Here is a 1,098,677-nt window from a genome sequence, read left to right on the forward strand (position 1 = left end):
CCTTCGTTCTTTCTCTTATTTTTTGAAACAGTTGTAAATAACTTAAGCCCGTAAAAATTGAATTGATTCTGTAACAAAAAAAACAAATAAAAACATGTAAAATACAAAAGATTTTTACAAACAATTTACCGATAACATATTAAATTAATTTCTTGTCTTCTTTCTCTCCTACGAACAATAGAGCAATCCCTGCGACTTAAAATTACTTCTTATAAAAGCATAACATAAATGGATACGAATTATCTTTTCCTTTAAAGCTCTCTGTATGTTTCTGAGCTTTTTTAAAATTTTAATCTCGCCCCACAATAAAACAGGATAAAAGAAGAATTCCGAAAGATCTCCGACAAGAAATTAGGATTACAAGATGCAAATTCCGCCATTTATAAATTATTTCCATTTATTATACTCGGGCTTTGATGTTATCAAATTAAATTATTTTCAAAAGAGCGAAACTTTAGAGGGAAAACCAACAAACCGACGAGACTCCATTTGTTTGTTTAAACTGTTTTGACTGAACAGACTTAATTTACCATAACAAAGGGAGCGAAGTTAAGTACGGTTGATTTCTTAAAGGCTCCCGTTTCTATCTGAAATAATAATTACATTTGCGGCGAGGAGGGGTAAGCGAAATCAAGGACGTCCTTCGTGCAAAATGGAAAATGCCGAAGAGAGAATGAACAATTCGACACGCGTGTTATTCATTCTTTTGCGTATTCGGTACAGCTTACTGTTATTCTTGAATTTGAATCGCAATTAAATTAGCTTTATGGATTCCTTTTGTTGATTTCGTATGAAATTTTGGGCCAATTTCGGTTCTCTCTCATTTTCATTATTCAGAATTATTCATTCAAGAAATTATATAATCAATTATTCATTTGTATGCTGATTACATACAAGTATTATATTTATTTCAATTTGATATTTAATTCTATATTTAGATACTTTTGTAAAAAATAAAAATTGTTGATCCTCTTCGCGATCTCTATGGTCTTGTCTTCTTTTTATTTATTTTTTTTCAAATTATTATTAAAAAGATAAAGGAGAGAAGAAACTAAACATTAAAAATAAAAAATATTTAGACATTTCTGAAAATATCATAATTTTTATTTAATAATAATAATAATAAATTATTTTATTGTTTCAAAATCTTGACATATTAATATCAATACTAAATACATATTAGATATTGAAACAAAATGCTTTCTATTCAGCTTCCCTCCTAAGGAGAGAATTTATTATCTTAAATTACTTATTTAAGATAATACATATGTTGTATATGCACAAAAAACAAAAAAAATAAATGCAAATTTGCTAGTCGGCACATCAACGCCAAATCCAGCCAAATTCACCTATGAAAGATAACTAAGGTTGCCAGAGAAGTTGTTGTCTGATCCTAGTCTTAATACTACCAACTGATAAATTAAATTAATTAATTTCAAGTTTATTGAGGGTGGAGGCTATGTTAAATAAAAATCCTTTCTTAAAAGACTCTATTGGGCTTAGGGATTGTAAAAATATGCTTCCTACGTATACTAAGGTTATGAATATCAGTACGGAAAACTACTTTTTTAATAAGATAAATAGGACATTTGTATTTAACAGTGGTATAAAAAAAACAAGCTGAGTGCAATATTCTCCTGTTGTACATAGAAAGCCAATAAGCTTCCTGAGCTCATGTGAAACACGCTGCCATCATATACATTTTATACAAGAATTTTGTACTTTTTGCACTGTTTTAATCTCAGCCCTCTTTAAGTTCTATAGACGCTATCAGCAAAGATGAAATGTGATAACACTAGTGCATCGCACAATTCAACCTTTGTCTTGCTTTCTAAAGAATGTCGGTCGGGAAAAAGGGATTTTAGGGCTAAGTAAGACTTTTTAATACAGGATGTCACATGCTCATCAAATTTAAGTTTATTATCAATAATTAACCCTAAGTTGTTTGAAGAGTTTTTAAAAAAGATATTACACTGCCCAATGGTCAGACTTAATTAATTAGAAATGGTTTCTAGATGTTTTTCGCTACAGAAAAGTAAGGCCACTGACTTTAAGGGATTTAATTTTAGTAAGTGATCCTCAGATACTTCGTATAGAGTTTGAAGATCTAAATTAAGCCTAAAATTTGCCTCTGCAACATCCTCCGGCCTAAATGAGTATACTACTTGCGTCTCATCAGCGTACATGTAATATTTACAAAACTTGAAAGATTTAATAAAATTAGCCGTGTAGATCGTAAAAAAAAGAAGATCCAAGACACTTTACTAAGGAACGCCAGCAAAAATTGACAGAAAAATTTGAGAATTTACCATTAAGTGTGTCCTGTTACTTAAAAATGACCTAATTAAAGCCTGAAAGTTGAAATTTGTGAAACCATAACTTTTTCCAGAATTTTAGACATGGATGGTAAAATAGAGATAGATCTTAGTTGACTGAAGCTCTCAGGATGGCTTACCTTAGGAAGAGGAACCACAATAGCAGATTTCCAATCACTTGGAAATACTGAATCTCGCAGGCAATAATTTATTAAATAGGTCAGGTAAGGTATAATAAAGGGATAGCAAAGTACTAAAAGAGTGCTATAGTCAAAATCGCTCTTATCGTGCGGGTGTATCGGATTATCAACGACAAACTTTTGTAGTTACGTTTCATTTCAATTTGCGCAACAACGTTTTTTAACTACAACGCGTCAGATAAACGAAACAGATATATGCAGCGTTAATGTATCAAAAGAAGATAAAATGATAAATGTCAGTGGTTCTAAAATAATTACTTTCATAACAAACATGCTTATCTCGTTTCGATTGACAGATGACATTATTTGTCACAAGATAATTTAAATTTCAAATTATGGAAAAGAAAAAGCCTTTTTGTGGATTTCTAAATCCTCAAGCCAAAAAAATGGTACTTAATGTTATTAATTACTTCGAGAACGAAAAAGAAAATAAAGGGTTGCCTAAGAATGTACAAAAAGAAGTAGCTAAAGCGCTTGGAATTAGTTTAAGAATGGTGCAAAAGGTTGTATATGAAAACAAGAACAATCTTATTCCCAAGAAGGAAAAAAAGTGTAAAAGGACGAAGCCGAAGACTGAAGATTTAAGTGAATATGTAAAAATGGAAGTAAGGGATAGGATTTATGAACTATATAGGCTAAAAACAAATATAACGCTGCCATTTCTGAGGGATGTTTTAAAGCAACGCGGCACTTTGGAAATTGGAATTTCTGCGTTATCAAAATTAATTAAAAGCATAGGTTTTCGCTATAAAAAAGACTGCAATAGAAGATATTTATGTGAACTACCAAATATTGTGAGCCAATGAATAGGCTTTTTAAGATAATATACACAAAATGAAAAATCAAAGTTAAGGAAACTGGTATTCTTAGATGAAACTTGGATATTTTCAAACGGGAGTGGAATAAAATCTTGGCAAGATGAATCTGTGAAAAGCGTGAAAAGAAAAAAAGGATGTGGTCAGGGAAAACGATTCAACGAAATTTCAAACAAAATGTTTGAAAAATGGTTAAAGGAACAGTTAATACCGAACTTGCTAGAACCTTCCTTAATAGTATTAGACAATGCGTCGTATCATTTAAGAATTTTGAATAAACAACCAAATGGAAGTTGGAGAAAAATGTATGAATGGTTAGTAAAAGAAAATCAGAATCCCTTGCCATATATGCTAAAATCCGAACTTCTTTCAATTGCAAAATCGCTGAAAAGACCAAAAATATATGCTGTTGAAATAGTACGTGAATATAACCATGAAGTTTTAAGATTGCCACCATACCATTGTCAGTTTAATGCCATTGAGCTTATATGGGCAGGGTCAAAATCTTATTATGAGAAGCATGTGGGTGCTGGGCTTAGATCTGACCAGGTTGAAGCTGTTTGGAATGAGGCATTGAATCACATCACAAAGGAGTATTGGCGAAAATCAGTGGATCACACAGATAACATAACCTGATGGAAGAGAGAAAAAGTACTCGATATCCAAGTTGAACCATTCATCATTGCTCCATTTGAAGAAGATTCGGAAAATGACGAAGAGTTTTCCGACTCTGTTAGTGATAATGATAGTTATAATTAGTTTCTTTTTTTAGTCAAATTTGTTACTTCATTTTTACACATTCACTTAAATCTTTAGTCTTCGGCTTCTTCCTTTTACACTTATTATAAAAAAAAACAATCACACATAAACAAAGAAGAAGACAAGATCAAATAATCGTTAAAAATTAGACGCTGTGCCCTGAAATCGACAAATTAGTATGTTATGCACATACATAGGGTCATGCTAAATCGTATACTAATTTCTCAAAAATGTAGGTAACAACCATTTTTAAATGAAATATGTACAATTTTAATGAAAGGCTAGGGAGGCATTTTTGCTCTCATAAAAAAATATAAAATGCTTAGATTTAGATATTATTGCATAAAGAAAAATTGTTATTGAGAATTCCGTCTATTTCGGACAATTTTTCAAAAAAGAAAAGTAAATATTATGTCTGGCAGCAGAATATCGGGGATTCTAGGCATATACCGATGAGGCGTATACCCAACGGGCTTTATACTTATCGGCTGTTTTACATGTCGAACTCGGATACGTAGTATTCCGCAGACATTTTTACGGCGTTAAAGGCACGTCAGTTAATAATTATGATCTAAGGTGTATACGCGGCTTTAATATGTCACTTGACGTCGTTCAATGTATTGTCAAACTCTCAAGGAAATAACATTTTGGCAGCCACTGATTTTTTAATTTGATTTATATTACGTGGTGACCTTTGAACCCGCACGATAAGAGCGAAGGCGACTATATTAATATCGTCGTTCCCAGATGCTGTTCATTTCATGTTAAGAATAATTCTAGCCATGGCTTCCTTGGTTACCTCAGTAAAGTGAAATTGTTTATTTATTTTTCTAGTGCTTCTATAAAATTCCAAAATTGTGGTTTTGGAGATATATTAGAACTAGCGGCATTAACAAAGTGTATTTTTATATCGTTAAGATTTGTTAATCTGGTATTGTGTTAATTTATTTATTTAAAATACCAAACCTTTTTAACTCCATCCATTTCTCCTTCGAATTATAATTTTGAAGACTAGTATTTAGATATGCTTTCTTTTCAGCTCGTAATGCTGAAGTAAATGTATTCCGGAGCTGTTTATATTAGTCCCAGTGTTGCGGCAAACGTGTACAGCGAAAACGGTTAAGTGCATCACCACCAGCACTTTTTTAATAATTTTAGGTTATCCGTAAACCATGAACTATTATTATTCATTTTTTTGCTTCTAATAGGAGTATGTACATTAAGTAAAGATGTTAACTTTACTTAATGTATGAAGTTTAATGTTAGAAGAAATAAAATTTACTTTTTTATCAACTTTGTTCAAATTATAAATATCATTTCACGTGATAATTTCTAAATCTCTTTGAAATGTCCTCAGAGCTTGAAAGAAATTAGTAGGATTAGTATTGGGTGGCCTATATATTATCCTAATCAGAAGACGCGTGCCATTAACAAGCACCCTGATCCAAATGTGTTCCAGATATTCTAGAGTTTGATTTAAACAAGGCGTAAACTTTAAATAACTCACACTCGTCCCCCACGTGTAAGCTTGTTTTCCTAATTAATTGATAGCCAACAATATCTATCAAATTATCAGTAATATTATCAGATAGCCAAGTTTCAGTAATAGCAAAAACATCATAATTGTAATCAGATATGTGATTTTTTAAATTTTTGTATGAACTTAGCAAGGATCTAACATTTGTCCAGCCTTCAATATTTGTATAGTTTTTGTATATACAATAGTCTTACACATGTTATAATATTTAAAAAAAAAAGCTAAATATAAAAAGTTACATAAAAATGTAATCCAAATTAAAGATATGATTAATTTATATTATAATACACTCAAAATACAAAATTGATATTTATTCATTTATTACAAGTTTAACGGATCTAAGGAACTATTCAAGTGAGTAGAATGTGGGCTCATTCCGAAATTCTTCAATTTTAATATTTAATGCTTATATAGCAAATTCTTTATAGACACATGCAGTGCATTGCAAAACTTAACTCCATAATACCACATTACGAGTTTTAGAGACCGTCCAATATTCCAAGGGACCCAATATTACTGGTATTGTACCTATAGTTCTCTTCACAGATGAGCTATGACCCTTATAATAACATTGTAACTTTAACGTAACCAAGTATTTTGCATAAAATGATCCTAATTGACGAGACGATAAGTCTTATCGGTGGGAGCTGTAGGGCCCTTCATTTTTTTTAATAGCTTACTTTAATTCATTGGACATTGTTGATTTAGCTTGACGGAAATTGTCCCTTGTAATATCATCATCAAAGGGAGTTTACTTTAAGATCACTCACGTAGATTAGCAGAATCTTGCGAAGCAGACACAAGGACGTACCTGCTTATCCACCAGCAATCAGAGAGATCTTGTCATCGGCATAAATATAAAACATATTCTGTAAGAATTCCAAATTAGGAAACCTCTAATTTTTTCAGGTCTACTGTTCTGTTTTTGATTGTGTTGGACGGCTCTCACCAACTGCCGTCCACTCAGCCGATGCTCCCATTGATTCAGGTGTGTAGTATTCATGTTTCATTGTTACATAAAAATACCTTTTTATCTCACTTAAATAGCTCTAAACCGCGCTTTATATCTCCAACGCTTTGTTGTTTTTGCTCCATTATGAGTGAACGTAGCACCCATTCGGAATAAACCTTCCTCATATACAAATATTCATACAAACTAGCATAACTACTACCCAAATTTTCAGTTTTTTTCAGAATTTTTTGTAAGTTTTCAGGTTTTGGTAATAACATCATTTGGATAACCAGCGCATTTAGTGTCATGAAATAAAATGAAACTAGCAATGTTTTATCAATAAAATTTTCTCAATGTTTATGAAAAAAACACAAACGTGGACCAGACTTCTCCATATGCATTTTGTCCTTTTTTTCACATTTTCAACCAAAGATGGCGTTGCAAACTATATACACTTTGCTACAGTATTATGCCACAAAAGACGTTCCAAATGCACTTTGTCCCATGCAAATTAAATAATGAAAATACCTTGGACTTTCTATATGGTATATGTCCATTACCAGTAGACAAACTAACAGAAGTTTGTCCTTGCACCGTGGACTTATTTATTGCCATTTGTTTGTCGTCACACTTGTTGCAGTTAGAAGTGTTTATTTTGAGTACTATCAAGTTCTTTGTTTTTTACGGAATAAATTTAAAATAATGGATTTCCCTGTGACAGGGGATCATATAGTTGGTGATACGGATCGTGGTAGTAGAAAAAGGAAAAAAAATCTTATGTCTAAAGAGCGTAAATTAAGTAAGCTTATGCTATGGCTGTACAGAGATGCCCCGCAAAATATTAAATCTGTGGTTCTTATCTTTCCGGTACGCGGCCATTCGTATTTGCCAGCGGATCGTGTTTTCGGGCAAATAGAAAAAGTTACACGATCCTACAGTACAATAAAAACACCTACAAAATATCATGAGATATACTCCAAGAAGGGAGACGTTAGACAACTTGGTAAGGACTGGGTTGTTTACGATATAAAAACTGCGTTAACCTTTTTAAAGAAAATTGAAGGGATCAGTGCGGCCAAACTGATTATTATTAAGAGATCACAAAACAACAGCAATATTTTGCTTAAGACCGAGTTGTTCTACAGAAATGACGATCCATCCAAGCAATTTCAAACGTTATTAAAACGCGGAAAAAAGCTTTCGACTTTACAGCTACCTGTTGTAATGCTTCAAAATGATCTTAAAACAAAAAAACTCCAGCGCCTCTCAAAACTTTTGGTGGAATTATCAGGGGCAAATTGGATTAATGATCCTGAGTTAACATGGTTGCAACCTATTCTCTCTAATAACCATGAACAAAATGAGAATCAAGTGAACCAAGATGAAACTGAGGGTGGCAATGCTAGCGAAGAAGGTGACATGCTATGTGATTGCAATAATGATGACGACGGGGACCTCTATGACATTTAAAAATATTTTGTATATCAAAAATAAAATACTGATCTTATAAACCTACTTACGTTTTTTTCAGATCCTTGCTATACTTATTCATACCGCTTTGTATAGACAAACAAAATGCAATTTGTCCAAGGTTGAGAAACTAAATGCAGTATATCCTACAGTTTTTCAAAGTTTTTTAGGATATAATCAATACCAGATTGTCTGCATATAAGTACATCATTTGCATAATTTTTGATCAATTTTTCGGGTATATCATATTTTCGATAAATTTCTTGCCAGACACGTAGCAGTTTTTGCTTATTTGCCAAAATTACAAAAAATTGACAAAATGCATCTAGAAAGTCTGCTCCTCACATAGTCACACTTAAAATCGTTTGAAATAATGGCGCCATCAGTTGGTTAGTCCCGAGACGTATTAGTTATTAGTTAGAGACGTTAGTCCCTACGCATGTATATATTTCGGTACTAGAGTCCTGATTTTTTTCTCAACGAATTTTTATTTGAATATCCTTTAAAAATGTTATCTCTCTCTCTTTCGTGTGCTCTAAGTTCAATCAGAAAAACGATTATGGTGTAAGCTGCTATTCAAACCACTTTTCGTTCCCTCGTTTCTATTATGTATATTGAGTAAGGGCTTCTTTTTTTATTATGCCTTTGTGAAGCAAAATATGTATATTACCTTAATAAAATTAAAGGAATTATTATTTTATTGTATTGATTTTTATATGGGTTTTTTATATATAAAATCAAAATTATTTATTGGTATTCATACATCATCTGTGCCTAAACAAGCCGTAATAAAATTAAATTGATAGGTACAGATAAGCAAAAACTCCTTAATCTCTTAAAATCCTGAGAAAGAAATATTATTTTAAATGAAATTTTACAAATTATTTTAAAATATGCTGGACATATTACGTCCACAATAACTAGTTCATATCCAAATCAGCAAGTATACAACTAAATAAATTAAAATGCTTTATACCTGCAACAATTCCATACAGTACATAATTTACAGTATTTAATTTAGAATGTTTTGTAACTATTTTTATACGTTTTAAAGCCCGTTGTTAAATTTGTTTCAATTCATCTTAAAATAAAATATTTAAAAAGACAAATTAATATATTTTTTTTATTTAAAATTTGCTTCCCTACCTATGGTAAGTATCTATATTCAAATATCTTCAGTCCAGACTTGAAAGTGCTAAATAAGGAATATCTTAAGAACTAAATTTAAATGAAGTAATATTTCAGTTGATGTGTTAATTTTTGAAGAAAGTGATTTTTCTTTCAAATTTAAAATTAACAACTTTCATAAGATGTGGGTATTTTTAAACCTAAAATTTTAATTTTAAAATAAAATAAAATTCTATTAAAATATATCTCTCATCACTTTCCAGTTAACTCCTCTAATTCTGCGAATGACTTCAAATTCAAATATCGCGCGATAAATCAGGTTTAAATTTCCCGCCACACGCCACCCAAGATGCTCGCCTCCATCCTTGTCATCAACGTCAATGGAACAATTTTTGTCTAATTATTAGGCAGCACGCATTTCTTTATATTTGTGTTTTGTGATTTTATGTAAACTAGACAATGAAATATGTAGGTGTTCGGAAATGTGAGCAGCTTCTTATCCTTAAGTTCTGATCACAGCTATCAAGATACCCCAACTATAGTATCTTTATAAGTTAAGAATAAAATATATCATCTTTGAAAAGATCTGCGTTATGCAATTATAAGTGTAGGTAGGGACACAAATTAAGTGAGATTTCTAATAAGGTAGATCATTTTAGATTACCTGATAATTGCAAGACTTGAGTTTCCTATGTAGGACCAAGGTACATAGATTTCAAGAAATTCTACTATTAGTCATATCAGACCTGGAAATTGTTATTTATGTAAATAAATATGTCTGTTCTTTATCAAGATTTTTATTGTATAAAATTACAAGAAGCCGTCAAAGTACAAGATATAATACAAGAGACAAGACATAACATAATATTTACATATGTACGCGAGCAACCTGACATTTCTGTTGGTTAAATAGAATTGTATCAAGGTGACACTCTTAGACAGTCGAACTTGTAGAAACCTACATTCTTGACTAATATGCCATAGCACACCCAATCAAATGCTTCCATCGTTGCTTTTGAGGATCTAAAGGTATCAAAAAAAAGTTTCTTCTAAATAACTTTATTTATACAATAATTTTAAACGTGTTCATATTTTATATTTTCGTTTGTCGTGATAAGCCTCAGTTATATATTATTTAAAAAGTTCCATAACGACCCAAAATATATCATTTATATAGTTTTATTAGTACGTTTGAGTAAATCCTTAGTGCGCTAGCTCCCCGAAAATAACCATTATCCCTGACAAATGTTTGTGTTTGCCTGCATAATCCGCATAATACGCCATATCTTGTAATTACATGTAATATTTATTACGCCATTGCAGTATTTTCAGTTTTGTTTCGTGGAATAATAATAATTTCTTGACTCCCTCCATGTACGGAATGTCGGCGCCCTAACAATCACACAACTAAAAGTCACTTTCAACCTTAATAACCTTAATAGACCTAATAAATTAGATCACGAAGTCTTTAGTTTATGCCCCTTCAGTTCCACCCATTGTGCCGAATTTCCATGTCGCGGTTTTCCCCAGTAATGAACAGCGTCTCCCCCCCTTTCTGTTCAATTATCTCGGGAGCCATTCTATGTAACATATTCAATGGGTTATCCTGTTATATTAATGGATAAGGCACCCCATGAGCTTTTCATATAAAATTAATAACATTTTACTTTAAAAACGTCTTCGTATAAAAGCTCCCGTACCAGTGAATGCATCTTGTCTACATGTTGGCTTTGATAGAGTTACGAGGGATCGTTAGCGAGGGTGTGCAAAAAGATTTCAGTTTAGATAACTCGATAATATAGTGTTGAGCAGATTGTGAGTCGGCGGCGCCTGTGGTGCCCTTAAATTTACATTTTAACGAAGACTTTAATCCGTTAGACATTGTTGATTTAGCTTTACGGAAATTGTCGCTTGAAATGTCACCTTTTTGGTCTAAGGCTTAAGGTATTCATTAGAGCTTCGCATAATCTGGTGAGTGGATGAGAATCGCCCTTTTCTTATTTTGTATTACTGAAAGTATACTATACTAATTTAAATAATGCTATGAGAGAAATGAGATAAAGGTTTTAGAGTAGTATCCGTCCAACGTCTAATACAAATCGATATATGTACATATATGTATAAGTGTCCTTCCAATTATTTTCTTAAAATATCTTGTTCTCATCTGCAATTTTCCCGCTATCCCTATTGGAGAAAACGTGTAGCATTGAAATATTTTCCATTTAAATTTAAACGTATTAGATTGAATATTAAAAACAAATTTTGATAAATAATTTTTTTGAGAATTGTACCTTTTCTCATTCAATACTGTGTTAAAGTATAAATAAGTTGATACACGTTCTGTTACGGTCTCATTGATGCACTGCTCCAAACACTTATTTGAGTCATGGTAATGGTGGACGGTGTCTTTGGCATAAAATACTTTATTGCCATTTACTTAATATAATTTTTGTTTTTAGATACTGGAACGTAATTAAGGTACCCACTTCTTTCTAGAACACACTTACTCCAAGAATACTCTTTTAGGTCAAGAACACAGTCTCTTTATTGAGAACGTCAAAACTTTCGCCTTGCATTATTAGTCGTTTAACTGTTTCCAAGGTAAAACTGATTAAAATGTCACAAAATATGACCCCTACAATTCCCCAACAATTCCGGGAATTTTCAACATTTGTTTTTGCCAATAAAGACTAATAATTTCAAGAAATACTGACATTAGTCAAGGCAAGCACGTGTACAAATTCTAGAAAAAATTTAAAACAACCTAAATTAGCTGAAACAAAATGGACTACAAAATTCTAGACACTATAGTTGACAATAACAAACTACACGTAAGCAGAAGCTTAAGTAACCTCAACTAATCAACTTAAACTACAAAATATGAGCAAAACAGCACAGTAATTATGAGAATAATTAACGTATTCATATTGTCTTAATAGTATTAAACAATTTCTTGTTGAGACGAATACATCATCTACCAAATTCCTAATAGAATCTCATGATTTTCTTAGTTATATTGATTTCCATTTGCCATATCGATTTCCGAAGCTGCTATTAGGAAAAGATACTGACGACTATGGCAATTCATTCAAAGGTAATACCTTCAAAATACGGCATCATTTTTCCCTTTGATCCGGGTTCTTGGTTCGTTATTTGATGAACATTGCTCACAATATCGGCACCACCGTTCAATATGTTTATGAATGTTCAGACAGATCGTTCAGACAGACAGTAAAACCGCCATGGAGAGCTTTGAGAACTTCTAGAATCTTCTACTTTATCTAGACTAGTCTTGACACCATTTTCGAATAATATATGGCCGAGGTTTTAAATATGTTTTTGGATAAACAACATTTGTTAGAACCTAGTTTTAGATTGGTGCCTCGGAGCTTAACAAATATTACTTGACGTCATCTAGATAAACTAAGTCTTTCAAAGTTGGCCGGAGCATTGCAGAGTGTAAGGGCCATGACAGTACTACCAAAGTCCTAGTTCAGTTGAGAATGCAGTCTCTTCCTTATCCTGTATAAAAGTTATTACTTGTCCGTACCCAATCTTATCTAGTGTGTCGTCAATTCTTGGTAGGAAATAACTGTCTTCCTTGGTAATATCATTAAGTCATCGATAGTTCACACAAAATCTGATAGATCGGTTTGTTTTTTTACTAGTAGAACTAAAGACTAAATATGATTATCTCGGAGATGCCTAATAACCAACTCCCTGTGTCCTAATTTCTTGAAGCATTGAGGAAACTTTACCTTGTTTAGCTATCGGACTACTTGTTTCCAGTGTTTATTTGGAGTGGAACCAAATCAGCGATTCAATACTCTAGTCTATGATCAAATTAGCGAAGGATTCTTCAGAAAGCTTTTGTAAACATACAGTAAAGTCTCCGCTTGAATGACGAATTCTATCACCATTCTTAATGACTGCCACTACTTTGAAGCATACACCACAGGAACGAAAAAAGTAGATTTTTTTTGCGTATTCTTTACTGGGAAAATGTCTTGACAATATACTTTACAGTTTTCTGTAGATTTAATCAAAACAGTTTATTCCTCTTTTTCTTTACTTGTAGCTTTAACCAATAGCTCTGAATTAGCTGGTATGGTAAAATTCCTTGAATACCTTAATGATTCTGGTATTTCCTTCATCTTCATGTGGGTGGTGCATAAAAACTTGTTCAGTTCTCATCGTTAATATCCAGTTATATACATCTATCTTAAGCTTCTGGGCATTCGTAACATCTAATCCAAATATGACATCATCCATGACTGGCCAATGGTGACTTTAGCTTCATATGGTCCAATGATCGGATTAAAATTTGAACTCACCGATGACATATATAGGGCTCATGGAAAATGCTTTGTAGAGGCTTTGAAATACTCGTTTTTTTGGACACCGTTGCAGTTTTTGACATATTCTAACAAAATATTCTAGATGAAGCCTTGATACATATTACCTATTAACTATGTGACACATAAAAATGCATATGAACATGAGTCATATCATACTAAGAAATAATAGTAAATATCTCTGATAAGCTGGCTACCATATAAGATTAGATAAATTATTTACTTAAGTCGTTTTTTGCTTATTAACTGCTATGAAATAAGTCAAAAACGTGATACTGATCTTTTCACGCACTCGCCTCTCTGATGTCATTTATGACAGGTACACAATAGAGAGACATAGTAACGAGAAAAATTGCAGTGAGAAATCCTGAACTGAAACTGAGGAAAACAACAGACCACTAATGAATTTAATCTAAAACTCGATTTATGAGAAAATAACACTCTTATTACAAGATGTAATTTGTCAGGTCGTACAAGTAAGCTTTATTACCACAATCAGCAATTGATCCACTAGATGGCATTATCAAAATGATAAGATCTGGAAATGGAATAGAAGAACTGAGGTGCTATTTGAGAATTTTACTGCCATAAATTTAAGTTTTATAAATTTCCTGCTTCAATGCTATAAAATCTTCTTTGCTACAAAATGAACTAGTTTAGTTTCCACCGAATCTTCATAAGTTTTTAATTTTTTTTTCGACATTATTTCTTCATATTATTATTTAGTGCTGGTAGTATATAGTGTATTTTATAGTTTATTAATCATTTTTAGTGTAGGTTGTTACAGGTGACTTGATGGATGAGAGGTAGTTAATTATAACTGAAAATCTCCCTAGTTAGTGATTTAAGATGTAGATTTACTGATGGATAAAGTGTATTCAGGATTATGATGGGTAAAATTAATGGAAAAAATTAAGTTTTTTGTAGTTTAGCTTGATAATAGTTTAAATTTGGACTGGAGGTTGGACAAGATTTCTAAATGACCACTCAAATTAAGATATCATTTTAGAGATTATTTTTTTTATACTCCATGATCGGATGTATTTGTTCTTTAGTATTCTGTGAACTATAGAATCTATAGAAATGCAGGTCACGAAAAATATTGTGAACGGAAATTAAACGTCGTATTCTCTATACTGAAGTACGAGCAATTACTTAGGGCTAAATTTAATCAAATCAATGAGTCGTACATATACAAGATAGATACAATAGCAATTTATATATTTATAATGAATGAACGTATTTATACTTGTTGAAATTTCATTTAAATGTGCCATTTATATAAAGATTTGCATAACTAAAGTGACTATGGTCTCTCTTTCTCTATTCTTACTACAGTAAAATCTTAGAATAGAATTACAAGCGTTTATTACATGTAGCTAATCTGCGGAAACTAAACCATTGACCACTATATATTGACCTAATGCAGTACAGTGTAATCTTAATTAATCTTATACAAATACCGGTTTATCCAAACACATCAGTTAAATTCACCTATACTCCTGCTTTCAGGCGAAAGGGTTAACACCTAAATTAGTCTAAGTGGAAGGTAAACACTAATATGATTTATTGATTTTTACTTTAGATGTTTGACAGTAAAATAATTTTTATCAAGATATTCTTAGGGAAAAATTACAATTTGTACAATAGAATTTTAACTCTATTATGGATATAGAATTTTTCTAAATGTAAAAATCTTGAACAAAATTTGATTAACCCATTAACGATAATTTAATATTGCTCCCAAAGGTTCTTATGATCTCTAAGACATCTATTCAAATCAATATGAGAAACACTATTATTTTAGATAAGTAACTTTAGATATACTACTGTGACTAGTTAAAGTTGGTAGTCTGACTGTCGATAAAAGTTTTAAGATCTGAATCTACTGGTAGGAATATTAAAAAAAAAGATGCATAATGAAAGCCTTTATTAGCCCTAAGAAATCCAGTTATAACACCAGTATTTATGTAAAGTATATGCATGAAGAAGCTTTCGATCTTAACCTCATCAGCAAGCATCTGCCCGGCAAAAAACCGAAAGAGTTAATTGAATATTTCTGTAAAGTCTCACTTAGACTCTAGGTCAGATTACTCATTTGAATCTCCATATCAACCTATGATTTAGAACTTTTTAACTTACTAAACAGTCCTACAAAACTTAGATTAACCAACTACTATATTGCTTCAAGTTGCAGCATTCTGTCAATTTATAATATTTCCAGGTGAAAGAAAACTGTCGTTTATTAAGGACATCCTCATTATCTACTGAGAAGCAGACATTCCAGATAGACATTCAAGACCTATAAATATACACTTCTCAAAGAATTCATCTCATTTCATTAAAAAAATATAAATAATTTCCTATAAATGGGGGAGTTGACTTTTTGCCACAGAGATGTCCGAAAGACCTTGCAAAATCTAAAAATAAATAAGGCAACAGGACCCGACGGGATACCTGCTCTGGTACTAAAACTGTGCGCAAATGAACTTACTCCTGTACCTTCTAAGCTATTTAACCTATCTTATGTACAGGGGATTTTTCCATCGTCCTGGAAAATCGCTGCAGTGCAACCTATTCCGAAGAAGGGCAAAAAAACTACAGCATCCAATTACCGCCCGGTTGTTCTGCTTCCAATTATTTCAAAAGTCATGGAAAAGGTCATCAACGCAAAACTGCTATAATACCTGGAAAGACACAATATAATCAACGATGGACAATATGGCTTTGGAAAAAACAGATCAACAGGCGACATACTAACTTATAGACCTAGAAGACCCCTTTCATCAAGTGAGTTTCACAAGTATTTCAACTTAACGAATATTTATAGAGCGTAGAAGACTGGGGAGTTCGTAACCTCGTACAGTTTAATGCAGGAAAGACACAGGCAGTTGTTATAACCAAAAAGAAGATCATAGGTGGTCCCAACAATATGATGGCTGGAAGAACAATACCTTTAAAAACCAGTCTGAGTCTCCTAGGAATTACCGCCGAGGCTAATCTATCATGGCATACCCATGTATCAGATATTGCGAAGCGTGCTTCTCAGAAATTGGGCGTTCTTTTTAGGACGAAGCACCTAGATTCATCTGAACAATTGCTTATTCTCTGCAAGGCTCAGATTCGGCCGACCATGGAATATTGCTCACACATTTGGAGCGCTGCTCTCAAGAACGTTTCAAAACTTCTGGACAGCATACAGAAATGCACTGTATAAAGTGTTCCCAAGAAATAGCACACATGATTCCACCACTTTTGACTCTCGCCTGACGAACACGATAGACAGTGAGAAATCAAGGATTTCTGGTCGACCTGGAGACTCCTAGAACAGCTCTCTATCAGAATGATTTTATCTAGAGGACAGCGGCACTTTGGAACGGACTTCCCGCAGATGTATTTCCCGAGGGCTACAACCTACGGCGATTTAAGACGAATATCCACCACCACGGCACTTGCCGCGTACTTGCCGCGGCACAAGTGTCTTAAAAAAATATATATACAGGGTGTCTATTTAATATCGCGGTGCTTGATTGCGGCTAAATCTTGAAACAGAAAAAAACTTTAATATGGGAAATGTTGATTAAGTTAAGAGGGGCTATTTTTTAAAATTAGTTTAATTGATACAGGGGTCTTTAATTATTAACTTTTGTATACATATTTATTCAACTTTATAGCAAATAGGTCCTACTGGATGGTCTTCTAGATCACCGGAACTAACGCCTATAGACTTTTTCTTGTGGCAGGTGTTAAATCCGAAGAGGAAGATATGGTGGAGCACATACAAGAGTCTTTTAGACGTATTACGTCTGCTACGCTTCGTGCAATTAGAAGATCTTTCGCACGCAGGGCTGACTTGTGTTTGGAGCAAAACGGTGACATTTTGAGTAATTGTCGTGGTAGAACTTTTTTTATAAAGTTTTTAATTAGTGTTGTTAATGTTTTTCGTGAAGTCTTGATGTAACTGAACTTGACGGGAGTGATATTTATTTTTCTTGTAGCATTTTCCTACGGACGATTTCTGTATTTGTAAATCCTTATTTGCCTTACTCTAATTTTCGGATTTTTTACAAGCGACTTGGTGAATGCCAATTTGATTTCTTCATTTAAAACTATTTCTGTTCTAGTTTGTTTTTTGTACTACAGTATGCTCTAATCATTCTCAAGTAAACATAAACAATGTAATGAAAAAAACATGTCATCCTTCCTTTAAGAACAAAAAAAAAGGTTAGAGGTAAAGGCAAACTTGTTGATTCAATCATCAAAAAATCAAAATAATCAAAAAAATCAAATAATCAAATTGAAAATTAAAGAATGCTCTATCAAAACGAGTTACTAGATGTAGAGTGTTCCATTTAAAAAAATAGCGCAAAATTGAATTGAAAATATCATTATTTAAGTAACGATTTTGATCACCCTTTATAAAAAAAAATAAATTTTGGAATTTCGAATGATAAAATGAACTTAGCCAAGGACTCCACATAGATTTTTTAGAATGAAAAAAAAACGTCGGTGGTAAATATTAAAATTTACGTGAAACACTGATTTTCGTGAAAATTTCTTTAAATAGTTAATAACAAGGCAACGTCGCATTTTAGATTAAAACAGTTTTAGAGTTAAAGGAGAAAGTCAAATAAGACTCCCATTTCGGAAAAAAAAATAGGTTGTTCCATTTAAAAAAAAATTCAAAATATGTACCACACTTTTTTGGGACACCCTGTATCGGCCAAACTAATTTTAAAAAGTAGCCCCTCTAACATAATTAATATTCCCCCTATTTAGTCCCAATGGAGCACCGCGATATTAAATGGACACCCTGTATTCTATAAAACTAACTAGTAATCATTAAAATAAATAATCTTGTATCATATTAAATTAAGGTTCGTCGTATCCGTTTAAGTTATGCCCTATTTCAAATCTAAAACTAAATTTAAAACAGCAATTTCCGGGCAACTTCGTTTCTTCTAACGAACACATCTCGGTACATGAATTTGAATAAAAGAAAGCGGCGAGGCGCTCTTGTTTTTTTAAACAAATTTATTGCCCAAGGATCGCAATCCATCCCTTTTGCGTTCCGGTTTCCGGAATAAGTGAGTTGTGAACAAACCCACCGGAGTTTTCATAATGCTAGAAAACAAGTCGAACTGCTCTGCCGTTGGTGCTGCTCGGTTTAAGTTTCTTTCTTGCAGCGAGCTTAGAGAAAAATAAATATCATATTTCTTGTGATTAAAGAGATATTGTTTCTTGAATTTCATTTCCTGTTTTTGCGAGGATTGTTTTCATTAGAGATTAAACGAGTTGAAAGAAGTTTTGTTCGGGTTTAGTTTCTGTTTTTGTCATTCGGTTTAAATTTATAAAATAGTCATTATTATACTGAAAAAATTAAGCACCTCTCCATCGATTCCTCAACCTGTATACAATAATTAAAACTGAGATGGGTGTATGCCATATCATATTAAATATTTCAGTATTTGTCATCACCTTTATTTTTTTTTAAATATGTTAAGTCACTTTGAAATCGACAATTTTTTATCTCTTATAATGAGCAAAATATAGATTATTATGCCGTAGCACTTGTAGACGATTTGTGGACTGTAAAAATTCGATAGATTCTGGGTTGTAACTATTGTTGGTTTTTTGTATTCTCATATTATTTGAAGAAAAACATTATTTTACTGTTAGAAGCGTAAAGAAAAAAAAATTGACATAAGATTAACTATGCTCCCTTCAGCTTAAATTATTCGATTCCAATAAATTTAGTTATCTGTAGGCCTATAATATATTATATTCTCCTCTATAAGCCCATTACAAGTTTACTTGACGACGAATTGCTTCTGAACATAACTGAGTGCAAATCCATGACTATAATTAACCTACATAAGTCTTTTGAATATGATTAGGTACTTAATGTAACCCTTACTTATGGACCCAATATGTCACTTAGGGATCCTAGTTACAAACATATAGCTTCTAAACTATCTCTTAGTTTAACTGCGTAATTAATTACACTTGAATACATTTTGAATTGAGAGTGCCCTAATTGCCAAATATTGATTTATTGCAATAAGCCAACAGTGACACATATTAGGGTTGCCTCTTTAGGTAACATAGGGAAAAAGTTCACGTCCTAAACAAATCCCAGATTAAAAAAAAAAAAACCCTATTTCAATCATCCCTCCTAAAATAAGAAGAAAAAAACAAAAACAGACTTTTAGCTTAAAATCCCTTGTCAAATCGTCCCAATTTGTCAGGACGGGGCAATCCCGGTAGGCTCGGGCAAAAGCGAGTTGAACATCCAGACACGCAAATATTCCCCAGCAGCTTCAGGTGCAGGTTGTTAACGTCGTGCTTGATTGACGCCAATCGATATGGGACATATAGTTAGGGAAGTATAAGTGGGCCCTTCACGTGACGGTTCCATCATTAACTGACTGACAATGACATCGAGTATCTGGTAATGATCGCGGCAAAGGGGTTTGAGATAATAGGACCTACACATTTTTTTTTGACATGAGATTATTATCAATCAGAGCCAAGAGACAGTTTTTTTTCTGTTTTAGATATTGATTTGTCTCTATATTACTTATTTAGGTAACAAATGTGGAAAATGATTCTTTTTTATGAATGGAAAATTTATCACAACTTAAATCTTCCTATCAAATATTGTACATACTTCAAAGATGTTGTGCCTTCATAATTTTATTACATGGACCATGTTTTGGAGTTGTGCCAATCAGAGAGTTCAAAGGATTGTGCATTTGTTTTATTTTTGTTATGGTAAGACATACCAGAGTTTAATATAAGCTTAAAGAACTCAATGTCTATGTCAACTAAAATACTCAATGTCTAAGAGATTGTAGATATAATTTATATGCTGCTTACATTTAAAGATTTTCTTTATTATCGTAAGATCCCACAGCTATTAATTACATAAGTGCAGCGAATTCAATTTCCTTTTGTTTGATATGCATTACAAAAAACAAATTAATTCTTCCAGGCAGTTGAGGGCCAAAAATAGAGTTACTGCCTAAAAGAAATAAAATCTATTATTTAAATAAAGACTAAAACAAATTTTTTTAAAGGAAATTTAATTAATTTAATTTCCTTTCCGTTGATATACATTACAACCCTCAACACTACTTTATACTCAAGAAATAAGGCAAAGAACATCATTATGCAAAAAACTAGGAGTACGTATTGGTTTAGTTTTCTTCACTTTACTCAAAATCTATGCAACATACAAGAAAAATACACGAGACATTATTAAAGAGAATTCATTTTCCTGTAATTTGATTTGCATTACAATTAAACCAAAGCAAATAATATTTTTATGCAAAATAACTAGGGGTACGTATTGGTAGGTTTGTTGACATTTCTAAATGTCTTCAACAGATATATGCAGAAACTGAATCTTCAACAGTATAAAGTAATCCTTTTTGGTTATACAAAAAATATTGCTACTGTATCTCAGAAATTTTCTATCTTGTCAATATCGTACATACTTCAAAGATCTTATGTCTTTCTAATTTTATAACATGGAAGACAATCAGAGAGTTTAAAGGATCGTGCATTTGTTTTATTTTTGGTATAAGAGAACATACCAGGGTTTTACATAAGCTTAAATTAATGTTTAATAAAAGGAAATTACACCCCAATCATGTAGTGGTTGAACCTAGAGTATGCGTAGGTCCTACTAAAAGTTATATATTTACTTCGATGAGATATGCTTAGTTATCTAAGCATATCACTTTTCTTAGGTAATTTCGTTCTTATGAATAAATTGCTTGCTTGTCTTGTATCTTCTTTACGGTTTACTGTAGAAGTCATTTTGCTAATTTGCTTTTAACAGCATTTTCCTATCTAGTTCAGTTATACCCTGAAAGTTACAACTATGACCTGTGTTAAAATGTTGTTACGAAAAATTAATACTTTTTTCTCAAACAGCCTTTCGATACGAGCCGTACTATAGGAGAGTCTATTGAAGCACTTTGTTTGATTTATACACATCGTGTTAACCAAAGTACTCAACTGCCTAAGATATTGTAGGTATCATTTATATACTGATGATACTCAACGATTTTCTTGGTTATTCGAAGACCGCAGAATTTTCCTGCACAAATTCCCTACATTATACAAATTAAGGGAATTTAATTTTCTTTTATCTGAGATGAATTACAAAATAAATTCATCCTTTCAGGCAATTGAGGGCCAGAATCAGAGTTACTGTCTGAAAAAGACATTAAAAAAATTAATTTCCTTTCATTTGATATAACTTACAATTCTCAACACTTTATTATACTCAAGAAACAAGGCAACTGACATCTTTATGCAGAAAAACTAGGGGTACGTGTTGGTCCAGTTTTTCCCAATTTACTCAAAAACTATGCAACTAACAAAGAAAAATTCACAAAATCATTTCTTAGAGAGAATTTATTTCCCTGTAATTTGACTTGTATTATAATTAGAAATAATATTTTTATGCAAAATAACTAGGGGTACTTGTTGGTAGGTTTGTGCGCATTTCTAAATATCTTCTACAGATATATGCAGAGACTGAGAATTTAATTTCCTGTTATTTGAAATTAATTACAAGCAATAAATTGATTCTTTCGGGCAGTTGAGGGCCAAAATCAAAATTACGGCCTGGAAAAAACAATGTTTTAAAAAAGAAACAAATTAAAAGACATGTAAAAAAAACAATTTTCTTTTATTTGAAATATATTACAACCCTCAATACTTTATTATATTCAAGAAACAAGGCAACTGACATCTTTATGCAAAAAAGCTAGGAGTACGTATTGGTCCAGTTTTTCCCAATTTACTCAAAAATTATGCAACTTACAAGAAAAACTCTCTAGATATTTTTTAAAGAAAATTAATTTTTCTGTAATTTGATTAGCATTACAATTAGAATCAAGACAAATAATATTTTTATGCAAAATAACTAGGGGCAAATAAAAATAAATTCTACTTTAAAAGTTAGTTGTTAATTAAATTAAGTTGTAAGTTTGTGTTATGGAATCTAGAAGAACTTTTATATTTTACATAATGTTTTAATAGGCGTGTAAATTTGGTAATTTTTGAATTTTTGGTTAACTTGTGCAGGTCTTCTAATAATATAAAATCAGTTAAATCAGTAAAATAGATTTTCTGAATATTTCTTGCCTAATTTCTGAAACCCAGACTAGATAAAAATAATAGTACACAAATAGAAAAAGTGTGTGATTCTATATTTTTTCTTAAAAACCGAAAATAATAGAACTGATTACACAAACCGGTTGTTTGATCCTGTTCGTGATACTTTATATTTATTTTTTCACTTTTTCCTTCTGCTTACCCTCGCCTGAAGATGCCAAAAAGTAGGAACACGTGTCGAAAGGTACCATCTTTACTTACTCTTTCCATCTTACGGATTATCTCGATCAACCTATTCTTTTGCCATTTTACTGCCTGTGCTAGCTTTCATTCTATTAAACTGTATTGACTTGGGTTAAGGTTGTTTATGAGCTTATAATCCTGTTATTTGAAGCTTTTATATTTTCCAGATTATTGAAATAATTTTACACTTTATTTTAGATGCAATTTTTCGTTTCTAAGACTTTCTAAATTAATGTTCATATTTTTCTAGCTTTTGTACGCATTATTCGTGTCTTCCATGCATTTAAATGATTTTTAATTTGTTTATGATTTTACTATTTTCTCGTCACATTCAAGAATTTAATAATAAAATACGACTTTTCGATTTTTAAAGTAACTTTAGGCATTTCAAATATTTTTTGTGTTTTTCAGTATTTATTTATTGCAAGTAATTTTTTTACATATTTCGGGTAGAGAAAGAAAAAAAGAAAGAAAGAAAATGTGCTATATTACGTAAGAATAATCTTGTGTACAAGCATCCTACAAGTTAAAAAACAAAAATACAATTTCCAAAATTGACAAAACAATGAACAAAATTAAACACAAGAAGACAAAACTTTTTGAACATACTTGAATTAAAGATAACTAAATAAAACAATCAATTACTAAATAAAGGTATACTTGTTGACAAAACTAGAGAAGAAAAAAGAAAAAAAAAACTTTCCAACATGTCCAAGGTTAAAACCTATCATTAAAAAAGTCATCCAGGTTATAATATGCCTTAGTAAAAATAAATAAAAGCGCCTTTAATTCTCTTTTAAATTTCTTAACATCCGATATATGTCTAACACATAGAAGAAAATGATTGTAAATTTTTTTACTTATGTAAATTAATGAGTTTTTGGTAAGGGAAGACGTAGGAATAGGTAGGGAAACATCATTTACACGACGAGTCAAATGACCAGTGTCAGAGGGTAGTTTGGGAATTTTGTGAATAAGAGCAGCTGTTTCTAAGATAAAGAGTGAAAAAAGAGTTAGGATTTTTTCAGAAATGAAGAGGGATTTGCAAGAATCTCTTAACTTAGCAGAACACAGGTATCTAACTGTTTTTTTTTAATAACAAAGACAATGTTAAGTAGCCCCTTATTGGTTAAACTCCAAAAAGGCAAGCCATACCGAATATGAGATTCAATAAGTGAAAGGTACACTGAACGTGCAGCCACCCCTCCCAGCTCTTGTTTTGCCATTCTTACTGCAAAACATCCAGAAGATAATTTCCTAGCTAAATGTAAAATATGATCTTCAAACCGAAGGCGACCATCAATGGTAATTCCTAGGAACTTGCAGCACTCTTTATTCTGCAAGAGGGAATTATCGTCAAACATCAGACCCTGAACATCGCACATAAACCCCATAATAGACGCCTTTCTTACATTAAACATGAGCCTGTTGGAAGCACACCACCCTGATAAAATCTGAAGGTCTTCAAGGATACAAGTTTTAATATAATCAGAATTTTTTATGGCTCCATAGTATGGTGGTATCATCAGCAAACTGAACCACCTTGCCCTGCAGTTTCAATGGACTCAAGTCATCCACATACAGTAAAAATAACAGTGGTCCCAACACTGAATCCTGGGGAACGCCGCATTTTAGGGATTTAGAAGCAGACAAACGCCCAGACACTGTAACCTTCTGAGTACGATTTGATAGATAGGACTCAAGCCATCGCAACGCTACGCCCCTAAAACCATATTTATCGAGCTTAGATAACAGTATTCCATGATCCACACAGTCAAATGCTTTGGATAGATCACAGAACACTGTCGCCGATGACTCTCCAGAATTCAAGGACACATAGACGCTCTCCAAAAAGCTAAAAACAGCATCATGAGTCCCTTTACCGGCTTGAAATCCAAACTGATTTGCAGACAAAATGCCATTATGATGTAAAAAGGACAAAATTCTACTTTTTGCAAGTTTTTCAACTATCTTAGAGAGGGTAGACAATATAGAAATGGGACGGAAATTACAAGGCTGATCCAAATCGCCACCCTTATGAAGAGGGATAACCACTGCCTCTTTTAAACATGAAGGAAAAATGCCAATATGTAAAGAATTGTTTATGGCAGAAACTAAAGCATTTAAGGCTGAATCAGGCAAAAAGAGTAACAACCTCGAAGATATTCCATCAGCTCCAGATGATTTATGGTTTTTTAGGCGTTTGATTTCATTTTTTACTTCGGTATGATCGACAGGATGAAAGAAAAATGAATGCTCAACCGACACTTGTTGGAGATAGTGTAAGGGATCAATGTTACTACGAATGCCCTTGAGCAAGATATTAGGTATATCACAATAATAGTCGTTTAAAATGTCAGTTCTTAACTCCGGTTCAGATACTTTTCTATGGCAATGTCTAAAATCATTAGTAATCGACCAACACTCTCTTTGCCTACCTCTTTGATGACATATTTAAGCGATCCCTATAATAATTAGATTTTTCTGCTTTAATTGTCTTTCTGTACAGACTGCGGTATTTCTGATGATATACAAGGATATTTTCATTTGTGGTATATTTGCACAATTTAGTGAAAAAACGGAGGTTTTTAGCTGAAATTCTAAGGCCTAAACCCATAGTTTTCGTTTCTTAGTTTTAAGCTTCATTTTAGGAAAGCACTGATTGATCTTATCACACAGAACTTGAAAAAATAAACTAAGTGGGTCGGAAGCCGTTTTAAGTGCATTCCAATTTAGCGAAGCTGTAGCAGCAGAAAAAACATTGAAATTTCTCCTGCTAAAAAATCTTCCCATATAATGAGATGAAGATAATACAGTATTATATGGCATTTTAGCAAGAATACATTCATAGTCGGAAATACCAGATGGGAGTACTGTGCATAAAACGTCATCAAAATTTGTACAGAAATAGTTAATTGTAGTTGCAGATGAAGAATTTATTCGTGTGGGAGAAAGAACGTGCATTTTCAAGTCGTAAGAATTTAAAATACTTAAAAGGAAAGTACGTGGCAAGGTTTCATCAGTGTAGTTGATATTAAAGTCACCAGCCAATATAACCTTAGAGTGAAAGGACAACTGGGATAAAAGAGAATCAAGTTTGTCTAAAAACATAGCAATATCTCCTGTAAGTGCATAAACATAAACATAAATAATATATAAATTAAAACGCTTACAAAAAGAAAGAGAGAATTCAAAAACATTCTCTAACAGAAGATTATCATACTTATCAATATTACAAAAAATCGTTTCAATTGTTTGCCTAGCCAAGATCATGGTTCCTCCATGTATAGATTGTTGACGACAAAAATTTAAAAGATAATTTTTGTAATACTTAATTTGCAATAATTTTGATACCATTGTTATGTCTTTTAAGCATTGGATATATTTTGTTAAATCTTCACGCATTTGAAGACAAGTATTATTTTATTCCAGATATTTTATTCAAATTTTTAATTTTTGTATCCTTTGTAAATTTGTTCATAGAGTATAATTTTGACGGAGCGTAATGTTTACCCATTATTTTCGAATAAATTTATCTTATAACTCTGTCAGGGTATTAATAAAACATTAAAGAAGAATCTTAAAGCATCAAATCAATTGTGATAACTAAATGATACATTGCACAATCGGGAATGAAGATCTGCAAAAGTAAAGTATCGTTGAGCAACTATTTTACCTTTTTGAATGTAAATATGTAATGTTGTTGATAATAATTATTTTTAGATTTTTTTTTAGAATTATTTTTAAATCTATCATTTTTAGTTAGGATACGTTTTGATAAAAATGCGCATTCAAATCAATATAGTTTTGAGAATGGTAGAAACATTTTTTTAGAGTTTTTTTTAGTCAGAAAACCAAAGGTTCTCTTGTTAAAGCAATATTTCTTTTTTTTCTTTTAAGGCTACCTTCCAATTTCCGCTACACCTGCCATTGCTGAGGTCTGGGAAATTCTGAACCTCCTTAAGGATTTACTTGGTAAGTAAAATAAACCTGTCAATATTCATTGATTAAGTGTCAAGTCTTTTTAAAAAAGCTTATTTTACGCCAACTTTTAGATCAGAACTTTCAATTATTTTACATGTTACAGCATCCGACAGCTCCTGCGAGTCAATCCGAATAAACTCAAAAGTCAAAGGAATATATACACGCGCTCCGAACAAAATAAACGACTGTATTGATTCAAATCGTATCAGTTTACGCAGATTTGAATATTCTAACACATAAATCTCTTCGAATCGCTAACGGCAGCTGTGTTTATCTTCGACGTCGTCGTTCATCTGTTTAATCCGATTAAAATATTTATTAAGCTCATTCATGCAGTCAAACTCTACGCCCTTTATCTCTATGGATTCGTTTTTTTTTTGTACCAGTTAAAAATCCTATAAATAAAATTCGGGATGTGACGGGTGTCAACCCAAAAAACAATTTCGCTAAGTGTATCCTAATAATTTATTTAACTTTCAATCATTAGCAAATTTTGTAAACGTCACAATTCCGTTAGATTTATAACCGAAATAAAAATGGGCCGAGAGAGCCCCGGTTATTATGCGTGATTAATCAACGGCCACTCGGAGAGCAACACGCATAAATCAGAAGTGGTTTCATAAAAACCTATATGGAGGCCATAAATGAGACTGGTATTGTTTTATATAAATAACAGGAGGCTTAAATTAATTGGAGAATTGCATTTGTGCCCGTGCATTTTTAATTTAAATGTACAAGAGATGTGGCAGGGTAATTGGGTGATTAAAAAAGAAATGTGTATTGTACCCGTTTAAGTTATGCCTATAATTAAAATGCAATTTGGTATTTTTCGAGATTTCATAATGAAATATGCTACAAAATTAATGATATTAAAGATATTACCCGAACTTCTTTAAATGTAACATATACTATTTATTCAAGATAAAATATTATATGTATAATACTAATTAATCAGGTTTTTTGGATCCAAAAGTATAACTTTACTAGTTAAAATAAGAAAATGCAAAAATTTATAAAAAAAGTGAATTTTGAAACAAAATAAAGATATAGAAAGCCTATTTTTCCAGAATAAAACGCTTAAACATTTACATTATAAATGTAGCAAGGGTAGAACTGGTAAAAGGGTAATGTAGAGGTGTGAATGTTAGGTCCAAAATTAATACAGAAATAAAGTAAAAAAATACTTTAAATATTCCAGAATTTTCTGATATATAACGAAAAAGGAAATAAAAATAAGATATAATGCATTTTTGGACAATGATATCAAAGAGAATATCTCATTAAAATAAAATATGGCTCCAATCTCCTTTTAATTAATACTTACATGTTACAATGTTAATAGAATCTTGTACCACTAAAAATTATCTTTCAGTTATCAGAATTTTATAAAAGAAACTCTTAAGTTGATTTGACGAAATTTATACCTTTTCGGAATTTGTACTGAAAATGCTTTGTCCGTACCTTGTGTTCAGCAATACACATTAGTCCAATCTTAGTGACTTAACAGCTCAGACCACGCATAAGGCCTTTTAGTACATATTTAGTATAAAAATAATTTATTTATTTTATTGTCCTCAAGAGACATACTATAAAATAAATAAATTCTAGCATAAAGTACAGCAAAAAAAATATATATAAGGTTTTTACAAGTTTCACAAAGTTTTTATACCTAATATTTTGAATATCTACACTATCTTGAATTGTATTGTAAATCCTAGACATATTGAGTAGGGATGATCCCAACTAACGGTTTTTCTGGGCACATTTGGTATATAAAAGATGAAAAAACTTTAAAGAATACAGTGCAGTTGCTCCTAATCTTATCTCTCCTCTGAACAGTACAGATATAAAATATATTCTTCTTAGACACTATAATATTTGCTAAAAGGAGAAATATGTATCGTGCCCATTTAAATTATGCCATTAAACCGCCTAATTAATTTCATATTTTTAGGTTTCCACATTAATTTATGGCTAATATATGAGTACATTTTAATTTTTAATGATTAATATAAACATAAATCATTTACCAGGACCTCTTACGATCCCAGCATTTGATTCAGCAGGTAGATATTTATTTCAGGTATTTATTTAATTCTTTCTTGATCGTACATATGTTATTTTTTATTAGAAATGTATTCTTCTTCTCTCGTTCCTATATCAGGATTACTTAAATAAAAAAATTAATCTGGCCTTTATTAAGTAACACCAAAAAAATATACAATGAAGATGAAGTGGTGAAGTTATGCTCAATGCCTGTTTCGTAAGAATATATGTATCAAGCCATTTTATTTTGAATCCTTTTAATTGTAATCTTATGATATTCATAAAATTGACTCCATATTATACTTGCGTATTCCAATATATTTTCAATCAAAATCAACATAAGTATATTTAAGTAGTATGGACTTTTAATAAGTCTTTAGTATTTCACACAATAAATCCATACAACTTACATACTCTACTTGCTATATAGGGTACGTGAATATTAAATATTAATTTTTAATCAAATATCACTCCCAGATCTTTCACTTGTGTTACTTGGGTTAGTGCTGAATTCTGTATTATGTAATAATGTTTAATTTCCTAGTAAACGTGATAACGGAACATTTGCTTTTATTAAAATATAGCTTATTTTTTCAGGACCTCCTGATAATATTGTCTTTGTATTTATAATATTATAATATCTTTTAAAATCATTCGCGTATAACAAAAAAGATGCCTATTTAATATCCTGAGTAATACTATTTATAAATAGCAAAAACAAAACAGTGGTCCTAGGTGATATTCTTAGGAAGACTGTGGATATTGGTATAAAATAGTACGATCTGTAACCCTTTTTGTTCACATTATGCTGCCGACTAAAAATATATTTAAAAAATTCAATTAAATTATTGTGCATTCCAGGTCCTATTTAATTTTTGTAATAAAATAACAAATGAAACCCCATTAAAAGCCTTTTGAAAGTCAGTATAGACAACATCGATCTGGCCACGTGTGTTTTAAATATCTTATGTATTTTGTGTAATATCAAATTAACAACAATAGACGTTTGTTTTAAGAAACCATGCTGATGTATTGAAAAATTATTTTGCAAGGATGTATATACTTATAAATAATTGCTTCAAATGCTTTAACAGGTAATGTCAATTGTAAGAAATATGTCGAATAAGGATCACGTTTCGGATCACGTGCATATAGCTTGGCTTGGTACCGTCGTCATCGTGGTCCAGGTCAATGGTATATTATGAAAGGAAATATCGATCTCAGCATAATTTGGGAAAAGGCTTTGACTATTGAAAGTTTAAGTCGATCTCGGTGACTTATATTTTGTTTCTTTTTGTTCATTTGATTTTTAAATCTTAAATTGTAATTAAAATAGTTATTTTTTTTTTAAAGTTGGGTTTTATTTTTCTATATTTCTGACACAATGTAACGGCAATGAGACGATAATAAGTAATATCTAATTTATGTCCCTTTTTGAAAACTGAGCACACTATAGCCCTTTTCTATTTATCTGGAAAAGTATTAGTGTTAAAACTTCGATTTAACAAATATACGGATAAGTAAAATAAAATTTCATTTTAATTTTTAAATGTGAATTGTGGTATATCATTCGGTTCTATTGCTTTGCCATCTTTTAACTTGTTTAGGCATTCTAAGATATCTTTAACTGCAATATTTAGCAATACTGTTAAGAGATTAACAGTTTATACATTATTTGGCTTATTTCCTTTATCAAGTGAATACACACTGTCAAAAATACTCTATAAATGCATTACAGATCACCTTTCCACGACTCTATTCTAGATTATTCAAAAACATTTTATTTGGACTATACAGAACTCCTCTCTTTTTGTTAATAGCCTTTAAGTTGAAGTATACAATATTAAACAAACCTTCAAGTGTTTAATAATTTGTACTGAATAGAATGTATCGCCCCGTCAAAAAACTCTTTCTTTATTCACAATTCGTACCTTCAATACATAAGTCTGTATTTAGCAATATACATTAGTGCAATTTTAATAGAGAACTGACTAACAAACGGTATAATATATTATTAGCCAAGCCACTATTATTAGCCAACTACTATATTTAAAAGTTTGTATTAAGGATAAGACCATTGCTCTTATCTGTCTTATGTAAGTTACAGATACAACATATATTCTTCTAAGATACTTTAATATTGGATAATAGAAGAAATATGTATCGTACCCATTTAAATAATGCCAAGAAAACGCCTAAAATTTTTTTATATTTTTCAAGTTTTTTAATTTTTGATCTCCAACTTATTATGATAGAGGTATCTTACTTCTTTATGATTGATATAAACACTTATTAGTTTTTATCATTGAAATAGTTGCTCTCATAATCCCAGTATTCGAGCATTTAGCAGATAAAGGTGATATTCTTCGTTCAATTCTCTTTATTTTTTTATAAAAATGCATTCTCCTTTTGTCGTTGCTATATGAGCAACATTTAAGTAAATGAATAAATCTGCCATTTATAAAGTAATACTATAAAAATATATCAGTAGCGAAGTCTAGTAAATTCGCGATTCTACTTCACATTACATGAAAAAAATTATTCTTCTCAACAAAATAATTTTAATAGTATCGGTCCATGAGACCAATTATGACAATATATGAGACTACTTTCTAAATTTCAATCCCAAACTTAGCCTTGAGATTAACGAATATGATTATATTAAGACTTATAATGGGGTGGTAGTAGAAAGATTATGATTTATGGCACTCATTACATTACATATAATATAGAGTACTTAATAAAAGAGAAATAAACTGTAGTTTAAAAGTTCAGATTATAGTATTGATGTAAAAATACAAAATTTATTAAAAAAATTATTTTTAAATTTAGGAAGAGGCTTAAATTAATTAGAGAATTGCATTTGTACCCCTGCATTTTTAAATTAAATTTACAAGAGATGTGGCAGGGTAATTGGGTGATTAAAAAAGAAATGTGTATTGTACCCGCTTAAGTTATGCCTATAATTAAAAGGTAATTTGGTATTTTTCGAGATTTCATAATAAAAATATGCTGTAAAATAGAGCTATCTTCCTTTATTTTTGGGACATAGGGTAAATATGACAAATTTGTTATATTTTATGTTTAAGTTTGGGTGTAGGCACAAAAAACATATATTTATGATATTGTACCGATTACCCATATTTGTTCTTTTTTAAATGAAACATTTTATTTTTCATTTGCAATAACGCTATCTATTTTTTCAAAATATAATAGTATATTTATGTATAAAAATAATTATTCAAGTTTATTAGACCCAAAAGTATAACTTTAGTACCTAAAATAAGAAAATTCACAAAAATTATCAGAAAATGGGTTTTAAAGTAGAATAAAGAAATGAAGAGCCTATTAATGTAGCAACATAAGTTTAAAAGAATGTGTAAACATTATGTGAAAAAATAATACAGAAATAAAATATTTAAAAAAAACTTTGGTCGTTCCAGAGTTTTTGGATACTTGCATATATCGAAAAAGAAACAAAATAAAAAAGATATAATATAATTGGAAGATATAATTAGTTTACAAATTTTAGAACTTTGGCAATAATGGATTTTTGAACACTGATATCAAATAGAATAACCAAAATAAATTTACCCGCTCTCGCCTCCTTTTAATTAATACTTTAGACATTTAAACCTTGATAATTTGTACTGAAAATGCCAAGTGCGTAGCGAGGGATCTCGCTCCACTATAAAATTATTCTTTATTCACAATTTGTGCCTTCCTTTATATTTAGCAGTATACATTAGTACAATCAGAGTGATGCGAGTTCTCAGACCTGCATAAGGCCTTTTTAGTACAATTTTAATATAGAACAGAACCAACTATTATATTTGTATTAAGAGTAAGTAAATTGATCTTAGTCCTATCTATCCTCTGTACGTATACGAAGACACTATAAGATTTACTAGGAGAAGAAATGTGTATCCTACCCGTTTAAGTTATGCCAATAAAACACCTATATGAATTTCATATTTTTCAAGTTCCCACAATAATTTCTGGGTAATTTGTAAATACATTTTAATTTTTGATGTCCAACTCATTATGATAGAAATATCTTACTTCTTTATGATTGATATATTAATACAAATAGTAGCTCTTGCAATCACAGCATTTGATTGCCAGGTAGGTGATATTATGTTTGTTTCCAGATATTGGGATGATTAAGGTATCTTGTTCAATTCTCTTTTTTTTTTTATAGAAATGCATTCTTTATTTCTCTTTGCTATTCTACTTTACATTACATAAAAAAAATGATTTCTCTTAACAGAACACAATTAAATAGTATCGGTTCATGAGACTAATTATCACAATATGTGAGACAAGACTACTTTCTAAATTTCAATCCCAAACTTAGCCTTAAGATTAACGAAAATGATTATATTAAGAGTTATAATGGGGTGGTAGTAGAAGTATGGCACTCAGTGAATTACAAATAATATAGAGTACTTAATAAAAAAGAAATCAATTGTAGTTTAAAAGATATAAACACACGTAGTAGATAAAAGATTATTCTACTGATGTAAGAGTAATAGATTTTTGGAAAAATTAACTTTTTAATGTAGGAAGATTGTATAAGTATTTATGCACACCTACAATTTAATTGCATATGTCCGACAGAAAAGATGATTCTGTGATGAAGTAATAAACTCAATGAAGTAATCAGCAGTTTTTCATTCCTAGCTATTGAAATAGACCTAATTTTAGAAATATGTCGTCACGCCCATTTAGACCAAAAATAAGTCTACAACATGTATTTTCCATTACATGAACTTTATTTACTTCAAGGAAACTAAGACAAGGCAAATATATAAGGTCACAATAGTTACATTACTTGAATCTTGCTAGAGCCAAACACGCATACAATACCTTTCTTAAGTTCAAATTAAGATACTAATGATTTCAATACAACAATACTTTTTTTGGACTTTAATAATGTGACGTTTAAATTTTAGTAATGAAACCAATAAGAGGCCCAAATTGCGAGTCCCTTCTACATACTAAAGACGAATATGATTTTGAATTTTATTCTATCTTGCAGTGTTTTGTAGAGGTTATTAAATACGACGTATGAATAATACAAAGTAAAGGTCCCAAAATCGAACCCTGCGAAACTGCAGATATTTAGGTTTTTGAAATTTAAACAAAGCTTTAATTAGCTTTAATTTTAATTACTTTTGATCAAACTATTGGGGAAAGTCTGAATCTATTAAAGTAGTTTTAATAAGACTAAGTCTCCAGAGAAATCCTAAAAAGAAGAAGATTCCAAATTTGGGAATCCTCACGTTGTCTGGAGAAATACACGTAGTTGATTCTTGGCTTGAGAACCTCGCTGTTCATCTTTAAATAACTGGTAATTTTCATAGTAACCCTTCTAATGTTTCTTCTAGAATCAGTCAGAAGAAGAATCAGAAGAAAATTAAAAGATGCCAGCACTGACTGATTTAATTTTCAGACACACGATGTATGAGAAGCTATAACATGAAAATTTCTAGCATATGTAATATTTATGAGAAAATGATATCTTTATAGTATTCTCCTTTTAAGATTTTAATAAATCCTAAAAGTTCAATGACGCTTTATATCCAAACTAAAATTTAGCACATCCACTGAAACCTCGATAAAAGAAAAAATCTAAAAACAAAATTCCCATACGAGGTCCAGTATTCTATTAACTTCAAGCATATACATATTTCCATCCAACTCACCCATTTTATGTTCCCGGTAAAATGAAATTGCATGGATTCCATTGAAAACGGCTCCGTGTTACGTACTTCAATTTTACGGACTTTTATCCGTCCAGCATATATGTCGTTCATAATAATGCAACATCTTATGCTACAAAGGTTTCGATATTCAATACATGCAATCCACTCGGCGGCGTCCCGTGTACCAGACATCAGATTTCGACTATAGCGGAAAACCACTTTATGATGACAATGGCGCATTTTCGCGTATTTGTTCAGTCAGCGGAAGGTCAACATTTCGGCATAACCTTAATGGATACGATATACCTTTAGGGTTACGAGGAGGAATATGGTTGACTCGTTTAATTTAATTTCAAATTTACAGTTTCATCTTTTCTTTTCTCTACTAAACTATGGTCGTAGGACTTTTTACGAGTTTATTTTTGATTCGCATAACTAGATTTTTTAATAGTTGTAAGGATATACCAAGCCAATTATATCTATCTAGTCTATTACCGATTCCGAAAAGTACTTTGAGTCTAGTTAAAATCTAAAAGTCCCTAAAAGGGATGATAACTACATCAAATTTCTATCAGAGAAAAACAATTGAATATGCCTAAAATAATATAGTTTCAAAAGATCTAACGCAATTAGGGAGATAAATGTTTACAGGGTACTTAAGAAGAATTCTGTTGTCCTTTCTAATATGCATAATTAGCAAAGAATTCCGATTATTCCAATTTATACGTTCAAAGTTTTGTACCTATGGTTCCAATTAGTTCGTCTCTGTGTCAATGCAAAATACGTTTTTATGGAGTAATTTAAGAAAAATATATAAAACATTTTCTATATTATAACCAGAATCATAGGCATTAACTAACTACACTACTGCTACCTTAGGTACGGTACTTTGTACTGGTACTTTAGCTTTAATTTTTTTTAAAATCTTTTATTATCCTAATTGTAAGTTGAATTATTATCATGCTATCAGCTCTTTGCTCTATAGAAGGCTGCTATGAGAGTTAATTACCATTCTAAACATTGCTTTCCTAACCCGTCTAACAACAAACCAATTTTTAATAAATAGGTAAGTTTATTAGGAAACAAATGATTGGTACCTTACTTTTTTTGCCCCGAGATTTTGCTCCCAACAAAATACTTAAAAAAGCGTTTTGTCTGTTAGTGTATATTTATTTTCTTATCATTTATTACAATTTGTTGATTAAGTCCCTTGAAACCACTAATTTGTAAATCTGAAAATATTATTCTACTGGATCAGGAAGAACTGACGATTTAAGTAATGTAAGAACGGATGTGTTAAATGCTAAGTTCTTGGACTAAAATGACTGTAAAAGCAGAAGCTGAATCCAGCTAAATAAAGCACTAGTAGAGACATTTAAGTTTTCATTTGAAAAGACCAGTTGTTATGATATGGACATAGTGTAACTACTGTACTAGAACTCCGACCATCTACAATGTCAGCAAGACTCGCTTCGTATATTGAATAGCATTGGTACCTTTTTTAAATAATGGAAAAACTCCTACATGTCTAAAAATGTAAGTGTCTGGGAATAGTTTTATAAAATCAGAACTTTACATGTTTGATGGCAAGCACTTTTAATCAAGACTTAGATATTTTAACTTTTATAGATTAGAGAGTTTTTTGATAGGATAAGGAGGACAAAGAAATGTTTATTCAACACTGATGATCGATTAAATTTATTATAAAAGTATGTTAATTAGATAATTAATCTCTTCCCAGACGGTTGGGGCTAACTATAGAGAACATAATTCCATTATCTTTTTGAGACTGCAAAGACTTATTTAAAGACTGGAATATGGCAAAAGAATAAATAAGACTAAAGAATCCAGTAAAAAAACTCATTTTAAATATATTAAATGATGAGCAAATAAGGCTGATTAGGCATCAAATAGCTATAATTACTTACCATGTGAAATAAAAGTGGAAAAAAAGAAATAAGCCATACATAAATTGTAAAAGAAACTCAATAAGGACTTAATTTTCAGTACTATAGTTGTACAAAAATTAAAGTGCAAATTAAGAAGCTAAAACTATTTTCATTATGCATGTGATTTAAATTTTGATTAAAATTGAAAATCTATTTTTGTAAGTGTAACAACTCTATTATTTAAAAATTTTCATTGCATGTAAGCTTAATATATTTTGCTTGATATTTGAAGTGTATTTTCAAAAATTATTTCAGTTTTTAAATATTAATTATTATTGGTAGTAAAACGGAGCTAGTCAAATTCATATTTAAAAATCCCGCCTATAATAGCGAGCTCTTGCGTAGCGCGCCATCTAATAATAAAAGATGAAAGGCATTACTAACTTATACCAGACTAATAGATAGCGCTAGGTGCGATAAAATAATGCATTAACAAGGAAAAGAGAATTATTGAAATATATTTGAGTATGTCTAATTCGAAAATTTCGTATAAAGTCCAGTTCAGAGATCTATTAGAATCTTTGATGTGTCGCAGATGCGGCACAAAATAGTCCATGCGCCTATGTCGTATTTATTGTCGCATGATATACATGTTTAAATGGCAAAATTTTATATAATTTATTTATAAAATAATTTTAAATATACGTAAAACCCCATGTTTTACACTATTTTTTACTTTTCTTTCGAAAATGTCCATTTTTAAAAGGAAAATAATATCAAAAAATTGACCGCGGACTAAAATCCAAGCATTTTATAAAACAGTTTAAATACTCTCACCACTCACAGACTTCTCACCTCTTTTTAGCCAGACTATTAAACATTTTTATTTAGAATATTACTTTATGACTATGATTTAAAGATGCATGCCATGTGACAATACAAGCAACACCGGCACACGGACTATTCGCGGCAGATCAAAGATTCTAATAGATCTCTGAACTGGACTTATCTTCAAAAATATTGGACATTGTTGTTAAATAATTAAATGATTAACCATCAACTGTTTACTGAAAATATTGACTACCATTCATAAAAAAATTATAAAGATCACAAGAATGACACAAGTGTAGGTAGGTAACATCATAAAATTACAAATTTTTCTACATCAAAACAAACAACAATAAAGAAACAACAATAAGGAAGTTTCAAAAACTACAAAAAAAAATACACAAAATTGGAGAAAATTGGTGTTTTCTTTTTCTAAGGCGAACATTTACATCAAAAATTTAATTTTGTTTCCGGGTAATTTCCATTACCAAACTCGAGCCGGGTAATTAATACCCTAATTTTAGGCATATCAAACATCGGCGCCGACACCTCCGTAATTTAAGAAAGCACCTCTCGAATTTAGTAGATACCCCCGAATTTACAAATAATAAACTTTACAACAACGACCAACACCCCCAAAACCCGCGATATCCCATCAAAACTCGAAGTTCAATTTTGCAGATTTCCGCGCTACCGGTTTCATCGAAAATAAGCAATCAGTTAACCTTTTACCAAAGCGGTTTGACAGCTGACATCGACATGTAATTTGGCCTTTGGATAAATCGCTACCAATTATTATTATATCGTCGTGTAAAGGGAAATTCTATGATCCGCGAATTTCGTGGTTATAAAGGAGGTTTTTTGCGGTCGTGTGGGTTTTGTTGCTTTGGTAAAATTACTGGGTCGTTATGGAACTACGGGTTTTTGTGAAAAGGTTTTTGATAAACGAAATTCGATCCAGTTTGTTCCATAAGCTTACTTAATTTATTTACGCAGCAACTCTACGTGTACTACTAAGTGTACACAAGGAGTCTTAAATAATGTGTTAACATTAGTACTATCTCAGAAACTATTAACATTACACTATTTTATACATATAATAATTGTGCTTTAAGATACCGTCATCGTGGTCACGTTTTTTGCATATTTTTTTGAATAACTTTTAGTGCCCAAACATTACAAAAATTATTTGCGTGGTTCGAAGTATTCCAAATAAGATTCTTAAAAAAAGTCCTCCTTTTTCCTAAATATTTTAATGCAAAAATGCATTTTGTCACTTTGTGTGTTAAAATTGGACATAAAAAAATATAAATATATATAAATTTAATTCTGGCAAAGTTACAAAACTCAAAAAAAATATATGTTTAAAGTTTTTTATTTACAAACTTTCATCTGTTCGTATTTTAAGTCAGGAACAAACTTAAAATACAAACACAATAAATCTAAAGGTTAACAAACTGCACCTAATAAAGAATATAATTTCCTATTTTGATACAAACCTAAAATTAATAAAATTACGGATTAAAAAGAGATTTAAGATAAGATTTCAATATATTTCTCTATTATTCGATTTTATTATTGTTAAGTGTTTTCAAGCTGAAAAATTAGAAACGCTCACGTCTTATATCTTTTCCTTGTCTTAAAATCGATAAAACTTGAGAAGACTATTAAGCTGCGAACTTTAATATTAGGGTATAAAAAATAATCACCCATTTTTTCGGAATATCGCTTTTATACGAAATATACTTAAATCATTGGTGCCTACAACCAACAAAATATTTGGATAGGAAAACTTCTCTACAACGAAAAATTGCCTGGTTGAATACAATCGAAATTTATCTGGTTTTGTATAGCAGCTTCGGGTTTAGCACTGACATTTTCCTCTTCTCTTAGTTCCTCATCGCTGGGATTTTCAGATGCTCCTAGTTCACTGCCATTTGCCATATGATGGGTTTATATATTCAGGTTCAGAGTCACTGTTTACTTCACAATCTTTCACCCTTTCCCCGTGCCACATCTATTTTTTTTTCCTCTTTTTTCGACGTTCACCTAAGTTATAGCTAATCTAGTTGAGAAATAGTTTTAAGGTTTACACTTAATGAACTTCGCCCTCACTTCTGTTTATCATTGAATCTACATCAGATACAATTCATTAGCTTTACGTTCTACATTAGCATTAAGTGGGGCAATGACGTGAGCTCTAAAACCAGATTTGATGTTATTTATAGGATATTTAATGCTGGCAACAGATTTCTTCTTAAAAGTTTTGGAAATTCTAAGTTTACGATGCAGAACCTATTCCTTTCTAGTAAAATTTTACGCCATTGCCTCTTTATCGATGTAGGATATGCCACAACTAGAGATAGTCTTAAACTGGGTTATTTACTTACCTTTTCTATTAAGGTAATCCTTTACCAAGCATCTTATATCCCAACAAGTCATAGGAAATTCCCACTTTACAAACAGAGTGATTTCTTCTGCGAATTCCTTGTTCTGAAAGTTCAGTAGATGCACAAAGATTATCCAGCTTTTTGTTCCTTGAGTTTCTCGGATAGAGTGAATTTTAGTATTCCATAGTATTCTGTGGCACCTCTAAGAGGTTTTCTTTTTTTCCGAATACTCTCCAGAGCCTCCTTCATTTTTTATAGTTTGTAGTTCATGAATTTTACATCGATTTCTTTTATAATGCCTGAGCATAGCTGTATGCCTGTACACCACCTATAAACAATGGTTTACATTTTAATTGATTAAAAAACAACAAAAAAAAATTGAAAAACTTTATGGTGCTTATGGCTAGAGATAAACCTTCGCCTCTTTTAGATAGGTAGTTCCGTTTGTAATATTTGACTTCAAATCAAAATTTATTTCAAGCAATAATTTTTTTTACAGATTAAGCAAGGAACACATGTACATCTAGAAATACTATACTTATCTGTTTACAAAACATGAAAAATATGTCAGAAATCTTACAATAGCAGATTGTGCAGTCTGTCTCCTAGTATAGTAAACTGTTTTCTCTATGTGGTGTCGCAATAGAGGAGTTTCATATATTATGATAGTAACAGGATCTTGTAATACTATCATAGTATCATATACTTTTACTATTACAAGATAAGCACTGTTTTAGCATATTGTTTTACAGTAAAAACTTGTGCTTATTGATAGAGAAGGTCTGTAGAAAACCTGGGTGGTTATTTAAAAAATATGCCTAAAAGGTGTCTTTGAGTAATGTTTAAAGCATTTAGGGTACTGGGAAAAGACCCTTCTCATATTGAAATACCGTATCTAATAACTGATTCAGCTAAAGATTAATATTAAAATAGAATTTTAAAATTATTGATGGCATGAAATAAAATTTATAAATTAGTTTACGAATTTTTAAATAAATACTTTCCATATGAGCTTGCCATTTGATATTTTGATTGATAGAAATGCCTAAGTATTTCTATACATGATGTTCTACCCAAGGATTCTGTTCAATTGTCTTGAAACCATTTATGTTTATTTGATTCTGATCTACAATACTAATAGTCAAACATTTACTCTTGTTAGTGTTTATCGTTAAATGATTTTTTTCCAGCCATTGATGAACCTTCGCAAAATCAAACTCTTCCCACAGAATTTTACTCTACAAAACTCTACTAATAAAACAGTATCATTTGCGAATGATATTAGTTTACCTAAAGTCTCCAGAAAAAGAGCTTTGTTTATGTAAAGTGTAAACGGAAGAGGTTTTTAAATTGCAAAACAAACAACTTTTTATAAGTGCCGTACCTGTACTCACAAACAACAATCAAGTCGCGTGCTCTATTGGTGTTTACTATAGCCGTACTGACAGCATAAATTAATTCTTCTTAGATAGGAAATTCCCATCAGCAGAATACTGAACCATCGCTGAATGCAGCGCCCTCTGAATGTCAAGGAGTAATACTAACCGGAAACGAACATGAGTTTGTGACGGCATAGTAGCGGGAAATTTAAATTTGATTATGGCGCCAAATTTAAATTGTGATCTACTATACGGTCCGTTTAAAATTGGGGGGAAATGTTTGGTTCTTGCGGAAACTATAGTTGACAAATAGAAAATGTGTTAAATTGGGACTTTTGCTTGGAATTTTGCCTCCATATTAAATAAAGTCGTTCATTTATCACTCTTTCCATAAGCGTACTAAAATTTTTAAAAGACTCATACATAGGTCTTGGTTTCAGAAATTAGACAAAAAAAACACAAAATGCATTATTTAATCATTCAAATGTATATAGCAAAAAATTCACAAGTTACATGCAATAAAAATTAACGTTTATTTAAATTTGGGAAATGATTAAATGAAATATAAAAGTTCATCCAAATTTCACAATATATAAAGTAACAAGTTAATTTAATTAGGAACCTTGTTGCATCAAGAGCAAACTTTGCAAATATTTTTATTAGATTACAATTCACTGCTTTTTTAGAAATCTACTTTTATCAATTATTTATTAAAAACTAATTACAGTACACTATACTTAACTAAAAACCTGGAACAATTTGGTTAAATAATAACCCATTTTTATTTTATAGTATAGCCTGAACGTCTGAAATTTAACCGAGCTGCAACTTTGCTTTCCAATTAATAACTTAAATATTATTATTCGTAGGAGAGGAACGGAGATCGGTCTAGTTAAAATTCTTCTGTTACGATTGAAGCTATCACAACCGATAAAGTACATTTTATAACTCCAAGCTATTATTAGAAGTTCTAAAATCTACTATTTATCGTTTATGTCTCTTAAAATTATTGCCTTGCATTAAAATATCTTAAAAATAAGCTTTTAATGCACTGAAGGGTCATTTTTGCAGCATCCAATATAAGAACTTTTCTCATTATTCATGACAATAATAATAATTCTTTTTGCGTCTCGCCTTTGTGAATGTTTGAAAGAAAAATAAATTTGCGCTCGAGTCGTTACCTCAGTCTTTTTTGGTATGACTTCGATGTAAGAAGTTCCATTTATATTGTTATCTGGTATCTATAAAAAGGATAATAAATGTGTAATAATTTCATCAGTATGCGTTTAGTAAACTTCTTTAGATATTTTCTTAAGATACTTTAATTTTTTGCGATTATTGTTAAACTGGAAGGAACTTTCTAGTTATTATTTAGAAGCAAATCGTATATGAATATTGATATTGATATTAAAAGGATAAGTATAAGGAACCTTAACTAAGGCGAATTTTAAGGATCTATTCACTGTACTTATTGTTCCGTCAGGCATAATACTACACTTACCCTAATTGTGACACTCTCTACTCGCTAGGTGGCTTATGCATCCTGAGTAATATTAAACAGTAATAAATCCGAACTATCCGGCTTGATTATTAAAAGAACACTTATATGAAAATATATTATTAATATAGGAATATATTTATTTTAATCAGAATATAGTCATAATAACTGTATTAAGAAGCTGATGATACTTTTTTCCTGTAACACTTTTTTCATGGAAAGTGTCACTATTTCATAAAAAGCAACTAACCTGTTCAAAATACATTAGCTAGATTTATACTGTCAGTTTACTGAAAAAAGGGACTGAGGAATTGATTGACTTTTTTCGTATATCTCCATGATGATAGATACATAGATGAAAGACCCCTTGGTCTCTGTATCTTGTAGCTTAATTGTAGCATTTTTTTTGAGTTGTAGAGAGTAGCTTTTGTAATGTTTGTGCTGTTATCATCTTCATTTGGTATATCCATGTAATAGGCGACCTGCTTCTCGAATGGTGTTCTTTAATTTTGTCTTGAGCCACCAGGACTACCATATAATTGAGGTACGATTGGGATATGGTCGTGATCACCTTTTTCTTTATGCCTAGCTCTTAAATATCATGAATTATTAGAAGTTCAGTATCTTGTTTGCTTTTTTAATTGTCCAAGTCTCGGCTGCGTATGTTGCTATGAGAAATATTAGTGTTTGTATTATTCTTCGCTTAGTGTTTTTAGTTATGATTAGAACATCAGCCCTATGATTAGAACATTGAAAGGGTAAGTTTGTTTGCCTGCAACATATGTGATGCAATGATGCCAAATGCTTAGGTAGAAATGGCAAAAAACACTTCATAATATCATAAAAATTAGTCACTTATTGTGACAGGCACAAAACAATACTACAGTTCCTCTTAAATAAAATATGAATGATTTTCTTTAATAAAATATAAAATATAAGATACTCTTCAAAGTTTAATGAATGCAGATAACGATCTCTATATTAGAGTAAAAGGCAACAATATCGCAACGCCGCTTGATGACATTGTTGATTTCACCGACACAAGGAATCTTTACCAGTGACGTCCTCAAAAAATATTTACATAAGAAATATTTATTAATAATAAATTAGGCTTTAAATTATTAACAATATTACTGTTTATGAAGTCTTTATAGGTTTTTTTAATGTACTTCATTTGAGTAAAGGTATCTATCTAATAAAAATAATTTTTATGGCAATTAAATAATTTAATAAATTAATGATAATTATATAATATTAATTAAATAATTTCAATATTTTAAGACCCTATTGCTGCAGTACGTGTTATGACCAATAGTCTTTGGATTTCCGCTTCGCATTGTCCTGTATTTGTTATCGTTGATCCGAGATATTGGAATTTCTCCACCATTTTGTATCCCGCGATTCCTTGGATCTCCTGTTAGTTTTTCTGACTCACTTTTGTTTTGGATTCGTTAATTTATAGGCCGTAGGTTCTACTGATGTTTACGAGTATACTCGATCGTTTTCAATTCTTCCTGTATATCTGAGATTATTTATACGTCTGCATTTCATGTTATGTTGCATAATATGTTGAAAGGTAAGGGAACTATGATACACCTTAGTTGTAAAGGTTTCTGAGTCTAAGTAATTGACTTACTTTAGGGCTATTGTTCTCATGAAGATTTTAAATGAGTTGAATTACATGAGTTCCTATTTTCCTTTGAATTTTCCAGACCCTATTTCATTTCACTGAATCAAACGCCTTGTGGTAGTCAACAAGGCATAGGTACAGCTTAATGTGGAGTTCATGTTCTTTTCAATGATTTCTCGTGGATTTAAGATCTGTTGATTCTCCAGGCATAAAACCTGCTGGTGGTTCGTCTGGTATCTGATGGATAAGATATGACTTTAATAATTCGTTAATTATATTAGAGTATTTTTATGACTATAATAATTGTAACTATTTTCCATTAAATGATTTTTTTTTGCAGGGATTGATTGGCAAACTTATTTTGCAAACTTAAATGTAAATGATTATGTGTCATTATTTTACGACATTTTATTTCAGGGTATTCAGCATTTTGTACCTTTTAAAAAAATTAAAACCTCATCCTTTCCAAAGTGGTTTAGCGCTGAACTACGTAGGATCGTCATAGAAAAAAAGAAAACCCATAAATTGTACATGGAGTCAGGTAAAATTTATGATTATGAAACATTTGTAACACTTAGAAGAAAGTGCAAAGAACTTACAAGAGCACAATATTAATGATATTCTTCAATCTTTTTGGTCATTCATTAATGAAAAAAGAAAGCATTTTATGTTGCCTCAAACAGTTTAATTTAATGCCATTAATAGTCATAATAATCAGGAACTTGTTAATCTATTTTCTAACTTTTTTTCTAGTGTATATAAAATTCCGGTAAAAGATCATTCCAATAATTATGTTTTTCAAAATTGTATAAATGTAAATTATTATCATTTTAGTTTAATTGATATAATAGATGGAATAAATTCAATGCCATCTAAACTAAGTATTGGGCCAGATGGAATACCATGTTACTTTTTAAAGAAATGTGTTTACACTTTGGCTATTCCTCTAGCAATAATTTTTAACAAATCAATGGAATTAGGAATTTTTCCAGATTTCTGGAAGGTGAGCAATATAAAACCCATATTTAAATCAGGGAATAGATCGGCTGTTAATAATTATAGGGGAGTCTGCATTCAGAGTGAAATACCTAAACTGTTTGACTTGCTAAAAAACTGTACAGTGATTGTTGTGGTATACTTAATAGTGAGCAACATGGTTTCATAAAAAATAGATCTACCAATACAAATCTTTTAATGTACATAAATTTTATTTTAAGCAATATGGAGCAAGGGTGTCAAGTCGACTCTGTTTATACTGACTTTTCCAAGGCCTTTGATAGAGTGGACCATAATTTCTTGGTTGCAAAGTTAAGGACCTTGGGAATTAGCGGTAGGGTAGCTGATTGGTTAAATAGTTTTCTAACTGATAGAATGCAGAGAGTCAAATATGGTAGTTCGGTGTCTAGACCTATAACTGTTTCATCAGGGGTACCTCAAGGGTCACACTGCGGTCCCCTTCTGTTCAATTGGTTCCTATTAGATTTACCTCAAAATATAAAAAATAGCTCGGTACTAATGTTTGCAGATGATGTAAAGATATTTCGGCCTATTAGAACAATGACTGATGTTAAGCTTCTTCAGGAAGACATTGATAATTTTTATGGCTGATGTCAAGCAAATTATATAACGTAAAAAAATGCTATCAAATATCATTTTCAAGAGTAAAAAGTCCTATTTCTTACAATTATTCCATCAACCATACTAACTTAAAGGCTACCGATGAAATGAAGGATCTTGGTGTTGTATTGGACAGCAAATTATCATTTGATATTCATATATCGGGTATTATCTCTCAGGCTCATAGAATGTTAAGTTTCATCATACGGTCTAGTAAGGACTTTTCAATTTTTACGATAAAGAAACTATATTGCTCGCTAGTTAGAAGTGTTCTGGAGTATTGCTCACCTATCTGGAACCCTTGTTATGTAACACATGTAACTGCAATTGAGCGAGTGCAGAATAAGTTTCTTCGTTATATTGGTTACAGGTGTGGTTATATCAGAGATGATTATTCTTATAGTAAATTAAGATCGCTACTTAACTTTGGAAGGGAGGAGACTAAATCTTGAAATTTGTTTACTTCACAAGATTATTAATGGTGTAATTGATTGTCCAAATCTTTTAAATCTAGTATGTCTGAATGTACCTATAAGAAGAAATCGGCATACTAATGTTTTTTATGTTCCTTACCATTCTACAAATTATGGCAAAAATAACCCTATTACAAGAATGCTAAATAATGCAAACTCTATGCAACAATCTGTAGATTTTTTTGGAACTTCAGAGGCAAGATCTAGAGGATATTTAAGGCATATATTGTGATATATACTTTCATTTTTTTTTTGTATAGCAATGTATATCTATACTATATTTAGTAATTAGTTCTATTTATTGTAAAATGGCAAGTCCGTAAATAAATAAATATATTGAGTATTACCTTGATGACGTGCGGATTCACATCATGTTTGACTGCCATATCTTTTGACATATTGCGTGTATTTTGTCGATTCCGATTTTCCCTGCAGCCTTGATGAAACACCAGACCCGCTTTACTAATATAATAAATGATTGATGATAATCTATGATTCAGATCATTTATATATTACAAAACGCAAGTAAAGTGTATCAAACAAATATAAACAGGTCCATGTCATGAAAGCAAGATGCCGAATGGGTATAGAAGAACCACTAAAATCAAAAGACAGGAAACTAATAATGTATGAACAATTTTAGAGAATGAAAATCGGAAAAACATTTAAATGAATGGCACTTTGGAGGAAGAGACCATATTAGACTTGGAAGGAAGGGGTTATAAGGGCTATGATTAAATAAAATCAATCACAATGAATGGCAAATATAATACTTTTAATAATTACTGTATTTTCGTCTCACTTTAGTGCCTTTAGTCTTAAATTTACAGCTTGTAATTATTTACCCTGACAATGAAATTTTTCAAATCTTACCCGCACACTATTACCACTACATCACTATATAAAAATCTTTTTTGATAAAATAGATAATGAAGAATTTTTGTGATTTTATCATTAAATCTTTTTCATATATATTTTTGCTCACTATAAAATACTCCAAGAAAAAAATGATATTCAAGCTTCATAATATCTAATAATACTAGATCATATATTTTCGAAAGAAGAATGCTTCTTATTAGCTCATTATGCAGGAACTACCAATTATTATCTAGTAACTGTATTTTGTAGCTTATTTGACAAATTTTCTAAATTCATGCAGATACTAATAAGCACTCCTAAAAATAGACACCATCTGTAGCAGGTTGTAAAAGCATATATAGTTATGTTACAAAACACTTACAGAAGTCAATATAAACAGATACATTTAGAAGTCAAATGGATAAGATAATCTATATGATGGAAATGGACGGGTTTAAAAGATCTTTAGGAATATCTCGTCAACACAGAATCCGAAATAAAGAGGTAAAATGTCAAGTGGGTTAAGGCGTTTACTTTCCAGTGTTACTATTTTGCCAAGAGTTTGCAGGCGGTAGCTCAGGATTATTGGAGGCTTGGGATTGTTGGAAGGTTCACTTATGACTGGCTATTAAAGAATCTAAACTTGATTATAACTATTAAATAAGAGGGCGCCACTTAGTTTTTTTTTAAATGAAAGAAAACTAAGAAAAAGACTTGGTATATAGGTTTCAATTAACAATTAAATGACCCTGGATAAGGTAGATTTAAAGAGGCTAAAAAATCTCAACAATACAACCAAATTAAAGATATGTACACACCTCATGTTCTAATCTGATAAATGTCAATAATTTGCTATGAATTAAAATATGAATAATGTTGATATGATTAAAATAAGTTTGACAAAAGTAACATTTAAATTATGATTTCGCTACTAGGTAGATTTCAGCACTTGAAAAATAAATTGCAATTATTAAAGTTTTTAGTATATATTTGTGTTAGGCAGGTTCATGAACCTTTTAACCTAAGGCATATCACCCTTAACCGTGTTATATCTACTTAACTACAAAAAGGGTACTGAAAAAAACTGAACAAAAGATAACTATTATTATAGATAAGAAATTGACGTATTAAATTATGACATTCATTAAATATTTGTAACACTAAATTGAAATAAAAGGTATATTAATAAAAATTTAAATAAGTGAGACAAATCTATGGTTAGTAATATTTAAATAAATGGAATAAACTGGCCTGTATATTCCTCCAAGAAATGAACGGCTAGCCTTCAAGACCGAGGCTGTGAATGTATGCCATTTATAGCTCAGCTATCCGGACTGGGAATTTCTAATACTAGCTTTAACTCTGGCTCCAGTTCCACCACTTTCAGCAATTTCCCGGGGAAATCAAAAGCCTGCAGCCATCAACAATTGAAGAAGAATAAAGAGGAAAACGGAGAAGTAAAACCCTAAAACAACGGTTGCCATTGTATTCACTGTCGATAAAAAATGAATGATGTTAAAAATGTGACACACTCACCTTGCTAAGTTTCATTATCTATCCATCAAAATCTTGGGCATATACTGCACCAGAATTATTAAATAAACGGTTCCCTAAAGGAACATGATTAAGGAGCATAAATTATAAAACATATTGGCTACTTCCTGCTTCACAAACTTCGGAAATAAAAAAACTGGCCTTTTACGTGCGCTCCTACCTGCAACACGGGAACAAGTCCTCGAAAAATGGACGCAGTACCGACTCAATAATTAACGACCCCACCTGTCGCCTGAGCTGTCAATATCAGCCAATCAGAGAAAATATTAATTATGACCAATCAGAGAAGTGACGGACCGTCAACAGAAAGCATGGATAATTAAACCAGGAGAGTGATGCGTTACAGTAGTAATGTGTCATTGACAGTGTGAATTTAAAGAAATATGAATAAAAGGAGTTGACTGAGATTATTAATGTAATTATTGAAATTAATGAAATGTCAATGGAGCGTTAGTGAATATAAGGAATAGAAAAATAAAACGCTACAGGGTATAGAACAATCATTAACATGAGAAATAGAAAGACAGGCAACTAAAATAGTATTTCTAATGCTAGATATAATACTTATTGCCAAGAAAAACATTGAAATTGATACCACCGGGTCGAAGAGAGAGGAACACTTAGGGGAAACATTACAAGGGCTATAAGTGATCGAAATCTTATAAAACGTATAACGTATAACGACCATATGGCATGAAAATGTGGAAATTAGGCATCTGACAACGTGGAAAGACTTTTTAAAGCTTATCAATTTTAACGTATAACATTTTAATTTTAACGTTAACGTATAACATATAACGACCATATGACATGGACATTAGGCATCTGATAACGTGGAAAGACTTTTTAAAGCTTATTAATTTTAACGTATAACATTTTAATTTTAACGTTAACGTATATCATATAACGACCATATGGCATGGAAATGTGGAAATTAGGCATCTGACAACGTGGAAAGACTTTTTAACGCTTATCATTTTTAATTTATTTTGTTATCATTGCACATCACAGAAACTAATGAATCTGTGTTCAAGAATACATCAGTATATAAAAATCTTTAAGATTTGATAAGTTAGATAATGAAGAATCTTTATGATTTTACAATTCCTACTCATATATACTGATTGCAAACTTTTAAGTAAACTGTACATTGTGTACTTTTCCTCAACATCCCTATTATTAGCAAACTGTAACTTCTAGTAAACGAAACGTTCTTTTATGTTAGATAAATTATAGAGCATATGACTTTTGATAATTTTTTACACATTTCGCCAGTTAACATCTGCATGTAGAAGGCAAAAGTCTGAAAGGCGTTTATGGAATATAAGTCAGAAATAGAGGTTCGCATTGAGATCTAAAAGACGCTAAAATGTTATAATTTGAACGCACATTGCGAATGAATAAAGACTTACCATAGAATGTTGAGAATTTCATGCACCGAATATATAAAGATGGAGGGTTTAAGAAGAATAAAGAAGCATAGAGAGTTGCCATGAGAAATCTTGGCAATATCATGATCAACATATTACATTATATAATTCATAGTCCAAGTAAGAATATATTGGGTTAGGCATTTGCGCAAATTAAAGTTAGCGCGAATTAAGGCTAGTTTCCAAAACAAAAATAGAGGTAATGATATTCAACCTCGCAAAATGAAGAAGGCAAAAAAAACAGTTTTTAATGTAATTCATTTATAACATTAAGAAACTAAACTAATAGAGTTTTCAATATCCACATTCCAACCGTAAATATTTTCATACCACACAGCCTGTTTGCTTTTAATTCAGAATCATCTTTTCCAGAAAGTTAATTTCCTAAGATAAACATAACAACTTGCAGATCTATGCTTTACCGTATAACGCTAACCTAGGGCTGGGCTTGCACAAAGTTATAATGGAATTTGTCTCGAAAATATTTACATAGCTCTTATATAACTCGTAATTAGATAATAATATGAACCCGTAATCAGCTCTTTAAATAATATAGCCATAAATTGTGTATTTGTCGAAGTGGCCACAGCTAAGATTATATAAAATTAAAAAGTCCATAAGGCTTTATTTGGTATACAATTATAGCTAATGGGCGCCTCATATTTTACAGGCAAAGCGATAATATCTCGACTGCATGAAAAACTATACTAATGGTCCTATAGTATAAAGAGAAACTATGCTGATGTAAAACACCTCAGTCATTAGTTGGAAACTATCCGCAGCTACGATCAGCTACGGAATAATTTAGTTGTCGCATGATTTTTAAAGTTTTGTAGAAGTGAAATGTTTGCAGATGTAAAACGTCACTTTCGCTGACTGCATAAATATAATTTCCGAAGAAATTGGACAATTATATTTTGCAATCTAGACGGGGCGAAAAAGACCATTATTGGGGTAATTTTTAACTGATTTCAACTTGGAATTTGACTTTCAACGTAATTTTAAGGTCACCGTTATAATAAAGGCTTAATATGCAACACAGTAAAAACATTAATTAGATATTATTAATGGTAACGTTTATATTAACATGAGTTTTAGATGATCCATAACTTATATCAGATGACCTATGGTGTTTTTTCATAGCAGAATTATACATTAGTTTTCTATAATTAATTCTAGATTTCTCTTAACAAGAGAAAGTAAAGTGAGTTTAATATAGATTGCATTTAATAGATCCATGATTAATGCATCTAGGCTAGTTTTAAATTCAGTGTTGTCCATTAACTCTTCCAGTACTAGATCTATAAGTGTTGAAAACAAATCCAACAGACAACCTTTTATTTGTATATATTGTATGTAACATTTTAAATATATTATTATATTTAACTTAGTGTAATATGTATGCACGCCTATGATAAAACGCCGCGCCAATGTTTTGACAGTGTGAAGAGTGACAATGACATTTTGACTAAGGCTGAATCCACATTGATACGTATTTACTTATCCGTTGACACCACGTGATTGCTATCAGCCAATAAGAGACCCAAAGTCGGATCCGGAATTACGTATCAATGCGGATTCAGGCTCACAATCGTGAGTTAAGCGTGCGACAAGAATTTTCCGTTAGTGCATCTTTGGTAGTCAGTGAGTGATGTACTTCATGTTTCTTCAAATTGTCATTTTAAAGCAAAGGTGTTTCTCATTGTACATAAAATGTAAATAGGGGTAACTAGTGCTTAATAGAAAGTTTCCTGAACCATGTAGTGTCTTTTCTCCCGACTCCTGCGGATCCTTGAAACTTACAATCCAAGTGTTTGAAATGAATGAAACTGTATGTTTCACTTAATAGAATAATTATTAGGGTTTTAAGCAAGCATCGGTAGGTTGTCATGGGGTGAGTGAGGAGAGAATTCCTTAATCGAAAGACATTATTTCCAATTTTTTTTTAATAAACAGGCATCCGATAAATAAAAGAAGTTTTTTCAAGATTTTTAAACTTTACGATTACGACATTTCGGATAGTTCATGGATAGTTTAAGGTAAATGCCTTTCAGATTATTTCCTAAATCAGAAATCGTTTATTGAATGTTTTCCTAGTAACGCTGTTAATTGATTTTTAGAAGTTTGGGCTTTAACAAAATCTGAGTATAAAGCCTAACTATAATTTGTAAATATTAAAACCTGCAATTTTTATGTATTCACTTGAACTCCATCGGTCGGATGAACTCATTAAAATTATTTTAAAAACTTAAAATCAGTGTTGAATGAAAACAATAATAGATTTAGAAAAAGTTATCCAGGGGTTAAGAAATTCATTAGTGAAAGAAACATTTTTTAGTTTGTAATTTTTTTTTATTGAATCCCTAGCTATAACATATTATTATTTTTTATAGGGATTTTTCTTCTAGTTGAGGTAATAGTCCAAGAAAATTAAACTATATGTGTGACTTGATAGAATAAAGATTACGGTTTTTAGCATCTCCAGGTTCTAACATAATGAGGAGAGGACTCTCTATATTTCTCTCTATCAGATAGGCTGGCTCAGTCTTAGCTCTTTATTAATTTATCAGTTATCAATGGAAAACTCCAGTTATACATAAAAATACATTAACAATTAAATCATTAATCTTATAAGATGGCTGATAAGATAGATGAAAGATAAGATTAAAAACTGTCATAAAAAAGTGTGAATTCAGAAGTCAGATTTAGATATATATATGAAATATGAATTTTGATATACAATGGTGAAAAAAATATGGAAACATCATCAACTTAAGCAGTTACTTACATTTTACAGTAATTCTATCGAATGACATAAAGAGCGTCTTTGCACTACCGAAATTAGATTGTTGTATCCATAATTGGAACGACGAAAAGGCACTTTAGCTATATTGGAATTTCAAATATGCTGACTTGGAACATAAAAATTGAGAAGGTTCATAGACTTAGTAGAATTAATCTGCCCATTAGCAAGTTTATGTAAGAAAAATATCTGACTGCAATGTCGTCTGAATTCTAGTGTTTTAAGGCTAAAATTGTACGTCATTAATTAACCTAAAGGCCAGCAGCCTGATAAACTTACGCTGAACAGCTTCTAACAAATCAATATGGCACTGGTAACCAGGTGACGATATGGTATACATGGTTTAACATAAGAAAATATAAATGCTAAAAAACCACAGGCAAAAAATCTTTAGTATGACGCGAAATCAAACCAAGTGAGATCGTGAACAGCCCAGTCAGATCTAGGAGGAATATAACAGATGCTAAAAATAAATTTTATATCATTTATCCCAGCACTAACAATAATTTCACAACATTTACCAAATGTGACTTAAACCCTTTTTTAATCTCCACCTATCAGTTTTTGACTAGTTTGGGTGCTTCTATCTTACCTATAAATACTGAAACCCTCTATGCCAAATTCACAGTCTTTAATATCACAATTTAACATTTTATTTAAGCCTCAACTAAGAGGAACACTTCATACGGATAAAGATTGACTGCTGAACCAATATCAGAATATTACTCATCAGGTTCTTAATATCTTTCAATTGTTGTGGTTTACAATTTGATTGGCACAGTCCTAACTTTCGACATTCACCATTGTCGCTGTAGAGTGTGGATGAACTTCTAGGTCACGTTATTTACAAATTTTCTCGGCATGTTTTTGAAGCAGATTGTATTCAGTGGAGCTACCCCTATCAATTTTGTTTTCAAAAATAGTTTTCGAGTGATGACTATAGTATGTAGATTTCTTACTCTCTAAGATATTTAATTTGAAAACCATCTCTTGGTATGTAATTTTCGCTACCAAATCATGTGTAATCAGTAGGTACAAATATTTGACATCTGCTTGTTACATGCTGGATGGTTTCACAGTTCTGACATCTGTATATCTAGCATCAGGAACATTTGCATCTTTTTCTATAAATTTTAAATAAGTATTTTTTCAAGTAAGGATTACTTGATTTTGAATAGTTAATAGTAAACCTTTTTTTCAGGAAACAGTTGACCCGTGACCATCCAATAGTTTGACGCGTCTTTGTTAACATGTTCTTTATAGGCTATGTAGTGAGGTATTAAAATGCCATCTTCGTTTAACCTGTGGAATAAATTTGACATATATTATAGTTGCGTGTAGAGGTGATTCAGCAAACTTTCTATAAAAATAGTTTAGTAGATTAGTAACTTGTTGATCTAAGTATTTCTCTAAGTGTGTCTAAGGTTTCTTCTATATTCATATCGTGAAAGCATGGTCATTTCGACAGCAGTTCTTGGATGGTGATTTTTTGCTTAGTAAGTAGTATCCTAATTTTCTAACACTAAGCAGGTATATATGGTATTAGTCTAAGACAGTTTTGGTAATTCTGCAGTTTAGCGGCTTTTGTCAAAACTAACGAAAAATGGTCGGGTTTTTTGCAAAGTGGGTAGATTTCGATATATATTTTTCACTAAGAGTGGCGGAAAGCCAAATTTTATCACGAAGAGGGTGTTATCACGCACTAAATCACTCACTATAGGACGCGATTAATCATTTAAATAACCTTGTATACCATTAGTTTTGTCAACAAATAGGTGACAACTGAGTTGAGGTTAGGTGTGGTGTTGCCAGTTTTGTTGTGTTTTGTCACTCTGCAGCTGAAGCCTTGTCTCCAGTCTGGCTTTCTCTAAAGTGGAGAATACACTCTGTGTTTATTTTTTTAGTCATTCATTATCATAACATATAAAAAATGATGAATGAAACTAGTGTATAATCATACACTCTTAAAAATAGGTGAATAAAAATTCAACAATTGTATAGATTTTACATACAATTTGATTCTGGAAATGGTACAGAATCAATTTGTGTAGAATTTCTCTATGCTATTGTGTTTAAACAACTGTGGTTCTATAATCAACAAATTGTGTATCAATTTGATTTATTTTATTGTATATATAGTACACTATTTGTGTACTTAAATTCGACAATATTTTATATTTATTTAATATAATTGTTCAGTAAAAAAGCAAACTCTTAGTGTTTTTTTAACATGGTATGTACAGGAAAAAAACACAATTTGTGCATTTTAAATACACACGTTAGTGTAGGTTGTTTTAACAATATATTTTATTTTCTTTTATTTCAACTATTAAATTTTATTACAAATTGTGTATAATAATACTATATATTGTTTTATAAATTTAAATATAGTGTAGGTTACTTATTTTAGGTTTGTATATCAAATTAACATAAGAACTGGAGTTTTTTATTACAATGTTTTGTATTTATATTCATAAAAATTTAAAAATAATCAATATATTTGTATAAAAAAAATAAACAAATTGTTTAGAAAAAAATTAAAATACATTTTAGAGAATTTCGTCATAAATCTGTGTAATAATAAATTCTAGTGTGCCTGGGAAAAACAGGATAAAAAAAAGCTGTTTTTTTTATTTTAACAATTTATTTCATTGTATGTAATATTTTCGAAAATTCCACCATTAATACATTAAAGCAATGTATTAAATATTTTCTTCAATCGTTTCAAACCTAAGTTTTTTCCATAGATATTTTACACTGTCTCCTTTATAGCTCCATGTAAGTTTAGGGGATCTTGGTGGACACGATATATCTACAGGAGCCTTCCTTCCTATCCAATAAAAAAAAATCTTAATTATTTGTTTTAATAGTAATAGCCTAGGTAATTTTTAAGAAATTTTTAAAATTTAATTTTAAAAGGTTTTTAGTTTGTTGATAATAGTTTAATTACCATAGTAACATATCCAAACTATGATTAAGTAGATACCATTTTGTAATACAAATTGAAATACAAATGCAATAAAGGTTCCAAATTTAACCGACCTCTACATTAAAATTGGATAGGTACAAAGATAAAAAAAAATTTAAAAAAACTAAGTATACCTACTTATCTATTCTACTGTAAAGTTATCAGTTATCACTGAAAAACTAAATAGGTACCAGCTACCTGTCTAAACATCAAAATATCCAGTAAATTCCAAAGTATACAATAAATGCAAAAAAAAAATATGGTGCTTACCTAATTACCTACCTACAAACTGCTCCTGGAGTTGATGCAATAAACCCCACTCCTTAAGTTTATCTTCAACGAATATATCCATTTTTTTCTTATGCAATTTTAACACTTAACGAAACGAAAAATCGAACAAATTAATGCCGATTGAATGTTTGATTGAAAGACTGAAGAATAAGCAGTTGAACACCTGTGACACTGGGAATTATAGCAATGCTGCCATCAAATGTATCTTAAAGATTACACCGCCAATTAAAAAAGTTACGTTTCCTCTTTCCTTACGCGTGTTATTATCACGATATTATTTAAATAAATAAAATAAGAACTTATGCTTATTGGGCTTATTTTTAAATATCCTATTAAATCATTTTCAATTAACAACTTTAAATCGACTGCAAATTTTGATGCATACCTTTACAACTGTTTAATATTGAATCTGGCAACATTGACGCTAACAACGAAGTTCTAGCGGCAAAGGCAAGGGCGTCGGGCGCGTCCTCCTTTATACACAATTGTGTATTATAACTACACAATACATAGTTTAAAATTCTATAATTGTGAAGGGCTATTAGCAAGAATCGTTTTTATTCTACACAATTGTAAATAAAATCAACACAAGCCAGAATAAAAAAATAATTAAAAATTGTAGTAAAAATATACTTGGTTATTAGATTTTTTACCAAACTGCATTGGATTAAAAAAAAAATATATGGAATATTTATACACATTATCTTAATAATTAATATCCACTTATGGTGTATTAATTTAATATGCAATAATTGTATAAAATATACACATTAAAACATATACAAAATGCCTGAGAATTTTTATACAGGACTGTGAAATATTATCTAACAATTGTGTATTAAAATTAAACATTTTTTTTTACACAACAAAATGTGAAAAAATCCATCGGGATTTTTCTGTGTGTAACATTATACACTAGTTTCATTACATATCACTTAAAATGTCAATTACATGTAATAAACACAAATTTGTTTAAATTGAAAATTTATTTTTAGGAGTACCTACATAATTTTTAAAATTTCTTTTTTTTAAGTTCTATCAAAATTCATATATTCGTGGCGAATTATAACGTATCATTCCGCCACTTTCAATTTTTTTTGGATAAAACTAGGCCATTTAAAAAAAATTGTAAAAATACGCAAAATTTGATGAGCGGTGCTTGAGCAATTTAAGAACCAACCCAACCCAACCCAGGGCAGGGTTGGGTTGGGTTGGGTTGGGTTGCAGGGTTCGGTCCTGGGACCAACACTGTGGAAGATCATGTATGATAAAGTCATGAAACTATCGACATACGAGGAAGTGGAATTAATATGCTATGCAGATGATCTGGCAATACTCATAAGAACGACAACAGTCCAGAGAACCATAGAACTAGGTAACAAAATACTAAAGAAAATTATAGCATGGATGACGCATCATAAATTAAAGGTCGCACCAGAAAAAACTGCAGCGATAGTTTTCTCCTGGAGCTACGTACATCGCAGGGACATAAAATTTCAAATCGGCCAACACCAAATAACCCCGGAAAAGACTTTGAAAAATCTAGGTGTGACCTTAGACTACCGCCTGAGCTTCTCCCCGCACCTGGAACGAACCATCGAAAAAGCCAAAAAGACAACAAAAGCTTTAAATGCCCTTCTTCCCAACGTTGTAGGCTCGTCAGCGGACAAGAGAAAAGTACTAGCGACCACAGTACAATCAATAATACTGTATGCTGCACCAGCTTGGAAGGACGCTGTAAATATTGCCCGTAATGAACGGAGACTTTTAACATGCCAGAGAATACTAGCGCTACGATGTGCTAGTGCTTATCACAACGTATCTGCGGATGCTATCTTGGTTATAACAGGACAAATACCGATCACTATGTTAGTCAAATAACGTGCCAGAATTTTTGAAAAATCCCGTCAAAGACTAATGACAGAGGAAGAGAAGAAAGTACTGTACATCGAGGAGAGACAAAACACTTTAGAAGAGTGGCAGGAAAGATGGTAAACCAGTGAGAAAGGAGCTTGGACAAGACAAATTATTCCAGACATCCTGCAATGGATAAATCGACAATTCGGAACCATAAGTTACAGTGTAACACAATTTTTATCGGGTCATGGGTGTTTTGCAACTTACCTGCATAAATATAAAAGAAGAAACAGCCCTCAATGTATGTATGGGGATTCCGATAATGATGACGCGGAACATATGTTTTTCCAATGTGAAAGATTTGAAAACCTGAGGAGTAACTTGGAGTTAGACATAGGAAGTCTAAATAAATACAATTTAATTGACAAAATGATTGACAACAAAGACAACTGGAGGAAGATAACAGAATTTATGGGAAGAAAAGTTAAAACAAAGGAGAGAGAAGAAATAGAGTAATAGGAACTAGAAAGAAGACTTCAACCTTACTTCATCTGAGGAATATCTAGACCATCAATGCCTGAGGTGTCTGGAAGCAGATTACCTACTTAACCTCCTTTAAAAAAAAAAAAAAAAAAAAGGGTTGGGTTGTTGGGTTGGGTTGGGTTGGGTTGGGTTGGGTTGTGTTAGGTTGGGTATATCTATGGTCTGTGCGAAGCGCCTTATGTTCTCCTCGCGGTGATAGAGAAACGGAACAAACCAAAACACTGCACACATACTCCCAGAATCGACAACCCATTTGACAGATAGCGACTGTCATTTAATTTATGCAAAAAAACAGCAAAAAATTTAAATAAATCAGTTTACCTCTATTTGCGAGTACTTCACATTGTTTATAAAGAAACTATTTGCAAAATACACCTTCCGCCACTTTATAAATTTTTTCCAGATAAAATTAAGCTATTTAAAAAAGAAAACCGGTGAAAATATCAAAAGCCGCTAAACTGCAGAATTACCACAGTTTTTTGCTAGAGTCTAGTTTTTAAAAGTTGTTTTAGTCTTTTATCAAATTCGTATCAGTTCTATAATCTCACTTAATTCAATTATATCAATACACTCACTTATAAATTTGTTTCTAACTTTATCATTTCTAAAACATAGCCGGATAACTATTACGTAAGTAGAGTTTTAATTTTTTTGCTATAGTAGAAGGTATAAATAAAAAAACTAAGATCTAATAAACGAACGAATTAATAAGAAAAAAAAATATTATAGGATTAAAAAATCGAATGAGAATATCAATGTTATAGTCATCAACGTAAGGAACCAAATTCCTAGTAAATAGCCCTTCAATATAAGAGAAAAGCTCTTCAAATTTTATTTATAAGTAGAATAAGTAACGAGAAAGATTCAATGGAAAGTTAGAAAAAGAATGAAAAGAACGACCACGATAAGAAAACTAAAAATAAATAAACAGTAGACATGTTAAATCTACACAAAAAATGTTATATTAAGATAGATGACCTAACATAAATTGACTCTAGGTATCGGAAACTTGCAACTCTGATCTTGTTTAGATTTATTCGAGCAACTTGCTCGAATAAATCTAAATAAGCAAAGCAAGATGGCGTTTTTTAGATTTTATTTAAACTAACATTTTTGCTCAAAACTAATTTATTTACTAAGTACCTACTACCTTTTATTACAATGACTTTGCATCTTCTTTTGAAACTGAATGCAAAATCAACTTTCTGCATTTAAATAACTAATTTTAAAATACAATTTTTCTTTCATATTCGTCCCTAATTACTAATTTTCTCTTTCATTTATACTTTCATTTTTCATTAATTTCTCAAGAAAACATTTTCTATTAGAAAACCAATAGCTAGATTTAAAATTCGCATTTGCTGCTTTTTTTACATAATAAACTGCCACTTTTAACAATGATAAAAATTTATTGTCTCTATAAGATCTAGGAACAAAATTTATTAAACCAGGAGGATTGATTTAACAGCTAACCAACTTATTTTTTAAAATCTCAAGCTATTTAGATAATATTTAAAAAAAAAAAGAATTTTCGCTGAATCGAAAAATAGTATGGAAAAAGTAGCATTTCGCGATCTCAATTTTATTTTACATTGGGGCAGGCACTAAAGGCGGAACACAAAGAGTTATCATGAATAGTGATAAGCATTTTTATATCGAGCGCTTTGAAACAACTTCTGAAGACGTGAAAGGTTCATTTGAATACTCTTTGATAAAGCGTATACTAGATCGCTAACTTTAAAAAGATACGAATAAATAGGCGAAAGGAAAACGTTCAGTAATAGGTTATTTTGGGAATTGTTTGTATTTATTGACTTTGTTTTAAAGTATCTATGCAGTCAATTATAAGTAAATTTTAGATGTTCTGTCTAAAGATTATGTTAATAAAATGTACTTTTCTTATGCATATAATTTGTTGCACGTAATACCTTCATCAGAAGAATTATGTTCCTTTTTTCTTGTTTGCTGAATTGAAAGTGTAGGATTTTGACAATTAAATGTAACATTTGATATAAATTTTTACCTTTTAGTTATGTTACTTAGATCTAGCTTTTAAAATTGCTCATTTATTTGAAATATTTTTTACTTTCATTTCTATTTCAAAATTTTTTATTTGATCTTGAATAAAGGATCTAAAATTGTTAGAAAATGCCCCAAATGACTGAGAAATCTTTGAAAGTATTACTTGAGGCAGTCTTAAGACATTGCGTAATTTCTCTCAATATGGTTTAATTTTGTTAGTAAAGGTTGATAGTTCTTTTGCTTTGTAATGCTTATTAAAGCAAGTTGCTATGTAAGCTAACTTCACCACACCTTGGAGTTAATTTTTGTTATTTAATCTTAACTCGTAAGTCGTTTTTATTCTTAACGTTTCATTGAATTGAGTCTTTCTTTTACACTGAAAAGCTTTAAATTAGATACATGATACCTTTTATTACTATTATTTTGCATTTTCTTGTAATTCTAAATTCAGTTTCTACCCAATCTTCTTCACATTCAAATGACTAATTTTTATACATTTTCCCTTCTTTCATATTAATATTGGTTCTTTGTTTTTTGCTTATTTTTTGTTTTATTAGTTGCGAATAGAAATTTATCTTTCTCTTACCTAACAATAATTTTAACTTGAATGCATACTGTTATGTTTTAAAAATGATAAAGTTAATAAAAATCTTTGACTGATATAAAAGATAGCAACTTTGGTGGTGAATTTTTAATAATCTATATTTTTATTCAAAATAAACTTTCTTTCCATTCTTCTTTATTTAAATAAATCATTTTCAAATACTTTCTTTTCTTTCTTATTGGTGCCTAGATATTCATATTTTTCCTTTCATTTAGCGATTCTGTTCTTCTTCTAAAGGGTGTTTTTTTTAGAGGCGGAGAACTTTAAATTGAAATTAAACACAAAATATTTTATTGATATGAATGAATTTGCTTTTATATTAAAGAATTTTTTTTGGCATTAATATTTAAAAATGATTTCGAGCATGTGACCCCCACGGCTGGCGCGTACGTGGCGTAATCTAGAGGTCCAATTTTCACACACTCTTTCCAGTACTGCAGGCTGTATTTCGGCAAACACGCGTCGTATGTTGGCTTCCAAGTACTCAAGTGTTTCGGGTTTATTAGCGTAGACATGCGACTTAACACAGCCCCAAAGAAAATAATCTAATGGCGTCAAGTCGCACGAACGAGCTGGCCAGTTTACAGGCCCATTTCTTGAAATTATTCGTTGCTCGAATGTCTCTTGCAGTAAATTAATTGTTTGGCGCGCTGTATGGCACGTGGCACCGTCTTGCTGAAACCACATTTCTGCAACGCCTGTCACGGCTTCCAATTGAGGCACAAAACAGTTGGTTTTCATGTTTCTGTATCGCTCACCGTTTACTGTAATGTTCTGACCATCAGCATTTCTGAAGACATAAGGACCAATGATTCCACTGGCCCATAAAGCGCACCAAACGGTTAGTTTTTCTGGATGTAACGGTTTTTTGCCAATAGCTCGTGGATTCTCATCCCCCCAAATTCGGCAATTCTGCTTGTTTACATAACCATTTAACCGAAAGTGTGCTTCATCACTGAACAAAATTTTCATATGAAATCGTGGATCAACAGCAATCTTTCCTTCCGCCCATTCAGCTAATGTACGGTGCAAAAGATTATCCTCGGGTTTCAACTCCTGGACAAGTTGAATTGAGATCTTTGCGCAAAATTTTTCATAAAGTGGACGAATTGACACATTTGGATCATTATCAACACTATGCTGCACAGCAGCTATCGCTTGTTGCATGCGCACTGTACGGCGTCTTACGGGATGCGTATTGTCGACTAGAGTAAAAGTATTGGGAAAACGATCAACAGTTTCTCGAATTAATCTCTCTGAAGGACGATTATGAGCACCATAAAACTCACGTAATGCCCGATGTGTTTCTCGAATAGAACCATGTCTTTCAAAATAAATATGAACAATTTGGAAATGTTGCTCCGGCATGAGTCTGTTCATGATGAATTGCTAAACCAAACTAATCTAAAAATAACCTAGAACTGTCAGGTCGGCTGTCATAAAAAACAGTGTTGCCATATGAAAGTTCTCCGCCTCTAAAAAAAACACCCAGTTTCTCAAGAGAACACTCTTCAGTTGAAAATTTATTTTAGCTAGATTTTGATCATAATTTCTTTCTAATTTTTGATTTTCTTCTTATATTTTGGAGGTTTATATTTCGCTTTTTATTAACTCTTTATCAATAAATACACTTTCTCTTTACGGATCTCCACTTCCCCTTCCGTTTTTTATATTTTTCTTAAACAATGAATTTTAAATTATCTTTATGAAAAGTTTATGTCTGTGTTAAGAAGCGATATCTCAGGCCCTAATAATCATAGCGCTTTGAATTTTTCAAAAATGTTAAAAATTTTAAAAATGACCCAAAAAAATGGTGGAAATTATTAAGTTCATTCGCAAGTGCAACTATATAAAAACACATTAAACTGATATTAATTCATATTCACAATTATTATTTTTAGATGGCGCTATTTCTCACATGGATTACGAAGCTGCGCAATTTCTTTATAAAAAATTATATCGGATTTCATATAATTCGTAAGTGTTACCGAAAAAAAAAATTATTACTCATATATAAAATCCCCTTTTTTATTTATTGGAATTGTCGCAGAATTCTCTTATCAATGGAAATTTTATTTGATGAAGATTTTGCGTGATAATATCATACATAAGGGAATTTTGCGACAACTCCCAATAGGTTAATTTTACTTGTTACATAAATAGCTATTTAATCATTTCAAAAAATGCAACTTTTAATTAAATTTCATTTAAATATATTATTAATTAGTAAATAAACTAGATTATACGGGAACTCCGAAACTATTGTGCCAAAATATAAGGGTGGGTAGATCTCGCGAGAACAAACATTTTTTACTTATTCACCTTAGGCGCATGCGCCTTATTTCGGTACTAATAAGTATCACAAGAAAAAAGTTCAACATATGTACATACACAAATAATATCGTTGTTGAGTGCCCACCTCTACCGATTTTGACGTTCGAAACCAATCGCTGCGCACTGCATACTCACGAGGCTTTTTTAAAAGCTAGAGCAATTTGCGGAACACTAAAAAGCTTCTACTCCTCGAAATTTAGATGGCGCTAAGAAGCTTTTACCGAGAGTGTGCGGACTGTCGATCATCAAATTATGTCATCTAAGATGCGGCCATTTTACATAGTTCTTTAGCCTGCACAGGCTTTCAATTTTTTGAAAAATCTTAACAAAATCGCACAAAATTTTTCCAGTTATTTAGTTTAGTGTTTTGTGTGTCAGCTGTGATTAGTTATCATTTGGGTGTGCTGACACCTGGGATACAGGAATTTTTTTAAAAAAAGGTTAATTATATTGTTGTAAAAGAACTGAGATATAAAGAGTAAGAACTTTGAATTGAATGAATTGAATTTATATTCGGTGACATTGCATAAAAAGTTATTGCAATAATTTTTTTTTGTGAACATAATACGTGCAAATGAAACAACAAAAGTCAGAAATGGATTCTAAGAAGAAGCTGTTGTATTAAATCTGTGGACAGCAAAAGACACAGATTGCTTGGGCTTTTAACAGCCAATACCCCACACTAGATGCCAAACCTTCGGTTAACCTTACACGGTAAGTTATAATGTCTTCATAACAAGTGACGCCACCAGAGGTTTAAGCTCAAGCTTACTTTAATGAGAAACCGCTTGGGTTAAGACTTAGACTCTTTAATTAATAATTTAGTTTTTTAGTAGTAATAAAATATTATACTTTACTTAGTAATGTGTCTCTTAGCCTGACACTACTGCCAAATGATATTTTGTATTATATATTTAATATTAATAAAATATTATCTTTTTATTTCTTTGAGTCCAATGATGGTGGAACAAAATTTAAAATATCTCTACGATTGTCTTCAATTCTTCGAAACAATCTTACTAGTTCATTTACAGAATTTACATCTACTAACAAGAGTTGACTTTGATAGTAAGGCAATATATTTTTCCTATTAATTTTAAGCTTAACTCAATCTTCCACTGGTACAGTAAGACGAGTAAATAGATTATTCATATAGGCTACATAAATTGCAATACTGTCCCTGTCCCCTTGAGTTCTTGACTTAATTTGTTCCCATGCTTTATAATTAAAATCTCTTGGTAAAAATTCTTCTTTAGAATGTGTGCATAATGTTTCCCAATCTGATATTTAATCCTTTAAATACCTCTAAAAAATTAAAGCTTTTCCCTCAAAAAGTTCCACAGTACTTTTGAAAAGCTTCTGGGTTGATATACCGCTTGATTCACTTAATTCGATAACCCTTTCTAAATGCATTCAATCCCAATGAGCTAGGTTCTGCTTCACCGCTAAACTTAAGAGAGAACAAAGAAGTAGTAGTCATTTGCTGAGTTATTTGATCTGTGGTTAAATTATAAAGAACTGACCACTTTTGATCACATAGAGCAACAGAATATGCTGATGGATTGAAAGTTAAAAACTCCACTCGGGTTTTTAGTAATACCATAGGATCCTAGATGAATAGTATAGCAAAATCGGGTAAGTTTTTATTTTTTAAATTATTTTATAAATTAATATTTCAAGATATGATTTCTATTTCTAGACATTGAATTTGAAAATAAATGGCCCAGTGTAGCTCAATATAAAGCAGAATTTATCTTGTTTCTGTATACTTTTTGTCAGCCTTAATGTCAAAACTTACGTAACATGTGATGCCAAACCTGAAACAAGGGCAATTTCAGCAGTTTCATTGGATAAGCAAGTTTGAAAATTTAACAAATGTTGGAGTCTCAAATTTTTAAAAGCAAATAGAAACATGGTAACTCTTGTAAATTTTACTTTTAACATATTTACTTATTGCCTCTTTCATTACCAATTTGTTGGTATTTTTTTATATTATTTAGTAAGGAACACTGCTAGTGAATTGAGGAGGAGTAATTCCTTGGTGATTTTATAAAAAATTTATTGCTTTTGTACCTTTTGCCACACCCTGTATAAACTATATTTTGGAAACTTTGCTCTTCGTTCAACAAAGTTTCTCATTAAACTAAGTTTATACATTATGGAATTTGGAAGAATTTTTATATTTCATTTAATATTTTAATAAGCATGTATAACTGTTAATTTTGATTGTCTAAATTGTGATTTTTTTTCTATAATTTCTTTATAATATATTAACACATTTATAACATTTTGTTCCTGCTGCTATAATGTTTTTCTTTCATTGTTAATTTATTAATAGTTATTTCATTTATAATATTTACTAAGGAACATTACTAGTGAATTAGATATGCAGTAATTTTTTAGTGATTTTATGAAATTTTTATTGGCCTTTTTACATTTACTATAACCTTTTGTAACACCCAGAATAAACCCTAACTTAAAAGTCTGTTTTTCATGCAACAAAGTTCACAATTAAAGTTATAATAAGTTATACATTAATTTATAATGGTTTAACAAGGGTGTACAACTGTTAATTTTTATTGTATAACTTGAGAATCTCTTCTTATAATATAGTAGTACATTTTGTAAATATTTCTTGTTTAACTTCCGAAATCCAGACCTATGTATTTAGTAGGAAATGTGGATCTTTTAGATATTATAGTACGCAAACAGAAAAATTAACAAATCGAGGAATCTAGTTAATGCGCGGACAAAAAAGTCCCAATTAATTAAAAAAGTGGTTTTTTGTCCCCCATATTAAATAAAGTTCTCGATTTGTCACTTTTTAATTTCTGAAAGAACCTCGCATTTCCCACTAATTTTAAGCGCACGGTATAGTAGAGCAAAATTCAAATTTGGCGCCATAATCAAATTTTAAATTACTTGCTATTATGACGTCACAAACCCATTTTCATTTCCGGTTAGTACTACTCCTCGAAATTCAGAGGGCGCAACAGTCAATCGACTTTCAGTGTTCTATTGGCTCTTTTCGGACTCACGGGAGTTTCCTATCTCAGTAGTATTAATCTATGGTGACACACTGTGAAAAAATGTAGAGGGCTCTGCATTAAAGGTGCTTAAAACTTCCAGGTTTGCAGCTTCATCCAAAACACGACGAATACTTCTTTTTTTATTTGCAACCGAACCAGTTTCCATGAACTTAATTAATTTAAAAACATATTTATGATTTAATTGACTATTAGGACTATTAAACAATGCTGCTGTTCTTCTGGCACATCTTTGATTTTCCCTGTAAATAAGAATAATTTCTGTTCTTTGCTTAAGATTAAACACCATTTTTAAAAAAATACTTAAGAGCGTAGAACGCTTGAATTTTTCAGTTTTTTTGACAACCTTTTAATGAATTTGTTAATCCTTACTAAAGTGATTACCACGCAAGTACTAGTTGAGGAAATCTGTCATGTTTTTCTCAATCAAAAGGTCGACTGTGTGGTATTTTTAAACAGATAATTAAAACACCTTTAAAATGAGGTATCACTCAAGCCTTCTTTCGATTTAAGCTTTTAGAGATTATGTCCGCCCTCGCCAGGGCTATAGACAATAGGGCAATTTCACAAACAGAATTTCCGAAACTATTAATGATTAATATGCGCGCTATCTATGCTTGTAATTTCATAGAAATTAAAGTGTTTCTAAAAAAGTTGATAAATTAACATAAATCAATTTTTCTTATTTTCGATTCCTAAAAGCGCTCCCTAAAACCTCCTTGCTACCGTTACACGTATATCTTTATTCGATCAGCGTGCGATCTCATCAGACACCGCATTCTTCCTACATTTACTTGACCTATTTGCAGACTGCCGACATTAAAAATAAAATACTTCAAAAGGCTCCTCCTTTGACCGGCATTGAGTCTCGACTTCTTTATCGCCCTTGCGGATCCTCCCGTTCACAATACCGGTTCATTAAGGCGAGTACTCGGCCAAAGTGGCCTACTCGTGGATTCGGGTTTTAAAAAGAGTATCATTTTGCGGAAAAGCGGTTTCCGAAAATTTATCGGAAAATGAATAAAGTCGATCAAAGTGGATTGGGAAATATGTAAGTGAGTTTTAGGTTTTGGAAAATTGGAAATCGGCTTAGCGAATGCTCATTTTATTAAAATTTTCTTAAGAGGAATTAATGTTAGTTACCGCATTTTAACCCAAAAAGCATCATATATACGTCCTGGGTACGTAATTATTATATCCATACGTCTATTGTTATAAAAATAACGTATTTAGTTCGTACTTTTGGATACGTAGTTCGTACGTACATTACTTACGTCTCGCCGACGTATATACATGTACATATAAATATGTAAAAAATGTTTTAGCTTCAATGGATTATACAAGAATAAAAAAGAAACATACATTTAGTGAGTGGAATGAAAAATGTTGGTGGCGGTGAATCTGTTATTTCAGCACGGGTTTTTAAAGATTCTTTCGCAGTGATTGGAAACCGAATATTAGATGTTATAAATACATCATTTTCTAAGGGACATTTTCCAAAGGAATGGAAGTCATCTTTGGTAGTTCCGGTACCGAAGGTTCCAGGTACTAAGAAGCACTCGAGTCTAAAGCCGGGCTCAAACGACTCGCGTATTTGGCAATTATTTGTCACTTGCGAATACTTGCCAAGTCGTGTGAGTAGTTTACGTGGACAATTATTCGACACTCGTGTTTTTCCCACTGCCTATAGGGGGGTTTACATGATGCCAGTGACTTGAACAAGTTACTAGAATCCAGTACCAAAAGCAAGTGCTTTGGAAGATAATTCTTGTCTACATGATGCCAGTCATTTGATCAAGTAACTTGCATAAAATCCATTTTATCAAGTTTTTGTAGTGTAGGTTACAGGCGAGAATTAAAAACGTTAAATTTAAATGATGAGTGCGAAGCAGAAGGAATATGTTTTACTTAAAAGAAGCTTAATATTAGGTGTTAAAGTACTGATAGAGGAGTTAATTGACATTGTTCAGAGTGAATTAACAACAAATCCCAAGAAAAGAATTTGAATTTTTTTTTCCTTTGACGTTCTTCTGAAAAAAATATCGCCATCTGACACCACAATGAGAATGGCTTTACCTGCCAGAACAAAATTAGAAATTACTCTGTCATATTTAGCTACTGGAAATAGTTACCGAAATTTGCAGCAGCAATTCCGTGTTTCCCGGCCTGCAATTTCCAAGTTTATTCCAGAAGTATGCGATGCCATATACGATGCATTGGAGGATTTTATACAGGTAAATATAATTATACAGTAAATATAATTTTTTTATAAAATTAAAATCATAGTTTTCAACAGTAAAAAAATAATTATTCATATATCATATTATTCAATTAAACGTAAAATAACACATTATTCTTTAAACTGAAATCTAAATATTAAGTATGAATGAAAATAAAGTATATGATTCTAACCCCAATTATCAGTATCTAGATCAAAAGCGGATCTATATGCTTCGGCAAGAATATTGCTTGTATTGTTATCTGCCGGTGGTAGGGATGTGTTGGGTGATTCTGGAGAAATCAAGGTTTCACCTGATTCCGGGATCGGCAAAGTACTAAATGCACTGGTGCATCTGGAAGAACCTAATGAGGTGCTTGTACCTTCTATATTTGACACTCTGGAACGAGTCAAAATTTGCTGAATTTTAGCTTGAGCCGTGACGGCCGCTAAAAGGGGCAACTTATTTAATTGTGCAGCTACGCTCTTCCCGAAAATATCGAATTCATTTTCAGATGATTCCGTAGATTGTAGATCTCGAATAGACGTCGTTAAAGAATTTAAGTCTTTGATGCAACCAGCAACTTCTTTAATCTTGGACTCGCTGCCTAATGGCGTTTTGGAGTAGGTTCATTAATAGCTCCACTAACATTCGCTTTTATTACCTCTGCTGCTAATGGTACTTCTTCGTGTGTTGCCTCTTCAACTTCATCTTCTACTTTTAATGTATTCGATCCATTATATGTTTCTGAAGCCTAGAAAATATCTCATATTCACACATTTGGCATAATAAGAAATTATTTAGTATTTTTTATTTTAGGTACCAAAAAGTAACAAAGAATGGAAAGCTATCGAAAGTGATTTCAACCATAGATGGAATTTTCCAGGATGTTATGGTGCCATTGATGGAAAACACATACTTATTCGAGCTCCTGAGAATTGTGGCAGTGACTTTTTCAACTATAAGGGACAAAACAGTATTATTTTGATGGCAATTGTAGACGGAAATTACAATTTTATATACATTGATGTTGGCTACAATGGAAGAGCCTCAGATGGAGGAGTTTTTGCGCAGTGTTCTATTTTTGCTGCTTTAGAAAACAATATATTACCGGGTGGTGGATTTCTTGTTGGAGACGACGCTTTTCCGTTAAAGCATTATTTACTTAAACCATATTCAAAGAATGCACTTACTGTTGATGAAAAAATCTTCAATTATAGATTGTCTCGTGCAAGAAGAATTGTGGAAAATGGTAAACCCATAGCTTGTGGACTATCATCAGTGGATAAAATAGTCAGAACATGTTGTGCCCTACATAACTGGCTTAGATGCACTACTGTAAATGAATATTTGCCAAAGGGATCCGTTGACGAAGAAGATATCGATCAAGGTAGAATTATTCTTGGAAGTTGGAGGTCAGAAGTAGCTGGTTTGCCATCAGTTTCATGTATAGGAAGTAATCATTCTTCACAATTTGCAAGAAATTTAAGGGATAAATATAAACACTATTTTATGACTACAGGGGCCGTTTCATGCCAGGAACGAATGATTTTTTAATTTCATTTTAATATATTTTGTATTCAATTACTAATATAGGTACATATAATAAAAAATATATAGTAGCTTCTTACTTACCAAATTACTGCATGTTACCCTTCTCTTATCCATTGTTTGTAAAAACATATGCATAACTGAAAACCACTTCATTTTTGGTTTATATATTTCATCGGCTCCGGCCCCAGAGCTTTGCGATTTCTTAATTTTTGCTACCTCTTGTACATACGTCGACCTTAGAGTTTTTATTTTGTTTTTTACATCTATTGGGCTAAAATTCTCGATTTCCATTGTTTCCACAATTCTTTTTATAGCCGACTCACGGGCTTGTTTATTTCTATAGATTACCAACTGTGTATTCCAAAGGCACTCTTCCTCCCTATATAATTCTACAAACTTTACTGTGGTATCTTCAGTCCATTTTGCGCACATTTTGAATAATAATAACACCTACACTTTAAAACAATTACTAAAACTATGTACTGATTTATTTACTAAAATCGAACGCTGGAATCATCGTGTCTATACAGGTTTAGTTAAGAGGCACTTGCTCCAGTAAATAGAAATGCTTTCTATTCACTGTACTGGAATCGTTACTAAAATCAGTACTGGAATTTAGTATTGGAATATATGTTTACACAAAGCAAGTACTAAAATCCAGTGCTGGATTTTAGTAACTTGTTCAAGTCACTGGCATCGTGTAAACCCCCCTTATCGGTAAAAATACTACGAGTCCAAAGAAACGCGATTAATTGCTTATTTGACGAGTCCGGACTAGCACTCACACGCTTCGACAAGTGGCTACGTTAGTTTTTGTATTATTTACTATTTAGTACTTTTTCGGCTTTTGACGAATCCGGACTTGTTAAGCCGTATAATTTTGCACGCTTCGACAAGTGGTTATGTTAGTTTTGGTATTATTTACTATTTAATCTCTTTGCGGATACGAATAGATACGAATTCTCAATTTTTAAGTAATTTTTGAGGAATCACATTTTCAACACTTTTTTGTGCCCTTATTATGAAAATTAGAAAAAAGTTTGATTAGGTCTTTAATGGTTATTTAACCCTTTACTTTAAGGTAATAATATATTTTTATATAATAATAAATAATATGTTTTTATTAAAACTTCTTCGAACTCAAAAGTCGCCTTGAAAAAAACAAAAAACTCCCTTGTTATGCAATTTAGGGCAAAAAACTAATCTACCTTTTTTTTAGCTGCCCTTCCATTGAACCATGGCAACAACAATCCCTATTCCCTTTACCATTTTTGTGTTCTTTATCAATAAAAATTCCTTCTACATAAAATGCATTTTTTTTTCAAAATCGTGGCTTAACCTCCAAAATGAGTGAAATTAATGTAGTATTTAATTTTAAAACGGATTGCATTAATCGCCTCAGCACTTGCTATGCATTTAATAATTCAAATTCTCTTATTTATTCACATTTCGTTAAAAAATATAAATCAATTTAATTTTTTTGCTGTTTTCCATAAAATACGAATCTCGTTTTACTTATACCTGCCATCAAATGATTGTAGATAAATAGTAGTGTGCTTATTTATTGCACCAACCGTAACAATATAACTAATATATATATATATATATATATATATATAATCTCCCTTACAAAATTCTTTGTTTCATTTTTAAAAAAATAAATACCATCTTTAAAACTACAGAAGAAAACGAAGCTGTCTAGTTGTTTCTGACTAATGATTATTTAATTAATTTGCTTTTAGTGCTGGATTTTCTCATTTGAAAACATAATCTTATAAATTTGCTATATACTCGCCAGATCATAGGTGCAAACATTAGTATATCTTGCAGCAATAGTTCCAGGTATACATTATAATGTTGTAGATGCAGCGAGACTGGCTCAATCCCAAAAAGGTCGCCATCCGGAACAATGGGTCAGGAATTCGAAGTAAATTATGGGCTTCGCTTTCCGCAGCACCGGAGCCAACGCGTAAAGGATGATGCGGACAACGATCGTTTAGATAAACATGGGAATTGTTTTTGGCTAGGGAGTATCACTTGATCGATTGTATAGAACTATTGAATAACTCGAAAGGTATTTTCCGAGATATACTACTAATAAAGCCAACATATGCTAAAATATATATCTTTAAATACGTGCCTTATAGCCATTAAAGTTATGCATTAAAATTGAAATTAGAGTTATAATTGGTTGACTAGGAATTATGACTTGATTAATTTTGTAAAACTGTTGAATGTCTCAGATGGGTGCGTGAGCAATAAGGACCCAACGATTTTGCAAAAATTTTTTGGTTAGTAGAAAGGGTACGGTCTATACAACAATTAAAAAAAAAAAAATTTTAGGAGGACCATATTTTGCCCAAAAAAATTTCTTGACGTCATTTTCAAAACATTGCTATACGAAAACTCCAATATGTCAGTTTTGCAGGAGGATATGCGACAGTGTTGCCATACTGGACTAAAATCCATAAAGTTTAGTTAAAATTCGGCAGTTGATGTATAGGGTTATCCATTTTATGCTTGGGAAAGTAAAGTTAAATAAAACACACAAGATATTTAGATGGAGACGAAATTTTTATTTTGTTTTAAAGATTGAATCATTCCATTATATGTGAAACACAATATCATTTAAATATCCGCTGCGGGACCTCTGACCAACTTCAATCCTTTTAAGAAAATTTTCAATCACTTTTTGGCACATTTCAGGTGATATCTCGGCTAGAACTTCACGAATGTTAGCTTTAAGTTGTTAAAGAGTTTGAGGGTTATTGGCGTAGACACGCGTAGTTTCGCATAGCTCCACAAAAAAATCCAAAGGTGTGAGATCTTGGGGGCCAATAGATATCACCTAATCTTGAAATTAAGCGTCCTGGAAACTTCTCTTGCAAAAGAGCTCGGTTGGACTTGTGGCCCCATCCTGTTGGAACCACATGTCTTCCAGATATTCTTCTTCGATTTCTCTCCAAAAATAATTGGTCAACATGCTTCCATATCGCTCAGAGTTTGCTGTTAAGGCTCTTCCACGATTGTTTTAAAAAAAATACGGACCAATGACACCACCAGACCATAATGCACACCATACAGTCACTTTTTCGGGATGCAAAGGCCTTTCTACGATCACCTGAGGATTTTCAGAATCCCATATGCAGCAATTCTGTTTATTTCGTAGCCACACAGCGTAAAATAAGCCTCATCACTGGAGAAAATTCTGCTCGAAAAATGAGCATCTCGTAGCTTATTGTTCAAGCACCTAATTTGCGAATGTTCTGCGTTGTCCATGGTCTGTAGGCTTAAGTTCTTGAGTGAGTTGGACTTTGTACGGATGGAGATGTAAATCGAAATGCAAAACTCGCCACAGTGAGCCGTAAAACAAACCCAAATTTTGAACACGCCGAGGAACTGACAAATTTGGGTCTTCCTCCACACTTTGAGCCACAGCAGCGATATTTTCAGCTGAACGAACGTTACGGTGATGCACGTGCCTTATAATATTAGTAATCGAACCAGTCTCTTCAAATTTTCTTACTGTGTTCGAAATTGTTTGCTCTGTGCTCTGTAGGACGATTATGTTAACCGCATGTAGGAATTTCTTGTTGTCTAGGGTATTTGAATGAAAGTACTGGGGTTCATTTTAAAAAAAAAAATAATATCATTATGAATAGGTTCGAAAATCTGGATACATACGCACAGGAAAAACAATTTACACAGAATACAGTCACAACGGCGGTAAAAGCTAACAATACTAGCTTATAAAATTATAACTTTAGGTACACAACTTTTACAGTCCAGGAACAGCGACTTTTCAACAATTCGTCTTGTCCTCTTAAATAATAACACCAAGACCTCGTCTGGATAATTGGCATTAAATTATCATTAAAGCAATACCGGTAATTAGTCAAGCGTTTCTTGACTAATATCTTTCGTCTTAACCCAGAAAAAATGCTTTTTCACGTCTTTTCGTCAATCAATTCAAATACCGCTTAAAGCTCGGAAAAAACCCAACTCCTTGAAATGATGCAATCTTGTTAACCTAAAGATTCCGTTATTGCATAAATTTCGGTGAGTGTTTATAAAAACTTGACGATCTGGAACATGTCTTAGGGGAAATCTTCGGCGATACTCATGGACAGCCGCTAAAGAACTGCCATTACACAAACCATAAATAAAAATGCATGTCAGCTAATTCTTGATTTGTAAATCTATCCATAATTTTTAAAAAATGAATCACAAAAAAGAACTAATTTACTTTGACAAAGCAAATTTAAAAAATGTGAGATGTCAACAAAACGTTAAACAAAATTTAACAAATAAACTAATTGTCAACAGACACAGCCAACTATTATATTACAAGATGTTATTTTTAGTTACTTTTTGAAATACCAATTCATGATTTATTAATAATTGATTTTTTCGAAAACGGAAGGTCCTATCGAAATTAGACAAGAGCACCTTTTTTATGTAAAAATGTTTGTTCTTTTCAATTCTAATACCAAAATTATCACGGAGTTGCTAGGAAAAAAGTTTTAACAGTTTAAACTTTACCGACCACTTATTTTACACGACTCTGTATACCTTTTGGAAAAAATGTTTGCAATATCAGTTTTTAATAAAACCAATAGTAAATGTTAAAAATTTCAAAAGGTTACAACTAGGCGTTCCGGATATATTAACAAAAAACCATCTTTAACATGATTCATAAAACACCCTGTAACTTAAAAACGATGCACTTTTGAACCATATTGTATATGGACTTAAAATTGGTAAAAATAATTTTACTTCATTTTTTGCTTATTATTTTTTTAAAAAGGTAAAATAAAAATAATATTTTTTTGACCTAAAGCGAGTCACAAAACCTTGTGATTTGAATATGAGCATAAAGAATTTACACATTTAATAAATTTTTTTATTTAGGAACTCTAAAAAATATTAAATTATAAAACTTTAGGCATTTAACTGTTAAATAAACTATTTAGTATAATTAAATTAAATTAAAACAAATACACTTAAAAAACAAAAATGAGCGTTATTTTAACACTCAATCGTATTATTTGTAATACAGCATAATAAACGTAATTCGGTTATATATAAATTACGGAATAATTAAAGTTAAAAGCATAACATAATGGAATCTGATACGCAATCACATAAATTATTATTTACTTGTGCAAAAAAAAGTAATTTTTTTTTAATTAGGCAGAAAGGTTTTTGTTACAAGTTATCAGAAGCTATTTTGCCATAAAATTGTATATCAATAAGATAAATAACTCTTCCGATGGTAATTAGTTCACAAAGCATACAAGACTTCGAAAGTTTCTCAAAAAGATCTTATATCTAAGTTTTTCATATTATTATTATGTAGTCACTGTATAATTTTAAAATATCATTTTAAATTTTAATAAAATGATGTGTTACACCTGTGGCTATGGTTTCTTGATGTTTTTTTATGCTCACATAAGTCTAAGTCTAAGATTCATTTTTTTTATCTTGATTTGCCATAAAAAAAATCTCACTTAACGTATAGTTTCCATTTCATTTTATTAAATAACCCATTTTTTTTTTGGATAACGATTATAAAAACGTACTTCTAAAGTTTTAGTTTTAATTTCAATTTAAGAATAACTATAACCGAAATTTTACTAAAATATTATAACTAATTTAGAAGCCAAACAATTTTCTAATATTTTCTTGTAGACATCACAACGTTTTTTTTTAACTGAGTTATCTTTTAAAATTTCATCATAAGTATTGAAATAAATACTAGATTCTGCATTACTGGGAGAAATTTATTTTGAATTACCATTTTTTTTATTGAATTACTATGAATTACCATTGCTATCGTATAATTTTGTAATGTAAGTATTGACTTTCAAAAATGATTGTTAGAATTAAGATTGAATGTACAAATATATAGGTAGCTATATTAGTGCTTAATATATGAAGTGTCTTTTCAAATAATTTAATAATTTTTCCAGAATTTTCTTAATAACCTATGTATTGTTTATATTCTAATCATTAACTGCCTGGAATTATATCAAGTAATTTTAGTCCAGGCAGTTTCTCAACAAAGGTTTCTCAACTACCTATTAAAGAAGAATTCTTAATGCAATGAGTAAAAGTGTTTAAATTATAAATGCCTCCAACTAGTTTGCTAGGTTTCGTCTTTTTAAACTTCATTATCCTCTAATACAGATTTCTCTATGTCTCGGATTGCCCAAAACATACTTACCAACGTTTTTTTTTTTTTTTATTTTTTAGAGAGGTTAAAAAAATCTGCAAACAGACATCCCGGGCCGGCCCGGGATAGTGTGGGGTTAAGGCCTTTTTCAGCCCCGACCCACTAAAAACCATTCCTCTAAGTCAATTATTCAGGGAAGCACACTGATACATGCTTTGTCAATTTTTCAAGGGAAAAGAGCACACTGGTTACATGCTTTGTCAATTTTATTCAGGGAAGCACACTGATACATGCTTTGTCAATTTTTCAAGGGAAAAGAGCACACTGGTTACATGTTTTGTCAATTTTATTCAGGGAAGCACACTGATACATGCTTTGTCAATTTTTCAAGAGAGAAGCACACTGGTTACATGCTTTGTCAATTTTATTCAGGGAAGCACACTGATACATGCTTTGTCAATTTTTCAAGGGAAAAGAACACACTGGTTACATGCTTGGTCAATTTTATTCAGGGAAGCACACTGATACATGTTTTGTCAATTTTTCAAGGGAAAAGAGCACACTGGTTACATGCTTTGTCAATTTTATTCAGGGAAGCACACTGATACATGCTTTGTCAATTTTTCAAGAGAGAAGCACACTGGTTACATGCTTTGTCAATTTTATTCAGGGAAGCACACTGATACATGCTTTGTCAATTTTTCAAGGGAAAAGCACACTGGTTACATGCTTTGTCAATTTTATTCAGGGAAGCACACTGATACATGCTTTGTCAATTTTTTAAGGGAAAAGAGCACACTGGTTACATGCTTTGTCAATTTTATTCACGGAAGCACACTGATACATGCTTTGTCAATTTTATTCAGGGAAGCACACTGATACATGTTTTGTCAATTTTTCAAGGGAAAAGAGCACACTGGTTACATGCTTTGTCAATTTTATTCAGGGAAGCACACTGATACATGCTTTGTCAATTTTTCAAGGGAGAAGCACACTGGCTACATGCTTTGTCAATTTTATTCAGGGAAGCACACTGATACATGCTTTGTCAATTTTTCAAGGGAAAAGAGCACACTGGTTACATGCTTTGTCAATTTTATTCAGGGAAGCACACTGATACATGCTTTGTCAATTTTTCAAGGGAAAAGAACACACTGGTTACATGCTTGGTCAATTTTATTCAGGGAAGCACACTGATACATGCTTTGTCAATTTTTTAAGGGAAAAGAGCACACTGGTTACATGTTTTGTCAATTTTATTCAGGGAAGCACACTGATACATGCTTTGTCAATTTTTCAAGGGAGAAGCACACTGGCTACATGCTTTGTCAATTTTATTCAGGGAAGCACACTGATACATGCTTTGTCAATTTTTCAAGGGAAAAGAGCACACTGGTTACATGCTTTGTCAATTTTATTCAGGGAAGCACACTGATACATGCTTTGTCAATTTTTCAAGGGAAAAGAACACACTGGTTACATGCTTGGTCAATTTTATTCAGGGAAGCACACTGATACATGTTTTGTCAATTTTTCAAGGGAAAAGAGCACACTGGTTACATGCTTTGTCAATTTTATTCAGGGAAGCACACTGATACATGCTTTGTCAATTTTTCAAGAGAGAAGCACACTGGTTACATGCTTTGTCAATTTTATTCAGGGAAGCACACTGATACATGCTTTGTCAATTTTTCAAGGGAAAAGAGCACACTGGTTACATGCTTCGTCAATTTTATTCAGGGAAGCACACTGATACATGCTTTGTCAATTTTTCAAGGGAAAAGAGCACACTGGTTACATGCTTTGTCAATTTTATTCAGGGAAGCACACTGATACATGCTTTGTCAATTTTATTCAGGGAAGCACACTGATACATGCTTTGTCAAATTTTCAAGGGAAAATCACACTTGTTACATGCTTTGCCAATTAAAATATTAACATTTGAAAGGAAATTCATATATCATAAATGCCTAGACTGCTTATCTACGATTGGATACTAATTTATTTAGATCTCATTTGGTGAAAGTTATAAAAACTTTTATTTGAATTATATTATAAAGGAAAAACAATTTTAATAAGGAAATTTAACAAATAAATTTCCTACAGAAAACTTCCAAGAATTTAATAAATTCTAAATATGTTTTATTATTAAATTAATTTAAAGTGCAAATTTAGCGAATAAATCTGCCAATAAATATTTTTTTCGTTGTTTTTTAGAACCCCTCATAATAATGTTTGACTATTATGAGATCTTTATGTCAGATTTAGCTAATAAGGGAGGTAAATTTTCTTAAAGAGAAAATTTAACGAATAAATTTCCTATGCTCCCTCGCCTTTTTATATTTCTGTTTTGTTTAATTGTGAATTTAACCGAATAAATTCACATATTTGAGAAAAAATATTAAAGTGTTTTATAGAGAATGTTTTACTGTTTTAAAAGGTGGAAATTTAATGAATAAATATTCCCAAGTTTTGAGAAATTTTTGAAAAAGTATAAGAATTTATTAAACTCCATATTTGTATTATCCTTAGTGATTTAATGTAGATGTGAATTTAGCGAATAAATTTACCGAAATATTTTAAAACGAGAAATTTTTATTCATATGTTAACCCCCTGGATAATTTTATTTAAATGTTAAGATATGAATTTAGCGAATAAATTCACAGGAATATTTTGAAAAAAAAAATATTTATATGTTAACCCCCTGATTATTTTTATTTAAATGTGCATAATTTTTATTTAAATGTGAAAATGTTTAACTGTTTTAAAAGGTGGAAATTTAACGAATAAATTTCCTCAAGTTTTTATAAAATGTTGAAAAAATATTAGAATTTGTTAAAATCCGTATTTTGTACATAACCCCTTAGTGATTTCATGTAGATGTGAATTTAGCGAATAAATTCACCGGAATATTTTGAAAAGAGAAATTTTTATTTATATGTTAACCCACTTATTAATTTTATTTAAATGTGAATTTAGCGAATAAATTCACACAAAACACTTTTGAGAAAAAAATATAAAGTGTTTTAAAGAAAATAATTTACTGTTTTAAAAGGTGGAAATTTAACGAATAAATTTCCCTAAATTCTTAGAAAATGTTGGAAAAATATTAGAGTTTATTAAAATTCGTATTTTGTACATAACCCCTTAGTGATTTCCTGAAGATATGAATTTAGCGAATAAATTCACCGCAATATTTTAAAAAGAGAAATTTTTATTTATATGTTAACCCACTTATTAATTTTATTTAAATGTGAATTTAGCGAATAAATTCACACAAGAGACTTTTGAGAAAAAATATTAAAGTGTTTTATAGAGAATGTTTTACTGTTTTAAAAGGTGGAAATTTAACGAATAAATATTCCCAAGTTTTGAAAAATGTTTGAAAAAGTATTAGAATTAATTAAACTCCATATTTGTATTATAACCCCTTAGTGATTTAATGTAGATGTGAATTTAGCGAATAAATTTACCGAAATATTTTAAAAAGAGAAATTTTTATTTATATGTTAACCCCCTGGATAATTTTATTTAAATGTTAAGATGTGAATTTAGCGAATAAATTCACCGGAATATTTTGAAAAAAAAAATATTTATATGTTAACCCCCTGATTATTTTTATTTAAATGTGAATTTAGTCTTTTAAAGAAAATGTTTAACTGTTTTAAAAAGTGGAAATTTAACGAATAAATTTCCCTAAATTTTTAGAAAATGTTGGAAAAATATTAGAGTTAATTAAAATCCGTATTTTGTACATAACCCCTTAGTGATTTCCTGAAGATGTGAATATAGCGAATAAATTCACCGGAATATTTTGAAAAGAGAAATTTTTATTTATATGTTAACCCACTTATTATTTTTATTTAAATGTGAATTTAGCGAATAAATTCACACAAGAGACTTTTGAGAAAAAATATTAATGAGTTTTAAAGAAAATGTTTTACTGTTTTAAAAGGTGGAAATTTAACGAATAAATTTCCTCAAGTTTTTATAAAATGTTGAAAAAATATTAGAGTTTATTAAAATCCGTATTTTGTACATAACCCCTTAGTGATTTCATGTAGATGTAAATTTAGCGAATAAATTCACCGGAATATTTTGAAAAGACAAATTTTTATTTATATGTTAACCCGCTTATTAATTTTATTTAAATGTGAATTTAGCGAATAAATTCACACAAGCCACTTTTGAGAAAAAATATTAAAGTGTTTTAAAGAAAATGTTTTACTGTTTTAAAAAATGGAAATTTAACGAATAAATTTCCTTAAATTTTTATAAAATGTTGAAAGAATATTAGAGTTTATTAAAATTCGTATTTTGTACATAACCCCTTAGTGATTTCCTGAAGATGTGAATTTAGCGAATAAATTCACTGGAATATTTTGAAAAGAGAAATTTTGATTTATATGTTAACCCACCTATTAATTTTATTTAAATGTGAATTTAGCGAATAAATTCACACAAGAGACTTTTGAGAAAAAATATTAAAGTGTTTTAACGAAAATGTTTTACTGTTTTAAAAGGTAAAAATTTAACGAATAAATATCCCCAACTTTTGAGAAAATTTTGAAAAAATATTAGAGTTTATTAAACTCCATATTTATATTATAACCCCTTAGTAATTTTATATAAATGTGAATTTATCGAATAAATTCAGATAATTTGTTTTATTTCTTCATGCAAGCTAAGCCGAATTCAGTATCCAATCGTAAATAAACATGCTAAAAAAATCATCACTAACAAGAATTACCCAGAATGCCCAGATGCGTTCATAAAAATAAAATAGTAAATCAGTTCTATTCTTTAAATGTAGATTTAGCGACTAAATTTATTATTAATTAATTCAAAATTGCTACTAATAAAATATGAATTTGTGTGCATGCAATTGTGAAAAAAAATCAGTACTTACCTTTTACTCCAACTTGACAGGAACCACACACTCACAAAACACTGACACTGTACCACCATAAGAACCACAAGGGAAACACTTTCTTCCGTTTACTGTTATTAGACAGCACAGTAGAAAATTTTGGAAAAATATAAGAGTATATTAAAGTCCGCATTTGTATACAACCCCTTAGTGTTTTAATGTACATGTGAATTTAGCGAATAAATTCACCAAAATATTTAGAAAAGGGAAATTTTTATTTACGTGTTAACCCCCCCGATTAATTTTATTCAAATGTGAATTTAGCGAATAAATTCACACAAGACACTTTTGAGAAAAAATACTAAAGTGTTTTAAAGAAAATGTTTCACTGTTTTAGAGGGTGGAAATTTAACGAATAAATTTCCTTAAGTTTTCAGAAAATATTGAAAAAATATTAAAATTTATTTTAAACCGTATTTGTATTTAACCCCTTAGTGATTTAATTTAGATGTGGCTCTAGCGAATAAATCCATAAGAAACGATTGAGAAAAAATATTAAAGATCTTCTTTAAAAAAAATTGTAAAAATATTTGACAATTTTTAAAAAGTGATGATTTAGCAATTAAATTTCCCTAAGTTTCCAGAAAATTTTGAAAAAATATTTTTTAGTTTATTAAAACCCGTATTTGTAGATAACCCCTTAGTGATTTCATGTAAATGTGAATTTAGCGAATAAATTCACACAAGACACTTTTGAGAAAAAATATTGAAGTGTTTCAAAGAAAATATTTCACTGTTTTAGAGGGTGGAAATTTAACGAATAAATTTCCTTAAGTTTCCAGAAAATTTTGAAAAAATATTAGAGTTTTTTAAAATCCGTATTTGTAGATAACCCCTTAGTGATTTCATGAAGATGTGAATTTAGCGAATAAATTCACCGGAATATTTTGAAAAGAGAAATTTTTATTTACATGTTAACCCCCCCGATTAAATCTATTCAAATGTAAATTTAGCGAATAAATTCACACAAGAGACTTCTGAGCAAAAAATATGAAAGTGTTTTACTGTTTTAAAAAAGTGGAAAAATAACCAATAAATTTTCCTTAGTTTTTCGAAAATGTTGGAAAAATATTAGAATTTATTAAAATCCGCATTTTGTATATAACTCCTTAGTGATTTCATGTAGACGTGAATTTAGCGAATAAATTGCATGCAATTGTAAAAAAAAATCAGTACTTACCTTTTACTCCAACTTTACAGAAACCAAACACTCACAAAACACTGATACTGTACTACTATAAGAACCACAAGGGAAACACTTTCTTCCATCCCACTTTTACCGATGCCGGAACAAGACTGACTGAAGTACCTTCCAAGTGCAGCGAACCCCTTCCCCCGCCCCCCCGAAAGACAGTCAGTAGACAGCGTGGGGGTAAACAGGGGGGTGCGCGCGTCTTTACTTTCACTTTTCATGCGTACTTCTTAGTCCAGTAAAATTAAAAATTTAATTCAAAATAAGTTTAAAAAATGATTTGTCTAAACTTATTAATTTTATTAATAAGTTTAAACAAATTTATAATAGTTTACAAATAAATTTAACACAAATAATTAATATTAGAATTATATTAATTATTTGTTTTAAATTTATTTGTTTATACATCTTATATTTTCGAAAAATGTATTATACATTTTTGATGCGTGATTTAATCCCATATTACTCCTAACCAGTAGATATTATTTTTATCGAGCATAATAACTAGGTGGGTGTATTTAAAAAAAAAATTATTTAAATTGAATTACGTAAATAAAAATTTAAACTTTGAACCTTTGAAATTTAAACCTAGGCTATATGCGTCTCAGAAATCTGAACAGATTTAAAAATTTCTTAAAGAGTAAAACCAAATATTATCTCTGCAATAGCCTTATTCTTTCCTTATTACCATTGACTGAATTTTTAAATTTAAGAAAATTTTTTTACAGCAAACTATATATAAATGCATGATATCCAATAAAGTTATGCATACAATTTTATTTATAGTTAAAACTGATTGTTATAACTAAATTTTACCAAAATAATCGCAATTAAAAAAAGACCTTATTATAACCAATCGAATTATCTTTAGGATTTTAGAGCAACCTTTAAAATGCGTCTAATATAATATTAAATTATTAAATTTTAATTTAGAATTTTGTTTAGGAGTTGTTTTGTATTTCCTCTTAATTAAATAAATATTTATTTTCATATTTAGTTCTTCAGGACCCCAAAAGAATTCTTTTCACATGTAAAAGAAAAAATACAAAATTAATTATAGTAAAATATAATACTATTTTTTATTGCATCTTTTATATACAGCCCATAATATATATAATTGTATTATGTTATGCAATCTATCATATAGTATTTTTGATATCGCACTTTGATGATAGCTCTTAGACTTAGAAAGTTTCTAAATATTACTCAGTAAAATTAAAATCTTTAATTTTTTCAAAATAGAAACAAAAATTTCAAGAGACAGTTTTAGACAAAACTAGCTAATCAAAACTACTAAAAGTCGAAGAAATAAACCAAATACTAATAAGACTTAGATATGTCCATTAGAAGATTTAAAGCTTAAGCAATTTAGCTAACCATAATATAAATAGTGACTATAAAGCTAGATTTTAGTAACGAATCCTTAACTCATTTTTTTTAGAAGATATTCAATTATATAAGGATTATATCTCGATTTAATTTCGAATAAGCAGCTCAATTGGAAGGCCCATCTCTTGTGTTGAAACTATAATTCTCATTAAATGCGCATGGAAGAAATATGAAAGATAACTGAAATCAGAGCATTAAGTAATTTCAGTACAAGAACATCAAAAGGTTTCTCACATTTATCATTTGGATGAAATGCATTTAAGCTAATAAGACAAGAGAACCTAAACAACTTTCAAATTCAACTATTATTAGAGGATATACATAACGGGTGATTCAAATTGAGCTTCCACATTAAAAATATTAAAAAAAAAAGAAGAAATTGAAAATTATAGAAAAATATTTATTTTTCCCTTAAAGGTAGTTAATTACAATTATGTATGAAAGATGACATCATGTAAATGACCGCCGCGGCTCATGTGGCATGACGTAATCCGTTTGGAGAAATTTTCGACTACTCTGTGGCACAAATCAGGACCTATGTTGGTAATTTCGCGTCTAATCTCTTGTTTCAGCTCCGCAATGGTGTTCGGGTTATTCTTGTAGACTTTGCTCTTAAGATACCCCCATAGAAAATAATCTAAGTGAGTTAAATCACAGGATCGCAGCGGCCAATTGATATCACCGTTACGTGAAATAACGCGACCTGGAAACTTGCCGCGCAGTACTTGGATCGTTTCTCCTTATGTGTGACAGGTGGCACCGTCCTGTTGAAACCAGAGATCTTCGATGTCCATATCTTCCAATGATCCTCGAAGAAAAATGGACCAATTACGCCTCCGGACCAAAAGGCACACCAAACAGTCACCTTTTGAGGATGCATTTTCACTTCAACAATCTGTTTTGGATTTTCTAATCCCCAAATACGGCAATTGTGAGTATTTACGAAGCCCCCAAGGTGAAAATGTGCCTCATCGCTAAAGATTATTTTCATTGGAAAATTTGCCCCTTGTTCTCTTATCCATTCGGCAAATACACGGCGCTGTTGATGGTCCCTAGGCTTCAATTCCTGCGTTATTTGGACTCTGTATGGGTGTAACTGCAAATCTTTTGTTAAAATCCGCTGTGTAGTGGAATATGTAAGGTCCAGTTGCTGCGATCGATGACGAATCGATGTTCTTGGATTTTCGTTCACACTTTCGGCAACAATAGCAATATTGTGTTCCGACCAACCTCTACGAGCATGCCTAGGAGTTTTGATGTTAGCGACGGATCCAGTTTGCTCGAATTTTTGTACCAAATTCCAAATTGTCTTCTCACAAGGCCGATTTTGTGCGCCAAAAAATTCACGTAAAGCACGAAATGTATTTTTTCTTGATCGGCCGTTTTCATAATAGGCTTGGATAATTTTAACACGGTCGTATATTGCTCCATGACTGTTTTGTTTATATTTTGACGTTAGAAATGTCACGTTGCCGTTGACAAATTCAGTAGCGTTTCAAAAAAAAATTCTCAGGAAGGAAACTCAATTTGAATCACCCTTTATATAGGACCCAGTCATGGGTATTGCAAAATCAGAAGAATTGCCTTTCGAGTCACTTTCATTGGAAAACTCTATTTCTGTTTTCCGCTTTGAGCTACTTATTTTTTCATACAATATTGAAAAGCCTTAGAACTTAGCCTTAGAACTAAGAGAATATCTGGCAAGTGCCGTCCACCATTATCGAAGCACTGGTGCAAGCGACTTCTGAAGTTTCGCATAACTCTTGCAAGTATTTCTTGGGGTATTCTGCGAATTTCCAGATGCATTGCATCCTTGTCTAATAGTCGTTGTTTGAAGAAGCTCAGCTTTTAGGTAACCCCACAGAAGGAAGTCGCAGGGCGTTAGGTCGGGCGAGCGTGCAGGCCAAGAAATATCGCCTCTCAGGGAGAGCAAACGTCCGGGGAACATTTCTCTCAATACTTGCATTGAAGCTCGAGATGTGTGAGCTGCTGCCCCATCTTGCTGAAACCAGGCATCTTGCACATTGAGTACTGCAAAGGCTGGGGCGAAAAAATTGTGAATCATCGCTTTATAGCGTTCCGAATTAACACTAACAGCGTGATTTTCCTCTTCAAAGAAGTAAGGGCCGATTATCCCCATTTCAGACACGGCGCACCAAACTATCACTTTCTCACTATGTAGAGGCTTCTCGTGTATCTCTCTCGGATTATCAGCGGCCCAATACCGAAAGTTTTGCTTGTTTACCCAGCCAGACAAGTAAAAATGTGCCTCGTCACAAAAAAAAACTGCGCCCTGAGGTAAATTTTGAGGCATAATATCACATGCAGCACGTCGATTGTTCCAATCACGTTCTATTAATTCCTGTGCTAGAACCATGTTGTATGGATGAAATCGAAGATCCTTGTGAAGAATTCTTCGCAGAGTGCGGTCAGGTAAACAAAGGGCAGCTGCGTGTCTCCATGCAGAATGTCTGGGTGACCGTAAAAATGAGCGTCTCCCAGTCTCGATGTTTTCGGGTGTCCGAGCTGTCCGTGGCCGTCCACCTCCTTTTTTGATAACAGATTCAGTTTCTCTGAAGTTCTTGACCCACAACACAATTGATTTTCGGTCCGAGACTCCTTCATTTCGCGGATTTTGCAACCTTATCCGGAACGCTCGTTGCGCAGCAAAAACTGACCTATTTTCGCGGAGGTACACTTCCACGGCGAATGCGCGCTGTGCGTTGGTTCACATGATGCTTCAGACTAAAACATGTTTAAACAAAACTGTTTCCCATACAGCTCTTAGTGGCGGTACCTTCACTATTCTGCGACGCCGCACGGCATTACGAAGGAAGGTTAAAAATAGGGAGACAGTTATGCCGCACCCTGTATTATAGCAAAGCCTCAGCTGCACAAGAAGGGAATGAATTTAAATTTATCTTACTGATATTCTACTGTTGATAGGAATGAAAAGATATTTTTTATATAAGTTCTGGCTATAACTAACCCTATATATAACCTAATAATTTACAATACACTAGGACAAAACTGACAGTTTGTACGTGAGAGTGTGTCGTCCTGTGGTCTTTTGAAAGAATATAGTTCAAAAAAGAAATATATTGAAAAATGATTGATACAATCATCAACTATGGCAATTACAAAATTCAGCTAATAAGTTCGTTGTCCAGAGCCTGAGACTGCATAGATTATTGAACTAAAAGGAGTAAAATTCATGAGTTTCAATTTTAGATTTTTTTTTAAGACCTTACTTTTGCAAAAAGGAGTGCCACAACTATTTATTTGCTAAGGAAATTATAAATTTCACTTGGAAAGTTCAACATCAGTTTACCCAGAAAACTACAGGAAGCAAAGATTTTTGCTTTAGTCAAATGCAAAATAAAATAGGCGATTTCTGCTATAAGTGACTGCCACAATGGTCTAGTAACAAAATTATCAATTTTAGTAAGAAAGTCTAGTACCAGCTTATGAAAAAATTTTCAGAGTCCTTTTATTAAAAAAGTAAAAGTGTTGGTGAGTTATTTTAAAATTTTTTAAGTAACTTACCATTGCAGAAATGACTGACACATCTATCTACTAAGGAAATTAAAAACTTTTGCAATATCTTATCTGGAACTTGTCTAGGGACTGAAAGAAGCAGAAATATTTGCATTAAGAGATGTGAAATTATTTATTTTATATTAAAATAATTCCTAACATTTGCAGTGTACTGCATAAAGTTAGTTAACAAAACTTTAATACGATCTAACTTTAATACCACTAAAACCAAATGACTAATAATATTCCTGTTATAATAAATCGTAACGCGTTAATAAATGAAATGCTGTACGATCCCCAGATAGCATAAAACGTGTGACCAAAGCAATTCCAGATCAAATATTATTTTATATCCCCACGGATAAAATCTTCCCGACTTAATCGGCCCGAAATAAATTTAATAATAAATTGGGCTTTAGTACGCATTAAACGAGAAATTTATTGGCGCATAAACCGCTAAAAATACAATTTATTTTTCGGGTAGGATTTGTAGTTTTTTTGTAATACATTGTTGCTATCGGATTAACGTATAAAAATTCAATTTTAACCGAACAGGGAGGAAATTTAATTATGGCCGGCTGTAAGCCAAAATGATTGGTTTTGGTGCCTTTAATTAGTGAAAATGATTTAATAGTCATAATGTTAAGTTTAATGGGCATGAGAATATTTTTTAGATAATTTTTCTTTTTTTATTTCAGGCATAACTTAAATGGACCTGACACAAGTTTTATTAAAATGTTTTTTTTTGTAGACTAGTTACCTATATCGTTTATTTTTAAAAAGTTTTTTTTACTAACAAGCGGTGCATTATGATGGATCTTCTCACTATCAAATTAAAACATTTTAAAGAAATTTCAATTAATTTTGTAACCAATAATAGTCTTAAAAGAGATCTAAAAATAACCGCTTACCCTCAAGTTTCGATACACAAGTAGAGTCCGCCTTGTATGTATGCATTTACCGTCTAACCCCACGCGATCCCTTTTTCAATAATAGATCAAACACTCTTTCTTTTTGGGAGATAAATGAATCCGCCCTGTCGGATCGACGAAAAGCCTTTAAAAGGATATTTTAGTTGGGGAACACAGTTTGACGGATGGCAAAAAACATATTGAACCAGAAAAAGGAATTCTAAGGCCAAAAATTCAAACAGCAATCCATTAGAGATTAAATATTAAGGGAATAACTGACATATATCGATAATATAGTCTTTACTCTGGCTTACTATTTTGATCTGGATTTAGTAAATTAATCAATTTTATCGATGGTTGTAATATAATGTTATGCTTTACTTATTGGAAGATACAATCAATGTAACTATAATTTTTTTAAATTTGTGATTCATATAAATAATTAATAACTTCTTGGCTTATCACTTAAGTGATATGGTGTTTAATTAAAAGAAAACTCTACCCTACTAGGCCTTTGCAGATGTCTCTATGCTCATGCCTAAATTCTGTCGTTGTCACCAGGTTGTCTTAATATTTGAAATTTACTTCATAGATCATATGCAATGATCCTAGAAATATTGAAAGGAGAATTCGTGAAAAACGATATAGTAATAAAAATCATATTTTGTAATTCTTTTCTTGTTTCAAATTAGTTAGACTTTAGGCTATATGCTCAAACTGTTTATACTAGTAACCACCGCTCCTTGAAAATATCCTTCTCTCGTCTAAAGTAAATTCTTGACACTATTAAATTAAATAATCATAAGATACTTTATGAGCGTTTAACTAATATAACATATCTCTCAAATTTAGGCCATATAATCGATACGTCCCTCTACCCTAACTATAGTTAAGTCTCTCTAATCAATAATGGTTCCAAGAGACTATTTTTACATGGTGGGTAATAAAGAAATCTAAGAACTTTTGATACCTACCCTTAGGAGAAGTGCTGAAACTAGGCAAATAAGTGGTTTATCTTGTATGATGAAAGAACCCCAGTGAGTGCAAAGACTAATAAACTAATTAGGAAATGTAATGGTATTTTTAGCATTATCTTTTATATTATTCTTCATAATATGTTGACAAAATCAACTATAAGATGTTTCGAATTATGATTCAATGTTCTTTTCTTTCTAGTATTAAGTCCATCAACCTTTTATCTAAGAGATGAGTCATGTCGGATACTAAATCACATATAATCATTATGCAAATAAGAATGCGGAATTTCTTCTTACTACATTGAAGTTCTCATCTCCTCTTATTGGATTTTAGTGCTCAAGATATCGATGGTGCCTTTAAAAAAATCGTTTTTCAGATTAAAGGGAGCTCAAGCAGCCTCACTTGTCTGTCATATGATAAAAGTCTTCAATTGACATCTAAATAATAATAAGTGTCTAGGCGAAATACAATTTTGCAACGACAGGGACTGTAGAAACATTTTTTTAATTATATAGTTAAAGGTTTTGAGAAATTAACTATTGTAACTTTTATTTTTCAGGCTTTCCCCTGTATCACATAAAATTCTCATTAAGACATTGTAAGATCTGATGTAAAGATCTTTAGAAGGTTTTTTGGCCCAGGAAGGCCCTTGTTGCAAAGCGACCATTGCTGATTTATTATGTTTCTTTTGTTTGTATCTATCCAATACGTTCGCAAATAGGATCAGCTTCTTCAGTGGGTGCGTCAGCACATCCTCCTCATTCAGCGTATATATATGTAGAACCCTGTATCTTCTATGGCCTCATATTCCACAATTAGCAATAGTCTGTGATTGTTGTGAAAGTGTTCCAACGACTCCTCATCCTTTCTGCAGAGTCAGCAGATATCTGTGTCGAATAAACCTACCGAAAAACCTATCGAAAGAAATCGCCAGATGCTGGCAAAGTAGGTTTTTCCTTTTCATTGAAGCTCAGATCGCTTTTGGAGCAAACCAACCCATCCGTGTCATTTCAATGTCGCGTCATGCTTGACGATGTCATTTCGCAATTTCATCTTTACGGAAACCTTTGATAAACCCAAAAATTGGGGTCCCTTGACCCTTGTTTCACGTGAATATCCGCCATCTCATTCCCGTCTTCCATGTCCTGTTACTCAGACCAGAGTGTGCAAGCCTTTTTGATTGGGGGACATATTTTGGTGTAGCTTCATAAGAAAAGTGGAATGTAGGTTTTAAGGAGGCACGGGAGTCGAGACAAAAGACATTTTTGGTTTAAAATTAAAATTTGAGGAAACACGAAGCACATGCCTCACTGTCGCCAAGAGGTAACCACAAGTTCGAATCCAAACCTCGAGGAATTGATCTTGTTAACCTGAAGACCAAACCATTTGGAAAGAAAGCCAATAGATAATCTCACGTAGGTCCAGTTCTACAAGAATGGACGCTGTATAGCGTTACCCCACTTAGGTTTAAATTGCAGCGAGTCTGGAAATCAATCTAATTTCAAAAGGCAAGGTATTCAAATTACAGGAAAAACAATGGCAACAGCCCGGTATCGAAAATGCCAATACGTAAAAATTTGATCCTTAAGCAAGGCGTATGTGACCAATGATAAAGACAGACAGATAGAAAAATCACGTTAGTCAGAGAGAGAGAGAGAGAAAAAAAAAACCTGATTCTAGTAAATTGCTTGAAATTTAAAGCGAAGAATGGCTAGCGCCATCTAGGAGTTCTAATTTTTTTACAATGTCATTAATCCACTTTCCACTAGATGTCGCGATAAGTACTATTTATACAATTTTAAATTATTACATTTTAAAGGCAACCAAAAAAAAATAAAAACAAACTTTTAAATAAATATATATATGAAAATGAAAATATATATATATATGAATGTTTAAATATTATGGTCTATACAGGGTGTAAATAAATAGATGTGAAAAAATTCAGGGGCTGATTCTTGGGTAAATTTTAAGAAAAAACTTTCATGAAGGTATCGTCCTAAAAGGCGTAACTTTTGAGATACCAGGTTGTAAAGATTGAAGAAAAATATATATTTTTTTATAATGCCTGTAAAATCCCCATAGATATTTCAACAGAATTTTGTATGCATTTTCTATGCATTAAAAGGCAGTTTCTGAGGCTCACTATTTTTTTAATTTGTACCAGTGACGTTCTTGTAAGGTTTAAACTAAATATTTTTGATGAAAAATATGGCACGCCACTTTTTTTATTTTTGTTTGTTTTTGTAACACTCATTTATTTTTAAGCAAATTTGATCTCTTGACTTTCTTTTGTCCGAGGTTGCGTATTTAATTATAAAATAAAATCCATCTACCTAAATGTATTACGTATTTATTATTAATGTTTAGATGTGATTCTAATTTCTGTTTTAAACCAAATGAAAGAAAAAGAAATTAAATAATTATAAAAAATTTTGAAAATGACCACCCTCTGCCATTGTGCAAGAGTCTATACGTCGCCGCATTTGTCGACGAATCCGATAAAAAATTCCGGGAGAATTTTGAATTACGGCACATGAATTAATTATTCGATTTCTCAAGTCATCAATATCCAGTACCGGAATCCTGTACACCAAAGTTTTTAAATGACTTTGTTGCAGGATTAATTACGCTTTAGACGGGATCTGGAGAATCCTAACTTTTATTCATTTGGTTAAAATATTTAAAAATGACTTTATTCTAAATTTTTCTTTCAAAACTGAGACACCCACCATAATTACAATTGCCTTCGACTCTTAATGGAATTCGCCAATATTTTTCATTAAACCACTATCAATATTATCACCATTTTAATTCTTTGTTATTGTTCACAATATGCTGTGCATGGAGAAGATTTCACGGCAATTGAATTGGTCAACCGGTTTACTAAAGCGGACGCCAGTGGCGCCGCGTGTCGAATTATTACGATTTGGCCCGTAATTGTACTTTCCACTAGGCACTCTATGGTTTGCTTATTAGTGACCTATGTATGGGTTTTGGTTGGGCCCATAGCGGCTAAACCCATAAAGTAACGAGTGAAGTTCCTCAATCTCCGGTCTTGCGCCCAGACGTCTTTTGGACTACTACTTAAGCAGTTCCGCGACGCATCTGGGGGTCTTTCCAGCTCCTGCGTCCGTCAAGAGTGAACCGTGCTGCCCGCTGTGACGGAGAGAGGTTTGAAATAAATCTATTATCATCTCTCTCCGCCAGCACCTTTTTTGTTAAAATAACATCTAAAACTAAAATGCATTAGTGTTTCTTCAGTTTCAACGAAATATTTTTGAAGCAGGATGGGTTTTAGTAGTTTGATGCCTCTCGAAACTTCGTAAGTAGTTTTCACCGTTGGTGACATTTTATTTGGTGTTCCGTGTTTCCATTGAAAAATCTCTCTTAGGGCTCCTTAAATATGACAGTGTAAACCGCCAGCCGTGACCCAGCAGTGATGAGGATTTCACCCTGAAGCCTGAAAAATAATTTCGCCGCCCTTAGCCCCGTCAACACACATCATGCCGTAAGCTCTATGTGGTGAAAAATTGCCCATCGCGGGCTCTCGCCCCCGAAAGAAGAACACCATGGAACTTGACCCGTAAGCACATTCTTTTAATCTTAACCATATTCTTCTTTTGATTTTTTTTGTATGATTTAACATGAATTTATTATCACTTTCTCATTTTAATATTTAAAACTTAAGTAACTATATTTATGGTATAATTATCTAAATTAAAACAATTCAATGTTACGCCTTATTATGTAATGCTTCCGAAGTGATTACTGACGAATTCAGGTATCTACCTTTGGGTTATAAACTTGTATGTATATATATATATCTTTTATTTATATTTGTTTACCTTTTTAAGACCATCTTGTATATTTACTTATATTTACTTACCATGTAGATTTAACTCCTTGTTTCTGATAAATTAAGCTATTGAGTATAATGACTTTAATAAACACCCTATTTAAATTAAATTAAGGTGTTTTACTACTGAGTGAGTGAGTGTGACTGAGGCAACTGACCATACAGAGAACCCACGAAGCCGGCCTGATAGGTTCTTTTTTTTTTGTTCCATCTTTTAAATTTAACAGGGTTTCTGGAACCTATCAGATCTAGGGAGTTGTTCTTGTTGTTTAGAACTCTTAAACCAAGACTGTCGAACAAACTCAACTCCCTAGAAATAGCCCCTGTAAACCGGATAGTCTTGCCGGGATAATATTTATAACATAGCAACTTCATGTGGCAAAATTTAGTGGATTTATATCGAGGTGGCCAAAACTAAGCACCGCCTCGGCCTATCCAACGATTTTGATATGTTTCGTCTAAATAACGACGTGCTAATAAACTAAAATGGACAGGAGCCCAATCGTGTATAAACCACATTACTCTTCTAACACCTAGACGTACCGCCTCAAGAAGTCCTTGAAGTATGTCTTGGAGAAGGTATGTTTCCCCATTTAATCTCTGTGGTAGAAAATGGAGGCCAATAAGGTGGTCTCCAATGATTCCAACCCATACATTTAAAGAAATGGAGATGTATGGCATGGAGATTTTCATCTGCCCAAATGTGATTATTATGTTAGTTAATTATTGCCTCTCTGGATAAATTACCTTCGTCGGTAAACTGGCTTAAAAACAGAGGGTTTTGCTCAATGACTTCTAACATCCAACGAGAAAATTTAAGACGCCTAGGAAAATCTCGTGGTAATAGAGCCTGGGCTTGTTGTACATGATATGGATATACCAACTGATCGTTTAAAATAGTCCATACCGTCATATGATTGACCTGTAGCTGCAGATCAATTTTTCTAGTACTGTTGTTCATCAATTTTGCTTGCCAAATTAAAATATTTTGGCCTACACGACTCAGCTTTATATCTTCTTTGTGATTATTTGGCTAATAGAGTGCAAAGAGTACGTCTCGGCTCAGCATTTTCGCAATATGTTGTTATTGGACAGGGAGTTCCGCAGGGTAGTATTCTGGGACCACTTTTGTTTTTAGGTTACATGTCTGATTTTCTTGAGTTTCTTAAAACATGCAAGTCGCATCAATAGGAGGATGATGTTCAACTTTATCACTCATTTTCAATTAATCAAATTAATGCCGCCATAAGGAATATAAATTCTGATCTTGATGCTATTGTGCAGGTGTCTAGTTTCCAAAAGCTGGCTCTTAATGCTGCTAAGTCAAAACTATTGGTTTTTGGGATTCCTGTGTGGAATCATTTGGGCGTGAATGTCTCCATCCAGGGAGTTCGCAGCCGACTAAAAACTTAGGTATATTTGTCGATAATAAACTTAATTTTGAATATCATGTTTCTAATATTTTACAAAAAGCTTACTATAAACTAAAGGTCTTGTACATGTATAAACATATTTTATCAACTAACATTAAGTTAAAGTTAACTCAATCATTAGTCCTCTCAGTGATCAGTTATGGAAGCGTTTTATTCTGGCCAGCCCTTGCTCAAAGAGATAAATATAGCTTGTAAAAATTACAAAATGCTTGCCTAAAATTTAGTTATTGTAAGCAAAAATATGACCATGTAACATCATTATCTGTCGAATCTCAATGGCTAAGGCTGGAAAAACGATTCAAAGTTTATATGGCTAGTCTCATTTATCAAACTGTCCACAGTAGAGTCTCCAGGTACTTGTATGAGAAGCTGCTAAGCTGCAGTAGCATTCATGGTCGTGATATGCGTTATTCTAAAAAAAATTGTGTCTCAAAGCATAGCACTACCAAATTTCAAGACTCAATTAGCTATACCGGTGTTAAAATCTATAATGCGTTGCCTCATAATCTGAAGTGTAAGCACTCACTCTCTTCCTTCAAAAAATCTGCCAAACCCCATTTTAATATTAGTTTATAGTTTAGTATTTTACCAAAATCAATCATGTTTTTTCTTTTTTTCACTTTTTAGTTAACTATATTACTTGATTAAATGTATGATATGATTATGCCTGTATAGGATCGTTTTGTTTTATACGCCTAATGATTTATCTTATTTATTTATTTATTATTTAATTCAATTAAGTACTGCTTCTTCTAATTTCGGTGTTCTAATATCGCGTTGTCGACCACGATCCCGCTTTCTTGGTCGAAAAGTTCCAGTTTATCGTAGTCTTTGATGAAGGCGTGCAAATAATGTATGATAAGGTGCCATTTGTTGAGGGTACATTTTAGCATACATTCTAGATGCTTGCAATAAATTTCCGTTAGCATCATTTCTGCTTTTAAATAATTTGCCATTTTAATGAAATGGATCAAAATTGCACAAAAAAAGTTCTACTTTAAAGAAGAAAAGAGCTGACAATCAACCAACAACTGCTGCAGATATTTAACAGGTTAATACAGATTAATAGGTTAATATATTATTTGAAAGGTTAAGTAAAAAATAAAAAACGGTTAAAAGGTTAAGTAAACAGTAGTGTACCATATTTTTTAATAAAAATATTTACTTTAAACCTTGCACGAATGCCACTGATACAAAAAAAAATAGTGAGCCTCACAAAATACCAAATATTCTTAAAATATCTACAGGTGTTTCACAGATATTGTAAAAAAATATATTTTTCTTCAATGTTTACTACCCGGCATCTCAAAAGTTAGGACTTTTAGGACATACGTTCATATAAAATTTTTTCTTAAAATTTACCCAAGAATAAACCCCTGAATTTTTTCGCATCTATTTATTTATACCCCTATATACTACCCTTATAGACACGTGACTAAATGGTGCTATTTCACAGAGACTCCAAAGCCACCAACAATTCTATTTAACGAAAATATTCAAACAACATCCCTTTTATAATGTAAAATTGAGAGTGAATAAATTTGCCGTTCTCGGTTTGCGTGCCGAAAGGGTACAACCGCAAGGCGCGTTATTAAAAAATCAATTACCCAATAATTGAGAGGTTACAAGCAATTTATCTAAAGCGGAACCGTGTCGGTGTCAGCTGTCAAACCGTGGGCAAACTTAAATCGATTGCTTTCTTATGCTTCGATATTCCGCCGTCGAGATTGGATCTCGGATGCTGCTGCTGCTGTTCGCGTTATTATAATAGTTTAGTGGCCCATTTTTAAGGAGATACAAAAAAATTCAACTTTTCTACTCGGTTAAATTGTTCACATCCGGAAGCAAAGAGAAAAGGGATTTGAGTGCCAATAAACTCAAGTAGGAAGTGGCAAAAAATCAGAATTTGTCGCAGCAGAAACGTCATAAAATAAAATGATTTTTGCCCTTAATCCTTTCTCGCCCCCTTCGGTAAATCACGTGATAGATATAATGTTACGGGCGGACCCTCAATATCACGCCCGGTCAATCGGGGACTTTGGTCATTGCCAGACTTTCGGTTATATTTTACTTTATATCAAGAGATGACCGTTTATCCTTATGAGTTATCTTTTTGCTCTGAGAAAATTCCTTTTAAATGTCCGATGGAGAGTTTTGCCCTCTTATCAGTAGTATTAAGTTATATAGAGTTATTTTGTAAGAGACAAAGAGTATACGAGCCTTAACAAGTATGGTATGTTGGAACAAGCAGTTTTTTTGCAAATAAAATGCCAATTTACCGAAATTCTCTTATTCTAATTTTTTAAATCATAAATATGAAATTAACAATTTTTGTATGATGTATGGAATTATTTTTATGCTTTTATGTTGATTACTAATTTATTAATAGTTTGATAATTGAAATTAAAATTAACAACCCCCAGTTTTATTATGAGTAAAATACAATAATGGCACGCGGAAATCCAAATGTGCGAGAAATTATTATTCATCAGTACCATAAAGGAAAAACAATGCGTGAAATTTCCATTGAATTAACTGTAGCAACAATTACTGTATTTAATATAATTAAGAAATATGGTGAAACTGCCAGTATTGATGTTTCCGGCAAATGCTCAGGCCGTCCAAAAGTTGTTTCTCAAAGAAGTATAATGCGTTTAATACAAATATGTAAGTCGGGAAGAAGAAATACACTATGAGAAGTAACTGCAAGGCGGAACAGAGAAACTAGGATGAATTTTTCTAGAGCAGCGTTACTCAAAGTGTGCTCCGCGAAACCTCCGGTAGGGCTCTGCCAGCAGTCATAATAAATGAATGCATGTATTAAAGTGAACCCTATAAGAATAAAGTTACCTAAGATAAAAATAAACAACCAAAACAAAACTTACTGATTCATATACGAAAATTTAATATATTAGTATTAAAACAGTATTATAGTATTAAAACCCGAATATTGGATAATTATAGAATTACCCGGATAAAGCTCGAATCATCAAAATTTCTCCAACTGCTTTTGGATAATGCTGCATGTGAATGATGCAATAAGTATTATTTAGTTACCTTTCCGACAGCGCAAGAATATGAGTGATTTAGAGTCATTTTCACATTTTACGGCGCGATTTAATGAAACGCTTTGTGATTTGGTGTCACGTAAAGACTTAAATACGTCTTGTATGAATGCTATACAATATAGTAATATTTTGGAATCGGTAAAAGTGGCAAAAAATGCTAAATCTAAATCGACATACAATATCGTCGCTTAAAAAAATTTGATGTCTGTGTAGTTGGTGGTGTTGAAAGGCTTATTGCTCCTGTTGCCGAAGGTGAAACAAATATAAGGTATTTCATCAAAATTGATGAAATTTTTGATATTCTACATGAGACTTACTTGGCTATCGGTCATGGCGGAAAGCATCGCATGTTGAATGAGATAAATAAAAAGTATAAGAACATAACACAGGAAATCATCATGACATACCTAAAACTTTGTATGGCATGTCAAAAGAAACAGAAATCTGCGAAAAAAGGTATTGTCGTCAAACCCATGGTGTTTTCGGAAAATAAAAACATGCCCTGATATTCGTCACACAGTAAGTTTGTTTCTCAATTTCTTTATGTACAAAAATGTACAGTAAGTAATATTTAATTATTTTTTTGCTCTGCATGGAATTTTTTATTTCTATTGCAAACGAATTTTGACCCGAATTTATCTTTTAGGAAAAGAATAAAAAATTGAGTCTTCATAAATTTAAGAAAAAATAAGAAGGAAACAAGTCAATGGAGATCAGTTTGATAACTGAAAAAATGCAGTTTGGAATAAGTTTTAAAGAGGTTCGTGGAACTAGACCCACCATATTTTTATTATAGACCCTCCTCTGGCAATTCAATTAATTCAATCATTGAGTAGTAAATGGAATAATTTTTCTTGTGTAGATCAATACCATTCAAAAAGACCCTAAATTTAAATTATGACAAAAGCGGGTGGTTCAATTTGAATGTTGTAGTGGGAGGTGCTGAAGGATGGCTCATATCTTGACAAAAATATGGTGGTTTAGTTTTTCTAACCTCTATAGCAATTATTCCAAACAGCATTCTTGCAACTTTTATATTTTACGAAATATTCACTTTGACACTTTTCAAATTGACATCCTGTATAAATAGTTAGATATGCCTTGGATATATTATAAAAGAGGAAAAAATATTGCAAGCATTTGAATTAAATAACCCCAATATATGCAACAGATATGCCTAGCATATATTATAGAAAATAAAAAGATATTCCTGGCATATATGCCAATTAGATATTCTGGGCATATGTATGCAATGTGTTTGTGCTGTCTGGGTACTTTCACCAATATTTACCATTACTTCTTCGTCATTTTCTGAGATAATCTGAAAATGACGGAACACCAAATCCTTCACTGTAATATCTTCCAGTTTTCTAATAAGTCCTTCATGTAAGGTACCTGCAGGTAATAAGGCTTGTCGGGTAATAAGGCCTATATTCAAAAAAACCGCTTTAAAAATCGCAAACCGATTGCGTTGGGTCCGCGTCTTCTATTGGTCCATTTACAAACGACATTCGAACGGACTACCCGCGTTCTTCGCTTTCGGGCGTCAGTAAGTTCCAACAACTTGTGTCGACGGGTCGCCGCGTGTGATATTATAAGAATACAACGAACAAAAACGTAAGTATTTTTAGTATTTATAATTGTATTTTTAATTTATAACTGCAGATATTTTGGTTAGACTTTTGATTTCAATAGTTTATTAGATTAAATTTAGCCGACATAATTTAAATAAATTTACATAATATTTCGTCATGGATGGGTAATAAGGCCTATAAAAATAAGCTATAAGCCTTATTACCCTCTATGTAGGCCTTACTATCCTCATGACAAATTAATGTTTTTATTAACATATTATTAAACTTCTAAACTATTCTCGTTTTATTTTCAGTGATTTTTAACATCATGCCTCCTAAAAGGGCACCTTGGGGCGAGGAGGATTTAATATCAGCAGTTCGATCTGTTCAATGCGGTACTCTGAGTACATATGGGGCTGCGGCAAGGTTTAATATTCCCAGAAGAACCATTAGAAATCATGTTCAGAATGGAATCCTAATAAAAAGACTAGCTCGTAAATCTATTTTAAAAGAAGAATAAGAAGCTGATCTCGTTAAAAGAATAATAAGATTTAGTGAAATAGGTCTACCTGTGACTCCACGGATCCTTCGTCGATTGGTATTCAGATTCTGCGAAGATAATAAAATTGCTCATCAATTTAATACAAGTTCAAAACTTGCTGGTAAAGACCGGCTAAAGGCTTTTATGAAGAGAAATCCTGTAATTTCTAAAAGAAAAGCACAGTTTATGAATCCAGCTAGGGCTCAAAAACTTAATAAATTTATAGTTGATGATCATTTTTTAAAAATAGGGAAAATGTATGATGATCTTGATATAATTAATCACCCTGAAAGACTTTATAATATGGATGAAAAAGGATGCCGCTTGACTATTCACCACCAGCCAACCGTTTCGTCAGAACATGCAGAGAGTGTGACAATTGACCAATGCCCTTGGAATACCAATACCTTCTATGATTATTTTTAAAGGAAAGAGGCTAAAGCCAGAATTACATGATAATTTGCCACCAGGAACTCTAGTGGAAAAATCAAGGAAAGGCTACATGACTAACGAACTTTTTAAAGAATTCCTCAAGCACTTAGGCCGATACAAAAGTCCAGGAAGGTGCCTCTTAGTTTTTGATGGTGCAGCTTGTCATCTTGATTTGTCAATTGTTGATGTTTGAGACTCACTTGATATAGATCTCTACTGTTTGCCATCGAATACAATACATGAGCTTCAACCCCTCGACAAATCTGTATATCGTTCGTTTGAGCATCATTGGGATAATGAGGTATTTTTATTCTTGGATCAGAATCCTAACAAAAAGCAAATCACGTTTTAACATCATACTTTCAAATGTTTGGTCTAAATGCATGACACATAGTAACATTATAAACGGTTTTAAGGCTACTGGTCTGTTTCCATTAAATCCCGAGGCAATTCCAGAAACAGCATTTGCTCCTTCAATTCTCTCAGAAGTACCGGCACCGGATGATACCAACAAAGAAAATAGGCGTCCACCTGAATCTCCTCAACCTGGTCCGTCTGGAATAACATCCAACAAGTCTGGCAAATTTTCCTATTATAATGCTTACTCTTCTGATTCGGATTCGACTGATGACCATATCCCTCTTGCTGAATTAAAGAGATGAACAACAAAAGTCACTTCTTTTAATGAGCTTTTGCCCACACCAGTAAAAACTAATGAAAAACCTAAAAAAAATCGAAAAAAAGCTCTAAACTACAAAGGAACTCCAGTCCATGGAGTCCAAATGGTACCATGAGGAATGTGTTGTCTTGACAGTCAATGAAATGGATGATTTTGAGTGTCTCGATGGCTGCTAAACTTCGCCCAATTAACGAGTTGTGCCATTTTTATGTATAGGCTTTATTAAACCTCCATCGGATAATAAGGCCGATTTGCGTTATTTTTCTTAATATTTATTTTTTGTTTTCTAGTTTTTTTAGAGATTTTTTTTTTAAGTTTGTTAAATTAATATAACCTTATAAGCACTTTGATGTATTAAACTAAATATTAACATTACAGTCTTTCACTTTATTCAATTTTTTTCTTAGCTAGGCCTTATTCCCCTCAAGTACCTTAGTGCTCTGTCGAAGGCTAAGGTCTTCGTACATCTACATTACTTCGTAAGGTGGTACGAAGATGGTCAAAGTTTTTTTTTAATTTTTGTTTATTATTAAGTTTTTGTTAAATTGTGTATTAAAGAGTTTGTGTATTAAAGGTTTATTAAAAAATTATAAAAAAATTGTATCAATCGCTCAATTTTACCCTAAATCTATACTATATACATATATAAATTAAAAATATCGTAAACTGAATCCCAATTCAAGTATATTTTTCTTAATATTGCATATGCATTTAATTTAATTCGTAGCAACCAACATGGCAAAATAAACCTAATTAAATGTCATTAAAAAATGGCCTCATGAGATAAATCTATTTGGTTTTATAAGACTTACTAATATAACATAATTATTTTGTCTCTAATAAAAGTGATTTATTAAATAGTGTTTTATTAAATAGAATCTGCTTAAGATTGAGGAATGGTTTTATTTGCAAAAGCTATCAACACTTGATGGCGCTGTTTCATTTCAAAGGTCAGCTGTTCTTGGTCAGATATTTTTTAGGCGGGACCAAAAGGAAAGGTTTGCACGACTGTTTTACGTTTTTAATTAGTTTATTATTCTGAGAGATCTGTACGAATCATAAATAGAATTTTCTTAATTAAAAATCTTGATTTATATGTAGCTCACTTATTAGTTATTAGGGGTCCCTATAATTATAGAAATATCAGTAAATTTATTAAAAATATTAATATTTTAAAGTATTATTATAATTTCTACTTTATCATCGGTATCTGATATGTCATCATTCTGACCAATACCCAACATTTCAAGTTGAGAAACGTCCTCTGTTGGAGATGCCAAAGTGTTAGCTTTCCAAAATAACTTTTCTATTTTAACAGATATTCTAAATGAATTTAAAGGTTAGTCTTCAAAAAGTTATATAACCTTTTTAAATAACAATTTCGTAGACAAAAAAAACATATATATGTTCTAAAAACTATATGAACATAACTATAAAGTCACTCATGTCTTCGTTCACCTAATATAATTTACTACAAATAAAATGTTATTATATCTATTTTATACCAAAAATTCTTTATAAGATAGAATTATTTTAATAAAAGCCGTTAAGTAATATTTTATTACCCAATACGCCTTAATATAACTAATATAATTTTGTTTAGTCGTAAACGACTTTGCGTGCTGCTTATATTCGCATTTTCGTAGAATGTAAATAAATTAGTTGACTATTTTTGATTATTTTAATTCACACCTAACGAATGTGAAAAACAATTTACAATCTGACAAACTTAACCTCACCTATTTAATATTCAATTTTATCCTTTTTTTAAATTTAATTTGTCAATTTGTAATCTGAAAAGTGAGTATACAAGTGAAGTTCTTAAGGCAGATAAAATTAACTATAATTTATTAAATACATAAACCTATTCTCTCTCTCTCTCAATATTTTACTATTTGTTTTAAACTGACTCGATACGGTGATTACAGTAAACCCCGTTTAAAGTTTGACCGCATTTAACATCTGTTAAAATAAATTCGACGTGTTTACTAACTACTTCAACTAGATTTAATGCTGTCACCAAGTAGAGATGTGGTCACTATAGTATATTGAATCTGACTCACTCTATACCTCTATAATAAGTTTTTAATCTTATTTTCAGGTAGTTGTACGGACTTAATGCCTTAATATTTTAAATACTAAAGTACGCAAATTTATAGAGAGATTTATTTAAATTTAATATGATACTTATGGTCTATAGTAAAGAAAGATTGAATATTTTTCTGGGTAGCTTCAATCATAAAAAAAACAATTGAAGAAAAAAATCGTTAAAAAAATCTATGCCTCGAGGTTGTCGAAAAATGAAAAACTTCATCATTACAAAAAAACACTGACCTCTATCTTGATATTTTTTATATTCTCAACCTAAATTCAATTATTTAAAAGTTGCACCTATTGAAAATTGTTAAAAATTCCTAATGCTCAAAGGTTTACTCAGACCCTATTAGAACTTATTCTTTACTGTATTCTATATCATGTGATTAAATCCCTGGGATCACTTTAAGTGAACTGCAAATAAAATATTTATCTTCAAAATTTTCAAAGCATTCTAATTCCCAAACTTCTACTGATATTCTATCATAACGCTACATTTTGTGACATATGAAAGGGCCAAACCCATGGCACCATTAAAAAATAATCAAAAACATTTTTTCCTACACATTAAATAATTTAACAATATTCATTTATATATCTGAACCTAATATCAATTCTTATTCAAATGACAAAACTGCTACTGAATATTTTAGTTATCCTTACTCATCATTAATAACGTAATATCGTGTCTTCATAATCAAACTATTTATTATTCAAGTTTACTTTTTTTAGTTCATTAATTTTATTTATGAGCATTATGTCCATTACGTCATTATAATGAGCTTATTTCTAGAGAACCATCGTTAATGTGCCTTAAAGTAATGGATTTATGTAAACGATTAAATTGATTTATAAAAATATAATGCTGTTTTATTTCAATATTTTTTCATAAAATATAAAGTGGTGATTTCTTGCCCTATGTCTGATGATCCAGACACAAATTTTAAATTTTATGGCTAAAATTCATTGGACAAATTATACAAAAGGACAATTTTTTTAATCAAAATTGGTTTGGTGAAATGAAATTAAGAATATTGTTAATATTGGGCCTAAAAAGTAGGTTGAGTGAAACCCAGGTAGTAATGTTTAATCAAAAACATAATTTTTTTTTGTGTAAAGTGGTTTACAATTTTGCTCATAATCTGTAAAATTAACAAAAGTTATATTTGTTGAAAATACTCGGCGAATGTGATTTATCTTCTCTGACGCTGTACGTCTCGCATTATAAATATCCCTTCAGTTCCTGTAATTTGAAATTTACACTTTAATATGGGAATGGAACGGTGAAATCAGAAGACAAACGATAAATCAAGCAAGTTCGTATTTTAAATAAATAGATGGGTATCAAACTCATTTTAATTATGCGTTATTAACTCTCGTAAGTCTTAGATGGTTTTAATAATTTTTAGGGTTAAAGAGTTCGTTACCATTATATTTGAAATGAAAAAAAAAGTTCCTACGTGAATATTTTTTAGAACAATATTATATAAAAAAATAATGTTTTATCTTAAATCTATATAATAGGTATTTTATTAAAAAAGCAAAGCTAGTTTCCAATAATATTACAATATTATTTTATTATAATTATAACAGTAGAATTACGTTAAAATAAATTATACAAAAGCATCATTTTTGTATTGTCTGAAACCTTACAATAGTATTTTTTTAAATTAAAATCAGTTCGTAAAACGAATTGCTATCTTACTTATTTTCTTTATATATCCTCATTTTTTAAATCTTTTCATGCTACTTTTAAAAAATACTTTCTACATCAACTGATCTTAAAATCCTTACATAAAAGTAGTTATAAAACAATAAACCCCTGGCTTAATTTTTTAAATTAAAACTGTTGGCTTTTACTCGCTTTTTTTTGCGCTGAATATTTTAGCATTTTAGAACATTTCATTAAGAAATTCTAGTGAATTAGTCTTTAAGTTAAAGATAAGTTTCAATAATTGAAAAAGAGAACAACTTTTAATCATTAGATTTTAATACAATTAAATAAAAGCTCTTTTTCAACGCTCTAAAGTGTAAAGAATTTAAGTATTTTTAATTTTTTTTTTGTGACAGATCAAATTGTATTATGGTATTTGAAATATCTATTTCGGACTTTTTCTTATAATTTAAATAATTAATTTCCACAATTTGTGTGTCTGTCTAACTTTGTTGGCACTGCACATTTTGCCAATTAATAGAATCGTTATAAGTTCGTAAATTAAAGAAATGGCTATAATTCTCATTTTGGTTATGAATTTTTTATAATTTTTTTATTATTTATTGCACAAAGGCTTAAAGTGCCTTAATTTCCGTGTTTAATTTCCAGCAAACAAAAAAAGTGTATTTATGCAAAGCATTTGCAAGCCTAGCAATAAAATTATTGGAAACAAGAGGTAAAACATTTCAAGATCTTAAAATGTATATTACATTTTTTGACGGTTATTCTTACTCATTTATTTTTTATTATAAATTTCAATAATAAAGCTTAAAGAGCCTAGTATAATTTTATTTAAAACTTTAAAAGGGCTAAATAAAAAAAAATGTACTTATGCAAAGCAGTTGCAAGCCTAGCAGTAAAATTATTGGAAACAACAGGTAAAACATTTCAGGATTAAAAAATTTAAATTAAATTGTTGATGGCTACTCTTGCTCGTTTATTTTTTTCTCTCGTTATGCCTGTAGAATTCGAAGGAAAATACTTGCATTGCAAATACCTGTTTGATGTTTATAGTATTTTGCAATAATTAATTTACCATGGAAATTTTAATCAACATTTGCTGAGGGCGCGCGATGCATTGAAGCCAATTGGTTTAATTAAAAAAAAAATGGTACTTTATAGGTTTGATACATTACAGTCTTATTACAGTATTGTATAGTCAGAAGCGTTGTTTTTTGATTCATAAATCGATCTTAAATTTTAGAGTAGAGGGTGGTAAACAGGGTTATTTTCTTTTATAAATTTGTTGGTTACTATGCATCCGAGGCTATTTCAAAAGATAGTCACCGTTTATATTTACTCAGGTATTATATTCTTATTATCAGCTATAAAAGGTATGTTACTAACCAAAAATAAATATGCATAACCTAAATGTACACTACTACCATTTCTTTAATAAGCTTACAAACTAGTTTAAAATGATTTTGTACCTCTCGAAACCAATGCCAAATAATACTGTCGTAATAAAAAATATTGATCAAAGGGTATTATTAGGAATTATTTTACAGCTGGTTTTAAATTATTTTTAAATAACTTTATTTTCTAAATAAAGCTAAATTTTGACGACACAAGTTTATGCGTTACTATAAAAAAGATGTAAAAAATGAAAGCAAGAAACTTAATTTTTTATTTCATTTCTAGCTAATAAACTTTAACGAGGCCTTTTTGAAATTTTTAAATATATAGTTAGAGCTCTATAACATGAACTATTTTAAAATTAATTGAGAACTCGTTTTAATATATTGGCTTACGCATTCATGAAATTATGCCTAACCGAAATGAGTGTGTTTGCTTGTCATTAGCATTCGAGAATTCTTTAACTGATCATTTCAATGCAATTTATATAGTATTTTCAACACCCTCTTTAAAACAGGGTTTTTTAGGGGCTTTTATTATGATTTAATATAAAATTATTATTTCAAAAGTGTTTTAAAAGACAATTTCAATAATTCGTTTAGTATAATTTTAATAGCTATGTTACCCTGTCATTTCAAAAAACCTTACTTAAAAAGCACGAACCGAAAAGTTGATATTAAATAGGCATTCCATTAATTTTAATTTTTTTAGTACAAAGTTGTTTGATTTATCATATACCCTCTTATTTTACCGTTTTATTTCCATATTAAAGCGTAAATTTCAAAATACACTAACAAGAATTGAACAGATACTTGTAATGCGATACGTGCACAAAAGGAAGAAACAAATTACATTTGCCAAGTATTTTCATTTGAATTTTTAAACTTCCTGATAATTATTGCTTTACTTATTATAATTTTTTTTTGTTTTCCTATTACCAAATTATTATTATCAACAAATTTTTAGCTATCTTCTTTGCCGATAATTTCACAGGAAATGGCTCAAAGAACCTTAGAGTCATTTTATTTAAAATTATAACTATTTATGTCTCATTTCTAGTAAATAAAAAAAGTTTCCCTATGTAAAATAGAAACAGAACGTAAAACAGTTTAAGGTCTAAAGTCAAAAGGCTTAAAAAAATAATTGAAGTTTTAAGGTTTGTTCTTGCTCGTTTATTTTTGTCTCATTTTACCTGTAGAACTCGACGGAAAATACTCGCATTGCAAATACCTGTTTGGTGTTTATTAGTATGTTGCAATATTAAATTTACTATGGAAATTTTAATCAACGGTTGCTGATGGCGCGCGATGCATTGAAGCCAATTGGTTTAATTTAAAAAAAAATGGTTAACTTGCTCGTTTGTTATGCATGATGATCGTATAAAAGAAAAACTGGGTTATTTTTTTCAATTATTATATTTGTTTTCTGCTAAATTTCAAAATGCTTATTACTTTAAATAGTATTTTTTATGATATATGATTATATGCGTCGAAAAATTCTAGAGCCACTTTATAGGTTTGATACATTATAGTCTTATATAGTCAGAATTACTTAATATTCTAAACGTCTTAGATTTTAAAGTAGAGGATGCTAACTAAATAAGGTTATTTTCTTTTATAAACTCGTTACCCTCTATGCATTCAGAGCCAATTTAAAATACATTAATCATTTACATTCACTCAGATATTATATTTTTATTATCAACAATAAAAGGTATGTTGCTTATCAAATACAAGTATGCATAACCAAAATAACTACTACGGCCATTTCTTTATTAAATTTATGATCTAGTGTTAAATGAGCAAAAAATTTGTATTTATTTTTTAAGTCAAGAATTGTTTTACAACCTGTTTTGATTTATTTTTTAATGGTTTTATTGTTTCAATGAAGCCAAATTTTCAAAGAATAATTTATTTTGTCACCAACTAAGACGATCTTTTTCAAATTTCATTTCAAATTTTAAATATAATTGCCAATATATTAAGGATATAATGACTTATTAAAAGTGATTATGCATAACAAAAAAAATAGATATGAATAATTAAAGCATAGTTGTGCCAAACAAATAGTTACTAAGTACACGGTACATAACGATGAGCCTTGTATCTGATTTCATTTTTTTATTGCGACTTTAAGGGTGTATCACATATCACTTTTATTTTGATACTTATTTTTTTTTCATTGCTAAATTCTTAATAAAGAATTGAATCACATATTATAGAATAAAATTTTTTCAAAGGCATGTAAATGCACCTCAAAGAATGACACTTTTCTTAATTTAACCTAAGCTGTATATCCAACAGGTAATGATATCCATATGTCTCTTGCATCCTTATCTTAATATTATATAAGACCCTCTATACAATGTTGGGTCTTTGTAAAGGCTTGAAGCAAAATATACTTTTAGTTAATAGTTCTTTAAAGAAGTAAAAGTTAAGCATTTAAATTTGAAATAAAATGCCTTTAACTGTAAATTCTTATACCAGCGACAAAAATGAAAATGCTAGCCCAGAAATAGAATGCATAACTATTCAGTGCACGATGAATATATCTTTATTTATTACACATACTGATTTTATTTTACTATGCTATTTCAGAAATCATGTTTCATTTAAAAATATTCTATACTAGCAAAAAATTCCAGCCAAAACAGGCGAGTAAAAGCCAATTATTTAAAATTTCAATCTAGGACTTAATTGATTTATGGTCTATTAGACTAAAGTTAGATAATTTACTGACAAATTCTGTTTTAAATTTATATATTAAAAAAACCAAAATAGTCTAAAAAATGTTACAGTAAGAAGTCTATATAGAGATAGTTAAAGACTTCTGCGTATTTAAACATGAAAAAAATCCGAGCAAAATTTTCTTCCTCCTAAATTTTACCAATAAAACTTTAACTAACTTTAGTAATTAAGCAAAAACAATTTTTGTAAACTAAAAAAACCTGATAACAAACTGAGTTACAAGATAACCATGTTCATTAAACAATAAAATTAAATCAATTTAAAACTAGTCTTCACTGCTTTGTATTTTATTTAAATTAAATTAAATATTCTAGGCACAAAATTATAAAACTATAAACGGCTCATATGTTTCAAATTCTACGTAGTCATTATTCGTTTACAAATGATAAAGGCAGTCCATTTCATTTTTGGGTCGGATAAGTGATAAGTGATATTTTACCAATTTTTTGTTAGTAGGCAAATTGTAGTCATCAAAGAAAAATTTTGCTTTTCCAACATTTTATACTTCTAAAGGGTTGAATCTTTTTGATGTTAACTTACTGAAACATAATAATCAGGATATAACTTCTCTGTCCCAATGATAACTAGTAATATCATTGAAACTCATCCATTTAGCACATTGAAATTCTTCAAATAGTCTTTTCTTGACTAGAAAAGGATAGGTTTCTAAAAAATCGCTTTCAAAAAATATTTCCTGATTTGAGGAACATTTTGAAATAAGAAACATGTCTTGACAGTGTTAAACATTTTTAATACCCTTTCGATACAAATTCACAAAATTCTTTTAGTGATTTAACTCGCACAAGTGTTATGGTTTCTATATCAACTTGTAATTTTTCACAAATATGATTTACTGCAATATTAATTACAAGTGAGTCTTAACCTACAACAACCAGATTTTAACTAATTTTAGATTTTAACTTATTAAAAACCTTATTTCGATCTTTTCTGCTTATGCTATCAAAATTTGAATTGTACTTAATTTTCTCCGCTGTTTCGTTTGTAACACTCCTAATTTCTAATTAAATTTAGTTTAAATTTCCTTTATTTTAATAACTAATTACGGTATCAGAATTAAAACCAGTTGTTGGCATCTATTCATTATGATTGCTCTCATTTATAGAGAGTTATTTCCAATTTCATTATTTCCAATAGCCTCGACTTTAGCCTCTCCACAATTAATATTCTTGGCTCAAATAGAGATTAAACTAGGCACATAAAATAATAATCCAAAATTTACGTTATGTTTGCAATCTAAATTTGTAAGATTGATTGTGACTTATTTTATTTATTATTTTATCTCAAAGATATTCCAGCAACTGAATACATATCATTAATGCAAATCAAAAACAACATAGCTCCTGAGGGACTCCAAATGTCAAATTTAGATAATCAGCATTTTGCTGACTTTATTCCGATTTATTATTAAAGTATGTTTGATATTCTCAAACTCTATTTCCATATCTGTCTATATAACATTTAGTTGTTCTTCTCATTAAATGCCTCGTGAACAAACAAAAATGAATAATAAAATAAATGTAATGGCAGATCCTGTAGAGAGCTTCAGCTGCTTTTACTAACTTGGTTTCATTAAGAATTACCACCAAATTTTAAGGACTAGAAGTTTCCAACTAAGCTAATATTTTTTTGTGCTTTTCTTTATTTCTATGCCTTTACGAATACTTACTATTGCAAAATCGTACATATTGCAAATTATATTTAGCTGTTTTTTTCTTTCTTAAAGGAAGCCAAGATCCGAAAATTCTTATCTTACTCAATGCATTGGCGTTTTCGCATCCCAAACTGCTTTCACCTTTTTAAAAAGATATGCAATAGATACCCTTTAATCAAATTGAACAAAAGTCCTGAACTGCTTAAGCGTAAACACTGAGAAAATATTGTAACTAAATGTAAAAATTAAAAATTAATATTTTTTATATGTTATGTTCTTCCTTGAGTTAAAAAAAAATATGCATCAGGATTCATCCGGACGTAACCAAACTCCGAACATGTCTTAGATACAATATCTTGATTTTTATCGAGAGTATATAATATATTTCCGTTATTTCCAACACAAATTCTGTGTATTGTAATTTATTCGGAAAAATCACGTTATAGACTCAAACTATAACTAGGAGTCAGAATATAAGAAACTGAAGCGTTTCGAATCAACATTTTGGTGAAGTAATTGAACAGTAGATAAATCGGGCTAAAATGGCCCATATAATCAGACTTACTAATATATTGGAACTGATAAAGATCATAAGTATTTTCATCGATAGTGCCCATTTGTGTGATTAGCATCATTAGTAAAGCAATAAAAATAATGTAAAATTTATATGAAAAACTCGTTTTATTAATCGACTGCATATTACAAGCAAATAGTTATAAAGTGTAACAGTAATCTTCCGCTATTCAAAATGCTTTATACGAACTGGGTGCAGCTTTAATTTTTTTTAATTTCTTGTACTGATATTCTTCCTTCGTTCCTTCTTCTACATCCGATTGTTGTCCTTCTTTGACCCAGACTTATTCAGTTTTTATTGGGTCTTTTTCTTCACGAAAGTAAACGCATCTCTTAACGCCCGAATTAAAAATCTGAAACTTAACTGAATTTATACAAAGAATCATTACTTTTTAATATTTTTTCTACTAAACGTCATCTTTGATTTTATTCCAGGAATTTGGTTAATTTTTTTCCTTGATTTTAGAACATTTTTAACCATTTTTCTTGTCTTCTAGTTATTATTTGAAAATTGATTTCAAACGATTACAGGCATTTGACGTATTTTTTTCTCTGTTCCAGACTTTCGATTAAAAATGAGTCACGGAATGCTTGGAATAAATTTAAAAATTACTTTAATGGTTTGAATAGAAATAGGAATAATTTATAGTTCTGGGAAAATCCCTAAAAACCTGGAATTAACTGAAAAATTACTCCGAAAACTAGAGATTTTGTAGATATTTGATGCCTTTGTAGTTAATTTTGAGTAAAATATTAAAATTTATTCCAGGTATTTAGCGTGATTTTTTATGTGTTGCAAATGTTTAGGATAATTTTTTAATTACTTCCAGGTTTTTAGGGGAATTATTTACGTCTTCCAGACTTATTATATTATTTTTCATTTATTTATTATTATTTAATTTTAAGTAATTTTTTGATGTCTTCGAGGCAATTAACATTAAAAAATCTATTCAAGTGCCTGAGCAAATTTTATTTCATTTTTTTGCGATTCAACTACATACCTGGAATAACACGTGTACCTATTAATTTTTTTCTAAAAACAAGTTTTTTCTCAAGTGTTTGGAATTAAAAAAAATATGAAAAATGTTGGAAAATTGCATGACCAACAAAAAACCCTGGAAAATTGACAATTGACCTTAAAGCCTTTTTTATGTAATACTTTAAATTTATAATATGCTAACAAAGGACTTGGTCAGTAAAGGCTATAATAAAATAAGAGGCAAAATTACTACTTGGTTTACTGTTAATAATATACATTTTTTTATTAAGTTACCTTATTGGTTGGAGCTGGTCTTACTTGGCCAATATCGAAATTTTCGATTTCATCTAATGTTGTTTTACCACTGTATTAGCCAATAAACAAATTTCTCACACCAAATGTGTTAAGTCAAAAAATGTAATTAACTATCATTTCTGAAAATGAAGATTTGCATTAGTAAGGAACTAATATAATTTAATTATTACCCTACTGTACTGTAGAAATAATCACCTAATTGTAAATATCCATTTGTACACAAATATATAATAATAAATTCAAATGGAAAACAATTATCTATTTCATCCAACTATGTTGGCTTCCCAATATTCTTAGACGTATGAAATATAACAGCTTGTTTTTGTAAAACTAATTCTACGTAGGTATGACATACTTCAGAATAGAAGATTCATTGAACTACTGGCAGTTTATATGATAGTCTACTAGAATAGTGCTTTTTTGTATGGGAGTTAAAGGGGAAACTAAAATCATTTTATTCTTATGAACATATTAAAGACTTGCACAAATCAAAATTTTAATTTTTTACTTTCTGCGCGGTTTAAAATCCCAATCCTTTTTTAGGGAGTAAAGTGGATGATAGGTATCAATATACTCGTATTCTAATATGTATATTCTGAATTCTGTAGCTAATGCCCTTATACATATTTTTGCATAATAACAGAACAAAATTATTCAAAAATAAATCGAAACAGGCTGTAAAACAACTAACTTCGAGCTTAAAAATTTGAATAAAAATTTTCGGCGATTACGTCTGCTCGTTTATTTTTTCTGCTGCTGTATGTTTTGCCAATTGCGAGAATCCCACGGGAAATACTCGCATTGCAAATATCCGTTCGGTGTTTATTAGTATTTGTTCGAAATTTCAAATTTACTACGGAAATGTTTGTTATTGAACGGTTCCGAACGGAGAGCGTTCGATAATTTAAAACGAGTCGGTAAAATGCATTCATCGCATTCCAAGAACTGGCCGATTAGGCATAGTTCCCGATTAGTAACGGCTGCATAGAAGTTACGGAATGGATGGTTTTCAGTATAACAAACTGTAGGATCAGGGCACGTGTTTGTATATTATCATGTTACGAATTCGAAGGGCGCTAATGGAATCTCGGCAACTGGCGTAAAGAGATATGGGGATCGGGTCGGGTAAATGCGATAGTCGTTAAGCGCGCCATTTCGACTAATAATTCAAAATTGTATGCTTAGTATTGTCTGTGAAATAATTAACGAGGCGAGCTATTTATAGACTAGTTTAGATTAAAAATTAAGTAGCACTACCAAAGCTCTATGTGACGTTAGATGGTTTAGTCCAGTTTCAAAAGCAGATTTACAGAGAAAAAAAGTAAAAATGTTTCAATTATTAACTTATTCCATAAACAAATCATCTATCAGAAACTAAAAAAAATGTAAAGTAATAATTCACCACTAAAAATTATATAAAAAAATCGAGCTATTACTTTTTACGTGTAATTACTCCTACTTATCCTAGAGTAACCTAAATATTATAGGGTATAATATGCATTAACAATAAGTACGAGACCTATTTTCGGAAAGAGATGAAAAGGATGTATGTAAAGGATTATAACAATTAGTGACCATGAGAGTATTTTTATAAATTATATATATTAGAGAAATAAAGATGTTACGTTATCGCTGTACGTATCTGTTAAAGTGTCTTGTTCTATAGGAGCCTTATGATGTACACCGTTGAGTTTATGACCAGTCTAATTATTCTTTGTGCTAAGTACTATTTTTTTATTCTAGAAGAATTAATTCTTAACGCAAAAATATAAGTTACCAGAAAATATATTGAGCTTAAATTTTTGTTATGGTTTTACCGCACTTCTGAGAGGCTAAAATAGGAAATTACAAATTATTAATGTTATTATTAAAATAAAACTGATTTCTGATCCCTTTGCATATTTTTTCAACCATTCCTTTTATGCCCTATAAATATCCCAAAAACGCAAATATTGTTGTCGAATAAATAACCACATGATAGACAATTAGTCTCCTGTACTTTTTTGGTACTATCCAAAGGACGTCCATATGATCAAGTTGGGATAATCCCTTTTGTAGCACGTATTCTTACAAAAACATTTTCCTGAAACGTCCCGAAGATTTCATGGGATGTAATGGGACGTCCCTGGGATTTATTATTTGTCCCATTTTAATGTCACTTGGACGTCCAAGGGACTTATGTTGACTGAGATTAGCATAAGAATATCATTATTATTCATAAAGGCAGATAATAGACTTGAGTTTCTGACTAAGCTTTAAGAGACGGATTTTTTAGTGAATTGATTTTATATGTTTTGAAAATGATGTTAATAAAGAAGATTTGTGGTTGTATTTGTTATTCTTTACCTATAAGCATTAGTTGGTTTAGTGTCTCAAGCGAACTGTACAGGAAGGCATAAATTCGAAAAATAATATCATTTTCCGAAAATCGATAAGAAATAATAAGATTTTTGACAACATATTTGAAAGAAAAAGTCAATATTTCCTCCAACTTGATTGTTGCCTGGCAACCGAAAATAACAGTAAGGAAATATTCATTTCTGTACTGTCAGGAAATGTTATTTCTATACAGTAAACTTTAGAACATAAATGCGAACAGGCTTTTTTCTAAACAATTTTATTTTTAAAACTTTCAACAACAAGGTTAACATTATGTTTTAAAATTATTACTTATTATTTGTTATATTTACTGTTATTTGACAATTAGTACAAGTATTGAAAACTGGAAGAACTTGGGAACTAATAGCATTATTTTGTTGAATATTTTCCAAACAAATAATTTTATTTGTATGACAATGACTATTACTATAAATGATCTTGATGTATTAGTTTTTGAATCCGGTATGGTAACTAAAAGTTTAGATAGTAGGTCTTGTATATCTTGTACAGTCATTTTAACCAGCTCGTCCATTCTGCAAGCTCCGGAAATTCCAAATATTACAGCTACCTACAACAATAAATAAGCATGTAAAGAATCCAAATATAATTTGAAGTTTTGTATGTAACCTTCATTAAATATTCCTTATCTGAAGCTTCCTGAATAAATTTGTTTATTTCTTCTTTAGTTAAAATCTTGGATTTTTTTGGCTTATAGGCATGTGCTTGTTGTTTCAGGAATGCCTGAAGTTTTGAATATTCAGATATATCCACATCATGTCTAATTGCAAGGGTTGCCTTCAGCATTGAATAATTGGCCCATAAAGTTGAAGAATTCATCTTGGAACCAAGCTCCAAGAAGTATGCCATTACAACATTTTCCGAGAAAGAAGTTACATTTTTATTCGTACGGTAGTCCATGAAGCGGTTGTATGCATAGTTATACTTATTTCTAGATTTTATTGGTAACAATTCCAATGATGCAGCATTCACTGCCTCCGTGAGTTCTGGGAGGGTTTCAGAAATGGAACAGTCATCATCACTCATCATTTTACATGTTACTTTGGCTTTTTAAAACGTTAAAAAATCAACTCTTTGGAAAGACGCCACAAATAAACTTTTCACTCGTCAAGTTTGACAATTTAAAATTATGTACTTCGTTTCCGTAGTTACAAAACAATGTTTCATGGCTTCTTTTATTTAAGGGAAAAATAATAATGTTGATTTAAAATTTTTAACATGATTAGTAATAATTTATCGTAATTTTAATGATTCCTGATTTTCGGAAAAATAGTATGTAGACCTCGTAGGAAAAGCCACATTCCCGGACTCCGTATTGCCAGTCTCGGCTTGCGCCTCGACTGGCAATTTTTACGATCGCCCGGGAATGTTAAGCTTTTCCTACTAGGTATACAATATACTATTTATATTGTTATAAACCATATTCAAAAAATGTTTCCTTACAATAATACAGGGTATCCAAATATTAATTAAAAAGAGTTTTTAAAACACTTGTCACTGATTTCTTTAATTTATATTTTTTATTATTTATGAATATTTCTAAATCCTGGTGAAATTTATAGTAAAACAGAACTGTTTTTGTTTAATACTGTCAAAATCCATTAAAAAAATATTAAAGAAACTCAATTCAAAACAATTTTAATCTGTGGTAGGCAGTGTTTTTGCCTTTTATTATGACAGTAATTAAATCATACAGTCAAAGCCAAAAATCTTCAGATATTTTTAAAAATCCTAATTAATTCTTCTCGGAAATATTTGACCGCAAAATAATAAAAAATTATTTATTTATGTTTTCAGTTAGTCGCAAATTCCAATATAATTAGACAAACCCGAACGTCAAACACTATTAAAATTTATTATTTACTAAAACAATACCGGGACTAAAAGTGTGATTAGTATTTGTGCAATTGAAATAATTATTATTAATTATTAATAGGAATAAGAAAACCGCTCGCATTTATGTATAATAAACAAACCAAATATGTCCATAATAAAATTATTGCATTTTCTAGTACGCAAATATCCAGTTAAAAATTATACAATATTTACCTGGGAAATATTCGACCGCAAAACAATGGATAATAATTTATGGGTAGCCAATAATTAATATTAAAATTCTGGTGAATTTTAATGTCGTGCTTAAAAGTTAGGGGACGAAGAAATGCTTTTTAAACTGCTTCAATAATTGCAGACTTTACTAGCAGACTTTTTGAGAGAAAGGTGTGCGATAGATTTGATAACTATCACATTCTTCGTATCTAGGTGAGTTTACTTTATTGAAAATTAATAAAATGACGTTAGTATGATGCCAAAAGTAAGAGAACTTTAAATATAAAAGTTGATAAACAGTTTTACGTTTTACAAAAACTGTTCATTTTTTCTGCAAGTGATTCAACAACTCTTTTAGAATCTTAAGGAAAGGGTATCAATTGAAATTCATACGGATGGTATACTATCTGTTGACTTGTATGTACACTTTGAGCAAACCCTTGTAGCATCTCTTTAACCTCTCGCTATTAGCAGGTAACTTTTCAGACTTCTGGAAAGTAAGCTTTTTGGCCCCAATCTATAAACATTGTGATGTGTGTAATTATAGAGATATTAGTATACAATCTGCTATACCTAAGCTTTTCGAGAAACTTTTTTGTTCTTAATTTTTCTTGGTGTTATAAAAAAGCTCAAGACAGATCGACGGTGACTAACTTGTTAACGTATAAATACTAAGTGCTATAAGTCTTTAAGGAGTTTTAGCAGGTAGGCAGTGTCTATACGGACTTCTTAAAGACCCTTGATAGAGTCAGTCTTCGTCATTTGGTTAAACAATTTAAAGCCATGGGGTTTGGGGAGATCTTGGTCAAAACTGTATTTAGTTTATTATCTGAACGGACCTAGTTAGTAATTAATAACTAAATGTCTAATGGACTTGAAGTTTACTCAGGTGTACCTCAAGGTTCACATGAGTAATGTCATTGTTTATTCCAAACGTTTAGCATTCGGTGATGACCTTATATTTTACAAACTTATTGAATCTAAGCTTGACATATTAATCAACAACATCCCACTTACATCAGTCAAAATATGATTATTATTTGAGAAATCGAAATAACCAATATTTATTATTAATAAGAGCAAGGACGACGTGTGTATTTAGGTTATGCACAATAAGTAAATAAAATATCTCGATTGCCTAACAAAAATACCAAATATGCTCAATAGACTTATCTAGTAGTATATCACAAAGTTGAAAATGGTTAATCTTCACTCACAAAAACTATGCTATTGGTTAATGATCATTTGACCATTAATTAATTTATATAATTATTGAAAATTAAGCCATATCTCAACTTATTCTGGGATGATCTTTATTAGGAGACTTTCTTAGAAAAAGCATGAGATATATTTGACAACTCTTCCAGTCTAGGTTAGTCTACCTCATAAAAGATCGATAAAATAGCGCAAAAATGAAGCCAAAATATCCAGTGATACATTAATTTTTGACCAAGTTTCAATGTTATTTAAATATAAAAAATATTTTATATATCCAAAAATAAATTAAAATAAAACTAATACCATATCATTGCAAATAGACGATAATACTAAATATTTACTATAATTCCTAACTCAAATATCCACTCGAAACCAAATATATTCAGATATTATTAAAAATCATAAATTATTCACCTCCGAAATATTCGACCGTAAAACAATGGATATTAATTTAGTTACGTTTTCAATTATTGGCAAATTCGGATATAATTTAAAACAACGTAAAATACTATCAAAATTGCTGAAACAATAATGGGACCAAAAGTGTGATTATTATTTGTGCAATTGAAATACTAATTATTTATTATTAATAAGAGCAAGGGCGACGTGTGCATATAGGTTATGCATAGTAATAAATATAAAAAATACTGATAGTAAAATGAATGCATTTCTTAGTATGCCATTAAGCCTGAATTTATATTGGAAATAAACTGCTAAACAAGGCTATGAGCTGTAATCAACAGACTCAGACAACAGAATTCTAGTTATATATGACAAAGTTGAAAGGGGTTAATTTTCACTTACAACAACTATACTATTGGTCAATATTCATGTGTTCACAATTAGTGCAGTCTGTCATAAACCTTGAACAATAATAAGGACTCTGCTATATTAATATACATGTAGAGATAACTTTTACTAGCCAAATTTTTTGAGAGAAAATAGAGGATAGATTTGACAACCACTACCAATCGAAATAATTGTAATTCCTTGTAGAACAATCATATCGACATGAATCAAACCGAAATTTAAAGAATGTCAAATATAAAAATTAATAGATAGTTTTTCTGTTGCATGAAAATACTTTTACCTTCTACAAGTGTTTCACTAACTTGTAGTGTTTGCCTAATTAGAAATTATCTAAAACCACATTTTGATTAAAATTTGAAAAGGTGGTATTGATTTTAACTGAACAATCATTTATAACCTTTGAAGTTGCAAAACTAAATATTTAGAAACAAAGGTGAGTTTGGATATTGTTGTTAAATTATTACTATTACTATTACTTTGACATATTAATTCACTTTGTCTAGGGATAAACATCAATTGAAAATTTATATTATTTCCACAGTTTTCCGGAACATATGCTATATTTATACTGACTATATCGTTAGTTCTATATTCATTAAGGTTGCACTTTTGACAATGTTTTACATCCAGATGAGCTTGAACAATAATGTAGATTTGAACATCATCTACGTCCAATTTTCTACAAAATTACATTATTTCTAGTTGAAACGTTTAGTACTATCAGCTCGTTGAAACATTAAGCATATTTAACGACGAATATATTCAAATAAGTTTTATACCATATCATTGCAAATATACGATAATAACAAATATTTACTATAATATCCAAATGAAATGTCCAGTCGAAACTAAATAAATACAGATATTTAAAAAAAATTAAATTATTTACTTCAAAAATATTCGAATGTAAAAAAACGAATAATAATTTATTTACGGTTTAAATTATCGGCAAATTCGGATATAATTAAACGTTAAACACTACTAAAATTTATTATTTGCTCAAAACAATAATCGAACCATAAGTGTAGTTATTATTTGTGCAATCGAAAGTATTATTACTAATTATTAACAAGAGCAAGTATGACTTGTGCATTTAAGTTATGCATGATAATAAAATCAAATATTCTGATAATAAAATTAATGCATTTTTTAGTATGTTATTGAGCCTGAATCTACATTAGAAATAAAAATAATTTATGCTTTGTATTCTCTAGACTGCTAAAAAGGGCTATGACCTGTACGCAACAGATTCATCTAGTTATATAATTACTTTTCTTTTAATTTCACTAACAAAAATTACTACAAACCTTCGAGAAGTCTAAACAGGTAGGCAATGTCTATACGGACTCCTCGAAGGCGTTTGATAGAGTCAGTTATTGTCACTTGGTTAAAAAATTGAAGCCATGGGGCTTGGTGACACCTTGGTCAAGTTTGCACTGCTTCTGAACGGACGTAGTTAGTAATCAATAATTCTATTTCTAATAGCCTTGAAGTTTCCTCAAATGTGCCTCAAGGTTAACATATACAGGGTGTTTCAGAACTATGGGATCAAACTTCTGGGGGTTGTTTAGTGCAACAGAAGAATCCATTTGTGTATAGGAACCCATGTCCGGAAATGCGTCACTTCGCCACTACGGCCCTAAGACGCGTTATAATTTATAAAAAACATTAATTACCTAAATAGGATCTGCTGCATTTACTTTTCCTTTTTGTACATGAAACCATAACAACAATTGTTTAAAATCAACGCTTATCAATGTCAATTCTCAATGTCATGTTTAAAAATGTTATAGCTTACAATTTTTAAACATTTATTGCTAATGGAAAACTTAACCAATCAAGAATTGGCGGATATGCATTAGGCATACGAAGCAACAAACTGTAATGCACGAGCAGCATCGCAGTTGTATCATGAACGTTATCCCGAACGACAGCATCCTGGATACAAAAAGTTTATTGCGGTTCATCGGCGGCTCGCTGAGACAGGCATGTTTAAGACCAAGATGCATGATACTGGTGTTGCTCGAACCGTAAGAACGGTCGAATTTGAAGAAGAGGTGCTTCAGCGAGTCGCCGATGAACCATCAAATAGCACACGTGACGTCGCTAAAATTATGAATACGATTAACGCTTCTATCTGGCGGGTACTACACGAGCAACAACTCCATCCTTACCACTTCCAGAAAGTTCAAGGTATGACGATTATCATCCTAGAGTTCAATTTTGTCGATGGCTTCTGGATCACATCATTGCACAACTAAATTTTTTACGATATGTTTTGTAGACCGATGAAGCCTCTTACAAGAGACGGTATTTTTAATAGTATGAATGGCCATGTTTGGGACGAAGAAAATCCTTATGCAATTTTTCCAAGAAAACATCAGAATCGTTGGTCTGTCAACGTATGGGCAGACATTGTTGATGATTATTTAATTGCGCCATACCTTCTATCGGAACGGTTAACAGGACCTATTTATCTGCGTTTCTTGGAGGAAGTTCTCCCAGAACTCCTTGAAAATGTTCCACTAAACGTTAGACAGCAAATGTGGTTTCAGCATGATGGAGCGCCGGCTCATTTTGCTGTACAAGTACGCGAGTATTTGGCTTAGCGGTTTGGGCACCGTGGATGCAAGTTTCTTGAGCATACGTTAAAAGACAAATATTCCCAGCCAATAAGAGCATTCCAGCACTACAGAAGCGTAGCTTGCTTGCCGCTAAAATTCAAAATACGAATTTTTCGATGCCTGTAGTTAAACAGCGAGATTTGGCATCTCTGACCTATACATTTGCTACTATAGGACTTTATTTTGTTAGGCATAGATTTTAGGATCGAAAAAAAAATGCGATGTGCATATAAAAGACGCTTAATAAAGAAATATTTGTAGCTGTTATAAATTAGTAAATTATCGATTTTTTATTTATATTTACAGCGTGATCAAAATTTTTAAGAAAATAAAAATAGACAGTTGTTTTGAGAGCATGGGGTCAGAAAAAAAAAAAAAAAAACAGAAACCAGTTATCCTCAGGACACTAAGTCTAGGTTTCTTTAATAAATAAGTACAAGTGCATGAGTGAGAACAGTATACAGTGCTTTTATTTCAAAACAATCCACCCTTAATAACTTAACTCATAAAAAAAAAAAAAAAAAAAAAAAAAAAAAAAAAAAAAAAAACACGTCAAATTAGTTATACAGCGGGACGTTTAACGTTTAATTATGCATTTACTGAAGTTCTGTCAATCACCTCCTCACTTCCAACTAACCTCACTTTAATATGTCAAATGGGAACCCCCCATCGTGTGATACATCATAGTAAGGAGCGTAAAATTCTCTATTCAACGGTACCGAAAAAAATGAAATCGGTAAATGTGTAGGCAAATAGTTAGCGAAGATGTCTAGAAATAATGAATATTTTATTTACGCCAAACTTTATTATATTAATATGGTTAAATAACATTATAAACTAGCATTTTTGATCACAACTGATCCTACAAAGGATTGAAATTATGAATTAGTCTAGGAATATAAAAATTAATGCAATATTACCATTCTTTAAAACCTTAACTAAAATTCTTGAGGGGCATGTCCCTTGATGCATATGCTTCCCCCAGACTTAATGTTTCTCATTTTACATAAGCTATTAAATCCTAAAAGTAAACAATAAAATATACAATTATGTCTGATAACTAAGAGTTTATATAACCTCTGATGTTTCTCCTGTTACAATTGTAAAATATATGTTATCCTCCATTCTCAAATTTATTTTGGATCTGACAAGCATAATCGACTTCCCTATTACTTTGTTCTCTATAAGAGGTATATTCTTCAAAATTCCTAAAAGTTAAAAATGATTGCTTTGTCTTTGTTTTGTGGATATTAAACAAAAATGTTTGTTTAAACCATTAAAATAAGAAAATGTCTAGGTATCGTTGATACACATTGGACATATAATGTGTTCCTTGTATGCCTGGCCAAAAAATTCTGGGAACTTCCTTCTTGAAACTCCTTCTCGCAGACTTCGCAGATTGCATTTTGTTGGCTAAAAAATACATAATAGTTCAGATTAAACCTAAAAAAATTATATCTTACCTTAGTGTTGCCATAATTATCGTAAACAGACTTAATTATCGTAATTATAGAGGAAAGAAATCACTGAACAGTTTACTAGAAATTGAAAATCAAACACTAAAATATTTGTTTTTGAACTCAAAATTAGCGTAGTACCGAATATTATAGACAACGGAGTCAACACTAAGCACTATGCCTGCTGTGAGTACTCAAATAGTGGCAAAACCGATATAAATAATAATTATCGGCGATAATTAAATAATTCAGGAAGCAAAGCAAATAAAATAAAATTTGCAATCTAGGTTAGGGAAAACAAAACAAAATTAATATGCCAATGCCAATAGGCACGCGAAATTTTACGGACGTAAACGAAGGGATCAATCGGTATTTGGTCCCATCTTCAATTCTCATTGGCTAGGCATATTTGTCTTTTAATGTATGCTAGTTTCTTGGCCTTCTAGGTCACCCGATTTAACGTCGCTCGATTTTTTTCTTGTGGGGACATCTAAAATCTTTAGTCTACGAAACTCCAGTAGAATCAGAGCTGGACTTAATTGGACGATTCAAATTGAGGATCAAATTTTTAGTGTAGTCCGTGTGTCGCCGAAATCATGTGCGGCGTTTAAATCGGTGTATTGAGGTTGGAGGAAGACATTTTGAACAATTGTTGTGATGGTATCATATACAAAAGGTAAAAATAAATGCATCAAATCCTATTTAGGTAATTAATATTTTTTCTAAATTTAAACGCGTCTTAGGGCCGTAGTGGTGTAGTGACACATTTCCGGACATGGGTTCCTATACTCAAATGTTCCTATACTGTATAAACAATAATCATATGTTCGCAATAAGCAGAAAGTCTGTCATTAACCTTGAAGAATAATTAATTCTATGCTATATTAACATACATACAGGAAAAACTTATACTAGTGAAGTTTTCGAGAGAAAGATTTGACAACTAACACTTCCTTTCAATCTAAATTAGTTCAAGAAAAATCAAATTAATATAAACTCAAAATTTAAAAAAAAAAAAATTATAAATGTCGATAGATAGTTTTTCTGTTTCTTGAACACACTTTCCTCAAGTGTTTTACTAACTCTTTTGGTATCTTAAGAAAATGAAACTTTTAGTACTATCATCTCCTTGAAATGTTAAGCATATTTTTATAGGCCAAGTATCAAGTTACATATATTTTTATTAGTTTCAATACTATTATAACAAAGATGTCGTAAATCACAACAGAACTAATACGCTATCTTTACAAATTTATTTAATTTAATTCCCAACAAAAATATCCAGTCGAAACCAAATATATTCGGATATTATTAAAAATCATAAATTATTTACCTCGGAAATATTCGACCGCAAAACAATAGATAATAATTTATTTACGTTTTCAATTATTGGCAAATTCGGATATAATTAAACAAACGTCAAACACTATCAAAATTTATTATTTACTAAAACAATAATGGGACTAAAATTGTGATTATCATTTGTGCAATCTAAATAATTATCATTTATTATTAATAAGAGCAAGGACCATGTATGTTTTTAAATTATGCATCATTCCAGTATTCCATTAGGTCATTCAGTTCGAAAATTACTTCTTGACGACAGTATAAAGAACTTTGCATTCCAAATAATCATCGTTTAATAATAATTAAAGCAAGTGCATTTAAGTTATGCATCATAAGTAAATCAAACATCCTGACAACAATAAACTTAATGCATTTTCCAGTACGCCATTGAGTCGGAAGCTACATTAGAAACGACATAAATTCGTGCAGCTTTATGAGTGAACCAACAGCGTTCCGCCTTGTTGATGTCGCATAAATTACTTGACTTTTTCGCATCAGATGCATATTTCAAAAAATTAGCGAGCGTTTGACACTTTCATCTTTCATCTTTTTGTTAGTCTGTATATCAGTGACGCCGAAATTCGGCGTCGCGACGCTAAAAAGGAACCGGCTTTAAATTTTTATTATTGCCGTCAGTCATGCTCGCCAGTTTTGTAGAGACGGAATTTTATATTTCGTACTTTAACTGCTGACTGGATTGTTTGGAGACAGTTGTTTTATTATTTTCAAAGAAATTGCTCGTTTTATATATAATTTTATACACAAAATATTTTTAAAAAAATATTAAAATAAAAAAGATGCAATGAGTAAAACATCAATAACATAATTTCTCCTGCCATATATAACACATTATAATTAGTTATTGCATGGAACGTAATGTAGTCAGTACATACATAAATTATACTAATTCTTAAAGTAGAGAAATTTAAATCTGGGCAACACTGCGCCGCATAATTTATTTTATTTTCCATGTAATAATAATAAATTTAATTTTATAATTTATAACATGAATTTATAAATAAATCTTACTACTCAGTTTAATTTTAGGAATATATCTAGATGTGCTACAGCTCTACTAAATGAGATATGGAGATATAAAGGCGGGAACAGACTAAGCAAACATTGTTGAGCAACAGCTGAACAACTGTTGAGCAAGAGTTGATCAACTGTTGGCAAGCAAACGTCGATGATTGTTGGAAAACATCGGCGAACCATGTTGCTAAAAAGTTCGTTCAGTCGAGCCAAAATGTGCGACGAAGACGATGCTTTACTCGCATGGTGCACGTTTTTATTATTGAAAATTAAAAAATTGCGTAACTGCAGAAAGCGACGGTGGTGACAAAGAAGTATATTCGCAAACAGAAAACGGAAGTTTTTACCAGAACTAAGAATGGAAGACCAAATGCTGTTCAAAAACTTTACTCGAGTTAATGCAACCGCATTTAAAAGTCTCATGGTTATGATTGGACCTAAAATTGCAAAAAAAAATACAAACTTTCGGGAAGCCATATGCGTGAAAACAAGATTAATGATAACTTTAATTTCTAAACAGCTAATTGGTACTATAGTTCCTGAAACTTGCAAAGCCCTTATAGAAGCATTGGCAGATCATATTCAGGTAAGAAAAGAAATCAAATTCTTTTTTCCTTATTTAATCAAATAAAAACATATAAGAACGTAATATAGTTTTTATGAAATGTCCGTAGAGTTATCCACTTGGGATCCAATTAGGGCATCAAGAAAGCTATGTTCATTTGGACTATCTTGATTAGAAGGATGTGGAATGCTTGTTGATGTATAATAAGGAGATGGAGCTGGTGCGTGAGACAGCGAACTTGAGACAGGTGATACAGTTGGTAGTGGCAAATTCGTTGTTCTTAAAAAAATGGATTTAAACCATGTAAGACTTGAAGAAGTAAATATAAAATTCTCAAAAGAAATAAAAATATAGGCAATGTAAAATTAATAATCCTATATAATTATTTACAACATATAGAAAACTTATACTAATTGCTACTATTTAGGCACATAATATTAATGAATCCGGAACTGTTTTTTTTGTGTGTTTTAAATTTTAATAAAAAGTAGTCCAAAAACCGCAGTGCTATTACAACGATTTTAAAATTAAATTTAAACTTGTGAAAATTAACGTTTACCATAACTAATAAAACTTCCTAAATAATTAGTTAATTATATTTTATATATGCATGTTGGAGTTATCCAATATTGGTAATAATGATTATACTAATTTGCAATAAATTGAATTTTGCATAATAGGTTTAATGCGTATAATCACTTAATTATTTTATCACATTATCAAATATATTAAAACTTATTTACCTATTAATTTTATATTTTATTTAATTTGTTAATTTATTTCAGACTGGGGATATTAAAATTCTTTTTGAAATATTTTCGAGTATAAAATATCATCATAATAGCAAAAAAAAACTAACACTGTTTTTTTAAAAACAGTGTTATTATAAAATCTAATATGCATTAAAAAGTGTTACTTATATCCCTAAGACTGCTAATATGAGGGGAAAAAGAAAAGAAGAAAATATAGATAAATAACATTTAAATATAGTTGAGTCGTTAGGCCAGGTTGTCTTATTTTTAGCTTTAAGTTTTTTTAAGAAACTACTAATGCGAAAAAATCTTTAATTTTTGTCGATAAATTGTATGCACTAAAATAACGAGAATTAAATTTTAATGCGTGATATTTTAAAGGTTTCTGGTTCTCTCATAGTAACTAGTATTTAGTAGAACTAGTAACTAGTAAGATCATTAAGTAATATTGCACCTGGCAAATTTTTTTCTTGGTTATCAATATTCATATGCATTAACATCTAATAGAAATTTATAAAAAGAGCCATAAGTTAAAGAGAGAACGGCAACGTTGCGTGTGACTTGTTATATGCAACTTAATACATCAAATACCTTACCCAAGACCTTCGTCCTCCTGGTTGGTTTATACTATAAGTGTTGACCAATGTTACACTTTCTGTTTTCTAGGCTAACGGGTCTCTTGTCTCTGATAAAAATAAAGATATAAATAAAAAAGTAGCTTCCTAAGAACCGACGTAGGTTAGCAGCTAAGTAATATCTAAAATTACCAAGGCAAATACATTTTAAACCTAAGAAGTGACTATTTGATCATATGTCATGGAGTGGAGTAGAACAGCTATATTGAGCTTTAAAACTAGATTAACACTTAGATGATTATATTAAATGTTGTTTCTTATTTGAAGTCTGAACAATTTTTTTAAGATTTTTGAACAGGTAAACCAAATTGGTATGGATTTCGATTATATTCTATAATTATTAGTACATATTCATGTATTATATGAAAAAGTAGTACTTTTTATTAAAAATATGGTGGTCAATAATGTATGTATCTTGTTTATATTTTAATAAAATGTAATTTAAATCCTAATATTCATAATTCTTATACATTGTATAGGCGCAATATTTCTGTGGATAAATCAGCCTTAATAACTTTCTACTGGGCACTATTCGCTGGTAGGTCAACCGATCTAATTTTTTTTTGGCACTGTTGAATACACGTTTTAATGCTGCTTACCATGATGAATCACATGATGGAGATTCTCGTGTTTTTTTTTTTTTTTTTTTTTTTTTTTTTTAATTGAACGCACTGTATACTAGGGGGTGGAGCGAATTTTGGATTTCTGGAATTTTAATTACCCTGTATGCTTAATAGGTACCTATTGTAGTCGTTAGTAAGCCAAAAAAAAACTTAACGTCAGAAAACAACTTCTTCGGCTGCCGAAAGTGCCTTAAAATTTCGGAAATTATTATGTTTTTTTATTAATTTAGCGAATTTTTTATTTCTTTAAATTTAACCACCCTGTATGTTTAAAAGGTGCCTATTTTATTCTCAAGTGAGCCAAAAAAAACTAAACGTCCAAAAACAATATCTTCGGCTGCCGAAACCTCCTCAAAATTTCGATAATTAGAATCTGACCAACCTAGGAAAGATACAGCCAGATGCAATGAATTGCATGCAAAAATTGTAGATTGTAGTAAAATAAGGAGGGCTAGAATCAAAAGTCGCACAAGCCTGAAAAGAAAATTTGACGATGATTCTTATGAAGTTAAGGCAATATATTTTGACGGCCGCAGAGATAAGACGTTAATCCAAGAGAAAATAGGAGAGAAGTATTATCAAAAAACAGTTGTTGAAGAACATTATGTTTTAGTTTCTAAACCAGGATCGAGATCTTTTGGACATGTTCGTCCAACATCTGAGAATGCCAAAGCAATTAAAACATCGATAGTCAACTTTTTACAAAAAAAAAAATTGATTTAAATAAACTTGTGGCCATTGGTTGTGACGGAACCGTGGTAAATACCGGATTTAAAAACGGAGTGATTCGAGCTTTTGAATCGGATTTAAAAAGACCATTGCAGTGGATGATTTGTTTATTACACACTAACGAATTGCCCCTGCGCCACCTGATTAACTATTTAGACGGAAAAACTACTGGGCCCAAAGGATTTGCGGGAGCCATTGGTAAGACCCTTGAATCGTGTGAAAATTTACCAGTCGTACAGTTTGAAAAAATTGAAACAATTTTTCCATTAGTTGATCTAGAAACCGTAAGTACCGATGCAAAGTATTTATATGAGATGTGTCAAGGAATCTCTACTGAAGTTTTAAAAGACGATTGAGCTCTAAAAGCGCCAGGGAAAATGTCACACTCTAGATGGCTTACCACAGCCAATAGAGTCCTAAGGTTATACGTTGCTACCAATGAGCCCTCTCAAAACCTTAAAATGTTAACAGAGTTTATAGTAAAAGTGTATGCCGTATGCTGGTTTCAAATTAAATACCATTGGTCTTATAAGGATGGTGCCAGGCACTTGTTTAGCATTATAAATAAATCTCGTTACCTCCCTGAAGAAATAAAAAAAGGTATTGATCCCGTAATTGAGAGAAATGGATTTTTTGCGCACACAGAAGATATTTTATTAGCCATGTTAGGAGATGATAGAAAACATATTCGAGAGTTAGCTTTAAGAAGGATTTTAAAATGCAGATCAACCGCAAAAATCAAGGATGTTAGAATATTTCGCGTGAATAAATTGAATTTTGATTGTCAAGATTATGTCGACTTAATTGACTGGCAAAATGTTGTTATAAGCAAGCCCCCATTAACAAGGGAAATTTCGAACGAAGAACTAACTAACATGATTTCTTTGGTTCCTGATAAAATAGGGTTATTATTGGGAGGGTAGGGTAGAACTCGAGATGCAGCCACCTCCACGTGCTGAGTTCTAGGTAGTTTTTCATGAAAAACTAAGGTCTTTTCGGCAGCCGATGGAATCGTCATAAGTCATTTGGATTTCTTTGGGTAAATAAGAACCCCGAAAGGCATCTTTTGCACACCCAGGCATATTCGTTTTCGAAAATTAGTTATTCTGGTCCAGTTTTCGCTCCACCCCGGGGTGTATACATCTCTTATACAATGTATTCCTGCATCTTTTCTTTGATAACTAAGTTTTTGATTGTTGTCAAAAATTTCAATTTAGGGGCTTCACTTATTGGCAAAAGTCTGATTTAAAGTCTCGGAGTCTTGGCCAGTACAATAGATCATGTTATTAATTTCTTTGCAAATAGCAGGATTCGTCGGAACTTAGGCCTAGGAATAAAACACTATTAGTTTAGTGCGACGTTTCGCCGATTTAATTCCAGCTTCCTCAGGCAATGAAATAAAGACATATTTTGTTATTTACATAACAAAATAGGGAAAAATCCCTTTCTTTCCTTAGGTAAGAATTAACAGCCTTTGTTTAAACATAAATACAAAAATGACAACGTAAAGAATTAGAAACTTACTAATAAAAAACATAGAGTTACAGAAAAAACAGCTAGTTCATTTCATTGGTTCCTTCTTTAATAGATGAGAAGATTTGAAACAAAAAAATAAACTTTTTTTTCATCAGAAGACGAATACATATTGCTCTAAACATAATTTAAATGCAATTTAGATTATGTATTTTTGGAGATCGATATCCATCCGACATCTGTGTAATATGAGTGTGAGATTTTTCAAACATCTGCTCATAGAATTCTAACCTTTAATCTTGGAACCTTATTGCCAGACTCATAAGAAATAAAAATATCAGCGATTAGCTAATAATGTGTCTTTGCCTACATTTACAAGGCCATTAATCGAACGGATACATACGTATATTTAATGGTAAAAAACTCTTTAATTCCAACAGATTTGGAAGCTATAGATAGCTGAGAACTTAATAGAAAACGTATTAAGGAGGTCTTAGTTGCGAAAAGCTATTATGAAATAACTTTTTTTAGCTTTTTTCTTTTATATCATGTCGCTTTATTGGCCAAATAAAATCCAAGTACAAATGCGTTTGTGCATATGTATTTTCTCTTTTTACAGCTTTGTCAACAAATTCACTTTTATGACAATAAAGCATTGATTGATATTTGATTTACTTTAAAAAAATTTAGAATACCAAAGTCTCTGGATTTTTCCACGCTTACCTATGAATGGCATTGATTTGACATTTCTTGATTACCTCAATTCTTATAAACTATGTGTGTTTTTTCAAGTTGGCAATAGCTTTGGCTTAACTCTGTGGTATCGAACTTAGATGTATATTGATAGTAGAGATAGTTGGTAGTATCGATGTCCAAAAAATGATCCAATAGATATCTAGAGAACAGCCCAACGACACACTCTTGGACATTTATTTGGAATTCATTATTTGTCCCATAATGGACACTAATTTCGACCAGTTTTAGACACATTTTTTTAATGAGTCCAAAACTAGAAAAATTTTCTTAAGTACGTTTTCGTATTAAAAGACATACGGTGTCAATTTGAAAACTTGCAAATGCAAATATCTCTGAAAAAAGTTAAAAAAGCGCAATTTGGTATAAATGTTATACAGGTAGGGGTAACTACAATTACAATATTTTGAGGTAAAATAAAAATTCTGCAGTCTCCCTTCACTTATTTATTAAACATTTAGTTTTTTACAATTCCCGACGTATTTCCTATACAGTGGTGTCCATCAGGGAATTAAAGTTTTTTTTTAGAAAAAAACAATAATAATACATAGAGGGTTTTTTTGACATGGAATCAAACCCTGGGTCGTATATCTGACACCAATTTTAAACCTTTTATCCCCTAATGATGGACACCACTGTATCCGAAACATGTCGGGAATTTGAAAAAACTTAATGTTTAATAAATAAGTGGAGGGAGACTGCAGGATTTTCATTTTACTTTTATGAAGGTAGGAACCTAAACGAAGATTTATAAAATATTCAACAAGATGGATTGCCACCCCACTATGTTCTTTCTGTAAGACATTTCTTGTATAAAGCGTTTCTAGATCAGTGGATTGGGAGAAGAGGTCTAACGGAATGGCCGGCGAGATCACCAGATCTAACATCCCTCGACTTTTTTCTCTGGGGGTGACTTAAAAACTATTTTAAAACTCGATGATCTTCTGCAACGGATTATTACAGACTGCATTTATTCCAAAAGAATTGTTTCAAAACGTGAGAAATAAGTTTGAAAATAAATTATAGTTTTGCTTATCCCAAAATGGAATGCACTTTGATCATCTAATTAAATAAAACACCTAACACTTTATAAAAACAGAGTTTATTTTATTTAGTGTATCCTATTCTTCGATCCTGTATAAAATTTAGGAAAAATTCTTGTGCAGGTGAATACCGCTCCAAAAGACCTTTAATTTAAGATTTAATGAAAGGAGTAATGCCATTTAAAATTTAAAGGTTAAGGTACATCGGGCCCAAGGTGTAACTCACCCTATAACCAAATAATTATGGTTGTAGTTCCCCTTATCTGTATAACATTTGTACCAAATTACGCTTTTCTAACTTTTTAGTTTTAGAGGTATTTGTATTGAAAACTTTTTAATTTTTTAATAATAGCTCTATTGTACCTTGGTTCCATTGAGTCCTCAAATCAGACTCTTGCTGTTCAGTACCAAAACCTGGGCCAAATCAAGATTCAATTTCACCGTTTTCACTTTCATCACTATTATCTTCAATACCATCCTCATAAAACCCCTTAATACTGCTATATACTGCTATATACTAAGATTGTAACTTATTTAGTCAATTCTACTAATCCTTGTGGGATCAGAATCACCTTTTTTTTTAAATAAAAAGATCAAGCAATGATGCCATCTAATCACTTTCAGCATATTTTACAAAAAAGCTTATACTCAAATAGCCGTTCACAATAGTGGAAGTATTTTCGCTCTTATTTCTACTTGTACATTCAGTTTTGTTGCACTAACATCAAAAACTTTTATTTTATCTAAACTATTTATTTTATGACAAAGATTGGACTAATTTTAGATGTGCATGGGACATGCTGGGCTATCTAGATACAAATGCTATAATAAATAATAAAGAGCAGTAATAAATAATAATAAAAATATTGTAAAGTATAGTAATTTTTCGAAATAAATTATTATACTTTTACCATGTTTAGATACATGGCTTTGTTCTGGAAGTTTTTAGAAAATTTTCCATCGGTTTGTATCGGCCATAACAAAATGCAACTTTATGTTAAAAAAATTATAATTAATTCCATCAAACAATATCAATCTTTATCCAGAACTTCCCCATTAAGGAAAAAGCCCGTCAGGGCATATTTTCCCAAATAGTCGTCAATAAAACGAAAAATCGTGGCTGCTCAAGTCGGTTTTAACATCCACTTTGTCAAAATCTTATTTCACTATCCATTTAACAGATTGTTCTTCATGGCGGTGTGTGTGTGTGCAGGGAGGCTTTTAGGAAGATGTAAAATACACATCAGCGTGTCACAAGTAATTTGTGTTCCGGAGAAAGAAAGGGGGGAAACGCAAAAAGAAAGGCTGTTAGCTACGAATGGAAAAGTTTTGCTCTGTGTTTCCGGCAAAGTAGTTTCGGAACAGGGATAACTTGGTTTGTTTTTTTGGACTGCTTACTGGGTGTGACTGACGTAATAAATTTTTATTTTATATTTATGAGGCATTTAAATTTGAAATTTATTTATATGCGCTGCTTTTTCAAGCCGTTTTCTGTTCATTTTATTATGATAGTAATGTAGTACAAAATGGTTTCGTAGGGAGATTTAAAAGAAAACTTCTTATTGAGTGTTTTGAAGTATTTCAAAATTTTTTTGTTATGGTTTTTCGCAAGAAAAAGGTCATAGAGACACGCAACTGACGAAATTTTTAACTCAATTTTTCTCTATGTATGTAGATCTCTAAGCAAAAGTATTTTACCGGGTAAAAATGCGATACCAGGACTAATATGAGAGCTACGACTCCATTCGCAAGGTCGTACCTCTCACATTAGCCGAGATATCGCATTTTTAGAGCCCATTTTTGAGGTCAAGAGGTCGAAAATTGACTTTTTCCGAATTTTCAAAGAGCTCTCATGTATATGGTATCGTATGTGGTGTCCCTTATTTCTGCTCGGATTCTGTTATAACCCGGTATTTTCATGATATAGGTGATGAGAGCAAACCGCTGTAATAATTAGTTTCATTTAAAAAAAAATCAATTTTTGTTGAAGAAATTCGATACAGGGGGTATACCCGAAAAATGAAAAATCCTAAACTTTGAAGGTCCATATCTCGGCTTCCATGGGTACTATCGGGAAATTTTCAACGGTTTTTACTTAGTTTCGTCCTTCCAAATCCAACGACACCATCTGTAATGTCGTAGCTGTCATATTAGCCGAGATATCGCATTTGTAGATCCCAATTTTGGACTTAAAAACGAAGTCGAAAAATGACCTTTTCCGAATTTTCAACGTAATCTCATTCCTTAGTTTTGCTCGAATCCCGTTATAACCCGGTATTTTCGTGATGTAGGTGATGAAAGCAAGCCGCTGGATAGTTAGTTTAATTTAAAAACAAACAAATAAATAATAATAATAATAAATAATACCCGAAAAATGAAATATCCCAAACTTTGGAGGTCGATATCTTGGCTCCATAGGTACTATCGGGAAAATTCTAACGGTTTTGACTGAGTTTCGTCCTTCCGAATCCAATGAGACTATCTGGGACTATCAAGGTTATAGCTCTTATACTAGCCGAGATATCGCATTTTTAGGGTTCATTTTTGACCTCAAAAACGTGGTCGAAAAATGACTTTTTCCAAATTTCCAAAGTGCTCTCATTCCCTTAGTTCTGCTCGAATCCTGTTATAACCCAATGTTTTCATCATGTAGGTAATGGGAGCAAGCTGCTGGTATAGTTAGTTCGATTTAAAAATGCTATTTGCTATGAATCTAACAGTATTTCAGCTGTTTTATTTTGTGGCCTAGTAAGATCAATTTTTGCCGCCATGTCGAGAAGGCTCTAAACCAAGATAGTTTCACATAATTTATTAGGGAACCCACCAAACGCGAATCCTTAAGCTCAGTTCATACGCTTGCGGATTGAGGAACGCGGATTGCAGATGATGCTTTTATTGGCTGATTTTGACGGATTTAACTGTACCTAAAAAAATAATTGAAAGCATTATCGGCAATTTGCATTTAATTGCTATTTCCAAATTTAACATTTATAAACAAGGGTTTATAAATGTTAAATTTTAAATTATTTAATATTTTTAAAACATTATAACTAAGTACATCTAAATGGATTTTATATGTATTAAATAAAATGTTTCAGTCTCTATCCTAGTTTTTAAAATACATAAAAAAACATAAAAAATGTCATTTGCAAAAGAACAGTCAAGTTAAAACAGTTAATGATTATTGGCAACAAAGAAATGGTAATTAAATACATTGATGTCCACTTATTCTAAATAGCAGCACACTTAGCTAAAACAATTAATTGCTCACTCGCTGTCTATAGCCATTTGAATGGTTAACTTTAAATCACTTTTAACTGTCAATTAAATGCGATATATTAGTGAATATGAAATTTCAATGCGCAACGAATAGCATAAAAAATATACAGAATTCCGTACAAAATAAGAAAGTTACTTCAGACTAAGTGATCAGCTCACAGGTAATCTTCTGACAGTAACAGTAATAGACACAAATGGAGTTAATAATTACAATATGAGATACACGTGTGTACTTTTTTATACTTCAACGGCTAGTACTTCCTCAATTATTTGGTCTAAATTTTGGTTAATTTCGTTAAACCTACCGACGGAATCATTTAACGTTAGAGTCTGTAAACATGAACCGTCGTTATACTATTACCTCGGATGCTTTTGTTCGATTTCTCTCAAGGTATGACTGAAGATGGTGTGGAGGCGCGAAACATGTCGTAATCCTTTAAGTTACCACAACAGGCACGAAAATAGTACCTACGATCCTGGGTGAGTTCGATTTGGCAACGGAGGTTAGACATGTCTGTGAGCTCCTCTTGTCTAGAGATTATGGAAAAGTCTGGACGGGTTGACCATTGTACTAAAAAAGAGTTTTTTTTTTAAACTTAACTCTTACTTAACATCTTACTTAAGACTTTTACATTTCCAGGGCTGATTTTGTAACCGGGCAATTTCGCTAAGAAAGATACATATATACACAACGTGCTCCAAAAACTGTGCTCCATTAGAACATGTCGCCAGATATTGTCAAAAGTTGATGTTTTTTTTTCGATAAAATTATCCAGATAGGGTAATTTAGTGATTGAGAGATAATTCGGCTTTAATATTCTTGGTGCATTTTGTTTTCGCGAATTATTAAACTTGCGAGAATGTGATAAGAATATTAAGTAATATATAAATATGGAATCAATTCTATAATCAATAACCTTGAAAGATAAATTATTGGAATTGCAGATTTCCTTAAGATTTAAAATATAATCATAAAATACTCATTTTAGCCTGAAATCACATTGCATCTCTTATTATTATTTGTTTTTATTTATTTTTAAAAAGTGTTAACACCTTGCATCCTAAAAAGGAAATTTAAAAAAGTAATCAATAAATTGAATAAATAGTGAATTTTATCATTATTTCCATAGCTCGGAAATCGTGTAAAACTTATACTAATCGATACAATTATTCTACATAAAGATTTGCTAAGTTCCCTACATAAAGATTTCAATTAATCAGTATAAGCTTGTCCAGATTAAAAAAAAAAGTCGGATTTCGGAATCCGAAATTGCAGCAAATCGTTGCGCGCCGGTTTCGCGCTAACAGAATCGAAGTATATCCTCCTAAAGTTTAATTTGATCGGAACAAAAGTAACCGGACGCGATGATCCGGCTTTAGTAAGTGAATTATTGGGCCTATATCCGGCGGTTCTCTCGCGAAAAGGAAATTAACGCTGGTGATTTAATTACGTGTTATCGTCGGCCCCGGTCCTGGTTTTGTTTGGGTATACCGGTATGCCGCAATGGGACTAAATCAATTTCAGATAGGACACTATGGTTGTTTTATTAGATATTTAAAAATAAACTATTAGAGGGGTTCAATTAGAAGTTCAATTGCAATAATTTGAAATATTTCGTAAGTGTCCGATAGTCAAACTTAAATGGTTCAAATAGGAGAGATGGCCAAAATTACTTTATTTACGAGAATTATGCAAATATGAAAAAATATTTGCCAAATTCCATTAATTGATAATAAGATGATAGAGTTCCTATAGGTATTTGAAGTTCCAAACCAGATTTGCTATTCCGACATTTGTGCATTGACGAAATAGCAAATTTTATCTAAATTTATTGACAGCAGTTTATCCAACATAGTTTCCATGTAGAACATCTAGGCCAAATTGCACATGATGACCGGCCTAAGTTTCTCTTTATATCGACGTGTTCAGAAGGCAGAACGGCACAAGCGCCAAAAATTCAAAAATCGGTTATTTACATCAAATTAAAGCGGCTTTTATTCCGCATCTAATAAAGCTTGAGACTTATGCCACAAAAAATCCGTTTGGTTGTGAAATGCTTTTAAAATTTGCACAAACGCCAAGAGTTCCCCCCCCACCCACTTTTGTTTGGCATAAGCGCCAGACGGTCATAAACTTTATACAGGTGCCTGCGTGCGTGTTTATCGGCAGTTTTTGTGAGCTAAAGGTAGATTTAAATTGTTTTTTAAACAAAAGGATTTGACAGACTAGTAGATAAATCTAATTATAATAACAATTATATCTGCCTAATCACTCAAATCTGATTTTAAAAATGTGGCGTTTATGCCAATTTGCATGCAGTACTTTTTGTTTGGCACAAGCGACATTACACCTATGCTATTCAATGCAAATGATTTAATGCTTTTTTTCGCCTTAAAAGGTTTTGTCCTAGAAGTTTTCGGTATTTAATGTACATATATAAATTACCAAAAAAATTAATTTTTAACTAATGGTGTATTAGTTTCTTGCTACAATCATGTAATATTGTGTGTTTTATAAATGGCGCTTATGCCTTTTATGCTATACTATCGATTTTTTTTGTTAATTTTTAGAAATGTATCATTCAAGAACACAAAAGCTTTTAAAACTTGCAAAAAACAATAAAGAAGATGATCCTGATGCTAGTTGCCAAATGTCGTCAAATGTTGAATTGGATAATAGCATGCTGGTAGAGGTTCTCGATGAAGTTTGTCCCCTCGACGCAGCTTTGAAAGAGGATGTGATAATTTTAGAAAACACCAATGAAATTATAAATAGTTTGGGACCAAGCCTAAAAGTTATTGTGGAAAAAAATGCCAGTTCGGAAACTAGTTATCAAATTCCTTCTGAAATGATATTTCATAACGAGTTAGATATCTTGGACTTTCCATTAGACTTTCTTACTGTTGATAAAAGTTTAAGTGATACTATACGTAGTATAAACAGTTTAAGCAATATTAATGCCACAACCAGTGCCAGAATTGAGACTGATTTTACTACAGACTCTGATGAAGACTATGAAATTGAGGAAAATACGAGCAGTTCCGAAAATGAAGAAGAAGACTTTGAAAAACCTAATAAGAAAAGATGAGTCCAATATTTTCCAGACGAAAATGATAAAGAAAATAGCAGTGACTTTCAGAAAGAAATAAATGAAGGCGATCCAGCTATTTCAATAAAGATTAAGAAGAACTCAGTAAGCAAACGAGAGGAATGCAAGAAACAAAAAGGTTTGGGATTGAAATACTTAAGCACTTCAGGAAAATTAATTTGTGAAAAAAAAATGAAGGAAAACCCGTGCAGAAATAAAAATAGCTGCAAAAATTATTGTAATTTATTTTCTGAAGAAGAAAGAAAATCTATATTTGATTTTTTTTTGGGGCTTGGCAAGTAGTGACAAGCAGAAACGATTTATTAGTGATTGTACTTCGGTTTGTTCAATTAAGAGACGGCGTAAATCAAAAAATTTAAAAAATAGAAAAATGACAGTGGAATATAGTATACTAAAAAATAGTATACCAACACGCGTTTGCAGGCAGTTTTTACTTGCAACTTTATCTGTGACCGTGCGATTATTGAGAACTGTTTTAAATAATAAGGAGTATGAAAAATTTCCACAGTCTGATCAGCGAGGAATCCATGCACCGTCTAACAAGACTAAAACCGAACTTGTTCAACACTTTAAGGAATTTGTTAATTCTTTGCCAGCGGTGCTCTCGCATTATTGCCGAAGTTCATCTTCAAAAACATATCTTCCTGCTGATATAAAAAGCTATAATAACCTTTACAAAATGTATGTTTTTACTGAACAAAAAAATAATCGCCAGTTTTTAAAAAAGGGAAAATTTTTGAATTTGTTAAAAGAAAATTACAACATTGGAATTCACGTCCCAAAAAAAGATAAATGCCTAAAATGCGAGAGATTTAAGAATCTAAGCGAGGAGTTAAAGACTGAAGCAGAGACCAAAAATTATAAGGAGCATATGGAGGAAAAGGATACAATTAAGCAAACTTTCCTAGAGGAACAAAAAATGTCAGGAGGAGAAAACTCATATTTAGTAGTAAGTTTTGATTTCCAGAAGGTATTAGCTACTCCTCATGGGGATAATATGCTGTTAGGTTTTTCCCGAAAATATGCAGTTTATAACTTGTCTGTTTATGAATCGACTACAAAAAAAGGCTATTGTTATTTATGGGAAGAAAAAGATGCAAAAAGGGGTAGTAACGAAATTTGCTCAAACATGTTACACTATTTAAAATACGTAGATAGCACTGCTAAATATAAAAAAATATCAATGTACTGCGACAATTGCAAATAAAAATAAGTTCTTATTTTTAATGATTAGATATTTTTTATATTATTCTATTACCGTCGAAGAAGTGTCTGTTACTTATTTAAATGCAGGCCACACCTACACGCCTGTAGATTCAATACATGCAGTCATTGAAAAGAATATAAAAAAATAAAATAGTACAAGCGCCATCTGAATGGCCCACTATTATTCGTAATGCCAGAAATAATCTAGAACCTTATATAATTATCAAGCAAAAATTCTCAGATTTTCTGGACTTTAAAAGCATTAATTTTGAAAAAGCAAGTAAACTAAAAATATAAAACAAAGAAGAACTAGTCTTTTTGAAATTAAAATCAGGTATTCTTAAGGCAGCCTATAAGGAGGAAATACCAATTAATTTAAAAAAATATAATGATTTAAAAAAACTCTGCACTGAGTTAGTTATAAGGCCTGAGTATCACTTAAAATTTAACTTAAAATGTTCTGGATCAGTACCTGATGTACTTAATGAGACTGACATTGATGATGAATAAGATTAAATATTCATCGTATTCATCATCAGTGTCATCTATTCATTTATTATTAACGTACATAATATCTAATCGCTAATCAATTTTTCTACTTAATGTATAGGAAAAAAAATTGTTTTTTATTTTAAGAATTTGTTTATTTTTTTTAACTAGTCAATTAGATTTTTTGTGCATTACAAAATACGAGTATTATTATTATATAAGATTAACTAATCTGTTTTCATTTTTCATAAGAAATACCTACTTAGGTATATTACCATTTTTTTTTTTAAAATTTGTTTTTTTTTTAACTAATCCGTTGTAAAATACGAATATTATTATTATTAAACTATGTATGTATATAAACCAAATTATTTTCTAAAAAACTGTTTTTTTTTAATTTTTTATAAGAAATACTTGTAAATATGTTACAATTTTTTAAAATAAATATGTATTTTATGATACAACAATGTTCTTTTATAAATTATATTCAAAAGTAATTTGTGTTTTTAATTGGCATAGAAACCAAAAAAAAAAAATATTTGTGTTAAAAAAGTGATTTGGCACATCTCCAGATAAGCGCCAACTTAAACACCCATTAACAGACATGTTTTGGCACAAGCGACTATTTCATTTTGGCATAAACACCATAAGTCAATAACGTTTGGCATAAACGCCAAAAAATTCTAATTTTTAAGATTACAGCTTTACTTATCAACTAAAGACAAAAAAAATTTATAAAAAAAATTAAGAACAAAAAATACTTTTTTTAGTAACAAACATAATGCTTTAAAAAAATAAATACGAATGTTACACGGTTTTTTGTGACTCCTGAAAAATTTGTAATTTGGCGTTTGTGTCGTTCTGCCTTAAACACGTCGATATGTGAAAATTGAAGCAGTTTTCCTAAAAGAATTCATTTAAAGTTTAAACCTAATTAAAAAGTCCAGTAATTCATTGATTTGGCAACGATAGAACAAAATAACCAAACTGAATTTATGGAAAATGCTGACTATTATGCAAATTCTTTTTTATAGATAAATCCAGAAGTCAAGAATGTGTGATACTGTAAAGTTGAGTTCTAGGGTCTATTTTGTTTCTAAAACTAAAAGTCTTAAAAAAGTACATTAGAACCTTTTGTACTTTATAACACTAGTTTGGACATCATTAAAAAAAGTTTGATAAAAGCTCTATTGAACTTAAAAAGTAAACAAACAAACAAATAACAATGTCACGGTCTCATAAGCAAATTTTATTCGCGACACGTGTTTCGCCCTGTATACGCAGAGAATCATCAATTAATTTAATTTAATTATAGCCTTTAAAATAGTCAATAATTTGAAACGACAATTAATTAAGGTTTTGGACTTCTTCTCTAAATCGGGGGTGTACGCTTTAAAGTGTAACAACTGTAACACAGTGTATATTGGACAATCAGGCCGAAAAATATCCACTAGAATTAAAGAACATACGGCCTTTGTGGATAAATACAGAAACACGGACGTTACAGAAACTAAATCAGCGTTCGCTAACCATCTGCTAGCTACATCCCATAGTTTCACTGCACCTGTTGTAGCTGACAAAATCCGTAAATGCTCTAAAGGGAAGACGTTGGACCTGTTAGAAAAACTCGAAATAACTAGAGCCAAGAAAAGTCCTGTTCTTTTATGTTTTATTTTTTGTTTTTATTTTTGTTTTTATTTGCTATTATTATTATTATGTATTGTGTTTCTAACCTCACTATTTTGTTCATTATTGTTGTATTTGAAACCACATACTGGAGAGAGTTTATTTAATTTTTTTACGTTTTCCTATTTGTACTACGACTATGTGCTATATTTGTAATTTGTCCAGGTGCAATTTTTACTTCACTACCAACGATTTATAGTATGTATTTATGTGTATTATGTATTTTGTATGCCTTTATATTATTCCACTAGCTGTATCTACAAAACTATATCAAATCGATAACAAAATTCTCTTGAGCCTTAAGCCCATTGTTCTCAAAATTGTTTTCAGTTCAATTATTAATCTTTTATCAAAATTACGAGAGAATTAAGCGGAAGCCATATTATTATTAAAACTGGTTCCCCATATCATACAAAGCTTTACATTAAAGTCAATTCCATTTATAATTCAGAACAATAGTATTTAGGTTATACTCACGTAATATACCCTTTACAACATTAGGATATAATTGACCATTACACCATCATTTATCGAACCGCTTAAAAATTCACGTCCGCTTTTAAAAGGCTCATTTTCCGAGTTGTATTGATGCTAGAAATAGGCATGGGCCATTTGTAATAACAACCATATTGGCAATCGGGCCTATAACAGGCACCATTAACAAAGACATTACCGACTAGCGTCGGATCGCCTCTTTATGACGGCATAAACATGAAAAGCGGCTTTTTAAACAAAACACAGTTAAAATGGCCGCTAAAAGGGCTCAAGTCCGGTTATTTATTTGTATGTTTTTTTTTTGTGGGTACGGTGGAGGGTGTACGTTCCCGATAAAATCCAGATTGTTTATCCCCGCCGCACAGTGGTCGATACATTTAAATTAGCAAGAAAATAGTAAAGAATCTCGAATAATTAAGCGACGAGAAAAAATGTGGTAAGAGGCTTTGAAATCATAGCTATGGATTGTTCTGATACAAAAATGTTAAAACTAAAGTATTTATAAATATTTACTTTTTGTCTTTGACAGAGTTATCTATTATAAATTATTTTGAAAAATAGAGGAGTCCGAAAAATGTATTTAAACTATATATAATTTTATTTTATTTTCAATAGCAAAAGAAGTTTTACTAGGTTTTACTGTAAAATATATTTTAGTTGATACTTCATAAGTTTGTTCGATTTTGTTAAAAATTGGTATATAGAAGGTTTTTGAGAATGAGAAATCTGAATTTTTAGTTAGATTTACAAAAGACAAAATGGCGTATTCAAAAAGGCTACGCTTTATTCATATATACAGAGTGAAGCTTAAGTATAAGTTCTACTTGACCCATTGTTCTGGAATTTGATACGTTTTTTGAGTTCTGATGAAATTATAAGTTCTTGAGATTAATTAATTAATAATGTAAGTTTAGTAATTTCTATAATAACTTGATTACTTTAAATTTTAATAGGTATTTATAGTTATGACATTACATTTTATATAGCGATATCACAGTTTTTCTCCCTTCTCCCCCCTTCCAAAAGAGTAAGGAGGAATCTTTGATTAACAATAAAAACCTAAATAAGTATCTAAAAATGTAAAAAATAAATATAAAGGTAGTATAACATCATTTTAATACAGTCTGAATTAATATTGTATATCTTCAATTAAATCGGTTCAAAAATAAAAACTCAAAAAAACGTGTGGCGCAGAATAATGACAAAAACTCGATTTAATAATAATATTAATAATAATAATAATAATAATAATAAATATTTTTTATTTGCATAGAAAGAAAAAAAGAAAAATACAAGTTTACAAAATCTAGTAATAAATTTACGTAAATAAATGGCCTACAAATTTAGAATTCTGCCATGGCAGATTCTGGTCTTTAACATTGTGGCCCCACACTTCATTAAAAAAAAACGGTAATTTCAGTAACGCTTATTAACAGTAACGCTTAACTAATAACTGAATTAATACAGCTTTTTCTTTAATCATATACCTAAGAAACTTACATATAAAAGTTCTAAATTCTAAATTTGACAGTTTAACATCAAGCAAAACAATACACATTGCAAACACCCTAAAAACAGATTAAATTTTTTGTTAAATACAAAAAATAGAAAAATTATTATAGACAGTAAATAAATAAATAAAATGATCCCAATAACAAAAATTGTAATAAAAACTCAAGAAAACAACCATTCAAAAAGTTAAAAAAGAAGAACCTAAATTATACCTAAATTATTATATACCCTGCTGATTCGTTAGATGTACAATCATCCTATTACAAAAAGTATTACAAGAAATTGATAATCGGTCCGATTTCAAATTTAAAAAATTTATTTGATAAGCAAAATTGTAAGAAAATGATCGTTTAAATAACTGTGTGTTATGTCTCGGAATGAGAATAGTATTTATTCCTAAATTTAAATGGTGTACATTTCTAAAAGTTATTTTTTGCTTAAAAAGTTACCTTTTCGTTAAAAAAATATAAAGGATCTATATTTTTAAATAAAAATGTTAGTCATTGATGAAATAACGAATCACCTTGTATATATATAAAATATATACTGGTGTATATGACTTTACGTTAATTATTTTAAATATAGATTTTTCAAATTAATTTGAAACTAAAAAAAAGTAACTTTGTAAAACTGAAGCAATTAAACATTTTATTTTTTAAAACACCTTGTGGAGGATTTTTTTTTATTATTTGGATGTTAATTTTCAATAAGTTATTGTACAAAACCTGTTACAATCATGTATTATCATTTTATGCCAAATAATTCTCACCAGTCTTTTTTTCCTGCTAATTTTCAAAAATCGACCACTGTGCGCCGGGGTGTGCCTTTTTATGGATATTTGTTGTACTGATTCGACAATTTTTTTATTCTAGTTTATAGCTAACCGAATTTATATATATATATATATATGTATAACGTGGCATTAAAATAATAATATTCGCCTTTTACAGACTAATATAGTTATAAGCATAACGGGTTCCATGTCCTTGGTAAACTACAGATTGGCCAGCCAAAAATCTGGTCACAATGTCCTCTTCTTCTGATGGGTAGCCTGCCCAACAATATGGCATCTGAGACAGTGGAATGCAAAGATTTTATTGTTTTATGACCCATATCGCTGGCAGAGATTAATAACAGGCTCCAATGGGCCTACATAGCTAAATAAGGGAACCATCTGGAATATAAAGGGCATCAAACTGAAAAAAAAATCCTGTTATACTAAGGGTTAAAACAAAATTGTACATTCAAAATTAAAAACATGTAAAAAAAAGATTCATTTGTTAGGTCATTAACGATTTCTAAGTGTGCTTTTATGCCAAAACAAACAAATAATGCTAAATAGCATTTAACAAGCTTTGCCTCTCTAGCCAGTAGTCAATCCCAGTAGTCTCAAAAGCAAAACTAGCTTAAATTTTATTATTTCGAAACCCTCCCATATAAACAGATATAAACAGCTGGTGTAGGGTTAAATTAAAAACATGGTATACACCAGATGTATGAAGCTTGTATGGGACAGATCGGTGTCGTATATCGGCCATCTTGCTTGGAAAAATTGACAGAAATGACGTTGTTGCCACTGGCTAATTGTGGTGTTCTAGAACACTCATAAATATTTTGTTTTACAAAAAAAAATAATTAGAAACTTTTTGGTAATTTTTTTATGAGACATTTCGTAGTCTCACGGTCTCAACAAATAAATGAATGTCTGAGTGCAACATATGTTGCGTCTCACTTCCACCTGCCTGAGCCTGTGATTTCGTGAGGCAGAGTCGTACGTAGCATCTGTATTAGGTATCCTTTTGCCTCCGTATGCACAAGTTCGGAACAAAACTTTATAAGCTGTGCAATGAAAAGAGATATACTTACAGTATGTTGATTTATTGTGGGCAAGATCGGGTAGAGGGCCAATCTTCATCACAAAAAATAGTACTCACTCTTGCAAATGACTTGCTTCACAAAGGACGTATTATTTTTACAGATAATTATTATACAAGTGTGGAGGAAACAAGGAACACTCACTTAGTTGGCACTCTTCGATCAAATCGGAAAATGAATCCTAAGCAAATTATTAACAAAAAGCTCAGTAAAGGAGAACCGAGGTAGCTGAAAACACTGACCTGAGGTCTAATTGTCTAAAAGTGGAAGGACAAAAGAGATGTGCTTACCTTATCCATAAAATACACTGATGAGTTAGTAACCATGATAAAGAATTTCAAAAACCTGCTGCGATTGTTGACTACAACAAACATAAAGCCTACATTGATCTTTCGGAAGTCTTACATCACTTCATTACGCAGAGGGGTGAAGTGGTACCGTAAGCTTGCTATTGGCAGTGCTTTGGTAAATGCAAATATTTTAAACATCAAGAAGTAGTGAATGAAAAACTGTCCATCACAAAGTTCAAGCAGCAGATTGTAAATAGTCTCTTAGGTCTTGATATTGAGCAACCCAGGCAAAATGTTGCTTTGGAAGAACGTCAACCTTAGGACATTGAAAGCCTTTCAATTTTCTAAGGCGTCAACATTCCTTGGAAGATGTGGGTAACAGACGCCGATGCGTTATTTGTTATCAAAAGCTTCAAAGAGAATCTGGACGCTTTTTTCAGGTACATAACTGTATCAAATAATGTTTGAATTTACATGTATTTCGTTTATTTTTTAGCTTTCTTGCTTTTATGCTGTATTTTAATCAATAAAAATGTTTGATTTTATGAATGGCTTATTTTTGAAACCATGAAGATCCACTTTCGAGTCTCAAATTTAAAAAGCCAAAACTAGTGTCAGGCAGTTACAGCCGCGCTTTTTCAGTTACATGTAACTTATATAGGACTGAGACGCCGATCAAATCTCACACGCCTAAAGTACACAATTACCTCTGAGACACCACAGATATGTCACGCGGTTATTATTGATAGTAACATGAGACACCACGTTTATGTCGCACGGCAGTTAACGTGTTAAGGACACTATTTTAAGTTCATTATTTTTTGTTCCTAAAAGTTGTCTCTTTTAATATTTATATTTTTCATTGATTTGCAGCAATTCCAGGTGTCTGGTAACAAAACGTGATTTGTTACCAGATTAGTGTGTTCGTTTTGCATCGTCAACTTTTAGTTTTTAATAAGTTTGAGTTTAATTGGTTTCAACTAACTTTTCAAATATTTAATTTTAAACTTGATCATCATAAATAAATATTATAAAATGTCTGGTTTCTTATTTTCTTTTCAACAATCAAAATTATCTTGTCAATATCCACCATGTAAGAAGATGTACTTTTAAAATGGTCCTGACAAACACAATAATAGAAGATTTTTTCAGTTTCCTTCAGACGTCTTCAGGTGTTTTTTGTTTTTTTTTTTATTTGAGACCTTTGAGGATCTAATTCTTAGTAAATTATCAAATGCATTTTTTTTAAATAGATATTAGATGTGCACATATCAAACGCCAGTTTTTTGATGATGAAATACAATTAACTCAATTTAAATTCCAAATAAAACTTGGATGAAAAATTTGATAAGAATAACGATATCTCACTGTAAAGAGGATTTGAATAAAATTGAATTATAGAAATATAAATAAATAAATATTTAGGAAGATCCTTGGAAATATGGATGTATTTTTTTTAATGAAATATGAGATATGCGGATAACACTACAACGTTTTTTTTGAAAGGTCTAAATATTTGACAGAGCTGGTGAATGTTAAATTACAATTAAGATACTTCATATTCGAAATAAAATTACTCAAATTACTAAAATTGACAAGAATACCATTATCCCTTGTTATCCTAACAATAATTAGCTCTGCGCTGACATCATTATAGAGAAACTCGATTTTCAGTCAGATTTCATTATCGGAATAATGTGCAAAAACGTAAAACCCCGCTGTGACAATTCGGTTTATTTATTCCGTTTCGTTTGTGCGGAACAATGTGACCCCGCGCCGAACATCTGCAATTGTAACTCGCATAATGAGGATGTAGGAAGGAAAAAGGAATCATTGTTCTTGTTTTTTTCTTTAAGGTACATTTCATATAATTAAGTCTGTCAACTTAAACTCTATTTGTTTGATAACACAGGTCTACAGCAAAATTGATGTTTTTGAATCAACATCTCTTCTTAACTACTTTTGACCTCCTAAATCCGAAACTGACCTTCGTTTTGTCCAATCACATCCTTTCACAAACTGATATCTTCCTTATTCCTGAAAATTCCTTATTTTATAAGAAAATAGTATATATAAAATTCTGCAAAAAAGTTTTTTAGCATAAATATGACAAAAACCAATATTTGAAAAAAATTTAATTAAAATACTGAATTAATGATGACGATACTGATTAGTGATGGCAACATTGTAATATCCGCTCTTGCAGCGTAACTGAATCACGTAACTGAACTTAATAAAAACCGTAAAAACCAGTCATTGTTTAACAGTTCGAGTGAGTGTTTTGCCGTGCTCCGTAATCATTGTGTTTTTTTTTGAGTCATGGAAAGGATAAAGTGTTAATAAAGCAGACTATTTTTGTTATATTTGTGGTTACAAAACCGAATTACATAACCTCATTTGGGCATAATGCGTTTTATGCCTAATTTGGAGTGAAACTAGGAGATCAAGACAAATTTTGGGCAACACACATTGTATGTAGGGTTTGTGTAGAAGCTAAGGAACTGGACAAAGAGTACAAAAAAGGCATTGACTTTCAGGGTTTCTATGGTGTGGCGTGAGCCAAAAAACCATACTGATGATTGCTACTTTTGTTCCTTCGATTAAAAATGTTTTAATTACAAAAATAAAAAACACATTTTATACCTAAATCTAAATTCCGCTGTTAGGCCTATTCCTCATGGTCCTGATGTACCAATACAGGTTCCATCTAAGGAAATTGAAAATGTGTTCATCATCTGATTCGGAGCAGCCTGTAGTTAACTCCACAGACGTCGACTTCACTTCTAAAACCGAAAGAAGGCCAGAACTATTTAAATAAATGGAATTAAATGATTTAGTAAGAGACCTTAATCTTCCCAAAGATGCCCCAGACCTTTTATCATCTAGACTTCGTGATAAGAATTTGCTGGCTCCAGGAACATCAACCAGTTTCTACAGGAATCGAGAAAAAGATCTAAGCCCATATTTTGTTCAAGAAGGATCCTTACTGTATTGTAACAATATACCTGAAGTAGTTATAAAGCTAGGAGCTACCTCTTACGAAAAGGAAGAATGGCGACTTCTTATTGACTCCAGTAAAAGTCTAAAAGGTGTTTTGTTACACAATGGTAATATGCTAGCTTCTGTTCCTGTTGCTTATTCTGTTCACCTGAAGGGAAATTACGAAAATTTGAAACTTCTTTTGGAAAACATAAAATACCGAGAATATAACTGGATGCTTTGTGGAGACTTGAAAGTTCTCTGTATGCTTCTTGGGCAGCAGTATACTAAACATCCATTCTTCACTTGTAAATGAGACAGCCGAGCACGAGATAAACACTGGAGTCGAAAGGCTACAAGAGAAAACCTTACGCTGGGAAGCAACAATATAAAGTACAATACCTTAGTTGATCACAAAAAAATTTTATTGCCTCCTCTGCACATGAAATTGGGCTTGATGAAACAGTTTGCCGAAGCTCTCGACAAAAACGGAAACTATTTCTGAAGTATATTAGTACAAAATTTTGCAAGTAGTCTGATGCCAAATAAAAGGGAGTTTTTTAGGGCCCGATATTGGGGCTTGATGTAGAGACCAATACTGTCAAAATTCTATGACGCCTATCGAAAAGGAAGCCTGGTGCTCATTTAAAGAAGTTATTGACAAGTTCTTGGGAAATAACAAGGATCCAGACTAAATGAACAAAGGAAAATGTTGGAACATTTTCGTGTGTTAGGCTGCAACATGAGTTTGAAGTTACACTTTTTATTCGCACATCTAAACCACTTTCCGGGAAATCTTGGGGCATTTAGCGAGGAACAAGAAGAATGTTTCCACCAAGATATTAAAGAGATGAAAAGGCGTTACCAGGGTAGATGGAGTGTATCGATAATAGCAGCTTACTGCTAGATGCTACAACGTAATAATCCGCATAAAATGCACAGTAGAAATTCTACAAAACAAAGTTTTCTAACAAAACGGCGAAGATTTCATTAAGTTAAGCATTCAAATTACGTTACATTTTAAGCATAACTGATATTTTTCTTAAATTATTAAATTAAATGCATTTGTATTTATGGCTTACATTATTTATTTTTTGTAGTTTGCAAAAACATCTTATATGATGCATAAAAATGGATGACAAAATTGAAATCAGCGCATCAAATTTATAGAAAATCACTTATCAAATTAAAAACATCTCTCAAAAAGTTTTATTTTGTAGACCTGCGTAATTAAAGAGATTCTCAGTTGAAAAGCTAAATGAACATTGTTGTAAAGAAAGAAGTACAAAAAAAAACTGGAAAAAGAGATCCAAATATCTTCTTTCTATGTGAGTGTTTAGAAAAAAAAGTTTCATCAAGTACATAACATGCCAATAAAAGTATCATAGATGATATTGCAAAATATCCTGTAGATTGCCAATAAAAAGATTATTTGGATTTATCTTTTACATTGATAACCTTTGCATAATATTAGAATAAGATATTCTTGGAATAATTCTTTTAGATTCGTTCATGTTCATGTTTCTTTTCATCTTTTTTGAATAATTGATTATTACTAATTATTTGATATCTTCGCAGTTAAAAATTTTTATTTAACGCAACTATTAATATTGATGGCAACGTCAATGCAATTGGATAGATAGTGTTTATTTATCTTTTATTTATTTCACTACTCCACAAACACCACAAAATTGGTAATAACATGTAAAGTTTTAAGTTACAGATTAATTAAGCCTTAAATTTAAAACCGAAGATAATATAACTTAAAAAATAAAAATTATAATAAGAATTAAAAAATAAACAAGAACAATCGTAAAAAGGGTCTTAACCTGGTATAGTATTCCCAACTCAAATATAATAGTTAGATAAAAAATCACAGTAAAGCTTTTAAATCTTTTAAAGAAATACTCAAAATGTCTATCTTAGCTTGAGTAAAAACTTTATTTACAACAGTCATCATTCGGTTGAATGGGGATAAGTTGTTATTTTGATCAACTTATTTGGACATATCAATCAATCATATTTGGATCAACTTGATCAACTGGAAAAGAATTTTTGATCATTTGAAAGCCTAAGATTAATTTTGGGTACATTTAGTCGAATATAATTGACCAAGTTACAGTCTTTATAATTAAAGTTATTTAATATATTGTATAAAAATATCACAGCTTGTATCTTCCTTCTATCTAAAAGAGTTTTAAATGAAAAACTGTCCAGCATACTTTTATAAGACACTTTGTATGGATAAGATTTATTACTCAAAAGATAAAGATAGCGCAGAAACTTTTTTTGGACTTTCTTTATTTGATCTATGTCCACAGATTCTAAGGGCATCCATATTTGAGAGGCATATTCAAGGTGAGGTCTAACTATTGCATTATATAATGTTAGTATTGTAGTAATTTTAAGTTGCTTAGTATTGTGGATAATTAATAATAATATAAATTTAAAAATAAAGTTAGACTGAAATAGAACACCCAGGTCTTTAACATCACTGACTCTACTAATGCTTTCTTACAGTCTGTATAAACAACGTTTAATTGATATTTATTGGAGATATTCTCGGCAGCAAATTATGAAATTCTTAAAAGATTATTAATAGTAGATTTACCCCTAAGGAAACCATGACTTCATTTTCAGTAGTTAATGAAAAATTAAACATGCTACCACTAAAATTAAGACTATCCTGTGCATTATCCTTACTGGTTTTTAAGGGATTTTGAAATATTGACTGAAAATGCTGTGAAAAAGCATTTGTTATGTCTTCCGGGTTTGTAAAAGTAGATGATTCATTTTTCACTTCTCTCTGTATTCCGCTATTCTTGGATTTTGAATGTATGTACTGCCAAAATCAATTTGGGTCGAAATTTACATTTTATTCAATATTATGTTAATAGATTTTATATTCTGTTTGAGTTTGCGGCTTAATACATTTTCTTAAATCATAAAAATGTCTCATCACAACAAGATTAGATGGTTTTTTTGCTACTAATTTATGAAGTTTATTTTTTTGCTTTATTTTATGAATTAAATCAGTAGAGTACCAAGTGGAGTATTTTTTACTACCACTGTTTTTAACATGATACTTGGGAATAGCCTGTCGAAGAAAGCATAGATCTGGTCATAAAAATAATTCAGACTATTGTTTACCTCTGTTTTTGAGTAGACTCCCGACTAATCACAACCTCTCACCAGCTGATACAAAAAGGAGAAATCCCCCTTCGCAAAGTCATATACACACCCTTTAGATATGCCTGACTCATATTTTACTTTTAATGGCAGGTAAAACACTAAGGCTGGATGGTATGGATCCTCTATTTCTAATTGGTCCACAGGTCTGGTAATCATACATATACATTCGATATCAATTTTCAGTTAAACAACTTTCAGCCTCTAAAACTGCATATGGAATTTTTTTATGAAATGCTAGCAAAACTCCACCCCCTCTGGTAGCTGAAGTAGTTCTGTCTTTTCTTACCACAGTTAGTGTTATGACTTCTGTAATTAATGATAGCCACATATAATGTTAAAACCACTAAGGGTGCAAATTTAGATTGTTTATAGCCATTGTTTGTATATATAAAAAAGTAATAATGCAGCATAAATGCCGAAAAAACCCGAGACTCTAGGAGTATATTTAGAAAGAATAACTTAGGTCTTGAAGTAGGTCTAAGAGACTGCCTAGGAGACTGTTTCAGATGACGTTAATGGATTTGGAAAAGTTAATCTTTTAATTCTTTTGCATTGTTTTCTTTATTAAATGCTTGCACCGATTATTATCATCATTTCATATAATTAAGTCTGTGAACTTAATCTCTATTTGTTTGATAATTAAAGAGATTCTCACTTGAAAAGCTAAATGAACATTGTTGTGAAGAAAGAAGAACAGAGAAAAAAACTAGAAAAAGAGAACCAAAGAACTTCTTTCTATCTGAGTGTTTAGAAAAAAGTTCCATCAAGTACATATATGCCAATAAAAATATCATAGATGATATTGCAAAATATCAAAAAAGAAGATTATTTGGATTTTTCTTCTGCATTAATAAAGCACGTGTGAATTTGTGCAAAATGACATCGTTTTCTGATGAAGATACTGATAAATTAGTCGAAATAGTAAGACAACATCCTGTGCTGTTTAATTCTCAGCTTGACTCATACAGAGATGAGAATTTGAAGGATAATATTTGAAAGAGTATAGCTGAAACTCTAAATAAAAGTGGTAAGTGATTTTTAAATATCTACATTTATTTAACAGTTATGACATAGTTGTAATTACAGACTTAGAAAAAATAAAACATCCAATTAAGACGTGTGACACGTTATTCTTGCCACTCCACTGCCTGCTGCACTTGCTGCGTCATAAAATACTCGGTTAATTTTGATCTTACTGCTGATCCATTACTATTCGAAAAGCCTCCGCGTCCATGCAATGTTAAGACATTTTGAGGTAAATTTTCCTCCTGGTTCCATTGATATACAGGTGTTTGTGCAGGTTCTAAAAATTCTTCCCGTTAAAGATTATGCAAGCAATAGGCAACTAATATCATGTCAGTACATGTTTTTGGCACTATTTCTATAGGCGTGTAAAATACTCTGAATGTCTGACAAAGCCAACCAAATACGTTTTCAGATACTTTTCTCGCGCGACAATGGCGATAGTTAAATATCTCTTTCGATAAATCACTCTTGACTACTTTCCTAGCGTAGGATTTCATCATGAAAGTATCAAGACTAAATGTTTCATCTCCAACCAAAAAATGTGGCAATTTTGTATTAGATCCAGAAAGATTATTCGGTTCAGGGAAATTAAATTCATTGTTCATTATTTTTTTTCCCCATTCGTGCCTTTTGGAAAATTCCACTATGTCCTTCTTTGCCATAGGAACCAACGTCGACAGCAATACTTGTCGTTATAATCTACGATAGTCAGGAGAACTATAGAATAAAACTCCTTATAATTAAAATACAAAAATTCACCATGTTCGGGGGCCTTAATGTTTGCCGTCAATAGCACCGGTGCAGTTGGGAAATTTATTCCAAAAACCTTCGGATACAAGGTTAAAATCATTTTTCTTTGGTATAGGCATTCAAATAGACACAAAATTAATAATTAAATGTTTGAGAACTTCTTTAACGATTTGTGAAATATAATAGGATGATATTCGAAATTCGAAGGACAAATGGGAATGTTTCTCCTATAACCATGAACCTGAAAAAATATCTTTGAATTATTTTTTAATTATTACAGTCAAGTCATTCATTATTAATAATAATTATTATTACAGATTCAAAATGCCGTAAGAAATAGAAATAAATAAAGGACTGCTACGACCGGTACAACAAAAAACTTAAGATGGAAATTTTTTGTGAACATCTTCGATTTTTAAAAAATACTCCATTTAAAAGACAAAGCTCTTCGAACAATATAGATCATGAAAATAAGAATCCTGGAGTTAGTTTGGACACCTCAATTGGAGAGGGGCTTTCATCGATTGGAGATAGTTCCGTACATGAGATAGTGCCACTACCATCAACTTCTACTTCAAAATTTATTGATGAAACTACACAAGAAGGTAATGGCGCAATAAAACTATCTCAGATAGATAAAAGGATTACAAAAAGAAAAAAAAAACGAAGATCACTTTTTAAAGTTATTGAAGGAAATACAAGACCAGAGATATACGGCTGACATCAGCAGCAAACAAGGCTAGCTCAAAGTCAATTGATGAAATATCAGCATTTTCGAAAAACATTGAAATGTCTTTCAGAAAATTAAGTGTGCGCTTCAGATCAATGGCCAAGAGTGAAATATTTAGTACAATTACTAAGTATGAGATAATAGACATGGACAAAGAACATTCACGTTCGAGTTCATTAACCGACACAACTCCTTATTCTCCTATAAGCGTCACATCTCTTTCCAGCTTATTACCAGAAGATCCGACTGATTTAAGGCCAACATCTTGCGAACCGTAGACTGTTTTTACTGATTTATCATTACCATTTCCGATTTCTGAAGCGCACACTTAATTTTCTGAAAGACATTTCAATGTTTTTCGAAAATGCTGATATTTCATCAATTGACTTTGAGCTAGCCTTGTTTGCTGCTGATGTCAGCCGTATATCTCTGGTCTTGTATTTCCTTCAATAACTTTAAAAAGTGATCTTCGTTTTTTTTTTCTTTTTGTAATCCTTTTATCTATCTGAGATAGTTTTATTGCGCCATTACCTTCTTGTGTAGTTTCATCAATAAATTTTGAAGTAGAAGTTGATGGTAGTGGCACTATCTCATGTACGGAATGATTTCACCGACCCAGTGTAAAAGGTTTTCACTAACCAATTTAAGAACGTCTCGAATAAATTACTACCAACTTTTTAACAATTTCTACAAAATTCTAATAGATACTAACATGTTATATCTACCTACTGTTTGCCAATGTTATATACTTATCTTAGTGTAAATGCTAATTTTTTCAATTTTTCAAAAATGAGTTAAAATTCAATTTTTTAAAAATAAGTTATTATCCCTTTTTTTAATTCAGTCGAAAGTACACATTAAACATACTTTCATCAAACAATAAATGGTTCTTGATCAGAAGTGAAAATGATCCTTCTTGGTTTCTAGTTGTATATAGTTTGTTGGTCGACTTTCTTTGTTTTGTTTTAAAATAATAATATAATAGCAGATCATCGTCTTCTTCTTTTTCCAATAATAACTTAATAGTTGTATATCTTTCCATTACACTACGCTTAATTTCCTAACAACAAATATTTAGTTTTCCGGGTTAATGAAAGATCATACACATAATTAACCACTTGAATAATAAATACGGTTGAACAATAAAAAGCCAATATCTGTCAGATTTCAATAATAGTTCAATAAAATACAAAAATATAATGCAAAATGAGACACTAAGATCAATATTGGAATGTCGAAATTTAAAAAGTCAAAATCAAAAAGCCATCTAAAACTCCAACAATTTTTAATCACGCTTCGTGTGTTTACTGCATTGCTCTTAATAAATAAATAATTAGCAGGCATGTTTTGATGTATATTCAACCACAAAACATATAAATTACCCTCTATTTACCGAAAAAAAAGGTAATAACTCCGCATAGTGGCAACCGAAACCGATGGTGTATCAGCTGGTCTCAGTCACGAACTAGATAAATCAGACACAGACACACAGACATGGTAGTAGTTACTATTATTATTTTTTTTGTTTTAATTCTTTTTGGGGTTCGTGTTTACGTTCCGTGAGCTCCATTTGCTTGATTTAAAATATCGACGGATTAAGCGACTCGGAATGGCCCTTTTAACGTCATAAGCGAATTAATTACTTGCCTTTATGGCATGCCTGGATTACGGATTGCATTTTTGTTGGGGTACACTTTGTGTGGGGTTTTATTGATCTTAGTAATTAAATTGAGCGCTCTACCAACTGATTCCCCTCATTATTAGAATAAAAAAATTATTCTTTGGCTGTAAGTATCTATGAAAATGTACGATGTCAAGAGTACGATATACGATATCTATGAGAATGTACGATATTTTCATTATTTAATTAAAATTAAGAAGTTTTTTAGGATATTAAAAATATATTAGACATATTTAAAGTCTTTCAAAACTAAGAGGCCACACACAACTAAATTTATAAACTCTCTGCGATGCATCCTTGGTCTGCTTAGAATGTCACGGCACGTTGACCAATCAGAAGCGCTGGAAATAGTATTTATGTTTGACCACTAGCTAAAGGTTCTATTCTAATGACTTAATTCATTGACTTTAGCAGATTGATCCTTAGTACTTACTTTTGGTAACCTTACACAAAGAAAATAAAATGTTTCCTGTATAATTTTGTAGTTTGATATTCGAAGCACTTAAATATTTCTTATGTAAATCTTTTTCAAAAAAACATCTATTACAGTTAGGTAAATAACATTTTGATCAAGTTATATATTTTTGTTTTTATGAATAATATTTGAATTTTGATCGGTTTAAGTATAATATAAATCCTTGTACAGTATACTATAAAATTATGCCACAAAAATCATTTTTGTTTAATCTTATTAAATAAAACCTCATTCTTAATAGTTAAGGATCATCATGGCAGCAATATTCTAAAAAAATTAGAGAAAGGCCCTTTATGCCATGAGTTACAGACAATATAAGATTTTTAATAAAATTAAGGGATAAGGCACATAAAAAATATCTAAATAAAAGAAATGAAGCCTAATGAAGGCTATCGAGATCTTGGAAATTATACCAAATATGCAATTATTCGCGAAAAAGCTGCATATTTTAATATGGTTGCCAATAAAAATGGTAAACCATTTTAGTCAAATATGAAAAAGCTTAATCTTACTAAAAACCAATCTATGGAAATACCTTCTGACTTACCTAATCCATTTGACTTAAATCTTCACTACGCCGAGTGCAATAATATTACAGACACTACATCCAATGAATGCTTATTATTTTATCAAAACAATAAACACTCTGGACCATTGTTACTCAAAACGTGACTTTTTTTCGTGACGGAACCCTAAACTCTAAACTAAAAGCAAAAGCAGTTATATGTGAATTGTTTATTAAAAATCATACAAAAAAAGATAGATACAGTAAGTAGTGAGTTAATAAGCAAATGATAACCCTAAGTTCATTTAATGCGAGGCATGTAATTGTTTTTTATTCCTCATCAACTGGGTAATGTCAGGCTTGATAGAAGAAAGTTGAATTCTCATGTCTGGTTCGGCATCCAGTCTATTGCGGTATTTTGTTTTTGTAGCTGTATATGCTGAAAAGAACGGCAGAAGAACATTCAAAGCTTCTATGGCAAGTTGTGGATATTCATCACGAACCCTGCACCAAAAATCATTTAGTGAAATTGTTTTGAACAATGATTCTATGCTTGTATCCGATTTTATTTCTAGAAATGATTCATAGATCAGATTTGACATATTTCCAGGCTTCTGCAGTTTAGATGAAAAAGGGTTTTGAATCCATGAGTTTATTTTCAGTTTTGTATTCTGTTCTTCAGGAAAGTAAGATTCAAAAGTCCCTTGCAGATCATTGAGATACTGCACCAATTCAACAAATATTTCATTTTGAAATATTTCTGTCACTAAGATTATGGTGACTAAGGAACTCACTTAGCAATGAAAAGCTTTCGATTGCTCTTTTACTAAAACAAGTAATCCAAAAATCTTCGTTTAAAGGCACTTCGTTATTTTATTGTTAGTATTGAAAACTGTTACCTGTTTTCTTTGTAGTGATAGGTTTAATTCGTTAAGTTTTCCAAACATGTCTGCTAAAAATGGTAATCTAAATAATCAGCTTTTATCGAATAAACGGTCTTTTAAATTAAAAGGAACATCTGTAAGAAAAGCTTCTAATTCTGTTCTTAGTTCAAAAAGACTTGTCAAAGTTTTACCCCAAGACGACCATCTCACTTCAGTATGGAGCAATAGTGTTTTATGATCGCTACCATAATCTTTACATAATATTGACAACAATCGGGATTGTGGTGGACGTGACTTGACAAAATTAATTATTTTTACTAACTCATCAAGAACTAATTTAAGATTTGGTGGCATTTTCTTAACCGCGAGTGATTGTCTATGCAGGATGCAATGGTTGGAACTACAATTTGGTGCTTTCATTTTTATTCGTGATATTGCTCCTGCTGTTCTACCTGTCATTACCTTGGCTCCATCGGTACAAATATTAATGCAATCATTCAATCGAGTTGGTTTTCTTCAAAAAATATGTTAATCATGTTAAAAATTTCTTCTCCGGTTGTGTTAGTAGGCAGCGATGAGCACATAAGCAAATCTTCTTCGAGTGAATATGGATATCGCACAATTACTAGCAAGATGGCTAGTCCAGCAACATCAGTCGACTCATCCATTTGCAAGACGAATTTATTATTTTGAAGTCGTGAAACCAGTTCTTGTTTTATGTTTGCTGCGATATCCCCAATTCGGTGCGTAACTATATCGTTCGAAAGCGGCACTGTAGAAAGATGCTTTACAGATTTTTCGTCGAGCATTAATTTTGTTATGTCTACCATACATGGTTTTATTAGCTTTTCAGCGATAGTGTGCGCTTCTTCTGCCTGGGCAATGCGGTAACTAACCAAATACGATGCCTCCGTGGCCTTTTCATTCACAGTCTGAGTCGCTTACGTCATAGTTTTTTGGCTTCTTAATAATTGTTTTTTTTTTACGTAGAAAAAATTCTTTACTTTTGTTTTTGAAGTCGGCATGTACAGTTTAGTACTAGAACTTGACGCCATCATATCACCTTGATTTGAGTTTGACGCATCTTCCAAGCGAACCACATTTTTTTGCAACACCTTTAAGCCAGCGCTCTATTCTTCTTTAACACTAATTTGATTTGGTCAATTTTATGACAAATAGTATCTCTTGACATAAGAGATACAAGATTTTACATCCACTACGAATAACAACAAGACAAGCGAATATAAAATACTGAGTGCGGTGTAAGTAAATTTTGCGGTACGTTGCTTGATTAATAAATTCTCCGCGCGAAACAATCCTCCTTTATATTATACCACCAACCGTCGAATCATCTCGAATTCCTCAGAAACTTCGGAGAGCCAGACGATTTTCTCCGAAGTACACGTCGACGCACGAGCACGAGAAACAGCGCTACGAACCGAAGTCATTCCATTGCTTATGGTCCGAGGGCGAATGGTGGCGTACGAGTAACGCTGTAACATTTCGATGTCATTTACTTAACCCTCCGTTGGTAAGGTTGGTAATTGTCACAAGATTGGTAAGCTGGAATATAGCATACCCCAATAAAAAACCAAACATGTTTCGAATATAAACTAAACTTTTGAAATATTATCAATAAATAATGTTTTTGTATTGGTCTGAAAGTAAATAAAAATAAAACACATGACAAATAACCAACCAAAAAAAATTAAAAGTTTATTTTCAAAAGACCTACATTTTTACAAAAATTTCGAACAAGACGCAACCAGGTATTAAAAATATATTACTATTTTGAAAATATTTACTTAAAAATTAATTTTTGATTAAGTATAAATACTACAACTAACTAAAGAAAAATATAAACTAATACATTGCTTTATGTTTTATGTACTATCTATAGAGCTACAGTTCTCGCATGTTTGCGCTGCATGACTCTCCGAAAGAATTGCGATCTTTATTTCTCGGACATATATAATACCTTCTGGAAAATCTTTGCCTTTTTGTGTCTTCTCCAACTGTTGTTGGGATAATTTCCCCCTGTATATCGGAAATCTTACGTCGCACTGCTAGACTCAGTCGCGGATTTTGCAGTCTACTCATTTGGAACGGTTTTACTAAACTCAAAGATAAATCTTTTAGAAAAAAGCGCCGTTTTAGATTTTCATTCGATTTGCAATTAAAAATTAAAAAAGCGTTTATAGCAGATGAGTTTAGTAAGGAAAAGAATAGAGTTAGTGGCGACCCGCGGCTATTCCTTGATACACTATAAGTGGCAGACAATTGATCTACCATATCTACTCCTCCTTTTGTCATGTTGTAAAACATTATTATTTCTGGTTTATTTTGGTCCCTAGAATCGGGATCAATTGTGTTGTCATGATGGAGATTGATAAAAGGAGAACATTACTATTTTTTTTGGAATATAAGAGACCAATGTTACGTCTGATTGAAATGCAAATTTGGAACTTCTTTCTTCTCGCTTTGTTGTGAGTAATTCGCCAGGAATTTCTCTTTTATTTTTTCTCAGCGTCCCTACTGAAGTAAGTTTATATTCTTTTAGTAACTTTATAACCAAGTCATAACTTGTAAACTAATTATCAAACGTTATGTTTCGCCATGTTCCTCTAGTTGGTTCTACCAATCGCAGAACTATGTCAGCCGGTTTGTTGCTAAGGGCATACGGACCTTCGGGATGCTGGCCTACATATGCTTCTAAGTTTAGTACATAAATTGTTTTTGAGTCTACAAGTGCAAATACCTTGAGGCCATATTTAGCTGGCTTGTTTGGTATGTACTGCCGAAATCCGCACCTACCGCGGAAAGACTCAAGTTTTTCGTCTATTGTTAAATATTCCGAAGGTACATAAGCTGCTTGAGAGTTTTCCATAAACCGATCAAATATTGCCCGAATTGGAGCTAGTTTATCAATTTTAGGTCTTTCCTCCCGAGAATCTTTATTGTCGAACCTCAGGCAGCTTAGTAGGAACCTAAAACGCTTTAGGGGATCCATCGCTAGCCCAAAGCTCATCTAAATTTAACCTACTAGCCCTAAAACGACCACACATATATAGTAGTCCAATAAGGGCTTTCATTTCTAAAGCTGTTGTTTGTTGTATGATCGATTTATCGTTATAGTTTTCAGATTTCGTTTGAATTAACTGTTTAGTACATTCAACTATAGAGTCAATAATAAGTTCGTCTATAAAAATATTCCAACAATCAAAAGGGGTTTCGGCCTCTTTAGCAACACCTTTTGGTCCCGGAATATGGATAATAATATTTTCCTGACGTGTACGCACAGCCTTATTTCCTGGATTAGCTACCCATTTACTTTTTTTCTCAACTCCCCATAAATACCTTGACTTTACTTCAGGCGAAAACTCCTCAACAATGTCATCTCCTAATATTTCTTGCTCAGAATCAGACTCCTCAGAACGCTGGCTAACGTGGTCGTCAAACTCGCCCTCAGAGCCGGATTCAATGGGTTCCTCATTAAGTATTTCGGGTACCTCTGATGAATTATCCGAAATTTCCCAAAGCCTCAACAACTTTTCTTGCTCTTTTTCATACGACCATCGAGCAGACATAATTTCTACAAATGAAACTCAAGGTAAACAAAAAATATTAATAGAGTAATAATAATAATAATAATTTATATATAATACGTCGTACTTACCTCTAAAAAAATCAAAGAATTAAAGAAAAAAAATTACGAGAATGGTGAGCTGGGGTATGATATACCCCGAATTACTTTACTTGCGTCGATCAAAGCTCACACGCGACTGACACGCTCCAAAACACGTGCTTTCTATCACTTGACATTATATTTAAAGGAACGAGATGGCGCTACGTATTTTGCAACGGACAAAATTATAGAGATATTAAGTAGGTTGGGGTATGATATACCCCACCTTACTAACGGAGGGTTAATAATACATATATTAAATTTTCGTATATGTACCAGTATCACCTATAAGTACGCATTTCGTTTTGGTTGTTTATTTTTATCTTAGGTAACTTTATTCTTATAGGGTCCACTTTAATACATGCATTCATTTATTAAGACTGCTGGCGGAGCCCTACCGGAGGTTTCGCGGAGCTCCGGGGTCCGCGGAGCACACTTTGAGTAAAGCTGCTCTAGACAGACAAGCGAGTTAAATTTTAAATGATATTTGTAGGGTACGAGTACCTGCAAATAAAGAGAACTTTTAATTAATATATATTTTGAAAAAAATCGTTAAATTGGAAAAAAATTAAATAACTTTTCTAAAAGAGAGATATTATCTTTATTATATAAAGAAACCATAATGCTTCTAAGAGCATTAACAATATCATAAATCAGAACAAACCATATACCGTAACTGTCACTCAACGCTTAATATGTGACTTATTCGTGTAGAAATTAAATTAAGCATACAAAAGTGGCTTTTTTATCTGGAATTTTTTCTTTCACACAATAGCACACGAAAGCAATAAAAATGCAATAAAGTTCTTGGTTGAATTGGACACGTATCGCCAGAGCGAAATTGGAGTTTCTAACGTAGGTTTTAGAACTATTTAAATTTAGAAGATTTCGGAACAATGTTTTAAAAGATAGTTAGAGTGTATCCATTTATACGCTTTATTTGGATTGTTTGAAAATAAATTTTTGTTAACTATTTTAATTCGTTTTTTTTTTAATAAATTAAATAATTTTAAAGGGCAGTGGATACGCAATTAAAAATATGGTAAAAGCAAAGTTTACAGAATAGAATTCTATTCTGTTTTTCTGTAATTCTATTCTGTGAAGTTTTGTTTTACCATAATTTTAATTGCGTATCCACTGCCCTTTAAAATTATTTAATTGCGTATCCATCTTTAAAATTATTTAACTTATTAACAACTTTTTGATTTTTTTCCAAATAATTCAAAATCGGAAAAAAACAAAATCGTTCTAAAAGCGGCACTAAACTAGTAACTAAATGCCCTACAACTTTCCCCATTTAATCAATTTTCTAGATCTCTTATAGCTTCCAAGATACCCATACATGTATACCCAATTTAGGCCACACTGTATAAACGACAATTTGATTTTTGCACCTATATTCTATATCATCGTATCATTTTCTAAATGGTGTTTGGATCGCCTGGTATTAGTGTTTTTCTCCCGTAATGTGTCTAATTGTACCGGAAAAACATCATTTTATTCTCATTCTCTTCTAATTTTTAGACTCAAATAGGGATCTACAAATGAGAATTCGGTTTTCTACCTTTTTTCTATATCATCGTTTAATTTTTTAAATAGTGTTTGGATTGCCTGGAAATAGTGTTTTTTTGCCGTAATGTCTCTCATTATACCCGAAAAACATCATTTAATTTCCATCCTCTTTTAATTTTTAGACCGAGATAGGGATATATAAACGAGAATTCGATTTTTCTACATCGTTTCATTTTCTAAGTAGTGTTTGGATTACCTGGAAATAATGTTTTTCTCCCGTAATATGTCTATGTATATCCGAAAAACATCATTTAATTTCCATCCTCTTCTAATTTTTAGAGCGAGATAGCTATATATAAACGAGAATTTAGTTTTTCCACCAATTTTCTATATCATCGTTTCATTTTCTAAATAGTATTTGGATTGCCTGGAAATAGTGTTTCTCTCCCGTAATGTGTCCAATTATACTTAAAAAATATAATTTTATTCCTATTTTTTTTGGAATTTTTAGACTGAGATAGGGATATATATATGAGAATTCGATTCTTCCATATTCTTTTATATCATGGATTCATTTTCTAAATAGTGTTTGGATCGCCTGGACATTATGAAAACACTTATCTTTTAATAATTTATAATTATAAATTATTAAAAAATAAATCTTATATAAACTGCCTATGAGATATGAGTCTCAGAAGAGGCAAAATCCAGACTTTTTGGCCGGTCATATCCCTCTTTTGTTTCTTTATTATTCCTGGTTTCATGCTATGATTGTGTTTTCCTACTGTAGTTTATCTAGTTCTATTTGGAAACCCTCATTTCATAGAAATGAGGGTTTTTCATAGAAATAAGAATTTTCATTTCATTTAATTCTTCGCCTATTATTTATTACTCAAAAATATCTAAGAACAGAGGAATACTGCATACGGACCTGAAAAAGCTCTTATTCGAGTGCCGGATCGTGTCATATTTAAGCTATTGCCATTTTTTGTATGGGTCTTTGTGTCCAGGCAAATACCACTGTAGTTATTAACTCTTAGAGCTTGGTTTTGTCAATATTTAAGATCAGCAAACCCTTAATTTTATTATTTTACCGTCCGGTAGAAACCAGTTTGCGTGCCTATTTGAGCCTATTTGAAAAATAGTCTATATATATATTCGATATATGTGACATAGACAATATATATTATAGTCTATGTCACACATAACCGTTCTACTAGATTTAGCAATTTTATAGGTATACCATTTTACCATACTGCTTTTTTCAACTCTTTTTCACCAAAAAATTACAACCGATTTTCAAAAAAAACTTACTTAAAAAGAACTCACTATTAAAAAATACAAACGTCACGAATTCCTCAATCTATCATGTCCATTAAATCTTGTAATTTTATCCACATTTAATCGTTCTTTATCTCTTGAAGTTCCTACGAATATGGAACCAACTGTGTAGCTTCAATAATCGTAGTCTTAATATCGATCAACACCCTATAATAAGGGGCAATTCCACTAAAGGGGGTTAATAGAGGGAGCAATATTCAATTCTCCCTCAGTTTGTACAAAGACAAAACAGGTTTAAGCTTATATCGCTAAATTGCTTTGTGCCAGGCAGTATTTCTGAGTTATTGCCCCAGGAGGTTTATTAAATAATTTTCAATAAAGTTTGAGTATATGGATAAATTGAATCATTTCTTAATTCGATAAAAATTGTGACGTTTCGCAAATATATTGATGGCTTTTTTTGAAAGCGAATTGCCTTTTACTCGTAAATGTAACACAAAAGGCGTATATAGAATTATCGAGCTTGTCAGCTATTTTTACAGAAAAATCATTTGCTTTTCCTTTCGACGCAGGAAATTGGCTCGGAAAATATTTAATTGAAATACTTTTTGAAAAAGGTTTACATTGATTGGAACGGAAATAAATGTCTTTATATGTAATAATTGTTCTATATTTTAATATGTTTAAAAATTGGTTCTTTTTTTGTATATCTATCTCCACTAATCAAGTAACTAGCTTTACTAAAAATGACAAATAAAGTAGTGGTGGCACAAGTATTCAATTATCACAATCAAAAAGCTTTATTGTAAAAATGAATATATTGATTTTAAAATATTTCGTAGTGGTTCCGAGGAAAATCCGATTGCCACAATCGACGTTTCTCTTAATTGATATCAATGCAGTTTATACCTATAATATATTAAAATAGTAAAACTTAAAAAAAATAAAAATAAGTGAAACAGAATAAAAATAAAAGGATGACAAACTGAAAAAAGGCTAAAATTTCAAGAAAGGATTTCGAAGATTCCTAAAAATGCCAATAGGTAGCCCCAACAGAGCGGGGTGAGTAAAACAAACAAAGAATTAACGAGACCGCCACCTACTTTTGGCGCTATTAAATTTATTAATCGGTTATGTTTTAAGGAAAAACTTAGTATACAAATGAAAAACGCTATATCTACAATCCGTCAAAGCCGGCTTACGTCATTGTCATTATCAGTTGCATTTCTGCGATTCTGGGATTTAAATAAAGTAGGGAAAAACGTGATGTCATAAATCAACTGTTTGGTGTTTGATATTTATCAATGATTAGTCGCCTTTAAACTTGGGACTTGGGTTACTCCACATGTATAGCTTGTGTGGTAAAAATCGGAATCGTCGGAATGTCGGCCATCTTGCTTGGCAAAATTGACAGGGAGCTGACAGGCCGTTGTTGACATTGACTGATAGAACATCATTTGTCATTGTCATACCATTTGAGTTTGTTTTTCATTTCAACGAATGCTGGAAGCGTGGGTTGAGTTTGCTATTTGCTTAAAGGATGTTATTTTAAATTCATGACTTTTTTTCTAAAAAATTCTCTTTCAATATTCAGACTAATGTTTTAATTGATTTGCAGCAAGCAATTCCAGGTTTCTGGTAGGAAAATATGATGTTATTTATTACTTTTATGTTTTTGTATTGTCAATCTTCAGTCTTTAATTTCAGTATTTCTGTCAATCTTCAGCATTTGCTTTAGATATTACTTAAATAACAACATTATTAAATTAAATAAAATTTGATTTCCCGCCTGAATATTGGCCACGCCTTTCTACCATTTTGATTCGTCCAATTAGACACGTCAAACTGTCCAGTTAGTTACAACAGTGTCCGTTGCCAAGCGAGAGGACGCTAGCTGAATTGTCAAAAGAATTTCTATCAGTTTGTATGCAACCACCACTTCTCTATATATTTGTGTTTTGTGGGTAACTCTTTCGGCTATACAGTCCAGAAGAGGGTTATGTTTAGATTATTAAAAAATATTGAGGGTTGCGGTATGTTGTGCGCCTTTTATAAATTCAGAAGATTAAATACCAATTAGCTTTAAATTATGAAAGAGACGAAAGAGTAGGTTAAGGTTGAGAACCTGGAAACGGCAAGCAATTTGCTTGATGGTAAGTACCTATGCTAGAAATTTGATATTATGTTAAATTTGTTACATATACAAATTATATATTATTTTACATTTTTTTAGTGACTGCATGAGAAAGTATTAATAAAGATACTACTAAAGAAGGGTTGGTGGGCCTTATTTTGTTTATAATTAAGTCTATTAGAGCAGCCGTACGTGCTTTTAATGGTAAGCATTTAGATTAAAGGGTAAATCATCCTTATGTAATGGATCTGATAAGGAAGTATCAAGAAACAGAATTAGTACAAAATAAAACAAAATGAAGTTCAGCAATTCAGCATCCAGTGAAAAATAAAATGCTAGAAATTGCAGTATTGTGTCATGTTGAGATGGAAACTAATACATATGCTCGAAAGGTTGCTACCGCATCTGGCGTGTCAAAAAGTACTGTTCACCAAATTTTAAAATTAAACAAATATGAAGACTACAAAATCAAAATAGTGCATGAGCTAAATGACTATGATTTTGATCGTCGTGTACAATTTTGTGAGTAGTTTATTGACAGGTTAAATCGTGAAAGAAATTTGCTGTACATTGTCTGTTTCTCAGACGAATGCTCTTTTTATTTATATGGTGAAGTCAATAGACACAAGTGTCAATACTGGTACGACACTAATCCTCATTTGTTTGCAGAAACACATATGCGAGGATCTAAAAAAAACTTAATATATGGGCTGGTATCCTGGAAGATGATATTGTTTGACCTTTTTTACTAATACAAATCCTAATGCTGAAAATTACTTGGAACTTCTGCAGGACTCTATTAATCCCAGAATAAATGAGTTGAATGGAAACAAGATCTTTCTGGTCGTTATCAAGCCGTTAGTCAAGGATTTACTAAGTCGGCCTTGCCACCCCTAACAGCAGATGATGGTTCTATCGCGGTAACAGCAAGGGAAAAAGCCAACTTACTGGGTAAACTCTTCGCGTCCAATTCTACTCTGCACTCGCAAGGCAAAACACCGCTATATTTGCCAAGGGTGAATTCATCGATGGGAGAAATTTCGTTTCCCAAACGAATTATAAATAAAATTCTTAAAAGCGTAGACACCAACAAAGCTTCTGGACCCGATGGAATTCCAGCCCTAATACTAAAACGTTGTGCAGACGAATTGACTCCTCCCTTATGTAGACTGTTCACGGCATCGTATAAGCAGGGCCAATTTCCAACAAGCTGGAAAACTGCTCGAGTGCAAGCTGTACCCAAAAAGGGTAAGAAGACGATGCCCTCCAATTACCGCCCGATTGCACTAGTTCCAGTAATATCGAAGATTATAGAGAAAGTAGTCAACCAACAACTGTTAAGATATCTGGAATCATCTGGACTAATCAGCGATCATCAATACGGCTTCCGAAAGCTTAGATCCACCGGCGATCTTCTGGCTTACGTCACACACTTGTGGACGGAGGCCATGGAGAAGCATGGCGAGTCCCGCTCTGTTGCTCTTGACATTTCCAAGGCATTTGACAGAGTGTGGCATGAGGGACTACTAACCAAGCTCTCCTCAATCAGCATACAAAACTCATTATTAAATTGGATCAAAAGTTTTCTTGAACAACGAACAATCCAAGTAGCCGTCGATGAATACCTCTCTGACAAATTTAGCATTAACGCTGGAGTCCCTCAAGGATGCATTCTATCCCCCACGCTTTTCTTGATATATATCAACGATTTGCTAGGAACCACTGTCAATCCAATCTACAGCTTTGCGGACGATAGCACACTTATTTCCACATTTAAGTCCGCCAAACCAACGACAGTCGCAAGTTCTCAGAATCTTAGGCAGCAACAAGTAGCTTCAACCAACAACGATATTAGAGCAATCTTGGAGTGGGGCGGTAACAATCTGGTCAATTTTAACGCTAAAAAAACGCAGGCTGCAGTATTTACGATGAATACTAACCTTGGTGGCCCGGAGCTGGTTATGGCAGGGAAAACATTGCCAATGAAATCATCCTTACATCTTCTAGGAGTCGAGGTCACCAACAGTGTGTACTGGCATGACCACGTTGCCGAGGTCGCCAGGGCGGCTTCCAAAAAACTCGAAGTGCTTTTCAAAACGAAAAAACTGTATACACCAGAATAGCTACTGACTCTTTATAAGGCTCAAATACGCCCTTCCCTCGAGTATTGCTCGCATGTCTGGAGCTCTGCGCCCAAGCATAGTTTAAACCTGCTGGATTCTATACAGAAGAGAGCTATTCGTGTTATCGACAAACCAGAACTGACAAAGAGTCTGGATAGTCTGGAGCACAGGAGAAAGGTGGCTGATCTCTGTTTATTTTACCGTTATTATCACGGTAAGTGCTCCTCTGAGCTGGCAGGCCTGATTCCACCCAGGGCTATTCCGGCAAGAAGGACGCGTCTAGCAGTTGCGGCTCATCAACATCGAGTCCACCTGCCTACCCCAAGGACGTCGCTGTATCGGGACTCATTTATCTGGAGAACATCTTCTTTGTGGAACGGGCTTCCACCTCACATATTTCCCGACGCATACAACCTACAGCGATTCAAGATAAATGCCCACAAATATCTTCGCGCAAGCACCACTCCAAGAGTGACATAGGACTTTCCTCTTGTGTTGTGTTTACCATAAAAAAAAAAAAAAAAAGATAATAACGAACGAGAAAATGAACGGATGTTTTAACAAGATGGGGCACCATACATTATGCTAGTGTCATTCATCATTTTTTCAAAGACGTATTTCCTGGACGATTGATTGGCCGGAAAGACTGTAGTGCCGTAGAATGACCTGCTAGATCACCCGACCTTACTTCTTTGGATTTTTTTTATGAGTGAAATGAGTGTGAAATGTTTTCTGTGATTAAATGATTTTTTGAACAATAATTGTATTTTTGTATGGAGGTCAACGAATATAATTTCCAATAGGTGTTTTAATTTAAAATAAGGTATATTTTTTTAAATTCACATTTGTTCATATTTATTGAGAACGAATTGATAAAATAAAAATAGTGATATGCAGAGAATAAAACTACGTTTAATTCAAAGCATCAATCAACCCCTATTCCAATTTAAAAAAATTGACATGAGGGCTCTGCAGGTTAAAGGAATAACGTCGGAGAAACGTAATTCCTGTCAATAAACGTCCTTTACAATATTAAATTTTATTAAACGTCTAAAGAAGGTGACCTAATCAAATATGGTTTCTTGAGTTATTGAATTTTCTAGTACTTCTAATTTCCTAGATAAGGATTCAACTAAATTTTAAAGAGCTTTAAACATCTCTGCCATGATTCGGGTGTATTTAAAAAATTGCTCTCTCTGTAGTACCTTAAGGAAAACTTTACTAGATGTTTGTATAAACTGCACCTATTACGGTCTCTTATCATAGACCTGTGTGTCAATCATCAAGTGTCAACTCCTCTTCTGAAAATAATTTTTATTGAAAAAGCAACAGTTCCCTGTTCCCTAACCTAAAATATACACAAGCAATGTAAAATCAACAATGAGGTTAGAGATTTAGTCATGCGCAAATCGATTTTCACATAAAATAGGCTCAGCAAATTAAAAAGTTGGACAAATCGTATATAATTTTATTTTTATTTGGTGCATTATATTACACCATGATAAAACACATACTGAACTTCCTTAGCTTATTTCTAATTTTATTTTTATTATTATTTCGTCTGTAAGAAAGTTTCTTCTGAAAGACTACACTGGAAAAAATGTGTAAGAATAAATGCTACAATTAAAGCAATTTTCTTTATAAAAAAGGTACTAATAGAAACGGTACCAAATTATTAAAACAATCTTTATAAAATTATCATTGAAATGTCCTTAAAACTGTGATTGAAATCTGATATATTAAAAGTAGGACATACTGTTACAAAATTAAATAATCATAGACCATACGAAGAGTAGAAAGATTTCCAATAATATTGTAGAGTTTGATGCCACATCCTATGAGAAGAAAATGAATTATTTTGTCTTAAAAAAAATATATTAAATTGCTAAAAATTGTAAGTTTATTTACTACAAGAAATTTGGCATACCTGCACAAGTGTATAAACTATGGCTATTCTTCTAGGAAAATTTGCATTAACCTTGTATCGTTACTTGCTACGTTTTATATATAAAAAGTTTACTATTTTTCAGGTAATATCGAAATAAAATTATGTAAATTGCTTTAAAAAATGTAGCAGTTTTTCCTTGTTTTTTTTTTAGTTTTTATTTGCCTCTATATTTTTAAGCGATATTTACTTTATTTAACAGTGTACGAATTTAAAGTAGTTATTGTAATTACTTATTGGTAGCTTTTAGGCAATATTGTAAGCTCAATGAGGATTTTTTTGACTAAAATTTCTTATGCTGAAATATATGATAAATCAATCAAGTTTTAATTAATTTTATCAGTATTTTACAGATTTCAGCGACAAACTAATAAAACAAAAATTGTTGATAAGGATACGTTTTAAAAAGTGTGTTAAAAATACGTGACTATTTTTCTATCTGCTATAGTTTTATCCCAATCATCAAAATGGGCCACGCTGTATGTTAGACCAAATCTTTTTGCAAAAAAATTTACAATACTAAAAAAATACTAACACGTACACGTAAAGAAAATATTTTATACTAAATTTGAAAATGAGAAAAAAATTAGATCAAATGTTTAAAAAATCTAATTCTAATTAAGAAAATTAAGAATATTAAAAAAATTAAGAAATAGTAATACTTAAACATATTAAGAAAAATATACAGAATATTTTAATATAGAGAACGTAATGTAAGTCGAATATATGTATAAAATCTCAAAAAGTCTATTGATTTCTTGACTTTTATGAAATTTTTTAAAAAAATTCACGAAGAGCTTATTCGGTCAAAAGTCATGAGAACGGGAACCACATAACAACAAAACACAAAGAATTGGCGGTTGCATACAAACCGATAGCAATTTCTATGACAGATTTGGTAGCGACCTCCCACTTGGCAATGGAAGCTATTACAATTAGTTTGACAGTTGGAGATTTATGCAAGGCTAAATTAAGGCGATAAAATCAAATTTCATTTGATAAGAAATCTCATTAGTCCTTTTTAATCGCAATATCTAAAGAGCACCATTTAAACAGATTTTTAATAAAAGTAAATTTTTTGAGAAAAATATGTATCGAATAATGTGTATAAATTCAAAAAATGCAGCCTGTTTCTTAAAAATTTTAAGATCTTGCATGTGTAGTGAAAATTAGAACATATTTATGTTGTTAAGGAAACCGTTACAAAAGGTTGTCAGAAAAAAACAGTATTTTTGAAGCTTTTTCTAAAAATAGTTAATTAATTCTGGACAAGGACTAAGAGTAGACTTAATATATTAAAAGCAATAACTCTCTCAATTCCTTTCCTGATTTCATTGTAGCGAAATATGCGACTCACTATTGGGCTATTTACAACTTGACGAGTTTAAAATACTGTCAGATTTACTTTGATACGCCCATAGGATTTCTTGCTACAAGTAAAATGTGTAAAAAAAAGGGCGACGCAACATTGTAGTAAAAAATACAAAGCCATTTTTTGCGGTGTATTTTTTCATAGGGACACCAAACTATAGTGACTGAATGTGACCAAACAATGATCGCAAATATGTAAATCACATACATACAAGTAAAAAATATACTTTAATGATGGTTTCTGGATATTCATTTATTAGATTATTTTTCCTTTATAAAATTGGATCTAATTAGTGGTATTCATTTAATTAAAAAAAATCAAAGTTTATTCTATGCATGTGAAATAAAAATTCGCCAATATCTTAATTTTTTAAATGAAAACCTTGACAGTAAAGGATCCTTATAAAAAGTTATTTTAGGACCTCATAAAAATATTTCAAGAGCATAAAAGCTCTAACTTTCCGAAGGAAACACTCCCTTTGTGTACCTAATGCCATTCACGTCCTCTTGTAGTTAATAGCGTTTCTTTGAAAGGACCTTTTTTCTTGACGCTTTTATCTTGTCCGGGCAGGTTTTTGCTGTTTTAGTCGCGAGTCAAGGGTCGCGTAATCCTTTTGATATTAGATTAGACAAAGAATTAATATTCTTAAAACAAGAAAGGCCTCACTTTTTATTACAGTCTGCGTTGTTACAACTTGCGATAAAAGAGAACGAAAAACAAAAAATATCGCGCACCTATTCGTTCGTGTTTCCCCCCGACACCAAGCAGCGAGTCTCACTCGCCGAGTTTCGCAGTAGTAAAGAATTTAATAAACAATCTTCTCAGCTTTTCTCTGCTGATGTAGGAATTCTCCTTATATACGTTTCCCTCCTGTTTACTTGTCAAATTAAAGCATAAAAGTTTAATAAAAGTGCGAGGAACGATAAAAAAACCGTTCTGCAATAAAAACTCGTTATTTGCACCTGCAATAAAAGTCCCTTTCGTTGTAGCGTTAATAGACTAAATGATAGAATAGGTTTTTAAATCAAAAAGGAAATATGCCTTAGAGCGTTCATTAAGATAAATTATACCTTGACCATGCGACTATATTGTGTAAAGCCGGACATGCAAGCATAAAGGTGTAAGAATTGGTGACATGTTTTGAAAGTTTTATTAATAGACCTGGATCGCACGTTATAGTTTCTTAAATGAGTTTAATTATATAATATAAAAGTAACAGAACTGATTTTTGGATGACATTAACAGTTTTAATTGCTAGCTTTTCTGCTTCTTAATTACAGTAAATTGTGTCCTATTATATCATTATTTTACATTAAACGTAAAGTCCATATATTTCCTTTGCAAGGTTCGCCTCCTTTATTATTTTTTAGAGTAAAACAGAGATCGATGTGTAATTACATTTTTTTTTACTAAACCTTCATTCAATCATGGTGTAACTTCTGCGTTATTTCATTCTGTCCTGAACAGATCCCTATTCAACATATCAGTTCACCAGTTCGACTATTTTTTCCTTCACAGATTGTTGCTCTGTGATTTGATTTTCTTAATTTTCATATATTAATATAATTTTAATTGAAATAAGAAGACAAGGATAATATTATTGTTTTTTCCATACTAGATTTTTTCGTATGTTGTTCTTAATTTTTGTTTCTTAAAATATGATCCATTCAAGACTTTCTACACTTTGTTAAGCCCTTTCCTGTTATTTTCTTTTCAAATATTAAAAAAAGAAACTCTTAGAAGTTATTAATTTTCTCTTTGAGCCTATGCTTAACTGTCCAAATTTATAAAATTGTATATATTACTGTAAATGCCCGGAATTCGGTAAAACCTAGAATAAGCGCAATAAACCGAGGATTTAACCAAAAGCAAATGGTAAAAGCCCAAAAACTAATTATTTTGCTTCCATTTCGGACTTTTACCCAGTAAATCTTAGGATTTACCACATCGTATTGGTAAAAGTACGAATACCACTGATAAGTTACAGAAATCGATATCCTGAAACGATAATGGTTAAAATTTCAAGGTACTTTATTAATGAAACAAAAAGTCAAACCAAAACACTTTTAGTTTAATATTCTTAAATTTAAACAGAAATCATAGTAGTCCTAAACGAGATATTAAAAAAAAACATTAATTCAAGTACTAACATTGCAAAAAGTACTTATTAACCCGTAGCTACTACTGATGGGTCCTGAGGACTCATCCTATTTTTAAATAGAGTATATTTTGTAAGTTTTTCAACATTGGATACTCGCTGTCTCGGTACTCCTCCGCAATACCATACGCGTGATTTCGCCGGCATAGATTCAGTATTCGTTCGTGTCGGCGAGGTTCGAAGGCAGTGTTTACTGGGTCCTGAGGACCCATCAGTAGTAAATACGCGACAAGTTAATAACTGCTTATTGGTTTGAAAGTATCTATTTCGTTATTCGTATTATTTTTTGCAAGGTATTTATCTATTTCACAAGAATAAGTACTAGTTACCATAAGGTATAAGTTAATAGATATAAAATGTGTTTTTTACTATCTTTCTGTAAATCCAACGCAATGGCGTCCAGTTCTAGGGCATTGTCAGAAGATGCATTAAGAAATATTTTAGAGTCTGAAGACTTTTGGGAAAGTATGGAAGACTCAAACCAAATGGGCTTGAGCAAGAAAAGTGTATCCGTTGGTGTTCCAAACAGAGAAGCTGTGTTAGATGAACTAGAAAGATTGGCTGAAGAGAGTGACGGGAATGAAGAGGACAATGAAATACTGAGCGACCACAATTCCGAAACAGAGCAAGAAAACTCCGATTCGGAAGTAGAAGAGTTGCCCATCAGGTTGGTATGGGAAAGACAATTCCAAATGGTCAAAAACAGCAGGTATTAGAGGTAGGACCCCTGCTCATAATTTGGTTACTATCTTGCCTGGCCTTATTGGTCCTGCTCGTAATAATCTTCCACGTGAGCCTGTAGATGCTTGCAGTCTACTAATTTCTAATGAGATGATACAAAAGTTAGTTGATTTTACCAATTTGAAGATAACCTCCAGCAGAGAAAACTATAAAAAGTCTAAAAGGTTCGCTCAGTCACAAACTAAATTTTGGCCTTTGTTTACTGAAAATACCAACATATGTGAAATCAAGGCGTTTTTTGGGTTGTTGTATCTTCAGTCCATCTTTAAATCTAAGCATGAAGACGTTTGTTCTATGTGGACAACAGATGGGACAGGAAGACCTATTTTTCGTGCTGCTATGAGTCCAGATTTTCGTTTTTATTGAGCTGTCTCAGATTTGACAATGTAGAAACCCGAAAAGAAAGAGTAAAAACTGATAAGTTGGCCGCAGTGTCGGAATTATTTGATGAGTTTGTAGCTAGATCAAAGTCATGTTATTCACCGGGAATTTACCTAACTGTAGACGAAATGCTTCTACCGTTTCGAGGAAGGTGTGGATTTCGGATGTATATTGCGAACAAACCTGCCAAATATGGAATTAAAGTGCAGGTTTTGGCTGACACTAAAACGCATTATGTCGTAGATGTAGAGATTTATGCCGGTTCCGAAATAAAAGTTGATGGTGCAAAAAAGCCTACATTATCAAATCCAACAAGAGTGGTTCTTAGGCTTCTGGAGTGTGTTAAAGGCACCAACAGGACCATCACCGGGGACAACTGGTACAGTTCAGTGGAACTCGTCGACGAACTCAAGAAAAACAGTTTGACGTACGTGGGAACCTTACGAAAAAATAAAAAATCTGTACCACCCGAATTTTTACCAAACAGAAAACGTGCAATTCATTCATCAACGTTTGGATTTACTTCTTCAACCACTATAGTGAGCTATGTGCCAAAAAAAGTAAAAGTGTTATATTACTTTCTAGCATGCATCATGACAATTCTGTCAACGAAACAACCAAAAAGCCGGAGATAATTCATTTTTATAATGAAACAAAATCTGGAGTTGACGCATTAGATGCGAAATGTGCATTGTATTCAGTATACAGAAGAACTAACCGTTGGCCAATCGCAATTTTTTTTACTATATTGAACATTGCAGGTGTAAATTCTCGAGTATTGTACCAATTTACATCAAAAGGTAAAGAAATAAAACGATACTCATTTATCAAAACTCTTGGGAAGCAATTAATAGATGAACATTTGCGACTCAGAATGGCCAACAAGAAGGTGCACTCAATTGTACGAATCCTTATTGCTGAACTTTTGGGGGTTGCGAATCCAGTTTCTGAGCAGCCTTAAGTACCTCCTGAAAAAAGTAAAAGAAAAAGGTGTACCATATGCCCCACCAACAAGGATAGGAAAACTACTATCCAGTGTGACATATGTATAAGTTGCCCATTTCCAATCAATGCTGCAAGAAATTGTGCCCTAAATGTTCTGAAAAATAATTTTGGGTTTTTTTCGGTTTATTTACTGTAATATACCCAAGTAATTTTCAAGTAATTGTCCTAAGGACCCATTAGTAGTACATATGTATTAAAAATGTGTCGGTAGTAGTTCAGGGTTAATATTAAAAGAGAAAACCTTTTATTTATTAAATGAAATAAGTGAACTAAAATGTCCACTTATAGAAATTATATTTATTAGTACAGGGCAAACTTCGGTGGTATCTGGAATTGCAGAGTATTTTAGAGGATCTGCACAAACATCTTTTGGTGGAACATTTTCGAATGCAATTTTCTTTGCAAATGGTGAATTGATTTCTTGCAAACAACTGGGTCATGGTTCCAAGACAATAAAACCTCATCCCTTTTTTCTAATACAACAGCCAACAAAATCCGAGGATCCGATTTTTGGATCGATCCACGTCTGGTATTTTTAATTTAACGGTTTGTCCACGTCCAGGCAACGTGTTTCAGGCGGAAATCTCTTACTTGAAATTATTTTAATTTTTTTTGCTTGTTGTTCCAAAGAATTATGAGCTTCCTCTCTATTCTGTTTAATATTTAAGGTTCTTGTTTCATTTTTCTAAGATTCGCTTTCCTCTTCCATGTCAACGCCACCAGAAGCCATATCATTTTGATGCATAGCAGGATTATCCAAAGGATTATTATTTGTTTCATTTACAAAAGATGTCAAGTCAGTAGAAGCTTTTTCAACCGCTTCTAGATCTTTAGATAGTACTTTTTCATAGTCTTCTTCACTGTTCATGTTTGGTAGTATATGAGACGGAATATTTGAATTGCAAAGAGCCATTTTCATTCTACAACAAAACATGGCTTCGTAAGGAGACTCCCTAATGCCTTCATGAATTATTCTTTATAGCTTGAACATATAAATAAATAAATGATAAATAAATGTTTATTATGCAACAACAAAATATTACATAAAGGGTAACATTCACATAATGTGTTTTTCTATGCTACCTAAAAAATACAGTATTAGTGGGCAGTCTCAATACAATACTACTTTATACTAAACTCGTTTATTAAAATTACTTAACATTAAAATAAAGGTATATGTGAATCTAACAGAAAAGCCTTGTACCTTTTCTTGAAAGTGAAAAGTGAGCAAGATCTTATTAACTTGTTATTAAGTTTAACAAAAATACACCCTGGTAGGCAAATGAGTTTTTAAAACCTTCAGTTCTATGCATTGGTATTTGAAATCTTATATTATTTCTTAGGCGGTGACTATGTAAATCTTGTCTGCTGTGAAATAACCTGAAAGATATTTAGGGTACCTCGACTTGTAAATTCTATAAACAAACTAACCAAAATGTAAAGCTGCTTTCCTTTCATATTTTAGTATTCTATTGTTAACATATGTTGGTGTTATGTGATCAAATTTTTGTATGTTTGAAGAGTGAGGTAATTGTAAAAAACAACATTGCAGTAATCTAGCTTTGACCAAACAAGAGCCCCCACAAGCATTAATTTTATATTTTTGGGTAAATAATATTTAAATTGATACAGACTTTTAAGTAAAGCGTACATGCACGATAATTTTTTATTGACATGTACCTGAAAGTTTAGGACCTCATTAAAAATGACACCAAGATTTTTGCTGATGCTGAACAAGAAAGGACACTGTTATTTATATTCAAAGTAATAAAATTAGATTGAAGAAATAATTTTTTTTATGTATTAGAATCCATGAGTAAGTATGTGCTCTTGTTAGCATTCAATATCATCCCATGTTATCTTGACCATTTAAATATTGAGTTTAGGTCCTCATTAATTTGCTGCATACATTGACATACATTATGAGGAGGAAATCCGGATAGCAGCTGTGTGTCATCTGCATAAAGATTACAAAACCGAATTTGCTCTGGAAGATCGCTAGTGTAGATGCTAAATAATAAAGGCTCGAGGATAATACCCTGGGGCACTCCATAACCAGTGACAACAGGTTTAGATCTTGCTCCATCCAGCTCCACAATCTGTGTCCTCAGTCAGAAGAAACTTTGGAAGCATTTGCAAACACTCACTGAAAAACCGAAGAAGCTCATTTTAGCTAACAGCATCTCATGATTTATGAGGTCAAAAGCCTTACTGAAATCTAACAGTACCAGGCAAGAAAGACAAGAGGAGTCCATATTGGTTGATATCTCGGAAGCTACTTTTGTCAGCGCTGTAGCTGTTCCATGATTTTTCCGAAAATCAGACTGTACTGAGAGTATAATTTCATGCATATTTACAAATTCAAGCAACATATCCAACACTATTAATTCACACATTTTGGCAATGATGGGTAAAAGAGAAATTGGGCTTAGCTCTAAAAGATTTTCAATTCGATTTTGCTTTGGTAGCGGCTTGATAATAGAAGTTTTCCATATTTGTGGAAATTCCCCTTTGTGTAGAGATAAACTAAACACCTTTGTCAGAAATGGAGCAATATTTCAGATGTCTTTAAAAACAAATTCAGCATTATTAAGCTTTTCCAGCCTTGTATCCCGATAGAAATTCAGTAGTAAATTATCTATGGGTGTGGCCAACTGGTATACATCTGCAAAAGCGACACTTATTTCATTGACATCTTGCAGAAAAGAAGGTATTTTACTGTTTTTATTATCCTTTATATTCCAATCTTTTAACTTGTTTTATTTAACTTATTTTTTTTGTATCCCTTTTATGGAGTTCAAATGACATATATGCCTTTTTTTCAATACGAATAGCAAAAGACAAATAGTTCTTGATGTCTAGGTAGAAGTCTTTATGTCTAGTTTCGTTAAGATTATTACTGAAAAGAGTCACTTTATCATTTAAAAATGCTTACTGCAAAATAGATTCATAATCTATATGCTGTACATCTAGCTCGCCATATTACTTATTTTAGGAACATTAATATCAATTATTGAGTACACGAGTCTATGATCCAAAAAAATTGAGCATATCTAAAGTACCTGAATTAAGGACATTTATTTGCTTATCAACACATATATCAATTAAAGTTGAACTAATTCTACTAATCCTTGTGGGATCAGAGACAAGTTGTTTTAGCTCAAGCAATGATCCCATATAATCACTTTCAACAGATTTTACAAAAAAAAAATATATTGAAATCGCCTATTAATTATGTAGTCATATGAAGATATATTAGACAAGAAGGTTTCCATATTATTCAAAAAAGTGTAACTTACCTGTGGGGGTTTATATAATGTTCCTACCAGAAAAGATTTATTCTTATATTTTATATCTACCCATAGTTGTTTAACCATATTTTCGCTATTCTTGCTATAAGAGATACTTTTATTCAAAACTGTACTTTTCAAACACTGAGCTACATACAAGCACACACCCCCACCCCTTAATTCTCTATCAGCCCTATATAATGTGTAATTGGGCACGTTTACTAGATTATCAGGTAGTGTTGGTGTTAACCATGTTTCACTTACCCCAAATAAGTGAAACTATTCATGCTGCGGCAATACTGATACCTCGGAGAAAAAAGGGGTAAGAGATCTAATGTTTACATGACCCATGTACAAATTATTATTACTATCTAGTGTACTCTTTGACGAATTAATTTTTTTTTTGGAATTACTCATAAAAAATTACTTCCTTTTTCTAGTAATGTTTATACATACATTCCTTTTTGTCCATTGGAGCTACCACTAGAAAATTTTTAAGCCTATGCTCATCAGTGGGTATCTCTTTTACCAACAAGTTAACATTTTTAAAACCATCCTTTTTTCGGATATAATTTAGAATCGCATCCTCAGTTGCCGCCCGCTTTACCCTATTTACGTAGATCCAAACCCTCCTGTCTCCACCTTCAAAGTTAGGATCCTTTTCAACATATCTTAAGGAGTCACTCTATTTTTTACATTTATTTGTTTCTATCTACGTGGCAATCTGGCTATGCCTTGGTTTCCCATGCACAATTCTAACGCCTTGCCATAATTGACGAAGTTCAGATATCACAGCATTAGCAAATTCACGTCCATTAACCGAGTGCAGTATGTTGGCACCTCCAAAAAGTGTAAAAATATCAAGCAATTTCTTCAGCTCGCTTGGTACAAATAGCATGCAAGACAACAAATTTGGTGAAATGGTCTTGATACACCATGATATCAATCAGATCGATTTGATATCGTGAATTTATTTCAGTGTGTAATATAGGCCTAACTACCAATCCTTTTTTTTTGGCACATTTTTATATTTGCGGTTAGCCTCTTTCAGTCTTCTGGTTCTACCTCCATGTCCAGTTGCAAGATGAGATGTTGGACGTCATATAAATTATCATATTCGACATAGTAAAGCATATCTTTATATCCTGGATTCACTGGCACAAAGTCTTTTTTCACCTCCAAGAGTAATTACCTGTAGAGTATTGCTTTTTTAGGCTTTACTTGCTTAGCTTTTTTCACTTCGTTAATATAGGCACTATACTTGTCACTGTTGATGTAAAAATTGTTCTGAACGTTTTTGTCTGCACTTATGCCATTAATTTTTTCATAAAAACACTTTTTGATCAGCCATTATAATGAAGGAGATTCCAATTGTTACTTTTTAAATAATACCACAGACGACAACACAAAGTAATTAAATTCTAGGTTGAGGTTCGATAAAGAAAAACAGAAATGTCTTTCCATTTGCATTCCAGTGAAGTTTCACACCATATATTCAAATTCAAATTTAGATTCTAATGCTTTATCTGCCCATATAAAAAAATATACAATACAGTTATAAATTTAATTAAAATTTTGACAAAAAGGAATACTTCTTGGTTATAAAAACCGTTAATCTGTTGGTACAGATGAAATAACCCTTAAAAATTAATTTATATCAAATAAATCAAAAGGGAACAAATAATAATAATAATAATAATAATAATAATAATAATAATAATAATAATAATAATAATAATAATAATAATAATAATAATAATAATAATAATAATAATAATAATAATAATAATAATAATAATAATAAAGAAAATTAATCCAGAACGGGAGAGTCACATATGCGGCAACGGATAAAAGAACCAAGGAGGGTAACGGCTAATATTTAAGACCCTAAAAAAGGAAAAAAATGCAAAATGTCAAAGTCCACAAGGGGTAAAGACAGTTTTCAACTAATGGCAATTAATTTTTTTTTTAATTTAAAAAGGTTTTTCAGGCGTAAATAGGCTGCTTTAATTTTGTTTTTTACATGGGGTTCAAAAGAGAGAGAATTGTCAAATATGATACCCAAATTTTCTGCCTCTGAGACATCTTGAACTGAAGTATTATTTATATCAATATTTATTCGATTTTCAAAATTTCGCCTTAAATTATTATTCGAAGACATCAAAAGAATTTTAGATTCTCAGATTTTAGATTTTCAGCATTTAATTTGAGGTTGTGATCTTTTTGCGTAGTTTCCTAGATTTATTAAATCAAACTGAAACTTTATTAAGTACATTATCATGTTAATATAGTGCGCATTATATCGACCGAACTTCGCGAAGCCTGCAAAATAATCCTTTTTTTTTTTTTAATTTAAAAAACAATAAAAAAAATACAGAGAATTTTTCCAAACGAAAAGGCCATTTGTGGATTAAACCACGAATTAGCCCTCAACCTAATTTGGGTGTTTCTGAAAAACTTCTAGGAGAATTCTCAGCTGAAGATCCAACAAACTACAAAAGTTATCTTCGAACGACAAAACAATATCTTAACTGTATCTAGATTATGTTACGCCACGTATTATGAAAATGGATGCCATTAGTAATCCATTACAAAGAGAATTGGATCTCTTTCTTCCATTTATTTAAATATAGCAAATAAATACAGTATAAATGAACTTCAATCATAATCTACCTATTTTTAGTAGTATTGGAGACGCTCGTCCATTTATCAGTATTAATTTAGCAATTTCCGGACTCATGGCAATTTGGGACTAATAGCAGCGAATGACATACAATATTTATTTGACAATAACAAACTGATAAAATTTTAAAAGAAATATGAGCGCGTCAGCCAAGCCAAGGTAATAAGATGATAAAGTACCCCCGAGGGCGTAAAATATGAGGACATTAACTACATTATTTTCCGCAGATTTTTCGGGGTGCGGCAATTTACGGACTGCTGAGTTGCCCCTCTTCTATAGCGGTGTAAGTAGTCATAAAACATTAAGGGCTAAACTTCTTCTTAAGGGCTAAAACAACCAGATTTACGAAGAACAAAAACAATTTGTCAATAAGAAATTATTCATCCTTTATGGACGAAAGGCACCTTTACAGAATATTTGGCAGCCCCCGGTGATGATTAATGTATTTTGCCATTAGGCTCCTTTTTCTACGGAAAGAGAGAGTTTTAGTCAAATAATTTATGAGGGCAAGGCCGCTATTGGATGGGGGAGAAATCAATCAGAACTTGAGCCTAAAGGGATTTCGGAATGTAGTCATAACAAGCCGGGCCGATAAGATGTCAGGAGATTAAATTTATATTTTCTTGTGCTAATGCTAATTAATTAATACGATAATTAGCTAAACTCAGAGTGTGTAGGAATAATCTTAAACAGATTGATTCAAAGGTGTATTTTAATGGATTTGACTTTATGTCTCACATTTTTTATAATTTTTCCCAATTTATCTTGATTGTTTTAAAAATGTTTTTTTCTTAAGTAGTTTCTTCTTCTCCCTCCGAGAGTTACCAGAAGCCATTATTTTTACTGTATAAGGAGTAAGAGACTCTATCTTAAATCATGCCTTAATCTTATAGATAAATAAAATAATACTTCTAACTCACTAATAGCCTAACTAACTCCCACAAGTATTCAAAGATCCGACATGCATCATAGAGCATTCGAATACCTTAATTGACTTAATCATGACAACCTCATATATCTTGTAATATTTAAGTTACAATAGATAAACGTATTCCAATGCTTCAAACATATTTTAAAACTTTGATAGTGATAAATCTTTTATTGAGTTGGGCCAAAACGTATCAAATCATATTTTTCAATTTATGATGTTGATAAATAACGCCATATTTTTTTTGGAATAAGAGGTATCTAAGAATACTTCGACCACACCTACGAGAATGGTTTTGTATGTGTATCCTTTTCATAAAATGTTCATAACCAAATCGTTAAGTGGTTGCCCTATGTCCTTGATGGTCTCACGAATTTTATCCTCGAAGTCTTGAATTGACGCTGAGAAGTCGCAAAGTGTTAAATCACTAGATCTCGGTGGCTTCTTCGAGGTAACACGGTCCGGAAACTTTTGCCCTAAATGACCAATAGCTTTGTTGTTTATATGGCACTAAAAAATAAGATCCAGTGACCCCGCCGGACCATAAAAAAGAAAATTACGAAGCCACCGAGGTGGAAATGAGCCTTATCACCCAAAATGATTTTCCGGATCATTTTCATGCATTTCAAGGACCCAATGAGCAAAGCATAACGTTGTTGATAATCGGCCGGGTCGAGTTCTTATGTTAACTAAACTTTATTAGTCTTAAGATCCAAATCTTTAAGCAAAATATGGTGTAATGACGTTCGTGGAACACCTAATTCCACGAGGCATGAATAAACCTGGATTTTCTTCAAAATTTTCGGCTATAGCAGCAATATTCCCGGCTGTTCTTGAGTGACGGGTACGGGTTTACGGTTTCCATCACTAAGTCGTCGCAACAGCTTGAATTTCTCTACAAATTTTTTATATTGCGTTCTGACAAGATGCTTCATGACGACCCAAAATTGTTCGAGTTTTACGAACCGTCATTGCCAAATTGTCATTTTTATAGTAAGTTTTAACAATTTCAATACGTTGTGGAAGGGTGTATCATTCCATTTTTATTAATGGTGTAGCTTTTACTTGTCGAGTGTCGAAAAATGACAGCTTCGAAAGTGACATCTACCGAAATAGCAAGTTAATGAAAATAACACCTGTTATTGGAAAACGTTTTATCATGAAAATATTTGATGCGTTTCCACCTTACAAAAGAGCTCAGATTTCTAAGTCAGCCTTGGCTTACGGGCAACCCTAGGTTAATAATGAAATGAAGCGATAGGGCATTCCTTAGTTATAAATACAATAAATTTGCAAAAATGTGGTAATATTTAAAAAAAAAGAGAAATTATTTCATCATTTTAAGTTAAAAAATGATTCTTAAACGTGTTGGAAAACTCTTGAAAGCACCTAAATATGAGTCAATCTAAGAGTGAATCAAGTTTGGAGGCTTCTGCAGATGATTGTAATAATTTCTTTGTGAATAATACATCTAGAGTACATTCTAGAGGACATATTAAGTATCTACAGACGTCAAAGCTTTGCGTGCCATTAAGAATATAACTTTCCAACGGTTTCTTCTAGCATGGAAGTCCGCTTTTTTTCTTACAGCAGCCTGAGTGGATTGAATTGAACTGAAACAAATTGAATCCTGCAGCTCACCGTTATCAGTTCCTCTGGGACCTCTATGCTCTTCAGAGTGTGAAGCTCAAATTTTTGAACCTAATAACTTTATTAGAAGCCCTGCTGTCTGAGCAGATTAATACCATTGAATTGTGGTGTCCATAGCTTAGGATTTATTGTCCACATTTCAATGCAACGAAAACTTTGACCTGGAAGACAGAACACAGTTCCTTCAACGAGTAAGCTCTGCTGTATATGAGATCTTATCATAGAGGCCTGTCCTGCACTAGCTCTATTGTAAGACATCTGAATACCAGATGGTCTCCTGACTTAGCAATGAAGGCCATTGTAAGGCTGGCTCTCCTCTCTATCCGCGATGTGAGTTACAAAGCCTTTGCAATCCAGATTCAAGATTGAACAAGGTATTTGTGCAGACTTTAACTATCCTAAGGAGTCACAAGCTTATGATAGACGTTAAAGGGCAAATCTTCGAATTATTAGGAGGAGTAAGGGGCGACGGTAAGCAATAAATAGTTACCATGTGGTCATCCAGTGAATCCTGCTAGATAACTGACGTGCCTTTACTGTCCAATGGCTTCAAAAAGAAGGGTGGGTAAATGTAAGAGTACTCTCTTGTCCTCAGTATGGGAATTTGGTCTTAAAGGCGAATGAATTAAGAAGTAGTCAATGGTATAAGAATGCTGAAGACCACTGGAAACTACTGCATTAAACGCTGAAATTGAGTATCATAAATTATCCAAAACAGCAAAGACAAATTCGGTAAAGATGCTCAGTCCGGGAATCTTAGTGAGCAGAAGCTACGAAAAATTCCCTTTTACCCTTTTACAAAAAATTTCAAATATACAATTAAGTAACCAATTTCGCTACATAGAATATACATGCGGACCTAGAAATTAATCACCTGCAAATAGAAACTCTTAACCTAACCCGGGTAGCAAAATGACGTGAAATGACTTTAAGCGCAATCATTATTTTTGGGTTGCATTTGGGCGACCGACTTCTTCTGACTTAAATGACGTCCAGACGACGTTATTTTGACGTTTTTATATCGTTCTGATTGGTCATTTTAGTCATAATCGTTTTTATCTGTCAGACACAATGACGTTTAGTTTGCGGTTTAATTATTGCCTAATTCTATCAACACGGGATGCTCGAAAAATATACCGAGATGTTTCAATGGGTGATTCCTTATAAAAGAAATATGAAAAAAACTTTCTATAAACATGGGTCCGGAAATGCACAGTTTTTAAGATACAGGGTAATAATTTTTTTTTCAATATTAATTTTTTATTAATATTTACTCGATTCTTTTGAAATTTGGCTGTATTACTTGTTGTATTAAGAGGCTAATTTAGCCCTAATTAGAATAAAATTATAGGGTCCAGTAGCGTCCCGGGGGACATCTTAGCAAATATTAATGGCAAAAAAATTTACACTGCCATTTTTCAACATAAATATTTGTTGTTTGATTAAGAATTTAAAAATACAACTTTTTTGCCTCTTTATTTTTTTCGTATCTCACTTAAATACCGTTTTATTGCAACAACAACTACAACAAATTTTGGAAATGTCCACTATCCATTTTCGTACACCTTCTCACTCGACGAATCATTAAAAGACCCACTCGAGCTAAAATTTGAGGTCTATTTTTCACTTCTTTGCAAGCATTTATAATTTTATTTCTTAACTCTTGTTAATGTTGATGTCCCCCGGGACGCCACTGGACCTTCTAATTTTAATCTAATTAGGGATAAATTAGCCTCTTAATACAATAAGTAATACAGCCAAATTTCAAAAGAATCGAGTAAATATTTTTTTTTAATATTAATAAAAAAAATGTATCACCCTGTATCTTGAAAACTGTGAATTTCCGGATTCATGTTTATAGAAACTTTTTTTCATATTTTTTTACAAGGAATCACCCATTGAAATATCTCCGTCTATTTTTCGAACACCCCGTATATTTCATCCATTTTGTTAATCGTTAACAAAGGAAAACTCAACATTTTAGTAAAGTATAAATTAAAAGTATAGTAAAGTTAAAATTTTAAAGTAAAAAAAGAGACAATGACAAGAGTTGGTCACAGGATTATCCGCATCATATTTTGTGTACATCAAGCACACACTAAGGCGGCTTAGTTTATTAAAAACCAAAGCCAATTAAATTTCAGTAATCTATCACGTGACTAAAATAAGTTATGCAATTGGTGGTACAAGTGGCGCTGCCTGCACGACCGATCGACGACCGGCATTACAAGCAACTCGGTTTTGTAATTGTTTGAGGTTGTGTTTCATTTTGTGCTTGTTTCACGAAATCCTCAATAAAATGGAGAAATCATCAACCTCGAAATCATCTACGAGTTTAAATGACTTTTGTAATAATAATAATATATCTATTTAGCAACATGTGCTGTATACGTAACCAGTATATAACTTATTAAAAATATACGTAACATATCTGAATTGCTAAACGTTGCATTCCACCTTATTTGTGAACTATTGGCAATCGATGATACCACAGATTTAACTAGCTACGCTCCAGATAAACACTCGCATAGGCAGAAACGTCACCAGAAATGTCGCCCGACTTTTCAAGCCGGTTGACCAACAGCACCTTTTGTTGCGCGCTGTTGCCAAACGTAATAAGACCCGGGCGCCCATACCGATCACCTCGGGCGACCATAAATTTATTTAAAGGGGTTGCGGTGAGCCTCTTGTATCGTCGGCGTCCTATTATTTTTTTTATTGGCACATGGGCATCATTTTTTTTAGGTCACACACACCTTATGTTTTCATTTGTTTTTGTTCATTCGTCGCTTGCATGTTGAGTCGATGCGTTGATCGGCTTTTAATCCAGTAATACTTCATTTAAATTGATTTTGACTATTATTTTGTAAATTGCAGTGTTACTTTTTGTTTTGTGGCTTTACTTTTGATTTTTTAATCTAAACATGATGAATTTGGATCACAAAAAACGTCCAGGAGGTAGCAAATGCGAATATTTTAATTGTTCTAATTCGCATAGAAACTCTACGGTCAGAATGTTTAGGTTTCCCAGTAAAGATCCAAATATTTGTAATCAATGGATAATAAATTCTGGTAATTAGATTTTTTTATTTTTTTAGTTATTAGTTGTGTATAAAATATTATCGAAGCACTTTTTTATTTTAAATAAGTTGATGTTATTCATTTTTACACAGAGTGTTTCATAAAAGTGGATATATCAGAAAAATATTTATATTTTTAATTATAACATCATGTTTACCTATGTAATTTGAGTCGCTTACGATACAGAGTGTTTCATAATATTTTTGTAAAGATGATTTTAAGGGCTTAGCTAAGATGTAAAGAATAATCTCTACTTGTTAAGTTGTTATGGAACAATTTTATTTTTGAGTAGGTATGAACTTTAAGAAATACCCTGCGTATCGTAAGCCGCTCAAATCAAAAATACGATGTTATTATATGGATTAAAAAAAAAGAGCTTTTTGAGAATATAAAAAATAATAATAGGTGTTAATGAGAGAATTTTAGTAAATATATTTTTTATGAAACGCTTTTTGTAAAAGGTTTTTACACTAAAATAAAGAAATACAATACTTATACAGTGTGTCCGAAATTGGTGATACATGCATATTGCTATCTTGAAAACCATTAGAGATAGAAAAATGGTTAAATAGGGAAAGTTTTTAAAAATTTTGTTTGAAATTTAGTCCCGTTTAGTGTAGAATTTTATCTTTTTTGGTATTTGAGATATTTTGAAAAAACAAAATTCATCCATTTTCGAAAATGTGATGTAATCTCTTTATTTTTTAAAATATTTAAAATTTGTGAAAACTATTTTGGAGCAACTTTTTAAGTAGAAAACATCTGCGTAGTCAAATTTTAGTTACACTCCCTTTCCTACGTAGCAAATTTATTTGTAAAGACCATTTTGCAAGGGATGACTTCAAAACCAGCAAACAGTTTTATCTCAGGAGTGATGCGGTACCGAAAAACTATGCGCTTTTAGCCACCAATCCGTTTGTTACTGACTCCGAAGAACACCTAAAAATTTTAACTCCGAAAAGGACATATTCTAATAGAGAACGGTCATTTTTTAATGTTTTTTAATTTTCATGGTCATTTTTTAATTTTGTCTAAAAATTTAGTTTGGTTAGAATCAAATAGCGATGAGTGTTATGAGCACAAAATATTTTTATTAAAAAAGCTCGACCAACCTTTACAAGTTTTGTAAGTGGTATCGCAAAAGATCTGTAAAACCTAAACAAAAAATTTAAAACTTGAAACATAAATGAAACAATAAACAAAATTTTGATTTTTAAACTACAAATCAATAATATTATACATATATTAATGAGACTTAAAAAAAATCTTTTATAAAATACCCTAATTAAATCAAACCATAGCAATCATAACTCAATAAAAATAGTCCAATAACTCAATAATATGCCATTTAAAAAAATTTAAAAATCCAAACGGTTCTGATGATAATAAAAAAAAACGAAATTTTGAAAGATTTAAGTATGTATATAAAATTTTTTTCTAAGCTTATTTTTGCTCCGATTTTATAATAATTCACACTTTTGCATTGCCACTTTTTCCGTGTTACATGGTGGTATTTTTAAAATAGGCTCAGAAAAAAGTAAAATAGATTTTTCAAAGATTCGGTTTTTTTCGATTATCCTCACAATCGTTCGAATTAAAAAAAAATTTTAAATGGCATGTTATTGAGCTAAAAATTGCGCAACTTTTTCTCTGATTTTTTCTCTCTCTCTGTCTCTTTTTCCCTCCGTTTAGAAAGTTCTCCTTTGGTGAATGGTGAGCAATGTCCAATGGTGAGCATGTCTGATGCCCTACACTCAATTTACTTTCTAACGTATTGAAAATGTAATGCAAAATTTTTCTACAACAAAAGTTTTATTGTTTCCTATACAGCGTGTCTCACAACAACGTTAACAGCGTAGAACTTGGACATTTTTGAAGAAAAAAAAACCCAAAATGCGTTTGTTTGGGAAATGGTTTTTATGGGAGACAATGCTATTTCTAAAAATATATTCAAAACTACCCTTGCGTATTTCACCCCCGAGAAACTACCCCTATTTTTTAATTCAAATGGCACCCTCAATTTTTTTTTTTAATATTTTAACAGCATTTTTCTCTCGAGTACAATGAAAAAAAAAATCATTAAAAAAATGAAGGAAAAAGCACATTTTCATTATATTTTTTATTTAAATTTTTATTTATTTGGACACTTATTTGATAATAATTAAAAATAAAAGGAAATAAATAAAAATTTTATTAAAAAATAAATGATTTTTTCTTAATTTTTTTAATGAGAAAAAAAAATTTCACTGTAGTACCTACTCAAACTGAAAAACGCTATTAAAATATAAAAAAAAAATTGAGGGAGCCAGTTGAAAAAAAAAGTTAGGGGTAGTCTTTCGAGGTGAAATATGCAGAGGTAGTTTTGAATATATTTTTAGAAAGAGTAGCATTGCCTCAAAAACAAAAACGCATTTTTAGATTTTTTTATCTACAAGAATGGCTGAAGTTCTACGCTGTTAACGTTGTCGTGAGACACCCTGTATACATCGACTAAGTAAGTACTTATTGGGAAAATCTGCAAAGTCAAAATATACGGTTTTAATATTTATTTTTTTTATATACATATTTACCTTTTCCTCCAAAGCTTAGAGAGAAGAAAATTTTAAAAGCTGTGTTCTCCTAAAGGTACCTAGTCTCTCTTAAGGCTCGTAATTAAAATAAATAAGGTAAATATGTACAATGTACAGGGTCTTCCAACGAAGAGAAAAAATGGTATTTTTTTGATTTCCCTTGTATTTACAAAAAAATGTAAATACTAGATCGATGTGTTTTAGCTCAGATAATTTGAAAAGCGTAACAAAAAAACAATTGCAAAAAAAGGCTTACGCCATAAGTGATGCTTTTTTTAAATGGAACACCCTATATATTAATACATTTTAATATTCCTTATAAAATTCTAAAAACTTTGATACAACACATGTCATACTTTTATTCAACTGTTTTAAAGATGACCTACAGGTTATTTTATTAAAAATAAGAAAAACAAATTACACTTCCCTATCTTGACTTTTTAATACCTATTACCTATCTTCTCACATAAACGTCAAATAAAACTTATTAAAAAAAAATTGTAGAAAATTTTTTGAATTGGACAAAAATTTTGAAGAAAATCTTGAACAAAAAGTCTTTTGTTTCTCATGCAATTGGTTTTTTGTTACGCTTTTCGAATTCTCCGAGCTAAAATACATCGATTAGCTATTTTAATTTTTTTGAGAAATACCTACTGGGGGCAGGGGGAATCAAATCAAATTTTTATTTTCGAATTTACCATTTAAAAATCTTTAATATACCATAAAACTTGCATTATTATAGTTTAAATATTTCGGATATATACTTTATTGTTTACATAAAAAAAACTTTTATGATTTATAATCTTTTTATTGATTATACAGTAAAGAAGCAAAAAAATAAAAGAACAGCTTTTTCGCTCGTTTTTATACTTTTCAATTTTTTTTATATTTGTTGCAAAATATAAAACTATCGAATAAAAAAATCGCAAAAAAAATTCTCAAGTAAAACAAACCTCTTTAAAAATTCATTTCAATCATTTATTATTGTCACAGTACCTACTTAGTCAATAAAATTAACCCCGTCGCGTCGCATCGAGGAAAAAAAAGTGCGTCAGTGGCCGACGAAAGCGATGCTACGATGATTGAAGCGAAGACTCGGAAGCATACCTACCGACAAAAATTAAAATTTGCAACACAGGGCCACAATCGGAGCGAAATATCCGTTTTCGGCTGGTTCGCGAGCAAGCGGCTGCTTTCTTAGTGGGGACAAATGAAATACATTGGAGTGGTTATCTGGAGCGTAGCTAGTTAAATCTGTGATGATACTGCTGAGGTAGCAACTCGTGGTCGGCTCGTGTAGATCTTTCGTGCATGTTACGACACACGTCTTTTTTTTCTGGGTCGGTCTTAGGTAAACAGGGCATCTCGGTCCTGGGAGACTATTAGGTATCACCCCGGAATTCCATGGACAATCTCAGCCTCCCGGTCTTTCAAAAAATACCCCGTTAAGGAGTCACAATTCACATGTGGCGCAAGTCCAATAACAAATAGAATTTAGTAAATACAAGATTTTATATTAAAAAAAAATTAAAATGTTACTCCTTTAGCTATAAACTAAATTTTAAAAACAATTTCTCTCAATTTGCTTCAGAAAAAATACAGATTTTAATAAAAAATAAAAAGAAATCAAATGTCACTAGGATAACAAGTGTTCTCTCACTATTTTTTTAAAAGCATTCGGAGTTGTACATTCCTTAGTAAAATCAGGTCGCATATTAAAGTCGCATAAATCTTTATAAAGTACAGAATTGAGAATTTGACTAGAATTACACCTATCTAATAAAAGAAAGTTAGAGGCATGGCGTGTGTCATAATTATGTACATCGCTAAAAATGTTGATTTTATCGTAAATATACGATGGTAACATTTTATTTTTTGCTTTAAACAGAAAGACATATCCAATAAAAGCAATTTTTTGTTTTATTGACAACATATTTGACACGTTAAGCATTAACGACACGGGTGTAAATTTCTTGCATTGTAAAATATGAGACATATTTTAAAATAATGATAAGTTTCATATTTTATTAAATTCGTATTTCTGCACTAATTTTGGCTTTATAGCTTTTGAACATGAAATAAAATTGTACAGAATTTAATTACCTTTATTTTCTCTTCTATAATTTTTGTTGTGCAACTTATAGCTTAGCCAGAAAATCATAATGAAAAATCGACAAGTGGAGGGATACTACACATTTTCTTTTTTAAGATTTTTTTATGGAACTAATGACTGACTGACTTGCAGACTTTAGTTGATGCTGACTATACTCTTTCAAAAACATATAGAAAATAAAGAAAAAATTCTTTATGTGTTTTGTTTAAGCAAGACATTTTTATTACTTATTATAAACTATAACGAAACTTCTAAGTACTAAATCATAAACAGCTTATAAGCCCAAAAAAAATTGTTTCTGAATTATACCCCTCGTGAGGCAAGACAAACAAAACTTCATAACACAGAACACATCGTCGCTAATTGAAAAACATTACAGCAAATGGCCGTAGGGATAAAAGGAAACTTTTTCAGGACACGTCGATGTTGATTCGGGACACACCGATAAATTAATTAAAGGTCGTGCCGTCATCGAGTTTAATAACTTCGGACATATTGTGTTTTGACCCTATGGGTGATAAAAAACAGTTGCGTTATATACAGGGCGATTTTTTAAGGAAACGTTCAAGAACGCATTTATTCGATAAAATCAAGCAAACTTCATATGCACATATGTACTAGATTTTGAATTTGTTAGTGTAAAATAAAAGTCCCATCTTACTTGGTTTAATGAGTTTTTATTAATAATAATTCTATTCTTACATTCGGTTTGATTTGAATATACTTTTTAACAGTTCAGCAATAAACTGGTGTCATCGTACTCAATATCCTGGGAATGTTATTACTTCATTTATTATAATGCTTACTAAACTATTTTAAGGTGAATGTGCTTATGGTAACCTAAACCTAACCTTGCAACATTTCCTTACTGGAATAAAATATTTGCTAATAAATATGTTGGAGTTTAATGATCCTTTACATTAGAAATATAACATGGAAGTATTTTAGTCAAAAATTATACGTGTTTCACCTATCTGAGCATCACTAGATCAATAAATGAATTATATCGTAAACATACTAAATCAGAACTTCAAGGCAACCCAACAACTTCAAGGCAAACTGCAGCACGTTTGCTAAGCGCTCGTGTTGCACGTTTAATTGATCGGGGATTGTTTTTAATAACGATTGAAGCATTCAAAAATTGATTGTGGAGTCCTTCTACGGTTTCTACTGGTATTTCGTATACTGGAGCTTTCATCCACCCCCAGAGAAAATAATCCAGTGGATTCAAGTCTGGTGACCTCGGTGGCCAAACTTGAGGTCCTTTATCCGCTTATCATTTATATGCGTAGCAACCGGTAAACAAATGAACCGTGTTTATGTGGTGATTGTAACGAATATAGCAAATTTGTCAAATAATAAAATTATTGCGTTTGCAACTGAAATTTGCATATTATTCGTTTTTCATAACCTCAATAGTGTTCAAGTGTATTAATTTAATGCATACTACATCACAAAAAGCCGCCCAAGTTATTGCTTTAATCAAAAATGGACTTAGTCAGCGAGCTGTTGCTAGACAATTGGATATGACTCGGGCAGCGGTTCGAAGAGTGTGCCAACGTTATAAGGAGACTGGATCCTTTCATAGGCGACCTGGAACAGGTAGAAAGCGATTTACAACCGCTCGTGATGACCGCTTTATTGTGTCAACAATATTAAGAATTCATCACCTTAATGCCGTTCAAGTGCAACGACAGCTCCGCGAGGTGCGAGGAGTGCCTATTAGTCAGTGGACAGTGAGACGAAGACTGCAGGAAAATAACTATTTTAATTACAATTTAAGATTTAAAAATAAAATGAACAAAAGCAAACAAAATATAAAAGTCACCGGGATCGACTTAAACTTTCAATAGTCAAAGCCAATCTGTCTTTTTCTTCAATGTCCCCGTGTATTTCCTTTTCCCAAATTATGCTGAGATCGATATTCCCTTTCATAATATACCGTTGACCTGGACCACGATGACGACGGTACCAAGCCAGGCTATATGCACGTGATCCTTATTCGGCATATTTCTTACAGATGCTAATCGAAGTTCTTTTGTAATCCGCTTCGTACTAACACCCGAGTTCTCTTCAGCCATATCCAGAATATCTTCTTCATTTTCCACATTTGGAAACATTCCTGTTTCCTGATCATGCAAAAACTGTCTGAAAAACTTTTCGATTAGGAATTCTTCGATTTGGCAAACGACGTCGGTATTTATCAACAGCACGTAATGCACTACCATTACAGAAACCATACACGATACATGCAACGTGAGTTAGAAATACAGAGAACCTAATTATTCCAAAAATTTACAAAAAAAAACTTTAGAGCCGATTATTTCATAAACGGTTAAGAATCGAATTAAAACATATGGGTTAATTTATCTTATTTTGACCTTCTGAACATGTTCCCAAAATATTTTCCTTATTAAATTTAGAATAAAATATACGAAGAGAGAAAGAATAAGAAGAAAAAATTAAATTATATAATAATCAGACAGAAAGCACACAAAAATAGTGTGGTTAATGCTAAAAATAGCATAAAGAAGCAATAAGATATAACTTATAGGAATAAGCAGTAGTAGTAAGAGTGTGGGAGTTAGAGATCGGCAATTACTCCTAAGAGTCCCTTTTCGCTAACTCCAGAATCACTCACTCCTAGGCCTTCACTACACCCAACACACGGTCTTCACTAAGACTTGGCCGGTCCTCTTAATAAAGGCTTGCACGTTGTTCGAGTCTATAAAGAAGAGCCTATAAAGTGCTCTAAAGGAGATTCTTCTGGAAGTTCATAAGATCTCAGTGTAATGGTGGTTCCAACATTCCTAGTGTAATACTCCTTGGTAACAGTAAGGCTGATTCTCGGTTTTTTATTGCTGAACTTCTTGCAAAACAAGTCTCTTTTGTATATAATACCAGTAACTAAAATAGTGACAACCTCATTTTATTCCGATATTAATTATAAGTTTAATTTAGTGTCTGAGGTTATAATAGATTCTACCGATGTTGAAACCAAGTAAGAGTGCAGGTTCTGATCAAATGCCCAACAGACTGTTGAAAGAATGCTGCGTCTTCATACGGGATTGGATAAACTAGAATAGAAAAACGTGTTAATTAACTTAAAGGTAAAATGATACCGAAGATATTAAAGAACTGAGACAGGGATATGTCCAAAAAAGTCGAGATTTTGGCTCTTCTAAGACCTATATCATGGACGCAGTTTAAAAATAAGAAAAGAATTGTTATAAAATGAGTGTCTTCGGACGTAATTGGATAAACCACAATAGACAAATATAATTTCAGAATGATATCGAAGACATTAAAGAGCTAAGACAGTGAAATGTCCAAAAAAGTCGAGATTTTGGCTCTCCTAAGACCTATATCATGGATGCAATTTAACAATAAGGGAAGAATGATTACAAAATGAGTGTCTTCGTACGTGGATGAATAAACCACAATAGAAAAACATAATTTTAAAATGATACCGAAGATATTAAAGAACTGAAACAGTGATATGTCCGAGAAAGTCGAGATTTTGGCCCTCCTAAGACCTATATCATGGACGCAGTTTAAAAATAAGAAAAAAATTATTATAAAATAAGTGTCTTCGAACGTAATTGAATAAACCACAATAGAAAAACACAATTTAAGAATGATACCGAAGATATTAAAGAACTGAGATAGTTAAATGTTCGAAAAAATCGAGATTTTGGTTCTGCTAAGACTTTTATCATGGACGCAAACAACGCACAAAAACTCGTGACTTTTTCTGTCCGAAAAAGTCCTTTAAAAAATCTATAATTAGATTAAATTTAAATTAGTTTAGAGGCTTACATTCTTAACTGATAAATGTATAAATAGGCCTTTGTATTCTGCAAATACTGTAAACCGTCATAAGCAAATAAATGAATAAGAATTTTCCCTAGAGATTGGTAAGAACCTCAATTTTAACCTTAACCTGAAGCTTCTACCAATAATGCTAATTTTTTTCAATATAACTTTCTTGGTTAATATGAATTCCACTGAAGACATCAAGACGTTTACCTAAAAGAAGTATAAATGGAACAGCGTTTACTAACTTCAACTAAATATCCAAAAAATAACTCTTACAATTTCTAGCTTCAACTACTCTCTGCATTAAAATAAATGTTTTTAAGGGTCCATAGACATATTGACCTAATGAAGGAGTCATACTACTACATTATATACTTATTTTTAAAGAACTGGTGTTTCAGGAATTTTTCAACTTATTTATTTAAAATTAATCACATCCATTTGTTTACTGCTACTACGCGATAAATAAAATTCACATTTTTGTTAATTAAAAACTTAAAATTGGTGAGAAACTTTCATCTTATCTAAAAACACACTAACTTTAGATCATATTCTAGGAAAAGTAAAGAACGTCATCGCTTGCTCAGCTTTCTATTAAAATTATAAATTTAATAAACTGCAGCCATATCGGACGTAAATGAATTGTTAATTAAGAGGAACTTCTGCAGTTCTAATGAAAATTATTTAATAAGTTTTCAGTTTGATGAAAAATATATTACGTTTGAAATGTTTAAATGACTCTAGAAAACGGGAACAATTTCGCCTGTTTTTTCTTCTCACTGTTTTCTACAAAACAAATCTTGCATCCGTCAGCAATAGCGGTCTGTGAGACTTTTAATATGTGGTTTTTACTCGGCTTGACAACACGTTTCATGTGTAATTTGTTCCTCGTTTTTCGGATTGTCAGGGTGCGAGATTAAAACGCTTACTAAAGAGGAAAAGCGTCAAGGTTTGTTTGTTTCAAATTCTTTTTTTTACTAAGATAACAAAATACCTCTGAAATTACTTAACAAGGTGGTTCTGCACCAATTTAAGACTGTAAATAGGAAAATATTGAAAATTTGTCAATATGGAAGGATAGAATTTTTCACACAAACGTTGAATATTTAGGTAGTTTTGGTATTTCCTATTATACCAAAAAGAAGTAAATTTCAAACTAAATCAACCGGAATTTACATCTCTTAATGTTTTCGAGATCACAATGTACATAAAATATGCTTACATTTTCACACATATTCTAAAAATGTCATAAGATTATATGTTGCATTTAAGTTAACTAAGTTGACATTTAGTTTCAGTAGAGCTCCATGTTTACTCTAATTCTTGAACTTCAATTGTATTTATTTTAAATTTAGTGCGACGTTTCTGTTGGAAAAAATATCCAACCGATATCAAGTGTAAATTAACAACATCTATACTACAGGCTTTTTAGGTGATAAGTCTGATACATGTATTCATGTATTTTACGCATGTATTCGAATGTTTAACCGGAAAAGCTCCAAAAAATAAAATGCTGAAAATAGTAATATAAAAGTAATACTTGACAATAAGTTTATTTTATTTTTATGAGAATGAAATAGATAGTATGGATACAGGTGATTTAGTTTATCAAGACAAATTCGATTAAAATGTAGATAGACCCAACAACTCTCAGGAAAAAATAATTTCTAAAAGAGTTAATAAAATCCATTTTAGCGTCAAATGTAATACAGATAGTAGTTTTTGTCCAACATATATTTTTAAACTTTAAAAAATTATATTCACTTCAAAGCAAGAAAACCTGTATAAGTTAAAGAAGGACGAAATGCATACTAAACATATGAAAACAGTAAGGCATAATAGAGTACAGGTTGTTGCATATAATCCAATACTCCTAAAACAAAAAAAGATCTTATAAGGGGACACGTCTTATTCTAATGAGAAGCATTATTAAAAACAATAAAATAAGTTGTTCGTGATAAATCAAAAATTTCAAAGAAGGTATACAATTATAACAAATGAACCTGAAGAAAGATCCAAAAATCCAGAGGTTCGCACAAACCAAACTCCAACTGCAGTAAAAGTTGTAACCAGAGCAGCTGCACGGAAAACAAATTCTAGTTTAGGGAAACGTGTGGACAAATCTAGAAACAAAAATTAAATTAATGATGTGCTGTTCGTTTATGCAAAAAATCAACTTTTTTTTTTGAATTTTTGTTTTTAGTTTTTAATCTAATAGTAGTGTTCTTAATGAATAGGATAGTTATTGTTATATATATATGTTAATATTTTCTGTACGTTTTTATATTAATCTCTATTTGTTTTTTATCGTTCCTTTCTAGCAAGTATTTATAGTGTACGTCTCTTTTTTTTTTACCATCTTTAGGCAAATTTTATCATATTGATTAGTTATTATTTTATTGAATTAGGTATCTATGTATAGAGTGAATCAAATCTTTTTTTTTTCTTTTTATGAGAATTAAGTCTGAAATTTTTAATTATGAAGTTTGCACATTTAAACGTTAGATCTCTATTTACTGGATTTGACGAATTTTCTACTCTGGTCTTACAAAACAATTTTGATGTCGTGGTGGTAACAGAAACTTGGCTGCATGGGGGGATTCCTTCGGAATTATTTGGCATTTCGGGTTTTAATGTTGTTCGTAAAAATCGTTTACATGGTAGAGGAGGCGGGGTGCTGGCTTATATAAGGAATACATTTTCAGTTACTGACGTTGGCTTTGATTTTGATGTAAGTGAAACTACTGAATATTTGTTTTTTAAATTTAAAATTTATGGAAAGGCCTACTGTGTTGGAATATATTACAGGCCACCTAACTCTCAAATGCAGACCTTTTTAAACGATATTTACAACATGTTTTCTTAAGTTTGCAGCACTTTTGATAGTGTTATCTACCTCGGGGACTTTAATATAGACTCTCTGAGAATTCCAAATTCAATTTTATCTTGTTTAGAAATTTATGATTTAATCCAAGTCCTAAGTGAGCCTACAAGAATTGCAGGAACATCTTGTACTCTGATCGATGCGATTTTCCTTTCAAAAAGTTTTAAGATTAATCTGGTTGGGACGATTAATGCTGACAATATCTCAGACCATAAGTTGTGTTATTGCGATATTTCGTCACCTAAGATAAAAACTCCTTCAAAAATTATTACATACCGCTGTTTCAGAAACTTTAATTTAGAGCAGTTTAAACATGACCTATTGAAAGATATTGATGCAAAAATTAATACCTTAAACTTATTTATTCTTCAATTATTTGATAAACATGCACCAACGAAAACTAGAAAGGTCACAAAGCCCAAAGCAGATTGGTTAACAGCAAATATTAAAATACTTATGCGAGACAGGGATAAAGCACTACAAACATATAAGTTGTCGAAAAACAACGCAGACTGGCAAGCATATAAGCAATTACGCAACTTGACGGTTTCGGCCATTAGGAGGGAAAAACATAATATCTAAATTTTATATCGGCACAAAACAACCCACGAAGAACTTGGAATGCATTAAGTAACCTCAATATTCATGTCAATAATAAAAATAGCCAAGACTTACCGCAAAATTTATCGGATCCTAACCTTATTAATAATTATTTTGCCCAGATTCTTCAAAACTCAAGTAATAACTGTCAAAGTGGAATAAATTTTTATAGTTCCGATAAATTTAAGAATAATTTACTTAATTTTTCTTTTACGATGTGTACAAAACAAGAAGTCCATGAAATACTACTTAATTTAAAAAAAAAAATCTGTCGGCTATCTCTGCGTATGCTTAAATATTGTATCCCTCACATTGAAATCTGTCTAGTGCATATTATTAATTGCTGTTTTGAAAAGAAATATTTTCCTCCTATTTAGAAAAATGCAAAGGGCATACCTTTACCTAATCTAACGATCCAAAAAACTTTTCCGGCTTACGTATAATAAGTATTTTACCTGCCTTATCAAAAATATTTCAAAAGGCAAATCCTAAAATTCTGCGACAACGAAATTATACCAGTTAACCAATATGGGTTCCGACAAGGTTTCAGCACCTCAACTGCTTTGGCAAAAGTAACTAATGATATCTTCGAGGCTTATGATAAGGAATTTGCAACTCTGCTTATTTTGTTAGACTATTAGAAGGCATTTGATACAATAAATCATCAGCTACTTATTGCTAAACTTAAATATTATGGTTTCGAATCGTCAGCATTACAATTAGTAAAGTCTTATCTATCAGAAAGAACCCAGAGCATATTTTATAAAGGCAACTTTTCCGATAGGATTGATATTTTAACTGGAGTCCCACAAGGATCTATTTTGGGTCCTCTGTTATTTATAATTTATACGTCTGACTTGCTCGCTTCCTGAAAACATTGTAAAAAGGTTACCTATGCTGATGACACACAACTGTACATTTCATTCAAACCTGATGAATATAGAATTGTTAATGACTTAGTAAATCAAGAATTAGATATTATTCAGCATTTTTCAACTGAGCATAATCTAACATTAAACTCTTCTAAATCTAACGTAATGTTATTGGCAAATAAAAAAAATCAGTATTTCTAAAGAATAATATTAATATTTCTATTAATCAAGTGCCACTTAACTTTGTTGCGCTGACTCGTAACTTGGGCTTGATAATGGACTCTCAGCTAAGATTTGAACATCACGTTACAGACATGAGAAAAAATGCATTTTACAACTTAAAACTGCTTTACGCAAATCGTAAATATCTCAATAAAAATCTTGCAAAAATGCTATCTGAATCACTAGTACTATCAAGATTCAACCATTGTGATTTTATTTACTTTCCATGTCTTACTCATCTTGAAAAAATAAGATACAAGTCATGCAAAATGCCTGTTGCAGACTGATATTTGGAGGCTTGTGTAGACGTGATCATATATGACATAAGGTTAACCAGCTTAAATGGCTCAGAATGGAAGACCGTTGGAGACTTCATTTGGGTAGTTTTTTACATAAGACCATTAATTTATCAATAAATAATACTCAGTTAGATTGTCTTTTTCTAAGTAGGTCTGCAGTTCACAATATTAACATTAGGCGCAAACATAAATACACAATTCCCAAATTCCGTACTTCCGTTTTTAGAAAATCGTTTGCGTATAATTCAATTACTTTGCTTAACTTATTACCTGAAAACATGAAGTCTTTTAACATTTTAAAGTTTAAATATAAACTTAGAGAAATTTTATTTGCTAAACAACTTGGCTAAAATAAAAGTTTTTTTTATTTAATTTCTCAAAGCTTTAACTGACTGTTGACATTATTTGGATAATATGATTCGATAATTATATTTCTGTTGCCATCAAAATAAAAATAAAAGTAAAAAAGAAAAAGGAAGGAAAAAAAAGGAAAAAAAGGAAAAAATGAAAAAAAAAATTTTAAAATTGTGATGATTATTATTTTGTGTTTTAAAATGTTATTAGGTTAGCTAGTGTAAGGGTATTACTGTATTTTTTTGTTTTTTTTTTAATGTGTGTATTTTATCTAATAATAAGTTTTTTATAAGATTGTTTCTATTCTTCTCAATTTTTGTGGTTAAGTAGAATAGCAGTGTTGCTAGACTTTGCCATAAACTTGTATACTTTTTCAAATAAAGGCCCAGATTTATTTATTTATTTATTTATAAATGAAGATGCCAATACGATTAAAGTTTCTAAGCAACAAGTTATAATAACATTCGATAAATTAGAAATACCTAAACATATAGTACAAATACATTTATAAATTAAGATGGTCACATTGTGTTTTACCTATCTAACCTATGGCCATACAATTAAACAACGTCTAGGTAAAAATTGTTCTAAAATTATAATTAATAATTCTTGTCCAAATTATAATATATACTATATGCGAACAATTTAAGCTACAAAAAAAGGATGAAAAATAATGGCTAACCCCAACATATCATTTAAATACGCAGAAAAAATTACAGACATTCCATCTTAATCCTATCCAATTATATCAATTATATCCAAAAATAGTTAACACAGAAAATGTTCTTCTAAAACTAAAAGAAAAAAAATATAAGAAAATGTAAAGAATATCCTTAATTAATCGTCAAACTCGAATAATATTCCTAATTTTCCTGAAACTATTCGGCAAGGATGTCTCGAATAATTCTCTGATTAAACTCTTTTACAATTCATAGAAAATAAACAAGAATAGTAAAAATAATTCATATTATAGTCCGTTTATTTAGTTCGGAATTTAGTTAAAAATCTTATTGTGGGTAGAAATGTTGCTGCTTTCCTTCTATCTGAAACATGATATAAACCTAAGTACTATTCCTTTTAAAGGATATAATGTCATTAGAAAAGGTAATAATGCCAAATGCAGAAATTGTAAAAAAATACGTTATAAAATCATAAAAATTTGCCACTTAATTTGACAGACACTAAACAATACCAATAAAATCAAACATTTCTTTAAATAAACTATAATAAATATTCTTTAATGAAGTCAATTTTCAACGTTAAATGAATGTATATAATGTATTATAAAGAAAAGGACATGGCAACGATGCTCGATCTCATTATTAATGCCACCGACACAAGGAATCATTACCAGTGACGTCGTCAAAAAATATTTACTAGATAAGTATTTATTAATAATAGAGTATGCTTTAAATATAAGTAATATTACCGTTTATGAAGTATTAATGTGTTTTTTAACGCACTTCATTCTAGTAAAGGCAATAGAATATTATAAGAAGCATTTTTACGTAAAATATTTTATATATAATACATTTTTCAAAATTTTATTGTATTAAATAAATATCAGTTATACATCACTTATTTTATATCACATCTAATAATATATACACGGTGCTGACTTCTTTCTAGAGACAGTATTGCTTTATTTATAATTTTTTCTTGTAATTTATAATTTTGCAGGGTACAGAAACCCTGTATCTACCCCATCTATTATCTAGGTATCTAATATACACACAAAATAAAAAAAATTAAAGCTTAACTAAACTAATATATCCAAGTGTTCATTCCAATCAAAAAATTTAATATGAAATATTTAATACCCAGGCAAATCTACAATATTCCAAACTAATAAATAACAGCGACTCACCTAGATGACTTAACACCTGAATATGTAGTGTCTGTTATCCAATAAACAATAAATAAAATAAAATTATAGGAAATATCACAATTCCCCAATATACCCAAGTTATATAAATATAATTTCTAAAACCACCAGGTTACTTAATTAACACTTAATTAACACTTGCAAACTTAAGCTTACATCTAAAAGAGTTTTTAAAAACTTTCTATGTTTTCAAAAATATATGATCGACATTTTTTCTTAAAAACATTGATTTTTTGGCAATTTTTAATTTCAAGGGGAATAAGGTTATTTATTTTGGGTGTAAAATTATTAACAAATCTCAAATTTGCATTAGTATTACTTTAAGGTAATTCTATAAAATTGGTTTTATCTCTTGTTTCATACTTATAATTTACATATTTTTTCAATTCATAATTTTTATATACAAAAATACTTTTCACATCTTGGAGATAAAGACCTTAAATTAAAAATAGTCTTAGAGTATAACAGCCTCGTAGGGTAAAGCCTATTTTTTCTACAAATTACTTGAGGTAAATAATTTTGTACAACATTCAACGAACTCAATGTACTCTTATACATACCACCCCATATCTTAATATGGATTCTTCAAGAGATTTATATACAGATAACAAAAGGTTTTTATTTAAAAAGTTTCTTAAAACATAAAATTTATAAATAATTTTTTTAATATATGATGTTAGTTTTTCTACCTGATTTTCCCATTCCAGATATCTATTGGAAATTAAGATGCCTAGAAAGGCATAAGAAATACTTTCGAAAATTAACTCGAAAGAGTTAATTTTATATTATATGTATAGGTTAGAGAGTTAGATAAAGTTTTTAAATAATTAAATGACCCAATAATTTTTTTAAATTTACTGTGATATAAGCCATTATATATCATAAATACCGTTGTTCCAGTTGAAACTTGTGGCTAAATATGATCGGCCTATAAAAAAAATATGCGAAAACCGAGCATTGGGCGAAAAATTATCTAGAGACCAGATATGCTCTAAAAGAAATAGAGAATTTAAAAATATTTTTTATTACAAGAAAAACTAGTGGTATACCCTGCATAAGCCTGCATAAACGCCAATGGCAAATATAAACACTTAAATAGTGTATCAGAAAAACGCAAAGGACCCTCAGAAACCAATTTTAAGAATAATATCTACAGGAGTATTAAATTTATCAAAACAACTAAGTATTTTACTTTCAACTGTAGTAGTTTAAAATCTAAGGCGTTTAATTTTCAACTTTGAGTTTTATCGTAACATTAAAAAAGCACACAGTATGGAAACACCTTGTATAGAACATCCCTTGTACTGTAGATGAGTGACGGAAGTGTACTAGATCTTGCAGTGTCAACATCATCTTGAATCTCAACACTGGATTGACTAAAGGTTCATGGGGTTGCGTGATAGTTGTAGTGAAGTTGTTTCCAGAAATTTTTTTTCTTCCAATGTTGATTTTTGTACAAAAATCTTTGCCTCTGTCAACAATATGTGTTGTGGCTATTAGATCCAGCATATTGTGCTACCCTAGTTTGGCCTTCTGATACTAAACAATGAAGTCTGATACTTAGAAAAGATTGAGACCATCAACGAATTTTAGGACGTCGACATTAACTCAAACTGATAAAAAGTATATTTAAATATCTGTACTATTATTGTAAATATAAAATGTTTATTGACATAGAAAAATCGTATTCCATACAAACCCACAGAGACAATTTAATGGTGAATAATAAGTGGTAAAGTCTAAGAAAGAGTAATACCTTCCTAAAATCTACATAAGGCCCTCTTTGCAACTTTGTTAACTGCAGTTCTCATAAAACTTTTAAAGCCGTCGCCGTCGTCGTCGACTCCGGATTTCGACACGTTACATTTTCCAATCTGGCGCTCTTGCATTATTTACATCGCGTGGTTTGCCTCTGATACCTGTAATGTTAGATAAATCTGGGCTTTTGTAGTTTTTTTACATTTTCGTCCCTCTATTCTCTTCGTCTGCACGACGTCGTCAGCCGGAATAAAAAGTTCGCCAGGATAATGGCAGTTTCTGAAAGATACGAGTTCGTTCTTTCATATATTGTGATCATCGAAGAATGTCGCTAGGATGCTTAAAGGATCATTGGTATATATATATACAAGTGATTTATATTTTGAATTTGCCATACGTTAGAAGAATATATAGTAAACTTATAAAAGCATGATAACTTAACATGATTGGAGTAGAATTTAACTAGTGTCAAATAATGCAGATTTGAAAATGAGAGTAACTATAAATTATAGAGCAGCTTTTACTATTGGTTGTCATAAGAGATTCTACTAGATAAGACCATTGCATTCTTCAATTATATCACATGATGATAGATAATCTGACCCAGTGATCAAAGCATTTGGAAATCGACTGACTTCTTGAGTAAATCATATCTGATCATTAAACATTTTAATAATTATTTAGATTCCTTTATTATATTCAGATATATTCAATAGATCAAGTAAATATAAATATATAGTATTATATACACTATACTAATACAAAGAATTATACTGATTTAAATTGCCCGGAAAATGTCACTTGTTCTTTGACACTCGGGAATCATATCGTCTGTTGCCTAGACCCAAAGGTGCGACAAGAATCGAGCGAGTTGCAGATTCTCGCGATATCTCACTTACACTCAGCAAATAATATAGAACTGTGGTCTACAAACAATAATGAGCCCTCGCCGCTAGGAGGCAATTCTAAACATTTGCGCGACTTTTAAATCGAAATAATTAAATTATAAATAAGCGTTTCTAGTCGTTGTGTTTAGTGTGTACGTATGTGATAAGTGTGCAATAAATTAGTTGACTACTGTTCAATTAATCAATTGACCATCTTAAATAAATTTATATCAGCTTACATAATATTAAATGGGTAAGTATTTGAACTAAGTAGACAACGGGATAGATGAGCATAGCTTAAATATTTTCTCGAAATATATGGATAAAGAACATTACTAAGAATATTTTTGTTAAATTTGGTTGTTATGGCAAATGGTGGTAGCTTTTTCATACTTACTTACTAACATGTATCACATAGCCATTTAAGTTATGCCACAAAAAATATTAAATTGTATAGCTATAATAATGTAATTAGCTAACTGGCATTTTATGATTAAAGGAAATTAATAATACGTTGAGAACAGTGTACTAACTTAACTTGGTGCAGCTGATATGATTGAAGTAGAATTTGACTGGTGTCAAATAATGCAGATTTGAAAATTACGGTAACTATACAATTATAGACAAGGATGAAGATTTACGGATATGAAAGGATATTTTTATTGGTAAATCCGCTAAGTGCTATTGGTTTATTAAATCATCTTCAGAGCTGCTTTGTCAAAGATTACACAGAAAAACACACCACGAAAAAAGGAACGTAAGAAATGGACTAATATAACGTTGTTCTATTTCGTCTTCATATTGTACAACCTGGTCTTATTTGCTATATTGAACACAATCCAATATAGCAAATAGGTGGTGCAGTTTATATGATTGGAGTAGAATTTAACAAATATCTAATAATGCAGATTTAAAAATGAGGGTAACTATATAATTATAGAGATAAAAGAAGATTTACGATTATAAAATCAAAAGAAAAAAACAATAACAAGACACTTAGGACTAGCTTTTGATGAATCATAAAAAATACAAGTCATCAGTTTAAATCATTCATTTGCTATACTCGTCACAAATTAATAATAGCTTTAAGGTAGAACTTTCTACTTAAAACAGAGCTAAAGAAAAGCTGTGTTACTAAAAACACTCTAGTAACACAGCATTTACTATTGGTTCTAATATGAGATTCTACTAGATAACACCGTTATTTATGATAATTTGTAGATAATCTGTCCCAGTGGTCAAAGTCTGAACATTGGCGCTACTTTTAAATCAAAATAATTATAGTGTAAATAATAGTTTCTGGTAATTGTGTTTAAGGTAATAACTGTGAAATAAATTGGTTAACTATTTTTGTATATCGAATATTTAAAGCAGTATAGTTATTCAATTCACTATCGTAAATAAATTTATATCAGAACGTATTTGAACTAAATATTAGGTTAGATGAACGTAGCTTAAGTATTTTTCTAGGAATATATGGATAAAGGACGTTACTAAGCATAATTTTATTGATTATGGCAAATGGTGGTAGCTTTTTAATACTTACTTAAGAACATGTATAACATAGCCATTTAAGTTATGCTACAAAAATATTAAAATTATATAGCAACTATAATGTAATTAGCTAAGTGGCATTTTATGCTTAAAGAAAATGATCAACACGTTTAGAAAAATGTGCTAATTTAACTTGTTTAGCAAATAGTGGTGCAGTTGATATTGTTGAAGTAGAATTTGATTTATGTCAAACAATGCAGATTTGAAAATTACGGCCACTATACAATTATTGAAAAGTAAGAATATTTACGGGTATGAAAGCAAAAAAAAAAATAACAAGAATATATGAATACTTCTAGAACTATCTTTTAATAAAGAACGTAGAATAATACAAATACATTAAAGGAATGGAAGTTTTGAAGCAACCAACAAATTAGTTCACTAATTTTGTATATTGAATATTTTAACTCACATTTAAGCAAATAGTAAAAACTATATTCTAAAGCAAAAGTAGTCAATTAATAATAAAATGGAACAAAAATTCTGGTTAGAGAAACAGATATATTAAATAGATCAGTTAAAAACTCTGGACAAGAAAAAATAATAATTTAGTTATTAAATGAGACTAATAACTCATTCAATAAGCTATACAATTGTATTGTTATTAAAATCATTACGATAACTCCATGACTTAAATTTTTATAGCTATAGTAAATTAGGCTTAACCTGGATCAAAAATTATTAATATCAGAATTTTAAATTACTGTTTAAAAAGGTGGATATCTTTGAAATATTTGCTTAGTTTAATCTAAATATTAAAAAAAAATTGTAAAGAATGTGTTTATTGGTTTATTCGATTTTATGCTCTGTAATGATTGGCTGCTACCTTGAAGTTCAGACTTTATATTTGAACATCAATATTTAAAACAATGCTATTACTAAAATATGCTATTTAAAAATTAAACAATATTTGTAGAAAATATTCCTCTAAATTATATGTTGTATTTTTGTTCTAAGGGTTAGTCATAATAACAGTTAAAAGGAAAGTGAATAGTCTAGCGAAATACATAAGACAAGATGAAAACATTTTCTTTATAGGACGTTTATAATAGAGATTCGAATGACGGTGTCTAGAACTCCGGACGAATTAATGAATCTTTTAGCAGTTATTCTTTTCATTTTGGTTATTACTAAAAATGGCTTTTGTTTCGTAGAATTTTGTGTTTTGTGTTATTGCTTTTTATAAAAAAAATATTACTAGAAAAGTAGATTCTTTCGAATAGCTATTTAATAAATAATATAAAAATGTAAAAAAAAAATTATATAGGTGGTTAACTTCAATAGCGATATGATTTGCAAAATATTTAGACAATCTCTCTAATAGTTAACTATTTTAAATTAGTTTATATTAGCTTATATAATATCAAATAGATAAGTATTTGATTTGATTCTCTAGAGATATATTGATAAAGGACGTAACGTAGATTATAATTGCAAATAGTAGTACATTTTTAATACATTACCTTACATTTAATAGGAAAAAATGCTATCTTATTTACTTATTTAACAATGTGTATCAGGTAGCCATTTAAGTTATGCTGCAAAATAAATTAAAATTCTATAGCTACAATAATGTGATTGCTAGGTGACATTTTAGAATTAAAGAAAATGACTAAGATGCGTTTACATTGTCAATATTTTTGTATTCTTATTCTGCAGACTTAAAAGATAAAAATTAATTAAATATTCAGCAATTATAAAAGTTGTTCTTATTTACAGTTAATTAGTTGATAAAAAGATATTTTGAATAAGTTTCAAGTGATTTTTTAGTAATTTATTTTAAGATTAATGTATCATCAAAATTGATATTTTAAAGAGAAACAGAAGTTGAGAGAGATCAACGTTTTTTAAGATACTATCCTAGATATAATGAAAGAGTTTTGGTCAATTAATAGCTCATTTATATAATTCCATATTTAGATTAACTGATAACGTTTAATTTATTAGGATGTACTCCGATCGCAGACACTGCAATGCAAAGTTGATTAAATTGCAATAATCATACGTAATTTGACGCTAATTACAATTATGTTGAAAAATTCCAACTATAACATAGTAAAATAAATTATTCTTTTTCAGACTTTACGATAATTATATAGAATTGACGTTACGACGTTTCGGTTTTTAGCTTTCATCTTCTTTTTTTTTAACCAGAATTAAATAGTTCGTTTAATTTTCATTTTAATAATGTATTGAACTTGCATTTTAAAAATATTTTGAAGTACAAATTAATGTATTATTATGACGTAAAAATAATATACTCATTTCTTCCTCGGATAGAGGTCTTATTAAAAAAACTAAATTTACAGCTTTATTAGTTTCCAATATCTTAGAAATTCATAAAATAGTTTTATTCATGTTAGTTTTATATAAATGCTGATGAGTTTCTTTACCGAAAAAGGTCCTGATAAGTTTACTAATAACGTTATTGAGTATTTATTTTTAAAAACCATATAATGATATTATTAATTTTAGTTTTATGTTATAGCTGGCTGATTTCCTTAATAAAACTTACTCAAGAATTATTGTGCGAGCTTTTTGTAAGACTTCTAGGAAAAAAGTAAGATAGGATAGAGAATTCATAAATAAATTATTGCCTTACAGAATTTTGAATTTAAAAGTGTAATATAGTTTTAGCTTTATATGAATGGAAAAATTGATTATATTATATATAGATTATAGATATATTACTTAATTTTACGTCAGAAAAAAATATATAAAGATTTCTAGATTTTCGTTTTTTTTTTTCGAATTTTTTCTGAAAGTATTTGTTATATTCTCTTAAATCAAACCAGTGTTTAAATATTCAAATAAAATTTTAATTAATACTAAATTAAAGTTGAGACCTCCTGTACTGGTCTTAGTGTACAATAAAATAAATTATGAATATTTTATTTAATACCGTATCCAGCTTAATATGAGACGCACGTACTATAAAAAAAACAAAAAATACATTTGTTAAACATCTATTAGATAATTAAATGAAAATGAAGAAAAAAGTCATCCCTTTTTTACGAAGACATTGACAGACAATTATTATTTCAGTATAAACACAAACCTCAAAATATGCAACTATATACTCTCTCAATATGGAATTAATGAATAAACTATTTTACCAAGACCCTTTTGATCTATTCCAAATGCGTATACCATTGATTTCCATCTTAAAAATAGTCCTCATATACTATAGTAGTAGCCTATAACTTTTTAGTGCACCTCCCTAAAGTTGAAAAATAAAAGAGAAAAAAGTAGAAGAACTGAAATACAACGGGCCAGATGAAATTACGCATTTTTCAATAATTTAATATATGAAGTCTTTATTGTTTATTATGCAATCTTCTGTAGTTCATCTGGTAGATCAGACTAAAGAACAAAGGAGTCGCTTAAAGTCAAACTTTTTAAATCTATTTTACTGTTAATTTAAATGTTCTTTTATTATATTTACTTACTTACTATCGACCAAATTGTGATATTTTTAAAAACGTTAAATAATTATCTCTAGTGAGATCACACTCATATATCTCCAATTAATACACGAGTAGCGCACATAAATCTTCTTCCAGGCATAAAAAATAAGAGCGAACTTCGCAATAAATCGTGCCAATTAGCAAAAGTAACGGTACACTAAGCTACATATTTCTGACTAAAGTAAGACTCGCAAGCAGAGACTAAATTGGGGTAACGAAACAGCCCCATAAATCCGGAAAATGTTATAATGAAGAAATCTCCGGGCGAGTATTTTGTAACTATAGTGAATTAAGTTAATATTTATGGCCTAAAAAAAAACTGGATGGGTAAATTTACATAACATAGGCAATATAAGCAAAACGGCCGCAACATTTACATAAATATTACTTTATACCTCTATAACTAAGCCAATAGACCTCGCAGGGCAATAAATACAGATTTCAGTCTCTTTACGTATATGAATCACTCTTACCTTTTAGCAAGTAGTCGCAGGAATCTATTGTGCTGATTTTGTATTTATTTTATAGTAGCACCGTTAGCTTTTCCATCCTTTTAATGTGAAAAGGTGATATTATGCGACATTGATTGATCTGTTAAAATGAAAGAGAACCCTGTTTTTTAATTTTTCTAAAACCTAAAAGTGTTTTTATATTGTTATTTGTTGGGAAGTATTTTAAGTTTATTCAAATAAGACTCTGTTAAAGAATTTTTTATTATTGTAGAGATATATTTACCTTGCATAACTTAAATGGATATGGTGCCCGAATGACTTTCGAATAGAATTCTCTAAGAAAATACGCTATAAAACTTAGAGACTCCAAATAATTTGTTTAAATGATATGATAATAAGCTGTATTATTATTTAAAAATTATAAAAGAATATAAAAAATGATTAGTGATTTGTCTTAGCAATTATTATTACTATATGTTATTTTTTATTTAAATATGCAGTGGTGAATCCATGTTTCATTTATTAACGCATACCGATGTAACAAATAAAATTTATATTGCCAGAGTATCTTAAAATCGCGGTTTAATTTATTGACGCATGGTTTAATTTTGTTCTATTGCAAGCAATAAATATTTATGCAAATTATAGATTTGTGTGGCGAAAGACTGTTTTTAAAACAAAATTTATTAAAGTACGATACAGAGTACAGTAGCTTAGGTACAATAAGAATGACTAAAACTAGGATTAACTTATATTTAAAAACTAAAAAGAGCTAGGCTGGTATAAAGGTGGGCCGCTGCTGGATAGGCACTATGTGACTATGTAACTCTTCCCTCCTTAAGAAGCAAACATAATGGAATGAGTTTGCTTGGTATCCTGGAGCTCAGCTTCGGACTGGATGGCTTCAGAAAGTAGCTTCTTCTTCTTTTGTCTATTATCATATAGGTTGGTGAAGATTCTTCATGGATTTCCTGGGTTGGGGTGAGTTGACTGGTGAATTCTTTTAGGTAGTAGACTTCCTTGAAATCTATGGTGCTGGGTACTTCATCGGTAGGGCGGTAGTGTGAAGGTGAAGTTCTGGGAGAATTAATGGTTTTCCTTGGTTTATACGAATATCGTTGATAAACTTTCTGGTTCCAATGAAGACTTCACAAGGGTGTGGAATTGTAATGAGAGTTGGTGCGTTAATTGACAGGTACTTGTCTGAGCCACATTTTGTAAAGCTTGGACCTCTTGTTCGGGAATCACCAAGACTTCAGTTCTAGTTATTTGCTCAACTAGAGGTTCTTTCAGGTGTAGATTACTAAACTGGCAAGAGGTTGGAGTTAGATTTTTCATAAGCTGGGCAATACAACTATCTTCTTCGTGAAAAACTTCTTTACAGTAGAATATTCCTTCAATTTCGGGGCAAGAGTGTTTTTCATATTGGATATTGTTCTGTGTTTGTGCCACATAGGGGTATTTAGAGATGATAATGGTATGGTTTTGAGGAGTAGGATAGATATGGTGAAAGGTATATGTTTCAGGCTTTAATAAGGGTATTTGAATTGAAAATATTATCCTATCCTTTGAGAATAAAACTTGTGTTCCAATAAATTGGTAGAATGAAAGAATATTTTTAAAGTTTGGTACAGTGCCTTGATCATAATTCGCTCTTAGGTAGCTTAATGTTTAATTTTTTAGTGTTACGTAGGGAAGTGAATTGTTTGATGAAATATTAATTTCTATCAGCTTTGTTAATTTGTTAGATGATCTTGAGTAAAATTTTCAGAGTCCGCATTTTTAAAAGAAATACTCTGTGAGTCATTAGATTCATAATTATTATCAGAATAATAATTATAGTCATTAAAATATTCATTTTGAGAATATTCTTTTTGTTGAGAATATTCAGGTAAATATTCTTCGACTTCCTCTACAATATAGTGAGGTTTTTGCTGACCTTTGTATTGTGCGAAATGACTTTTAAAATGATTTTTAGAATTAGATCTTGCACTTTGAATTGTAGGGTTTCTTGAAGTTGTTGACATTGGTTCAGGTTTAGGTAGTAAATGTTCTGGAATTTGATTAGGCTTAAAAACATTTTTTGGTTTACCAAAAACTTCTTCGTTTGTTGGTAATCTTTGTGGAGGTAAATTTCTGGGTCTTACGTCAATAGGTTGACAAGGCCATTGTGGATTAGATGAGAATTGTTTATCATTATTGAAGTTATTAGAACTATTGTTTGCAAAATGATTATAATTAGTTAGAAAATTATTTTGATGTGGAAACTGGTTTTGATTTGGAAAATATTTCCAAAATTATTATTATTATAAAAAGGTTGGTTACTTTGAAATTGTCTTTGATTATTATATTTATTTTGATAATTGTTGTTTCCATTGATGCTTGTATGGCCAAATAATCGTTCGAAGTTTTCGAATTCAATTACATAATCCATTGCATCTTCCAAGGATTCTGGTTTTTTAAGATGCATGTTGTTTTTCAAAATTCCCGTACAACCAGCAATAAATGTATTTAACGCAGTTTTATCATGATGTTTAATTTGATAGGTTTTTTCTTGTGTAGCAATTGTGACATCATTGCTAATACGCTGTGCGACAGTGCTTCTTAGAAGTTGTAAACGATTTCCAAAATTTAATAAGTTTTCATTTCTGAATGGTCTAGCTCTAGTGAGCTCTTGTAATAAACAGTTAAGATCTCGTCTATTTGAGAAGCATTGTCTTAGTTTGTCAAGAATTTTTTAGATCTTCCCAATTGTTAATTTATGCTCTGTTCCCGACAAGAACTTTAGCTCTACCGATAAGTTTTTCCTGAATAGATTCAAAAATGTGTTTCATTAACTCATCATCATTAAATGGACGATAACTACAAATAATATCTTCGCATCTGGAAATGAATTTATTCAAAGTATTAACATCACCATCATAAGGCTTAATGTTATCTACCCGCGATTTAAATAGTTCCCAATTCATTTTGGGTTTCTCAGTACTGTTTGTTGCAGTATTCATGTTGTTTATATTAATATTATGTGATAGATTTACTAACTCTCCTAATTCTGTATCAGAATCAAAATCTGACATTAAAAATTATAAATAAAAAAAAATATGAAATTATTTTTTTATAAGTACTATAAAAATAAAAATTGTTTTTAAAATAAAATAATTTTTAAAATATAAATATTCAAAAATCATAAGACTAATTATGATCGATTCACTGAACTAAAATTACGAACTTTTTTAAAATTAAATGCAATTAATTTGCTAAATAAAATTAGTTTTATGTACGATACAAAAACTAATGAAATTAATACGTGCAATACGTAGAATCTAAAATTATCCCTATTAAAACCTTAAACAGAGGGTGGAATAGGAGCAAAAAGGATGTGACGCTAACCTTTTCCGATGCTGTATTGCCTGCGCCTCTGCACCACTTTCAGCACCACACTGGTTCTTTTGGATTGCGTCTAAAGGGTTGAAACCACCACGGTAAAAGTTTTTATCGCGACAACAAGCACATACACCGGACACAATCCTACCGACTGCGCCAATTATAGATTTGTGTGGCAAAAGAATTATATTAAAGTACGATATAAAGTACAGTAGCTTAGGTACAATAAGAATGACTAAAACTAGGATTAACTTATATTTATAAACTAAAAAGAGCTAGGCTGGCATAAAGGGCCGCTGCTGGATAGGCACTATGTGACTATGTAACTTGCATGATAGTACATGTTTTTTATAAGATATCTTCAGAACAGTCACGCAACCTCATTTAGACGAACAGACCGCTTAGCATCACCTGTAATTGTTTCTGAGCTTTTGCTAAGATTCACTGGCATTTTTTCTAATGAAAAACAATATCTTATCAACAGGGAACTCAGTTTTTTCCATTTTTTTATAATCATATTTAATCAAATCACTCTAACTCAGAAACTAATACCATGAAATTTTAGTTTAAAGGCTACTGTCTGAAAACCTTATGAATTTATCAATAGTAGTGGATCAGCTGATTAGAACTTATTGATCCAAGTATGTAATCGTATTAAATTATGCTATTAAGCAGCTTAGTTTTTATGGATATTTACGTAAGTAAGTTTGTTCTATATAAAAAAATTCGTCCACAACTTCTTAATATTTTACATAACTTAAGCAGATTAGTGGAAGCGGTACACATGAATAACTACAAAAAAACCAAGGTGTTTGGTACACATGTACTATAGACTCAAATAATCATTTTTACCCGAAGTTCCTTTAAATACATCCCTTAGAAGAGGAGTGGAAGCACCATTCTGACCCCCCTCAAAATTCAGATTTATTTATTCACCAAATGTCAGTAAACCAGCTTTCATTCTATTTCAAAACATTGTCAATTACGATCAGGTGTTAAAAAAAGGTGATAGTAATCTTCAAAAGCAGTCAAAACAATTATTAACCCCTAAAAGGGAGTGGCTACCCCCTGATTTTTTGAAAACTTGGAAGAAATTTTAAGAGAAAAAGAACTAGAAATTTTGGAAGCGTTTGGGGTGATGGGGGAGGGGGAGAGGCACCCTCTCTTGCACCCCTACCGCTCAACTTACAAGAAACAAAAAAAAATTGTTATGTACCATTGCGATCAATATTCTAGGACAGTTCTTTTTTAAACAAATTGTACTTGTGACTTTTTATGCCCTAAAATATTATTTTTTATTTTGCCCTATATTATTATTTTCATCTATATAAGCCCACGGGCACTTCCACAAATGTCTCCGAATACTGCTTTAAACAGTTAGTTCCTGCTCTAACAAAAATTGCGAACAGCGTAAGTGCTCTTAGAATAGATGTGGCCTGGGATCTTTACTGCAATATGAGTCTTAAAGCGACCACTCGTGATCGAAGAGGTGCTGGAGTTCGCCAGATAGATATTCCCGAAAGAGGTAAGAAAATTTGACACAAATAACTTTTCACCAATATTATTTGCCGTTATTTTTAATTTGTTATAGATATTCTTCCAAAAAACTGGAACGACTATTTAAAAAACTCAAAAAACAAACAGGAACTGTTCCGTTTTTTCGCTAGAAATCTTATAACTTTACTAAAACAATTTCAAATTGTTACAAATGTTGAAAATAAAGTTGTAGCGTCACCTGGATCTACTTCTGAGTTAGAAGGATTGGATATTTCCCAAATGGAGGAAGCTGACGGTAGAATACTTCTTCATGTAAAAGATATGGTTGCCAACGGCATCAAGTCAGTTCTGATCCGTTGTTCCGACACAGACGTAGTTGTTGTGGGAGTATCTCATTTTAACGAGCTTTAAGATCACGGTTTAAAAAAGTTGTAAATTTGGTTTGGCAACGCATTAAGAAAAAGATACATTCCCGTTCACGAAATCGCAAATAAACTTGGTAGAGAAAAGCAGTTGCGCTACGTGGATTTCACGATTTTACAGGGTGTGATTCAACTTCCTTTTTTACATCAAAGGGTGCGTACTCTTATCATTGTAAGAGAAATTGTTTTGATATAATGTGTTTTAGGTAAGAGAAGTGCCTGGTCTACTTGGAAAGACCCAGACATTACTTCAGCTTTTAAGTGTTTGTCCTCCCCCTCCAGCATCGATCAGCTGACTGATGCACACATATAAGCTCTAGAGAAATTTACGATTGATATGTACGATTCACGCAGCGAAATAACCGATATCACCGAAGCCCGTCGTCACTTATTTGTCACTGGAGAGAAGTCCATCTCAGAGATACCTCCTACCGCTGGTGCCCTTTTAGAGCATATAAAACGCGTTAAGTACCAAGCTGGAAAGATATGGACGTGCACTGGAAGGCTCTATATCTAGCCGACTATCCCCAGAACAATGGGGGTGGAAGAGGTGGGAAGATGGTTCCCTTAAGTATGTAAATGTAAATATTTGCCATCTTATTTAAGAAAAATTTACCTTGTAAAAGAGACGGTCATGAGGTATCTTGTCAAGGGCTTTCTCGTAGTCTAGATCAAGCGCATCTGTTGCTTGTCCATTGTCGATTGCTTATGTCCAGTCATTCAGGTAGGTAAGTAAGTTTGTAGTTGTTGACCAATGAGGCAGGAAGCCCTGTTGGTTCTTAGTGATGATTCGGTTTTCTGGAACAAAGGATGTTAAAGCATTGGTAATAGTTTTTTCAATTGGCCTGCAACTTAGTGGTTCAAATTGGTTGCCCTACACATTATTTTAATGGTATATTTTCATTTGTTAGAATGTTGTTCGATGTCATCTGGCCCTGGCTATCATCAATTTTTATGTGATTTACTGTTTCGTCTACTAATTCTTCAGTAATATCCACAGAGTTAAATTAAAATCAAGTCAAATCAGATTCAAACTGTAAAATGCTCTTAATTGCATTGAGAAGATTTGAAAAGTTTTGTAAGGTTTAAGCTGTGTATACAGTTTAAAATTGGTTGGCCAGAAGTTCAGCTACCATCTGTGACCAAGATTCCCAGTATCCGAGTCTTAGATGAACATGAGTCTGATAAATGTGACTTAATAAAGTTCTGTTGATATATTTATAGACCTTTTTCTCTTCTCTTTCCGGGAAATCTTCTGCATGTCGATACTGTACTTTAGTACTGTTTTTTAATGACTTGATTAGCTCAGACAGCTCTATTATGCATAATTTAAATAGATATGTATTTATATAATATATATATAATTAATAATTTGAACTAATTCGTACCTATAAAAAAATTAGAAATATTACAGTGATGTGTCAGCATAAAAGGTTCATTTATGGAGAAAAGTCTTTCAGCCTTTTCTAATTTGCTATATAAAATCATTTACAAAGAAAATTAAAAATGTATACAATGCCTTGATATCTCAAAATGTAGTAAAGTTTGCATAAAATAAACAAATATAACACTCCAAATAATGCATCATATATGTTATGAAACTTTTGATTAATTGAAAATAAACTTTCGAAATGTTTATTTGGTGAGTTAAAAACTGAATGCGGTCATTCTCTATACAAAATTCCACCGAGAATTATAAATTTAATATTCGTTGGATACTAATCTCTCGCATAATTTAAACGGATATAGTTTTTAAATATTTTGTGATATGAAACAGTGTGAATATAATATTGAACATTATTTATTTAGACTTCCAATCATTTTTATTTTATAGGCAATAATATTCATACGAATGTATTTTATAGTTTAGTTGGTGTAGCATTTGTACTCTAGTGTTAATAATGTTAAGTCATTGATTATTCCTTGAAAACAGTCAACATTTCGAAAACCCGCATCGTGAGTCATTAAAAAATAAGGCACGAAGAAACAAGTGATACCGGGTATTAACACTAAATTATTCAGGTGAGTTTCAGGCGATAATTAAAGGATTGGCAGAGGTAAAATATATCTATATTTCTAATTTACAGCAAAACTGAAAATAAAATATTATATGCTAGTGAATTAAAGTAATTTTTTTTATTTATTATTTTATATTTAAAAAAATAAACAGAATACGATAAATGAATTCTCACTTTAGTAACTTCTCAGAGCTCTGCCGAAGATTATGTTAAAGAACACAAAGCTAAACTGCACTGTCTAGGTAATAAATTAACATTTACCTAAAAGTCTATCATTGAGCTGTGTGTCCTAATCAAATTATTAAAAAACAAAAACAGTACACATATCAATAGTCCCTATTTTCACAAGAACATTTGAAAAAGGGCTAAAATCTAGAGAAAACACTTTGCTTTGAATTGAATGATGTTCATAGTAATAAATAGTTGAGTTTTAGAAGCGCTGAATCAATATTAATGCAAATTAATCACTTTATATAAATAGTAAATAATAGTCCTAAGAATAGGGAATTTACTGGAGCCATATTTTGCGATTGTGTATTCTTTAGGACCCTTGCAATTAAACTGAAATGTTTTATTTAGCATTATATTTATAGAATTTTATCATTTTCGGTAATTTTAAATCACAACCTTATTTTACAGAACTTAAATTTGGTGTTTCCAAGTATCAATACTGGGATTTCTGTTTTTTTTTATATATAAATGATCTTTAAGGAAGTGATTCTATAGCTAATCGTATTCTGTTAGCCGATGATATACCCTTAATAAAAGAGCTATGCACTTGGGCATATTTAGACATAATTTAAATTTGGCTATTGTTGTTAATGCACCAGTTATCTTCCTTCGGATAAAAATTGATTCCAAACTTTATTTGGATGCATATAGTTATTACAGATCTCGCAGCTTAATATAGAATCTTATCTAAAATTACATTATCTTCCTACTTTACTTGTGCCTATTCATGAATATAGATATAAATATAGAATATATTCAAAACTAGATACTAGTTTTGAAGTAATTAGTACAACTAACGTAGGCCTATGAAATTTTTTCCCTTCAGAGAAAGGACCTCGTCGAAACATGACGTATGCATTTCTTGAGACTGAATATTTTAACTGTGCCTTATTTGTCTTTCAACAATTGCCTATTGTGTGTCAGGACCAATATCAATAACTATGAAACATTATTAACATTATTAAACATTTTTTTCAAATTCAAATTAAAAACTTTTTTATTTGCCCATTTTGATACAGAGTTATAGTTACAACAAAATAATAATAGGAAAAAATGTGACATATAAGAACCAACTCTCGATTATATAACTGATCCACAAGCTTTGATTGAATACAAGCTTAACTGTGTGAAGTAGCCCCGCTCTCTATAATACTTTTACAAGTAATATAGAGGTATAGTTCAAATATGAAATATTAGAACCAGGTTAATACATAAAATAAAATTAAATATAATTCTGACAGTGTAAGTTGGAAAGAAAACTTGTCTATTCTAGTACATTCTAAAGTTAAGAGGCGCAAAGTGTGCAAAAGAGAAGAAAAGAACACCAAGAATCAAGTAAAAACTAAGTAATGAAATGTAAATTTCAATTGTTAGAGGAAACTTGAGATATGCATAAGGCAGGCGAACATTAGTAACAACAATAAATAACAAATATAAAAAATAATTTAAATTATAATAAGGAACTTTTAAAGATGTAACTTGTATAAGTGTCTCTGCTTTTCACCAGTATTGCATATTTACTGACTAGTATAAGCTTTTGAAGTAGCACTAAAAAAGTTCTTTGTCTTTGTCTTTATCAAGTGAATTAGGTTTATTCAACCCGAACGAACTAAAATACTTTCCTACAAAAAAATTGCAAATATTTGTTGATGAAAAATAATAAGTATAATTTTAATGGATATGGTCTGAAAAGCATATATTATTAATATATATGAGTTTACTTTCTAAAACAAAGCATTATTAATATAATAAACATGTTTAAAATTTGCTTAATATAAATGATGCAATAGATTTCCCTAGTTTAATGCTATACGAATACAAATAAAAGCAAAAAAGCTTAATTAAGCTCATATATTATTCGATTTAAAAAACCAGTTTTTGTAACTTTTAATAGAATACTAATTAACCTAATGCACAGCTCTGCTCCTAGTAATTCGAATCCATTCAAATTAAAAAAAAATGGTCTCAGCTTCGTATATAACATACGTGGTCTTTTAAAAATGAAACCAATTTATTTCCAATTTAAATAAAGGGGACGTCAATCCATTTGATGGATTACGAATGGTATCACTATTGAATAGATTGTATATAACATGCAGGTTTTAAAATAATTTGCATCGTATAAAACATAAAATTAAATAGAATATAATTGAATAAACTGCTCAAATCTATAAAAAAAATTATATTTTACTCTGCTAAATTACTTGACTTTACTCTCAGTCACATATTTTGTATAATATGAAGGCACTGTATAATACACAGGCCCGGCAAACTAGTTTCTTTCGTAACAAAATATACGACGTGCATTCATACGCAAAACCTTAAGATGAAAAGAAATGGGCAATTTCTCTTTAATATTTACCGTTGTATTATATGCCACCTCGTTTGCCATCAGAAAAAAAAACCAGAAGAGTCATATCTGGAGAACGTGGAGGCCATTCAAGTAATTTTATTTAATTATTAATTGAACATTAAACAAACATTTAACATTTAATGAAATATATGGTGGAGCACCATCATGCATACCTCTGGGAAGTTGAAGAGATGAATTTTCCAATAAATATAGCAAAGTGTTTGGTAGATGTTGCTGATAAGTCTCTCCCATTAATCTTGGAGGAAGAATTACTAGACCAATAATAAAATTGCCAGTTATACAAGGCCATACATTAATTAAATTCATATTGAAAATAGTGTTTTTCTGACATGGATTTTCAGCATATATATTCATTATGAAAACTATGTACCCTGCTTCTCGTAAAGCAAGCTTCATCGGTAAACAGAATATTATGGCTAAAGTTTAAGTTTCTTTGTCTTTGTAAATAAAAAAAATTTCAAAGCATTAGACGCATTGCAGATTCTTGAGGTAAGAGTATGGATATAACAACAGTTCTTTGAGCACTCTATTAACGACATTTCTGGATACTCCTCTTCCCATATCTATCCATAACAGACTCACAATTATTTCCTTGACAATAACCAAACATATCGGTCTATTCATTGGTATATTTTACAGTCGCTATGACAAATAATAAAGCAAGCAATAAAACTTTAAATTTTATTAAAATTTAATATAACTGCATTAGTGTAATTTATGAAGCTATGGAAACGACTAAATAATTTTTTTATAGGTAAAAACTTCAATTGCTTAACGTTACCGTCCTATAGGTTGGAGACAAAGCAATTTGAGACTAAGGCCACAGGAATATGAATAAGATTTTGTAAAGATCTTCTAGAAGCACCCTGTATAATGTATTCTTAAATTAAACTCAAATAACCAATTCTTCAATAAAATTCGATTTAAGTGAGGAGAAAAAAAAACTCGACCCTGAATCCTCGACTATGCCAAACGTTGATTAATACTGAAGAGTCACTTCTCTGTAGAGACCGAATTCGAAATTTTCCATATCCGTTTCGTTTGTGGTGAAACGGGGCGGGCGAACGTGGTTCGTCTGACGGTAGCAATCAGAGATCGCGAAAATGTAAGAAAAGTGACAAGTGTGTTTTGTACCCTCCAAAGTGCCATCGGGGTTTTAAATATGCTGGAATTGTTTGCAGTGGGTCAAGATAGAGAATGGATAGTCAAAAATAATCATCCTTAAAACAGGTTTGTGAACAGATAATTATATTGTGAAAACGTGGTTGGACCATAACAAGTGACAACGCGGTCCCGTATCACATGTAGTAAAGTTGAGACACTTTTTCGTTTCTAATAGAAGACATCATGTTTTTTAGTTCTGTAGTAAAAAATTAATAAAATATAGGAATGTTTGGATATCCTCAAGTTTAATTTACACCTCGGATACACAATTTTAATACCAAAAAGGCCGATATATCGACCTCCAGTAACTTGGTATAAAGCATTTATGAAACAATCTTATATCACTATACTGTGTTATAATTTATTATTTAGTTGCGTTATAACTGTTTTAAAACATACCTATAAAACAAATATTAAATCATTTTATAGAGGTTTTTGTATAGTAAGCAATATTAGGTTAACAAAGACTGTATAATGATTATGTTTTTAAAAATATTTATTACACTCTCTAAGATGTTATTCATATAGTATTTATAAAATAAATGTGTTTTTTTGTCCACGAAATTGTTATTTATAAATAAGGTTATATAACTTTTTAAAGACTAACCTTTAAATTAGTTTAGAATATCTAGTTAAAATGGAACCTTTTTTTGCAAACCAATACTTACTTATAAAGTATAGTTATTTTCAAAATGGTTAATATTTCATCCTGGAAAGACATAAAAAATCAGGAAATTTTAAAAGGAAATTAAAGAGAAATGTCTTAAAAATTATATCATTGGAAATCAATCATTCAGATTTTTTTTATTTAATCCAATTTTATTTTATATTATTTTATCAATCCAATTTAAAATTATGCTAAAATGTGATTAAACATTTAATTTATTTTTAATTATTTGCTATTCAAAAAAATCTATTCTTATTGATGTAATTGTTACATATTTCCAGGTATCTAGAAGCTAATTTTGCAGGAGAAAATTGTACTAATAGAAAACCTAATAAGAAATTTAACAATGAAGGTGAAAGTAAAAGAAGATAAACTATTTCGGAACATTTTTTACATATCTTATTAATTTAATATAGTTTTAATATTTTTTAATACATTAAAACTACTAGCACTATATTAAGCCGGATTTGTCTATTTCAAATTCATGTCTTTATAAATCCTTGTAAAAGCTACTAAGAAGTTTGAAGTTTAAAAATACTGTTAATCAATTATTCTAGGTCTTATTAAACATTATTTTAATATGTTACTCTATCTAATTACTTTAACATTTTTTTTTTGTATTTTTTAAAACATTTTCAATTAATAACTGTTCAAAAAAATAATTTTTTATTGGAAAAACAAATTCTTTAATTTGGTTGAAAGAACTACCATAGAGATATACCAATTTGAAAATGACGAAAGAAAAGAGAAATTAGTTTAGAGTAAGTAATTTCATAACTTTGGGGCATCTAATTTAATTTTTATATCTTTTAGGAATTATAAATAAGTTTTTATACCTTTTATGCATTTTAAAATAATTTTTTGTTTATTATCTGGCTTTTAAATATTTACCCAAGTGAAATTTATAGAATAATTAAAATGACGAATAAGAGAGAAAAAGATTAAGAGTAATTTTAAAGTAATTTTTTATCTCTTTTAAATAGTAGTAAGTATTTTTTACATTTAAGGCCAAGGACTGAGAAGCCATTTTTCTGTAACTTTAATCAAAATTTTCTTTTTATTTCAGGGATTCTAAAAAATACATATCGTATCCATTTAAGTTATGCATTTTTATATTTAAAATTGTATTTGTGGATAAATTGAATTATAATTAGAATTATATTAGAGTAAAATAAAGAATGACTTCAAAAAGTTAGAATAAAAAAATTATTTCCAAAAAAATATATATATTTCTAACATATTTGAGTAAAAAAAACATAATTTATTAAATCGTTATAAATTTAATTAAAAATTATTTAAGATATAATTTAATATTTAATCTATTATAACTCTTTTTTAATTAATTACTATTCATAAAACATGGTCTTATTGGAGTAATTTTTATTTAATTTGAGGCATTTATAAGTAATTTTTCCATAAGAAAATTTAAATAGGAATTGAATAATGACGAATGAGAAGAAAAAAATAAGTAAACTATACTAGAGCATTTTTTTATATCTATAAGTAATTAAGCATAGTTTTTATATTCTTTAGATGTCACTTTCCATCTGACGTAGGTTTAATAAAGTATTTTGTTGATTTAATTCACTTCATGTAAATATCTAACTTTTCTATTTGTTTTAATATGAAGCCAGATTTGTGTATTTCAAAGTATTGCTTTTATAAATCCTTGTTAAAGTCACTAAAAAGTTTTAAAATATTTTTATTTAATTATTCTAGGTCCAATTAATATTTGTTTTAAAACGATTTTTTTGCATTTTTTAAAATATCTTCAATTAATAGCTGTTCAAAGCAACTATTTATATTAAAAAAAATTAATTTTTCAATTTGTTTGAGAGAAATCCACATACGAACTTGAAAATTACATTAGATGAGAGAAATTAGTTAGGCGTAAGTTTTCATATTTTTTGGGCATCTAATTATTTAATTAGATGCTTAATAATTTAATTTTTATATCTTTTAGGAATTACAAATCATTTTTTATACCTTTTATGCATTTTAAATAATTTTTAGTTTAACATCTGTCTTTTAAAGATTTACCCAAGTGAAATTTATAGAATAATTAAAATGACGAATAAGCAAGAAAAAGAAATCAAAGTCGTTAAAAGTAATTTTTAAATTTAATTCCAAGGACTGAAAAGCCATTTTTCTATAACTGTGATAATAATTTTCTTTTTATTTCAGGTATTAACAATATATATTTATTACAGGAAGAATTTCTTATATAAATCTGGAGTAATAGCAAAAAAATACGGAACGAATATGTGTGTACTTTATAATAATGTTAATGTTAGTGACCCTTAGCATGCCAAACCAAGCAAAATTTTGACTTAGCAAATTCAAAATATAGTTAGTTTCCAAAATTATTATTATCACAAGTATAAACTGAGCAACAAATTATGCAGCAAAATCTACTTTAAGTATTATTAAAAGTGTATGTTTCTAAATATTTTTTTGGTTTGACAATTTCCATAACTAGCTGCCTAAATTGTAACAACATACTTGAGTGTATGTATACCTACTATAAGCAAGTGTAGTCTACTATAAGTAAGTGTAACTTTTTTTTATTGTTCCAGACATTCGACGTATTTTATTGGAAATAATTTTTTATATGTTTTCGTCTTATAACATTATTTCTGACTATAAAGCATACCTTAAATGAAGAAAAGCCTCTGCGATTTTTTTTTAATTATCCCCTTTTATTGTAAATGTTTCTCATATATTGAGCTGTATTTAAAAAAAATACATATCTTATCCATATAAGTTATGCATTTTTAAATTTAAAATTGTATTTGTGGATAAATTTAATTATAATTAGAATTAGATTGTAAAAATTATTTTAAACGCATGGAGTAAAATAAAGAATGACTCCGAAAAGATTATTTAAAAAAAATATATATATTTCTTACAGATTTGAGTAAAAAAAACATTATTGATTAAATCGTTATAAATCTAATTAAAAATTATTTAAGATGTGATTTAATATTTAATCTATTATAACTCTTTTTTAATTAATTACTATTTATAAAAACATGGTCTTATTGGAGTAATTTTTATATAATTCGGGGTATTTAAAAGTAATTTTTCCATAAGAAAATGTAAATAGGAATTGAGCAATGACGAATGAGAAGGAAAAAGAAAATAAACTATTTTGGAGCATTTTTTATATCTGTTAATAATTAAGCATTGTTTTTATAATCTTTAGATGTCATTTTCTATCTGACGTAGGTTTAATAAAGTATTTTGTTGATTTCACTCACTTCATATAAATGTCTCACTTTTCTTTTTTTTTTAATATGAAGCCAGATTTGTGTATTTCAAAGTATTGCTTTTATAAATCCTTGTGAAAGTCACTAAAAAGTTTGAAGCCTAAAAATATTTTTCTAGGTGCAATTAAAATTTATTTTAAAATGTTTTTTTTTTTAACATTTTCAATTAAGATGCTCAATAATTTAATGTTTATATCTTTTAGGAATTATAAATAATTTTTTATACCTTTTATGCATTTCAAATAATTTTTTCTTTAATATCTGGCTTTTAAATATTTACCCAAGTGAAATTTATAGAATAATTAAAATGACGAATAAAACAGAAAAAGAAATCAAAGTAGTTTAAAGTAATTTTTTATGTCTTTTAAATATCTGACATAGTTCTTAAATCTTTTAAGATTTAGAAATAATTTTTCTTATCCTGTAGGTATTTAAAGTATTTTTTAAATTTAATTCCAAGGACTAAAAATCCATCTTTCTGTAACTTTGATCAAAATTTTCTTTCTATTTCAGGATTAACAATATTTTATTACAAGAAGAATTTCTTGCATAAATCTGGACTAATAATAAAAAAATATGCAACGAATATGCGTGTACTTTAATAATATTATTGATAGTGACCTCAGCATGCCAAACCAAGCAAAATCCACTTTAAGTATTATTAAAAGTGTATGTTTCTAAATATTTTTTTCGGCTTGATAATTTCCATAACTAACTGCCTTAATTGTAGCAAAATACTTGAGTGTATACCTACTATAAGCAAGTGTAGTGTACTGTAAGTAAGTGTAACCTTTTTTCTTGTTTCAGGAATTTGACGTAATCCTTATATTTTACTGGAACTGAAAACCATTTTTTATATGTTTTTATCATATAACATTATTTCTGACTATATAGCATACTTTAAATGCTTTTTACGTTTTTAAGGAATTAACAATGATCTTTTGCGTTGTCCAAGAATTTAGACTAATTTCCAAATTTAACCCAAAAGTAGCGTCAAATGTTTAAAATAAATTAAAAAAGCCTAAAAGATATAACAAACTACGTTAAATATCTGGACTAAATTCTTTTATATTTCTATACTGGCAAACTTTTCGACCAGGCAGCTAAGGTCATAGAAACTGGACAAAATAAGAAAAGCCTCTGCGTATTTTTTTTGTAATTATCCCCTTTAATTGTAAATGTTTCTCATATATTGAGCTGTATTCTAAAAAAATACATATCGTATCCATTTAAGTTATGCATTTTTATATTTAAAATGGTATTTGGGAATAAAATAATAATTTAATTCGAATTAGATTATAAAAATTACTTTAAACGCATAGAATAAAAGAAAGAATAACTCCAAAGCTCTAAGCTAGAATAAAAAAATATATATATTTCTTACATATTTAAGGAAAAAACTTTTAATAAATCTACAAAAATTAATTTTAAATACCTTATATTTACTGAAAATGGAACCAATTATTTTCTGTTCAACAGTTGACAGTGAGCTTATTTTGAAGCACATGATTCATTTGGAGAAAACATTTCTTCGGATTGTTATGCAGTCGAGGTTACTCTTAGTAAACAGGGAAAGTATGGCAAAAATGTTTATTATGCCCTTATGGAATCTTGGATGAGAAATGGAATTTGCTACGGAGGACTTTTTAATTTAAAAACGTGCTGTTAGATATTTTTTAATTTATTGTAGAAATAGCATCACTTCTTCACAAAAATCATAAAAAAACTAAAATCTAGCAATATCCATACAACAAGGCAAATACACAATTTATCTCTTCCAATTCTCTACTCATTTTTAAATGAGAATATAAAGGTATATAATCACATTCCAATTAGTTTAAAGAGCTTTCATTTAAAACGCTTTAATAGAAGTATAGGCAGGTCTAGTTAGCAAAAATTATTATACACTTAATGAGTGATATATTTTAATTTCTCATCTTATTAATTAGTTATTGATATGCACAATTTACTATTAACTTCATGCAAATGTATAAATATTTGTATGCTTCGAAATATTCTATTCGTAATTTTTATTTACAACTTTATATATATAAATTTTATAATAAAGCATTTTTTGAGTTTATACCACTCGAGAGGTGTTTCTCTGAACCTGTAGTGCGGTAATTTAATAATTAAAATATATTGATTTATACAATCGAAAACTTTAGAGTAATCATGAGATATATGTCTTCTATTAAATCTAGTTGTTATAGTATAACTTCACACAAACATAGGTTCATTTATATATCCATGCTTTTACATAACTTTTTCTTTTATTGTAGGTATTTAATGATAAATTTTCGTATGTTTTTCGCATTCCATTTTAAGGTAGGTATCACTAATTTTTTCTGTTTTCAATTGAAAAACATCCGTCTTGCATTCCAAACTTTTAAAATATTTTTTATATTTTTTAAGCATCTATGGTGGACATATCTCTTGAAAATTTAAATTAATTCATTATTTTTCGTCTAGGCAATTCAGGTCATAGCTTGTTCTTCCAGACAGATGAAAAAAAAATAAGAAGAATTGTGTCCTATATAATTGTTTCTCTTATATTGAGCTGTATTCCAAAAAGATATAATATCGAATCCATTTAAGTTATGCATTTTTAAAATAGTATTACAAGAATTTTAATTTAAAAACCTGTTGTTACATATTTATGTGCCATTAGTAGTGGTGATTCTTTTCGATTTCTATTTAAATAGAAAAAATTCTAATTCTGCCTTGTTGGCTTATTGTAGAAGCAAAATGTATTTACAAAAATCATAAAAAACTAAAACCTGGTAATATAATTTATAGAATAAAACAAATACATAAATTCTATGAGATTTTAAAGGTTTCCTTGCTCTGAAATATTCTATTCTCAATTTTTCGTAACATCTTTTTGTATATAAATTAATACTAATGCCTGTTTCAAGGTGTTTCTCTGATCTTGTAGTGCGGCAGCATTTAATGTTTAAAATATAATGATTTCACAGTCAAAAGCTAAAAAAAAATCATGACATAAATAACTTTTATTAAATCTAGTTAATATAGAATAACTTTGAACAAACATAGGTTCATTTATATGTCTATGCTTTAAGAGAATTTTCTTTTTGTGCTAGGAATTATCGATCGATGATGATATTTTAATCACTTCAGATTAATTTTTTAATTGAAAATCGTCTTTCTTTTATTACACGCTTTTAAATTATTTTTTATATTTGTCACGCATCTATCGTATATATATCTTATGGGAAGCTAAAGTTGCTTTTTTACGTTTTTTAGGAATTGAGAATAATCTTTCGCGCTGTCCAAGAATTTAGATTAATTTCCAAATTAACTCAAAATGTCTGAAAAAAATTAAGAAAGTGATTTTACTGCCTGGAATATCTAAACAATTACGTCAAACATCTGGAAAACTATCAGAATCAGAAAACTAATATGTCGTCCGGCAGTCAAGATCACAGCTTGTTTCTTTCAAGTAGTTGAAACCTAAAGAAAAAGAAGAAATGTATCTGCATATATTTTTTAAATTCACCTCTTTTATTGAAAATGTTTCTCTTATATAGAGCTGTATTGTAAAAATATATATATATTGTATCCATTAAAGTTATGTATTTTTAAAATTGTATTTCGAGATTTTTAATTTAAAACTTGCTATTAGAGATTTATGTGGCACCAGTGTTTCTTGTGGACTTCTATTTGAACAGATGCAATTCTAACCCTGTATTGATTGTTTTTTGTAAAAACAGTATCACTTATTCACAAAAATCGTGAAAAAATAAAGTTGGTAATTTTATTCATACAACCAGAGAAATACACAACCTTTTTCAATTCTCCACTCATCTTTAATTTTTTAACGTTTTAATGAGTTGTATGGAAATAATGTTTGAGTTTTCCAGGTTTTAAGAGCAATTTTTCCCATATTCAAGCATTTTACGTAATTTTAAGTTTATCCTATTATTTCTACCATAGTTTTTAAACAACCATGTTGTTACTACTATTATGAAAGATATATATTAAACAAAATGCAATAAAGAACGCATTAAAATTAAAACTAAAATTTCTTATTATATAGGTAAGTTAGATAATTTAGAATAAACTTTTTTTACCTTAACAATCACGTATCACTAATTTTTTCTGTTTTCAATTGAAAGAAATCCCTCTTTTATTCCAAACTTTTAAAATATTTTATATATTTTTCAAGCATCTATGGTCAACATATCTCTGGGAAATTAAAAATTTTTTTTTATAAAAATTTTTTTTTCGTCTATGCAATTGAGGTCATAGCTTGTTCTTTCAGACAGTTGAAAAAAAAATAAGAAGAATTGTGTCTTATGTAATTGTTTCTCTTATATTGGGCTGTATTCCAAAAAGACATATATCGAATCCATTTAAGTTATGCATTTTTAAAATAGTATTACGAGAATTTTAATTTAAAAACGTGCTGTTACATATTTATGTGCCATTAGTAGTGGTGATTCTTGTCGATTTCCATTTAAATAAAAAAATTTCTAATTCTGCCTTATTGGCTTATTGTAGAAACAAAATGTATTCACAAAAATCATGAAAAACTAAAACCTGGCACTTATAATCCATAAAATAAGATAAATACATAACTTCTATGAGATTTTAAACGTATATAATCAAATTTCAGATAGTTTAAAGAGCTTTTATTTAAAAATCTTTAAAAGAGAAGTTTAAGTAAGAGAAATCATGAGATAAATAACTTTTAATAATTCTAGTTAATATAAATTATAGAAAATATAGTTTTCCTATCTGTAGAAAAACCTGTATTAACTTCTATAAACTATAAACGTCTTCTTCCATTTACAATTTATTTTCTCTTTCCAATCTCTGGGTCCGATAAGGCTCATCGATTCACAAAAGCTCCTTCTAATAATTTGATTCCAGAATGAATAACTCCTCTTGATCCGAGCATCGAGAATAAATGAAGCAAAAAAAAAACTAACTTTAAAATTTTATGTATTATTCTTGCGAGTTTCGTTCTAATAAAATCCTCTGTTCCTGCGAGTTTTCTGCAAGAAATTTGTCACCTTCGCTTTAAAATACAGCCTTACAAGGTTAAGTCACGAGACGGCGAAGGGCTTTTCCCAAAACAAATTGAAGACTTTCTGTGCGAATTAATTTTGAAGCGGATCGTTTTTTGTTATTATTAGATTAGGGCACGGATACGTGATATATTTTGATACATTATCTTTGGGTAAATAGGGTTGAGTCGGATAAAACGAGTCCGGATTCCGAATTTAAATACTCAAATTTGTTTTGATGTCCCGTTTGCGTCACAGACAGACCGGAATTTTTTTATTAAATGTTCAGGGGAAAAGTTCGAGCTGGGGTCCTAAATTTTTTCCTGGGATGCAGGGTAGGACTGAAATAAATGAGAATTGTTACAAGAGTATACACCACATAAAATATTTAAAGAATATAATAGGAAAATACTGTTTTATTTGAATAGACATTTTAGGAATACCCTACCCAAATATGTCCAGAATATACTCAAAATCTCTTTTACAGTGTCCCAACTTTAAGGGTAATAATTATTGGGATCTCAAAATCGTTTGAGATACATAATTGATTAAAATGCTATTTGAAATTTAAAGATTTTCGGATGTATGCAAAAAAAATTTATTTTCTATTTTATTTTACCATTGCTTACAAATGTAGAGTAAAGTTTTAAGAAAATTAATCACCAAATGATTAAAACGATATTAAGATAGCCGTAGTTTGTGATTTCACTGAACTCTATTAATATCATTATTGCGCCTATATCGTACCATAATTTTTTTTAATTATCTGTACTTTATATGTTAATATTAACCTCAAGTGCATATGTATATTATATTTTTACATAATAAGCGTAAATTGTATTTTTATTTTTATAAATTTTTGGGGAAATTTTTTGTTTTCGTATGTAGCTATTTATGCTAAAAAAAGATTATTATTACAATTAGTTCAATAACACTCAAGCACCTTTAATAATTTAAAATATGTCAAAAGCTTTTGCCAGGTCCAATAACATGCCTATGCTCTTCAAATTCTCTTGCAATTTAAGCAAGCAATTAACCTATTTAAATAGTCAATTAATATAAATACCGTGACAGTGTTGCTGATCTAGGTTGATTGACCTTATACGCAACATTAAGCTCATCGATAAGCACCGTTCAAAAAGTTTTATTTTCACTTGATAAAACACAATAACGAACATTGTATTAAAATTTGTTCATCTAATTGTAATGGATCGTCTGGAAAATTAGGCCATCAATCAGGAGGCAGACAACTTCATTTAAGTTTAAATCATGATAAAACATATTTTAGAACAGGTCCTGACAAAATCTGATAAAACCTTTTAGGGCTAAATTTCAGATAAATTGTTATAAATAACTTTCGAGAAGCGACGCTTACTGCCATTCTTTAAGAAAATGAATCATCAGTCACGCGGAGGTATTTTAACGTTAACGGAAGGTTTAATTTGACATTTTTGTTTGTTAAGATTAAAAGCAAAAATTAGGGCTAATGGACGCGTAAAAAAAGTAATTTTTTATTTAAAGTAAGTGAAAAAAAACCCGAACGACAATAGTACGACAAAGCCGTCTACTAATATGGCGTTTATACAAAAGCGGTAAGATGATTTGAAAAAGATAAATGTCGAAAAAAAAACCGGGGAAAAAAAGCGATTCTCCGCTTTCCGAAGGATCGTCTCGGGGTTTTTTTTGTGAAAAAACAACAATTAAATCTTCGACAATAATACGGCCGCGTATTTCAAATAAAAATTCTCGTTTTTCTTGTTTTTCAAAACGCGGTACAATAATAACGGTTTCTTTCGCGAAATAGAAAATCGTATTTTTATTTTTGATATGCTTTTGTTAACTTGATAAATTGTTGCGGCATTATTTAGACGTTTTAGGAAAAAAAGGTATTATAGAAATAAATACGGGACTGTAATGCGATAAGACCGTAAAACGTTTCGGAAAACACGTAATTGATTTACGTAAAAATTCTATTTCTATTTTAAAGTTAGAAAATTATCAACGCATGTGAATAGATGAGCAATTTTATGTATATTTAACTGTACCTGATATTTAATTTTACTGAAAAAAGGCCAATGAGTTATTGCTTTATTGGTAGTAAAATTAATAGTCATAAAAAAGGCACGTTGCTAAGGAATAACACTATATTTCATTAAGGAAAAAATTCGTAGATCCATAACTTATGAAACTTATATTAGAAACAGATGTACTAATATTGGACATACCTTGTAAGCTCTTTATAAATTGAAGTTGGAACTATCTAGCTTTCAAAATCAGAAATCCCTTTTAATTACCTAAATACACAAGAAATTTAAATCATGCCTTAATTTAAGAGCAATTCATTAACTTAATTATTTTTAGAATCCATGAGGGCAAATAGCTCTAAAATCTTGCATCACAGAAGACATTTACAAATACAAGAACACATTCAAGAATTAAATAATTGTGAAAATTTAGTTACACTTGAACAGTAAACTTTCATAATATTAAAGAAATTAAATAGTAATATTGTAATCATTACGTATATGTATGGCAAGTAGTCAACCTAAGTAAAACCTAATTTAATAATACTAATATATTCTTGCTATCAATATTTCAAATTATATTAGTGTTATCTTTGTACTTTATTTATTTAGAATAAGCTGTTAATTTGGATAGAAGGTTTTTTATTTGTCGTTTTAATAATAATGGTATGCATTTTTAATAATTTAATGCATTCCAATATTGGTTATGGCTAAATGTGCTCCAGGCCATTAAAAAAATATATATTGCTTATGTAAAAAAATAACTGTAACCTCACAAAAGGTTTTAGCATAGTAACTCATTTTAAACTTCTTCACCACCCAAGAACCTATTTATTAATTTTTACTCTTCTATTAAACTATTTTTCTAACTTATATGTATTTCAATTAGTTTACTTTTTTAACAATATATTCAGGAAAAAACCATAGAACAATTAGTCCAAAAACAAACCTTTAACCTACAAATGGACTGAAAAAAAGTATTTTTTTTCAACTACCCATTGACAACTTTTATGACATAAATGTTGTTTAATTAAAGGTCCGGTCGGGTCGAGCTATTGAAGTTTTATATTTGAGCCTCGACAGAAATGCCAACCGAGTTTTTTTTTTAATTACCTGAAAATATTTTGTGTTCGGGCTTCCATATTTACCATTTAAACTTTTTAATTTTTTTGGGGGTTTTTACGTTTGTAAATTATTTATACTGGCTTTGTAGATTTTTTAAAATTTTAACAATTTATATATTTTTTAGATAGAGTTACATTTGCGAATTCAAGGGGCTTGAAAGCTAAACTCTTTACGACGGATTTGCATCAAAACTGTCTCCACTTTATTGCCTTTATCTAGGAGTTTATAATTGGACATTGCTGTTTTCGGTTAACAAAACGCTACAATCAAAATACCATATTTTGTCCTTAAAAAATTAGGAACTATTAATATTTATTCGGTTTTTATTTATTTTCTTGACAGAATTAAGTGCATAACTTAATTGCGCCTGATTCACTTTTCACTTTTGGTTAAAATTAGGTATAATCAGATATACCTAATATTAAAAAGTCAGCCTAATTTGCATGTAATTAACCCAAATGCAAGTAATTTTTTTCTAGTTCAATTAAAGATCAATAATTACTTATGAGAGTGAGCAAAAACATCTAAAGTCAGGTAATTCTTTCGTGGATTTTTATAATAAAATAAACTGTATATTATGAAAATTTTTTATTTATTGCTTGTATATATTTTCTGTGACAGTAAAAAAAGTAAATATTGAAATTTAAGTATAATAAGAAATCAATAAAATTAACTATATATTATAAAGGACACTTTTCTGGAAACAAAATCGGTAGTTTATGATAAAAGGTACAACATGTAAAGTACAAGGTTCCTATAAGGTAATCTTCTTTGATAAGTAATTTATTTCTTACAATAAAAAAATAAGCTAAAAATAAATAAATAAGCTGTCCTGTAGTAAAATTTGTGTTTAGGCATTTCTGTCATAAATAATAAATTTTCTTGTTTTTTATTTTATAAATACAATTTTTTCATTTTGTATTTTTGTATTACTTTTACTTTTTTTGTTGCGGCAAATTTACCGATTTTTTTTAAAATAAAGAAATATTCTTGTTATTATTATTATATTTGAAAATTGACTATTTAAAAATACCTCAATATTTACTAATAATCTCCTGTCAGGTATTTAGTTAAAATTTTTACTTGAATTTAATTAAAATCTGCAATTATATTCTGTTATAGATATCAGACTTTTCTAATATAAAGACAAAGGTAAATATTTACATAGACGGCAAATTTTAAATGTAATATTTATTTAGAATATACTTATTTATTTTAATTAATATTTATAGATCATAGCTTTTCTATCACTAACTCACACCCACTTAATCAATAATTCAAATTAGTTAATTAGTAATAATAAATTAAGAATATTTTTTTAAATAAAATTATTAATTTATAATTAAATGCTAAATATTCCTTTAAAATAACTAAAATAACTATTCATATTAGTCCAAAAAGCTTTATTATATTATTTAATTATTTTTTAATATTCTTTCTGAGACTCAACGATTTTGTTTGTTCTTTATCCGTATCTTGTGTTGAATTTTTGCTTTCTGAAATAATCTCTTAAAAAAAAGCATAGAACAATAAAAAATCGTCAAAATGAGAACAAAAGCAATAAACATATGACAAACACATATTACTAGTACATTTTAATATACAGGGTGTCCCAAAATTAGTGGACGAAACGCGAACCCTGTATTCTTTGACAAAAATAACCTCACTTTTTCCTATAAACATATATCGGCAAACGCCCCCCAAGGGAGCTACGCCCCTTTTAAAGGGGGCACCTGAAGATGGTTTTTCCACTTATTTTCGAAACGGGTAAATATAACAATTTTAAATTTTGGTATTCTCCCAATTTTGATATGCTGAATTTATTTGTCATTTCATAATTTTCATTATTTAGTCAAGTGCGTATCATTTAGGGGGTGAGCCTAAAAAAATACTTAAAAAAACATTGTTTGCAAAGTTATTGTTTTTTTTTTCATTAAATTTTAAAAATTTAAGGCCTTTTACGTAAAAAAGTACCTCTTGGTCAATAACGCTAGGAATTACCGTTTTCGAGAAAAACGCATTTAAAAATAACGCTGCATAGTATTATTAATAACAATTTTTGTTAAAAATTGTTTGTCAATAGAACGCTTCAAAAGTAAATTGACAAATAAAATTGCAAACAGATAAAAATACTAATTTATTTGAGGCAAATGTTCAAACATGTTTCCGTTTTCCTGAATGCATAACCTGGATCTTTTTTGAATGTTTTGGGTCGATCTAAGAATTTCAAATCGGTTTTCTCTTATTTGGCCTGCAGCTGCGAGAATTCGCCTCTGAAGGTCTTCTGTATCAATTTCGGTGGCATAAATAATATTGCACATATTACCCCAAAGATAATAATCCAGAGGATTAAGGTCGGGCGATCGTGCAGGCCAGTTTATTGGACCACCTCGGCCTAACCATCTGCCTGTAAAATTATTGGCCAGCCAGTTTCTCACCTGTCGGCTGTAGTGAGCTGGTGCCCCATCGTGCTGAAAAATCATTTCCAGCCGAGTTTCTATCGGAACATCGTCCAGTAAATCTCTGAGATTGTTTTGAAAAAAATTTAAATAATGAAGACCAGTTAACCTGTGCGGCAAAATAATTGGGCCTATCAATTTATCTCCTATCAAACCCGCCCATACGTTAAAGGAAAATCTATGCTGAAAATTAGTTCGACGAACTACTCTCGGATTCTCGATGCTCCAAAAATGAGTATTACGGCTGTTAAAGCCCTTACTCCTAGAAAAAGTTGCCTCATCTGACCACAAAATTTTTTGACGAAGATTTGGGTGATTTAAACTCCAATGACAAAAGTCTACTCGAGCTGGAAAATCTTCTTCTTATAACTCCTGAACCCTTTTATAATGGAAAGGATGGTATCCTAACATCTTAGTCATTCTTCCAATCTGAAATTATTTTTAAATATTTTAAATTGCATAGGAAATAAGCCTAAACCTTAGTAAGCCACTAAACATTCCAGTTAGTCGTTAAAAGGATTTGTTTTGAGGTATTTGATGTTTGTGATAAGACTTATCCAAGTAAATAAAGTAAATAATAATAATAATAGTAATTAGAGTATTTTGAAATGAATTTAATGCGATCCGACGATAATAATTAATAACAACACTATTTATACCAATCTCAATTTTCAGTTATAAGTACTTAAAATTTAATTTTTTGGATAACAAATTAGGTACTTAATTATTCATTTATCATATTTTATTTTACTTACATTTGACTTTGGGATATTAATAATCCCTTCTAAGGTTCTCAATAATATTTGAGGGTTTTATTCAATTAAATTCAGTACTACCCCATAGCCATCATTTGCAATTGGTCTTCCTTGCATTCGAGCACGTTCGAAGGATCCATATTCAAGTAAATTTCTATGAATTCTAACAAATAAATTATCTAACCAATAATTATAACTTATAAATTATTATTAAGTATCCTAGGTACGGAAGCAAATTTTAAATTAAAAAAAAAACAGGACTAATTTATTTTAGGTAGATAAGGATTTATTAATGTGACTTTAAAAGTTTGCATTATTTGGTTAGTCTCATCAGGATAAAGATGCAACTTAACATGTTCAAGAATAGGTTTGGTGTGCATATTTAAAGGAATATTGCAAAGTATGGATAACTAATACATGATAAATTGAATAGTATGACGTGATGATAACTAAAAAAAATGTCTTAAATAGTTACATATACTGGGACTACGTATAAAAATGGAGAATAAGAAAACTTTATGCTTACTAGATTATCTATGACCAGAAAGAGGACGATTTGCATTTATAATTTGTAAATTTGTAAAGTCCTTTGTTACCTCATTAAGAATTTCCTCGGTGAACTAGAACTTACAAGCATTATATAGTGATTTTAGCGATGCAATGTGAGGCTTTTAATTCTTCAGAAGAATGTTAAGCTTAGATAACTTCCTCATAACAGACTTATGTATATTGTACATGATTTCTTGCTTATTTTTAAGGCTATCCTTAGACAACCCTGCCTTGGCAAAAATGCCAAGGCTTCAATTCTCAAGAAGAAAAGAGTACGTGTTACTATGACCTATTTGGAGAAATCAGATTTGGAAGATTTTGACGCATTACCCAGATTCACAGTGTCTAAAGCAATGTTTAGAGAGATGTTTGGTGAATCAGAGCTTGTAATATTTGAAACAGTGATTTTTAAAGATTTTTGTTCTTGAAATTAACTTCTTTATTAAGTGAGTAAAAATGTTTTCTCTTATTTAGAGTAAAATCAATGAGTATACCTTGAGACACACTTTTTGGGACTGGGTTGCAAATAGCCCTTTTTTTTAAAGTAATTATGCTCACTTTGCATTTTAATTTTATGTGGTGACCATGGTACAGCGTCCCATATAAGTCGCACAGGATCAACAGGGTTATTAAAATTGTGACCACAAAAGTGTTTAAAACAAATTCGTTATTAAGTGACATTTTTAGAAGAAAAAGTAGTAAGTTAGTGATATTTTTAGAAAAAGTCAAGTTATATAAATCCAACATAAGGAGGGCCAGTACAGAAATCTCCGTAACCATATTAGATAGAAACTAGGTTAGATGGGAAGAATTTGGATGTTCAATAATATGTCACTTTGAAATCTAAAAAATTCCGAATAGTTCCAGACCGAATTGTCGAAAAAATTTAACATTTTCGGCTGAGTTTATTCTAAAAAATTTTTAAAAATAAATTACTTTTTCTCATAGCCACTTTTTCCCCTCTTTAAAATGCCGTTAATAAATTTTAGATCCGACGTCTTGTCTTCGGGCCAGCAATCATCAACTTTTTTTTTCAAATACGGACCTGGTTTTTCGATATCAAATATTAAAAGTGCTTTTAGTGTTTTTATTTCTGTCTGATCATTAGGCAATACGCATTTCTCTAAATTTGTGTTTTGTGATTTAACGAGATAGAGATAAGAAGTTCATTGCACCTCTACTTCGGCAAGTTTTTGTAGTAAAGTATTATGATCAATTTTGTCAAATGTCCCCTACTAAAGTCGGTGTACACAGAGTCTACTTGTATGTAACAATTCATAGAACACCTTATATATTCCAAGTCAAGTGGGCATTTTTAAACTGCTAAGCGTATTGTTACTTTTATACTAAAATAAAATTCTATTTAAATATATTTTTCATAATTCTTCTGTAATTGTACAAATGACTTTAAATGTCGCGCAATAGATCTGATTTAAATTTCCCGCTACTTGCGACCTAATTTGATCGCCTTCCGTTCTTGTCAATAACGTCAATAGAGCTGTCAAGTCAAGGGAATTTCTGTCTGATCATTAGGCAACACGCATTTCTCTATATTTGTGTTTTGTGATTTAACAAGATTGTGATGAACTCCTACTTCGGCAAGTTTTTCTAGTAAAGTATTACTATCAATTTTGTCAAATGTCCTACTAAAGGCGGTTTACACCGAGTCTACTTGTGTGTAACAATTCATAGAACACTTTATATATTTCAAGTAAAAAACTGAATCTGAATTAACTGTAACGGTGGGGAAAGTTTATAGGTACTCATCGAATTCTGAATATCGAGAGTATGAAAACATGATAGGAATTATTAAGATAGAGATCAAAGTACAAGTTTATGAGGCAGTCTTTGGAAATCTCCTAAACAATTTTTTTTTTAATTTTTTATATTTACTTCAGGAACTTGCTCTTGCCCTATAAAATAACTACCCTATTACAGTGAGATCTTGAGAGGTAGGTTACTAATTTTTAAATGAAATTATATATGTATTTTTACGTCCTTAGTATGATAATCTTAGATGAAATGTACTTTGTCAAGGTACTTGCTTCATTGAAAAGCTTGTGTAGGCATTAAGTTTAAAAGCAATCTTGTTACCTGAAAAACCTAAACTATATATTAAAATATATTAGTAATATGTGCTTGTCATATGATTATTGCTTTTGTTCTCAATTTTTGTATTTTGACGATTTTTTATTGTTTTATGCTTTTTTTTATAAGAGGTTTTTTCAGTATGCAAAAATTAGGTATATGGAGAAACGCAAAGTACGGACACACAACAAACAAAATAGGTGAGTCTCAAAAAGAATATTATTTAAAAATAATTAAAAGATACAATAAAACTTTTTGGACTAAAATTAATAGTTAATAGAAATTCAATTCTCGGACCTAATTTTTTGACATCAAATATTAAAAGTGCTTTTAATTCTGAAGTTAACGGTGTATCACAAGTTGTGGTTCAATTATGCTTTAGACTTTTTTTAAGCATTATTAAATATCTTCAATGCCTCAGTAGAAAATAGGCTTTGGAATCAAAATGATCATTAAAAACATGCTTTTTTTTAAATTTTCTTCATTTTCTAAGCATAAATAGTATCTCCTTATCGTGGATTTCAACTTATTATTGAGCATCGTTGGTGTTATACTCTCGAAAGCCTCGAACACCAATCTTCGAAGTTCTTCTTCGATTTCAAAATTATTTTTGTAAATGTAATTTTCAACATACCCTCAAAAGATTTGATAGATATTCCCTAACTACTCTAGCATTATGAGCACGTGCTTTATCTTGTTAAAACATATGGTTTCGAATTTCTACAAGAGGCAAATTATTTTATTGAATTGTTACAATATTTTAGACCTATTTTATTAGGCTTACTATTTTGTAAACAAGTTAATATTTAATAATTTATAATTGGCGTTAAATGTTTGATAATTAGTTTTCTCTTTACCTATTCATTTGACGATGTTTAACCTTAAATTGTAGGCTTTACTGCATAATTGTAGATGTATCTTTTACAAATAAAAATTCATTTAATAATTTCTTTATATAATTTGTTATTTTTCAATGCAGACTTATTTTTTTGCTCTCTTTCTATGGTTCTATGAAAACAAGTGAATTATGGATCCTGGTTTTATTTAACAATAACACTAAACTGTAAACTTAGGACTTCATTATGTTTTTGTTCTTGTGTTGTTTTTTTAATTTAAGTACACCTACAAATATTTGTAATTTGTGGCTGTTCTTTTGGACTTTGGCCTGTTAACCTGTTAGCATAACTTTTTAGTGTATTTTTTATGGAGAAGAACCGTCGAAAAAGAATTATTAGCTGGATTTAATCAGTAATCATTAATAAATTCTATGCTTTCACGTAGCAACAAACAAAACTTCTAAACATCAATAAAAAAAAACATTAATAAATAAACCTCTCATAAAAACGAAGCTATTAAAAAAGTTATCCCTTAATGAAAAAGAAAACTACAAATTATACGTAGCAAAAAAACATTTAAGCTTTGCAATCTCATCAACGAACTAAGTACCAATCCTCCTAAGGCTCAAATTACACAAAATACACCGCATTAAAAAAAAAAAGAAACATAACATCCCCGATAGGTCCCGAGCACCCTTTTCGGGAATCGAGGGTGAGTATGAAAACGGAACTCGCAGCAGGAAGCCAGTCAGTGCGCTGCGGGCTTTCGTAGCTACAATAGCGCTGATATTACAGCTACGCGAGACGTGTCGCGACGTAGACCTCTCCATCTACCGAAGACGTCTATCATTTTTTATTTCGGAATATTTGTCTGAGTGTTTTTGATTAATTTTATTTCAAACAGTCATTTTTAATAAATCGGGGATGAATTATTTCAGATTATAGTGTCAATTGAAATTTTAGTGCGGTATTTTTGAAATTGGGTTATTGAGATTAAGGTGGGGTTTCCTGGTGTTGATGGTTTTTGGTTGGACGCAAGTTGAATGCTTTCGAGGTTTGTATATGATGCTTATATGCCCTCAATATATGGTATAAAAAATAAACTAATAAAGGGTAATAAGTTGATTTCGTTAAAATGGTACACCCACTTTTTTATGTTTGGTAATGCATAATTTAAATGGATAGATTTTCCTTATCACTTTTTGTTGAATTAACGGGAGTTTGTTGCATATATTTGTTGAGAGTATTGATTAGTTTTATGTCTTATTAAATTTATTTAGAAAATTCAATATACTTTATATTTTATTCAAAAAAAAAAAAAAATTTTTTTTTAACCTGATTAATTGTTTTATAAGTAAATGTTTAACATGCATTATTTGATTTGCCATATTTTAAGAAAAATAAACATTTAAAAAATTAAATTGAATTGGTAACTAAAAGTAATTCGGCCAGCCACTAAATTTATTAAACTATTAATCCAACATGTTTCGAACATACAATATGTCCATCGTCAGGAATAACAAATTAAGGGATTCTGTCAATTCATTTTATAGTTCTAGTGCCTCAGACAAGGTTAAAACGAATAAAAATGGCATATTAAAATACATTTAAATGGGATAAAACTTGGATTTACAAAAACTTAAAACTACATAATTAAAACAATAGGTCAATAATAATACAGCTATTGTTTTGTAAACAAGAACAGAAAACGATGAAAAAATGAAAAAACAAATATATTTTTATTGACTTTCATTTTAAAAAGGGCATAATCTAAATGGATATGATTTCTTCTTATTACATTTTTATTAATTTTTAGAGAATCTTATAAAGTTTTAAATACTATTTTTTATATTTATTATATGTCTCATATGTTAAAATTATTTGTTAATATTTATAGCAAGTTGAAGTGTGTTTAGAAGTTACAACTTATTATGGCTTATAGGGTTGACAGGGTTAAGCAATGTAATAATAAGTATTATGAGATTTTTTCATATACCTAATTTATACCTCTTTAAACTTAGTGTGGTTGTTTTAAACTTACCTGTTTTAACTGATTAGTGTTCTTAGGTGAAGATGCGTTATTTAGTTTACTTTTTTTTATAAAAATCAATAAACGTGTATGATTTCAATAAAGCCCATTATTCTCACAAGATTTCAGTTTAAATTCGTGCATAATTTAAATGGATAAGATTATTTAATAATTTACCAAAAGTTTTGTAAAAAAACCCGTTCATTTTGTATTTTAAATTTATTTAAAAAATTGTAAATTTATATTATATGCTTATTTATTGCTATCATATAATTAACTATTAAATAAGAAAGGATAATCGGCTAGTTGTTAAAGTAAATATAAGTTAAGTCGTGATTGGAAATATAAAAAAATACATTTTCAAAGGTAAATGATAAAGATGTGTTATTTGATTTACTATAATGTAACAAAAAATAGATGTTTCAAATTTCTCTGTAAAAATGTATTGTATCTTATATGTATCTTTTTTTATGCTACATAAACATTATTATTAAATTAAATTGTATAAAAAACAGCTAAAATTATTAATTAAAAGAAAAACTACAAACTCAAAATTAATAATATAACCCTTAAAACTCGTATGTTAAAAAGTCTAAAAATAAAATGTAAAGTTCAGTATAGCTTATGAAAAATAAAAATAAAAGCACAAAACAAGACAGTCAAAAATTGAGTAATTTGTCTATTTATATAAAATGATTGGAAAATGTAACAAAAAATTACTGGAATGCCTGGAAATCTTAAGAATAGTCTGGACAAATTTGAAAATTTCCATCACTAGTGAAAAATTCCAAAAAAAACTAAGCAATTGAATCACTTAAGAAGCACGAAAACCGCCAAAAACTATTGCAAAAATTAGGCAATTTTCCTAATACCTGAAAAAAATTAAATAAAGAAATCAGTTTAATAACTTGAAATGCCTCCAAAAAAGACACAAAAAAATTCTCTTTAAATGTCTAAAATTCACAACAAATTCTAGAAAATTTTAAAAAGTGTCACTTATAGATAAAAATATCTGAAAAAATTAAACATGAAAAAACTTAATAGCTGAAAATACTGCAAAAATGAAAAATTCATTAAATACCTGGATATATTAAACTAAATAGAGAATTTACTCTTAATGTTAGAAAACCACTGTAAATTGCTGAAAGAGTAAGAAATGCTGCCAATAGCTAAAAATTCATAAAAAAAAAACAAACAAAACACTCCAAATACCCTAACTAAATTTTGTTGAAAAAAGTAATAGATATCACAAAAAGTTTGATATTCCCCGAAAACAAAAAAAATTATGCCTTATAAGTATTTTAATTTAAAATTTGAAAAATTTACCGAGAGTTTCGTAAAAATGAAAATTTAATTAAGACAAATTATAAATTTATATGATATTGAGGTTTACAATTTCTCAGTAGGAGACACAATTTTTGGCACACTTTATTATTAGACCACTCATTTTTTATATTTAGTAGCATATAATTTAAATGGATATGATTCATTAAAAACCTTATAGTCATTTCTATTGATGATCGAATTACTTGATGTTTAAAATTAAACAGTAATTAAGTAAATCAATTTAATTATTTTCTTGAGTCAATATTACCTAAGTGCCCAATATTTTGTTCTAATAAATTTTTAATTATTACTGCTAATAATAAAGAACACCTTTTTGCAATAAAGTTTATTACTTTTTGCTTAAAAATGTTAATAAACTCACTTACTTGTTAAAGGTAATTTTTTATTAATATGCTTTATTTAAAGAAAGCAATAAAAAATACGTATAATTGATCGTAAAGATGAAAAATTAAAGTAAGAATTATTTATTTTAAAAATACGATAAGTATAAATTATGCAATTTATTAAAAAAAATAAATAATATTTATAGAGTTACTCATATCATTACAGTAGTGCTGATATAACAGCTAAGCGAAAGGTGTCGCGACGTATATCTCTCTATCTACCGAAGACGTCTATCATTTTTTATTTCTGAATATTTGTCTGAGTGTTTTTGATTAATTTTATTTTAAACAGTCTTTTTTAATAAATCGGAGATGATTCATTTCAGATTACTGTGTCAATTGAAATTTTAGTGCGGTATTTTTAAAATTGGGTTATTGAGATTAAGGATCGAGGTTTGTATATAATGCTTATATGCCCTCAATATATGGTATAAAAAATAAACTAATAAGGGGTAATAAGTTGATTTCGTTAAAATGGTACACCCACTTTTTTATGTTTGGTAATGCATAATTTAAATGGATAGTATTTCCTTATCAGTTTTTGTTGAATTACCGGGAGTTTTATTGCATATATTTCTTGCGAGTGTTGATTAGTTTTATGTCTTATTAAATTTATATAGAAAATTCAATATACTTTCTAAAGATTTATATTAGCCAAAATATTATAATTTTAATCAAATTAGAAAAAAGAAACTTTTTTAACCTGATTATTTTATAAGTAAATGTTTAACATGCATTATTTGATTTGCCATATTCTAAGAAAAATAAACATTTAAAAAATTAAATTGAATTGGTAACTAAAAGTAATTCGGCCATCCACTAAATTTATTAAACTATTAATCCAACATGTTTCGAACATACAATATGTCCATTGTCAGGGATAACAAATTAAGGGATTTTGTCAATTCATCTAGTGCCTCAGTATGTTCATTCATTCATCTAATGCCTCTACTAAAGAAAAAAATATATTTTTATTGACTTTCGTTTTTAAAAGGGCATAATCTAAATGGATATGATTTCTTCTTATTACATTTCTATTGATTTTTAGAGAGTCTTAATTTTTATATTAATTTTTAAAAATTAATGTCTCATATCTTAAAATTGTTTGGTAGTATTTATAGCAAGTTGAAGTGTGTTTACAAGTTACAACTTAATATGGCTAATAGGGTTGACAGGGTTAAGCAATCTAAAAATTGAAAGTATTATAAGTTTTTTTCATATACCTAACTTATACCTCTTAACTTAGTGTTGTTGTTTTAAACTTACCTCTTTTCACTGATTAGTGTTCTTAGGTGAAGATGCGTTATTGAGTTTCCTTTTTTTATAAAAATCAATAAACATGTTTGATTTAAATAAAGCACATTTTTCTAACAGGATTTCAGTTTAAATTTGTGCATAATTTAAATGGAAGAAATTTTCTATTAATTTACCAAAAGTTTTGTAAAAAAGACTCGTCCATTTTGTATTTTAAATTTATTTAAAAAATTGTAAATTTATATGATATGCTTATTTATTGCTATCAAATAATTAACTATTAAATAAGAAAAGATAGTTGTCAAAGTATTATTGAGTTAAGTCGTGATTGGAAATATTAAAAAGTACATTTTCAAAGGTAAATGATAAAGATGTGTTATTTGATTTACTATAATGTAACCAAAAAAAAAAATTTTAAATTTAATCATATTAAATTATATAAAAAACTTGATTTTAATAAAGCCTATAATTTTCACAAGATTTCAATTTAAATAGTGCATAATTAAAATTAATAGATATTATTTATTAAACAAATTTGCTACATATCAATCATCGTCATCGTCCAAGTGATTTTTGTTCTAAATCCTGAAAGACGCGAATAATTTCCTCAACTGTCTGGAAGAAATACAAAACTTCTTTTATAAAGAAATCTGGGATTCTGAGTGGCCTAAAAAGACTCAAAATGATTCTGAGTTACTTTAAACAAGAGTTAGTTGATTATTCTTCGATTTTCGAGAGAGATGAGTGTCTTTTTCAACTGTCCGGAAGAAAGAAAAGAATCTTCTACGAACAAATCTGGATTCTGAATACCACAAACAGTCTTAAAGTGATACTGAATCAGTCAGAAGACTTGGAAAATGATGCTGAATCATTTCAAAGCTCTAGTTCAGGCATTTAATCTTACATTTCCTAAAAAAAAGTGGCAGATTTCTTCAATTGCCTGGAAGAAATGCAGACATTTTTCATTTTAAATGATTTCAAATGAATGATTCTCTATATAGATTGTAATTTTCTACATTCACAGGAGGACAAAACTTTTCCTTGTATATGGGCACTTAATGTAGAGTAATAGCTATTCTAGGAAAAGCAGTGCATTTCAAAAGAGCTTAAATTAAGTTTTTAATGTAAATAATTTTTATATTGAGAAGACCTATACGGTCTCAAAGTTTGGACATCGATCTCTAATGACTCAACTGTAAAAATAATATCACTGACATCTGAAAAAATACTTTATTTTAAGATATCAATAAAGAATCACGTTAGTAGATTTTTTGCAAAAATGTTGGCAAGGAATAACATTTTTCTTTGAACAATTTAATTTACTTTAAACTTACTTTATTATATTGAAAGTTTGTTTAGTGGAATTTAATTGAAAACCCAATAGCTATACCGTTAAACGACCCTTAATATCGAAGGAACTGACCGTTAGTCCCAAACACCAAGCACAAATTTAACAACATTCGGAAAACTATCCGGAAACCGCGCTATAAACTACGTTCAATATACACTCGAATCCCGCTGGCAAACATTCGCAAAATTCGAAAATTTCCTCGAACTTCACTTAAGCTGCACAACGGAAGTTATGTAGGGCTGTATCTAATACCTGGCCCGAAAATAGTCCACCCCTTAAAATTAGTAGAAGCCTCCACCTCTCTCTCTCTCTCTCTCGTTTTCGGAAGTATTCCAAGTTATCGGAGGTCCCAGCTCATATTTTAAACCTGTGAAACTGTTAACTACAAAAGTTTTATAGGTAACCTGGGGACGGTTTTCCAACTGGGGCATGCGCTACCAATTTATTAGGCAATTAAATATATAAGCACACCGGCACTACGAATTTTGTGCAAGTGCAATCTATGCAAAGAGGAGGGGACAAAGAAGGACGAGATTTATCGCTATGGGGGTAGTTTTACTTAACGATAATGGACATGCTTTTAGTAGTAGTAAATCGTTTGTTTCGATTTATAACGGGAAAATCGAGTCATTTCGAGCTCGGAAGCTTGATTTAGTGCTTTTAGCCTCAAAATCTAATCTGTTTGTTTTGTTAGGTAACCTTTAAAATGTTGCAAGATTACGATTTGGTTACGTGAAATCGAACATTTCTTGTAAAATTCAAATTCAAAAGCAATTTATTTATCATAAATCTATATATATAAAAGAGTTTGTCCTAACTGACTGGCTCATCATCGCAGAGCCCAAATTACAATAGCTAGAAACGTGAAATTTTGCCAACGGGTTCCTTTTATAATGTAGGCACCGGATAAGAACGAACTTTTTGAAATTTCACCGATAAGGGGAGTTAGCGATATGATAAATATCGCATAGCGGCATAAAACTGATTAATAAATACGATTGAAAAAGTGCCGCTGTATTATTTATATTTTGGTAGACATAACAACAAGGCGGGTCCATGCGAGACTGATACCCGAGAGGTGACTCGACTCAGTCTTACCGCTCGCTCTGCATCTAACGAATCATTTTTAAGATTCTTTGTGTCTTTGTTTTTGTAATAATTATATTATATTAATCGCGCCCCTTGACCTCAAGAAAAATGGCGTGGCAAATAATGGGTTGCATGTACTATCAATGAGGCGAGGCTTCGAATTTTATTTTGTGTAAAATATATTACAAACAGTTAAAAAACATATACGAACATTTTTCCTGACATGTGACATAAGAAAATACAGACAAAATTGTAAAATTGTAAAATAATTGAGTGGTATGTTCAACGACATCTAGTGAACAGTTAAAACTATAACAAAATTGAACAATCTGAGATTAGCAGATTTGTACACAGTACTGGCAGTGAGTGAGAGAGAACCATCGAACTGTAATGTTATAGGGTTCAAATAAATAAATGTGTGTTAAATATGTTAATAAGTCAAATCAAATATTAGTGTTACTGTTAGGATCTAAAGAATTAAAGAAAGTGTTGAGTTTGCTTATTACCGCAAGTGTTAACCGGTGATTTGATGGCTTTATTTATTTCCAGGATTTCAACATCTTATATGTTTTTATAAATCTCGCATTCTTAGATTTCTCTTAAAAAAAAATAACATAAGCACTTCTGACAGAAAAGGTGACAAGTTGCAACCCGTTGCAAGACCAGACTTTTGACAATATAATTTAATATCTATTTAAAAGAATTTTTTGCTTCAGTAGACTGTCGATAAGAGAACGAATTTCTAATATGATATTTATTTTTGTTTGATTTGTAAGAAGAGACTTTTTGTCAGAAATTTGTCAGAAGGGGTTAAGGTTGGATCTTTTGGATATCCTGTAAATAAATAAAGCCATTAAATAACCGGTTTATACTTACATTAATAAGCAAACTTAATTTGAGAGTAACACTTTTTAATTCCTTAGGTCCGTATAAAAAAAATACAGCCCTTTTTCAAAAATGTAACTTTTTGATTTTTTCCAAATATTTCAAAATCGGAAAAAGATAAAATCGTTCTGAAGGCGGCACTAAATTAACAACTAAATGCCCTACAACTTTCCCCATTTAACCAATTTTCTATCTCTTAGTTTCCAAGATACCCATACATGTACACCCAATTTGGGCCACACGGTATACATATTAGTTATGAGTCTATAGTTGAGTTTGCATAAATATCAATTTCACATGCCTTTTAACATTATTTAATGTAAAGTATTTTATTGTAGTTGTAAGGTCATTTCAGATCGTAGACCTATAACAGACGGTGAGATCTAGCACAGCTATTCTTTCTAGCCGTCCTGCTTAAAAATTAACTAAAGCTTACATTTCAATTTTCATAAGTACTATCTAAATTTACTACTACAAAACTATAAAATATTCATGAGCATTTAAGGTATTAATATTTACATACCTATGGAGTTTCAGTAAAAGCCTATCGAAAAGTATCTACGTCATGTGTTCAAAATCAGAACATGGTAATCAAGATCAAACTGATCCAAAGAGCAGGGAGCATTTACGAATGGTTGCATATTTTTAATGTGTTTTGTTTGTTTATTGCCTCTTATCCAATCTGGATCTAAATCCCATTTGATAAGATGTTACCAGGACATGCTGTATATTATATTCTAAAAGAAAACACTACCTGTTTCATTTATTTCTTTTCCAACTTCGTTCCAGGCTTTTTCTTGCACATGCCTATTTGAGTACTCTTCCATGGTATGGTTATACAAAACATTGTATTTTTCAACAATTTGTACAAATTTTACATTAAATGTTGGACTATCTTCCATTTTACTTATTTTTATTAAAATTATTGTTAAGGACTTCTTAAGAACCGCGGTGTTGGAAATAAAAACGCAGACATGTTTGAACAAATGTCTTATGACCAGCGTAGCATTAAAAAACAGTGTTTTGCTAATCTGAAGACCCTTTTAAAATGTGTTCATCAAACATTCAGGAGTAAAACTCGGTTTTAATGGTTGTTTTTTAGTTGGAAATTAAACGTCGGACGACGGGGGTCATTTTTGTTCTATGCCGTCTAAAAGGCGACGCGCGCGCGGAAAATAATTTCAATGCAGCAGCTAGTTTAATTTTATTTCCATCTGCATTAAAATAATGAGTTTCGCTGAAAGGGTCGCGGTTTAATCGTCTTGTTGCCTGACGGCTCCTTTTTTTAAAGTCATTTCATTTGTTTAAGGACTTTAGACCAATTTATAAACCTATAAATTTACATGCTGCTATTTTATTTTAATTTTTACGCTAATGATAGTTTTTAATTACATAATTTTCTTATATAACCATATTTAACTCATAAAAGGTGAGCTTTATTTTATGATTATAAAAACATAATTAAATATAAGTAATCGTAAGAATCGCTAGTATTAAATATGAATAATCGTAGGATTTTCACATGTACAGGGTGGCCAGATAAGAATACAAAGTGCGGTATTTTGGAAACTATTCGTCGTAGAGACTTGCGGTAAATCTATTAAAATAAAGTGGTGGATTCAATGTTTTTTAAAATAAACAGCTGTAACTCCTAAATCACTGAACGTATTTATATATTAACAGAAAATTGCAAAATTCTCTAAAAATATATATTTTATTCTCTATAATATTTTAAAATTCATCACTACAACTATAGTCATTACAATTATCATTACAACTACGTAACTTTTTTAATGTTATTTCAAGTTCATATTCCAGTGGAATTTTAAGTCTTATGCAGTGCAAACCGTAATAGTAAATAGTATTTTTATATATAATAAAAGAAACATATTAGTAAACATACAATCTATAAGTTATTATTTGTGCTACATAATGGTGTTTTTATATTTTTAATACAAGTTAATTTAACCGTCTTTGTATCTCTTATAGTTTTTGTGATTGATACCCTGTATACAATAAGCAAAAAATAATATTTAAATTACCTGTATTAAAAAAATCTAAAAATTTTAAAATTCTGTTCACTGAACTTTAATGCTCACACAAAAATAAATTAAAAAAAAATATTTTCATGCAACATAAGTATTATTACTATAAAAGCATAATTTTAATCCATTTACGTCTGCATACGAAATGAGCGAAATTAACGTTGCTTTGGGAACTGAACATTATTCTCATAAAATGTGGAAAGGACGTTTAGATAGTCGAAATAAAAATGTTCACCGCTAGAAGCGAATTGGGCCAAAAAGGTAATTAAAAGTGCCAAAATTACAAAACTTAATTTTATTCAAATATTTAATTTCAAAGGAGAGAAAATTTGTCGACAGGACGCAAAAGAGGCGACGAGAGTAAATTACCGGGAGAATATTTTTCCGTGGAAGTGTATTTTGTTAGCGTTTGAAGAGGAGCCTAATTTTTTTAACGGGTAATTTAATAAGATAATTATTCAATTAATTAAGGAGTCTTGATGGATAAAGTAAAGAGTCTTAGTAGTTTTAAAAAAGGGTCTAAGATTCTAGTAGAAAACCTTTAAATCCTGTTTGTTTTTAACTTATTTGTATCAAATACGATTCTCATGCTCTTATCGCTTAACTATTTTTTCAATTATTAATTTAATTGTAAAAACATTTTGCTAGTTAGAAAGCTCTAAAAAAAGTTTTTCTAGTTTCTAAGTTAACATTGATGCTTGAAATTTATAAGATTTGGTTGAATAAATATTAGGCGATTTGCGCTGCTTTACCAAATAAGTGTGAAATTTAGGTATTTATTAAAAAAAAAAACAAAATTTGCAAAAAAAATAATGTATGGCTTATAACTTTCGAAATTTGGTCAGCTATCATCCTCTTAAAAACTACACTTGCTGCAATTTCATTTACTTTATTATATTCGAATACCTTAATCTCTATCTATTTATTGTCTAAAAGTTAAAAAAAAACTTTACCAATAAAGAGTTTTTGACAATAATTATTTCTAAGATTTAAAAAATAATTTTTTTTTTTACTATTTTTTTATATAAAAAATAAAATTCTTAACACGCAAAATAATCCTAAAAATCATAATCATAATGATATTTTAATATAAAGTAAATTAAGGGAACTTTTTTATTCTGCTTAAACAATTTAAAAGGAAATATTTAAAAGATTGTTTAATCTTTATTTGTATTATATGTTAAACTATACTATTTATTTTAAATATTTAAATTTTTAAAAAATGTACGTGAAAAAACTTCTTGAAATACTTTATTGGTTATAATTCTTACTAAATAAAAAGTCAAATATTTTGAACTTTATATAACCAAATGGATTTTTTAATAATATTTAATATATTACTCATCAATCATTTATTCTTTGTCTTCTTAAAAAACAGTATACAATAAATATTGGAATAAAACACATTATTGAACATTTTAAAAATATTTTATCTTATTTTATACACTTAAGGATAAATTCAGATTTGAAAGATGCGTGATGAGTAGGATACGAAACAATATTAGATTGCATATAATATTATTAATATTTAATAGGATTTATATTAAATATTATTATTTCCTAATTGTTAAACCATTATTAAAGAAGAGGTTTTGAGTGTCATTATTGAGATACAAGTAGCTTATTTTTAATTCCTTTTATATTCTAAGCATATTTATTTAATATACCATATACTTTTAATTTATAAGGAAATATTTAAAAATGTGTTTATTATTTATTTGTTATATATGTTAAACTATAATTTTTATTTAAAATATCTTAAAATCCAGTGCGTGCCCAAATTAAGAAGTAAGTCATAGAACATATTTATTGCGTATATGTATATGTATATGTATTAGGTATTTTTTATAACAATTTTTATACTTGTTATAAAAAAATTAATTGTAATGGAAAAAAAATAGTCTTGAAAGTATAAGGTAATAAACTTAACTTTTTTATTATTATATCTGTATTTTATATTATTATATTTAATTAATTAAAAACCAAAAATGCGACTCTTTAGGCATCAAAGATTCGAAAATAGTGAAACATAGTGGGTACCCTTATTAAAAAACATTAAGAATTCTCTGGGATAAAATACATCGATCTTGTAATTCTTAAATAAAACACTTGAAAATTCATAAACCATGCCACTTTTCCTCTTAAATGGAATACCCTGTAAATTTTTATATAAAATATTATATTAAATCCTAATTTAATAATTTAAAAAAAGTTTATTTAATTTAAATTGAAAGTCAAAAATAATATATCATTTTTCTGATGCATATATAAAACTCAGCCAACCGTGGCTTTTACCATTTCCCTACACAAACATTATTTGAAACCTTGTGTTTTTGAACTTTGTATACTGATATGGGTATTACGAAAAGGCCGGATTTTAAAATAATATATAGTACCGTTTTATTATAGAATATAAAATCCAAGTTACGAATATGAAATTTGAAATAATATTTTGTACTACCAATTGATGAAAATTACTCTTTACCTTGGCTTTTTTGAAGAAGAAGTTTACCAATTTTATATAGTATTTATTACTGTTGTCAATAGGCTTTAGAGGCGTTGCCTATAAATTAATAGAATCTTATCTGGTGAAACGTAAACAGTATACAAGTGTAAACAACAAAGAAAGTAAAACCAAAGAGACTATCATGGGTGTACCACAGGGATCTGTCCTAGGTCCGCTGCTCTACCTTATTTACGTGCACAGTCTGTCAAAAGCCACCCTTAACTGTAGATACATAACTTTTGCTGATGATACCGTTTTACTGTTTGTCGGTGAGTGTCTCAAAACATTAGTCAAGGAAACAAATGTATGTCTAGCCAGATATCACAAATGGTTATTAAGAAATAATTTAAAAATAAATGTAAACAAAACTGTATACATGGTGTTTAGGAATAAAAATAAAAAAATAAGTGAAACAGACATTAAAATAAACTGCAAGATGCAAATACCTTGGACTGTATATTGATGAAGAATTAAATTACAAAAATCACGTCTGTCATGTACAGAAGAAACTGTCCAGTGCTTGTGGTGCTATCAAAAAATGTGCGAGTTATTTGTCTAATGAAATGAAAAGAGCGGTGTATAATGCGTTGTTTAAATCACATCTGCAATACATGGGTACTATTTGGGGATCAACAACGAAAACTCTGGTAAAGAAGCTTTAAAGACTACAAAATAGGGCTATAAAATACCTTTAAAATTTACCTAAGTTGTTTCCTACTGCTCAATTATATAAAACATACCAATTTTTAAAAGTTGAACAGATAATAAGTTTGGAGCGATGTAAGTTATTAAAAAAAATTATAAATAATGAACTTAAAACTAAGGTAACATTAAATAAGAGTAGTGACTTTCACAATTATTTAACGAGGGAAAGAGAATGTGTTTATCTAACAAGACCAAGGACTGACAAGCGGAGAAACGGTGTAATTAGCCAGTCAGTAAGGTGCTATAACGAACTTCCACCATTTATTTTGAAAGTAAAAAAAATTAGTGTGTTTATAAAAAAAATAAAAAAATATTTGGCGGAATTAAATGCTGTGTCTGAATGACCTATTTTGTTGAATCTAAAGTTTTATATTGGAGAAAATTTATATAATTTTGCTTTTGGGGTTGATTTGTGGGTTAAAGGGATAAATATTGAAAGTGTTAATTTTTTTTTATAGTTTATCTAAGCTTATATTATCATATATACTTAACTGACTATTTAATTTAAATGCTAAAATATTCCTAATGAAGGACTTGTTATCAGTTTTGTAAACTGTTTTAAGTTGAGTAATAAAGTTGATTAAAAAAAAATATTTTTTTTTTATTTATATAACTTTGAATTAAGGGAGCATATTCAAGGAGAATTTATTAAAAAGGACCAGTTTGCCAAATAATCAATAACAATTAAAAACATTTTTAGATATACATGTTCTATGTTCTATCATAGGATAAATTATTTTCCAGTGCTTTTTCAATGATTAAAATTTTTAATAAATATTTTTTTTAAGTTGATCCTGCTATAAATATCAAATTTTATTTTAAAAGCCATATATTTTATTCCTTTTAATATTCTTAAAATATTTTATTTGTTATATGAAAATGTAAAAAAAAATTCCTGAAAAATTTTCATATCATTTTTACTGTTTGTTTCTAAAATCCATTTTGAAAAGTGACCAAAATTCAGTACAAATTAAATGATAAAAAAATTATTTATATTGTTTCTTGTGTACAAAAAAAACTAAAGTCAAACAAATCTGCTAAAATATGTAATTATAAGGTTTACAATTTTTAAAATAATAAATTAAATTATTTATAAAATAGGTTCAAGCACAGGCTGTCTGTCCGGTCCTGTGGTTCCATTTTACACTTATTTTAAAAAGGAAAGTAACGGTAGCTTACGTATATTTGAGAGAAACTTACAAACAATATCCCTGATGTTTTACAACGCTTCTCTGATTATTCAGAACTTATTGGAAATTAAATTTTATCCAATTAAAGAGGGATCAAACAATATTTTAATGATTTAGATATAATTTTTTTAAGAATAGTTTTAAAACAATCTAAATATTTAAAGTGTCAGTGCGAGCTAAGGAAATTTTTTTTTTTACTTTTTTATAATATTGTTAAGGTTAAATAATAATCTTAAAAAAGTTAAGCAAAATCATGCGCTTCTGTTTTATTCATATGAGCCGTTCTACTATTTGGTCTCTGTAGTGTTTGGTCTCAATAGTAGAACCGCTGTAACGGCTGAACGAAAGTTGAAGTTGTTTTTCAACCCTTAAAAGGATTTCAACTGCTTGCAATATTTATATTTATTTCAATTCCAAGCAATTGATTGATTTTTTTTCAAGTGACTCAATATAAATTTTTCTGGATTTTCCAGATAATTTGGTCTAATTATTTATTTGTTCCAGGCAGTTGAAGTTTTTTTTAACTAATATTCTTAGCATTGTAAAATTCAATAAGAAGCATATAGATGGAATATAATTAAATACTAAATAGTTTAAAATTAGGTCAAAATATTTATTGAGCCCAATGACATTTTGTAAAGTGTAAAAATTCCAAAATACTGAAATTTCGATTTTACTCAAAAACCGTTGATTTTTCAACAATTTTTATCTAATCAAAAATGTGCTCAGAATTAAGGTTTCCATACCACTTTTTGATTCATACCTCTATCTCTAATAGCAGAAATGTTATCGAACATTTTGTAAAGTTTCCGAACATTTTGCATAGGTTTTCATTATTTTAATATAACCAATTATTTTACAAAAATGCCGGGACTATTATATTTTGTCTTTAAACTATATTAAGTGACTGAATGCGAGAAAACGAAATTGTTCAAGGCATTGCCTTATAAACGCGCGTTAGTGAACATTGTCAAGTGATTGGATATGCTGAATCAGACTCATCCATTAATAATTCACTGTCGTACTGGTGAAAGTTATGGCGTATTCACCAAAGTATGCAGATAATCGCTGTTTTCAAACTAATTTCATCGCTGTTTTCAAACGTTTTCAAATTATGCTCCAAATTCAAAATTTCTTTTTTTACCTTTAAAGCCATTCAAAACTTAGTAGAAAAGTTTAATAAGTAAATTTTCCACGATTTATACGTGCCACAAAATAAAGGGAAAAGAGGGTCCCATAAGAGTCTATGTATTGGGATCAGACAACCGGGTTTTTATATCGACTTTTTTTATTTTCCATTTTTATTTTGAAAAGTAATTGTAATAAAATATGAAAAGAATTAATAGGAAAAAAATTAGTAATAAAATATACTATTAACGACTTGAATCGAAGCTATAGAAGCCGAGATATTAGTAAAAATGTGGGAAAAACAAAAGAAAACTGGTTTTTTCCCATAGTACATTTTTTTGTAAAAATGATTATTGACAAATTTTAATGTTAGCCCTAAACTGGCAATTTTAACTAAAAAAACCCGAGAAAAAAAAAATTTTTTTTGGTCGAAAATCGAAGGGGTACCCACGAAAAATTTTGAAAAAATGGTTTTAATTTTTTTCTAAATAAACTGTAGGTCCGGCAACTTTTTGTATCAAATAAAAGTTCTTGGGAATATTAAGAGGTATCCGCGTGTCAAAACGAATCGGTTATAGCTATCATAGAATCGGAGAAAATTGAAAAAAACTATAAAACATAAATATCAAACTATCATGAGCCCTATGGCAAAATTTTAATTTTTTATTTTTCTATCCTGTACTACTTCAGAGTACCTTTAAAAAAGGTATTTACCGATTTTACTCTAAAACGAACGGAAGACCCATTTCTTTGCATTTTTCGATTTTCGAACAAAATGCGGGTCAAAATGAACATTTTTTCAAAATATGCTCTAAATTCAAAATTTCTTTTTTCGGCTTAAAGACGACTTAAAAAGTAGTAAAAAAGCTTTATGACAAATTTTTCCACGATTCATACGAGTGCCACAATATAAATAGAAAGATTAGGTCCCATAGGAATTCATGTTTGGGGATAAGAAAACCGGGTTTTTTCGTGGATTTTTTTGATTTTTCGGTTTTATTTTTAAGAGCCAATAGTAATTAGATATAAAAAGAATTGCCAAGAGAAGAATCAGGAATAAAAGAAATTTGTCAAGTTCGTTAGAGAAAGAGAGAAAATATTATTGGACGGTCTTGTTTTGTAGTCCAGGCATTAATGATATAATTTCTTAGAAAATAAGAGGAATCAAAAAAAAATCCGCTTATATCACAATAATGACACTCAAACCTTTTATAATGGTTTAACAATTAGGAAATAATATTATTTAATATAAATCCTATCAAATATTAATAATATTATATGCAATTTAATATTTTTTCATACCCTACTCAAGATATTAATGAACTATTAAAATACCTTTCAAATTCAAATTCAAAAGACTTTTATTACCACTTAAACATTGTACATAGAAAATTACATTTTTTTATTACAAGAATTTACACAATGCTAAGAGTAATGCGGACTGAACTGCGATTATAAAAACAACCGATAACACATACACGGGCTAGCGCGCATGTGCTGCTCAGACCGTTAAAACATACTAACCTAATTACAACTAAAAGAAGAATAAAGACTTTCCCAATTATAATTATTAAGAAAATAAGTCATTAAACCCTAAAAACATATAAAAGATAAAAACAAAAAAAAAAATATAGTGTAATAATTTACTATATCAATAACATTAATATAGGTACCATCTGTGCAATAGACAGAGAGGAGGAAGGGCGGCAAAAAACACGAGCCGAGGCTGGAAAACAAGGGCAACACGACGCAAAAATGAATAGATATTCCAAAATGAACCATTTAAAATTTTATTTTTATGCCTGCAAGATCAACAAGACCAGTGTTGATTTAAAAAGTAAAAATTCAAAAATAATATGGTTGCAATTAAATAAAAATAATTAAATTATATTTTTAATAAGAATTTGATGGCGTGAATTTGTTAAAATGCCTATGTTAATTGAGAATCAAGAAGAATTTCTTTAACATATGCAATGAATTTCTTTGGTGAACTATTTTTAATGTATTCCGGTAACCTGTTCCACATATGAATGCCTACATACTGGAATGATTTTTTGAAACCTGATGTTCGATGAAATGGAATTCTAATTAAATTTGGATTTCTTACATTGTGTATATAATCATGGTGAAAAAATAAGTCTCTTAAATATGGCGGCTGACCTGATTTAATTATTTTGTAAATTAAATTATACATATGACACTTCCTTCTATTTCTCATATTTAATATAAAATGTGAATTTAGATAAGGAGTAATGTGGTCTCTATACGATATATTAAAGGAAAAACGCATACAACTATTTTGCAGTTTTTGCACCGTCCTTGACAGAGATACGGTTAGTGAGTCGCCATACACAATGTCCGCATAATCCACCAAAGACAGTACAAGCGAATTGCAAAGCAAATATTTGGTGTTTGATGGTAACTGATTTTTGTATTGATATAAGTTTTTTAAACGACCGTAAGCAATTTTAATTTTGTTCTTAATGTGGGAGGCAAAGCTGAGATTTGAATCGAATATAACCCCTAGATTACGTTTTTCCGCAACGGTTGGTATAACTGTTCCATTAATATTAATTTTAAAATTTTCCATGCAATCTAGAAGATGACTTTTATTTTGTGAAAAAAACATTGCACATGACTTTGAAGCATTTAATTTGAGGTTATGGTTTTCAGCAAACAAAGCAATCTGATTTAAGTCGGCGTTAATTTTATTCTGTGCCACCTGAGCATCTGATATTTTAAAAGAATTATAAATTTGGGAGTCGTCAGCAAATTGGTGCAGCTTAGAATTTTCGATGCACTGATTCATATCAGCAACATATAAAGAGAAAAGTAAGGGGCCTAATATGGAACCCTGAGGCACCCCTTTTTTAAATGACAAAAACCTTGAAAATTTAAATTCACCATCATTCACCGTTCGGACACAATGTAACCGATCTTTAAGATAAGAGCTAAAAAAATTTATGGCATTTGCCGAAAAACCATAATAGTGCAGTTTTGCCAAAAGCATTTGGTGATCTATGGTATCAAATGCTTTACTTAGATCTAAAAGAGTTAGGCAAGTTATTTCCTTTGAATCCTCTTTAAACCTGATATCATTAACAATACTAATAAGACTTGTTATAGTACTATAAGATTTACGAAATCCTGACTGGCAATCAGGAATAATTTTTAAATTATAAACATAGTCAGCTATTTCGTTATATACGTGACGTTCTAAGATTTTTGAAATGACAGGCAGAATACTTATTGGCCTAATGTCTTTATAATCTGTTGGACAAGGTATTTTTGGTAAGGGAATGAGTATCGCTTTTTTCCAATCATCGGGGAATTGGTTTTCTAAGATGCAGGAATTTAAAATATTGACTAATGGCTTAAGACAAAAAGGAAGACATAGTTTAAGATCTCTAATGGAAATTCCATCACCATCTATTGCATTTGACCCTATTTTATTTATAATATCGACAGTTTTATTTTCAGTTATAAGACTTATATTAAATTCCGTCTCAAAGTGACTAAATGTATTTGAATTATAAAAGTTAAGTTTTTCTAATGATGTTGAATTAGTAGGGCCCACGGTGTTCGAAAAAAAATTATTTAAGTCCTCGGGTAAATTGAGATTTTCAGGAATAGAGTCAATCTTTTTTTTAGTAAAATTAAGTTTTTTTGCTTTGTTCCAAAATTCTTTACCCTTTTCTGTAGACATTTGCTTGAAAAAAGTAATTTTTTCGCGATTAATTGCGTGTTTAGTATAATTCTTTAATTGCCTGTAATATGACAAATTCACGAGAGTTTTTTGTCGAGTATATTTTTTCCGAGCTTTGTCTCTTAATTTAATTAGATGTTTAATATTACTCGTTATCCACGGCGTAAATGGTCTATCCTTATATAGTCTTGTTTTAAACGGAGCGTATTTATTTATTAAATAGGAAATATTATTGCTAAGTAATGACACTTTTTGATTAATGTCAGAAATATAATAAATATTATGCCACTGTAGCTGCTGGGCCTCCTCCCCAAATGAAGTCATGTTAATACTATTGTAGTCCCTGGACCTAACAACTTTTTTACATAATTTAGATTTTGGTAAGTTTAAAATCGCTTGAACTAGATTATGATCAGATATGGACTCCGATATACAGGTAGATTCAGAGCTAAGACACTCGATGTTACTGCTAGCTACAATGACGTCAATAAGGGTATTAGACCGATTGTTGATTCTAGTAGGGTTATTAATCAGTTGCCGAAGATCGAATACTTCCAAAAGATACTTAAAGTTTTGAGTTGCTGCAGTTGGTCTAAGTAAATCTATATTTAAGTCCCCCATAAAAATTATACTATCATAGCATGGAACAGATATAGTAAAAATTTCTTCAACAAGTTCAAGAAATGTAGGCATGCTAGAAGAGGGTGGCCTATATATATTTACTAATAAAATATTTCTTTTATTTGCAATAAACCTTATACTTAAATACTCAAACTCATCAGTTATATGGGGAAATGTTACTAAAGAGAACTTAATGACTTTCTTTGCATAAATACCAACCCCGCCACCCCGCCCATTCCGATCTTTCCTTATAAAATTATAATTAGGTATGTTAAAAATCAAGCTATCATCATCTGGTGTAAGCCAAGTCTCTGTAACTCCCAAAATATCAAAGTCATATTCACTGGCATAATTTAGAAATTCATCGAAACCGGTTTTTATGGAGCGAAGATTTAAATGAGCAACACTGAAATTGGCCTCAGATTGCCGATCCTGCAGGATTTCAAAACTATCCCCCATCGTATACGTCAACCCTTCGCCACCCCAACCCGTGCCAAACCGCCCCACCGCCCCATCCCTCCAAATTCCATGTCATTCCACAAAAAAATGCACAAAAAAAACAGTCGACTATATAATAATATGCAAACATATAATAAGAAAAAAATGTGGCCTGATGATCTCTAAGTTTTATCCACTTCCTACCGCGCAAAAAACCAGATGTAAACAAAATAATAATATTCCAAAAGTATTCCATATTATATTATATGCCCCCAAAAGATATTATTTATTTTTTTTAATTTATTATAAACATATTGCTCAAGAACTTTCGTTATAAAACTTGTTAAAATTTATCCTTATCCTAATTACCATAATTAAACCCTCTCAATTCAATAATAATAATAATAATAACTTAACTTAATATACTATAAACTTGACTTAAAATTGAAATCGCTTCTAATAAACAATCAAATTTTTTTTTTTAATTTATCATGAAGTATTGAAATAAACCTGACATATACAAGAACAGGATAATTTATAATGCAAATTAAAATTATATTAACATATAATTGTCATACAATGAAGAATCCCTAACAGCATAATAAGACCCCTGACCTGCATAAAGCATAATAAATATATTATTAGAAGGACATACCCCAAAAATCCTGAATCCAAGTAAAAAGAGGGAAAACACATCACTTTTAGTCACTAACGGAAATCATGTTAGCACTAATGAGCCCCTGAAAGTCTTCCTCTGAACTCACTTGATGTTTCACACCATTAACCATGACATAAATTTTGCCCCGGGATGTCCAACAGGAATTCTTAAAATGGCTTCTTACAACCTTAAACAATTTTCCTACCGCAGGATTAAGGACTTCGGTAATTAAAAGTTTATGTCCCTTAAGATGTTTTTTATTGTAAAAAACATCGTCGCGGAGCCACCGTTGGCAAAACGAAACTATAACTGGCCTGGGTTTGGTATCAACGCCGGTGTTTGAGTTTATCGTTTTTTTTTCGCCTAGACGATTCAAAAAATTTATGTCGCTTTTTGTAATTTTGATGCCAATATTAGTGTTAACTATTTTAATAACTGTTGTATACAAATCTTGTTGTTCATGTATGCCATGTATAAGTAAATTGTTTTGATTTGTTGATATGGCCGCCTTGTCTGCTTCCATCTTTAGTTGAGCTACCTCTGATCTTAGGTCCTGTAGACTACTAATGGTAGATTTTTCAAACTCCAAAAATTTTTTCTTTAGGGTTGCACTTATATCTGTATCGTCAGATGGGTCTGTAGATGTCGATTTAGCCTTATTTTTCGAACCAAGATCCTTTTTAAAAATTTTAAGTTGACTGTCAAACTTTACCGCCATTTCTTCTAACCTATCGTTCAGCTTCTGAATATCCATTGAGTTTTTGTAGGAAGTTTCTTCGTTTTTTGGTTTAACCATAATTTGTTGTTCTCACTGACACTTGTACAATAGGTTACTATAGCTTTTGGGAACTATTTACTAATTTAAACACCAAAATTTTGGAAAAAACTAAGAGACCAAACGATCTTGCTATTCACTCAGCAGCGCCATCTACGTTTATATGTTTATACCTTTGATAGACAGATATTTTTAAGAATGAATTGAAGAACAAATTTAAAATACCAACCTAGAGCTTCAACCAATAATTAAATTTTAAGAATAAAAATCTAAAAAGCATCTTTTAAGTCTGCATTCATCTATAAGTGTATCATATAAGTATATAAGGTGAAATATTTTAAAAATGTTCATTAACGTGTTTTATTCCAATATTCATTGTATACTGTTTTTTAAAAAGACAAGAATAAATGATTGGTGAGTAATAATTATATTAAATATTATTGAAAAATGCATTTGGTTATATAAAATTCTAAACATTGACTTTTAATTTAGTAAGAATTATAATCAATAAAGTATTTCAGGCAGTTCTTTCACGTACATTTTTTAACTAAGAAATTTAAAATAAAATTCTGACTATAGGTATTTTAGTATAAAAGACATTTACAGATTCTCAAGACTACTTCAAAAATAATGTTAGTAATCAAGAAATATTCAGAATTGATTTTGGAAAATTATAAGAATATAAAATTTAAAATATTTAAATTCCCTAAATATTAAAAATATTTTTTAAGAACTCTTGTAGGAAAACTTAAATACATCTTGAAAAAGCTTTGTATAGTCTCGTAAAACTTTAAAATTCTGACAATATTATATTTTATATTAAACATATCTTTTTTTGTTGAATTTTTTAGGAGAATTATATGTCTTATTTGTCCATATATCAAGGTTAGGACCAAGTAGTATTTTGTGCTTAACTTTATATCCATAAGTTTTTTAATATTTTTTAAGTATACTCTGAAAACAATTTAAATATTTTTGAAGCATTATATTGTCGTGAAGAATTTTCAGCTCCAGAGAATATTTCTTTTAACACGTTTTAGAGTTTAAGATAAGCAGAAATCTTTTTAGTGGAATATCTGAAAAAATATTCTTCGGGTTTAATACCTCTCTTTAAGAATAACATTTTTGGTAAAGGATTTAGAGATTGTTATGTTAATTAAATTGCAATTTTTCATAGATTTTAGAATTTTTCTTTTCATTTTGTAATCCGTGCTTTATTTTCCAAAATATATTTACGATCACCTAGAAATTTATTCTAAGTTAATTTTATTCCGATTAAAGGAAATAAGTTTACCACTTATTTGCTTTATATAAAAAAATATGCAATAATCATTTATTTACCAAAACATCTAAAATACAAAATAACGAGCTAAAGTTTCCCTTTATGTCACTATTTCTTGAGGGTCATTATTTTTATATGAGGCATAAACTTTCTATACTAGCAAAACTTTAAAGTCTCATTATTTTCATCATACAATTTCTGTTTCTGCTGAGCTTTATTGCGGAAAGTTTTCTTTATATGGAAATGTGCATGATGGTAAAGAAATTTGAAATAAACCGAACAAGACCGTTTAGATAATAGTAGCAGTTTCACATTAATCTAAAATTGATTTATCATAATTTAATAATATTAAGCCAAATTAACGGAATGAATTTAAAATGCAGTGAGTCCGTGTCTTCTTAAATTATGAATCGAAAATTATCTTCCTTATCATTGATTGCAGTGTTTTAAAACTTAAATTTCACATTTTATTAAAAAAAGACTGTACGTTTATACTATATAGAGTGCTTTGCAGCTTATAAGTTTATTTTGATATAATGACATTAATTAAAAATATTAATAACAATAACTTCCGGATATATGACGTCTACACAATAGAACTTCAATAACTACACCAGATTTATTTATAACAAGTCCATTATTTCCAAATAAGTTAAATATATATCATATGCCTATTCTAGGAGAAATAGGCTATAAAATTGAATAAGTATAATCACCTATACTATTAAAGCTACATTTATGTTATAATTCTTGATTTTCTATTTTATTTCGTACATAAAAAGTAATCTAAGAATATTAAAATTTAAGTAAAGCGTTTAAAAATTTACTTTTATTTAAAAAAAAAATAGTTAAAAACAATTTATAAATCATATAAAAAATAGCGAATTAATAAAAAAGTAACTAAAATATAACAATTCGTTCATTACTATAAAATTAATTTTTCACTATATAATATAATAAACCAAATGTAAACGTCTTTGCGTATAGATACATGCAATATACTTTTCATAGTTTTTACTGTTATAAAGGACGATTTTGTCAGCATATCATAATCAAAAATTTTATTATTGTTCGATAACGTCAATTATAATATTATATAAATCATTAATTACTCTAAGCAATTATCTAAATGGTGTAGTCAGTTACCTATCTATTTTTAGTTTTGTAATACATTTATGAATGTATATTATGATACACAAGAATTATATAATACATATATAATAAAGGGATGTGTAAGCCCATGGCAGTTTAGTCATTTATTTATTGAACAACATTTAAAAATATAAAATACACAACTTTAATTTTAGGAGGTATATGGTATATTGTAATATACTTCTGTATTTTACAATATAACCTCATGATCTTCTTTTTTTTATCAGTAAATTTTATTTAATAATTGGATCAAAAGTATGGATTAAAGGAAAGTTCATTATTCTATGTAATCTCTTTAAATAGACAAAAAATCTGTAATTCCTGCTTCATATATTTACCGAAACTAAATTCCATAACAAGCTAAAGTTTCCCTTAATACCGCTCTTTATTAACGGTCATTATTGTTTTATGATTCATAAACTCTCTATGTCAAAAAACTTTAACATCTCATCATGGCGAGCATGTATTTTCTAATTCTCCTGTAAAAAACTTAATATTTGCTATAAAAAACTTTTCGTAATAATGTTAAGGCAATTTTACGAAAACCGAATAAGTCTGTTTGCTAACTTAGCTATTAATAGCAGTTTCACATTAATATATAATCGGTTTATCAATTTTTAATATCGTTGAACCAATTTTCCCGAATGGATTTAAGATATATGAAGCCCGTGGCATCTTAAATTATGCATCGAAAAATATCTACCTCAATATTGATTGCAGTGCTTTAAGATTAAATCTTGAATATTACTTTCTATATTAAATTTTGATGAAACAGTTTTGAATGACTGAAATAGCCTTACGAAGAAATACTTAGTTTAAATCTTGACCTTGTTACTATACAAGGTGGGATCGCCATGTTGATGCAATTATAACTTTTTATGGATTTTGTGTTTGTTGTCTTATGAGTTTGTCTATTAATTTTAAAATTTGGATATTCCATTATTTGTAAGTTGATAGTAATAGTAAATAATGGATATATTTATCAAAAAATATTTACTCTTATTTTAAAATTGAAAGAAGTCGTCCATATTCTCAAAGAGATCCTGATATAAATAAATCAAAGGAGAACAACACAAAGTCTCGGTCTCAAAAAAATTCTTTAATTTGTTAGAGTGGTAACACATGTTTTGCTCCTAAGAGCATCATCAGACCAAAAAAATAATGTAAACAAAACCAAATAAAATTACAAAAAGACCTTAAAATAAAACAAAAAACAAAAAAGTATACCTCAAGAAGGTTAAAAACACGCCCGACTGGGTCAAATATACACACACACTGAACGGTAAAATATAAGTTTAAAAAAACTGACGTCGCAAATGTATAAAAAAACAATAACATAGAACTTGAATACAAGAAAATAATTTAAAAAAAAACAGTAAAAAGGAACTATCGAGATTTGAACCTTGCAGCAAGACTGTTACCGTTTGCTGCGTTGACCGCTAGACGGTATGGACGGTATCACGCGATAGCTTGAAAAGAAAGGAGGGGACTACAAGATGTTATTAAAAACGAGACCCGGATCAAAATTGTACACGTCGTTACCGCAAGTTAAAACTGGACTCTTCTTTGCTCTTGTAATCTCTAGCTTCTCTAGAAGATCCAGCTTTTTGCCCTTCTGGCAGTCATGAACCACTGCCACATTATTGGGGTAGGAAAAATTATGACCTGTTAACAATAAATGATTGGTAAACGGTAACGGTGACTTGGTCTCGACAATATCGGTGGCTTTAAACTTGTTCACCAGACCTAGATGTTCTTGTACCCTTGTTGAAATTTTCCTCCCGGACTGTCCCACATAAATCGCAGGGCAATCGGCACAATGCAAACTATACACTCCCGATTTCGAAAGCGGATCTAGCTTATCCAATGGTTTAACCAGATTTCGCTTTACGGAATTAGAAGTCTATAAAGCTATTGAGATGTTAAAAGGTTTAAAGAATTTCGCCACTCCCTGGGAAATACCTCCAAAGTAAGTTAAACATCTAAAATTTTTATTATTACGTTCCCATTCCTCCTGATGTACAATGTGGTACGAAAGTTTGTACTTATTAAAAAACTTAAAATATAGTTTTTTGAAACTTGATAGAGGGAAGTTATTGTTGATTGCAATAGATTGTATTATATTTTACTCTTTTTTAAAGGCTACATTGGAGAGAGGCAAATTAAATAATCTATACAAGAATGAGTTAAGAGCAGCAAATTTGTGATGGCCAGGAAAAAGGGAATCAAATTGGATAATATTATCCATAGCGGATAGTTCTCTGTATACTTCAAAAGTTATTCCATTGTTGTAGCTAATCAGAAGTAAATCCAAAAATGGTAAAGTCTTATTAACTTCTTTTCCCAAAAGTAAAAATTATGTTACTATGAAGAGAATTTACGAAATTCAAAAATCTCGCCAAATCATCATCGTTTCCTCTCCAGACTAGAAAAATGTCATCGACATACCTTTTGTATTTAATTATAAATTTAAAAAACTTACTAACCATAATTTGATTTTCTAAATGGCTCATAAATACTTCGCTTAAGAATGGTGAAAGGCATGTGCACATAGCGAGTCCTGCTGATTACTTAAAAAAATTTTCATTAAATTTAAAAAAGTTTTGTTCCAAAACCAGTGATAAGAGACATACGAGGTTGTTTATAACTAACTGAGGCGGGTATGCTGGGAAAGAGATTTTTTACAGCCAGGGAAATCAAAATAGCATTATCAGGTATATTAATATTTTTTTTTACAAAATTTGCAAATTCTATTGAATTTTTGATCGAAAATTCATTTTGAAATCCTGTTATTGTCCTGACATTAGTGTTGACAGTCTATAGCATGGCGAACTAACGAAAGAAACCACTGGCCTCATAAGGATACCTTCTTTATGTATTTTTGGTAGTCCGAGACTTTGTGTTGTTCTCCTTTGACTTCTTTTAAAATATACTGCAAAGTTCCATGAATGGTTTTTAGATTTGGGCATTTAGTTTTGCTTTTATGTTTTAAATATTTAAAAAACTAATTTTTTTTATAATTAAAAAAATTTCGGCATATATAGAAAAATTGAATTATTCTTATTATTTTCGGATTATTCTTTTGATTATTTCTACCGAATATTTGTCGAAAATTTGTAAATTTTTAAAAATTCATGGGTATTCGCGGATTATTCCTCGTACATCGACGAAGCAAATTAACGAATATTTTAAATAATTCTTTTCTTAAGAATATTCTTAAAAAAATAATATATTCATATTTCGAACACAATAGAAAATACGCTCATTAAACTAATTTTCTTTATATTATATTTTCTTTATTGCGGAAAGTTTTCTTTATATAGAGAAGTGTTCATGAGGGTTAAGCAATTAAAAATAAACGAATAAGAACTAACTTTACTAATTATTATAACAACAGCAGTTTCACATTAATCTATAATTGATTCAATAAGTCTTTAATATTGTTTCATAAGAGGTGCAACTATTTATATTAATTATTAAAGTTAAACACCTAAAAGCTATAATTAGAATGCTGTTGTGAATTCTACCTCCTGGGATTAGGCTTGTGTTTTAGATTTTTTATTATTGTTTTCATTATTATTTTCAATCTTTGTTATTAGGCCAATATAAATATTCTCGTTCATTTTTTTAATAGATATTTTATATAGATAATTTGCTTTTGCCTAACTAATCCTTTCATTATGTGTGTATTATATGGAACTAATATTTTACGTTATCTCTAAAACTCTCTCTCATGAGTATTGGTTCTCATGTTTACACTCATAAAATAAATATTAAAATAGGTTTTGAAAGACCTGGAAAATTAGCATTATCACACAAATACAAGAACTCGCAAATATATATAGAATAAACGTAATAATACGTAATAGATCTCGGTTTTCCCTTATTAAGCAAATATATTGTTACTCGTATAAAAATGAAACAAACGTGAGTCTGATCCTTATATTTTATTTTTTTTTCCATATATTGTCTAGCACCTATTGCTCATATCACGACTTTTTTCTCGGCATAAAAAATCATTTTAAAAACTATGAAAATGTGATATACAGGTCTGACCAACTAGAATCTAAGTGCGCAAATCAATGTATTAATTAATATTACGTAATCAAACGATTATAACATTTTAAAATAATAAACTAAATTAATAGAAAAATAATTAAGAATATTGTTTTTCTTATATTTCAGGATTTCTTTTTAATTTAATGCATTCGTTTCATAATTTACTACAATTTCTGGATACTTAAAATATTTTCTTTCCTCTGTATTTTACAGGCTAATTTACCATATATTTTTCTGACCAGAATATGTTTTTTTTTTTTAAATTAAAGATACGTTTTCACAAAAAGTAAGTAAATGTTACTTATTAATTAAAGTCTAAATATAATAGTATTATATATAAAAAATAAATTTGAAAGTAACAAATCAAAAACAAAGCTAAACGCATAATGTATTTAATCTTAATAACGTAGAGAAGAATACTAATGTATAACAATTTTTATATAAAAACTTTTCGAAATTTAAAAATGCTTATTGTTGTTATTAATTTAATTAATATATTATTATATCATATCAAAAATAATAGGTACTCTGTAAAGTTTAAGAGTAAAGGCTTTTTAAAGACTGTAACATTTAATAATTTTCAATCTTAAAGCACTGCAATTAATATAGAAACAGGTATTTTTCGATGCATAATTTAAGATGCTACGGACTACTTTTTAGATCCATTTGGCAAAATTGGTTTAATAACATTAAAATTTGTTAAGCAAATTATAGGTTAATGTGAAACTGCAATTTAAGTTAATAAATAGTCTTATTCGATTTATTAAAAATTGCTCTACCTTCATGAATATTTCCATATAAAATTTTCCCAATTAAGCTCAGCAAAACCAGAAAATGTATGATAGAAATAATGAGTTTTTAAAATTTCGTTAGTATAGAAAGTTTATGGTTCATATAAAAATAATGACCTTCAATAAATAGTGGCATAAAAAAAATTAACTTGTTGTGGAACTTCAAATTTCATATGTTTTGGTAATTAAAGAACTTTCATTTAGCTCATACTTCAAATTATCTAATAAACTTTAAGAAAGTCGTGAATATAACTTGTTAAATACAGTTAGACAAGTTATTATATTTTATATTAATAGTGACATAATTGTAAAAATTAAAAACTCCATGAAAAGGTACAATTTCATTCGTAATACAGCAATTTCACCCTGTGTAAAAGTCAAAGCTTTAACTAAATATCTAGATAAGAAAGTGTTTTAAATGTTTAGTATTAGTAAATCAAATATTAGAAACTTAGGTTATATTAGGATCTTAGAACTTAAGGCACTGCTTTCAATTTTGCTGCAATTTTTTCGAATGGATCTAAAATATATGATGCCCGTAGCACCTTAAATTATGCATTAAAAAGTATTTTCCTTAATATTAAATACAGTGCTTTAAAACTTAAATTTTAAATGTTCATTTTTATACCAACTCTTATAATAGTGGTATAAAATGGCTGGAATAGCCTTGTAATTAATTATTTAGTTCCAACCTTAACCTTCATACAATTTTTTTACATTGTGTGTTTGCACGTTTATGCAACTTTTTATAGATTTTAGATTTCTTTTCAATCATATAAATCACACAATCAAATAAATTACACGGTATATATTAATATATTTTAATTCCTACTGTATTGAATTTGATACAAGTGTATTCACTAACCTTGCATTCTAGACTTAAAACCAGGGTCATCATCATATTCCATTCGCTAATATCAATAAAAATCTCTAATAATCATTTATTTATCAAAACATATGAAAACTAAATGCCATAACCAACAAGTTTTCTTTTATGCCGGTCATAACCGAAACATAACTTTTTTATATAGGGAAAATTTAAAAATCTTATTATTTCTATTATGCAGTTTCTGTTTCTGCTGAGCTTTATTGCGGAAAATTTTCTTTATATGGAAATGTTCATGAGGGTAAAGCAATTTTGATATAATTATTAAAGAATTTAAACCGAATAAGGCCATCTGTTAAATTAGGTAATAATAACAGTCTTACAATAATCTATAATTGGTTTATCAATATTTAATATGATTGAACTAATTTTGCCGAATTGATTTAAAATGCATATGTTTCGTAGCATCTTAAATTATGCATCGAAAAATCGATTGCAGTGCTTTAAGTTCATATCTTAAAATTTACCCTCTATATTAATGAATAATCACTTTAAACCTTGATCTTTATACTGAATTATAACTTTTTGTGGATTTTGAATTTTTGTTCTTAATTTTATATAAATATATTAACTTATATTTCACAGTGTATTAAAGAGAAGCTCATCATTATACTTATTTCCTTTATATCGAAAAATTCTTTAATAATTATTTGCTTACCAAAACATAGGAAAAACTAAATTCCAACGAGCCAAAGTTTTCTTTTATCCCTCTTAAGGGTCATTATTTTTATATCGGGCACAAACTTTCAATACCAAAGAAACTTTAAAATCTCATTATTTCGATCATACATTTTCTGTTTCTGCTGAGCTTTATTGCGGAAAGTTTTCTTTACATGAAAATATTCATTAGGGTTTAGCAATTTTAAGTAAACTGAATTTCACGTTATTCTATATTTAGCTTATTAATTTTTAATATCAGTAAATTTTGCCAAAAGGATTTAAAATGTATAAAGTCCGTAGCATCTTAAATTATGCATCGACAAATATGTACTCTACCATTGATTGTAATGCTTTTAAATTGAAAATTTAAATGGCATGTTCTATAAAAAATTGATTTAAGAATTGTACTATATAGAATGTTATCAAAAAGTTTTTCCAGAAATATATAATTTAGATAAAAGGTTTAAAAATTAATTTTATTAAAAAAAAAAGAACAAATATTTCTGTCAAAAAAACATATAATATTAGGCTTTGAAATACGAAGAAAAACTTAATGAATCATATCATTGTGTAATTAATTTATTACTTATTTGAGATATCCGGATACACCTAAAATATTACAAGAATTGTATTATATATTCGTATTTTAGTTTGTCACTCAAAAATTCAACCAAATGCATTTTTTTAAACGCGTTTCACATAAACGTGGATAAAAAATATTTTTATTCCATAGCTGTTACCGTTATTAAAGAATTTTTTATCAGCATATAATAGTCAAATATATTATAATACTTCGATAACGAAAATTATAAATGCTCGTAAATTAATAATAACTCTAAGCTATTATGTAAACGTTTTAGGCACTTACCTTAACTATCCATAATAATGTAATACATTTAGAAATAATATAATACACGCATAATAAAAAGATGGGTTGGTTGAAAGTAGCTTATTTATTTATTCAATATTATGTATTTTAAAAATACCAAGAAATAGTAGCTAATTGGATAAAAAATATTGAGAAAAAATAAACAGGATAAATTATACAAGCCTATCTAACCACAGACAGTTGCAGTATTATCCTAAAGTAAAGGCTTATAGATTTTTTCATTTTTATAATAGTAGATATATGCATAGGTCTTACTAAAAACCTGCCAATGAGGTTCTTGTTGCCAATAGTTGTCATACTAGAAAAATCATTAAAAAATACTTGTTGTTTTAGTTCCTTAAATTAACCCTTTGGTACATATAAATCTTACAATTTATACCGTGACTATCTGCGTATTTTATACTATTTATAATATAAAATAAATAAATTACTGTGTTATTTTCTCTTTGTAAAAAATAATTGATTGCTGGAGATCGGGTTTTCTAAAGTGGCTTAGATAATTATTGAAAATTTGTACTAAAGTGATTTTCCAGATACATAAAATCTTAAAAATTATTAATATTTGGTCTTAAAAGAACCAATATATTTCAACTGCCTGGAAAAAGACAAAAATTACTTTTTTTGCACCTTAGACCGAAAATGTTGATAGCTCATTTTTCGTGCGTCTTTTAGATGCATAACCTAAAGGTCAATGGCGTGCTTTTATTTATTTTACGGAAGGTGCGCGAGATCTTGTATGGGTAAGTATTGTCTCTAACTACATAATGTCTCTCAGTCACTTTTTCAGAATAATTAATATACACAGCTTCCAATTTTGTACATATTTGAGATGCATTGCAGATGGGATTGCACTATTGTGTTACGAGTATATAATTGGACTAAAAACCTTAAAGCTTTGAAGGCTTTTTTTAATATGTATAAGAAATTAAACTTTAAATAAGACTGAAAGAAGAACTGACTAAATTCTTTATTTTATTTGCACGATGCTCAGTAGTCTAACATATTTTGTATTCATTTATTACTGGACTAGTTATTTTTGTAAATATTACTACCTAGCACCTTAATATTAAGGAATATTTGATTACTTTTGTACCATTTAATTAAATTGTTATTGTCAAGCTAGAAAAATTATACCTCTCAATAGCCCTGCAAAAATATATAACGTATAAAAAGAAAACACTAGAGGTTGCATTAAAGTGTTCTGATGCCCTTGACCAACTACACTTTCTTTGAAAAAATTAAAAAATATACAAACTCTGTAATACCCAACTTAACTAGTTAAGCATAGGGCAATTTATGATTTACCATGTTAAATGTCTTACTACAGTCAGTACTAATAACATCCAACCGAGTTTTCTCTAATAATGCTTTGACAGCAACTTCTGATATAGAAAGTTAAATAAATCTTCACATAAAATCACTTCGTTATATTCGCATCACGCCATCACGTAATTCGTAACATAAATTTTAACATCATGTGTAAAACAGCTCTGATATGAGCCAGTTTTAGCGAATTTTTAAAATGTTTGCTTTCTATTGCAAGACTAAAAATATATTTTAATAATATTCAGCTAAACCTGTATAAATGTAAGTGGGAAGGTTATTCAGCCCTATGGATTTTTTAAGTTGATAATGAACACTGCAATCGAGTGTGGCTAAATTATTTAAAGTATTATTTTATTATATACTAATTTAAAAATTTGAGCAAATCCACTTGTTCTAAAGTGCAATTAAGCAAAACTTGTTACACAAATAAACACTAAAGGAACTACTCTTAAAATTTATTTTCCAGACTTTTAGCTAAGAATCGTTTTTTTAATTATATTAATTTTTTAATTTAAATTGCATTTAGAAGGCCTTTTACCAAGTTAATAATAAATTTTTTTTGACTTTGACCTACAAAACTTGCTATTTCTAACTTCATAATATGAATTTATCTATAAATGTTTAAACATACATGAATGTTATTGATTTACTTTTATTAACGTAAAAACCATACACTACTTACAAACAATTATTTTTAATGTTACTTCAATATATCTTAACCGTATTTAATTACGAGAGAAATAACAGCTTCATGTTTAATTAAAAAACCGCATCGTGTCCATTTAGATTATGCTACAAAAATTATATTTTTTTTTATTTTGCAACTGTGTTTAAGCTTTGTTTTCGCATATTTTTAAATAACGTTATCATTGCGTAAACAATACAATGGAAGTCGAAAAGTAATTTTGTTTTTTTTTTGGGGGGATATTAACATAAACAAAAAACGGCACGTTTTCATTATATACAAACCACCCTTTACGGTTGGCTGGCTACTGATAATGAGTTTTTGTGTTCGAGATTTTCAGGGAAGCTTATATTAATTTTTTGTTTTGAATTTACTGCATGGATAATTTAAATAATAAAAAGTGGGTCATTGAGAAGAAAAACATTGTATTAAAATAATACGTTTTTAATAAATTTTATATACTAATATTTAAGCAATATAGTCAAATATTTCTTATCGAAATTAAATTAAGAGATTTTTTTTACTAAGTTAATTTATTATATTTAGTAGTTAGGTATTATCACGGGACATTTAAGATTAGCTTCTTATTTCACTCCCCATAGGTTACTTCAGTATAGTCAGTTTGCCCAACATACAATTTAAGTTCTTTATTATCTTTTACATACCTTTACTTATATAAACGTTTAAGTTTGGGCAATCAATAAAAGTTTGTTTGAACAGTTTTACTTTATTAAACGTTTAATTTATTGTTTTCATTAAGAAAACTTCCCTTTTCTTTTAACGTTTCTATTAAAATTTACTGGTGATAAATAAATTCAAGTTTACATTCGAAATATTTAGGTGCAATAAGTTTCTTGTTCATGCTTTTGATGCCCTTGTGCTTCTTATAATTCCTAATATAATGAGTAACTAAAACAAGTTTATAATTTATATTTATTAGGTTTTAAAACTTGATTATTGAGCAACTAATTTGTATACTTATTTCGACATTGTCAGTATTCACAAAGAAAAATATTGCTGATATAAACTCACATTTTAATATTTATTAAGTAAATAACTAGAAAAGTGGTGAATTTATTTTTCTTACTGTTATTTATTTTTTTTATTTACTTTTATTAACTTTCTTACGTTTTGTTAGCCTAACTTGATTGGTTTTACATACAAGTCATTTGTACTTATTTTATAAATTTATAAATAACTTTCGTTGTGATGGTTAGTTCTAATTAAATTTAAAAGTTTTTTAATTAAGACTAAATTAACATCGTAATTCCGGACCCATTGCCAGATTTGACAAACCATCATATACCTTCAAATTTTATCATTTACTATTTTTTTCTTTTAAAATTTTGAAGTACGAGCGTTGAAATTAAATATATTCTTTTTAATATTCATTTATCGTTTTTATTAAGAAATTATATAAAATTGTGTTTGTTTTTGTTTACTAAATGACTTACTTGACTATTTATTTTTGCTGCATTTTAAAACTTTTGACACTTGAGACTAGCAGCTAGGTTTACTAACCGATTCCAATGTTGCAACCATGATAAGCCAACTGTTGACATAACCTCAACTTTCTCAAGTCTCTTTATTTTGTAACTTTTATTTGATTTATTGAACAACACTACACTACAACAACACTACAATATTTTTACCTTTTATTGCAGTTATATTTAAAAATTTGATGATTGAGTCTAGCTACTAAGCTTACGTACCAATTTTTCAAAGTTAGAAGCTTTCAAGGTCAAAGTTAAGTTGAAAGTAGAGCATATAGATAAAGAATGTTTTGATCAATAAAATAAATTGCTAACATAACCTGACCCTTTTACACTAATTAGAAATTCTCTTTGTTTCAGTTACTTTAGGATTGCCATCTTTTATAATGTATATTTTACGATTTGCATTAAGTTCTATCCAATTCCTAGTCTAATAAATAATTTGATTCACAGTTCATGTTTACCACCTCTTAAAAATAGACAATTGAGACTAGCAACTACAATTGCAGACTAATTCCAATGTGGCCAGTTTTGTCAAGCAAGTCAAAATACTGACATAATTTCGAAATTAGATTAGAGACTGTAGCCTCAAATTCATGATAACAGATCCATATTGGTAGAACGACTTATTTAAAATTTCCTAAAAAATAGCCAATTTTTTTGTTGTCCATTTTAAATTTTAAAATTAGTAGAAAATTACTTTAATATAAATAATTAATTTTTGACGTTTTTTAAAAAGTTACATTTAAGACTCAAGTCTAAGTTTACACCCCCATTACTCAAAGAATATGATTTTTTAGTTATATGACCTTAAACCTATAACTAGACAGTTCTATAATTACTATGTAAACCTAGGTCATTAATATCCATTCTTGCGTTTAATCTTGAGTGAGAGTGTCTAAATCGCTAACTGCAGAAAGGGGACATCTCCAATTTCTTAGGAAATTCGTATTTTCATATATTTAGATTTCATTACCTTAAAAACATCGTTTACTGCATAAACGGGACATACGACATTGTCACACCATTTACTCGATATCATTATAATTCTCGCTAACCGCAGAAAAGGGGATATGTCCTGAAGAAATAACCTTTCTGCGGTAAACTATTGACTTCAGTGCAGTTTCGTACACCAATACAAAAGACCAGATAATATAATCACTAAAATACAATAGAGATTCGGGGACCTATTTTAATGGTCCGCTCTGATTTATTTTGATTTTTGCTGGCTGAGTAATAAAAAACGCAGTCGGGAAACAACACGTGCTTATTTCATTTACAATTTCATTTTATTTAAGTTGAATAAAAAAAATGAGTTCGAGTTCAGAATCTGAAGATATCCCAAAAAAACGAAAAAAAGGTGTTGTGAACACTGAGAAATATAAAAGAAATTATATTAAAAGAGCAAAACTGCAAGGCGTCCAACATGTAAATGATTCCGGAAAATGCATTCCTGCCAAAGAGGTTGCGGGTGATTTATAGTAAGTCTGGGGTTTTTTTAAGTCATCGTTAGGCAAACTAGTTTATCCTTTTAGTTGTTACAAGAAATGTTTAAGTGGACTGACTGAAGAAGAAAAACAAAGTATGCTTAATTTGTTTTGTAATTTGCAAACAAAAGACTTACAAGATACGCATTTACAAGGACCCTTAGAAATACATTCCATTTCACGAAAAAGGGGTAGCATAGACGCTTCTAATAGTAAACCAAAGTCTTTAAGTGTCAAATATTTTATTCCTAATGGTTCAAGTAGAATACAGACTTGTAAAAGAGCATTTCTATCAATTTATGGAATCGTAACGTATTGTTTTTCTCCTAAAAAATCACAAAACCCGTCAGGATATGCGCGGTAAAAATGTAAGTGGAAATGCAATAAAAGGATCTGTTATTGCAAATATCCGGAACCACATTGAATCCTATCCGGTAAAAATATCGCATTATACGAGCCAAGAAATTCGTTATCTAGATTGAAAATTATCAGTAAAAACAATGTTTGAGATGTTTAGAGAAAAACACCCGACTGATAAAATTTCTTACAAATTTTTTTGGTCATATTTTAAAAAAAAATTATAACTTAAAATTTGTTAGACCAGCAAAAGACACTTGCAGTACCTGCGAGGAACTTAATGCTAAAATAAAGAGTGACTGTCTTAACGATAATGCAAAAAGAGTAGCAGTTGCTGAGCTTATGGTCCACAAGAGACGAAGCAAGAAGTTTTATACTGCTCTAGATTCGGTAAAAAAGCGCTGAACTGAAGATGAGCAGATGAATGTATCGAGAATGTATCGCTACCACAACTTCCGGTTCAAGATCTGTACTACTTTCGACAGCTCACTGTTTGTACTTTTGGGATACATAATTTAGGATCTAATAATATTGCTTGTTATGTCTACCATAAAGGGGAGGCGGGCAAAGGTGCAAATGATGTATGCTCTTTTCTTAAGCATTACTTAGATCAGCAAAGCTTGCAAAAGTATAAAACTGTTCACATTTTCTGTTACAACTGTAGTGCGCAGAATAAAAATAATACTGTGATTCGCTTTCTAATGAGATTAGTTGAATTCAAGAGATTTAATGAGATTGAAATGTACCTCCCAATGAGAGGCCATTCATTTATGCCTTGCGACCGTGACTTCGGCCTAATTAAACGATAGCTTAATAAAATAGAACGATTTTACACCATCCAGAATTATGTTGAAATAATTTCTAAGGCTTGCAAAAATCCAGCAAAATTTTCAACTGTTCAGGTGTCTAGCGATTTTATGTACGATTTCAAACGTTGGTGGCCACAATTTTATAAAAAAACCTGTCTGAGTAATGAATCTTATGGAAAGAGTGTACCACGATCATGAAAGAAATCGTTTTTTATCGCATTCTTCCAACATTTGAGTATTTCAACAACCACTCAGATAGTTGGCCGTGAGTTTATAAACTGCCCTGAAAGTAATACTTACCGGCTTAGAAATGCTGAAAAAGAAATAACTCAATGTTCTAAAAAACATACCTTGAAAAGATACCAATTAACAAAAAAAAAATGACTGATATATTAAATAAAATAAAATTTATTCCTGAGAATTATATGGAATTGTGGAGGATCATTTCGGCTTGGCCGACAAGTGAGAAAGAATGCGATGTAGAATGAGTATGTACTATTTTAATAAAGCAAGTGTCAAAATTATAGAATTTTGTTTTATTTTACTGCAAAAAGGAGACATGTCCATATGTTAAAATTGACAATAACTTAATGGGAAATTTAAAAACACCAAAAGAGACGAAGGTGATATATAAAATATACCTCCAGGTACATTTCCGCAAAAAAACAATAGTCAAATAAGCTTTAAGCAAAGTTTAGGTAGTTTTTTTCCTCTTCCTGTACAATTTTAAAATTGTGACATATCCTCTTTCTGCAGTTAGTCATTCTTGAAAACAAATCAAGACCAGTTAATAAAACTTCTTAATTAAACTAATTAATCTATTAAATTTTTTATTTGATTGAAAAAACAAGTTTTAATTTATTTATTAATTTTAATCGAAAAACATTATTAAAAATTGAGAGAAGGATGTAAATTTAATTATATCCAGGTACATTATTTATCTCTAAAACCATTAGGAAGAAATGCCTCGTAAAAAATCATAATAACACTTAATAAGGGTTAAAAGGTATTTTTTTATCATATTTTGTTATTTCATACTTAAATATTAATTAAGTAGAATAGAAAACTAAGATGTATAATTATTATTATTATAAATAAATTAAAATAAATATGCGCGTTGGCAAATGTTATATTAATATTACCTTCTAAAATTACCAACTAATAACTGAACTGTATTTAAAATACAAATTAATAACTAATAACATTAAAATTTTAATTATTTTCGACGAAATTAATTGGGGTGATTTTAATTAAATTTGAGCAAAAGTTAAAAATAAATATTTGATATGAAATTACTAGCCAATATTTGATAGGTATATTTAACCTCACACAATTTCATAAATTGTCAATTTTCTGGAGTAATAATAATAATAGTAATAATAATTATTTTTTGATAAAATAGTGCACACTTGTAGAGGAGTCGTTAGGTTAAGGTAAACTGAAGCACGCACAGTCTCTCTTCATAAGTTAACTATTATTTATTTATTTAGAAAGTCTATAAACGGAGTAATAGTAATAATATGTAGTAAGTATATAATAAGGGAAAGACAAACCAAAAATGTAAACCCTAGAAATACTAACACCAAACCTAAAAATTGATTTTAAATTGGATATACCTTAAGCGCGGTTTCACACATATTGATATTATCAGTGTCGATATCGGTATCGGTATCGGAGAGTGCTTTCTTACACACCGATAAAATAGTAAAACTTTGCGCCGTCTTTCATAAAAGGCCAGGGATCAGTGCGGAGTGTGTAGTGTATCAGTACAGTTTATTATTTAATATGAACAAAAAAACTGTGTCTTTATTATATTTGCTGTATTTGCGAAAAAAGAAGTGTCAAAAAAAACAGACGAAGACGATATTGGGTACATCCCATATTATCTCAAAAATATGTAGAAGGAGCATTTTATACAATGTTTGAAAAATTGCGCGAACATGATGAAAATGAGATTATGTGTACCTCCAAAAGAAATGCTGACAATAACACTGAAGTAAGTAATTAAGGAAATTCTTTATTTGTATTTAAAGAAACATAATAAAAATTATTACATAAACTAAACTTTGATAATAAAAATAATTCATACACTATTTTGGAAATGCTGTGAAACATCTTGTGAGGTGCTACTCGTTGATGTATATGACCCTTCTTGATAAAACGACTGATAGTTTGTCGTTGATGGGTTTGCTGCTTGTAGAATAGTATATGACGGAGATGAGACTGCAGAGAAATCAGATATAGGAGAAGTAGAAAAGGTGATGCTAAAGGTGCCTATTTGACGATTTCGTTTAATTTTTTGAATTAGCTGCAGTACTCCCATCCTAAACTCAATTTTTTCCTCTTCTGACATTGTTGTTATCATAGGAACAACGGAATTGAAGAATGACTCATCTTCATTGGAAGGTTCATTTAGTTTTTTCCTAATTTCCAATTCAATGGGGTCCGCCTCTGTCCAAGCCTCTTGTGGCCTTGGCGAGTTTTACTTGCATGGGAACTTGTTGAACTGGCTTTAGATGTTGCTGGTGTAGGTGGGACCTCATATGAATTTTCAGTTTCTTCTCCTTGGTTTACTTCCACATCCGAAATACTAGAGATCGTTTCATCTTTATTCACAACTTATAACAAAAATTGCAGCTGATCATGGTAAACATATTTTCGTTGTGTACCCTGTCCACTCTTTTTCTTAAGGGATCTAACTAACACATCTCTTATATTTTGCCACTTTGTTGTAATAGCGTCACCTAAAATAGATGGTATACATAGATATTTTTTCCAAATATTTGGCAAGTGGAAACAAGTTTACGGATATGCATTATGCCTACAGATTAGGAATTCAACCATAAGCAAGATTATAAGAGATGTTTGTCATAGTATTTGTAATATTTTAAAAGATGAATATATTCCAACGCCAACAGAAGAAAATTGGAAGGACATTGCTGATGGATTTATTAAATTATTACAACAAAATGCCTTGGATATTCCCTACCGAAGCCCACTAATTTCAACAAGAGACAATCTACCATTCGTCTTAGTTGGAGACGAATCATTTGCATTTTCCCAGAATTTACTTAGGCCATATGGGGGCCATAGTTTAAATATTAATAGAAGAATTTTCAATTATCCCTTATGTCGAGCGCGACGGTATATAGAATGTTCGTTCGGTATATTAGTAAATAAGTGGCGAATATTTCACAGAGCCATAAATGTTGGTAAGGAGTACGCAAAAGATATTGTTAAAGTGTGCATAATTTTGCACAACCTAGTTCGAGAAAAAGATGGCACTCGTGTAGAAGATATGTACGCACTAGACATTGAGCTACAAAATCTACCACCAACTACAGCATGTCGCGGTGGACGAGCTGCCAATGATGCTCGCGATAAATTTGCAGAGTTCTTTGTAAGTCCAGAGGGATCCTTACCATGGCAAATGTCTAAAATTTAGCGCATAAGTTACTGCTTCTGGTTCTATTTAATGTTTTTATACTTAGATATTACTTTTATGTTTAGGCAAGTGTTCTTTAAGTTTAAAGCTCAAATAGGTATGTACTAACCTAGATCTGTAACATAGACTCTAAATGTGAATAAATACAGGGAAAACATGCACATACCAATTTTTTGCTGTTCTTGTTCATTTAAATTATCGAAATTTGCTTCAAGGTATTTATGCACTTTTTTCCACTCACGGTTTTTCAATATCTTATCTTTGTAAGCATCGGAAAATTTATTCTACAAACAGAGCCTTGCTTCCATCAATTCAATGAGTGTAACAATGTCGTAATTAAATTTAGTCACACTCATATTAAGTATAACCCGTGTTCCAGCAACCAGTCAATACGTCAAACTACTCGTGAGACACTGGGTTTCAAAAGTGATATGACACACCGATAATGACAAGCCGGAACGTGTGAATATGCCTATTTAGTTTGCATTGCGTACTAAACCGGGCGATAATTTACTTGGCCGATTTTAAGTCGACCATCCGACAGACGCAACGATATCGAACACAGCCACCGATATTTTTATCGGATCGGTTTTTGTGTAAAACTATTCATGTAAGGCAATGTATTTGTTAGGCAAACCGATACCGATACCGATAACGACACCGATAGTATCGGTGTGTGTGAAACCGCGCTAATAGATAAAATAATGTTTTGTTGCGTCCTAGATGCAAGTAATGTTCAATTTCTCTTATTTTAATATTAAATATGTCAACATTTTCTAAGACATTATTTCATATCTGCAACAGATTATTTTATGTAGGCCTAATATAAAATATATCTTTATGAGTTATTCCTAATCTAACCTGTAGTATTTTAAAGAAAATGTGATCTATAAAATTACGACTCTTATATTAAGTAGAAACTACCTGATTTAGTATTTTAGTGCGGAGCATTTGAAACTCACTGTTTTAACATTGTTCTGTATGATACCACTAGGGATGGCCTTTGTTTTTTCTAACATATAAGAATCTTAAAAAAAAACTATTATATTGTACTTTTTGAATCATATCCGAATGTAATATTGCTATAGGTGACCAAATATTTGAGGTGTATTTTATAGGTAGCCTCATAAGGGCCTTAGTCTTATTTAGCTTTTTCTAGCGTTTATTAACTATTGTGTTATAGTAAGAATTAAATTTTATGTTGGCCTGAAATGTTAAATATAAATCTATGATAACGTTTCTTCTGTCAGTTTTTGGACTAACCAGTCTAACTTGACCAGTAGTACTTACTTGAAGGTATAAATGGCGACTGCACTTTTGTTCACATTAAGAGACATCTGATAAATTTCAAACCAGTTCACAATAAAAAGCGGATCATTTTTAAATAATTTTATAATAATAAAAATAACGCTTTATTGTCAAAAAAATCTGGTAAATATTTCATAGAATAATCTAAATGTAGATATTTTTAACTCCCTCATCAAAAGTGATTATTCCTCTATGACGGACCTACAAAAACAACTATAGTTGCATTTATGACAAAACCTGGCATATTAGGCTTACATACAATGAATGAGTATATTTTTTTGAAAGATTTAAGCACTATTGAAACTGAAATTTATCCAAAAGTGAATCATATACATTTATGTTATGCATTAAGTAATGATAAAAAAATAGTTAAAAACGGAATAAATATAAATATTGCTCTGTATATTCAAGGATAAAACGTGGTATTTTGATTCTAATATCTGCTAATCGAAATAAACATACATACAGGTTTTCAAGCTCAGCAACTTAACTTTCAAGCCCATTTATTTCGTAAGTGTAACTCTACCAAAAATCGATAATTGGTCTAAATTTTCAAAAAATATATAAAGCCAGTATAAATTTACGTAATTCCCCAAAAGCTAAAAAGTTTAAATGGTGAATATGAAACGAACACATGATATTTTTAGGTAATTAAAAAAAAACCCGGTTAGCATTTCGTCGGGGTTCAAATATAAAACTTCAATAGCTTGACCCGGTCGGACCTTTAATTAAACAGCATTTATGTCATAAAATTTGTCAATGGTAGTAGTTGAAAAAAAAACTTTTTTTTCCGATACATTTATAGAGGTAAAAGATTAATTTTTAGGATAATTAACTAATATTTTTCAGGATATATTGTTACAAAAATTAAATAATGGTATCTAAGTTAAAAAAAATAGTTTAGTAGAAGATTATTATTAAAGTTTTAGGTAGCGAGGCAATTTAAAATGAGGTATCGTGGCAAAAGCATTTGTGAGGTCCAAGAACACGCCTTAATTACACACTTACTTTACAATTTAGGCCTAACGCAGATAAAAATTATAAATATTACGTTAAAATTTACATAAGTACATTTACATAATGGTCATAATTTATGTTAAATAGTTTGCAAATCACAAAATTTCAGCCTTCTTACCTTCTGATTAGCATATGGTGGTCCATTACATCGAAAGTTTACAAGAGAACCATATTATTGTATGTAAATTTTTGAACCTTTATGATTCAAATAAAGGTTGTTCTATTGGTTGTTTTTGCATGCATCTAAACTGATTTTTCTTCACTACTTTATAACTTGAATATATCTCAACAATTTCAAAAACTTTCGATACAGAGCACAGTAAGGGCACTGGTCTCTGTAAATCTATCCTCACTACTATAAAACTTGTGACATATTATTACATTATTATCGATAATGAAGGTGTGATTTGCTAAGACATCTTGAAAAAATTAGACAAATACCGTTGACTATCATGAATAAGTTAGTAGAAACGAACTAACTGTAGACTCAGTGGTTGTTACAGTGAAGAACACAAGTTTGCTTGTTTCACAAGTGGCAATAGTCAAGGTCTCAAGGGTCTTGAGTGGTTGCTTCTATCTTTATTTAAACATTCCACAATAGATTTCGATGCCAATCTTTATTTTAATTGGTTAATTTAAATATTAAAAAAATATATATATAATTTAATAAAGAATACAGAAAATTTTCAAAATTAACAAACATTCTCATATATCTATATTTAAATGATTTTCTTGTAGATCTTTGAAAAGGTATTTGAATTTCTGCTTAGAATAATAATACTTGGCTATTAATATGTAAATAAAAATTTTACTGTACTAAAGAATACTGTCTTATAGTTTAGAAATTGAAGATATCTTTGTTCGAAGAGTTGAAGAGCAGAATTATAGCATTTTTACTATTTTACCAAAAAATTTCAAACTTAAATCGAATTTAACTATTAAAATTACTTAATCTATATGAGCTTAATCCATTGATTAAAGACACAGCAATCCTATTTGCACCAAAGGGTCTTCTATGCATCAAAGTGTTACCTAAATATAGGTATTTTTAACTTATCAAAAGGAATTATCGGTCTATGACTAAAATGAAAAAAAGGAACAAATATACTTGGATTTATAACAAAAACTTGCAAATTAAGCTCGTATAGAACTAATTAGTATTAACAGAATTTTTTATAGTATTTACAACTTAAATTTCACTAAAGGTGAATTAGACGCATTTAAGTTATGCACTAAAAAAGCAACTAAAATAATTAAAAACCGAGTAAATATAAACACTACTCTGTATATTCATGTCGTATTTTGATTGTTATCTTTAATGAATTAAAAAGATCTATATACAGATAATAAGACCTAAATAAAAATAATAAAGTGTGAATATGCATTGAACACATGATGTTTTCAAGTAATTTCATGACATGATGACCCGAGTACGGTAAGGACTTATATATCGGAATGTTTAGGCGGTGCTGAAACTCAAAAGCTTTATCCATCATTTTCCCTTTATCTGAACCTTTAAAGCGAAGAGAATCATAAGAACTCTTTTTTTACTTATTTCCTAGTCTAGGATATTTAACATTTTTGACTTATTTTTTGCAGAGGAATGTTACTTTGATTTAGATATTTTTAATAGCTGGAAATTGTGCTTTTTGTATTCCCTTTGTTTAATTTTCTCGTGCTTAAAATCAGCAGGATTTTAAAAGAATTGATAGTTTGGGTATAGATCTTTTATGCAATTAGAATATTTTTTTTATTTTTCATATGGATCCATTTAGAAAAATGCGATTTGAATGTAATATAGAAAAATATCAACAGCTAGTATTTGCTTCATTAAAATATTTCTTTTAGGTTAAACACTGTTTTGATAAAACGTCTTCCTTACCTTCAATTAAATTCACCTACCACAACTTGTAATTATATTTTGATCAAAGTTGCTGAAGAGATTATCATGAGCATTTTTGATTGAAGTGATACGATTCTTAATTATTATTTTTGAGATTCGATGGAATATTGGGTGGTCAGATTTCTGGTTTGGTATATTACGCTGCTTATTACTGATGTTGCACATATATATCGTTAGATTTGAGGTATTTCTGATAAGATTATCATAACCTTCAATTTTCGCCTGGTAAGATTTTTTAAATTATGTGTACTCTGCCTAGTGTTCTTCAATGGGTATTGATTTAGGCATTCTTTTAAACTTCGAGATTTCCTTCATTGATTTCAAATCATTGGATCAATTGATAACGCTATCCGACTTTAACGTTTGATGTAAGATTTCTGTGGAAAGACGTTCATTGAGGCATACACCTAAATATCCAGAAATATGGATATTTTGGCTGAGTTACATTTTGATATTGTAACGTTTAGATTTGTATTAACAAATCAAATACCACCTCATATTGAGAATGTATAATCTCCATTAGAACAAAATTAGAAATTCAATCTTTGTTTTGTGTCAAAACCAGATTATTCGTTTCATAGAATCATATTTCTTTATATTTCTACTAAACATTTAATGGTCCAGCTATACTGGCTGTTGTATATAAATTAAGGTCCTTATTGTGTAACTAATTTTTTTATGTTATGTAAGTCTATTTAAGAGTAAAATCATATTTTTTATTGTAGCCACGAAATTGCATTTATTTTCTCAATTAAAATATATAGAAATTTTAACATTTTTTAAAAGAAATACATAATCAAGCCCATTTCTATACATTTTCAGAAAAACCTCAAATAGACTTATTTTTTGACTTTCAATTGGCAGTAACGATGGCTTAAGGCCAAATGCGCTCTAACAAGCTCCTATAAATAAATTTTTATACCACGAAACACAAATTAGTTTTATTTTCCAGAAAAATGTATAATTAAAGAGCCGATGATTTTTTTAAAATTAAAAACGTAAACTAAAGGACGCTGTTTACGACGCAACTTTGCACTCATTAAGGTCCAGTGGTCTAGTGTTTAATATGAGCGAGCTTTTTAATGACTAAGTCCTTAATGGGGTCCGACTTCTCGTTAAATAAAAATTTCTTACTAACGAGAACGTAATTAAAATTATAGAATTATTAGGGCGTGTTGTTTAATTTGGAAAAGTTGCAGAGAAATGGTGTTTTTGGTGCTTTGTAAAAAGTTAAATAATGGCCCGAAAAAGAGATCCGCTAATTGGCTAAACATGCTGTTTTAATTCAAAAGCTTGCAAGTACCCTGACGTATTTACGTAATTAATAATTAACAAACTAAGGTCGTAGAATATTTAAGGATATTCATGATAAAACCGCTGCTCTTTACAAAAAAACTGCATTGAAAATTAACAACGAGCTACTAATGGTAAGATTACAGTGGTAATTTATTTATCTGGATAAATTAAAAGCGAATTTAATTAAATATGTAAATAAAATATTATAGAATCTAGACACTAAAAGTAACAAAGAACAAAAAACAATAGAAATTAGAGAGATAAAGTAAAATAGCCAGTTTACTCAGTCAAATAGTCAGGTACTTGAAATATAAATGTATATTAATATTTATTTTTAGAAATATATTTTTTTATTAAAAAAATCCTGCGTATGGAATTCATATAAATATCTTTGTTTTTTATCAAGATATGTAGGAAAAGTAATATAAATTCATTTAGTTATAAGCATGCAGTGTTTTCTAACAATCCCTTTTTTATTTAAGAATTATTGACTACAATTATATATTTTAAGGTTTTGTGCGAATACTTAATAAATTAACTTAAACCACTATATTCCATAATACGAATAATAAAAATTGTATTAATTTAGATTTAGATTCAGAGGAAGTATTGAGAGCTCTGTCCGACTTGGACGAGAGTAAGGGTGGCGGGCCTGATGGTATACCGTCTTTTTTTGTAAAAAAATGTGCACAGTCGCTATATAAACCATTTTCTATTATTTATAACTTATCTCTTAAGCAATGTATGTTGGAAGATGGCTAATGTGGTGCCAATTTATAAAAGTGGTGACAAATCTAGTGTGAAAAATTATAGACCAATAAGTAAATTTGATATCTTCGGTAAAATTTTTGAATCATTAATTCATAATAAATTGATACATTTTCTAAAACCTTTAATTATCAATGAGCAGCACGTTTTTTTTCCCAAACGATCAATTGATTCCAACTTAGTTGTTTACTCGGAATATATACTCTGTTCAATGGATTGTCAGACGCAGGTAGACTCTGTGTACACCGACTTCAGCAAAGCATTTGACAAAATTGTTATTACAGAAACACTTTATTACAGAAACTTGCTGGAGCGGGAGTTCATGGAGATCTCCTGCGGTGGTTGGCGTCGTACATTTTTAATCGATCCCAGTATATGTACATGGCCACCAGTCCTCCACGTATCCAGTTATCTCAGGCGTACCTCAAGGTTCCCACTTAGGGCCCTTACTGTTTATAATCTATTTAAATGATGTTATAAAATGTTTTACCTTCTCCAAAATATTACTTTATGCAGACGATATTAAGATTTTTGTTTCCATTATTAATCTCGGTGATTGCTTTCCCTTACAAAATGGTAAGTACAAGTGATACTGGTGTGTACAAATGATCTGGGTGTAATATATGATCAAAAGCTAACTTTCGCAGAATATATTAATTACTTAAGCATCAAGTGTAATTGAATGCTGGGATTAATTGTAAGAAATAGTAGGCTATTAACCTCTAATAGCTCTCTAAAAGCATTATATTTTGCCTATATTTGTAGTCGTTTGGGTTTTGCCTCCGTCGTCTGGGCTCCGCAACATGCGGTGCATGCTAACAGACATGTTCTTTCTCTATAAAATAATTAACTTATCAGATTGACTGGAGTTATCTAATATACCAAATACCTTTCCATATACCTCAGCGAAATTTTCGAAATTCTTATTTCTTTCCAGTCTGTTTGTATAGAACCAATGTAGCAAGGAATTCGCCGTTAAGTCGTATGCTTTCCTTATATAATTCCAAATTTTTTTCTGTTGATTTATTTTACCGCTCTCTTTCTATGTTTAAAAAGAGAATCAGAGATCCTTGTTCTAATTAACAAAAACACAAAATTAGAAACTTAGCACTTTACTGTATTTCTGCTCTTGTATTATTTTTTTAATTTTGTATTTGTTAAGTACACCTAAAACACTTTATAATTTGTGGATGTTCCTTTGGGGTTCGGCCTGTTAACATCCTATTTGTTTTTGATAATTAAATAAAAAATAAATAAATAAATAAATAATTGTGACTCGCAGATTTTATATTTATATTTTGGCAAATTTTAATAAAATCAAAGAAAAATTTGGAGGTTAAGCCTTGATCTAAGTGTAAAAAGTAACAATTTTTGGAAACCAAATTAATAAATAAATATTAAAGGCAATTCTACGTGAAGTATGATTTAGGCTAAGTAAAGTATAAATATAAAAATGTATAGATTTAAGAAAAATTTGGCAATTAAAGCAAAGTAAACAACCGATACACAAAACGCTCTATTTAAATAAGATAGATTTAAAACATCATGCTTAATATAATAACATTTCAATTAAACCCAGTTGAGTTATGCATTGATTAATATTATCTTCAATTCTAAGTTTCTTGATGTGGTTGACAATATATTAAGAAATTATCTACATTAGGAATTAAAGAACTAGAATTAATTATAGAATTAGAGAATTAGGGATATAGAATTAAATAAAGTAAAAAATTTAGATAAAATTTAAAAAATATTTTCTGTATTATTAGAAAAATATGAGTTAAGTTTAATTATGTTAAGCACAAAATTTAAGCAAAATATATTGATAAAAATTAACATTTGACAATTTTTAATACAAATATTTTGAAGATGAAATTTCACACCCTAAAATCTAAAAAAAAATAATTACAATTAAAAAATAGCAAATGATACCCAAAATATAACAATATTTATTTTTAGATATAAATTACTTTTTAGTTTTTATCAAGATAATGTAACAAAAATTATATGAAACCTTTTAGTTTTATTTTGCTTTATATTCTTACAATGCATTATTGAATTAATATATTTTTTTTAATCTTGTGTAACTACTCACTAAATAGAAAAGAGCAGCACTTTAGACTATACTGCATATTAAGAAAAATAAATATAATATAAATAAAAAATATATCTGACATAAAAATTCAAGATCCAACTTAACGACCCAACGTAAATTTAAAAATGAATTAGGTTTAATAAAGTATAAATAGAATAAAAAAATTTAGATATTTAGGAAATTATATGCTACCAGAAACTAAAAATTCATCAGATAATGTAAAATAAATACGTAATACATAAATGTTTAATAAAATAAAATAGATTTAATATTTTTTCTTAAAATTATAAATTTTTTTATCGAATCCAGTTGAGTTATGCATTGTCTAACATCGGTTTCTTATCTTCTATTTGAAGTTTTGCAGTTTTAAAATGGTAATTTAGGAAATAATAGAAATTTTTATTAGCTTTTAGGAGTTAAAGAATCAAAAATTATAGGAATTTAATAATAAAGACAATACTTGCACAAAAAAAACGATTACACAATTTAAATTTTTCTGAAATTTGCTAAATCTATTAAAATCAACTAAGTGTTATTAGAACATATAAAAGAATAAAATAATATAATATATCAACTGGTTTTGAAAATTGGAAAAAATATTAATAAGTAAGCTTAAATAAAGCTAAATTGAAGAAAGAACAAATAATTGATAGATAATAACTAAAAGAAAACAATAAAAATGTATAACTGTGATGTTTGCAGTTGACACAATGATTTAACAGTGTGTTTAACTAGTTATGCATTAATAAATTATATTTGACTATGAATAAGTCGCAGTTTTGTGTATTTAGAAAAAATCTAGACATAATCAGGTTGGCATTGACAATATGAGGATTAGTGTAAATGGGGAAGACATTACTTATAAGGAAAAAATTAAAAACTTGGACATAATTATAGACGCCAATTTAAATTTTTAATCAACTGCCTACGTTTTAAGAAAATTTGCAGGCATTGCCTAGGCATTCCTCCCAGAAAAAAAAAAACAAGTTTTATTTAAGATCCTCAACCTATTACAATTGCTCTTTATTTAACACTAAAGACTCTAACCTTTATCAATATTTAATTAACATTTCTTAAATTGATTGATAGCAAAAATCATATTAATGTAAAGTGATCAAAATTATACAAATTCTAAAAGAAAACAGCATTTTGCGTTTTTACTGATGTTTTATTTTTATGACTTGTGTCTTTTTCACTCTTAAACTATGGATATGTATTCTGCAACTTTAACATTGATGGTACCAATACAACAGATTAGGGTATATAGGCTCATGCATAATATAAGAGCATACTATGTGTTGTTGTTCCTTATATTTTATGCATATATCAAATTTTTTTTTTATAATCTTGACATAAGTATAACAAAGATATTCTTTTGTTATAGAGCTAAAAACGGTAAGAAACACACCACTAAAACGTCGACAATAGTGTAAATATATTGTTAATAGATTGTTGTCCAAGAAGGCTCATAATGCTTTATTTATTCTTCGTAAACATTGATATATCTATTTTCTATTTAATTATTTCCTTAAAAAGAAAAAAAATATATAGTTAGTATTAAGTTTTTTTAATATAGCTACGTAATTAAATAAACAATTTAAACAAACTACAAAATTAATTGCTAATAATAGATTCAGAAATAAAGACGCCGTGCCGTATTGAGTTAATTCGACTAAAAATAAAATACAATCGAATTTTTCGAGCTCCCTTGTTAAATAAAATTGAACAGTATCTGTTCATGGTAATTAATTAATTTTGTCTCTTATATTTTCTCACAGAAATAAACAAGCATTAATATAATTACTTTAGAAGTTGAAAAATAATGTTATGTAAGCAGTCATTGAATTTAAGTAAACCTGGTACCTTTAATTAGGCGGATTTGAAATTAATTAGTTATTTTTCTTTACAGTATTTGAATGTTTTATAAACGAGTGTAATTAAAATTTTAATATACTATATAGTAAATAGTAATGATGGGTCATAGTTTTTACCAAAAACTAAAACTAATCTAACATTGGACTATTATGATGTGAATACATTTTGCTCTCAGGATGTTCTTAAATTATAAAAGTTAAGACCTAAAATCTTTTAAATTAAAATCTTAACCTTTTTACAGATAGATACTTTGGTTTGAAGGTAGACGTTCAAAACAATATTAGGGAAAAAAAAACATTTTATAATTTCAATCAGGTAATTCCACATTACTACCTACATCTTTTCTGTTTTCTTCATTATGTATTTTGCTGTAAAATAAGCATAGATTTAGTCATTTATTCAAACAAAAAAATTATAAAGGCTTAGTTTCTTATATATCGACGCTCGCAAATAGGAACATCGCATTTCCTAAAAGCACGTTTTGCGAAAAAATGGATTTAAAGTTTCAGATTTTGTTTTATGATTTGTAAAGCAACCACCACGGATTAAGCATTAAAATTTGGAGACGGTGTAAATATGTTATTAAGGTACCTGTTCAAAGAAAAAAATTGTTGGAAAATCGGGTTTTCTTCCAAAATCTGACCATATTTCGGTATTTAATATTGTATCTTAAGATAAGATAAAACTCGATGTAACTATCGAGCATTTATTAAAATGTTATTATCTTATTTAAAGATACGATATTAGAATGTTTATAATAAAGGCCTGCCTAAAAGACCTAAAAATTAAAAAAATCACACAAATAAGTGGAGATACAGATATACAGAGCCAACAAATGTCAACAAAGAAAAATCTCAATTGACGAGTCCAAGCGTTTTTCAAAACAACAATTATTATTGCCTAATTTTTATTAAATTTATCCGTGACTTCACTGTATATACGCCCTCACTGTATATAGATGCAGATATATAATATACCAAAACTATTGCAAGTAAATAAAGAAAACAAAACTGATAGACAAAATATTTATTTTAGAAAATACAAATAAATAAATGAACATAGAAATCAACTACTTTTTCGACAGAAGTGGAATAAATTTTTAGTCAGAATCTTCATTTTCTTTATTATCTCCATGGGGACGGCTTTGGTAAAAATTATGATAAAAATCGGGGATCCCATTATTGCATAGGAATTGTAAGTAATCGAACTTTTTATTGGAGATTTTAAGTGAGCCTTCATAAGCCTTGCCTAATCCCTTGTTTTGGCAACTTAACTTTAGTTTCATTCTCTTACTAATGGTTTTCTTCTTTAAATCTAGCAAGCAATGGTTATTCTCATCGACAAAATTATATTTAATTTTTATTTGCAAAGGGTCGTCAGATAATATTTCAATTTCCTTTATATCATTCCATTTTGTAGTTTTTCCATTTTGATCTATTTTCCAGTTTCTTTCGAATGTTACTAGTCCCTTTAAGTCATAAACCATATCTTGACTGACTTCTATAACATTATATTGTTCACCTGTAACTTTTGCCATTTTTATAAGCATAATCCACTGCTCTGGTGTGTAAATTACTTCACCCTTTTTCTGTCGCTCTATAAGAGCATGGACACTTGGACACTGTCTTCCTCGTTCTGCGTATGGCCTTTTTCCAGGAAACGGTGTATAATATTTACGCTATATTTTTCCGCTGCGTACACATACATGGCATAAACAAACTGATTCCTGTTTTGACCAGCGCAATTATCTGTGTAAAACACAAAAGTATCGACAACATTCTGGTTTTGATTTTTAATGTAATCCAATACAAAACTTTCAATTTCATTAGCTCCTCGTTTTGCAATTGTCTCGTGTCAGAGATAGCAACGCCCTTTAATATTTCCAACGTCAAAAATCGTTAAGTTATACGTACTATATTTTAATTTGTAATAAAAAATGCTGACATCTTTGTGTGGGGTAACTAAAATTTTTTGTAAATCATAACAGGCGACGTTAATTAATGATTTATCATCTTTTGCCTGCTCCTTGTCCTTTTCCTTTAATTTTCTTACGGCGTCTTTGTTGGCTTGGTATCTTCTTTTTTCTTTTTTAATTTCTTCTCTTTTGCTGTCATCTGCCAGTAAAAACTTATCGCAAACCTCGCACTGGTTTTTTTTGGGGAAAAAAAAACCCTATATTAAACTCATGCTCAAAGACATACCGATACTGTCTGCAAGTAGCAATCGGACTAATATTTTCTACGACAGTCTATACATCTGTGCTATGTACTGTATATCAACTTGTAGGTATTTACGATTTGACTCCTTACGTATATAATGTGACTCGGTTGTGGGAAGACACTCAATGTGTTGCCTTATAAATTTCCTGGTAGCTTCAACTTTTGGATCTGTACTTGTGACTCTGCCTCTGCCATCTGGACTTCCTATTCCAATCGTGTTTCTATCTAACTTAAGCATTATAGTTCTTATCCAGATGTCAGTAATACTGAGCGTGTTTAAAAAAAAAGTTTTGCATACTTTAATGATGAGTTCATCCACTGTAAAATAATAATTTATTGTAAATTGACGTCTTGAATTTGTTTTCACTGTTTCTGCCTTCTTTTGCATTTTTTTAACGTGCTTTGGTAAAAAGTCCATGTGTTTATCATGATTTTCTAGTTTCCAGAATTTATAAAAATGTTTTTTCGCTGATCTTCTGAAATCTTCTGGTAACATTCCATTCGACATTTTTTCTTTACACAACTTGCTTTGATTTTTCTAGCCTTAACAATTTTTTTGGTAGTGTAAGACGTATATTCTTGACCTGTATTTCTTCTTTTTTTAACTATTTTAACTTTCCAATTATTCTCATTTTTAAACTTTTTTCTACCGGGTGATTTTTTTCAGCATCAGTTTGAAGCTGTTCATCGACATTACTTTCTATAGTTACGGATAAATTTACTTTCTTTAAAACAGTCGTTCATATCCTTGCAATTTTTATACCTCATGATTTTAGTACCTCAGTATGTTTAGCCAAAATATCCCCATCAGTATTTTCTAAATACTGTACATTTGCAGAAGAACCCGTCTCTTCATGCACAGGTAATCCATCTTGAGTAGTACCAAATAAGAATACAGCGGGATCTACTTCATCAAATCCGGGATCAAAATCACTTCCATCAAAAATTGGGGAGCGTGCTAATGCTTGTTCTAAGCTCGTATTGGGGCAGTAGTTTTTAGTATCACTACTGTTTTCTTCTAAAAGGTATATCAAAAAATCAAAATAAGAAATATAAAAAAAACTTTTCTGGTATGCATTCGTTCTACTCTGGTATGTTTCTTTACTTGTAATTCTCTTATTATGTTGTAAAGTAAGACCTTAACCTTAAAATTTAAAGTAAAAAGAAGTCTAACAAATTGTTAACTTTTATCAATATCTAGAATGTTAAAATTGTATGCATAATTTAATTACACCAAACTATTTTTTTTTTTTAATAATATACAAAGTTTTAAATTTCAACTAATTATATCATTTTAATTCTCATCAAATTCTTAGTGTCGATAATTGCTTGATATTTTTAATATTTAAATCCTTAAAAAATACTGTCATTTTGTTTATGCATGTATATGTTTATTTAGAGTTTAACCAATTGTAAGTTGTGAATATATTTAATTTAAATTTTATGCATAACTTAATAAAACCCGATTCATGTTTTTTTAATTATATGCTAAATTCTTAATTTCCTTTTATGATTAAAAGGACTAGAGAGTTTATTATTTTAATTAGTGAAAAACAAAAATAAAAGGAATGAATATGTAAGACATGGGTAATCACAGCTTAGACAATAATAATATTATATTAATTTTCACTTATTATTTATAAACCTCTATCGTAACTTTTTAATATATTTCTGAACATCAATGTAATTTCATAAGTAAAAAATATATTAGTAGACTCGATCCCATACCAGGCTTAAATAAAATAAAAACTAAATTCACCATTACATTTATTTACTATATTTCACTTATTATATAATTTTTAAATTTTTTTTTAATATATTATTTCTTATGATAAATTGGCTCTATCCAACTTAGGTATATATGTGATAATGCAAGAAGTAATTTTATTAAAAAAATATATAATACGAATATGTCTTGATTAAGTAAATATTTAATGGATGCTATCTTTAAAGGTAAAGAATATTTTAATCAGAGAATTATTTTCAATGATATGTCCTTGAAACCTTGAGACGTAATAGCATAGAAAAAGAAAGAAACTTCATCATTAATAAATGAAATATCTTGACATCACTTATCTTAATAAAGAAAATGCTCCATAAACAATAAAGACAAACAGATACCTTAAAAGAACTGTACTTACCTCTGTATTATTATTTTTATGTAAATCATCTTTTATATTTACAGAAAAGGCCGATTTATAATAAGTAGGATTTGAACTTTTGATTCAATACTTTGCTAAATACAAAGACAGTGGAAGATTATGTAAATATAAAAAATTTTGTACAAATTAAATAAATTATTACTTTAAAACTAAAAAAAAATGTGTGCGTCATCTAGATGTAATTAAAACGATGAAAATGTTTCTTTAGTTATTAAAAAACTTTACTCGTCATGTCTGTTTATTTATCTGTTTATCTAACTCCTCTATTTATTTACTTTTATTAATTCTCCAACTGTTTTAATAAAGAAAAACCTAGAAACTCTAACAAGACATTCAGGCATAATTTTAGACCTTACAAGTTAATTATATCGGTGTTAATATGAACCTTTAATATAAAGCAAATAACTTTATTGAATAAAAAAGGGATAGCACTAGAAAATTGAAGAATTTTTATTTAATAAGGATTAATGTAGCAAGTTTCACAAGATGCATATTGACTTTGGGATTATCATCGGCATAGATTACTGTCAAAAAAATTTTAAAGAATAATAGGCTCCAACTTGAACAAAAGTTAAATAATTACTACTGGTATACATAATTATAATATGATATGATAATCATAATCCATACCAAATACGATAATCTCCTATGGTAAAATTCAGTTTAATGCCTCCAATCGTCTCTTCAAAAGGTCTTAAAAACTGAAAATAAGAAACACCCTGTATTTCAAAAGCCAAGCATTTAAGGACTTATAGTTGTATGAACTTAAAACCGTTCCAAGAAATACTATACTTTCCTATTTGATATTTTCACAAATGATTTTGCCTCGTATAATGCTCCCTTTAAGGATGATTGTAGCTTTTAACATTGACAAAGTACCAATTTTTCAACCTTGCCCCGAAATTCTAGGTCTTCCGCGTCCCTTTCTCATTATTATTTAAGGGACAAAACGAATACCACGGTCTATCAATTTTGTAATTAATAACTGTTTTACCTCGGGCAGACAATAACTCAATTTCAATGAAACAATATAGGGGCCATAATTAACCAAACAATATCTGGAGCGTAAGCACGTTCGATTCGACAAGGCGTTATGATTATGAATATGCCGCTTTTGTTTCGCGATGATTTATATATTGTTGAGCGACAATAATAGATCCTGTTACGCATGTTACCAGGATTTATTATTAAATATTTTTATTTAAAAAATTTAAGTACGATCTTTCGTAAGCCTCATTTTAATGCAGTTAAAATGCAGCTTAGGCTAAACCAAATCAGCTTTTTGTTCGTTTGCTTCGTTTGTTGTTTTTTTTTGCAATCAGGAAGAATCCTCATTAAATAAATGGGGAGTAAAGGGAATTTATATAGTAGCAAATATTGTGTTATAATTATTTAGGTACTAACCATACAACATACTGTACATCTTAGAGTTAAAAGAAGGCATAATTCACGTTTACATGATGACAATATTAATGCGCAAGAGGGAAGTGTCTTAGGTTTTAGTAGTTTTTAATTTTTCACAAAATAATCAGGAACTTGTTTTATTGAATAGTATTCAAGAAAATTTTCACTAGGGTCGAGGAGTTATACTCAAAATGTAAATAACAAGGCGTAGATTAGTTTACATACACGTAGCATTCACGTTACACATACGTAGATTCTCAAATACAAATGGTATCATTTCTTCATTGCAAATTAAGGGATTTAAGTCAGCAATATTGCTTGCACGTGCAATTGTTTAAATATGCATAGGAATTGATAAAATAATTAAAGGTCGAGTCATTCTTGGTTCAAGATCTCACTCTTTGGAACCATTATAGGCTTAACTATGTAAGCACAATTTAATGATAGGAACTAGTATCGCTCACGTCAATTATATCGTGGACATTTAGATGGTAACAAGGTACTTTAATAATAAAAGTATTAAAATGACTTGTTATATTTTAAATAAAATAACATGCGTTTTACCATATGTCGCTATTTATATAGGTAAATTTGATATTTCTGGGGATATAAAAATACAGAGATAGACATGTTAATTGAAGCTAATATATATTTTGATGTTCTCTTACCAGGACTAATAAAATTGGGTGTAAGGTTGCCTGTTTTACAAGACATTCAGTTAGTGTGGTTGGTTTGTGCTCCGAATATGCCAAGGGATTATTTTACTTAAGTCCTTTTAGGTTGCATTTTAAGAGCAATCGTTTGATAATGAAAAGTTCTATGCCAAAATTTTGATAATTAAAAGATGTTTCAAACTAAAAAATAAGTATCCTTAGATGATAGACATTGTGAAATTTTTTTTTTAAATAGATTTAGGATTTTGAAGAATGGGTAGTATTAAGTAAATTTACAATTTCGTAGCGATAAAAATATTTGTAAATTGGGTAATTCTCTCACTACATCAATTCAAAGATTTTACTCTCTTATACATAAGTTTTTACAGTATTTAGCCTAAGCAATACATCATAAATTATTATCTTTAAATATATATTTATTCAACGATTTTTTAGTAAATTCTTGGGTTTGGTATATTAGTTAACAGTATGTATATCATATACGGTTCTGCTTATAAAGGGGAGAAAATTTCGGCATTTAAAAAAATTTACACGAAATTTACATATCTAGTTTTTAAACTGGATTACTAGACCTTAAATATTTGATGAAATTCTTCTGGAAAATCAGAGTTTTTCATCCATATTCCCTTAGTTATTAAATAAAATATTAAATATATATTTTCTGCAAAAATATTGTTTTTAATTAACACAACCCCCACCCCCCCACCCACCCTAAACTTTTGATCAGTAAGAAACTCTTTTCAAAAACCACCATTTTTCGATCATAATATTTAATCTAAGAGCACTGTTTTTGTATTAAATATTTATTAATAAAGATATATATAAATATATCAAATTTAAATAAATAAACTGTGTTATTAGTTTTGATATTAACGACGAAACCAGCTGCTATTCATGTGTATTATTTTGGAAAACAATGATTTTTGAAAACAATTTCTTACTGGTAAGTTATGTGGGGTGGGTGGGGGGCTAAGAGTAGAGTTAATAAAAAATGTTTTTTTTTGCAGAAAATAATTGCCTGAGAAAAAAATGCGTTTTAAGAAAAGTATAGGTGATAAAAAAAAATCAGTTTTTTGGATTCTAGACAATTTCTCTTTATTTAGGTTTAAAAATACAGTTTTTAAATTTATATACAGTAGGCTCGCGTTAATGTGAACTCAAAAAATTTCGACTTAGTTCGCATTACTGAAATGTTCACATTATGGAGATTATATTAAAAATACCTAAAATTTACCTTCAATTTTGATGAATGAAATAATCAGTAAATGATTTACAACACAAACAGAGTTATTTATATTGTATATAGAATTAGAGCTCTCACTTATGTAACAATAGCTGACATTAAAAAAATTTACGGGATGGTAAAGATTAATCCTCAGCAATTCTTTTTGCAAAGTATTATTTAAAGAGATGACGAAAATAATCATTTTAAATGTATTGAACTTCAAACCGTTACTTATGGCATCAACTGTGGTGCATGTCTTCCTACTCGTTTTTTGATAAGTCTGCTACTGATAAGACCATAGTTTCCATTCGCATTCAAGGCTCTTTTGTAGTAGTACTACATGAATAATGTCTTGGGAGCTAAGCTTATCTAAGGAAAGAAACCAAAAAGTTTTTCACTTAACTTATAAAATTGTTGCGATCGCTTCAGAAATTAGTGATTCTAAAACTGAAATAAAATTTTAACATGAGAATATATCAAATAAAAATTTCGGTTTATCATGGTCTCTTTCTAAAGGCTGCTAGGGCCAGTAGTGTTTGTTAATAAAAATCCTAATGCAACATATCTATATGTAGGTTGATAGATTGGGACGATCAACTTTCTGCTCATTTATTGGCAAAATGGAAGGTCTTTCTTATACTCTTTCAGACTTAGTAAAATTCCAATATCCTGGTTAATTATTCTCGGATTCAGAAACATTGACAAGTAAGATAGAAGTTTATAGGTTTTGTGATTCCTCTATGGTAGATTATGATGCTAATAAATGTGCGATAAGGTAAAGTATGCAAAGAACCACAATATTTAAAACAAATTTATTTACACAAAGATATAAAAAATGCATAAATAATTTTAATTTTCTGAATCGTTATTTAAAGTCATCGTAAAAATCCCTTTTAAATTCCTAAATTATCCGTTTTGCGCCTTTTTGAGTTGATAATCAATATCATCATGACGGTTGAAGACGAGTAACATATATTTTCATAAAATACTGAGTTTTTGCCCTCATAGGGTAAAAATAACTTTTACAAAACCTACTACAAAATAATTATATAACAAAAACTACCTATTTCCATGTAAAATCAATAGTTTCCATACTGCTGTGCCGACGCTTAGTTCAGATTAACCAACTTTAATTACTTGTCATTTTCTAGTCCTACTTTACTTTATAAGTTACGCAAACTCGTTAATAGAATAATTTATGAAGTGTGCAAACTTTCAACGCAAGAACAATGCAAACACTGTTTATAACGTTACCTTGAGAGAATACATGTTATATTTATAATATTCCTGGTAGGAACGCTTTATTTAGTTCTCTTAAAGCCATCTCATAATTGAATGAGATTTATTGTAATTTTTTTATTACTATTTATAAAACGAAACTGTACAAAAAAATATTTAGGTATCCTAAGCAATTTACTCTATATTATTATCAGTAAATATAAATCAACATGTATGGTGTATTTATTAACCGTATATGATCAAAGTATATTTATTAAACTGTAAAATATTCGTATACTATTCTGTTTACAAAAGGCAAATATTTTTAGTATTTAAAAAAAATGACACTGGATTTACTTATTAAAAAGTCAGAAGAAACACTATAATAATACAAAGCTGCAAGAATTCGATTTTTTCACCTATTTTCTATATCATTAATGAAACAGCCTGGAAATAGTGTTTTTCTCCTGTAATGTGTCAAACATCATTTAGTCATCGTTTCATTTTCTAAATAGTGTTTGGACGCCTGGAAATAGTGTTTTTTTACTGTAATGTGTTCAATTATGCGGTTTATCTGCAGCCCGTTTCAAAAGGCTATAAGATTCTTCTTCGATGCAGTTTATCTATGACCACTTCACTACCTGAAGATCATACAAAATAAATATAAAAAAACACGTTTTATTGATGTACGTTTTTAAAACTATTTTTCAAATATATTTTCATTAAATTATTAATAAAAGTCATCAAACGTTTGCGTCGTGCTACCAAAATATAATAATTAATAAAATCGTAATATGGCAACTGCCTGTGAAAACTGGCATTCAAATTAAAAAAATATCGCCGTCGCTCAAAAGCAGAGTTAACTTTTATTAAATTTTAAATATTAATAAATAACATTTTAACCGCTTCTCGCAACATAAAAAAAGTATAAATTAAAATTCCGGGCTGTATACGTTCATGGCACAAATAGATATTGCACCTTTATATTATTACTCCTATAAAATATTAAAACTTTGAGTTAACATGTGGTGGCATTAAACCGCAATTTTGATTTATTATTTTATGAATAACATTATCCTCTATTTGCAATTCACTTGTTACTGAAATAAGTTTTTGTTTATTTATTTTACCTTTTTAATATGTAGCAAAAATCGTGTATATTTGTTGGGCTGATTATTTTCTTGTTATGGTTACTTATGTAATTTGTTACGTACCTTTTAGTGTAATAGCTGCATACAAAACATTATATATTTTAAAAAAGATAGAAATTTAATGTTGCAGACGTTCCTATTGTTTTAAATAAGAAAACCAATAGTATCTTAGTACGTTTATGTGTCATGTTTAAAGACAATTTATTAAACGTAATTTTTATTCATATTTTAATTAAAATTTTTATTTATATCTAAAACCGTATCTATTCTCAGATATTTCTAAATTTCTAGTAAATGCAAATCACTCCTAAATAATATTGCGATACTCATATTTTACAATTTTATATATCGTTGGGTGAATATTATATTGTTCTATCAGAATTCGAAACGTTAATCTGAATTGCTTACAACCGAAGTTAAAACCGACATTAAAATATTCTATGTGCAAAATTTAAAAAATAATTAGGATTATAATGTTCTAACAGATGAGCCAATCAGATTTCAAAGTCAACTGCCGATAGAACAATTTAATATTATTTCGCACTATTGAACATCGAGCTTTGTTTTGTAAAATCGTGTGCTGGTTTTTTACGGTTTAGTGCTGTTTTTTTAGCCACTTTGAAAAAAAAGGACTTCGACATGGAGCCGTAAGTATAATTAATTGTTTTAATGAAATGGACTTTAGAAAAAATTGTATTTTAATTGGTTAATATTGAATTTTTGCTTTTTAGTAAAAAATAATAATTTTATTATTTTCTTTATTGCAGACACACCTTTGCAAAGCAACTGTGAAGCTCCCGAAGAAACCAATCAGAAAACATCCGCTATTTCTGATGAAAATAAATCTACCAGAAAACGGAAACGAAAACCTGAGATGTGGAAAATGAATATTAATAAAGTTTTGTGCCAAAGAGGAAAGGAACATAGAGATGTAAAAGGTAACATCCGCAAGGGAAACAATTTAAAAACTTCAAAAAATTGTGAGAGCAATTGCAAATTTCTCTGTGGCAAGAAGAAGAAGTATACCTGAACGAGAAACCATATTTCAAAAATTTTGGGAATTATCCAATGACGCTAAATGGCACTTTTAGGCCAAAAATACTGAAAGAATAAAAAAAATACGAAAGTAAACTTTACGAGAAGTATCACGTAGAAGTTATTCATTTAAATATTATTTTCACGTAGCAGATGAAAAAATTCGCGTATGCAAGACATTATTTTCATGAGAAAAAAAAAGAAAACCTTACAGGAATTCCTTTACCATCTCGTCAAGGTTGTCATCCCAAGAAACCTATCAGTAATACAAGCAAAGACTACGTCTGACTTCACATTAGTCAACTTCCAAGAGTAGAATCTCATTATTGTCGAGCTGACAAAAAAGGAATATTTTTGAAGGAAACCTAAGTATTAAAAAATTATATTCTTTGTACACTGTGTCCCAATTTGGTTGTATTTGCAGGTTATCTCTGTTATTTTTAAAGATAGAGATGTGCGGTTTTCGCCAACCTGTATCACTTTTTTGTAAAACTTTTATTGCCGCAAACAGAATTGAGATACCTTTTTTTGTTTCTGAGATACAGGGTGAAATTGAAAATTTTCACTTTTTGACGACTTGCTCTATCTCACGAACCATATAAGTTATAAAAAAAGTAAAAACTGCTATGGATAGATAATTTTAAATAAAATTCAGTGGCGTAGTCAAAAATTTTATTAAAGGCATTATTTAAGAGATATGACCCAAACTTGCATTTTTTTAAATGGAACACCCTGTATTTTTTCATACCAATAAATTGCGCTATTTTTTGCGATTAAAATGATATATAACACTTGGTATCTTAAGTCATGATAAATGGCCAAAATATGCAAAAAAAAACAAATCATAGCGAAAGAAACATTAGTTGGCCATGAAACAGAAAAAATTGAAGTTGGCTGTTTAAAGATGTCAATCATACCATGATAGAAGTTTTTATAACCAAATAAAAACCTTTTAATTATATAATATTTAAAAGTCTTAGATACAAAAACTCTTGTTTTAAGCAATTTTATTAAAAAAAATATTGTAACAACTGAATAAATTTAACAAAGAACCTTAACAAGCTATTTTTTATTTATTAATTCTGCAGTCCTATAAAAAAATTTGTAAAAACTAATTAAATTGCTCGAAATGGTTGCCATTTTCCTGAACGCATAATTGGCATAGAGTTGTTATTCTCCGCAAGGCATTTAAAATAATAAGCGGCCTTGCTTGCAAGGCTTCAAAGGCTTGAACTGGAGCATCCTGAAATTCTTTCAAATTATGCACCACATTTAAATAAATTTTGTTTTTTAAGAAAGACCAGACAAAAAAGTCCAAAACAGAAAGATCCGGTGATCTAGCTGGCCACCTATTTGGAGCGTAGGTACCAATCCATCGATCTTCGAATGTCTCGATTATAAATGGCCTTACTATTTAAGAATTATGAGCTGGCGCCCCATCTTGCTGAAAATATATGCTATTTAAAAATGCCAACGGTATCTCATCTAGAAGTTCTGGTAAAATCCGCTGCAATATTTCCAGATATCTGGCTGCTGTTAAAGTGTGTTCATAAAAAACATACTTTATTTTAGTGCCCAAAATAAAGCATGATACACTAAATCCAAATCTGCCCTGTTGGCGTTCCCGTAAGTATGGATTCTGAGTGTACCAATGCCTGTTATTATGACGGTTAAAAATTCCAGTGCAACTTATATATGCTTCATCGGACCATATAACTTTTCTGGCAAAATTTGGAACCATTCGAGTTTGCTCTAAAAACCAATTGCAAAAAACTATTCGCCTTTGCGCATCCCCGGGATGTAATTGTTGAACTATGTTAACTTTGTATGGTTTATATTTATATTTTTTTAATATTCGCTGTGTTTGACTCTTTGACACTCCTACATAAGTTTCAATATTTCGACAGGAATTTGAATGATTTGTCTCAACACTTGCTAAAACCGCAATTTCATTATTTTCCTGATTTTGCCTATGGTAATTTTTATTTCTTGGCTTTGTAAATGATCCATTATTAATCAAACTCATTTTTATTCTCCGAAAAATAGACTTGTTTGGTTGACGCCTTTCAGGATATCTTAGAAAAATTGTTTAAAAAGTATAATAGCAAATATTAGGTAACGACACTAACACATACCTGTTTAAATACAAATCGGATGCCCTGTCACTATTTTCTTGGCACTCAATAAAACAAGCTATCATGTCATATTTGTGACTGTTTTCAAAATTATTAGTCATTCTTAAAAATTACGCTCTATCCCTTAAGAAAAATACTAAAATATTTACTTAAAAACTTTCGTTCGAAATAAATAAATTCTAAACAATTATTGACAGCTTCATACTGACATCTTTAAACAGCCAATTTCAATTTTTTCTGTTTCATGGCCAATTAATGTTTTTTTCGCTATGATTTGTTTTTTTTGCATGTTTTGGCCATTTATCATGACTTAAGATACCAAGTGTTATATATCATTTTAATCGGAAAAAATAGCGCAATTTATTGGTATAAAAAAATACAGGGTGTTCCATTTAAAAAAATGCAAGTTTGGGTCATATTCCTTAAATAATGCCTTTAATAAAATTTTTGACTACGCCTCTGAATTTTATTTAAAATTATCTATCCATAGCAGTTTTTACTTTTTTTATAACTTATATGGTTCGTGAGATAGAGCAAGTCGTCAAAAAGTGAAAATTTTCAATTTCACCCTGTATCTCAGAAACAAAAAAAGGTATCTCAATTCTGTTTGCGGCAATAAAAGTTTTACAAAAAAGTGACACAGGTTCGCGAAAACCGCACATCTCTATCTTTAAAAATAACAGAGATAACCTGCAAGTACAACCAAATTGGGACACAGTGTACACTGAATTTTGCAATGAAAAGCAAATTGAACCTGTTATAAAGGGTGTTTACAGAAATATTTTCAACTATGAATACAACATTGATTTTTTAAGGCCAAAAAAGGATCGTTGTGATGTGTGCGAGGCGTACCGAATAAAACAAAAAGATGGTATGACTGATGAAGAAAAACAAATATTTGAAAATCATGTACAAGGAAAAACCCCAGCCAAAATTGAACGCGATTTGGATAGATCAAACCACTGCTATCATATGTTTTGACCTAGAGAACGTTTTTGCACTACCTCGTTCTAATATATCCAGTTTTTTCTATAGCAGAAAACTCAACACCTACAACCTTACTGCTCACTGTAATTTACGAAAACAAGCGTACTGTTGTATTTGGAGCGAAGGAACGCATGGGAGGAAGGGAAGTGATATTGCTTCGGGATTAATTACAATCAATTTTAGAACGTATTGTAGCAGCTTACCCGCATATTTCAAAAATCGTTTTGTGGTCTGACTACTGCGTACCTCAAAACAAAAACTCTATTATGAGTTTGGCTTTGATGAAGTTCCTAGAAAAACATCCCTCTGTTAACGAAATAGCACAGAAATTTGGAGAACCGGGACATAGCAGTGTCCAGGAAGTCGATAATTTGCATAGCTAAATCGAAAGAAAACTGTCTGGTGCAGAAATATTTAGCCCTTTCGGATTACTTCGACTTTTTCATTCAGTGAATCAGAAACAACCTTTTGTAGTATTTCGTATGAAAGTACAAGATTTTGGACTATATAAAGAAGCCTCACAGGCGCTAAACTTTCAAAAAGTTCCTTATGCTTTAGTACGGCAATTAAAATATGTGGGACTCTCTCCAAACAAAATTAGTAACAAGCTTAACCACAGTGACGACTCTTTTACCGAAGTTCCTATTATATCTCAGACTAGTACTAGGACCAAAATAAATACTTCATATAATCTGCTTGAAGTACGATGTGCACCAGAGCCAAAAAAGTGCCTCTTACCGTTCGCCAAAAATAGCTGATCTAACAAGATTATTTAAATTTATGCCCCCTGTTAATGTAACGTTTATGAAATGTTTGTTTAAAGAATACAATAACCCGTCAGTTTTTAAAAATGATAAAAAGAAGTTAAACAAAAATGAATAAAATGTATCTTGGTAGTGTTTCAAACATATATGGTACCTGTTTTTTCCTTTTTAAAAACCCTGTTTACGTTTTTCTAAACAAAATATTATTACCACTAATGAATCTTAGTTTTTTTTCTATGTTGTTAGAACATTTATTTTATTTTTCTAAATTTTCAGATATAAATAAATTATTTTTGTTCCATCAGATATATGTTTATTTTAATTTTTAACAATCCTAATAAATATTTATCGAAACTTTAAATGAAATCTTAAATTTAATGTGCTCTTTAAAACAACCAATAACATTCCTAGCCAAAAATCACAACAGTAACAAAAATTATTTAATCGATATTTTTAAATGCATGATTTTTCATTTTGCTTTTGATACTATTAGAACAATATAATATTGACCCAACGATATTTTATTGAAAAGTCTTTTTAAGAAAGTATCTTCCTTATTCATTTTATATATCAGATAGGTGCAATATAACATGACTTCGATACTCTTTGTTATTATATTTAAATATTTCTGTTCCTGAAGTAAGTTATATTTATTGTGCGGTTCTAGGTAGAGTCTTACTATAATACAAATAATTCCTTTAAATTATTGAACTCAAAATTTCATGGAGATGAGTTATTTAACGTTTATAAAAGTTATAAGGAATATTTATATAAACATCTGAAAGGAGAAATTGTACTTAAATATTTTATCCAATGGGAGATAATCTTAAAAAACCTCTTATTCAAAATAGACATATTTGTCGAAAAATATAGTAGGTTTATTGCTTTAATTAAGTCTATACAAAATTAAAGACAAAAAATCATAAGAAAGACTATCTGATTATTTATTGCGTTAAAAGTATGAAATACAAATCGAGATAGGGTGAAGTGGGGTAAATGTAATCATGGGACAAATGTAATCAAGCCCTATGATTTTTTTTATAACGTTTTGGAACATATTTTCTTCGAAATTTGAAACTATGACCCTTTTTATACCCACATTACTTTTTATTAACCTCTTAGTTCCAGTTTCAAAGATTTCCCTTTTTCTTTTTTGTACTTTGAAATTTAAAATAATTTTGTGAGTGCCTTTTAGGAATTTTAATTAATTAAAATCGTATCAGTATTCGCGGTGCTGCCCAGACGTATCAAATCCCATTTTCCACTCTTCAAAAACACCTACGAGGAACTCGAGGATCAAAAAGCACGTCCAAAGGAAGACCCCACCGCAATACCTGCAGCTGATGAAGAAAAATTAGTGAATGCCATAAAAATCATGGGAAAGTGGGGTTGGGGGCTCAGCAGAACGGAAATCTTAGAATTGGTGGGAAAGTATATCACGAAAAATAATATAAAAACGCCATTTAAAGATGGAATACCTGGCAAAGATTAGTTCTTATCCTTTAAAAAAAGGCACAGGCTATCTTTAAAAAAACCACAAGGACTGGAGTATGCAAGAAAAAAAGCCAATGATCCATTTGTGATTGAACAATTTTGACATGTTGAAAGTAACCTTAGAAAATAACGACCTGCAAAATAAGCCTTTTCGGATTTATAACATCGACGAAACTAGTTTTACGCTCGATCCAAGTAAAACTAAAATGATGGGTTAAAAAATGCCCCTGCTCCAAGAATAACCACCGGGCTGGAAGAGAGAGTACGACGGTTCTCATGGGTGGCAACGCCAATGGGGATAAACTGCCTCCATTAATTGTTTTTAAGGGAAAAAATCTATGGAGTACCTGGCTGGCTCCCAAGGAATCTACCTTTCCAGGTACTTCTTATGCTGCGTCATCAAATAGCTGGATGGAAACCGAAATCTTTGTAAACTATTTTACAAAAATTTTTATTCGCAACGTTGTACCTGAAAGACCAATCGTGTTTTTGTATGATGAACATTTAACGCACTTAGACCCAAAACTTATCGAGGCGGCTGTCGAAAATGATATAATTGTACTTAAATTACCTCCACACTCCAGCCACCTATTGCAACCCATGGATCTAGCGGTCTTTAAGAGCCTTAAGTCACGGTGAGATTTCAAATTAGCAGAATACCAAAGAAAACATGTGGGTGTTAAAATACTAAAAAAAGATTTTTCAGTACTTGTGAGCACAATTTGGAAAGAGACAGATCCAAGCTTCACTGACATCGGGCTTTCGTAGAGGAGGAATATGCCTATTTAATAGATCTGTCATCGACCGCTCTAAATATGATCTAGAAGCTCTACGAAGATATGAAGAACGTTTGAGAAATCCCCAACCTGCTACAGAACAACCTCTTAATGAACCCAGCACAAGCAGCCATGAATAGCCATCGAGAGAGAAACGCGTAGCAGCTAGCATCAGAACCGCGACCAGAACCAATAGCAGGGCCAAGTAGACCAATACCAATAGCAGCACCAAGTAGCGGTTCTGTATTATTTAAAGAATTGTTGCTGGAAACAGTGAGGCAATCGCCCCGCCCTAACGAAAAAGAAAGAAGAAAAAGGGTAGCTCCGGTAGCTGAAATTATAACAGCAAAAGAAAACATAGAAAAAAAGAAAAAGGCTGAGCAAGAAAAAGAAGATGAAAGAATAGCGAAAGATAAAGCAAAGAAAGCAAAAGAATTAGCAAAGAAAACAAAAAAGGAATCAAAAAAAATAACAGCAAAAACATATTAATGAGAGCTCTTCAGATGAAGACGAACCGCAAATTTAAGGTGACAGTGAATCCGACGACGTCACCTTTGAGACTTATGCAATACGGTTAGAGGAAGATGAAGAAGCATTAAAACAAGACGAATTGTTTCTCAACGGGGGTAGAAAACCTTAACATTGGAAACTGGGTTTTGATCTCATTTAAAGGAAAAAAAAGTATACTTTTCTATGCTGGGCAAATGACAACGCTTGATGAAGAATCGCCACCTACCATTAGGTTTTAAAAAAATCAAACCGAAATGCGCATAGTTCAGTGTTTCACTGGCCTGAACAAGAGGACTATCATTTAGTGGCTGCATCAGATATAGAGCCAGTTTTACCAGAACCCACTTTAGGGCGAAGAAGAGAACTAACTTTTCCAGTATCCTTTACCTCATATAGCGTTAAATAAATAAAAAAAAAACATTTCACAGTCTGTTTTGCTCAACTTACCTATGTAATATACTTTTCAGAAAATCTTTGAGTTTTATTCCCTATCATTGCTCTACGAAAAAAGTTCATAACTTCCTTATAAATTAAGATAGTTATCAAGCTATTTTTTTAACCCAGAATTTTTCATACTATAGTAAACTTGCCCCAGATCCATGGGCAGAGTAAGCATATGGCAGTTAGGAGCCGTGAGTACACTTGCTCCATTCTCTGGGGCAAGTGTAATCAGCCGACATGTTTTTTTTATTAAAAAATTTTGGTTTATAAAAAAAACAAAAGCAGACAAAAAATAAATAAATATGACATTGATTTAACAAAGAAATAAGCTCTGTGCCTACTAAAAATGAACCCGATTTCTCTTTTGGTTTTTTTGTTATGAAATTATAAAGTGCCACTATAATTTTTTTGATTACACTTCCCACTTCACCCTAATATTAAAAAATCTACAATTTAAAGAAGGCCGAAATTTTCTCAATCTTTGATGTTTTACGTAAACTTACCACGAATGTATTTTATAAAAAGAAACAAGAAGTAAGTTTATGAGTTTTTTTTCAATTTTAACCCTAACTTACCGGTCTTTTTTTAATTTTGATGTTGAGGAGAATGTCTGAGTTTGTAAACCATTTTCTTACAAATTCATAAAGTATAAGCCTGGTTCATATGCACTTTTACCAGTTTCGTTTCTAGAACTTTAAGTAATAAAATATCTTAACTATCTATAAATTTTTGTTTGTGAAGGAAAATCAAGACTAGCTAAATCCGGTTAGTACCAGGGCCAATGCCCTAATGAATAAAAACGGCTCTTCATCAAAAAGTATACATTCAAGACCTTAGTGCGGAAAATTCCAAATGGTTTGCGAGCTTTAATGTTGTGAAATAATAGTCAAGGTTATTGTTCAGACTTACTCGATTTCTGGCAGAAAATTTATGAACAAAAACCTCTAAAAAGTTTTTCCTAATTTTCTCAAAAATTACTATAAATATGAAAAATGTTCTTTTAGTATTGAAATGCTAATTAAAAATATAACATTAGATGAGGGATACTACTAAGTTGAAGACCTCAAAATAATGAAGTTATGGAGGATTTTTAGGTAAAAAAAGAAATTTTGAAAAATTTTAATTTTTTTTAAGAAGTTAATTAAATGCTCAAAAAACAAAAAAAGTTCTTATAAAACTTCATTAAAAAATATACCAGAAAAAAGTTATACCCAAATTTTCTAAAAAAAGTCTTTGGCAAATAAATCGTAAGGGATACGTACGCATTGGAAAAAGTCGATAATTATGGTTTTTATTAATTTTCTGGAAAAATTATGATTAAGTTCAATTATTTTCTTGAAAATGAGAAGAAACCTCTTAACGGTTTTGCCTTATTTTCTCAAAAACTATTGGGAATATGAATAATTTTCTCTTAGCGTTGGAATCCTAATCAAAAATAGAACAAATTATAAAGAATAACTTTTCGCTATAAATTAAAAAATAAAAGGGTTATTAAAGATTTTTTAAACATTGGATAAATTTTTAAGTAAAAAATTAATATATTTTTTTAAAAAATATTTAAAATTTTGTTTTTATTTTATTTTTAAGAAAACTGTTGATTCAAGAAAAAAATTGCTAAAACAAGTTGCTTGGACTGTCAATACGCATCAGATGCAACAGAAAAATAAATATTAAGTTCAATAGTTTCCAAGAAAATTAGGAAAAAACTCCTTACAGTTTCTCCTTATGTTCTCAAAGACTATGGAAAATATTAAAAATGTTCTTTTGACATTAGAGTCCTAATCAAAAATAAAATAAATCATAAAGAATAAGATTTAGCCGTATGTCAATAAATAAAAGAGTTATGGAGGACTTTTCAAAATTGGAAATACACATAAAACACCTGCGACATAATTGAATCTCGATTACAATACTCGATACTAAATTACGACACTACAATATAAAATAACAGGCCTTTATTGCACATACAAATTTCACTGGTCACTTGCATGTGGTTGAGTTATATTTGTAAATATCCCATTTATATTTTATTAATATAAGTAAATACATTTTATCAGGATTGAAAGAATAAACGAAATCCTCGATATTTTTTATTACACACATTTTAGATTTTAAACTGCTAAAAATAAACAAAACACAAATTCTAGGTCAAAACAAAAAAAAAATATTTTGAAGTTTAATTGTATATTTATTTTTATTTATTGAATATAATTTATTAGTTTCTTTACAATTAGTTACTAATGTCAGCAGTATTAATTAGTGAATTATTGCTGGCAGTTGAGTCATGTTAGTGACACTCTTTCTTATTGAGAATTGTAGGTATGCAAATAAGTGCTTGCCTTATTTACACAGTTAAATTCAACAGATCTGAGCGTTTTTTTGTTAAAAAGTAATGTACTCTCCGTTCTGTATACTCGTATATACACTAGCATATTTAATAAAAAATATATAAGTTTGAATCAAAATAAATTTGAATCCAAAACATTTAAAATTCTTTGAAAATTTGATAATTATTTTGAGTAACAAAAATCTTAAGACCACTCAATATTTTCTAAAAATTACTATTATAATATAAAATTTAATGGTGCCGTCAAAACGTATAGTGCACTATAGATATATCAAAACCATTGTCCCAAAATAAGGGTAATTAAGAGATAAAATGCGCCGGTCGTATATTTTAATTAAGCGCAAAACTCACATTTTGCAGCTCCAATTTTAATGGTTTTGTACATGGATATTTTATATAAGGGCCTAAGTATACGTTTATATTTCAAATGCAATTTATGTAGGTAAAATTGTGGCAACCTAGAAACAAACGACGTTCTCTGTTTTCCATTGCGGGTCTGTATATGGGTCACATGAAGCTAGGCATTCTGTTACCTAGGAAGAGCAAAATAACATTGTTAAAGATTTCTAACAAAAGTTGCTGTTATTTTATTTTTTAATATAATAGGAATTTTAAAATCAATTTATTTATGCACTATAATTTTTTTTTTGGCAAAATTCAATATTTGATAATTTTTTTTAATATTAAATCAGGCCTATTTTATAGGCCTAGCATCTAAAAAAAATTATTACGAATTATACAGGAGGTTCTATTAAAAAAACTAATTTCCATATAGTGCAAAAATAGCTTAAAAAAATTGTATTTTTTCCGAAATGTTACAATATTTATGTGTTAAATTCATTTTTTTTAATTATATTTAGATAGTAATATCTAACTTTGGATTGAAATAAAAATTTATTTAAACTTCAAGACTTTCTGGATAAATTATATGGGATTAAAGAAAACATGTAGGAACTTTATATATTCCAATATATTCTTAGATATGTGGTCGGTATAGACCAGTTCCAAATATTTAGGACTTAACTTATAAAAGCCAAAGGAAATTATTACGAGTAGGTCGGTTAATTACCCAAGATTAAGTAATGAGAAAGAAAAGAAAGACGAGTCCTTTAGTTATTATATTTAAAAGAATGTATGTGTTATTTAGTTGCACTATAGTATTTGAAGTATCAAGAATGAATAACAGGAGTAACCTTTAAAGATCATATAATATGTTAAAATCTAATTAAGTTTTATAAACTGTACGAACCCCAAATTCAGAATTTCAATTATTTTCGACCAATAAATTAACCAGTTTTAGCACATATGATACAATTTCTCCAAATGTTATGCATATATTCATAATTTTAATTAAACTGTCTTAAGTCTTGAAATACTTACGCTCGAATACAGAAAACATGCCTGGAATTATGAAATAATTCGAATTTAAACGTCATTAATAAGTAAGTTACTTGTAATAAGTAAAAACGTAAGATAAGAGGTGAAATGTACTTAAAGCTACTGCAAGAAGCTATTATTGAAAATCAAAATGACGGATATATTGAAAATAGGTTTATATCTTAACAAGACGATCCTCACCCAATGAGGTCACACATATTTTGCTCAGATGCTTGCAGGATTAAAAGAAGATGTAAAGTAAGAAGATGTAAGAAATAAAAGAAGATTAAATAGCCTCCTTGATCGCCGGATCTATTACATGACACAATTTCTCCAAATGTTATGCATATACACAGAAAGCACAAGAATATTCTGATTAAATGATACCTTTTCCTAAGATTGTTCAATTAAATCTCTTTAATAATGTTATAATATATTTTAAAAATAATTTTATATGGTCGTGAAATAAAAATATTACCACGACTGCTTTAAATAATTGGTCTCGGCTATGTCTTCACAATTTAGGTTAGCACCTTTAAATAGTTCGGCAAAAATATATTTTTAAGGTACTTGGATATAATTTATTGGCTCAACTCATATTTAAATTTTAGAATCGATTAGGTTTCTCATAGGGTAATGGGACATTAAAAATTAATACAATACGAGAATACGTATAACTGAAAAAATTCAAAGCCTGAAATATTCAGAGAAAAAGTATCTGTAAAAATAGCTGATTCTTAATTAAGAATTAAATTCTCTAAAAACTAAAATAAAATTTTTGGCTCCGATATACATTATAACTTTGGACGTGAGACATTTTTCATAGCAAATATCATCTCCTTCTATATAAAACTCCTCTAAAAATAATACAACTTTTAATCAGTTTTGTAGTAAGAATTTGACGCATTTTTTATTAAATTGTAATTTTACAAAACTTCACTTCCTTTAGGTACACTGCACTAGAAAAATTAGCGACCCCTATCATGCTTAAGATATTTAGCCAAATTTCAATAATACAATTTTTTATTTGTCAAAAATAAGGATTCCTTACTAGATTCCTTACTTTTTCAAAAAAAATTCCTTAGCATTTCACAGATCAATCTCAAGATTTAATTATTCGCAACATTAATTAAAACGAACATTTATTAAAACCCTGTGCACGAGAAAAATAAGGGTTCCGTTTATTTACTGCGAGCGATGTTGCATATTTTATATTAATTTCTGCACGAGACAGTCCGGAAATGAGTTAGAGAGATGCCCCGACATTTCGGATAATTCGCACAATTGTCTCTCTTCATTTCGAAAAGAGGATGGCGATAATTCGCTTGACAAAGCGGCCCTTTGTTAGGAGACAGGTGCTTGGCAAGAACGTTTACATCTAGTGAATTTAGAGACACCGAGTTGGTGCGATCAAAGTAATTAATTCTTTTGCATAATTTTATAGCATCTTCAGTACGTACGTTCTTATATTAAAAAAAATATTGTATTTAGGAATAACTTGTTGTTTACTAATTCATAAACTTTGTTTTGAAGCTCTAGTTAAATTCGTTCAAGAATAATAAAAAACCTATATTATCCTATTAAATTATGCAAAAATATATTTTAGTAGCGCTAAGCATGTTAAGGACACGTATAAGGAAATTATGTTTTAAATAAATGACAAGTGAAGTTATTTTAATTTATAAGGTTGTGCATTTGTTCAAGTTGATCCAGGGACAAAAAATGTTTTGCTAAGTAGATAACAAGAATCAATCTATTAAAGTCCAATAAATTAGTGGTTAATAAGAAAATCAAGGATAGTCAAAGAGTTTCCTTCTCCAAAAAAAATTTTTTGGACAAAGTTAAGGAAAAATAATAAAATATCTACTCTTGTTTTAAATTCATCTTTCTTTAAGGCTGTTGAATGTAGATTTTAAAACTATTTAAAAAAATCCAAGGAGAGTTATTAAAAGAGTCTTATATTAACCTGATCCAGAGAAATATTGCAAAACAAAATAGTATGAAAACTTGAGCTTAACATCACAGGATGTGCTCAGAACGACGCTAAATGCAACGAAATAAACCAGACCAGCTCCCGTTAAGATTCTTTACCTGTTTAACTCAAAAAAAATACCTTTGCTGTAAGGATATTAATCTTTTAAAAAAGTTAATCTTTCACTTTCTTACTCAAGCCCAAAACTTAATTTTATAATACAATTTTTCATTAGTTATAATCCTTCCTCAAATTAAATTTAGCTGTAAAAGCTAAAAATGTAAAAAAAGAGGCAAATTGCTAGTAATAATCGTTTAATTAATCGCATCAGATAATTTCAAAATGGCCATAAAGTTGTCCACTATCATTTTTAATTTTGGCCTATACAAGCCCTAATGGCACTTAATGGGCAATAAACCTTATCAGTGCTGCAATCGTCGTAATTATACGTATCTCTAATAAAACAACAGAAACGTGAAAAGGCAGAACGTTATTTACCAGATCGATGCTCCGATAATGAAAATGCACGTTAATTAAATGCGAGTGCACTAATTAGATTTTTTTTGCAGTTAACCAAAATGAAATGTAAACCCAATAATAATTTGATGCATAACCTAATTGGATCTGAGTGAACTTTTTAATTCTCTGGTCTGGAAAATACCATATTAAAAAAGTACAATGAAAAAAAAACACATATTACAAAACAATTAACTGCATTTTTCCTGAGTCAATTTATCGGCTGTTGTTTTATTTCTGGATTATAAATTGGTTTGCTCAAAAGCCTGGCAATAATTTCGTGTGACTTTTGGACCGGTTTTTTTTATTATTGTTTTTGATAGCAGTAAAAATTTATTAAGGCTATTGTATTTTATTTGGTTTTTATTCAGTCCATGTTAATGAAAAGTGTGAATTGACTTTATACAATATAAAGAATGTTTGTGAAATATTTATATTGACCGTACATGTAAGAGTTTTACTTAAAGAGTATTTAAGTCAAATAATTTAGTTTATAGAAAAATTTATCATATTTCGAATTGTTTTCATTCTACCATTTTTAACTAACCTTGCACTTTTTTTTTAAATCATTACTTCTCTTCAATAAAATCTTAATATTTGGCATAGATTACTATGGAACAGTCAAAAAAAGTTATAAATGTTTTTTTCTTTCATTTTTAATATATATATATATATATATATATATATATATATATATATATATATACATATAATTCCTACCAATTCAATTCCTACAGTGATTTTCCACCAAATCAAGACTTTTGATTTATTCGGTTGAACTTCTGAACTGAAGATTTTAACTTATTTATAACTTAGCAACAGCCAATTTATTTTAAATACTCAATACTCTATTTTCATATCACTTAAATAAGTAATGCATTACACTTTTTAAAAATTTAAAAGTAAAATTTAAATTAAATCATATATCGAAACAATATAGATTAAAAACAAGACATCGTTTATTGTTAAGATTAATATTTTTATTTTAAATGAGACCTTAAAGTAAATTAAAATAGTTTTCAATGCTAAAACAAGGATTTTTAATCAGCAAATTATTAACTTTGTTTTTAAAAGGTTGGTGGTCAAGTTTTCGTAAATTAATTAAGTGAAATGCAATTATTTAAGAGATTACATTTGCAATTAAGATTAAAAAAAAATAAACTGGGCTGTCTACAGTCATTAATCCTGCAATCAAGATCCCCCAATATTCGAATGGCTTTTTTAAAATAGAGAAAAGTAAGCATTCAACAAATAATATCTAATTTTTTAAATATTTTTATTTTTTTTCTTACAAAATGTTGAAAAAAAATTTAAATTTATTAAGTTTTTGCTAATATTTTGGAAAACACTGAAATAAGCATGTAATTAAATTTATTAAAGAATATATAGACAAATTTTTAAGTAATTCTGCTAAGAAATTCTTGAGTTATGAACATTTTGTAATCTTTTAAGAAAAAAAAAATGTTTACAAAAAAATTCAAATTTATTAAGTTTTTGCAAACATTTTGGAAAACGCTGAAATATGCATTAATTTAAATTCATTGAAAAATATATGGACAAATTTGCAAGTAATTCTGTTAAGAAATTCTTGAGTTATAAACATTTTGTAATCTTTTGTAAAAAAAAAAATTCAATAAATTTTTTTTTATCAATTTTCTTTTCGTATAGTCAAAGGTTTAATAATTACGTTATATGTTAGTCTAGCAAATATATATTATTATTATATTTCTTTTTGGAATATTTTTGTTAAATTATCTATTAGCTAATAAAAAAATAATTATTGTAAATGGTAAATCCGTTAATAAATTATTCTCTTATATAAATCGTTTCTTGAGAAAATCTTTTAAAAAATTTTGTTTTTCAAGGCAGTTATTTAAATGGAAAATTGATTATTTTTTAGGAAATGTGAGGTGTTTTCTCGAAAAAAAAATGACCATTTAATTCGGGAAGAAAAACTATCTAGAGTCAATAAGCATAGAGAAAATTAAAAAAAAAAAATATCTTTATTTCGGAATATTAAAGAGTTTTTTGGAGGAAAAAATTAATCTTTTAACTCAATAAATAGTAAAAATGTTAGTGTTAATCGCTCGGAAAAATTCAAGAAGTAAAAAGACGTTTACCTTTAATTAAAAAAATCTGTTAAAAAAAACTTGTCAATATTCAATTATATGGAAATGTTTTTTTGTGCTTTTAAAAACCTGGAATCTTAAGGCCAATTATTAACTTTTACCAATTAATTAATTAACTTTAATTTTAATTAATTGAATTAATTAACTTTAAATTAATTAACTTAACCAATTAATTAACTTTTCCTGGCAAGGGTATACTTTGAATATTCCAGATTTTTGTAATAGGTCATTTTTTCAAATTTCTAATGATAAAAATTTAAATAATTTTCCAGATTTTCGGTCAAAAATCAATGGATTTTTTTTGTAATCAATTATATCCCTGTTATGGAATGCGGAATCCAATTTAACCTAAAAATCCATCTGAGACACAAGAATCCTGGAAGGTCGTAATGAAGAAAATACTAGATTTTTCTATTTTCATCTCAAATAAATCCTCCGTAAATGCTACATCTGATACCACTTCCAATTTCGTAACAAATACTATCATGAAAATTAAAGCTATATAATAACCAATTAAATGTCAAACTAGTATCCTTATAGTCTCTCAAAGACCTTTTGGTTACCCTATAAATCATAAGATTTCTTATAGAATAAGTGGATCCTACTTAATATTTCATCCACATTAACACCCAAATATAAGAGGTCCTTTTGAGAAATTACAAACTTTCGTAAGTATTTAGCAAATTCTTACTTGTGACTTCTCCAAAACTCCATATAGAATCTGATAATGAAGATCTTCCGATGACATCAGCAAAAAGTGTAGTTAAAATAATAGTAAAGGTTTATTGTCTAAAAGCGTAGACTGCTGACCCTAAGGTTATTGGAGTTTAGAACATCGGCTTCTGGTGTTTCGTTCGGTTGAACTCACATAATCGAATAATGTAATAAAATAATGTTTTTGTGCATAATTTTATAGGATTTCATTTAAATTATATCTACATTGTAGGCAGTTAAGTTGGCTATTAAGCATATAGATTTAAAGTGGTGCTAAAGCTGACGTGGTCTGTAGTTTCCTCTTCTTCACACCGTACAACCACCACGGATTTTCTGTTATATTCAAAATGCGGAACAAATACATCAACTCTGAAAACATCAGCATGCTGTGTAGTTGTCAGAGCCTTAAGTTTTATCAGAAGGTCCAATAGCAGAAGTTTAACCAGAGTCTCTACGCCTCTAGTTGAGGCTGTTTACATAGATCCTGTGATCTTTAGGCATGCGAGGCGTTGAACGCTATCCAGTTGCACCAGGAGAGTTTCAAATTCAGGGTATTATTAAAAGAATGTTAATATTGCCTTATTTGTGACGTTTTTCTGAAACAACTTTATTGGATGTATAGAAAGACCAACTTACCAAAGTTAATTTTATAATATTAATTGTTAATTTAAGATTAAATAAGTGAAAAGATTTTTTCTTGATAGAATATTAATTTCAATTTTTTTATTGGTTATTCTTATATCATTTAACGTTGGTGACTAGGCTACCAGATTTGAGATCGCTGCAGTAGTGTTTATTAGCTTGTATAATTAGACATTATATTAAATTATTATTTTTTGGCATAATTTTATAGGATAATAAAAGCATTTATTATTTTTTAGTCTTTACACAATACTTCTTTAATATTCTATACAATACAACTGATTTACTTAATACATAAAGATATCAGTTCTAATTCAAGATGATATTAACTAAAGAATGTTTTTAATTATTGTCACAGTAATGTCACGATATTTTTAATCTTCCTGAAATATTAATTCACATAGGTATAACAATATTTTCGAAGCAAAGTAACTTAAAAATAGTTTTTCAGGTAAAGAGTAGTTGAATGAAAATAAAACACAGGAATCTATTTTATGGTAATGTTGTTAATGATTTTTTTAATTTAACTTTTTAAAAAACTACTGACTGTTCTTCAAGTAACGAATATGATTGGATCAGAAAAATTTAAATTTGTATTTATTATATTACAAAACTAAGCAACTTTGGTGTTTTATAAACGTAAAATTTTTTCCTATTACCTACGAAAATAATTGAGGAGCTTGGATGAGATTGGCATTGTTAAAAAAAATTATGAGAGGTTATGATAAAACCTTTATCTTCAAGAAAAGAAAATTTTACTGTTTTTGGATAACTGTCTAACTCACCCTAATATTCATGGCCTAAAAGCAATAAACAAGAACTACAGTAGATAACTAATAGGTGGATACATTTTTTTTCTAAATATTTTTCAATGTTTGAAAGCTTTACGGAATAGATCATGATTGTATCATCTGCAAATAAGTTAATTTTCCCGTTTGACTTTTTAATAAAAAAAACATATGCGGACCGAGGTACAGGGCATAGAATTATCATTAATTTATTTATGAAGTTTTTGAAATAAACTAAAAGTGATTTTTAGTGTTATGAAAGGATCTTGAAAAATGGCTTGAAATGACTCCAAAAGCTCGATCCAGAAGAAATTTTATATTATTTCAAATCCCTGGAATACAATCAATCATTTTGTTCTATTCCAGGCTTTAGATTATTAATTCATAATATTCCTGGAATAAATTAAAAATAAATTAAAAAATTTTAAAAGAATAAGAAAGGGAAATGCTGCCGTTCTGTCTGGTTTTCGAGCAGAAAAAAACTGGAAATTTCAAGTTTTGGATGGTGTTTCTTAATTTTAGATTTCGGAATGAGAGCAAGGTTGGCGCCCAACATGTGGTTAATATATTTATGAATTTTTACCGAATACATAATCGTTGTATCATATACAGACAAGTTAATTTTCTTTTTTGACTTTTTACTGAAAAACCAGATACAGACAAAGGTACAAGGCATTGGATTATCATTAATTTATTTATGAAAAATATAAAATAAACTGAATGTGATTTTCAGTATTAAATTAGAAAGGATCTTTAAACGGCTCCAAATGCTTGGTCACAAGAAACTTGATATTACATCAAATGCCTGGAATAAAATTAAAAATTTTGTTTTATTTAAATCTGAAAAATATTAATCCTGGAATATGTTAGAAATGTATTTTTAAAATATAGTGAAAATCTGTCTCTGGTTTCCGAGCAGCAAGAAATTATAAATTTAAGATTTTGAAAAGAGATAAAGCTTGGCGCCCAACATGTGGGTAATATTTTTTTGTAGCCCTAGTAAATATTACTTTAAATTTATACAATTATCATAAATCGTTATTCGACGTTTTACCTAAGAGTTTGTAACCTCTATTTCACATACAATGTATAAATAAAGAGAAAAAAATCAGAAATTTCTCTCTCATTATAGGTTTTTTTGTTGAAGATCTATTTACACTTTTTTCAGTACTATTAAAATACAATTTTTTTTTATATCTGTTATGATATTATTTCAGTTGTATTAGGGTACTCTTCATAATCAACTTCTGCAATCCATAAAAATATTCCACTTTAATTAGCCTGATACTATTCCAATTATAGGCTTTCAAACAATTATTACAGATGAAGAATTTAAACCCAAATATCTTGTAAAGAAATACACTAAAGTTAACCTTTATTATTACAAAAACTTTTATACAAAGATTATCGCTTATTATGCAAACTCACCATTTTATCTGACATGCAAACTTCAAGTACAAAAAAAAGTATAAAAAAAGCTGGTGCATATCCCTACTACACTTTACACAAAAGTCCTTTATCCCTATCGAGGTACGTGCCTTTAATCCCCTTACAGAATGCAACGAAATTCGATTAAATTCCGATAACAAAGCAAAGGTTGCCTTATGTAAAAAATGTTTTTTAAGTTGTCTTTTAAAGATATTTTGTTATTATAGCCCCCGATATGGTCGTAAGAGAATTACGTTCGAATTTCAATTTTCAATAATCCTGTTGACGTGCCTTATTGCGACTTGATTATCCCATATTGCGGGGTATTGTCACGAATTCGGACCATAAGGAGACGATATACGTTTGCCTCGGTTGGATATTGTTTCTATAAAACGCTGCAAAGCTTCGTAGAAAACTGTATAAAGGATTACAAAATAAAATGCATAGAAGTTTTTACTGATAATATTTTTCGATAAGCGGTTTCATACTGATTTTTATGCAGTACTTCATAATAGCACATTTCGCAAATATGATGAATAAAAACTTTCTTGTTCGCATATGATTTTCTTGTTTTTCTATAATAATAAAGGTTATTTTATGAGTATTGCAGATTAAAATATATATATAATAATTTACCAATTTATGTAAAACTAAAAACTTATTCTGCAGATAAACAATAAAATTTTCTTGCACATGGTCCTCGAGTAGTTTAAGTTCGACATTTAATCTTCATGCAAAAAATTAATATTTTAGCCAATCTAATTTTAAAAATAAGAGAAAAGTAAATATGTGTATTTATATCTGCTTATTTCTATAAATTGCAGATTTAAAGTGGTTAAAAATACACTTTTTTTTATAATAAATAAGAAAAATCAATTGTCATTCTTGGGAGTTAAATTCCCTCATAATTTAATTAAAAGCTTGTTTTTCTTTGAGATAAATAGCGAGATTCTTGAAGTAATAAAATTAATGCCTCATTTTTGTATTCTTTGAACATAAGTTTAAATTTCTTATCTTTACATAAATGATGACTGTTATGATACTTAGTATGCATAACAAATTCAGATATTATGGTTGTTTTTTTAAATGATTTATTTATACCTACTTACCTGATTTATTATTTATAAAATATTTTCCTAATATTAAAGATAAAAAACTCAACTTTATTAATCCGTTTAAGTAGCCATTTTTATGTTTTTCCAATTTTTTATAAATTATCTCAATGTCATCGGGAAACTCTAAAATGGTTACTACAATAACCCCAAAAATTATTATTTATAATTTTTATACAAAAATATGACATGATTTACAAAAAACAGCAAAAAATTGTATTTTAAATATTATCATCCAATTAAGTTATGCACAAAAGGTGTTTTTTAAAAACGAAATAATTATAATTTACAGAAATACTGTTGAAGTTTTTTTATCTATCATTAAAGAGAAAGGTATGTCTTACCTTCTTAAATTACTTTTACGTATATTTTTCATTTAAAGTATGTACGTGTCCGTCATTTTTAATAAAAGCACTTACTTTACTTTTTTAATAATTTTTTTATTCAGATGTATTTAGTATTTTGTGATTAAAATTAAGCAGACTTTATATAGTGCAAAATCGAATAACAACTTTAATTAACATTTAGTTTGCCAAGTTATAACGGAAATTTGACTATAAATAGAAGTCAGCAAACGACAATGAAGCTAACCTTTATTTTTATCTTTTATTATGAAGAACAAAAAATCTCATGTTTATTACTATTTTTATTACTTTAACAAACTACTAATTAAAAAATATTTATAAATGATAAAATAATAGAATAATGAAGTTAATTTTGCTCGATATATACAAATTTAAAGTGTAATTAAAAAATTTGTTGCAAAAGCTTATAAAGGAATATACAGTAGTGGCCAAAAGTAGATAGACACAGTATTATTTTCATATAATTGTTAAAAGATTTACCCAGAGGTCCCCTAGATTTTAAATTATTGTTATTTGTAAGGCTATAAAAATATACCAATAAATTTTAGCTAAATATTTTGCTTGCTATCAGATAAAGCAATAATATAAATATAGCTAGTCAAAAGTAAATAGACAAAAACAATTTTGGAATTATTTTTTTGTCTAGATTTTTATAAAATAAAATTAGTATAGTATTGCTTCTCTTTAACTCAAGGTGCAACATGCCATGCGGAATTAGATTCTCTCTTGATTTAAGACAATGCATTATTAACGCATATCGCGCGGATGATCGTCAAATTGATATTGCTCGTAGATTTGATGTTAAAAGAAAAGCTGTTTGGGCAATTATCAAAAGATATGAAAGGACAGGATCATTAGAGCCAAAAAATAAATCTGGTCGAGGAAAAAAAATTGACATTAGAGCTGTACGCAAATTAAAACAAATTAGCCAGAATAACCCTTTCATGACTTCTCGTCAAATTCAGATAGAATTACAGGCTCTAGGGATTTGTAATGTGTCCTCAAGGACTGTAAGACGAAGGTTGGTAGAAGAGAATCTATTTGCACGTAGGCCAGCAAAAAACCATTGTTTTCAAAAAAGAATCGCTTAGATTAGAGAGAAAGATTGGAATTTGCCCGTCAGCATATACACTGGATAAAGCATGAATGGAAACGTGTTTGCTGGAGCGACGAATCGAAGTTTAATTTGTTTAATTCCTATGGAATTCAATATGTTAGACGTCCTTCTGGCCAGCGTTTGAATCCCAAGTGCACAAAACCCACAGTTAAGCATTGAGGTGGATCAGTGATAGTTTGGGGTTGCTTCTCAGGTTATAGAATGGGCCCGTTACATCGCATAGAGGGCATAATGAAGAGGTTTATATACAGGGATATTCTCAGAGATGTTATGTTACCCTATGTCGAAGACAATTTACCATTGAGGTTCCAATTCCAGCATTCCTCCAAAATTATGAAGCAATTTTTCGAAGAAGAAAAAATACCAGTTATAAAATGGTCATCACAGTCACCCGATATTAATCCCATCAAAAATTTATAGGAAATTGTAAATCGTCATATTAATCGTCATATCGGATACAAACTATTCAAATAAAGGTAAATTATTCGAACGGTTGCAACAGAAATGGAAAAATATTGGTTTTAAACTCATAGACAATCTTATTGAATCAATGCCACGTAGATGTCAGGCTGTAATAGACAATAATGGGTATTTTACAAGATACTAATATTGTTGATGGTTTAGTTTGTAATTAAAAAAAAATACTTCGAAAGAAAAGAGTATTGGTTATTTCTTAAATTTGTCTATCTGCTTTTGTCCAGCGTATATTTAGTTATTTTTATCATTTACCAAATTAGGTGGTTGTTTCTAAAGAATGTTTTATTATTTTTATACATGTTTATGTTGCCCATAATATACTTAAATATCTTTATTAAAGAATTTTTATTTCCTTTGATTTTTTTAAAAAACTATTTATCTATCTATTTTTGGCCATTACTGTAGTTCAAATACAAAAACACCTTATCTTAATGCAAAGAAATAACTTACAGAGTGTAAATTTAGAAACCTTATAAGTATCCTGAGAGACGAGTAAATATATTTATATCCGTTTACTTCTACGAAAAATATGATGCTTTAAACTAAAATAGCTTACAACTATAAATTTCTATTCTTGGTTTTATTCCTAGGTTTTATCTTAAATTAACTAAAACCAGGTTTTCCTTATTTTTACAGTTATAAGATAACCGCGTTATCTTTTAACTCTTTGGGTATAAGTGCTAGATTACCTCGAACATGCATAATATGCCTGTTTTTTCAAATTTTTTATATTTCTTTATAAATATAAGTAGATTTGTATATAGATATTTGTCGAATATCAAAATTGTACTGTAAACTAGGTTCTAAGTAGTCATTTTTCTATTTCTTCCAATAGATTTTCATGCATCTTACCATATAACCTTAATACGTAAACTTAATATGGTTTAACCAATGGTAAATATAAATTCTTCGTTTACTAATATCTAAAATCTTTTTGGCAGACAACCCTATAAATCATGCATCTTGTATTTATTTATTATTAAGGTTAACTTTATTTATTTCTTCATGAATGTTAAACTGATTATAGCTAAATAAAGCTAATTGGTAAGGGCTTAATGTATGTGACCATTTGTATAGTGCCAAATCAAGTAACAACATTTAATATTAATTAAATACTAATACTTAACATTTGGATTTAGATTATGCAAAATTAATTAAAAATTTAGTTTTAAAGTTTAAGTTAAATGTAACGGTGGTAACCTTTTCGTTTCACCTTATAAAGTTATTTACCTTGTCTTTCTTTAGTTTTTGTGGTAATAAAAAATACTAAAAACTAAACTTTGATAATATGTTTCCTAAAATATCTGTAAGTACGATACAACAAAAGTTCCAAATACAAAAATTTAATCCATTCCTTGCAAAGAGAGCAACATACAAAATTCACGAAAACATAGTCAAAAAAAATCATCACAAAGTCATAATCATCAGGCCTAAAGTCAAAAATTTTAACAAAAATCAATCAAAAAACTTATATATATATATATAAAAAATACCTAAAAAACCTTTAAAAGTCATACACAACATTTACACTAAATATAAATAAACACTTAACTTCTAGTAGTAAGTTAAACTTTAACTTATATATAAATTTTATTAATTTAATTTAGCTTAGTTTCTTTACTCATTTTCCTACCATTTATTTAGTTCTAATCTTACATTGTATACCTTTGGACAAACGGTCGATATTTAAGTAATTTAGTATTAGGTCTACGTAGTCAATAGGTTTTACCCCCATACTTTTAATCTTGTAGTACCGGGTTCGATTCTCGATAAGTCTATTTTGTTGCGGTCTACTTTTTAAATTATTTAATTAATTATTTGTATAATGTGTAATAATTTTTAGTTATAATGTCAGTGTTGTGTGTGGCTTTTAAAGGTTTTTTAGTAATTTTATTTAAGTTTTCAGTTTTGTTTTAAAAATTATGTTTGATTATAGGCCGTGACTTTGTATCTTTACATAATATGATTGTTTACCTAATAGGCATAACGAGTATATATATTATGGCTGGTCTTGCACATGGCTATTTCATTAATAATAGAAATAGGTTTAGTTATAAAATACCTCCATTATATCGATAATTCTATTTTTATTATATCATTGATTGATCGAAAATAAATCAAATTTCTTAGTCGGTTTAAGCAGCTATTTTTGTGGTTTATCAATTTATTTAAAAGCTTTTTACCGTAGGACAAAATTACGGTTATTTAGACAATTACAGCGACAACTACTAAATATTAAACTCCTAATTTAATAATAGCTCCTCTTTTTTGCCGATCTTAAACTAAAAAATCATGCATCGAATTATTTAATTATAAAATTAATGTCATCTGTTGTATAGATTATATCCATGTCATCGGCAAACCCGAAAATGGTTACTAGAATAACCCTAAAATGATTGTTTATTATTTTTATATAAAAAATATAAACAGATTTACAAAAAACAGCAAAAAATTGTATTTTATGGATTATCATCTAATTAAGTAATGCACAAAAGGTGTGTTTTTTTTAAACGAATTAATTATATATTTCAACTTAAAATTACAGAAATACTGTTGTTTAGAAATAACATTTTATTTATCATTAAAGAGAAATGTATATTTTACATTTTTAATTACTTTTACGTATATTTTTCTAATAAAGTAAATGTCTGTTATTTTTAATGAAGGACATTTACTTTACTTTTTATTACCTTATTAATTCAGATGTATTCAGTACCTTGTTATTAATATTAAGCAGGTTTCCTATGACCCTTTGTATAGTGGAAAATCAAGTAACAACTTTAATTAACATTTAGTTTGCCAGCCATTCTGAGATTAAATGTCTTCAAACTTAATACTAAATATTCGGATTTACATTTTGCACGTTATATCCATTAAAAAATTAAATTTTGAATAGACATTTGACTATAAATAAAGATTGACAAATGAAAACAAAGCTAACTTTTCCTTATAAAATATGAAGAATAAAAACTCTTAATTGATTTTCCTAATTTATATTAACATATCAAATTATTAATTTTAAATTATCTATAAGTGATGAAAATAGTAATGTTTATTTTGCTCAATATATAATTTACAAATTTAGGCAAAAATTAAAAATTTGTTGCGCAACAATATACTTTCAAAAGTTTTATTGCAAGTGGTACACAAATAGTTTAAGTACAACCGTACAAGTTTATTGAGGTACAAGTAAATATAGTTATATCAATTTATGTTTAAAAACAAAATGCTCAAAAATAAAATAGTTTAAAATTATTAAGCGAAATTAATTTCTATTACTGGTTTATTTTGTAGCTACTAGATAAGTTACACCTTAAATTAAATAAGTTACATGTTGTTGGAGTAATAAAACAACCACGTTGTCTTTCAACTTAATACTGAATGAATATCAGTAGATAGATATTTGTCGAACATCGAAAAGTGTACTACACATTTTTCCAAAATAGATTTTAGGTAGCAATTTTTCTATTTCCTCCAATAGATTTTCAAGCATTTTACTATAGGACACAATTACGTAAACTTATCATGGTTTAACCAATGTTAAATATAAAATTCTTCGTATACTTATATCTAAGATCTTTTTGGCAGGCAACCCTATAAATCATGAGTCTCGTTTTTATTTTTATTATTTATTAAATTATTATTTGTCTTATTCAAAATAAGAATCCATCATTATTTTAATATGTTTTGCCGCGAAAGTTATTACGGTTATTCAAAGAATTCGTATTTAAAAAATACTATTTTATTTTTAAATTGCTAGAAAGTATCAAAATCTGTAATTATTTAATAAAGTCTTATCTCCTGTTTTAAATAAATGTTTAATTTTAACTGATTTGAATGCCTTTTAAAATTATACAAATTAAAACTTAAAAAAATATGTTTTAAGCTATCAATATAAATTAATATAATAAACAATATAATTCACTTGCTTTATCGACTTCGAACAATAGAAATTCAGAAATTAATTCGAGATTTCGAGTGTGCTTTAAGTGTTGCTAAATACTGGCATACGACACAAAAGCCAACTTTACTGTTACATCCTATAATAGGAGAAGTTTCCTAGCTCCTGAGAATTCTAAGATATTACTACAGTAATCCTAAAATGATTTTTAATTACCTTTATATCAAAATTAGAAATTGCTTAAAACAGCAGCAAAGAACATTATTTTGAAAATAATAATCCATTTAAGTTATGCACAATATTTTAATTCAAAATTACAGAACTACCGTTGAAATTTTTTTATCAATCATTTATAATATAATACAATGCAATAGGATTTAAAAAGAAATGTATGTTATATATTTTTAAGTTACTTTTAAGTAAATTTATTAATTAAAGTAAATGTCCTTTATTTTTAATGAAAATACTTTGGTAATTCAGACGATCACACAATATATTAGACTTGCTTTATAATATTCAAACAATAGAATTTCAGAAATTAATTGAAGACTTCACCATATAGTAAAGCTCAAAGTATGCATACCATACAAAAGCCAACTTAACTGTTACATCCTATAACAGGAGAAGTTATATAATAATCCTAAAATGGTTGTTTAGTGGCTTTATATAGAAAGTATAAAATGCTTTGTAAAAAACCGAAAAAAAATTAATTTTTAGAATAATTATGCTTTTAAGTTATGCTCAAAGGGTGTATGGTTGGCAAGCTTTTTTAGCCATTAATAATAAAATTTTACAGTGCAAACTTGCCACCACCTTTTGTATATTGCAAAATCAAGTAAGAACTTTATTAACATTCAGTTTGTCTCCAATCATAATATTTAACTTTTAGATTTAGATTATGCAAGATAAATCCATTAAAAAATTTAACTATAAAATATAAGTTAAATACAACCGAGGTAACCTTTCCATTTCTTCTTATAAAGTCAGTTGTCCTTGTCCTTTTTTAGCTTTTGTCGTAATAAAAAGTACAAAAAACAAAACTTTGTCAATATGTGTCCTGAAATATCTTTAAGTATAATACCGTAAAAGTTTCAAGGTTCATTTTGTCGTAAAAAAAAACTTTGAAAAACTATATTAATAAAATTATTATTATATCCATTTAAATTATGCACAAGATTTTTTTTGTAAATTAAATTTTTTCAATTTTTTTTATATATTTATAAGAAAGCTTCTTTGCAAAATACATAAACTATAAAGGCTAAGATGACTGCCCAATCAAAAGATTATTTTATCAAAATTTATTGGATCCTAATTTTTTTTTCTTAGATATTTTAATCTTTTTTAAGAATTAAAATATCTTATTTTATTCTTATATATAAACTTATATAAGATTAATTAAGGCTAAACAAATATTATGACGAAAATATTAATTAATAATAACTTGAAACTAAACCGCCAGGGATGGTCAAAGTATAAATATCTTCTGTACAGAGTATTACTGAAATATATAATAGAACAACTAAAACTTGTATAACTATTAAAATTTATTAATTAAGTACAAATTAATATTAGTCAATTTCAATAAAATCCCAAGCTTTGAAGAAAATTAAATCATAAAAATCCAGTTTTATTTTACATTTGTTTTATTAAGAATTATATTAATAAAATTGAGCTTTTTAACTTTAATGGAATGTTGAAAAATTTCAGTAATAATATATTTAATTTATTAGTAAATTACTATTACGAAAACTTGCAAAAAAGAAACAATTGTAAAAAAGTAAAATAAATAAACTAAGTTATTTCTTGACCTTTTATCACTTGTACTTAATTAAAAAGCAAATATTAACGATGAATCAAAGTGCATAAATTAAACATGATTTTTTTCTAACATTTAACATGATTTTTTATTTCACCCGATTTATTAAAAACCATTAAAAAGATTAAAAGAGTATGTAAAATTTAATTATTTTCACTAAAAGCCGTTTTGAACATAATATAAAAAAACAAAAACTAACATAAATAATTTTTCGAAATTAAACATGCATTAAATTTCAAGAACACGTGCGACTCTGTGTGATATTATTTAAAAATAGAAAAGTTAACAAAATTGTTTTATATTTTATTTATTTATGACCTATACGAGGTGAAACTAGATGAACTAGTAAATTAATTTTTACGAACACATATAATACTGTTATGAGAAATTTATGTTATTCATATAAGATGTTATAGCTTTCATTTCTTAGTTTTAACAATTATTTTCAGGTAAATATAATAAACTAGAAATTAGAGCAAAAATTGAATAAATACTAATTTATACCTGAAGAACAACAATAATAATTACTGCACTTAACGACAGAAACTTAAATTTTTTTAAAGAATCAAAAAGTATTTATAAATAAAATAAATTCATAATATTTTAAAAATTCAAAACGCCTTTAATTAGCAAAAAAAATAATTCCCTGCAAAGATATACATACAATGAAACTAAAATTTAATTTGAAAACAAGCCAGTGAGGAGTAAAGAGCAATTTTCTTAACAATAAAGTAAATAATAAAGATGTAGAAAAAATGTAGATTATTACTGATATTTAATTAATAAAATCAATTAACTTTTTCCGTTTAATTCCTTTAAATATTTGGATGTTTTCTGGATATTTGGAATCTGAGAACTTGTAGTCTGATCAAAAACTTAATTGCATTCATACTAATTTTGCATTGGGTCCAAAAGTACCCTATTATAACGTATAAAAAAATAACTTAAGTGTCTTATATATGTAGCTTCTGGGTAACCCAGAGTAAATCTCTTAACAAAAACGTTAAATAGCTCCTTTAGTAAAGTTATCAAAATATGAAACCCTTTACTCTTTATAAGAAATTATCATATCGAGATTTGAGGTCAGACTATGCTAAACGTTCCAAATCATCTGTGATACAGATTATCTCCATGTAACTGGCAAACCCTAAAATGGTTGCTTCAATAACTTTAAATTGGTTATTTATTACTTTAATATAAAAAATATGAAAGCATTTACAAAAAATATTATTTTGAAAATATTATCATCCAAACAAGTTATGCACTAAAAGTGTTTTCTTAAAACTAAGTAATTATATGTTTTTCTATTAAAGTAAATGTCTTTTATTTTTAATAAATTATATTTATTTTACTTTTTTAATTATTTTTTAATTTAAACGTATTTAGTACCTTGCTATGAAGCAACCTTGCTACAGCCCTTTGGATAATACAGAATCAAGTAACAACTTTAATTAACATTTAGTTTGCTAACCCTTCTGAGAATAACACTAGATAATCGGATTTACATTTTGCATGTTATATCCATTAAAAAATTAAAATTTATTAACAAAAATTTCATTATAAATAGAAGTCAATAGGTGACAGAGAAGCTCACCTTTATTGTTATGTTTTAATGTGAAGAATAAAAGCTCTTTTGTTTACATGTGATTTTGTTTATTTTATTACCCTTACACTTATAAACAAACTAAAATTTAATTAGAAAACAAACCATTGAGGAGTAAAGTTCAATTTGTTTAATAATAAAGTAAATAACAAGAAATATAAATTCGTATAAAATATAATTAAAAAGAAACGTTGCCTGGTCATGTTGATTTAGGTCTTAATCAAATTCTAGGCCTGCATCTATGCATATAATATGTAATATAACACAGGCATTTACAATTACTCCTACTTTCTAAGGACTGTATCTTAACTTTCTCTCTCCTGACAGGCATCTAAACGAATGTTTTAATCGACCATTACACCTCTCAGTAATACTTCTGGTAGTTTTGTGAGATTGATTACAATGGCCACAAGTCACAAGTCAAAATTAAAAAAATAAAAACAAATTAAATTACCTACCTCTAATATATTCATTTACTAAAAACTGATTTATTTGAGCTTCTCCATATATAGGCACCATTTGTTCATCCCGGAAACCTTGCATTTATATTAGGGATTCTTAAGTTATGACTACAAATAATAATCTGCACATTTTTGAAATGAAAATCTTGCCTTTCCGAAGAAACCTCTTTTGATATTCATATCAACGTATAAAATATAATTTTTCTGAAAATGCCAATTTAACAAGAGACACTGCTATTTAATCAATGAATTCATTTCAAGTTAACTTTTTCATTTATTTCTTTCAAATAATCCGATGTTTTTAAAAAATTTAGGATCTGAGAATATGTAGGCTTATTGAAAGCTTAATAGCATTTACAAACATTTTGCAAATTCAAAGTTCCCTACTATTATACCATATAAAAAATAAGTCAACTTTCTCATATAACTTCTGAGTAACCCATAGTAGTTTTCTTAACAAAAACGTTAAATAACTCTTTTAGTAAAGTAATTAAAATAGAAAAGCCTAGGCTTAAAACTTATTAATTTAAACTAAATTACAACTAAAATAATCCTTAGAGGTTTTTTAGTTCAGAAAATATATTTTTTTAAGAAATATTCGTATCCATTTAAGTTATGCATGTAAACTTTTTAGTAAAAACTTTGGTAAACTTTAAATGTATACATAGTTTTTTAAATAGAGTGATTTTTAGTTCCCAAATAGTAGTAGTGCTTGTCTGTAAAAATTTAAAGTAACAGAGTTAATATGACTTTAAATACAAGAGGTGATGATTTTTTTTCTTAAATACAGCTTATTAAGTGTGCATTTAAGTTACGCATATAATAATTTTTATACTAGAGATTCTATTTGTGAATAAAAAAAAACTTTTTACATCAGGCACTTGTGATTTTATTTTCTATTTAACCTTAGATTCTACTGTTTGTTGCTACTTAAATAATCTAATTTATAATAGAAATTTACCTTTTTTTTAGATCTGGTTTGATATAAAAAAAGCACTTTTGTTAAATATATAATTCTCTAATACGACAACATTTCTATTTCAGATAATGTTCCTTACTGTTATACCATATAAAAAAACTCAACTTTCTCGTATTACTTCTGAATAACCCTCTTAATAAAAACGTTAAATAACTCTTTTAGTAAAGTAACCAAAATATAAAAGCCTAGGCTTAAAACTTTGCATTGTTACTTATAACCTAAATTATAACTAAAATAACCCTTATTATATAAAATATTCGTATCCATTTAAGTTATGCATGTAAAGTTTTTAGTAAAAACTCTGGTACATAATTGAAATACATGTATTTTCGACTTTTAATTATATATTTTTTTGTTAAATAGAGTTTTTTTTAGTTCCGAAATAGTAGTAGTACTTCTCTGTAAAAACAGAGTTAATATGACTGTACAATTGCACGAAGTGATATAATTTTCTATTTAAGATTTTTTTTTCTGAAATACAGCTTTATAGTATGCATATTATCACATTCATTTAAGTTACGAATATAATAATTTTTATACTAGAGATTTGTGAATAAAAAAAATAACTCTTTTACATCATTTACAGGCACTTGTGATTTTATTTTCAATTAAACCTTCTACTGTTCGTTGTCTACTGAGACTAAAATAATCTTCTATATAATAGAAATTTACCATTTTTGTAGATTTGATTTGATATATAAAAAAAAATCTTTTGTTAAATATATAACTTCCTAATACCATATTATTTCTATTTCAGATAACAACGAGAGAAAGTTTCCAAAGACGTCGTCCAAGTAAATGTTTACCATTACACCAAGCAGCACCGCTCCTCTACCATTTTCCATTTTCTTCTTATCTGTTCGAGTCCCAAAAACCAGCCCCGCATCATAACCGTTTATATCGCTATCTGAAAGCTTCCGAAAATTTCCGGACTGTGTAAATCTATGACCTTTTAACACCACATTAAACTCTTAAAGCCGAAGTATTAAAAGGGAGCCGGGACCCTTTTAAGTTTCTTCTTTCGATGAAAATCTCACATTATTTATAAAAAAAAGAAAATGAAGCGAAAACATCATAACAACAATAATAATAACAGTGCGTCGGTGGATCATAGTGTTAAAAAACAACAGCCGGCCATATGGCCTATTTACAGTGTAGTGGGGACAATGGCAATAGCTTGTTATTTAAATGGAATTGATGGGGATTTTGTCCACGATGATATTCCCGCTATAACATTAAATCGGGATGTTTTAGGCCTAAATCCCTTGAGGGGTGTTTTCGAAAATGATTTCTGGGGAACCCCGATGGCCAGTGAGGATAGTCATAAGAGTTATAGGCCTTTGACTGTACTGACTTTCAGGTAAGCTACTTTTTCTTAATTTTATTATAATTCATATTAACTAAAATGTTTCATTTTGAATGAACAAGCATGACAAAAACTATATGGGTGTTTTCAATGTCGAGTCATGTTGATATATCAAAAATTACCTATAAAAAAGTTGCATAAAAGTAGTACATTTTTTTAAATTCTTTTGGATTCTTTTTTAAATTATTGGTGTGCCTTGTACCTTAGTGTAACTTCCATAATGCTTTCTAATCTGAGTCCTAATAAGAAAATAAGAAAGGCATGTATTAGGTAAAGGTCATTTTCAATGTCAGTGTAAATATTAATAAAAATCAGGAGCAAAATAGAACACATAATAAACGTAGATATGATATTCTAGGAAATATCAAAATAAAATCAACTACTTAAGGAAAGGATTTATAAATTAAAAGAAACATAAAAAAAAATAAAAGCCTGTAAGAAACAGATTAATTGCAGTATATTAGTAGTTGAATTTGCGATCATTCGGAAAAAAAATTATACTTCTCAGTAATTGTGATTTCCTAACTGTAAAGTCCTAAGTGTACCTTTATTGGTAAGTACCTAAAGTTAGTAGTCAATTTAAAACCAATAACTAATTTAGGTCAGTAGTCAGAATTACATGCTCGAAATTCTTGAAGGCTAAAGTATAATAATCTTAAAGGAATAAAGATTAGGAATTTTAGGAAACTTTAGGAATAAAGATTATTAATATGTTTGACAGAAAAATTGAAAGATTATGACGCGTAAAAAGGATGGAAATAATAAAATTGTTATTATAAATTAAGAACACTTAAATAAACTATTCGATGAGCTTTTTTTTTCCAATTATTGTTTTTCTTAAATTAACTAAATATACATGAAAAAAATTATTATGTTGTAAAATTAGTGACATAAAAGACTATCTAGAACATAATAATTTTCATATTTTAGCTTTAACCAATACATATCTGACTAATTTAATAAATGATGTAAGTTTAAATATTAATGGTCTGAAAATTGTAACGTAAGGCAGAGATGCAGCGATTTTGCTGTATGTCCGAAATACATTATATTTTATTATGAAACACTTAGTAAATTACTAAGTAACTAATCATCTAAAGCAAATATGGTTAAAGTATAAGATATTAAATCCATTATTGACGTAATCTACAGACCTCCAGGATTTGCGAATTTTGTTGAATTGAATATCTTTCTAGATCTACTTGCATCTGATGATCTTGTTTGTCTTAAGGACTTTAAGATCAATATTTTATATTTGTACTTCATGTATACCTAAAGGTTTTTTTCAGTTTCACAACCTTGCTGTCTTAAACAAATTATAAACGAACCAACTAGGTATTGCCAAATTGTATTTATACATGAAATTTTATGTGCAAATTTTGACTATATACTTAACTCCGGTGTCAATCCTCCATAATAGAGTTAGTGCGTGAAAAATATGTACCTTTCAGCGCTGCTTATATGCACTAAAAATAAAGTGCATATCGTATGCACTTAAGTTATGCATTTCTTGTTCGTTGAATCAATATTAAAGAGTATTATTGTTTCGTAATTTTTTTCCTTTATTATTTTATTAATCTTATTCTGAGCAAGATTGTGTGTTCATTGAATAAATAGAGATAATTTTAAACAATTTTTGTGGAAACGGTAGCCATTTAACTTAATAAAGATTTATTAAAAATAATTTTCAATATTGTTAAGTAACTCTCGTTTCATGCTCTTCTGACAAGTGCTATAGAGTGTTGTAACAAATGACCCAAGTTTGACATCTATTTCAAATTTTAATTAAACTTTTTTAGAATACAGCTAGAAATATGAAGAACCTTTAAATATTAAAAAAAATTAAAAGACTGTATAGAAAATCGGAATTTTTGGAATAAAAAATCGATGTTTCTCAAATTTTAAGGGTCATAATATCTCGGAAAATTTTAGTCGTACAGTTCTCAAACTAGTACTTAACCAATATCAGGATATAATTAAGAAAATAAATAATTATCCTATGAAACTTGTTTTAAAGTTAACTAGCTCCGAGCACCACTTGTAGGTCAAGTTTTCCCAAAAAAACAAAATATTTTAGATTTTGATAAAACTCCTATAAGACATTGCTAGAAACCTAACATAAAAGACATTAAAACTATTTAAAAAAATTAATTTTTAGGTAAAAATCGACTTGTCTTAAATTTTAACGGTTGTATCTCGGAAAAGGTCAGCTCAACGGCTTTCTCACTAAAACTTAACAACTTAGGAGATATCAGATATCTTAGAGTCGTTAAAAAAGTTATTAAAAAGCTAATAATTTTTGTAGGGCAAATGATAGAAAAGATAATTTATAAAATCGGAATTTTTAGGTAAAAAAACATATTTTTGCTTACATTTTCAAAGACTTTTTATTTTTTTAAATATTAGTCGTCCGACTATCCCAATAATAAGAAAGAACTAAGGGTAAGAAAGAACTAAGGAGTTATTCGCCCAGTGAGTATTTTATTCCTTAAAGGGAATTGTGGCACCTGTGACGTCGCTTAATTTGTGTGAAAATGCACGCACCTTAGTATATAACTTGACTCCAGAAAGGATTGTGTACTAAAAACCTATTGTAGGAATTGCGTAACATATTGTGACACTGTTACTTGATAATTTTTTTGTGTGACGCCAAGCAGGAAATTTGTTTAAACAATGCCCTACCTGTGCCTGTGTGCAAGCTGAACGCAAATCAGGAATAGTGGGAGATAATGCGTGACTAGTTGTAGAAATAGTGCAAAAAAGTGTGTACATTTAAACTGCTAGTAAATGTGTGACGCGTTTAGGGAATTATGTAAATCAAAAGTTTATTAAATATTTAAACCAGTTTTGTGTAAAACATAGTAGGAATTTTAACGTTACATTAAACCAAAAAGTGTATAAAATTGCAGTGTAAAACAAAATGGCCGAAAATGTAAATAAGTAACTATTTATAATATCATCTAATTAAAGTGAAGTTTTATGATGAATTCGAAACGAATAAGAAATTTGAGGACAACTACGTCAAAAAGTTAAAAACTTAAATAAAGCGAAAAATCTAGTGAAACAAAGTGACATGTTGACACAATGCCGGCATTGTGACGCAGTGACACAAAGTAGGACGTATTACGGAAGTGCGTTCAGAAAATGGTTGCGCGTTTTCACTTTGCACACATAGTAGGAATTGTGTTGAAAATGTGTCTGCTTCTTTTATGAATGACAGCATATAGGAAATGCGTGTAACATATTAGTTAAAAATTAAACACAACTGCGGTATTTGTAACAGACATCATCTAAGGTTAAAACAGGGAATGTGATGTATAGGCGACATATTGAAAAAAAAGTATTTAGTATTAATTAAATTTATTTAAAAAAACTTGCTTTTGAATGAAGAAAATGATGATTTTCATTAATAGTATGAAACACAATTGTAAATAGATTTGTTTTAAAACGTTTATTACAAAATGAAAAAATAAAAATTTACATTAAATAATGCGAACGAAAGTATTTTTTTAGCTAATAAAGAATTTTTTAAGGGCGCATTGCTAATAATCTTAGTGGGATAAAAAACTGCAAGATACAATTTCTTTCGCAATAAAATTTTGGACTTCCTAAGTTGAAAATATTAATTATTTATTTATGCTACCTGTTACATCATAAAATAATGTCATATACTAATATGTGATATATCATCCACTTTATTGTGTCTAAACTATTTCATAGAAAAGGAGATCATGTACGCATATTCTATATATTAGACAAAGAAAAACAAGTTTCAATTTAGACCCATTTATTGTCATGGCAGCTTTGAGGTATTATCTGAGAAGAAATAATTCCGGATTATTATTATTCACATAAGAGGTATTGTGTAGGAATTGTGTATCTAAAAAGACACCAAAATGACGCAGCTAACACATATTATGCCTGAATTGTTTCACAAATGTGTGGTGTCATGGTGCTCCATTTCCGACACATAGCATACACATGTCAGTTGACGTTTCGAAACATTGTGTGCATTTTGACACCCGAAAATGACACGATAACGGAAGCGTTACTAAAATTCAACTCCAAAATGCGCACTGGATGAGAAACATCGATGAATTTATTTAAAAATTAATAGTTTTTCTGAAAAAATATTCGAAAATGGACTTACTATTTACTACCTATAGATTTAACTTTCCTAGAAAATCAAACTATCTTAGTTTCTAATGAAACTTTTTCAAGACATTGCTGGAAACATAAAAACATGGTAACCCTTTATAAATAATATAATAATTTAGTTTTTAAAAAACATAACGTTCCTTATTATAACTTAAAGGCTCATACCTATGTAAGTTATGCCTACGCAGATGTTCTATTAATGATATCTTTAAGAAATTTAGGCAAAGGATTTTATGGATGTTATACATTAATTTTTTTTTATGAGACATCTCTCAAAAGTTTTACGAAATCTAAGGAACAAAATATTTCATAAAAATAGACTTTTGAATGCTAGGGGCGTTATTTTAAGAGTAAGTCATATAATTTTTTATTTGATTTTATTAGTCTTCGTCGATAAAAACGCAAAAGAATATTTAACGAATAATACTAAGTAAAAGCGTATTAAAGTTTCTAAGTTTCTAAAAAAAGCAAGTCTAAAGGAAGTTTTCCTGAACTCTTAAAATTTTTTTACTTTCAGAAGAAGATCATTCCTAATTACTGAGAAGTAAAAACGATATTATGAGTCAGATGTCAACAATGTAAAAAACAAACTTGTCGTTCGTTTATAAATTACGAACTCAAGCCTTTAAGCTGCTTAATTGATTTAAAAATAAAGTGTTTATAGTATGCACTTAAGTTATGCATTAAATTAAAATGAAGAGTATTTTTGTTTTATTATTTTTTCCTTTACTACCTTATTAATTCTTAGTAATTTATTATACACAGTTTTAGACTTATCAACATTAAATATTCATTTAGTTTGGAACGCCTTTTACAATTCTATAATATTTTATCCTCGTTCTTCGAATTTAATAATAAAGAATAATCATCTTAATAATCAAATTATTTATATATTGATTAAATTGTTCTGAAATAACATCGTTATATCTTACCAGCACCTGTAGCTCACAAGATGATAAAAACTTCATTTATATTAATGTCAAAATTTGCGTCGTGTGTAAATTACGCGGCCTTTTATACGATATATTAAAGATGGGTTTCTGTTAACATTATTAAGAAGCCTAAAGCCTATGGTAATTATCCTATATTTTAAGGATATATAATATTTTATATACTAATATTTAAAAAAAAAGAATAATAACCTTTAAAATTTATATTTTAAAACTAACTATTCAATCAATACTAAATAGCGAAATGCTTAGTTTTTTTTTTATAGGAAAGCAAATAATGTTTTACCTATGTTTTTCACTTACATAAACATAATATAATAACTATTTATTTATTTTGCGTATGTTACAAGTACCTATAAGAAGCCATTACAATTAAGTGAACCAAAAAGGCTTTCCTTACTATAGGATACTTAAATAACTAACCAAATTAGAGACACGCCTATAGTATTTGTAAATTATTTATACTAAAGTTATATAAATTTAATTTACTGACAGAATTGGAAATAATCATTGAACAATATAAATTGAATGTCGCAAATTAAATATAAAATAAAACGCGCTATTGAAAAAAGTAACATTTACCGAAGAAAAACTACTGCTTCTTAAAATCATAATGAAACACAATACTATTAAACCCTCTTACGTCAATCTGGAAACTACATTGAAATACAAAAGACTGTAATTGAGAAGTCTATAAGCAGTTGAAGAGCAAAGTTCAATTCCAAAAACAATTTTCTAAATGTTGATATAATAAATATTTAAATAACCAAAATAATTAAATTGTTATAGGTCTCGCTCAATAGTACTAACACTACTCAAAATACCTTAGACAATATATTTTGTTTATACAGGTTAATGTAGTCATCAAAGATCAAATAAAATAGCCTAAAATAATATATTAGTTAATTCAATTTTACTTAAAGCTTATCTAAGCAATTCCTAGATGAATAACTGAATAGCATATCCAATTAAGTTATGCCTATAAAAATGATTAAATCGAATTTAAAAGGATGTTGGTGTTTTATATTTTGTGTTTGAAAATTTGTATGCTTGCTTTGTTATAATATACGAAGTTGAATATTTTTATGAATTTACTGAATGTAAGGGGTTCTGTGCAATAGGTAGAATCTTATTGTACAACTGAATAAAATATATTACATGTACTTTTATCTCATCCCATCATAAACCATACAGTAAACTTAATATTTACCCGCAATCCATTTATTTTCTGTCAGCTTAGCTGATTGTTTGTGAAATGTTATTTCTTGGTTCACCATATTTTCTCCTTGACCTTTTTCTAGATAATAAAATTGCAAACAACTATTTATGATAAACATGTTAAGATTTACAACCAAAAGCAGACTTGTCAGGAGATTATACAAAGTAAATGCTTACCGATAAAAGTAATTGCTTACCGAATTGATTTAAGTTATACACATAATAATTATTGAGACTTAATAAAAGAAGTTTTGTATTTTATTAATTTTAAATTTTTAAATACAACTTATAACTTTATGAAAACGAGCGTTTATGAAGAGTTACTGCGTGCTTATATTCTTTGATATGGTCATATTTATGTGTAAAAAGGTGTACATATATTTATGTGTAAATAAATATGTGGTTAATAACAAAATATATGAATATATACCTAATGTCAAAAACAAAATGTAAATAGTACTTATTTAGGCATGGGGCAATAGCCATAGAGCCAGATGCAATTTCTTTATAGATGTAATAACTTTCGTAGTTAGGCTTGAAAAAAATAGATCTTACATTAACATTTCATTTGAATTAGAAATATTCCTGTTAACAGCCATTGTATTAAGTCGACAAAGCAGAGATTTTTTCATTTCTATAAAATATTTTAAAGAAGTTAATCTATTTCAATAATGAAATATAACAGATGGTTTCTTTTCATTAAATTAAAATCAGCTAAACAAAAGAACCTTTTTCTTTATTGTAAAGAAATATTTTTTTCGTGAATCTAGAGCCACTTTTAGTCAACTTTACTGATTTCTAAAGTAAATTTTTTCAACCGAATATAATGTATTTAAAGTATCTTTGATAATTCATTTCGTTTCCTTTTTAATATTTGATTTTTTATTTTCTGATTACACATTAAACATTTCAATTGACACACTACTCAATTTCCTTAACCGGATCTATTTCGGATTATAACAGCTCATAAACAATTTGTATTATGCCATTAAGAAAACTTATTCTGCATGTAATCCCTGTTGAAATAAATTGAAAGTTAGGAACAATTCGTGCATTTTATTTAAACATATTTTTGCAAATGGCTTATAGATTATGATGGTGTATCATTGTATAACTTTGGGACTACATAGAGCAAATCTGTGCCTCCGGGAAATTACCGAAAAACAATTAAACGTAACCCTTCGGGACGAAGAGAGTATTGTTTGAGTTTGGAATTTATTTCCCCTTGTACCGAGGGAAACTTTATGGCCAAAGGGCCGGTTCGGAGTGTTGGCAGAAATTTATCGAAAATAACTTATTACTGTGATGATAACTTCTGGCTGATATCCCATCAAAACCACAAGTAATAACAAAAAAAAATCAAAACTCTTTCAACCATTAAACGAAATTACAGAAATTAGAATAATGGAATAAAGGGAGATAGAAGAGGCGCCGGGCGGGGTGCCTCGTTAGGTTTCGCGCGAATAAAAGGGATTTATATTAAAGCTTAAGATTTAAAAAGAATTGATGGATGTTTAGGAGAGCGGCAAAGCACGAAAGCAAAGTGAAAAACGGCAGGTGCAGCAAAAAACGGGACCTTAAATCGTTATTTAATGATCCAGTTTAATTTGGAAATAAATAGCTTGGAAAAACTGATTTATTTTATTGAAAGTATTTTATGGTTAAAAAAGTCTTGATGTTTTTTTTTAATTAAATTAGAACTTTGTAAAATAAATATAGCGTAAGTTTTGGGTGCCATTCGAATTTTTAATAGTGAAAAGTCTTATTTCAACTTTGATATATAGGGCGCTTGGCAAATAAGGGTAAATACTTGAGAACATGCTTATCTAAGTTGCTGTAGCCCCTTGTCAAATAATTTATTTTAAAATTGCATTAAATACATGTATTATCATTATTATTAATTAGTCAGTTTCATTTGTTGCTGAAAATAGGGTTTTTCGATAATTTCCACTCATGTCAATCCTGAGTATCATTACGTTTAACAAGAAGGCTTATGACATGTTAATAATATGCAATTAATATTTCATAAAAATTAAACGTTTAAGTATGTTATATTGTATGCTATTTAAAGACGTTTATAAAATTCGTTTAATGGGATAAGATTTTTTTTTAAATAGCTTTATTATCAATATCGATTTTTTTTTATTGCAGATGTGTTTTATGCATTAGGGGCATTTTTCTGAAATAAATTTTATTTTTTAAATCCTTGTAGCGAATTTGTATTTTTGAGTTTTTTTTATTTGTATGTCTTATTTTAATATTGTTTCGTACATGTTAATGCATTTCATATTTTTTCAAACCTTCCTATTTTTTTCTAGAATTTTATTACATATTTGAGGTCTACTGATCTGAAAACTGGCTGCATGTAAATCCCTTGTCAAATTTTTTAAATGCCGAAATTTTCTCCCTTGCGTAAACAGAATCGTACATGAAATACGTATATTCTACAGTTTAATAAACATATCTTGACCATAAAAGGTTAATAAATATACCAATAGTTTTAATTTAAAAATTGTATGTTTGATCCTATATAATAGAAAGTTGTCTAAAGAAAGCTGAAATTATTTTCTGCAAAAAAATCGCTTTTCAATAATCCTACCCTTACCCCCCATCGACCCCACACAACTTACCAGTGTAAAATTGTTTTCAAAATTCATTGTTTTCTAAAATAAGGGGCATGAATAACAGCTGATTTCGTCATTAATATCTAATCTATTAACATAGTCTGTTTATTTAAATTTAATTATATCAAATTTATTAGGTCAAAAAAAAAACTTTATATTAATTAATAATTAATAATTTTTATATTAATAAATATTTAATACAAAAACAATGCTATTAGATTGGATACTATGGACGAAAAACGGTGATTTTTCAAAAGAATTTCTTACTGGGCAAATGTTTGGGGTGGGTGGGGGGATAAGTGTTGTTTTTATAAAAAACAATATTTTTTGCAGAAAATATATATTCAAAATTAAATTTAAAAACACTGTTTATTTAAATTTGACAAAATTTTATGTATAAATATTTACTATAAAAACAACGTTATTAGATTGAATAATACGAACGAAAAACAGTGATTTTTCAGAAGAATTTCATTAAATGTTTGAGGTCTAGTAATCGGGTTTAAAAACAAAATATAAAAATCCCGTGTCAATTTTTTTAAATGCTGATATTTTCCCCCTTTTGTAAACAGAATTATATATGATATACATATATTCTATAGTTTAATAAATATACCAAAACCAAAAGTTTACTAAAAAATCGTTAATTATTTTATGCCATTTATCAATCGATGTTAACTGGTTGGTGGACGTCCTCTGTTTCTTAATTTCATGCCTGGGTCTGGTATTTTTCATCCAACTAATACTTTAGTTCTTTGACATAAATATTTATTTACGACTTCATTTTTCGGAAAAATGGCAATCATATATCCGTTTTGTTGGATCACTTTTATCCTATTCTGACTTTCTCGTAAGACTCAATTCTTTGACCCATTTATCAAAATTGGCAACATACACTAGTCCAAGGCTTTACATTTAACCCATCTATAGATGCTAGACTCAAAAACTTGTCCTAACTTTTCAAAGGCGGTTCATCTCCGTTTGGTGCTTTTATTAATCTCATAGGTTTAATTGTCCCTAAATATTTTAATATTATGTCCCAAATATTTCAAAATTTTTTCTTATAACCTGCCCAATAATACTTACACATCCTAAGCTATTGTATTGAAAATTCGAATTTTTTTCCCTTAAGTGGAAAGAAGATACCACTTTCAAAAGTTAGTAATCCAAATGACTTTGGGCAATTACGTTCAACTTCTTATTATTGAAACTCAAATTTTCAAATATTTATTAAAAAAAATCGTATATAACTTATCCTCAAGTATCTGGATAAATCCTTAATAAACGCTTTGGTCTTGTAAAATTTTGCTAAGGCGTTTGATTTGTTGAAACATGAAATCCTAATGTATATTTTACACTATGTCCCTTTTAGTGTGTGATCTATTGAACTGATTGCTTCATTTTTTACTAATAGAACACAATATGTATCTCTAGATGATATGGTATCTGGCAGTCTTGATGTAATTGCAGGTGTACACTCAGGGGAGCATATTTGGGCCTTTGCGCTATATTTTATATACCACTCAGTTCTTTAAATCACTAAAACATTATTATCACTATACGTACAATACGTGCAGACCTGTCAAATTTTGGAAGTCAATGCTCAAGTTAGTTTTAGAGAATCGATTTTAAAGAGCTACTAAACAGATGCTAAAAGTTAATTCAGCTAAAGTTATTGCATTAATATTCTGTAGTGAAAACATAAGAAATAACGTCTTGAAAACCTTAACATAGAACATAATTCTAATTTACTTTAATGAAATTAAATGTAGGCTTGATTATTGACAGTAAAATGAGATATAAACAGCATATAGATCCCTAAATGCGGCGTTCCCCAGGGTTTAGTGTTGGGACCACTGTTATTTTTACTGTATGTGGATGACTTGAGTTTATTGAAACTGCAGGGCAAGGTGGTTCAGTTTGCTGATGATCACCATACTATGGAGCCATAAAAATTCTGATTATATTAAGACTTGTATCCTTGACGACCCTCAGATTTTATCAGGGTGATGTGCTTCCAATAGGCTCGTGTTTAATGTAAGAAAGACGTCTATTATGGGGTTTAAGTGCGGGTGTAATGTTCAGGGTCTGATGTTTGACGAAAATTCCCTCTTGCAGAATAAAAAGTGCTGCAAGTTCCTAGGAATTACCATTGATGGTCGCCTTCGGTTTGAAGATCATATTTTACATTTAGCTGCGAAATTATCTTCTGGATGTTTTGCAGTAAGAATGGCAAAACAAGAGCTGGGAGGGGTGGTTGCACGTTCAGTGTATTTTTCACTTATTGAATCTCATATTCGGTATGGCTTGCCTTTTTGCGGTTTAACGAATAAGGGGATATTTAACATTGTCTTTGTTATTCAAAAAAAAAAACAGTTAGATACCTGTGTTCTGCTAAGTTAAGAGATGCTTGCAAACCCCTCTTTATTTCTGAAAAAATCCTAACTCTTTTTTAATGATAGGTTTTAACCTTGGACATGTTGGAAAGTTTTTTTTCTCCTTTTTTCTTCTCTAGTTTTGTCAACAAGTTTACCTTTATTTAGTAATTGATTGTTTTATTTAGTTATCTTTAATTCAAGTATGTTCAAAAAGTTTTGTGTTTAATTTTATTCATTGTTTTGTCAATTTTTGAAATTGTATTTTTGTTTTGTTTTTTTTTAGCTTGTAGGATGCTTGTACACAAGGTTATTCTTACGTAATATAGCACATTTTCTTTATTTCTTTTCTTATAATGTTCAAACTTAAAATCAGTTTATGCATTCATAAGAACAAAAAATGTTTAAACGTATATAAAACCCAACCGCATTTCAAAAAAAATATATAAGAACTTTTATGCTCTGCTTTTTCAAAAATAATCGAACAATTAAACTTAGTTTTCTCAATTACGTACCCCAATACTTTTTGTTTATAATTACACATAAAAATTCTTTTGCTCAAATATCTTCTCAATTATCTCCTGTAAGGAATATTATTTTAAGTGTGTGTAATGTGGTGGTATGTTATTGTTTAACAGTGACAGAAAACATATACATTATTGCTGTTTTAAATATAATGTAACCTCAAGAGTACATACAGGTATACAAGGTATCTAGGTACCTCAAAAATATTTTTTGACTTATAGGCATCGTAAACTAACAAATAATTTTTCTGTGGACAGGTTTTTTTTTTAATAAATATAAAACTAAACATTTTAATTTTTTTAGCACTTTGCACTTTGTACTTTACTTACCACATCTAAATCAGAATTTTGATCTTTAATTAATAAGAAGAATACAATTTCTAACTGATTTGAGCACAAAAATACTTTTTTATTCTTAACTAAAAATCGCCTTTTTCTTATTATTAATTAAAAATCAAAAGACTACAAAATAATAGTTTAATTGTTACCCTATTTCCATAGATAAAAGAGCTTGCTGGTTCTGTTCCATAATTTTAAATATTTTTTTTTATAAAAAAAAACACTGCTAATCAGACACGATTTTTGTAATGCTGTTACGACTATATATTTATGACGAAAAGTTTAATTTCATGGAATTATGCCTAAATAATCCATGCAATCTTGCTTACCTATATATGTTTTCACTATCTAATTAAAAGCATTGATTTTCGAGAAAATCCGTCTATTTTGTGGCTTAACCCATTAGTTCGTAGAGTCCCTAAGGGACGCCACTGGTTTCAAGCACATACGCACTTCTAATGTTTTCATAACCTCGTGCATTTGTCTAGACGTTCGCTATTTGTTGTAAAATTAGTTGATGTGTAGAAATCGGAGATTCAGAGCGCTTTGATTTTGTATTTTTATGTGACCATGGATTCGGAACTTTACTCTATTCGAAATAGAGGATAAGTTTTATTTTTTATATCGATAGGTTTTGAAACCGGGGTAAAGAAATTTAGTAAATATGTTGTGTTTGAGGTTAGAATCATCATACAATTTTGTCTGCAAAACAAAAATGTGTTATTGTTTTCTTAGACATAAATATTCGTTCTGTCCCTTATAAGGGACTCTATGCAAAATAGACAGTATAATTTGTAATTCGTATTTTGCAGATTATGCAATATACGAATGCATGAATTGCAGACATTATTTGAAGAAAATAGCAGTGAAGTTCAACAGAATCTTGATGTTTACATTGGAATTCCTGATGACCTAGGCAAAGAGACAGAAGAAGACAGCGACAGCTCTAATGATGAGCATATCGGATATGTAGATCGCTTATGCCGTAAAATACTTCAGCAGAATTGTGAAGTAAGAGCCAGAAAACAAAATGATTTTGACGAAGAAGATCTAGTTCTTCTAGCCCAAATATTTTCAAAGTCTAAGGGTTTATCTCGTCAAACCTATGAAGCCCCACCTAATGAACAAGATGATTTTGATGAAGAAGATCTAATACATTTAGCAGATCTGCTTTCTAAACCTGGGTCAAGTATAAGTCAAGGAAATTTTTCAACCCCTAAACGTAGAAAGCTATACGAATGGAACGCAGATCCCCCATTTTTTCTATGAATACAAACTGTGTGCCATCTCAAGAAGCAAAAGAAGTCCAAAATCCGTTAGATTTTTTAAAACTATTTTTCGATGAAGATCTCACATCAAAAATTGTTGAGGAAACCAATAAATGCGGCCAACAAATAAATAAGGAGCTAAATTTCACAAAAGAAGAGTTATATGTACTACTTGGAGGAATGCTTCTTTCAGGTTATGCGAAATATCCGAACAAGGGGATGTTTTGGAATCCAACAGAAGATATACTAAACATTTTAAAAAATAGCATCCTACTAAATAGATTTGAAGTGTTACTTCACCACATCCATTTCAACGATAATGCTAATATTGATCGCAGTGACCGGCTTTACAAAATTCGCTCTCTACTGAACTCATTGAATAAAATTTTCAAAAAACACGGAGGTTTGGATGAACATCTTTCAATTGATGAAAGCATGATGCCCTACTATGGCAAACACTATGCCAAACAGTACATCAAGGGCAAGCCGATAAGATTCGGCTTCAAAAACTGGGCTCTATGCAGTAGTAATACATGGTAGGTACATGGTACATGGTACATGGTAGGTACATGATTTCTTTTGAGATTTACATTGGCAAATCAGATGCAGAAAAAGTGTTTGGTCTTGGTGAAGACGTGGTTATGTCCTTACTACATAAATCGGAAGTGCCTTCTAACCAGAGGTATAAAAATTTTTTTGATAATTATTTTACAAGCCTGAGTTTACTGAATCATCTCTCGGAAAATAAAATGTATGCAACGGCAACAGTAAGAGAGATTCGAACGGAACAGTATCCATTTACTAAAAGTACTTCATGGAAATCAAAACCAAGGGGAAGCCACAGTTTTGTTTCTTGCGATAACGTTACTTTTGTACAATGGAAGGACAACAAGGTTGTGACATTGGGTACCAACTTCGAAAGTAATGACATTGTTACCACATCTAGAAGGTATAAGGAAACTAAAACTAAAAAACAAATTCCACAACCAAAAATTATAGCTGGAAACAATAAACACATGGGAGGAGTTGATAAAATGGATGGGCTGATTGCTTTGTATAGGACAAGAATGCGACAGCGAAAATGGTATTGGCCAATAGTTTCATATTTATTAGATGCAAGCATCTTAAATGGTTGGGTACTTATGAAAAAACTAAGACCAAATGATGCAAATTGTGCCTCCTTACTAGAATTTCGGAGGTATATCGCCCTAAGTTTTTTACAGTCCTATGGTAAAAGGCCAGGTAGAGGAAAAACTACGCTTCCAGTTCATAAAGCCTTTAGATTTGATAATATAGGACATTTAATTCAATAAAATGACTCTAATCGAAGGTGCCAAGTATGCAAGAAGAAAAGTAACTTTATATAATTATGTAAAACGTGACTGTGGACTTCATCCAAAAAATTGTTTCGAAAATTACCATATAAACTAAATAATATTAATTTTATGTATAGAGTCCCTTTTGAGGGACGGATCATAACACACTAATAAAAACTAATATAATTTGATTTTTGTATTTTTTTTTTATATCTTATTTAAGTCATTTAACTAATTCATAAAGAAGAAATACATAAAAAACAATTTTTATAATTTCATGCACTAATGGGTTAAAGAGGTGAGTTAAGGCTCTTAACCCTTTAGATTTAGTGATATATATCCCTTATCAGCTTGTACAACTAGACCTTAATTACTCAACAATAATAATAATAAAATGTATAGGCCTGTCTAATTAATACTAACTATACACATTTATTTTTATTGGTACTTAAGTTGAAGCAGTAAAAATTGCTACATGGTGTGTGTGTGGACTAGCATATCTTTTATTAGTTTGCTATTATTAGTTTAAATATTAGATCGATAATTTGTTTATTTTTCTACATTATTTTATTACATTACATCTTGTCAATATTTTTACACGGTTTTTGTCAAAAATGCTACGCGCGTAATTTTTGTAATACAAAATATATTTGTTTTATAGTCTCTTGTATGATTTTTAAATAAATAAATCAAAATAATTTTTTTGTAAGATCAAAATATAAGTTTACTGGTACTAACTATATTTTTTATTTACAGAAAAATTTGGCATTGTAAATTATGATTAAAATATAACAAAAAACATTTACAGACGCATTCAATTTATTAAAAAAAGCATATTTTACGCTGATATTTTTCGAAATACTAAAATTCATCCTGTATACTTTTTAATTATTATTGCTTGACAATATTTCTGGCATAATTTAAGTTGCCTTTACAAGACCGAAATTTCCAATATTTTTTCATTATTAACATTGAGCAAGCCCGATTGTTTTGGCTTATTAGCCTAATTACATTGTACCTCAAAATAATAAATAATAGCCACATACATAACTAACAAATATGACCCGATAACATGCTTACAGAGCCATTGTCAGAAAATCAAATATTCATTCAAGCCAATTAGTTTTGAGGTAACATAACATGCCATTTTGCGATAACTGTTCCAATACGAGAAATAGGTGTGCCTACTCTACAAACCGCATTGTTAATTAGGTATATTGGGGTATTACTTTATTAACCGGTTTGGCGGAGAATTCGAATCCATCACGTAAACTTGGTTAGTCAAATATGCGGAAAATAATTATGCGGCGAAATTGTAATTTAAAATTACGTGAAATATTCCGGAAAATTCGTAAAATAATTCGTCAAGATTATTTTCGAAATTTGATTAACATTAAATTGAACTATGTAGGTGCGTTCGGTTTTGTTTGTTAAATTGGTTAAATGTTGCGGAGTTATTTTGTTTTTATGTATTAGTTTTTAGCTCAGGCAGTTGTGTATTAGCAAAAGATCTCTCTCAATATACATTTATTTTCATCCATTATTTGTTAACTGCGACAATTATTTTATATATTTATTGACCTAGAATTAGTACTGGATTTATTGAAAAATATTTTTAATACATCTTTTAATTTCTCGATGATTTTAAAGGTTCACTTACGTGTATCAAGCAAAACATATTTTTTTCAGCATAGATGCAACTGAGTCAAAATTAATAAAATATTATAAATAGAACTAATGTATTAAATATTATAACTTCATCTAGTAATTTTTTCACCTTATATTACATATTGACCGCTGTATGACGCACAAGTGCGTCACACCTCGAAATTTGGTTTTAAAGATTTATACTATTTATGCGTCACGAAAACTAAATAATCTCACAGGGATCTTATGTAGCATCTTAATGATAAATTAAACATATTGCAGGTGTTGCAATACAAACGTTTTATTAAAATCTAAGTGTATATATTTCGACCGAACCCAAGCAACCAGATACGGTTGATAAATATACCAATAATTTTAATTTAAAAACTGTATTTTTAACCTAGATAATGAAAATTAAAAAAATATATATGCACTTATTTTCAATAAATAATGGTACAGCTATCACAATTTTCATAGCGATGCGCCTTGCTTATAGGAAATAAAATAGAATTTTTACACCTTTTCATTTAAAACCTGCAGGTTATGCGAGAAAAGTATAGATACGAAAAGTATAAATTTTCTTATCACCTATAACTTTCTTAAAAAGCAATTTTCTCTCAGGCAATTATTTTCTGCCAAAAAAGCATTTTTCATTAATTTTACCCTTAGCCCCCCACCCACCCCACATAACTTACCAGCAAGAATTTTTTTTTCAAAAATCATTATTTTCCAGAATAATACGCATGAATAATAGCTAGTTTCGTTGTTAATAACCAATATTATAACACAGTTTATTTATTTAAATTTGATATAATTATATATATGTATATTACTAAATATTTAATACAAAAACAGTGCTATTAGATTGGATTTTATGGACGAAAAACACTGATTTTTCAAAAGAATTTCTTACTGAGTAAAGGTTTGGGGTGGGTGGGGGGTTAAGGGTTGAGTTGATAAAAGACAATTTTTTTGCAGAAAATATATATGCAATATTAAATTTATTAACAATGTTTATTTAGATTTAATATAATTTCATATATAAATATTTAGTATAAAAATTGGCCTATTACATTAGAAAATATGGATAAAAAACAGTGATTTTTCAAAAGAATTTTATCAAATATTCGAGGTTAAGTAATCGGGTTTAAAAACTAATAAAAATAACACATAAAAAACTAATGTAAATTCCATATCAATTTTTTTAAATGACAAAATTTCATCCCTTTTGTAAATAGAATAGTATATGATATACGTATTTTTTATAGTTTAATAAATATACCAAAATAAAAAATTTACTAAAAACTCGTTAAATAAATATATATTTAACGATAATAATATATGATATGTTGCGTCCCAGGCAATCGATAGAATCTATGATGGTTATTTAAAATTTTCTATTTTAAAAATTCGAAAAACAGTACATCAAACTATTCACGAATAAATTCCATTGGCAAAATAAACTCTGTGCTTTTATTTATTACGTCGGTTAAATGCTGCGAAAATTGTGTTACTATTTAAAATGTATTTGCTTTAATAATTTATGATTAAAGCAGTTTGGTGCTAGCAAATTGATTACTATTAACCTTAAATTTGTTTAGCTCCTCCTTAGTATTTTAACGTACTACAATATATAAAACAGTTAAAATAAAGAATACTCCTCCAATATTCTGAACTCTAAATTAATAATATCCCCTTTGAGATTACTAATTTAAAATTAACTTAGCCCAAAAGATGAAAGAGCTACCATCTCTTTTCAACATACAACAAAGCCTTCATGTCGTTGTTATTATTATTAAAGGGCCGAAACGTATTTATCCGTTTTAATAAGTATGAGACGTCGAGTTACGGAGAGAATCCATTATTTACTCAAAGAAAAGGGCGAAATTTTGCGATATTTTCTTGAAAAGGTTATTTTTATTTAGTAACGGTATTGAGTAAAAGGGATTTTATTTTCATTTATATTTATTTGCTTTATTGTACGGTTGCATTTTAAAAAATATTATAAAGGAAATATTTTGTTGACTAAGCGAATAATATTTTTTATAAAAAAGAGCGGAGCCTAGAACTTAAAAATGATAAGAAATTAGGCACTAAAATTTTTTTTAAATTTAATTGAAGTGAATTTTAGACCGAAAAAAAAATTGAACAATTACATCTTATATATACTATTCTAATTAAAGGTAAAGGCCTTAAAACCGTTTCTTTTATAATCACATTTTATTACAGTAACTTATTATATTCTATATTGGATAATCTTTGTCCAAAAAATCTCAATTAATATTTATTGGGATTTTCTAAACATAAATTTTCTTGACTGGTGGTGAGAACCTTCATTTTTACGTAAAAAGGCACTATCTTGCACGTCCCTTAAAAATTCCTATTTACAGAAACACAAGTTAATGCTTATTTTATACATGTTTCAGAAATTTCGTGGTTTACTCGGCTACAACTTCACCCCCTTTAAATAAATAACTTGCCGCTTGTTATTTACCTACACCGATACGGGCACGGATTTAATTAATTTAATGTGGCTCGAATTCAGGCACTGCCTAATTGTTATGTTATGTTTACATAGCTCGGAATATTGAATTTTGCTTTTTAAGTATAATTTGATTTTTCCAAATGTGAGATGCTTCATAAAATATATAGTTCAATAGAGTTCTTGGTAATTTACTTTAAATTCCACTAAAATTATCACATTATTTAAAGAATGTTCGAACATCGGGGAAATTTTAAAATTTAAAATTCGCCAAACGAACCGTTATGGTTTTTATAGCGGGAACGTGTTCTTTCATCAAAGCATTACAATGCTTCAGGGATTTTGGAGCACCGTTCCAATACGCCGAGCAGATTTATTTTGTAATTGCTTCTCGCTATCATTTCTGGATTAGGCTTAAAGCATTTTGGTAAATTTGAGCTGAAGATTGAAGTATGCATTAAATAAAAATTACGTTTTTTTCAATCAAATTTACCCCCTGGTTTAGTAGCTGAATATTAAAGCATTTGAGGCTTAAAAACCCATTTGTTTCTTTAAAAAAAATTATAATTTTATATCAGTTTTTGATGGTTTTAGAAAAAATCATAATTTTATTTCATGAAACATAGGTTGAATTATGTGAATTAAACTTCTTAATAACCTAGTGTTATGAAAATCAAAACTTAAAAAAATTCTAGGTTTTAAAACTAAAAAAATAACTTCCTATGGTGTTAATATTTCCAGACTGTTATTCTTTAAAAAATGTTCATTTTCCCTATTTGGGTTTGTTATATTTCAGATTTGTAATCTGATCTTTTATAAAATATTTTTGTTATATGTCTATTCGTATATACGAGAACTTTTGTTTGCCCTATAATTTTAGCTCCCTTAATGGGCATAGTGTATGACCTAAATAAATAAAAAAATTAAAGATCAATACTAAAACAAACATGTTTCTAGTAAAAGGAATAAAGTGAACAAATTTGATTCTCCTTTGCGATAAGGTGTATAATTTATTTTGACGGTAATTACGAGTCGTCAACACATACATTAATCAAAGAACAACAGAAATTGGCAGGGCTTTTATTTCAAGCAGCTTTTTTGATACTTTAACAACGAGTTTATGCAAATCATGTCGAGAAATAGTAATAACGTGCGTCATATTTTCATGATTAATACATAAAGTGGATAAGGAAAAAGCTGAAACTTGAAATTTGGTTGAATTAAAAGGTCGATAGTTGCGTTCTTTTATATTATGCATAATAAACTATAATAAGCGTAACGTCTATGTTAAGTAATATTGTTAAGGAAAATATTGAAGAATAGATATTTATAATTTTTGAATTTACATTTATTATATGCAAAGCTTATAGTTTAAGGGGAACATACACACTTCACAATTATTAAAATGTGTTTTTCACAAAACAATTTAGGAAAAGTCAAAAATATATGGCTCCATTAAATAAAAAAAAAATATAATGGTATCCTTTTATGTTATGCATAGATATATTATATTAATAGTTATTAATTAAAATTATGGTGTTCAAGTTCTTTAAAGTTAAAGTTTTTAATTATTATGTGAAAACTATATAAATATTTGGATAGCATTAATAAAATAAGTAAAAATATGTGCTAAAATTTCGCTATAGCATTGTTATAAAAAATTTAACTGTAAACAATAGTCCGTAATATAAAAATTTATCCTACTTCTAAGGTGTATTTTGAAATTATGTAAAATAGTAAAATATAGTTCATACATTTATACTATTTTATGGAATATTTAAAATAATTTTTCCTCAAGATTTATTAATTTTCAACATTTTTAATGAATAAATTTGAACTTAAAATAATCGGTTTCATTGCACAAACTGTAGTACTGCTAAAAAAATATTTTTTATTATATTTTCATCTGGAAAAAGTCATATTTTGACATCAAAAATATATGTAGCGATATAAAGCGTCTAATCTAATATATCCAGGTTTTTTTGTGATATATAAAAACATACTTTTTTCTCAGGTCATTTATAAGTCAATAAATATTGTGTGCTGCTATAATATTTAATAAAAATTGACACATCAACCAGATAAGTTAAAAATAATTTAACACTTCTAGTTAAATAAAAAATATATATTTTTTTTTAATTGTGCATCTCAAATAAACTAACTTGGATGCATATTTGATGTAAGTATTGTTTAATTATTAGATTTTAATAATAATTAAAATCTAATAATTAAACTATTAATTACATCACATGAATCAGAGAAAATGCTTTGGAATGTAAATTACCCGGAAATATCCCAGATTAATTTTAGGCCGTTTCCTATTTGCCCAGTTTCGCATTACAAAATTTAAATACATGTGGGTAACTAATTTAGAATAGTAGAATAGTTGAACACATAAATTATATAGACTGTATAGAATGGGATGGTAAAAGCATATCGGCCTACGTGGAATATGTAATTTATTAGATATCTTGATATCGGAAAAAGGGTTAAAAGCATTATTATTTTAACTAATATTATTATGAGTTGATGAAAAATTAATTTCTTAGTAATGGTATTAAGCAGATAATTTTTTACCTATTTTAAACTATATAATAGAAAGTTATTTTATTTAAATTTTCGCTCAAAATTAACGCAATTTTTATATGTTACTTTTCTATGTACTTTATTTTTAATTTGCAGACGTTGCATAAGTAGCATATAATGTTTTTCTATTGAACAAAGCTCTAGAACATTCAGTACTTTGCCAGTCTTTTTTTCTCGAGCGATAAACAATTAATGAGGCAATTATAATCAGAAGTAATTGTTTAATAATTATAATCAGAAGATTGTGAGCAACAGGTAAACAGACGTTACTTGTCCTGCCATTTTATTGATTTTCGGCAATAGTAATTTGTGCAGGAAAGTGGACAACGATTATAAATTCTTATTATAAAACAAATATCTGATATTTTTAGGCATAACTTAAACGGACGTGATACATACTTGCATAATAATAAGCTATAAAAGACTATTTGAATGTAATATGTGCAAATTGTTTATTATAAATGTTCATGTTAAAAAATAATTTTCTCTAAGAGATTGTGTACCAACAACCAGAAATTTTTGTTTTTAATTTTGCTAAAAAATAAAGTAGTGAACTTAAATTCTTAGACTAATAATATCAAATAACTAGGATATTTATAAGAATATGTTCTAAAATTTCTATTTCATTATTATACCTATGGCAAGTCTCCCTTTCCTATTTTTGCAGTTTTAATCAGCCTTAAACGTCTGTTGTATATAAGTTAGGGCTCTACATAATATTATGCATAAACAAAACTCAAAACAGGAAAAAACAATTTGATGTTACGTTTCATGTATTTTAATCATACGAACATATTTTCCACTAAGGTTACACGTTGTGAGGCATTTTTTAATAGATACATAATTTTTTTTTCAATTAATATTAATAAAACTTGGGCCATTTCCATATAAGTTATGCTTTAAGACTAAGCTTTATAAAGATTTTTTTTCGGTTTTTAACGTGAAATTTGAACCGATAAGAATGCAAATTATCATAAGAATTAAATAAAGAGTAATATAAATAACAGTTATATTAACTTGTTCATAGTAAAGATTGATTTTTAATAACCTAATTTAATCCAAATTTTAGTCATGCATTTACATAAATTATTAGGAATATTCGATTTATAAAGCTCTGATTATATAGGAAATTTTAAAGAAAAATGTTTGCAATACATTAATTTCTTCTGAAAAGAAAACAACGTTAAATAACAACGAAAATTGGCAAAACTATAGCTCATATCAAACAGGATATTTGACTCAATAAAAATGCAAATTTTGGCGGAAAAAGGCAATAAAGGAATACGTGCGTTAGGTATATTAACTCATTAATACTAGAATATACTTTTTTTTATACTAATTTTCTTATTATACAATAAAGAGTAAAAATAAGTTCAATATAAATTTTAATTATATACTAGTATTTTGCCTAAATTACAAATTTTATCAAATATCTTTTTAAAAAAAATCATTTAAATTTATAAAGAGTTCCAACTACCATTAATACTGAAGAATTCTAATATTAATTATTATTTAGTGCTGATTTAAATAAATATTTCCATTAGGTTTGCGCTATTTAAATATTTATTAATTTCAATTTAATATCTATAATTGAACAATTATTAAATATATCGGATATTTGCACCGATACGCATTCTAACGTACATCAAATTGCGCAATAATTAATTTTATGATAATTCATATTTGACCTAATTGTAAAAATACTACGATATATATTTCATATATTCTCAAAATATGAAAAGTGATGAGTTATAATAATAATGATAATAATAATGATAATAATAATAATAATAATAATAATACAAATATGAATGAGAACAATTAAACGCAGACTGTAGAAACTTTCCGATAAAGAATTATGAGTCGTTTAACCTAAAATTATGCATAAAATAGAATATATATTTACAAAATGCAAATAGCTAAAAACTAAAATTTTCTGACAGTCTATTTATCAGTTCAAATGACAATTGAAATAAATATATTTAATAAATAACTGTATAATGATCAATTAAATAGCCGATGACCCGATATTTTAAATAATACTAAAATAAGTATTAACAAACATTAAATATATCTGCTGTTTAAAATGCATTAAAATTATTCATAAAAACCCAAATTAATTTTATATTGGTTTATGATTGACCGACAATAATCATATTAATATGTATATATGCATATTATTTAGACTATGGATAGTTTAATTATTATGCACATAATTGCAATATTCAAAAATTATAGAAATATGAATTTGATATTTAGGTTAATAACATACTTTTTATGTAACTACTTTTTTCTACTAATTCGTGTGTGTACTTGCAGTGCCTTTTCCAAGGCGTTTGACAATGTCAATCATAATCGCTTACTAATTAATAACATGTTTATGGTATTGATGTTATGCCTTACTTTTAGTTCCTCTTATTCTCCAATAATTCAAAGATTTATAAATCCATTACTACAGGGAGATCCAGGTCAATATTAGTATATTCTGCAGATAGGATGTTTCCAACTATTAATAAGTAAAATGTGTATACAGATAAAGGATACCTACAACGTTTTTGACCAAGAACTAAGACAAAATATTTTTTTTTTACAGTTTGATACGTACAGTGTAAAGATCTTTGGTAGTTTTTTTAATTTCCACATGTTTCGCTTTAGCTAGACCATCATCAAGTTATTTCGCAACATTTACACTACACTTAGCAACCACGTGATGCCATTTATTATATGTGGTGGAACCGTGGCTGTATGTTTTCTTCGTATAAATTCATTAAAGAACTTATATATAATTATATAATCCTCATCCACCCCTTAATTTTGATAATGCATAGGTACGATACGTAGTCAGTTAATTAATAAGAGTATCCTAGATTTGCGCCTCACATGAGTATCTATGCACCGAAATGTTCCAAATTAATGGACCGGCTTATGGCCGTCATAGATCAAAGCTTTACCGCGTTCAGCATTTCGGTAATTAGAAAATTCTGTTTATAGTAGGGAAAACCTTGTGTGTTTATGTATAGACATCGACGTTAAAATTGCCTGAGGATCCCTTTTATCGAAACAGAATGGAAAATGGGTTTGCGGCTGCTTGTTATTGCTAGAATGTCGCATCTAGTGATTTGATGTTTTTACTTTTTTTGTTTTAATTCTTAAGCGTTTGGGTAGAAACCATATATTTTTAAGCCCCTGTATAAAGCAACGGATTCCTTGTTTATGTTTTTACATTCTGTATAAACTTATAAAATTGTGCCTAAAATATGAGATAATTGCGAAAAAACTATGCATTTTTTTAATATCATCTTAATAGTTTCTTATTTATTTTGGTACTTTTAATCAAACACAAGGTGTGTCTAAAGAAGTTACCAATGGCCAATTTTCAACAATTTATTTTTTTTGTTGCTCTGGCTATTTCTTCTAATAGGTCCGTGTTTTCATAATCTGTACTCGATTTTTTTTATATATTCTGCTATCTGAATTTAACGAAACCTTCACTAAAGTCATAAGACCTTTAGGACCTAAAAAAAATTCTAAGTTCCTTTTAAGGTTTAAAAGCATCATCAAATACAGCCCATTTCGGAATTCTTTTAATGCAAGTTTGTAATTTTTTTCTGTTTCTTAGTTATTTAGCAAAAATCTTGTCATTTTAAGCATAAGACGTTTCACATAATACAACATTTACAGAAAATATTCTCCTGAATATATTTTGGTTTTTGAAAATATTCTAACTGGTTTCCGAGATATCAGGCTTTCAAATATTTATTTGAGAATTCACGATCATGATCCATCTATACGTTAATTATATTGAATGTGAAAGAGTGGTCAAAACCATGCAGACATTAAATGGCAAGTTTTATTTTTTCTTAAAAAAAAAAAAAATCGCAGTTAAGTAAGAAAGGCAATATTAAAATTAAATACTTAATATTTAATTTCTTTATATACTTAGCCATCTGAGTTCAACAAAATCGTCACTAAAGTCACGAACATAAGTTTTTTTAAGCATAAGTGAAATATGGCTGTATTATAGACAGATACATTGATTCCATTGGAATTAAGAAATATAACAATTGTACAATACAGTTGAGACAAAATCATACAATTTAGTTTAAGCTATAAGTTTGATAAAAAGAAAAAATATGTATTGCCCCATGTCAAGTTACCAAACATTATAAGGTTTTGAAGCAAATAACCAATTCTTTCAATATTTGCTTTATTCTTCTGAGTAGAAAGCTTATGCTTGCCAGTTTATTCTAGTAATATACCCAAGAATTCATTTTCCATTTGCTTAATATTTGTTGACTGTTTCTTTAGCCTGAATTCAATATTTACTATTTTATTTAAATTTAGAGATAGAGAACTTGAGTCAAACCAGCTCCCTGCTAAAATACTTGACTCAAGGTTCTTCGATTATTTATTCTGAGACAAAAATCATTTACTTTTTTACCATTTATTTGTGCCCCAAGCACTGACCCTTGAGGCCCACCTTATGAAATAATTTATATTAAGCCTCCTTTACCATTAATTTAATTAATAAGTTGTTGCCTCATAGGAATAGGAATCCATAAACGCCCTTGGAATCCCTTTAATAAAGTAGTACTCGATCTTTTGTAGCACTGTCTTATGACAGACACAATCAAATGACTTTAAGAGATCACAGAATATCGCAATGATATATTTCCCCCTCATCAATAATGTGTGTCATAAAATTAAGTATTGCATGGCAAGTGGATAATGTTTCTCTAAACCCAAATTGCGTTTTGGAAAGTAGATTATTGAAATTTCAAAATCTTAATTAAAAGTCTTACTGAATATGGAAACTTAATTCCTTTTGAAATACTGAGAACAATAAAGATGAGCTTTTAATTGTTTAGATTAGTTTCTTCCCCTTTATTTTTCAATATAGGAATAACACTGGGCAATTTAAGTTTACTTGGAAACTGTCCATGGGAGAAGCACAGAAATATTTATTATTTACTTTCAAATATTTATTTGAGAATTCACGACCTTGATCGATCTATAAGTTAATTGTATTTAGTGTGAAAAAGTGTCAAAATCATGCATACCTTAAATAAATAGGTTTAATATTTGTTAAAAATAATCGCAGTTAAGTAAAAAAGGCATTAAAAAATGTAATACCTGATATGCCTGTCTCTTTTAAATTTGATATTAGCGGAAAGGTATGAGGATTTGTCGATAATAAATGTCAACCAGCAGTTGCTAAAAATTAAAAATAGACATTAAGAACTATAACAGGTGATTTTTTAACCTCTATTAGCATTAAAAACGTTAAAAATTATAGCAATTCTTATACTTATTCCATTAAATATTATATCCAAACGTCTATTAATTACAACACTGAATATTCAAACTAATTTAGTTCGTAAATTTGCAACACAGAATTTCACTTTCTCGATAACAACCGGCTAAAATCAAATTTAAATAGATAATGAATCTAAAATATTAATACACTTGAATTCGGTATGTTCGCGGGTACGGTTGCAGTCGAGTTTTTAATTAGTGTAAAATTGGAAAGTTTTACAATTAGCTAATATGCACGTACAAGCTTCCGTTTGTTATTCTAAAATCGTATAAAAGGGAAGGTGATGAATAAAAAATTTGCTTTAAACAATATAAGGTGCATTTTGTTTATTTATGTGAGATTTTATTTTAAATTAAACATTACCAATTAAGGCTAATTTCATTAGGATGCACCAGAAAATGGCCTCAGTCACAATTTGAAGTGTAAATATATAAATATATTATTATTAATTTAATTGTGCCTGTTTCACGTTATGATTTTTTCTTATTTTTATGCTAGTAATCATTTTTGATGTATTAATATTCTAAATGTGGCTCTTTATAAGTAGGCAAGTATAAGTACCGAAAACGTTAACATCACAAAATTCAACTTTAGTTAGTACCTATGGATAATATTAGATTCTAGGTAAAATTATTAAGATATTGCAAATTATCTAAAAATCATCACAGTATAAAATAAATGAAATAAAGTAAGAACAAATGGAATGATCAAACAAAGGTCTAATAAATATTTTAATAAATTAATGTTTATTATGTATTGGTTCAGTTATAAATCAAAACGTGATTTATTTATAAGTTGTTTAGGTAATAATTTAATGGTCTTTGGAGATGTACATTGCTACATCATTACAAGCTAAAGTTAAGCATTTGATCTTGAGTTGTATTGTATTAAGGTTTTGATTAAATACATTAATATTTTGAAGGTTTTTTTAGAAATTTAACCGTAAATTTCTTAGTACCTGTTGACACTAACTAGCTAGTGTCAACAGATGGTTTTAAAAAAGCTTCGATAAAAAGTGCAAACCGCATTTGTCTATGTCTAACCGTTTGGATTTTATAATATGTCAAAAGTGCAAATATGCCGATCTGTCAATAACTCAAAAACAAATAAAGATAGGTATAGGACATTATACATGAAATATGTCTAAAATTTTCTGTTCTTTAAAAATACAGAATAAAAAATAGGTATTTCCATTCCAAAAATTGAAGTTGATGGTCGTAACTTATTTTTGGACCACCCTGTATACATAAAATTATAGTAAGAAAACCCGCAGTTAAAAATAAAAATCGACGTGTCCGAGCGTTTTTTATTTTGAACATACCCCTGAATTTTAAATGAATTTATTTCGGACTTTTGGCTCTTACTGTATTTTAATTTTTGCTTGTTTATTAAAAGGTTTTGAAATAATACCTATTTGAGTTATATTTAGCTTACAAGCTTTTAGTCAAACAAATATTTAATTTATTAATAGTAACAATTGATATTTTTTAGGTTCAATTACTAAGGTATAAAGTTTTACGAAATATACATTAATGAAATATGGTTACTTTAATATATTTATTAAAAAAACAGATAATATATACCATGCCACATAGCTCACATAAAATGATTTCGTTGCCTATATTTTTAATTACACATACCACAGAAAATCAAGAGGAGACAAATCACGGTATCTGGTAGGACATTTGATAGAACCTCTTCTTCAAATCCTTCTACATTAAAACCTTTTATTTGGAAGGTGCCACTTACTTACTTACATGTATCGTGTGTCTCAATTGGGATCTTTTTATTATTTTTGATCTTCGTTATTTTTAACATTAGCGGGATGCGGTTCTCGCAAGCGTGTGCTAGTTTTTTGTCAAACTAAAGATGCCATGTTCAAAATTTTTAGTTCTTTTAATTTTTAGGGTACAGGGCATTTTTTTGGAACATATTTGTTATTCTTTAAACTATTATAGCTTATCGAAAACTTATTTATACATATTTTTTTTTGTAGAATGTAGTGGTATAAATAATTTTTGGTCACATATTTACCATTTTTGAGTTATAAGCTCAAAATAAAAGCTGTTGTACATTTAGAGCTATAGAATTTTATTTCCTTTATAAAAATATATAGCCATATGCACTTTTTCTCACAAATATGCAAATAAATGGCAATTTTTTAAGATTAGGTGCATAATTTTATAGTAGACTATTACCACGAAAAATGGAATAATCTGCAATAAGGCATTATAAGAGCAAATATTATTTCAAGTAATAAAGGGTTTTTGTTTTTGTAATATTAAATATCTAGCAACAGTTTTATAAAATAAATTAAAAATATACAAAAAAATTACTATAAAAAAATACATTTTTAAAGGTGTTGTTCAAAATAAGGATTATTTTTTCTAATGCAAAATTGGCACATCTTTCAAATTCTTTAAATAGCATTAACCCATAACAACTATTCCAAAAAAAAATCGCAACAACTATTGATGGGTCAGTATGACCCACTGTATTATTATTCAAAAAAAGATAACGAAACTTACAACCTATTTTCTAACATAAAAACAAAAACATTTTAACAAAAAAAAACTTACTTAGTGCAGTTAGGACAAACTTTTACTGCACATTGTTGACAAATAGGCTTTTTACAATTATTGCAAACAGTATTTGTTTTTCGGTCCTTTGACCATGGGCATATGGCACATCTTTTTCGCTTGGACGTTGTTCTATCAGTGAGTGGTACAGGAGGTTCTGGAATCTTAGTGTGAAATATATTGGAGCCCATTTTTTGAACCTTTCGAGGTACCTTTGTATTTCTTAGTTTTTTTATGACGAACGGCATGCATAACGATACCCCTAGCCGCTTTAGAAAATAATAGCGCGTAATTTTTGTTTCATTAGATGCACAGTTATATAAAACATAACTATTAATTCCAGCAATATTCAATATTGCATGAAATAATGCCATTGGCCAACGTCTTGTTCTGCGCGAAGTAGAATAATTTACGCTTTTTTCGTCAAGAGCATCAACCCCTGCTTTAGTCCCAGTTGTTGTAGTACTCAATTATATCTGGTTTCAATGAAATTTCATTAATCTTATTATCGTGGTGCATACTTGATACTAGTATAACTGCTTTATTAGTTTTTGGAACAAATGATACCATGGTAATCGCCGGAGAAAAACCAAACAGTGAACTTTTAGGTTGTCGCTTACGGCTGGGTTGAAATTCTGGTAGTATTTGACGTTTATTTTTTTTTTAGAGTGCCTACATAAGTAAGCTTATTATTCAGCAGCTCATTTACTATTTCAATTGAAGAGTACCAGTTGTCAGCGGTTACATTGCGGTTGGTACCCATTATGTGCTTTGTCAAACGAGGCACAACCTCCAAAAGATTCGAAAAACGTTTTTCTTTAGGAGCCCGATCTCCAATTTGGACACCTGTATATACTTCGGCGTTCAACATATAGTGGGTTTTTGAATCCGCCAGAATTTGTACTTTCAAGCCATACTTAGCTGGTTTATTAGGGATGTACATACGGAATCCGCATCTACCCCTAAAGGGTACCAACATCTCATCCAGGGTAACATTATCACCAGGGTTATACATTTCCCGTGCGTTATCTCTTCCTGGTTTGTAAATCATCAAAGCGTAAACAATAAAGCAAAAAAGAAAATCTTGCAAGGCTCATTGTAGCTCTAAAAATGCCTTTTCCTGTTCCATCAGTACACCACATTGACCTTAGATCCTCATGACCAGACTTGAATAAGCCTTGAAGATATAACAAACCAAAAAATGCTTTAAGCTCATCTTCACTTGTTTTGGCAATAAACGTTGGCTGAAATTTTCTTCTGGCAGCCCTACGTTTTTTGAAACTTTTGTATTTGGTCTGACACAGTCCAATTTTTATATTTGTGAATTTACAAACTATCTTTAGGATCTTATCATTTATAAGTAAGTTCCATGCTGACTCAGGTGACTTGGATAGATTGGACAATGCAAAGCCCTTCAAACCTGGTTTAGTGTAAATAATGTTATGAGCTGCTGCTCTTTCATGTGTTGCTGCTCCTTTTGACCATCTTGTTCCATCCTTTCCAACCCAAGACGTAAAATTAATTAGAGGTTGATCTTCCTCAGAATCATCATTGCCAGAAACCCCAGAAGCCTCACTCAGAGAATCATGTTCACTAAATAGCTCGCAGTCCTCTTCAGAATCATCGCTTTAATCTCCATCCTCCAAAATTTTTTTAAGAGCGTCCTGTTAATTCTCAGCAATTTCCAAGGGCACATTGGCGCCATTTTCATCATCCGTGAACTCATTAGTTTCATCCACGTTTTCGAGGTCCTGCCAAAAATCGTCATTTTCTATAATGTCTAAAAGCTCCGCATCCGTGTATAATTTGGAATCCATTTTTATGGATAACTATATAGATACAAAAATTACAATAAACACTTGTTCGAAACTCAACACTTGATTTTTATGCAAAAAAACTTACCAAAATAATTATTTCATAAAGTGCTAAATTGAAAATATTTATAACGCAACAACTACCGCTGAGTCACTTTGACCCATTTTTGTAAATTCGGCCACAACGAAGCTGCGTTTCTACGTAGTTAATGTGCTACTAAAATTAAACACGCGCGCTAGACAAAGTCGTGAAGCCTTGCCCCCAAGTTACAAAATTGAAGGGGGAAATTTCAGTTTAAAGGCGTCTTTGGGTCAATTTGACCCCGTCAATAGTGGTTAGGGGTTAAACAAAAGCTTGGCCTTCTTTAGATTTTAAAAGGCTAAATGAAATACCTCCGATAAGGAAGTTCTGCTATCGTATCGAGTTTTAAATAAAAAAATCAAAGTTAATAGATTTGAAGATCGTGAAGGCCATCTATCAGGTTTTTGGTTATCTATTTATCTTTCGAAAAGTTATTATTAAATCAATGCCCTAAATGCCATTCACATGATCCAAAAACATGTAAGTAATGATAAGCAAAGAATTTTGGAGATTTGTTTATTCTAGAAATATAAACTTGGTACTACCTAGTTTAATCTTCTATAGTGATCAAGTTAGAGAAGGCACATCAATTAGCAGATTTTTTCAAACCAATATGGTTTTATATATAAATAGTACACAGTTGTTAAAAAATCAATCTTAATGAGTGTCATATTACTATGACTATATTTTTCAATTATATTAGTGATTTTAGATCAAATTTGAGACCAGGATAGTCTTCTTGTATTATTTTAAAAAAATTATCAGTGGGTTATATCTCCCGTGTTAATTAAACTTTTCCTAAATTCTAGTACTTATCTTGAGGTTTGGCAACCGTCATAAGTAACGCCTGTCTTTACAAGTGATGATAAGTATCATAATAAAAATTAACATCCAATTTCAAACATGTCCATAGTGTTACATCTATTTTTTATAATGCTCTATCAAGTGCTCAATATAGTATAATTAAAAGTCACTGTTGTTTAAAGTTAATGTTGCCTATACAGATTTTTCAAAAGCGTTTAACAAGGTACAACACAATCTTCTTATTAATAGGTTGCAGTCATTGGGGCAGTTCATAGATCTTACCACTTTAAGAATCCTATAATTTATTTGTCGGCCAAACTAAAACATGACACTTTAATTTCAAAGCATCTTATTTAAACATTTAATGCTGATTGTCTCAATGCCAATTCTCACTCACTTACCTTTGGAAATATAATTTCAAAGCTTTTGTAGAATTTTCATTACTCTATATAAAATATACCAGCATATCATAATTTTCTTATTATACATACGCTGTTAATATTCGAAGTATTTGATAAATTAACTAAAAATAAACCAAAAAACATATAAAATAGGCAAGTATTGGACATTTATTTTTGTTTCTTTTTTAATAAATAATAGGCATAGCCTTCTAAATTATGCATTTAAAATTAATATTTGCTTTTGTGTACATAGTATTATAAATTTTTAAACATGATAAAAATAGGCAGATTTTATAGTCGATAAATATAAAGGGTATTTTAATTTAACAACATAAGTTTTTAAAAATAAGTACTATTTATGTAAACTATTTATACTACTAATTTTATTTAGAAAGAATGTAAAAATATTGTTCTACTTTTTTGAAAAGTTTAAGGATAATTGATATACCAAGGAAGTTCCAAGACATGACATGAATGCACATGCAACAATGACAAAAATGAACTGTATCTTACAAACTAAAAGTATAAACATTTTTGTTAACATCATCTTTAGCTTTGCAAAAAAGTGGCACCTTGTTACGAAAATCGCATCTCGTTAACGTTAAAAGTAACGGAGATAGTACCCAAAATGAAACATTCTGTACATAAAATCCATAACGGGGAGTTGACTTGAGTTGATCCATGACGGAGAGTAACGCCATTTTGCTAATATATCAATTATTTTTTTTAAATTATTTATTATAAACATTAACCCTATTAGCTACTAAATTTAATATGTCGGTTTCACATTAATTTCGCATTTTTTAATAAATCAACAGGCCTTTTATAATATAAGTATAAAAATATTTTCTATATATCTCTTAAATTCTTCGAATTACTTAGACATAACCGAAATGGATAAAATTTCGTTTTCCGTATAATTTTCTATTCTGAGAAAGAAATTTAATAAGAAGGGCATACTTTGAAAGTACATAATTTTATTTTATTAATACGATTTCCCGTTTTAGAAGAAAACAAGGTAATTAAGGAAAGTTTCCTGAGAAATATCCTTTCTGAAAAATAAGAGCAGAAACTTCTAACAATCCATAAATTACTTACAATAAATTAAAGTTATCTCTAATAGTTTTCTAATATTACACCTAAGAAAAAGCTCCTAATACCAAACAAAATAAGTGAAAAATAGGTGATAAAACTGCGACAATATATCGACATTTTTTTAGGTTCATTTTTATTACGTCGTTAAAAGACTTTTAAAGGGGGGTAAAATTACAACCTATGCTACAAAGTAAATTTAAGTATCTATCTTATAAGATGTTAAAACGGATTTTTGATAAACTATTTAGCTCCTATACTACCAATATTTGAAGAAACTTAAAAGTCTAAAAAAAGTAGATAGGTAATGTTGCTACTCTACAATAAAAAAACCTTATTTATATTCCAATTTCCTGTTCCTGTTGCTTAAGCTCTAAGAAAAAGTGCATTTTAACTACCATCCAGTCGCTAAACATGCATATATGCCTGGCCGTACGTAGTAATAAAATAGCAACGGTATTGCCGGAACTCATGCCAAAGCGTAAGCTAGTGCATATTGGGCTAGAAAAGTGAACTTGTCTGCAGTAAAGAACCTTATTTCTGTTGAAACGGTTGTATATTATAAAGCGAATATGGTGAACGATATTTATGCGCATTTTTACACGTACCTAGTAGAAAGATTTATGGGACGTTTTATAATGGTAAATTTTGAGTTCTAATGCAGTTTTTTAATTGTAGTTTAGCATACAGAAAAAAAATAGATAAATAAGAGATTTATTTTAAAGTAGTTTTTTATTTATGCATTTTCTGAAAACTATATGGGCAATTTATTTACAGGAGTTTAGATAATACAATTCAAATAGATATCATATCCATTTAGGTTATGCATTTAAATATAAAGAAAGTAAGTAAGAGTTATAAAAAATATTTGTTTTTAAATTATGCGTATCTATGTATGACTTTATGAATTACTTTAAAAGAATTTTGAAAAGAATTTATAAAATACTGAATTATAAGCCTTTAAGAAGCATCCTAATTTTCAAATGTCTACGAATCACATTTAAATCCTTATAATATATTTTGACTTAAAATACATACATTTTAGAAACATATATGATTTCTGAACTCCCAATATATGTTCCATAAACCAGTAACAAAATACTATTTTCCAAAAAAAAATTAGTATGTAAATTATAGCTGAAAAGCTATAAAACAATTAGCATTTTTAGGACTGTTACTAAAAATAGCTAAATGACTTCAATGTATGTAAATAAATTTGCATATTAAACATTTATTTCAGTACAGAATAATTTCCAAATCTCGGAGATGCATTTCATTCTAGGGAGGCAATTAATATAAATTAAATGTACCTAGATTTTTGTTCATAGATAATTTTATACCTTGATTTATTTATAGCAGAGTAATGAGTTAGTCTAATTAGTTTATTTTAAATTTAAATGCGGTCAGTGGTAAGTTAATTCTACATTTTTAATAAATAGTTTGCTTTTTAAATATTATATTACGTATATTAAAAAATAAAATGGTTTATATAAATAGATATTCCCCTTTTTTATCCTTGAATATTCCTCTCTTAAATATCGTGTTGTAGAAGTATATGGTATTGATGATATGATATGACGAAATTTTTATTAAAAATGCAAAAACGCAAGAAGAATTAAAACTCAATAAAACAAATACACAAATATGATTGTACAAATGTACAAAATGTACTGATACTACATAATTGTTCCTAATTATACGAGGTACAGTCACAAAGTTTTTTAGGAATATTATAGCGTCGCTTCATTTTTGTCATTAAATTATGGCATTAAAATATCTACGAATCGCGTTCCAAAGATCCTAACAATTTATTTTGATTTAAATTGTACACATTTTAAACACTTATATGTTTTATAAGCTTCTAGTGTACGTTCTAATAAAATAAATAAATATTATCGATGAAGCTAGGTGGTATTCATGCGTATTATTTTGGAAAACAATGATTTTTGAACAGAATTTCCTACTGGTTAGTTAAAAATGCATTTTTTAAATTTTATTACAGGTATTTAAATATTAAAATAGAAATAAAAATTATATCCATTTAAGTTATGCATTTGCACATAAAAACAATTTTTTTCAAGAAATATCATACATAAGAAAAAAAAATATATAAAAATATACAAAACAATATGTAAATTATAGGTTAAAAGCTATAAAATAATTTACATTTATAAAGCTGTTACTAAAATAACAATTAAATACATAGCAAATAATAATTTAAGTCCAGCAGATTTCTAGATCTAGTATATGCAGTCCAGGCTCGGCTGACAAAAAATATTAATAATTGAATGTTATTGGATTATCGTTTATTGAAAATATCATAACTTGACATACTTGATCTTAAAAAGTACTATTTAGGTATAATACTCAATACTCAAATATTTATTTCATACAAATAAGTATCGGGTAATATCAAAAATAAAACTATAAGACCTAAACATACAACTTTTAGAAGGCCTTAAGAAAAAACAATAAAAAATCTACAACTAACTAAAGACTAAGACCATGAGAAAACTACAGCTTGTAACAAACAAACAAATACGAATTATGGGAGTAAGGATGAGAAGCTACAATTTAAATATTCTGTTACCGTATAAAAGGAATTTAGTATAATAGGAAGGAAAAATAAATTATTAACCTTCTCACTTTTTTTTATTTCAATGGGAAGATTATTGTATAATTTAATTGGTAAAACTACTAAGCTGTTTGCCACCTTGGGTAATTTATGTTTGGGTATATCCAAATTTAAGTTAGCCCTGAGTTAATAGTGGGTACCTCTAGATAAAAATAGTCAGACAGGTTACGCTTTATATGCATGATCGAGTTGAAAATAAATAGGCAAGGAAATGGCATAGTTTTTAAGTCTGGAAAGAGTGTTCTACAAGAAGATGTATAAGGCTTAAATAAAATAGTTCTAATTATTTTTTTATGGGCCGTAAGAACTTCACTACTTCTAGAACAGTTACCCCAACACATTATGCCATATGACAAACATAACTGGACATAACCATAGTAGTAAAGAAGTATCAGGTCAATATCGATTTTATTACGATATATATATATATAGTCGATATAAAATTGTATATATAAATAGATCTTTTTTTTTCAAGACTCAATAAGCATGCTATTTTTAGAAATAGGAAAAGGTATTCATGAAGTAATTTTTCAGAGTTCTGTTCAATTGGTTTGTCATTCGAAATAACTTTTTTATTTTCTTGAATATTACTTTTTAAGTTATTATATAGTCATTTACTACTTATATAATCTACTGTATTTGTAATATACTTGGTATTATAATAAGAAAACTGCGCATTGCTTTATTATAGTTATTACTTTTTATTATGTACTTGGAATTAAAAAGCTTTTCGATAAGTCTATTAAATTTAAAAAAATGCTTCTAAAAATTGATAAAAAAAATAATATTATAAATTTGTCTCTGTACTATAACTACCAATTTTTAAAAATATAATGTAAGCAAGCAAAGTCAAATTTCAAATTTTTAAATTTTTTTTTAACTGTAAGCTCGGTAATCAAGTCTATATATACCATGCAATATACTTTACATGTTATGTTGTATTTTATGTAAAAGTAACTAATTAATTTAAGTTTTTAATGTAATATTTAAATAATAAATAACTAAATTGAAACGATATCTATTTAGGTTATGCTTCCATAACTATAATATGCTCTATCATTTCTATTTAATTTCACATTATAAATTTGAAAAGAATGTTTATCATTAACATGCCATTTTGTTAATTAAGTATATAGCAGAGTACATGGGCTATCGTTAAATAACTGGGTAATATACACTCTATTGCTCAAATCCTAATAACGAGATATTATACGAGCGCAAAATAGGTTTTGTAACGTAATAGCAAAAATAATGGTATTATCCCTGATGGTCGTACGCCTCACGCACACCAACATTACAAATTGAAATTAATTTCGGCAAAACAGGAAACTGTGAAAGCAATACCGGGAAATACGGATCGGAAAATGCCCGGCCTAATGATCTCGAAATGTAAACAAAATGTAAAATATTTAATGTTCGTTTTATTGGAAGCGTTATGTGGGTTAATAAATTTTAATTTTCAACTAGAGCGAAAATGTTAGGAATTTTCTTTTGAGGGTGAAATGGCGACAATGTATGGTAAAATGCTGTAATAATTTATGCCTCGCTGAGTTCGTAATACAGATCTTTAAGTTTTATATTTCCTCAATGATAAACAACTATATTAGTCCTATGCTAGTTAAAAAAAAAATACAGTATTAAACCACACATTATTGGTTTTATTTATACAATGTTATGTAAATATTTTGCACTTTCAGGATGAAACGGTTTTATCATTTTAAATTTATGGTTTATGATTTAATTCCGCCTTACGGGGCTTATTTTAAAATGTAAATTTACAATGTTTTAACACATAAATAGTGCTGGCTGGATAAAGTGAAAAAAGAACTAAAATATATTTCAAATTTATTCTCATATATTCTCATTGGGCTTAAATACTAATCTAAAATTAGAAGTTTAGGCATCTAATAAAAATATTTAAAAATATTTAACATAAATCATATTATATTTTATGTTAAAAGTGGAAATCAATTTAAGAGTAATAAAGGTTGGAAAGTATGATATATCTCTGAGAGGGTGCAACGATAAATTTACGGAACGTTTCTTTAATTTAACTGACGTAACATTCAGGTCACTGGAAGAAAAATTACTAAATTTACACCAAACATTTAATTAGAGTTTTCACATTCTCCCGAAGATGCTCACATCGTTAGCGAAACACGAGTCGAGCATTTCACAAAATATTATTATATATAGCTAATAAAAATATCTTAGGAGTGCAAATAAGGAAATTTTTAAATAAATTTCCTAGACCAATAGTTGGATACTTTGGAGTTTCCTAATAGTTCTAAATTGATTTATGAATTTAAATACATCTTTTCTGTTATGTGGCTTACAGAAAAAAAACTTCTTCGTAAAAACTGCGATTTTCTGAATCCAACAAAAACTTGCTTAAACAAGAATTAGGTTAATTAAAAAAAAACTTGAAAATTCGACCCTAAAACTTTTTATACATAATTAAATAAATAGCAAACATAGTTTTTTTCTTGAAAGGAAAAGTTTTCTTCTCTGCTTTTTTGCTTACGAAGTTTTCGACAAATAAAACCAAAGTTCTTCGCTCATTAACTTAAAGTTTATAATTTAAGAGGCGTATAAAAGTTCCCCAGGCAATTTTAAGATATATAAGTTTAGGCACATAATCTTTACTTTCAAAGTAAAATCTACTAAGTTCAAGCATATAAGATAAAATAGAATGTAATGAAGTGCAATTTACTCTTTGTTTTTTATAAATAAAAATTATGCTAAAGCTGACCTTAAGCATAACCAAAATGGATACGTTTATTATTATTCTTTGATATACAACATAAGTGATGACTTTAATTTTAAGGGGTGATTTCTTGTCATTTTTTAAGTAAAAAAGTTTATATAAACATATGTTCGGAAACGCTTCGTTTTCGAGATACAGGGTGTTAAACTTTTTTTTTTAAATCGATTTTTTATTAATATCTCATAAACGCATTCACCGAATTTGTTGAAATCTTTACATTTTGTTAGTCACTTTATAAGGTACCTTTTGGAATTCTCACATCTGACCTAGAAATTTCAGGGGCGTGCCCACGGGCTAAGTCGGATGATTTTTTTGTAAAAAAAATATCGCCCGGTACATTTTTTGTAAGTAGGATATTTTTTTTTAAATAAAGCATCTAAAAATGAAACTGTTTTCTCTCTTAATTTTTTTTCGTATCTTGCTTCGTTTAGAAATAAATTTTAAAAACCATATTTTAGCACGTCTCGGGCCTCCATAAAAAAAAACCTAAAATGCTTTAAAATTGATTTTATTGAGAATACTACTTATTTATGCAGGTATATATACAAATTGATAAGAACATTCCTATGTCTTATATTAACATTTACGAGGTACTGGGTACTGTTAGTTGAATGTGTTTTACTGTGCAGATAACTATGGATAACGCCGAATTAGCTCAAATGCATTTCATTTATGGCCTTGCAGATGGAAATGGTGCAGAAGCCCGTCGAATTTATCATGAACGCTTTCCCGATAGACCAATTCCAGCAGAAAGAACTCTCATGCCCGTCTGTGTAAGACTGGATCTGTCAATGCTCATGCTGAGCGCGTTGGTAGACCGAGAGTAATAATGTTGCCACAACTAGAGAAAGCAATTCTGCAAGCAGTAGAAGACGATCCGTCAACTAGCACGCGAAGATTATCGTTACAGTGTAACATTAGCCACGAAAGTGTTTGGAGGGTTTTGCACACAAATTTACTTTATCCATTCCACATTCAGCTGGTGCAAGCACTGTTGCCAACAGATTTTCCTACACGATTAGAGTTTTGCTAGTGGTTTCTTTAAAAAACTGCACAGAATCCAAATTTTACGGCTAAAATTCTTTTCACAGATGAGGCCTGTTTTTCACGGGAAGCCATCAGAAACTTCCACAATCCACTTTGGGACCTTGAAAATCCCCATGCCATTGGAGAAGGTGGATTTCAACAGCAGTTTTTTCTGAATGCTTGGGCCGGAATTATTGGTGATCATCTTATCGGACCGCACTTTCTTCCTCCTAGGCTGAATGGTGATACTTACAGAGAAATTTTTAGAAGAAATATTGCCAGATTTATTAAAAGACGTACCACTAGCAACAAGAAATACCATGTGGTTAATGCACGACGGTGCACCTGCTTGTCGCTCGAAACTATCTAAATGATACTTTTGCTTAGCAATGAATAGGTCGGGGCGGACCTCAGCTATGGCCAGCACGATCTCCAGGCCTGAATCCTCTGGACTATTTCTTTTCGGGATATCTGAAATCGCTTGTTTATGCGACGCCAGTTGTGGATGAAAACGATTTGACAAACCGGATTGTAAACTCTTCTAATATCATACGCAACACACCAGGAATTTTCGAACGTGTGCGCCAGTCGATGGGAAGAAGATTGCGTGCTTGTATTGACAGTCGTGGTTCTCATTTTGAGCATTTGATTTAATAAAATTTTGATGATATTTAAAACTAAAGTAAGTTTTTATTATTTTTCACAAAAATTAACCGATCGTATTTTTAATTGCTTAAATTTGTACAAATATCTCACAAAAAAAAATGGTGGCGTACACAAACAACAAATAAATTTTAAATAGGTAACTATTTGCGACGCCATTGCATTAAAATTTAAACATCAAAAAGAGCATCTTATTAATTCTTGTTTTCGGTAAAGTATGCGTTTTGCAAAAAAAATTATTTAAGGTTTTTTCTTAGTTGTTAAATAATAAATATGCTGGCAATTTGTCAGTTAATTTTAAAGCATTTTATTTTTTTTTTATGGAGGCCTGCGAGACGTGCTGAGATATGATTTTTAATTATTTATTTCTAAACGAAACAAAAAATTCTATGTTATACGCAAAAAATTTAGAAGACAAAAAAGTTTCATTTTTAGATGCTTTATTTAAAAGAAATATCATACTTACAAAAAATGTACCGGGCGATATTTTTTTTACAAAAAAATCAACCGACTTAGCCCATGGGCACGCCCCTGACATTTCTAGGCCAGATGTGAGAACTCCAAAAAGTACCTTATAAAGTAACTAACAAAATGTAAAGATTTCAACAAATTCGGTAAATGCGTTTATGAGATATGTTATAGAGTCATGAGATATTATGTGAACTTTTTTATTTAAAATATGACAAGGAATCACCCCTTAAAATTAAAGTCATCACTTATGTTACACCCTGTATGAACGAGAAGCCGAATAAAAAAGCTCATAAACTCTTTTAAGCAAAAAATAATAATTTGCATATTCTATGTACTTGACTGAAGGGCATTTTACCTGAAAAGGTGAGTTGCCTTCACCTGAAAAGTGATCAAAAAGTTTTTCTTGTTGCCTCTTTCCTTTTTCATCCTAATGAAGATTTTTTACTTGAATCAAAACAAGTTTCTTTATGCCTCGTAGCCCTTTTTAGTTTGTAATTAAAAGGCAGCGAGTTATTAGAGCATTTTAAAAAGTAATTTTAACTTTTCAGGTAAATGTTAGTAATTTTGTCTTAGGCCTGTATAAATCAACCATTTTGGAATTCGAGAATTTCTACGAGAAATAAGGGAAAGAGCCAAGTCGAACATTTAATAAATTAAATTGATTTAAACTGGAGTTTTAATGTAAAGGTAGATAATACGCATAACTAGAAAATAAGCATCGTATTCTATTAAGTTATGCATTTGAGCTAAATAGATCGTAAAGTAATGCCTAGGTGGCTAAATACAAAGATATATTTTTTTAGTTTAAAGTATCCTTTAAAGAATTTTCTACGTAGATTGTTTAACTTACAATAAATTTATACTTGATATTTTTAATATTTAATAATTTAAGGGTTCATTAACAGATTTAAATAAAATACGTATTTACGACATCTAATTTTTAGTACAAAGTGAACAAGAAAATCTACCTGCAATATAAGCTGGATAAAAAAAATAATATTTCGACATTGAAGAGCCTTCAGTACTAATTCAACGTGAAATTTATGCATTAAAAATATATTTATTTTTGATTTTGCATGAAGTGTCCTAAAAATAACTGCAGAATGTGTGAGATTTCAAATTTTTAATTGGTTTTGACACATAACTTTTTAGACACAATTGAGTACTTTAATTTTTAGTGCGAGGTATACGTATTTAAATTATTTATTGCTTAGAGCAATCACTTTGTTTATATAGAATAACGTTGTTAATATTACATTAGATTGTATCCCCTAGAAAGCCTGAATAAGTTTAATTAAAATAATATTGACATAAAATAAATACAAGGCGTCAGAATATAATGAAAATTCTTTAGAAGTAAATCCTCGGTTGATTTAAAAAAAAAATATCTCAGACAAGAAAATTTTAAAATTAGCAGTTTTTCTAATAAGTGAGAATGATGTTAGGGACTTTTTATTTTAACAACACTAACACTGCTTGTTATGTTAAATATATTTTCAAAAAATAGGGCACATAATTTACTATATATTAACTTAAAACTTTAGTACCACGCAGTTGAAAATTATCAAGTTTATAGAGTAAAATTTTGAATTAGTTTAATATTTTCGTCTTAAAAAACCCCTGAAAGACTAGCATGTATAGTAACTCTATTAATTTAATTAACTCTTAGTAACTATATTCATTTATATGTCTTTGTTCATTAAAGGGTTTAGAGTAACCACTTTACAAAAAAAATGTAAGCCGCATATAAATTTAGCACAAATAAATGCCTCAAAAAAAATATGCAAATTTTTTCACACATTAACTGCAAAAATATTGTAGCGAAAATAAGTAAAAAATGTAAATTTTAACCGACTTATAATTTATTAAACCAGAACACCGAAATAATTTTAAAACAAAATATGAATATAAGCGAATCCGTTTTTATTTATTGTTCTATTCGCTGTAAATTTAGCCCGAAATAAATCGTAAAATATATAAAACAAAATGGTTTAAATTTGTTAATTTTATTTAAATTTCGGCTCAATACAAATCGCATAACGAATAACTCAAAATAAAATCCTGCGGCAAAAGAATTAATATTATCGACGCTTATACCGCACATTTCGCTAAATAGCTTAAGCTTAAAGCAGGCGCAAAAAAAAAGCATTATCACGGTTAATGCATTAACTAGCCAACGTGGCACAGCCCTTCTTACTTTACGCCCTCTTATTTTAATGGACCGAAATGGGTCTTAAGTAGTTTTACAGTTTTGCGGCTCGAAACCACTTCATTAAATCTCCCCGCATGGGGTCAGAACGTCCGAGATGGGGGTTGAACGTCACATGCAGCAGGAAATTTTGATTTCTGGTTGATTGCGTGCACTTACCCCACTTTTGCGGTTATTCGGGTTAATATATTGTCGGAGCTGGGGAATTGATAATAGGCTCGCATTAGTATGCAATCAGTATTGTTGTTGAAAATGTTTGGAAGCACTTAGTGCTTAAATCCCTGTAAGTAACTACCTTTTTTAATAGTATTCATGTTTAATCTTTGAGTGCATAACAAAATTGGATATAGATATCATATTATATAAGATCTTTAGGTGATTTGAGTTAAGGATTATTATTCTACTGGCTAATGGGTAATTTTAAATATTTTCATGAAAAAAAATGCATAAGCTAACCTAGCTACTAAGCATTAATTTTTCATATAATTTATTTGTGCCATATACAGGGTAATTTAAAATTCAGTGCAAAAATTTCAGGGACGTATTTACCAACAAAAGATAGATAAGATAGATATAAATAAGAACTTTTTTTCATATAAACATAATATGTCCTAACTTGCTTCGTTTTCTAGATACAGAGCGTAAATATTTTTTAATAAAATCGGTTTTTTATCAATTATTCAAAATCCTTTTAGCTGATTTAATGTGAAATCTTTGCACTGAATTTTGAATCACTCTGTATTTGTAGTCAAAGAATAATACCAAGGCTGTTTAGTACAAGATATTGATCTTTAAGGAGTGAATTCTCAATATTTTTTTAAAAAGCAAATTATTGTACAGTTTTGCTTAAATAAATTCATAAGTTTCAGCTGCACCTAAAATTTAAGAACAAAATGGTTTCGTATTATTATTAAAATAAATTTATTAAGATTAGTCTTTTACGTTATTGTCAATTGTGTCTAAACATAATGTGTACTATTTATTTTTGGAAAAATGCAATTATATATATTACTGCGTGTTTATAAAATAAAGTTCGTTTTTAATATTCTCACTTAATAAAATATATTTCTTGTTTTTTGTTTAAAATGCATTTTTTCGTACTAAATCTGACCGTCTTGTTAGAAATCAACTTCTGAAGGATTATCATCTTATTTTAAAACCCCTTGTATTAATGCTACGTCATTATTGTTTTTTATTAAACTTAATTAGGCTTTCTGTGTCACATAGTCTAATCTAATATTAATAAATTTATCATATATCAAAAAAATGCTTTGAGCAATAAGAAATTCAAATACGTATGACTCGCACTAAAAATTAAAATACTTAAATGTGCCTAAAAAGTTATGCATTAAAACCTATTAAACATTTAAAATCTCAAAGATCCTTCAGTTATTTTTAGGACACTTTATGCAAAATCAAAAATAAATATATTTTTAAATCATAAATTTTACGTTACACAGTCCTGAAGACTCTTCTATGCCGAAATAATATTTATTTTTTTTATCCAGCTTATACTACACACAGATTTTTCCATTCACTTTAATTTTAAATATATATATCAAAAATATATATCATTTACATGTATACATTATATCTGTTAATGAATCATTAAATCTTTAGGTCTTAGTACTTCTCCGAACTGTCAGTAAAATATGGATACAACTAAATTATGCTCATTTTATTTTATTATTTATTTGTCTAGAACCGTTTCAAAAGTAAAGTTTAAAACGAAATAAATATTTGTTATCATGTAGCTTTTTAGGGCTTACTTTACAATCTATTTAGCTCATGTGCATAACTTAAAAGAATACGATGCCTATTTTATATTTACAGATACTAGATACCATTGTAGCCAAATTCAAACCTTTACAATAAAATTCTAGCTTAAATCTATTGAATTTAATATATATTCAATATTGTTTATTGAGATTGTTTATACAGGCCTTAGATAAAATTATTAACATTTACCTGAAAAGTTAAAATTACTTTTTAAAATGCTCTAATAACTCGCTGCCTTTTAATTATAAACTAAAAGGAGCTACAAGGTATAAGGAAACGTGTTTTGATTCAAGTAAAAAATCTTCATTAGGATGAAAAATAAGGGAGGCAACAAGAAAAACTTTTTGATCACCTTTTCAGGTAAAGTACCCTTCAGACAAGTATATAGAATATGCAAATTCGTTTTTTTACTTAAAAGGGTTTATGGGCGTTTTTATTCAGCTTCTCGATTTTATAACAAAGAATAATAAGCGTATCCATTTTGAATATGCATGAGGTTAACTTTCACACAATTTTTATTTATAAATATATCAAAAAGTAAGGAGCAAAGTACTGTTCATTAGATTCTACTAGAAGCATCTAAGATATGCTTAAATTGCTATTGCTTGCTAATAAAGAGCAATATTTCTGACCTAAAACTATTAATATGCAAGTTTCTTGAGAACCCGCTATTAATTACATAACTTAAATATTTAGCAATGAATGTAGTTTTAGGTGTGGTTTAGTAAAATGATCTCCTTGTAATCATCAGTATATAACCTAAAATGACTATTTCACATAAGCTGACATAAGAAATTTATATATCGTTGTTGTCGCTGCAATATCTGCTATGTGAATTTTTGGCCAATTTGACCTATTTGCCACATAGAAATATACGCTGTTTTCTATAGAACGAAACTATGCCATGTGCATATTTCTCTACAGAAGACCGGCAAATATAGTAATTTTATACAGTGCTTTTCTTTGAAGTCCCCCCCCCATTTATTTTTTGAACGGGTCAAAAAAAATTTTTGAAACTTGGCATAAGTAAATTGGTCTATAGATACTATTTTTCACTGTAAACTAGGTAGTTGTAAATTCCAAGATGGCGGCTGGGCGACATCTTGAGAAAAAATTTTAAATAGAAAGGGGTCGTGTGGTACCTCATTTTTAAGGTCTCACTGAGTACTTTATAACCCTGAAATATTGGACCCATATCTTAACTCGTTTCAAAATGGCGGCCTAATAAAAAAGTATTTTTTTTTTATTTTAACGTTTTACATTTTTATGATTTTTGAATAGGTAAAAATCAGTGTACGAAAATAAATGCGTCACTATTTTATTTTGACATAAAAACGACAGTTCTAAATGTCAAAATAACACATAAGCGCCATCTTGAATAAATGCATTAAATAGAAATCTTGTGTTACCTCATTTAAAAGGTTTTATTGAGTACTTTTAATATTTATTACATGGACTCGGTGGACTCCGTTTTGACCTGTCTAAAAGTAACAGCCAAAAAAATATACTGTTGTGATTTTATTAACGTTTTTAATAATAATATACAAATAATTTATAATCTTTGAATTTTGGATTTAAAGATTAACTTTTTGATTTCTAAAGACTTACTGAACCGCCCTCGTATGTCACATTTCACGTTAAAGGTTATTGAACATTATTTAGACATTCCAAAAACCAAATAGCTATTAAAAAAACTCGAAAAAAAATTTTAAGATATTTGTCCTTAACCGGTAAATTACTCTTGTCGAGTTTTGACTTTTTTCTCAAATTGAAATGGTGTTCTAACTCATATCTGTGTGCTAAAAACGACTTAAGTTTAAATAGATTTTTTAAATGTATGTAAAGAAATATAATTATCTCTGTCAATCTTAGTTTTATATTAATTTGTACTCGTGTGGTTAGGTCAAAAATTATACTGTTGTAGTTGGGAATTTGAAATATTATAATTTAGATTTTTACGTTCTATACTACATCGTACATATGTTTGCATGCTGGTTATATTTTTAGTAAAAATATTTACATTTGTGGAATAGAAATTATATGGTTGGTGTATATTAATAAGCTAATTAGTATTTAACAACGAGTTGAGAATATTTTGATTTAAGTTTGGGAAAATACGTATGTAATTTAACGAGGTTGGAAAATTATGTAAATTTACATGAAAATGATTTATCTATAGATGTTAACGAATTTGTAATTAGGGAATCTATGCTTGTAAAAACTTATCAAGACTATGAACATGTTCAGGAACAATTAGAGGAAATTGAGGCAGTCAGGAAAACGATAGGGTAGAAGTTAAAGAAAGAAGAAGAAGTCTAAATATATTTATTTAAAGAATCTCCTTTATAAATAAAATTGACTGAAATGAAATCAGGTATATTGCCATCAAAATTTAAAATGAACTGCCTTCATCTAGAAATGCAAATAGCCCATTTCTATTTTAAGTATTAAAAAAATTGTGACAAGTGATCGACGAATTCGTAATGAAAATTGAAATCAAATTGAGGATGCATTTTTATTTGGAGCGATGTATTTTAAAATTAGAAAAAATAAAATCGATATTGCTAACTTTTTGTTTTTTCGAAAATATATTTCCAGAGAATGTAAATTAAAATTGCATGAAAACGGCATGTAAATGCGTAAAAAACTAAAACTGTTTCTATGTAGTACAGTAATTTTTTTTTTAATTTTTCGTTGGGTTTCGGAGGCACAAGACGTGTCTTTTTGTGCTGCAAAACTCAAATATAGACACTTTTTCACTGTCATGGTTTAAAATGGCCGTCACTTGACTCTGTAGTCATTTTGTGTCAAACGAATTTGCAGAAATTAATAAAATAAACACTAAATTTCGTATTAAATAAGTAAAATAAAATGCGAACGAATTAAGTCTTTTAAAACAAATTTTAATATAAGTCTATAACTTACTGTGCTTTTCTGTTTGATGTCATTATTTACCTATCAATACTGATAATTTTACTTTCACTTCTAATTACTATTTTTAAATAATTATTACACTTTTAAATTTAATTACTTACAATTTCGATAAATCTCTAAAAATTGCATGATGAAAAACATCTTTTCAATTAACAAAAATTTGCCAGTTAAATTAATTTTTCCGTTTTATTTTCAAATGTCAATTCGTGTTGGAGGCGAATTTAATAAAAGCCAAATATTTAATTTTCGGTGCTTGGATCGCGTATCACTGATCACTCTGCACGTTCAAAATAATATTTGACCCATTGTTTAAATAATTTGATGCGGTGATGCTTTTTATGATTTTGGCGCATTGTTTTTTCCATAACCGAGAGAACTGTTTTATTAGCAAACCAGTGTGCAATTATTTTAATTAATATTGGTGGTAATATTTGTAAAATACCATCATTTTTATATATTCTAAATTTGAAAAACGGATGGCAAACACACCTGCTTGGGTCCTTTTGTTTATGAAGAGCATATCATGTTGCCTTATATTTTCGTATTTTTTTTAAAAGAATATACAAATTTTAATTTAAAAAGTCTGAATAAATGATAACGTCAAAGCAAAGCGGCCAAACTAAGCGAAGGCAATTAATATCTTTATTAAGAAGCATTACAAAAGGCGAACATAATTGGATGACGGATTTCCGGAAGTGCATATTATCTTAGAAATGAAAAATTCCGAAAATAAATTTGAGATTTAATAAGAAGAAGACGTGACTGATTTCGGTGATTTCCTTAAACCGGGGGGTCTTAATAATGAATTTCGTTAGAAAGGAAGCTATTTATATGTATATTTTAGAGATTTAAGTCCCCTAGAAAGAAGGTTTTTTTCATTAAAATGCCTTTAATGGAAAAATATGTGGCGCCGAAACTTAGCTGAACTTAAAAGTTTTCTATGGACTTTCGATAAAAGTAAAAGTTTCTTCTTTTAATTGTATGTAGCTTTTATAGTATATTTGTCAAAAATGCATTTTCGAATAGTATATTTATTAAAACGAACTAACTATTTTGTTTTGATTTAATTTTATTAACTACATTTATATTTAAAAGCTTTAAATAAAAAATAATTTCATAAGATTTCTTCTTTTTAAGAGATTTTTTTTCTAGTGAGAGAAGGTTATCATAAAAATTATATGTTAAATACTTTCTGTACAGAAATATGATAAAGTGACTTTAATTTTTGAAAAAGAAGTGACACCAAAAATTAACAATGTGTATCAGGATAAAAATGTAAAACACGAAAAGTGGTACAAAAGTCAAAGTTTTAATTTCAACATAAAAATGATACAAAATTAGCAAAAAACCATGTTCAATATATTCCATAAAAGCCCATTTAATTTTTTGTCCAATTTAAAATAGTGGCATAACATTTTAGAATCCCCTATATATTTTAATATTTATACACATTCATTTCTTACTATTGGTCAACAAATAGAAATTTACATAAAAGATTTTAGGTTGATTTATTGGGATTTTATAAAATATGTTGATATAGCAATAAACAAAAGGTAAGAAAAATTGGGTGGCAAAAAGCAACGTAAATCGCAACAGTTTTTATTTTTTTGTTTTTTCATTCAATTAATTTAATGAAGAAAATGAAACCAAGTAAAGCCAATCTTTAATAACTTGTTATAAGTGAAGTCTATAATTAAATTATTTATGTTTGAAGTACATCTTCATATTTTTTGGGTACGTAAAAGTAAAGAAAAATTATGGTAAATGTAGGATTTCCCAAAGTGCTTTAATAGCACAGAACTTTGCTTTTCCAGAAATAAAAAAATATCTATAATTACGTTCTTACGAGAAATTACTAAAAGCCGCAATTTCAGATCTCGAACTTTTAAGTCATGAAGTTTTACGGTGGTTAATTGGCATTCTTAATACAAACTGAGTCTTAATTTTCCTTTTAAATCTTTTTAGGAAAGATTCTGTTAAGCACAATTTACATATATCTAATATATTACCAATTGCGTGTTATATAGAATTATAAACATAAAATTTATTAGGATCTATTTTGGGTGTTGTTTTAGTAACCCAGCACAATTTTTTTAATTTTTAAGGGTTCAGTTGGATAAATGGGCAAAAAAATTGAAAAACTTGTATTTTATTTTATTAACGAAAAGTTAGCAATATCGATTTTATTTTTTCTAATTTTAAAATATATCGCTCCAAATCAAATTGCATCCTCGATTTGATTTCAATGTTTAATACAAATTCATCGATCACTTGTCACAATTTTTTTAATATTAAAAATAGAAGTGGGCTATTTGTATTTCTAGATGAAGGCAGTTAATTTTAATTTTTGATGGCAATATACCCTTACTAAATAATAAATTTCATGTCAGTCAATTTTATTTGTAAAGGAGATTCTTTAAATAAATATATTTAGACTTCTTGTTTTAACCTCTTAGGAGGCATAGTTACCATTAGAATCTTGGTGACAAAGTTCTACGATTACGAGTGATAAATGAAGGAACTCAAATTGTGGTTTTGGTATTATTTATTGCAGAGCTTACCAAATTATTGCGGATAGTAGCACAATAGAGAGAAATATGGCACCAGACAGTAAGAAAGGCATTTAAAATGCACAAACTCCATTCACACAAAATGCCAATATTTTAAGAACTCTATGACGATGATTTTGATTAAAGTATAACGGTGGTTTATTGGCATTCTTAGAATGGGTCTTAATTTTCCTTTTAAATCTTTCTAGGAAAGATTCTGTAAAGTACATTTTACACATATCTAATCTATTACCAATTGTGTGTTATATAGAATTATAAATATAAAATGTATTAGGATCTATTTTGTGTGTTATTTTAGTAACCCAGTCCATTTTTTTTAATTTTGAAGGGTTTAGTTGGATAAATGTTAAAAAAAAATTGAAAAGCTTTTATTTTATTTTTTTGACCATTTAACCAACTAAACCCTTAAAAATTTAAAAAAATAGGATCTATGTTTTAAAAAGGAAACATAGATCCTGGATGCGGAAATCAATGCAATTACTTGCAATAACAAGTCTACACTGTAAAAACGAGTTACGTGAATTTACAACAAATATTATTGGTTATATGATGCCAATAAAAATTGTGATGATTTTACTTTTACTTGTAATTTTACGCCATTCATGTAAAAATGGATTTACTGGTTATATTTAATTTTACGATAGTTGTTGTGTAAAATTATTGAATTAATAATGTAAAAATTCGACAAAAAACCTGGAAATTTACAGCAGTTATTGTAAGAATATCGTAAATTTTTTGTAAAATTACAATTTTATAAGTTGTAATGTTTTACTAATTAAATGGGTTTTTACTATAAATTTGCTGTAATTAATTTGTGAAAAAAATGTAAAATGTTTATAAAAAAAAAGAAAATTTACTTTAGATGTCGTAAATTCGTTTTAAAAAATACAACCCTGTACAAAACAAATAATTAAGCTTTTAGAAAATTTTGAATAAGTGATAGTAAGTAAGTATAGTAGTAACCACCTTAAACTAAGTTTAAGCATTTTAAACAAATTTTATAAAACGTCATTTTAAATAGGAACTTATGTATATTAAAATGTATAATAAATACAACTGTTGTTTATGAAAATTAAAATTTTTATTTCGCAGCGAACGTAAAAACAATAATTTTTAATATTAGCAAAACTGATTATTATTAATTAACGTTTAAGCATTATATTTAATTTTGTTAATTGTACTCTCCTACCTAACTTTTCAATAAATGTACGAGTATGTGGGTACACTTATCCTAAACATGGTTTATAAATATAAATACTAAAAAACCTTACCTTACAAAACAAAGAAAACAAAACAGTGAAACAGCAAACAAATAAGATAACCTAAACTTATCTACTGATGGATATATCTATCATAGCTAGAAAAAATACCTGAGTTTATCACAAAATAAAAATTATCTTAAAAAAGATACTTATTATAATATATAACAGTCCTACAAGAGAATTTAAACATTAAAAAAAAACTCTATGGTATATTCACCTAAGTAATTAAAGTGAGATCAGAATTTGGAGAAAATTAAATTTATCTTGAATTAAATAAAAACTAAAAAAGAAACTCTATGACATACATTTTAATTTAAATGTATACAAGTACAGTATGCATAATATGTGCCTATATCGTGATGAATATAGTCAAAGAACTAAAGTTTTTAGTACAATTTTAGAGTTTTCAGGTCAATTAAAGGTTTTCTTTTTTGACAGTTTCCGAAATTGCAGCCAAATGTTTTATTAACGCAATTACTTTTTTTTTGACAAAGTAGCCTTTTGAGATTTGGTTCCCATGTCCGGATGATCATTGAGGATGCTAAAAGCTAGTGCTAATTGGTGTGGGAAATTTTACACCAAAAATATAGTAGAGAGAAAAACACAACTCGAAAGCTTCAGTGAAGGTTGAATATCCTACATTGTTAAAAAACTCCTTATCTACATTAATTGTACATAATTAAATAGCAATATTTACTTGCCCAGCAAAACAAAAATACAATATATTACATTCACGTAATCACCACCATCAACAGCCACCGAATTTCACCTTTTGATGGTATTAAACAATAAACACCTACTAAATCCCCTGCGAAAAAACCTCTGGACCTCTTATTGTTGCAACCTGTCGTTTGTCTTGAATTCCGCGTTTGTATGGGACGGCATCACGGCACCACATCTTTTTTTCGCGTCTTTTGATTACTATTCGTTGGTATATTTACAACAAATCTGTCGTAAAATTAAAAAATTTCGTAGTTCGGTTGTATTTTTATGATATTATCGTAGTTTTTGCATAATTTTATTATTATAGTATGTAAAGTTTACGTAAAATTACATATCTCATGGTATTTAGATCCAAATTTTACATAATTCAGAAAAATTAAAAGCCATTTACGTAAATAAGGAAATTTACGTAGCATGGCCAGTAATAAAAAAGTAAATTTACAGGAACATTGTCCTATTTTTCCAGGAAGTTTTTACAGTGCAAGTTAAAAGTTTTTTCCCATTTTTGTTTTTGTAACTACAGTTTGATCCAAGCTGACTATAGAAACGTAGTCTTAAAAAATTATACTATTGCTTTAATTATAGGAGAATTTTGAATAACAAATTCTTTGTCATATAAACCAAGTTGGCATTATTTAGAATTAATATGTAATTTTATATTAGGTATTAAAGAATATTGATTTTAATAATTACTACCGCAACACATCATATATTATTAACGTTAAATATGTATATGTATTCGACGATTTTTTGTAAATTTTTGGTTTGGGTATATTTGTCAATATTAACAGGGGATTTACATATCTAGTTTTTAAACTCGATTACTACACCTAAAATATTTGATGAAATCACCTGAATATTACATATATGCCACTGTATAGCATACGATATACTTTCCATACACGTATATATTTCATAGTGTAATAATGGAATAGCATAGACAGGGAAATCTAGAAAAAAAGGAAAGCATTAACATGTATAAATAAGAAATATAAATAGAAAAAGTCAAGAATACAAATTTACTTAAACTCCTGATTTTTTTAAACAAAAAAATAAAATAAAATAAAACATTTTTTTTAATAATAATTATAAAATATATTAAAAAAAATAATTTACTGCAGTTAAGTAGCTTCAAAGTTACAAACAAGATATTAAACTAACCAACAATACATTAAATAACTAAAAAACAAATTATTCTGAGGTTGTACAGCTTCACTCCTAAAACACTAATTGTACAGAATACTTTTTAATCAAATTTTAATTTTTTGCCTCATAAATTTTTGTATGATTTACGGCTGTAAATTATTACGCTTCTGGCTAGAAAATCCGATTAAAAAGAAGGAAATATACATCTTCGTTTTAACCTTTCAAGAAACAACCACTGCACGGATTTTTCAAACTTATAGAGGTTTTAAATTGTACTATTCATAATAATTATTATCTAGTGAAAAAAAAAACATCACGTCTCCTCCATTACGTCCTTTACTTATTAAATCTTAAATTTAATTCCATATATTTGTCTTCCTACTTTTGAAAAATATTCTTCATCTTAATTTCTCCAGTTTGTTTTGACATTCTCATTTCCTTAGACTTTTAAAAAATAAATTTTTTCCATGTTTGTAAAAATATATATATAAAGGGAAACACACGCCCTTATGCAAACAGATGCCTTTCATAAATATTGACGATCGAAAGAGCCCAAACAGGTGTGTTTGCCAAAATATATAAAATGCAAATGCGTACGTTTTTTTTACGCTTTTAAGCTACTGACGGTAAATTTCTATTATAGGTACAGCATGCATATTTATTGAAATAATTAAATATTTATTTAAAATTTCCACGGTAGTGGAAAAAAACAATGCGCCAAAATCATAAAAAGCAACACCGCATCAAGTTGTTTAAACAATTGGGGAAATTAATATTTGGCAAATGCAGTGTGATCAATGATAGATGGCCGATCGGTGGAAATACCAGAAATTAAATGTTTGGCTTTTATTATAAATTTAATTTTACAAATAAATAAATATTTTATTTAGTAGGTTCTGTTTCTGGTTTAATATTATTTATATAACTACTTATGAAAGAGTTTATAAAGATTGTAGCTGATTTTTAAAATTAAAACAATTTTTTTTCAAATAACATAAAAACATTAATTTTTTTTGACGCTGATGACTATAAAACAAAAAAATATATTCACCATAAGCGTTTATTTGCTACTGGTCTTAATTAAACAGGCAAACGTTCAATTTAATTATAACAAACATGGTATTCCGTACAATATTGTACCAAAAATAAATTAAATTAATTTGTTTTCTATTATTTTGACTGTTGGTATTAAATTTGCTGCGGGTCAAACGTTACGTGGACAATTTTTGAATTTATTTTCTAATAAAAGCGGAAATATTATTTATTAACGTGGAAAATTATTTATTGTTTCATTATAAATTAAAAATAATTTTTGAATGTATTATTTATGAGGTATAGGGTTTAAAATTAATGTAAAATATTTTAAGCAGACAAAAAATGCATGAATATGTAATGGCAAAAACAAATAAAAAATTCAAGATGTATGTTATATATTTGAACTCTTAATAATAATTATACAAATTTTGACAACAATATTTGGTCTTATCAGCATAACTTAATTGCATTTTATTATAAATTTAGTATAAAATTAAGTTTTTGACGCAAGTATCATAAAAGGAAAATATTTTTATTTTAATTAGTAATAGGGAAGTTAAGCACATAATTTTATATTTATAAAAATAGTAAAAACCTTACATAACTTAAATAAATTTAATAATAAATTTACTACTAAATTAGAAGGACTTTAAGACAGTTGTATTTATATAGATTATTAGTTTTAATTGAAAGAGTCTACACGATAACTAGAAATTAATTTGGTAAAGTTTATTTAGACGTTTTGACTATTATTATTTATCTTCAGGATATAATAACCAAAACACTTAAATTTAGATAGGAGTGCAATAATGACACAACTAGTGATGTAAAGGGTAATATTACCGAGGTAACATTACCGGTAATTTAAAAAATCATCCAAAATATTCTTCAGAAGTAGGTCTTATTATGGAAGCACTGGCACAGTACAAAATTAGAGATGGTAAACTTTTTGCTAAGGAATTCGTTATTTCCAGCGAAAAATCTATGTCTAGGCATGTTTGGTGGGCAGGAATTTGCTCCAGTTCTAAAATAAGTAGATTGGCTGTAGACATTTTAAATTTACCATCGTCAACAGCCGTAATCGAAAGAACGTTTAGTACTTATGGATTTATTCATCGGCAAAGAAGAAACAGGCTTACCGTGGAAAGAGCCGGGAAACTAAACCATATTGCCCATAATTATAATTTACTAAATGAAGATCATTCAAGAAGAGAAAAAGCTACTGAGGATTCTGAGGAAGAAATTGAAAAAGAAGATCTCGGCTTGGAAATTATAGACTTGACTGAATTAACCAAGGAGAAAGAAGAATCAGATGAAGAGGTTGGGGATGATGAGGATGATTTACCATTATCCACTCTATTACGTAGTTCATTCTGACTCGTGTTTTTTGTGTTTCCTAATGTTTTTACGGTTTTGAATTAAAAAAAACTAGTATAATTTAAAAAGCTGTTTTTTATAATAAATTACCAATATTACCGGTAATATTACCGATTAACTAAATACTTATTAAAATATTGTAACTATGTAGGCAGAAATTAAAATTTTAGATATACAAACCTTACATATAAACATTTTTAACATATTCTTATAAAAATGTAAATTTTCTAATTATTCTCAAATTTTTTGTACTATTTTTCTGTCACGAATATTTATGGTTTTACTAACATTTAGTGTATTTATCTATAAGGTCTAATTTTTATTAGTTAAGGGGCCAATTTAGGTTATAACTCTTTAGAATATACTGACGTACTTTGTCAATGTTCTCTTGAAATTATTGGTCTTCATAGGCAAAAAGAGTGCAGCATCTTCTAAAATTTTCCAATTTATTTAATCTGTCTTTAAGAGGGTACACTTTGTATTAAATTTTAATTGTATTTTATTGTATATCTTGAAAACAATTAAATGATAGTCAATGCGATGAAGTTTTGTAATTTTACGTTTTCAAGAAAAAGTGTACTCCTGTAGGATCTAGATTACGTAAATATATCCTAGAAAAAGTGTGTTCCTGAGTTTCATTACAATATTTTAATTATAATTTTATACAATATAAATCCTGTTCTAATTTAACAAAATTAAAATGATTTTTTCATTATTACTTTGTAATCGTATTTTAACATAAATTTTTTTGCTTACTTCTAAATTTAATATACAACTTTCATACAGTATTTAATATAGAATTTTTAGATACAAGTGAAGGTTACTTTTGCGAAATAGAATATAGAAAAATATTTATAAAATAACATAATTATAACAAATTAAACCCATATTTGATAATTTAACTTTTTTGCATGGCTACATTCGCATCTAAGTCTAGGCTATTTAAATTAAGAACTTAATCCTGTGTAAGTACATTTGAAAATTTTTCCTTTTTATAATTTAAGGCAAGTTAATGGACTAATCCCTGAAATTTTAATTAATAAATTTTAGCTATTATTTGTGAACTTAATTATTTTACCCATAATGTGTGTTTTGTTTTAATTGCTGCATAGCCCTAAAGAAGGTTTATTATATTAAAATAAAAAAAATACGATATAAAAATCGATAAAATTAAATAAAAATTTGGTACACTTTTAGTTCATTTTGGTTAAAATTTAAATTTATATAATAGTAAATTTTACATTTTCTTTTAACATAAATATATTTTTTTTTAAATTGATATGCCAATTATGTCTTTACAATTTTTTTTTCATATTATTATAGTGATCAGATCGGAATGCAGTCAATTGATCAATTTACATTTAAATTTCATACCTATTTAAATATAGTTCTAATTGACCAATGTATCGAAACTTTTTAATTTAAATAAAATTAAAAATGAATAATTTTTATAAAATAAATTTCAATATAAATAACGACGCTTCTGGTCAACAAAGCGGGTGAATGAATCTAAAATAAAAAAACGTTTTTTTAGTGTGCATGGAAAAGCAATGTGCTCAACTGATATAGATTTTTAAATAATTTTATTTACACAATAACCGAATTGATATTGAGGGAAATAGGGCGCTGAATTACATCAACAAAAGCCTATTGCTAATAATACTTACGTAATCTTAAAAAAATAGTAGTTATTAAAGCAAATTGTGCTAACAATTCAGTATATAAATTAGATTTTAATTTTAGCAAAATATTAAATTTAATTGTCTAACATAAGAAAATAAGAGGAGCTACAGTTTAAACTCTGTCTGTCTTAATAGTCAAAAAAAAATCTTTTAGTTTAAAAAATAATCCAGGGTTAGTAATAAGTAAATCAAAGAACTTCGATGTTGAATTTTTTATAATAAATAGGGAGTTTAGATTTTAAAGGTGAAATATGATCATCTATTCTAAGATTATGCATGAAACGAGAGCATTATTTTAACTAAGATAACAAAAGTGAAAATACTTGGAATCAATATAAGACTAAAAGAAATTTTACAGTTAACAAAATTAGAGTAGAAAAGAAAAAAAAATTTTTTAAGGTATTGATTCTAATAAAAAGAACCCGAAGGAACTATGGCAGAATTTAAAAACACTGTTGCCGAGTAAAAGTAGCACACTTCCGGAGCAAATTAATTTTAATTTAGAAATACTCCAAGATGAAGAAGTTATATCCCACAGATTTAATAAATATTTTGTAGAGAGTGTGGAGGATAATATAAATAATATACCACAAAGCGGAAACAGATTAAATAATGTTATATGCCTCCCCCCCGTGTTTAACATTTTTTCTAAATTCAAACCTGTCTCTATGTTAAAAATGAAAAATACTCTAAAAAACTTAAAAAATGTTGGTGGTAATGAATCTGGTATATCAAAACATGTCCTCTGTGATGTCTCTCTTTTGGTTAGTAATAGATTGTTAGATATTATTAATACTTCTTTGTCTAACGATGTTGAAGATGATTGGAAACTGTCTACTGTTATTCCTGAACCCAAAATACAAAACACAAATTTGCATAATGAATTTTAGACCCATTAACACGGTACCTGTCTATGAAAAGCTCCTTGGGAATTGTGTTAAGGAAGAACTTGTTGAGTTTTGTGATAAAGGCAAAATAATTGTTCCAGGACAGTCGGGATTTCGTAAGCATCATTCTTGTGAATCCATTGTCGTTAATATTTATGATGATTTTTTCAAAGCTATCGACTGTGATAACCTTGTTTTAGTGGTATTTTTAGATTTTAAGAGAGCCTTCGAAACGATAGATTGACAAATTTTAATTACCAAACTACAGCAATTAGGCATTAGGAATAATGCTTTGAGTTGGTTTTTAAGTCATATGTGTCCAACAAAATCCAACGTGTAATGTTAAAAAATAGTATATCTCAGTGTGTTTCTGTTAATCATGGTGAGCCTTAAGGAACTGTTTTAGGACCATTGTTATTTCTACTGTACATTAATGATATGCTAAACGTTTTTGAAAAGTGTAGGGTGGTATTATTTGCAGATGATACAATGGTGTATATTATAGGCAAAAACTTACAGCAAATGCAAATCAACCTAAAAAATGAATTGAATAGTTTAGTTGTCTGGCTTTGGACTAATAAATTGTGTTTAAACACAGCTAAATTAAAGTTTTGCATATTTGGCAAAAAGTCACGACTTAATCAAATAGACATGGATAGTGTGAGCATTACTGTAAATGGGGATAGCATTCTCTATGAGAGTAAAATTAAGTATTTGGGTACTATTCTAAATGCCAATTTAAACTTTTGTGCACATAAAGACTACGCCATGCGAAAATTCTCCAAGAAAGTTGGATTTATCACCAGAGTGGGAAGAAACCTCTCTATGAGCACAAAAATGCTTTTGTTTAATAGCATTGCACTTTCGCATTGGCAGTATTGCTCCACGTCGTTGTTAATTCTGCCACAATATAAAATAAACCAGTTAGAAGTAATACAGAATAGAGCTATGAGACTGATTTTAAAATGTGATCGATATACACCAATTAAATGTATGTTAAGTGTCCTAAATATGATGTCTGTGACTGAACGTATAAAGTTTAATGTCTATTTGTTTATATTTAGATTGAAACATCGTTTGTTACCCAGCTATATCTGTGATAAGGTAAAATCGTTTGAGGATGTACACACATACAATACTAGACATCGTCAAAATTTCGCCATAGTGGATAGGTGTAACACTGTTCAGTTACTTAATTCGATTTTATTTAGAGGCTCACTAGAATTTAATAAATTGCCTGTGATAATGTAAACCAGTTTAGGAGGCTATTGAGAAAACATCTTTTAAATAGGGACAGCTAAGAGTATTTCTATTTTTTTTTCTTTCGTCTTGTACATTATATTCTTTTTATGATTTTTGTTATAAGTTTTATTATACCATTTGTGTTATCCTAGGTTAGGTTTCACTAGGATAGTTTCATTAGGATCACCACTCTATTATACCTAATGTAGCCCTGTATGTAATGAACTTTTATTGGTTTATTATTATTATTTTAGTTTATTTTCTTTTTAGACTTTAGTACTGCTTTATATTATAATTATAATTATTGTAATGTATGTAGCTATTATGCTAAATAAATTTCTTTATTTATTTATTTATTTACTTAGACAAAACTGACTCATTTAACATTTTACGCAATAGTCAGAATCCTAAATAGCTTCTAACAGAGTTAATAATTTTAAGTCTGATATGATCAAATTCAATATCTAAGTTTGTTTATATGAAGTGCTCATATATTTTAGGATCAAAACCTTTAGGATTGACTTTAAACTGTGAAAATTGATAAAGCAGTTGTAATTCTAACTACACTTCCTACGTTTAAATAAATATTGTATATAAAATGATAATATAACAGAGTATTAACCATATAGACATTAACCCTGCAAATTAAGTTAATTGGCTTTAATATATTTGCAGACTAAATATTAAAAAATTGCAGTCCAAGAATACAACTTTGCTGGCCAACAGATAAAAGACGTATATTATTTTAAATGTGCTCTACTATATTTTAGTAAACACATCGTTCTGAAAATAGGGTTAATCCAAAAATTCAGAGATTGGAGGGACACAAAGTCAATGGTCTTACATTATGTTTAACTTTTGAAAAACTATTACACGTGTTTCGCCCTAAGGCATCATCAGATCGGTAAAACTATTCGTTTAACACCACAACCGTTGACCATTGACTTTGTGTCCCTCCAATCTCTAAATTTGCATCATTAAGAGGTCTCTTTGACAAAAATGGACTAGTATTTTGAATTTGGTTAATCCAGTTAAAACGTAACACTTTGAAAAGATAAACATTTTTAGTTTCTTCATAATCAAAACATCTTAAAAGCTGCAACGAAACAAAGTCCTGACAAACGATATGTCCATTTAGAAAGTTGATTTTTCACACGCCCACGTACACGGGCCGAGGGACAAAGTGGACAAATACAAAACGCGCGGCTGTTTCACCGATAAATCTTCGGGAAAACTATCGATACGTATAGAAAGGACGAAGTTTTATGGACACACCATAAATTTATTGGGCAAACACAGCGAGAACTTTGCGGAAAGTTCCCATCCAGCAGTGATTGATTCTTTTTAATATCTGCTGCGCTGTCGCGTCCCCGTTGTTAACGAGCCTGATGTTTTCCAATAACGGTCCTCTGCTGTTTGAATGTTGAGGTTTTTTTTTGCTTATGTCTGTAAAAAAAAGGACAAAATTAATGTTTCAAAAAACAAGGTAAATCGTGTTCTATTAGGTTATGCATTAGCGTCCAAAGATGTAATGATATATTGTTATTACCAACGAAACTAGTTAATTTATTTTAGTAGAGGAAAGGGTCGCAAAATTTTAGATACATCGCGTACTGATATGAAATGTTAAAAAGAAGTTGATTTTCACGTAGTGTAATGCTAAACAGCAAGTTTGCTGGGTTAAATGTTAACCGAGGCAGTGTATTTAATTATTGAATAATTTAAAATTGGTCGTAGTTACAATACATCGCAAACCGCGATAAAGTTACATGAACATGGAAATAAAAGACATCACGAATCCGAATCTCACGACTTACCGACGAAGCCATTTTTTAAAGAAGTCAACTCTTAGATTCTTTATTTAATTTGGAAAAAAATTACTTTTGCAAAATTTTGATTTAAGGCACTCTTTTTAAAATATCTTAATTTAGTTGTTTAGAAATACCTGCTAAAATGTTGCAAATATTTATAAAAAAAGAAATCGGGCTTGGATTTTTAAAAAAGTTGAATCTAACATATGATCAAAAGTTACCTTAAGTCATTATTTCATTTGACAGGTTTAATTTAAGATTCAAGCCTAATTTTCTTTTTTTTTCAGAGTTGTTGCAGAATTTTACTGGCGTTTCTGTACAATTAAACTAAGATATTTTTAAAAGAGTGCCTTAAATCAAAATTTTGCAAAAGTAATTTTTTTTTCCAAATTAAATAGAGAATCTAATAGTTGACTTCTTATAAAAAAATATTTTATCGTCTCACAGATTTGAGGCAAAAAAGGATATATGTTACGGCACTGGCAATTTTTTTTAAAATTGGCTTTATTAGTAATTAACAATTAACTACAAAAACTTGCAAGTGAAATTTAATTAAAATTGAGCTGGTAGTTTAAAAGTTATAATAAATAAACAAATAATTAACTCTAACACCCTATATCTTTGTTATTAAACATTTCTGTGAAAAATTTAATAATAAATGTCTATTTCTTTTTAAATTTTCTATGACGTAATAAAATTAATAACGTTTAAACTGGACCACTCTGTATATTATAAAATATGCTTTTTATATGGTTTAGTTAGCCGGGATAACTACGACAAAATAACAAAGTTAAACTTTAGCAGTAATTTTAATGTTAACTTTAGCGATCCAATTTTTTTAATAAATGTTTAGGAATCAGAAATTTAAACGAGGGTCAGTTTATCAATTCGCTAACTTCTTACATTTTTATATTGGCATTTATTTTTACAATAAATGGTTAATTTTCATAGTTCTAAAGTCAGAATTTGTAAGCATTAACCTCAAGAATAATAAAATAACAATACATATTTAATGTGACTTAATTGCTAGAAATTTGTAAAAGGTTTTTCTTTGCATTTGCATATAGATTGTTTATTATTTATTAACATTTCTGTTAGTCCTAAATATATAACATGTAATTGTTTTTATATTTTTAAATCTTTATTGAATATTTTTTGGGCTACACTTCACAATTTATTATATTCATATATATATATATTTAATATAAAATATATAAAAAGGTTAATAGGCTTAAACTTTTCAATTACAAACCCTTGACCAGACCAATAAACCAATCCCGATACATAAATATAGTTTTTAATTTCCTCTGGCTTCGGAATTGCAGTAGCGGCAAACACTCTAAACCGAACTTTCTAACCGAACGAGCAAATCTCTAATTAGAAAAAGTTTTCTATTTTCCCGCAGTTAATCTATAAAGTCCGTCGCAATTAGTTTGTCCATGTACGGGGACAATTTCCTCCAGTATTGTTGTAAGTTTTGGACACGACGAGGCCCGGGCCAATTGCCGGCAAACAATTAAACATAAATCTGGGCCGGCTTTATTGTTGCCCGAGTTGTACCTTTGAAATTGTGTTTTGTTACGATCGACCGAGCATGACAAATAAATGGAGTAACTTTAACGGGAATTTTGGAACAATCTTGGTCATCGCAGATTGCGATCAAGAAATTAATATCTGTTAAAGGTTTAAGGCCAGTACCGAGATCTCTTGGTTTTTGGACATTTTATGCATAACTTAAAGGATTCTGACACCATATTTCATTTTTGTGAATAATATGAATTTCTTATTCTTCTTCTTATAGTGTCTATATTTGTGGATGTTGCATATCACATTGGTCCAAATTAATTTATTTACTGCCGCTCTAAATAGAGCTGTTGTAGTCATTTGGACCCATATTTGTAAAGTTCGCAGGCACGCAATTCGTGTGCATCCTGCTAATCTTCAACTCTTTATTTTCCTCTAACAAATGGGTTGATGAACGTGATACCTTTCATTTTGTATCATGTGTATGCAAAGTAAGTATTTTAATTTCGAAATACTGTGACATTTGGTACGTGGCTTATCCGTGGGATCCTGAATAATAACTTTGCTTCTAGTTACCCCATTTTTGAAGATGCTCTAAAGAATTATTAACTTATTACAAGAAAAATTAAGAAAATCCCTCAACCAGAAGGGTTTCGTATTCAAAATTCTGTGAGTCACTCTGAGGCAAATCTGATAGTCATGTTTATTGTTTAGTAAAAATTCAGAGATTAGAGGGACACAAACTCAATGGTCTCAAAAGACTGATTGACTTTGTGTCCCTCTAATCTCTAAATTTTTATTATCAAGAGGTCTCTTTGAGAAAAATGGACTATTTTTTTGAATTATTGTTTACTTATGAAATTAATAAGATCTCTTTGCCAAAAGATTTTTTATTTTATTTGATTTTTAAAATGCTGAAAATCTAATACAGCCATTAAGGAAAAATGAAAGAATGCCTGAAAAACCATTCTGTCTTAAATTCCAGGCAGTGTCAAATTTATTGAAAGACTGCTCCAGTTCTTATCTTAAATAGAGGCGGTCTCCATTTATCAATAGCCTGAAAGAAAATTATTATGGTAATGTTTCCAGGCGGCCGATAGTTAAGTGAAATTTTCAACTACTTGACAGCCAGAGATTTTTTAAGTGTGTAAGTAAAATTACAAAATGACTGTTAATTACTTAGAAGAATGCCTATAAACACATTATGTTTTCAATTTGAGACAGTTGATAATTAATTGATGTCAAATTTATTGAAATAATGTTTCAATTTTTGCCTCAGTTGAAGACAGTTTTTATTTATCAACTGCCTGAAAGAAAAATAATATTTTACTAATTCCAGGCACCTAATTGTTAAGTTGAGTATTCAACTACTACTTGATATTTAAAGATTTTTTAAGTGCGTTAATAAAAATACAAAAATACTATTACTTATATAATGCAATACATGGGAAAATATTGTGTCTTCAATTCAAGACAGTTGAAATCAATTAATGTGCTTCAATTGTTACCGCAGCTGGTGACAGTTTTTATTTATCATTTGCCTGGAACAGAAATAATATTTGATTAATTTCAGGCAACTAATAGTTATGTGTTCAATTACTTGATATCTAGAGACTTTTAAAGCATATGAATACAAATACAAAATGACTGTTGATTACCTGAAAGAATGCCTGAAAAAAACATTAGGTTTTCAATTCCAGGCAGTTGCGTCAATTGGAAACAGTTTCGATTTATCAACGACCTGTAAGAAAAATGTTATTTTATTAATTCTAGACAGTTGACAGTCAAATTAAATGTTCAACTACTTAATATCCACAGTCTTTTTAGGAGTGTGCAAAATGACTGCTTATAACCTGAAAGAATGCCTGAAAAATGCCTTCAATTCTAGGCAGTTGATAATCAATTAATGTGAAACTGATTGAAAGACAGCTCCAAATGTTATCTCAATTTATCACCCGCCTGGAACAAAAACCATAATTTTATTAATTTCAGGCAGCTTATTACTAAGTTAAGACTTCAAATAATTAATATCTGGAGATTTTTTTACTGTCAATTGATGGAAACATGCCCTAGAAAAGCATTGTGTTATCAATTCTATGAAATAACTTAAAAGTTGTCAAGTTATTCAGATTTTTTTTGATAGGAAGATATTAATTGAACAAATGTGATCCTATAAAAAATAACGAATTTCTGAAACAACTAAGGATTATTAAATAAAACAAAAAACATTTTTGTTATGACTGCTTTATTTAAATTTTATTTTATTTTCATTTGATTTTGTTTAGAGGATTAATACAAAAACAAAAATCATAATTTTAACAGTATATAATTTAATACAGCCATTGAGGGATAATAAAAGAATGCCTGAAAACACATTATGTTTTCAATTTAAGTTCCAATTTTTGCCTCAATAAAAGATAGTTTTTATTTATCAACTGCCTGGAAGAAAAATAATATTTTACTAACTTCAGTCACTTAATTGTTAAGTTGAGTATTCAACCACTACTTGATATTTAAAGATTTATTAAGTGCGTTAATAAAAATACAAAAAGACTATTACTTATCTAAAGGAATACATGGAAAAATATTGTGTCTTCAATTCTAGGCAGTTGATAATCAATTAATGTCCAATTTATTGAAATCATGCTTCAATTGTTACCTTAGCTGGTGACAGTTTTTATTTATCAATTGCCTGGAACAAAAATAATATGTGATTAATTCCAGGCAATTAATAGTTAAGTTATGTGTTTAATTACTTGATATCTAGAGACTTTTTAAGTGTATGAATATAAGTACAAAATAACTGTTCATTACCTAAAATAATGCCTGAAAAAAACATTATGTTTTTAATTCCAGGCAGTTGCATCAATTCGAAACAGTTTCGATTTATTAACGACCTGTAAGAAAAATATTATTTTATTAATTCTAGGCAGTTGACAGTCAAATTGGATGGTCAACTACTTAATACCCAGAGCCTTTTTAGGAGTGTGCAAAATGACTGCTTATAACCTGAATAATTGCCTGAAAAATGCCTTCAATTCCAGGCAGTTGATAATCAATTAATATGAAACTGATTGAAAGACAACTGCAATTGTTATCTCAATTTATCACCTGCCTGGAACAAAAACTATTATTTTATTTATTCTAGGCAGCTTATTATTAAGTTAAGACTTCAAATAATTAATATCTGGAGTTTTTTTTATAGTCAATTAACCGAAACACTCCCTGGAAAAACATTGTGTTATTAATTCCATGAAATGACTTAAAAGTTTTCAAGTTATTCAGATTTTTTTTGATAGGAAGATATTAATTGAACAAATGTGAATGTGGAAAAAATAACAAATTTTTGACACAACTAAGGATTATTAAATAAAACAAAAAACATTTTTGTTATGATTGCTTTATTTAAATTAAAATTTTCTTTTATTGATTTTGTTTAGAGCATTAATACAAAAATAAAAATCATAATTTTAACAGCATATCATCACTGTTTGTATCACCTGGAAATAGTGTTTTTCTCCTGTAATGTGTCAAATTATATTTAAAAAACATCAATATAATTCCATCCTTTTTTCTAATTTTTAGACTCAGATAGGGATATATAAATGAGAAATCGATTTTTTCACCTATTTTTTATATTTTAATTAATTCGTAAAAATATTAAGTTACCGTGAGAATTTCTTTTTTTAAGAAAATCTCCTAAGTTGACGACATTTAGAATACTGTATAAAATCGTATTATTTGTAATTTTTTTTATCTGTAAAAAAAATAGCTATTAATAATTTAAGATAGAATGATAATTTTTTAATTAATGATGCATTTAATTAATGTCTGATAAAGGTTTAAGGCCAGTACCGAGATCTCCTAGTTTATGGACATTTTATGCATAACTTAAAGGATTCTGACACCATATTTAATTTTTGTAAATAAAATGAATTTTTTATTCTTCTTCTTAAAGTGCCAATATTCTGTGGATGTTGCATATCACATTGGTTTATTAAATTATAATTAATTTAATTTGTTTACAAATTAATTTATTTACTGCCGCTCTAAATAGAGCTGATGTAGTCATTTTGGTCCATGTTTGTAAAGTTCGCAGGCACGAAATTCGTCTGCATCCTGCTGATCTTCAACTCTTTATTTTTCCCTAATAAATGAGTTGAAGAACGTGGTACTTTTCATTTTGTATCATGTGTATGCGAAGTATTTCAACTTTCTGCGTTTGACAATTATAAGAAATTCTTGTTATCCACTGATGCGTTGCAATACTGTAACATTTGGTACGTGGCCTATCCATGGGATTTTGATTAATACCTTTGCTTCTAGTTACCCTATTTTTTTAAGATGCTCCAAAAAAATTATTAAATCATTACAAGGAAAATGAAGAAAATCCCTCAACCCGAAGGGTTTCTTATTCAAAATTTTGTAAGTCACTCTGAGGCAAATCTGACAGTCATGAGTAAATCGATCCCTAACTTTGCTTCAGCGGCTTCGATTGATATAATTTTTATTTAAAAAGTTGTATTAGCTTATTGTTTACTTATGAAATTAATAAAGATTTTTTATTCAAAATGCTGGAATTCTAATACAGCTATTAAGAGATAATAAAACAATGCCTGAAAAGCCATTGTGTCTTAAATTCCAGGTAGTTGATAATCACTTGATTTAAAGTTTATTGAGAGACTGCCTGGAAGAAAATGATAATGTTATTATTTTTAGGCAGCTGATGGTTAGGTGAAATGTTCAACTACTTGATAGTCAGAGATTTTTGAAGTGTGTAAGTAAAATTACAAAATGACTGTTAATTACCTAGAAGAATGCCTGGAAGCACATTGTGTTTTCAATTCCAGGCAGTTGATAATTAATTAATGTGAAAGTGATTGAAAGACAACTGCAATTATTTTCTCAATTTATCACCTGCCTGGAACAAAAACTATCATTTTATTTATTCCAGGCAGCTTATTATTAAGTTAAGACTTTAAATAATTAATATCTGGGGATTTTTTGACGGAAATACTCCCTGGAAAAACATTATGTTATCAATTCCATGAAATGACTTAAAAGTTGTCAATTTATTCAGATTTTTTTTTGATAGGAAGATAATAACTGATCAAATGTGATCCTAGAAAAAATAACAAATTTTTGACACAACTAAGGATTATTAAATAAAACAAAAAACATTTTTGTTATGATTGCTTTATTTAAATTAATATTTTCTTTTATTTGATTTTGTTTAGAGCATTAATACAAAAATAAAAAACATAATTTTAACAGTGTGCAATTTAATATAGCCATTGAGGGATAATGAAAGAATACCTGAAAACACATTATGTCTTTAATTTGAGTTCCAATGTTTACCTCAATTGAAAACAGTTTTTATTTATCAACTGCCTGGAAAAAAAATAATATTTTATTAATTCCAGGCATCTAATAATTAACCTGAATGTTTAACTACTTGATATTTAAAGATTTGTTAAGTGCGTTAATAAAAATACAAAAAGACTATTAATTATCTAAAGGAATACATGGAAAAATATTGTGTCTTCAATTCCAGGCAATTGATAATCAATTAATATCTAATTTATTGAAAGATTGCTTCAATTGTTAACTTAGCTGGTGACAGTTTTTATATATCAATTGCCTGGAACAGAAATGATATTTGATTAATTCCAGGCAACTAATAGTTAAGTTATGTGTTCAATTACTTGATATCTAGAGATTTTTTAAGCGTATGAATACAAAATACAAAATAACTACTGATTACCTAAAAGAACGCCTGAAAAAAATATTCTGTTTTCAATTTCACGCAGCTGATAATCAATTAGTGTCAAATTTATTAAAGAACTGCTCCTAATATTGAGTTAATTGAGGACAGTTTCTATTTATCAACGACCTGTAAGAAAAATGTTATTATAATAATTCCAGATAGCTGATAAACAATATAGTTATTTAACTACTTGATATCCAAAGATTTTTTAAGTATGTGAATAAAAATATAAAACGACTGTTACCTATAGAGACAGTTTCAGTGTATTAACTGCCTGAAAGAAAAATATTATTTTATTAATTCTAGGCAGCTGACAGTCAAGTTAAGACTTCAAATAATTAATATCTGAAGATTCTTTTACTGTCAATTGACGGAAACACGCCCTAGAAAAGCATTGTGTTATTAATTCTATGAAATAACTTAAAAGTTGTAAAGTTATTCAGATTTTTTTTAATAGGAAGATAATAATTGAACAAATGTGATCCTATAAAAAATAACAAGTTTCTGAAAAAACTAAGGATTATTAAATAAAAGAAAAAACATTTTTGTTATGATTGCTTTATTTAAATTTAAATTTGTTTTCATTTGATTTTCTTTAGATACAAAACATAATTTTAATACTAATAATAATTAAACGAAAATTACGTTACCTGAAAATAGTGTTTTTTTCCTATAATATGTCAAACTATATCCAAAAAACATAATTTTATTCTCATCCTTTTCTAATTTTTAGACTGAGATAAGGATATATAAATGAGGTTTTTCCTATATTTTAACTAACTTACTTATTTTGACCTATTTTTATATTTATTAATTTAACATATATTTATTAATTTTGACCTATTTTCTATATTTTTGTAAATCAGTGAAAATATAAAGTTACTGTGAAAATTTTTTTTTTGAGAAAATCTCCTAAAAAAAGTTGAAGAAATGTAGAATACTGTATAAAATAGTATCATTTGTAATATTTTTTATTTGTAAAAAATATTGCATTTTATAATTTAGGAAAAAATTATTTAAAAAATTCAAAGTTTTGTTAATCTTTTGAAAAAATAAAAGAAAACAATTTAAAACAATAAAAGTTCGTTGACGATGGTTCTTAAAATATTAATGTTGCTAACCAAATTTAATAACTAAAACCATTTTTTTTTTAAATAAGACCATTTTGAAAACAGAAATCTGTACTTTTTGAAACGTATACATTTTTTTTAATTCTTTCTTTGTGGCATTGCAAAAGTATTTTGAAAATAAGTAATTATATAAAAATTAAAATATTTACAACATAGTCAGAAAAAAATAATAATAGCTTAACAAGGGTTAGTTTATAAATAAGATTGATGACCTACGTATAAAATAAGACCGCTTACCTAAATGTTTAAAATTTAATAAATTCCAAGCTTAGGCATGCTTCTCATATCTGTACACTACGCTTAAATAAAGTAGTATTCGAATCATACGGATCGTATGATGTTATCCCCTATGAATTTTGGGCTAAAAATCGATTTTTTTGATTTTGCATTTTTAGTTCTGGAAACACATTTACAGCAGATTTAACAAATTTTCCTTTCCTAAAGGATTTTCTAGTTAATAATTTCTTGTATTAAAGCCAATTTTGAAGTGTTTTTTTTTAATAGAAGGCATAGTATGGTATAAGTATGAAAACAAAAGAAAGATACATATAATAAAACAATACTCATTGTAAAGCAATTAGAAAAGAATGTTTTAGGTGAATAAACTCTAACAAAACTTTTATTCACAATAATGCTTAATAGTTTCTAATATAATAGATGGCCATTAAACTAAGAACAATACATTTATATAATCCTAACTAAAAACAGGAATTTCTTCTACTTAATAGTAAAATTGTGTACATGCTTAATAATTCTTCTTCGGGGCTTATGATATATGCGTCTTTCTAATTATCTTATGCTAATAAAAAATATCAATCCTCCATTTTAAATTACTAATAATAAGGATAAACAGTATACAGTAAATGACCTCAATAACATACACTTAAAAGCGAATAAGAAGCAATAAACTAAAACAGATAAAAGTAAGTGATCATTATTATATAAGAAATAAATAAATAAATTATTAACGCAATTTTGGACCATTGGATATATATTCACAGTGATTCTTAATTTGCTTTATTAAATTTCTATATTTGCTCTTTAAATGATGAATTTTCAATTTAATCCCAAGGATCAAACGGCATAAAGGCATCAAACCCCTTTGTACCGAATTAGTGATTCATATCGAAAGCTTTGTATTATTCGTACTAAAATTAAATCGTAGATATATACATATAATACGCCATGACATACGTATTAAATAAATATATTTATATAACAAGATGCCCATAGTACGAATACGATACATACGAATTGCGATTCCCAATACAACCCAAACGTAGTCGGTAGAACTAGAACTGGTCGTAGAACTGGAGTCGACAGTACAATAAGATTCGAATCATTGGTACGACTCTTACGAATACGACCATCTCTACTCTATAACCTAATCAAATAAAAACAAATAGTAGCGCAACAATAACACTATGAGTACATTCGAAAGAAAATGGTAAATTTGTGTACCTTATATTATCTTTATATGCATAACTTAAATGGATATGGCTCTCATATCCTTACATCACCTTACAAATACGTTATTTATACTACAGAAAAAAACAACAGGGGTGCTGAAAATACCTTATGATAAGCCGAAAAATGCAAATAAATTTTCTTTTTATTTTGAGGAAAATACAGGGACCCGAAACGAGATCCGAGCCTAAGATAGCAACGTAATAATTTCGTTGCGGAAAAACGAAACCCGTAAATTGGATTTTGGGTGAGGAATTTTCACGGTACAACAAAGGGGAATCCGTTTTTTTTTTAAATAATTTCGAACCGATCTGACATTTATTAACTTCACGGTGAGCAGCCGTACGGCCTAAAATAAAATTGACTTTGTAACAAGTGTGTACGCGTATAGTGTTGCGGCTCCTGCGGCTTTCGCTCTAATTACAATGGGAACCCTATTACTCTGTTACGAGTGACGTGTTGTTTGAATGCGGGCCGAATTGATAGACTGAATGCAATTGTGTCATTTTGCCTCGGAGAATAGCTAATTTATGTTAAAAGCAACGCTACACGCCGCGATGTACACAGTTTACTTTATGGTATCAGTTGGTTCAAGGAGTTATAAAATGTTAAGTATTTAAGTAATAAAAAGTAAATAAATATACAGGGCTGGATGCCAAAGAGTCAAATCTCAATACTAAAAAATTTTTTGTCATTTTTACGTATAAATTAGCTTATCCTGGGACACATTGTAGGTTTATTTGCCAAAGATATATAATATGAGTGTGTTTTCTTAAGCTCTTGTTGTAAAACTAATTAAAAAAAATTAAATTGTTTTGGGGCGATATGCGATATATTCAAAATATCTTGTCACAAACAAAGATTTTGGATGTTAAAAACAATTACAATGTACGCATTTCCAATGGGAAGGCATACGCTAAAAGAAAACGATAGAGTTTCTCCCACTTTCCCTCTATTTGTTACAGTCTGACCCTAATTGAAGGTATTAAGACGTGCAACGTGTTGCATTTTCCTACTTAACGATAAGCTCGAGTGGATAATCGAGGAATCAGGCAGACGACGAACCACTATCCTTAATTTAAAGCTTTACCAGTTGTTTTTTGTTGCATGGATACTTCAGCACTAAACAAAAAAATTTGCTAGGCATGTACACTGTCTTCTATTTTAGTTTTAATTGCAAGACATCTCAAGTTATTTAAAAAAATTGAACTTCGGGGTTTTTGGGAACCTAAACAATTTTTATGTGCAGCTAATAATGTTATGTACATAATTATGATGCTTTCTTACTTTGTCTTGTGGGCAAATGGTGAAAACGAAGAATTTTATTTTGAATGTTCAGTCCTAGCTCCCCCTAGTTATTTTTAAGCAGAATTGATTGACATACCATTAAACGTGGTTAAAATGCCCGATTGTTCAGATTTTTGTGATATAACCAGAAAATATAGCGTCCCATAGTTTGTGATTGCAAAACTATGGAAATAATTTACGCTCTTTGAAAAACTTGATATTTGTTTGGTCCATTTTAAACCCACGTTTTGAATTCATTCTCTACATCAGTTTTCAATGCATATTCAAATTTAAACTCAAATTCAAAAGCTCTTAGTAATTTACAAATATGCAATTACAGAGTATAATTAAAATGCACTTAGGCTCCAAAGAACTTGTCTGTGCAAGTTAAGGCCGATCTTAAAAATAGATAATAGAAACAATATACTTATTAATTAGTTTAAAATTTATAAAATATTAAAATTGTCTAGCTATAACGTAGAAGATAATAATAGGGTAGAAATAAATATTGTACCTTCAGTTTTATATATTTTATTTACCTGACTATAACCAGCAATTCTTTTAAAGTGTCTGAATTGTCTTTGAAGAATTTCTAACTGATTTTTAATTTTTTCTTTGTTTTTATATTTTTTATATTCATTAGCAAATAATTGTATAATAAAGACAACATATTCTAGTAATTTTAAGAGAGTAGTATTTTTTAATTGTGGTATACAGTATTGCGAAGTATATGCGGTCCTGATTTTATACTTATGATCTTTTGTTGATTCAATGTTTACGCATAAATTCTAAGGTAACCATAATATACAATGACTTAAGATCAAGCACTGGAGTCTCCTTAAACAATAGCACAGTTGGATTTGTTTTTGATTTTTCATAATGGTTTCACAGACAAATACCGAATTAGTGACTCGATTAAAGAGCGATAAACTGGTATCAAAGTGTTCTTACTTAAAACACTCTAAATGTTAATCTATTTGTACAGGTACTTAATATTGGATGTTCTTTCTATAGCTGTCTTATTATTTCGATTTCAGTTCTTAATATCAGCCTAAGAATGAAAATACAAGCTTTTAATATCAGGTTGACAAATAACATCAAGGGAAAAAGTACTAAATTTAGTTTTGTGAGTATTGACTCCTAAAATTGTACTCTGTGGAACACTAATAGATAAAACACGCTTCTCACCAAGTACTCCGTTCACTCTCACACTCTAAACGCTACGATCCAAATAAATTGTTAGTAACTGCTTTGAAATCCCTCTTATTCCACAAACATCGATACTTTTAAGCATAATCTTATGATCTGCGGTGCCCAAAGCCTTGGCTAAATCTTTAAATAAAGCTAAAGGCTTTTGCTCGTTATTTAAGCTCGTTTAAATAAAATTAGTGACCTTGTAAATTGCATCTGCTATTGAACACCCTTCTGTAAAACCAAACTGAGACTCAGAAGTTATATTGTGTTTTTTAAAATGTTAAGAAATTTGTATTAAACATATGTATAAGTGTATTAAACATATGTAACTTGATGAATATTTTCTGCATAAGAACTATGTCCTATATTGTCATTTTTGCTCCCAGATTCGTCGTCAGGTATTGTAAACCTATCTGTCTGACGAACTTCAAGGTTGATCCAAACTTACTGGTGTGTCATGATTATCCTGACAATTGATGTTAGAAGCTGTAATAGTTTTTGCAGGAAAAGTATAAACTTTTCTCTGTTTTTGCTTGTTCATGGAGACGTAACTTTAGACGTTTGCCTCTTTGAATTAAGGTTTACATTAAAATTTTTATCCTAACTGCTTTTGCAATTGTTTACGAGCATTCTTAACCGAGTTTATCGAAAAAGCCTGTTACAACACCCCCTTTCTTAATTTTGTATATTAACAAATATTTAATATTTGTTGTCTCCTCATAACTGAAAATTATCTCTTTATCTTTAATATGATTTTGTTTCTTCTCAATGAGTGTTTGATAAAAACAAAATCATTCACCTTTGGTACATTTTTTCAGAATAGAATTTCAAATGCCGTTTAGACTTAAGCTGCAGCATTATGTATTCAGAAGCAGTTATCAATAACAAAGCTTCATTTTTGCATAATCCAGTTTTACAACCATAATAAGCCTAAATTTAATAACTTATAACACAAGTAATTTGCGACTGCTTAAAAAATTCTTATCAGCTCACCATGTTGTACTTACATGTAAATTAATCAACAAGTTTTACCTAATGATTCATTAATTAATTTGAAAACGAATTACAATTATTCAAACATTTAATCCAGAAGCGCTTACATAAAACAAGAAGACTTACTAAACTGATCTTCTGCATCTAGATAAAATACTTTTCATATCTCCAAAAGATTTCATATAGAAAATATTTCATAAATAAAGGGATCGCAGTTATATTCAGAGACAATACTACCGCTATGAAAGTAAATGTCAGAGATGCCAAAACAAATGTAAAACTAAGAACAAACAGGCTGACAATAAAAGTTCATCCACTATTTCTAACCCCCCGGGCTGGAAATTGAACTGCCATTACCGGCGTTTCTCAGACGGAATGGTAAATGGGTTTCGTCTCGAAAAGTAAACGAACAATGAATTTATTTTCTTGAACAATAGCTGGATAATTTGATGTAATGACGCCGGCGTATATAAAACAAAGCAGGGCCAAGACATGGTCGATGGTTTGTTTGAATGGTATAATTTGGGAAGGAAATGGCAGTTTTTGTCTGAAAATTTAAAAGTTGGTTGCTATAAGACCATATGCTCTAATTAAAAAGGACAAAGTTTTATTCCGGTATGAGTTTTATGAATGTAAAAAATAGAATATAGTATCTGAAGTTTTACAACTTATATGAAAGGTGTCAGGAGAAAACCAGGAATGTCAATTTTTTATGTCAAATTTGTTACATGTCATTCGTTCGCAAAACTTATGTATTTTCTCTAGCCTTAAAGAGATCAGAAGCAAAACGAGTAATGTCACAGCACACAACGTTTTTTAGAAAAGCCATGCATGGAGAAAATAGGGATGGTTCAACTGAAAGTGCAATAAAACGGGAATTTCCACTTAGAGAAATATTTATTTCAATAAAATTATTATGTTACAGTACTTTTCCTTTATCTCAGTAGTGTACGTGGAACGTTGACTGTAGTCTTGTTATGAGTTTTTGTTTACGAAAATTGCGGACAATAATTATAAAATTTAAAAAATATTTAGATTGTATGAAGTTGCTAAAAAGATACGTTTGCAATCACAAGAATTTGGAACATTTTGGAAATGTAAAAGGCGTAAGTGTACGGATAAAGTGAATCCCAGTGACAGGTAAGCTGTTCCTAACTACAATAGAACGTCGAAGGTGAAGGGCATCAGAATACTTGGCAAAGAATCATAAGAGTAGGTATAAGTAAAGGGGAAGAATAGAAAATTTAGCGAGTCGAGTACTTACAGGGTTCTTTAAAAAGAACTTTTTATAGAACTCTTCGGTATTGCTCCGAAACACAAACACGAAGGAAAAAATTACAAAAAAATTACAAAAAATATACTTGCAGTCAGTGTGATTAGCTTTCCATTAAATTTAAAGCTGCTGAAAATTGCCATACGAATGACACAAAAGTCATTAAGCATAAATGCCGAAAAAGAACTTCACTTGCAAGCTTTTTACGATCGAAAATCTGGTGCCTGTAGTATAGCTCATAGACATAGAATTTGAATTCATATCAATAGACTATTAAAAAAACATTTATTTCCCTATTGAATATATCTAGCAATGATGTGTACTACAAACGTCAAATCTTTATGTTTTCCTTTAATATCCACGTTCTTTTCAATGCTTAATTCTGAGTTATAACCTAAACTTATGTTTTTTTAAATGGAACACCTTGTATATTTACAGTTTATACTATTGGCCTTTTTTTGCCCTTAAAAGAATATATAACAGTATGGACTTATTTTCAAAAATACGCAAATAAATAAAAATTTTCTAAATTCAACTGATCAAATTCATAATTTAATGGGAAGCCACTGAATTATGAATGAAAAGTTGTTTTGTTATATGGTTATTTTCTTATAGTGTTTATTAAATTTATATATTTGTTTTTTATGTTTTTTTATTACAAAAAAAATAAGAATGATGCAATTCCCCATTCGTTGTTAGTAAGTTTTCATTTGTCTATTATTTTTATTCATGGCCTACTATTAATATATGCATTTAATTTAGAAAATTGTTAGTAATTTGCGTATTTTTGAAAATAAGTCCATACTGTTATATATGTCTGAAAAAATAAAAAAAGCCCAATTTTATGAAGTATAAATATATAGGGTATACCGCTTAAAAAACATAAGTTTGGGTCATAACTCAAAAACTATTAATCAAAAAAAAATAAGTCTATATCACTAGGTTCTACGAAAAAAAATCTACAGTCCCAAAATGCAAAAATTTCAAAAATGCCCTGTATCTTAAAAAATAAAAGGGCTATGAAAATGTTGTTAACAGCATCTTTAGTTTTACGAAAAAGTAGCATAGTGTCGCGAAATCCGCAACTCTCTATCTCTAAAAATAACGGAGATATCCCGCAAAAGTACCCAAAATAAGACACTCTGTACATTGCAACAAAGGGATCGGATGAAGTGTGTTCTTTTTTTTTTTTTTTGATTTTTGTATGAATTTTTGGCCAGGGAAGTTAAAAATACATATTTTCTGCGATGCTGCAGGAGGACAAAATAAGAACTACACCTTTGTTCGTTTTACCTAGTCCATAATACACGTTATAAGACGTTCCAAAGTGTACAAAATAGGCATAAAAATGTCCACTCCCGATAAAAAAATGAGGAAGTTTAAAATGAATGAGGGACGTCTACGATTTGTTTCTCATCGTCATTCCTACAATAAAGTGATTTCATTTGCCATCCTCTCTGCAAAACAGTGCAATGAAATTATACCCAAAATCAATTCAAGAATTACACGATGCAAATTTAAGTAAACCTTATGGCCTTATTAAAATCATGCCAGGTTTGAGGAAGTAAAACAAATTTTCATCAGCCTTTTACATGTTAAAAAATCCCATCAAAGTCGAATTAATTAATTAATATTTTGTTAATGTCGATCGTACATCTCAATAAAAACATACAACATTTTATGACACTCTGTCAAATCCTAAAAACTCAAGTTGTAACTGTACAGGAAAATCTGTCGATTATGCGAGTTTCTCTAGCAATTAAAGTGAAATTGGTCCAAAGAAGAAACTGATAAATTGTACACGTAAGAAAAAAACAACTACCAAGAAAACATTGCATTTAAAGGCAAGAAAATAAAATAGTAAAAAAAGTATTCATGAATTTTAAAGAATACTTTTCTTATTACAGATATACTGAGAATCTTTTCGATCAAAAATGTTGCAATAAGTAAGAAAAAAACAGTTTATACAACTAATACTTTAACTGGAAAATTATTTTTTTTTACAGAGAACTACATAGGACAATACCCGTTTTCACCCGAACAAGGAAACCGTTACTCCAAAAATGTCCCGATTTTGCCAGAAGTTTTACTTTTATGTCTAAGTTTCTCAACTCAAAAAACCTTATTAGTATTCGTTTAACTCTTAGTATAGTAAGACAATAAGAACTAAGTTTTTTAAATTCTGCCTCGCTTCAGAAGACGATTCTTGACTATTTAGTTCCTTTTTACGCTTCAATATGAATTTGGTTGAGTTATATTTATATTTAATAACATATAAAAATTCTAGATTACTAATCAATGTCTAATTTGATAAATTTCTAAAACTCATCTTATTTTTGTTTTAGGTAAGCATCGTAGTTAAAGCACAGTTAAAAGCACCTATATGAGTAAGTAACAAACTATATCGATTTAGGTATTTATAGTTATAAGATACAAGGCGTTACTAAAATTAAAATTGCAATAAAGCTGCTTGCAACCAGTTAAGTTATTCTACTTTATTTTGTATTTATAGGAAACATATGCGACAGGAAATAATTAATATGTTTTAATAAGGTAATCGCTGAGAAATACCTTTCAGTAGCAATGATTTTCAATGATAATATTTTTAAAATGATTTGATGAAAGAGAAATGTACTCTTTTTACATATCTATCTATTGTCCCTATGCTTTTTTGCATAATATAGTAAATGTACATGTTTATTATTTATCATAGTCTCAGAATCCTACTATTCTTTTTAAGTTATTGAGCTTACTTTCAGTATAAAATTATATGGAAGAATGATATTGTTCGGTCGTAAATTTTTGTTATGAGTTTTACTTTAACTTTCCTGAGTTATTTTCTAAATTTTATAACTGGTTTTCTGAGTCTATATGTCTACCATCTTGATCAGATTAAACTTGTTCATCTTTATAAGATATTTTGCAGATACAATTATTTTTAATTACATTACCTTATTTAAACCAGCATAATTCTTTTTGATCTTAAACTTTAGAAATATTTTAATAATATCTTGGATATAATGAATTTAATTTCCTTCTTATAAAAATTTTAAAAACAGTAAATTCTGTAATATAACAAAAATATTTTTTTGCATAATACAATTTTTAGGCATAACATAAATAGCTATGTTTCCTCTTTCTTTTCTTTTTCAGCCTAAAGTCTCTAAATGCCTTTCAATAGCTTTAGTTTTATAGAACAAGAGACTTGTGAAGGCAATTAATTGACCTAATTATTAAAGAAAAGGAATCTTCTATATAGGAGCAATTTATATTTTACCGGTTCATAATATTTTCTTTAACAATTTCAAATTGTTGAATGTAAGCGAGAGTACAATTTAAAAAACATATTCAAAAATGTTTACGTAACACGAAATACGCAAATGATAAGGGTTAACCGATATTGGTTACTTTTAATTTTCAGATACCTCTGTTCTTTCTAAAAATTTTAGAGAAGATTAAAACAGTTTTAACCTTCTTTGTCAAGAGTCAAATTAAGAGTTTTAGTTCGTGGTAAAACTTTCTCGTAATTTAAGCATCACACCAAAGGTTCCAACCATACGACCACTGTTAAGATTAGGCTTCATTTGTGTTTGAACATTATGAATTGGAAATATTTCAGTTTTTGTAATTTCAGTTGTAAAACAGGCGTAAAAGTACTAACTTCCTCGTAACAAGTATAACCTTTTACTACTACTTTATTCTAATCGTAATAGTCATAGCGTCATCGGAAAAGTTGATTACAGGAATATAAATAATGTGTTTCAAATCTATCACACATAATATAATAATAAGCCTTTATTTCCAACAGGCAACTTGCCCAATAACAGGAAACAGTTGCAAAACAATGAAAAATGTAGTTTAAAAAAACACACATAAACAAACCTAAAAGAATGAAAAGAAAAGAAGAAAAGTAAAGTCACAATCTCCAAAGTTATCCAAAAAATTAGAACAAATAACTATTAATATGATGTAAAAACCCAATTATAAAAGTTTAACAAGATAATCACACATTCAACAAAATTAAGTTAAATTAACTGCAATATACCTACTTACTATAACTTAAACACATGGTTCTGAATCCCAAGAGTAATGATCCACCAAGATATCGACAATCACATGAACCGGAGAAATTTATATCGCACATGTGATAGATCCGATTAAATATAGCGCATATTGTATATAGTGGCGATTTCAACAGGATGTTAGTATAAGGCCTTGGCGGAAAGAATGTTAGGGGATGTCTAGCATTAAGCCTAGGCACCATGAAACGTACACCAGAAAGAAGTACAGGACTATCAATGAATCCATTCAGTAACCCATGCAGGAATTTTACAGAGAAGATCATTCTTCTGAGATGTAATGGATGTAGATTAAAGCGTTCCAATAGCTGCCGATGATCAAACCCTCTTACCGGATAAATGCCATCCTGCCTGAAAGCGAGACAGATTCAAGGAGACCAACATGATTCTGATAGAGCGGGTTCCATATAATTCAGCCAAACTCCAGTTTTGATCTCACAAAGCAACAGAAAAGCAGTCTTAATGTAGATTGCAAAGTAAAACTCTAAGAACTTCTAATTATGAACCCCAGCCTTCTCAGGGCTGACTTGACTATGTTGTTGAAGTGTGGAACAAATGTAAATTCAGAGTCAAAGGTGATACCAAGATCAGTAATTTGCTCTAATCTACTCAAAATAGTATCATTAATAAAGTAATTAAAATTTAGGGCTGTTTTTTTTTTGAAATTTTTGATCTAGAGTAGCTGACCACACTACATTTAGCCGCATTCAAGCCTATCCTGTTAACAGCGCACCATACCTCCAATGAATTTAGACAGTTCTGAAGAAAAACACAATCCTCCAAACCATATACATTTAAATATAGCTTCAAATCATCGGCAAAAGCCAGCCTATGACAAGTGAGTGACTCAATCAAGTCATTTATTGAGTCACTCACAATATGAAATGATATTGAATGAATATGAATTTCATAATATGAAATTTACTAGGAACATTTCTGTACCGGCGGTTAATAAATACTTCATTAATATTTTCATTATTGTGTACTAAAATGTACACTATATAATGAGACCATTAACAGGTTTTGCCACTCTTTTAACAGAAACTAAATCAACAACTAAATGTACCCTAAATTTAGAGTTAACGTAAACAGTAGGTATGCCGTTAATCATACCATCAATATAATAACAATCATGTAATAACAATCGTATAATTGGCGTTTCCTGAAGATCCTCTGTACTGCAACTCTGCATTTATTTGCTTTGTACACTCAGATTGGTAATGTCCTCTTGATTTGCATGCATGCTTTTATAAGCACGATGCTTAAATTTACTGTTTTTTTAACCACTGAGAAGTTGAAGGTTCTCACTTTTATCACGCTGGTAAAGTGTTTCAGTCGTAACGTAATGGACAGTAATACCATCAATAATATACGATACTGCATTTTTTTCGTTAATTTGGGACGTTTGTAGCAGTTAAACCAAAGTTGTTGGTTATCATTATATATCCGGTTCATATCATTTCGATTAAATGAGATTATAACTGAGAGGAGGTCGAAACATCATCCCAGTAATTAATATTGTTAATTAGATCAGCCTTTTCCGGCAATTGAATAGCTGATAAAATTTTATTTTCAGGGTTGAACTTAGGTATATAATCTCTGTTCATGAGCCTTGTCTAACAAATTCCTTTAATAGATACCCTTAACGTTATACACGTACATCCATAGCCGAAGAACTCGGTTGAGGTTAGTTACTAGCACTATTAATCTCAATTTCCGAAAAAACTTGCCGGGTAGTTGATGGGGACGTTGTACTGTGACCGAACGTCAAATCATCCCTATTCTGAGATTTACGTTGCTCGATATCTAGCTATCCTTAAAACGATTACTTTTTAATTAACCCTATATAAGGGGTTTTCTATAAAGTATATAACACTAAAATTATCTAACGTACAATACACGTTATGTCACAGATAAAATAACCGAATACATAATAAATCAATTAACGCAGTTATTCTACTTCAGAGTCCAACTTCAGCGACCCATTCGTAAATATTAACGTAAATGAAATAGAAGATGGGCCAGGCGTAAGCGATAACTGGTCCTAAACCAACTTTCTGACCCTTTCCCTATTTTGAAATTTAACTACAAATTCTGATCCTAACACTGACAAAATGATTCACATCTTAAGGTTATAGTGATTTTACTAGGCTCATTATAAAAAAAATATTAATTAATTTAAAAAATCAAATTCTTTTTAAAATTCGCTTATGTCTATATAAATAAATATAATTAATAAATTCATAGATAAATACCTATATTTTAAAAACAGATGTTTTGTCTTATTTATATAATATAATTCATATAACTGTTTTTTTAAGCAAATGCATAAACTAAGTGGATATGGTTTCTATTTCGGCATTATATTAAATATTAAAATTCCTCTTACAAATATACCTATGGACTGTGGTTATGTTTATTACAAATACTATGTAGGTATATATTCTGAATTTTTTTTTTAGTTTTCTTAGCTTACTTAAAACCTTATAAGGCCAACAAATAAATACACACGAATTAAAAGCGAACTATATACTTTTTATTATATCTCAGGGATTATTTTCTTAAATCAATTGAAATATTTTATATGCAAAAGCATAACTTTAAGGGATACGATTTTACAAAAGTTAAAAATTTAGTTAACAATTGCCTCTTAATTTCTCTTTGTTAAAAGTCTTTTAAGTTTTTAAGGTATGTGATCTAAGGTTGGATCATATATCAAGTAATACAGAAGTACAATCTTAATTCATTAGTTTAAAGGTAATTACCCTAAAATTATGGAAAACATGAGAACTCTTTAGCCCTACCGTTTACTCAACATATATCTGTCAAGGATTCCTTGTATTTCACTCAGATTTACACAAAGCTAAAAGTGTCCTTCATGCATTTAAGAGTAAACACACTAATTGATGGTTTTTCTCTCGTCTCTTGCATTTACAATTAATGTTTCTTTTGCAACAGCTACATTTTCTAATAACCTTAAAGTATTTATTGTAAAATATCTCAAACTAAACTGAACCTGCTTCTTATAGACCCTTCTCAGCTTTACGATGTTTGAGTCCAACTTCAGCGACCTATTTGAAAATATTAACGCAACACGAAATAGAAGAAGGGCCTAAGCGATAACCGGTCCTAAACCAACTGTCTGACCCTTTTCCTATTTTCGAATGTAATTACAAAATTCTGATCCTAACAGTGACAAAATGATTTACTTATTATTAGTGTTATTACCACCACAGGTCCGATGTGAGTGGGGTGACTACATTCTAAAAATGTCATCGCCTGGATATTAAACTATATGATTTCTAACAAAAACAAGAAAATGCTTATTACATAATTTTACTAAAGGTAAACCTTTACCGAGCTTTAAAGCCAAACCCTTAAATAATCCTTTAAATCCACACAACAAATCTTTCACAAAACTAGGGCCGGGCAAACGAGGTAATAAATTCCCAATGCGATGCAAACGAGAGTCGGGCGAGCACCTGTGCGGCAAGAAAACATAAGTTTTACCCCTGGTCAGTTCTCACGTGCCCCCCTAAAACAAAACTACACACCGGCTCCATTAAATTGGACTAATGGAAGCGAAGTGCAGCTTATTAGCATAGAGCCTCCATTAATCAAAAACCGCAGACGTGCTTACAAATTCCGCTGATGGTGCTTTTGTAGGTTACTGCTCTAAGATCGGGGGCGAAAGGGTGCTTGTTTGTGAGAATCCTAGATTTATTTCTAAAATAAACATTAGGGCTACCATATAACCAGTATATAATGTTATTTTAATTACTTATCAGTAAAAGCTCTTTCGATTAGGTTAACATTAATATTCATTTTAAAGTGTAAAACTTTCTTAAAGGAAAACAGTTTCAAAGCGACTATATCCTGCATATTTCACAGTGCTTAATGAAAAGGTTAAATTACATTCCGTTTGGTTTCGAGGGTGTGCGGTCCCTTTGTCTTCGGCAATTCAGGTCAATTTATTGGCTAAGTGGACTCTAGCCAATAGGGTCCGAAATACGTCAATCACAGACAGACCCAGTTAACACTTTGACTTTAAGAGCAATAAAATAAATAGCCACAGGGGACTCATATCCCTTTATGTTATGCCTCAAAAATTTCTGAAATTGATTAACTTATAAGCCCATCTTGCCTATAGTGACAGCGTATCTTTTTTACTAAAAGTTAGTATCATACTTTCATAAATAAGAGAATTCCTAGTCAATTGACTTCTTGGAATAGGCAATGGAATATTTGTTTAGTAATATATGGCTTTCTAAAGTTATCCCTGTTAAGATGCAAAATAGAGTAGCTTGTAATTTTGCAAAACAATGGTCTATTTTATTATACAATTTTGTCGGTATGTTCGCTTAAGTTATGCTTTAAATATTTTATATAGGTTATTAGATAATAAATGAATAAAGTTAATAACCTAGTTTACGTAAATCCTGGTGCTATCTGTCATTGGGACTGCTCTGATGTAAATCTCCTTTTTTGTCAAAATTCAGTAATTGATTGTTTAGATGATAATAGTATGAATAATCAATTTTTATGAATACAGCCTTGGACAACACTAACCTTAAAGATGATAATTCTGCCTCCTTGTTGCCTCTTAACATCGAATATTTAATAAACAATTTGAAAATTTTTTATTAATAGAGTTAGTTCTCCAGATATTTTACTTTTGACTAAACACTGGCTTAAATTTAAGGAGCGATGTAAGTAAAGTGACTGTGGTACCATGATTGTGGTAGAATAACTGACATTAAAAGGTTTGGTACGCATATTATTCAAACTCAATTTCAAACCATTTATTCTGCAATAATAATCAAATAACAGAAACTTATTAATATTGACATATGGATAAAAAGGATAAATAGGATTCTCTCGCAATTATATAACCGATAAAAATCGATCCATTTAAGTGTAGACCAAAACAAGTTATGGAAAAACGAAGAAAATAATTAAGTAAGCCAGTAAACTGATAAGGAATAATATGAAGGGCAGAGAAGTTTACTGCAATTTTTGTAAATATTCAAAATGTTTATACTATTTGTTTTTAAATTATCACTCAACAATAATTTTAGTCGTTCCTTGCATTTTTTGAACTTCTTTTGTCTTTGTTTCCAGTTAATAGTAGTTTAATTGTTTGTGGTAATTGTAGTGAAATAAATTGTTTAAAAAAAACCTTGTGGCTTTTCTTAATTTATATACACTTGTTACACAATCCACATGAAATACATCTCCCTTACAAATACTAATAGATTATCTTACTATCTATATACAGAGCAGCTTTGTGGCATACTTGTAATTCTCGTAAATTTATCTGACTACGAGACAAAACGAAAGTAAAAACCAGTCCAAGCCAGGGTTTCAGTAAACCTTATATATATATATAATTTTTTTTAAAACTAAACGTGTTTCTCTCCTATCGGAGCATCATCAGGCCTAGACATACACCCACACAAATCACATTACAACCAACAAGAACCAGGTTGTGTGTTGTTCTTAGTTGTAATGTGATCTGTATAGGTGTATGTCTAGGCCTGATGATGTTCCGGTAGGAGCAAAACACGTGCAGCTTTTAAAAAAATTATATATATATATATGTTTAGTAACACCCTGACTTGGAGTTTTTACTTTCGTTTTGTTTTTTGTATGGCCTCTTGGAGAACGAGACAGTTTTAACCTCATTTTAGAAAAGTTAGAAGGTTAGGTTAGAAGATTTTATAGTCTGTAAAATTTTAATTATTTCCGTAATTTGGCCAACAGTGCACAGTGGATAATGATGTACATTTTTCAAGTTTTTCTCGTCCTTTCCACTAAACTTGTCTTAAACGGCTTAAATGCGGCTTTACCGCTTTAAAAATTCAAAAGTTATAAAGAAAAAAATTTGGTCTAAAAACGTTGTTGGTAACCCTAGGTTATCTGCTTATCTGAAGATAATTTACAGCTAATTTATGTTCCACTTTTACTATAATGTATTTAAAAAATGTAGAGAGAGGTTATAAAAAGAGCCAAGATTGGAAATTGTAGAAATGAATTGCATGTTTGAGATCTGCGAATTATGCTGTACTAAAATTAATGTTATATATATATATAATATGCATAATTATTTGCGTTGAAGACATTTAGGTATTTTAAGATAGTATTTTAAGAATACATTAGGACATAGTTTATATATTTAATCAATTTTTTCCTGGCAAATTAAATTTTTTTACTGGTTTATGATATGCAGTATATTGAACGTGAAAACCATGTAATTAGTAAATATTTTAACGTTATAGTGATTTTAATAGGCTTAATAAAAAAAAAATTATAATTAACTAAAAAATCAAACTCTTTTTAAAATTTTCTTATGTCTCTATAAATAAATATAATTAATAAATTATAAATAGACGCATATATTTTAAAAACACAGGTTTTTTCTTATTTATGTGATATAATTCTTATAACGTAACGTTTTTTTACGCAAATGCAAATGCAAAGTGAATATGGTCTTTATTTAAGTATTATATTTAATATTTAAATTCCTAGACTAAAAATACTTATGGACTGTGTTTATTATAAATTTATTATAAATACCATGTAGGTATATATTTTAATTTTTTTTTGTTTTTTTTTGCTTGCTTAAAACCTTATATAGCTAACAAATTAATAAATAAATTCACACAAATTAACGGCGATCTATATACTTTTTATTATTTCTCAGGGATTATTTTCTAAAATTAGTACAAATATTTTATATGCAGAAGCATAACTTAAAGGGATACTATTTTACAAGAGTAAAAAATTTATTTAACAATTGTCTCTTAATTTTTCTTTGTTAAAAGTCTTTTGAGTTTTTACGGTATATTATCCTAGATTGGATCATATATCAAGTAATAAGGAATTATTATCTTAATTTATTGCTTTAAAGATAATTCCCCTAAAATTGAGGAAAACATGAAAATCCTCTACCGTATTCGATTTTAAATATTTGGTATAGTGAATGAACTCAAATGTAACTTAATAGAAAGTAAATTATATCGAAATGACAAAAATGTGTTTAGTTAGTTTTGCTTAAATGTGAAGAAGCTGACATATAATTTAAGCTTCTAACTAGCTCCCCTAGCTTTTACTTAACGTATATCTATCAAGGATTCCTTGTATTTCACTTAGATTTATACAATTCTAAAAATGTTCTTCATGGATTTAAGAATAAACACATTTATTGGTGATTTTTGTATTCAGATTCTTCAAGGTCTGCTAGATTAAGTTCTCTCGTCTCTTGTATTTGCAGTTAATGTTTTTTTTGCAACAGCTACATTTCATATTAACCTCAAAGTATTTATTGCAAAACATCTTTTTAATAAACTAAATGAACCTGCTACTTATAGACCCTTCTCACCTTTACTATGTTTTTTAACATCATAGAAATATTGACTATGCAAAGAATAATGACATTTTTTACTAATGACCATATTTCAAGCATATGCTAGCTTTAGGTTAAATATTGGTGATACAATAACAGCAACCTTTTGTAATATCTCTAAAGCCTTTGATTGCGTTAAAGCTATTTTGCTATGGTTTTAGAATAATTCGTTGCCAAGTAATAATTGGAATTATTTTTATCTGGCAGAAGGTAGATTGTCAATTGTCAATGGATGTCTTATCTACTATAATCTTAATAGATCATGGAGTTCCCCAGGGAGATCCATGCTTAGCCTTCTTTTACTTCTCTTCGTAATATATTAATGCCCTTGCATCTCTTGATATGGGAGGTTGCTTTACATAATCTTTAAGCATGCATAAAATTTAAATATTGGCATTTAGAAATAAATAACTATCTTTGAGACAGAAACTGGTTAGTAAGTGTTAGGATTGTCGCAGGTGACAACATATTTAAAGCGGCGCATTATTCTCCTATTAAAAGTTATTTTTTTAATTTTGTTCATGTTTTACAGAAAAGAGCAATTAGGTATGTGTACCGTAAATCACCTATAGAGACTTGTAGGCTTTTATTTAGAGATTTAAAGATACTGGCGTTGTGATGTTTGGTTATAATGGAAGCAACGTACTTAAATTGTAAAAAACACAAATTGAATCTTATTAGCGATAAATTTATAAAGCTATATAACCAGACAAATATTCCAATGTCTATTGCAAGACGTAAATTGACTATGAACTTTTTTATTTATTAAGACCATCTTTTAAATAATATAACGTCTGCATAAGCTTTGATTGGCCTTAAAAGATCTGTGACATTAGTCCTTAAAAATCAGTCATTTTATAGTTTTACTAAATATTTTGATTATGACTGGAAATAAACCACGTGTGCAAGCTTCTGATCTTGGTTTGTTTCTTTTGTTTCCTTGTCAGTTTTTAATTCTGTTTATGTTGGTATTTTTATATACTGTGATAATTCTGTTGTATATATTTATTATATTAGGCTTAAGTAGCGCTTTAACTCCACGAGCAACAACATAATTAAAGTCAGATCATAGCCATTTATGTTATGCAGAAACATTATCTTTTACAAAAGAGAGACGTGTATATTTCAAATTTTCCTTCAGGAAAACAATCTTATTTTACTGAGAGACTTACTAAGAAACAATTTTAAGTCATAACTTAAAATTAAACAATAATTAAATTATACCATGGTTAGCAGGTTATACACCAAAATTCTTTTTTTCTCTGGTACTTAACCTAAATGTCTGATGTACGTCATCATTTAATGCACCAATTTTTATTTATTACAAAACTGTTGGACACAATAGACCTTAGGAACAAATTTAGTCTTGAAAAAGTGCTTAATAATTTGTCTAAAACTATTACTCAAGATTGCATGAGAGCAAAATACAACAAATTTTTTTCATAGACTTGTAGATTATGCGCCAAACTGCCACATTCAATTTTTCTATAACAAAATTTGTTTGACACGTACCTTAAGTTTCGTGTACAAATTAAATATTAATAAAGTACTAAATTATCTGGCAGATTTCCAATGTTTGCAACACTTGCGTTTTTATTGCTACTTCGAAAGTGCACATGCGACTTTCATGCCAGTTTTGTATTATTGGATCCGTGATAACGGGGGTCTCGAAATTGATATCGCAAGTGGTCCAGGTTTGGAAGTTTAATTCGCATTTTTTTGCTTTCAATTTTTGCTCAATATTAATACAACCCCATGTAATTTGATATATCGTTCAAAATAATTAAATTAATAATAACTTTGCAATAGGTTTTTATATAACGGTAATTATTATTTGAAAATTCCCTAGTAATTGTAATATTCCAGTTGTATAATTTAAACATACCTAAAAACTAATTAAAAATCAGGCGTTACTATTTTCCGATTAACAAAATTGTTATATTAGATAGAACAAATAATTTTAAAATTAAAATCAATATCCATACAATGGTAATATAATCTCAACCCCAAACGTAATGCATTATGTTTAATAATATAATGGTTAATTTGTATTATGTTGTCATAGTTTTATCGATATTGAATTAATTTAAATTATAAAATGTTTTTTTAAAATATATTTACCCTTGGGTACAATTAAACTTTTCAAATTAATAAAATTAAAATCTGCATTGGATAACAAACAAATGATTTATTTTGACTCGTATATTGTAAATAGTAGTATAGTGTCCTAGAAAGGGTTACAATGGAATATATAATTAAAAAGAATATAATATTCATATGCTGTTACTACATATTTAATAGCAATCCATAAGAAAAAAATTCCGGTTTTATTTGTAGCATTTGCGGTTTCTTTGTTTTTCTCAATACAAGTCAATTTTTTGCTTCATCTAGTCGACTCTACTTAATAGACTTTAGGATAAACCGTAAAGAGGCTTAACGTTTCTACAATAGAGGTAATGAAATTAGTAAAATAAGTAAAAAGGATCATGACCATTTAAATTATGCCTATATAATTTCTCCTGATAATATATAGATTTATGAGTTAGGGGTTCAAATAAAGGACGCCCCGTTTTATTCAATTAAAATGCTTGGAATATTACTTCTTAATAAAAGGCAATTGTTCACGAAGTTCCTATTATTTGAAATAAAAGTACAGTGACCCAAATTCGTGATTTTCAGAAATTTAATGGTAAACAACGAGTTTAATAATTTAGGAATGGATTACGTATTAAAGATTTATTTAGCTCCTATAACACGGTGTACTATAGGGTGACATGAAGCTAGTGGAAAATATGAAATACATATATTTTTTTAAACTTACAAGCCATTTTTATTTTGAAATATTTATTTAGATCCTAAGTAAAAAAAGTAAACAAATAAATAAACAAGAGCAAATTAATGTAACGAGACATAGTGAAAAATTGTAAAACACTCAAGAAAAACTAACATTAATACATGAAAACTAAAAAAAAATTGGAGTTTAGGTAATACAGTACATTTATAAAATATGTGCCCTTTCATTATGTTTGAATTTTAACAATTACGATTTATATAAATGAACCATAGCCAATTATTTATTACATACCAAAATAAAATTTGTATTATTGCAATACTTGCAGATGTAAATTTAAACATTTATCTAACGTGCTAAAAATGATTTTAATTATCTAGTTTTTTTAACCAAAATACAAACTACTCGAGATTTGCTATTTTTATTATCTGGTAGTTTTTGTTTTCGGAATTATCTACTTTATAATAATTTCGAAATTGTATATTAAATAATATAATACTAAACCCTTGATATGTACTCAGATCCTGTCATAACTGTTTGTGTAATGTTTCTTCTTGTGATAATTATTTTTGTAGATTTGATGTTATTAATTCTTTATTTTTTAAATAATTAATAAAAGATGAAGCCATTTATATTATTAGAAAATATTAAATATTTTTTTTACATCATGCTTGAAGATAAAAAATACAAAATCTCGACTTTAACGGAGAAATGCTGGAAAATCTTTTCAAAGAGGCTTAAATTCTAAATTTTAATATGTTGAAACATCGACTGAAGTTAATCGTCTAAAGTAGTTCTTATGACCAAAAAAAAAAAAGCAAGCTTACACCTAAATATCGATTTAAATTCTATCATAAATTGATGTTTTTATAGTATTTCAGGTAGTATTAAATAACTGGTATTATTAGAAAATAATCGAAAAGAAAATTTTTTTTCATAAAAAATGTCCCTAGTGTTTGAAATTAAAAAGAGAGTATTGAGGGATATTTCCAAGAAAACTATAGCCTCTACGTTTATAATTATATTGATTTTTTCATATTCTTCGATCTTCTTAATTAAATGGGATTATTTAAAATTAGTCACACCACTGGTTGTTCTTAAGATATTAAAAATTTTAAGTCTGAAAATTTTGGGTTAAAGAAAGTATCAAAACTGGTAAGGTCTCTTTAACGCTTAAATTTCTACTTATAATACAAAATTCGTGTTATAAAATATAATTCAAGCTTTCAGATTTATAACATTAGAGGCAATATGACGGCAGTACTTTAAATATAACTCCATTACTACTTCCCTTTCACCAGTAAAGCCAAAGGTATTTTTATTTATTAAGGTATGTCTTTCCCCAAAATTGTAACAAGTATCAATTAATTTTTGCTCCATAAGAATCAAAATAAGCAAAGTGTTATCAAACCCATTTAGATTATGCATAAAACTTTCCATTTTATAGTTAAACTGTACGTGCCTTAAGTATACAAATTAAATTTTAATAATAATGTGTAAATTAATTTAGCAAATCATTTTTCAAATCAAATTAATTTTGTGGTTTGGATTCGTAATAGCGAACGAAATTGAACTTTCGAGTGGTCCATATATGGAAGCTTATATTCTATTTTTTGCTTTTAAGTTTCTTATAAACCGAGCAGTGCAAATAGAGGATCATATTTGCATCAGAATTTCAAGTTTCAAAGGTTATTTCTTTGCAGTGTATCTTTCTCACCAAAGATAATTATTCGTAAATTTGAAATTTGAATTATGAAAAAGTGAAATAAGAAAATAAAAATTATGACTATTTTTATTATGCATAAACGTTTTCTCCCGGTATTATATAGATTAACGAGTTAGGGGTTGAAATAAAAGAAGCATTGTTTTTTTTAATGTAATTGCTTGGAATATATCTTCTTATTAAAAAGCCATTTAACAAAAAACCGTCTCATATTACCCGGGTATTACATGGGGACAGATGAAGCTCCTGGAGTAAAAAACATGATTTTTTAAAAATGTTTAAACCTCTTTTCTTTGAAGAGATATTTACTTACTAGAGATCTTATCAAAATTTTATATTGTTGTGATCTATGGCGTAAACTAAGTATATTGTGGAAAAACGTAAAAAAAATCTTAAAAAATTTCCATACATGAAGGTATCTGAATAAAAGAAATACCTTCAATAGAGTGCAATTGCATGAAAACTATGCAGTCATATGATTTTTTTATATTTTTGACACTGTAAATCTAACAAGGCCATTAAATGATCGTATCTTAAATAGTTTCCGTATCTTAAATATCTATCCAGCAAGCAAGAAGTAAGTTACTTGTTTTTTTGCTTGATATTTAAGTGCATTTGATCAGTTATATAAAGCACTGCGTTCCAACTCAATTGCCTGAAATATTTTTTTATTTATTCCAGGCAGTTAAGTGCAATTAATTAGCTCACATAGCATCAGGTTCTAACTCAACTTCCTGGACGTATTTTTTTATTCCACATAATTTACAAAACGTTTTGCTGCTTCTAGTGCTTCTGTTAATATTTAAAATCCCTTATTTATTATTTTGATCACCAAAAAGTATCCTCACAAAAAGCCTCCAGTTAGAAAAAGATAAAAAGAACTGCTTCTGTGAAATCACTTACCATTATTTATGGAACGTTCTATTTTATTTACATACGTTAGTTCGATTAATAATAAGAACATTTTCTGATGTAAAAACATTTATTTATATTTAAAAAATGTTTATCTTAGCAATGTTTTCTAAAGTATCTTATTAAACCATCTAATTTAAAATTAATAAAATAAATGTCAAATATGGTTTTAAAGATCGGCTAACCTAAAGTTAGTAAGCGAATGCTTTCTTTTGATCAGTCAATTTAATTAAATTCTATTTAACTTTGAAATGAACGATTTAAAATGATCAACTGAGCTAAAGCTCTACTCGAAATACTCATAAACAACAACCTTAGTATCTACACTACTTAACACAAATGTGTGGATTGTGTCCAGAGAAAGTCTGGTAATTTTCATTTTACTAGTTGTATATAGATTGATTTGACATTTTATGACCTATTAATGTATAGATGAAATCATGTATTAATAGCCCAGCATTGAGTTTTTTTAATTTTCATATTCTGCATGAAAGTACAGACTTATCATGAGTCACTAATATTTATGTCACCGTTTGTTTGCAAAATATGGATTTTAAATTAAAATAAAAAACTTTTTTATTATTATTACAATAAATCTTGCTATAAAATTTCAAAATATTCTAAAGATGACATCGAAAGCAATAATTTTTTAAATACAAATTATAGCCAATTAAGTTATGCACTATAGTTATTTAGAGCACTGCGTTTCAACTCAACTAACTAGATTAATTTTTTATTTCTTCGAGGCAGTTCAGTCCAATTAATCACCCCTTATAGCATCAGGTTCTTCATCAGGAAAGTTTTATTTTCTTTTCAATGTTTCACTCCTTCTAACCTGCTTACAATAGTATAAACAGAGCAGTAGTGTCCAATTTAACTCCTTGGAAAAATTCAGTAACTTTTCAAGGTCTTTAAGTGCATTTGATCAGTTATATAGAGCACTGCGTTCCAACTCAACTGCCTGGAATAATTTTTTATTTCTTCCAGACAGTTGAGTGCAATTCATTAGCTCACATAGCATCAAATTCTAACTCAATTTCCTGGACGAAGTCTTAATTTCTTTTCAATGTGTCGCTTCTTCTTCTTAATCACACGTTCGTGAACAATGCGGCTATAGCCGTCATATTATTGCCCCTTGTTTTGGACATGACGGTTATAACAGTCATGCATATTCTTGTTAATAAGTAAATGACGGCCTAACCCGTCACAGTGTGCATGTGGTATTATGGGTCCTCAGAGAAAGTGTCCTATCATATACCGCCAAAACATTAAAAACGTCCCATAGAAGGCGTATATTTAAACACGTGTATAATTTTTTGCGCGTCGGTTCCTGTATGGTAGTGACGGTCATGACCGTCCGAAATTGCATTTGATTCCTGTTAGTCGTCGAAAAACTGTCGTTGTGCAAGCATCTCCATAATTAATTATTTGTGTGTTGGTGTTAAAAAAAATATTTGGTGAGTTTTATTAATTATTTTTTGATTTTTTTATTAAAATAGGCTAATTATAGGTTAAGTGAGTTATAAATTTTAATTTTAGGTCGTGTCTTGGGAAAAAGAACTGGAGCATCTGGGAAGGTTGTATGACGAGATCTCCGATGAAAGTAATGATAAAAACGGAAACATGCAATTATTTGAAGAGTCAAATTCGGAACCGGAGGAGTTTCGGGATGATAGGGAGTTCAGTAATGACACTAACTACATGCCAAGTTCTGAAGAGGATAGTGATAGTGAAAACGAAGTGAGAGGAGTCGAGGCTGAAGAAAATTTTAATGTCGAAGAATGCGAAGACGATGTTGATTCAACAGGTATGTGGTATGAAGATGTTAAACCTATTCGTGTGTTTGGCTTTGATAGTACTAACTCAGGCCCAGTTAACGTAAACGAAAATTCATCCCCTTTTGATATTTTCAAAGACATTTTTTCTGATGACATTTTTGATATGTTAGTAACGTCTACCAAAATTTATGGAAATAAGCTGTGCAAATCTAATAGACCTTCACTTAGAAATAGGCGTATGCTTAAATTTCGGGAAACTGATAAGGCGGAAATTAGCAAGTTTTTGGGAATATGTTTACTTTAGGCACAAGTAAAGGAACCAAGTGTAAGACATTTATTCGCAACAACTGCTTATACTACCATCCAATATTTCCATATTGTATGTCTGGCCGTCGCTTTGAGCAGTTACTACGATGTATTAGTTGCTATGAAAGACCAAATGCAGATAAGAATTTAGAAAAAAAAAAGTTGCAAAAAGTTTCTGGTATGGTGGATTTGGTAGTAAAAAATATCCAGAAATCCTACAGACCTTATGAAAAACTTTCATTAGATGAGTCACTCTTATTATTTAGAGGCTGGTTAAGTTTTCGGCAATACATTCCGAACAAAAAAGCACGCTATGGAATAAAATTTTTTGAACTTACGACTTCCGACGGTTACGTATTAAATCTAGAGATTTATCAGGGCAAATCTGACTCTAATGAAATTGGAGGAAAAACGCACCTTCTTGTTAAAAGATTAATGAAACCTTACTTAGATCATGGACATCATGTTTACATGGATAATTATTATAATTCTGTGGAGCTATCCCAAGAGTTATTACATCATCAGATGCATACCACTGGAACCCTTCGCAAAACAAGGAAATGCAATCCTAAAGAAGTCGTTGATTGTAAACTTAAAAAGAGAGACCATATATGGAGAAGATCTGGAGAGCTGTATGTCTCAAAATGGAAGGATAAGAGGGAGGTGCTACTTATATCGACTGCCAACAATCCTGAGCTAGCAGAGGTTCCTAATAAATTCGGCCAATTAAAAGTAAAACCAAAAGCTATTACCGATTACAATGCCAACATGTCAGGTATAGACCGTTGTGATCAAATGGTGCACTATTATTCTTCACCTCGTAAGCCTGTGCAATGGTACAAGAAAGTTATATTCCATTTGTTGGATCTGTGTGTTTGAAATTCCTATATCATGTATAAAAAAATGCATCCTAAGGCAACTTTCTTAACTTTTCGGGATAATATAATACTTACCCTACTTCAACTTCCTGCAGGCGTTGATACTGGTTCTGATGTAGTTAAAACTATTAGAGTCGGAAGGCCGAGGACTGGTGGAGCTCAAACTGCTGAACCTGGTCTACCACAACAATTAAATAATCAACAAATGTTTCAACATTTTCCCGAAAAAATCCCTGCACCAGATGGATTTAAAAGAAAAACCTATTTTCTACGTTGTAAACTATGTTTGAAAAATAATATTCCAAAAAAGAAACTTTTGTCAGGTGTAAGGGATATACTGACAAACCAGCTCTATGTCCCACGTGCTTTAAAAGCTATCATAATAATACTTAATTTTTTATATTTTTTTTTCGTTGTTATTTAGGTATATTTGAGTTTTTTAATATTTTCTATGTAAGAATATTTCATGTTTTTGTTCTATTTTCGTATACGGTTATACCCGTCATTTGCATATCAATAAAAAACCAATATCCATATGTCATTAAAAATTTTGACAAAAATATGTGTTTTCATTTCAAAATTATTCCAACATATTAGCCCTATAACTTAAAATTCGTTAATCCCGCAGAAAACTAAAAAATAAATAAGTGTCCCTGCGGCAACCACCCAGAATTAAAAAGTCTATGAACGTGTTAACTGCCTGGAATAATTTCTTTATTTCTTTCAGGCAGTTGAGTGCAATTAATCACCTAGCATCAGGTTCTAACTCAGCTTCCTGGACGAAAGTTTTTATATCTTGTAGACAGTCTTCAATTTACTTTCCTGAAAGAATAAATAAAGTGTGATTATTATTATTTAGATTATACATGTTTTCAGTTCTATAGTGAAACTGTACGACACGTGCACACATTAAATTTCAATATAATGTAAAATAATCTAGCAAATCCCAAAAGTTTGCTCATACGACTTTTGCTAGTTTTGTAGTATGGAACTGAACTGAATTGAAATTGAACTTTCGAGTGGTCCATATACGAAAGCTTATTTTCCATTTTTGGCTTTTAAGTTTCTTACAAACCGAGGTTTATATTTGCATCAGAATTTCAAGTTTCAAAGGCCATTTCAGCTTTGATATTACGTTGGAATTAATATTAGGCTTGGCAATAGATCTCCCATCAAAAGGTAATTGTTCGTAAATTTCCTATTGATGAATGCACTATAGCTGGATTGCGTGGTTGCCGCAGGCCTAAAGCCTAATCACAAATAAAGGGTTTTTAACACCATTGTATATTTAATTGACACACAAAAACCTTTTTGAAATTAAATCGATATGTACGCAACGATAACGTAATCACAACTGAACGTAATATCCCCATTAAATTAGAGGTAATTTACAATATGGGCGGGCAACTTGATCAATACCGAATAAATTTGAATACGAGTTGCTTCTTACAAAGGGTTTGTTTATGTAAAGCGATACGGTTGGCCTCCTGAATAATACAAGATCCTTCAAATATATAAAATTGATATTTATTTGAAGAAATACGTTCAGACCCGAAAAGAAACCGGGGAATAAATATTTAGTAAAGAATAAAAGTATCAAAGTGTCGTTATGAATATAAAGAAACAGGATGCCTGGTCAAGCCAAAAAGGGGAATATCAATAGAAAGTGAGTTGATTGTTTGGACTTGAGAGTCTATATTGACTCGGATGTTTTCCGGTCTTTGTTCGCTATTGAATAAGTTTTTCAAGCGTGTTATTATCCTTTAAGAACGGTTTAAGAAAAAAAATTTATTGGAAAAACATCTTTATTTTCGTAAGTTGACTTTGATTCTAATGTCAACTTCTCCAATAAAATAGTATTAAAAGTCAATAAAGCAGCATAAAATAATAGGGCGCCCTATCAGAGAGATTAAGATAGACTTATTTCCCCTAAAATAACTTCGAGGTCCCGATCAGTCAGAATAAATATTTAACGGACGTTCGAGAGTTGAAATCTTTGTCTTGCCTTTAAACTTCCGTAGCAATTTCGACTGGAACGGCACCCTAATGAAGTTTGACGAGAAACATTTTGTTCTGCTTTAGGAGGCAAAGTGCCGCCAGGGCACATTCGGTTGATTGACAGTGTTTTGGATGCAGGAGCTTCTACCAAGACTGTTTTACTTTGAAGAGATTATGCCCTTGAGACTGTATACTGCATTTCTTTAAGTCGGTGCTATATGTGTCTAGTAGGATAAAGTCATTTTTACTTAAGAAAGTTAGAGCTTTCGATTATTAAGTGTTACTCTTTTAAAACCGAACGACTTTAAATTTTGGTTTAGTTTGTTTTTTAATAAGGATGGGTGGTTAGTTTAGAGGGAAAAAATGTTGTTGAGAATTTTTCTTTTAAGATCTTAGAACGATAGCTAAAGAATGCCATTCCTCCAAATTGATTTTTTTTAAGGAATGCTTGGAAACAACTGTTATAATAAAGAGGGCTAGTAATAGAACAGTATATCTTATTTTAAATTTATGTTAATATTTTTCGGTCTATTTTTACTTAGAACAAAGATATTGTTAAATTCTACAGCTATAGAAAATATTTTTTAACGTTAAGGATTTTCTATAATATAATTTAGATATAAGGGATGGAAAAATCCCAAACTTGACCGTAATAAAATGTGATCTAAAATAAATACCTAAATGTAGCGTTGATACTTTATCTTTTCTTACAGCTTTGGTTTTTTAGTATTTTGTCACGTTTAGGAAAAACCTTTACAGAACCATAAACATCTGGGGGTATAAAAGTTTTTTTTAGCAAGGGACGCATCTGCGATGCCTCCTTAAATTTAGTCGCTTTATAGCTTTTGTCATGAGCAGTTTGAGCTTTATTTTGTAAACTCACAACTTGTTTTTTTTTCTGGTTTATTAATAAATACATTTTTGGTTTTTAGAAGTGCTCTGGATTTTTTTAAATTTTGTTGAACATCAACAATATAATCAATAGGTTATGGGCCCAGCACGCTTCCACTGCGCAAGTGTATTTTTGTAACCAGTCAAAGTGCGTGTATTGTCAGAAAAGTAGTGCCGTGCGTGCATATCGATTTTCATTCGTGCGAGTGTTAAGCAGATCCTTTATTATGGCTAGCATAGATAATAGGGATTTTAACTTTGTTAAGCTCAACGCAACCAATTACACTCTATGGAAATTTGGTGTAAACCTAGCTCTAGGATCAGCTGGTCTTTTGGGTTATGTCGAAGATACAGAACCAGAGCCGGACAAAGAGACAAAAGCAACCGACTGGAAGAAGTAGAGCACTAACTCATTAAAAGCAATGAGTATTCTGGTGGGCTCTGTTGAGATGCGTTTGCATACGTGTCTTATGAATTGCACGACTCCAGTAGAAGTTTGGCAAAAACTTAAGGAACGATTTGGAGAAGTCGGCGATGATGAGAAGCAAAGTGCGTGGCAAAAATTCTACGACTTTCGTATTGTCAATGGTGTCCAAATTGCGCAACAATTAGAAGTGTTTGAGTGCACCTGCAAGCAGCTTGCTGATTCATGTAAAAAACCACCTGAAATAGCAAAACAGTCAAAGCTTTTGTGTACACCTAGATTTTCAACGTCTCGTATGGCATGGGAGTGCACGCCATCAGTGGATCGAAAAACGGTAATGCTAATAAGCCGGCTAATTCGTGAAGATAAGCGTCTTTGTGATATTGAGTCAAGTGTGGCATCTCTAGCCTTACAGACACAGGCCCTGAGTTTAAATAAAGGTAATCAGCAACAAAAGTTTGACAACAAAAAGCGAATCGCAAATTTAAAAAAACGAACGAATTGCGCGATTTGCAAGCAGAAAGGCCACTGGGCACGAGAGTGTCCGAACAAAAAGTACCGAGGTGAAAACGCGCAGAAAGAAGATTCGTTATATAATGCCGAGGCATACATCAGCGATGTCAGCGTTTTTTATTCAAAAACTGTCTCGAGTGATGAAGATCTGTGGTTAGCGGACTCTGGAGCTAGCATGCACATGACATACAAGAGGGAACTTTTTAAAGACCTTAGCGCAGTGGAAGGCCCATAACCTATTGATTATATTGTAGATGTTCAACAAATAAAAAAAACACAGAGCACTTCCAAAACGAAAAATGTATTTATGAATAAACCAGAAAAAAAAAACAAGTTGTCTCAAACTGCTCTTGACAAAAGCTATAAAACGACTAAATTTAAGCAAGCATCGCAGATGCGTTCCTTGCTAAAAAAAACCTTATACCCCCACATGTTTATGGTTCTGCAAAGGTTTTTCCTAAACGTGACAAAATACAAAAAAACTAAAGCTGTAAGAAAAGATAAGGAAAAAAAAGAACGATGCTGATTAATGGTGAAGTGGACGTCGAACTTTGACCAGAAGCAATTAGTACTACTTGCTATTTGCTGAACAGAATGTTATTAAATCAAGAACAAACGTCAACTCCATATAAACATTTTTTTAACCGTAAGCCGAATATTAAGCATCTGCGGGTATTTGGTATAGACGCATACCTAAATGTGCCTAAAGAAAAACGTCGTGAGCTAGACCCGAAAAGCAAAAAACTCATCTTCATAGGCTAAGAAGGTGAATCAAAAAATTACAGGCTTTGGGACAAAAAATTGCGCAAAATCCATGTGAGCAGCGATGTCGATTTTCACGAAATAGAATCAGTAGTGAAAAAGGAAGCAAATTATCACACACTTGATTTTGGTCTTAAAGAAGAGCCTTAATTAAGGGACATACTCTATGTACGTTTTTAAATGAGGAAAGCTGTGGATCCACAAAAAATTAAAATAAATCATATTTAATAATTTTTTCATATTTTTTGTATTAAATACTTATGTTTCATCAGCAGCAGTAATATTCATAGACTTATTAGACTTGATTGGTATTTGGCTTTGCCACCAGGTAATTTCTAAATTGCTGTAATATTAATATTATCTTAATGTCATAAAATATAAACAATATTATCAGATAAAGATGATTTAAAAAAATTGAAAAACAGTTTTTAAGGACTTCTATCAAATGCCATATTATTATAATAATTTAAAGAATAATTAAATTTGTGATTCTACATTGGTTTAAAAACAGCGTAATTCGTCTAATATTTAACATTTGGTTGCACAAAAAAGATATTTGCTTGTAGCTCCTAAACTAACATTTACGTCCTTACGCTTCACCGCACACATGCACTTACACAGATCTTCAACTAAAAGGAAACATAAATAAACCTGTGTTTTACGAGTGCGCCAGTATATAAAGTAAAATAAAGCGTATTTCGTGTCCTTTTAAGTTATGCCCACTACATTTTATAGATTTATGTTTAACTTTTTATTTACTTATTTATATAGTGTTCATTTCGTACGGCATTGCTTTAAAAGGTTATCGGTTTAATTTTTTTTTTTAATTTGCACCTAAAAAAAATGTTTTTTATTTTCAATTAAACAAACGGTTACGGCTTTTTCTTTGAAAAATGTTAATACATTATTGGGTTAACGTGGGTCAAGTATAAATTAAAATTACCAAGGAAATAACGTCAGCTTAGACAATACAGTTATTTGCAATAAAACCTATTCCAAATTTAGGTATAAAAAATTATATAAAGGATTTTTTCTTTTTAGCACATTTAGAATATATTTTTTAAATTGACTGATTGGTAATTCTTTTACAAAAATAGAAAGGGCATTAAAAACTTTGACCATTTTGTCACCTTATAAGATGGAAGTAATTTGGTACCAGATGCTACTACAGTATGCACCTGTACATTTAAAGTGAACTAAAATACACATTTTTAATCAGTAGGCAAATTAATTTTTAATTTTTCATTGATCACAGCTATAGGATACGTTCCTCCTAAATTAATTAAAAACTATCTTTTCTTTCAGGTAAATAGAGAAATGGTTAAAATATATATTCTTGATTAACTGCAAAGTCCCTACTTCTATTCATATAATGACTGTATAAATAAATAGAAATAGGGACACCTAATATACATATCGACTACGTATATTATAACCTGTTTTCTTATACATTGTCTTATCCATACATTAGTGTCAATTTTTAAAACAACTTTAAAGTTTTAATTTATATAAAAATTAAATGAGGTGTGCAATGAAGATGCACATTATTTGATTATTTTTATCTAAAGCTTTATACATATTGCCTGTTAAATAAGCTAGAGCATTCTGCGCTGATTTGTCCTCTGGAAAATTCTGCTACTGTAAAGCAAATTTATCATTTTGTATTTTGCCAAATATGAAAAGTCCTTTTCTTAAATGCTATTTCTAGAATTTTTAAAATGTTAAACAGTATCGAAATTTCTAATTATTTACAAAATCTCCCGTTCAAAATAGAGGTCCCACTTACACTCATATAAATTCTTTTGAAAATACGCTAGTCGTACTAATTAAAACATGTAAAAATTTTGTCTTTCTAGGTAATCAAATTTTATTAAAGTGTTTACTAGTATGATGCGCATATACGACTTCCAAGTGCTAGTTTAGTCCAGATTAAGAAGACATAAAATAAAAAACTGGAATCGTAGGCATTTATGTTATGCATTAAAATATTCTGTTACAGCAAAATCGTATACTGATAACTAAGGAAATGGCAATGATAAAGAAAATAAATATAAATTTATACTAGAAACAGTATAATCTTTGGCTTCACGTTCCTAGATAAATAAAATTATAATTAAGTATTAAATATTATGATGCATTTACAAAGTTAGCATCACTGACCTCTTTATCAGGTCCTAATATGTTGGACTAATGGAAAAAGCCAGGCAAAAGTTGTCTACGGTGCTGAACTTCGTTTACCTTTGGACATTATTACTGGAAGACCCCACAAGTCTGAAACCCTTGAGGAGTACGTCGACCATTTACAAGAGCGTTTACAAATTGTTCACGAACAAGCACGGGATAAACTTCATCTAGAAAGTCACAGAATGAAATTGCGTTATGACATAAAGGCAAATTCTACCGGTTTTAATCCTGGGGATAAAGTCTGGTTATACAATCCACGGAGGATGAAGGGCAAGTCACCAAAGCTCCAGAAGGATTGGGAAGGTCCATTCAATTTGGTCAGCAGAATCAACGACGTGGTGTACCGTATCCAGCGACATCCGACAACGAAGATGAAAATTGTAAACATCGTCTGGCTAGCGCCCTATCATGACTCAGGTGGTCCCATGTTTGATCGGGATGATCAAACTTGAGAGGAGAGCAGTATTATGAAAATTTAAATAAGTGTATGCTACATACATTGATAATCCAGAAGCTGTCAAACTAGGAACATGTGATCTGATTGAACAGATTATGATTGGTGAAGACACCTTGCTTAGATTTAGTGGTGTAGCATTGGGAGAGGCTTGTTCAATAGTTATTAGAGGAGCAACTCAACAAATCATAGAAGAAGCGGATAGATCATTACATGACGCCTTGTGTGTTTTGGCTGCCACAGTAAAGGAAAGTCGCGTTGTGTTCGGAGGTGGGTGCAGTGAAACCCTTATGGCTGTAGCTGTTAGTAAAGCTGCCTTAGCAACTCCTGGCTATGGAAGCTTTTGCAAGGGCATTGACACAGTTGCCGACTATTATTGCTGACAATGCTGGCTATGATTCTTCCCAATTGGTGGCTGAATTAAGAGCCGCCCACAACAATGGCCAATCAACTATGGGTCTGAATGTGGAGAAAGGTGAAATAGGCGACATGCGTGAATTAGGAATCACGGAATCGTTTGCCGTGAAGCGACAAGTGTTGTTCGCTTCTGAACCGGCAGAAATGATTCTCCGCGTAGACAACATCATTAAAGCGGCACCTAGAAGAAGGGTCGAAGATAGAGGACATTGTTAAGTTATCTCAGTTATGGTTTGCTTGATTTCCAGTTTAATTAGTATTTTCAAAATGTATGTAGCATACACTTATTTACATTTTCATAATAATATGTTGGCAGATGTTATCTGTATATTATAAAGTTTAACTAGTTTGGAGATATTCTGATTAATATATTGCTGATGGCCTCATAGCTCTATACATATTTGGTGTACTTGTTGTTTACAGAAACTGTACCTCTATGTTAAAAAGGTGATTTTCGTTAATTAAATACTTAAAAATTAATAACATAAGGAAAGTTAAATCATAGCCATTTATGTTATGCATTAAAATTGCCTCTTGCAAAAGAATTATATCCTCTAATCTGCAACTGAATTTACAAAAAAGATAAAACAACGTAAGCGTCTCATATCTAAAATTTAACTTTGTTATATGATCAATTTTTATTAAAGTGTTAATCAATATAATTCAGTTTTAAAATGTGTATTGCTCGTATCTTTATTGCTACTTTTTAGGCACATACATGACTTTTAAGATCTTTTGCACTGTAGATTAAAGTTAAAATGGGTTTTATGTGCTTTCGAGGGGGTGCGAACCCTTTGTCGTGCCAATTAATTTTTTATTGCCTAAATAGACCACAGCTAACATAGCCAACAGGTGTTAGTTATAGAGTATCCCAATTAACGCTTGAGAACAAATCAAATAAAAAAGTGGAATTATAGCCATTTATGTTATGCATTAAAATATTCTTTTACAGTAGGATCGTATTCAAATAACTCCAACTAGGGATATGGGAATGCTAGAGAAAATAAATAAACTATAGAATAACCCGTGTCTTTAAAAGTTCCTAGATAAGTAATAATTTAATTTCAAAATACTTACATATTTATTACTACTTTGTAGGCGTACATACGACTCAAGTTCTGATCTATTATTAGATCTGTGATGCCGAAGTTTACAAAATTGAACCCTCAAGTGGTCCAGAGACTCGAAAGTCTAATATACATTTTTCACTTTTAAGTGTCTTTGTATGTCGAGATGAGCAAATATTCGGTTATTATTGGATGGAAATAAGGTTTGGAAAGAGGTTTTAGTTTGATTTTACGATTAAATTACTGTTGATATTGGAGAAAATTTTGATATGTCTTAGTGTTTATAAGCTTAGAACAGAGATGTTTTTAAGTAGAAGCAAGTTACCTAAATTAATAATTAATATTGCGTTATATTGCTGTAAAAAATATTTTAAATTAGCATTATAATTTTAAATTAAATATTCCAAACTCTTTTCTTCTGGATTTGTAAATTAATTCTTTTTCTGCTTTGTCATGCTTAGTGACCAAGATTTTCCAACATTCATATTTGAAATATAATTAAAAGAATATTTTAAATACCTGGAAAATTTAAAAAATTACTGTAAAGGCCTGAAATAAAATAGAGAATTATTATTTTAAAAGCATAAGCGAAAAAATATTTGAATTTATAAAAAATGGAAAATACCTCAAATTCTTTCAATTTATCTAGACAAAAAAAATTCATTAACGAGTCTGAGTACAACCTATCAGATAATGAAATTTTGGCCAAAATAAAGAGTCAAAATAATGTTCCAGAATCTCCAAACCGGAAAATTCAAATTGTGAGAAAAACTAAAATCGTAAACAAAAAGTTCAATATGATCTTGGAAGTTGATGCTACCACGTATGCAGTGTTTATTGAAAAGGAGAAGATGAACATTGGTTGGAACCGTTGTCCTGTCTTCAACGAATATGGTATCCGAAGGTGTTTCAAGTGCTGTCGGTATGGTCATTTACTGAAAGAGTGTAAAGAAAATAAAGTGTGTGCAAAGTGTAGTGGATCCCATGATGTTAAAGAATGTAATGTAAGTAGCGTTAAGTGTATTAATTGTGTAGTATCTAATGAAAAGTATGGTCTTAGGCTAAATGTCAATCACGTTTCTTGGGATGTAACTAGTTGTGATTCCTATAAGCGAATTGAAGAGTTACAAAGGAATAAATATATTAAGTAGCAATTAGACCTAAATATTGCACTTAACACCAACATTGTTTATTTTAATTGCCAAGGTTATCTAAACAACAAAGATAACATTATTTTACTAGTAAATGATTGGAGGCCTAAGATCTTGCTTTTGAGTGAGACTCACGTAACCCCGGTTATTGAGCCATGTGAGTTGATTGTTGATGGGTACAATTTGGAGCAATGCACTAGTAACAACAGTAGAACAGGTGGGGTCTTGGCCCTTATAAGAAACGATATTAGATATAAAATGGGGTCTGTATTGTCTATTGATGATTATGTCTGGCTGTTGTCTTTTGAGCTATCTATGGGTGGAGGTAAATATTTGTGCTCTGTTCTGTACCATTCGCCTCAGAAACAAGATGCCAAATTTATAGAGTTTTTTGGGGGATATTTAGAGCAAGTTAGTGGATTTAATGGCACCAACATTATCCTTGGGGATTTTAATTTTGATTTATTAAAAAACAATTTTTATAGTAACAAATTATTAAGTATCATTTATACCAATGGGTTTAGTCAAATAATTAAGACTCCAACTAGAATAGTCCAAAGAAGTCAGACTCTGATCGATTATTTAATTTCAAATGACAAATCTCTCTCGCATAAAGTCCATCAAACTCCTAAAATTAGTGACCATTCTATTATATCAATTTCTATGGATCAATCGAAGGAACAGCCAATGGATGTAGTAAGTTATACTAGGTCTTTTAAGACCTACAAATGCCATAAACTTCAGGAAGAACTGCTTACATGCAATTGGAATAGAAATAGTTCAGATGTTGACTTACTAGCTAATACTTTTGTCAGAGATATTAGAACAATTCTTGACAGTATGTGCCCAAGGATTAAAATTGTGCAAAAACAGAAATATGCCAATAAAAAATGGATAACTCAAGATATAAGGGAGCAAATGCAGGAAAGGGATCGATTATATAAAAGGGCTGCCATAGAAAACAACGAAAACGTTTGGAATGAATATAAAGCTATAAGAAATAACATAGTAAGCAAGATAAGAGTAGAAAAGGATAGATTTTTTGCGAATACCATAGATCTAAATAAAAATAATCAAAAAGAACTCTGGAAAAATCTGAAGACGCTTTTGCCAGGAAAAACCCAAAACATGCCTAATGAAATAAAGTTTGAAAATGAAATCATTACACAGGAGGATGAAATTGCACATAGATTTAATAATTATTTCGTGAATAGTATTGATCTTATTCTTGCAGATATTCCACCAGCAGCAAATGGCCAAACATATTTCATTGAACCACCTTCAGTCCAGAAAACCTTGACACAATTTAATAAAGTTTCGATGACTAAAATGAAGGAAATACTTAAAAATCTAAAAAACGTTGGTGGTGGGGAGAGTGGCATCTCCAAGCAGGTTCTTTGCGATGTTGCTTATGTTGTGGGTGATCGTCTTCTGGATATTATCAATACATCCTTAAGTACTGGGATTTTTCCGCAAGCCTGGAAACTTTCTACTGTTGTTCCTGTTCCAAAAGTGCAAAACACTAAATTGTGTAATGAATTTCGGCCAATTAACACCGTACCTATTTATGAGAAGCTCCTTGAAGTATGTGTTAAGGAACAGCTACTCGAACATTGTAATATAAATAAAATAGTTGTGCCTAACCAATCGGGGTTCCGTGAGAATCATTCATGTGAGTCTGTCATTATTAATATGGTTGATAATTTTCTCAAGGCCCTTGACTCTGATAATCTAGTACTTGCTGTATTTTTGGATTTAAAGAGAGCGTTTGAAACCGTGAGTAGAGAAATGTTAATTAGGAAATTAGAACGGTTAGGCCTTAAAAATAATGTATTGAAGTGGTTTCAATCTTATCTAAGTGGTAGAGTTCAGCGAGTCATGTACAAAAATAGTTCATCTGAAAGTGTTAATGTAAAGCATGGTGTACCGCAGGGAACGGTCTTGGGCCCCTTGCTATTTTTATTGTATGTTAACGATATGGTGGAGGTAGTGCGGGGGTGTAATGTGGTGTTGTTTGCGGACGATACAATGTTGTATGTGGTGGGTAAAGATATTCATCAACTGCAACAGGTCATGAACGTTGAACTCAATAACTTATTCATCTGGCTCTGTAGAAATAAACTAAGTTTAAATGCAAGTAAATCCAAGTTTTGTATATTTGGCAAGAGATCTAGATTAAGTTCTATAGACATGGGCAATGTACAGATTTCTGTGAATGGGGAAAGTATTTTGTACGACAAAGAAATTAAATATTTGGGAACAATTTTCGATGCCAATCTGAATTTCCATGCTCATGCAGATTATGTAATGAGAAAATTTTCAAAAAAAGTTGGATTTATCACAAGAATTGGAAAACATTTGTCAATGTACATCAAATTAAAACTTTACAACGCCATTGCTCTTCCTCATTTACAGTTCTGTTCAACATTATTGTTTAACTTACCACAGTATAGAATTGACCAACTGGAAAGAATTCAAAATAGAGCTATGAGACTGATTCTAAATTGTAACCGTTACACGCCTGTTATCTCTATGTTGGGTGTCCTAGATATGTTGTCTGTACATCAAAGAATTTTGTATAACGTTTATTTGTTTATTTTTAAATTAAAACATCAGATGCTCCCCGATTATATTTGTAATAAATTAAGAGTTTTTGGAGATATACATAACTATAATACGAGAAATCGTATAGACTTCATACTAGTCGACAGATGTAACACAACCCAAATGCATAATTCAGTTCTATACAAAGGTTTAATACTATTTAACAACTTGCCTGCTAACATCAAAAATTGTATTACTTTAAATCAATTCAGAGGGCTCTTGAGAAAATTTATTATGAATAAGTAAAATTGTGTTTGTTATTTTATTATTTTATTTTAATTATGTAATTTATTAAGTTTTACTATAGTATGCATTGTTTCCGCTCCAATCATCATCTTGATTGTTGGTTTATCTGTTGACTGGGTATTTTTGGGCCAACCGGGATACTGGTTACAGCTTCTTGGAACTACCGAAGCCTTTCTAAGTATTACACGGGGGGACCAATGTGTCTAGTCGGCAAGGTCAACCAAGTACCAAATGTGTGTCATCGGCTGATTGCAACCGAACCGACTCGATCAACCTGAGTCGACATTATTTTTATTACTATAAGGCAAACAATAATTAACTGTGCTTTTAATTAGTAGGGCAAGGAAATAATGTTTAGGTTAAGTCTAGTTTTAATTTATGGTCTACCTCTGACAGGATATTTCTGGAACCGGGATGCTGTTTCTGGATTACCGAGACCATCCATGGATAAACCGGAGTGTCCTGATATAGTTATAGCCAATTTACACTTTTAGTTTATTTATATATCACCTATATTTTTATTGAATGTAGCTTCTTGCTAAATAAAGATATTATTTATTTATTTATTTATTTATATTTATTTATTCAAAATGAAACATATGTAAACGTAAAAAAGCCTGAAATAAAATTAAAAATTACTAAAAATTATTTTTAAGGTGTCCAATTGATACAAGACCGATTTTTATGACCTAGAAGACATAAACAACAAGTATAAGAAATCTAAAGTTATTTGACAAAAATATTTGTACCTGAAAAAAAAGACTTAGTTTAAAAGCTTGGAATAAAATAAAATTAGTTCCAAAAACCTAAAATCAACAATTTCAATAATTATTATATTTACTTATACATGAAACAATGAAATTCACTAAACTAAATATAGAATAAAGTATTATAATTATATACAGAATATTATTTGTATTTTCATAAAAAAGTGCAAAAATAATATTAACTAAAATGTTGACCAATAATTAATTATTGTTTCGTAAATCTTAAATAAATAAATTAATATAGAATTTTCCATCACTTTAAAATAAATTGGTTAAAGCGCCAGATGTTGATCACGTTTTGGATTATAGGGCTAAAAAACTCTATAAACTTCACCATTCATCTAAAATTCATATAAAAAACCTGAAAGTGATCTATTTATACCCTCTAAGTACTCAAAGGAAATCACCAGTCATATTAGTGTAAATTCCCCCCATATCTTTAAATAATGTCGGAAAACTGAGTATATATGTCGCTTCGTCACCGTTTTCCCCTCAGCCGCAAGTTATTATACCCTCGTCACCCCTATTTGACACAGATGGCACTTAAAATGTGAAAACAGTGCGCCATACGTTAGGGTAATTCTACAAGTCTTAATTTTAAATAATGCTAAAATATATTATTCGAAGGCAGTCGGATGAGGGATTTTGTGGGGAAAAAACGACATTACCACTTATATCAAAATCGCGCAGACAGTCTGAGCTTTAATTCATGAAGGCGAAGTGTGCTGAAGTGTCCCCTCGACATAAGATACCTTTTATTAATGGATGACTTATTCGGTGAGAGAAAACCCGTTTTTAGTCGGGACTCCGGAAAGTGGAAAGTTACATCCTCCCGGGACGCATTTGTCACGACAAGTACCATACGCGATATTAAATTATTGTTTTTCTTGGATTTAAATTACATGCTAATAAGGGCATAACTTTATGAAATCTTCTCTTAAATATTAACATTTTTGATAGTTATTTTTAGATAAATGTTATGTTTCTCAGAACTGTAGGGACTTTCAAAGTTGTCTTGAAGAGCCTTTCGCTTGTTATTGTTTTTGATCTATATAAATAATCTTATATTTTTTAGCGCCTGTATTTTACGATATTAGTAATATAATTAAGTTTGACTTATTCTGATCGCGTTTTAACTGCAATAACCAATATTGACTATATACCAAGAAATAGTCCAACTTTTCTCAAAGAGAACGGCTTACATTCAATCGTAATTAATGAAAACAAACTCCAAGTCACAGGTCTCAAATTTATTAAATACGTGTTTCGCCCATTCTAGGCATCATCAGATCCACTTGTGCATTTACTAATAAAAATAAACAAAAAAAAGCAAAAGACAACACAACATGAGACAAATCAAGGGTAGAAATGAAGTTCAAATTGGTAAAATCGGACGAAGTCTTTGTCCAAGAATGTTTTAGGTATGAGTAAATATAATAATTATTTAAATTGTAAATTTTAGGTTTTTGAAAATTATTTATCATTTTATTGCAGGTTTTTGAATTAAGTCTATTTTTTAGATATAAATATTTTTGTCAAACCATTTTAGGGTTCTTACAGATGTTCTTTATTTTCTTCAGCCCTTAAAAATTGGTTTTGTATTTATTGGCAACTCAAAGTATGATTTTTATTAATTTAAAATTTTATTGCACGCATATTTTTTACATTTTCTAATTATATAACATAACCATTCAAATTTTGGAGTTTTTCTAAATAATTTCAGAAATTTGTCTTATTTTAATGAATTGGAACATTTTGTTCTTTTAGGATTTTGGAATAGTAAATGTCCATTTTATTTAAGGCCTTTACAATAATTTTTTTATAGTTTTTCCGAGTATAAACGTTCGTTGAGCTAGCTTTCTATAGAGCAAAAAAAATCTTTCTCACTAAGCATGAAAAATGGAAAGAAAGAGTAATTTACAAACCCAAGATACAAGCTTAGCTTTAATTTATGAATATATTCGTAATTTAAAATATTTTTTACAGTAAGATTTTGCAATTGATTTATATAATTCTAAATTTTAAAACTTCTATACACTAAACCATATTAAACATCGAAATTTTCCTTCAATCAATATTAATTTAAACATAATATTAACTACTTTCCAAACCCTATTTCCATTAATTAGTAACCGAATACTTGCTCATCTCGACATACAAAGACACTTAAAAGCGAAAAATGTGTATTAGACTGGACCACTTGAAAGTTCAATTTTCTAAACTTCAGGATCCCTGCTATCTTGGCTCTAATAATAGATCCTGACTTGAAAGTCGTAAGTGCGCCTTTAAAGTAGCAATAAAGATGTGAGTGCCTAAACTAAATAATATTTATCTAGGAATCTAAAGACATATGTTATACAGTGTATTAATTTTATTTAGGATTTCCATATCCCTAGTTGGAGTTATCTGAACATGATTCTACTGTAAGAGAATATTTTAATGCATAACATAAATGGCTATAATTCCACTTTTTTATTTTATACATTCTCACGCGTTAACGGGGATACTCTTTAACTGACACCTGTTGCCTATATTAGCTATGGTCTATTTAGTAAATAAAATAATTATTAGAGACGACAAAGGGTTCGCACACCCTCGAAAGCACATAAAATCTTTTTTAACTTTAATCTACAGTGCAATAAATCTTGAAAGTCTTACGAGGTCTGGCAATTAAATAACGACTGCGTGCCTAGAGGGCGCCCTGGACGGGTGGGGAAAAAAACGAGTAGTGCGTTGGGTATCTAGATATCTTGTCTATGCACGTACCAAAACACGTTTTCGTCACTATTATAGTACTCGTGCAGTAGCGGTTTAAAACGAACGTGTTTTTTTCTCGTGCCGAAAACCATGTGTGACGAAAAACATGAGCAACGCATCAATCTTGAATTTCTCGTTAAATTGAAAAAAACTCCTACTGAGTGCTATATATTGTTGCAAGAGGCCTATGAGGAAAATTCTCTCTCTCGTGCGCGTGTTTTTAAGTTGTGTAAGCGCTTTAGTGAGGGCCGAGAGAGCACTGAAGATGACCAGCGCTCAGGTCGCTCTGTCACTGTTTCAACTCCGGAAACAGTGACTAAAATCAACCAAATTGTGCGTGCAGATCGTCGAATGAGTCCGGATGATTGCCGAGGCTGTAAACGCCGATAAAGAAACGGTTAGAAAAATTTTACACGGAGAATTACACATGACAAAAGTCTGTGCGAAGTTGGTGCCAAAAAACCTGACTCCTGACCAAAAGCTCTTGCGTCAACAGATCTGCTCAGATTTCCTTGAAAAGTTAGAAGAAGATCCCGGACTGATGAAAAACATTATTACTTGCGACGAAACGTGGATTTTTCAATACGATGTTAAAACCAAGCGGCAGTCGATGCATTGGAAGACGCCTGAATCGCCCAGAATAAAAAAGCAAGGATGTCCAAATAAAAATTGAAGGCAGTATTGATCGTTTTTTTCGATATTAACGGTATCGTGATGACTGAATGGGTTCCAGAGGGTCAGACTGTCAACCAGACTTATTATTTGTCAGTTTTGGCAACACTGCGAGAACGAGTTCGTAAAAAACGGCCCGACTTGTGGAAAAACAACTCGTGGATTTGGCACCACGACAACGCACCTGCCCATAACGCGCTATCTGTGAAGCAGTATTTGGTCGGTAAGCGCACTCCAGTGCTCGAACACGCGCCGTAGTCGCCAGATTTGGCCCCGTGCAACTATTTTTTGTTTCCGAAGATAAACTCTGCCTTGAAAGGTACCCGATTTGAGTCGATGGAAGCGGTAAAGCAAAAAACGGCAGAGCTCACCAAAGAAGACTTCCAGCACTGCTTCGATCAATGGAAAAAACGTATGAAAAGATGTGTGGTGAGGGGAGGGGAGTATATCGAAGGGGAGCAATCGAATGTATAATAATTTTTATAATAAAATCCTTTTTCGTAACCAGTCTCGTTATTTAATAGCCAGACCTCGTATATGCACCTTAGAAGTAGCAATAAAGATACGAGCAATACATACTTTGAAACTGAATTATATTGGTTGACACTTTTATAAAATTTGATCATATAATAAAGTGAAATTTCACATATGGACTTAAAGGATATGAGACACTTAACTTGTTTTATCTTTTTCGTAAATTCAGTTACAGATTAGAAGATATAATTGTAGGTTTTTTCTTTATCGCTAGAGATATTATTGGGTTCTTTTAGGAAATAAAAGTCTGGATGGCAGAACAACAAAAGAAAGAATTTAATAAATAAGTGAATCAAGTAGAGTTAGTACCGTGAATAATAAAGTGTGATGATAAAACTTGTCTTACATAAAACCCGCTTAATTAATTTCACACTACACGACAGCGTCTTATAAAATTTACGTCTTTGATTTATTTAAAAATCCGTCTTAGTAACATCTTAATTCGTCTTTAAAATACTCAAAATTACAAAACCGGGAGTCGTCTTCTCCCGTTATAATTATAAAGCTCTTGCACGGCACCAAAACCATCTTTTTTGGTGATCCCGCGACTTTACGTCTTAAACCGGCAGATTAGATCGACTTTTACTCTTCAAAGACTTCGACTGACTGCCTGTTTTTCATGTCCTCATTTTTTAATACGGATTAGGTACTAAGTCAGCTTTTTTATTATTCCCCTTTAGCCGCCGTCGTACCGTTAGCAGAAATCAAATGGGTTTTTGAGTCAGCAGTTTCCACAGATTCAGTTAATAAAAGTATTAATTTTCTGAGAACCTTAAATATAGTTTTTACGAGCGCTTATATATCACATCATCATTTTGAAAGAAAAAATACTTTTAGAATATAAAGATAAAGAAAAGATTACACTTACTGATTATGTTATTTTAATTATAAAAAAAAATACTATCCTACATAATTGTTTTATAAGAGGCAATTTTAATGCATAATATAAATGGCTATGATTTAACTTTCCCTGTGTTATTAGTTTTTAAGTACTTTATAATGAATATGACATTTTTTGTGAACAAAAAGTATATTAAATATGTGTAGAGCTATGAGGCAATATATTAATCAAAATATCTCCAAACTTATTAAACCTTAGAATGTCCAGATATATCTGCCAACATATGACCTGATAAAGAGGTGAGTGATGCTAACTTTGTAGCTGCATCATAATATTTAACACTTCATTATAATTTTATTTATCTAGGAACTTAAAGACACAGATTATACAGTTTTCAGTATAAATTTATATTTATTTTCTTTATCATTGCTATTAATTGATTTGTATCATGTAGTGTTGTCCTCTGCTTCTTTTTTATTAGTAAAAATATAAGTGGATCTGATGATAACTAGTATGGGCGAAACACGTGTAATCCTCTGACTTTATTTTAATAAATTTGCGCCCTGTGACTTGGAGTTTGTTTTATTGCTATTTATTTGACTATATTTTATAAATACAGGGTGTCAATTTAAAAATTTTCAATGCAACTATCTCTGAAATTAAAAAAAGTAGAAAAGAGTCGCCCGTTGGGCTTGGGGCACCCTAATCTCAAAATTTGAAAGGGCAGCACCTTTTTATACTCTAAACTAAATGACATATAGTTTTTATGCGCTAGTGCAAAATTATTAATTTTTCAGAAGTTTAGTTATAGTATAAAGAATGAAGTGAAGATTTAAGAGACCGAATAATTGCCTCGTTTGAAAGTATACGAAATACGCCGGGAATATTTGAACGTGTGCGTAATTCCATGCGTAGACGAGCAGAAGCATGCCTACTTAGTAAAGGTGGCCAATTTGGACAATTTTTGTAAGCAGTATACATACATTTGAACCATTGATTTAAGCTTAGTTTTATAAAATTAAATAAAACTCGTTTTTTGCACTTAAAACCCTGTTGTTTTTAAAGTGAAATTAAGTAGGTATTTCTGAACTAATTGCTAATTGAAACTAATCATACTCAATAGTTTAAAAAAGAAAAAAAAACATTTAATGGTATTTAACACCAACAACTTACCTTTTAAGACACCATATTCAGGCATAACTAGATAAAGAAAAATTAAACATTTAAAATCACAGCTCGTTGCCCATAGCCATGAGCAATAAGAAACATGCATAGGCGACTGCGCGACTTTAATTGCGTTAAATAAAGAAGCGTTACGACACTTATCATTAACATACGACGAACAAACATTTTCAAACCGCAAATCAGATTTTTAGGGCAGTAAAATAGTTTTTATTTTTTTAAGCGAAAACCATGCGTCGGACGAAAAAAAAGTAAAATATCAAATTTGCTAAAAAGTGATTGAGTGATTTGAAGGAATTTTTATTTTAAGAAAAAGCAGTGGCATAATATTTTTTTCACTAAAAATATTTAATAGAAAACCTGTAGGAACGCCACTGGCATAGAAAATTTTTTTTTGCACATCCAAAAATGCGTATTGATGCATAGAATACATTTACTAAATTTCATAAAAAAATCTACAATATTGTTTAAGTTATTATTAAAAAACTGATTTTTTTTGAAAACTTTAATACCCTGTATCTCAAAAGTTAAGACTTTTAGGACATATGTTCATAGGAACTTTTTTTCTTAAAATGGGTCCAGAAATAACCTCCTTAAATATTAGCACGTCTTTAAAAAACACCCTGCATAATCCCAAGTTAAAGATTAAATTGCATATATCATGTAACTAAAGATTACAAAATAAGGAATATCAAATACAAATAAATTAAAATTACATATTTTGTAGGAGAATGTGTATATAAAGATTACAAAATGGGGAAGTCTTTATCTCCAAGAAAAATGCATGCAGGTCACTTAGGTAAATGTATTATGCATTTCGGCTGTGTAAGCAGCCGAAATGCATAATACAGTAATTATCAGATACTAAAATAAAATACAGGTAAGTCAAGACAATTTTAAAAAAGGAGCTTATTCGTTATAACAAATACAGATTTAGAACTTACCAGAACATTACAAAAAAACATATACGTTCACCAAATAAAACAAAAATTACCCGTTATCGGGAATAAAAACAACAATAAATAAAAGAATTAAAATTTAAAATTACCTTTATATTTTATTTATACCTTTCTTTTATTCTTTTATTTATTGTTGTTTTTACTCCCGATAACGGGTAATTTTTGTTTTATTTGGTGAACGTATATGTTTTTTATAATGTTCTGGTAAGTTCTAAATCTGTATTGTTATAGCGAATAGGCTCCTTTTTTAAAATTGTCTTAACTTACCTGTATTTTATTTTAGTATCTGATGATGGCTGCCAGAAATGCATAATACATTTACCTAAGTGACCTACATGCATTTTTCTTGGAGATAAAGACTTCCCCATTTTGTAATCTTTATATACACATTCTCCTACAAAATATGGACTTCTATTCAACAATCATGTAACTCTTACGAAATATATCATGGAACACATAAAAAATAAATAAATTTACCCAACGATTCAGAAAACTCGACGAATATTTTCACGATTATTAGTTAATGCGAAGGTGCTTCATGCTGCTGGAACGTAGCTGCTTATAAGCATTAATTGTATTCTTCCATAACGATAAACTAACATTCTTTTATTCTTCTGATAACGGTACATTGTTTGGTGGTACTATATTTGGAAAAACCGCTACTGAATACCGTGGTATTTTTTTGTGTGATAAAAAACATTTATAAGAAAGCAATGATAAGACCTTGACCGCGTGTTACTTAAACTAACCTAATTTACCTAATTTGCTTTAAGAACAAAAATTAAAAATGCTTACGATCGTTTAAAAAACTTATATTAATGCAAAAATCAGTTACCATCATACACCAAATATTTCCTTTGCAACATTATGTATGGCGACTCACTAACCGGATCTCTGTTAAGGACGGGCAAAAACTGCAAAATAGTTGTATGCGTTTTTCCTTTAATATATCATATAGGGACCACATAACTCTTTATCTAAATTGACATTTTATATTAAATATGAGAAATAGAAGGAAGTGTCAATGTATAATTTAATTTACAAAATATATAAATCGGGTCAGCCGTCATATTTAAGGGACTTATTTTTTCGCCATAATTATATACACAATGTAAGAAATCCAAACTTGATAAGAATTCCATTTCATCAAACATTAGGTTTTAAAAAATCATTCTAGGCATTCATATCTGGAACAAGTTACCGGATTACATTAAAAATAGTTCATCAAAGAAATTTATTATATATGTTAAAGTAATTTTTCTTAATTCACCAAATTTTTATTTAAAATGTAATTTAATTATTTTTATTTAATTGCAACAGTATTTTTTTTTAGTTCTCACTTTTTAAATAAACACTGGTCTTGTTGATCTTGCAGGCATAAAAATAACATTTTAAATAGTTTATTTTGAAATACCATTACTATTACATAGATGGTACCTTTATCAATGTAATTGATATGGTCAATTATTACCCTATAATTTTTTTGTTTTTAGCTTTTTTACGTTTTTAGGGCTTAATAATTTATTTTCGAAATAATTATAATTGGGAAAGTCTTTATTCTTGTTTTAGTTGTAATTAGGTTAGTATATTTTTACGGTCTGAGCAGCACATGCGCGCTAGCTCACGTATGTGTTATCGACTGTTTTTATAATCGCAGTTCAGTCCGCATTACTCATTAACATTGTGTAAATTCTTATAATACAAAAAAAAACATTTTTTATTTACAGTATTTGAGTGGTAATAAAAGTCTTTTGAATTAGATGTATCATTTTCCTTAAACCTAAACCTCATCGAAACTGCCCATCTAAAACCATTAAACCAAAGGCACAATAGGGCCGGTATCAATGGCAGGTCGAAGTTTCCGCAACGAAACCCGATCCTAGCTAATTATACTTGGGGCGCAATGTTAATTAAGAAACCGCAGGGACGCTCGCTGATTGCCGAAGCTGCCCGCGAAACTACATTAGCTACACCTCAGCCCCGCAATATACTGTTTATGATCTATGACTCTTCGAGGTTTAACATGTTACGTATTATCGTAAAAATAACCGCAAAATTTTATCACGAAATTCAACTTTTTATAGGGGTTCTTCTCCTCGCGTCAAGGTATCCTGAAATCATTTAATCCCTACATTAACTTTTATAATACACCTCTAACCTTTATGGACCTTTTGCGGGGGGCTTAGCTTTTGCATAATAAAGGGAAAAAGGAGGAGCATTTTTTCAAATTTAAAAAGACGCTTAAAACATTTCCTCTGCATAAATGAACTCTAGCATTTCAGTAGTAGTAATTTATTTACTAATATAAGTATTAAGCTGTTTGATTAAAACTAATGGCGTATTTTTGTAAATACTTACCATCACATAAGCAAGGCAGCTTTTCGTCGAGTAGGCACTGGGCATTAGGTCAAAAAGTCATAATTACATGAGAAAAAGAAATTTGACAATTTTTGGTAAAAGGAACTGCTTCGCGATTATATAAAACCGATAGCGCGAATTTGCGTGAAACAGGCCTTAACAAGAAAATGACATTACAAACTATCATATTAAAACGAAATAAAAAGATTATAAATAAAGACAAAAAAAAATTTTTAATTAACCTAAAAAAGAACAAAATAAAACTAAAAATGGCAAAGCAATTTGGCTAGCGTGCGACGGAAGGCAACAAGAATAGACAAAAGAGAACTACAAAATGAAGATTGAACAGGCCAGCTTATCTTTGGTGTTAGTTGATTTTGCAGTTTTAATTAAACATACTACTAGTCATCTCGTTGGGAGTCGAGAAGAATTTGCTTAACCTTGGTGTAAAATTTATTAAGTGACAAATCTTTAATATTATTTGGCAAGTTATTCCACATTGTAACTCCGACAACCGAAAATGACTTGTGAAAGTTACTTGTTCTATGTTGAGGTATCCTAAAACTTTCAACATTACTAGTAATGTGTAAATGCGAGAGAATAGTAAATAACTTATTTAAATAAGGGGTTTGACCCGACTTGTGTGATCTGCTTCCGATAGCGCCATAAGAAAAATAAAAAAACAGCTATTTTGCAATTTTGTATAGATCTAGAAAGCTCAGATGTTATAGAATTATAATATACGATATCACCGTAGTGGAGTAAGGAAAGAATAAGGCTATTGCAGAGATAATATTTGGTATTACTCTTTAAGACATTTCTAAGATCCATATAACATATGTTTAATTTGTTCTTAATATGTGTCAAAAAAAGGTTAGAATCTAAAGTCAATCCTAATATTTTCACTTCATTGACTGGGAATTTTTTCTCCATTAATCTCAATATTTATACTTTCATATAAGTGTCTCAGAGTTCCTGAATTACAGCCATATAAAATGATGTTAGATTTAGCAGGGTTAATTTTTAAGTTATGCTCATTGGGAATAATTAACTATGCTTAGTATTTCCGATTTAATTATTTGCTCAGAAATATTAAAATTTAAAAAAATTAATGGCACGTATATCTGAGAATCATCAGCATGTTGTTGTAATTTACAATGTTCAATACAGTTATGCATATCCGCAACATAAATCGAAAATAAAAGAGGTCCCAATATGAAGCCCCGAGGAACACCAATTTCCAAGTCAAGATACTTTGAGTGCTCTATTATTTAAAACTTCCATTATTGGTTTTTAACAACACTGAATGTGGTCTATTTCTAAGATAGGATTCAATAAAAGGAACTGTGAAACAACCAAAATATCCTAATTTTAACATTAACATTTAACATAACTTTTAACATTAGGTATTAAAATGAAAAACCCTAATTTTAAAAATTGGACGTCACTTAATTTTTTTTTATTCATCTAATTTTTTAAGGAAATTTTGTTATATATTATAATTAATAAAATAAAGAAAACCTAATTATTGCCTTTTTTTATCGAGTCTTATTAATAATTTATCCTCTTTTTTGTTGTAAAGTAAATAAATCGAATTAATCCCAAAATCAACATTTATTCCTCATAGAGATCACTATACCATTTAAACTCATGCAGAATTTACATAACTATACCTATTCTACAACATACGCTATAATTAATAATAAAAAATCAGAATGATATTAATTATAAAAATAAAGTTTTAAATACGCAAAACTGATCGCCTGGTTGCAGAAATGTATACAGTAGACCGACGCAAGGAACGAGGAAAATTTCATGAATTTCCAGGGTTTTTGCGCAATTTGGTAATAAATACTCTCTTAGCGTTTTATCAATAAAATTATAAATTTAACCAAGCGGTTTTCACAATCTTAATTTTAATTTTAAAAAACTTCGAACTATTGAAATAAATAAATAATATTTCAAGTAATTAAACGGGATTTTAAATGTTTTCAAAATAGGTTTTACATACCGAATAAATTTAAAAAATTTAAGTTTATAAAAAAATTTATTTGGATCTTATCAGAGACTCAGGAAAATACTGGAAGGATTCTGCTGTTCTACATTATTCTAGAAAATTCTAGAGGTAGAATAAAGATGACCAAGAACATTAGATGGTCAAACTTCGGCCATAAAATGCAAAAGAGGGTAAAAGGTAAGTAAGAGGTAACTAAGGCAAAAGAGACTAACTATTAAAAACTAAGAAAGAAACACGGTATAATAGCTTGTGAATAATATTGTCCTTTTTTTTATAAGCTTTTTTTTTACTAAAAAGATTAAAAAAATGATAGGATGGAAAGTGACTTAACCCTAATAGACAAACATCCAGCTTGGAAAACTACCCAAGTCCTTTAATATCGGTCGTAGGTCGATCGAGGATAATTAAATATGCTGAAAAATTCTACTACAAGGAACAAAATAGCCGTAAGAAAAGAGACAAAGAGTTACTAGATTACGCCTAAATTACCTTCTAGGCAACGCTTACATAACCAAAGGACCTATAAACACATTTTAAAGTGTTAAGAGAGCTTAGATGGCAACAATTTAAGGATTAGGAATTTTGACAAAATGGCAATCAACCTTGTGGTACCATCGCCACTATATATCCTCGGAGATTTTTAGACAGACATTTTTAGACATACAGGGTGTTTCGGAACTATGGGATCAAACTTCTAGGGGTTATTCAGTGCAACAGAAGAAAAAATTTGACTTTACTTATAGGAACCCATGTTTTTTATAGGAACCCATTTTTTTATAGGAACTCAGGTCCGGAAAAGTATTACTCGACACTAGGGCCCTAACACTTATTAAAATTTCCCCTTTGTACATAATAGAATCACAATAATTGTTCAAAATTTTGTCCTCCGACCTGAATACACCGATTTAACCGTCGCACATGATTTCAGCGGAGTTGACTAAATTTGATACTCGTCTTTTAAATACTGCTACAATTCGTCCAATTAAGACTTGTTCTATTTTTACTGAAGTTTAGTAGACCAAAGACTGTACATCTGTACATGTCCCCACGGGAAAAAATCTAGCAACGTTAAATCGGCTGACACGGTGACACTACTCCACCTCTGGCAATCTAACGGTGCTCAAACTGTTGAGCCAAACCTTCACCTGTACAGTAAAGTGAGCCGACGCTTTATCATGCTGCAACCACAGATGCTTTCGAACGTTTATTGAAAAATTTATTTTCAAGAATTTCTGAAAGAACTTCCTTCAAGAAAAACACGTAAATCGGTCGTTGTTAAGCGTTCCAGTAGAAGGTATGGCCCAATTAAACAATATCTTAACAGACCGACGTAACTGATATTTTCTACGAAAAATTGCATTGGGATTTTCTTCGTCTCAAACATGGCTATCCCTACTATTAAAAATAGCATCTCTTGTGAAGAAGGCTTCATCGGTCACTAATAGCAAAATCTATTGGAAAAAAAATGTCGCACGAGTGCGAAATCAGGGTTAAAATTTACAAACTATTGGTGAAATTAGTACAGGTTTGTATAACCTATTGAGGCACCAAGGTGGCTTTTTTTGTCCTGAGTGCACCCAGTTCCGCACGAGCTATGGGAGGTCGTGCGGCTCTAGTTCCCATCCCGTAAGTAGAAAACATGGCGGTTATTATTTAGGGAATTTGGTAAATAATTCCATATAAGTAAAACTTAATTTTAAGGTAACGTAAACAACAAACAAACCTCAACTAACAACAGCCAATTTTTGAATTTTTCAATCAAGGCTAAATCCAAAAACCATTGGCAATGCAACAGTGCGGCTTTTTACCTGAACCGAACCAGAGTCTACAAAAAACAATATCTGTTATCGTTTTTAAAGATAACAAAACACAAGCGCCTGTAAATTGTTTAAAATTTATACATTTTTAAGAGCTTAAAATTTTTTTTATTAAACATTGACATTGACATTTTGAATAATTGCTAGGACGATATCATGTATAAAAATTAAAGAAATTAAATGCATTAAATACTATTTAGGCAATTCATCATCTTTCTAAATTTTAACACGTCTTAGGGCTGTTGTGCCGTAGTGACACTTTTTCAGTTATGGGTCACTATATTCAAATATTTTCTACTGTTGCTGTGAATAACTCCTAGAAGTTTGATCCCATAGTTCTGAAACACCCTGTATACGCCATTCATTTAGCAAAAAAATTAGGTCTTTTTATGGATGCTTATGTATGGTACCGATCGAATATGAAAATAAAGTAGAGGACTTGAATCTGGAACTAATTACTAAGATTTTGCAAAACGAAAATTTTGTAGAAGAATTCTGAAAATGACTTATCCTATAATATATAGGGTGTTCCGAAATTACATCGCAATATTTTACCAGTTGCATCTTTGTCTAAAAGTTAGACAAAAACTTTATATACGGGAATCTTGAAAAGTGAATCGTTTTCATGTTACAGGGTGTTTTTTAGTTTATATTGAAGATGGTTTTTTGTTAATATTTTCGAAATGTCTGGTCGTTATTTTTCGAAATTTTTATCGTATAATACTGTTATTATTCCTAATTGATTTTATAACACTTTATGCTGAAATGTATACGTGGTGGATTAAAATTAGTGGTCAGCAAAGATAAAAATGTCATAACTTTTTTTCTGGTTATTTTTTAATTATGTGGATAGTAAAATTAAAAAGAACCAACATTTTTACATAAAAAGGTGCTCTTGTCTTATTTCTATAGGAGCGTCCGTTTTTAAAATAATCGGACGTAAATGTTTTGCAACCTACACTCATAAAGTATTTTTAATCACGTTTAATAAAATTAAAAGATATGTTACAAATTATCAGGTATAAACATGACATAAGTCTATTACAAATACTTAATTTTAAGATCAAAAACTTTTTTCTATGTTTAAAATTTTATTTCAAAATTTTAAATATTGTGTAAGTAATTGAGAAAAATTAAAACAATTAACTTATTAGCTAAGAAAAAAAAACTGAAAATACCAAACAAAACAAATAAACAAAACATTTCTTAAAACCAGAGGCTTCTAACGAAATAAGACGTGCATTTTTTATGTAAAAATGTTGGTTCTCTTAATTTTACTATCCAAATAATTAAAAAGTAACCAGGAAAAAAGTTATGACATTTTTATATTTGCCGACCACTAATTTTAAATGACCCTGTATATATTTTACCATAAAATGTTATAAAATTAGTTAACAACAATAATAGTAGTATCCGTTAAAAATTCCGAAAAATAACGACCAGGCGTTTCGAAAATATTAACAAAAAACAATCTTCAAATTATTATAAAACACCCTGTAACATGAAAATGATTCACTTTTCAAGATTCCTGTATATGAAGTTTTTGTCTTATTTTTAGACAAAGATGCGGCTGGTAAAATATTGCGATATTATTTCGGGACACCCTGTATTATAGTTGGATTAAAGTTAAGGTATTAAATATTTTATTTAATAGACTTTCCTACCTTAGTCTATACTATCTATAAATATTTATTTATATATATTAGGTAATTTAATATTTTTAGTACTCATGTTATATAAAACAACAGGTTTGTAGCATTACAAATTTTTCCTGATTTTTAATGGAAAATGAAAATGCTACAGGAGCATAGCCTAGTTATAATTAAAATTTTAAACATTAATTTTGTTAAATAATGCAAAGCTTAAAAATAACCTTGAGAGGTCCATTCCTAATCCACCCTTTCATCTTTTGATCGAAACTGAGGCCCTCGATCCCCAAAGTGAATAATAAGAGGGGTCCTTTTTAAAGGAATTTTTGTCATAAAGCTCTGTTTAGTATTAAAGAGCCATTATTATTCCCTGGCAACTAAAAACCTTGCATAAATCAAATTAAGAACGAAAATCCCTAAGGTATTAACAGGGAGTGCGTAATGAAGGCATTTATAATTTATGTTACGGTTAGGGTAAGATAAACTGGTATATCTTGGGTTTCTCCATGATATAGACACGACTAATTTTTAATTTTATATTTATAATTTTTTTGTGAAGAAAAAGGTTTTAATTAAAGCCTGAAGCAAAAACCAAAGTATAATTTATAAGATTATTAAAAGGAAGCAGTGAGTTTGTAATTAAATATCGTACAAAATATAAAAAAATAATTATATTTTAGTGTTTGTCCACAAATAACATTTTAAAATGGATTTTGTTTATTAACAAAATAGCATGTTAGACATACATATCTGACCAGCTAAGGACTTAAGTACAAAAATCAATGTATTAATTTGCAATAACAAGTCATATGGTAAGATCTTCTCGTATTGCCCTCTTTTGACTTATTATAATTTAACTCAAATTTAAGGTCTTTGTTTAAATTAATGTGTTGCAAATGAATTTCGCATTTTGGCATCCAGGGAAGAAATTTGCCTATTGTTTATAGTCATAGTATGGTGAATATTTTAGATTGTATCTTTTTAGATAATGATTTTGTGATTGGTTATAAGTATAAAAACTATTTATGTTCCCAGTTTTTAGGTATAGGGTTTGTTCTGCACTTCATGTTCAATTTTAGTTTGTCATGCTAAGTCTTTATTTAAAAAAGTATTTATTAGCAAAAACTAAATAAGGTTTTTGACTGACATTTTTTAATAATTGAAAGCTGTTAAGACGATTAATATATTTGTTTTAACATTAAGGGTATTAGCAAAAAAACAAGAAAAATCCAGAAAGGTCTACTTATTAGATCAAAGTAAAGCTCTAGATCCAAGTAGAGCAAAGTGATTGTCAGAACTATTCCATAAAGATTCTCTTTAAAGAACAATGTGGTACTACTTGCTTCATTGGTAAAAAAAGTAGTAAGTATACATTTACCGAAAGGTAGACTCTAAAGAATTACATTTTGGGTATACTTTCCTGCAGACATCTTATTAGACTAAGAACCTGGTTCAAGGAATTCCACGGGACTTAACTGGTAAAACAGAAAATAAAATAATTAGTAATATAAAAAATCTGGTAAGTATCTGATCGAACACTATTGATAGAATATATTACTCATATTGTTAAAAGGGATTAATGGAGGAAGTACTTTAAGAAACTGAGGGTACTAACAGATTACCCTAATAAGTTTGACGATTCATACAAAATTTAAATTTCATATTAGAACTTTTTTAATTATAATCATAGCGGACTACTAGTTAAAAATAGAAATTTAAACAATTCACAATACTAAAGTGTAAAAAATGAGTGGTTCTCATTATTATCAATTTAAAATAGAAAAATTGTATGCTTAGTACTGAAGCAAGCAGTTTTCACAGAGCCTTTTTTATGGACTTTATATGTTCGGGTAACTTGTTGTAAAAGAGTGAACAGTTTCTAATCTCACCACCCCATCTACTAGTGCAGTGATGGTAATGATTGTTTGTATGTACAAAACAGTCCAAAAGGTATACAAACTGCTTAATTTTGATTTAGGGACAACCTATTACTCATGAATCACACTTTAAACTGACACCATCAATTCCCTAAGGGTAGTATTAACAACCACAAATCAAATGCAAAAGATCTAACTCAAAAACAAAAAAGACCCCAGTACTGACCCCTGAGGAACTCCACTATCCACACCAACAAAATCTAATATTTCATTGTTGTGTAGTGTAGGCTGTCTGCGGCCTGTGAGGTAGATACAACAAATACAAGCTAACTTTATTTACAGTATGAAACCCAAGTCTGTCTAACTGGATGGGAAATAGAGTCGAATTCCTTCAAGAGATCACAAAATACTGCAGCAGCGTATTGTTCATTCTTAAAAGCATTAACCAGGTGCTCCAATATACCCACCAAGGCAAGTTGTGTTTATCTATTGGCTCAGAAGTCATATTGAGAAGTGGCGAAGAGACAATTTTCAAGTATGTAGCAGTTAAATAATACTAGTGAATTCTAAATTAAGTTGCATTAACATTAAGGATAAAATAACAATTATTCATAAATTATTCTTGTGATAGCTGGACGAATGCAGAGAAATATAAGGCTTATAATTCAAAGGCTCTGAAACAAGAAGCTGGTATGGATTTGATTACTGAATCTAAAAAAGCTGATTAACTATAAAAACGGCAAACTTATGTGGGTACGAGGCGGCAGCGGTGTACTAAAAGATAAAAAAGTAAATGAACTTACTAGAAGAGAATAAAACCTGGATTGAAGTACCATAGAGTACCACATGCAGAGAAATACGAATCCGGGTTAAGAGACAATACCAAATAGATTGTACAGAAATGCAGACAATCTGCAGAAAAACATTTACCATAGGCTAAGGTAATAGCTAGAGACAGTATAATCTTGAGTAAATACTTTTTTAACGTACTATAAATTAGTCTAATACCTTGTAAATCACATTTATTTTAGTTATATAAATTCTATTTGGGGTTTTTAGTAAAATTTTATTTTGGTATATTTGTATTTAATAGAGGTCTAAATAAAATATGGAAAAAAAAACTGTTAATTATGTTAAAAAACGGTAAACATGTGTATATACATATATATATAAGTAAAACATTATTCAATTGGAGAACAGAATTTAAAACTAATGTAAAATACAGGATTTACCATTTAAAATAACACAAGTTGGATTATTGGGACCTATTAACTAACATCCAAGAATTATATAAATAAAAAATAAGACGTTGGCAAACTAAGTAATGCCTATTTGAATTTAATTAATAGCGAACAAAAAAACTAAAATTTTTGTACTTAGCATAAGATGCTACTTTAGGTCATTCCCCAGGTATAATTTTTTAGCGATTTATAACAATATACAACTTATCAATGTATTGCTTTTTTTCCTGTATAGAGAAATGATATAAAGATTAGCTGTCTGAAAGGAGATCTGCTAAGGTAGATAATTAAAAAACTTTTGGCTATTACAATGCTATACTTTTTTATTAGGTTAACTTGTTACTTAGATATTATCACGGTATTTCAGTTATTTATCCAATATGATTTACGATATATACAGGGTGTTTCATAATTAGTTGGACAAACTTGAAAGGGTTGTAAAAGGCCTCAAAATAAGCAAGTTTGTGCAATAAACCCCATCCGAAAATCATTTGATTTTGAGATACAGGGTGATAACAGTTTAGACAAAAATCTTGTTTTTCACGATAAATTTGACATTAACGATGGAAAAAATTCCCTTTTTGGTATCGAATTCCACATTAAAAGGAAGTAATTTTTTCCTTATAATAAATGCCGTAAATATTATCAAACGAATGAAACTAAAAATTTTAATTTTAGCGACAAATAAATTTCGAACACTCGGTTTATTTTTTTATGAGAAAACAGTACATCGGAGAAAACAAAGCCAAAAGATAAATTTTACTCCAAGTTAAAAGAGGATCTTAATAATATTTTTATTAGAAAAAAATACAGTGGCAGTCCATTTTTTCTCAATAGAGTGCACTAGTTTCTAGCCTACATGGACGCCACTGGTAAAATAAAAAATTTAGATATGTATTATAAAATAGTACAAGATGCATAGAAACTACCTACTAATTTTCAGAAAAATGGATCTACAAGTATGTCAGATTTATCGTAAAAAATAGGATTTTTTCTTAAAATTTTGTCATCCTGTATCTCAAAATCTAATAATTTTTGGATAGGAGTTTACTGCGCAAACTTGCTTACTTTAAGGCCCATTACGACCCCTCCAAGTTTGTCAAGAACCACATAAGAGAAAGTTTTTTTCTCATTTCTAAAAAGCAGTAATAGAATCAACAAATAAGTTTTGAATTAATAAAAAATAGAGCTTTTATAATAATCAAAATCAGTTAATAGCGATGAAAAGGGGCCACGAAATAACCATTGTTAAGAGCGATTTTAATGCCAAGATTGACAAAGGAAAAATAGCAGAACATTATAGGAACTATGGCTTGGGTTGACGTATTGACAGAGGCAATAGACTTTAATATTTTCCTTAGAACAGCAACTAATAATCACCAACACATTTTGCAAGTTACCACCACGTTGCCTTGTGAAGATAAAGATCTTGCGCAGATTCGAAATGTTTCAAGTAATCAAATTGATTTCATCTATATTAGCATAGATCTCTTTTCTGTCCAGCGCAGATAAACTAATGAACTATAATGTCCCGATAGGAAAATTAAAGCCTTGTTTTAAAAAAAGGTTAAAAGAACAACTATACTGAATTTAGACAAACTCAAAGGTAAGACCAAGAGAGTAAATATATGAAGATTTTAGAAGAGAGAAGTTCGTGTGGAAGAAATATAGAGTAAATTTTATGACATATTGAGGGGATACAGGACAGTGACCTAAAACAAAAAAGAGGAGAAAAACAAAACTGGATGACTAATGAAATTCTATATCATACATTATATGTAAAGGCATTAAAAATTATACTTACATAATATTTATATAAAAAATTTCACATCTAGATGGAAAGATTTAGATAGATGCAAAGTATATATTGGGGAACTTTTGATAATACTGACGGCTTAGTTAATAAGTCATAATCCTTAAGAAGAATAGAGAAATCAAATGTAAAGACCACGGAATAATTTATTAGTCTAAGAGACACTTCTTAAAGATATTTTTGAGACTCATACAGGACAGGATAATAATAAGTTCGAGGAAACGATTGGAGAAGTCAAGGAAGTAAGAATTAAAGGGTTGTTGTTCATATGCTGATCCAAAAATATCGTGATGTTAACAATAGTGTGTTTCTTTGTTAATGCGATTAGGAAAGGCTTTTGATAGGAAAGTACGACATAACAAGATTTAAGTAAAATCTGTATAGTTGTGACGAATTCATAATGTGTTACTTATTTTATTGGGTATTACGTCACTTATAGCAAAAATCAATTTAAATTTTTATTGAAAAGAATAAGAAAATAGACTTATTCACGTATTTAAAAGAAATATGAACTCAAATCTGTAATGATACCGTTCGATATACTTAATTTAAGTTCAATAAGTTCTAAATACACTAATTTACTTGAGGTATAATAGATTTTTTTATATACCTAGGAGCTGAGGTTTAATCTATTAATTTCTGAGCTCGTTTTTTTTTTAATATCCTACCTAACTTTGTAATGAATTTAAAAACGATAAAAACAACGAGAAGACCTACTTTTTAAAAAATACCTCATTTGAACCAACGTTTCGGTAGTTATATCGACTACCGTTATCAAGGTAATTAAAATAAAATAAAATAAAATTAAAAATATAAACAAAATATACTTATCTCGCAAATCTTGAGTTATATAATACCATCAAAACTCCTTCCTAATTCAAAAATACTTTTTTTTTATGATTTCACAGTTTATTAATAGTTTGACAAATTATTTTGAGAGATAACAAAAAATTCAAAGGTTAGGTATCTTTAAGAAGTGTCTCTTTAAAATTAAAGGGGGTGTGATCTTACTGTAAATTAATGATAGAAAATATATGATTATCAAAGATTTTAAATCATTAATCAATCTTTTTGGTAATGGTCTACAGGTTCACAGGTCATTTCACCTATGTAAAATTTACCACAAGTACAAGGAATTTCATAGATTACATTTTTATTAAATTCATTTTCATTGAAATGTTTAGTTTTTGTTAATAAGTATCGTATTGTGTTTTGTGATTTAAAAATAGTTCTTATATTAAATTTTTAAGCAATTCTTTTTATCTTATCAGAAAAACCTGAAATAAATGGTAAAATAATATTTGTCGTAAAAATTGGTTGATTCAATTTTATTCGTGGATTATCAAACTCTTTAAAGCAATTTTCCAAAAATTCTTTGGGATAATTATTTTGTATTAAGATATTTTTAATAATATCTTTTTCAGTTGTTAATAACTGATTATAACAAATAATGTTTGCACGATCATATAAACTTTTTACCACTCCTCTTTTTACCATTATTGAATGATAGAATTAAAATTAATATATTAATTAGTATGAGTTGGTTTATGGTAAATTCTAGTTTCAAAATTGTGTAAATAATTTTTGATTAAAATATCAAAAAAAGGACGCTGACGATCAGCCTCTTTTTCAAGAGTAAATTTTATAGTAGATTTTTTGGAGTTAATGTAATTAAAAATTAAAGATCTATTTCGTAATGATAATGATATATTGAAAAAATATCATTAATATATCGCCACTATATTTTAGGTTTTTTATCAAATGTATTAATAATTTCAGATTAAAAATTTTCCATAAATATATTACTTAAAATTGGTGAAAGAGGAAAACCCATAGCCATGCCAAAGTTTTTTTGATTAAATTCATTATTGTATTGAAAATAAGTAGTTTTTACACAATAGGTTAAAAGTTCTAAAATTGTACTAACGCTTAGTGTTGTACATTCTGCTAAATTATTATTATTCTCGAATTTATTTTTAACATTATTTAAATTTTTGTCAACAGGAACATTAGTAAAAAGTTACAACATCAAAACTTACCAATAGATCATGAGGGTTAAAAGAAATTGTAGAAAGTTTTTCTAAAAAGTGTTGAGAATTTTTGTGTAATGTAAGAATCAGAATTATTAGTGTATGGAGTTAAGATATTTAAAAGATATTTTGCAAGAGGGTGAGTAGGTGAACTTATGCTACTAACTACAGGTCTTAAAGAAACATTTATTGGTTTTTATGCTTTTTAAGTAAATTATAAATTTGTCTTTGAATTTCTTCTGTGGAATCTTTAGATAATTTAGAATAATTATACCATTATTATTAATACCATCATTAATTTTTAAATTTAATTTGTTTTCAGAGGTATTAATATTTAAAAGACCAGTAGCATTACCTTTATTGGCTGGAAGTATTTTGATAGTGTTATCAGATTTAAGTGTTTCTAAGGCCTTTAATTCTAAAGAGTTAAAATTTTGTTTAATTTTAATTGGTTTTTCATTATCTATCTTTGTCCTAATTCTAAATTCATTTTGTTGATCCCTTGATAAGTCTTTCGTTGCGTTTTCTATAGCTGAAATGATATTTAATTTAAGCAGAATTGTTGGAGTAATTGAGACCTTTAGAACATGTTTTTCTGTATCAGATAAAACTCTATCTGACAAATTAATAACAGTTTTATTTATAAAATTATTATTATTTGTGTTTAAAATTTCTTGATTTATATTTTCATTATAAAGTAGATTTATTTTATTTATGTGAATTTGTTTTTGTTTTTGAAAATTATTCAAATAACTATAAATTTATACAGAAATATATATGATTGAAATCATCTTGATTTACTAAATTAAATATGTTATTTTTTAATGTGTGTATTTCATTATTTAAATTAATTTTATTATATCTATGAAATTGAATTATTTCTCTTAATAACGCTTTACTTGCTCTTTCTAAGATTTTTTGTTTTTTATTATTTTTGTATGATGTGTGTAATTTTAATTTTAAAATTACGTAAACTAAAGGAAAGTGCATTTATAATGCTAAATGCAGATAAATGCTTAGCTATTTTTCCGGTTGATTTTAATAATAAGTACATGGATTCCTTTGCTAAAGAGAGAGAGGTAGAACAAGGTTTCCTTAAAATTAATTAATGATTTAAAATATTTGATATATATTTGATATATATTCATATATTTTCTATCATTAATTTGCATTTCCAGAAATTAATAGATTAAACCTCAGCCCCTAGGTATACAAAAAATCTATTATACCTCAAGTAAATTATTGTATTTAAAACTCATGGAACTTAAATTTAATTAAGTATATCGAACGGTATCATTACAGATTTGAGTTCATATTTCTACTAAATAAATGAACTAGTCTATTTTCTTCTTCTTTTCAATTTTTTAATTTTTTAAGCGCGCGAAATAGTAATTTCTAAATTGATTTTTGTTGTAAGTGACCTAATACCCAATGAAATAAGTAACTTATAACAAGATTTTACAAATTCCATTAACAACAGGGATAAATAGAAAAGATGTCAGGGATAGATAACGTCTGGTCTGGTCGTGATTATAGAATTTGTGGCAATGATACGACAACTTTAGTGTCCAACATTTTCGAGCATTTGTCAATAAAACAACAGATCTTGTCAACATGTTAGCCAACGATCATTAAATGGTCATGGTACCAGCAGAATATGTTATACAATTTAGTTAATAACTATAATTATAGTAAAATATTATTATAGTAAAAAATGCAACCACTATAAAAATAGGTTCAAACAAATTTAAATTAACAAATCAACGAATCAAAAAGTTTCAAACAAAAAAAATTAAAAGAGAAATCAATTTACTTACTAAAACAATGTAATTTATATTGCGTGCATACATAAGGCGCCCGTCCCGACAAAAGCTTCGCCCCGCAATAAAGTTTTATTTATTTTTACTGAGACAAACAACCCGTATTTGTGTTTTCCGTTACCTTTGAAAGAAACAATTTATCAGTGGGCGTAGGCCAAAAGGAAAAATTCACATTCCGAAAATAAGCCTCATAAATTCGTCGAGTTGCTTTTTTTTTGCAGATGAGCCGTTTGCTGAATTAAGGCGAACAAAGAACGAAAAAATGATTTTCCGGTTTTATGGGGCGAGACATGGGACGAAGCACTTTAAAAGTAACCCCTTTTCTTGAATAAGCCACTAACCCGATAAAAATATAACGGGCATTTTACGATTTTCTCGGCTGTTGTGACATTTAAATTTCGTCAGTATAAAAGAGTGAATCTACCGAGCAACGGGAGGGGGGCTATTTTTACGAGTCGATTGCCTTTGCGTGTCTTAACCCCAAAAAAGAAACTTTTCTGAATTCTTAAATAGTTAATAGGGATGTCGCTGAGAGGTATTTTCCAAGAGGGCGAATTAACACGCACTTTCCCTCTTTTTTATGACGATAATAATGGGAGTCATTTTATTAGTGACGGTATCGATAAAACATTTTTTCACGGGCGTGTCTTTTAATATTAAATTTAATTAGTAAAGTAACCAATTTCCGATGCTTTTTAAGCCCCCTCGAGAGCACTCGAATGAAATGCTTTAGCAAACAGGTTTGTAAAATTATTTTTGTAAGCGGTGTATTAGGTTTTTTCTTTAATTAGTTAATATTGCCTGACTGAAAAAATAACAATGGTTAGAAAAATAGCTAAGCCTCTGACCTATATTTTAAAAAGAGTAGAGGCTTTTAGGGGGTCAAAAATGAAAAAACAACAACTAGGCTAAGCTTTCTACTTTATTCAAAAGGTTCATCTTACTATTTGCTATTCGTTTTTTAAGGGCATTTTAACTCTTTTGTCTTGAATAAAGCTTTTATTTTGAGAGGAAGGTTTATTAAAGATTAGGCTTTTATTTTAAAATGAAAGATATTTCTAAAATAAGCTTTTATGGGTTAATTCGAATCTGTTGTTTTTCAAGAAAAAAAAAATATAAAATATTTTATATTGTATTATTGTTTGGTTTTTAAATTATTAAAAGCCTAATAATAATAACAAACTTTATTAGCATAAATGCTACTTACTGTTATGTAAGGTAGAGTTGGGACAGATGACGAACCTTTTTTTATTGTGTGATAAAGTTTATAGTTCCAACATTGGGAGACAGTAAATAAAAACCACATTTAAATGTGAAAAATGTATTATTTGGATTTAATAAATCAGGTTTTCCTGTCAATAACATTTTTTTTTCCTTATTATGTATTTGGCAATCTCACCCTTCCTATATGGGTGTGTTGACGCCGACCGGGTGGGTGTTATTGCTTATGAGCTTTATACATCATTTAAAAAAAAAAGTGAAAAATGTAAGTATTAAGCTCACATTAAATATAGGTATCTTAAATATAATAAAAAAAGTAACAGAAAGAATTCTAGATAATAAGAATTAAATATTAACATGGCTATTTTTTAAAAACTAGTTTAGCACATAACATGCAGTGTTGTTCATATGAGGTGCAGGAAAAAGCATGAACTCATCTCTTACATTTAACACATTTTATCCAGTCTACAGTGGTTGTTTGGTCGTACTTTTCTAAGCAACCAACACATTCGTTCTCGTCATCGGTGGAATCATTAATTGAAAAATCATCATCATGATGAGGACTGACTCAACTAATTTGCATTTGGCAGAATAAAGAGCACTCACGCGAGAAAGTGAGTGTGCTTTTTCTTTTTGTTGGTTTTGCTTCTGTTTTTCTAATTTTTTGGCTTCAAGCTTTAGTTTTTTGAGTATTTTCTCTTTTTTTTCCAAAATGTTGATAGGGCTAGTTAGGTCTTGGGCAGACTGTTTTCTTCTTTTTGGATTCTTTAAAGCTACGATTTTGGGAACAGGAGAAAGATCTTCTAAAATCTTTGAAGGCGTCCAATCTAATGTACAAGCAACAGGCACTGCAGAATGATTATCCAATGTCTTAAGAGGGGAAGAGTTTGAACTTGTCAATGCTACATTGGATGTTAATGTGGATCGAGGAGGACCAGGCTTTGAGCGTTCACTTGGTAAATGTTGAGAAGGTAGTTCATTTTCCTCGGCAGAAAGAAAAGCATGATCTGGGATAGCAGATGGTTTCAAGAGGTAAATTCCTGTAGCACGACATCCTGATATTCCAATCTCAGTTGTTGTGTGCGTTCAATACGTTTGCCTGCATTTGCCCTTAAAAATTCATCACATGCACGTTTGAAGTAACTTTTCAGTGGCTTAAAAAAAGAGCGATCAAGGGGCTGTAAAAAATGGATAGTATGGCTGGGTAGGCACAATAATAAAATGTCATTTTCCAGGGCAATTTCCAGCATTTCATAGGAGTTCATATGAGAACCATGACCATCTAAGATCAGGAGACACTTTCCAGCTGGATTCCTGGGTATGAAGTGATTTGTTAGCCAATCCATGAACAGCTCTTCACAAATATAAGCAGACTTTTTTCTCATTTTAATTGTAGCTCCGGGCGGCATATTTTCTTTCCAAACTTGTTGCTTGTTCACCCCCTTAAAAATACAATATGGTGGTAAAAATGAACCTTCTGCATTACAGCAAGCCACAAGAGTTATAGTCTCTCCTCTTTTTTGACCTTTAATAACATGAATATCTTTACTTCCTTTTGCAGCGATAACTTTTCCAGAATCATTGTTAAGCTGCAAGCCACTTTCATCCATATTAAAAATATTCAAAGGCTTATTTAGCAAATGATTATTTGTTAACATTTTTGATAATAATTGAAAATAATTATTAACCTCTTCTTCATTTAGCCCTTGAGCTCTTGCTAAAGAAACGCCCTCTGTTTTTCTTATAGAAAGGCTCTTATTTCGATTTAAATGAAGTTTCAACCAATCTTTTCCGGCCATATGGGCTTGTGTATTGAACCTACTTTTGATACCCAATGATTTTGCTAAATTGTTAGCAAAATCATTGGGCTAAAATTCTAACAGTTGTTCTTGTTGGTGCAAATCCAGAATTTTGTAGCTTTTTAATATGCTCACAAAGCTTTTTTTCAACATCCTCTCCGAAAAGTGATTTTTCACCCATTCCACCCTTCTTAAAATCATTTTTGTGTATTCTAAATCTTCTTTCAGGAATATTATTTCCTCTTGGAGCCTGTCTTATTGAAACGTTTCTGACTCTTACAGCTTCTACAGCTTTTAGGAGTTCTTTTTCTGTCCATTTGCCCCCTGAACTTTTTGTAGGACCGTAAAATGTTGGCATTTTAAAGGATCTGAAAATAAACATTGGCTTAAAAAAGTAAACAAATTTTTATAAGTTATGCGTCATCTATCCCAGATGTGTGGGAGAGATGACGCACCCATATTATTCTATATGTTATGAAGTAAACGCACTCGCCTTAATATAAGCACGTTACTAATATAACCTAGTTTTTCCTACGTCAAGTATTTTTTTGGTTATTTACGAACTTTGGTTAAAATAAAATATTTTTTTTTGTTCCGAAACTTCGTGGTACTTACCAATTAGAAAAATTATACTGCACCTATATTTTAACGCCTTTTTATATAAAAACACAAGAAAAACCGAAAACAGTACCAGCTCTACCACATGGCGTGCACGACTAATAAATTGGGTATGGTTGGTTACACCGTAAATGGCTCTGCGTCATCTGTCCCAGCGCGTCATCTCTCCCGACTTTACCTTATTGTATCTTATGATGCTCGGCAACCTCGCACTGTACTCTGTCGCAATAACACCTGACAGCGTCGCGTAGTTTAGTACGGGAATAGTTGTGTGTGTTAAGCTCGTTCATGTATCTAACTTTAGAAAAAATAAGCCCAACTAGATAAACCTCTGCCTTTCTCATTTAATCTCGCTACCTATGAAGTACTAACTATTACACTTACAAAAGCCAAAATAAATTTCCGGGTTGCAGCTATATAGAATTACATTATAATATGTTCTATTTTTAAAATTATATAGCAGTAATCAATAAAATTTATTAAAATAATGTTTATATTAAAATAAATCAAAATAAACAAAAAATTTACAAAAACATACTTTAAGAAAAAATAACTAATTTTATGCTAACAAACGTTTAATAAACAATCCTTTTTAAAAGAGAAAATATAATTTTAATATTTGTAAAATACTTACTACTAAAATTTAATTTAAAATTAATAGATTAAACCTCAGCTCCTTGGTATATAAAAAATCCATTATACCTCAAGTAAATTATTGTATTTAAAACTTATTAAACGTAACACGTTGAACGCCACGTGCCCACCAGTGGACATTTTAATTTTTTATAGCGGGACAAAGTGATCACCGGTGGTCATTAGTGATTTTAGTTGCTATGACAATATGACCACCCGTGGGCACACTACGAATTATATTTGGAGACCGCGTGCTCATCGGTGGGAACGTTTTGCTTATATTTAGCATTTAAAATATAAACTTTGGTCCCAGAATGTAATCTTTTTTTACTTGGACTTGGTAGTTTGGTCTGACAATGTACAAAAAAATACTGGGTAATTCTTAGGAAATAAAACATTATTTTCCGACTGAAAGTTTATAATGACAGTTATCAATTCTCAAAACAAGTCATAATATTTGTGAAAAATTAAAAAAATATATATTTTGAACAAAAAATAAGTAACTGAAAAAACATTCTAAATCAAATTAACATTATTCTTAAGCAACTTCACAAAAACAATTTACTTATGGTCATTAAAACATGTGAAAACATCTTGTCGGACTTGCATTGTCTTATTTATTTAATGTAACACGACGTTTCGGTTGGTAAGTATCTCCAACTGTTATCAAGTGTAAACTCAGTTTACTGAGTTTACATTAAATAAATAAGACAATGCAAGTCCGACAAGATGTTTTCACTGTACCATTGTCTACCACCTTCAAAAACACGTCATTAAAACATGGTATACACATTGGTTGTTGACATTGCTGACAAATAGTGTTCACCTTTTTAGCATTTTTTTGGGCATAGGCTGAATTATGATGTCTTGACATATTTGTATAACAGACTTTACATCTCTTTCTAGTCACCCTCTTTTGACCCTCCACTTCCTTTAATGCGTCAACTTGTCTTTGGGACTCTCTAGAAGTTGATGGGCGAGCAGCTAATGGCATATCCAAATTATCAGTAGATTCTACCAGGGCCGAAGCAATAGATTCTCTAAATCGGGTTATATTCATTTTTTTGTTATTTCCCTTGTTAAATACATGTAAGGCATTTACAACTGTCGTAGCAGTTATAAGATGAAAAAGTACACGTTTATACCATTTTACAGTACGGCGACAGTAGGGGGCATAGGCTGCCATCTGATTTGAGAGATCGATAAATGTTTTCCCTTTGTTGTAGTCTAACACAACAGCTAATTTGGTATACATTTTCCCTTTTTTCAAAAAGTTGTAACTGAATCGTCATGTTTGGTACTAAGCACATCAACACATCCCGTTTGCCTTTCCATTTTAGTACTACTGTTTTTCTTTCATTCTGTCTTGCAATTATTTCTCCTTTTTTTAATGTTGCTTTAGTAACTTCTGGAGGATTGCCTTTTTGATTGGTTCTTAACGTTCCAACGAGAAGGCTCTTCTGCTCTATCATTTTATCGGCTAACGAAACACTTGTATACCAATTGTCCATAAAGAGTGTTCTTCCTGAATTTAAGAGGCCATCCATCAATTCAGTTACAACTTTTTTGAGACTGCTATATCATCGGTCTTCTCCTTGCCTGTATAAACTTTAAATGTCCAAGTATATCCTCCTGTTTCACAAAGCTTAAAAACTTTAATGTCGTATCTGTGTCTTTTATTTGGTATGTATTGCCTAAAATGTATAAGGATACATATACATGCCATTGCTTTCATCGATACAAACAATATCTTCTGGAACATATGCTTCTTGAAACTTGTACTGGATCATCTTTAGGGCGTTTTAGGAATATTATTTTGATACAGGAGACCCTTAGACCAATAATCCCTTAGTTGTGGTATTTGAAGTAAGCCCATCCAAATAATAATTCCTAAAAATTTACGCATTTCCAAAGGATCGGTATCAACCCACTTTGCAAATCTTTCTTTACCCGTCTGATTGCCGGAGTTTGTAATGCCGATAATTTTTTGTGAGGCAAATCTGTTGGTTTCCGTAATAAACAGATTTATTATATCGTCATTTATGAAATAGTTGAAAAAATCCACAGGATCTTTTCCAGCTTACTCAAAAGCTATGGCGGGATTTACTCCTGCATTGTTCGGAAATGTATCAAATGTTAAACGATCTCCATTTACAGGCTTCCATCTCCGGCCATTTATAAGATTCGCTAAAGGAACAACATCATCCGGATCTTCATCCGAATTATTTCCTCCATCTTCAGTATCAGATTCTGAATCAGAGCTGCTCTCCTCCGGCTTAAAATCTCGATCATTGATTGAATCATCCGAAAATCCTGTTATTATTTCCTCATCAGTCAAATTTTCTAATTCAGCGGCAAGCTCAGCATTTGTTAAGCGTCTTCCAGTCATTTTTAATTAATTCTGTAACAAATAATTAATTTGTAAAACAAAAACCTAAACAAAACATAAGATTAAAATAAAAAAACGGTAAAAAAAGCAGTATGCCCACCGATGAATACTTGGACAAGATATAAAATTACATTCTAGGACCAAGTGACCACCGGTGGATCATGAAAAAAAAATAAGTAAAGATACCATAATAAAAAAATATTTATCAAAAATAATTACTCTAAGGTCATACCAAGTCCAAAATATCGATAAAACTAAATAACAAATGTTGGTCCTGACAAGCGACACAAGAAATGTCCACCGGTGACCACGAGGTCCCCTGCCTGATTTTAACGATGACCACCGGTGAGCACGTGGCGTTCAACGTGTTAAATTAAGTATATTAAACGGTATCATTACAGATTTGAGTTCATATTTCTTTTAAATATGTGAATAAGTCTATTTTCTTCTTCTTTTTAATTTTTTGAGCATGTGAGACAGTAATTTCTAAATTGATTTTTGCGACAAGTGACGTAATACCTAATAAAATAAGTAACTCATTATAAATTCGCCACAACAATACAGATTTTACTTATAACTTTTGGACACACTGTACATTTAGTTATACTAAACTCAATTTTTCATATCAAGACTACAAAAAAATAACTGTAATTTATCATTGACAAATTTTCAATATTCACTGTCCAAATATATAAATATGTTTTTTTTTTGCATCAAAGATAAAAAGAGTTTTTTGTTTCAGTAATTACGGTTCGAGCAACAATACTACGATGATATCAAACTTTAATAAATAATATTTGGCTACTGCCAAGTCGTTGAACTTTAATTCACTTTCTAATTAAAGCAGTAAGTTAATAATAACTAATTAAGAAGTATTAGTAGTTAAACAAATTTAATAAATTCAAATATTCATAAAGGTAATATTTCTTTGTTTTCTCTAAATCCACTTATTTACAAAGTGGAACTCGTGTACATTTAAGTTATGCATTTACTTAAACTGCTCAAAGGGACGGCATTTTATATCCTTTTTTGCCCAAGGTCGTAATGCGGTTCTTTATGGGGACGACAGGCCGACTAAATTATGCATATTTTCAGTGCCAGGGCATGGAAAAGGTTGTCTCCCTGAATTATGGTCTTCCAGATAAGGAAACGTTCTCTTTGTAAGGTTATGAATTTTAAGTTGCTGGCAGCGGTGAGAACTACACTATGAATTAAAGCAATTTTATTATATGTCTAGTTCACGAAAAAAAAAAACTACTTAACAAGTATTAGTTACGAAAACTTTTATATTACTTTTTCCATCCAAACAAAAGTTCGTTCTACTCTATTAGGGCCAAAGGGGATCTTTAAAAGCGCCCTACACTATCTCTTAATTAATTCGATTGCCATAAAGTTTAGCTTGCCGGGCACGTTACCTGGCGCAAAGGAGTAATCAAATAAATTCAAATAAAGAAAGTCTTAAATTAAGTAAAAGGTGCACAAAATTTAACGGGGCGCGCATGCTTTCCAGTTAATAAGGGTCAGAGAGGACAGAGGGGAGGAAGCGTTTTGAAACTTTTATTAAACTTTCTTTTAGCGACATTTGCATATTATTCTGACGCGCTTCTTCTTAAGGTACTTAATTATTAAATTCCGGGGCGCGCTATACATTTAAATTCCATGGATTCTCGCAGTGGCTTAAATCTTTTCCCGAGATTCTATTATATCCATTAAGAAGTTTAAGAAGTTCCACGAAATAGTTTTGGATTTACGTGATTCGATGGGATATCGTGTCTGATTGAATTTTTCCTCTTGGATTAGGTTTGGCGGGCGAGAGGTTTTTTTTTGTTATAAAAGTAGATAAGTTTTATTGATTTTAGTAATCTTTTGTTAAATGGAATTGCTTGGAAAATATTTAAAGGAACGGGAGTAAAGATAGGAAAGAAGTGTCGAAAGTATTGATTTTTTTCTTTAAAGATTGCGTTACATATTTTCTTAGGTATTACGTTACTTTTATAGTAAATGTCAATTTAAAAATTCTATATCACAGGTTCAAATATTAAAAAATTAATACAAGTTTAATAAATAATAATTTATTAAACTTGTAAAAGTACAAGTTTAATAAAAAATAACTTATTAAAGATTTCGGTGGGCGATTCTAGATAAAAAATTAATGCAACGAACTTTTATACAATTTTTTTGAAAACTTAAAATTAAAGAAAATACAGGATGTTAAAAATTTTTTTTTTCGTCTACTGATTTTCGCCAAATTTTGCATGCATGTTACTAGTGTTTCTTTGTATTCACCCTAATAATTTGACGCTAGTCGTCAATGATAAAAAAGGCTTAAGCTGTCCTTCACCTTAGGAGAACGACTTAGAACTTTTTTGTTTTAATCTTTATCTAAATTTGGATGTCAAATTAGTAACGAGCATCAAAATATGTTTTAAAAAGGTGCTCTTGTTGCTACATCGTAGAATTAACGGTTTCCAAGAAAAACGATAGTTTTGGGAAGAAATAGAGTAACACGACATTTACTTATTGACATTTACACCGGAAAATAGACAATTGAAAGAATATTCTTTCTACTGATAAAATACGATATATGTAAAAATTTTAATGCCGGTATAATGAAATGTGTGCGGCGACCAATAAATAGCTGATTTAATCCTATATAGGTTACACAGACATTTAAAAATGGTAAAGGCAATGTTTTTTTATGGGTTTGTTTCTCGTAGAAAGACATGGGCCCTATACACTTTATTAATGAAACCGTAGATCGATTTATTTATAGGGATATAGTGGAAAATGTCACGCTCTCTTATGCAGAGTGGGAAATGCTACTGCGTTTTACAATCTTAAGGTCTACTTGAACTTTTTGTTTCTCCTCAAATAAGTAGTAAAATGTAGCTGCAACAAGACGTTGATCCACCCCATTTCAATCGAACAGTGAGAGAACATTTATATGAAAATTTCCCTGAAAGATGGATTGGACGCGGTGGGATGTGCAATGGCCTCCCAGATCGCCAGATCTAAACGCTATCGATTTTTTCTTTTGGGGTTACCTAAAATCTCTCATTTGCAAGGTTAATAACCGTAAAGGCCTGAGACAACGGATTATTGAGAATGTGAAATAATTAAACAGAGGGAAGGGATATTCTCTAGGAATCATTGGAACTTCCAAAGAAAAATTAATTTATGTATTGAAATAAAAGGGCAACATTTCGAAATTTTTTTATGAAAGTATTATTTCTTTAAAATTAAATTAGGTGTGTTATCGTAAATAGTTATTTTATTTAACAAATTACTCTTTAACAATATATGTTTTCAAGGCTTGCTGTGCAATTTTTTTAACACCCTGCATCTTCCTTAGTTTTGAGTTTTCGAAAAAATTATATAGACATTTTTTGCTTTGGTTCTTCATATAGAATTGCCCACCGAAATCCTGATGTGTAATTTCTGGACACCCTGTATATAAACATGTTTTTGTATGTACCCAGGAACTGAGGTTTTATATCTTTATTTCTGACCTCCTTTTTTCTTTTGAATATTCTACCTAATAATCGTAAAGTCCTACCTTTAAATATCGAAATTAAAAAGAATGAAAAAAGTATTTAATGTTATCACGGTAAATGAAATTAAATTAATATTATAAAAAAATATACTTATGTTTCTTTAATCTCTTGTTTGCCTTTTTCTTACTCGGGTTCTTAATTAAAAATTAATGTTAGTATAATTTTTTTAATTTGATGATTGTTTGACTTTGATAAACGATTTTGAAAAGTAACAAATAATTTGCAGGTTACTTCTTTCTTTAAATAAATTGATGTGAATCTCACGTAATTTAATAATAAAAAATATATCAATAAAATATATTTCAAATTATCAATTAATGTTAAGGATGATCCACTGAACAAGTTTACACGTAACATTATTGCGAATTAGAGCAAAACGCTTTGGCATGTGTTTCAAAGAGGCGTTTTAACGTTGACGTTAACTAGCTGTTTTTTATTGGCAACCTAAATTATTTAATAATAAATTACTTAGGTTGAGGAGATTGAGTAATAATAAAATATGTAATAAAAGAATATCAAAGTAAAAATTTTTGTTCCCTTTCTTCGCTTTTAAAATGTTTGTTAGTTGGCAGCACTTAATATTAATGCAAATTTGAAATTATACCCAGAACCTTAATATGCATTAAAGCGAGATCATCAGATATTTAAAAAGTTTTAAAATAATGCGAATTAGGAACGCTTAAACACATTATGTGATATCTTACTTCGCATTTCGCTAATGTGTGTAAATATGGTAAATGGTGCCTAATTTATTGGTTTGTTCCATAGTAAGATTAAATGTCATGCAGTTGTGTAAAATAGTACCTTGACTTAATTAGTTAGAAAAGAGGTACAGTTTTTTAATCCTCTTAAGTCTACAACATTTAATCATGTTAGAATTACTGACCTGAACCAGAAAAAAATATACTTAAGTTTATTTTATTAACTAATTGCTTCTTAGTTAATTTTGTAGTTTTCAATGACCTTAACGGAAGTTAAAATTGTCCTATTTACGTTAAATCTTCCATACTAAGAGAAATTATACGTAGATTTCCTATAAAGATAAAAAATTATTGACTGCACAAAATAATTAAATGATTTACCAAATAAGATCATAAGTAGGCATAAATATTTTTGGTAATATTTGCAAAAATATTATTTAATTTATATTTTTTTATATTATAATTAATTTTTTCATGTGTCATTGACGTGCTTTACAATCCCGATAACTATTATATTTCCTTAAAAATTATATATATTCTTGCAAAAATTATTTAAATGAATAAGTAAGTTGCAAACGATGATATAGAAAAAGGTTGGAAAAGTCAAATTCTATGTTTAAAATGGTTTGTTTCAGGATTTTGCAGCTACGAATCTTCACACAAAAAATCTTTAATTATTATTTCCATCAAGAGAGTTGAATAAAAAAATATGCCTATAATAAAAAAATTTTCATTTAAATATTCTCTCTTATATTTCCTGTTCTAAAATTAGTGAGTATTTTGTGCTATTTTATTCGATTGTATAACTATAATATGCTCTATTGATAATATATATTTATTTTTTTTTGTGAGATCTTTGTCTTGAGTTATAGTACACTATGGATATTTAAGGTTAAATAAAGCAGGATAGATAAACCTATCTGTATAGGTTTTTTGTATCTGGACTTTGCGTCTTTTCACAATAGAAGAAGAAAAAGTTAGAAGTTAGTTAGAAGTCTGTGGCATTAATTTTTCATGTAAAATCGCCCCCAAAAATCCTGACGCGTAATTTCCGGACACTCTGTATATAACCATTTTTTTTAAATACCCAGGACCTGAGGTTTTATATATCGATCTCTGGCCTCTTTTTTTCTTTTCAATATCTTACCTAACTTTATTTTATATATCGAAATTGAAAAGAAAATATTTTTATAAAAATATCTAATTTGTTTATAATAAATATACCTAATTTATAATAAATTTATAATAAAAATACCTAATTTGAACCAACGTTTTGGTAGTTATCCCTACTACTTTTATCACGGTAAATTAAATTAAATTAATATTATAAAAAAATATACTCATGTTTTTTTATGCTTTCTTTGCTTTTTTTTAATCGGGTCCTTAATTGAAAATTAGTGTTAAAAAACATTTTGTTTTAGATTTTATGGTTGTTTGATTTTGATAAACGATTTTGAAATGTAACGAATAGTTTGCAGATTTCTTTTTTCATTAAAAAATGGATATAAACTTCATGTAATTAATAATAAATATATGAATAAAAGATATTTCAAATTATCAATTAATTTTAAGGATGATCCACTGAACAAGTTTACACGTAACATTAATGCGACTTAGAGCAAAACGCTTTGACATGTGTTTTAAAGAGGCATTTTAATGTTGACGTTAACTAGCTGTTTTTTATTGCCAACCTAAATCATTTATTGATAAATTATCGCCTTTAAAACCATATAACTTTTTTATTAGTAACAATAAAATTACGATTTTTGAAAAATAATATTCTCTAATCTATTGTATTTAAGTAGTTGTGCTTATTATTAATAAAAATATGCATGATTCAAAAAATATAATATGCTGTAACAGGAGCAGAAATTGTTAAGAATCACATAGATTAATGAATATTATTTTTCAAAAATCGTAATTTTATTGTCACTAATAAAAAAGTTATATGGTTTTAAAGGCGACATTTTAAGTAATTTAAGAAAAAACATTAAAAAATTCATATCTTTGTAACAGTAACTTTTAGGACCAAGGTATTAGGATAAAAAGCTATCAAATGACTCCAAGAATATGTCAAAAAATTTTGGTGGTTTATGTACCGTTTTTTTAGTTTTTAACACCCTGTATATCTCTATCTCAGTTTGAAAATTAGAAGAGTATGGGAATGAGGTAATGTTTTTCGGATTTAATTTGATGAATTAAAAGAGAACAATACTATTTGCAGGCGATGCCAATCCTATTAAGAAATTGAAGCGATGATATATAAAAAGGCTGAAAAAGTCGAATTCTATTTATACAGTTTTAATTTATTTATTTTTGTATGTATATCCCTATCTCAGTCTATATATCTATCGAATATCTATTTATAAGCGGAGTTGTTCTTTTAATATTTTAAAGCTTTACAGCTCTATTCTTGATTGTTTCAGGTTTTTAAAGCTACGAATCTTCACACAAAAAATCTTTAATTAGTATTTCAAGCAGGAGAGTTGAATAAAAAATATGCCTATAATACAAAACTTAAAATATAAAAGTACAAAACGATAAGTAAATATAAAGTAGTAAGAGTATAAAAACACCAATACATTTAACTTACATGCTAATTTATTATTTTATATTGTCTTGAAACCTTCATGTTCATTCTTCAATCTAGCATGTTCACACCGCCATTTTATTTCTCTATAAACTTATTAACTGTCATATTGACTCGCGAGTTATATCCATGAGAACCGCTGACTTTTCACCACAGATTCTTCCAATGGCGTAGTTAACCAAGTGATCACCGTGAGACGTGCTAAATTTTCACAACGTGGTTAGCTACATCATCATATTTTTTTAATATCAACCCTTAGTATTAAAATTATTACAGATTATTGTTCTAGAAAATTATAGTAGAATATTTAGAGTAAACTATATTATTGCCTCATGTTATTTTGTCAGTCGTACTTCTTAAAATAAATTAAGCATTTAAAGAATCATGTCGTATAGCGTTCGTTATTCGCGTATTTGTATAGAACCAATGTGGCAAAGAATTCGAATACTTTTCTAACATAATTCCACATTTCTCTGTATAGAGTTATTGTGTCGTTATCTTTCTATGTTTGAAAAGAGTATCAGGGATTTTAGTTTGAATAACGAGAGCACTATATTGTAAACTACCTATAGGGCTATTTTTTAGTTAAGTGCATCTGAAAAACTTTGTAAATTGTGGATGTTCCTTTGGAACTTAGCCTGCCTGATATCCTATGAGTTTTATAATTAAATAAATTTAAAAAAGTTAGATGTAAATCGTGGTTCAGAAAAAGATATGTTAGAAATGCCTGAAATTTCGTGTAATAATTTACGAATTAAGTTATACAGTTACCCGTATTAAATTTAGACATTTACTAACCTCGTTCTAAAAAACAATGACGCAGCAAGCAAGTAGTGGAGCCTACAAAATGCCTGCATGTACGTGATCATATTTCGCGTTTAAATACCTCTCTATTCGTAGTAATCGATTCTCCAACCTGTATAAGTTAGCAAATGAGGGCATCTATTCTCATTTATTTAAGGCCTTATATTTTTTATCCGATGCATGACTGAAGAGTATTAAAGGCATAGAAAATTAAAAGACATGAATGATCATTTTACGTAGCTACTGTAATAATATACTAAATACCTATAATTCTAGCACTTTCCGCATCTAAACAACAAAAGTTCCTAAAGTTGCATCGGAATATCTCCCGGGCAAAGTTTCAGGGCGCTTGTCAACGAGACAGTGGTTACCCGGCCGCAAGCTTGATTAATAGACAAAGTTTTGTAGCAAAGCAAAGACCACAATTCGCTTAATCTAAAAGGGACTTAAGGTACCGGAACAAAACAAGAAATCTTTATACAAAAGGCACGTTTTGAATACAAAATTGCCGTGCGGGTTGAGTTGCACTGTTTTTTTATTTTTAGCAGCTCTATTCTATAACATTATTCTCTTGGCATATTAGAAAGCCAATTTGGGTTAGGGCATATTAGTGCTCCGGCCCCACCTAGTCATCAAAATAAACTGAAGTTGTAAGTAAATCCATGCAAATTGCCTGATTTATATTCAGGACTATGGCACGACATGCATCAATCAAGATCTCGCTCGTTTTACATATGTTCTGCTTATGCGTATATGTATGTATTCTGAGAAACGTGCCCGAGACGTTTGTCATAATATAATAATCTTTGAAGTTCACGTGGCTTTATGGAATAGAAATTTTTTACAATGTGAGAAATATAAATTTACAGAAAGCTTTAAAAAAGCCCGTGCTTTGCACCCTCTTTTTATGCCTTGACGCGCAATTTAAAAAAAAAAAAATAGCTGTAGTGGACTAATTAGTTTAGGTTTTGTTTTAATGGTGAATTAAATGAAATTAATAATAACCTAATTTAATAAAGAAAAAAAAGAAATATTAAATCTAAGAATGCTAATATTTCTTCCATAAGATCTTTATTGCTAATGCTAATAATAAAAGAGGGAAGTGGCTGTGTTGCTCGAAGGACAATACAAATTAATCAAACCAGACGTATTCAGAGCAATTTTATTTTAAAAGCTTAGCAGAGCGCTTTCCGCGTATGAGCCATTATCAGTGCTAACTTAAATGAGTTGGGTGTTATATGCGTAAAAAACATTATACTACCATTGAACTACTATCTAGTAATTATAATATAAATTGATAACTGAAAACTGATTTCTAGGTTAACTAAATACATGTACAGGCTTTTATTTTCTCTTATTATATTTCTCTTAATTAACGTATACTAAAAAGACCTTACGTCAAACAAGCAGCAAACATATTTTTTATAACTTTTTTCATTTAACTAAGTTTTACTTTTTCACGCTAAATTATTTAAGTAATTAATAGCTGTAATAAGATAAAACGAAGCCACCTGAGACACCCTGTATACGCAATTTTTGATAAAGAATATGCACAACCAAAAAAAAAATATTTATCGACGTTTGCGACCGTTTTTTTGAACAGGCCCTCATTTATTTTTTATTGAATTTTTCCACGGTAAAATATAAATAAAATATTAGAGGAATATTGGCTTGTATAGCTAGAGTGAGTTATACAGCCTAATATCTTATGAGTTGAGTATAAAAGTTGAGTTTCAATATAACTTAAACTTATGCATTATTAAAGTATAATTTATTTTAAAGAGTTGAAATAGCCAAGGCTTTCTTTTAATTTGAATTTACTTCCAGAACTATTCAGAATATTTTAAGTATAACATCTTATTGCACACCTTTACCATAGTTCATAACTTGGACCCTCTAAGCATTTTCCTAAAGTGAAGGATTGAATTCGGTTTGCAACATACAATTATCAATGCATAATTTAAGTGGATTTATACCCTATTTCTTCATGAGTAATTAAAGCAGTTTTAAAATATTTATTTATAGTATTAAAAAAACAATGAATGCTTATGGAGACATCAGGAGAAACCCAAAATGTTGACAAATCGATTAATATATTTTTTTTTACCTTATTTTAGCTGAAATTTAAGAAATTCTTCAATACGAGATAACAACATCGGGTTTTTTTTTATTAACTGGATTTTTTAAGTGTTAAATGCTAATACCTACTACTTCTTTTTAAACTATTTTGATCATGTCTTGAACTGACTCATTGGTTTTTAAGAATTATTAAAAATTAATTTAAAATGTACCTGTTGCACAATTATATATTTTTTTACAATGTACTTCAAGAACTTTTTACAATTAGTTATTAGTTTTTATATTATTAGCAGTTAAATAATGAGCAAAAGTTGTTTATATTATATTATTGGGGGATAAAATTCCGCTTTTCACGTACTAACAATTGCCAATGCATAATTTAAGTGGATCTGACCTAAATTTCTTTATGAGTTACCGAGACCATCCATGGACAAACCGGAGTGTCCTGATACAGTTATGGCCAACTTATACTTTTACTTTATTTTTTATTTATGTTTTTATTGAATGTAGCTTTTGCTAAATAAAGATATTATTTATTTATTTATTTATTTAGTTCTAAAATATTTATAGATTTTATTAAAAAAAGCGCAAATGTTGACAAATCAATAATTTTTTTGACATTATCTCAGCTGAAATTTGAAAGTTAATAATAATAATAGTTATATTAATAATTATGTTTCCTTATTTTTATGAGTCCAAAAAAATTAACATTATTTACTACATTATAAAGTGTTAAACCTAACTAAAATATAAAACCAAAATATATGTAATATTTAAATCAGTTTTACCTAAAACCTAATTAATAATTAAAGTAATAGTAATTTTCTCAAACGAAATTAAAAATGTCATATTAAGGTGGATATATTAATTCGATTTTTGTAACACATTTTTAACCTAAACTATAAAAATATGAATAAAAGATTAAAGAAAATTATTAGTTGATATAGTTAGTGTGAGTTAGACAAGCTAATAGCTAATAAAAATTTAGTATTTAAAAAAATAAAACTTATGATGGATGATAGAAGGTAAAAAGTTAAGTTTTAATATAATTTAAACTTATGGATTATTAAGGTTTTATATATTTTAAAGAGTTTCTAAAAATATATTCAAGGTTTTCTTTTAATTTCAGTTTATTTCCAGTATCTCCAGAAAGAAGAATAATTAATAACATAACTATGTGATTAATACTTGCTATTTCTTTTTAAATCATTTTAATCACGCCTTGATCTGACACATTGGTTTATGCGAATAAAAAATTAATGGTAAATGTATCTGTTACCTAATTTCTACTATTAATTTTATTTCATATTATTAAAATTAGTTAGCAGTTTTTGTATTATTAATAGGTATTTAATAATGCTCTAATTCTGCTCGAGCAAAAGTAGCTATTAATAAAATAAGAGACTTGTAGATGAGATTTTACGGATAATATTTCCACAGAATTATTGTTGATTATTACTATAAAAGATACGCAAGTGCTTTAAGAAAATTAAAAGCTTTTACAGCTAAAAAAGCAAATTTAAAATAAGACTAAGAAAAATTAAAAAGAGTTTTTAAAAATGTTTTTCTTTTTTGAATATTCTTGTAACGTAACCAAATGTGTGTAATAAAAAAAAATTTTACTTTTTTACGTTAAACGTTAAACTAAGCAATACTTAACTTGACTAAAAAATGTTCTAGCTACATGGAACAATATGATTATGATAAATCTAAAAAAAATTACACCCTTGGCTATATAAAGTGTTAAAACCTAATTCAAATATTAAACTAAATTTATTATAAAGTTAAAGTCAGTTTAACCTAATTTCATTTAATTTATTTATTATCCAAAAATTTCGTTACATAAGCTAATATAAAAGTACAAAATAAGTACCTAAGTAACTTAATACTTGTGTGTGCCAACAGCAATCTACTCTCAAAGCCATTTGATACTAACAATAATAATACGAAAAGGACAAGATATAAAGAATTCAATATAAGGTAGAAAAAAGAGAAACAATTTAGAAATTGGTTGGTAATAATTGCACTATAACCTATTTTTTTTTGAGTAATAAAACTACCCTAATAATGGCCTAAGACTAATTCTAACCTAAATCGTGCTAACCCAATTTCTCAGTGATGATAAGCTTGGGCTAGTTACTGTTAATTCTCTGGTGATTCAAGTTATTGTAAATTTTCAAAACAAAATTAAAAATATATAAAAATGTGTAAAACTTTCATATGAAAATGGATAAATTAATTCGATTTTTGCAATAAATTATTGACCTAAATGGTGAAAATTAATGTGTGTTAGATAGCCTAATAGCTTATAAAAATCCAGTGTTCAAAAGAATTAACCTAATGATGGATGCTTGAAGGTAACAAGTTGAATATTAATATAATTTAAACCTGTGCATGAATAAAGTATAACGTATTTCAAAGAATTTTTTGAATTGTCAAGGTTTTCTTTTAATTTTAATTTACTTTCACCAGAACTATTTAGATTATTGTAACTATAAAACCATATTAGCTTTTTCATAAAGTGGAGGAGTAAATTCATCTTATCATATACTGACAATTATTAATGCATAATTTAAGTGGATCTAACCCACATTTTTTCTTGTGAGAAATTAAAGTTCTTAAATAATTATCTGTATTTAAACAAAAAATGCAACGAATTTTATTTTGACCTTATTTCAGATAGAATTTAAAAGTTAATAATTTTTTTAAGTAATTTGATTTTTTTACTTTAATAAATAAAATGAAGAGCTTCTTGAAATAGTCGAAGCTTTCTTTTAATTTTAATTTACTTCCAGTATCTTTAGAACTGTTTGGGATATTGTAAGTGTAAAAACATATTGCACAATTTTATCATGTCTTATTATTTGGACCCTTTTAGCATTTTCATAAAGTGGAGGATTAATTAAATTCGGCTTATTATACTGACAATTACGAGTGCATAAGTTAAGTGGATTTAATCCATATTTCTTTATGAGAAATTAAGGATGTTTTAAAATGTTTATTTAAATTATTAAAAAAACAACGAATGCTTTCATAGACATGAGGAAAAAATCAAAATGTTGACCATTCGATAATTTTTTTGACATTTCAGAATTTTTTCCGGAATTTTAAAGTTACTAATTTTTTTAAATTTTATTTAAGAAAATATCAAATTTCCATAATATAATTATGCAAGGAATACTAGTGAGAATATAATTAAAAAGTTCCATAAAAGGTCCTAATAAAAAATGTTATGCTATGTTACAATAGGCAGCAAATTAGGCAAAAATTCACTTCGACTAAATATCCAACCCTATAAACACTTCTATGATAAATCTTAAGAAATGGATTGCAAAGGACTTAAGTTATGCGGTAAATATGCTGATAAACATAATGACAAAAATTTAATGTGGATATACCAAATTAAAAGTATGGTCTTAACTTGTATATCTGTCATACTAGTTGGATATCAATAAATGTAAGGCATATAATAAGATCGATAGCATTCAACAAAATATATTTACTATATATAGTTACTATATATGTTTGTTTAAATTCTCAAGGCTTTTTGAACAATGCAGATGGTATAATTATTTTATTAAAGGACTGACAACCTACGATCATGTTCCTTGGTGAATTTAATGTTTTCTCTCTATACTTTTTCTCTTATTATTTGGACCTTTTTAGCATTTTCATAAAGTGAAGGATTAATTAGGTTCGGCTTATCATACTGACAATTATAAGTGCATAATTTAAGTGGATTTAACCCATATTTCTTTATGAAAAATTAAGGAAGTTTTTAAATATTTATTTATAATATAAAAAAACGACGAATGCTTTCATAGAGATCAGCAAAAACCCAAAATGTTGACCATTCGATAATTTTTTGACATAATTTCAGCTGGAATTTTACTAGTTTTTTTAAAGAAAATATCAAACTTCCGTAATATAATTATGCAAGGAATACTAATGAGAATATGGTTTATGATAATTTTTTAAAATTTGTGTGAAATTCATCTTTTGCATACTTACAAGGAGATTAAAAGCTCTCACAGGTTAAAAAGTTCAGGTACTAATAAAAAATGTTATGCTATGGTGTGTACATTAGACAACAAATTAAGCAAAAATTTACTTTGACTAAATATAAAGCCCTATACACATTCTTATGAAAAATCTTAAAAGATGGATTGTAATTATAATTTAAATATATTAGAATGAATGTAGATACCTATGCTGATAAATATGATGATAAAAATGTAATGTGGATACACCTTAATGTGTAAATTGTGCAGCATCAAATCAAAAGTATGGATCAACTTGGATGTCTATTATACTACTTGAGATATCAATAAATGTAAGGCATATAAAAAGATCGGGAGCATCTAATTAAATGTTTTTTATTGGAATATTCTGATGAACTATAGAACTGAACTGTAAAACCATATTGCACAACTTTATCATATCTTATTATTTAGACCTTTTTAGCGTTTTCATAAAGTGAAGGATTATTTAAGTTTGGGTTGACATACTGACAATTACGCGTGCATAATTTAAGTATATTTAACCCATATTTCTTTATGAAAAATTAAGGAAGTTTTAAAATATTTATTTATAATATAAAAAAACGACGAATGCTTTCAAAGACATCAGGAGAAATCCAAAATGTTGACAAATGAATTTTATATTAGGATACCTATTTTTTTTTAAATTTTGTTAAAGAAAATATCAAATTTCCTTAATATAATTATACAAGGAAAACTAACGAGAATATGGTTAATCATAATTTTTTTAAATTTATGTGAAATTTATCTTTTGCACACTTACAAGGAAATTAAAAGCTCTCGCAGGTTAAAAAGTTCAGGCCCTAATAAAAAATGTTATGCTTTGTTAAGTTAGGCAGCAAATTAAAAAATTTAAAATTTGACTAAATATCTATCTCTATTCAGATTCTCATGATAAATCTTAAAAAACAGATTTCAAAAAACGTAGATTATGCGGTAAATGTGTTGGTCCACGTGATGATAAAGAATATGTGATATGTTACCTTAATGTGTAAACTGTGCAGCAACAAATCAAAAGGTCTTAACTTGAATTTCGTTATACTTCTTGGAATATCAATAAATGTGAGGTCTATAAAAGGAGTGAGAGCTTCCAACAAAATAAATATTCTGGATAGTAAATATATTCAAATATTGCATACAACTCGAGCTTTGTCTATTTAAATTCCGAAGGCTTTTTGAACAACGAAGATGCTATGTATAATCATTCTACTAAAGAAATGGCCACCTAATATCATGTTCTATAGTAAAATTCAAGTGTCGGAGAGTGAATTTTATTGTACCGGGTGTAAGCTAGAAAAGTTTACGACGGACTGGAGCAGTAATTGGTTTAGCAAAAAATAACTAATGAGATGAGAAATTTAGATCAAATGTTACATAAAATATTTTTACAGAATTGTTGTTTGTAATTGTCAAAAATGATACGGAATTGCTTGAAGGGGATTAAAAGCTCTTAGAGGTTAACAATTCCAACTCCTTATAAAAATTATATGCTTTGTTACGTGAGGCAATATTTACTTCGACTAAATAGCTCATATTTCCCATCCATATTGGTAGAGATTTATCACATATGTAAAATCAGATTTAATGTGGTTTATTACCTGTCAAAGTTGCTCTAAGTCAATGGGTCTCTGCAATTGCAAATTCACTTAATTAATTTACTTTTTATAGTCAGACAAAAACTCATATAAAAATACACAAACAATTACTGTACTGTCACCTTTTGGGATATAAAATACTCACCGGGGAACCTCGATTCCCTTGCAGTATCTCAGTTTACATCAATAAAAACATTCCCATGTTACATTCCAATACATAGATATACGGCAATAGGATTTCTCTGTGTTTGACGATAAGCTTGTGTCACCTAAAATAGTAAGGGCTTTTCCCGATGTTCCACTGCTGTCAAACAATAAGCATCGCAATAAATTAGAGAGAGGATATATTTTTAATATAATCTTGTGTTTATTTGTGTCAATTGACTTACAGGTAAGGTCTCCAGTCTTACCAGCCAGTAATCGAGGAATTGCGCATTTGTTCCTAATTAAAGAGAGGCTTTCAGACCTAATTGTGCGGGCAACAAAAGCGCGCAATACAAAACAGATCTGGACAAATTTACTCATAACGGCTATACTTCTAAAGATCAACTATTTCTCTTATATTCTCAAAGCTATCAGTATATCTCTTTCGCACACTTCTTTCAAACGTTACTATCTATTAACCTTTTTCTGTAATATCCTCTGGGCCAATAATTATTAGAGAGTCATATACATAAAATCTATAACATAGAATAAATATAGACTAAAAGAGTTTAGTTTTAAAAGGCAAACATGTATTAAAGTTGAAAATAAAAAAAAGACATAATAAAATAGGTTTTACATATTCCATGCCAAATAAACTGTTAAAACCACACTCGAATATTAATCTAAATTTTATGTAAAATTTAAATCAGTTCTACCCAATCCTAACCTGAATCGTGCTAACCCAGTTTCTCACTTATGACAACCCTGGGCTATTTACGCTATATTCTCCGGTAAACGCAACAGATTTACGACCAATAAACAAGTGACAATCGTCGACTAAACTGGCCCGCGCTATTATTCTCAGGTGGTACAAAGCCATGACGTGTGGTAGCGTATTCGAATAGGGTGGAAGTTATCATGTTTTAGGCCCTATAGGTAAGGCATTATGCCCTTTATTGCACGTCAATTTGACTCCGATAAATGAATGCTTAGGGAGGAACGTCGAATTGTTTGCTTTTGGGTGTAGAATTTAGGGCCTAATGCAGGTGATTGGTTGTGTTCTCGTTATTTAAGGGCATATATGTTCGGCCAGTTTTGTTTATAGATTATATATAGCTAGAAGAATGTAAAATTCATGAAGATAATTTACATGTTTTTGCTGATTAATTCTGGTTAATTTACTATTTTGGAGAGTGCCACTGGAATATTCTATTTCGATAGACGTGCGTGAATTTATGGGAGTAATATTTTATTAGAATTATTGGTACAATACAAGGTTGGTGCATATTAGATGCTAGAATAATTTGCATGTAATAGAAAAAAATGTCGATAAACCTTTTTAAAATGGTAAGCATTTCAATTAGGGTAATTTTCTTTGAAATGTTATGTATAGGAATTTTGTATTAATATTTTTAGTATGTGCAATGGATATATATCTGCTTTCTTCAAAATAACAAGTATAATTTACCGTAAGTATTTTATGCCTCTTTTTTAATAACATGAAAAAAGTGTTTATGCCCTTTGTTAAATATAACTTTATACCAAACAAGAAGGTTACCTATTATAGTACTAGAAAAACAATTGCAATTTTTTAGTTTCTTTTTAAACAAAATTGGTTTAAAAATTGAAATAGAATTTTTCTAAAATTACTAAATTTTTTATAAGGATGACTTTAAAAAAACCAATGATTTTTATATATATTTTTTGTAATAATAATGCAAATATGGTGATATGGTAATTAGTATTTTTATAAAACTAGGTGGATTTAAGGATAACAAAGGCGCCAACGTTTTGCAAAATATATTTGCATTCTAAATTATAATAATAATTACGAGGATATTTTAAATAAAAGAACTGTTTTTTACAATCATAATTTAAATTATTGATGTTAAAATATAATGCTAATGAAAATAAATAAAATTACAGAGACGTATAGACACATGTTGCTACAACAAATAAAGCAAAAACTTAAATTTTAAATGATAGATTTAAATAAAAAATTACTTTAAAATAAGCATATACATAGAAAGCACGAATAAACAACATTAGGAAAGGAACTTTATGCAAAGTTTTCCAAAATCAAAATAAAGAAATTTTTATAAAGTCCTGGAAAAACTTTAATTTAAAAAATGCTAAAATTTTTTGAGAATTTTTTCCTGTTTTTCTTGAATTGTCCCTAGGAGTCATACAAAAAAAAACAAAAATTATATTATGATTTTTAGGTAAGATTTATCAAAAACACTTAAAAATATATTTTATTCTCGAAAAATTGCCAGTCGAGCCATTTTTCAAAAAAATTTATGTAAATATTATAATTACTTATATGATATTATTATCACCTTTATTACCTATAAATAGTACATAAATAACATTTTTACATAAATATTTTAAGACACTTAAGCGCCTAAATAGTCTGATTTTTTTTTTTCGAAAACGAATTAATATATTAAAAAACTTAGCAGATACATTTCTATTTAAGTTATTTCTTGTTTAATCATTTAAAGGCAAGATTCCTGTCTAAATTTAATTAAATTTCACTGATTCTTAAAGCCATGAAAAGCAAATTAAAATATTTACTTTTTTTATTATTTTTACCTTTAACGGGTGCTCTCACTATAACTCCAGAGTATTTTTTTTATTTATTTTGACTTTCCCATTATATATTTCTTATTATTATTGTAACTAGAATTTAGATACTCCTGGATTATTCTGAAATATTATAGCATACATTTCTAGTATAAGCCTACAAAATATATTATTTTGTTTGTATCAATATAAATTACAACTTATTTCCTGAAATATAAATTTTTGAATAATAATATTGTTTTATCACTTTTATTAGTTTAAAAAATATGTTTAAAATTTTTAAGGTAATTTCTAATTATAAAATAAATAGTAATAATATCCACTTAAGTTATGCCCTATTAAGCAAAATTGGAAATATCTGATTTCTATTAAATGATTAGTTTAAAAACTCTATCAACAAAACCTTAACATAAACAAATTTAATTAATTACACGTTTAGTCTCATTTATACCAGTTTTCAGAATATTCTTGGATCCTGCTTAGATAGAACAGCTAAACACATATAGTTTGATTAAGACAGGTCGCGAGTAGATTCTACTATGTAGGGAGTTTAAAAAATGTATGTCACTCATAAAGTCTCAAATATATAACTACTCAAAGTTATACAGATGCAAAATTAAAAATATTATTTTTACTGGCCTTTAAACTTCCTGGTCTTATACAGTGCTTTCATTTCAAAACGATCCACCCTTAATAACCAAACTAACTGAACTTGAAAAACTTGCAAAAAGCAGAATTTTGTCCTTTTTACATCATAATGGCATTTTGTCTGCAAATCAGTTTGGATTTCAAGCCGGTAAAAGGGCTCATGATGCTGTTTTTAGCTTTTTGGAGAGCGTCTATGTGTCCTTGAATTCTGGAGAGTCATCGGCGGCAGTGTTTTGTGATCTATCCAAAGCATTTGACTGTGTGGATCATGGAATACTGTTATCTAAGCTCGATAAATATGGTTTTAGGGGCATAGGGTTGCGAAGGCTTGAGTCCTAACTATTAAATCGTACTCAGAAGGTTACAGTGTCTGTGCGTCAGTGTCTGCTTCTAGATCCCTAAAATGCGGCATTCCCCAGGGTTCAGTGTTGGGGCCACTGTTATTTTTACTATATGTGGATGACTTGAGTTCATTGAAACTGCAGGGCAAGGTGGTTCAGTTAGCTGATAATACCACCATACTATGGAGCCATAAAAATTCTGAATATATTAAGACTTGTATCCTTGAAGACCTTCAGATTTTATCAGAGTGGCGTGCTTCCAACAGGCTCGTGTTTAATGTAAGAAAGACGTCTATTATGGGGTTTAAATGCGATGTTCAGGGTCTGATGTTTGACAAAAATTCTCTCTTGCCGAATAAAGAGTGCTGCAAGTTCCTAGGAATTACCATTGATGGTCGCCTTCGGTTTGAAGATCATATTTTACATTTAGCTGGGAAATTATCTTCTGGATGTTTCGCAGTAAGAATGGCAAAACAAGAGCTGGCAGGGGTGGTTGAACGTTCAGTGTACTTTTCACTTATTGAATCTCATATTCGGTATGGCTTGCCTTTTTGTGGTTTAACCAATAAGGGGCTACTAAACATTGTCTTTGTTATTCAAAAAAAAGCAGTTAGATACCGGTGTTCTGCTAAGTTAAGAGATTCTTGCAAACCCCTCTTCATTTCTGAAAAAATCCTAAATTTTTATCTTAAAAACAGCTGCTCTTATTCACAAAATTCCCAAACTACCCTCTGACACTGGCCATTTGACTCGACGTGTAAATGATGTTCCCCTACCTATTCCTACGTCTCCTTTACCAAAAACTCAATAATTTACATAAGTAAAAAAATTTACAATCATGTTCCTCTATGTGTTAGACATATATCGGATATTAAGAAATTTAAAAGAGAATTAAAGTCGCTTTTATTGGCTAAGGCATATTATAACCTGGATGACTTTTTTAATGATAGGTTTTAAACTTGGACATGTTGGAAAGTTTTTTTTTTTTTCTTCTCTAGTTTTGTCAACAACTTTACCTTTATTTAGTAATTAATTGTTTTATTTAGTTATCATTAATTCAAGTAGGTTCAAAAAGTTTTGTCTTCTTGTGTTTAAATTTGTTCATTATTTGTCCATTTTTGAAATTGTATTTTTGTTTTGTTATTTTAGCTTGTAGGATGCTTGTACACAAGATTATTCTTACGTAATATAGCACATCTTCTTTCTTTCTTTTTTTGTTTAGATACTGGAATAATGAAAATCCGCATGTTTTTCGGAAGGCCATACCCAATATCCCCAAAAAATTTATGTTTGGGCAGGAATTTATGGGAATGAAATAATCGGGCCATTTTTTTGGAAGAAAATTTGACTGGCGAAATTTATTTAAACCTTTTAAAAAATGCAATATACCCTTCCATCATCCAATCTATGGAAAATCAAGTAGATCAACATATTGCTATATTATTGAATGAAAATAATACACATTTTCAGCAGGATGGAGCTCCCGCGCACTACACTTTGGTAGTTCGAGAGTGGCTTGATGAAAATTTTCGAGAAAAGTGGATTGGCAGACGTGGTGCAATCGAATGGCCTGCGCGGTCTCCGGACCTAACCTCACTAGACTTTTTTCTTTGGGGCTACTTAAAAAGCAAAGTTTATAAAACCCCACCTGAGAGTATTGAGAATTTAAAAAATAGAATATTTCAGGAATGCAGAGAAATTAGCGGGCAGACCCTTGCCAACGTAAGGAGTTTGAAAATAGGCTTTTTTATTGTCTTGCTAATAACGGCGCGCATTTTGAACATTTAATAAAATAAATTTCTTAAACTAATTAAATTTGTTTTTCTACCCTGCCGATTTACACTTTAATTGCTTCTTGGTTAATCAATTTTATTTTTTTTTACAACCATTGATAGTATAATGAATGCCCTTTAAAATAATGTATTACACCATGGGGTAGCCATTTGATATACCAAAGTGTGGCGTAAATAAAATATTCATTATTTCTAGATATTTTCGCTAACTAATTGCTTACACATTTACCGATTTCATTTTTTTTGGTACCGTTGAATAGAGAATTTTACGCTACTTACTATGATGTATCACACGATGGGGGTTCCTATTTGACATATTAAAGTGAGGTTAGCTGGAGGTGAGGAGGTGATTGACAGAACTTCAGTAAATGCATAATTAAACGTCACCCTGTATATCTAATTTGACGTGTTAATGTTATTAAATTTGTTTTTATAGTAAAATTATTATAAAAAGTCTGAAATAATAAGTACTTTATGATGTTGTAAAAATTACATACGTTATTTTTAAATGTGTATCGCAAAGGAAGAAGTTGCAAATTACATAAAGAAAATTAAATTAAATCACTTATTGTTAAAAACGATCGATGCTATCTTTAGTTATAAAATTTTCAGTATTATTATAATTTATTAGTGCTATAGTTCAAAGGAAATTTTAAATAGAAATCATAATTTTTTGCTTTTTCATGAAGATTAATATAACCTTAGAATTTTTCTGATATATTCTCAATTGCTATTAAAAACATTTAAAAAAAAATCGCTAGATACTATTATTTAAAATAAAAAAAATATTTTCTAAAAATATATTTTATAAAACTCTATTTCAAAATAGTTAATTTAATGGAAATATGTGGAATATATCTTATTAACTTTTGTATAATGAATTGCTCTTTTTAAGTATTATAAACTTTCGAACTAATGTTGATTGAATTATAATGAATAATAATGAGCTTTTTGAATCTGCATTTCAACAGTCACTTTTTTGACATCTTTTTCCAGCTTTTTTGGTCTTTAACCAAATTCTCAAAAATCCAAGAATTTGAATTTCAGAACTAAAGATATATGAATATTCTCTCTTCCTAAATATAACTTGCTTTATCTATAGGAACAAGAAGGCCTTTCTTACGTACTTATCAATAAAAAAAAATAACTCTTAAGATTTATAATAGAACCGACAGAATAATATTGTTGTTCTAAAAAATCAATAAAATATTCAAAGTTAATAATTTTAAGCCTAATATTCTTTTTTTTTATTAAGATTAATAAATTTTTGATGTAATTTTTATTTCAGAAGAAAAATTAAAATTTTGAAATTGCTTGAACTTTTAGATCCTAATTAGGAATAGATTACTTTTATTTTTTAACGATATTCTATTTTCCTTAAAGTATAAACTATAGGTGTCCTAAAAAATCAAATATAAATAATTTTAAAAAATTTGCAAATAAATGATTATAATTTAAATAAATATATCTAGATTAATGCCAGAACTTAACCGTTTAAAGTACCACTTAGGAACGTTTTGTGAATGTTAATATTTCTCTTGAGCTTAGTGAGCGATATTACCGCTACATACTCACTTGGGACCCTAGGTTTAGGTTTTTAGGTATATTGTTAAATTATTAATATTTGTCATTAAAAAAAAATACCGCATATAGTAATTGTAATTGTTTTTTGATCTTTTTATAAAAATAATGCTGTATATAAATTTTTTTTGTTTTAGGTAAGCACTATAAATGGACCAATTAAGTTATCAACTAGAAACATGATAAAGTAAGTAAGATGCCTTTGGTTTTGGAATTTATTCACCCCTTAAAATAATTAATTAAAAAAATATAATTCATATCAACTTAAGTTATGCCTTGATAATTAGAATTAGGAAATGACTACTAAGTAATTACTCTCGAAACTCCACCAACAAACTTGATACATTGTTACCATTCTCACTATATCTGCATTGAATTTAACAAAAAAACCCAAATTCGATTTTGGTTTCCTATTCCTCCTAACAATTTAAATTCGGTATTTGGATTGTAAGTACACTCATTTAAAATGTCTGGATTAACAATTACCCTAAACCGTATAAAAGTTCGTTGTTTACATATACCTCATTCCTTTTCAACTCCATTTGCCAGATGTAGGTAAGACAGCCGTACGATTTCCGAATACTAATACAGATCGAAATCCAATATTGGCAAGACGTTCTCTAAAGGTCAGCTATTTACGAAATCTACCTGCACTCCATACGAGAAAATGGCCCATTTGGGTTTCGTAAAGCCCTGATTTGAATGCTGAATAAAAATACAATCAATTTATGCTATTTGATGTATTTTATTTTTAATATTGGTTTGAAACTGTTTTATTATCGATTGGCGTTGCTATTTTTATCAGCTTAACATTTTCTCTGGCTTTCTGTATTTAATATTTTAATACTAAATTGATGACAAACTTTAAAATACTTTTAGTTGTATTGGACTTAAGATCTTAAAGGACCTCTGTAAAATATTAAAAAAAAATACATTTTAACTTAATCAAATTTATTAAATTGAAAAGCCCAAAATTTGGGTTGGAAACTCCAAACAGATAAATTATACCATAGAGCCGAAGTAATAGTTGTATTATACACGTTATCTTATCCTTAAATTTCCCAAAAAGAAGCTTTAATTTATGATTTTTGGATAAAAAAAATATTTGTAAATTCTCGTTCCTGATCGCTTTGTACAAAAACTGTGAAGTTCGTAAATTAATTTATTCTATAATCAAGGATACAATTTTTTTTTAATTGAAAATTCACAAAAATGCATATCCAATCGTTAAAACAAAAACTATTTCCACAAGAATAATTATAATAAAAAATGGCCAAAATATCATGCTCCTGAAAACAAATAAATCAAATAGTACAGACCTCCAGGTGACCCAAACTAACTATCAAAATATTGTTTATTTTGAAATAATGGACCCTTCTGGTAATTTTTCCTAACCCTATATGTGTAGCACATTTGCTAAATAAATCTGCACTATTATTAAATCGTATCCAAATCATACTGAAAAAATGTCAAAAAGTGTTTATTTCTAGAGAACTACTTTAGCCTAATCAACAAAGACTTAAAACAAATTTACGTTACTTCGAATAACTTATAAATAGTTAACAAGTCCATTTAATCGAACCCGAAAACGTTAAAAAAACTTACCCAAATTCAAGTTGCGAACAACTCTATAAATAAATCCACAGTTCATAAAGCACAAACCCTTTTCCAGCACACAACTAGGCATTAGGGTCATTAACAGTCCGTCACTAAAAGTCTGTGCCTTCACAGGCCCATTACGTAAATGAGAATAAGAAGATGACTTTCGCTCTCTTAGATTAAGGTCTAAAGCAGCTAGCAAGACGGGAACAATTTCTCCAAAAATTATAATTAGAACGTTTTAACAAACTGTGAGTTTATATAATTAAGTAATTAAATTACACATTAGGGGGACAAACATTGTTAGTCGATATTAATCTACATAGAAACATAGAAAAAAAGTCTATTTATGGTTTCTGAATTTAATATAAATGTCTTTAAAAGTGTGAGCAAAATTTAGTAAAACACTAATACCGAAATTTATCATTGTTTCCTTAATGCACTCTATAAAAACCTGGACTATGTTAGCAAGCATGATCTTGATGGCCCTTGATATCTTAAGATCCGGACCCAAGTTTATCAACACTTTTTCTTATATTTTTTTACAAGCAATCACCCATTGAAATATATCCGTCTATTTTTCAAACACCCTGTATATCTTTCCCTTTCTTACGAGATTTTAAATTAAATAATTAATTATAGATAATACGGATTTATGGTCTTGATACTTAATACTTGACCCACTTGTTATACGGGTTGGACTTTTTAGCAACACTTGCAAGTTAAATGTTAAAAAGGGCGCATTTACACTCTGAATATGCATACAGTTTTCACCCAAAGACTCTAATCTATTCAAAAAATCTATGACATCACTGCGAGGAGGCCTATAAATACATAAAATATAAATTTGTTAAATACAAGTGAAAATTCGAATTCATTTTCCACTAACAAATCTTTATAATCAATCGCATTACTAAAATTTACCCATTTATGCAAATCTTCCCGAACAAATATTGCTGTACCTCCTCCCATTGAACCACTTCTGCAGAAAAAGGCTAGCATCAAATAACCACATATAGAGAGGAGCTCACCAGGCCTCACCTTAATATGATAATGTAAAAATACAATTAGCTTATTGACTTTGTTTCGTACTGATTGCATGTTTAAAAGAAGACATGACACAATAGTTTATTAGGTCTGCCTGTCTGATCTCCCACCACCTCAAGCCTAGAAGAAGGACCACAGTTAATCCTCGTTTCAATCTTGCGTAATGTTCTGAAATTTTCAAAACAACTTTTGTAATAAATAAGCCAACAAGCCCTTGGAATTGAGATAAATGTCATTTCTATCGAAATATGTATAATCAAACATATCCTGCAAGTCTAGAACCTTAACATGACTAGAGTAAAAACACAAATTCGACACACAATTAACAAACTTATGGTTAATAGAATAAAACCTGTTGGTGTAATTAACAGGAATTCTGCATACAATTAAATTGGTCAAAAAGCATTTGTTATTATTTATTATCATACCCACTTCAAGCCATTTAAATATTGAACCTACAAGCTTTCCTTACTTAATACAGTCTCATTGTTAAACGACAAAAATGAAATACGATTCCCTATCCCATCGTTTTCATTGGTGTCCAGAAAATTAATCATCCGTTTCCATTTTAATAATAGAAATCCCATCTAGACCGTGCAGCGTTGTAATGCAATATATCAGGATCAGAAATGCCGCAGGAATCCGGGAGTGATGCAGACAAATAGCGAGGGTTAATAAAGGTGAAAACTTACCGCTGCAGTAACTTGTAAAGTGCCGAGGGAATGTCTGCGGTCTCACCGGAGTAATCTATTAAAATAATCATTTTAGTTGGCTTACTGTTTCGGGAACTTATTGTGCGCATTTTAAATCTAACGGATCACTCATGGTTCTTTTAATGCTAAGCATAACTTTAATGTATATGCCGTGCTAGTTTTAAAAAAAGTTTATTTTATATTTAAAGTCCAAAGTTTGACAACACTGTTTTGTTATTATTTTGGAGTTTTTTCTAAAGTCAGTAAAATTTCGGTTAAATTGTGCAAAATAATTAATAAAAATGTCTTAGCTTTCCCAATTAAGGACAGTACTACACCTGAATATAAAGGCAAGTATTGAATTGATCGATAAGGTGAGATTTGTATGGTACTGTTTACCTGCTATCTGCTTCGCGGTAGTGCGACGTTGTCGCATGTTCGACGTCTTTATTCATAGATGCTCGAATTAACAAATTTTTGAAAATGGAGTGTGACATATGTAAAAAGTAGAAATGAATTTTTGCATGTGACGGATGCCCATCAAAAGTATGCATAAAATGTGCAAAATTGACTTCATCCGAAGTAAAAGTCTTGGAATTAAAAGGCAGCCGAGTTATGAAATTTTACTGTACCAGATTCACACAATTTAAAACAAATACACTACTGCAAAGAACTATTGAAGATAAAAATAATATAATATCAGGCAAGGATGAAACTATTGCTTTGCTTAGGAAGCAAATAAATGATATAGACGCCAGGGATTCTCAAAAGATATCATACAGTTTTGCGGTCCAGCAAAATTTAAATGTAAGCCAATCATCAAATTCGAATGCAGTTGCCATTCCAAACAACATACCAAGCTTGCTGATCATACCTAATGAAATCCCAAGTACGTAAACCACCAAAGAGGAGTTATATCAATATGTTAAGCCTGCAGATATAAAAGTTAGAATAAAAAATACTCAAGACATATCAAACGGAGGTGTAGTTATAAAATGCCACTCGAAACAGGACATTAAGAAACTGAAGGAGGATTCCGACAACAAGTTAAGTAACATTGATTACAAAGTCTAACTAACAAAAATGAGAAGACCTCAATTCAAAATTGTTGGTTTTAATGGAGATTTAAATCTGGAAGAAATTGAAAAATGTCTGCATTACCAGAATGACTCCGTAAGGGACACTGATGATATTGACATAACATATATGCACACAAATATAAAGTATAGAACTCGCACCATTTATGAAAATTGTAATGCTGCTCTTTTCTTTTCACTATCTACTTACGAATAAAAGGATCTATTTACAATGGCAGAGCTATCCTATCTATGAAGATGTAGGTGTTCAACGCAGTTTCAGGTGTCAAGATTTCTTTTACAAAAGCCAAAGGTGTACCTATGAACCATGCTGTGGATACTATGGTGGTAAGCATGAATACCGCAATTGCACTAGATACTACAAAATATGGGTATCAATATGATTCCAAACACGAAGCGAATGATTCAAACTATCCAGTCTACAAATTTCACCTTAATACACTGAAAAGTAAAATTGACTATTCTGGTTTTAATGGCCAACATTCAAAATGAAATTGCCATCTTAAATGAACTTGACCAATATGAAAAATCAATTCAGACTAGTACAGACTGTAATGCAGTTTGCAGCCTTGTTAATACTGCTTCAAAATTGGTAAATGTTTTACATTTAAATATTCGCAGTATACAAAAAAATTTGACAGCCTTATTACTTTTCTTCAGGCCTATGATCTCTCTTGTAATATTATTGTATTGAGCGAGGGTTGGAAAGTTTCCGATGTTCGCATGTTTTCTATCCCTGGCTACAACGTTCATTATAACCATGGGAATTTTAATCAAAATGATGGCCTTGTAATTTTCACTAGAATTTCTGAAAACTTAAAATAAATGATTTAAGATTGCGAACATCGGGAATTTTTCTCAGTAAACTGTCTATTACTATTAATAATAGTAGTTATGGCATAACTTGCACGTACAGACCACCCTCTTCATCCATTCACCACTTTCTAAATGATTTTAAGGACTACTTACAGAATATTCCTATAAATGACATAGACATATTTTTGGGCGACATTAACATTGATATTCTAAAGAAAAATGACATAAATGCTAAAGTAACTTTAAATAGAACTAAAACAAACTTTATCCCTTTCTCACTCACGTCTGTGAATCGACCACATTTTATAACCGTAAAGCTGGGAGGAGGGTATATCGGGGAGGTGGAGTCTACCAAATATCTAGGTATAACAATTGATAGACATCTGAAATGGGACGCACACGTATAACACGACTTGCTAATAATATGCGAAGACTTATTCCGAGATTTTACACTCTAAGGCTTACTTTAAGTAAAAAAATCTTATTAATGGTTTACAAGGCGCTGGTGGAATCCTTAATAAGGTATGGTATTCATATCTGGGGTGGTCTGTACGATAATTCCCTTAAACAACTAAACGTACTTCAGAACTATATTATTAAAGTTATCTTAAAGAAGAACAAAAGGTACTCCACATCAGCTCTCTTGTATTCTGAAGATGTTCCAAATATCAGAACTGTGTATATTTATTCTGTGTGCCTACTTATTTATGCCAAGCCATCCTCTGCTGCAATAGTTAATCACTCCTATAGAACTAGAAATAACGTCAATAAACATCCTGTTATACCAAGCAGTAATTCTAATATTAATTTAAGATTCTTTAATTACCTAGCCCCTAAATTCTACAACTTGCTGCCTGTTAACATTAGGAACATACATAAAAAAATATTTTTAAGCAACAATGTTTACATTTTATAGTTGAAAATTTAAATTTGTTTCTGGTCCTACTATAGTTGTATTTTTATACTAAATATATTTAAACTAGTTTTTTTCTTCTCATTCAAACATCTACTGATTTTAGTTAAATTAGTTACTAATTTTAGAATGTTTAAATATATATAGTGATTATAACTGCACATACAGATATTTATATCTAGGTGTAGTGTAGATATTAAGACAAATGTAATTAAATCTAGAATTACCTATGTAACATATTGTAAATTATGTCAGTAATATATATATTCATTCATATTAAAATCTTTGCGATATTTAAAAATGATTAACCAGATCCACGGCGTTGGGTTGTACCGACATTTCCATTAAAAGTTAAAATAAAAGTTTTAAAATAAAAATAAACCGCAAAAAGGGGGCCTAGTGATAGCGTCCTTATTTTAATTGCCATACTTTAAAAAGAAAAACTGGCATGGGGGCGGCCGAGATGGATTCTTTATACTTTTTAACGAGTTTTTTATTAAATAAATTTGAAAAGTTTCGACTTTAGTTTACCGCAAAGTTTTAATGTATTATGGAGAAATTTTAATTCGATAGCACTTGCATTTTAAAGTCACGTCCTGTATTAGGAGAATGCGATCGTGTCCAATTAAATTATGCAAATGTGGCGCATTTCGTATTTAAATGTTTAAGTCGTATGGGATTTATAGAGTGATTGTTGTAAATAGGATGTACCAAAATGCAAGTGCACATTATTTAAGTCTTCTTTTTTGAAGATGGTCTTGCGTTGATCATTTTTTCAATTATCTTAGATAGAGAACGTTTGACTATGTCAAACAATGTATTAAAATTTATAGTGTGTCCCTTAATATTATTAGTCTATTTCCTGTGCTAAGTGTAAGTGTTATATATTTTTTTAAAGAAAATATGATTTATAGGAACCATTTCAGTGATCTAAATTTCTAAATGTATGCATTAAAATAAATGTGTAATTTTGGCCAATGATTGGTATCACCTTGTAGAGGAACTTGGAAAAAACAAAAAATTTCATAATTTAAACCATGTTTGATTAAAAGATTAAAAATACATACATATAAATAGTTAAATCCGTTCTTTTACAAAAAACATGCAATTTAAATAAAATATAAAAAAGCTGGGCTTGTGCTCCAATTAAATTTTTTAAATATGTTGTGCAACAAATCCAATAAATATTTATAAAAGTATCGTGGTATTTTGTTTTACCAATTTGTTTTGTGTTTATTCAACGCAATATGAACAATAGCATTTTCACATAAAAAGTTTACGAGTGTTTTATTTCATATTACATACAATACATCCCTAACTAATATGCGAATTCATTTAAATAACATACATGAGCACAATGGAGTTTAAAATAGTAAATGTTTAATATTAAAAACTAATAGATGAGATATAAAGTCGTAAAGTAATAAATATATATATAATTAAAGAAAAAAATTATAAAATTTTAATTTTTAAATAAACAATATCGCTGTCATTTTTATATACTGCCTTGCATCATCCCACGGCATTTTTCTGAAGATATGAAATCTTCTATATAATAAATAAATGTTATTTAAAAAAAAATTCAAAGAACTCCAATTTAAATTTTTATTTTATATACATGCAGCATCAAATAGCATGTTCTACCACCGTATATATTTTAATACATAAATGTGAATTTATCGTCACTCGGCTTGTGCAGTATCTCAATTATGGGATGCGCCACCTGCATTAAATTTAGATATATCTCTACTACGTCGCATGTTCCTTTAGTTTATTTTTAGTTTATGTTTTCATAAAATATATAGTTTCTTTATATTAGCAGTGTCTTAGCGTTATTTTTTAATACAAGAGAAGATTTATTAAGAAAAAGGAAAATTTAGATATTTTGAAGTAGAAAATTTGAAAAACATTTGTTTGTTAAAGACACTTTCCAACGACTTGGTCTTCATTAAATCGTGGTACAATTCCAATCTTTTATGCCTAAATCTCTCAAAAACTAAAGTCTTATCATATAAAACGACCATTCCTCCATTTATTCTAAACAATACCAGTTTGGAAGTTGTTGAGTCTGTCAAGTTCTTGGGTTTTGTTGTGGACGGCTCTTTGAAATGGGATTTGCACATAGATACGTTATCTAGAAAACTAAGCTCGGCATGTTTTGCCATAAGATCAATCTCAAGAGAATTAGGCTTTTTCACGGCCAAAATAGTTTATTATGCTCTTTTAGAGTCACATCTTCGTTACGCCCTTCCATTCTGCTGCCATTCATGCTGCCAGACCCAATTTGAGCGTATATTTAAACTTCAAAAGAGAGCGCTTCGCTACTTATTAGGACTTGATAGTAGAGCTCACAGCCAAGTAAATTTTATAAAATATAAGATCCTTACTCTTCCCTCGTTATTTAATATTTACTTTTGATAACCTAGTTGGATAATTTGGCTTTATTATCTTTATGTAAGAGTTTCTTTAGTAAAATCTGTATTGTTGTGACAAATTAATAATGAGTTGGTATTACGTTACTTACTTAAAAATCAATTTAGAAATTACTATGTCACACGCTGAAAAATTGAAAAGAAGAAAAAAATAGACAAAATATAAATAAAATCAAAATAATTTTTGAGTGAGTGAGATAGTAATTTCTAAATTAGTTTTTGCTATAAGTGACGTAATACCCAATAAAATAGGTAACTTATTAAGAGTTTCTTATTTAACGATTCATTAAGGTATTTGAAATAAACTTTATTATTGATATTGTCTATATATTCATTATTTTTAGAAATTTTAAATATAGTTTTTAATTTTTTTTTGAAAGTCGTTTAAAAAACGAAGAATTTTAAAAATTTTATAAATAAGTTCATTAAATGCTGAGAATTTTTGGTTAAAAACCCTTGGTTAGAAGAAAATAGAATAACATTGTTAGTAGCTGAAGAATTTCTATAAATTTGAAACTTAATCATAAATTTGATTTCTTGATAAATAGATCTAAAAAGGGTAAACGACTCATGCACCTATCAACGAAATGATGGTTTTATAAAAAAACTTGTAGGTCAATGAAAACATCGTCCACGTACATAAACCAAGATGTAATTAAACTTTTATATAAGTTCTGATATAATTTTTTTTAATAAATTTCATTAAACTTACTGCCAGAATAAGTGACAAGTTAAAGCTTATGACAAAACCTTGATTAGGCCTTTATCCTGGAAGTACAGGTATAATAAAGTAAAATTATAAAATTATTTGAAGAACCTGAAAGTTGTGAGAAATGGATTTGAACTGCCAGGAAGAAATAAATGCTTTAACCTGAATAAGCCAAAAACGAAGGAAAGTATAATTAAGGATCCTTTTTCCAAATTGCCATTAACTGCCTGGAAGAAATTATTTTATTTTACAAAAAAAGCTGGAAAAAATTTAGTTTCTTCCTGAATCCCAAATTTCAACCAGGCCAATAAGCTTCCAGGAAAAAAACAGGAAATCATTTCGAAACCTGGAAGATGTTAGAAATGGGTTCAAATGTCTGGAAGAGATTTTATATTTTTTAGGAAAGCCTGGAAAAGCCTTTAAGGAAACCACTTTGGTGTATTGATTACGACTGATTTGATTATTATTAAAACATCGATACAGGGGGTATACCCAAAAAATGGAAAAACTTAGGAGGTCAATATCTTGGCTTATATTTACACTATGGAGAAAACTCCAACTCCATGACTTAGTTTTATCCGTCTTAATTCAGCAAAACTATCCACAAATCGTAGCTCTCGTATTAACCCTGCGGCGGGCGCGCCACTGAAAATGCCATGAGCGGTCGCTCCGCGGTACTCTATGCCGCAAGTAAAATAGTTGTAGCCTCACTGGCAAAATAAGTTTTAATTGAAAAATACATACAAAATGAAACAACTCTAATCATAGTAAAGGCTTTATTTATAAAATAAATTTTATAACTCAAAATAAATACAACAAAAATTATGAGATTCCTCATTAACAAAATATCAAAAATACATTTGTACAACTAAACGTTATACAAAAAAGGAATGTACTTATCACTTATAAATTTTTTTTAAACTAATCTTCCTCCATTGGTAGAAAAAGACAACTATTACATTACACCGATTTTTCACTGTGTGATTTACAAAGAAATCTTTTGCATTGACCACAAGTAACTGTTGTTTTGTTATTTTTGTGTGCGCTGCATATATGACAACGACCAACCCGATTTTTATTTAGTGCCATAGGGACTTCAACAGCAGTATTATAGCGAAATAAGAACTCCCTAATATCCTTAGAAAGTGTTTCTATCTTCGCGCATTTCTTAAGATAATTTTCCATGAGGGATAAACTTAGAGAGGTCAAATACTTTCTTCGTCTTGGCGGCGTATCTGCTGGTCTATTATTATTGAATATAATTTCGGAGTTGATTCCTGCAATATCTAAAATTCTAAAAAAAATTGCTAAAGGCCACCTTCTTGTGATTCTTTGTGTTGTTTACTTGTGTTTTGTTCTGTTATAATGTAATATTATTTCTGGTTTTTGTGTTTCCTCGTCAATTTCATCGTTGTCATGCATGGTGGACAGCAAAATTACAGCTTTATTTTTTTAGCAACATGGGATACTAAAGTGACATCAAATTGGAATCCAAATATAGACGTTCCAACTGTACGTGACGTGCTCGGTAGGAATTCAGGCGGAAATTCCCTTTTATTTTTTTTTACTGTACCGGTTAAAGTTATGCCATTTTTTAAAAGATACTGTGCCAATTCATAGCTAGTGTAATAATTATCTGTTGTTTAATTTCTTTTAGTGTTTTTTATTGGTTCTACTAGTCTTTGTACAATATCGAATGGTTTGTTTGAACTTTTGAAAGGTCCCTCCCGTTGTAATCCGCAATATATTTCAAATTTCCAAGTGTAGTACGTTTTACTGTCACAAAGAGCATAGAATGTGATGCCATATTTGGCAGGTTTTAGTGGCATATACTGAACAAATCCGCATCGTCCTCGAAATGGATGTAACATTTTGTCAATTATGATAAACTCGCCCAAACTATAACACGAAGAAGAAACAAAAATCTTTTATAACTGAATAATGCTCTTAACAGAATCATTCCTGTCTCACCTTTGGCCCAAAGTTCTTTAACATTTACGTGGTTTCCTTTTTATATGGAAATTATGAAAAGTGCTCCAAATAATACCAACATTTCTTCGGAAGAAGTTAACAATCTCGGTCTCGTATAAAATTATCACGTTTATTTTCGATATAAATATTAGTGCATAATACGATATGATCTACCATATCCCTAGTCAAAAACAGGAAAAACGAATCTAATGGTTTTGACACATTTTTCGCCGCACCTTTTGATCCAGGTAAAACTTTGATAATATTTTTAGTCTTGGTTTTATCACCTTGAATTACAGGGGTGCTTTTCCAAATCGTCTCTTCATTTTTCCCAATATAAAAACGTTCACTCTCATTGAGCCTGACAAAGGATTCAGTTTCTTCGGAAAATTCTCATCAGCGGACTGTTCCGATTCACTGTTATAACAATCTTCTTCAATTACTTCCTCCTCTCCTTCGCTTTCACTCTCGTTGCCGACGTTTGCCGACTCAAAGTCGGCATTATCATCCTCAATATCAGATAAGTTTTCGGCTATTCTCTGTAACTCTTTCTCAGTAAGTGGTTTGGTGGAGGCTTTTCTATCCCTAAATAATATACAATTTTTTTTATGCCAGATTTTTTACACAATTTACAATTTTATTGTCATAAAATATGTATTCTGCGCAATAATATATATAAAAAATACAAAAGATGTTATTTTAAATTTTACTTACATGACCGGTCGCGTTGCGGCACGGAATACCGCTGATTAGCTCTAATTAGTTTGACGCTCTCACTAGCACTAACAGAATCACACTAATAAAATGGGTGCGAGGCAGGCGCTTCTAAAAATACACATGGTGGCATACTTAGACAGCCAGAGGCGTAGGCCAAATATACCGAAAGAAAAATATATTAAAGTTAAATTGCGGCATGGAGTACCGCTGCGCGACCGGCAAAGGGTTAAACGAGATCTCGCATTTTTAGAGTTTATTTTTGGAAAAAAAGTGAAAAAACGACTTTTTTCGAATATTCAAAATGCTCTTATTCCCTTAGATCTCGTTTTCTGACTTTCATGTGATTGATGTGATGGGAACAATCCGTTGCTATAATTAGTTGAAATTCTAAAAAATTCAATTTTCTTATTTCTACTTTTAATTCAGTTCTGCTGGTTTAACAACAAAAACCACATAAAAACACCATAAATCGTCTTGCGGCCATATTTTTAACTAAAAGTAAACTCAATTTTTTTAAATCATGAATTGATTAAACGACTTTAATCGCTATTTGAAAATAATTTGAAATACATCAACCCTTGCAAAAGCATTCATTTTAATACTTTTTTTAGAAACCCGTAGTTCCAACTTAGGAGGGTAATAGGAATACAGATGGATGTTCTAAACCAGAAATTCAAATTCAATTTGAAATATATTTATTGTCTAACAGGAATCTAATCCTAATCACTAAGACAATATATCAAAATATAAGTAATAGCAATTCATATAATATCATGAAAAATTATTAGTAATCATATATAAAAATATAACTAATAGGTAATCATAAAATATGTTCCAGAAGAAAAAAATATATATACGAGGCATATTAACTAAATAGGTTTACGATATTACTTGACAATAATTTTTTTAAATGACGAGAGGACATGTTAAAGAAATCGACATTCAGACTCAAATGGACCAAGTTAAACTAAGAGCATGCTCTGTATAATGCATGTCTTCTAGTATTAATGTAAGGCACAACAAAGTGTAGAGCTGCTAGCAATTCCAGGCAGTTAATATTACATAATTTGAATAAATAAAGAAAACTTGCACAACTGGTTTCCTGATGAAGGGAAAGCATATTGAATCTGCTGAGTAACAAGTGCTGATCGTATCCTTGTTCCGGACAAATTCCATCAGTTTTCAAAGCGATATGTTTCAGAAACTTACGTTGAACAAATTCAAGTCCAACAATCTGAACAGTATAGTTTAGATATCAGAGTGGAGCCGCATAAAGTAAACGCGATTTTATTAGAGAATTAAATAAGATGATTCTACTTGATATACTAGTGAAGTCTGATGTAGCTCTTGTAATAAAACCAAGATATTTTAAAGATAACTTTATGATGTTATTGCAAAAATTAAAGTTCTTGTCAATAGTGACACCCAAATCACGAACATAATCACAGTTAGAAAGAATTGTATCATTTAATGTAAAGTCATAGCTAATTTCATTTTTTAGCAAAAAAATGGACATCTTTTTACACTTTTCAATATTCAGAGGAAGCCTATTAATCTTGCACCAGTTGAAGATTAAGTTAATATTATTTTATAGAAGCAAACAGTCATCCCAATTAGTTACAATGTGAAATATTTTTAGGTCGTCAGCAAACAGAAGACTATTGCCTAAAATGTTAACAGATATGTCATTGATAAAAATGGAAAACAAAAAACGAGCAAGATTGCTACCCTGCAGAGCCCCACTTTATGCTTTATAAACATATGACCTAAACTCATTATGCTCTGCAAACTGGTGTCTATCCACCAGATAGGAAGCAAAAAATTGTACAAAATCAGAATGAAAACCAAGCTTGATAAGTTTCTCAGCAAAAAATTTATGGTCCATCTTATCAAAGGCTTTGGCGAAGTCCGTGTAAATTACGTCTAGTTGGCATTTATTATTTATAGCCTCATATGCAGTCTAAAGAACTGATGTTAGGTTAGTTACTGTAGATCTCGATTGAAAGAAACCATGCTCGATTAGTATTATTAAATCTTTTACTTGGTCAAAGAGACTATAATGTAGGCAAATTTCAAAGACCTTAGAGAAGATTGATATTGATAGTATGGAAATTGGACGATAGTTTTCCACTACATTTTTGATTCATTACACTTAAATTCGAAATATCTGACAACTCATCAACAAGTGTTTATAAATCCCTCTCGGATAAACCTTGGCTCTGGCGTTTAATTTTGATGCTAAGATCAAAACAAAATTTATTGTAAAAAATAAAACCTAATCAATATAATAACAGGCTTCCAATTACTACTAAATTCTAGACTAGAAAATAGTAATTTATGATTAGATTATGCATATTTTTTACGTTATATAAAATACATACTGGGCCTATTTGACATGTAGTAAAAAGAGTCATCAAAAAATTTTAAGCAAAACTATTTTATACATACTTCAATGTAGTACTCTATAAACAATTTAAGAACTATTGAACAAAATAATTCAGTACTACTTACTAGAAATTTATAAAAAATCGTGGCCTTGTTTACCTGACAGCATAAAGTCGTAACCCAAAAATCCGGCGTGGTACAAATTCCGCTTAGATAAAACGATAAATCAGACTATCAGATTCATTCCGAAAATCAGTGGTACCGCTCAGGACAAAAGAGCCAAAAAAATTCCAAATTTAAAATTATCGTTAACACTAAGAAAGAACGCTTTTATTTTACTTTAATGTATTATTTCTTATGCAGCTATAAAAATATATTTTATTAAATCATTATATATTTTGCACCAAAAAAATACGTTCTAGTAGAAAACCTTATTTTTTGTTAACATGGTAATAAAACAGGCACAAAGAAGTTTTATCTCTATTTAAAGAAAAGTACTATAATACACCTCACTTGTAAAATCCCCGTTTAAAATTCGGAAAGTGCACACGTACCTTCGGGGAGAAAAACCGGAACACATGTAAAGCATTTTTCTTGACTGATGCCCGTCTCCGCATTGTTCCACATATAAAATAGCTGGGGAACGTTTGCATGGATTTATTTACGATTTGCATCGGACGTTGAGCAAGGAAGAGCGGCCGCGGTACTAATGTGACGTCATTTATCAGACGGCAGTTTTAGCTAAAACGGTTTCGTCTATGGTGCACACGTTTTGGTTTTAAAAGGATTTTTCCGGATTGAGAAAGGCTCATTTTTATTAGTCGAAAGGGGACCTATTTTAGAATCTTCTTTTTTTAATTTTTAGTGTTCAGTTAGGTGTGATAAAATAAATAATGGATTAACTATAATTCGAATTTTAATCAAATTTAAAAAAAATGAACATTTTGATATGACATGACCACAATTTCGATCTTTCCTTGTGTATTAAGAAATTATTTATTATATTTTTCTTTTTTATTCTTTTTTTAAGTTCTCGAATCAATTTTTAATTTTTCATTAGTTCGGCAATATTTTTCAATATTTTTTTTTATGTTAATTAAGAGAAGTATTTTATTTACAATAAACATCTTAATGGGTTAATCTTAATTGAAATATTATAATCCTGACTATAAACTATCTCTAGTGTAAAATCCCTGCAAGGTACTCTCTATCTTCAAATTTGTACGAAAAATTAAAAAATCAAGAAGAAAAAGTCATTAGCCATTTTAGCGCTTTAGAGCGTGCCAACAGCAATGCAGGACTTCTATAAGTTTCTATAGGAAATAGTTCCTGCTGAAAACTGACCATTCTGCTTTAAAATGTCCCCTTTAATTTAAAAATTCTGAGGATCAAGTGGCAGGATGGATAGAGAGGCTATAGAGGTTTCACACTGAACACCAAGCAGGGAGAATCTGTGGACATGCCCCAGAAAATATCGCAACAAAAACGTTAGCAAATGACTATAATGACGTCTTTATATGACGTGATAATGACGATCAAAATCACGTGAATAAGTCCCACCAAAATAACGTCATTTATGTGACGCGAATGCTACGTATATAACTGACCCAAACTACCGTTAATAACATACTTTATTGACTATTTAAAGACGTTTTTATTGACATTCTAGTGAGCTTCTCTTTTGCTGTTTGATTAATGTGTCTAAAGAGCCTAAAACTTTTTTTATGAAGATTCTAAATTTGAAAAATGCGTATTTTCGCTGGCTAGTAAGGTGCTTATAATTATTTACATTTATAATAAAAATATAATCGTTTTTTAAATTAAGGTACTTACTAAAAATCAAAATGCAAAAAAACCTTCTAAGCACTTTTTAATTAATTTTTTTTTAGTATTCATACATCAACTGTTACTGTTACACCTGTTAAAAAAGCATATTTTTATGTACAAATAATTATACCAATTATTTATACATAAAAATTAACACAAAGCATAAATATGAAACGTAATAAAATATATAAAGCAATATCAAAGTAAGGTGAGTACGATTGGGCCCTGCATCATAAATAAACCAAAGAGACCAAGCCAGCATCTATGAATTGCCAAACGGAAATGCTATAAGAGTATGGTATTAGATTTTAAAACATCACAATATAGAAAAGTTATCTTTTATAATATATAAATATTTATATATAGTATATTTATACCTACTTACCCGGGGAAGTATATTGCAATGAATAACACAAATTTGCATCAAAACGCATAAGTGCACAAATGTAAGAGCTCATAACAATAGCGAAGACGGAAGGTGCAATGTTACCAGACTTAATTATCATCAAGTCCTAACCTTCATAGCTTATAGAGTTTAATTAGTAATTAGTTTTTTTTGTAGGACTAATTTCTCTGTCCATAAATTTAGCCTCTTCAGAAAGTGGTAACCCCTAAATAATATTTCACATCACCCTAAATTGACACTAAATTCACTGGATCTAGCTAAAAAAAATTTAATTTGGCAACACAGACCACTATACCGATAAAAGGTAGGTCAATTATGGTATAGACTTAGAAATGGAAACATATAGTTTTAGATATTTTATTGGCGATCAAGTAATTTACTTACCACTTCTCTTACACGTCAACATTCACATTCTAGAAATAGTAAGTCCTTTTTTTATTGTTAATAAATGACGTTATAAAAACGTCATTAACTAATCATATTTTGACGTGTTTTTTGACGTTATATGTCACAGATCTGTCCGGAATACTTGAAATATTGTCAGTAGGCACAGGAAGAACATGCAAATCATACATACAAAAAAAATTTATACATTCATATGTAATTCAAAAATATAATAAGATATAAAATTAGTTAGCTAAGGAAGATAATAACAAGTAAGTAATACACTAAAATGTAGGTAAAATTTGTATTATTGTCACGAATTCATAATGAGTTATTAATTTTATTGGATGTTATGTCACTTATAGCAAAAATCAATATAGAAATTACTATTTCACACGCTCAAAAATTGAAAAGAAGATTTATCTTAATTTAACCATATTAACGCACTTTCTTTTAGTTTACGTAATTTTGAAAATGGTTTCCTTGCTAAAATTTCACACTACTATTAAACCGTGAAATAATATAAAAAAAGTATTTAAAGTATTGTCGAATGAGGAAGGAGTTTTGAAGGAGAAATTATATAGCGGAAGATTAAAAAGATAAGTATATTTTGTTTATATTTTTAATTTCATTTAATTTCACTTTTTTTATTTGAGTTCATATTTCTTTTAAATACGTCAATAAGTTTATTTTCTTCTTTTTTTCAATTTTTCAGCGTGTGAGATAGTAATTTCTAAATTGATTTTTGCTATAAGGGACGTAATACCCAATAAAATAAGTAACACTAAAATTTGTCGTACATCTTGTTATGATCTGGTTTATTTAAAATGACAGATAGGGTGTTTCAAGAGGAATGGTGGATAGATCAGAGGAATGATAGGAACTTAATTGTATAATCTACTAAAAATATAATTTCGATGGTTTGTTACAGTGGGAATTTCTTAGGAGTTTAAAGTCAAGAGATGAAATATTTTTAAAACCAGCTCAATTGAAAAAGAAATTTAAATTTGCCGCCAACATCTTGTGAAGTTATAACCGACAACATTGGATCGGGTCCCTGCAGATAGGCCCTTCTAGCGAGAGAACGCTAGTAGATTTGTCAGAAGATTTCGATTAGTTTGTATGCAACCATCATTTCTTTATAATTTTGTATTTTATGCTTATTAACATAAGAAGTTTTAAAAAAAAAAAATTACAACTTAGTTGGCTATTTAGCATCTACGGAAAAAAGAATAATTTTATAAGCCCATTAAAAATTAAAAAAAAAAAATGATATTCCTTTCAGAGGGTAAATTCAGGTAATTTTACGATCGCGTAGCGGAGAAAGGGTCTCCTCGCTAGCGCCGCCTAATTGTAGCAATTAAAATTTAGCGGGCTATTCACGGGTGAAAAACGCAAAATTAAAATTTTCACCTCTCAGACGCAGCCGGTTTTTATAATAAAAGACTTAATTTCGCGTGAGGGAGAAGGACGAGGAACGAAAAGAAATTATTATTTTACTTTTTTTCCGTTAAATGTCGACCCTAGTTAGACGCTATTTTTATCTGTGCAAGTAAGTTAATTGCCGTTTTTTGCGACGAAATGCGGCGCCTTGTTGAAAAAAATTAACTTTATAAATCAACCCCCGTTTTTAAAAGCTATAATAGGCGAACACATTAATTGCGAATATCCGACCTAAAATACCCGCATTGTTTATCCCGAGCCATTTATATCTCACGATTCGAGGGTTAAACATCGAAATAGCGGCGTTTTAACCTAAAATGATAACTTCCTTTTGCCTAGTTGGTTTTGTCGATGTTTGGGGTAAACCCGTTTTAGGAATTTGAATTTGATTAATGCGTGCTATTATGAGTTTAGTAAAACTTTCATTTTATATTTCTAAAAAGAATATTTCTGTCGTAAAAGAAAACTTGCACAAAGTGGAATATATTATTTTTGTAAATACTACTAGAGTACCGATTTTTCTTGTGTCTGTACCTTTAATACTTTCTAGCATTTTTTGTTCTCATATTATAATATATTAGTTTTGGCTTGTTTAATTTTATATAAACTTACCCATTTATTATTTAATAAGGTTTACACTTTATTTTTTACTATTGGCAACAGGCACGTACCTAATAAATATACCTGGACCGCTAATACATATGGCCACGATACCCAAAATGACCGCTGCCTAATCGCCACGATTTTTATAGTGGTTGTATCCTTTTGATGTTGGTCTTTCTGAACGTTTTCAGTGTTGCCAACAAAAAATATATTCAATAACGGTAATAAAAGCCATATTTTAGCGATTAAGCGGTTTTTAGCGGTCTCCCGAGACCGCTAATAAACTCGATATGTCAGATGTCAGAAGGGTCAGTGATTGCAATTGTTTATGTTTGAAAAATGTTCGGAATGAAGCAAATTTATTTAAATGGTGTAATGATTGAAGTTGGTTAGGACACGGCGTCCATGCTAGAAAGTAAGTATTGTGTAGAACGTAAGTGGTTGAAAAGGAATGATAAAATTAAGTCACAATAGTTCATGTTTATGTAAAAATCCACTAACTGAGGGTACCTCTGTTGGCCATTTTCTTATAGTGTGGCTCCTACTATATTTAGGAGCTCTATATTTATTTTCTAATAAATAATATAGTAAACATGTACTAAGAAAAGTAAATATTTTTATAAGGTGCTTAAGGTTTGATTTTTATTACAGGGGACTTAGTATTTAGAGAAAATTATGAGAAAGCAGTAGGGAAACAGCTTAATTAATCTGAAATTTTGATAGACAATGAGGTCAATGCAATAAACAACTCTCAGAATAATGCTTATAAAGTAAGTACTATTTATTTTTATTTACTTCATTGCGTAATGTTAAAGCCATGCTCTCTTGGAAAAGGTTGTTATTTAATAACATATAATATTAGTAATGTAATTTTGTAATATAATTTTTAGAAAAGTAAGACTGAATTAGTACGTGAAGATACACAATTGGTTTGGTGCTCTAAGAAACCTTCTCCAAGAGATATTCAAGCTACCTATGCAGGTCAGAGGCAACCGAGAGATGCAGAAAAAAATTTGCAAATCTGCAAAGTGCTTATATGAAATATCAAGATGAGAGAAGAAAGACTGGTCATGGAAAAGTGCAGAAACCCCCTTTTTATGATGAGCTTCATCAAATCTTGGGATCCAAAGATAAAGTTACCCCTTGAATATTAATAGACAGTGTCTCAGTAAATAATATAAATCCAACTGTATTTGAACCAGTAGTCGGACCATTCACTGAGCAAGAGAATAAAAGGCCCAATAAATATGAGTGAGTTAAGACAACTAGCAAACCAGATCAAAATTTTGAAAAGAATAAATTACTAAAAGAGCTTATAGATTTACAAAAAACAGACAGTGAAGAACGAAAAGGTGAGATTGCACGTATGTTTTCCAATTTGGAGACTACTGCAGCTCAATGCCATGATATAATTATGGCCTTTGCAAAGAAAAAATAATAATAAAAGGAAGAGACATGACTCAACTTCTGATATTGATTAGTTTATATGTGCCTTTTAGATTATTTTATTTATTAGGCTCTATAAACAATATGTTAGATAAAAGTTGTTTAGTTTGATGATAGAGTTAGATTGAAATATGTGTTGTATCAAACACATATTTTATAGCTTTTGAGTAAGGATTACCTAAAATGTTTTTTTTTCAATGGTTGTGAGTTTATTTTTCATTTGTTCCTATATTTAATCTACTATATATCCTTTATTTCATTTTTATTCATATTATATGCTATGAATATTTAATCACTAAATTTTTATTTAAGAAGATATAGAAATATCATTTATTATCCATTAACCCATATTTAATGCAAACTTATTTATCCTAAGATATAAATAAAAGATTTTGTAAATTCTATTTATATTTATTCCCTTAATTTGTTCTATATTTTGTTCAAACATTAATATCAACATTTTATATCTTAACTTTTTAAAATTTAACAAAATTCACAATTACCGTTCTATCTTATCCTACTTATCTTCATTGATTTTTAACATGTTGCTAATTACACTTTTGTACACTTTTAACATTTCTTCTTCAGACAAAAGGGTCACAAATTTGCTCTCTCTTATGAAAGTCAAGATTCTCATTTTGAATTTGGATTAATATACGAACTTCATTGTCATTATAATTTTCATCTATTTCACCAGTCCATTCATACAGGTTTTCATAACAGTAATTGTGCAAGACACAGCATGCAACAATGATTTTTGTTGCCTTTTTAGGACAATTCACATTTATATATTTTAATATTCTCCACCGTCCTTTTAATATACCGAATGTGTGTTCAACTGGAATTCTAGTTTTACTGTGTTTTAAGTTGTGCATAGTTTTCCTTTCATTCAAATTTCCATAGTCTCTAAGAAAGAAATAATATGAAATAAAAGCTGCTATGCCATGGCATTACAGTTTATTTAAAAAAATATATGTTCACAAAAATGAAATTAAAATTATTTTATACTTACTTAAAAGGTGTCAACAACCAACCTAAAAGTGGATAAGCCTTGTCACCTAAAATATGGTGGTCTTCTAAAGGATAATATTTTTGGATATTTTCTTGTGTTTGTAGGAACAACTGACTATTATTAAAAATCTAAAAGAATTGAGTAACATAAAATTTAAATGAAATATTACACAACCAAAATGCATCATTTTTTTTTGTAAATATTACAGCTGGCAATGTACCCTAGAGTCATGAACTGAACCCGGAAATCCAACATTTATATTTGTTAATATCCGTTTAGCAGTAACAACAGCTTGCATCTTTATGCTATGGTTTAAATTTTTATCAATGTAGCTATCTTGCTGTTTCAGGGGAGCCTTGAAATTTATATTGCAGCCATCAATAGCTCCAATCACCCCTTCCACCACAGGGTGATTAGAAGACTCTTTTCAGGTCCCACAGGCAATTCTCCACCCTTATACACTTCTGCTATGTCAGGACACATTACAATTCCATTCGAAATAACATGTAAAAGTCTATATCTAGATATAAATTTATCCAGTCTTCCCTATATATGGATCTGGAATGATTGCTCTGGATATTAGGGCTGATTCCAGAAATAGGTATTGTAGATGAAGACATCTTCTTCCTAGTAATAAAAAAAAAAACGCTATAACAATGCTTTCGATAATTTGTTTTTCTAAAAGCAGCAAAATGAACACGACGATATCCCGATGGTGGCCGCACATGTTTTGTATCAGTCTCGTCTCAGTTCATATTAATTTTTTTCTCATAGATAAAATTTGTTTTGAAAATGAATTTAATAACCATATTAACCTAGCAAATGCTTAGACTCTGACAGCTGTTAGACATGACGTCATTCGAGCGCAAAAATGATGATGACGTAGAGCTTAAGATATTGTAAGACAACGGAGTAAGGCGCTTACTCGCTAAAATATGGCTGAAGTTGACGACGCTGGCGTGTGTGTATAGCGGATTGCCTAGTTTTTGGCGATTTGTAAACGACACGCTTGAGTATAACTTCTGATCAGGCTATATAGCTTCCTCCTTATTTAATACGTGGATATATAATGTATCAGCATTCTTATTTAAATTTAAGTGGTTCACTGTTTTTCAAAACCGAATTATTTTAAATTATCTGTCTGTGTTGTTTATCATAGAATAATATATAGAGTTGTTTATTTTTATAAGCCCTTGCTAATTCATCTATATTTTGATTTTTATAGATAGTTGTACCTATTAATGTAGAAACACTGTACATAGAAGGAAAGTAAAACTCGCAAACTAAAAATAGAAAGAAAAAAAAGCAAGTAAGTAAATATAAGCAAAAATTTAAATGAAGATCTCATCATTTTCATGGTATTAGGATTTATAAGATTCAAGTTTGTCGGAACATAAAAACAAATATTTTAAAGTGCATGCATCTATCCCAAGTTAATTGAAACATTGTCTCATTTTAGGTGAAGATTACTTTCTTTTATAAATTTTAACAAAATTCTTAAAGAAGTACAAGAAAAATCTCCCAAAAACTTTAACTGTTTTGTTTCTCTACAATTGGCACAACTGAAATTTGTCAGAGTGACCAACATCGAGAAGACACAATAACGCAAAATGGCGGCTACCTAGTAGTGGCCATTTACTTTTTATTGAATTGACAGTCGAGGTATATTTATTAAGTTAGTGGCAACAGGGCATCTCCGCCATATAACCTTGAAATATTCTCAAATTCATGTGTAGCGGGTTGCAGAAATTCAGTAAATTTTAATAAATTAAATTATTTAATCTGTTTGTCATCTCCATTGAACGATCCTTTATTTACAATAACGATATTACAATTGTGCTCATAGCTTAGCACCATATCAATAAAAAGCAATTAATTATTAAAGTTGCGTCTGGGTTGTTTAATTATTTGCGACGCATTTAAGTAAAAATCGTGCATTTTTGTGCCCTCTTCTTGGATAAGAAATGAAGCTATAATAATATATATACAGGGTGTCCAGAAAAAAGATGCCAATTTGCCGGCCACATATAGGGTGGACCAAAATAATATCTTGATGAATATAATGACTTTCGTTGTGCCATTTTTTAATTGGGCGCTTGGTATTCAATATACAGGGCGTCAAAATTAAAAATATAAAATCGTTTTTTTGGAGTAAGTCGAGTATTTCATAAGATATTAAATTAAAATTTGGTGTAAGGGGATTTTTTGGAACGAGAAATTGAGATCCGTTTACGGATTCGCTATCCCTTGCAGAGGGCACCCCCTGCGGTATATTGCATGTGTTAAAAATACCAACACTTTTTTGTACTCCTGTATAATAAAGTTCTAGTAAAAAATTCTAATTATCCAATCTTTTCTTGTAAAAAAAGTATTCTTAGTAAATGTCGGCCTGAGAATCCGTTTATTAGATACCTTAATTTTAAAATCTAGATACTTCTTTTTTAACAAATTGGCCAACCTCGGGTATCAGTAACTTTTTACGTACTGTCAAAGTGACAAATTTAAATGCTTCTGACGCTTTTAACAAGCTTCTCAATTACTCCTAAGATAAATCTACATTTTTTAAATAGATATTTGTATATGGTGTGTTTTCTTACAACTTATAGAACCATAATGGCTCATAGACCAAAAAATGTACCCTTTTCCGAAATGGCGGATATGGTTTTGAGACTGAAAGTTTCAGCGAAAGAGGGATGGATAATTGCGGGCGACCTTGTGCCGTTCAACCAGGGCAAGAGGAAGAAATTATAAGAATTGTCGAAGAATCACCAAACATTAGTACTAGCGGTTTGGCTGAACGGGTACGAAATATTGGAAAAACCCAGACACATAATATTTTATGGAGTCAACAGCATTACCCGTTTCATCTTCAAAAAGTACAGGGTCAGGTTTACCCGACGATCCCGAGACAAGCTTTTTGTAGATGGTTATGTGAAATGAATATTAGAAATGTGGATTTTATAAGGGCGATTCTGTTTACTGACAAAGCCACGTTCACGTGAAACGACATGAAAAATATCCATAACGCACACATATGGGCTGAAGAGAGTCCTAGGGCAATAGTTGAGACACATCGTCAAGTAAATTTTAAAGTCAATGTGTGGGCAGGTGTTGTGGATAACTTTTTTTAGGACCTGTCATTTTACCAGGTTATTTGACAAGGTATTTTGACTCATTTCTGTTGTTTTTACAAGAAATATTGATAGATTTGCTTGTTGATTGGCCTCTAAATTTAAGACAAAATCTTTGGCTTCAACTCGACGGTGCTTCGGCTCATTTTGCTATAAATGTTAGGAACTATTTACATCAAGTATTTCCTAATCGCTGGATTAGTCTGAGATGCTCCTGTTCCGTGGCTACCCCGTTCGTCCGACCTTACTTCTTTGGATTTTTCAGTCTGGGGATGTATGAAAGACTTTGTGTATATGGTTCCGATTTTAAACGAGGATCATTTAAGGGAAAGAATCAGTGCAGCTGGAGAGTATTTCAGCTTGAAACCAAATATCTTTCAAAGCCTTAGATCTTCTTTTATAAAGGGGACTCGTATGTGTATATAAATGAATGGAGGTCACAAAGAACAAATAATTTAGGGTCATTATTCTATGATTTTTATTGTAATAGGTAATTTAGTAATTTAGGTAATTTAATAAATTAGGTAATTTTAATTTTTTAATTTATTATCTTATGAAACACTCGACTTACTTCAAAAAAACAATTTTTATATTTCTCATTTTGACGCTCTGTATATTGAATACCGAGCGCCCAAATAAAAAATGGCATAACGAAAGTCGCATTATTTTGGTCCACCCTATATGTGGCCGGCGGATTGGATTCCTTTTTACGGACACCCTGCATATATTATACCAGGTAAAATACATGATAGTGAGGAAGGAAAATACGTTTGAATCGTATTTTGAAATTGTGTATGCCATCGATGGTAATGATTTTCTGTCACATAATCTGGATATTTACAACTGCACAATAACTAATTCCACCTTACATATTGCAGTGTTCTCTGAGTTAAAGATTCAGGATGCTTAAAAAAAAATGAAGCTACACTTGTGCTCGGATCATAACGAAATACCCTGCTTCTTGCTAAGGGGTTGGGTAGTGCGATGTTCTGTTGACCCCTTAGATCTCTCTTAAATTCTTGTTTGAAAATCTGCACTTTTCCTTCCTGTTGGAAGCTAGCTAGGGTGTGCCAATATTTAAAAAGGAGGAGACTGCTGACATTGCCAACTACAGGCCAATTTCTGTACTTTGCAAAGGCATGCATCTTTCCCACGGTTCCTCGACCTATTGCCATACAGTAGCATAGCTTAATGCTTCAGCATTTTCCAATGTTAAATCTGCTTTAACTGACCCAGTAATGTGGTTGATGATGCCGAACAGATTGATGTAGTTTATACGGACTTTTCAAAAACTTTTTTAAAAGACAAAAATAATAAACAAATATTAAATAATGGTTCTCGATAATCAACTTTGATGTTATCTCTGAACAGATCAAATGTTGTTATACATAGGTTCTAGAATATACACTTTTATACATATCATTTTGTTATCAAAGGGTTTGTGCGCTGCTTGAGCACAACAAGTATTTAATATTTCTAAAATGTTCACAAATGCTTGTATATCACGTCGAGATTTTCTAAATGTTCGTGGATTGTTCGCAGTTCTTCAAAGACTTGGTTAAGCTGTTGATATACTATAAGTCGAAATCTTTTTAAGCGGTTTTTTTAGATGATAGGATCAACGTACTTACCCCATTTTAATTGGGATTATTCTGTAAACTTTAGATAAGCTATCATCAACTCAACTGCCAAGTTTTGTGTTATTTTGTAATGACATAATTTATGTTACGCTACTGCTTTTTGACAGGCTTATAGACAGTAAAGAATTACATTTTCTCTCCGTCACACCTAGCTGGCTCATGCGTTGTGCGAGAGAGACGACGCGTGAACGACGGTGATCGACCGGTTTTTGTTATGAATCAGATAGAGCGTTTATGTAACATTTAAGGCGCATATATACCTCGTTGATCCTTGTAATAAGTAGCGTTAAAATCCTTTACTGTATTCTTTTAATTTAAAGTTGTAAGATTGAACTTTAGTAGTTGTTTTTCTCAACCCTATACCAACAATAAATCAAATCATTTGTGTTATTTTTCGTAAAACTTCAAATATCGCAAAACTTAATTAATGTAAAAAAATACCACAAACTCTACTTTTTATCGCCCCCTTAAAAATCAAATTAACCTCCCTAATTGGAAAATCTCTTTACAAAAAAAAAAACCACTTCCCAGATACTCAATGCGCAAAAAAAAAACTGGTATTTTTAATTTCGGAAAACAACCGCGTTTAATTAAAAACTTTCAAACGCAAATATTAGCAGACATTAAAATGTAATTAGGAGGGAGTCTTTTAAACACTCAACTAAAATGCAATTTAAATGAATGTTTACATTCGGAAGTCCACGTTTCGCCGTGTAAAAATTAAATTAACTGCCTGTTTCTTTTTTTTTTTTATTAAAGTGTTTATTTTTAATTTATATTCAAATTTCTAATCAGACGGTTTTTGAGGTACAAACTTGCGGATCATAACACTAAAGTGGTTGTCTATAATATGTTCTAATATATTGACGTTTTGGGTCGCACAAGCTGGGAAACATTGTAAACCTGGCGAAATGCAAGATATACAGTAGTTTCATATTTGAAATGCAGGCAACGATTCTATTGAATATTTATGAATGGGTCCGGATATAGATCGTGGTTAGGATATGATACAGATTTAAATTCGCCAGTTGTTGTTAGGAAGGAACAACGGCAGCCATTTTAGTCTGAAAATATAAATTGAATTGTGACTGTACAGAATTTGAAAAATTATGCAAATAAGCATTTTAATATTTTAAGTGTTTTTTTGTTATGAGAACTATACTCTTTAAAGTATGGTTATTATGATTTCTTTACATTGTGCAAATAAGTATAGATTCGAGTAAAAGCAACATATTTCGTAGCAAGCCTCAATGGTACATTTGTAGGGTTGGACTCCGCAATACATAATTAAACATGCAAAGATATATTGCCAAAGGGTGCGTATTGGGGTGCCATTGTCTGAATGCTCAATTAAATATTAATCAAAATTTGTATAGGATTAAAGGGATAGCAGGGTTTGAACTATTTGATGTGCATAACTTAATTGACTATGATTTTTAAAATATTTTTTGATAGTTTTTTTTTTAAAGCAAAGAGCAACTTTTTTGTTCAATTAAAAAATATAAGCCACATAAGAGTATCTACTGCATAGAAAAAAAATTATCTTTTATAAGGAAGATTTTTTACAAATCCTATTGTTTTAATTTAACCTAGAGATTACTCCCACTTTAACGAATATATAAAGATATTTAATTAATAAAATAAAAAATATTCTAATTTTGCTTATAGTAAAGTAAACAAGTTTCCTAAATTTTTGTCAAAAATTAATACTTTTATCACTATTTAGAAAATAAAATGATGATATAGAAACAGGTGGAAAAGTCAAATTCTCATTTATATATCCCTATCTCAGTCTGAGAATTAGAAGAGTATAGGAATAAAGTGATGTTTTTCGGGTATAATCTAGTTAAAGGAGAAAAATGTTTTTTTGAGGTGACTCAGACACCTGAGAAATTGATACAATGATATAGAAAAAGATACAAAAGTCGGATTCTCATTTATATATCGTTCTTTCAATTTGAAAATTAGAAAAGAAGGGAATTATGTTGAAAATTAAGTGTTTTGATGTAAAAACTTCTATGTCGTACAGATTCGAAACAAATCTTTTGATTCAGGAAGAAAAAAATATTTATTTTGTTAAAAACTATAGTTTATTAAAAATTTATCAAAAAACCAAAAAATTTTAGTTTTCTGTATTTTTTTTTATTTCCTTGAAAGCCTGAAATTTTCTTATTTTCTTTTATAATGTTCATTTAGTTATAGCAATAATTATTTTTAATAACTTGCTTATAAAACTTTCTTTTAGTCCAATAAAGGGAAAATAGGTGAGTTTTTTTAAAACCTTCTTTTGCTAGACAATTACTTTAACAAAAGTATAAAAGTACTTGACAAAAATATAAAATACATATTCGTCGAAACACTATTTAAATTAATATGTATTTTAAAGTTATTGATTTTTCTGCAATTAATACAGTAGGGTAGAAATAAATAAAACATATAATCCAACAATGTATCAAATAATTTTATAAGCAAAAAATTGAGTTCACTAAACTTGCTTCACTGTTGATTATCTGTGACGTTTCCACTATCCATGTAATTATTTCACGTAACCTTATATTTATTTTCACATTGAGATGCTGGATGCCCTTTTATACCGCACACATGTAAACAATTTATATACGTGCATTCAGATAAAATGTGATTTTTTCCAATCACAAACACTACATTTGCTTGGGGTTGGTTGGGTATCTTTTTATGAAGATGACTTTATATTAAAATAGTTTTAAATCTTACCCCTTGGTCTTGCATTATTACCTCCAGTTTCACCCATTTCTCTATGGTAACACGCGATATCCTTATATAGGTACTAATCTAAATTTAATTTCTTATACCTTACAAAATACATCAATGATATTATGTAATATGATTGTCTACTTCGAGAATACTACTAAATTAAACAATAAACAAATAGTTTAATGTTTTAAATGAAGGTAGTTTTAACAAAAATCCTTGTCAAAAGTAACAGTACTGAATGCTTATGCCAAGCATAAGTTTAAAAAATAATCATCTAAATAATTTTCTCAAATATTAATATTATTTAAGGTATAAAATAGAAACGCAATAATAAATTAAAAATAAGCAAGTTGAATTACATATTATATTATTTGGAAAATTATAAAAAATAACGTATTAACGATATTTAATTTCTAAACATTTTAACATCTTAGCATTTTTTAAATAACAGGGATTAACTTCTTTGATGTACAATTGTCTCTTTACATTGTGCGAATAAATATAATTAATAAACCTTAATGGTCCATTGGAGAGTTAGACTTGGCTATACATAAATATGTATGCCTTTATCTCAATGCTCAATTAAATATTAATTAAACTTTGCATAAGATTAAAGGGATAATAGTATTTTAACAGTTTGATATGCATAAATGTATTGGCTATGATATACCATTTCTGTATAATTTGCTTAAAGTATAATTTTATAAGGATTAGGTCACTTCTTGCTTATTTTTGAAAAAAATGCCATCTCAAATGCTTTGTATGTTTTTGATTGTGTAAACTAGTGATCGCTAGATTTAGGTATATAATGTTTGCAATTTTAGCTTTTTGGAAAATTTTTTTGTTAAAAACATAACAAAATATTTACTTCCTTAGATATATTTAGGATTAGAGGTGTTTTCTTAGAAACCAGAGCTTTTCCTTATAAGTTTTTTACAAAATGGCAGAAAAGCCGAATTTGAAAAAAAGTGCAACAAAGGTTAAAAAAATTGGTTTGGAAAATTCATTTATTTTTAAAAAAATTACATTCTTATACAATTTCAAGAACTTAACTTGAAACAAAATTAAACTAATATACCATAATAATTACTGATTGGTTAAACTTTTAAATTTGTAAAAAAATAATTCGAACTAATTTTTACCTGCTACAAAATTTCTTACTACAAAAACGTTTTAACTTAATTACCTGTAAGATATCCTTTGTTCTCTTTTTTATAACTAATATCAAATATATTTTAAATTCTTTTTAAAAATTTAAAAATGATCGTACATATTTTTTCTTACCTTAAATCATTACGAAACCACAAACACTAATTCTAAATATTCAAACAACATCTTCTCCTTCTTGCCCACTACACACCTAAATTAGCAGCAGTTACACTAAATTACCGCCCTTTCGCGAAGGTTAACTGCGACCCTATTATACATAAACTAACTTGTAAAGATATATTGCTAGAAGTGTGTGTTATACTGATGTACCTTTCTCTAATTAATATTTAATTAAATTAAGAAATAGCGGAGATAAATTAGCATAATTTAACTGACTGTGATATATTATTTCTGTTTTATTGGTTGTATTAAAGAAAATTTATAATTCACGAAAAAATACATTTAGTCAAAAATACTAATAGTGTTATTCTTGTAAATTTTTAAAATTTTAAACAAACAAAAATAACTAATTTGCAATTTGGAATATTTTGAGAAAATTGCTTGTTTACGTCAATAGTAAATTGGGTATTTAGACAAAGTAAAAACTTGCCTATAACCGTTCCTTTAAGAAAACTTCATTATTTCAAGTAGCATGAAATTTTACATTTTTGATATCTTAAATTTTATTTTCGATTTTATGGTCTTTTCTACTGAAAATTTTACCTTTTTTGTTCAAAATTTCTTGGTTGCCTTGTTATTCGACCAACTTTAACAAGGTTTAAAATTGTGGGCAACTACAGGATTTAAATTATATATTATGCATAATTTAAATGGCTGTTAGATGCTATTCTTTTTAACTGCTTCAATAATTCAGTTAGCTATTTCTTTTTTAATTAAATAAGCCAGAAACAGTTGTGGTGATAGGTACAGATATATAGTGTAATTTTAAAAACGTTTTTCTTACTCATCAAAATCGATGTGCGATCGATGTCAAAAATAGCGCGGCTATAATTTTAATTATTTGGAATAGGATAAACTCATTATTTTTTAGGTGTAATTTAAACATATTAATAAAAAATTAAGTTTTGCACCTTTTTTTAATAATACGCTGACTACTTGACGTTTTTTTTACTCAAATATTTTTGTATTTCTTTCCGTATAAGCAATGTTCTCCATTAAGGTGAGCAAATGAGCTGCCAAAGTTGGACTTTTGTAACTCATATTGGAGCGTCAAGATTTATTTACATTAATGGACATTTTTGGGTATAACTCAGGCAACATTTGGAATATTTTCATAATTTTCTTACTATAATATTAAGAATTTCTTGAAGATAAATTTAAGGGTAAAAAAGTCGTTTTATTAAAATTTGATTTTTTTGTAATTCATATTGGAACATCAAGATCAGCATGCAGGCAGTTAAAAACTTTAAAAACTGCCTGGAATAAGATGAAAAACTTTGACTTTTTAGGAATTTATTAAATATCTCAAGTTTATTTGAGGCAGGTGAAAGTGCACTGTAACAAAGTTTTTATCTCTTGCAGGTAGTTCAAAAATAAACATTAAAAATCCTTAGCTACCCTGACAGAAATGGGTTAAATTTAACTTGTCCAAAAATAACCTAAAAATAGACTCAAATACTTAAATAAAGTAAGACACTTGCAACTTATTTTAGGCATTAAATAATTATATTTTAATTTATTCCAGGTATGATTGTTAACGTTTTTATAGTAATATTAACGAGTTCTTTAAGGTGTAAAAACGTCATTCTGGATAAAAAACAATTTGAAGTTAGATCAGTTTTGATTAGGGCATATTTCATAGTAAATATCCATTTTTCATCAGAATATTCTGATAAATAATTAAAAATGATTTAAAAGAGTTTTTGTGCAACAACGGGCGTCTCTTTTCCAACAACACCATAGCAAAATATTTTTTATACCTCAAAAACTACCATTTTGAGTTGGAGGCAATTTGGTCTATCAAGGTTCAAGAGCTGCCAAATTTTGCTCAGTTGGAACGTCAAGATTTTCGTTCATTAGTGTTTGGAATATTTTCGTAATTTTGTTACTGAATTATTAAGAAGTTCCAAAGTATGAATTTGAGGCTAAAATCATCGTTCTATTCAATTTCGTTTTATTGAGTTTCTGCAATCCATATGGGAACTTCAAGATCTTTATGCATCATCAGCATTCAGGCAGATTTAAAATACCATTACAATCTGCCTGGAAATGGAACTTATTTTCCCAAAGCTTACCTAAAAAATAGACTTAAATACTTTAATAAAAATAAGATACAATTTATTTCAGTCATTAATTAATTATCTTTAATTTCCTGATTGTCTGAGGGAATTAAAAATGATTTAAAAGGATTTTTCTTCTAGAAATGGCGTTTCTTTTTAAGCAATTGAATACCAAAATGTTTCCTATACTATGAATACTTTCTGGATTAGAGGCAGTTTTATCCGTCAAGTTTCGAGAACTTCTAAAGTCTTCGTCAATAATTTTCCATCAAGTCTTACAATTTTAACCATAAATTACCCAACTTACCGTAACATCAGATTTAATTCTCAATATATTAACAAATTTACTACATATTAATAAACATAATATTACCAAAGGTATGCGAGTTCAATAAAATAAAAATTATGCTTAGAGAGAGAAAAGGGTTTAAATAAGTAATATAGTATGCATAACTTAATTGGCTATGATACAATTGTTAAGTCAATATTCTAAAGTTCTTGGTCAGATTAGAAATTCATTCTCGATGTCTCCAGTATAAAAGGAAACGTTCCAAACACAGCCCTCGTTCAAGAAAAATCACTTTTCCTTCGCATAAATAACAACGTAAATACAGTTCGAGCACATGCACTTTTCCGAAGCTATAGGAGATAGGAAGGTGTATCTTCGCGGCTGCTTTTAAGGATATTAAACTAAGACTGGCGTAATACGTTAAGATGGGGCCCACAGAGTGGTGTGTTAAAACGTTGGAAATATTTCAGGTTTCCTACTTTACTAAATTAACTTAAATATAAAATTGCTGTGGCTCTGAAAGGAATTTCGCAATACATTTTAAGATATTACCTGGTTTCAGTAAGCACCCTTATAAACTAAGTAAATCTTTAGTTTGCTCCCAAGTGGCCCTATTGTTTTAAAGTGGATTTTAATGTGCCAAGTTTTAGTCCCGTCCTTAAGTTACATTGACCCTAGCGGTTAATATAACTTGAGGAAATCGATATAATGTGTACGATAAGGTTTTTTTTTTTTTTTAATTTTGTTACTAGACCAATAATAATATGACAAAAATAAGTTTAGATTAAGGATAGTGCTTTATTTATTTTAAAATAGTAATTTTTGATTTAATATTATCAATTTGACCATTCCTATTCCAATCCTTATTAGTTTACGCGAAAATAGTGTCTCAAATAAAAGAAACTCAAGAATACAAATTTACTCAGAGCTAAACAGGGATTTAAAAAATTAGATTTATTGCAGAAAAATTCAGTGGTGTACTGTTTTTATTAAGAAATGTTTACTATCGACCCCTTATAAATGCTCCTGATATATAGTAGCATGAATTGGTGCTAGAGTTATTAAAAAAAACTTTTCTTTGCAAATTTTTAACACTCTGTAGATCTAAAAGTAAGACTTTATTAAGAACATACATTTAAATATAAAAAAAAATATTTTTTGTTGGTCTTTTCGTAAAGTTTGTTAATAGGGTCTTGAATACCCAGTATTATATTTCGTAAAATAACCTTAAATAGACCTTTATTTTAAATTGCATATCAACAATTATTTAACGATTAAAAAAAAGATTTTATACTAGTTTTCTGGAACTAAAAATTGAATTCCAAAAATCTCATCCATTATTCTCTAAGAGAGCAACATACAAAAATGACGATTTTTTTTTTAAATTCAATGTTTTGTTAATGATAAGTATACTTGTTTAGAACCTCATTTTATTAAATGCATTCTGTAAACACCTTAAAATAATATATAATATACCATACTTAAACGTAAATAACATAAACATATTATAAAATTCCTCCATACAAATCACGCGAATATTTTATACGATATTTATGGTTGAGGTTCAAACAAAAATATACACCTGGTGTGAACCAAAAATAAACGTTTAATAAGTTATCGTGTGGTGTTTGGGATGGTTGCTATACTTTAGCTATTTTATGTAGTGTGTGTATTACGTTAGTAAAGATAAGATATTCTCGAAATACTTTTTTAAAGTGAAAGAACTTAAAAAATAAAAGATATAAAAAAATTGTCGTTCAAGCTATTCCTACTGGAACCTGGGTCTTAGGAATCACGGTGAAGAAGATTCGAGATATTTTTTTTCATAAAATTTTTAATAAAATTCATAAGATTTCGTAAAATTTGTAATTTCTTAAAAAAAAATCAGCGTTAAAATTAAATAAAAAAAAGAAGCAAAAATTAGAAACTTCAATTGATTTTAAAAAAAATCGCTTGTTAATGACCCTTTTAATGGTATGCCAGTTAGTACATAAATAAAAAGAATAATTTCTAAAGTAGGTTTCTGTTCTTCCTAATTATAAATTTTGCTCGAGCTGTTCTTCCTTAATTCTAATTCATATTCGACACCTCTTTCATACTTTAACAGTAGATAAACGCATTTCTTCCATTAATGTTAAAAAAGCGGCGTCTATCTTTTCTATTAAAACTTTTCTCGTCAGTACCTTTGTAGCATAAACTACTGCTTTGATCCCTTTTAAAAAAATCAGAGGTCAGGTCTGGAGATCTTGCGGGCCAAAGAGTCGGACCGCTTCTGCCTATTTACGAGTTAGGAGAGAAGTTGTCCAATTGATCTATAACTTTTAGTTGGAAAAATCCTGCTGCAAGACAATAAAACTTTAAGGGTCTTTATTGGAAATTCCATCCAAATAAATTCATTGTTTACCTAACTACAATAGCTACTGACTAACAAGTTTAACAAGACTACTATTAATTTTATTTAACTTGAAATATTAAGAGACCCAAAAATGTTTTACCTTAAGTTAAATAGACAGCAAGAACACACTTGAATTAAGATCTTGTTCAAAGGCTTAAAGTCTTTTATCGTCGATTGACATATTTTGTTTGCAGTTTACGTTTTCGGTCTCTTTTTACGTCGTTGAAAATTCATTGAGTCATTTTTGATTAGGATACATCTCTTGTTAAATCGTTCATGCTTTATGAGAAATTTTTCGTGTGACATTATAAGCTATTGTACTTCTACGCTCACATTGTACTTGATAATATAAACGGGCATAGTAAAAAAATAGAAACAAACTGCAATAAAAAAGTCTAAAGCAACATAATAGTGCAAACAAAAATATATATAATAACGAAATATGAACAACAGAATAAAGCAAGACAGATAGTTCCAATAGCAAAAATACTTCATGTTTTAAGTATTTTTTTTGCGCTAAAGTTCTTAATTTTTGTAATTTTTTTTCAAACCTAATATTTTGTAAACAATTATAATTAAAAAAAAACGTTGTATGTTCCTTCGTCAATTGAAATAAACACTCTTAGTGATTTGAATAACATAAACTAGAGAACAGTATGTAAAAAAATGGTAATTTTATAAAAACTAACGGGGATTAACAGGCGAGATTTTAAGTAATTTAAGAAAAAAAAATTCTCTTTAACAGTGACTCTTAGGACCCAGGATTCTAGGGAGGCATTTTTATGCCCAATAAAATTAGCTATCAAACTTTACCAGATTTAGTAAATCAGAAAAGTATGACTTTTTGGTCTTTATTTGTTCTTTATAAGCAGAAATAAAAAATATTTAAGTAATCAATTATTGTAATAAAATCTTCAGTTATTAATGTATTATCCAAAATTTTTACTTTTAATTTTTTTTGAGAAATTTAAACTTATATTCTCTAATTGTGTAAGGTCTGGTAGGTCTTACATTACTAATGTTTTAGCTATTTCATGTCAAACTTATTTATCATTGAATTTACCATTAAATTTGATTATTTAAAAAAATATATAATTATATATAACACTTTCATTTAGTTTTCAAAAACTATAAAATTACTAACAAATACACAATAAGGTATAAAAATTCTACAGAATATAAAGGGATTTACAGTTGTAGCATAAATAGAACTGTAAAAATACACGAAAAAAATTAAATTTTCAACAATTTTTTTTTACCTAAATATGGCAAAAATTAAATCCTATAAAAATACTAAGAGCAAATCAACATTTTATAGAACTATTAGAATTGAATCTTTAGTCTTCCTATAACTATCCAAATGAATAAAGTCCCTCTCTATGCATTGGAGTTTTGTCCTACTTTTTTATTGAATTACAACTGTCATACCAGATATTTTTTAGTATTTTCTTACAAATACCTGGACTATTAGATTATAGTTAAAATATGGCTTGAAAATAAAAACTCAAAATTTAAGAAATAATATATTTATATTTAATTATATGAAAAGCGACGTGAACAACTAATACTACGACCACCATTGCTGCTATCAAAAAAATGTATTTTACAATAGATATTATGTTTAATAGAACTTTTTTACATTTACACTTTTCTATATTTTATCGTGTGGCTCTTCAAGATCATATAGTTAATAAATTAAAGTTTATGGACAAAATAATTAATACCAGAATGATATAACGATAATATGCTCATTAAATGTAGTTTGTATTTTCTAACTATTACCTATTTTCTTACCGATTTTTATGGAAATTAACTCTCAGGAATGGATTTTTAATTTAGAATAAAAAGTGTGTCTATGAAAATTCTAAAAAACTGGAAAATTTTAGAGAAAAAAGGGAGAGAGAATAATGAAAAATGTGTCAAACGAATGAGAAAATCCAAGTGGAGAAAGTGGAATAATTTCCCCAATTGCGCACCTATTTACATGGAAATTGGGTCATAAGAAAGGAATTTTAATTCTCGACAAAAAATGTATCTACAAAAACATCTATTAATCCAATAGTTCCGAAGATAAAAGAAAATAAAGAAAAAGTGAAATTCCGTCATAAATTCACAGCAATTTCCAAGGAAATTGATTTTTTAGGAAGGGATTTTTAATTCGAAACAAACAAGTGTCCATAAGAATTTTCATTAATCCAATAACCTCAAAGCCAAGAAATAATTATTAAAAAGACAAAATGTAATTCCTCTATTTTCATGGAAATTGGGTCCTAATTCCAAATTCAGGGCCGTTGCCTAAATATAGGGCAGAAGGTGACCCTGAAACATAAAAAAAAATAAGTCCAAAAGAGGATGTAGCAGAGTCTTCCATAGAAGCAGTAAGTGACTAAGTGACCCTGAAACATAAAAAAACATTATTAAGTCCAAAATTTTGAATTAGTAAATAGGCTTAAAAATATAATATAAAGAATGTGATAATTTTGTGGTATAAATAAATGCATATTCATTTGTATTATTTCTCTGTTTTTATATTTGTCTTCATAAATAATTATCTATTATCTAATTTTTAAATTTAAATAGATTATTAATAATTTTAATCCTATTTTAGACCTTGCATACGAGTTTTGATGGCAGCAAAATTTGATTTTTGAGATTTCTCAAATAGCATTAAATAATGTAATTATAAACTCGAATTCTTGTGCTATATTTTAAAGTTAAAATAAAATTTATTATTTTTTTTTGGAACAGAATAATCACGTTAACAATTATAATAAAACATTTTAATATTTAAAGTAATACTACATATTTAGAGCTAAATTCCTTTAAAAAAAAAATTAATTTTTCAAAACTCGTATATTTATGGTTAGTTATAGTTTTTATTCTCTTTTATGAATTTCAAAGTATATGCATAAGAAGAAAATTATTTATTATAATATAATATTTAAAACTGAGCCTTTCTCTCAAGCAATAGCAGAGCTTATTTTAACATTGGTCTGAAATGTTTATAGTATACATTTTGTTCATTTTTTTAAATATAAAAAAAAATTAAATTCCTCATTTGAATTGACGTTCTTCTGCATATATATCATGCAATATATACCACATTTCTGGTCTCTTTATACATATACATACTCGTACCATTATTTATTATTAGCTTGTTTTCTTACAAAAATTAATTTATCCGTTAACATTTCACCGTTTTCACAACTTTATTAAAATTCAAGTTGAACCTTTAACCATCATTTCCGACAATTATTCAAAAACTTTCGCTCAGGGCCGCAAAGTACCTTTACTAGCTACGTTCTCCAAATAGTTGTCGTCGGGGCCCCTTCCATTGGAGTCTACAATATGGAATTCCAATATGATTGGGACTCATTCGTATTCCATACGGGTCGTCCGCAAAATCGTATGTCTGTTGTACCTGTGTGTGTCTCGAGAATGGCTCGGAATCGCAAATACTAAACGGTCCCCCAGATCGGTAAACAAGAGGTGAAAATCGGGATATTTGTAACCATATTTAGGCGATAGAATGGGAAGTGTGGAAAAGATGTTTATACATAACCATATTCTGTAAAATCCTTAATATGCTCAAGGGAAAGCTTAATATAGACTACTAAGCGGATTCTAAATTAATTTTTGTAAATTTCCCTTGATATCGTCATTTCACTATTCTGTTAACTGTTTCGAAACTGAAGGTTTTATTAGCAAGTAAAAGAGTTTTGTGAACGTTGTTCCTAGCTAATGTCAAATCAAAAAGAAAATAAATATTCTGATATAATTTTACCAGATTAAGATTTACATTTATTAAATACTAGGTATATTAAGAAAAGGACAATCGTACCCAATAAAGTTATGCCGATTGTACTGTGAGATACTCGTAACCCTACGGGGATTTTAAATAAAAGAAAGGTATATTCAAATTCAAATTCAAAACTTTTTTATTTGTCCTCAAGATACAGAGTTATAGTTATAACACAATAATAATAAAAAAAATATATGACAAATAAGGACCACCTCGCGATTATATAACCGATCCACAAGACTCGTTTGAATACAAACTTGTGTGAAGTAGCCCTGCTTTCTATAATACTTTACAAGTAATATAGAGCTATAGTTTAAATATAAAATAGTAGAACCAGGTTAACACATAAAATAAAATTCTGATTTATATAAGTGTAAGTTATAAAGAAAACTTCCTATCTAACTAACATCCTAAAAGTAAGAGGCGCGAAAGGGAGCAAGAAATACAGAAAAAAAGTGTACAAAAGGGAAGAAAAGAACACCGAGAACCAGGCAAAAACAAAGTAATGAAATGTAAATTTCAATTGTTAGTGGAAACTCAAGATATAGGGCAGGCGAACATTAACAACAACAAAAAATAAATAATGTAAAAAAATAATTTAAATTATGAGGAACTTTTTAAAATCACTAAAGCAAATGCAATACAAATATATCAACATGCTTAAAATAAATAAGTTTAAATTATTTCCTTTGCTCCTCCAAAAGACGCAATTTAATTAAGTCCTTGTAAAGGTTAGGCAACATTTGTTTTACATCATGTGGAAGACTATTCCATATCTGTATTGCAAAATAGCTAAAAGATTTTTGGAAATTGGCTGATTTATGTAATCGAATATTAAAATCAGTTTTATTTCTAGTGGAGTGAGTATGTTAACAAGCACTAAAAAGTGCCCTTAGATATGTTGGATCTCCACTTTTTATTACTCGGTATATAAACAAAAAATATGATATTTGCGTTTATTAAAAATTGATAAAATCGAATTATTATTTAAATGTGGAGTAATGTGATTTGTGAAAGCTATATCAAATGAAAAACGCATGCATGTATTTTGTAATTTTTGAATAGATTTAGAGTTATGATATATAGATTTAGAGTTATTTAGAGGAAATTGATAAAACAAGAGAATTGCATAGATAATATTTAGTTTTTGGTGGCAAATATTTTTTTAAGTAGTTTATTTTCCTTAAACGCATACATATATGCTATACCAAGTTTTTGTTTAATGTGAGTTTGAAATGAGAAGGCATTATCCAAAAACATTCCCAAATTTTTCGCTTCAGTTACTACTGGCATAGAGGTATCATTTATTTGAATATTAATAGTCTCAGATAATTCTGTTACTTGATTTTTATTATTATCAAAAAAAATAATCGACGATTTGTTTGCATTAAGTCTTAAGTTATGATTTTGCGTATACTGATTAATCATGTTAAGTTCCTCATTAAAAGTTTGTTGAAATATGGGAAAATCACTCGGAGAAAAAGAAAGGTATATCTGAGAGTCATCAGCGTATTGCTGTATTTTGGCTTGTGTAAGAACACTGTGCATATCTGCTAATTAAACAGCGAAAAGGAGTGGCCCCAATATGAATCCATGTGGTACCTCTGCATTCTGTTTTTAAACAAACATAATGCGCTCGGTTTTTAAGATACGATTTCAAAAAGTAGATTGCATTCTTTGATAATCCAAAATCTGTTAGTTTGGCTAAAAGTATTTCATGATTAATAGTATCAAAAGCTTTACTAAAATCTAAAAGGTCAACGCATGTTATTTTTTTTTTATCCAGATTAGTTCTAATATCATTAATGAATTTTACTAGAGATGTGGTATTACTAAAATTTTTTCGAAAACCAGACTGACAATCAGGAATTACATTCATTGATTTAAAAAAAAAATGGTTAGTTGATTAGATATTTTTTTTCTAATATTTTTGGAACTGCAGGTAAAATACTAATTGGTCTCAGATGCTTAAAATTTACCGGATTGAATATCTTAGGTAACGGTATAATATTTGTTTGTTTCCATATATCTGGATATACGTTTTCTAAGATACAAGTATTAATTATGTTTAAAAGAGGCTTTTTACAAAATAGAAAACAAAGTGTAATATCACGTATAGAAATTCCATCTTCATTGGCTGCATTTATTTTTATAGAACTTGCAATTTTTAATATACTTGTTTCGTCTAATAATAATATAAAAAAATTATTTGTCACTTTGTCATATATATTTTTCTGTAAAATTCAATTTTATCATGGGAGGGAATATCAGCTCCATTGTTACAATTCGAAAAATAGTTATTAATTTTAGTTACATCAGCCATGTGAGGAAGAACATCAGGTTTTGAGTCTTGAGTAATGTTAAGTCTTTTTGCGGTTGCCCAGAAATCCTTCCCTTTTTTAAACTGACTGAATTCAAATATGCAATTTTTTCCCGCACAATGGCGTGTTTGGTATATTTTCGCAGTTCTCGATAATATTGAGCCTCTTTTATCTTTCAGATAATTATTGTAAGCTTTATCCCGCAATTTCATTAAAAATTTAATATTAAGAGTAATCCATGGTCTATTTTCTCTTTCAGTAGTTTTTTCCGAACAATAGGAGCATGCTTATTGATTAAAGTTAAAATGTTGGAGTTAAATAATTCTAATTAATTATTAACATCTCTCACGTGATAAATATCTTCCCATGGCAAACAATATACGTCTAATTCAAAGGTGTTATAATGGAGATCGTTTAGTTTCTATATTCCAAATACCTTTCCCCTACTTTAACACTTAGATCAAAAACACTGGGGCAGTGATCAGACAAATATTCTGAGATTGGTATTGCTTTAGTGGTTTTGGGAAAAAAGTTACTATTTGATATAATTACATCTAGAAGAATGTTGGTTTGAGCATTAATATTTATTCGAGTGGGGTCTGTAATATGCTGATTTAAATTAAATGACTGGAGTAAATTGTAAAATCTTAATGTAGAGTTAGTTTGCTGTAGTAAGTTAATATTTAGATCTCCTATGAGAATTACGTGATCATAAAAGGGTACCAACAAATTTAAAATATCTTATAAACTATCCATGAATAAGTTTTTATCGGAGGAGGGTGGGCGGTAGATAGAAGCAAAAAATATTTGTTTTTTTTTGTGCTGAATCTTAACGCTAATGATTTTACAAGAATTCATTATATTGTCAAGTTCTATTTTCTGAAATTTAATATTTTTTTTTATAAATACCAACACCTCCCCCCCTTCCCGCTCGATCATTTCTGAATAATGTATACCCATTGACCTTAAATGTATTAGAGCGATGTTGGGGTGTCAACCACGTTTCTGATAAGCCAAACAAATGAAAGTTATACTAAGAAATATAGGTAACAATTTTATCAAACCCGGTATTTAGGGATCGAACATTAAGATGTGCTATGCATAGACGATATTTTGTAAATGTTATATGCCTCCTCGAATAAGTTATTGGTATAGAAAGTAAGGTGAGTATCTGGCTAGATACGATTAAAAATGACCAGTAATAATTTTAACGAAGCTGCTAGTGTCAAAGAAGAGTTCGCAAAATTCGAAAAGAAGTTGAACTTCCAATAAACCAAGATGAAATAAAATGTATGGCTACGATAAGAACAGAACGATGAAACTAATTGGGACAATACAATGTTGAGTGAATCAGTTTAGATATTTAACACAACGTAACACAAAAAACTAACAATAGAATGATAACAGTCGATAAAAGACAATGTATCCCGCCGTACGACAATAATAATTTATGATTCAGTGGTTAGACCTATCATCATATGAACGTAACAAAAGAAAGCTAAAACTAGCTGAAAATTGCAAACAAAATAATTCTCAGAAGGATATATGGACCAGTTAAAAACAACAACATGAAGCAATCCAGAATAATAACTAATATAGAATTAGAAAAATTATTTTTCCATCCAGATATAGTGAAAATAATAAAGTCTGAAAATTTGAAGGAGCGGACATGTTAAGAGACAAGATTAACCTGTCGTAAAGTTGATATGGGAAGATACCTTAGACAGAAAATGACCGAAAAGATAATACTGACGAAAGATATTATTATGAAGGACTTACGGACTAAGATCAGAATGGAACGCTTAAGATCAGGTTGTAAAGTCAACAATAACCCACCCTGAATTGTAATACTGAAGAGAAGGAAAGAAATTTTACTTTTATTCTTTTTTGAAAGCGACATTGTTATTACCTAATAAAAAATATCAAAGACATTTAGAAAATATATGGTGCATACGACATATTCGTTCTAACTAAAAAAAGAAATAAATATTTCAGGTCTAAGTACACGGGAATACTTATTGAATATTTTGTTTATATTCAATATTTTAGAATAATAAAAAAGTCAATAAGATAATGAAAAGTCGCGCCCAATTGAGTTATGCATTTTACCCTATCCTGCATATATGTATTTAATAATAGTGAGTGGAAGAACACTTAAGTGAAAACTAAGTATTTATCTTAGTAAGTAAGTAGTAGTTGTCTTATTTAATTAAAAATTATATTTATTTAAGTGAATTTCGACTTTTTGTTCTATATTTTGCCTAGCAGATACTGTAGTTCTTTTTTTTATTGGGAGCCCAAAAGAGTATTACTATTGTTATAACTATATTGCATATTTTAAAGATAACAGACTTCAGTAAATTTGTATAGGTGTTTTGATTGACTAAGGTTATTAGAAGAAATAAAGAATATTAATGAAAATTTAAATATGTTAATTATTTCCCTAGTTTTTGTACTATTTTATTTATATTCTGCAGTTAAGGTTAATTCGTAGGGTTTATTTAGGGTTTTACTTACGTTTGGTTTAATATTTTCATCTATAGTGTCTAGTTTTTAAGTAGTTCATCTTGTTTGAGAGCCCCATTTTGGCTCCAATTTAGGTTATTTAGGATATATTATTGTAAATCCCTGTATAATTAATTTTCTAGAATTTGTATATGTATTTGCTTGCTTTGACTGTCAGTATTCTCCGCAATGAAGAAAATGCTAAATATTTCGACATTATACCATCGGGCTTTAAAAAGGGCACGTTTGGTGACATTTCATTCAGTTTAAGAAAATATATGGCATGGCCCCGGTCATTAAACTAATAAGTGGTGTAATAATTACTTTTAACATTTTTAAAGTCTCTGAACTTCTTGGCTAAATTCATATACTTTGCTATATTTTTATCATATTTGCCTCAGATATTGGGGTCACTAGGTATTAAAATATATATGAGATAGGAGATTTGTTCCTTTCTGTTTTTAATTTTTTTATTATTGGATCTGTGCAAATTTCTACGTGCCAGTATAGTTTGTATTTAGTAGTAGCTATTCTTTAGTAACAAAGGTAGTTAGGGGCTATTATTAATACTCTTTGCAATTATCAGTGAGTTGGTGTATGAGTTATACAGGCAATGATTTGGAAATACTAAAAATTTTGATAACATATTTTGAATTCATATCCTCATAGGATGCTACTCTTGTTAAGAGGCTTGTCATACAAAGTTGTGGAGAAATTTAGATTTATTTCTAAGAAAATAAATATTATGAACAAGAAGTATGCAGGGTATATGGCATTTATGTACTTCAAGTCTAGTCCCCTTAAATTAAAAGTCAAAATAAGTATTCCAGGCCTGACTACATAACATGGGCGTCTTAAATAAGCAGTTCATTACAGCATAAGTCCCATTTTAATTTTAATAAATATTTTATAAAAAACAAAGTATAATATTATCCAGTTAAGTTATGCATATCTTATTGCATATTCGACTAGCTCTCGAACATAATTAGGAATATCCTTAGAAGATTATAGTATAATAATATTGTAGCTTTTGGCAGTTCATTCAGAAATTCGGTGTATCTAGGATATGCTGATTTTATTTTAGGATATCATAGCAATCCCGGAATATAAAGTAAGAATAAACATGCATATCCCAAAGCTAAGTTTAAAAATTATTAAAATTAGGTAAAAGTTTTAATGACATTCTAGTATTGCAACATTATATACACGGTGCTTTAGTCGGGAATACCTTTATATAAAAATTTGATATTCTCAGGGAATTGCCGTATAAGTTCCTACCGATTTTATTTACTGCTGTTATTATTTATCAAAAATTGTGTTATTGTATGGTTTTCAGTTTGAATCTTTATTCGATTAGTTAGATTAGTCTTTTAGTTGTGCTTATTTCATTTATTTGAATATTTTGTGTAAAAAAATGGCCCATGTTTACGAAAACTAGTGAACATAATAGAAAGAACCTATAAAGAGTGCTGGATAGGGTGCGATTGATCCGTTTCCTGACCTCCTTGCTTGCCAGATTTAATGCTTGCTGATTTTTTTCTGTAAGGCCAATAAATAGGGTTGGAGCATCATGATAGAGCAGTAAAGACTTCGGAAAAACTTCAAAAGTGTATTGGGAAAACCTTATTTCGTGAAGACCAGGATTTTATTTTTATAGGTTATAGAAATTCAAGAAGCAGGGACATTTTTTGATCATTTACATGCAAATGGTCACCATTTAACTTAATAAAGTCTTTTTTTAATAATTATCAATATTGTGAAGAAACTTTTTTACGCAACTTTGATATAGGTAATTTTTAGTCTAATAACTTGTTTTGACGAGTACTGCAAGCTGTTAAAATAAATAATTCAACTTTGAAAACACCCTTTACAGTACCTAAATCATATTCTGTATTACAATATTTCATAAAAAAGCTAAATATGATTAGCAACCAGTTAAGTTATGCATATTTATTAGTAAATTTAACCCCGTTAAGAATATAAGCATACGCATTACAACATAAATGTAAGCTACCTCTGATTAGACATATAATGGGGATAAATGAGGATCCCTTTAATAAACATTCTGTGCATGTTTATTATTGTAATTACCATTTAAATTTTCCTATTATCGTCCCAGGATCCTTCCCCAAATATTTCTTTTGATAAAAACACACATAGTAGTCAAGTGGCACGTAATGCCGTTATCTAACTCTCTCTCGGTTAGGAAATTTACCATTTACCACATTTTATGTAACAGGGAGAGTTAAACATGGGTCCGGTGCCTTTACCAGCCATGCACTATTAAACATAAAGTCTAAACTAACCGAAATTTCTGCTGAGCTTTCGCGTTGGCCATTCGTGTCGGCAGATTACGGTAGGGCGATAAGGGATATCAACCGACCCGAAGAACGGTGTTACGTAATCAGATTTTATTTGCTAAAGATTCTTGTTTGTACTGTTACAGCGTGGGGGGGAAGGAAATCTTGCTGAATATTGTTTGTTTTTATCCGAGGGTCCTTGTTTGATTTTTCTTGTTTGTTTAGGCAGCTGTTATCGTTTTAAGAGTAACAGAATATGGTCTGTGTGTTTAGTATTAATAACCATAGAGTTAATGTTTATTCTGATGTGACAATATTTTAAATTGCCATAAAACTTAGCGTTATAATTTTGACCCTTAAGTCTTAGAAGATAAAAAAATTCGAATGGAAATAAAATTCGAAGGGAATGATATATTTTTTGTACAGAAAATGATAGTGTGAGAGATGAGGAGATTACTGATTATTAAAATGGTTTTTATTTTATTTGAATATCTATGATAATTCTCGAGATATTTCACTTTGTGCGATGGTAGTTTAATATCGCGAACCATTCCACTAAATTCTAAATAACTTGGAATATTTTGGACGAAATGGTCTGGAGCTTAATACTAAAATCCTTGGAAAGACCTCTTAGAGGTCTATGATTGACTCTATTCAATCATTGAATCCAAGAGTTTTATGTTCCAGTTCGACCTCTTGGACTTTTTATTAAATGATGAAGATTGAGTAAGAAAGAGACACTTTTTTGTCAATTTTTTATATTTCTTGAGAAGAAATATGAAAAATTATTAAGACTGATCAGAGGTTGAACTGGAATATAAGACTTTTGGATCCAAAGCTGAAATGGAGCCAATCGAAGGTCTTTAAGGGACTTTTCCAGATAATTTGGTATACGGGATAATCTGGAAAGGTGGGAAGATCACTGATTTTAAAAAAGATTTTGGTGGGGGAATCAGTTACGGCTATTTCCATAAATACCTGGGTGAACCAAAGTGAAAAAACTATCCTCCCAGAACTCTTCTGCGTAAAGTCACTAGGACAACACGTCTTCCGACGCCTGCATTCCTTGGTATGACTCCACTGAAGGCAACAAATATTTTAATAAATTACCATTTAATTGCCTCATATAAGTGCACTGCTGTGAATGCTAATCAAGAAAAAATATTTAAGTAAACGACTGTAAAGAAGGCTGGCGACATAAAAGCCTTGTATTTTGTAAGCTAAGCACCAATGTGAATGTCTATAGTTGTAATTCTGAAGGAGTAGGGAAGCTTTGGTATATTAATTGGAAATGCTTAGGAATATTTAAATTGATCATGTCAATAGGCACTTATGGCATGTTATTTTTTCCAATATAGAATAAGAAACTAAAGATCTTTGAACTAACTGAACATAAGAGTAAATGAAAATATCAACGATTTTGTTGAATATTGAAAAATTTTAAGACATACCTGTAATGTGTAATAAGTGATTGGAGTGCATTCCAGGGCTGATAGAGGTTTCTAAGTTATAGGTTAAACTTTTGGTATCTAAAAGTATTTCAGCTTGAATAGGGCTATGATTTAAGGAATACAGAGTGATTAGAGTTGTTGCTTGTAAAATATGAGAAGTTTCTCTTGAAAAAGCCTTGAAGCTTCAAGTAACTCTCACAGGCATTCATTATTTTCTCTTGAAAGTTGTTGACTACACATCAAACTTGTAGTATTTTGATTAGAGGATGAATTATTTGAAGGTGATTTCTTATTTTGAGACAACAGATTTTGTGAGAAATTTCTACTAGAATTAATAAGCAGAAGTGTATGATGTTTTATTAAACAAATTAAGCATCCTTGATAGGAACATAAACTTTTTGTATGTTTAGTTCCAATTAATATACGTACTGACATGAATGAACTCGAGTTTTGCAAATTTCCAAAATGCTCTTATTTAAAAAAGATCCTTTTATTATCTGGTATTTTCGTTATATATCTATCTAACGAGAGGCTGATATAGTTTAATATTGAAGAAAAAAAATCGGTAAAAAAATGCATGCCTGGAAGCTGTGTTGAGGCACTCTTTATTAGGCTTAGCTTAAGCATAACTCTACAAGGTATAATGACATCTGTTTTATTTAATGAAATATGTATGTCATTTTTTTATTATGTAAAAGTTTTAACTTATGTAAAAGCGATTTTTAATCTATGCGCATAAACTTGAGAAATGATAGCTGATAAGTAATAATGCGTAATAATGAAAAAAAAATGTATTAATGTGAAAAAAGTCTTCATTAAATTTTTCAGAAGATATTTGATATAATTATATTAAATATCTTAGATACTTATTCTCGTGATTAATAAAATGTTTTTTTTTTGTACAATTTTTAATACCTATTTTTAAAAAACTATTATTTCGATATTTCAAACATGTCAAACTTTACTAACTGTGTAATGAGGTGCAATTTTAACACTATGCCCAAATACCTGTCTGTATGTTGCTAATATTTAAAAAAAAATTATACTACGGTTCAGACCATATGAAAATTGTTTTCTAGCAAAATTATTACAATCAAAAAATAATTCAATAACAATTCTCATACACTGCAACTGGAAATATAAAAGTCTTAATTATAATAATGCCAACTCAACTCATTATTAAAAAACATACGTAACAGTCATTTTTAACATAAATTATACCTCTAAAAACTAAAAGGGTATTGTATTAAAAACAGAACAATAAAGAAACGAGAAAATACGAAAAAATAGAACCGAGTCGCTCTCGTTACGAACAAAAAGGGAGCGACTGGCATAATCTCTTTTAATTGGTGCAGTTTTCTGCATCTGCTTTAGCTAAGGAGTGTCACAGGCAGGAAATTATATTCACTTGTATATTACATGATTTTTTTAGTTATTCTTTGAAAGTATCAAAAGTATAGTTTACAAAATGGGCTGATAAAAACTTAGTTTGAAAATACATATTTTTTAATTAAAATATGCTCTTGTTCTGTAAAATTACATTAGAAAATCTGTAAAAGCTTTTTCAAGTTCATTTCTGTATAAAATTTCCATTATATCTCAAACTGCGATATGTACCTTTTTTCCAAATTTAATTTTTAGACAGGTGACAGCTTATTTACCGAAAAATCTCATAAAAATTCCGTTTTTCTAATCTGTGCTCCTACACATCAAATTTACTATAAGAAATTCAGTAATAAATCCATACTAATATATGAAATATTAAATTGTATATAAAAGCTTTTAGTTTAAAATGATCGCTTCGAAATTTATAAAGTGATTCATTGATTTCCACTTTTATTTACATACATGGATACGGCTTTAAGTTATTACATTTAGAAAAGAAGAGAGATTTTTTAATATATTTTTCTGCAAATTAATGCATAACTTAAATGAGTATCATGCCAATATTTTTGTTTTTAAAATTGCTTATGAACTGTTATTGTGTTTATACAAATACATTTTTATATGGGCTTATTCGTACTACAACAAGCCTACAATATACGATGTAACAGCACAAATGTAAACACGTGTTTAGGCGTCCAGTTTAGCTAGGAAAGCAGATGTGGGAAAACAAACATTTGTCTCTAAGTGGCTGTGTGACAAATAGAAACACGCCAATATTAGTCAGATATTTGGAATAAAGGTCAGTATAGATCTTAGTACTTATTACAATCAGTTTTAAGAAGGCAATTAAAAAAAAAACTGTAAAAAACAAAAACAAATATATGTGAGTAATGTTATCTATCCAATATTCAATAAATGAAAGATGAACTTCTAGAAGTCCTACTCACCATTTGCCAAGCAATAAATTCATTTTAGCCGGTATTTACTTTCCGAAACATTTTCGAGATTCCTCTTAAACCAAGATATCCCGTTAACATTGATTCAGTAGTAAAGAACTCTCTGTGCAATATAAATGGAAATGTCCGGAATCTCCAGTACATGCCGATACATAAAACAGTTTTACTAAGGCAAAACTGCAAATGCAAACGTAAAGCGCACCATAAATGTAAATACTGCACATATAAACCGAGATTTGCGACTAGAGGTACACATTACATTGTTACGATATGACGAAGTGGAGGTAAATTTATCCTTCGCTATGTCATAACTGAATTAAATTTAAGGCCAGCAATAACAAATTTAATAGGACAATCGAAACGTTTGGAATTAGTTCGATAGTGGTTAAAACTGTTTTGCTGAAAAGTTACAAAATTTAATCCCGTTAACTGTCAATTAGTCATTCAATTAGTTATCATTTAACCCTTCAATTAGTCTATTGATGTCAATAGTAGGAATATTGTTTATATTTCGCGAGTAATATCTAATAACTAATATTTAACGCTGACATAGCAATAAGAGTATATATAAGTAACCGTAACCCATTAAACAGTAACATTAATATAGTGTAAAAGCCTAGTTGCTGTTCATATTAATTGTTCCATAGATTTAAGTACGTTTTTGTAATAATAAAGTTTTTTAAAAGGAACTTCGCCCAGCTGTGTTCTTATTTCGCGTAAGAAGGCTACTTTATCCCTCGGGTTAGAAATCATAAATTAAATTAATTATATTAATAAAAAATATATTTAAATAATAAAGAAAATTATTAAAAACAGATTCAAAATTAATTGTTTATTTTTATTTTTGTAGTGCAATCAATTATTCTAAAAGCAATGAAATATTGATTTGTTTTTTATTACCTATTTATTCAATGTTGTTATTTCTGGTTAAAGTCTAGTAGCGGAAGAAGATTTCTAATCACTTTTAAATATTGAGGAACATAATATTAAAATTTTTAAAAATTTAGCATTACTATTAAACTATGTTTTTTTATTTAACTTACTTAAGTATATGAGGTTGTTGTGAACTCAAGATGTTGATTATTAAACTTCTGTAATCATTAAATTAATCAATATATAAAAAAAAATTTTTTGATCAGCTATAACAAAATGAAAATACGTGCTTAAAGGTACATTAACTAACAATTTTTAAACTTAAAATTAGTATCTATTAATTGCATTTTGTAAGAGTTAAAAACATATTCAGGGCGTGAATTTTTTTCTTTTTTTTTAATTATTTTTATTCATATCTTTAGGTTACATATAGTATTCGATTAAAAGTAGATGATTTTATTTATGTACTGGGTTTATTCTTAGTTAATTAAATTATTCATTATTTGCTTTAATTGATTCTAGTAAAATATAATTAAATAAATCTAAAACTTTTAATTATAAGTTCAACAGTTCTGTATTTTTAGATTATTATAAATGTTTTACTATTAAATAATAAAATTTGTTCAAAAGTAAACAAATTTTAAAAAATGTATCAAAAAGATTTTATTATAATAGAATTAAATATAGGCTTTGCTAAAATTAAAAAATAGGAAAAAAATTTCACTCTTAATTTTTTTTAATAAAATATTAATTAAAATAAAGTAAAAAAATAAAAAAAAGTTAAAATAATACTTCAACTTAGACAAAACGAGACTTAAGTAAGTATTTCAAAATTTAATTTATTGGTCAAATGATAAAACCAGTATATTTAAAAATTGTATAAATTTATATTTTTTTCAATTTTTTTATTAAAAATTTTCTCTTAAATAAACAATTAAACTAAATTATAATAATATTTTTTTATTTAAGACTTATTAGGAAATAATTTAGATTTTCGTAATAACTTAAGAGCGAAAATTGAAAAATAATAGAACAAAAAAGAAAATGTTTTTTTAAGTAAATTTAGAACTTAAATTAGAAATTAGGGTTATTACAACAAAAAATACAAATATCGGACTTTTGCTTTAAATTAATGTTTGAACTATATCATTTAGTAGCATCAAGATATTAAAAGTCTTAAGCGTAGCACGGAGATATCTTAAATCAAAATTCAAAAATGTATTTATTTAATTTATTTCTTGGTTCTGGTTATGTTTTATGCTTAAATCCAACTTACTTAATTAAATTTTTTTTAATTAGAATTTCTAAAATAATATTATTTACTTATGTTTTTTGATAGTCAAGAATTCTATAATTAAGGATTTAAGAAAATAATTTTGAGAGGAGTAGTTTCATCTTCTTCGCCTATTTTTTTCTATTTTATACTAAAAATGGTACATGCTTGGTATTTTATTGTAAATAAGTCTATATAAAAATTATTGGTGTAATAAATATTAATATAAAAGATTAATACATAAATGCCAATATATTAAAAATAATTTTTCTTTGACAAGTTATATTTCCTATATATTCTTGTTTCATTGCAAGGTGTTTTCACAAATGTATACACTAATAACACGAATGTAGAAATCAGTCCACTAAGACTACACCTTAATAAAATTAAGTGAGTTTAGGTTATTGAACGGCCATCATGGAAACAATTTATTAATACAATGCACAAACATATAAACCAGTTTCTCTTCTTATCTAAAGATACAGACAGCCCACCTATATCGGTGTTAAATAGGAATATCTTGCTTGTTGTCTTAATGGCAGTTTATGCGTGTAACTTTTAGTAGAAAATGATTTATCACTATGAATGTTATCGAAATATAACGCTAAAGTAGGCATAACATAAATGGATATAAATACTATTTATTAGGATAATCGCCTGTGAATTAAAATGTTATTTTAAAGCTCTTTTTTGATTTATTTTCTTATCTCAAAGAGATGCAGAACTACTTACTGTATAATATTTCGTTGAATTGCACTTAATTTGATGAATATTAAAACTATTTTGCTCAAAGTGACAAAGTTTCATCCTGTTTTTTTGTCGTTTAGTCTATTAATAAAAATAGCAATAAATTTTCAACTATTTTCAGTATTAGTAGTAAATAACTTAATTAAAATGGAGCTATTTTTTCTATCTGTTGTACGATAAATTAACTTTTCTGGTAGTTAAAAACAGAATCTGAGCATAACATATTGCTTGCGGTTTTTTTCGTTCTTATTTGATTTCTTAAAGTTATATTTTTTTAAATAGTAAAAAACGATTATTTATCGTATGGCTTTGTTTAGTTGGCTAGTTTATCCTTAATTAACGAAATTATTAATTTAATAATTTGTTCTTATTTAGTTTATAAAAATACAATTGTTTAAATCAAAAGCTGTTAATATAATGTTGGCAATATTTTTTTAATATTGTCAAAAAATTTAATAATGCAAATTGTTTAAAAGTGTCCCATGTTTAATAAATAAATAACATTTTATATAACAAAATTATGAGCTTTACTAAAAATAAAAATACTAATCAAAAAAACTTTTAATTTAATTTTTTTAATACAAACATATTTAACTAAAATGGCAAATAAAAGCCATAAAATATTTAAAAAAACGGCGAAACCAATATATTTAACGATCTTATAAAATTATATACTTTTTTATCGTTTCTTTTAGTCTCCACTCAAATTTCGCGAATTTAGAAACTCGCGATAATTTAATATCGAAAATCATCAAAAAATAATAATCCAAAAAGGATTTTTTTTTTAATTTTCTTTGAATTAATGAAGATATAATTATATGATATTAAATAATATAATCATAATAAAATCGTAAAATATTATTGGTTTAAACAATTTTTTGGTCACCTACTCTTAGGATGGTTAAGAGTGATATAATTGAGGATTTAAGAAAATAGTACTAAATAAAAGGTAACTACGAGTACATAGGTAATAAGTATAATAGATGTATAAAATAGATATATTTTATCTTCTTTTATTCATCTTCTTCGCTTAGTTTTTCTTATTTCTTTATAAAAAATATACATGCGCATGTACTCTACTATAAATATATGAATATTAGAGATGCAATAAATATGAATTAGTTTAATGAACTTGGATCTACCAACAAAGTAAAAATATCTAGTAAATCTTCCTTTGATGTGTTATGTGTATACTCTTGTTGTATTGTATAATTTTGCATTCCACTATGATTTATTTCATTAAAATTGAGTTAGTTTGGATCAATTTGTTATAGAAATGTTATGTTAAAGCAAGCATAACTTAACTCGATATGAGTGCTATTTATTGATTGGAGTTAATATATATAGCTCAGAGAGTTCGCTCTAAATTAGAATATTATAACAAAACTATTTTGTAATTAGTTTTCCTATTTAAAGGGGTGCAAAACTATCCAATCCATGAAATTTGGTTGAGTTAGACTGCATTCGATAAATGTTATAACTATTTTGGTAAAATGAACGTTGCGAAATTTCATACCGTCTACTTGTCATTTAATATATTGCTGGGAGATAAATTAAAATTTAAATAAATAAATTTCCTAATAATCAAAAGCGTAGTCTGGGCGTTATATTTTTTCTGCAGTTTTGATTGTTTTTTTTCTTTAAAATTAAAAGATCTTTTTTCTATTGATGACCGTTTGATTTATCCTTAATTAACTAAATTAATAATAACATATTTATTAATAACATTAAATAATGTAAATTATTTGAAAGTGTATCATGTTTTATAAGAAACTGCTGGAAAAAATTTTTATATAACGAGAAATAAAACTTTACTAAAATTAAAAAATAAAAATACTAATCAAAAGAACTTTATACTTACATTTTTTAATATTAAAATATTTTATTAAAAATAAAACTAAAACGACAAATAAACGTCATAAAAAAATATTTAATTTAAGCATAATATATATTTTTCCTCATTTTCTTTTAAAAGTTAATTAATTCAATTGTATGATAATATAATTTTTTTTTTAGAATATAATTTAGATCTTTGCAATAATGAAGAGAATTGAGCAAAAGAAATGAATTGAGTACTAAATTAGGGTTAATTAAAAAGAAAATAAAATTATCTTGCTTTAGGTTTAAATCCATATCTAAATAGTAACATTTAATGACTTTAGGATATTAGAAGCTTTGGTCATTATAGTAAGGAGATATTTAAATTAAATTAAATTAAAAAAAATGTATTGATTTAATTTATTTATTAGACTTATTTGCTTTGATATTTATACTTAGTTGTATTTATCCTAAAGTAGTTTTGCCTAGTTCTTCTTATTTTATTTTAATAGTGGTAATTGTACAGAACTTAAAACCTACTACAAATAACTCTATATAAACAATAATTTTTTTTAACATATCTCATGCAAGTTCTCTTGTTTCATTGTATGGTTTACCACTAATTAATCCACCAATAATCAAATCCATTTTATTAAAATTGAGTGAATTTGGGTTATTAAACGGACATCATGAACACGATTTATTAATATAACGCATACATTTAAACCAATTTCTCTTCTTATCTAAAGGCACATACAGTCCAGCAATATCGGTGTTAAATTGGGATATTTTATTAAAGTACATTTGATGGCAGTTTAAACATGTGAGTTTTAGTAGAAAATTATTTGTCACTATGAACGTTATCAAAATTTATGCTAAAGCAAGCATAACTTAACTGGATATGAATACTATTTATCGATTAGAATTAAATTTGACTAGGATAAGCGGCTCTGAATGAAAATGTTAAAACGAAGCTGGCTTTTGTTGTGATTATTGTTCAATAATGATAATTCAGAATATCAATGAACTTATTAAATAACACCATTTTTCCACAAATTGATAGCACAAAGATAAACCAAATTATTTCGCATCATATTCTACCATACATTCAGTTATCGATAGCAAAGGAGCTGGTGAATTACCTAGATGTAGATTTGTAATAATTAAATAGAGGTAGATTTTAGAAGTAAACAATTGTCTGTTTTATTTAGTATCGGGTTATTTAGGACGGAGAATCTAATGTTATTCGATACTGTTTCAAGCAATTACTAAATGAAATTTTAGAGGCACTAATTACGAGTTCAATCTGACAACCGAATAGTTAACATGACGGCAATTAAAATCGTTAATTTTAAAATCGTATTTGGCCGAAATTAAAGTTGCATAATTTAATAGCGCCTCCCCTACTCCCGCCCTCCACTTCCCACTTGATCCCCGGAATGCAAATAATAACAGAAATTTGTTATTTCGCGTCCGGTTTAAACTACAACAAATTGGACGCGAGTCAAATAATGCGCCGTAATAAAATTTACAGTTTCGATGTATAGAACGGAGGTCGGGCGTTAATTTTGCCACTTTGCAAATTGGTGACACTTTAATTGTGCTATTAAATATATTTTTGGTGGGTTGAAGGGTGATGGGGGGGATGGGGTGAGGCACCCTGCAAATGAGCGGTCGACAAAATGACTGACGTTTTGTTAGTTATTTAAATGGGTAGACGGATTTATGCTTTTAAAATATTGAACTAATTAAATTCAAATTTTATCGATATTTAATTAAAAGTTTAATATTGGTGCATAATTTAAATGGATCCGTTTATAATTTCTTTAAAAAGTAAATACTGTTTGGAGCTAGTAGTATTTTTAGTATTTTTTATAATTTTTAAATCCTAAATCTAATGTTTAAAAAATCCCCATAAAAATAAATATATTGGGAGCTTTATCAAAATAAAGACATTTTTATATATTTAAAGATTAACCGTAAAGTAGCCATCCTATATGAGCTAAAAACATAAAGAAAAAGATAAATGAAAAGTGAATTATGCAATTTTTAGAAATAAGTGAATTCACTTTGTCAGAGTTCTTTTGATTCTGAGTATAACTTCGACGTTTTAAATAATTAATGCTCAATATTTATAATAATAAAAAAAATGGTTTTTTTATTTATATAAAAATTATACGAAGCTCGAGAAGACAAATGGGGTCCTCTAAATACATTATTCATAAAAAATGGTTTAATATAATCCAATAGTCGCTTAATCGCGTATTCACTAAATTTACTTTACTTTTACCAGTGGCGAAGCGTGAACTTTTTTTTCGGGTAGACAAACAATAAAAATCGCTAATTAGAAAAAAAATGTGTATTCCATATTATTCACTTTAGTGAAATAGAGAATGAAAGCGCATGAAAGATTAACTCAAAGAGAAAAATTATACAGTGATATAAAAAAGAAAAAATAATAATAGATAGCATAAAAATAAATACTACTTACAAAAAAACACAACATATATTATAAATATTACATGTATATACTTTACATAAATATTCATATTGCTTTATAAAGAAGTTCAATACGACGCGATTTGCTCATAGCAAAATTATCAATGATTTTTTCTTTAAATTGTGGGTGTCGATTGTAATCTCCAACGATATCTTTTTCTATAGATAGCGTGGATAACGCTGGCAACCATTCGTTCTTCATCGAGTTTCTCAAATATGTTTTTATTCGTTTTAAGGTACTCATAGATCTTTCTGAGGAGGCACTGGTCACTGGTACAGTAAAAATTAGCCTCAATAATTTTATACTTTTAGAAAAAACATCATTTAAATCATTATCATAAATATAATTAAATAATTGTAATGGTTCTAAATGTTGTTTAATATCACAAGCATATATAACTGATAGTTCATTTTCTAATTTTAATAAATTAAAAATTTTTGGATAGGTACTATCCAATTTTTGGTAAAGGTATTTTGGGGATTGTTTTAAATAATCGGGATATTTTTCCCTATCAAAAAGATTTATAAATGATAATTTGTGAATATCGCTAAATCGTTCCTGCAATTGAACAATAATTGTATCAATTACCTCAAATGCAACTGTCTTAAAATTCATCTTAATATTCTCAGAAATCGCGTCACCTAAAAATTCGTCACATTGGTCTACACAAGAAGCAATAGTTTCATCTTTACATAAGTCAGATATATTTTTAATTGTTTGTTCTACTTCTTTGAAACAAATTTTATAAAAAAGACATAACATAAGAACAAGTTTAGGTTGTTTTAATATTTTGATTAAACCTATAGCCAAATTAGTATTTTCTGGATCGAATTTATCAGAATCTTCTATGAATTTCATAATTTTTACACTAGCCCCGTCATAAGTTTGAGATACAAGTTTTTTTTCGACTTGGCATAATTTTAACACTTCCAATATTTTATTACTAAGACCTACGGCCGTCTTATCACCAGATACATCATAAAATCCAAGAAATCTTTCTACTATCTCATTTTTACAGACATACCTCAAAATAACACTAAATTGCGCACAACACGAAATGTCTGTAGTTTCGTCAGCTTGAACAGAAACAAATTCGGTGTTTTTTAATTCTTCTAAAATTATTTCCTGAACTACACATGTGATAGATTCAACAAGATCATTCTGGATGTCACTCGATGTCCCTCTAAAAACCGAACTGCTTTCTAAGTGATCCTTAATGGCAGGTTCCTCCATAGCTAGTAGCTGCAATATCTCCACATAATTTCCTAAAATATTTATATTCAATGCTAACATTTTAGCAATTAAGTTACAATAACCTACCTTTATTTCTTGACTCTCCAGTCTCATCATGGCCTCTAAATGCAAGTTCTGAATGCGATGCGGCCGGACCTCTGTCGCCTGCTTGATGCGTATTTGGTTCGATTAGATGCTAAGACAAATATCAAGGTTTCTTCCTGGGGCTCGGTGTCAGCCCTGCATTTTTATTTTAATCGTTGCGGCAGGCGGGGCGCGCCTTCGAATTAATCATGTATAGATACGTTCTGTGTTAATATTTTTTTTAATTTAAATTCAACAATTACATGAAATATTTAGGTGATAAATTAATGATAAATAACAGGATAATTTTGGGTAGACAGTGTCTACCTTGTCTACTCGTACGCTTCGCCACTGACTTTTACTTTAATTTACTAACTGATACCGAGCAATTATAAGAAATACCTGATCTTTTTGCGGAAATTAAATGAGAATATAGTTTTAGTAATGCTATTTTATTTCATGATCCTGGAATACGTAAAAAATTACTTTAAAAACATGGACTATCTAAGAAATTACTTTACAAGTATCGGAGCGCTACAAGTTTGTTGAATAATGGCTTTAAATACAAGGAAGAAACTTGTAATAACTTTAAATGTCTGGAAACTGCAATGCCTCTTAAAGCCTAAAAAGAACAATTTTATTTCATATTTTTAGAAAACGTAAAAAAAAATACTTCAAAAACCTAGACCATCTAAGAAATTACTTGACAAGTCTAGAGGGATAGAAAATGCGAAAGATATAGCCTCAAATTCAAGAAATAGACTTGGAATAATTTCAAAGATTTGGAGAGGTTTCGAAAGCCTGGAAAACATTATTTATATTTATATTCCTAGAAAACATAAAAAATTATTTCAAAAACCTGGAATATCTAATAAAATACTATACAAGTCTAGGACGATAAAGAAGTGTGTAAGATATAGCTTCAAATACAAGGAAGACACATGGAATGACTTCAAAGATCAGGAAATTGGAATTACTTTAAATGCTTGGAAGAGACAATGTTATTTCATATTCCTCGAAAAAATAAAAAATTACTTCAAAAACGTAAAATATCTAAGAAATTGTTTTATACGTTCAAAATTATAAGATATGACTTTAAATACCAGGAAGAAACTTGGAATGACTTTAGATGTGTGGAAATTGGACTGACCTCAAAAGCCTGGAAGACACAATTTTATTTACAGTTCGTTGTAAAAATAAAAAAATACTTCAAACACCTATATCAATAGCATAAGAACTGTGTAAGATATGGCTGCAAATACAAGGACTAAACTTATAATAACTCGAATTGTTTGAAAATTTGAATGACTTTAAAAGCCACTAAGACACAATTAACTACTTAGTTGGAATATAATTATACATTAGCAACGTGGTTTTTCTCAGGGTAAATCTTTGTCTATAGGTAAATTTTTGTTACATATAAGCAGTATTTGTTGGACGCATTTAAGAACTATAATCTGGTGAACTGGGTATGACTCAATTAATGTCACATCAATAACATCCAGATGGTATAGCTTCTATTTTTAGATAAGGATTTCACGAGAAACGCAATCTAATGCTGTAGTGAGGTCATAAAATGTATATCAATTAATTCCCGATTCGTGTCTTTTTATGATATTTTTGTAATTTTATCAATTATCATTACTACAGATTTATTATTTCTAAAACCCAAATTGATCGGTCCTTAAATCTTACCAAACGCTATAAAATAAATATTATCAAACCGCTGTAAAATTCAACTAAAGCTAGGACAGCGTGGCTATACTGTCCTGGCAAAGAGGAATAATAGCAGACCTGACCGGAATCCTAACAGGTCACTGCAGACTCATCCGACATCTGCATATCTTAGGCGTGATGCCCTAGATATCGCGTAACGGAAGAAATGGCTCATCATTTTATAGGAGAATGTGAATGATGGGCTAGGATCAGAAGAGAAAACATAGGTGTCCCGTTCCTACTACGAGAGGAACTAAAGGACCTTAACTGGATTGGGCCTTCTTCATTAGGAGGAAGGGTCGCCTGCTTAGTGAGACTAGAGAGGGTAGTGACGGTAATGACGAGGTTTCAGGGTTGGTGGAAAGGGACTTTTATGCCTACCTGCCGGACATTATCCCTATACATTACTACTACTACTACTACTAGTTCCATGAGTCTTTAAAAGGGACCGTGTTTCGTGACATTTTATACAATTTTCTTATTAAGGCAGTTCTTACCTTGCAAATAATTAAACGACAGTCAACGCAAATCAGGCTAGAGATTTTCAGTTGTCAATAAAAGTGTGTTTCTGAATTTAAATAATATTTATATAGGAGCTAAAATGACTTAAAAATTTTAATCTTTTTTTTTAATTTTTGTAATCTTTGGAGCAGGTAAGTGAGTAAAAATCAAAAATTCTTTTTGTTATATCAAGATCGCAGAACTATTAGTTACAAAAATGCAGATAAATTCTTTGATTTGATAAGTATTACAAGAAATAAATTGATTCTTCCAGGCAGTTGCGGGCCAGAATCAGATTTACTACCTCTAAAAATAAAATCCAAAATCAAATAAACGTCTTTTTACGCACTAGTGCGTAAAAAATTACTAGACTTTTTTTAAAGAGAATTCGTTTCCTTAATATTTGATTTGAATTACAATTAAAACTAAGGCAAATATTATTTTTATGGAAAATAACTAGGGGTACGTGCTAGTACGTTTACTGGTATATCTAAATATTTGCAATAGATATTTGAAAAGTTTAGTAGAAAGAAATTACACTCCAATCATTGGTGATTAGAGTATGTATAGATTCTACAAGCTATTATTTATTTCGATGAGATATGCTTAAATCAAATTTGTCTTAGGTAAGTTCCCTCACTCTTATGAATAATATTCTATGCTTATTCTGTGTCTTCTTTATAGCTTACTGATTTATTTGAATAACAACTATCTCATATACTTGCTTTTAAAAGCATTTCCTTATATATAGTTATAGCCTGAATGTTAAAACAGTAACCTATCTTAAAATGCTGTTACAAAACGTTGTTTTTTTTAAATCTAAATTTATTATCTTATAATGATAAATATGTCAATAAAATCAGTTTTTGAAACGTTGCTCTATATATTGCTGTCAACATAACACTTACAGTCATCTCAAATTCATGTATCGAAAGGAAAAGTGTGAAAGAAAGTCAAAAACAACCTTGATAAAAAGGTTTAATAAAACATAGAAGCTAATTTTTAATCCAGCGTCGTAGTTTGCATTTATAACCATCTATTTCTAGCCTTTAACCGTGCAAATTTAAAACTGTACTAAGGTTTATATTTAATTGAACATATTTGCAAGAGAAGTAGGTGACTCGTTTTTATTTTTAACATAATTAAGTAACACAAATTAAAAATACAAGGCTATAAAGCCACAGCATTCAGGTCTGTATACAATTATTTTTAAAATTAATTAATTTTATGTAATATTTTATATGAAACCGCTTCCTTTACTAAGGCCAAAAGAGTGCGCCGGCGGGAGCACACATATAAATTTCAACCAATTAAAGCAAAAACACGTAAATCCCCTTGTAAGGTAAATTCAGTGCCCCGGCAAAATATAAAACAAAACATAATTAACAAGAGCTCGAGAGGTAAATTAAATTAATAAATTACCGTAAATTAACAAGGAATACAGACAAAGCAGCTCGTTTATATTTTACTTTGCCGAGTGTGCTTGAGTTTTTAAAAACTCATTCCAAGGGAAATTTAAAGATACTTTTTTTTTACTTGAGAAACATTTAAATTCTCACACGTACATGTAAATGTACTAGTCTAGTAAATTGTTTAATTTTAAACTCCTTTGAGCCTTAAAACTGTTAAAAAGAACGAATGGCAAGATTCTATTAGATCCATTAAAAAGTTCAAGAACTTTGTCGGAAATCGTTTCTTCTCTCAATCTTTGAAGTAGTCGTTTGGGGTTATTCGGGCTTTAAACTTTTGCCAGTAAATTGAATTTTTTTACATTTTTATTACCACAATCGTTAATAAATAAGCTCTATACATAGTCAAACGCAAATCTTAATTTAGCTACCAAGCAAGTTCAAACGAAATTCTTGCAAAGCAACAGAAGAGAAAAAAAAAACATCTCTTTGATCTACATGTTTGCTTATAACGTACATACCTTCTCTCTGCAGCAACGTGAAATTCAGACATTTACATGTTTGTATTTTGTTTATCTCGCCGAAACGAACGTGATGCACATGTTTACGTTATAAATAGCCGGTTCTGACCCGACGGATATTCGCAGTGTAAACATAGAAGCGCAGGTTTATAATGTTCAGGGGTTATACTGTGATTTTTCGTTAGAGTATGTTTGCTGACAGTTTAAGCGTGTGACTTTTTAATGAGAAATTATTTGTCAGTATAAGCGTTATCTCAATAGGGTACGGGAAATCAAGCATAACCCAAATGGATATGAATGCCATTTATTTAGACGAATTAAATTTGACTATGATTAGCATGGGTTCTGAATAAGAATAGTGTAATAGTAAAACTGTTTTCAAAATTTACCTTCGGATCTTAAAGAGGTGTAAGATTATTTATTGCATGGAATTTTATTAAGGTGAATTGTTAAGCATGGACATGGAAATGGAACTGATGTTCTCTCTTTATTTTGCTGTTATATACATGGTTTTATGTAACAAGATTAATTGTATTATATTATTTTTATTATATTCTAGGTACAACATTAGTCTGATAGCTGAGATCTTGTAACGGAATTTTGACAACCTGTTGTATCCAAAAGAATAACATTAGCTACTTTATTTTTCTGTCTATTACTATATATTTTTGCATAATTATGGAATGCTTTACTAATAATAATTAGCTATAAAAGTGCATAAGTGCCTAATTCCTGAAAGTTTAAAAGATTTTAAATGGTCACTTCATGCAATCACTATTTATCAGCTAGAGTTGATGTTATATCCATTTCTGAGATTGATGATAAGTAGTTAATAATAAGTTATTTAATTCTAAATTATAAATTATAAATTATAAAATAATTAAAGTATAAGTCTTTCCATAATTTTAGGTTTTTTGACAAGTATGATTTTCTTGCTAATCTCTAGGATAAATAAATTTAGATAATATTGACTATATTCATAGTTATATAAAATCGTTGAGCGAGTTTTTGTCTAGTAACCTTTATTCACATGCTCCATGATACACATGCTTCATTAAGAACATCAAGGATTACCGAAAGCTCTTTATAAAAGAAACAAGTAAAGCTTTATCGAGATTTAAAAATTCTAAAATTTAAACTTTTTATTTTCACAATGAATTATGTAATTTGGTGGTGCGATAGTAGGTAGGAAGGGGATTAGGTAGGAAAAGAAAGTATATTTGAACCTTTAACTAAATAGCAGCAATAGTAAAAAATATAGAAGCATTAAATGTATCAAGAACAAACCTTTTTATTTTTTGACCTGCCGTAGAACTGAATTTATTGTTTCTTTTTTTGTTATAATTTTGATCTAATATAATCTTTTGCTACAAATGTTTATATTAGCTAAAATCAGGCTTGGTGTGTTAGTGCAATAATACGAGAAGGACAGTTCCATATGTCATCGGTTTTGTATAATCGCTGTACTGTTTGCATTCATCACTGATCATTACTATATTATTTAGTTATACTACAAGGTCGTTATTATACAGTGCTTTCATTTCAAAACAATCCACTCTTAATAACTTTCTTAAAAAAAAAAAAAAAAAAAAACACGTCAAATTAGATATACAGGGGGACGTTTAATTATGCATTTACTGAAGTTCTGTCAATCACGTCCTCATCTCCAGCTAACCTCACTTTAATATGTCAAATAGGAACCTCCATCGTGTGATACATCATAGTAAGCAGCGTAAAATTCTCTATTCAACGGTACAAAAAAAAATTAAATCGGTAAATGTGTAAGCAAATAGTTAGCGAAAATGTCTAGAAATATTTGCTTACACATTTATAGATTTAATTTTTTTTGGTACCGTTGTATAGAGAATTTTACGCTCCTTACTATGATGTATCACACGATGGGGGTTCCCATTTGACATATTAAAGTGAGGTTAGCTGGAGGTGAGGAGGTGATTGACAGAACTTCAGTAAATGCATAGTTAAACGTCCACTTGTATATCTAATTTGACGTGTTTTTTTTTTTTTTTTTTTTTTTTTTTAAGAAAGTTATTAAGGGTGGATCACTTTGAAATGAAAGCACTGTATATCCTAGATAAATAATTATCCTATTCAAAGCTATAGTCCATCCAGCAGCTAATCTAATATAAAAACTAACATTTTTTCTAGGTTCCACAGACATAGCTGTATGATTTTATTTTTTAATTATAAACAAATATTAAACAGAACATTTTAAATTACGAATTTTAGTTAAATTTGACATTAATTCTAAGCTATTATTAGGATTTGATAATTATACTTTAATCATTGTGTTTCGTTCTCTCTTCTTTTATTACTTTTTGCTAATTTTACTTATTTTTAGTTAACATAAGTTTTCTTTAAAGTTTAAGATATTTAATAATTAATTCGGTAATACTTTGTTTATTTACATTGATTTTGCATATAAAGGTTCACCCGGTATAACACACGCGTTTCTTGGTAAATTAATAATATTTAAACTCGACCTATCTTACATTTCCTTACTCTCTTACTCCCATGTTCCTTCCATAAAGCATTGCTCTTTTATCCTACTTTACCTTATGGACCCCTCGGGGCGAGAGGAGTAAGCTATTTGACCGAGGTCATCCGCCAAAATACGGAACAGGTGTGCGATACCGGAGAGCAGTAGTACTACGGCAATTATTGAATCGGTACCTAAATCTCATGAGAGATAATACCGAAGTGCATCTCGTCTTTGTCGATTTAATGAAAGCTGATTGGGGTGTTTCTTATATCAACATCCTTTATTTCATTTATTACTAGGGTAAGTCGAGTCATTTTTTTTCTTTTACGTTAAATTGTGTCTCTGTTTCTATTTTATTGCACTAATTACATAGTCACTAAGGGTGTGCGTCGAAAACAGAAGGATCACCTTATTTCAGTGTGATAGGAGCAGCGTCCCTATTTCTTTACAGTCTGGCCTTGATAACTTGATAAATAATTAAGATCGAAATAACCTTGATTTAAGTAATTAAACATATTATATTATAGACAGGCCCGAAACACATTGTACTTTTAAAAAAGGAGTAACAGAATAGGTTGAGATTTTGATTTCAATTTTTATGTGCTTGAATTCTTTGTATGAAATTTCAATACATAAAAGTTTGTATGTATTGACCAGTAACCAGAGTCAGCAATATACAAAATCTAAATGAAATAAAGCCTCATCTAAGTTACAAACAAACTGCAAAATAACAAATATGTTCCAAGAATTCTGGCATCTCAGTAGATAAGCTCCTTTAAAATAACTATTTTATATAAAAATCTTGTGGAAGTATTTAATAGGCTATAAGAGGATCACTTGTAGGAATGCTTTGATACAAATTCTAAAATATTATATAGAGCTGGAACAATGCAAATATATTCTGAACTTCTTATTTAACATAGAGCATCTTTGGAAAAGATCTGGAAATCTAGTTTCCAAATAAAGAAGTTACGTGAAAAGTGCTGGATACTTTTTACCTTCAGTAAAGTATTCTACTCTGATAGTAGTCTCATCTCGGGTCTTCTATTATGGTAGAAGTCAATGTGATTAAAATCCAGAGACCTAGTTGGTTAATTATAAATGTAACGTGAAACGTTCTTGTAGATTCCTATTTCTAGGTTCACTATATGGTCCTACTGCTAAATTCTACATGTTGTTGGCTAGTTATAAATATTTAATGAAAAGCCCTACTAAGTACTTGCCTACAAGTGCAGAAAAATATCTTTTGGGATTTTCTTATGGTAGTAATAAATTAAATATACTTAAGATCCAATAATAATTAGTGAGTTAAGTTAAAATATTCAGTACAAGATTCTAATAATCCTTCGGGACTCTACTAGAATATTTCACTATAATTAGACCATGTTTATTAAACATATGAATTATTTTGCAAGGTTCTCGTTATTCTAGTAGAATATTTCATATTAACAGAGTATATTAGATATTAACAATGCAGAAATATTATAGTTGAGTAACAAAAAGGTTAAGTGACATATTCCATTAATTTTCACTCTAGTGATATTTTTTATTAATTATTTACTCAAGCTGGTTTAATTTAATATTGTAGCGCCGGTACTTACGTACTTGCCGTATGTCCACCCTCTAACCTTTGACGTCGCAGGGTATGCGTCAACCCCCCTCACTATTTCTTTACAGTTAAGGTGGGTCCAGACTACTCGTGCTCGTGCTCGTACTCCGGCTTTTACTTGCGACTTGCCTATATGTGGACGTGGCGACAAGTCGAAGCAGGCAAGTACGTTACTTGTGAGGTTCCGACCGGTGTCGGTACATCAAAGGAAGCTCGCACGGACTTGTAAGTTTATTGGACGGAAATTTTTCGAATTTCGTATACTTGTGACTTGTGTTGTGTTGTTTACGGTCAAACGTATTTTAAACGTTTAATTTTTATCAAAATGGAGTGGACGAACGATCGCGTTATTGATTTAATTAAATTATACGAAAAGCATGTAGTTTTGTGGGACAGTACAAATAAATTTTACAAAATTAATAATAAAAAGAACGATGCTTGGAAAGAAATATCACAAGAATTAAATTTAGATGTACAGGAAATAAAACGCAAAATTACGTCACTACTGGCAACATACAGAAAAGCTAGGCAAAAAGTTGCACAAAATAACAGATCTGGAATGGGCACAGATGAATTATATTCTCCTTGGTTTGCCTTTAAACATTTTCATTTCTTGCACACGAAATATCAACCCAAGGAAACAATAAATACAGAGGTACGTACCTATATTTTTTTATCTAATTATAAGTGCCATTTAAATAAACTGCTCTTCAAAATATTATCCTCATTTAAACACCGATTAAAAAAATTAAAAATCTTTTAAGAAAAAATTGTAATTACACTTTAAAAAAATTCTGACAAAATTATTTTTAATTTATTGATAATTATCTTGCCATGGTACTTTTCCCTGATTGACGAAATAATCTGCAAATTCATTTCTTATGCTTTGGGAATTCTGAGAAGATTTACGAGGTATGTTTCTTAAAGCCCGGATTGTAGAGTTCGGCTCTGGTTCATTTCTCCAATTTCCTGGAACAATTTCTCCATTTTGGTCACAGTCAAATGTTAAGGTTGGTGTATATGTATTCCTTGCATTATGTCTTAAATAATTGTGTAAATAAACACAAGCCATAACAATTACTTGAGCTTTTTAGGGCTCCAAAAGTAAGGGTTTCCTAAGAACCCGAAATACTGCTGAGACTATACCAAAAACATTCTCTACTATTCGTCTGGCTCTACTCATCCTGTAATTAAAAACCCTTTTGCTTGATCCCCTTTCTTGCTGTCCTAAGTATGGTTTCATTATATTATTATGCAACGGAAATGCATTATCCGCAACAAAAACATACGGGACCAACATTTCCCTACCAGGAAGTTTTCTACTACTTGGAAGATTTAAAGAGCCATCCTCCAGTTTTTTGTAAAAGGTTGTATTGCGAAAAACACCGCCGTCTGATATTCGACCTTGACAGCCCACGTCAGCGTAGAGAAAACAATAATCGGCATCAACAACAGAAAAAAGAACAATACTAAAAGTTCCTTTGTAATTAAAATAGTCACTGCCTATATTTACTGGACACTGAAGAACAACGTGTTTGCCATCCATTGCCCCCATGCAATGTGGGAAGTTCCATAGTCTTTCATATTGAGCTGCTACTTGAAGCCACTCATTCTCTGTTTGAGGCATCTGAAAAAAAGAAACATTTATTAATAATATTTAAATATTGTAGATTTTCTTGGACAGATTTTATTAATTTAATAAGTCAATTTTTTAGGAAACTTCAACACAAAACCTAGAAGAGGAAGAAGTAGAAAATGAAGAAGGACATACACAAGAAGCACCTAATAACAACACTATTGAAGAGACTGTACCACAAGAAAATAGTTTGGCCCAAACTAGGCAAATCACTGGACGCAAAAGAATACGTAGTAATGAAGATCCACGAATAAAAGAATCGTTTGAAATATTAAAGAAGATAAACAATAAAGAGAGAGATGAGTATGACGCATATGGTGAATTCATCGCTCGTAAGTTAAGATCATTGGATAAACGAACAGCTGTTTACATCCAGAAAGGTTTTAATGACATCCTGTTTAAGGCAGAGTTAGGGGAATACCCTATGCAAAGACCCAATCTAGGAAATTATAGGGCTCAAACACTACAGGCGTACTGGAGTACGGCTTCCCCTTCAACCACTGAATCAGCTTCTACGGTTCAAAGTCCTTTTCCCTCGCCTCATGCAAGAAACACGGAACATCAACCACTATTACAACCGTCACAACTAACACCTACACCTACAACCTCTCGGCCTGAACAAACCAACGATAACAACTATTCATTAACGCCATGGATTAACACTCTCAACACTAATCAATATTAAAATTTGTGAATTATTATTAATAAAGTTTTGAACGAATTATTGTTTACCTACCTTTATAAAATCTTGAAAAACTTCACATAAAGCACTGGCACAATCAGCGAAATTGACTGCTTGGAAAACTTAAACAAAAAGCTTAAGCTAGTGTACGAATCACCCGATGCTAAATATCTTAGTATTACAGCTAATCGTTCTTTTACAGGAATTGCTTTTCGAAATGTTGTGTTTTTCTTCATAATTTTTGGGCCGATTAAAATTATGATTTCCTCAAAATTAGTAGGCGACATTCTACAGAATGTATGAAAGTGGAGGTTTTCAATATTAAGGTCGCTAAGTAAATTGCTTCCACTCCATTTGCTTCGACTTTTAAATAACGACGTAACCCACCACCGTCTCTTCTTTCTCATTTTTGTTTTTTGTTTATTTAATAAACAATAAATTACACTAAAAGCCGCACTAGCCGCCACAAGCTCGTCGTCGCTCATTGGAACAGCCAGAGTACAAGCAATTTAGCAAATAAATAAATCTATGTGGACGGTCCAAGTAAATGGTGGCACAAGTAGATCAAGTTCAAAAAGTACAAGTAAAAGCCGGAGTGCGAGCGCGAGCACGAGTAGTCTGGACCCACCTTTATAGGAGAAAAAGTTGACAAAATGCCTCGGGCGCCACTATAAGTAATTAAAGGAGCTGAGAGTCCCCTCTAGCCTCTCGGGTAAGCTGTCCGGTTATAATAAGATCTTATTGCTCTTAATCTTTATTATTACAAATACTAATAAGTAATAGGTTTGGTTGCAAAAAACTAAATGAACAAAAGTGTTTTTAATATCTAACAATCCCCATTACCAATTTCTATGATTAAGCACAGGCAGTTATTTGAGAAAATGTAACGGAAAATTCGGCACTCCACCAATGACGTAAAATAGCATGCCTTAAGGGACGGGACCATGATGTTTTATACAAGCGGTCACGGATGACACTCGTTAAGTAAAGCCAGAAACTCAACACTAATCAAGCGAAGCAATCTCAATCGATCGGTCAACCTCTGCTCCGCTGCTATACAGATAGTAATTATGACATCACGGACTCGGCCATTACTTGTCTCTCACCACTTTGAGAGGCCAAGTAACAATTAATAAATGCAACTACTGCCCGCCCTACAAAACACGAAGAAAGATAGTGTCCAAGCAGTAGCCTTCATCAATCAAACAATTAAACGGAACGGTACGGCCGTGGACAGAGTAGAAAACAAAAAAGTCAATAATAAAAATTATCAATTAAATAGAAAATAAATCCACAGTGAGTGTCTCTCTGGTTGCAAACAAGAATTCAACCCCTCGTGAACGGAACCAATGAAACGTTGGTTTAATCACCCGCCCACCACCTGCCCCACAAAACACGAATAAAGATAGTGTCCAGGCACCAGTTAATAATATTCGCGACTGTGGCTTGCCCGACAAAACACGAAGAAAGATAGTGTCCAAACCACAGTTTTAAAAGTTCACAAAGCGGAACGGAATCAACATGAACATTCCAACAATCAATCACAGACGAAAACTCACAGCGGAAAAACAAAATACCACCATCTTCCAAGCTTGCAAAAATGGCAACCAAAACACCGCAACGCGGATAATTGTACGATTATTTTATTAATATATCTCGCTTACTACCTGCCCTACAAAACACGAACAAAGATAGTGTCCAGGCACCAGTTATCAATCGCGGCTGTTGCTTGCCCCACAAAACACGAAAAAAGATGGGCCCAAACAACAGTTTTAAAATCAAATAAAACGGAACGGGACGGAATGATATCAATAGCAACGGACTCGATAAAGATCTTAATACGCGAGCTTAGAAGCGACCGGTCAACTGTAAACCGGTGGCTCTTACTTAACCCAATTCACACTGTCAACGTCAAAACAAAATTTTAATGTAAATATTGAAAATTTAACGGTATTGAAATATGGAAAAAATTACTGGTACTTCGCTCGAAAGACATGGCACGACCTTACTGCGACGAATGTGTCACCTTGATGAATCTGGAACCTTTTTATACCCATCGCAGGAACCTGGATGCCTACGACTCACGAACATCCTCGGAACCAATCGTGGGCCAAAAATGCAATTGGGAAAACTTAAACAAAATGGAGTTCCATAGGCCATGATCTTATATGATAAACAAACTTAGTTTGAGCTCTCAAAACCGGGTATTTCTAGGTGAAAACAGCGGGACAAAAGCTGGCCACATGTGTACAAGAAAACCGGCTTTTCAGGAAAACGGCGGAAAACTGAATCATGATTTATATTATATTTTGTCATACCGGGCATACCCCTTCATTTAACAGGGCTTCCCAAGGTAGGTAAACCTTGAAACTTGCAAAATAGAACATGTAAACAATGCAACAGCATAAAAAGAAAATTTCATGAAAATAACCGGAAAACTGGAAGCATAGTGATGAAAACCCTCTCAGTTTCAGGCACTTGTGGTTCTTTATTATCCTAAGAATAACCGGGGCTGAAAACAATAAGGCCAGAGACCATAACATAGTCAACGGAGAACTAGGCATAACCTATAAGAAATCAAACCTATCTACAGAAATAAACCTAAAGCTTAAAATGTATCTTTTTGTTATGTAAATTATAAAATTTGAGGTTAAAATGTTAACGGAGCAAAATTATCTAAGTTGTCTTATAAAAGACTGCCTGGGCTTACCCTTATTACTATAAAATAAAGACAAAATCTTGTAACTTTGTTACAATATGGATTAAGTTTTATAGATCTACTTCAGTATAATCATATTGCGATAGTTATTGTTAAGGTATTTATTTATTTCAAAGTTTTCTTTATCTTATATACTATTTTTTTAAAATGTATGTCTTTTTTTATTTCAGGTAAGAAAACGCAGATATAGTGGCACCATTAAAAACTAAGGACGGTTATGTTCTTTTTAGTAAGTCTTTGTTCATAGTTAACTGATATCCTAACACATTTCATCAGATTATATTTGTACAGTTGATATAATCTATTAATCATAGTTATTTCATAGTTGATATATTGATTATATTTGTAGGGTTGATAATATTTTTAAGAACTTCTCGAGATATGGAAATTACTAATTTCCGTTTTTCCATTAAATTCTTAATAGAACTTAATGCAGAAGGCCTTTTTTAATCATTTAACTTGGAAAATGTTCTTTTAAGAATTTCTGAAGTGCCAAATGCAGATATTGGGTATACATGTTCCGTATTAAAAGTTATCTTTTACTCGGCAACTTAGAGATAGGAAAAAGTGGCTAAATATGATTATTTTAAAATTAATGGTAATATAAACGCGATTTTTTTCAGAAAAACAAGGTGCCTTTAATTTCTAATCTTATTCCCTTAATTTTTGAAATTATCATCAGTCAAAATTCTAAAAATATTATTTCTAAAGAAACCTAAAGATTTATTCAGATGATAAATTAGTAGGAAAATTTAATCTAAAAATTCTCAGCAACCTAGATTTTAATTATTTTCTATTTCCAAAAAAAATGGCAACCATGTCCAATTAAGTTATGCATTCCTTAGTACTTCTTTGATGTTACAATATTCGGTTCTTTTAATGAAAAACCGTTTTAATAAAATGATTTTTTATTTTTATATTGAACTAATGTTGTTTTGCTTGTATATTAGGTCGTTAAGTCCCTCTTACAGTCTCATTTATTACCTTAAACTTTACCAGTTTATTAAAAGGTTTAATTCTTTTTAATCTCTTATACTATAGATATATAAATATTATTTAATTAAATACTATATATATTCAACATCCTCATCTACGAAATTTTCTTTAATTACATTTTATTTTTATTACAATAGTTAACATGGCCGAATTACCTACACTCGTTTCCCTTATACCTAATCACGTTATTTCTTTTTGTGCCACTAATTAAAATTCCCATCTAAGCCCGCAGAAACAAAGTACGGGGTAATGCTGTTATTTTTTTGCTATTCCGAAGCATTTTGACAAACTTTTCGGACGTAATTTTCGCTCGTCTTTTTACCAGACAAGCGTGGTTACTGGACTGTCGAAAATTCAAATGAAAAGAGTGGCAACAAGCAAGCTCTGCAGACGAGAAGGATTTTTTGATATTATGTAGCAAACAGGATTTCGAGTTTAGTAAAAATAAAAGAAGTTATGTTTGCATATTTCTTTAAAAAGTTTAACTAATAAAAAAAGATAATTTTTTTTATAAATAAACTTATTAATATTTTAATGAATTGATCAAAAGATAAAATAGGAATGTAGAATAGTAGTGGTTTTTCTACTTACCATTTTAAACCGACTATAACTCAAAAGCAATGCAGTAGTATGTTTGCTTATTGCTATCTACTTTTACACTAGTGCAAAATTAATATTACCTTAATATAGTTTAGAAGCACCTATTTCTTTGCACGATGGTTAAGAAAATTTCCTTAATAAAATATAATTAATATACACAAAGTTTTCTTGATCATACACACAAAGAACACAACAATTAACTGATTGTGTTTTATACCTTGTCGGTATTAAAAATTTATTACAGCAGTGGATTAGATAGAAAACTGATCGGAAATCATGAATAACTAATTTATTACAAAAAAAAATTTAAAAGGTTTAATCAACTATTTGGGAAGAGAATGATCACAAAATCAATAACAATTTTTTATTCTCTTCAATTTAAAAACAAAGTATTGATTTCAATTATGATTTTATTAACTTATTTAGCGTTACTAATACAGTAACTTTTTTAATATATTATAAATATTTATTGAGTGCATTAGACTTATTAGTTCAAGAAATAAAATAATAACCTGACTAAAAGAAAAAGAAAAAAGAACTGAAAGTACAAAGCTTTTATTAACATATAAGTTTTATTTAAATAATATATATTGATCTACTCTGATAAAAAAAAACTTTTTTCTCAAAAGAAATAAATTAAGTATCTTGTCAAGGATTTTAAGAATTTATCAACTGATCCAAGTTTATAATCTGTAACCAGAGATAAACTGTATATATAACGCGTGCAATATTTTTCTTCTTAAACAGGTGAGATAAATATCGTATTCATCTTTTATAATAATCTTTTTGAACTAATTATAAAATGGAATAGTTAATTAACATGAATAAATTTAAGAATCACAAGAGTAATTTAAAAATATTAATATCAAATCAATATCAATATCTCCTGTCCTTATCAGCTTGGAATAAATAAATTGTTAATTTAAACAATAATTTTTAGCTTTATCAATCTGAAAACAGTAAAACAATTTGTATTATTCTTGATTGTCAATAAAATTGATTGTCAATTATCATGAAAAAAATTAGTTACTTAACCTTTTATATTGTGCCTGTTATTAAATATACCATTTATAATATTATCAAGTAATTTAATCTTTATCACCGAGGTGTCTAGCAAAAGGTTAAAATAATAAAAAAAGCATAATCATATTGATGTAAGTTATGCATAATGCTTATATAAATTGCTAATTGTATATTGCTTAAACTTTCCAACATTTTAAAATAATTAGTAAAATAATAAATAAAATATTTTTTTGAAATACAAATATATAAACTTTTAATATAAACCAATTTAATATCACATTACAAACATTTTTAATTGTAACAGCGCAATTTCAAATATCATTACAAGTTCGGTTGCAAGCATCCGATGACACACATTTGAAACTTGGTTGACCTTGCTGACCAGACACATTGGTCCCCCCCGTGTAACACTTAGAAATGATTCGGTAGTTCCAAGAAGTTGTAACCAGTATCCCGGTTGGCCCAAAAATACCCAGTCAACAGATAAACCCACAATCAAGAAGATGATTGGAGTGGAAACAATGCATACTATAGTAAAACTAAATAATTAAAATAACATAATAAAATAACAAACACAATATTACTTATTCATGATAAATCTTCTCAAGAGCCCTCTGAATTGATTTAAAGTAATACAATTTTTGGTGTTAGCGGGCAAGTTGTTAAATAGAATTAAACCTTTGTACAGAACTGAATTATGCATTTGGGTTGTGTTACATCTGTCGACCAGTATGAAGTCTATACGATTTCTCGTATTATAGCTATGTATATCTCCAGAAACTCTTAATTTATTACAAATATAATCGGGGAGCATCTGATGTTTTAATTTAAAAATAAACAAATAGACGTTATATAAAATTCTTTGATGTACAGACAGCATGTCTAGGACACCCAACATAGAGACAACAGGCGTGTAACGATTACAATTTAGAATCAGTCTCATTCTATACTGTGGCAAGTTAAACAATAATGTTGAAGAGAACTGTAAATGAGGAAGAGCAATGGCGTTGTAAAGTTTCAATTTGATGTACATTGACAATTTTTTTCCAATTTTTGTGATAAATCCAACTTTTTTTTTAAATTTTCTTATTACATAATCTGCATGAGCATGGAAATTCAGATTGGCATCGAAAATTGTTCCCAAATGTTTAATTTCTTTGGCATACAAAATACTTTCCCCATTCACAGAAATCTGTATATTGCCCATGTCATTATATGGAACTACATACAGGGTGACAATTTAAAAAGTTGAAATGGCCATATATTCGGAACATAAAAGTGAAAAAAAAGCAAAAAACAGTTTCTATAAAATTAAGGGGGAACAAAAATAATCATTTTATCTCACTTTTATCTGAAACCCCTTTGGATATTAGAAAAATTTCAAATAGAAAGGGGGTTAGTTAATACATCACCTTAAAGCTCTTGAAATATGCTTTCCAACGATACCATTGAGCCACATGTCAGAAAATCATTTTCTGTTTATTTTATTATTATTTAATTAAATGTTGAAAATGATTCACGTTACTTTGAAGGCAATAATAAAGACTTCTTTCAAATTTTTTACGTATATTTATAAATTTTTCTCTCGGTGTACTAAGGCATTTCTCTAAATATGGCACAGATTTTAGGAAATTCCACAAAAAAAAGTCAAAAGGTGTTAGGTCCGGGGATCAAAGTGTCCGTTTAGTAGGACCTCTTCCAACCGTTGCCTAATGGGATATGTATGCCCCTTTGATTTCCGCACTATTAGTTCGATAGACCTCTGTAGCATTTCAGCATACATATCGTAATTTCAATTTTATGGTATAAATTTTGGGCCGATAATACTATCTCTTAATATATCTGCCCAAACATTAATTTTCTGGGAGTACTAAGTATGCCCTTCTCTAAATACGTATGGGATCTCGTCATTACTTTAGCGAGAGTTTTGCTTATTAGGTAATTATATTGGTCATTATTTCACAAAACTAGTTTCTTCTATACGGGTGGTCATCATCAAGTTCTTGCAGTATTTGTAATTAAGTGGGATAAAACTTATAGAATATTGATAGAATTGATAGAATATTTGGGTACCATTCCTATTCTTTTACGAGATAATCTATTTACTACAGCTACTTGACGAATTGCTGAAGTTCAAATTCATTGCAAACAGAGCCATATTTTAATTTATATGCCGTTTAATTGTCTAATCTCAGTTGATTTCTTTTTTTATTGGTGACAGAACCAATTTGTTCAAATGTCACTACTAGTTATCGATCAAGTGATAAAAACAGAATTAATTACAAGTAAAATTATTTGTAATAAAATTGGTATAATGTATATACTTTATTTATTTTATTATTTATTAATAACTTGGTAAATATTAAAATTTTAGTTGTGTATCAGAACATGGCTATGAACACATAAAAACTTTTTACTCACCCACTTTTTTTCTTACATCTTTACCACCAATGTTAACTGTGATGATCACAAGAGGCGGAGTAATTTAGTAACATTATAAATTAATAGTCACAAAAGAGCGTTTCAGTTCAAAGTAAATACTAGAGGTAACTGGAAAACTGTGGAATATTTAACGAAAAAACAATTATTCATCCTAGTGAAATAGGAGATCCTGATAGTTTTATTAACTATTTTCTAGATAGCGTACCTTAATCCTAGTTCTTCTTAAATGATCAACTTGTGGACAATTATGAAAATTACTTATTTCGCAACGTGATGTGATTATGCTAAGGGTTTTAGTCGTAAATATATTGATCTGCTTCTGGCGTATTTTTTACCTCAAATAACTTTTAACATAAATTTTTAGATCACTGCAGAGTACTACTATGGGCCTTGTCAATGTGACTGATGATATTATTACATAATATCTTTGATTTATAATATGAATCTATGTATGTCCAGGGTTCCCAAATTCGAAGGTGACCATTGGGATCTTGGAACCCACAAGAGTTACGGTGTCGGTTAAATGGAGGCAAAGTTGCGCAATTTAAAGCTTAAAAAAATGGCGTTTAAAAAATTTTAAAATTACGGATATCGAAAAAAACTGGAATTTGTCAAAATCGGTTTCACCTTCTACCGACTTTATTTAAAAAGATATCGGAAAACTAAAAACAGTTTATTATTCAAAGCAATGCAGTAGTATTTTTACTTATTGCTATCTACTTTTACACTAGTGCGATATTAAAATTACCTTAACATAGTTTGGAAACATCTACTTCTTTGCACGATCGTTGAAAAAATTTTCATTGTCAATTATTATTAATATACAGAAAGTTTTATTGATCATATACATAAAGAAAACAAGTAACAAATGTTAGTGAAAAATATCTCGACTGTTTTTTATCCCTTGTCGGTATTAAAAATTTATTACAGCAGTGGATTAGATAGGAAACCGACTAGAAATCACGAAAAAATTAATTTAATACAAAAAAGTTTAAAAAAATTAATTGACTGTTTGAGAAGAGAATTATCATAAAATCAATAAAAAATTTTTATTCTCTTAAATTTAAAAACACAGTATTGATTTCAATTATGATTTTATTGACTTATTTAGGATTAAAATTGTTTTACTTATAACTGAGCAACTAATGCAGTACCTTTTTTAATATATTCTAAATATTTGATGAGTTCAATTATTTAAAACTAAAGTATAAGATTGTATTTAAGTCCTATCAATTTAGGTCTAAATTTTAAGTCTATGAATGTGTGCAATGTAAAAAAGAACTGAAAGTAAAAGTTTTCATAAATATATACGTTTTATTCAGATAATTTACATTTATCTACTCTGATATTTAAAAAAAGTAATTTTTCTAATTTTAGAAATTTATCAACTGATTCAAGTTTATCATCTATAACCAGTGATAATTTGTATATATTATAAATGAAACATTTTTCTTCTTAAACAGCTGAAATAAATGTCGAATTTATCTTTCATAATAATTTTGTATAAACTTATTAAAAATTTGAATAGGCCGTTAATTAGCATGAAAAATTTTAAGTATCCCATGAGTCGTTTAAAAAAATCAATATTAAATCTTTTGTCCTTATTAGTGTTTAAATAAATACATTTTTATTTTTTAAGAATTGATTGTCAATTGTCAATGGAAAAAATTAAATAACAGAGATTTTAAATTGAAGAACATATTCATTATATTGATTTTTATTTTAAATTTTATTAAAAAAAAAATATGCATTATAAAGTTTGACTACCAGTTAACCTTTTATAGTTTGCCTGTTATTAAATACAAAATTCATAATATTAATAATTAATTTAATTTTTGTTAGCGAGGACTCTAGCAAAAGGTGAAAATAATAAAAAAATATTTGTAGTCGTATTGTTAAAGTTATGCATAGTACATATTAAATAAACTTTTTAACAGATTAATAATAAAATAAATGGTTATATACAAATATATAAACTTTTATTATAAGCCAATTTAATATCACATTACAAACATTTTTAATTGTAACAGCGCAATTTCAAATATCCTTAAAATATGCCTCTTATCGAACTACATACAGGGTGACAATTTAAAAAGTTGAAATTGCCATATATTAGGAACATAAAGTTAAATAAAAAAGCATAGAAAACAGTTTCTATAAGACTAAGGGTGAACAAAAACAATCATATTATTTCACCTTTATCTACAACGATAGCTTTCCAACGATACATCAAATCATTTTCTGTTTATTTTATTATTATTTAATTAAATGTTGAAAATGATTCACGTTGTCTTGAAGACAATAATAAAGCCCTCTTTCAAATCTTTACGTATATTTACAAATTTTTCTCTCGGTGTAGTAAGGCATTTTTCTGACTATGGCATAGATTTTAGGAAATTCCACAAAAAAAAGTCAAGAAGTGTTAGGTCCGGGGATCTAGATGTACATTTTACTAAATGAAGTGCTACTGCACTTCTTCCAACCGTTCCCTAATGGGATATGTATGCCCCTTTGACTTCCACACTATTAGTTCGATAGACCTCTGTAACATTTCAGCATACATATCGTAATTTCAATCTTATGGTATAAATTAAGATTGGGCTGATAATACTATCTCTTAATATATCTGCCCAAACATTAATTTTCTGGGAGTACTAAGCATGCCCTTCTCTCAAAACTCAACTCAAAAATGCTTTATTGTCAATATAAACATAGAAGTTGTAGACAAAGCCAATAGACTGTACATTAAAGGAATAAAAACGAGAAACTAATTTAAAATAAAATAAAATTATAAAAAACTTTGAAAATTACTTAAATGCTAATCATTAAAAAATTCACCTAAACTATAATAAGGTTACTATGCTTTTTTCAGTCTTAAGTTGTCTTATTTCTAGTGGAAGTTTATTAAACAGCTTTCTACCTCCATATATGATAGAGCTACGGACAAGTTCAAAATGAGGAATGGGTAGCCTTTTGTATTACATTTAAAATTAAGGATATTTGTTTTGGAAACATTAAATGTCCAAAAATTTGCATCACACCAGTCTTTTATTTTTAACAGATCTGCACGTATATTGGCTTCCACTTGAGAAACATAAGTCGTGCCAAAGGATGGTGGTATCATCGGCAAACAATGTAAATTTGCCAGTTACCTGCAGTTGTGGCAGATCGTTCACATAAATGAGAAAAAGTAAAGGACCAAGTACGGATCCTTGTGGAACACCTACATTTATATTAAGTTCCTTAGAGATACCACCATTAAATTTGACAGCCTGAACACGATTTGATAAGTAGGAACGAAACCACTCAAGGGCAGTTCCTCTGAAACCATAGAGCTCCAGTTTCATCAGCAGCACTCTGTGACTCACGCAGTCAAATGCCTTGGACAAGTCACAAAATACCGCTGCTGCAACTTCACCAACATTCAGTCGGTTGTACAGGTGCTCTAGAAAGCTAAAACTAGCATTATTTGTGCTCACAGACTCACGAAAGCCAAACTGCTGAAGACTCAATAGGCCAAACCTATTTAAAAATGAAACCATCCTCACCTTAACGAGCCGTTCCACTATCTTGCCTAAAGTAAGTAATAACGCTATAGATCTAAAGTTAGAAGGACAGTCGCGATCGCCACTTTTGTAAAGAGGAACAATCATTGCTCTTTTTAAGCACTCTGGGAAAACTCCAGACATAAATGAAAAGTTAATTGACTCGGCCAAGACTTGCAAGGCAACAAGAGGTAAAGCAGAAAATATTTTAAGAGGAAGCCCATCCCAACCTGATAAACTCTTATTCTTAATATTAACCATTAACTGTTTAAGCTCTTCTACACTTGTGGGAGCCAAAAAGAAAGACTCGGCTACTACCACATTACTGAGATAGCTATAAATACGTATGAGATCTCGTTATTACTTTAACGACAGTTTTGCCTATTAACATTTATTAGGTAATTCATTTATTAGGTCATTAGTTCACAAAACTAGATTCTTCTGTCCGGGTCGTCATCATCAAGTTCTTGCAGTATTTGCATTCAAATGGGATAAAACTTATAATATTTAGGTACCATTCTTATTGATTTACGAGATATTCTAGTTACTACAGCTACTTGATGAATTGCTAAAGTTCAAATTCATTGCAAACTGACCCAGAATATCTTGGTTGATTTCTTTTTTAATTCGAGACAAACCCAGTTTCTTCAAATGTCACTACTAGTTATCGATCAAGTGGTAAAAACAGCATTAGATACAAGTAAAATTAATTGTTATAAAAGTGGTAAACTGTATATACTTTATTTATTTTATTATTTATTAAAATGCTTATGAATACATAAAAACTTTTTACCCACCCACTTTTTTTCTTATATCTTTACCACCAATGTTAACTGTTATGATAACAAAAGGCGAAGTAATTTAGTAACATTATAAATTCATAATGATAAAAGAGCGTTTCAGTTCAAAGTTAATACTAGAGGTTACTGAAAAACTGTGGAATATGTAACGAAAATAATTAGTCATCCTAGTGAACTAGGAGATCCTCATACTTTTACCTAGCTATACCTAGCTATAACTATTTTCTAGAGAGCGTACCTTAATTCTTGTTCTTCCTAAATGATCCAGTTATGGAGAATTATGAAAATTACTTATTTCGCAACGTCATGTGAGTATGCTGAAGGTTTTAGTCGTAAATACATTGACTTGCTTCTGCCGTATTTGTTTCCTCAAATAACTTTTATTATAAATTTCTAAAACAGTGTAAAATTGCCATTGCAATAGTGAATAATCCCATGAAACTTTCTGATTTTAAACTTATCGGTATCCTGCTATTTTTGCCTAACTTGTTGCAAAAGATTATTTCTGAATATGATATACTACCTGCAAGCCAATTAGGTTTTAGACCTTTGCATAGTACTACTATGGCCCTTGTCAATATGACTGATGATATCTTTACATAATATTTATGATTTATAATATGAATCTATGTATGTACAGGGTGTCCCAAATTCGAGGGTGACCATTGGGATCTCAGAAACCATAAGAGTTACGGTGTCTGTTAAATGGAGGCAAAGTTACGCAACTTGAAGCTTAAAAAAATGACGTATAAAAAAATAATTACGGATACTTGCAGAGATATCCAAAAAAAAACCGAAATACGTCAAAATCGTTTTTACCTTCTACCGAATTTATTTAAAGAGATATCGGAAAACTAAAAACAGTTTTTTATTGCCCCTTTTTATGCCCTACAACATGATGCAATCGATCATCATCAACTTTATTTTTTCTTATAGGCGCCATATTGGATTTTCTTATTTTTAAAAGTATTTTTAATTGCCCTTAAAATGAGGTATCGCACTTGCATGTCCGATTACTCCTTCTAGTATTTCCCATAAGTTAACAAGTTTATCTGGGAAATTATCATCAACTCTGTTTTATATATGAGCCAAAGTTATGAAATACCCTGTATTCAATTGATACATTTTCATTGAATTGGTTTAAAAAACAATATCAAATACAAAGTATTTTATAGCTTCAGTTGATATAAAATCAATTTATTTTGAAATCCCATTAATAAATCTTTCTCTTGTGCACTCATGGAGTTCTTATGGAAAGTACTAGAAGGAGTAATTAGAAATGCAAGTGCCATACCTTATTGTAAAGGAAATTAAAAATACTTTTTAAAAATGAGTAAATCCAATATAGCGCCCATATAAGAAAAAATAAATTTAATGATGATCGAAAAAAAAACAGAAACGTCGGATTATTTTTTTTTCTGCGTTATGTTGTAGAACATAAAAAGTGGCAATGAAAAACTGTTTCTAGTTTTTCGATGTCTCTTTAAATAAAGTCGGTAGAAGGTAAAAACGATTTTGACAATTTTCCAATTTTTTTCGAATAACTCCGGAAGTATCCGGAATTTAAAAAAATTTTAAACCTCATTTTATTAAGCTCCAAATTGCGCAACTTTTCCCTCATTCAACCGACCCTGTAGCTCTTACGATTTCCGAGATTCCAATAGTCACCCTCAAATTTGGGACATAATAATTAATATCGTTACAATTTTTAGTCGTTTTTGTTAGATACTTGGGTCACGGCAGAGCCCTTCTCACTTGATAAAACCTTAAAAAAAAAGAAACATAAAATTATTCACATCACATCTAACACCAGTAAATGGATTCGACCCTCCACAAAGTTAATCAAACACCAAACTTTCTTGCGAAAGTATCTCATCACCCTCTGCCGTTTATTGAAGGAAAAACACTCCGCAACTTCGAGATCAATCAAACTTTTTCCGATAAGTTATTCCGATAGCGTGGCTTATTTTTAATTAAGGTCCGTCGCCTCGCGATGCTCTTGATTAACGCTGATCCGGGATTTTTTTTAATTACTACACCCCCGTCCAAAATAGACGGTAAAACTTTAATAAATTGAACTATATAGATATATATATATATATTATGTATATACTGAGGTCGGAAACTCTGTGAGAGAGAAAGATTAAAAATTCAGGAGAATGGCCAGACAAATAGAAATGAGGCAACATGAAATTTTGTTAGAATGTAACGTCGGCATGCGGGAATTTTCGAATCTGTTCCTTATGCATAAATTATGAGAGTGTGGCAGTTTTCGGGCGAAACAGTCATATATTTTATGTATGAAGAATTTGATTTCGGTCATGTGAAACAACTGAGTCCGTTACGAATTACGGTTGGGTATAAGCTCATTTTTATATCTATAAAAAATAAATAGGTTTCCTAAAAGGGTCATATATATGACGCCCTAATGTGAGCTATGAGACATTTCGTAGACCTATCTATTTTATATAGAGCTACATAGATTCGGAAAATGACAGGTAACGGCCAAACTTTAAATTTATGCATTGAGTAAGTACACGAAACAAACTAAATCATGATGCTAGACACTATAAATGGATTAATAGAATTTACTCAATAATAAATTGAACTAATTAGTGGGGCGGGCTTGAAATTTCAGTCGCCTATTAATGGCTTTTCGATTGGAAGTTTTCGAGAGATGGTTTTAATAAGCATGAATTGTTTAATTAAATGTTTTAAGAGCAACTTAAATAATATTCTAAGCACTCTATTAGATGTTGCAAATTTTCCCTGAATCCAGGCATAATTTAAATGGATACGAGTCTCTTTTATGTATATTATAACCACAGAGAGTATCACCTATATGATTTTTGCGTAAATAAGATACACGGCATTGCTATGACGGTTTATGGTAAATTAACTCACAGTTAATAGAAATTTATACCCAAATAAACAGGTTGTATTGTATTGACTTAAAATTTTCCACTTTTAAATTTATATTTGATGGGATATTCTTGTAGAACTTACTACTGAGATAAGTAGACTTAACCTATAAGATTAGTTTTATTTTAAGGTAATTATTGTGATGTTGTCTATGATGGATGCGCAGGACTATGAAGATAAGAGAAAAATACAAAAGCTATAAAATTTGCAAATATTTGCTGACGAGATCATGTATCACATAAATTGAGTTAAGTAAAGTGGCTAGATTCTTTTATAGAGTAAACACTAATGACAGTGCTTGCATTTGCCGTGCATAGATTCTTCTTTTAGGTTAGTTTTTAGTTAGAATCATTTAGTTGTTTTGTTTCTTATGTATAGGATAAATCACATGTTTTGTTTAATATAAGGAGCTTGTGTAGCGGTTTTTTTCTGGTGTTTTCGGATGAACTGTCCTTTTTGTTATGTTGAATTTTTTTCATAGAATGTATTCTTTTCTTTCTTTTTGATAAACTAACGAGCTTGTTGTTGTTATATGTCTAACCGCAGATTGATGAATAAATTGTTTTTATTAGAAAATTTTAAAAAACTTTCACGATTTTTCTTATAGATGACCATTGTATATGATTTACCATTTTAACTTTTACTTTAATTTTAAGCTTATAATTTTATCTTTACCATTTTGTATTTACAATTTTAACTTTACCATTGGCATTTAATTTTAATTTTGATTTAAGAATTATATTTACAATTTTAAACGCTTTTATCTTTACCATTTTCAATCTAATGTTAGTAATATCACTTTTTAACGTTTAGATTTTCGTGCTTTTCAAGGTTTTTGTTTTTTTTATTCTCATTTCAGTCTTATGTATTTTGTAGTTTATATATTTTATATCAGTTTTTGGTATATAGCTATGATGCTAAATAAATAATATTATTATTATTATTACAGTTATTAAGCGATAATGCCTTTTTCGGAATTAAAGTCGTTTAGGTAACTAGATTTTCTTAAACTTGTTCATAATTTCATAAAAAACCTAAAATTTGTATAACAAACATTTTCTTCAAAAAAAACTATAAAAATTAATTTTAAAAAGTTTTTAACTAATTCCAAAATTGCTTGTATATTCTAATCACTCAAATTCATTAAATTAATATTTAAATTACTGTATTAAATGATTTTAGTATCCTAATATTTTCCTCCATACTATGCATAACTTACATTGATACGAATATCAACTTTTCATACAAGAGTTATTTTAATATTTGAACTATGCCAACTGAATTAATAATTTGCAACGATATCTCAAATTTTCGAATCTCATACATAGATGCAAATTAGTCCATAAAATAAAAAACCAATTTAAATATTATTGCAAAATTCCTATTTTGAGCTGTTTATTGCTAGTTATATTTTTAAATATGCTTTTGTTAAAGCAATAATTTTACTTAAATCATGCACTTTAGTAAAATAATTTGTACCATTTTACAACTTTTTTATGTAGTAGTTGTTCTACAAAAAATTAGCGCACGTACGTGATAATTATAAAAGTTTCAAAACCTAATAACTCTTCTGTTCAAGATACTCAGACACTCTTTATATAATAAAAGAACCCCGACTGTTTCAACTAAATGAAAAATTAAAGTAATAAACATAACAAAAATTATTACGTTTAAAAAGGAGAATAGCAGAAACTTAACGCCTAATTACACACTTTAATTACTTTGCTTTAAAGTCATTGTGCCACACCAAGAGTCATTCTGGAATGTAAGCGCCATTAAACAAAATAGCACTCCAAGAAGCTATTCATTAACAGGACATTACCGGCTGCATTTAAGGCTACATTCCGAAATTAAAATTTAACTCGCGCGAACGTTACTTTTTATTGCATATACGTTTTGTTTAATTAAAGCCGGCTTTCGGTCTTATTTGCTTTGTTCAAAATTTAACTGCGAGGTCTTAAATAAACATTACTACGCATAATCAGATGGAATATGGTCAATATGAGGTATTGTTTTATATGGGGAAAAATATGTTAATAAATTAATGGAATTTTTAATTAGATACACGCTAAATATTTATATTTGACGTTAAAAAAAGCTTAAAAAGAGAAAAAATCTCATGCCTATATATTTTCCTAATTCGCCATTTTGAGCTTAAGGGCAAATAATAAAAAAATAACGACATCTTCCCATTTAAAGCAAAGTCTGCTTTACCAAGAGCGTCACTTGGCCCTATTAAAGCGTATTACTTCCGTGCCTTACTAAATAAAGTAAAAATAGCCTGATAAACTTGTTAAATAGTAAAACTAACTTTAACCCGATCAAATATTTTATTTAAATTCCAAATACACAATTTATACAACAAACTAAACAACAATTTTCTATGTGGGCCAGCTCCATAAGAGCACGAGGGAGCTAAAAGCATCATAAATCACAGCTAGAAAACTATGTGGCTAGTTGGAAGGAATTACACGTTTTTGCGGTTATGTGGGCCCCATTTAAGTATTTATCGTCCAAAGGGTAGATAAAAACACAACTAATAGGAAAACATTTATTATAGACGTAACGGGCGTTAGACTAATAGACAGTCCGATAACTTTTTTTAAGCTCATTTTAGTAAGTTTTTTTGCTATCTATTTAGAAAACTTTTATTCGGTTGTCTAGTTACTTTTTACTATAATTTTTTTTACTTCACTCAGGTTTATTCGTATAAAACGAATATGGGTTAGAAATTTGAAATTAATTTGATTTTTATGCATTGTATTGGTATATCATAAAAATGACCGTATATAATGACTGTTAATACAAGAAAATCTTTTTTTAACGTTTTATATTGGTTTAAAAAAGTTAATGTTTATGTTATTTAATAAATACACTTTTTTTCACGAAAAAAAATCAACGTAAGGCAAAAATACTTTCAAATTTTACCTGCTAAACTTTTATCATTTAAATAATATTATAAATATATATAAGAGTAATATGTAAAACTGCTTGAAATTTGTCTATTGTAAGAATTTGCCGAATAACTTTGCAGAGAAATTTGAAATAAATAACAAAGTTAAATCATGTATGAGTTTTACATTAAAAAAAATAAAATTATTCAAATTTTCCACCATTTATATATTAGCAGCAAAACTTAACAACCAATGTGAATAAAGTTAGAGGGCGCCAAAGTCAACAAAATTATTAAAAGCAAATTGTTTTGCTGACTTTGGCACTCTTTTACTTTACTCACGTTGGTTCTTAAGTTTTTCTAAATTAAAAAAAAAATCTGCTTTTATTAAAAATAATTTATTTTTTATGTCTTTGGATTACCTTTATTGCCGTAAATTTACCTTAAATTAGGTTTTCTAGGATCTCGTTTTTTTAAATTTTATTTTGCAGAAGAAAAAACTACGATTTCAACTAGGATCTAGAAGGAATGACAGCGTTGAAAGAAATTTAAATTCTTACACAAAACTCACATTGTATACTGAATATTTAAGAAAACCCATAGAAATACTAGAAATATCTTTAAAAAAACAGGAAGAAGAATACTGCTAAACATTTAAAAAAGTATATTTTAAGATATTTCAATTCAATTTTTATTAAGTATATCAATAAATTCAAATAATTTAAAATGAATGTTCTAAATAAAAAATTCCTATATTTATCGCTGTATAAGTTTTCATGCAAAAATATGTAAATTATTACATATGCTTAATACTAGCAATTTATACATGAAAAGGACGTAAATGATGCATGAGCTTACAGGCTAGTAGCCGTGTCTTCGAAAAAATTCGAATCGAAATCATTGTTCAATTTTTGATTTTTTATTATATGATTTATATAATGATAATTACTAATATTTTCTTGTGGATAGGAAAACTGTGTTAAAAAAAATTTTAAATCCATTCACTAAAAGTCAGGGAAATTAATTTTTTCTTCCAGGAGTGCCTGTAAGTAATAAAATTATTTGTTTCGTATTGGCAAGTAAATATCTTAAATTCCTTTGATTAAATTCTAAAACTATTTACGATTTGACTACTCTGAAGATCTTATTAGTCTCATCTAAAAAATTACTAACATTCGTTCAATAAAAATCAAAAAAATATAATGTTTATTCCAGGAGTATTTATAAGAAACAAAATAGTTGGCTCTTGTCGAGACTCTAATGTCTTAACAATCAAAAATTTTGCAATTATTAATTGAAAAACTACTTTAAAGGTTTTTTTAGACTTTTCTAAAAAAGTTACTAAAATTCGTTTAATAAAATTTAAAGAAAATGTATAATTTGGTACAAGAGTATTTGTGAGAAACAAAATAATTGACTTTTATTGAAACTTTAATATCCTAAGTTCTATTAATTAAATTTTGAAATGAAGACTTTTTTAGTATTTTTTTTAAAACATTATTTACATTTATTTGTTGAAACTCAATAAAGTAGAAATTTTATTCCAGGAGTGCCCGCAAAAAAATTTTCTCTTATTGGCACGTTAGTATTTCGAGTTCTAACTATCCAAATTTTATATTTGTTAATTTATAAACTACTTTAAAGGCATTTTTATTCTTTTCCAGAAAAAATACTAAAATCCATTTACTAAAATTTAAAAAAAATTATTTGTAAGAAACAAAATAATTGGCTACATTCCTTCAGCCTGGCAATTTCATGTTTCAAGTTCTGGTTTTCGTTTAAGAGAAGATCGTCTTTTTGATTTAACTCGTTAGTTTTACTAACTATGAGCTGTAAGGTGGCCATAATATCTCCTACATCATCTTAATCAATAACAATATCATCTGTGCGATTTCTTTGCCTAGCGCGCTCTGTTTTGTATGCACCATCACTAACTAGATGCAGAGGGATCACACGATTCACATTTCCACGTCGATTTTCTCAAATGAAAACCGCGCATATCATCATTTACACACTTTCCATGATAATACTTAGAACACCTGGTACACTGTATTATCGACTTAATGTCATCAAATACTAAATTACAATTAGCACAATTACTTCCTGGATCACCGTCATCTGTAGTACTTCTTCCAGCCATTATTACATTAGTTAATCACAATTTTAAAATCACCCCGCATATGAAATAAATATAATTTAGTTTAGACAAATACTATTTACAATAGAAAACCCGATAATGTAAACACTGTAATAATCACGTACGTGCACTATATTTATGTTATACTTATTACACAAATTAGAGAAATAAAAATTGAATTTTACTGATTTATGGCAACCGTGATTTTAAAATAAGTCAATACTTAACTTGAAAGATGCAAAATTTTAAAAGACTTCGTTTGATATAAATTATTAATCAAAAACTGTACTTTAACCCTTTGAAACACGCGAAAAACTATGGATCGCCTATCATACGTGTTAACTGCTTGGACTACTACGAACTACGACTTGGACTAGTACTAATTTCTTGAGTTCTAACAATCCAAATTTTATATTTATTAATTTATGAATAACTTTAAAGAATTTTTAATTTTTTTATTATAAATGTACTAAAATCCGTTTACTGAAAGTCAAAATATGTACTTGTAAGAAACAAAACAATTACCTCTTATTGGCATGTCTTAGGTTCTATTGATTAAATTTTGGAATTATTGATTATTGGTCGAATCTGAAGATTTATTTAGACTTAAAAAAAAAAAAATAATAAATCAACATCTATTCACCAATCGTTAAAAAAAGGGAAATTTTTATTTATTACTAGTGCCTGTAACAACGCAGTAGTTTATTTGAAAGTAATTATTAACATTTATTCGCTAAAAATCAACAAAGTAAAATTTTTATTCTAGAAGTGCCTGTAAAAAAAAGAATTATTTTTTTCTTATTATCACGTCAAAACCTTGAGTTATAACAGTCAAAATTTTGCAACTATTGATTTATAAACTACTATCTTTTATTTCAGTAGTACTTGTAAGAAATAAAATAATTGCTCTTGTTAGCAGGTCAATTTCTTAAGTTCTATTAATGAAATTTTGAAATTATTGATTACTGGACAAGTCTGATTTATTTAGACTTTTTTAAAGAAATAATTAACATCTATTCACTGAAAGTCAACAAAGTGGAATTGTTATTCCAGGAGTACCTGTAAAAAAAATTGATTCTCATTGGCACGTCAAGATTTTTAATTCTAATAATCAAAATTTGTAATTATTAATTCAAAAACTACTTTAAAGCTTTTTTTAAACTTTCCTAAAAATCAAAAAAATGTATCGTTTAGTCCAAGAGTACTTTATTACTAAGAAAATAAAAGGCTCGCATTGAAACTTCAATATTCTAAATTCTGTTAATTAAATTTTGAAATTATTAATTATTGCTCAATTCAGAAAACTTTTTTCGTAATTTTTAAAGAAATTATTGACATTTATTCATTGAAAATCAATAAAGTAGAAATTTTTTTATTCCAGGAGTGCTTGTAAAAAAAATGTCTCTTATTGGCATGTCAATTTCTCGAGATCTAAAAACACAAATTTTATATTTAATAATTTATGAACGACTTAAAAGACTTTCTTATTCTTTTCTAAAAAATATACTAAAATCCTTTCCTAATATCAATTTTCCAATTTTAAAACATATTGTGCAAATTTATAATAAACAAAAAACCACCTTATTAAGGCGGGGGGCAGACGGTCAATTTGGAACATTTTAATATACCTTGGAAAACTCGGGAACAGAATATTAATATGTATCGTAAAAAGGTCAAATGCTTATATAAAATATAATTATTATTTAAGTAATATTGGTTGTTTTTTTTAATTACATACATATTTGATTTTGGATTTTTTTATTATGTATTGATATGAAGACTATTTAGGATAAGCAATAAACTAGAAACGAAATTTTTAGTTTTATCGTTAATTATGAACATATGGTTGTATTATGCATATATGACGAGCATCAAGATTTAAAGATATTGAAATATAAGAAATATTAATTAATTTCCCAAAATAAATTTCTAGATTCTGATGGATTAAAAATATTAAAACATTAAAATCCTATACTAAAATAAATTACATTATACTACAAGTTATTAATTACCAAGCTAACTTTTTATTAGATCTCTGATTACATTAGAAAAATAAACCTACTCACAAGCTTAAAATGCATTTCAAACTTACCAAACGAGAACCCAACGCCATTTTCCCAACAATAATTACATCCAACGTAACGACTGTAACCCAATTAAAAGTTAGCACCTTTCCTATCCCATCCTACACACACCTTTTCTATTTTACTCCTTAACTCTATTCTCGTTTCATTGATTTTAACTTCCGCTCCACTCCACCATCAGGCGAAATTTAATTAAGTATGCTAAACAAAAGCTCAGGCTGACACAGAGAGGATCCAGAAACCTCGGGACTGCGGTTTCTTTAATGAACTTGAAGCTACGAACTCCCGTACGATTAGATCTTTACGGTACGGAGTTGATAATTGCATCCCGAAAATTTTAAGGATATGTGGATTTGCGTAAAATTAAAGCAAATATTAAAAAAAATAATTATTCTTAGTAACTGATTGCAATTGTTCGGTTTGGCTATAATATACTTGTTACTACTTAAGATATAGGAGTTACATTAGAAGTTATCATTTAGAAGATGTCTCATTTTTACTTGATAAAATGGATAATCTAGTGCAAAGTACTATTTTTTTTAAGTAATTACAATCTTTTTACCCTTTTCATATTAAAGCGATTTGGTATCACTCACATTGGTATTTTTAAATTTTCAAAAAGCGCTACGTATTCTTTAATGCGTGTAGAGATTTTTCTTCCAGACTGGCCAATGTATACTGCGTTGCAATCATCACATTTTAAAGAGTAAACTCTCGATTTAGAAAGGATGCCTGCCTTGTCCACTTTACTGACCAATTGGTTCTTTAAATTATTGGCTGTCTTAAACGCGATTTTTACATTTAGGGATTTAAAGAGTCTTACTAAATTTACGGAGATAGAACCAAAAAAGGTCAAGGATCTAAAGGAACTTATTGAGTCGTTGTTATGAACAATATTGTAGGTCAATTTATATTTATTTAAAAATTTGTAATAAATTTTGTCTATTAAATGAAAGGGAAATCCGTTGTTGAGAGTAATATGTTTTATAATATTTAATTCTTTAGCGAAAGCTTCTTTTGACAAGGGGATATTAAACAATCTATAGAAAAATGAATTAAGAGACAAATTTATATGAGTAGGGAGAATTTGAAGAGTACTGAATTACATTATCGGTAGTAGTGGGCTTACGATATATTTCAAAAATAAGTTTATTGTTGCATTTCTTAACTAGAAGGTCAAGAAAAGACAAACAACCATCTTTTTCTTCTTCAATTGTGAATGAAATGTTAGGGTGTAAGGAATTTACGAAACTAAGAAAATTTGGTAGGTCTTCCTCCCTGCCATTCCAGATTATAAAAATGTCATCCACATACCTCTTATATATCGTGAGGCAATCTCTAAACCTACCCTCAACTATTTCTCTTTTTAGATGACTCATGAAAATCTCGCTTAGCAGAGGGGAAAGACAAGAACCCATAGCCAAACCTGAGACCTGCCTGAAAATTTTATTGTCAAACTAGAAAACATTTTGGTTGATCACTATATCGAGTAAGTCTAAAAGACCCTCAATGACTATACGGCTAAGAGATGTTTTAAATAGGAGAGTTCTCACTAACTTTAAACAATCTTTGGGAGGGATGCTGGGAAAAAAGATTTTTTACAATAAGTAAAATAAGTAAAGGAAATAAGTTTAGATCCATGAGGGATAATAAGATTTTTCAAACTGTTGGTTAGATCAACAGAATTCTTAGTCGAATAAATAATTTTAAAGTTGGTCACCTCCCTGAGAACGTTATTCAACCAAGAGGAAAGATTATAGCACGGGGAGTTAACAAAGGAGACCACTGGTGACTTATGTATTTTGGGAAGACCATAAAGAATCGGAGTTCTAGAATTCATAGGATAAAGTTTTTCTTTTTTAGTGTTAAAGAAATCGAGAGTTAAGCTACATCTGTCTAATGTTTGCTTAACTTTCGTAAAATACGAATTGGTGGGGTCTCTATTAACTATAATGAAATCCTCCGAGTCCAGAAAATCCAATATCTTTTGAATATAGTCAGTCTTGTTTAGAATGACTAAGCAATTACCCTAGTCTGCTTTTGACCGTGACTTTGTGTTTTTATTTATTTTTCGTCAATTTTGTATGTTGGTCTCTTAGAGAATAATGGATGAGATTTTTGGATAGACAAATGCGAAAAAAAAGTTTGCACTTCTTATCAAAGCTTTTTTAAAACCATCTGTTGACGTAATCCACGAACTTAACGAAGATGATACAGATCGTCGATTAGAGTTTTGCGAAACTATAATGAATGTCTGCCATAACGACCGTCTTTTTACTCGTAGAATATTTTTTTCTGACGAGTCGACCTTCTGCCTCAATGGTACAGTGAACAGACAGAACTGCCGTTACTAGTCTTCCTCCAATCCAAATTGGGTAATTGAAGCTCATACCCAATATCCTCAATCTGTGAATGTTTGGGCCGGCATAATGACAGAGTCATAGGTCCATTTTTCTTCGAAGGTACCTTAACAGGTCAACGTTATTTGGAATTCTTAAGGAACGAACTGATTCTCGCTTTATATTTGATGTTTCCAAATGCAAATAATCCTAGTATTCCAGAAGCTTTAATTTGGTTCCAGCAAGATGGCGCGCCGCCACACTTCAGCAGAGCCGTGCGCCAATATTTAAGTGAGGTATTTCCGGGTCGATGCATTGGGCGAAGGGGTCAATTGGAGTGGCCTGCTAGGTCCCCCGACTTGACTCCTTTGGACTCCTTTTTGTGGGGTTATTTAAAGCACAAAGTGTATGTAAATAAACCCAACAACTTCTAAATTGTTGAGAAACAATATAAGAAATGAGATTCAACGAATACCTCAAGAAATGATACGCAACGTTCTGAGAGAATTCGAATCAAGACTCGCTTACTGTCAAGAAGTTAATGGGGCTCAATTTGAACATTTAATTCGGTCTAGATTAGAATAGTTTCTTTTTGTTCAACGTTTATACAATACTTTTGATTAAATACATGTCTAGAATTTTCTTTTCTTTAAGAATACGGAATAAAAAATAGGTATTTCCATTTCAAAAATTGAAGTTGATGGTCGTAACTTATTTTTGGACCACATAAAATTATAGTAAGAAAACCCGCAGTTAAAAATAAAAATCGACGTGTCCGAGCGTTTTTTTTTGAACATACCCCTGAATTTTAAATGAATTTATTCCGGAATTTTGGCTCTCACTGTATGTGTGATTCTGTATTTTTTTATGTCATATAATTAAAATACGAAAAAATATTTATTGAGATCATCAGAACCTAAGTTTCGCTAAAAATTATTTAGAAATCTACGCTTATACTTATCTATAACGTAAAAGTTTGGGCAGTATACAGGGTGTTTCAAATTCAACCCCCAACATAGAGATCTCGGAATCTATAAGAGATACAAAAATGGTTAAATTAAGGCAAAGTTGCGAGTTTTTGAGCATAATAATATGCCGTTTAAAAAATTTAAAAATTTCTAACTGGTTGCGAATTTATTCGAAAAAATCCAAAATTAAAAGAAAATCGATTGTATTTATTTCTGAACTTGTTTCTTATGCGATATTAAAATAATTTGCACCTTTGTATTCCCACTTTTTTCTTGCTACATGGTAGTATTTTTATATTTTTAATACAACGTTGCGCCTTTTGCCAACCATCATCAACTCTGTTTTTTTTTATAAGCGCTATATTGGATTTTTACATTTTTAAAATCATTATATTTATTTGTTGTAAAAAGCCGACTAACTCTTAGCTAACTCTGACCGATGTAAGATAAACATCACGCTCCTTATTCCTAAGTGGGTAATTGTGAGATGGCCTTTCGAGAAATGTTAATATATGCTTGCGAATTAGGCAAATGGATTGAAATATGAATATATAAATATATAAATAACACATTAAGACAAAGGTATGTATTTGAATAAAGAAAAAAATATTATTGTTCTTACTCATATACCTATTTTGAGATAGGTAAAACTTATTAAGCTATAATGAAATATTATTTTTTAAAACTATATTTACCAGATAAACCAAAGAGTAATTTCGATATGAAATGGTTCTATATGATGCAATTAAGCTTCTTATACAGGGTGTCCCGAAATTACATTGCAATATTTTACCAGCCGCATCTTTGTCTAAAAATAAGACAAAAACTTCTTATACAGGAATCTTGAAAAGCGAATCGTTTTCATGTTACAGGGTGTTTTATAATTCCTATTGAGGATGGTTTTTTGTTATTTTTTTTGAAATGCCTGGTCGTTGTTTTTCGAAATTTTTATCGTATACTACTGTTATTGTTGCTAACTGATGTTACAACATTTTATGCTAAAATGTATACAGGGTCGTTTAAAATAGTGGTCATCAAAGATAAAAATGTCATAACTTTTTTTCTGGTTACTTTTTAATTATTTGAATAATAAAATTAAAATCAGTCAACATTTTTACATAAAAAAGGTACTCTTGTCTTATTTTGTTAGAAGCCTCCGGTTTCAAGAAAAATTATTATTAAGTTTGAAGTAAATCATGACTTGGTATTAAAAATTATGTATAAAATAAAAAATAGTAGTTGGCAGTGCTTGTTGACAATTTGTTTATTGCTTAAATTTTGTTTGATGTTTTGATTGGCATTTAAAAAAATAGGTCTTTGTGTAAATTATTTCTTTGAAACTATGGATAGTTTTACGAATCAAAAGTTGGGCGATATGCATTTTGTGTATTGTTTGTAAAATGGCACTTGCTAGCTGCTGCCCGTGAGTATCGCCGAAAATTTCCCCTCAGACGAGTTCCAGATCGTTGTTTTGTTAACATCCACCGTACCTTATGTGAAAATGGAAGTTTTCGATGAGCTTGTAGACAAGGCAGGCCACAAGCAAATCATAACTTGGAAAACGTCTTAAACTATTTCGAAAAAAATCCTGGAACAAGCATCAGAACAGTGTCATGAGCCACACATATCCCCCCTCAATAGTAATTATTAAAAAAAAATACTGCAGACATAGGTAATAATAAAAATTAAAAAATATTTTTTTAGATAGGAAGAATGGTAAAAATGCAAGGCTTACTACATCCCTATCATTACCAGAGAGTTCAAGAGTTGGTACAAGATGATTTTGCGCTGAGGGTCTAATTTTGTAAATGGATAATCAACAACCCAAAAAACTTAGTCGCTTTTATTTTATGGACTGACGAAGCTACCTTTACTAGAAATGGTTCGTTTAATATGCATGTTTGGGCGATACGGCATACCAACTTTCAGAGGAGGTTTTCAATAAATTTGTGAGCGGGATTAATCGAGGACCAACTTAATGGCCCGATAGCCGAATCCTCTTGACATAAGACAGAATTTAATAATTTGGCACAATGGAGCGCCTGCTCATTTTGGACGTAATGTTCGTCAATGGTTGAAAATCCATTTTGCTGAAAGTTGGATTGGTCAAGGTGGTCCTATAAATTAGCCTCCTCGATCTCCACATCTAACTTCAGTAGATTACTATGTATGGGGTCATTTAAACGAAATGGTATATGCTGTAGAAATTAATACCCGTAAAGAATTATTTCAGAGGGCGGTTAGTGAGATAAGGGAAAATCCATTGTCTATTTTAAGGGCTACTCGCGCAATAACATGCTCTTACAACTATTCTATCGGTATACCAAGGCGTAGGGCAAGATTATGTCTCCAACAAAATGGTAAAAACTTCGAACATTTATTATAATATGTTTGCTTTTGTTTGTTTTGTTTGATATTTTCAGTTTTTTTTCTTAGCTAATAAGTTAATTATTTAAATTTTTCTCAAATATTTGCACATTATTTACAATTTTGAAATAAAATTTGAAACAATGAAAATAGTTTTCGATCTTAAAATTAAGTATTTCTAATAATCTTGTGTCATGTATGTCATTATACCTGATGATTTGTAACATACCTTTTAATTTTATTAAACGTAATCAAAAATAATTTATGGGTATAGGTTGCAAAATATTTATGTCTGATTATCTCAAAAACGGGCGCTCCTATCGAAATAAGACAAGAGCACCCTTTTTAATTAAAAATATTGATTCTTTTCGATTTTATTACCAAAATGATTAGAAAGTAGCTAGAAATAAAGTTTTGACATTTTTAACCTTGCTGATCACTAATTTTAATCGACCATTATATATACATTTTAGCATAAACGATTCACTTTTCTTTTTTTTTTCTTTTGATTCACTTTTATATGAAGTTTTTGTCATATTTTTAGATAAAGATGCGGCTGGTAAAATATTGCGATGTAATTTCGGGACACCCTGTATATATAAAGTTGATGAAATAATTGTGTGAAGTAATGTATTAGATAACTCTTTTAAAAGTTAATAACTTCCACTAAGCTTGCTCGTCCATTTCAGACCATAACCCTTTTAAAATATACATGGCATTTATGGCGCTTTTTAGCATTATCTTAATAATAATTTCCATTTATCATTTTATAGCTATACTATTCCGCAAAGTAGTAAAACCTGCGTTACAGCCGTAAATGCGGACATGTCAGTTGAAATTACTAAATGTACCGACTTTTGCTCTATTAAATTCACTGATAAAAATTTATTATTAACTGTATATTTTATAAAAACTTATTTTGTCAATTTTTGATTGAAAAAAAAATTAATCCTAAATTGTTTTAGATGATTTTTGATCAATAATGTTTACAATAGTTAGAGGGGCCTTATGACCACTTTATATATTTTTTAAACCTAAAGCTTTTCAAAGTTTATTATTTTCTATCCGAACCAAAAGCTTGTCTGCATTAATGTCAAATATTTTATTCCGTTCGGCATCTGTTGCAAAGATCTCGACGTCCGATGGGGTTAAACTTAATTTTAAGACCCGGTAAACTGAGTCCGTATTGTGCGCGAGGGTCCGCCCGTTGCATTTTAATGAATTCCCATTCGAAATTTCCTAAAAGCTCACTTTTAATGAGCCTATAACTCCTCCGGCCAATTCGAGGAATGCTTAAACGATTTACGTGGATCGCATGCGAAATTTCTTCTGCATTTGGAACAAACGATCTATTTTAGGTCCATTACGGCGGTATACACATGGTTTAGTTTAGCCTCGTTAAAATTAACACTTTTTAGCTGTTATTTTTCTCCTATCTTGTCCTTTTCTTTTTTTTTATTATAGCACATTAATTAATATTCTGTTCAATACTAAATGATAAATTGGTAGAGTTTTATATATAATTTATAGGTTTAAAAATATTTTAATATAAGTTTTATATTAAAAAAATATAATAATAATAATAATAATAATCATATTAACGTTTATTTATCCACGTATACATATGTTTACAAAGCTATAAAAACAAAGTGATTATAAAAAAAAATGACAGACAAAATGCGGATTAAAGACATAATTTCAGCTTCTCAACGCAGTTGAGGGCTATTGTAGCCTATAAAGTAGAATAATTTATCCAAAAAAAGTATCTAATAGTAAGTACCCAAATAAAAATAAATAAATAGTGCACAAAAATCGACGAAATACATTTAAAACATTTCTACATAAATAAAATGAAAAAGAGAATATACAAAAATAAAAACCTATAACAAATCCAAAATTTATATTTTTAAATGCATTGCTTTGTTTTTAAATAATATTCTGGAGCTTAGATTTCATGCATTTTCGGAAGCCGTTTGTCATTAGCGAAAGATCAGTAATATATTTATTTACTACAGATGCGATCTATAGGTTATTTTCGACTTATAGGTAAAATTATAAAAAAAAATTAAAATGTATATACAGTACAATGAAAGTTTTTTAAAAATTAAACAAATTATATATCTACAAATAAAAACTTTTATGAAAATTTATTAGTTTTTTACATTTTTATATTTTTCTAATTGTAAAAATAGCAAACAAGTTTAAAGTCTACTTTTTATTAATTTAGTTAAGTAATTTTTCGTCACCTAAAGAAGCAGTTTATACAGGATGTTAATTTAAAATCTTTCAATGCACATATCTCTGTAACTAATTTTGCAAATACTTCTGAAATTAATTTTAAGGCGTTATAAAAGGGGTGATAAGATGATTGTAGTTTCCGCTACCTATATAACGTTTGTACAGAATTGCGCTCTTCTATTATTTCTAATTTGAGAGATATTTTCATTAAAAGTTTTTCTGTGTATACAGGGTGTCCAAGATAAGGATCCTAAGCATAGGGATCTCAGTACCTATTAAAGTTACAGCTTAGGTTAAATTAGGAAGAAGTTGCGTACTTTGAAGCGTATTTAAATACCGTTGAGAAAATTCAAAAATTTAATGGCCTATCGAGTTATTGGGGAAAAACGGAAGTTTGCCAAAATCAATTTTATTTTTTTCTGACCTTATTTTAAAACATATAAAAAAACTAACAGCACTTTTTCATTGGTACTTTTTAAGAGCTACGTGATGGCGTTATGACATTTTGTTTTATAAATAAATAATAATAATAAAAGAAATTTATTAAGCATAATAGCTACATACATTACAATAATTATAATTATAAAAAAGCAGTACTAAAGTTTACAAAGAAAATAAACTACAATAATAATAATAAACCAATAAAAGTTCATCAAGCACATACAGGGCTACATTAAGTATAATAGAGTGGTGATCAGCGTAATGAAAGAAAACGTACACAACAATTAGTATTGGTATAAATAAAACTTATAACTAAAATCATAAAAAGAATATAATGTACAACACAAAAAAAAAGAAATACTCTTAGCTATCCCTATATAAAAGATGTTTTCTCAATAGCCTCCTAAACTGGTTTACATTATCACAGGAAATTTATTAAATTCTATTGAGCCTCTAAATAAAATCGAATTAAGTAACTGAACAGTGTTACACCTATTAACTATGGCGAAATCTTGACGATGTCTAGTATTGTATGTGTGTACATCCTCAAACGATTTTAACTTATCACAGATATAGCTGGGTAACAAACGATGTTTCAATTTAAATATAAACAAATAGACATTAAACTTTATACGTTCAGTCACAAACATCATATTTAGGACACTTAACATACATTTAATTGGTGTATATCGATCACATTTTAAAATCAGTCTCATAGCTCTATTCTGTATTACTTCCAGCTGGTGTATTTTATATTGCGGCAAATTAAACAACAACGTGGAGCAATACTGCAAATGCGGAAGTGCAATGCTATTAAACAAAATCAACTTTGTGCTCATAGAGAGGTTTCTTCCCACTCTGGTGATAAATCTATTTTTTTGGAGAGTTTTCGCATGACGTAGTCTGCATGTGCACAAAAGTTTAAATTGGCATCTAGAATAGTACCCAAATACTTAATTTCACTCTCATAAAGAATGCTATCACTATTTACAGTAATGCTCACACTATCCATGTCAATTTGATTAAATCGTGACTTTTTGCCAAATATGCAAAACTTCGATTTAGCTGTAATTAAATAATATTTGTTAGTGCAAAGCCAGACAAAATATAAACTATTTATATTTATAATTAATTTTTTAGGTCGATTTGCATTTGCTGTAAGTTTTTGCCTATAATATACACCATTGTATCATCTGCAAATAATACCACCCTACACTTTTCAAAAACTTTTACCATATCATTAATGTACAGTAGAAATAACAATGGTCCTAAAACAGTTCCTTGAGGCACACCATAATTAATAGAAACACACTGAGATATACCTATTATTTTTAAACATTAAACGTTGGACTCTGTTGGACACATACGACTTAAACCAACTCAAAGCATTATCCCTTATTCCTAATTGCTGTAGTTTGGTAATTAAAATTTGTCTATCTATCGTTTCGAAGGCTCTCTTAAAATCTAAAAATATCGCTAAAACAAGATTATCACAGTCGATAGCCTTGAGAAAATCATCACAAATATTAACGACAACGGATTCACAAGAATGATGCTCACGAAATCCCGACTATCCAGGAACAATTAATTTGCCTTTATCACAAGACTCAACAAGTTGTTCCTTAACACAAGAGAAACCATCGTGGCTCCGAAAAAAAATTTACACTATATCTCGTTCCATTTTTTATTACAAATTCAACGATGTATCACTTGTCACATTTTTTTTTATTAAATGCAAGAATAAATGCCATTTTCCTATTTTTTTAGCGTATTTTTAAGTAGGCCTTACCATCAAAATAATAAATACCTGTTATGAGTCATTGATTTCATATATATTAGTTGAATAACTACTTAAAAAGTAATGGAACATACTAGAAACTATTTATAAACAAAAAAATCTACCATAAAATAATCATTATTTTAATTAAAGAAAAATAAATAAAATTTAAAAATAACTAAAGACACCAAGTAAATCAACATTTTTTTAATTTAATTTGAAGCAGATGTTCAAAGAGATTCCCATTAATTTCCAAACATAAATAAGATCTTGCGATTTAGAATTTAAAACGGCACGCAACATGTTAGGTGTAATGCTATATTCAATAGCATTACACCTGAGATTACACCTGGCTTTAGTTACATAACACATTCTCGTAATTGCTGCTCAATCTCAAAAGAATGCTGATAAATTTGGTATTTAAGAAACCTTCAAAGAAAGAAATCCAGAGAGGTTAAGTCTGGGGATCGCGCTGGCCAAGGCACTGCACTGGAGTGCCTTGGCAAGGCACTCCACTTTCCATCACGAAATCTCTGCGAAAGATACTCGCCTTGAATTATGTGCAGGAGCACCATCTTGTAGAACCCAACAACTATTGATTTGTGCCAGAGGTAAGTTATCGAAGCCGTTTTTCAAATTACTCGCCAACAATTGGAGCTATCAAAGCGCTTTTAATGTTTTGATATTTTTTAATGCGATATTATTTTTGCAAGAAAATATATATCATCTTCGCATATGCGTGTGTGCCACTTACAAAAATACCGTCGTCGTTCTAGATCGCCTGGTTATAGTGCTTGGCAAATTCTAAATTTATCCGGATGATGTTTATTTTTACGTAAAATAAATTGAGCAGTGGATTTGGCTATTCTTACATTTTTCTCAATTTGCTTAATTGAGATAGTAAGGTTCTCAACAACTGCTTGTAACATATTGTTTTGAGTGTCTTCAGAAGATTCCTATTTCCTAGATAAAACTGCACCATATTCTTTTAAATTTCGCGGCAACTCTAAGAAAATTGACTTACATGGCTGGTTTCTATCTGGAAATTTATTCAAATACATTGCTGCTGTATTGATAGTGTTCTTTCGGGCACAAAATGTAGCAGGTTAGCATGTCAAACATTTCTTCATTACTATAATGGCCACCAGGCATATTTAACGATATTAACACAACAAAAAAATACTCGATAATAAAATATTTCGACACCCAACAAAAAATTTTGCCAGACGTGTATACTATTCATGTGTGGTATTTTTATATGCAGGTATTATATTAGTTAGATTATCAAAGAAATGATAATTTAGTAACATCGATATTTCTACAAATACTCGTTATTGTTTTTTCTAAATCCAATACTAAAGCAGGTTCAGTTTCGTAAACCTTGTGCTTCAAATAGCCCCAAAAAAAAATCTAGACGTGTCAAATCTGGCGAGCGGGCTGGCCATTCCACAGGTCCTCGACGGCTATTTGAAGCAAAAGGTATACGAAACTAAACCTGTTTCAATATTGGATTTACGACAAACAATAACAAATATTTGTAGAAATATTAGTGTGTTTGAAAATGTTCGGTGTGAAATTTCGGACCGACTGTTCTTGTATCAAGAAGTTCATTCCCAGCATCTTCTCAATTGAACTCAATGTATTTATTCGATATATCAAGTTAAATGTTAATATACTCAGGTAATTATCATTTTGAAGTAGGTAAAGTTATTGAATATATTCTAGGGTTATAAAGTACTCGTCAGGAGCCTTATAATGATGTGGCACAAGACTACCCTTTCCATTTAATTTTTTTCCGAGATAGTGCCCAGCAGCCATCTTGAAATTTTCATCTGTTAATTTTGCTTTAAAACATAGTATTTATTTATCAATTGAATTACCTCAAGTTTCAAAATTTTGAATTAAACCGTTCAAAAATAAAGAGGGGAACGGATATTAAAGAAAAACACTGTATGTATTATACATACATATTATTTATTTATTATATATAAAGTCTTTTAAGTTAGTTTGTAGTGTTTAATTTTACTTGGGTTTTTGTTTAATTTTTTTGTTTTATGATGAAAAAACATTTAAAAAATTTACTTCAAATCGTGTTTTTTTGTGTATTCAAAGAAAAAAATTAAATATGTTAAATTATATTAATATTAAAACTTTTCTTAGTTGCTTTTATTCTTGGATATAAAAATAAAAAAAAAAAGCCTTTGCCTTGAGACCAAGTCCGAAATGGGTTTTTTACAGTGTTTATGGCCTTCTTCCCCCTTTCGTCGTGGTTACAGTTGCCACAGATGAATAGTACATAAAAACGCCCTTTTTATTTAAGTTTTCTAATGCTCTTCTTAACCTTGATGCTCTAACGATTCTATGACCAGTTAGAAAACAAAACTGTTTTATTAGACCTGAAGTACCTAAACAAACTAATCGTTAGCATCGTCTAAGCAAACATTTCGACCACAATCCGGCATTACCGGCTAAACTGAGATGGATTTGCCACAGTCTGGTGTGTCCTTAAACTTAAGCCGACTGTCTACTGGGATTTTCTAAAGGGTGTTTATTTTAGGACTAAATCCCATTATCGTGCTTTACTGGCCACATAAAGTGATTTGATATATCGGCAATCTTTAGTTCCGAATCATTCGATTTTTGCGACCGTGCGCATTTTCGAAACTTTATCGTTATTTGTTTAGGGATAAATACTACTGCATTGCGACGTAATATAGTTTGGGAAAAGCAACAAACCGTTACGTAAAAGTTACTGAAATTTCAACTTCTTACCTAACAATATTACGTAACATTGAAACAAGGAACTGGTCTCCAGGGGGAAGCGTTTTCAGTAATTTGCAATTTAAATGTTTATGGTAAAATGAGTGTTCTTTCAGTTTCAGTCGAATAGTTTCTCATAAAATTAAAAGAAAATTCTCTTTAAAAGCGACTCGTTAAATAGAATAAAACCTAAAAAGGGGGAAACGGGGATGCCCTGTAATAAGACTAATAAGATTAATTACATCTGCGGATTTCTAATTGCGACAGCCCCGGTCGATGAGGTGTCTTTAGCTCGAGAACCGTCGTTTTCGAGATTGAATTAAAGGATTTTACTTTAAGACTTTTTTTTATAAATAGTAGCTGTTAAATTCTAAAATTTACTGACGCCATAACCTGTAAGAATATGCATAAATTGTATGCTTATTTTCTTGTATATATGATTTTTTTGCCTTTCATTAATTCTTTGTATCGGTATCAACTAGTTATTTTTATATTCAGTGTGTTTAAAAAATATTCTACCCTAAAAAACGCTTTAAAATCCCTTAGTGTTTTTCAATTTTAATTCTTTTTCTAAATTTTAGAAAATAACATTATATTTACCACATTTATAAACCAGTAAGAAGGAAATTTTTTATTGGTTGAATTTTTTTTCATATTTGTTTATTTTTAAAATTTTTGGGTTTGTGTAACTTTTTTTATTGTACTCACACATACTTTAATTTTTGTATTTTATTTTCTAATTCTTGCCATGTATTTTTGAGTATTACGCATATATATGAATCTTACATTTTTATAAAATTCTGGTTCGTATTTTCCTTACATTGGTTTTTTTATATTTTAGTCCGCACAACTTTTTTATCGTAGTTACACCTTTGCTATGAATTTTCGCAAATTCTTATTATTAATTTAAAAAATAATTTATTTTGAAACATTTTTACCTTTAATTTATATTAAAATATTTCCCTTTATTGAAGATGACTACGCATTTATGTCTGATTTTAGGTTTCGTTTATAGAAGCAAGTAATTTTTATATTTTAGATTTATTCCCTAATAAAAGTTGTAACAATTTTACCTTTTACTTAATTTTTGTATCTGCATATTTTTTATTTAAATTCATTAATATGTCAAACATATTCATCATATTCTAATAATAAATAGCAGATATGGTATCCATTTAAGTTATGCATATGTTTGTTTTTCCAATAACCTTATATATTTTTCATGTTTAGCATGAAGGATAAATATTTAGGTGTGCGGCATATAAATATCTTATAAAATTGGTTGTAAATCTCAGACAAACATTTCTAATCAAACATATTTGCAATTTTATTGTATTATGATATTTTTTTAATATCAAGTACTGTAAAAAAAGCATAATAACTGTAAAGTAAGTAGTTAGATATTACTGAGAGCAAATATGAGGCTTGGATTTCAGATTTTACTTAAGATATAACATTGGAAGTTATCGATATGAATATAGGACAGTCTCAGAATTTATTATTATAGGCTCTCCAAAGTTTCAAAGTATTTTTTATTTCCACATAACTAGATAATATTATTTTCCTATGAGTATTCTTGGATTTTTCAACTTAATAGTTAGAAGTTTGGGAGTTTTTCTATTTATTTCCTTTTTTTCATTTAGGTTATAAGTTTCACTTCTCGAAAGCGTTAGGTTACAACAGTAAAATAGATATTACATACCGTTTTATTTTTCTGGATTGTCTTTTTCTTTTTATTCTTTTTTGAACTTATACAGAACTTATTACATATGCCAGGATCTCCATTAAAAACTCTTTAGACTTTGTTATATTTCAATAATAAATATCTTATTCATTAGATATCTATTTAAGTTATGCATACATCTCAGGCAACAAATCTAGTCAAGCATCTTTGCAATTTTATTATATTTCTGAAACAGTTGTTCACAAAAATATTTTTTGAGTTTCAGGTAATTTAAGAAAAAGTGTAATAATTGCAAAGTGAGTAATAAGATATTGCTGATAGCAAATATAAGGCTTGAATTTTAGCTTACAATTAAGATATAATATTGCATAATATTAGAACTTCTGCAAACTATCAATATGAATATAGCACAGTTTAAGAATTTTGATATTAATAAAGTCTCTCCAAAGATTCAAAGATTTTTAGGTTTCCATATAACTAGATTGCATTAATTTCCTGTAAGTGTCCTTAGATTTCTCAACTTAACAGCTTAGAATTAGAGGTTTGGAAATTATTTGATCTACTTCCTTTTTTTATTTATTCAGATTATGAGATTTAGTTGAGGTTACAAAAGTCAAAACTAAGATAAAATACTATTTTTTTTATCTGGATTGTCTTTCTTTTTATTGACTTTTTCTTCTTATTGTTCTTTGCATGCAGTTTCTATTTGAGGCACTTTATTAAAGATTCCTTGCTCTCTGTCATATTCCAATAGTGGACATTATCCCCATTTAAATTATGCATTTTTTTTGTTTTTTAATGAAACGTCACGTTAAGCATGGGTGATAAATATTTAGATATGTGGCACTTAAATATCTTATAAAACTAGTTTTATATCTCAGGTAACAACTCTAATCAAGTATGTTTGCAATTATAGTATATTACTGAAATAATTGTGCATTAATTTCAGGTACTGTAAGACAAATTGTAATAACTGTGAAGTAAGTAAGTAAGTAAAGAGATATTACTGATAGCAAATTGAAAAAAAAATTAAATTTCAGCTATTGCTTAAGATATATTATTGCAAATTATGGGATTATAGCACAGTTTAAGAATTTGTTATTATTAAAGGCCCTCCAAGGGTTCAGAGGTTTATAGATCTCCGCATAACCAGACTATAATAATTTCCTGTGAGTATTCTTAGATTTTTCTTAGCACTTAACAGGTTGGGGTAATTTTCTATTTATTTTCTTTTTTTTTTAGTTATTTAGGTTAAAAGTTTACAAAAAGAAAAATTACGGACCGATTTATTTATCTGGATTGTCCGTCTCTTTATTAACTTTTTCTTCTTGTTCTTCCTTGAACTTAGTACCTACTCTCATATTCCTTCCTCAGACTATTAATCAGATTCCTTACACTTTAACATATTCCAATAATAAATAGCATATCCATTTAAGTTATGCGCATTTTTGTTTCTTTTGTCAATAACGTATAAAACGTAATAAATAAATTTAAAAGTAACTTCAGCATTATGTTATTAACTCGTGAATTTTGCGAAATTTGTCACGTTTGCACGAATGACAAATATTCAAAAGTATGGCATATAAATATCTTATGAAACTAAATATAATTAAATATGTACGAAGTATTTTATATTTCAGAAATAATTGTAGAACAAAAATGTTCTTCAAGTATCAGGTAGTGTAAAAAAGTAATTAGGTATAATTGACTGACTCTAATTAATCAGCAAATATGAAGCTTGAACTTCAGATATTACTTGAAGTATAATTTTACATAATATTGAAATTTTTGCCTAATTATGAATAATAATAGCATCGTAAAGGAACCTATATATTATTCTAGGCTCTTTAATGGTTTAAAGATTTTAAAAGCTTTATATAACCAGATTAAAATTGCGAGACAGTTTTACCACTAATCAATACCCTTAGCACGTGTTTCGCTAACAGTATTAACATCTTCAAGAAAAGATAAAAACTCTTTAGTTTCAATTATTATGCATACAATGATACTTTGTTTTAATAATTGTCTTCAAAATAAAAAGAAAAATTTTAAATGACGGTATCATGAAACATATATATAATTATTTAACGTAGGTTTGGTTTTCGAAAAGTTTTGTAATATATTTAATTTTCTTATATTTAAAATCACGTGATAATATTTTGATTTTTAAATAAATCAGGTTGCCTCGAAAAAATCCACGATTTTCCCTCTTGATTCATTAATAACTTAAAAAAATAATCAGGTGATCATTAACAATACTACACTAAACATCAACGCTCCAAAGTTATTGAGACGGTCCTGTACTAATACCTATAGACTGATATCAACCCAAAGATTGACACCAGTCAATTTAATACTCCAGTGTTTTGAAATTTGACCTTTATGTAACTTAGAAAAGTGTCAATTTCATCAAATCCAGCATAAAAAATGAACGCTTTTACATAAAAAATTAGTTAAATTTTCAAGTTACTATTGAAAACTGTAATTAATTATTAGGGTTTTAATTTTTTTGTATATAATTACTTTAAATATTTAGGGTGTCTGCGAAATTAGTGTAAAATATTTAATCACAAATTCCAAGACCAACCGGTCATTTGCCTATATGAGTAATGCTCTGAAAATCTGCGACTATTCATTCCTATGGAATTTAAAACCTTGAAAAGTCCACACTATTAAAATATTAGTTATAAGTTTAATTAATTGATTAACTAGATTTCTCAGTTTAGTTTTATCACCATATACCTTTACTTACATTTCTCAGATTTATCCTTTTAATTGGAAACTGATTAGTTATTAGAATTTTAAACTGTTTAGTGGCAATTTTAATTTGACAAAAATTTTTCAGGTACATGATTGACTATTTGAAAGGTAAAAACTTATATAAAAAACCATGTTTACTAAGAATATTCCTATATTCTTCCATTTAATTGATACCATTTAAAAGATAAATATTAATAATATTTCTAGTCCAAGCACAGGTTATATTTTTTACAAATTATAATAATATTTAGTAAGAAATATGTGCAGCAGCTTATTAAATATTTTACTATCGACAGAGGGTGAACGATAGGTTATTAATATATTAATTTATAATGTTGGCTATTGTTATTTCAAGATCTATAAGTTTAAGAACTTCAGGTACTAATATTTGAAATTCGTAATTTAAATCACTTTTTATATAACTAACTGACTGAACTGTTATATTTATTTCTATTTTCTCCGTCCTGATATTTGCAGTAAATTTAAATTTTGTGTGATGAATGACTCAGTAGGAATAATATTAAAAATTCTTTACTATAGCTGTGCAGAAATACTTGCAACTCTGACTACTGAGGAAGACTTCGTATATGTTCGGCAGAAAATTAAAAGTAATTAATTAGGTCGAAAAGAATTTAACACCAACCTATATTATGGGTGCATAATTTGATAGTAAGTAATTTTTTATTAAAAAAAAACGTAAAATTTTTAATTAAGTCATCATAAAGCGGTAGTTTAATAAGTAAACCCAATTCTGTCAGTTATATCAGGAAAACGAAAATCCCTTGGCGTAGGAATGAAGGGCCGACCGCAAATTCCTCAATTCCTCATCCGCTCAATTATCAAGTTCCTCCAATGCAAAGGCTTAATCGCTCATGAATTTCGCGCTAACTTCATTAAGGCTCTCTGTCTTGGCGTCTCAAGATATTTCTTACTCCACTGTCTGGCTGTGCCCTTTTGTCCATTGTCATTTATACATACCTCAGCAAGATTTTCTTCTTATCGTCGATTTATCGTTTTAATTAATAATAGAAACTCGCCTCTTGTGCAATTACTACAACAAATTACCCGTTCCGTCACGTCGATTTCGAATTTATGCAAAATTAACATATCAAAGCGGAGGCGGCAGAGTCGCGAAATTCGCTTATTTCGTGACACACATTTCAACCGGCTTATTTATTTAACGACCTCCCCGATATAAACTGCAGTTATTTCACAATTCAGGAAGTTTTAATCTTATGTTAAGGGAGAAAACGAAGGGGTGAAAAGGCGCGATTTAATTTACGGTTTGCGTTTTTTTTTTCTCTCGAGATCATTAATTTTCTTGGCGAGTTACTATATGCAAACAAAATAAAACATAGGCAAGCGAGAGCTTTTCAGCTCACTTAAATTAATCATTTTCAATCTGTATTAATCAAGCTGGTTGGACGTTTTTTTAATTCGTTTAATGAATTTCTTTATTTATATGCAGCTCAACCATTTACGCGATTATAATTAATTAAGGAATAACTGTTTCTTGGAAATTTTTAATTATTGCGCATGCAAATAAAGGCCAGGAAAATGCGCAATTTTTTTTTGAATCCAACGCAATGGATTTATTAAACACAGATACAGTGCTCTTATCAATGATATTTTCGATGGTATGAAACTGTCTGATCACCATCGATTTGTTTAAGCCTTTACGCAGAACCATAATGAGACTTGCTTATGTGGCAAATCTCACCAAAGCACATAAATGCAAGTTTCTTAACATTAATATTATAGGTTCTAGGGTTGAGGAAAGGTTGCTTTGCTTCAAATAATAAGTTTTGATATTTATGATGATTACCTGACTTCATGTGTATCAGCTAAGCATGGCAGGAATCTGACAAACAGACTAGAGAAGGAAGGAGTAGAGAGAAGTACAAATATGCTTTAAATGTCCTACACCTAGATGATAGCAATAATTATAATAGTAATAATAATATATTTTATTCGCATTAATACAATGTAGAATCTAGAGTAATTAACCTGTTTTTTAATGAATATCTAAATGAAGAATACAAGAACATTCCCTCTTTTTTTGGATTCCTATCTTACATTAATGAAATTGCAAGACCTATATCAGGAACATGTATCGACCATTATTTTGTTAAACTGCGCAAAAACCTTTTTTTTTTAAATATCAAATCTTATATGTATACTTAATTAGGATTTCACTGATCACTACCCAATAGTATTGATATTGGAGTACAATAAATCAGTAAAATCTCAAATACCAGATCATAGCATTAAAAAATTTATAAATTATGACCAGTTGAAAATGGATTTAGAGCAAGAAACATGGTCTTTTGGTCCACTTGTAATAACGATGTTAATATTAACACAGATAATTTTATTTATTTATTTATTAACGGAATCCATTTACAAAAGTATTACATAGCATACCCATACAAACATATATATTCAGAAACATTATATACAAAACTATCTATAAATTAGTGTAAGATGTAGATGAGTTAATTAATTAAAGCCCCTATGAAATAATATTCTTTAACTGCCCCTTAAAAGATGTTATCCTAGAGTCAAAAAAGTTTATCTGTCCTGACAGACTATTAGCACTTCGAGCCATTCGTGTAATTGGCTCATTAATACCATAATTGGTATGGTGGAATGGGACTGAAAATATTTCTGATTGTCTATTCAATCTGGAAGGCACCCTAAGTTTAAAAAGAGACAATAACTCGGGACAATCTATAGTAGCATTTAAAACCTTATGCATAAAACATAAGTCGAGTAATGTTCTTCGTGACTCCAATGTGGGTAAGTTCAGGTTATCCCTGACCCACTGATAGTAATACTCCTGTCTCCTGTAACCACATCTAAAAGCTGCCACCCTTAAAAATTTATTTTGAGTTTTTTCAATCTGCTCAATGTAGCAGTTATATGACGGGGACCACACAATTGAGCCATACTCCAAGATGGGCCTAACAAGAGAGCAATAAAGTAATCTAAAAGTAAACAAAGACAAATCAGTTGTAGACCGTTGGATAAAACCCAGCATTTTCATTGCCCTACCAGTCACCTGATTGATGTGACTTTTAAAAGACAACCTGGAGTCAATAAATATTCCTAAGTCAGAAACCTCTGTTTTGACACCAATTGCTACATTATTTATTTTATAAAGAAAAGCAATAGGGTTTCTTTGCTTAGAAAAAGTAATCTTATGGCACTTATTGATATTAAGGGACATTCTATTCAAGTGGCACCAATCAAAGAATAAATTGAGGTCTTTTTGCAGGAGCACAGCATCAGAAAGGGATGTGATAAGCCTAAATAGCTTCACATCATCAGCAAACATTAACACACGACAATTTTCAAGTTTCCAAACTAAATCAATCAAAAAGAGGCAAAACAAAACAGGGCCCGAGTGAGAGCCCTGTGGCACCCCAGATGGTACCAAAATTTCAGAGGAACATGTACCTCCAAGATTAACAATCTGGGTTCTACCTCTGATGAATCCCGAGATCCACTGAAGAAGAGGCCCCACAATACCTAAAGCCCTAAGCTTCTGCAAGAGTACCCCATGGTTAACTCGATCAAAAGCCTTGGAAAAATCTGTATATATTGAGTCAACCTGAAGTCCCTTCTCCAAGCAGCGGTAGAGGTAGTTGACATACAGCACCGAATTAGCATCAGTAGATCTGCCTTTTATAAATCCAAATTGCTCAGGATTAAATAAAGATTTAAAACTCCAGGCAATCCTATGACTGACCAGGCAGTCAAGCAGCTTTGGCAACTCAGATTGGTTACACACAGCCCGATAATTGGAAATTTCATTTCTACTACCAGATTTAAAAATGGGTTTTAGAAAACTTCTCTTCCAGAGAGTGGGATAAGAACCAGTACCTAGAGATTTGTTAAAAATGAACAGTATTGGTTTCGTAAGAACACAAACACATTTCTTTAGGAAGAATGCCGGAATCCCATCTGGTCCAGAGCAGAGCTTATTCTTAGAGGAAGTAATAACCTCATAAACATCCTGTGTTGACAGAGTTAAAGTGCTCAGACAAATTGATTTATCAAAATCAAAAGATGATATGTCATTGACTTGCTCATCCGAGTAGACCGATGAAAAGTATTCTGCAAACATATCCGCAGTATCCGAGATGTTCATACTAATCCTGTTATTGTATGTCATTCTGGAAGGAAGACTAAAACCAGTTCTTTTATTTTGAATATATGACCAGAAGTACCTTGGATTGCCAGCGAGATTCATTTCCACCTTATTAATGTATTGTTGATAGCACGACTCTCTTAAGTACTCACATTGTTGTCTCAACAATACAAATTCATCATAATCCTGCTGTTGACCACTAATTTTAAACTTTTTGTGAATTTGTTTCTTTCTTATGATCAAACTGCGAAGCTCTGAAGAAAACCAAGATGGAAAAGAAGAACTTTTGTACCTCTTTAGAGGAATAAACCTTTCCATTGAGGAGTAGATCACATTATAGAAAATTGAAACTATGACATCAATAGATGTCTCTCCCAAAAACAATTGATTCCAGTCTATCCCAGCAAGACAATCATTAATTGCTATGTAATCTCCCTTACCAAAATCATAAAAATATTCCTCATATATCATATCATCAGAATTTTCTGCACAACAAAGGTCGAAACTAATTGCTGTATCGTGTAAGCTATTCTCAAAAATTTTGTCTATTGCACGTTCAACACTAATTAAATCTGAGCTACTAAATACGAGATCCAAGGCAACCCCGTTGGTATTTAGAACCCCATTTACCTGGAAAAAGTTATAGAAGCTAAAGCAGTTGGCCAGAGAAAGCACAGACTCTCTGTCACTCTCCAGACAACCACCAACCACCAAACCAAGATCATCATTCTCCCATCTAGCATGTGGTAAATTGTAGTCACCTGCCAAGACAAACAAACTACTTGAATATCTACTATATACATATTCAACGGATTCACAATGGCTTAAATAGGCTTGAAGTGGAGATGGAGATGGTATATAAATGCAACCAACAACAAAGCTTTGATTGTCTATTGTAAAAGTCAAATAGATCTGATAAATATCCACATCAACAAGTGGGATACCAATTCTATGTGTACATAAACTCTTTTTAGCCGCAATCAATACACCACCTCCACGAGCCTTGGTAGTATTCGTACCCATTTGACGATCATATCTATATAAATCATAGTTTGATACACCAATTTCAGCATCTGAATATTCAGATGTTAACCAAGTCTCTGCAATCATAACAATATCATAGCAGCAGCAACTAAGTGCCTGCTGAAAATCTTTTATTTTAGTTCTCATACCACCTGTATTAGCATAATACACGCAAACACCTGAACCAGAAGGGCCATCGCGCACTAAACTATGGTCTGATTCATTTGATTTTGATGAAAATTTATCTTGCGTTTATTATTTAACCAAAATTTTCGCAAGATAACCCCTCTAGGCCAGTTATCCGGCCTTAAAAAATCATCCCTACAATCGCCGTTGATGCTTATCTTAAAAGAAATAGTCTCACCCTTAACTGGCAACAATTCTACTTTAAGGTCTCTAATCTGAGGGCACCGCTTTTTAATGTGCTCTTCAATAAAACCAGGGGTCACTCCCATTTTAACACGTCCCAGATAAAAATATTCCCTATTTACTGAACCTGCGAAATTTTCATCACCTCGAAAGTCCGCTTCTCCTAAAACCAGATTCCGATTACGATTTGTATTTGTACGTTTTCGATTTTGTCCCAAAGTAAATCCCTGTTGCAGATGGTCGCCCCCAACATCCGTTGTTCCAGAGTTCCCAGTCCCAGCTGATCCATTGTTTATGTTTACCTTGTCATTGTCTGAGTGACTGTCTGAGTGACGTTTCTCCGCCGTTGCTCTTTTAGGAAACAAAGAAGAAGAGGAAGTTTTAGCGGCATCTACCTGTTTCACTCTACTTTGAACAGCTGATTCAAAGATATTTCTGCTGTTGGATTGTTGCGGAAACGGTAGCGGCGGTGTCACGTTGTCAGGAACTGCCTGGGTATTTAGGTTGTCATTTTTATTCTGCAGCAAGAATCTTACTAGGTCCTTGTTACTATCGATGACATTCTTGGCCCAGTTTTCCAGTTTGTTTTGAAGGCGTTCTTCTATACCTTCCAAAGATTCATTTATAAGGCATTTAGAAGTATTAATCAAACTGTTTGTTAACTGTGTGGACACACCAGAATTACTAGGTTCTTTAGAATTCTCCAAATTGCCTCCAGAAGTGAACTTAGTGAAGTTATCTATGCAATCCTTGCACCATATCAAGACGGTTCTAGTTTTAGCGATTGCGCATCTAATCTCTTGTGATGATATCTTACTACAATCCCTACAAGAAACCTTTCCGCAATTGTCACATGCACATCCAAACAAAAGTGTCTTACTTTCCTTAAAATAACAAGCTTGGGTACAAAACCCGCATTGCATCCCTTCCATAGTTGTAAAAACTTTTTAAGAAATGCGTTGGCAACGTTGTAAAACGACGATATTATGCAATTTTATCTTTAAACAAAATTACAGCTAGTTAAAACAGCAGCTTAGTATTCATAAGCACAACACAGATTGGTAACTTCTAACATCCAGTATTTCTCTTATTTCTGGATCCAAATCACTCAATATGATTCCAAAACATGAGCTCACACCACAACACGTTCGTTTCACGTCAACGTCGACGAACTCATTTTTTATTAATAAATTAAAATTTTACTTAAGGCAATAAATAATAAAAACGATCTTTTTAAAAAATGTATACAACAACCAAATTACTTTATAAGGACACAAACATAATGGACCTGATGAAACTTTACTGTTTCAATTTAAGTATGAATATGATATATAGGAATAAAATTATTCTTGAAACTTTATCGCACACATATCCCACAGGAAATAGGCTAAAACTAAATGCGCGTGTTTGTGGGAACAAAAAAGGTATTAGAGTGCGCCATTTCAAATATTTAGCACCGAAGCTTTATAATATTATACCAAGACCCATAGAGGAAAAAATGTCTACAGCAACGTTTAAAGTTTATGTAAGGTAATGGATTGAACAGACAGATGCGGTTATATTTCATCGTTTGGTAAATAACTTGTAGCTTGTTCTTATTATTTTTGTAATAACAGAGCGATAACTTTTATTAAACGTTTGATAATTCCCATGTTCTTTTGTTGATTCCTATGTGCTACTATGAGTATTTGAATTTAAATAGTGTTGTCTTTTCTTATTGTATGTGTTGTGCAAGATGTGGTTCTTGTGATCTTGTGGTGGGACTTGTCAAGAAAAACCGATATTGACCTTCAAACCCGAACTGGACTATATATATCCCTAAAGGAAAAGTACCAACAAGCTTCTAAATAAAGCAGCTTCGGTACTAATCGTTTATTTTTTCCTTGTACTTGTACATAATGTAGAATAAGTATTTTGTATTTAAATTTTGTAATTTTGGAAATAAACGTATTATTGTTATTATTATTATTATTATTATTATTATTTTTATTAATTGATAATGTTGAGTGACATATCCTGTTGCTGTTTACATTAATGCAAAAAAGAAGCTGAAAGGCAATTTAAAATTGATCGACTCCAGCACCGATTAATAAAAGGTTTAAAACAACATATAATATTCAAAATTCCTATAGGTATAACTTATTCTAACCTAATAAATAGATAATCACAACACTTATATTAAAACTACACAATAAAATACAATCTTTTACCCTATTCCATCTACATTATTATGAAATATTACTCACATAAAATTTAAAAAAATAAAATATTAAAATGAAGCAAAAAAATAAAATTAAAAACACATAACATAAGTTGGCTATAATAAGACTATGATATCAAAGAAGATTTAATAGACATTTTGATTTAGCAAATATGAATTAATGATTTAAATTTCCGTTGTACAAGCGAAAGACATTATAGGAGAAGCTTCATTGGAACATAGTAGTGGTATGCTGAGGAGTGGAATGAACAGTTCTGCACCTCTTTAACATAATAAAATAAATAAAAAAACAGTTGTAAAATAACATTTTAATTTACAGCCGGTTATCCTAATAAATTGTATTCATATCCATTTATGTTATGCCTACTTTAGCGTTATATTTCGATAATATTCATACTAATAAATCATTTTCTACTAAAAGTTACACGCGTAAACTGCCAATAAATGTACTTTAACAAAATATTCCTACTTTAACACCGTTATACCGGGCTGTCTGTATCTTTAGATAAGAAGAGAAACTGGTTTATATGTTTGTGCATTGTATTAATAAATTGTTGCCATGATGGCCGTTCAATAACCTAAACTCACTTAATTTTATTAAAGTGTAGTTTTAGTGGACTGATTTCTACATTCGTGTTATTAGTGGATAAATTAGTGAAAAAACCATGCAATAAAACAAGAATATATAGGAAATATAACTTGTCAAAGAAAAATTATTTTTAATATATTGGTATCCATGTATTAATCCATTATAATAATATTTATTACACCACAAATTTTTATATAGACTTATTTACAATAAAATACCAAGCCTATACCATTTTTAGTATAAAATAGAAAAAACTAGGCGAAGAAGTTGAAACTACCCCTCTCAAAATTATTTTCTTAGATCATAAATTATAGAATTCTTGACTATCAAAAAATATACTTTAGGATAAATACTGCTAAGTAATTAATATTATCTTAGAAATTCTAATTAAAAAATTCTTAATTAAGTAAGTTGGATTTAAGCATAAAACATATAACCAGAACCAATAAATAGTTAAAGTAGCCCAAAACCTGTAAGCTCATATTTCTGCCGCATTGGCAGTAAATATCGATGAGGGTAGAGAAAGTTTAATGACGCGTAGGTTTTTCTTATATTAAGGGTAATGTGATCTTTAAATCTTAGTTCTGTGTCAATTATAAGACCTAAGTTTTTAATACAAACTGAAGATGATAGCAATTTTCCCTGGATTTTTATATTCATTTGTTTTTTGAGTTCTGATTTTCCTTTTCTTAAATAAATTATTACCGATTTTTTGGAATTAATTTTTAAATTATGCTTTACCAATTTTTTCAAATCCACTTCTTTTGCTAACATCCAGTCTCGTGGGTAAAAAGAATGCCTAACCTGCGTGTCATCAGCATACTGAACTGCTTTGCTGTTATTCAAAAATTTAGATAAGTTGCATGTATAAATGGAAAACAAAATTGGTGACAAAATTGATCCTTGTGGAACACCGCTCTTAATTTCGCTGAACTCCATTGATTGATTGCCCCATTGATGTTTGTACGAACTAGAATCTCTTATCTAAATCGCCCATTATCGCTCTCTGGGAAAAATCTATATAATACAAGATGGCAAATAAAAGTTCATGCTTTAGAGTAGTCAAGAAAAATAAGTGCAGCAGCCTTTCCAGCATCTTTTTTTTCTAAAAATATCATCTGTTATATTTGCTAACACAGCTGTATCCTGACCTAAATCTTGACTGGTGTTCGGGTAAAATACTATACCTTTCCAAATGCTCCCTTATCTGCCTATCCATAATCCTTTCCAAAACCTTAGATAGACATGGCAAAATACTAATGGGCCTTAGATCGCTATATTCCTCAGGTATAGCTTTCTTTGGTAATGGTTAAACTTTGGCTATTTTCCAGTCGGTGAGAAATACTGATTCCAATAAACAGGTATTAATCAAATGCGCAATGTATGGAAGCATTCTGGGACAGCACAGAGTTAGCATTTGAAGATTAATTGCGTCATTGACAAACGCTAAAGAGTTTATGCTAAATAATTGATTCTCAACCTCTTCAACATTCACCGTACGAAATCAGAAGTGCTCATTAAAATTAGCGTTTAAGTTGTGCGGGTAAAAAATAACAGGTTCTGGTCTACTTGTGATGCAGATCCCGAATATTGCATAAAATAGTTGTTAATTTCTTTAAGTTTATCTAAAGTTTCAGGTATCAAATTAGAATTCCTTAAACCATTTATGATATCAAGGCGCTTGAGACACTTCCAAATTAAACTCTTATTTGACCTTGTACAAAATTCTAAGTAATTTTTTTTTCTTGTGATCTGTTTGTAGTAGTCCCGATGTCCCTGATAACCAGAAGACCTAAAACGTGTATATGCTCTTTTTTAATTGTATTAATTTTTCGATATTTTTGTCATCCATGGAAGTTTTTGCTTTTTTATAAGAACTGATTTTAAAGGAGCTACAGCATCAAATATAGACAAAATTGTATGGCTGAAACATTGGATCTTTTCATCTATAGAAATTAATTACAAAATTTGATCGAAAGGTCCCTTATTGAGGTAATAATTGAAAAGTACTTTATCAATTTTTTTTAAATTTCTTAATTTAATGTAAAAAAGAGTTTTTTTTATATTTATATCTAATGTACATTGTATTAGATGGTAATCAGACGCATTTTCTATATTTTTTAGTTAATTATCACAATGTTTAGGAATAAGAATCCAATCTACTAAAGTTCTTGATCCTGCACAAATTCTAGTAGGTCTCTCTATTATTTATTTTAAATTAAAAGTATTAAAAAGAGAAATTAGTTTTTGCGTATCCAAGAAGTCAACATTAAAATCTCCTCCACAGATGACTTTATATAGAATTCGGAATCTTCAAGTGTCTCTAAAAATAAAGAAAAGTTTCCCCTTTGCAATCGATAAACCGAACCTATACAATAAATGCACTTGTTTATTTTTAATTTTATCCAAACTTGCTCATTGTACAATTGAGAAAATCAATACATATCCAATTTTTAACGTAAATTGCAACCCCTCGACCCAGAAACTTATTTCCCGTAATGGAGACTCTGTTTTTTCTTATTAATTTGTAACAGACAATTTGAAGAGTATTATTATCAATTTTATCCGTTAATAATGTTGATAATCCTAAGATGTCATAATTTTCGCTAATTAAAAGCTGCCTAATGTCAGCGAAATAAGCAGTAAGGGAACGTACATTTAAAAAAGCCACTGAATACTTTCTCATAATAAGAGATAAAAATTAACTTAAAACATTAAACAATATAAAAAGTAAAATACAAAATAAAATATTTTAAAAAAATGAGAAATTGTGTCATAATCTTTCTAGTTACTTCCTCTGTGTTGCTTTTTGGGCTGGTGGCGATTATTGCTCGCCAAGGCTGCTCTAGTTCTAGTAGAGGTCGGTTTTTGCGAGGTGTGGCCAAATTCCTTGACTCTGACTTTGTTTCTGATTGTTGTTGTCATTTTTGTACGATAACTCTTCAGGAAACTTAGTTCAGATGCTGTCAATTTCTGTTGGCAAACTGTCAAATCAGCATAATTTATTAAGCCACTAATTTTATATTGGAGAAGGAATTTTGGCATTTTAACAGAACAATTTAAGCGATCTAGTAAACATCGTTAATAGTGCACAAAAGGCGCAAAACTGCTACCACCAAATTATCGCAGAATATTCACAAATAACCTTCAATTAAAGTCCAAATAAAACTCCTATAAAAAACTAGCTAAACTGAATATCTTTGTTTATTTTACTAACCAACACTTCACATCTTTCATAACATTATGCATAACATAAATGGATAAGATTATGATTTTAATATTACCCTTTTCAAGACATTTCATTCAGTAATAAATTTGTTCCTTTATAGTGTTTTATATGATATTAATGACATATTCTTATTTCCAGAGTAAACTACTTATGCTTTGGCCTCTCACCGTTGGCCTTCCACTTGACAAATGTTGCCCTACACGCAGTGGCGTGCCTGTTATTCACCAGGGTCTGTTTATGTGTCGCAGGACTAAAACCGCCCTTCGCAACCCTGGCAGGGTTAATGTTCAGCGTTCATCCCGTACATACAGAAGCGGTAAGTACTTATACATAAGTCAGGTCCGACCCAATGAGTGTAACGAGTTCGGAAATTGGTCGAGATAGGGCAAGGTCGATATGGCTTTATTACGCGCTAGGGTTTTGTGGGCCCGAACCAAATTAACCAATTATCGCACTATGGAGGGCTACACTTCGTTATTACTCGATTTACTTTGGCGGAATGCCTAATCCGGGATTCATTAGTTCGAGTTGGACAAGGGACAGAGAGAATTCGGTCAGGAAATAAGGAATTTTTAACGAGATGGCTCGTTTGGGCGGCACAGGTTTAAACAGTTTAGTAATTTAATATTAAAGTTGCGTTAAAATAATAACATGAAATTTGGCTTATATATATATATAGAGATTTATATAGCCAATTTTGTAAACTATATAAGTCACAAAAGTTTATTATCAGTTCGGAGTTTTGACATTTCGCACTGCGGAAGTTACTTTATAAACTAGACGAAAATGTATATAAGCTAATTTTGTACGGTTTACAGTTGACGTGCAGTTGTTGTTCCTATAGATTCCCGTAGGAAAAAGTTTCGGAAAGTCGTGGAAAGTTGGGAAATTGAAGTTTTTTTTCACGACGAGCGAGTGAATTTGTTAGACATGTTAAATATTTCCATGTGGAGGGTTTTAGACTTTCAATATTGCTTTTCGAATAAATACAATCAAAACTTTCTTACTAAGAAAATTTTAGAATATAAAGAAGATTGTTTTTATATCTTATTCACCTTTAATTTCTAACATTTTTCTTAACTTCATCTGTCATGACATCAAGTCAGAACTTTGACTTTTTGTGTAATGCAGTAACAACGGCAACACCGTCACAGTGAGTCTACGATATCGCAGGTGGAATGAGACATGCAGTGTTGTTTTAGTTTTCTTTCACCGTTATTGTTTAGCCATTTACTATCTCTCTTATAAATTTCTTCATGTTTGCAATACTGACAGCTTCGTAGTACCTTTGACCTCTGTTGTCGTTCAAACATTAACCTCAACTAAGGATGACGTGACGACAGTCGGCCATATTGTATCGTAGGGCACACAGTTGCGAAAAGTCATATAAGTAACGGTGTTTTGGTTTTTATAAATATTTTTAAAAAAAGTTCTCGCATTTTCTGTAAGTAGTTGTAGGATGCGGAAAAAGGGCAGAAAGGGATTCAGTGTCGTTTTAGAGGAAACTTTAGTTGATCAAATGTTACAAAAATAAGTTACATAAATTAAATACTTCTTTTATATGTTTTCCTTTATTTTTGCATAGAATTCCGTACCTTTTTTGTAATAGATTGCGAATTAAATTTAAAAGAAATCGCATTCACTTTTATCATCATCTCATAATAAAATATATATTTTTTTAATAAAAAAAAATACTGCAGAACACAGAATTATATAAAAGACTATAGAAGTAATTCTTTAAAAAAATTAGCATGAAAGTAACAATGAGTCAACTGGAACAGTTTCCACAAAACCATAAATCTTCTGGCATTTCCAAAATATTAATGCAGTGAAGGTCACACCATTGAATTTTACATTCATTATTGTCACACTGGATCATGGGTCTTCCATCATATGGTTTTAAGCAAATGCACATATATAATTTGTGCAAATCCTTCTTGCCTAGTAAGATATTGCTCTGGTTTTATTACGTTGTAATAAAAATTAAGAGACTTCTCTAAATTACTTTTGACAAATTGTTCATCAAACAGAACTCTATTAATAATTACAGTTTCTTTTGACCAAACTACAAAATCACAAAATTTCAGTTTAGTAGAATACATTTGCAGTTGAACCTAGTAATAGTCATGGTTTTTATCTAGAACATAAGTATTCATTTTCACTTCACCAGACAAGAGTTTTTTTATGATATGTAATTATCTACATTTAATTTTGACCGTAAATAGGGGCACTTCACTTCTACACATCCAGAACCAGAACAATCATACATAATTATTGCATCTGGAGAAGCACCAACCTCCTGGTATTTTTCTGACATCCAGAAGCCCACTTCAATGTATTTCTTGATGATCATCTTCATATGCTTTAAGATAAGCTTACATTACTTTTTTTTATTGTTTATTCCATAAGTGGTTTGTTTTGAATAAAAAATTACACTTTCTAGATAACATATTCCTTTCATTCGTACTCTGTGGTTGCACTCGGGTTGCTTTTTCAACTTCTTTAATTTCTCCAATGCTTATGTTAATGCTTAAAGCTTTGGAAACTTTCAAGATGTCTTCATATGATTTATCTAGCAAATGCTTCATTGAAGTAAGAGTCAAAAGCAGCAGGGACATTCTTTGGTAAAGGCACCATATTACTGATAAATGATTCAGTAATTCTGAAAAGACCTTGTTCAATTTCCATTTCCTGCAGACTCCCGATTAACTCCACTAGTTCATTGTTTTACATTGGAGTCACACTCAGAGCTAAGGTTGAAACTGGCTTGGTTGCTTTTGCCCAGTTCATGTCTCGAATACGCAGCATATTTACAGTATTGACAGCAAGAGCTGGCCAATGAGCAAGCACATCTGTACACGCTACCTGAACATCATTTACATCAGCAATGAGATGTGCTTCTAAGAGAAGCAGTAAACTGCAACATGGCTGTATACTTCTTCCAAGCCTGCCATAGATGTGCAATGGGAGGTGGATACAGCTCCATCCTCCATCAGAAGAAGGTGCTGCATTCTCAAAGACCTTCTTTGAGAATGCAAAACCTGTAACAAATAAGCAAAAAATTAACACAACTATAAAAGCACAATAAACTTCCGCATAATTTAAGTGGTGATTGTGTTCATACAGAGAAATAATAAGATAACATAAAATTTAAAAAATTGGTTAATTTTTTTATGTTATCTTGTTCTTTCTCTATATGAACCCAGCTTTATTAACCCATTCACGGACACGTCTACATATGCAGACAGACGTGCATATGAAGACCCAATTTGATCGTCCCCAGACGACAAGTCTTGAATTGCAGTCGTTATTAGCGTGTACTAAAATTTAGAAAGATCTGTTGTGTCCCACTAAATACTACAATAATACTGAGAATCGTCCCACGAAGCGTATAGTATACATATATGTAACCTGCGCATGTGTTGACAGTCAGCTGATCTTTTGGCGCCAAAACTGCAGGTGCAGACAAAATCTACATAAGGTTAGACAATCAGACGTGGTTTGTGTCCCAATAAAGTGCACCTGTGTTCGGTAAGTTTTAGAGGTGAAAAATAAGTAGTATAGGGGCTCATTTTTTTTTGGAAGTTGTATTTACATATGGTTTTGGTCAGTTTCAATCTGGAGTTGGTGGTGATAATAGAAAACTAACATTGAAAAGTAATGCACACAATAAATAACTAGGGCACAGTATAATATTTTGTTTTTACGCGTTTTTGCTTATGTAGCTGCAGCTGTGTAGCCCGAAAATTCGTTGTGTGGTGGTTAGGTTAGGTTCAAAATTTTTTTATGTGTATAGATTTTGGTAACAGATAAAAAACATCTCATTGCATGAGCCCCTCCTCGCCAGAAAATCTAGGCAAGTACATACTGTGAATGGACATTCTGTATTATATTAGCTACTTGTCTCGGCAGTACCAGTAAAATTCTATTTTTTTTGCAAATGGACGAAAAAGAAGAAGCTGTTGAAGTTTTATGATGAAGTCGAGACTGCTGAATCAGCAACGTCTAGTTCGGATGAGGCTAGTCAACAAAGTGATGAAGATCCTTATCATAACTCTGAAAGTGGGGATGAAGACTATGTTCCATCAAATAATAGCTCTGATGAAACTCAAGAAAGTACCGCTTCTGAAAACGAGGATATCAGTTCAGCATCGAATGACGCAGAACCTTCGTTACCATCGCCAAGCTCTAATCAGTCAGACAGCGATAAGGAATGGCACAGCGACGTTGAAGACATTCCGGATTTCAACTTTGACAACGCAAATGCTGGGATCAAATTAAGATTTGATCATGTACCATCACCGCTAGAAGTTTTCAAAACTTTGTGGGATGATGAAGTGATGGATCTTTTGACATCATGCACTAATGAGTATGGGCAAAAATGGAAACGACCAACAGACCCCATGCAAGGTATGCGCGAATAGCATCATTTCCGAACACCAATTTTGAAGAAATGTGTAAGTTTTTTGGATTGTTACTTCTTCAAGCCTAAGTACATTTTTCCAACTCTGCGAAAAATATTCTCCTTGGATCCCCTTTACTATCATCCCATATTTTCCAACGTAATGACTGGAAGGAGGTATGAGCAATTACTACGGGCGTTCAACTGCACCAAGGAAAAAGGAAATGTCGATCGTCCGAATAAAGTTACTTCTCTGCTACAAATTTTAATACGCAATTATCAAAAAGCCTTTTCCCCGGAAGAGGCATTAGCACTGGATGAGTCACTTTTATTACACCGAGGCAGATTGAGCTTTAGGTAATATATAAAAAATAAACGTGCCAAATATGGAATTAAATTCTTTGAATTATGCTCTCCAAATGGGTACAATCATAACATTGAAATATATAAAGGAAAACAGGACGATGGAGAAGTTTCCAAGCTACAGTCATTGCTATTCAGACTAATGCAGCCATTTTTAGATAAAGGTCATCACTTGATAATGGACAATTATTATAATAGCGTATGGGTGTCCAAAATTCTCCTTCGTAGAAAAACTCACACGACAGGTACTTTGAGATCAAATCGAAAACAAAACCCAAAGGTAATTACGACAAAAAAACTCAAAAGAGGCGACCATATTTGGAAAAGAAATGGTAAAGTGCTTGTCAGCAAATGGAAGGACAAGCGCGATGTTTTGTGCATTACTACCAAATTTCACCCAACGATGATAGAGGTTTCGAATTCTTATGGGAAAAAACTACAAAAGCCAAAAGAAATTCACGAATATAACATGAATATGGCAGGGGTAGACAGATATGATCAGTTTACTTCCTGCTGCCCCAGAAAATCAATCAGATGGTACAAAAAGGTGATATTTCATCTGTTAGATGTTACAGTTATAAATAGTTTCTTGCTGTATCGAGATATCACAAAATCAAAAACAAATTTACTTCAATTTCGGAAGAGTATCATTAGGAGATTACTTGGGATTCCAAACAATTTGAGAGACGGAAGAAAACTGGTGAACCAAGGTGCAGCAAAAGCTGCAAAAGTTTTAGTCTCTGCGGCACACGTTACAGCTGAGGAGACAATTGTACCTGAAGTTCTACATGTCTTAGAACAAATACCAGTCCCGTCCAACTCTAAACGCAAAAGTCATTTCCTGCGATGCCGGGAGTGCCCCCATTGTGTGTTGAGCAATGCTTTGAAAATTTTCATTCCAATAAATGAATTTCGGTTTTTGTAATACCTATGTTATAAGCATATGAATTAATATTTTTGTAGTTTCTTACTTTTGTGAATAAAAACTTTTATTTTTATACATGATATATTATTTCGTAGTACCTATGCAACCTTTCAATAAATATATTGTCTGCATAAGCAGTCCTGTCCCTATATAAAGCAAGTTGTTATTCAAAGGGACAGGTCTGCAATAGCAGTCTGGCTGTTTCTTTACAAAAAAATACCACAAACAAAAAAATTCTAACTGACATATAATTTATGACCTTAAGACATTCCGATTCTAAAAAAAAAATATCCCAGGATACCCCAAAAAATTGTCGGCGAATGGGTTAAGAATCTATATCAAAAAATTATGACTAAAGTACTTACTTTGTCAACGACAATATAGCAATTACTGAATATCTTTGCCAGAACTTATTGAACAAACTCAGCTTCAAAATATTTGTAGGCATCCAGGGATTTGTAGGCAAGTTCAGTTCATTGGGGGTCAAAGCGTAGGAATCAAAATGGCCAATTTTCTCCAACTTTTGATAAGTAGTACTCACTAAAAGGCATTTTTTCGGAAAAATTAAAAAAAACTATAATTAAAATACTGCAAAGCTCAAAAATCGTTCGCGAAAACACGCTTCCAACGTAAACAAACGGGAAATATCGATTTTATGTGCCACGTGATACCATGTATCACGTGACCTTAATAGGTTAATACGCGGGTTTTACTAGTTTCGCCATTTTTATTATTTACCTAAGAAAGACAGTAATTGGGCATGACGGGTCCATCATGAGACCAGCAGTGGAATTCTAATTTATGATTTCGTGACATCACTTAACGACTACGGACAATTTGCGATTCTAATTCGTTAAAGGCCCTCGATACCTCTCGTTTTGAAATGTCAAATTAGTCGGGACCACCGGAGATCCTGATTATGGAAATCTAACCTTAATTTTTTGATGAGCGTCCGACTTTTGCTTAAAAAAAACATGTCAATTAAAATTAATGAAAACCATTTACGAGTATTTGTGGAGTTTGGAGGAAAACCCGGATTTAGCAAGAGGGAGGTTATCTTGCTCCAATGCAAAAGAACAATTTAAGAGATTATGGGCAAAACTGGCCAATAATCTAAATTCTCTTGGTTATGGGACTAGAACTATAAAAAAATGGCAAAGGGTAAGTCATATACTATATACCAATCTTTACCAACAATTACAAGTTATAATAACTTATTTTCATTTTTACATTTTTAGACGTGGTCTGACTATAAACAGGGACTTAAGAGAAGAGCTCCAGATATAAAAGGAGCGAATTATTATAAAACATCTAAAAAAATGTAAAAACCCTAATTAAATAAAACACAAAACAAACTTAAAAAATGTGTTTATTTATAAAAAACAGAAAATACTTTTGATTTAAACAGAATATTTTACCACTTTTACCTAATCATCCCCTGGTCAAGAAAGACTTGACACTTAAATCACAAATTTAACTATACATGCTTTTACCTAACAAAATATGTATTGACCACATTTCTTCTCACCACTTCTCCTTCTCGAAGCCCAATATTAGGTAAATTTTGAATTGGTGGTAAAGTATATTGTTGGCCACCTTCCTCCACAAATGGTTCACCTTCATACAGAATGTGCCTCTGTATGCATAAATTATGAAGAATCCAACAAGCATTCACCAGCTGTCCCACAAATGCTGGAGAATATCGGGCAACTCGTTCTCTTAAAAGGCACCTAAATCTTGCTTTTAGTATCCCAATGCATCTTTCCACACAGTTTCTTGCCATTATGTGAGATCTATTATATCGTGCTTCTGGAGATCCCTCATTTAGATTAAGAAAAGGTATCATTAAAACAGGTAGCAAAGGATACCCTGAATCTCCTAAAAGCCAGGTTCTTCTAAGCCCTGTATTGTATTGATTCATCAAAAAGTCTTTTACCCGGGAATTTCTCCATATAAATGAATCATGTATTGCACCTGGATAGGTGGCATTTACTGACAGTATTTTTAAGTTTGCATCGCAAACTAATTGCACATTTAGGGAGTGAAATCCCTTCCTGTTAAAAAAATTGTGTTCTTCAAAGGTAGGTTTTAAAATGGCTATATGAGTGCCATCTATACACCCAATGACACCAGGGAATCCAAATTTTCCCATAAATTCTTCCTTTATTTGGTCCATTTCTCTTCTTGTAGTTGGAAAATGGATAAACTCATGTAAATGAACACTTATTGCATTGGTCACTTCATGAATACATCTATGAGCCATTGTTTGACACCCAAATTAAAGTCACCTCCAACACTTCTTTGGTAATATCCAGTGGCATTTTACCGCAAAGCGACCAAAATTTTTGTCTGAATAGTTACTCCGGATTGATACGTGGGTTCTCGTAGGTGGGGTGTTAATCTATTACACAAAAAATTAAATAAATCTTTGTTCACTCTAAATAATTCTTTAAATCGCTCACGACCAATAAGCCTACTTTCTGTATTGTCTGTGTTATTGTATTTTTGAGAAACTCATATACAACCAGATGATTGAATATATCGTGAAAAATAATTTGCTCTCGGAAACTTGATGCTTGGGATAAGGGTGAGACGACAGTTTTGGTTCTGTTAGATATCAGCAAGGCATTCGATACTCTACATCATAACTTACTTTTAGCGAAGCTCTCCTATTACGGATTCTTACCGCAAGCTGTGCGTTTTTGCAGTAATTATCTTACAAATATATCCCAGATAACAAGAGTGGAAGACTCGTTCTCTGAGCCAGCCGATTTAAAAAGAGGTGTTCCCCAGGGATCCATTCTGGGCCCTTTGCTGTTTATACTTTATATAAATGACCTAAAAAATAAAATTCGCGACTGTCGTATGGCTCAATACTGTGATGACTCAAATTTATAAACAGTTTACTAAGAATAACGTTGATGAATCTATGCAATCATTGGGTCAGTGCTTAGATACAATTCACCATTATTCAAAAAAAAATGGTTTAAAATTAAACCCAAAAAAATCGGCTGTAATTTACATTGGCCCCTTGGCATCATGATCTCGTATGAACTGTGATCTTGTGATAGATAGTGAAAAAATTCTGAATTTAAAAGAACACAAAAACTTAGGTGTAACTTTTGATACAAATTTGAGGTTTAAAACACAAGTATCTAAAGTAGTTCAAAGAGCATATATGTCCCTGAGAAATTTGTATAAAAGTAAGGATCTATTAAGTATTACACTAAAAAGGCAGCTTTGTGAAGCTCTAATTTTATCACATTGTAATTAGTCTAATTTTGTTTATGGACCATGTCTTGAATGTTCTAGTAGGTACAAACTGCAAAAAATACAGAACTCTTGCATTCGCTTTATTTATGGGTTGAGAGGAAGGGATCATGTAACTTGCAAGCTAAAAGAATTGAAGCGGCTTAATGTGCAAAATAGAGAAAAACTATTTTGCACTTTTTGAAAAACTTCATTACTACAGTTTCCTATTCAAACTTTTAAAAAACAACAGTCCCTCCTACTTACGAAATAAACTTAAAACAGGAACTACCAGACATAATCGAACAACACGCACGGTTTTAAAATTTGATATCCCCCGACATAGCACTGCGATTTTTCAAAGATCATTTTCTTTCTGTGCTTCAAAGCTAATAAATAAATATATTATTAGTCACTGTACTGATAAGTCTTTCCAATCCTTTAAAAACAACCTAAAAAAGATATTGATCGAAAGCCAACAATAAATATCGAGAAAAATAGCAATAATATAAAGTAATAACTTAGAATTAAACAGTCAACTGGATGATTTTATTTCAACTTTTTTTGGGATTGTTTTTTTTTTTTTTTAATTTTGTTTCTATTGTTCTATTTAATTTTTTTAATAAGTATTTGTATTGTTAAATCGGTCATGCATATATATAGTATTATGATGTCAAGTAGTCGTTAAGCTGTAAAATTTTGTATTTTTCTTTGTGAGTTATAGTTAATTTTTTTTTTCTGTCTTCTGTATATTTTAACATTTTCTATTAGTAACTACTTAATAATTATGTGTTTTTGTAATAGTAATAATATTATTGTAATATTTATGTGTACTCGGTTAAGTTAACAGCATGCTGCCCTTCGCCGAGTATAAAATAAAGGCCTTTTTATTTATTTATTTATTTGTTATTTAGAGTTTCCAGGTCCATTTCTTCTCGAATTCCCCTTCTCTTCATCCTCAGCCTCAAATTTGTCTCCCTGTGTTCTTCCTGCTCAACAATTGCGTGAAAAATCGGCAGCATTTTTTAAAACAAAAAAAGTAACAAAAAAAACTGCAATGTAGGTCAGTAAAGAAATAAAAATCTTTAAACATATAAAAAAGTGCAAAATTCAATAAAAACCATAAAAAAAGGATATAAACAAATCAACCATAACCTACAAACCCAAACGATAAACAAACGTGAAGTTAGGCATCGCTACGGCTGAAAACGGTGCTACGAACGAGACCGAATTAGAATCACATTGCAGACGACACCGACATTTGTCACGAGCGGGAGGTCTCGTAACGTGACGTAACGACTGGCGAATCAGAATCTCGCTGCTATATGCACAACTGCTTCTGGCAGTCCACTGTTTGACAATGTCAATTTCAAGACAGCTCATTACTATCCAAATCAATGCAGTAAATTTGGTTATTTCTTTAATGTAAGATAAATGTATTAGTCCCTTCAAGGAAATCACTCCAATATTATTGTTAGTGCTACACATTGGTAAGTTACTTCTTTATTAATTGAAGACCTAAAGTCTGAAATCGTTTTCTTTTCTTATGTCAAATTGCAGTGAGTTCTGACGAAAAGTGTCGGTCTTACCTTGTCTACGGTTAAAAAGTCAGTTTTTGCCTTGTTTGCCTGGTTGCAATATATATTTTTGCATAAATACACTGACATGTATTCAAATTTTTAAATTTAGTAAAGAAAGCACAGGAAATAAAATGCCATTTAATACGGTATGTGAGAAAATATAGACAACCTGTCGCTAACTTAATCCAATTTTATAACCAGGTCATAAAATTTATTATCGGCTTGAGGTTTTGACATTTTACACACCGAAAGTAAATTTAAACAGTATAAAAATGCATACAAAGTTAACTTTTTTTAGGTTGTTTTTGATGTGATTTTAGCTTATTTATATAATTCGGTAAACTTTCAAAGTTTTTGATAATTCGGAGTTTTAAGAAAGGCTGATGTATAAAAATAATTTTTAATTTATTAAAGAAGTTTATACTTCTCTTAACAAAGGACTAACAAGTCAAATATTTAAAATAGAAGGTTGAGTGGTAGTTTGTAGATGATAAATATAAAAACTTATGTAGGGGAAGGTATCCTAAAATGACATAGCGGTATTTATTCGCCAACTGCTGGCGCCATCTAGTAAATAGTTTGCTTGCATGTCACAAACCAAGACCAGATATCATATGGGCACTCTATTTGTTTTACGTTTATGATATGTAGAAGATAACCTCAAAAAATTATTTTTAGCGGTGTAGAAATTTTGCATGTGCTGTTTTGAAAGTCTGTTTTTATTACGAAATTTTGCTGATTTTAAAGTAAAACTAGGGTTAGTATTTAAATGTAAGTGTATACTTCAGATTCACGTGCGCGGAAATGTCGTTTAATATGAAATAAGATTATTCTGCATTAACAAAGGACTATCTGTTACTGCGGGTAAAACGACACAGATAGGCATGAAGGTAAAATGGCATTCTATGTCATTTTACAAACAAACATCAAATTAATTTAAATTTAAGGAATATTGTATTTTTTGTTTAGTTTTAGCTACATTATGGTGGGAAAACGTGAAAGAACATCAACTAGACAATCGTGGGATGAATAAGCAATACTAAGTGCAATCAACGCTGTAAAAGGTGGCCAAATGGGGTGGCTGTAAGCATCGAAATTGTTCAATGTCCCCCAAGCCACATTAAGGCGAATCGGGATAACAACAACAGATATAAAGAAACTTGCGTATGAGTTTGCCACTAAAAATGGCATTCCAAATAGATTTAAAGATCGTAGCACTGGACAAGAGTGGCTTAGAGGGTTTCGTATGCGACATCCTGAAATATCTCTAAGGCAGCCTAAAGCTGTGTCTGCGGCTAGAGCGATGGCATTTCATAGACCACAAGTGCAAAATTTTTATAATACGTTGGAAAATACCGTAAAAAAATAAAAAAATGATATGCATCGGATTTACAATATGGACGATAGTGGTTTGTCCACAGTGAAAGGACCTTCAAAATTTTTTGCCAAAACTGGAAAAAAACCAGTAGGATCATTAACCAGTACTGAAAGAGGTCAGCATGTAACATGTGTTTGCTGCATGAATAGTGTAGGTAATTTTGTGCCACCTGCTTTGATTTTCCCTAGGAAAAATAGAAAGTAGGAACTTTTAGATGCTTTAGCTCCAGGTTCTTTGGGATTATTTAACGAGACTGGATGGATGACATCTGATTCCTTTGCTTTGTGGTTAAAGCATTTTCAGACTTTTGTTAAAGCTTCTCCCGACTCAAAAGTTTTATTACACACTAGCCACAAATCATTAAATGCCTTGACGTTTGCAAGAAGAAATGGAATAAGCCCTTTATGCTTTCCTGCCTACTGTACCCATCGTATGCAGCCCCTGGATGTCAGCTTCTATGGTCCACTAAAGACATTTTAAAACCAGGAATGTGCACTTTGGTTGAAAAACCATCCAGGGAGAGTAATAACACTACATCAAATTGGTGAACTGTTTACGTCCCCTGATGGGAAAGCAGCTACAATTAAAAATGCCACAAGCACATTTTTAAATACGGGAATTTATCCATCTAATCCACATATTTTCTCAGACGAGTTTTTTGAGCTGGCTGAGACAACAAATAGATTATTAGAACCGACCATAGAAGAGGGAGCATCCCATCGCCCAGAACAACCATTAACAAGCAATGAAATAACAGTAATTGGTGTTACACAAGAAGCAATGCGACAAAAACAAGGCAAAAGTGTTGATAAACAAAATGAACCGAGAGGTGATCAGACAGAAAGCAATATAAAACAATATCAACCATTAAGGAAAAGGTTTTCTCTACAGGAAATTTCGCCAGTGTCTGTAGCAAGAGGAACCAAAAAAAGGAAGACCAGACAAACTATAACCGGAGTCTTAACAACTACTCCCAATTTAGAAGAGTTAAGGCTAAAGGAAGAAAAGAAATTGCGAAAAAATGTGCGTCAATTTAAAAAGAACCTTTCAGGTGAGACAAGTTTTGTTGCATGAAGCGAAAGTGAAGAAGATCCTTTTGCAGCCGAAGATTATGAGGATGAAGTGGCATGCCTGTATTGCAACGATCTATTCAAAAATTTTTGATCCAGGGAGTCTTGGATTAGTTGTATAAAGTGCTACAATTGGGCAGATTGCGAATGTGCTGGAGTTTTTCCAAAAGTCAAAAAGTTTATTTGCGAGATTTGCCAAGACTAATTCCTTATTAGCTTACTTTCTTTAACTATATTTTATAAGTTCTATTTATGTTATCACTTGTTTTAAGTATATGTCATTTTATACCCCATACCATACGACTGTGTCATTTTACAATATACATGTTTGTAAAACGACATAGTGTAACGTTTTTTAAAATGCAATTTCTTACAAGTTCTAAATAGAGTTGAAATATTTTTGTTTATGTTTGTCAATAAAGTTTATTTAAAGCAACGTGGTGTATTATTTTGAGTTAATTATCTTAAATGGTTTTTGCATAAACAAGATTTAAATAAAAAGTATGTCATTTTAGGACACCTCCCTACTCTATGAATCCCACATAGTCACACATGAAGTTCAATTGGTTGTTCACAGTATGATCACAAAACTATTGAGATTACTGTTGTAGCGTAGCATAATCCTTATATATAGGAAGAATTTTGCAAAAGAATCCCTTACTATTTTCCGTTATAAGTCCCAGTAATCTAAAACAAAAGTAAAAACTCCAAGTCTCATTAAACATATATATAATTTTTAAAAAGCTGCACGTGTTTCACTCCTACTGGAGTATCATCAGGCCAAGAGGTCTAGGCCAAGTTGTAATGTAATCTGTGTAGGTGTATGTCTAGGCTTGATGATGCTTCGACAAGAGCGAAACACGTGTAGCTTTTAAAAAATTATATATATATATATATATATATATATATATATTTAATGAGGCCCTGACTTGGAGTTTTTACTTTTGTTTTGTTTTTTATATTTTTGTATCTACCAGTAACTTTTACTACCAGGCAATTTTTAAAATATTAGCAAAATTGAATTTGACCTTTAATTTATAGTATATTACTAAGTTCCTAATATTTTATTATCTATTTAATGTGATGTTATTTATGTAATTATAAAGGTCAGCTTTAGGGTACGACAAAAGGTAACTATACAGCATGTGGTCATACTTAATCCCGAGGAATTTCTGTTGAATTAACCGTTAATAGAGTTCAGATCCTGTTCCAAGTACAGTTTCCGATTACAATCTTCCAAAGTACAAATTTCTCTATAAATTTTGATACCATTTCCTAAAATTAAAAGGTGCGAAATATTCATGCAGACTCTTGATTAAATTAGTATTCCGTAAGACCTACAAGAAATGTTAATGAGCTACTGCAAGAGAGAACTACTACTCCAATTGCTTCAAGTGTAATAATTAAACTCTGGTGGTCAACTCGATCTAAGGCTTTCGGGAAATCAAGGTAAATACTGTCAATCTACCATCTATTTAAAAGATCATTTACACAATAGCACTATTGATAAACGAATTAGTCGATAACCAGGTTATAAAGTTGTTTTTGCAAAATGATTGAAATTTATCCGAAATCAAAGACAGATTGAAAATGTATTTGTTAAACAGAGGTTCTGTTCATCAGGTCTGCTTCTTGGCTATGTACACTTAAATTTTTATGTTGCCAACAAGTTTTTTGGCTATTTTAGCTAACAAATCCATTAAAATAGGCGCTTAGAGAAATTTTTGCTACAACAGTACAGTTCACTTTCCTTATACATATCTTTCAACTGTAGTAGTAGAGTAGTTTTTTTTATAAAGTATCTTCACTAAACTAGAAGAGTATTTTTAGAGAAATAACAGAGCGGATACGTTGAAGCACTATAAAAATATTAAAAAGTTATTTCATTCTTATTAAAACCGAAACTTGCTTTTTTAAATAATTAGTTTTTCAAATTGATTTTCAAAGTTCAAGTTCGTTTTTTATTTAGAGAGTGGTTATATTTTTTACTTATATAGAAAAGATTATGCTAATAAAATGAGCTTTACTAAATGCAGAATCTTTTTTTTTTATTTTTTAATGCTACTAAGATTAGTGCTGCTCCTTTTAATTTTTTTTGCGTCTGTATTTATTTTAATTAGGCAATTGCATATGAAGTTTATAAATAATTCAATATTTATAGTTGCTTGCAATAACCATAAGGATTAATCCTTAGGTAAATTTAAGAAGAAAATTTCAAATAAATTCCATATCCTAAACTCTTGATTAACTTTTCATTTATATTATTATTTTATTATATTTTTGTTGTCATCCTAAGAACCAAATTTGGGAGATTCTGTATGAAAATTTTTAAAACTAATTAATATTAAAGTACCACTAGACTTCTGGAATTTGATTTGTTATACTATACTGTTAAAATAATGTAAAAATATTTATAAAATAAAAAGATTAATTTTTTTTTCCTAATAAATTGACTATGCATAAAATTGTTTTTATTTTCTTTCCGCAGTAATCGAATGTCAGACAAAAAAGAGGCAAAAAGTTTTTCAAATTTGTCCTAAATTGCATGGCGATTTTAAAAAGAGTTTTTATTTTACGAAAAAACAGTGGCGTAAATAATATTTTTTAAACATATTTAGGCTATGTTCCTGTACAAACGCCACTGGTTACCCTAAAAAAAAATCTTCTACTTTAAAAGAATGGCTGCTAATGCTGAGGTTATGAGTAAATTTATTAAAGTATTATTAAAGTTATGATAAAGAAACGATTTTTTTCTTAAGATTTTAACACCCTGCAGTTCAAAAGTCTAACATCCTGCATGGATTTCAACCAGTTCATGCGATATACAGGGTGCTTCAAATTCGACCCTTAATATGGAAAACTCAGAATCTACAAAGTATATGAAGATAATTTCCGGATTTAACAAAGTAGTGGTCTAGACAGGATTTCTGTAAATTTCTCTCCCAAGTGCAAACATTATTTACGAACGAAACATAGGAGTTTGCATTAAGAAGGTTAAGATATTCTTGAACATGATTTAAATCTTGTTTTTCCTTTAGGATATTAATATTAATATCCCCACAAATAACGTGAACATCCAACCTAGGCAACTCAGATAAATAATGAAGCAAGTCTGCATTAAAAACGTCAGCATCTGTGGACGGTGGTCTGTATATAGCAGTAATTTTAAAAGATTCATTTTTTTGTTGAGTTAGATCAATATCAATAAAATTTTTTTATTTTATATTTATAACTGAACTTTTGACTAATGTATACAAGAATAACACCGTCATTTTTATTAATATTGCCGTGATTATAAAGCAAATCATATCCTGAAATATTTAAAATATCTGTGTTCAATATCTGAAAAGTTTCTGTCAATACTATTATATCAAAATTTACCTCAATCTGTGACAATAAGAGCAATAACTTATCAAGATTTTTAACAGCACTACAGATATTTAGTTGAAATATTTTTATGGAATTATGATTAAAACATTTTGAGTTAATACTGTTTAAATCACTGCACAATATGGTTTTATACTCGTTAGCTTCAAAGTTTAATATATATGGATCCATTTTCCTTTTGTAATTAATTTAAACTAAAAACTATATTTAATATTTACTAAATTACCTACTAAAATTTTACACTTTTTTTTTTTTTTAAATTTTTTTTTGTTTTTTATTGTGCGCTTACCCGATTAGTTTTTAGACCTTGTTTTAATTCTATTTGCATCAGATAACGACGAAGTTTTGGTTTTAGTTAAAGGCTTTTTACTTGATATGTTCTTCGGTGTTTCTTGGTTGCTAGTAGAATTATTTGTGGATTCTTTGTGATTTGTGATTATTTTGTTTCCTTCATTTTTCCTGACTCGATTCTCCTGTTGTTGCTGGTGGGTCTGTATATCTTCCTCCGCCTTGTCTTTATTATTGTGTTGTACTGTGTCTTCAAATGCTTCATCCAAATCTCTACTTACTGTTGGGCTAGCTGGAGCACTATTGGGACGTCGATCTAAAACGACATATTCGCCTTCATCCAGTTGTCTTGCAGTATATCCTACGTATTTAATGTAAAGTTTAAATCTTCTTATGTAACTGTTTCATCTGGTTGTTGTTCCTTATAATTTTTAAACAGTTTCTTAATTTTCTCAAGTCCTTCTGTTGATTTTTGGTCAGATCATCCGAAATCCCAATTTTTGTTCCTTTTAGTTTCTTGAGATTAACCAGTACATGCTTTTTTCTTAAAAAACTCGATTTTGATAGGACTATTTTCGGATTTTCCTAACAAATATACATCGCTTATATCTCGTTCGGATATGTCTGTTCCTAGTACCTGATTCAGATCTTGACAAAGTTTAGAGACATTGTAAACTACTTCCTTATTAATGCCAAAAACAATAATATTTTTCTTTTTGCTTTTTATTTCATAGTTTTCAATTTCTTCTTTAAGAGAAGTATTTTCCACTTCAAGTTTTTTTATTTTTGTCTCTAACTCCTCCAATATACGGGATTCACTGTTCCTTATAGATTTTTTTAGTTCTGCTCTAGTGTTCTGTAGCTCAAGTAATAATTTGTTGACCGCTACTTCATCCATTCTCATGTACGGGCCGCTTTAACGATTCAGTACCGTCTTATCAGTGCAAGACAGTATCTAGTACCCGTGACCTTGCTGTTTTTACGAGGTAAATCCACGAATACGAACAACTGCACGAGGTATATACAGGCATTTATAATTACAATTTGTTGCTTGCTTTGTTTCCAAATTCAAAATATGAACGAAGAATTTAATTCAGTAGCACTAATTTATATATTTGTTACTAAATTTAAACATTTATTTTACTTTTAGAATTAATAAATACGGTTTTACTTCGGAACGAATTTAAGCGCGACCGGTCGGCGTAAAGGTCGCTATACACTCTCAACAAAACATTAACATTAAACTTTAAAAAAACATTAAACTGTAACAAAATATTTAACTTCTGCCCCAAATGCAATTAGTTTAGACCAAACTTTTAAAATATATAAATAAAGTGCCAACCATATTCAATTAAGTTATGCTTAATATTTTCCCCACTATCTCAAAATTAATAAAATTATACTACAATCACAAAAAAATTTCTGGTACAACTAAAATCAGGGTAAACCCCTGTGATGCAATTGTACACCTCCAGGTGATAAATTATTTAAAAAAAAGCCGGCTATTGAGAAATAAAACGTATGCTTCCAACAAGAATAAATCTCTTGGGATTCTCGTTTTGTATCTAATCAAAATTTAAGAGGTGTGCCTCTCCGTATCAGCCTGTAAATAAGCATAAATCAGGTCTGTAAAGTAGCAAGGAAACTGCTAATAAAAAGAACGGGGGTGAAATAGAAGAAATAAGGCGAATGTTACCAGTGGGTTTAGGGTATTTGGGAACATTAACCAATTTCCTTTTTGGCCATATGGATTGAGAAAATATTATTATTGAGAAAAATAGACAAAATATGTTTTGGCTGAATTTAATCCTTGTCACGATTTTCCATGTATGTACGTGTTCGGCATAAATAAAATAAAAGACAGACAATCTGATTTTTCTTTTAAAATAAATTCTAAACTATACGTTCGTTGTAGTCTCTGCATATCGAGCAAAATAAAATGTTCAGTTCTGAATTCGTATATAAAAATAGTGACAAAATATAGAGAGTGCAACTGTATCTTATTAGTACCCATTAAATTTATTTCCGAATTAAAATGGATTAATTGGTAATAAAGGAAAGTACTTAAATTTAGTTCAAAGGCAATTTCACCTTTTACGATCCTTTGCGAGTTTAAAGTTAATCCTATAAATTGAGAAGATTTGGAATTATATTGCCAATTTATGTTTTAACTTCAAAGGCAAATCGGAAAATAATATATTTTTTGTTAAGCGTTTATTGAAGGGTTTTATTGCTATAAAAATATAAAAATCACGCAGGTGTATAGTTCGTAGTAAGAATTTAATTGATCTACAATTTAATTTGAAATCTTTTCTAATATGTGTATATGTGTATATCTTTCTTAAGTGTATATGGAATTTTATATAAATATATTCAGTTTTCTCAAATAGAGTTATAATGAAGAAAAAAATTGACAAAAAAGCAAAAAAAAAAGAAACAGATAAATAAAAAAATAAAAATTTAAAGCTAAATTTATACAAAAAAAGAAATCTATAGTTGAATAAAAGCCCATATTTTGTAGGAGAATGTGAATTTTGAAGAAATTTTTCGAATTTGAATTTGATTGTGATTTTTTTTTTTAGTTTTATTGTTGAACGTATATGTTTTTCCTGATGTTCTGTATCTGATGATGGCTGAGAACAAACAGCCGAAATGCATTATACATTTAACTAAATGACCTACATGCATTTTTCTTGGAGATATAGACTTCCCCATTTTGTAATGTAAAGAAATCTATATCTTGATTAAGTTTTTTTTCTGATGATCTATATGTAATATTATGTTAGGAACTATTTATAAAGTATTTTAGACGAAGTAGAATGTGAGAACATGAACTTGGTTCTAAAAGAGATCATAAAAGTACTTATAGAAAAAATTTTAAAACTGCTTAATAAATATTGAAAACTAAAATAAAAAGCTGCTAAAAAAAAGGTGTAAGGAACATGCATTAAAAACAATTTTCTTACTAAGGTATTTTTTAAATCCAGTTATAAACAGAATGCTTTGCACTAAATACGGACTTTGATTTCAGGGTTTTGACATATTTTGAATTCAACAACTTCAGAATTTATGTATGAGACTTGTATTTGGAATAAAAAGACATGAACCTATTTTCCAAAAGTTAAAAGACGCTAACTGGCTTAATACATATAATAGATGGATATTGCAATTTCTTTGTATGTTTTATAAAATCTCTCTAATATTAGCCTGCTCCTTATGTCCTAAGAAATGTAGGTACCAAACAGATGTGTATAACATTAACATAAGGCGTAAAAGTTTATTAATAATTCTAAACTATAAAAAGAAATATTTTAAAAGGTCGTTTCCATACTCCATAGAATAATTAATTAACAAATTTGAACAAAATGAATCAGGGTTTTCTTTGAAAAATCTTTTAAAAATAATATGAATTTTTTTATTTAATCAAGTATACCTCTCCTATCTCGGTGTTAAAATATGTATTTTTCTCTTAAACCAAAACTATTGTGTGCATAATTGATTGATCTCCTTCCTTTACCCTATAACTTTTTCAGTACGTATTTATTGTAGCTCCACATCTTTTCCTTTTTTTTTTAATTTAACCATACTAACTATTCAATTTATATTTTAATATTGGCAATCCTCAACAGAACCCAGCGAGTTTATTTATTTTCACCTATATTTTATCTCTTAATGTTTGTATTTTTTTGTGTAACTTATAAACATTTTATTTTTATTGAATTTTGGTACATGTTTATTGTTTTGGCTTGTATTTCAACATTAATATTAGCAATGTATCCCTCATCCAATAAGGCATATTTAATATAAGGCCATATAGTTAGAACTTACATAACTCCAACACAATAAACGTATATGTGTCATCCAATTTAAATGTTACGTACTTTCATGCATAACCAAATGCGACGTTATACTCCTTTTAATATTTGAGACCTAATTCAAGAAGACATATATTTCATAAATTATTTATATATACATAAAATAAACGTGTATTCGATGTAACTGTAACCCAATAGTTTTAGAGCATTATTAGCTCCTGCTAGGCAAATAGACTGAAAATATATTTTATCCTTAATATATTCCCCGTCACGATTTTCTATTCGCGTATTCAGAGGAAATAAAATAAAAGCCAGGCAATCTGATTTTTGCTCAAAATCCCTGCTCTAGCTCCAATGTACTTGCAATGTCTCGTATATGTAGATAGACACGGGAGGATAAAATCTCATTGCTTGGAAGTGTATGTAGATATTGTTGCGCTCGAAGGAAGACACTTTAAATAAATGAGCGAATTTAAAAGAGTCTTAGCGTCTATGGTATTTATTAATTAATCAAAAACCCCAGCGAACAGAATAATAATCAGCGTAGAAATTTCCGGTTTATCGTTGCCGCTTCCACGACAAAAGTTTCCAACTAAATAGTTTAAAGTTTTGGTCTTTTGCACGCCATAAATTCGGCCTCACACTGTCTAGGGGGATTTTAATGGAATTTAACTGGGAAAATTCCATCATGTCGCGATGAAATTGTGCGCGCAACACAAAGCCAGCCATTGTTGCTGATCCATTGCTAAAAATTTAATATAAGAACCATATAATGGCATATTTCCTCGCTATCGTTGTATACGTGGAGTAAATAAGCTCCTCACTATGTACTAAAAGGTAATACGCCTCCCTCACAGTAAACATAGTGCGGTTTATTGTGTGACAAAAATATATTAAAGCACGTTCTTACCTCAGTAAACTATTTATAAAAGGGGAGAAAAAAAAATTGGTGAAACATTGCGGGAGGCGAACGCATCGTATACAAAAGCAGAGACTAAATTCGAGTGTCCCAGATATAAATTTCCTTTTATTGCGGTCGGGTAGTATATAACGGCGGGGTCTTTGTTTTAGAAAAAGCAAGATTGATGGTTATTGGCTTCGTTTACCAGAGACATCTATAAATTTCCGCTTTTGGTAGGCAACATAAAATTAAAAATTCGGTTTTCGAATTAAGTTTAAAACAGGGGAACCACAATGTTCGAGAAATTACGTAATATATTATTATTTATGAGTAACCTAAGTAATATTTTTAATTTTCCTAATTTTTGTTTACCTGTTTTTTATTAATTGAATAATGATATAGGTACATTTTTTAGCAATATTTAGTTTTTACTAAATAAAACTTTAAAAAACGAGACGATATTTATAGGCCTTTAGGATATAGGATTGAAATTGTTTAATATTATTTTTTTAACGAAGATAAGGAAATATTTACGGCATTTGTATGTTCTTCGGTATCATAATTTTTGGCATCCTTATTCAACGTATTATAGACATTATCCTATACAACATATGAAAGTAAAAGAATATTAATGTGCTAGTAAATCACATGGTTCCGGAATTACTGGTCAAAGACTAAAGAAAACAATTTTTTTCTAGGCCAACCTTTTGAATTATATTCAATTCATCCTCAGGGCTCTGCAATAGGATATAAAAAGATGGTTTTTTTTTTTTCAAAAAAAAATACTAAAATTAAATAAATCTGTATCTTTATGACTATTATAGCTTTAGGATCTTATATAACTTATTTATTTTTTTTTATATTTGCTTGTCATGGATTGTCTTGCTACGGACGTTTTTTATTAATAAAAATGTTAAGATGTGTATTTTTTTAAATTATTTAACTAAATGTAATTTACATTTTTATTTTAAATGTTATATCCAAACTATATCTAAATGTATCTTTTTCTATATTTAAATTTAACTATCCGTATTAAAGTTTTGTTTAATCAATATCTCTTGCTTTTAATTAATTTTATTTCTGTTTTTTTTTCCTCGAAAAATCCGTCTCCTTTTATTTTATGATAGATCCCTGAGGATAAATTAATTATAAGTCAAAACGTTATCTTAGAAAAAAATTGCTTTCTTTAGTTTTTGACCAATAAACTCAAAACCACGATATTTATTAAAAGAATATTACTACGGGCAATTAAAAAATTACAAATTAAATTTGCTTTATGTAGAGTTTGTTGAACATGTTTATTTATGTATTTAGATAAACCCTACTTACTTAGTCACCTTTTTCTAATTTTGCAATTTTGGGAAATTTAAAGAATTGAAAAATTTTAATAAAAAGATAAAAAAAATCAAAATTAAAGTAAAACTTGTAAAAAAATCAATTTTAAAAAAAGCGTTGAAAATTATTCATTTAGCGGCTTAGGTATCAGAACTTGTTATTTACTACAAATTTGACTTTTTTTATTTATTACTAATAATGCGTTAAATGTCACAGTTATTAAATTAGGTATAAAATACAAAAGGAGGATCATGTCCTATTAGGTTATGCATAAAAATATGAATTAATAAGCAAAAATAGTAATAAATCTCTCGATTCTGATGTGATTGATTCGAAAGGCAGAAGTTAAAATAAAATATATATACATTTAATTTTGAAATAAATTGTATTATCTTGTAAATGAAATAATGTATATAAACATCTATATTTACATTAAAAACTTAAGACTTATCTTCCAATGTATATTCAATCTAACGTATTTAATCTATATTTTATTTAATGTATATCAAAGGTTCATTATATTTACCAAATTTTGCTACAGTTTTATTAAAAAACAGTAGTTATGTAAGAACCAATCTATTTAATGGGTTCATAAAAATCATTGGGCTTATAATAAATAAAACCTACATAAAAAAATTAAAAAAGAAGCCTTGGCAATTTATTTTATATAATTGATAATAAACAAAATATAGTAAAACAAAACTAGTATATAATTTATGATGCTTATTTTTTTTTTCATGTATACGTCCAAACAATAATCGTGAAGAAGCTATTAATTTTTTATTTTAATAGTTTTTTTCCAATATCTATAGTAATCTCCATAGCTGTCGGTGCAAATATAATAAAATAACCATTTACTTAAAAATATGATATTAAAAGTAAAAATCCTACTATTTTAAGCAATTATTCAAAAAGCAGTGATACAAAGTTGCAATTAATCTTGGAAAACATAATTAAAACGATAACATAAGTCGCGATAAGTGAATTTAAGTGCACATAGGAAATACAAACAGCTGCAGAAATTCTCGTAAAATAACTTAGTCTGTAATATCCAATTTAACTGCTGATGCTTTTTGTGAGTTGGAAATATATTAAATTAATGTTCAGCCTATTATATATCTTTACTGCCTTAACTTATTAACATAAATACTATCTAAAATATGATTTCTAAATAAGATATTTTTCCTTAACTGAGGTACATACGCTGCATTTTCTGTATCTTATATTATCTATCCTATATATCCTAATAATGATTTTCACAAACTAGTTATATTATTAGTTTCATGTTGGCGAATTTTCTTATTTTCGTAATTAGAACAAATTTCTTTATTTTTTTTTTTAATTTTATTATTTATTTCTTACAAATATTTTAGTGTATCATTTTATTATTACTAAAAACTTCACTAGAAAATTAATTACTTGTTAAAAATTATTACTAGAAAATTATCGACAAATTTATTAATAAAGCTTCCCAAGATTTATGTATTTGTCAACGTTTTTACAAATATATATAAATATTTTCTTTGTACTATAATATATTTTTATGGTAAATATTTATATGGCCAAAAGTCAATAAATATTGCTTTCTGCTTTTAATATTTGTTTTTAATATTCAAATGCATATCAGTGCAGATACATATATTGGAACGATCGGATTACTTGAAATAATATATTTTTCGTATTTGCCCAGTGTAATTTAATTTACAAACTTTTATATCCCATAATATGCTTTACAATAATGCGAATTTGTTACAATGCAAAATAAAATAAATACAATATAAATTGTTATTTTTTTTTGTTTTTACCTAATTTTATTAAATTTTAATTTTTATTAAAAAACCAAATTGATTTATTCATTATTTTTTCGCAATATTTTATGAAATTTTTATAATAAGCTATTTGTATGTTGATAAGTTTTTCTGTGGCATATATTGTTTATTATAAGCTAGACTTTTTCTATGTGATTTAAGTATGACGTCTAGGGCATGATGTTTATTAAACCGTCTCTCTTATAAAACAAAGAAAACCGCAAGTTAACATAACTATTGATGCTCACTATTGGTTCGAAGATCATAACCTAAATCTTCTAATTTTCAAACTTGACTTTGTCTTTTTATCATGGAAATAGTGACTCTAATTCATAAATATTCTCGATCTTTCTCACACAGGTCATATGACTCGTCAGGTAGATGATTTTTCCCTACCAAGCACTAAATCCTCCCTTACCAGAAATTCACTTATATACTGCAGTAAAAAATTGACAACTGTGTTCATCTACGTATTAAATAAACATCAGATATTATAAAGTTCAGAAGCAAATTAAAATCACATTTATTAACTGAGAACTATTACAGCATGAATGAATTTTTAACAATACCTTTGGACCTGTGTTCTAACATCATCCTTATATTTTGTAATACCTTTTATTTGATTTTATTATTGTCTAATTTATTTTCACTAGTGTCTGTTTTTGGCAGCAAGTTTAAGCCTGTTTTGTTACTTTTAGATATGATAAAAATGGTATAAAAGCATGCATCCACAAATTAATAGATTACCTTTGGTTTATTTGTTTCCCGTACAAAAATATGCATTTGTCAGAACGAACATACATATAATTAAAAATAACATATTTTTCATATTTTCCCAGTGAGAGTTAATTAAATTTAATAATTTTCATATTGAAATTATAACTGACAAGTATGTAAAAGTGTAATTATGCAAAACTAAATAATTAAAATTGTCAGCTTCTATTACATTTTATGATTGATCTACTTTATTAGTATTTATGTAATATATTTTAATGTAGACTTCATACATACCTTGATGCATGTTTATCGAATAGCATATTTTGTAAAAACTTAAATGAAGAACTAGTATATTCGTAATTTTAAATGATATTAAATGCACAACTTAATTGGACACTTAATACCATGTTCTTAAGTTAGTGCCCATATTAATCCCAATCGTTTGGCCGCTAAGTGACCTCAATTATTCCGCACCACATCCCAATAATTCCCCACCCCCTCGCCCCTTCCCAACAATTTAATACATCTGATTAATTTAATCCCAATGAACCGCAGTAATTTATCACACGACCCCCAGATGGAACCGCAAGTAATTAGACTTATCATTTCCATGTGGACACGATTTACGAAGGACCTGGACGATCTAAATCCGTCGAATGTGCAGCGTGATAAGGGCCCCATTTACGGGTTTAGTAGGCTAAGTCAATGGTTGGGTGGTGATTTGAGTGTTAATACTAATATAGGGCTAATTTTAGGATTTTAATTTCGGAAAATGCCGTCTTGGGCATTTTACGTATTTTTTGAAGCCTGTTTAATCATATGGTGGAATAAATTGTTTTAGGATTGGTTATGTTGATATGATAGAATTAACTGTATTACATTGTGTGAATTCTTTCTTGGGTCCTCACTTTATAACCTCGCTTTATTTTTTTAAATTATTAAGGTGCAAATCAAAACTACAAGAAAAAAAAAGGTAGTGGGATCTAATAAAATACCGATTAACTGATAAGTTTTTGGATAAGGTATGGGTTTAGTTATTGCATTAGCATTATTTGAATATTGATATTGGTCTAAATCTAAGTAAATTTTTTCAAGAACAAGAAATGGGAGTGTGGACAAATACTACAAAAAGGAACGACATTGTGTATGGCGTGGATTTTTGCGTATTTTAGTCTATAATTCACAAGTTCTTAATAACAGTAATCCATTCTATAGAAGTTTACCAAGTGACTCACCATAAGTTCCTATAGATTATGCTAATTTACAAAATGATGCCTTAAAAAAAACATAAAATGTAATATTTTTTTTGCCTTGGCAGCGAAGTGGGTATATACCTGCCTAGTAGTCGTGTGGCCCTGGGTTCGAGTCCCAGACTTGGCATAGTCATTTGTGAGTGTCCGATTTAGTGTTTACAGAATTATGGAGGTTGTTCCAGTTGAAACTCCGGACTAAATGTGCTCAGCACAAGGTCATTAAAAAAAATAATTTTTTTAATTAGGTGATTCTATTTCCTTAAGTTATATATGTTATTTTTTAAAAAAAACTTTTGACCTTTTTGAATAGGACCTAAATAACTCAATACCATTTTAGCATGATCCGATGTGCTGACTTTTCAATAAAACACCAATTGTTCTTTACTATGATTGTTTTTGATTTTGCACATGATTTTGCTGTTCGTGGAGCTTATGTTTTTATTTTAATTAAGTTATTATATATTTAAGAAATTTTTACAAATTTCATGGCACAAATCTATACATTACATAAAAATTAAAGATAATGCAAGATACATGGTTTAAAGAGTATACTTGTTTATTATTTTTGCATCAATATTATATATAAGGTACCCACAAGTCTAAATAGACATCAAACTTTTTTTTTAAATTAAGTAAGGGTACTTGGAACCAAAAAGAGTGCATTATGTTGATAGATTTTACCTTTAACTGGACCTCTCATGCTCCACGTATTACAAAAATACTTTTCCTTCCAGATGAAGTTGTTTCATCTGCAAATAACTTATATTTAATATCAGTATGAATACTAGTGAGCTTTTTTTATTATATTGTCATATGATGGAACTGAAAATCCTACTTACAATATCAGAAATTTCGCTCATATTCCGAGATACTTTTTAAAAATGCAAAATATCAAATAAATTATGCCAGAAGCCATATTTAAGACAATTGTACAAATACATTGCTAGAATTACTTTTTTTAATTCCTAGATGACAATGGTAATGGAACATTTTTTCTTAATTCTTTTTTTTTTAAATACTAAATAGACCTTAAAGCCTTTTGTTTAAAAATGTAGAAAAGTAGATTTATGAATACATTTGTTCATCACTTTTACTTTAGCGGAGTAAAAACCGGCTCGAATTCTCGCGTTTTTTTTTCGAGGTATAACCAGATAAGTCCTATACTAAATTATTGGGAATATTACTGGGCATCTGAAACCGAGTTCTACGACATCGCTAGGGTGTCGTATTATTATACGTATTCGTATTTTTATATATTGAAAAAACTTTAAGAATCGCGATAACTCGCTCTATCTCAAAAACCGCTCTAGCTACTGAAATAATTTTTTTTTAAATTTTTAAACGCATTTCTTTGCGCACATTTTGCAATAGAAAAAATTGAGGTAGTGTTTTTTTTTTTGTTATTCAAAAAATGTAAAAAATGTGCTGGTCACGGTTTATGGAGATACTTTTCTCAGCAATCGAAAAACTTTTTTATTTAAAGGAATTTTACTGAATATACGAAACTGCAACCATTTATCTCTAATAGATTTTCAGTTATCGATTTTTGAATTCGGAGCTCAAATCGCAAGTGATCGCGCGCCAACTGAAAAGGGATTTATTCCACTCACCGCGGGTTGTAGTCACAGACAATTTCTTCTTTTTACTAACTGTACTTTATTGTAATGTACTTAATTTAACTGCACTTTTTACAGTCTATTCAGTTTACTGTAGTACGTTTCTGTCTGACGTGCCGGTTAGTGATTTCGATGTAATACGATTTTAATTAGGATTTTGATTAAATAAAAGGCAGAAAATAGGGTTGACAAGGGAAACAAATCCTAAGAAAATGAAAAAAAAATAGTCGGAGTGGCGTTCTGAGGGTAAATCGAAATAAGGGTAGTTCTTATGAACGGTTTGCTTCCATGCACTTGCTGCATGTAAAACTTTTCTCCACAAATAAAAGCCACTCGTTACATTAGTTTTTTACTTTTCAAAATTTAGTACATTTCCGATTCCGAATCAGATATTTAATTTTCAAAATTCATTTTATTGCTGCACGATTTGCATTTGCATTGGCAGCAACATTTCAAGCCATGTGTTACACAAACACATCGGGTGGTGCAGCCTCTGTCGGAACAGCAAATTGATAGAGCACTTCGAAGATTTTCCGGTACAGGTTCTTTCGTGGTTAATATAGGAGTCCAATATTTGGGGTACTTGTATAGGTTTTTCTATAGGCAAGATGAAAGTTTAATCCAACCATCCAAAATCTCCTTTTTCATTTCCAATAATTTTCCCGCAAGTGTCCTTTCTTTTTTCTGCTGCCTGAAGTATTGTCTCCAGGCCGGTTTTGTTAGAATTCTGAACTACCAAACTATCGCTTTGGTCTACAGATTTGCCACAAAAAATACATTTCACATCCATATCTTCAATGTTTAAAACCACTCATTCACTATATTATACTAACTAAAACACAACTACTCACTATATACTATATGCGCACATTAATCGTCTTTGATTCTTGTTTTTAATATTATTTTCGTAAAACAACGCAAGAAGTCATAAAAACAACTAACATGAAAGGGCTAGCGTCTTTGAAAAACTAAAAAAGCACATTTATATTTTTTCGACTCGCCACTAATCTCAACGAAATGGAGTGCGCAGGGTTGCCGGGATGCCGCGCCGGTTTATTTGTATACTTGACGCATTTAAAAATATTGTGCATGCCAATTTTTCCAATTTCAAATTTTAGGGTATCAACTGTTCACATAAACAGGTATTTCAAATTAACATTTTCAATATAATAAATACCTAGTAAAGCGTACTTGCAGTGCGCGCGGTTAGTAGAAAGTTGCCGCGGGACAACCTCGAAAGTGTTCCTGCGATTGGAACCCCGAATTGAAAAATCGATAACTCAAGATCTATTAGAGATAAATGGTTGAAAAAACACTACTTCAGCTTTTTCTATTGCAATATGTGCACAAAGAGATGCATTTCAAAATTTTAAAAAAAATAATTTTAGTAGGTAGAGCGGTTTTTGAGATAGAGCGAGTTATGTGTCAAAAAGTTGAGTTTCAAAATTACCGCGATTTTTGAGGTTTTTTGAATATGAAAAAAATTGGGTCACCCTAGCGATGTCGTAAAATTCGATTTCAGATGCCAATAAACATGCCTAATAAGAGAGTATAGATTTGATCTGGTTATACCTTCAACAAAAGAAATCGATAAATAAGCGTCTTTCGACCGCGTTTTTACTGCACTACTTGAATAGCTAACAATTTCTTAACGACAAACTCCAAAATTATTCAACACTGCGCCCAATACGTTTATTGCCATTTAAAAATTTAGTTTGTAAAATATGTTTTATATCGCAATTAGGAAAAAATCTAGTTTAAGATATATTTTATCACAGAGAGATGAGAAGTTGAAAGGTTGCTATTAATAATATTCTGATAATTAAAAAATTAAGTTAAAAGCCCCGTACTTGCCCAATCCATGTATAAAATAAATTATTTCTCCCTAGATCTCTTTGATATAGATCAATAAACACAAATTTCAATTTCAGACTAATGACACTGCCAAGTTCAGTGTCCTTATTCCATGATCACGGCATTTATATTTATAAACCTTTCTCTTTTAAATTGAATACACGATAGTTAAATAAATATTGATTTTTAGTTTATACCAGATCTAAATTTTTGAGTGAACCTCAACTATAAAAATCCGATAAAATATCCGCGTGGTATACGTTAAGAATTTAATATTATGTTTAGTGTTTAATTACATAAACATAAAGTTAACAAGAAGGTTTATTCCATGTTAATAAAATACAATTATCATTTCATAAAAGTTAAAGGTGTTTAGAGAGTAATAACTTTTTTAGTAAACTACAAATGTAGATTTTTTTTAAATATTCCAGATGTGTTTTGTGCATTTTTCGACGTCTAAATGGCTTCCATAAGAAATTTATAGTAAATATTATTTAATAAAAAAAATGTACACCACTGCATTTTTCTAAAAATAAATTTTAAGTCCTTGTTAAGTTTTGAGCAAATTTGTCAAATCTTATTTAATATAATTATTGTTTAAAACACGTTAATGCATTTCCTATTTTTTTCTAGATTTCTCTGTGTATAATATTTCATTATTACACTATAATATATATACGTGTATAATAATATACAGGGTGTCAATTTGAAAACTTCCCACCCCTATTATCTCGAAACGGGTTAGGTTTTTATAAAATCGCTAGGACACGTCGATTTTATTATCGAGGGGGAACAATTTTTATGCAGAAATCACTTCGCCTCTTTCAACCCCCTACTCCCCAGAACCTCCCTCTTAAAAATCTTAAATGGCAATAGGGGTTGAGTGATACCTCATTTGAAAGAACTTTTTATTCTCTACATTTTGGCACCTTATTTTTTAAATTTGAGTGCTGCATTGTCAAGTTAGGGTTATTTAAACATTGTTAAATTACTTATTATTAAACATTATTCCTGTAAGTGTTTTAAATACGTTGAAGCTATGATTTCTATTGGAACGTGTTTGACCATAAAGCGAACCGGTGCATTTCTCACTGAAAGTGTTTATCAATCCGACAAATTTTTTTGGTCATGAAAGATAAACATTTAATTTTTTTTCTTTTTTGTTTATTTTCGTTTGCAATGGAATTCGTCTCAATACAGTTCGATGATATGATCCGAAATTTAAAATAGTATTTAATGAACTTTCCTACCAGTCAATGTCACTAGGTATTTAAATCCGTTAACATTTATTTCGATAAGTTGTGTGTTATTGTTAGTTACTATGGTATACACGCTTAGGCAAAGAATTGAAATGATTTTTATTTATGGCGAGCAAGGAAGATGCGCAAGAAGAACGGCAGAAGTTTTTAATAATAGAAATCCTAATTGTAATGTAAGTCACAGATACATTTTGGACGTAGTAGCTAAATTTAATGAAACGGGTTCAGTTGGAAACAAAAAAAGGGCAAGTCGGCGTGTTTTAAACGAAGATGCTCAAGTAGAGATTTTGGGAACATTCGTTGCAGAACCCACCAATTCTCTCCGTACAGTAGCACGTCTAACTGGAATGTCACATGAAACTGTACGACGAGCATTACAGTTACATAAATATCATCCGTACAAGATGCAAATTTTACAGGAACTTCATGAGGACGATTTTGATAGGAGAATAGAGTTTTGCGAAATTATGTTTAACTTAATAAACACTCGTGCAATTGTGGTAAGCAACATTTGCTTCAGTTCAAGATTTAAAAAGGAGATTTACAGAGGCAAGTAGGGCTATTCCAGAAGAGGTATTTCAGAATGTTCGGGAAGAATTTGAGAATAGACTTTATTTTTGTTTGGAGAACAATGGAGAACACTTTGAACACATCTTAAAGTAGATGTGTTAATAAAATAAATTTTAGGCGTGCTTTTGTAAAGACCATAATTGTAACGGCTATGCAAATGTTTAGTAAAAATAATATTAACCTAAATAACATGTTTCAATCCAAATCATAGCTTTAACGTATTTAAAACACTTACAGGAATAATGTTTAATAATAAGTAATTTAACAATGTTTAAATAACCCTAACTTGGCAACGCAGCACTCAAATTTAAAAAATAAGATGCCAAAATGTAGAGAATAAAAAGTTCTTTCAAATGAGGTATCACTCAACCCCTATTGCCATTTAAGATTTTTGAGAGGGAGGTTCTGGGGGGTAGGGGGTTGAAAGAGGCGAAGTGATTTCTGCATAAAAATTGTTCACCCTCGATAATAAAATCGACGTGTCCTAGCGATTTTATAAAAACCTAACCCGTTTCGAGATAATAGGGGTGGGAAGTTTTCAAATTGACACCCTGTATAAAAGTATATCGTATTACGTTCATTTTATCAGATATTTGAGATGTAGTGATCGATCGTGTAATGACTAGCTATATAAATCCCTTGTCAATTTTTATAATCTTGTAATTCTCTTCCTTGTGCAACCAGAATCGTATATGATATACGTATATTCTAATTTTAATAAATATACCTTGACCATGTATGGTTGATAATTATACCAATAATTTTAATTTAAAAATTGTATTTTTAAACCTAGATAATGAAAAGTCTAAACGTTTTACTGAAAAACCTTCAGGTTATGTGATAAAAGTATAGATACAAAAAGTATAGAACTTTTTATCACCTATAATTTTCCTGAAAATCATTTTCTTTTCAGGCAATAATTTTCTGCAAAAAAAAACTTTTTTGCATTAACCTTACCCTTACCCCCCCACCCACCCCACACAACTTACCAATAGGTAATTTTTTTCAAAAATCATTGTTTTTCGAAATAATACGCATGAATAACAGCTGGTTTTGTCATTAATATTGAATCTAATAACACAGTTTGTTTATTTAAATTTGATATAAATATATATTTGTATACAGTTTAATATTTAATAAAAAAACAGTGCTATTAGACTGGATATTATGAACGATAACCGGTGATTTTTCAAAAGCATTTTTTACTGGGCAAATGTTTGGGGTGGGTGGGGGATAAGGGTTGTGCTAATGCAATCAATGCTTTTGCACAAAATATATATATATAATATTTACTATAAAAACATCGTCATTATATCAGATAATTTGGGCAAAAACCGTGAATTTTCAGAAGAATTTTATCAAATATTGACGTGTAGTAATCGAGGTTAAAAAATATATACGTAAATCCTTTATCAGTTTTTTTTAATGTCGAAATTTTTTCCCTTTTTAAACAGAGTCGTATGTGACATGCGTATATTCTACGTTTTAATAAATATACCTTGACCATATATGGTTGATATAAATACCAAAATCAAAAATTTTCTAAAAAATCGTTAAATGAATATATATTTAACGGTAATAATATTTACTTAGGTACTCCACCAATTTTAAGCCAGTTAATACTAAAAACAATAATCAAAAGTCACAAGACATTCCACCCAAATAGTAGCCGATATCTGAGGTCTCGTTTTTGAGCGATTATTTGACCTAATGCAAAATATTCAACATGGTCTAAAGGGGTAACTAAATAATGCATATCACGTGTATTGTATTCCTTGTTGTTGTAATAAAAATAACAAAAGACGGACAGGTAGAAGTATCTATAAAAATTAGTTAACATACTAAAACTAAAGATATTTAACATTCTATCTCTATCCTGGACTAATAAATTAAATAAGATTATGGTTCTTAATACAGATAAATAGAGAACCACTTCTACTATGAGAAAAAATAATAATAGTTCTATTGATATTTTGCACCCCGGTATATTTTTCAAGATTGTCAGTTTCATAATTATTACAAGTGTTTCTTGAAAAAACATCAAAATTCCTTAAGCTACCTAATCTGATTAGAAAAACTAAATGGTCCATTAAATTGCCACCAAAATGTATTGCACTACAAACAACCCTAATAAAACACAAATCTCAAACTAAGACATGCTTTAGTAATCTAATTCCTAGCCCTAAATCCAGAACGAACAAATTAGCCCAAATATAATTAAAGACTGAGGGCGTAACGTTAAATATGACCCCTAATAAAGATGATTTTATTACTAAGGCAATCCGCCGGTCCTTCTACTCCTACCGCTAAGAAATATTAGACGTTTTAATACCCTTGGCGTGTTTTAGGTTAGTTAATGTTACATTCAGTTTCATGGAGACTTTCTCAAAGAAAAAAAAATTAATAAAATCTGGCATTTGAAAGGGGGGTTTATTAAGAAGCTAATTTTGCCCTTTGGCAAGCATTACAAATTGCCGGTTCCGGTCATCGAAAACCCTTTATAACATGCAAGGGAAAAGCCATGAAAATTTAACATTGTTTGCGTGGCGTGACTCGGTAAGATCGGGTTTAGATTATGTCTTAATTAAGTCCGTAAGATAAGAGGCTTTTAATATGCCTGAATAAAAGAACGATTTAGTTTAATCGGTTCGGCTAAAAGCTCGCGTTAATTTCTGGATTAAATACGGTAATTGCATTAAAATTGTTTAAGATTAAATTTATTATTTGTGATATAAAGTTAAGCTCCTATGAATTTGCACGCAATTGGCTGGAATTGAAACGCTTATTTTTTGTAAATAATTTTTTTTTTAATTACAAAATATAGTGCGTAGCAAAATGTGATAAACATATATAAGAATAGCTACTAGCTAAATACATTGATAGTACAAAAGTACACAAATCTCATTCATTATTCTCAAAGAGACCAATACACAAAATTGACGGAAACGAAGAAAACACAAAGTCACGGTCTCACAACATATAATCACAGGCTACAAGAAAAGTGTAAAAAAACCTTTTTTTTTTAATATACAGGGTCTCAAATTTGAGCCACACCATTAGGATCTCGTAAACTAGAAGAGAAACAAATTCGGTTAAATACGGGCAAAGTTGCGCAATTTGTTGCTCATCAAAACGCCCTTTTGAAATTTCAAAAATTCCAAACAACTCCGAAGATATTTGTAAAAAACCGAATATACGCGATTTCATTTTTATTTTTTTACGAATCTATTTGAATAGATAACAAAATAAGTTACTCATTCTCATTGCTACTTTCTCTATATTACAAAATGGTGTCGTCAGATTTTCAAACCGACGCTTCGTATTTGAGCTGTCATCATCAAGTTTGTTTTTTTTTATACGGTCCTGTATTTTTTATTACGGATTTTAAGAGCACCAAAAACAAGTTTATATTCCTAAACCATTAATGTATATATGTTGTAACACCGTAAACATTCAGTTTTCTTTATTTTAGTCAATTGATAGAAGTTATACAAGGTTTTTTGAAAGAATAGAATATTGCTATTTTCTCTAAAACCCCATATATAGTTTTTCAAAACGCCGATTCTTCCATCTTTTTTGCCAATTTTTTCAACAAGGTTATATCATACAGGGCAGTTCAAAGAAAAGTTATAACATTAAACTTAATTTTTTTTAATGGCAACACCGCTCTTTAAAATATTTAATTAACATTTTTAAATTATACTTTAAATTCTAAAATGATATGATGCTAAACAGTAATTACTAAAATAATATAAAGGGTGCAGAAAATTAAAAACAAAACAACTGAAATAAAAAAAATGGTCGAAGGAACCACCAATAACTACTTGATAAAATCCTATCATAAAAATATTGTATAGAGTCTCGACCTATCACTGGCGATATATTTCCTGCTATATCTCTTTTGCGCTCTTTTAATTTCGCAATATATTGAGGCCAAATCAGCTTACATGTATTTTCCTTATATTTTCTTAATAGAAAATAGTCTAACGGGTTAATATCCGGAGATTTAGCTGCCCAATTCACACCTTTTTTTATCCACTTATTGAAAAAGTTTCTTGAGACCAGTAACGAAAATTGTGTTTGTTAACTTCCCCGCTTAATTAAAAAGTAACTTTATCTGTAAATTATATATTGTCTAATATATTTGTAATTTGGTCGCATAACCTCATTATATTTTAACAGAATCCTAGGCGATCATTTTTAAGTAGTCCTCGTATATAGGAAACTTTACAGGGACAATAACGTTCTGTTTTAAATATCTAGATAAAGAATTTTTATTAAAATTTTAATTCCCATATTGCGTCAAGACGAATAAGGATTGTTACAGTTTAAAAATAGCAAAAAAAGTCTATAATAAATTGTTCGCCGAAAAAAACATAAATATTAGACACCATTTAATTTTAAAATTAATAAAAAATTATATTTTTAATTAGATAGTTGCCGTACTATCATTCACAGTTATCCTTTTATAGCTAACCTATAGTTTTTTAAATTAAATTTTTAATTAATTTTTTTTTGGACGTTCGATCCCTTCCAATGCGAGTAACACTCTTCTTTAAGTATGTTCAGTATTAGTTGAGTTATATAGTTAAAACATTATTTACTACTTTTCCGTTAAGATTTGGGGTCTATAAAGATGTCATGTCACATTTCAATCCTACCGAGTGCTCCAGTAATAATCAATTATTAAAACCCTTTAACTTGACAACTGACATTTTACAACGACAAATGACAACAGCGAGTCTCTATGTTATTTCCTCATTCCAATGTTGCCAACTGAGACTTAAAAAGAGGCTTGATTGATCTTTCAAAGATAAATTTTTGATTATTATGGATATTTATATTCTATTTTATAACTGCAAGATTGTTTTAGGAAGGGGACACTTGCTAAGGGTTACACTTTTCACTACTTTGATGATTAAAGGAATTGAACCGAATTTTAAGAAAACAGCTGATGAATATGATTCTCTCATTATTGATTCTAATTTTAATTAATAGAATTTTTTTTTAACTTAGTCATTGATTAATACAGATTTTTCAAACCAACTTCAATTGATTGTGATTGATTCTTCACTTTAAGATATTGTCCTTGGCATTAAAACAAAGAATTTGATTCCTTCCAGGCAGTTAAAGGGATTCCTAAAGTCTTTAGGGAATTTAAAAATTCTTGGAAAAAATACTTCTAGTGCTTGAACCTCCTGGAAATAATTTTTTGTTTTTTCTAGGCAGTTGAAGCCGTCCTAGTGCTTTTAGTTGAAAGGTAGGTTTCAACTGCCTGTAAGTATTTCTTTGTTTTTTTACAGACAGTTAAAGCTATTTCTAGGTTTCGCAAGAAGTTAATAATTTAGTTCTCAATTTCCTGGGCGTAATTTTTTAATTCTTCCAGGTATTTGAAGCCATAGTTAGTTTTTATCGAAAGTTAAAAATTTATTCTTCAACTTCCTGGACGCAATTCCTTATTTTTTTCAAGCACCTGAAACTTCCTGGACGTAATCACTAATTTTTTCCAGCAGTTAAAAGTTCATGCTTTAACTGGCTCGATGTATTTCCTTATGTTTTCTAGGCACTTGAAGCCACTGCTAGTTTTTTATAGGAAGTTAGATATTCATTCTTCAACTCCCTATATGCATTTTTTTTTATTTCTTTTAGGCACCCAAAAATACCAGTTTCTACTTCCTCGACATATACATTTTTTTCAGGCATTTAAAGTCATTAGTAGTTTCCATAAAAAAATAAAAATTAGTTATTTAACTTCCTGGACGGAATTCCTTATTTCTTTCAAGCAGATGAAAGTTCCGATTTCAGCTTGGAAAATTTATGGGTTTTAAATAATTTTCTTTCTAATAAAATTATTGTACCTAAGTTAATAATATTTGTATATTTACTATTTCTTAGTTTGAATGAATATATTTATCGTTAGTTTATAAAAGTTAATTCTGTTCTATATAATTGTGAACTCGTTGTAAGGTAGGACGGGACTGGCTGCGTAGTTCTAGAAAATGTACTTTTAGGTAGTTCGGTTTTACGTGGTATACAAAACATTTCTAAGTATTTATTTGACATGAATTTTTGGGGCTAAACTTTTAAATAATGTATTTTTTTGTTAGTATAAGTCGGTCTCAAATACCTAAGATTTTTAAAACTCAATTGAAAAGTCAACACTTTAAATTGACTAATCGTAATTAAGCTTCATTTCACATAAGCAGGATTATTTGAAAAAAAGACCGTATATATATACCTTTTTAAAAAACCCTACTTATTGTTGGCTTAAAAGATTTAATAAGCTGGTGTAAATTGTTTTATATTTTGATTTTCTTTGTAGCGCTTTAAATATTACCGATTGGACAATTTATATATTGTTTTTGAAATTTTGCTCTAGCCACCTAATTTAATAACTTAATAGGGTAATTTTAAAAATCATAAAATTTGTTGGCCAATTTGTGCAACTTTACCAATATTGACATATTTAGAAAAGATTAGATAACAGTATTTTTTTAAATCTCTGGTTCTCCCTGATGGCCATATCTAAGTTAGCATTCTGGTAACTTCTTTCGAGTGCATTTCTGGGTTTTGTTATTTAAAATGTCTCTGGTTAGTATTGAGATTTTATTTATATTGAATTTATACCTATTGAAATAAATTAAATTTTAATTAGTCACTAGTAATTCTTGCAGAGGAAATCCGAGGAGTAACAGAATGTTCCTGTACTAATCTTAAATTTAACTTATCTTTCTTAGAAAGATCGGTTCTTTCGACCAGCTTTCCACAAATTTTTTACCTTGGCATGTTCTCGATTTTCTGAATTTTGTTTGCCGTTAATTGAGTTATATTCATATTTGAATATTTTGTTTTAGATAGTCAGCAAATCTCCCGCTAATTTCTTTTCATATTATAATTATATCATATTATATCATAAAAATCCGTTAAATTTACCATTTTTTATTACGCATCATAGTTTAAGTAATAATCGTTTAAGTGTGGTGATATTCGTTGATAATCACCTTGACAGTTTATCTTGTTAACGTATTCTTTAAAGCACTCGTGTTTTTTAATTCAAAATGGTTACAATTTGACAGTCAGTACGTCAAAAACAGTGAAATTTAGGTACAGGATATTACCAGTATACATAAAATGATAAGATTTTAGTAGCGTTTAAAAATAATTTCAGGATTACATTTGTAAAAACCTCCTTAATGTTAATCCAAACACCCTCTGCATCAGAACTCTTCATAACGTTTACTCTGCTAAGTCGATAATTCAGTTCGTTTTTAACATCAGCTATCGTTTCTGTGTGATTCAGCTTCGTCAGATCTGGTTTATGGTAGTTTCCTTTTACTGCATACTTTTTTACATTGGATATCTGCTACAACCGGATTATGATCGACTACATTTTTTTACGCGCAAAATAGACAGAAAATGAATTTTGTTTTATCACCTGCTTTAAGCAATAAAGACGCTATATATACATTTCTTTAACCTTGTTCAATTGACTCTTTTAAAACATGATATTCAAATAATAATTTTATACACTCTTCAGAATACTTTGCTACTTCATGCCCTATAATATCCCGCTAAGTTCTTATCTCGCATAACCCAATACCTTCTTATTTAAGAGCATAACGATTCATCAATGAACCCTAATTAGTAACTTACTATCGCTATATCAGACTGTACTCATGTGCAAGCGATAAGTCAAATTAATTTTGACTGCTTACTTCCTGAATTGCTGGATTTAACCCTTCATGAGCGGAATGAATGGGAATACGCTATTAAGGGCTATTAGAGTAGTTTCTTGCTTGAGTGCAGATAAAATATAATAATTATTATTATTATTTCTAAAAGCTTTACAGAAAATAAAGCGTGAGTTGAGGGTTTTTCTTTTATTGCACCTAGATTAATTTAATTTTATATTAAGACTATCATTTATTATCTTCGTTGTCTGTTCATATAAAATCGTTCGAAGAAATCAGGTTTGTTGGGATTATAAAAACGCTACTGGTTGGCAGCTCCCTTAGGAAATTCGTAGCTGCAGCAATGTAATATATTAAATATTGATAACTCCGTATGTAGCTGACCTGATGAGATTGGTTCTGATAGCTGTCTTACTTGGTGGGTGTTTTATTTGTTATAAAGTATATTAGTGTGGTAAAGTTTATTTATTATACACTGTAATTTATCACTTGATTTTTATACTTCCCATGAAAATCGAATATAATTGCGTTTGAAGATGTGACCTTAACTATTCAGGGAATATACTATTTTTATTGATTTATTTGAATTTGCAATAAAATTTATAAACCCCGAAGGCTCACTTGACAATATATTGATTTTTGAAAATCCTACCGACTGCGCCAAATTCTTGTTAAATTGATTAATGTGGTACTCATAATTTCCTGGGTTTGTGATACTATTTAGTTAAATTTTCTATATATTTTCCACAATTAGTGCCTTTTTAACTTGTGGTCTTGGCAAGTAGTCTAATGTTTACTTGGATTATGCTTTATCGATTATTCGAATTTCCAATAAAGCTTTGATTTTTCTGTTCGCCTTGAAGAACGCCTCATATAGGCCGAAACGTTGATAATAAAAGAAAAAAAGTTTTAATAAACTTGGATTTTAATTAACCCCTTATCCGACTTAACCTTTAAAAGCTAACAGAATAATTAATTTGGAGTATATTAATCTTTGAAAGTCCTACCGGCTGCACCAGAATCCGACTCTTGATTAATGTGGTACTAATCTCCTGGGTTTGTGGCACTATCTAGTCAAATTCTCGTTGTACTAACCTTATTTAGTACCTTTATTTATAACTTGTGGTCTTTGTGAATACTCCAATGTTTGCTTGGATGACTCTTAACCGATTGTACGAAATGCCAATTAACTATGAAAAACAGAAGAATTATTATGCAGGATATTGATCTTTAAGCGTCCTACCGACTGCACCAGTTCCAATTTCTCGTGGTTTTGATTAATGTGGTAGTTAGTATTTTCCTGCCTGTGATACTATCGAGTTAAATCTATGATGTATTTATGTCAATTAGAACCCTATTAACTTGTGGTCTTCGTGAAATGTTTGTTTTGTTGATAAAAAAGTATTCTTTGTACTTTATATTACAGGTATTAAATAATACAAGGCACTAATAATTACTTAATAGGTATTTATTCCTTATTGGTGTTAAACCGGTGAACAGAAAATACACAGTATACGTACTGGTAATTGAAACAATATTGGACATTACTGGCTGTGTTGCCAAATGCAATATTTAAAAAACAATAGCTATAAGTTTAACTGTAATATATAACAGTTTTTGAGAATCGTCCAATGTTCACTCGGATTACTCTTAACCGATTGTTCAATTTGCTAATGAACTGTAGAGAAAGAGAAGTCAATTAGTAGTATATAATTCTTTGAAAATCCTACCGACTGCACCAGATTCAATAGGTTTTGAAATTGATGAATGTGGTACTAATCTACCAGATTTGTGACACTATCCAGTTAAATGCAGGATGTATTTATTACCTTAGTTAGTATCTCCTTAGCTTGTCGTCTTTACTAGTACAAAGAACTAGAGGAGGACTATTAAGGACTACTACGAGGAATGTTCTATTGTACTAGCGGAGTACTTAATACAGAGTAGTACTAAGAAGGAAAAAAACTAAAACTGGTAACTATCCTCTTTCAGTCCTAATACTTTTTCGTTTTCAGTGATTGATTTCTAAGTGCTGGACGTGAAGGCAGAATGCCAAAGTCAAGAAGATAACATTGAAGCAGAACAAGAAAAAATGAAAACGTGAAAACCATTATTTCCTCAAAGTGACAAACTGACGTTGAACATTGAAAAACAGGATTATTAATGAGATATAGAAGAGTTCTAAGATGGCTGCGATTCAATACTTTTTAATTAATATTAGAGACCAGGAAATGAAAATCACTTGGCAGTAAAAAAATTTGGTTTTTGTGTGCAACTAAATAATATCAATAATGTTTAGAAGATATGAACGAATGTATGAGATTCAAAGTGTAGAAGGTACAATATTTTTAGAAGATTCAGACAGTAATAGGATATGTAGATAGAATCCAATGTTCAATCTGATTCACCTTAACTGATTGTTTGATTTGCTAATGAACTGTAGAGAAAGAGAAGTCAATTAGTAGTATATAATTCTTTGAAAATCCTACCAACTGCACCAGATTCAATAGGTTTTGAAATTGATGCATGTGGTACTTATCTACTGGGTTTGTGACACTATCCAGTTAAATGCACAATGTATTTATTACCTTAGTTAGTATCTCCTTAGCTTGTCGTCTTTACTAGTACGAAGAACTAGAGGAGGACTATTAAGGACTACTACGAGGAATGTTCTATTGTACTAGCGGAGTACTTAATACAGAGTAGTACTAAGAAGGAAAAAACTAAAACTGGTAACTATCCTCTTTCAGTCCTAATACTTTTTCGTTTTCATTGATTGATTTCTAAGTGCTGGACGTGAAGGCAGAATGCCAGAGTCAAGAAGATAACATTGAAGCAGAACAAGAAAAAATGAAAACGTGAAAACCATTATTTCCTCAAAGTGACAGATTGACGTTGAACATTGAAAACAGGATTATTAATGAGATATAGAAGAGTTCTAAGATGGCTGCGATTCAATACCTTTTAATTAATATTAGAGACCAGGAAATTAAAATCACTTGGTAGTGAAAAAATTTGGTTTGGGTGTGCAACTAAATAATATCAATAATGTCTAGAAGATCTAAACGAATGTATGAGATTTAAAGTGTAGAAGGTACAATATTTTTAAAAGATTCAGACAGTAATAGGATATGTAGATAGAATCCAATGTTCAATCTGATTCACCTTAACTGATTGTTTGATTTGCCAATAAGCTGCAAAAAAACAGAGAATCAATACGCAGTATATAGGTCCTTGAAAATCTTACCGACTGCGTTAGATCCAACTCTTTATAAAATTTATCAATATGGTACTAATCTCCAGGGTTTGTGACACTATTCAGTGAAATTTGAGATGGATTTACTTTAATTGATACCTTCTTAACTGATAATCCTTGTGATTAGTTCAATCCCGAATTACTTTTAACCGATTTCTTGAATTGCGAATAAACTGTAGAAATAGAATAATCAAGTTGCAATATATTGATCTTTAAAAATCCTACAGACTGCGCCAGATCTAACTCCTCGTAAATTTGATTAATAAAGTATTAATCTCCTTTGTTTGTGACAATATTTAGTTAAATTTGCGATGCAATTACGTCAATTAGTACCTTCTTAACTTGTAGTCCTTGCTAATACGAAGGACTACTAGGAGGAGTACGACAAGGAAAAAGGAAATTTTCAAGTCAAAGTGATAATTTGATAATGAATACTGAAGATAGGACTCACTATCCATAAGATATAGAATAGTTGTAAGACGACTATGAGTCAATACTTTTTAATTGTTATTAGAGTTAGAGTTAGTAATTAATTAATATCAATAATTTCCAGAAGATCTGGATGGATAAATAGGATTTAAAAGATAAAAGGTACGCAGAACATTGATCCTTGGAAATCCTACCGACTGCACCAGATCCATCTTCGTGTGAATTTGATCAATGTGATACTAATCTTCAGGGTTTGTGACGCTATCAAGTTGAATTTACGATAAATTTACTGCATTTAATACTAACTCGTATTCTTTCTAGAAATATGTAACTTCTTAGTAGAAAAAAAAGAATCAATTTGCAGTATTTTAATCTCTAAAAACCCTACCGACTGCACCAGATCGGACTATTCTTAAAATTGATCAATGTGATAGTACCCAACATCAACCTTCTGGGTTTATGGCGTCATCTTCATCATAGCCAAATTCTATATTTATTTACCTAAATTAGTACCTTCTTAACCTATGGTCTTTGCAAGTATTCCAATGTTCAGTCTAATTACTCTTAATCGACTTTTCCAATAAACTGTGAAAACCGAAGAGTCAATACACAGTATATTGATCTTTGAAAATCCTACTGACTGCGCCAGATCCAATTTCTCGTGAAATTGATCAATATGATAGACCGTTGGTTAAGTCTAACTTGTAATATTAAAAATGCAAGAGGATTATTGTTTGCCGATGATATTAGGTATTTTTCCTTTAGACTCAGTCTCAGAGAATGACTTTTAGCTGGTGCGAATTAAATAGCTTCAGATTAAATGTCATTCACCCTCAACAGTAATCCCATAATGTTTAATTTCACGTTTAATGGTGAACAACTTCAAAGTACTTACAAGAGTACCCCAGCAGAGGCATCTAGGAATAATTTTTGACCCGACTCTTTCATTTGCTAAACACATTTTATCTAAAGTAGAAAATGTCCAGGAAATATCTGGATTTATTGTTAGAACCACCAAGGCATAAGTATTGAAATGAATGTCCCTCTTTTTGATAGCTCAGTTTTGCCAATCTTGGAATATGGGTCTATTATTTGGTCCCCCCAATATCCCCCCATTTACAGTATCTGGGTGGCACTGTCTTAAGAAGTTTGGTATATACACTCAAAGAGACGGTAAAAATGATCATCTGGTACAGGTTTTTTGATAGACTGTCTCTGAATATAAGAACAATTAGAATATTTTTGTGCACTCTTTTCAAAATACTGAAAAACAAAATAAATTGTCTTCAGATTCTTAGTCAGTTACTTTTTGGTGTAAATAAAATTAACACTCGCCATCCATTAGTATTTTATCTGATTTATCCACGAACTGTGAATATTGTAATATATATGCTTCCGATATTAACATGGATTGAACTAGTCTGAATCAGTTGATACTTACTTATAACAAAAATAAATAAATAAGACTTTGAAAATCCTACCGGCTGCATCAGATTCAACTTTTCGTAAATATAATCAATGTGGTATTATTCTTCAGGGTTTATAACACTATTTACTTAAAATTACGATGTATTTACGCCAATTAGTACCTAAATTGTGATAAATTGTCGCAGTATTTACCTCTAATAGTTTCTTCTGAACTTGTGGTCTTTGTGAATAGTCCAATGATTTGTGGGACCACAATTAGCCGATCGTTCAGTTTGTCAATAAACTCTAGAAACCGAGAAATCAATTTGCAGTACATTAATCTTTGAAAATCCTACCGACTGCGCCAATTAGACGTTGATAGCAGTATATTTTTTTTCAATATCACTTATTTGTTAAAATATAAAATTTGCAAAACGCATGTAAACTTTAAGTGATCTAAGACTGTTGATATTCGTTATGGCTTTACTCCATCTAGGAAAAATATAATGAAAATAATAAAATGTAAAATCGAATGCAAAGTAAGCTGAAAAAAAAATTTGATTGATATTATAAGATTAATGTTATGTAAATGTAAAATTATTTTCTATTTGTAGAAAAAACTAAAAGAAGTAAAAAAATGTGGAACTGTTTGAAGAAACACTTATTGAAGAATATAAAAAGAAATCACATGTTCAGATGATATGTAAAATAAAATTTGGTAGCCTAGAGCCTACTAGCAACAGGGTCAAAAATATGATTAAATTAAATAAATGACCTAATGATTCACAATGCTTTTATTATTTTTATTTGATCTGAAATATATATATTTATAACATTCTTCCCTATTAAATAACCCATAAGTTAATTACACCCGTTACTGGTAAGTAAATTGCTCACACTTTAATATAATTTTTTTCATTTGTTGAATCTCACACAACTTTTCACTTTCTAAATAATGATGTCATTTATATGCTTGATCTATTTCATAATTTCCTAATAAATCAATTTCCGGAAAACCATCCTCTATATGTGCAGACATTCATCATTCACCTCTGAATTTATTTGTGAATAGCGCATCTTTTTTCTCTTTTTTATTTTTGTGAGAATATTCTTTTACGACTCTTAGTCACTCTTGTTGAAGCAGTTACTGCGGATATATTACTGCCTTACATAAAATTGTTAGGCAGCATAACTAATTCTTGTACAGTAAATTTTTAATATCTTAATGAGCTAACAATGACATTTTGATTATTGGACTGCTGCCTTCCATCTGCAACCCCTTGGAGACTTCGAGGTCCAAGAGGCCAATCCCAAACTAATTATTTATTAAATTAGCACACTCCGAGATTTATAATGATGCTAATGTTGCAGATCACTTACTTGTTTATGTTCATCTGAATCTAATTAATATCGAAACACTCAATATTTCATATTTGTTTAGATCCCTAGTTTCAGGCCGACATCGAAAGTGTATCTTGGAATTTCATTTATCTGATTAGTAATATTGATTCAAAAGTAGATTTTTTAACGTCAATAATATTAAGCATTTTTGATACACATGCGCCGTTAAGAATAAAAAATGGTTAAAAAAAGTCGTATAATCCATGGATAATAGATAACAATTATCTTACTTATCAATATTGAAAATTTAATTATGGAAAAATCGTCTCCTTTTGGGTTATGCAGAACTGCTCCTAAGGCATTTAACTTTCGTAAGGCAAATTTTTCTCTTCTATATTAATTAATCTTGAGTATTGATTGGAAGCAATTGTTTGAATGCACAGACGTTAACAAAGCATGTGACATTTTGTATAAGTTTATTAATCATGTTTTTAAAACCACTGTACCATTAAAAATAAATCGGAAACGAAGATATCCCCCTTGGTACACTTCTGAGATCATTCGCTTAATTGAAAATAAAGAATTAGCTGACAAAAAATATAAAAAAAACACAAAACTAACTATTACTATGAAATATTTTGAAATGCTAGACTAACTTTTAAAACACTACTTGATAGTACATTTCTAAATTATTTACGTCAATTACAAAATAATATCCACGCTGACAGTTTTCAGTTTTGGACATACATACAGATGAAGAAAGGCTCTCCAGAATATCAGGTGTGGTGAAATATGGCACTAATGAGTTCTCGGATCCCAAGTCAATAGTCGAGGCTTTTGCTAATTTCTTCCAGAGCGTTTTTATTGATTTAGATGCAAGCAACTTTGTCCTCATACTTTACTGCATAATCAAAACACAGGCTTAATTAATCCTGTTCAAGAATCCGACATAATCAAAGCATCTAAAAAACTCAAAAACAGATTAACATATGGTACCGATTCTATTCCAAGCTTTTTAGTTAAAGACTGCGTTACACCTTTAGCGAAACCATTAGCTCACATTTTTTACTTATCCATTTAAACAGGTACGTTTCCGTCTTGTTGGAAGATCGCGCGAGTTATTCCAGTTTTTAAAAAGGGCGACAAGTCAGAACTTAGAAACTATAGACCGATATCAATTCTATGCAATTTTTCTAAGCTTTTTGAAATTTGTATACACAAACAATTACACGCACAAGTAAGTACACTAATATCGCCCGATCAACATGGTTTTATGGAACGAAGATCATGTATCACTAATTTATGTTGTTTTTCCGAACACATATGTCAAGCCCTAAACAACAGAAGTCAAGTGGATGTTCTGTACATGGATTTTCAGAGGGCTTTTGATCAACTACATATCACTATTTTATTGATAAAACTTTATTATCTGGGTTGCTCTAAAAATGTTTAAAATTATTTTCTTCGTATCTTCTGGACCAAATGCAGTTTGTCGAAATCGACGATTTTCGCTCCAATCAATACATCGTAAGATCTGGTGTCCCACAGGGTGTAAACTTGGGACCGCTTTTTTTTTGTAGTTTATCAATGACCCTGCACTGACTATTTTATGCCTTAAACTGCTTTTTGCAGACGATATACAAATTTATAGAAAAATAGAAACTATATCTGATTGCCAACTGCTTCAATCTGAACTAAATAATATATATGACTGGTGCCGGAATAACAGACTTTTTCTTAATGTGTCAAAGTGTTTTTAGGTAACTCTTCGTAGAAACAAAAATCTTATTCAGTATAATTATAAAATACAAAATTTTTTTTTGACTAAGTGTCTTGAAATTAAAGATTTGGGTGTTACTTTTGACCAAAATTTCAACTTTAAAAATCATATCCATAATACAGTTATAGCAGCATCCATGTCTCTGGGTTTTATAATTAGAAATTGTCGCAATTTTGATGAAGTTAGGGTGGTGCAGTTCTTATATTGCTCATTTGTTCGCTCCAAACGTTGAGTACGCTTCAATTATAAGGCATCCAGTATATCAGGTGGAGATTGATAAAATTGAGTTAATTCAGCGTAGATTTTTAAAATATTTAATGTACAAAACCGATGGTGTTTATGCAGCAAGAGGAACATGTCAAGATATAATGCTTGCACGTTTTAACATGAAAGCCTTAGCCGACCGCCGTGTGGTAACGGCCGTGGTCTTTTTATATAAGTTAGTTAATTATAAAATCGACTGTAGCTCATTGTTAAATCAAATTTACTTTGTTGTCTCCAGATTAAACTCTAGAAACTCTCGAACATTTCAGTATAATAGAGCAATAAATAATATTTTTAGAAGGTCGCCGATTTATTATATGTGTATCATTGTTGCTTCAATGTCTTTCTAAGTAAATGTATGTTTTCTAAAATTTTTATTAGCCTATAAGCCTCTTTAATAACTTCTCTTTTAGCTTAATATTATATTGTATTATTTAATTTTAAACCTTAAACCTGTTGTACACAATTCTTTCTGTATTTACTGTATGTAGGTGATTGTTGGAAATAAAAGCCTTCTTATTATTTTTAATATTATTATTATTATTATTATTATTATTATTATTATTATTATTAACAACATTAGGTTGATGAAAAATCTTCGTAATCAAGCACTTAATCGCTTTAAGCACACTAGGGATCCTGTCCATTGGAATTACGACAGAAATCTAAGAAATCTTACAAGTGCTATAAGAGCTGAAAAAAAGCATATCTTAATCACAAGTTTAAGAATTGTAGTTTGAAGGAGAAGCTTAAAAAATGAAATGTTCTTAAAAATAAAAATTAAACAATTGCAGATCACCTAAGAAATGTTGACCAATTAAACAAATATTTTACTGAAATAAGACAAAATAATAAAAATGCTAAACCTATTTTGCTGAATTTTTATAATAATAATTTATTACATAACATGACTTTTCAATTTACTGTTGTTGATGAAGAATTAATTTATAAAATTTTTCTAAATATAAAATCTAAAGCTTTTGATGCAGATAAATTGAATATAATACTTCTCTCTCTTTGCTGTGCTTTTATCATAACATATATAACACACATCATAAATAGTTGTATTGAGAACTCATACTTTCCCAAAACCTGGAAAATAGCCAACATTTTGCTTCTGGCTTAAATTAGTAACCCTACTGAATTAAGTCAACTGAGATCAATATTAATTTTGTCAGCTTTCTCAAAAAGTTTGGAAAAAGCTATGGAAACTCAGATAATCAACTATGACAGACAGTGTTAAATCAGGAGTATCTCAGGGTAGTATACTTGACACACTTCTATATAGCAAATATACTTTTAACATTGCAAATTCCTTAAAATATTGTAAATATAGTCTCTATGGAGACGATACTCAAATTTATTTATCATTTATACCTAGTATAGCTGTAATATTAACAGAACAAATACATAATGACTTAGAGGAATTACTGAAGATCATTTACTGAAAATAAATCTTGGTAAATCGACAGACATTTTATGCTGCAATGAAACTTATTAAAACCACTAACAGAATAATATAAAACTTAAACTAGGCAACAATATAATAGAATTTAAGGATTCAGTTAAAAATCTAGGCTTAATATTGGATTTTAAATTAAAATTAAAGGACATATTACTTTTTGTTTAAAAAAAGCATAATCGATGTTAAAACTAATTTATTCACATTGATATTATTTGCCGCAAAGAACTAAGGCTATGCTCTGTGAAACACTCGTTTTATCATTTTTCAACTTTACTGATCACGTATACGGGCGTTTTTAAGACAGCTTGGACATAAAAAGGATTCAAGAAGTGTAAAATTGCTATCTGAGACTCATATTTGGCATGACGCGTAGACAAAAAATATCTCACAAATTGTCCGAAATAGGATGGTTTAATATGAGTGGACGGCGCAATTTACATTCAGCAGTATTTTTTACTAAAATTATTAAATTTCAATGTCCTTCATTCCTCCATCACAAAATTAAATATAGCACCGATGTTCATAACATCAATATCCGAAAATTAAACCTTTTAATTATACCACCCCATGAAACTGAAACATTTAAGAAGTCATTTACCTATCAAATTGCCTCTGTTATTAATAAATACAAAATAATCGACTTTTCTTCATCGATACCAGTCTTTAAAAGAAACCAAATTTGTTCAAAGGCATTAATTTGCATCACCTCACTATGCTATCTCATTTCTATCTGATCTTACTGATTCTGTTATATTTTAATAAATCTCTCTCCTTTTCTCTCACTCTCTTTCTCTTCTCTTCAATTTCTCTTGTAATTTGTAAACTGAAAACTATATTGTTTTTTTTCGTTGTCCACTAATTTGCAGTCATGTTTTTTTTATTTTATTTGTCTTATATACTTACCTTTTTGGAGGTAAGCTGATATAGCTTTTTTTTCTTAATAGTTCATAGTTTTATTATGTATCATTTCATTTATAACCGTGTATATTTGGGAATAAATAAACCATAATTATTATTAATATTATAATTTCCCAATGGATTTAAATATTCACTGCACTTTGCTTGTCTTGCCTTATCAAAAAACATGCAATAAATATGAAAATATCATATATATTCGTTCTTTATAGAATCCAAAAGTTACTGCATTTAAATTTAATCTAAAATAATATATGTGGCGGCAGTAAAGCGACCGTAGAAGGTCACCAACCCCATTTGAACCTGAGCCAAACTTCCTATGGCCGCGTTAATTTAACGAAAAGGCACCGAAACGAGTGTGAATTCGGTCAATTCTTTCATAAAAAAAAACCCTTCTGCCATAAAACTATATTTATGACCTTTCGGGTGAATTTAAAAAGTATTTTACAGTTTGTAGTACATAAATTCCTCGGCGAAAATATTCGCGTTGGTCACGTTCCAATCGAGAAAAGGCCGATCGTCTTTCCAGGAGCCAGACGTAAAATTAAACCATTCAACGTAGATAATTTAATTTTAAGCTGTAGCGAGTCTTTCAATATTTTAAAAGTTTAAAAGGCACGTCCGGGCTGTGCAGGAAACGACGTGCATGGAAACTGTACAGTTTGGGTCAATTCTGAACCATAAAGGTTGTTTTAAGTGTGCCAATATTGAGGGTTTTTTAAATTTTTAAAATGCTTTAAAAAGAATTTTTTGAAGTGGTCCTCTCAAATATATAGTACAGTATTGATATTTTCAATATCATTGTCTGACAGCACCATGTTTATTTGAAACAGTTCTTGTATTGGTTAGAAGGGTTATTACATAAAAGAACAGACTTTAGCCCTCAGTATTTATACTAAGGCACCATATTTTATATAACATTTAAAAAAAAATAATTATAATTATTACTAAAATAATAATTACTAAGTAATTAATTTAGGTACTTAAAAACTTAACGCAGCTTCCAAGAAGCGTGTTTCCTTACATATCTGCATCTACTCATCGTCATCAGGTTTTATTTAATTTTATAAAAAGTCTTTACTAGTTTTTAAACATCATTAAATATTAATTTAAAAAAATAAATAAATGTAGAAAGTTTTATGTTAAAAATAATATTTTTTGTTTAAAAAAGCATATTCGATGTTGAAACTAATTTATTCACATAGATATTATTTATCGCAAAAAACTAAGGCTATGCTCTGTGAAACACTCATTTTATAATTTTTCAACTTTACTGATCACGTATAAGGGCCTATTTTGGACAGCCGAGACATAAAAAGGGTTCAAAAAGTGTAAAATTGCTATCTGAGACTCATATTTGGCATGACGCATAGACAAAAAATATCGCACAAATTGTCTGAAATAGGATGGTGTAATATGAGTGGACGGCGCAATTTACATTCAGCAGTATTTTTTACTAAAATTATTAAATGTCAATGTCTTTCATATCTCCACCGCAAAATTAAATAGAGCACCGATGTTCATAACATCAATATCCGAAAATTAAACCTTTTAATTATACCACCCCATGAAACTGAAACATTTAAGAAGTCATTTACCTATCAAATTGCCTCTGTTATTAATAAATACAAAATAATCGACTTTTCTTCATCGATACCAGTCTTTAAAAGAAACCAAATTTGTTCAAAGGCATTAATTTGCATCACCTCACTATGCTATCTCATTTCTATCTGATCTTACCTATATTCTGTTATATTTTAATAAATCTCTCTCCTTTTCTCTCACTCTCTTTCTCTTCTCTTCAATTTCTCTTGTAATTTGTAAACTGAAAACTATATTGTTTTTTTTCGTTGTCCACTAATTTGCAGTCATGTTTTTTTTATTTTATTTGTTTTATATACTTACCTTTTTGGATGTAAGCTAATATAGCTTTTTATTCTGAATAGTTCATAGTTTTATTATGTATCATTTCATTTATAACCGTGTATATTTGGGAATAAATAAACCATAATTATTATTAATATTATAATTTCCCAATGGATTTAAATATTCACTGCACTTTGCTTGTCTTGCCTTATCAAAAAACAAGCAATAAATATGAAAATATCATATATATTCGTTCTTTATAGAATCCAAAAGTTACTGCATTTAAATTTAATCTAAAATAATATATGTGGCGGCAGTAAAGCGACCGTAGAAGGTCACCAACCCTATTTGAACCTGAGCCAAACTTCCTATGACCGCGTTAATTTAACGAAAAGGCACCGAAACGAGTGTGAATTCGGTCAATTCTTTCATAAAAAAAAACCCTCCTGCCATAAAACTATATTTATGACCTTTCGGGTGAATTTAAAAAGTATTTTACAGTTTGTAGTACATAAATTCCTTGGCGAAAATATTCGCGTTGGTCACGTTCCAATCGAGAAAAGGCCGATCGTCTTTCCAGGAGCCAGACGTAAAATTAAACCATTCAACGTAGATAATTTAATTTTAAGCTGTAACGAGTCTTTTAATATTTTAAAAGTTTAAAAGGCACGTCCGGGCTGTGCAGGAAACGACGTGCATGGAAACTGTACAGTTTGGGTCAATTCTGAATCATAAAGGTTGTTTTAAGTGTGCCAATATTGAGGGTTTTTTTAATTTTTAAAATGCTTTAAAAAGAATTTTCTGAAGTGGTCCTCTCAAATATATAGTACAGTATTGATATTTTCAATGTCATTGTCTGACAGCACCATGTTTATTTGAAACAGTTCTTGTATTGGTTAGAAGGGTTATTACGTAAAAGAACGGACTTTAGCCATCAGTATTTATACTGAGGCACCATATTTTATATAACATTTAAAAAAAATTAATTATAATTATTACTTAAATAATAATTACTAAGTAATTAATTTAGGTACTTAACGCAGCTTCCAACAAGCGTGTTTCCTTACTACTCATCGTCATCAGGTTTTATTTAATTTTATAAAAAGTACGTACTAGTTTTTGAACATCATTAAATATTAATTTCAAAAAATAAATAAATGTAGAAAGTTTTATGTTAAAAATATATTTTTATTGCGCATGGTTCATTTTAATTACATAAAAGCTAATACTAATTCCAAAATATATTGAAATGTAATTTTTCCTGTAATATATTTTGACAAGTGTGTAATTTTTGTATTTTTATTTTTGCATAAAAAAATCACTAAATCTTAGAAGTTTTAATGCTTTTTTTTCAATGCATTTTACAATAAATTCGTTGTACTTTTTTCAGCATTACTCACTAGACAACTTCAAATATCCGTATATTGACAAAAGAATTCAAGGTAAAATATTGATTATATTAATTTTATCCACATCAAACTCTAATGCCAAAATAAATTTAAATATTCCCCTATAATAAAAATCAGCTTTATTACGCTCAAGTCTATTTTAACTTAGAAGTCCACCGATAGTCCTCGGTCAATTAAAGCCCCCCCGAAATGCTTTTGGAACCGCGTTTCTCGCCAATGAATTGCATTAACGAACATTTCCACTCGGACTGAGAACATTTGCAATTCAAATAGTCCTGTAAATGAATCGTAAAATTTCAGAGTGGATTTCTTTTGCGAAGACGGAAGTGTTTCGCTTTCTTGTTGTTTTTCATTCAAATCGAAAATTGGACCGGAGCGAAAATATTATTGTTTGGCGGGTTTTTATAGATCACATTGCCAATAAATTTGTCAATAAAATTTCTAAAATTTTATTAAAGTTGTTTTTGTTAGGCATAATTCTTAAGGGTCTGACACACTTTTCATAAGGTTTCTTTTAGTTCTTCTGATGCTTATCTTCTTTCGATGTAAGCGATCATATTGGTTCAGATGATCTTGTTAACGGCTTATCTACGGTCCACTCTCTGAGATTTTTTAATCATGATATTCTTCATCGACTATGCTAGATTCTTCTGAACTCTATTTTACTCTATAGTGCTCGAAATAGACAATATTTATCGTTTTGTATTACTTGTTCCAGATTCGATGCTCTTCTCGATTTTACAGATTTATACCAACGATTCTTATCTAAAAATTATATGTATTTTTATGTTGCATAGAATACTCATCAAACGTTTAAAGTATTTATAGCTTTTTCTACTCTTAAACTTATATTTCTTAAAAGTGATCCTAGTCTTCGCCTAACATACGTCCTAGTTTTGTTGGTGGTTTATTATGAGGATGTGAGTTTTTTATAACTAAGTTTCGAACCAACATATCAGTCGACAGTTAGCAAAACAGTATCTGAAATTATTAATTATCTTGCCGTTAATAGACATGCCGTCTGTTGAATCCTGTAATGCTTTCGTTGAGTAATAGAGGTATAACCCCAGTCGGACTTTTCTCTTTACAGGAAATTCTGTAGAAAACACTTGTTCTACGCATACTAATCTGCGTATCTACGCATACTATAGATATTTTATAAAACAGATGTTTTTGTTATCTACTTCAATTTATCTTAGCGTTAATTAATAATAATTAATCAAAAAATAGTAATAAGCTTTTAATCATGTACTTAAGCAAAAACTTTTACGAAGCTATTAAGTTTTTTTTTAATTCTCATTAATTCTCTTAATTGATTTTTCTCCTCTTTCATTAATAGAAATTTATAAATATCCTTGATTTAATGAATTTATTCCCAGGTAGAGATTCGCACCATATATTGTAGTATTTATCCCAATCTCATACGATACTAAGTCTTTCTCATGTAACACATTTCTTTAATTTTTCTGTGTAAGTTCATCATGCTTCTTTTGCAAATCTTAGATTTCCTGACATTTCTTTTGTAGCCATGTTTCCTTTGCCTCTTTTATTTTCTTTAGTCTGGTGAATTTATTTGTATTTTACGAGATTTCTATTTATACAAATTCATCTCTTTTCCAATAAATATATATAGTGTCTTCGTTCATCAATTCCAGCATTTTGTTTTTCTTTATTTGGTTTTAACTTACTTCTAGCGATAGTATCCACTGAGAGATCCTATTTTAAAATCTGACATGCCTTATTCTCATATTTCGTTATTTTTTTCTTTATATTTTTGCTTATGTGTCAGCTTCTTTTAGTTTCTATACATACGGTCTTTTGTGTTGGTGTATTTTCTATAATGTGTTTAATTGTATTTTAAAAGTAGATGTTTATTATCGAGTATTTTAATTCAGAAAAGGACAGAATCAGGCGATCTTCTTTATCATTAATCCACAATGACCTATAATTTCATCTACAGATACGTGGCCAAGAATGATGTTTAGTTACTGTTTTTATTTAGTTTGCATTACAAGTAGATTTGCCAAATAGCATTAATGCCATTTTAACAACACGATATCGCTTTATTTTATTTTTTTTGTTGGCTATACTTTTAATTTTTTTTCAATATTCCACGTTCTTAATAAAGCCTGCCTTATAAGCATTTAACTCCATTAAAAAAAATTTGAACCAAAAAAATGGAACTACTCTCCAAAGTATCTACACTACACATCAGGGTTTCAAATCATTTAATAACACATTATTCGGTTTTAATTGTGAATATTTCTGTACAACTATGGTAACTGAAAAATGTGACCATGTAACGAAATTGCATTTTGACAATAAATATTGAATATTTCTTAGATTAGTATTAAAAATATTTAGTTATTGCCAAATATTAAGGGTATCTTTGTTCCAAGTTTCTTAGGTTTTTAGCACCTTCAGATTTCATACTTATTAAATAATATAAATTATTCAACTATATCTATAGGTTAATGTACATGTTTATTCTATAAACGTAGGCTTAATAGGATTAGGTAATTAGGTGAACTAGAGAAGAGTGTATAAGTCATTGACGGTTGTATTGTAAAATTATAAATTGTATTAAAAATAATAAATTATGTTGTAAATAAATATCCTTTGTCATACTGTTTGGTATATTTGTATAATGAGATCCCTTTGAGATATTCCTATATTGGGCGCCAAAGTTCCCTTTTTTGTCAAATCCCCAAATGTTTTCCCAAATCCCTCTTTTGTCAAATTGTAATTTTTATAGGAAAGGTATATTTATCATAAATTCATTATTTCAGGATTTAATCTGAAAAGTTCAAAAATTTGTTCAAATCTATAATAGGCTAAATTATGCAAAAAATAACTTGTCAAGGAGATCTTATGCAAATTAAATACGTCAAGATTCATGGCCTGTAAGTTCACTATTGAAAATTTAATCTTTACTCATTGCATCATCTTTTAACGATCAAAATTTTGTTAGTTGTCGGGTAAGATTTTGGGTTTCGAGATCAGTGAAATAAAAGTCTAGTTTAACTTAAAATTGCCGACGTTTCGCAAAATTTATATGCTTCCTCAGGACGATTTTAAAATCACGAACTAAGTCATAAAAATAAATATAAACATAGACGGAAAAAACGTTTAGGTATAAGTGACAATACATGGATATTTCTTTAGACAAGACAAGACACGTACGAACTCTTTAATCATACTGCTTGAGATATTTGTAAAATGTTGGGCGCCAAAGTTCTATCCCACTTTTGTCAAATTTGGGACTTTTGGTAGAACAGGAATATATTTATTATCCAAGGATAAGCAAGAAAAAATTATTATGCCCAAAGGGTTCTTACCTAAAAAAAAATACAGTTCACATGGCAAAAAAAAAATGTTTAGGCAATCACAGCCAATGTAGGGTAAGGATGCTTCAACTGCCTAGAAGAAACTTAAAAAATTATATCCAGGCAGTTAAGGCCACTTAAATATGTGCTGAGTTATGTATTATTTTAAAATCAGTGTCGAGACCTATGACATGCTCGTGTGAAGTAAATGGTCCTATTGCGGCACGTAAATATGCTGCAAAATATCCTGAATCAAGGCAGCAAAGTATTTCGATGACTAGTAATACGATTAAGAACAACGACAAGTTTATTGTTCCTTCATCCCCATTAGAAGATGTCTGATAAGATACCATGAAGAACATGTTATAAACGTTCTTGCATACGTTTTGTCTGTACCCTATTTAAGCACGAGAGAAATTTCATCTATAAATTAATCATCCTTCGTCATTCCAAATTTTTGAAAGTATTTAAACATCATGTGTTCGTGCATCTGACTCTATTAGAAAATAATTTTGACAAATGATTCGGGTTAGAGAAACGAGAAACTAAAATCCCCAGTTCCTTTTCCAAATTTTAGAGACCGATGAGGCTTGTTTTTCTAATTGTACTTATGAAAACCCCTCACTTGATGCGAAAAGTAGGTCACTAAAATAGGTGAAGTGTAAATATCTGATGCGCAGTGTGGAGAAATTTAATTATTGGGTCATTTGTTAAAGATGTACATTTAAATAGTAAATGATATCTTAACCTTTTGCAAAATATATGGCAAATACAGATAGAAAATGTTTCTATAAGGATAAATATATGATATGAACATAATGGTTGATTTTCTTAGTAAAAGTTACCCAAATCGCTCAATTGGATGGGGCAGTTTGTTACCTTGGCCACCTAGATCTCCCGATCTAACTACGTTAGACTATTATTTATGTGGATGAATTAAAGATGTTGTATACAAAACACGGCTCACAATAAGGGAAGATTTGATAGGAGGATTTAAATTGCATTTATCTCATATAATGACTTACATAATGTTGGACGCGTTGAACATTTATGAAGTTTTTGTTCTTTGGTTATAGCCGGTTGCCTTTAAATATGTTTTAAATTTTTTAGGATTATGATGTTTAAATTAAATTATCTTTTTATTTTTTTATTATAAGTACTGCCGAATTTTTAGAAATTTTGTTATTTTTACATTGTTTCGATTAGTTTGACGTCTAAATGTGAAAGGAGGTGCCAAATAAACCAAAAAAACTGTAAATTAAGCGTAACATTTTTTTATTTCGGTAATAACCCGAAAAGTAAAAAAGAGAGCCGGTTGCAGTTTTTCGGTTTTTTCTACTAAATTTAATCTATTTTTTTAATTAAAATTATACTGTGCATTTTAAATTTGTGTCAAAAAATAAAAATAACAATATTTATTAATTCTAATGACCACTTCTATAAATTTTACTAAAAAACTTTAGAACACTACTGGATAAAGTATTTATAATTACGTATTAAAAAAACCCAAATTGAATAAAAACGGATACGTCTTTTAAAAATTATAAGAATTTCAATAATTACACTTTCACTACATGCCCCTACTATATGCAGGTCGGTACGACTAAAATGATGGAAAATATTCCATGGGTTCTAATTATGTTAAAAAAATACCTTAAATTGATATATTTCGAAGAAAATTAAAACTAAATTATTGATCTTTTAGTTAGGCTCCCTGGTACAGTATTCAGAATTTGCTCACTTCTCACTTACAAGCCATTGTAAAGAAACCCTCTTGAATATTAGCAGTGAAATATTAAATAGTAGCTATATTAAAAATATATATAAGGATATTTCTATCCTTTTAAGGAGGATAAAACGCTTTAACACCTTTAACGCTAGATAGTTAGTCTTAAAGTAAAAGTAACTAATATGAAGCGTACATAAATTATAATTAATCTAGTAAAGTAAGTAACTTTAAAACATTAAGTATACCATATGTTAATGAATTATGCACCACTTCCATTAAGATTTATTTAGGTTAGCAACTGAGCCAATTACGGCTAATCAATTTTACTGTATTTATGCATTAACCATAAATAAAGTGTGCGTAAAGTTAGGTTAAGTGGCACTTAAATAAACTTAAGCAAGATTAAAGTTTTAGCTGGAGGCCTCCCCCATCAAAACCGCCGTAGATGTAATCAAATTTATTGCGTGTAAACGGCGAAACTTAAACTATTATTAAAGTTTGTCTTGAGGAAATTTATGGCCCCCGCGGATAATCACTTTTAGGTACGAAAGTTTACTTAATAAAAAAAACACTCCCCTTGGTCCGTTAATAGCTTAAGCATGCTTACCCGTCTAACATAGTAATTCAGTTGCGTTTCATAGTTTCATATGACGGACAGAATCCCTACTAATCCTGTTAAAATGCCGGGTTATCTTATTAATTTTAATTGCTTGGCCTTTTCGTTATCCCCCGGGCTTATACCGGAGCCACGTCATATCAGTTTTGTTTGCTGTAACTATCTTTGTGTTATGAGTTTCACTTTAACGTCAAATTATGTAGAAATTGTATTTTTAGAGTTTTTATAAGAATTTCTTCGGTTTTAAATTGCTGAGGTGTGCTGTGCTTTTAATTGCTTGTTTATTTCGGTATACTGTTGGTACAAATCTTGTATAGTAACATTAAAGTTTTAGGAGCATTAAATTCTAAGACATGCAGTCAAACGCTATAATAAAATCGCAGAAGAGAGCACTTACGAGACCTTTAGATTTTGGTTAAAAAAGACTTTTAATGAATGTTCTTCATTCATCAGGAAATTTGGAAATAAAAAAATAGCTAGCAATTAGAAAATCTAAAGTAGTTTCAAGATGATTCAGAGGAGAATACTAAAAACATAAATTTTGTCCCTATTTGATTTTGTCATAATTATAATATATAAACTATAAAAATCTATTCAATAAATTTAAAATCCTCAAAAAAATATATATTTTATAAATATAGAATTAATTTTTTTCGAAAATATCTAGTTCTAAAGAATTATAGTTCCTACGTTCAAAAGGATAAACATTCGACATCTTAGAAAAAATTAAATTAAAGTTTTGGGATCCTACAATTTTTCTTTTTAACATTACATACACAATATTTGTGATTTACGAAGTTCTGTAAGACTATCTGTAAAAATAATTCGGGTTCCTCACATAATCAGGAACTTGCCTAAGTTTAGGCTTATAAGTAGAGATATCGGTTTTTAATTTAACTGACTAAACTAATTTAAAAAAAACAATTACTAAAAGAAACGTATTGATTTAAATTTATTCAAGAAACTGTTAGCTAATTATAAACTGGTAGTCCAAATTCAATAAATACAAGTAGAATAAAATGAATCACTTAAACGGAAATTAAATATTTCTTCTGTTTTGTGAAAAAAGTCTTATTTGAGTGTGATTCAAGTTTCTCGGATCATTATTTTTAAACGAAATCACCAGCATATTTAAATAATTACATATTGATAAATCTTGATTTACTTTTATTTATTTCGTCACTTGAGAATAGTAAACCTCTTGAGAAAATTTACTATAAAAAACGGTCTAAATAATTTCTTGTCAGTGATAAATGTATCAAATGAGACTTGACTTAGTTAAGACTTAAACGTTAGCGTTTAATTAAACCGTATTTTCATTTATCAAACAAAATTTTGTGTTTTATTGTGCCAAAGGCAATGATATAGAAAAAGGTGGAAAAATCGAATCCTCATTTATATATCCCTATATCAATTTGAAAATTAGTAGAGGATGAGAATAAAATGATGTTTTTCGGGTATAATTAGATACATTACAGAAGAAAAACACTATTTCCAGCCGATCAAAATACTATTTAAGAAATAAAACGATGATATAGAAAAATGTGGAAAAATCGAATTCTTATTTATATATCCCTATCTCAATTTGAAAATTAGAAGAGGATAAAAATAAAATAATATTTTTTGGGTATAATTAGACACATTACGAGAGAAAAACACTATTTCCAAGCGATCCAAACACTATTTAGAAAATATAACTTTGATATAGAAAAGGGTATTAAAATCGAATTCTCATTTATATATCCCTATCTCAATTTGAAAATTAGAAGAGGATGAGAATAAAATAATGTTTTTTGGATACAATTAGAACATTACGAGAGAAAAACACTATTTTTGGACGATCAAAACACTATTTAAGAAATAAAACGATGATATAGAAAAAGGTGGAAAAATCGAATTCTCATTTATATATCCCTATCTCAATTTGAAAATTAGAAGAGGATGAGAATAAAATAATGTTTTTTGGATACAATTAGAACATTACGAGAGAAAAACACTATTTTTGGACGATCAAAACACTATTTAAGAAATAAAACGATGATATAGAAAAAGGTGGAAAAATCAAATTCTCATTTATATATCCCTATCTCAGTCTAAAAACTATATAAGAATGGGAACAAAATTATGTTTTTCGGGTATAATTAGACACATTACGAATAAAAAACACTATTTCCAAGCGAACCAAACACTATTTAGAAAATAAAACGATGATATAGAAAAAGGTGGAAAAATCGAATTCTCATTTATATATCCCTATCTCAGTCTAAAACCTATATAAGAATGGGAACAAAATTATGTTTTTCGGGTATAATTAGACACATTACGAGAAAAAAACACTATTTCTAAGCGATCCAAACACTATTTAGAAAATAAAACGATGATCTAGAAAAAGGTGGAAAAATCGAATTCTCATTTATATATCCCTATCTCAGTCTAAAAACTATATAAGAATGGGAACAAAATTATGTTTTTCGGGTATAATTAGACACATTACGAGAAAAAAACACTATTTCTAAGCGATCCAAACACTATTTGGAAAATATAACATTGATATAGAAAAAAGTATTAAAATCGAATTCTCATTTATATATCTCTATCGCAATTTAAAAATTAGAAGAGGATGAGAATAAAATGATGTTTTTTGGGTGTAATTAGATATATCACAGGAGAAAAATATTATATCCAGCCGATTAAAACACTATTTAAGAAATAAAACGATGATATAGAAAAAGGTGGAAAAATCGAATTCTTATTTACATATCCCTATCTCAATTTGAAAATTAGAAGAGGATGAGAATAAAATAATGTTTTTTGGGTATAATTAGATATAATACGGAAGAAAAACACTATTTTTGGACGATCAAAACACTACTTAAGAAGTAAAACGATGATATAGAAAAAGGTGGAAAAATCGAATTCTTATTTATATATCCCCATCTCAATTTAAAAATTAGAAGAGGATCAAGGAAATAAAATTTTATTAAAGGAATTTATTACGTAGTCATCTTCGGTAGAAAGATTTTCACGAAAACGACTTTTCCAATAGAAAGTTATAATTTTTAATGATTTTACAGTTTCGGATTTAATCGGGAAAAATTATTGTTATAGTTATTTAAAAAATAATTAGATCATGACTACACAAAATAAACAAAAACGATTTTATTCAAGACCTAAAAATAAACTATTTCGTGCAACACGCTTGTCACAATAATTCGTCAGTTCCTCTCTTATATATAAAACCGCTTTTAACCTACATACATGCCATAATAAAAACTTTTAAAACTTCCCCCTTTTATCCCCAGGGCAACTACTTTAATGTTTATCCTGGTAAATTTATGTAATTTATAGAACAACTCGTAAAAGGGAAAGAATAATCATCGGTATCACCCCCTTAGCAGATAATAGGGGGTGAGTTACAAACACCAAGGCTGAGCAATAAAACGGATTTATTTCTCGAAAGCAATCGTTTTTGTCCTTTTTTTTTTAGGGGAGGAAAGTGGGTTAAGTACTAAGATATATTTTTTTATTACAGGTTACGGGAATAGTGGGACGAGCTGATGTGTTGGCATGTGTGTTTTTTTTACTATCGTTGTTGGCATACCATGGGTAAGTTTAAAAAAATAAAAATGCTTTTTTATCTAATCTTAAGAATTATATTATTATTGAAATGTAACATAATTAGAGCAGATTCACTTTTTTGTTAATTTTATGTGTGTCGTCCTATAAGGGCATTATCAGACCCTAAGCACGGCTAAGCACACACCAAATTTTTAGATCCTATAATAATTTTCCTTAGATACCAATGCTGGAATTAAGTCTATTAATTCCAAATTCATGGAATTAAGTTTGTTAACGTCTAAGCACATATATTGTTGGCTTTCCACTTTAATGTTACGGTAAATCTTTTTATAAATAAATTTAAAAATTCAACTTTTGCATATTTTTCTTAACCAATGCTCCAAAACCAAGCTACACGACTTTAAAATGAAAAACACAATCCCATTGTTCAATTGGGAGTATGCACTTTTCGCTGAATATTCCTGCGAAAATAAATTTGGGCTCTTTATGCTTTTGTGGCAGTTGCGGAGCCCCTTTGAAATGTTAAAATTGCCCTTTGAACTTATTTCAAGCGAAATATCAGCAACTATATTACATTGATTTTTACGCTTAGAAAAAATAAATCAATAACCACTTTTAAGGGTTGAATCCAGAGTATTGGATCGACATTTTCGTGCGAAGGACAACCGTCTTGCTGATAATACGTGTTTTGAACTCTCGCTAATGGTAAATTTTCTAAAAATGGTGCAACATATGTTTGTAAAATATTTACATAATTTTGAGCAGTCAAAATTTTATTAAAAAAATGAGGACCCAAAAATCTACCTCGAAAAATTCCAACCCAAATATTGAAGCCCCTCCGTCCCTGTCTGTTCGCGCGTACTAAAACATGTGGGTTTTCTGTAGTCCAGTAATAGGAATTAAACCTATTATATATTCCTGAACTGTCTATTCGGCTTTCATCTGTCCAAATAATGTTATTATGGAAGTTCTCGTCCAATCTACACTTATTGACATACCAATCACAAAATGCAATTCTTCTCTGAAAGTCGCCATCCTGAAGGTGATGAACTTTCCTAACCCTGTAGGGTTTAAATTTGTGCTTTCTAAGCGTTTTTAAAACTCTGGTTTTCTCAACACCTATTTCCTCTGCTAATGGATGATCTAAAACCTTACCTATTATATCAAGTTCCTGAATTTCAGCTTCAACATCAACAGCATAAGTTTTGGGCCTTGGCTTTTTAAAAATTCCGTGCTTCACAAGATTTAATTTTAACACTGGAAATATTCTTTTATCTGGTTGACGACGTTCAGGAAAGGTATTTAATTTTTTTTTTTTTTTTTTTTTTTTTTTTTTTTTTTTATAAAAGGTAAAAAACACGAAATCTACAGCATCACAAATACATTTAATAAAATCACGAAGGTTACATGTTTCGCTCGACTAGAGCATCATCAGACCTAAACAATAATTAAAATTATGTAACCCGAAAAAAGGAGAATTCAACAAAAACTTACCATAACATACACAAAACACCTAATATTTAATAAACAAAGATTACAATAAAGTGGCACTATCTATGTACAAAGAACTCAACTAAACAATCAAATCCTTTATACATTTCAGAAATCTAACCATCATTTAGGACTAATTTCGAGTTAAGGTATTTAAATATAATTCACTGGCTGCCTCGGAATTTTCATTAGACAGAAAATAGCACTTTAACATGTCAACTTTTTCGTAATTTTCATAATTTTTTTTTTAATTCTCTAAATATTTGAGCATTATATAGCTCTAAATACAGCAAATTCAAATATATTACTGACCGGAGAAATAAACAATTTTCTATCTTGCTGTCACATATGACATGTGCTGAGCTGTCACATATGACAACACTTGGAAAATGGAAAAATGATAATGTAATATCAGAAACAGCTAAAATGAAATATATGATGTTATATATTTTTGATTTTGAGGGCTTTAAAAATTTATAAAAAAATAATATGTGTTCCATGAGAAAAAAAATATTTTTTGGAATATAAACTTTATGAAACACCCTGTATAAAAATATATAACATAAAAATATTTATCAATTAAAAGTACCTTGAGAAAGTGTTTTCAGAAGTCAATTATATTTAATAGCAAAAAGTTATGGCTAATTACCAAAATCGACCAAATTCAAAAACGCCCCCTAGCGGCCAAAAAGTTTGACATAGTAAAATTTTGAAAACTTTAATTTTTTTTACAAAATTCGAGCTCATGACGACATATAAGTCAATTTTTTTCTATCTGTTCGGAAAATACGAGTTTTCTGTTAAAACAGTCAAAATCGCACCACCCTGTATATATTTTATAGTATAATTATATAATCTTAAACATAAGGAAATCAAGAAAAGTAGAAAACAAAGCATTTACGTGTATGAAACACAATGACTATGTCAAATAAAAAAATCTTAAATAAAAAAATACAGATATGCTCAATACTAAATAAGAATTTAAGAAATAACATTAATTTTAGAAAAATGCAATGACGTACTTTTTTTTATTAAAAAATACTTACGATCAACTCCTTATAGGCGCCACTGCTCAAAGTTATTTTTTTATACGTCGAAAAAAAATTTCTAATGTATAAAACACATCTACAAATAAAAAAAATATATATTTATACTGGTTCGATTTATTTTCGATTAGTTCATCCGAGTTATTTAAAAACAACTTATTTAACTACTACAACAAACGTTTCATACTGGTTTTCTATAACTAAGAATTCAACGTTTTGTTAATGGTAAATTAAGGCTACGGCAGTGAAATGTGACGTTTTTTGCTACATTGTAGTGATCAGCAGTTTTATTGTAAATAAAAGTATAGATCTAAAAAATAATACTTATTAAATACAGCTATTAATAAATTATTATTTTTTTAAATGACAGATTTTAGGTCCACTATTAAACTCTTTACATTTTTGAATATGTTCGCAAACGTGGATCATAGCTGTGCCTCTAAGTCTTTCATCAATTTTTATTTCCTGAGTTATTTTGTTTTTTACCTTATCCAATATACGAGGCTTGTTTACGTCTACTTTGGGCTTTAATTACACCCATATTAAATAATCAGAGCCTTTAAGTTACAAGACCGTGCTGGCCAGGCAAAGTCACCATTTCAGAAAATTAATCTCCTAGGAAAGTTCTATAGAACTACTCTTTGGCTGTATGACTAATTGCCCCATCTTATTGCAACTATATTTCGGGATCTTTAACTCTCTATGTACGTAATTCGACTGTAAGAATTGTTTGTGTCATTTGCAAATATTACTCCGAGGTAACGGTTAAAGTTCGATAAATGAAAATAAGCTTCGTCCGACTTAATTGAATGATTCTTCACCTCTGTTTCTTCACTCAACAATCTTAAAAATTTGCTACAAAATCCAAGTCTAGAGATTAGAGTGTTAAAACGTGTTACATTCCAGTGCCATATCCTGTATTTGTTTAGAAGCTATACAATGTATATAATAAAATAATAATTATTTATTATTAACATTTACAACCTTCTTGTTAAATGGCAATGATATAAACATGGAATTTCTCATTGAGTATGACCGAAAGTTTCCTGCTGATTTAATTATTAAACCTATTCATGTTCTATATCTCCTTGCTGGAGTTGAAAATGCTCATTTTTTATGCTTCAAAGTTTTTGAGTTTTATCTGCTAAACGAAGGAAATAGTCAGCATAGTTAATTCATATAGGAATTAATTATGCTGGTCCTTTCACTATATCTATGTGACGTACTCGAGGCTCCAAAACAGTTAAAGCTTATTTGTGTCTATAACACGGGAACATTTAATCCGATATTTATCGTTAAAGCTCAACCAAAAATAAATGCTTATTTGCTTATCGTGTGTTGCTTGAAATATCTTACAAAAACCAATTAAAAAAACCAGTAAATTTTTGGATTTTATAACTATATCCGCTGAATTCTACTACTACTGCTTATTTTTCTACGTCCTCGCGTTTATTAACAAAAATGAAGCAATTTACCTCTAAAATGATTTTATATTTTTCTTAAACAACAATCATTAAGCTGAACCAATACTCGCCTACAATGTACACCTACCCCACAAAAGCCACCTACACAACGTTCTGTACGCTTTAAAATCAAAAATACAATCGCATTGTTCAATCGGAAATGTGCACTTTTCGCTGAATATTCCTGCGAAAATAAATTTAGATCCTTTGTGCTTTTGTGGCAGGTACAGGGCCCCTTTGAAATGATAAAAACGCCCCTTAAACTATATATATAAGGTTGTTTCTTCGCTGTTAATAAATAATCACTTTTAAGGGTTGAATTCACAGCATTAAGCCCATTTTTTCCCTAAAGGGCTAATTAGGTGCCCTAAATCTACAGGATTTAAGAGAGTTTCGCATAAATCCTGGACCTCTCACGGTCGATATAAATTTTAAGAATAATCCAGGCTTAAAAATATTTAGGCCTGTAAAATATCTTTTATTCTAGTCGTGACACGACTTGGCTTTTAAACTTCAAAAAATTAACTGGAAAGCCGTATAATTTCGAAAGGCGGCCCTCAAAGTTTCCGGGAGCGGCTGTAATGTCGTGTCGGATAAAAAAGTTTTTTTTTTTCATATCAAAACTCGGTGTTTAAGGGCGAAGTTTTATTGTACGCGTAAACTAAGTTGAGGTTTAATAAGTGGGTTATTATTTTTAACGAGGTTCGTAAAAATGGGGTGTTTTTATTAACCATTAATTTTTACATCTTTTATAAAAGTTTGGTTTCGTATTTCCCTACCATATTATTAAATTAATTATTTCAGTTCAGTAATCGTTTTAGTAGAAGTAAATAAGGTAAAAATTTATATTTATTTTGTCTTATTTCCATCGTATATGGTGTTATGAAATGTTGCCAATGTTATAAATATAGCCATTTTAATTAATATTGTACCTAGTTAATAGAAAATATGTCCCAGTGTAGTGAACAATATGATATTCTCCAAAAAAATATGAAATACCCCAAGACATGAATCAGTTTACATGCGGCAAAGATAATGACAAGACACTTCGGACACTTCTTTCAATTTTGTTGAAAGTGTATTAGATTTTTGTATAGGTCCCAACTGTTTTTCTTTCTGTTCTTCATAGTTCAGTTTTAATCTTCTCCCGAAGATGCTGCCATAATTAGCGAAACACGTTTCGAGAGTAAAGTGTTTTGGTTAGTGGAAAAAGTGTCTCGTATGTCTCGTAATTTAATAAAATATTGAACAGATTGATTGTGAGTTAGAGTTTCTAAATATTTATAAGAATATTGGCAAGTCTTGTAAAATCTTGAATTTACTATTTAAAATTATGGAAACTTGGAGCTTGAAATAGTTTTACTGGAAGAAGTACAAAAGTTTTTTAGCATGGAAATTCAAAATGTAATTTATGAAATAAAGTACTTAAAATGCCTTCCAATTTTTTGTTAACCACTACAGCTTGGAAGACAATAAAATGGGAGGTGTTATTCTAGGTAGCAACTCATTGGGATTGGTTAGAAGTAGTATCAAAAAATATATTATCCTTCAAAATACACAGCTTATTGATGGTTTTGTAAATATTAGAAATTAACGTGTCCACTTATATAGTCCTTTAATTTTAATCTTGATCTGTGTCTTGCTTTGGTGCAGTACGGTAAAAACAGTCTTTCAAAGGACTACAAAATACAGAAGGTCTTAGTTTGGTAATCCTGTTATAAAAATGTTTTCTTGAATTGTTTAATTTTTTTTTTGTTAGTTTTATGAGTTTTAATTAATTTTTATGCGTTGCAAATAACATTGCAATTACAATAGATTCATAGTTAAGATTGTTTGTTTTGTTTTGCTATTTAGGTTTATATTAAGGCGAAAAAAAAATACCAGCAAGTCCTCGCACAGCGTACTAGCTCCTGAGGGCTTGGCGCATTATGTATTTATTTCCGAACCAATGTTTATTAAATTTACTTGTATAGGGTGTCCCAATAAGAGCGCACGTTTTAATTGGTAAAAAAAAGTCATCAGTAATAATTTATTTTAAACTGAGTGTTATTTATATTTTAATATAAAGCTAATACACTGCAATTAAACGTGAAAAATAATATCTGGCAAATGACCGCCTCGACTTTCGTGACAGATTCTTTTTCGTTTTGAGAAATTTTCAATTATGTTTTCACATAATTGCGGCCCAATTTCGCTAATAATACGTCTAATTTCGTTTTTCAACTGTGGAATTGTTGTTGAGTTATTAGCGTATACGAGGGATTTTAAAAAACCCCAAAGAAAAAAGTCACAAGGCGTTAAATCGCATGATCTTGCGGGCCAGTTCTGGTCTCCATTCCGTGAAATGACACGACCGGGAAACTTTCTTTGCAACAATTGAATTGCTTCAGGTGTAGTGTGATATGTCGCACCATCCTGTTGGTACCACATACCGCCCGTATCCATACCATCCAATTGAGGCCATAAAAACTCAGTGAGCATATTATGATAGCATTGGCTATTCACGGTAACTGAATTTTCAACCTCGTCCTCTAAGAAGTACGGTCCAATTACTCCACCTGTCCAAAATCCGCACCTTAGTGATTCTTAATGCATTTTCTTCTCATGAATGGCTCTAGGATTTTCTTCGCCCCAAATTCGGCAATTTTGTTTATTTTTTTCGAAAAATCGACATCCATTTTGCAATACCCAAGAAGAAAATGTACGGCGCGTCGCATGGTCCACTGGCTTTAATTCTTGGGTCAATTGCATCTTATAGGCATGTAAATGAAGATCTTTTGTTAGAATTCGGTGGGTAGTGCTCTTCGAAATGTGCAACTGCTGTGCACGATGACGGATAGATGTTCCCGGATTCTCGCCAACACTTTCACGCACTGCGGCAATATTTTCAACAGAACGACTAGTACGGTGACGCACTGGTGTTTTACATCCACGACAGAACCATTTTGTTCAAATTTATCAATTAGTCTTTGGACGGTCGTGTGATTTGGAGCATCGTGTAAACCAAAAATGCCCTGTAATTTACGAACTGTTTTCGCAAAACATTCTCCATATTTGTAGTGTATTTTAACAATAATAATTCGTTGTTCGACCGTATATCGTTCCATGGCTACTAATCGCAAACTGTTTACATTAATCTTTTCAGTTTTTTTTTTGACATACTGCGATAAAAAAAGAATGCTGCACAATTTAAAACGTGCGTTCCTTTTGGGACACCCGTTATTTCTTTTGTTACATTGCATTTGAAAAAAATTAACATTATTATATTACAATATTTGCAAATTGGTGCGGATGAAATAGACATAAAATTGATTGGACCGACCAAAAATTGATGAAATAAATTCAGATTTCATATTTCAGTCTTAAGTTTTAATGCTCCCATAATTAGCGAAACACGTTTCGAGAGTAAAGAAGAGTTTTGGTTAGTGGTAAACCTGTCTCGTAATTTAATAAAGTATTGTGCAGATCGATTGTGAGTTAGAGTGTTTAAATAATTTTAAGAATTTTGGCAAGTCTTGTAAAATCTTGAATTTACTGTTTAAAAGTATGAAAACTTAGAGCTTTGATGCTTAAAAGAGTTTTACTGAAAAAATTACAAAAAATTTTTAGCAAGGAAATGTAAAATGTAATTTTTTAAATGAAGTACTCAAAATGCCTTCCAATTTTTGTGTTAGCATCTTTGGAAAAGATGCACATTCTTTTTATCATTCGTTGCCCAAAATCACCAAGGGTAAGATAAACAGTATTCAAGTGATCCTAGAAAAAAAATCAAAATCAAGGGGTGTTGGATCAGGAGATCTTGACGGCTATTTTATTCGGACTCTTCTCCCAATCTTGTTGAGAGTGTATTATATCTTTATATAGGTTCCAACTGTTTTTCTATGTGTTTCACTATAAGACGATGAATAATATCAAATATTACCAAGTATATTTTACCATTAAAGTTTCGATTAATGTGTAAAGGCCAAATGATAGTATCAATCAATATTCTTGTCTATATATTTATTTTTTCTAACTACCGTGCTGTCCTTAATTATATTGATTTTCATCATCACACTAGTACCTGTTATTATGATTGTTAACAGAACCGTTAAAAAAAATTAATTTATCAATTAAACAATTTTCTCTCTAAATTGAATTCTTTAATTTGGATCGTTTTCACACAATTCCTAAATTATTTGCAATTTTGTACGGATGAAATATACTTAATCGAAGTTCCTTACAACCATATTCATGAAAAAATTCTGGTGTCTCTTTTTTAGCTAAATTTTACATTATGTCCTAATAAAACTTGACCCAGTATGCTTAAAGTATTTAAAGTATAAATATTTGAACTAGAAAAATTTTGTTATTATGCTCGTGTTTTTGAAAATTTTAAATTTTGCATGAAATTTTTAAAATTTCTATTAACCTAAACAATTTTTGTAAACCCACATGAGATCTAAAAGTACGGAAATTTATGAAATCGGCTACGAATATTTTAAAAACTGTCCGAATTCTAAGACAAAAATTTCCAAAATTATTTTGCAACTCTATTCAATTCAAAGTTGTGTTAAAAATTAATTTTTTACGTAAAGTACTTACTTTATACACTTTGCAGGGTTTATAAAGTTTAAATTTTTACGTACTAGTGCTTAAAAATTTTTTTTTACTCACTAGTGCGTAAAAAGTAATTTAACGTTTATTTGACATCTAACTGATAATTTGTCAATACAGTTTTTAACGTTTTTTTTTACAAAAATACCAAATTACTTTACGAACTAAAAAAATTTATACGTAACATGTCTGTAGAATCCCTTTTTTTATTAATGGGATTTTAATTAATTGCAATGCAGTTCTCTTATTCATAAAAAAGGATAATCTTACACATTTGTTATATAAATAACTACTTTTTAATGTATAGAATGAAGGCAAAAAATTTAAATTAAGGATCAAAATTATCACAGAAAAAAAAGAAATTTCCAAAATTCCGAATAAAATAGCTAAAACTAAAATTACATTTCACCTAAAGATTTTATGGAAAAAGTTGGCAGATTAATAGAACAACATTAAAAGAGACATTTTGGTCGATTTCTTGAGCTTATTGAATTTCTGTGGCCATAAAAAGTTATTTTCTTAATGATAATTAATAATTTATATTGACTGACCAAAAATTCGTGGAATAAATTCGAAATTAAAATAAAATATTTCTTTTGATATATTTATTATTTATATTTTAATTTAGGAAACATGAGGGCTTGTGAATTGGAGTTTTTAAATATTTCTAAAAGTCCTGTAGAATCTTGGACTTTAGAGTTTTGATACTCAAAGAGTTTTACTCGTAAAAAAGTGAAGTTTTTTAAAAAGGTATTTTGAAATATTTGCTGAAATTTCTGGTGTTTAAAACTCCATTTTTCTGGACTATTTCGAGATTATTCATACTGACTATGAAATAGAATTCTAGACACTTGTAAGATTTTCAGAAATATTCCTAAATTTAAAAAATAAAAAACATTTTTTTTTTATTAATTTGTTTTGGTAAAGAGATAACCTATATGAAATGTCTTAAAAAGCTTTACAAAATAAAAAAAAGTATATATACCAAAAAAGTTAGATTGCAATTTCTCAAAAATTTCTTCCTCAAAAAATCAAAAGGGACAATTTTTATAATTTTTATTTGTTTCCAAAAGAACTATTGCTAAATAATTTTATAGTATAGACATCATAAAATGCATAAGTTTTTTCGTGTCTAACATGTGACAAATACAAAAGGAAGGCTATAGATCTTAAGGTTTAAGATTCAAAGTCGAGTCGAAAGGAATTTATGTAGTCTTGTTTTTGGACCCCAAAAAGAAACTAAAACTCCGTAGCAAACTAGAGTTTTAACAAGCAGGGTTTAGAAAGGCCTCTATTGCTATTTGACCACTTAGAGACCTTATAAACGTGAAATCGAAAAATGCAAGAAATACAACATACCCCTACATCTGGGGTTTGTAGACTTTAAAAAGGCTTTCGACTCGATAGAATTAAACCTGTTTGTTCCTCTCATGTTGAAAGCAAGCATAGATCTTTTTCAGAGAATCAAAATCAATGGAAATTTCTAAGTTCCTTGAGGGCTATTCAAAGAGTAATTAAATATTGTTCAGATCGATTGTGAGCTAAAGTTTTTAAATATTGCTAAGAGTTTTGGGAAAAGTAAAATTTAAAATTAACTCTTTAAATAATATGGAAATTTAGAGTTTTGATACTTAAAGAGTTTCACTGGTAAAAGAACCGAAATATTTTAAAATGAAATTTTGAACCAGAAAGGTGTTTGAAAGACTATTTCGGTTTTAATCAGACTGACTATGATATAGAATTCTAAACACTCGTAAGAGTTTCAGGAACATTCCAAATTTTAATAATTATTAAAAAAAAATTAATTTAATTTGATAAGTATTTTTTTATTGTACCAAAAAAAAAGGTTATGTTGCAATTTTACAAAAAAATTTTCCTCAAAAAATCTAAAGGGAAAATGTCCATAAATTTGGTTTTATCTTTTTCCGAGCGAACTATTGGCTATAGAAAAAAATTGTTGGAATAAATTTATTTAGAATACAAATGCGCATTAAATAAAATAAAAAAATATTTTTCATCTCACATAGTTTTCCTGAGAATTGAAAAATCTCTGAAATCGAAAACAAACAGAATTAGCGTTCAGTTCAAATGCAAACAGTGTGCATTTGACAAATAAATGGCTACGTACATATGTCCGTATATTCTTGATTCGGATTCCTTTTTTGTTTCTATGTAAAGTACCGGCTAATGGAATTTTTAATCTGGAAAGAGCATGTTACCCGAGCTGTATGTAGATTCGGTTATATCGAGCATAAAGGCATTTCAAAAGTTTCATTTGTTCCTCTAAAATGGTGTGTAATACTTAATTTGAGGTAAAATTGAATAATATATATATAAAGTTTCTCCCCTTCTGTTATATATAGTCAAAGGAAATCCTGTCGCTCAACCAAGCGAATTTCACGGTTTGATTTAGGCGACCCCAAAACAAACCAAAATCCCTTAAATACAATAAATCCCTTTGATTACGATGATCGGGGGGAGCATTCGGACTCCAAAGGGCCAATAATTAAGCCCGTAAAAATGTACCAGAGGGCGGTTTGATCCTGACCTTTTTACCTTTCGAAATTAATTGTCGGGATAAATGGTGTAAAAGGGTTTTTCGGGTTTTGACAGTTCGAGGCGTGAAATTGAACCTGTTTGTTCCTCTTAACCGGATAATAAACTATATAATATGGTATTTTGAAGTTTACCACCGACAAAATATAGTCTTATGAGATATGTTATGTAAATGTTTCGATATATTTAATCAAATGGCGAGTACAAGATATTTATTTGTTAATATAGGGCAAGATAATATCAAATCTTCAAATATATAATATCAAAGCATTCTTTTTTTTTTTATTCCTTACTTGGTTTGTTCTATCTAAAAGCTATTATTACAGAAACACTTGCTTGCAACTTTTTCTTGCATTTGCTTTTTTTATATAAATAAAGTACAGTAATATATGATTACGTAGAAAAGTTTTTAAGCAAAAGGTACCCGAGTCCATTTAGGTTATGCATTCAATTTTAAATTAATGTTTAATAGCATATTCGTCTCAGCCGTTTACCTTGTTCCACAATATTACTTCGCTCTATAATTTAGTGCTCAAAAACTGTCATAAGCTTCTCATTAGAATAAGCTGGATTAATTTTATGGTTCTAATGGCTAATGAAAGTCTTTTGTTTAATATTGTCGATCTAGATTCGCCCTTATGGGTACTGATGCTGGAATAAAAATGTTATGAATGGCTATACTATAAATTACTGTTAATTAGGTTAAAACCTGATTAAAGAACTTTGCAAATACAAAAATTATGCTTATGCGGTAATTTTTCTTTAATACGATTAGTCTATGTGCTTGATTTAATGACATAGAAAAAAGTCTAAGAACCATACTATATTGGCATTATATACTCGATTTAAAGATAGCTCTACGTCTAAGTCTGATACCAAATTATATTGAAAAAAGTTCAATTTCATTATAAATTGTTGTAATCAAAGTATTGGGGTGATAAATAACCGTATTATTGGTTAATATTCTGTTGAAAATTGCTTCTTAAAAAGCCAAAAAAAAAAGGATAGTAAAAGTGTTAGGACAAAAAGAAGCCGTTTAAGGCTAAATAGTCTTACAATAGTATTGAAAATGCAGCCAAGAAGCCACATGAAGTGGAGGTAATTTAATATTCTGTACATTGCCTTAGGGAGAAAGCTTACTGATTTTCTTGTTTATAGGCATCATGTTCTGGCAAGTTCAAGCAAATAAGAAGTTTTGCATTATATGAGTGATGTTAACAAATTGTAAAAAACTAAAGAAAAAAACACCACAATTTAAGGGAGAAAACAAAACAGCTCGTAAATATATTCAACGGTGAGTATGTCATCGAGAATTAACAAAAAAAAACAATTTCAAAGTTTCAAATTTGAACACAAAAATAACTAGGAGCATGTTGGTGTTGGGTTATAGACATAAAAAAGGCGAACAATGAAGGTCTACTACTAAAACTATTAGTGGAGTAGACACTTCATCGTTTGATACATATAAAGAACGTAAATCCAGAAATAAATAACAATTAAAGGTGTAGAATTGAGATAATGAGAGAAAAAAGAAATATCAAGGTAACAAAATTAACTAGGAGCACGTAAGTATAAAGCGCATTATAATCATGTTTTTATTTGTTGTAAAAAGTACCTTAATAAGTCAACAATCACTTTTAGGTACTTTTTCTTCCCTTTTGAATATTCAACGCCTCAAATAGTATTAAAGTCCGCAAAACAATTCACAATGAAAAAAACTCACGCAAGTTCATTTAAGTTATGCACGATATTTGTAGAGATTAATGTAATGGTGGCTTATTTAATTATTTTATCCTATATCTTAATTTATATAGGTTATTTCCTAGAAGACAGTTACTGTTATTGCGGTAAATATATGGTCACATTAAATTAACAATCGCTCTCCTTTGTTTGATGTTTCTAATATGATTCTGGTTAACGGAGATTCCAGAGTAATCCCTGATTATTTCAGCTGATGTGATTTATAATTTATTATATTCTATTATTATTTGAAAAGTTAATGCAAATACATGATATGGCATCCAATGAATTTATGGGGTGTGATGAGCTTTGAACGATTTATATCCTATTAGATTATTACTTTTCAGAGTATTAGTTAATTAACTGATTCTGTATGTAGCTATTAATTGATACTAAAGATTAAGCGGTTTTATTCTAACATGGATTGAAAATCCGATTTCTAGAGAACCATGATTGACTTTTGCATGATTTTGAAATAGTTTTTTAATATTTATTGAATAGTAAAAGTTTATTTCTATGTTTAACTTCGTGATTGAGACTGCTTATTTTTTTCTCTTTCAAGCAATTCATAATAATAAGGTTGTTAGAGTTTTAGTCTTGTAGTTGCCTAAGCTATCTATTTTATGTAACTATTATTGTTAACATTTTGTAGATTTTCGGGGATTTTTGAGGATTTTTTAGAAGTTTAGGTATTTTGTACCATTTTAGACTAGACTTTTACCTTAGTTTTTATCAAGCTGAGCATGAGTTTTTTCAAAAAAATACATGAATCTTTTATGGTTACATCTATGTACATCAAATATTTTGTAGGGTTACTAGATCGCTTTAGGATATGGATTAATTTTAGGAATTTTGATAATTGATTGTCAGCTTAGATTTAGAGATCACAGTCAAAAGATAATCCAGAATTTATTTATGGCTTTTTTTTAAATTAATTTACTTTTTATAGTAATAGATTTTAGCAACGCAATTTATATGAGATCCTAGTAATCAACCTAGAGTCAAATTATTGATTGTGATTTTTTGTATTCATTTTGATTGATTGGTGAATGTAAAGCAAGAATGCAACAAAATACAATTTTTACAATACAGTTTAATCCTTAGTCTAATAAACTGTAATATATTCTCTTATTATAAAAGTATTTTACACCCTAATAAGGTCCACTTTATACATAATGAAAGTTCATACAATAGTGTTTTCTTCTACAATCGGATCCTCAATGAACATTAGAACCTTAAAATAAAAGAATTACTTGTTTACTAAGCAATGCCAAAAAGTCTCTTAATAAATATATATTTTGCATATATACAAATTTGGTTTCTGATTCTTAGATTGCATTTTTTTGAATCAATAAAAATATTTTATTAGTTTATTAGTTCTTTTTCAGATAATAATGAATTTGAGTATTGTATCACTTGTATTATTTGCTTTAATAGTATTTTTTTATTGACTATTGACATTTATTTATTTTTGTTTAATTTGGCAAGTTTAGTGCGTTTTATATCTTGGTTCAGTAAAGCATCTATCAGGTAGCTAGACTGCTCCAGATATATGTGTCAACCGTTTTGTTTGTACCGGGCATCCAAATAAGGAAGGACGCCGGCTGTATCTCAGAAACTATTCATCGCATAGCGCTGAAAAAAAAAATTTCTTAAGAAAAGTCGCCAAAAAAAATTGGCTGGAAAATATTTACAAGTTCCTAAGACTACCACAAGAGGTAGTCTAGTAGTAGTAGTAGGTAACTGCACAGTAATTTCAAAAAATTCAAATTTCGTCTAAAATAGCCAGTATTAGGTACCATTTTGAAAACATTAGAATAATCTTCATTAATTTTGCCTTAATTTGGCTAAAGAATTTTCTTCATATCTCCAATGAAAAGGGTGGGGGAACATCATAAATAATGGAACTTTTTAATCGCCCTGTACTCAGATTCTTTATTAAAAGTAATTCAAGTGGGTACTCGTTTAAAAGGAAATTCAAAGGGCTTTCAAAATATGCACCTGTCAATGTCACATTGTTTTCAGTGAAGTCGTCAGAGGGCGTTGTTTAACAGAGACTGGGTTTTTAGAGATTTTCTCTAAAAAGTTAAATGCAATGACATGATTTTTTTACTGCGGTTTCGAAGACTTAAAACATAGTAACAAACCAGTGAAAACCGCGTTTCGATATCTCTATTTGTTTTTGAGTAATTTTAAAATAACCTATTTTTTAAATTTTAAATATTATTAGCAATATTAGGGCGGTCTTTGTGATATTGTGAATATTATCAAACATTACTGAAAATTATTTGAAAGGTGATGAAATTTGAATTTAAGAGAAGACATTATACGAAAAGGACATTTGCAAGATTAGCTACTCGGTTGCGAGAAAATGGCAGTATCTATTTACCTCTTAACAGAAGACGTCGCTCTGGACGATCTGAAGAAAATATTGTTAATGTGCTTGCTTATATTGGATTATCCTTTTGATCCTTTTACAATAGAGCTGGCTTGGGCAAAACTAAAATATATTATAAGAAGCCGCAATACAACTGGGAACTTCACTCTAACGGCACTAAAAGAAGTGACCAATGAACCTATGTCTTTAATATCCCCTCATGATTGGCAGAAATGTTGCCAACATGTTAAGGATATTAAAGACAAATTTTGGGAGAATGATCAGGTTATGGAAGAAATTGAACCCGTGGTAATAACTCTAACTCAAGATAATGACACTGATAGTGAAGAGAGCAGTGACGATGATCATGCTTCCGATAACGAAGCTGAGAATTAGTTTGATACAGTACAGGTATAATTCCAGACAAAAACAACATTTCAAAAAATATAACCGATGAACCCTTTTATAATTTTATTATTGTTTACCTTTTATCTATCATTTATCCTCATAATACATTTAACAGTTATATCATTTATTTAAAATTATTCACTTAGTAGCTACATATCTAAACACGCAATATTAAACAGCGCATCCGTTTTGAGCATACCTAATTACTACAAACTTTGCTTCAAAAAGTTTATTATTCCTAATCCGATTTTAAAGTAATTTGCACTTTTACATTGCCACTTTTTCTGTGCAACATGGTTGTCCGTTTCAGAGGATTGTATTTATTGCCATTGTTTAATAAATTATAATTTTTTTTTATTAAATATTAACAAATATATAAATAGTATTCTTGGAGATCTTTAAAATCCGGCACGCCAATGGTCAATTTCTGAATGAAATCAGGCGTGGTTTATTTACAACTGGTTCCCCTCGCCGATGCCCCGTTGTTACTCTTTCGTTTGCCAATCATTATTTTTCTATACTACTCGACATGTTGCCTTAAATATAAACAAAGATGCATATTGATTTTTTCTTACATTTCACTTTTTTATTAAAAGAACTTATACACTGTCCAAATATTGTTGAGAGATTGCATATTTTATTAATTTTGTATCTTGCAATACTGTTTGACTATGACTATGTACATCTTTTTTAAACTAAATATATTGTAATTATATTTGATAGTCATAAAGAAATATTCATAATTATTATTAGGTTGCAGATTTTATTTATTATAATTATAATGTATGAATATTATTGAAAATACTTGTTGTCCAAATACTTTTTTAGATAGCTGTATATATTACTAACTATACTCTATTTCAGAAATATATAGAGTCATAAATTAGGGAATTCTGTTCTGTTTAGCTAAATTTCGTGGTCGTTCATAGGCGTAGGTACTTAATTTTCATTAATTTAATTTTCATGGATTAAATGCCTTTATTTTGAAAGAGATAAAATACTAATTTAATACTTTTAATCCTTTTGTATAGGTACCTCTTAATGCTTTGTAACATGCAAAAATAGAGACATGTAAATTAAACAAAATATAAATACTTTTACATAATATTTTAACCTTTTTTTTTACTGCTACGCTGTAGTGTAATCAGAATATTATTGTAACAATATTTAAAAAAATGGAGGTATTCAGTCCAAGAAAAAGATGTTTTAATAATTCTCAACTATCACTGAGTGAAAAAGTTATTATTTTAAATGTACATGATTGCATAAAATACGATTACTCTAGTTTTACTGTGCAAAAAATTGTTGAAAGATGTTCTCGAATGACCGGAATTAGAAAGTGCACCATTTTCAAATTAACAGATCAATGGAATCTCTCAAGCAAAAGCCAGGACGACCAGCAAAAGTCCTTAATGAAAATACTAAATGTATAATTCGAAGAATAGTTTACTTTTTTTATTTTAAATTATTTTTATAACATAGGGTTACACCACTGCAAAACCTTCTTGCTATAGAGCAACTGCTCTCATTTGACCACATGTCTTATGTAGATTAATTGGTCAACAATTCTTCTTTTACAAAATTTATTTTACAAGCACTTTTTTATATACAATAGGGGCTTTCTATTCTCCCGTCTTTAAATTTAAATTAAACTTTTTATAACTAATTTTTAATTAAAAATTTTAAATTAATAGGTGGCCTCTCTAAAAAATCCATTAACCAAGAATCATTAAATCCGTGGCAAATGACCCGAAACCGGATATTCAGCAAAAATTACCCTTGCCGCTAACTTTCGAGAAAAATGCTGATGCCAGAAAACAATTTGTCACCGAAAATATATATCTACTCCAATTTCCGATCTAGATAAATAGCGTATCTGGTATTTACTTACTCTGCAAACGTTGTTAGAATTTTCATTATTAGATATACAGGTTGTCTATAAATCCACGTCCCTAATTTAGGCACATATTTGAGAGGCAAGCGTACCAGTGGGAAATTTAGCGAGGATTCGTAACGAAAAAAAAAACAGCACGATTTAAAAATAACACCTTGGGGATCGACCCGCTCCCACCAGGTCCATTGTGTATACCGTCAGATCTACTCAAAAATAAATTGAATTCTTAAAGTCTGAAAAATGAGATGTACGCGGAAACGTGTTTGTACTTACATATTTGATTGGGGTTACGGAGTTTAAGCTTTATCTGGATCGGAGCGGGAATAAAGGGCAAGTTTAATTAAAACAAGTTTCATGGATTGCCTGTGTAGTTTGGATTATCTCCTTGTAAACAGACCCAATATGTTGGGAATATTCCGCTGCAGCACATTGATTAAATGGAAGTTTATTAAGGTTTGTACATTTTACCTAAAGAAGAGAAACTAAAACGTATTTGATAGAATGTTATAGCTAACAGTAGCAGGCGGCGCTAGAGGATTTTGACAGAAACTGCCCGCGAAATTTGAATTTTATTTTAGTGCTCTTTAGGATTAGCTGTTTTTTCATTGTGATTTTTATATAGAGTATCCATCCAGTTTTTTGAATCAGGACTATAACAGGAAATAGGAAAAACTGATTTTTTTCTCGAGAAGCTTATATGAAGTTCAAACTATTTTTAGGTAAAAGAGTGTCAAATTTTCATAAAAAAAATAATCTATCATGAAAGTTACTTTCCTAATTTTTTGACATTTGGCATGTTTCTTTGTAATAATATATATAAATTATTTTTTTATTGAGCATTTCAACTACATCTTTTCTGTATTTAACTTTATTTATAAATCTGATATTATTTTATAGAATCTAAAACAAAAACCATTTTTTTATATAAATTCTTAAGATAAAAATATTTTAATTAAATTTTAAGTCATTGTAAATCTCAGAAACTAATCGATGTCATAACTGTCCATATAGACTCTTAAAATCAGTTTTTCTATAACCTACTTAAACTAAATCTATTAAAATCTAAGTCGTGCTGCAAAAAACATAGACACCCTATAAGCAAATTATAGCATGAAGCTAAAAAAATTAATAATAAATGGTTGCTCACTATCTGGCTGTAAATATACTCAAATAATAACATTTTTAAAATAAATATAAATTAATTGATATTTGCAAAGACAATGCCTGAAAATAGCGTCATAGAAATACAACTTTCTTACTAATTTTACGAGTTACTGGGTTACCTCTCATTATGTATTATCACGCACAAAATGTTTCACTATTTGCAAATAATAGTCTCTTATAACGGTAAAACTCACAATACTACGCAAATGACTTAATCCAAAATCACTATTCCTATTCCTAATATTCCTATTTATAAATCACAATACAGAAAGAAAATTTAATTTAATTTTAAAATTAAGTTTTTGTCAATGGCGACATTCTCGGGCGGTATTGTCAGATTAAAAACAGAGAAGAAAAGTCTTAACTATACGAAACATGAAGAAACAAAATACTCATGGTAATTGATTTATTTGAACGTTTATATATCTTGGCAACGCTGATTTACTTAACGTGGCTCCACCTTTTGCTTGCCCTCTGTAATGTCAAAAAAGGATGTCGATATAAGAAAATGGCTGTGATAAAATGAAAGAGATATATGAAATAAGTTTTTGGGATTGTCTGTGTATCTCCTTGTTTGTCTATGGTCAAATACACACATCAAAATGGTCTAGGGAACACATACAAATATGTTAATATTTTTGAGAAGATTGGAAAAAAGTTAATTGTTGCAATTTTTTTACATTTTTCGAATAAAATAATAATATAATTATTAACTTTTTTTTGTAGATTATAATTTACTCATAATTTAGGGCTCAAATAAAAATAAAGAACAAAATCCCATTTATTACCGTTTATTAAAAAAAATTATAAAAATAAAAATTTACCAAATACAAATTAAACTAGTAGCCAGATGGTCCACCTCTATTATTAATAACACTTTGCCATCGCCTAGGCATACTTAAAATTAAATTATTAATTAATTCTTAGGGCAACTCCTCCCAAACATGTGTCACAGCAAGACGAAGCTCCAGAGCGCTTTGAAAAAAGTCAAATCGTTGAAGAAGTTGCCTTTTTAACCAATCCCAAACATGCTCAATTGAATTAAGGTCCGGTGAGATAGAGGGCCAGGGTAGAAGATTGATTTGATTTTCCTCAATAGCGATTCGTACAAGCCGTGCTCGATGTGGTGGGACATTATATTGTTGCAACAACGAATTTGGGCCCATTTCGCGTAAATATGGAACAATTACAGGCAGTAGTATATTATCCCTATAACTTATTCCAGTCATTGTATTTTCCACAAAAATGAGGTTCGTTTTTCCGTTAAGTCTAATGCCACCCCAAAACATTAGTGATCCACCATGTTGCCTTACTACTTCCCGGGCATGACGCAAACGACTTTCATTTCCTTCCTCTCTCCAGACACGAATTCTACCAGAATCAGGATAAAATAAAAATCGAGACTCATCCGTAAAGAGAACTGTGGCCCATCTTTCTTGATTCCAATTAACATGTTTTTGGCAGCACGTTAATCTTGCACCTCGATTTCCTAAAGTTAACCGAGGAACCCTTAGGGGTCTTCTGACATGAAGTCCTCTCTCATGCAAACGGTTTCTAATAGTTTGACCTGAAACCTCGACATTATGCACTCGTGAGAGCTGCTGACCCAAAATAAAGGCTGTTACCGTGGGATTTCTTTGAGCTTGCAAAGTTATAAAACGGTCTTGGGCAGGTGTGGTAACTCGCTACAAGCCTTGATGCCGTTCTCTAACATCATTTGTCTCTCTATATCTTGTCCACAAACGGTTAATTACACTGGGAGATGTATCCAAAGCTCTTGCAACGTCTCTTTGACTTGTTCCTGCCTCAAGCATTCCGACTGCTCTTAGCATTTCCTCTCGAGTTAAATGTCGTATTTCCATTTTTATTGGATAAAAACTAAATCACAATTGTTCGGTTGGAACCACAGAAAATGCGATATAGCGTTAGAATTTAAAGATTATAATCTGCGTTATTTCGACAAAATGTGCAAGTAGCAAAAAACGCTGTTCTGACATGATTTTTTGTACCCAAATATTTATTTTACTTCGTTGGTATCGTAATATTAAAGGTAGTATCTATTCCGTATGAAAATATAAATATATAAAAATTTATAAGGCGAAAATAACTATTTTTCTAATTCTGTTCCTTAGACCATTTTGATGTGTATATGTACCGCGATTTGAGGTTAGATCAGATGTTGATAAATAAAATAAAAAATACAAGTCAAACATAAAGTTATAAACATCAAGGATAAATTAATCAAAGAACTAAGGCAAAGTAAGCTCTTTGAGGTAACTGCAAAAACTTTAAAATATTGAGATAAAATCATGCTCATTTGACAATCCTGGGATAACAGGACAGTCAACTCAGCAGTGTTACCAACCTAATAGATTTGGTTTCCAATTCTACCAGTGGGATTTCAAACAAAATCCCCAAACTCAAAACAGTTAGTAGCACTTTCCGGACTCATGGCAAAGTTGCTCGCCAGATCAGCTGTTATTGTCACTAATGACAGTGACAAAAGTCCAAAAAGGAAGAATAAACGAAGCAGAAATCCTGCCACACGTATCATAAAATAAAACACATTATTTAAGTAATGATAGATTTGTATTATAAACTTCTTTATATAATATGTAGGTATGGCTTATTAATATTTGGATGACCAAAACTTTTTTAAACAAAGTTTTAATTACGGTGGTAAAATCCTTCGTTGATATCTATGCATAATACATATGATTTTTTTTTCAAAAAGTTGATGGTATAAAGGGCTATTCTTGTATGAAATGAAAATACTGAATATTTCTTTATTTTTAGAGGTTATTTGCTATCATTTAACTAACCATATACTGCACTTAAATCGTTAATGACTTATCCTAAAAAAACTTAATTTTCACTTACTTGCGATAAAAATTGGACAACTATTACGATTTTTATAGTAAAACGCCTTGCTTTTGAAAAATAAAATAGAGTTATTTCACGTTTTACTGAAAAACATTAAGGTTATTTAAAAAAAGTACAGATACAAAAACTATAGATTTTTTTATCACCTATAATTTACTTAAAAGGCATTTTTTCTCAGGCAATTATTTTCTGCAAGAAAAACCGTCTTTCATTAACTCTACCCTTACCCCCCACCCACCCCTCACAACTTACCAGTAAGAAATTGTTTTCAAAAATCATTGTTTTACAAAATAATACGCATCAATAAAAGCTGCATTCATCGTTAATATCTAATCTAATAAAACTGTTTTTTTTTGTTTAAATTTGAATATAATTATATATATTTATCTTAATAAGTATTTAATACAAAAACAGTGCTATTAGATTGGATTTTATAGACGAAAAATGGATTTTTCAAAAGAATTTCTTACCGGGCAAATGCTTGGGGTGGGTAGGGGGCTAAGGATTGTGTTGATGAAAAACAATGTTTTTGCAAAAAATATTTATTCAATAATTAATTTAATAACACTATTTATTTAACATTGCTATAATTTTACATATAAATATTAGAGTTACTTTCTAGCTTAGAAGTCAATGGCAATCATTTTGAAAATTTATTGTAAATTACTTACAATCTTTTATCATTTTCAAGTTGTGAACCAAATTGTATAAAGTTATTTTGTATTCGCACAAATTTTCTTTTATCCATTTTTTGTAAATTCGGGTATATTTCATTGAACTTTCTGCATGATCTTGCTACAATTTTGTCACATTGTCCATGAATAATAAATAGATTCATCAAAACTTCATTTGAATAACTATTTCTTTCCATTTTAATGAATTTTTAGGTCACTATTTTAAAAAAACACCCAAGCGTATTTACTATTAATCTACTAACTAAATGTCACCGTCAAACATCAATAGCATAGCATTGTTTCATCATGACCTTTCATGGTCAACTAAAGCCATGTCAAAATATTCCGATTTTTACAGAAAATTGCTATTATTTCCGATACCGAACTACTTCGATATAGGAACATAATACCTCTTTAGACAGGGATTTTAATTTTCTTTTAGAATATGTTATAATATACAGGGTGTTCCATTTAAAAAATGCACTTTTTATCATTTTTGTATCTAGCGGTAATTTTGAGTAACCCTGTATAACGTAGAACAAATTTTCATAGTGAAAAATAATGTACAATACTTCCGTAAATTACGTTTATAATGTCAAGGTTCTGCGCGTTCCAGTGCCGTAGTAATACAAATTTATTTAAATCTATGTTTTCGTCAAAAAATAAAGAAAATAATTAATTTCCCGAAAACCACTTAAGATAGGTATAGGAACACCTTATACAGAACCAATCATAAAGTGATAGCGGATTGGAAATTTAAAAAATATAAAGGGTATTCCATTTAAAATAACAAAGTTGCTACTACTTTTTGGTATAAGCGGCAACGCTGCATCGCTAAAAATATTTTTAGTCGTTAGATCATCAGCTAAAACCCATGCTGCCAAATTTTCAAAAAAAAATTATTTTTCGTTCTCCGTAAAGGTCTAAGGTACCATCAACCATCAATCACCCTGTATACGGTTGATAAATATACCAAAACTAAAAATCTACTAAAAATTCCTTGAATGAATCTAAATTTAACGATAATAACATATGATTTGTTGCTTGAAAATGAAAGACAAATTATTTTGTTTCTTACAGGCACTCTTGGACTAAGAATTCTATTATCTTGACTTTTTGTAAATGGATTTTAGTCATTTCTTTAAGAAAGACTTTAGACAAGTCTAGTTTTTTTTAAATTTTAAATATGCAGAGTGTCAAAGTGTTTCTATAGGCTTTTTTAAGGAGGTTATCTACCGAGTAAAATTAAAAAGGTTCAGTCAAATTTACATTAAAATGTATAGTATGAAACGTATTTTACGATATATTGTATAAGATAAAACAAGAATTTCTCTGGTCCATGTGTATCCTGTTGAAAAACAGTGGTTTTGCAGAAGAATTTTTTACTGGTCATTTGTTTTTGTGGATAAGGGGTGTAAGGGCAGTATTGATGAAAAACGTTTTTATTGCATAAAATAAATGCCTTAAAAGTAAAAATTTAATTCGTTAAATAATTTACTTTCTCAGGTAACAGAAAATTAACTATAATTTATATTATTGTATATTATTCTTTGATTCTAATCACTTAAACACAGTATGCAACACTTTGTATACTTTTTATCAAATAAAGCTTTTAGAATGTTATGTTTTTTAATTTCCTTAGTAAATGACAAAGTTTTTCCTTTTAGGCAATTATTTTCGGCAAAAAAAATTTGTTTTTATTAACTCTACCCTTACCCCCACCACCCACCCCCACAACTTACCAGTAAGAAATTGTTTTAAAAATTAATGGTTTCCAAAATAATACGCATAAATAACACCTACTTTCGTCGTTAATATCTAATCTAATAACATAGTTTGTTTATTTGAATTTAATATAATTATATATATTTATATTAATAAATACTAAATACAAAAACAGTGCTATTAGATTGGATTTTATAAACGAAAAACGGATTTTTCAAAAGAATTTTTAACTGAGAAAATGTTTGGGGTGGGTGGGGGGCTAAGGGTTGTTTTAATGAAAAACAATTTTTTTGCAGAAAATATGGACAAAAAACAATGATTTTGAAGAAAAATTTAATCAAATATTTGAGGTATAAAAATCAAGTTGAAAAACTAAATATGTAAGTCCTCTGTCAATTTTTTTAAATGCCGAAATTTTCTCCCCTTTTGTAAATAGAATAGTATATGATATATTTATATTATATAGTTTAATAAAAATATATTTAACGATAATAATAACATATATAACTGAATATTTCATAACTCATTTTATCAAATGCGTTTATATAAAATTCAATAGTTTAAATATTTTCTTTATTATTTGTGCTTTTTTGTTTTTATATCGAAAAAAATATGTTGCCAAAATTCAGAAACCTTTAATAAAATTACTATTATTACTACATATTTTGAAGCATATAATTTGGCTAGAATTTTATTTTTTTATAAAAAAAAAGCAAAATCTCCAAATAGACCTAACATATTCTTAATCTCGACATAACATCTCTTTCAACCTGAGAGCAATAAAAATATAACAAACTTAGTAAAATTTTTAATAAGTACTAAAACGCGAAACAAGCGTCTTTCAGTTTCTCCAACTCTTTTATTATGGGGGGGCAACAAAACGACAAATCGACAAACAAAACCTTCACGAAAACTTTTGCGGGCAAAATGCTCCGGAACAGAAGTTCACCCGGACTCCGGAATACGTTTTGAACTCATAGAAAAAGATGCAATTTCGTTTTTCTGTGCCAGTTTAAACTCGCAATCTCCGAAAGTGGTCCCTCATTGTGTCTTTATAACAGGAAAATAAAAAAAAAATACGCTATGTTTTTAACAATTTAGATTTATAGGGCCGAACAATATTTAAGATTGAAACCAACAAAGGCGAATTAAAGTTAAGAGGATTTTTGGCTTTTCTTTTATCTTGGGGGATTTTTTATTGCTCCCGAACGATATCGACGGCAGCGTATCATAGATCTCATAAATTTTATCAGATATTTTATCGACTGGGGAATAAAAACGGAATTATCTTATTTTGAGGCAAGACATCCAAAAAATACGTTTCCCGTGCAAAAAATCAATTTTAATAATAAAAAGCATCATTTTAAGGCAATAAAGGGACAAAGTAGTTTCCAACTTTCCCGTACCGGAGCACGTGACGGTGTGAAAATTTGAATTTCCTGCGAGAGGCCCTTTTTCCGAAGGCGTTTTATGTATTTTATATGTTATGCATGCCTTTCCGACTTTTTACACCTCAGATTTTAATAAATTTACATAATGGCGTTTGGATGTGCGTATATACGCGAAAAAGGTTACTAAAGTGTTTACAATAGAAACAGCTTTACTATTTGCTACTGGATGTAGACCTAAAGGACAGCGTGTTTGCTTTAACAATGATATATCTTGGAAAATTGTATATACCTTATGAAAACAGGATAAGACTTTTAAAACTGATATTTTTTTATCAAAAATTAAAAATTTACTGAAAATTGTTTATAATTAAAATAGTTACAATAAAAAATCCATGCAGTCGTTGTTTTTTTCGTTAGTTAGCAGTCAGGATTTTATTTTTGATATGATGTTTTGTACTACTATACCCTAAATTGTGTAGAAATATTTATAAGATGAGAAATAAAAATAATTAAATTATCTATAACTTACCTTTCAAGAGTAAATCTGTACCACTAACAAAGTTAGAAAATGTCAATGTTATTATCATAACCTTTTTTCTCAGTATCTCGTTTTATTAAATTTTTAACTTTAATATCCTTTAACTTATATCTCGGTTAGCTATAGCATTTTTTCCCAAAGAGATTGTTATTTATAAACAAATTAAATATTTTCCGTTTGTGGTCTACAAATTTTTCTGTTCATCTTTAAATTTAAAATATAAATAGAGTCATTCAAATTATGTATTTATTTCCAATATTGTTAATTAAAATGAAAAATGTGTCAAACTGAGGTAAATAATTCTACTTCATATTAAGGTTGATACTTGTAATTTTAACTTGTTTTGCCCCTTTTTTATTTCGTATCGCATATTTAGCCTCTTGTTCCTGTATAAGAACATATTCATAACAAAAAACTTCAAGCTAATATTCAACATATAAAATTAGTTGCATCAACATTTAATTTTTTTTCGAATTATTTAACTTCGAAAAAATAAAATAAAGACGAAATATTGCACAGAATAATAATTAGTACGAGGGACCTTACATAGAGTCACAAAAAACTTATAGAATTGTTAAAAAAAGTTATAGGGAGTAAATGTGTTTTAACACGTTGAAGGTCAGTAACGTCTATCGGCGTCCTCCTCGATGTTGTCAAATCCGACAGAACGTCGTACGACGTCGAGACAGAAACTGTTAGTTTCTGTCTCGACGTTTGTCCAACAATTGCTTGTCCAACCAATTTGGTTTAGAGGTGGGTTCCTAAATAGCAACCTGCTATCTTGTTTGAAATAATTGTAACTGCTATGAGCCCAAAAAATAGCTGCTATTTTTATAGCAGCTGTAATAGCAAAATAATAATGAGCACGCGAGCCGATTTTGGTTAGATTAGCAAAACTGCGATGCGCGATCTGCAACTGCGACTGAACGGCGAGACGCGATTCGGCGATTTTCGACTATTTACGGATATTTTGCATTTTTAGCAAGTAAGGTGGAGAGAGCAGGCTTTATGACCGGAATTTACCGGAACAGGAATTCGAGTCACATTATTTTATATGGTCTGTTTTAAAAAAACAGAATGTGTTTTATTGTTGTTTTTCTCTGTTTAAAGCAATTTATAACAATTATTGGTAGGAAAAGAGGTGGTGACAACGCATAAATAGAAAATTGAAAAGGTTGTGGACTGTATTTGAAAATTGTAAGTAATTGCTAAGTAAGAAAATTGTAAAAAACTAATGTACCACACTACTCAAATGGGCACTTACCCACTAATAAGACAGTTGTGGTCTTCTTAAAGGGGATCCCCTTAGTTGCTGTCCAGGCTCACCACTATCACACAATGGTTTTTAAACCGAAAATTAATTAAATTGTTTGAACGATTGTAACAATTAACTTAGTATCGACACCAAAAATTTATTTGTTTTCACCGTCGTTGCTCTCGTACAAGTGCTTCGACCTTGCACATCGCGCCCAGATAATGGGAGAAAAATGGTACATATTCCACGCGAAATGGAGTAAATTTGAAATTAATAATGGCATAGAACAGGTGGTTATTGGGTGACAAGGAATATCTAAATATTTAATATTGTAGAGCCAGGAGGACGTTCATATTACATATATGTATAATAATAATAATATATATTTTATAATATATCGTCAAGATTTTCAGTTAGGTCCCCATAATTTATTTCTCGAGTTCTAAAGCCCGTTTTAAACGAATATAAAATAATAATCGTGTAAACCGAACATTTAATTTTAAAAAAGTTCGAATTATATTCTCTTTTAACAGTTGTATGTATAATAAGTTTATAAGTGCGAATTAAAATTCGTTGGAAAAATCCTGAATCCAATATCGTATTTATCGTAGATTAATCCAATTTTTAAATAAAATTTAAGTTAAAAAATTAACTTGTGTAACCAATGGGGACAAAAAACATTCTTAAAAAGAACAATCAACTTTATTTAATTAAAATTATGTATATTAATAAATATACATACATACACATACGTAAAGTGTCAGATAAAGCTGATGTAATAACTGCTATTTAAATAGCAGCTATATTTAACTGCTATTTCAGTTGAGCATTAGCAATAGCAACTGCTATACAAAAATAGCGAGTTTGACCCATCTCTAATTTGGTTGTCTGTGCTGCCACATTTATAAGGTTTTACATCGCTGTAAAACCCCCGCTCTTTATGGAAGCTTTTTTCCCCACCCAACACATGCAAGACGCCGTAAGACGTCTTAATACTATTGCAAACCAAATTAGGGATGTTAAAGAACAGGTAAAAATCGTGAACAGGTTCAAACTGTTCCGTTCTTTTCAGAGAACATGTTCTATAAACCTGTTCATCTGTTCTTTTGATTTAATTGTATGGATCTATGGTAAGACATCGATTATATGGCGTTTTATACTTTTATATAAAGTTAAAGTTAAACTTACTCAATTTTTGTATGTTTGTTAAGGTCACTTAATATTTTTTTTTGTATTGTATGTATTTAAATGTTATTTATGCGTTATGTTAAAAGTTTCATAATAGTATAATAATAAATACTTTATTCAAAAGAAAAAATTTTATGAAAAAAATTTCTTATTTTTAAGTATTTTAATTTTTTTCAAAAATACGAAATTCACCGTTATACAAGAAAATGCATGTTTACATGGTTACACATGGTTTTTCCATTTAAGCCTTAAAAAAAACTATAAACTACCGAAAAAAGTTTGATAATAGTTTGATACGCCGTCATCTGGGTATCGCTTACAATATTAATGTTTTTATTTTCTTGGATTTTATTTTTTATTATTGTTTTGATTTTGACATTGACAGATCAGTTCTGATAAGTTAGAACCTGTTGTCAGTATATTCTTAGTAGCCTCTCTTGTTTTATTTAGTATTTACTGTTTTTTTTGTTTTGCGGTTTTAATTGTTTTCGCGTTGTGTTGTGTCGCAATCAACATTTTTGTCTAATTCAAAATGAGTAGAAAAAGCAGCCCTGTATGGAGTTTTTTTACAATCGTAGATAAGACTAATCAAATCGCAAAATGTGACATTTGCAAGAGTGATATTTCTTTTAAATCCTCTGTTTCGAATTTAAAAAGACATATTTCTAAAAAACATCCTACGGTGCAATTGTCAGTAGGGCAAACACAAGCAACTAGAAATGGCATTACGATAGGGAATTCTGAGGTAAGTACATATTCTTGGTTATAAATTTATTTTATATTTTAATTTATACATAATACATACATATTATGTGGTAGAGTAATCACAGTCTTAAGTTTATTATATCGCTATATCCTAGCGCCACCTCTGCTATTTGGTAAAAAAAGTCATGTATAAGTTTTAGATGATGCGTTTACCGCCAAAATGTACCATGGCCAATAGGCAATAGGCCAATCCTTTCTTCAATTTTTCTTTGTCAGATGACGTTTCACAGTTTAGACGCGAATAAGGAGGATTAAGCCTAGTTCATATAGGCTTGCGAAATGCGAATCGCGAATAATATTGCTATTTACTTTTGTTTTTTTAGCCCAATGATTGTTTAAGACTTTGAGATACAAAATAAATAAATAAATTATATTTGTGTTATTTTTAAGGTATATTTTTTAATTTCAGATAGAAAAACCACAGGAACAAGCGCCTTTGCCTACTGAGTGCTCCAGCCCTTGTACTAGTTCAATTAGCTCTGTTCCTGCTAGTGGCACCATTCACCCAAAACCACGTCAAACCACCTTGTCATCGTATTTACCAAAAAAAAGTGACAGTAAGCTGTAAAAAAAAAATTGATGCCCAGCTACTTAAACTCTTTTATTGAGACTACCAGCCGTTTAGAATTGTCGATGATTTGGGATTCAGGGAATTCGTCAAAGCACTAAATCCTAATTATGAACTTCCATCTCGCCAAACAATTTCGAGGAGTTACATACCTAGTTTGTATGAGGAGTGCGTCTTGCGTGTTAAAGAAATTATTTCGAAAGTTTCATCAGTTTCCCTAACAACTGATGCCTGGACCTCCAAGACAAATGATAGTTTTGTCGGAATTACAATACATTTTATAGATGAAGAATTTAGGTTTCGGTCAGCCCTATTAAAATGTGCTTTCTTTGATAAGGCTCATACTAGCATAAATCTTGCTGCTGACTTGAAATCTGTAGCAGAAGAATGGGGACTTGAAAAAAAAATTATGCTCGCTGTGTCAGATAATGCATCAAATATCAAGTCAGCAATAGCTAAAGAACTTGGGTGGAAGCATTTTGGGTGTTTTGCTCACACACTTAATTTAATAGTTCAAAGTGCCCTAAATCTAGACTTAAATAGAGAACTTTTAGATAAAGTTAAAACTGTTGTTGGTCATTTTAAAAGAAGCCCCAAGGCAACATTTAAACTGATAAAAACTCAGCAGAACAGTGGAGTCAAGAATCCTCTCAAACTCATTCAAGATGTGGCGACAAGGTGGAACTCCACATTCTACATGTTGCAAAGATTTACCGAACTGGAGGAAGCAGTACGGAGTATGGTAGCTCTCTTGGACGTCACATTGCCACCCATTAGTTTGGAAGAGTGGCAAATACTTCGGGATCTGCAAAAAGTGCTGGAACCTTTTGAAGAGGCAACAAAGGTCGTTAGCAGTCAACAGTACATGACTGCCTCATTAGTAATTGTTGTTACTAATGGGCTGTTGGGTGTCTGCAAATAGATTTTAGAGTCTTCAGACTTTGCTGTGAATGCAAAAGTTGTGGCAAAGAAACTCGAAAAAGAACTTACGGAACGCCTTGGAAATGTGGAATATAGCAATACATTAGCCATGTGTACTTTTTTGGATCCACGTTTTAAAACCCTGTTTTTTATGAGCGAAGATGCGGGAAAAAAAGCTCAAAAGGAAGTCATTTCTGCATTAGCAGACATTATTTATAGAAAAGATTTGGAGCAGCAGAAAAAAGTTAAAAAAGATGCCAGTACTGACGAAACGGGAAGTCAACAAAATGAGTCAAAAATTGCCGAACCTTTTAATGTCGAGAAAAAAAAAAAACTCTCAATATGGGCCTCCGTTGACAAATTAAGCTCAAACAAACCCACTCAAATAAAATCCTCAACAGCCAGATCCATTATTGAAGTCCAGAGATATATGGAAGATGAACCCCTTGAAAAAAAAATGGACCCTTTGACTTGGTGGCTCAAGAACAGATTTGTTTACCCAAACTTAGCATTATTGGTAAGGGAAAAATGCTGTGTTGTTGCGACCTCTGTTCCTTGTGAGCATTTATTTTCAAAAGCTGGGCAAATACTTACTGACAGGCGAAACCGTTTAGGAAACTCTAAAGCACATCAGCTTTTGTTTTTGAATACAAACACAAAGCTATTATAGGTTTATAATATCTTGGTGTTTGTCAATATAATAAACTCAATGTATAAAATGTATATTTTATAATATAGACATTTGTTTATGGATATTTGTTTAATATATCTACCTAAGTAAAACTTATAATTAACTTTTTTCATTTATTCTTATTTAAAAATTTATTAGAGATTTCAAAAAATTGAGTAATAAAACGTAAAACAACTAAATATACCTATTTAATAAAAGCAAAACGTTCGTATAAAAAATAAAAGCAAACAAAACAAACATTTTTAGAACCCACAGTTAAATAAAATAACATTTTAAATAACAGCAAAGAACCGATGAGTACGACATCTTGGCATCTCACGCTAACTATACACGTGAACAAGTCAACAAGCCGACAAGCACTCGCGAATCGTCAAAGAACGGAATCGGGAATCGAAAACCGGCGTCGGCATAGCCAGTGGCAGTCCCGACATATTGAGAACATGCGTAGTCAGTCCGTTCGTGGGGAACGATAGCGAAACTTACGGAACTGTTCCGTTAACCGTTCTTTGAAAAGAACTGTTCACTGAACAGGCTTTGTGAAACCTATTCTCAAAAACCTATTCCGTTCTTTTTGTAACATCTCTAAACCAAATTAGTAAATATTTTACTGCCAAACTGAGAGGATCGTTTTTCGTAACATTGCAGTTTTTGCGCGGGAAAAGTGACTTGTTTCTGTTTACTTTATAACGTGCGTTTTAGTTTTTACGGCAAGGTAAGTGGATTTGTGTGTTTTTTAGGTACCTACTAATGTTTTTATCACAAGAGTTTTTCCAGGCCCAAGCTCAAAACAAGCAATCTTACTAACCCAAATCTTATCGGATGAAGATGCTTTTGATGCCCAAAGCGGTATATCAGGACTGGATAGCCCCCAGTTATCAGATGCTGAAAGGGAGAATAATGACGATGAACCCGAATCATTATGGCAAACCACAACAGTTCCCAATTTTGATTTCAATGAAAGTAGTGTAGGAGCTAAAATAAATATTGATGAAAATTCCACTGCCCTCGATGTAAAACTGTTTATTTACGCCACAAATATTGGAATATGTGGTTCAGTGTTTAAACGACTATGGAGAGCTACTAGAACAAACAAATAGACCCAAAACAAGAAACAACAAGTCAGCCAATTATCGACCGATAACTATCGATGAAATGAAAGCCTTTTTTGGACTCTGTTTACTTCAACAAACAATGCTCGTTTTTTTTTTCTTACAAAGATGTACTTTTTTACCACCCTATATTTCCATGTGTTATGTCTTCTAGAAGATTTGAACAGATTCTAAGGATTCTGTGATCTCGCAAATTCGAAGGGAAAGGAGAAAGTTCAGACGCTGTTAGATATGCTTGTGACTCAGTATCAAAATTATTATCAGCATTATACAAAGAATTATCTTTAGACGAATCTTTATTACATTTTCGAGGGAGGCTAGGATTTAGAGTATACATAAAAGACAAAAAAGATCGTTATGGAATAACGTTTTAAGAGCTGACAACATCTGATGGATACGTGCTAAACCTAGAAATGTACAGTGGTTCCGGGAGTGTCAATAATACTAATGCTAATAATGGAGAAACCGGCAATCATACTGTGACAGAAAAAGTAGTTCTCCGGCTGATGCAACCTTACTTACTTAACGGACACGAACTTTACATGGACAATTACTATAATAGCATACCTTTATCTGAAAAACTTTTAAAATTAAGGACTCATAGTACTGGTACTCTCAGGTCCAATCGACGGGGCAATCCAAAATTAGTCGTTTCAAAAAAATTGAAGCGTGGCGAGCATTTTTGAATGCGAAAAAATCAAGTTTATATGTCGAAATGGAAAGATAAGCGAGATGTATTAGTGCTTACTACTAAAACCTATCCACGAATGATAGCAGTCAAAAATAAGTTTGGTAAGGAAAAAATAAGCCCGAAGAAGTAGCAACATAATATATAACGAACATATGTCGGGAATTGATCGATGTGATCTTAATTTACAACGCTACAAGAAAAACAATAAGATGGTACAAAAAAGTTATATTGTACTTGGTTGACATGAGTGCATGGAATGCTTTTTTTCTATATAGAAAATATTGCAAAAGGAATTCGCGTAAATTTCGTTTTGTGCAGTTTAGAGATGAAATAATTAAATCCCTTATCAATCTACCTACTGATATTGATGGACAAGATATGGTACTGCACGGCCAGCAAAATAACAGTCGTCGCTTTAAACAAACACAGACTAATGATAATCTTCATATCAATCAAGACAATAATACAATGCAAGAATTGCAATGTCATTGTCCTGAAAAAATCCCAGGGACTCCTAGCGGCCAGTCTCAGAAAAAGTCCATATTTTTAAAGTGCAGAATGAGCACCAAGAATAAGGTATAAAAAGAAACAAGCTATAAATGTAAGGGTTGTAGGGAAAAAACCACTCCTGTGCTCAAGTTGTTTTGAAGAATGGCACACAAGCCAGGAATAAAATATTTTTAGTTATTTTTTAAGTAGGTATTCTATTTTTTTTAAAACCTTTTTTCAAAAATTTTTGTTTTAGAATAAAACATTTTTTTGTATGTTTTTGTTTTATTTGAACACAAATACCATAAATTTTTCTTTTTGTATTTAGACGTCTATCCGCGTTGTGTCAATTTACAAAAAAAAATCTACCTAAAAATTGACAGGACGTCTATCGGCGTCAATTTCAAAATACTTTATATTTTTTTTTAATTTCTAAGAACTTTCTAGGTTTAACTTCGCATTCTAATAAAAAAATTGTTAAAAAATAGTAGTGCCATTTTTAACCAGTTTCTAGGTATCTGTACTGTCCTTCAACGTTTTAATGAAAGGCATTTAACTAAATTTTTTAATTAAAAAAAACTTATAATTAAAAGCATTTAAAGTTAAGCAAAATTTGAAGCCAAAATCATTAAAAGATTCTGTAAAATGTACTAAATATGATAAAACCCAACTCAAATGCACTTAAGTTATGCATTCGTTTCCTATCTTTAATAGTGATTAAAATAAACAACTGGTAAAAACTTAAAATAATTGATAAAATATAGAAATATAGAAAATAGAGGAAATATCATTTAAAAGTTGAATTATCATTTTAAAGTTAGGCGAGGATGAGAATAAAATAATATTGTTCTTACATAATTGGACTAATTATACGAGAAAAATACTATTTTCAGACGATACGTACACTATTAATTAAATTAAATCATTATATACAAAATAAAGGATATGTATAGTTCTCATTTATATATCCCTATCTCACTTTAAAAGTTAGGCGAGGAGGATAATTAAATAATATTTCCTTTACATAATTGAACCAATTATAACCGAAAAACACTATTTCCAGACGATCTATATACTATTAGAAAATGAAACGATAATTTAGAAAATAGAAGAAAAGTTGAATTGTTATTTATATATCCCTATCGCAATTTGAAAATTAGGCAAGGATGAGAATAAAATGATATTTTTCTTATATAATTGGACCAAGTATACCGGAAAAAATACTATTTTCAGACGGTACATACACTATTAATCAAATTAAATCATTATATGGAAAATAAAGAATAAGCAGAGTTCTCATTTATATATCCATATCGCTATATATTATATTGCATAATTAGACCAATTATACCCGAAAAACACTATTTATAGACAAATAGATACAAAAAATGTTTCTGGACAAAAAATAGATCAATTAGATTTCTTTGCAAAAATTGTTCTGTAATCATTAAATGTACAGGAAAATAAATATTCCTATAATATTACCCTATAATGTTGTTCTTAGCATTAAAGGATTATTAGTAAAAATAAAATAAACTATTCTTTAGCTATTATAATAAAACAAACCGGATTAGGAACAGTAGGGATATTTATTATTATAAAACAAAGATCTTTGAAAATTATAAGTTTAAATTATTTCTTTGCTGAATTTTTTTGTCTTCTTCTTCTATGTATTCGCTTTATATTTTTTTTAAATATTATTTTAAAGTGTTGTTTTTAAAAATATTTAGTAAAGCAGAAAAGTTGCAAAATATTTAAAAATTACAAGGAACTTTTATGAGTTAATCAAGCTAAGAAAATTTATGTTAATGTACTAGTGTTAAATTAAAATGAAAATGTTGCCTTGGGAAATAACCAATTTGCATGCATATTATTAACGAGTTATAAAATAGAGCTTTATCTATTGATGCAATCAATATTTTATTTTTTAATTTAATTACTTGAGATGATTATATGTTTTTTGTCTTACTTCTAACAACCTTTCAAACAAATTCGTAAAATTAATTATTGGATAGAGGTTTAAAATAAACATGTATTTTATTAAAGCCTTTTTATTTAAATCTCGCACTTTCAACTAATAAATAATTATTAACAAAGAAATTTTTTTTATATTAATGCTACCTTTTTTGTCATTAACCAACATTAACCAATTGTATTAAAATAATGAATTATGTTAAAATATGCAATGGAAATATTTGCCTAATACGAACGTTATTTTTTTGGTATAAAGCACTTTAATAGATGATTGACGCTTTTATATTTACTTCATATTTGCACTGTGCACTAGTTGAGCTACTTTATTATTTGAGTATTTAGTTTTTAGGGATTTTTTATGGTTAATTGTAGTGGCTGTATTTGTGTAAATTATGGCTATTAAACAGCAGGTCATAGTTTGTAAATTTCTAGACTTAAGGTAATTTATATTGAATCTAGTCTTAGAAGAAAAGCAGGCAAGATGAAATTCGCGAGAATCTTTTTTAGTTATATATAACTATCTTGGGAGTAAATTTATTAAAATTTTGAATATTTTTAATTTAACTCGGTCAACACTACTTTTATTAAATTTTTAGTAAAGCCTAAATAAACTCCTAAAAGCGCTCACGTTTCACTCATTCACGTATTTACTCTCACATTATAATGCTGTATACCCTGAACAGAAAAAGCACTCCTAACAAACAAAAAAAAATATATCATAATATACGGCCGTTCCTCACAAAAACACAGTAAAACACCTTTTTGTCTTTTGGTCTCTTGTTTTACGTAACGGTCTGGTTATGCCTGGCCCTTTTGTCCAGTTTAATTGAAAAATACACCGGCCAGGCTTCAAAACGCACCTCACCATCTCCACTTAATTAATCCTGGATTCGACCGGGTATAGGAATTAGTGAGGCGATGCAATTTTTATTATTTTTTTTTTTGATAAAGTTACATTTTGGCTTTTAGGAAACACAATGTTGATTTTATCAGTTTTTGGGGAAAAATTGCGAAAAAATGTAAAATTGAAAAGAAGAATTTTACCAAGGGATCGACTCTAGCAAAAATCGGATATTTATACATAAAAAATGCTTTATCTATTGGTATTTTTATTTGGTAGATTATTAAAAATTCTGTGCTATTAAAACAGAAAAAGCAATCATAGTATTATTGATGAATGAAATGTAATATCCGCGTCTAGTTAATTAATGCATTATTTTCTTTACCGGTGGCACACAATATTAATAAAATGTTGATTTATTTATTACTACAATATTAAATTTTGTTATTTTATTGTTTATATATATGTATATAGTTAAATGAAAACATGAGCTCGTATTAATAACCTAACTTGTAAAAATTTTTTAGATTGATTTAATAATTGTTTAGTTAAAGTATTATTATAGTAAATATTATTTAATCCATATTTTGTAAAGCTTCCTAAAGCTAATAAAATACGAATCGAGTCCAGTTAAGTTATGCATTTTTCTTTAACCCCTAATATAATCACTATAATTTAAAATGTTGTAAAACCAATACATAAATATCTAATTTTTATTAGGCTTGAGACCTTTCATTTTGTTGTAAAAATTAATCTATTTATAAAAAAATAAAAAATACATCTTATTAATAATACTTACATTTCATATATTATAACGATTGAAGACACAAGTGCATAAAGGATCTATGTAACATTTTTTTTAAATCGAGTTTTTACGTTAAATAGGGCTGATTTAACCTCAAAATTTAAATTAAAGGCTAATTTGACCTAAAAATGTTTTAGCAACAAATATACTAGGGCATAAAGGATTTATGTACCAAATAATATTCTATGACAAAAATGCATAAAGGATCTATGTGATCAATGTGGTGCATAGATCTTTTATGCCTGATGCAAAATGTTTTGTGTTGACATTTCATGTTACATAGATCCCTGAAGTTAGGTTATGTTTTTGCTTATACCATCCTTTTTCATTTCCATTTCACATATTTTTCTTCCTGCTGTGCATATTGCTGTTGTGAATATAGTGAAATAAGTTGTGAAAATGTCGGCAAGAAGTAGACGTCTAGTTAAATTAGGTCAAAAACAGTTTGAAGGTATGTTAAATCCATATAATTTATCTTTGTTGGAAAAATATGTGTTTTATTCACAATTTGAGGTTACAATCTTACCGGTGGCCTTAAAAATGCCTAAAGGAATGTATTTATTGTTTAAATTATTTTAGAACAATCCGATAAGAATACACAAGGCTTATTAAGTAGGAGCGAAACGAGGGAAACTGAAAATGTTCCAAATTTTGATTTGCAAGAACAAGAAAATAAAGAACATGAGATGATTATTGCAGATAGTATGTTTTTTTTTAAATACTTAACACAAAAATACCTAACTTGGGCGGTCGGCTTATTAGAAGCGAGTCCATTATGGTTCCGAACCCACGTATAAAACTGTAGGTCCATGAGAAAAAAAATAGTTACCCCATTAAAAATAAAACCGTTAATTTATTACGTTAAAATAAAAAAAAACAAAACTAAAACATCAGAGCCTAGGAATGCGTGTTATTTTATATGATACCTATATCTGAAGTGATAATAAACTTAAAAACCTTTATGTTTGTAGAGGTCGAAGTGTTACCAACACAAGATAAAACTCCACCTAGTATCAGGAACATCGAATATGAGAAACGTACACAGATTATATCTCCACCAGAAGTACAAGATATATTATTTAACGGTAAATATCTAATTTAAAATGCAATTTAGGTCAGAGCATAAATTCTAAATAGCTAAAAAAGTTTAGATTCTCTCTCCGGAGATGAAGCATTTTCTACAGAAGATACTTCGGACGACTATAATCCCGACAGTACCGAATCAAGTGAAAGTTTTAAAGATGAGGATGAAAATGAAAGTCACCCTAAAACCTTACTACATGTTACAGCAGAAGATTCTGACAACTATCAAGAAAGACAAGACAGTATTTTGGAGTCTAGGGTAAACAAAGCCAAGAGGAACATTTCATTAAAAAGTAAAAAAGAAATGCCAAGCAAAAGTCCCGAATTAGGATCATTTATGCAAAAAGCAAAATTGTAAAAAAAATTGTGAAAATCAATTTGACAAGGATGATCGGGTAAAAAGATTTAAAAAATTTTACTCATTAGATCAAAATGCGAAAAACTTTTTAAATCTGTTTCGATTGCGCCTGTTAATCGGCATAGAAAAAACATTACAAAAGGAAAATCATATACATTTAGGTACACAATAACCTGCAACAAGCATACCAAAACCGTTTGTAAAACTGCCTTTGTCTTCCTTTATCAGATTTTATATAAAAAAGTACAACTTATTCAAAATCAGCTTAAATCAGGGACTACAGCACCATCACCAGATAAAAGGGGTCGTCATCTTTTTAGACCAAATAAAATAGAAGAAGATGTGGTTGATGCTGTAAAAAAACACATTCTCTCTTTTCCTGCAGAACAATCTCACTATTCACAAAACAAAAATGCCAATAAGATGTATTTGTCTCCAGTATTAAATATAACGAAAATGCATAAGCTGTATCAAGAATATGTTCAAGAAACTAGTATTCATAAACGGTTTTTGGTTTCAAAAAGTTTTTATACACACGTTTTTTCAACGGAATTCAATTTTTCCTTTGGACAACCCAGGAGTGATACATGCAGTACCTGCGATGCCAATTTAGGAAATGAAATCCATACAGAAAATTTTAAATTTGCTTTTGAGCAGCAAAGATTCGATAGAAAGAGGGCCCTTGAGAATAATGAACTCTGCTATTTGACTATGGATTTACAGCAAACTATGCATTTACCATGACTTACCACTTCCAAATCATTTTATTTAAGGCAGATGTGGTTCTATAACTTTGGAATCCACACAATAACATCTGACGTTGATAAGGCCGATTCTTGTGCTGGGCAGAACAAAAATTTTAATCTAATATGCCTATATTAATATCTAATTTTAAAGGGATATGTCAAAGGTATAGACCATAAATTTCCAGAGGAAAAAAAATTACGAAAAATTGAGAGAATATTCTCTGCAGACCAATACAGAGATGTTATAAAAGAAGGAAGTAAGAAAAACTCTGTTATTAACATGACCGATCATTTTAAAAATATTCCTGAGATAGAAAATAAATTGAACTTGTTTTAACAGAAAAAAAAATTGTTGTGGAGACAAAATAAATTTTAGAGATGATATTAAATGGATACGCGTGGAAAGCTATGGCGAATATTATTACAAAACTGCATTGGACCCAAACGCACCTTTCCTAAAAGTCGATATAATTAAAAATGCCAGGACAAATTCAGTAAATGAATATAAATTGGAAATAATATCAAACAAAAAAAACTTATCGGAAGAAAAAATAAAGAACCTAAAACAACAACTTTGCTTTATAGAAGAAACTTATCAACATTTCTATTCTCGTTTATGGGAAAATGAAGATAATGACGACAATAATGAAAGCGCAGAAGTCGAGCAGACAAGAAAAATTAAGAAAAAAATAACTAATTAGGATTTCTTAGCATTTATAAACATATTCTTGTAAATGATAGAAATAAAATATTTGATTTAAATTTATTTGTCCAAGTTTTGTTATACCTTATACCCTTTATGCATTTTGTATAATTTTTTTAACTTACCTAGGGAATGAAGGATTCATGTACTTTTAGAACTTCATAGTTTCCTTTGATAATGTAATATGCATTATTTGTTAAGACTAGTACACATTGTAGCCTTAGGGTTACAATTAAAAAGTTCTGATTAAAAAACTTTAAATTCAGTTTGCGCAAAAAGTTGTTTTTGTTACATAAGTCCTTTATGCACTTATGTCTTCGATTATTTTGTGTGTTCTCAAGCAGTTCAAAAGTTTTTTTTCTTTATTGCTAACGTTCCGATCTATATTACGCCTTCTTCAGGGCGAATAGAAAAAATCAAAGCTTGTCGTTAGATTGTGTAAAGTGGAACATAGCTGTGTGTTTTAAAAGATTGCATTTGGATTATTGGTTCTTGAGGATATACACCTACAAGTAATAGCAATAAAGAATATGTGAGTTAAATTCTACTTATTAAAAATATCTTTAAATTCACCAAATATATTTCAGAAATTTAGTACTAGACTTTGCAGTTTTAACACATTGTGCGTTCAATTAAAGTATATTTTATTTAAAAAAAAGGATTATTATATATTTCACTATATTCTAAAATTTTATAATTATATGAAAACTTGTGATGCAACTTATTTAATAAATTAAACAAATATCTTTAACATTCTCTTGGATAGAAGAACTTATTCAAATATGAAACATTCAAAATTACATAATGCAGAAAATTCTTATTAGAATAGTAAAATGTTAGCCATATCCAGTTAAGTTATGCTTTTATTTCTTTTCTTCAATATTACGAATAAAATTTAAAGTAAATTAAATGAAAGCCAACTGTGGTTTACGTAAATGTTATTATAAAATAAAATAAAAATATGAAATCTACTACGTTTTTCAAGTTTATGAAAACTAAAATAAAAATTTTTGACAATTTAAATATAGGCAATAATACTTGCCGTCTTGTAGAAAATTAAAATTATTTTGCTATTTCTTAGTCTCGTAATAATATGTTACTAAAATGAATCAAAAATCTAAGATTTGAAGTGGTATTTAGTTAACATTTGCGGTATCAATTACGACATATTTGTTGGATCACATATTTCATCCCTTTCTTCCTTTCTCTTTCCCGATTCCTTTCTTGATCACACATTTGTTGAGTCAAAACTCTGATGTGTTTTTGTGTGTATAATGGCAAGTAATAGTGCAAATATGTTTGATGGAGATCCTGATAGTTGTTTTAAATGTAAAGTCGTGTTTGACGATTTAAAAGCAATAATTCAGTGCACAGCATGCAAACAGTATTTTCATGGAAAGTGTGAAAATGTAGATATGCGGGGCTTCCACATGAGGAAGTCAACCTGGAAGTGCGATGGGTGCGAGGGATCAATAGTTGATGTACCGAGAACCAGAAAGCGTAGCAGAGTCGATGATTGCATTGACCAGGACTGTGTTACTGAAATCAGTAACACCTTATAGTTTCTGGTGGCGAAGACGAAGGAACTGGGAGATAAGGTCGATATGTTGCTACACGAAAATCAAAGTTTAAAAGAAGAAGACGCTTGCCTTAAGGGGATCAAAGTTACACCAGCTGCAGCAGCTGCTATATGTCCAAATGTACATCCAATTTCCCATGCGAGAGCAGTACAAAATGACAATAACATTTTGGTGGTGAAACAAAAAGATGCGGAGAAAAATACTAAGCAGATTAAGGAGGACATAAGAAGAAAAGTAAACCTCCCTGAAATTCCCTGACTAAAGGGGAAATTGTGGGCAAAATTGAGAGGCAAAACAACATACAGAGGAATTCAGAAACCAAAATTAATGTAATCAGGAAAACAAAGATTATTAACAAAAGATTTAATTTGGTTATTGAAGTTGATTCAAACACCTATAGTTACTTTATTGAAAAAGAAAAAATAAACATTGGTTGGAACAGATGCTGGGTATTTAATGATTACAATATTCGTCGTTGCTTTAAATGTTGCCGTTATGGACATATTGCCAATGACTGTGAAGAAAGTAAGGTGTGCGGTAAATGTACTGGCGAACATGATGACAAAGAATGTAATGTGGATGTACCTAAATGTGTAAATTGTGCAGCGTCAAATCAAAAGTAGGGTCTTAACTTAGATGTTCGTCATACTGTGTGGGAGATCAATAAATGTGATTCGTACAAAAGAATTGAGGGCCTCCAGCGAAATAAGTATACCAAATAGCAATTAGATTCAAATATTGTCTACAACTCAAGCATTGTCTATTTAAACTCTCGAGGCTTTTTGAACAATATGGATGAAATAATTGTTTTATTAAAGGACTGGCAACCTAAGATCTTGTTTCTCAGTGAAACTCATGTATCAGACGATATTGAACCCTGTGAACTTAATGTCGAGGGGTACAAACTAGACAATAATAGAACTGCAGGAGTAATTGCTTTAGTAAGAAATGATCTTCGATACAAGTTAAAAAATGTGCAATGTGTTGAAAATTTTGTTTGCTTGTTGTCTTTGGAACTGTCCTCGTCTGGTGTAAAGTATTTGTGTACTGTATTGTACCATGCTCCACAAAGACAGGATGCTACCTTTATTAAGTTTTTTGAAAACTACCTAGACGAGGTAAGCGATTTTAATGGCACTATTATTATTTTGGGAGATTTTAATCTGGATTTACTTAAAAACTCATTTTATGCTGACAAAATAAAGGGTCTAATATTTTCCAGTGGATTTACACAAATTGTAAAATTGCCTACAAGAATAGTACCTACGAGCCAGACGCTTATTGATTATGTAGTAACTAACGATAAAAATTTACATCTTGAAGTTTATTTAACACCGAAAATCAGTGACTATTCCATTATCTCGACTAATGTTGATCATCAAAATATAGTGACTCCGAATATAACTACTTTGAAAAGATCTACTAAACATTATAACTCAGATCAATTGCAACATGATATTATTAGCACACCTTGGAACACCAACATTTCAGATGTTAATTTACAAGCAGAAGCCTTCATCTTTTCTATTACATCAAGCCTCAACAAAATGTGTCCCATGATCCCAGCTGTCACATATATATACTAGATATACTATACTTCTTTAATAGTAAATATCTATTATATGCAAATAGTAGTGCATACCTTTAAGTCGTAATCCCTTTGAGAAAATTGAAACTTAAAAAAAAAACAAAAATTCAAAATATTCGCTAAAACAAAATTTTCTTTTTTCGCGTAAAAGAGGTTAAAAATTCTGTGAAAAAATCAAATATATTTTAAGCGTTTTTTAAAGGTACTACTTGTGTATAATAAAAATTTATGAATGTTAATCTTTGAATAAGTATCCGTAAATCTTTAAGGTCTTTTTTCTGAGAAATTTTTAATATAATGATTTATATAATTTTTTAATTAGAGCTTTTATCTTGAATATACTATACCTGTCTAAAAGGCATTAAATACTTTTTTGCTAATTAAGGGCCAAGGGATATTTAGTATTAAATATTGTTTAGTTAGAACAAAATAAAAAAATAAAATACGAAAAAACGTTACATAATTTAAAATTTATAAAAATTGGTGAAGCTAGAAAACTATTAATCAAATCCAATTAAGTTATGCATTTTTCTTTCTATACTTATTATATTAATTTTAATAGAATTCAAAATGTGCTACAATAAAATATAAATGAATTTATATTAAAAATTAAGTTAGTTTTATTAGGCTTGAGATGAAGCTGACATTTTTAAGTAAATTGTGAATTAAAAAAATTATTTAATAAAACTATTGCTTATTTTGTAAAAAATCTGTAATTCTCATTTAACTTCTAAAAGATCTCAAATTGAACATTTATAAATGATTTTGTAGAAATAATTAAAACTTACATATTTTACCAAACCAGTCATTACAAAACTAAGAATGCTGAACTAAATTGATGTTTTTTTGTAACCCAAAAATTTCAAATAAACTCAGGTTTTCAATTTTATCAGAGTATATTGGGTCAAAATAGCCCTGAGGTTGTCCTAATATAAACCGAAACATCGGCAATATTAAAATCTAAAACTTGAGTGTTATTTGACCCCACATCAAACTCACTTAGCAAGAAACATAAAATATTAAGTTCAGATAATTTTTATACGCAGCGTATTGAATAAATAAAGACAAACTCTTCTCAAACTCAAAAAAAAGAATATGAGAAGTATTAAAAGCGATTATAGCAAAATGAATAAATGATTTTCAAAAAAAAATACATAGTTTTATTTATGTAAATGTTGTTTAAAATAATCAAATATGAAATGAGTCCAGTTAAGTTATGCTTAATTTAGAAGTTTAATAAAATAAAAATCTACTATGGTTTTTCAATGTTTATGAAAACTTACTCAAAATGTATGAAAAATTAAATATAAGCAATAATACATGTCGCCCTATAGAAAATTAAGAACGTTTAATTTGTTTATGCTTAGTATCGTGTTATGTTTCTTAGATGAATAAAAAATCAAATTTTAGGACTTAAGCCTTTTTTTTAAAGCGTATTAAATACTTTGACGTTCTTGCATATCAATTATTAATTAAAAAATGGAACATGCTACTTTAAAACATTTTGCAAAGGAAACGTCTCAAGGGATATTTAACATTAAAAATTGGTCAGTTAAAGCAAGATAAAAAATTAAAATTAAAAAAATTTTTTATATAATCCAGAATTGATAAAACTTGGTGAAGCTAGAAAAATATTAACTAAATCCAATTAAGTTATGCATTTTTCTTATGATATTGATTATTGTTAAAAATGTGCTTCAATAAAATATAAATGAATTTATATTAAAAAGTTGAGTTGTTTTTATTAGCTTGAGATCTGATAATTTTACGTAAATTTTAAATTAAAAAAAAATTATTGTATAAAATTATTGCGTATTTTATAAAAGATATGTTACTCTCAATTAAGACCTGAAAGATCTCAAAATGAACATATAGGTATATTTTATTTAAATTTTGTAGAAATAATTAAAAATACTTATTTTAACAAGTTAGTCATTTCAAAACACAGAAAACTGAAAAAAAAAATGTTGTTTTTTGTAACCTAAAAATGTCAAATGAGATTCAGGTTTTATATTTTAATATTGTCGATATTTCGGCCTCTATTAGGTAAAAACGGCTCTGAGGATGGCCTAATATAAGCCGAAACATCAGCAACATTAAAATCTAAAACCTGATTTTTAATTGATCTCTGAGTTACTTTACAAGAAATATAAAATACTGAATTCAGATAAATCTGTGATGCATCATGTTTAATAAATACCGAGAAACTCTTAACAGTCTTTTAGAAAAAAGAAATATGGATGACAAGAATTAAGTATTTATAGCAAAATAACTAAATAATTTGCAAAAAAAAATAATCAAATATGAACTAAGTCCAGTTAAGTTATGCTTAATTTAGAAGTAAATTAAAATCAGTTTTGGTCAATGCCGAATTCTACTATTATAAAATCACAAAAAATATGAAATCTGCTACGGTTTTTCGAAGTATAGGAAAAACTGAAAGGAAAATTATATGCAATACTGGTCTTCTAATTTTCAATTTTTCGAGACTGGCATTACTTCGGAGAATTCTATATATCCATATTTACCTATCAGTATATCCTTGTCTGTCTATCCTATATCAAGAGGATCTTATCTCTTTTTTCAAAACTTAGTAAGAGAACTAACATTACTAGAAATAGCAACAATCTGATCATAGTCACTTACTAAAAGATATCTATTTATAAAGTGTAATTCAAAATATATTAAAACAGTCATGGTATTTTTCTAATTTTTATATTGTCTCACTCACTTGTATGATCACTACTTACTGTGTAATTAATACTAATTATTTCCTATCTACCTTGTTAAAAATACGGAAATATTACGTTATACCTAGAGTACCTTAACTCTAATATGTAAACCATTAATACTGTTTTTAACAAATTTTATAGAAATAAGTATGTACAATAAAATATGACTCAAATCCAGTTTGTAAATTTAAATAGACCAACATTATCATCGTACAGTTTGGCTTCTTTTATGTATTAATATTCTCGTAAAATGTAACTAGAAAACTTAACGTTAATAAACCTCACATTGACACTGGAGGATATTACCCGGAACAAAAAAAAAAAAGAAATGGTGTCAAGAGGTATAAAACGCGACCTCTGTTGCTACATATGAACGGGCTTTGTTGGCGATTGCAGATGCTAAAAAACAGTTGGAATCCGTTTATCCCCTGGGATAGGGAGAGCTAATTAAGCGTCGGCCCGTGACTGCCTGCCGAACGTATTTTTCAATTAATGCTGACAAGGGGCGTTGGGATAGGCCCAATTTAAAAAAGTAAAATTGGCTAACATATGGGGAAGCTGGCGGGTTTATTGATGACCGTGGGGTTAATATAGGTCAAATGCATGTTCTTTTTGTTTGTTCGAGAATAAAAAGAAAAAATTTTATCGAATTTAACGTACCAGAAGAATCCATTTAGGAAAAAAAATCAACTAATTACTTTTCGTTGCCATTTGGAGAATTAAAAATTCCATTAAGTTGTCATGCGGGGAAAAAAAACGGTTCACTCAAAATAGTTAAACCGCATTTGCATTTACGGTACTAGCGACTCGATATAATTCCCCTATAAAATGAGTATCCTCTTTAGTTTTTATCGTTAAATCATTGAGTGGGGACCTTTAACATTTAAAACGTAAAAGTATAGCAATTTATATTATTCGAAGAAAAAATATATTTTTTTTATAAAATAAATACTTTTATTGGATAGATTCTTAACCGAATATAACTTGTTGGGAGTGAAAATAGGTTTTAAGTAAACTTTGGTCATACTGGAAAATAAAGTAAGTAAAGATATGAATTATTTTTTCAAAGCTTTTAAATTAAAAGCAAATGTATTTAAAATTTAATTTTATCATTAGCTTTAATAATTTTAAAATTTATTTGTTAAGGTTATATTATTAGCATACATAATATATCCAACAGAATTTTAAATTACAAAAGTATATAATAATAATAAACGTGTTTTATGTAACAACCAAAAAATGTATAGTTATGATTATCATATATATAAAAGAGGCAAAGTCTACTTGTGTGGCTACTCTTACCTAACCTATCTAATTCCTCTAAAGTAAATATAAGATAATATCATGCGACTTATTAGCGAGTAACTCTTTACATATACGCACGCATCTTCTTATACGTCCGTACATTTAAAGAGCTATTACAGATACAGGATGTCAATTTGGAAACTTCATACCCCTATTATGTCGAAACGGGTTAGATTTTTATAAAATCGCTAAGACACGTCAATTTTATTATCTAGAAAGAACAATTTTTATGGAGCAATTAGTTTGTCTCTTTTAACCCCTTACCCCCCAAAACCTCCTTCTTAAAAATCTTAAATGGCAATTTATAAATATTCTCCTGTAAAAATATTTTCATTTTATACAAGTTTATAAATAATACGGTAATGTGTTAATAAAGGTTTTATGAATTTAAATTTAAAAAGAATTGGAATTTAAAAAAGACCTATGTGAGTTCCTTTAATATCCTTACGTCTGCATTGCACCATTACGAGCCACTTATAGTATGTTGTTTTTTTGTTAAAACGATTAATTCCTGCTCAACCTCCTTCGGGCGTAAACGCATTGCAGAAAAAAATAGAAACGTTTTTCCCTAAACAAAACTTCCGCAGTTCACAATACCTTTGCCCCAAAAAAGAGCAATTTATTTTGCGGATGAGTGAGCAAACCGTAGTAATCCTGCGGAGTGGTTTACCTTTTGTGGCTTTTTTTTCAGTTTTAGCAGAATAAAGGATTTTATTTGGAGTGGTTTATAATTTCATTTTAGTTCCCTCCCACTCCCGAGAAATGGGTTCTATAAAAACCGTGCTTCCCTTCAAATCAAATCATGCAAATATATTACGATCGATCGGAAAGTTTTCCCTGAAAAGTTAGACCCCAACAGAACCGAGTAGACACTATAACTCGGGACAAGTTCTATATCGGGCTTTCGTGAGCTGAAAATTTAAAATTTCAATTTTAAAGCCCTTTACTCCTTACGTTATCCAGCTGGATCGACGGGAGGAATAATTTTTATGCGTTCCCGTTTGATGTTTTTAATTAATTTTTAGTATTTTAATCAATATTTATTTTGTTACATATAGTGGACAAAATGACTCAAATGAAGCACATTACAGAAGCTCATAACTAAAGGAAAATGTCAAGTAGGGATTAGGGTGCGATTATTTTTTTTGGTTACTCTTGTTTTAAAATAAAAAAAGTTCTAGTAAATCTTTTTACATTTAATAATAATAATAATAATAATAATAATAATAATAATATTATTAATAATAATAATCATAATACGTTTATAAGTTACGAAAATAATACCTACATGAGAAACTATATTTATGATATGTAAGTGCTAAAACTAATTCATTATATGGGCCATTAATTTACACTTCCAGGGCCATTTATCAAGACAGTGCCTGAATTCTGTTAAAGCCTAGATATTGCTTAAAAATTATTACAAATTACATATCATTTATAATAAATTATATCATGTAGTCATTAATACGTCGTAAGAAAGAATCTTGCCTACACTTCGATATACCCTATAAAGTGACTCAAAAGATTTACTTGGGTTAAAACAACATATATTATTCGACATTACAGTTGTATTTAGCTTAAAAGATATGTCTAGTCCTAAAATGAGTTCAGAAGAAGCAAACTGACTAATCATAAATTTGTTTATATAATGAGCAATCTAATATGAAGAAAACCTTCGCCTAATCTTAAGGTTATGTATGTACCTGTATACGAAATTTGCCTTTTTTTAATAAATGTACGGATTTAAATAAAATATGTTTAATCGGTAATACATGCTTAACCAGTTTCCTTCATTTACCTTATGATATATGTAATCCCTTCCTTCTACAAATATGCCTTAGGGAATGTATACAATAATGCCGTAAATGGTGTCACCAAAGTTTAATGTTGAAAAAACCAACTAATTACAGAGCAATTTTTTTAATTTTAAGGCTTAAAAAGTCAGACCGAAAATATAGGTTTTAGAGCAGAGTACCCATTTGTTAACTTAAAAACCATATGTTCTTTAAATTTTAGTTTATTATTGATAATAGGCCATGACTCTTTTGGCAGATGTTTTAAATGGTTAAGCATTATTCTCTACAAGCAAATTTAACTTTTCCAAGATATATATCCGAATGATTATTACTAGAGAAAAGAATGGCAATTCATTTAGTAAGATTATGGGAATCTAATCTAAATGGTTTACTTTTTATACTTAAGACACTTATAAAGTATTTTGTGTTAACTTAACTTGAAATTTGTTTAAAGTATTTCTATATTCCTTAAAGAACCTGATAAACTCCTAATGTAGGTAAAAACATAATATATTTAGTTTATGTACTTTTTGTAAGGATACAGGGAATTGTGTATTTTTTTTTGAGAAATACGATTTTTTTGTGGCTCTTTCTATGCTTTCTTGTTAGTAAAAGAACTCTAGAATTTGCAGGTCCACACATATATATTCCGACACATATTTAGTAAAATTAAATGGTAAATGTATTTTTTTTTTGCTTTAAGTTTGTTTTATATATTAGAAAGAACAGTCTCGATTTTAAAAAGAATAGAAGAGTTATATTTCGGTTTTTAAGATATTTTGAATAAATTTAATAAAATAGAGATTAGATAATATGTATAACTCAACTAATCTTTTGTTAGCATTAGGAAGACTTATAAGATATTACTATATTTTTTTAATCTTAGTTATTTCTTGAGATATTTCATTCTCAAAACTTTTGTTTAAAATAATATATTGAAAATTATATTCAATCCATCTAGTTTTCTTAGTTAAAAGAACTCGTCTTTATATCAAATTAGCTTCCGAAAAATATGTTTGTATCATAATTAAGATATTTATATTTTTTTAAATGATAGCTTCAAATACCTACAATATACGCAATAATACGCTACTTAAGCCTAATAAGAGCCATTTATAATAGCCATTTATATTTTGGTTTCAAAATTTTTTTATTTATAATCAATTAATTAGATTTTAAAAACATGCATAACTTAAATGGACTCTATTAATATTTTATTAGCAATAGTAAGATTTACAAAATTTTGATTACATATTTTTTTTAATATATTTTAGTTGTTTATCTTGCTTTATCTAAAGAATTTTTAATGTTAGTTATTCCTTGGTACATTTTTATTGCAAAACTTATTTTGTTTTGTTTTTGCATTTATAATTATTATACTTAATATTCTATATAGTATATTAGGACTAAATATTCAATAACTACTAAAAATGAATAGTATATTACCGATAAAAGGCTTACAAAATGTTAAAAAATTAATAGCACTTTGGTTAGGATTTTATTAGCCATATTATACCGAATGTTGACGTCAGCTAGGATAGCTTAAGTAGAATGCCCTCTTTATTTTTAACTTTTACTTTTTAAGTAAAATTCTAGACTACACTATCTGTTTAACTTTTTAAAAAATCTGGTTAAAAATTAAAATTGAATTGTTTTTTTTTTTAAATATTCAGAGTAACTGGTTGTAAATTACGTACCTCACTTACTTCGTTGATAATAATTATTTGCATAAATATTTTTTTCTAATAAATGTTAAAAATAATTTCTTTCATTACCGTAAAGTTGGGGAACTTTGACTCATGGGGGTGACTTTGTCTCAAAACAAGGAAAAAGATTAAAATTATGTTTTTTTTTTGTAAAAATAAACACATATTTAAAAAATATTTCATATGACGAACGAAATATTTAAATTTTGAAGGGCATATAATTTGTCCTGCAGCGTAAGTTCATAAATGTATTTCGGGTTGCCTATAGACTAAGTCTACTCTTTGCTCTATTTTTATGATCGAAAAGCATCAAAAAAAGCATTCGAATAACACGCGGTTTTTATTTTAGTCTTTCATTAGACAGCGTGCCGTTTAGTACAATTTTCGGGTGACTTTGGCTCAATTTAAAGAATACTTGTTTATTGTGTTTAATAACAAATAGATGAGTTTCTAATATTTAAAACTAAGTTAGTCGTAGGTAAAGCCTATCTAGAGCTTAAATTTTCTTTAAATACCTACCTATCTGATAACAATATTTTACGTTTTCTTTCTAATGTTTTTATCAACGGTTTTGAAAATGTCTTTTTTCCGGTAAATTATGCCTTCGACCTACAAACGCACAGCCGGTGCTAGGAGTTATGTTAACTACACCCAAGAGACTTTAAATAGAGCCGTAGAAACAGTAAAAAACGGAGAACTCTCTCAGAGAAAGGCTGCCCTACAATTTAAAGTTCCAGTTGGGACAATAAAAAACAAAATTAAAAATAGACACACAAAATCAAGGTGGTCAGCCGGTTTTTACAAAAATTAAAGAAGATGCATTTACTTTACATATTTGCACTCTTTCTCATTATGGGTTCCCCATGGACCAAACCGACCTTAAATATTTAGTTAAAAACTACTTAGACCGCGAGGGCAGAACGGTGAAGCACTTTCCAGAAAACATTCCTGGAAAAGATTGGATTAAATCTTTTCTTCTAAGAAACATAAAAAGATCACGGGCCGAAATAAATGAAGAAACCATAACTGAATATTTTAATAATTTGGAGGAGGAACTTAAGGACATTCCGCCAAATTGCATTTGGAACTAAGACGAAATAAATCTAAGTGACGATCCGGGTCGTAAAAGAGTTCTGACCAAACGCGGGACCAAATATATAGAGAGGGTCTTAAATACTAGCAAATCTGCGGTGTCCATTATGTTTTGCGGTAACGCTGCTGGCGACGTGCTTCCGCCCTACGTTTAACGCAACCCCTAGACGTAGCCTATTTTCATCCCATGAAGGTAGCTTGGCGGAAAATTCAACTCGATTTCAAGACCCACAACATCAATACTGGCTCCATCCCCAAAAGCATTTTTCCTCAACTCCTTAAAAAGCTAATAGAGGCTTTTAGTAAACAGGGTAGAAAAAATCTTGAAAACGGCTTCCGAAAATGTGGAATTTTCCCACTTGGCAAACAACAAGTGTTAGAGAGAATTCCAAGTTACAACAGAAATCAGCAGAATCCCATCAAAATAGCAGCGAGAGTAAGTGATGTGGTTATTAATTTTTTGGAAAAAAATAGAGGAATAAACTCTGAACCAAAACAAAAACGCAGACGGAAAATTGAGGTATCTGCTGGAAAAAGTATCAGCTCGGATGATCTTCAAAATCGCAAGATAGCAGAAAGCCTTAATAAAACTGAAAACACTAAGAAAACCTAATCCAAGAAAGCCGAAACAAATGAAAATAAAAATAAAAAAAAGGAAAAAACAAACACGAATAACAATAAGAAAAATAACATACAGACACTGAATTCTAGGGAAAATATAGATGAGATGACCTTGGAGGGTGCTGAAGAAGAAATTGATAATTTTCTTGCAGAATATTATGCCTGAACCGATTGAAGTTGTAAATGCTAAAGAGCCTGGAACCAGCGGCTTATCGAAAATCGAAAAAAAGAAGAAAACAAAATATGAATCGAATTCAGACACAAGTATTTCTAGTTCCAGTTTAGTTTTCATGGATAATTCGTCAGAAAATGAAGAATTTTTTTCTATCGGTGACTACGTAATTGTTACCGAACCCAATTCTCTAGATTCTTTTCCTGGCAAATTTAATGGGTATGCCAAGGACATTCGGTTTGGCTGGGTTTTAGAAATGGTCTAAGTTAAAAAAAATATTTGGAACTGGCCTGAACAGTCCTTACAAAATTCCTACCATGTGGCAGATTTTGATGTTTGTGGAGATCCATCTATCATAGACAGGGATAATTTCATATTTAAAACTTTGTTTAAATAAAGAAACTTGTTGGCTTTCATATTTTTTTGCCATAATTATGTTTTACCTAACATACCTTCTCTGAAACTCTAAAAAAATCAAATTATATCTTTTAAATCAGTCACATATATCGATCCGAATGGGTGTCTTTGCCCCAGTCTTTAAAATAAACCTAAATAAGCACAAAATATTGTATGGAACAAAGTCACCCGATCCTTGAGGGTGACATTGGACACCCACTTTTTATTTATTTTTTTGAAATAGGACTTAGTTACATACTGTTAGGTAGATAGTTCAATTAAATACATTAAGACTCAAATAAAACTAATAAAAATTTTGCATTTTTTGTGATTTAGACAAACTTTAAACTAGGTCAAAGTCACCCGACTTTACGGTACTTAAGAATGACATAAATAAAAATTGCATGTATAAACTTATGGCCTTTGTAATAATTTTCTATACTTTTGGACTATTTTACAATATAAATATTGCCAAAAAATTATAATTCAGTTTTCGAACTTGACTGCAAGGCACTTTTTAAGGAAAAAATTCATATGTGTAATACGTCAAAATATAGAATTCCGTTTTTCCGTAAAGTAAGAAACTGTAATATTTATTTGAACTTAATAAATATATATTTATAAGAATAATTTAAACTCAACAAAATAGTTGATTTATGTCATGTCATAATTGCTTAATCCGTTTAAAACTTTTCAGTTCAAAAGTTTAACTTTAGTTGGGTTATCAAGAATAACAAAAGTTCATTAAAATGTATTTTACTTAATATCCAATTAGATTATGCATAAGAAGATTTAAAAAAATATATGAATAATAAACAAAAAATTGTAATTGGAATCACTATAATTTAACTAATAATTAACTTAATTAAACAAAATAAAAAAAAATATTAGCCTACGCTATTAAAGTTAATATTGGATTTCCGTCAAATTTTTTCAACATTTAATTATAGTAACTAATAACAGTTTAACTTTGAAATATTTTTTCAATCTTTATAACTCGAGATCATTTAGAAAAATATTATTTCCCAATTGAGTAGCATTTTACTATGTGTCTAATAAAATTATGGATAGCTTCTTGATATTATAATATTTGACAATATTAGTTAATTAAGAACAATAAAAGTTATATAGAAGATTTACAATACATCAATTTTCTAAAAAACCTATTTGGTTCCTTAAGAAAATATTCAATAAATGATAAACAGATTCAAATTTAATTTTAAAATTTCCTCAAATTTTGTATTTGACAATTTATTTTAAATCAATCTGTTTCTTATAGATTAGCACAATTTATGAGTTAAATCATTCATAGTTAATAAACAAAATTGACAAGAAAAAGAAATAATAATTACATAAGAAATCCTATTTAGTATATTATAGTTTATTTTTTGCACCATAAAAACCCGCATATTACCTAAAAAGCAAATAAATAGTTATAAAATAATATTTTAATAGAAACTTTTTTATTTATTACATTGAGAATCTTTATCTAGAAGTACTTAAAGCATTCTGCATTCAATGAATAACATATTAATTTTTTTTAATTAATAAATGCATGTAGAAGATCCAATTAGATTATGCATAATTACGTGAATATTTAAAAAATATTGGAATAAGTAAGAAGGCGATAAATATTTGGTAATACAATAAATAAGTTCATAAAAACCTTATGCAAGAATGGTGATTTTTAAAGTACCAATCAATACAATGTACTTTACATATTTTCTGGAAGTAATAAGAGGCTGTATACAGTTTATATATGATCTTACTACATGTTAATGAAAATTTTCATTACATGCGAAATTTGTATTATTCACATTTTATAGAACTTTATAACTTAGAGATTTAAAAATAAGGTTTCTACTCAATAATAAATAATTCGAAACCTTTTATACATTTTTATAAGATCCAATCAGCTAAAAATTTTAAAGTTAGAACCTTTTAGCAAAATAAAGCCAATAAGTAAAGGAAATATAAGGCTATCATCTCAACATAAAAGGGATGTTATTATAAAACTCTTATATATTTTCGCTGATTCGGGGGCGCTTTCTTTGTTGCGAAACAAAAGACAGCCAAACGGATGGTAAGGGATCCCAACCTAATCAAATATTCATACCCACGTGTTGCCTATACTTTCTTGATTTATATTTTTATTTCCCTTGTTGTATATTTTATTCAGAATATTTATTATAGTTTCTGAAATCTTCACAGTTTCTTTAATGGTGTTAATAAATTTTTAATTTTTGTGTCCACAAAGGCCATAAAATACTATAAAACTGGAAATATCACCCTTTAATATAGTAAATTTATTTTTTATTTTGACTATACTTATAAGGAAAGGTTTGTTTGAAATTATATTTTTGTATAATTGAAATTTGTTATTTAAGGTGAGTCAAAAAGGAAAAAATTTCTATGAGAGACTATGAAGATATTGATATAATTGTACTTTAACATTGTATTATTTTAACCCTATTAATACTCAAGAAGCAGTATAAGAAAATCTTACTCTCAAAAGCTAATTCAGGCATTTTGTGTCTCAAAGGTACTGGTAGTGACTTTTCAGACGTTTTGGATATTTTAATTCAGGCATTTGAGTTGAATGATATTTCACGTTTTCAAGTAATTTTAAAGTTTTCCACTTCAAATGAAATAAAATCTAAAATTAATCCAAAAGTCAGGTATATATAAAACATAAAAAATAATTTTTTATCTGGCAGGCACACAAATTGACCTTATAGATCCGAATTTAAATAAATAATATCTGTTATCCATTTTATTATTCACATTTTAAATCAGTATTTATGTCTCCATAATTGTTCATGCTCTTCAGGTATTTCAAGTGACTTTTGATTATTTCAAATCTTTAAATAAATTCTATATTTTTGTTTAGGTATTTTATATAGTTTTTTTCAAGTTTTAATACATATTTTAAATGTCTGTGCGATATTGCAAATAATGAGTATAAAATTAATTATATTAATAATATAACTTAAGTATTTCATGAAAATGTTTATTTTATTCCAAAAATATGAAAGAATTGAATCGATGTAAGCAGAAAGGGCACAAGTCAATATTTTGAGAAATTGCCATTATACCTAAAATGTGTTCTCCGCATCCCCGATGTCTTAGAATTGTCGGGTAATAATGCTAGCGTTATGCATAAAAGGCACACATTACATACACATACACCGGTTCAATTATAAAGATAAAATAACTTTGTTCAATGTAATTTAATGGACCTTCCAAATGATACTTTAAAAATTAGTTTACTCGAATTCGGTAAAAATATTTTACAAAATTTGTCTCATAAACAATTTTATTCAATGGTCTACTTTTATGGTATTTATATCATCCTATGAACATCTATAGATTTTCGTTGAAATTTCCAAATTAGAGAAACCATTGGATATCCATAGGACACAATTATGCGCTCTGATTCATACTATATATTCTAAATAAATGAAGAATACTAAAATGTATGATTCGTATATTATCGTATTCTATTAAATAACAATTATTTACTATGCAATAAAGATATACATTTTTATGATATAAAGTCATCTATTACGTACGTCCATTAGTCTAATTTTCCGTAGGATCAAAAAAATTATTCAAAAAAGTAGAAGTTTTTATACTGATGTATTACGGTAAAAAAAAAACTTTCTTTAAATTTGTTTGAAATATTAACTGGAATAAATTATATCTGGCAAACTGGCTGCCTCAAATAAACTGAACACATTTTTCATCGCGTGAAAGGTACGCATTTTCCTGATATCTAGATGTATCTCCATTTTTAAGAATGATTTTTCTTTGTTACATTTTTTTGTGGGGCTTATTATGTCGCTTTCGAAAGCTTATAATGCATAACTTAAATAAATACGACGTGTCATTTCTTTTATTTTGCTTAAATTAATTAACTTATTATTAATTATGGAAATGATTAGAGTAGTAAGCTCTAAATTGATATTAATAGCACTATTTTCAAAGCAGGTCTAATGTCTTTCAAACCCAATAATTAGTTTCTCTTATTACTTTTCGTGGAGGATTTTTAATTTTAACCTAAAAAAAATTAGTGAAAATTTTTTAGCTAATTAATTTGCATTTTAAAATCACTAGTAGAATTAGCGTTTAGTCGTAGCTTTGTGATATAGGCCTCTAGCACAATGTGTGAAATTCTATAATTTGAAATATAATTGGTGTAAAAAAATATTCTGTCTATTTTTGAGGTAGTACTATTTATGAAAATTATATAACTATATATAAAAATACCTCCAGTTAGCCACATTGAATAAAAACAAAAACTAAAAACAACTATATGGGAATTAAAATAAAAACAGATCCAACTATTATTTAAAAAACTAATATCATAATACTTTTTGTAAGTTTACTTAACACGTGCTTATACAGGGTGATTTTTAAGTTGATACTTTTTTTTAACTGTGTATAGAACTCGGTAAAATTTACATTTTTTTCAAGTAACTTTTTTTGACACTTAAAAACAAGGGACATACAAAATAAAAAAAGCTTGCTCGAATTTTTGTATTATCGATCACGCATTGTACCGATCAGTTAGTCTTAGACACTTTTGGTTTACTGTTGTTAATTTTAAATTTGCAAATCCTATAAATTGCACATCGCTATGAAAACAATGAACTTGTGGATATGTTGCTTATTTATGGAGAGTTGCTTATTTATGAAAGTGCTGCTGCTGCTTCGGTATTATAGGCAGACCGCTTTCCTTTGCGGAATCATCCTACACCCAGAAGTTTCATAAATCTTATTCAACTGGCTAGGGATACTGGCGATTTACGAGAACATCGTGAAGATAAAAAACAATTTTTTATTATAAATACTTAAGTGAGTAATTTGTTATTGATTTATTAGAATTGGTTTAGTTTTCATTTTAAAAGTTTTTTCTGACATGGTAAAATCATTTATACAATATTTGTTAGTATAGTGTGCTATTAAGTAAGAAAACGATCTCTTAAAAAATTCTTTATTGTGTGAAGGAATAGTTAATAATTGCTTTCTTCTAATATTCAAGTTGTGCACGTCAGTCCGATATCTAACTTTTCAATGTAAATATGAAGAAATCCTTGACTTAAAAATTTTGAAAAAGGAGCAAATAAGATGCAACACTCTACGATTGTACATATTTAACCACCCCGCAACCTTTAGCTTATGTGAAATATGTTCTCTCCTTCTTATGCCATATACAAACCTAAGACAGGAATTCTGAAGTTTTTGTATTCTATATGAGTCAGAAGAATCAAGGCAAGGGCCATAGATGGTGTCACAAAAATTTAATTGGGATAGTACCAATGTTTCACAAAGCATTTTTCTTATAGGCAAATTTAGGTAATCCCTTTGCGAAAAAATCATTTTTAGTGCGGAGTACCCACTTTTCATTTTAAGAGTAACATGATCCGTAAATCTTAGTTTGTAATCCATTAAAAGTCCAAGATTCTTAGCAGAATTTTTAAAAGTTATGTTGTCATTATTAATGTAAAGTTGCAAGTTATTTAAAATATTTGTTCGTTTATTATCACTACAAAAAAGAATGGCTGTGGACTTAGTGGGATTAACTTTTAAAAGTAACTTTTGCGTTTCTATAAATAAATTGTTAAGGTCTTCATTAATTTTTATATTAGCCTGCCAAACATTAGTATCTTTAAAAGAGAAATAGATCTGGGTGTCGTCCGCGTAGTTATGATGTTTACAATATGTTATCTTCTTTGTTATCTGAGATGTGTAAAGTGTGTAGAGTAATGGGCCCAAAATGCTACCCTGCGGAACACCGCTGACTACGTCTAGAAACCCCGATTCATTATCATTCAAAATCACCCGCTGTTTACGATCCGACAAAAAAGAAGATATTAAAGTTACAGCCGACTTACAAAATCCCACATAATGCAAAATTGATAAAAGTATCTGATGATTAACCATATCGAAAGCTTTAGTAAAATCTAGTAAAATTAATACGGTTGCTTGACTATTATCAAGGGCTCTAAATATATTATCAGACACTTGAGCCAACGCGGTGGCACAGCTATACCCTTTACGGAGGCCAGATTGATATTCAGGAATCAAATTATTATTCTTATATTATCTAAATAGTCCAATATCTGTTGCTCCATAATTTTCTCAATTACTTTAGAAAAAACAGAAAGAACGGAGACTGATCGAAGATTGCCAAATTCAGTGGATTTTTTATTTTTGGTATAGGAATAATATTGGCTTGCTTCCATTTTTATGAAAAGTAGTTTTTCTCTAAACAAATATTTATTAAATGACATAATGGATTAATAATAGCAGGGCAACAAAGTAAGATAAGAGTTATGTTTAAGTTATCGACCCCAAATGCTTTGCTTTTTATAGTTTTTAAAATGTTTACGATTAAGTCTTGAGTTATTAGGTTAAACTTAAATTTATTTGCGACAACTCTATGTTCTTTAAAATATTTAACATAATTAGCATCAACAATATTGTTATTATTATTGCTATTCGTAAAAAAAGTATTAAGTTTTTCAACATTCTGTAAGTTGTTTTTTATTTTTCTGTGAAACACCAATTTTTTTAAATTCTTGCCAAACTTCTTTATTGATACAAGTACTAAACTTATATTCAAGGTAAGCTTTTTTCTCTTCTCTTATTGCGCTTGTTGTTATATTTCTATACTGCTTATAGATGTTCCAGTCCTCTCGCTCTTTAGTGATTCAAAATTTATTTAATGCCCTATTGCGAAGTCTTTGCATTAATCTAATATTAGCCGTAATCCATGGACTGTAAGGTTTATTTTTATTTTTAACTTTAATTAAGGGAGCATGCATATCCATAATATTATGTAATGACTCCGTGAAAAAGTCAACTTTGGAGTCTATATCTCTCATATCATACATAGTATGCCAGGGAATCAATTCGACTAAATCGGCCTGTAATTGCTCGTAATTTATATCATTTAAATTTCTATATACAAAATTAAAAGTCTGTGGTTCTGGAACCTCCAAATTGGCAGTACAATAAACAAGCATGTGATCAGACACACCCACATCCCTAACGCCGCAATCTTGGATAGACTCATGATTAGAGAAAATTAGGTCTATCAGAGACACCGTTATATCTGACACTCTTGTAGGATCAATGATCAATTGCTTCAAACCATAAACCTCAGTTATTTCAAGCAAAGGTAAGTTCGAATTCAGACCCAAAACATTAATGTTAAAATCTCCAAGCAAAAATATGCAATCATAAACAGCATAAAAGTTCTCTAAAATATTATCTAAATTTGAGTAAAACAAATTAAGGTCACCTTTAGGAGGACGATATATATTACCAATAAGAATCTTTTTATTATTTAGCTTTACTTCAATCCAAATTTGTTCTAAATACATATTCGACTCACTAATTATTATGCGAAATTCAAAAATATTTTTAATAAACACTGCGACGCCACCACCTCTGCCCAATCGATCCTGTCTGACAATACTATAGTTAGGTATATGTACAACTTCGTCGTTAATATCGGTATGTAACCATGTCTCCGAAACACCAATCGCATCATAATGTAAATTATTTATATGATTTTGAAAAAAAGGAAAATTATTTGGCAGAGATCTTGCATTGATATGCGCACAAAAAAACATAACAAAAAAAAAATTAACAATATAAAGTTTAGAGGGATAGCTTGGAAAGGGAAAAAGGAACAGAAAAAAGGAAATTAATCAGTACCAAAAGTATGCTTTCAAAAAAAACAAAAAAGTCAATGCTATTAAACACTTACTCAATTCGAACTTATTATAACTAAGTTTATAATCGCACATCGTTACATCGTTTTTATCAAACAAAAAATGAAGAATTATACAACACCAGCTATATATCGAATATATATTAGGATATATACTCGATTATGAATACATATACTCGCATACTATATAAAAAATACTACAATCTCATACAAACCAGCAAAAATTCTCATCCAAAATCTACAAATTAACCCAATAACCAAAAGGCCTGCCAAAAGAAAATGGCATTAAGGTGTATATCCCAAACTTTGCCCTGCCAAACCTCTTTTAATCTTTAAGATCATTCATAGAAATTAATTAATTAAAAATAGCTCGATCTTACATTAAGCTTAGCATATAAGAATTTTTATAGGTAATAGACTTTCAACATTCTAAAAACTGAACACAATGTTTAATTTACAGTTTCAAGTAATAGAAATTTGAACTCACCGATTAATTACTTCATAAAGCACTGATATCCAGGATCCTCAACATTTGATCGTTCTTCTTGATATACATATTGCCGTTATGAACCCACGCACTTTTATAGGTATGTTTTTTCACAGCCGCCTGAAACAAATTAAGTCGCGATTTGGTCAGATCTTCATTGATTTGTATTTGTTTATTTTTAAGTAATGCACGCGACTTAAGCACCGATACCCTAGATTCGCTGCAAGAAAACCGAACTATCACTGCTTTTGGTTTACCGGTATGTTATTTAGATGTGACACGAAAACATTTTTTTATAGAATTTCTTGGTATTTTTGTTTTGAGCTCGGTGTTAAATAGATTCAATACGGCATCTTTCAACGCTGTTGGGTTTTCACCTTCGGCTGGTTGAAGTCTAGATATGCGAAGATTTTTATTGCGATACTGCTGCTCCTGGGCATCCAATGATGCTTCAAGACTCTTATTGACCTCCATAACCTTATTTAATTTTTCTTCCAATGACGAAATCTTGGCCTCTTGTTCTCGTTGCCGACGTTTGAGTTTTTTTTCAATAATTTTAACCACCTTTTCCGCTACTTCCTCTAGAAATTTCTCGTTAAACATAGCAGTTATAATGGTCTTAATCTCACGAACATCCGCACTTGCCAAGCCCATGTTTATGCAAAAACAAACTATCACAATATATCTACACAATCCTTCAAGGATTAACTTCACACACCAAATAGTAACTAATTCTCCACTTCTACTACTTTTTTTGGATAAATTTACGGAGCGACATTAAACTGTTGTTTACGCCAAAAGCGCCATCTATCGTATGGACAACATTGCGCGAGTATCAATTTAATTCCTTTTACGTTCAACGTGTCCAAGCGCTACTGTCTGAAGACTTCTCCTGCAGAGTTCAGTTTTGTGCATGGTTCCTACAACAACATGAAAATGATCAACATTTTTCGAACAAAATTTTATCCATAGACAAGAAAACATTCACCCGAAACGGAATTAACAATTTTCGAAATACGCATGTTTGGTCTGTTGATAATCCCCATGCATTTTGCGGAACCAATTTTCAATACCGCTTTTCTGCTAATGTGTGGGCAGGAATTATGAATGGGATACTTGTTGGACCATTTATCTTACCAGACCGTTTGACGGGCGATGTTTAATTGGACTTTTTGCAAAATAATCTGCCTGTTCTGTTAGAAGACGTGCCACTGAATATTAGGCAAGCTATGTGGCTCCTGCAGGATATAGCACCTGCCCATTTTAGACGAGAACTGAGCGAATTTTTGGATATAAGTTACCCAAATCGGTGGATTGGCGAAATGGACCAGTTGCATGGCCACCAAGGTCGCCAGACCTAAATCCATGTGACTTTTTTTTGTGGGGGGTATATGAAAAGTTAAGTTTTTAAGACGCCTATTAACACACAAGAAGAACTAATAGCACGTATTGAGCAGGCTGCGGCAACAGTTACGAACAAAAACCGATTTCTTTATTGCATGCCGTTACGGAACAGTGGTTACGTCGAGCAAATCGTTGTGTTGAAGTTAATGGTGACAACTTTGAACAACTTATTTAAATTAAAGAGGACCGTATGGACTCATTTTATAACATTTTGGCAATGCAATTTTTTTATTTTTTCAGTTTTTTGAATAAAGGTATTTAAAAAAAAATGTTTATTTTACCGAGCTCTATACACAGTTAAAAAAAAGTATCAACTTAAAAATCACCCTGTATAGTCCTAATTTTTTTTTAAGTAAAAAATTATTTACAAATGAAAAATTAAAGTAAAGTACTTAATAATCATTTTGAGAAACCTTTTTTTAATTGCCTAAAAGGTAGGTACTTCCCTAATTTATTAATGCATTTTAACTTCTAACAATAAAATTTAGTTGCTACTTTTTTAATGAAATATTATTGTACCGTTTTTAAAAACCTAAGCATAACATACACGGCCATGATGCTTATTTAATTTTATCCATCAAAGTTCCCATTTTCAATTTATACTAAAGTCAGGTTAAAATAGGCTTTATAGCACGTAACAAGTCCTCGAAGGACCAATCTTTAAGCAGACATTGCCTCTCACAAACCCATCTGCGAATTTCCCTTAAGACTTGTCCTGCAGGATTTTTAACTCAAGTTTCATGTCTACACCGAGGAAAATTGCCATTGGTATTATTTATGTGTTATCTTCAAGGTATGTTTAATTTAAAAAGATTTTAAGGCAGATATAATGTAAAAATTGTTTTAAAGATAATTAGTCAAATAAGATTATATTTCTGATTAAGTTTTTTATGTAAATAGATTTACTAGATCGGTAAAAAGAAAAATTGGTCTTTTGTCATAATTATGGTATGTAATCTATTTGATCTTAATAGGTAAAACATACGAAAATATCACAATAATGCTCTAAATTACCATCTAGTAATGGCTTCATAAAAATAGACATATCAATTTGATTGATAATAATATTCAGATATACATTATATATCATAAAAAAGAAGTAGAATAAATATAGATATGAATCTAGCTAACATATGTTTGTATAGGTCTAATTTTTTTAGATATCGAAATTTTGATGTTTGATTTCTCCTTAGTGACACACTAATATGTCGCACCTAGAAAAATATGATGAATGCATAACTTATATGGCCCTCATACCCCCTAAAGTTTCTCTTTTAAAATTCAATTTATATTTAAGTAGGGCAGGGGCAAGGTTACAATAGGCTCTCTAGCACGTAACGAGATCCTCGCAGGAACAATTTTTAGGCAGGTATTGCCTCTCGGAAAACCATCTACGAATTTCCCTTAAGACTTATCCTATCGGATTTTTAACTTAAGTTTTACGTATTCAAATAATAAGACGTTTGTTTTGGATGTTGTTTATTTGTTACTTTAAATGTAAAATCGTAAAAGATTTCCAGGATTTTACGAAACATACACGTTTGGTGTATGTTGGGTAACGCAAGAACAATTGTGAATTCTCCTTTATATTAATTTGTTTGACGTGCAAATGGACCCTATCTAGGATATCTCCTCCTTTTTCCTTCAATTCATAGAGTTACGTTAACATGTAACAGGCACGCGAGTAATAATTAAGAATGTTTTTATACAATTTAATATAAATTAAAATAATTATTCAATAAGTTAGTACCAATATGGTTCAATGCAAATAAATAAATACTCAAAGATCATATTTACGAGATATAATAAATAACTAAATCTGATAGCTCATAAAAATTAAGATATCAGTTCTAATAGCGCGGAGCTTAATCTAAGCCTCATTTAATTTCGTGATAATAAATGTGTATTTTTAGATTATTTTTTTTAAGTAAAAAAAATCTAAATAAAAAATGAAATATAAGTGCTCATTTACCCCCTAAATATTTTTTTTCTTGGATATATGAACGGCAATAAATATCGCGTGGCAGGCTCGTGGCCTTAAATAAGCTCAACACATTTGTCATCAGCTGAAATGTTCGCATTTCGCTGATATATCTCCAGTTTTAAGAGTGATTTTTATTTTTTGGTGATGAGATATTGTTACACCACTCATACAGAGTTATAATGCATAACATAAATGGCTACGAAGTTTCTTCTTGTTTATATTAATTTATATGACTTTAAGAAAGTCTAACTCTGTCAAGTTACCAGGTTCTAGATGCTCTCAAAACCTTAAATGTCAGGTTAAAAAAGGTGCAGGTCCCGTCCATTTTTCTAAAAAATACTGCAAGTCTAATAGCCGATCCTCTTACACATATTTGTAATCTTTCATTAAAAGAAGGAGAATTCTCAGCGCAATGGAAAACTTCGATGATTGTACCAATATACAAAGGAGAGGTCAAGAGAGATGTTACTAATTATAGGCCCATAAGTAAACTATTTATAGTGGCTAAGCTTTTTGAAAGGTTAATTTACAATTACTTTCTCAATCTTTCAAAAAATATTATTGGTGTAGAGCAGCATGGATTTTACAAGGGAAGATCTATTGACACTACGAGCCTACGATCGACTGCGATGAAAATAGTGTCTTTCTTAACATTAAAAAATGCCAAAGTATAACCTTTTCAAGAAATAAAAATAAAATAAATTATCAATATAAATTTAATGATATTTGCTTACTTTATACATTGAACTCTAAACTGATGTTTGATATTCATATTGATCTAATAGTAACCGAATCTTGTAGATTGTTGGGTTATATTTTTCGTAAATGTGAAATGTTTTCTAGTTCTCGAGCTATTAAATGTTTATTTAATACATTTATTCTTGGCAAATTGAACTTTGGAAGCATTATATGGAACCCTAGGTATGAAATTTACATTGATCGATTGGAGAGCATCCAAAACAAATTAAAAAAAAGATTTCTTTCTTTTAAAATCCGCTTCGGTTCATATCATGATGTCAATTCAATTCGAGAGCATTTTGACATAATTTCACTTGTCGACAGACGTTTCGTTTTTATATAAAGTAATGAATTCTCAGCTGAACACTCCTTCTATCTTGTCACTTTTTAAATTCAACATTCCTCAAGTCAACATCAGATCGAACGAATTATTTTTTATTCCATTCAGGAAAACAAATTATGGTCAGAACTCTCCATTATGAAGAATAACAAAAAGTTATAATTTCTACTGCCGTTCATTGGACGTTTTTAACATGTCACTTAGTAAAGTCAAAAATACCTTAAAACGAAATATTGTGTTTGAAAGTTTATGAGGCTAATGTAGAAATTTAGCATTAGAAAGTTGCCTTTTTTAAAGTATATTCTTTATATTCTTTAAGTATATTCTTTTATATTCAAATTATTTGGATTTATGTACTTAACCATTTAGTCTTTATATTATTCTTAATAAAATAGTATATTTAATTTAGTTAAGATAAGTTTGTGGATACTTTTTTGGGCTTGTAGCCTGTTGTATCCCTATATGGTCACCAAATAAAAAACTAAATAGATATTGCTTAGAATATTGTTTTTAAAACCTGATTTGCTTATAAAGTGATCTTGTAATGATTGAAAAGCCTTTAATAAAATTGAACTTTATACAAAAATATTTTTAGCAATTTATTTAGATTTTTATATATTTTAGAAAGTGCACGTATTTAAATCCTCAAGAGTTCATTTTAATTTTGCTATTGACTATATAAGGAAAACAAATTCTAAAATAGTTTCAGCTCTAGTCGATTTTAACTCTAGATATCGGTAAAAAAAAGTAATAGTAACATATATAATATTCACAATTATTTAACGCATTAATGCATTTGGGATCTTTCTAAAGTCTTGTTTTTCGACGTTCTATATTTTATATGTTCTATATTTAAATAATCTATATTTGATTTCTAGATTTTTTAACTTTTCTCTTTTATCATTTTATATCTCTATATTTTATTCTCCGTAATATGGTTATTTGGAACTTTTGAAAAATTTTCAGATTTTCTGATATACATATGTTGTCAATAACAGAGTTTTTTTTGCCAGAAAAATAGGTTGGCAAAAAAGCAATTTCCTGGAAAGAGTGTTCTTGTTCTACTTAGCTTAGTTATCCATAAAAGATAATAGCTACAGCTTCCCTATTTTGAAATTTATGGATTCTTCGCCTCTAAAAGCCACGAATATATTAATTTTTAGGGAATATTTTATAATTGCCTATCTGCAAGTGGGATATTTATATGTACGTCATGGGATATATAAAGGTACGTCAAAAAAATTTAAAACTAATAATATCTAACAAATTCAAGGGTAATTAGTTAGTTTAATTTTTGCCATCTCTAACTAATCATAAAAAACTAAAATAAGCTGTCAAGAACTTAAATAGCCGTTTTTTCTATAATATATGATGGCAATGAATTACTAAGGATATTCTTGTGTGAAGACCAGTTTTTTATTCAAGATTTTTTTCAAGATTTTACGATCAATTTATAACCAAATTAGGTTTTAAAAACAAACTTTAAAGCAAGATTAAAAAAACAAACGTCGTAGTCATTTAAGTTATGCATTATTAGCTTATAGGAGTCGTGTAACAATACCTCATCGGCAAAAAATCAAAACATTTATTAAGTAAAATTAAGTAGATCATAAAATTTAATGAGGTTTGGATTAAGTAAAACCATAAAAATATTTTAGGATTTTACATTTAAGCTTAAAAAAATTAAGTTTTTATTATTTGTAAACCTAAAACTAAAAGTTAATAGTCTTAAGGCAAATTCGTAGTTAATAGAGATATAATGTATATCTGTATGTTATTGTTTAGTCAAATTGAGGTGTCTACTTTTATGAACCCATTATTATGTAGTAATTTAGAGCATTAATATAATAGATCTATTTTAGTGTGTTTTACCTATTAAGATTACAAACAGTAAATGTGAAATACGCTTTTAGATTAAGGCAAATTTTTCCTTTTACTAATAAAATAAATCTTTCAATATAAAAAATATCAGGATCTTAAAAATACTAGGACTTACTATTAAGTTGCTAAGTTGGAAAAGAAGTCACTTAAACCAAACTAAAATGTTAAATATGTTCCTTGATAAAGCTTCCGTAAAACTAATTTCTGACAAAAACGTCAAAGGAAAAATTGATTAAGAACCGAGAAATATAAGTATTTTTAGTATCAAATAGACTTTAATATAAATAACAAAATAACTAAATTATAAATGGGCTAGTGAAAAATGAAATAACCAAACCCTATTTTTATTGTACCGTGAAACGGGGTTAAATTGATCATTTCGTTTGTAAATTTACTTGTAACTCTTTTGATAACTACCTATCGATATTAAAATTAATCAAGAATGATTGTGTATGGATGCCGTAAAAGGATTTTGCAATCGTATCTGCTCTAAATTTAAAGTTGTTTAAATAAATGCCAAAATAAGGTGTGATCAATTTCATACCAAAAGGGGGGTGACTTTGATCAGTGCCATATAATTGTATTCTTCTTTTAATGCCTTAAAATGCATAATGAACAATTTAACCCCCGCTTAAGTTCATCAATCCGTTTAAAAGTTACAGATAATTCTAGGTTTTGGGGTAAAATTGATCACTTAGGGGAAAATTGATCAGTCATCAAGTTCCACTAATTGGTTATTTTTTAGGTAAAATAAAAAACAAACATTTCAGTTTTTTAATACTTTATTAAAAACACTTGTTTAAAAATACAAAAACTTATAAAAGACATTCAAAAAGTAAAGAAACAAATCTTCAATTAATAGATAGAAGCAGTAATGCGTATAGAAAGGATTTACGTCTCCTTAATATCTACTGCTTTTTTGAATTGATAAATGATTTGACCTTTGATACATTCAGCGGCAGGTTCTGGTAAAATAGCAATTAAATCTGCCAACTTTATGGAAAACTCGTCGCCTTCTTGTGGTTTAAAAACAGTTTTTCTTCCATCGACAGATTTTAGTCCCAGAACTTCAAATTCGTTTTCATTGAAATTTGGAACTGTACCTATGTAACGATAGCTAACACTTTTTCGCATGCCCCCAACACTTTAACCAATAAAAATGTCCCAATTTTGATCTCACTTTGACTCACTTCCAAATATTCAATTTCTTCGTTTTTCTGCAACTGAATAAATAGATCGTCGGCGGTCATGTCATCGTCGGAATTATCATTTGTTATAGGCTCTTCAACGTCGCTGTCTGAACTGTTAAAATCATTTTGGGCTGTCACACTTTTCCCTGGCTGAACATCAAGTTTTGTTCTCATCTTATTTTGTCTTGTTGGAGCATTTGAACATCTCTGTTGATGTAAGTAATTTACCAACACGTTCTGCGCTTGGTCTTAATTAAAATCTTTTCTAGGCAGCTTGTCTAATACTCGGTTTGGATTTAAAGGGACTATGCCACTTGCTTCAAAAGAAGAAATAAGATTTCGTTTAACCGCATGAGGTATTTTATCTTTGGATAGTTTACTATCCATTGTCACCAAAATTTTTTGAAGCAAATGTGGGAAATCCTTTTGGTCAATTGATGAATGTGTCGGATACGTATTTTTCCAGGTTTCTCCAGGCCATTTTAAATAGCCTGAAAAACCCTACGTCCAACGGCTGACATAAATGTGTCGCGTTCTTTGGCAGGCATACAAATCTAATGTTATGTTCTTCACACAGTCTAATAACTTCTTCTGTGAAATGTGAGGCTAACTTATCGCCTATTAGAATTTTTCGCCCTTGCTGTCTTTTGGCATATGGAAAAAACGCAAACTTAAACCAGTCATTAAAAGTTTCGGCGTCCATCCACCCATGTGACGTTCGGTTGTATCGTGATCCAGCTGCACAGCATCTATCTATGCAACAGGGTTCTAATTTTGGTCCTTGTTCACTGCGCCCACATTTTTTCTGCTCGATAAATTACATATGCTGGCAAAACAACTCCTGCTGCAGAACCACACATCATCACTGATGTTGCAGATTTAGTAAAATTGCACACTCGTTCAGGGTATTTTACTCCACGGGAATATATTAGTTTTTTGCGCCCAGGGTCGTCAAGCAAATTAGTTTCATCATAATTATATACGTTGCACAACGGAATACCATTTAAAGTTGTTTTAAGGTTTTCAAAATATCCAGTTAATGTTTGCCTGGAAACATCAGCACAAGCCCTTTTAATATTAGCTGCAAGCCTTTGAGTTATTACATTGTTATGTCTTTTTAAGAGCGAAAATACCCAATCGGTACCGGGTAAATTGTTCTTAAATTTTGCCACTGAACGACCTTGGGTATCTAGAAGGTTTCTTGCCATATGCCTTAAATCTGTTAAATTAAGAGGAAACCCCCATTCGCCACAAATAGCAACACATTCAGGAATTTATTGCTCTTCATTGGAGCAATTTCACCCCATTCAGTTGATCAATTTGACCCCATCCAATAAATCATAAAATTTGACAAAATCCGGCAACGCCGCAAACTTTATTTTGAGGTTATAAAAATACAAGATATTCAGGATACTAAATATATCACGCACATATCTACAATTTGCATGTATTTTTAAATAGCAGTCAAATTTTGGAAGGTTATATTTTTGTGTAAATATTACTTACATGTTTGAGAGCCGCAAACTCCAAAAAAAATGTTTAACTGACAAAAAACATGCACATGGATCACTAGCTACACCATTACTGAATACGATTTTTTACCGAACGGAAAAAATCGGCACTTAATATGCGCGGGAAATTTAAATGTAAAATATTTTAATAAGGTGATCAAAGTCGCCCCGCGAAATCAAATTCATCCCATTTCACGGTACTCTTGTTATTTTTTTATGTAATCAAAAGTAGTCTCAGACCAGCAAAACTGTAATTCGTTATGTAATGTACTGTATAATAATTTTCAATAAAATATTTTAAATTTTTTTATCTGCTCAATTTTGTACTAAATTTTGAGGGAGAATAAAAAAAAAATAATTTTAAATAGTAATAACCGTTAGAGAATAATAGCAGAATTGCAGTATTTATTGAGTTTTTAATACAATTTAAAAAAGAACTTTAAAAAGCTAAGAATGAACTGAATAATTTTCAAAAAAACATTTTAATAACAATACACAGAAAATGTTAAAATCCCAACTAATGATGGAAAAATATAATCTAAAGATGAATATATTGCTTATTGTTATGAATATTCATTCCTCAATTATTGGAAAGGAACTGGCAAATAAAATTATTATAAGTTTACTAAAACCAACAACCTTTGAAACAAATTTAGAAAATTACAAACGATTTAAAAAAAACTGTTTTCCAAGATTTGTGATAGCATTAATAAAGAAGATACACTGTCAGCATTTGATATAACTGCAACGAAAGTAGTTGAATTGATCGATAACCAAAGGAATGCATCCATAGGAATTGAAAATTGCGAAAATTATTCCAGTCCATAAGAAAGGAGCTACAGAAGACTTACTAAGAAAAGTCAGCATAAAGATCCATATAGAATAGTATTGTATTTTTCATACTTTCTTTATGACAAAAATTAATATAGTTTTCTAAAAAAAGCAATACCCTTGAAGCAACTATTGAATTATTATAATGGATTACTGGTAAATTGGATGTGTTGATTTGCAAAAAGCCTTCGACACCTTAGACCCTAAACTACTCCTAGAAAAGCTGTAAAAAATGGGTTACGTAGGATAAACTATATATATAATATATAGTTTATATACAGTCATATATAAAACCAGAAAGCAATTTATAAATAGAAAATATATTGAAGAACGAGATCTAGATGTATCTATTGCTCAGAGGTCTGTATTGGATCATTTATATAAAAACTCTTAAAAGTCTCAAACATGTGGTGACAAAATTAAAATTTTTACTTTTTGCTGATGACCTGGTAAAATACTTTAAGTAGTTGTGCTATAAAAAACTAAATATCAAAAGACTAGTGTACATTATGTACACTTAGGTATACAATACGAAATAGATTAAATTAGAAAATAATTATTGAAACATATAAATAGTGTGAAAATGAGTAAAGTACTTTCATAGTTGTAATATGAAGATGCTGACAGCCAAAACATAAAGCAATGATGGCGTATAATATGATCTGGAAGCTAGTACTAGAGAGGATAAGGGTCCTAAATAAAAGAGATCATGGTATGTACCATTTATCTGGTACTGGCGGATACGCCCTGATAGTTTATAAACTTTTATTAAGCAAAATCTACAGGTGATAATTCAGTATAGTAATAGATATGGTGATCACTTTTAGGTGCAATAACAAGAAGTTTTTATTGCGGTACTTCTATGATCTACACTTTTTCTACCTGTACTATATCTTTTCAACTGAAAGCTGACTCCAAACTGAAGCAATAAAGACCAACTTTTAAAGAAGTTTAAAAACACTAAACAAATTTATTTACAAAATGTGATATTTACCAAATCAAATATAATACAAAAATTATGTTAAACTTGATTAATAGAGTCGTCAGTTAAAATACAAGAGAAAATTATAATCTTCGAAGTAAAACTGCCTAAACAAAAAGTTTTGAAATTTATAATTTTTTTCCATAATTCTATTAATTGTTAATAAAAAAGATGATTATATAAACCTCAAAAAGTGCCTTAAACTGGGAGACTAAATAACGCCAAAATTTAATATCTATGGCTGATAATAAATGATAAATAAATACATTCTACCGCATCTCACCTCTTAAATAAGCTTGAATAATTTTGAGATGTTACATTTCGAATGTAATTGAACCATTTACAGACGTGAATCATCAACTTATTGCGATCGTTAATGATTCCTGGACCTCAGAGAGGTTTTCATATCAAAAAAGGGGTCAAAAGTCCATTATTTGACATTCTACTGTATCTCACCTCTCTACGCTTTGAATAATTTTGAAATGTTACTTTTCGGATGTAATTAAACCTACAAATATAATAATAAATTATACGTATGGGTAAATAAGTATGTAAAATCTAATAAATATATAAATATAGATACACAAATGAGAATGCTATAAATTAGTTAGAAATGGATTCCAATCTTTATTGGGCTTAGCTTTACCTTCAGTAGTTTTACATCTTTCATATGTTAGTATGTGTAAAAATAAATTTAAATCTAACGTCAATATTTGACCAAATAAAAAAAAATTATTGGCAAAATAAATTTCCTAAAAGAAAATTTGAAAAACCGAACCTGCGGACATGAAACATATATTAATAAAGCCCTAAACTGTCTGGATACTGAGCAAAACGGTTATTTATTTAAACTGTCAGAAGCGAACTTTAATGGGAAAGCAGCATAAGTAAACGCGGATGTATTTTTAGTTTCGGAAGTAATTTCCGGGCCTCCCATTTTCGTATCAACATTAAACTTTGCCCGAAAGTCCGCTTCAGTTTCCCGACTGTAGCTTTAATACATTTTGATAATTTAATACTTTAAAATAAATCCCATTTTCCCAAGAAAAAAAAAGAAAATTCAAGCTGAAATAAATTAAAAATACATTTCAGAGACATAAATAATTTAATAAGAAGAAGTCATCCGGCAAACAAATTACGAAATTGCGTTAGACTCCCCGATATTAATCACGCTCCCTAATGGAAAAGTAAAAGCCCACTTTTAATGTGTCTCGAGATGTAAATAAATTTAAAAATTAAATTCGGATTTATAAAGTAATCTGTCTGGCAACAAGGTGGGCCTTAAAAATTTAAAATCAATTTGGGGAATTCGTTCTGAAGTCTAGCAAATCATACTGAATTATTTGAAATTCTATTTGAAAAAAAAAAGGCAATTTCGACTTTGGTTGTTCCGCATGCTAGTATACATAGTTTATAAACTCGACAAGATGTATGCAAGGGGTTTTAAATAGCGTTTAATTAGTCTCTGGCATGGTAAACGCTATTATAGAAAATGTGTTCTTTTTTAAAATTTATTAACTTCTTTTAGGATGTAAAATTCTTTATAATGTTCTCTATATATGTTTTTTAGCCCCTTTATATCTTAGTATAGTGTAATAATCAATATCATATACAGGAAAATCTAGAAAAAAGTAAAAACGCATTAACGTGTACGAGATACAAAAATTATACCACGTCGCGTCTTGGCTAATCAGGTATGTTCATCTTTCATGTGGCATGAAATCTTACTTAGTAAGTTGGAAGCCAGGAAAAAATTAATGAAGGTGATACGACTCGCCAATATGTGTTTCTGGTTATTGGCTTCTTCAGGGCGTGGTTACTGGAAACGCAAGGGAAAGAGAGAAAAAATATAAAGTGTTCATGAATTAGAGTAACCAACTTATGTGTGTAAGACTAAGAAAGCATAACCTAGCTGGGTAATGTAACCTTCCTGAATCATTTTTATAGAGAGACCCAAATAATGCGTGGAATAGTTCACAAATTGGGTCAAATCTCTTTCCTTATCATTTAACAATAATGCCTTTAAATTTTTTTCTCTTTCTTTTCGTTTTTTTGTCTCACTCTAAAGAAGTATACAATAGTGTATTTATTAATTTTTTTTGGTTTCCGATTTGCAAAGTATGTCACATCTATCTACTTATCATTTGACTTTCCGTGCTAATTTTGTTTTTTAAAACTAAGAAATTTAGACCTATGAAAGTAACAATGACTTAGATAAAAAAGTTAATAAAGACAAAGGTATTTTTTTTGTAAAGATATATTAAATTGGAAACCGAAAATTAATTTGTCTTTTAAATAAGTAGATTTTAAAACACCTAACAAAATTATTTTGTATAATTACTCTGTAGCTCAAAAATTAATAGGAAATTAGAACAGAGTGAAAACATTTTAAACGAGTATCAAAAACATCAAAGTCTTATTAATTTTACCAACCGAATAATACACTGAATAAACTTTTGTAAATTTTGCCCAAATTAGTGTGTATATTTAAGTTCAAATTATTTGTGTAGAAACAATATAATGGTATACGTATGTCTATGATTTTTTCTATACAGGAGATATTTTTTAGCTTTTCAGATGGCTTCCTACATTTTAAATATAGAGTAAGTGTAAAAGTTGGGTAGAGTTCTGAAAAGAAGAGATTATTTATTCTTCAAACTGAGGAGTACTATGATTCTATTAGAGTTGAGTTTATGGAATTGCCTTGTTGTTGTCTAGTACTGCCAAAAAAATTTTCTAAATAATCCTGGTTGATTCTTCTCAATTTATTGTAGCTAAAGCCCAAACTAGAAAGTTGCTGCCAAGGTGCTAGTACAGCCTTTATTGTTATCTTATAACAAGTACGAAATTTACATTTTAAAGTTACATCTTGTTTTTTTTTGTTAAAAATTTTCAAGTTTTCTAAAAATATCCACATATGATTTAAATATGATATTTGAAAATCTAATCCTTTAAATGCAATTTGGTACTGGTTGGGATGAGTAACATTAACTGAATTTAATAAATCAAATAATTTATCGAATTTTTCCAATACTTCAATGGTAGGTGCAGCTTCAGCTGGCAAAATGCCCAAAGTTATCTGAGTTTGCATGCCAAAAGCTTCCGTTCGACTAAGCACTTGAGCCGCTAGTTTGACCTTCATTTTTTGAAAATTGGATGAAAAAATATGAGCATCACTAAGCTTGGGCGCGTATCTGTAGGATTGCTTTTGATCTTCTATATAGAATTTTTCATTATGGTCCCAGGATGTTTGTTGGTTTTCAAAACAAAATGTATTTTGCATTAAATTATTTCTTATTGCTTTTTGTAAATGAGGAGTATCAAAAAAATATATAAGATTAAAATCACCTGTGATGTAACATTTAGTAAATTAGCAAGCTGGATAAAATTTGAGCCCATATCTGTAACAAGTATGGTTATGTACGCATTTATTTAGAATTATTTTAATATCCGGAGCCTTATGTTGCGTACTTATAGAAAAAATAAGCTATTGGTTGTTTCCAGTTATGAAACAAACCTCTAGCCATAATGACAGCGACATTTTGAGCTACATGGGAGTCATTTGCATCGCTTCCTGTATCTTCTAATCCAATAATTTTATCCCTACCAATATCAAAGCATAAATTGGATTTAAGAGATGTCTCATCTCATCATCAGACATTGTTTTTACTTTCAGTTTTAAAGAATGAAATATGTGGTTATTTTCCAATCCAGGCCTCAAATTAAATGTTTAGTTATTAACTCCAAAGGACGTTTAGGTGGTAAAATATAAACTTTTTCTAAAAATCTATAACTTTTTGGACCCAAAAAATATGGAGTAAGTGCAAATTTTTTATTATCTTCAGTGTATCTTCTTGCCTTGGGAACTTTATTTTTAAACGTGGACTAAATTTTAACAATTTTTAAAAAAATTTTGTTAAGATATTTGTCACATAAACTATGAAATGTTCGCAAATTTAAATTATTATATTCTGTAAATCTGTGCCAATACCATATCAGTGCATAGAAGGAATGAATGGTACAGCGGTCTACCATCTGCATACTGATGCGACTTAAGAGTTTTAAAACAAGATAGGAAATTGTATACAGGGTGATTTTCAACCTATGCGCATAAACTTGGGAAATGATAGCTGATGAGATCATTTCCCAAGTTTGAGAGGAAATAATAGTTTATGCGATATTTTAGCTCTTGCTCAGTATCAACTTCGTTTCCATACACCATTGTTTTCATATGACCCCACAAATAAAAGTCTAATGGATTAAGGTCAGGCGAGCGAGGGGGCCACCCAACTGGACCATTACGGCCTATCCATCGTCCGGGAAACACACGATCTAAATGTTGTCGCACTGGTCGTGAAAAATGTAGTGGAGCACCATCATGAAGAAACCACATGTTCTGCCTAACGTCAAGATTCAAATTTTCAAGGAGCACTGGTAAATTGTTGCGCAAAAATTCTAAATACCGAGCACCAGTCAAGCGATTTTCCAGAAAAAAAAGGTCCGATGAGCATCCCGTTCAGAATTCGAGCCCATAAATTTATAGAAAAACGTTATTGAAAGTATGTTCTCCGTGTAATATGCAGATTTTCCAAAGCCCAGTAATGAGTATTATGAAAGTTGAAAATTCGATTGCGCGTAAAATTTGCCTCATCCGTAACTAAAATGTTTATGGTAAAGTTTGGGCTTAACTGCTGGTGATGTAACAACCACTCACAAAAGTGTACTCGAAGCGGCAAATCTCTTGGAAGTAGGGCTTGTACCCTCTGCACAAGTCCCACGTCTCGGGTGATATCTTCGGGGAAATCTTTGGGCATACAGATCAGCTGCTGCCACTGCATTCTGATGCGTTTCTCCGTAAACCAAAACCATGTCGACAAGTTCTTCGTTTGTAAAAATGTGCGCCATTACATTTGACGGCACAGAACACAAATATAGAGAAATGTGTGTTGCCTAATTAACAGACAGAAATTCTGTTGACAGCTTTATTGACGTTGTTGACAAAGACGGGGGCATCCATCTTGGGTGGCATGTGGCGGGAAATTTAAGCTTGATCTATTGCCTGATATTTAAATTTCAAGTAATTTGCAGTTGCATTACAAAGTTGATGCGTTAACTGACGAGTGATGAGATATATTTAAATAGAATTTTATTTTATTTAATAAAAAAACAATATGCTTATCATTTTAGAAATACTCACATTTAATTAAAATCGTTAATTTTAAATGTTGAGAAAAAATAAAAATATTGGATCTCAGACATCCCTCATCACTTTAATCAAGAATTAACACATCAACTAAAATATTATTTAATTTAAATTTGGTTTTTAAGACATTGCTTATTTAAGATGTTTAGCTGTAGATACTTACCAAGAATTATAAATTGGCCCGATAGATATGGGACTAAATTTTAAATAAAAAAAAAACAAAGCCAAATTTTTTTTTAAATGTTTTATTTTAAGATGAATTAAAATAAATTTAACAAAGGATTTTAAAATGCATAAAAAAGTTACAATATATTCTAAATGAAATACTGCAAACTGTAAGTATGGTATTAATAACACCTTTTATGTAAAAAATAGAATTGTTGCAGGTATAAAACATATTTTAACTGAAAATCCTAATTTCTGGAGTTTCAGAAAAAAATTACCTGCTATTTTTTGTTTCCATAAGTGTATAAAACATGATAAGAAATATGTAACAAACATACCTAAATAAAAAATAAGCATATATATTTTCTAACCATCTATACAATTGCAATAAAATAATATATATCCACAAATTATAAAAAACAAAATATAAGCTCTTATAAAGACAGAAGCTGAACCTATCTCTTGAAATAAATATGGGTTTTCATTGTAAATAAGTTAATTAATAATGACTAGATATAACACAAATACATATGTACGAGTTAATATGCATGTTTTTTCCATTTTATTTTTTTAGTATAAGCAAATAAAAACAAAATATGACTTTTGATTAGTCACAATCGGGTAAAGATGTCACAAGTCAGTGGGGTTGTCTCCAGTAAGTATGTAACATGAAACATAAGAAAACAGATTAAGACAGTGTATTGTGTATACAATATTATATATTCTATCGGATTAAAATTAAATCTCCTAAAAGTATTTCATCCTAATGATCCAAAATACATAAGTTTTCATTATTAGTAAGTATTGATTATCACATTAGTTATGATTACAATTAAGGTTCTAAATAATACCGTAAAGGATTTGATATTAGTCCATAATTTTACTTTAAGCTAATAATATGAATTTAATTATGGGTCAGTAAAAATAAAATTGGACTGTAAAAAGGATAGCATTCACTATTAAAATGTCTCAGGTAATTTAGGTATTTTAAAAAATAAGATATTACATACAAAAATCTTAGCTAAAAAGTTAAAAAACAAAATTATTCTGATTGTGTAGGTGTAGAATCAGAGTTTTAAATGAGGATATTCAAGATTTTTGTTTTTTTAAAGGCATTTTAGATTGTCAAATAGTGATGGTATAAAGACCTGCACCTGCTCTTTTGGACCTATTTCGCCATTTCGCTATTTGCTTTCATAAATTCATACATATACCTACCTAACAGGATGATTAATTATAATTGAACATAGAATGTAAAATTTTTGTTAATAATAATAATAATACCTAACTCATGTGAATATTATTTAAAAATCTTTTATTTTTATTAATTTTAACTATAACACTAAAAGGTGGGAACAGTAAATAGGAGAGGGTCATAAAAATAAAAAGCATAGTTCGAATCTTGGTTCAGCCCGGTACACCTGATTAACGGAGCTAGGTTCACAGCCGGAACTGGAGCAGGTGCACCTGATCCCATAAATGAAAAAATCTGATCTTACCACCCCTATTGTCAAATATTTTTCTGTTTTTTAGAATGACCAATACTTAAAGATTGTTGTTGTGGTTTTGAAGTTGGCTTTTGATTTTATACTTTAAATATTTATAAACCAACCAAAACTTTTTCTCTAAATTGACTAAATGACCATGGCTATCCATCCATAAATGTGTATTACTTAAGGTGGATTAAGTCGATTAGGGAAATCAGTTTTTGAGAAGTATATCTCAATCTGCTTTCGTTAAATTGAACAAATAGGTATTGTGTTTATACTCCATGTGAATATCATTTCTACTTAAGAACCAGAAAAGTGTTTGGAGCAAACATTTTTAGTCGGACTTACAGACAAGATTTTTGTAAGGATGGATTCAATGGCAATTAAAAAAATTTATGATTTCTGTGACTGTCTGGGCAATTTCTCATATATAAACTAGTGAATAAAGGATATTTGCATGAATATCTTAATCTAAATGAAGACAAGGAAAAGGAAATACTTCATATTTTCCCAGTGAAGGTTCAAGAATTAAAACTGAATTGTAAAAAAAAAGTTAAATTGAGAACAGTGACATAGATATTCCCAAAATAGGATTAAATCTATAATTATATCCTGGAAAATGATAATACATCCAAGATACACCTAATTATTAGAAAACACTTAGGTATGTCATAATTGAAATTTACCTGTCTCCTGCTCTATGTAGTTGTACAATGATTCGATGTTGGCATGTTTGTAAAATAATGTATCAACCCAGAACTCAAAAAAACTACAAAAAGCTATAAAATTACTTAAAAACTTTAAATTGGAAGAAAATCATGAGGCTTGGCTTGTTTCCACCCAAAGAAAACTTAAAAAAGACAATCGTCAAATACGACAGTTAAAATGTCACTATTGTCAATTGTCATATTTGATGTACGTCAAAAATTAGACAATCAGAATCAATCGGCCATCTTGGGTGGCAGACTATTCCGCCCCGCCACATTCAACCTTCATACCGGTGTTTGACGGTTTTATTTTGTTCGTGTGAAAATAACGATCGAAAACGATCACAGCCACCAACAAACTAAGTACTGCTAAAGATTCCAAACAACAAATTCCAAATATTATGACTTGTTTACTATCAGTTGTTATTAAACAAAATAAGTTCATCTGATACACGTTCTGTTGACATTTGTTTAACTTTATTTCGGAAACCAAAAATATTTTACTACATTTTTTTCTCATTATTGATTTTCATCTACCATTTCCCAAGTTTATGCGCATAGGTTGAAAATCACCCTGTATATCCTGAGTAGCAAAGGCCCTTGCGTAATACCACAGTTTACCCTATCAACCTCTAATTTACCCCTGAAAGTTTCAATAAATTGATATCCATTAAAAAGATATCTTTTCAGAAGTAAAACTTTTAGCCTCCGAGAAGCCTACAAAATTTAAAATTCATAAGAGAAGTTCGTGCTTTATCGTGTTAAACGACTTAATGTATTTTAATAAGGTTAGAGTAGTATATTACATTATATAACACAAACATAATGATATCGGTATACATAACTGGACAACGAAGTTCTTAAGTGCAAATATCACGTACGAGGAAGCGGAAAATGGGGGAATAAGTGAAGCTTTGTCGTTGTTTCTTTAACTTAACCCTTTGCCTATGACTTTCTGTTAAGTAGTATTGCATGAGTATTTTAGTACTGCACATCTATACCTAAAGTGTCATTATAATTAAAAGGCACATGTGTGTATGCACATCAATAATATAGCATAAAAAACCCTTGACAAATACATACACACAGTTCTTGAAACTTTAAATGAAAACCTAAATTTACGGCCATACAAGGTGTCAAAATAAAAATATAGCTTGTAACCCTTATTTATTTTAAACTCTAGATACGTAAATTTTATTTTTGATTCGAAAACTTTTTTATTATAAATTGACTTCCATTCCCGATATTATATTACGTTAAAATCACTAGGGGTGACTAATGCACCCTTCTAGATTTTTAATTGGAAAAGATGTTTGAGCGACACCTTATCTTAGGGGCCTTTTTATTTTTGAATATAATTGGAAAGTTTAAAATTACTGCTGATACAAAATCATTATGGGCCTGTCAAAATCCATTAAAAGGTTTTGTTTTTGTTTGTTTTTTTTTTAATATTGATAACAGTAACAATAACAATCATTATTCTGAGACTCTCGTTAAACTTCATAAATTTTATATTTAACAAAAAAAAATTTTAGCGGTTTTAAAGTGTCTGAACAAACATGATAAAAACCCAATCAAGTGTTTTACAAAAGCAGTTTTTTTTGTCAGAACAATAAATACATGATTTTTAAATTTTGTCTCGTTGGGTTCAACAATGTGAAATATTTTAATAATATTCTTATGGTTGTTGCCTTTATTGGGTTCAATTGCCTTCTTTTACGTATTTTAGGTTGAAAATCCCAAACAAAATACGACGTTAAAACCCGTTGTTAGCATAAAACGCAGAGCCTAAGCCAAACGAACTTCCCCATTAGATTCAGAGATTTATTTCTGGAAATTATCTCTGGACAGGTTCCTTCAGGATCCGGACGTGATCCAGAAGGGGCGTGCCTACGCTCTCGTGTTTAGTATCCCTTCGCTGACCGTTAACTTACGTCTGCGTTTTAGTTAAGGGATGAAGATTTATCTCCGTTGCTCTTTCGTAGGACGGTTTTAACTTTTAATTCGAACACTTTGTCAGTAAAAATCCGTCGGGGAGTATTTTCGCCCTTCACGGTCTCTGGCCTATTTAACGTTTTAGTTAATATTCTGTGCATCCGCTCGATGCTTTTTATTAAGGACCGCGACTTGATTCTCCCCCCCGTTAAATTAAGGAGACCGAATGGTGGAAATTGGAAATAATCCTCTGGAGTTCAAAACCGTGACGTGACGAGGCCAGTGACGTAGCCTTTGAATTTGGTTAAAAAGTTGCTTTACTTTTTTAATTTTGTTGCATAATAGTATATTTTAGAGCAAAATAAACATTCAATACATAGCTTGACTCCTGATATGTTAACTAATATTTTAAGACATGACTGTTGGATGACACCATAGTATAAGAGAGACAACAGACCACAATATCATTTGTTCTACTAATATTTTACCTTTTAAGCTCTAATGACTTTAATTCCTGTTTAGGAGCGTGAGTGTTAGATGGGGCCGCAAGTACTCATTGAAAAATAAAGGCAGGAATTTATATTCTGGCACTGATTACGAAATAAAAATATTTCTGTCAAAAAGTCAATTGGAAGTGGTAAAAATAATAGTTTTCACTAAATCTAAAATTATTTATGGTGCCTGCAATATAATTCATTTTCTAGGGCTTTTCATGAACGATCCACTCGATCTTCTGCTAATGACTAATATAGTTAATATTCACATCCACATAAGTTATGCATTATTAGACCAGTTATTAAACTAAAACTGGCTCATTGTTTTATGAACATCTGCAATGAGTCAAAAGTGTAGGGCATAATTAAAAACAAATTAGTGAAGAAATAATCCGTACTTGCAATGGAGTCGTAGATTAAGATAAAATTCCCACAGTGGAGGGAGATTGCGGAATTTTCATTTCACCTAAAGGATAAATTAGTATTATTAAAATGAATAGGTGTCAGAGTTTAAAATTACCTACACTCCGATATTTAATCTTATCGTGAATATCATGGTTTATAATTTGAATTTATCTATCCTGATTGGGATGGATTCATGAAATAGTTGTGTCATCTGCAAACAAGGTTATAAAACCCTTAATGTTTGTGCTGATGTAAATTAAAAAAATAGAATTGGGCTTAGAATTAAGACTTGGTAAAGGTGAGTATTATGTCTTAGGTTTGATGCATAGTAATTGCCAACACGTTGTTGCCTTTTTTCCACATATCACTTAAACAAATGGAATAAATTGCCCCGAAATCCCTTATGTTCTAACTTTTTGAATTTATATTCTGGCACTGATTACGAAATAAAAATATTTTTGTCAAAAAGTCAACTGGAAGTGGTTAAAATAATAGTTTCTACTAAATCTAAAATTATTTATGGTACCTGTAATATAATTAATTTTCTAGGCCTTTTTATAAACAATCTACTCGATCTTTTGCTAATGCTTAATATAGTTATTATTCAGATCCACATAAGTTATGCATTATATTAAAAACTTATTTCATTTGTTTCAGATATCCACCAGATGGCAGGCATCACGTATGGACCAGTATCATCATGGGTGCAATGAGTATGATGGCCAAAGAAACTGGAGTAACTGTATTCCTACTAAATTTAGGCTATGACCTCTATTTACAATGGCCAAGTATTAAAAAGTAAGTCTTAAATGTTTATAACAATATATCTAATCAAAAAGCCCTTTAAAATCACAGCGTTAATGAGCAAAGTTGTTAAATCTTATGTAGACAATATAAAAATAATATGGTAATGATATTTTTATGACCGACAGTCATAAACTCTTCTTTTCCGTGTTTATATTCAACTTCGAATCAGTATTTTCATTTTACGGGCACATATAATAAGGGATTCGACGAAAACAATATGGCGCGGCCCGTATGGCTTTATGACATATAAAAGGGGGATTGCGCTAGAGTTTTCATTATTGTTACCCCATTGTTGACCCGGTCTGTTAAAAATATATAAGATATTTGACAGGAATTTTTATTTTATATTTATTAGGTCGTTTTATAACCGAAATAACGTTGAATTCTAATACGATTCGATATAGATGTTAATGGTTTATATCAAAGCCTAATTTCGCAAACTATTCCAATAAGGTCTAATCTGAAAAGCTAAATATAATAAAATTATATATTAAATAGTTACTGGACTCAGACCAAAAATACAATCTTAGAAAAAGTCAATATTTCGACCTTTATGAGGTAATCAATCATTAGGGCTCATCAGACAGGAAAAATTAATATATGATAAAAATTAAATACATACATGTACACTGAGACGGGAACATATTTATACAGTAAGACAGAATTTAAAATTTTAATTTATTTATTGTATGTAAAAGATTTCAACTGAGTGGAATTTACCGACTTGCATTTCTATACCTAATAGTTATATTCGATTTTTTTAAATTAATCTTTAAATTATTCTAAGTATTTAAAGAAACATAAAAGGCATTTTTATCTATTCGTAGAAAAATATAACTCCCTTAAAAATAATGTATTAAAATGCGCCTGGACTAATCAAAAGAGAATTCACAAATGCACGGAAATACTAACGATTTAAATAGAAAATTAGGTTACCAACATTCGCCCAAAAACCATTTCACAAGTCATCAGTGAGCCACAAAAGAAAATAGAATTTTAAAGACCCCGGAGAGAGAGAGAGAGAGATCAAAATTAAACGAGCACCGTTTCATTTTTAATTTAAATCCGGTTTTCCCGAGAGTGCCGGACAAAAACTTAGATTATGCCAAAAACTTGTTAAACAAATTGTTAACAATGTAAATGGATGTAAATCTCGAGGAAAAGTTTCTTTCATCGCGAAGAGGGACTTATGCCTGAAAATATTTTTTTTTGCAGAACAATTACCGAGGTTCGGTGGAATCCAGAAAGTTTGGAGTTTAGTTCCAGGGCCACCAAAGTGCTTACTTCGGTAAGTTGGAATTTTAAATTTGTTCATTGTGTAGTTAAAAATTACTTATAAATATTATCCTGTAAGGTAATTGATTCTAAAAAAGTTTACTTGGTAAATTAGTAGAGGTAAGACCGAATCCATTAAAGTTATGCATTATTGCTAATTGTTTTAATTGGAAACCAAACACTTTATACATAAATATAAATATTTAAAAAATGTATACATATGAATATAATAGCTTTTATAAAATAAGAAGCTCTAAATAATATATATATAATAAAATCATGTTAGGAGTATATCCAAAAATTTATTATACTATAGGTACTACAAAAAAATTTGTGAATGAGTATTTTCTTGATCATGTTGTTTCTAGATCAGAACACTGGAAAAAGACAATCGATACCTAAAAAGAAATTCCAGTATTACAGAAATCCCAAATAAGAATGAAAATAAGATAAAATAATAACATTAAATTTAAAAGTACAAGAACTGAAGCTTCTAACAATGTCAATGTAAATAATTATTTCAAGTAAATACTATATCTCAAAACTCTATTAGGGTTCAGTTACGTTTACATGTATCTACCAATATGAAAGAGGTATAAATACCGTAATAATTGAATTCTATAAATCAGTAGTAAGTCATAAATCAGTAGTCAAGTAAACTTTTTGATCACAGATAATCTGTATCTTGAATTTAAATAGAAATCTAAGTTTCAACTTCTCTTTTACGAATTTTCAGCACTATTATTTAATTATTGGGGATATCTTATAGAGAAAATAATCGTGTCCATTTAAGTTATGCACAAAAATGCAAAAAAAGTGAGAACGCATTCGGAGAAACGATGATGCATATACCTACCCGTACACGGTGCCGACGCTCGCGTAAGTACATGCCGCGTAAAATATTATCGCCACAAAAACTTCGCTTTGGGTCTAGACTTAAGTATTATACGCTCGTAAATTATTACTAATAATAAAATTATTAGTTTGAATTTATTCTAATAGGTAGATAGTTAATACCTACTATTATATCATGTTAGAGTATCTATACTCACTTATAAATAGTATAGATAATCTTAAACTATTTAAGAAAATATACACATCGCCTAATAAACGTAAAGAAATGTTGTTATCTGTAATTTTGTTACGTCCCATTGACGTTGATGGGCACATACATATTATATTTCAGGAAGTATTACTTGTAGGCCTGTATACCTAAAAAGAGTAAAAATTTGGAATAAAATTTAAATAGAAATAAAAGATGATACCTACTTATGAAATTTTGCAAACAGCTTTAAATGATAATTATTATCTTAACTTAAAAAGGGCAAATAAAGAAAAAACAAAAAAAATTGTTGGGACTATTTTATTCTTAGCTTAATTACTTAAGTTAAATAAGAACACTAAGTACACTATTTACAAAAATTACCGTTTTACTTTAGCTCAAAAATTATTGAAATATTAAAATTAAATTGACGGCTAAATTTCGTCTTCTGGCTCGGCACTACTGTTTTCCAAAAAATCCGAATTACTATCGCTGTCATCTTTTTGCAAATTTATAAGTAGCTCGTCCACAACTAGGTCCAGAGCTGGTTCTCGTTGCATAAAATAACGCTCAAAAGAAATCGCATGATCACAACATTTTTTCCACTTCTTTTGGGAATATTCAAAAAAAAATTCGTCACAATACTTTCAAAAAAAAATTCGTCACAATACTGATCGACATTTACAAATTTAAAATCTATATTTTTATCAGCAACATATTGGTTTAAAGCAGCCCATACCAACTCAATTGGATTTAAGTCCGGGTGGTAGGGCGGTAGTCTTAATACTGAATGACCTGCATTGACCATAAGCTTATATATTTGATAGGTTTTATACTTAGGTTTATATATTTCTATTAAACTATATAATTCCGTTTTTAACATTTGTTCTGAAAATGAAATATTGCGTTGTCTCAACCAGTTCTTCATTACATCTTTCTTAAAGTTACACTTAAACGTTATGATATGGGGCATTATCTATAATTAACACACTATTGGCTGGAATGTTCGGACGGAGTTTATCTTGAATCCGTTTCATATAATTTGTAAAGTTCATGTCATTATGGTAGTCACCCGACTTAGTTCCAGATTTAAATTTTAAATACGCGTTTTTTATAAAACCCATTTCACCGCCTGCATGAACCATAATCATTCTTTGCCCTTTTGATACTGGACTATGGAGGCCTTCATTAGTATTGTCTCCCCATGTTTTTTTATGGGTATGCGAAGAATAAATGAAGGTTTCATCCATATAAATTATGGGGCGTTTTCCTTCTCTATATTGCTTGATGCTTCTAAGAAAATTACTTCTGAGCACTTGTATGTCAGGCTTTTCCATTAAATTTTTTCTGTTATTTTTAGCTTTTTTCCATCGAAATCCCATTTCTCTCATTACTTTTCTTATAGTTTCATAGGACTCTGCGCAATTATTTGCTTCATTTAATTTTTTACTTAACTCGTTTTTCCGTAACATAAAAGTTTATTATGATTCGACGGAGAATGCCGCGGTCGAAATCGTCCAAGTTGGATTTTGATGCAGCCTTAATTCTATTTTTGTTGACTTTTTTTAAATCTTTTAGAGGCTGATTTGGTGCAGCCTCTTTTTGCATAAAAAAAAGTAAATAAGTATAAAGTATAAAAGTAATGTTTTAATTGATTTGTTTCGTTCTCAAAAATGCATGAAATAATGAAGGATTATTGTCGAATTTGGCCGCGATTTTGTGCGCATCGGAGGTGGAGCTTGATCTACGTCTCTTCCTATTCTTGACGAGTTGTACTATGAATATTACACTTTATATGAAATTAGGAATTTTATATAAAATTATGAAATTGGACTTTACGAAACGGGGCTAATTTTTTTGAATGGAAAATTAGCCTCGCAGACGATGCATGTATGCAGAGAGGGAGAGAGAGAGAATATGGAGCGAACGAGGCCAGTTATCCTTGAAACTGCCTTATCTCAAGTTGAACATATTGAAAGTGGTTGCCCCATTAAATCGGCTAATATAAAAATATTAAATTGTTTTTTTAATACCAAAAAGAGAAAATAAATAATATTTTTTTTATCATAGCGTACAATTTTCTAAAAAAATGCAGGTACATTATACCTAATCTAAACTATACAGTCATATATATATTGGCGACATTTAAAATCGCCAAAAATATTTATAACGTAACATAAGAATGGTGTTAGCTATTCCTTATAGAAAGGTCAATTCATCACAAATAAAGAAAAAAAACACCATTTAACACTATTATAAATACATCACTAAAAATATATATAAATTTAGTGTTTTGATTACTTTTTATAATGTTATATTTTTTACTGTATTAACCTATGATCAACTTTTCTTTTAACATGTTTGAATTGCGTATTTTTCAATTCTTCAAAGGAATCAAATTGCAAATTATGTGCTTTTGATAACATTATATTGCTGCCTTTTTAATAGTATAGTTATAGTCATATTATTCCTGAATAATCCTGAATTATATACAATTAGGATATCAGAGTATTTCATTTTACAGAGTATTCCTGTTCAATTTTTAAATGCATAACTTAAATGGATATAAAAATTGTTTTTGTTTTTAGTGACAAGATTTTTTGCATTTTTCTATAGATGCTTTTCTAATAACTTAAAAATATAGCAGCAATATTCTGAGGAAATAACACAATCTGGACAATGGCCATACGGTACAATTTTTATTTATTTATTTACAGGATGTCTCCATTCTAATAAAATTACAAAATAAATTATATCTTAACCCTAAAAGTATATAATTTTTCTGCCATCAACAAATATATTAATAAGATATACAGGGTATTTGAAAAATAGACGGAGATATTTCAATGGGTGATTCCTTGTAAAAAAATGTGAGAAAAAGTTTTTATAAACATGGGTCCGGAAATGCACAGTTTTCAAGTTACAGGGTGATAATTTTTTTTTAATATTATTTTTTTAATAATAATAAAAAAAATATTTACTCGATTCTTTTGAAATTTGGCAGTATTACTTGTTGTATTAAGAGGCTTCGAACACCCGGTATAATAAACTTAATCTGAGTATTAAATATCCAAATTTTCTATATCTCAACAGTATACCTCTCTAAATGTATATTAATATGTAACAGCCCAAGATATACAAATAAGATAGAACTTCCAGGAAAATTTAAGCACAAACTAACTTTGACCAAAAAAAATGAATACAACAATATATAGAGTAAAATTAAGTAAAAAAATATAAAACAACTAAAAACATACTAGAAGAAAAATAATCAAAATAAGAAAAGTAAATGCAATCAAATTCATTTGATACTTAACACATAGTACTCAACGAGTAAACACACTCAGACATCTTTTTTAAGTTTTGAAGGCTTTAAATCCACTAAAGTCAAAAACCTGATTAAATCTATTTTCCAATATATGGAGTCGATTAATTGGGGAAAATTATTTATAATTTGTATGGTAATATTCAACCAGAAAAAGGGACGTCTCTCTAAGGACTCTGGTGTTGCACCTAAAGTTTATCAGCGATAACAATTAAAGGCAATCAATAGCATTAATAATCACCTTGTGAAGAAATATCATATCACACCTAGTTCGATAGTCCTTAAGAGAAGTCATATTTAACCTTGACTTAACTTCTAATAAAGACGCTCATATCTCGTACATTTAATGGCCAGGCACAAGTCCTGAGAAATTCATTTCGGACCTTATCAAGACTGTAAATATAATAAGGGGACCAGACTATGGAAGAATAAGACATGATACTACGAATAAGTGTAAAATATAAAACTCTGGAGGCAGCTACTGAAAAGTCTTGAGTATTTCTAGTTATAGAACCAAGAGTATGAAGAGCTTTACTAGACAAACTCTATCTATCTAAATCTATATGGGGTATGAAAAACAGAGAACTGTCACCACAACATGGTAATTAAGCGTTAAGTTTTCATTTTTCTTGGTTTCGACCACATAATTTAGCCAACCTTAAATAACATTGATCAGTTGGGACCAGTGGAAGTTTTCCTTAATTTTGATCAGAAGAAAGTTTTTTAAATACAATTCAAGTCGAAACAACCATTGGAGATTGTTGAGCAGTTGCTCCGACAACGCTACTCACCGCGTTATTTGTCTTACAAGCTTTGAGTCTACGGTTTTTGGGGTATCATGCTTCACAGAACCATGATGTAATAAGAGCTCTGCTCGAATTTAAGTATGCTTATAATAATAATAAATAATATTTAATATGACTGCAGCACTTGACGTAAAAACACATATGCACTAAATAAATTCCAAATACCAAATTTTAATCCAATCGGACCCATAGAAAAAAAGTTTTGATTGTCACGTAAATATAAAACTCAATATTTCAAAACTTTCTTAAAAATCAATAATTATTTCCTAAATCAACCCCAGATACCAAATATTAATTAAATCGAACCCATAGGAAAAAAGTTTTGGTTGTCACGTAACCCTAAAACTCAATATTTCAAAAATTTTCAAAAAATTTATAATTATACCCTAAACCAAACAAAACCATATACCCAAAACCATATACCAAATTTCATTCAAATCGAGCAAATACCAAAAAAGTTTAAAAAAAATTACCACATAAAATAAAAATATACCTATTAAATCCCGATTAGATTTTTTTTTATCATTAGGACCCACTGTATTGTAATTTTTGTCTAGCAAAATGCCTTGTATAGACACTGTGTCGCATGAATATTATAATAATACACGGAAAATACTAAAACGTCAAAATGTGCCGAATTATCACGGCTAAAAGAGCCCGATTTGGTAAAAGATATGCACATATTCGGATTCTCCAGAGTCTCTTGAATAATTTCAGACCAATTTCAAGAAGTTCTGAGCTATTTTAAGCATTTTATTAATGAAATTAGGAAGCAAGTCCGAGCCGATTCATCCACGTTGACGCCATATTGTCAAAACCGCCGTAAAAGGCGGAATTAAAATCGCGCGTAGACGTCAAAATCGACGATTTTCAGACGATGATTTCGGCTATAAAAAAAGGTTTTTACCTTATGATTTGTACATGGAAAAATAGTATAAAGTCTTAGGAACAGTTTAACATAAAATCTGGACCGATTCCAATCGGTTTTAGTAGTTAAATTTCGATTATAAAAAGGGTCTTTTTTTGGCGAAATCGTTGCCATGGAGACGCCGGCCATGGGTGGCTTCCATAGTAGCTCTTGTGTGGGTAGATTTGTAGCGATTTTTCGTGCTTGGGACTTTTTTGAAAAAAAAATTACTTTTAGAGTACTTGTAAAAATAGCGAAAAATGAAATTTTAGTATGTTATACTAAAATAAATGGCGCATCTGCTCGATTAGTTTTGGTTTTTCTATCACATACCGGGTGCGCACATTTAATTTCCAAAATCAAAAAATTTTAAAAAATTCATAACTCAAAAACGGTTTTACTTAGAAGTACGGTTGAAATTGCAAAATATTCTTCTTATTACACGCTACAAACCGCCCATAAGCCATTTGGCTCTAAGTGGGACCATTAAAAAGTTATTAGGGCTGGAAAAAAAAAGTGTGAAAAAGGGTATTTTCAACTGAGCACCTGTTCACTGCTCACCCTGTATATATGATAGCGTTAAACCTAATACGCCGTTTTATTCAGAAAGAGTGCAGGTTTAATTAATCCAATTAAATTTTTTTTAAATTTTGCACCATAAAAATTTTACACCGAAAAAACTAAAAAAAAAAAATTTTTAGAGTTTTTTTAATTTTTCTCCCAAAAAAAAACATTTTTTCCAAAAAAGTCCTTAACAAAAATTGTAGATCTCGATGAGGCGCACATATCTTCTGTGAGTCACTATTTCCGGAAAGATACCGTTAAAGCGTCAGAAGGGCTAGAATATCATATATGTCTAAAACTTTGAGCGTTAAAAAAAAATACTTCGCGTATGCTGAGAATAACCAAAAAGTATACAGTCTATCTAGAGATAAGGTCTAATGGACCCGTTAAATTTTATAAAATTCAAAGAACCGTTGCGACCTGTATCAAAGCACGCGGAAAAATAGGAACAAAAAAAATTTTTTGAGTTCTAAGGCTTCCTCCTCCTAAATAAAAAAACAAATCAAAAATTGTAGTTGATAGAGTTGTAGCCTCATATATCTAGATTATGAAAAGCTAAAAATTATTTCTCTGCCCTAATTAGAAAAAAGGTTATAGGCACTTTTATCCGACGAGTCCCGAGGTCGTGCGAAAACTCCCAAAAAGAAGCGGCCCTCTATAAGAGCTTATAACCAAGATAAAAAAAACATCGAGAGCTCTTGAACAATCCAAACATTACCCTACAATAATGTATTTTTTGAATATAGTTTTAGCCCTCCTAGTCATAGCTCTTAATAAATACCCTTGTATACCTACCTCCCCTAATATCCGTTTATACAATATTAACTTTTAATTAAACTCACCTCCTCTCTTCATCCGGGGGCCCTGCAAACCATAATAACCCTGGTACGTTACAGAGACAAAAGGGAAAAGGACCCGCGATCTTTGCGAATGAATAGATGATGAAGAGGAGTGTTTTATTAATCAGACTTAAAGGAAACCGAGAGAGCGAGTTTGGTCCCGGGAGAAAGTGAAACGCCTAAAGGCACTAGGAGCTGATGTTCTATGCATACTTGTTTTGCCAATTAGTCGAGGCCGGGGCAAAGCCTAAATGGAAAAGACGCGAATACCGGAAATAATTGCTTAAGGTATTTTGAGGAGAAGGGTGTGGTTTTCTCATGATTTTTGACGTTCGTAATTAATAGAATATATTTATTTAGAACTAAACTAAAATTTACATTTGGATTTTTTATTATTTTCTTAAAAATTTCTTATGAAAATCGCCTGAAAAAAACGGGTTACTCTGAAAATAGGCGCAGCTGCCCAATCCAACTGAATGGCACAACGTATACAAAGAAAAATCAATAGTTTAATGGTTATTTTATATTTCTAATAAAATTAGTTATTACTAAGCATCTTACCTAAACTAACAAAGCTTCAATTTTTTTTTATAGGTTGTAAAATTTAAATAAGAAATATCAAATTATAACTCATTAATTTTGTTAAATTAACTAGCGCAACGAATAAACGGTGCAATGTAATGCGTGATATCGACAGAAATCAGAATCAAGTAAATTATTTACAATTTTGTAGATAAACATCAAGTCAAAGATTTTACGTATATTTTTATCCAAATTATCTTTGTATATACAGGGTGATTTAAAAGTAAGCGGCATCCTTTCAGGGGCGTAATCCCTGTATGAAAATAAGGCAAAAAGTTCATATTAATATGGGTTCGAAATTGCTTCTTAAGGGAGCTACGCCCCTTTGAATAGGACCCCTTGAAGGCAATTTTTTCTCTATAACTTTAAAACCCTTTAGAATTAAATTTTGAAAATTGGTGTACTGCATAAACATTTTGTTGTGAATAAGATTCTAAATTCAAATTTTTTAAATTTTATTCAGGTGCGTCACATGCGGGGGTTGGTAAGGGTAAAACATCCCTTTTTCTTTTACTCTTTAGGTTCTTGTGATTTTGTTTGAAAATTATAAAATTTTAGAGTCTTATACGTAAAAAAGGTACTCTTAGTTCAATTCGATAGAGCATACTATTTACGAGAAAAGCGACTTCTGATTGCGTATGTTTATTGATGAAAATTAATTCGCATTACGATCGACAAAAAAGACACTTTTTACTCACATTTTGTTTAACAATTTATAGAAAGTGTTCAAAATTACGTCTTGGTCTAACAAAACGGTAATTATAAGGAAAAATTTTCTTTATATAGCCTCTATCCGTGTTATATACAGTGTGTCCAAGATAAGGATGTCTATCATGAGGATCTCGGCAGCTATAGGAGATACGAGGTTGATTAAATTAGAGAAAAGTTGCACACTATATAAAATAGCATATTTTTTTTAGGATTATAACGCTGTATGACACAATATGTTTCTACAATATTTAAATTGTAAAAAATGATTTTTTATTAAATTCCGATAGTTTTGATGTAGTAGGCTGAGAAATAATAACACTGAAAAAATGTCAAAACTAAATTAAAATCAAATGTCAAAGAAGTTTTTATTATAACTATTATTTTTTATTCTTGTCATCTTAAGTGAAGTAAATAGTTTTAATCATTTGATAAATTTAGTTGACATTGTGTTTTTGAACTCTGTTTTTGCGTCTTATTGCTAGTACTTTTTGTTACAAAATGGAAGACGCTTTTTTACCTGAGGAAAAGTTTGATATGTTGAAATGTTTTTGAAACGTGTGAATGGACTGATCGTTAAATAAACACTACTTTAAAAATGAATGTAGTTATATTTGCTGGCTTTAACAAATTTCGTATAAAATTCGTTCACACAATACGGATAAATGGATTAACTTCGCTTGCCGAAAACAGTGTGTGGTTCGTTCGGCTTCACAGAGCTCGCCAGCGTTGAGACCTTTTTCTTATCGTCGGTTTCGCCAGGGACGTACTGAACATGCCCCCCGTCTTGAAAGGGTGCACTTTCAACAGGCAATGGACACAATCGGGTAACTGCTCGGGACAACATACCATCTTGCGTTTGCAAAGAGGCAACTCGAGATACTCCATCCTTTTCGCTGATAAGGTTAATTACTCTTCCAAGACGCCATCGCATAGGAGGTAATGAATTGTCTTTTTTTAATACTAACTGTCCAATGTTGAGGCTGCCAGTAGATCTTTTCCATTTATTTCTGAGCTGTATCTCACTTATGTACTCTCTGTGCCATCTGTTCCAGAATTGTTCATGAATTTTCTGCAAAAGTTGGTACTGAGAAAGTCGGTTGTCGGGTAAATGGATGACTGATGGTTCCAATACGTTCAAAGAAGATCTTCCGATGAGGAAATGTGAAGGTGTGAGAGCGGAGAAATCATCGGGATTAGAACTTAAAGGACATATAGGACATGTATGGAGTTTTTCCAACTACCAGTTCTAATATTATTTACTACACTTTTTATTAATTTCTTTAAATATTCGGTAATTCTTTAAATATTCGATTTTAGTGGATACCATGTAGGTTCAATGGTATTAAAAACAATAATATGGAGGTAGACGCAATACTGTAAGCTCATTTTCCATTGTGAATTTATCACTGTATTTATTTATTTTAAAAGCTATTAGTACTTTTAAAAGTTGTAATTTTTTATCAATATATATGTTATTATTTACCATAAAATTTTGAATTTCTGCTTTAGTACAATTAGAACAAGGTAAATTGATTATTTAACAACTATGGTAACTAGTATTGTCCATAACAATAATAGGACTATTTTTTGGAATATTTTTAAGAATATATCTGAATTATGCTATATTAAATGCAATACCGATTGAAAAAAACATGCGAACATACGAATATAAGGGAGCCTAAAATTTATTAGTATAATTTATTATAATAGTGGGATACATTTAATAAGATAAGTAATAATTAAGATACTAATACACTGAGTTGATTATTTTTTAAAGGGCTTAAACTATATTTGACTGTATTAAGAAGAACGAAAAAATGTGTTTATACTTGAAGTCCTTAAACTTTAATTTTTTTTTGTTTTTTTCCATTATAATATGGTTCAATTATAGGTTTAAATTAGTAAAATGCTGGATTCATTTTTGGTATTATTTATTGTACTAATCTAATTCAATTTATCGTGTTTATATAAGTGTTATGCTTGATTACTTTGATTACACCATATGAAAGCTAGTTTATAACTAGATAATATATTACAATAGGCCTACAAGTTAAATTAAAGCAAAAAAAAACTCACAGTGATATTATTTTTAATTTTATTTTCATAAAAGCTCTAGGTATGTCTAACCTAGGTCTACTTAACAAATATTTAGCGATATAAAAACAAACAGCAGCCCTGGAATTGATAAAATTAGCATAAAACTAATGAAAACTAATCACACATTTTTACTAGACCCTTTGGAACATAATTAATTTAATAACGGTATTGTACTCGATCAACTTACCATATTTCTTATTACCTCGATATATAACTTTAAAGACAAAAATTAATGATTTTATACAATATTATAATCAATAATTTTGCCGAAATTAAAAAAAAATGCCCTGGCAAGACAGATTACTTAACTTTTTACAGTCAAACTCAATTTTTAGTAATTGATTTAGATACTTAAATAATTTGAGTACGTCAAATGCTCTGTTTCATCTTACAAAATAGATTACTGACAGCCATGATAACAATGGAAAGTGTATAGTTGTATTTTGGGATTTAGCAAAGGTATTTGACATGATTCCTCAAGATCTACTTTTAGAAACTCTCGAAAAAAATGAAGTCAGGAGTGCCATGTTAAATGTCTTTAAAAGTTACTTATACGAAATAATCTAATACGTAAAAATAGGAGACACATCAAAAATAGGAAATCCATTAAATGTTGAAACTGGTGTACCACAAGGCACAGTCTTGGACCCAATATTGTTTTTAAAATATATGCAGTGACCGCCTAAAGGTCCGCATAAATTCGATAAAAATTAGAGACATGATTTTTTGAGAAAAAATCTTTTTTTTGTTCCACCCTGTATACAAAAATGTATCTGAAATAATGCGCAACTTAAAATAAAAATCGACGGGTCCGAGCGTTTTCTCAAAATATCATGTATCTAATTTTTATCGAATTTATGGGGAACTTTAGGCGGTCACGGTATAAATACCCTAATTAATTTAAAACCCTAAACTGGCTCAATCATATCTTGCGCAAACGACATGGCTTTTAATCTTTTTGGCAAATACTCGGACTAGAATAAAACTAAGCCTGATAGATGTACTGATAACGATGCAAAATTTGTTAAATACTTTCAACTTAATTTTTTTCAAATACCTTTAAATTAACCTAATATTTCGACTTTAAAAGCGTAAAAATTTAACATTTAAACCAAACAATTAAAGAGATTCCTAAACCTAAGTATTTAGGCAATATTATAGAGAGACAACTGAAATGGGAAGATTAGGTAGAAAAAATAACATCAAATTTTAGAAAATTATTTTACAAATTTTACGTCTAAAGAAACATCTTAAATAAAAAATTATTATTATCTTGTTATATCATATATTATCTATTTATATTATATCTCTTGTGGAATCCTTGCATTGTTATATGTATGGGAATGCATGAAGTCCATTAAATGTTGTATAAAATTATTTAATTAAAGTTATTTATAGAAAAAATAGGCTATTCTTTACAAGATTGTTTGTACTCTAAAAATATTTTGATATACTTTAGTATTAGTATTTTTGTATATAAAAATAACGAATTAAAAAAATATATAGGTCATAAGTATCAAACAAGCAATAAAACCAATAATTTTATAGAATTACTTAAGAGTGTACCCAAAATAAATAATTTTGTTACTTTGAAAATTAAAACTTCAAAAAAAAAATTGTTTTTAAGAAAAAGTGTCAGTCTTATATTTTGAAAATATCAAACGTTTTGAAAAACTGTTTTAAATATTTATATACAGAACTATTAGTTATAATAATATAAGAATTATTACGTATGAAATTTAAACTATAGAACTATAAGAAATTATAGAGCCTTCAGCCTAATTTTTTAAATGTATAACTTTAGCTAATATAAATATTATAAGGTAAAATGAACATCCTTCAGTCTCCCTCCACTTATTTATTAAACATTTAGTTAACTTTAAATTCCCTACATGTTTCGGACACAGTGGTGACCATCATCAGGGGGTAAAAGGTTTAAAATCGGTAACAGGCACACGCCTCAGGGTTTGATTACATATCAAAAACCCTCCATTTATTATTATGGTTTTGAATTTTAGTTTTTTATTTGTTTACATTCAAATTATAAGTTTTAAGATTTTTCATGTTTATCTATTAAAGATTTATTAATAGCATAAATACATAGCAGGATTATTTTGGATATATAACCCAAGGAAATTAAAATATTTCGGGAACATCATGAATAATTATTGCCGAAATAAAGATTAATAAATTAAAAGTCTAGAAATGTAAATATAAAATGCATAACTTAATTGGGCACGATCTGTTTTTTATTAACTTGAAAATATTTTTAAGGATTTCGATATAGTTCAATTAGAAGGAAGCATTTGAAAGTAAAGGCAGTAATTTTAAAATGTTTATTGGTATTTCGACATAAGGTTTGTTCTCACAGCAAATTTCTTACAAGTTTGAAACTGTCTCCAAACCATTCTTGATGCGCATGCCTAAAATATTACAAGTTCTGATCGATTTGAAACCGTCTGTGCGAACATCAAATACGGGTTGAGTGGAGAAGAAAAATAACCTCACTTTTTCATGCCAGTGAGAAATGGGACAATAAATAAAACATAAACAAAAAAAAATTACACTACAACCTTAAAATAGCTTTATATTATTAATAGAGTTTAAGATTGTGTGATTATTTGGTACTTCAGGGCTTACTCTAAAATGTTCGAGAAATTCTATTCTATTAAATTGGGACACAGTTTCATCAAAATAGTTTTGATTTTTGGGCCTTATCCGTTCTTTAAGTAAATCTTCTTTAAAAGTCTGTGTCAGAATCAACATAACTCGGAATCCAACGATTCAAAATCACTCATTTCCTTTATGTGTATTTTTAGACTAATCTAACAATTTAAAATACAATTTTTCAAAACGAATATCAGGGAATATACAAAATACAAACAAAAATTTAGAGGTTATGTTCGTATTCCAAAGATCGACGTTGACTGGCTACACGAATTCTCTGACACTTTGCTTGAAATAAATCCGAAAACAAGTCTGATCAGAAATTTGTGTAAGAACATGAAACTTTTGACTTGAAACCGATCAGAAGTTTCTTGGCGAACGCGTTTTACTCTATTGCGCATGTTTATTTGTCGAAAACTTGTTTCTTACTGCTGTGAGAACAAACCTATAATAAATTCATATTTTTGAACAGCATCTTAAGTAGATATTAGAGTAGTGTTAATAAAACGCTTTTGTGAAATAAGTATGTCACTTTCGATCAAAAAATATCATTGAAATTGGCTTTTTTAGAGGCCGCTGGGTTCTTACCGATACGATGCGATATATTCATAAGATTAACGAGGCTAGAAAAGGAAAATTGAGAATTTTGATGTGCATGCACTTCTTGAACCTCTGAAAAGCTATCTTAAAAACAGAACTCAATTTCTGATAATTAATAGCATAAGATCTAAATATGTTACACCAGTACCTCAAGGCTTACACCTAGGTCCCTTACTCTTTAATATTTTTCTAAATGACGGGAGTTATTATAGGGAAGTGCTTTTAAAATACTTAACGTACTTTATATTCAGACGATTTAAACGTATTTCTCTTCGTCACTTTTTAGATTTTGTTAATTTACAACAAAAATTGAGTTTGACTGTAAAAAGTTAAGTAATCTGTCCTGCCAGGGCATTTTTTTTTTAAATTTCGGCAAAATTATTAATTATAATATTGTATAAAATCATTAATTTTTGTCTTTAAAGTTATATATCAAGGTAGTAAGAAATATGGTTAATTGATCGAGTACAATACCGTTATTAAATTAATTATGTTCCAAAGGGTATAGTAAAAATGTGTGATTGATTTTCATTAGTTTTATGCTAATTTTATCAATTCTAGGGCTGCTGTTTGTTTTTATATCGCAAAATATTTGTTAAGTAGACCTAGGTTAGATATACCTAGATCTACCTAGAATTTAACTTATAGGCCTATTGTAATATATTATCTAGTTATAAACTAGCTTTCATATCGTGTAATCAAAGTACCGGCATAGCCTGAGCTTAATTTAATAATAACTTATATAAATAAAATTAGATTATTACAATAAATAATACCAAAAATGAATCCAGCAATTTACTAATTTAAACCTATAATTGAACCATATTATAATAAAAAAACCAAAAAAGTTAAGGACTAAAATAAACACATTTTTTCGTTCTTCTTAATACAGTCAAATATGATTTAAGCCCTATTATAATAAATTATACTAATAAATTTTGAGCTCCTTTATATTCGTATGTGGTATCCTATCGTATGTGGTATCCTACATGGTATCAACTAAAATCGGATATTTGAAGAATTACCGAATAAAGGAATTAATAAAAAGTGTAGCAAATAATATTACAACTTATAGGTGGAAAAACTCCATACAACATGTTTTAAAGGTATAGACACCAATGTTCAGCTCTTAATAAAAAGTTAGAGTTGGCTAGAATAAGTTAATTAAAGTATTTGAATTTGTAAGAAATAATTGTATTTTGTATTCTATATTAAGCTCCTAATTTATTATTAATTTTATTTACTCTTATATACTTTTATAAATAAATACTATTTAACTATCTTGTTTCGCTATTTTTACCTCACATTGAAGAAGAAAATAGGTAATATTATTAAATTAATAATGATTTTTTATACTTCATCTCTTAAAAATATTGAACTTGGCACATTGGGGCTTAATGGTATATCTTTCAATGAAGTATAGTTAAGTATTTAATAATATCAGTGCAAATTTCAGACATTTTAAAAAGATAGCGTATGCAATTAAGTTATGCATTTAAATTTTTATTGGTATATTCAATCGCCGTAAATAAATTACCAACATCAGTTGATTTTCTGGAGAAAATTTGGATGCATTATCTAAGAAAGACCTATTATAGTTTACATAAAACTAATTTATAAATAACAGAAGCAATATATTAAGATTTTTTATTCTGAAAGTATTTCATAGTTACCAGAAATGTACGCTCCTTATTTTTAGTTTCAGAAAATTACGAAGAAGCTTTATGTACAAAATAATATTGCGCATATCAAAGCAACGCTATTCCCGTAACTTCCATATGTATGTACTCAAATACCGATAGAAAAGGTGCATTTTCACGAAAACTAATATAAAATTCTTATATTTCAGACCGGAGTGCTGCTCGCACTTAGATTGGCAATTTTGCAGGGATCCCTCCCTAGATTCTGCGAACAAGATAACCCGGCGGCCTTTCACACTTCAATATACGTTAGGTAAGTGCCCAAGTTGATTTCTCCTTATTTTCTAAAATTTTATTGGGGAAAAACAAATTTATAAACCGATTTGTATGCGTGTAGAACAAAACAAAGAGTCGGATTCAATCGGATTTTTACTGAAAATTTAATCCGGTACCGGATTTAAACCGCCGAAATTACAGCGAAAATTAAAAGTCAAAAGCCGCTTTGCGGAGGCTCGATTTTACTGATTGTGTCGTTAAAAAATTTGTTTGATTTATCCGCGGTGGGTTTGGGAATGACGGCCGGTAAATTAACAAATCAGGTTAATACCGGCAGGTTTTTAGAGATAAATTTGAAGATAATTGTGTCATATATATATTTTTTTGACGTGTTTAATTTGCATATAAAATACTTACGCATATTAATCAAGCACAAAAAACTATTGAGTAAAATTATCAAATGCATTTTATCATTATTTAATTGGGATGTTTTTTCTTGGAAGTCTCTATAAATATATCTTAAGAGTTATTACTGTAATGGTCGCTTAAACGTCATCAAAGTACAATTTAACTATTAGAAAATTTAATGTTTCTGTCCCAAAAAAGGTTCAATTGGTTAGTTCTGAAACTAGATAGAAGTTTTTAAGAAATATGAAGAAAAATGTTTTAAAATTAATTTTCTCATTTTAGTAATTATGATTAATTTCGAATTAAGTCGACTCATTTTGTACGTATATTAGTGTTCAAAAATTAGAAACAGTCTCTGAACTATTTTAAAAATAATAAAAGGTATGCCATATTCATTTAAGTTATGCATTAGTAGTGAAATTATTTAAGTTTTATTACGAAATATGTAAATTTTTAATTAAAAAAACTACGTTGAAATAAATACGTTTTTTTTTTATTCAACAATACTTGTTATGTAATGAATCTTTAACAGAATTATTATAAGTTTACGTTTATAAATCCTTAAACACAGGCAAAAATTAAAAATGGAAATAATAGTAACACGAGAAATCTGGGAGATCGGTTTCTTGAACCTGAACATAAAGTGAGTCTGAGTCTACGACTGAGTAAAGCTTTTAATGTTATATCGACATGAAAAAGGAAATTTTGTCATCTTCAGGGTTAAATATTCAACCTTTTGATATAAATATGATAGTGTTACAGTTGAGAGGTTAATCAAGTGTTTAATCCAAACAGGAGGACTGATTTTCGTCTGGCAGGAGCAAAAGTGATGTTATTAATTATGGGTGAAATTCAGCTGACAAAGGGACTCCAGAATAAGACAAGTTTCAGAAAAAAATTAACCAATAAGTTCGCAACCTCAACTTCAACAGAAAAGTGGAAAGAGCAAACGAGATACTAATAGAAAACTAATGAAAGTAGAAGAACCAACTAGAAAATTTTAAAACGTGGTAAAAGATTCCATAAATGATGACAGAAAGTTCCTATATAGAACCTAAAGTGCTACCATTAACTCTGGACACTTCTTGGCTGTGTATCTGAACCGAAAATGAGTAAAATATTTTGAATAACAGATCGCAGAAGACTGAGAGGAAAGAGAGAAAGAGAGAAAATGAAGGAATAAATTTGTGTTAACTGAGTATAATTTTAACAATCGACCATCCTGTATAGTAAACTGAAATTGTATTTTTATTCAATATTGCGTCAACTTATGTATGTATTGTGGCTTGCATTTAACAATATCCTAAATTTTTTTTAAATAATAAAATATACGCTCTAACCATTTAAGTTATGCATTTCAACGTCGTTATCGCAGTTCTGTTAAGACATATGTAAGCAATTTAAAAATTAGGAACTTAAGCTACTCTAAACATGTTTTTATTTAAAATTTTTAATTTCGCGGATTATTCTGAAGCATGCTAATTATTCTAAAAATAGCTACATATAAAGGACTAATTATTCCAGTTTGAATCCTCATCTAAAGTTGCTAATATCTATAAGATTAAAATAAATGTATTCGTTATATTATTAATTTTTAAAAGTATTTTAATTATTCAAAAGGTTTTCAGCAAAAACGTTTAAGCCGTTTAAGTATATTTTAATTGCCCTGTTACTATTAAAATGCGACTAGCAATTAGTTCTCAAAAAGCGTTTAAGTATAAAAATTTATTAAATTAGTAGAAAATATTAAAGAAATTAAGGAAATTTTTCTGAAATTTATCGCATTTTAGCTACGATTAATCTTTGAACTAAGCTTTAAATGCATGTTTATATTGAGCCTAACGTTTTTTATATTAAGATATCAATGCAGTTTTAAGCCAATCTTCAGTCTATTTTTTACTGAAAAATACTAAAAGATTATTTTGAAAGTTCATGAATTTTAATAGTTGATTTTTTATTATGAAGATTTAATAAAGTCCGGTTATATTTGGAGATATCTAAAAAAAACAAGAATTTAAAAAGTTATGAAAAAAAAACAATTTTTTTTTTAAAATATTGTTAGTTTGAAATCTTGTTTTTGTTTGTAAATATCCTTTTTATTATTAATAGAATTTCATATTTTCAGTAATTTTTTTTTTATGTTAACTACTTTTATACACGTAACATTTATAGGATTTGTATCAAAAACATAAAATAAAAGTCGAAGAAGTTTTAGTTTTTTTAATTTAATAAACATGAGTTACAGGCCTATATTAATTTTAACATCAATTAATCTTATCAAAAATGATAATTTTATTCACAAATTAAAAAATCAGCCATTATTAACCTTTCGAAATGCAATTACCAATAATTGATTATCTGTGCTTTAAAGTAAGAAATCATGTTAATTAAATATATCATAATTATTGCTTTAAATTGATGATTTATGGCTCCTGTGTTTGCAAGGTTACTAAAAAATACTGCTGACAAAATAAAAATACATAATTTAATTTAATACGACATTTCATGTTTTTCATGAAACTAGATAGAAGTAGTTAAGAAATATAAAGAAAAGTTTAATTAATTTTCTCAACTTTACCGTTAAGTTAAAGCACACATGGTTCACTTTAGTTATTATAGTGTGCTGTAACTTATAATATATGCAACCTTTTTAGATATTATGTACATAAAATAGTGTTAAAAATTAGAAATTTAAATAATAATAAAAGGCATGTCTTATCCATTTAAATTATGCATTCTAGTATTATTATTGTAGATTTTTAAGCAATATATCAGTTCTTAAAAAAAAACTACATTAATATATTTTTTTATTATTCAATAGGATGCAAATTATCATCTTTCATAAACTAAGACTTACTATCTCATAAATGTATTTACAACACAAAGCGTGTTTAAATTTAAAACAAAAAATTAAATTTAATTTAAAGATTTGATTAGTAGCAATAACCCCTTTATAAAAAATAAAATAGATGTTGTTGCCATTTAATTTATGCATTTTAACATCTATATAAAAGTTTTTTAGGTACTGTGTAAACATATAATCTGCATATCATTCGGGTATTAATGCGACTTTTTTGATTTGAATAGGGAAATCAGAAATATATACTAAAAATAACAAAGATACTCGCTTAAAATTTAGTAAAACAGTACCGTAAACTGGGGCTACTTGCACACGTTTTCAGCACATTTTACAATGTACCCCCGTACATTGTAACTTTACAACTTTGCAAAAATTACATTGTACCGACCTATTTAAGGGCTACCCATGGTTGGTATAAAAATTGGAAGAATGCGGCCATTGATCCCAAAAAAAATTTGTTTGTGGGGTGTGCAAGTTACCCCATGGTTGGGGCAACTTTCACGAAACATCCATGAAAAAATGTTTATAAACTGCATTCTAAAACATATTCTGTGCATGTTACTCCTTAATCATATGAAAAAGAACCTATAAAAAGGGCCACCGTTACAACCAATTAAAAATCAATATTTTTAAAGAAAAAATAATATATTGTCAAAATATATGAAACTTAAAAACAAATTCTTTACCTATAAATGCTTAGAAATACTAATAAGAAGTTATTAAAAAATAAACAAACTTTATCTAGCAAAACTTTGGTAAAATAAGTCACATTCTTTGAAAAAATCACAAGTGTAACAAAAACAAAACATTGGCTAGTTATTATTGTCAACTAGGAGGTCCTTGTCGGCATCACTGTCATCGACTGAAGATTCATTGTCTTCCGAATCCTCACACCATTCGCATTCCAACAGTCCACAAATCCAAGCTCGACTACGAGACGCATTACTTCCAGGCTCGACTTTTTTTCCCCTTTTGCGTTTTTTCTCAACCCCTGTTCCATGGTGCTCTTTCAACAAATCAACCAAGCTGTTGTCTAAGACTCGTTCGATGTCTGCATCTTCTAGTCCACCAGGATTGCGCTTCAAAACTTCGTCGGGATTTGCAGGATGCAAACCAGTTGCTCTAAATCCTGATTTGAGATTCTCTGCTACATTTTGACTTATCCCTTTCCACAATCTGGGCAGTAGGTTTGGAAATTGTTCTTTCGGGATACAGCCTTGGAACCGCGACTCCTTTCTCCACTGATCGAGAATCTCTCTCCATTTTCTTTTCATAGGCGTAAATACGACCACATCAAGGGGCTGCATTAAATGCGTGGCATTGGCTGGAAAGAGAGTTATGTAGATGTTATTTGTACCACATGCCTCTATGACCTGTGGTGAAAACTGGCTTGCCAGGTTGTCACCAACGAGAATCATCTGGTCGTTATTTTCTCTGGTGGATTCGACGTGATGCAGGAAAACCTGGAAGAACCACATTTCGAATAAGTTCATGTCGAACCATCCGCTCGCACTGCTCGCATATTTTGTTCCTCGTGGTCCACCTTGCGTTATAAAGATTCAAAGCTTTATATACAACCATTGATGGTAAAAGGTCTCCATTGGCATTTCCGCAAACCATTAAACTGATCGTAGCTCGGGATTGCTCCTGAACTCTTTCCACTCTCTTCGTGTTCCTTGGCACTACCACCTTTCATAGGATCATCTGTAACGTTGGTTTCATCATAGTTATACAAATTTGAGCTTTTCACTTCTCTAATTGCTAAGTCAATATTATTAAAGAAATTTAAAACTTCATTACGATCCACTGATGCTCTGGATCTCTTTATGTTTAAAGCCATTCTAACGCTTAAATGGTTTCTTTTTATAAATAATTGTAAGAAATCAGATCCAGGGAAGTTATTTTTGAATATTCGAACATTTTTTCCTTGTTTGTCCAAGAATTTTTTTATTACGTCAGGAATATCAACTTTTGTGAGAGGAAATCCCCAATTTGCTACAACATCCAATGTCTTTGAAATGAGAGCCTCTTCTTGATCACTTAAAACCTTTGGACGACCAACTGATTTCGAGTCTGCACCAAGAAGTCTTCGACCTAACGTAGTCCGTTCTACTTTGAAAGTTTCGGCTGCTAATTTCCTCGACATACATTTACTGCATCTACCGCTTGGCGCAAGGCGTTCTCTGATCCGGTAATTTCTTGCACGTACAAACCATTTTTGTACTTTATTTACCTGTAACAACAGAAAGCCGGCAATAAAACACAAAATAACATAACCTAAAAAAAAGTAAACAAAAATACACGTGGTGTGCAAGTTACCCCAGGGTGGACAAGTAGCCCCACATTACGGTAGTTGTTTATACTATAACCAGTATGAAATCCTGACTAAATAGAGGGTTTAATAACTGGATCAGATAAAAGTTCCCTAAGTTGGTCATATATAATTTTTTCTAGAATAATAAACAGGATGCACCCCTAGAAAGATCTAAAACATTGATGGGTTAAAAGAGTGATACGTCAGACCGATTTGACTGTTTAGAAAGACTTTTTTTCCAAAGGTATTAATTTTTAGATAAGGATTCATTCATAATGTAAATAATATAATAATAAGTAAAATATAGTGAGGTAGCTTTTGTTTTAATTTTGGACAAAGTCCAACCACTGTCTCCTCTATCACTGGTCAAAAATTAAATTCAGCTTTAATAAAAGGGTGTGTCTTGTCATTATATAGGTCTGAAATAATCAACAGAATAGTCATTAAATGGGTTTAGTCAATTTTCGATATTTAAACTTGAAAACTCGATTAACAAGTGAAATTATTCATCATCTCATAAATACAATCCCAATCAATATTATATGAGTCGTTGCTATCTATTATTAACCGGTCATAATCAAAATATCGAATATATCTGTATATTACTTACTTGTACAGGAAACCTGGGCTTAATAAATAATTTTAAGGAATATAAATCCAACCGAGATGTCCATGTCAATAACTATAAAATGTGAAGATTTCCTCGCAAAAACAAGCAGAAAGTAGATACATTTTAACAGTTTCCTGGCGCTATCAAAATTTAGAAATTATCTGAAGTACTCAAAAAATCTTTTAAAGAAAACTTAACTTAATTTCTCAAATTTATTAGAGAAATTACTGTTACGATTAACTTTTGACCTAAGTCAAGTTTAGATTGGCCCTTTAATTTTTTTCTCTCTATCTGCCTCTTTATTGACTTTAAACTTGCTTATATTAAGACACCAACTTACTTCTTAATCAATTTTTTTCTCTTGAGATTGAAATTAATTTACGTAAAGAAAAAGTCGACAATAAACGATTATGTTAACAAATAATAATTTTTTTTTAATAATTTTCTTATTCGTTGATTTAAGTTTCAAATAAATTAAAATGCGTAATTTAGTTCATTTGTTACTGTCTTTCTATTTTCTTTTCTAGTGTCTAACGTCAACAATTCATCAAGGTTTGTGAGGCCATGTCTACCAATTTTCACATTCGCATATTTTTGTGTTAAAAACCTATTAAGGCTCCTAATAATCTCTTTTAACTGATTTATGCAAAATAAATTAAATTTCATACCCATTTAAGTTATGCATTTTAATATCATTATCGAAGTTTTTTAAGAACTTTGCAAAAATTAAATTCTGTAGCGGCTTTAGTATTTATATAACAACACTAAAAGAACTAACATACATTCATACATACATACGGATATACATAAAAAGGTAAAAATAAAAATAAGCTTAAAATAAAATAAAATAAAATAAAACATTTAAAATATCTTGAATAAAATTAAACTACACTAATATAAGTTTTTTTTTCTATCCCTATTAATATACTAAATTAAAAGAATAAAACAAAATCACCTATTTATTATCAGCGCAAAAGTCTAATTATTTTCATAACAAGTGACGCTTATGCTTCTTAAGTTTCTTTTAGGAAGTTGGGTATTTTTTTCGCTAGCTTCCGTTGGCGCTTTACGTTTATTATTACTACTTGAGTCCTGGGTTGGCTTTTGGAATTTTTGGCCGATTTGATTATGTGCCGGTTTGATTATGTGTTTTTTTTTATACACGCTTGATTTGAGTTTTGCCTTGCTTTCTTTAGGTACTGGTATGAAAGTTTTCGGTCTGCTTGTTCCTTCGCTGTGTAGTCAGAGAGATAAAAACAAAAGTTCCTTTTAATTTTTCACTATTTTTTAAAATCTCTTTCTTTAAAAAATAATTACTTAACTCTAACGAGAGTGACCGCCTTTTTTCAGCAGCCGGTTTGCCCAGGCGAAATACGTTTTTTAAAGCCGAAAAACGGCACTCCACTTCTAGGTTTTGATTTATCAATTCTAAACACTCCCTTATGTCAGAAACTTCGTCCGTTCCTTCCTCTTACCCGTGAATGAGGATTGTATACCTCCTGGAATCCTTTTCAACCCTTTGAGGCTTACCTTTTAACTCCTTTACCTCCTTTTTAGTTGCTGTGTTTTCCTGCCTTATTTGATCAACGTTGACCAGAAGTTCCTCTTAAAGTGTTTTTATGTGCTCCGTAATTGTGCTAGTAATAGTGATCTATTGAGGGTTAATTTGATTCTTCGTGGCTTTTTACTAAGTGTTCTACTAGCTCTAACAGTTCTTGACTTTCCATACTTTTGTATACTAGGGTCTAAATATTAATTCCGGTACGTGTATGGTTCGCTATTTTCTATGTGCGGGATTTACTTGAAATGCCGATAAAAGAAAAAAGTGCACTTGTTCGAGCTGATGAAAACATTTTACCAATTTTTAATTATTTTTAATATAAAATCTACAACATTTTAAGGGATACAAATTTGAATAAATCAAGGTAAAGTTACGTAAATTTATGCTGATTAAAAGAGAAATATTTTTCAAAAAAATAAAAGGTATGATCAATTTATTAAAATATTACTAGTTTAAAATCTGTAATTTTTTATTATTAATATTGTTTGATAAATTTTTAATTATTTTTTTTCACCTTTTAGCATTTGTCGGAGTTGTATTAATATCCTAAAATTATCCATTTTAGAACATCGGAGTAATAGCTCTTTATTTTCATAATTAATAAACATGAATTATACCCTTGTTTTCATTTTATTTTACATTAAACTTCACACGTCAAAAACATAAATTTAAATTTAAAAATCAGACATTATTAACTTTTCGAAATAGATTTAATCATAATTAATTATAAAGTACAAAATAATGTTATTAAAATATATCGTAATTTTTGCTTTAAATTAATTTATGTAATTACTTGATGATTTATTGCTACTGCTTTTGCAAGGTGACTAAAACCCCACTGACAAAATAAAAGTGCATAATTTAATTGGATATGATATTTCGTGTTTGAGTTTTATGAATCCAAACATTGATTTAATGCTAATAAATTAGTATAATTTTTGTATTAATTAAATGATTATCTACTATATAAGTAGTATTACTAAAAGTATACCCATCTTAACTTCATAGAAAAATATATTAAAATAGCAGATAACCTTAGATCCTAATAGATTATCTATAAAATAATTAAATTAATAAAAAGATAATTAGAATTTTTATACTTGATTTTAAATAAATGACCTTATGAGGTGACGAAATTAATAAGTCCATAAACTAATTAAAAAATAATTCAGTTATTCGATTAAAACGTAATTATTGGCCTCGGTATGCATTTTGCTCCATTAAATTCTCTTTAATATGATTTACCGGTTGAGTATATATTTTCAACATATTCACTAAAACTATGTTTATTACCTTTATTAAAAAATCAATACCTTCAAAATGAGGGTGTACAAAATTAAATACAAAATCTCTTTTCACATAAATAGACCGTTGACAGAGATTTTCGTATGCAAAAGCGTTTTCTTGTTTCCCCTAAACGCTACTATTTTATATACAAATAACGACCTTCCCACTACATGAATAAAAGATTATTTTTTGAGGCACAAATAAAAAATGTACATACCTAACAAACAGAATTGAATTTGAATAAATTTTCCTACCATCTACAAAGTCCGGTAATGGATTACAAATATTTGCGAACGATTCGCAAGCAAACACAGTTATTTTTAAGCCATATAATATTTTCGATATAACTGCATTCGAAAAGGAATTAATTCTCGGATATGCCGGGGCGTTCCTTTTATTTTTGCAATGGGATATTTCAATTTTAAATGAAGTCGTTCTTTCAAAGGGGGGTTTGATATATCGACCAAGTGGAAGCGAACGGGAAGGTCTTTTATTTACATTTTTTTTTTGGTGATGGTGGTTTCGGTTACGAGGCAGATGTTACTGACTTATTTCCATTACTCTGTTTTTTTATGTATTTTATTGGAATTGCAAAATTTTAATAAAAATCGTGAAAACTTTTGCTTTCTATATGACAAAAAAAACAATACATGCAATAAAAAGCAAGGAGGAAATTAAACTCAAAGTCAAAAGCAATGATTTTCACTGAAGAAAGGTCAAATTTCAACTAAACTAAGACAAGAAATAGACTGTATACACAATAACACAAATAGACAACTGCATAGTCAAAGCACAAAGAGGCATTAATGCGATGAAGAATCTAACTAGAGTATGCAATTGTCAGAAGTCACACTGGAATATGGAACAATAGGGATGTATGTATAAAAGATTAAAAGCAAATTTAAACAAAATAGACAACACACAGTATTAAACACTAAGAACGGCCTGAGGATGTATAAAATCAACCCCATGGCTAGCAGCAAAGTTTGCAGGGAAAATCATGTCAAAATATTAAATGTTACAGTATGGAGTCAAGTATTATTGACACAAATACTGGTCAAGGCAATCAACACCAGCCATAATAGAAGGGACGGATCAAATACTTCTATATTACAATTACATCTATAGAGACTCTAAACTTAAATGTCACAAGTTTTCCTGTACAATATGAACAAAAACTATAGAATACTTAACGACCAACCTAAAGAGGGCCAAAACGAAACAGGATTAATTTAAATTTTAAACAAAAATTATCCAGAATATACTAGAATATACAATGATGAATCTGTGAACCCAAATAACTATGCCTGTGGATATACTGCACCAAAACAAAGGCAAAATTCAGTCAAAGATTAAACGATACTATTAACTATACATCGATTATCAACACCTGTCTCAGTTCATTAATATCCTCGGTATCAATCTAAAATTGTGTTTTCCTATTGCAGTTTATCCAACTGCGTACGAAAACACGCATTTTATAATAATTCCTCGTTTACTTTTAAACTGCTTCGGTTTCGAACAATATTTTTTAAACTGTTTTATATAAAATAAATAACATTTTGTACCCATTTAAGTTATGCATTTTAACATTATTATAGAAAAATTTTAAAAAAATGAAAATTTCAAGCCGCTTTAAATACTCAATTTTAATATGGCTTTATTAAAATATAACGACCATTTGATATTATTAAAAAATGTTTATCTAACTGGTTAAGCTGAAGATGTTAATCAACATCTCTAGAAAGTCGCTAAAACTAAATACCAGAGTTTTAATCATCTCCTGAAAATTTTAATATCTCTATAAGTTTCATTACCATGAAAGTATGTAAACTTTTAAAAGTTTTCTACCTAAAATTATATACATCATTGCATAGAAATCTGTAAGCCGTTTAACTATTAAAATGCAACGAACAATTAAGAAAAATTACATTTGTTTCCCGAAAAGCCTTCAATTATAAATATTTGTGACTACTACTAACTAGAAAGAAATATTCAAGAAATCAAGTAAAATTTATATTTTCTCCGAATCCAATATTTTTTAAATTGTTTTATATAAAATAAATTAAATTTCGTGCCCATTTAAGTTATGCATCATTATAGAAAAAATTAATAAAAATGAACATTTCAAGCTGCTTTAAATATTCACATTTTAATATGGCTTTATTAAAACATAACGAGCATTTGATATTATTAAAAAATGGTTATCTAAGTGGTTAAGCTGAGACGTTAATTATATTCCGCCTCGTTTCGTAAATAAGTCAAGTGTAGTATCTTCGTTCTTACGTCATCGATCACTAATTTTAAAGCCAAAATCGCTGATCCTGCATCCTGGCATCCGCTGCTTGGTTCGCGCCAGGTTCCTCGGTCTTCGTGTTAGTGCGAGATCGATTGCATATATTCGATCTAAAATAAGTGCGCGATATGCCGAATTCGTCAAGAAAGAGACGGCGTAGCCGATCTGAATCGCCGGTGTCAGCTAGAAGTATTTCTAAGCTACTCAAAAGTTTTGAGTGTCGTTTAAAGAACATTGAAAATAAAAATAAAAAATGCCGTCGCATTTCTACGAGTTCTTCTGAGATATCTTCTGACGACTCTTCTGAGCCCGAGGCACCGGAAACTGCCCCTTCAGCATCGCTTCAGTATCCAGCAGTTGTAATACTATCAGGTAGGTTATATTTATATACCTAATGTAAATTGATAAATTCTGGGAAAGTCTCCTATTTCCGGACACCTGTTATTAATTGTAATACTGCCAAAAAAAAATGTTTGTTAATGGTTTTATATTGAGAATAACAGATTGTATTTTGTTGTTTGTGAACACAACATTACTCTATTTCGGGCCGCCTTTTGTCTGACATGCATCACTCCGAAACAATTTCAAGACAAGAGCTGGTAACCTAAAATTTAAAGAAGGAATGGAAGGATACGTTGGCTAATTCTTCATTGGATGACTATCTCTTTGGAAGTGATCTAGAGGATAGATTAAAGGCAGCTAAGTCATTACAGCTTTCCTCCCAACAACTGAAACCAAACCTGGTTTCCAAACAATCTCCTGGTCCTTTAAACTCCAGGAGTCCAATCAAGTACAACAACAAACGTCAGGGAGCACCAGTGATTGGACGTTACCGAGCAGCAGCTCCTACCAGCCGATACAGTCGCAATGTACACCGGCCAGCCTACAAACATCGAGAAAAAGCCCAGAATGTGGGGAAACATCGCAGCTTTTAGAGGTATGCCCTAGTGCAGCGGGTAGATTAAGATATTTTCGCTCTACATGGAAAAATATAACCCCAGATAAAACTGTGTTATCTTGGCTTAAAGGTTATAAAATTTCATTTTTACCTCTCCCGAAACAAGTAAACATTTCTATTCCTCAAAAGTGGTCGTCAAAAAAATATAAAATTATTCGCTTCCCGAAAAGTCTTCAATTACAAATATTTGTGAAACTAAAAAGAAATATTCAAAAAATCAAGTAAAATTTGAGTATTTTTTCAAATTTATCATAGTGCATTTTAGGTACGATTAACCTTTGAACTAGGCAAGTTTAGAGTACCCCGTTAATATTCGTTTAATGCATACCCATATTGATTATTGCTCATATTAAGATATCAATCTAGCTTTTAGTCTATTTTTTACTACTAGGTTAAAATAAATTTACGTGAAACAAGTCAACAATCCCAAAAATTAATTGTGGAATTTTCTACATATTTTATTCAATATTTCATTTACTATTAACTATATATTGATTATCAACACCTGTCTCAGTTTATCAATCTAAAGTTGTGTTTTTCTATTGCAGTTTATCCAATAACATACGAAGACATTCATTTTATTATAATTCTTCGCTTATTTTTAAACTGCGTCTAGGATATAGATGTCACAAGAGGAAAAATCCAGGCCAGTTTTTCGGACATATCCCTGTCTCAGTTCTTTAATATCCTTGGTATTAATCTTTAATTAACGGCGTATTTTATCATCGGTACTTTATATTATTGCACTGTTTCTCGCACAATGCCTAAATGTGGGTCCCAGGGTTATTATTATTATTAGCCTTTACTAGGGCACGCAAAGAACACGCAGCTTTTATTGATAACCCCAGCTTTAGTATTGAAAGACAAATCAATGTCATAATTGACAACTAATTTAATCTATAACCTCAATTTAAAAAAAAAATACAGTAATACTCTAATACTTAATTTATAATTGTAAAATTTAAGATTATGAAAGAAAATAAAGTAAAATTTAATACTTAATACTTATTGATTTGTACATCTTATAATACCTCGCATATACGTATTATATTATATATTTAATTTAAAATCTGTGACCATTTCTACATATTAATTCCAAAAGAGAGAGCCAATAAATCATCTGAAAGAAACCAAGCCAAAAAGGGGGTACCTGAAATTCTGACTCTCTCCGACTGGCAGCAGGGCCCACCTGGTCTGAATGGGATCCGTTGTTGGCAGCTATACGTTTGGGCCAAAAGGATAGCGGCAGATCAACCAGTTAGGAGGCCTCCAGAATGTCTAGCAGGTAGTGAAAGGCATTCGGTATTAGATGTAGCCGATTGGAAGGAATGCAGGTTCCGGAGGTAATGATCCAAGCGACTTGATGTGGTAACACGTGGAATAGCAAGTGAGGTGGAAGTAGTAACAATAAAAGTGCAGCAAAAGCAGAAGCACAGGATAAGCAGAAGGTACAGGAAGGACTAAAAATGGGGACCACACATGAGATTCGGCATGGCTGTCAGTTTTATGGCATTTTTGTATGGGTAAGATGCATTGATGTTCTTTTGAATTAAACCGAAAAGCGTGCAAATAATAAATTAATTAAATGAAAAAAATAGGAAAATGACTTAGAAATGTGACATGTGCTAACTTACCGAAGATGAAATGTGGCCGTTTTTGGGGTTTATTTATCACAAAAAAAACAAGGAATCCTATAAACTCTTAGGCCTACTTAGTAAATCAGCAATTAAGCCATTCTAGCATATACTAGTAACTACTAAAAAAAAATTAGGCTAAGATAGGGTCTACCTTTTCACATCCGCATTAAGCGAAACTATTTGTCATACTCTAGAACCAGATAAAGAATGAATCTATTAAAAATAGGATTGTCAGTTTCCCCCAGATTTTAAGGAATGCACTTATCTGTCAAGTACCTAGGTTGACATGCTGGGTTTAACTACTGGGTACTATCCGGTACCAACATTGGTTTAAGTAATTTGCAACTATGGAGCAACTTATAACTTAGCAACAATGATTTACAAAAAAAAACTGACAGACCAGTTTGACATTAACATTCTTATCACTATTGATCCTTATGACTTGAACAAAATAAACAAATAATTAATATGTGCTCAGTATTCATTAAAATCTAAAATAGGCCAAATTGACCTGCAAGGTAAAATCAATAGCAGTTCTTAATGCTATTCAATCAATAAAACTATGAAACAATATCCCATATTATTATTTACTTTCCTTATCCAATAATGGTTTTCCGTTTCAGATCGGGTATGTTAGGAGGGACCATCTTAACGGTGTATCATATCTGTGTAGTGTACTATATATTTATATATGATTTTTATATAAATTATTTAATGAAACTATGGTTGAATTTTACTTTATCTTGGCAAAAAAAAATATATCAGTTAATATATCTGCTGGAGATTAAACCTGTAATAATATCTAATTTTCATAAACTCAAAGAAATAAATTCGCTATATTATAAAATACATGACTTTTTTGTTTTTGGTATTTTGTACGGTGTTCTAAAACCATATATAAAAAATATTTTCTGAAACTTTTAAATCCAGAAAAAGTCATACTAACTCGCAATAAAATTGGACATCTTAACCAATATTGTTAAAAATCAGGTTTTCAGACTAAAAAAATTGTGTTGATATTTAAACGGTATTTAGTTAAGAATAATAAAACTAATACAATATTTTATCCATAAAAACAGAGATGTGATCAGATTGTTCTAGTTTGTCCAAGTACAACTACTCCAAGAAAACAATTTAAAGAATCTTAATTAACCGTTTTTGTTGGGTTCTTCAAAACCTCAGAAAAGGTCTCATAAAATGACTTCCCCAAAAGACTATTGTATTCTTGATTCAATACAATCACGTAAAACCTAGGACTATTTATGAAGTTCTATAATTGCGAACCATTATTATACCTTAGGATCCTTGTGACAAAAGATCTCAAGAACTATAACATGAAAAGCCAATCTTTATATTAATAATAATCTCTGTTTAAATAAGTTAAAGCCTTACTCCCACTTTTTTTTAGAAAAGGAATATACGGCCTATCTATAAAATTATATTGATTATGTACTGAGTGCCAATGCACTTTCAAGCCAGTTGCATAATTATCCTCTATTTCATAATTCTACAGTAAAATAACCCTATTGAAAATAGGACATAAAACAAGGGTATATGACACGTATGTGCCTACAACGTCCCATAATTTGTACTTTGCTGAAACCTATAAATTTTCACAAATTAATATCGGCTCAATATATCGCTCTTGTCGTACGACGCGTTATTTGAATAATTACTAATTGATCGTCGGCTTAATTGTTTCTCCTGCTTTTTCTTTCTTCTTCGAATTAATTTAAATGTATTAATTTTTTAAGATCATTTAAAGGTTGTTGAAAGCGTTTAAAACCAGCTGCTTTCGGTATCTACTACCAGTAGTTAATCGAGTTTAACAGCTCTATTGGCTTATAAACATGTAACAATTTATTTTTGTGTTATGCATGAATTAAATAGATTTTTTTATTAAATCTATATAAAATACTGAATCATAAAATATACTAATGTTTGGTCACAGTTTTCATCATTTATGTATGTATTGCATCAGTTTCTTCTGGATTTACATTGATAATAAATTCATTCATTTCGATTTTTATTATTATTTGGTTAATATATGTTTGTTCAGTTGCCTGTTTTTGTATTTTTATTTTATTGTCAAGTAACGAAAAATTTAAATTACAAGATTTTTTATGAAAAACAGAGTGAATTTAATAAGGAGTTTTTATTGTTATGTGCTTTTAATTTTAGGTCTCTTGATAAGGCAGATACGGGATATCAGTTCCTCACATAAAAGGGAAACTGTTGGGCTTCTGTTAAAGGGTCTTTGCATACTACAAGTGAGTTTGTACTGACCACTTAACTCCTTTTTATTACAATTTTAGTTTTGGAAGTAAAGGTTCACTTTAAACCCTTACGAGAAAAGTGTTAAAGGAAACTTGTAATAGATCGCAAGTTTTTAAAAATAAGTGTATGAATATAGACAGAAATGTGAGAAAACTGACCCTTTCAATTTTCATAAGTTAGATGTTGCATTGAAATATGTACCAAGTCTAAGGACAGGTGTTCAGATCGTCAATACTCATCAAGAAAATGATATAGAGGAAAAAACTGTTGAATTTTATCAAAATGGCATTTCAGATAAAGAGCAGGTGGAAGAGCATTGGATGAATGTTCTTTAAATATTACAGCATTAGTCAAGAGAACCTAGGAACCAAAATTAATTATCAGAAAAAAAAACTAGAATTTTAAGTTTCTTCAAAAAAATCAATTCAGTGGGTTGGTGATGTTTTATTAGATATTTCGATTGCCATAAAAACACTAGTATCACACACTATATTTGTATTCTGTAGTTAAAGTTAATTCGTACGATTTATTTAGGGTTCTACTTACGTTTAGTTTAATATTTTCATCTATAGTATCTAATTTTTAAGTAGTTTATCTTGTTTGAGGGCCTCATCTTGACCCCAATTGAGGTTATATTATTATAAATTCCTATATTTTAAATTTTCTAGAATTTGTATAATTGCTTGCTTTGACTGTAAGACATCTCTTAAAATTATTCATCTCTTTTGACAAAAACAAAGGAGAAGATTCTAAATATTTCGAAATTGTTCCATTGGACTTTTGAAAAGGACTCGAGTCGTGATATTTTATTCAGTTTTAATTGTTTAGTCAGTTTTTACATTGGAAACCATTAAACGACACTCAACGCGAGTTAGGTTAGAGTTTTTGACGTTGCCAATAAAAGTATTTTCCTGGTTTGGTTACAATATATACAGGGTATCCCGAAATTACATCGCAATGTTTTACCAGCCGCATCTTTGTCTAAAAATAAGACAAAAACTTCAAATACAGGAATCTTGAAAAATGAATCGTTTTCATGTTACAGGGTGTTTTTAAATTCCTATTAAAGGTGGTTTTTTGTTAATATTTTCGAAACGCCTGGTCGTTATTTTTCCTATTTTTTATCGTATACTAACTGTTATTGTTACTACTATACAGGGTCGATTACAATTAGTAGTCAGCACAGATAAAAACCTCATAACTTTTTTCTGGTTTCTTTTTAATTATTTGGATAGTAAAATTAAAAAGAACCAACATTTTTACATAAAAAAGGTACCACAAGATCAATATTTTAATGGGGGGAACTGTAATAAATATCATAAATTTTAAAAGATCTCCTAGGGAATTAGTCTATTACATTTATTGTAGTTGTAACAACTTACCGAATATGAATGTAAACTTTAATTTTCCTTATAAGTACGTCGAATTTTAATAGGCTTTTAATTTTATATAACAGGAAAGTAATAATTATGCATGTAAATAGTGTGCAGATTGGAAATAAATTAGTCCATTTCAGTATACAGGGTGTTTGGCGGAGGGTTAGCCAAACTTGGTGGACATATAGATAGGCTCAGATAGAAGATATTTTCTTAATAAACTTGTGTTCTAAAAGTCTCGGGTTTCTTTTCATTGATTTTGTGTTATTTTCATGATTTTAAAAAAATTATGCCTTTTGACATCTTTAAATTTTTTTAGCATATTTTTCACGTTTTTTTTTTACATTTGTATTTAGTCTGTAATGTATATTGAATCTAAAAAAATCAATATCAAGTACAAATAATACCGAAATAATTCGTTTTGAGCTCAAAAAGTTAATACAAGTAGCAAAAAAAGTTATGAAAGGTAACTTTAACTTGACGCAAAAAAAAAACCAAAATCTATCAAGATGTTCAGATAGTTTTAAAAACATCTCCAGTTAATACTCTTTTCAATGATATACGATGTGTAACACAAAGCCGACTAACTTGCCACAATTCATGACTTTAAAGGAAAATAAAGTAAAAAAAATATATTTTTCAAATTTTATGTATTTATTTCAAAATTACAAATTTTGTTGAAACTGCGCTCCCTTGGCTCTTATACATGCCCTACATCGCCGTCACATTTATACTGTCGTAAGGCGAAGTCGCATCTCTTCTCTGACGGTTAGAAAAGCGGCATTGATTCTTTGAATTAAGTGGTCTAGATTGTCAATTTCCACCTCGTACACGAATTCTTTCGCACGTCCTCATACGTAAAAATCGAGAGGGGTTAAATCAGGGGATCGTGGAGGCCATGCGATGGGACCTGCTCTTCCGATCCACGAATTGGGAAAAGTATTGTCCAGAAATTCTCTAACGGCGATCCGATAGTTTGCAGGACACCCGTCATTCTGGAAGACGATTGGCCCCGTCTTCATTAAATATGGGTATATCAGGCAATAATTGTGGGAGATCATTTTGTAAAAAATATAAGTAATTGTCCCCGTTAAGGTTTCTCGGTAAGTAGTGTGGACCGATGAGGTGTCTCCCAATTACACCTGCTCAAACATTAAGACTGAATCTTGTTTGGAAAGACTTGGCTCTGGTCAAATGCGGATTTACGTTTTTGTTTTCCCAATAATGTAAATTATGTTGGTTAAATATCCCCGCACGTGTAAATGTTGATTCATCTGTCCATAAGATGCTTTTTCAAAAGTGTCCATTTTCAACGTCTGCGTAAAGCAAAAAGATTTTCATATTAACCTACAGGTTATTAAAATTTAAAAAAGAAAATTATTTTATCTCTTAAAAATGTTAATATGTAGTGTATACAAATTCTATATATAGTGAATTCAAATTATTTCTCCCTAACCCTATTTAAAAATAAATTTAACTGTTGTTAAGCTTGTTGTATACTAAACATTGATATGATTTTAAATTGTTTGTAAATGTGCCCGTCATATGAAAAATTACTAATTGATCGTCGGACTAGTAATTGTTTCTTTTTTGCCCTCATTCCTATTCAATTTAATTTGAATGCGTTACTTTTTTTTTGAAAATTTAAAAGTTGTTGAAAGCGATTAAAACCGACAGCTATTGGTCGAGTATAACAACCTCGTCGGTTTTCAAACTTTTAATGATCGGACTCTTTTGTGTTATTCTTCAAATAAGCGGATTTTTCGTTATTAAATGAAACTCGCAACAGGCTTTAAATTCAAGCCTATTAAAACTTTCATATGCTCGTTTTTTTTTTTGAAAATCGTTTGCGGTTTGTTACGTGGAGTTTTATTCATTAGGACTTAGGACCTTTATGTATTTGTGTTGGGTGGTTTATTAAAGTTTAATCCATTGAGTTTATTTTAAACATAGGTTGGTATTTATTTCTGATAAATACAGGGTCGTCCAGTTTAAACTTCATAAATTTTAATGCGTGATAGAAAATTGAAAAATAAATAGACTTAAAAATGATACAGGATGCTGAAGTTAAAAATAATTATTTGTTTATTTGTCATAACTTTTAAACTAGCAGCTCAATTTTAATTAAATTTCGCATGCAGGTTATTGTCGTGAATTGTCAATTACTGATAAAGCCAATTTTTAAAAAAATTGCCAGTAGCGTAACATACGGAAGGACTTGGTCCTTTTTTGGCTCAAATTTACGAGGCGATAAAATATTTTGGTAATTCTGCAGTTTAGCAGCTTTTGTCAAAACTGACGAAAAATGGTCGGGTTTTTTGCAAATTGAGTAGATTTGCGTATATATCTTTTTACTAAGAGTGGCGGAAAGCCAAATTTTATTACGACGAGGGTGTTGTCACTCACTATGGGACGTGATTAATCATTAGAATAACCCTGTATTCGATTAGTTTTGTCAACAAATAGGTGACAACCTGAGGTGAGGTTAGGTGTGGTGTTGCCAGTTCTGTCGTCAACTGCGTTTTGTCACTTTGCAGCTTAAGCTTTGTCCCCAGCCTGGCTGACCTTCTCTAAAATGTAAGTATGGAGTTCAGACCCTTCATACTTTCTAACATGAAAAAGTATATAGTGCGCTCGTAAATGTAAGGCACATGTGCTCGACGTCTCAACTCAAGACAATTTATGCCAACCCAACCTAATCCAACCCAACCCCTCGTAAATGGGGGCTTATGCCCCCCGTGTGCTTGTTAGGTAACCAATGTCCCAATGTTAGGCACATGGGTAGCTTACGCCCCTCCGTTGGGTGTTGATGGGATGGGATGGGTTGGGTTGGGTTGGGTTCGGTTGGCTTTATCTGTGGTCTGTGCGCAGAGCCTTATGTTCCCCTTGCAGTGATAGAGGAACAGAAGAAACCGAAACACTGCACATATACCCCCAGAGTCGACAACCCATTTGACAGATAGCGACTGTAATTAAATTTGTGCAAAAAAAAATAAGAAAAAATTTAAATAAATCAGTTTAACTCCATTTGTGAGTACTTCACATTGTTTATAAAGAAACTAATTGCAAAATACACCTTCCGCCACTTTATTTTTTTTCAGGAAAAAATTAAGCCATTTAAAAAAGAAAACCGGTGAAAATTTGACGCTAAATTTGACAAAAGCCTCTAAACTGCAGAATCATATTATTTTTACTTCGGACCAAAATCTAAAAATTACCAAAATAATATTAAAATCAATATATTTATAGAAAATAATAGATTTAGTTACAAGAAAAGGTAAAAACGGTTTTTGTGAAATTATATTACTTTGTTTTATGCATAATACCTAACATTTCACGTAACTAAAAAAATAATGGATGAAGAGTGAATTCTCCACTTTAGAGAAGGCACTCCTGAGTCAGCCACACTGGGGATAAGGCTGAAGCTGCAGAGTGACAAAACGCAGTTAACGACAGAACTGGCAACACTACACCTAACCTCACCTCAGTTGTCACCTATCATGAACGCCCTTATTAAAGTTATGTTTTATTTCCTCATACTTATTTTCTAAACCCTTAAGCTCCTTTTGTAACTTTTTATTCCTATCTACTAATTCTCTACGAACCTGAGGTTCTTTTCTTAAATTAAGTTTAAATTGTGTAATTCTATCTAAAAGCACAACAAATTCTGCGCTCATTTGTCCTAAAACTTCTACATACTAATTAAAATTTTAATAATTAAAAGAGATTTTTAAGATTTAAAAAAATTAAAATTGTCAATACAATTCCAAGATTAGAATTAAAATTAATTGCTAATATAAACTGGTAAAGATAAAATTGTGAGCTTAAAATGAAAGTTAAAATTTTACATATAGAACGGCTACAAAAGATTACAACAAAACGGACGAAAACAAGAATAAAATAAATTTCACAATATTTCAACATTTATTTAAAACAAATCCTCTTAGGTGCCGCTTGAACTGGTTCAAATTATCACTTCTTTTAATGTCATTGGGTAGCTTATTAAACTCAATTAAGCCCTTGAATAAAAGAGTATTAAGCATTTGACTGGTTCGACATCTATCTACCAGAATAAAATCTGTACGATTTCTTGTGCTCTATTCATGTACAACTCGTCAAGAATAGGAAGAGACGTGGATCAAGCTCCACCTCCGATGCCCACAAAATCGCGGCCAAATTCGACAATATTCCTTCATTATTTCATGCATTTTTGAGAACGAAACATTTGTACAGTCCGCAACAAATGGTTAGTATTAATCTATCTATCTAGTATCAACTATCTCAAATATCAAATCTATCTAACTAGTATCAGAACAAATATTAAAAGCGGAATTATATAGTTTAATAAAAATATATAAACCTAAGTATAAAACCTATCAAATAGATAAGCTTATGGTCGATGCAGGTCATTCAGTCTTAAGACTACCGTCCTACCATACCCGGACTTAAATCCAATTGAGTTGGTATGGGCTGCTTTAAAACAATATGTTGCTGATAAAAATATAGATTTTAAATTTGCAAATGTCGATCAGTATTGTGACGAATTTTTTTCTGAATATTCTCAAGAGAAGTGGAAAAAATGCTGTGATTATGTGATTTCTTTTGAGCGTTATTTCATGCAGCAAGAACCAGCTTTGGACCTAGTTGTGGATGAGCTACTTATGAATTTGCAAGAAGATGACAGCGATAGTGATTCGGATTTTTTGGAAAACAGTAGTGCCCAGTCAGAAGACGAAATTTAGCCGTCAATTTAATTTTATTATTTCAATAATTTTTGAGATAAAGTAAAACGGTAATTTTTGTAAATAGTGTTCTTAGTGTTCTTATTTAATTTAAGTAATTAAGCTAAGAATAAAATAGTCCCAACAATTTTTTTTTCTTTATTTGCCCTTTTTAAGTTAAGATAATAATTATAATTTAAAGCCGTTTGCAAAATTTCATAAGTACGTATCATCTTTTATTTCCATTTTAATTTTATTCCAAATTTTTACTCTTTTTAATAGGTATACAGGCCTATAAGAAATACTTCAAAATCAAAGTAGGTCTATGGCTATGAAATGCGGTATCGGGAATAATTTTGCATTCTAAGCATTTTTTTCTTATAAACTTTTTTTTATATCTTGCCTAGAAATACTACTTTACCTACTCATTAAATTTAAAAAAATCTCTTATCAAGGCATGCTTCATTTTTAAAAAATAAAAATATGCTAAATTTTATTTTTTAACCAGGCAGGGCTAGATGCCAAACGGTCAAATTTCCACTACAAAATTTTTTGTCATTTTTACGTATAAATTCGCTCATCCTGGGACACACTGTATATTTTTTTGGGAAAAAACGTAAATAAAAAAAATTATTACGAAAACTCAGTGGCAAGTATTACAAAGATATTCATGACAATAAAACTGGCTTAAATCGTCCTTTAAAAGAGACTTTTTTTTTATTGACTAAATAACACAACTTTTTCTATAGCAAGATTATTCAAGTTATTTAGTGTACTTTTGAGTTTCCTATATTGGCCTTCTTTTAGTTAACTGAAGAATTTTTTTTGGCATTTTCTCAATCACGAAGGATAGTAGTACTAATTGACATGTATGACATTTGAAGTGTCATTTATCGCTTATCCCTACCGACACCCTCCGCTATCTTACGGACGATAGACAGTTATAAATATAGCGAAACGCATGCGCATTAATGTTGTTTTCATCATTGTCAAATAATAATTATTAGTAATTCAAGTTTATTTAGTCTCCTTTTATCTGAAAGAAGTTCAAGAGAAGTAGGGTCAGATTTATTGATAAATATGACCAAATACTTCTAATGGACATCCTAGCGAATAATCCCTATGTTGATCTAGCAAAATAGAGCATCATACACAATAATTTTTGTCTGATTCTAAAGCTACAAAATCTTCATTACAATGAAGATTTAGGTAATTTCCAATTTTTAAATAACGCTACCTACTTAAATAATTAGATATAATATTATAGACCAAATATTAATAAAATATCTATAGTTGGTTTAATATTAAATCAAAATGGTTGCAAAATTTAAGAAGTAATAATCAAAAACAAAAGAATTTTTTCGAAATAAAGCATTTTGCTATTTTTAGATAAGGGGTAAACGTATCACCTATTTCGAAAACACTTTTTAAGGAGCTGTCAAACAGCGGCTAAGATAACGTTTACGTCTATGGTAAGCGTCAAAACATATGCATCTTTGAAAGCTGTCTATTGTGTTATAATGAAAGATCGATCAATATATTAGTTGATGAAATGAAAAACCGCAAAATATCTACACTGATACTGTCTCAAATAATGAATTAAGTGATATTCTCATAAGCTTAAGATGAAAAAGATGTGCTTATCAATATAGAACGTCTAAATAATAAGGAATTTGCAGACGATGCAATAATCATAGTGTTTTAGCTATCAGAGAGTGTAAATTATAGTGAAATATTAATTAGAGGATCTCAGCCATCTCTATTATCAAAGATAGGGCCTGTTTTACCCTATTTTTAAATCTTAACACCTCTAAAATTAGATTTTTCCACATAGATACCATACCACAAGGTAAAAAACAAACTCTGTCCATATCAATAAGCAAAAAAAAAACTTTAATTTGAAATAGAAAAGGCTTTTCCAAAAACGAGTTTGGCCCCACTCTGTTTTTCGTCACACAATGTTTCATTAGCATTCGATTTGCATATCGGATCGTCAATGCAAATGCGCTCCACGTCAATGGTCCACGGCACACATCCGCCTAACGAATATCTAAAGTTTAACAGAATTATTTTGTATTTCAACAAAACCCAGTGTGCCGTTTCATTTCAAAATCGCATAGCATACGAAATATCTATATCGGAAGCCTGTTTATGAATGCACAAAGAGAAAATCCAAATGTGCTGTATGGAATTAAGGGTGGATAATGTTATTTATCTATTGGTCGATATATGATTTAGTGAAATAACGTATTTATGATAGAATAGTGCTCAAAGGGTTTTGCAGAAAGAGAGATTTTTATAATTATGAAGAAAACTGCGATTAACAGAGAAAAACTGAGAGTGTCGAAAGGAAATTTTGACACAAGATACACTAAGGACATACTCTCTTTAAAAATAGCCAAAAATCAAGTTTATTCAGGAAATACTTCGCAGTCGTTGAAGATCCTGCTTGAGTTGATTAAAAAAATGTTTATATTTCGCTCTTTTCTCTATCCGACCGACCAATAATTAGGAATCTGAAAGTCGGGTACAGGGTGTCCCAAATTCGAGCCTCATTATTGGGATCTCGTAAACCAGAAGGTCAGTTTTTTTGAGGCAAAGTTGCGCAATTTGACGCTTATTAAAACGCCCTTTTGAAATTTCAAAAATTCCGAATACTTCCGAAGGTATTTGGAAAAAAAACGAATATTCGCGATTTCATTTTTTTTGCGACTCTCTTTGAATAGATATAACAAAATAAATTACTCATTCTCATTGCTACTTTTTCTATATTACAAAATGGTGTCGTCATATTTTCAAACCGACGTTTCGTATTTGAGCTGTCATTATCAAGTTTGTTTTAAATACGACCCTGAGTTTTTTTATTACCGATTTTAAGAGCCCCTTATGTTCCTAAACCAATAGATTCGCTTATTAAAATTTTTTGAAACTTTGCACATTCTGTAAAATGTACAGGGAAGCTAATAATTGACCCTCTTAAAATTTACATGGGTTTTCCTATGTTCCGCTCGGCGACGCACCACCCGGTACATTACTTAACATGATTTAAAAGTCACTAATTTAGTAATCCTCAGTTTGGTAATTTATTACCATCTCTTGTGAATTTTCAGCCTATTGGCGGAATAGAGGATGTTGACAAAGCAAAATTTTTATTTTTATTTCTGCTTTGAAGTTTTTAAACTCGTTATCCTGGAATTTACCATCAGGTATGTCGGGATTAGTTTACATTTTACTTCGTTATGAGTAAATTTACTTAGCAGCTCTAAAGCTGCATAGTGTAATAAAAAAAATTGCATAGTTCATGATTTATATTTGTTCACTACTTTACCAGGCCAACCTTAATACTAAACATAAAACAAATATTTCGAAAGGGCGATATTTTTTTAAAAACGACCGACCATTAGATTCTACCGAAAGATTCCCCAAATAAAAATTATTACACAAGTTGCCCTCGCACACTATACAATCAATACCAGCTTTTCTAGCGCTTGCTTCGATAATATTAGAATATTTTAAAATATCGTGGCAAGAATTATGATAAGTACATCCTCTGTATTGCACCTCGTCTCCTGCTGCTTTATTAAAAACGACAAAGCAAGAATGTTCTACATTTGAGCGTTGAAATGTATTTTTCAATTTGTCCAAACCCATTTTTAAAGTATCCATTATTTTACTGATCATTTCTGGTAGACCTCTGGCCTTTTGACCAAATTGTCCTACTATTGCATGGTTGGTACACGTTAATTCTTGTACCTTCTGCTCGCACATTCCATTACAGGTGTAACATTTATTTCCTGCATAAGAAAGTCTTAAGAAAGACACCACAGTACAAATTACTAATAAGTATCTCATTTTTGAGCTTGTATATTATGCTCTTCTTAAAAAATAGAAATTATTGATTATTTCATAAATACTTTGACATTGACATCAGGCAATTAAGTGGAAAATTTAATGGACACCTACAAAACAACAATGATTTAATAACATTTACCTTCCTTTACTGCATTTAGTCTTGCAAGGGTTGAAGAAGTTTCTACATTTCTAATTTGACTAAGTATGAAGACGATTAATGTGGTTATAACTGAAACGAATTTTTTATTGTAAAATCTAATTTTCGAACAATGTTCTGACAGTAAAGGTGTTGGAAGTGTCATTACTCAGTTGACTAAAGATTTCTTGGTTTTTGTTGATGTAAGTTGCTTCCAGAAATCTTCCTGCATAAAATCTTTGCTGCTGTCCAATACAGGTTGTCGCCATGCTCTGATATATTCTAATAGAATTGTATAGAAAATAGTAGATAATACAGTGGCAAAGCGTACGAGTAGACAAGGTAGACACTGTCTACCCAAAATTATCCAGTTATTTGTCATTAATTTATTACGTAATTATTTCATGTAATTGTTGAATTACAATTAAAAAAATAACACAGAACATAGTCGCTCCTTACTATTATTATATAGTATCTAAACGGCTATAATATCTATATATCTATAATATCTAAGGCGCACCCCACCTGACGCACCAATTAAAATAAAAATGCAGGGCTGACCCCCAATTATTGTATACGAGCCCCAGAAAGACATATTGATATTTGTCTTCCGAAATTTAGAGCTATTAATCGAACCATATACGCATCAAGCAGGTGGCAGAGGTCCGGCCGCATCAGCATTCAGCCTATTACGTATGCAAAATTTACTCGCGGAAAAGACATTCGAGCTTTTGTCTATCGAAGTCGACCAGCTATTTTATTATGCTGTTGAGGGTTATTGTTTATGGACACGCGTGATCTGGTCGGCCACAATACATCTTACAGGTTTTTTTAGTGGTTATTTATGAACGACTGTTCGATATTGGCAATTGTATTTTAGTTGTGTTTTTATTTGTCTTTAATTAATTTTAAAATAATAGATATTATGGATTTATAAGTTATAGTTATACCTATGTTGTGTTTTTTTTTGGAAGTAGTAAGTAGTAGTATATGTTTGTCTACCCGAAAAAAAAGTTCACGCTTCGCCACTGAGATAATAATAAATTATTTATAAATAGAAAGGTTTAAAAGATTAACAAATATAATAAAACTAGCTCACTGAATTTTCCTAGTCTCCAGTCAGCAAGACATGGAGCTTTATCAAGACAAGCTGGATAGTCTGTCCGAGTATTATCTGTATGAAAGGGGACTCATAGTTAGGTTAAGGTTCCTCACCGTGGGTGACTGGAAAACCAGACTGTTCTGGTGTCAATGGTGGCACATCACAGAACTCTAATTCCACCCTCAAGGCAGTGGTAAGATTAAGAAACAATTTAAAAAAAAAAAAAAAAAAAAAAAAAAAACTTTTATTACCATTCAAAATTATTAAACATTATTACAGAATATACGAAACTAAATTCCATGAATATACAAATAATTCAAAATTACAACAATTTGTTTGGTAATCGGAGTGCAACGCGATTTTTATTAAAAAAAACCGATACACATGCAAGTACGGAGATTACTTGTACATGTGCTGTACACCCCGTGTTCCTAAATAAACTATTTTCTAAAAAACGTAATATTATGTATTTACAATAAGGTCCATACCAAAATCAAAAGGGACAATATATGCATTTTACGATGAACTAGCGAGTGGCTATGAAGCTGGGCAAAAAGAAAAACAAACAAAAAAAAAAATAAAAGAATCCAAAGACGAGCGAGAACGGTATAGGGGCGAGCACGAAGGGTAGATAACAGGCAAGTGAGAATTTAATTTTAATGTAAATATTTGCAATTAGCAAGATCAGGTGTGCAGAACATTAATTAAAACAAAAATACCATTTTATAAAATACGGTCACATTAGGTTACCATAATTTGCGTGTTTAAGAGATATTTTTTTAAGTTTATAATAAATTTTTTAGGCGAACATTCCTTTATATAAATAGGTAGTTCATTCCACATCCGAATGCCCATATATAAAAAAGATTTTTTAAAGGTTGCTGTTCTATGTAAAGGAATTCTAAGCAAATGGGGATTTCTTGTATTATAAGGAATATCTTGATTAAAAAATAAATTTCTTAAATTTGCAGGCTGTCCGGTTTTCATTATTTTATAAATTAAATTAAACATATGGACTTTCCTTCTATTGCTCATATTCAGAATTAAATTAGAATTTAAATATGGAGTTATGCGGTTTCTAGAGGCAATATTAAATGAATATCTCATGCAACTATTCTGAAGTTTTTGTATTTTGTTCGATAAGTATTTAGTTAAAGAATCGCCGTATACAATATCCCCATAGTCAAGTAATGAAAGAACTAGTGTATCACACAGCCAATATTTTATTTTTGAAGGCAACATTTTCTTATACTGATAAAGGCCCTTTAATCTGATGTAGGCGGCTTGAAGTTTGACTTTAATATGGGAAGTAAAGTTAAGATTTGAATCAATAACTACACCTAAATTACGTTTTTCAGTTACAACTGGAACAGACTCGCCTTTAACAACTACTTCAAATCTGTTTGAAACCTCTTGCAGCTGACTCTTGTTATGTGTTACAAACATTACACACGATTTTGATGCGTTAAGTTTTAAGTTATGATTCTCAGTAAACACGGCCAAGCTCTGTAGATCAGTATTTATTTTATTTTGCGCCTCATGCAGACCTGGAGTATCAAAAGCAATATATACCTGGGAATCGTCAGCATACTGTTGGAGTTTTGAGTTTTGAAGACACTTTTCCATATCAGCCACATAGAGAGAAAACAGCAACGGTCCTAATATGGATCCTTGTGGAACACCCATGGTAAGAGGCAAGAAGTTGGAGAACTCATAATTTGACTTTTTGATTACCCGAACGCAGTGAGACCGACCCTCAAGATAAGATTGGAAAAATATAATGGCATTTGTAGACAACCCAAAATAGTGTAATTTAGCTAATAGTAATTTATGATCAATGGTGTCGAATGCTTTACTAAAATCAAGTAGGGTTAAGCAAGTTATCTGTTTTTTGTCTTCTTTAATTCTAATATCATTAATAAGGCTTATGAGACTTGTTGTAGTACTAAAAGATTTTCGAAATCCCGACTGACAATCAGGAATTATTTTAAACTTATATAAATATTTAGAGAGTTCATTATAAATGTGACGTTCTAATATTTTTGATATAACTGGTAAAATGCTTATTGGTCTTATGTCTTTAAATTCTTCAGGGGAGGAAATTTTAGGTAAAGGAATAAGAATAGCTTGTTTCCATTCACTAGGATAAATTTTCTGCAAAATACAACTATTAATAATATTAACTAAAGCCTCTAAACAATAAGGAAGACATATATTTAAATCTTTAATACAAATTTCATCAACTCCCATTGCATTACTTCCAATGTTTTTTATAATATTCGCAGTTTTTTCCTCATCAATTAAATTGATATAAAACTCTTCCTGATTAACATTTAGTTTATTATTTTTGTAGAAGTCAATTTTTTCATTTGAGGTTGATTTTGTAAAAGCCACGGAGTTAGAAAAAAATGAGTTTAGGTCAACTGCATTATTTAGTGTTTCTGGTAAAGGATTGGTTTTAGTTTTTGTAAAATTAAGTTTTTTAGCGGTATTCCAAAAATCTTTACCTTATTTTAAGGAAAATTGTTTGAAATATGCGGCTTTCTCTCTACTTATGGCATGTTTAGTGAAATTTCGAAGCTGTCTGTAGTAATTTAAATTCCCAGGAGTTTTCTGTTTTAAATATTTGTGACGTGCCTTATCTCTAAGTTTCATTAAAAATTTTATATTGCTCGTGATCCAGGGAGTAAAAGGTTTTTCTTGTAATATTTTAGTTTTAAAAGGTGCATATTTATTAATTAAGTAAGTAATATTATTTTTTAGTATTACAATTTTTTCACTAATATTATAAGTATAATATATATCATGCCACGGGAGTTGTTCTGCCTCATTTTTAAAAGCTATGGTATTAGTTTTTGCATAGTCACGATATTTTATAACTTTTTTGTATGCTTGATATTTAGGAATATTTAGCTCTATATATGTTAGGTTATGATCAGTTACACTCTCTGGCATGTATACAGATTTGGCATTCATGTATTCAAGGTTATCACTAATTATTATTAGATCCAAAAGGGTAGATGTATTTGAGGAAATATTTATTCTAGTTGGATCCATTATTTTCTGAGAAAGATTAAACGTTTCTATAGTATTTCTAAATTTTTGAGTAATTGTAGTTTGTTTTAATAAGTCTATATTAAAGTCACCAAAAAGAATTACACTATCATAATATGGTACAGAGACACTTAACATGTCCTCAAAAAAATCAAGAAACCTAGATGTATTCGTAGAAGGAGGCTTGTATAAGTTTGTAACAAGGATATTTTTTTTATTTAACGTAAATTTAAAACTGAGATACTCAAAGTCATCTGTGGCATCTTCAAATGTGACTAACGAAAATTTTATATGTTTTTTTTACGTAAATGCCCAAACCTCCTCCACGAGAACACCGATCTTTTCTTAAAAAATTGTATCCTGGAATATTAAAATATAAAGTGTTATCCTCAGGAGTAAGCCATGTTTCTGAAATCCCCAATATATCAAAATTAAAGTCAGAGGCATAATTTACAAATTCATCAAAGCCTGTTTTTATAGAACGTATGTTTACGTGACTAACACTAAACACAGCGTGCACCTGCTGATCTTGCATGGTACTATCATTCGCCATCACAGAATAAATACCCCAAACCACCCCACCGATCGCGCTCGCCAAAGTCTCCGCCCATTAAAAGCCATATAGAAAGCCAACCACTCCCCAAATGTAATACAAAAAATAAAAAATATATATTAAGCACATACCTATTCCTAATAAATCCCGATGATAGACCTAAAGAACTTAAGTAAAAACAGAATAGCTCTACCATAATGATAAGAGAGCACTTTGGTCCCGCAAGCATAAATTACAAATAAACCGATCAAGTGATTAGAAATAAAAATATCACTGCAAAGCAATGCTTTTTATGACCACCAAAACCAATAAAAAATAATCACCTTTGAAATTAAAGTACCTATCATATTGAAAGTACACATAATCATTAAACGTACCTTTATTTTTAGTTTTAATCGGCAATCACACACTCATTAACAAGGTCTTGTAACTTTTTTTCGGAGTCGACACAAAACTTTTGGTTTTCTACCATCACAAACACTCTACCCCTAGAAGTCCAGCACAAGTTTTTATATTTATTTCTCGCGATTTTAAAAATTTTACCCATCTCAGGAGTTAGAACTTCGGTTATTAGAATAGGTTGACCTTTTAGCCTTTTTTTATTAAAAAACACGTCGTCCCGGAGCCACCTATGGCAAAACGATACTAACACCGGCCTGGGCTTCTCGGAATTTGCTTTTTTCTGTCCAATGCGATAAGCAAAATTTATTTCGGCCTTTGTAATTTTAACACCAATCTTGGTTGAAATTGTTTAACTTAAATTGTCAATTTAAGATAAGAACGAAAAAGAAAACCCTGAAACAATTTTTCAGTGCTAATAACAAAGCTCAATGTCACAATGCCGGTACAAACGAAGAAATGGTATATCACTCACCTCGCTCGAAGTTTCCAAGTAAATTTTAGGCATCTTGCCAAGAAATTACCGAATATTGACGGAAGAAAATTCCCTTTCTTTTCCACGAATTCCATAGCATTTTTCATTCGCTTGCACTGAGTGCAGTGAGTGCAAGCAATTGATGAGGCATGAGGAACTTCCTCTTTTACCCTTGAAAAGAAAGAATTGTTTTTTCCTACCATTACTGCAGCTCCATCTGATGCTACACCAATAATATTATTAAAAGGTATGCCCTTGTCAATGAAGCATTTTTTTACTGCTGCAAACAAAGCAGCTGCAGAGCAATCCTTAGCATCTAGTTTTATTAGTTTCAATAACCTTGTACAGACTTTGAATTGTTCATCTCCATAACCACCAAATCCAGTCAAATTATGAAGGTTTTTAGGTAAAGTTTCTATTGGATCATATTCATAATAGGGCTATCTATTATTTTCTAGATAAGCATCTCGTAATAAATTATGCAAAGCACAAGTTGCCATTACTAGTTTATCACAAGTTTCTGCCTTGACGGCTATGGGCGTATAAAATACTCTAAAAACTTGACGCATTAACCCAAAAGCATTTTCAGTTACTCGTCGAGCCCTACATAGCCTATAATTAAAAACTGTTTTATTATGGTCAGACTTCGCACAATGTTTACTAAATGGTTTCAGCAAATGCTTATGTAGGCAAAAGGCTTCATCTCCTACAACTACATAGGGCAACACTTTGTTAGTTCCTGCAAGTGCTTTATCAGCAGGAAATAATCGACCAGAATATACAAGATTTCCCATTTCAGATTTTGTAAAAATACTCCTATCTCCTTCTTTCCCATAGGATCCAATATCAACAAAAAGAAATTTGTAGTTAGCATCGACCATTGCTAGTAGCACAATAGAAAAATAATCTTTATAATTAAAATACAACGAACCAGTTTTATTTGGGCAAAACATACGAATGTGTTTTCCATCAATAGCGGCAGCGCAATTAGGAAAGTTAAATTTTTTCAAAAACTCTATTGATTTTTCTTCTAAATCAAAACATGTTGGTGGTTTTAAAAAAATTGGCCTTAATCTCTTGCAAAGTACATCTAGGGTTTCTTGTACTATAATGTTAATATAACTGTAGGAAATTCGAAATGAAAATGACAGTTTTCGAAATGTCTCTCCGGTTGCTAAATACCTGAAAAAAAAATTGTGCTTATAATATATTATTAAACAAAAAAAATGATTTTGGGAAGTTATGTGATTATGCTTATGCAAGGTGTGTCAGCAAGGTGTATGGCTAAAAAGCGTCTAAACGGTAACAGGTAGAAGAAAAAGTTCAAGAAAAAAGTTGATTGATAAAAATTTGCAAATTAAAAATACTTTTAGATATAAAGTATTTTTAGTTCTGTCAACTTTACTTTAACTTGTATCGTATAGGTATTATTTTAGCTGTTGCTGACATACATACCCTGTATATACATATATTATAAACCATGTAATATTGAAGGTGAATTATGCAAAAGTCGTTGAAAGAATATAAGAGACAATTATTTGAAGCACAAGTGGAAAATGCCTACTGGCAGCTCTACTCTTACTAAGCAACCAAAATGGCATTTATATAAATATTTGGGATTTTTGAATACCGTAACCTACGAGAGACCGTAAGTGGTAAAATATAAAGATATTTTTAGATTTAACTTAAGTTTTTTACAGTTCTATTACTAACACTGAAAACGATACACACACAAGTGACCATGAAGATGATTCTCATTATCATGAAGAAACTGATTATCATCAGTTTCTTCTTAAAGCAAATTCGCCCATGACATTGTCAGATTTATCTCATTTATCAGAATCAGAACCTGCCGTTAAAAAATATCGGAAGGAAACTTCTTATTCTGGAAAATCTCGAGAAGCAACTCCAAGTAGTAGCAGATCAGGGATTTCGAAAATACAAAAGAGTCAAGTGTTGGACAATATGGATAAGAGGTCTCAGCAAAGACTGAAGCTTTTGGAAAGGATTGTCAGGGACACCGAAAAAGAGGAAGACGAAATTGACGTATTTATGCGTAGCATTGCAATGACTGTGAAAAAAATGCCTGAACATAAAATTGCCAAATCCAAATTGAGTATTTTGCAAATTGTAAACGATCTACAAATGACAAACGATTACTACTATACCTCTGATTCTAACATGTACACTTTAACTAATTTGTAATATAACTTTTATTGAAATTCGCACTTACCTTAGTGTTACTGCCCACTTTTCCTCAGGCGATATCATAGTTTGGACAAAATGTGTATACTCTATTTCAGAAGTGTATAGAGCAATAAACTGGGGAATTCCGTTCTGTTTGGCTACATTTCGTGGTAGTTCATAGGCGCAGGTACTTATAATATTTATGAATTTAATTTTCACGGATTAAATGCCTTTATTTTGAAAGAGATTAAATACTAAATAAATACTTTTAATCCTTTTGTATAGGTACCTATCTTTTAACGCTTTGTAACATGCAAAAATGGGGCCAGGTAATATATACAGACTATAAATACTTTTAAATCATATTTTAAACGTTAGTAGTCACTGCTACGCTGTAGTGTCCAACTTCAAGTTGGAGAAAGCAAGAAATTATCGATTGGCTGACTGCAAAAGGTATTGCGTTTGAAGCAAATTTGATAAAAAAAGAACTGCTGGCAATAGCAAACTTACACAAAACTCGTTTCATGAAATACGCCGTGGAAGATAGAGCCGAAAAATATAATATAACTGTACTGCGCTTACCGCCATATCATTGCGAACTAAATCCTATAGAACTGATATGGGCGCAGGTAAAAGGATTTGTAGCAAGACAAAACACGACTTTTAAAATGAAAGATGTTAAGCTACTCTTTGATCAAGCCATTACGGAAGCGACACCAGAGAATTGGCGAAAAGCAGTCCAGCATGTAATTAAGCAAGAGGACAAAATGTGGGATCTTGACAACCTCATCGATCAGACAGTCGATCCTTTAATTATAATGTCAAGAGGTGATGACAGTTCGTCAGATGACGAAGAAGACTACAATCTATTATAATTTAAAATTGTTATACACTGTTCAAAAAGTGCCAGATCCAAAAGTGACATTTTCAACTGTTTTACTCTACATATTATGTTCAATAAATTTGTGAAAAAAATATATTATTCCATTTAAACAAAAGTAACTTTCTAAAATAAAATAGCATTTAAGTACATTAATTATAAGGTAAAAAACAAGTCCCAGTTGCACGCCTTTGGCGAACCGTTTTCAATGTTTATCAGTGGGTAACAATGGGCAAAACTCATAAATTGACTCAAAACCGGGTGGCACTACCTGCAATCAACGAAAAGAAAGAATTTTACATTGAAACTAATACCCAACTAAGGTAGTGGCATAAAATATTGGTGGATCACCAGGTACCACTTTTGCATACCTAATGAGGTTTTATTGCTCTACACACTTCTGAAATAGAGTATAGCTGATTTGGTAAGATCTTGGTAAGACGCTTTATAAGGCTTAAAACAAATTCAAATTGATCTTCGTTTAGACGAAAAAATTTCCTGAATTTCTTTTCATTGCCTTTCAAATGGGATTTTACCAATAATTTATAATATCCCTCTTCGGGTCTTGATAAATATAAATCGGAAATTTTTGCCCGTTTAAAAGTAAGAAAATCCAACAGATATTCTTCTTCCTTTTCTTCTTCCATTAAAACTAGTGATAATAGACTTGTTTTATTATTGTTAGCACTCATTTTTGGAATAAACCGCGTGGTTTTAAAGATAAATACCCACTGCCAGGAAGTTACAGTGAAAACAATGAAGCGTAGCGGCTGGCAGTCGGCTACCTGCCGTGGCTGCCAGACGCGACGGCCAGCAGTCCTACCGAAAGCGTACCTTAAATGTCCTAATTAACACGGAAACAGCGGGCGGGCGATATCCGCGGTGCCCGCTCGCGTTTATGAAACGGGCGATTTAAGACGAAGTGTCCTAATTGAAATCAGTCGTTGAAATGAATTTGCTGTGAACACGTAATCTTAAAGATGCCTGTAAATTATAAAATTATGTTGTTAGCAGAAAGTCCCACATTGAAATATATCTATATAACTAAAAAACAACAACCCAAAAGACGCAGAAAACCTACACATTGCATATATAGAATGAGGGAGAAATTTGGTGAATTTCATCATTTATATAGAAAACTACTCTGTGATTCGAGATTATTTCAGCAGTATACAAGGATGTCAATACCTACGTTTAATTATATCGTTGAAGCAATTAGAGAAGAATGCATACATTACACTACAAATTTTAAGAAGCCGATATCTGTAGAGGAGAGGTTGAAAGTAACAATCAGGTACGTAATTTTACTTCTAAATAACTTTAGTTAAGAAATAATCAACTTACACTGAACATTAAGCATTAAGAAATTAAAAATATTGGCTAAAATTATGAAGCGTTGCGTAATGTGAAGTCCCTGGGTTTGGCGATGTATACTCAGCAAGAGATGGTACTGGAGTATTTGAGCAGGATGAAGAAGAATCCACATTTAAAGCCAGATTAGTTTCCTGGGCCTCTAATGCGCGTATTAAAACGGTTTGAAATTCATTTCGGACGCGTAGTTTTTGAACCGGTTTCAGTTGTTTAAAGTATGGTAACAAAGACTTAAAGAAGTGTAAATCGTCTTCCTCTTTGTTTTCTTTGTTTAGTTCATTTTGTAACAACAATGTCTTTTCCGATTCTATTTTCAATAATTCAGCCTCAAATGCAGACGTATTGGAAGTTGATTTTGTGTGGCAAGTTTTTTTTTTTAGGCACTATATTAGTAGATACCGTAGAAGTGGAAGGCATAGCAAATATAGGTTCACTTCCTAAAATGTCTGGTTTGGTGGGTTCAGACTGAGACAATTTGGTATGTACAGGTTCATCGGTAATTTGTGTTTCATCTTCACTTTCGTCAGTATTTTGAGTCGAGTTTTAAGTATTGTCATTCGCTGGGCTTGGTGAATCCACTCTATCCTGTAAATTACTCTCAGTATTCCTGGGAAGAAGAATATCTTTCAAAAACAACATCTGATAAAAATAACTCCATCTCCCGGTATATTCAGAGGCAGACTCTTGCGACGCTCCCAATTTTCCTTTTGGAACTTTGTTTAGTTCCTTTTTGAAGTGATCCCTCCAGTTTTTCCACTTATTTTTTGCTTCGTCCTCTGAAAAAATAAATAAACATTAGAATAGTAATAGCACCATTATTATTATAATATTTTTAATGTACATAATTAAATAAGTTATTATTTATTTACATGATTTAAATGGTACTTGGTCATTATCTATTAAATAATTTTTTTTTCAGGTATCTGACTACTGGAGTATCTTTTAGGCAACTAGCTTTTACTTTTCGTATTTCAAAGACTGCTGTATCGGCTATAGTTATAAAAATTTGTATAGCGATATGGAATACCTTAAATAAGAAGCACAAGCCTGTACCAGATGTGAAAAGTTTTGAGAATATCGCTGCAGAATTTTACAATAAATGGGATGTTCCTCAAGTGTAGACGGAAAACACATAAGAATAAAAAGCCCATCCAAATCTGGTAGTATGTTTTACAACTACAAGCAGTTTTTATCTATAATACTTTTGGCGGTGACGGATGCCAAGTACAGGTTTTTGTTATTAGATGTAGGAGCTTATGGTAAAGATAGCGATGGAGGAGTATTATCAAATTCGTCAATATATGCAAATCTTGAATCAGGTACCTTAAATTTACCGGTCGAAAGAAAATTGCCAAATTCTGAGCTTAAAGCACCTTTCGTCTTTGTTGGTGATCAAGCATTTCCCCTGCGGCCATATCTAATGCGACCATTTCCTAGAAGTCAGCTAAGGACAGATACTCAAAAATCATATTTTAATTACCGCCTGTCTAGGGCTCGGATGGTTGTAGAATGCTCATTCGGTATCATGTCTGCTAAGTTTCGTATTTTACTGAAAGCTATCGAAACAAAAGTTGAAAATGCTGTACTTATTGTGAAAGCCATAACTATGTTGCATAATGTTATAATAGACATGGAAGGATACAAAGACACATCAACTGACAATATTATAGATGACGTTCCTACAATGAGAAACATACGACGTTCCAGAAGTAATAACCATCCATCTAATGCAGCAGTTCATATAAGAAATACATTTTCTCAATACTTTAGCGCAGAAAAATAATATTTTAGTTTGCCGTGTGATTTAGTTAGTAAATTACGTAGGAAATACAGTTTTGTTTAATGTTCTACTATAACAGTCTAATTATTATGTTTCTATTATAATTAAGTAAATAATGTTGTGTTTCATTGCAAATATAATACAGGGTGATTTACAGTGGAGGAACTTATGGGGCATGTTTGTCGAAAAAGTCCACCACTGCTATAAATATATAAATTCATTTAAATAATTATTTAAAAGTAAAATTATTATATTGTGAATATACTTACTTGACAATCCAGTACAATCGGCTACTTCATCCCAAGCTTTGTCTATTACCATCCGGTTTCTATAATTTTTGTTAAATTTATTCCAAAGAACAGGTCTCTTTTGCACTTCTGAAATCAATTGCTCCATATTAAAAGTCGTCCGGGTCAGCCTTCTCTCGCGTCAAAAATCAAACTGATTTGATTTTCTCTTAGAACATTGAAAGGCTAGAAGTAGCATACCGTGGAACTATGGGCGGGTTTGTTTGCTTGCAACATCTCTGATGCAATGATGCCAACTGTTCATAGAGAAATGGCAAAAATCACTTTATAATATCATAAAAATTTTCAGTTATTTCCGAAGGCTCAAAACAATACTACTGCTCCCCTTTAATAAAATATCAAGCATTTTTTTGAAATAAATTTGATAAGATACTCTATATCGAAGTCAATATACGTTAAATAAATGAAAATAAAGTACGAAGCAACGAAAAAACGGTAATGGCATCGCAACGCCGCTCGATCGCATTGTTGATCCCACCGATACGAGCACTCTCTACCAGTGACGTCGTCAACAAATATTTACCTGATAAATTTTTATTAATTTTTATAGAGTTTGAGCGTTGATTGAATATTTGGGAAGATACGCAACCTTATGGGCTAAAACGTGACCGCAAATATGCGTGAAAAATAGATGGCGATTCTCTCCAGTATGCGCGAAAATAATTTCGTCCGTCGCTTCTCATTAGTAATCGGCCGATCATCCGAGTCGTGTGGGAGAGTTTTTGCACAGGTTCGTGTTTGCCGTATTGCAATTTGGTAGTTGTTAAAAATTTTTCTTGGATATCATAATCACAAATAGATAGATATATGTAAATGTGTTTAGTTTGTGAGACGATGGCTTCTTTAGGCAAAATTAATCAGTGTGCGTATATTAATTAAGACTTTGATTTATAACAACCTAATATGGGAATCTCAAAATCTTATTAGAAAATCTTTAAAAAAATCTAATTATAAACCTCACAGAAAATTATCTATCTTATCTACAAAAATCAATCCGAACTCTTAAAAATACTGTCTCTTCATGTCTATGAGAGCCATTTTCTCTTTTTCTTTTTTTTACTTTAAGAAAATTTTAAATCAATATATTATGTTTATGGTCTTTAGTGTTTTAAGTATTTTCAATAATTGTTTTCATGATGAAATTCATTCATGAAAAAGATAAAAATAAAGCCTAAAAAGCCTTTAAAGTTATTGAGAAACTGGTTAACTATAATAACTTACTGTTTATAATAACTGGTTAACTATGATAACTGGCTAGACGATGTTATGCTGTTAGAATGGTTTTACATGAACTGAGATTGATATTTTTTTTGTCGAAAGTTGGAACTTACTTTCATACAAAAATACCTACAGTATGGAATAACATTTTGGAGTTGCATTAGTAAACGGCTTTTTGACTCGATGTTTGTTTTTAAAAAACAAGCCATTAAATATATGTGTCATAAATCTCCACAGGACATGCAGACCCCTATTTAAAGATACTTTCCTTGTGTTGCTTGTTTATTGTTGAGTCTGCTTGACTAATATACAAAAAATATAAATTGTATCTTCAAAATAATGGCTCCTTAAAACATTATAATATCAGAAAAAAATACAATATTCCAATGCCCATCCCGAAAAGTGAACTAAGAATTCTCTTATTTACTTGAGCATAAAAATTTTTAATCATTTTCCAAATGTCATAAAAGTCTCCTCGCTTTAAAAAGTCCTTAACGAAACTTCTTAAAAGCAAATATTTTTATAGCATTAGAATTTTTTGAAGATAGTTAGGAATAGGCCAATAGTATATAATTAGTTTTTAGTAAAGTTGTAAAGGTTAGAATTTGTGATGTTACTCTAAAAAAATTTTAAGTCGTCTTGCTTTGAAATTGAAAATACATTTTGTGTTTATACTAGTATGTTGAACCCACTATTGTGTATTGTTTTTAAATTATGTGTTAGTAATATGTCGATTAATGTGCCTATTTTATATCATAAAAGTACCATGTCAACAAGTAGGTACCATGTATATATATAATATATGTATATGTATATGTATATGTAATATATAATATATATATATAATGTATAATATAATAAAGTATGTTTTGAATTTTTTGAAATTCGAAATTGTATTTAAAAGAGAGAGAGGTATATAATATTTAATAGGGATGATTCCAACTACTAGCTAGAAATTACCTCGTTGATAAAGTAATTAAAAGGGTTATTCAAAACTGCAAGTGGCCAACATGGCGTCGACAAGAAGAAACAAAGTTGATTATGACTCTCTAAAGAAGGAACGTCGTATTTAAAAGTTAAAGATGTTAACTTGTAAATGAGAGAAAGTGTTTACAACAATGTATAAATGATTTTATTTTATATTTTCAAATAACGCCAGAAAAAAATAAAAAAACCATTTTGCCAAATTTCACCTTTTTCCTGAATATTAGGAAGTATTTGGCATTTTTCCAATTTTTAGATTGCATTTATTCAATCATTGCATTTATATTGCGCAACTTTCGCCTAATTAAACCATTTACTGCTCATCCTTATTTTGGACATCCTGTATAATCGCGATGAGACCCTTCATACTGTTAAACAAAATATTTGTTTTTTTTCTTATTAACTTTTTCTAGTTTTAAGAATTAGTAATTAAGTGTTTGCCTGTATTGCAAATTAAAATGTGGCCTATTTTCTATATTTTATATTGTTGTTACACCCTTATTCAAAACCTTTTAAATTTTGCGATTTTATTTTTATATTAATTTCAGTTAAAGGTATCTATTTTTCAATATTTTTGTCCAAAAAAAGTGTACTTCACAGATCTCACTACCCTACACAGTTTTTGAGATATTGGCTGGTTTCACAAACCCGTATTGTCAAAAATCACATTACGGGCTACTTTTTGCAATAAATTATTCACTCTAAAAAACTATAGTATCGTATATAGATATTAAATCTTTAATTATTTAATTTACTCTTTATATTTACGTGAAACCTACCTATATCATCACCTTTATTTAATATTTTTGTTAATTTTCTAATTAATAAATAAAAGCTTATTGAATTTTTCTTTTGTTTTTATTTATTTATTTTTGTCTCAAAAAAGGATTTTGGTAAGTAATTTATTATTTGTTAATAAAATTTAAGTTGTAAGAGATAGCACCTTCCAATACATTACTTGACCACCACATTTATCTAGTTATTTATGCGAGATCACAGCGCATTTAAATATCGGCAATAACAAAATAAATAAAAGCGCTGTTATCATCATCGCCCTTGTCTTAAAAAAATAACAAAACGGCCGGGCGCCCAAAGATTCCCGCGTCGTTAAACTGCAAATGGTCAATATAGCGCCGACAAAGAAAAACAAAGTTGATGATGGCTCTTTAAAGACAGAACGTCGTATTTTAAATTTAAAGGTGTCATCGTATAGGCGAGAAAAAGTGGTCACAATAATTTATTCATTTAATAAATACTTTTGTCATATATTTTGAAATAACGCCAGAAAAAAAATAAAATGATTTTGCCAAATTTCAGTTTTTTGCAAAATTTAGGAAGTATTTAGATTTTATTATAAAAGGACACTATATTGCTCAACTTTCCTCTAATTGACCACCTCTATTGACGTCCTGTATAACCGTGATGCGGGGTCTTTAAACAAAATGTTTTTTTTTGTTACTAGGTATCTTTTTATAGTTTTAAGTATAGTTGTAACAACTGGTAATTGAGAATTTTCCTGTGTCGCTTAAAACTTAAAATGTGGCCTATTTTCTATTTCTATTAACATCCTCACTCACAACCCCTTACTTTACAGATCTCACTAGGCTGCACAATTTTTCAGATATTGAATCACATGACAAAATGGGTTACTTTTTACAAAAAATTATTGATCAAGAAGTTATATTACCATCGGTATTAAGTCTTATGAATTATTTCAATTATTCTTTATAATATTTACGTGAAACCTACTTATATCTTAAAATTTGTTCCACATATTTTTTGTATATTAGTTTTTAGTTAATTAAGTGCAACGGGCTTTTTATTTAAAAACTTGACCCTCTTGAACACAAAATGGAGGAAACATAATGTTTGTTGGAATTATAACTTGTATTAAACTTTGTTGGTAATTTTGTAAAAATAGCTTTTTATATATATTTATGTATTAATTTTTGTCTCAAAAACATATTTTGGTAAGTAATTATTTGTTTATAAAATTAAACTTTTAAGAAATTTCAATATGCCTCCACCCTTAAGTATATCACTTATCACTTGACTACCACATAAATGACACCGTGTTGTATGTTCAAAAAAAATAATAAAAACATAGTTGGCAGCATCATCCCATATCTTAAAAAAATATCCAACACGGCCGCGTAACCGGAGATTCCAGCGTCGTTGAAAACCTGACTCAAAGAAGCCAAAAGCCATGTCCATGCAGCTAAAATAAAATCGTTCCTAGATTTGACGCTTCGCGGCAGCACCACACGGTGCACGAAACTGAACGGCAATCCGATAGTCGACGGGGTACACTTTTTAACACAGGATTGCGTATCTTCCCAAATATTCAATCAACGGTTTGAGTATAAGTAATATTACCATTTACGAGCTATTTATGTGTTTTTTTTAACGGACTTCGTTAGAGGAAGGTCTAATAAAAGGCAGCATTTTTGTCAAAGCATTTTTATGGAAATTAAATATTTTATTAATATAATATTATAGATTGCTTAATAAATCATGTTTTAAGACACAAATTTTTATTATTTTGCATAATTTTATTGTTATTGTTATATTGGACAAAACTCAGTTTTACATCACTTACTTTATATCACATAATATATACTTCTATGGTGCTGACTTTTTCAAAGGGACAGTATTGCTTCAGCGGAAAGAGTTAAAACTACTAGGATATTCAAATTGTGAAGGAGTTGCAGGTTTTTTATAGGTTATAAGATTTTTATTATGAGTATTTAGCCTGTACAATGGTTTTGAGACATTTAACAGTAACCTATGTAATACCTAATACCAATTACTATATCATATTAATTTATACTAAAAAACAGAGCTTACCTAAGAATAAAGACTATGTACAATAGATTAGATTAGATAGTTTATTAGTAGTAATATACAAACAAGTACTTTTACAAGTCAAATAAAATATGTAGTATGTTGGCCTTTTTTGAAAATCATGTTATTATTTCTTAAGTATTTTAATAATGACTTAAGAAATCTAATTCAATTTCTTTGGCGCAAATTTGCTTGTTGCAATCTTTGAATTTTAATTTTTTGTTCTTTATTTTTTTTTCCATAATTTGGTGACGAGTGATTTAGCTTTTGAAACGGTGGAATCATCAGTGCTTAGAATAATATAATTTTACCCTAGAATAATATACATAAAAATATAGTAATACCAAAATTAAAAAGAAAAAATTTAAAAAATGTATTATGACAATCCAATTGATCAATAAAATGTATGTTATTATAAAGAATCTTTATAATATCATACATTTGATAAATTGCATTTAATGAAACAAATATAATACAATAAAATACTGTATCACTTTTAAATAAGATATATAGAATAGGATGATACATGGCATAAAACTAGTAGTCTATTCTGAGTGTATTTTTACCTTTTCCTTGGCAGAGTCAGGAAATGTGTGGCAGTTAAACAAAAACGGCTTGGGATGAGAAATAGTAATTGTTGACCTAGACCCCATGGTAACTATTAATCTCAGATGCAGTTATTGTTGATGATGAATGATCAGATCTGTAATTATACAAAATTTGGTGTCTCAAGAATATTAATTTATTTTAATTATCCATACTTGTCTATATTAGCTTCACTGTTTGTATAGTACACAGGGTGTCCAAGATAAGAATCCTAAGCATGGGGATCTCAGTACCTGTTGGAGATACAGCTTCGGTTAAATTAGGAAAAAGTTGTGCACTTTGAAGCGTATTATGCCTGGTTACTATTTCAGATAAAATTACCTTTGAAGTAGAGCTGATTTTTTTAAGAAAGTCTGGCTACTGATAATATTATCTTCCTTATATAAGAAATCACTTCTAAGGATGTGATCTGAACAAACAAATATGTTCTTTTTAATTGTGTTGATTTCCATTAATGAAATCCATTGTTCTCTTTGGGCATGTATTAGACAATCTATAATAAGTATTTGATATTTAATCAAAAAGCAAAAAAAATTACAGTAATAAATTAATATGTGGTGCCAATTACTATATGTATTATTGTAAGTTGCAATATGGTAAAACAAACTTTAACTTAACTTTATACATACATATCAATATCTAAATAAATTTCAAAATTCTTTAAAGGCAATAAAAAATTAGTAATTTCATCTATCTACCTAATATCTATATTAAAAAAACATAACTATATATAGATAGATACATTTAAAAATATAAATATTTTGGTATTTTACGCACACTTTCACATTCACAAGTTTTTATTAGGTTTATATCTATAAGATCCCCTATTCTACGTTTATGATGATGGTTACCCCATGATGTGATGTTATGAAACTATCGGTACTTACTTGTGAAAAGATCGGCTTGAATCACCTTTTTATCATGATGCGGCACAAACGACACAAGTTTTTCCCATCCTAGCAATTTAAAAAAAACACTAAAATGAGGCCTTTTTCCTTTTGAAACCGAAAATTAAAGAAAATACACGAATCCCGAAAATAAACAAAAAGCCGTTTGACAGATGATACTACGCGTATGGCTCAGGCGCTTAAGCTCCGGTGTTGTCGCTTCAAATTTTTTAGAAGCAGTTTTAGGGATAAGAATGTTAATAATTTTGTTTTTTTTTTGCTTAAGGATATTATTTTTCTTAAAATAGGTTAATTGTAGTATTTATACTTTTTATTTTAAATTTTCCTATAAAATACAACACAAATAAATTAAATTAACGTTATAATGGTTGTTAAAATATAGCTAAAAATTTCGTCCGTTGGAAATTTGTGTCGACTTGACAACAGAGAATCGGCAAATATGTTTGTAAACAAAACACCCCTCTTGCCCCTGTGCACATGTTGGACTCAAACAAAGTTGTTGTTTACTAATTCTAGCCTTTCAATGTTCTAAGGCTACCTGCCGTGGCTGCCAGACGCGACGGCCAGCAGTCCTACCGAAAGCGTACCTTAAGTCTTTATTTATTAGTACAAAATATGATTCATCCAATAGTTTTTCTATTTTAAAATGAAGTGTAGGTCGTTTTTCCGAAAAATCGTTGGGCTTTAAACCGCTCATGCACCTTTGATGAAAAATATGACAATAAGAAAAAATATTTATTTCAATGAAGTCTTTATGCTAAGAACGACTTTTGTTACTACTTTGTCTTATTTTAAAATCAATTTGTGAATACCTACCTACCTTTATCGTATTATCATTATTGTCAAATTTTGACAAACATTTGTCAATTTAACCTAAAACTAAATATTACTTATTATTATAAATATCATTATTTACAACCTTATAAATGATATCTAACTTATCTCCACTTTTTTGTATTTTTGTATTATTAATCAACTTTTCATATGCAGCTTACATATGTTATAAATGTAGTAAAAAGTGCGATAATATGAAAAAAGTTCTATGTTCGCCTGAGGAACTCACCAATCAATTCGGGCGATGTGGAGAATTTTGTTTGGATAAATTAGATGAAATGATTGCTGAAATTAATAGTCGTAAGCCTATTGAACAATGGCAACGGTCCCCTTATATATATTCGTGTTTTACTCTGTCCGAAAGAAAAGGGTCTAAATTAGTAGCAGAATATAGAGGATGCTTATTGGCTAGAGATACATGTTCGCAATTATTCAGGAAAATCCGTTGGAGTGCAAAGGAAGCTAAGATTAACGGTGTGGAGTGTCATATCTGCCACAAGAACTTGTGTAATAAGTCAGCTACAGTAAAGAAAATATATACGTATTCTTTATTAATTTATAGTATTGTTAACTATTTATTAAGGTAACACATTAATTTGTATTAATAAATAAAATTATTGCATTATTATACAAGCTGTCTACTATAAAAACCGCCAAGCTTTAAGAGGTGATTAAACAAGTCATTTGCACCAAAAAAGTCGTATAACATTTTTTCGAAAAGTTGTTAGTTCTTCTGTTATTTAACATTTTTTGATTTTATCAAATTTCTTTATTTTTTTCATATAAACAAGAATATCTCCGTTATTCTTACCACCACATAAAATTTAGATATACCATCTGAAAGAGAATTAAATTTGCTATAAGATGGAAATATTTAGGTTTTTGAGTAATTTCTTATACCGGGTGTTATCAGAAGTTAACCTTTGGGAAATGTGCAAAATTAGTGGTACCCCTTGACTTTTAATACTTTTATGTCTGGGGCACATTAAAATCTAATGTTTATAGTATTAACATTAATACTCGAGACGAACTAATTAATCGAATTAGTGTGTGTTGCAATGAAATGCGACAAAAACGCGTTGAACTTGAACGGGTTGTTGATAGTATCAGAAGAAGATGCATCAAATGTATTGAACAAGAGGGAAGACATTTTGAACAATAATTGTTATATTTTAGATTTGTTTAATGAAATTTTGATTTTTTAATTATGGTGAATCAAGAAATATAAAATTTTCAATTTTTGTGGTTTTCTTTCTTTTGCCCATGATATTGCTGTGAAAACAAATGGTTATCACAAAAGTAAGTATATCATTGGAAGGCATAATAAATGCAGTAGTTTTTGCTGAAAAAGAAACATGTCCCTATTTACCAAATTTTAGAAAGACGACAACGAAGAAAATATTAATTTGAATTTTGCACATTTTCCAAATGTTACATTTAACTTCTGATAACGCCCGGTAGCGTATTGGCATTCTCTACTACTATAGGACGCATATCTCAACATTTTAGACGTCGAATTGCAATAGAAAATGCAAAAATCGGCGTAATGTTATATCATACCTAACTACAATAGGATGCAAAAAAGTTAAAACTCCAATTTAATTATAAAAATGAATGCTGTAGCGAAAGACCTGTTGACAAAGTGATTTTCATCTTGTAAATAGGGACAGTGTTTTTGAAAATCTTGTTATTAAATAAATTTTAAAAAACAACTAATTTACGCTAAAACGAAATTTTTTTTATGTTTTATTATAAAATGGTCACATAATTTGTTTAAAAGTAAAAAACTTGTAAAAAAGCAAAACACTTGTTGACAAAGTGGTTTTCATCTTGTAAATACGGATAGATTTTTTGTAAATCTTGTTATTAAATAATAAATAAATTACACTTTTTTTGTGACACAAAGCACAGCGAGTTTGCTTTTCTTGGTAAGCAACCAAATGATTCACTCGATCATATTTGGAAAAAGCATGTGCTTCTTTTGGAAGTTTACTTGTCCTTCCTTCCGATTTCTTTTTGAATGATTCCAGCATTCCCACCGCAATGGACCGTCTGAAACTAAGATGATCCATTTTTCCATCATTGAATTTGTGAAGACGCCACGAGTTTTGTAGAGCCATATCAACAAAATGACTAAAAAGGGGGAAGTACCATTTTTTGCCTCGAATGGATTTTCTGTATAAACTTATGTTTTGGTCTGCCCTGTCTACTCCGCCCATGTTTTCGTTATATATTTTGATAATATGCGACTGTGGGACGAGAATCACCTTGTTATCTTTCTTAGAAAATCTTTTGACTTGTATAGTTGGAAAAACCATAGAATAATTGGAAGCGATGTTGACAATACTATTGTCATGCCACTTGCAGACCACAATTTCATTCTCTTCTGTTGTAGCATAGTCAAAATGACCACGTGGTTATTTCTTTATTTCACTGGCTGTCACTATTGGGCAATTTTTCGGTAAACGATTTTCCCGAATTGTTCCAGTACCTTTTACGCCTCTAGATTTTAATTCAGAAAGCAACGGCAACGACGTAAATAAATTGTCAAAAAAGATGTGGTAATTCATGTCTTTTTGAGAAGCCTTTAAAGCATCTACGAACTCAAGGACAATACTTGCGCCCATTCCTAAAGGTTTATATTCATCTGACAGTTTAGTATTTGAGCCTTGATATGGCTCAAACCGCTCAATATATCCTAATCTGTTGGTTCCAGTCCATATTTTATATCCCCAGCGAATGAATTGTTTTGTTGGATGTCTTCCGTAGTAGGGCACCATCGACTCGTCTACACTGTGATGCTCGGCTGGAGGGGCCATATCCATAAACTTTTTATTCAAAAGATTTATCATCGGACGAAGTTTTCGAAATCTGTCATCAGGCACAAGATTAGCATTGTCGCAACAATGTAGATTTTGCATTATATGACGATACCGGTTTCTTGACATTGAGTTGAATTAGTGACCAAGCTATTGTTAGTATCAGGAGAATTTTTCCAGTACATTTGCCGACGCAAAAGACAATTGTAGCCACTTAGTAACACTATTCCAATAAAACAACGCATTTCATCGTTTGTTTGTTACATCAGCATTACGATTATTACTACTGGCGTACAAATTTGTGTAAGTGACCAGCAAGTTTATCATTTCATCGTCAAAAAATAAAAAGAACGTGTCCACTGGCAACTGTTGTTGTTTTGGCATACAAACAGCCTTCCAAGTAGTTAAATCAGAAGTGATGTAATTTTTGGTCCACGAAAATTAATTTTTTGCTTTCGCTGGCTTGGACGTTTTTTTTCTTTTTACAAGACGAGATAATGGTAAACTATCTTCACTATCGGAGTCGGATGTACTCTCAGGATCAACAGTTTCAAAATTTACCTCAGCATTAGCACATATTGTGTAGTGCTACACAAGTATTTATAAGCTCACCAACAAAGTTTGGTGAGTATCTTGCCACTCGCTCCCTCAATAACATTTTAGCAATTGACGCAATTTAGCAATATGACTTAGCAATTTTCGAACACTTTGCTCCATAATTCACAAATAACTATATACCGTCTACTCTACACTTTATAAGCGATAAATAAATACTAACACGTTAATTCCTGTCTAGCGTGCAAATAAAATCACAGCGTTGCCGCCAAATGCATCAAACGCCGGCAAAGACATTTAAGATATCTGGCTTCTGGATATCTTTTTATGTCATTTAAGATATCTGGCATCTTCTACTGTGGTTCGATGCTTAAATTTTAGATATGCGTCCAATCGTAGCCGATCGAGAGTTCTAGCCGTGACACTGGTTTCGAGGCGTCAAAATTGAAGCCGAGATTTGGTGGCGCACGCCGTACAGTGGAACGAAGTGGAGATACCGCGGGACCTAATATTTTACATTTTACAAGATAATATATTTTTTTTATTATTATGTATTTTTAGGTATATGATAAATGTTTTAAATATTTATTATTATTTATTTTATTGGAAAAATATACATATAAAACGGTGTTTCAAATTCGTCTACCCTCAAAATACGAAAATTGATAATTTGCCCCAAAGTTGCACATTATTTACTTATAAAAGAATATGCCATATAAAAATATATATATATATATATATATATAAATATATATATATATATATATATATATATATATATTTTATGTGGTTTTGAAAATTATTGAAAAAAAAACAAATTTTCAAAAACTTATTTTTGACACTTGTGGGTTGGGTTGGGTTCTTGCGTTTTCGTATTAATCTTGGTTGCTATGGGAAAGTTTTTGCATTGCTGTATTACTTTTTCGTAAAAATGTTAATGCCGAAAACAAAATTAGGTAGGTACCTACGCCAAATTTTGGTTGCTTTTTTAAAAAATCGAAAATTTGAATGATTCCGAAGATAATCAAAAAAAATTAAAAATCCATTTAAATTTTTTCTGAGCTTAAACAGTAGCACAGTAATGAGAAATTCGCACAGCTCTATCTCCCACAAGATACATACATACATATTAATATTATTTTTAATTGTTTTAGAGTATTTACTTTAAATGGTTGGATAAGGTTAAAAACGAGGAATAAATTAATTATTATTCAATAAATGCTATAAATTGGTTTTATTTTGGAAACTAAGCGCATTGGTTACACTGTTAATATTTTAAGTTTTTTACAGCCTCATTTTAATAATCCTTATTTTAAGTTTTCTACAGCCATTTAGTTTTTATTATTTAACCTATAGTCAATATTTTAATTATTCTTACTCTTATAGCACATAATTACAAAAATATTTATTAACAACAATCAAAACATTTCTATACTACTTGGACACCATATTTAAGACAATATCTAAACAATAATAAAAATAAGACTATATTCTATACAAAAATAAATAATGTATTTAATTCCATACTGTCATACCGTTACTTACTTTTAAGTTTTTTTACAGCCCTTTGTTTTTTATTTACCTGACTAGATTGAAAAGTTAAATTTTTACTTTTACAGTAATTATTTAAAAGAATGTTTGCCATATGAACAATACATTGTTTGAATATTTGATTCCTATCATCTCCGCAAGAAAAACAAGAAATTGGAAACATGGTTTTATATTTTAACATTTCTATGGACAAGCTTTGTAAAATACCCCTTTGAGACTTGAATTTTAAGAAAAGCGATTCGCATGTATCGCTAATTAAAATTTTAAATAGTAAAAATATATTGGAAATTATTTCTACAATTATGTCTTTTGGCCACTTTAAACCTCCCCGATCCAATTTATCAATGTAGGAAAAATCTGAACTTTCTGGATAATCAATATCTAATTGATTTTGAAAGCAAATAAATAAGGTGCAGTCTTCACACTTTATTTTTTTATTAATACTTCTAGCAATATATCCTGCTATACAAATTAAAACCCGTTTTTCATTTTCATTTATAGTTTCGTCATTTGTCAACAATAAAGCATCAAGAAGAAAATCGTCAAGTTCTGTTAATTCTTTAATATTAAAATTATCTTGAGTATTATGATCAAAGTTTTTCAAAGAAAAATCGCCATTGAGTGAAGATTTTAATTTTAAAACGCTTATTAATTTTAATTTTCTCTCGGATTCCAAAACTTGAACTACTGAAATATGGTAATTAGCCCCCGACATTAATCTGTACTGTCCAAATCTACCCTCTAAATCATCGGTTTGAACCTTTCCCAGTAAGACATACTCAAATTTTAAATTGTTTATCAGGTATTTACACATGTCTGACAAGGCCTTACAAGTATGTGTTAATGAAAAGTGTGTTTGATTTGAAAGTTTTCCATTTCTTGTACTCTCTGGTTCACCCTGAATAGTTAATTCGTTCCATAGTTCTACCCATTTAATAAAATTTCTTAAAAATATAATATTTTTGTCAAATTCTGGATCTCTTATACAATCATAATGCGAGTCTCGAAAACGTATACCTTTAAATTGAGATTTACAATTTACGATTTTCCACCATTTTGAAATTAAATCTAAAAATTTAATGGTTCCACTCACTGTAGTTGGATTGTCTTTATTATATTCTTGTAATGCAGCAATATTTTTATTATCAAAAAGCCTGACGCATAAGTTAACATTTTGTCTTTCTATTGACGAAGGATATAACACTTTTCTTGAGAGCGACGGTGCTAATTTAACAACCCGAGTTTCTTCATAAGAAAATATTTTTTTTAAACTATTTACACATGCCGTTATTTTAGTTATATTGGCAACTTCTGGAAATGTTTGTAAACTTTGCATATCATTGGGAATATCGGGCAAAAAAAAAGTTTGTAGATTATCCTTTTGATTATACCAATTGTTTCTGATGGATTTTAAAATGTGAACCGTGTCAAAAAAAAATACTTTTTGAGAGACATTTGTATAGGGATTTAAAAAATAGGTTTGTATTGTACCACCGCAAAGTAAACTGAACATTTTTTTATTAACCGCATTATTGTCCGAAATAATGGCAATTACATGGTAGTCCATATCTGTCAGAAGTTTTAAAATTTTCTTAGTTAATTCATGTAGAATGTCGCATTTAAGAGTTAAAATAGGAAATAAGCCAACCATATCTTTATGGTCTGAAAATAAAGATGATATCATAAATGCTTGAATTGTCGTTGCTGGTATCATTTTTTTATCATCACCTAAATTTGAAGTATTGTTCGAGGCAAAACCCTCTATTTTTCCACTTTTATATGATATGTCAGACCGAATATAAATTTCGTCTAACATTAAAACGACATATTTTTCTCTGTCGATTAGGTTCTTTTTTTTCTCTGACAAATATTTAAGATGACATTCATCTACACCTGAAATATTGGACCCTAATTTTAATAATAGTCTTTTTAAATGGCGGGGACTGGGAAGTATTAATGTATTACTATCCCTTAGTAAAAAATATGCCCCTGGAAAGGTTAAAAAAATAGTGCTGGCCCAAATTAATGTTTCTGGAGAATAAACCACTTTACTACTTTTCATTAAGGTTATTTGCTCCCTAACAAACTTCAATTTTCTTATAATAATCTGCTCTTTAGAATTTTGTTTTATTAAAATATCTTGTAATATTTTTTTAATGTAAGTAAAATTATCCTCAAAATCATTATCTGGCAAAACCTGAATAGAATATTTTTGTACAAAATTTAAAAGATGTAATAAAATAGACCACCTATTACATATTTTCGATTTCCCTAAAATGCTATTTAATTCACTATTGGCTACCTCCCTATCTTTATAAAAAAAAGTAGTTTTAAAATTTTTATTTATTACTACCCCCTTAAGAATAACTGGCAAACTGGTTAAGTCACTTTTAGTAACAAAAAAATATTGATATGATCAGTAGATATTTTAAAATTAAAATAATTGCTAAAATTTTTTTGAACTATATGCAAAATACTACCTGTTAGTTCTTCAAATGTATTTATACAATCTTTTTGTTCCTTATTTTCTTGATTTATCATTTGTGGCTCAAGTTCTAACTCTTGTAAGACCCGTGATTTTTTTTTTGTAGGGGTATGGGTTGTGAATGGCTGATTCTCAAATATTGTAGGGTAGGCATCTTCTGACAGCTTTACTCTTTTTCGAGAAACCTTTAAAATTGTTCCATCCTTCCTAGCCACTATATCCTCACGAATAATGACACGTTCTGAAAAATGTTTTATGCAGATCCTTGATGATTCTTTTATCACTACGTCGTCTCTTTCAATGCATTCTAACCATCTTTTCTTTTGATCCGGGTCATTGGGAAAACGAAAAATGGTAACTCTCTCGGTATCTTTATAATTGCTTTTGCACCCAGGAATGCAGCAAGAGGTAGGCATTATTCTAAATAAAATTAAGATTGTAAAATGTAAGTTAAAAATAAAATTGTTAATTTACCCACCTAATTTAAATACCGAATTTTTATTCCTTAAAACTCAAAGCGAGTATCAAAATAGTTTGGTAGTTTAAAATTTTAAATGCGTAAGCTTACTATAAACTACATTAATAACTGCAGTAAAATATTATTTCGAATCACCGCAAAATATGTCCCCAGCGCGGAATTTTTGCCATCGCGATGCGGTGGTCGCCCCGCATGATTTCGGCTTCTGTTGTGAGGTATCGATGGAAGCGGGGATAAGTGTCCAGGCTAGAACTCTCGATAGGCTACGGTCCAATCGCATTAGAGAATGGCCAACGTTTTTCGGGCAACTATGACGCTGTAATTTTTAGGCCTGTGTCCTATCGTAGTAAAGAATGCCAATACGCCACCCGGTATAAACAATTACTCAAAAACTTAGATATACCCATCTTATAGCAAATTTAGTTTTCTTTCTGATGGTATATCTAAATTTTATGTGGTGGTAAAAGTAACGGAGATATTCTTGTTTATATGAAAAAAAAAACAAAGAAATTTGATAAAATCAAAAAATGTTAAATACCAGAACAACTAACAACTTTTCTATATGTTTTTATAGCAGACACCCTGTTTTTATCATGTTGGATAGCTTTTAAAAAAGTAACTCAATTTTCCAATTACTAGTAACGTTTCGTCCGAATACTATTTTATTTTAAATCATTTTAAGGTACTTTTAATTATTGAGGCTACATAGATTTTAGGACACAAACTTGCACATGTCTAGATATACCCGTAATGAGTTGAAAAAACTTATAAGGCTTTCTTATTCTTTAATATGCTCATCTAAATCTTCGTTAAGCCCTTAGTAAGCCCCTATCAAGCTTGCTTTAATTTTATTGTTGTAAACCAAATGAATACTAAATTAATAACTTTTTAGTAGGTAAAAATTAAGATGAATTTTGTATATGAACAACGATTTTATTATATGGACAGACCATGGACTAATTACTTTTAAATTTATCTCAAATATTTTTCCCTCATTTCAGGATTGAATAAATCACAAGTATAACGTATAAAAAAGGTATAAGGTATAATAAAAGTTGTTGATTAAACTGCCTTGCTTAATTTTGGAATATTTACCTTAATAATTAACTGTTAAATTGTTTACATTAGATTCTGTATTTATGATCAATAATAACCAAGTGGATATAAAAAACAGCAACCTATCATAGGTTTTTCAAGAACCCACCCAAGTGCATACAATGCAACAATAGTAATACAAAATACAAACAAAGGCAAGTGCACTGGAAGCATCGAGAGTGCAAAACCAAAGTAATAACGTTAACTTTGAAAGTTGACCAAAGAGCCATAAATTAATTAACTCCTTCCTTAATTTGTGTTGGATCAGTTTAACAAAACCTACAGACAGCTAATGCCAGCATTGGTTCCGACAAAAGCTACCACTATTTCCAGAATTTTTCGTTATTGAACTTACTTAAAAACAATAACTTAGCTATGAAATCTCACTAATCTATAAGTGTTTGTATCACTCTCTTACAACGAATTTAAGAGCAATAATTAGTTTATCATATAGACATTTCAGTAATTGACATTATGGGCTGTGAAAAATCCCATTAGCTATAAAAATAGGCTAATGTTTGTAGATTCGGTAGTATAAGAATGTCTAAGGGAGAGCGCCCACCAAAGTGGCGTGACATATAACATGGCAGTGACATAGCACGGGCATGGCACTGGCGTGGCAGGTAGCGCACACTAAAGTAGCATGATATTAAAAAGGTTAGTTAAATTCAAAATGTCGTCCTCTGAGGATGAAGTTATGCTAACGCTTTTAAACGTGAACAATATGAACAAAACTCGTCCGCAACGTCAGTTTTAGGTACACCCTTATTGGAAAGAGATGCAAGGACATAGTGGATTTAATGTATTTAAAGAATTAAATATGTATCCGGCAAAATTCCAATCCTTCTACAGAATGAGAAGAGAAACTTTTGAGCTATTACTGACAAAAATTAGTCCAATAATTTCGAAAAAGGATACAAATTATAGATATGCAATATCACCTGCAGAACGTTTATTAATACCAATAAGGTATGTATCTATTTTTTATTATTAAATCATATAAAAGATATGTTCTTTATCAATAACAAAAACATTTATTCATTATACTCTGGTCGCTGGAAGTCCAAAAACTCCAATAAATTTTGTTGGACTGATGTTGTGGGCTCAGTTACTGTCCTCAGGTCTGTTAACAGTCCATAGTTATTACACGTGGTGCTGGAACTACTTGAGCAGTTGACAACATGTGAATTTTAAAGCGTCTTTTTTGGTTTTCGTTCATTTTTTTCATGTCAGGTACCATACTCATTAGAAAGGAAATGTCTGGGTCTTCATATGGTGTTATAGTCGATGCTTTTCCCACAGACGTCTTTTTAGACCGAAAGTATTCCAGCGCGGATTTATTCACTTCTAACGATACTGCAGTTTTAGGGATTATACCAGGTTTTTGGCTAGTAAGATTTTTTGGGAATTATGCACACTGGATGAAGTATTGCCATTCAAATAATTGCTCTCGGTCGGTGACAGAAGAGGCGATTCATTTTCTAAAGCCATTACATGCTGGGATTCATTATCTTCCTCATTTTCACATTGCGACTCGTTATCGCCGCAATTGCTCGCACAGGAATAGTCTATAGTTTTGTAGGTAGTTTTATAGGTTGAGATGAAGGTTCTAAGTTACTCTTCATTGGCCTGGATTTGGTAAATGGCGTAAGAAATTGCATGTATTGAAACAGCGAGGTAGTAAGGTCGCGTTTTTTTTGGCGGCAGAACCAGAAGGCGTACATTTTTTCAAATATCGTGTGTAAGATCCTTGCAAGTTCTTCCACCGTTCTTTGCAAACCGCAAGTACAACAATACAACAAATACATACTATTAATTGAAACAATACTTTCTTGAAATATATTTATACAAGCATTGTTTTTTTTTTCAGATATTTTACTACTGGTAGTTCGTTTTAAGCATTATCCTACTATTTTTTAAGAGGACATACTACTGTACGCAAAATTGTGTACGAAACATCTACAGCAGTTTGGATAGTATTCCAGCCAGAATATCTGCCCAAACCATCAAGACAATTATGGCTTAAAACAGCGAGTAGATACTGGGAACTTTGGAATTTGCCTAATTGCTGTGGCTCTATTGATGGAAAGCATATTAGGATTAAAGCCCATCCGAAATCTGGGTCAGCATACTTCAACTACCAAGGATATTTTTCTATTGTATTGTTAGCTGTGGCTGATGCAGACGGGCTATTGTTGTCGGTTGATATTGGGGAATATGGACGAAATAGTGATGGCAGAGCATTCAAAGAATGCGCATTTGGAAAAGCAGTAGTTGGCGACCAACTTGATCTTGCCGAATCTAAACCGTTGCCAGGAGAAAATGATAATGCAAGTTTTTCTTACTATTTTGTTGCAGATGAAGCTTTTTCTCTCTTAGATCGTGTCATGAAACCATATCCCAGAAGACATTTAACAAATGACAAACGAATATTTAATTACAGACTTTCTAGAGGGCGAAGGTCTATTAAGTGCGCATTTGGTTTGCTAACTTCAAAGTTCAGAGTATTGGAGACTCCATTATGTTGCAATATTGATAAAATTGATAGCATCGTTCAAGCTATTTGTGTGTTACACAATTTTATACGTGTTCATGATGGAGTTTTTACTAATCCGACATTCCAATTGAAAGAACATATTATAGCCAATAATAAACCAATACAACCAGGGAGGCATCGCAGGCCAACAAATGGTGCATTAGAATTAAGAAATAGACTATGTAATTTTTTTAATAATCCTACTAGTGCCCCGCCTTGGCAGAATGACCACTGTGTTTTAAAGATTTGTCAATACATATGCCTGAATAGGTAAATAAAAATAGGGTATTCTAGTAAAAAGTATAATGTTTTTAGCCCTCAAGTGTTGCCTTATTCATTTTTTTCCTAATAAATATCGTAACAAATAGTATTGGACATGCCAATAAAAACATGTCATGTTTTTAGCCATTGAAGAATTGAGACAGATCGGCTAATCAAAAAAGTTATTGATAAATAAATAATGTTTTCTTTACCTGTTGCCTTCATTTCTTTCGCAATTTTTTCCTATGCAAGTCCTTGGACATTTCTGTTTGAATATTCCGGACTTGTGTTGTCATAGATGCCTGGAAATTTCTCAATTAATGAAACAAAAGGAATATTAAATTCTAGACTGTCTTCCATATTTAAATTTGTCAACAAACACACATACAAAATGCAAGTAGCACGTGGCAAAAAGTAGAATAAGCTCTATTTTTAACGACGTGGTGTAGCAAGCTGCATGATGCCACTGCCATTTTGGTGTGCTCTGAATCATTCGATGCCATTGGTTTCATTTAAAGTAACATGCTAGACGCGCGCTACTTGCTACTTGTCACTTGTCACGCCATTTTGGTGGGCGCTCTTCCTAAAGCCGAACGATGCCGAGTGACATATAGAAAAGGTTAGCGAGTGCTAATCGCGCATAGAAAGATATTTTCTTTCTATATTTTTTCTTGTCTATTTCTATGTTTATCGAGTTAGAGAGTACCGCTGCAGGTTGCCGTCTTCCTGGATAGTTATTTAAAGACGTTTGTTGAGCTTCCTCTTTATTTCTACGACACAGAATAAGGTACTGTTGGGTAATAAGGCCGGGTTAAGAAAAATATTTTTGTTATAACCAAATAAAAAATATTTTTATTACAAAGATACAAAAGATAAATCAACATGTATTCTTTTAAAAAACATAACTAAAAAATGAAAACAAGAATTTTTAAACATTCATAATGCAAAAAAATAAAAACAACTCTTTTGGCCTTATTACCAGCATAGGCAGGTAATATGGCCACGGAGTAAAATTTGTAGCAGGTAATAAGGCCGATTTTTAAAATTTCCTCAGGGCATGCATTCAGGGCAAATAAATGCTTCTTTATCTTCAACTGTTAGTCCAACACATTCTTCGTGAACCCAAGTACCACAAGATGAACATGCTCTCATATCGGCTACAAAGTCAAGCAGGCAAACAGAACACATCCATACAGCTGAAAGGCTCGTAGTTGGCGTATTGGCGGACTTCCTCTTCACAACAGAACCCTTTTTTGAGATATTGGTAACCTTTTTACCAGAACTACGATCCTTAAATATGTGCCTTTTGACCTCTTGAGCACGATAATTCAAAGCCTTTCTTCGATTGGAGGTTTTTATTGGTGCCATATCAGGTGTAACTAAAACTTCAGAGAAAGAGTTTTGATGTGAAGTTTCTCCTTTTTCAGCTAAATCTTCTGACTGAGTTGATTGAGACTGAGACTGATCTGCAGGGCTGGTACTGGAATGTACTGTTGAATTATCCTTAGTTGTCTTAAATAATGTTGCTAATGGAATATCATCTTCCGAATCCCAAAGTTCTTCCCTTACTATGGCACTTTCCTCACTATTTTCAGCTGCAATATTTTGACCACGATGAGTTGGAAGACTTGGGGCGAATGCATGTTCAGGAATGGCGTTTCTACTGAACGGGTAGATACCAGTTGATCTAAAACCATTGCAGATGTTATTAATAGTCATGCACTTTCCCCAGACTGGCGTGAATACATCAGAAAATCTCTCTTTACTCAACCTTCTATCAGGATGTTGACTCCAATATTCAAGAAGCTGTTGATCCCAGTGGGATTCAAAAGACCGGAAAACGGATTTGTCCATTGGCTGGAGCTCGTGAGTCGTATTACTGGGTAGGCATAAAAGCTCAATTCCTAAAGTTTCTGCCTTTTCAGCAATGGACTCATCTAGGTGACTTGACGCTCCATCAAAAATTAAAATTGTTGAAGGGGAAGACATAAATTGTGAGAAGTGCTCCAGCCATTTGATAAATATCTCAGTCGTCATGCTGCCCTTTGCGGTCATGTGTACAGCTGAGGTAAACAATACTGCTGGTAAACCATCAGAATAGCAAGGTTTTCCACGTTGCCCTTTGAATAAAATCATAGGTGGTATGACATGGCCTAGGGCATTTGCACAAGCGACTACTGTGACGTTTTCCGCATGTTCAGGCGCCACTAAGTGCACTCTTTTGGCACCTTTTTGGGCTAGTACTAGCTGCTGGTGATGAAGGGTTAATCTGCAACCCTTCTCATCCATGTTGTAAATTTTTTCGGGGCTATGTTTTAATCCGGTTCTACACAGCAGAGCATCCAATTTATCAAAATAATCATTTACAATGAAATGATTCAATTTCTGAGCTCGGGCAGGATTTAATTGCTGTGCTTTGCGTTGAGCTATTTGTGGATGACGTCTTAGAAAGGCACGGTACCATTCTTTACCCTCCAATTTTTTTTCCCGGTTAAATTTATGTTTAACGCTCATTTTCTCACAATAATTGAAAACACTTCGGCGTAAAACTTTCGAAGTTAACGAAAAGCCTCTGCTAGAAAATCTCAATATTTTCCTTTCTAAGTCCGTTTCCTGTTCCATATTTAATACTGGTTTTGCTCCCAATGACCTGTTTGAGGAACCGGATTTAAGGTGATTCCTTAAGGTACGACGCGGAATCCCAGATTGCTGTTCCACCCATTCTTGAGACCGACCACTCCTTAATAGCTGAAGGGCCTCTTCCATCATTTCTTCGGTCCAATTTGCTCGTATTCCTCGATTTTTTTTCCCCATAACTGAAAAATAAAAAAGTATTTTCTACTGCGTATGTAGGAGACAGATAATATGGCCGGAACATTATAGCTACAGCTATAATACTTACCTAAGCTAGAAAACTGCTCCGCGCTGTAACTGTTGCTGACACGTTGGTATAAAAAACTATTTTCTAAGACTTCCGCAGGAATCCTACATGGAAAAACAACTTTTAGACCATCTTGTAATAGGCCTTATTACCTGGCTAGAAACTTAAAGGTAACCATTTCGGCAGGCAATAAGGCCGGGAGCTCATTGCATTGAGATAAGGTGGGAAATTTCTTTAAAAAAATATATAAGTAAGTAAAAAATATATAAGTAATGGGATTATTTTTTTAAGACTTTTGCCAGCGTAAACAATTAAGATAAATTTACAAAAAATTACGCATTATTTTGTAGCCGGCTTTATTATCTGCAAACAAATTTAATGGTAAGGCAGGTAATAAGGCCGCGGCCTTGTTACAAGTCTGGCATCCATTTTCTTTTTGAGGTTAGATGTAACAAAAAAAGAGTAAATAAAACGAAACAACTATGTTAAGTGAATCTATATACCAACACAATTTGGAAAATATAATGCAAACAATACTCTAATCAAACTACCAAAAAATGTTACTCACCTTTTGCAGGTATTTTTTACAACACGGGCACGAAAACACTTCCAAATTTTTAAACACGTGCATGTAGGTAAATGGAGGAATGTATACTAGCTCGCAAAGCGCCAACTGTTTTGTGTTAGATCTGTCTACACCTAGATGGTGCCACTAGGACCACAGAATATTAAGGTATCCGTTGGGATAACTTTGGCTTTATTACCTGCCCGGCCTTATTACCCAACAGTACCTTAAAACATTCCTATACCAACCACATTTAAAAACTTTTAATAATGTTACCGAACATGCTATACGTCGTAAAAGATCATTACTTAAGAAGAATTTAAAAATGCAAAAAGTCCATATATAGCGCTTTTAAGAAAAATAAAAGCTAACTTTGACGTCATTCGATATACAAGTAGTATTTACTTTTTTTGTCAAATTCATGCTTATTACTAACTCCCACTTTAATTTGTTTTATAAAAAAGGAAGTAGGTATAGAATATTTTCTAAAACGCCTTTTTTCCCTGTATATCCGTTGCTATTTCGAGATCAAAGAAGTAGACGACTGATTATTTATAAGCGCTTGATTACGCATATTTTTCCCTTATATATGTAGCACTTTTTTACTAAGTAAATATATTATTAAATTGAGATTCATTTAAAAAAAAAGAAAGATTTTGACAAGAGGTTATAAATGCGTAAATATTGCGCATTTGAAATTATTACACTTGATAAAAATCACATACAGAAGTGCCTTAATATAATTATGAAACACTAATACAAAATCTACTGAAACAAGTCAAAATTTCAATAACTGAATTATATGTGATCACCTTAACTGTATTAATTATTAATATATTTATGAGAATTAGATATAATTTTACAATAAAATTAAATAAAAAAGGTATAAAAATTGGGATGAATATTTAGGCTAGAAATGTCATTTTAATAAAACTTTAGTTTGCTTTCTTTAAGAGTCACTTAATAAGCACAGTATTCATAAAATACCCTTTTAAGAACTTCTTACTTGGGTCAGTAAATCTGTAAGCTTGTCAGTCTAAAGTAATGTCTGTGTCTTACAATATACGTAGAAGAAATTACAAGGCAAGGTTCTCACATATCATTATTTTACTTAAATTAATTTATTAAGTAATTTAATAATATTCATAGTGTGACTGATGAATGTATACTGAGTTATTTTGTTAAATGGCCTATATATTCAAGTTGGGGAATCGATCATTACTTATAGAGAGGTGCTTAAAGGTGAAATATTATGCTTTTCACTGATGGTGATAACTATATTACTTCTAGTTAAAATTTTGCAAAAGTTAAGGAATTTCTGAAATATTATTCTAATACGAGACTTACATACATCAGTATACAATTCACATAGAATCGTAATCTTCAAATGTCTATTATGCCGTGTATTGCATTATGAAAATTAAAACATTATTTTAAAATAATTCAATATAAAAGAGTTTTTGGTGAAATTGGCACGTTTACCAATATTTTTTCGCAACTTTTCTAAATTTGAAGAAGTAGTCCATACTTGCAGTGGAGTTAATAAGTCAAAGGGTAACTATAATTGTTTCGGTCATCCTCCACTAAATTTATTTGAAAAATCATCTATCCTACATGTTTCGGACATATAAGATGTCCATCATCAGGGATCTATAAAGAACCGAGGAAACTTATAAGCTAAGGCTAAAAAGTGTTGAAATAAAAGGTATTAAAATTAACTTACACAACATATAAAAAGCTATCCTACTTCTGACAAGGTCAAAGGTTAAAATCACCAACAATAAATAAAAAGGGCATCTACAATAATAATAAAAAGGCTTAATTAATTAACAAATAAACAATTGGACGTTAAAGACAAAAAAACTTACATTAAGATGCATGAGAAAGGGACTAAACAGGGTCTACACAAATATTAAAATCACATAATTACAAAACTAGGATAATTGTTATGTCAACAAGAACTAAGAACAAAAGAAACATAAATTTTCAAAAGATAGGGCGCGCCCTATTTAAAATATAGTACATGTACTTTGTAAAATTAGACTTTGTTAGGTTAGCTACAGATGGCGGTACTAGAAATGATACTTATAAATAAAATATTTTGACTCTAATATGAGAGAAAGAAAAGGCGTTATAAATTATCATTAAAATTTATTGAATTAAAAAAATGTGTAGATGGTGTCTAAGAGAGGATCAAAGTTATGGTTATTGAGATGTATGTGTCTAGCAAAATTGGATTTAATATTTGAAGGGCAAAGATTGCGTTTTCTAGCCTTTTCGATCTCTTTACAATGTTCAGTAACGCGAGTGGAGAATTTTCTACCGGTTTCGCCGATATAAAAAACGCCACAGTTATTACTGGAGCAGTTTAATTGATAAACACCTGATTTTTGGTCGAGGGGTACTATGTCCTTTGGCTTAACTAAGAAGGATTTAAGAGTGTGTACGGTTTTAAAGCTTGTATTAATAAGGTGAGAGCTAAAGATGTTTTTTAATTTATGTGATATCGGACCCCAAAATGGCAGTGAAAAATATTTAGATTCTTTAGGTTCTTTATACACTAAATTTCTGTTAAGTGATTTATTTAAATGTTTGTAATACATTTTATTTATAAGTTTCGGTGGAAAATTATTGTTATTTGCAATTTGTTTAATGATCTTCAACTCCGAGAGGAAGTCTGTCCTTTCTAGGGGGATAGAGAAAAGTCTTTGAAAAGTTTATGGCTATGGGGATGGTTGGAACTATAGGGGATGGTGCTGTCAGTACTTGTGAGTTTACGATATATCGAAAATTTAATTATATTGTTGAAACGTTTTAGATTAAGATCCAGAAAAGGTAATGATTCATTTTTTTCTATTTTAAAAGTGAACGTTATTGAAGGGTGTAAGGCATTTAGAAAAGTTACAAAAGTGTTTAACTCTTCTTTATTCCCTTGAAAAATGACAAAAACATCATCCACGTATCTTTTGATATAGAAGATGTGGTAAAAAAGAGAACTGTTCTTAATTTTGTGTTCTAAATTAGACAGAAAAATTTCTACTAGCAGAGGAGATAAGCTTAAACCCATAGCGACTCCTGTGTTTTGCTGGTAAAAACATCCATTAAACTGGAAAAAATTTTGTTGTAGAACTAACTCAACTAAAAGGGATAAAATATCAATATGAATTTGGGAAAAACTGAAACCGTCCTTAAGCAGATCTCTCACCAACAACACACAATTACACAATCACTAGGGGAATACTTGGGAATATATTACAGACGTCAAAAGAGACTAGAAAGGTTGCGGGTAGTAAAGTCAGATCCTTTAATTCATCCGCTAGTTGTGAAGAATTTTTAATGGAAAAGGAACTCTTAAAGTTGGTAATTGAAAGTAAAATGTGATTCAGCCAAGAGCTGAGTTTATCACAAGGAGAAGAACAGTAGGACACCACTGGACGAATAGGAATGTCTTGCTTATGGATTTTGGGAAGGCCATATAATCGGGGGGTGGAAGGGTTGGTAGGCGTTAGCTTAAACTTATTAGTCCCAAAAAATTCTAAAGTGTTTGATACCTGTTTCAGTGTATTTTTAAACTTGATGAAAAATTTCTCTAAGGGGTTAAAAGTAAAATGCGAAAAATTGTCAGAAGGCAAGAATAGATCTACTTTATCGACGTACTCGAGTCCTATTCAAAATTACTAGACAATTGCCTTTGTCTGCTTTGGTCAGAGTAAGATCATAGCTCTTTATTTTACTCTTTAAGTCTTTTAAAGTTTTAAGGTTTGAATCAAATCTAGATGGTAAATTGTTTAAATTGTTCTAATAATTACTTAAACAAGAAGCCGTCTGGAACCATTATTTAAAACAGAGAATATATTTTCACAGTCGACCGCCAACAGTTCCAAATCTTGTTTTTTTGGACTTATATAAAAATTGTATTTAATTCCAGAGTCGAATAGTTGTATTTCTTTATCTGTAAAGACGGTGTTGCTTAAATTAAGCAATCTAGGGTGAAAATTGAAATCTGGGGTATCATGTTTTGAGGTGTTTTCTTGAAATTCAGACATAAAGATAGAATCATCAAAGCTTAAGTTTGTAATGGATTTATCACCACCCTCACAAAAAGTTGAATTAAAACATTTCTTTTTAGTGATAGTCAACCTAGACTGGGGTCTGATTATGGCTAAAAGAAGTCGATTTTTCTGTTCTAGATTTTAAAATGTGAATTTTATTTTTTAAGCGTTGGAATTTAATATGATTTTGATCATAAATAAAGTCTAAAAATTGTGAAATTAAGGTGTCCCATTCGGCAGCATGCAACAACGAACTTAATCTAAAATACAAAAATTTCAGTTAAAGATCAATAATGTTAAGTCTAAAGTAACGTTTCGAAATTTCTTCCTTTAACCATATACTTTCGTAGCTAAATCTATAGCTTTAGCGGCTGAAGTTGAAGAGTTGTTAGTCTTCAGATTGACAAAACTAGGTTTTAGGTTAATCCTTTTAGGAGGTTCTTTTTGTACTCTCGGACTAACGTAGCTAGACCAGCTTTTTTAAAGTTGAAGAAGTAGTCAAGTATAGTACATTGTCAAAATCGATTTTACCTTCTACCGACTTTATTTAAAGATTTATCGGAAAACTAAAAACAGATTTTCATTGCCACTTTTTATGTCCTACAACATGACGCAAAAAAAATATTAATTTGACGTTTCGTTTTTTTTTTCGATCATCATCAACTTTATTTTTTCTTATGGGCGCCATATCGGATTTTCTGACACTTGCATGTCCGATTACTCCTTCTAGCACTTCCCATAAGAACTCCATCAGTGCAAGAAAGAAAGATATATCAATGGAATTTCCAAATAAATTGATTTTATGTAGACTGAAGCTATAAAGTACTCTGTATTTGATATAGTTTTTTTGTTAATCAATTCAATGAAAATATATCCTTTCCTAACCTAATATTTTGATTTTTTAAAATTTATATAGTAAACTTAATAAAATGAAAGGATACATTTTCATTGAATTGGTTCATTAATTTGGTAATTTATTTGGAAATCTCATTGATATATCTTTCTCTCTTGCACTCATGCAGTCCTTATGGGAAGTACTAGAAAGAGTAATCGGACATGCAAGTGCGATACCTCATTTCAAAGACAATTAAAAATGAGAAAATCCAATATGGCGCCCATAAGAAAAAATAAAGTTGATAATGATCGAAAAAATAACGAAACGTGGGATTTTTTTTTTCGTCATGTTGTATAGCATAAAAAGTGACAATAAAAAAGTATCCGGACTTTAAAAAATGTTTAAATGTCATTTTATTTAGCTCCAAATTGGGCCTTCATTTAACCGACCGCGTAACTATTACGGTTTCCGAGATCCCAATGGTTACCCTCGAATTTGAAACCCCCTGTACATATAATTAAAATTTGTATAATAGTTTGACACTAAGAATTGGCCATAGAATGCAAAAATTTAATAACAAATTAGGTGTTTCATTATTTATAATATATATTTTAATTTTCAGTCGCAATTGTAATTGTTTTTTGACGATTTTCAAATTTTGTTAGCTGAAATACCTCGATTGGCTTTCTTGAATTAAAAAAATGGGAGAAATGAAGAAAATATACCATTTTTTCTCTTAAATGACGCACCCTGTACATTTCTTGACTTTTTCTCCATGTTCTTTCTTTTAGTACTATTTTCTGTGATTCAAATAAATTATAAAACTTAAAATTTAAAAACACTTATTTTTTTACATAAATTTATTAACAGATAAAAAAATAACATACTTTAAATTCAATCTAAAAAAGAAAATAAAGGTGGCCTAAGTGATAAGCCAATCGTATAAATACCTTCAAACATAATACTTCCAATCCAATATTAGGCATATTTAATCAATGCGATCTTTTTTAAAAATTCTCCGTGTATCCTATCAAAATAAATTAATATTTTTACCACTGTCAAAGTAATCTATGTTATGACAAACATTTGTCAATTTATAGCGATAAACTTAATACTAAAAATAAGCTTATTATTATAGAGTTTACTAGTTCCAAACTCGTAAATGGGTCCTCATTTACCTATTGTTTGCACTTTGTTATTATTGGTAAGCCTCTCTTATGCAGCTGATATGTGTTATATATGTCGCGGAAAGTGCAATAAAAAGCCACGAAAAAAGTCATGCTCACGAGGCGTAATCAGCTTTCAATTTGGCCGACATGCAAGAACAATTTTTGATAACGTATTAGATGAAATTCTTGATGGGATTTACGAAAGTCTTACTACTAAGCGATGGGGACGATCTCCACTTACGTTTTCCTGTTTTACTCTCTCCAGAAAGGAAGGATCTGAACTAGTAGCCGAACATAGAGGATGCTTATTAGATAAATATACATGTTTAAACATATTACAGTTAGAGAATCTTACTGAAAAGAGTGCTAAGGAGCAGGGTGTGGAGTGTTATGTTTGCCACGATAACTTGTGTAACTACAGCCAAGCAGGATCCGCTACTACGATCGCGAAATTTATTTCTGAAACAATATTTTTTATTATTTGTAGTATTGTTATATATGTAATATAATAATAATTTCTGAAATAAAAATTTAATTTTTTGCTTTAATCGCATATACAACAAGATATGTCGACGATGGACTGCTGAAAAATTCGTCGAAAAGTAGGCATTGGACATCTTTGATAATGTGGCAACGTCTATTAAGAGTGAAAATCAATATGTTAAAAGTATTTTTGCTAATGTGTTTTTTTTGTAACACATATATCAAAAATTAACCTTAAAACAATAGCTTGGTGGAACGACAAGCGTCCTGTTTTTACAATTAGTACATTTGATGTAGAGCTCCAATAGTATTTATCACTTAGTCACGATTCGATTTTAGAGGATTTATTAAAATACTCTTGTAGAACAAAAAAATAACTACAGAAAACGTGGAAACTTAAAAAAAGAACCAAATTATAGTATTACACAAGTGAAGTCATCATTCAGTTTACTGTCTCAAATTCTACGATATAGGCACTTCGAGATTCACTTGCATGGTACTCATCTCAATTATATTGTGAGAAATACACTGTACAAGAATGTTCCTGTTACTCTATTTCTACGCATTTAATTTATCAGCATCTGATGGAAATTCTACGATTACAACTTCTTAAAACTCATTTTGCTCCAGAATTTTAACCCTTAATACCCCGTAATGAAATTCTTCCCATCGAATGGTTTTCGGCTTACAGTGGAGGTATTTCCCGACATTTCCTAACCACGTCTGTACATTTTAAATAGCTCCAATCTTTTCTGTGTCACAATTTCTGATAAATACATAATTTAGTACCAATCTGAATGGTCATAACCTAAAGTGACTCTACATGTGATACTTTAATTCCTATTTGCTAGATAAATCGGCATATATCTATTGAGAAGGCAAAAAAACTTATGAGCCAATCAGTCCTATGGACCAAATAAGTAAATATCTTATTAGTATAAGGTTAACAGAATTGTGGTGGTCTTTGTTTGAATTTTGTTAATTTTCTATCATGTATAGGAGACCTAATGGTAGGAAAGTAGATTTTCGGCCTCAAAATTGTCCTCTTTTTCGAAGAGACACATCTCGCAATCGCAATAGACACATTTGTCTCGATAAGAAAACTAATAACTTAGCCTATTCAAATAAAGTAAGTATTCAGTTTCGTATTCTCATAAAAATAGACTTTAAAAATTGCTATGAAATAGGTTGAGTAAAGTTTGTGATTTACTAAATTGACCCAAAAACTTTTACAAAAATAACAAAATAGAATAGAAGAAATTCAGAGATTTCCAATTAAAGCGAATCCTTTCACACGTAAATACCGATAATTTCTTAACATCACATCATGGGGGAACCATCTTCATAAACGTTGAATATGGGGTCTTAAAAATAAGAACTTGAATGTAAATGTGTGTGTAAAATACGAGTATAAGGGAAATAATTTAATGTAATTAAATATTTTTTTGTAAAAAAAAGAAAACTGGAGTTTTTTTGTCCATGGTTTTACTAACAGGACTTATTTCATGTTTTGTCGTTGTCTTGGCAGAAAAATTGCGAAATACCTAAGTATACCTATCTATGGTTATTATGTATTTTCGATGATTATGATGTAAAACTGATTTGTTTAATACAATAAAATTATGCAAAATATTGAAAATTTGTATTTTAAAACACGAATTATTAAGAAATCTATAATGATATTTAATGTATATAAAATTGCTTGTGATTAGGTAGGTACTTTTACTCTAATAGAGTGCGTTAAAGAACCCATGAATAGTTCATAAACGGTAATATTACTTATATTTAAACCACACTTTATTATAATAAATATTTAACATGTAAATAATTTCTGACGACGCCACTGGTAGTGATACCTTGTGTCAGTGGCATCAACAATGAGCGGTGTTGCCGTGTCATGACCTTTTTCTTTAAAATACATTATCTAGACTCAAACCATACTTAATCACTATAGGCTAAAACAATCTAAAATTTCCTCAACCAACTATTATGGTCCAACATCCTTTAATGCTTTGCCAGGGAGTCTATGTTTCCTATCTTAAAATAATTTAGTAACACAATAAAAAAAAATCCTACTAAGAAAGCCTACTATGAATGAATGCCACAGAATTCACTCTTTGATACGTGTTTCTGTATTTTCCTGTGCTCTTGTCAATTTTTATTTGTATTGAGTGTGTTGTTCGACATAATATGTAGTAGTCGTAATGGTATTCTAATATTTATTTAATAATGAGCCATAAATAAGCAGCACTATTTTAGGATTTAGGATTTTAATAATAATTTTCTCTATTTTATAATTTATTATGTGCCTTATTATGTAAAATCAGCTATGATAATATACTGCATAAAATTTTAATTTGAGGTGGCCAGACAAGAGCCTGATAGAGCAACAGACTTTCATTTTGTACTGTTGAATATAATTTAAAAGAAATAACAAAATTTAGAGAAATGTTATTCCAAAAAAAAACGTGCTTATTAATAGTATATGAGATCCCTTGTTGTTATTAACAATTCAACATCTGCCTGCTCCTAATTGCATTGTCAATATCGTATCTTCATTTTGTTTTAGATTCAAACCTTGCATAGACTTCAGCACCTCTTATCAAAAATACTATTCCTTAAATTAAATCATGCCTATTCAACTTAATTGTCTAAATTGTGCTCGATAGGATGTATATCAGGAAAGTGCTCAGTCCATGCGCCACCATTTTTGACGACGGCACTGGTAGTGATTCCTTGTGTCAGTGGCATCAACAGTAAGCGACGTTGCCGTGTCCTTACCTTTTTCTTTAAAATACATTATCTACGGCTTGGCCTCTGAGAATCGCGAACGTGCGAATGAGAGAGTCAGTGTTAACCAAAGACAGAGGACGGGCGGTTTATTAAAATCTTAGTCCGTGCGTAGATGGTGTCAAGTGGAGTAGATATAAAACGGATAAAAAACGGAAAAAACCACATGAAACCTAGACAGGATCATTATAGTTGGGTCTCTGGGTATGTGAAATGGACCCGGAAAATGCCCAGAATTTATCAAAATTATATTTTTATGTTTTTTTTTTCACATACCACGCGATAACTTCTAAACTAATAAACTTACAACCATCAGGTTTTTTTTAGTCGATTCGAGATATAAAGGCGGTCACAACGGAACTAATTTGGGTCTCCTAGTTTGTCTTGGAGAATGGAGTAAACACGAAGATTTACTTTTATTGTTGCATGACTTTCGGTAAGCGAGAAACTTTTTTGGTTGAAGGAATTTCAGTATAATAAAGTAAAAAATAAAGTGTTAAGTCCTGAAATAGTTAGCGACGTATTGAAGTTTATGCAAGCAGAATCAGTGGCTGCTGGCAATGGTGAAGAAGTTATTCCTCTCGCAAAGGTATGTTTTGATCTGAAATTTCTTGGAATAATGGATTAGCAATGGTCCTTAATCCCACCCAAAAGGCAAAAGCACTTCAGTTAACCAATAAAAATTATTTATTTTTAGGTTCAGGAACGTGTTGCTGCAGCTAAAGGTGTTTCTATAAGGAATATACGAAGAATCAAGAACAAAGCAAAACTAGTCGACACGGGGTTTGTAGAGGACATGGAGTACCAAGGATGTAAAGAAAGTCTAAGAAAATAAATACATAAAATTGGTGAAAATGACGAAGACCAATTAGTTGAGGACAATAATAAAAATGTTTAAAAAAAACTCCATTAAAAGTTTTAATTCTGTAATTAATATATTTACATAATGATTTAAAAACTTATTTACAAACTAAAATAAGTTTAATTATTGTCCTCAACTAATTGGTCTTCGTCATTTTCACCAATTTCTTCGATTTCAGATAAGTCGCCATCGCTAACATCATCATGGTCGTCATCATCATCCTTTTCATCCAAATCACTTTCAGAGTCATTGTCTTTACCCAACCTAATAATCAGCTCCTCCTCAACAATATCCATTGTTGGTTCTTTGTCAATGAATTCTTGCTTTTGGCTCGCTCACATCGAGCGTTCCATTTTTCCACTGGAAATTCCTCAAAGAAATTGTCACAATACTCAATGACTTTGTTAAAATTAAAATCTACATTTCTTTTCGCCATATACTCCTTCCAAACCAGCTCAATAGGATTTATGTCTGGGTGATAAGGGGGTAGCCGTAAAACCTCGTGACCATTTCTATTAAAAAGGTCATCGATTTCATACCTCTTGTATTTAGGTTTGTGCATTTTGATGATGTTGTATAATTGAGGTTTCAACAGTTTCTTGTCGAAATCGAAAATGTTGTCGGCGCTTTATCAATTTGTGTGTTGTGGTATGGGGCGTTGTCAATGACCACAACACTGTTTTGTGGCAAATTTGGGATGAGTTTTTCTGAAACCCACTTTTTATAATTATCGTAGTTCATCTCTTGATGGTAGTCGCCACTCGTGCTGGTCGATTTCCACCTAATATAGGCATTGGGGACAAATCCATTTTCGCCAGCGGCATGCACTATAATAAGGCGCGGCCCCTTGCTTATTGGTTTTTGAAGTCCTGCCAGGGATTCATCACTCCATCCCTTCGTATGAGTATAGTCGAATGGATATATGTTTCATCCATATATATTATAGGTCGATTTTCTCCTCTATATTGGCGCATCCTTCTAAGAAACTCAATCCGTAGCATTCTAATGGGCTGTTGTTCCATTAGAATTTTCCGGTTGTTTTTCAATTTCCTCCATCGAAACTCAATTTTATGTATTTCTTTTCTTAGACTTTCTTTACAACCTTGGTACTCCATGTCCTCTACAAACTTTTTATGGACTGTCTTTAAAGTGGGAACCTCCCTTTTGGTAACATGATGGTTGATAACTGTTCTCCTTAAAACTCCCAAGTCCGCTTCGTCCAGATGAGTTTTAAGTATTCCATCAGGTCGCTTTTTATTGGGGGTTAAAAATGTTGTCGTACGGCCCGTGTCGACTATAGTTTTGCTTCGTTCTTGATTCTTCGTATATTCCTTATAGAAACACCTGATGCTGCAGCAACACGTACCTGAACCTAAAAATAAATAATTTTTATTGGTTAACTGAAGTGCTTTTTGTCTTTTGGGTGGGATTAAGGGCCATTGCCATTGCTAATCCATTATTCCGAGAAATTTCAGATCAAAACATACCTTTGCGAGAGGAATAACTTCTTCACCATTACCAGCAGCCACTGATTTTGCTTGCATAAACTTCAATACGTTGCTAACTATTTCACGACTTTGTCCACTTAACACTTTATTCTTTACTTTACTGGTAAAAGGCATTATTAAACTTTGGAAATTACTCTTCTTCGAGACTGATTTCAAGACTGACTGTAGAGACCGAGAATCAATACAATAATATATATAAGTCGGAGAACAATCTTTTGTCTTCGTCACTTATACACTTATAAAAACTTTAATATATACTGACTATGCACCCGTACTAAAATCACCAATGCGAGCACCACGAGAGATTCCATTTATATGAGCTCCCGAGCGTTATCAGCGTTAGGCTACTGCGCAACCAAATCTCAGAGGCCAAGCTAGAATAGTCAAGCCGTACATTTATTTAACATTGAATATCGACTTCATTAAGCAGTACCTTAGCATAGTTTATAAAGATATTTTATTGAGGAGAAACAGTAACATGTTTTGTATCCGTCAAACTATGTTACAAATTTTTATGATATTATAAAGTTTTTTTTATTGGAATTTCTACATAAACATTTGGCATCGTTGCATCAGAGATGTTGCAACAAGCAAACAAACTGCACATAGTTCCATGGCATGCTATTTCTAGCCTTTCAATATTCTAAATGTTCATCATATACCCACATTTTTGTAAAAGTGTGCATAGTTCTTACTTATATTACTTGTACCATATTCCCTTTATGGCAAGCCGCCGTTTTGCTTCGGACTAAAATGAGGGTATAGCAATGAAAATTGGATTTCTTTACGATTTTTATATATTTCTTTTCAATGTCTATATTACTGTCTGGCTCGTCTGGAAATTGAGTTTTTCTTACGACATTTACTTTATTATTTATGGAGACCATCATTTTCTTTTTAGGACATAATAATGAAAATTGAACATTTTATAGCTTTTCTATAACACCGTTGCATCTCTATACCATTATTAATTAAATCTAATTACGTACGATCTGGGAATATATAAATGAAAATAAGTTTTTCTGTTAATGATATATAAGCAGAGTCCCCTTTTTCGAACCATGTATAGAACATACGCTAATATGTAAGTTTTTGACGTCATTACATCATTTTTTGACAAATATTTGTCAAAATATAAAGCTTTTTTGTGATTTTTCAAATGAAGTACTACTTATTTTTAAGCGCCATCATACTGTCATCAATAAGCCTCTTATATGCAGCTAAGAACTGTTACATGTGTGATAAAAAATGTACACAAAATCCTCCAGCAGTAACGTGTAGCCATGAAATAATAAAGAATCAAATACCTGACTATAGTAAATATGCGCATTTATTGCAAGATATTATTGGAGTTATAAAAACTAGTTTGAATGCACGTTCGAAATTTGTTGCTGCACGGTCCAACGAATCTACATATTATTGTTTTACTATCGCTAGTATACCGGACAAAATAGATAAAACTGATCTCCAAGAGGAATATAAAGGATGCACGTATATTAAGTCTTGCGACGACCTTTTGAAACATGCAAATGTCTCTAAAGAAGCTGCTAAAGGATTCGGTTTAGAGTGTAGCGTGTGTACCGAAAATTTATGTAATAATAAAGCAAAGGAAGGACGAGTGATGCAACCAGTGGAACAAGCTAATTCTCAGGCCATTCCCGATGCATTACACATATTAGAAAAATTTGTATTATTTGTAGTATTTTTATTAACTTAGTGAAGCCAAATATTAATAAAATCGTTAGTAGTTTGAAGAAAAAATGGCATTAGCTTTGAGATAATTGATATAGCAATTCTTGCTGAGAAAAACATATATAAAGAACTTTCTTTATTTATTATAATTATACATAATAGACAATAACTTTTTTCTGTACTACATATCACATATTCACAAACGAACGCGGTCAAGAGCCACAGATAAACTTTTTTTCTTTTTTAGGTTCCGACGTTTATCTGTGGCTCTTGACTGCGTTCGTTTATTTGTAATGTATATGTATATCATAGAAGTGATTTGTTAGTACAGAAAATAGTTATTGTCTATTATGTATGATTTATGTTATGTTTGTTCAAATTATAATCACATATCTGCTCATCTATACATATTGTTCTGTTGCCATTAGTATGTGTGCAATTGACAAAAAAGCTCCTTCACAGTAAACAGCCTTGAAAAAGACGTAAATAAACGTCGAAATGTCGGCACCTTTTTATAAAAGGAAGTTTTTGATTTCTTGGTCCTTAACCTGCGAACTCCATCTACATTAATATTGTATACACAAATTATAGTATTAAATAAGGGATGAAATAAGTGTCAAGTTGTGCGCAAAATTTCACCAGTTTCAGTTTAAAAATTTAATATTTATATTCACAGGAATTTCTCGATTTTATCCAAGATCAATAAATTTTGATTATTATAGATGTCACGCTGTATATTCAGGTCTCTGATAACAAATTTTATATTCTAATTCAATTGCAGTTTTTAAAGTAAAAAATTCACGACATTTTATTTAGGTAGATTAAAGGATGTTTCACATCCAGGCGACACTCACGCTCCACTCATACGGTGCTCCAGGTAGGCTCAAAATTAATATAATGAAATCAAATAGGCATGTTCACATTACCACTGACACCAAGCTCACGCGCATTCATTAGAGCCTCGCGATCTTTTGCCGAGGATATTTTGAGCGTTGGATTTTATCGTGTCTTAAGACTTAAGCGCTAGTATTTTTACCAATAATGGACAACGTGGACGAGAAATTAATAGAAATTCGTAATCAACCCGAGCTGTATGAGCCTTCCTCTGGGATAAAAAATCTTGTAAATATTTCGCTTGTTTGAAAAGCTATGGCTGCTGAGTTTCCTCCCTGTCTAGATAAATGTCTTAAGTTGTTTTCTATAACTTCATCAGTGTTTGAAACGGTCGAATCCGTTCCATGACGAATGAAGTTGTGTAAGATACACGTTGTTAAATCACTTTTTCGGCATATTTAGGCGCTAATTTCAATCTTCTGCCATAAAATCTGAATTTTTGGGTGAGAATTCTAAATGCATTTTCAACTACCCTGCGGGCGCGAAATAATCGGTAGTTAAAAATACGTTTTTCAATTTGATTTTCAATATGAGTTCGAGGAAAAGGTCTCATTAAAAACTTTTTTAAGGGAAAAGCCGGATCTCCAACGATAACGTATGGGGCAAGTTGCTGAGTCCCTGGTAGGTTTGCATCATTCGGAATATCAAGTGTATATCTTTCTAAGCGCTTTCCGAGATTTGAATTTGCGAAGATCCCTCCATCACTACTTCGTCCATAAGATCCGACATCGACAACGATAAATCTATAATTCGCATCGACAAGTGCCAATAAAACTATTGAAAAGGACTTCTTATAATTGAAGTAAAGGGAACTCGAATTGTGGGGAGCTTCGATAACAACATGTTTGCCATCCAAAGCTCCTATACAATTGGGAAACTGCCATTGTTGCCAAAATTCTTGGGCAATTTTTTCCAATTCTTGTTTGGTTGGTATTGACATAACCTCCTTCATCATAATTTTTATAATAACATCCCAAACTTCATGGACTGTTTGTTGTACTGTAGAAGTTTCCAGGCGATAACTGAACTCTATTGTCCTGAATAAATCACCACTGGCCAAAAACCTGGAAGTAAAAACATATTTTATTTTTCTAAGTAACCCGTGTAATATTTAAAGAGCCTAAAACATTAAAAATTAAAAGGTTTTACAGCCGTATTCGGCATCTTAATCTCTATTAAACCTCTTTTAGCTAAAAAGCGCTTTTAAAATCAATTTGTCTTTATTTGACATGTAAACAAAAATAGAAAAACAAACAGACATATTCAGCAACCGTTTTTATACCTCTTTTAATTAAAAGCGCTTCTAAAAATTTGTTTTTTCAATTTTTGTTTACATGTCAAACAAAGATTGACTAAGACAATGAAAGGTTTTAAAAGCGCGAATATCGCTGTTTGGGTTTAACCTATATTCTGAGGCATGCTTTTTTTTAGCCGATGAATGCAAGCAGAGATGGATGAGTTTGCGAAGTCAGCATTGCAAGGTTCGGCAAGTGGCCAAGCAGCTGTGAAGTATCGAAAATGGAAATTTGAAGATACTATTATTGTCATTTTTGGAGCCCTACATGAAGGACAAAGAGCGATTGTCATCAGTAGATTTGGAGGAACAAGAGAAAAACGTTGAAGAAAGTGAAGAAGAGCCCGACAGTACTCAAAAGGGAGAACTGGAAAAACAATCAGCTCAAAGTATGGAATCTCAACCAATACCTGGATCATCCAAGCGATCTCTGGACCATAGACAATCTAAACCAAGATTTATTAGATCTAAGAACCCACAAGAGACAGCTTCCTCAACCATAATGAAATATTTAATTAAAAAAAAAGAAAGTGCGGACAAAACGCCACAAAAGGATTCCTTGGATCTCTTTTTTGAATGTTGAAAATTGTGAAAACTTTCTCTCCTATAGATCAGCATCAAATAAGAGGCCAAATATTTAATGCAGTATCGCAGATGGAGGCCAAATATTTGCTGCCAATGCCACAATCTCGGCACTCTTTACCTCAGCATGGCTCTCATAGTATTCAGGTACAAAATACAACGACTGGAACAGATTTGGTGTATTTGGAAAATACAAGCAATCGTTATGTCTCAACCCCAATCACTTCACCTAACCCTGGTTCATTATATTTTGGACGCTCCACTTACTTTTCACAGTTTTCTCCTGAACAATATTAATTTTTTCTTCATTTTTTCATTATAATATAGAACTTTTGTTAAAATATTAAAAATAAAGGACATTTCCAACTGAAAATATGGTCATGCTTATTTTTCATTTAAATGATCGAAGGTTTAAATTGAAAATGCCAAGTATTAAATTTACAAACTGTTTCTGCTTTAAATATTAAAACCAATTTTTTTTTATTAAAAAAATTGAAAAATATATCTACTTACCTTAAACAAACTGCTAGTTTCTCTCTTGGTGAGATTGCCGCCCGAAATTTAGTATCCTATTTCTTGAGGTTACCACCAATTATTGAAAGCAACATTTCGAATCGCTCTTTTGAGATTGAGGAAGAACTTAGTTTCGTCATCAACTAATTGCGGATATAGTGTATGAACTTCCCCTTGCGTGAATCTGTACTGCAAGGAGGGATGCACTCATTTTCTTTTTCTTTTGGGTTTTGGCTCATCTTTATCTAACAGCAAGGCGATCAACAACAACTCTTCATCGCAAAAAAATAATTTTATCGAATAAAGTTTACTAGCATGCATCTTCGTTAGGAAAAATCAGTGATCATAGTGTGAACACGCACGAATCTTGAGCGTATCTTGAGCATCGTATGAGTGGAGCGTGAGCGTTTTCTTAATGTGAAACAGCCTTAAGTGTATGCTATTCATAACGCAATTTTTCAAGAGACATGAATATTCAAATTCAAAATTACGATTTACATAAACTAATCTATAAAGTTGTAATTTAGGTAAAAAAATCTTAGATCGGTTTGAAAGATTTTTAAACCAATATCACCTGACATAAATTAGCGTGAGTGTGATATGATCCTATAAGATATATTGGTCATGAACTTGTAGTACGATTCAAATATCCCGCCTTTTTCTTGACATGACTTAGTAGGTAACGTAACTACCTGCAATACCGATTATTCATATTTATTTCTAAAATAGTTCCAATGCGCTGTAGTCGTGTCATAAAACGTGATGCCATCTGGTATACATGCAATTAACTACTCTTCTTATTTTACTTTTTTTATATACGTAATTAAATAAAACTAAGCGATAAAATACAATTTTAAACAAGTAGATATATAAATGAAAAAGGGATATAAAAAAAGTGAAAAAGTCAATCTTGGATTCTTATATCCCGGTCTTAATCTAAGTTGTCAAAAAGAGTATTTATTACCAATTTTTTTAAATAAATCGACAGTTTGATTTTTTTTTAGAAAACTGGTATATTATGACTCCATGAGCAGCAATATAAAATGTATTTATTTTCGCAAATACAGTGAGAACGAATTAATCTTTATAATATGTCATTAATATAAAAAATAAATAAAAATTAATTTAAATACTTTATACTTGAATGCTTGATAATTTGGGTAATACCGAACAGGATTATTAATTTTACAATATAGTCTTTGTCAAAGTCATATTTATTATAACAAATAAATGTGATACTTCAAAGACAGAATAGGCAAAAGAATTTTCAAGAGATCACCAATCCGTTAATGATTATCCAATATTTATTAGTAATTTGTATAATGGTGTCCCGAATAAGTTTCTCATATACGTCTGATAATTGTTACATATGTGATGGCAATTGTAAAAAACAGCTTCCAGTAATACAATGTAGTAACCAGAGAATAAAACAGCAATTTAATAAACATAATTTTACAAAAGTGGTACATGACGTCATTAATGGTATAGAAACTCGACCAAAATTAATGGCCTTGGTGGTCGCACGAGCGAGAGCAACATATTACTGTTTCACTATCTTAAGTCCGGAATATGGTGAGATTGAAGAATATAGGGGATGTACACATCAGAGCTCTTGCTCTGATATTTATAAAGTTTCCAATATTTCTAAAGAAACTGCTATAAATGCCAGCTTACTATGTACTGTATGCGAGGATAACGTGTGTAATAAACTGCAGGGACGTTCGCTTACCATTCCAAGTAATGGACATTTTAATTTAGTAAAGATTTTTAAATTAGAAAGTTTAATATTCATTGTAGTAATACTATTATGTAATTAAATAGTTTAAAAGTGAAATAGTTTTAGTGGTGCTTTAAAAAACATTAGTTTAATAAAATAAAGGTTAATTTTTTTAACTCGTATATTATTATAATTCTTTTATTTTTTAGTGAGCCACTTGCTCGAAGAATACTTTTTTTTTAGGAGCAAGTTGCATTTAACCATGCAGTCAGTTTTTATATTGTATTTGATTTGCCATTATTACGTATCGCATATTTTTAACTACTCTGATAATTGATTTAAAAATATTTTTTATCCTTTACGCAAATTATGTATTTTTTTTAATGTTATCTTATTTTTTATATCTAATTTATAGGACGGTTTTTAGCTACATTATGCTATCCTAATACATTTAAGACAGTGAGACACACTTCACGCAAAGAATTTTGTTAAAAATAAAAAAATATTCCATTAATAATAATCACTAGAAAAATAACCCCAATTTATAATAAATACAGAAATATAGAATTTGACCTAAAACGAAAAAAAAAGTACAAGATTTAGGAATAGAAAAATCAATGAAAGTTTTATGCAAACATTTTAAGAAATTCGTCATTATTAGACTATAATATATTAATGGGTCTACATCACGAATATGTCTTACGACTATGGATGCCAATAAAGACTCTACATGACACTTATTCATATAAACAAAAAGACTTAGACCTTTAAGAGCAATTAGGTGCTTAGTATACTCATGAATCAATAATAATATATAACTATTTACTCGCATAACTGCTTTAAAAATGAGATAGTTAATGTGCTCCATAATATATTCCGTATTTCTCTGGAACCTGTACTTCAATAATTGTAATGCTTTCTTGTATTATTAGACCAGGCGAATTAGCTCAAATTTAATAAAAAAATGCACAAATTGCTATTCGGAAACTGACTGTTGGAGTTGGTAGAGGGGTTCATAAGGAGTGAAAAAAACGAAAATCCAACAATGGGGTAGTAGGGGGTTGTTTTGAGAGGGGGTGACAAGGGGTGGAAAAATATTCTTTTGCAATTTCCGGCAAAAGTTGACGTCCAATTAAAAAATGTTCAATAGAAAAGTTGTAGATCATAAGAAAATCTATAATTTTTGTAGAAGTCACTTTTAAACATAACCTCAAAATAGCCAAGATAAATGCAAAAAACCGTTTTTTTTTTCGTTTTTTTAATTTTAATTTTTTATTTTCACAAAAATAGTTCAATCTTTGTAAAAATTTGTGAAAATATACCATTGTAGGTCTTAAATAACCTCAATTTTTTTCAGATCGAAATATTAAAAACTTTCGGAGATATGCGTTTTTTTCGGAAAAAACCGTTTTTCTTTAAATGAAAATTGTACTTCAGAAAATCATGGTACAGGGTTCATCCGGGGCCATTTTTTTTGTTTTCACATGTACTTTCTTATGAAATAAAGAAACTATATACTTCCCATTTGAAAAAACGTCGAAAAATTCAAAAAAAGTCAAAAATGATTTTTACAGCAATAAAATTCTTAGAAATTGTTATTTATTTATTTAAATTAGTTAAAAAATCAAAAAACAGATTACACCATTCGATTTTACGGAAAAAAATACAAAAGAAACTATGTATCATTATTTTACCGGAAACTTAATTGGGCACAGTTGGGCTTTGTACACCTTGTAAATACAATCACATTTTTACGTATTTTCTCGATTTTCATAGAAAATAATTGTTTTTCGAAAAAAATACAAAAGACAAAAATTATTTAAAATCAAATTGTCTACAACTTTTGTTTAAAACATTTTTTGCAAAAATCAGTAATTTGTCAGCTTTAACAAAAAAACATGCAAAAAAGTCAAAAATCGTTTTTATAACATTGTAAATTTTACAGTTATTCTTAATAATTTGTTCTTAATAATAGGGTATTTGAGGTTTATTTAGGACACAAATAATACATTTTGAGAGATATTTGACATTTGAGGTCCAGGTCACCTGAGACCGTAACTCTTTTGCTATTGATCCGATTGCGTTAAAATTTGGTATTTAAAGGTTATTTAGGATGCAATTAATACACGTTGACAGATATTTGAATAGAACGCATTATATTTACATACAACGCGACTATATAACACATTATGGTTCTTTGAAGCATGATCCTCTCTTTCCTTGGCATATAAAAGTTGGCCCTCCGACTGACCAGACTTAAGTACACCTGATAATTTTTGTTTTTTTTTACGAATTCTTTTATGGCTCTTTACAGACAAGACCTAAAGCTTCCAAACTGGTCTCCACGGACCAAAAGTATAGGAGCGAAGCGACTATACTTGTTAGTAAAGTCGAGTTCAGAGATCTATTGGAATCTTTGATGTGTCGCAGATGCCGCACTAAATAGTCCGCGCGCCTATGTCGTATTTATTGTCTCATGATATACATATTTATATGGCAAAATTTTATCTATGGAATCATTTCAAATATATGTAAAATCCATGTTTTACACAATTTTTTATATTTCTTTCGAAAATATCCATTTTGAGAAATAAAATAATATCACAAGAAAATAATATCAAAAAATTGACCGCGGACTAAAATCCGAACATTTTAAACACTCCCAGCACTCACAGACTTCTCAGCTCTTTTTAGCCAGTCCAATAAACAAAGATAAAGCACCTGTGTTCTGGCGATTCCTACTTTGGGCTGTACAAGTGATTGGGTATCTCTCTCTATCCCAGTGATTTTAAGGATTACGGGGTCGTACTCAGATAAATTTTTGGGCTGTTTTTGAATTACTTTCGTCGTGTTTTTAAATTGATCATTAAGGATGGGTCTATCTCATCTATATATATAAATTGAAAAAAAACAATAATAAAGAACATTGTATGTGGCAGCCAATCCCCGTTAATAATAACCACCAAATAAAAATAAATCTCAACACCCAAAAAAAAAGAAATATATAAAATTTGAAGACAATTTGAATAGTACGTGGGCGTATGTAGTCAAATTTTACGAATCAAACGTATAAATTCTTAAAATTATTTAAAACATTTATTTTTTAATGTAATGATTACATATCACTTATAATATTACTTTATGACTCTTTTCAAATAAAATTTAGCGATTTAAACATGCATGCCATATGACAATACAAATAACACCGGCAAACGGACTATTCGCGGCACATCAAAGATTCTAATAGATCTCTGAACTGGACTTTATCTTCTTTTATCCTACAACTAAATATATTAATTATAATTTCAAGAACCTGTACATAAAATTTATATTTTGCTGCCTCTAAAGGGTGCAATAAACACATTTTGTTTAATTACTGTATGGAAATTATTTTTACTAAATTACATTTTTCATTTGCTTCACAAGCTCAAAACTTAATCATTTACAATAATTGTAAATTTTGTTTCAGATTTTTAACATTTTGCTACTTGGCAGCCTTCAACCTCTGGCTAATCCTATGCCCAGCAACCCTATCACACGACTGGCAAATGGGGTCGGTACCCCTTGTAACATCCCTAAGTGACTCCAGAAACATTATAACCTGCTTTTTTTTCGGCCTAATATTTCTCCTGGCCGTAAGGAGTATTGTGGACTTTGAGGTAAGCGAGTTGAAATTTAAAAAAGAAAACACACGGCAACTTTTTTTCCGATTTCTTATTTCGTTTTGGGAAATACCCGGGAACTTTCTGAGGGATTAAAAATACCGGGACGTGTTTAACTTTTCGATGGAGTGGCTCTCTCTTAGGTTTTCAACTTTCCAAATAACTTCCGGAGTTTCAAACTATCCACTTTTCGTAATGAATACCTAATAAAGGGGGCGGAAATTGTTGGTGAAGAGTTTCGTTCGTTTGAAATATGATTTTTTAAATCTCCACTTAACTTAAACTCTACTTAAGCGAGTCTTGGACCACCGTTTCACCCTTATCAAAAATGCATAGGACGAAATAGCCACTAAGGAAAACCAAAGATTCAGCAACTTTATCCAAAAGTTAAATACAGTTTAAGGAAACTTTTAATTAAATGGGCGAAATTTTCCTTTTTTAGAATCTTAGACATCCGCCGTTAGTGTTGGGTGTAATGATGCTGGTCCTTCCGTTCCTGCCTGCATCCAATTTGTTTATTACTGTTGGTTTTGTGATAGCTGAGAGGGTGCTGTATATACCAAGGTAGGTATTTTACACACGAACGATGCTAATGAGTTTTTAATAATGTTTTTCTTTTACAGTTTAGGGTGTATTCTTCTTGTTGTCTATGGGCTTCAAATCCTGTGGAGCCACTACTCAAAACATAGGCAAACGTTATATTGTATAATTGTTATCATCTTAGCTTGTAGTGGTCTTAGGACTGTTAATAGGAATAAGGATTGGAGGTCCAGGGAGTCTTTGTTACGGTAAGTTCCTCATTTTTATTTAATGTATTAACAGATTGATTTATTGAATTAGGTTTCCAGTTCTTTCTGTTTATTGAACTGAATAAATAAAGTATAAAATTCATGAAGGAGCTCCTATAAACTCAATCTATTAATGTTTTCTGTTGGATTATTATTGATGACATGCAGCAGATTTGAGTTTGTTATTTTTGGCACCTTTTCTAATGTGTTTCCTTATTTTTAGAAAATTTTCATGTATCCTCATTTTCAGGCTTTTGATCTCTATAAGATCTACAGAAAACTTAATTTATAAGAATTTAGTTAGTTATCTAGTCTTAATTGGCCTACAGACTATAACGAATATTAAACTAGTGTATTGCAGTGTCCTACATATACATCTTACATCTTGGTCGTGTAAATTCTTTGCAGATATCTAGGTTTAGGCTAACTAATTATCTCCAAGGCTTTACTAGATTCCAAGTTCAAAGTTTTATCATTTGTTTATTATGAGAATCCACGCAATAGCTGTGGGTTTCTTTTCCAAATCCTTAGCTCAAACATTCAATTACTTTTAAGTAACTAAATATCGCAATCTTACATTATCTTTCCAGAGAATTAAACATTTGCCCATAGGTCATAGCCTCTTTTTTCATCTAAGTGTACTGTTATAGTAAAAGTATGAATTGAGTTTGTTCTTGTATAACAGTATTTACTCAATTAAGCAACTAGAGTAAAACTTTGTAGTTCCTGGCAGGATTTCCTGAATGATGGACTTTTGTTCTACTTATTATTTAGTGTTGTATTTTGTAATATTCGCATTACTACCTTAATAACAATCCTATTTAAATAGTTTTTCCACCACAAAAAAAAGCTTTTGTAAAAACTTCAAAGTTCCTTCCTGTATTCCATGTAGGTGCCCTCCTGATTTTTACAGATCAACTTTAGGGGATAAGCCTTCTCTACTTTTCATAGAATGACGAGCCTTTAATTATTAATATTTTGCTTATTTATTTTGAATATACTGTCCTACATGTCCGCATATTATCCTACATGTACAAGGTTATCTATGTTCTCCTTATAACTTACACTTATCTTATCTGGGCTCAGTATTTTGAAGATGTTTATTTTCCTCGTATTCTCTAAGGTCTTATTAGATGCCATATTTACATCCGGAATTTAACCAGGAATCCACTCGATCATCTTAAGCTACTTCGCCAAATCTTCAGCATTGAATGTCAACCATTTCCAGAGAGTTATTAGGATTCCTTAGTAATTATTTATCATGGATATTTTCGAAGTCTTCTATCTCTTTTCTAAACATAAGGTCTTTCCAGCATAACATTTATTATTGAATGAGAAAAGAGTGTCACAAACAGGGAGCTCTTGGCTTAATTTATAGAATGGAACTGCTAAGGACAAAATTTTACTTGTTTCTGATCAACTATCAGACAAAAAGTTTATATCTGACATTAGATCTTGATCTTTATTAGTTGCATCTTTTAAAAGTGATTTGATCTAACACAATTAAATTGACAAGAGAGTAAATAGAAAATTATAATTCAAGAAAGCTCTGTGAAAGTGTATCTACTCTGTATAAATACTTTCCAGGTTTGTTAAGTTACATTAAGGTCATGTCTTAGCAAACTCAAACGTAAACGTTGTAATTTAGATCTAACAACATATAAACCTTTCTTGAAATTGATATAAGAAGTTTATGTTCCCTATGTACAACAATATTTTGTACAGCATAGATTGGGTAATGAATTTTTTGACGTGCAAAATCCAAATGACCGTCTTGTAATAAGCATGCTCCAAGTTTATCCTTGGAACATCAATTTCAATTTCAACATTTTTAGAGGGATCAAGGAAAGCAAGAACTGGAGCATTGACTAGTAAGTGTTTTAACTGATTAATCGTGTTATACTGCAATCCTTGTTAAATCAGTCCTTGGCAAACAATTGTCCAAAAATTTTTGGTATATATCAAGGGCAGATCTAATACCAAAGAAAAACCACAAAAACTGATACTTACCAATAGGTGTTCTAAAACTACAGAAGTCTGAACTTTTAAGGGTAATTTGGACCTGAAAGTACCCATCCTTCATCTCCAAGACATGACTTGTTGGACAGCTTACATAATATTTTTTCTACAGTTGCAATAAGAAAGTGTTCTCTGTTTGTTATGTAATTTAAATCTTTGGGATCTCTAATCTCCTCAATACTCCATTTCTCTTTTCCACAATCACGAATGGATGGCACTCCGTCAGCTTATCATCCTTGGCAAGAATCCCTTGTTCTTCCAACTATTCAAGTTTAAGTTTTACTCTGGATGCAGTCTTTGCAATCTTTAAAATAATTTGATGTGCCCAATGAAGCTCTTCCAGTCCTTCAAACATGATATTGCAGTTTTTGAGCATTTGACATTTACTTAAAATATTTTTATTCCTTAACCGAGTCAATCTGTTTAATTAAATGAAGTTTAATGCATCTAATTAAATTCAAAAGATCCAAAAAACATACGTAAAAGGTCCTCTTGAACTTCCTTGCTTAAAGAACCAACCACAGTTCTGCCCCGGATCATGTCCTTTAGGTCTTTGTACTTGGTGTTTTTAAAAGAATCAAAGCTCTGTCCTTAGAACATTGAATTCCTAAAAGAAGCCTTGCCGTAAACCATAAGCAAGGTGTTTGAGTTCACCATCTCTCATACAATGATATCAATGCAATTTTTCATATAATATATATTTTTTTCTTAGCAGTGAGCGCGGACTAAATAGGATACGGGCAAAGGACGTATGCTGCGTTCTCGATTTTTGTTGCTGAATTTAGTTAGCTTCACACATGTTATTTTTGCGGTTCGTTTAAGAATTACTGGTTCGAATAATCGAAAAATTTGCCAGGTTATAACAACATGATTTTCAAAGCTTAATTTATATTTTTAATAGTCAATAGATACTTGACAAATATGCATAGATTAATATTTCTTTGATAGGAAACTCCCATAAAAGTCAGTAGAACACTGTGAACGTCGATTGAATGTTGCGCCCTCTGAATGTCAAGGAGTAGTACTAACCGAAAACGAAAATGAGTTTGTGACATTATAACAGCGGAAAATTTATAATTTTATTATGGCGCGAAATTTGAATATTGCTTTTCTATATATTGCGCCTAAAATTAGTGGAAAATATATGGTTCTTTCAGAAACTCTAGTAAGCAAATAAAAAAAGTGTTAAATTGGTACTTTTTTGTCTCTATATTTTCCATTTATCACTTTTTCTATTAGCATAATATGATATCAAAAAGATATAAGTCTGAGTAGAAGAAATGAAACAGTAAATATTCACAAAATTTATTACTATATTGTGAAACAAGATTATGGCAAAAAAATTCACAATTTATACAATAAAAATAAACAATTATACAAGGTTGGTAAAAGTACTCAATTCACTAGTAACGTTCATAACTATGAACAAATTAGCAATTAAAGAGCTGATGAGTAAATATGTTAAATGTAAAATTTACACCACTTATTATTTTCCTATTTACCTTTGAAAATTTCATAGACTTCATGATTTGTATAGAATCCAAAATTGTTCATGCATTGAAACTGGTTCTAATACTGATTCTAATATTTTTCACATATTAGAATTGTTTAGTACTGAGATTTTCATGGTCTTAAGGCTTAAGAAAGTGACCTTAAGTATTAAACATATTGGGCCTCTTAAAAAACCAGGAAATCTGTGTCTGTTGCTATCGACAGCTTTAACACAACAGCTTCTTGTCAGAATTTATTTCTCACTTTTGTTATGTTTTTACAACAATTTACTTCACTGCTTTTTTTAGACATTTTTCCTTTATCCCTTCTGGCAATACACCTGAATGTTTGGGTGAAACATGAGAGCAGATCAATTTTCTGAACATTTTTCGCAAAATTTAATAATTGAAAGTTATTTTTCGGCAGATTCCAAATTCTACTTCTCCAAATTCATCTTCGACTGTTGCTTCGAAGTGGATCAATAACTTTCTTTGCTTTATATCAAGATCTTCTTGAAATTGTGAAGCTCGTTCTTCTTGTTGTCGGTCTGATTCTTCTTGTTCTTTTCTGTCTTTCTTACGGTCACGTTTGTCACGTTCTTCTTGTCTAGCGTCTCGTCCCTCTTGTTTTTATATTTGTTCGTCAAATTTCTTTGATGCCAGCAATCATTTCTCGGTTTTCATCTTGGCCTGACTTCTTCTTAAAGACGTTCACTAAAATAGGCATCCTTTACTTCTAATACCAATTGTAACGAAATTCAGCTATACATTCACTTACTGCAGTAATAAATTTTTATGTCAGCAATACACTCTTTTTATTGATAACGTCAAAAGTCCCACCTGGCTTATCATGATGACTGTCATTTAATTGTTTCCAAGGTAAAAAACAAAACTAATAAAAAGCCAAAAAGAAAACCTCTGCAAGCTAAATAAATATATAACAAAATAGCTACATTTTATATGACATATCAGATGCTCGACGGTCCGTGTAGTCTCGAGGAGGTAATTTCGCTTTCGTAACGCCATCTATATGTCGAGGAGTAGAAGCTTTTTCAGTGTTCCGTAAATCCCCAACCTAGGCCCTGCTGTAAATTAGAGAACTATTGGAACTCATATTATTATAAGGTCTAGCAGTAGTCAATACAGCTGAATTTTGACTTTTACGCAGCTTTACGAGCTTTAGCGCAGAAGTTTTACATAAAGGAAATTTTAATAACGATACTGCTAGGCTTTAATTGCGCCACAATGGTCCAGTGTTTTTGCTTCTTTATTTTGACAGTTTTGACATTTAAATAAATAATCATCACCATACAGTAATTAAAAGTATGAGCGGGTTCAATACTATAGTGACAAGATGGTGCCATCTTTCCCCTAAACTCGATTGCAGCATACGGTTGCGGTCTAACCGAACTAAAATAATTGACATTTGTTACAGTCGGTAAAATAGTCCATTGTAATACCGATACGTCATAGAAATGAAGGGCAGGCTATTCAAAATTTTAGAATGGCGCGAAATTTAAAATTATTGACCCATTAAATCAATTTTTAACAGCGTAAAGGCTGACACAAACTCTAAAAAATTATGAAATAGTGCAAGTGTATTCATTTAATTTTCGAAGAGGCTAAGAGTGATAATGTATGTAATCTAAGTTTATTTTTTACATTTTTTAATTGAATTCGTTAGTTTTTTGACATTAAATTCATCAAATTTGCTTTTAAGCTGTTAGGTTAATGTATTAAGGCCCTTCAAAAAAATAAATTGTTAATAATGCACTTTTTCATTGATTTTTAGAGAATGTGAAAGAGATTTTACAGCCCAATACGCTATCAAAAAAAGATTTAATGGATCAATTATGTAAGACAATATTTTAGAGATTTAAGTCCTATTTTGAGAATTAATTGCTTGATACTAGCAATTAACAGCTATATTTCTCAAAAAAATGCCCTAAAAATTTTCTTATTTCAATTTTTTAAAAAATAATTTTCACAAAAAAATATTTAAAAAAAAATTTAATTAAAAATTTTCATATTAAGTTAACACTGATGTATACCCTAAATTCTAGATGTCATCGGTCCTTTTTCTTAAATATTCAAGGAGAATCCCTGGATCTTACTCCCACCTTATCGATGAGGTACCTCTTTGAGTAGTGACCTGGTAGAATGGAAGTTGTTTCACTTATTGTGCTTTTGGTACTTCCTAGCAGCAAAGCACTGATGATACCTTTCGTCAGACCTAGTAAAAAGTGGTCTAGCATAATTATGTTCATTCTGAACATTAGATTGAGATTTCTGGATTATGATAGCAGGTTATAAAGTCAATGTATCTTCCCAAGGTACTTGTGCCTCAACCAGTACTGGGGCATTTTGAATAATACTTGGGCCAGCAATTGGGAGAGCACACTTTTTTAAATGAGTATGTATAGTACTAGTAAATGAAATATCATCAAAATGGTCGTGACATAAATAACACCTTGTTGAGATTATGCTTAAACCAAGTATTTTAAACCATTCGGACATTCAGGAAAATTAAAGAAAATTTTATTTTTATATGAATCCTCAATAGGCCAATAGTATGTATTAGAACAAGTAGGTGCCTTGCATTTAAGAATGAATTTTTCTGGTGATAACATTATTAGGGCAGTTTTAAAATGGTAAACAACAATTTTAGGTGACCTACAACATGGTGAAAACTATTTGATAAAAAAAATTGCACTTACCCCATCCTAGGGATCTGAAACCACACAATAAAACAACAAAAAAGCTTCTATATGATGAAATTACACTTTAATCACTTTAAGCTACATTTTGAACTATTTTTTGTTGAGAAAAAAAACAAAAGGACACACCCAATGGACGCCAAAATAAAAAGGAATAAGCAATAAAGCAATGGCGACGATCGATGATGCGAAGGTGGGTGGTGGCAAGGAACGAAAGAAAATCGATAATCTAATGACAATTATGACAGAAGTTGGCCCTCGATGCGGTCTAACCGAACTAAATTTGTTAGGTTAAGTTTTAGAACTTGATGATCAGGTTAGGCTACCTTTCAAACACTCTTTTAATATTCATTTCTCTATGATCATCACACATGACCTGACGAAATGAGGCAATGAGGTTATTTTATTTGTTAGAAAAGTGGTTGTCTGAGAAGACACGAGCAATAATTGTTTATTATAGAATAGTTAAGTAGCTAGCAACACCAAAGAAGAAAACAATAAGAGAAACAGCTGCAAGTAAATAGTAGTTAGAGTTTGCGGGTAAGAATAACGTCAACGGCAGTAACCTAAATACGGGTTTTTCCTTAAATACTGCTAGCACTATTTGACTATTCAAATAATTCCCTATTAAAAAAACATACGTTAAACCACTAAATGCAAAAAAGAAGGTAGCATGATCTTCACTCTCTGGAATTATGACTTAGCGTCACCTCGATCTAAAGCCATCTCGTGGCAAGAGTGGTAACCTAATTCCAAAACCCATAAAGCACGGAAAAAACCCGCTTTAGCTTTGTTGTGCTCTATGCTGACAACCAGTAATACAGTAAGTCTTTTTTATTTATTTTATACTGAAATAACTAATAAATGTTGAGAATTTAAAGCTTATTATTTTAATAAGTAACAAACAAAAATAAAAACGGTACAATGTTAAAACTAAATAGGGTTTTCTTTAACGAAATTTCCACGTATCTTATATTGAATTTTTTCATTTCATTAAAACGTGTTAGAATTTCCAGATAATGCAAATTAAAGCTATTTTGTCAATAGATGTAAGCTTATACTCTAGCGCTGGTATTAATTTTGTTCTATAATAATACTTAGCAAGAATTTTCAGGGGTTAAGCAGGTTCTTCAAAGTTTAACCTTCTGATCTCTCATTGAATTTTGTCACGGATCTTTTTGAGCTCTTTTATCTGTAAGCTAATTCTCTAGGCCAATATTGACTAATTTGACCAACTCGAACTGATTCAAGATTTTTCTCTTATTTAAATATAGTCTATTCATACGCCTGCCAGAATCTCTGGATTTATTATTTTTAGGAGAAGGATCAAAGTTTTTCCTCTTTGCTGAATGATCTCTATCCAGTTGTTTTTGATAAAATAAATAAGTAATCGTAATGGTTTTGTCTTAGTTTCGTCATTCTGAATCCAACTAGACCATCCGCGAGGTCGTAGCTATCCTAAGTACCGACTGATCTTACAGCACATATGATTCTCTACATATCGATTTTTGTTATTTTAAAGACATTTTACCTAGGCTCAAAATTTCTACTTGATAATCCTTTTTACGTAGTGCCTCATATTGCTTATTTACTCCTCTCTTATCTTTAAAGCATCCTCTAGTTATTCCTTAACCTTGATGGACTTTCCTTTTTGTTTTTTTTTGAGACTTCGTGTTGTTCTCTTTTGATCTACTCGATATCCTTGCCCTGTGTTTAATTGGAAATTCATCCCATCTTTCTGCATCAGATTCTTGATTTAAATCCCAATCCAAGGTCGTTCTAATATATTGACGGTTTCACCATCATTAATTTAATACTCTGTTCTTTTAAAGTTTTCGCTTTTTATGTATTTAATATAAATAGTTTAAAATAAAATTGAATTTACATTGTATCAAAATTCAAAGACCCTTCAAATAGGTATAATAGAAGAAGTTTTACTTTTCACAAACGAAATTCTTATTCATAACTCGGTTTTCTCCATCAAACTACAATATTACGAAACCGCATATTACCTTGTACACAGGAGGCGAGAAACTTTACTCCATTGCGCATCTGTAGTTACATGTTTAAATAGGTAAGATTAATGTCTCGTCTAAATTCGCGTAAATGTCTCTCCCCTAATCAGGCCGCAAATTCGCGAGAAATTCTAACGCCAGAAGAGCCTCGCTCAGATTTACAATAGATTACATTTTCAGAGATAAGTTAAGATTTAGCGTTACAGTTTCAGATTTATTGTTGCGTGTGATTTAACTGGGTCAAAGGAATGCACCGAAGGGTTCATGGAGGTGTGCACTGTTGTTTGATTTGATGTTTCAACTTACAAAGGGATTTATTATCATTCTGGGAACTTAGTTTACAGTCTAGTACGTTTATACTAGAATTTAGTTATTTCTTACCTACTTGCTTAGCAGAGCTCCTTAGAGATAAAGATATTTTAGTTTTTTTTTTCTTTAATTGGCAAATGAAAGTCAGTAAATAGATTTTAAAATAATGGCTACAAAGGTATAATTAGGATATTGCTAATTTTTGAACTGGAAAACTGATTGATCTTCATACATTGGTTCTATCGATTAGGCATATCGTAGATTGTGATATACTGAATCAATGGAATCAAGGGAATCAACCTACTACTTCATTCTTTTTTCACATTCATTAATTTTTCGAATTTCTCTAGCATTATTATCTAAAATGAACTGCCTACTAGTTTTCTATCATTTTATTGATATACAGCATTAGATCTACATACAGTTAAGAGGCGAACTAACTTATCAGTCATATAGTGGGAGATAAAGGAAATTATTTTATTAAATACAATACACACAATAAAAAATATGCAGGTTAACTTTTATTGATTAAATCTGAGAGAACCGTATTATATTCATGCACCTATTATTTTGTTAGTCAAAAACAAAAGTATTGCATTGAAAAAGCTTATTTATCCTGATCTCAAGGTTCATATTTCAGACTTGATTTAGGTCGCACTACTCTGTTTCTCTAAAATAATCTTTTTTAGTATTACTTGCATTTGATGTTTAACCATGAGCTATCTTAGCACTAATAACTAACCTTAATTTTATGATTCCAACAGTTTAGTAATTTTGTCAATAAATGTGTTAATGTCCACTTTTAAAACCACTTTTCTAATCCTTAAATAGTTTTGAAATTTTTAAAGGTTTTCTCGAGCAGAAATAGTAACCAGAACAAAATATGTTTTATTGGGTTTTTTATTTGGGTAGAATTAATCCATGCTATAGATGAAAAAATATGGAAATTAATTTTTGTACTACACTAGTGCGTAAAGTATTCACTTTACACACTTAAAGTAGAAACATGTGTGTATGTTATTCGTGTGCAAATTCTGTTTTTTTATTCGTGGGAATTGTCATTGACAATTTTTCTGTTCATAAAATAAGGATCATTTTACACACTTGTAACATAATTAACTATTTTAAAATGACTCGTAATTAATTACTCGTAATTAAAATGACTCGTAAATATACATTTGTAAGCGTTTAATTAAAAGATAATTTAAAAACATAGAGTTGTATATTTAAATATGAATTAAATATTTTATCCCAATAAAAATGAACTTCATGAACTGAATTTATTGCTAAATAAAAGTTTAATTTTTACTCTCGATATAGTACAAAAAAAAGGAAAATATATAATAAAATGTTTAATCAAATAAAAAATCAAAATTCAAAATTCTTTTTAAAATTTTAAAATCAGTTTTTTAATAAAATGTATTTTACTACACTTAATTTATTAAAAAATAAAAGTTCATTGAGCAATCCAGGTACAGTTGAAATATTGTCGATTTTTTATGCCTGTCGACCATTTCCACTTATGCTTAGGCAAATAAATATTTAAAATACACGCTGTTTTGATAAAATGGACTTAGATTATACGATTAACATAGTATTAAACATAATATTATGCATAACTTTAATAGATATGATTAATGGTTTACTATTAAGTAATAATTTAGTCATAATTTAATTTTCACACGTTTAGAACAACTGCTTTATGATAATAAGGCACATATATGTATGTTTGAATGGTTTTCTCTATTGGATTGAGTTCCAGTTTCCAGTGTTGATAGATTTAAATTAGTAATTTTTAAAGTATAGAAATAAGCAAAGCCTAGAACCTAATATTTTATTAAATAATAGTTACTATTTGCAATACAACATTTTAAATTAAAAAAAACATGAACATCTTTCTTTATTAGTTATAAAGAAAGATGTTCATGTTTTTTTTAATTTAAAATGTTGTATTGCAAATAGTAACTATTATTTAATAAAATATTAGGTTCTAGGCTTTGCTTATTTCTATACTTTAAAAATTACTAATTTAAATCTATCAACAACAACAATTATTTCAAAATTAAATCAAAGTTAAAATTTGCCTATTTCTTACTTACTGGCTTTCCAGGCTATTTTAGTGTTTAGAAAATACGTTAACTAAACACTTTAGCTATTATTCCGATTTAATAATAATTTAATTTTTAGAGTTAATTTGATATATTCGAAATCACTTTTCAGTTTTTTTGATGTAACTCTATTACTGTTACCTATTATTCGAATGTAATTTAAGGTTTCATTTCAGGTTTCTTTTATTTATTTTATTTTATTTTTTTTTTATTTATTTAATAGACGGGATCAACCCCATTACAAAAAAAAGTATATTACAAAGTTCAATAGTTACACCTAACCATAACTTAAAATAGCTAAAATACAAATATGTTTTTACAGGCAAACCAACATAAAATCAACAGAAGAGTTTACACAGTCTCTCTAATTTGATTCCTAAAACTAGACAATGCCCACAACTTCAATATCCTCACGGTTGATAATATTTAAGGTTCTTTCGATAGGAAAGTGAATGACATAGTTGGTACTGTGAAAAGGCAAAGCAAATAGTCGGTTTCGTCTCAAGAGTTTTGAGGGGACATTGAAGCTAATTCTACCGAGAAGGTCGGGGCATACAATCAAACCATTAAGAAGCTTAAATACAAAGGTTAAATCAGCACGAATACGTCTTTCTCTCAATGTTGTCATAGCCAGCACTTCCCGTGCATCATCATAAACATGATCGTTCGGTATTTCCAAATTTAATTTAAATAGACAAAATCTTAAAAAATTATTCTGAATCCTTTTAAGAGCCCGACAGCTGTTCATGTAATAGGGGAACCATATCATTGAGCCATACTCCAATAAAGAAATCACCAAAGATATATACACTCTCTTACAGGTCTCGACTAATAGCTCTCTACAGTTACGCAGAACAAAACCCAGAATCCTGGAGGACTTAACCACTATATTATTTATGTGTATATTAAAATTTAAATGATGGTTAAAATAAATGCCAAGATTCTTGATTGTATCAGAATACTGAACAGGACTTCCCTCTATATTGTATGATGTTTCAACTTTTTTACTTCTTTTGTGAAAACTAATATAATTACTTTTCTTTATGTTTAAGAATAAGATATTATTGACACACCAATCATTTAGCCTATTCAGGTCATTCTGTAACAAAATTTGGTCTTTGGGAGTCTGGATTACTCTATAAAATTTCAGGTCATCTGCAAACAATAAAAAGGCACTATTTTCAAAACATGTAGCTATATCATTAATGAAAATGTTAAAGAGCAATGGTGAGCAGTGTCCACCCTGAGGTACACCAGAACATACATTGATATTGCTGGATCTAGTACTACTCAATCTAACCTGCTGAGTCCGGCCTGACAAGAAGCTTGTGAACCAGGCAACTATATGATTGGAGAAACCAAACACTCTAAGTTTTTCCTGCAAGATTCTGTGATCGACTCTATCAAAAGCCTTGGAGAAGTCTGTATAAATCACATCCATCTGACATCCCCTCTCCAAGGCATCCAACAGATCCTGCTGATAGATCAACAAGTTAGTGATCGTAGATCTGCCAGAACTAAACCCATGCTGCTGATTGAGCAATAGCTCCTTGCAATAGAAATAAATTTGGTCGTAGATAAGACTGTTCAACAGTTTTGGAATGGCCGACTGGATGCAAACGCCCCTATAGTTGCCTATTTGGTCATAATCATCTGATTTAAATATTGGTACCACAAAACTATGCTTCCATAATGACGGAAAGAATGCTGAGCCAAGGGATTTCTAAAAAAGAAGAATAGAGGGCGAGAAACAGTACAGACACATTTTTGTAAAAAATAGTTTGGTATCCCATCAGGACCTGAACTAACTTTGGCCTTTAATTTTAAAATTTTATCAAAAATCAAACCAACAGACAGTTGGGGATTAGGAATTATCATATTTTCTCCCACCTTTTGACCCATATAATAATTGTTATTTTTATTTATATTAGTATTGTAGACAGTTGAAAAAAACTGGGCAAAACCCTCCGCTATCTGTGCGCAACCAGAAAATTCATTATCACCATAATACATTGAATTTGGAATTTTATCTTCCTACTGTTGAGGTGATACTAAAAGCTTTTAGGGTCAGTACACAGTAATTGGTCTAAATTTGAAATATAATCACGGTAGCAAATATTAGTTAAAGTTTTGCACCTCGCCTTGAGATTAGAAAAAGTGATATAATTAGATTGATCGCGAGTACTGATGTAATTCTTGTGAGCAATCTTCTTCTGTGTAACTAAATATTTAAGTTCATCCGAAAACCACTTGGGAAAATCAGATGTCTTATATCTTTTGAGAGGAACAAAAAGGGCTATTGCCATGTTTAAAATGTGATAGAATTGAGAGATAGTTATGTTAATATCAGTCGTGTTCAGTATTGTAGTCCAGTCAATTTCAGACAAGTAATTATTAATGCCATCATAATCTGCAAGCTTAAAATCATAATAAAATTCTACATACTCTACATTTGGCTTGAATTCACCACACAAATCTAATTGAAAGTTGTACGTTTTGTGGTTTTGAGAAGATCAGATCCAAATAAACCAATTTATCATTACGTATTGTATTGGTATTATTATTTAGTGTTAAAAGAAAGTTGGTTACATTTAAAGCATACTCATGCTGTATATTGATATTCATAGTTAATTCGCCATATTTGTCTAAGGCAGGTTTACCTTTTGGAATTATTAAAAAAAGCAACAGAACTGAATGAGCTAAGTGTAAGAAGTACAAAAGAGATTAATTCTGTACTCTTAGGAGGGAGAAATGCTGGAGATTTTACGCCAATAGTTAGATTGGTATAGTTAAGATTTACTAAATTTTTAAATTTTCAAATTATTGGTTTTTTGTTAATCTTTATATATTAGTCCTTCCCAATTTCTAACTCTTTCCAGTGCTTTATCTTATTTAGATAAACTGCCGTTGGCTTTATATGTTGTGACAAATTAAATAAGTTACTCATTTTATAAAAAAAAAAATGTTTCAGTTTGTCAAGCTATTAATCAGCCGTGAAATTATACAAAAAAAAAATTTCAGTATTGTCGAGTTAGGAAGGAGTTTTAAAGGGAGTGTTAACGAGAAATTTAAAAGATAAGCTTATTTTGTTCATACTTTTAGCCTAATTTAATATAACTTTATTTACCTTGATAACGGTAGTAGATATAACTACCGAAACGTAAATTCAAATTAGGTATTTTTATTAAAAAGTTGGTCTTCTTATTGTTTTTTTTTATCGTTTTCAATTTTAATATTTATAACAAAATTAGGTAAGATATTGAAAAAAAGAAACGACCTCAGAGATACATAAAAAAATCTATTATACATCAAGTAAATTATTGTATTTAAAACTTATTGAACTTAAATTAAGTAGAATGAAAGGTATCATTAAAGATTTAATTAATTATTATATTTTTTTTGTAAATACGTGAATAAGTCTATTTTCTTCTTCTTTTCAAGAAGTGAGAGTTCTGGAATCTCATTCTATTGCCGAAATGCACTTTATTTGTTACTTTTCGTTATTATTATTCAGTTTTTGTACATCAAATCTACATGTAATTTAGAGGCGAACTAATTTAACGGATAAAGAGATTTATTTGCTTAAATGGTGACACAATAAGAAATCAGCAGATTAATTGTTATCGATTAAAACTGAGAAATCCTATGTTCATGCACGCATTATTTTAGCTCTGATAGCTTTCCTGTATTTATGATTGCAACAGTTAAGTGATCTTCTCAATAAATGTGTTATTATTTCTTCGTATGGGGATACCCTTCAACATCAATCATTGGAAATGTTACCCAGTAGGTTTATTTATTTTATTGGACTAATGATACATACACTTTAAAGAGAAACTGATACTACAGATGAAAAAGCATAAAATAGTGTTGAAAGTTTGGTTAATTAAAAATGCTTAAATTAATTTTGAATTTCATGGACCAATGAAAAAAAAGGATTTTTCATTGTATGATATTATTAAATAAATTCCTAAAGTATATTAATTAGGTAAACGAACGTTCTATTTAAAAAACATATGATGATGAATATTTAATGATATTCCTATTTATTTCATTCATTTCATAATTTGGTTTTAATGGACTAATGATACATACACTTTTACGAGAAATTGATACTATGAATGAAAAAGCAGGAATGAATGTTTAAAGTTTCGCTAATTACTAATACTCAAATTAATTTTGAACTGCATGGACTTTATTTATTACAATATATTAGCCTCGATTCAGTAAAAAATGTATTTATAATAAAATAAAAATTTAAAAATAAGGGGTTTTCATTTAAAATTTAAAAAACAGCAAATTGATAGAAATAAACGGACGTCACGTGGTTGTGATGTACTTGACCAACTAAGTAGCGCACGCTGCCCTCTTTCCAGGAGGCCAAGCACTGAAGCTCTTCCACTGGACATTTTTATTATTAGTTTACGTTTCCTTGAATAAGAAAAGGGAAGTTTACACGCGAGTAAGCATATCAAAATTTAATAATCGTTAGGGTTATGATAATAACGGGTTTAGAATAAGAAGCAAAGTTAAGAGAGTAGTACTTTGGTTTGTCATGCATGAGTTTTGATTTGGACCTGTTGAATATTATATATTTTATTAACCCATAAATTTCTTATAGGCAGCTGACAATTTACAAGAAATTCAATTTTATACATTTGATACTAACAGAAATCAAATTGACCACACTTAACTAAGTTAGCTAAGTTTAATTTTTATAAAATAAAAGCTCATTGATCAGCCCACGTACACATAAATTGTTATACACAAAGATTTAAAATAGGATGATCCTAATAACATAAACTTTTTATTTTATATCATTCTCATATTAATAAACATAATATTATGCATAACTTTAATGGGCATGACTCATGTTTTATTATTAAATAAATTCCTAAATTATATTAGATGAGCGAACGTTCTATTGAAAAAAAAATATTCCTATATATTTCATAATTTAGTTTTCTGTCAGGCCCTACAAGCCCTGTAATGTTGGATTATTGTAAATCTACAACCATTAATATCGGTCAGTTTCAGGCTGCAGCATGTTAAATGATCCTCTCATTATAACGTAATAAATGAAATTGTGCGGTAATTAGCGATAATGGGCGGTTTTAACTTTTGTTTTATTGGTATTCTCATTTCTGTGGTTTGTTTCTTGTGATTTATCACTAATTAGGCATAACCATTATCGACCAATTATTTTATGATAATAGGGCATTTTCGTATGGATTGAGTTTCAGTAAGCTAACAAGCGAAGATGTTTATGTTTTTATTTTAATTTAAAAATATTGTATTGCAAACTATTATTTAATAAAACATTCAGTTCTAGGGCTTCGCTTACTTCTGTAGTGTATGTTTAACCCTATCATACATGATATATTAAAATATATATCAAGATAAGTAAACAGTAATTAAATTTATAGTTTGCAAATTTACAAAACTATCAGATCTCCATTTAATTACCATCTAAAAACTCCGAATTCACAAAATAACAGGATAAACTTCCATTATTTCGAAATTAAATTAAAGTTCGAGCACGAAATGCATGTTTTCCCTAGAGGGGTCCCTGAAGAACTTTCAAGAATGACTAATTAGCAACTTTTAACTGTAACCCCCTGGAAAATTTATTCTACTTTTAGAACAAAGCGTTACTCTGCAAAACTAAATAAGAAGGTAAATAGTCGACAGTCTTCCGTTCCTTTTAGGAGGAAATTAAACAAGATTTAGGTATTATCTGGATAAATGAGGTAAAACTTTAAATAAGGAATAGAACTCTATAAACTGTATTTTCTGCTCCAAAAACAATATAACGGAGTGAGCTCGTAAATATGGGCCATAAAAAAAAGATAGTAGTTATGTTTTAACGGCTATAGGTCGCCCTCCTTAATGAAGGCAATATACTTTTGTAACGGATTCATTTACCATTTCGCAGGTGCGCTTTCCACGAACTGCCGTTAAATCGTTAATGGGGCTTTTTAATGTTCTTGAAAATATTCGGCTAAAATGTTGCTATTTAATACTTAGTAATGGGCAATATAGAGCAAATACTTAGAGTAGAATTAAGCGTGAAAGATCACTAATTCTAGGCATTTTTTTTTGTTCAAGCATTTTTTTTTGTTCATATATTATTGGAAAGAGTAAAAATTAGGAGAGTTGTAAGAAAGCATTGGAAATTCTAAGTCATTCGTTATTCAAAAAAATATATAATGCAGAATGGATTTATTTATCTTTTTGGTAATACTGGCACTTTTTTAACTTTTAGTTCTTCTTGCTAAATCTTTTGACTCTTTTATGTTGAGTATGCACTGATATTTATAAAATTTATGAGAAAAATTGTTATGTTAAGAAAATTATGTTTTCCCAGATTTTAAAATAAAAACGAACTAACTATTCGAGATCCTACCTCTCGACCCTTAAGGTTTGACCTACAGCCATGCAAAATACCTTTATATTAAAGGTTTATTGAATTTTAGTTTATTTATTTATTTTTATTCAATATACGGAATCAACTTCATTATTTATTACTTAGTATTTTAACTAAGCATAAATATTTCATACATTTTAAATATAGCAAGTATAATTGAGAACTGTAACAACTATCAACGTATTAATAAACGCCTTAGAATCCTACATCAACTAAACCTATTTTAAGGTCCGTTAATAATATTTAAATAGTAACTCAAAGGAATGCCCAAAATTTCAATGCTCTTATTATCGATTAGTCTTAAAGTTCATTCAATAGGTAAGTTTTGGCATGTAATACATTCAAAACATCATCCCATAATCCTCCCGAATTCCTAAGCGTACTTTAAGGAGACAAAACTGAATCAATTTATTTTGTACCCTTCCAAGTGCTTGTTGTGACCAGAATTTTCATATTTTTGCAAAGTCTGAGATCGACAATGGTTGGGGAGTAAAAAGGCCGTAAAACATTTTAGAATCGCAATGTGCAATTAATTTTTACTTTATATTTATTAGGTACCGATGGCATAATATACAGGTTGGCGAATAGAAGACTACACATAGGCATTAAAAATGGCAACGCCGCTTCTCGCAGCACAGCGGATTCCGATCGTCTTATTTGCTATTTTCGGCACGGCACCATCAGCAGACCTCATTTTGCTGTAGGATTGCATACTGCACAGTTGAGTCTTAAAGCGCTACTTTTTTTTTTTAAATATTTGTCATTATGGCTGTTTTTATCCCTTCTGAAAAAGTTCAATTAATTAAATGGTTTTATGGCAGTACAGTGCAGGGATTTATTATCAGTAAAGTTTGAAAGTAGACCGATTCCTTGTGCTAAAGCTATTTTCAATGTCGTGTCAAATTTTGAGACCTCTCTTGCCTCCAAAAATGTAGAAATTTTTATATCAAAGCTCAAGAACCACCGGAAGAAATGGTTTGTAGTGCTTTAGTTTTGGATTCAACACGTTCGAGCAGAAGTGTTGGAAATGAACTGGGTATGCACCATAAACCTGTGACGAGTGCTTGGAAAAAACGTGGATACAAATGTTTTAAATATTCCAAACCTCTGGAGGTGTTTCCTGAAGACCAGTGGCGGAGAGTAGCATATTGTGAGACTATGAAGGCAAATAAAAAGGAAAATTTATTAGATTGTTTTCAGATGTGTCCTCTTTTCCATTGCCTGATAAACATATTCCTTCCATTGCATTATTTGTTACTAGTCTCAGGAAAATGAGCACAGAAGTTTTGAGTTCCGTATTCAGTAACCCTCAAATATTGAATGTTTTGGCGAGCATATCATGACCATTTTTCAGAGTAAAAGAGTTTTAAAAAAATACTTTTCCAAACCGCCTTATTAGTCAACATACATAAATAAACAAAAACATCGTTATTTATTTATATACTGTGAAGTGTGTGGATGGTTTCTAAAGACCTGATGATGCTCTAACTAGATCGAATCACGTGTAGCCCGTTTATTACATGTTGTGAGACCGTGACTTTGTGTTTTTCTTTGTTTTCGTCAATTTTGTATGTTGGTCTCTTAGAGATTGATGAGATTTTTGGACTACCATTATGATGTTTATAAATAGTCTCCCCACAAATAAAAGCCATTTGATGACAAATCAGAAGATCTTGGAGGCTATTTAATATTGCCAGTCCCACTAATAAGGCGGTTAGGAAAAGTATTTGTTAAAAACTCTTTTACTCTGTGAGACCGTGACCTTGTGTTTTCTTTGTTTTCGTCAATCATCATAGCAAGCCAACGAATGTAGAGAAGTTGAAAAACAAAATTGTTGAATCTCCAAATTCCATTTTACCTCAAACTCATTTGGATGTAACAAACAGCTTTTACGATAGGCTAAATTTAGTTAACTAGAGCCTTTTATTTAAAAAAAAAAATTTTTGTTAGGTTTCTTATTTAGAGTTTTATTTCCTGTTTTTTTTTTAATAATGTTTACATTCTATTTTTATTAGAGTTTATATTTTATTTTAATAAGAACAACGCTTTTATATGCAATGCACAGCATAAGAAATCGTAATTACGAATCTATGCGGGTTTTATACATATAATTCCTGCATTAGAAAAATATTATGCCAGTGCCACGTAATTTTTTTTTTATTTTGCCGCAAGAGATACATATGCTTACCAAATAAAATTTAAAATAATCCGAATAATCGAGCTGGAAACTGCAACACAAGCGTAATGCGTTGCAACATCTCACCTGTTAGGAACTTTATATGTGTAGTGATGCATTCGCCAATCTGTATATTCTGATTGGGCATTCTCGTCTAAACCTTAGCAGCATTTCAGCATCTTAACTTACAATAAGCGAAACCTGGTCAATGACATCGTCAAATAAAATATTTCAATACGATAACCATCCGAACTCCAAATGTCTTTAGTATTTAACTTATTTAGTTTATACACGGTGTTCAAAATTCGACTTTCAACATGTGGCTATAATGATCATATAACAAATAGGAAGATAGTTAAATTGAAGCAAAATTCAGAATTTTTGAGCTTAACAGTATGCTGCTAAAAAAATAAAAATTTCAAATGGTTCCAACAATATGCAATCAGAAAAAATTTGAAATTTTGAAAAATCGTTTTTTCTGAGCCTATTTCTTCTCCCATTTTAAAATAATTTGCACTTTTGAGCAAAAATATTATTGTATCATTTGCAAAAATATTAGAGAATATTTCACTAATATTTACCTTAATTGGTCGTCGAGGGCCTACTGAGTGGCCAGCCAGGTCGCCTGATCTTACACCGTCGGATTTTTTTTTATGGGGCTATTTGAAACAAAAATTCTACGTCACCCAGACAGAATCTATCTACGATCTTTGTTAAAGAATAATTGATGCATGTCGCAATATTGATGTTGGTTGATTTCCAAAATATTCGTGAAGAGTTCTTCAATAGATTATTTTACTGCCTTGAAGTTGAATGATGCACATTTTTAACATCTTTTGTAGTGAAATAGTTACATTTCTGTATTACCAAAAGTTGAATTGTTTTAAATGGAATTAGAAATGCGAAAAATAAGATTTTGAAAGGCTGCCATTTTGCTATGGATAGAAGTAATAAAGTGACAAGTATTTTACTAATAATTTAAGCAATTATGGTCTTTACGTATAAAGAAATGCAAGATATGCCTAAAAGTACATATTGAGATAAAATGGATTAGCGATTTTTATAATTAATAAGCTACATAAAAAAAAATCTTTAAAGATAAATGTGAATCCGGAGAAATCTACGCGGCAAATTTCGCGAAAATTCATACAAGTTCATACAAGTGTTTGGAAAACTTAAAAAAAGTGTATATAAGCTATTTAAACATTATTCGGCTTAAAAATTGCATTCTGGTAATGCTGAGAGATGTGTGTTTTTTGTAACTGGCAAAAAATTACCGATTTAAGAACATTTACAAACTGTGGCACTTTTAACAAGAATAATAAACGCATTTTCAAACATGGCAAAAATATTCATATCATCTAAGCAGCACTATTATGCTGATGATACTCAAATATATCTCTCATTTGAACCAGGTGAAAGTTCCCAAGCAGTGGCTTCCATTAATTATGACCTTGCCAGCATTTACGAGTTTTCTAGAAATCATTGCTTACAATTAAATTCTATGAAATCAGCATTTATGCTGTTTGGGGGCAAGGGTAGCCGTAAGAGTTTTTTACAGTATTATAGGGACTACTAATTCATAACAATAACGAGCCTATAAAACACGTCGAGCACTGCAAGAGCTTGGGTTTGATTCTGGATAGTGACCTGCGATTCACGCAGCACGTAAATTCATGTATTCAAAAAGGATTTTTAAACCTTAAAAATATTTAAACGCATCGTTACGTTTTAAATAGAAAAACAAAAATTCTACTGTGTGATTCGCTGGTCCTATCACAGCTTAATCATTGCGATGCAGTGTATGGTCCATGCTTGAGAACTGCTGAAGAGAGTAGAATTCAGAAACTCCAAAATGCGTGCCTTAGATTAATATATGGCATAAGAAAGCGCAACCCCATAAAACACAAGCTTAAGGAAACCAGGTGGTTGACTATGCACAACAGAAGGATTTTTCATGCATCTTCAATGTTTTTTAAAATAATTAATTTAAGATCTCCACCTTACTTATATAATAAAATAAAATTTCGCACAGATGTTCACAATATTAATACCCGGTATAAAGGAAGGCTAACACCTCCGCTTCACTCAACTGAAACTTATGAAAGATCATTTTCTTATCAAATTTCAAAAATTATAAATAGCTGCCAAACTAATACCGAAAACATTTTTAGCTTATATTCTTTAAAAAAATACATTTTTAAGAAATTACTGCAGGAACAATAAAGCATAATTTAGTGGTTGTTTCGTTTCTTTTGGTTGTTGTACTTTTTATAATTTATAGCGTTTATATTATTCCTATTTTGAAACTTAGTATAGTATAGATAATTAGGTTAGATGGAAGAACAGGCATTTAGATATCTGAATCTTTGTGCGCTGAATCTCGCCTTTAAACTATTAACCTTGTAATTATTGTATTTTTTTCCTAAATAAAAAGACCTTTATTATATTATTATTATTCTTATTATTATTATTATTTGGATTTAAGTATTTTTATAAGAAATTTTTACGAGAATAGAATGATTCACTGTTAAATTTTTATCGCATTCATTTGGCACTGAGCGTTAATATATTGTTATAGTAGATATTTATTATGCTAGTAATGTCAATATGCATATGTGTATGGCGTGTGTGTGGAATAGTATAGGATTGTGTTATGAGTAATATAGATAATATGGTATTATTTTGTAAATATGTATATTTATTGATAATTTGGACTTATTATTTTGTTTTTTCTTTTTGAGTTTTGTAATTAACTTTACACAGAGGGTTAAACTTGTATCTTTTTAAAATTGTTTTTAACCTCCTTTTTGCCATTTTTTTAAATAGATTTTAATAGACGGAGAGTTGGCTACGTAGGTTGACTGGTCACTCGGTAAACGTGAAATTTTGTTATATACAGGCTCGGTTGTTACTGACATAGCAAGGGGCAGACCGTCAGAACTCGCCCTGGACGGAATAAGTGAGGGTAGGGGGTTGAACGTGTAATTTTTTTATGAAAATTTTTTGATTAGGTACAAAGCTGACAATTTACACTAATATAGGAGACGATATTAGAAAATAGGAAAAAAATAGTCAGAAGGCGTGTGTTTCAAAAATTTTCGCAACAATTTTGTCACTAGGTACACTTTTAACATTTTGCATACTTCGCATTTTATAATTCAAATTGAAATTACCTACAAGTCGTCAGAAGTTCGGGTGGAAGAATAAAGGAGATATTATTAATAGTATGAGCGTCCGCGCTTCACTCTCATCTTCATATTATATCGTATTTTAATTTTTTTGTCATCAGGTTCACTTCTGACAATTTGAGAACATAATTTACAATGTTTTAACATACTATTGCTCAACTGTCAGAAGGAAATTCGGAAGACATGGCTAATTATTAATAAATTAATAATTCAAAAAATGAAAAAAAATTATTAATTTTATTTCATTAGACATTTTAAATATTTATTGAGTATTCATATTAATATATGATATTGAATACCGTTTTTTATAATAACATAACAATTGCTTTATTTATACGACTATTACAACATATATATCTAACACTAACCGCATACTTATACTAATGAATCGCGAATATTAATACTAATTAATCTATATTCTTGCAAATACTAATATTGATCGAAAATAGAATTAGTCTGATCCATATTCCTCCATATCGTCATCAAATTCAAAGTTATAATCGCTGATATGTGGTTTCGTGATCGTCAGCTGAAAGTACAAATCAGTAATTTTATTGAATTTATAAATTGACAAAAGTAAATTCAAAATTACCTTCCGGCTGTTCACTGTCAGTAAGAATATCTTTGACTGATGGTGGCAATTGTGGTCCTTCAAACCAATTGAACTCCATATAATTGGATCCATCCAAAGTCAATCCGCAATTTTCGGCTTCCAATTCATATGGATCAAACAAAGTCGCGTTTGTCCATTTGTTAGAGATAAAGTGTGCCCTCTTCATATGTTGACGTGACGTAATTCAACATAGCCAGGTGGGAAGCAAGAAGCATCGAAATTTTTCAATTGTTTTTTTAAGAGCTCATTTATATTTTTTATCGTATAGTTTCGGTGAAATAATTCATATCGGAGTTGATTAACTTTCTCGCATGATTTAATACCGTACATGTTACAGACAAATGATTCAATGACAGAAAAAGTCTTCTCTTTATTGGCGCCTGTATTTTCTAAATTGGCGAATGCTTTTTGATAGTGTATTGATTTAAAGAGCGTTTTATAAGGACGTTGTTTACCTTTTCTGTAAAATGCGGGATTATAATCGCATCATGTCAAAGCGTGAAATCCCGGTAGTGCTCTGCATAAGTCTGATCCAAGGGATTCATGTAGCGCATTAATATCAATAACGTGACGCTTATCGGAAACACCACATTCGATCCATACTTTAGATTTAATTTTATGAAAGTTACCTAATAAAATTACGAGAATATCTGTGTCGGAACATTTAATGACTATATTTGAATTTAAATCTAGTTTAAATGCATGATAGATAATTTTAGTGCCAGCTTCTTCATGTGGTGAACAATAAAATTCGGTATTTCTGGTACAAATGACATTACCATATGTGTTTACTTGATATGTATAACATTCTATATAATTGAGGACAACAGTTTTATTTTTTATAAAGGGAGCAACTTCTTGGCTTTCCCAGTGTACAATTAAAAATTCGACCAAACTTTACGTTACTTTACGTTTGTTGTTGGAGCTTGCAAAGTTGAACATTTTATTTTGTTTAATTGGTGCTTCAAATCTACAATCATCTTGTGAACATTCAGATATAAATGAATTTTGTAAAGTACGTCTATTTTCTTCTACATTTAATAGAAAATCAGCTATGAGGTCCGATGCGCGACGACCTGTTTTGATATTAAATAAAAAATTTGCTTTCGTTTCGGAACAATTGAATGGATTGATATTCTGCGTAACTGCTGCGATGAATGAATTCATTCATTCATTTCTAAAGCGGCTTGAATTCTTTTAATGCCTTTTTTATTATAAACGTAAGAAATAATCGTCGATCTTATACTATGACTTTTCGACCATCGCTGTCGAGCAGATATCGAATTTGTAAAATGTGTAATGCCTGTCAATTTGCTCTAATGTCAAATCTATAGGGAGTCGTGAAAAATTATGATCTGTCCTTTTTATTCTGAACATACCTTTTTTGAACTCTTCAGCGAGTTGCGGATGAGTTTCTTCAACTGTTAATAATTTATCTAGATATGCGAATAAATATCATGAATAATTATTCTGATTGAACTAAATTGTACGGTAAATTATGCAAGAAAGTTAATCAACTCCGATATGAATCATTTCACCGAAACTATACGATAAAAAATATAAATGAACCCTTTCAAAAAAAAACACAATTGAAAAATTTCGATGCTTCTTGCTTGCCACCTTGCTATGTTGAATTACATCAACATAGCAATGAAGAGGGCACATTTTATCTCCAACAAATGGACAAACGCGACTTTGTTTGATCCATATGAATTGAAAGCCGAAAATTGCGGATGGACTTTGGATGGATCCAATTATAAGTTCAATTGGCTTGAAGGACCACAATTGCCACCATCAGTCAAAGATATTCTCACTGACAGTGAACAGTCAGTGATGATGACTTGATTGAATTTGATGACGATATGGAGGAAAATGGATCAGACTAATTTTATTTTCGATCAATATTAGTATTTGCAAGAATATAGATTAATTAGTATTAATATTCGGGATTCATTAGTATAAGTATGCGGTAAGTGTTAGATATATATGTTGTAATAGTCGTATAAATAAAATAATTTTTATGTTATTATAAAAAACCGTATATTCAAATATCATATATTAATATGAATATTCAATAAATATTTAAAATCTCTAATGAAATAAAATTAGTTTTTTTTTTCATTTTTTAAATTATTAATTTATTAATAATTAGCAATGTCTTCCGAATTTACTTCTGACAGTTGAGCAATCCCGGTTCAAACATTGTAAATTATGTTCTCAAATTATCAGAAGTAAACCTGATGCCAAAAAAATTAAAATACGAGATATTATGAAGGTGGGAGTGCAGCGCCGACACTCATATTATTAATAATATCTCCGTTATTCTTCCACCTAGACTTCTGACGACTTGCAGTTAATTTCAATTTGAATTTTAAAATAATTAAGTATGCAAAATGTCAGAATTGTACCTAGTGACAAAATTATTGCGAAAATTTTTGCAACATTACCGACTTCTGACAATTTTTTTCCTATTTTCTAATATCGTTTCCTATACTAGTGCAAATTGTCAGCTTTGTACCTAATCAAAAAAATTACACGAATGAATTTTCATAAAAAAAATTACGCGTTCAACCCCCTACCCTCACTTATTCTGTCCAGGGCGAGTTCTGACGGTCTGCCCCTTGCTATGTCAGTAACAACCGAGCCTGTATAAACAAAATTTCACGTTTACCGAGTGACCCGTCGACCTACGTAGCCAGCTCTGAGACTATAATAAAGATGTTAATTAAATCCGATAAATAGTATTATGTAAACAGTGGCAAATAAACAACTTATTATTATTATTATTATTATTTGGAGCCAAGAGTCATTTGGAATTACAAAATCTAGAACAATTAATTCCAGCCTAACCAACTCTAAGTAAATAATAGGGTTTCTATGAGGAATATGGGTAGAACAAAAACACATTAATAGGAACTATTCTTTTATTTGTGCTTATAGGCATGACGGAAATAGAATTACGAATAAATTTCTTTTTTATTACAGACCGAACCAAGAGGTCTTCGTATATATTATAAAATAACTTAAAAATAAGTTTTCATTTAATAAATGACGACGAGGATATCAGCTTCAGACAAAAAATAAACATAACAAGAAAAAACTGATGCATGCTATACTAACTCTAAAATAATGAGACCGTTTTGTAAATAAAGTTATAAACAGATTTCAATAGTTTCAAATTCAAAAAATACCCCAAGTATCTAGTTACTAGCAAAAAGTTTACAAAGAGAAAAATAATAATGAAATATATCCTTTATGAAGTATAATTAAAGAAAAACCGTAATAACCTGTGGGAGCTTTTGGCCAAATAAACATTTACAGTTATATTCCCGAATTACCAAGTTAGGATACCGCAAAACAAAGGCTTTACCCGGGATAATCAGATTTTCTTTATAATTCCAATTTCTTCTTAAACCCAACAATAACACAAAATAAAGAAGCAAAATTAGACCCCCGTAAACCCGGAATTAAACTTTTTAAAAGCAAAATAAATTTCTTTCCCGCGAGGGCACATAAACTTGGCCGACAATGAGTAATTGAAAAGTTTTAGGAACAACCGAGCGGAAAATTTATACTTTTACTGGAGAGGAAAACGTGTCTACAACAATGAAAATAAATACGCAATCGCTTTTCTAAACTACTCCCGATCGTTACCGACTAATTGAAAGCTATTAGTTAAGTTTGAGAAACAGATATGTAGTCTGTAGAAAATATCCCGACTGAATTTATAATCGTTGCGCTGCTGCACCAGTTTCGAAATTTGATTTGCGCCTTTAATTGCTTGTTTTTGGTTCGTTAAATTAGGGTTTCGAGAGAATCGGAATTTATGTTCTTGTAAACGGAAATATTACAGGAAAATACTAAATTAGGTTTAACTCGCGAATGTTAATTATGCTGACTTACCTTACCTCGGATTTTAAGAGCAAACTTGACAGAAAACGCTTTATTGCTCGACAAGTCCAAAAATAACTTCTATATTGGATTTTCTGTTAAACTTATTATAATTAATTGTTTTTCTTTTGAATAAAAATCTAGTTATATTTAATATTGTTAGTTTTACGTATTCTTCGAAGTTACTAGTATATTTATTGCCTAAGAGAATATGTTTTTACTTGAGCTATATTCAAGTAAAAAATTACTACTGTCTTACTACTTCTTTGTATTTAAATCTTCGATATACATACAAAGAAGTACTATTTTAAGTTAAATATTCATTTATTCATAACAAAATTATTTCCAATTTATTAGCACTATATATAATGAGCGTTAAAGGCTTATTTTAAATAGATTAAATTTATTTATGTCACTTAACTTGATCTGTTTTTAAACCCTTCTAAAATCCCTGGAAATTTAATGTTGACAAAATTAGTTTAATTGGATCACAGTATAATATTCAAAGGGTAAATTAAATAATAAAGGCAAATACTAATTTAATTTATTGGGGGATTTAAAATGGTCATGGGATACAAATTGCCCCAAAACAATCCACTCTCAAAACTTTCGTAATTGAGATCTATATTTGAGAAAATTTAATTTTCAATCAGCAATTCCAATACATTCGGAAATTGTATTTTTAATATGATTTTTAAATCGTTGCGTATGGTTTTAAATTTACCATTTTCTTACTATTTGATGGAGTTCAATAATTGAGAGGTACTAATTTAATATTTTTTTAGTTATCAAACAACATATAACTAATAATATTTTAAGTTAAAAAAATTATATTTATAATCAAATTTCGTAAAATAATAAAAATTATGAGTATTTATTTTATTGGGTAATAAATGTAATCTGTAGAGTAAAAATCTCCTGAAATGCATTAAATTACATAATGCAGGCAGTTACCATTTATTTTAGTTACGCATTATATTTATATGAACCATTAATTTGTCATAAAAAGGCTTTATATTTAATACTGTTAGTTTTGAAAATACAAAAGTACTTCATAATAATTCCTATATGAGGCATTTTTAACAACAGTTTCTAATTTAATAAATTCCTGATTAAAGAGTCTTATTTTCTTTTAATTGGTTTATATTAAATGAAATCTTTTTCATCTACAATTAATTATCCTTGTTTTCTACGGCATGTAATTAAAGGTAAATTTGTAGAATTTTATTAAAATCGTTGCTGAAAGAAATATTTGATTATGTTCAAGCCGGTGAAAGATTAAATCAAATTATACTGGCTTAAAAAAAAAATTCAAGGCGATAAGGGCAAAAAAATATTTTATCATTTCGAAATTTTTATTCAAAATGATAAAATATACAATTTAAGATCACTACTAAAATGAATATTTTATCATTGCCAAATCAGTTTTTCAAGTGAGTAAGACTAGTAAGTTTCAAGTATATATTTCTTTTGAATATAATTTAAACAGTGCAAGGATCACTGCTGAACTAAATGTCTTTTACTACGAAACACTACCACTTCTACTACTCGAAATATTAATTTTCACTGTATTTATTTATGTCTGATTTAAATTTCGCGCCGATATTCCGAATTTCACTTCACTGAACTGACAACGAACATCCAGTGGCGACGCGGCTGCTTATATACTCGGCTAGTGATGTAAATGAAGGAACGTTCCCTTCGTGCTATGGCGAATATTCGCGCACGTTCGCGCCCGATAAATTGTTCGTGCGCGCAAGATAGATCGTTCTCTCGTGCGCGAACGTTCGCCAGAGAATTTTCAGCACGATTCCGTATTCGGCGCGCTTTAAGAGTGCTTTCAGACGAGGATACCGTATTCGAGATTCGCGTATCCGAGATACAAATATTTCATACACCCAAATCGAACCTTTCACACAGCATTGGCGACGCATTCCGTATGCCGAAAGCAAATTTCGGTATCGCTCATTTTTCGGCCGCCGGCGACAGAATGCGTATGCCGCATACAGAACTATCATTATGTTATATGGACCTGTTCAGACACGCATACTTTTTATTTAGTGAATACGGTAGAACATAGGCGTTGGGTTTTTTTCTTCTTGCAGTCTTGCAGTAGTAAAGAATTAGTGGACATATTACATTAATTATATATATACAGAGATGGCAGCAGTTTAACAAAATGAATATGGTAAGTATTATTTAGCATTAAGCATATTTTTATTTCAAATAAATATTACATTATTTTAAGTAGGTAGTAGTGCAGGCTAAAAAGTTTACATAATATGGGATTATTTTTAATGAAATTTATTTTCCCAAAAATACTTAGTATCTTAAGATTAACTCACCATTATACAAGGTGTCTCGTATCGATATGTTCAAATTTTCGAAGCGTAAAGTACACTTTTGTTAAAGTTAAACAAACTTGTAATACCATTTTTATTTATAATAATAAATTCTATTATAATAAATTCGCAACTAAATAAAAAAATATTTAATAAATCAAAAAGGTCAATTGATAATATTATATTAGGATTAAAAATAAATTTCAAAATTTCAACATCATTAGTTCACACTGCAATGCAGCTATTCTGCCATGGTAATATATCAGTATTCATGAAATAGTCAGCAAAATAGTCACGAATAACAGTCGCTGATCTTGCAGAACCTGCTCCTGTTTCCGCAACATAATTATCATCATACAATCCTTGGACGAATAAGGTATCTTCATGTTTATATCCATCTGAAAACATCTTGTCGGACTTGCATTGTCTTATTTATTTAATGTAACACGACGTTTCGGTTGGTAAGTATCTCCAACCGTTATCAAGTGTAAACTTTATATCCATCTCGTACACGAAAAAAATTATGGAGCACAGTACAAGCTTTGACTATGTCAACGGCAAAATCTATTGACACGTTGAGTGGTCTGTGAAATATTCTCCACTTGTTAGAAAGTATTCCAAAAGTACACTCAATAAATCTTCGTGCTCGAGTCAATCGGTAATTATGTCTTTTTTGATGATTTTTTCCACCATATGGCCTCATGATTGAAGGATAAACCAAACGCTTCGTCTCCAACAATAACATATGGGATTTTGTAGGCAAAAATTCTGGATTGGAAAAATCTAGCTTTTTTGACGTTAAGTTCTTATAAAATTGTGAATTCTTAAAAATGCTTGAATCATTGTTTTTGCCATAATCTCCAATATCTACAAATGTAAAGCAATAATTCGAGTCACACATAGCCAGAAGTTGAATTGAAAAAAAAATGTTTATAGTTAAAATAAAGTGAACCACTATGTTGTGGTTTTATAAACCGGATATGTTTGCCGTCTATGGCACCCAAACAGTGTGGATAATTTGCATTTTTCAAAAAACCGTCTGCGATTTCTAACCATTTTTCTCGTGTGGGCATTGGTATACATTGTTCTTTCATAAATATCCAAATTAGCTTGCATGTTTGCTGAATTATTTCACTCGCTGTTGAAATTCCAACTCTGTAGTTATAATGAAGCTCAGTAAGTGAGCAACCAGTCCCCAGGTACCTGAAAATAATAAAAAACAAACTTTTTTAATTTTTCAGGGAAAGATCTTCAAAAAAATTGAAGAATTTAAGAAACTCTTTTGCTCGAGAGTTGGTGAAAAGAAAAAAGAAAAAAAAAGTGGTGACGGAGAGTATAAAATTTAATTTGTCAAATTATGAACTACCAAATTAATAGATTTATGTACAGAATAAAAGGAAAGGGGCATCGGAAACCGACCATAACACCGAGATAGTGAAACTATTGAAGGCAAGTCTTGAACAGCGACAAACAAATGAGATTATTCTAGATAATGACGGAGATCGACATTTCCTTCTTTCGCTACTGCCTGACTTTAAAAGAGTGCCAATTGATAAAAAGATGGATGTGAAATTGGCAATGATTCAATCGATAAAATCTGCCCTATTACCCCCTTAATATTCATTAAATTACAACCATGTACAACATTTGCCGTTTTATCCTTCCACCTCTAATCCCCCCTTTACACAACATAAGTCATCATCTTCACATCTGCACGTTTATGGTCATCCTTCCACTCATTCCCATTTAGCGTCCCAATCTTCAACAAACACTTCATTCATCGAGTTACAATCTTTACCCAATGAAAGACCAGAAACAATTCCCCTCCTCTCACCCCATTCCGTTGAATCAACTGCCACCTCAACAGACGGATCTATCATCGATCTCCTTGTAAACTACAAAGACTAAGTAATAAGATAATTATTAAATTTCTTTTGGAATACTTTAAATAAAAATTCGTTTAGAAAAAAAAACTATAAGTATTTTTTCCTTACCTTAATGTCATGGCTATTCGTTCTTTTGACGCAATACTTCTACGCATATTTGTGTCCTTTTTAACAAGTCTGGTTTTCAAAATATTATGAAGTTCCTCAAAGGACCGAATAGACATTTGAAAATAATTAAAAAACTTCGATGGATCTTGCAACAAATCTTGATATAATAAATTATACATTCCCTTGCTTTCTCTTAATCTCATTCTTCTTCTTATTATTTAATAAATACCACACCGCAATACACTCTTCTATTTCCATAATTTAAAACTACAACTGCACTACACTGGGTCTGTTTTCGAACTAAAACAACAAGACAAGACAGTATGCGATACAGAAGTAAAACGTATCCGGTCGTAATTCTATATCCCGCATACGGTATGTCGCATACAGTATCCCCGTCTGTAAGAGCTCTTATTTACAAAAACTACGGTCGGCGTCGGCAACAGCATCAATCACAAAGACAAAGCGGCGCCGGCGCCGACAGCCGCGGTTCCCCGAATATTACGGCCGGTCTCTTTTGTAGCAATGCCGACTGTAGTTTTTGCACGTTATTTATGCATTTTTTGTCTATTTTGTGTTGCGTTTAATAAAACGACAGTTCAGAGACTGATGAGTCCGATGACAAGAGAGCGGGGCCTACAGTGTTCACGATTTCGATTCCAATAGTAGCATTGGGCCAGAAAGTTTCGATGGGCTTGACTACTCTTGATCTTGATATTGATCAACAATTAGAGTACCTGAGTTAGGTTAAAACTGTATTTTTGGTTTATTGCAGATTGCAGTTTATTTTTTTATATAAAGCTTTTTTTCGAGTTACTTTTTACTTCTTACATCATAAAACGTTTCTCATGTTATTTTCATGTTACTTTACCTACTTTGTATTTGTATTCACATAGCATAGAACACAAACTATGCTCACTTTTTAAGAATATAATATCAAACCTGATCGGTAGCATAAATTCTTGTATATTCTTTAAAATATATTGGATATAATATTTGGTTATTTTATGATGAATATTCTTATTCTATCCGGATTTATGAATATTATGATGTTAAGGTTTTTATAAAGTTAGAACAATAATTCAGTGTCGGTATTTTACAAAGCATTAGGAGAATATTGAGCATTTTTCTAGGCATTTTGAGCATTTTGAGAAAAAATCATGAAAAATAAGTTTTTGAATACTTTACCACATCCCAAACATAAATTCCCAGGTTTTTTTCTTTTATGCTTGTTTATTCTCGTTCATGCTCAGGGAACATTCTTTTAAATTACGTGCTCGAGAATTTTACATCACTATACTCGGCTGACCATAATTCCAGAAAATTTGTTGACCCTCGAGACGTCGTGCCGTGTGCCACTTGTGTCATTCCTCCATTCATGAAGAATCAGCTGCTTTTTCGGTGTTTTCAACATCATTAAAATGTTTTAATTTTAATATAAAATTAAATCTAACAGAATTCTATTTAAGGGTTTATTGAACCACGCAAACAATATGATAAATGCTCTATCAAAAATTTGTGAATACTAATTTTCGAAAATGATTTGGCCTGTCTTCTAGATGTTGCAGATTTAATACTTTTTGCAAGTGATTACACAATCTATCATCGTTCTCAAATTAATGTGTCAAGAGTACCAGAGTGTATGTCAGAACTGTTTTCTTACAAACAAACTGTGCCTGGAAAATTGAGATTTTTTTGCATTGGGTTTCTATTCATGACCGAACTACAGCATCTGTGATATATCTCTTGGCCTAATATCACAAATGCTCCAGTTTAGCTTAAGATCTTTAATATACAAATAAGGTGCATAAGACTTGTGACTGGATTGGGTCGTGTCGTCAGGCTTTTATAAAACTTGAGATATTAACATTTCCAGGTATTTACATCCTAGAATGCTTAGGTTTTATTAAGCAGAATCTGCAGCTTGTTAAAACTTATCAGGATATACACAACTACCGGAAGATAACCGCTTAAAAAAAACATATATTTTTGGGAAACATTTCAATGAAATATACTCTAAACAAAACTATCAACGAGTAGTCTATATATGAGCTCATTAAAGAAGACAAATCTGCTACTAATTAAAAGGAAATTATAGAGATGTTTACAGATTGATATGATTAATGGCTGACAAAATATAGCACTAAGGCGCAGTAATATTCTAAACTGCTGAAGTTGCAAACACATTATTTCTTGCTCCTATTTGTAAAGCTCTCAATATGCTGCAATGTGAATGTCCCAATATGCTATGACTCGATAATTCTAAATATTTTTCAGAGCATCAAGTTAATTCTTATATATTTTAATTAATTAACCATTTTCAGAATATACTCCAAGAGCCTATAATCAGCAATAATAAAACCATTACATAAAGGAGAACAGAAACCAAAGTTGCACGTTATGAACCTATTTCTATTCTAAGTATAATAAGCAAAATTTTTCAGAAGGTAATAAAATTGCATCTTGTTGAGTTTTAACTAGTTATAAGATTCAAAGATCTAAAAAAAGGGGTATCAATCGAGGACGCATTGATAAGTTTAACCAAATCATTATACTCCTCAATGGATAAAGGTAAAAAATCTAGTTGCAATTTTCTAGACCTGGCTAAGGCGTTCCATGCTGTAGACCACTTGAAACTTTTAGACATCTTAGACAGAGGATAAAATAAATTTATTAAAAATCCTCACCAGGATTTCTCACAGAAGAGAAAACCTACTTATTAATCGAGGGAAAGAACCATCCCAGTAACGACCGATTACGAAATGATTAGTTCCTGTATCACAAGACTCCTCGATGTAGAAGGATAAAGGATAATGACTGAAGAGCAAAAAGGGTACCGAAAGGGCACCAAGAGATGCAATGAGCAGTTTTATCAAAGAGTCGATTATTTTTTGCGAGGTAAAGAGGCAAACCAGGAAATTACATATCATAATGCTCTTTCAATTCCCAAAGGGCCTACTACTGTATCCCTCATCTCTGATTAATCAAGATATTGGAGTTATATAAAGTCCACACAGCCCTCAAAAAGTACCTGGGCACCTGGTGCTGACCTGGAGAACAATCATTCATCAACATGAAGTCAGTCTCTATAATCAAAATCAACTGCGGCATATTTCAAGTGGATTCACTCAACCTGCTGTGGTTTTGCTTGGCATTGAACCTATTCTCCAGACAGTTGATTCTCCATACAGAAGAGAAATAAGATACACGCTAAAAGAAGGCTAAGTGAAGCACATCGTACCGCACCAACTTTGCAAGGACGATCTTAAGCTCTACACAGCATCTCATGATAAACTGATCATGTTAGTAGAACCATTCTCCAAAGAATCAGTATGAAATTCATCCTGGACAAATGTGTAAAGTAATCAATATAAAAAAGGCAAATGCAAATTAAGAGAAATGCCAGTCGGCGGCTCGATAGAGTCCATGTTAGAAAAATATGCCTACAAATACTTGGAGTACCAACAAGCAAGGACAATAGATGACACGAGTATTAAAGAAAACTTTTTGAAGGAATATATGTGTAATAGAGTGACCAGAATCTGCACGATTGAATTCAATAGCAAATATCTTTACAAAGCAATACTGGTACACAACCGGCAACCACATTGGCGATACCAGTAGTATTACCATAGTCATATGGTGTAATCACATGGACAGACTGGATTTGGACAATGTCATGAGAAAAACAGGAACACTGACTTAACATAGAAAGCACCACCCTAAAGCAAGTCCGCTAAGGATGACAATACCGAGAGGGGAAGGAGGAAGAGGCCTTCCTGATATTAAAAATTTGCACAAAGGACAAGTTAAACTGTTGAAAAAACAACTTCACCAAAGAAAACAAACCTCACCTCATACATGTCCTGGACAATTGTTCTCAACAAGCCAATGAGTTGAAAATCAGTATGAAGGTGAAACATCAGTAATAGCAAAGCAAAATCCTCCATGGAAGGTCTTTTATGACCTTGACCAACCATATATAGACAACATAGCTTCGGACGCGTAGTTTAGCAATGGGGAACTCTTCCTAGAAACAGTGGACTTCATAATGGCTAGGTGATAAACACTAGGAACTACTTGAAAGATTCCAAGATACGAAACGACAGGTGTAGAAAGTGCATGGAGAAGCCAGAAACCATCCAACATATTATTACAGTATCATGCAGCACATGGTTACTCAAACGCCGCAGAACACCATTTACTACAACCAATCAATTATAACTGATCGGAATATTCTTGATTTATGCAGGAATTGTCTATATTTTCTGTAAGATTCCAAGGTTGACAAATAACTGAAAGATGGTGAAATCTGTAGGGAAACCATTTTGACAGATTTGGATTAAGAAAGCTAAAGACTCCAGCTGGTTTGAGTGTATTTAAAAAAGAAACAGCCTAACTAACAGTGAGTTAGTTTAAAGTTTTACCTAGGGCAGTTCATTAAGTCATATTTGCTAAATCAAAATGTCTAACAAATCTTCTCTGATAACATTACAGCCAACTATTGTTGTGTGTTTTTAATTTTAGTTTTTTAATTTTTATTGGTTTATTTTAATATATTACTTTATGTGAGTAATATTTTATAATAATGTAGATAAAATAAGGTAAAAGATTGTATTATATTTTTTTGGATTTTACTGTGTAGTTGTAATATAAGTGTTGTCATTATGTTCCGTAATTTCAATAAGTATAGCACCGAAAATATTCCGTCAGCGAAATACTCTTTCGGACCGGGATTGGGTTCCAGGAAATTCTCCTCTGACCTCGATCGCCAACATAGCCCCCTCTCATTAACTTTAAGTTTGTAATCGTTTACTAGCGTTTGATGCGTTGGTGGGTGTGTTTCGTTGAGCGTTGTAGTTGTATAATTTTTACGTTAGTCTAATAATAGTAGTATGCTCCTTCAATTATAAAAGTAATAATAGAAAGTATTAATTTATAAATGAGTGTGAAGTTTAATAAATAATAAATACAAGTGACATTTGGGCTTTTATTTGGGCCTTTAATGAAATACAATGTAAATGCGAGAAATAGCAAATAGAACCAGTGCAAGTTTAATTAAATCTAGCACATTTTTTGGTGACCCCGACGTGATAATATCACAAATAGAAGTGTGGCGCTGTGAGTAGTAATAAAGAAGAAAATACATCAGTACCAGCAAGGGCTTTTGAATAGAAAGGATTGCCGTTTGATGGTTTTGTCTGAGACCCGAGAAAATAGATTCCAGGGTGATTTTCAAGTTTTGGTAACAGTCTCGATCCAGTGTACGGGTACCATTTGTTCATCAAGTTGATAAGCAGTTGATGTCATTGTGCAATAGATCGGCCGTAATAATTGAATTGGAGGCGTCACTGGGGAGTGTTTATAATAGTAAGCAATTAAGAAGTAAGGCAGGTCAGCAGCGGCCGGGTGAGTTTTTTAATTAAATATATAATTTAATAGAGCAGCGGTGGTAATTTTTGTTAGCGTTGACTGTTGTTGATTTTAGTAATAATGTTTTAAATGGTATTTTCTTCGCCTCATTATTTAATAATTATTAAATAAATTATGTAATTTTGATACACACAAATAATAATTGAATAAACAATAATCACAATATATCAATAATTAAAAATAAAATAAATAATTTAAATAAAAAGTAAATAAGTAATAATGGCTTCTAATAAAGAAAGAAAGGAAATAATTAAAAAATTAAAAAGTGATAGAAAACAAATTTGTGCACAATTAGATAGGTTCAGTGAATTCATTTCGGGTTGCGATGGTCTCACAAGTAAAATTATTATTAATGAAAGATACACTAAATGTGAATGTTTGTGGGATCAATTTAACGCAGTTCAAATAGAAATTGAATATTATGAGGAATCGGAAAGCGAAGCGAGACTTACTTTCGAAAACACATTTTTTGAAACAATATGCATGTTTAAGGATATGTTAAAGGAAACTTTACCAACATTAAATTTGGCTGGTAGTAGTATGTCAAATCAGAATCTAGTAAAACTGCCACCTTTAGATTTACCTACTTTTAGTGGCAATTACGATTGTTGGGTAGGATTTTTTGACACTTTTATGGCATTAATTCACTCAAATAGTTCTATCACTGATGTGCAGAAATTTTATTATTTAAAGTCGTGCCTAAAAGGTGATGCTGCACAGGCAATTCATTCAATTGAAGTCAATGACTTAATTTATGAGGTAGCGTTTAAACTTTTGAGGGAAAGATATGAAAATAAAAAATGTATAGTACAAAGTCATGTGAAGAGCCTTTATGAATTGCCTATGATAGGCAAAAATGTTTTAATTGATTTACGTAATATGGTAGATACAATTAAAAAAAATTTAAGGGCTCTAAAAAATCTTAAGGAGCCTGTCGATTCATGGGACACATTACTCTTATACATGTTTAGTAACAAATTGGATATAATTTCCAGACGGGAATGGGAATCAAAAATTGTTAAAAAAGATATCATAACTTGTAATGAGTTTCTGGATTTCTTAACAGAAAGAGTTCAAATTTTAGAAAATGTAAATTCACACAAAGTAAATACAAATCAGTCCCAAGGATCTGCAACAGGTAAACCTAGTTTTAATTTCAAAAACAATTTTAATTCTCAAAGAGCCTCGCAAAGTTTTTTCTCTGCTAATAAAGGCATTAATGCACAAGAATTAAAGTGTGTATATTGCAAGGTTAATAATAATAAACATCCTCTATATCAATGCTCCAAGTTTTTAAGTTTAAATGAACAAGAGCGAATAATTGAAGTAAAAAAATTGCATTTGTGTCTTAATTGTTTTAAACAAAATCATGTAAGTACAAGATGTACATTAGGAGGGTGTCGAAAATGTGGCAAGCCTCATAATAGCTTACTGCACATTGATTTTTCTAGGAGTGTACAAAATAATCTGAGTAATAATTCTAGAAGTAGTAATGATTCATCAAGTAATAATAATTTAAGTAATACAAACGGTAACTCAAATAATAATAATGCATCAAATCATTTAACTAATAATAATGCCTCATCAAGTTTTGAAATGACTGAAAATAGTGTTAGTTCATATAGTTCAATAAATACCTTATCAAGTGCATGTATAAATAAAAATAATTGTGAAGTTTTGCTCTCAACAGCGAGGGTTTTAGTAACAGATTTTCAAGGTAATATGCACGAGGTAAGGGCACTATTGGACTCCGGTTCTCAATCCAATTTTATAACAACGGATTTGGCGGCATTTTTAAATTTAAATATAAAGGAGCTAAGTGTGTCGGTCATAGGTATAAATAGTTCTGTGACTAATGTTAATAAACATGTCAATATTAACGTAAAATCAAAATTAAATTCTTTTCAAATAGATTTGAATTGTGTTGTGTTAGACAAAATAACTAATGCTCTGCCAACATTATCAGTTGACAAGGAGAAACTTAAAATTCCCTCCAACATAGTTTTGGCAGACTCATTTTTCAATATACCATCAAAAATAGATATTTTAATTGGGGCTGAAGTTTTCTATGAACTATTGAGTTATGGGCAAATTAAAATTGAAGAAAATTTGCCAATATTGCAAAAAACTTGTTTTGGATGGATCATTTCTGGAAGATTACCCTGCAGTAATAATAATGATAATAATGATGAGCAGGGTCAACATCAAACATTTTGTAACTTATCAGTAACTGAGAATCTTGAGCCAACAAATAGAAAGGTTCTGGAAACTTGAAGAGGTTCAGCCAACAATGATTTTAAAAAAGGAGGAATTGGAGTGTGAAGAATTATTTATGACAACAACAAAGCATAATAAAGATGGAAGATTTATTGTGCAACTACCCACCAAAGGAAATATCAATAATATTGGCTCCTCTCTAAAAATGGCAGAAAAAAGATTTTTAAAGTTGGAGAGAAAACTAAATGCAAATCAGGCATTGAAAAATGAATATTCACATTTTCTACAGGAATATGAAGAGCTGGGACATATGTCTAAACTCAAGGAAAATGAAATAGTAAATAATGTGGAATGTGTATATTACATGCCTCACCATGCGGTGGTAAAAGAAGACAGCACAACAACAAAATTGCGCGTAGTGTTTGATGCCAGTGCAAAAACAGACAAAGGTATCAGTTTAAATGAAGTATTAAAGGCAGGACCTACCATTCAAGATGATTTGTATTCTATTTTAATAAGATTTAGAAAGCACAACATTGTTTTAGGAGCTGACGCAGAGAAAATGTATAGACAAGTTTGGATCGATCCTGCACAAAGAAATCTACAACGAATAGTATGGAGAAGTAGTCCAAATGAAGACATCAAACATTTTCGTTTAAATACGCTTACCTATGGAACCACTCCTGCATCTTATTTGGCAATAAGATGTTTGCATGAAGCAGCAAAGGAGCAAGAAAAAAATTATCCCAAAGCATGTTATGAAATAATAAATAATTTTTACGTGGATGATTATTTAAGCGGAGGATCTACAGTAGAAGAAGTAATTAAATTAAAAAATGAAATATCAGAAATTTTGAAAAAACGTGGCTTTAAACTTAGGAAATGGGTTTCAAACAAAAAGGAAATTTTTGAAGAAGAAGAGGTTAATAATCTACAGCAGTATATAGTCGATAAAGAAGTTACTAAAACATTAGGACTTATATGGAATATTAAACAAGACACTCTACAATATGTGGTATCCCTAGATTGTCCTATAAAGGTCACAAAGAGAAACATTCTGTCAATATTATCCAAAGTTTTTGACCCTCTCGGGTTAGTAGGTCCTATTATTATCCTAGGAAAATTAATAATGCAAGAAATATGGAAGGGCAATTTTGATTGGGACGAAGACCTTCCCAAAAATATTTATGAGCATTGGCAAAAAATGTATCAAGATTTACCCTATTTAAATAATTTAGTAATATCCAGGCATGCAATAAATTGGCATTCTATAAAAAATGAGATACATGGCTTTTGTGACTCTTCCGAGAAGGCATATGGTGCTTGTTTAATTTTGATATCTGTGTCTTCAAATAATGAAGTAAATACTCATATTCTTTGTGCCAAATCTAGAGTGGCGCCTCTGAAAACTATAACCTTGCCAAGGCTCGAGTTATGTGGAGCGTTGCTACTTTCTCGTTTAATAACAAAAACGGTACATGCTTTAAAAATGGAAATAGATGATATTAGATGTTGGTCAGATTCGACAATTGTTCTGGCATGGTTATCTTCAGATCCATCTAAATGGAATACTTTTGTTAGCCACCGAGTCGCTGAAATTCAAAATAATAAATTAATAAGCACTTGGAATCATGTTTCCAGTGAAGAAAATCCCGCTGATCTTATTTCTAGGGGATGCAGTGTACATAATTTAATAAATTCCAAGTTATGGTGGCAAGGGCCTAAATGGTTAAGGCAAGATTTTTCATATTGGCCGACTGTTTTTGGCAAGGAGAATTTTGTGCAAGGCTTACCGGATATGAAAAATTCAAATACATATATATTACACTCAGTTACAGAAAGGTTTGAATTATTAAATAAGTTTTCAAGTTTTTTCAGACTTAAACGAGTAACCGCTTTATGTCTAAGATTTTATAATAATTTAAAATTAAAGCCAGAAAATAGACTGATTGGGAATTTAACTTCATATGAATTAGATAAGGCATTAATAATACTGTGTAAATTATCTCAGTCATATGAATTTCCAGATGAAATAAAGGCTTTGCAAAATAATAAACCTATTTCTCGATCAAGTAAATTAATTTCGTTAAATCCCTTTTTGGATAAAAATTCTGTTTTGCGTGTTGGTGGCCGCATTAGCAAGGCTGCAATTTCTTATGATAAAAAATTTCCTATAATATTGGAAAATTGTAATTTCAGTAAGCTTATAATTAATTATGAACATAAGAAAAATTTGCATATGGGTGCACAAAATTTACTTGCAAATCTAAGGCATAATTTTTGGATATTAGGAGGTATTACTATCATCAAAAGGGTACTTCGCAATTGTATAGTATGTTTTAAGGTAAATCCATACAATATGACTACTTTAATGGGTGAATTGCCTGAGGAGAGAATATCGCCTACTAGAGCGTTTTATAATTGTGGAGTGGACTATGCTGGTCCTTTTAATATTAAAACATCAACTTTACGAAATAGCAAAGTTTTAAAGGCATATTTGTGTATCTTCGTTTGCTTCGTAACTCGGGCTGTTCATTTAGAGGTTGTTTCCGACCTATCAAGCAATTCTTTTTTAAATGCGCTAAAGAGGTTTATTAGCCGTCGTGGTAAATGTAAGAGTATCTATTCTGACTGTGGCACAAATTTTGTGGGCGCAAATCACGAAATGTTAGGATTTTTAAATCAAATTAAAAGTAGTGAATTCAATAATAAAATAATTAATAATTTATTGCAAGATGGTATTAATTGGAAATTTATACCTCCTAGATCCCCGCATTTTGGTGGTTTGTGGGAGGCGAGCGTAAAACAAGCCAAATATCATTTAAAACGAATTGTGGGTAATGCTGCGTTAACTTTCGAAGAGCTAACAACAGTTTTTACGCAAATTGAAGCTTGTCTTAATTCCCGGCCGCTTAGTGCATTGTCAAATGATCCAAATGACCTATTACCATTGACCCCAGGACATTTTTTAGTAGGGGATTCTTTGGTGGCTCTTCCTGAGCCAGATGTGCGTACTGTAAATGTAAATAGACTAAATAGGTACCAGTACATGAAGCAAATTGTACAAAATTTTTGGAATAGGTGGCAGAGAGAGTGTCTTAGTGAGTTAATAAGGCGTTCTAAGTGGCGACATTCTAGTGGTCCGTCGATTAAAATAGGAGACCTTGTGTTAATGAAAGAAGAAAATTTGCCTCCATTAAAATGGTCTCTCGGGCGCGTGTTGAAGTTGTATCCTGGTAGTGATAACGTCACACGTGTTGTATTAGTTAAAACTAATCATGGTGAATTTAAACGTGCCATTGCAAAATTGTGTGTTTTGCCTTTGTAATATAATTGTAATAAAGAATAATTTAGTTATAATTATGTATTAGTAAGTAGATTTAAGTTTAATTAGCAGTTTTAAATTGAAATTACTTTGTTAATTTTCTGTTGTTGAAAGGTGGTACTTTCAAGGGGGGCGGTATGTTCCGTAATTTCAATAAGTATAGCACCGAAAATATTCCGTCAGCGAAATACTCTTTCGGACCGGGATTGGGTTCCAGGAAATTCTCCTCTGACCTCGATCGCCAACATAGCCCCCTCTCATTAACTTTAAGTTTGTAATCGTTTACTAGCGTTTGATGCGTTGGTGGGTGTGTTTCGTTGAGCGTTGTAGTTGTATAATTTTTACGTTAGTCTAATAATAGTAGTATGCTCCTTCAATTATAAAAGTAATAATAGAAAGTATTAATTTATAAATGAGTGTGAAGTTTAATAAATAATAAATACAAGTGACATTTGGGCTTTTATTTGGGCCTTTAATGAAATACAATGTAAATGCGAGAAATAGCAAATAGAACCAGTGCAAGTTTAATTAAATCTAGCACACATTATCTATTTATTAAGTTAGAATAAGTTATACCTGTAGGGATTGTATATTGTATATTATTTTAAAACTTTTATTAATCGGTGCTGGACTTGATCAATTTTAAATTGCCTTCCAGCTCCTTTTTTGCATTAATTTAGATAAAAAGCAATAGGATATGTCACTCAACATTATCAATTACACTAGATTCTACATTGTATTAATGCAAATAAAATATATTATTATTATTATCAAAATCCCAAAAAAAAACCCACATTACAACTTAGGCCTTTCATCTACGCTCTCGTAGCTACCATTTAAGCCTCCTTTATTTGGCCAATAGTTGCATCATCCACTTTCCCATTTCATGTAATTTTCATCACCCATATTGTGAAAATCTTGATCAATTATCTCAAACCCATGGTCTGAGCCCCATCAAACACACTTGAGCTGCTTCTGGGTATCCTGACATCCCTCATAGGGCTTAGTACTGGCTAATTATATTGTCTAACCACCACTGTCCTTCCTGAGGCACACCAGGGAGCTCTATGGCCCTCTAATTATCAATTAATTATTTTTTTGCAATTGAATACTAATTTAAGTAATTTATTACATGTATGTTGTCACTTGTTAAATATTTCTGCTGGGTACTGAGTATATACATTAATCTTAGTAAACTAATAAATTTCATATTGTTATTGTTCATTTCTTTATTGAGCCTTTGACAGTTGACACATTGAAGTTTGAACATTGGTAATTAGAGGTTAGGTTACTTTGGCAACTGTGACATCTCCCCTTGTCAATGAACTAATGCTGATTTCACAGATTACCTTTTTATGTTTTATATTGCTAAATTAGTTGTGGTGTACTTATCTATAATTATATATATATATATATATATATATATATATATATATATATATATATAATTATTAGTGATTTAATGAGGGACTATTAGTTTGAATCTATCGAATCAATGAGCCTAGACTCCTAGAGTATTAAATAATAAATTAAATATTTTAAGCAAATTAAAATTAATTAATCCACTTAAAATTGAGAGAAAACCGTTCTCAACTTAAACAAACAACTAACAAAATATTTACTTGAGAGTTTCGGCCCTAAATTTATTAGTTTACGCGAGTTTTAGAGCTGTCGCCGGCCCGACGATCACGACTCAACAAAAGGTTTAAATATGTATACACTCGTAATCTCGCCCTAAAAGTAAAAGGGTGGAAATACTTCAACCCTTAAGTTTTAATTCCTTGTGTTTGTGGCCCGATTATAACACGAAACGTCACCAGTTTGTTTATTTGTTGAGTCACGAGTTTTAAGTAGGATATTATGAGTCTTCTGGGAATTTAAAAGTTTTTTGAATTGGTTTAATTACTCTCTGAAGGTTTGTTAGGTTTCAGTTAATGCAGGTGATTAGCTCATCTACGTTTAAATTTAGATACCCAAATGCATCTTAGGTGTCGGTTATAGGAACGTGTTCAACAAATGCCAAAAAAAAAAAAAAAATCTTAAAATTGATTTTAAAGAACTGACGATAGGAACTAATGACTTTAAGGTGATGGTATCAGTGGCAATTTTGGTTTAGAAGTTTGATTGACCTTAAATCAACGATTTGATTTTCTTCGTAATGATTTTCAAAGATCTATGTACCGGAGCAACTGATAACAACTTATTTCTTTATATGCGAGAGACTCAGACAAACTTGTGATTTGATAAATTGAATAAATTCTGATAATTTATTTCAGTAGTAAACTTAAAGCTTCATCGACCCATCTGTGTTTGTTCGCTGACTTTTGATCTAAACGTGTGTAACTGGAATATGTAAAAAATATTAACTTTAAAATATCACACTTTATTAAATTTTAACCACTATCCTTTCCTGACCACTCCTGTCCCCAGTTCACTACTGCCTAATGCTACGTTTAATAGTTCCGTATGTAGCAACATAACATAGCCTATATACATTTATTTAATCGGCTACCAAGACATTTTATATTTTACTTGCCTTTTATACAACTTTAAAAGTTTTTTATTTGATTTATCTGCGACCAAAAAAATTTCGATACAATACAATAAATTCTGAAATTGTGGGAAAAAAAAGTTTAATAATATATCAATCTCTTTTTGTTAGAGGCACTTGGGCATACAAAGTAAAACGGGCGCCAAACTTTATTCCTTCTTCGATTGATTTTAAAGCGAAGTAATTACTCAACGTCAAAACTTTTTAACTAAAACCTCGAGTTTTCTGAAAACGCAATAATTGATTGCGTTTATAAACCCTTATATTATATTTAAAAAAAAAAATCTGTATAATCCCGTCCGGCACGAAATTATGTTGCGCTTTGTAATTTTTGTCTTTCATCGCCGAAATATGCAACAGATTCTCGCATTTCTAAAGAATAAATTTACATATAAACGAGCCCGGCACAACACCACGATTGAAATATTTATTATCTGCGGCCATTATTATGCTCTTTGTGCATTCATGACACGCTTCTCTACTCGACTTTCGTTCCATGGACGCTCCAAAGTTTTTCCTCTCTCTGTTTTTTTTTCTCGTTTTTCATTTCCTTTCCTTTTGTTTTGATTTTTAATCGGCAGACTTTATAATTTATTTTTGCATGAAACCAAAAAAGAGTTTTTATCAATCTTAGTCCCAGATAGACCACACAAATCGTTTAGAGAATACACCAGAAAAGTTCTTCTTATATTTCAGTACCTGAGAGGTAAACTGTACTAAGTATATGTTGCCATATTTTTTACATTTTTATGGTTTTTAAATTCATATTTGTATAGCAGTAATATGATTACTTTAGGGTGCAATGTTTATTTTTTCTTAAAAAAAAAACAAAAACAAATTTGTTTTAGTGGACTTGGTATTTTGCGCTTCAGAAAAAAAAATTGTAAAGTGTGGACATAGTATATTTTTAAAACTGATTTGGTGACTTAGTTCATTGTGTCTCGGAATATTTTTTTACAGTTTGCTTTTAGTACTGTTATTTTTAGATCTACATTTCACAAAATTATTTAATTAGGCAATAAAAAAAACAAAGTGTTTCTTAAAAGGATGTATTATTAATTATTTAGGGAAGTATTAACCTCTGCAAGGGATTTCAATTTTTTTAATTTAAGGAATATTATTAAAAACCTAATAATAACACTAAAATATTATAGAATAAACTCAAAAAATATTTCAATAAAGGTCTAGTTTATTTCGTAAATAAAAAATAGAAATACTGGATGAACAAAACAAAATTAATAGATGTTCTTAAAAGTATAAGAAAACCTATAACATAGCAACGTTGGCAGACAACTTAAGATTAAACATACAAACAAATCTTGGTGCTAGCAAGTACGGAAAAAAACTAATTTTCACTATCATCCTCTGTTTTTTTATCGGTGTAGGGCAGATTTTGGTAAAAAGGATGAAATATTTTTGGGACCCACTGTAATAAATTTTGAAGGTCTTTGTATTTTTTCTCACTGACTGGTTTTGGTAGGTCTCTTATAACTGGAATTTCTTTTGGGAAAACTGACTTACGGGATACTCTATTTAAATCAAGTATCTTAAAATTAGTATCATTAAAACTGGTCTTACTTAAAACCTCTCCAAATTGGTCAGAACGAACCTGAATATGAACCAGCTGCGATATTCTAAAATCTTCTACAGTTTCCAGTTTTTTTCTCTGTAAAAATGGAGCATTGGTCCCTTGAAATAACGACAAAAAATTTTTGAAATCCGATATCTCCATGTTAATAACATTAAACGGATTTTTATGACTGGCAAGGCGAACTAACCGTTGCCAGTCCCATGGGGTCATAATCTGAAATTTTGTTATTTTTTTTCTCTCTCTTTCAATTAAAGAGTGGTCGCTATCTACTTCTAAGTGGGTATGCCCTCTAAGTAGGTATTTATGATTTATAACTTTTAATGTTGGAATGTATTTTAAAATGGTAAAATAAGCCAAAAGAGAGTTCATATTTCGGTTTTGAGAGGGGCAATTATCGGACCAAATTGTAAGTTCGTCAATATTAGTTAATGCCCATTTAAGTAAACATGACGCCATTTCATTTCCACCTCGTCCAGCGACGCTCTCATCCCACATGCAACAGGTTGTGAGGTTTTTTGAACAATCTTTAATGATTGTGTAGTTAAACGAGTTGGCAAACATTTTTCTAGGTCGACCATAATCACCCTATGTTTTTGATTTTCTTTAGCCTGAGACTTATCTTGTGCCTTTAAAAAAAAAATTACTTGAATCACTCAAGTGTAAATCGTACTCTTTTTGGATGGACATTCTTTCATCAATTATTGTAGAGTCTTTTAATTGTATAAGATATTTGTCACACTCATCACAAGTGTCGTTGTCCGGAGGCTTAAAGGAATAGTTAAATTCATTGTTGAATATTTCACTGTATAACCACGGTTTAGGAATATCAATTTCGGGTGTATGTTGCTTCAACATTTTTTTTTTGTAAGCATCGTACATTTTTGTTATATTTATATTACTATCAGGGTATCTTCTTGATGATCGTTCTCTACTATAATGGGATTCTACAGTTGGAAATTTTAAAATATGATTTCTTATAGTGTCTTTTAACTCAAATGATATTTTATTTGAAGGAGTGTTTTTTTCACGCTTATCTGATTCCACTATGCCTCCATCACCTCTCTTTGCTAATGCCGTTGAAACAAAAAGTTTGCGAGATCCCTAAGGTATTCAAAAAAAATGTTTTATAAACTTGCACCCGTCGTTTTTAAACAGTCAAAAAGAATTTTTTGGTGTTACTTTTCTCGTTTGCTTTTTCTCCAGTTCGTTCTCGCCGTCTTTTAATTTCCACTAAATTAACACATGAAGCAACAAACTGCCGTTTATGATCAATTAATTTTGAAGTTGACCAAAAATTTGCAAATATGTTTTCTCTCTCTTCTTGGCTAATTTTTGTGGTGCAATTTTGCCTGCAAACATCGCATTTTTAAAGATTTCGCTCCTATAAAAGTATTCTGTTTGTAGAAAGGCATTTTTGTTTTCTGATATTGGCTTTCCAGTTGGCGGTGTTTCTTTTAGGTTTTTTTCCTTTTCGAACTTCCATTAAGTCTTCTTGTGAGCCCTCTCCATAATCATTTTCCGACGTCTCTTACATCGTTGCTTGTGTCAGAATCACTTTCGCTATTTACCTGTTGATAATTGGGGTCCTTTATCCTGGTTGGGGACAAACAAGCTCTGTAGATACTTTTTTGTATAGGCTTTCAAATTCTAAAAAAAGTACAGTAAAATTAGTCCCTTAATAAAACTTCTCAATATTATCATATTTACATTTTTTAAAACTTGTTATGGAGCTGTGCACTGGTACTTGTTCAGCTTTAGTCACATTTCCTTTTTCTAATGAGAGTGACTAGGGGGTTCTTTGAGACTAAGACTATAAATAACCACTAAAATATAATAATTGGTGTTAGCTCTTTCCAGATGATACTAATTAAAATATAAAATTATTACGTTTACGTGATATACATACTTATAGGATTAGACAGCACAGTAGTTCTTTTCCGAACAGCTGGATATTCAGTAAGGTGGACCAATTTTTTAGGCAACGGCGACGCATTTTTGTTCTCTGCAATAAAAAGCCTGTTAGTTTAATTACTAATACAAACATTTAGCCACGGAAAATAACGCATTATATTAGCGATATTGTAAAATTGTTTTAAGTTTTCTTACCTAAGTCGGTATCAATATCCACTGTGTGAACCAGTGATTCTGGGCTTCCCACTAGACAAGATGTGTCCAAATCACTTGAGAAAGCATCTCTGGTATCGCCTAAAAGACATTGTATTACCTACTGAACTAAGGAATATTTCGTTTAACTAATAAATAGCCCATAATGATAGGTTTGTTCTAAGCGACGAGAAAACCGTTGCGTTACGGTATTATTTTTTCCTATGAGTGTCCTGAAAAGTACACTTTTTCGCACCAAAAATGCCCGATTTTTAATATTCGATATTTATCGCTTAATTTCGTTTATAATTATGTTGTTTTATAATAATTAAAAAATAAAATACTTTTGTTAAAAAAAATAGGTACAGGGTGTTATTTTTTGTCAAGTCGATTTAGGGTAATAATTATTATTTTTTTTTGTTTATTAACTCTCAATTTTTTTTGAGAGTGTAAAATCACTCAAAGGAAAAATTTTGTACCTAACTTGCACCTTTTCCGCAACTTAATGGCTTATGTCCGAACTCCGCTTTGCGTCGTTCGTGCAACTGCCAAAGTACCACTTTCCGCACTAGTTAGGTAAATAACTATAACGCAATAACAAAAATAAACGTACTGCGCACTTATTTCGCCTATTGCGCATGAATATTTCCGTTCAATGTACGATTTTCTTGTCGGTTGGAGCAAAACAATTAAACCAACTAAGAGCAATAAAAATTTACATACTTGTATTTGGCACATCCTCACTTATATCCAGAAATTTACAGTTTTCTAAAGCTGCAAAAATGTTCGCAGTTCTCGAAGACATAACCGCGTAAAACGTCCTCATTCATTAGAAGCTAGCAAAAGACTAAATTTAATTTACCGAATTATTAAAGGGTTCCACGGTAGCAGACAAGCCTAAACGTGCTAAATATGATGAATGAAAACTGTATCAAGTCCATGCCACTGGACATAACTTTTTTAGTACGCTGTGCTAAGTCCATATAGTGCGATTTACCTCTGAACGCGAATGTGACTTAGTACAGTTTATAATTTAATAAATCAGCAGGGGTTTTAAAATCTAGAGTTTGGTATTATTTTTTTAATAAAGTATTAAAATTAAGATACAACCAAATAGGTAACTAGTTGAGAATTCGTCATAGCAATATAAAAATAATAATAATAATAATAATAATAATAATAATAATAATAATAATATAATATATTTGTTTAGCAAACATGTTCCATACATAAAACGGAAAATAAAAGTGATTAAAATATACATAATAATAGAGCTAAATTTTTAAACGTTGCGTTCCACTTTATTTGAGAAATATCAACATTCGATGGTACTGCTGAGGTTGCATTTATCATGGTCAGTTCGTGTTGATGTTTCGAGCATGTTACGACACATATTTTGATATGTTGACCCATTCTAAACAGGATATCTCGGTTAATTTTCATGCAGAGGTTAGTTAGATCCAAAAAGAGTTATTCACAGATAAAAATAAAACAACTAATATAAATAAAAAAAAGATAAAACTAAGATACTTATTAATAAGACTTAAAACTTAAACGTAAAAGACAAAAATTAAGAGATATAACACATATCACGTTTACACACAACCCTTAATGCGCATTAGCGAAATGCGCCTATTTAAATATGTGCTGATCTCACTCTAATGCGTATTAAGGTGCCGTGTATAACATAGATAATAAACTACTAATATATAAATAGCTTGGCGACTGCCGAAGAACTGGCCGAACTTTAAAAACTGATGCTGGCTTGCTTTAGCTGGAATTAGTCAATCATTAATTATAACAATTCTGCACCGGTACAACTCTCACGAGATGTGTATTACACTTCATCAAGAGCTTTACGGACATGATTTTGAGAATCGCATTAATTTTTGCACTTGGATTTCAAAAAAAAAGGCGTGAAAATAACCATTTTTTGAGAAACGTTATTTTTTCTGATGAGGCTTCTTTTAATAATTGCGGGCAGGTAAGATTTAACTTATTTAAATTAGAACATATTCAAGTTTTGGTTGTTTGTTTTTCTAAAAGGTAAACAGGCACAACATGCATTACTGGGCAGCAAATAATCCTCACTGGATGAGAACTGTACCACATCAACATCCCTGGTCTGTGAACGTATGGTGTGGTATTTTCGAGGATAGAGTTATTGGTCCGCATTTTTTCCAAGGTCATTTAAATGGACAGGTCTACACAGATTTGTTAAGAAATCAGTTACCTCGTCTACTAAACCAAAATTTAAATCCTAACGTATGGTTTCAGCAGGACGGAGCTCCACCCCATTATGTCATACAGGCCCGTACTTATTTAAATGAGATTTTTGAAAACAGGTGGATTGGTCGAGGTGGTCCTGTCAACTGGCCTGCTCATTCGCCAGATTTGACCCCCCTTGACTTTTTTTATGGGGATTTATAAAAGACAAAGTAATGGCTAGTGCACCTACAACTCCAGAGGACATGAAGAACAGGATTCGTTTTGCTTGTTCATTAGTGACACCAGCAATGTTACAGCGGGTACGAAACTCATGTCAAGAAAGGATAAGAAAGTGTTTGGAAGTCGAAGGCGGTCACTTCGAACAGCTCCTTAGGCATAATACACGATAAATAGTTAAAAAGTAGGAAATAATTTGTTTTTATTGTAGTAGAATATTCGAATTATTTTTTAAATTTAATCAAAACATTTTTGATCATAATTCCGTAACCAGCAGAGCAATTTTAAAAATTTTTTGTAAACAGACTTCATATTTTATGTAGATTCGTATTTAAGAATAAAAAACACGTCATTCCATTTAAAATAAGGAAGTGACCCTCCCCCCTCTTAGATGGGTGAAGGGACAAATGTCAAAAATATCACAAAAAGTGCCCCCCGGTATATTTGAAATGTCACCAAAATGTCAAAAAAAAATTTGCAGTTGTTTTTGACATATCGCATTGTAACACTTTAAAAAACTCACCCTGTATACTGGGGCATAAATTACCCTTATATATTTGAGTACCTGTACCTAGCTTACTTAGGAGAATGTTTTCAGCATATTACTTACTAGATAATTTCAACCATTAGTATGACATTTTAACTTATCATCAATTGGCCATCCAAGAAATAGCAAATATTTATTTTACTCGAATCGAAACTCTCACGAGATGTGTCTATCTTTATCTAAATTAAAATATTGGCCCCATTCTTGTACTTATTCTCAATAACTTGCATTTATGAGGCATTTTTATTTTTAGACCATAAGAGGTTGGACCATTTTTAACATGAGCTTGATGCCCATGGATTTGGCTTATATCTGACAGGAATTACCTCAGTTAAGCTTAAGCCTCTACATCCATAACTAAATAATGCTTCATGATTCACACAATCAAACGCCTTGAAGAAATCATAAATTTAGCTCTTCCCAACCCCATCTCTAATATTCAAAATAAAGCTCCAGAAATGCCTTGTCTTTTAATAATGGTAAAACTAGTTGACAATGTTTACTTTAAATGAACTTTAAATAAACTACTTCTCTACTCATTATTTAGAATGTTCCATGTTCCATGTTTTCTCTGATTTTGTTACATGACTTATTCAGTCCATATTTATAATGTATTTCTTTCAAATTTATGTTTTTTGCAAACTTTTATATAGTTAATGAAATACTTAAGAAACTGTGGATCATGTGTATATTTCCTCATAAAATGATATTTTATATGTCGTAAAAAAAAGGTGTCAACGCATAAATAGAAAAAGGTTGTGGACTGTATTTGAAAATTATAGTAAGTAGTTGCTAACGCAAGTAAGAAAATTGTAAATAAAAAACGAATGTACCACACTACTCAAATGGGCACTTACCGAATAAGAAAGTTGTGGTCTTCTTAACGGGGACCCCTTGGTTGCAAGTCCAGACTCACCACAATGGTTTTTAAACCGAAAATTAATTGAATTGTTTTAATGATTGACTTAGTACCGACACCAAAAATGTACTTGTTTTCACCGTCGTTGCTCTCGTGCAAGTGCTTCGACCTTGCACATCGTGCCCAGATAATGGGAGAAAAATGTGGTACATATTCCGCGCGAAATAGAGTAAAATTTGAAATTAATGATGCATTAACAAAAGGTTTTGCGGGATAAGAGAGTGGCGTAAACTGAATTTTTCTATATATTTCTCAGTGAATGTACCTTATTAATGTCAATAATATATCATTAATAACATGTTTTATTTATGTTCTTTGAATTTAATATAAGTATAACTATCGAGCATCTGAAAAACTAAAAATTGCTATAAAAAGGAAGCCTATAATCCATTGAACGTTTCACATATAATATTATATTCTAACCCAACCTTAGCCTATTATTTTTTTAATGACGGCTAATATTTCCGATAAGTTTCACAAAATGTAAAGACAATAATTTCTATATTCCTAATGTCGTTGTGGGAGAGGCTGGTCTCAAAAAAACGCGATGCGAATCTGCTTATTTATTATAAGCAAATTTACCGTGAATAAATATAAAAAGAATTCATCAGTTTTTTCGGTAAGAGTCAATTCATAAAACCGAGCAGTTAAAAAGTATGATCATTTAATTCAGTTAAATTGCACGCGATAAAAGCCGAAAGAAAAAAGTTTCGTTTTTGGTTTCTTCAGCATCAATTAAATCCGCCTACCTGCATAGATTTTAAATAGCAAATGCGGCACTGGCTTTTATCTGGCACTCGCTCGGGTTTGAAAAATCGCTTTTTTATCATAAAGCTTATAAAAATTTACATTAATTTTCACTCGCAACGAAAAATCTCCGATAAAAACTTCAACGATAACAGCATTTCACTTCACATGCAGTTCCCGTGTTTACGCGAATATTTAATTAAATAAATTGGATTAATGTTGGTCGTATTCATTTAAATTATGCCTGAAAACCTCTTATGCAAGGTAAAACTATAAAGCTTTAATTGTTTCTTGATTCACATGTACATCGGATTTGGCCGGAGTACAGTTTTCTTCTCAAAAAAGGAAACGATATTTTTAAAAAACTTTTATTCAGATTTACAGCAAGTACTACCAACAAATGAGCTGCATATAATTGGTTTCACCCATATTTATAAGATATTAATATACTGACTATGCAATTACGGGAATTAACAGTAAGCAATATTATACAAGGAATATACGTTATACAGGGTATATAACTCCTCCCATGCTAGACGAAAGCATATCTTAAAGGGTATGTTTTCGTAAAATAAAACATTAATCTTAAAATCTAAAAATAGGGTAAAACAAACCAATATAAAAATATAAAAGGATATAAAATATAAACTAAGTATAACTAAACCATAACACTTTCAAAAATAGTGTCTTTTGGGGTACTAGTTTTCTCGATAGGTCTTAATTTACGCACTGAACGAAACTTTTTCACTGTTAGATATAAAATAACTAGTACAATGAGAATGTAAATGAAAATAGTCCATACACTAGTCCTAGTTAAGGAAATGGGTGACGTAATGTCTTCAAGGCTTCTAGCTTGGCTTCTTAGTTCTTGTTGGATTTCATCGGTGGCTTTAAGATTTACTAGTTTCAAATCAATAGAAGGTGGATTGAATACAGGCGGCTTCTCTTGTACATCTTTAGTCCAGTTGAAGGTAGGAAGACTAACTTTCTCGTAGACTAATTCTGTTGGCTCGTATGATTCAAAAACCATTGACTTTATTTGAACCATGCAGTTTTGCGGGATTTCCATCAAGTAGGAACCTTGGAGGAGTTGGCTTGACTCGGAGTTGCCACATTTGACTTGGGCGACTGTGCTCGTAGGGGTGGTAATTACCCAATTACCGTTAACGATTTGTACGGCATGTACATCGTGCAGGTGAATCGCAAATGGATGGCAGGTGGTAGTGGTTGACCTTAGGGTAAGGAGCTCAACGGCACATGGCGGGTGGTCCTCAATAACTCTGCTATGGGTGTTCTGGCATAGAAATTGGTTATCTTGGACTTCTGGACATTTCTCGTCTTGGTAGAAATAACTCGTGCTGCTCAGCGCAAGATATTGTTTAAATGGTAAATTGACAAGAAAAGACTCATTACTTGGCACTGGTAACGCTAATAACTTATAGTATTGAAATGTAATTTCACTAACCAGTGGAAGCTCAAGAATGAAAGTTATTTGAAAGTTTTTAGCGAGGCTTTTGACTTTTAGATCTGATTAGTTTTTCTAAGGTCAATATATTTTCTACGTTATCACTAAGGGGTAGTTTATCATTTTCATTAAGATGTTTATTTAATTCCTTAATTTTAAGTAGCAATTCATCTAGATCAATAATCGAATTAAACAAGATGTTTGTTTTCGAAAATGTCAAGGCAACTTCGATTTTATTTAGGGTGTTGTAAATTGATTGGTAGATTGATGTGATTTGACTAGTTATGACGAATATTCTTAAATATTCATGCAGTTGAACATTATGAATATCGTGTTGCTTAATTGATTCCTCTATTTGAAGGATCCTAGATTTTAGTATATATTCGTTATGAGTAATGTTAGCGATGATATGCTTAAAATTCTCAATAGTTTTGTCTAGGAGCGAAATACGGTTAATCGCATCAACTTTTAGTTTATTTTGACTTGATTGTAATAATCTTATACTTTGATATATGTTCTCAGCATCAGTTTGGTCTAAGTTTCCAGTGATACTTTTAATAAAAGAACCCAAGGGGTTAAACAAACCTCTTTTCTGTCTATTATTAGGAAAAACATAAGGAAATATTTGATTTATTAAAATATCAATATTTCTTTCCATAGCATGAAGGGGTGTTAATGAATTAAAGTACTCGGCGTGATAAGTAGTACTGTTTTTTAAGTTAAATGATAGGGTTTTAGTGTGGTTTTTAAGAGATAGGAATTCATTGATTATTGGTTGTAAATCTATAGTTTGTACAAATGACCAATGATTTGTAACTAACTGTACCGTTCCTAATTTGAAAGGCAACATTCCTGGATTTCCGTTTAAGTCGTGGAACTTGACGTTGATGGTTCCGTAGACGGTCCAGGTCCATCTGGAAGAAGAGAGACTGATTTAGTCTCATTGACATGGATTATTTCCTTCTTGTTATTTCTAGGGTTTTTTATCTCTCATTTGCTATTTTCTAAAATTTGAGTAACTGTAAAGGGGCCTAAGTACCTATCTTTGATTTTACCAGATCTTTTATCTGATTTCTTATAGATTATAGAACCTATTTTAGGGGCTTTTGTAGTTTTCGATTGATTAACTCTATCGATAATTCGTTGTTTGAGCGCGGTAGATTCTTTTGCGATTTCGTCGTATAAAATCTGCGTTTTATTTTTATGATTATGTATATATTCTGTATATACATGCGATGCTATTAAATTCGTAGGGTCTCTGTTATCGGTATGACTGTGAACTAGCTCAAAAGGGGTAAAGTTAGTACTCGAATGGATTGTACTATTATAAGCTATAATCGCGTAAGGCATTAGTTTTACAACATCGGCGTTAGGATCAGCTTGACGTAATAAACGAATATGTTCGATTAGCGTGGAGTGTAAGCGCTCAATAGGTGAATTAGATTCGTGATGACTAGGGGTTGTAAAGTGAATTCCGATGTTATGGGCTTTAAGAAGTTCTTTAACAACTTCGTTCTTAAATTCAGATCCATTGTCTGATGCTATAAGTTTCGGTACACCTAGAAAAGAGAAAATTTTAACAAGTTGTTCGCAGCAGGATATTGCGTTTCCATTGTATGGAAGAGCTTATGCGAATTTAGAAAATTTATCTATAAAGGTGAGAAACTTAGTATTCCCTATGATAAATGTATCTAAATGGGCAATTTCAAAGGGTTTACTTGGTGTTTCAATTAAGACTAATGGTTGATCTGGGGGTTTTCGATTATATTTTGCTCTTTGGCAATATACACATCGATTGATATAGTTGATGACGTCTTTCTTTTGTGATTTCCAATAGTAATTGGCTTTTAAAAATTTAAGTGTTTCGTCGATTCCTCTGTGATTGGTCTTTCCTTCGTGCCTATATTTAATCATGAGGGTTCTTTCGTCCTCTTTTACATTGTTAACCAACTTAGTGCATTCTATTAACCTAAAGTTTCGGAAATGGTTAACTAAGGCTTGGTGGAAATATTTTCTTAACTCTTAAGAGTAGAAATATATATAGGAAGGAGAGTGATTTAAATGTTCTTTTAAGAAATTAACAATCTGTGTCATATTTGTTGGAAGGGTTGCATGTACAATTTTATTCCCATCAAATATTTTATTCTTTTTGAATAACTCATGAAGTTTTCTTCTTCTTGAGCTAAGCACATAGCTTCTTCGAGTGTTTTGGGGTCTTTTAGGCGTACTACTAGTTGCATATGGTAGTTAAGACCATTAATGAAAGTTTTTAAAACTAAGTTAGAATACTCTTTAATTTTAAGAACTTTAAGGTTGTTTTCGTCATTACTAACGTTAATTTTCGAGAATAGTAAGCTACGTATATCCTGGAGCCTTATACCAAACTGTTGGGGTGACTCTTCTTTTCGTGGTTTACAAGAAATAATATCTTGGACTATACAATCTATCGATCGTTGGTCTGCAAACGTATTAATTATGGATTGTTTAACATGTTCCCATGTAGTTAATTCTACTCGGGATGCTACCAAATCAGCAGCTCTACCAGTCAATTTTGTTAGAATGGTATCGAATAAGCAAGAATTAATAGTTGCATTAACATTTGTTGCGTCTTGATGGTTTTTAATAAAATTTTCACAGGCGGAAATAAAGCGGTTAATTTGCCTGGGGTTACCATCGAATGGGGGGATGTTATCGGCTTGGAACCTAATTAACGCATAATTTGGTTCTGGCATTTTGCTATTTTAATGGTAACACAAAAATAAAATAAGTAACGTAAAGACGTTCAAATACGACAAAGAAATAAAATTGAATTCTACAAATAAATCAAATCAATAAATCGATCAAATAAAATAAATCAAGTAAATCTTTCAATACTATAAAATATCAAATCTTCCTTGTCAAAATAACAAATAAACAAAAATCAATGTACTTACGACAGCAATAGAATTATCTTCATTCCAATAAGACGAGCGATGCTTGTCTCTTCCCTGGAGGTTAGTTATGAGGGTCGGACGATGTCTGTTCTTCACCTTGCGCCAATAGGACAGTTTTTTCCTTGGTCGTGAGCCCTTTGCCAATGCACTACCGAATCTCGAATTTTGTTTTTGGGTATACACCATTAATCGTTGAAACGAAAGCGAATTGTAAATTTTCGCGATGAAACTTTTTAATCAACCCGCTTGGTGTATCCTACCGACTGCACCAGTTTTCTTCTCAAAAAAGGAAACGATATTTTTAAAAAACTTTTATTTAGATTGACAGCAAGTACTACCAACAAATGAGCTACATATAATTGGTTTCACCCATATTTATAAGATATTAATATACTGACTATGCAATTACGGGAATTAACAGTAAGCAATATTATACAAGGAATATACGTTATACAGGGTATATAACTGTACTTCATTTTTTTTTACAGAATACTAAAGTTTTTAATTTATTGTGTTAGTATTAAGTAGAAATTCACATGCATTTTCTGATAATTTACACCTACAATCTGGAAACTTGAAATTCAGCAGTAGGCTATGACCTTTTTAGGCTATAAACTTTCTTGAAAATTACGACAATTTATAATCGTCAGGGCATTCATCCATAGGTTTTTGAAAAAAGCGGTTATGGGTCCTAAACTCCCACGTCGTTTCTTAAAAGTGGCGTAAGTGAACTAAATTTATTTTCTTTTTCTTCCAGTTGGGTCATTTGGATATTTTACGGCGCCATCCAAGATCGATTTAATTTTTTATTATCCGACATGTTCAGCGGATCTTAAAAACGATTAGACATCAATTTTTTACGAGGGACGTTTCGAATCCGTTTACGACATTCCAGTAAAACTCTGCAATTGTAAAAGTTAGAAATATATTTAAAAATATTAGCAATAACTCATATTTATGGAAGCTTTTTAAGTCTCGTTATGTTGTATTGTACAAGTGTTTTTATTGGTTCGCCCTGGATGAAATACGTCGTTATTCGAAATATTTTTAGGAGAATGCTATAAAAGAGTCCTAAAATACTAATTCAATTTGATAGTGGTATAAATAGTACAGTACACATTAAAAGAACTTATATGCTCTTTATGATTTTTCCATAAAGGCGTATGTTCTCTTTTTTCTCATCATAGAGAACTCTTAAGGTAAGCGCAGACTAGCCAGAGGCGAACGAGCCGCACGCGCCGCCCGAGCCGAAACAAAATATTGTTATCGTTGTGTAGAACGAAGGCCATCCGGAGCCGCAAGAGTAGACTTGACACAACTGCGACTCGGATGAAAGGCAAGGAATATTTCTTTGCACTAGCACTAGCCACTTGTCGGCTAGCTGTCATTCATTAAGGCCACGTTCACAGTATTACGGTTATATTACATTCAAAAATAAGTGAGTAGTTATTTTTTTCGCTCGAAGATTCCAGCAATGATTAAAGCTTTAATCTGTCAGAAGTTAAATATTTAAATAATTAGGAACGGAAACTGTAGTTTCATCTTTAACATAAGGAGATCCACATATAAGAGAAAAATAACTATTAGATTTATGTGGTTCTACTTCTACAACACCCGCTGCTGATTTACCAATATATTATATTTTCTGGATGAGCATAAGGCACTCTTGCTTCTGTCGTAATAAGAAAATAAGAAATAATGCCAATTACCTTAAAAAAACTTTTGCTGAAACCCTTTTATTAAGCTGTGTTAAATATAACTGGACTCATTGATTAATAAATTTCATTTTATTGTTCTGTCTTTTCCTTTCTGCCGGTGACCTTAAGGTTATTCTACTGTATAGTAATACTCCATTGCTATAATTGAACAAGAAGCTCCAATTTGATTAATTTTACGATTTTTACAATTGAGGGGCTTAGATGCTAAGGGGTACAAGTGACAAAATTTTAAAAAATGAGTTAAGTTCATAAAATAAATCTTCATAGTACCAAAAACTTTGCTATTGCTACTGGTGGTGCCATCTCGTAAAATCCCTTTTAACTACTCAAACAATATTTAAAAATAATTAGTGGCAAGGGGATACAAGTGCATTTGTACCCCTTTGCCTGTAAGGTGTTAGGCATTGTTTTTAGTGAATTGTTTAGCATCATTGCAAATCGAGCTCGTAAAAAAGTTGTTAAAATGAGTGAAATAATAACGCGTATTTCAAGTAAGTACCTATTTATATATTTTTAAAGAAAATTATTATTGCCTTAGTCTAAGAAACTGCTGTGATTTCAAAATTAGATTTATTGCAATAAATATTAAAAAAGTTGGGTTATCATTTTCGCAGAGTTAATATTTTATGTTTTTATTGACATGCTGATGTTAGTCAGATTTTATTAATTTGTAATTAGGGTTTAAACTTATGCAAATGGTGTTAGATTTAAGAAACTTTTTCTTCAAAATAAGAGTGTTGGCAAAACAGGAACCTCTTTTATTTTATGCAGATTTTTAGGGCACTCTTTTTAACTTGACTCATATCAATAATGTTCTTGGACCCGCAAGTTAAGAATTTATTCGACTATACATATGCTAGTTTGCAAGTAAACTTATATAAGATCAAAATTTTGGATATCAAAAAGCACTGATTTTTTGAATCTAGAAAAATATTATAAAATAATACTTAGGTACATTATGCAATGATGCATAATTTCGCGTTTTTGTATGCTAGCAATTTGCCTGCTGCTGTTTGCTGTTTCTTTCTGTAGTCTCATATTTTTTAGGTGATCAAGAACAAGATGATTTAGATCGCGACATCAATTTCCTACCACACAGCTCTAATGAGGATGAAACAAGTTCAATGAGTTCTGACCACGGTACTGAAGCGAATTCAGACAATTCAACCATTTCGGAGGAAACCAGAAAACCTAGTAAAAGAAGGATAAATCCGGAACAATGGAAACGTTTGCAAGCTAAAAAAAGAAGAAATAGTAGCCTAGAGTATGTGGGACAAAAAGGGGAAGTTCACGTTTGTAAGCAAGTGCAACCTTATCCCCATTCCTGTCGTTATAAATTCAAGGACTTTTCTGAAAATGAGCGACTTGCTATTTTTACAAAATTTTGGGAATTGCAAAACTGGAATCTTCAGGCTTCTTTTTTGTAATCATGTATTGGAGTAAGTGCTCCCCGCCGCAGACTTCAAGGAGCCATAAGTCATGAGACGGTCAGTACAACAATAAAATTAACTGGGAAACGTGTATGCAAACAGTTTTTTTTGCATACTTTGAATATAAGTAACAAACGGTTTACCAACGTTATGAAAAAAAAAAATGATCTGACTGTCCCACTGGTATAGCACACACTGACAAAAGAGGCAAACATTCCCCTTCTTACAAGTTTGATATTTCTGTAACAAACTTTGTAAAAAAACATATTACCTCGTTTCCCAAATTTAAGAGCCATTACACAAGTCATTATAATCCAAATCGAAAATATCTGGATTCTGCTTTAAATGTCAACAAAATGTATGACCTGTACAAAGAGTTTTTTATAATAAACACAATAAAACGCCTGTAAAGATCAGCTATTATCGCCATATCTTTAATACTTGCTTTAATTTAAGCTTCCATAGGCCTTATACAGATACTTGTACATTATGTGACCAGATTAGTAATACAATAAAAAACGGAAGACCAGAGGATACCGCGGTTGCAAAAGTCAATAAAGAAGTTCATCTTAAGAAAGCAGAGAAAGCTCGAAGGCTAAAAATAAAGCAAAAGCTGAAGCCGCAAGTTCTGCTGATCGAGTAGCCATTTGCTTTGATCTGCAAAAGACCCTACCGACGCCTTTACTGACTAATAGCAAAGTATTTTACCTAAGACAGTTGTGCACCTATAATTTTGGTATACATGACCTTGCTAAGGGTCAAGGACAGATGTTTATGTGGCATGAAGGAGAGACATCAAGAGGGGCTGGGGAAATAATTTAATGTCTCCTAAAGTTTGTTTTAAGCTTACCGCGCACCGTCAAACACATTGATGCGTTTAGTGACAATGCAGCGGGACAGAACAAAAACAAGCACATTATTAAATTTTGGAACTATTGTATTATATACCCAAATTGAAACTATAGATCACAGATTTTTGGTGTCAGGTCACTCACTCATGGAATGTGACCAAGACTTTGGCCTCATTGAAAAAGCAAAGAAAAATAAATCGTTTGTTTTGTCCCCACTGAATGGATGGATGTTGTAGCAAAGTCTAGTAAGAAATTCTTGGTTACCAAAATGAATGAAAATTACTTCAAAAGTATTGCTCCCGTGTAATATTATGAATGATAATGTAAAGGGCTTACGAAATGCAATGGCTTCACTTTGAAAAGCAGACACCTTGTACTTTGTTTTTTAAGGACACACTGATAGAAGAATATCCTTTTGCTATTGTTGACTTGAAAAAGACGAAAAGGATAGGACGACCTGTACAAATTCCCTCGGCGATTAAATTCCCGCCTCTCCGCCAAAAAAAAAAGCGTTAAAATAAAGCATCCAAAATATAAGAATTTATTGGAGCTTTTACCCTTTGTACCCCCGATACACCACGATTTTTACCGCAACCTAAGACACGATGAAGTTCTAACTCGCCAACGCAATAATATTCTTCAAGTTGAAAGAACCTCTCAGGAAGCCCAGGTGGATGTTCCCTCGGAGGATGAAGAAAATATCGAACAAGACATGGATCAGATTACGATTAAAAAAATGTTTCTTTTCTAAAAAATAAATGTGTTTGAGTTAATTTTATTTTTGTTTTTGTATTTTGGAATTTTTAAAATACTTTAGTGGCAAAGGGAAACAAGTATTAACTTTTATGCAAAGGGGTACAAGTGCAAACGTTTTTTCAAAATTCTAAAAGTTTTTTATGAAAACAAAATACCAAATTTCAAAAAGTTTTTACCGTAATATAAAAAAAAATTACAAAAATATTGTAAAAAAAAAATTCGATGTAATTGCTTTAATGCAGAATTTTTTATTTGAAAATAACTTTACCTCGATTTTTTCAGAAACATTATTTTGACACTTGTATCCCTTAGCATCTAAGCCCCTCAATTATATTTCGGCTGATAAGGTGGTATATTAACGACTTGTATTTATTAGCATTGAATCTACATAACCTATGAAGTTCCTGACTATTAAAAGAGGCTCCATTGTCCGCCTCCAAAATTTCAGGAAAACCAAATGTACTGAAAACTTTACGCAATTTCGTTACTGTTTTCAGAGCATTTATTCCTTTCTTTCGAAAAATGGCACTACCAAAAGGCACTTATAAACTATTAAGTCATAAAAATGAACATGAATTCTGGAAAAGTTCCTCTCACTCTTTGTCTAGGATTTGGCATGACGGACACTGACTGACATAGCGCTCGATATCGTCATTAATATTAAACCTCCAATATAGTCACTTCAAGCTTAACTTAACTCTAATAATTGGTATCTTAAAGATTCAGGTATTATAACTCGGTTTCACCAAGTTAGATAGTCACATTCAATACTTAGTTCGCTTCTTCGATGAAAACATGGTTTTAAGTTATTTTAATGACAGTAAGACTATCTATGTTTAGCATAATCAACTCAAAACTTACCAACTGACTCGACTTAACTTCTGACATAAGACTCTTGCTTATTAACTGACTCTGGCACATTTACTCGACCTTATGTCTTACCCTATATTGACAGACTATAGTTATTACTAACATGTTTACTTGATCTAAAAAACTTGTTGCTTCTTCATAAATTCATTCAGCTGTAATTTGTTAATTATGGTAGTAATCTGTTCTGGCTCACACACTTCAAATATCTCAGATAGGGGTATTCTAAAAAGGCAGACATTTGACATCTAACTGGCCTTTGATAGGATAAACCATCATTGTATTCTGACCTCAGCAAGAGAAGGCAATCCAATTTTTACCACAAAAATGGTTTTTAACGGATGATGGTCAGATAGTAAATTTTCTTCCATATATAAACTTGACAAAATTTACTTATTTATTAAATACTGTTTGTTGGAAATTCCTCCACTTAAATGGTTGACTTTTTCTTATTAGTCATTGATCATTAAAAGAACTAAGTTAAGCAGCTTATCTAACCAATTTCTACCTAAAAATGGCTTAAAAGATTTACCAGTTTGACCACAGGTATTGGTAAAAACTCATGACTTCCTTTATTTGCCTTAATTTTGATAATAATTTAAAGATAAACGATTGAATGAATTGGTATCACTTAATTCTTTATGCCCAATATAATTTATAGAATCTTGTGTAGAAATAACACTTACAGTTGCTGCGATGTCAATTTCCATCTCAATGCTTTTATTCTCGACGCTGTCAACGATTCAGTTGAAATTTTATTAATTGTGACTACTTTCAACCCTAAATTTAAACGTTGCTCATCTAATTCCCGTTCTGACTCCAACTCTTCTGGGGGGTAAAATTAGAATAGTGGACTGTATTTTTATAGGTAGAATGAAATATTACGACGGTTAAGACAACCCTATTAAAGTGGTGGCCTACCTTGCTGTCGCTTCTTTTTCTATCCAATTAAAACTGCTTGTCTTTGGAATTCACTCGCGAAAAAATATGTGTGTATATGAGAGCAACCTATATGGTTCAAGGTTTTTGCGCTCCTTCCGACTGCATCAAAATTCGGTGCAGTACTACTTGGTGATGCGTGCGACTCTTCTCGGTCAAAGAATAAGTCTCACTATGACGTGATAAAAAGCCGCGCAAGTAATTAGAACAAGTAGACGCTACTTTGGTCCGTGGGGATCAGTAGAAATTTTCAAAATTTTTGACAGTACTACAAAAAAAAATCTCCACAATTATCCAAGGAGTGCCCTAAACACGCAATGAGGAAGAGACCTGCCGTATCCTCATAAGGCTCTGAGTTCAAACCTTAGTCTCGGCATGGTGCTCTACCCAACTTTTTTTTTAGTACTTCGTAAAAATTAACATCTATAATAAATACAGAGAAAAAAGGGAAGGTCTCATTATCTATTATAATCAGAAATAAATTTCATTGAAATATTACTTACTTATTTCTGGGTATCATGCTTCAGAGAACCATGATGTGTTACAATACGCTCCGCTCTCAAGTAACTCGTGTAAATATAACCGTTGATTGAATATTTGGGTAAAAAGTTTCAATTCAAATTCAAATATTCAATCAACGATATAACCAATATTCAATGATACTTCTTATTTTATTATAATACGCCATCTAGGGTAAATACGCTAAAACATATAAAATACGATAAAACATATAACATAGTATGCAGATAATTTCATTTACGTTTTTAAATTATGCTCCAAATTCAAAATTTATTTTTTTACCTTAAAGGCCATTCAAAATTAAGTAAAAAAGTTTAATAAATAAATTTTCCACGATTTATACGTACCACAAGATAAAGGAAAAAGAGGGTCCCATTTATTAGGGTATTGGAATAAGACAACCGTGTTTTTATGTCGATTTTTTTTATTTTTCAAATTTATTTTTGAAAGCTTATAGTAATAAGATATAAAAAGAATTGACATGAGGAGAATAAGGAATAAAAGAAACCAAAAACGAAATAAATCGAAACTATAGAAGCCGAGATATAAGTAAAAATGCGGGAAAAACAAAAGAAAACTGGTTTTTTCCCACCGTACCATTTTTTTTCCTAAAATAATTATTGGCAAATTTTAAAGTACGCCCTAAACTAACAATTTCCAGTAAAAAAGCCCAATAAAAAAATAATTTTTTTTTGGTCGGAAATCGAAAGGGGTATGTACCCACGAAAAATGTCAAAAAAATGGTTTTTATTTTTTTATAAATAAACTATAACTCTGACAACTTTTTGTATTAAATAAAAGTTCTTGGGTATATTAAGAGGTATTCGCCTGTCAAAACGAATTGGTTCTAGCTATTATAGAATCGGAGAAAATTGAAAAAAACTGTAAAACATAAAAATTGAATTATCAAGAGCCCTATGGAAAAATGTCAATTTTTTATTTTTCTATCTTGCACTACTTCAGAGTACCTTTAAAAAAGGTTATTACCAATTTGACTCTAAAATGAACAGAAACCTTATTTCTTTGCAATTTTCGATTTTCGAACAAAATCCGGGGTCAAAATGACCATTTTTTCAAAATATGCTCCGAATTCAAAATTTATTTTTTCTGGTTAAAGACCATTTAAAAACTAGTAAAAAAGCTTTATGACAAATTTTTCCACGATTCATAAGAGTGTCACAATCTAAAGAGAAAGATCAGGTCCCATAAGAAGCAATGTATTAGAATAGGAAAAAGTGGTTTGTTTCTCGTTTTTTTTTTTATTTTTATTTTAAAAGGCAATTATAATAAAATAAAAAAAAAATTAAAGGAAAAAAAACGAATAAAAAAATTTATCAACTTATTGAATTGAAGCTATAAAAGCCGTGATATCAGTAATACCTATAGTAAAATAATACAAAAAATACACCTTTTTTTGACACCGCATCAATGTCTTTTTTTTCTAAATTGATAAACTATTAATATAAGTTTATTACCAATTTAGCAACCCCCACTAAAAGAACCCTAACTAAAATAAAACTATTATTACTATTATTTTTTTCCAGGTTTTTATACCTTGTCCTAACCTTTATGCTGCTTTTACTATTATTATAAATAATATTTTCCTTATTTATGCCCTCAACCTTAAAACCCCCCGTATAATTCTATTTATATACTATTATTATCCTCATAAATGTTCCATAATATCAATACCCTCTGTATATTTCAAATATATATTTATTAATATTGATATTCATTTTATTTATCCTAGTAATTTATCAAGAAACCGCATAAAATTGGCCCCATAATACTAATAATTCATTAATAAAATAACTCATGACGTCACGAGACGAACACGACGCGTTTATAATTATTGTTGCCAGACATCCTCCATCCTTCTCTCAAACCGCTTTTCCTACTCTAACTCGTAAAGCAAACGGGCCAAATTTGCCGCCACGATACCGAAAACCCCGCGATTACGTCATCTGGCCATGTGCGATTCGATAGTGACATCGTCCGTATGCTTTAAAATTGGGTGCTGGACCGCTAACTATATTGTACCATGCGTTGGCTCCCGTGGTGTCGACGGTATGACTGGTTGATTGGAACGGCTTATTTTTTGGGGTTTTTCTTAAATAACAGCGCGTTGCGGAAAATCGGTAACATTAGAAGAAAAACGGTTTTTAGTGGATTATAGCCAGATAGTGTCCGGTGATTTCAGAAAAAAAATGGTTTTCGTAGGTGTCATAGGTATGCCGGTATAAAGCGTCAAAGTTAAAAAAAGGTGTAGAGCAAAAACTGCTTTACGTAGAGGACTGTAGACTATGTCGAAAAATAGCTTTTAAAAAGTTCTTAAAACGCTGAAAGTTTGAAATTTTTAGGTGCCGCCATTAAAGAGTTATTAAGAAAAATATAAAAAATCGGTCAAAAAAAGGCTAAAAAAGGGGTTCATATTTGTTAACACAGCTTACCCTGTATAATACCTAGCGACATGATTATTACCTCTATTTAATCCTAAAGGATTAGGCTTTCAACCAGTGTAAATAAAAAAATAAAAAAATTAATTTTTTTAGTAAAAAAAAAAATCATTTCTCGAAAAATTCACTTTTTTTTTTTTGAAAAAAAAAATTTTACGTTTGAGCTTGTTTATCTCGGAAGCAGTTACTTTTTGAAAAAAAATGTTTTTACAAGAAAGATAGCTACGTTCACGTAAAAAAGGGCTGTTTTATTCGCATCATCATGAAGGTCACCGTTAAGGCCCCACAAATGTTTAAGTCCGCGAGGTACCGCGCAAAAAGTTCAAATTTCATTCACAGAAAAATCCCACTTCCAATGGGTTTTTTTTTAAAAGCGTCCTTTCTGCACTGCTTCCCATGAAGGGCTTTGACGTCAGTGAGTTTCAGAAAATTCGGCTCAGTCAGTTTTCCACAAACCGCTGCAGCGGCTGTTTTCGCAGAAAAAACGGTTTTTTGCCACTCCCGTCCCTTCCTTTGTTACCGCCCCTTCGGGGTGGCGTGGCCAAAAAAAATCTACACCATCACGTAGCTTCAACCTTCCCACATATAACGATGAAAACCAGAAAAAAAATTCGCCATAGAAGCAAAGTTATTAACGTTTATGTGACGCGAGTCCTAAAATCTGTCAATTCTTCACGAGCACATATAAGAGCTTCGCTCTTAACAAGATTAGAATTTAAAACCAATAAAGCTCATGTTAATTATATTTAAACACAAGACCAAATAAAGAAAAAAATATATATAAATGAATAACCATTCCGCTTTGACGGACAACACTTCTTTGTCTTCAAGATACTTGACTTGTTTGGTCCTCTGAATGACCTTTCTTCTGTGTCTGCATATGAAACGTTCCCATTTTTTAGCAGTTCATGTTTCTAGATTTCTTTCACACTAAAAACGACTACTATGACTTTACCTTCTATTTTGAATATGATTGTTGGAGTAGCCTGAATTTTAGGTGGCTTTTTTATATGATCCTTTCGTAACTTAGTGCTTCTTTGCACGCATCTTCAAATTTTAGTGAATTGACTTTAGTTAATAGTTAATATACATACCAAACGATCTCGTAGCCTCAAGAAAGGTACCAAAATTCCATAAACCTGGCTAATCATTCAGCTCAATTATCAAGTGTCGCAATTAAGGCCACGTTCATAGTGTTACGCCTATATTACTGTCAATTTGCAGCAGAATTTTCAACGCGACAACGAGGAGGTCTCTTGGAGATATTATTGTTCTCGTTGATTCTCGTTGATTGGGCTGGCTTACAAGTTGAGGGATATTCCCTTTATTTCTTTAACAAAAAAAAGCCCGAAGTGCAGTGGTATTAACACCACTTTCAGAAGTTTTATTTAAACGCCTTTTATTAAGTTCATATGAAATTTCATCAAAATAATACATGTATCCTCATAATTCTAAAAATTCATTTTAACACAAACTTTTTGCTTATCAATTTTACCCCATTTGCATAATTTTTTTCCTTTAAAGTTCCTGTGTTAATTTACATAATATTTTCTGGTTTACTTCTAAAAGTTACTAAAGAAAACTTCCCAAATCCCCACATTAATTTAATCCGATTCTTATCCGAAAGGTGCGAGATGTCTAGGTAACCAACTTAAAATGATAATCCGAAGCGTAATGCTAAGATGCGAGCCGCAGTTTGTAACTCAAGAGGATTTCGCGGGTTTCTGTCAGATTACAGTGTGCCATTGTAATTTAGATTCAGCATTTCTGGATGCTACTTTAGATAACTATGTATATTAGGGAACGCCCTGTTCTTGGTGTAATTATGAATTAGGGATAAGACGATGCCTAGGCATGACGCTTTAGGATTAGCATGCTAATCCCTTTTTGTAAATTCTTTATTGTAAGGAAAAACAGCTAAGACTATTAAAAAATGGCTCAAGAAATACAGTTTTTATCAAACAGTTAATTAAAATCTCAATGCAAAATCTATATCTGTTTCAGGGCCGGACTTCAGACATTACCGCACAACGCCAAAATGCACTACAACTACGCAAACTTCCTCAGGGATTCCTCACATCACGAGCTGGCCAAGTACCATTACTACACCGCACTGAAGTAAGTAACCAACGTCAAAACTAAAACATAAATTTAACAAAAAATTACGTTATAGGTTATGGCCAACGTACGCAAGCGCACACAACAACTTAGGGACAATTTTAAGGAATGACTATGAGGCCGAGATGCACTTTTTGGCTGCGATTAAGTACGCGGCCAATCATGTCAATGCACATTTTAATTTGGGGCAGCTGTACAGGTACTAACTATACAATTTTCCTAGAATTTGACTTTTTTGAGTTAAAACCGTTTAAATAGAAATAGTTTAAATTTTTTAACTAGACTCTCTTAACGCATATTCATAATTCTTTGAAGTGCCTTAGAATAGGTTTAATCACCACACCTTCTATTAGACTTTTCCTATACAGTTTCTCTTACTTTGAAGGCCTTTTATAATGTAAATATGAATCTTTTAAAATCTCCTTAAAATGACATTTTGGATTTAATATCTGTACGTTGTTACCAAAGCGTCATATTATACGAAGAATTATTGGAATTGCAGGCTTCATGACATTAGTTCTTGGATTGTATATTTGGGCATGTAAAACTAAATTTTCGTGTTTTTTAGGAAAAATAACAAAACGACAGAATCTGAACAGATGCTTAAAAGATGCATCCATTTAGAGCCAAAGTTTACTCCAGCCTATTTGGAGCTGGTTAAATTGAGAGGGACTAACCATAGAACTATCGCTGGTCTTTTAAAGAAAGTGGTGGAGATTAATCCGGATGATCCGTACTACGCTTCAAAATTTGGACAGTGGCTGTACAGAAAAGGTAAGTATTAAATATACAATAGATTGTATTATTAGCAGGCTTGAAAATCTCGTTTTGCCAACCCCTGTCATCATTTGATCCTGACTAATATCGCAAAGCCAACGATTTTTCTACTTAGGCAACTCAACATGTTGCAGATTCCTCTAACGTAAACGAATTTTCCTCTCGTTTACTCTCTGAATGTGAAAACTTTTGAATTGTGATCTGTCACCATTTTCTTATTACTTAGTTTTCTTTAGAACCTTTAGTGAATCTTATGCTTACTTCCTGGAATCTCTTCTGATTACTGCTAAACAGATGCTGGATGTGTCATACATATATGTAGTACATATTTCTCTGTTTATTGTATGTTTAAAATAGGCTGTTGAAAACTGAAAATATATTGAGTTGTGAGTATCTCATGGGCCTCAAGCCATTATGGAGATCAAAGGAACAAACCATAAATCTACAGATTTTCACCAAAAAAATCTTTCTTGTACATCTATTTGACCAGCATATACTTTCCTCTTCGCTTATATATGCGAGTATCTAGTATAGTATATATCTATGTGATAAAATTCAAATAGGAAAAAAATCAATCAGCCAAAATTCCTAGAAGAACAAGTGTCAACTAAGCAGCTTTGGAAAATTCATTCTTAAATCCAATTGCACCCCATAATTCTAAAAAAATCGTATATCTTACTAGTCTTTACTTATTATATTGAAACAACCTCCCTAACATGTAAAGCCTTTAATAAACTTTAAAGTTGCTGTACGAATAATTGAAAAACTATGCTGGAAACTAATTTATGAGATATAGTTCAAACTGAAGAAAACAGCTAAAGAACGAAACTAACAGCTGTGAGCAAATAAATACCTAAAATATAGAGGGGTTGGATGTATTACAACACCTAGAAGACATAGATTGATGCATTGGGTAGACAACTCTTAGAGACTTAGGTACTGGATGTCATATATTTATCAGCAAACCCGATGCAGGTCTCTCTTCACCTTTTAATAGATCCCTATTTTCACCCTTCAATTGAAAAACTTGAGAGTGTTTCTCTCTTTCCTTGATTTTCAATCATTTATCTCAGTCCTTAAACCACAGATCCAGAGTAGTTAGTAGATCCAGCTGTTAGCTCATAGTTGCCTCATTATTCAGTCATTTTGCTGGTAACTTGTTCAATGCCAGGTCTTTTATGAATCTCAATTATTTAAATTGCTGTTCTATTATTGGAAAAGTGGACGGAGCAAAATAACCCATCAGGAATGAGATCGACAAGATACGATGCAAATCCAACCAATGATATGCTGAATTACTTTAAGACTAAGCTGAATACTATTATTTAATAAGTCACTGAAATTTTCGAATATTTGGTAGGAGAGTTATTTCTGTTCATATAACTGGAAGACCTTGGCAGTTATAAATGTGTTGCAAGACATTGTGTTTTACCAAAATGATTGGACATACACTTCTCCAAGACGTTTGGTAGGGTATATCATCGACTACTGATTAAATGGTTTTAACAAAATAGCTTTGGAAAGGTCAGAAAATATGATAATATTCATCTTATCTTTTCCTATTTGGAAATAGCCTAGAGGCTGTTTTTTTCCTAAATTTGTTCCACCCTTAAAGGTCACAACTAGTCCTTGTTTTTTCTTAATGTGCAATAGTGTATATTCGATTTTTTAATTAGTTCCATAGAAATCAAAAATTCATGCAATTATGTGAACTATATTCCATTTACGTCCTCTAATTTGTGTTGGTTTTGATCCAGCTCTGTCTTGATGTCACCAAAGTTAATGCAACTGTTTGCAGAAACTCATTATAAGAATAATCGAGCGAGGTGAATTTTTATATCACTTTTAGGTTACTGTACTCTGACTTAACTAATCAACATTGTTTGTCAAATACTGGGTGTCATATGTGTATTAGTAACATCTATGAAGGTCTCTCCTTATCTTTCAATAGCCTCCTATTCTTTTATATTTCGCCACTTTAGTTGAAACTTCTTTTATTATAGAGGGTGTTTGGCGGAAAGTTAGCCAAACTTGGTGGGCCTATAGATAGGCTCAGATAGAAGATATATTCTTAACTTGTGTTCTAAAAGTCTCGGGTTTTTTTATATCAAGATGTTCAGGTAGTTTTAAAAACATCTCAAATTAATACTCTTTTCAATGATATACGATGTGTAACACAAAGGCGACTAACTTGCCACAATTCATGACTTTAAAGGAAAATAAAGTAAAAAAAAAATATTTTTTTAATTTTATGTATTTATTTCAAAATTACAAATTTTGTTGAAACTGCGCTCCCCTGGCTCTTATACATGCCCTACATCGCCGTCGCATTTCTACTGTCGTAAGGTGAAGTCGCATCTCTTCTCTGACGGTTAGAAAAGCGGCATTGATTTTTTGAATTAAGTGGTCTAGATTGTCAATTTCCACCTCGTACACGAGTTCTTTCACCCCATACGTAAAAATCGAGAGGGGTTAAATCAGGGGACCGTGGAGGCCATGCGATGGAACCTGCTCTTCCGATCCACGAATTGGGAAAAGTATTGTCCAGAAATTCTCTAACGGCGACCCGATAGTGTGCAGGACACCCGTCATTCTGGAAGACGATTGGCCCTATTAGTCTTCATTAAATATGGGTATATCAGCCAATAATTGTGGGAGATCATTTTGTAAAAAAATGTAAGTAATTGTCCCCGTTGAGGTTTCTCGGCAAGTAGTGTGGACCGACGAGGTGTCTCCCAATCACACCTGCCCAAACATTAACACTGAATCTTGTTTGGAAAGACTTGGCTCTGGTCAAATGCGGATTTACGTTTTTGTTTTCTCAATAATATGTTGGTTAAATATCCCCGCACGTGTTGATGTTGATTCATCTGTCCATAAGATGCTTTTTAAAAAGTATCCATTTTCAACGTCTGTGTGAAGCAAAAACCGGCAAAATTGTACTCGTCGCTCATAGTCGGCTTGTACAAGACCTAGAATAGAGTATCACGATGCCAGTAAAAATTTCGGAATTAAGTTGTTGATGTAGTATAAAATTTCCTTGCACTGGGGTGTAATGGAAAGGATGCCTTCCTTCTGCCTTGACAACTGACCATGCTTTCCATGTAGAAATGTTCAGATCTGTAGCTACTTTCCTTGTACTAGTGGTGGGATCCTCATCGAATGCGCGAATTACGTTTTCATCTACAGCAACATCATACTGCCTCCGGTTGATCCTTGGTTCTTGAAAATTTAGATTGCCTGTTTCCCTTAATCGACGTTGTGGTGGGGCACACGCCTATTGGGGTATTGCTCCTCATAAATTCTTTGTGCTTCTCGCGTATTACCATTGGCTCTTCCATAAGCAAAGACAATATCGGCGTATTCTTCGGTAGTGTAGGCAGCCATTGTGGCGATAATGATACGAAAATAAGAAAAGTTACAAAAACAATATAAAAACTCAATTAACAGCAACAATAACAACAATATTAACAATAACAATAACAACTGCAGAATAAACATATACAACAACACGATACAATACTAAATTAACGACTACCGCTAACGGGTATGTAAGAAAGCTAAAAAGTTACACCACGACAAATGACAACAACAATATGTAGCACATATTGGAAGCATTATATGGAACCCTAGGTATGGAATTTACATTGATCGATTGGAGAGCATCCAAAATAAATTGTTAAGATTTCTTTCTTTTAAAACCCGCTTCTGTTCATATCAAGATGTCAATTCAATTCGAGAGCATTTTGGCGTGATTTCACTTTTCGACAGAAGTTTAATAACTGATGTTTCGTTTTTATATAAAGAAATGAATTGTCCGCTGAACACTCCTCCTATTTTGTCATTTTTTAAATTTAACATTCCTCAACTCAACATCAAATCATCATGAAAACAAATCATGGCCAAAACTCTCAATTATGTAGAATAACAAAAAGTTATAATTTGCCGTTCATTAGACGTTTTTAACATGTCATTTAATACAGTAAAAATACTTTAAAACGAAATATTGTCTTTGAAAATTTATGAGGCTAGAAATTTAGCATTAAAAAATTACTTTTTTTTTAAGTCTTTTATATTCAAATTACTTTGAATTATGTACTTAACCTTTTTGTCTTTATATTATTCTTAATAGTTAGTTAAAATAAGTTTTTGGATACTTTTTTGGGCTTATAGCATGTTGTATCTCTATATGGTCACCAAATAAATAAATAAACTTGGGTGTGGTTCTCTTGTTCCTTGATGTTTAATCATTTACTTTGGTCCTTCACCCACTATCCTATATAATGATCCACCACTGCACATAACTTCCAATTAATCGATCTTCCATTTTTCTCTATAAACTAATTGGTAACAATTTGTACGATAATTATTTTAAGATCCGGTAGCTTTGGAAAATTGTAGATACAGGCAGTTATTCATAATACTTCTTTGAACCTCGGGCTAACTAGTATTTGCAGATTTTTCTGTTTATAAGCATTAACAGCGATTCTGGAGATCTTGGCAAATATGGAAATGTTTCTTTGGAGAATGTTCTATTTAGCCTTATTGAGAAGGGCTGTCAGGTAGGCCTATTTTATACGGACTTCTCCAAGACGTTCGATAGGGTAAATCAGCCACTACTGATAGAAATGATGTATATGAATCTTTAGTCATATTCAGGAGGCTAATGTCAGAATTTTTATATATGACAATATTCATTTTGTTCATGTATACATGCCGGCGTAAAAACTATAACAGAGCGTCATATTCAACTCGAAAGTCGCGAACTTGAACGCTAAGCAATTGGTACAATAATCTAGAATGTATGTATTTAGAAAGTATGTAACCTGTTAGTATTTAAAGTGGAATTGGTTTTCATATATCAATAAACACATCTTGATCATTCTTGTTCAGAGACGATAAGAGTGCTCATAAGAGTGGTGTTTATTTTTTTCTAATGTTTACCGGCTTATATAACTATTGGAGTACCTATTTGGTTGCATTGAATCCAAAAATGCATGCAAACTATATCCCATTCACGAAATTCGCTTGCAGAAATTCATTATATAAGTAACCAGGTACATTTCTCAGATAATTGATCGAAGCGAATTTCTAATCACTCTTAGCTTACGTTACTCTGACCTAACAAAACATTGCCCGTCTGTGTTATCCCTAGGGTTAAAACAACCCTCATGTTCCTTTCCAGACAAACTCTCATTAAATTCCCTCTTCGGGCATCGGGAGCTGTAAACTTCGACCGGATCCGAGTTTATTTTTGTTGGCACGAAAAAGTCCCGTTTAATTAAAATTGTGCATTAACGTCCGGCTCGAAGGACCGAAAAATTAATATACGCGTTCGTCGTCAAATTTATGTTTAAATAAACAGTTAACGAGTCAAGCGAGTTATTTTATTAATTGTAATTTTCGTAGGTAACCACCTGGAAGCGCTGAAATACTATTGGACGTCCCTCGGGATATGCGCCGGCCACCGCGAGGCAGTCATCGGGGTGTTCAGACATTTTAGGAAATTCGGACAAAAAGCCCGAGCTTTCCAGATGTTAACTAGGTAAGTTGACAAGGTGAATAGTTGCTAAAACTCGGTAATGCTTGGGTAATTTTTTTTATTTTAGATTTCATAACTTGCAAAGGACAAAGGGAGCTAATTGGCGGCAGGATTTCTATCTGCAAGAGTGGCAATTAAAAATTGAGCTCAGTTATAAGATTAAGGAGTACTCTACCAGTCTATATACAGTAAGTAAATCTTAATTTTAAAGGCTTTGTATGATCTTCGTTTTTTTCAAAAATGTTTTTAGTAGATTATCTTTACTCCTTTTATTATTTCTTTGCAGGGTGTAACAAGAACGCTATTATTGTTTTATTTTATTATTGTCCTCAACTGCATCAAAATGATATCGTTTTATGATAAATTTTATCAAAAAAGGAAAACGGCATAAGGAAAACTACTTTAAGATTATTCAGTTATTCGACACATTCTTTCACACTTGATCGTCCAAAAAAATGGTGCCACGCAGTACTCTTTTCATAACTGACTTACATTTTTAATAGACCAAGAAAATGTAACTAATACAATGTTACTGGTCGATAAAAACACCTAAAAAGTAACGAAAACTTATGTTTGTTTAACGGCGTATAAAAATTTGACATTTAAACGTGATTCAAGGCTTCATTGGAAAGTGAAAAATGGTAGAAACAAAAGAAATAAAGACTAAGAAAAATGGCATTTCAAACTGATTAAAGACATGACTTGAAAGTGAAATGCAGCAGAAACCCAAAAATTCCTCTTATTTATTTTTATGTGAAAACCTATTTCGGGCCTAAGAAACGTTGACATATAAATATGCTTCTCGTCTGACGTGGGCTTAATATTTTGCAGAGATAGCTTATTATCAATGGTATTAAATGTCTTTCGTCATTCGAGCGAAACAATTGCAACTTTTTGACGGTGATCAAAATTACTTGAAATACTGGCCATTAAATCTATTTTTAAATGAACAAGGCGAAATTTTTTTAAACAGGAATAGCCCTGAAGATGGTCTAAATAATGGCCAAACCATCGGAAATTCTTCTGAAATAAAATAAGTTTTATTTAAAGCCCTAAAAAAAGCTTTAAAGCCCTTTCTTTCCATTTCACACTAAGGACGTTAAACATTATTAATGATTAAATCTGTTGTGACATGATAACTGATGTAAAACTTAATTTAACTATACAGTGCTTTCATTTCAAAACGTTAAGCTCATTATAAATTTTTGTATATCCACGTCTTGGTATGTCAATGGTTAATGGTTGGAAATGAACCATATACATTTTGAGATAAAGACAAAGATTCTGTATATTTTTTAGTTCGTTGATAATAAAATATGAATTCGTGTGTTAATACATCGACAAGGATTTTTTATTTAGATTTGTTTATACGAATCATCGATATTCTGACAAGAGAAGCTTACTATTGTAAGGTATTAATTTATTTTAGAAAAATAATTTTTATAGTTACAATTTCAAATAAAATATGTCTTTCAACTGCCTGCAATTGCTAAAATAAATCACACCTAAAGGTCATTAGTTAAAGAGTCTAGGCAATTGGGGCACATCTTTAATTAAAATATCTTATACTTTAAAGCTGGCTAATTAATTATTGAGATTTAAATTTATTTAAAATTCCAAGCGCTTTAATTAAAATTGTATACCTTAACTTCCTGGAATTGTAAAATAATTGTAATTTAAACGTCATTAATAAATTAATTAATTAGTTCAAGCAGATGAGGAACAGTTTTCTTTAAAATACCTGTTATTTTATAGTTCCAGATACTTTAACTGCCTGGAATTGTAAACTAATTTTTATTTAAACTTCACTAATAACTAAATTGATTATTCCAGGCAATTAAGGCGCAATTTTAATTAAAATACCTGATATATTAGAACTGACTAATTAATTATTCACATTTTAATTAAGATTATTTTTAAATTCTAGGCACTTTAATTAGAATTATACCTAACTGCCAGGAATTGTAAAATAAGTGTAATTTAAACGTCATTAATAAATTAATTAATTTGTCCAGGCAAAAAAGGCACTTTTAATTAAAATACCTGATATTTTAGAGCTGACTAATTAATTATCTACATTTTAATTAAGATTATACAGTGCTTTCATTTCAAAACGATCTACCCTTAATAACTTTCTTTAAAGAAAAAAAAATAAAAAAATAAAACACGTCAAATTAGATATACAGGGGGACGTTTAATTATGCATTTACTGAAGTTCTGTCAATCACCTCCTCACTTCCAGCTAACCTCACTTTAATATGTCAAATAGGAACCCCCATCGTGTGATACATCATAGTAAGCAGCGTTAAATTCTCTATTCAACGGTACCAAAAAGAATGAAATCGGTAAATGTGTAAGCAAATAGTTAGCAAAAATGTCTAAGCAATTTAACACAAGCAATTTAATATTAAGAAAAAAAAACATGTTTCCTTGTCCTTAGTATTTTTGTATTAAAAAATTTTTTAGGTGGAAAAAAGTAAAGCAACATTTTTTAATATTCGTTTTTATTTCATTTCTAATAAATAAAAAAAAACATAAGTTAATATTTTGTAAAATACCCGTTATTCTTAATTACATCTTCACAATGTTTTGGCATAGATCTAGGCATGCTTATGGCATAGCTTAGAAATAATCCCTGGATCCATATTCACCCATGCTTCCTTCAATGCTTCAAACAATTCTTGCTGATTTTTATAAGATTTTGGAATCTAAAATGTCCCACAGATTCTCAATTGGATTGAGATCAGGAGATTGTGAAGGCCATTCCATTACATTAATGTTTTCCTTTCTGAACCAAGCTTTTACGAACCGAGAAGAATGCTTGGGATCGTTGTCCTGTTGAACTAAATGCCTTAAAGGCATAGTATCATCAGCATATGGCTCTCTAATATGTCCTTATAATGAAACCGGTCCATTATACCTTCTATTTTATACAGGGGGCCCATACCATAGCCCGAAAAGCATCCCCATACCATTACTGCTCCACCACCATGTTTTACTATTGGACAGGTATACTTGGGGTTAAGTCTTTCATTGACAGGGCGTCTAACATACACAATTCCATCATTTTTGAACAAACAAAACTTGGATTCATCGCTCCAGATTACCTTTTTCCAATCATGCTCTGTATAATGTAGATGCGTTTTGGCAAAACTTAAACGGGAACGTCTATTTTTTTTTGACAGCAGCGGTTTTTTGGCAGGTCTTCTGGCAAATAACTTGGCCTCTAATAGTCTATTTCTCACCGTCCTCGAAGTCACGTTTACTCCAAGCTGTTCGGATATGCGGTGCTTTATCTTATTGGATCCCAGAAAAGGCTCATTTTTAGCAATTTTGATAATTTGTTTATCGGTATATGGAGTGGTTCTACGTCTCCCTGACTTTTTCGTAACAGATAATTCGCTATTTATATGAAACTGCTTAACTATACGAGACACGATCGATCTATGTAACCTAAATGTCTTTGCAATAGCAATCTGCTTTTGACCACTTTTGTATAAATCAACAATTCTATTTTTAATATCGACAGATAAATGTTTACGGCGAGGCATCTTAAGCAGCCAAATACCGTCAACTTATCAATTTAAACTCATGATACTATTACTGGCAAGATAAACCCACTTGGCGATGCAATTTCGTGTGACTTTGCGCATAACGTCACTCGATGACAAAAATTTTGTTTGTCGGTTGGAAAAGCAGTATTTTAAAGCCTTTTTTATTTAACATTACTTATTAAGTATTATTATATTTTGTTTAATTATTAACTCTGACAGCTTATCTTTTTGAGTATTCCCAAGATACAGACCCACAAAAATTATTTGTTTCTTAAAAATTTCTGCATGTTCTCGCACTTCATCATTACTCTCAAGTAAATTCACGAGTTTCGCTTTTCCGATCGTGAATGGAGCTGACGTAGTATCGCATCCACTGAATGCATGAGCTAAAAGCACGTGTGGCCTAGCCGCGTTGTACTTTAAACTACTGGGTCCATACAACCGCTCCGGGACTTTTCCTTTACTAGGCTTCAACTTTTAAAGGCTGTAGCGTTAGCAGTGAGCAAAACCAGCAAGTCAATGTCCTCGCCAACGATAATTGCGCACTCATGCGTAGCAGAATGATCAAGAGCGCTTTGAACAATCGAACAGTCCGCATCCTCTAAAGCCTACATTGATTCGAACCCTGATTCATTTAGTTTATCCAATAACAGAGAGTGGGAGACTACACGACATTTTAATCCTTGTATCTCGAAAACGGTAAATAAAAAAAAAAAGTAAGACATGCATTTTGTAGGTATTTTTGTCCTCTATATTTTTGCAATCCTTGCGATAGTAAAAAAAAATTGTTTCTCAGTGAAAAAATGAAAAAAGTCATTTTTTGTGACTTTGGCGCCCTCTAATTTTTCGAATTTTTCGGTTCTACAGCTTCGGGCCCATGAGATGAATTGTAGAGCACAGAAATCTCTACATTTTATGTTCAATAAGTTTTTCTGTATGACTCGCTGTTTAGCTAAAATATCGATTTGAACTTTTTGAGTTTCCCAAAAAAGGGGGGAGGGGGGTGAGCCTCTCAATTCCGAGGACTTAAGCTTTTCTTCGGAAATAGAATCGACCCTCAAAAAATTAGCGACTTGGATAGTTTAAAAAAAAAAAATTACAGGTTGACTGTACTCTCATGCGCGTGGGTTTATCTTCTCGAGTATTAGTATCATGGTTTAAACTAACACTAAGTAAAATATTTTGCATGATTTGAGAAATTTTAAAAAAATGTTGCTTTACTTTTTTTCACTCTGAAGTATTCTTTTTTGTGTCCCTTGGTAAAACGAGATAAGAATTTACAGTTGTTATTGGCAAACCATTTATAAGTACCATATGTTTTTATCTACAGAAATTTTATGCTAAAAGTCATCATCTAATATTTTATTTTAGCAACTTGTTAAATGTTGCTCTACACTTTTTCCACTACTGTATATCTCCGCAAGAAGTATTAAAAATACAGAACTAAATAAAATCTGTTCATATTTTAGTTTAAAGGTTTTTCTACTTTTAGATTTTTACTTAAATAAAGGACACATAACTTTAAAAACATAAAGTTAAATTAATCAAGAAATCTTCATCTAGTTCAGTGACCAACAAGAGTCTTAAACTCTTGACAGGACAGACTACAAACTGGTACATCCACTTAAGCAATCCAACGTTGCCAAGATTACGTAGAACTTCTATTAAACTAGTCAACCTTAGAATTAATATAATTAACAAAATCTATTTTAAATAAAAAATATAAATGCAGCAGCTGCAATAAGCTCAAGTAATTTAGAAAAGGCAGTTTCTCAAATAGTTTCTAGATTCAGTCTTCATGACTCAGTATTGAAAAAAATGAGCTTTCATAGACCTTGGTAAAATCAAGAAAAAAAAATCTATTGCATTTGTGGTAAAATGCTTTTCAAATTTCATCCATACCGAACTTCGAGTACTGGACAGTGAATTTAAAAAATACCCAGTCATGAATGTCAGTTTGAAGAAATATAGGTGAAACAACCTTGATTTTTCCATCTAACAGAGTTTATCTTTAATCTGCTCCTATTAAGGGTGTTTCTCTACATACATTTAAATAAAACGAAGCCAAGAAATTGATTAAAAATGTAGACGTTTCAGAAATACTGCACACAAAAAGTATGGTAGGCAAATGAAATAAAATTTGCACAAATTTTCTCAGATCCAAAAATTTATGATTCATCCGATTCGCATTAATATTTGTTTTTTCTTTTAGAAAAATAACTCCTCAGACACACCGCAGTCCGCCACAACTGCAACTCCAAAACAAGCTCAGAAAAACTCAGAAAAGCGCAGCAAGTGGACCATACACGAGAAGAATAAAACGATCAACCCGAACGAGAAAAACTACAAAGAAAAAATCGAGCTACTCAGAAAGAAGACCGCAGAACACGACGAAAAATCCCAAGATCAGAAAGTTTTGGATTTTTCTAAGTTCGCCTTGCTCACCTACTGCTGATGAGAAGATTTGCCAAATTCCCTTTGTTTTTACCGTAATTTAATAAATACCATCATTCAGGTTGGAAAAATAATGCATCTGTGATTTAGAGATATGCAGCAGATTAGCGATCAGGGCGGGAAGAAAATACAACGAAAAAGACGAGACGGAACAATAAACGAAAAGCAACTTGACAAACAGGGTTTATAAAGTTTGGAACCAAAGAAAAATATACGTAGCAAAAAAAAATTATACAAATTTGTATTATAAGATTATAACTGCTATATCTGCTGATAAATTAAATTGAAATAAAAATGCCATCAGTATTATAATGCCTATAATAATAAATTTACAGAAAGCACCCTGTATATAAACACGTAATTGTTAAATAAAAGTAGGTTATCGAATGATAGTATTACTAGCCTAAGTATCATTAATCATTGAATAATTAAATATTGCTTTTGATGAGACTTTATTGAAATGAGAATTACGTACAGGATGTCCCAAATTCCAGGCACCATTAAATAAAATCCTAAAGATTTTTTGTGCCATGCGTGTTTGGACCACCCATGTACATAAACGTTATACGTTTAATTTCTAGCTCTATATTCCCCCACTTAATTGTGTAAAAAAGCAAATTTTTAACATATTTTTGATATTCATTAGAGTATTAGACATTATTTCGTATAACTGTGCTCAAGAGTACATTTTCAAGGGCTTGATTTAAATAGATTTTCGGGGCCATTTTGATGTATACATTAATTAATTAAAAGGTGTACATTTTTAATTAAAAGAAAAAAACATGGGCGAAACAGGGGCAAAAAATATGTTATTTCATTATGGTGTTTTCATCTCCTTATATGTAACTCATGTACTGTAAGTTAGTACTGCAACCACTTGATGTAAATAAAGTTATTTATTTAAAAAAGATTTTGTGTTTTATTTTAGTAACATTAACCATTAAAAATAATCCAGCGATCTGAGTACAATTCTTCTTGGATCCTTAATATTTTCCAGTAATAAATAAAAAAATAAATTAAATAAATTCCAGTTCATAGTAAAATTGCAGTTTTTGCAATTGATGTTCCAGAGATCTTAGGTATAGGAGTTATATAAGACCTTTCGGAATTTTTCCAAGAATTAGAACCTGTCCTATGAACATCCAAAGTTTTCCATGAATCTCCATAAGGCTAACCATAGGATTATATAAATATCACAAACTTTGACCCATATAGGACAATTAAAAAAGTGTGCTGGACTATATAAAGTTGGATAGCTAGATATCACATTATCAAATATTTAGGTGTACACAGTGCGATATTTGCTATTATCATCGCTTTTATGAAGACGCACCTCTAGTAGATAAGACAGATTGACAAGTAGCATATGTCATTTGTCATATTTATATAAAGCAGTCATTTTTACAAAATACAATAACAAAGAAGCCAAAAAAGATTTATAGAGTTGAGCTTAGGATAAAGCATAAAATTACGATAAATTTAAACAATGAAATGTCAAAACAGATGCGAGGCGGAGCCGTTTATAAAATTAGAACCAGAACTCTATTAGAATTAGTATTATAAATCAAATTGAAAAGGATATATAAAAATAATAATACTAAAAAAAAATATTAATAATAATAACAAAATACAGTAGGAATTTATTGGAATTCATATAAGGTCTAGCAGTAATAAATGCAGCTGTATTTTGACCTTTACGCAAGCGCAGAAATAGTTTTACCTAAGGAAAATTTTAATAACGATACTGCTAGGCTTTAATTGCGCCAGAATGGTCCAGTGTTTTATTTTGACAGTTTTGACATTTGATGAAATAATTATGACATGACCTGACAAAATGAGGAATGAGGCAATAAGGGTATTAAATTTGTCTGAGAAGACACGAACAATAAATGTTTATTATAGCCAGGATAGCTTTAGGGTAAACATGAGCTGGATTCTCTTTCAAAATTCGTGGCCCTAGTATGGTGATATAATAAGTCAACTGTCATCAAGAAGAGTGTCTGCGGAACACTCTCGCCATTTTAATCCGATCCGAGCTACGAAGCGTTAAGCCCAATCGTCATGAAGGATGATTCGCGCGACTTTATCACGTCGCACGCCACGAGTAGCAACTCCGATTCCCTGTTCCCGCGGCAAAATCAGTGAAAGTTAGGGAGGAGCTGCTCACAACAATGATCGCTGCGTTAGAGCGTCAGGTCAAGGCGTTGCAACAAGCAATCCGCGATCTAACGCACCGAATGACATTGAACCGCGAGCCCCAAACGGCATCAGTCAGCGATGTAACTAACCATGCTTGGGAATGGCATTGAGGCGATTCCGCTACTGTTGAAATATCACCAGAAGGCGACATGAACACGTCTAGCCAAAACGAGAGCGACTACAACGATTTCCAGGTGGTGAGCGGAAAGCCAAAAGCGCACATGCGAAGTCAGCTATCCCCAAAAGCGTGGCTGGTGACTTTCCGGTGTTAAAGTCAGAACCGATAATCCCAGTTAGGTCTGGTTTTTGCGTAAAGCGCCGGTGATGAGGTCAGCTATCCCCGTGGTGATAGCACAATAGTCTTTATGGGCGGTAAGGCTCCCACAACCCCAAAGGATGCCCAAAAGAACGTCTTGCGGGATAAAACTGGGTATGATGCCATTTCGCAATGCGCCTCAAAGAAGAAAAGGCTATGGGAGAACTGTGAATACCTCTGAGGGTATCAAGCTCCACCTACCCACGGTAGAAGACTACCGAAAGCTACAGGCCTCCTTGGACAAAAGCAAGGAGTAGTACCATTCGTTCTTCGCTGATAAGCGAAGGTTACACGTTGGCCTCCACGGAGTGTTGGAACATACATCAAGAAACAATGCCAGTCGTTCCACCCCTTGTGGTATAACGGCAATGGCAGGCCGGTACCAATGGTCTTGGCAGTTCTACTCTCCACGAAAAGGAGATTTTTAATCTCCAGTTCCTGGGAGAGCTCAGAATTAGGATGGAAATCCAGAAAACCAAGAGCCGTTCAACTCACTGCTCTCACTGTCAGCTCCTTCGTCATGCCCAGGGTAAATGTACGACCTTGTCCAAATACCTATAAACTTTAAACTTTCCACTTCATCCACTCCTAATGCAAATCATATCATTAATTTTTCGCGCAGATGCAACAGCAATTTGCGCAATTACTGACATTTATGCAGAACGAATCAAAATTCTGAATGGCTGTAAGTCTTAAAAAACCTTCCCTACTCAAGATCCTTTCATTGATCATCAATGGTTTTTCCGGGAAGAAACCTGAACTTCAGGGCCTCCTAGATCTCCATAACATCAATGTTCTCATGTTCCAAGAAACCCCAACACAAGTTTTCCCTAGCCATCATCTACATTGTCATCAGGACTGACCGTCTTAATAGGCAAAACTCTTCGCTAACAAATGTTTCATTCCCCACCATCACATGCCCTAGAGGGCCAGCATCCAGATTCTACAGGGTGAGCTTCAGGTAAGCTCCTTTTACCTGTCCTTTTACATGACATCACATAATCTTTCAGGGTGACAAACCGCTGCTTATTGGGGGAAACCTAATGAGCATGGCAGAAGCTGTTACCTTCAACATCCTGGTTCCTGATAAGCCCACCCACTGGTCTAGTACAGGCAACCCAGAAATCCTGGACCTTTTCCTCCCTAAAAACTCCCTAGAGACTAGCCAGGCTCAGGTCATCCATAACTTTACTTCTGACCACCTTCCGGACTACCTGGAAGTTGGCAATCGCATCCAACAACAGCCAAACAAATTTACGCATTACACTACAATCCAACACCCAACCAGCCTCCCTTATCACTAATTCTTCCTCCCTTGACGCAGCAGTGGAAAAGCTTACTGATAACATCTCTGATGCTCTCCACGACTCTCATCCATAAATGCGTCTCTCACTTGATAAAATCAAAGTGGCCATTATAGGCCGCAATCGTCTGCGGAGGAACGCCTTTAGGGCAAATGACCCAATCCTCAAGAACCAACTCTACAGAGTGAACCGCGCAGGATCAAGACCATGCAAGTGTGGCAAGAGAAACTTGAAAAAGTCAAGAACTACGTTCACCCAAAAGATTGAGGCCTTCGCGGTCAGTCTTGAAAGCCAGTTCTCACTAAATCCCTTCATAGATCTCCTTGGTAATGTATCCCTTGAACTTAACAATGAGTTCTTGCTTCCCGCGAAAAAAGCAGCCCAGGGTACATATGTCATGCGTGGCCATGTCAGGGAGATTATCAAAGCCACAGTCGACAGAAAAGCATCGGGGCACGACCTTATTCGCAACCCGATGCTTAAGAACCTATTATTCCAGTGGAAATCCGTCAACATCATCCTGATCCGCAAACAGGGGGAATTAGCAACAAACCCGAATAGTTACAGGCCCATCAGTCTGTTATCACCCAAGGCGAAAGTCATGGAGAGACTAATCCTTAGGGCCCTACAAGCCACTACTGAAAGGCTTCAGGTTCTCCCTCTTGGACAGTTTGGATTCCGGAGGGAGCAAACCCTACATGCATGCCATATAGGTGCAGTCTTGCTTGACATCTCCAAGGCTTTTGACAAGATGTGGCCTCATCGCGAACTTCTTCGGGTACCAGATAAGACTGGTCCACTTCTTCTTGCAGAACAGGACGTTCCGCGTTTCTGCAGACAACCACCTATCGCCGACAAATCCTAGCAAAAGTTCCACAAGGTTCACCCCTCTCAGCACTCCCGTTCAACATCTACATGTCCGACCTACCCACAACGGAGTCAACCCTAATGTCTACCAGTTTGCCGATGACACGACTATCACGGCTTTAGCTACTCGGAGTACCCACCTGCGACCATGCCTCTAACATCACCCCAACCAATTAATGGCTTGGATGGACCAATGGAGACTACAGGGTAACCTACGGAAGACTTAAGTAATCAGTTTACGAAGAGCCTAAAGAGGGCTCCATGCGAGAGACTTAAGTGGAAAGACGTGTATGTCCCTTGGGCTAAACAAGTCAAGTACCTAAGCGCCATCCTGCACCAGCACCTCACCTGGGCACAACACAAGCACCGAAGGCAAAAACGCAATTTCGCCAAATTTACGTGCTACTCCACGTATGCAATAAGGACTAGGCTCAGGATTTACAAGGTGTATGTAAGACCAATCATCACATATGCTTGTGCCTCCTGGGCAAACATGAATGACAGACTACGGAAGCATTTGCTGGTTCGTCAGGAACCACTCTATACAGAGACAGAATTACTGGAAGACCACATCACAAAATTGAACAGACAATACCTTTTAAGGGCGGTAACACACGAGAATCCACTAATCAGACACTCCCACACTACAAGAGCCAACCCAGGATGGCCAAAGCTGCCGCGGGAATTTCTCGACGTGCCGAGGCCAGACATTTAGCAGCCGCACTTACCGCATGATCTGCTTTAGCAGAATATGATACGGCTCATTAAACAAAGCATTTTAAATTTTAATTCAACGGCCAAAGACATGTTAAGAAAATGACAAAATACATCAGTTGTCATCCTACCGACTGCACCTTGTAGTGTATTTTAGAGGTCGAGGAGAGAAATAATAAAGAAATAAAATGGTTTTCTGGTGGGATGACCTAATCAGTAATAAGAGAATTGTAACTTAATCTAGCTAAATCTAACCTACTAGAGAGCAGTACTTCTATACAAGGTGATTGACGACCGATGGTACGTCAGCCGTATATGAAAAACAGATCGTAGCATTTTTCTGAACTGCAGTCCACATCATTGAGGAGTGTTTAGCACTTATGTGCTCAAGACTCAAATATCTTGGGTGTATAGTAAGTATTAAGTTTGCCCAGTGACAGAAAATCTATCAGACCAGAGCGCCTTTGTTACTTTTACAAGTTACTAATTAGTCTTCGGTAACCTTGGTGAGTAGGTTCTTCAGGAGACATATAAGAACAACCTTTAGCAAAAAGATTGTTCCTTGGCAGAGATATCAGAAACTCACCAGTTGACTTCATTCTCTAGAATCTTATCCAAGCTGTAGCTTTAAGCATCCTGAATATGGTAAGATGTACTGTCGAAACGTCGCTGTATTTACCTAAGCAAATTTGTTTGTTTTCGCTATAATTGACATTTATCCACCTAATCATGCATTTTTAAGTTAATATTGACAGGATAATTTAAATATATAAAAACAAAATATATTTAGTAGCTCCTTTTTCGTTTTCTGGACGTTCAGAGGCAGAATGTGGCACTGTCCACTCATGTGCAAGAACTTTCTAATTAGTGAATTAATAAAATTAATAATCAAAGTGTGCAAATTGTTTATTATATTAAAAAGCTCACTGTACTTTTACAAATTTTTATTTCACCAAAAAAATGTGTCCTAGTGCCTAAACGAAGTTATATCACATAAATATATATTTCTTAAACCTTACGCTAAACATTTCTAATTAATAATTATTTACCCTATAGGAAATTGACGTTAATTCTATTACATGATAGTGTGTGGTATTGTGCAGTTGAAGGATATCATTTACATAATATTATATTAGTCAAATTTGAGCAAAACGGTATTTATATATTTTAATTTACTTACATAGGCACGTTAAAATTCAAATTAAAGTACCTATTAAATTTCGATCAAGAATATAGTATCTTGAGCATAGTGTACACGTATTATTAACTAATGGTCTTCAAAATATTGACTTCTAAAAAATTCAAACCACTCTACCTAAGAATTGGTTTAAACAAAAATTCACATCAAAAAATCTACAACACCAAAAAATTGTATCACAAATTAGTTAGAACATTTAGTAGGTATATGTCTCGTGTGCATCTAAATTAGACATTTCATGCATATTAGTAGTTTTCTAATTTTGATTTGAAAATTATGATTTTTTTTTTGTATTTCGAGCAGAACTGACTACAAACTTGGTCTACATATACAAACTTTAAATGATCAGAAGCTGTAATGTCCTGTAAGAACATCAAAGGATCAACAAAAGAAGAGACTTTATAGATTATACATATTTTAGAAAGCTAGTAAGCACTACTTAAGAAAGCTAGTTAGTAGGATAGAAGATCACCATTAGTTAATGTATAGTTAGTTAATTTTAAGTGTTCAAAGATTATATGAGAAATTTAGAATGAATTGTCTGATCCACAGGTACAGGGTATGTGAATTGTTTAGAACTATCAGTATATGGTGAGTAAATTCGAAAGAAAAGAAATATCAGCACTTTCAGGTAGTGGTGTCCTAGGAAAATCTGTGTCCTGTAAAGTCTTTATTTTTTAAACTAATGAAAGCAAACTTGGCCAAGACTAATTGGTCATCTAGCTAACTTCAAAACTAAACCGAAATAAGAAGTAGAAGCATATCTAAGGCATGAAGTTTTCTGGCATTTAAGGTTTTACTCTAGAAACCCCGGCAATCTGAGAATCTATTGAAGTGGAGTATTTAATCTCTATAAATGTGAAGGAGAATATAAGATGGAACTTACATAATTTCTAAGTTTTCCAAGCAGAATTTACATTTACTTATTGTAGTCTATCATATCTACTACGAGGTCTACAGTTTTACAAAAAAAAAATACGCTGAACTAAAAAAAATAGGTAGTTCTGATAGAAATAACCTGTAGTACTTACACCTCTAAACGATTAGAAATTCCTTTCAAATTAATATTTATAAGGGCAGATAATAGGGTCAAGAAAGCTCATAAGCTTGTGGTTTAAACTAGAGATGAAACGGATAGTTGTTTGGCCGGATATCGGATATTCGGCGGGCAGCGAGGCCGGAGGGCCGAATATCCTGGCATCGAAATCGGGTTTATTCGACGTCTTCCGTTTAAAATTCGATTATATCGACCGGGGGCATGTCGTGGCGTCGGTTCCATATTAGTTTAGTTTCTGCGTAGTTTGACCGGGCGCGTGTTGTTGGTGACGTTTCAAAATCGGTTTAGTTCCTGCGTAGATAGAGTGCAGATAGTTTTACTGTTTAGAAGTTCTAAATATGTCGTCGAACACAAAAAGGTCGCCAATATTTTGACTTAAATAAGGACAATAGGTTGGCTGACTGTTTGCTGTGCCAGCTTCAAATATCTCGGGGCGGAGAAGGAAAAAAGGCTTGTAAGTGTGTGTATGTTTGGTTATTTTCGGGTAAATTTAGAAATTACCTATATTCTAGGTACTTCCAGCATGACTAACCACGTAAAATCAAAACATCCCGAGAAGTTTGCTTTGCTTAACAAAGCTAAAGGCAAAGAAGAAACAACCATGCTTGAGAAGTCGTCGTCGTAAAGTCAAAACCTCGTATCTCAATTTTTTGCGTTTTTGAGTTACGAGCATAGTACATGTCAATAAATCCTTTAGCGTTAAATGCAAAACCTCTTATCAAAATTAGACGTTATGCGACGGCGCAGTAAATAAGTAATAAATATACTTACAAATAATAATATGATGATGAATCTGTTAGTAACAGTTATAGCGGCCATTATTTTAATTGCTAATTCAGGCTTTTAGTACACAAAATTCTATAATATTTAATATTTTTTGATGAAATTTTTGAGATACGAGGTTTTAAAATTTTCATACCTTATTATAGACAGTTACGTTAGGAATAAGTTACGAGGCATTAACTTTATCAAATAGTGAGTTTTTACCACGTTCACACATATATGTATGTTGCATGTAAACTTTTTTTTAAGCTTGCTCAATGACAATAATTAATTTTTATAATCTTAGCCATAATAAATAATGTCTATAAAATTCATAATTTGTAGGTGGTAACAGAAATTATTTTACCTACTCGCATGCGGAAAGTGCACTTTACAACATTAATTTGAGACCGGAAAGCGACACTTTACAGCAAAGTGTGCGGTAAAGTAATTCAAAGAAAAAAAAGCCATAATATATTCTTTGAAATTTTATATGCTCATAGGTAAAATCATGTACTTAACTCATGCGTATAGTGCCTTTACCGCCCTTGACGGCTTGATCGAACGACGCGAAGCGGAGTTAAACTGCCATCGTGTGCGGTAAAGTGTCACTTTCCGTACTGGTTAGGTAAATAACTATTACAGTTTTTGTTTAATTTTAAATACGAGGTATGATATTAGCAAATATTTTTTATTCCTATTAAAAAATATTTTTTACAAAAATATATATTTTATTTTCTTTTCAGAAATCTCGGACTACACTTATATTAGAGAGGGCTTTAAAGATAATTCTGAACGATGGACAACTCGAATCTGACCATCAAGAGCCAGAAGAACAATGTAATGTCCGTATTCCCATAAATGGTGCACTACGTAGTAATGACGCAAATTCAGAGGACAATAATCCCTGTAATGATCAACTGGTAATTTTAGGAGAAGAATCTTTGTTCACTCTTCCAGAAGAACCTTTTTTTACTATTGAAGAAGAAATAATATTACCTTCAGATTCAAGCAAAAAAACCATAATAGAGACCAACCAAAAAATCGATTTAAATACCTGTGTTCCATCTACTAGTAAAGACAGTGTCGGCTTAGAGGTAACAAAAAATGGGAAACCCCTTATTTACTCGTAATTACATATGAAGATAGTAGTTCTGATTTGGAGGATGAAGACTCGGGATCAAGTTACCATCCCAGTGATTCAGAGGATGACAGAACTCATCAACGCTATTTACCGCGCTGTTCAAAAAAAATGAAGAAACCAAGCAATTCTTTGAGCTTCATCCGAGAAACAAAAATTTTGGAAGAAACAATAAGAGAGACACGAGATAATGAGAAGAAACGAGCCAGAGAAGAAGACGGCGGGCCAGATAATACCATCCTCCTCAATCAAGCAACAGAACTTCCAGAAACAACAGAAAATGAACAAGCCAACAAGAAGAAACGAGCTAGAAAAGGAGAGGCCAATCCAACTAACTGGAGAAGGAATAAAGCAAAAGCCCTCAATATGGCGGGAGATGAATATGAAGGAAAAAAAAGGCAAACATGGATTAAAAGATGAACAAATAATTAAGAATCCGAGAAAAATGGTAGATCGGCGTGAATCGAAGAAATGTTTGATCTCTAAGAATAAAAGACAATGTAGGCTGATAACTGATGCTCAGAGACACGATTTGTTTAATAAATTTTGGTCTGAGATGGATTGGAACCAAAGGAAAACCTTTGTTGCCACTCTGGTAAATAAAGCTGCAACAACTCAAAAAACAACCAAGAAGAAATCCCGTCGACAGTGTTCTTTATCTTACCACCTGAAGGTAAATAATGTTGTACTACCTGTTTGCAAAAAAATGTTCCTGTCAACATTGTCTTTGGGGGAATGGTTAGTACAAAGTTGAGTGAAAAACAGTCACAGCTCGGGCATTGTTCCACAAACTCCTTCAGTCCCCAACAAAAAAAAAAGAAGTTAATGTGAGAAAGAGAACTGCAATTAAAGAATTTGTTGAGAAGTTACCTTTCCACTACTGCCGGGCTTCCACAAGTAAAATGTATTTGGAAAATGTATTCAACTCTTACAATGAAGTTTATGAGATGTATCGAAGTACGGAGCTAATGTGCAGCAAGCCAGTTTTTATGACAGAAATGAGATCTCTAAACGTAGATATCTTCCAACCACGCAAAGACCAATGTGACTTGTGTTTTGGTTACAAACGGGGAAACGTGTCGGATGATATCCATCAGCAACACTTAATTAGCAAAAACAGTGCAAGACAAGAAAAGTCCTTGGACAAAGAAAAAGCATTGGCTGGTAAAGTATGCGCATACACAATGGATGTCCAAGCGGTTCAGCTAGTTCCTTTTTTACCCGCTGGAATGCTTTACTTTAAACAAAAACTGGAATGCCACAATTTTACTGTTTATAGTTTAAAGGATACCAGGGTCGTTTGCTAGGTATGGCATGAAAGTGAAGGCGGCTTAGATGCAAATTGCTTCGCATCTTGCCTCACGGTCTTTCTAGACACAGAAATTAAAGAGGAAGATAAGCAAAAAAAGCAAATATTTTATAGTGATGGATGTTGTGCTCAAAACCGAAACAATTTGTCAAATGCTTTACTTCAATATTCAATGAAAAATAATGTCACAATAATTCAAAATTATTTAGTAAAGGGACATTCGCAAATGGAATGTGACAGCGTCCATTCCACAATAGAGAGTGCAACGAAGAAAAAGGAAATCCAGACGCCTTCAAATTATGTACAGATCATTCAACAGGCAAGGAAAAGTAAACCTTACCAAGTCAAATACGTAGATTATAATTTTTTTATGTCCTTTGACGACATTAAATACGTTTCTTCAATAAGGCCTGGGCTCAAGAAAGGTGATCCTTGTGTAACAGATTTAAGAGGCCTTAGGTATTCTTCATACGGAATCGAATACAAACTAAACTTTGTTCAGGAATGGGTGCCTTTGCCAAGAAGAATAAACTGGAAAGGTGGATCAGCAGCTATTAAGAAGTTGTACGATGCACCTCTTGCAATAAAGGGTAATAAGTACAATCTCTTAAACCCGTTATCCACAAGGATTACCATGCATTTTATGATTCGATAAGAAAGTTATAAATATCAATATTTTTTGGTCATATTTATGTAAAACTAGAATATAGGTTTTGTATTTGAATAAAAATATTACAAAGAAAAGATATAGTATTATTAAGTTTAAAACCTTGTATCTCACTAAAAATAATAATAATAAATAAAAAAACCTTGTAACTTGTAACATTTTTTTTCTTACAATTTCGGTCACAATTCTAGTATCTATTATGTCACTAACTAGTTTTTCTACTCTTTTTTAGACTTCTCGCATTTAGTATTGTCCCATTTCAAAATTAGGTAAAATTTTGAGATGATTTTTTTCATTTCCTGAAAAACTATAATTTTTGAGATACGAGGTTTTGACTTTACGACGACGAAGTCTGGTGCCTCTAGTACAAGTTCGTTTGTTAGAACGACAGCAAAACAGCTAACTTAATCAGAACGCGTTGAGAGAAAACAAATTTAGAATGTTAATAATTTAAAGGCAAAAAAATATCATTATTTAATTGCAGAAATGATTGCACTAGATAATGAGCCGCTAGGTATCGTAGAAAGGGTTTGGATTTAAAAGAGTTCTTCAACATGCTTTACCTCGCTATGAATTACCAAATCGCACATATTATATAACCCAAAAATTATTCCAGATATCTACAACACAATTATTGAAAAAATCAAAAGAAGCATTTCAAATGCTGTCGCAATTTCTGTCACTTCTGATATATGGACGTGTGCGCACAATAACTCTAGCTTTCTGAGTTTCACAGCCCATTGGGTGTCTCCGAAATTTCCAACTTCAACACGGAGTTCTTGCTATGAAACCATTCTCCGGAGCCCACACAGGGGAAAACATAGCAAATGAACTCAATGCTATTGCAGCTCGATGGGATATTCACCAAAACAAATACAAGACAGCAGTGCAAACATCGTGAAAGGTGTTCGCATGGCATAGTATAGTTCTGCCAGATGTTTCATTCATTCGCTTCAGAGGGTTGTTACTGAGTCATTAAAGATATAGCCCGAAGTAATCAAAATGATAAGCAAAGGCAGGACGTCTCGTTACACATTTTAATCATTCGGGGTTAGCTCAAGAAAAACTGTTGGCAATTCAAAAGGAGTTGAGTTTACCCGAACATCAGTTAGTGCAGGATATCAGCACGAGGTGGAATTCCACGTTTTACATGTCAGAACCCTTGTTATAACAAAAATGTGCTATATCCCTTTATGTTGCCGATTACGACACACTGACTAATTTAACGACTCATGAGTGGTGTCTGATGGAACAATGTGTCAAACTTTTGAAGCCATTCGAAGAGATAACTAAAATCACAAGTGCTGGTCTCTCCTGCATATTCGAAGTAATACCGCATCTAGCAGCATTGAAAAAATACCTATGCAACGATGAGACTGCGCAACGAACAGCTGATTTACCTCATATGAGAGCTGCCTTAAAATCAGAATTGAATTCTCGTTTTAACTCATTATCTACAGATCCGAATTATCTTATTGCAACTTTCTTGGACCCCAGATTCAAAACAAACTATTTAGGGACTCTCGAAGCTGAAAGAGCGCGACAAAAGATCTTGTTAGAGTTTTTAAAAATGACTTGCGACGAGTCCTCCAGCAGCAGTGATACATCGCCATCATCCACACCACCACCTTCTAAAAAAAGCAGAAATGAAACTGATTCCAATGTGACTCGCGATTCCCACGACACCTTTTGGGATTGTTTCAATGAAATAGCACATGAAAATAACAGTCAAAGTCAAAATCAAGCGAAAAATCCAATTGCAAGAGAGATTGACGGTTATTTGAAGACAGTTCGAATTGATCACAACCGGGATCCGTACGCTTGGTGGTCGGCTAATTACAAGAGAGAAGTATACCTTTCAGCTCCTTGCAGTAGTGTTTTCAGTGAGAGGCCGTTTTCCGAAGCAGGTTTTGTTTACGAAAACAAGCGAAATCGCCTGTTGCCGGCAAACGCTGAAAATTTGGTTTTCATTCTATTAGAAGTATAGTTGGACTATTTTTTGTTATTTACGTTACTGTTTAAATATCCGGTATCCGGCCGGATAGTAAATGTAGACCGGATATCCGTTTCATCTCTAGTTCAAACAGCTAAGACGACTTACCATAACCATGATACTCAGAAGTACTTATCATAAAGCTAAAACGAAAGGCCAAACCAGTTTTTCAGCAAGAACTTTAGAATGGAATTTTTATTTCCCTTCTCTTGAAATCATCGAAAATCAGGAAAAAAATTGTCAATCTCTTAAAACCATAAGTCCTGGTATTACTCCTCAATAAGTGCAACCATATATCCCATTGAAAAAATCAAGGGGTGTCAGGTCCGGAGAATCGGCCAGATAAAACTATTGGACTTTGGGATTACTAGATACCCATTGGCCTACTCAGATAAGTTGCATCCAAATGTTCAACAATATCTCTTCCAATGATTTTTCCTTCTTCTATCTCTTTCCCAATTAAATTTACAATTATAATTCAAATGAATTTCGAGTAATAATATCGTCAGAATGGAGTAAACTGTGGACTGAAGAACCTGTCAAATTCCTTCGAAAGATATATAACCTAACAAAAAGGCTCCATCCATTTTCTCAAAGAGACCCGGTATATACAATGTCTATTGTGTGTAAAATGTGATGTGTATTTTGGTGTTTTACTTTTAGACCTAATGATGCTCTAATAGAGCGAAACACGTGTCGTCAATAATAAATGCTTGTGAAACCGTGACTCGGTTGTTTGTTTTTCGTTTGTTAATATAGATATAACCTAAGACCGCCTACAGTGAAATTGGGTATAGCCGTAAAACCGATGGAGGTTATTATCAATTTAATACTTGACTTTTAACTATTCCATTGAGATTTCTGGAGGATTTTGTTGAACTCTTCTTCTGTTATTCATGGATATTTTAAACTTTTTTAACGCAAAAACGTCAAGCCTTCCATGTATCGTTTACTTCTTTACCTCCTGACTGGGGATTAACTAAAATTTCAGCTAGAACTTGCATTTCGTAAATTTTAGAAGTAAAAAAAATCATAATCCAGTTAAGCCTCATGTTAATAAAGATAAAAAATTCTAAACATTTACCGCATCTGATCATTTAAACAGAACATAAGCAAAAATATCTAACAAGACTACTACTTAAAAATAAAAATCTACCCTAATCAACGGTACATAAAATTTCACAAAAATTAAACCAAACACAACAAAGCCATCATTCAGTCTTATAACCTAATAAAGCTAAGCCTAATTTAACCTAACCAACTTAAAAATTAATAACAAAAAATAAATAAAAAAAATCACATAAATACCCCCTCTGTTTTCATCATACTCATGCCGTGGAACATCAGTCTTCAGTTGTTGAATTAATTACCTTGTCATGTTTACTTACCATAAACCTTTTAAATCTACATAAAAAATTACATCAATAAATCTCTATAAAGTATCCTCAAATATCACAATTAAACTAAACAGTTTGTTCCTGGTACTCTCTCAGGTTTCAAAAGACAGAAAATTAAACCCGCTAGTTATAACCAATATAAGTAAGCATAAAACAAAATGTCTTTCCTGTTTTTGTACAGGTTTCGTAACTATAAAGAAAGCGGTTAGCACCAGGCTCAACTTAAAAAGTTCTTTTAAAAAAATGTACAAGCTGCTGAAGCGAAGAAAGCGATACTTATTTGCCTTTATCCAGATACCGAGCCGGTGATCGAGATCTTGCCAGTTTTGATTGTTCGGCCACGGTGATTTTGTCCTTTAGCATGTTGAATTTTGATTGCATCATCCGGAGTTGGACGTTAAGGGAGGAACTCAACTGCTTTTGCAAATCTTGCACCTAATATTTTAAATTTTAGTGTAGTAAATGAAAGATCATAGGTTTTTTGGAGGTGATTTTTATCATCTTAGTAATATAACATTCTCGATAGTTAAGCTTTATATACATTTTATTTTATTTTAAGACAAACCAATATCTAATTTGACCCTTATTGTAATAAATAAATTTGAATCCAGTTAATATTATTGGTTTGCAATGAATAAAATAATGTGATGTACTTTGCCTCCTAAAGATGGGGTTAATACAAAAATGTACTTGTACCTATATGCTTTTCAAGACTACAGGCACACTTTATAGCATAACCGATTCCATAAAGTATCATTGAATTTTCATGAGGCACCTAATAAACATTCTATATGAAATATATGAGGGGGTCAGTGGAAAAGTGGTATAAGTAACATTTTTCCATAATTGGAGATAAGTGCACTACTGTATAGTTAAAGGGTATATTTGTTTAGGAGAAAAATGGTACAAGTTCTATTTCAACATTCTAGCGCCAGCTATGAATTAGTAGCTGAAGCTCAACTCTTAAACGGTCTTTTCGTTTGGGAAAAAGTAATACAAGTGCACATAAGTGCACTGGTATAAACCAGTTTTCTATTTAGTAAATTAGTAAACAGTGCTTGCATATTTGAATACGTTCTAATGTTTTGCCAGTGACTAAAGTGACTTTCAAATAATAATCTTGGTATTTTCTACTAAAATGGAGAATGGTAAGTTTGTTTTATACATCACATGTTCGTGTAAAAATTTAAATTTCCGAAATTTATTTCTAACCTTACTTTTAGAGTTTTCGATTTTTAACGAGCCTGGTACTTCCAAAACAAATTTTCCTGATAGAAAAACAAACAATGGGAATACTCAAGACAGTGACGATTTGCCATTATCAGTATTAAGAAACCGACAAGGTCCAAGTGTTAAAGGTAAAGTTCCAAGTTGTACATTTAAAGGAAGTATCTGCCCTTACAGCAGCATGTATAGGGTTTAAAAACTTTGCCTGCAACCTCGTTTGAAGTTAAACGGTGTTTTGGGTTAAATGTTAGACTTGCATTCTAAAAATTCGATGGGTTCGAATCCTAGGGATTTATCCGTAACAGTAGACAGATCCAAATTTAAAATCGTAAAATAAAACTAGTAATTTCTAACTTTACTTTCAGATTTTTCAGAGTTTGACGATTCTGATGCTGACAAAACATATTTTCCTGGTAATGATTCAAGCGATGGAGGTTCTGAGGACAGTGACGATTTGCCATTGACAGCACTGAGCCACACAAACAGTCCAACTATTGAAGGTATAAAAAATAAAGGAAAGAAGAGAGTTAGAAGGCCAGAAGGCCATAAGAAACAAGTGCGAAAAAAGTTGCGGAATAGGGGCAAAGCATACGTGGGACATCGGAATCAGCCCAAAGGTGCTAAAAATTTTACTTACTTTGTCTACGATTGTCGATACAAGTGTAATAATATCTCTGAAGTAGACGCACGGCGAATTTTTGACGGTTTTTGGGAACTGGGTAATTGGGATTTACAGACTGCATTTATCTCGTCTTGCATTAAAATTGAAACTCCCCTGAGAAAGAAAACTAATGCAATAGCCCATAAGTTGAAATCTGTTAGTGTGACCTTGAAGAATCAAAGGGTTTGCAAGGATTTCTTTTTAAAAACGTTAAAAATAAGTAACGGAAGATACTCACGAGTTGTTAACAAAAAGACAGATGTCGGGTTTGTCATACTTGATGGAAGAGGAAAGGCGCCAAATCCTAGTAGAATTTTAGGCGAAGACCGCGATCTGGTCAAAGATCATATCTATTGTAGAAAGGATAACCCCAATAAAAAATACCTGCCTTCTTACCTAAATGTCAAAAAAATGTACAAATGCTATTTGCAGTTTTGTGAAAAACAAGAGAAACGTCCTGTTAAAGAGTGGCTTTATCGTGAGATTTTTAACACGGAATTTAATCTCTCATTTCATCAACCGCACACTGATACATGCAATAAATGCGACAGTTTTAATATTTTACTGAAATCTGGAGATGAGGAACAGAGAAGGAAGGTACAAATAGAAAAAGACGTTCATCAACGGAAAGCAGAGAATGCACAGGAAGAAAAAAGACGGGCGAAGAAGCTTGCTCAAGAGTCTGCAGGTGAAACTGTGGCCATTTGCTTCGACCTTCAAAAAACACGACCAACTCCTCGTTTAACGACGAATAAAGTATATTACCTGAGAACTCTATGGACTTACAATTTTGCTGTCCACAACCTTGGCAGTAATAAGGCTTTTATGTATACATGGGACGAAAGCATCGCTTGTAGAGGATCTTCCGAGGTTGCGTCTTGTTTATTGAAGTTTGTTAAGCAACTGCCAAAGACGACAAAAAATATTATAGCCTTCAGTGACTCCTGCGAGGGCCAAAATAAGAATAAGAATGTATTAAAATTTTGGATGTACGTTGTTCAAAATTTTGACATACAATCTGTGGACCATAAATTCTTAGAGCCAGGGCACACTTATATGGAGTGCGATGAAGACTTTGCATTTGAGAAGCACAAGCGCCACGTTCAGTACGTATATGTACCTACTGAATGGAATGAAGCCATTAAAGAGAGTTGCAAGAAATTTTCTGTAACACGAAAGACATCGGCTGACTTTTTCTGCTTTTCAGAGCTTGAAGGTATAACTACCATTGTTTGCAATGACAAAGAAAAAGGGAAGATTGCCTGGAGACAAATTAGATGGATATGACTTGAAAAAGATCAACCATTTACAATGAAATTTAAAGACACTCTAAGTGCAATAATTGAATTTTATGAAGCAGATTGGGCCCTAAGAAGCAAAGGAAGACCATCGGCACAAAAACTTTGCCCCTTGTATAATGAGGCACCAAAAATAAAATTTCTTAAATGGCAAAATCTTCAAGAGCTGTTGCAGTTTGTACCTCCGGTATACCACAAGAATTTGGCACATGAAGATTCAAAAAGTCAAAAACGGAGCAGGCAAGAAACGGCACCTAAAAAGAAAACCAAAGCAGGTGCTGGCAGTACAGAAGAGCGACGTGACAGCGACGAAGATATAGTAGATGAAAGTGACAGGATTATTTTAGAATCTGATGAAGATTAGATAAGACAAACTGTATTCATTATACTTTTTTCTCACTTCTTTGTTTCAGAATGTTTATTTATGTCACTTATACTTCTTTTACCCCAAATCATCATGTATGGCAAAAAGGTACAAGTGAGAAAAACTAAGTTTTTTAGAAAAATACAATATTTTTAAAACCTAGATATATAAGTCCAGAAAACATTAGACTTTTTTAAATAGATATACATAACCATTCTTGGATTTACTTTTACTAGAATTTTACTATTAGCCATTAACTTTGACCTTAGATTACTCAAAATCATGTCAATGTTACTTATACTACTTTTCCACTGACCCCCTCATATGTGAAATATTTATTTCTATAATTGCCGATAAAGGTATTATTTGAGAAAGGATATTGAGAATTATTATTGAAGTTATATAAAATTAAGTATGTCTGAATTAAAAAAGAATGATGTTGCAATACACATTTTAGAGCTTAAAATTTTTAAATCTTTTAGATATTGATGGTCTCCAACTTTTTGATGTACAAAATATAATGCTGAATCTTATTATTTCATAAAAATTTTGTCAATAATAGTAACAACTACCCAAATTCTTAACATAGAAATGTATTTTTACCATCAACCGTAAAATTAATGTAGAAAAAAAATATTTAAGGTATTTCAAATCTATTTTGCAATTTAATTCCAAAAGGTTTAAAGGTACAAGACTGCCATGCTAAGACAAGAGGTCGTAAGTAATAAATTTTTAAATTCGAATATATTTGCCTTTTTTCAATGACAATTTGAATCCTTAATGAATTACATTAAATTCATAATTTTTTTAACTCAATGGAAAATTAAAATTCCCCTGATTTGAGGTATAAATTGATTGATATCTTATATGGTACCTTGGTGGAGATATTTGAAAATTTGAAAGTTACGACATTTTGATTAAGTATATATTCAGATTTTTTAAATTGAAATTGACCTATCTTTTTGTCAGTTGCGACTTTTTGACTTTGGATTGTTGCGATACGACATATTATCTTAGTGATATATAATTATAGGTAAATATTATGTGAAGTTACAACATACTGTCTTAATAATGATAATGTAAAACCTAATAAAAACTATTATAAAATATTATTATTATATCAACAATGTGCAATTACAGCTATTGTTATCATGGTTAAAGATAATAGGAAAAATGTAATTTTTCAGTGGGACATAAAATAACAAAATATAAACTAATAGAAACATTTATTAGTTCGTCTTTATTAGAATACGTCAATCAAAAATAAATATAAAAATCCTTAACATTAAAATTAACGTTATAATAATAAATAGTTTAGTCATCCAGATTGGTTTCTTCCTGATTTTCAGGCAAGCTTTGCCAAAACAGAAGTCGGCCCTTTGAAATACCCATCCAAAATGTTGTCACTTACGACCTCTTATCTTAGCACGGCAGAAGATATGTTATTATAAGGAATTATTGAAAAAAATAAATGATTTTTCTTCAATCACAAAAAGGGATTTTAATGAATTCAAGAATCATGACAACTCTATAAGAAATAGCTCTAAAAGATCTGAATAAATTTTGGGTAAATTACTGAATTTTCAAATTTTATTTATGATATTTACTAAAAATTTAATTCTGCTTACAAAATCATAATTTTTGTTTACAGTTTTACTACTGAAAATCACACATCTGTGTCAAAACTGCAATAGATTAATATTCACTGGAATGAATATCAAAAAAAAAAATCCAAAAATGCTGTGAACTTTAATAATATATTTTAATTATGTGAATTTGAACTATCACTCTCATTCATAATGTAAGTTTGAAAGGAACTTACAGCCTTACCTCCATAATTTCTTTACGTAAATTTTGATAATTATCTTTCACTTCACTAACTGATTTCAAGAGAGTGTTGACTTCTATATCTTGACCACCTTCAGAAAAAATCTCCTGTTCTATATTACCCACTTGAAAGGCAAGCGTGTCTAGCCTTTCGTCTGTTTGTTTCATCTAAAATATCAATAATTATTGTTGTTGATATTCGGTGACCCATTTACTTTATTTCACAACATAGTAATTTCAAGTATATTAATGCTATATGTGCCGGTACCTTGGTTTCAATGTTCTCCACCACTTGCTGGGGCTGGTCCATACCGCTACTATTCTAAAAACAGCGAATTTCAAAAAATATTATGAATAATTTAAATGTTTATAAAAATCAATAATCATAACCTAAAATATTCATAGACATTGACGTTTAATTTGTGTCCTAGCTGTCATTTGTCATTGGAAATGTGGGTTATTAAAAGTCAAGGAATAGGGAGATATTGTATTTGAACGTTAAAAAATAAATCTTTGGAAGTTCAAGGGTAAACTTGTGGCGAAGATATTGCTATACAGGCCTATGGAAAAATCTAAAAAAGTCCTTAGCGGTGGGTTTAAGAGACGATTAAAACTAAAGTAAAACTACTTAGAAGCCTTTTGTCAAGATAGATCAAATTATATTGTATTGAAAGTTTGTTAATTTGCATCTTTTTAAAAGGCGGCAGGGTTTTTCAAATTAACCTTAAACTTATCTCTTTTAATCAGCTTATCTATCTAATCCTAACCATCGTCCTAACCATTGACCCTAGCAATTTTTTTAGCTGCGGCAGTTCCAATTAGAATCGAATTTGACTTTTGATGAGCTATTGGTGTTTTAAGAACTAACGTTATAGATTTGGTCAAGTATGCCAACATTGCAAAAGATTCTTGTTGAAAATTGACATATTGGAGATTTGCCTACTCAAGTGCAATGTTTTATTTGGTATTTTTACAAGTAATCCCTGTAACTTAAGTAATGTTAAGTAAGTTTTGCTAAACTGCAGTTTTTTTAAATATTAGCAATAAATCGTACAGATGTTGTAGTAAATGAAGGTTGGTTTTGCGAAAAAACGTTTATCGGTTATCAGCAGTACCTCCCTAATGTTCAGAGGTTGTAATAATGGTTGCCTAAGGTCCAATCGATAATAAAGCCTTATATAAAATAAATTAATTTTGTTGTTGGACATGTTAGAGTTGTTAACTATAAACATTTAATAATTATTAATATTAACTGTTTTAAAGTAATTAATATAAAGAATAGTTATTAAAATGATAAGATATTATGTCCTACCTTTAAGACACGACATGCATTCTGTCAAAGTTTATCATCAGGGGGTGTAGCTCAGATGGTAGAGCGCTCGCTTAGCATGCGAGAGGTACCGGGATCGATACCCGGCACCTCCAAGTATTTTTTTTGTCTTTTTTTTTTAAATGTATTCTTTATTTGCTTGATAATTTCAACTAATAAATAAATATAAGACTTCCAAAAAGGCAAAAAAATATATTTTGCTGTGTTGTTACTCTGTTAGGGTGTATAGAACTCAATCATACCTACAACACAAGTTTTATTCTGATAGTTCAACTTAAGGAAATAATCCATAATTAGCATAGAACTAACCATTCTTGAATAACAATTTATATCCAAGGTCATAAAAAAAAATGCTGACGTATTTGCTGTAGGCTCTTACGCTGGGGCGGAAGTTGTTAAGGCGTCAGCAGCTGAATGAATACCATTTTGAATTTCAATTACCGCCAGTTTATTGTGCATATCCGATCGGCCGCCATAGTCATTTTGCGTGCACAAAAGAATTAACTTTGTTTGCTAATTAAGATCCATTATTTGCTTTTTGGTTCGTTCGTTAAAAGGATTTTGCTATTGCGAAGCGCTTGTTGAACGTCATAATATGTATGTGAAATATGGCAAACCAATACGATTATTATTACTGTTATGTGAATAAATCTACACTAAATTATTTCTTGTGACTCTGTAAATATTTAGACTATTTTTTTATAAACAATATGCTTTATGTGTAGTATGTATCAATAAGAACAACAATTCTCAATATGAAGAAGTAAATAGGTATAATTTAAAATCATAAGTGAGAACCGGAAGGGAATATTACAAAGACATTAAACCGAAACATTTCCCAGAATTATGGAGAACAAAATCTATTATTTGAATGAAATTTCATATTAAAATTCTTTTAGTATCAATTGTGGAAAATAATACCAAGGAAAAAAATTAATTTACCATATGGATTAATACAGTGAATTCACGATGAAAGGAACAAATTCATTAAAAATTTACTTAGGCTTTTTTTTCTTCTTTTATTAGATTACCACTGCGCGTTTGTGCACTTGTGCGTTTTTTGCAATAAAAAATTTCTATAAAGGGGACCTCAAGTAGAAACTATTGCGTCAACTTTAATTTTTTTAAATAGAACACCCTGTATATCCTGATATTTTAGATACTTACGATATATTCTCTACACTTTGTATAACATATCATATGCCTAAAATCAGCAGTTTTTCAAATTTGACATAATAGACTAATGAAACATACGACCTTAAAAAATAGAAATTTATACAATATTTATTGCCACTGATTAGATAATTTCAATCACTTGCAGATCGATTAGTCTAATTTCTTGTCGAAATCCTTCCTTTAAAACATCAACATTATTTAATCCATTTGCATAAACTATAGAAACTTCAAATAGCCCCATAAGAAAAAATCTAATGGGGTTATATCCGGGGAACTAGGTGGCCACTCAATCGATCCTTCGTCCAATCCGCATTTGTTATAGGAAAATTTGCATCAAGAAATTGTCAAACGTACGGCGATGGCAAAGTGAGGAGGTGCCCTGTTTTGTTGAAACTATATCTCGTTACTGAGTATCTCAGCCTCTTGTGGATTAGGAAATAAGACAACTAAAGCAGGGACAAGTTTCTACAGTAAAAAGTCTCAGTAGTGCTCTTGATGTGTAGTCCAAAACCCATCGTCCTGAGTATTCCAATTCGTTCTTTCTCAGATAAATGCATTTTATTAAAAAATGATGCGTGAAATGGCAATTATACACACAAAGCATGACAAATCGTTATCAAGTAGGTTCTAAAATTGGAAACTCGAAAATAATTAGGTCTATAATAAGGTATGATTTTTTCTACTTAAATATTTAATGAATTTGTTCCTTTCATCGTGAATGCATTGTATAACATATAACTAACCGATCGTGGCAACTTATAGATTTTCTAGATATAAATTGCCCTTTACGGGAATATTAATTTAAAAATTGTTAATTTCCTCTTTGAATGACGTCAACAATATGCGCCCTTTTTGCATTTTTTATAACGGCATGCTATTTTCAAAAAGTGATCAATTTTGAATGAGCTACTCACTGTCACGTATAGCCGCTAAGATGATTGGCTCTTTCAATTTGATAATATATTTTATAATGGCCCACTCGCCGTCAGGGACGGATCTAAAATTTGCAATATTTAATACATAGTGGAATCTCCCGAGTATAATTTTCTTATTACCACTTAAGAAAACTAAATATTAAACTAAAACATAGTTTTATGAAAATGTAGTAGCAGTCAGCAATCATCTCAACCATTTACTATGATTACACATAATGAGCTTTTTGAGAACATCATTGCCATAGGGTGATGGAAATCGCAAGGAAGCTCATAAAAAATATTTATTAAATAGACGACAAGTTGTTAAACATAAATAACACAACATATTTCTTGAGCAAAAAGCACAAGTCATGGTATTGGCCTTTCTTAATCAAGACTATTTAATTATAGAATGAATATTAAATCTCTTCTTAAAATAAAAATAAATAATGGAATCATTATTTCATATGCCCGGCTCTTTTTTGTAATAAATATGCATTAGAGATAGGGTCTTAATATAGTAAAAATTACTAACCGGGGAAAATAGACCCAATATTTACAAATTTGGGACATAATCCCTCATTTTCCCCGTATTTTTGGGAGAAATTTTTCAGATAGCCAATCGCTGTATTTTGAGCTCGGAGAATTTGAAAATCATAATAAAACACAACTCTATATAAAACAAAAAACTTACGCCATCAATATTGGGGTTTTTTAGAAAGACCACCTTATTTAATACCTTCATGGACATTTTTGATTCTGGGTGGTTGCCGCAGAGGAATTTATTTTTTAGTTTTCTGCGGGATTAATGAATTTTAAGTTATAGGGCTAATATGTTGGAATAATTTTGAAATGAAAACACATATTTTTGTTAAAATTTTTAATGGCGGTTATACCCGTCATTTGCATATGGATGTTGGTTTTCTTTGACCGTATTACCGCATACGAAAATAGAACAAAAACATAACATATTTTTACATAGAAAATATAAAAAAAAAATAATAATAATACCTAAATAACAACGAAAAAAAAATATAAAAAATTAAGTATTATTATGATAGCTTTCAAAGCACATGGGACATAGAGCTGGTTTGTCAGTACATCCCTTACACCTGACAGAAGTTTCTTTTCGAATATTATTTTTCGAACATAGTCTACAACGTAGAAAATAGGTTTTTCTTTTAAATCCATCTGGTGCAAGGCTGTTTCGGCAAAAATGTTGAAACATTTGTTGATTATTTAATTGTTGTGATGAACCAGGTTCAGCAGTTTGAGCTCCACCAGTTCTTGGCCTTCCAACTCTAATAGTTTTAACTACATCAGAACCAGTATCAACGCCTGCAGGAAGTTGAAGTAGGATAAGTATTATATTATCCCGAAAAGATAGAAGAAGTTGCCTTAGGATGCATTTTTTTATACATGAAATAGGAATTCCAAACACATAGATCCAACAAATGGAATATAACTTTCTTGTACCATCGCACAGTCTTACGGTGAAGAATAATAGTGCACCATTTGATCACAACGGTCTATACCTGACATGTTGGCATTGTAATCGGCAATAGCTTTTGGTTTTACTTTTAATTGGCCGAATTTATTAGGAACCTCTGCTAGCTCAGGATTGTTGGCAGTCGATATAAATAGCACCTCCCTCTTATCTTTCCATTTTGAGACATACAGCTCTCCAGATCCTCTCCATATATGGTCTCCCTTTTTAAGTTTACAATCAACAACTTCTTTAGGATTGCCTTTCCTTGTTTTGCGAAGGGTTCCAGTGGTATGCGTCTGATGACGTAATAACTCTTGGGACAGCTCTACAGAATTATAATAATTATCCATGTAAACATGATGTCCAAGATCTAAGTAAGGTTTCATTAATCTTTTAACAAGAAGGTGCGTTTTACTCCAATTTCATCAGTCAGATTTGCCCTGATAAATCTCTAGATTTAATACGTAACTGTCGGAAGTTGTAAGTTCAAAAAATTTTATTCCATAGCGTGCTTTTTTGTTCAAAATGTATTGCTGAAAACTTAACCGGCCTCTAAATAATATGAGTGACTCATCTAAAGAAAGTTTTTCACAAGGTCTGTAGGATTTCTGGAAATTTTTTACTACCAAATCAACCATACCAGAAACATTTTGCAACTTTTTTTTTCCTTATCTTAAGTTCTTATCTGCATTTGGTCTTTCATAGCAACTAATACATCGTAGTAACTGCTCAAAGCGACGGCCAGACATACAATATGGAAACATTGGATGGTAGTATAAACAGTTGTTGCTGAATAAATGTCTTACACTTGGTTTCTTTACTTGTGCCTGAAGTAAACATATTCCCAAAAACTTGCTAATTTCCGCCTTATCAGTTTCCCGAAATTTAAGCATACGTCTATTTCTAAGTAAAGGTCTATTAGATTTGCACAGCTTATTTCCATAAATGTTGGTATAGACGTTACTAACATATCAAAAATTTCATCAGAAAAAATGTCTTTGAAAATATCAAAAGGGGATGAATTTTCGTTTACGTTAACTGTGCCTGAGTTAGTACTATCAAAGCCAAACACACGAATAGGTTTAACATTCGACATTTAAATTTTCTTCAGCCTTGACTCCTCTCACTTCGTTTTCACTATCACTATCCTCTTCAGAAGTTGGCATGTAGTTAGGGTCATTACTGAACTCCCCGTCATCCCAAAACTCCTCCGGTTCCGAATTTGACTCTTCAAATAATTGCATGTTTCCGTTTTCATCATTAATTTCATCGGAGATCTCGTCATACAACCTTCCCAGATACTCCTGTTCTTTTTCCCAAGACATGACCTAAAATTAAAATTTATAACTCACTTAATCCATAATTAGCCTATCTTAAATAAAACAATCAAAAAATAATTAATAATACTCACCAAATATTTTTTTAACACCAACACACAAATAATTAATTATGGAGATGCTTGCACAACGACAGTTTTTCGACGACTAACACAAATCAAATGCAATTTCGGACGGTCATGACCGTCACTACCATACAGGAACCGACGCGCAAAAAATTATACACGTGTTTACATATACGCCTTCTATGGGACGTTTGTAATGTTTTGGCGGTATATGATAGGACACTTTCTCTGAGGACCCATAATACCACATGCACACTGTAACGGGTTAGGCCGTCATTTACTTATTAACAAGAATATGCATGACTGTTTTAACCGTCATGTGCAAAACAAGTGCTAATAATATCACGGCTATAGTCGCATTGTCCACGAACGTGTTAATATTAAATTTTTGGATTCTATGGTCAAAATTCAATATTCATGATTTCAGATTGAATGTTTTAAAAGCCTAAGTCTTTTTTTTCATATAACTTAGTTTTTCAAATTCTACGAGCTAAAATACATTGACCCGCTATACATTACACCCATATACGGAATATCTATCAAACCAGGCTTAGGAAAATATTTCTTAAATTTAATATGATGAGCACATACCAGATGTAAAGGAACTTGTCAAAAAAAATATTAATTCATAACAACAATCTGTTCATATGTCTATTTCAAAGCGCATCAACCCGAGGAGACCAAAACGTCTTTATATAATAAGAGCCCGTAGTTATAATAAGAGCAAGTAAAACTAAATGCATTGTAACACCAATAATTATTTAGTTAATATAACATTTTGTAACTTGTTTTTTTATAAATTGTAAGATTTCAGTGTTCTCTCCAAATGCCCTACTCCTACCACTATCGAAAAACATATTTAAGCGTCTACTCAGGTATACATTTTTGTGGCGTGAAATGATATTTACATTTTCCATTTTGTTGAGTTAAAAAACCATGTGGAATCTAGATATAGTCATAGGTAATCAGATATTTTATCGGTGATCCAGTTATTAAAGAGTGAGTATTATAATAATATATACTTGTCACAAAAGTATTCGTAAATGGAAGCCTTGAGGGCTTGGTACCTTCTAAGCTTCTCTTGTACGAAAAGTTAATCCAAACTTAGAACATCGAGGTGCTTAGGGCTATGCTAGATAAATAAGATTATTCGTCACAGTAATCAAAGCCTTTGGGGATGTAATCAAGTAGCCACTAGGAGGATATCGATGCAATATCTCATAGCTTCGTAAAAGTATTTCAAGACTTAAAGAATCTTTCTATGGTGTTTGGCAACAAACATCTCTGTTTTCAAACATCTAGTAACATTTTTAATTATAATAATTTGATGTTTTCACTTAAAGAACTTTAGAATTCACAGATCAGCCAACGCTTTGGTGTCATTTACTCTATTAATCAGATATCATCACGAACTTTATAAATATACCTGGACTGCCAATTCAATGAAAAGTAAATGACCACTACTAGGTGGCCGCCATTTTACGTGATTGTGTCCTTTCGATGTTGGTCACTCTGACAAATTTCAGTTGTGCCAATTGTAGAGAAACGAAACAATTCAAGTTTTTGAGAGGTTATGTTGACAAAAATACAAAATAGAAAGTTACATTTAGTTAAGAATTTAAGATAGTTGCGTTAGATTTGTGATTCTTCTTGTACTTCTATAAGAATTTCGTTAAAATTTATGAAAGAAAGTCATCCTTACCTAAAATGAGACAAAGTTTCAATTAACTTGGTATAGATGCATGCACTTTAAAATGTTTTCTTTTATTATTCTCATAATCTTCATTTAAATTTTTTCTTATATTCCCGTAACAAATTCATTTAAAAACATTTTAAAATTTGAATTTCGCGCCTTTAGATATAACGTCAGTTATTACGTTTTGTTAGGTTGGAATAAGTGATTGACAAGTAGAGATTATGACGTGACTCGATTATGGCGAGACGTATTAATTTATGTATTTTAAATTAGGGATTTATAAGTTATGAGTTGTAATTTGTGTATTTGTTTAACCGAATAAAAGGCCATTCTACACTATTTCTATGTAGAGTGTTTCCATATTATGCACAACACAGACAGACAATTCACTATAATTCGGTTTTGAGAAACAGTGACGTTTAAATAAGGATGGTGGTACATCATCGGCATTATTCACGTATTAAATAAGGAGGAAGCTATATCGCCTGTTGCAGACGATATACCCAAGTGTCGTTTACAAATCGCCAAAAACTAGGTAATTCGCTATACACACGTCAAACATCGGCATCGTAAACTTCATTAACGTTATATATTTTTTGTTGGCAACAATGAAAATGTTTAGAGTGACCAACATCAAAAGGACACAACCACTATAAAAATGGCGGCCACCAGGCAGTGGTCATTTTTGGGTATCGTGGCCATATGCATTGGCAGTCCAGGTATATTTATTAAGTTCGGAGATATTACTCTACTATAATGGAACTACATATTTCTTGACTACACTTCATCTTATCAGATGAAGTTAGGTTAGAGTCAGTGAATTTAGGGGTAGAATCATCGCTTTTTTAGTAGAGGCTTCAAGAAGAAGTTTTCTATGCTCAATACAATAATCAAAACGAAATTGTCAATGTTTAGACAGAGAAAAGCATACGTCAATAAGATGCGTGCTTCACAAGCAGTCAGGATAAAATTACTGATATTATCCATATTGAAGTGCCCATAGGAGAATAAAGAAAATATATCTTAATGTAGCGTTTTTTTTGTTCGTGACTCGGACACACAGGACTACTAGAGATATTTATTGTTCCAGTATTTATTTACAATTATTTAAATCTCGCGCCAAAATTTCGAACTTTATTTCACTGTACACTGCGATGCGGTTCCTTATATACTCGGCAGAACGCTGTTCCGGAAGCTTCTCGTCAACCTTCGAGATGTCGTGCGCTATGCGCCTGTGTCGTGTGACAGAGAATCAGCTGTATTCTCTGTCTTTACATTACCGTTACAGTATGTTTGGCAACTATAGTGGATGAAACAGAAATCCGGACTTGTTCTGACATAAACATTGACTTAGAATTATAATTCAGAATTTAAAATAGAAGAATATGTTATTTTATATCAAGTAGTAAACATGCCAGAGGTTAAGGGAAATTTAAAGAATTAGTGATTCAAATTGCAGAGTCATCTGGTGTATGCATATATAAGTGGGAAAAGTATATATGAACCCTATCTGTAAGAGTAGTGGATAATTCTTAGCTTTCGCCAGTGTAGCGATTAAATAAAGTTCACGAAGACCGTACCTCTGATTTCTTCAAGGGATAGGCAATATTACTTTAATTTGGTTCTTTATTGACGAGAGGGCAAAGCAATAACCAGTTATGTGTATTATGTGTATGTGTGCACAAGCCTTGCCGAGGTAGTTACGGATTAATTTTAATAGGAAGCAGTCAATAATATCCACACAATATTTTTTGAGAAGACTGTCAAGTCGATTGTAAACCCTATCTTTGAATGGCGGAAGTTTTACAGGCCCATAAAGAGTTCTAAAAATTAAAACATATGGTCATATCCCCTCATCTATCTCTTTCACCCTAGTTTTAAATTATGCGTATACATAAGGATGTAGTTGTATAATCTCTGATGTGATGCATCTCGACAAGACCATATTGTACTGATCTGCAATAAGAACACTTACTTCAGTTCCAATATAGTAGAGAGCGTCATAGTAAAGAATTGAACCACTCAATGATGATATCTTATTATTTATATAAGTTATATTTGTATTAGTTTAATTTTAAATTGGGACTCTACTCTCTTCTATAGAATATCTTTTAGATCCCTCCCTGTTGCTCACGCTATAATTTGAACCGGTCACGCCTAAATAAATAATTCAGTGAGTTTTCGAACTTCAATCAATATGAGTGCACCGAAAAAACTGAATAATTGTTTTGCGGTATAATGCTGTGCATGTAATCTATTAAAAAATTACTCATTACAATGTAATGAGTCAACAAGCATATGAAGGAAATACAAATCTTTGAATAAAGACTTTGAATACGTCAAAAGTCTCTTTTAAACATCATTTAGCTACTCAGTCAGTACTGCAAAACCACAGACTATTATCTTAATATGCATCTACCTATAAATTACTCTATGTAAGAAAATAAATCATAAGTAATACAGTAGTGATGATGCCTTAAAGAGGACTTTGAATAGTACCGTTAGAACCCGATTATTAGATAGGTAATGACCGGTTTGGCCGCTAGTCAAGTAACATCCAATATACATGAAAAATATCGACCTTCTTACGGTACACGTTTGATTCGGAACTTAATTAGGTTACGTGGATCTTATTAATAATTTATGAACATTTAATTTCCTTGGTATTTTTTAAAGCTACACCCGTGAAATTTCCTAAAGTTCAGGACCCGCCAATCACAATAAATTAATAATAACGTAAGATGCCAATTCGAAAATCAGACAATGCCAATTATTGCTTAATGCGTCAGAGATTCGAATTGTAATGGGCGAGGCGGTGACACGTCTGGGCTATCTGGAGCAAGGTTAGAGAATATGGGTGGTACCCATTTGATATGGTTTCAGGGTACACCCACATTATGTTTTATCGTTTTCCTGTTTCGAGTAAATATCAGAAAAAACATTAATTTTGCATTGGTAAATTATTGCATATATTATAATCTACAATTCATTTAACAAAAGATCTTCCTTATCATCAGGTATATCTTCAACCAAAGGTTTTCCAGTTGTAACATCTGACTTTTGTAGTTCTGCATCCGCTTCTTTATTAGTTTCAATTTCTAAGTCCTCTTGACGTGTCTAGAAATATTTTTTACAAAATTTAAGAACCTTGAGTATTGAATACTTACATCTATTACAGATGTAATAGTTTCTTGACTAGTACTCCTAGAGCTGGACAGATGATCGTACATAGGATTTTCAAAGGCAGTTCTCAGATTTACAGTTGAACCTGCCATCGATTGTTCGTCTACCACAGATGCTATTTCATCTATGTTATTATATCGCATTCTGAAGGTAGATAGTGGCCTACTACCTAAAATCCTAAACACATTTTTTATTAACTTAAGACAGCAAGATCATGACTTAGAAGTACAACGTCGATATATCAGTATATCCAGTTTGGTAATACGACAAATTTCTTGATGACTTGAAAAATCATTTTAAAAAGCAGAAATTACAGAGCTTAGGAAATTCTTCTGTTGGGAGAAGCTTAGGAATCAACATTTGAATAAAACGACCAGGGCATAAAAAATCATTCTTATAATAGTTAGACGACTGTTTGGACAAATAAAATAGTATAGTAACCAATATGATTACTGTCCACCATACATTGCAATAGATATTCATTACATAGAGTCTGTTAAAAAACTATCTTTTCCACTTATAATTCTAATTCACCTTAATAATTTTCAAGCGTGAGGCACTCAATAAATTTAAAGATTATTTTGCTTTGGTAGAGAATAAATTTAATACTTTTCTTGAAAAAATTCAATGTGATTTCTGGGTGTACTTCATACGATCATATTTCAGTGGAAAATCGACAGGGAAAATTGGATGCAAGAACCAAGAAAATGTATCTAGTGGACTATACTGACAATGGTTATCAATCATGAAAGCTTATGGATAAAAAGATTTTATCTGCAAGAAATATATTCTTTGATGAGTTGCCGAATATGAAAGATTTGATTGACAAATCAGAATATGCAGCATGTTCAAAAACAAAGAAAGTTGTCAATCATGAAAAGTTGAATGATGAAGATTTCAATGTGACGAAAAGGAGTTAAATGTCAACCGTAGAGATGAACGAAGCAATATTCTTCCAAAAAAACTTGAAGAGTATGATTTGAGTTAGAGTGATGATGCTTTGTTGATGGTAATATGGTTGCAGGTAATATACCAGAAAACTACGAAATAGCTATATCAGTTAGTCATGGATTGAAAGAAGTAATACAAAGTGAAGTGGATGTCACTATAACACTTGGGAAGTTATGCCATCAAATCCAAAAAACCAATCAAACTACCATTGATTCCAGGTGGATTTTCAAGGATGTCGATAATGGTGAAGAGACTTCGACTAGTGCAAGAGGCAACACGATGTGACAGTAATTACGAAATGCACTCACCAGTTGTGGATGGTGACTAGCAAGCAAGGTAATAAGTCATATATTTTAGTCTGTTAATATTTAAAGGGATAGGGGCTGCCCAGTTTACAAACAGTACAAGAAGTGGTGCAGGTCACAAGTAGACTATGAACAAACAGACACTGAAACTAGAACAGTCTAATAATGTCACTAAAAGTACTACTGATTAACTTGGACAGGGGACAAGATATGAAACTTGAAATCAATTGAAAAAAAAAATGTTGTTATGGTATCATGTACAAAAGGTAAAAATAAATGCAGCAGATCCTATTTAGGTAATTAATGTTTTTTATAAATTTTAACGCGTCTTAGGGCCGTAGTGGCGTAGTGACGAATTTCCGGCCATGGGTTCCTATACTCAAATGGATTCTTCTGTTGCACTGAACAACCCCCAGAAGTTTGATCCCATAGTTCTGAAACACCCTGTATAGCTTGTATGCACTTCGAGTTCCAAAGAATCTGGATCTGGTTTTCTTTTCTGTTTAAGTTAAGCTAAAACAACAAAACGTAACTCACCGGTTTCTAATATTTACTCTTTCAGCTACTGGCGAATACATAAAGAACAGCAATCCAAATATCAAACAGACTAACAATAGGCTTCCGAAAATGGTAGAAAACATATTTTTGATGAGAATTGCGTTCTCTTGCCGCGGTGGTCCTGATAGTTCAAGGGTTATCTCGGAACAATAATAAGAGGCATCTGAAATGTTTCACTTCTAATTAAAATTCTTAATTTCTTTTACACTTGCCTTACCTGACTTGATTAAGTGGTAAAACTCCGTTGCATCCAACAAGCTATTTCCTGTAAATTGTTTCTCTGTAAAAAATATGTGAATTTCGCTTGATTCCTCTAAGAACCTATAACTCAAGGACTTGTAAGCGTAGCTGTAGCTTTGGTATTCTTTAAGTTTCTGTCTAATTCTTTCCAAAGAGAATCCTGGTTGGTATTTTTGAACCCTTATGATACCACCTGCAATATTTACCAAAGAAACTTATAATTTTAGCTCATTGCATCTTCTTACCGCATTTAGGTATAAAACAAAATTCCAATAGTTTCAGTGGCATATCGCAGTTTAATGGATCAGTTACGTCACTAACGGATTCGCATAATTTCCATACTTGTGTGGTGCTTAATCTTTGACCACAACCAGTGGGATCTGTACATTCTACATTTGTGATTTTATAATCTCCAATATTAGCTGTAATAAATATTTCATATTTAAATTAAATTTCATTAAAATAATAAACACTGTACCATTTAATGAATAAGCATTTTCTGTTGAGATTTTTTTGGAGCCATACATGAGACTTTTAAATATTGCTCCATCCAAGTCAATATTAGTTAAAGATCCATCTGGAATGACTACCTCATCGAATCTAAAAGTGAATTCAGGTAAATCTGCTATTTTTCAAAAGACAATTTGGACTTACCTAGTGGGTATTCTATAGACATATGGAACAGCCGGATTGTCTGGTTCATCAGTGCTGTTCCAACCATTCATATTCAACCAAGATGCATGGTTAATGGACTTTAGTGTGACACAATTAATTTCTTCTTTGCTTGCTTCATCAAAGTCTATAGAAATGTCGGTATCCAAAGATATTTCTCCATTTATAGGTAACGTGATACTTTTCAGTCGAATTTCCATTTTTGTTTCGTAGCTCCAGGTCCCTTCTTCGGGGAATTCCAGACCCAGGCAATCTGCTTTGTTAATCCAGTTGTTATGATTTAAAATATCGTTTGAATAAACCCATGCTTTGAGGTCCGATAGGGTTGGCTTGAATAAAACTATCAGAAGAAATACGAATATGGTTATTTGAGAAGGTGTAATAAAGGTAATGTGTATTGTGCCTAAGGAGAGTTACTAAAATTAGTCATTAAGACATTTTTTTTTAATTCATTAAATTTTAATGCTAATTTATAACGCCTTTTCATTCTTTCATATTAAAGAGTCAAAACATTCATAAATATCATTTCTAGTACTGCTATCTGTATCCAACTTATCTATTTTTATAAATTACAGGTACCATATTTTAAATAAGGCGCGAAATTTTTGAAAATTTATATGGTTGTTTTGTTCTTAGTTCTTGTTGACATAACAATTATTGTAGTGTTGTAATCATGTGATTTTAATGTTTGTGTAGATCCAGTTTTAGTTCATTTCTCATGCATCTTAATGTAAGTTTCTTGTCTTCAACGTCCAATTGTTTATTCGTTAATTAATTAAGCCTTTTTTTGTCATTATTGTAGATACCATTTTTATTCATTGTTAGTGGTTTTAACCTTTTGACATTGCCAAAGGCACCATAGCTTTTTATATGTATTTAAAAAAAAACCTCAATTTGTGTAAGTTATTTTTAATACCTTGATTCTTTATAGATCCCTGATGATGGACATGTTATATGTCTGAAACATGTAGGAAGATTTTAATTGGATTTATACACGAAATTGGTTCACTAAAGCAACCTTTAGAGATTTATTGTAGCAACTCCTGTATTAGAGTTCTTTACCTGGACCTGTCTTTTTGAGACTTCAAAGTTCAAGTTAAAGTTCTGGCTTCTGATCCCCCAAACTCTCAATGGATAATACTTCACACTGACCACATATATGTTGAGACATCAGAGGCTTTTTCCTTCTGCTGACAGAGCTTACAGAATATGCTTGTGATTTTCCTGGATAGCTTGTCTTCTCTTCTTAGCCTTCATAATAGAGTTAGTTTAGTAGGCATGATTATACTTTAGACACTGAAACAGTACTAAAGTTTGGATTTGACTTTATGGGACTTGATTGCCTTAATGGCTAGTTCGCTGTTCTAATGTTGAATATTGAGACTACGTCTGCTTTTATTAGAGTACCATCGTCGCAATCCTTTCTGTCTGTGATTTTTACAGAAAAATATCTGTTGAAGTAGTATTGAGAAATAAATTGGTCTGACATAACAAAGATTCATTAGACGTCTTAATTTTCTTTAATTCTACTTCTATGTCTAAGATGTGGGTTGGCGGAAGTCCAGCAGCACCTCCATTGTCGCTGTATGAGTTGTTCTGATGCTTTTGTACTTTCTATAGTTGCTTTGAACTATCTGTTAAATTAGTGAAATTAAGCAATGCTTAAAATATTAAATGATCTCAGCAATTTTGCGAGATTTCCGCACAAGAAGAGTGAGATACTGGTTCTATAGAGATTGAAAAATATATGTATAAGTTATATTAGTGCCAATCGGGAGTTTAGTCTGATATAATTCATTGGCTTCAAAATACATCAGCTATAGTTAAAATTCAATACCCAAATATATTTTAGCATTGTGATACCTTTATCACATCATTTTTTTTATTTAGTAGTTCCAGGTCGTATTTTCATAATTACACTCGAGTATTTAAGGTTTTGGCAATTCAGTTTTAATAGTGCTATCAGGTCTTTTATACTGGATACAATATTAAAACAATGATATAAAAAATCTCTCATAAATTACCTGCCAAAATAAACAAACTTAGTACAGCTCCTACTAACTTCATAACAAAACACTTTTTGTCACTAACTATTGAACCAACTGTTCACACTAAAATCGATTTACAAATTACAAATTTTTACAGAAATATGATCCCTGTAGGCGGATCCAAGGATCAAATTTCAATGCAATTAATGATTAGTTTAATCCTCCTGAATTTCTTTTGCTGCCAACGTACAGTTAATTAATACGGATGCGGCTTAAACGTCACAATATTTAACACCAAAAGGTAAATGGCATTATAAATCATCTTAATGCGGTTTCAAAATGAATATTATTAGCTTTGCGAATCCTTGTTATGGTTCCCAGAACAGGATCTGTGGTTTTAGTACTTATTAGTTATACAAATTGTTTCCTTCCTAAGACATGCTGGCTGTTATTAAGAGTACATTACCTATTACTTAGCTTTTAAATTACAGTACGTTTAATGGAGATTTTCATATTGATAAATAAATGAGGAGCATTTAAGTGTAGTATTGGATTACCAAAAAGTTGTATTCACATGGTGCGTTTTATCCATCTGCTTTAGTTCCAATTATAAGCCTCGGGATGCAAGAAAGAGAGTTTTAGAAGTACCTCTATTATATCTTCTAATTCCAAATAAAAGTGTTTATAATTTACATAGATTGATGTGTCTGACAGCTGCCTGTAGTTGTACCATACAGCCTATAAAATATACAACCTAAAAGCTGCAGAGCTTACCATATCCATAAAAAAATAATGCTGGTCTTAGTGTCCTTGTGAACTTCCATCGGAGCAGTTTAAGCTGTTTTTTTCTGATTTGATACTGTCCATTAGAGATATTAAAAATTGCTTCCTAGAAGTGAATCTGATACTTCATGAGTTAGCTACTTATTGTGTGATCATGTTATCTCAAGTTCGAATCCTGGCTTACGCATATTGGTTTTTTTTGTGAAATAAGTGAAATATAACAAACCTAATTGGGAGGTAATAGTTAAACTGTAGATCTAAAGGAAGAGTACAGGGGCCGTATTTTCGAAACCATGCGAAAATCTTCGAATGCGAACAAAGTCGAGCGGCAAAATTCGCACACGAATTAAAAAGTGCATTTTTGAACAGCACTCGAAATTTCATTCGCATGCGAACATGAAATGTAGTGGCAACGTAGCAAAGTCGAGTGCAATTGGAGGCCGTGTCAACCGGGATGAAGACGATAAAGATTTAACCTAACCTAAAATTTAAGTTTAAAAACATCAGGGAATTTTGAGGTTTTTTCATGGCGTTTCTTGGGTTTTTGCGAATTGACTTTTTTTTTTAAATGAATTCAAAAAATAAAAAATATTGCGGTTTTGTGTCGAGCGAGCGAAAGAAAGAACTAATTTCATTTATGGAAGAGCACCCGGAATTAAAGTCGGGCAAATTCACCCAAAATTTTTCGGCTAAAACTGCACAAGCCTTGTGGATAAAACTAGCGGACAGATTACACACTTACACAGTCTCTGGAGCACATAAAGAGCACATCATTGTAATAGGCTTAATCATTCTATCGTAATAGGATTGTTTAATCTATATTATTACATTGAGAATCTGAATACATTTCAAATGGGTCAAGAAATGAAGAGTACATCCTATTCCTTCTATCTGCCAGAGTTTTAGTCTCTTCCAGTGCATCGACGACTTTTCTTTGCACAATATTGTTTAATCTTGCTATTTGATTATTCTTATTTTTTTTCCAATAAACAACAAGAAAACACTACAAAAAAACTTAACCAACTCACAAATTAAGAAAAAAAACAAAGCTAGTTTAAAATCGAAACAAGACAAGCGGCAGAATCGCACACGAACTTTGAAATTCGAATGGTATATACCCATTCGAGACACCGCATGCGAAAATGTTCGCATACGAAGCGGTCGAAAATACGAATATCGATTTTTCGTGAGAAATCCTCTAATTTCGTATGCGAATCAAAGTCGAATGGTTTCAAAAATACGGCCCCAGAACAGACTAAACCATTTACTTGTGATAATAGAAAGAGACCATCAATGACCCTATTTACTTACAGATGTATCAGAAATGTTTCAGGCATGTCGCCTTTTTTTAATGTCTGTATGTGGGATGTTTCCGCGACATTTTAACATGTCGTCGGTTCTTTAGTACGTACCATTTTTGGATTTACTTCTGACTAGGTACAACAATGGAATAACTTTTGAAGTTTACAGAAAACCATCCGCTATGAATAATATTATCCAATTTAATTTTCCTGGCCAACACAAGTTTGCTGCATTTAACTCATTCTTCTATAGATTATTTAATTTACATCTCTCCAATGTAGCCTTTAAAAAAGAGTACAATATATTACAATCTATTGCAATCAACAATAACTTTCCTCTATCAAGTTTCAAAAAACTATATTTTAAGTTTTTTAAGTACAAACTTTCGTACCACATTGTACATCAGGAGGAAAGGGAACGTAATAATAAAAATTTTAGATGTTTAACTTACTTTGGAGGTATTTCCCAGGGGGTGGCGAAATTCTTTAAACCTTTTAACACCTCAATCGCTTTTAAGACTTCTAATTCCGTAAAGCGAAATTTGGTTAAACCATTGGATAAGCCAGATCCGCTTTCGAAATCGGGAGTTTATAGTTTGCATTGTGCTGATTGCCCTACGATTTATGTGGGACAGTCCGGGAGGAAAATTTCAACATAGGTACAAGAACATCTAGGTCTGGTGAACAAGTTTTAAGCGATCGATACTGTCGAGACCAAGTCAGCGTTTGCCAATCATTTATTGTCAACAGGTCATAATTTTTCCAACCCCAATAATGTGGCAGTGGTTCATGACTGCCAGAAGGGCAAAAAGCTGGATCTTCTAGAGAAGCTAGAGATTAACGACGTGTTCAATTTTGACTTGGGACTCATTTTTAATAACATCTTGTAGTCCCCTCCTTTCTTTTCGAGCTATCGCATGAACGGTGTGGCCTAGCGGTCAACGCAGCAAACGGTAACAGTCTTGCTGCAAGGTTGTGGGTTCAAATCTCTATAGTTCCTTTTTACTTTTTTATTATTTTCTTGTATTCAAGTTCTATGTTATTGTTTTTTATATATTTGTGACGTCAGTTTTTTAAACTTATATTTTACCGTTCAGTGTGTGTGTATATTTGACCCAGTCGGGCGTGTTTTTAACCTTCTTGAGGTATACTTTTTTGTTTTACTTTAAGGTCTTTTTGTAATTTTATTTGGTTTTGTTTACATTATTTTTTAGGTCTGATGATGCTCTTAGGAGCGAAACACGTGTCATCACTCTAACAAATTAAAGAATTTTTTGAGACCGAGACTTTGTGTTATTTTCCTTTGATTTATTTCTTTAGTACGTGTTATATTTGCTATTTAAATGTTCCACGCAAATCTTAGTTGTAAAACTAAGATCAGCTTCGTAATATTTTAGATAAGAAAACACTAAAAATAGTATATACTTCACTAGTAGAATCAATTTTAAAATATTGCTTAGTAATTCGGGGTGGTCTGAATGATAATGCCATGCAAATGTTAAAAGTATGCCAAAATAAAATACTTAAGATTATCCTAAGCAAAAGCAATCAATATCCTACAATCAACCTTTATTCGGAACTTGTTTATGAATGGACTGTATTTGATTATATAAGAAAAAAATTAATAAATGGCAAAACCAAAAGACTTTTTTGCTGCGAGTTCATACATCCGCATATACGCGGAAACTGCGCGTGTCTATGGAACTGCCATTTTGCACGCGCCAATTTTAAATTTAATTTAGTATTATGCAAGCTGTGTTTATCATTTTTAAGAAAGCTGCAAACCCATTAAAAAATAACCCAAGAATATTCCCAGTATAATTCTTAGTCTAGCGTTAATATTTTAAGTCCTAAACAGAACTAAATGTACTAAATTTAAGAGGATTGTTTGTGAGTGCATGTCTTTGTTACTACAGAAAGGTTAAAGATATTTTTAGGGAACTAGACCATCAGTATTATACTCGTTCTAAAACAAACAAGGATTTGCAATCGCACTTTTTCAGCAAATCACACTTGCAAAGAAATATGCTGTTTCTACTTATGTGTATTACACTATAAAAATAATATTAGAAGAACGGAAAGACTCTTCTTCCAATGCTTCTCTTGTTTCTGCTGCTTCATTCCGAGTTGTTTTGTCTCCTCTCTTGCGCTTCTCTTTATAGGAATTGTTTCTTTTGTATACAGGGTGTCATTGAAATGGTGTAAAAAAATTCGGGGGGTGATAGTACTCCTAAAAATTTTAAAAAAAGTTCCTATAACTCTAGGGTGGAAAATGCATATTAAGGGAGTTAGGGGCACTGAAAGGGTAAATTTAAAAAACGGTTTTTTGAAATTGTAGGCTTAAAAAACGAGATAAAATTTCGAAAAAAAATCCTCTGCCATAAATTTTGACCCAAAATCAAATGGTGATACTGAAAAATAATTTGGAAAATCGGAAAGGGTAGTTTTTGCAAGGGTAGGGGGTTAATTCGTGAATAACTTTTTTTAGGTTATTTTCTTCGCAACGCGGGTTCATTTTTTAAAAACTACATACTTTTTCCTACAAAAAAGGTACTCTTGTTGCACATCGCCCAGAACGATGGTTTTCGAGAAAATTGAAGGCAAAAAGTTTGCTCTGATGGGCTGCTAACTGGTTAAACAACATAAACTTATGAAAGTTATGGGGTTTCAAAAGTAAACAAGTAGTTATTAAATAATTAATTGAAAAATCTAAATTTCATGATTTTTAAAACATCGTATTGCTTTAAAAAAACGAAATAAACCAATTACCAAAATTCCTTATTAAATGCATACTTATTTGATTCATTAGCCTAGTTTACACCGCGAGTACCAAATATTCAATACGCGGACCCAATCCCCTATTCTCAAACTCAACGTGCGCGAGTTGACAAGTTTACACGTAAATTATTCCAAATTGTGACTTAATAGGTTTGAGAATATGTAGAGGTTTTAGTAAATTTATTTTAATATGAATATTTAGGTTATACAAGATGACCCAAATGATCCTTTTTAAGTTTTGGACATAACCAGGGTTAAGAAAACAATTAATCATTGTCCGATTTGATTCCAATTTGATTTTTGAAGTTGATTTAATGTACTGTAAATTATTTTTAAAATGTTTCTTATGAATTGTTTTTTAAAAAAATAATTAAATCTCACTCCATTACTGTTATCTATTATTCGAATATAATTTAAATTTACTATTTCGCATATACAAGATAGGAATACGAAATGATTTCAACTGAAACATTAATCCGTAAATCATTTTCTAAAACGTAGGTGTACTTGTGTAAACCAAGCCAAAAAGGTTACCTAAACTGGTAATGCTGCCCATGATATTGTCTCTTTTTAATTATGTTTATACGGTTGTTTGACCACGCATTTCTATTGTCTTATGCATTCTATTTTTAACTGATCAACGTACTGATATCCATTTAGGTTTGTGAGTCATACTAATTTCAATTTGAGACATTAATTATTTTAATTGAACACATGAATAAGCGAGAAAGGACCATTTGCTTATTGACTTTGAGGCAGTGACCATAAATCTGGTAATATGATTATTCAAGCATTATCAAGTATTGAAAATTTGCTCCATTGAATGGAACAAAAGACGAAAATTCTAAGTAATATCAATTCTAATCACATGTCTTCATCACCGATAAAGAAACTACTTATCAAGGTGAAAAATGTTTTAAAGTCGACAACAACACCAAAATACTAATGTTGATTACTATAAATTTTTGTATCCGAATTAAGTATTCAAGCCTCATAAAACGTATACGATCGGGTTCGTTAATTACTGTCTAAGTATAGCTTTTACAGCATCTCTTCACAATAAACACCATTAAAAGACTAACCTTGACTAAATTAGTTTTTTTTTATCTGTTTTCGTCGTCACCTTGGGTTTTACTCATCATTGTTTTTTTTTTAACATAGTTCCGCATGTAGTATTACGATTTTTAATAAGCCGCATCATTCCGCATGACTCAAAAAACAAGTTTGATTAATTTATACTTATCTTTATGGAGGTATAATTTATGAGATTATCGTGATGATTGCATTCGAAGGAACGCAATTTTAAATTACAGAGGAACTAAGCTAGATCAAACTTCATTTTTATCAGGATGTTCATATTTTTAATTAATGTCAAGTTTCCTGATATGTTAGGTGACAAATAAATTATATTCACTTCGAAAATTGGATCTAGGCGGTGGGGTTTTTACCTTTATTTCTAGGTAGACCTATAGTACTCACCCTATTATTTATCTGTTATAAACAAACCAGCACTAGCCTGTACTGTACAGGTCTTCCCAAATATGTATTACTTCTAACGACACAGGATCTATTTGCCACATATGCAGGTTCCTTTTGCCACAGGTCAGTCAGGTCTCCGTTGAACACATCAATTCAATCAAGGTGTGCTTAATTACCATGTATCCCATATGAAATCCTGTAGTTGTTCTCAGTATTACTCTTTGAGAATATGAATGACCTCTTTCGTTCCATAGTAGCTTCGATATTACCCTAGGGTTAGCAAGTGCTTTAGGGCTATCTGTCAGGCAAATATTATTATTATTATTTGCTTGTGATTATAGGCTCTTCTATTTTTTTCTCTTGCACATTTGAGTATTGCAAGAATGTCTGTTGATAAATGGAACATTTCTTCTCAGACACTTTTTCTTCAAATATTCTAGTTCTTGCGCCTCTGTGGGTTTTGATCCTGTGGTTGCTGGATCTTAGAAATCATGATATCCGACATCATTTCGACTGTTTTATCTTCGTAATCTCACAGATAGTCCGGATTCTTTGACTTCCTGTGATTAACTTGACTCTAAAAAATTAAGTTACCTGTTATGTATCCATCCGCTGTGGCTTCGATCAAGTAGAGTGGCGGAGATGGTGATGCTGAGGCCATAGTTTGCATGACTCCTATTTTACCTGGATAACCTATACTTTGTATTTGTTTTTGTATACCCAGCTTTTACTTGCTTTAATTTGGCTACCACCCAAAGCTGGATGCCCACCTAAGTCACTATTATAGTCAGTGTCTTAGGTTCAATATAAATAAAACCAAGCTCTACCATAAACCACTTCAAATAACTAGTCGAAATAAAGTATGGCTATAACTCCGATGCAGGCTGAATCAAAGAAAATGATTTATAAGCAGTCAAAGAAAATAAGCACAAGGCCAAACGGTATCTTAATAACGAAGACTATAATCAGTACGCAAATATTTTCGAATAAATCACCTTTTTCTGCAGAAGGTAAAACAGTGAAGCCCAATCGAAAGCAGGTGAGAAAACCAGATACAAACAATTTGAAAATCGGTTACAAAACATACGATGAAATATTTCAAGGAATTTGTATAACCCTTCGAAACTTCGTAACAGTAATTCGAAAATATTGGTAATTCTAGAAAGAACTTCTAATGTATATTGAATTTAAAAAAATACCTTACAACTACAGATAACTGACATGAATGATGACTTCTGTTTAAGGAATCTCGTTGATGCTATCTGTCAATTCTTAATTCATCGACACAATAGTTGTAGTAAAGAAACTCGTACATTTATTCCATTACATCTTCAATTCAAACTTGAGTGATGCTTAAACTTTAACCAAAACCCATAGGATTTATGCCGGTTACTGGCTTAATTAGTGTGCTTCTCACCAAGTTATACTGTACAAACTGGATATCCAATAAACTGCAATACATCTCTTTCTCTTCTAGCTTGTCAGCTCTGACCTTAGAGCTACTACAAATATACTCGTAAATCTTTTCTCACCACTTATTCTGGTCGTATCTTTATTGATGTCTTAGTTCTTGCCCAGGGTCATTATATGAGCATTTATAATATACTCTTAAATAAACTTCATAGTTTTGGTTTTCTATCGGATTCCTTGATTCTTTTTAAGAGCTATCTCTTAAATAGAAAGCAATATGTCTGTCAACGGGGTTTCTGTTCCTATAAATATACTGCGTCATCGGGGGTTCCCCAAGGATCTAATTTAGGTCCATTATTTTTTCTCTTATTTATCAATGACTTAAGTGATAAACTAGATCAACAAAAGCTCTTATTTGCTGATGATCTAAAAATCTATTCTTCTGTAACCAATACTACTGATTGCATGTCTTTGCAGAACGATTTGAGGTGTGTAAGTCTGTGGTGTGATGAAAACAGGTTAAATCTAAATGTGTCCAAGTGTAAGGTGGTGTCCTTTTCTAGAAGGAAAAATGTAATCGAATTCGATTACACCCTTTCCACTAAACTTACTCGATGTTCATCAATCAGTGATTTGGGTGTGGTGTTTGATAATAAGCTTACCTTTGTGAACCAGATAGATAATATATCAAACAGTGCTAGTAGAGTCTTTGGATTTATTGTGCGAAACTGTCGAGGTTTCAGTAACATAGAAGCCTTAAAAAACTTATATTTTGCTCTTTTACGTTCTAAATTGGAATATGCTTCTATAGTGTGGAACCCTTACTACCAGGTTCATAAATATTCTATCGAAAAAATACAGAGAAAATTTTTAAAGTATCTTTCCTTTAAGGCTGACGGATTTTATCCTCCTCAGGGAATCTCTTACGAAACTCTCCTAACTCGCTTTTCCGTGGAACCTCTTGAAATTAGAAGAAATATATCGTCGGTCTTGTTGGTGCATAAAATATTGCATGGGAAAGTTGATTGTCCTGAGCTACTAGAGAATCTAAATTTTTCTGTGCCGCGTCTCAACTCAAGAAACACAAACTTATTTTATTGCCCAGGGGCCAGGACAAATGTAATGTTAAGTTCACCCTTATACGTAATGTCAGACAATTCAAACAAAATAACGCCATTCTGTGATCTATTTGTTTGCTCACGTAATAATTTAATTAAAGTTTTTACAGAGTTGTTTACTACTTCTTAATGAACTTATATTCGCGACTTGGTATTCTAAAGTTTACGTATCGCATTTGTTATGGTACTCTATTTAGTATGCTTAGCTGATTTATATTTCGGGTTGAAATGATATTTTTGTTTTTTTTTTCTCTTTCCTCTCTCTCTGAAATTCTTGTTTTTTTTTTTTTTCTTTTTTTCTCTTGGAATAATTTTTTAGGTACTTATAAGCTATTTAGACTTAGTTTATCTTTATATTTTGAACATTTATAATGAGATATATATAGGTATGTAATTTATATTGCCTATTAAATGGATATACTGTTGGGCTGTACTGCTTTAAATAAATAAATAAAATAAATAAATTTATTTCTGTAATTTAGGCTTGCCAAGTTATTGGCCACCATATCATAAACTTCCTCTAATGGAAGGCGTTTCTTTCAAGAGTCTCGCTTGGCTATCTCTTAATATATATTTATAAAGCTTCACTAGGTGTAAAAATAGATTTTAGACTTTTTTCCTATGGAGATGAATCTTAAAACATTGAAAGGCCTTTTAATGTTCTAAAAGATGAATACTGGTTGGACCTGATCCTTCATTGTTATGATCTGTTTCTTGCTGAGTTAAATAGTTAGTTAAGTTTGCATCAGAATTTCTTTAGATACTCATATACTTACATATACTCTCATCATTACTTGGAATAAATGTTCGTGAGTTCTCTTGTGAGAATTCTCTCTTGTCTCTTTATTGGGGTTAGATATTTCTCTCAGTTTTTGAACTTTAATAAACAAATCTTTTTCAGAGATCTATTCTAATTTGCTGATTTGCTTCTCTCTCTTTATCTTATGACCTGACATCACTTATGTGTGAGCTAATATTAGCTTTGTACAGCTTAATTGTGGTTTGATGCTTGCTTTCTACCGAGTTGCAGCTAGGCTTCACTTTGAAGTGGTTTTGGTAACATTAGATAATTTATTCCTTCCAAGTGAGGTGCTTATCCAGACCTACTTTTAAGTGGTTTTTCATAGGATTCTCTTGCTATTTATGCCAATGAGGTAAATGAATTATATCTTCTTCAATTATTAAACATGTATTCTGTTAATGTTTTTGCTGATTATTTCATTTTGTGATTGTGACCTGTTTGACAAGTTTACTCATACCTATTATTCTTTTGGAAAAAATTTAAAATGAATGAAAAAGGAACGAGAAACTTTATAAAAAGATCGATTCTTCTTAGGCGTTCTTATTTTCATAATTCTTAATAAAGAAAAAGATTCTAGTAATATCATTATACATAATAGTGTACAAGTAACAGCTTGATCCAGAAGTATAGTTTTTTTGAGATAAATAGTGAGAACTAAGCAAATATTCATTAAGTAAAGAACAAATTCCTAAATGACGACAACGCTAAAGAAATAGCAGTTCTACAATATTCCTAACTGTACTTCACTAAAATGACAACTATCGATCATGCGGCTCCTTATATACTCGGCAGCACACTCGCGCTGTTCCGAAGGATTCTCGCCAAGCTTCGAGACGTCGTGCGATGTATCATTTGTTTTATTCCGAAATAACGCAGAATCAGCTGCTTTTTTCGTCACAATCGTTACAATAATAAATTACCATTTGTTACTTTATCGTGGAGATTGTAAGACGGAAATCAACAGTATAAAGGACAGCCACTTAATATACAATTTTGTATTTTGCACCCTAAATCGCCCCAAAAGCTAATGGAATGTCTTTAAATGAAAATGAATCTTGTTGCTTACTCGATATTTTGTAAAACGCAACGCTCACGTAACTCCTACCCAATTAAATCATACCGAGATCTCAAGATGATCTGATTACAATAAAATCTAATATAGGAAGATCCTTTCACTTTCGTGATGCACTTAAGTGCCGAGCTTCACATGCTTTCTATAAAATTACTAAATTCGTTAAATAATTGATTTAAAACAAGTAAAAACGAAGTGAAATTAAGCATTGTTGTCACTGAGATCGGGATTTTTTGAAAACTCTCAAGCAAACGCGAACCAATATTTAGGTATCGCATCTAACCCGGTTATATAAACTACCGATTGCGATTTATCTTCTCACGAAGTAAATTCAGCAATTCCAAGTAACGAGTTTGACCTTTGTGTGCCTCTTGGGTCGCATCTAAAAGCGAACAATCGAAGATATCGTAAGAGGAATCCCTAGTGGTAAATGGCAACGCTTCACTTTCTAAAGCTTAAACTGGCGTTTATTGAGGAATATTCTATGATGGTATCGGACAGAAAGGTATTTTCACTTTGGGTTTTATCAGATAAAGACTAAGATTCATTTTCAGTATTTTAAATGGAAGTGAGTGTGTTGGATTCTGGTTTCTTGTTCTCTTTTGATTAAATCTAGGCAGATATTTCATCTTATGTGACATTATATGTATAATGTGAAATATTTACAATGTAATTGTAGTTAGATCTTTTAGGTGTCACAATCAACCTTAAAATTCCAAAATATCGTGCTATCGTTGTAGAAGTAAGAATTAAATCTATGAATTAAGTTGTTTTTCCTGATCTAGTGGGTCAGTCGTGAGACCTTTTTAATAAATTACTAAAACTAACCTGTCAGTAGATATATAGAGTCGTTATTCAGATTATTTGGTACTCATAAGCTAGCAATAATTTGAGTCGTATCTCCGAATTAAATTTTTGGCTATCCTAGCGGTCGTCATGGATCCAACAAAAATAGTGAAGAAGGGTCAGATTATTAATTACTAGATTTCGTATTGGACCGTTTTTACTGTTCATTTAGGTGTAAATTAAAACACTACCTGAACAGTCAACTCATGTATTACACACATACGCGGTATTTATTTTCTACTAAGTATTTCGACTTAAAAGTTGCACCAATTTTTAAACTTGACTAACTTCCTAGCCGCGAGACCTTATATAATTGGTAGACCATTATTCCGAAAGATGTCGTAAAGTGTACCTCCGCTCGCTTCATCCTTGTCGCACCTAAACAAAGGACGAGATGATTTTGGAATGCCACAGTTGGTATATTCCGGGGTTCAGGCAGTCAGTTTACATCCGCTCAATTGGTTGATTAGTCATTATAGTACCTTCTAGTACATCAATTAAGATTATAAAATAAAAATAAAGATCAATATTAGTTAACATATCAATTATTTTACTTTCATTATTTCCGTGTTGGTTAGTGGTTGACTAGGATAACGTTAGATTTCTTCTTGATACCGCAAGCTTTTTTCCTAAAAGTCATTTACCATGCGATAAGCAACGTTTGTATCTGCAATCTATCATCTACCAACATTCAGCAAATAGAGGCGGTGGAGTTGGCAGAAGAGAACAAGAGCTTTCCTTTCAAATCAGACCTAACCGAATAAAGTGTGTCAAATCTTGATGATGCTGCATTACAAGGCCGCATCTGTTGAAATTAGCAGAAGGTTTGCTGATGCCACCATTAACATAAGGATTATACACGAGACCTAGGTATCAAGAGGCCGCATAGGAGGCCTGAATGTACAAAATATCTAGGTAATTTATGACAAAGGAGCAGACAAACCAAGTGAGACAGCCTATTTTCCTGTTACAAAATCTATAAATGGTGACACTGCTGTGATGCTAGTCGAATTGGACTCAAACGGAGGCAAGTGAGGAGTCATTGCCTTAGCCTACTTTCTGGAGGGACAGAGCCGAAGCATCACCTCTGAATATCAGTGGACTATTTGTAGATTTGTACATTCAATAGAAAGACCCTGATCGTTGGCTGTGATGCGAATATCCACAATGGGGAAGCTTGCACACGAACAAAATAGGTGAATCACTCGTAGAGCACCTAATACTTACTAACATGGGGATTCCAAATAGGGGGAATAATCCAATTTTATAACGCTATTAGGTAGAGTTTCTTGATTGGTCTTTGGTAACTAACAAATCATTTGATGTGATCGGTGGCTGGAGGGTATCTGAAGATGACACCATGGCGAATCAGTACCACATCTTTTTCGAAAAAAGGGGCTCGATGAAGTGTCAACCGCTGTACGGTATTCCCAGGACTGGTTGAAATACTCACAACATCTGCAGTCTAGAATATTTTTTATTTGTTGAGAAATTTAATGCATCTGTAAATAAATTAACTAATATGATAATGTCCCCATTTAAAAGGTAATTGAACTATCAAGACCTATTCTTCCTTTTCTATACAGAAATCTTGAGAAACTGCGCAGCAAAGCAAGATTAGAATTCAATAGAGGCAAAAGAACAGGAAACTGTGAATGCTACAGAGAAGCCCTAACCATCTATGATACGCAGTTAAGAAGTTCCAAAAAGAAATCATGGAAGTTTTTCAGTTAGGATTTTAAGGACTTCCAACCACACCCAGCCTACCCAAAGTTTTTTCGCAAGGTGGGAACGAATCTGATAGGCACACTGAGGAGAGCGAATGGCACCTACACAGTAACTTTCAATGGAACATTAGAGTTTCTTCTTAGAACTCACTTTCCTGACTTTAGGTTTAGGGCTATGGATACTGAAATACAAGTGGCTTGGCGGCATGTTTAGCGAAGGGCGAGAAACCAGGTATTTAGGAAGATAGTAATCTTTGAGAGAGTGGAATTGACTGTAAACTCTTTCAGACCTTACAAGTATCAAGTTGCCAAAAAAAAAATGCTATCCTCTATCGAAAGATGGTCAATATCTTTCAATCAAGTCTAACATTAGGATATGTTTCAGGGATTTGGAGGGCGGTAGGGGTCATATTCATACTCAAGGGAACAGACCGCCAAAATCTCCCAAGTTCTACAAGCCAATTAGTCTATTTTCTTTTATGTTGAAGACAATGGAGAAATTATTCAACCAGTACCTTAGGATGAAGGTACTATCCAAGACACCGTTTCACAGACTCCAATTCGCCTATCAAAATGGAAAATTAACTATTAGGGCATTAGAAAAAATAATTCTAGAAATCGGCACGGTCTTGTAATCCAAGGAAAAAGCTCTGTGTGCTTTGATGTACTTTGATGAGGCAATGAAAACAGCACTCGCTAATAGAGGAGCTGATTTCACCATAGTAAGATGGTTCACCTCCATGCTCGATTAGGGTCTCACTTGGATCCACGGATCTCAGTGTCACTGTGTCATCGGGTGGGGTTGGGTTGGGTTGGACTATCTCACCTTCTATGGTCTGTATGTATTGGTGGGTTACCTGCTCAGGCTCTTCAATCGGAGTGGGCACAAGAGCATCGGTTATGCGGATGTTGTCTCCGAAACGATTAGAGGGAACCACGCAGTGATGATTGCAGATGATGAAAGATGCCCTTAACACGACATGTGAATGGTGGACCTTGGAAGCTCTAGAATCTAGTTCTTAGGGTCTGAGCCCCAAAATGATCTATTGGATATATACCCAGATCGTGGCAATCACCATACTTTATGGAAGTCTGGTATTGTGGAGGAAAACCGAAAAAAAGACAGCCATATGGAGATTATGTACACTACAGTCTTTTCATTAAATCAACCTCAACGCCAGGCATGAAGGCTTCTTTAAATATTAAACCTGAGCAAGAATACAACAATTTTCCATGCGAAACTATATACGATATTGAAGACTAGGGAAATCCTATTTGAAAGAGGACACAGGAGAATACGGGTTAAGATATTTTCGGATGGACAATCGGTTCTTAGGGCCCTAAATGGCTGCACATACAGATAATTTTCTTGGAATATAGGCTCAATAACCTGACATTTTCGAGTCTGATCACTCTGGTATGGGTACCAGGATATGAGGGGCACGTCGGGCATGACAGCGGACCAAAATATGCAAAAAAAAGGACTGAAGGCAATCTTATTTGACCCACGTCATCTTTTGGGTTCAACAAAGGCTTCCTTAAAGGAGAGACCGCGAAAGGGACATCGTTCAGGATGCTGGAACATTGAAATGACATCGATGGGTTGGTTGACTCCAAAAGGTTCACGAGTTTTAACGCCGTGAGGGCAAATCTGGCTCTAAGGCTCTAGAACTGGACAGAAAAAGTCAGGAGCTCGGAGTGCTTACAGGCCTTTATACCTGCAACGCCCACCTATTCAGAATCCGACACAGACATCTGCAGATTCTACGGTAAGGAAGAGTAGTCGATGGAACACTGGATTATAAATTGTAGAGCACTGGGCCATAGGAGATAAAGGATGTTATACACATGTAGGCTGAATGAAGAGGATCTGCTAACACGCCCACTAAAGGAGCTAATCCTGTTTTGCGAACGTATTAAATAAATAGGGACAGGAGAAGTACGGTAGATAAAGTATGGTCGCAGTACAAAAGGCCATTGGACCAGTCCCCATTGCCATTATTATGTATTATTAAGTCTGTATAGTATTGAGTCACATATTGATGGCCAATGAACGTTGCAGTATATCTATTACTGATGGGCTTTTGCACTAGTATATTAACGGTAAATTGCTTCTTTCGTAAAAGTAAATAAATAAACAACCCTTGAATTAAATTTAAACTTTTATTCAAGAACCGTAATACACCGACACAATTAAATCATGTTTTATGACTAAGTATCCAATATGATTAATTAATTACTTGTAGGTCTCACGCTAAAGTAAATAGAAAGGAACTAATGGCGTTACATTTTTAAATTTAATCGATCAACCGGATATTGTAATACTATTAATATTAATTTATAATTCAGTGACCATGTTTACCCCTATAAGGGGCATGAGATTGTTATTGGTTTTGACAGACAACAACTTTTGCAAGATGATGTGATTTCAGTTAAGTTTTGTAGAGGTGCTTTGTGTGCTGTTTTGCTGCTATAAAGTGATATTTAATCAATTATTCTTTCGACTTTTTTTACACGTTTTTTGTTGCAAAAGGTCAAAAATTGAAGCAACGTTTCTTATCAATAAGGAACTAATCCCATTGTAATAAAAAAGAAATGTGTCTATACTCTCAATCCACACGTATCCATATTCTAAAGGAGAAGCCACCATGTGTAATAAGTACAAAAGGTTTGACAACAGACTATTATCAGGCATATTTCTATTTAAGCATAAGCAAACATAATCCACGTAACTCGGTGTTCAATTAATTTCTAGAAAAAAGCGAAAGTAAATAAAGAAAGAGATAAAAGACTTATCACTAACTAGCATTTCTAAGCCCTAATGCCATTAAATAAAAAATCTTGTGACAATTTTGATACATTAAACACTTATATTGTTTTACGTCATCGTCATCTTCAGGAACGGAATACCACGAAATTCAATGATTATATGATGTATATTTTATACAGTGACCGCCTAAAGTTCCGCATAAATTCGATAAAAATTAGAGACATGATTTTTTGAGAAAACGCTCGGACCCGTCGATTTTTAATTTTAGGTTGCGCATTATTTCACATAAATTTTTGTATTCAGGGTGGAACAAAAAAAATATCGTCATCGGTAATTTTTTTAAATGGAATGCTATATTTTTTATTGCAATTATGAAATATAGGCGAAATTTTTTGCATAAATATGTTGATATTTTTCGTGTCATATGTGGCAAGGAACTTCTCATAACGTTATCCAATCTTTGACATTTTTATCCGTACATTTGGCACACAAATTAAATCAATGGTCAATCAATCGGTCAATGCATGAAATCCTGGTAAGCTTTGGCATACCGAGGGTCCTAAATTTTCATACAATTCAGAAACATTTATCCATTTTTTGAAATTATTGGTGCCATATTCCATGTAGATTTTTAAATGATTATTGCGGAGATGGTCCATGTTGCCGAGCATAAGTATTAAAATGTCTGTGTCGCACGTTTTTATTAACACGTCGGATACATCTTCATCCATTTGGCATATATGGTATATTATTTTTGTATCGGCTTCCTCATGATGTCGGCATGATGAATTTTCGTTGACATTGAAAATAACAGAGTTGTTGTGGACACTATAAGTATGGCATTAAGTATGGCAATTTATTATGGTATTCCCGATGAATGTTGTCATTTCAATAGAGCTCCAGTGTGTAATTAAAAAAATCCACAAAAGCTTGACTTGTATATTGCGAAGTTCTTTAATGAAATCAACAGGTCTAACTTGTTCTGGACCAGTAATTAAATAATTTTTATTCCGTACTTCATGGTGACTAATAGGTCTTACTCACACTATGTGCATTCACGTTACGCCTCTTACTCGCACGCTCTCAGCATCTTTCCCCTCGCCTGTCAAGGTCTTATGCTGTTCAGAACCGCCTGTCGTTGTACACATTTATTTGAAAAGACTTACTCAAACACATACTTAAATTTCAACTTTACATGAGAAATTTTATTTCACCCCCTAAACTATGCACCTTTCAATTCACCTGGTAGATACTTTTGATTACTAAAATCGCCTGTCAATTTTTTTTTCATAATTATCAATAAACAAACTAAATTGTATTAAATTTTGAAGCTTACAGAAGTAAGTTTTTTTATGTTATTTATTTTACATATTAAAAAATTAAAGGGCTAATGGCGTGGAGGGCTGATGCCTGCCAGGTCATTGTTGTTGGCCTTGGTGTCCTATGACTCATCACTCCACAAATTTCTAGCCTTACAGGAAGACCGTTAGTCGGAGGGTTCACTAGCTCTTGGACTAGAAGGGTGCGGGCGTGTCGCGAAATGACGATGGTGCAATAGCGTATAGCGACATCGAACAACAATGTCAAACAATATTTTTCCACTTTCCAATGGTATACATAGCTTTAAAACAAACTACTAAGGAGCTAAGAGAGAAATGCTGTTATATAGCAACGTTGCTGATGCGTTAATGATATTACGGAGGATATTAAACAATTAACGTTAGCATGCCTATCAGTATATGAGTTACATAAATGCAATCAACAAGGGCGTCGCCAGAGAGGGGCAGGGGGGGCAGCTGCCTCCCTAGAGGTTAACGCTAAACCAGTCATCCGGCTAATTGAGACTTTACTTTTAAAAACGTATATTTCGTAACTTATCACTTATTAATTGCTAATTTCACTTAATAATTAGGCAATTAGGTAACTTCAATCTAAGATAAGGCTTTACTATACCTATACATATTTACATTTCGGGGGCTCGAAGCGCTCGCAAGTGAAAAGCGAATTGAAACGATTACGCTCACTTTGAGCCAAGAACCTACGGATACTACGGAAAACGTACGACTTTGCCAAAGACGCCCAGTATCTGAAAAGAAAATTTAATCATTCCTGGTTAGAAATGTACTCACCATGGTTAGCATACTCCCTCCAACAAAAAGGAGCCTTCTGTAAATTCTGTACACTATTTCCACCCAATCTGAGCTCCGTTAGAGGTGTTTTAGGTTCGTTCATTATAAGGCCGTTTTGTAAGTTCAAAGATGTTCATGAATACTGCAGAAAACACGCAGATATTCACTTTCATAAGACGGCATTGGAAGCAGCTAAATCTTTTCTTGATAATGTGCCAGTAGATGTGCAAATTAACAAATACTCTCAGGAAAGTCTTGAAAAAAACAGGAAAATTATAAGATCGATTATTTCCTGCATTGCATTTTGCGGATCCCACGACCTAGCATTAAGGGGGGCAAGCTATGGTGATGGAATTCTGGAAAGGCTGTATAAGATGCGAATTGACGCAGGAGACACTATTTTAAAAAACCATCTTGAGCATGGAAAGGAAAATGCAAGTTATCGATCGGTTGACATCCAGAATGAGATTATCAGTATTTGTGGAGATGTTATTAAGGCCGATTGCATCAAAAATGTGAAGATATCGCAAGCATATAGCATTTTAGCAGACGAAACAGCGGACAGGAACAGCTCTCAGTTGGCATAAGATATTTTGATGAGGAAACCACAACATTGAAGAATCGATTGCCATGGCAATAAACGAATTCCTGACGAAAGAGGATCTCGATCCAGATAAATGCGTTGGTTTGGGATTCGATGATTGTTCCACGATGTCTGGAAAAAAAGGTGGCGTTCAGGCTATTTTGCGTAAAAAATACAAGAAAGCACTATTTTTTCATTGCTCGTCACATAAACTCAACCTGGTAATCAATGATCTGAATGCTCTGCCGGAGATCCGAAATACAGTTGGGGCCATCAAAGATATAATTACATTTTTTCGTGAATCGGTTCTAAGAAGAAAATTAATACCCAATATTCCCAAGCTGTGCGAAACAAGGTGGAGCGAGAAATACAAGAGCATCAGAGTTTTTAAAGAGAACTTTTGTGATATAATGGAGGCACTAGAAATCCTGTCTCGAGATGGCAATATTGCGACAAGGAAACATGCATATCAGCTCCATGCTGCAGCTTCCAAAGTTTCGTTTATTTTTAGCCTTGGATTGATAGCCAAATATTCCGCTCTTTTAGAACCAACAGTAAACGTGAGGTCCATAACAATTCCTTATTTGGACTCAATTATAAATTCCCTAGAAATACGATTTTCTGAAGAAAATAGACCATAATTTACTTTGTCAAAACTACATCCTGCGCAAATGAAAAACATTTCTTTGGAAGAACTTGAAGAGGCTTGCGAGGAATTTAAAAATTTTTACGGTGTTACAAATATCCAATATGAGATAGAGCTTTGGAAAAAAATATGGGAGAAAAAACCTGACAAATTGTGGACATCCTCAAGGAAACTGATGATTTCTTTCCTGAAATTAAGAAGGCTTTACAGATCCTTGTTGCATTACCTTGTACGACTTGTACAGTTGAAAGGTCATTTAGTAGCCTTAGGAGAATCAAAACCTGGTTGAGGAGCACCATGTCTGAAACTCGACTCAATGGCCTCGTTATGATGAGTGTACACAGGCAACACATTTTTAAAAACTTGGACGATTTTGTTAACAAAGTGACTAACGAATTTGCAAAGAACCCTAGAAGATTATGTTTCATTTGATTTTCATGTAAATATTTTGTTCGGTTTTTATTTTTTTTTAAATAAAATTTTTGTTTTTTGTCTTTAGTTCTTTTATGCTGCCCCTCCCTAGTTTATCGGCTGGCGACGCCCTTGGCAATCAAGTATTAGTTTCATTATAGTGTGATAATCAAATTTTTTCTCCTTTTAGACCGGCGAAAATAACACAAGACCCCTATCATGACATTTTGAACAAACGTTGAAAGAAATAAGCGTAATAGTATTGACGTCATAGCTCTGCGGTTATGGTTTTTTTACTGTTGTTATTATTAGTTAGAGTGGATCTTATCTCTGGTGTATTTAAAAGTACATTATATTAATTGCAAGATATAAATACGACACGCAAGTTATGTGACTTTTCAAGAGAACTTCTATCGCGAGACATAACGAGAAATTACTCACAAATTAATACCAAAAAAATGCTATAATTAATTTGACTCCATTTATAGTTTGTTTTGATTCATCAGTCGTATCCGAATAATTAACTCTATAAATTTGACATACTTTTAATGTTGTTTATGTGATTTTAAAAGTCCAAACCACTTTCAAATATTAATATGATGTCACACAATTACGCACTTTTGGGTGCAACATTTTCACGTCAATTTAAATTTATTTTCTTGATGAATATCAAACCTGACATTAAGCTGATGTCAAAATACAAAATTTCTCAGTACTTCAAGAATTACCTTGATCCTAAATAAAAAGGCGAGAGGGAAAAGGAATATTTTAGTTGAAATTTCAACAGTTATAGAGCAACAGTTGCTAAATACTAACTTATACGGGGTTATAATACTTATACTTTTGGTAAACATTAAATATATGAAACACTTATGAATATGTAAATATGGTAATAAAGCATATTTATTTAGATTTAATGTGATAGTATATACCTGTGAGAGTAAGTAATTTTGAAATAAATTAATCAGAAATATAGAATGGGTATTATTTAATAGGACAGTTTTTTATTTAAATGAATATTTAAATTATTTATTATTTAAATTTTGCGATGAATACGCAATCAAAAAAAGAATGAAGAAGTTAAGATATATTTTTGTTTCGGAGATAAACAATTTTTTTATATATATGTTTAGATAGGCCAATGATAAATAAAAAAATAGAAGATTACATATAAAAACAAAATAAAAATCAAGTGACAAAATTTAAGGAAAAGAGCAAACATTTATGATATATTTAACCGAGCTGATTCTCTTTACTAAGAGGCGAAGCTCGATAGGCTTTAAATATCTCACTATGTATTAGACTCGCTTAACATTAGGGCAGCAGGTCAAATGAGTTGGGAGTTACTTTAGAGTTTAGACAGTAAACATATGTTTTCCATTTTTAAAAATAAAAAGTAATTGTCTTCCAAAGTTTGAGATGCCGAGGTGGCTCGATGACGTCACAATACACAACTCATTTAACCTCGAGACAACCGCATGTTTAATTCAGCGTAATTCTTAGCCGTTGCGGGGCGATTTTTGTTGCGTTTTGTGTACTATGGCGTCACGCGGTCATTCAGCTTGGCGTACAAGAAACTGCACAGGTTTGTCACTTCTCAAAAAAATGAGGAAAAAAATTTTTTTTATTTAAAATTATAAATTAAAAAATTAAATTAAATTAAATAAATAAAATAAAAAAATAAATAATATCGAAATTGTACCATATTTCTGACATAGGACACTTCCTAATTACGGTGAACAATAGATCCAAGATGGGGTCTGCAGCTCCATGTTCTCCACGCTGCAGTCATAGGACCGAGGATCTCATATGGATCCATGGTATGAAGAACGCCCAAAAACTGGCTAAGTTGCTAGGACTCTTCTGTTTGGGAATTATTGGAGACATTAAAACAATACCTGCATCACCTCTTAACACTTCTTGGGCTCTGAGCACGATATTGAAAGAAAGGCCATGGTTCTGCATAAGAGGATGAAGGATAGCGAAGAATGGCACGATGTTTACTTACTTAGGACAAGGCCACTGGAAGATCGCACTGAGGATTTGAAAGAACATACCAATTCTGACATCATCAATTACTACAGGAACTTACACTAAGACAACGAACCAAATCAAGGAGCTTAACGGTTTCCAGACCTGGCACACATGGTAGACAAGCGACAAAGGCGGAAAGCACCAAGTCTCAATATGTAAGGATAAAAATGGACACAGGAGAATCCTTTCCGCTAGAGAAACACACCACAGTTTTCCAAGCGGAGGTGTTTGCTATACTTGGAATGCATTGAAAGGTAACGAGAGGATTTGTAGGGTAAGGGCGCCCATATTGAACCGCCTCCCAAATTGAACCTCCTTAAAATTTCCCACTACGAGAGAACCTAGCGCCGTCTATAAATTTTTTCCAAATCAAGATTCCCAGACCACTTTATTTCGCGGCACGTGGTTTCTTTCCACAACAACAGTGTTCGTGCATTTGTTGATGTGTTAAGAAGCCATATTTTATGTAAATTTTTCGGTGTGTACCTAAGCAGATTAAGACTTCATAAAAAAGGTAAGAGCAAATGTATTAATAACAATAAACACTACATATTCTAAGCAATATTTTAAGCATATTTGAATGCATTGAAAATCTATTCGTTTTAAAGTATCAGGTTACGTTTAAAATTTTGTCCGATTGCTCATGTTGAACCCCAAACGGTATCCTAAGTTGAACCGGGGTTCAATTTAAGCAACTGTTTTTTTTTTTTATAAAATATTTATCTAAATGTAATAAATACAGGGTATAATACTAAACTGATGGTCAATATTGATACCACGTACTCTTGAGCCAAAAAAAAAAGGTTCATGTAATATTTTTTCTTACGGCACTCCGTATCCGAGATACAGGGTGCTTTGGCTTTTTTTACTTTAGTAAAAAATGCCACATTTTTATTCAACTAAAAAAAAAAACGGTACGCTTTTGCTTTTTTAAAATAAAAATTATTTTTGTAATCTTCCATTAGTTTTTAACAAAAATGTCCTTTTAACTTTTTTCTGTGCAGTGAACAATTTCCGAGTAAAAAAATAAAATGTATTTACCTGCATTTGCTTCATCCTTAAAGATGCACAGGTCATGCAAATAAATGAATTTTATTTTTTTACTTAAAAACCGTTCACCGCACAGAAAAAAATTGAAAGGACATTTTTGTTAGAAACTAATGGAAGATTACAAAAATAATTTTTATTTTAAAAAAAGCAGTAGCGTACCGTTTTTTTAGTTCAATAAAAATATGGCATTGTTTAATTTTAGCACCTTGTATCTCGGCAACGGAGTGCCGCAGGAAAAATTGTTACCTACATGAACTCTTTTTTTGGCTCAAGAACACGTGGTATCAATATTGATCATCAATTTAGTTACACTCTGTATGTATTTTTTTGCAGATGGCGAAAAGAGGAAATTATGGAAAGTGGTCGGCGGCCGATTTGGAGAAGGCATTAGCTGCCTATAACTCTGGTGAAAAGGGCTTGAATAAATGTTATCGGGAATATAACATTCCCAAAGCCACACTACTTCGGCATGTACGAGAAACAAATAAAATAGCCAAGGGTACAAAGAAATCGTTTGGACAAAGTACTACATTTGACAGTGAACTTGAAGAACTAGTTTGTGAGCGTATCGTTCAATTTGCAAACTGCCTTTTTGGATTGACTATACGTGATATTCGAAAGATTGCTTTTGATTTGGCTGAAAAACACAAAATCCCTCATCAGTTCAACAAAGAAAAAAGAATTGCGGGTAAGAAATGGTACTACAAATTTATGAAGAGACACCCCAATTTATCACTGCGTCAACCTCAATCCACTTCACTCAATAGGATTAAAGGATTTAACAAGGAAAACGTTCTGGAATTCTATGACTTACTGGAAAAATTGTGTGATGAGCACAAAATCGAGGCAACAACCATCTTTAACATGGATGAATCTGGTTTTTCCACCGTAGCCAAAAAATGTCAAAAGGTTGTCACGGCCAAAGGATCCAAGATCGTCGGTTCTGTGGCTAGCGGAGAACGTGGTGTTAATACAACAATAGTTTGTTGTGTGAGTGCATCAGGCTTTTACGTGCCACCTATGATAATTTTTAAGCGCAAGAGGCTTACCCCAGAACTAGGTAATAGAGCTCCACCTGGAAGTAAAATCATGATATCGGATTCCGGATACATCACCAGCGAGATATTCGTGAAATGGTTGCAGCATTTCATAAATACGGTTCGTCCTACAAAGGACAATAAGGTGCTACTTCTGCTAGATGGGCACACAACACATTGTAAAAATGATGATGTGATGCTTTAATGCCAAATGTTACTCAGACAAACGACCAACATGATGCTTCGGAAATTGAAGGAACTAATCGGACACTAAGGAAGACAGTACAACGGGACTGCTCCACGTCTGTGTTCGAACCACCAGTCCTCGATTTGAACCAATCTTCAACATCCACGGCATCACTATTAGATGAAGTCGCCCCTATACCCAAAACAGTTGTAAATGAGAATGTAACAAAAAGACGTAGAGGCATTCAAAAGTCAGTGGAAATAACTAGTAGTGCTTATAGGGACGATCTTGAGGCCAGTGTGGGAAAAAATAAAAATAAAAAAATAAAAGAACCTGTAAAGGAAAACAGGCTAATAAGCAAAGGCTCAAAAACAAAAGACTTAATGAAACAGGAATCGGGAAAATGGTTCTGTGGGGAGTGTGAATTGGACGAATGCAGGGACATGATTCAATGCCTAAAATGCAAAACATGGTTCCACTGCAGCTGCGTAGGGGTAGGTCCCAAAAAAAAAGTATTTTTTTGTAATTCGTGCGTTTGTTAACGGTTCTTTTTATTAGTTTATAAGTTTCCTTCTATAAAACTAAAAGTTCTGTTCTGATTCTTTGTATTTACCTAACCTTAGTTAATAAGCCTTTATTTTCTTACATTAGTCTAAGCCAGAAAGTGTTATCTTTTTTTCTAAATTGGTCGACGTAATCTTTCTCTTCGAGTTTTCTTTTTTGAGAATAAAAATTTTGTTTTTGCAGGTACTGATTCTCTTTGGCAATATTGCAAGCCAGTGTTAATTTGTATAAATGGTTTATTTTATAGAAATAAAGATTTTTATTTATTTTTTGGATGGCATTATTTCTTCAATTTATTATGCGTTTCTTGATTCCATATTGTGTGTAGGTTCAATTTGGGACACCGAGGGTTCAACTTGTGCAACCCGTTTCCCAAAATGAACCACTTGCAAATATTTTTTTAATATCAATTTAAAAATGTGTTGACATTCCAAAAATGTCATTTATGGTCACCAAATTTTAATAAAATAGCCAGCTCATCTTTCAGACTCTTTAAATTAATTATTCTAAATTTATTATATAAGTAACAGCCAGTTTTGTCAAAAGTAGTTCAATATGGGCGACCTTACTCTATCTACTCTGATAGTCAAGCTGTCCTCAAGGCATTTCTGACTGACAGCAAACAAAGAATTGAAATTGAGATGGGTCCTAGGATACCAGGATGTTGATGGTAATAGACAGACTGACGAAGTAGTAAGACAAGGTTCTGTTAGGCTCTTCGTAAGCCTTGAGCCGTGTCTTCATCCTATTAAAAAACAAATTTCCCAGGAACCGAATAATTGGACCTGGTAAAAAAATAAAGAAGAATGGGAGAAGGACAAAAGCACGTCGACATGCCAAGGAGATAATACCAGATCATGACGACTCTAAAGTAAGGCGACTGCTAACAAAGAGACTACAGGGAATCAAAGACTTGGTGGGAAGCCTAACTGGATATAACATCTACACCTTCTTGCTATAAGAGAAAGTTCACTCTCACAATGTCCGAATTGCGGTGCATGAAAGGAAACTTAATACCACCCATTAGGAATTTGAGATGGGTGGAGGCGCCTAAGAAGGAAAAATGTTGGAACAATTTCACTCCAACGGGAAGGTTTTAAAGATCTGAATTGGGACAACGTGCAGACTTTTATTAAGAGGACAAGTGAAGTCCCATGAGGATGAAGGCTTACAGGTGGAACCACTTACCTTAGGTTTGGTGAAAAAGGACCTTTTAGGCCTACTTGACGAGCTCTAGCTTCCCCACCCTTATTACTAGTACTACAACTATTCGTCTAGTTTTCTATATTTCCAAAATTCCTAAGGCAACTAACGATAAAACTGAATTTTTTACATGACTTTTAGCATTTCGCTAAACACCACATGTACTTTTTTTGAAAGCTAAATTAAAGTATCCTGCATATTTAGCTAATATTTACAAAGTGTAATAAATTAAATCCGTATAATGTCGATGCTCTCGCATTTGCAACGAACTGCCTTGACATTTCACAAACTGTTGTGCGGTACTTTTTCAGAATCAGATAATTTTATTGTTATTATTCAAATGACGTAATGGACTACTTTCTTGGCCACATTGATTTTTTTTTAAACTTAAACTCCCCTATATTTTATATACCCTGCCATAAATAACCAGCTGTCGCCTTTGAAAGTTTAATCAATACCCTATACATATAGCGACTTATATGAAAGCACCATAACCGATAAATATATTCTAATTATGTACTACACGCTCCAATAAGGCATTATCCATTATACCAAAGGCTTTTCATGTTATTTGATCAATACATTATCGCATTAAGGGTGTCTACTTTATTGGGGCACGAATATGCCAGACGGTTGTTTTGTGTGCATACCTGTATAGCGATTTGATAACAATCAATTTGCATGAGGCTAAAAGAAAAAAGGGCGTATTAAAAAAGTATCATATTTGGGGCAAACGGGTTTTCGTGCAAACGCCAAGTCGCATATTTCACATTTTAGGAATGACTTTACGAAAATATTAAAAGTTACAAGAAATTCTCCCTATTAACTGCACGCCACATGTTAATCGGCCTTAGGTTTATATAGAGGTTTTTACGCCCCCCAACGAGTATATATACGTATTTTGTTATCAGCATTTGCATGTCGAGTCATATTTGTTTTATTTTTATATGATTTTCTTAAGGTCACGCCGGACGTCTTCATGTTTATCAAGAAATGACGTTTTCATGACGTCAAATCCAAAGAAATATTCATTAGAAGTGCGTCAAATTGACTGCGTTCATATTAACTTTGCTGAGGTAGAATAAATGCGCAAATTACTTTCGTCAGAATTATTTAAACGAATGTAATAACAATCACCAGATAACAAGTTTGGAACTATTTTCTTTGATATAAAGCCGCAATATAGGGTAGGGTTGCCTATATTGGACCGGCTCCTAAATTGGACCTTTGAAGATTTGAGCCGACAACAAGTGGCGCCATCTGTCAATGCCAACTTAAACTACACCTCGAAAACTGTTAGAGTTTCAACACGTGTGCGTCTGTAAACAACGGTTGAGGAAATATTAGTGTTTTCGTGATTTTTTAACTTCCGATACAAATATACTAGTACTTACCGTTCAAGTAAGTAATCACAACATTTATAATATCATTATTTCTCAAGATTCATTAAAGAGGCATAGGGGTTAGGCATAGGGGTTATTTTAGTGACCTAACCTCCAAATTGGTAAAATCCGTTGTGGGTGAAATTTGATATTGTTTAGTTTTGAGAACGAGGTTCATAAATTGGACAGCAATTGACTTGTAAATTGGACCGGTCCAATTTAGGCAACCACTTCCATTTACTTAGTTCTTAATATTTTTTTTTCAGAATGTCATCACGCTGTAAATACGGCAAGTGGAGCACAGAAGATTTAAGCAGTGCTATTTCCGCTTTTCGTAATGGTTCTTATGGGCTTAATAAATGTGCAAGGTTGTTTAAAGTACCTAAAGCTACACTAAAAAGACATCTCGAAGAGAAAAACAAACGGGCAAATAATTCAATTAAAAAAATGGGCAGGTTTAGTGTATTTAATGAAGAAGTTGAAGCAGAATTGGCTAGGCATATTTTGATTTTCGAAGAGCGAATGTTCGGGATGGGCATACGAGACGTCCGCAAACTGGCATTTGAATTGGCAACAAGAAACAATTTGAAACACAGTTTCAACACAGATAAACGTATGGCAGGCAAAAAGTGGTATTATGGTTTCATGTCAAGACATAAAGAAATATCGTTACGGCAGCCGGAGAAAACATCAATGGCAAGGGCTGCAGGATTTAGCAAAGTACGAGTTAATAAATTCTATGAACTTTTAAAAAAAATCTGTGAAGAGGATAAATTGACCGCCACACGCATATTCAACGTCGACGAGACAGACTGCTCAACCGTACAACGGCAATATCAGAAAATATTAGCCAAGAAGGGAAAACATCAAATTGGGAGCATTTCTAGTGGAGAGAGGGGGGCAAATACTACTGTGGTTTGTTGTGCAAGTGCAGCAGGGCAGTTTGTACCACCCATGATAATTTTTAAGAGGAAACGTTTTCAAGAGGAATTTTCATTAGGTGCTCCGCCTGGCAGCATTGTCACTATTAGCGATACTGGATATATCAGTAGCGATCTTTTTGTGACATGGCTTAAACATTTCATTGAAACAGTTAAGCCCTGAGGCCCCTGTTTTGTTATTGTTGGACGGCCACAGCACCCACAGCAAAAAATCTAAAAGCTCTACAAATTGCCAGGGATAATGGAATTAGGTTGTTGCAGTTACCAAGTCACACAACACACAGACTCCAACCGTTGGATGTTGGATTCTTCAGAGCCTTTCAAAATGTTTATGGACAATGCATTCAAAAATGGTTGCGAAATAACGTGGGTCGAACTGTATCAATGTTTCAGGTTTCCGGGATAATTGGAGAGGCTTATGGGCTTGCTGCAACAGTGACAAACGCACAGAACGCTTTTCGTGCTAGTGGCATTTGGCCTATAGATGAAAATGTTTTTAAAGAATCTGATTTTGCAGCTTCAATGATGTTTGACAGTGCATCAAACTCTAACCATGAATCCCAACAGGAGGCATCCTCTTCTGAAGAAGATAATATTCCATTGGCGCAAGTCGTTAGGTCGCAAGGATTACGAACGAAAAGAGCAGCATCAACTTCCCTAAATATTTCAGTCCAGGTTATTTCGCCGTTACCTATAAATAAATCAAAATCATCAAAAGTTTGCCGCACCCAGGACGCAGTTGAATTGACTAGTTCCCCGTACAAAAACGAACTTGAAGCAGGAGCTAAGACATCTAAAGCAAAATCGGTTAAAACTACTTTAAAATTTTCAAAGATTAGTGATAAAAAAAAGGTAGCAAAATTAGGTGGAGCTAAATCGGACAGCTGGTATTGTGAAATATGCGAGTCGAAGAAATGATCCAGTGTCTTAAATGTAAAATTTGGTTTCATGCAAAATGTGTCAATGTATCGCTAAAAACTAAGATATTTTATTGTTCAAACTGTAAAACTTAAGATTATGATTTTTAATATTACATAATAATAAACATTTTTTACATTTAGGTTAAGTTTTTCAGTTAAAAAACGTTGAATATTAGTTTATGTTATGCTAATATATATAGTTTTTCGCGTTCCTCATGTTTAAATATAGGTTTTAACATCGGTCCAATTTAGGGCGCTAATGGTCCAATTAAGGATACCGGTATCCCAAATTGGACTTTTGTTTATATTTTTTTCATTTGAAAAATAAAATATTATAAAGTACCATGTATCTATTATTTGTGAATTTTTGGAATATAAACAGTACTTAGTAAATGATTTTTATAATAAAATTTTGAAATATTTATTAACATGTGTAATACAATAGATGTTTGAAAAGTGGTCCAAATTAGGATACCTTACCCTAATAGGGATGAATATGATATTTTAATGTTAATTATGACAGAAATTTGTTTCCTAAAAATCTTCTTTCAAAAATTAATTGGTTATCTTAATTTTAACTCTTACAAGATTGAAAGGCTAGAATTAGTAGAGAAACTAGGGGCAAGACGGGATCATGAGGTAAGATGGGGTACCCCGATTACATCAAAACCTAAAAGTGTGTGACCACCTTTATTGCCTAGAGTCACATGTCCGGACAATACCTGCGCTCAGTGCATCCGAGACATTCGGTCGGTACGCCTCTGCTCGAGTTACAGCCAATTTACCATTTTGACCTTCGTTGATCTTATTTTATGGCATATTATATCGCTTGCCATAAAGTGTGCAAAAAATTTAAGTGAAACTTATTATTCCTACTGCAGTGTACCTGTATAGAAGCATCTTTTCACAAAAAAATTTGTTGGTTATATTCGCCTATAAAAGGTAAGAAAATACCTTTTGAAAAACACGTGCTTTGGGGCAAGATGGGGTATTCAATCTCCATCTTTCCCCAATATATTTTTTCATGAAAAATTCAACGGAAAAATTGATTAGTTCAATATTGGTCAATTAAAATATTATTTTATTTGCAGCAGAATGGTTCGCAATTATAAAAAGAAAACAACGAGAGGAGAGTGGTCCAAGGAAAGCATGAAACAAGCGATTGAAAAAGTTTTGACCTAAGAAATGGGTTATCGTAAAGCTGCGTCGCAATACTCTGTGCCACAAACAACCTTGGAGAGACATATCAACGCTATTAAAACCAAAGGTGAAATGAAATTGGATCTATCTTTAGGGCCAATTACAACTGTTTTCACTAAAAAGGAAGAAAATGAATTGGTCGGATATTTGAAAGAAATGGAAGCAAGATTATTTGGACTTAGCATAATGAAACTGAGAAGTTTAGCATACCAACTGGCCGTCAAAAATGGCAAGAAACATAGATTTAATGAAACAGCCAAACTCGCCGGTGTTGACTGGGTTCAAGGATTTTTAAAACGCCACAGTGATTTATCTATAAGAAAGCCTGAGGCAACCTCAGCTGCTAGGGCTATGGGCTTTAATAAAATTTCCGTCGCAAAATTTTATAAGCTTTTGGGTGATGTTTTAGATAACTATAAACTAGGACCAGATAGGATTTATAACTGTGATGAAACGGGAGTCTCTTCGGTTTCAAAAACAAAGTCAAAGATAATTTCACGCAAGGGTAGGAAGCAAGTTGGGTCGCTATCCTCAGCTGAGTGAGGACAAACAGTTACAGTCGAGATTTGTGTTAGCGCAGCAGGGAATTATATGCCCCCGATGCTAATCTTTCCTCGGAAACGGATGAAAGCCAAATTAATAAATAACTCGGCACCAGGAACAACTTTTCATTGCAATGCCAGTGGATGGATGACAACAGACATATTTGTCTCATGGTTCAAAGCTTTCGTTCAATTCAGTGGAGCAACTAAAGACAACCCGGTGCTATTTTTACTCGACGGCCACTCTACGCACACAAAGAACATCGAACTTATAGACGTTGCTAGAGAAAACGGTGTGATTATAATCTGCTTCCCACCTCACTGCAGCCGATGAGCCTCAGCCGTTGGATGTTTCTTTTATGAAGCCTTTGAGTCTATATTTATGACCAAGCTGCAACAGCATGGCTTAGATCTAATCCAGGTAGAGTTATTAGCATGTTCCAAATTAGCGAAATTTTTGGTAAAGCTTTCATACAAGCTGCCACTATGTCTACAGCGATTAACAGATTTCGGAAATGCGACATATGGCCATTCAACTCTGCCCTTTGAGTAAGCTTGCCACATTATTTCATAGTCCGTTACATAAAACTCCAGAGGTAAGTAGGTCGCCACCTAAAAGAGTTTGCTCGAATCTTACAGAAAATGTTTGCCGTGACTTAAGTACCAGCTTTGAAATCTGTATTCCAGCTCAGATAATGCCTGTTCCTACTGTAGAAATAAAAGCCAGACAAAATAATTGCCATGGCCGGCCATCCTTACGTCAACGCCGTATAAAAGAGAACTTGAATATCTAAAAACTTCTAGTTCCGAAAGAAAAAAAAAGCAAAAAGTGGTTAAGAAGAAAACACAGATCAAAAATAAAATTAAAGAAGCAAATGGTGCTTCAGAGAATACAGCCGAAGACGATACCGAATGTTTATACTGTGGTGATAGGTATGTGGGGTCCACTGAAGGATGGATAGCTTGTCAAATATGTCAAAAGTGGTCCCACAATTCTTGCGTCGGAGTAGAAGAAGATGACTGTGAAGGAATGCAGTATGGCACGTTGCAATTGGTTAACGTTTCGTTGCTATGAAGACGTTCCGGTTGCGATTGAGCAAAGAGTCGCGTGCTGCCACGTGCTTTTTTGTCTGTCTCGATTTTTATGGATTTATTCAGTGGCGGAGCTTTTTTCCTTTCTTACCTTTAGTGATAGCTTAGCAGTGTGTTTATTTACGTTTCGTTCAAGTTGTATTATTCGTTGTTTTGTTATCTTAATATTTGTTGTATGGTACTTTTGTTAATAGTTTTGTGCTTATTTTATCGTTGACATTGAGATTTTTGTTAAAATGAACAAATTTACACGTGGAAAGACACTAAATAGTCAAGCAAGAGAGGTTGTGGCAAATGTTTATAGGTAAGAAATTTTCATTTAAACTATGTATCTGTTTCATTTTAATAAAATATGCATTCAACCATCATTCCAGTCGCGAAAAAATAAAAATACTTTTATAGGTCGCGAAAGATTTTTTTAAAATTAATTCTACTTAAAAATAATAATAATAATAATAATTAGTTTTTTTAAACAGCCCACCCTTTTTTGTGTTTATAGGATTTGCGATGAAGAAGCAACAAATAACTGTTATTAATTGCCAGTAAAGCGAAAATTGGAAAGAGTGTCGCTATACACTGGTGTCGACATTTCCAGTGTTAAAAAAATTCACAAAGAAGATGTAGAAAGGATGGAAACGGACCCCAATAAAATGCTTTCGACTCCAGGAAAAAAAAGATCCAGCCAGACCTTAGTGGAAAAGGACGAAAATGTCGACTTCCAAATAATAAGACATCTTATTAATAGGTTTTATTTAGAGTTTAAGGTTGTGCCAAGCACAAGAAAATTACTTCAAAAATTGCGGGAAGATGGCAACTTTCCTTATTGCCGAGAGACACTAAGGAGATTACTAAAATCTAATGGATTTTATTGGCGTAAATGCCAAAATAAAAGAAAAATTTTGATGGAGCGGCCTAATATGTTAACTCTGAGATATAAGTACCTTCGGGAAATTCGAAAATATCGGCAAGAGGGACGAAATATTATTTATTTGGACGAAACATGGATAGACAATGACCTGACTTTTAAGAAATTTTGGCAGAGTAATACCGTTTCCGGAGTCATTAGTAATATATCATCTACAGGTAAGGAATAATCTAATTAATTAAAGTAAATATTTTGCTATATTATGTGGTCGTGGAATATAATTTGTAATATTTATAATGATGTTTTATATCACTGAATTTGAAACAAAATTTTAGGTCGACTCATAGTTGTACATGCAGATTCTGAAAATGGCTTTATTAAAAATGCCTGTTTAATATTCAAAGCTGGACTTGCTACGGGTGATTATCATGGACAGATGAATAGGGAAAATTTTACTCGATGGCTTACTGAAAAACTTCTTCCTAACATTCCTGCCAACTCGGTTATTGTCTTGGATAATGCTCCCTATCATTCTGTTCAGGAAGATAAGACTCCAACCAAATCAGCTCTAAAACAAGATATAGTGAATTGGCTTACAAAGAAAGGTTATTAATTAAATTGATATTTTGGTATATGCAGTTATATTTTGTACAAAATATAATAAAATAAGTCCTAATTTGTAGTCAAATAAGTCTAACTTTAATTTAAATATTGAGGTATGGGTCCTGAGAAAAAAATACTATATTTTAGACATTTTATGTAACAACTTTACGATATAAATATTTCTTGGCATAATCATGACCCAAAAGCCAGGAAAGTCGATCTCTTTGATCTTGTTGTCCTCCATAGACCCCCCACTGATCCACTGACACCACCTTATATGTGTGAACTAAATCCTATAGAATTGGCATGGGCAAAGGTTAAATATATCATAAGAAGCAGAAATATCACGGGAAATTTTTCCTTAACAACCTTAAAACAAATTACTGAGGAAGCAATTTTATTAATTTCCAGGAAAGATTGGCAAACATTTTTCCAACATGTTAGAGGTGTTGAAGATAAATTTTGGGAAACAGATGAGATTATGGAGAAAATTGAACCCATTATAATTACTTTGTCCGCTAGTGATGACGATACCGACGACAGTGACGATGATATAAGTGAAGAGGAAGATGATTTTGAGAATTAATAAAATTGAATCCTAAAAAAATGAAAAATACACTGTTTATGTGTATTTTTTCTTAGTTTTTTTTTTTCGTTTCAACTCATTGAAACGAAAAAAAAAACTAAGAAAAAAAAGTTGAGGGGTTCATAATATCAAATTAATTTGCTCCATAGACAGCATTAGCGAAAAAAACGGGGGTGGCTATTTCGCATTGGATCACCCTGTATATTATGATCTCAAAATACCTATATGCATTGTAAAATACAAACATCAAATACAACAAAAATATTAACATTTTACGGAATTATTTTTTTAACTTTCAATACTTCCGCCGCATCCCGCATCGCATTGGACGGTCACGACGCACTTCAAAGCATTCAGTTTGGATCGAAATTTAATTGGGTTGGTACATTAAATTTATTTCAAAGAAAAATGTTCTCGAAATTTGGTAATAGTGAATTAGCAACGCCAGCAATTGCATTTAATGAAGAGGAAGAAATCAAAGTCAGAAATAAAAAGAAAAACTTGAGAAGAAAATGGATACACGGTGCTTGGAACGCAAGGACTACTTAATTTTTCTACTAAACTTTTTAATTTTGATTAATGTAAGAATTTTAAATTGTGTTTGTCGGTATATGGTGTTGTTTTGGTGTCGTGCCATTTCCGTACGTACTATTTGCGTACAAGAGTTTTTAAGGATCATTTAGTGCCATATCTGCGTTCCACAAGCGGCGGTTCCCAAAGCAGGAAGTTTTAAAAATTATACATATTTAGTTCAATTTTCGTATAGCAGTTAATTAATATTTTGATAATCATATAAATTGAAGCCTCCACCCAAAATAGCCGAGTTTTTTATGCACTCTTCAAAGAAGTTTAAATATGCATTACATTGTTTATTAGAGGCACTAATTTAGTAGAGGCAAACATTATTTGCCTTTTCTTACTTAATTAAAAACTCTATGTAACGCAACGCAACGCAATATGAACTATTTCTGATGAGCTATTTGATCATACAGTGATGGAAACTTCCTTATTTTCTCTATTAACCTTTCAATTTCCATTTTGAATAGCTAAATTTTATTGCTCGTTCGAGACCGTACAACGCACCGTCACCGTTGAAAATTAAACAAAACTATTCCCACTCGTCACGGATGTGGTGCATGCTACATGCTCGGGCACGGTGCGCTGATGTTAAGACTTCGCCATATGATTACTATAGTGTTGTTGACAATCGAGACACGGCCGAGCTTCGCTGCGGGCACGGTGCGTCCTCGGTACGGATATGTGTGCCCCGACCTTTATATGTGATGTTTGTAAACAAACTCGTTACCCCCATCTTACCCCGAAGGCTGTCTCATCTTGCCCCGGGTAAGATTCCATGGCAATGCTAATTCAAGCCTTTCAATGTTCTAAGCTTTAACTTGACGAAAATAAATAGACTAAGGCTTCAGACCTATATATGTGGCAATCTTAATCCTTTTCATTTCTTTTTAGATCCTTTCTTATTAATTTGCTCTAGCCAGGTATTTGTGTCTGGATTAGGGCAACATTAGATAATAGAACAATTACAGCCCCACTGCAAGGAAAAGTGCTTAAATCAGGTATGTAAGCTACGGCTTGCTAGCAGGGAAAAGAGAGAAATACTCAAATTTTAAAAATTTAGTTGCATATAATACCTACTAACTCACTTCTGACAATCATTAGCTGAAACAGAATATTATTACTCTATAGAAAGCAACCTTCCTCGGCTTCTTTGGGTGTTTAGTTATATTTTCTTTTATTTTCCTCTCATAGTAAATATAATAATTTTCTGCTTTGATTTGAGTTTTGTTTTGGCACTAAAATTCGGTTTAGATGTTTCATTGTTGAACCTAGAATAAATTGTATGCAACAATCCATTATATTGTGTACTTATATACATCTTTTAATTAACTTAATCCGGATCTGACTGGTTATAATAATAATAATTAAAAATTGTTATTGGTAATGAATATAATATGTTCTAAAACTAGAAAATTATCACGTACGTATACTAATAATTTTAAATAACAATAACCAGGTACGCGCGTACCTCATTATAGCTCTTCAGTTAAAAACCATATAATATCCAATTGTTGTTAAAATAATAAACATAAATTGGCCTTGGGTTAATTGTAAAATAAACACTGATTTCTACGTCCTCTATGAAGAATCTCACAAATTGGCAATTTTTTCATCGTTTATAAACAAATTACCAGAATTAGCTTTGCATCATGCTTCCGCTATTATCGTTTGTTGGCTTTGATATAATAATAGATTAAAATAGCGTTGAATAAGTAAAACTCAATAATTAACATATTTTAAACGTTGCAATATTAACGATATTCTCTAATAAATATTCAGTAAGTAAAAATAAAGGTACCAGGAGCCGGATTCCTAATTGCGAAAAAGCATTGACATGCTTTTGTTATCACTACAGCAAGTTGCTCATTTAATCCGTAAAAAATTATAGTTTTTTTCGTTGTTTTTAGAAACATTTACGTAAAATGTAATGATTTATTTATTATCTATTTGGCAATTTTTCTTTACTGTTGCGTTAGACAGTAAATTACCATATCGAGCAATTATTACAAAAGTAAACGTCGCAAAGTAGATTATTATGCACCTAATTTTTTTGTGTCAGTTGTTACGTTACTGATATTGGTAGTGTGACAATACGCAATTAAAATGAAAATAGCATTAAATTAGCTCAATATAACCCCCAAATATTTCCAGTGTTATGAAATTTCATAATTCCAATTATTGTAATGGAAACACCTAGAAGGCTTGGGTTGAGTGAGAGAGCATTATCTTAAGGAATGAAATATCTGGCTCACCTAGCAATTATCAGCATGGGTCCTATGGAGAAGCCAATTATCCATAAATTCTTCGAAGTACAACCTTCAAATTTTGAAATCATCTTGTATAGTTTCGTATCCATCACACATTAAATAACTGATCAGATTCTCTTTTCTGGATTAAGTTATAACCTACTTAGGACTGTAGACCTAAGCTGTGAAAATTTCGTATACACTGATTTTGCTGAGGCATTTGATTGTCATCCATTAAGTCTTGTTGTCTAAGCTTTTTATGATTAGAGTATCTAAAACAACGCTCACTTAATAAGAACATTTATTAGTTACTTTTATTGGCTATATCTTTGATATTGTATAAAGATTATTAAATTTTACTAGCCAGTACTCAAGGATCCCTCGATGCTAGGAGGCCAGTGCAACTCGGCATATTGGCGCGATTTTTAAATCGACATCAATAGTAGTAAATAAATACAGTGTCACCAAATATTTCTAGTAGTCCAAAGTGATCATGTTTAGTTAAAATAAATAAGTTGACTATTTTAGTCCATCGAGTGTTTTCATTCACACGAACAGGTAAAATATTAATACTAATTAAAGCAGAATTTCCCATAAATCTAGTTAGTTATAGAATTTTATTAAAAAAACTGCTCTCTAACCGCAATAAACTTCCATATCTAGGATTGTTATACAAATAAAATCCATAGACCACCACAATAAATATGGACTAGTTCACACACCCATAAATTTTCTATGTATGTATGTATGTAGGCTCGTGCGTGTTCTCTTCCTATTTCTCCGAAGTTGACACCATCCATTATTCTTATCGGACAAATCCGTAGGTACTTAATGTAAAGCGATATAAATCATCACACAGGACAAGCGTGTACTGGGTTCTCATTATCAAGTTCGCAACCTGTTGCGGCCATATATAAATATCTGGTTTGAGAGTTAACATCTACTATTAGTTGTTAGATGCTAATTGGTTTAAGTAAAGTGCTACGATGGGTGGTTTCGAAATAGGCTCTTATAATCTTTATTTTTATTAATAAAACTGACCCATTTAATTCATTTTTATCATGATTCGCTGTTGAGTTTTTATTAATTAGCTCTATCGAAATGATATAAATCTTCAATGTATCTTAGGAGATTATATAAATTCACTGTGATGATCTAAAGTTTTCCCCATTCTTGCAATTCTATTCTACAATTCTATAATCTTGGCCTTCTTCACTACTATTATGGATTTAATTTTTTTTTATAGATTACCACTAGTTTAAGTATACTAAATGCATTAAATCATAGTCCATATGTAATACGCCATAACAGAAAACACTTCAATTAACAAGTTATTAAAGACGAAAAGTGTGTCATAAAACCAAACCAACGCCACATCTGCAACCGCCAAATATGCCGATCCATTGGTCATGACTCGACATTAATTTCCGACTTTTTCTCATTATTATATCTATCCGGCACGGATTACCGTTTAAGATTGATACTTTTTTTTGCATCAGCTGCTAGAATTATTATCTAAAGTGGGTCAGCGTTAAAGGATTCGGTAATTTATCAGATAAAGCATGTGACGGTATCAGATGCATTCGAACAATCGGAAAAGAAATGCACCGCCAGTGAATCTACACCAGTGTAATGCATTTCTTAGAAGCGGACGTGACTAAATTACGTTTAGAAAAAAAGGGCGGAAAAGTGAACGCCCTGTGGCCATTCGGCATCGGTACGAGAGTCTGTATTTAGTGTTGCGTAAATTAAAATGGAAGAGCATAAAATATGCTCGAGAGACGGCTTTACTGTTAGTTCATCATGAGTTGAGTGGCATTGATGGGTCGATGGCAGTCGTTTAGGTTTATTACTTGGACATAAAATTGTGATTATAGAAAATTATTGTATAATCAGCCTTGATTCGTGAGAACTGCAGATTTTAAACTAGACAAATGTAAGAAAATAAATTAAGGATGTGCAGTCATCGACAATTAAATAAAATTAAATTCTACTTCTTGAGCTAGAAGTACGAGGGTGGTCCCACAGGTACCCGACCCAAGAAAGAGAACACGAAAATTGTTCAACATAATCTTCTTTCAGCTCTATACACTTTTCCCAGCGATGTTTTATAAGTTCGATACCCTTTTTATAATAAGAACTGTCTTGCGCCTCGAAATAGCCATTAACTGCAGACATCACTTCTTCATCGTTGGAAAATCTTTGACCAATGAGCCAGTTTTTTAAGTTGGGAAACAGAAAATAATCTGAGGGGGCTAAATCTGGCGAATAGGGTGCATGAGGTAGCAATTTAAACTTTAATTCATTAATTTTGGCCATTGCAATAACGGATTTGTGAGCTGGTGCATTGTCTTGATGAAACAACACTTTCTTCTTAACCAAATGCCGCTGTTTTTGCTTGATTTCTTCGCTCAAACGTTGCAATAAGTTCGCATAATACTCGCCGTTGATAGTTTTACCTTTTTCAAGATAGTCAATGAAAATTATCCCTCGCGCATTTCAAAAAACCGACGCCATGACCTTGCCTGCAGATGAAACGGTTTTCGCCTTCTTTAGAGCCGGTTCTCCCTTTTGAGTCCATTGTTTTGATTGTTCTTTTGTCTCAGGTGTGAAGTGATGGACCCATGTTTCATCCATGGTTATGAAGCGATGCAAAAATTCTGCTTTGTTGCTGTTAAATTTCGCTAAACACTCAATTGAAACATAACATCACGACAATGTTTTTGCTCGAGTGTGAGCAAACGCGGCACCCATCTTGCACACAGCTTTCTCATGTCAAAATTTTCAGTTAATATGCGATGTACCGCACTTTTTGAAATGCCTACTATGTCCGCTAGCTCGCGCACTTTCAGTCGACGATCATCCAGTACCACTTTGTGAATTTTCTTTAAAATTTCTGGAGTCGTCAGCTCATTTGGTCGACCACTGCGATGCTCGTCTTGGCAGCTCGTACGGCCTCGTTTAAACTCTGCTACCCAATATTTTACTGTTGTTAACGAAGGAGCAGACTCACCCAGAGTAGAATCCAGTTCAGCTTTTATATTGGCCTTTCAAATAAAAGTATTGTATTACATAACGATGACCAATTTTCTCCATTTTCACAAATTCACTGAAAACGTTCACTATTGATGGCTGCCAAACAAATATTAAACAACATGGCGTCTTCAAACTTGAAACATATGCTTTATAGATTATATACTTTCTAATACACTGATATTTTTCAAACTACTATCGACATCTCTAGGTCAGGGCGGGTACTTCTGGGACCACCCTCGTATCTCCTTGATCAGCAAAGTTACTAGTGAATTATATTGAAATATTGGAAAAGATATGGTATGATACCAGAAATTACATCTCCGGAAAATGTCAGTCTTACTGCTAATACAGAGAGTCAAATAAGTTAGATAGAGAAGCTGCAACAGCTTGAGTTCGAAACTAAATATCGGGCCCAGAAAATTCGATATTTCATCCATCGGGCATTTCCGTCTGAAGGATTGAACATGAGCTGAAGAGGTAAAAGATTAACAGACCGATCATTGAAATATTAGGATTTATAAGATTATTAGAATAATAAAACAAATATTTTAAAGTGCATGCATCTATCCCAAGTAAATTGCAATTTTGTCTCATTTTAGGTGACGATGACTTTCTTTCATAAATTTTAACGAAATTCTTAAAAGTACAAGAAAACTCACAGATCTAACGCAACCATCTTAAATTCTTAACTTAATGTAACTTCCTATTTTGTATTTGTAAACATAACCTCTCAAAAATTTTAATTGTTTTGTTTTCCTACAACTGGCACAACTGAACTTTGTCAGAGTGACCAACATCGAAAAGACACAATCACGCAAAATGGCGGCCCCCTAGTAGTGGTCATTTACTTTTCATTAAATTGACAGTCCAGGTATATTTATTAAGTTCGTGAGTGTAACACACCGGTATGAAGGTTAAATGTGACGGGGCGGAATAGTCTGCCATCCAAGATGGCCGATTGATTTTGATTGACTAATTTTTGACGTACATCAAATATGACAATACTGACGTTAATGACATTTTAATTGTCGTATTTGACGATTTTTTTTTTAAGTTCTCCTTGGGTGGAAAACAAGCCAAGCCTATATCATTTTATTCCAATTTAAAGGTTTTAAGTAATTTTATATACAACCAACATAACAATTTTATATTTCATTTACATCAACCCCACTGACTTGTGACATCCTTACCCGATTGTGACTAACCAAAAATCAAAAGTTATATTTTGTTTTTATTTGCTTATACTAAAAAAATAAAAAAGAAAAAACATAGATATTAACTTGTACATGTGTATTTGTGTTAACTGTTAAGCGTATAGTTAATTTTAAAAGAAAATAAAATTCTATTTAAATATATCTCATCACTCGTCAGTTATAACGTCAGTTTTAACGCATCAACTTTTATAATTCTGCAAATTACTTTAAATTTAAATATCAGGCAATAGATCAGTCTTAAATTTCCCGCCACACGCCACCCAATGGTTGCAACCGTCTTTGTCAACAACGTCAATAAAGCTATCAACAGAATTTCTGTCTGTTCATTAGGCAACACGCATTTCTCTATATTTGTGTTCTGTGGTGTAACAAATAGGGCAGACATTGATATTGTTATTCTGGTACAGGCCGGAATACCTATTGGCAATTCAAATTAAGATCCCAGCGCCAGGTGGCGGTTAGCGGAACTAGTTTCTGCCACATTATTTTCTAATCTGGCTTTTTATCAAGATCTTTTTATTGTATATAACTTTATTTGTTATTATATTATTGTAGTATTTGTGTATTTTTGTTGTGGTTCGTTTAAAAGACTTGCAAATTGTGTTGTTTTGAGTAGTTTCATTCGCATTGTTGGGTAACTTTATAACAATAAATACTTGATTTTTTTGATTTACTTTTCTTTTCTGTTAATTTTAAAACATATGGCTCAACTAACCCTTAGCCTTATGGAATACATTGCTTACATTGGTGGTAATGTCAATTCAAGGAGAGTGAAGGGGAAAAAGTTGTTAATGCAGGGCATATAATCTTGTACGGAAAAAAATAACTGTCCGACTTTTCGCTAAAACTTTCTGCTCTTTGCTTGCAAACTAGTGCCTTGCAGTCAGATCCTCATGAAATGAATTAACAATTTCTAAGGGGTTTGCAGTAATTAAACAAATGTAAGTACCGCACATGTAAAGCTGGAGCTGGAGGAAAATGCAAACATATTTCGGCTTTTTTAATACTATTGACCAGGTAATATATTTTTTTAATTATACATACATATTTTCAAATGCTTTTATATTTTATAGGTTAAAAATCCTTTCTTTTTTTTCATTTCAAGGAAAAATCTGTTGGAGTTTGAAGATATTTCACAAACACAACTTTCTTGTGCTTGGTCTGGTAGGAAAAAAATAGTGCAGGATAAATATAAGGCTATTTCTGTACTTGAAATGCCTTGCATTAAATCAAAAGTTGGTGGCCTGCTTGTATCACCAAATATAGATGACCAAAAATCCATGTTGGAATTTTTTATTAAGAATTTACCAGACTCTGCTATTGCAAAATATTCGTAAGTATTAAAAAATATTATTATATTACCTATACAGGATGTTTCAGTATAGTACTGTATGTAACGTAAGGCGTTAATTCCTTATGATATTTTATAAGAAAAACTGCAATTAGATAAATGATATACAGGATGTCACCAAACATTCTTCACAGTTTTGTTTTAGGAAAGGACGTGTCAAGAATGATTCGGAATTTATTGAAAATGAGAATGATATAAGCATGACCAAAACCATCAGTTTGGATGAAGTAGGCAGTGAAATTTTAAATAATGCTGCACAGTCTGTTGTCTTAATGGAAATTGCCAGTTTAAAGTTTAGTTTTTCAAGTTGCTGTGAAACTCTTTATCATGGTATGATGAACGAAAAGCAGGACATATTATTTAACCTCGAACAAAATTCATACGAATGGCATGAAGCCAGAAAATATAGAATTGCGGGTTCTAGGTGTTATGAGATCTACACCTATAAAGAAATGGATAAGGACATGAAAAGTAAAAAGTACTTTTGGCCAAAGTCCTTTACCAACAAGTACGTAAAGCATGGGCAAATGGATGAAAAACCAGCGAGGGAGTGTTTTGTATCTAAAACGGATTATAAGGTGATAGAATATGGTATGATAACATCTCCAGAAAATAAATGGTTAGGCTTTTCTCGAGACGGTGTGGTGTTAAATACTGATAGGAATCCAATAGCACTATTGGAAATTAAGTGTTTATATTCAGGTACCTAACCGTTTTCTTTATCATATATCAATGTTTAAAAATAAGATAACATACTTTTTAATTAAACTATAAACATATATTTTATTATAGGTATCACAATGTCCATTGAAGATTCCTTACAATCATATAATTTTATTTTAAAAGCAAATGGAAAATATATGCTAAAGGCAAAACATAAATACTATGGACAGGTTCAACTAGGAATGACCATACTTAATTTACAAAAATGTTCTCTGTGTTTATATGCCTCTTATGATGACAATTGTGTCATAATGGAAGTGGAATATGATTATACATTTTCAAGAACAATGTTGGAAAAAAGTAAAAACAATTATTTTTGTAAAATGTTACATTCAGTATGTGAGGATAAATAGATGGCTAATTGTTTAGTCCTCAAAAGCTTTGTTTGATTTTTAAAACTAGAAACCTCCTCATAACTATGTAATATTGAAGTAATAAAAAAAAATAGGTATATTAAATTAAACCTTAAGTAATAGTAATTAAAAACATAAAACTATGCTTATAAAAATCTTTCATCAGATAGAATAGGGGCTGAAAGATTAGTTATACCACAAATAATTAAAAATATTTCATCAATTTTTGGAACTAATGACCATTGTAAATTTCCACTAATAATTTTTTCTAAAAATTTTTAATCTCTGATTAGATCTTTCAATATGGACTCGTGCTGACGCAATATCTTTATTAGACACAGCTTCTTCAGCTGTAAGCTGCTTTTTGTTTCTTAAAAATGTTGGCCTTATTAACTTAATTTTATACATAGCACAAAAATTATCAATAAGAAAACCTTTATCAACCATAATTGAATCTCTGTTAGGTGTTAACTTTTTGATAAGATCACTTTCCTTAAAAATCAATTTATCAGAAGCTCTTCCGCCATAAGATCTACTGATAAAAGTTATTAGTCCTCCAGGAGAAACTCCAGTCATAAATTTGACAGTGGTAGATTTTTTATATTCGGAATAAAATTTAATTCTACAACACAGGCAGCTTGGTTTTTGAAGAAAGATTTCAGTACAATCCAAAACAACTCTACACTTCTTGAAATTTTTGAAACATGCAGGCATATTGTTTGAAATTTCCTCTGCAGAAGGAAAATAAATGCAAGATTTAAGTACTTGACTTAACACGGTTAAAAAATTAAAAAAATAAGTTTTGCAGAGCTGGCCTGACATATTAAATAATGCACCTAAAGTAACATAACTCAAGTCCAATTTTAATTTCGTCATTGTTAAAAGAACCCTTTCTCGCACATCAAGGCGATGTGATCTTGTATCTATTACACAATATATTTTTACCATTTTCACAATACAGTCCAGAATTTAAAAATTATTAATTCCTGTAAAACTTCTTAATGCAGAATTTGTTTTTAACAAATCACTCAGTGTGTTCATTTTATATGTGTTTACTTGCACTTCTGAATCTCGCACTATCACTTTACTTTTTTCTAAAAGCACACTATTTACTTCATTTTCACTAATATCTTGTGTAGAATTCAGTAATTTCATCAAGTTTCCTGCATCCTGAATATTTCCTTCAGAATTAGAGTCTTTAGGATCTTCATTTGTGCTCATACATAAATCTGTTTCACTTTGATTAGATATTTTTCTTTTGTTATACCTAGCAGTACTTTCAGATGATATTCCTGCAGACGTCGCAGAACTAACTGTAGAAATAGGAAGATTTTGAGAAGGTTTTGCAGTCTTTTTCAAAATTCGACTTCTTTGTGTGGCTACCCCTGTAATTACATAGAAACATTTTCTTTAACTCAAAAAAATTAAAATCAAAGATGTTAATTATGCAGAAATGTAAGTTTTGTAAAATCCTGAGTAAATATATTTTAATTTTGACACTTCAATAATATTTTAACTTAGCACATTTTTAAAATTTATAGTTTTTGTGTTTTTAATTTATCACAGGTATTTACATTATTTTTGTATAAAAACTAAGGAGTTTTTCAGGATTGCAACAGTAATTTATTAATTACCTTTGTTAAAATAATCATCCTTTACAAAATGAAGAGAGCACGCTTTCATAGATTTGGATACATTCTTCCCAATTTTTAGTTTTAAAATCCAAGCTTTTCTTTGGTCCATTAAATGCTTTCCCATCTCATATTCTATATAAACCTGTCTAGGATTTACGTCAGGAAATCTATGAAAAGTTAATATCTTTTTAGTGTCTTTTTTGGCCCAGGAGTTACACTGTGGAACACAACAATAATCGTTATTAGAAGGCATGCTTAAAGCGGTCGTTTCGTCACAGAATTTCTAACACTAGATTATAACGAGCCCGGTAAAAGAAAAAAACAATAAAAAAGGTAAAAAGAGGCAAAAATTAATAAAAACACATTGAAAACAATCCATATAAAAGTGTGGTTAGGAAACTATGTGGCAGAAACTAGTTCACCATTGATGCCACCAGAGTGCGTATCGCTTCTCTTGAAACCCGAATAGGGCTTTCTTAAAACCTGACTGTATTCTTCTAAAGAAAGAGTGTGTTACTTATTTTTTTTTGACAAATTCAAAAGGAAAGAATCCAGTATAGAGATGCTTTACATAATTATCAAGTATATTTGAAAAAAAGCCATAAAGGCCAATGTGTAAAAATTTGAAAATATTGCGACCACGAAGAGATCCTGCTTTTACAATCATTCTTCCTTTTTTATGCTCTCATTACCAACAAATTTATTATTCAATCAATTCAACAAAACTAAAATTGGGTAATAAAGTACGATCTCCGTTCAAAAATCCCAATAATTTATTTAGCATATTATTCGAAACTTCCAAGACGAAATCTCGCATGACCAACGATTCCACGAAAACGAGAACAAAGGTCGCGGTATGTCAGCATGTCAGAAGACCGGCCCCAAGCCCGTACGGGCATTAAAAAAATTAAATTCAAAACGCCACGGTCCAAACCCGAGGCATAAATTTCTTCTTCTCCTTCTACGCTCCTACGGTCGGTTCTTCTTTCGTGGTTGTGCATTTACCGGTTCTGATTTTTCGCGTCCGTAACCAGGTTTTGTGTAGGTCGAGATCATGCATGCACGAGAGACTTTTTCCAACTTCTGTAATGTGAGAAATCCCCCCATGAAGTCAATGATTGTTTTGTCTCGGTGTAACGGTAACAGGAATGATGGTTATTGAATTAATGATTGCCGGCCTCGGGTTAGAACTACTGTTTTGATTAGTGTTTGTTCAGCATTTTCCCTTGGGAATATCGCAATTAGTCGATGGGTGTATATGGTTTCCATTTATATTGCTAATTATTGCTGGTTTAATTATTTTTTCAAGGGATTATTTCTTTTAACATAATATTCGGAGAACGTTTTAAATTTCTTTCATTATGTTTTTTACCTTTTTGTTCGTCTTCTTTTTTTTCTTATATAGAATCGCATCAAAATTTGCTAATATTTCTTAACTATCCTTGATTTCAAAGCTTCATTAGTTAATTTCATAATACTCTTTTATTATACTTTTATTGAAAACTTTAGTACCGATTTTTCTTAATTCTTTTCCGAAGTTTCTTAATATGTTTATTCGGTTTAATCATAATTTTCATTGGGTGAGATTGGGTGCGTCTTGTTTGTTCGTGTACTTTTCACTTTTTGAAACTTTGACTGGTATTTGTGTTTAAAAATTCTCTTCAACTTTTGACAGCTTCATCTAAAATCAGAATATTTTTGATTTAGTGGTATCATGTTTCACATGTTGGCAAATGACGCCAGTTCCCTTCATCCAACGATGGTATCCAAGTTGGGATCGCAGCAGTTTTTACACGTCTACTACCAGCTCCAGATTCTCCAACATCGGAACTTGTTGAATTCATATCGAGCATTATCCAGCTACTAGAAAGACAGAGTAATAGACTTCTTGGAGGGTTGTCTTCGTCACTCCTACTTTTAAGTCAAAGCGAGGTTTTACGCCCAAGATGAAAACTTCCAATGGACTCGTCGCGTTCTACAGTGGTAGTCAACATATACATAGAGTGGTTCGAGCAACATGCTATAAGGACAGGTCAATCCAAGGTTTGATATATTGATGACACATTTATTAATTGAGATAAAAATGATACACAGCTAACAAAACTAAGTCAGAAATGCGCTTTTCGGGTACCCTTGTAAAGAACAATAATGAACGCCTAAGGACATCAGTCTATTGCAATCAAACACCCACAGAAGAATACCTAAACTACAACTCTAATCATCTTGGTACAACAAAGATGGAAATTATGAAAACCCTGTAAAGGTAAACAGCATATGTAACAACAATGCTGACCACATCAGGGAAATATGAAAACGTTTTCAAAGACTTGCGGCAGAAAAGGTATTTAAGAAAACCAATAAAAAAAACTATTAGCATAGCAGAGATAACACGGAAAGAGCTACAGCAACTGAAGAATCCTTATGAAATTTTTATACGATTCTGTACATCAAGGGAACACAGGTTTGGTATCCAAGACCCAGCCAGAATGCCTACTAGTTATCAAGAAATGCTTATGCCAAATTCTTTGTAAATGTGGAGAGTCATACATCGGAAAGACAAAACGACCAGTAGAAGTCAGGACAAAAGGACATTGAAAGTGGACCAGAACAGGAGATATTTCTAGATCAGAAATAGTGAAACACGCTTGATCAAAACCAATACATTGCTTGGTCAGAAACACGCTTGATCAGAAACAAATACATGGATTGAATAAAATTTCAATGAATTTAACAAATAAATATACACCTAGAAGGTCATTGTTTTTTTTTTATGGTAAACACAAGCACAAGAGGAAAGTCCTATGTCACTCTTGGAGTGGTGCTTGCGCGAAGATATTTGTGGGCATTTATCTTGAATCGCTGTAGGTTGTATGCGTCGGGAAATATGTGAGGTGGAAGCCCGTTCCACGAAGAAGATGTTCTCCAGATGAATGAGTCCCGATACAGCGACGTCCTTGGCGTAGGCAGGTGGACTCGATGTTGATGAGCCGCAACTGCTAGACGCGTCCTTCTTGCCGGAACAGCCCTGGGTGGAATCAGGCCTGCCAGCTCAGAGGAGCACTTACCGTGATAATAACGGTAGAATAAACAGAGATCAGCCACCTTTCTCCTGTGCTCCAGACTATCCAGACTCTTTGTCACTTCTGGTTTGTCGATAAGACGAATAGCTCTCTTCTGTATAGAATCCAGCAGGTTTAAACTATACTTGGGTGCAGAGCTCCAGACATGCGAGCAATACTCGAGGGAAGGGTGTATTTGAGCCTTATAAAGAGTCAGCAGCTGTTCTGGTGTATACAGTTTTTTCGTTTTGAAAAGCACTCCGAGTTTTTTGGAAGCCGCCCTGGCGACCTCGGCAACGTGGTCATGCCAGGACCCACTGTTGGTGACCTCGACTCCTAGAAGATGTAAAGATGATTTCATTGGCAATCTTTTCCCTGCCATAACCAGCTCCGGGCCACCAAGGTTAGTCTTCATCGTAAATACTGCAGTCTGCGTTTTTTTAGCGTTAAAATTGACCAAATTGTTATCGCCCCACCCCAAGATTGCTCTAATATCGTTGTTGGTTGAAGCTACTTGTTGCTGATTCTGAGAACTTGCGGCTGTCGTTGGTTTGGCGGACTTAAATGTGGAAATAAGCGTGCTATCGTCCGCAAGTTGTACTTGGATTCTTCGACACTTGATTCTTAAGTGCCTTGTAAGCGAAAATCAGAATCTTCGATAAGAACTTGGCTCTTAATTAAGTGTTCGGCTATGATGGCTAGGACCTGGTTTATTCATTTTAGATAACAATTAAGTCTCTATGTATTTCAATTGACGTATCGCTTTGATTAGGGATTTTTTTAAGAATCAATATCGCTTATTATGAAGAAATAATATTAATATGTTAACTTGACTTGTTAGAGATATGTTTGTTTAACATATATGTTATATATGTTAAACAAACTCATTAAATGGAAATAGTGGTCTAAAATAGATGGACATGTAAGTTTTTAAAAATACCCACATCTAATTGTTAACATTTTTGTTTTTTTTTCAGATATCTTCGCAAATAATAGAATTTAAGAAAGAACTTCAATGGCATTTTAATAAGTGTTGAATTACGTATATAGTAATCTTGCTTCAATTTAACAACTCTAGTACCTCTCTTTCCGAGAACCCAATGCACCCTGTCACCCTGTGCGTATGACGTATCGAAGATCAGCGAATCTTCCGGAATCATCAGCCGAGTATACAAGGAGCCGCGTCACTGCTGGAGTTAAGTTTTCAGTTCTGTGAAGTAGAATTCGGAATATTGGCACGAGATTTAAATAGTTGTAAATAAATAAATTAGAAATAAATGAATGATCTTTCCGTAATGACTATTTTTAATTAGTTTAATTCATACCTAAAGAACAATAAAAACGCTGCAATATATAAGAAAAGTAATTTCATCCGATTCCATCTAACCCTGATATATATAGTCGTTAATCCGCTTATTTGTATGTTAATCGGTATACACTAACTCGTAACCCTGTCCAAATTGAAATACATTAGACCAGTTTGATTTTAACCAGAACATTTCTGAAAAAAAAAACCAGACATATTATATTCTACTTAAGTTGTTCATGTAACCGTAACATAAAAAATTAAAAATACACTTTGCACCAGCTTCCAAATGGGCGTTTAACTCGACCGTAACGTCTGAACAATAATTCTCGTTTTGTTCGACACGTAAGTAAACAGAAAAACAAAATGTCTCTGTGGTAATTATAGAGCTTTTCTCTGTGTATTAAAAATTAACAAAAAAAAAACTTGACATCTCGCATGTTGAACTCTCGAAGCTCTTTGCTTTATTAATTAGATGTTTACCGTGACTAGGGTATAAATAGATAAAGTAAAGGCAGATGACATGGAGCTAAATAGGAAAACATGATCAAGGTGACATTCTCTGCTAACTTTAGAACCATTAAGAGAAATTTATTATGGATTTGATGAATTATTTACCACTATAATAGTTTGGAGATAAAATCGCTCTCACATAAATTTTAATGTCGTTTTTATGGATATTTTGTAATGAGTTTTAATACAATACGATTTTTTTACCATAATTAACTTTTATTTCCTTTTATCGGTTTCTTTATAAAAACAACTTAACAGCTTTGCCACTCACGTATTGACTTCATAATAAATAACAGCTCATTAACAATATTTTTATAACGCGACCTACTAATTCGAATTACAACACACATAGGTAATAACCACCTTGTCTTTATTTCTTTACGCTAAACATTCTTGTAAAGGTCGTACCCATCCTGAATTTATTATTAACCATCAACATTTTCAGATATAAAGGCCAAGACTATTCTTTTATTTTAGGTTTGTATGGAAAATTAATTGTTTCGGCCTCAGTAACTGTACAGTTTTCAGCATTTGATGATCTGTTTATATCCTGAATGACGAGGTGTGAAGATCCAATGCACCATGCAAGAATTAATGAAAAATTGCTCTGAGAAAGAATTGAATGAAAAGAATAAAATAGATGTTATATAAATCGCCTGTTGCTATATTTTTCAGTTTCAAAGTTTTCCAGAGTTGAAATCAATCTAAGTAGTATAGTGCTTGCATCAAACTGATAACTCATAACAATACTTTTGTAACCTCAATCCCAGTGATAATGCTTATTGATGATAAGTTACAACTTGGGATTCCACCTTATCTCTACTAAGCACTACATCTAGTTACAATGATATTTGAAGAATTTTAATGAATTTCAGAAGAAATACTCGGAAGGAAGTACTTAGGTTTTGTCGCTCCTTCAATACAACATCCGCATATACAGTGGAAACTTGTTAAAGACGATATCCTGACGTTCACTAAGAGAGATATTTTTATTTGACTGAAACTACAATCCAAGCCATTGAAGAATTCCTTTATAAATTGAAAAACCATCCCTATAAATATTAGTCTTTGGCAAATGATGAAGGTAAAGAAATCTAGATCAAATAACAACATTTTATAAAAGATGTAAGAGATCTATCCATATACGGGAAACCTGATTAAGCCAACGAAGTTCCAGTAAATATAGATCCAGAGTACAAAAGGCTTAGACAGATCCAATATCTTCAGATAGTCAGATTCTTACATCCATTTTTGCATTAGGTTTCAGTATTACTCGTAGTTATCAGTTAGTCAATAGGTTTCATAATTTTGAAAAAAACTCGAACATTCTTTTATGTGGATTCACAGGTTTTAAGGAAGAGATAGAGGTGGTAGAGGATCCAAAGGATGAAGTAAGATGTATGACGTATGTATGTCTTGGGTGCTTTCTGCTTAACTGGGGAGGCAACACGAGCCATCGTGAGCAACGAATCTACAATATTGTATTTGATCACTTTATTGTAATTGATCATTTTGTTCTCTCAGTTAATAAATGACGACAAAATAAACCGAGAGATCAAGACTTGAAGAATGAAAAGAAAGGTCGAGTCTAACTATAAGACCTAATTCACACCATGATGATCCATTTAATACAATAATCTATTTTTGCATTGGCCCTAGTTTCGAAAGAAGCATTCAACTGGTGTGGGTATTCATTTAAGTTTCGCTACCAGAACCTCTTAATATGTGGTTAAGATTTGCTAAAATAGAAAGATTCCTTGAACCAACCAATTGCTGAAGATATGGGCACCGATCGATTTAGAGCTAATATCTAAGTAGGTAATCTAAAAGATGGAGCCCTAATAATAAATTGAAATGAGTATAGTAATTGAGCCTACGAATTCCCAATGATAAAATATACATTTAACACCTTGAAAAGAAATACAGACATTAACTAACAATATTTCAGAAATCTATATAAGGTTTAGACGCAATATAATTATTTAAATCTCGCGCCAATATTCCAGACTTTACTTCAATGAACTGACAACTAACAACTATGAGCGACGCGGCTCTCTATATACTCGGCAAAGCGCTGTTCCGCAAGATTCTCGCTAACCGTCGAGATGTCGTGCGGTGTACCCTGTAGGTTAATGTGCTAGTAGTGAGTACTGCCTTATTTTGCCATAGCATTCAGGAATGCTTGGTATGCCTAATGTTCCATAATTCTGACCGGGATATGCTACTCCAACTAAACGTGCTATATCGGTTTTAAATTCATTCAAGAACTCCCTTGACTCTTAGTATCGATGTTTTGGGTGTACATGGTAGACTTGTTCCATGTTCAAGGTGTGGTTAGCCATAACGCATCTCCAATTGCCTGTAGTGATTATTTGCCAAAGTGATCGTAGATTCCTTACTCTTCGGGGGTCTTTCTTTGTAGGATGGCAGTAGCATCTCATCTCAAAGCCAATGTAAGGGTAATGTCATTTTTTTAGTAGAATAACTATTTTTTTGCCACCTCAAACTGACGCTGATAACTATTCCATGATGTCGTACCATCAAATTGAGGTGGTTTAAGACGAGTTAGCCTAACAGATTCCGTATTGGCACAAACTTCGTTCTTATAATCCACTGCTGAAGGTTTACAGGGTAGCTCGTCGAAAGTGTTGACGTCCAATGTTGCTATTCTGTTTTGAACTTTCTAGTTTAGTTGAACTTTCTTTTAGTGTGTAATATTTCCAGTTTTACCAAAATTTCCAGGTTTGCAGAATTTTCTTGCAACTTCACTCCAGCTTGGCCAAAATTTTTAACAATTTAGCTTCCAGACCGCTTTGTTTCCCGTCATTTTGCAGTCGCTTTCCTCCAGCTCCCTTTTCAGCTCGGCAACTTTTAAATTCACCAGCTTTGGCATTTTTACACGCTATAGACCCATTTATTTTGACTTGCTTGTATTTACTTTTGACCAAGTTGATGGACGTCTAATTTAACACTCCACACCTAACACCAATGTAGCTTTTTTTCCCGTTATGTGCGAACTCAATCAATCGAAAATGGTCAACTTACATACTTACACTACTAAAATACGATAACTCACGATTACTAGAGATGTTTATTTTAAGTGTATTAATTTAATAACTATTTAAATTTCGTGCTAATATGCCGAACTTTACTTCACTAAACTGACAACTATCGGCGATGCGGCTCTTTATATACTCGGCAGAACGCTGTTCCGAAAGTTTCTCGCTAACCTTCGAGATGTCGTGCGGCCTACCACTTGCGTTATTCCGGAATATTGTTACAATAGAAAGGAACTCATGCATAGAGTCGGAGTGTGAATTTTGCATGTGATTGCTCACTTAAGCTTTGCTATCAAAATTTCCAAATATACACTGAAAACTCTTGAATACCGAGCTGCTGAAACTACAAACCATGTCATTGAAGAATTCCTTTATAAATTGAAAAATCATTCCTATAAATATTAGTCTTTGTCAAATGATGAAGCTAAAGAAATCTAGATCAAATAACATTTTATAAAAGATTTAAGAAATCTATCCATATATGGGAAACATGATTGAGCCAACGAAGTTCCAGTACATATAGATCCAGAGTACAAAAGGCTTAGACAGATCCAATATCTTCAGATTGTCAGATTCTTACATCCATTTTTGCATTAGCTTTTAGTATTACTTGTAGTTCGCACTTGTAGTCAGTTAGTTAATAGGTCTCATAATTTTGAAAAGAACTCAAGAATTCTTTTATGTGGATTCACAGGTTTTAAGGAAGAGATAGAGGTGGTAGAGGATCCAGAGGATGAAGTAAGATGTATGACGTATGTATGTCTTGGATGCTTCCTGCTTAACTGCAATAGGAGCCATCGTAAGCAACGAATCTACAATATTGTATTTGATCACTTTATTGTAATTGATCATTTTGTCCTCTCAGTTAATAAAAGATAATAAAATAAACCGAGAAATTAAGACTTTAAGGAGACTTGGAAAAAAACTCCATTTAATACAATAATGTATTTTTGCCTTGGTCCTAGTTTCGAACGAAGCATTCAACTGGTGTGGTTATTCATTTCAGTTTCGTTATCAGAACCCCTTATTATATGGTGTAGATTCGCTAAAATAGAAAGATTCCTTGAACCAATCAATTGCTGAAGATATGGGCACCGATCGATTTAGAGCTAATATCATTAACCAGTACTAACTGACAACTAACAACTATGAGCGACGCAGCTCTCTATATACTCGGCAGAGCGCTGTTGAGCAAGATTCTCGCTAACCTGCGAGATCTCGTGTGGTGTACCTTAGGTTAATGTACTAGTAGTAAGTACTGCCTCATTTCGCCATAGCATTCAGGAATGCTTGGTATGCCTAACGTTCCATGATTCTGTCCGGGATATGCCACTCGAACTAAACGTGCTATATCCGTTTCAAATTCATTTAAGAACTCCCTTCACTCTTGGCATCGATGTTTTAGCTGCACGTGGTAGACATGTTCCATGTTCTAGGTGTGATTGGCCATAACGTATCTCCAATTGCCTGTAGTAATAATTTGCCAAAGTAATCGTTGACGTAAGGGTTAGGTGTCCTGTTTTCTAGATGAATAACTATTTTTATTTGCAGCCGCCTCAAACTGATGCTGATAACTTAATAAATGATAATAACATGATGTCGTACCATCAAATTGAGGTGGTTTAAGACGAGTTAGCCTAACAGATTCCGTATTGGCACAAACTTCGTTCTTATAGTCCACTGCTGAAGGTCTACAGGGTAGCTCGTCGAAAGTGTTGATGTCCAATGTTGCTATTCTGATTTGAACTTCCTAGATTTTCCGAAGTGTCTTGTTTTAATTCCTCTCTTAGTTTGTAATTTTTTTTTCCGTGTTGCAAAATTTACAGGTTTGCAGAATTTTCTTGCACTCCAGCTTGGCCAAAATTTGTAACAATTTACCTTCCAGACCGCTTTGTTTCCCGTCATTTTGCAGTCGCTTTCCTCCAGCTCCCTTTTCAGCTCGGCAACTTTTAAATTCACCAGCTTTGGCATTTTTACTACACACTATAGACCCATTTATTTCGACTTGCTTGTATTTACTTTTGACCAAGTTGACGGACGTCTAATTTAACACTCCACACCTAACACCAATGTAGCTTTTTCTTCCGTTTGTTATGTGTGAATTCAATGAATCGAAAATGGTCAACTTACATACTTAGTGTGTTTCCAGTGTGTGTGTATATTTTGTCCCAGTCGGCGTGTTTTTAATCTTCTTGAGGTCTGATGATGCTCTTAGGAGCGAAACACGTGTCACCATTTTAATAAATTAAAGAATTTTTGAGACCGAGACTTCGTTTTGTTCTCCTTTGATTTATTTACATACTTACACTACTAAAATACGATAACTCACGATTACTAGAGATGTTTATTTTAAGTGTATTAATTTAACTATTTAAATTTCGTGTCAATATGCCCAACTTTTCTTCACTAAACTGACAACTATCGGCGATGCGGCTCTTTATATACTTAGCAGAACGGTGTTCCGGAAGATTCTCGCTAACCTTCGAAATGTCGTGCGGCGTACCACTTGCGTCATTTCGGAATATCATTAAAACAGAAAGGAACTCTTAGAGTCGGACTTTATTTGTGAACTTTGCGTGTGATTGTTCACTTAAGTTTTGCTACCAGAATCTCCAAATTTACACTGAAAACTCTTGAATACCGGGCTGCTGAAACTGAATAAATGCTAAAAAATAAAGACTGCAATCTGAAAATTGAAATACTCATAGATTTCAGTTCAGATGTACAGGGTGTCCCGAATTCGAGGGTGACCATTGGAATCTCGGAAACCGTAAGAGTTACAGGGTCGGTTAAAGTCAGGGTCGGTTGCCGTCGGTTGAAGGCAAACTTGCGCAATTTAAAGCTTAATAAAATGATGCTTAACAAATTTTAAATTCCGGATACTTCCGAAGTTAACCGAGAAAAATCAAAAATTGTCAAAATCATTGTTACCTTTTACCGACTTTATTTAAAGAGACTTCGAAAAACTAAAAACAATTTTTCATTGCCACTTGTTATGATCGAGTAATGGCGTAGAAAGATGTAGGAGTGCGATGGAAGATCGAGTCCAAGTATAAGATTTAATGAAAGAATAGTGAGTGCAAAATAGGACTTAATATGAAAAATACGAATAGTGCAATTTTTGAATGCTAAGGCAGAAGATTGACGTCAAGGTCTTAAAATTAAAATTCACAGAAGTTTCGCTTAAACAATATCTGGATTTAATCAGGATTGTCAGAAGTAAATTTTCCAAATGCTAAAATTCCTATAAGTAAGCTCATGAAAAACAAGTTCCGAGCGATTAGAAACGTCAATTTTCAACAATTTTGTCTGTACTCAAAAAACTGGAAAGTTTTCCACAGAACCACAAATTTGGAGAATATTATATAGTTAAGAAAGTATCAAGTGTAAGAAGAATATTATTTAAATCATGTATATGGAAGTTATTTCTTATTAAGTGAGAACTTATATGAACATCATGTTGGACTTGGATCAACCTGAACGTCCCAGTTAGTTCTCCCTGGAAGTGTAAAACGATGAATAAATAACTCTTTTGGACATCTTACCAAGCTGCATTGTAACTTTACATGTATTACCTGGAATAATAAAGGCTTACAATTCAACCGATATAAGCTATCTGAGACTAAGAATCTATTACCAAACTCGAATAATATTTGGATGAAGAAACACGAGATAAATGTTTGGACTTGAATAACACAAACATGAATATCATAAAAAAATGGCAAAGAAGCATATGTCTAAAAGCAGATAATGAAAAAAGCCTAATACTAGATGAAGATATTAATTGCTTTAATGAAACTAATTCATAAACTTGAAAATACAGTTTAACAAATTGACATGAAAGAAACTAAGCTTTAAGACGCCTCGTTCTATACTATTTCAAAACCGTTTTGCCTGTAATTAAATTTCTTGCAAAAATGTTTACTATAGAAAATGGGTCACTATTTTCCGTTTTCTTTAGCCAACTATTATAAAGATCTCTAATAACCGTTATAAGCCATTTCCCTCCATCACACAAGCTGGGTCAAGTAAAATTTGTAGTATTTTCATCTTACTCAGCTTCCATATGCAGTAAATACCGGCCGAGCCAACAAAAAAAAAATCAAGAATGAAGACATAATTTGCATCTGCTTGTATCTCTTCGCATCACACATACCATTTCCTTTAAGAGATGGCGATCGGTCGTTGAATTCCAAATTTCCGGGTAGTGTTCGCGATATTGCTTCTTAGATAAATCACTGCCTGACAGATGTTTACTCGAGGATCTTCGGAGCCGGAAAATTCGCATGATGAATTGATACGTGTCACGATGGGAATGTTAGATGATGATCTTTGATAATTACTCTCACCTACATAACTGTTTTTTTTTTAATCATGATTACGGTTTGGTGATTTTGAATGGCGAAGTAATATAGAATTATTAATGTGACTTAACAGTACAAGCTCAAGAAATATAAAACTTAAAAGCATAAATATGAAGTAACAATAATAAGTGGAAGAGCAGTCAAAGCTCCCAAAAATGGTTGAAAAGGTGCAAAAAAATCAAGAGCTTCGTAATTCATTATTTAACATGAATTTATAGTTTAGTTTATCCTGTAGAAAGGTATATCAAAAAGTTGGATGAAGTAAATATTGCGACATCATACATGCAAGGAAATTGATCAAATCCCAAAATGAAATAAAGAGGTTCTATCGTTGAATGGTCCAATTTATAGAGAAGTTTTATGTCAAGGTTCAAGGAGATTTTCATAATTAAACTTTTGATAATTAAAAAAAAACTTAGTAAATTTACCTGCAAAATTTAGGTTACACTCTTTCCAACCCAACATACGTAAAAAATACATATTTTAAATATGTTGTGACAAAGGCAAAATCCAGTAGTTTGATAGAGTCAATTTTATTAAAGTTTCTGGTGCTACGTTTAATAAATCTTAATAATTTATTTATAATGTAATTAAGATGCGCAGAAAAAACTAAATTGGAGCCTAGAAGTATCAGATTACTGAGATCTTTCTATAGTGCAAGGCACTCACCAGAACAGGCAACCTTTCTGATCATAAGATCATCAGCAAAGGAAGCGGGTAACCCAGTGTTTTATTATCTTAACGAATAGTAGAGGACACAGGCGAGACCTCTGAAGAAATCTCTTTAAGAAAGATCTGAAGTTATTAAAATGGAGGATTTAGAGAATATATAAGTTAGAATCAGAGAACATAATAGGCCAAGGCTATTGAGTTTATTGAGCAAGATATCATGGTTTGCCCTGTCAAATGCCTTGGAGAAGTTAATGTTTATATGGAATGATCGTCCTCATCTCTCTCCAGAACACGGTTTAGCATGTCCAAATCTTAGAACATTGAAAGACTAGAATCTGTAAACAAAAACTTTTTTTGAGTTCAACATGTGATGCGGGGCAGAGGGGTGTTTTGTTTACAAACATGATAACCGATTCTGTTTTGTCAAGTTTATACAAATTTCCAAAAAAGAAAATTTTTAGCTATATAATAACACATAATAAAAATTATTTGATAATTGATAGATATAACCTATTCCAAGAGTAAATATAACATCCTTAAAGCAAAAAAAAAAACAATTAACAGTCCCATTCCTAATGCTTTAATGCTTCAAAGAGTTCGTCAATCTTCTGCCTTAAAGTCACCAGTCATAAGGAGTTGCACTATTCTTACCTACAGAAAACAATATCTTCTTACAGTTTCTAATTATTACTAAAACATTAATTAAATAATCTATGAAACCGAAGTTTCCTGTAGCTTCAACGTTCGGCAAAGACTGATGGCTTCTTTGCACAATAAAAAAGTTAGAAACTGATGAGTTATTAGCTTGTTGTGAAGACCGGATCCGTTATATATTTATAACTCTGAAAAACACTAAAGCAGACTGGTTACTAATACTAAATTAGGTTTATTCCTGTCATATATTTTTTATATTTATCCTATTTTTGCACTGGCTCATCTTTTATGTCTTATACTTCGACCCGATCTGCCATCTCACTAATACATCGACTGCACAATTACTCGATCCTCCACTAATTACACAGAATCTCAATTAAAGATGAAACAGTGCTGTACATTGAAATCTATGAGTATTTCAATTTTCGGATTGCAGTCGTGAGTTTTCATTTTTTATCATTCATTTAGTTTCAACTTTGTAGCTATTCAAGATAAATACCGATACTTTCATAACATTACGTCTTGGGGGAACCATCTGCATAAACGTAGAATAGGGGATCTTTGTAATAAGCAAAAATAAAGACATGAATATGTATGTGAAATACGAGTATAAGTGAAATAATAATATATATTTTTTCAATCTAAATATTTTTTCTGAAAATACTTAATAGACTATAGAAAACAGAAAACTGGAGTTTTGTCCAAGGTTTTACTAGCCAGACTTATATCATCATGTTTTATTGTTGTCTTACCAAATGGCAAAATGCCTATATACACCAGTTGCCTATATACCGTTATTATGTATTTTCAATAAAGAAATTAGGTAGTAGAGGTAAAGAATTAGTAGTTTCCGATATAGAAATACTATTCCTTTGAAGTCAGCACCCTGTATATGTCTGATGACATATTAAATAAGTGATCGAAAACTGATATTTGTTTGATAGGACCTTTACTCTAATGAAGTGCGTTAAAAAAACCTCATGAACGGTAATATTACTTACATTTAAGCATACTCTATGATTATTAAATATTTATCATGTAAATATTTTTTGACGACGTCACTGGTAGTGATTCCTCATGTTGGTGGAATCAATAATGGGATCGAGCAGCGTTGCCATGCCACTCACTTTTTTCCTTAAAATACATTATCTACATTCATTTCACGTTGAATATCGACTTCATTAAAGAATATCTTGTCATCAACAAAATGAATAGTAGAGATCACAGGTGAGACCTCTGAAAAAACCACTTTAGGGAAGATCTGAAGATGTTAAACTTGAAAATTTAGAAAATATATAAGTTGGAATCAGAGAACATAATAGGTCAAGACTATTGAGCTTATTCAGCCAGATTTCGTGGTTTATCCTGTCAAATGCTTTAGAGGACTTGATGTATATATGGATTGAACCTTCTCACCCTTATTCAAGGCACCTCTCAGAATGTCTACATCCATAAGTAAGCTCGGTTTAATTAATGCATTATGCTTAAAGTCGTCAGCAAAATAGAGGAAGTGGATAAAACAGTGTTTGATGTCAATGACGAAAAAAATCAATAGTATTGGACACATGTGAGACGAATGAGTTTATTAAGTAAGATTGCGTGATATACCTTAGAGAAGTCGATATATATGCATGCTTTTCACAATTTTTTAGCGAACCCTTCAGTATTGCCACATACAAAAGTAATTTCATTTCTGTTAATGAATTTTGCTTGAAACAAAACTGTTCCTAAATGATTTTAGAACAATGACGGATTAATGCAGTTAGTAAAAGGTTTTTATAAAGCAGCCAAAAGAGAAAGATAGTGCACCAATAACTGTACCAATTAAGGGAAAACCCTGAGAAGCAGTCTCAGATAATGAGAGATTTGAAAAGTTCAACCATTAAAATTATTGCATATACGAGTATATATAGAAATAACTAAAGTTTAATGATGGTCCAAACTTCTGTGGATAAAGCAATAAATTTTTTTAAAAAAGGACTTGATTATCAAAAGGAGAATTAGGGAACTAGAATTAGATATCTATTACACAACAGTAAAGCTAAAAAAAGTACCTTAAAAGTACCGATCACATGATCTTTTATAAAGATTGATAATGCTTTTTGCAAAGAGGTACAAAACACTATTCTTTTTTGAGAAAAGACTTTGGACAATGAGGTCTACTCCTGAAGTAAAAAACTAGACTGCTAAAGACAAACGTGCAAAAATTAAAAAATTTGTAAGCAAATGTAATTTAAATTCATTTCGCATTTGTTGTATTATTAATATTATTGCACTTTACAATAAGATCCCTGCAGTTAGCAGAATTGTAATCAGGATGATGAGTGGGCTATTTCATTGCGAGTAAGCCAATTAATGGTTGTTTTTTTTATTGACATACATTTTTTTTATTTATTTGTTGATGTACAACTTTCAAACAATCTAAAAAAAACTTTGAGTTAAAATATTATAGAAAATACTGATTTTAATACCTTTAGAAACTGTTTCGAAAAACTAGAACTAAGCTTGAAATGGAAGTTTCAAACTATTTATGAACTCTATTTAATTTTTTTAACTAAAGATACTTAATGAGTAAACTTGTACGCCACTGATCGTTTTAAACACGCCCATTATTGCATCAATCACCGTTTTTTGGCGAATCAGAAAAAAGCAAGGGCAGTGCTATCAGAGGCGTCCTGTCTTGTCTATACCTTAAATAATAACATTAAATTAATTAATAACATTAAATAATTACAATTAGAGTTTTATCATAGCAGAGAAATCAGTGCCATATTATCGATAGATGACTTACAGCTGTTTACTGAGACGAAAATTCAGGTTATTATTTATGTTTAACTATTGCAGTAAAAATGTGAATTTAGTACAGGCAATGGATATTTCTTCGTATAAATAGTTCATAAATCCAATAGGATCCCACTTTGACATTTATATCAGTTATTATATAACGTTTCTATAGATGCATAGTTTCTAGGGATTTGCACGAGGGATTGGTCTTTTCAAAAAGTGATCTTAAATTTTTTTTGTAAAATGTACAGGGAAGCCAATAATTGACTCCCTTAAAATTTACATGGGTTTTCCTATGTTCCGCTCGGCGACGCACCACCCGGTATATTCATTTAACTATGAATATCGACTTCATTAAAGAGTATCTTATCATAGTTTATTTTAAAAAAATATTTGATAATTTACTCAGGAAGAATAGTATTCTTTTGTATCTGTCAAATTAAGTAACAAATTTTAATGATATTGTAAATTTTTTTTTTGCTTTTTGCACAGAAGTATGGCATCATTATATTAGAGCTATTGCCAGCAAACAAACTCCCCATAGTTCGACAGCATGCTACTTCTAGCATTTCAATATTCTAAGGTCCAAATACATAAGTAAGTTTCGTTCAGTTAATACATTATTCTTAACCCTGGAATGCTACACTTATTTCCGATTCTGCATCTGCTACATAGGGGTACAACCGTACCCCAAATAAAACACGTCGTATCTTAGAAAAAAGAAAAATTTATTCCCTTATAGAAAAATAATAACTTAAACCGAGTCTCTAAGAACATTTTTAACGCACATCCATAATAAAATGTTCATGCTGCACACACTAAGCATATTTTTTTTTATGCTGCAAACACACGAACTTTTTGCATACAGCACAGCTTACTCTCGATTTTCGATCCTCTCTTCTGGGACAAATCACTAACCTACCCACTGTTGTTGCAAGCCTAGTAGGTACTTCTTCTGAAGTGGTTATCTTGAGGACCCTACATATAGTTTCACGGAGTTCGCGCCTCAAATTTGGAGCTTCCAAATGACTCATCATGTGCGGTCTGACCAGGTCAAGGGCAAGCTTCTTGAGGTATTCTCTCCTGTGCTTTACAATTTCTTTATTCATTTCACCATAAAAGAATCATTGAATTATATCCCAGAATATCCAACAAATTATAGAACAGACATAATGGCCAGCGACGTGTTTTTCTACCAGTAGAATAAGTGTGGCACAACTGGTCTAAAGTATCCACTTATCCTTTTGTAGAATAATAAAATTGAATAATTTCTGGTAACTTGGTCGTAAATGGCTCATCACCTTTTTCGTGCATTGTCGAAAGCATAATTACTGCTTTTTTAGCATTGTCCACACAAGGACAGTATGATAACAGTGTCAGATGTCCACTGTAGCAAAACATGGCAGAATTTTGATTCCTTTCTTTGAGTTCCAAAAACGACTCAGGAATTTCTTTTTTACTTCTTCTCACAGTACCAACAATGGTAATTTTCGTCTCCAAAAGATGTTTCGCGGTCTCAATAGAAGTAAACCAGTTATCCATGGTCGAGTTTCTATTTGTTCCTTGGACAGAACTCGTTAGCTTATTACAGTAATACTGAACTACAGGAACATCAGTTGGTGTGGAACCTTTTCCTATATAAATTTCAGCATCAAGTGCAAAAGCTGTTTTGGCATCACAGGACAACACAATTTTGATTCCGTATTTATTGGGCTTTGAAGGGATATATATTTTAAAAGGACATCGCCCTCTAAAACCAAAATTGTTCATCAATTGTAATATATTCTAAAGGAGTTTATAGGTTTTTCATTTTAACGATTGACCTCTCAAATACCTCTCGAAAAGCTGCAAGCTTATCAGTTGAAAGTTTCTTTCAGCTCTGGACTGCTTATCGTCAAAGTGAAGACAGTTTATCAAAAACCTGAAACGTGCCTCGGGCATGGTAGCACGGAATATTGGAATTCCTGTGTCTTTATCAAATAGTTCCTTGGTCAAAACTCCGCCCATTTTCATAAAACCGGCATAATAAAATAGCCCGAAAAGTGCTTGGAGTTCAATGCTGTTTGTATCCTTAGTCCAAGAGGGTCTCATACCTACTGGCGTAATAACAGGTGCATCAGTATCTTGGTCATCGTTCTTATTTGAATATTTCAATCGTTGAACTTGGATCTCGTTATTACTATATTGGGTAATTTTATCGAGATTTTCTTGAGTGAAACATAATTTCCAAGCTTCAGTTCCCTATGTTATATGTTTTGCTTCGTTTTTGTTTCCAGGTAAATGCAAAACCAGATTTCGTTTTGATGTACGATGAATTGCGCCTTTCTTACCTGACCACATAAACCCATTTTTACCCCTTAATTTGGTAGGCACTGGTAAAATTTCCACCATATGTATGTGATCGCCTGTATTTCTGCCAATGGTATATTGTCATCTTCCGAATCTATATCAGATGGAAAGGTATCCTGAGTCTGTTCTGGTGCAATAAAAGAATTAATATTGATTTGATTGCCGCGTATTTCATCCTCTTCTGGCTCCTCTCTAATATCAGGTATAACGGTATCTTCCTCCTCGCTGTCATCCGAAAAACTGTCTGAATCAGATGCATAGAGAATGCGATTAATTTCTCCGACATCTTCAGGCTTTGTTAGGTCGAAGAACTTTTTCTGCCCAGCCATTGTTCGTGCAGCCTAACAAAGAAAATCAATAATAACTTAAAAATCAAAGAAAAATATAATAACTTAAAAAAAAACTAAAATATTTTCAAAGTATTATAGACATATTTTAGATAATTTTTTCAAAAAAAAGATACTTACTCATATAATAATAATCACCAAAATCTACTGAGAAGCGAAATAATCACAGAGTATATTTAACCTAAACTGCTACACTGTGGTACGCGCTAACCCCAAATATCACAAATCTCGAAAAGAAAAAACCGTGTGCCAATGTCAATTGTGGCACGCGAACTGACTTGCCGCGTCTTGAAACTAATAAGACGTCGGCGTTCGTTCCCCCGCCCACTTCCATTTAACTTGAGATATGATTAATGAAGGGGTACAAATGTACCCCAAGTTGCATTCCAGGGTTAAGGCACAGATGTAAATAGCTCCGCACGGAGCTATTTACATCTGTGGTTAAGGTCATCAGCAAAATAGAGGAACTGAATATGGGTAAAATAGTGTTTGATGTCACATGAACAAAATGAATAGTAGAGAACACCGGGAAGACACTTAAAAAAAACCACTTCACCAAGGAAGATTGTTAAACTGAAGTTGCTAAACTGGAGAATTTAAAGAATATATAAATTAGAATCAGAGAACCTAATAAGCCAAGACCACTGAGCTTATTCAGCAAAATTTTATGGTTTATCCTGTCAAATACATTGAAGGATTTAATGTATATATGTATTGAACCTACTCACCCCTCTACAAGGCACCTTGCGGTATGTCCAAATACATAGGTAAGGTCAGTTCATTTAATAAATTATGCTTAAGGTCATCAGCAAAGTAGGGGAAATGACTGTGGGTAAGACACTATTTGATGTCAATGAAAAAATAGTAGACTTTATTAAATTATATTAAAAGATCCCTGAAGAAACTTCCTAATAGGCCAACACCAATGAGTTTATTAAGTAAGATTACATGATATACCCTATCAAATGCCTTAGAGAAGTGGATTTTCATAATTCTCTAGGATACCTCGGTATTTCGACTTACATAAGTAAGTTCAGTACAGTTAATAAATTTTACTTGAAACAAAATTATTCCTGAACAATGAAGAGAGAATTAGAACAATGAAGTTGGTAAAAGATTTTTCTAAAGCAGTATTGCCAAAAGACAAAGATTAAGCGCAAACTGTACGAATTGAGGTAAATTCTGAGAAACAGTCTCAGACAATTACAGATTTGAAAAGACCACTGAAATTATTGCGTATTTACATAGAAATGACTAAATTTTACAGAAATGTACCAAACTTCTGAATCAAATAATTCAAATCTCTAAAAGTAGACTAGATTAGGAAAGGGGGGAATTAGGAAACTAGAATTAGATACCTATTACACAATAGCAAAGTTAAAAAAGGTATGTACCTTAAAACTACTGATGACCTTCTACAAAGATTGATCTTGCAAAGAAGTACCAAATACGTCTATACGTCGGAATAATACGTCGCATAAAGTCAGTTGGTATAGTTATGCTTGCTTTGTTGCATTATTATTACCGCACTTAACAATTAGATTTCTGTAGTTAGCAGAATTTTAATCAGGATGATGAGCAAGAGATATTGCGAGGAGATATTGCCAATAAGCCAATTGGGAGTTCGTTTTTTGTTTAAATGGCAGACATTTTTATTTTTTTCATTTATTTGTCAAACTACAACTTTCGAACATTTTTCCAAAATATAAACCTTAGTTCAAAATATTGTAGAAAATACGGTTTTTTTTTGCCTTCAGCAACTTTTTCAAAAAATCTAGTAGAACTAAGCTTGAAATGGAAGTTTTAAACTTATCTGAGATTTATGAACTCTATCTAATTTTTTTAACTAAAGCTGCTTAAGGAGTAAACTTGTACGCCACTGATCGTTTTATACACGCCCATTATTGTATCAATCACGGTTCTTTGACGAATCAGAAAAAAGCGAGGGCGGTGCTATCAGAGGCGTCCTGTCTTGTCCATACTTTGAATAATGACAATTAGAGTTTTATCATAGCAGAGTATTCAGTGCCATATTGTCGATGGATGACTTACAGCTGTTTACTGAGATGAAAATCTTTAAAGGTTATTATTTATATTTAACTAATGCAGTAAAAATGTGAATTTAGTACAGGCAATGGATATTTCTTCGTACATATACTTTATAAATCCAATAGCATCCAATTTTTATAGATGCATTTAATTGCGGTACGTATTTAATTATACGCCTAAATACCGTTAAATTGAGGACAGCATTCAACGTTTGTATATTTACTAGTTCTTACAAAGCGATAATAATAACAAATCAACTGTAGTATTGGTATAGACCGAATCGCATGCTAAAATATCATTAGAGAGAGGACGACATCCAACGTTGGCATATTTACCAATTATTATAATGAATTTCTGTTAGATGGATTATGACGACAAATCGATGTTAGTACATATCTTATTATAGGATTAAATATAATTGTGCCAAGTCACCTATTATGATGATCACAATATTATAATATTTTGACATTAGAAATAGTAGAAAGGAACCTAAAACATTATCCTTGGGAGAGATAAATACAAATATGCTTCATAGATCTATCTAGCCGAGCCACCATAGTGAAGATAATTATATTTTTCAATAATCTAATCTCTCGAGATTTCTAATTATATAAAAAAAGGAGATACTATGTAGAAATCCTTTACCTCATTTTAACAACAGTTGCTTGCCTTTAAATCCATGAAATACATGAAAAAAGAGCGTTTTTTTTTAAGAAACAGATACTAATCGCATATAAGCAACTGATAAAGGTATTGATCAGTTGACCTGAATAATAGCCATTCTCCATCATCAAATCTCAAAAATCCCTGGTTACCTCATCACCTAACCGCTCATCTTCCATTATCTTGGCCACAATATCAAATTTCGTGCTTCAGAATGAAACATCGTGTTTTAGAAACCGCCGCGATGGCACCGCAACAGCTTATTACCGGGATTACATAAAAATTGGAAAATATTTGTTGTTTGGTTCATAATCTCCCTGTTATTTAAATTCTCGCTGATCGTCTAACCGGAACTTTAGTATCTTTGTATGAAGTGAAACAAGGCGTGACGCGAACGAAAGTGATCTTCCTACATTTGTGATCGTTTGTCGCAATAAGAATTCTTAATTTTTTTTTAAATTCGAAAACAATATAATAAAATCATATTTATGAGGGTCGTTTGTTATACTTTGTTGAACCCAATAAAAGACCGAGTCGTAAAGAGACATATGGTCGTCTGGCTGGTTTAACCTAAGAAACATGTGTGATTTGTCGTTCCAAGAATAGGATTTTAACGATGAAAGTGAGCGATTTTATTTAGTTCTATTCTTAAATAGAGGGTATTAATAGTTGCACATGTGGTTTTGAAAATATCAATGGCTTTGTTTTATTTTGCTTAAGAAACAAAAATTAATGCTATAGTAATAAAATTAGGTATATTAGCCTCTATTATCCCCGGAGTCTCGACTTTTTTTGTATGATTCACAGGTATAAATTTTTTGTATTTTTCACTTTACTTCATCACTTCCTTCGCAGTCATCAATAACTACATTTACAACGCGCGGATCTATTAGGTCCATAGATTAAATGATAGACTATTTTTATTTAGTACAGCCCTGTTTACAAGAATTGATTTTGAGGGTTAAATTAGTCCAGGACTATCTCTAGGATCAAAATGTCAGTTGAAGTGAGTTTAGACGAAGAATTATAGGACATAACCTAAGGACTACCTAGGACATAAATCTTTAAGAGTGTTATTGTTTAAAGATAATAAAAATAAACTAATAATTTCTTTTTCAAGGCTGAAGCTTGTCCTCTGTATTTTCTTCTTTATTTTTATCTACAAAAATAAAAAACTCGTAAGCTAACATCCAATAAAATGTTAAACTTGTCATTTTGGTACTTCAAAATAGGTTCTAGGTGTTTACACCGAAAAAAACTAAATTTAATCTACCCTGTTTGGGAAGCATCAAATTTTAGTGCGCTGCCGTTTACACCGAAAAAATAGTCCTCGTGACATCATTTGATCCAAATATTAAATATTTGGTACCCGCGTTGTAAACGTAGCTAATAACCATAGATTTTAGCTTTGAAAACCACTGCTTTAAAAATTCATATGATATGTACAGAATTTCCTCATTATTGGTAGACTCATGTCTGGTATTTGCTCAAGTTGTACAGCTATAACATTCTTCGTCCGCGTAAGCCTTAAATGTAATTTTTTATCTGTATGAAGGGGAATTGTGCCTGAGATGGCATACCTGATGAGTCAGTCGGCTTAGAAGCAATTTTACGGATAATACACATCGTTTGACAACAATGTTCATAATTTTCGGTGCACGTGGTTTTACATAAGATTTAGTTCGTTTGTTAGTGTAGAACGAGAAGGTAGGCTTAATTTTCCGTTACGGTAAGTAATGACTTTTCTACTTAGAATCGTATATATGTTTGTAACTCTAAGAAATTTTAATTTCCTATGAAAAAAAATGTCTACCATCATTAGTTTATAAAATATCTATCTACGTGGTATTAAATATTTACCTAAATCATAATTGTTAACTAAAAATTTACGTTAAAATTCAATAATGCCATTCAGGGTTAGTTGGCATTTAGGTGAATAGTACCATCTTACCCTTATTATTTGTTAATATTATGGGTTCAATTTTTGTCCCTGGTAAGTTTTTTTTTAATATTTGGAAGTTACTAACTACCTAGTGAATGATAAATTTAATTTTTTAGATTTGAGATTTATAGGTAAAAGACTCGTATTATTTAAATATTAAGGTATTCTTTTTTTTTAGGTTTGCTGGCAACAATGGTGGGTAAATACGTTCGAAAAAATCAGCGCGACAAAGTTGGAGTGAAGAAAATATGACCCAAGCACTAGAAGCAGTTAGAAATCGACGAATGGGATGGCTTTTAGCTTCTAAGACGTTCAATGTGCCCCACACTACGCTTAGAAGAAGAGCTAAGAATGATCGAGGAGCCATTAAAGGATACTTAGGAGGACATGTCCCAACTTTCAATGCTGAGTTAGAAAATGAGTTGGTTAGTTATATAAAGGAGTAAGAAGTACGTTTCTTTGGTCTTACAACTGAGGATATTCGCAAGCTTGCTTATGAAATTGCCGAGGCAAAGAAAATTTTATTTGCATAAATCGCATATAAATATTTTTACCCTTCTGCTAACTCCAGCGCATTCAGAATGGCACCACCTTGCAGATTGTTGACAGCGAATCAAGTCTTCGTTGGAGCGTGACAGCGAATATAATTCATTGCAATAAAGGCACGCAACGTCATCTTCGTCGTCAGCAGCGACTTGAAAATTTTCAGGTTCTTCAGCACTTTTATCAATGACAGGTAATTTTCTTTTTGCTGCTCTAGCCGATTTTCTCAAGATTGCTGCTTCTTTTTCGACAATCGCTGCTTTGGCAAGTTCAATTTCAGGTGTTGTATTAAGCAAGCCATATTTTCCTCCCTTTCTCGGCTTTCTACTTTTTAATATCGAAGGAGCAACAGGAAGTGAAGAAATATCTTTTATTGACATTTTTGCGGGTTTCTGTGTTGAGGTTTTTTTCAATAATATATTTTAATTTTCCAAAATTATCTCCGTCAACCAGAAAGTATGCCATCTCAGGCACAATTCCTACTTTTCTTAGTCCATTTACCATATTATGTACTATGGCATACTCCTTCCTCTTAAACAGTGGACTGGGTTTTTGTTCTGCAATCTTCCTAAAGCCTCATCAATATTCCTTTCCTTTGTTAATTCTTTTTTAACTTATGATTCTATTTCACAGATTCTAGAGCCCAGACTGTTCTAAACAGTTCACTTGATGTACTTACATTATTATTTGGATTATTATATTTTCTTCTCCACTTGTCATTTCCCAGGTGGTTGTCAATAAAAGGTTTTAGAAAATTATTTGATATACAGAAATTAAATGTCAATAGTGTAACCAGGCCATTCTTCTTCTTCTTCTTATATCTAGTACTATTTTGCTCGTATTTTGTAGTTTACGTTGATTAGATTAGAGATTTTAGTTGATTAGAGATGATGATTGAAAAAATACTTGAATTTTAAAATATAAATATTTTTGTATTTCAAACACATTTCCCAAGTGTCTATTTAGATTTATTTTAATGATCCCTTATTGTACGCTTATGATGACGGTTCTCTCTTCAAATGATGTTATGACAGTATCAGCATTTACTTGTGAAAGGATCCCCTTTTTTCCACTCTCAAAACTCAAGTTTTTACCCTCTTAATAGTCCACAAAAACACTCAAATGAGACCTTTTTCAACTAAAAACTAAAGAAAAATCACAGAACTTCCATTCAAATTCATCTATTGACTCCTAAATCCAACACAAATAAGTGAAATTAATATATATCTCTGAAAATTGCCTCTTTTTTAAAATGAGTGTAAAGTTAACAACAGAGATTCGATGAATATTTTTGTAAACAAGACACCCCCTTGCTTTTGATCAAATGTTAAACTCAAACAAAGTTATTGTTTACTGATTCTAGTCATTCAATGTTCTAACGTCAGTACTCTCTTGAAATGATTGGTCTTTATAGGCAAAAACAACGTAGAAAATTCTAAATCTTTTGTTGCTTACCTTGGAATGTGTTACCTTCCTAACATAAAAAAGCGTATTCCTAGAGTGAGTGTGATCCAGAAAGAAGTGTGTTTTTTGAATTTCGTTACAATTGGTGTCAAAAGTCTGAAAGCCCATTTTACTGTAATAAATTTGACGAGCAAAGACTAGAACATGAAAAAATAGACACAAAGAGAAACACGAAACAAGAAACATTAGACCTGATGAATGACCTGAGATGACATAACGAAAAAAAATGAATAGCGAGATAGAAAACGAGAAAATCTAATGAAAGTCATAAAAGAAAACTTAAAATCGTGTCTTAAAAAAGAGAAGAACAAGAGGAACGGGACCGACAATAAGAAAAACAAGAATGATTAATATTTTAGTGTCAAGACTGGTCCATATAAAGTGGATGCAATCGAAAGTTGGCCACGATCTACTGGCAAACACCAGTTAAGAAGCTTTCTGGGCCTTTGTACACATTAAAAAAGACTTGTAAGAAATTTCGCAAAACTTGCAAAACATCTACATAAACTCAGGGAAGACAAAATGATATTTAGTTGGACAGCAGACTCTAAAGAAGCATTTCAAAGGCTAAAAAGTACACTGTGCATATCTCCAATTTTAACGCATCCGATTCCTGGACTTTTATTTTGGATACAGATGCAAGCAATGTTGGAATTGGAGCCAAAGTAGGAAGTTATTTAAGTAAAAAGCCATCAAAGTCACAAGTTGAAATTTAAATGACTAGACGAGACATATTGACAGCAACTTGTCTGCCATGGCTGTTGCAGTTCAAAAAACCTAAAGAACAAATAGTAAGGTGACTTTAACTGCTACAAGAGTACCACTTTACAACAGAATATAGGAAAGGAGAGCATCATCAAGATTCTGGAAAAAGTATGGAAACATGTCAGCATTGTCTTAAGAAGGAATTGAAATAACAGCCAGAGATAAAGTCCAGTTGAGAGATCTATTAGAATCTTTAATGTATCGCAGATGCCGCACTAAATAGTCCGTGCGCCTATATCGTATTTATTGTTGCCTGATATACATGTTTAAATGGAAAAATCTTATATAATTCATTTATGAAATCATTTTAAATGTACAGAAAAACGCATGTCTTACACTATTTTTTTTTTTCGAAAATGTCCATTTTTAGAAAGAGAGTAATATCACAAGAAAATAATATCAAAAAATTGATTGCGCACTAAAATCCAAGCATCTTACAAAACATTTTAAACACTCCCAGCACTCATCGACTTCCCACCTCTTTTTAGCCAGTTTATTAAACAAAGATAAAATACGTGCGTTCTGGCGATTCCTTCTTTAGTATCTCTCTCTATCCCACTGATTTTAAGGATTATTGTTATTATTATTATTATTATTATTATTATTATTATTATTATTATTATTATTATTATTATTATTATTATTATTATTATTATTATTATTATTATTATTATTATTATTATTATTATTATCTAATCTCTCCTATTATGCACAATAACTAAATATGAGGCAAATGAGGTGTGCTTTAAAAAAAAATTAAAATTTTTGGTTAAACTGATTTTACGTACTTATCTTAAAATTAAATATTATCTTGCTATCAACTATCCTGAATTTCTAACTTTATAAAACTAAACCCAAAAATCCAAAATAATAAAATTTTAAATACGAATAAATTTCAAGGGCGGACCTGTACAACTTTTCACGCTTGAGTGGCTGTGACTGAGGTCAAACGTCTAACAAAATAGTAGGTGGGCGAATGTAGTTAAATTTTACGAATCAGGTGTAGAAATTCTTAAAAAAAAATTTAATACATTTATTTATTTAATGCATTGATTAAATATCGCTTAGAATATTACTTTATGACTCCTTCCATTCTTTGAATAAAATATATTTTTTTTCGAAAGAAATTGTTTCGGTCAGTAAACGTATTTGGCGCAGTCGGTAGGATATACGTTTACTGACTCAATTATTCAAATACACTTTCTATTCTAAGTACATTTGTACATTCGCATTTAATTTTAATTTAAATTATCTCTAACTCCCTGAAGAAGGCCTTATATAGGCCGAAACGTCGGCATTAGAATAGAAAAGATTTGAACAGCTCGGATTTTTATTGACCCCACATCCAACTTGACGAATTCTTCTGATATTGTTCGGAGTGATATCTATTATTTTTGAACCATTTTTATTAATATAAAGACTCAATCAATCAATGAAGAAAACAATTCTAAATTATCTACTGTCTTTTTTTCAGGGAAAATTTGTCTTACTGCAAAAACAATTCTTATACCAGATTATTAACAGCACAATCACGAAGGATTAATAAACAAGTATACTCCATATTCAAAACTCAATCCTCGTTACCTCTTATTGCGTCTTCACATATTATTCTCTTTTTCTTCTTGTATTAAGACATATTCCTATTTATTCTTTAGCTCTTGTGATGTTAACGTCCAACTTTCTTAGTATCGTTTTGAAGATTTTCCTGGTGGTCTTTTCATGTTTTTGCCCATTTTTCTAATTCAATTTATCTCTCTCCTCCACTTATTCTTAGCATATAATAAAATAAAGACACGTCTCTTATCTTCTCTCTAAGTGAGATTCAGCTGCATACCTTGTAGATGCAGATTTTTCTCCTCCCGATATTTTAGCTCCCTGACTTGCTTATTTTTTCACTTTTTCCTATAATTATTCTATATGGATCCTATAATGGATCTCTCTCATGGTGCCTATATTTCCAGATAACTGCAACTCCTTTGCGTCTTATAGTAATCACCACTGGTCGAATCTTTTCGTGTGGCACTAGCATATTGAACTTCTGTGCTTTTATCCTATGTAATATCTGAATAGCAGACGTTGGAGGCACTATATCTTCAATATAGCAGAAGATCTGCAATGATAAGTAAATTATTGTTTTGCAACTGGATGAAACATTTAAAATTGCACTAAAAAGTGGTTGAGCGACCGAGGAATCAAGAATTTCGAAATAAAATTAAATATTTTACTAGTATATTTTCAGTGCAATAAGAGTAATCCTGTTGTTCTTTAATTAACCGAAGCAATCTACCCGAAGCGGACTTAAAACGAGAAATAGAGCTCATCTAAAAGCAAATTGAAAGCAATTTAAGCACGTCGACTCTTCTCGCGTTTTATTGCAATTAGCATAAGATCCCGATTATCGGTACCGCGGCATCGGCAACTTGTGATTATAGCGTAAAATTTAATTTGCCTCGCGTCCTGAACGTTGCTTCCTGCGTCTTGGATAATTACATGCATTAGAGTAAAGCTATATTATTTAATATACGAAAAAAGGATGCAATTAAAATATCCTGATAAAAACGCAGGTATTTAATAGAAATTAAAAGAATAATTTCAATTTTTATTCAGATATGAGCTGAGCTTAATACTACTATCACGGATTAATATTAACCTGTCAGTATGACATCTTCTACGTTCTTACAGAGATTAACCTTTAATTTAAATGTTAACCTTTAATTTAAAAATATATCAAATACTTCATTTTAACAGTCCATAAGATCGACACTCTGGTCGGTAGTAGATCGATAGTTCGAGAGCAGAATGATCTTGAATAGCTTGGACTCTGATATAATTTTACCTGATAGCTGTTTTAAATTTAGATAAGAAAAAAGAACGTTTGTTCAAAAGACGTCATTTAATTAATACACCACCAAATTTTTTTTAGGGAATCCCATATAGGCAGGTCCACCACTCATTTGATATCACCTAACTGTATAAACAATTAAATTATAAGAAATTTAAAGTTTTTACACATAAATGTCATTGACACAACATTTTGGTCCTTCGAGCCAGAATATTGGTGCATATTCCATAATTATACTTGTTCCAGCCAAATTTTCCAAAGAATATTGAAACAAAATTTCGAAGTTGTACCTAGTCAAGTTTGTGAGTTATGAACTCATAAATTTTCAAAAATTATATTTTTTTCTCAACTTCTTGTATAAACTATAAATACCTAAAAAAACGTAATTTTTCATATTCTTATATGAAAAGTTTCATCAAAAAATCAAAACATTTTAAAAGAAATCATAATTTTATTTAATCCAGGCAGTTGAGGAAGAAAATATCTACATTGCCCAAAAAACCAGCACTTTTCTTAATCCAGGCAGTTAAGATCTAGAAAAAATTAAAAATGCCTGGAATTAGGAGGTAATTAAAGTTTCTTTTCCAGGCAGCTAAGTTAATGCCTGGAAAATGTATGAAATTACCTTATCCGACTAGAATAAATATTTATTTTATGATTGGTGAAGAACTTTAATTTAAATGCATAATTTGAATGGATCTGGTATACTTTTAGTTAACGACAATCAATTTACCAGGTCCTACGTATTTATAAACTAAAAGGCAATAAAGGAAATCTGATATCGTCATGGTCAGAAACTGGGGTCTTCAGGAACTTTCATTATATCAACAACTCGTCAACTTCTATATTGTTCTATTGGTCAAAATGTTATGTTAATAAATTGTTAATAACCCTTCCAACTCAACCACTATCCTTACCTGGGTAAAAATTGGATGAGCTATGAACCAGTAAGAACTAGTTGTGGATTCTGATAAAGATTTAATGACTTTTGAGACTTTGAAGACGCTCCAAGAACTTTCTTCTTCCACTACTACTACTTTCTTTGATTTGCAATTATTAATATGAAGGAACTAAGTTAAATTAATTCAAATTTAGACTTGTTCTTCAGATAAGGATTTAATAGGATGAAATAGTGGAAATAATGAAAGTAGTAATTAGTATTGATGTTAATAGATTGATTAAACTGACTGGTCCAAGAGTTAATGAAACTAGTTTCTGTTTTTCAGGAGGTTTAACCGTTTCTTTACCGCACATAAATATCATTACATTGCCCCTATTCCCAGACTTTTTGACAAGCCTTAAGTCCCAGTGACGTATTAATACGACACACAGGAATAAGACAAATGAAAAGCTTTAATTAAGATTTTATTACGAAATATTAACGAAAAGTGATTAACAAAGATCTAGGTAAATAATTAAGATGATTTCTTTAACAACTTCTTAGTATAAAACCACCGAGACAGGGAGCGAAACACAATCCAACGTTGCATTTGTTGCACATATATCTGGAATCTCGTCTCTTTTTTTTCCCGAGTTTTAGATTGTGAACAAAGAATGCATCTTCCAACTTTGTTGTTTGGTATGATAGCAGAAAATGACGCTCCGTAAGACGCAGTTGATTTGGAGCAGTGGACTTTATGATGCAGTTTTGCTATATTATATCTGAAATAAAATCGGTTGCAAACAATATGGTTATTTCTAAAATAATAATTCACCTCTCAAGAAGTTGTCGAGTAAGATGCAGTTGAAAATCTGCTAGTGGTAACTTTTCTGGATGTTGGGTTAGAAATAATGTGTGGCTGTTTAAACCACATAGATCCAAGATGTGAAAAAAGAGTTTCTTGTACTATTTTAAAGTTTTTCTGACGCCTTCTGTAGAACTTCACCATATCAGTTCTATGAAGTGCTCCCATATTGGCTAAAATATTTTCTCTAGCCTTGGATGTTGTCTGACCCTTGTCCAACCTCCCTGTTCGATGCGGCATATGCGTTCTGTTTGTCCTAACTATACCACATGTGTTTGTTTTATTTTTAAATAAATAGGTAGAAGGAGCTGGTGAATAACAATTATCAGTACAGAAGGAATGACCTTTGTTCAAATAAGATTGCATTAATGTTGTTACAACTGACCCTGATATGCCGAGATCTTGATACAAGTCAATACCTGTTTTCCAGCCTGTATATGCGATACAGTTTAAAACGTAGCCCGTCTCACAATCACACAAAAGGAACAGTTTCATGCCAAAACTGTTTATGTCGTTTCGTTCATATAAACTACTTGAATAACAGACGTCATTTAAAAAGCATTTAACTCTCATCGATTACCAAATTCTGGAACGGAACAAAATTCTGGGCAAACCTAGTTTTAATTTTGTCGAAAATCCCCCGATCTTTGTGGAAAGAGTCGCCTTTAGTTTGTTGGGCATTGTATGTAAAATGAAGGATGCGTAATATTATTTGATATCGGTTTCTAGATATCACTTCACAAATATCGGAGTGTATAGTAGTTCATCGGTAGACCAATTCTCTACTAATTTGTTTTTTCTATGGCGGGCTGAAAGGAAAAGTACAACAATAAAACTGAAGAATTCTTTTTTAGTAATTGGTGTCCAAATTATTTATTTATTTGTTTCTGCTCGAAACCATATTTATTAGTTTCAGTTATTATAATATCTATCATGTGATCATTAAAAAATAAAAGAAAATAATCTAATTCTTTTGAAGGATTTGTCATGTTTTCTAAATAAGCGCCAGAATTTGTATCGTCAAAGTTATGTACTACAGGAATAAATTGGTGGTTGCTCCATTCTATAGATACGTCCATGCACACTCTACAGCAGCCGCAATAGTCCAAGCTCACTATTTGTCCTTCGCTGCATATTGGGTCTGGTTCTTTGCATACTACATCGACGTTACACTTACCACAAGGACCTATTCTTGGCTCTTTACTAAAAAAAATGTAAACATTACACATCTGTAATAACACATTATGTCATTTATTTTAACGCGTTGGAGAGGTATTTTTTTAGCAAGTATGGGTCTTTTCTGATGCCAATATCTCTAAGTCTATTAAGCAGTATTTTATGTGTCAAAAGCCTTTGTTAGGTCCATTAACACAGACAAATTTTTCTTATTTTGGACATTGATGCAGCAAACAAGGAAGTTCGGTTTCTCCTTTACAGCATGGCCAAAGTTATCATGCATCCAAACAAGCTGAACCTAGCTCACCTTTACCAGTACCTCCAGGACCTTTCTGCATTCCAGTACGAGCTTGTAGTTCACCTTTTTAGCCGTAATAGCCTTAATGGCAGGTCTGCTGTCCGAGCAGATTTCCCGTTCGCATTTAAAGACAGCAAAAACTAGCCTGGAAGATTATGCGCCTGCAGCAAATATACTCTGCTGGTATGTGGAACTGTACCACAGAGGCCTGCACCAGCTCTATTGTTCATTCTGGAACCAACTGTATACCAGATGGCTCCCTTAGTTAGCAATGTAGGCTCATTGGAGTACTGCCATCCAAAGCTCACTTGTGATGTGGGTAAAAAAACCCTTAGAATCCATAATTTTGGGTGCTATGCAGTCACTGCACATCCGAAGGAGAGGGTAATTCTATGATCAAATTTTTAGAGATAATTCGAATCCATCCATTAGAGAAAATTTCATTTAAGGTGTTTTTTACTTCTCGGATTGCTGTATTTTCCTGTAAATTATTGCTATCTGTTTCAGTTATTTCACTCTCACTTTCTCTAAGTCTTTCGGGCGGCAAAAATTTGTCACTTTCCTGATCACTAGTTGTCTCACTGTCTGTCGGTATAAACTCACTTCCACTGTCAATCTACGGATCATCATTCGAATACGGACACCCTAGAATTTAATTTATATCGCCCTCTGCAAGGCCGCATACACGAACATCACTGTTACCGCGTTTTCTTTTTCGCGATGTACTCGGATCACTTGACGCTCTTACAATCTACTCTGCAGCGTATTACACGTGGAACTGTTCAAATTGCTGGATCGATGGCAATGAAGGCGATGGATATTTTCGTTAATTTTCGCGAATGCCATATATTTGCGGCACTGGTTCTAATGTCATTTATATTTAAACGTAATAATACGACACTGGGTCTACATGCACGTTAAGAATGACGTATAAATGTGACAGTTGGCCTAAAAATGTCCAAACTTAGCAAAGTGTCGTATATATGAGGCAGCGGGAATTCCAAACATTTGGCTGGTGAACGTATATATACGTCACTGGTAAAGAAAGGGTTAACCTTTCCTACTAAACTAATATTAGCATATATACAAAACTGTTTGTAAAATCGACACTGGATAGTTCTGGAGAAGAATGATCTAAAATAGCTTAGAAAGGATACATAGTTTTTTGTAATCAATCGATAGCAGTGCTATTTAAACTTTGCATCGATTGATTTCGCGGTTTGTAAGACTGATATCAAATTGTGAACTCTCGTAATACGTATGCAACATTTCTAATAATTTAAACCCAAAAAATTAACGCAGATTACATCAAAATTCGTATTAAATAATACTTCAACTTTTTATATTATTACTTAGTAAAACAATCATGAATACAAACGGTCCTACCACAAATTACCAATGCCCAAACCATTTCTAAACATTTTTGTGGTTAAATTTAACGGATACTACTTACAAAGTTCAGCGACCGAAACCGCGCTCGGTACGATCGAACTTTAAATCCAACTTTTTTTTTACGTTTAAATTAAAATTAAAACATCGATTAAATAACGGGTGTTTTGTGGACAATGACGCCATTTAATTTGAATTTTATGTTATAACAATGCAGGAAAAATATAGATGCAATTTATGGTCCGACGATGTAGTGAAAGTTTCTTATCTAAAATCGCCATAATATTCAAAAAAAAAATTGAACCATTAAAAGTATCTAAATGTCATAGTGCGACTGACATTATGTATTACTACATTGAAGGCGCTGTGTAATCTGTATATGAAATAATTAGGAGCATCAAGAGATTGCAGAAGAGACCATAAATTTGAAAGTGGTCTAACCTTGCTTATACCTTAATGGTATGGATGCTGTAGGAATTTGACATTTCAATCGGTGCAATACGTTACTTTGTTGATGAGTATTGTATAAGAGCTTCTAAGCTAAAAAGAAAAGAAAGGAAATGTGTTTTTTTTTGTTTAATTATTCCAGTATTATTCTACTATAATATGACCGTGACTTATTGGCTTTATTTATATTTTTTGGTTGAATTTTCATAAATTCAAACAATTTAAATAAATAGCATTACAATCATAGTAACATATACCCATAAATATATATTTGTTGTAAAGCACCTAGCTGAATGAACAGCTGTATGTGCCCATATAAATTTACATAAATCTATTATAACTTATTAGAGTGTATTCAAACAATACCAATTTTAATAAATTTCTAATTGTATCGTTATGAGCTACAACTAAACCTACATCTATTCTATACATATACATCCAATTTCTTTTTTTTTTTCTTGAAAACAGATTTTCAAAAATTGTGTAGTTGGTGACTATATAAGATTTACATTTTTTCAAGAAAATTTTATTTTTTTTGTATTTTCCTAATATCTACTGGTAATAAGTTATATATTTTAGGTCCAAGATATCTTAAAAATCGTTTATTGACATTTTTATGATTTTGTGGAATCTTCAGATTTTTAGGAGATTTTGATCTGGTATTTTGCTGATGGTCAATATAAGAAAGAAAGAAAGAAAATGTACTATATTACGTAAGAATAATCTTGTGTACAAGCATCCTACAAGCTAAAAAAAAACAAAAATACAATTTCAAAAATTGACAAAAAAATGAACAAAATGAAACACAAGAAGACAAAACTTTTTGAACATACTTGAATTAAAGATAACTAAATAAAACAATCAATTACTAAATAAAGGTAAACTTGTTAATAAAACTAGAGAAGAAAAAAGGAAAAAAAAAAACTTTCCAACATGTCCAAGGTTAAAACCTATCATTAAAAAAGTCATCTAGGTTATAATATGCCTTAGCCAATAAAAGTGTCTTTAATTCTCTTTTAAATTTCTTAACATCCGATATATGTCTAACACATAGAGGAACATGATTGTAATTTTTTTTACTTATGTAAATTATTGAGTTTTTGGTAAGGAAAGACGCAGGAATAGGCACGGGAACATCATTTACACGACGAGTCAAATGGCCAGTGTCAGAGGGTAGTTTGGGAATTTTGTGAATAAGAGCAGCTGTTTCTAAGATAAAGAGTGAAAAAAGAGTTAGGATTTTTCCAGAAATGAAGAGGGGTTTGCAAGAATCTCTTAACTTAGCAGAACACAGGTATCTAGCTGCTTTTTTTTGAATAACAAAGACAATGTTAAGTAGCCCCTTATTGGTTAAACCCCAAAAAGGCAAGCCATACCGAATATGAGATTCAATAAGTGAAAAGTACACTGAACATGCAACCACCCCTCCCAGCTCTTGTTTTACCATTCTTACTGCAAAACATCTAGAAGATGATTTCCCAGCTAAATGTAAAATATGATCTTCAAACCAAAGGCGACCATCAATGGTAATTCCTTGGAACTTGCAGCACTCTTTATTCTGCAAGAGGGAATTTTCGTCAAACATCAGACCCTGAACATCGCACTTAAACCTCATAATAGACGCCTTTCTTATATTAAACACGTGCCTGTTGGAAGCACACCACCCTGATAAAATCTGAAGGTCTTCAAGGATACAAGTCTTAATATAATCAGAATTTTTATGGCTCCATAGTATGGTGGTATCATCAGCAAACTGAACCACCTTGCCCTGCAGTTTCAATGAATTCAAGTCATCTACATACAGTAAAAATAACAGTGGTCCCAACACTGAACCCTGGGGAACGCCGCATTTTAGGAATCGAGAAGCAGACAAACGCCCAGACACTGTAACCTTCTGAGTACGATTTGATAGATAGGACTCAAGCCATCGCAACGCTACGCCCCTAAAACCATATTTATCGAGCTTAAATAACAGTATTTCATGATCCACACAGTCAAATGCTTTGGTTAGATCACAAAACACTGCCGCCGATTACTCTCCAGAATTCAAGGACACATAGACGCTCTCCAAAAAGCTAAAAACAGCATCATGAGTCCCTTTACCGGCTTGATATCCAAACTGGTTTGCAGACAAAATGCCATTATAATGTAAAAAGGACAAAATTCTGCTTTTTGCAAGTTTTTCAACTATCTTAGAGAGGGTAGACAAAATAGAAATGGGACGGAAATTACAAGGCTGATCCAAATCTCCACCCTTATGAAGAGGGTTAACCACTGCCTCTTTTAAACATAAAGGAAAAATGCCAATATGTAAAGAATTGTTTATGGCAGAAACTAAATCATTTAAGGCTAAATCAGGCAAAAAGAGTAACAACCTCGAAGATATCCCATCAGCTCCAGATGATTTATGGTTTTTTAGGCGTTTGATTTCATTTTTTACTTCGGTAAGATCGACAGGATGAAAGAAAAATGAATGCTCAACCGACACTTGTTGAAGATAGTGTAAGGGATCAATGTTACTACGAATGCCCTTGAGCAAGATATTAGGTATATCACAATAATAGTCGTTTAAAATGTCAGGTCTTAACTCCGGTTCAGATACTTTTCTATGGCAATGTCTAAAATCATTAATAATCGACCAACACTCTCTTTGCTTATTTGATGACATGTTTAAGCGATCCCTATAATAATTAGATTTTGCAGCTTTAATTGTCTTTCTGTACAGACTACGGTATTTCTGATGATATACAAGGATATTTTCATTTGTGGTATATTTGCACAATTTAGTAAAAAAACGGACGTTTTTAGCTGAAATTCTAAGGCCTCTTGTTAGGTCTTCATGGCTTTAGTTTTAGTTTTAAGCCTCATTTTAGGAAAGCACTGATTGATCCTATCACACAGAACTTGAAAAAATAAAGTAAGTGGGTCACAAGCCGTTTCAAGTACATTCCAATTTACCGAAGCTGTAGCAGCAGAAAAAGCATTGAAATTTCTCCTGCTGAAAATTCTTTCCATATAATGAGATGAAGATAATACAGTATTATATGGCATTTTAGCAAGAATAGCTTCATGGTCGGAAATATCAGATGGGAGTACTGTGCATAAAAAGTCACCAGCCAATATAACCTTAGAATGTAGGGACAACTGGGATAAAAGAGAATTAAGTTTGTCCAAAAACATAGCAATATCTCCTGTAGGTGGCCTATAAACACAAAGAATATATAAATTAAAACGCTTACAAAAAGAAAGAGAGAATTCAAAAACATTCTCTAACAGAAGATTATCATATTCATCAATATTACAAAATATCGCCTTAATTGTTTGCCTAGCCAAGATCATGGTTCCTCCATGTATAGATTGTTGACGACAAAAATTTGATATAGGAACATAATTAGATATTAAAAAACATCAATAGTTTACTCAATAACAATCAATAGTCAACTCACAATAGTTGTTATTATTTAGTTTAGGTATAGCAACATGACGTTAGAATATATATTGATCTTACATTTAGAACATCCGCTGTAAATAATAAATGGGTTGGATAACGTTGGTTCTTTTTATAAATTATTTTTAAGATGTATTTCTGTATGACGTTCAGTTGGCTTAAAGTGGTGTTATAGAGACCTCCCCATACCAAAATGCCGTACGGTATAAGTGACTCAACTAATGCCTTATATATTACTATCAATAACTTTTTAGATAATATTTCTCTTAAAATGTAAAATTTATATATTAATTTCCTAATGTTATTTTTTAGTTTGATTATATGACTTTCCCACTTCAAGTTTTTAGTTCCTTAATATCAGTTTCAAAATTTGGTACCGAGATACACGAATATCTAGGGCGATTTGCTGCAGAGACAGAGAAAGCTATGTAATTAGATTTGTTTAAATTAAGTGTTAATTTAAGATTATCCAGCCAGTGTTTTATTTTTACTCGTAACTTGCCAAACCGTAGATACTTTTTAATTCCCTACAGAAAATTTAGAAGTAACGAAAACGTGTTTAAAAGATTAGAAGAAGCAACCAATTTATTGTAAGTAGGATGTTGAAATTTCTATTTTGGCATATTTTGAAGCTCATATGGAAAACTCAACTAGAGATTTAGCAAGAGCTTACGGTGTGAGCTTTGTAACAATTTGGCGGGTCTTGTCAAAGAAACAAATTTGTGCCATATAAGTATCGACCAGTACAAACATTGTTGCCTGGCGATAACGAAAGAAGACTTGCTTTTTGCAACTGGTTACGTAATGCATATGGAGCTAATGATAATATTTTAAACCGTATAATTTGGAGCAACGAAGCTAATTTTTAAAACGAAGGTATGTTTAACCGTAAAAATGTACACTATTGGTCCCAAGAAAATCTTTTCCTTACTGATCCCAGAAATCGTCAAAATCAATTTAGTATAAACGTTTGGTGCGGCTTAATAGGAAGCCATGTAATTAGTAAAAACCCAAACTTTGAAGGTCGATATCTCGGCTTCTATGGGAGCTATCGCGAAAATTCCAACGGTTTTGTCTTAGTTTCGTCGTTCTGAATCCAACGAGACCACCCGCAAGGTCGTAGCTCTTCTGATAGCTGAGATATAGCATTTTTGATGCCCATTTTTGGCCTCAAAAACTGGTGTACATGGTACCTGTGTTTTATGATGGCACTTTGACTGGAAGGAGATATGTTGAGCGCTGGAAGATTATTTGGATAATGTTAACTTGGAGAGACGGCAACAAATCTATTTTCAACAGGATGGAGCACCTCCCCATCAACTAAATGATGTAAGAATATTACTTAATAGACTGTTTGATGATAAATGGATTGCGACACGTGGCCCGATTCGTTGGCCACCTAGGTCACCAGACCTAACCCCTCTAGATTTTTATTTTTGGGGTTATATAAAAAATGAAGTGTATAAAAAAAATACACAACCGTTGATGAACTTCAAACACATATTAGGCAAATAATTGGGTCAATAGATAGAAGATCAATCTTAAAATCTACAAGACGTATATGCTTAAGTGTGCTCAGAAATGTATTGAACAAGATGGCGATATTTTTGCTCATTTATTGTAAATGAGTAGTTTTACTTGATATTATTTATTTTAAAGCCAATTTGCCTAAATTTGACAAAATTATTAATATCGCTATAACTTTGTTATTTTTAGGTTTAGGCTATTAGTGTAAATAAACTTTCTTATTAAGAAAATTATTACCTTTTGATTTATGTAAAAATATACAGGGGATTCCATTTAACAAAAGTACTTTTTCACATTTTCTCGAAAACGCGATGTTCAATTTTTTTCTGTTTTCACCGTTTTAATCAATAGAAAAAATCCTACCTTTTAACCTTTAACCGACCCTATATCTTAAATATTAACAAAGATACCAATAGTGCCGACTTAATCGGGGGCACCCTGTATAGGAGAGGAAAGGAGTTATAAATAAGGAGAGGAATATATAGGAGTTGAGAAAAAAATATAATTTTTGAAAATGTATGAATTCATAACTCACAAACTTGACTAGGTACAACAAAGAATATGTATAATTATGGAATATGTAATAAGATTCTGGCTCGAAGGACCAAAATGTTGTGTCAGACATTTATGTGTAAAAACTTTAAATTTCTTATAATTTAATTGTTTATACAATTAGGTGATATCAAATGAGTGGTGGATTTCTCTATATGGGATTCCCTAAAGCAAATGTGATGGTGTATTAGTTGCATAACGTCCTTTGAACAAACGTTCTTTTTTATTATCCAAATTTAAAAGAGCTATCAGGTAAAATTATATCAGAGTTCAAGCTATTCAAGATCATTCGGCTCCAGAACTATCGATCTACTACCGACCAGAGTATCGATCTTATAGACTGTTCTTGTATAGTCAGAAAGTTAACACCTTCCAAGAACAACAGAAACTATTCAATTGCAATTTCAATTTTATTTTATTCAAACTTAATACATTTGTTTTTTATACAATTTACTTTAAACTGCACAATGGATTATAAATCTGTGTGTGCAGTAGTTAATACTTACATTTTTAAGAAATACTTAAGTAAGTGAACAATAAACAATAATAATAATAATAATAATAATAATAATAATGAGGTTATATAATGTAAATTTATGGAAGGAGACTAAGCTAATTTAGTGGAAAAAGAAATCTAGTGAGAAGGAATTAACAAGTTAATCTAGCCAAAATTATTAATAGCTACCTCACTATCAATAAGCCATTTTTTAAATCTATGTTTAATTTGACGATAGTTTCCTGTTCTTAGTGAAACAGGCAGGAAATTGTACAGTTTGGGACCAAGAAAATAGATATATCTCTGTATGGCTGAACTATTTACTAAAGGTATATTAACATTTTGCCGAGATGAATTTCTAGTATTTAATTGATGAGATATTTCCTGTTTATAACAATGCAATAAAGTGCTGCCACTATGTAGAGTTGTTCTAATGTCAATAATTTGCATTCATGAAATAGCAATTCAGATGGGTATCCTCTGTTTTTAAAATACATTATTTTAATTATATACTTCTGTGCTACATTTAAAGCTGACATAAAAGTTTTTCGAGCATTTCCCCAGACAATAATACCATAGTTTAGAATTGATTCAATTAAAAATAAATATATAGTTTTAAGAATTTTAATTGGTAGGATGTTACGTAGCTCATAAAACTTATAAATCAACTTCCTTATTTTAGCAGTTACAAATTCTATGTGTGATTTTCAAGTTAAATTTTCATCCATGAATACACCTAGATACTTAATATTACATTTTCTTTTAACGGTAGATTGACATTTGCAGTGCAAAGATTGTATATCGCAAAGATAATCATGTACCTTGAGCTCTTGAACTTTAGGAAGGGTTGCCTGAGTCAATGCAAACATCATAAAATGGGTCTTATCAATATTAAGTGATAACAAACTAAAATCCAACCATCTCTTTATGTATGTTATTGCTAATTCTGCTTTTCTAATAGCTGATTGCCATGCAATTTACTATAATGACACTGTCATCCGCAAAACAGAGAACCCTTTCCTCATTCAACACAGAAAAAATCCCATTCATATAGATGTTAAACAAGACTGGCCCCAGCACTGTACCCTGTGGCACACTAACTCCGACTTTTACAGGATCACTTTTCTCCTCTGTTAATTTTACTTTCTGAGTTCTGTTACTTAAGTATGAATTGAATAGATTATTTGCTATTCCTCTTATCCCCATATCATATAATCTGTTTAATAAAATGTGATGTGCCACAGTGTCAAAGGCCTTGGCCAAGTCCAGGAATATTGCCACTACTTTCTCTTTGCTATCTAAAGATTTTATAATTTGTTCTGTCACTTTGCACAATGCATTTTCTGTATTAACATTATCTTTAAAAGCAAACTGACTTTCGGATAATAATTTATGTTTATTCAAGAATATCATTAATTTATGTTTAAGGCATTTTTCTATTATTTTACTAACAGTACTTATTATTGCAATTGGTCTATAATTTTTCATTAACCCTCTATCACCCTGCTTATAAAGAGGAATAATTTCACTTTTTTAAGAACAGTTGGATATACTCCCGAACTAAAAATGATGTTAATAATGTGTTTCAGAGGTTTAAGTAAAAAAATATGATTATCTTTTATTACTTCTGATGTAATGCCATCTTCTCCACAAGAGATACCATTCTTAAGATTTTTTATTTGCTCTACAATTTCATGCTCTTCAATTGGAGATAGAAAAAACGATTCACTGTTATTTACTTTTTGTTGAAACCCTGGTTCACAGGATGGAGGATTAATTTTTTCTGCTAACTTTTTACCAACATTGCTGAAGTATATATTAAATTCATTTGCCATCAAATTCTTTTCAGTAATTTCAATGCCATCATCATTACAAATTGCTTTTATATCAGATTTAATAAAGAAATCATTTGTGGCTTCTTTTATTATTTTCCAGATTTGTTTTACGTTTTTGTTTATTTTTGTTTTGTGATAATTATACTTAGATTTTTTAATTAATTTGCATAAACTATTTCTGTACTGTCAGTAGGTATTTAATGCTTCAGCGTTATTTGGATTTAATGTACATATTTTTTTTAGTTTGTCTCTTCTACGAATAGATGTTATGAGTCCACCTGTGATCCATGGTTCCAATCTTAATTGTTTATTATTTATCTCATGACCAGTCGAACACATCTCCACATACTACTGCAACAGATTCATGAATTTTTCCGTACAAGAGTTGGAATTGTTATTTTCAAGAACAGAGTCCCAAGTTTCAAGAGATAGTTTTTGTTTCAAAGTAGTAAAGTTGACCCTCCGAAACACCGGCCTATTCCGATGAGTTTCCGATTTACTAATTGCATTATGTTTGATATTCAATAAAATGGGGTAGTGATCAGTGAAATCTTGTTTAAATATAACAGAATTTTGATTATTATATACAGCACTATTACATTTTACGAAGCAATGATCAATACAGGTGGCACTTTGATGTTGTATGCGGGTTGGTTTATTGATTGTGCTCAAAAATCCATAAGAGTTTAACATTGTTGTAATTATTTACTACTGGGGAGGAAGTATCAAGTAGATTAATATTAATATCTCCCATTAAAACATATATTTGTTTACTATCGGAAAAGCCAGTATTCAAAATGTCCCCTAAATTACCTATAAAATCATTCACATCTGTCGCAGGTGACCTATAGATTCCCAGAATATTAACAAAAATATTGTGTTTACACAAAGACAGGTAAGCACATTTAAGATTATTTGATTGTTTTATTAGGTAACTCTGGAAAAGCTACTGCTTGACATATATTATACAACCATCAAACTTATTAAGGGTACTTTCATTCCAGATCATAGAATAGCCAGGAATATTAAAATCGCTACTGTTATAAATGATATGGGTTTCGGTTATAACTATTATATCAGTTTTACCGGTTGATTCTAAAAATACTAACAAATTATCAAAATTTTTATACCCACTTCTTATATTAACATGAATTATGCTAAGGTCTTCATTATCATCAAATATGCCTAATTCATCTAAGGTATCACAAGTAATCACATCATGAGTTTTATACTCATCACAAATATTATTTTGATCAGTGAATTTTAAGGCTTAATTCTTTGGCATTTCTATATTATACATCCGTTTTAATTATTTTTACAACGAAAGCAGGTCCTTTTCACATGTGCCCACTGGAGCAATACACCGCCTTGAAATGTCGAGATTGTTTCAGTTCCCTGGCCTTTTTAAATAGTGTGCGAATTTTAAGTGTGAGATCATCATTGAAGTAAAGTCTTTGGTCGTTCCCCTCCAAGCCACATTTCGTTACAGTTGTTCCCTTAAGTTGTCCTATCCGTGCATATAGCTGTTTTTTAATTTGATGGCTATCAAATTTCACTAGGATTGGTCCACTGTCATTTTTATTTAATCTGAGACTTTCTTTTATATCTCCATTTTTCAAGGGCACCTCCATATTTTGCAGAATTTTCTCCACAATTTGTTGTGTACAGGGTTCTTTTTGTTTTGGAACCCTAACATTAACGATGTTGTTGAGCTTTGATTCAAATGCGTGTTTTCATCCCTCAAAAACTTAATTTCAGCAGGAACTTCTTCAAGAGATCCTTTTTGGTTGTCAAAACAGTCTGACATATATTGGACAGATTTTTGTATTTCCTTTATTTCCCGTTCAATACCTTTTTTAAAAGGGTTCATAAATTCCAGAAGACACTCTTTCACGACACTTTTAAGACTATTTTCATCTGTTTTTAAGTTTTTTTGTAGGTTAGCCTCACTTTTTCGGGACCCATCACAACAATTAACTATTTCATCTTGGTGTGCCACTTTGGCTTGAAACGCACAGCTTCTGTGGTAATTAGAGCCACAATTAATGCAATCCAAAGAGGCAGATACCTTTTTTTTGCAATGTTTGCAACATTTTTTGTTCTCGGAAAAATTCGGCATGTTTACGTTGTAGATAACCTCACTATATATTTATAGTTTCATTAACTCTTGGACCAGTCTTGGTTGGTTTGATCCATTAGTGTAATTACCTTCCCAAGTAACATTTTCTCAAGCAGTTGGTTTTTAAAGTTGCCTTTTAGCCGCACCAAGGTTCTGCAATAGTCATTGGCTTGCTTGATGGAACTATTTAGGTTAAATGTTGTGCTAATATGAACTAGGAACCTTAGGTAAATTAAAAATCTAATTAGTTCTAGTCAAGTGTCAACAATAACGTTGTTATGGCCATAAACGAGGGCTTGATGGTTTTGAGATAATAAGGTTTTGGAGAGGTTATATTTCAGCATTAATTTGGCAATCAAAATTCCAATATAGAACGATTTTAGCATTAAAATTACCTATTCAAAACCATATGGTCTTGAATCAATTGCCTAACTATTTGGCACTTTATACGGCCTATTCCGGAAAATATAGCATTTTTTAACACCTAAAGGACTTACTAAAAGTCATATGGATAATAAGATAACTTTATGGGATAAGGTTTAACCAACTAGTCACAATAAAACACAGTATGAGGACGGTCGCGACTATTAAATCCTACGTCATTTATTCTTAGAATACAGGGATGTCTTGGCACAAAATTGTAAGAAGTGGTAATTTTAAAAGAAAAGTGAAGCGAAATTTCCAACGAATTACAACTGGTCAGGTAAATATGACAAATAAAATATTAACAATTTTGGTAGATTATAACGTAATAAAAAATTTAGTTTGCAATAGACACACCGGAAGAAGATAATTCTTGTAATTTAACTGATGGCGGTCTTGGCATTGAACCTGACCCTCTAGAATCAGATATTCACGATGCCAGTACCAGTGGCTTAACAGAAAAACAAAAATATAAAGTCCAATACTATACAATTTTTAAGTTTTAAATATTTAAAAATCTGCTTTTTATATGTATTATATTTTTGTATTTATTAAATTTACTAATAAAAAAATCCGAAATTTATAAAGAATATAAATCTAAACATAAATTACCTTTATTGTTGAAGCTTTTTTTTTTTAACTTTTAAAAGTCAAAACCTATTAAAAAAGAGTAAAATTAAATAAAAAATGTAATTTGTTATGACTAGTGTTGTGAACGTTCACGACTTATTCGTGACGTTTATCCTCAACAGCACGAATAAGCATGAATCCGAACGTTACTCAAAAATTTAAATAAATGGCCTCGCATTAGGTTGGTTGTCGTCGATTGTTGGCAGCAAATAACATCTGACAGTGTTGATTTTCGGGGATTCACATCGTATTAATTTATTGGAAATACATACAATCTTACAATCATTATATTTCTTCAATCTTTTTGTGGTGCTAATATACTTTGAATTGAAATATTGCATGGGTGCGTTAAAAGAAAAATGATTTGGTATTCATAACCTCTAAACTTGCAACAATCTGTATTTATCTTTATCAAAATCGCATTGCCTATCTTTATTAAATGAACTTACCTTTTTATGTACCTAAATAGAGCCCTGTATGCAATTTGAACGATAAAAAAACACACTTTTATTTTTACACTAACTGGAACCACCAAAACCAAACGCAAACTGAATTTCAATAAAGAAGACTCAAGAAATCCCGCGTAGTAATAAATAATGCCAATAGATCCTACTAAATGCTTAAAAGCCATTTATTGAAATTCGCCCAGACTTTGCCAGCTAATTGGTTATTAAAAGTTGCCTATAAGTCCTGGAAGATGCTAGTTAGCCCTGTTTTAGCTTTTTTTAAAACCCACTGGCATTTTTTTAAGCCTTTTGTCCTACGACATAGCTTTTGATACTTAAGTTATTATAGCAGCTTAAAAGCATACCCTGCTAGGCGTCCATTTTGAAGAAAAAATGTAATTCTTCCATTTTTATAAGCTATTCAAATACAGGCAAAAATAATGTAATATGTAAACAATTTAGATAATATATAAAGACACTGGAGCATTTAAGTACATATTATGACTAAGGCATCTCAGAAATAAAAATATATTAATTTTTTATTTTTTTATTGGTACTGAATAATGTTTAATTTGTAAGATATCAAAGGCGCGCGTGTTTTACAGTTAAATTACACCCAACTTTTTCAAGAAACTGGTGTGCGCAATGAAAATCGGTCATCTATTCCAGTATAATATATTTTTTTCTAAAATAAAGTCATACTGAAAATGTCGCCATTGCTTTTTATTTTGGCGCTGTCTTATTTTTACCCTGGCTGTATCATATTTAAAACTAAAAGGTCAGATTTTTATACTTTGGTATCTCTGAAATACCATATTTAAAACTAAATGGCAAAATTTTAATACTTCAATATGTATCTGAAATGCCAAAAGCCGGCGAACAGGCCAAACTATATAACCACCTAAAAGTCTAAAAGGACTTTGCTAAAGGGTTGTAAACAGGTAGGCGTAAAAGCTTTCAGGTTCTACACAGGTTACTTTTAGGCATCTTCGGGTTCGATAAAGGTTATTTCTATTAACTATATAGGTTCTGTGATATGCGATCTGGTTTCAAATTGGCCAGGGCCTATTGGCAACGACAACCTCTTTAGGGCTGGGCCTTTTTTTACTACAGGAGGTTATGCGGGCTAATAAATAACGTTGTTTGTGCTTAATGGCATAATCAATAATTTTTCTTAAACAGGTTCTAGGAGTTATTTATAACCTTTTTAGAGCCTAAATTGTTACTTGGGATTATTACTACTTTTATCATTACGATTATTTTATCCTATTAACTGTATAAGCTTTGTCTGAAGAACAAGTCTAAATTTGAATTAATTGAACTTAGTCCCATCCAAAGAAAGTAGTAGTAGAAGGAGAAGAAGAGACTATACTATATTTAGACTATAGCAACTTCTGTCTCTTGTCACCCTTGCGGTACTTATTCAAGAATTTTTATGAAAATATAAAACTGATGTGACTTTTAAGCCCTGAATGATATCAAGCCCCTTATATAAAAACCTTCTTGCTTTTTGTTTTTTTAAACACCCTATATATATGCAACGATGATATGAATAAATCAATCAAAAATTCTAGAATAACTTATACAGATAAAAATTTACCCACTACATATACAAACTAAATTGCACAAATAATCTAATCAATTTTCCCAGAACCTTTTTTCCAAATATGAACTGCCACACCTTTAAACCATATGACCCTCTTCAGTTAATAAATGATTTTTATGCGGGTTAGACCAGAAGTAAATTAAAGGTAAGCCTAAAAGTAAGTTGATAATATTATCGATTTTATTTATACATTAATGCACATTTTCGCTCACCGTTCAATGTTATTTATCGAATTCTTCTTGGTGGAGAAGAAATCAAGGATAGGCCGAGCAGCATATGCTGCGCCCATCGGTATGTAATATCGAATGCCTTACATATCTCTCGGTCTATTTATTCAGGTGAAATTAAAATTTATAGTTTTGGTATTAATTAGTTATAGATTTTCTTTGATTGTATTCATTAAAACTCTTTACTAAAAAGCTGAAAAATAGAGCAGCACAAACCTTTATTGAGCATGTACCTATCTAAAGAATGTTTTAAAGATATTATTAAATGTATTCAAGATAATGATAGAAGCTCTTGGTATAAATGAATCCTGAAATTTCAAGCCTAAGGGGCTTAATGGTATCTGATGATATCTTATTATTTTCAGTGCTAGATTTCTTCATCCTCTTTGGTACTTTACTCGCTCTCATTTGCTTACTTACTTATTTCGATTATGTTTCATTTATTTTCCTTAGTTTTAATTAATGCCATAATCCCTGTCTCCATAGTCAATAAATCATCATTATCTTTCCTATGATTCTGGTGTTTAATTTTTTCCTAAGGTAATGTTAATATTCCAATGAGTCACTAAATATTGACAACACTTTAGATGTTGGAAGAGCTAATTCAAAAAAACAAGATGTATTAAGATATAAGTCGCGAAATTTGTTCATTGGTCATTTCCAACTTATCTTTCCAACATAATTTGCCCATAAAATGATAATAATAAATTTGGCTAAAAATATTATTTGTACTTGTTGCGAGATTTTGTTTTCATGACGCGTCTTTTTTCAATTTTATCCACATTATTGTGTAAATCTGCATACATCAATCTTAAAGTATTGCAAAAATACCAAGAAAACATACTATGGCTTTATTGAAACAGATTTGACAAATTGTTCTTCGAAACCATCTCACTCTATAAAATCAATTTCTGATCTGTAAATTGACCATCTGAGTTAAAAACTTTATAGGTATGAACCCATATTCCTTTTCAGAGATTTCAGATCAAAAATATTTAAATAATTATTGAAACCATATTTTTTGCTGCTTAAATTATTTATTTATTTATTTACGGGCCTTGTACATTCGTAGTATAAATATGTTAAGCTAAAATATAAACCTCAAAAATCTAAAATAAATAAGAAAAACAAATTGATTCCTAAGACCACATACTTAAGTGGCTTTGTTTTCGTTTAAAGTAGCCCCATAAAAAAAAGTTCAGAGGTGTAAGATCGGGCGTCCTGGCTGGCCACTCGGTAGGCCCTCGAGGACCAATCCACCGATTAGGGTAACTATTAGTCAAATATTGTCCAACATTTCTGCATCTTTATTCCATTTTGAAAAATTACCTAGGTACCAAAAAGTAGAATTTAGGTTCCTAGTGATGTGTGCCAAATTTTAAATGTTTGTATTAACGCATTTAAAAGAAAAAGGGGAAGAGACAATTAAGAGCCGCATTGTATAAATGAGAAATCGACTTTTACACCTTTTTCTGTATAATTGCATCGTTTTCTTAATAGTGTCTGGATTGCCTGGAAATATTATTTTTTTGCTTGATTTGTCAAATCATATCCGAAAAACATCACGGTATTCCTATACTGTGCTAAATCTGAGACTGAGATAGGGATATATAAATGAAAATTCGACTTTTCTATCTTTTTCTATATCATTGCATCATTTTCCTAATAATATTTGGATTGTCTGGAAATAGTGCTTTTCTCCCTTAATTTGTAAGATTACACCCGAAAAACATCACTTTATTCCCATTCCCTTCTAATCCTCAGACTGAGATAGGGATATAAAAATGAAAATTCGACTTTTCCACCTTTTTCTATATCATCGCATCATTTTCTTAATAGTGTCTTGATCGCCTGAAAATAGTATTTTTCTCCCTTAATTTGTTAGATTATATCCGAAAAATATTATTTTATTCCCATACTGTTCTAATTCTGAGACTGATGAGATGAGAATACGACTTATTTATTTTTTCCTAACATATTTTTTCTTTTTGATACACCAAATTCTCCGATAACAAATCGGGTTTATAAATGATTTACCATCGACTTTAACGGAAAATTCCTATAACCCCCAAGCCGCGACGTCTCTTCAATCAACCCTTCCTGATACATTTTCAATATGTACCTAAACTCCACACATTTCAAAGGATTTTATAAGGTTATTGATTGCCATTTTTCAGAACTTCCCTGTTCTGTTTGTATGGGAAACCCACGCAAAAGATAATACTCTGCTTTATATTTCACAGCAGGGTCACAGATTTACAGAATATTCTGTAAATCTGTGGCAGAGTGATCATCCGTGAATTGAATCGATCAATGGTAGATTAGCAAAAATTTGAAAGTGTGCTTAAATAGTAAGGAGGGTGTCGAATATATGTATAATGTTTTCAAGGTGGTAACACTTTCCGATAATTTAAGTAAATATTTATTTCGTATATTTACATAGAAAAATATCTGATAAATTAAAAAATTTAATGCAAAAAATAACGTCAATTAGTTCAGAGCGAAAATACTCCTCAATAATAATCGTTTTCCTATTAAGTATATATGCTAACACAAATTATCCCCAGGACCCAATTTAACCACGTTTTACGGTATAAAATTTATTATTTCCAAGGCCGGTGATATAATTAATGCTAAACAAACTAATCTAGCTTATTATGTACTTGTATAGTCCTTTAATTACCTTGCGGTCGCATAAATTTTCATTAGTTGAGGCAATAAAATATCATTGTACAGTCTTTTGTTGTTATTTTAAACTAAATGGTTTTATGTTTTCGTTTTAATTCAATAGCTTATTTATCGCTAATAATATATGATAAAGCAAAATTAGGCTCGAGAGACTTTTAATTTGCTAATTTGTTATAAAACTTATCTTTACAGCCATAAAAGAACTTTAGTAGTTGTTTATTTTTTGTATTTGAGCTATAACGTACAGCGTTTCTGAATGCCAATAAATCAATAAAACTGTCTGTCGTATATTATTTGATACTGTCATCTATACAAACATGTAACTCTCCAAGGAACTAACATCAGCAAATGAAACTATTGTATTGTTACCGAAGAATACCCTTTTTGCACTAAAAATCAATTTTGAAGTAAAAAACATTCGGGTTCGATAATATAAAATCCTATCTATAGTTGTCTCTACTATTATACTCTAGATTAGAAACTATAATTTTTGTCAATTTTTTTTTCTTGATTAATATATTGATGTGATCTCCACACAAAAGGTGTAATTCCAATGTATTCTCTTACTCTATACTCCAAGACCACCGGACTTAACACCGATAACGATAGTAAAAACTTCCAAACCGTACCATGGAAAACATTCAATTTAGGCCGAACCTTTCACAAGTAAATACCGATATAGTAATAACATTATATCAAGGGACATCCGTCGTCATAAACGTAGAATAATAAAAACTTATTAAAAAATCTATATCAATTATAAAATATTGAATTTCCATAAAAATGCTGATGATGCAGAACTTTCGTTCTCATCATCATAATGACCGCTTAGATCAATGAATTAACGTATTAAGATGAATGTACTAGGAGTTCGATGGTACGATTTTGATGTGATTTCAGAGTGTGTCTTATCCAAAGATAGTGATTCTTTCGTCATTAAATAGTTGGTGACTGATATAACAGGTCTGTTTAAGCAGATCAAACTACCTCAAAACACGTGTATGTAAATTATTGTTAGTGTATTCTATACATTCAGTTTGTCGTTCCGGCACCATTGTGAGCTATGCCAGAACAGTTTCGCTGAATATATTTGTTACTTTCTTATTCAATACGAATTTCTGTAGGCTAATCTGTCATCCAATCTACCCTTTTTTTATGACACATGATTCATCTGATCTACGGTGTCATTGTGCTGGTAAATACGCTAGGTGTTACTCAAATATCAAATCCTACCTGGTGTATCTCAGTAGAACTCGTATGATAAACTTCTTATTTAGGATACGTATTTCATACAAATTAGTTAATTGTCCTGAAATCTTTGAAACAATATTCCCTTCAGAAATTTTAGGCAAAATAGACTGTTCTTCTGATCATTTCATAGTAATATCTGTCGAAAGAACATTTAACAAACTTTATAATTCCAAAGCGTGAAGTCTCCTGCTGATAGTTTTGACAGAAACACCAATATTTGTAGCTTGCTAAATTTTATTTAAAGGATAAGATGTTGTAGACGTTATTCTTACTATTTCATCCACAAAGCGATTCTGCTCTTTTTCAATAACTTTTTCTCGATCTATTATTTAGTGTTCCCTGTTTCAGAAATGTTGAATAGGTTCTTGGAACAACCTTTTGTGTAACTCCCATCATTCTGGAAATCTGCCGTTGTGCCATACTGTGTTCTACCAGAACAATAATTCTTTCCCTCTAGACTTCTGTTAACCCAAAAAATAACATTTTTATTTCAATCTGCAAAAATAAAGAAATTATAAAGTCAATACGCTTTAGAAGGGAAACAGTAAAACCGACACTGCCAGAACACATATTATCAATTATTTTGCGTATCTACCTGTTTTGGTTAGTAAACCCATGTCCTTTTTTTATATTTCCATATTAAGACTGGATGATTCCATACCAGTTTGGTTGTGTCTATTGTTCAAGAAATTGAGATATGACGTCCGTGTACTACGAAATCAGGAATGTCTCAGTAAAACTTTTATGAACAGCTTCCCATTCAAGTAACGCAGTCTTTTTTAAGAAGCATTCGGGTGAGATGTTCAGGCAAAGTAAAGGAATTACTTCTTAATGAAGTGTAAACTAATAAAGTGATTTTTTTAAAGCAGAGATGCTAAGAGGAAAATTCTCGAGATATACATTGGAGCCACACCTGTTATGAGAAGATCTCATCAGTTACCGATCAAAATATTGAGGAAAAATTTCTATGTACTGTGACATCAGGAATGCCCAGTAGAACTTCTATGAACAACTTCCCATTCAAGTAACGCAGTCTTATCTAAGAAGTACTCAGGTGAAATGTCCAGGCAAAGTAAAGGAATTACTTCTTAATGAAATGGAAATTAATTAAGTGATTTTTTTAATCCAGAGATGCTAAGAGGAAAATTCTCGAGATATACATTGGAGCCACACCTGTTATGAGAAGATCTCATCAGTTACTAATCAAAATATTGAGGAAAAACTTCTATGTACTGTGACATCAGGAAGGTCTCAGTAGAACTTCCATGAACAACTTCCCATTCAAGTAATGAAATGAAATGAAATGAAATGAAATGAAATGAAATGAAATGAAATGAAATGAAATGAAATGAAATGAAATGAAATGAAATGAAATGAAATGAAATGAAATGAAATGAAATGAAATGAAATGAAATAATCTTTATTTAGCACTTGGCTACTTATATCTAATTAACAGAAAACAAAAAATCAATTTTGATTGCGTAAATAAACAAATAGTCCCCTATTAAACATATGTACACTTGGTGCATTCTTTACCTCCTCAGGCAACTTATTAAACATGCACAGTCCCTCGTAAAACAAAGTTTTTTGTAACGCGGATGTCGTTACCTGCCTAATGTTAAAGTTTTGCTTAGATCTAATGTTATAGTTATGGAATTGTACTCTTCTTTTTAAATAAACGTTGAGATACCCTGGCAATAAGTTATTTTCAATTTTATATACGATAGAAAGATTTGCCTTTTTTATGTTTTGCTCAACATTTAACCAATTTAAAGAATTTAACATGTCTTTAGTCGGCACATATTTGCTACAATTCAATAATACACGCATTATTTTATTTTGCTGTATTTGTAATTTTTGTATCGCTTCTTTGTTGCAAGAAATCAATAATGAACTACAATACGTGAAGTGAGGTAAAATTATAGTTTTGTAAATTAACATTTTTGACCATTTAGAAACAACATACGATATTCTATTAAAAAACCCTACTTTTTTTCCTATTTTCTTACATAAATAATTTACATGACTTGAAAAATTTAATTGCGGATCAAGGATTACACCTAAATATTTAATTTCAGTTACAAACTCTATAGGTGAACCATTTATGAACAAAGACAATCCTAAATCGAAAAAATATTTACATTTTGTTACTGATCCTACTACCATACATTTATTCTTTAAAGAATTCAGTTTTAATCTATTTTTACATAACCAATCATACAACACATTAAGCTCACTATTTAATATATTTACAATTTCTAAATAATCTTTTCCAGAGACGGATATGAGGGTATCGTCTGCAAATAAGTGTATAAAACATCTATTTAATATCCTATTCAGGTCATTTATATAAAGAATAAATAATAAGGGCCCCAAAACACTTCCTTGGGGTACACCCAGTACACTTTCCTTTTTTTGAGATACCCTATGTCCTATTTTTGTCCTTTGAAACATGTCCTTTAGATAATTATCAATCCAACTTAGAGCATAATCATCAATACCATAAAGCCTCATTCTCTTTAAAAGAATTCTACGATCAATGGTTTCGAACGCACGCTTAAGATCTACGAATACACCAAGAACTATTTCACCATTGTTCATTTTCTCTCTCCAATTTGTACATACATACTGGATTGCAGATTCGCAGGAATGTTGACTTCTGAATCCTGATTGTCCCTCAAACAACAAATGGTTTTTCTCAAGATAATCCCTCAATTGATTACAAATTATAGTCTCTAAGATCTTATCTACAGTTGGTAAAAGATTTACAGGTTTAACCTCCGAAGGAACAGTTGGTTTATTCACTTTGGGGATTGGAATTACAACGCTAGTTTTTAGGTCATAAGGTACCTTCCCAGTGACTATTGAAGTGGTAATTAAATATAGTAGAGGATATCCAATCACGTCAAAGAGTTGTTTTACCAATTTAACATTTAAACAATCATCACTTGAGCCTTTGTTTTTTAAACCATATACAATTTTTTTCAACAGTGAAATATTAATTGTTTTAAATTGAGAGAGTTTTGATTTAATATTTAGGTCTGGCGCTTCCCAGTCTCTATCCTCTATACTTTCAGAAACTTTATTCAAAGAGTCCAAAAAAAAGTTGTTAAAGTTTTCCTCTAATAAGCCGTTGTAATTTTCAAAATTTAGCTCAGTAAACCACTGCCCTGCTTTTTTGTTCCGACTAAATCCTTTAAAACTCTCCACATTTTTTTACTGTTCCCTTTGCAGTTGTCAATATTTTGTTCGTAGTACCGTTTTTTATTTTTTCTTATCACAGATACAACCTCATTTCTATATTTCTTAAAGTTTTCCCAATCTGCTTCCTGTTTTGTAATAGAGAATATTTTATAGGCCTTGTCTCTTTTTTCCTGTAACTGTTTTACATCTTGATTTATCCACGTTTTTTTAGGATTAATTTTCCATTTTGGTACAAGTTTATCTAAGGCTGTCTGAATGTTAGTGATAAAATCCGAATAAATAACATCTACATTTACAGAGGTGTAATTCCATGTTTTTCCTATTAGTTCCTCAGCTATATTAGCAATATTCTCGTCACTCAGATTTCTGTAGTAGAAAAGCGATTTTTCTTCTGGCGGTTTCTGTATTTGTATATTTGCCCCAATTATTTCATGGTCACTTATGCTTTGAAAATCCCTTTGAACTTCTTGCAGATTAAAATCATTGGTTATTATGTAATCAATAAGAGAAGAAGAAGTTTTTGTTATTCTAGTCTCCTTTGTTACCACTTGTTTAAATCCTGAACTCTGAATGATGTTCTTTATTTTTCTTGTGTCACTAGCAGTTTTTAACCAGCATATATTAAAATCTCCTAAAAAAATGGTTCGCTGTCTATGAAACATCACATCACCTAAGCTATCTTCTAAATACTGGAAAAAGGGAGCTGGGTCTGCATTTGGAGATCTATAGCATGCACCAATCATAATATTGTCCTGCGAAATTTTTAGTTTTACAACCAGGGACCAAAAATTGTAGTCTTGAGAATCGTTAAGAACAATTGAAAAAGGCACACAATTGCTCACAAGTAACGCAGTCTTATCTAAGAAGTACTCAGGTGAAATATCCAGGCAAAGTAAAGGAATTACTTCTTAATGAAATGGAAACTAATTAACTGATTTTTTTAATCCAGAGATGCTAAGAGGAAAATTCTCGAGATATACATTGGAGCCACACCTGTTATGAGAAGATTTCATCAGTTACTGATCAAAATATTGAGGAAAAACTTCTATGTACTGTGACATCAGGAATGTCTCAGTAGAACTTCTATGAACAACTTCCCATTCAAGTAACGCACTCTTATCTAAGAAGTACTCAGGTGAAATGTCCAGGCAAAGTAAAGGAATTACTTCTTAATGAAATGGAAACTAATTAAGTGATTTTTTTAATCCAGAGAAACTCTAAAGAAAAATGTTCGGCATATACATTGGAATTACACCTTTTGTGTGAAGATCACATCAATATATTAATCAAGAAAAAAAAATTTACAAAAATTATAGTTTCTAATCTAGAGTGTAATAGTAGAGACAACTATAGATAGGATTTTATATTATCGAACCCGAATGTTTTTCACTTCAAAATTGATTTTTAGTGCAGAAAGGGTACTCTTCGGTAACAATACCATCGTTTCATTTGCTGATGTTAGTTCCTTGGAGAGTTACATGTTTGTATAGATGACAGTATCAAATAATATACGACAGACAGTTTTATTGATTTATTAGCATTCAGAAACGCTGTACGTTATAGCTCAAATAAAAAAAATAAACAACTACTAAAGTTCTTTTATGGCTGTAAAGATAAGTTTTATAACAAATTAGCAAATTAAAAGTCTCTCGAGCCTAATTTTGCTTTATCATATATTATTAGCGATAAATAAGCTATTGAATTAAAACAAAAACATAAAACCATTTAGTTTAAAATAACAACAAAAGACTGTACAATGATATTTTATTGCCTCAACTAATGAAAATTTATGCGACCGCAAGGTAATTAGAGGACTACATAAGTACATAATAAGCTAGATTAGTTTGTTTAGCATTAATTATATCACCGGCCTTGGAAATAATAAATTTTATACCGTAAAACGTGGTTAAATTGGGTCCTGGGGATAATTTGTGTCAGCATATATACTTAATAGGAAAACGATTATTATTGAGGAGTATTTTCGCTCTGAACTAATTGACGTTATTTTTTGCATTAAATTTTTTAATTTTACAGATATTTTTCTATGTAAATATACGAAATAAATATTTACTTAAATTATCGAAAAGTGTTACCACCTTGAAAACATTGTACATATATTCAACACCCTCCTTACTATTTAAGCACACTTTCAAATTTTTGCTAATTTTTGCTAATCTACCATTGATCGATTCAATTCACGGATGATCACCCTGCCACAGATTTACAGAATATGGTTTCTATGCTTAAGTCTATAAGGCATTTAAAAAAATTTAACCACCGAGCTTAAAAACATATCGATATACTTTTAAAATCTTTCAATTATCTTAAGAGGAAAAATCACTTTTGGACACTTATAGGGTCAAATTGAAATTCTCTCATACATAAATTCAACCATAATTATCTGTGTGTTCATTATTGAATACAACCCTCACGATGAAAGGAAAAATTCCACTGAATTATTATTAAAAAAATATATTAACTCACTTGCGTCACTTTGCCCTACATTTACTTGGATTATACTGAATTTATCTGATCTGTGATATCCGGTAATATCAATAAAGTTTATTTCTTTAAGAACAAACCTCAATCCCTAATATTTGATATTGAGAACAAGTCCGTAATTCCTTTATTAACTAATTCTAAGAAAATGTTATCTAGAATTCTTTAAATATTTGCAATTTTTTAAACAATTATCCTATTGTTACCGAGATATAAATGTCTCGTGCTGCTGGTTGATTTATGAATCTGCCATTTTTTATTTATATTTAAAGACGCTAAGGCGATAATTTTGTAACTATATCAGTTTTTTCAATTAGTAGAGTCATACCAACATATTTGGCAAATCCTTTGACAAGTCCATTATTTATTTTGCTTATTTAAATGATTTTAAGTTAAATGCGCTTTTTCCTGATGATTTATTACCGTCAAACGTATATTCAAAGCTTTAGGCTAAATATTTACCAGTGTACGAGGTTCCAAGAAAGCCACATACTTCACAAATATTTACCGTTATATAAGAAACTCACTTTTCTGAAAATTATTAATTCTTATCTACTATTAAAACATTATGAACCTAGCAGATTAAATTAGGTAATTTAGAAACAAACGTGTTAAGTGGTCGTTGAAATCAGGTGACTATGATTTGCATGAAAAATATTATTAAGAATAGTATTTTTTGTTGTATGAATGAAAAGAAAACATCACTTTTATATTTTATACAGGGTATTTCAAAAGTCATGGTCCAAACTGAAAGGGGGGGTAGGGGAGGCTATTTGGAATCACAATAACCCCCTATGTTGTTATCTAATTTTTGATGGTTTAGAAGTTATAGCTGTTTTTCACTTTTTTGCTATAATTTACTCCTGGCTTAATTTTTTTTTTTTAATGTCTGGGGATTTATTTTTTAAATATATTTTTTTAGTATTTTATTTCAAAAATGTCAAGTCTTTTTAATAAAAGTAAATCATAAAAAAATTGTATTATCGCTGCAGAAAATCATGTTTAATTTTTTTGTGGTTTCTTTAAAAACAAATTTTACCGTTTTTATGAGGCACCACAGTACAGAAAGGCGCTGCAAGAATTTAAACCAATGTTTTAAAAATTCTTACAACTTATAGCCTTTCAATAGAAACTTTTAACTTAAAGGTCTTTATTTGTTTAATATAAGTTAAGTACATTTTTAGAAAAATGGAACGTAAAAGAAATAAAAGCTAAAATAAAACTTCGAATATTTCATTGGCCTTTATTTAAAAAAGATGTTCAAAATGGCCGCCGCCGGCTCTTATACACAAACGACATCGTCTTATAAAAATTCTTTTTAAGTTTCTAAATGCTCCAGCATTGTAAACTTGTTGCTGCATCTCGCAGTTTTTGACGAAGCTGATTTTCAGTATTATTTTCCGTTTGGCATACAAGTTCTTTAAAGTATCCCCATAAAAAATAGTCAAGAGGATTAAGGCCAGGTGAGCGCGGCGGCCACGATACCACTCCTCCTCTGCCTATCCAACAATCTGGGTAAGCACCATTTAGATTCGTGCACTATACGCTGGCGCTCCGTCGTGTTGCAGCCACATTCTTGCCCGTAATTCCAGAGGCACCAATCTTCCAAAAGGTCATAAAGTTGGTGTTCTAAAAAATCTAGGTAGCTCTCTCCATTTAATCTGACCGGTAACTCGAAAGGGCCAATCAGCCTACCACCGAGAATTCCTGCCCATAAATCTACACCAAATTGGTACTGAAAGCGATCTTGCCTTATTATTCTCGGATTTTCTACAGGCCAATAGTGAAGATTGTGAATATTAAATATACCAAGTCTTTGAAATGAAGACTCATCGGACCACAAAATGCAGTCAAAAAAGTCCGGGTCTTGCAGAAAGCATTTCTCTGCAAAATGCTACTCTAGGCGCGTAGTCACGGGGTAAGAGGGCTTGAACACGTTGCACGTGGTATGGATGCTGGTTGTTCCTCCGCAACAAGCGATGTATCGTAGCTATAGCTAATCCAGTAGCTCTAGAGATTCTACGAATACTTGTAGAAGGGTCCGCCTCTATCAAAGCAAGCACCTCTTCATCATCCAACCGCGGTCTGCCTATTTGTTGTACATCACCAGGTATTTCTCCCCGCAAATATGAGTTATGTACTCGTATGAACACTTTGTGATCGGGAAAGCGTTCACGATCCGGATAACGATCACGATACTCTCTTGCAGCAAGGCGAGCGTTCCCACCGCACAATCCATAAATGTAATGCATTTCAGCATATTCCCGTGGGGTATACCGATCCGGCATCTCGATGCAGATTAATTATTACTTTAATGGTATAATAGGTCAGAAAACAGAAAAAAAAACGATTAACACGTTAGCTAAAGACAAACAGAAAACAATACAGAAAATACCAACAATAGTCGGTTTGGCTATTTAAAATGGTCCATGTGAGAATACCATTTTTGTTTGTGGCTCTTGATAGCATTCTGAATTCCAATTTGAAGGTCAAGCGCACTTAAATAGTACCAAATTTGTGGTATGCAAGCAAAAAATGTGGTATGATTTTATTTCTTTTACGTTTCATTTTTCTAAAAACTTTCTTAACATACATTGATCAAATAATAAACACTATAAGGTAAATGTTTTTATTAAAAGACTAGAAATAGTAGGGGAAGTTTTTAAACATTGGTTTAAATTCCTGTAGGTCTTTGTATACTGTGTAGTGCTTCATTAAATTGTTAAAATTCATTTTTGAAGAATCCAAAAACAAATTAAACAAGATTTTCTGCAGGGAAACAAAAAAAAAAATTACACTACACTTTTATTAAAAAGACTCGACATTTGTTGGAATAAAAACAAAAAAACATATTTAAAAAATAAAGCCCCAGACATAGAAAAAAATAATTTTTTAAGCCAGAAGTAAATTATAGAAAAAAACTGAAAAACAGCTATAACTTCTAAACCATCAAAAATCGGATAACAACATAGGGGGGTTATTGTGATTCCAAATAGCCTCCCCTACCCCCCTTTCAGTTTGGACCATGACTTTTGAAACACCCTGTATATATTTAATTTCCATAAAAATGCAGAACTTTCATTCTCATCATCATAATGACCCCTTAGACCAAAGAATTAACGTATTAAGATGAATGTACTAGGAGTTCGATGGTTTCGATGGTCGCTTTTTATTACATAAGTATCTTTACTCTAATGAAGTACGTTAAAAAAAGAGCATACGTTAAAATACAAATATGCCTAGCCAATGAGAGCGCTTCGGCATCCGCGAGAGCCTGGTATGCGCCAAATTCAAAATAGGAAATTTTCAATGTATGTAGAGTTTTTCAATTTATATTTATATTTAATTACGTTTTTATGATGCGTATATATTTTAGATGAAGAAAAGTGCAATATGCATTAAAAACATTTAATAAGAAGATACTTTAGCTATTATTAGTAAATGGATTATTGATTTTTTTAAATATTTACAGCGTGTGATCAATTATTATTTTAAAAATACTTGCCAAATTCTCTCTTTTATTGACTAAATTTGTTAATCATTTGGTATAGCGGTACGTGTAAGCGCAATGTATGAATTATTTAATTATTATTGTTAGTTAAATATTAAAAATGGGGTGATACGAAATTGAATTGGTGTGTAGAGCTATAAATTAATTGGTTAATAGGTGGATGAGTGGATAAATAAAAAAGTTAGAAAATAAAAATAAATGGCAATTAAATTTTTTAACAATATATGGTGAACATATTAAAGTTCGCATTTTTACATTCCTCTATGTCATAATTCTAATATGCACCTTAGTAATATAATAATTGTCAATAGTTATTTGAAAGTATATTATTTTAATTATTTTAAATTGTCCACTACCTTACCACTATACATATTCTATACATTATACTTTAGTGGTTGATATAAAGTATATATATATGGTTGGAAAAGCTAGTTAATGGGGTAAATATGACTAAAAAGTCAAAGTATAAGAACAGAAAACAAAAAAAAAACGTAGAAATTATATTTTAACTTTGTTTATTTCAAATAATAAAAAATCTATAAATTTATTTGTTATTTAAATATAATAATTTATGGTATTTTTAATATCAACAACCTCAAAATTAAATGCAAAGAGGCTAAATCTGGTATATAGTATGTAGACTCGCACTTCTTTAACTTATTTGTCATGTCTGCTGCTCATGTATATACAGCCCAAACCATTCAAACTTCCATTTAATAGTAACATGAAAATAAATTACTGCTCTGTATACATTTTAATTAATAAATATATACTCACAGAGGATCTTCCCCCTCGTTCCATGTCAATTTCAAGTTAATCCAATTAGCTTTTCTGCACCCTAAAAAATATTAAAAACATAGCAAACAAAATGTAGAAAATGATTAGTTGAATATTAACATACAAAATAAGCTAACATTTTAGTCTTAAAATAAAAGATATAAAAATAGTTATACAGAAACCAACACCGTTATTTAAACCAATATGACGTCTTAAAATTTGTTTTTACAATTTGAAACCTACACCAAATTAAGCCTTACAAAAACTATACCTAGTTATGTATATAACCTATTACATAAAATTTGTATTTACAATTTGAAACCTGCACCAAAACCTTACAAAAAATATACTTAGTTATATTATACTGATTATAACACAAAATAGCATATAAAATACCACATTCTATTTTTGTTAACTTCACAGCTATACAAACATAACAAATAGCTACAATTCAAATATTATCCAGCCATTAAATACACAAAGAAATCTAGCTTATTTTTTATTTGGATAGTACATTTGTTTTTCAATTTTTCTTTTCTTTTCAATGCCCTGAGAATTTTCTTCGTCCACTTCTTTATTTTTTAATTTGTTGATTACAGCCATAAATCTGGCAAATGCATTTTTATCTAAACTTCTACCATAGCTACAAATTTCTTGCAATGCAATCTTAAAATAAGTATAAACGATGTAATAAAAATGTAACTTATATTTTACTCAAACTACTTCTCGATTTTCTTCAAAGTCCATTGCAGAACTATTGACTTTCATTTTTGAACTCTCCTGAATAAAATGGTTTACATCCTCCTGATAATTGATTTGGCTAGTTGTGGGTTGATCAACAAACAAAACTTTATCCTCTTCCTCTTCACTCACAGTTGGGGAACCTACAACAAACTCGCTCCTCTGCTCAAAAATAGCTACAGCCTACAGCATGTATATGTTTACAAAGTACTGTTTTGACAGAATTTTCTGGACACTCACATCTGTATTTATGAAAACATATTTTACAGATGTTACAGTATCCAGTGCGACATTGCTCATCACATAGTTCATGACAAGACACAACATAGAACTTACCACTTATCGAAACACTTTGACTTGTACTTGTACTTTGTACAACCTCTGATATCGCTCCTGTTGCAATTGTAAAATATGTGTTCTTCCCAATTCTTAAACTTGTTTCGGGTCTGACAAGCATAATCTACTTCTCTATTATCTTGTGCCCTCCAAGATGTCAATTCTTCAAAATTCCTAAAATTTAAAATTGATTCTTTGACAGTTATATGGTGAATATCAAGCAAATGTTTGTTTAAACAGTTAAAATATGAAAATGTCTGGATATCATTAGTACACATTGGACATTTATAATGTGTTTTATTTGTTCCTTCCCAACAAATTCAGGGTGAAACTTTTTCCAATGCCTGTTTCTGGTAGATGTGCTGGAAAATTCCTTATCATAAACTTCACAGAATGCATTTTGTTGACTGCAAAATAAATAATTATTCAAATTAGAACTATAAAAATTATATGTATCTTACCTTAGTGATGCCATAATTGTCTAACAGACAGCAACAGATAAGTGCAAATATTAATTTAAGTGGAAGGAAATTATGCACTAAGAAACACTGGCAAGTTTATTGAAAGGTAATGAAACTCAAACACTAAATTGTTTGTTTTTGAGCCCAAAACCAGCACAGATATGGATTGTATAGATAATGGAGTAAAAACTCAACACTATGAATTTTCATTCAAATAGTCGCAAAGTTGATATAATTGTTGATAATTAAATAAATTATTAGGAAGCAAGTAAAGCAAATAAAATCTGCAATATAGGTTAAGTTAAACAAAACCAATGCCTTGATTTTCAATTTCCGTAACTAATCGGCAACGAAATTTGACGTACGAACTTTCACGAAAGGATCAGCAGTGCTGCGCCACTCTCAATTTCTCTGATTGGCTGGGCATATTTGTATTTTAACGTATGCTTAAAACAAGACGCCACTAAAAAGCACCCGATTCCCGTCACCATTCGGCTATCTCCGACTGTCCCATTCGGATATTTAAACATGTGAATGGCGGGCAACCAACAAAAGAGCAATGTTTGCTGCTAGAAGCAACGGTTTCTGGCAATAAGAATTAATGTAAATAATAATTAATGGAATAATAATTTAATTAAAATAAAAAATAGCGTTTCTGGAATAATTTTAATTATTGATTCTTTAAATAAATTAAATATAAATAAAGGATGCAAACAAGAAAATTGAATTATTAATTTTATACATAATACCCTAATGTAAGTATCAAAAAAATGCAGTTTGGTTGAACGATCCAATGGAATGGAAATTGAATTTTTTTTTTTGAATAAATATTTTTAAAAATTTCTTTGGGCGGACATGGATTTATTTGATTTTGAATATTATTTAAAATTACTATAGTTTATTTTTAAGAAAGTGTTATTTGAAAAATTTATTTTTCTACTACCTTATAAGAATTTTTTTTATTTTATTTCTCTGCATAATTGAATTTTTTTATTTGACTATTTTACTTATTATTTTTTATAAAATTAATTTTTTACATTAAATTGTGCTTATTAATAAGAATGAAAGTAGAATATGAAGTACTATAGGAGCAGTGTCATTTCCTCACTGTGGATGCTTTTGCTGGATCAAACTTCATCCACTTAAGGAAATTATACACTTTGCTCCTTTTGTTATACAAATAACTATTATTTTTTTAAGTTCTCTATATGTGGATGTATCAAAAGGAAAAGAAAACTTAAACAATAGGGTATTGTATATTTAGAAAAAATAAATAAATGGAAAACAAAATTTATAAAATTTTGTAGCATTGTACTTTAGTTTTAATCTTAAATATATAAATGTTATTAATCTTTTTGAAATAAGTACCTATTTTTTTAAATAACTTTTATACCTAGGTAGAGAGGTAATTTTTGGTAAGTGAAAACACAATGGATTTAACTAGTTATACTGTTATATAAATGTATCATATATTAAGTTTTATTTTATAAATGCTGCAAGCACATGTATATGACTGATTTGAAAAGAAACTTAATTATTTTATGTTAAAATACTAATTTACAATTCGCAGTTTCGATTAATACTCATAAGAAGAAACTGCAAGAAACTTATGAGATAGGAAATGTTTTTTCAAATATTTGCCTAAAACTTACATAAAAAATTATAATACACATATACATACATATATATTTAAACCTATAAAAATATACCTACTATTATATAAAAAAAAATACTGATAAATAGAAAAAAATATACAATTTATTATTTTTATTTACTGCTCCTTCTTCTTCTTTGATGGAAAATAAACTTGTTTGTCCACTTTTCGTTTACTTGTATTTGTCTTATTTATCTGGTCCATCATTGATGTCAGTTGTCTCATGCACCTAGACATTTACAGGTATATGTTAATATATCTTATATAATTTTATAAAAAGATAACTTACATATCATAAGTTTCATCATTTAAAGATCTTAAAAAGTTTGATACACTTTCAATTTCTCTTGTTGATTGCTTGTTCAATCGTTGTACTGCTACTTGTTGATTTTCAGTCGTCTTCTTATTAACAAAAGTTTCAATTTCTAGACTATGGCTAGCTTCAATATTATTGGAAGAACATTCCCCAAGGAGTTCACCTAAAACAGAATCGCTTCCCTTCCTTTGCTCACACACCATAATGAACATTTAAAATTGCTACAAATTACCTCTAAAATCGCTTCGATTGCAACAATATACTTTTTCAATCTTGTCTTCAATTTTCCTTGTGCGAACAAGTGCATAGTTTGTGCTTTTATGCTCTCTTAACTATTCCTCAAATCTTTCTTCTCTGGAAAAATGGAAAGTTGAGGACTCTATTTTGGTATCATGACTTACCTGTAAATGAGCTTCAAGTCTTTGATAAGTCTCACAAGAATACTTAGTCTCTTTGTATAAGGGACAAGAAATGTGTGACTTTGAGTTATCTGGGAGCTGCTGCTTCTAAATAACTTTAATATGTTTGTTCTTAGCTGAAATGAAAGAAAACATTTTACTCGTACTGCATAAGTGGCACATATTTTTGTTGATAGTTTGGTCCTGATTCTGATGGTTTTGAGTAGGGCAGTCTATCTTTACAGCTAAAATCGCTGAATTGGAATTAATCCAGCTTTTCAGGTATTATTTTAAAACATTATAAACAACAATATGGTCAATATTTCACAAAGAAACAAGTTCAGTATAATCGCAATAATTGATCAAATTAGTTGGAGCTTTTTTACGAAAGTAAACAACCAACAAACGCAAAAAAAGCGGGAACATTCGTGTCGTTATTCTTGTCATTCACGTCAAACGACCGAATTTTTCTCCGAACATACACGATCACCGGCGGGAATCGGGTGCTTTTTAGTGGCGTCTGTTAAAAAAAGGCATAAAGACTTCATAAACGGTAATATGGTTTATAATTTACAGCAAAATCTATTAATATTAAATATTTATCATGTAAATATTTTTTGACGACGTCACTGGCAACGATTACTTGTGTCGGTGGAATCAACAATGCGATCAAGCGGCGCGGCGTTGCGATGTTGTTGCCTTTTTCTCTAATATAGGGACGTTATCTACATTCATTTAACTTTGAATGTTGACTTTTTTAGAGAATATCTTATCATATTTTATGAAAAAAAATGCTTCATATTTTATTAAAGGGGAAAAATATTATTTTGCGCCTACCAAAATAAGTGACAAATCTTTATGATAATGTAAAGTGAGTTTTTTTGCCATTTCTACACAAGCATTTGACATCATTGCATGAGAGATGTTGTAAGGAAACAAACTGCACATAGTTCCACGGCAATGCTAATTCAAGCCTTTCAATGTTCTAAGGCGGTATTCAATCATTGCTGCTCTACCATTTCCAAACAAACATGACTAATGCGTACAAATGTCTATCAAACTACTATAACAGAAGTTTCATTTTCGACTCAAATTTACCTATGATGTTAAGATTTTTTTGTACAATATCTATAAAAAGAAACCTTGGTGAATTTTCTGGAATTATAGGTTGTTTTTGGTCGATTTACCTTGACTACCGTATAAGTCGTGGACAGTACGGGCAATATTTGTAAATACCAAATAGGCAGTGTGTGCTATTTGGACATGATGCTTTGTTGTGCAAGATGGAGTCATACGGCATTAGAGGTGTCGTCTTAAATTGGTTCGCCTCCTTTTTAGCATTTCGGACACAATACGTGGAAATAAGGAATAAATTAGGTTCATATTGTTCAAACAATCTTCACACTGATTTGGGAGTACCTCAAGGTTCGGTACTCGGGCCATTGTTGTTTCTTATATTTGTAAATTCATTGCCTACAGATTTACTGTATAGTCACGTTACTATGTAAATACAAGGATGATATGTTATAAGGATGATATGATATGTTATACAAGGATGATACATCAACCCTTGTTCGCATTGCACGAGCTAAATAACTGGTTTACTTTAAATGAACTTTTTCTTAATACCAAGAAAACAAATTATATGGTTTTTTGTACTCATCGGGGTCAATTAAATCTTGACATGCATTTGAGCAATAATGGTAGTTTCTTGCAACGTCAACAAACAATAAAGTCTCTTGGCTTGATACTAGATAGCACTCTTTCATGGAAGGTACATTGCAATGATTTGGCATTAAAATTAGGTAGCTTTTGTTATGCCATAAGAAATATTAGGTACACTGTCTGAGGTATCTCTTCGCCTCTTCGCCTATTTTATTTCGGACAGGTACAATCGATCTTACAATATGGTATCTGTTTATGGGGATCTGCAAGAGGAGCTCTAGATATATTTAGAATGCAAAAGCGTATCATTCGTTGTTTATTGGGCATAACCTACAGAACTTCCTGTAGACCTTACTTCTGCAAACTAAAAATACTCACCCTTCCCTCCTTATACTTTTCTTCCTTGGTGTTATTTGTGAAGAGACACAATCATTTGTTTGTTGAGAATAGGGCAATGTACGCTGAGGATGTGACTATGATTACACGACATAGAAGCGATCTCCGCATTCCATTGCATAATTCAGCTTACTATGAAAGAGGTTCTCATTATATGGCCATCAGGGCTTATAGAATGCTACCTGCTGATATTAGAAGCATTGAATCTACAGTCCAATTTAAAAAAGCTGTTTACCACTGGTTGCAGATTAAATGTTTTTATAATTTTACTTTTGGATAATAATTTTAACTTGTGTTAGATATTTAGAATATTTATTTTAAATTTTGTTATTTTGTTAATATAAGTATATTGCCTCTATGAATTCTAGATAAGAAAAATTAATGTACCCTATGGGAGCTAGATCCTCCTTTGTATGACGTTGCTTTGTCGTCCTGTATACGATTTTGTTGGCAAATAAACGATATTATTATTATTATTATTATTATTATATATTATGTTATTATAGATCCTTAATGGATAAAAACTACTTAGTTTGTGTATGCTATGTCATAATCCACTTTAGGATTCTGTATGGGATCCAATTCTAGGGTTTTTCAGCGTCATGTATGTGTCGTCATGTATTTATTGGTCAAAAACAAGTTATTAGATGTATGGCGGTAGTACCCCTAAAACTTCCTGTAGATCGCTTTTTAATCACTTTGAGATTTTAACCGTGTATGTATATATTTAAAGCGTGTTTATTTGTTTTTAAGAATCTTAATTTATTTGTGACAAATGGTTTTTTTCATAATTATCCAACTAGACTAAGAAATGTTTTATCTTTGTTGCGTACTAGATTAACTCTTTCAAAAAATTTGATCCTGAAAATATGTCCAAAAGTATTTAATAAATTGCCAAATAACATAAAAAATTGCAATAGTTTGTCAACATTTAAAAAGAAATTGAGAGCTTTTTTAGTTTTGAAGTGTTACTATGATATTAAGACCTACCTTTCGGAGTAATAACTAGCTGTAACGTATATATTTATTTCTTAATCATTTTTTTGAGTGTGTAAACTAGATTTAGTGATAGTGTAGATTTAAGTATATAATGTTTGAAATTTTAGCTACTTGGAACATGGACGAATTCCACACACTGTATTGTGTCAATTTTGGGTAATAAAGATTTAAATTTTAATCTCCTAAATTTTATAAATAAAAAGACGATAATTTAGAATACACAACTCAGTATTTTCAATAATAAAACCAATGAACTACAACAAACCGAACACAGTGGCCGCCTCTCTAACAATAATTTTATCGTTCGCAAAATCACGCATTTTCTACCATGCGGTATGACC

At 30.5% G+C, this 1,098,677-nt stretch overlaps 6 protein-coding genes and 2 long non-coding RNA genes across 11 annotated transcripts; 4 read left to right on the forward strand and 4 right to left on the reverse strand.

The window, feature by feature from the left end:
* Positions 1-54,321: 54,321 nt before the first annotated feature.
* On the forward strand, positions 54,322-949,200 carry LOC126733544 (protein O-mannosyl-transferase TMTC1-like). Of its 3 annotated transcripts, XM_050436879.1 has the most exons (17): positions 54,322-54,489; positions 63,180-63,255; positions 336,242-336,844; positions 619,430-619,607; positions 682,088-682,161; positions 765,407-765,547; positions 766,772-766,844; positions 782,821-782,924; positions 865,770-865,959; positions 866,405-866,526; positions 866,586-866,750; positions 935,859-935,972; positions 936,028-936,171; positions 936,541-936,746; positions 942,159-942,294; positions 942,359-942,479; positions 948,058-949,200. In XM_050436879.1, exons 3-17 carry the CDS (start codon positions 336,543-336,545, stop codon positions 948,298-948,300), a joined length of 2,313 nt encoding a protein of 770 aa, XP_050292836.1. In that variant the 5' UTR covers positions 54,322-54,489; positions 63,180-63,255; positions 336,242-336,542; the 3' UTR covers positions 948,301-949,200. The 3 variants fall into 3 exon arrangements, with proteins under 3 accessions (XP_050292836.1, XP_050292835.1, XP_050292837.1); XM_050436878.1 differs by lacking the exons at positions 54,322-54,489; positions 63,180-63,255 and adding an exon at positions 242,617-242,906; XM_050436880.1 differs by lacking the exons at positions 54,322-54,489; positions 63,180-63,255; positions 336,242-336,844 and adding an exon at positions 564,457-564,585.
* LOC126750575 (putative nuclease HARBI1) lies at positions 58,170-76,773 on the forward strand. Its single transcript, XM_050460222.1, has 4 exons — positions 58,170-58,243; positions 68,704-68,893; positions 69,698-70,268; positions 76,688-76,773. The coding sequence occupies exons 1-4, from the start codon at positions 58,170-58,172 to the stop codon at positions 76,771-76,773; spliced, it is 921 nt and encodes a 306-aa protein (XP_050316179.1).
* Positions 556,309-557,914, reverse strand: LOC126733546 (uncharacterized). Its single transcript, XM_050436881.1, has 2 exons — positions 557,642-557,914; positions 556,309-557,586 (listed from the first exon to the last, which is right to left on the reverse strand). The coding sequence occupies exon 2, from the start codon at positions 557,552-557,554 to the stop codon at positions 556,367-556,369; it is 1,188 nt and encodes a 395-aa protein (XP_050292838.1). The 5' UTR covers positions 557,555-557,586; positions 557,642-557,914; the 3' UTR covers positions 556,309-556,366.
* LOC126733548 (uncharacterized) lies at positions 870,063-871,297 on the reverse strand. Its single transcript, XR_007659754.1, has 2 exons — positions 871,038-871,297; positions 870,063-870,973 (listed from the first exon to the last, which is right to left on the reverse strand). It is a non-coding gene; the product is annotated as an uncharacterized LOC126733548 (long non-coding RNA).
* Positions 912,771-919,346, reverse strand: LOC126733547 (uncharacterized). 2 transcript variants are annotated; one of them, XR_007659753.1, is made up of 5 exons: positions 919,112-919,346; positions 915,266-915,364; positions 915,066-915,161; positions 914,867-914,982; positions 912,771-914,806 (listed from the first exon to the last, which is right to left on the reverse strand). XR_007659753.1 is itself a non-coding variant. In XM_050436882.1 (5 exons), exons 1-4 carry the CDS (start codon positions 916,086-916,088, stop codon positions 914,933-914,935), a joined length of 348 nt encoding a protein of 115 aa, XP_050292839.1. In that variant the 5' UTR covers positions 916,089-916,327; the 3' UTR covers positions 912,771-914,806; positions 914,867-914,932. The 2 variants fall into 2 exon arrangements, 1 of the variants encoding a protein (XP_050292839.1); XM_050436882.1 differs by lacking the exon at positions 919,112-919,346 and adding an exon at positions 915,986-916,327.
* Positions 949,201-979,563: 30,363 nt separating the features above from the next.
* Positions 979,564-984,673, reverse strand: LOC126750682 (uncharacterized). Its single transcript, XM_050460360.1, has 8 exons — positions 984,541-984,673; positions 982,499-982,856; positions 982,323-982,444; positions 982,090-982,266; positions 981,822-982,037; positions 981,584-981,767; positions 979,775-979,967; positions 979,564-979,724 (listed from the first exon to the last, which is right to left on the reverse strand). Exons 1-8 carry the CDS (start codon positions 984,581-984,583, stop codon positions 979,587-979,589), a joined length of 1,431 nt encoding a protein of 476 aa, XP_050316317.1. The 5' UTR covers positions 984,584-984,673; the 3' UTR covers positions 979,564-979,586.
* Positions 984,674-1,001,855: 17,182 nt separating this feature from the next.
* LOC126750590 (uncharacterized) lies at positions 1,001,856-1,004,970 on the forward strand. The gene is made up of 3 exons (XR_007665765.1): positions 1,001,856-1,001,930; positions 1,002,061-1,002,309; positions 1,004,550-1,004,970. It is a non-coding gene; the product is annotated as an uncharacterized LOC126750590 (long non-coding RNA).
* A 16,645-nt stretch (positions 1,004,971-1,021,615) lies between these two features.
* Positions 1,021,616-1,028,067, forward strand: LOC126750576 (uncharacterized). The gene is made up of 3 exons (XM_050460223.1): positions 1,021,616-1,026,973; positions 1,027,137-1,027,693; positions 1,027,784-1,028,067. Exons 1-3 carry the CDS (start codon positions 1,026,855-1,026,857, stop codon positions 1,028,065-1,028,067), a joined length of 960 nt encoding a protein of 319 aa, XP_050316180.1. The 5' UTR covers positions 1,021,616-1,026,854.
* The last annotated feature ends 70,610 nt before the right edge of the window (positions 1,028,068-1,098,677 follow it).

This window comes from Anthonomus grandis, chromosome 2 (genome assembly GCF_022605725.1).
Source record: "Anthonomus grandis grandis chromosome 2, icAntGran1.3, whole genome shotgun sequence".
Lineage (NCBI taxonomy): Eukaryota > Metazoa > Arthropoda > Insecta > Coleoptera > Curculionidae > Anthonomus > Anthonomus grandis.

Excerpts from the sequence above, each read along its gene's own strand:
- LOC126750575 (XM_050460222.1), top strand. The coding sequence starts at position 58,170 with ATGACAGAGGAAGAGAAGAAAGTACTGTACATCGAGGAGAGACAAAAC. Across the intron at positions 58,244-68,703 it reads GAAGAGTGGCAGGAAAGATG|GCCATCTGACACCACAATGA; the intron begins GTAAACCAGTGA and ends GAAAAAAATATC. Across the intron at positions 70,269-76,687 it reads CGAAGAAGATATCGATCAAG|AGAGGTTAAAAAAATCTGCA; the intron begins GTAGAATTATTC and ends TTTATTTTTTAG.
- LOC126733544 (XM_050436879.1), top strand. The coding sequence starts at position 336,543 with ATGAAGCGAAAACATCATAACAACAATAATAATAACAGTGCGTCGGTG. Across the intron at positions 766,845-782,820 it reads CCACCAAAGTGCTTACTTCG|ACCGGAGTGCTGCTCGCACT; the intron begins GTAAGTTGGAAT and ends CTTATATTTCAG. Across the intron at positions 942,295-942,358 it reads GCTTTCCAGATGTTAACTAG|ATTTCATAACTTGCAAAGGA; the intron begins GTAAGTTGACAA and ends TTTTTATTTTAG.
- LOC126733546 (XM_050436881.1), bottom strand. The coding sequence starts at position 557,554 with ATGGAGGAACCTGCCATTAAGGATCACTTAGAAAGCAGTTCGGTTTTT.
- LOC126733547 (XM_050436882.1), bottom strand. The coding sequence starts at position 916,088 with ATGAGGACGTTTTACGCGGTTATGTCTTCGAGAACTGCGAACATTTTT. Across the intron at positions 915,365-915,985 it reads TGAGGATGTGCCAAATACAA|GCGATACCAGAGATGCTTTC; the intron begins GTATGTAAATTT and ends AATGTCTTTTAG. Across the intron at positions 915,162-915,265 it reads GGATATTGATACCGACTTAG|AGAACAAAAATGCGTCGCCG; the intron begins GTAAGAAAACTT and ends TTTTTATTGCAG.
- LOC126750682 (XM_050460360.1), bottom strand. The coding sequence starts at position 984,583 with ATGAAGTTAGTAGGAGCTGTACTAAGTTTGTTTATTTTGGCAG. Across the intron at positions 982,038-982,089 it reads TTGTTTTATACCTAAATGCG|GTGGTATCATAAGGGTTCAA; the intron begins GTAAGAAGATGC and ends TAAATATTGCAG. Across the intron at positions 979,725-979,774 it reads CTATTACATCTGTAATAGAT|ACACGTCAAGAGGACTTAGA; the intron begins GTAAGTATTCAA and ends AAATATTTCTAG.
- LOC126750576 (XM_050460223.1), top strand. The coding sequence starts at position 1,026,855 with ATGCCTTGCATTAAATCAAAAGTTGGTGGCCTGCTTGTATCACCAAAT. Across the intron at positions 1,026,974-1,027,136 it reads TCTGCTATTGCAAAATATTC|GAAAGGACGTGTCAAGAATG; the intron begins GTAAGTATTAAA and ends GTTTTGTTTTAG. Across the intron at positions 1,027,694-1,027,783 it reads AATTAAGTGTTTATATTCAG|GTATCACAATGTCCATTGAA; the intron begins GTACCTAACCGT and ends ATTTTATTATAG.